The 1,153,433-nt window shown below is 29.8% G+C and overlaps 8 protein-coding genes and 11 non-coding genes across 27 annotated transcripts in view; 13 read left to right on the top strand and 6 right to left on the bottom strand.

Moving 5' to 3' along the window:
* The window catches only part of LOC142328869 (carboxyl-terminal PDZ ligand of neuronal nitric oxide synthase protein), a 902,536-nt gene extending 886,708 nt beyond the window's left edge, over nt 1-15,828 (top strand). For both annotated transcript variants that reach the window (XM_075372996.1, XM_075372997.1), the window contains one exon: nt 13,751-15,828. In XM_075372996.1, coding sequence (XP_075229111.1) covers nt 13,751-14,590 — 840 coding nt within the window. In that variant the 3' untranslated portion in view covers nt 14,591-15,828. The remainder of the gene's footprint in view (nt 1-13,750) is intronic.
* Nucleotides 15,829-48,177: 32,349 nt separating this feature from the next.
* Tmc (Transmembrane channel-like) lies at nt 48,178-118,129 on the top strand. The gene is made up of 16 exons (XM_075373728.1): nt 48,178-48,309; nt 55,951-56,108; nt 81,522-81,642; nt 84,602-84,797; nt 86,160-86,397; nt 87,874-88,062; nt 90,388-90,632; nt 92,250-92,441; nt 94,146-94,394; nt 96,523-96,592; nt 99,558-100,437; nt 101,535-101,662; nt 103,731-104,330; nt 106,626-106,857; nt 108,896-111,144; nt 117,092-118,129. The coding sequence occupies exons 2-16, from the start codon at nt 55,962-55,964 to the stop codon at nt 117,128-117,130; spliced, it is 5,775 nt and encodes a 1,924-aa protein (XP_075229843.1). The 5' UTR covers nt 48,178-48,309; nt 55,951-55,961; the 3' UTR covers nt 117,131-118,129.
* Nucleotides 118,130-125,318: 7,189 nt separating this feature from the next.
* On the top strand, nt 125,319-170,722 carry LOC142329060 (quinone oxidoreductase-like). 3 transcript variants are annotated; one of them, XM_075373345.1, is made up of 9 exons: nt 125,319-125,678; nt 139,226-139,346; nt 145,213-145,380; nt 146,328-146,494; nt 155,383-155,471; nt 158,767-158,854; nt 162,942-163,071; nt 165,924-166,019; nt 170,474-170,722. In XM_075373345.1, the coding sequence occupies exons 1-9, from the start codon at nt 125,545-125,547 to the stop codon at nt 170,666-170,668; spliced, it is 1,188 nt and encodes a 395-aa protein (XP_075229460.1). In that variant the 5' UTR covers nt 125,319-125,544; the 3' UTR covers nt 170,669-170,722. The 3 variants fall into 3 exon arrangements, 2 of the variants coding, with proteins under 2 accessions (XP_075229460.1, XP_075229459.1); XR_012757417.1 differs by lacking the exon at nt 125,319-125,678 and adding an exon at nt 127,322-127,471 and having other exon boundaries at nt 162,942-163,076; nt 170,474-170,516; XM_075373344.1 differs by lacking the exon at nt 125,319-125,678 and adding an exon at nt 127,324-127,471.
* A 9,617-nt stretch (nt 170,723-180,339) lies between these two features.
* LOC142329233 (uncharacterized) lies at nt 180,340-245,914 on the top strand. Its single transcript, XM_075373640.1, has 14 exons — nt 180,340-180,383; nt 182,225-182,363; nt 185,299-185,395; nt 191,010-191,179; nt 193,266-193,434; nt 199,468-199,705; nt 207,026-207,365; nt 212,246-212,398; nt 213,661-213,824; nt 221,245-221,333; nt 228,877-228,961; nt 238,784-238,913; nt 240,055-240,150; nt 245,663-245,914. Exons 1-14 carry the CDS (start codon nt 180,340-180,342, stop codon nt 245,822-245,824), a joined length of 2,076 nt encoding a protein of 691 aa, XP_075229755.1. The 3' UTR covers nt 245,825-245,914.
* TRNAP-UGG (transfer RNA proline (anticodon UGG)) lies at nt 230,809-230,880 on the top strand. Its single transcript has one exon. It is a non-coding gene; the product is annotated as a tRNA-Pro (tRNA).
* A 36,574-nt stretch (nt 245,915-282,488) lies between the features above and the next one.
* LanB2 (laminin subunit gamma-1) lies at nt 282,489-1,053,735 on the top strand. 2 transcript variants are annotated; one of them, XM_075373886.1, is made up of 27 exons: nt 282,489-282,659; nt 498,170-498,431; nt 644,647-644,764; nt 648,652-648,835; nt 649,814-649,944; nt 669,650-669,831; nt 994,571-994,756; nt 995,494-995,719; nt 999,493-999,602; nt 999,801-999,950; nt 1,002,654-1,002,823; nt 1,003,609-1,003,741; nt 1,007,739-1,007,963; nt 1,008,111-1,008,296; nt 1,009,185-1,009,382; nt 1,011,317-1,011,729; nt 1,014,548-1,014,818; nt 1,015,968-1,016,146; nt 1,017,637-1,017,767; nt 1,025,439-1,025,549; nt 1,034,572-1,034,776; nt 1,035,381-1,035,618; nt 1,035,995-1,036,197; nt 1,036,961-1,037,119; nt 1,038,680-1,038,797; nt 1,040,075-1,040,187; nt 1,049,610-1,053,735. In XM_075373886.1, exons 1-27 carry the CDS (start codon nt 282,504-282,506, stop codon nt 1,049,730-1,049,732), a joined length of 4,881 nt encoding a protein of 1,626 aa, XP_075230001.1. In that variant the 5' UTR covers nt 282,489-282,503; the 3' UTR covers nt 1,049,733-1,053,735. The 2 variants fall into 2 exon arrangements, with proteins under 2 accessions (XP_075230001.1, XP_075230002.1); XM_075373887.1 differs by lacking the exons at nt 282,489-282,659; nt 498,170-498,431; nt 644,647-644,764; ... (1 more) ...; nt 649,814-649,944; nt 669,650-669,831 and adding an exon at nt 791,983-792,331.
* On the top strand, nt 315,383-315,454 carry TRNAP-UGG (transfer RNA proline (anticodon UGG)). Its single transcript has one exon. It is a non-coding gene; the product is annotated as a tRNA-Pro (tRNA).
* TRNAP-UGG (transfer RNA proline (anticodon UGG)) lies at nt 317,047-317,118 on the bottom strand. Its single transcript has one exon. It is a non-coding gene; the product is annotated as a tRNA-Pro (tRNA).
* On the top strand, nt 329,168-329,239 carry TRNAP-UGG (transfer RNA proline (anticodon UGG)). The gene has a single exon. It is a non-coding gene; the product is annotated as a tRNA-Pro (tRNA).
* TRNAP-CGG (transfer RNA proline (anticodon CGG)) lies at nt 343,950-344,021 on the top strand. Its single transcript has one exon. It is a non-coding gene; the product is annotated as a tRNA-Pro (tRNA).
* On the bottom strand, nt 346,346-346,417 carry TRNAP-UGG (transfer RNA proline (anticodon UGG)). The gene has a single exon. It is a non-coding gene; the product is annotated as a tRNA-Pro (tRNA).
* Nucleotides 380,492-380,563, bottom strand: TRNAP-UGG (transfer RNA proline (anticodon UGG)). Its single transcript has one exon. It is a non-coding gene; the product is annotated as a tRNA-Pro (tRNA).
* TRNAP-UGG (transfer RNA proline (anticodon UGG)) lies at nt 387,509-387,580 on the bottom strand. Its single transcript has one exon. It is a non-coding gene; the product is annotated as a tRNA-Pro (tRNA).
* TRNAP-UGG (transfer RNA proline (anticodon UGG)) lies at nt 391,058-391,129 on the bottom strand. Its single transcript has one exon. It is a non-coding gene; the product is annotated as a tRNA-Pro (tRNA).
* Nucleotides 415,490-415,561, top strand: TRNAP-UGG (transfer RNA proline (anticodon UGG)). Its single transcript has one exon. It is a non-coding gene; the product is annotated as a tRNA-Pro (tRNA).
* TRNAP-UGG (transfer RNA proline (anticodon UGG)) lies at nt 424,702-424,773 on the top strand. The gene has a single exon. It is a non-coding gene; the product is annotated as a tRNA-Pro (tRNA).
* Nucleotides 1,053,736-1,057,485: 3,750 nt separating the features above from the next.
* On the top strand, nt 1,057,486-1,104,844 carry LOC142329152 (tRNA pseudouridine(38/39) synthase). Of its 3 annotated transcripts, none has more exons than XM_075373495.1 (9): nt 1,057,486-1,057,864; nt 1,064,210-1,064,370; nt 1,071,904-1,072,105; nt 1,078,278-1,078,487; nt 1,081,776-1,081,926; nt 1,086,162-1,086,312; nt 1,095,410-1,095,556; nt 1,103,311-1,103,444; nt 1,104,633-1,104,844. In XM_075373495.1, the coding sequence occupies exons 1-9, from the start codon at nt 1,057,778-1,057,780 to the stop codon at nt 1,104,701-1,104,703; spliced, it is 1,314 nt and encodes a 437-aa protein (XP_075229610.1). In that variant the 5' UTR covers nt 1,057,486-1,057,777; the 3' UTR covers nt 1,104,704-1,104,844. The 3 variants fall into 3 exon arrangements, with proteins under 3 accessions (XP_075229610.1, XP_075229612.1, XP_075229611.1); XM_075373497.1 differs by having other exon boundaries at nt 1,057,486-1,057,869; nt 1,064,210-1,064,270; XM_075373496.1 differs by having other exon boundaries at nt 1,057,788-1,057,864; nt 1,064,210-1,064,270.
* Nucleotides 1,104,845-1,110,948: 6,104 nt separating this feature from the next.
* On the bottom strand, nt 1,110,949-1,112,538 carry Alg3 (Alg3, alpha-1,3- mannosyltransferase). The gene has a single exon (XM_075372797.1). It carries the CDS (start codon nt 1,112,359-1,112,361, stop codon nt 1,111,030-1,111,032), a length of 1,332 nt encoding a protein of 443 aa, XP_075228912.1. The 5' UTR covers nt 1,112,362-1,112,538; the 3' UTR covers nt 1,110,949-1,111,029.
* Nucleotides 1,112,539-1,115,323: 2,785 nt separating this feature from the next.
* Nucleotides 1,115,324-1,137,994, top strand: LOC142329567 (uncharacterized). Of its 3 annotated transcripts, XM_075374254.1 has the most exons (3): nt 1,115,336-1,115,577; nt 1,118,064-1,118,135; nt 1,131,246-1,137,994. In XM_075374254.1, the coding sequence occupies exon 3, from the start codon at nt 1,131,640-1,131,642 to the stop codon at nt 1,133,929-1,133,931; it is 2,292 nt and encodes a 763-aa protein (XP_075230369.1). In that variant the 5' UTR covers nt 1,115,336-1,115,577; nt 1,118,064-1,118,135; nt 1,131,246-1,131,639; the 3' UTR covers nt 1,133,932-1,137,994. The 3 variants fall into 3 exon arrangements, with proteins under 3 accessions (XP_075230368.1, XP_075230369.1, XP_075230367.1); XM_075374253.1 differs by lacking the exon at nt 1,118,064-1,118,135 and having other exon boundaries at nt 1,115,324-1,115,423; XM_075374252.1 differs by lacking the exon at nt 1,118,064-1,118,135.
* The last annotated feature ends 15,439 nt before the right edge of the window (nt 1,137,995-1,153,433 follow it).

Below are 1,153,433 nucleotides of genomic sequence, written 5' to 3'. Positions count from 1 at the left end.
GTTTTTGTGCGTGATGTGTTCAACATATTTTTATTCTTTGAAGAGAAGATTTAATACAGTTAACTTCACATTTTGTTTTTTTATAAAGTTGATCATTTTTCTAAGCTCAAAATGTTTACAGTTTTAGCTTTGCATGTCAACTGTTATTTAAACATTTTTTGGGCTTTTATTGCATGGTATGCATGATATAATAATACTGTAGTGTTTTGAATACATTTTTCATAAACATTTTTGATATTACTTTTTAGGTAGCTTTCATAAGAAAGCTACCTATTGTAACGGGTACCATGATTCAACTTCTGGAAAATTTTGACATCTACTTGTTTCACATGCCCTAGACACTAAAACCACCATCAGTTCAAAAGTATATATATATATTTCACTCTGGTGGACACAATAACTGCCGTAATTTTTCACCAATCATTTTCAAATTTATACATAAAATATAACAACCCAAAATCTAGTCGAGTTTGTTAATGGGCAAAATCAGACCATGGGGGTGGAAGTGGGAGGGCTTTTTGGAAAAAACAAATCGCTGTAACTTTCTTATTAAGTAAAATATCAAATTTATTTAAAGTCCTACTATTCTTTGGAAAAGGGCCTAAAATGTATCTAAGTAAAGTTTTTTGATGTCACCAACCATTAGCCCAGGGGTGGAAAAAATGGGGTTTTGAAGACAAAAAAAAATCATACCTCCCTTAACAGGTACAGTATCAAAACAGTTAGTCCTGTAAAGATTACCTAAAAGCTTTTGTCTGAAACAATTTTTGATATGACCAACCCTTATGGCAAGGAATGACCAAAATGTAGCCGGAATTGTAAGAAGATGGGGCTTGTCGTATGCTAAACGTGAAAATTTTTTCACATGCAACCATTGTCGTATTGAGTAAATTTGAAAGTTTCTTCATTTTAAGGTGGAAAAATCTTTTTTATCCCCTACTTAACACTGGTGAAATCTACCTCTGGCCTTCTGGCGCAAAATTATTTTTTTTTTTTGTAAAATAATTTATTATAGTATTTTTCATTTTTAATTAGTTTTTGGATACATTTTTCACTACAGCCAGAAGTAATTAAGTGGTCTTTTGATTTCAGTATATTTCAAAATATAAATTTCACTTAAAAATATAATTATATGTAATTTGTTGACTTAATTTTTAGGTTGAAATTTATTAAATTATTATTATTTTTTCATTAGTTTGAGAATAATACTATTTCACTTAATCTATAACAGTCTGTTTCATATAACTGTGTTATATCAGGTAAAATATAACAATTTTTTATATACAATTAATTTCTTAAGGTTGTAATCTATCCTTATAATTTCAAAATACTTAAATGAAAATTTTATAAAAATCCAACATAACTACAGAATGAGTTAATAAATATTTTAAAATACTCACAATGTTTACTTTATTTTCACTCTCTTGTGATTTCATGATGTACTAATTTTAACAGAAAACAGTTCAATACAAGTATATTAAAAAATTGTAAAATTATAATATATTTTAAAAAAGAATGAATATTATATTCACTATTCACCAAAACTCATTTTAATTTCATTTGCAATGATTTTATAAATCAGTGAGTACATTGTGGTAGCAGAATAATTAGAAAAACAAATCAATCTTTAATCACACAGATAGATGTTTTTGTTTTGTTTTTTATTTTAAAATTAATTTTTGCCTGAAAAAAAAAATTAATATGCTACAAAAACACTCGCCACAAGAAAAAAAGATGGCAATAAATAACAGCAATAAGTGGGTATTTCTAAATATCTATTAATGTAAATATTTATACAAAGATAATTTATAATTACCTTCGAATTCTTATTACTGTTCATTATAACAGTATGTGAATCAAAAAAAAATAAGCACACACACGTCCCAGGAGGTGTTGGCCAAAACTTAAGGGACTGATTCAGGACATCAAAATGAACAAAAAAATTTATGTGGACAAATGTCCTACCTCATTTCATTTTCCTCCTCTGCCAGTTTTTGTTTTTCAATAAAAATGTATATTTTAAGAACAAATTGATATATTTTTGTGAAAAATTTGGTGTAAAGTAAAGCAACATCATCATCATCATCATCTATAAAATAAATTTAAATGTTTTACCCTTGAATATTCCAAAATGGTAGCCATTGAATTTTTTAAATCATTAATAGCGCTGTAAATATTAGTTTTATTGAATTATACCATTAGATAAAATATTAAGCCTTTTATTGTGAACAAAGTGACACCTTACTTGTTCAAATCTGTTGGTAAACAGCTAAGATATGGTTGAAATTGTTAAAGTGAATCATAAAATTTTGCAGCCTAACAATTTTCTGTCTGTTTTATTATTAATAATAATAGAAATTATCCTTATTATTAATTCAGTTAATGAAGGAAGTGAAAACAAACATAATATTGTCAATTGTGTAATTTATATAATTTGATTACTCCACAATTCTCAAAAACCTGTTTTATTCTGAGTGTGTTGGGAATTTGTAAAAATTCCACACAATCGACTTTCTTCATACTTTTCCAATAGTTGTCCTAAATTTCAATAATTAGATTTACACTAGAACATTATCTTTGTACCTATTAAAATTTATTCAATAAATTAAATTATGGTAAAAAAAAATTATTTAAAAACTAATAGATTACAATTTTGATTATAAAATAAACATCATCATTAGATAGTGAGGAATTAGTATATAGTATTTGTACATAAACTACTAAACACTTCAGTTTCCAGGCCCTGTTGAGCTAAAACCAATTTCTCCGATTTTCTACTCTTTCAGTGAATCTAATGCTCCATTATCTAATTTTAATTTTCATTTAATTTGCCTTATGTTTTCTGAATTTCCAATCATTGTCTTTACAAATCAATTTATATGTGCTTGCTCTTTCCAGAGGTTTAGTTTTACTTTCAAGAACATAGGCCACTTTCTTAGATGTAGCCACAATAAAAAGTTGAAAGTTAAAGTTTTTTTTTCTTTTTATCTTACTGCTACTGAATGGCAATATACTGTTTTTGTCTACAGTTTAATTACAATCCTTCTGCTTATTCTGAAATTGATTGTTTTGCCGTTTTTACAAAAGTTTTTCAGTTCTTTTCTGTTTGCTGTCCATGTTTCTAGTTAAACCATTGAACTCAGCTGAATCTATGTAATTTTAGATTGTAAATAATCTTTTAAAAATATTTTTTACTTTTTAAATCTATATAAATCTACCAACAACTATTACTTGGTTAAACATTTCTTATTAAAAACAAATCCTATAATGTTATGCCAGTAAATTATTTGTTAAATGCCAATAATTTTAAGACCATGGGATAATGGTAAAAATTAATAGCCTTCCCCTTTTTTAAGAATGGCACGTTAATTGAGCATGATGAAAATACCAGTGTCAAATGCATTATAAAATAATGGAAGAAAATGTAACAGGTGAAAGTAGATCTGAATGAATTTACTGTCGTGTAGTTTACTTTGTTGTTATTTTGGATGGTAATTTAATCATTATTAATGACACAAGTGTAGATGATATTGTTTGTCAGTACAACATATTGTTGATGGTAATGTGCAAGGAAGAGATGAAATCACTGAAAAGAAGATGGTTGTAATAAAGAATGTCACAAACTCCTATTCTTGACAGTAAAAGAATTAAAATTTTTAAGTGATCAACAATTCTGTTGAGTTCTGTTGGACATATTGATATGTGTATTGATAGAGAAGTTTACAATTGCATTGGCAACTTAGAAGAAAGTGTGCAAAACTTATGGTGTCATCACAATAAGCAAAATAGCATTGCTCTTTCAATTAGTAATTTAAAGTAGTATAACCCTATTGTTTATACTGCCAGGAATTTCATTAATTTTTTGTAGATTCAAAGGTATTTTCTGAAAATTAAGATATATTCAACCTAAAATTTACTAATTAGGATTTTTAGTTTTTTCTTTTAGTTTCATATGATTTAATTTCAAGTTTTATTTATTTTTTTACTTCTTATGTAAACATTAAGAAACAAATTTCTGTTAAGACCACACCCATACAATACCTGTCTGTCTTAAGATTACAAGATAGAAAATTCCCTCGATGTTTTATATAATAGAATAATTAAATGAAAACAGTAAATAAATCAACTATTGCCGATTGATGGTAAAATTTATTCCAATTACACTTTAATTTTTTATTTCAGGACTATTGACATTGCTAGATGAACACACTGTTATGTTAATTTGTCTTCATGGTATTTTATTTTAAAATTTGTGAGATATTTTGATGTCTTAGTTTATTACCATGGGAATGTTTGTTTACAAGTTCCCTAATATTGAACTAAGTCAGGGTATGTTCTAATTACAGACTGGTTTAATTTCTTTTCATTCCTAAGAAGTGAACCTTTAATGTGATTTAATTTCTTAATTTAACTTTTAATTCAGTTTTAATTCAAAAAGAAAATCTATATATATCAATAATTATCCATTTTTCTTTTTTTAGCAGGTTTGTGGTAGTTACTATAGTTTGCAGGTAGATTTATATTACTAGTAAAATATTCCTCAATTTTATCAGCACTTATTTTTATAATTGTTTTTACTTAGTCCCTATACATATATATATATATATATATATATACACACACACACACACACACACACACACACATATGTTACAAAATTTTTTGTTTTTTGAAAAAGTATATTTTTTACACTTTTATTTACATCTTCTGTATTATTTATTATGTTTTAAAATGCAGTTTGTGTATTTATTTGTATTTGTTTTGCTTAGATTTTCAAACTGAATGTAACTTGTGTTATTTATTGTTCATGAGGACAGTATATCTGAAAGTACTGTTAAATTTTATTTAAATCAGTTAAAATGATGTGACTGTACTGTGATTAATCAAAGAAGGTACTAAAAATTTGAAAGAAGTGTAATTTGAAGAAAACATAATAAATACCAGATTGAACATGCTCTATTTTATATTATTTTATTACAAGAACTCATTTAAATACATCTACAGAAAACCATGGGACAACACAATTTTTTTTTTTTTGTAGAGCATGTTTGTAATTTCCAGGCTCTTTAACTAAGACTGCAAATGCTCAAAACAATTCTGCAAAATATAATATACTTGAAGAATTAATTTTATTTTTTCCTCTGAAACATTTCAGTTCATTTTGGTGGCAACAAAAATAATTTTAAAAATGATTATCTTTTGAAGTAATTATATCAAAATAATTTTTTACAGTAGTAAACAAGTTTAAAACAAAAATAAAAATTGTTACCATACCTAAAAAAATTAAAATGATATTTATTAAAAAATCTTTTTAATTTTTATTTTGGTTCAATCATTTGCTTCAGATAAGAAAATGAAAATCATTTGCACCTAGACGATAATAATCAACTACCACTTCCAATAATAAAAATAAATTAGTTACCATTTCCTACAATAAAAATAAATGTTTTGCTTTTAGGAAATTTTTCAATAGCTTTTAGCTATTGAACATTTTAGCTAAGACCTAATAAATTAAAGAATTAATCCTTTAAATAAATTTTAAATTGAATATTAAGCCATATATTGAATAATGTAGATATTATATGTTGTTCACAACTTAAATTAGGCTTCTATAATGTAAGAAAAAATAGATAAGTTGAAATTAATTACAAAGGTAGTTTACTACTGTTATAATTCATTACTATAAAAGAAAATTATTTTGATTTAATTACTGTTAGTAGAAATAGCATTTTTTTAGATACTTACTGTTGTTGAAATAATTGCTCATGAGGTTTAAGTGAAAACCCATATTTTAACAAACATTTGTTAAATAAATACATTACAGAATTCTTCTCTTTCAAATTTATAGAGATAAAAAATTGTTCATATGTACCAAAAATAAAGAAAAGCATGTTTTCTTGCAGTTTTTTTACAAACTGCATACAAATGACGCATTCCATACTGTGTAAAAATGTTGGTAATAAAATAATGTAAAATAGGTATAGGCTTTAATTTGGTATACAATATGTTTTCTTTGAACTGTAATGTACAAAATTATTTAAACTCGGGTGTTTCATTAATCAGGTTACATAATCATAACAGCATAGAAGCTGCTTATACCCTTTTACTGTCTCAAATAAAGTGAAACATTAAAATATACGACATACTAAAGCATGAAATATAATCTGAACATTTTAGATAAATATAAAACTGTCAGTTATTATACAGAGCCTAGTCAGCATTAACAAGATGTACAGAAGTCATTATGGGTCAGTGCTTTATGACTTTCAAAACATAAATAATTGATTAGAATTGTCTTTATATACAAACATAAATTAGAATATTATACCATTCATGTATCTACTGACGTTAGGTATTATTACATATGTTCTCCATCAAAACACTAATATCATATTTTAATTCTTGTTATTATTCTGATTAATCTTTGGTGCCTTGTAGAAGTTGAATTATTTAAATAAAGCTCATTATAATTATTGAAATGAAGTTTACAAATTTTTTTATTATTTTAAACAAGAGTTTTCATATTTATTCTGTTTAATTAATTAAGATAATGTTGTATCATTGTTTAGTTTTTAGTTTCTTGTCTAAGAAATGAAAACAATGAAAATGTTTATTTTTTTTTTCATAATCTGTAAGCATTAATATTAATTCATTTAAAGGTTTATTTATATTTATTATTATTGTCAGTAACAGTAAGTGTCCAATCCCAATAGTTCATTAATGCTAGTTTCCTTCTACAGCATAAACTTTATTAGCTATTTTAACCAATATTAAAACATTTCTTTGGTTTTATTTTTTTTTATTTTAGAATAGTTTAAAAATGAAAATGTGTTTTCCTCCTTTCTAATCTTTTTTATAACAAAGACTTTATTTCCTAATGAAGATGGTTTAAATATTTCTTTGGAAACGTACTTTTGTCTGTATGATTATTTTATTTAATTCCATTCTAGCATTTATGCAAACAATTTAGATGTTCTTTAACAGTTAAATTTTCACAAAAAAATAATGTTGATAAATTTCCTGAAATAATCTTTGTGAATAGCATTATAATTATGAATTATACAAAAACTTTCTTTTGGGTTTTTTTTTTATAACCATAAGTAGAACTTTTTTACTCTTTTAAGATATCTGTGTTGTTAAAAATGTCTTTTAAATTATAAGCATGGAGTTTTTTTTTCTGCTTGATGTTATAGTTTAGTGATTGTGATTGCTAAGTGTGTTCATACTTAACTACTGTTTGTGATAAAATAGTATAAATATATAAAAATTAATAAAACAGAAATGGTTTTTTTTCATTAAATTATTTTAAGAAATTTTAACAGATTATTTTTTACCTTAATGATATTTAATTATAATGAGTAAAGAAGTAAAAATAATTTTTAGTGAAGTATTAGCTGTTTTCATTACTCCACTGGTTATGAATTGAGGTAGCTGAGTGATCCCAGTTATATTTTAAATGAGGCTCAGCATTTGATTTGTATATGTGGGGTCATATGTCTGAGATTTCAAAAACTTGTGTATTAATCTTCCGACATTTAAGTGAAGGTTTTAGTTCATAATTAAATAAATAGGTATAGAGCTAGTAATGACCTTAATATTCCCTTTTATTTTTTTGATATATTTATATTTTTTTGGATTCCATCTGTTTGAAATTCAGCCCAGGATGTGTAATAGGTTACATTTAGTAACCCTAAATGTTTATTAATTTTGACCTTAAAGGGGGAGAGGGTAGATAAGAGATAATATTTTATTCCAATTTTTAATAAAATTGGATTTGACTGAAATACTTAGTGTAACAATCATTTCCTTATATTAATAGTAATTATGCATCATAAGAACTTACTCTACTTACTAAAATTAATCTGTTGCATTATACTATTTTTCCCAATCTTTCTGAATTGCTTTACCGGAGACTGATTTTGTTCATTCACTTTTGTATACTTAATAAAATAAATAAAATTAAGATTCAATAGATAATCTAGTTATAAATTCTACAGATCATCCTTAGGAATGGTTAGATATATTTTTCCACTGATAAATTGCCTCAGCATTTGCCTGGGCCATTAGGGAGACTAGGGTAAAGCCTTGGTCAAAGAAGTATCACCAAAAGCATAATTAATTTTATAAAAAAAATGTTTAAGTATATCATTTATAAAAAATAAAGTAATAAATGTATAAAATACAATTAAGAAAAAAGTGTTGAGATACAAAGACCAAGTGATACTCAATTATTATTTCATCATATATTATTTGTTAATGTTAAGCAAAGTTGTAAGAATTTATTGTTTTATTAATTAATAACAAAATAATATTGGTTATATGAAAGAAAATATTTTAGTTTTATTTAAAATAAATTAATGAAAGGTTCTTTTAAATGGGTTTTTGTTAATTCAGACAATGGATACACAAGGCCACTTCTCATACAATTAAAAATTGTTATACAAAAATAGTATTGTTACCCGATTTGATAGAGGTAGATATTTTTTGAGGATTGCAATCCCCTTGTTGGACCAAATTTTGATGAGCTTGGCATATTAATAATGTGCAATAGGCCAGCTTAGTGAAGAAGGGTATTGGAATCCTCTTTATATTTTTCTATATATTTTGTAATAAATCTTGCATGGAGTATTTGTTATCCTTGAATATGGTGGTTTACCATTTTCACAAGTGGACTGTATCTCAAATAACCAACATCAATTTGGTTTTGGTTACAGTATGTATTAGATATTATATTTTAATAGAATCTTTTTATTGAAAAATATCTCTTATAAATATTTGTCATTCTTCCTTTTTGGTCATCTCAAGTGATAGTGTATGTTCAAGGCATGTATCACAGTAGATTAGTGAAATCTTCTTTTTTTTTACCTCATTTCTAAATACTTTTATATTGAAAAATTCCAATGATCTTGAAAAATAAAGCAATGAAAACATTGAGTATATCAGTGGTGTGTTTTTAAATGTTTCACAAAAAGCTATTTAAAAAAATTTGATATTTTTTATTGCTTAAATGCTAAAATTAGGTAGGTATTGTTAGGAATTGGGACACCTACTAGTTGTGAACCAATGTAACATCTGGCTGTAGACTAGGAATTGTGTTGCAACATCTTTAAAAAAAAATTAGAAAACAACGAAAGGCCTTTTTATAACAGCTAGCCCAGGAAAAGAAATTAAAACACTTTGTATAAATTAAATGTTTTTATAATGTGTTGTTTTACTTCTTTAACTCAACTTTTATTTTATTTTTTATTTCATGAAAAAAATAATCACAAGTAAAACATTTTAAGAAATAATTTGTTTTTGTATTATAATGAAATGATTGTTAAATTGTCACTAAAGATAATAATGTATCTATATTAAAAAAAAAAAAACCATTTCTATGTTTTATGTTTTTGTGTCTCGTTTCATGACTATTATTTTTTTTTTTTTTAGTTTCAACTATGTGTGTGTATTCATATATATTCAAAATAAATAATATTTGACTGCATTTAAGTTTTTCATTATTCTTACAGGTCTTAGCCAAGGATGATAAATGTGATTCTGTAAATATTAACAATACTGATGTTTCATTAATTGATTTCTTTACACCATTTTAATTTAAAATTAAAATTAATTACAATAAATATGTTTTGTTTATTGGCTAAAATAAGCATAATTATACTTTACTTTTATGCTGCTGGTATTATAAAAATATTATTATTATTTTTTATTTATTAGTAACATAATATTCAGGTTTATTTGTATTTTTAAAGGTATAATGCCATTTATTTATAATTTGTTTTATACTTTCCAAAATTGGTTTCCTGCAGATAGTATGTAAACCAATTAAATGTTCTATTATCTACTGTACATAGTAATTAATTTTTACTAAATTAAAAATATTTATTATTACACAGTAATCATTTGACAAAACAGGAATGTTCTGAGGATTGACAAGCTTAATATTATACAAACATCTTTCTCAAATGTGATAATAGTTCCAATGTACCTTATCTTAAGCTACTGTAACACATTGAATAAAATTCACAAATATTGTACTTGTGTTTATTAATTTGTGAAAAATTAATTTGAGTTTATTAATTTATTTCATATTGTGAACTGGACAAATTTTTAAGGTAGTTAAATCTCTGGTTTACATATTCAAAAAATAAGAAAGGTTAAACAGATTTAATTTTCCTGAGAATTGTAGTTTTTCGAAAAAATGTAATTGTATATTTATATTGATAAAAAAAAACCTGAAAATTATGTTACTATATTTATTTATAATAATATAAATGCTAGTATTTAATTTTTTCTCATTACTCAGATCTTTGCATAATATCAAATGCTTAAAAATTAATATTTACGATTAACTTTTTTATAATTATGTATTTCCTACTTTTAGTTAAGAAGATTGAAAAATAGTGTTTACATTTTATTTTTTACTTGAAATATTAGTATTGTATGCTTTTGTTTAATAGTGCTTGACATAAAATTTATTATAATTAAGTTTATGTTACACTATTGTAAAATCTACTTATTCACTCTTGGCTAATACTGTTTAATTTATTATTTGTTATCATGTTATTTTTAATAGTTTTCATCATTACTCATATTATATTTTTCTGTAGGATAATTGTTAAAATCTATAAATTCTGATATACATTATTACTGTAAATTCTTTAAATTTATTTATTAAAACTCCTTTGATTAAAATATAAAGAATAATAATAAAGAAATACATAGTATTATTGCTTAGTACTCGTACTTAACTATAATAAACATTTTTAACTAATTATCTTTCATATTAATTAATAACAGCAAACCTTTCATGTTGATTTTTAATAAGTACAGTTAAAATTATCATTAAATACCATATTACTTTTGTAAAACCATTTTATAATCCGCTACAGTAATTTGAATTTTCTCCTCAAAGATTTCTTGTTACATAATTATAATAAAAAATAAGATCAGTTGTTAAACATATTAAACAGTATTTACTGAACGTTGGATTAATGAATTCATGTATTTACATATATTTTTAATGTGTTTGTAAAAGTTATCACCTTGTAAAGATTTTCCGTTTTAATCTTGGACTTTTAATTTTTAAATTTGCCTATTTCTCATGCAATTTTTTTTTAAGTATGGCCACTTCATGTTAGTTTTTACATGTTCTCAACACTTGGGTTAAATATTAATGTTGTGTTCGAGCTACATAAAGTATAATATTTCAAACCTTTTATGGTTGGCTAGATGGGCAACCAGAGTAGTTTATTGCATTAAAATGTTTCTAAAAATTCTTGCTGTAAATTGAATGTAATGAACCCCTCTACTACTTTACCACAGTCAAATCAATATAGGCCCTTTTTTTAAAAAAAAAGTCACCTGAAAGTTTTCTTCCATGCAGCCAATTTTGTTAAATCAGAATATTTTATGTTATAATTAATATTAAATGTACTTAATAATTCATAAAATGTTGATTATTTATATATATATATATATATATATATATATATATATAAACAATTGCAATATTTTATATTATATTTGTGTGCAAATTAATATCATACAATGACAGATGTTCTTTCTGATAATGACATGTTGACCTAAACAAATTTGTAAATGGCTAGAATACATTTATAATGTTGCCCATCGGTGTCTATACATGTGCGTAAACATTGTTTGCTGAGTAGAAGTAAGAACTTTTTAATATAATCTGTAATAACTTACAATTGTAAGCTGGTTCAGCAGGATTACATACAGTTTCAAATATATTTAGTTTGCATTCCACAATGTCCCTACAAAATTCAATTATTATTTGAGGTAAAGTACTCTATGCACATATTTTTTTCTTTTTTATTCTTTCCAAAAATGTTTCTAGCCTTTGTTTGCTGGAAACCCCCTATTAAAATATAATTATCAACCTATTGATATAATAGCCAAGATTTTCTTTCTCCCATGTGTTGGGAAATGGTCCTCATATATGTGACCAAGTGTTTAGGATATAATTACATAACATCAGACATACATGAACAGATCCTACCTCTAAGTAAAATAAATAAAATGTTATAATAACCGGTATGATTTATATGACTTTTTATAATCATTGAACAGGAATAAATTCCAACTTTACTTAATAAATTGCTTTTATAATTTTTTCTAACTTTACTTTTATAATAATAAATAATTCATTAAAGTATTTAAATAAGCATTGTATAAATAAAATCTCTTGACATTAAACATTCTTTTCCTGGAACTAAATAACTTTTGTAATTCCATAATATTTTTGTATGTACAAATATTAAGTATTGATTTAATCTAATCCCATAAACGTTATTGAAATATGAATTCTGTATTAATTTATTTATTTAATTAATTTTTGTAATTATATTGTACAACTCCAATTATCTAAAAATGGTAACCCCAATTATAATCTTTTATTTTAAGGTATAACTTCATTTATCTATTATACGATTATTAGATTTTAATTTTTAAAGAGGTATCAATTTGGTGGTTCACCGTTGATTAAACATCAAATTAATTTATACTGAGATTCTGTTCACTGCATTCACTCAATTCAAATCTGCTCTGTTTATTATTTGCAATTTTTTTTTAAGAGCAGGTAATTTCAGCCAAAGTAGTTACATCATTCCATTAAATTTTGATGATAGGGTTTTAATTGCAACTATATTCTATCCCTTTGTGATCTTAACAGTTCATTATAGAAATCTTTGGAAGTAACACACCAATACTTATAAAAGAAAACAATGCTGGTAGCAGTTATTTGTCAATTGTGTTACAGATTACAAATGATAAGCATCTTGTGATTTAATAGTTGTAATGACTCATGTCTTCATATGCAGACTTAACAAAGCAATGATTATTATGATGGTGATGAGCATAAATATTCATTAATGATGTTTGAAAGGGCATCATTCATTGTGAGTTTTGAGTTTTTTCACAGACCCACTGATTAAATATTTTGTGTAGTTGAGTTCAACGATAAGTAAATATTTCTGAAATTCATTATACGTATTTACATAAAATACAATATAGGGATTTAGATTTTCCAGTTTTACATTTTGTTCTGATTAAGACATTAAAAAATAAAATAACTTTAAATTTATTTACCTTACCCTACAGTTTGTGAAAATACGAGATACACTCAGTGTTGATTTTATTTAAAATTCTTGTTATTAAACATTAAAGTAAAGCAATGGCAGCTAGATTTTTTGTTATAGTTAAGCTGCCCACTTTCTTTCAGGCAACCAAATTTTATATTCAAAAGGAAGCTATATACTTTTATGTCAGAAAGGAATCAATGTTGTCCTGATCCAATGTATAATAAAAAAAAAAAAAATAAACTGTACTACAAAATCTTATAATCATATAATGTTGCTGCGATATTACATTGATAACACTGAATTTTTATATACCATAGTTGTGGAGATATCACATTTTTATAAAAAGCATAAAAATAGATCAGTAAAGAACAGTAGTTCAAGACAATGACTTCTTGCTTTATGTTCAAGGCAAAAGACATCACCAAATTTAGAAATTAATAAAATTATGAACTTATATCTTTAATATCTAGAGGATATCATGATGTTGAAAATTAAAACTGATTTGTATAAGTTCTAAAATGTTTTCAGATGTATTATTAAATTATAATATGTATCTAAATTCCATTATTTATAATTGGAGTCGTACAAAAAATTTTCTTTTTAATTTTAATTTTAATAAATTTTATGATAATCATGATTGGTGACCGCAGCATCAACACCAGCAGACACCTCAGCAGTCAGGGCCATCTCAAGTAATGTGCGATGCCCAAACTCCATCAATGGGTCCAGTCTACCTTCCAGATTTCCAAGAACTAGAGGCTCTACGTCAGCTAGCATCACAGCAACAACAAAGTATGATTGAAAATAGAAATATTGCTAGTGGAACTTATGTCCCTGGTTCACCTCATACTCGCCAAACCATGTTACCAAGTATTTTTAATTTTGGGTCACCTGATCAGCAATTACAATCACAGTTACAATCACAGTTGATGCAAAGACTTCAAAATTATGGTGGTAGTCCCTATGGTCATCAGTTATATCAACAAATTGGTGGAATTTACTCTCCTGCTGTAGTTCCACAACCGCAAAGTTCACCATCCCAAACAATGAATTTTAGGGTATCGCAGGCTTCTTCTTATTCAGGATCACCGATAATGCAGCATCGTAAACCAGAAACAGAAGAATCTCAATTTATTCGTCCGCTTTCACAAGCAGGAACTTTAACAACGACTGAAAGTGATGGTCGAACAAGAATAATTGTAGGTTCTGATGAAGAATTAAAAATGGTCCCTCCAAGATTAGATCCTCCACCTCCAGGTAATAAGCGAAATAAAGACATTACTAAACAACAAACACAGTTAGCATCTGCTTTATCAACATTACATGTTTCACCGACTGATGAAGATATTGTTAGAAAATCTCAAAATTTACCTACACAACAAATGAATGGACCTTTTATAACTAGATCGACTAGTGAAAAAGTGCCAAATAGAAGTGAATTAATGTCACAGGTACAAAGAACTGCTTGGGCAAGGCATACAACAAAATGACCGGACACACTTGATCTGATTTAATTTAGGTCAGGTCAGGTCACATACAAACAATTAGCCATTTTTACTCCAGAAGTAAATAATTACAGTCAGGGCTGTAGAGAGAAATGGTCAACCCTAGGGCTAAAGGGCTCTGAACGGTACTGAGGCTGGGTACATAGGCTGGGTGGAAAGAGACCTAGATTGGTAGGTCCTATTGTTTACATCAGACATATTCATTATTATAATTTTTTTGCAAATATGAAAATATAGAATTTTATTTCATACTGATTGCTACTGATAGAGTTCATTTTACTAATACATTATTGAATATCTTCATATGTAATCCTTACATTAGTATTTTTTATACTTCCCAAAAATTTCAGAATGTTGATTTCACAAAATTAACTCAAATGTAATTATATAATATATGTAATATAGGAAATATATGTAATATACTATGTTTCAATAATCTTACATTTTCATTACATGGAATATCACACAATTCATGAATAATCATATAATATTGTAACGTCTAAAAACTGAAATCAAATATAACTATGCCACCTTAGATGATGTCTTAGTTTTAATTCAAATTGTATTACAAGTTTACAAAGTTGTAGTATATAAACCTAGGATGATTCTTATGCCTTTCAGAAAATGATTTCTTGTAGCGATAGATATGCAATTAAATTTTTGATATGTACTGATATTAGTTTTCACTCTAGTTCTTATTGTATTTTTTTGTAAGAATACTTCAAGAATATTTAATGGTTTTTTTTTCTAACTTGTATTAACTGAATTGATAAGATATATCTTTCGTTACGATAAGATATTAAATCTTGCAAAGAATATTTTCATCAATGGATTTTGTTACAGTATGTTTCATTTAAGAACACCTTTAAATTCAGATGAGTGATTAACGTTCAAATATTTTATCATGATTTAGTATTTTTTTATTCCTTTGGTGTTTTTGACACTGATATAGAGGAATTACCTTGGTTCCAGGTTCATATTAAGTTTAAATCCTGTAACTCCAGCCTTAGGTTCTTTCCTCTCAGCAGCCCTGAATACACAGTGGTTTACACATCCTTAGGTTGTACTTCATAGTGATCATCATTATTTAGTATCCATATAATTAATATACAGACTTGTAAAAAACATTGATAAATAAACACCTTTTTAATTTTCCAAGATTATTTCATTATTGTTATTAATTAAGGGAAATATGTATTTTATACTTGCATATAAGAAAACTTTATTACCTCTAATTTATGTTGTTTTGTTTTTTTTTTTAGAAACTTTCTGTGAAAGTTTATCTGTTAATGTTATATACTTATAGTGTAAGGCTTAAAAGTTTAGTTTAATATTTAATTATGATTTTCAGACACTATGTTTGTGTAAAGAAATTACTCGTTTAAAAGATCTTTTTTTGTTTTTAATAAAATTTGAGAGCTCTGTTGTTAAGTTATTTTGACACACAGCTCAGTCAGAAACAACAGTATATTTTTTTATAACTTTTTTTGTTTTTTTGTTAGAATTACTTAAATATACTTTTATGTATGTATATACTATTTTTTTTATTTTATTTAATATATTACTGATTGCAGTATTTTTTTTTAATGAGAAATATTGATTGGAAAATTGATAAATATTGTCAACGAGCAATTTTTATGCTGTCAGTGTATACATATTTTTTTTTTTTTATTATAAGTATTTATATAAAATAATAATATAAATAATAATAATAATAAGTATTAGTAAGAAGCCGCATGTTGGAAAATAATTTGAACATAAACATATCTGCACATGATATAAATATTTACTATAAAAAATTGCTTGTTCTAATGTATTTAAAACAAAGTTTAAATGTGTCGGAATCGTATTGAACCTGGACTTTTTTGGGCTGTAAATCATGAACTTGGGTAACTGGAAATGCTATTGTATGTTCCAGTATATTATTATTTTTAATTCTTACCATGTTATCTGAATTAAAACAAATGAAATGAATTTATTCAAACAAATTTTATTTACTTCCAGAATTTTCATTTTATTTCTACAGAAAATTGTTGGCAAACTATACAAATGGTATTATAATTAAAGATTTCTCACTAAAAAATTTGTATTCTATTTTTATGTCAAATTACTTTTCTTGACTTTTATAATGTTTAGTAAGAATTTGCACAGATTATGGAGGGTTTTTTGATTAATGTATAAACATATGAACTTACCGCTTTAAAATTTAGATATATGTAAAAAAGTGAAAATTTAGCCCTCTGTACATTCCATACATTTTTCAAAAAATATACAAATTTGTTATCATATACTGAATTTGAATTATTAAACTATATCTTTAAAATAAAATGTAGTTAAAATTAATCCCAGCATTAATCAATTTTTTTTTTTAATATGGAAATAGAAATAAAACTATTTCTCAGACCTACTAAATATCTATTGACTGTTAGTAAAAAAAAAAAAATAAAAAAATCACTTAAAGAGTAAATTTACCAATGCCAAAATTCTAATGATTAATCATGGATTTTTTTATGATTTAGTTTATATTACTGTATTGATTTGTATAATATTTATTTATTTATCATATAATAAGAACTACTTAGTAAAGTATGTGATACTGATTACATCTTGTAAAAATGTTAGGCCTTGATGTATTAGTTTAATTTTTTACTTTTTTAAAAAACCCATTGGTTAAGTAGATACTTTAAAGATTATTCTTTCATACTGATTACATCTTGTAGAAATGTTAGACCTTTGGGATGAGAAGGTACTTCAAACATTATCTTTCAGAATAAGATGGGTTCAAGCTTTTTTGTATAAAAAAAAAAAAGAAAGAAAACTATTTTTTCATGAAGTACAGATTGCTTATAATTTTTATTTCAAGATGGTTTATGATTATGTTATCATAACATTGTTTTATTTGAAGATGAAGAAAATGAGAAACTCATTAAATTGTGGAAAAGGGTGTAGAATTGTGAAAAAAAATGTGTTATTTGTGAACAACTTGTTATTATTCATAGCTTCTAAATTTTATTAGGTTTCAATTTTTTATTAATAAAAACTGTTTTCCAGAATTTACATTTTTTGTCATATGCTATTTTAATGTTAAATATTTTTAAAGAGATTGTAAGTTCTTTGTAATGTTATTGTTGCATATTGTATATAAGTAGTTGAATAAATTAATTTTTTGACTTTTATAACATATCATATCATAATTATTGAAAAGTAATGATTTAAATTGTAATTGTAATTATAATCGGTGTTTATTATGAATATACAATTAAAAAATATATATATATTTATAAAAGACTGTTAGTGATGTATTATTATTTATGATAAAAGTTGTAAATTTAATTCATAAATATTATGTCATTATTAATGAAATACTTTGTTTTGGATTAATTATTCAGTATTTAAATCTAAACCTATAAATTTAGAATTTCTTGCACAGTATTTAATTATTTTCTTTTTAGATTCAGTATTATTTCACTTTCCAATTAGATTAATTGTTAAATAAAGTATAATTGTTACTCTTGTAGCTATTTAATAATTATTTTTTTATTGAGAATTCAGATTTTTTTATAGGAAACAATAAATTCTAACTGAATTTGTTTCACTGAAGGAAAATTCATTAAATAGTCTTCCAAAAATATAACTTCCATTTTTTAACACATTTCTAAAATGTTACATAAATAAATATTTATACCTTACTTTGCTTATGGCATTTCAGACAAAAGAGTATTAAATAACACCTAACTAATGCCAATTGCAGATTTTTTTCTTATTTTAAATTAGTTCAACTTTTATTGATAATTTTTAGTTTTCTTTTTATATTAATATTTTGTAAATTCAGTAAAACATGTTTTGTTAAAAATTCATTCTCTCAGATCTTATACATTTTTTCCCAGATGTGGAATCAGGAAAGTTTGTATATATGTGCTAAAGACAGAAGTTTATTGTTATATATTCAGCACAATTTGTTTTTGAACGATTACTCTTAATATTACCTTTTCAAGAAACCAGAATGTTTTAATGTCTACAAATTATTTGTTCGAATAAGTCAAGGTCTGCGTATCATCAATGCCTCATGACTCATATTCTTAAGAATCTATCACGTTTCTTGAAGTTCATGCTCCATTTTATTTCATCAATCTGAATGGTGCCCATGTTAATTTTGTTCTCTTCAGTGTAACCATATTGTCTACTGTGGAGGCAGTAATTTAACATATACAAAATACTTAGTTTGCTATCTGCGCAAAAAACTGAATAGTATTTTTCTTAATGTAAAATCTTAAATAACACAGTTGTAATTGAATACATAGTTGTAGTTAGAATAATAGAAAGAAAAAAGTAAAATATGTGGCATAATTTATGCATGATTGAATGTCATCTTTTAACTGCATTTAATTGAACACTTTGTCTTACCTTCCTATTGCCGCAGTTTACTTGTTTTAAAAATAGAACAGTGGTACCATTGTTTTCTTTCATAAACTCAAACATTTCTGTTATCTTTTACAACTATTTTTAATAATTTCTATTATAATTCTTTTACCCACAAATCTTTGAGTACATAATTTGAAATTTTTTTAATGATTTTGTGTTATACTGCGATCTTAGAAATTTTTGTACTTAACTTTTATATATTTTTTTTAAAATTTATTCTGTAACAGTTTATTTAAAAAAATTACCAAGATATTTTAATGAAAAGCATTACACCATTTATTTGAACTGATGATTGGTATATGGGTGTAATGTAGGTTAGTTTTAATCTGCAGCTTTCATGTGGATACTTTTTAAGCAATAAGAGTCAAAGAAAATAGTTATAATTTTTCTAATTAACTGAACAAGGATGAAACGCTGATAAATTTTCCTTTTGCTATTATTTTTATTGTTGTGTTTTGGATGTATACTAATTTTTAATAAATTAATTTACATTAAGCCTAAATATAAAATGTTAACAAAATAATATAATTTTAATTAACAAAATAAATTTTTTGTAAAAAAAAAATGACTATATGTTAGTGTAGTATCAGTATGTTAGCATGCTGGTTGTTCTTTAAGAACACATTCTTAAATGAGATTTTTTGCTGTTATAAACACTAGCAAATTTTTTCCCTTTTTTTCTTTTTCTTGTTTAATGAGTGAACAACCAGATAGATTATTGTAAAAAAAATAACAGCAACAAATTATCAGAAAAAAAGTGCTTAACACCTTGAGAATATTTTTTGTTTAAATTAAACTTGAAGGATTGATAATAACCCCATGTGTTTCCATTCCCAGTGTGTTGATGACCAGCTTGTTACACTGTGACGCTACATTATTTTTTAAATTACTTCTGAAATTTTATTTCTAAAATTGGTAAGTATAACAGCCAATAATATATTTCTGGAATGTGTAAACATATTGTTTACTACTACAGTACAATTTAAAAAAAAAAAAAAATTTTATTAAAAATTAATTTTTTAAAAGATAAAAAATGTGACACTATGGAAGCTATTAAATTTCACATTGAAGCATTTTGTGTTATAAAATATGTGCAGTTAAAAAAGAAGAATAATTTGATTTGATTTGTTATAAATTAAATTGGAGTGTTTTGTGTGTTTTATTTCAATGTTCATTTTGAATTTATAAAAATTTAAGTTTTACAAAATAATGTAATGTATTGTTTTACATTTATTATAAGTATTATTATGCAAACATAAAGTGTTGGAAAAATATTATTTTTTTCCTTAAAAATGTGGAATAAACTTTTTTATATTATGCTTAAACAATGTATAACTTTTAATTTAAAATATAAAAAGGTAAAGATTGAAAAAATTTATACGGGCTTGTTAAATTTACAGATTGATATTGTAATTCAAGTACTTCCAAGTTCCATGACGGCAATAAATGTATTATTTTTAATATTATGTTGTATAAAAGAATTTATAATACAATATTTCCTTTTCTTTTTCTTATTGCCTTATTTATTCTTTTTCCCTTTATTTCACTTTAGCATGGGAGCCAGCAGCTGCAGAACTATGGTGTTTTTGTTCTTATTATTTTACTGTTTTGTATGGTTGTTATTATATTTAAAATTAATACATTCCATGAAACTATTTTTAACAAATTGACAATGTAAAAGCTTTCCTTATTACTAGTGCCAACTTTTGCTCTTACACCTGCCTTGTAGTAATTCATTTCATTCCCTTTGTTTTCTTATACACTGCTATTAAATAAATTTATAACATTGCTGTTTACTGTTAAATGTAATATTATAATATTTTTAAATGTCATCAACATGCATGCTTGCGTGCGTATGCACACACACACACACACACACACACACACACACACACACACACACACATATATATATATATATATATATAAATTAAATCATTTCTATGTTATTAATTAATTTTTATGACATTTATTTGTTCATTAATTTATGTTCTCTTTATGACTTCTCTTTTAATAATATTATTACTAAAACAATCTAACATTCTTTTTCACACTATAAACAATATTATAGATAATTTTTCTGGAATATTTTTATTTTTTATATATATATATATACACACATACATACATACAGTATACGAGGTGTGGCTATTAAATAACGAGACTAATGCTGTAAAATATTCTATTTTAAATTTATACATTATTTAGTTATTATCCCCTTCAATATACACCCCCTCCTCTATCCCTACAGTGCTCCATGCAAATTTTCCATTGTTCAAAACAGTGCTGGAAGTCTTCTTCTGTGAGCTCTTTCATGACGTGTGCCGCTTTTTCTTTCACAGCTTCACTGGTCTGAAATCTTTTTCCTTTTAATGCAGATTTGACCTTGGGGAACAGATAAAAGTCACATGGTGCCAGGTCAGGCGAATAAGGCAGATGGTCTAAAAATAGGATGTTATACTTGGCTATAAATGTCTTGACAGACAATGCAATGTGAGCCAGTGCATTATAAATTTCCTGATGAAGAACCCATGACTTGTTCTTGCACAATTCGGATCGTTTTTTTTTATTTTTTCACGGAGTTAAACAAGGACCTCAAGGTAGTAATGTTGTAGTTTGACCTTCAGATTGGATCAGATTACCAATTTTTTCAATATTTTTATCCGTTTTTGATGTGGAAGAGTGACCCAAGTGAACATCATCTTCAACATCTACTCGACCATCTTGGAAACACTTAAACCACTCAAAAACCCGTGCACGAGATAAACATTCATTGCCATATACCTTTTTTTAATAAAAGATAAGTTTCAGTAGCAGGTTTTCCAAATTTCACAATTGTCTTTTCTCTAATAAAACTTATTTTTTCGCCAAAACAAAAAAACAGATGTTATCCAAATGAAGGCCACAGTCTGACTAATACGTTTATAGAAATTGGAGTGGCAACAATTGAAAGAGAAGGCTTCATGCTACACAGCTATTGGTTATATAAATTTGGCGCAAGTGCAGTTCTTCTGTAACAGCATTAGTCGTGTTATTTAATAGCCACACCTCTTATGTTATAATTATATACCACTATGAATCTGCATTGAAATAAATGGTGTCACTATTATTCAATCAAGATGAGGATCACATTAATGTTTCTTTATTGTGATGTTTCTGCAAGTTAAATAATTATTATTATATAAAATACAGCGATTGTTTATTTTCTTTAAAGCTTGTAAACATTACATAACTTAATCTAAATGAACCATTTCTAATGAAATTGAGATTACAATCACAAGGATTATAGATAAGTGATCAATTAAGATTACCAATAAATGTACAAACAAAACCAATTTTATGGAAACATCATACAATAAATATAGAAATATTTAATAAGTAGGATTAGTATATTGATATACAATATAAGATTTTGTACAAAAAGTTGAATGATTATTAAAAATTAGAAATAATAGATTTAGCCATAAATTGTATTTATTTCTAATTAATAATTTGATTCGTTTAAAATGGTAACTTACTTCAATTATTGTGTTATATCCTAATTTTTAATTCAAATATTTGCTGCAACTTATAATATTAAACCAGTTGTACCATAAATATCTGCCCTAACAAAGTAGTTCTCTGAATATAACTTCAGTAATTTTTCAATCTATTTCATTTTCAATATTCTGTTATTTAACACCTTTCAAAAGTTTCTTTACTAAATTTCCATTAATAATGTTTCTCTGATATAAATCAGTGTGTACATAATTGTTTTTTATTCATTGAAAAGTTTACCAAAACCTTGATTATACTTCAAAAATAGTAATAATTCTTTTTACTTTTATGATTCATTTCCAAACCGTTTTGAAGATAACTAGGCAGATTCTTCTGAGATGAAATGTAGTTACTGGTGGGAATCTGAGTGCCGTCAATACTGAAGTAGAGCTACATAATTATCTCTAAAATGTTTCTCTACAAGTATAGTTTCCATTCAATATAAATACAAATCTTCAATACATTCCAATAATTGTAAAGTAGTTGGAGTATTCTCCTCAGTTTTTGCAAAACTATAATTATTTCATTTTCATGCGTAATAATAAAAAATTTCTCTTGGTTTTTGTGCATTGATTGCATGTTATACTCTAATACTTCCACTTAAATTGCAATATCATTTCCATTGTAAATCATATTCCTATTGTTAATTATATTATAACTCTACTAACTCGCTGAATAACTGAAAATTGTAATCGTGAATAGTTTTCAAATCAAAGAAAAAATTTTCACAACGCAATACAATTCCATTTTTTTTAAGAATCATTAACTGGCTAATTGTTATTTATAAGGAATTATTCAGTTGTGAAGAACTCTATTATTTTCAAGTACCTACTGATAATTGAAATATTTAAAAACCGTTTTTTTTACTGTTACGTAGCTTCTGCTGACTGTTTTTACAAGAAAGTTATCTTCTCTCTGATAGTCTATATTTGATATTTCCTTACTATATCCATCCTTTTCATTTTTACTATTTTAATAAAAATCTGTAACTTCTAGAATATCATGTTATTTACATACCAAAGATAAATTAATTACTATTATTTTGTTCTCAGTCACTTTTTATTTCTTTTGTTTTATTGTATTTATATTTAATCTGAATTTTTTTCCTAACAATATATTCCTGAAATAATAAATTTCATAAATAAATAAATTTATAAATCGCATAGTATAATAATTATTTAAGTGGCATAACTGCTTGACTATTAATTACTTTCAAGGACATAGAAATTTTAATTTATTACTCGTTCAGAAATAATATACATATTTTTTTACAGTTTCTTGTTTAAATTTATTAAATATAATAGTTACAAATTTTGTTTTAATTATTCTAAACCTGTATTATTAATTGTGAAATTAACTGACATGAATTGTATTGGTAAGAAATTATAAATTGCATAGAAGACAATTTTTGATACCTAAACATATCAAAATTATACAACAGCTGAAGAGAAATAGATTCTTTGCTCACCAATGGTTCTAGTATGTAATTGATTGCTTAATATTGCAAATTAGAATACGTATTAATATATTTTAGATTTGTTTTTAATATAAAACTTTTGTGAAAGAAAAGGAATATATTTTAACATAACATTACATATATCATACCATAACATAATAATATGAATATATTTTTTTCTAATTTCTTACCTGAGTAAGAAATTCCCTTATTAATTAGGTATTTTGTATATTTTTCTTCTTTGAACCCCTGTTTGTGTATTATATAAAATAGAATTTAATTTTAATACCTATTTATGTTCATATATGGTCATAAAAAGCCCAATACACTTCTGTAGATGCAGTATGAAATTTTTAACTTTTAAATTTAATAAATAATTAGTTCTATTTTAGTTTGTTTATTGAAAAAAATGTATCAATCAAACCTTGTAAAACATATTCTCTTCTTATTTGATGTTTTATCATTGATTTTTCTGCTGAAGGATAGGTTTCAAGGGCTTGTTATTTCTCTATTCATATAAGTTTAAATTTTTTTTATAGTCATAGTTATTTATTAAAATTTATCCATTATTCAAGGAAATCTTCTCTTTATTGCCTGACAACAATGATTTTCTTATTGTTTTACTGACAAAGAATCATCTGGTTTATTGAAGTCAGTTTAATAATTATGTTGATTTTTCCCTATTTGAAGATTTTTCGTGAAACTTTTATTCTATTTGGTATGTGAGGAAGAATTTTTAAACTGTTTTCAGAAATGATGTTTAATGAAACTGTTAAAATTTTACACTCTTGTTAAAGGATTTTTATGAAAACTATATTTATTTTTTAAAGTTTGATTGCAAATATTATTTCTGCTATTTAAAATATTAAGAGAAGTAACTGAACATTGATTAGTTTTGGTTAGGTTTCAATTTAAGAAAACATTTTGCTTTTCAGTTTAAGTATTCATATAGTTTTCTTACATGCTGATTCAAATTTAAGAAAAAGTCATTTTGTTTGAAAATAATCAAAGTATTTTATTATATTTTTTTAATCAAAGTTTCAAGTTATAGCATTTTCACATTTCCTTTCTGAATAATCTGTATAGTAGGGTACATAATTAATAAAAAATTATTCATTACACTTTATATTACATTTTTAACATACTTATGTATAGAAGCTGTATTGTTTTTTGGTTGACATTGAAAAGTATATTAAAATATTTCATTTTAACAGAAAACCAAATCAGATTTAAACTATAACATTTTAAGATATTATAAAAATTTCAGTCGCTTTTGTATTCATCTTCATCGATTGACAATTACATTGGTCAAAAAAGTGGCTAAAAGCAGTTATTTAAGTATTATATTTCATAAATTTTGTTTGTTTGTTGTTGAAAACCCAATTGTTTTATAGAAACCTTTCAATTGTTGAAAATACAGATATCATTTTGAATATTTTTTTTCCTTGAGAGCAAATCTTATGCTGGTATTCTCTGTGTTTGATTGTAATTTTTTAATATTATTTAACTTACGTAACCAAAATAAGAATAATAACTTTGTTAGGTGGTAAAATATAATTTTATATTACCTGTTTAATGAAGATGAAGTGAATTTACTTACTTTGTTTATTAAGTAAATTTCAGAAATTAGAATCATTATTTTTTTCTTATTAAATTTTGTTGATGAATTCCAAAACCTATTCAAAGATTTACTTCAATTTAAAAACTTATAGCATCCTTTCTGTTAAAAAAAAATTTATCCATATTTTTCCTCATTTATAGCTTAATTTTTTATCTTTTCATTAGGAAACTAAATATTTCAATTTTTCATGATGTAAGAAATAAAAGTATAATTTTTTAACATATCTTAAATAATAGACCAAATTATTTTTAAAATATTTGATAGGGATCTAATTCTTGCTTAATGCATATGAATATCCATCATATTTATAAGATTATTTTATTGAAGTTATCAGGTAAACCTTTATTCATACAAATTCAGAAGGTAACTGAAATTTTTAAATAACTGGTGTTTCAAAAAGAACGCAACCCTAAGATTAAGAAGGTAGAAGTCACAAGTCAGGCATAGATAAATTTTATTTCTCCCTACGTGTTAAGGGAGTAAAGTGTACTCAAGGTTAGCAGCTTGTAACAGTTGAAATGTTCTTCTTATGCACTCATGCTATACTAATATAAATTTTTCGCTATTGTGCTAATTATGTCGTTTTTCCAAGAATGAATGTGTGTTTATTATTGAGACTTATTGCGCGTATGAATTATACGAACAAGTGAAAGACGTGTTTCAGATAAAATTTTCTCCCAATTCTTCAGTTTCCAATAAGTCTACAACATCTTGTTTAATTAATAAATTTTGTGAGACTGGGAACGTACATGAGCGTAAAAGCACAGATTAACCGTCACTGTTATCAGTAGAAGTTCTGGAGGATGTGAAAAACATTTGATTCGCTTACCCAGAAAATTTCTCAGAAAGTTAACTTCACAGGCTGGGCTTTCACTATCTACAGCTTTCAGGGCGATTGTAAAAAATTACAATCGCATTAGTGTCGTTCAAGAACTGAAAGAAGTAGACCATGGAAAACATTTACAGTATTGTTGTCGGTGGTTTTGTTCTCTTGTTGATGACAGTGGTGTTGAAATTTTAGATTGTGTTTGTTTCAGCGATGAAGCAAGGTTTCATTATTATGGCTACATTAACAGCCAAAACTGCCAAATATGAGGCTCTGAAAATCCTCACGCATTTCATGAACGACCATTACACACACGTAAAATTGGTATTTGGTGTGCAATCTCCTGGCGTCATGTACTAGGGCCTTTATTTTTTGACAAATCTGTAGATGGTATGTTTTATCGCAACTTGATTGAACAGTTTATTGCCATGTTAGATTTACAAGAACAACAATGTTGATTCCAGCTAGATAACGCAACATGTCATACTGCTAATGAAATGCTGGATATGTTACAAGAATTTTTTGGCCATCATTTGATATCCAAGATCCCCAGATCTTACACCAGTAGGCTTTTTCCTTTGGGGGTATTTAAAAAGTGTAGTTTTTAAAATCAATCCTCATGCACTTGACAAATTGAAGGCTAACATTAAAAGTGAGATTTCAAACATTACGAAAAGTGGCTGTAAATGTTATGAAACATGTACAAACCTACATCATGATCACAGGAGATCATTTTGAATATCTATTCTAAAGTTATTAAAGGTAATGTGAATATTGCTGAACAAGTATTTTATTAACATTAATATTTTTGTAATAAATCTACGTCAACAAACAAAAAGGGGGTTACATCTGTTTTGAAACACCTGTTATTTAATATTTGGGTTATTTGGAGAGTACATGCTTTGAAGAGAAAAATAGCATATAATTTTGAGTTCTACTATGCAGTAGATGGTAAAAACACTTTCTGGAAGGAATTCAGGATTTTTTTTTACATTCATGTTGTACTGAATTGATTATTATTATTTAATACTACACATACATAATCACAAATTTTATTGCATAATTGACATTTGTTGTTACTCTATTAAAACTATTAATTTGATATATATTTATCTTTTATCTTTTGTATCAGATTTCTAGGAATAAAATGATTTTTCCTTCCATTGTTATCACTGTAAAATCAATTATTGCTGGAATAATTAAAAATTTTTATTTTCATTTAATCCTATTATACTAAAAAAGGGCCTTTTAAAAAAATCTTTATATTAATCAAAATAATGCTTAGAATTAATAATTACCCTAATTATTGCTTTTGCTTTTGTATATAACAGTGCTTATAAATACTGGTATTAATATTATCTTTAATGTAAATAATACTACTGTAACTAATGCAACACCTAACACTTTTACTATGGAGCACTGCTTTAATCACCAAAAAGCTTGTAAATAAAAAAGGTATAATTTTAAAAATGAAGCAGCACAAACATGGTGGAAGATATGCCTCGTAAACTCATATGCATGGCTGGGATGATTAGTTGGACTGGATTTTCTTCTTTTATCAGGAGGTGAGCATTATTTATTTATTTTTAATAATATTATTATTATTTATTATTATTAAAAGTTATTCATTCCCTATTTAATGTAATTTTCCCACATTACTATAGTTTGTTGTTCAGCTAAATGATGATTTTTTAACTGTAATCAGTTAAACATTTTCATCATGAATTGGTTGATCTTTCCATTACCTGATCGCTTTTCAGTAAAGCAAATTATGTGCTCAGTTTCTTAATTTAGGTCGTTGCAATAGCCTAAATCACTTACTGTGAAGCACTCTGGATTTCAAAACTCTGGAAAAATTTGACTATAACATAATCACATTAACTATACTTTAATCTAACTAAATATTAATTAAGCTGATCTTCTTTGTAGCAGAATAACAGCATTTTCGTTTTTCATATAGGTTCAAATCCTTGTCAAAACTAATTTATTTCATTATCTTAAAGACAATGTACAATAAAATAAATTCATTTATAAAGAAACTTATGTTTGTAATAGAATTTAATAGAACGGTTGATATAAAATTAAATATTGGTTAAATATTATTAGTATTTAATAATATAGCATAACTATAGATAATACGCATTGGAAACCTTATCGAAAAAAAGTACAAAACAGTGAAGATGAATACATAGATTAAAACACTGCTCATAGTTTAAAACACTGTACAATCACTTCAAATTTGGAAGATGATATTGGTAGTGAAAGTGATGACACAGGAAATTCATAATTTAGTGATTTGGATGATGACGTTCAACCACTTTAGTTTCTAAAGTGTTGTGTTTATTTCTATTTTTGTAAAGTTTGTATAGTATTTAAATTTGTGTAAAAATTGCAATAGCTTAGTGTTGTATTTTTCTAAAGATCTATAAAACAATTTTTATAACTTCAGTTACTCTCACTTCATTTAATTCATCACTGAATCAACATAATATTAATTGAAAGACAAGATTTTTTCGTAAGGTAAAAATTAATTAATTACTGTAATATTATTTAATGTTAATTAAATAATAATAATATTTGATTTTAATTCTTGAGATGATTAATACTAGCATGAATGAAATCATAATTTTGATAATAATAAATACTAGTAATAAATTACTAGTGTTAATTTTGCATAGTTTATAAATATACAGACGATTCCGTAGCAAACCATATGTTACACTAAATGGGTAATAGAATGTCAACTGGTGGAGGTACAGTTGACATAGTGGTAATCTTCAAGATTAATGCCCTTTACTATAATACTGTAAATCTACAGTGAATAATCACATTTTTAAATTATGAATTATTTGTTATTTAAAATTTTTGATGTTCCTATTTTGAAATTTTAAAAGTTGTTCCCAATATCTTAATATTTGTTTTTTGTTAATCTCTTAACAATTATAAAATGTTCTGAATTAGTTTTGTCCATGGTTTTCATTCATCTGCTAGGCATATAAACTTGCTTTTTATTTCCATGTAATATTTCTATTATTCCATGGAAAATAAAAAAAGTAAATAAAAAATTAATAAAAGAAATACAAATAAATTGCATAATTTTTAGAATTATGCTTTAATATAAATAAAGACTATCTATTTATTACATAATATTTTTATACATCAGGCCTAGTTACGAAAATCTTGTATAGTAAAATAAAATGTCAAAATTTGAGATTAATAGTAGTTACATTAATAAACCTGGATAGTTTCTGAATTTTCAAATTAAAAAATGAAGAAGGCTTTGTAAGTGTGTAGACAGATTTATAAAATTCTTGGACAGTCTATTAAGAAGTCTAAGAAAAATTTATAAAGATACTGAAATTATTAGATACCAAAAAAAGGAAGGAATAAAATAGAAAGAATGGAATAATTTGGATGTATGATGAGGCATCCAGAACAAATTAATTTATTGCATTTGATAATTCAAGTTAGGAGACGATCTAATTAAAACAGAATCTCACATCCCACACTGAGCAATTGGTTCTACACTGTAACCACCCCACTATTTCAGAAGTAGTCAAAAAAGAAATTGAGAAAGAGAAGAACTGATAATACAACAGTATAAATATGTTGCAGTTAATTATTGTGGATAAGAGCATTTTATAAATTTATCTTACACTCAAACTGTTTCATATAAATAAAATTCAAGACTTAAAACAAACTTTTTATTTGGTTCATTGTTTTGATGTCTAAATCATATTGAAAATATTTATAATGTTTGCTTAAGAAATTAAAACTTATTTTATTTACTGAATAATTTAACATTCAGTTATAAGTTGTTTTTTAGTAAAACTTATTTTTTTCACTCAAAAGATTGCCAGACAGAAAGTGTAGAAAATTATTAGTTCTTAAACTTGGTCAAATTACAACTTTTTAAAATATATGACTAGGGTTATAATTTTATTTTTAAATAGCTCTTTTGTGTATGTATGTGTATATTTATATACACTATTGTATACAAATAATTTAGATCGATAATACCCACTGAATGCAATCTGCATTCAGTGGGTATTACTATGTATACATGTCTGAAGTTAGGTAAAAATTTTAAATATTTTTTGATGAAATCAGAATTTTTTTAATCAATTTATTTTCAAAAGAATTAATTTTTTTAAATGTAGGGAGAAATCTTTAAATTTTAGGAAAACTTCTGGAGCTGTTATATTTTCCATCATGGTTGAAGTAACATGAAGTTGATGGTACCATATTTAAAGTGTTAACAAAACATTTTTAGTTCTCATATAAAACTGAATAATTTAAGTAACGTGTTTTACTTAATAAATTGGTTTTGTAAATCTCATATTGTTCAAATGTATTGAATTTACAACTGATACGGTGATCTTACAGGATCTTCAATGAAGATACCTTTGCAAACTTAACTCAAAAACTACTTCGATCTTTATACTAATTTTTTTTTACTTTTGTACACCCATCCAGGAACATCAGATCCTAACCTGTTCGTATATGTTAACATCATGAGAATTATTTCATTCTAGGAATTCAAAAAGGATATTTCAAAAAATGAATTTAATTTTAGATTATCGGCATAGATATATTATTGTACCTGACAACTGAAATTTTATCTTGGAGCCTTTTCATATAAATAATTCTGTAATTAAATGAAAATTGGATATTTCTCAAGAATGCATGTTATTGATTTATTTTTCTACATTTTTAAAAACCAAACATGTTTTCCTCTTCTGTCTTGAAATAACAGAAGAGGAATTATAACTATAATTATATAGTTATAATTATTTATCAGTTATTTAGTAATCAGATCAGTTATTTAGATCAATATATCAGTTATAATTATTGATAATCAGTTATAATTTATCATTTTTTCTCTTTAATAGTATTTTTATGGTTTCAGCTTAGTCCAACATCAAAAGTGACACGTTGGTTTGAAATGTTTCAACCTTTATCAAGACCAGAAAGCGGATTTGTTGACTTTGGTGATTCTGAAGAAGTTGAAGCTACTGAAGTTTTACTCAAAAGACTGCCAAACAGAAAACGTAGAAAATTATTAGGTCTTAAACTTGGTCGAGTCACAACTTTTTGAAATATGTGACTTTAGGGTTACAATTATTTTTTAGATAATTCTTTTGTATATGTATTAATGTATATATTTCTGTATACAGTGGGTATTGCTATGTACACATGCCTTTTGTTTAATTTTTTTCATTGTAATTATAAAACATAATTTTCTGCTGTAATTCATTTGCTTATTTTTAAAAAAAGATGAAGAATTCAAATGCTGTCTGTAACAAAACTGTATTTAGTATATTATTGTGCTCCTTTGGCAACAAATTCTACTTGAATCAAAATTTGAAATGATTCATGAAATTACAAAGCTTAATATAAAATTTTCTCTTTATAAATAATTAACAATTTTTATTTATTGCCCAGTATCTTAAATATATTTTTCAAGCGCTTTCATAGTTCTATGCATTAACAAATTTTTATTTGAAAGTCACTGGTAATGTGAGGATGCTTTAGCATGCTTATTCAAGTAAAAGAGTATTTCCATCTGAATTAAAGTCTTCATCCTAAAAAAAATGAAAGATGAGTTGTATTTGAAATATTTCTTATTCTCTAACCAATTTCTTTTGTGTTGCACTTAACTGAAGAATAATAAGTATTTTTGAAAATGAATAACTTTGAATTGGCAAATCAGTTTGATAAATTAAAACAAGAATATTATCAATATTGACCTAAATTATTAATTGCTTTATTTTAAGGAAATTATTAATTCTTTAAATTAACTAGTGAAATTAAAAAGATTCATAACACATTAAATTTTTTTGGGTGAATTTATTTGTAGTAATTATGAGTAGATTGTTAGAGTTTTAATGTTTAGAATTCATTATGACGACTCATATTTTTGATGCACTTACAAAATGGCTAGTATCGTTTTTACTATTATAATCATTAATGTCTATAAGTAAGTTCAGATTCAAGTTAAGAAGATCATTTATACACATTACATAATTTATTTGAAGTGCATTCATAAATTTGTTCTGTAATGTAGATAGAAGCATGCTTTAAAAAAAATGTAGGTATTTCTCCTGTGAACAATAATTTACTGACTGGAGCAAATTTTTTAATTAGTAATACTCATCTATGTACTCCATGACAGATTAATGTGATAAATTTTAGGAAATGTGTTACATTCATAAGACTGATTTTTTACAATTTTTATTGTCTTATTTGATTTATTTTTATTAAATTATGAGCAAACTTAATGACCTTTTAAACATTTTAAATTGGATTTCTTTAAATTTTAAAATTATAATCTTTAGAGAACATATTTTATTTACATATATAAATTTTACTCACTGCAACATTTGACGCAAATTAACATTTTATCATTGATATTATTTCTTTTGTGTGTCAATTTATTTATTTAAATCTATATTCTGTTTTCATTAATCTGATGTTAGGTTAATTAATTGATTTAAATTAAGTACCAATGAAGTAATTTAAAGAATTTATTTAATAAGTTTTATTATTATTTATTAAGTTTTTAAAACTACCTAAAATTTCTTTAACAAAAGAAAACTTAAAGATTTATAATTTGCTGTAATAAATAAAATGAGGATGTTCAGAGAAAAGCCTAGTCACCGTACTTAAAATAAATAAAAATAATGTTGGACTTTTCTAAAAAAAAAGTGACATTATAATAGTGATTTATTTTTTATGTGATTTTTTAGATCGGCCCAGTATCTGTAATACATATTATATTTGTATTGTTATGGATTAGTTTAACTTTAAATTAATCTATTAGTTTAAATCTAAATTCCTTTGAATATCCCTTCCTTTGTTATTAATATTGTTATTCAAGAAAGTAGTGGGTATTTATTATGAATAAATCCCGTTTTGAATGTACAGAATAACAAATTTAAATGTTACTTTTATGACTATTTTTATTTTATCATTTATAAAGGATTTAAAATAATAAAAAAATATTGTTAAATATTATTCTTGTGATATTTAAAAAAATAAAACATTTGTATCTTTTATATGGTGACTGTTTAAAAAATAATTAGGTAAAATCCTCGATTTATGACTTAGCTAATTCTAGAAGTAAAACTTTTCACTTATTTTATTTTCTAAATGGAAAAAACTAAAAACATTTTATTTCATATACTCGTTTAATTTGTTTTAAGAATTATAAGAAAAACTATATTTTAAAGCTTCACAGTTAACTTAGCTTGAATATTGGTTTTTGCTCAGTTAAAAGAGGTGTCTAACTAAATTAAGATCATACCAAAATTGTACATATTATTAAAATGTGATCTTGTATAAGTTATTAAGTATTTCATTAAATAACTAGAATTAGTTTTATTGCAGCATAATGAATTTAATAATTGTATAATAAAAAAATTACTTTGAAATTGCTTATAGACTTAGAAAATGAAAAAACTAATTTCTGAATAATTAAAGTTAGTGCCTAGATAAATTTTTATAATACTTTTATCTATATGCAGAGGAGAGAGATAGAGATAGGTAGATAGATAGAGAGAGAGTGATTGAGAGAGAGATTTTGAGCAAGAGTGTTTATTTATTGTGCATTTTATATCCATGTACTGTTTATGATTCAATGAATGAATTATACAGAACTAAATAGTTACTACTTAGAATCCAAACTTATATTTTGTATTTTAATAAAATTAATTTATGCTTCATTAATAAAATATACATTTCACATTGAATAATTATATACCGCATTACATTACATTAAACATAAACCATAATTTTGAACTGTACATGTAAGTGAATATTTCATGATTAAAAAGGTGTACTCATCTTTGGATTATAAAAAGAAAATGATATAAAATAATAACAAAATATTCTTAACCTTGTATCAATTATGATAATGTAATTGACTATTAATTGGATCAAGTTAATAGTGAAGAATTCACAGTTATGTTTTTAAAATGAAAACATCAACTTGTTGAATTTTATTTTAGTATTTCTTTTTTAATTGCTATTATTTTTTGTTAAATCTATGTACAGTATGTAATCCTTTATAATGTGCAAATAAGTGCTTTAATATTATCATGTTTTAATTTGATTTATAATTAGGTATATAAGTCCATTAATTATCAGTTTAACATTAGCATTATTATTATTATTAAAACATTTTGTAATTCAGTATAGAAATAAAGAATTTTTTAAAAGAAATTTTTAAGTTTAATTTTGTTCTATTTATTATAAGAATGGCATGAAGCTAGTATCTTGTTTTTCAGCATTTTTGAATATTCTGTATTGCAGAGTAAGTGTGGTAAGATATCATCAAACTAAGTATTTATAAATCAAACTTTTTAAACTAGATTTATAAAACTTATTGTGATACCATATGATTAAAGAATGAAACAAACTGACTGACTTTCTACATGATTGTTTTGCTATACCTGAACATTTCAAGGAATAGCTTCTTGGGTTGTTAAATGATATGGTGTAATACTTTCTTGCAAAATTTAAATAAAATAATCTCTTAGATCACCTACCCTTAATTGTTTAACACAGACAGAATTTATTGTTTAATTAGATGGAAATTTAGAGGCTCAAAATCTTCCAGTGGGGTTCTGGCTGAATAATTAAGATTAATTTTTTTTTTATCACAGAATTCTGGATATGTATGTTTCTTTAGGAAGTCTTTATTTATTACAGTACTGTACATATTTAAGCTAGGCAATGTAAAGTCATTGATTTGTGATGTATTGTGCCCTTTCTGGGTAAAAATATCTCAATTTTTTGAGGTGTTGTTGTCAGAATGGGTACTAGCTGCACGGAGAAAGTTTTGAATCTGTCCTTGGAGCCTACCTTGTGTCATCACTTTTGATAGATAGAACACCCATTTTCTATCACAACCATCCTTTTTCATATCTTTATCAACTTCATCACTTTTCTGGGTAAAGATTCAAACCCTACTGATCCATACACAGAATAAGGATCTGTAATCCTTGATATTTTGACACACTATCATAGTCACTCACTGATGCTTTGTCTCATTTACCAATTGCTGATATTTTATTATTGTCTGACTACAATTGTTGATATTTTATTATGGAGTTAAGTTTAAAATAGTGAAATTATAAAGTCATATGTTTACCATCTCAGTCACTATAATTTTTTAATTAAATCTTCAATTAAATTATATAATAAAATATACTGATTAAGCAGAGGCCTCTGTAAAAGTACTAAATGTGTAAGAAGAAAAAAAGCAAAGCAATAAGTGAAAAAATTAATTATATACATATATTTAAATATGTTAGGGCGTAGATGCATTGTATAAGATGAAAGGGGTATTGATGTCAAACATTAGTCAGTACTGGTTGTCATAGCTGGCCTTAGGAGACTAAATATCCAATGCAAAGGGATGTTAGTGAACCCTACATCCCACAATGATCCAAAAATTATTTTAACTATATCTGGATTTGAACTATTAAACAGCTGATAAAATACTTCTTTATTGTTAATAGTTTTAATTTACTAAATGTAATTGATTCATTTTTATTACCTCAGTGAATACTAAAGTTTTTATTTTTTTATTTTAGTATTTGATTTTATATCCAATATTTGTATAAGTAGTACATAAACACCAAGGGCATAAGTACACACATGAAAATTCTTACGTCTACTGAGTTCAAACCGTAATTTAAACAAAAAAAAACTGGAAAAGAGGTATACAAGTTTCCCTGCTACTCTGGGAAATATATTTATATTATTCTAGGAAATGGCATAGCCATTTTTGGGAGTGGCTGTTTCATGTCAGGACATCTACAACTATTATAGTTGTGATATAAAACATACAAACGTATTGTTATTATTATTAATAATATTTATTGATCAGCATGAAAAAGGAGTAAAGTTTAAAATGTGGTACCGCTAGAACTTAAAAATTAAAATATATATCCTACAGAAATTATGAAAATGGTTGATTTTTTTTATAAATGGTATAATAAATTGAGTAATTAGGATCTTTACAGTGGTTCTTTTCTAGTAAAGTTCATTGTTTGTTCCTTTAACTTCTTGTCATTTCTAGATGCATAATTGTCTGACTTTTTTTTATTCCTTTGTTAGTAGTTGTTATAATTATGCTTTAATTACTGAAATGTTTCATTGGAGTTATAATTTTTTTAATATTTAGGTAGTAAAAATAGTAAACAATACTTCTGTCCCTACTTATATGTTTAAAAGTAAAAGTATAAATAAAAGTGACATGTTAATTATACTTCAGTATAATTAAGTAGAGTTAATTATTTAACTGTAGTTCTATTATTTTTACCTTGGAGATAGATATGGAAGTTTTTAATAAGAAGAATGACATGGATAAAATATCAGTTGTAAAAATGCCTCTTACAAGGAATGAACCCAGTACTGGATAATGTAAATTCAACCATGCTACGATATTACTTACTGTAGAAAACTTAACTAAGATTGCCCATTTACTAATACAACATTTTCTACTAATTTTTCTTATTTGGAGCCCTACAACCAATGATAAGTCTTGACTTTCTTTGCTACAACTCTCCATGTCTCCACCACCCCCATCATCTTTAAATCCTGTTCAAATTGATCCAATTATGTACCCTTTGTTATGTTAGATAACCTTTCCTTAAGAATATTTTTTGGCATCTTATCTTGTTCACTGTTTCTAAATAATTAAGCTATCTTTTCCTCTATGACTTAATAAACTTGGCAGTATCTTTCCATCCATCACCTCACTGAGCTTCCCATTTGTCCTGATCCTTTACATAATTTCCATTCTTTAGTGTATACAGAGTGTACTGGGAAGATTCTGCTAAACTTCATAAGTTTATTTCTCTTATTAAAATAATGAAAAAAGTTCATATAATCATGTGTCTGAAAAGACTTCGTTAGTGAAAAGTTTTGCCCTTAATTCTGCTCCTTTGCTGAAATGAAGCCCTACTGAAATTCTGGGAAGGTAAATTATGGGGCAAATTTAGTGGTTTCTTATAGTTTTTGACCTGAGAAATTTAAAAAAAATGGGTCCCAGAACTGTATTCTCATTATTTTCTACAAAATATGGTGTAATAAACAAAAAAATTGAGTTGAGAAACAATTTTTTAGCTTTGGCGTAAAATAACTTTGTTAAATTATCAATAAACAAATAAAACTTACTGGTTAAATTGATAGAGAGTTTGATTCTGTGAAAATTGATGTAAATTATTTACCAGCAACATCCCACAAGAACAATTTAGTTGTACTTTCATGTGAAGCAATACAAGAATAACAGAAAAATTATACTAATACTGCCTGCAGTATTACGATGCTATTTCTTAATTATTAGTGCATTAATTTCTCTAATATTTCTAATATTGTTATAAAAATTTATAAATATTTTCACATATATACAGTAAGAGTAACAAAACTTAAAGAGTTCTGTGAATTTGTGGAACAGATTTCAAAAAAGTATTACCTCATAGCAGCACAAGGTTTCTTGGATTGTTACCTGCAATAGAAAGAAATCCTTCCATTTTTGATGGCCTAAAATAATACTTCTTATCTTGTGACAAAAGCACAAAATTATTATTCGATTTTTTTTTTTGAAAATCGAGAAAGTGAACTGTTTTTGAAAATTGTTATATGGGACTTTCTACAGTTATTTAATAGTAGTTGTGAAATTGGAAGCTAATTCTATCACAGCATAGAAGCATATTCTAAATTAATTTGTCAACTTCAGGAAGGAAAAACCTGTAAATTTATACCATCTTCTGCAAAGAATTGCTATGCACTCTAAAAGAAAATAATGATCTTCAGGAACAAAAATTCTTCTCAAGCGTAGACAATTTTTGTAATTCTAGTATCCAATACTTTTTTTGAGTTGTGGAGAACCAGTTTTGATAAAGTTAGAAAGTTTTAGTAGATAAATTTACGAATTGAAATTGCAGGTCTGATTTAAAATAGAGTGTTTGTGATTTAAAATAGTGTGTTGATTTAAAATAAAGTTGATAATGAAATTATAAAAGATTCCATAAATATTGATGACCTATTTGATAAATATACATTGTGAATCAAAACCAAAGGGGGGTAGGTTGCGGTTCAAGTTGTTAAAAAGTACCAGATACTATTGAAGAGAAGTGGAAAGCAATTTTTAAGTTGTTTCAAAAGACTGATCTTTCATGTTGCAATATTTCTAAAAGGGTTGAGTTTCCAATGTCTTTGCCTGGGACATCTTCTGCAATTGAGAGATTTTCAGTTACGGAGGATATTTAGTCTGCAAAAAGGGATAGACTTTAAGTATTTACTGGTTAACTTCTGCTAAATATTAAAATTAATTCAGAACTTTCTTGTGAATTTTATGATGTAATTAAAAGAAACAAACCATGTCTGAAAAAGTCATCTAGTGAAAAATACAACTGAATAAATGAAGTTTAATGTTTTAGTAAACTGTTAAGACTTTTAAGTAATTTCAAAAATATGTCCTGGGTTGGGCCCAGAAAAATACGGTATGCCTAAAAATACATCAATTTTTGGCCCATTGATTAAAAAATTGTGATTTTTTTGGGGGTTAATTACGAAAAAGATCCTAATAATTTAATAAATATGTAATATAGATTTTATCTATAAAATTTAGTTTTGTTTACGATTTCAAAAGTTTACGTTTTAATAAATATTATAAAAGTATTGATCCATATGAAAAATATTGTACTTAAGAAATGAAATAACAATTACTGTTGTAATACGTAAATTTACGAAACAACAATTAAGTTAAAGTAATACGTATTTTATTTAAAGTAAATGTAAGTTTAATTTCATTCGTACTGAAGAAGGAACTACAATGAAATTTCAAAAAAATGCTATTAATTTCTCAATTCTTTTCGAGATTAATAAATAGTCTTTTAGGTTTTAGCATCCGTAGCTCATAAAATTTAACTCAGTATTTTCAATTTTTGCGGTGTTGTAGTCTTTCCATTTGCTTTGAAAAAAGAAGCAAATGTTTCTTGATGAAAGCCGAAAATTATTCATTTTCTTAGGAACTGTAAGACTAACTTATTAAAATCTGAAAACTTTTATTTACTATTAAATTTCTTAAATGAAAATATCTTATAGATAAGGAAACCAATGCAGCGCTATTACACAAGTTAACAAAAAAAAAAATTAGTTATGAGAAAGGGAGGATGCACTGCATGCAGCGCTATTGTACGGTGAGTTTAAGCGTAACTAATTTTGAAAAGCTTCCGACTCGCCGTCGGAAAGTTTGTACCGTATCTGAATCCGGATTGAATGATGAAAAATATGTAATGGTTTGAAATTAAATCTTATAATGATAATACAATCGATTTAGTTTTTAATATTACAGGTTGGGAATGTTTCTTTAATACAAATATTGTATATTAAATTTAACAAAATTATATATTGAGGTTAGCATAATTATTTTCGGTTTTCTCTCTTATAGGTATTCTTTTATTGTTATTTCTTCAGATGTACATTTATATACGTTTCTAGTTAGTAAAATGAGAAAATAAATGATAGGTGATAAAATTCTGGGCACTTAAACTTGATCAGTCAGTGACTTATTTAATTTTAAAATTAAGCAATGGTTATTTAAACTTGCTAAATCAAAGACCTTAAGGCTACCGACTTCAGCTGCCGGTTCTTGCTGACCATTCCACTAACTGTTATTGTGGGTTAATACATGGTTTTCAGTTTTAATGTATGATTTATTTATTATAGCTAAGTGGCTGTAATTAATTTACATATATAGTCACAAATTATGTGGAGAAACCATGTTTTTTTTCTCTAGTAGTACTTTAAGATTAGGGTAAACCTCAGTTTCATTTATGATACTATTTAATGGTAGCTAATTTAAATATGTATATTTTGTATAGTGTTAATAAACTAAATAATATAACATTACACTTAATCATTTTATTTTGAATTTCACAAATTGATGTATAAAATGGAATTGTTTGTAGTAATTGATTATTGAAAGTTTAGTTAGTGAAATAATCTTTTCGCATTAACCACACTTCCAGGGAGACATCACTTAGACTGATGACTGTGAAGAAAAATTTCCACTGTACACACCTTTTTTTATTTTCCAAATTTTTTTGTAATAGGGTGTTTGAAGCAAAAACAATAAAAATAAGTTTATAGAAAATCAACCAAGTTTAATATGGTGTGGTATATTTTTAATATGTGTAATTTTCATATAAGACCCCATTGTCCAGTATTTGCATTTCCTCTGAAGACCTTAGAGGTCACCCATATCTTATAAGCTTTTGTTGCTTCTAACATTTTCTATCAGTTTAAATAACTGATACTTGTGTTACTAAGCAGTGTTATAAGCTGTACATATGTCTTCAATTGTATCAGTTCTATACATCTGGTACATCACACCAAATTGATAGTAAATTTTACCTTTATTTACCAGTTCTAGAATCTGTGCCACACAGAAGGGAAATCAAGGGAAGAATAGAACGCTTTAAATGTTCATACAGAACATACATAACCAGTACTCTGGTCAATGTGTTAAGTACCTAATAGTATACTGGAAAAGGCACAGTGCTATACATTAATAGAAGGAACAGTTAAAGGCGGCAAAAAAATGTAATGAATGATGAAATAATGTGTTACTTCACAAAAGTGAATGTTAGAGTGATCTTACATCAGTACTGAATAAGTATAGTACTTATTCAGAGACAGACTGGAAATAGTGAATGACATCAGGAGTATAGAGGAGACCACATATTGGTAGTATGGTCAGGGAAATTCCCTTCCACCATAGCTCTCTATCTAGCTCTCAGAAAAAATAAATGTAAAAGTTGCCATTTTAATGGAAAGAGTATGCCATGTCATTTGGTCATTATACCTTTTTCTGTTTAGCCTCTGGAATCACTGTAAGGTATTACTTCAGAGAATGAATGAGGATGATATGAATGAATGTAAATGAAGTGTAGTCTTGTACAGTCTCAGGTCGACCATTCCTGAGATATGTGGTTAATTGAAACCCAACCACCAAAGAAAACCGGTATCCATGATCTAGTATTCAAATCCATATAAAATTAACTGTGCCTTTACTGGGATTTGAACCTTAGAAATCTTGACTTCAAAATCAACTGATTTGCGATGAAAAGTTACCACTAGGTCAACTTTGTGGGTCTAGTCATTGTACCTGATAGTAATCCCAAACTTAATAAAATCTAAAAATATATTTGGTCATAACTGCATCTCGATAATTGAAAAATGTTATATCTTTAACATATAAATACATGACTTAATGACTGTTTCTAGTGAGTTGTATTCTTATTATTTTATAAAAGCATAAGCCTCATTTCAGCTTCCATATTTAAAAGATATATTTCAGACTGAGAAATGATTGGACTTGTTTAAAATTGTGAATTATATGCCAATTACAGCATTAGAGAAGATTAGTGTGAGTTTAGACAGATGAAAATTATGTCTAGGAGTTTTTTGTTTCAAAGCCTTTTTTTAATAGATGGAGTTTGAGTATAAAATATTTTTATATTTAAGTAGTATTTTAATTGTTAAAATTTCAGTAACAGTAATTTTTAATCAGTTTATTTATGACAGAAACATTTTTTCTCACAATAGGCCAACATTGGGTAAAGTCTTAGCTTCTATACTGTTGTAAAAAAGTACACTGTGATTTAAATATCTTTTCAGAAATTTAGCACCTGTAGTAGATATAAACGTACTTGTATATATACACACATTTTCTTCAGTGGAATGTAACTGAAAAGCAGTTTTAAAGGATATAAGAGATAAGGTATCATGGCAGAAATGAAGAGAACTTGTAAGTATTTTTTATTTATTTTCATTTAATCTGTTTTATCATATTAATACTGTGAAATAACAAAAATGACTTCATATTATTCAACTTTTAGATTACAGTTATAACAATTCTTTAGTTTGCAATTTGTATGTTGTGTTTTATTATAATTTCCTTTATTTATTTGAGATTTTATTCAGTAGCCACATGAGTTGTATTTTACAACCATGAAACTTTGTTTCTTACCCTAGAAAGAAATGCTTAGAATATTAGTGCAGAAGGTTTGAAGCTTTTTTCCTTTATTTAATAACTGAGCAATCAGTCATTCTTGTGCTGGTTATAAGTGCAACTAGTAAGTAATAAAAAATATTTTTTTTTTTTTACAAATTAACATATTGTTAACTTGTGAGTGTACTGTTTATTCCAAAGATTTACTTTCCAAAAATATGGCTATTGTTATGTCAATTTGAATTATTAATTGCCCATCAAGTGTAATAGAATTAGGTATTGAGTATGAAATGATAAAGTCATAATGATAAATATTAGACTAACACTAAGACATCTATAATTTGGATATATATACGTGTGGAATGTGCATCATGTATTATGATATATAGTACAGATAATCAGCTATAAAGAATGATCATTTGTTTGCAGGATGAAGCTAGGGATTAGAAGTGGGTTGGCAAAGGAAGTAGTCAAACACATTTATCCTCTGTGATACATAATGAAATAAGATATGTTTTATACAATATGAAGTATATATGTAAGCTGCCAATCTGTGGCCTTGGTTGAACCATACTAATTGCAGTTGTATAAATCTTCATATATGGCATTTAAATTTCATTGCAGTTACTTATTGAATACTACCCACTTGCATAAATAACAATTAAGCCTGTTCAGTTTATAAAAAATATCAGTATTGTAATTTCTTCAGAGCAACATTTTGGTCAGCACAGAACTCAAAACTTTGAATTGTCTGAAGTGTGTGGGTTTCAGAATAGTCGGCCCCCATCTTAAAAATAGTAGATATAACTTATTATCTGTCCTTTGTACAGGTAAAAATGATTTGCATGGTTTTAGCCTTATTCAACAAACATTAAGAGGAGGTGACAGTACTACTGTACTTGGTTTTTTATTTTTTTTGTTGTCTTTTTTATCTTATTTAGTCGATTAACTGGAGGCAGGCTCAGCCAGTCATGTCACACACACAATGGCAGTGGCTGTGTTGGCTGAGCCATCATGCTGTACACCATCACACCTTTAAAGCTACTTTTCTTGATAACTGAAAGAGATATTGAAAAAGACAGAGACCTTTTTTGTAGAAAATTTAATTTTAAATACTGCAAGTGGTCTGTGGTTTGGCCATAGTAAAGTGCCATCAGCAAGTAACATAACCCATTTGTTACTGCAAGCTATTAAAATGGTCACCATCTTGAAATGTTGAAACATTTTCTAACAGTAATAGTCCTACGTTCTTCTCAAGTATAAAAACTATGTTCGTGCAAAATTTCAGCCCAATCTGTTGCGAGTTTTTGCATGAAAGAATAAAAGATTGACATTACTAGATTTTATATATAAAATTAAAAATTAGATACTCTATTGTAAAAAGAAAGTAAAGGAATCAAACATATGTATCTTATCTTCAATGATAAGGCACTGCTTATCTTAGCACAAGCATCCATCTCCCCTCAAAGAATTCAGCTGCTTGTAATTTAAGCATTTCTTGATTTTATCTTTAATCTCGTTACCAAACAGTTCTCATACTAGAAAATTCTTCAAATAAATAAATTGAAATGAAGTGATTACCCTCTAATCACTTAGTGTAAGTCTTGGCTGTACTATGCATAGTACATCACATCTGTTTTAATCCAGATTCAATGATAGATTCTGTTTCATACATTTTTCTTGGGCACTAAACATTCTAAACATCAAAAGAAACAAATTTTAATGGATAATTTTGTGTATTTAAAATGCAAAAATATGAAGAAATAAGAAAGATTTGAAATTTTGAATTAAAGATCTTTTAAAATTTTTTTCCCATCAAATTATGTAATTAGAGAAATATGACTTTTAATACTGTTCATTTTACACATAGTATTGTCTTGTTAAGCATATTAACCCATTTCACAGATTGTACTCTTATATTGTTCAAACTCTTTTCATACCTGATTATGAATTTTATCTGATTTAATATTTTCCATAATCAAGTGAATGTGATTACAAATTTCAGTTAGTTGGTAGTTTGCTCCATTAAGTTTACCAACATAATTTAATTAAAATGTCATAAATTGGTTATAAGAGAGTTAATAATTATTGTGTGTAATAATACTCTCATGCTTACACTATTAAAATAGCACAAACTGAGGATGAAAGCTATTTGCAAATGAGCAGATTCTATATCTGTCTCTTATATACAGAATATTGAACCTATTTTTTTTTAGATTTAATTTTTTATTTGCTTTAAGATTATTTTGACTTAAATACTTTTACTGGTAGAGCAGAAAGAATTAGACAATTTAAAACTTGAGAATGAACACTTTAATTGCAAATGAAATACTATCTAGGTACACCATTAATAAGCAAGGACATTTATGTCCTTGCTTTTATTTATGTCCAAGCATTTATGTTTTTCAACTCATGTTTTGAAGAGGACATCATGCAAGTGATCACCATTAATGGTAAGGCATATCTTTGTCTATTGTCTATAAATTTCTTCAGCCAGTTCATTGGAATTGCTTGAATTTCAATGAACTTTCATTGTTCACTTTCAATTTCATGAACTTTGAGTTCCTATATGGTGAGGTCAGTTGGTGTAGACCTTCTCTTTCAAATGGCTCCATAGGAAAAAATTGCACGCTGATAAATCAGGCAATAAAGGTGGCCATGAAATGTCTCCAAATGAGAAATGACATATTTGGGAAACTTTTCTTGGATAAATGTAGTTTCGTATGGTGTGGGCGGTAGCACCATCTTGGTGGAACCACTCCAGGTGTGTGTCGATATGACGCTAAAGAAGTTTGTTAAGAAACATTTGCAACAGCATGATCTGATGTGACTATAACAGACTGATTATTAGCATTCACAAAAAAGGTACAGCCCAATCACTCCAAATGCACTAACACCACACAACACTGTAAATTTTTTCACTGTGCAGTGGCTTCTCATCCAATATGCTTGGGTTTTCTGTGGCCCAGTATCTGAAGTTCTGCTTGTCAACATATCCATTTTGATGAAAATGTAATTCATTGGAAATTAGCAGGTGGTCTAGCAATTGTGGCGTTTCCTCAATTAGTTGTTGCAAAAGTCACTTTGATGATTCAAACCACACAGAGTTGTGGCTTTATTTACATTTTATAGGGATGTGGAACATTAAATCCTCATGTAAGATGCCTCCAGTGATTTTACAGGTTGGTGTAAGGCGGTTCAATGGTGATGAGCAGAACCTGAGAACTATGTTGAAATGCTTCTGCCATTTTCTGTACATTTTCTTGGGTTCAATAGGTTGAAAGCTTCTTGACAATGGATGCATTAGACCTGAATTGTCTGATCCAATTCAATATTGTTTGGCATGTGGTGTGGCATTGTTTTGGCAGTTACAAATTGGTGTGTAATATTTATGAAAGGGGAAGTTCCATCAGAGTTCAAAAAGATGTTATTATCATGATACCAAAGCAAGCAGGAGCAGATAAATGTGAAGAATACAGAACAATTAGCTTAACTAGCCATGCAACAAAAATCTTAACTAGAATTCTGTACAGAAGAATTGAGAGGGAGTGGAAGAAATGGTAGGAGAAGATCAATTTGGTTTCAGGAAAAGTATAGGAATAAGGAAAGCAATTTTAGGCCTCAGATTAATAGTAGAAGGAAGATTAAAGAAATACAAACCAACATACTTGGCATTTATAGACCTAGAAAAGGCATTTCATAACGTAGACTGGAATAAAATGTTCAGCATTTAAAAAAAAATAGCGTTCAAATACAGCGATAGAAGAACGATTGTTAATATTTACTGGAACCAAACAGCAACAGTAATAGTTGAAGAAGATAAGAAAGAAGCTGTAATAAGAAAGGGAGTCCGACAAGGATGTTCCCTATCCCTATTACTTTTTAATCTTTACATAGAACTAGCAGTTAATGATGTTAAAGAACAATTTAGATTTGGAGTAAAAGTACAAGGTGAAAAGATAAAGATGCTACAATTTGCTGATGATATAGTAATTCTAGCTGATAGTAAAGAGGATTTAGAAGGAACAATGAACGGCATGGATGAAGTCCTACGCAAGAACTACTGCATGAAAATAAACAAGAACAAAACGAAAGTAATGAAATGTAGTAGAAATAACGAAGATGGACCACTGAATGTGAAAAAAGGAAGAGAAAGATTATGGAGGTAGAAATAGAATTACTAAAGATGGACGAAGCAGGAGTGATATAAAATGCTGAGTAGCATAGGCGAAACGAGCCTTCAGTCATAAATATAATTTATTTACATGAAAAATTAATTTAAACATCAGGAAAAGATTTTTGAAAGTATACATTTGGAGCGTCGAATATGGAAGTGAAACTTGGACGATTTAAGTATCTGAGAAAAAAAGGATTTGAAGCTTTTGAAATGTGGTACTGTAGGATAATGTTAAAAATCAGATGGGTGGATAAAGTGACAAATGAAGAGGTATTGCGGCAAATAGATGAAGAAAGAAGCATTTGGAAAAATATAGTTAAAAGAAGAGGCAGACTTATAGGCCACATACTAAGGCATCCTGGAATAGTCGCTTTAATATTGGAAGGACAGGTAGAAGGGAAAAATTGTGTAGGCAGGCCACGTTTGGAGTATGTAAAACAAATTGTTGGGGATGTAGGATGTAGAGGGTATACTGAAATGAAACGACTAGCACTAGATAGGGAATCTTGGAGAGCTGCATCAAACCAGTCAAATGACTGAAGACAAAAAAAAAACTGTTGTATACGCTTCTAATATATGACTATATATCTTTTATATATCTTTCTTCTTTTAGCTATGTCCTGCTTCAGAAAAGAGTTAATGGGAGTTTTTTTGCATTTTCTACACCAGTATGCCTTTAGTATATGTTCTATATACTTATAGCTAAGCAGCATTCATTGATATAATCGGAAAAGTAGAAATTCTGAAAATTTTGCACTAAGCAGTATCTAGTTTGCTCTGTAAATCATTGCATTAACCCACCAGCTTGGTCTAGTCATCGCAAATGAGGTGATTTCAAAGTCAAGAGTTCTAAGGTCTAAATCCTAATTAAGGTAGTTATTTTTATACGGATTTGAATATCAGATCGTGGATACCGGTGTTCTTTGGTGGTTGGGTTTCTATTAACCACACATTTCAGAAATGGTCGACCTGAGACCAAGACTAAACTTCATTTATATTCATACATATCATCCTCATTCATTCTCTGAAGTAATACCTTAGTTGTTCCGGAGGCTAAATAGAAAAATAAAAAAATTCATTGCATTAAAAGTTGTCATATTTTTTCTCATAAAAAGAGGTTTATTTCAATAATGATTTTGTATAGCTCTTTATATTTTTACGAATGATGTATTAAATAAAAGTTTAAACATTGTATTATAAAAAAAGTTGTATTTCCATCGTATTCGCATGTACATGATGTGCAATGATAAATTCATAAAAGTTTATAAAAAATATGTGAAATAAAATATGGTTTGATTATTAAAGATTTAGAAAGTAAATAATATGTTAAAATAAATATGTTTGTTTATTTATGCTAAAAAGAGTGGAACAGAGAATATGTCTGAATGTATAACTGTACTTTATTAATTAACTTTTAATAAAGTTCTTACTGATATAATGAAAAATTTGCGTAATTAAATTGTAATTTAGAGAGCATGTCCATTATATCATAACAAGCTTAAATGCTATCTCTACATGATGAGCGCAGTTGTGTATTTTCATCAGTACTTTAATAATTACACTGTCATCGTTATATTCAGTTTTTTCCATTAGTCAGAAAGCTGCATTTGTTTTCATTGTTTTACTTATGGTAAGGTGTAGTGTTCTTGGATTATTAATAGATTACAATTTTTATTCATTAATGAACAAATAACACAGTTATTTTATTTAATTCAATATTAATTAATACAACTTTTTGGTCATTGAAAGTGTGTAAGTATACTGTATTCATTTAAATATTATTCCCCATTTCAATGTTTTTTTTTTATCTATAATTTTCATTTCATGTTGTCAGATATATCGTGGTAGAATTTTAATGTAACATAACATTCATTTGCATGTTGTGTTTAGTGTTTCCTTTTATTTATATAGTTTATATGATTTGTTTTCCCCTGGGTGTGTTTATTGATATTCATTAGTAGAATAATTAAGATTAATAGTCAGTTAGATTCTGCTTCTATTTAGATTATGGTTTACTTGTTTATATAAAATTTGTGAAACATTATTTTTATGTTTATGCACTTATATTTCATAATAAAATATAATCTTTAACAGAAAAATTTTTTAATATAGTGCCTCCATGAATAAGAATAATAATAAGCCAGTTATTGAATTCAAAGAATACATCAAATATTTCTTACAAAAAAATTGATACATTGAAATGAGTTGTAGCAGTGGCTGTACTGAAACAATGAATTGCATTCTTATATCAAAATGTAATTCTACTTTTAATTAAAATATAATTTAAAAACAGTATTTATTTAAGTAATTGCTACTGAATTATAGTGATGGTAATAATAAAAGTGAATTAGTTTAAACTAAATTGTCTCAATAACAGTCTTTCTCTTATCAAACCGTTAATCATTGAAATATCAATATCTTGTTAATCCTTTAACAATGCTAATCAGTACTTTTTTTAGTATTTATTTATTTTCTGTAACACACACCTGACTATTTAACAACATACATTCACCTCAGCCATTTGTTATCCCAAAGGAAATGACTCCCTCAGGTTAATGACCGCCCCACAGTTCTACAATTGTTCTAAATTATTTGGAATAGTTTAATACAGTGATTCCCAAACTGCACGCCATGGCGCCTGGGGAGCCACAGCTTCTTCCAAGGGCACCACAAAATATTGTAAAAGCTTCATAATTAATTGAACCAAGACATTTATAATTATTAATGTAATGTTAATAAAATAAAAAAATAATTAAGATACATGAGTTTTATTTATTTTTATCTCTTGCTTATGAGTAGTCATACTTTTACTTAGGGTAGGGCGCCATGGAAAAACTTTAATTGAAAAAGAGTGCTGCAACTCGGAAACGTTTGGGAACCACTGGTTTAGCAGTTAATTATAATGAAAGGAAAGGTCCAAAAGAGGAAAATTAATTTTATTTAAGTTACATATTTATTTTTTGGTATTGTGTTTTTTGTGTTTATTGAATAAGAAAAGAATGCAGGAGTATATCAAATACATCTAATGACTAATAACAATTTTTTAAATATATATTCATCTTACAGGTTTTTTTGTTTTCTGTAGTTTACATTGTTTAATTTTACATATTTCATTGTTATATTTTACCATATTATGTGTTTCATTGTAGTTATTATCTATCAATCAGCCTAATAGAAGATTAATTTGTTTTAAGTTAATGACTTTTAATAGCATTTTTAAAAAAAATATGCATTTGAAAATTTGGTAAAAAATCACTCAGAAAAAATCAGTTGCTGTTAAATTTTAATGAAAAGTTCTTTTTTTAGAAAACCATGAACGTCTGTATCCTTTGTTCTTTCTTTAGTTATTTATTACTAAGTATTATCTGCTTAAAATGTAATAATATTATTATAAATAATGATTTTATTTACCCTTCCTGTACTCCAGTCATATTTACACAGATATTAACATATGACATTTTTAAATATGCTTTTGTTCTGATATAACCCTTTTTCACCTCTTGTAAACTATTATCTTACTGGATATAATACATTTTTTATATAATATTAAGGATATCTGATGAAATGAAGTTTTCATAATTTAAATAAATGCTCTTTCCAATTTTAAGAGAAAATGTTCTTAATCATTTAATGATCATTTTTTTATATATCAGTTCTTCTGATGTGTATTTATATTCTTGTACTCTCACTTAATGCTTTTAAAAATATTGATCATTGATTTTGTGTATATAGTGTGTCACATGAAGATGTTTATGTGCTTGATTAATTTATTCTATTTACTGACTAGTTATAATGAAATTTCATATTGATACCAAAACAAAAAAAAATATTATACACAGAATGTTTCACAAAGTTCTTCCGGGGCATTCATAACCTATTGTACTTGTGAAAATAATGAAAAAATTTCATATAAACATTTGTCCTAAAATGCTTCATTTGCAAGTTGTGGGTAGTGAAAGAATTTGCTTGGATTTCAGCTACCACGGGGAAATGACGTCGTACTGAAATTTTTAGGATGTTAATTAAGGGTCAGAATTGATGTGGTCATTGAAGTGATTGTGATTGTGGTCATTGAAGTGATTGATTGTGGCCGTTGATGTGGGTCAGAATTGAAGTGATTTCTTATGGTTTTTCATCCAAAAAACCGAATAAAGTAGGTCCTAGAATCGTAACAGCAATAGTTTTTGAAAAATTTGGAGTGAAAACCAATAAATTGGGGTAAAAAATTGAGCCTGCCATTCTCAACACATTTCGTGACACAATTTTGTTGCTCTTTTTAGTTCTTCAGGGCTGTCCTTAAGTTGCTCAGCCGCATCTATAATGCAGACAACTAATTCCTCACGAGAACGTATTTTTCTTTTGTATACAATATTTTTCATCCATCCGCAGATGCAAAAATCAAAAGGTGTTAGATTCATGCAATCTTGGTGGCCAGGAATGTGGACTTTCACAACCAATCTATTTCTCAAGGAAACAATTATTTAAGTAAGTGGAAACAGCACAAGAGAAGTGGGGAGGTGCGCCATCCTGCTGCCGGTATACTTTGCGGGTCTCAGCACTAAAGGAACATCAAGCTGCTGCAGCAGTTGTGCAGAAGAAAGTGGAAGTAGATCTCGGCATTTAAGCGACTAGGTAATATGAATGGTCCAAAGAGCTGATTTTAAAGAAAGCCACACACCGTACATTGACGCTAAATTGGTGTTGAAAATTGCCTTCCACCGTTTCATGAGGATTTACTTCTGCCCATATGTGTTCATTGCATAAGTTCTTTACACCATTTCGAGTGAAATTTGGCTCAGTAAACAAAACAAACTTATAGAATTGTCGATTTGTATTTCATCAGTTGCAGAAGTCCAAGCGAAGCGGACCGTCTCCTGGGTGTAGATGTTGAATTGGCTGTTTATGATAAGGATAAAACTTGCTTTGTTTAAGTATCCTCCAAACCATCGAATGTGAGACTAAGATTAGAAAGATGTCTTGTACTGATGCATGGACTGCGCTGAACTCCATCAATAATAATCTAATCAATATCAGTGTCGTGTTGGACAGATCATTCGTAGCTGGTACGACCCCTAGGTAGTGAACCTGTTTCCCTGAGATTGCGTAAATTTGTGCTAATTGTTTTGGGATGTGGAACCTTGTGATTTAGAAAATGTATTTCATATTCTACTGCGGCAGCTGTAGCTTTACCACTACACACACCCAAAATGAATACCATATCAGTGTATTTCTCTGTTGTAAGGCAAACTGATCACGTTCAAATTAAAATTTTACAAAAAATCCTTCGCTAATGACAGCACAGTTCACAGTAACCGATATACTTTTTTTTTAAACTTCGGGATCACCGTTAGGTATTGCTTCAGAGGATGAGATGAATGACACTTTTTGTAGCGTGTGAAAATGTCATGCCTGACTGGGATTCAAACCCGGGACTTCCGAATGAAAGGCTGAGATGCTACCACTCGTGCCACGGAGGCTGGTACCTTACAGAATGATTTTTATAGTACGTTGTTAATCAGCTTTTGTTATTTTATTACAAATTTTGAAACAATGATTTTTTAAATAATTATTATTGTATTTCTGCCATTAATAAAAAAATGTTATGTAAGAAATTTTTATTTTACAAACAAACATGTAATTCCCAGTTTTTTAAGAGCATTTTTAACACTAAATTTTAATTTTACAAATTTTTCATATCACCAAAAAAGAATATGGTTTTTGTTTACATTAAATAAGTGCTTTTCTGACAAATGTAGAAATGTATTATTTCTAAATAAAATTCAAATTTTTCTAACTTTTCTTTGTTTTATTCAACTTATAATAAGTAATTTTTTCATAATTAAATTCTCTAAAAGTTTTGTTTAAAGGTTTTATCAGTTTATTACCCATTTAACAAAGTTATTGTATGTCAAACATAAAAAAATGGGGGTTTTTACCCCAATTTATTGGTTTTCACTCCATATTTCTCAAAACCTACTATAGATATTGTTCTAGAATCCATTTTATTCAATTTTTCAGGTCAAAATCATAGGGAATCATGAATTCTGCCCCTTAATTAACATCCTAAAACTTTCAGTACAATCTCATTTCACCAGGGTAGCTGAAATTTAGCAGTCTTTCACTGGCCATAACTCACAAATGAAGAATTTTGGGATGTATGCTTAAATGAGAACTTTTTCCATTATTTTCACTAGCAGAGTAGGTTATGAAAGTCCCGGGACTACTTTGTGATACACTCTGTATGAATACGTTAAAAATATAATTTGTTTTTTTGTTACCAACAAAAAAATTGTAATTTATAAAAATAAAATTTTTAATAGGTTAGAAAATATATTTTACAATTAAACAAAAAACATTAGTGATATATTAAGCTGAAATTATTATTTATAATCTGAAATTTTATCATAAGTAAGGTAATAATATGTTCTCAGACTGATGTTCACCCACAGTTACATATCAATAGCAACATTTGGCAAATGATATGCAAATGTGTCTGAAAAAACCTCAGGATTAGTAAAGTTTTTTCTTCAATGAGCCTCTATAGGCACACCAGTTATATTTTATTATTAACAGCTCAGTGTATCAAATAATTCCCAACCATAATTGTATTGTTAAGTTTTAATTAATAATACATCCTGGCGTGGCAATGCATAGGCAGACAATACACTCATTATATGAATAAAGGCTTCAGCTGTCTATAGGTTCTGATCCAAGAAAGCCACACCAGAAGTCGAGAAACTTCATGAATATTTAAACAATCAAAAAATAATTTGGATTATGGTAGTACATACGTAACATAATGTATACAAAAGCCACTGGCAATCTTAACTGACAGTTCACCTAATTCATTTCATCAAATATTATCAAATGCTACAGCCCAAGCATGATACTTCAATTTTTGCTTAATTGGATAAGGTAACTTATGTTTTATGAAGATAATACATAGTAATGAAATTTTTGCTACAGTTACTGATACGAGTATATTAGCTTTTTGCTGTATTACTCGTATGATGAACCTCACAAGCTTCAGTATGTAAACTTTTGTTTTTAATTTTATTGTTTTCTTACCATTTACATATCACATTTTGAATATTTATTTATTTCATTTTTATTAAAAGCAATAGTTAAATAAACTGACACTCATTGTAAGTGTACGCCTTACTGTATGAGATGTAATAATGTTATGATCTGATCCAAGTGCAGAAAATAGTCAAAAGGCAAAGAGAAATATTCAGTGTAAACCAAAAGATTTGTAGATGAAACTTAAGAGACTGTTTCATTAAAAAGACTTGATTTATTTATCTATATTTACATTTATAATGAAATGAAGGGTCTGAAAGAGGAAAATAATTTTACTTATTACATATTTATATTTTAGTTTTTTTGAGAGAAATAGTTTTTACTGTTTTAATGAATAAGAAAATAATACATGAGTGTATCAATTGACTAATGACAAAAAAATTTTGTAGTTATTCATATTGTTTTCTTCCCCAGTTTATTAATTGTTAATTATTATTTTGATGTAGACAATTTTAATAAAAAACTCTCTCTGCTGGTCTTTTTTGGTTTTATTTTATGATTACCTAATGGTATAATTTGTATGTGTCTTTATTCAAGAATGACACTGCATAGGGTGTGGCTTTTTTTATGCCCACTAAAGAAAAAAACCATAACATCAGCGTTAAGTAAATCGGTTTAATTAATTATTTTTTTAATTTAATTTTCGTAAAATATCTACATAATATTTATTATTATAAATTAAGTTCTGAATAATGTTTTTGTAAATGTGATTAAACATTAGAATAAGCTTTTAGTAATTAATAACAGCTATGTGCTCGCAGTTATGGGACATTCATTTTGTTCTTTACTTCTTTAAAATTTCTATTTGCCTGATCAAATGTAAAAATAAATATTGTATTTTAATATTCTATAATAATAAATTATCATTAAATCTAAAATTAAAATTTGATTCTATTTTGTTATTAATACTCTATTTTAAGTAGCTTTAACTTTTATCATCATTAATCATTAATAAATAGCAAAAGCATACAGTGTTGCACTTACTAAAGTTCAATTTCAGTATTACCAAAACTGTCTCGGTTTTTTAAAAGTGGTTTTGATAATCGGGATCTATCCTTTAATAATCAAGATGGTATTTCCTCAAATTCTGTTTTGTCACTGAATCATCAGTTTCTAAGGGATGCAATTTACTGTCTTACTCAGCTCCCTCTAATTTTATTAATTTAGCCAATCTGTCATTTAAATAAGTGTATTCATTATAGCTGATAAGTACCAAATGATTAACAGATATTTCATGGTTCAGAGTGATTTCTTCACTTTTCATCTAGAAAGGGAAGATTTTTTATACATAGCATTGTTTCTAAAAAAAAAGGAATATTAACAGTTTCTATACGTTACTTATCCCAGGCATTTAAGGTCATGCATATAAGAACAATCTGAAGTACAATAGCAGTCTGAGACATAGTGCTTTCCCTTAGAGTAATGATATTTTACTCTAGTTTACACATTTTACAAAGGCTAATTTGTGAAATTTTATCTGAAGGACTGAATATTATTTGCATTTTAGTAGTCTTTTGTACTGATATGAATAGTATTTTCAGCACAGTGAAGAAGATAACAACAAATGTTTCACTCCTTAATTTCTCAATTGAGTATGACTTAGGTTATTGTTTTTTCTGGCAGTAGTAATACCATTTTTTTTTGTGTATTACTGTGATCTGACTAATGTCAGATTGCTGTTTGTGAAGTATTCATGAATTGAATCTCATATTTAAGGTTCACTTTTTTATTTGATGATGGAAAATGGTGATAATTGAATTACAACAATTTTTAAATGCAAAAATTATGATATAAAATAAATTTATTTCTTATATAAAAAATAAATAATGCATTTATTTCTAAAAATAATTTTAAAAATATATGTATTAAATTTTTCTAAAATTTTTTTAATACTTTTGAAACTAAATTATTACTTTAACAACAATTCATGTTGTACTCTTCAAGAAGCATAAAATCAATTCATTAATGTTCAGACATATAAATAAAGGACTCTTTTTGGAATTTTTAAGAGTTGTAGATTGTGAGTGTGACTTCACGTCATCTTAAACTTACAGTTTCCTTAGATAATATAAAAAAAAATAAATATTACAATTTGTATTACTAACAAAAAAAATAATTTTAACTAAAAACATGCATAATTTGATGTAAAATTACATATGAAATATTATTAAAAATACAGTATGATTTTTAGGTAAGTATTTATTAAAATGGCACAACCCAAAGACATTAATCAGCAAAAACCATTGAAAGAACGACGAGATACAACTGTTGGTATACTTCGAGTGGATACATCAAAGAAAAGACGAAGTTCTGTTACTTCATTATTCAGCAGTATCGTACTTACACCACCACTGGTAAGTTTTGATTACATTAAATCTTATCTAAAGATGTTTAATAAAATAAAATATTTAACTAGTATCTATTTTAAATATTGCGATGAATATGTGTTGACCGCTCAATAAATTTGAATTTCAGAAAAAATTGTAAAAATAAAGGTTTTTTTCCATTGAGATATAAATTAAGATTAGTTTGTTTTTTAGAAATTCTTTTCTTTTTCCATTTCAAAAGTGTGAAAATTGATAAGAAAAAATACTTTTTTGTTTTGTTTTGGGTAGTAATTTGTTTTTCCCGTTGACATGCAACTTGCTAATTTAAAAATAAACTCAGCTTTTTAAATATACACTTTTTAAGAATCAGTAATTTTTGTTACTTCATTAGAAATTAATTGGTTAAGAAAAAGCCATATCTTAGTATCATTACAAATATAAAAATTTAAACTTTATAAATATCTCATGGATCTCATATTTTACTATATTTTTCTAATTTTGAGTCAAATAGTAGTAAAAGTTAACTACAGTTTTGATTTTAGAAAAGATTAAATTATTCTTTGTTGCACTGTATGTATGGTCAGGTTGTTTGGGTTTATTTTTAATTCTAAGAATCTACCTAAATTATCTGCAGTTTATGAAAAAAAAAAATTTAGAAAAATGTTTGGGGAAATCTTTATAACAAACTTATATAAGGATTATAAGGAACTCTTAAGGTGCTCTGATCTGCAATAAAAACTATCCTACTCGGAAAGAAGTAGTACAGTTATGTGTACGGTACTGTTATACCACACTACAACAATATCTTATGATGGATATATCATATCTAGATTAAAGCAAAGAAAATAATGGGCTTATTTTAGAAATAAACGATAGTCAATCTTTCTTTTACAATTAAAAGAGATATGTTTAATAGTAATTGAAATAAAAAAATTGGCCAGCTCAGCAACTGTGTACCAAAAATAGTTGTCTGTAACGAAGCAAGCATTTTGAGTGTTATCATTCATCATCTCTTGATTTCTTAAAATACAGTTTAATGAATTTTAAAATAAACATGAATAAAAAACCAAATTAATGAGTGAATAAAATAAAAATTAAAAAAGCATGAATGATTAATAAATAAAAAACCATTAATTATGCAGTAGTTACTACAAACATATTTCTCTTTATACAAGGGGAATATATTATTTATAAAGTAAAAGTTGGCTGTGGATAGTCAAAGTTTAAAGAAAAGAGTTAGCTGAAGTTTGTACCACTTACACCAGCCACTGATTGGAACATTTTGAATTTTTTGTAGTACTTTGTTAGTGTTGTTTTTTCTTAATCAACCCATTTTTTCTAATTTGTTCTTGTTTGAATTTATTTTTTATTAATTTGCTTACATCTGATTGTGGGACATATTCAGCTCCTACATTTTTTCTTATAGCTGTGATAATTTAAATCATCTGAGACACTAGTCGTCATTGTTTTCTCTGAGAGTAATAATGTTCACTGAACACAGTCAGTCCTTGTGGTAAATAGAGCAAAGGTGCCAATTGTAGGGCTGAATATCACCTACATTTCAGGTTTGGCTTAATAATATGCAATCATATATTTAGTTCAATGAAAAGATCAATAAGAAAGTTACTTCACTCCTCACCTTTCCTAATAAACTTGGCATGAGGTGATTGTTATTCTTAAAGATGGTTATTTCATTTGTGGAAGTAACTTGTGACTCATCTCATTACAGTTTTGGCACGTAACGTATGTACATCTAATTATGATAATTGTTTTACAATCAAAACTTACATCTAGTTACAGGCTTTAACATTTTAAAAAATTGTTCGTGAGTTTTTCTTGCTTTTTTATTAATATTACATTAAAAGCAGAAAAATATTATATGTACAGATGCAGTAATAATTTTCAAGTAATGAATCATTAGGTATAGTTTGACAAAACACTTTATGTGATGGGAAACACTGACCTTTGATTTAAATATCTTAATTAAAAGTTTACAATTGTCTCCAGATTACTGTAATGAGATGTATTTAAAAACTAACAATGTTGTAGATAAATTGATGAATTTTTTCTATATTTTTTGAATATGTGTTTATATATTGTGAAAACATTCTCTAGTGATTTTTTTTTCAATATAATTGATTTGATTATATATACTATTGCTTCTGTGTATATATACTATTAAACATGTTGTCAAATTTACTAGAAATAATAATTTTAAAAATTCACCCATGATCGTATGAAAAAAGGAAGTTTAATAATATGAACTTATCAATCTATATAATAAGATTTTAAATTCATAGGTTCATCATCAAATACAGAATACTATATCGTGCAATGAATTTCCATCATTTCATGTTGAAACTGACATTTCTACCTGAATTATATTCTAATAGTAAGAAACCAACCTAATTGCATCAGGTAGTTGGTTCCATCCTTTTAAAAATTTTCGGTCTTCTGTTAATTAAATATCATGGTAGAAGTTTTTCTGTGGATTTTTACCAACAGTACTAAGAAGCCAACCTTAATCAAGATATTTCAGTCCGCTCCAGTGGAAATCAAGGCTGAATAGTTTATACCACTCAGCCATACTGCCACTGTTCCAGAAAATTCTGATGATGGGAATATTATTCCTTTAGGAATTCTTCCTGAATGAAAAGCAATTTTATCGCAGCATGTATTTATGCTGGTCAACAGAAAATCCTTAATCAGTAATATGCTGCTTCTAACAGGGTAAAGATAATTTGATCTGCTGAGGAGTTGTAGTGAGATGGGTAGAGGGTAGAAACTGTTTTCTCACGACCCACCTTTTTTATAGTAGTTTGATCTTCTTCCTGATTGTTTCATTATGCGAGAGTATGTTTTGATCCTGCTAGAAGGGCTGCTTATTGATACATTTGAGTCCAAGTTAAGTATAGCATCTATCATGTAAAATGAAATCTCTTTTTCCCTTCTAAAATACAAATGCAAGATGTTGGAGGCAATTCAGCATAGGACTTACATGATGAGAAAACATAACATTATTATTAGTTATACTTATCTGCTCTTTCACATTTCTTTTATGACTTCCGTTGTCATTTTTTCTTCTTCAGACAGTGAATATGATGGATTAAACTATTTTACACATTAGCTTTCAATATATACTAGAATTTATAATATTATTTAATATAACATGAATCAAAGTATAGCAAGAATCAAAGATTTTTTTGTAATGTAACATTTTAGTACAGGGCAGCTAGTTCTGTTTCATGCCCCATCCAATTTTACATAAGAAAGTGGTGCGGTAGCTCCATTTGCCTTTAGTTTTCTGATTAGTAAATATTAGGAGTCCATTACAGATTGATTAGTCAGGAAAATATTAATTTTTTTTATAAAGTTTAATTGAACTGGACTGAATGTGAACCAATAGATAGGATTAGAAAAACCGCTATTAATATTATAATTTTTATTTTCTTAACTTTTTTATACCTTTTTAAGGTCTTTCTAATTATTCTATCATTTGATGTTTTGTAAATGTTAATTTTAAAATATTGATAATATCAGCTGTATCAAAAATAAATGATATGAAAGTTGAAATAAGAAGCAAAATACCTTATTGATTAATAACTATTTATTTGAACATTTTACTTTCCAGTATATTAATTTTTTGACATACATTTATATCATATATTTTTGACATGTGTTATTTTCCTTTTATGAAGATTCTTATATTTTAAAAGGAAAGGAACTGACTCATCTCTTAATTTATGGTGTAGCACTTTTTAGTACTCTCTTTGTAGTGCTGTCTAGGCATTGTATAGCTACTTATGAGAGCATTGGAAAATTTTTATATAACAGTTACATATCTTTTTGGTTAATTTTATTCATCGTTTTAAATTATATAGTAAAATTTGTTAACATTGAACAGTTGATCTACTTGTGACTCAGATTATACAAAGGTATTATGTTATAAAATTGCATTAACTAAAAAAAAAAAGCTGACAACAAAGTATAATACTTTCCTGGAATTATTTATTTATTTATTTTTACACAGTAGAAAAATAATGATACATGAAAAAAGTTTTAAAAAAATTTATATTTTTTTCTGCTCTTCCACCTTCTCAAACTCACCTCCCAAAACATTATTTTGATTTATCAACGTTTCCTATACTAAATGGAAGAAAGTAAAAAAAATTCACTGAAAAATGTGCAATCAATAAAACGTGACCTAAACTTCTTTTTTGGTGGTGGGAGTGAATTATGATGAAATTTTATTATTAAAAATGTAAATAAACCAAAAAGAAAACTAAAAAATTATATAAATCAATATTTTTATACTTTGATTGGCCCCTCTACCACCATTACTTCCCCTAAAGTTTTTTGGGTCGTTTACACTAATATTATGCCTAAAAAAATTCGGTTAAAAAATATGCTGCAATAAATAAAAAATAACTTTTTCGATTTTTGGGGAAGGGGAGGAGAATTTGGGGGCAAAATTGGTTTTAAAAATGGTATATAAACATATACAGAGCATAATATAAAGTGGGGTTATGTTTGCAAAATTTTGAGAAAATTACCTGCAAACTTCCCACCCCCCCATCCACTGCATCCATAGAGAATTTGGGGGTCATTATCCCCAAACCGTTACCAACTAATTGCCCACACGAGTATATGCCAAATTTAATCAAAATCGGTATATCCAGTCAAAAGTTATTAAGCTTTCATACACGCCAACACACTTAAAAAACATTTGTACATTTTTATTCATACGTACAAACATTACCCCCACTTTTTTGGGGGATCCTTGCGTTATGAAACGTTGAAAAATGCAAAAAAACCTTACCCCATTTTATGGCTGATTACCATACTTTCCTTCTTGAGCGTAGCTCTAGAACTATGATGCCGGGAAATAAAAAAAGTTCAAACTTAATAGCAACATTTTATTTGCAATAATAATAATGCAAGTATATTTTTGGAATATTTTGCCAACTGTAGTAATAATAATAAAATGTTATAAGGTGATTGATCCCTCCCAGTTCGAATACTGTATGTTCTGTTAAACAAAACTTAAGTTTGTAAATAATATAAATTAAAAAATATTCTTGGTATTTTTCACTTGAATATTGTAATTTATTTTATATACTTGTATAAGATTCTAACCGATGATTTATAGCTTTGTTCTTATTATTGTTTTTCTTTTCCGAAATTTTGCACAGATGACGATGAAATATAACAATCGTTATCTACTGCCCTGCTTACTCCTTCCCTTTTATTTTTTTCTAAAGCTCCAGTTACCCAGTTAAGTGATTAATTAAGTCCAACCCTCGTTATTAAATGAAAAGCCATGGGTTTGGCGCATTAAGGTATTATTAATGATTTTTTCTAGAAAACTGTGCGTGATCTGTACAGGCCAAGGTTGTCTCGAAAACTCAGTTTATTCCCCTCCTTCCACCAACTCAACAAGCGTAAATAATCAGGGACTGTCTCCTAGAATTATAAAAGCGATCGTTTATCCATTCTCATCGTAATATTAATATTGCTTATGAAATTTTAAAACGCTTACTAATCCACGACAACATGTAATACACACATAGACTACAGTGGTCACGCCAGGTATTGCTTGTTATATTTGAGTGGGAGTAAGATATGAATAAACTGATGTAAATCTTTTTAAAAACATTTATCCATCCGATATGTCTTGTATGTAGATGTATAAAGCTCTCGTCAAAAACGTTTCAAGAATCGTTATTTAAGATTAGATTTTTATTTTTTGTTTTAAATCATCGTTTATCGGGAGTAACTAACTGATTCAAAACAGTATAAGCCGTATTATCTAATTTCTTATTTTTAAAAGGTTATTTTACCTTCATTTTAAATGGAATTTACGAGCGAGCAAAACGTAGTGCAGCGAAAAATTTCTTGTGCAGCCAAAAGCGGAATGCTTTATTTGTAAACATGTTTAGTAACATACAGTTACTTTAAGAAAGACAGTAGTATTAAAAAAAAACTGACAACACAGTCATAGGACTTTCCCGTCACACTGTTTTTTTTCTGTGACTAAATTTCCATATTCACTTCGATGAGCAAGCCAAAATGTATCTAAATCTTTAGATGTAAATTGTGGTTGTAATGTTTTATCGGCAGACATTTCGATGAGCTGGTTGTGAATCTCAGCTGGTAAAGTAGCAGCAACAACAACGTTTTCACTAAATGGATTCAGTACCCATCTCCACGAGAAATCATTTTTATCTTCCTGGAAATACTCCACCAAGTAAATTTTTAGCTCACGCAAATGCATCTTCATGCTATCCAAATTGTGGTGAATAATAGCGTCTTCTTCATCCAAATTTTTCTCAATGTAATCGGAAGTGAGTGGAAACGTATCAAAATTTTTGCTTTGAAGGTTAGTAATTGAGATATAAGCTTCTTAATGAAAACATGAACTTTGTCATTAAGAAAATGTTATTATCACGTCCTCGTAAATTCAAGTCGTAATGTGAAATACGAGTACATCAGCCGAGTAAGATAACAGCAACATATACTTATTCTGTAAAAATACTGGAAATTGCGTTTAATTCCAATAACCGAGTTAGAATTTTCCCCCGCGATAACTATCTAATTTCTGTATGGAAAAGAAGAGATTCTTTTTGCCCATTTCATCGCATAGTTTAGCAAACAGCCACCCAGTATCTTTGTTATGTCGAAGTTTGTTATCAACTGTAGCATTCCAGTCACCTTACCACTTTGCACGTATAGTGTGTTTTACACAGTAATGTCAGATGCAATAATACGAGCGATGAAGGTCGGTTGACTGCATAAGTCTTTAGCAGCGGAATCTGCACGTTCATTTAACCGGAATTTCCACGTGGCTAGGGATCCAGTAGAAATTCACTTGTGTGATGGGGTGGTTCAACTCAGTGATTGTATTATAAATCTCGGTATCGAAAGGATGTTTAGAATATAAACATCCTTTGGTTAGAGAGCACTGCATGAGTCACTGCAGATAAGTTTATGGCGGTGTTTTTAGTTAATGATGTTCAAAGCTTTACTTATAGCGTATAGTTAATCAGTAAAGACAATTGTAATACTAGGCAGACCAAAATTGTAGGTTCTGCCGTTAACATCAAATGCGCATCCAACGGAATCATTCTGTTTCGATCCATCTGTGTATACTATTACGTCTGGGTTTGTCTTGGATATGGTAAAACATTTGCTGAAAGATGATAGGTGGTGTTGATTCCTTATTGTATATCGTAAGGTATTGTATTTTATAAGGTTGATCCTCTACGAGGATATGAACAGAGAGACAGACACGTTGGAAAAATAGAAGGTGAGTCAACATTTATAAGGTGTAGTAAACGCCGGGAACGAACACCCATAGGTGCAGTATAACATGGATGGTCTTCATATCTTTGTTAATTAGGATTTGCAAGGGCTGCTTTAAAAGCCGGGTGATTCGGTTGCCCTTTAAGACGGGCAAAGTAAGATGTTACAAGTTGATCCCGCCTATCCCAAAGTGATAGTTCACCGCACTCAACAAGTATGCTAGTGACAGGGCTTAATCTAAAAGCACCTGCAGCAAGACGAAGAAAGGTATGATGTACGGCATCTAACCTCTGCAGCGCGGTATGATGCGCTGAAAAGTAGGCGACACAACCATAATATAAATGGGAACGAACTCAGAAGTAATAAAAACGCAACGTGTATGACCGATCGTTTCCCCAAATGGTGTTACTAAAGACTCGTAGCATATCTAAAAGTTTGGAACATTTCGTTTTTGTTTCATCTGTTTGACCCACATAAGACATCCATCCAAAAATAAACCTAAAAATTTTAAATCAGTAAAAGTAGAAATTAGCTCTCCGTTGAGAAAAATTTGCGGAATGAAAGGATCTCGCAGGTGAGATAGTATTACACATTTTGTTTTCACAGGTGAAACGATAAAGCCGGTAACCTTGGACCAAGCTTCAAGGCGAGATATAGTGTTCTGTAGTAGTCTCTCTGCTGTGCCCCTTGAATGGGACGTAATATTTATAATAAAATCAAGTAATGAAACATGTGGCTGGACACATTTAGTAATACTGTTGATCAAGGTACGGTTGTAAAGGTACACTTAATACACTTCCTTGAGGCATTCCATCCTCCGAGGTACCTGATAAAGAATTTCCAACATGAACACGGAAAGTTCAGTGATTTAAGAAACCCTTAATAAAAGCAAGCATATTGCCCTTGACTCCCCATTCTTTAAGGGTTTATAATACTATGTTGCCAGGCTGTATCGTACGCCTTTCTGATGTCAAAGAAGATAGCGATGAGGCGCTGGCGGAGTAGGAAAGCATTTTGAATAGCTGCTTCCAGTTACAATAAATGGTCAATGAAGATCTTACTTGGCGGAAACCACACTGTAGAACGGAGAAATGGTTGCCACATCTGTTGATTCATCAAATAGAATACTAAAAAATTCACTTAAACTCACTTGCTTAATTATTTGATCACGAACATCGTCAGCCATGTCATCGATTTGCCTTGACACTGTGTCGTTAGAAGGCGGAATTTTTTCAATTTTTTTGCTTCTTCCACGCCTATTATAACACTGACCATATCAATTGCTGCAGGTAACATGAGATTTTCTGCGATTGTATGGGCCCCTTTGGACATCTTAGCTACTGTTAATGCTACGAAACAAGATGCATCAAGTATACGTTTATCAGTATGTTTGATTTAAAAATAGAAACGTTTTATTTTTCAAAGTATGTAATTTTCTTTCGAAAAATTCCAAGGGAATTTTGTCGTCGAACGGGACGTTAAAATACACGTTCCTTCAAATAAACAATCGAAGAATTTTCTTTTCTGCAGTCGGTCATTTTTCTTAAATATTCTATCCTCTTCCACTAGACGTTTCTTTCTCAATCAAAAGTTTCCTATTGTTATTAGTTTTACACCACTTCAACTATACCTCTTTTGAAGTTCTTCAGGTAATTTATTTAATGTAGGCAGTCATTTTGTTTTGCGTGAAACTCGTTAACTGTTCTTGCAAAGCCTTGATCAAAACTATCTAATCCACTGACTGGTTTTGAAAGTTGTTTACACTGTTTTGTTGTGCTGAATGAGCACAACTGCTTTTCTTTTCTCAGTTTTTGAACTTGTGATTTTGAAATCCTACAAGCTGCAACAGTTCTTTCTTCACATTTTTTAATGCGTATTAAATGTTTGTCATCTTTTAATTTTCTTAACTTTATAGTTTCTTTCTTCATAAAATCGTATACATTATTAACTATTTCATGAGCTTAATTACGGAGCTTTTTATTCTTAATTACGGATTTAAATTCTGTCATTGCAAAAAAAATTCACTAACAAAAAATGTAAAAAACATACGAATTTATTAATACACACAAAACATTAACTAACACGTCACACATTACAAAAGGAAAGAGCTGTACCATTCTTACCGGGACACGCCAAGAATTAAACTAAGTTAGTTTATTGAAAATGAAAAGTAAATATTCGTATTCAATATTAATCAACAATGCGAAAAAAATTACTTGGCTATTCTATGAATACATATAAAATGACTAAGCTATTAATAAGCTGGTCTCCGTGGTGCGAGTGATAGCGTCTCGGATTTTCATTGGAGGTCCCGCGTTCGAATCCCAGTCAGTTATGGCATTTTCACACGCTACAAATATTGTCATTTACCTCATCTTCTGAAGCAATACCTAAAAAAAAAGCTATTAATAAATTATTATAATTTGAAGGGTATAGTCCTATTATTTAATAATGATGTTTCTTACTATAAACATGAGCCACATTAATAATACCCATTAAAACAAGTTCATATAAACACAGCTCAAATTAAATATTTTGATAACTTTTATACAAAGTGGTAACTTTTATACATTTTATAACTCGCTTGATTGAGGGAGTGTGATAATAATCCGTTAATATAAGTAAAAACTACTCGTTTTTGTATTGTATTTATTACAGTACAAAACAGTACAGATTTGTACAGCAAGAAGAATTTATTAGTACCTTAAATATTTGTAAAGAAATTATTGAATGAAATTAAACAGATTGATAAATTCTAATTGTCGAAAATACGTACACACATACAAATACATATGTTTTTTGGTCTATATGTACTAGGACCCGTAAACGGAAATATATTCCCTGAGAAAGTAAAAAAAAAGTTTCAGCTATACTGTACTTACAAACATATAAACACAATGAACAAAAAAATGCATTTACCGTGATCACGTTTGGGAAAATTATGTATTTTCAAGTATTTGTAGATACGTCAATAATAGAAATTAGTGTCAATAATAGAAATCGGTGACGAATTTTGATTCCTTTTCACTTGAAAAAATATATACATAATTAAAAATATCAATTAAAATATCATGAAATATTAAAATTTGCACGCTTAAGTATTTAATAAGATTTTTAAAAAAAGGAAAATATTTATGGATCTTTTATCCAGAGCTCTCCAAATATTTATTCAGAGAGATCCAACGATTTATGATTTTGTAGGTTGTTTTATTTATGGATTTTCCATAAATAAAAAATCTGATATGGACACCACATGACTTCTTTGTACGCCTATTAAATTATATATACACATTTTTTTAAATGAAAAGTACATAAAATTTTATTTCAATAATAACTTCTGATATTCTTTCATATGTGTTTTTTTACTGAAATATTATTATTATAAATATTATTTATCGTAAAACTTTTTAACAATCAGAGGTTAATAATTTTTAATAAATTAATATATTTAGATTAAAAAAAGAAGTTAATAGAAAAAACAGGAGATGAAGTCTGATTCGAACCGACGTGCTTTTACCCTTGTAAGATCCAAATATTTCATTAATTAAAATCTTATTTGGCTATAAAACTCTGGAACCAATGAAAAAATTACCACTTATGATACATCGTTAAAAGCTGTCAACGAGAGCTTATTACTGCAATTAAGAAAAAGTCCAAAACCCACATTGTTTTTTATTTTGGGCTTTTTTTGGACCATTTTGGTTCAGTCGATTGCAATAAAAAACGGAGGTGTACAACTAGATGTTACAACAGTCCTAAATCCAAAATATCAACATTCTACGGCTAATCGTTTTTGAGTTATGCGAGATACATACGTACGTACGTACAGACGTCACGCCGAAACTAATCAAAATTGATTCAGGGATGGTCGAAATGGATATTTCCGTTGAAATCTGAAAACCGAAAATTTTCGCGATCACAGTACTTTCTTTCCTTTGTACACGGAAGTAAAAACAATGTGCGTGGGTTTGTTCGTTTGTTTGTTGTACGCGCTCACATTTTTATTTTAGCTGCTATTGGGGTAGAGGGGACCAATGATGTTTCGCTGGGCGGCTGCGCGCAGCACACGAACGATTCATTCGTTCAAACGATTTATACTTCTCGAACCCTTTATACTTCTTGATACGAACAGGCCGTAGCCCCACCTTTTTTTTCCAGTTTAGTAAATAATAAAATAATTATTAATTAATTACATTTTTTTTTGCTTTATGATATCAAGCATTTAAATTAAATAAATAAATTTAATAAAATTTGAACATTTAAATTAATATTGTTTTTTCGATATTTTGTATTAAGGACTTAATAGAGCTAATTTAAATTATTAAGACACTTACAACCAATATGTAAGAAGTATATTCAAATATTAAATTATTGAAAAATAATTTATTACCACCAACAGGTTGTATGAATAATAGCAGCAGAATAGTTCATGTTATTTCATTAAGATTAAGATAATAAAAATTATATTTTTAATCAATCTTTATAAAGAAAAAAGCGGCTCAGAATAAGAAAAGATCTTTGGAAAAATATTTAACCAAGGTAACGGAAAAAATCATAAATATTAAATGTTAATTTTAACATACTTCGACTAGGATACAATTTATTAATTCATTATTGGGTAAGTCAAAAATCTAACTTATTTTATAACTAAATGTACTTTTCTTATTACTTAGTTACAACTTATTTGTTATTGACTTACAAGTAATGAACTTTATAATGACAAATAAATTACGTGATAGAGAATTAACTCTGGGCCAAAACGTTCTGGACTAAAATTTTCGACAAGCTGTAAATAGTTATATCATCTTGAAAATTATTTGCATTATTATGGATAATATTTATAGTTTAAATGGTTTTATTTGGTTACAATTAAACGATTATTTATTTTCCAACTGTTAATACTATTCTAATAAGGATTGTTTTCATATTGTTATACATTAAAAAATACAGCAGAAGAAAGAAAAAACTGTTAACGGATTAAATATTTTAATACTGGTGTATTCTTTAAAAAAAATTTTTCTAAAAGATAGAAATGAAACTTTTAAAATCACTTCTGGTTATGTTAGTTTCCAGAAATAAAATAACTATTGTACGTAAAAAAATTATGATTAACGGTAAAAAACAATTAATTTTAATAAATTAGTGACATAATTTTAACAGGCTATTTAAAATCTGAATAAAAAAATTGTGTACAAAAAACCTAATTTAAAAGATAAAATATAACATATTGTGTAGGGAAAACCTATTAAGAAAATGAAAGAAGCTACATTTTCCTTTAGCTTTGTTGTTTAATGAAACATAATATTTTTAGAGTAAAAATGTTTTAAACGCCTCAAACGTTTTTGAATCGTTAAAGAAAATGTTTTGTAATTGGGGTTGAGTGTAATAAAAAGGAATAGGAAATTAACATAAACGGAAAACAATGGCGCGCCCAGCCTGTTGCTTGTTTGCTGATGGCTGTTTATTTATTCCGTACGTAAGCATTACTCACACCCTTTAAGCTGTTCTTGGTCTACTTTTTATTATTTTTCGTCACGTGATTCAAACCACTAAGTAAAAAGAAACAAAAAAGAATATTATGCTAACACCACTACTGTGTCATTGCCATAGTAATAATCTGTTAATTTTTTTAAATAACTTCATAAAAATGTAAACTATAAATATTTATTACCAAGAAAAAAATATAATATATATACAATATTATATTATACATATACATTAGCCGGTCAGAGTTAGCTTCGCTCGCCCGACCGTCTAGCCAGGGGGCTCCGCCCCTTGGACCACCGACGCATTCGTTATCCTCATGGTTGTGAAAATATTAAATATTTTAATGATATTCATTTTAAAAAAATTAATCCTTTTACTTCATTATATTTCTGGTGCCATGGTGATAAAAATATAATGATGTAAAAGGATTAATTTTTGTTTTAATGAACATCTTAACTCCCAAGGAGAGTAAGGACTCGATCTATAGCTTAAAAACCTTCCCTGGGATAAGCACAATTGTATCGGTCGGTTGGTTCTCGCTGAACCGTCATCAAACCGGTGGTTTGATGCTGTTACAAACAAACAGACAGACAGATCGACAAACTTTCGCTTTATATATATATATATATATATATATATATATAATTAAATTGCATTAAGATAAACATTTATTAAGTCTAAAAAGTACAACCGGCCTCTGTGGCGCGAGTGGTAGCGTCTCGGCCTTTCAACCGGAGGTCCTGGGTTCGAATCCTGGTCAAGCATGGCATGTTTCATACGCTACAAAAATTGTCATCCATTTCATCCTCTGAAATAATACTTGAATGGTGATCCCAGAGGTTAAAAAAATATAATAACTCTAAAAAGTACGCTCAATGTCCATAATTCTACTTAATGAAACGAACCGATTCTCGATAAACAAAATTATAAACAATTTTATGTTGGAAAATTGTTCACTAAATTTTTGTATTTATTTTGAATTACTTTAAAATTTAATTTGAAAATGATTTCGTGTTCCGTAAATTCGGCCGATCATATTTACATACAATATAATATGAAAATATGGCACAACTTCAAGAAGCGATTCGGGGCATTAAAATAAGCAAAGAGGTTCCTATAAACATTTTTTAGAAAATGTTTTCTACAAAATAAATAGATTTGTGGTTTTACAAAAAAAAAAAAAAAATCCAAAGTGATGTCCATTTCATTTTTCTTTGTAAACACATAATTTGTACAATCGAATTATGTTTTTCATTTGGTTTGATCTGCAGCAATTTACTTGACAAAAAGGCAAATTCGCTATTAATATTAACCACCAAGTTAGGTGAAAATATATGTAACGTGTACTATGAGGAGAAATTAAAAAAAAATCTTTAGACATGCGAAAGGTTTGTCCGAAATCGGTGCCGAAAAACCTCATAACGGAACAGAAGGACAATCGAAGAAACAAGTGCGTTGATCTTGAGAGTATTGACAATGACCAAGAATTCTTCAATCATGTGATCACAGGTGATGAATCCTGGATATTTGAGTACGATCTTGAAACAAAGCGGCAAAGCAAAGAATGGCACACTCCATCATATCCTCGACGGAAAAAATGTCGAATGAGTAAATCAAAGATCAAAACCATGCTGATTTGCTTTTTTGACAGTAGGAGTATTGTGCATAAAGAATTTTTTCCTCCAGGACAAACTGTCAACCAAATGTTTTACAAAGGTGTCCTTGAAAGGGGCTCAGGGAAAGAGTGATTCGCGTGAGACCAGACATTGTAGTCAAGTGGATGCTTCATCATGACAATGTCCCATGTCACACGGCCATTTCCATCAGGGAATTTTTGACCTCAAAATGCATTCCTATGGTTCCGCAACCCCCCTATTCACCTGATTTGAGTCCTTGTGACTTTTTCCTTTTCCTGAAATTGAAACATGTCTTAAAAGGATGTCATTTTGGAACTCTGGAGAACATTTAAAAGATTGTGACCGACCAGTTAAAAACCCTACCAGTTGAAACCTTCCATTGCTGCTACCAGAATTGGGAATGACTCTGCCGGTGTATAGCTGCCCAAGGGAACTACTTTGAAGGGGATGATATTGTTGTTTGAAAAAAATAAAAAATTTGGTAAGTAAAAAGTCAGTCTCATTATTTTTCTCACACACCTCGTATATAAAATCCATCCTTGACTGGGATTCAAAGCTGGGACCTTCCAGGTGAAAGGCTGTGATGCTTCCATCCAATCATGAAGGTTGGTCAAAATAAAATGTAAAAAGAAGATTCATTTTTATCTATTTGTCAATTTTGTTCTGAGATAGTAACTCAGAAAATATTTTTCATTGAGCGTAACATGGCTGTCTGTAAGTATTTCAAATTAATCCAAGCTTAAATCAATCTAGGTCATTCACCCGTCAAATTTCAATAACATCAGTTCAGTTGTAATGATTAAATAGAAATTGTTCAATGAAAAACAGCTGTTCTATTAATTTGTTGATAAAACATCAATTATATCTATGTAAATTAGTTATGCTACTTTATATTTTTATTTTAAAAAAATAAAAAAATTGTCTATAACTTGAAAAAAGCTATATTTATGATTAATTGTGCAATAGATTAAAGTTTATAATAATATATTATTAGATGCTTTTTATTATGTCATGTAAATGTGAATGAAATAAAGTAATAACTTGGTCGACTGCATTCAGATGTTGTTCAATCCATCAACTGTGATGACAGCTTTTGTAATCAACTAAAATACTCCCTTATATATATTTTTTAGTATTAAATTAAACTTGTTAAATCAACTTAATTTATAATTAATTTTTTCTTTCCATTTTGTAAAATAACATGTTAGTCTGTTTATTCATGTTACAAGTTATTATTTGTGAATATTATCTAATTTATATTATTCCCTGATTTTTTTGTATGTGTGTGTGTGTGTGTGTGTGTGTACATCCATGCTTGTGGGTATTTGTACATGCACAAATACATGTAATGAAATCTAATAATTATTAATGATTTATTTGATGTCTAATTTTACATAATATTAGAATGTATAATGTATCTAATGTATTACGGCAAGGATAACACCAGTAATACAGGTATATGAAGTCACAAGGAGTATGGGATGAGTAGATAATTTAATTTAATTTCAGAACCAGTGTTACAAAGAGGAATATTATAAGTAATAATTTATTAAATATTTTATGATATAAGGATCACTGAATAACAAAATATTTTTATTTCTACTAATTCAAGTGTTTTTGATTTTAATTTGACTAAAACCAGTTAAAATTTGTCTTTCTTGTTATTTAATGAATTATTCCTCTCCTAACTGGGGTAGTTCATCTTCATTTACAGGCGAGATAAAATCATTTGAATAGTTTCATATTTATTTCTTTGTTTATCAGTACTTCTACAACATTAGATCATTGTAGAACAACGATCTAATTAATTAATAACATAAATTAATTTTGGGGATCAGTTTATTCCAATTGGTGGAAGAATATTTAGAGGAATGAAAAAAAAATGATTTGTGAGTTAATAAATATGATTTTTTTTTGTCTAGCCACATCACCTCCTTATGTTCTATTGGCTAACAAATATTTGTTTCCTTTTCATTTCATGAGATGGCAGTATCAGCCTTACTCATATCCCCTTTTAAGTTATAAAACATTTGGTTTAGAAGATAATTTTTAATTTGTTTAACAGCAATTTTGCTGAACAGGTAGTTCAGCAAAATTTGGCACTTGGTACTGTTTGTCAAGCTATCCCTTCTAAATAGGGTTGTTAGTTAAACTCCAGTTATCAAAGTACATCAATAAATCAAAAATCAAATCCAGCCAGAACTAACTACACAATTAATAATAAAATTTTAGCCTGAGTCCTTTAGCATGCAGTTTTTATAGTTTCTAATTGCTAGTGATCCTAACCACTAAACTACCTGTAACTTAGTATAATAATATTTTACATCACGTGCCATAATCATGATATTATGGCTTTAGGCAACTTGACTTGAGTCACAAGTTACTCATGAAAATGACGTAGCCATTCCCAGAAATAACAACCACTCAGTGTTGCTTGTTCTTTTAGTAATGGTATTAAATATAAAATTAGTCCTTTTAATGAACAGAGTGAAGATATCACTTGCAAACTTATTTCCTTTATTTAAGTGTACTTGACATGCCAAATGCAACAATATGTTTTGCTCAGTGAAGAAAGCAACATGCAACATTTTACTTTCACTTTCCTTTGTCATCATGGCAAGAGATACTTATTATTTAACTAATGGCTATTTTCAGTTTTGGGAGCAAGTTAAATCTCATGATACCTTTCCTACAACTGTTTTGGTTATAATAGTACTTAATAAAATCTAATTATTATTAGATTATTAGATTTACTTTGTTTTGGTCTGTGTATATAATAATTTGCCCTTTAACACACATTGAACTATTTATTCACATGCATGTATGTTTGTCAGAAACTTACCACATGTCTTCAAAATGTTGCTAAAAAAAAATTCAGCAACCTTTATAACATATATTTATAGGAAAAATAAATAACATTAATTAATAATAATAATAATAACAATTAATAATAAGAATATTAATTATCTCCATTCTTTGACAGTATTTACTTTTTAAGCCGAAAATACTGTGCTCACTACATAATTTTCTTTATTCAAAAAAGACTGGACAAGTATATTTGTGTTCTTTATTTGATTGGAATGTTTTTCTGCCTTGGAAATGTATCTCTTCAAAGTCTCAGTGGAGTTTAAATTCACGTAGAATTTACTGGACTGAATTAAAATACACTTATGTATCTCTCATAGGATAATATAGTAGAACATTTTTATGCATTCTGTAAAGCCTTGGTAAATAGAGAGGTTAGCTTGTTTTACATATTATTCTTGATTACAGTTGGAGATAGACTGCATTTTGTAGCATGTGATATATTTTTATTTTAAAAATTTACCTCTTTAATTCTACTAAATATTTATCGTTTGATTTAAAAATATGTGGACATTTTTCTTTCCTGGTAGCTTTTACTTCTCTTTTAAATGTATTTTGCATTTTATGTGTTAAATTTATTTGTGGTAAAATTTATATGTTGTAAAATATTGATGACAAATAAAACAAAGATATGGTAGAATGTGATTATATATATTATGGTTATACCATAGATATGGTTAGAACAAAGCGAGAGTTTTACCTTAAAATAAAAAAAATAAAAAGTAGCCAACTCTAATCAGCCAAAGTCATAAAACCTCTAAATCAGGTATAATAACAAGTAAATGGAGTAGATGTGATTTGTCTGGGTGTGGCGCCTTGTGGTGTGTCGGCTGGGTAACAAGAAGGAAGGGGGTGTGAATACAACATTGTTTGAGTCATTCTTGACACAGGTTTATACTAGTTAGTTACAGTTTGAGATTACTTCGTTCGTGATACATTTTTGTCTTTAATACCCACACTATTGCTGTTGTCTGATATCATTTTTTGTTACTTTAGTATTATAAATTTCTTTTTAATTCTATTTTATCAATAATAAGAGTAATATAACAGTAAAAAAATTACATCTTTAAATTTTTTTCCTTTTTTTTTTAATTGATTACTGTTCTACAAAATAAAACAGACAGATTATTAATAATAACATTAAGTTAAAAGTTTTCTAAATGTTATCTACAAAAACTTTAAGGTATGTATTATACATGTAAGAGAGTTTAATTTTACTTTCTTAAAATATGGAAAGTTTTTGAAACTTATCAAATTTTTTTTACAATTGAATAAAAAGTTATTCTAAAACAATGTGCAGTAGAATTAAAAAAGTAAAACACTATAATCCAGACTTTTTTAAGTACAGTTTTTTTCTAATTTGAATTTTCTTTTATCTCTTATCTTAAAAAATCTGATCTGAACACTGCATGACTTCCTTAAAATTTAAGGAAAAGACCTAATAACTAATTATTAAAGACCTAAACTTCTGATTTTTTTTCATATCTTTTTTTATTGTTATTATTGAATTATTATTTAATGTAAAAACTTTTTTACAATCTAAGGTTAATAATTATTAATAAATCAACATATTTAAATTAAAAAAAGAAGTTATAAAAAAGGAAATGAAGTCGGATTCAAACCAATGTACCTTCTCCTTGTAAGTTCCAATTATTTCATTAATTAAAGTTTTATTTGGCTATAACTCTGGAACCAATCAAAATAAGTACCACTTATTATATATTGTTAAAAAGCTCTCAATGGGGGCTTATTACTGCATTTAAAAAATTCCATAATCCAATATTTTTTGGGGGATTTTGGACTTTTTGGACATTTTTGGTCAAGTTGATTGCAATCAAGAGGGACGCACAACTACATGTTACAACAGTCCTAAATCCAAAATTTCAACATTCTATGGCTAATTGTTTTTGAGTTATGCAAGATACGTAAACTAGTCGAAATGGATTCAGGAATGGTCAAAATGGATATTTCTGTTGAAATCTGACATTTTTGCAATTGCAATATTTCCTTTACTTATACAAGGAAGTAAAAATCATTCCGTAATCCAAATTTTCTGTGCATGAAACTGATAAAAATGAAACTAATAAACTTCTAAACTAATTAAAATGAGTTGGCCAATACCATAGAACTAGAATCAATGTAGTTGGATAGATACATGAAAGGATGTCATTTTCTCAGTAATGTTATTCATTATTATTTACTCTTTAGGTCTCTTAAAACAGAATTTTCTATACAACAGAAAGAAGACTATTGTATTAGTTATTTCTTGTCTTTTCTGCATGTTTTCATTACCATCTTCAGGAATAGAATCTTGGGCCTACACCATACTATTTGACCTTAGCCTCCCAATTTTTTGTTTTATTTTTAATCTATAATTAAACATATGTAAAGACAGCCTACCATTATTTTACCCACCGGATTGGTCTAGTGGTGAACACTGAAGTCGAGAGTTCCAGCGTTCAAGTCCTAGTAAAGTTAATTATTTTTACATGGATTTGAATACTAGATCGTGGATACCGGTGTTCTTTGTCGGTTGGGTTTCAATTAACCACACATCTCAGGAATGGTCGAACTGAGACTGTACAAGACTACACTTCATTTACATTCATACATATCATCTTCATTCATCCTCTGTATTATCTGAATGGTAATTACCGAAGACTAAACAGGAAAAAGAAAGAAAGAAAAGAAAAGCCTACCATTATTTGTTTTCTGCATATGATATAATCAGTTAGTTCTATAATGTCTAATTTACTCCATTTGTATGGAACTCCTCATAATTTCTGCATCCATCAAATTTTATTAGTTTAAGTTTTCTTTGAACTCATCTCAGTCGTCTGAATGACTTGCCTTAGTTTTTTAGACAATGTCCATGATTTATTTCCAGAAAGTAATGTAAGTAGTGCTACTGTCTTTTAAAATTTAATAGCATGCTTTATCTTTTATGTGAATTCTTGATAATTGTACCAGAATTTTTTTTTATGGATGGATTTAATAGCATTGTCAACACTTAGCATAAACAAATGTATATATGAAACATCTAAGGATATTTCTACTGTGTCTTTAAATTCGGTAGTATAACTTAATAAAGTTATCTGAAGATAGCCATACTGTTGCCTACACTTCAAAAGATCTTACCTCTTGGACATTTGTAACATTTGATATGAAATTGAATTTTGGGATTTTTATAGATTTAAAGTGGTTGTTTCAATCATTTAAATTTTTATTTTTACTTAATGTTGCCAGTTGATTTTGATAAAAATATGAATTTTTGTTAGCATTTTGCTCTTTTAATTTGGTGTTTGATTTAAACAGTTTAAATTAGCTATTTTATTTAGTGTGTTTTTATAGTTTTAATTAGGAAATCTCCATTCCTTTCAATTTCTTAAGTACTTATTGCATGAACTTTCATTTAAGATATGTAACTACTACATACTATACACTCTGTTTCAGCTGTTGAGCTTCTCTGAAAATTTGATACAAGGCATTTAATTTTCTGTATTATTTATGCTTACTTTTTAATACCTTTATAGAAACCTATGCTTAAGGCATACAGAAGTTATATTTCACAGAAATAAAACATATAACACATAAAAGAATGAATGATTAAAGTGGCAGTTTTATTCAGTAAAAATATAATGTGCAGTGAAAAAAATGATTCCAAGATGGGCCTAGATGGCCTAGATTCCTAGAAGGGCTGTTATCCCTAAATGTTTATCAGAAATACAAAATTGCCCACCAACCACAGAGTAATCTTTCTTTTGTAAAGAGTGATGTGGATTTAATAGTTTGTTTATTTCATGGTAATTTCTCAAACAACCTCACCCCTGCAAAATGTTTTTGATAGTATTTATTCAGAGAATTTTATAGGTGTTGTATTTATTTACGTGTTTTTAAATTTTCATTAATATAACATTTTTTGGTGACATCAGACAAATATCTCTTTATTATAATTTATCATAGGTATTTACCATTGAATGTATACCAATTTAAAAAGTGTTTGAAAAGAAATTTTAAATGTTATTCATTTAGCTGCTAAGCAGTCATTTATGGGCTACACAATTTCATCATTACAAATCATATTGTTTCGTTCGTTTTCTTTCATAATAAATACTTTATTTACTCTTTTGATAAAAGTGTTAAATTTTAAGTCAGTAAAGAACATGCCATTTTCATTTCATTGTTTGTTTTTATGTCATACTGTTTTTAATAATGCAAAGAGTAATATGTACAATACTTGAATACACTACTTCTTGCGTCTATGTTCTACTTTAATTTCTCTGTTTTGAATATTTTTCATTGGTACATTTGTTTTTCCCCACATATATACCATGTGGAATGTTCTATTTCTTTTCCATAAAAAGGATGATGCGTGGGTTTGTTTGTTTGATGTGTGCTCACATTTTTATTCTAGCTGCTATTGGTGCAGAGTTGGTCACGTGTGCCCGGGTGGCTTGGCTAAGGGCACGAACGATTCATTCGTTCGAACGATTTGTACTCTTTATACGAACGATTTATCTAAAATTATATTTGTGTTTTGGAATATAGTTATAATATATTTTTCTTTAAAAAAATAAAGCATTGGGGTTAGAGCTGTATTAAAAAACACAACTCAAAAAACAGCTAAAAATGTTCAGGATTTTGAAGCTTTTCGTTGTAAAAATTGTTGTTATGCAAAATACATGAACATTATTTAGTTACAGTTGACAAAAACATTTAACAAAATCATGTGTAATGAAACATAAACCATGTAACATTTTCGTGGCGGGTCATAGGCCCGCCTTTTTCTTAGTGTTCTATTATAAGATTCACAAACGTTGTTCTTACAAAATATATATATATATATATATATATATATATATATACAGCACGTTTATTTGTCATCGCATAAACAATTATAGTCCTTAACGACTTATCAGTGTAATGTAACTGTACCCGTAAATTTGTAGTCTTGAACAAACTCAAGTCGACTACTCCTGAGACGTGTGGTTAATTGCAACCCAACCACCAAAGAAACCAATATCCACGATCTAGTATTGAAATCCGAATAAAAGTAGAATTTATTAATTAATAATAAATAATTATTAGGATTTATATTATTATTATTTATTAGGATTTGAACCTGAGAACTTCGACTTCGAAATCAGCTAATTTACGACGACGAGTTTACCACTAAACCAACTCGGTATTTAATTTAATCTAACAAATTTTAAACTAAACGGTTTTTTTTTTAATGAGATGTCTACTGCTATGATCATTTAACCCGAATGGAAATTTATAGCGTATGAAAAATTCCATGCCTGACCGGGATTCGAACCCAGGATCTCCGGGTGAAAGGCGGAGACGCTGCCACGAAGACCGGCAAAAAACGAAAAGAAAGCTGTTTTCATTATTTTTTCAAAAATTTATATATTTTTTTTTTTACTTTTTAGTTATATCAAAATTATTTTAATTTTTGTATAATTGCTCTTAGCTTTACATAAATTGGCTAAGAGTAATAACATGAATATTGTTAAACTTTAACATTATAAATAATCATATTGAAAAGAACAACTAAAAAGAATTAAAGAAATAAAGTAGAAAATTTTAAAGAAACATAATTCTTTACAATTAAAAACACATGTAAAAACTTATCAAAATTAATCATTTATGTCAATAAATTTAAAAATTACCTTTTGTTATATTTTATTAAATAAAAATTATTTCATTCTACTGTTAAGATTTTATTATTAACTAATTTATATACTTCGTATTGCTCAGGTTCATAATTTCTTCACAGACCCAAACATTTCTTTTTTTACAAAAATTGTCACTAACTTTAGAAAATTAATCCATTGATGTCTATATTAATCCAATATTAATTACACTTTATACTTACCTAATTAAATCATTTAGAAGGAATTTATTACAGAATCACCATACAAATTCCATCAGTAAAATAAAAAAAGAATCATAAAAATCGTAGCATTTGGAAAAAAATAATGGTTGAATAAATTTTAAGAACCTTCTCCTTTTTTGAAGTATGTAAAAAAATGAGAGTTTCGCTTTATTTTCTTTACTTTTATGATTTAGTTTTTAAAAATCGTAGTTTTATAATTTTTTTATTTATATATATATATATATATATGAGGGTTGTCTAAAAAGTTTTGAGTCTAACATAGAAAGATGTAATTTTTCTGTCAAATATAATTTTATTTGTGAACAGTCTCCTTTCAAGTCTATACACTTTTTCCAGCGATGTTCTAACCTCTTTAACCCTTCCAAATAGTAGCTGGCGTCTTTCTCCGCAAAATAGGCGTTTACGTATGCGATGACCTCGTCCGATGAAAATCTCTTTCCTCCAAGCGAAACTTTAAAATTAGGACACAAGAAAAAGTCGCTTGGGACCAGATCTGGTGAATACGGTGAGTGGTCAACCAATTCAAAGTGCAATTTGTGAATTTTAGCCATGGCGACCGTCGGAGTGTGAGCAGGCGAATTGTTCTGATGAAAAAGCACTTTCTCCTTCTTCAAATGTGTCGTTTTTTTGCAATTTCTGCCTTCAACTTCTCAAGTAATGATGTGTAATACTGTCCCGTTATTGTTTTACCTTTTGAAGATAATAAAAAAAAACAAAATTCCGTTACTATCCCAAAAAACAGTCGCCATCACCTTCCCGGCTGATGGAACCGTCTTCACCTTTTTCGGAGCGGGTTCACCCTTTGAAATCCACTCTTTTGACTGTTGTTTCGTCTCAGGAGTGTAGTGGTAGATCCACGTTTAATCTATAGTTATGAATCGACGCAAAAAATCTGACTCGTTTTGCTTAAACTGCTTCAGCAGGGTCTTGGAAATGTTCATTCGAATGAGTTTTTGGTCCAAAGTGAGATAAAACGCGGATAGGTTACGCAATCCAATTCTTCAGTTAATATATGACAAACACGTTCTTTCGATATGCCCATAACCTCTCTAACCTTAATTCGTCGGTCGTCTAGTACCATTTGGTGAACTTTCTCGTAGATATCGGTGGTAGTTGCAGTTTTTAGCCGTTACATTTAAGCTGGTACGACCATGTCAAAATTCAGCTGCCCGTCCTTCTATGATAGGACAGAGTCCCCGTAAACAGCGTCCAACTCGGTTTTAATTTGCATAGGTGTATTGCCTTTCAAATTCAAGTATTTAATCATGGCACGATATTCGATTTTTCCATTTTCACAAAAATACTCACAATGACTTACTCAAACGATTATGAAATAATAACTGATTGTCCAAAATGGCTGAAAGTTTAGTGAGTACCCTTCAACGCATGCGCGAATACATTCCCTAATGTTTGTTGACGAGTGCTGCCATCTTCATGTTGAGACTCAAAACGTTTCAGACAACCTCGTGTATATATATATATATATTTTATCAATGCTCATACTAGTAAAGGTTAGTTGCTTTTATAAAGATTTAATTGGTAGTTGGAGTTCAATTAACCACAAATCTCGGAAATAGTTGGCCTGAGTCTGTGCAAGACTACTCCTCATTCACATGGTATGCCCATCTCATTGTAATGTGGGGGTTGGTTGCTTATTGTTTGTTGTTTGTTCATTAATTGAACAGACTGCAACATACACATTATGAAAAGATTTATCTACAATTTCTTTTCCATCAAAATCCTATAATTATAATTTCTTTATTTTATTTCTGTTTTATATCAGTAATTTTTCTTTACTTTTAATATGTTTTTCATCTGGGTACTCTTCATTGTGCTCTAATAACAGATTTTTTTTATAAATTATCAACCGACTATCATTTTCCAACTAATAATGTAGTATTGTATAACTGAATTATTAATTGAAATTTAAATCAATATTTTGAATTATACTTCTTGACCATTTCAGCGACTCCACTGGTTAATTGACATGATCATAAAGTGAAAAATATTACTTGAATTTTGTGTCATTGTTAAGACTACATTTAAAAATGTTCTGTATAATTTTTTTTTCTCTTTAATGATGAATTAATTCTCTGCAGAAGCTTGTGAGTGGGAATGTGAAAATGGAAATTTGTAGAATATGAAGAATATTAGGCCTAACCAGAATTTGAACCTGGGACCTCCAGATGAGAGGGTGAGATGTTACTACTCTACCAATAAGATAAATATCTGTTTATTTTTGTTCTACAGGAACCAAATTCTCCTCAACCCTCCGTGGATAGATTATCTGTAACATTTGCACCTGACAATCTGTCACAGCATCAAGAAATGGAAAAAGTTCATTTTACGAGGGATAGTAAAACATCAGCAGGTGAGAATTAGCTTTTTTTTAGATATATCTTTTTGAATTTTGGAAATTTTTATTCCAGTTGAATCACCATAAGTTTCAAAAAGAAAACATTTATTTTATTTTAAATTAGAATTTATCTTTAAATAGATTGCTCACATTCTGAAAAATCAGAGAAATAGGAATTGGTTAGAAAGTTCAAGGAATTTTTTCCCAATTACAATAATTGATGAGAATATAATTGTGGAGGTAAAAAAAACAAACACTTTTTCAATTCACAATGGAAGCACAATTTAATATGAATAAAAGAAGTCCACTGACTTTATCTATGAAGTTAAGGACACCAATCAGTTAAATGAATATTCCCTCATATTTATAGCAGTTGAAAAGAAATAAAAAATGTAATGGTTTATTTTTTAATTTTTACACCTAGAACCTTTTTTTTTGTGATCTGATATGAAGTTGTGTCTGAGCTTGTTTAATGGCAGCACTTCATTTAAGAGCTGGTAGAGTCTTTAATGTCTCTTTTACCTGTAACAAACAATTTCTCCTTGAAGCTCACCTTTGTGAAAGCTTCAAGGAGAAAGTGTTAATCTTATTCAGAGAAAAAATGAGAAATTATTGCTGCAGAAGATAAAAGGAGAGAGAAATAGAAAATTAAATAAGAACTGGATGACTGAAAGAAAAAGATTAAATGTAAATGAGAAAAAGAGGATCTTGGAATTCCAGAGAAAAGAAAATTCTTGAGAAGATGAAGAGGGGATCATGAAAATATGTCAAGATCTTTCATGATCCAGCAAGATAAATCTACATAAAAGGATTTGATCATGTCCAGGGAGTTTCTTTTTTACATAGTTAATAATTTTTTACTATAAATTAAACATTTTAAGTGATTCAAAAGCAATAAGATACTCAACTTTTTAATTCACAAAGGATAATTATGACATCTAATACATATTCTTTTAATGATTACTATTATTCCACTCTGTTTTCCTTTAATAATGCCTACTTGTATCTGCAGTACATTTTTTCAAGTTATAAGTCATAAATTTGTTAAACTAATTTGATAAGAAAAATAGGAGGAAATATTTTTGTGTAATTGATGAAAACTCTCATGCGATTTCAGGATTTAATTTAAGAAATTCAAAAGGGATTGATTACTGTATCTTATAACATAAATTAACTTTCCCTCTAAAAGCAAATAACAAAAGAGAAAAAGGAAGAAAGAAAGTAAAAATACCTAGACCAACCGTAGAGATGTTGGATTCTAGGTTTTCTTTTTTTCAGAGATTATTATAGAAAATAATTTAATGTGGGAAGTTGTTCAAAAAACTTGTGAACTTAGGAAAATGTTTTAAAAAAAAGGTGTGGAAATGATGTAATTAAAGAAAGGAAAGTTTCATCATATTGTATAACAAAACACAACATAATTGTTTCATAATGTAAAAATACTTCATATAGAAGTAAAATAAGAAAAATAATTAATATTAAAGCAGGAATATATAGTATGATAATCAGAAGATCTGCTGAATAGCGATTAAAATTCCAGCACAGATATGACATAAAAAGCCAAATATGGTTCTACTGGTCTAGCGCTGCTTGAGCTATTTTTTTTTTATTTATTTCATCGTAATCTCTTGTAAGTTTGAATAGATTAATTGAAATTTAATATCAGTAATGATTCAGCCAAAAAAATTCTTCAAATACTGCATATGCATGAAGCTTACTAATTCTGCCATGTATTTAATTTCAATTTTATGGAATACATCAGACTAAAAAACGTTTCTGGTTTTTCTTATGCGACAACATTTTCGTAAAACTATCAGTGTAATTTTTGAGAAAATAAAACTGAAATCTTTACACTCTTTTAGCAAAATTACATTATTCACTTCTTATACAGGATTTTTAAAATTAATTTTAGAGAAAGACTATATTTCATGTCTTTCCTGAAAAACTGAGGTCTACTTTTCTGAACTACAAATAAAATTTATATTTGAATTATAATGTATATAATATTTTAAATAGTGCACATAGAAATCTTGTGCTTTTTGGTGTATTTATTTTTTTATAAATAATTAAGATTAAAATTTTTACTATTGTAAAGTAAATTGATATACTCGTATGTAACGCAAATATGCAGCTAATTTAAATTTTGGCTGTTTTAAGAATATTAATTACTAATGTTTGTATTTTTTTAAACAATTCCTGAATGATTCACCCAGTCATCATGAAACTAATAGCATAATGTTGTCTCATTTATAGATCAGCTGAGTTTAAGATGCGCTGATTTTGTCTAAAATTTATTGGTCTTTAGCATAATATATTTGTACAACTATATATACATTATCTATTTCTCTAGATTAATACATAACTTTTTTGTTTACTCTCTGTAGAATCATTGGTGGCTAAATGAATAAACAGACTTATTTTTGGGATCTCTGATTGTAGTTTGAAACTGCCATTTTGCCCTATAATGTTATTTAATAAATACTTTAAACAATTATTTTTTAATTATAAATAATAACTTATTTATCTTCTTCATTTTTGGTAAAAATATATGAGATGTGATCAAAACGTACTTGACCTTGACACATAAAAAAAAAAAATACTTAACCTATATAATATATTTCAATAACTTGCTCTCTCTCAAAGTAGGCCCCTTCTGATGAAACACATTTATCCCAACAATTTTTCTATTGGAAGCATTTTTCTAAGTCATTTTAGAGAGCACCTCTTGTGGCATTTCTTTTGATCTTTTTTCTGTCTTTAAATTTCTTTCCTGAAGCAGAATTTTAAATTTAGGAAACAACCAATGCTCAGGGAGCTATCTGGTGAGTGAGAAGCCTGCTGAAGTTGTTCGATCCCATGTTTTGTCAAGAATTTCTGGTTAAAATGAAACTGTAATAGATGTAAACAAAAGTTTAGTACTCATGGTAGCACATTTTGATTCTAATGCAAGTGATAAAACATGTTCATCTTTTAGATGGAGATGACGGAGATGAAGATGCAGAAGAAGAGGAAGAAGATTATTCTGCTAGTGTCAGTGCAATATTATTACGACGAGCCTCCAGTAAACGACAGACATCAAGACGACGTCGGCCATCTTCAACATTTTCACCTGATGGGTTGGAGGCTCTACCTCGGCGCCGATCTTCTAATGTTACTACAACTTCTGCAGAGTAAATTATATTTATTTGTATATTACTTTTTAAACCATAAATTAAATTATCTGTTATTAAATATTGGTAAGTTTTTATGTTACTATATAAGAATATTTTTTTTTACAATGCTACTTTTCTATTTTAAAATGAATATCCAAAAAAACTGGTTGCTAATACTCATATTTAACATTTGGAATACTAGAATTAATAAAAGAAGAAAAAAGCTAGATAAATCACACATTTCTTAACTTAATTAAAATATTTACTATGGACCATACCAAAGTGGTGAATCAGTGATGCAATGTACTTGAGAATGAAAAGTACACACACATTGTGATATACCAGATTCCTTTATAATGAAACTGTTATAAAATTTCTACCACTTATAGCCATATTATGTTTGTTGCCATACATCAGTAAGTATTGAAGCAGTGTGATCTACATGTTATTCCAAGATTCAACAATTTTTATGTCTGCTTCGCCATCCAAGTCTAGTTTCTGGATGGTCTCTCTTTGTAGTTGTTTCTCCTTGAAGAAATATGAATATTATTAAATTAGGTAAGTGTTACTATGGAATAAATTCAGATAAAAAACTAGATTACATTCAGAAAAAAAATTGTATTTACATCAAATGTTAAGATTCTTGTCAAAACGTTTTATGAAATATCTGTGTACTTGTGCATATTTGCGATTTTAAAATAATTTAATACGCAGAGCAGTAAAGGATTGTTATAGTTTATTGTTGTGAATCATAATTTGAATAGGTCATAATCTTATGCAGATGTTTTCATTTGCATGAATTTTCTTACTTGCCCATGTTGTAATAAAATAAAATAAGTAGTAAGGCATCATGGAAAAGAAAACACTTTTCTTCCATTAGACCCAGTCATCTGAATTAGGTTATTATATAAGAGAATTAAGTAATGAAAAATATAGAATTTTATTATGTTTTTATTGTAATAAATAAGTCAACAATCAAATAGCAGAATCAATTATTACTATTCTAAATTATTCTTGTATCAGGTTTTTAACCCTTTTCACAGGGGTAGGGTATAAATTTTGTTAACTTTATAAAAAATAATTTTTTTATTTAAGTTGCTCAAAATATTGAAATTTAAGATATTTTTATCTGTTAAAATAATACAGAATATCTAACCTCAGCATAGAATTGAATTAACTCTAATATTTATTCACTAGTCTATATACGAGAAATATACTGGTCTACATTTTCATACTTTACCTACCCTCCTTCAACTCCTTAGTAAGAAAGATAAATTACTTGTTTTATTGATTAATAGAAAAATGTTATACTAAGCTTGATCATGTACATTACAGTTGTCTGTAAAAACTAAAAACAAGTAACTAATTATATTTTTACAGGACAGCTATTTCAATAGATGAAGGTCTGACAGAAGAACATATATTTCAAAACATTAAATTACATAAAGAGGTACTAAGCAATGTTAAACAGCAACCTTGGCCAATGAGACGAAAAATGAAATTGGTGAAACAAGCTAAAACATATGTAAAAATTCATGAAGGAGAACTGCAGGAACGACTTGCCCAGAGTAAAACAACTAAAGACATGTTGGCATGCTGTGATATAATTTTTGTTAAGGTTTGTTTATAACATAATTTTACACATATAAAAGTAAAGAAACTATATTTTTTACTTCTTTAAATGTTTACTTTTGATGTTGGTGCTATTGCCAGTGAGTAGATTGTTATTTATTTTAAATTTGTGTGACTTTCAAAAGTCAACTTGTAAGTAAAGAATTGAAAAAGTATTGTTTATTCTGTGTTTTTAAAAAAATGTATTATTTTATTTTTTAACTTACATTTAAATTATGATTGGGGTACAAAAAATATTGCCTGTTTGAAAAGGAACCTACAAATCTAAAAAAAATTGAAGAAAAGGAAAATGGGTAAAAATGCTAAGACTATAACTAGATGATAACTAAGGACTTTCTGGAATTTTGGAATTTATTAATTTCAGTTTAGTTTTAGAGATACATAAGAAAAAATATCAACTCAATTTTACTATAAAATGAGATAGCTAAGCCATGTTGTTGCCTTATATTAATAAGAAAGATAATCATGTGAGTCTATGGAGTGGTGTTCATAGAGATTTTTAACAATAGGAATTTTTTGTATGAAGATGCTTCGTAATGGCGTTAGTGTGTTTGTTTATATGCCTACAATAACACTTTTATTGTTTTTGAGGTTTGCTAATTTTTTTGTGTTAATCTTTTTGGCATTAGTGATGAAATTTCAATTTCAATTTAGACCTTTTTTTTTTTTAATAGCAAAGTATATTTATATAATTTTGCGTAGAAAATAGTTTAACATGGTATTTAAAATTTCATGATTGGTGTGAGTTTTGTAGAACTGTATACTATCTCTTACTTTCTATGAAATATTAATAATTTTTTAAAAAATTAGTTTGAAGATGTAATAAATTTAAATATTCAAAGCCAGATTTTTTGAATTTTGGTTTAAAAACCACCTGAGGATGTTAGCCATTGTTCATGGAAATCATTAGTCATTTTTAAACTATTTAAAAAATTGTTTGTAATTTTTTTATAATTTAATTTCAGACTACACAGTTAAAGTATAGATAAAAAAATCAACAAATAAAGATATGTAATACAGGATTTTTCAGTTTCATTTAGTCAAAATCAAATACTTACATTATACTTAAATTACATACTTAAACTATACTTAAATTATAAACTTACAACATTTTCAATCCATGTAACAATTTGAAGTGTTGTCAGACTGTTTGACAATCAGTGAATTGGCTTCTACTCTGCTTGATTGTTAAAAAATATTTAATTTAAATAATACTGATAGAGCATTTTTTAGGAGCAATGGAATAAAAAATTGTTCCATAGTGGGAAAAATTGGTCATAATATAATAAATTGACAGTAAATTCTTTAGTAGTGTTACATTAATAGTCTGTAGTCTTGTATAGTTTATTTATGCAAAAATAAACCTTTGTTTTTGTTGTAATGTAAATTGGTAAAAATAATGCTGGATTTCCTTTTTATTACAAATATTTTTTACTTGATTTATCTATATTGTACTTTTCAGGAATGGCAGTTTGTGAAACGTGAACTTGCAAATTTAATGAATGTAATGGTACCATGGGAATTACGAATAAAAGAAATAGAAAGCCATTTTGGTTCTGTTGTAGCGTCTTACTTCACATTTTTAAGGTGGCTGTTCTGGGTGAACTTGGTCATTTCATTAATACTCATTACATTTGTTGCAATACCAGAGGTCAGTTAGATTTTACTACTATTTTTAAACTATGATGGTTTTTGTGCTATACATGTACTATACATGTTAGATTTGTAATTATTATAATTATTTAATTTTTAATTTAATTGACTATTGTGATTATTAACCTACATGTCACAGGAAAATACTCAATGTTGTTTGGCTTTAAAATAGTTTTACAAGAATCAGTTTATTTAACATGACTTTGTCCGTATTTAATCCTTATGTCACATTCTTCAGTTTTTATGATGATATTCTTTGAGGCACATCAGGTATTTGTTATAGAGTGCAGCATTTAATTAATTTTAAAAGTAGAATAATTGTTTTGTTGTATACAGCAATAAATATAACTGAACATGGTCAAGTAAGTCAGTGTCTTGAAATCATAAAATAGAGTTCGTGTCTTGAATACAATATCTTGGAGATGACCTTCATGACATTCTCTTCATTCTCTTCATATGACTATACTTAGTAAAGCATCCCCTGTAATAGTTGCAGTCTCTGACGAATCGAATTGCATTTTTATGGTTGTTGACATTAAGGAGAATGTGAATCAAAACTTTAGCTTGAGGTGTTGTGAATGAAAGAGCCAGTAAATGTCACTAAACCGAAAGAGAAGCTGCCTGGAGACTGTAGTACATTGGGTTCACTGAGAGTAATATTGTACAGGCTGTGGCACTGCCCTGCTTAAACCAAAATTCTGCCATATTCTGATTGAAGATGTATACTTCAACTCAGGTAGAAATAAGGTTTCTAACATGTGGTTAGAAACCACATATTAGGTATTCTCTGTCGCAGTCATCGTTATCACCCTAAAAAAAGTAGAGTTCATTAATTCCCTAGTGAAATGCTACACATACAGTGTCCTTAGGATCGTGTAGTAGCCTCTCATAAAGTTGGGAAGGATTTGTAGGTACACAATATCCGAAGTTTTGTTTGTTTACAGAGCTGTTGATTGAGAATATTGCTTCATCACTCATGATGAGGATCCTCTGTAGGTCATCATGCATATGATACAGCTGCACAATATGTTGGCAACAACAGACATGTAGTTTGTTATGTACAGTAGTTAATTCCAGGATTTGCGGTTTATAAGGGTGAAAATACATATCATGATGCAAAATCTGTTGCACGTTTCTGTTCAACAAATTTAAGTGTTGGGAATGCCGTCCATTAATCAATGTGGACTCCTCTCCAAATTGTTCTCATACACTTGATATTTTCAAAAGGCCGATGATGTTTTGACAAGTACAAGCTTTATTCTAAACAGAGCTGTCTTATGTCACTGATGCACCCATTGACCAATTATTTTTTTGAAGTGTTGTCCCTTGCTGCCAATTATCACCAAACATCTGACAAAATTCTCACTATATTGAAGTTAGTTAACACATACTATTCCTCACAAAATACGCACTGCTATACAGATCAACATTCCATTGCTGAATCCAAGGCCACATGGAACTTAATCACCACTGATAGCAACCCCTCACATAAGCAGTATTACCAACTCAAAATGGGTAATAATTCCATACCCTATACAAGCATCAGCTTTTAATGGGATGTAATTTACTGAATCTTACCCAAGATCCTGTGATCTGCTTACTACAATTTAAGCATAAAACATTAAATAATTTAAAAAAACAACTATGATGTATGTTAACTTAGAGAACTATTATGATTTAATTTTTTAGATTATTTATAAAGTTTCTTATAATCTTTTTTTATTCTTTCAATACATTTTCTGTCTGCTACATCATGTCGCACATCTCAAAGGTAGTAATGAGTGACTTTTTTAAAAAAAGATTACAATTACCTTACATTCCTCTTTTTTTCTTGGATAAGAGAGAATTTTAGAAATGTGAAAAATGTCAAGCCTGATCAGGATTCAAACCTATTAGCATCTCTGCTGCAGATACTGCCACTTTGCCACTGAGTGGTATATATTAAGTGTAGTATCATATATTATTATTATTATTATTATTATTATTATTATTATTATTATTATTATTATTATCATATATTATTATATTAGTATAGTTTTAAGATGTTCCTATTTGTTGCAATATATGCAAAGAGTATTTCATTTCTCTGCTTTGTGTATATTTACTGCTATTGGAACCAATTTTTTCATCATTTAACACTTTTTCACTAAAGTACATGCCTGGCATTTGTTTGAAGTTGTAAAGAAAAATAAACAAATATTTTTTGGTATCAACATCAGGATACTACCCACCAGTCATAAAGGTACCATTTTTTTTTAATTTTTATTTTATGAAATTAATTAAAAAATAAAATTTATTAATCAGACGTGATTATTTCTTTCAGGTTTTAACAGCTGATAGAAAAAATGCAGGTGAACGTAAAGAAATTCTTGAAGATGAAAGAGCTAATGCTACCAATTTTATGACGTTATGGGACTTTGAAGGTGTATTAAAATATTCGCCAATATTTTACGGATATTACACCAGCCAAGAAAAATCAAGAAGAGGATTTAGTTATAAAGGTCCTCTTGCATATTTTCTGACTGGATTAGCTGTTTACATTTATAGTTTTGTTGCTACTCTTAGAAGGTAAGTCAGTGTTTATAAAATTTAAAAAGCATGATTAAGTGTTTATTATTTTATACTGGTTATGTTTTAGGAGGTAAAGAATGATATATGTATATGGTATATCCACTTTTAAATTTTAATGTTTTATCAGAGTTAAATTTTAAAAAATACCAGCTTCATCTGTGTAATAAATGTTATCAGTGTAGTTAGTTCCTTTTTAAATCCAGTCTGGCACTTTTTAACCAATCATTGACTACAGTTTTGTCGACAGAAGACACTTTTCCACTTTTTTCATCATGATATTGTTTTTGTTTGTAAAGTGGTCTATCAATCCATTGTTACACACAAAGTTCTTATACGCACTAGGTTTACTTTTATTAGACCATAAATTTATATTACCAATGTATAAAATCTTGTAAGAGATAACTGGATATTTTTAAAAAATGTTTGCTTCTGTCTCTTTTGTTGATAGCATCTACAGTGTTTCACATGACATTTCTCTGACTCTTTTTTTTATCAAAGAGGGCCATAACCCCAGACAGTAAATGTATAATTGGCCAAAGGTCTTTCTTACTTAGAACTAAGTATCCTTCACATAGTGTAGTATAGTGTCCTTCTTAGAATGACTTATAAACATTCCTAGTGACTCAAGTCCAGGATGTTTACCTCAAGCTGAAAATTCTTTATCCCAAAGTTCACTAGCCTCCTGTGATAACTGAAGTTACTCCTTGTTGAACTTTTGGCTAGATAAGAGAGGCTTCTGTAGTTAGTTTAGCCAGACAGTTTACCACTTTATTTCCAAATGGAATATTGTATTAGACATTGCATCTGATAATCTTTGTCACCAACTACCTCATTAAATGCTAGAAAACAATTTCAAACCTGCCTTGACATGAATATTCTCTTAGAACCTTTAAATTTGTTCTTCTTCTTTTAATTCTACTCCTTTTTTTATGAAAATAAAGTAATATTGAAAGTTCTGTTTTTTACAACAAAAAAGATAATAAAAAAAAGGTTTATTTTCACATTTTGTGGGTTTATATTACAACAATCAAATCATCATCATTAAACAAATGCAACTGAGATTATTACTGTTCAGTAATTTCAGATTATTACTGTTCAGTATATTAGTGTACAGCTTGTCATGAAACTATTAACTATTAACTATTAATTTTAGGATATAAGTTCCTTACAATTGTTTTATATATTATTACGCATATTATAGGGATAAATTAAAAAAAAAAAATTAATTCTCCCTAGAGATTAGATAAAAGGTAAAATCTTGTGGTTAATAATCAATCACTGTGTACCTTAACTCCAAAATTTGTATATTAACTTTGTAACAATCAACAGCATGTATATTACCCATTTAAAATATAAATTAACTAATGTTTTTTTTAACATTGACATCTTATCTTCAAGAATTGATTCTTAAACTTGACATCAGTTCTTGGCATTTACAGTAACTTTATTGCTTTCAGTTTTCCAGAATAATACTCCTAGAGATGTTTTAGTAATCTGAAATTGTTACTTTGTAAAGGATTCAGTTTATGATCGATCCCAACATCATAAATAGTATTAATTCAAAATGATTTATGGTGAGTATTTACTTTTTTTAATGTTTTATCTTTTTTACAGGATGGCTGAAAACTCACGCCAAAGTAAATTATCAGAAAAAGATGATGAATGTGTATTTACATGGAAATTATTTACTGGTTGGGATTATATGATTGGAAATTCAGAAACTGCTCATAACAGAACAGCTTCTATTATATTAGGATTTAAAGAAGCACTTTTGGAAGAAGCTGAAAAAAAACGAGATGAAAGAAGGTATTTATTTTTATTTTTTACATACATAAAGATTGATAATTATTTTATTACTTTCTAGTAGTAAAGAATAAGTTGAAATTATATAAAAGTACTCACTGTGTTGTTGATTTTTTTCATTCTGTGAATGCTTCTATAGCATACAACTACTTCATCAGACACAGTTTAAGACATTTTTAAAAACTGTAAAAGTTTAAAATCTATTCTAAAATAACAAAAATAGCAAAATGTCTCTTAGCCATGTTGATTAAAAACAGATTATTCTGCTATTAGTATAATCGTATAGAATTCATTGCAGTAGGAGTTTTCAACTTACAAGAGGTTATTAGTAATTTTAATATCTCCTTTTCTGTAACTAAAATTAAGATGTAGGCATTTAAGGGAAAGACTATGTTCTAATAAAAAATCACACTGGGTGGTAGAAATCTGGAGCTAACAGATAAGTTTAATTATTTTAGCTGTTTATATAATGTTAATATGTCTGATCCTAATAATGAGTGATTACTTGGTATGTACGACTAGCACTAGATAGGGAATCTTGGAGAGCTGCATCAAACCAGTCAAATGACTGAAGACAAAAAAAAAAAAAAACTTGGTATGTGACTTCTCCATTATCCTGGAAAGTATCTTTGTACTTCTATAAATTATCTCTTGTCTGCCGCTCTAAAAGCCCTACGTTTCCTTTTTGTGATTTTCCCTAAAAAATCATTATTCTATTTCAATTTAAATCACTGTTATTTTTCTGTAAATATATCTTCCATAATTCAAATTCTTTTGCAAATCCTGAACCTATTACAGGATTTGTAAGCTACATTAGATTTTATAAGAAGTAGCTCTAGCTAATACTGCTTTGGATCTGTGAACCCGTGTATAGGAAGCAGAACCCTTAACAGTTTCACAGGTACAGAGGGTTGCCATCCTGCTGAGCCATAATTAGGTTGATTATTTAAAGGTGTCAGTATAACTCCACAGATTAAACCACAACAGCGACTGACCCAACACTCATGGGTCTTAACTGAAGAAGAAGGATAAGAAAACGAAAGCAAAGAAATGATCAATACTGTAGAGGGACTGTCTCAGATTAGGGTAGATCCTTTAGATTGTTAATCATCTTGTGAGGGATCCATTTGAAGACTAAAGGTTTCCTTTTTTCCTTTTTCAACACTTTATGGGTAATAATAGGGATGTAAAAATCACCTGCAAGAAGAGTTGTATAATATTGCAAACTATGTAATAGTAATAAAGATGAATTGATTGACCTAGAAACCCAGATAAATTATTTTTGTGAAAAACTAAATAAATATGTGTTGTGTGATAAGATGTAGATATAAGTTTTTGAAAAGTTAAGTTTAACCCTGAAAGTAAAGCATATAAAGAAGAGAAGAATTAATTGTTTATTAAATTTATAAATTTTAAATCTTCTAACTTTATTTCTTTGAATCATATTTTTGTTTCCATAAATATACTCTTAAATTTCTTGTATGTAGCAGATGATTGGCATTTTTCATGATAGTTTAAGTTTTCCTTCTATTGTTTGTGTTTCTGTTTAATTCAGTAGTTTAATGGAATAATAAAAATAACATTACTAATTATTGTTGTTTTAGTTTTTGTAATTCTTGATTATAAATAAATAGTTTAATAACAATATAAAGTAATAGATAAATTATTATTTATTAATCTATGTATTTTTAATCTCTTTTTTTACAGTTGGAAAATGTTAGCATTACGAATATTTACCAACTTAAATGTTCTTTGGTTATTTGCTTCTTCTGTTTACGCTGTAGTTCTTGTTGTTGAAAGATCAACTAAGCAGCGTGAAGCTGGTGGATGGTGGCGACAAAATGAAGTAACTATTGTTGTATCACTTATAACAAATGTATTTCCATTTATATTTGAAATGTTGGGTTCTTTAGAACAGTATCATCCAAGGAAACGATTACGAATGCAACTTGCAAGGTAATTAATATATTTATTGTTGTTTGGTAAAAAATAATAATTACATTCTTGGTTGTTTTATTAAATATACGAATCCAAACAGTGGCTCAAATTGCTTAGCAAATTTAATCAAAGGAACAGATTATAATCTGTATAATATGACACACTGTACAGTGTACAGTGTGTCATCTAATTGCTTTACTTCATAACTTTAGTAACTCTAGTAAGTAACTTTATAATTATATATATATATATATATATATATATAGAAGCCCCTGAATAATCTGAACCCCAGGTAATCTGTGATACTAACTAGTCTGAACTCAAAACTAGAAAATGCAAAAAAAGTAAGTTTCTCTCTTGTCTTGCACTAATATTTCTGGTAATCATAAATTACAGCTTTTAGTAATAGGTAAAGCTAAAAATCCAATGTTTAAATCTTTTTATCACCAGTTGAATACAGAAATCAGGTAAATGCTTGGATGAATTTTGACATATTTTACAAATGGTTTCATGGGGTTTTTGTGCCATATGATAAAAGTTACTTGAAATCCATAAATTAGGACGAGAAAGCTCTGTTGTTAATTGAAAATTGTCCAGAACATCCAGACATAGAATAATTGACTAGTGAATATGGTAAAATAACCACTATGTTCTTGCCACCAAATTGCACAGCCATTTTACAACCCAATGAACCAAATCCAGTCAATTAAAATTAATTGCAGAAAAAGCCTTCTTTTCCAAATTATTTCTCAAAACGATGACATAGTAGCGTGCTTAAAAAAATTAATCTGAAAGATGTTGTGATTTCTCTTGCTGCTGCTTGGAATTTCTTTAAGATTTTAATTCAAGCATCATGGAAAAACCTTATACCTTCAATGGTTAAAAATAATGAAAATGTAGGCACTAGTCTAAGTAAACAAATAGAAACCATGGTAGAACTAACTAGAACTGTTAACCTTGAACCGGAGATATAAAAAGAAGACATTATGAACTGGATTAACATAGACATGAAAGAATGTTTCTAACTTAAATCTGATTATGACATTATTGAAGCAGTACGACAAGGATTAGATGAAAATGTTAGAAATGATGATGATGAAATTGAAGTAGAAGCAAAGAGGGTAAAGCATGAAGAAGCAATAAAATGTTTTAACACTTATATTCAGTGAGCAACAGAGAACAACATTCCACCACATAAACTACTTTTTATTGGTTCAAATATGAAAAGACGCAGTGGAAAAAATCATTAACTTCAATGAAACAGACAAAAATTACCATTTTTTTAAAGAAACAATAATAAAAACCATGTTTAGAATGTAAATATCAATACTGTAATGAAAGTGTTGTTTAAACTAAAAGAAAGAGTTTCAGCACTTTCTTTGACTTCCAAAACGCACCTTAAAACTCTGTCCTGTACCATTAAGTTGAATCCTCAATAATCTGAGTTTTTTGTAATCTGAACAGCCATGGATTTTTATTGGTTTGGATTATCCAGGGGCTTCTGTATATCCAAATCTCTGGCAAAGAAATTTAGAAGTGTCATTTCTGAGATAAAATTAAGACTACATGCTCACTTAAATTAAAATTACTTCGTAAAAAGTTATCATAATTCCACTTAGTTATGGCTGAAAATAATATATATATATATTACAAAAACAACTAGGAATTCTGGATAATAAACTAATTAATGAGCAGTAAATGGTATTTCAGGAAATAATTGGTTCATCTTTATATCCACTACAAAGATCTACTATTATAACAACTGTAGGCTATGCAGGATGTACCATATTCAAAAAATTATGCTGCGTATATTAATTTAAGTTGATTTTTTACACCAGACATTGTACCTCAATCACCATAACCTTTTCTCTTTCCAGTTCCATTTTCTGGGTTAAAAATAATAATAAAGTTGCTTACACTCTGCAGAACCAGATAACCACTTTGCTGGTCTGTGAGATGTGTAAAACTGTTTAATTTTAAAAATACTAAAGCAAATTAAAAAAAAAAAAAAAAATTGTTTGTAAAAATCAACTGTGTATTCTCTTCTTTAATTTTTTGTATATTTCATTTAAAATAACATTTATTTTGTATAACTTATTTGTATTTATGAATTATAGTTACTAACAACTGTTTTCTCTTTTTGTAGAATTATGGTTCTTAATATGCTAAATTTATATACATTTATTCTGGCTTCATTCTCTAAAATAAGTGACATGGTTTGTATGATTCACTGATGTATGTATGATTAAAGTTAATTTAAATTTAAAATTAAATTTTAAATATAGTATAGTTATTAGATATCATAAAATATGCTTTTACTGGTGATTTGTGCTTCTGTGAAAAAAAGTGTTAATTTAAAACAACTTAAATTAATAAGTTTCATTGAATTAAACATAAATATAATAAAATTGAGTTATGTTTAGCTTGTTCTCCTGTTCAGCTGGATAGTCCAAACTTTCAGTCAAGCCAAATGAGGCATGCTTAACTGGTGGTAAAGAAATCTGTAACTGGTTTTGAAGTGAATAAATCCTAAAATGTAGTTATAAGATAATAAATGCTTCACTTTGGTAGAGTTTATACATTTTTTTAAAAATAAAATATTAAGAAGTTAAGTACAATACAAAATTACTCATCAGTGTAAAAAAAGTCTCTAGCAGTTAGTAGAATCACCACTTGATAGGTGGCAGCAGCAAATGTATATTTATCTACTTTATTAAAAGTAACATTTTTTGGAAAAAAACTCATGTGGAATTTTTCTAAATAGTAACCAACTCATTCATGACTTAATTTTATGTTCTTAGTATTATGGCAGATAAAATTGAAGTGTAAATTTTAAATGCCATTCAAATTATAGAAACGGTTTTTAGATTATCTGTTTACCGTATTTTTAAAATAGATTAAGTATAAAAACAATTATAAAAATCCAAACTTATTTATTAATTTGGTAAAAAACCTAATCATCATATAGTAAAGAATAGAAAATTTTTCTTTCAAATGACTAGCAAGTCATTTTGAATCACATTTAACTTTACAATGTTTTGTTTTATGAAAAATACATAAAAATACAAGGTTCTTGAGTAAAATTTAATAATATTTTCATTGGATAGGTTTTTTATCGTATGGCCTGCTGTAAAGATTTATTGGTAAAACTATACATTTGAGCCACTCATACTCCGAAAATAATTTTGGAGAAAAATATTAATAATTCAAGAGTTTTTAAGTCTAAGTTTTTATGTCTCATTCTACAACAAAAAACTACAAAAAATGCACATTATTCATTTTTCTTAGAAATACAAATGTATTCTCCTTTTAAAGTACCTTTAAATCTTTATTGACAAAGGAGTTAGAGAATTAGTTCATTTTCAAGAGCATATGAAACAAAATAATGAATTCAATTTTTATTTTCTATCTTCTTCCAAACCATGAATTTAATTTAAATAAACCTAATATCAATAGTTATCATTATAATATTAAAAATGATGCTATAAAAAAAGAAATAATAACAGTTAAAAACATCAAAACTAAATTGTTAAAAATTGATGGTATACAGTTAAACAATAATACTTAATAATGTAGTCATATAAAGCATGTTCATAAGTCATGCAACCCATGGGTAAAAGTTATATTTATTTAATGACAGAATAATTTAATTATACAGAAAACTAAGCAAAATATATTTTTTATATTTTTCAACTTACATGTCACAATAAATGCTGAAAATGTCCACTTGGAACATAATTTTTTTATATTCAGAGCAACTTTATTTAGAGTTGCTGGGTTGATGATGCTGGATTCAATAATTTCTTTAAATTCATTCGAAATGTTCGGGTTTTTCTTGAAAACAGTACCTTCAGATGAATCCATAAATAAAAATCTGGTGATGAGAGATTCAGGGTCTGTGTAGGCCATAGTCCACAGAAAATTACAGACCATCAAAAAATTCATGTAACAACTCCGTAGTCAAATTGATGGTGTGGCACCATCTTGCAGTAACCAGTAGTTGCATACTTCAGTTTCAAGGTAGGCTATAAGATTTATAATAATTTTTGAATAACATTCTACAGTTGATATTTGGCACGATATTATGAGACATGAAGAATGATCAGGCTCATTTTTTTACAGAAATATTAACTTTTTGAGACTATAATAGCCTTTCATAATAAATATGAGAATTCTCAGAACTATGTACTCTATTTTTCTTGTTATTAGAATATTCAGGAAGATGAAACTATCATCTGAATAAAAAAATTGTCTAGAACATGCACATGAACTTGGATGAAACATTTGAATGACCTAACCATATACAGTACTGAAATCGTCTGTTAAAACCGGGTTCAAATTCCATTCAGGTTTGATAGTTTTCGTACGCAACAAAATTTCATTTCCATATCTCACAGACAAGCTTCAAACTTATGTGGCAAGATCATCAAGAAAAAAACCAGCTTCTTCCAGTACTTGAATCTGATGTAGCTGTAAGTTGAGTTTTTGTGTAGTCTTTTGAACAACCCCAACCAAAAATCCAGTCTATTGAGAAAGTTTCCCAGATGACTTTTCTAGAGAGCGTAAAAGTGACTGATGAATATCTTGCAAACTCTCATCATGTAACACTGACAGATGAATACTATGTTCGTGATCAACTTTTTTTCCTATTTCATGAAATCCAGATAACTTATTTGGTGTTGTACTATCAGAAAAATTAGCTGTAAAAGTTTTCTGGCATTTTGATTAAACTGAATGATTAAATAATATTCCACAATAAATAAATACTGGGTTTGTGAAAACCAGTACAACATGCTTGCATGTTGTACTGACATAGACAGAGGTATGATGAATCAAGTGATGTATATATTTTACTCTTGTCTAGTATACTTTAAACAAATCTGTCTCACCAGGAACCATGTAACAATAAACTTAATAGATAAATAAGTTAATAAATTGTATGATTTGTATTTGGTTTGGGTTGCATGAACTATATAAACCCACTGTATATGACCATATTTAAATACTTTTTGCAATTTTTTATCTAAATATATAAATATGTAATAATGTAATAATATGTACGTTTTTAAATATTATTTTTATTATTGGTGATTATTGATTGATTGTTCTTTTATATTATTTGGGTGATTGTTTTATTTTTTAATTATATTTATTTCATTAATAAATGATTTTGTGTTTCAGACACTTAGGCTACAAGAAATTAAACAATTATTAATTAATAATACATCATCAAAACCTGCAGAATTATTAGCAGGAAAACATGAAACATTTGCTCCAACTTTAACGACTATTAGTGGCAATATTTTATATAATATTCTCAATACAACTCAAACAACTATAAGCCCATGTTACGTAAAAAAAGTTAATTGTAGTACTAAAATGACTACTGATCAATCTTTACCATCGACTACTGCATCCTCACTACCTTCAACTTCAACCCAATCACCATCTACTGTCTCTACCTTAACGACACTGTTTTTATTGAGCTCAACATTAAGTACTTTGTCACCCGATATTGAAAGAAATGAATCACTTTTTGATATAAATAATGATACTTACAACTTTATTAATAATTTTGATAATAAATCAATGAGTTCCTTAATGTTAGATAGAATTTATGATTATAATTCCATTTATGACAAAAAATTTCACAATACTTCTTATAAAAATTCAAAAGATGTTAATGTTACAAAACATTATATTGTTCCCTTTGTTTTACAACTTTTTAATTATGATAAAATGGAAGACGAATCAAATTATGACAAAAATTATAATGAAACTGAGGAAGATTTTTTAACTCCTGAGGATTATCCAGATAACGATACTGACACTTATATAAATTTTGATATAACTGATGATGTAAATTTAACAACATTAAATGATATTTATAATTATACTGAAAGTACAACAATGTACACCGATGATGGGTGTCAATACATAACAATTTGTCCTGATACATCATCCTCTGAACCTAGTACGCTGTCTTCACATCCTACAGAAACAATGTACTCAGAAACTACAGAATTTAAAACTTCACCGAGTACTTTTACTGTTGTTACAGGTATTTTACTTTTCTTAATTTTTTGTTGTAAAAGATTATCACATATTATAGTAAATCCTCTTTAAAATTTAATAGGAATAGATCAACTTTAAATAATTTGAGTAAGCTTTGGGTAGTAAAAAAATTATTTAAACACAAAAAGTTTTCTTCTACATCAAAATTATATTGTTAATGTATAAATAAATATTATATATTTTTTTTTTGTTATAATGATTCAGTCATTATTATCTTTTTAATAGTTGGAATATTCAATACTGTCCTCTAAACATATTGATAATGCCATTTCATGTGGCTTGTGGAGAGTGGGAGCAGTGTATAGTCTTTGCACAACAAACATAGAATTGTTAATACTATAAATCAGTTGTGTGTTGATATGGTTTTTTTTTACACCATTACAATTGGTAATGGTACATGACATGTCATGGTCTATAATTGCAAAAAAAAACCAATATAATTATAATCTAATATTATAATTAATTGTAATTTTGTAGTTTATTTATTTCATTAATGAATCTAACTGTCAATAATACTGTGAATTATACTTTTCATAGATAAATAAACAAAAGTGACTTTTTTTATAAACAAACACTGTTTAAATATTTATGCGTTACAAAATAATTGATTTTTTTTCCTATTTGATTCAATATTGAAATTATAAATACTTACCCTTTTACTGTAGTTATCTGAACTATTAAATTTTCTCCATGCTGCTCATAATTTCTTTGCTGTTCCCACCTTTGTATTCATCAGTGCTTTCAATCTCTGTAGAAGTGATGTTGTCACTACTGGTATCATAGCTTAAGTTTATTATGTATGATTTGATAGCTTCCATCCTTGAACTTTGTAGATCCCGCTAATTTTTTTCTGTGGGTGTGTGTATGTCTGGATGTAGAGGTATTCCAAAATTGAATTCCAATTTATACTAGTAGAAAATGTAAGAAAAAAATGTTGATGAATGAAATTTTTCTTCACTACTTACAGTGATCTAGTTAGTAGCTTGTATTTTGTCCACATTGTGGTCTGGCTAGATAAACAGAATTTTTTTCAGATGAAGAATTAAATACAATTGGTATAAAATTTTTTAATATATTTTTCAGATGAAACACCAGTTGACCACTCATTACAAACAAAAAATTTGGATATTGAAACAAGACGTAAACTTCGTAGTCTATGCTGGGAGACTATGTTTGGTCAAGAGCTTGTTAAATTAACTGTTATGGACCTGGTATTATTTTTTGTTTATTTTAGAGCAATAAAGTGGTGATAAGGAGGAGGTATAATTTTTTATTAATTTCATATTTTGGAAATACCACTTATACAAGTGGTAAAATCTTGAGTATTTTTTGTCTTCAATTATTTGACTGGTTTGTTGCAGCTCTCCAAGATTCCCTTTGTAGTGCCAGTCGTTTCATTTCGGTACACCCCTTACATCCTACATCCCTAACAGTTTGTTTTACACATTCCAAATGTTGCCTGCCTGCACAATTTTTTCCCATCTACCTGTCCCTCCAATATCAAAGCGACTATTCCAGAATGCCTTAATATGTCACCTATTAGTCTGTCTCTTCTTTCTTCATCAATTTGCTGCAACATCTCTTCATTTGTCACTTTATCCTCCCATCTGATTTTTAACATTCTCCTATAGTACCACATTTCAAAAGCTTCTATCCTTTTTTTCTCAAATACCTCCGATCGTCCAAGTTTCATTTCCATATAAAGCTACGTTCCAAACATATACTTTCAAAAATGTTTTCCTGATGTTTAAATTAATTTTTGATGTAAGCAAATTATATTTCTGACTGAAAGCTCATTTCACTCGTGATATTCGGCATTTTATATCACTCCTGCTTCATCCATCTTCAGTAATTCTACTTCCCAAAATACATAATTCTTCTACCTCCAAAATCTTTTCCCTTCCTATTTTTATATTCAGTGGTCCATCTACATTATTTCTACTACATTTCATTACTTTTATTTTGTTTTTGTTTATTTTCTTGCACTGGTTTTTGCATAGGACTTAATACATGCCATTTTGTATTTTCTAAATCTTTTTTATTTTCAGCTAGAATTACTATATCATCAGCAAATCATAGCATCTATCTTTTCACCTTGTAGTGTTACTTCAGATCTAAATTGTTCTTCTTTAACATCATTAACTGCTAGTTCTATGTAAAGATTAAAAAGTAACGGGGATAGGGAACATCCTTGTTGGACTCCATTTCTTACTACGGCTTCTTTCTTATGTTTTTCAATTATTACTGTTGCTGTTTGGTTCCTGTAAATGTTAGCAATTGTTCTTCTATCTCTATACTTGAACCCTAATTTTTTTAAAATGCTGAACATTTTATTTCAGTCTACATTATCAAATGCCTTTTCTAAGTCTATAAATGCCATGTATGTTGGTTTGTTTTTCTTAATCTTCCTTCTACTATTAATCTGAGGCCTAAAATTGCTATCCTTCTTCCCTTTCCTGAAACCAAATTGGTCTTCTCCTAACACTTATTCCACTCTCCTCTCAATTCTTTTTTACAAGATTCTAGTTAAAATTTTTGATGCGTGAGTAGTTAAGTTAATTGTTCTGTATTCTTCACATTTATCTGCTTACCTAACCTTGGTTAGGTTTAATTACTCTAAATCTTTTGTTTTACTGGTTCAATTAAATAAATAATTGTCGTTTTATTTTATATTGTAAATTAATTTTATTATAATATTTGAACTTATAATAACATTATATATAGCAATATTGTATTAACATATGTTGAGTCATTAAAGGCTGACAGAAGACTGATTATTTTAGTAGGAGCCAGCATAAAGCTTTGCTTTTAGCATGGAGGAAGCTGAATGCAGCTGCTTGGAGCTGTATGCAGCCGTCCTAAGGACTTTTCAAATTTAAAAGTCCTTTAGATAGATTTGTAAATTTATTGCTCCAAATTCGAAAAAAAGTTGCTTTAAAATTCAAATTTTGTAATCGTAATGTTAAATTGTCCTTTGTTGTTGTTAGGGTAATAATCAACTGTTAGTGTTACTTCAGGTACTATAAGGAAAAATATATTCTACACTATTACAGAATAATACATCTTTTTTGCCATAAGTTTTGTAAAATGTAATGTACTGAAGAATTATGTTCAAGAAACCGATTGATATGCAAATAAATTCCTTAATCATTTCAATCTTGACATAATTATGAAAGTATTAGTACAACAATATGAAGTTTTTAGTACCTCCTTAAATATGTTAATAGAGTATGTTAAGGTTTATGATTTCTTGGATCTATTTTTTATCATATTTTTCAGGTTCTTACAATAATGTCAACTTTGATGGTAGATTTCTTCAGAGCTGTATTTGTGCGAGTGATGAATAATTGTTGGTGTTGGGATTTAGAAAAAAAATTTCCACAATATGGTGATTTTAAAATAGCAGAAAATATATTACATCTAGTTAATAACCAGGGTATGGTTTGGATGGGAATGTTCTTTTCACCAGGTCTTCCGCTTATTAACCTTATTAAGTTGGTTGTTATGATGTATCTTCGCTCTTGGACTGTACTTACATGTAATGTACCTCATGAAGTTGTATTTAGAGCTTCGCGTTCTAATAATTTTTATCTTGCTCTCTTATTAACTATGTTGTTTCTTTGTGTTCTACCTGTAAGTTATGCTATTGTTTGGGTTGAACCATCTTGGCATTGTGGACCATTTTCTAATTATGAAAAAATTTATCATTTATTTACTAATAGCACAAAGAAAGCTCTTCCAAGTAAGGTCATTCATCGAGCACTTGATTATATTGCATCACCAGGAATCGTCATACCCTTATTGATGTTACTTGTATTGATCATTTACTACCTTATCTCTCTCACCAATGCCCTCAGAGAGGCAAATAATGATCTAAAGGTAATTAAGTTAATTGGATTTTGTAATATTTTACAATATTTAATATATCAGGTAGGGTAAAAGTCAGTTTCCCCAATTACTGACAAGAAAATAGTTAATAAAAAAAGAATTTTTCATAACTGAATGACCACATAAAGGATGTGTTTAAAGTGTAATCCTTCTGTTCTTATGTAATTCTGGTGTATTTAACCACTTAATTTTAGCACATTTTTCCCAATAAAGTTTTGTCCCAATTTCTAAAATCGACTGTTTTCAGTCAACAATTTCAGGCAGTACAGATCATTTGGATTTAGAAAATACCATTTTTGGATAATGCCTCAAAACAAAAAATTACAATGCAGCAAATCATAAGAATGCAGTGAAGATTAAGTTGTTTGGAATCCTATCCATTTAGGAAATGTTTAATTGAGAAGTCTCTAACTTGAAAAGAATAGTGAGAAAGTGTCCCATATTGTTATCAAGCATATGGAAGCTCTCTCTCAAGCAAAGGGTAGATTAATACCTTGGGAAAACATCTCAAGATATAAATTGCCTGTTATACTTGAATCAAACAAATAAGGTCTCCTCATTTTCCTTCTTTTGTGATCCCATACTAAATATAACACATGAACATTGAATTCCTGTTAAATAATTACATCAGATCAGTAATTAAAATCAATGGTTTACTTATCCATTTGAATATCCTTCATCAAATTATATTACTAGGCTAGAGAAATGAGGATCTGCTTTACAATGAATAATAAATTCCTTACAAAATTTTACTCTTCAGTCAAACTCATCTTCATAAAGTAATCTTGATTGATAACACTTAAACTTAAAATCCTTTGAAATTTTTCATATTGTTCCAGCTACTTTCAGCTAGGTATTTCTATCCAAATTAAAAAAAAACCTTTCTAGTTGACACTTGGAGAGCTTATTACTAATAAAATTTCTCTACAATAAGCTGTTTATTTTCCAAATTGTAATTAATTCTACACCTACCTGATTGTAAAGCATCGCCAACACTTCCAATATTTTCATACATTATGTTTAGTTTATCAAAAGTTGATTAATCAGCAATGGGGAATTAGAAAATCTTTCTCTAAATTCTTCATGAACATCCTAACCCCTGTAGGAGGAAGACTACGCACCTTCTGACAATCCTGGTTGCCACACTACCCTCTCTGTTCCTAGTCCTGATGGGCTTTACTTGAGGTTTTAGATCCTCTAGAGTTGACAACACAACTCAGTCATCACTTTGGCCTCTGTTAGAATGCCACCAATGCAAATGCCTCAGCAGACATTTCCATCAGTGTATTCTTCATGAGGAGCAGCAGTATCTTATTATTTTTCTACCAACACTAAAGCAAAAGAAATAATTTTTGTTTTGTGTACTTAAACACATTATTCTCAATGCAGATTAAAACTGAAATGAGCAACATTGAACAACAGTGTTGTATCAGTAGATTACTACCAACTAAAACCAAAATTTCTCACCTGTCACAGAATTTAAATCTGTATGCAGAAGAAATTGACTTTTACCCCCCCGCACCTTGTGTTTAATATCGAAATAAATATTTCACAATAAACTTTAATCTATAACTATTTCCATTGTAGCTAGAAAGACTGAAATTGGTAAATTCTGACAGTTCAAAATTGGTTTCCTTTTTGTGAATGAATTATCTTTTATAAGTATTAGTTAATTCTGTTCCAGATGTATTTAATCTGAATCTATTTTCCCATTCTTAAACTAGATTTAGATTACACTGGAAGTAGTGTTCTGTTAATACTCTACTTATTTTTTTAGCTCTTATTTATACTTCCAAGGAGAACATAATCTACTAAAAAAAATAGCTTGATGTCATTAATGAGTTTGTTGTTTTCATAATTTTATGATGTAAACAGTAAACTGTAAAAATAGGATATTTTGTGGATTTTCTGCTTGCTAGAATAATTTATTTCTCCAAACATTTTCTGTGTTTAAAGGTTTTTACAATGAAATTAAAAAGTAACTACAGCTATCCAAGACATAAAGTGCAATTTTATTATAATATTTTAATTAATATATTATGTGGACAAGGTGAAGTTAAATTGCTTTAAGAATACTGATGTTATCACCAGTACTATTCAAAAACTTTTTGTGTTAAGTAGAGATCACTTAAAAGAAATTAACTTATGCTAATTTAAAATTTATTTCACATTAAAAGAATATTTGAATTTCTCCTGTATATATTGACTTGAATTTACTGCTTAATTTTATGTCTGTTTAAGTACATATTTTATTTAACTTAAATGTATTCTTTTTAATTTCAATAGATTCAGTTACGGCGTGAACGAACTGAAGAAAGACGTAAAGTATTTCAAATGGTTGATCGTAAACATAGAGGAGGTGGATCTGGAGATTTAATTGATAGTACACCATTTCATAAATGGCAAAAAACACTTAATGTACTTCCAAATAGTAAATTATCGGGTGATCAGATTTCTGACACAATAAAAGAAGATAATGGGCATAATATTAATGGAGACATTAAATCAGATGCCAAAAGTAAGTTCTCATGAAATTCTTTCTTTTCCAATTTATCCTGTTGTTTGATGATAATATAATTGGTTTGCACCTATTTACTAAAGCTTAACCCCATTTCTTCTTTTCCCTGTCATCCACTTATTTTTTTCTAAGGTATTCACTTTTTTCTTTTACCTTGCATTTAATTCATAATTTTTTACAGATACCTATGTCTTAATTTTTATCTCATTAATAAATTGAGATTTTTTGTTTATTTGAAAAATTATTTTGTTATTCATCTATGCATATGTTTTCCTTTCAAAATACATTTTCATCTAACACTATTATGCTATTATTTTTTCTAGTTCTCAAACTATTTTTAATCCTGGCTTTGATTAAAAAGCCAAAATTAAACCCTTTGTGATTAACCCTTTATTTCATTGTTGTAGCTTTACTCACAATTCATTACCAGTTGTGATGTACTGTTGGATCATTAAATTTATTGACATAATTTGTAATTTCCTCAGTAATTCCTTGGTCAATACAATGTTTGGTTATAATGTGAGAATTGTATAACAAATTTTGCTGCTATTCATATCATACTCAAAACATTATTGAAAATTATTTTCCATTAATAATATGAAATATGTTCAGCAACTTTCCTAACAGTGATTTAGCATTCCGCTATGATTTTCTCTTTATTTATTTCTTATTTTTCATCAGTCGTGGTTGTGCTCAGTCTTTCAACACAGTTACTATTTCTCTAATTTCTTTACATACTGTTACTATCATCAACTGATTTGTGACCATTTTGGAAGCATTTCTATCATTTATAAATTGCTCATGGCATACTAGATTTGCCAAATACCTTTGGCAACATTTTCATTATAACTTAACACTGAAAAGTTTTTAAAACAAATTTTCATTTTTTACCTTATTTCATTGTAAGGTAATGGAAAATGAAACAAAATATAGCTTACTGGGCAGCCATATTTAAACTGCATAACCATTATGGTTGCACATATTCACAAATATCAAAGACAGAAAAACCTGCACCATTACCTAGATGAAAATAATCTTTCATCACTGGGAAATTTAAAAAAAACTGTATAAACGTTTTTCATCATATAATTTTTTTTTCTCATTTCTCATATTTATTGTCATTTTTCTTTCAAGCTTACAATAATTTATTTTTTATTCCTGATAAGTCTAACAAAGTAATATTATAATATATTTCATAGTTGTTGGTTGTTTTGAAATATATCATAAAGTTATAAAGAACGATATTCCAATTTTTTCTGTAATTTATTACAGTCTTTAATAAAATCCTTGGAAATGTTAAATTTTTCATTATATTTACTGTTACCAAAAGGAGTAATATTCAGAATACAGCTGATATTTTTATCTCTTTCCTGTTTATTTATTCTGTGGTTTATATTAAATTTTAGATAATTTTTAAATAAATTTTTTTGATATTAAAATGTTATTTAATTAATGTATTTGGATTAGGCTGATTTAATTCAGTAAGTAAAAGTTTTATTAAATTATACTTCATCTGAATTTAAAGTGTAAACACCAAATATTTGTTTTAACTTCGATAAAAAAATTGATAGATTATTTCTGAACTTATCATCAGATAATAAATATTTTACACAAATTTGAAAATTAAAATGTAAATAAAAGATATCTCTTTTGTTGAGTTAGCGATGCACTTACTTGTTTAGTGTAAATGTTTCAAAATGATTTGTTTGAGTTGATATTAAATTTTCTTCTCTTGATAAGACATTTTAAGAATTTTATTGTTGATAAATTCCGTAAGAATTCTGACTATAGAGAATTTTTATGAAGTGTATGAGTTTAAACATTATTTTTATGTGACCAAATTTTATTAAAATACAAAAATATGTGTTACTTTGTTGAAAATTAATTTGCATTGTTTGTCTTCCTTTTAATTATTGATTCTATAAACTCAACATTCTTTAAGTATGTTAAATTAATTATTACTAACATAAATTTTTTATTAACTGATTCTTATGGCTATCATTTTGTTTTTTTTTTTGCATTTTTTCTTAACATTCAGAATTACTGTCAAAATTGACAAAACATTCAGTACACAAACACTCTGATGAAGAGCGTATACCAATAATGGATGCAGATGGGACTGATGTCGAACAGGTTGAGTCACTTCCAGATGATAGAGTAATACATACACATTTACACAAACATAAATCTCACATAAATAAAAGTACAGTACCAGCTGAAGTACACAAAACTGAAACACACATTAAAAAACACCATGAAACAGTTACTATAGTTCACCATAAACATGAAAAAAAATACAAACAAGATGAACATGATAAACATTTAATACATGAAAAGCAAGAAAATCATAAACATGATAAACATAGTAAAATGGAAAAACATGAACACAAAGAAAAACATGACAAACATCATATTTCTGATAATAAAGATATGAAAAAGTATAAAGATGTATCAAAACAAGAAAGAAAAGGTTCTAGTACATCACTACGATCAGATGTAATACCTGAAATATTGATAAGTCAAACAGATAGTGCAGATGAGTCACCAGAAGAAACAAAATATGATCAACCATCGAAATCGAGTAGTGCTGATACTATTATTGCTACCGATACAGCTGATCAGTGGGATAATGATTTTACTGAAAATAAAAAAAATAAGAATAAAAAGAAAATATCTTATAAAATAACTAAACCGATTTCTGAAGATGATATGCATCCTGAGAGTAAAGAGAAACATAAAAAGCATCATAAATCAGAAAAATTAGAACATAAGGATGAATTAAGTAAGAAACATAGTACATTAGTTGAAAGTAGACATTTTCTTGATAAAGAAGAATTACAAAAAGAAGAAACACCATCAGTGCATAAAAGAAAAAAGGATGATAAACATACCACAGTGCATTCTATTAAGGATAAACCAATAACTGTCGATAAAACATCATCAAAAGGAAAATCAAAAGACCATATTACTAAAGATGAAAAAAGTGATGAAAGCACTATAAAAAAACATCACCGTGAAGATGTTTTATTACCCCATAAAGATAAAAAAGTTGAAGGTGAGCATAAAGAAAAAGAACATAAAAAAGATTCTCATGACACAAGTAAAAAACATGATTTACATGAAGATAATGAGAAAATCAAAAAGCATCATCATACATACAATGATGCAATTGAATCAGGAAGAAAATCATCAAAAAGTAGGCAAAAAGGAAGGATTGAAATTTTACATAAATCAGATGAAAGTGAAGGTGAAGAACATAAACTTTTAAAAAAGAAGAAACATATATCAGAGGATAAAAAACAACAACATTTTACATCAGAATCATCATCTAAAGAAGAAATTCCATTTAAATTAAAATCAAAACATAAATTACATGTAGACAGTAGCTCACATATCTTATCAACAAATAGTACAGATGAATCAATTAAATCTAGTAAGAAACATAGAACCGATAAAAAAATTGAAGGTGTTACTACTGAAAAACTAACTGAGGGTAAAGATTTACATAAACATACTCCACATAAAAATGAAGAAAAAGATAATGTAATAAAACAAAAAGATAGCCATAAAATTCACAAAGAAAAACATAAAGAAAAATTTGATAATGAAAATAAGAGTATAGAAAAATATAAATCAGGTAGTGTTGATAAAGATCATAAACATTTAAAACATAAAAAGAAAGATGTTGAACATGTTATAGAAAGTAAAGTTTCAGAATTAACAGATCATAAAACATCTGGAGAAAAGGGTTTATTACAAAAGAAAAGTAAAGAGGTTAAAGAAATTCTACCACAAACATCATCTGAAAATGATTTAACTGAATATGATGAACCAGATATTACAACTAAATTGGAAAGAAATAAAAAAATTAAAAAAAGTAGAAAATTATCTTCTGATCAGTCACTTAGTGATCAGGATTATAAAAAAGTTGTACCGGGTTCTAAAAGTAAAGAAAATTATTATAGTGATGATGATGATAATAATGTAACTGACAATGAGGATGACAGAACAAAAACAAACAGTGATGATAATGATTTAAGTAGATCAATAAATGAGGATTCTCAAAATGATACTGGTAGTAGTAAAAGTCAAGAAATAAAAAAAAAAAAGATTAAACAAAAATCACCAGTTAAACCAAAGAAAGTTATATTAGTAGAAACTGATAGTAAACAAAGTAGTTCTGATAGTCAGTCGTCACGGAGTCAACAAAGTAATTCACAAAATGTAAACTATGATGATAATGAAGATTATGACATTGAAAACGCTGATGTGGATGATTCATCAAAAGTAAGTAGTAAACAAAATTATTTAATTTCATCATACTTGGAAATTAGCGTGCAAATTACATTTAAGCATACATACACTGATCATATTTCTTAACTCATTGATACAATGCACTTTTACAAACATAGTATTAAAATTTGTTAAACATATTTTTTAGTTTGCTGAAATTAATAATTAATAAAAACTACCTTTGAAAATAACAAGCTTAATACAAACTTATGAAAGTAAATTATAAACTTTCCAAACCCATGAATTCACATCACTTATTAAATACTGTAATATTAAATAGTACATTGCCTTCATTATATCTGAAATCTGGCATTTTTCATGACCATCTGAAGTTAATAGTGGTTGCAGATAAGTTAGTTGCTATTTAAACAAGTATGCAATTATTTAAATAGTTTAGGTAGCTCTAGAGCTTTGATGCAAGTATGGTAATCAGTCAGAAAATGGGGTGTGGGTGTTTTGCATTTCTTGATGTTTTGTAGCCCAGGAACCCCCCAAAAAAAAAACAAAAAAAGTGGGGGGTAATATTCTTGAATGCATTAGACATACTTAATAACTTTTGACTGGATAAACCGATTTTGATTAAATCTAGCCCAAAAATTTGTGTATATGGAGCAGCTTGTTGGTAAAAGTTGGGGTCAAAATCTCCAGGGAGTGGATAGATATTTTCTTTGAAAATTAGTCAATTTTCTCAACTATAATACTGCTTTATATTAAGCTTAGTACATGTTTATCTTGCTGTTTTATAAAAAAATTTACCCCTTAATTCTTCCCTTCCCGAAAAATAAAAAAAAAACTTTTCAAATATATTTTATATTTTTTTAACAAAATTTTTTGTCATCGTAAGCAGAGTAGTAGTGCAAGTGGCCCCCTCCCAAAAAAAAAAATACTTTGGGGGTAATACTGTGGGTGGGGAAACCAATCAAATTAAAAAATATCAATTTTAACTTTTCCTCATTTATTATTATTTTTCCACTGTATAAGAATAAATAACCAATGCCAGGAAAGTATAACTTTGTTGTCAGCTTTTTTTTAACCAGCTACACAAAATGCCACATTTACATAAATGTTATGGTATGTTCTGCATGTGCTATAAGAAATCAGGTGTACAGAGTTCTCCTAAACATATCCTGTTTTTCAGAATGTGGTAATAAATTTTATTTTTCTAAATATTCAAGTTTATTATTATTAATTTCTAATATTTCAAAATTATTCTGTGCATTTTTTATTGGTCATCCATATGCAATGAGGTTTTCAGCAGCATTTGAAAAATCAATGTTTCAAAAATCTTTATTGATAGGACCTATTAGTTTTATCAATGTGTATTTATATACAGTTATTAAAATTAATTCTATGAATATCACTTCTATAACATTTATCATGTAATATAAATAACTTAAATATAATAATATTTTTATGGAGAATATAAATTAGAAATGCATTAAAAGAATAGAGAAAAAATAAATACTTCATTTGTTGTGTTGAAAGGTAAACCACAGTATTAACCTAAGAGACATATTACTTATGACTATAACAATAAAAATACCAATAAAATAGCTATTTTGAAAATGAATACTCATATTAATATTTCAATAGTGAAAACAATAATATATCCTTCAAACTAATAAGTAATAATTTAAATCAGAATAAAAGTACATTGCAAGATAAATTTAATAGTAATAACATTTATAGAATTAACACATACAAATATATTTATTTATAAAATTAATTGGATTTTTTAAGAAAAATTGTTAAAACAATGGTAAGTGTACAAAAATCAAAATGTTTCAGATGTTGTTGATAATGACATTACATTCAGATTATAATGACAAATATTGAGAGTAAGCTAAATATTCAAAATAAATAATGATAAAACTTGAAACATTAAGAAAAGTATTGTATTTATAGTTTGTACATTTATACTAGAAATTTCAATCATGATGAACTATTTAAATTTGCAGATTTGTTTTTATTGATAGCTTAATTGTAACTGTTATTTTATTCAGTTGGTGATGATTTGACTCAGATTTTTCATATTGTGATGGTAATACATTCCCAGATGTTACAGTATTTATAGTTGATAATAAATCTATGAATTTGAAAATGTTATTATATTGACTGCTACTTGGTAAGTTTATATTAAGCTTGCTACTTTAGTGGGTGGTGGTTTTTTCAACAATGCATTGCATTCAGTAGTTGTATATACCAGTATAAGTTCAAGAAATTCCCTACTCATGAAGAGTTTTTAGGTTGGAAAATGTTCTTTTATGTCAGTAATTTGGATTATGTACATTTCATTATATTTTGACCCATGAGAATAAATACTTACACTTCAGAAAGTACACCCAACCAATAAAAAAATTTCAAATCTTTAATCAATTCATATTACTATATGCTGTAAGGTCTTTACTTTCTTTTCTAAATTTCAATATTTTGCTCTCACAAAAGTTTACTCCCATACCATCCTGATACTTACCTTTTAGGTTCATGCCTAAATCTTAAACCATTTCTATTGAAAACTAATTGATAAAGTTGTAAATTAAGGACTTTATAAATAATGAAAAATTCCATTACTTTACCTGAAAAAAGGGACTGTTTTGTCATCCAGTACTTTATATCCCTGTTTTGATAAACATCTTTAATTGTAATTAGATGAATGCTGATTAGATTAATAGTAATGTTCTTTGAGATCTATTTTCTATTTTATTAAATATTAATTGTCACAATTTATTCTCATTTTTAATAATAAATAGAACTTATTATTTAAATCTCACATTGAAGTTTAATCAATTAATTTATGGTGGATACTTACTGATTATGATGTTACAAAACTTTTTGTAAAATTATATTTATACATTCACCAATATATTGTTGAGGATTTTCTAGTTGGCAACTTTCTCTTACCACTAGTTTTTCAAGTATGTTATCAGAAAATTTAATATGGTTTTCTATCTACCATTGTGATCTGAAGTTTATCTGTAAATATTTTATTACAGATTTTACAATTATATTATTTTATTACAGATTTTATTATTTTATTATAGATTTTTTACATTTTATATTAGATTTTATTCTACTTCAGTTATATAGTAATTACATACTTGAAGTTTCTACTTACCAACTATAATACTACTTAACATACATATTAAAATGTTACTAGTAAATTTCCAGTGGTTGCATTGAGATAAATAACATTTAATGTGTAAGCGATTGGCACATGTAAAGTAGCATCAGAACATGATACATTAAGAAAAACAACTATGTATCTAAAAATTGATAAAATGAAACTGTTTATTTAACTAATAATCAGTCTAGTAATATTTTCCTTAAAACATATATATTCCTGTATATTAAGGAAGATTGCTAGACCGACTAAATGATATAATTAAATAAATGATCTCGTAATAATTTAAAAATTTGTACTGTTTTATATGATGCCTCATTATTTCTGATTTACATAGAATTTTAAAATTTAGGGAAAATTATAATTAAATCTACAATGAAAATGAAATAAATGGAATCATGTAGGGAGGTTATTCACAGGCATGTTGTTTTTATGTTGTATCATAGAACAATAAAATATTAGTGAATAAGAGGGTTGTCTTTCTATATTCTAATTTTTCAAATGTGTTTTTAATACAAAATTTTACATTTTAATGCATTCTGATGAAGCAGAGTTCTCTGTAAAAGTACCTAGCTACAAAAACAAAAATTAAGTAGTATATAAATGATAATTCATTTATATAAATACAGAATGTAACAATAAAATGTAGCTGGCTATTCATTTTTGTTTCTATCTATAAAATGAACAAATATTCAATGAAAAAATAGTGATTTTCCCTTTGTTGTTTTATCTCCCTTTTTGAATTTTTCTAAGAATCATACTGGCAGGAAACAGATATATCAGTGAATCGTTAATAATAGAGGGACAAATATTTATTAAAAATGATTGTTTATTAAAAACTATGTTGAAAAATTTAATTAATTTTATTACTTATTAAATAATTATTTAAGGCCTTCAGGGGGGGGGGGGGTAGAAGGCCCTCAGAAAATTGGGGGCGTTGAGGCAGTCTAGGAAGGCTGATTAAAAAAAAAGGAAAAAATGATGTTTTCCTGACATTTTAAACTAAAATTACCTGCTACACTAGTACAAAAAATTAAAGAGACACCTATATTTTAAGATAAAAAATGATTGTATTCAAACTACTTTATCTTTGCAACCGAGAAGCTTAGAGAGAGAATAAAAAAAAAATTAAAGCTTGAATACTCTACTTTTTCACAGTATACATCAGATTTAAAAAATCATCAAATAAAAAAAAATTAGTGAGAAGAAAAATTTGAAAGTTTTTCTTTGTCTTAGATCGAGCGCATGGGGAAACAAATTTTTTTCAGTAAACTGCATTAAAATCATTTAAAAGCTTAAGACTAGCTTTAATTTTTTTCTTTTTATATCTCTCTATGATTTTTCTGAATAAAAAATTCCACTTTAAAGTTTTGGCCAAAAAGGCCACTTTTGTCTTTAATGCTGCATATCTCCCAATCTAAGGAACATATTGATACAAATAAATATGGAAATTAAAGGGTTGTGATCTAGCTTTAATGACAAATTATAAGCTCTTTAATGTAGCGGTGCAGTTTTAGGCTTTTGTTCACTTTGTACCAAGGTACTGAAATCTTTAAAGATTGAGAATGCAACATGTATCACCCGCTCTCATTTTAACCCAAGATCCATGTTACAGTTTCAATTATTAAAGATTTCAATATCTTGGCACAAAATGAACAAGATCCAAAAACTGCAATGCTACATTAAAGACCTAACAAGTTTTCATTAAAGCTAGATCAAATAGATTAAATATGTGTTTTAATTGCTCCCATTTAAAATGTAAGTTTCAACTCGAAAGTAGGATATGCTACATTTAAAAACAATAATTACAATAGCTGTTTTTAAGAGTGCATCTTAAAAATAGCAATTGTAATAATTATTTTTTACAGATGGTAAGTTTAAACATTTTGGGGCTAGAAAAGTTTTGATTTTCAATGTGGGTGGTGGACGAAAAAGTTTGAGAATCAATGGTATATATGTTTATACTTTATTTAAAATGTGCTAAATTTTATCCATATTCAATTTATTTATTCACTACATTTTTTCTTGTTAGAATATTTGATTTTTTTTTTCAAAGGACCCTATTAGATATAATTTTAATTTAATATGAAACTTCCAAATAAAGAGAATAAATAACTCAATTTTAAATTACCAAAACTACTTCAAGAGTGAGGTTCCAAACAATATTGTAGAAGATGTTAATTATAATTAATTACTTTTAAAACTTTAGAATACAAGTTGTACTAATTTTAAAATCATTTATAATTAATTTGTAATAATAATTGATCATAAATATCAAATGTATTTAAACAATAATTAAAGAGATTTTAATTAATTTACCCTATTCAGTTGACAAATTCCTATACTTGTAGAACTTCAGTTATGTAGTTATTATACTTGGGTAATAGATGTAATGTGTATTTCCTATGATTTCTTTGTCTCTAGAATTTATTTCATAAAAATAATCTATTACATCACAGAAATTTGTTAATGAAAAATAGTATAAGTTTACAGTTAAAATATTACTAACTTTCAGCACAACTATTTGCTATAAAACATTATTTTAGAACACATTATAACAATCTGAGACAAATGTAACTGAAAATAAGTTAACACAATACAATTAAAATAAAAATATTAGGTTTGGTAATCTGACTCATGCTCTAAAAAATTATTATTCCTCATTCTTGTATTCTTAACTGTAAAAGATTTTTTTCACAGATTTTCATTTAGTGCCAGATTTTTGTAATTCTAAGATAAAACATTAAATTGTATATGAAAATTCTCTGCAGCTAGTAATACTATTTTAATCCTTATTTACTATGTTTTTTTTTTTTTCAGGAACTTAGCAATGAATCTATTAAAGAGAAATCTATATAAATTCAGTTAGTGATGGAGCGTAATTTTATAATTGAATGGAATTTTAGGCTTAAAACGAAGTTCATTTATCTATCATTTAAAGTGGCAGTGAAATAAAAAGAAATAATGATGGTTATATACTAAGTATGATTTTCCAAAATTTGTATACTTTAAGTGACTAAAAACATTTTTATTATAGTTTTATTTAATTTGGAGGATTTTTCAAATAAATTACTATACACATCACCTGAATTGGTTATGTGTGACCTCTGTGAATTTTTTTGTGAAAGCTATTTCGCCTACTTCTCATTTTTTGTCATGGCAGACTTTAATGAACAGTGCACAGATATGAAGTTTTGCTTCCTGCTTGGGAAAAATGCCACAGAAATTATTTAGGTGTTGAAAACAGCTTACAAGGATACTGCCAAGGGAAAACTAAAGTGTACAAGTGGTTTTCACGTTTCAAAAAAGGTAAAATGTGAATTGATTGACTAACACCTCATTCTGGACGTCCTTCAATTTCTCTAAGAAACGAAATGTCAAAAAAAATTGTTGACATACCATTGAAAAAATCAAGAAGTTATCTGGAGTAACTTGGAGCTCGGTTCAGTGAATTTTATCTTAAGATTTGTGGATGAGAACTGTCGCGCAAAGTTTGTGCTTTAGTTCTTGACTGTTCAGCAAAAAGAGGGTCGCTTGGAATCATCATGGTTTAAAAGAATAGTCCCAAACTGACCTAGATTTCTTTTCCATTTTGATGACGATATTCTATTTTCTTTTGATGATGAATCCATTTTCTTTTTATGAAAATTCACTTAATTTAATCCCAAACTATTTTTTTTGCTCCCGTGAATTAAGAAAGACCTGAAAGGAAAGCATTTGGCTGATATGGATGAGGTAAAGAAAAATACATGGAAGATGCTGTTGAGCATCACAACAGATGCTTTTAAAAACTGTTTTGCACAATGGAATAAATATTTTTAAGAGTATTGAAGGTTTTTTGTAAAAAAAAAAATAAAAATAAATAAATACTTAAATTAAACAAAAAGAATTACTGGTTATTTTTGGTTCCCCAGGTAAATCATGCTCCCTTCTAATTCTGCCGTGTTCATAACTCTTGTTTTTTTTATCTAACATCAATTATAACAGCACTATTTAATCAATTAGATAGAATGGAAAGTTCAAAGTGATGAAGAAACTTGAACAATTCTGTCCAGATTTTATTTTACAAAAACATATTGCCTATTCATCTGGATGAACACATAAATAAAACATATTGATATTTTTCAGAAATAATATATAAGTATTCTATTTATTATTTACTTATTTTTTTAAATTAAGCCCTGCCTGTGGATTTTTCTTCTTTCTTAATATATATTTACATTTAATGTTTGTACTAAACAAAAAGGAAATTTTTGTTGACTGTTTATAAATTAATTCAGTTTACTTATTTGTAAGATATTTTACAATACAAAATAAGTAACATGTATTTTTTATTTATTTATTTTTTTTACAGTGATATTGAATAAAAGTAATGCCAAATATTTGATTTGGTGCCTTATAACAATATTGCTCAGTTATTGTCATGAGAACCTTAGTTTTTTTTAACAAAATAGAGAAAAAAGAAACTATTTTTGGACATTTTGCATCACGATATGTTCTACATGTTTTTATGCTCAGTAGAATAAATAATTAATACAATCTTTATATACACAAACATGTACCCATTCATGCATTTTGTGTGTGCATGCATGCATGTGTGTGTGTGTGTGTGTGTGTGTGTGTGTGTGTGTGTGTGTGTGTGAGAGAGAGAGAAGCATGCATCTGCTTCTTTCTACGTTGAAACAGTTTTAGTCATTACCTTACTTGAGTAATTTTAGTTAACATTAATCACAAGACTTAAGTTATTAAAATTTTAAATAAATTTTGCCAAAAATAAATTTTGATATTTCAACATTTGTTATCCAGTTTACTTTAAAGGGGTACACATGCAATCTTTATTGTAGTAATGAATTTTTGAAGTTGATTTTTTTCATGTAGTTTTCTTTAACAGTTAATTGAGCCTAGGAGCTGGTAGATAGCAACTCAAGATAAAAAATAAATGTTTAAATGTGCCTAATGAACTGTATATTGGGTCTGAGCCACTGTAATACCTTAAAATATATCTACAAAAACAAGAAAAGCATTATCATTTATAATATAGCTAACACTAGAATCAGAAAGTTTAGATTTATTAAATGTTGTTAACTTTTATATACTAGGTTATTCCTCTAAACTTAATGTTTGACACATTTTTAATCATGGAAATGTTGTTCTCAACCCAACTTCAAAATAGATCAGCTTAGGTGAATCTGTTACATTACACTTGAATTTCCTGCTTGCCCAACACTATTATTATATTATTGAGAACTATTATTTTATTTTTTTATTGTTATATTTTTGAGAACTACTATAAATATCTTATCAACTAAAAACTAATGTTTAAACAGTAAAAAAATGTACTTGATAACTGTACTACCAGACACTTTTATAAAATCATTATTAATTGTATTAAATAATTAAAATATTAGGCTAAAAATATGATGTAAATAGTTAGGTTAGATAAGTGAACTAAAAGTTTCTAAATGAAATTAGTTATAAATGAACTCTTTCTAAAAGTTTTATAAATGGTTTATAGGAAGTGTTCAAAATTTGTTTATTGTTACAATAATGATAGCAATCGTGCATTAGTAAGTGAGCTACTTTATCAAATGAGTAATATATTTACTCTGGCAGGAAGCAGGAAATGTTATAATGATAGTATATAACATAGAAATAACAACAAATGCAGAATGTGGAATTTTTCACTAGTCAGTATATATATATTTTTCTAGACAGTTGTCTGAATAGGCCTGACAGTGCTACTATTACCAAGAATTTATTCCTTATATGAATAAATTTATTGTAGTTTTACCATGCCTTGAAGCTGTCGCATACTTGTCTTTATCTAATACATACTTATAATTGTAATTAGGCTTAATAATAATAATAATAATTAATGCAATGCTAAAGGATAACTTTAGAAATAACCCTTTCTAAAAGTTCATGGATAAACAAAAGGATTTTTTATTTTAGTGTAAAATTAATATTAAATCATTTCAACCATTCTAAAAGTAGAAATGAAGTTTATTTTAAATATTAATATCTAAATATTATGAGATAAAATGAATAATATCTGCTGAAGTTATTACTAATTTAAATTTGTAGTGTTTACATATTATCTGGCTTTAAAAGTGTATTAATATTATTCATGTACTAATAATTAATTCATTCATTCATATTATGAAAATATTTTCTGCTTTTAGTTTCCAGTAATGTGCTTCAGAGCACCAATAATAAGGATATGGCTCTTCTGGAAGATGGAATAGAGTTCTGAAAATAGTTTGAAATTTACAATATAATCTAATGTGGTAACAACCCAATGTCATACACTGGCTTGCCATTTTATTCAAATACTAATTTAAGTTTATCCACTCCTACCATCCATTGCTATTCAGTGCCAGTATTACAGAAATGTTATGGCCAAGGTGTACAGGAAGTATATATTGACAGACTAGACATATTCATTAAATAATAATAATGTACATTATAGAATTACATAAAATCATAGCTACATAATATATAATTTGTGTTTTGTTATCAACAGTCAGCAGTACGGAAATAGGAATACGGCCGCTGGAAATGACGTCATCCAAGATAGCGGTGGTCGGCCATCTTGGATTGTGATGTCAGTGGCACCGTAGCCCGCAGTGTCGCCAACCTGATTTTTAGAGTTGTGTGGTATAATCTGTGTGTGTGAATAAAAAAAATTTAGACGTTCCTCAAGGATGATCCTGGTCGTCGAGGCGACGGCGTCACCGCACGAAGGAGAGAGGTTCTCGTCGTAGATCGTGCCGGGAAGCGGTGTCTGCGTGTGCGTGTGTGCGGAGCGAGTGATGCCTCGACTGAAGATTCGACTGTCCGACGCGGACGTACCTCGAGGATGATCCGAGTCGTCGTAGTCGTTGCACCAGGAGGCGTCACCCACCCCACTTGAGATCTTCATTGTGGCTCGAGCACCGGGAGGTGGAGTCTGTGTGAATAAAAAAAAAAATTAGACGTACCTCGAGGATGATCCTGGTCGTCACCGCGAAGGAGAGAGAGGTTCTCGTCGTAGATCGTGCACCGGGAGGTGGCGTATGCGTGTTTGCGTGCGTGCGTTCGTCAGGGGAGTGACGCAGAGAGAGATGTTTACCGTGCGGGATGCGGTGCTCGACTGATGAACCATCCGACCTACGCGTGACTTTTTCTCCTTATAAACGGGAAAACAGAAATAAATTGTTATTTTTTCCTTTAAGACAGGAAACGCTGCTTATCAACTGCATGAACATGTTTCGACATCCTTATCACCAATCACATCCGCTAGACTCCGATTAAAACAAAACAAATAACCTTTTCTTTATAAAACAGGAAAACACAGTCAACCCACCACATCCTACCAATTTGTATAAATAGTGAAGTTTAACTAATACACTTCCACTTAAAAAAAAAAATGGATCTGTTAGCAAATGAAGAATTTGTAGTGTACGTAATTGAGAGCGATACACTTGAAAACCTTTCTCCTAATATTGATGAAGTATATGATTATTTTGAATCAGTACGTAATACATATATGTGCCAAAGAAGATCTTTTAAGAAAAAAAATTTAAAAAATGATTAAATACGATAAAATATATAAACATTTACGAATATAACTATCCTTTTATCCAAAAAAACGGTCCATTTCAGGACCACCTTTAACTAAATGTATCTGTGTTAAACACTCTCCTCCTTCGTGCGGTGACGCCTTCCGACGCCGTCGCCTAGACGACCAGGATCATCCTCGAGGAACGTCTAATTTTTTTTTATTCACACACACACACACACACACAGATTCTACCACTCAACTCTAAAAATCAGTTGGCAACACTGCGGGCTACGGAGCCACTGACGTCACAATCTAAGATGGCCGACTACCGCACTCTTGGCGACGTCATCCAAGATGGCGGCCATCCGCAACCTTGGATGACGTCATTTACGGCGGCCGTACTCCTATTTCCGTACTACTACAGTCAGCAATGGAAATTATTTATAATTATGAGTTTTTTAAACAACACCAAACCAAATTTAATAACATAAAAATTTTCATTTATGGTCATCTTAAAACTTACAATTTTTTTAAGTTAGGCAGACATATTTAGAATCTGGTTGTGTGTTAGTTAGATAAGAATTGTATGTGTTCATTTAATGATGGTATCTTCATGTTTATATTTTACATTTTTTTACAATATTAAGATAGTGGTTATTTTTTGTGCGTTGATTGCTATTAGTTTTGGTGGATTTGTAAATTTGATCTATTACATGATTGGGAAATGTTGACTCTTTTTTTGCTGTGAAGGGCTTTTAATGTTTATGTATCTTTATTTAAAGCTGTTTCTTGGTAGACAAGTGTAGAATATTGTTGTCAAAACAGTTTAGTTTATACACACAGACATTGTAGTTCATTATTGTGTGTGTAAAGGTTTATTGTGTTTAATATGTTGTTCTGAAGGTAACATCTTATCAGATTTTCTAGATTTATGAGCACTTTTCTTTGTTTTTAGATGTTAATGTGATGTGATTTTTTTCGTTGTTTATCTGTTTTTAGTTTTACATTAGCATGTCAATGATGTACTGTTATTTTTTTAGATATTTCTGCACATTCACTTATGTATTATTACTCAAAATAAATATAAAAAAGGACGAACAAAATAAAAAATATCACATTATCTTAAAAAATAAGAATTTCAGACAATAATCGCCCATGAAGAAAACAATGAACACCCTTTAAAGCTTTCCATAGCAGTGTAGAGTCAACATTTGGTCAAATACTGGATATAAATACTTTAACATTGGCTCTAACATCATTAGCCATGATGTTCTATACATAAACAAAAAAAAAGCGATGTTAATACACTAAGATATTGTGAGTTTAAAAAAAGATACAACAAAAATTTACTTAATAAATGACTATTTCAAATTAAGTAACTTTTTATCTGCATCTAAATATTTGTCTGTCTAATTTTAAAGCAACTGTTTGGAGTAGTATCAACTGAATAGTAACATAAGATCTCAGCACCAGTTACTGAATATCATCACAAGAGCAACTGAAAATGTTATGATCTCATTTTGTAAACATTATATTCAATTTTTTTGGCTAAATTTTAATAATTCTTAATTTTTAATAACATTATTAAACTGTGATAGCTAAAAAAAAACTGGTAAAATTATTATGAAATAGCATTGCTTTGTTTCTATTCCAGTTCTGCTGTAAGACGACGAAGTCAACGAACTACGTTTACATTTCTAAATATGACCTAATCTAACAGTGAAATGAAAGTTGGGAAGAAAAATAACCGTGAAAACGTTATATTTCAGTTCAATTAGATTAGAATATTGAATAATTTTTAAAAATCAGTCGAATTTTGTTAGACAACTTTTTCCATTTGATGAACTGCGGGACTCGAATATGTAATTTTTTCATATTTTTAATGTACCTTTACGAATTGCGCCGCTGTATAGCAGTACTAGGTAGTGCACAAAAACTTTTTAGTGTACTTGAAGTAATAAAATTTAAAAGAAAATAAAAGTATTGAACATGAAACAATTTTTTTAATTCCCATCACTTGTTAAAAAAAAATTAAAGTATTAGTTTACAAGAGATTATACTAGCTTTATTAAAAAAGGAATAAATAAAACAGAAATAAATTCGATTGGTAAAATCGAATTTAACGATAGAAATTGAGGGTTACACCTACAAAGTAATAAGTGCAATATTACATCACGGATTTTCGATTCGTAGAGGTCATTATTAAAAAAGAAAAATGTGGTATGAAGTGAATGATATGACTACCAACAAAAAAAATTGGCCGAGAAATTAAAAAAATGTATATTTGTTTGTTTGTTCTAGAAAGTCAGTAAATTTTAATAATAAATCCATAAGATAATCAGTAAATGATAAAAAAAAAACAAATCGCAGTTATATCCAAAAAAAATATAATGAAATTGTAAACCGAACGGTAAGAGTCTCGCAGATATCATTTCTTCCAATAAACTTAAAAACTTTATACTGATATCCAAAAAGATAAGACTCTACATTTCTATTATCAAAATGTGTTATTAATTTAAATTTTCGTTTAAAAAAAATACATGTTAAATATATGTAACAGACAATAGGTACACAATAATAAATAATAGAAAATGTTTAAGCATTCCAGATAATAAGCAAAAAATAGAAAAATTTGTTACTAAACTCTTACCGGCCCGATTTCATTTTTATGTAATACATATCACATTTACCGAAATAATACAATTCTTATGATTATTCGTCGTGTAATAAATGAAATTGGGCCGGTAAGAATTTTGTAACAAACTTTTCTATTTTTTACTTTATTATCTTTTTTGATATCAGTATCATTTTGTTAAAAACAGTTTTGTTTATATTACATAATTTTTGTTTTTTGAGCAGAATAAATGATATCTGCGAGAATCTTACAGTACGGTTTACAATTTCATTGTTATTTTTTTGGATAACTATATTACTTGAATGGATGCATTTTAATTAATTTCATTTAAGCTGTGATCAGTCTGCCAATTCAAAAAATCAAAATAATATGAGTCGTTTTATTTAATCTATTTTCTCAAATAAAATGAAATAAGTTAATAAAACTGGTATTTATTTTTACAAAATCCTAAATAAGTAATTTCCGAACTCAAAAAAATTCACCACCAGCCATCAAATTAAACCGTCTGTGAAGATGATCTTAGTGCAATTAAGATCGATTGAAGCAAACACCACGGTGTTATATTAATAATATGTGTTATATGTAATACAGGTGTATAATATATATAATAGGTTATATTATATAAGCAGTATTTTATATTATGTAGCCCTCTGCGTAATTTTAAATAATTGCGTTGCTAATAATCATAATAAATGTTTTATTTTTGTCAAAAATCTGTAGTTATCTTTTACTTTTTTTTTTCAGTTAATTGTTAAGATTACAGAACGTTTCATTCAAGTTTTAACGAAACATATGGAATTTATAAAATACCATGAAATACTCGTATTTATTTTCAAATTTTAATTAAGTGTATTGCAATAGTTGTTGCAACTGGCGTCCTTTAAAATATGGTGCTAAAGACGGTTTGAGGTTATGAAATGGACTAGTAATTTGAGCAATAATGTACACTACACTTTATTTATTTACTCGTATAACTAAACCATAATTTTTCGACTTAATGGAGCTTTGTGCTCTGTATACATTAGTTAAATTTCTGTTACATTTTGTTAATTAAATTAACGTGTTAGGTTAGTGTATCTGTGATATTGCATTACAATGATGAAAATTGCAATAAAGTTACCAATTTTTTGTAGACAATTTGTTAAGTTTAAATATTTTAATCACACGGAAAGGTGTAATTTAATAATTTTTAATACGTTTCTATGTTCAGTGCCAGTACGTCATTTTAGGTAAGTTTCCAGCTACTTAAAAAAAAAAAAAAAGTTAATGCCACATCCTTTTGTAAAATATATTCGCAGTATTGTAGGATGTTGAACAAGAGACAACTTATGCCGTAAATTATAACAAGTCATAGTGGGAACAGCGTTTTTGATTTTATATTGCTTAAGCAAGAGTTAATTTTGATAGAGCATTTTGTACTCGCTTATGGAAGGTTATTACCCTACAAAACAAGCTACTCTTTGTACCTTGTTTGGTAGGGTACCAAACAAGTATTTGTAATTATACAATTTTTTTTTATCGAAGATAAAAAATACAAATTTGTCTTCTTTTTACACCCATTTTTTCTAGGCTAAGGCAGGATAAAATTTTACAGAATTTTTATGGTTGGATGGCCCTCCTGATACCAATTTATAAGACAATACCAATATCTTATAATATAAATTAACGGTCACATATTTTATCTAATAAACATGCCCTTTGTTTTTTAATATTGGTCTTTTTCCTATAAGAATCAATGTATTAGCATTGTTAAGGCCTTGTAAATACTAAAATTTTAAGCTTTTTTCAAATTTAACTCGTGATTTTATTAACATTCAGTTTTCAAAGATGCGTAAGTTGTTGGAATATGTGATAACTTTCATAGATTTGAATTTAAAAAAGAAATAGTTTTTCTTATATTACTGAATGAAGCCAATGGAAATCATGGTCCATTAATATTTGACTGAAAATGAACTAACTCAAAATGGTTATCTTTTAGTTTATGATTGGCTATACCTATTTCTTTAATGTTTTCAAAGGTACTTCGTCGTTAGTGGTATTTAAATTAAGATGTGATGAATCTTATTACTATTCAATTAAAAAAATTTAAAAATTGTTAAAGTTTATTCTAATAAGAGTGCAACAATTATTTGAATTAGTTGACTCTAAAAATTGGTTTTTAATTTAAGATGGTTTTTAAATTTCTATTGTGAGCACCTGTATAAAATTTGTCTACTCTGTTTATAAATTTTTTCTACACTGTACATAAATTTTATTTTATAATTTTGAATAAATAAAAATGCCTCAACATTTTACTGTTGAGGGTGATAATTTTACAGTTGGACTGACCCTCCAAATGTCAGTTTTTCTCATTATTTTGATTTTGATGTGAAATAGTTTTTGTGTTTTTTTAATCTGCTATTGTTTCACATTTCTGTGGTTTTAGATAATCACCTAAATTACCTGTTTAATGAGTGAATAAGTAATAGATAGCTGAATTTGATAACTTTATTAAGAATTTGAACCAGGGTCATGAAGCATTATAATTTAATATCTGCTGCTGTAATACATAATAGTAATGATTTTAACTGCTTACAACCAACAATAAATAATCTATGATACTGTACTATTGATTTCATTTTATTGTACTTTCAAACTATGTATTCATATTATTTTTTTTCTTTATTTTTTGTATCACAAATTACACATTTTCACTGATAATATTATTATCCATTGTAATCATACTTTCTTATCTTATCAGTTAATATGTGCATTAATAATATGTAATCTTAATAACAGAATTAGTTTTAATGAATTATATAGACGTGTTTAAAATGACTTCTTTTAAATGTAACTTAATCTTTTTATTAAATTCATTACTGGTATATATCATTACATCTGATTTTAATAACGTTTTCTGTAAGATGAATTCAACAAATTTCACTAATTATTATGATGTATCATCTCTCAGTTTTAACTCAGATGAAATATCATCATTATCATTAATAACTAATGAATCAGAAATTTTGAGACCTTTGAGGCGGTATGTAATTATTTAATATTTTAATTACTTCATTGGATTGTGGTTATTCTCTGTTTTCATTCATTTTGAATTTTATGAATGAATTAGGAAATTTTTGTGATTTATGGTATTTGTAATGTATTGTTGATGACTATTTCAAATTAAACTATCAGTATAACATAAAATTTCTAGATCAGTCGCTCATGTAAAAGATTGATTTCTGGTTTACACAATTTTTTAGCATATTTTTAGATGAGTATCACATACTACTAACTTGACTTCCTATCCTTTACTCCAGGTATTACGAGTGTAAAGATATATATTACTGGGATATATTGATTGTTATTAGATATCCCTAATGCTTTTTCAATTTGTTTTTCATGTATGTAATACATTATATCTCTTCATAGTACGATGTAATTACTAACATGTATGACTGTCAGAATACTAAGCTGCCAGTAATCTTCCTATTTCGTATAATTGCTAACATTAGACCTACTTTAAGTCTGTCTTTATAGTTTTTCAGTGTGAAAGAGTAAGAGGTGCAGCTTTACCACCTAATAGGCATATTAGCCAGTAGATAAACATTTTGTGAAGATCTTACACAGTCTTTTGCCAAATTGCTATCACTCTTATTTTCAATAAAGAAGTAGCTACTATGTCAGCTGTTAAAAATGTCACAGTTCGAGCCAGGGTAGTGACTAATATAATTCCTGCAGTATTTATTTAAGGAAAAAAGGGGTGAAGGTTAAGGAAAGTAGGAGATAAAGAAGATGGGAATTGATCACCCTATAGGTGAACTGTTTTATTAATGTAGTTTACTAGTTTTTTTTTTTGAAGAATCTTTCTTTGTATTCAGTTTATTTTTGTTCACTGTTACTCTTATTATCTAAAGAGATTGAATTAGGTACAGTAATTTTACATTTAGAAGTAAATTTCTCTTCCTAGTGTATTTAATATTAAAAATGTTGATCAGTACGAATAATTTTGTTAATTGAAGGAAATTCAGATAGAACAAGATCTGTAGCGGGACCCAAGCTAATGATACCAAATCACGTCATGTGTACTTGCCGTTCAAATTTAGTTGTTTATTTTGGTCTTTATGAGAAGAAGTTTGAGAGCTTAGCAGTAGATGCTTAGGTAGACCATACTCACTCAGCAGTTTTTAAGTCCATGTAAGTGCTGTGGTGCTCTGATGGTTCAGGTGTTCGATTATGTCGATTATTTTTGCTGTAAAATATTGATTGCTTAGTCAGCCTAGGAAAGTTGTCTACATGGAGTATTATAATCAAGCAGTCATTTGATGTTCCTTTGTTTTGCATTGATCAAAGTTTTATGCAAAATTGTAATCTATGTAATATAATCAAATCTCACAAAAGAAATGATAAAATTTTTATAAAACTGAAAATTGTGTAGGTGCTAAAATATGTAGAATCAGAAAATATGTATTCACTGCAAGTGTTTTATTCTATTCATAATTTTTTAAACATTGGGGTTAAAGGTAGACAGGCTCAAAGTCCATATGGTGTGATATTGTGTAACAATCAGTCATTTTTGTCTGTTTGGAGTTGTGTTTATATTTTAATCCCTTTGAATTACTCAGCAGAAAATAAAGATAGTTATAATTGCTGTCATCAGTTACATGATAAGTAGGTTAATTTACTTTCCGTTTTATTTTATAATTTTAAAAATATACTTAATTATTTAACCTTGATTAGAACCATGTCACAGTATACATAATTAATTACTTAATAGTAAAAAAATGAGAAATTTTTTAATTCATAATAATTCCTAATAATAAATATATGATGTAATAGTACAGCACGTGTTATGTGAAGATACTAAATAGATAAAATAAGATTGAAAAATAGCAATTAACCTGGCGTTATCAAAAATATTTAAACTTATTGTTAATAAAGAACGCTCAAAAAAATGTATCACTATTTGCATTTTTTAGTATTATTTAAAAACTTTTAAGACAACGTTTAATTATAGAGAAATGGTTCTGTAAAAGATACTTTTTTAATTTTTATTGTAAATACGTCATGATAAGATCTTATTACTGGGTCAGTAATTTATTAAAAAAAACTATAATAAAGCTCTTCTTATACAGAGAAATACTCGACTTAATATGAAAATAATTATGATGTGTGTGTGAGAGGTGAATATTATTACTTGTATCAGAAATTACTTCTATAGTTTATTTTTTCGCAAAGATTACTCATTCATAAATATATTCTTATGGATAATTTATTATTTACTAAATATCGGTGTGCATGTTTTATATTTGTGGTAGCATTACCTGAGAGCCCATTTTTATAGCTCAAGGACTCATTTTGAATTTTTGAAGATCCAAAAATATTAATATATATCTGACGGAATTATACGTAGGCATGACACTTTTAATAATTGTTTCAAATTTAGCATTTTTTGAAGAGCTTTAGAGTAGTATAGTTTGGTTTGAATTTGTTGCAGATAAAATAAATTTGATCTATAGGATATTTGTTTTTCCTTTATCATTTAGGTAGCAGTACAGCTCTAGAGGGGAAAGTATTGTAATCAGTCCAATTTGGGCATATGCATTTTTCACTGGATTTTGACTTTTTGATGCCAAGTAACCCAAAAAACTAGATGGAAATTTTCTGGATATACATGGTCTGTTAATAACCTTATATCTCCAGAACTACCAGACCTATTTTGACCAAACTTGGTCAGATTACTTCTATATACGGGGCATTGATGCCATTAAATTTTCAACTTAAAAGGTCAAAGAGGTGAAGCAGTAAGACAAGGTCACTTTCAGTATCTTGAGATTTCGCTTAATTAAGGTCATATTTTTCTTAGGCGTATTTGTTAATAATAAAAAATAACAATATATTGAAAAACAAATGTTTGCAAAATCGCACCCCATCCCAAAAAATGCTGTAGTTTTCTGCTATGTTGTGACGTCACGGGTGAGCAGTAGAATTAAATAAGTTTATAATATTTAAAGTGTAAAAAATTAACGCGGTCTGGCTGGCCCTAGAAATCGCCCGGTTGACTTGTACCTGGTGCGTTAAGCCTCGCGATGACACCAATCTGCCAACAGTACAAGCGAAATTTGTTCTACGTAAGTTGTGAAGTTACATTAGTTTAGTTAGAGCAGACCGTCGCCGCTAGTACCGCCACACCCGCGCGAATTAAATACTATTTGCGCGCGCTATAGTTAGATCATTGAATTAAATAAAATAAAAAAAATATTATATTTAAATAAAATGATAATACTTTAAATTACTTTGTTTCTGATGCACAGTTGTTTCTGACAACACACGTAATGTATTGACAGCTTTTTTATTTTTCCATGTACTTTTAATTTTTTTCTGGTCATTTTTTATGAAAGATGAAGATTTGGTAACACCCAAGAAATTTTCACTAGTTATTAAAATGGCATTTTAATGGGAATATTATCCAAGCGGCCCCCAATGTTAAATCTACCTGTGAAGCACACCACAACGGATTCATTTATATTTACGATTAGATAATTGCAATTTATCCATTGAGATTTTTAAAAAAATTTGTTTACGTAGAATTTTGTCATCTTTTTAAATAGCTATCTTTTTATGTAGATACCATCGTCTATTAGGATAACCATGCGTGTTTCGAGATTTTTAGGAAGATCAGTAAAGCAAGGGATCGAGTACATTTATATGGACCCCAGAGTTGTAAATCTTTAAGCAATTGCCTATATCTTATAATTATAGGTTTTCATATCGAAAATGAAATTTCAAGAAGTTCGCCGGTAAAAGTCCGCAGAACTGGATGGCACGGCGAAGTCAACGAACTATGATTACCAATTCTAAACATGACTTAACCTAAAAGTGAAATGAAAATGGGGAAAAAATAAAAAAATAACCATAAAAACATTATATTTCAGTTCAATTAGATTTGTAATAAAAAATACTGTCAAAAAATATTTCGAATTTTGATAGAAAATTCGAAATATTCACGAATCGAAGATCCCTGAATGTAATATTGCATTTATTATTTCTCCATCAATTAGTTAAAATAGTTCTAATTCTAGAATAAAAATTTTACCAATCGAATTTATTTCTGTTTTTAAGTAATAAATCTTGTTGCCACATTTACGACACTTTCTTGCTGTTCGTTTTAGCTATAAACGCAAATAGCGTTTTTTTCTTTCATTTGATAAACCACTGGACTTGAATATGTCACTTTTCCTCAAAAAGATGGGTTTACGAATCGCGCCGCTAGGTAGCAGTACTTGATAATATTCTTGAAATAATAAAATTTAAAAGAAAATGCACTACAGCTTGTTTTAATAGTAAATGTTCTTAAGTAAATGAAAGTACTGAAGACGAAACATTTTTTTTTTAATTCCCATCACTTCATTAAAATAAAATAAACGTCATACAAGAAATTGTAGCTGCTAATAAAACACAAAAAACACGAACAGCAAGAAAGTGTTGTAAATGTGACAACAAGATTTATTACTTAAAACAGAAATAAATTCGATTGGTAAAATTTTTATTCTAGAATTTGAACTAATTGCTGGAGAAATAATAAATGCAATATTACATTCAGGGATCTTCGATTCGTGAAGGTCATTATGGTAGTTTTATTAAAAGAGGAAAAATATGGTATGAAGTGAATGATATGACCATGATGAAAGTAACAAGGTGTAGCATTGCGCACAGTATTCGGCGCGCATGCGTATACGCTCGTCCCAAAATCTCATTTTCTACCCGGTTATTAAGTACATATAAGTAAGGGATTTTGGGACAAAAGTTTTTAGTTGTACAAAAATTTTACAAAATTTTAAATACATGATAATGATTAAACGAGCTAACAATTGAATATTTATGAATGATTATTCACTTTCAATATGAATTAGTATTATTTGGTACTGATAAAGTTGTAATATTTATTAAAAATAATAAATTTTTTTTTAATAATCCTTAATAAAAATAAATATTTTATACAAGTCTACTGATTCTTAAGAGTATTGAAATTGATTGTTAATTAAGATAAAATTCAAAATAATGAATGAAAACCTAAACAAACCAACAGGGGATACATCTTATGAAGTGCAACTGACACAAAGTCTTCGTGTAGCGTGTGTAGCTCTATGGTAACGACTCCTTTTGCTATTCGTGGGGTTCGGTATCGAATCACCGATAATTTTTTTTTATGCTGAAAAATATTTTTTTTACTAATATTATTTTCCATTTATTATGTGAAACTATTTAATGCTGTTAAAATGGAAAATCAACTAAATGGGAGATAACTTATTTCAAAATTTTATAACTAAAGATCTGATTTTATTTTGGTCAATCTTCGGAATTGATGATTTTTTAGTTTAATTAAAAATATTATCACAAAACAATTTTTGAAAGAAATTACTTTAATAATCTAATTTACACGGGAAAATGATATATTACTTATTTTTTTACGGATACCAAAATGAATATTATTTTATAATACTGAAATAAGTACAAGTTGGGTGAACACACAAAAAATCTGAGGAAAGTTGACGATTCGTGGATATTTTTTATATCAAAAGGATATTACATGTATCCTTCAGCAAATTTCTTGAACGCAGTAAAAATCATGGACGAAGAGTTTGCCAGTTTTCACGGAGAGCTATTTTCAAAAGAAGAGTTTGTTTTCAATAAATTGACAAAGATCGTCATGAATAAGACAAAAAATGAATTTCCTGAAGAAGTAATTCATTGCTTAGTAAGAACGCGAACTTACATTAGATTGAAACATGCAAATAAACAAATTCAGGAGAATAACACCGCAAAAATCGAGAGAAGAAACTCTCGAAAACTACTAACGTGAAAAAACACAAGTTGTATGATAGTTAATAAGTGAGAAGTTAAAGAACACGATGAAAGTTTATTTTTATCTTGTAAATCGTAGTCCGTCGTATTTTGATGTTTCATTTTTAATATAGGTTTTAGTCGAAGTATTAATTTATTTAAGTTTGCCTAAGAATTTTTTCTAAGAGTTTTTACTTTATCTATTATGTGTATTACAACACATGAAAATATACGAAGTGTTATAGAATTTCATTTAATTGACTAATTTTTTAAATAACGTACTTCAACTTCTATTTAATGTTCTTATAATAGCTCATGAATAATTTTATGTCAAGGAAAAAATATTGATATTTAAATGCAAAAAAAAAATTGGCAATAAGAGATGTAGTTGTATTATTTTGGATACTTTCGAATTCTTTCGAACTCTAGACGGTTTTGTCCTCTTTGTTAACATTTTTTATTTTTATTTATATTTGCTAAAGGGTCGATTTTGGTTTTTATGTTAATGAAAACTATTTTATTTTCTATTTCATATAAAATGTTTCCATTATATTTTCATTTTGAATTAAAATAATTAAAGTTAATTATTTTCTGAACCGCTCTCTATCTAATAGTACATTAATAATTAATTCAAGGTAAATTGTTTATTAAGAAAAATTATTAGAAATTATTATATTGTTAAGAAATAAACGAAATTAATCAGTCAATTAAATTTTATATAAAATAAACAAAAGACCCTACACTCCATATTTATTTGGAAGTGCGTGTACACGCACACGTGAGTACGGCACTTCCTATTTATAACTATTAGAGTAAAAATCCACATTTCGACGCCAATTTTCATATACGTCAATAAATTTTATTCTTTTATGTTTCAAAGGTTTGCTTATTTTTGATAATTCTGCCTTTAATCACATTGATGTCTTGCTTCTGTTTGTGCGCCAACCGCATAAACGAATTTAAACATCATGGCGGGAAAAGGATTTTGGGACGAGCCACTGCGTAACGCTGGGTGTGCGACTTTCATCATGGATATGACTATCAACAAAAAAATTGGCTGAGAAATTAAAAAAAAAAATTCATATTTGTTTGTTCTAGAAAGGCAGTAAATTTTAATAATAAATTCATAAAGTAATCAGTAATTGATAAAAAAATAAAAGAATAATCTAACCAAACGTAGTTATATCCAAAAAAATTACAATGAAATTGTAAACTGTATGGTAAGTCTTCCAGATATCATTTCTTCCCGCTCAAAAAACAAAAATTTCTGTAATATAAATAAAACTGTTTTTAACAAAATGATACTGGTATCAAAAAAGGTAAGACACTACATTTTTATTATCAAAATGTGTTATTAATTTAGAATTTCGTTTAAAAAAAAATACATGGTAATATATGTAATAGATAATAGATACACAATAATATATAATAAAAAAATGTTTAAGCGTTCCTTATAATAAGCAAAAAATAGAAAAATTTGTTACAAAACTCTTACTGGTCCATTTCATTTTTATGCAATACATATCACATTAGTGGTTCGGGAGAGCGGCCGTGTTCGAACACGGCCATCTCCGGGACTCATGCCGTATTAAACGAACCACCGTGAAGAGGCGGTACGAGAGTCAAAATTGACAAACCAGGCTTAGGAGCCTCTATATCGCGTAACTTATAAATGGAAACCGCGCGAAAGTGACCGTTTTCGCAATTAAATTTTGTTAAAACTATAAAAAGCTAGACGACCACACACCGTCCCACGAAGAGACCACAATTTCATTTAGTCAACATATGCGACTCCCTCCAAATAACTAGAGCTCCGGTAGACGCACTCCTGCTAGCCCATAGGTGCTGGTACCGAAATGACTTAAGCGGATGGACTGAAGGGGAATAACGCCGGGATTACTAGGCTCAAAAGCTTAGTCTCTCACGGTCAGAACCAGAAAATAAATTTCACGATGATCCATACGGATAGGAACGCAAATTACCAAATCCGTCTATAAATAAAATTTAAAATTTATAACCGCCACTAAATAACCGATGAAATCCGCCCGATAATAGAAATATACAGCAGCAAGGGACATTGTCCAGGCTCTGCGATCTGTAGGGAGAAATATTGAAACTCCCGCCATTCTTCCGTTCCGTTCCGTTAATCACATTACAGAAATAATATAAATCGTTTAAATAAATGAAATCGGGTCAGTAAGAGTTAATAGAAAAAATTTTTCTATTTTTTGCTTATTATTTGGAACGCTTAAACATTGTTTGTTATCTGTTATTGTATATCTATTTTCTATTACTTATATTAAGTTTTTTTTAAATTCTAAATTAATAACACATTTTGATGATAGAAATGCAGTGTTTTACCTTTTTTGATATCAGTATAGTATCATTTTGTTAAAAACAGTTTTATTTATATTACAGAAAGTTTTGTTTTTTGAGCGGAAGAAATGATATCTGCGAGAATCTTACCGTACGGTTTACAATTTCATTGTAATTTTTTTTGGATTAACTGTGTTTACAGTGCTAAGGTTGATTAAACAGCTGTAATCAAATACTCTTATATCTTAGTAATTAACTAATTTCTTATTAAGTAATGCGAACTATTTGAATGCTTTTAGTGACTAAGAAAAATCAGAAAGAAAAATTGTTTGTGATTTATGGCGGTTATAATCATAATCATTTCTAAAATTTAGAAATGGCTGTCTGTAGACAAATTTTTCGTAAAACGGTGGTGGAGGTTGTTCAGAATGGTATATTAACCAAAAAACTTTGAAATTGTTGTGCATAAGTTTTTCAAATATTTGATTCCGAAAAAACGGGCAATAACGAAATTAGCGTATATTACTTTCATGGCTATATTGATATATGCTGCTGTAGCTAAACCGGGAAAGTTTACAAATCGGTAAAAAAAAAAATCTTTTTTAAATTTTGTGCCTTAAGGAGACGTTATATTTTTTCTTTTTAACAAAAAAATCAATAGATTTGAATAAATTGTAAATAACGTGCGAAAATAATATTTCCAAATCTCCAAAGAACAAAAAATCTATTTTCGTCAGACGGACATTTATTTGGTCTTATAACTTTGTACTCCGTCGTCCTATTTTCTTCAAACTTGACGGATAGGAACTACCTTAGTTCGGGGGAAAAGAATGTATTAAATCTTTTCAAAACCTCGAAAAAAGGGTGGGGGGGGGTGTTTTGCCAGAAGTAAAATTTCAAATCTTTACTGGGACATTTTACCAAAAAAAGTTTCTTACGTTTAGCTTTTTTTTATCAAGATTACATATTATTAAAAAAAATTATTTACTATTATTCACCTCTTCCCTTAAAAATGACTATATGTATTTTTTTTTACCCATATTTAATTTCAGAAAAAAAAATTAATGGGAGTTTTTGCGTATTTATTTTTTACATCAATAGACCTTCAAACCGCTACAAACAAATGTTTGTATCCCATTCTAATGATCTGTGATAGCAAAAAAAGTTTTTTTTTTTAATTTTTCTGGTAAGTTACCCATTGCATTTAAAATGTAAAATCCTTAATTATGTTTTTTGATAGTCCTTAGTATCTCGTGAAAAAAGATTTAGCCAACGATTTTCACTCCTTCCTAGAAAAGTACAACATTGTTTATTTATAATTTTGGCTGTATCTTTGTATTATTTACACAATTTTAATATTTCTTATTAAAATTGTTTCTTTCTCTTGAGTTTGGTAACCCCCAAAACGAAATTTTTTTTGCAATTTCAGATTTTTAATGCTCAAAACGTATTTTGTTAAACAGTACGTCATAAAATAACTTAATCCCTTCCTTTGTGGGGAGCTCCCAAATTAAAAAAAAAAATTGATTTTTATTTATTTAGAATCAATTTTAGCGAATATTTTAATCATTAGAAAAGCCCCTTGCTACATGAGCTCCCAAATTTTCAGAGTTGTGAGCTCATATAATAATATTAAAAATTTTGGTTATTGCTTTATTTTGTTGAGAATCTTGGCTTAAAAAATTAAATATAAAATAAAATTCTATTAGTTACATAAAAATCTATTTCTATACATGGTTTTTTACTTCCTTGTACGAAGAAAATTATATTGTAATCGCGAAAAATTTAGGTTTTCAAATTTAATCAGAAATATCTATATTGATCATCCCTGAATCCATTTTGACTAGTTTTGGCGTGACATCTGTACGTACGTATTCTTTGTTCACTTTAAGAAAAAGATATCACATAAACACACTGCAGAAGTCAGAGCGCTGTGGAACAGCGTGCCTAAAAAATAATGCATACTAAACTTACAAATTTTTGTAATTCCTCTCAAAATTTTGTACTCACTTTACACTTGACTAATTTATTTAATTTGTATTTGCTTTATACTTAATTTTATACTAAACTTATAACTTTTTAATTTCTCACAATATTTTTAATATAATAAAACCTACGAAGATAATAATATCCCGAACAATAACCACAACATTATAAAAAATAGTTTACTAGATAAAATATAAACTTGAACAAAACCTTATCACTTCGAAACATTAAGAAAATTGCTTATTGCTTAACACTGGATTCCCTCTATTATATCCGATTCTTCATCAGTCCCAGGAGTTGGCGTTGACGGCGAATCATCTCTAACATTAGTTATTAGTTCGTCAATCACCATATCGAGAAAATTATCTACTCCCACATTTTCTTTTCTTCGTAACATGCTTCACGCACTGTTTCCACTTATCAGTTGATAGCTCGTTCACGCCTTTTTCAAGCAGGATTTTAACGTCTTTCATTTTATATATATTATTATTTCGGGCAGCATAACCTTTTAGTTGGCTGCACACTAACTCAATTGGATTAAGGTTACAGTGATAAGGGGAAACGTTAACACGGTATGACCTTTCTTTTCAGCTAAATCATCGATTAAAAATGTATTAAATTTCTCACGATTGTGTTTTTCTCCAAAGTGGATTTTTTTTATCGCAGCCACAAAGCAATTTCTTGTTTCCTTTATGAACTGTTTGGAATATTTTCCAGTTTTACATTACGGTACGGAGCATTGTCCATTACAACAATACTATTTTTGGGTAATAACGACAATACTTTTTCAAACCACTTCCTAAAAAAATTTCCATTCATGTCGTCGTGGCAGTCTTCAGATTTTTTTGATTCAAAAACGGGTAATCCCCCTCCCTCTAAAGATAGATTTTCATTGCCAATATATATCATAATTAATCACTTTCCTTTATTTTTTGGAGGTTGCATAATCCTGACAGAAATGCTGTTTTTACCGATGTAACTGTCGTGTCACATCAAATTCTTGAAGTGGTGTGGTCTTCATTTACCCACGTCTCATCCAAATAAAATATATTTCTACCCATTTTTTTATAATTTATTTTCTTTTTTAGTAATTATGCCACCAAATTATGATCTCTCGATCAACAATTAGACTTTATTTCTTTTATTTTTGGCAAATTCATTTCATTTTCCTAGCACAGGTTTTTCACTTTTTTTATTTTTAACAGGAGTGACTACCTTTCCTTTCCTTTCCTTTTTATTTCTTAACTTCATAACAGTAAGATAATAAATTATTATCAATAATAAAATCACACTTGCTGCTTTTTTGTTTCTTACAATACATGAGCGCTTTCATAGTGATGACTACTTCATCAGATATTAAAAAAAAACCTTTTGTTAAAAAATTGAAATAGAAAAAATGTTTAAATTAATTGACAATTAAATGAAATGTTTCTTCATTTAATGAATTTATATATCGATAATGTAACTATATATTAACAATAAGTTAAGTTACTGAGTGTATGTATATTTAATAACTTATGTTTACATTAACTGGTGTTTACGTGTATAGGTGTGGACGCGCGCGCGCGCGCGCGTGTGTATATATGCACGCACGCACTTGTGGGTGTATTTTAAAGGTTTCAAGTAAACGATTAGTTTGCTTTTTTTTTAGTTTGGAAGAGGAGGGGGGACCTCTGCAAAGATTTATGAGAGTTATATTCATGGAAAAATTTGGAAAACCAGATGTGTTGACAGTTGAGAATATGCCCGTACCAGAACCTTATAAGAATGAGGTAAGTTGTATTTCCTTATTTTTAATTTACACCGTTAAAAGGACTTTTAATGGATTTATATATTTTGGTGTCGTATCTTTTTTTTTTTTTTGAAGTCAACCAAATTAAGTGCTAGGACATTTTATTTTTCAGTTTATCCTCCGGAACCACCGTAAAGTATTACTTTAGAGGATGATGTACATGAATGTAAATGAAGTATAGTCTTGTACAGTCTCAGGTCGACCGTACCTGAGATGTGTGGTTAATTGAAATCCAACCACCAAAGAATACCGGTATCCACGATCTAGTATTCAAATCCGTATAAAAGTTTACGGAGCCTTTACTAGGACGAACTTTAGAATTCTCGACTTCGAATTCAGCTGATATACGATGACGTGTTCACCGGTGGGTTGGTCTAATGGTTAAACTCGTCATTGTAAATCAGCCAATTTCGAAGTTGAGAGTTCTAAGGCTCAAATCCTAATAACGGTAGTTATTTTTATACGGATTTGAATACTAGATCGTGGATACCGGTGTCTTTTGGTGGTTTGGTTTCAATTAATCACACATCTCAGGAATGGTCGACCTGAGACTGTACAAGACTAAACTTCATTTACATTCATACATATCATCCTTTGAAGTAATACCTTTTGGTGGTTCCGGAGGGTAAACGGAAAAAAGAAGAAAAAGAAAGAAAGTAGTGATTTGATTTTTGATTTGACTAATTTTAATTTGGGTCCTAGTTGTTTTTTTCTGTTCGTACGAACCACTAAGGATCAAGTTTGCGTAATAGTTCGGAACTTCTTTTGTTCTTCCCAATATTTAAAATTTTTCCCTATGTTGTTTTTCTTCCTCGGTCCACTTTTTCCCATACTTCTCTTACCCTTCTTCTCTGGAAACTTAGATTCTTTGATTAATTCTCTAAATCGGTCGATTTAAACAAGTTTCTTTGGAGATTTTTAAAATTTTAAGATCGTTTTCTACTTCTTTAAACCCACCAAGTTTTAATAGTTCTACTGTTGTAAAAGTTAAGTATTTGTTTTGTTAGTCTGTTTTCGCTCGTTCTATATAAATGTCCGTAAACTCGTTCTGTATAAACGTCGAACGGTGTCTTTTATTTTTCTATATTTTTATAAATTTCTATTTCAGTTTTTAGTTGATAAATCCCGTTCTGGTAATCGGGTCCATATATATTTTTAAAAATTCTCTTTTCTTTTTTAAAAAAATCTTTATCCGAAAAACATTGCAAATACTCCGCGTCATATAACGCCTCCGGAGGAATTACTGTTTTGTAATGTTGGAGTTTAGCATTATGCGAAAACGATTTTTTGTTATATAAATATCATTTTAAGTTGAATATTAACGCCATTTTTTGCGTTCGCTCTTTTAGCGCTTCCTTTCTAGAGCGTTTGGCGTTATTACTTCTCCGAGATATTTAAATTTTTATATTCTTAATTTCCAGTTTTCGAAAATTTTTAAATTTGTAATTTATTTTTTTTATCGTTGGCGATAAAAAAATCTTTTTATTAATTAGTGAAAGTTATTCTTTCTTTTCTTTTAATTAGTGAAAGTTTTTTTAAAATCGGTTTTATTTATTTTTTTAATACTTTTATTTATAGTCGTATCAACAATTAGAGTAATTAGCGACTCATCAGTGTAGTGTAACTATACCGGTAAACGTTCTCAGGAACGTGTGGCTGACCGTTCCTGAGACGTGTTGTTAATTGAAACCCGACCACCACATCTACAATCTAGTATTCATATCCGAATAAAAACAACCTCTATTAGGATTTGAACCTGAGAACTTCAACTTCGAAATGATTTACGACGACGTGTTTACCAGTAGACCAACCCGATGGGTTTATTTATTTATTATTATAGTATTTAGTAAGTTAATTTTGTTTACCAAAATACAAAAGAATTATTGAAAAAACTGTCGATGTCCAACATCTTTACAAACAAAAAGGTGGGTACATTCTTGGGAATATTTTTTTTAAATTTTACTTTGCCTATCGTTTTTTTATTTTTTTTATAAGATTACAAAAGACGAAGTCGTTAAATTCGAATTGTATCAGTGCTTCTAATGTTGTAATGTAACAAGTAGAATGACAGAAATAATGTCCAAAAATAATAGAAACTCTTTCTCTAAATATATTTATGTACATCGAAAGATATATATATATATGTAGATATATATATATATATATATATATATATATTGTAACAAGACCGGTCTAACGGACCTGAGTAATGGATTCCTGTCAGTTAAGGAGAAAGTAGTAGAAAATATAGTAATGGACAGAATCCAGAAAGGGACTAAAAGGAATCCTTTTTCTAATGCTAACAGGTCCGTTTAACAATCGTTCTTTGTAATACTGCCCAACGACCACCTACCACAGATGTTGTTCTATGAAAATAATTACCGGATCAGAGTAGGAATTCATGGGAAAATGTAAGGACTCTGAATACGATTCTCAAGCTTTAACTTGGGTCTGGTTCTGCAGGTCAAGAGGGTAGAAGTATAAATACTCCAGGAAAGATGAGTTAAGATCATTTTTAAGCGAGGAGTTATTATGCGAATCAGTGTATGCGAATCAGCGAATATCTAGTGCGTACAAGTTCGACGCGATTAAGATGACGTCATAAGCATTCCAGTGTGGACAATAGGTGAATGCAGGAAGTTATTTGGTGTATTAGTGTTAGACAATTAGTGAAAGAGATAAAGTGCTAAACTTATTCATAAATTGTTTGGATAGTTTTATTTGTGAATAGGAAAGGTATTTGCAGTTAAAGAACTTTAGAATAATATCTTCGTTGTAATACCATACCAGTTGTTACAGGTGTAAATATTAGCGATTATTATAATGTGTTGTCGGTTGAACTGAATTCTGGTTTTTACGATTTACTACCTAAAATAAAACCTGACCTTACTTTAAATTTTATTTTGTATATAATCATTGTTTATTATTATTATTGACATTTATTATTATTGTGGTTGTGATCAGTGTTATTATTATTATCATTGATTTGACTTATTTTATTTATGTTTTTTATTATTAAACTAATAAATAAATATGTCCAATTGTCAGTATCTCATTATCCTGATCAAACACGCGACAAAATATATATGTAGAAGATTTAAACATGTTTCTTCAACACTGTAGCTTTGGAGAAAACTTTATCGTGTATATTTTTCTATGAAGCCCTCTGTTAATTAATTTTGTTTTTTAATTAATATGTACCATCATTAAAATGAGTATGTTTTTAAATTAGTGATGTCGTGTGACAAGTGAATTGATGAACAATGATAATAATATCTCTGTGTCTGTCACACCTTATATGAAATACCATTAGTCTCATTTTCATTCCCTCCCTTTATCATTGCTATTAATGCATGAAAGTTATACTTGTACATAGTGCATATTAGACAATATTTACTAACGTTTTAATCAAATTTAAGTTTATAAAACTAACGTTACTTAGATATTAAGTGTAACGTTAAAAGTCTTGTGGCTGTGTATTCTGTTAGGTTATAATCAGAATGTTATATTTATGAATTCTCGAACGAGAAGGTCTACGTCTTTGATCGGCAGTAGATATTTTATTTATATGAGTTGCTTGAAATCTTGTGTAGACACTGAAACAAGCTCTAAAAAATTATGTAAAACTTGTTCCTTTTTTATTTTTGAATCGACACCTCTGTAGTACTACGTTCTTTCGTTTCCAGTACTTTTTCATTTCCAATGAGTTTTCTTCTCCCCTGTGCTGAAAACATTCTGTTGTTCTTTACTTCTAGAATCCTTTACACGTATTAGGTTTACGTCTGAAGGCGTCTCTCTCAGTGATTTCGTGTATTTTTATCTTTGGTTCTTTAAAATCTTCTTTGATCTGTTTGAAGAATTTGGTAGTTGTTTTTCTGTCGGTCAAACATTTCCTTAGTTAATCTATTTTCGTCCATTCACATCAAGCTTACGTAGAAGACAGTCTGTATTAATAGCCTCTGATAAATTATCAGAGGCTATTACGAAATACAAATGCAAGGACTGTATGCTGTTGAATGTTTCAGTATGCTATGTGAAAATGTCGTGGAAATGTGCAATGTGGCTAAACTATGTCGATACCATTTCTCAGACAACTCCATCATGGTTGTTTGGAAAAAAGGTATGGGCCATGCGTGGATCAGGACAATTGTTATTGCCGATTGGACTAGAAATCAACGTCATCCTTGTTACCACGCCAACTGATGTGGCGAACATATTTGGTTACTCGTTAGGTAAGTTTCACAAACATCATTCTACTGTCCTGAGTTTATGAGGTATAAATTGCAGGTAGAAAGTGTGCCTTTTATTATCGAAGATTCACAGAATGAATTAAATATTTCCTTTTCTCTTCATAAACTAACATATGTGTTGAAATTCCCTTGATTCTTCCCCTGGAAATGATAATATCAGGTTCAGTATGCTATCTCACCTCCCGAATAGTACATTACAACATCTTTTGTCTATTTATAATTAAATATTTTCTGACCAGTTGTTTCCAGATTCCTGTTCAGAAGCATAAGTTATCCCCGTACTGAAACCTGGTAAATATAAATTTATTTTCAATTATCGTCCTATATCCTTGACCAGTACAAGTTGATGGGACGTATAGTAAACCGTCGCCTAGTGTGGTACCTTGAGAGAAATCTTTTAATTGTCCCTGAACAATGCGGTTTCCAACAAGGTAGATCAGCTATCAATCATGTATTTGCTCTGGAATTTGTTATTCAAAACGCCTTCATACTTCGCCAATGCCTGGTTGTGGTATTTTTTTATATGGAAAAGGCGTGCGACACAGCTTGGAGGAGAGGAATCCTAAATAAACTGCATGAATGGGGTATACAAGGAAGTGTCCTAAGCGTTACCTTATTTGCAGTAGCTACAAATAACATAACAAACTATGTGTGAAAAGCTGTTATGTGTTCTTTATTTGTTGATGATTTCTCAATTTACATAATAACTAGAACTTCAGCTATTAGCGAGAGGCTGCTCCAAAATACAATTACCCGTTTAGAATCGTGGTGTAAAACGACTGGATTCACGTTTTCTCAGGAGAAAACGAAATGCTTCTGCTTTACATGTTTGAGGGAAGATACTGACCCTCAAGTGTCTTTACATGGTGAACCAGTTGAAGCATACACACGGCCTAACACAGCTGTTAAGTTACCGGTTGAGATTCACAACCAGCTCATCAAAATGTCTGCCGATAAAACATTACAACTACAATTCACATCTGAAGATTTAGATACATTTTCGCTTGCTTGTTAAAGTGAATATGGAAATTTAGTCATAGAAGCACTGAAAATATTAATTCCTTTCTCCACATCATACCTTTGTGAAAAAAGTTTTTCATCTATGATTCCCCAAAAAACTAAATAGGAATTGTCTTTTATCACTTCAAAACATTTGCTTTTGTATGTTTCTAACTTAGATCCACATGTAGAAAAACTTTTAAATGAAAAACAAATGCAACCGTCTTATTAATTTATTTTATTTACATGCTTACTTGAAAATGTGGGTAAAATGTATATTATAAATGATTTTTTTCTCATAGAATGATTTCATTATAGTTGATGTGTAAAGTTGTAGGCTAATTTCACAACTCATCTTTGTATATATCACTGCAATCTCTAGGTTGAAAAACGCTGCACTGAAGTATCTGATCTTGAAATATGTGGGTGTATGCTGTGAGTAATAAAATAATACATGATTTTGATCAATAAGATTATTAAATTTTAAGTTATTGTTTGTCTTGTTTTATTGTGTAAAATTCAGTGTTGTTTTTTTAATTTTCTCAATATATTAATTTTTTTTTTTCTTTTGATAGTAATAAATGGATTGTTTTTCAGATTCGTATCCGTGTTGAAGCTGCTGGAATTAACCCTGTGGATACATATATTAGAGAGGGTGTCTATAAACAACTCCCAAAACTTCCTACTATACTTGGAAAAGAGGTTGCTGGAGTTGTAGATGAGATGGGTCCTGAAGCTTTAATTCATAATCGATATAAGGTGAAGGTGAGTTAAAATCTTGTCTTCAGGCCTCAGGTCCATATGTTTCTCTTATAAGTAAATATTGATGAGGTAATATAGTTGTTTTAACAATAAATGTTGTTCTTTTAACTGTAGAATATTAAGTTGTACATTGATTTTCATTGTTTTATTATTTTAATATTCTATGGCGTTTAAGAGCTAATTTGTATATAACAATTTTTTTTTTTATAATAATATTTTTGTGATACAAAAAAAATCTTGTGGTCTGTGGACTAAAAAAAAAAAAATGATTATAAAAACAACTTATTTTATCAAATACTTGTGCATATAAAACAACTTTGAAATAATTAAAATATAAAACACTTAATTATGAATCTTTTGGTTTATTTAATTTTGTTGATTTATAATAAACAAAAACTGTAGTAGTAGTAAACACCACAGATCTGAATTTAGGGAATACATAAAAAATTTTAAATTTCCTAAACCTAATAGGTGTATTTCAGTTGATTGCTGATATAAGATTTTTACAGTCTAACTTAAGTAAATAATGTAATTATGTAATAAATTATTATACTATGAAAGGATTAAAATAAGTTGTAAAAAAATCCTATAAAAAAATTAGAAAAGTTGTACATAATTCAAAAATATACTGTTCACCTGTACAATATCGTACAATGAGATATACGTTTTGGCTTGGGTTGGTAGCAAAAATCTGTAAAAGCAACTAAATATTTGATTAAAATATTGTTTGTACTGGATTTCAGCCCTTGAACCAGTTCAGGTTAGAATTATTGGCTTGAAGGTGAAAAAGGTATTGGAGTATTTGACAGTAATGATGATGTGTGGTATGCAGTAATGCAGTACTGTGCATGCCACACATCATCGCTTTGCTCTTGTGTATGGTTCATGAGCTTCTCATGTACAATTATGTCCCTGTTTTATGTATCTATGTATATTTTATTTTTTTGTAGGTTGGAGACAGAGTTTTTGCTACACTTGGTAATGAAAATGGAGGGTATGCTGAATACATAACTACAAGTTATGAAAACGTTGCACCTTTGCCAGAAAACTTAACATTTTCTCAAGGTGCATCTCTTTTTGTTACTTATTATACTGCATATAGAGCATTAGTGCTAAGGTATCAGTAACTATTCTATTCTTTGCTTGTTTTAAATTTTATTTTATCTTTTTTTTAATTATTAATATTTAAATAGAATAATTTTTTAAGGAATTAAAAATGCAAACGTTCACTTTAAATTTTCATGATTTAACGCTGATTTAAAAGCTGCTTAGTATTTATTGTTTGGTACTGGTAGTTATTTTTTATTCTGTGAAGCTACATAATAATAGTCTCCAACAATTGGTTACATAAATTTCTGCAATTCATTAGGTTTTATACTCTGTAATTTAACAAACAAATTAGAAAAAGTATAACTACTGTGTGGATAATTATTGAATTATCAGAAAGTAATATTCTGAGTTTTGTGAATGTTAAGTTTCAGGAAAGCACTTTGTTATTAAGACCTTGGTTAAGTAGAAATTTAGGATAAACTTTTGATATGGTATATGTTTGGTAAAGCAGGAATTGGTATCTCTATAGAAAAAGCATTTTATATTTTTTCTCTTCCTATACAAGTTTTAACAACCACATAAGACGTGAGATGGAATGTTGATTGATGTAAAAAATTGTCCAATCCCAAAAATTTTAATTAATCTCAGATATGTTATAAGTATTCATTTTACCAAATTAGCTATGAAACCCACTTAGTAACTAATTGTTTCATGTTACTTTTTAAATATCAAGAAACATATGTTAATGAAACATGCAATGAAGGCTATTTTTATAATTTGTATTACAAATATTTAGTAATCTTAATTAGCTCATTATAAATTATATATATATATATATATATATATATATATATATACGGCACAGGTGTTCATAAAAACATATGTTATCTATAAATTTTCTTTTTGTGTGACTGCGCAAATTTGTCTGACGATTCGTTTAAATAGAGTAAAATTAATTTTTTTATACAAGAAGCAGAGTTTTCATTTTTGAAAGTAGGTTTTTTTTTGTAACATATACAATATTTTATGTAGAAATATTTAATATTATGCAATCTTCAATATTTCCCATACAAACTTAAATAAAGCTTACATTGTAAATCAAAAAATAATATCTATAAAGTTTGAACAGTAATTGTTTTATTTGTGATTTTAGAGATTATTCCCATTAAAATAAATTAGACAACTTTAAACTTGGTTTGGGATTGGGAATTTTTAACTGCAAAAGTAAAATTGATAGGCGAGTCTCCTAATTCCAGTAAAAAAAAAAAACCTGGTGATTTAGCATCCTAGAACAGTAAAAGCTATAACTGTGTAACATTTTTTAAATCACTTTTTTTTTAACTAAGACTAAAATTGTTCAAAGTATCAATATTCATAAAATCTAGTCATATTTCAACATAATCACACTATTCTGTGTTCATTTATTGTTGTTTGGAAAGTTATATTTATCAAGAGGTTAATACATTTTTTTACAGATAAATATTTATAATACTTTCCATCTTAGAGTACTGGTGAAAGTACATATCATGAATCGTAGTACATGTGTTATGTTTTCTTGTGCTGGTTTACTAGTTATTATTTTTTTAAATTCTAAATAATAAATGCAATTTATAATGCTTCATCCACTAATAATTTCTTGAGGATAAATATTTTCTTCCAAAAAAAAAATTTCAATTACAAAAGGCAGTCAGTATATAAGTAAGGATTCTGTAATCGAGTTTCTTATGTTGGTTTCTACTCTATCTTATCACATAAAAAACCAGTTGACAAGGTGAGGTGCATATTCGGAGAGTATGAACTACTGCTGCATGCAGTCAAATTTCAGTGGTATTAGTAAAGTAATTGTGACTTCTGCTGTGAGATTAGATTGTTGTTTTAAACATTATTGTCTATGTATGGACACCGATGCATATCATGATAGTGATACATAACATTATTTTATTTATTAAGCTTTATTTATATTAATTTCATATTTATGAATTAATAGATCTAATTTTAGTTTAGATATTTAATAATAAAGCATCAGTTTATCTTCTGCTTATTATTATGATGCTTTTTACACGGCCAACATGGGACCACTTAAGTCAATTTTAGTTGGATCTTTTCTGAGAAAAGCGTGTTATTTTACTCTTCCAAGCTGTCCAGTATTTCTTCATCCGTTCAGATCTTGCTTTCTTTTCTTCATCCGTAAACACCCTCTTCGTTGTATTTTGTCGTTTGTCTGTCTTTTGTTTAAATCTAATGCTTTTGTCTTTTAGCTTTGTAATTTTTCCAGTTTTATTCTGTAGGTCAGTCAGGGAAATTCCCAATTCTTTCATATCTTCTCTAATTTCTTTGATCCATCCTACTTCTAGCTTTTGGAACCAAAGCTTTTCAATGATATTTCTTGACAGTCTTGTTTCCGGTGTCCTTATGAGATGACCAAAGAAAGAGATTCTTTTTTTCCGCATAGTATCAGTAACAGGCTCTATTTCTCTATACACCACCTCATTTGGTACAATCCACCATTGGCCTTCTTTTTGGTGTTTTTTATTGATACACGTTCTGACAATTCTCCTCTCTATTTTCAGAATTTTTTCAATTCGGTTTTTCTGAGTGATTTTGAAAAGGGTCTCGCTTCCGTAGGTGACTTCTGGCTGTACACTACAGTTTTATAATGTTTAAGTTTTGTTTTAGCAGAAAGGCATTTTTTGTTATATGTTGACCAAGTTAATTTTTGGGATTTAATCATTTTATTTGTCCTGTTTTGCCATGTCACTTTTTCATTTAAATTATAAGTTATTATTTCCCCTAGATATTTAAATTGTTTTACTATTTTAATTTTCTGATTGTTTACCGTAATGTGCTCTATTACCAGAGGATCTATGGCCATTAGTTCAGTTTTTTCGAAAGAGATATGAAGCCCTATCTTTTGTGCTAGGTTTTGAAGGCTCATGATTTGTGTTTTGGCTTCTTGAATATTATTTGCTAAATGAGCGAGGTCATCTGCAAATCCTAGGCAATTTAGTGTAATGGAGTTTTTCTTAGTATCCATTTTTATATTTTTGGGATTTATGTCATACCATTTTCTCATGACAAATTCGAGGGCGCAGTTAAAAAGGAGTGGTGAGAGGCCGTCTCCTTGCCTCAATCCAGTTTTTATGTAGAAGGGTTGAGAGAGTTTACCTCTGAATTTCACTCTGGACTGGGTATTGGTTAAAGTTAATTTTATCATGTTTAGGGTGAAGGCCCAGGTTTCTCAGAATATTCAGCATGGATGGTCGGTGTATACAATCATAGGCCCTTTTAAAGTCGACGAAGGTGATTATTAGTTGTTTTTTCCGTCTTATATAAGTCCATCATAAGTTTTAGGGATATTATTTGCTCCGGGCAACCTTCCATGGCCTAAATCCCCCTTGGTATTCCCCAAGTTCCAGTTCAAGTTGGTCTTTGCATCGGTTGTATATGATTCTCGACAGGATTTTGTATGTGCTATCCAGGAGAGATATGCCTCTGTAGTTTTCCAGATTAGTTTTATCCCCTTTTTTATCTTCTGCTTAATTATGACTATTTTTGTTTAAATAATGAATTTTATCTTTTGCCCTGTTTTCTTAGTCAATGTACTTTAAAACAAAAGTATGATAATAATATATCGTACTAAAAAAAGTATATAGAAGTAAATAAAGTAGAAATTTTTTAAATCAGTTGTTTTGGTTTAAGCATTGATATTATGACTAACACAGATGCATGAGTCATAGAATTATGAATTAAAAGTTTAAAACAGACGTGTATTTGTAAGCACTGCATAATTTGTAGGCATGTTATTACTAATAAAAAAAATTTTTTTGTTCTTTGCATTGGAAATTGCAACAGTTGTTACTTAAAAGTAGTCATGCTAAGATATCAGATGAATGCGAAAGACCTCTTCACAGTCAAGCGGATCGTTTCACATTTAATGTTATTAAGTTCATAGACAGAGAAAAAATAGATTATTAATGCATCTTGTGAAAGTGACAGAATGTGCTTATGGAATGCTCAACATAAGCTGGTCTACAGTAATTGACATCTGAAAAATCAAATACACATCATAAGGTAGTGGTTCTCAAATTAAAACACCAAAGAAAAGAAAAAAATATACTCCTCATAATAAATATGAAATAGATGATTTTGACAAGTGTGTTACTAGTAGAGAATATCTTAAATATTTTCAATACTATAAGAAAATACTTACTATAGGAAAATTACACAATTTTTGTTGCAAGGAACTGAATTTTACCACTAATAGGGAAACACTACTTTACATGTGCATTTTTAGTTATTTCTACAGAGACTGCAGGCAAAACTGGTTAAGGACTGTATTAAGGTAGTATTGGTTGTTTAATTTTTCAGTAAATTAATATAAAAAGTATTATTCTATTTTTTATTTTGCAGCTATATCCAACTTGTTGCAATTCCGTATGCCTATGTATTAAATTATTACTATCAGGATTATACATATTTATAGTTATGTATATATAATTATGAACTATGATACTGTTTTACACTTTTATACTGTTGAAAACGTTTACTTAATTAAATTATTGTAATAATTGGATGTTAAATTTATTTCATTTATGAATACAATAATGTAAATTAATATTTTTAATTGTTTTATTACCATAATCAGAAATGATTATGATAATGATGATTTTATGATTCCAAAAAATACAGAAACCTATTTTCAACAGACAACATTTCTTGTTTAGAACAAATTGACAAGCATGTCACTTTGTACAGTAGGACTAAGCCTGGACTGTACTCTTGTGTTATATTTCAATCCCTGTCTATAGCCAAACAAAACAACAGAGCTGTGGTCTTCCATGAATATGAACTTTGCCATGTCAACTTGTATTCGGGTCCATGTAATGCATTTCATTCCATAGTTTTCATGAAATGCAGAATAGACCTATAGTCTCATTTATAGTACTCTTGCAGATTCTCTGAATTTAAAATGTTGTAATTCTGACTGTATATATTCACTGGGGTAGAACTAAGCCTCACCAATAGTAAACACCATTTAAACAGTGATGTACTAGTCCTGTCTAAAGTAAATTTCTACTTAATATACACTAAATGGTTGCTGGCCTCATTGGCTAGCAAGAGAGGGTATTTTTAGTCAGTGTTACACTAACTAATTTAATATATGAAGGCTGACCAGAAAGTAACTTGTTTTGGTATAAAAAAAGCTTACGTAAAAAAATATTTTACCTGCAATTTGAAAATATATCCTTAAATTACTTTTTTAGGTAGTCACCAAATAAATTGAGACACTTTTCATATTTGTGGATGAGTTTTTGTATGCTTTCATCAAAACATTCTGCTGCTTTTTTTCAGCTCCTCAGTGACAATTTTTTGGAGCCCCTCACTGTTCATCAAAGTGCTTAGTTGCCAATCAGTTTTTTATGCGAGGAAACACATGGTAATCACTCATACCAGATCTAGGGTGCACGTGAAAAAATTGAAAATTTCCCATCTAAACTTTCGCAAAAGTTCTTAAATGCTATGTGTAGATATGTATTACCACGGATGAAAAACTCCCAGAAATCAACATGCCTTGTTGCTTTTTTGGATTGCTTATCGTTCAGTTTTTAGGGTCTTACAGTAGACTTGTGCATTTATTATAGTGCTATGTTCTGTGAATTCAATAAAAATTACCCCTTTTCTGACCCAGAAAACTGTCGTCTCAAAAGAAGTTTTGGAACCCTTCGAATGAAAAACTTTTTGGTGACCCAAATTCATCACAACTTCATGCAAAAGGCTAGTAAAATTTTCAGAAATAGAAATGAAGGCTCAGTAATGTTGAAGTGCCGATTAACATGAATCTTCATCAATATTTGCTACTAGTTGTCAGATGGTCACATAGTTTTTCATCATGAACATTTGAGTGGAGATTTTTAACATGATACACACTTTAGTCCTTTGTTTTCCTGTTTAGCTTCCGGTAATTACTGTTCAGATAATACTTCAGAGGATAAATAAGGATGATATGTATGAGTGTAAATGAAGTGTAGTCTTTTACAGTCTCAGTTCAACCATTCCTGAGGTGTTTGTTTAATTGAAACCCAACCACAAAAGAACACCGGTATTGACGATTATTCAAATCCGTGTAAAAATAACTGACTTTACTAGGACTTGAATGCTCTAACTCTTGACTTCCAAATCAGCTGATTTGGGAAGACGTGTTCACCACTAGACCAACCCCGTGGGTTAACATGACACACAATGCATCACTGCACCTTCACTCATTACATCTTTTCCATAAAAATCATATAGTCCCTAATAAATCCCATTCAGTTTGTAGTTTATTTTCAAAAGAATTCTAATAACCGATCTTACTTCATCTGGCAGGATTTTCAAATTTTAAACAATGTCAAAGATCTATATGTCAGTCCTTCACATAGTGCAGCTCAGTGTGTACCAAGTCAAGCTAGCAATGACCAAGATGGAGCTGCTACCCCCATTCCTTTGCGAACAACAGTGAAATGGAAGTTTCTTCTGGATAGCCCTTGTATTTATAACAAAATTTTATCATTAAAATAAATAATATTATAATAAATCAGCTGTCATCTTTGTTTTTAAATTAAGATATAAAAGAAGGAAGTTCCAATTAATCTTTATGGTAAGTTTAACACACGCTAAAAGGTTGTGCATGGGAGTAGAGTATGGACACTTGGCAGAATTTGAAAAGTATCAGTCATACTGATACATTTTATTTTATTAAATAAACTGTAGATGAATAATACTGTAGATGATCTCATAGTAAGTTTTCTTTATAATTTAAATGAAAAAGTTTTTAAACAAAAATTTATATTGTTTTCATAGATTGTTTTAGATGATCCATAATTTTTATTGTTAAGGATTTTTGAACAATATGATGGAACGTAATACTTAAAAATTATTATATATTGAACAGCTTGCTTTTTAATTAATAAAATTTTTTGTTGTATAGGCTTTCAGAGCTAATTGACTCCTTTCTTAGTAGCGGTATGGTGTTATCAGATATTCCAATGTGAATTGAGATGACAATTAGCTCCAAAAGATGTCCAAAAGAAAAATTTGCATTAATTTAAAAATGCTCTTTAAAAATGTTAAAATTCAGGATTGAATTATTATAGCCCGATGATGACAACTGTCCTGATATGCAAAGCATTTTTGCACAAAAATTCAAGAATAATATTTGAAAAACTTATGGTAAAAAAGAAACATTTATCTCCATTTCGGACAAGCTTAGCTTAATCAACAGACTGAGAAGTTGTTTTTCCTTTTTTTTCATTCCTTTCCTTATTTTATTAAAATTCATTTTAAATTTCTTGAAAATAACTTTATAATACTTCAGCAGTTTTTCTTTTTTTTAAGACCTGTCCATATTTTAAATAAAACTAAAGGGTGTAAAACAAAATAAACTTTTTAAAAAAGCGATAAATGATTCAAAGAACCACAATAAAACAAAAAAGTTTGTTTTTCAAACTTCAACTTTACTAAGGCACCAAAATTAAAGGTTGGTAGTTGATTTTAATTTTCTGTCAATTTCTAAAAGTCTAAAATTAAAATTTAAAATCTGTTACAATTTGTAAAATGTCTGGGAAAACTTGAAAAATTTTATTTGAGCAGAAAAATTACTAAAAAGGTAACAAATACTTATGTATTCTCCTCACGAAGAGGAAACAAATAACAGACTGAATAAATTTTGTGTCATAATTTATGATGTGTTGATTTTTTATAAGATGTTGATCGGAGTTGATAAGAGTTTATCATGATAAAATGAATTAATAAATTGAAATTGATATATCTATTCTTTTCTATATTGATATTAAAAACCCATGCTGTGGTTGACAATAAAATATTTCTTGAGAAGTTTCTATAAATTCTTTAAACATTTTGATGTTAGAGGAGAATATTCTATTTTGGAATGGAAAAGATTGAACTCATCAATATATACTTTGAAAAATATACAGTCAATTTGAGAAAAGCAATTAACAGTTATATATATATATTACTAACATGAATGCTACAAATTAATAGGTCCACTCTGGTTAAAAAAATCCATTGAATCCAATCAAATATTATTGAGATCTCATTGAATTGGACTGTGTTTTATCCAAATCTTAATTGGTTGTTTTTTCACTCACTTTCAGTTGGATTCAACAAGTTTCTTCAATGGGCAACCAATTAAATCCAATCAAATCTTATTTAATTGGATAAAGGTCTAGCTAGATCCCATTGAAATGAAATCAGTTGATTAAATTGATTTTTTTTTTTTTTTTTTTAAGCAGGCTGCTAATTTCAAATATGTATCTTAACAATTTGCACAGTGAATAAGTTAGTATTCATGCTGGTATTATTATATACATATATTATGGGTATGTGATGCTCGGATGTTTTTGAGTAGTTTTCTAGTCTAATTAAATATTTTACAATCTAGTAAAGATGAGTATTTATAAACATTTTTACTGTGAAAATTTTATGACTCATTTATTCTCCATCCTCCATTATTTTTCTAAATAAGATTAAAATACTTCTGTGACATATGTTTCTATATTACATTGAGATTAATTTTGTATTCATGATTTTGAGTTTTTTATTGAAGTTTTTGAATTTTCAAGTTAAAAAATCATAATTTTATAAACTATTTTGATTGTTGTTTGAAAAATATCATTAGACTTCATCTATGTCATGTTTATTTTAGTCAGGGAAAAATTTTGAGGTACTGTATGTGGAATTATGAAATCTAATACTGAACATAAAATTTAGTTTCAAAATGTTGGTATTATTTTCTCTATCATTTCATTTATGTAATATTTTTTTATTACAATAGTTATATATATGCATGCCTTATATTACAAATGATTTTTGTATAAATGATAAAAATATTTATTATTATTTTGATGTTTATTGACTAAAGTTAAAAGTAACATTTAAAAAAATTTGTTTTTGTAGAACTAAACTGGATGAAAATGATAAAGTATTTATTCATGGTGCTAGTGGAGGTGTTGGAACTGCTGCCTTACAAATAGCAAAACGTCTTGGTAAGTACTGTACGCTGCAGATTTTGTGTTGGTACATGATAGATTTTGGTTACTGAAGAAAAATGTTTTTGATACTATATTATTTTTTTAAATTTAACTCTATTATTAGTAATTACCTAGAATCTGCAAGTAAATTCTTAGGGTCACACTGGGTCTTTATTAAAAATTCTCTGAAAATTCAGTTTTAATCTTATATTTAACAATTAGCATTTCACATTGAACTAAAGATAAAAATAGAAATTTTAATAGGTCTACATTTCATTTAACAATAACATCTTCAATATTTTTACAATATTGTTCCTTCAATATTTTTACAATACTAAACAGACATTTAAAGTTCTTTCACACTTAATTAAAACGATTTTTGGAATATTTAAGTGTATACAAATTGTTCCTTACCTTATGTAAATTAAAGTAAAAAAATCCATAACCTTGCTCTAGATAAAGGTTAGGGATGCAGTTATTGCATCCCTAAGGTTAGGGATGCAGCTGTGGTACATAAGCAACATTAGCCTAATTTTTATAGTTATTAGTTGTTAGAGAAGGAAATTCTATTTTAAAATGGCAAAGACTAAACTCATCAATATTTGAAAAATATACTATCAATTCGAGAAAAGCAATCAACAGAGTTATACATATTACTACCACAAATATTACAAATTAAGAATTCCACTCCCTGGTTAAAAAATTAATTGAAGCCAATCAAATCTTATTGAAATCTCATTGAATTTTCAATTGAATTGGACAGTGTTTTAGCCAAATCCTATTCAGTGATTTTTCAGTAACATTCGGCTGAAAACAATAAGTTTCTTCAACGGCAACCAATTAAATCCAACTAAATTTTATTCAGATTAGATAAAGGTCTAGCTAGCCAGATCTCATTGAAATGAAATCAGTTGGATTCATTGGTTTTCTTAACCAGGGTTACAAATTTCAAATACACATCTAACAATTTGTATAATGAATAAGTAAGTATTCTTGCTTGTAATATATATATATATATATTATGGGTGTGCTTAATACCCATACACATACACACACACACATTATGGGTGTGGCATTTATAGAGCCATTTTGTACTAATATTTACAAACAATATTGAACACTTAATTAAAAACTACCAGATTTTACACAAATTATGAAAAAATATGACTGAAACATGCTAAAATGAAGTAAAGAATAAAGGCAGTCTTTTTTTTGTTGTAATTTTAAAACTATGTTAAAGGGATTTCTTTTTAACAAATTTATAGTGTTGGTGTAAAATGTATAATATCATGTAAAAGAAGAGCTAGCGTTAGCAATAAACTCAAATATTAAGAAACAAAATTGAATAAATCAAGTCTTGCAACTAACATTGCCATATTAACGTTACCAATATCGCCACAGTACTATTTTTGCAGCTGTGATGTTTGCCGAAATTATTAGGGTTAATGTCTGATTGTATCTCTTATTTTTACAGATGAAATTAAAGTCTATTATAGTTTTTCTGATAGATCACTTTATTGTTTTTTACCACGTATGAAGATGTGAATTTATGTATGAGAAAGATATTCTTAAGTTGCTTATTAAGTATTCTGTGAAGTAAAATATTCAATTTGAAAATAAATAGGAATAAAATAAAAATAATAAATGTGACAGAAAGGAATGCAATGAGAAAATAAATTTTAACATAATAAATGAGAAGTTGCAGAATTTTGTTATTTAGGTAGAAAATTACAAAGGTTGAACAAAGCTAGATAGCTATCAAAAACAGAAAAATGTGAGTACAGAAAAGCTAGTTAGTTTTGTGGAAAAAATAAGTTTGCTTTTGTCAAATGTAGATCTAAAATTATAAAAACATTTTTTTTGGGTCAAGCACTTAATGTTATGAAATATAAGTAGTTGGTAAAAACCAAAAGGAAAGAATAGAGGGCCTCTCTGTAAAATGTAGTTTTACAGAATATGATGAAACTCATTTTGGCAAAATACAGAATCAGGTCTTGAGACAAATAAGTGAGAAGAGAAATTTGTGGCAGAATTTTATAGAAATGAAATACTATTGATAGGTTGTATATTAGTTATCCTGGTTTAATTAATTTGGTAATAGAGGGATGTGTAGAAAGTAAAAACTGAATAGAAAGGAAAAAAATAAGTATAAGAAACATCTAACTGAGAATGTAGGATGCAGTAAATATCTAGGGGATTAGCACAGAACAGAAAATAGTGAATGATGGCTTAAAGCACTTAGATGACTGATGACTCAAAAAAAGTTTTTTTCTTTTCTTTTAATGTAATGCATAGTATAAAGCAGTGATTCTTAACCATTTTAGCTCCACGACCACCCCCCAAAAAAAAAAAAAATAAATATAATGAATATTTTGCGACCCCCACCCCTCAACTCAACCACAACCCAGTGAAACCTAGTTAAAACTATTTATCTGATTTGATAGTGACAGACAATTTATAGCGTTGATAGCTAACAGTTTATAGTGTTTATAGCATTGAAAACAATTTATAACATCGATAGTGATGAGGAATTTGTTTTCTAACAATTGTTAGAAAACAATTTTGAGATAGTTCTTTTCAGATCATCATCACCACTGTAAACTACAGAAGATCGGGAGTTTTCTTTTCTCCTGATTCTCTTATCAGTCAGCTGAATCTTGATGCTTTTATAATTTTTTTAATAGCGAATTTTCTGTTGCTACATGGAGTGCACCATTCACTTTTAACGTACATCCATCTTAGAAGCTGAATATTCCTGCTTTTTATGAAGTTTTTCTTCCATGTGTTTTATCATTTTATCTATCACTTCAGTATATCAATTTCGATAGAGTGTGCAAGTCCTCTTCTATTATCTCTTAAAACTTCTGTCTATTGGTCTCAAGTGATGTTCAATCTCTAATGATTAATCAAATTACCTAATGCTAGCAAAAAATTTTGCTTAGTAACCTTTGACATGAACACACTTATCTCTGCAAATACAAACACAATACTCTGCTGTAGTTGTCTACATGTAATCAACTGATAAGATAAAATGCAGCACTTAACCGATGTCCAACTATGCCCCTAGAGCTCACACTGTGCTACCAATATTACCCAATTTACACAACGGAAATTGTTTTTAGAATAAACCGACAGGAGAAAATAATTTTTAGACTCAGTAGATATTGTAAACAATAAAATCAGTAACTCCTCACGAAAATATAAGTTAAATTATTAAGCCCATTATAAAAGCAGGATTATTAATTAAACAGTTGCTGTAATGGATTATTCAGTCAGATTTTGTGTTAAATTGTCTTTTTTTTAATTACAGGAGTAAGAACAATTGGTGCAACTGCTGGTACTGAAGAAGGAATGGCTTTATTAAAAAAACTAGGAGCTGATTATGTATTTAACCATAGGTAAATATTAAGTTTATAAATTGTTTTCACTACAATTTTTTTAAAAACCAATCCATTTTCATATGAATATCTCTCAACGATAGTTGAAAAGTATAATCATTGCAGCAATACTGGCAATAAATTCTATCCTAGTAGTCCAAATTCATTTAATTCAATTACTAAATTAGGTTGAGTGAAAAAAGAAAACCAACAAAATAATTTAACTCGTCAAAGCAAAATTTTAAAATCAACACAACATATTTTTTGTTGACATTTTTTTCCATCAGTGCATTGGATATATAAATGAGCATTGAGTTTTTGTTAAATTGGAGCAATTTTTTGCATGAAATTTTGTTCATTATTCCTAGTTCTTTGAAGCTTATTCTCCATAAATCTTTTTCTATCAATGCTCTAGTTTTAGATATGTTATCAAGAACTACCAATACTATTAAACTATTATAAACACTTTCAGTTGTTGACAAATGATGATTTTAATCTATTGACTGTGTTTATATATATATATATATATATTTTTTTTTTTAAAGCAGATTATTTAATTATAATCAATACAGCTCTTTATAACCATTTTAAATTTTTTCTGTCTATACTTATTTTTATAATTCCACTACCATGTTTGTTTATAGCCATGAAATAATAATAAAAAGCCATTAATAATGAGAGAGAAGATTATGTCAGACTAACTGTATTATTAATAATTTGTTTAAGTAATGTGCAATTATCTTTTACTTTCCCGTCTAGATAGCACTGTAGCAGAGCTATACCTCTAGAAGGAAAAGTATTGTAATCAATCCAATTTGGGCATATGCAGTTTTCACTGGATCTTGATGTTTTGACATCTAAGGAACCCAAAAAACCAGATGGAAATTTTCCAGTTGTTAGTGTTCGTATGTACGTGTGTTGTGTTCCGTGTTGGCCTATAAATCACATTCTAACTCCAAAACTACTAGACTGGGGGTGAGGCTGTAGAGCAGAGTCATCGTCAGTATCTCGAGATTTTTGCTTATTAATGTCATATTTTTCTTAAGCCCATTTGTTAACAATTAAAAAATAATATTTGCAAAATCACATTCCCACCCTAAAAAATACTGTTGTAGTTGTCTGCTATGCTGTGATATCACAGATGAATGGTAGAATTAATTAAATGAATATAATGTGGTCTGGCCGAGTCTCGATCACTTGATCACCCAGTTGTCTCGGTACCTGGTGTATTAAGACTTGCAGCTTCACCAGTCTGCCAACTGTTTAAGCGAAATTTGTTCTATGTAAGTTGTGAAATTACATTAGTTTAGTTAATGCCGACCATCGCCGCTATTATCACCACATCTGTGCAAATTAAATACAGTATGCTTGCGTGCTTTAATTAGAACCTTTGAATTAAATAAACAAAAAAATATTATATGACTTTCCAGGCTATATATAATATTATATGACTTAACTATGTGACTGGAAAGTCCTACAACTTGTCCGTATTTTTTTAAATAATATTGTACCCAGCAAGTGGATTTTTGTCTTCCAAAGAAGAATAAATATCAAAATGAATTATACTAATTATTATCTGAAAGTAGTTATTACTGTTGAGCAAGTAATTAATAAATTTAATTAAACATGCTTAAAAATAAACACAGCTCTCTATAAATATGAAAAAAAAAAAAAACGTTCTGTCAAAAAGTAGTGATTTAGCTATGCTTTATATGAAAATAAACATTCCTGAATTATGATTAACAAAAAAGAAATATAATAATTTTAAGTTTTTAATAAAGAGCCCAAACCTTTTCAAAATCTGGTGCACTATATCTCTCAACAATCATTGTTATTATTTGACTGAACTTCAAAAATTTATGTTTGTGAAATACTGTTAACCTTTTTTGTTGAATAGGTGATAATCTCCTTTATTTTATCTGATTATCCAACAAAATGGAACAACAGTTGAATTACTTATAAAAATAAATAAATTGAGTGAAATTTCTACTGGTAAGCTGATTAATTTTTTAATTCTACCTTGAACGGAAGCATTACTGAAAATAATCGTAAAAATATTTCAAAACTAAAAACTACAATTACTAGTGTTACTAAATCTGGGCAGCAACATTGTTGGAAGATGTTTTTGACAACATACTTACTTAGATCACCCCTTCCTAGAAAATTACAACTTTCGTTTATTATAATTAGTGCTATATCATAGTATTTTTTAAACAATTTTAAAAAGTTAAGTTTTTTAAATTTATTATAACCACTTAGGGATTATTTTCTTGAAAATTAATTTTACATGAATCTCTTCTTGAGTATCAGAACTCTTAAAATGAAAAAAAATATATATTTTCGCAATTTAAAATTTTTAATGCTCAATTTATTTTTGATACCACAATAGTCACTAAAATAACTTAATACCCTTTCCCTTATGGGGGACCTTCCAAATTTAAAAAAAATTTTTTTTAATTATGAATTTCATTTATTAAAAATTCTGATCCTTATTTAATCAATCCATGATTATTGATTTTCAATGCAAAGGAATTGTTTTATTTTAAAGATATAAATATAGCTTAAAATGAATGAATTGAAAAAAATTAATTAACTTACTTGGTTACATCGGTCAAGTTATGCAGTTCATTCCAACTTAAAGCCATTCATTAGAATAACAAGAAAGCATGGCAGTATTATTGGAAAGGTGAAAAGTGAGTAGTATTGCATTGTTTACTTCATTGAGCCAAATAAACTGTTGAATATCAGGAATACAATCCCTCTGAAATGCACGTGATATTCAGCAATACAATTACCTTAACTCTGTTCATGGGACTTACTTTAAACCTAAAAAAAAAACTGAAAGGATAAAGCTTTTGTGAAGCAAGTGTTTGTAACAAAAGTGAATTTTATACAGAAAAAGCTTTACAAGCATCATTACCATAAGGAAGAGTGAGATAGGCAATGTAAAGCAATAATTTAAATGCCCATTTTTGTGGGAAATTATGTATTATTATACTGTTTCCCCTTAGTTGGGGGAAACAGAAAAGTAATAATTTATCATAAACCCAAGAATGCATTTGAAATAACAAATGAATAATAAATATTCTCTTACAGTTCATGACTGCCTCATGAGGTTTCCTTTTTTTCTACGTTGATTATTTGTCAAGTTCCATTCACATTCTTACATATTTAACCTATTTGGAGGTTTTGCTATCGAAGTACCACTTCATTCTTACCAGATTTTGCCCAAGGCAATCATTGTCATTTATTTTAAGAAAACTTTTATTCTTTGAGCTAGTATATATTTATCATTGTTATTATATAGCCTTGAGTTGGAAATATTACTAATGTTTCTTTTCTTAAAATGTTTGTTTAATGCTATACTTGATCATTAAAAATACAAAAAAATTCTTGGGCTGATCCTCCCATATTTAAAAATAGATCACTAATATAGTTTTTGAATCACTTTTTGTTATTTTCTGTGACTATGTACATTTGTAAATTTAATAGACCAAAGGCTGGTTTTGGCAGCACTGATGACTCATGATAAGCCAATTTGATTTCCTTCTGAAATTCATTATGTAACCACATCATTGTTGCAATAGTTGATCTAGAAAATGTAAATAGAGGTAATTACCCTTTCCTGTCCCACGAAATTATAACAGTACATGTGTTGCTTATTAACCATAAAACTGGTTTCCAATGTTATGTATACTGCTATAAAGTAGTTAGATGACAATAGAAGTGTTTGTGAAAAAAAGTTAGATAGTAATGCAAATTTCTTTCCTGATACAGATATATATATATTTACTCTATTCAAATTATCATCCATAAGCTATACAATAAATCTAATTGGTTGACGTGTTTATCTGGTAAAACTACCCCTCCCCATTCAACATCAGGAATTAATAGAATTAGTCAGCAAAATTAACACAGCCTCATATTTTTCTGACTTTGTGTGTTCATGATCAGAGATAGGCTTGTACTGCATAAATTATTTATCTGTTTAAATTAAGTCAACAATTGTGAAAATTTTAGAAAAAAAATTTTATTATTTACATTATCCTTTTCATTATACTTAGCAAAAATGCTTTAATTATTTATAACTAATTTCTTTACATTACAGAAAGAAGGGTCATATGTATGAAGCTAAAACTGTTATGGGTGATACAGGTTTAGACTTCATCTTGGAAAATAATGCTGATTTACATTTGGCTGATGACATGAATGTGTTAGCATATGGAGGAAGAATCGCTGTAAGGTGCTTTGTATTATTTTTATAACTTTTTTAAAGGTTTATTTATAAACTTCAAGTAAAGTAATCTTATATTTTTGTCTATTGTGCCTGTACATTTTGGACTTAGCTAAGCAGCAAAGTTTTGTGGATTTCTATAACTTGATGTCCTTTCTGAAGCCAAGATCAACAGCATTCCTGTCTTTCTTTACCTATTTTAAGCAAAGGATGAATTAACAAAGTTATTTTGTTCATTATTTATGCAATTTATATTTAATAAATTTTATTTAATTCTTGGCAATCAGATTTCTAAAAATTGTTTATTAGGTTTTTTGTTATTTAATAAATTTTTTATGCATTTATTTTTTGATCTAAATTATGTCATAGTTTTTATAGTGTAATGAATAAGATATCTTAATGATATCATTGTGTTATTATCATCAAAGATTTTTTTTTTACTTGATATCACTACATAAGCTTGATGCTTGTGCTTGGAATATGGAAATGGAATTTTGTAGCGTATGATTGGGATTCAAACTTGAGACCTCCTGATGAAAGGCCAAGTTGCAACCACTACGCCATGGAGATTTAATAGTACAATCTTTTGATGTATTGAACAAAATCATCTGTTATGTTCTGGTGAGATATTACTGTAATTTATTACATCTAATTATAATACATATTGATTCATAAAATGACATTGACATTCTGGAAGTTAATTGATATGTTGTGTTAGAAGTTGAGCTCTGTAGGCAACTGTGTGCAGTGAGAGTACCTTTTTTTGTTATGGTTTGTTTAGATCGTTAAATAGAAATAGAATTAAGTGATATTATTGGGAATCCATTTGATTTTAAAAAATAAAGTTTTGTTAAGGGATCGTAACTATTTCAGGTCCATTACCAAAAATGTGTTTATTTTGTGAGTTTTACTTTCTTAACTCATAATAGATAAGATCTTCAATTTGCATTATTATGATTTATAATTTTATTTGAAAACAGAAAATTTACTACAATCAACTATATAAAATTATAGATTTCACACGAGTGGGAGATAATAAAAACTGTATTATGTTAACGCAATATCTTCTTCATATAATTACAAAAAATAATAAATTAATTAGTTGAAAACATCTTTGCAAAAAATAACTATTTTCATACTTATTATTTCTTCCTTCCCAAACTCATGAAATCATTCACTGAGCTCATTCAACTTTTTTATAACTGTAACTTGCAGATTATTCTACATGGCATTATAACATGAATATTACATATAAGAACACTATTATAAAATATTTATTACCAGCAAATAGATATAATCACATATTTGGTTTTTCACCTTATAGTAAAGAAATAAACTGGAAGAATTTCTTTTAAGAATATAATCACACTTTCTGTGATAGTATATAAACAGATATTCTACAAATATTTGTTCTTCTGAAACAAACAAAATCAAATATAAAGTAGTTTTTAAAATGGATAAAATAAAAGAAACCATTTCACACAGAACATTCACTAAACAAACGTAGTTCTCAAAATGTTTACAAACCATACTGCAGTAGCTATGTGAAGTTTTATTTTGGAGAAATAAGATGTAGCTTCAGCTTAATTTTTTGGTGACGCATTAAGAAACATAGACTCAACTGAATGGATATAATTTTTAGTAGACTTGTTCATTCATTTGTAGTGTTCTGACATTAGGGCAGGTCTTGTCATGGCTGCTGCTCTCCACTTGTTCTAGCCTTTGCTAACCTCTTTGTTTCAGCATATTCCCTTTTCCATAATCCCATCCATCATTTAAAAATTTAGTACCAATGAAGTGACAATGTTAAGATGAACAAATTTGAAAAATTTTTTAAATGTGCATTATTCCGGGTGATTCAAAAAGAACTTCACAAATTTAAAAGCATATAAAAATATATTTAGATAACTTTCAAATTCTTTTGAGATCTCATTTCATAGCAAAACATGTCAAGTTTTGACCCACATAGTTCATTAGTGACAAATTTGGGCACCAGTGTTGTTAAAAATGAATACATTTACTTTTCGGAACTTGCTCGCTATGCATTTTGGTTTCATGATTTGCAGTCAGCAATTGTAATTCAGTGTAATTTTCATAGATAGCGCAGTAGGGAGCCTCCTAGTAGGCATGTAATTTGCTCTTGGCACCAAACCCTTGTTGCGACATGTTTTTGTATTCTAAGCAAACAAAGACTACAACCTATTCTTCTTCCAGGAGACAATTGTAAAAGGTATCGTTTATCTAGATGTGCTTCGAAATTCTCTAATTTGTCAGTTAGACTGACAAAAACATCCATCTTGGTCATCACTGTGATGACCAAGATGGATGTTTTTCTTGTTACTCGATTCCCAGGTTGGTGGATCGGTCTTAAAGGTCCAATTACATTGCCAACTTGCCCCTCTTACTTGACCCTGCCAGATTTTTTTTCTTGTGACGTTTCATATACGTCACAATCGGGTTTATTATGTACCATTTTTGCCTGCTGATCTTGTTGAGCTAAGACATCGAATTAATGTAATGCCTGACTTGCTAGCTTCAGTCTGGAATGAAATCGACATCAGGTGGGATGTAAATGTCGCATTGCAAACGGAAGTCATAGCAAACCAATGTGAATGTTGGGTAACAATCTTCATGTGCTTTTCTATGAACTGAGATCTCATCTGAATCTGTAAGTTATCTCAATAAATTTTTATGTTGTATTTTAATGTTTTTAAAGTTGTGAATTATTTTTTGAATTGCCCAATATTTAAAGTTAAGGTATTTTTTAAATAATTGTTTTATATATTAATATCTATGAAATGTTTTGTTTCACACTTAAATAAATATTGTATAGTGATATGCATTTTTTTATTTCAGGTAGTTGGTTGTAGAGGAACAGCTATGATAACACCTAGAAGTTTAATGGTTACTGAAGGCCAAGTATTTGGTGTAAATTTGGGTTTGATGACTCAGGTAAGTTTTTCATTGTATTGAAAAATATAATTTATTCACATTTTTTATACTTACTAACAAAGTTCATTGTATTGAAGTCTAATATTTCAACAGTCAAGACTTAAGACTGGAAATTATAAGTTAAACTTTTCAGAATTTATAGGGTAAAAGTTTTGTGATATAAAATTATTTTTATATATATAATTTTAATTATATATATATATATATATATATATATATATATATATAGTTTTAATTCAAAAAATTGCTTAACCATCCATTAGAAAAATGTCTGTTTCTTTTTTCTAGAATAACCAAATCAGTTTAAAACTACTTCACCTTTTCAGTTATCATTGGCTTAATTACTTTCAATATGTTTTTGTTGAATCATTTATATAAAATATAGTACAGGGTAGAATTTGGATTATTCAATGGCTTTTGTCTCTGTACTATTTTTCAAATGTTGGTTTAATTTTCAATAATATTAGACATCTCTAAACCTTTATTTATTTTATTACAAGGGTCGTTCAGAAAGTTCTTAGCCTGTTAAAGAAAACGCAGAATTTATTCAAAATTTAAAAAAAAAAATTTCATTTTTGACAGTACTGCCTTTTAAGTGTACTGTCGGACACTCTCTTGTTCTGATGTGATGCTGCTGATCAAAGAGAGGTGAACATCAAGGTAGCTGGAGGGTCCATTTCCCCAAAAAAAAAACTCCATCATCTCTTCTCTCTTCTTCTCAATATTGCACCAGCCCACTCTCATTGGTGTGTGAGCTGTGAAGGCAAAAGTCTGGTTTATATTTGATTTTTCTAAATCCAGTCTGGGGATATATAAATTTTTTTTTAAAGAAAACAAAATATCAGGCAGATGGAAAATGAAAAACAAAATTACCACTTTTTATAAAACATTTTTGTCAATTTTGATCCATAGAATCCAAATAAAAAAACAGCCAAATACAATTTTATAATTCTCTCTCTCTCTCTCCCCTCTCCCCACACCAACCCCCCTCTCTCTCAATCCCTCTTCCTCTCTCTCACACTCTGGGTGTGTGTGTATATATATATTTACATTTATAAGGTTTATTTATAATTTTATAAATATTTATATATACTAGCGGACCTGACAGACGTTGTCCTGTTCAAACATTGTAAATCCAAAAATTAAAAAATTTTTCAAATAAAACTATAAATTGTATGGATCGTTTTGATGAAAATATATATAAAAAAAAAAAAAATTTTAAATAACTGACGCCACCATGCGTACAGTTATCACAACTCGACCTATGAGATCTTTCAGCGTTCTATCGAGAGCTTCAAGTGAATGCTTGTGAGCCATAGTGTATTCAGCCCAGATGATTTTGCATTTCTCAAAACTTCAGCCGTGCCTGAATGCTTCTTTATGTTACACAATGCGTCTGGATTTGTGTGAATGATCAATGGCAACTTGAGTGCTGAATGCGCAATCCAATTACTGCATGTAATGAATAGTCTGTTTCCGGCTCATATTCGAATGCAAGGCGGTGAAGTGATGCACGTGTCAATGTGCAATGTTCTTGCACGTGCTGTTGACCGTGTGCATCAGTGACTCGTTGACATGCCTCTCTTTTTCTCAATGCATTAGCTCAAAGACATTCATTGTAATGCTCTTGACTTTCATTTGCACGTATGTTTGCAACATGGTCTCTTAAATTTACATTGTTGGTCAATTGATCTTCTGCCGTTCTATTTAACCGACGGTTATGGACTATTTGTGCACACCGTATACATTGTAAAATTAATAATTAGTGTAATTAATAAATTTTCATCCACATTACTGCTAATTTTCACTTAAGATCATTCTAAAAAAATACCTCCTACAATTTTTATTTCATAATTTTGAAGTTTCATAACCATCTGATAGCTTAATTAATCAATTAATAACAAAATTAAAGTATTGTAAAAAAAAGCAACATAGTTAAAATTTTAGTAGAAAATTTTCTCATTCTTTATTTTACCATCTATTTTACCAAATTTTAGATAATTGTAAATTAAAAACAATTTTTGAAAATTTTTTATAAAATAAATCAGCTACAAAAATTATAACTTCAATTTTTTAAATATACTTTAAACTATAATTTATTAACTTATATTTTAATTTTATAAATGTTATAATTTATTTTACAAACTTACATTTTTATTTTCAAAGAGCCGTTCAGTACTTCATAAGTTACATAGAATCAAATGAGAACTGATAATTTAAATTTGTAGGTTAAGTTGATTGCTATTGAATGCACGTGTATACATCATTTAAATCATGTAAAAAACTCACTTCAATATAGCACCTTACAAATTTGCGCAATGTATATTTTTTAATTACACTAAAAAATGTTATTTCAATAAATAATTAATATAATCTCAATAAATGCGATCGCAGCACTGCCTACTGGATCCAATTGCGAACCTTAACCATCCCAAGATCAACAACAATAAATAAATAAATTAATTAAAAAAACATTTTCTATCGGATCAAATTGTGAATCTAAACCATTCTCGAATCAACTTAATCACACACACAAAATTTCATCAAAATCAATCCAGTTTTGAAGGAGTTCATTCACATACACACAGACAGAAGAAATATATGTATATATATATATATATAATAAAGATATATATAAGGTTTATTTGTAATTTTATAATTATATTTTCTATGTTTTTAATACATTACCTTAAAAAAAATTAAAACATAGTTAATTTTAAAACCCAGCATATAAGACAATCTCTATGTTTTTAATTATTTTTTAAACTTTTATGCAAGGTTTACAAAAACATTCTGAAATGTTTTGTTTTCTATGTATGGTTGATAAATAACTTCAACTTTTTCAACATCAGGTAAAATAATAAAAATACTATACTTGCCAATTTATGATGACTAATGTCTTTTTGTAACATACTTCTAGAGATGTAATTTTACTTTTAACTTTGTAGATCTTGAACTTATTTATCTATGGTTTCAAGATAAACTATGTTTATTTGGAATTATTAGACATTATGAAATTGCTGTTTAATGAAGAGAAAATTTAAATTGTTCTTTGGTAAAACAAATATACTTCATCAAAAGTACTCAAGTTTCAATGAGGTAATTGCTGAATAAAGGTGGCTGTTAAATTGCTATTTTCTCTGTGATTTACAATAAAAAAATGTACTACATAAATAAAATTATTTTAGCATCACAAGTTTTTTCTTCAAAATAATTAACTGAAATTGAAGTTTGTTTATCTATAATAATAATGTAACATGCAATCAGAAATATAATAATAAATAATGAAAGTCAATTAATTTTCCTTGGTAATTTTCTTAATATTTTCAATTTTGGCTAAGGTACATATACCAAGTTTGAATGAAATCGGGAAGTTGACAGTTTTAGCTAAACTTCTATTAAAGTGGGAGTCTTGTTAGGAAAAATATTAGCAAAGAAAATCTTCATTTTTTAAAAGAACACAAAAGTCTTACGAGGTATATTCTCATTAAATATAGACTCAGCCAAAGATATGAACCGTGGTCTCTTTCTTATCACTCCTCTCAGACCCCTGTGTAAGCTTTAGTATCATATATTGAAATCACTTTGCTAAATTTGAGGATTTTTTGTCTAGTCAGTCCAGTTATTAAAAACCAAATGGACAACAAAACACACCCATACATATATGTACAAATAAACAGAATTTACCCCCTGCAATTCTTACTGTGAAATTTCTCCTATAATTTCTTGACATTTAAATATCCCCAGATTCTAAAAAAACTGAAAATTGATTTCTGGCAAAATTAATATACATTCCTTTACACTGTACTAGAGAGTGTTTGGAAAATAGAGTTACATACAAATTAATGTTTTTTTTATTATTTCTTCTTTTTTTTTGTTAAATCAACATAATACAATATTAAATATGAGTGATCACAGTAAAAGTAAGTAAAGTTCTGTACCAAATATGTGGTTATCAGAATTTTCACGTACTGGGTATAACATCATTTATATTAATATAATTTACAAAATTATTAAAGAAAAGGAAACATTGAGACATAAAATGTCTAGGGAATGGTTACAGAAAGAAAAAAAACATTTAAAAGATTTTATAATAAAATTATGAAAACAATAAAATTCAATCCAAAATTTACTTAACTATCATGAAGCAACTGGTGATATAAAAATAATTATTTTATACCATCTAACTTTTTTTTTACTGTTATTTTTTAAGTGCTAGTGCCTTAATGAAGTAATTTAACATTTCACCATGAATGACTTGCTGTGAAGACTCCATCATAATATTAAAAAAAGAGATAAATAAATAATAAAAAAATAAATTCTCTTTGAACACAGCAATTGTGTTTATTATTGACTTTGTGTTATAAAGACCGATAGAAATATTGTAGTAATAATGTTATCATTGTTAATTTTATTCTATTTTATAAAAATTGTTGTCGTTTTTTTGTTTGCAGGATGAAATGTATAAATGCACTGACTTTATTTTAGAAGGTATTAAAGAAGGCTCGATATGTCCAGTTGTAGGGCATGAGTACTTGTTTGAGGAGGCTCCTCAAGCACATAATGATATGATTTATAAAGCTGTTAGTATTGGAAAACTTGTGTTCAAAACAGATCATACTATAATGGCAAATGTAACTGTTAAGTAATATAGTAAAAGATATATATAAAGAAATAAAGAATGTGTTTGCAACTAAGTTTTATTTCATTTGTTGTTATTGTTAATACTTTTATACCAATTTATTACAAAGTGGAATAAATATATAGTACATTACTGTTAAAGTATGTGTGATTTTTTTTCTTTTATACTAAAAATTATTTTCTATATAAAAACTTAGAGGGCAGATTGAGGCCTTATATGAAAGATAAAAAGCTTTTTTTTTATAAAAAAAACTTTTTAATGTTGAAAAAAGGTTACTGTGTTGCCTTACTTTTTGTGGTGATGCTTTCAGCGACTAGTTTCAAGCTTTAACTGATATCAGTTTGGACTAGCTTTATTAAAAAGAGACCATATTTTATATCAAAAGTTAAATAGACCTATTAATCTGAATTTTTCTTTTGTATATACAGAGCATTCATGTATTTCTATAGAAATAACATATAGTAAAAGTCTGGACTCAGAGTTAAGGAGGTTTGTTGTCTTCACAAAATAAAAATGTATAAAGGAACTTTTCATCACTGAAAACCATTTTTCAGTGATCTAAACACAAAATTCATGTAGTTTTTCCTGATCACTTTCTTAAAGCTTCCATTAGCTGTAATTTTTATTCCTTAAATCACAGATATTTTTATACAATGTTTTCATGGTTGATCATCAATCACAATTAGTAAGGCACTTTTGCATTAAGAACTACGCAACTTAAAATTTGTGTATGTTCTTCAAAATTCAGTTATGTTGTGTTCTTAATTATTCAGATTTACTTTTATTTAACTAATTCATAAACAGATTAAATTCTTAAACTGATTAATCGGCTGAATTCAAAATTTTCTGCTAGCAGAAATAGTTTGACTGCTATAATCTGTTTACATTTGAACCACCATTTATTAAATAAACTTATATTTTAACAATTTATTAAGAGTAATAAAATAACTTCTTACATGTTACAATATAAAACACTGCCCAGCATTGGCATTAGCTTGACTTATTTAAAATTTGTTTAATTACAAAAAAATATAACTAGTGCAATAAATGAATGCTTTTATTTCATATTGCATTTTTTTCACATACATTTTTATTTGTATTAACTTAATATTGTTGCTTAAACAATAGAAATTTAATTTTAGTAATCTCAAATTAAGAGGAAAATTCAAAAACAGCATACCAGCTGCAGTTAAAGTATTCATTGTTTGTGGACCCTGGCATCATTATTTGTACACCCAAATACCATCAACCACTGCAATTTAATCTGTCCACATCAAACATGGAGAGTGAGGGAGTGTTCTATATGCTCTTGAGAATATAGGTACCAACTGTGGTAAGGAAATTATTTCTTAGAAACCAAATACCACATTACTTTCAAAACAGTAGCAACATGTTAATTACAGAGAAGGGTATGGGGACTTGATCGGATATACTGTGCATGCCCTCACATCAAAAGACTATATATCATGGCTATAGAGCTGGACTGGCATACCATAACTAAATTAACTTCATTCAGCTCTTAGTCTCCTAACCAGATTTAGTTGCCTTAGTCTCCTAACCAAATTTATCACCATAGTTAGTTCTTTACACATCCCATCAGCATTCTTATAACAGTTTGTAATCAAGATGGAAACCTAACAACTATGTACACACCAGCCATTGACAGTGTATAAAGCTGAGGCTGCCAATCAACTTTAAGCAAAAATACTATTAATATTTAAAAGTTCCAGTAGAACAAAAATTCAACATTTACCAGGCTTCTCATAAATATAAATTACAAATCCCATCATTAACTTTAAATTCAGTATTCTACACATATATAAAAATTTCATTTTAACACGCTACAAAAATTTATTAAATGAAAAAACCAATTCTGATCTAAAAGTTAGAATGCATTTAAAATGATTATTAAGAACAAAATTGCTTGACACTCAAAATTTATTACAAATGTATGGGCCTTCTTCATCTTCAGCATCATAACAGAAATTGTTCTTAAATGCATGACACATGCTAACACCAAAAAATGCTTACAAAATATTACACTGTCATAGATGATACTATCTTGTACTAAGGCAATGTGAACAACTTAATTTTTAGTCAAATATAATATACAACTTTTCTTGACCTCACTATTATAAAAAGCAACCAACAAAAACACATTTGAGAAAACTGAGATTGATACATACACACTCTTGATTTATATCTCAAACCACTAAACCTCACATAACTACCTACATTTAAACGTACAAACCTCATATAAAAGAATAATATAAAATATGTTGTAGCTCTACTGTTTTATATAACAGCACATTCCACGCTAAATAAATAAATAGAAACAAAAGTACATCATACCAACATACACAATTTAAGATTCAAAGAAAAGATCCCACTACTTAAAAATCTGGATACAATGTAACCTTAAGGACAGTGAACAAATTATTACAAAGAACATATTCACCAAACCCAACGCTCCTGGAGTATAAAACTAAACTGCGCAATATTCTACATCAGTCAAACAAAATTCAGCAAATAAATATATAATGAACACAATCCTTCCATAGCAACACAGTGTCAACATTTGCCAACTACCTCTGCTTAAAAAGAAAACTATATTTTATACTGTGTGTGTGTGTGTGTGTGTGTGTGTGTGTGTGTGTATAAACACAGGTGTATCACAAACTTCTACAGTACTTTTATAACCTAATATATTTGTGAAAATAATGAAAAAATTTATATGAGGTCTGCAAATACTGTAATGTTAATAGTTTTTTTTTGGCAGCCAAAGTGGCAACACTATAAAGTTACTAGTAAACATATGTTTATATGAACAGCTGATTTATATTAGGTATTAATATTTTTAGTCTATTGTTGCCACATGAGATTTAAACAAACGTTTTGTGAAATGAGTTTTTGTTGTGCGCAATGTCAGAATGACTGCAGAACAGTTTAATTTGAACCGTACCACAGTCCATCAAATTCTGACAAACAAATTGGACATGAAAAAGTTTGTTCAAAATTGACCCCAAAAAACCTCACTGTTGAACAGGAAAACAACAGAGTGGAAGTGATCTTCTAGGGCGAATTGAAACATTCTGATTTTCTAAAGAAATGTCGTTACTGGTGATGAATCTTGGATATTTGAGTATGACCCAGAAACAAAATGCCAGAGCAAGGAGTGGCACACTTTAAACTCACCATGTCCTAAAAATGCAAAAATGAGCAAATCAAAACCATGCTAATTTGTTTCTTTGATAGTAATGGCATTATATGTAAAGAGTTTTTGCCTACAGGAGAGACTGTAAATCAATACGTTTATTGAGATCTTGAAAGACTGCGAAAAAGAGTTGCCCACGTGAGACCAGCCATCAAAAACAACTGGATGCTGCATCATGACAATGCACCCTGTCACTTTGCACTCTCGATTTGAGTTTTTGGCAAAGAAAAACATTCCTGTAGTTCCTCAATCACCTTATTCACCTGACTCGAGTCCCTGCAACTTTTTCCTGTTCCTGACTTTAAAAAAAATCTCAAAGGACAACATTTTTGAACAGTAGAAAACATAAAAAAAAATTAACTGACCATCTGAAGGATATTCCAGTTTCTGAGTTCCAACACTACTATGAAGAGTGGGAAAACTGAAGCATTGCATGGCTTCCCAAGGAAACTATTTCGAAGGTGATAGAGTCCATGTATAATTGGGTTGTAAATAAAAAGTTTTTCTGAACCAGTCTGATTATTTTATTAACAGATCTCGTATAAACATATGTCCTAAAATACTTCATTTGCCAGTTACAGCTAGTGAAAGATTTCAGCCATCCTGGTGATATGAGGTCGTATTGAAATTTTTACGTCTCGGAACCATATACTTGTATACCAATATATGGTCCCAGAACCGTATTTAAGAAATCTAGGGTGAAAACCAATAAATTGAGGTATAAAATCCTGTTTTTTACTTCCTTGTATGAAGTAAAGAAAGTATTCTGATTTAGATTTAAAATTTAGATTTTCAGATTTCAACAGAAATAACCATTCTGACCATCCATGAATCCATTTTGACTAGTTTCAGTGTAATATCTGTATCTCGCATAACTCAAAAACGATTAACCATAGATGTTGAAATTTTGGATTTAGGACTGTTGTTGCATCTAGTTGTGTACCTTCCCTTTTGATTGCAATCGACAGAACCAAAGGTCTCCAAAAAAACCCAAAATAAAAAAAATTGGATTTTCGACTTTTCTTAACTGCAGTAAATAAAAGCTCTCATTGAGAGTTTTTACAACAATATATCATAAGTGGTACTTATTTTCATTGTTCCAGAGTTATAACCAAATAAAATTTTAATTAATGAAATATTTGGATCTTACAAGGGGAAGGCACATTGGTTCGAATCTGACTTCATTTCCTTTTTTTTTAACTTTTCTTTATTTAATTTAAACAAATTGATTTATTAATAATTATTAACCTACAATTATAAATTTTTTTTTACGATAAATAATAATTCAATAACAAAAATATCAGAAGTTATTAATGAAATAAAATTTTATGTACTTTTCATGTTAAAAAAATATGTACATATAATTTAATAGGCGTACAAGGAAGTCATGTGGTGTCTATCAGATTTTTTATGTTTGATATACAATAACTTTTTTAAACAGGGAATAAACATGTAAAACTTTTAAAAAAAGTACGAATTTAATTCTGAACACAATTGTATAAGATAAGTTGAAAAAAAGTCAAAAATTCATTCATTCATTTCGTGGCACACTTCTGTACTGCTTTTGTTGTTCGTTTTAGTTTTTCACGTCTGTTCTTAAGTTGCTCAGCTGCATCCATAATGCGAACAATTAATTCCTGATGAGAATGTATTTTTGTTTTGTATACAATAATTTTCATTCATGCATAAACATAAAAATCTCAAGTTGTTAGATCAGGCGATTTTGATGGCCAGAAATGTAGACCTCCACGACCGATCCATTTCTCAGGAAAATGATGATTAAGAGGGTGGAAATGGCACAAGAGAAGTGGGGAGGCGCGCCATTGTGCTGGAAGTAAACGTTGCGTTCATTGCTAGAGGAACATCTTCAGTCAGTTGTGGCAATTCTTCTTGAAGAAAGTGCAAGTAGACCTCACTATTTAAGCGGCCAGGTAATATTAATGGTCCAAACACCTGATTGTGAAGAACGCTGCACCGTACATTGACGCTAACTCGGTGTTGAAAATTGCCTTTTACCGTTTCATGAGGATTTACTTGTGTCATTGTATGCTCATTGCCTAAGTTGTTGACGCCATCTCGAGTGAAATTTACTTAGTCGGTAAACAAAACATACTTGTAGAATTGTCGATTTGTATTACACCAGTTGGAGAACTTAAGCGAAGCGGACCGTCTCCTCGATGTAGATATTGAACTGTTTATAAGGATAAAACTACTTTTGTTTTAAGTGTCCTCCAAATCACCGAATGCGAAACTCCAATCCGCTTAGAAAGACGTATACTGATGCCTCAACAGTGCTGAACGGCATTGATAATTACATCAAAAATAGCGACTTGTTGGAAGGATCATTCGTAGCTGGTACGAATACTGTAGCGAACCTGTTTCCCGCAACATTAAAAGTCGCACTAATTGTTTTGGGATTTGCAATCCTGCGATTCGGAAAACGTATTTCATATTCTACTGCAGCATTAGACACACCCAAAATGAATTCCATATCAGCGTATTCCTCCGTTGTAAGTACGACATTACTTCAATGACAAACTGATAACGTTCAAACTAAAATTCACAGAAAACCTTCGCTAACAGCAGCACAGTTCACAGTACCGGATATACTTAACATACCTTACAGAATTATTTAAACAATAATACAGTATTGCGCATTGTTAATCAGTTGTTGTTATTTTATTACCATCTTTGAAATAATTTTTCGAATAATGTCATAAATTAAAAAATTATTATTTGTTAATATTTTATTTTAAAATTAAGTAATTTTTATTTTTTTAAAAGTTCTATGTGTTTATTACCTTTTTAAGAAAGTTATTGTACATCAAACATAAAAAACAGGAGTTTTCCCCCAATTTATTCTAATTTTTGGGGCAAAAACTATAAGCATCATTAATTCTGCCCCTTAATTAACTTCCTAAAATTTTCAGTGTGACCTCATTTCACCAATTTTCAGTACTAGCGAAATCTTTCACTAATTGTAATTTGCAAACGAAGCATTTTAGGTCACATGTTAATGAACTTTTTCCATTATTTTTATGAGTAGAATAGGTTATGAATGTCTCAGAAGAACTTCATGATAAATTCTGTATATATACTCAAAAACTGACCAAAATCTTAATATAATTTGACATTTTGAAATGCACAAAGATAACAATTTAACAAATCACTAACCACCAGCAAGTCACTGTGAGAACAGCATCACTAGTCCCTAAGGATGGCTGCAAGAACGATTGAAAACATTATAAAGTATATTTTGAAAATGTTTTATCAAATTATCATTAATTATGTAGTTAATACTGTACTGGGTGCACTGATGTACAGCCACCGTCAAGTAACAGCGAGCTTGGAGTGGCAACGATTACTATTCAACGTATGATGCTTCATGTTTGTGCTACTAAGAGATGACTAATCATGGTAGGCCAAAGATTCAGAGAACAATAGTATAGCAGTGACATTCGAGCTAATAGTCCAAGCTTGCCGTTACGTGGCGGCTACTTTATATTCTTAAAAGAGGGAAGCAATATTTATCAGTGTTGAATATGGACCGAGACATGAATGGTTGAGGAAGATGATGATTAACAAATTATAATAAAAGCAAAAATCCTTGGATAATTATCTGAGGCATGCCGCATTCTATATTTTGAATAAAACGTGAATTAATTTTTAACTACTTGTTATATACGTAGGCTATTTGTAAATTGATAATTTACGCATATTTTCTGAAATTTTTTTAAAAAGTATTACTACTATATTTCCGAAATAAGCTGATTCTGCAATTTGTACTCCATGTAAAATTATCGCAGTTTTGGTTGATGAAATTCAACCCACCGGGTTGGTCTAGTGGTTAACGCGTCTTCCCAAATCAGCTGATTTGGAAGTCGAAAGTTCCATCGTTCAAGCCCTAGTAAAGATAGTTACTTTTATACGGATTTCAGCACTAGATCGTGGATACCGGTGTTCTTTGGTGGTTGGGTTTCAATTAACCACACATCTCAGGAATGGTCGAACTGAAACTGTACAAGACTACACTTCATTTACACTCGTATATATCATCATCTGAAGTAATACCAGAACGGTAATTCCCGGAGGCTAAACAGAAAAAAGGTTGATAAAATCCAATGTAGAAATGAATTGTTTGACTGCAAATGAAAAAGTCTCCAAATTGAATGTCGGATTTATAAAACGACCGTCATTCTACTCAGTGGGAAAGAAGATTTTTTTTGGAGACCTTAAATAGTTTTTAAAAAAAATAATGTATGTCAAGTAGTACATTTGTAGATAACCATTATCTTTTCAAAAATATATTGCGCAATATTAATTTTCTCATCCTCCTTTGATATAAATATTTTACTCTTTGTTATGTTGGCTGAAATGTTGTTTGAAAGTAACCAGTTAAAGTCACATGTTGATGGTCGGTGTTTGTGACGATTAAGTTTATTATGATTGGTTTACATTGCGTAGGTTGATTCTAAAGTTTAACTTGAAAATATATAATTAATTGATTGACGCATATATATGGTGTAATTTAATGGCTTTCGTTCTCATAACTAATGTGTCTCAGTCGGATGATTTATTAGCTAAGAAGATTAATTATAATTGTAAGTAAATCTTTAATTCAAATTTGGAAAGATGTTTTTTTTTAATCCGAAATTCTGAAATTTAATTACATTTAAAGTGATGCTCCTGTTAATTTCGTATCAAAATAACATTTTTATTGATAGATAGACTGCAAGAAAAATTAATGAAATGGGGTTAAAGATTTATTCAACATGAACTAGTTTATAGTTTGATTGATTAACAAGTTTTGTTTTCTGATAGTAAATTAGTACGTTTTTTAAGCAATCAAGCGTTTCTATTATTCAAATTGATTGCATGTCCAATGAGTTTGGAAATGAAGTAGGAAACGAACAAGAACGGATTTTTTTTTCATCAATCCTTACTGGTTTGATTTATGTGTTGGTTATTTAGTTTGTTCTTTATATTGAATTTACTAACTGACAACTGTATACTTTAACTTATGATCATCCTTTTTTTTTTAACTTTTGTGTTTTTTTGTTGTAAATCGACCTTTCTGCTAATTGTCAGGATTTCGTTGTGATATCACATTTGATAACCCTCACTTTCTACTGTCTTTCTTATCGTCTTTGCTGTAGTAAGTTCTACAACCCTATCAAATTGTATGGATTCTTATATAATAATCTAACCTTCTACCTGATTTTTTTTTAAAGGTACTGTCATTCTTAAGTTGCTGGTAACTGAAATAATAAAAATGTTGAATCATAATATTTATTTACTTGAATTTTTATAAAAATCACATATTTCGTTTGGTACCTACATTTTCTTATCTCCAAATATTTAAAAGTAATACCAGTGGAATGTGTCAGACCAATTCTCATTTGCCGTTTTTGTAATGCATTTCATTTCCCCATTTCCAATGCATTGTACTTTAAAATTTGAACATTCTTAATTTTTCAATAAAAATTAATAATTATTTCATTAAGAGTTATTTCACTATTAAAATGTTTTATAATTTTGAAAGAGTATAGAAAAGGCAAAATTTGGCCTATGACAAGGCCGTAATAAAAAAAATTATTTGAATTATAGTATTTATGTCATAAGATACTCCTCATATTGGAAAATGTAGGGCCAATTTGTTTAAATTTATTACATGTAGTTGTTTTATTTTTAATCCTTTTTATAAATTTTAAATTAAGCTTTTATTTGTCTTGTGGTCAGTTCTTTCTAATAAGTAATGAATCTTTCATCTGATATCCTTTGTAAAAACGGTTTATAAATAAGGCAATTTTGAGGATTATTATAATTTTGGATTTGTTGCCAGATTAAATGTGAAATACTCAAGGTTAAAGAGAAGTGTAGTTTTTCTTTATTTAATAAAAACATTTTATTCAGAGTATAATTTTGTTTTTGTTGCATCTTGTTTATTTGTAACAGTACAAAATCATCAGTTTTGGGAGGAATTGCTAATGCTTATAATCATGGATAATTCTTATCGTGGGTCATCAGAAGCTATTGTCTTAAAAGGCTAATATCAACAAGAAGCTGTACTTTTTTGTATAAAAGTTCAACTTTAAAGTTGTTTATTGTTAAAAAGTAAAGTCTTTGAATTTTGTGAATGTATAGTGCTACTGCTTATTAAATTTATGCTTATAATATAAATTAAATATTTATTATTTATTTAAAATAAGTTAGATAATTTACATAGCCCATCAAATGTATTTTAACTAGAGTAATATAACTTTAATTATGTACATAATTAAGTTTTATAATTAGAAAAAAATTAACAGAGCCATTTTGATGCTAGGCAACTGAATAAGCCAGTAAAGTGTGTTATTAGTTTATCTTAACTATTCATTTTTGTAAATTATGTTAAATTAGGGTTGTGATTGTTTATTTATTCTATATTGAAAATTACATTCTTTGTTTGTTAATTAATTTCTATCATGCCTCCAGCTTTGGGTACTGCTGAGCCATATTTTATACCTGGGTAATGATTATTTTTTTATGTTTTGCCTTTAATTTAAATAAGGATTTTGATAGGTCTTTAAGAAGTAAAATAAAATAAAAAAACAAAATGCATTGTTTTTTTTTACTAATATTTGTTTTGAGATCAAATACTTCATAATAGTTGGTCTTTAGGTAATCATTATATATAGCATACTGCCCAGGATCCCCAAGAGAGTCAATCAAATTTCAAGTTTTTAATATTTAAAAAAAATAAATTTATACAAATTTTAGAAAATAATTGAGCAAAAGAAAGGTTTTGTAGACACAGGTGAACTTTTTATCACTATTTTTTTTATTTTAAAATAAAATGTCATATGATTGATAGTTGATTGTTAAAAAATGTACAGTTTTTTTGTGACTCACCATTGATAAACATAATTTACATGATTTTTTACAGTTGTACAAATGTAACCTAATTGATGTAATGTAATAATTAAATGACCAAAATGTCTAAAAAATTTGGTTCATTAAATTAACATTTTAATTGTTCTACAATTCTTAAAGAGACTTTTTGAAGTTTTCTATTGTTATTTTATGGCACAGATGACTGAATTTGTCCATCTTCTTGTTTTTCTCTATTTAATGCCCAATAGCTCATTTCATTTAGTATTCAGTATATCACTCATGTTTTATAGCTACAAATTTTGACTTAAACTGTAATGTCACATCCATTGTAAATCACACTTTCAGTGCTAACAATTGCAAAATATTTAATAATACAGGTTGTACAAAAAAAAAATCAGGATTTTAAAACTATTTGATGCCTCTTAACATTGACTTATAGTAATGAATCACAAAGAAAATGAAAGAGTAATTCTCAAAGTTTTACCTTACAAGTGTTCAATATGAGCATCTTTTGCCACATGGCACTCGTCCAACCATTAGGAAAGTTCATCTGATCTCACACTAACCAGCATGTCTGGAGTAATGGAAGCAGCAGTTGCTTCAGTTCTGTTCTTTAAATTGGATAGATCAGTAGGTAACAGAGACACACCACAAGATCCTTTACAAAATTGTGGGTTTTATAAAGGATGTGTGGCCTCCGAAATGGATCTCAGTGCAAACAAATTTTGTTATTGGGGAAAATGCCATTTTACTGATCCAGTATAGAGTTATGCCATGAGGAAGTGCCCCATCTTGTTGCCAAATAAAATCCTTTAGTTCATCTTGCAACTGAAGAAGAGGTATACATGCAGCATATCTAAATAATCAAACTTCTGTTATGCTTGTTACTAGAAAAGAACTGCCTATAATCTTGCTCTTGGTATATTTCCTAGAAAGCATTTAATTTTGGAGAGGCCTTTGCATTGTAGTAGTTCATGGGGATTTTCTGACCATCAGATACAGTGATTGTGTGTTAACATTTCAACTAAGATGAAATGTTGACTCATCACTAAACACAATATAATAAGAAAGTTGTCATCTTCATGCTGAAATATTTTGATTGCAAAGTTGGCACACTCAGCGTAGTTGGTAGACTTCAAAGTTTGAAACAGCTGTAAATGGTATGGACACATGTAAGCATTTCTTTAAAATATTCTATACTGTCATCACCCGCATTGTTAGCTCGCATTTGGCCTTTTGAGCAGATTTTTCTAGGATTATTCAGGAAAGACTCCTTGACCAAGAAACATTAATTTAACAGTAAATTGGTAATGTATTAAAGAAAGGCAACTTGATTAGAAATACTTATAGGTAAAAAATAGGCTATGTGTATTTTGATGTTATTAAATGTTATTTAAATTTGATGTGTATTTTGATGTTAGTCATCAATTTAATCAATACTAAATTTTGATGTTTGTTTTTACTTTTTTTTTATAGATATACAGGCTATTGTCCACAGTATTTATATCGCATTGGTGATACTTATGGTCATACAACTCACAAACTTTTACTTGACCCAAAAGTTAACCATGCAGAAAAAGTTATTATTTCTGAACGTACTACTGATGATTTTCAGGTAATTATTAAAAAAATTAAACAATGTATTCTGTATGCGAGTACCATTTTTCTCATATAAGCCTATGTATTGCACTGTTCAGCCAGCACTAGAATAGAGTTCTGGTATGAGGCATGCAGAGCGAAGTAGCAGTCCCCTTCATCAATATATCTCTCTCCGGATACACGTATGTAATGTTTGTCCTCGCACACATGTATGTAATACAAGTGTGTCTCTCTCTCTCTCACACACACATACATATACACACACACGAAAGTAGCTACTGCATTCTTTAGAACTTTATTCTCGTTGTGGGTGAACAGTATTTGAAATGTTTAAAATTAAATTTGTTTATGTTCTCTTGTCTTTTTTTAATTTTTAACAGTCTCAGAGTTTGTTAAATAGATTAAATAATTCACAAATAATCTTATTTAATTATATTTTGCTTTTTTTTGTGATTATTATAGGTTATGATGATGAAATTAAAATGAGATGATATAATAAAAAATATGTACAGTATATATATATATATATATATATACTTTACATATTTAAAAAAAACACACTTCTGTGATTACTTGTTGGATGTTGGTATAATGCTTATCTATTTTTGTTATGTTTTGATTGCAACTGCAAATAGTGGTCTATTAGCTGTAAATTGAACACTAGTTGACCAGTTAGGCAATTGTTCTTTCTGAATTTGAGATGATTTGTTAATTTCAGATTCCTGTTTATTGATCTTTACTGCAAAAGAGTACGGGAATAATTTTTATTTTTAATTGTAGATTTTTAATGATTTCATTTATCTTATTTCATTTTTTAATTTCACTACAATCTACAATGACAGACTAGTATAAACACAATTGATGATGGAAAATTATTCTTTTATCTATTTGTGTTTATGACAAATATGTCATTAGTCACAAAAACACACTTCAGAAAATTTTTTATTAAAGTATTTATATGTTTTTGAACCTTGTTCTCTTCTTAAATAACTGGCTGATAAATGAAAAGCAGGTACTATATTACCCCTCTGTTTTATATGAATTTATTAGCATCACCTTATATACAAATGGGGAAATCAATTTTCATTTAAATAGTTTTAAATGATTTATCATTATTGTTGTAGTGTTGTTATTAGCAGTATACTTAACCAGTATTATTTGAAAAGGCTGAAAAATAGCGAAACTATGAATAGTTGAGCTCTATATCTTCTGTATATTCTAGTTGATTTAAATGGTGTCACTAATGAATAATTCATTTCACTTTCGAACCTGTAAAATTTAGTGTACTTTAAGTACTTATCTGACTCATTTTTATCTAACTCATCTGATAACTTGCCAATGTGCAGCTATTAATCTTATGCTTGGCAATGATATTATACATGAATCAGTTTTTGCTAGTTTCTTAACCAGGAAGTAATTCTTGGGTGAATAAGCTGATTTAGCCATCAAAGAAGCTCCATGCATATTGTATGAATAATATGTTATATGAATTGTAATTTTTAGATTGAGAGCAATTTGAAAATGAATAGTTGCTATTATTGTAAAAAACTACAAAATTTTAAATATTCGTGTTGTTGAAATCATTATTGGAAATTCTTTCTCACTTTTACCAGAACAGAAATTTGTAGCATAATGAAAAGGTCTATACCATCCTGCCTTAATAACTCCCTAACTATTAACCTTAGAGAAGATGTAAATGCGGTTCATTTTATAACTTACACGTTCAGCTCGCCTATATGACTGAGTTTGTGTCACTGGTGAGGAATCACAGCGCAGATTGGCCAAAACTGGTGTTCTTGCTTATTTCCATTTAGTGTAGCTCACGACTTAGACGTGATAGCATGGTGATTTGTGTGTTTGTGTTTAGAGTTTGTCGAGATAGATTGATTTAAGTAATAATAAGTGTATTTTGGACAATATTTATGTGTAAAAAATTAAAGTAAACATGTAAAAAAGTTTAAAAATTGAATGTCAGTCTCAGTCCATGAAAAAGCCAGTCAGAAATATAAATTACGCATATCATTGGAAAGGGAAGGTTATGGGCCACACATAGGTACCCCAATGTTTGGTGCTGAACGAGCAAGACTGTTTTGGGAGCATTGCAAACCTGGCACGACATGTTTAATGAACGACGCCAATGGCGCGAGCATCTCTACCACTGCCTATTATGCCTTATGTCTCGTACTTCTCATATCACAGACCAATGTTGGTCAAAATTGTTGCTGAATATTAGCCAAAATAAGTATTTGTACCATTTAGTGTCTGTTTTATGTTAAAATTTAATTTAGTACACAGCCAATGTCTTGTTTTCATTTCAATCCAGTGACTAAAAGTGACTCACCAACCAATTTATCTATAGAGTTGGCCAAATGAAGGAACTAAAATTTTCCATTGGAGACTTTCAGTTTTGTTAAAAATACAATGATGGCTCTCCATGCAAGGTCTGTAACATCTTGCATTAAACCAATGGCTGTGCGCCTCAACACAGCCCCACCTTTAGATTCCATTTTGAATTTATTCTACTCCCTTTTTTATTTATCTACTTTTGTTTTTCCTATTGTTTAGTAAATAATCAATGTTTTGAAGTTTGTTAATCAATATGTGATCAAAATTGTGATTTAAACATTTAAAAAAAAATTAAAAAATGATTCACTTTACTAGAAGCTTACTTGAAAGTATTAAATATGCATGTAACTTATTGGATCTATTGTGCTTATACTCATCCTGGAGTGGTTAGGAAACTCTTAGTATGTTTTATCTGTGTTAATTTTTGTCAAATTTAATATATTTATAAATTTTGTATTATTCATCCACATGGTATTTGTGGCAGATCATAAAAAATTGATTTTGTGGGCCTAATATAAATTAATATTAAATGACACATCTCAGTTTAATCATAATAAAAATGCTAACTTACATTTTAATTATTGTAAACGTAATGAAATTTGCAGGTTTATCGACCTCACCAACAGAATATTGATATAGTAAATAAAAGATATCGTTATGGTGATGCAGTGTATAAGCATCCAATTCAACCAGGATATGAAGGTAGTGTATTATTTATTATATCATTTTATTTATAAAATATATTTTATTTATATCACATTGCAAAGTATTCAGTTATGAAATTATTCTGCTCTTAAATTTTTTGAAAATAGCAATAGATTTCAGCTTTGGCTTAGTTAAATGAATCCCAAATACAAGAGAATTAATAAATACATATTATGTATGCATTTTAATAATACATATTACTTTATATGTACTGTTGTATAAATTTTAGTACTTGTAACAGTAACCCTAGGCACTGTTATATATGTTTTTTATGGAATGCTTAGATGATACTGGAGAAGTATACACGTTATCTCTGATTGCAGATATACATTTGGCACAATCTTTTTATATGATTTAGATTTTTGTTTTATATTCCCATGATTAAGTTTCAAGCTTATAACTTATATTGATAATTCAATATTCATAAAAAAAAAAATTGTTATATTAATATAAATTAAATAAGGTGTTCTCCTTTTGGAAAATTGCAAAAAGTCTGGGAATTTGAAATTGGTTAGGCATATATAAAAAATACTTGCAGTCAGGGATTTATCTCTGGTGGTAATAATTGAGAGAAAATTTAAAGCAAGAATACATAGAATTATGATATTGTAGTTGCAGGAAAATAGTATGATCAACTCATGATGGAAGCGTATCTAATGATAAGTAACCCATTGTTTCATGGAGGGTGGTTTCTCTGTAAATAATCTTGTAAAAAATTTTAAGGAAGAATTTTTTGTTGCCCAGCAAGTCTTGACAATTAAAACAGTCGGTGGGGGACAAGATAAAATGAGTATTATAAGAAATATGTGTACTTTTTGAGAGCTTTAAGGAAAAAGTAGTACATTATTCAGAAAAGAAAAATTATTATTGAAAAGAAAGAGGAAAAATTAAAAGTAGAACAAGAATTAAGAAACATAGGAAAAATGTTAATTGCCAAGATGTATTATGATATTTCAAGATAAATGTATGTGTGTTTAGTGGTCTCTGGATAGCTATTGTTTTATAATGTTTTTTTTTCTATAAGTTTATAAATTTTTTATTGGTTTTTTCTGTGTAATTATTAAAAATAAATACTCTTACATTATTTTGAAATAAATAAGATTTGCTGATTTTTAAATGTTGTAACGGATAATTTTTTTATATCTGTATTAGTTTATTAATTACTGTTATTAAATTTCTATTGGTCTAATGAAAATTTTTGTAAAACTGAAGACAATCCTCATGTGATATCATGACCTAATTAAAAAAAAATAGTGATTATTGTAAAAGTAGTATAGAAGAGATTGATTATTATGCTTTATATAAATTACTCAACAATAATATAATATTTACTAGTATTATAATATATTATTTTTTAGTTACTTAATAGTAATATAATTATTATTAGTTACTTTACTACCAAACATTAATTAACAAAATAAATAAGTGAAGAAAGAAAGTAGTGAGATCTAGTATGTGGCGGAGGTTTGGTTTCTTATTTTGTTTCAATAGATATATTTACCTCCTCTATGAATCATGAGACCTTGCCGTTGGTGAGGGGGCTTGAGTGCTCAGAGATACAGAGTAGCTGGACCGAAGGTGCAACCATATCAGAGAGATATCTGTTGAGAGCCAGACTAAGGAATGATTCCTGAAAGAGGGCAGCAGCTCTTTCAGTAGTTGTTAGGGGTGTGAGTCAGAATGACTTAAATGGCCATATCAACATCACCCAGTCCTCTGAGTACTGCGCAGCTGAAAGCAATGGAAAACTACAGCTGCGTTTTTTCCAAGAAAATGTGGCTCTCTGCATTTTCATATAGCAATGATGGAGGCGCCTTCCATGGTAAAATATTCCGGAGGTAAACTAGTCCCCCGTTCGGATCTACGGGTGGGGACTACAAAGGAAGGGGTCACCAGTAAAAGTAAAAAATAACATTCTACGAATAGGAGCGTTGAATGTTAGAAGTTTAAAAATGGTTGGTAGGCTAGAAAATTTAAAAAGGGAAATGGATAGGATAAATGTGGATGTAGTAGGAATTACAATTGTAGTAGGAATGTGAATTGTAGTAGGAATGTGGATGTAGTAGGTTCGGTGGGAAGAGGAAGGCGACTTTTGGTCAGGTGATTTTAGAATAATTAACTCAGCTTCAAATAATGGGCAGGCAGGAGTAGGTTTCATAATTAACAAGAAGATAGGAAAGAGAGTAGAGTATTTCAATATTTCAAAACACATAGCGATAGAATCATTGTAATAAGGATAAAATCAAAACCTAAACCGACAACGATTGTTAACGTCTATATGCCTACAAGCGCCCATGATGATGATGAGGTAGAGTGTGTATACGAAGAGATTGATGAAGTAAACACGTAAAAGGAGATGAAAATTTAATAATAGTTGGAGATTGGAATGCAAGCATTGGAAAAGGCAAGGAAGGAAATATAGTGGGTGAATACGGGCTGGGCAAAAGGAATGAAAGAGGGGACCGACTTATAGAGTTTTGCACGAAGAACAATTTAGTAATTGCCAACACCCAATTTAAAAATCATAATAGAAGAATATACACTTGGAAAAAGCCAGGCGATACTACAGGGTATCAGATAGATTATATCATGGTTAAGCAAAGATTTAGAAAACAACTCGTTGACTGCAAAACTTACCCTGGAGCAGACATTGATAGCGACCATAATTTGGTGATAATGAAATGTAGATTGGGGTTTAAAAACCTGAAGAAAAGGTGTCAGATGAATCGGTAGAATTTAGAGAAGCTTGAGGAAGAAGTGGTAAAGAAGATTTTTGAGGAGGACATCGCAAGAGGTCTGAGTAAAAAAGATAAGGTAGAAAATGTAGAAGAAGAATGGGAGAATGTTAAAAAGGAAATTCTTAAATCAGCAGAAGCAAACTGAGGCGGAATAAAGAGAACTGGTAGAAAACCTTGGGTTTCAGACGATATGTTGCAGCTGATGGATGAATGTAGAAAATATAAGAATGCTAGTGATGAAGAAAGTAAAAGGAACTATCGGCAATTAAGAAATGCTGTAAACAGGAAGTGCAAACTGGCAAAAGAAGAGTGGATTAAAGAAAAGTGCTCAGAAGTGGAAAGTGAAATGAACATTGGTAAAATAGACGGAGCATACAGGAAAGTTAAGGAAAATTTTGGGGTACATAAATTAAAATCTAATAATGTGTTAAACAAAGATGGTACACCAATATATAATACGAAAGGTAAATTCGATAGATGGGTGGAATATATTGAAGAGTTATACGGAGGAAATGAATTAGAAAATGGTGTTATAGAGGAAGTTGAGGAGGATGAAATGGGGGAAACAATACTGAGATCTGAATTTAAGAGAGCATTAAAAGATTTAAATGGCAGAAAGGCTCCTGGAATAGACGGAATACCTATAGAATTACTGCGCAGTGCAGGTGAGGAAGCAATTGATTATACAAACTGGTGTGTAATATTTATTTACAGGAACCAAACAGCAACAGTAATAATTGAAGAACATAAGAAAGAAGCCGTAATAAGAAAGGGAGTCCGACAAGGATGTTCCCTATCTCTGTTACTTTTTAATCTTTACATGGAACTAGCAGTTAATGATGTTAAAGAACAATTTAGATTCGGAGTAACAGTACAAGGTGAAAAGATAAAGATGCTACGATTTGCTGATGATATAGTAATTGTAGCTGAGAGGAAAAAGGATTTAGAAGAAACAATGAGCGACATAGATGAAGTCCTACGCATGAACTAACGCATGAAAATAAACAAGAACAAAACAAAAGTAATGAAATGTAGTAGAAATAACAAAGATGGACCACTGAATGTGAAAATAGGAGGAGAAAAGATTATGGAGGTAGAAGAATTTTGTTATTTGGGAGGTAGAATTACTAAAGATGGACGAAGCAGGAGCGATATAAAATTGCCCAATAGCACAAGCGAAACGAGCCTTCAGTAAGAAATATAATTTGTTTACATCAAAAATTAATTTAAATGTTAGGAAAAGATTTTTGAAAGTATATGTTTGGAGTGTCGCTTTATATGGAAGTGAAACTTGGACAATCGGAGTATCTGAGAAGAAAAGATAAGAAGCTTTTGAAATGTGGTGCTATAGGAGAATGTTAATAATCAGGTGGGTGGATAAAGTGACAAATGAAGAGGTATTGTGGCAAATAGATGAAGAAAGAAGCATTTGGAAAAATATAGTTAAAAGAAGAGACAGACTTATAGGCCACATACTAAGGCACCCTGGAATAGTCGCTTTAATATTGGAAGGACAGGTAGAAGGAAAAAATTGTGTAGGCAGGCCACGTTTGGAATATGTAAAACAAATTGTTAGGGATGTAGGATGTAGAGGGTATACTGAAATGAAATTACTAGACTAGATAGGGAATCTTGGAGAGTTGCATCAAACCAGTCAAATGACTGAAGACAAAAAAAAGATATATTTCAAAAAATCATTTTGGAAGTAGCTTACCAGTACAAAACAATAGACCGAAAAGCCTCTGTTGTGAAATTTTTCTCAACATAATTGTCAAATGGGGGTAGTTAATGCTACAGTAGCTGTATATGCAACTCTAAAACAACAAAAAAGTGTGTGTAAGTGTGAGTAATCTGATATATACGTTTACTTATAATAAGCTGTAGATATATGTATAAATATATTTTGTTGTATATCTTACACTTCATTTGAGGTACTTAATTTTTTTTAAACAAAACCCTTGTATCCTCAGGTGACAGATCTCATAAAATTGGTACATACTCTGTATGTTGAAAGAATTCACCACTGTGATCATTGTCATTGTGTCCTTTGCTAGTTTACCATTAGCTTCAAGAACATTGTGTTAGCGATGTTAAACAATCAGTATAATCATATACTCAATAATGTATATTTATATTATTTACTTTCCTTCTGGGAGTTGAAGAAAGGAAATTACAGCTTTCCTTATTTATTTTTTATAACGTGTAAGATTTATATGAATAACTGTAATTTATCGATTATTAGTTAAACATACCTGACTATTAGATTTTATTTTAATCTTTGAAAATATATGATTTTAATCTAATGTACAAGTGTGCGCGTGCATACACACATACTCACACATACACCCACCCACACACACATATGCACATGCATACAAACATACACACAAAATTTAAATATAATATACACAAAGTAGGTTTGTTTTTATGCAAAAGTTAGTTGAGTTTGCACTAAGTTTTGATGATTTTCTTCCTCAGTTAGAGCACAATAACAAGGCAATTCAAATTATTCTGTACTTTAAGGTTTTACAGTTGCATTGCTCTGAAATTCTAAAATTAATTTCTGTTTATTAATTCAAGTGATGTATGTGTGTAGTACCCATTTTTATTCTTCCAATAAGTCTGTTTGGGTATTAGGTCTATTTGTTTATTAGGCTATTATTTATTCACTGTATTTATAGCAAGATGTATCTGCGTTATTTGAAATCACATTGATAGTGTAAATGGGTGAGAATGGGCACCATGGGTTTTGGTTATATTATATATATTTGTGTATTCGTAATATTATTAAAGATTGTTATAGGCATAACTGTATAATAATTGTTTGTTGTTGACTCCTTTGTTAAAAATAAAAACTGAGAAACTTTTTTTAGGGTTTGTGCCTCGGTTAAATGGAAAATTTGGCCAGCGTTATACAGTACTGGCGACAGAAGCATTATCAGAGATGGAAGAACAGCAGATGAAGAACAGATTAGCTTTGTTGCAAATCTCTAAGCATGCTAGGTCACCAGATGATTTGGAAACTGTAAAACAAAATGATCAGGTAAATAAAAATCTTAAATTTTTTACTGATTAGTAATTTTTTAACTTTTGATTCACTGTTAATACTTGTGGGTGTTCTAATATCTTAAGTACTGCAGTGCTGTCTCAGAGTGTAATGATATATATTTCAGAATTGAAATACATCTTTTTGAAAAGTTTTATATGCATGGTCTCTTGCAGCAACTTTGTGTAACTATAATTTAAGTGAAATAATGCTAGACTACAAAAGAATAGGTGGTTTTCAATTTGACCTCTTCTTGTGTTTATTTGCAAACATTCTCATTGCCAAATCAAGACCGGTTTTGATATTGTTTATTTTGTAGAGATTATTCTGATGGGCCTCATGTTTAATTTTTCACATAACATGAATGGAACTATTTCTTAACAAAATATTATACTGTTTACATAAAATATTTATTTTTTGTTGTCATTAGTTAGGATCCTGCATTGTTACAGCAAAATGAAATTCAGCCTAATGTCATTCAGATATTAAAAATATTTTCATGTGAAAATTTAAGTTGGAAAACTTAAGGTAAAAAAAATTTATGCATAAATTTGTACATATTTTGTATTCCAGAGAGCCTTAGCTCTTGCTGGTAACTGGTCTTTTTACATAGTTTCTCTGTATACCTTTTCGTATCTTTATCAAGGCATAAGTTTGTTGCCTTTATGCTCTTTGTGTGACATCTTTTTCTTTTATAGGTATTTTTTTTTAGCACATCCATATTTTAAATAAAAATGTCAAATGAAATACTTTAAAAAAAAGAAAAACTGACAAAAAAATTATATTTGCAGCCATTAATCAACTTTTATTTAATGTTAAAGGTTGGACATTTTTATTATACAGTATTGGGGTTTTATGTATATCATGATTATCTGTGCAGGTGGTAATTTGATGATGGTATGTATTTTATATTGTAGTAATTAATACTATGAAAAGTAAATTATTACTATATAGTTTACTTAAAATAATCATTACTGCAGACAGTATCTAATACTTAAATCTAATTTAACACAAATTAATTAAATAAAAAAAAAACTCTTCTACATGCAGCAATAGTGAAAAAGAAAATAAGTAAAAGTTTAACTAACAGTGAAATAAGATATAAAAGAAACCATAAGTTATAATTACAGTTATAGAGAATTATAAATATTGTGTAAAGTATTGTTATATTATGTAAAATATTGCTGTCTTCCTTTGCTTCTTTTTTATTACTGTCTTAGATGGTGTATTTTAAGGAATTTTTTTTAGGACAGGTTATCATTGATGGTGTTAACGTTGATAACACCGCCTTTTAGTTGTTTTTTAGTAAGGTATGTTAATGTCTTGCCTTGCTTTGCCAATTGGTCTGCCATATCCTGTTTGTCCAATGTGAGAGAAAATCTGCTGGCAAGTGACACTTATTGAACTTTGGAACTTTGTTCCATTAAGATGTGTTCCTTGGATTTCATTGTTTTTTACTATAGTTGTTGATGATATTGCTTGGATAGGCCTTTGAATTGGCCTGAATTAAATTTTTTTTTAGTCTTATGATAAGTTGAATTGAGTTCTGGACTTTGGAAAATTTATTAATTTCAGTATAATGGTTAGCTTTATGTAACTTGACCAACTGGAACAAAGTAAAAAAAAAAGGTAAGAGTATCATGGTTCCCATTACGTATTTAATTATTTCTGTTTACTCCACAGGATTCAATTACGTTCAAAAAGTATGCAACTAAAATTTAGTGTTCAAACTACAGTAGTTATCCTGAGTGAATAAAAAAAAATGGTTCAATTTGTGATTTTAGAATAATTTTTGTATTCAAAATGGGCAACATTTATTATTGCCCGTTTATTATTGCATTTATTATCTATTTTGTATGCGAAATGGACAAGTTTTTATTATTGTTTCTAAAGTAAAGGAAATTTGTTATTGTAAAATGTGAATTGTTACAGATTATGTATTTATATTAAATTAGGTAATATAAATTGTATGCATATGTTTACATTAATATATTAGAATTCTGTATTTATTTTTAAATTTCATTATTCACTATATGCCATCACAATACTTTAAAAAAAATTTTTTGTAATAATTTCTTTGCAGTTGGTACAGAGTGAATTTCGATTGCCTTTATTGGAGGTTAGACCTCAAGTACATGGTATACTACGGAATGTTCCAGTCGATGAACCAGCTACTCCTTCTCCATACCAAAGTCATATTCCTTCCCCTTATTTTAAAGATAGTCTTGATCCAGAAAAAAGTTTTATACCAGGTCAGTGGATTGACATTTATTCATGATTTATATTAATTTTTATTCATATCACCTGTTATTATTTTGTTGATATTTTTAAGATAAAAAAACTTGTGTTAAACAGTATTAAAAGAAAAAAAGAAAAAAGAGAAGTACTGGAAAACTGTAAAAACTACTTAGATTAAAATTACTTAAACCTATAAAACAGGGTTTTCACCCCAGTACCAAAACCATATTATCCATATTCATTTCCCTGCAATTTTCACATGTTTGTACCATTTAAAGAAGCTTAACGAGGCAAACTATTCAATGATGATGATGGGGTAGAGCAGTTTGTGGACAATTGACTGCTGACAACCCACTTTTTATGAGGATAGGATTAAAAAACTACTGATCTGCTAGGAAAATTTCAAAGGAGGAAACTATATGGAAAAATGGTGTAAACTTGTTTTTTTATTGGAAATGAAAAACCTAATTGAAGAGACATATTTGATACACTCTCATTATGCGAATAAAATAACAAGAAAATGAAAAAAATAATGATAAAGTAATAATAATAATAATAATAATAATAATAATAATAATAATTTTTTTATTTTATTTTTATTTTTATTGTTATTTGCTTTGTTTGTGCAACAGAACAGTTACACAAAACCTTTGTATGTTGCACAATATCACATAAAGTCACAAAAGAACAGCCACAAGTCAACCCATATAAATTAAAAATACAATATTCAAAACACAATAATAATAATAATAATTATACAGTCAAATACAAAAAAATAATAATTAGAACTTTAAAAACGGTAGCTATGGAGTGATAATAAAAACACATAGATGAAAACATACAAAAACAAAAACACAATATTACTAATACATTCCAAATAAAACAAGTTATAAGCAATAATCCTTAAAAAAACAACAATAATTTTAAAATCATGAAAGTGAGCATTACACCAAGGACAATAATCCATCGCCACGTAACCCTCTCAAATTTTTAATGAAGGTTGTCTCATCTTCCCAAAAGCTTAGCTTATCCTGGAACTCCACTGCAACACTGGTACACCGCTCAATCGGAGACACGGTGGAACCAACCACCGTGTGGTTATTTTCCTACACTCCGGAAAATAATAATAATAGACAAATAAACAGTACTTCAACAATCATTTTTTACTGATGTATGAGTATATTATTATTATTAGTACTGTTACGTCCACTGAGGAGCACATTAATCAATCCATTATTTCAAAATCCCTGAAGGATAAGTTCTAGAATGTGCAGTCTGCTTCTTCTTTCACTCCCAATATTTTTTCATAGTTTTTCATCCATAGAGACTTGGCTGTCCTTATTTCTTCTGAGGAATTATGTTGTACATTTCTCTTTTTTTAGGAGGAGTCTGATGAGTGTTTCCTTTAGGATTCTCTTGTCTTCTTTTCCCAGAATCATTTATTCTGGTAATCTTAAGTTTTTCTAGATGTTCTTCAATCTCCTTAAACCAATTATAACTGTTTTTCACTTTGTAGTTTTTGATTTTAGTAAAGGTTTATTTCATCAATCTTGTCTCTGGTATCTGTAATTTGTGTCCATAATATGCTAGTCCTTGTTTTCTCATGGTACCGATGGTTGACTTTGACATGGTATAGAGAATCTTGTGGGTGTTATTCATCATTGTCCTTGGACTCTGAGGTTCTTTAAAATGGTTCTGAGGGCTCTTCTATCAGTTATTTGAAGTTTAGTGGTTATGGATTTAGAGTTTAGATTGAACAAGGTTTCACAGGCGTATGTGGCTTTTGGTTTTACAATTGTATTATAATCTAATTTTAGTGTTTATTGATACTGATTTTTTTTTTTGTATGTAGACCATGTTAATCCTTGGGCTTTTTTAAGTTTGATTTTTTTTATTCCCAGTTGTTTTATTTTTAAGATTCCAAGTTATTATTTCATCAAGTATTTAAATTTGTCGTCTATTTTTAATTTTTTGTTATTTGGTTGGAGGACTGGAGATTCTGTTTTAAAAGTGGACATAACTTCTGTTTTCTCAAATGACATAAGTAATCTAGTTTTTGCTGCTATCTTTCCCAGTTGTTTTATTTGTGTTTAAGCTTCTTCCATGTTGTTCACAACTAGAGCAAGGTCATCAGTAAATGCAAGGAAATTAAGAATTGATTTTGGTATCATCTTAATAGCTGACCTGCACTTTTTAGTCCTTTCTCTCATGATCTTTTCCAAGATGCAATTAAAGAGTAAAGTCCTGATCTTGTTTTGAATAATTTAGAAAGTTTGCCTCTAAATTTCACTTATTGTGTTTTTAAGGTTTGTTTAATTAGATTTATTAACTTTTGGTGTAGATCAAATTCTTTAATGATATTTAGAAGGAATTCTCAATATATGCAGTTATACTTATTCTTGAAATCTACAAAGGTGATGAGCATTGGTTTTCCTCTCACTTTATAATATTTCATCTGTTTCAAACTGATGATTTGATCTGGATAACTTCTTCCTGGTCTTACTCCTTTTTTTGTATGAGGGATAGATGATCATAGTATTTCATACTATATTATACTTTCTTTTTCCTGTTTAGTCTCCGGTAATTACCTTTCAGATAATACTTCAGAGGATGATTGAGGATGATAGGTATGAGTATAAATGAAGTGTAGTCTTGTACCTTCTCAGTTCGACTATTCCTGAGATGTGTGGTTAATTGAAACCCAACCACCAAAGAACACCGGTATCCACGAATTTGAGTTCTAGTATTTAAATCCGTGTAAATATAACTGACTTTACTAGGACTTGAACGCTGGAACTCTCGACTTCCAGATTAGCTGATTTGGGAAGACGGGTTCACCACTAGACCAACCCGGTGGGCTACTATATTATACTGGCTGCAGTATTTCCATACTGAGTATTTCAGATGAATTTCTCAGTATTCCAAATATCAATTGTGTGTATAAATTTTGTTTAGTTTGTCCATTAGCATTTTTCCATAGTTCTGAGACAAGTTAGTTCTCTCCGGATGCTTTATAATTTTTAAGAGATTTATCGTTATTAAGGGTACATCTATATTTTTAAATGTAGTGGATATAAAGTTTTTACTGTTGTATAAATAATGAATACTATGAAAAATATATAATATATATAATGAATATATAATATATATATATATATATATATATATATATATATATATATATAATACTATAAATATATATATATATATATATATATATATATAATACTATAATGAATAATGAAAAAGTAATTTTGGACAGTAATTTGGAATCATCCCAATTATGGAAATTTTGCTTATTTGCTTGTTGTTGTTGTTGAAAAGATGATTTTTTGATGAAAATTTGCATCTACTTCTCAAGCTGCTCTAGAGTTCCAATCAGCAAACCCGTTAATACAAAGAATGGCATGTTTTACATTTTTAAATCTTATATGTATGTAAACTAAGATCTTTAAGCAAAATTCACCATGTTAAGAAAGGCCCAATTCTTTGGAACATTGTGAAATCGATAAATTTCAATTTTCACAAACACTTGCACTTACAGCAGCAATAGGATTCTCTTGAATCCTTGCGTTTCCTTCGTGAATTGGTGTTTCAACATCAAATAGAGAAAAATTCTGTTCAAATTATGTAGGCCATAAATATTGTGAAGCGCACAATACATAGCTGTAACTGATTCCATATTTTGATAATAAATTTTTATGGAATCTGTCAGAAAATTTATACCAAAAAATATTATTTTTTAAATTTATATTTGAAAATATTATCTTTCCAATCATTGCTGGGGAAAATATATTTAAGGAATTTAAGTACTTACTTTCAGAACCTATATGGCTTGGAAATTCTAACTACATTTCCCTTACAGGGCCTCATAAGAAAAAGAGGCTAAATTTTATCAAATGTGAAATTATGGAAGAAGTAGGCTCAGTGCTTGAAGAGTCATGGGAGGACAAGAATTTTAATGAACTGAATTTTAATGAACTGGAGCCAGATAATGAAAATACAAAAATGAAATCTAAATTTTCAAATAGTGTTATTTAGATAAAGAAATTACACCATCTATTTTCAAGGTTAATTATGGTGCTTGTACTAGTAGAAGTACTGTTACTAAACTTGAAGACAATACTCTCCACCTGTTTTTTTCCAGACACTATCTATCCCCTGTCCAACAATAATCATATTGTTCTTTCAACTTTTTTATTACTGTCAATACTGCAGTTCGCAGAAATATCTAGAATTATAGATATTTTTATATATAACTGTATTTTTCCTTTTATTAGTAAATAATGAATTATTGGAAATTTTATATGCAATTGATATAAACCATCTGTATTAGAATCTTCAAGCATACTACTGACAGTAAAAAAATTAAATCATACATACTGACAGATTTACAAGAATATTGGATACTTATTAATTATTACTTCATGTGGAATCTATTTAAATATTGGGAGTTTATCAAATTAACCTTTGTAATAAACAATTTATAGTTTGTTCCACCTCTAAACATTTCCTATCTATATAATAGATTTGCTGAAATGTTATGAATAAATTTGTACAAGTAGAATTACCCACCTGGCTTTTTATATGTTTATTTCTTGCTTTTAGGTGTTTAAATTAACATAAATGTATACAAATTTATACACAGTTTGAGTGAATGATTTACAGTATAGAGCACAGATTTTTTATTTCAGTCAAATACTGATAGAGAGTATAGATTTTTTTATTTCAGTCAAATACTGATGAGTAGAGGTGCCTCAGCATATACTTTGAATTGTCAATTGTTGGTAACCACATTAAATACTTGGAAAACCTGAATAAATGAATAAAAATTATCAAGTGGTAAAAGGGGTGTTATAAGGGGACACAGCTGTGAAAAAGTAAAAAGTAAAAAAAAAACAATTTTTTATTACTTTTTAATTTATATCCAGTATTTCTATAGTAACAAAAATTTTTTTTATTAGTTTCTATGTAAATACAAGCTTGATTTAAAATAGTTTTGTGTTTATCTATAAATTTAGTCATGAATGAAAAATTGCATAATTCTTATCGTCAAAATATTTTATATACCAGAGGTATTAGAATTTTATATAAGTTAAAATCTGGATTTGCTACCTAGTGTGTATTTTGTGCTCTTTACTAAGTAAAAGGAAGTACTTAATCGTGAAAAATTTCACTTTTCAGATTTCAGTGGAATATCCATTTTGACTAGTCAGCATGACGTCTGTACATATGTACTTTGCCATAACTCAAAAATGATTAGCTGTAGAATGTTGAAATTTTGAATTTAGGACTATTGTAACATCTAGTTGTGCATCTCTCTTTGTGATTGCAATTGACTGCACCAAAAGTGTCCAGGAAAGCCCAAAATCCAAAAAAAAAATTGGATTTTGGACTTATTTTATCGCAATAATAAGCCCTCATTGAGAGCTTTTCAACATGTCATAAGTGGTACTTATTTTCATTGGTTCCAGAGTTATAGCGAAATAAAATTTCAATTAAAATATTTGGATCTTATGGGGAAGACACATCGGTGTTTTATTAGTGAAGTAAAAATTTATGTACTTTTAAAAATGTGTATATGTAATTAAATTAGCATTTTCTCTCAGTTGTTTGCTCATGTGCCCTTAAAAATTTTCATAATCAAACTATACAATTAGCAAAATATTTTTATTTTCTGTCATCTAGGCAAAGTATTTCAGCTAGTGTTGAACTTAATGTAAAAAACAAATTGAGAAAAAAAATTGAAGCAAAGGCAAATCATTTATTGAATAAAAAAAAATTAGATGAATATTCAAATAATATTATATTGCTAAAAATTTCTAATGAATACAAATCTCTTATCAAAGTGTACTAGATTCCTATTGGTAAAATTAAAAAAATAGAAAAAATACGGTTTGGGATGTAACTAAATATGTTATTCTGAATGAGTCCTGCACTAATTCAACAAAGTATTCCAAACGTAAATTTAGGGAAGACATATATTTTTAGATGTATTGCTTGTTGGATATTATTTTTTTAATTTTTACGTTTGTTTTGATGAACAGGGTATGCAGGCCATATACCATACGGATACAGCCGATATGGGGAAGGTTATGGTCCTTATACAAATTCTGCTCTCTGTGATTTTACATCAAATTATAGACGTCGACAAAGTACTGAATGGGCACCTATAACTGTAGTAAAACCTGATCCACCATTAGTAGTTCAACCGACTCAACTTTACCATAAACATATTGGGATGCTTCCAGATTATCAGGGTCATATTCCTGGTTCTATTTTCAGGTAATTTTTGTTATAAGTACTTAGGTTTTTTAAGAATTGATATTTTTCTACTGTTTAAAATGATTAGTAATAATAATAATGTTTCCAAATATCTGTTTACCAAACCATTTCAGTTACAATTTATGCTTAATATTCTACAAGTATGAGTGAATTTTTTGGAAGCATGAAAGCTTTTGAACAAATTTTTTTATAAGGTTTATTAATAATAGTAATGTAATGAAAATACTACTGTTGTTTTTTTGTATAAAAATAGAAGCAAAGATTCATTAGATTCTGTCCATCTATGACTTGAAATTTCCAACTGCAGTCTTGATGGTATTTGATATATCCTATTTATTTTCCAAAATAAATTGGCTTACGAAGTGAATCAGTAATTTTCATTTTCTTTTATTTAAATCACTCTTGTTCAATCACATCCTTAATGTTTTCTACAAACCTTCTTTGCCTTCCATATCTTTACCTTCCTTGCTTTTCTTCTAAACCTTCCTTGCCTATAACTTCTTACTATATTCACCTTGTCTTTTCCATTTGTTCTAATCCTACATTTTTATCTTTAATTTCTTTTGATTTTTTAGGCTATTTATTGAAGGTGGCCAAGTCTGGCCACCTTGTTCTAGTCTTCTTGGCTTGAGTTAACTGTGTTTCAGATTTTGTATATAATTTAAACAGAATTTCTTTGCCTTTGATTAGACTTCGCGGTTCTGCATTCTTCATCTTTCATTTGATAAATGCTTTTTCTGTCAGCTTTATTCTAAACTTCTTAACCAAGCTTTCTATTTTCTTGGATTTTGCATCTAAAGTATTTGAAATAATTCACCACCTCCTGTAACTTCCAATGAATTTTTATCTCTTCCTACTAACTTATTCTTTTAAGTTGCAACCATGCATTTAATTTTCTTCTTATTGATTAATTCTTATTTTCATGTTTATTTTGTTTTCCTAATTAATCAGTTTGTCATACACTGATCACCTGCCCTAATTTTCTCCGAGTTGCTTTTCCTCCTCATAGCTCCTCAGTCTTTTCTGGTGAGGCATTGACGTAAGATTTTGTTATTTCTCAAAATGCAACGTCACCTCTTTCAATCTCTCTTCTGCATTCATATTCTTCTTACAAATCTGACTCCATGTACTCTTTGCCAACTATACGCTGATAGCGAGTTGTAACTCGTTTTTCTTTGATAATAGAGAAATCACTTTTGCAAGATGTGAGAATACCAAATGTAACTGAAATTTAAACATAAAAAATTTGAAATGAAAGGAGATACTTTGCCAAAGAAGTGAAGGATCCTTGTTACTCGATACATTCATATTGACTTTACATCACTTATACTTTTTCATGTTTTCTTTATAATTTTTCCTATAAGTGTAATTTTCATAGAAAAAAAATTATTTTATGTTATTTACATTTAAACTTAATGTATCTTGTAAAGCAACCTTCTTGTAGTATTATTCATACATCATATTGTTAATCACGTTATTTTATACTTCTAACAATAAAGTAGTTATTTTTTCATTATTTTTTTTTAGATTTATATTATTAATATAATTTATATTATTAATAATTTATATTATATTATATTATAATATAATAATATTATATTATTAATAATTTATATTAATTTATATTATTAATATAATATTTAATATTAATAATATTAATATTAAATTTAAACTTTTTAAATATGTTTCATGTATAGGTTTGGAAAAACCTATGGTAATGACTCACGGGACGCAAAACGATGGCTTAGAGGTGATTTTAATTAAAATCAGTTTAGATATTGCTTTTATTTATGTAAGAATTTGTTAATGTTTATTGTTTGTCTCATCTAATTTTTTCTGTTTTAAATAAAGTGTAAATTATTTGTTTTAAGATGTTGAATAAATTTTTTAAATTTGTTTCAAGATGTTGAATAAATTTTTTTAATAAATATTTAATATTAAGTTGATTTTAATATGTAAAACAAATTTGTAGGGATGTAGGATGTAGAGGGTATACTGAAATGAAACGACTAGCACTAGATAGGGAATCTAGTGCTAGAAGATTCTAGCACTGAAGACAAAAGAATCTAGTACTGAAGACAAAAAAAAAAGAAAAAAATGTTGATTTTTTAAAGTTGTGAACTATTTATTTTAAGTTCATTAATGTTTATAAAGATCATTATTTTAATAGTCCAGCAAAATTTGGCTTGTAGCCAAAGATTGTATATTAATTTATGCGTAATTAAAAATCACTTTGCAGTAAGATATTCCAAAAATATTCCAAAAATCTCCAGCATGTTTAATACAGCTTTATTATTTGGTCAGAAACCAGTAGCTGCATTCCTTATTTATGAAGTGACAGTGTACATGAAAATAGTATCCTTGATTTGCTTAGTTAGTTATTAATTGGGATCTAACAGTGAATTGCAGCCAGAAAAGTGAGATAAGATGTGACATCTCTAATATGTTACTGCTTTTCACAAAGTCGAAATCTTAACATTTCATTTGGAAAGGCAAATTTAATCTTTGTATTTTGTATTTTTAATGTATGGGTACTTGTTTGGAAGTGTATAAAATATAATTTAAAAAAAAAAAATTGATTTTATTCTTTTTATTTATTTATACATAATTAAAATATGCTGAGAATGTTTAAAAAATCATAAATATAGAGGGAAAGTCATTAAAAAAATAAAATTAATAAAATTGAATTGTTTAGCGAGATGAAATATGTAAAACTTTAAGAAAAGGTAGAATTGAGGTGTGTTAGGTACTTATGGAGTGAAAGTAATGCAACATGAGTTGTCGAGCAAGGGGGTCAAATGAGTCATACATCTTTTTACTAAAAATTGTGATTTTTTATAGCAGTTAATTCAAATAATAGTATATTTTAATGCTAAAAATATCATTTGGTAAGAGGGGTCATCTGAAACGCAAATTCTTTTTCTGAACATTTTGATTTTTTTGCAGTTGTGGGTCAAATCTCCCCATACCTGCTTAGTTAAATCAATAAAAACACTATTTCACTATTATTTAATTATCATTAAAACTATTAAATAATAATATTAACAATTTTTATTTACATTTATTTTTAACTTCATAGCACCAAATATTATTGGATTTTTTCATTTGTAAAGCCGAACAATAATAAACTGCTTAATTTTATTGTATTACTTTTATTTTTAAGTTAATATCATAAATTAAGAACTCTTAGGAAAATTGCTTAGTTTGAAGGCTTTATTATTGTAATAATAAAACTGATAGTTTTATACAGTCTTCTTTAATCATTGTAATCATCAGACTTATCTTATCACTGTTATATTGTGTCACATATTTTATATATCATATACATACTTTAAAATCTCATTAATGACTAATTTAAGTTAGGACTGTTATTATATTATTATGTATTATATTATTTAAGTTAATGTTAGTTATTACTGTGCGTCATGTGTCTAATATTAATAAAGCACAGATCTTTCATAATTATCAGTTTGGTGCTTATGTATACAAATCAATGTACCAGGTAATCTGTGTTTCATTTACATTATTAAATTATAGATAATGTAATTTTTTATTAAATTTGATAACAAAAATCACTAAAAAGATTAATTAGCAGTGTTAATAAATTTTAAATTAAATTTTATTTTCATATGTTATGTACATGACTCATAATGAAACTTTTAACCTAATATTGTTGTACGTTTACTTATTATTATTCACGTACTTAAAGGAATTATTTTGTGTTAAAAAAAACATGGACCATCCTTGCCTTGCCTCTTATATTTTATGAAGGTATGAACAGAGAATCATATTTTTAATTATTCTTTACTGTTTAATTCACCAATGGAAACCTGACTGGAATTCACACTTGAATTTTTCTGATAGAAAAGCAATTAAGATATAAATTTTTTTTGTTATATTAAATTTTAACATTATTATTATTATTATTATTGCTAGAAGGCCATGACTTAGCAGGTACTCCTTTATCTGCCTAATACTAAGGACTATAAACAAATGAAATTTAAATTTATTTATTTTGAAAATCTTTTTAGTGAAATGTAGAAGTTAGTTTAACACATCAATTAATTTTAGAATATATGCTTTCAAAAGTTGTTAAAAATTTTGTAGTTGGAATCTAGCTAGCCCAAAACTCACTAAAATGATTTTATTAATATAAACGTTTAGTTATAAATAATTATAAAATTGATTAGATAAGATATTTAAAATAAAATTAATTTAAAATCATTAAAAAGCCATTATAAAATTTATGGGCGTAGATTAATTTCTTAAATTTAAAGTTAAGCAAAGTCATTGAATATATAACACAAATTTAAAAAAAATCTGTTAGGCAGAGAATTAAGCTCCTAAGAGATTTAAGATATTGTTCTGAGAGGAGCTGATGGTCTGGATTGGGTAGTGATTACGAAAGAGAGAAAACTAAATAAAACAGTACATCAACATTATTTAAAGTTTGTTAAATTTATAATTATACCAGAAACTCAAGAAGAGTTTATGCATCAACTATAATAAAGGAAAACAATACAGTAAATAACATTTATGCTATAAGAACAGAAGACTTAACTGAGAATAATTGAATAAACATTAAATTCACAAAATAAAAAAAAAACAGGAATCCAAACACATAATTAACTTACAGCACGAAAAAACATAGTACGACCAGTCTTACCGAGCACAACATTTTACTTAAAAAATAATCTAATTTTAGTATTTATATATTATATCCGACAATACAGAAACAGCCGCGAGCAGTAAGTAAAAATTAAAGTCTTTAGATAACTTAAATCTTGTAAAGAGCTTGACCTGACGATTTAATAACAAAAAAACAATGTACACAGCACCGAAGCTAACACACCCAAGGCACGAAGAGAATAGACCGACAAAACAGCTGACATCGTCATTCGCACACAGGTCAGAATTGTAATAATAAACAACCTTGGGTTATGTTGTTTATAACACTATTCACTGATTTGTTGACAAACCCTAACCCGTTATTGTGAAATTGGCAGAACTGTGGTTTCTCGATCATCTTCGTGTCTGCGACCCGAAGAATGAATTATAAATAGTTAAGTTACAAGTTCAGCTCTTTTAGTTTATTAGTATTATTATTACGTTGGCAATATATAAAAGTTGCATAATTATGTTACTGGTATGGTAGATGATGTGCGTGTAATAGAGGATGTTGATGAGGAAGTAACATTTATAATTTTCTTTTTCAACATGTACAAGTATATTTGATGGATAATTGAAAAGAATGTACTATCGTAACATCTTGCTGTACTAGTAGAGAACGATTCTGGTGTTTTTTAAAATTATTCAATGACAAATTTTTAAGGATTTTATTATAATAGCTTATTATTATAATAAAATAACTCGTTTCATGAGTAAGTTTTTTTCTTTGATTTTTAAGTTGTTTATAACAAGGTACTCATATTACATAATAATATAGTACAGATGTAATGCAATGTTTTTGGTAAGACTTCACTGATTATTATTCTATGGCCTGGCGGTATTTATGATTTTAGGATATAAAATTTTATATTTTTCGTATTGGGATTGTTTTATTAAAGTAATTAATACCATAGCTTGTTAAAAAAAAAAGAATAAAATCGCTAGCTTGAAAGATGAGATATTGTTGATTATGGTTTGTAATTGTAATCTTGAGAAAGATAAGCCCATTTAAATATTTATACAAGATGATTTTTATCAATTAAATATTTGATATTATTTTGTGTAGACTTACTATTCTACATACTTATAATAAACGTAATTTATTATTTTATGGATTGTTAATTATGTCGATTTTTTGTTAAAAATAAATAAAAATTATACAGAATAATTCAGGAAGAAATTGAAACAATTTTAGAACAGATTCTAAAAGAAGTAAAAATTTAATACAAACATATGTCTGAAAACGCTTTGTTAATGAGTTAATTAAATTGTTTGCAATCTCAGTAAAGTATTTGATTTAGTTCCATATTTTTTACTGATGAAAAAACTGTACTAAATATGAAAAACAAAAAAAAACTGTACAAAATATGAAATTTAATAAGAATTTTTTTTAACTTAAAAAAAAAAATTAATTTAAAAAGAAATTTAAAGTTAAAAAAAATTCTTATTAAATTTCATATTTAATAAGAATAGATATGGTAAATTCAGATCTGAACTTCAAAATATAGAATATAGAGTGCCTCAGGGAAGTGTTCTCACTCCCTTGCTTTCTTTTATTTGTTAATGATTTAACAAATCTCAAATGATTGATCCATTCATTGTAACCCTTTTCACTGACTATGGAACTTATCTGTAGCTGAAGATAACTATTAGAAAGAATTTGAAAATTGTGTAAATTTGTAGGTGCTTTGTTAATGATAATTTCTCAAGCTTTTTTTGGGGTTGGGATTTCTAATTTCTTGCTGGCTCACAACTTTTTTAAAGTTGGGTCGACTGTGAAAAGTTGAAAGCATCAGAAACTCTTTTTTATCCTTCTACTTCAAGTGGTATCAAGTAATGATAAAAATAAAACTATCAAATGAGAAACAATAGCGAACGATCGCAATCGATATAAAACATCTGTACTTCCTTATAAAATGAAACCCGTAACTCTACTTTGTGGTAGAATGTATATACATTTGAGCATGTATATCAATCAATACATGCTGAAATATAGTGATGGATGAACAGGATTCATCTTTTGTAATTACACCAGGAAAAAAACATGACAGATTGTGGCCATTTTTTGTGATGAATTGGTTAATAAATATCTAAATATATTCTCGTATAAAGTATAATAATTTACCTCTTGTGGGTTCTTTAAAAAAAATCAGAACATGTTTTTTTATAATGTATTTTATGTACCAATCTGAGTAAAGTTTTATTTGTTACCTATTGTTGTATGCATTTTTGTATTGAACCTTGATCTAAAGCAAACAAGTAATACAGGTGATTTTTTTTCTCAGTTCTTTATAATCTTATTGTATTGACTTTTTCTTTAATTACTATGATTTTATGGAAGAATTGTCTGTTTCATATTTATTGATTTATCATTTGTCTAGATATTGAATGTTTTTGTAAACTGATTTTGGGATGGTTTATTTCAATATTTTTTGGTAAGATTTGTTGCAACTCTATCAGAATTATGAATTTAATAAGAATGTACTCTTAAAAAATAAGATCCTTTATTTCATATATAAGGCACCAAAATGAATTTTGTAATTTTTTTTATCAGTTTAATGTATAATAAAAGTTATTTTCAATCAACCAATTACATTGCAATTTTAACATCAAAACAGCCTGTTTAATTATTATTATATTTCTATCTTCTAGTGTTACCTCTAAAAATAATACCACAGTAGAGAAACCTGTTAATAAAACAATAGAAAATAACTTTGCAAATAAACCTACAACAGAGAAATCTGTAAAAGAAACTTCAACTACAGAATCTACACAAAAAAATAGTATACATGAACAGTTGAAGCAGCAGTTGAAGATGAGTGGTATAAATCTAGACAGTTTGTCTGGAGAAACGCAAGAGGAAGAAATGGTTACTTTGATACCGATGCCAAAATTAAATAAAACTATGAAAGCAATAGTTCTAGAAGAGTTTGGATCTCCAGCAAATTTTAAAGTGAAAGAAATACCAATACCAGAACCTAATGAATATGAGGTTAGTAATAAACATTGACATAAAAATCATAATTATGAATAATTTATATTATATGGATGTACTTATAGGTATATGGTGTACTTCATAGTTGTATCATCATATGTTTACTAGTACATACACGATGTACTTTTTGATGAATCTGTAGTATAGGATTGTGTTAATGGTAATTTTTTTATTTTTATTTTAACTGTTCAGTGATTTAGTCTTTTACTTTTTTAGATTTATTTGCCATAAATTATATATCACAAGTCTGGTATTTGGTAGTGATTTTGGGTGATTAAGTGAAAGATATTCTTTTTAAATTAATATATAAATATATTAATCTCTTATTTAAGAGATTAAATAAGTATAATAAGGTTGTAGAAGTTGGTTGAACTCGCTATTATATACTTGTGCAGTAAACATGAATTTTTTTTTTTTTTGTCTTCAGTCATTTGACTGGTTTGATGCAGCTCTCCAAGATTCCCTATCTAGTGCTAGCCGTTTCATTTCAGTATACCCTCTACATCCTACATCCCTAACAATTTGTTTTACATATTCCAAACATGGCCTGCCCACACAATTTTTCCCTTCTACCTGTCCTTCCAATATTAAAGCGACTATTCCAGGATGCCTTAGTATGTGGCCTATAAGTCTGTCTCTTCTTTTAACTATATTTTTCCAAATGCTTCTTTCTTCATCTGTTTGCTGCAATACCTCTTCATTTGTCACTTTATCCACCCATCTGATTTTTAACATTCTCCTATAGCACCACATATCAAAAGCTTCTAATATTTTCTTCTCAGATACTCCGATTGTCCAAGTTTCACTTCCATATAAAGCGAAACATATACGCTTTATATGGAAACATATACGTTCAAAAATCTTTTCCTGACGTTTAAATTAATTTTTGATGTAAACAAATTATATTTCTTACTGAAGGCTAGTTTCGCTTGTGCTATTCGGCATTTTATATCGCTCCTGCTTCGTCCATCTTTAGTAATTCTACTTCCCAAATAACAAAATTCTTCTACCTCCATAATATTTTCTCCTCCTATTTTCACATTCAGTGGTCCGTCTTTGTTATTTCTACTACATTTCATTACTTTTGTTTTGTTCTTGTTTATTTTCATGCGATAGTTCTTGCATAGGACTTCATCTATGCCGTTCATTGTTTCTTCTAAATCCTTTTTACTCTCGGCTAGAATTACTATATCATCAGCAAATCGTAGCATCTTTATCTTTTCACCTTGTACTGTTACTCTGAATCTAAATTGTTCTTTAACATCATTAACTGCTAGTTCCATGTAAAGATTAAAAAGTAACGGAGATAGGGAACATCCTTGTCAGACTGCCTTTCTTATTACGGCTTCTTTCTTATGTTCTTCAATTGTTACTCTTGCTGTTTGGTTCCTGTACATGTTAGCAATTGTTCTTCTATCTCTGTATTTGAACTCTAATTTTTTAAAAATGCTGAACATTTTATTCCAGTCTACGTTATCGAATGCCTTTTCTAGGTCTATAAACGCCAAGTATGTTGGTTTGTTTTTCTTTAATCTTCCTTCTACTATTAATCTGAGGCCTAAAATTGCTTCCCTTGTCCCTATACTTTTCCTGAAACCAAATTGGTCTTCTCCTAACACTTCTTCCACTCTCCTCTCAATCCTTCTGTATAGAATTCTAGTTAAGATTTTTGATGCATGACTAGTTAAACTAATTGTTCTGTATTTTTCACATTTATCTGCCCCTGCCTTCTTTGGTATCATGACTATAACAATTTTTTTGAAGTCTGACGGAAATTCCCCTTTTTCATAAATATTACACACCAGTTTGTACAATCTATCAATCGCTTCCTCAACTGCACTGCGCAGTAATTCTACAGGTATTGCGTCTATTCCAGGAGTCTTTCTGCCATTTAAATCTTTTAATGCTCTCTTAAATTCAGATCTCAGTATTGTTTCTCCCATTTCATCCTCCCCAGATTTTATTTTATGTACCCCAAAATTTTCCTTAACTTTCCTGTATGCTCCGTCTATTTTACCAATGTTCATTTCTCTTTCCACTTCTGAACACTTTTCTTTAATCCACTCTTCTTTCGCCAGTTTGCACTTCCTGTTTATAGCATTTCTTAATTGCCGATAGTTCCTTTTACTTTCTTCATCACTAGCATTCTTATATTTTCTACGTTCATCCATCAGCTGCAATATATCGTCTGAAACCCAAGGTTTTCTACCAGTTCTCTTTATTCCGCCTAAGTTTACTTCTGCTGATTTAAGAATTTCCTTTTTAACATTCTCCCATTCTTCTTCTACATTTTCTACCTTATCTTTTTTACTCAGACCTCTTTGCAATGTCCTCCTCAAAAATCTTCTTTACCTCCTCTTCCTCAAGCTTCTCTAAATTCCACCGATTCATCTGACACCTTTTCTTCAGGTTTTTAAACCCCAATCTACATTTCATTATCACCAAATTATGGTCGCTATCAATGTCTGCTCAAGGGTAAGTTTTGCAGTCAACGAGTTGATTTCTAAATCTTTGCTTAACCATCATATAATCTATCTGATACCTTGCAGTATCGCCTGGCTTTTTCCAAGTGTATATTCTTCTATTATCATTTTTAGATTGGGTGTTGGCAATTACTAAATTATACTTCGTGCAAAACTCTATAAGTCAGTCCCCTCTTTCATTCCTTTTGCCCAGCCCGTATTCACCCACTATATTTCCTTCCTTGCCTTTTCCAATGCTTGCATTCCAATCTCCAACTATTATGAAATTTTCATCTCCTTTTACGTGTTTAATTGCTTCATCAATCTCTTCGTATACACACTCTACCTCATCATCAACATGGGCGCTTGTACGCATATAGACGTTAACAACCGTTGTCGGTTTAGGTTTTGATTTTATCCTTATATTACAATGATTCTACCACTATGCGTTTTGAAATACTCTACTCTCTTCCCTATCTTCTCGTTCATTATGAAACCTACTCCTGCCTGCCCATTATTTGACGCTGAGTTAATTACTCTAAATTATTAATTCAATCAAATTATGTATTACGGTGTACCCACAGTATTGTAATTTAATTTATTTGTTAAATCATTTTTTTAATTTTGTGCATCTATACGTTTTTAAATAAGTATGGTATAAAATATAATTTTTCAAACTAAAGGTTTGTAATTTTGTGATAATGACAAATAATAAAATGAAAGATGTTACGAGCAAAATGCAAAATGAAATTGTGTCAACATTGGACACCCTGTTTGTACAAAGTCTGAGGTATTACTCATTTTTACAGATATTGCACAAGCTGCATTGTATGTTGTTGACATTGTACAGCACTGTGTGTGCAAAGTTGGTTTAAATCTAAGTTTTGGTTTAATTTTAATTTATGTTGTGCAAATTTAACTGAAATTTTACATGAATCACAAGTTGCTACTGTTATAAATGAAGATGCTCTGGCGAGCAGCGTTTCAAAATGGAATTATTACTTATCCAAAATTGGTTACTCTTGTGTAAAAATATTTTTTTTTGAATGATGAAGATTGATTGAACGAAAGTTAAATTAAAAATTTAACTCTAGAAATTGATACTAACCAATCAGAATTTTCCCCTTGTGATCGGTACATTCCAGCGCCTACTTTTTGGTTATAGTTCATTATTTTATGAACAAAAACAATCACTTAAATAAATAAAAAATATGTAAAAAAATTGTTAAAACACCAATTAAATTAAATGCACTAAAAGGTAAAAAATAATTTTATGACGGTATCCCACATTGGATTTCACTATAAGCTTTGATGGTGATATGTAAGATTATGTGAAAGTCATAGCTTCAAATTAAAAATTTGATGTCTTTGCCAAATTTTTCTTATGCGTGTTTGTACACCTTTCTTTAGGCCAGTCATCTCACATAAGAAAAAATTGGCAAAAACAACAAATTTTTGATTTGAAGCTATGAGTTTCACATAATCTTATGTCACCATCAAAACTTGTCAAATCCATTTTGAGATACTGTCCTAAAATTATTTTTTACATTTTAGTGCGTTTAATTTAAGAGTGGTGTTTTAAAGATTTTTTTACATATTTTTTATTTTCTACTTTTTGGTGCATTTAATATAAAGGTCTTTTTTATATATTTTTTATTTTCTACTTTTTAGCCTTCATAAGTATATACTTTACAGCTGCGCTAGCGCACAGGTTTGAACATATTTAGCGAAAGATCGGATCGGTACGTTTTACTCTGGATGAGTGCAGTCAAAGCATACGGCTAAACGATTTAATTTCCGGATAACCAAGATCCAGTCGATCAAGAGTGTACCCAATGCGTGCCAGTTAGCATTCGATCTGCTGATACATACGCCGTTTGAATCGTGAAAATCAGACGAGCGGTTGCCGAGATATTTCGGTGGCACCCCATCACACCCCTCCTCATTTTTTGAACGGCACTTGAAAATATTATCATCATCGGGTAACACTGGAAGCGGATGGAGTGACGTCGAGGGGATTGAACAATTTTTTCAGAGCGCTAGGACCAAACTGTTTTTGAGATATTAACTATTTTCATCTGAAAATTGGGATCCGGTTAAAAAGTACTAAATTTTACCAAAAATCCGATTTATATATCGATATATATTTCGCATATACATCGATATAGTGCATAGATACGATATATCAATATATAATAAATAACTAACAAGTATACACTTGACCGCCATGAGACATGTACTAACGAATCGGTATTTTCCGCTAGTGATCGGTACATTCCGGTGCCAAGCTAAAGGGGATGCACACACAGACACACATATAAATGCCATTTAATTGGGTTGGATTATTTAATAAAAAGTTGAAGTGTAACTAAAACTTTATTTTATATCTAATTATTATTTATTGTTTATTTCTAGATTCTTGTTCAAGTTAAAGCAGTCGGTCTTAATTTTGTTGATACACAAATGAGAAGTGGAAAATTTGGTAAACTTCCTACACTCCCTGCAATTCTTGGTAAAGAAGCAGCTGGTATTGTGGTTAGAAATGGAAATAAAACTGCAGAATTTTCAGTATGTAAATTAATGTTTTAATAAGTAAATAAAGTTTATTCAAATTTTCTTTTCATAAAATTTAAAATATGTTATTAGAATACAATTGTTTGCTATTAATTGTTTCATTATAATGGAAAAATAAAAGTTGTAAAAACATGAATTGAATGATTATTAGAGTTGATTAAGAAAACAAGTATAATTAATTTACAAGTATTAATTTTTAGTTTGGTTCAGGCATCCATAGAGATTTCAAATATCTATATATTTATATATACAGAAGGGTGGTTTGAAAAGTCCTTGGTAAAGTAGAAACCACTTAATTCGTTTGAGATAAACCTTTTTTATTTCCCAACATTGCTCTAGTTTGTTGATCTCTTCCAAATAATAGGATTTTTCCAACTCTGCAAAATTGGAATTTGTTCATGCAATCACTTGTTTGAATAGAATCTCCTTCCTGCCAGTCATTTTTTCATGTTGGAACAAATAGTAGTCCAAAGGAGCCAAATCTGGGAAATAGGGGCATTATAGAATGAGTTTAAATGAATGAGTTTGTAATTGTTTAACTTTTCTAAGTAGTCTATGAGGATTATCTCTTGCAAATCCCAAAAGTCAGTCGCCATAGTCTTTCTGGCTGAAGGAATGGCCTTCATCATCTTTGATGCAGACTCCCTGCTGGCAACCCATTACTTGGGTTGTTCCTTGGTCCCAGACAGGTAGTGATATATCCATGTTTGGAAACATGGATGAAACAACACCTAAAATCCTGTTGATTTCACTGTAACAGCTGCAAATTGCTCATGGAATACCTCACATGATCTCATTTTTGGTCAGTTGTGAGCAATTGCAGCAGTGCCATCTTGCACTTCCGCTTTTTCATGTTCAAGTGTTGATGCAAAGTAATCAATCGAGATTACTTCAATCGAGATGCCCACAGCACTAGCAATCGTTTTTGAAGTAGTGACTTCAACAGGGCATCCAGAAAAATTGATGTCAGTTATGCTCATATGACCACATGAAAAATTTTGAAACCACTTATAAACTGTTCTAATCGAAGGTGCTGATTCACCATTTTTATCAAGTTTTTCTGTAGTCTTTTGAGGCGATTTGCTCTTCATAAAGTAATGTTTAGTCAACAGTAAAACTTCTAAGATGTTGGAGTAAAGGAAGACTTTAAAATTTTTCAGTATTATTAAAATATAATAAATAATAGTTATTTGGACAAAAGTTTTCTAAAAATTTTATATATTTTTATTATTTATATATTTTTTTATTGTTTTAAGGTAGGAGAACGTGTTCTATGTTGCTTTACTGGAACTGGTGCATATGCTGAATATGTTGTTTGTAGAACTTCATATGTTGTCAGACTGGGGGATAAATTAACATTTCAACAAGCATCTACATTATATGTATCTTATTTCACAGCTTACAGAGCATTAATTCAAAAGTATGTTTTTACTGATTCATTTTTTAAAAATATAATTAAAGTTGGTCATTAAGAAATCCATTAAAATTTAGAAGTTAAGCATTTAACATTATTTTAAAAATTCTCTTCAATATGTAGATCTAAGTATGTCATCAGTCTGTATAACACCTCCTCTATTAGGTTTGCATCACAAGGAAGGACTTCCAACCCTAAACCATTATGATCATCTGTAATCCTAAGTCCAAGTAAATTCAGGAAAATATTTATGTGAAGATCTCTCAATAATAGAGACGAATGCATCAGCAAAAAAATTAAAAATTTATTAAAAAACTGTATATTTAAAAATATAATGTGCCATATAAACTATTATAAATTTTATTCCCTTTTATGAAGGTCATTTAATAATTAAAAGAAAGGTAATAAAATTTTATATTGTTGATAACACATTAATGATGTAAAAAACAATTAAATTGAATTTCATCAATAAATAAAAAAAACATGTATGTGTGTGTGCATGTGCGCGCATGCACTTTTTTTTCATCTCTTATGATCACATAGATCATTTTAGTCAGTCATTATCCAAGCCTCTTTGAAGTGACTGCCAGTATTTTTTCATACATTCCGATCTCTGTGCTCTTTCTGATATTGAAAATGTTCATGTTGTGAGTTTCTTTCTTATGAATCTGAAACTGTGTTTTTTTTTGTTCTTGATTTTTGTGTTTAATTTTATCTTATCTATGATGTATTCTCGTATATGCCTATTATATTCTTATATTCTCTTATATTCTTATATATGCCTACAAGCGCCCATGATGATGATGAGGTAGAGTGTGTATACGAAGAGATTGATGAAGCAATTAAACACGTAAAAGGAGATGAAAATTTAATAATAGTTGGAGATTGGAATGCAAGCATTGGAGAAGGCAAGGAAGGAAATATAGTGGGTGAATACGGGCTGGGGAAAAGGAATGAAAGAGGGGACCGACTTATAGAGTTTTGCACGAAGTATAATTTAGTAATTGCCAACACCCAATTTAAAAATCATAATAGAAGAATATACACTTGGAAAAAGCCAGGCGATACTGCAAGGTATCAGATAGATTATATCATGGTTAAGCAAAGATTTAGAAATCAACTCGTTGACTGCAAAACTTACCCTGGAGCAGACATTGATAGCGACCATAATTTGGTGATAATGAAATGTAGATTGGGGTTTAAAAACCTGAAGAAAAGATGTCAGATGAATCGGTGGAATTTAGAGAAGCTTGAGGAAGAGGAGGTAAAGAAGATTTTTGAGGAGGACATCGCAAGAGGTCTGAGTAAAAAAGATAAGGTAGAAAATGTAGAAGAAGAATGGGAGAATGTTAAAAAGGAAATTCTTAAATCAGCAGAAGCAAACTTAGGCAGAATAAAGAGAACTGGTAGAAAACCTTGGGTTTCAGACGATATATTGCAGCTGATGGATGAACGTAGAAAATATAAGAATGCTAGTGATGAAGAAAGTAAAAGGAACTATCGGCAATTAAGAAATGCTATAAACAGGAAGTGCAAACTGGCGAAAGAAGAGTGGATTAAAGAAAAGTGTTCAGAAGTGGAAAGAGAAATGAACATTGGTAAAATAGACGGAGCATACAGGAAAGTTAAGGAAAATTTTGGGGTACATAAATTAAAATCTAATAATGTGTTAAACAAAGATGGTACACCAATATATAATACGAAAGGTAAAGTCGATAGATGGGTGGAATATATTGAAGAGTTATACGGAGGAAATGAATTAGAAAATGGTGTTATAGAGGAAGAAGAGGAAGTTGAGGAGGATGAAATGGGAGAAACAATACTGAGATCTGAATTTAAGAGAGCATTAAAAGATTTAAATGGCAGAAAAGCTCCTGGAATAGACGGAATACCTGTAGAATTACTGCGCAGTGCAGGTGAGGAAGCGATTGATAGATTATACAAACTGGTGTGTAATATTTATGAAAATGGGGAATTTCCATCAGACTTCAAAAAAAGTGTTATAGTTATGATACCAAAGAAAGCAGGGGCAGATAAATGTGAAGAATACAGAACAATTAGTTTAACTAGTCATGCATCAAAAATCTTAACTAGAATTTTATACAGAAGAATTGAGAGGAGAGTGGAAGAAGTATTAGGAGAAGACCAATTTGGTTTCAGGAAAAGTATAGGGACAAGGGAAGCAATTTTAGGCCTCAGATTAATAGTAGAAGGAAGATTAAAGAAAAACAAACCAACATACTTGGCGTTTATAGACCTAGAAAAGGCTTTCGATAACGTAGACTGGAATAAAATGTTCAGCATTTTAAAAAAATTAGGGTTCAAATACAGAGATAGAAGAACAATTGCTAACATGTACAGGAACCAAACAGCAACAATAACAATTGAAGAACATAAGAAAGAAGCCCTAATAAGAAAGGGAGTCCGACAAGGATGTTCCCTATCGCCGTTACTTTTTAATCTTTACATGGAACTAGCAGTTAATGATGTTAAAGAACAATTTAGATTCGGAGTAACAGTACAAGGTGAAAAGATAAAGATGCTACGATTTGCTGATGATATAGTAATTCTAGCCGAGAGTAAAAAGGATTTAGAAGAAACAATGAACGGTATAGATGAAGTCCTACGCAAAAACTATCGCATGAAAATAAACAAGAACAAAACAAAAGTAATGAAATGTAGTAGAAATAACAAAGATGGACCACTGAATGTGAAAATAGGAGGAGAAAAGATTATGGAGGTAGAAGAATTTTGTTATTTGGGAAGTAAAATTACTAAAGATGGACGAAGCAGGAGCGATATAAAATGCCGAATAGCACAAGCTAAACGAGCCTTCAGTAAGAAATATAATTTGTTTACATCAAAAATGAATTTAAATGTCAGGAAAAGATTTTTGAAAGTGTATGTTTGGAGTGTCGCTTTATATGGAAGTGAAACTTGGACAATCGGAGTATCTGAGAAAAAAAGATTAGAAGCTTTTGAAATGTGGTGCTATAGGAGAATGTTAAAAATCAGATGGGTGGATAAAGTGACAAATGAAGAGGTATTGCGGCAAATAGGTGAAGAAAGTAGCATTTGGAAAAATATAGCTAAAAGAAGAGACAGACTTATAGGCCACATACTAAGGCATCCTGGAATAGTCGCTTTAATATTGGAAGGACAGGTAGAAGGGAAAAATTGTGTAGGCAGGCCACGTTTGGAGTATGTAAAACAAATTGTTGGGGATGTAGGATGTAGAGGGTATACTGAAATGAAACGACTAGCACTAGATAGGGAATCTTGGAGAGCTGCATCAAACCAGTCAAATGACTGAAGACAAAAAAAAAAAAAAAAAAAAAAATTCTCTTATAAAGCCAATTTCCTTCATATCCTCTCATTAAGATGATATGCAGATCCATCTGCATATTGTCTTGGCATTTTTCAAGTCAAGATTGTACTGTATCAGCTGTTTCAGATGTCTCAATTCTTCTATCTTCGTGATGTGTCTAAAGAATCCTAGTTTCCTCTTACAATGGTGGGTTCTAACTTGTTGGGGGCAATCCACCATTGCCTGTCTTTCTGGTTCTTTTTGTTAATGCAAGTTCTTCCAATTCTTTTGATTTTATGGGGACTGTCGGTCTGATTGTTTGTTCAGGTGGAAGAGTGATTCTGCTGCAATGTGGCTTCTGTTTTATAACTTTCTTGTAGTCTTATCTTTGCATTTATGGATAGACTTCTTGTAGGTGTACCAGGTTAATTTTTGTCCTTTAGCTAGTTTGTTTGTTTTTGTTTGGATTGAGGTTTTTTTTTCATTTAGGCTGTTTTTTTTTATTATTTCTCTGTGGTATTGGGCATAAGTTCTGTCTTTTTGAATGATATTTTGAGGCCAATTTTTATTTGCAATGCTTTAATATTGTAAATAATGTTTTTTTTGGGGGGGGGGGGGTCATTTATTGAGCCATTCCCTCATTACCATTTCTGGAGCACAATTGAATAGTAGCAGTGAAAGGCCATTGTTTTGCATAGTCCTATTTTGATTTCAAATGGTTCCAAGAGTCGGCCTCTTAATTTCACTTTTGACTTAGTGTTTGTGAGGGTCAGCTTTGTCATATTCATTAATTTGGGATGATGTCCGAGGTGTCTTAGAATTTATAGTAAGGATCCTCTGTAGATGAAATCATACACTTTCTTGAGGTCTACAAATGTTATCACCATTTCTCTGCTTTTTTTTCTGTTGAGATCTATTATTAGCTTAAAACTCATATCTATTCTGGACAGCTTCTCTGGTATTCTAGTTTTTTCTCGAGTTGTAAACCGATCCTATTGAGGATGATTCTTGAAAGAATTTTGTATGTTGTGTCTAGGAGTGAGATTATTCTCCTGCAGTTGTTAGGGTCTGTTTTATTTGCTTTTTTACATACTAGGTAGATGAGGGTTGTTGTCTAGTGTTCTGATAGTCTTGGTAGACCTCTTTTATTTTGGGAGGATTTATGTTTTCCGGTGTGTTGTTATGGGTTGCTGGTGTCAAAGTTTAGGAGTTTGTTGAAATATTTAGCTAGTATTTCCGTCTTGCCTTATGGCAAAATCTTGTCTTAGACCAATCTGGCCTAAAACAGGCAAGATTATGGTTTTCACCCTTCATTAATAGAATTGGGGGGTTTGTATTTTTGGAGTTGTTTTTTTGAAGATTTTGTGGTAGTCTCTCAACTGCATTTTGTTGAATTCTATTGATTTCAGTGTGTCTTTATGGTGTTGTATTTTTCTTTTTCTTAGGGTTCTGGTGGTTTCTTTTCTTTTTTTTACTAAATTTTGGAAGGATGTTTCTGATTTTTGGGATTGGTGAAATAGCCACGCTTGAGTAGCTCTCCACTGTTTCATCACATTCATTGTTCTACCATTGATGCTTTTTACAAGGTTTTATTTGGGCCCATTCTTCTATATTTGTTTAAGGTTGTTGACTAGGTTTTCGAGCTTATCCATAATTGTTATTTTTTTAGTTGTTTTTTTTTTTTTGTAATTTTTATTACCAGTTGATTAATCGGGTAGGGGTCTATTTTACTTTTAGTTTTACAGGCTTGGTTTTGTTGCTTCCTGTGGGGAGTGAATGTAATTTTAACTTTTCCTATGTAATGATTTGAGCCTGTGTCTATTCTTTGGAGGACTTTTAATTGTTGATCTCTTTGTGATAGTGTTTGTCCATGATGACATGACCTAGTTGCTATTCTCCTTTAGTGTAGTCAGGGTGTTTCCAGGTTTTGAGTTTTTGAGGTTTTCTCTTGAAATAAGTGTATTTTGAGATTAGATTGTGGTTTCTGCAGAGATCGATGAGTCTTATCAGTTTTCATTTGTTATCTTTTGAGTCGGCCATTTTCCGATGATGTCATGGTTTCTTCTTTGTCTGCCTAGTTGAACATTGAAGTTTCTGATCAGTTGTTTAATGTAATTTTTGAGGATGTTTATGGTCTGGTTGAGTAGGTCCCAGAACCTTTCTGTTTCTTTATGGTCTTTTGGAGATTTGTTTTTATTATTAGAGGTGGGGGAGGGGTGCATGGGGGTTTATTATGGTGTAAACTTTATTAGATGATTTTAGGGTAAGTGTTGAGATTCTTGGAGATTGCGACTTAAATTCTTGTATTAAGTTTATTATTTGAGGCTGACCAAAAAGCCTGTTCCAAACTGTGAAACACTTTTCATCTCCCTCTTCCCAGGTAAATCTATGTAGAGCCTACATCCTTGAGATTTCATGGCGTCCTAGTCAGTGTTATTTCCTGCAATCTTGTGATGGGAATTTTGAGTTGGTCCATTAGGTTGGTATATATTTAGTTTACCAGTATGCATGAGTGAGTTTATGTTGGGTGTGGAAATGTCAGTGATTTGCTTTGGTTTGATTTTGGATTTTATGTTGTTCTTGTTTGTGTGTCTGGTGTTAGGGCCTTCCAGTGCTTCTGATCACATGTAATCTTCTAAGTGGCAGCCCATCATATCCAAGTGCTGCTTTCTCTTAACTCTGTGTTGCTTGGTTCACCCAGTGGAGTAGTCCTTAAAAGATCTTTCATGGTTGACTGTCAAGTGGTCACCTGTGGTAGAAAAGGTTTCAAGTTACAACTCTAGGTATGATCTAGTGAAGTGGTACTGGGGTATGACTTGATAGATGAAGTTGTGAAGTTTGCATCATGTCTCAATGCCTTCTTGTCATTAAGATTGAAAAATCCATTCTTTGTGCTGTTTGTCCTAGGATGTCATTTCTTGAAGTTTTAGAAACTGGTAATTTGACTCTTATGAATCACTCTGCTCAAGTAGTTGTAATCATAAAAATAAATCTAGTTTTTTCAGATAGGAGAATTGTTAATCAGTGTTTCAAGCATATTTTAAAGTTAATTTGTAATAAATATTTCATAATTTGTAGATGTCCTGAACTGATGTTCAGATGGGCATTAGTACTGTTGGTTTCACTCATCTTCAGCACTTTGGTTATGACTAAAATTCATATTCAATTACTTTTAAAATTCAAAAGTTAAATTGTTAAGCAAAAATAATGAAATAAATCATATTAAAAAATATATTACTATAAAGAACTGCTTGTACTTTGACTTGATTATTTGAGTTTTTCATAACATATTGTTAGTATTTCTGTATGTTCCTTCAAGTATTATGTAAACAGTTTTTGGTGATTTTAGACTTCCCCAAGGAGTAAATTAAGCAAGTATCAGAACTCTGTTTGCTTTTATAAGATTGTCTACTTTTAATTATTTTTTATTTCAGTATGAATTAAAATTTGCTCTTTAATATTATTTTCTTATTATTTTTTACCATTATAGTATCATGAAGTTGTATTATAAAATATGTTAGTTGAAATATTTATGTGCTACTAATAAAGGCTATTGTGTAAAAAAACTTTACACAATGCAAAAAACATTGTGCATAAACACATTGGGGCTGTAGAAAACTATTGTTGATGCTTTGTTTTGTAAAATGCAAAATGCAGAAGCATTTGCATAATGATAATCCTCTCTGATAAAAGGGACAGGGAACTACCCCTTTTACATTTTTATAGCTTTATTTTTAGTATTCATGGGTTTTACCTTATTTTTTTATTGGTTCATCAGTATGCATCAGTTGTTTAAGAAGCAGACATTTATGATAAAAAATTTGTATACAATATTTATTTTGTAAAGATTTTGAGTGAAACTAATCAAAGTGTAGGAAACATCTAAAAAAATTGGATATATAATTATAGACATACACACAGTAAAATGTAGTAAATAAGAAAAATAATTACTTTTATTAATAATGTAGGTTTCTATATTTGTTTTAACTGTGATGTGTTATAGAAGTTATAAGGATTATTAGATGTTACTTTAATTTTATGCTCAAAGATTTAGGTTAATGTAGCGTAACTAGTTTTAATAGTGTTTTTTTTCTTCAAAAGTTGTATTTATCTTTACAGAGCGCAATTGAAGAAAGGGGAAATTGTTTATATTCATGGTGGTACTGGAGGATTTGGAATTGCAGCTCTTCAGATCGCTAAAAGTTATTGTAAGTTTTTTTTTGTTAGTGTAATAAATTTTTTCTTTATTTGTAGATTATAAGTTAGATGACACAGAGACTAAAGTAATGTACATCAATTAAAAATTAATAAATAAATAATTTATTTAACGTACTGATGTAGTGATATCTTATAATTAAGTTAAGTTAGTAAAAAAGTGTAATTAAAAAAAATTAATAGGTAAGGATTCCTTAATGTTCCTAGAGTGGCATTAAACAAATAAAATCACCCATCATTATTTTAATCTAATTAAAAATGTGCTACTAATTTTATTGACTGCTAATTCAATAAACGTCTTATATCCTGTACCAGTAACAGTAAAGAGTATTGTAGTATTGAGCTGTTAACACAAGTAGAGTTAGAAAATTGTATCATGAGTGTTTACTCATGAAATCAAATCAGTTTTGTCAGGGTGTTTCTCACTTAGATTTCATCGTAGATTTTTAAAATGATCACTTTGAGCATTGATGCAGATGTCAACTTATTTCTTGTTTGATGTAACATTTGAGTGTAAGACACAAGTTTCTGAATTAATGTTGGAAATTTTTTCACAATTTTTTTTTACTTGTTCAGTATGCTTAAAAATAATGCTATCAGGTAATCCTGTAAATAAAAATTTAGGAGAGGTCAAGGAAATGTAAATGCCAGGGCTCACGAGAATTGATTACTGAAAATTTTTAAGACAGTAGCAAAGTTTAATTGGCAGTTTTTAACAAGGAATAAATAATAATTCTCTACTAATGTTCAGCTGTATTATCTGTGAAAAAACTTGTTACAATTACTTCTGGTTAAGAAACTGCACACGGCATACTAATTTTGAGAGAATGCGGTCTTTTTGTGAAAAAATATGGAGTTTTCATAACTCCGTAATATGCATACTATCTTAATATCTGAACCACTGAAATTGATAGATTCTTCAAATTTGGATAAAGTAATTTATGCATTTGAATACAGTATTGCTCTAACCTCAGTTTTTTATTAACTTTGTGTGTAACACAGAGAAAACACATTCTATTACAAAGGTTCATGTTAGAAAGTTTGTAGAATACTAATGAGTTGATAATGATGAGATGTATTATGTAAACTAACAGATGCAAACTAAATTTACAAACAGTTACATTACTTGTTTCATGAAATCTGGTAATTAAATGAAAAACAATAGATTTATTTGGTTTTGCACTATTGTGAAAATTTGCCCGAAAATCATTATGGGATTTTGAATAACTTAGTCACTGGGTAATGTGCTACTGTGAGAAGTTATCTCTAAAGTAAAGACCATTTAATTGTAAATTATTCTGAAAAGTTTATAAATACTTTTTATTTCTCTTAAACTACATACCTTATACTTCTCTTTATAATCACATGAATTAAGACATTTATCATAGCAGTACATCAGCTTCAATATACCCTCGTCATATTCTTCTGCCGCCAGTTCATTTAACCGCGCTGATTAACAGCATTTTTAAGTTCATTGTCACCCATGAATCTCTCACCACTCAAAATCAATTCAATTTTCCAAACAAATGCTAATCAGAAGGAGCCAAGTCCGGACTATATGGTGATCGTAAATTTCCCATTCAAATGTTCTCAGTAAATCATGTGTCAGACCCGCAACATGTGGATGTGCATTATTGTGCAGCAAGATTATGCTGTCAGTCAGCTGTCCACAACGCTGATTTTAACGGCGCATCATAACTTATGTAGAGTTTCGCGGTAGGCTTCTGCATTTTTAGTCATTCCATGTGGCATGAAATCAATCAGCAGTGTGTGCCAAACCAATATCAAAAGACTGTGGTCATCAGTTTGCGTCCAAATAGCTATGGCAAGCCATAGCTTTGTTGGTCTGGTTGGTGATTGAGGATAATGCTATTCACTTAAGTGTTGTTTTCTCTCTGGCATGAAATACAAAATCCATGTTTCATCCTCGGTAACAGTTGAATTAAGGAACTCATCACCTTTTTCTGTGTAGTGCATCAAAAATTCCAAAGCAGATCCCATTCAGATTTTTTTGTGATGTTTTATTAAGATGTGTGGCACCCAACATGCATAAACCTGTTTGAAGCCTAAATGTTCATGAACAATCAACCAATAACAGGTTTTGAAACATCAGGAAAAAGAAGGGCCAGGTTGGAAATCGTTGAATGACTGATCTTTTCTGATTTCATCATCAACAAATCCTTGGTGATTATTGAGTGCCTCCTCGAACGTTCTTCATCTTGCACATTAATTCTGTTATTTCTAAACCTTTTACACCATTTTTGGACATTTCTTTCATTCATTACATTATCACCATACACAGCAGCCAACTGCCTATGAATTTCAGCCGGCTTAATGTTTTGATGGTTTAAAAAATGTATGATTTCACATATTTCATAGTTGGCGGCAACATCGATTTTCCTATTCATTTTATAATGTAATAACTCACAGGTAATGAAATTTATTACAACATGAACTTACAGACAACAATGCATGTGTATAGTACCAGTGTGGCCTTGAATGACACAGGTTCGCCAACCTTAAGGAGAAAAATTCCCATCAGTCTACTTAAGAGATATCCCTAGTGAGCTTATGAATATAAATTTTACACAATGAGCTTATGAATATAAAGCACTTGTTTAACATTGTGAGACTGTTAATTTGGGTAGATGGATTATGTATCACATGATCTCTGATGACTTTCACTTGTAGTTAAAGCAGAATACTCGTTCAATTATACTTTGAAATAAATACAATATAATTGTGTATAATTTTTAATTCATATTAAATTTTGAGTCTCACGATTCTATGAATGGTTTGTTTAATATAGTTGCTAATCAATATTTTTGGTTCTGCAACTATTATATACATAATTTACATATAAGTATTAATTTGTGTCAAATAAACTGCCTATTTATATAGTGTTTGCAGTCTTCATCAGATGAAGAAGATACAGGAAAGGGTTTGTAAGCACCATATGTTTTGTGTATTTTTATCTGATTTTGTAAAGTGGATTTATCAAATTTTCTTTATTTGAAGATTGTGTGTACCAGATGTGTAAATATGAAACCGGAATTTTTGTTTAGAAAATACATGTTTGTTGTATGAAAATGATAAAAAAATATTTTATTCAGAATATTGTCCATCATTTGCATTTATACATTTTTCTCATCATCATTATCATCATTTATCATTTTTTTTATACATTTTTCCCATCTCGCTGACAATGAGAGTTTATGAATGCTATACCAAAAAAACTGTTGCTCTTTTGAGGCAAACCAGTCATCAAGCCATTTTTATACATTTTCATAAGAAATGAAGCACTGATCAGCAAGTGCGTGTCCCATTGATACAAATAAATAGTAGTCGGATGGAGCCAAATCTGGTGAGTAAGCCACATGTGAAAGTATTTTCCAACTGAACATCTCAATCATTTCTGTGACCGGTTTTGCTGTGTGTGATGGTGCATTATCATGAAGCAAAATAATTTTGTGTTGCCTTTTTTGATATTCTGGTTGTTTTTCACACATTGCTTGATTCAAATTGATCATTTGTTGTCGGTAGCATTCAGTATTAGTGGTTTTGCCAAGTTTTAGCAGCTCACAATAGATCACACCCTTCTGATCCCACCAAACACAGAGCATTGTCTTCTTTCCATAGCGATTTGGCCTTGAAATTGATGTTGATGGTTTGCCTGGAGTTAACACTTAGGATTCTTGAAATATATCCACTTTTCATCACCTCTCACAATTCGATGGAGAAATGACTTTCTTTTGTACCTGGTGAGCAGCATTTCACAAGTGGTTTTTCGGTTTTCTTGCTCTTTTTCATTCAGTTCATGTTGAACCCATTTTTCCATCTTCTGGATCTTTCCCATGGCTTTCAAATGTATGGAGACAGCTTCTTGTGTTACATCTGATTGATTCGCAATTTGTTGCATTTGAGCCATCACCTGATCCAAAAATGCTTGCAATTTTCTGTCTTTAAACTTTTTCATTGGTCTTCCACGTTCTTCGTTTCTCATGTCAAAATTGCCACTTTTGAATTTTTTAAACCACTCAAAGCAGTGTGATTTACCAAGAGCATGCTCACCGTAAGCTTCGACAAGCATTCGATGTGATTCTGCTGCAGTTTTCTTTCAATGGTAACAGAAAATCAGTGCTGTTACAAATTGTAGTTTGTAGATACAAAACTTGACATGTTCAACGCTAATTAAAACTATGCTATTGTATGAAACTTGTATTATTGTGAGTTGAAAATCTTTATCGCTGTCAAAGGAAGAAAATGGTGCCAATGATGCAGTTTGACAGTAACTACATTGACAGCTAGGGCCATCTATGGGCAAATTCCAGTTTCATATTTGCACACCTGGTAACTTTGCGAACATATGGTGTGTGTTATTTTAAGATCATCTAGCATGCAGAAATTCCAATTTTCTACCTGTTGAGTCACTTCATGTGCATATTCCTTCATTTCATGACAGCCTTTTTATGTCATAATTGTTAATGTTTATTATTTCTTCTTTTAGAAGTTTCAGGGAGTAGGAATTATGTGGAAATGTTACTCTTCAATGAGTAACATTTCCACATGAAGATAACACCAGATCTGGTGTTATCTTCATTTATTAATGTTTGTTTATATATGGAAGTCATTAAAATGAGATTATGTTCTTTACTTTTAAATTCATAATTAGGGGTGATTTTTTATTTATTTGATTTATTTACATAATAAAATATCTTAGAGCCCAAACTATTATCATTCTGCCCTTAATAAAATGAATTAAGAAGTAATTACATGAATTTAGCAAACTATTCATATTTAGTGAAGTAAAATAAAAACTAGGTTTAAGTTACCTGATCCAGTTGAACTGGAGATCAAGTAGACAAAGAGGATTTTATTGTGAAACCTGCCTATCTACATAATAGTTGTTTACACAGATACCTAGGTCCTTGAAATGAAGTCAGTTATGAATTTACAGAATCAGATGAAATAACCAGAAGTTAGCCATTTATGTATCCTAGCATGTAGTAAGTTCCAATCTGGACAGCATTCTCCATACAAGTATTTATATTTTACAAAAAAAAAAAAAACAAAATCATATTCCATTTACTGCCATAATTAAGAGAAAAAATTATAAACAATGGCAATGCAAATCTGGTTGATATTTTTATCTTTTTTCAACAAAGGGACCTTCTCTTGGTGAAATTTTGGTATATTTTGGAGAATTGTGGAAAACTATTAATAGAAGCATTGATACTTAACATTTTGAAATATTTTTAAATAAATTCATATAATACACAATAAATTAGATCGAATTATATATATTTAGGTATATAAGAGATGGCATGAAATATACAGTTTTTGACAGATTGAAAAATTAAAAAAATAATTTGATAATGTTCTATAATATAATAATTATTCATTAACAATTTGGAATTTCATGCATAAAGGACCTTTTATCATTATTTCCATCACCATCAACTACAAATTGATGTATTCTTCATCATGCCATTTTTTTTTTTTAAAGTAATTGTTGAAACACTTATCATTTTTAATAACCTCTACTATGATAAATCAATATTTACTGTAATGGTTACTGAGAGAAAACAACTACACATCTGTGAGCTGTGAATAATTTTTTTTTTAATTGGGTTTGTGGGACTAACCCTGCCTAGTGACAAGTTATATGTACTATAAGAAATACTGAATAACATCTATATTTAAAAGCTGTTAAAAGTTTAATATTACAAAAGAATTCCTTATAAACCATAATAAAAATTAGGAGATATGTCTCTAGCATTTTTCATAAAATCACTGTTGATGTAACATTATGGCTCTGGGATGCAGTGTTAAAAATGTTAACTTGTTATATATATATATATTTATAGTCTCGGGAGTTAGTTTTCTTGGAACTTTCTTCTATTTGCTGAATCAAGTTTTTTTGGGCTTGTTGTTTGGTTCCTCTTATAATTTTCTTAGTTATTTTCCTTTGTTTGGTGAATTCATTGTTAGATTCTTCAGTTTTCTGGGTTTGGTGGTTGATCCAAGCCCGGTGTCGGTCTTTGAATGCTTTGTCACATTCTTCATTCCACCATTGGTGTTTTTTTTTGGGTTTATAGGGGCTAGTTCTTCAGCTATTTCTTTCAGTTGGGATGTCAGTTCTTTTAAATTATTAGTTAATTTAATTTTTTTTGTTGTTTCTTCAAAGATGGCATTGTTTATTAATTTATGTGGATCATAAGCTCTTTTGTTTTTAGGTTGGGATTTTTCCTTTTTATGCGGGGTGAATTTTATTATAACTTTAATTAAGTAATGGTCCAATCCAGTATCTGTTCCTCTCAAGACTCTTACATTATAAATCTCCTTGTGATAATTCCGGTCCATGCAAACATGATCGAGTTGCCATTCCCCTTTTTTCCAATCTGGTTGTTTCCAAGTCTTCAATTTGTTTGGTTTTCTCATAAAATAGGTGGATTTTGAGATCATATTATGGTTTCTGCAAAATTCGACAAGTCTTTGGCCGTTCTTGTTAGTTTTCTTTTGGGCAGGCCATTTTCCGATAATATCACAATATCTTCGTTCTTTACCAAGTTGGGCATTAAAGTCCCCTATTAAAATCTTGGTGTGGGTCTTATTTATGTTGTTTGCAGTTTGGTCAAGAAGTTCCCAGAATTTGTCCATCTCTTCTCTATCTTTTTTTAAGATTAGAAATTAGAGAAATTAGAGAAGATATGAAAGAATTGGGAATTTCCCTGACTGACCTACAGAATAAAACTGGAAAAATTACAAAGCTAAAAGACAAAAGCATTAGATTTAAACAAAAGACAGACAAACGACAAAATACAACGAAGAGGGTGTTTACGGATGAAGAAAAGAAAGCAAGATCTGAACGAATGAAGAAATACTGGGCAGCTCGGAAGAGTAAAATAACACGCTTTCTCAGAAAAGATCCAACTAAAATTGACTTAAGTGGTCCTATGTTGGCCGTAAAAGCATAATAATTATATATATATATATATATATATATATATATTATATATATATTTACATATTTCATAATAATTTTATTCTAATAATAAGAGTTTTTCTCAAAAGTGCTATTTATTTTGTATTGGCTGATTCAGTCTTTACTTTAATATGCTTATTACAGATAAAATTGAACGTAATAAATGTTAATATCCAGCTAAATCTTAGGTTACTTTGAAAAAAGTATTATATTTTAAAACATTAAATAAAAATATATAATTTTAAAAGTTTTGATTTGATGTTTACAAAACTTTAGCATTTCCAGTAACACAAAAAAAATTAACCTTATGCAGAAGAATAAATTTTAGAATTACAAAAATATATATATGTGTATAACTGTTAGAAAAACACCAACCTCTATGTCAGCTTTGCCACTTAGTGATTCTTTCACCACTGTATTTTTTCCTATTTTATGGTGCCTGCAAGTTTATTTTTAAAATAGTATGGTATTTGTGGAAAAAACTACAATATTTATTTGTGGAATGTTAAGTGAATTTTGTGTAATGAGATGTTATGTTTTTTTTTTTACAGCATGTAAAGTTATTTCAAGCTATGGCTCATTAGAAGGTAGAGATTTATTGATTAAACTTGGAGCAGATCATGTACACAGTCACAAGTAAATAATTTAATTAAATATTAGTTCCATTTTATTTTATAATTTTTTTTCACTGCTTTAAGATTATCATGTATCTCTATATAGAAGCAAATATTTTTTTTATTTATATTTTTTTGATTATTTTAGAAATTAGTATATAATAATGTTTAGTCAAATTTGCTAACAAGCTGTAAATAAATACCACCCTGCATACTCCTTAGTTCTTCATCTGAAATGTGCCGTAAGTTTTAATCCCAGTCAGGCATGGCATTTGTGAACACAGAATTATTTTATATTCATAAGTATAATCTTCATGCTAAAGTTTTGACTTGTGTGAGACAAATGGCTCAGCAATAGCTAGAGACAAGTGGCTCAGCAATAGCTTGCAGTATGGATTGCAACAAATGTCCACTTGTCTTTAAAATCACACAATAGTTAGGTCAGCACCCATCAGTTATGAATAATGTTATCTTATAAAACTTATATATATATTTTAAATATTTATGATTGAACAGAAAGATACCATTTTTTCTTATTTACTGTGTTCTGAAAAGTAGTAATAATTAAATGGTTTAGATAATACAAGAAAAGAACTAAATTTGGCATGTTAAATTAAAATTAAATAATTTTTTTAATTTTCTAATTGTTATGTAGTGTTAAAATTGTTAACATGCAACATATCATATCTCAGAAAAAAATATGAGTAATAGACAACAGAAAGAGAAATTCTTGTGCAGTTCTGTAAAAGAAGACAGATTTTTCAGTATTTTATTTTGTTTCCGTTTGAAAAAGTATCAACTCATTCTAATCAAAAATTAAAAAAAAAAACTTTTGAACCCTATACACAAGCATTAAGTTTGAACTTACTCATTATTGTCTTACTGCATAAGCACTACTACAAGTTAATATAACTCATAGATAAAAAGCATATACCCAATCATCATGACCCTCAAATTAGGTAACGCTACCTGAATATGCCAAATAATATTGTAACAATAGGTACCGCAGATAAAGAAACATCAATATTTCAACTTGCAGCATCATAACGAACCACACTTCTCACTGGCCCCACTCAGATTTTTTCGATATTAAATTGACCATAACTCAAGAACAACTCTATCAATATTCATAAAAATTTCTCGTGCACAATTTCAGATACACTACTACAGCATATCTAAATTTAAATGAAATTTTGATGTAGTAGTTTTGGAGATTTTTGAGCCAAAGAACTGTATACATAGGCCTATAAATATATAAAGAAAGCACAATTTAGTGAATGGTATATTTGGACTCCTTGTACCTCTAAATGTAAAAAAAAATGCATTACCCCCCCCCCCCCCCCAACCAACATGTGACTGAAAGTAATACCATACTTTTTTTGGAAAATCAGTTAAAATGTTGAACTGGGGAATGTATGGAGCTGATTCAAAACTGTTTAGATTGGTGATATTTCAAGGGTTTTCAATGAAAGTCTGCATGAGTTTCATATGCAGTCAAAGATTTTTACTTTTAATTATAAAAATGATGAATTTATTATTTTAAAAAGTTGGAGTTATTTTTAATTCTGACAATCCATTTACTCTTAATGTGTCTTATTTTTTTAAAATAACTTTGATTAATTGCTTTTTGGAATAATTTTATAATTCTTAAGAACTGCTAATCAACAATTTAGTTAAGTTGAGGATAATACACATTTTTTGCATTATTCATAACACTATAAAATAATAATAGCTTGTTTATTACGTGGCCTTATTTTTTTCCTGATAAGGAGGTCAGTTAAATCTATGTTTTACTTTCTAATCAGCTATCGTAGCAAAGTGAAAGTTTTTAAACTTAACAGAATATAAATATAACAATATGTTATCTGTGGCCCGTTGGTCTAGGGGTATGATTCCTGCTTTGGGTGCAGGAGGTCCCGGGTTCAAATCCCGGACGGGCCCTTTATTTTTTTAATTTATTAATAAAATAACCTTAAACTTATATTACTAATTTTGTGTATTATTTTAGAAGTGATATTTATTCCAACTGGAATTAATTTACTCTAAAGGTTAAACAAATTTATTTTTTCACAGTAATTGTAGACTGAAATATAATTTTTTTTTGTGAATGATTTTCTCTAATATTTATGTAATAGTTTTGATTTATTACTAATAATTAATGTATTTTCTTAATAAATAGCTATCTGTTATTACTATAACGATTAAATCTTTCAGTAAGGTGTATGTGTTGTTATAGCTTTCAAAAAACAAAACTGATTTAAGATGTTGAACGTTATCTTTTAGTCCTTGTTTCAATTAATCAAAATTACCAGTGTGGTTTTATTGTATCATGTGTATTAATGTGCATTGAGATATACACATTATTGTTTGCCAAAAAAGTAGTAAATAAATAAATTTAATGATGATATTTAATTAAAACAGTACTGATTATAATTTTATTACTACAAATGTGGTAATTTTTCTGCTGAGATCAGAGTAAAAACTTTTAACCACTAACTCTTTGAATCCCACAATTTTTTGGTGCTAACAAATTCCAAGCAAGAGAAGGTTCCTAGGCCCTGCAGGAATAGAATAACAATTACAAATACAATTTAAATAATTTTTTTTTTACTCATTGATTAATAATATACTAAATTAGTCTGAATAAAAATTTATTAATGTTACTATACACTATACTAATCTACAAAATTAAACTAATTTTTATTGGAATTTTTTTTTTAATTTCATTACATAATAATGAATGAAATTAACTAAGTTTTTTTTAGATTTATCATATACAGTAAATATTTTACACTGTACATCAGTGTTTCTTGCTTACATGACTATTGCACATTACTTGTTTACTTATTTATTATAAGAACAGCAGCATTAAAATAGTTTTCTAAATCTTTTATTTTTTTTTTAATGCATGTATTACAACGTCCTTTGCTAGTTGGTGGGTCAGTTCTTGATATTTCCTTGTTTTAACTCTGTTTTCAAAATTAATAACATTAAAAAAAAATGTTTAATTAATAAATGTTTCTGAATTCAAATTTACATTATGTACCAAGTTCTTAGTACCTTCTAATGTTATTGTGATTAATCTTTTCAAATGCTACAATAAATTTCTATTTCAATTTAATCTATCATAAACTGTAGCTGTTGAAAAAATAATTCTTCCAACCATTTTTCTGCATTACTTATTAAAAAAAAAAAATCTGTATATACCTGTATATATAATGTATACTATGTATATTTTATATATAGTGTAAAATATATATATTATATATATGGCTTACCATATTTTTTTGGGTCCAACCCAAGACGTATTTTTGAAGGAAATTACTTGAAAATCTTAACAGTTTACTGAAACATTAAACTTTATTTATTTATTTATATTTTTCACTAGACATGACTTATTTCAGAAATGGTTTTTTTGTTTTAATTACATCATAAAATTCACAACAAAAAAGTAATGAATTAATTTTAAAATTTAGCAGATGTTTAACAGTAGATAATACTGAAAGTCTATTCCTTTCTGCAGACTAATTGTTCCCCATAATTGAAAAAAACTCTCTCAGCTGGAGCAGATGTCACAGTCAAAAACATCGCAAACGCAAACCATTTTAGAAATATTGAAACATGAAATATCAGTCTTTTGAAACACCTTAAAAATTGCTCCTCCAGACCTGTTTGAGGTATCCATTGTTACTGTTACATAATTAATGTTTTCCAAAGAATGCAACACATTATCAAATATAAATGGCGAAATAATGTTAACAATAATTGGTTGGGATTTGGTTCTAGCAGATGAAAATTTTGGGTCATTAACTTTTTAGCCAGGATGTGTAAATATTGAAACATGAAATATCCGTCTTTTGAAACACCTTAAAAATTGCTCCTCCAGACTGAATATCTTACAACAATCAGAACAAGTTTTACTTCACTTCTGTTTGAGGTATCCATTGTTACTGTTACATAATTAATGTTTTCCAAAGAATGCAACACATTATCAAATATAAATGGCGAAATAATGTTAACAATAATTGGTTGGGATTTGGTAGATGAAAATTTTGGGTCATTAACTTTTTAGCCAGGATGTGTAGTGTGATGTTTTAAAACTGAGTTCATATCTAGCATTGTGGTATGAAAATGTAGCTTCTTTAGCAGCATACCCCAGATCACTGTTATTGTTATACCCATCTTTGGCTTTATAAAAATCTCTTATGTTTGCTGAAGCAGTAATATTAATAGCATTCCTATGTTTAGCTGTTTTCATATGGTCTGCAATATCACCCTTTACTTTGTGTGCAGCAGAAAATTCTCCAGTACATAGTGTGCAATAGACATGTTCATTGTTACTATCATTACACAATTTCAAAAATTTAAGATTAAAAAATTCCTTGCCAGTCATAAAATTCTCAAACCCTGGACAGCACTAAAAAATCAGGACTGTCTGTGTTAATCCTGGGCATATGGTGGTAAGCCTATATATATATATATATATATATATATATATATATATATATATATATATATATATATTCATTTATTTATTTTATTTTATTAGATCAACCAAAGTACAGAATTAATAAAGTAGAATGACTTACCTTATTCCATTATATATGTAGGAGGGTTTTTGTGATTTACTCACATTATTAGCTGCATTACTACATATTCATATATTCACCTCAAATTACATTACAAACTTCATAAAATATAATCGCGCATTAAAATGCGCGATGTAAAATCTTTATATTTTATGAATTTAAACTTTCATTCAATTAAATTAAAAATTAAAAAAAAAAATTAAAAATTAAAAGTAAAATTAACATTAAAAATTGAATTAAAATTAAATTGTAACAATTTTTACACGTTAAAAGTATGATGTCTAGGCATAAAATCAAATTAAAATTAAAAATAAAAATTAAAACTTAAAAATTCAAATTAAAATCAAATAAAAATAATTTTAAGTACAGCAATTATCGTCGTATTTTACGTGTGAAAAAATTTTTACAATTTAATTTTAATTTAAAATAAGGAAAACGTTCACACATATTCCAAAAAACAGTTTCTTATAGAGTTATGGCTAGTGAAAAATTCTGCCTAGATTCAGTTTTAAGGCATTATGTAAGGGATAAACTTGATTGTTTCTTATTGTTTTTTTGACCTTAAAATTCAAATAAAACAGGTTTCAGAACTGTATCTTCCATAGTTTTCATGATATCCAATCTAAGACAAATATTTGTTCTCCTCTTAGGTTTGATGTACAATAACTTTATTAAATGACTAATACATGCATAAAGAGCTTTCTTATTTCATAAGAAAGCTACCTACTGTAATGGGTACAATGATTTGATACCGGAAAATTTTGACATTTCTTTTTGTTTCTCATCCCCCAGACCCTAAAACCACTATCAGTTCAAAAGTTTATATATACATTTATAAATATATGTATTTTACTTTCTTGTGGGCACGATAACTGCTGTAAATTTCTGCCAATCACTGTAATATATAACAACCTAAAATCTTGGTTGAGTTCGATAATCGGCAAAATCAGACCAAGGGGGTGGAAATTGGAGGGCTTTTTCAAAAAAACTTTTTCTTTTTTTTGTCTTCAGTCATTTGACTGGTTTGATGCAGCTCTCCAAGATTCCCTATCTAGTGCTAGTCGTTTCATTTCAGTATACCCTCTACATCCTACATCCCTAAGAATTTGTTTTACATATTCTAAATGTGGCCTGCCTACACAATTTTTCCCTTCTACCTGTCCTTCCAATATTAAAGCGACTATTCCAGGATGCCTTAGTATGTGGCCTATAAGTCTGTCTCTTCTTTTAACTATATTTTTCCAAATGCTTCTTTCTTCATCTGTTTGCCGCAATACCTCTTCATTTGTCACTTTATCCACCCATCTGATTTTTAACATTCTCCTATAGCACCACATTTCAAAAGCTTCTAATCTTTTCTTCTCAGATACTCCGATTGTCCAAGTTTCACTTCCATATAAAGCGACACTCCAAACATACACTCTCAAAAATCTTTTCCTGACATTTAAATTAATTTTTGATGTAAACAAATTATATTTCTTACTGAAGGCTCGTTTAGCTTGTGCTATTCAGCATTTTATATCGCTTCTGCTTCGTCCATCTTTAGTAATTCTACTTCCCAAATAACAAAATTCTTCTACCTCCATAATCTTTTCTCCTCCTATTTTCACATTCAGTGGTCCATCTTTGTTATTTCTACTACATTTCATTACTTTTGTTTTGTTCTTGTTTATTTTCATGCGATAGTTCTTGCGTAGGACTTCATCTATGCCGTTCATTGTTTCTTCTAAATCCTTTTTACTCTCGGCTAAAATTAAAAAAACTAAATATCACTAAACTTTCCTATTAAGTAAAATATTAGATTCGTTTAAAGTTACTATTACCTTATCTAAGTAAAGTTTTTTGTTATCATCAACCATTAGCCCAGGGGATGGGAAAAAGGAGTTTCTTCCTTAATAGGCACAGTATTGAATCGGTTTAAAGGGATCATTAGTCCTCTAAACATTACCTAAAACTTTGTCTGAAACAATTTTTGATATGACCAACCTTTATGGCAAGGTATGTCCAAAATGTTGCTGGAATTGTAAGAAGATGGGCTTGTCGTATGTGAAACTTTTTTCACATGCAACCATTGTCATATTGAGTAAATTTGAAGTTTTTCTTAAGGGATTTTCTTTTATCAGAACTTGTGGAGAATTTAATACATTTTTCCAATTGAATGTGAATTTAAAAAAAGTGAAATTCCATTTTGAATTTTGTTTTGAAAAAAGCCACGTCTTTTCCACTCAAGCAGCCATGGTTTTTGTGTATGGTTTTTGCAGTAAAACTGCTCCAGCTGGGATGGAAGAATACTGATGTACAAGGCCTACAAGTATGTGAAAAATTTCTACATGACTTAAAATTCCATCAAGTACAGTATGGAAGCACATTACATGTTTATGTATTGTTTCCCTTTCATGTGCAGAAAATTCAACACATTCAGCTTTATGACCATGGCAGACAACTGCAGTTTTGTCAGTGGGTTAACAATAATTATCGTTCATAATATTTTTGGATGAAGTTACTTACTTTTACTTATAATGGCATAAACAATACACAGAATTTACATTGGTAATCTGAAGAAACTCGCATGCTGTCGTCAAAAATAATTTACAGCAACGATTTTCAGTGAACTTTTGGGTTGGCATAATTCACAACCAATGAACTGATTGCTTTCATTTTCAATGTTGCTACCTTTATCAAAGAATGCAGATATTGTTAGGTTAGTGACAGAAAATATAAGGAAATGAATTGAAAATTTCATCAATATCAATGGTGGAATTGGGTTGGCATAATTCACAACCAATGAACTGATTGCTTTCATTTTCAATGTTGCTACCTTTATCAAAGAATGCAGATATTGTTAGGTTAGTGACAGAAAATATAAGGAAATGAATTGAAAATTTCATCAATATCAATGGTGGAATTTTCGAACATTTATTGCAAATTAATACAGTATAAGCCACAGTGAATATTTTTTTAAAAGTAAGTTAAAAATATATTAATTTTTCAAAGGTCTAAATTTATTGTAGTAAAAACAGCTGTTTTTAATTTTTACAAATTCTTAAAAATTTTTCTATTAAGTTTTGTTCCATTTTGTTTTTAGTTTTTGTGTATCATACACTTTATTACATCAGTTTTCTCAGAAATAAATTCTCTACAAATTTTATTAATAAAATTTATGCACTAATTAGTCACTTAACAAAAACTTATTAGTCACTTAAGTTAAGTCTAACTTAACTTCAAACCTAAGAAAAAGGTCCTTTTTGTTAACAAATTTCTCTTTTTATTTTGTCATGAAAACCACAGGAGATATAGTTCTGGAACCTGTTTTATTTGATTTTTCAGGTCAATAAACATAAGAATCGATCAGTTTACTCCCTTCTATAGTAACTTAAAAATTTCAGTATGACCTCATTTTATTGGAGAAACTGAAATCCAGATGAGATTTTTCGCTAGCCATAGCTTAATAATCAAATGTTTTCTGACATATGTTTATATGAATTTTTGCTTATTTCAAGTAGAATCAGTTAATTATTTCCCTTTCCTTCTGAATCACTTTGTGTATATAAATTAAAACTAGAATTTATTTTTTTAAATTATTACTTTACTATAATTGGACAAGAAGAATCCATTTTATTACAAGTAGTCATAAAAAGGCAGTACTGTACAGTCAGATTATTATCAGAAAGGATAGTATCATTGTACTCTAATAGTCCAGTACTAAGCAATGATGATGAAAAATATCTTCAAATTGTCTTTTGTAGACCACATAATTTTTCATTAAAAGATGTCTCCATGTGTAATTTTGAAGAGGCTTTCTGCAGGGTTATACAAGGAACTTCCTCTACAAAATAAGAAAAAAGCATCACAATCAATGCGTTTGTTTAGAAACAAGATTTTAACGTTAATAAAAGAAAATAAATTAAGTATACATGAATTGAATTGAGAATTTCCTGGGGTTTTTTAAGTTGATTAGAAATTAATGTATTGTTTTTAGCACATTTGAGTAACCTTTAAGTGTTCTGTAATAATAGTATTATTTTTTTTCTCTCTGTTTTTATAAAGATGCATGTTTCTCAGTTTTGTGTATTTTTTTGTACAAATTGTTTATATTTTCATATGAGCACTTTTTTAATACTTATCTATATTTTAAATTAAACTGTAAGAAACCTGAATTAGTAAAAATATAAACTTCCAAGTCTTAATATCTTTTTGTTAAAATCTTTACTAAATTAAAAACAAGCAACTATTGATGATTTACCAATTCCTTAATTTGGTGACAGCTTCATAAAGTAAAATTTAAAAGTATTAGTTTTTTCATTTTCGTTTATTTTTGAAGTTGTTTTTATTTATATACCAAGAAAGAGTTGCACTTATTAGTTAATGAAAAATTTGGAAACCACAAAAAATGGTTACAGTGTACTTGGTTTTATTTATTTTAATGAAATGAAAATTTAAGAATAAAAGTAGTTTTAAATTTAAAATAATATAGTACTCACATTACATTTCATGTAATTTTTGATATTTTCTTGCAGATCATTAGCAAGTACTTGAATATGTTATTATATTATTTCCTGCAGTGCTTTTTAATAATTTTTCATTAAACGTAAAAAAAGTTTTTTCAAAGTACAAGGCATGTTCTTATAGTAAGTACCATTTTGAAATTAAAAAAAACAAGTACATTCTTAACAATTTTATTTTTACATGAAACCTTGTACTTTAATCTACTTTTCTACATAATTGCCACCAATATTTAGGCACTTGCAACCAGCTTTTGAACACCGTCTTCATAGAAGTCTGTCGCCTGACTTAATAACCATTTCAACACGGTCGCTTTGACACCATCATTGTTGATAATTTAAGTGTTCGGTCACAGTTTTTCTTACCATTCCATTGCTCATAATGTTTTCTCCATACACTTCACTGATCTGATGATGAATTTCAGTCGCTTTCATGCCTTTAGCACTAAGAAAACGAATCACACCATGTATTTCACAGTCGATGGGATTCTCGATCAGCAGAGGCATTTTAAATACTCACAAACAGACGTAAACACAGTCGAATATTTCCATAATGGCATCTGTGGCTTGCCAACAGATGTGGGTATACAGTGCACATGTGTGGAGTGCCGACCACAGTGTAGCAGCAGCAAAATTTCAAAACTGGTACTTACTTCAGAAACATGCCTTGTAAATGTGCATGATCTACTATTTTATGTTAAGATTTGAGTATCATGTGTGTATGTTCATATTTTAATAATAATTTTTTTTTAGGGTTCAAGGACATTCAATACAAGGCTTTCTAGCAGCTGGTATTAAAGGATATGATGTTGTTTTAGAAACAACCGCTAATCTAAATCTTGCAGAAGCATGCTTCTCTTTAAATAAAAATGGAAGAGTTGTTGTATGTAGTTTCCATTTTATTTTATTTATGTCTTTATTCTCAACAAATTATACCTGTTTTTAAAATATCAACTCATGTACAAAACATATAAATCTCTTGCAGTTTTAATCAAGTGTGAATTTGAGTAAAACTAATTATTTATCTGCTTTAGTTGATTTTGATAATATTTAGTTAACATTTTGCTTTTTTAAAATGCATTTAGTAGGTAAGTGATGTATTAAAACAAAAGAAAATAAATAAATTGTGTTATTGGATGAACAGAATACTAAAGCTTGTTTTAGCATTCTGTTCATAATACCTGAGTAAGGTACTTTGGACAGAAACAACTGATGTGATTTTTTAAATAGATTTTTTAAAAATTAAATAATATGTTATGATGGATTTTCTTAAAGTAATAGTCTCATGCATCGATTACTGGTATTCTGCTTTTTGTAATTAATTTCTTTTCAGGTTTCTGTAAAGCCTGAATACTTTAATTGTTATTTATCAGTATGTTATTCAGTATTGTTATTCTCACAAAAGGGTAATGTACACTGCGGGGGGTCTTGGCTAGATGGGAATGGCAAGAAAAGCAAGTTCTGCAGCCCTGTGGCCCTGGGGGGCCCCTCAGAAGCGCCAGAGCTGGTCCTGGGGAGTCCTTAGGTCAGTCTCAGAGCTTGCCTGTGCCAACCTGGGCTATGGGGTCTTAGGGAAATGGAGTCCCTGGTTAGTCTCTGCTAGTTTATAATAACATTATTGATTTGTCTTCTATTTTTAAGTTATATTGATTTTTTTTTTACATCACTTGCGCTGTTTAGCATCTTAGCATATAACTTCGTATATGATCTTAACTTTTTTTGCATCTTATACCTTTTATAATTTTAAATTATCTATATACAATATTTCGTATAATAAATGAAAAATGAAATATATTTTTATATAAATAATACAAAACTCTTTTTTAATGTAAAGATTTTTGTTTTCTTTAGTGGCAGTTAGTGATAGTACTATTGCATAATGTTAGTCACAAGATCATGTTAAAATGTGTTTCATGATTAATTAATACTTGTGGAATTTATTTTATAAAAACATATGTCAGTATTGCATCTTATAAGTTTATTGATTATATTTTATTTTAATTAATAATTTTTATTCTTTCTAGGTTGTTGGTTCAAAGGGTGATGTTCAAATCAACCCTTACAATTTGATTCTTAAAGAAACTAGTATCAATGGAGTTATGTTGAGTAAAACCCCAGAAGTGAGTATTTTCTTGGATTTTTGTTATAATTTGAAATGGGCATCCAGAAACTAAAGAAAAGTTTTGGACAGTGCTTCCATAGGTGACATTCCAGCAAATTCAGTTAGTTTCCTGTTGTATTAATAAAGTCTGGACCAAGTTTTTTGGCTGTAAATATGTTAATAATCTAGAAAAACGCTTGAAAAATAGAAAGTCCCAGTGATTGTAAAATGTGACTTTGTTATTAAGTAGAAGAAAATTTCATTTTCTTGATGATGTTATCAATGAATAAAGTTAGAGAACATAGTCCATTTTGTTTACTAGAAGACGATGTAGTGTTCTTGATAAAGAGCATGATGGATGGATTTCTTTTTGTGATTATAATTAAACCAAAAAAATCTACAACAACAATTCATAGTTAGGATTTATTGGGGATGGTTTTTTTTTATATTTATTCTGGGTGAAAAATACTTTGGTATTATCATCATCAGGCCATGACATGTTTGTTGTAGTAAACAAACATAAATCACATTTTATGTCTTCATTAAAATACTAAAATTTCAAACTGCTATATGACAATTGGCATGAATAACTCATATAAATTATAGTAATTTAAATTACTGAGTATAAACGGATGGTCCTAAGAAACCATAAAACATAAGATAAAAGCATTTCATCATCCCCTAGCATAGTTCGAATGTTAACCCAACCCCCAACTTAAACTTGCAATGCAATGCTGCATAACAGATACAATCCATAAGGATGTGGTGCACTGTCAGCTGGCAGTTGCAGTGAGCACAAACAGTTGCATCTGTTTGAGTCATCAAATATCCATGAGTGAGGCTAGTGTATCCTATTCGCAAATGGCAGATAACAACCTCCTCTCGATGGTTATTTCTGCATGAGGAGCTCCATGATTAAACAGTATTCTTAATTGGCAAAGTTTGTTTTCATGGTAGCATCCTATTCACTTTGCTGCTCATCATGAGCTACCTTCTTCAGGAAACAGACAAGATCATTAGAGGCAACACGATCGGTGAAAGGAGGCTGTGAACAAGCCTCCTTTGCCACACTATCTGTGCACTCATTGCCTGAAATTCCTATATGGCTGGGGATCCAGCAGAAGCTCACTGTTTATTATGTTTACTCATTTGTGAAGTGACAAAATGCATCTCACAGACAACAGTGTGCATAGAGTACATGTCATTAATTGCCTGTAGGGCACTTATGAAATCTGAGCAAACAAGAATGTGTTGATATATTGATGTTGATATGTATTATATGTACGGCCTTATTGATGGTATACAGTACAGTTGATCACTACGTGATCAACAATAGATAATCTCTCCTGGGGAAACTGCATTGTTCTGGGGCAATCAGAGGGGCAATCGTGGAGTTTTTCTCAAGATACCATACTAGACAATGGTTCATCATTCGTTCCATCACCTTGCACAGGGTACTGGTCAAGGGGATAGGATAATAACTTGTTGGGCATGATTTATCCTTACTAGGTTTCAGTATGGGGATAACCAGTGCCTCTGATCAAGAATCTGGAAACACCTGGTCAATGAAAATTTTGTTATGTATAAGAGATGTCGTAGTGCACTATCTGGAAGGTGTAATAACATACTGAGCCTTATATTATCATTTTCAGGGGAAGTGTCGTGGCAATTATTCGGGGCATGAATTACATATTTAACTTTGTTAGGGTAAGGTCATGTTGAGCAGGTTGCAAGAATAAGACATAGTGGTTGTGTAGCTCACAGTATGTGGTGGTTAACCATTTTTAAATCGCTGTCTTTATAACTTGTGAGTAAATTATATAGTGAGCATGTCACAATGTAGGTGCAGCTCATGCCTTACATGGAGGCCTAGTGCAATGATTTTGAGTATCAACTAGTTTGATTTGATATCACTGTTTTACCTAAACCCAGCTCTGTGACTTGGTTTGCACAAGACCATTTCTTCCTTAGTATTTTTTTCAGAGAAACCATTTCTGCTGTAGTGTCACCACCATAGCAGAAAGTTTTCTTCACCAAGGATAGATTGAAGTAGAGAATAAAGTAAGTAGCACTTTCTTAACTTTGATTTGAGCAAATCCAAGATATATAAAAATGTTGCTGCTGTCATTCTCAAGGATGATTGGACTTTTTCCCAATTCTTGCCATTTTCTGTTAATTGGATATGCAGTTACTTAAGGTATTGTTAATCATCATTTCATTGCTGACAACATCTTGTTACTATTATCAGCTAGCATCATATATAAAAAAGATAGCTACAATACAAAAAAAAAATTTTATTAAAATAATACCAACATTGTTGGTGCTTTGTTGAGTGTGACTGAAGTGGTATAGATCTCCTCTTGTTCTGCATTGTCTATTGTAAACTACATCAACACCTACACTATGAGCTATAATTTACCACGACCCATTCACCATGTAGAATTTGTTAAAAATTTTGAATAGATACTCTTCAAGTAACAATTACACAGTTTTCATCTGGCTCCTTCAGTGATTTTCATTTGTCTCCTATTCTAAAGACATTTTTAACAGCATCAGTAAGGAAATGATGGTGAGGTCAAAAGCTATTGCTGAGTGACTGGTTTAATTAATAGCAGATTCTATAATGATAGGATAGAGAACTAATTAGTTTATTTGAAGTGTTTTAATTTAAATGATGACTATATAAAAAAAAATAAAGAAATTTTAAGTATCCTTTTTAATTATTACATGATTTAAATTTATTACAATCAAATGTTTTTTATTTAATGGATGACCCATGTGGTACTTTTATTAACAAAAAGGTCAAATTTTTTAAATAGGTATCATAATTATATCTGTTTTTTTTTTATGTTTTGTTTAATAAAATGAAATGAAACTAATCATCACATCTTTATAAAGGAAAAAAAAATTGACGACAGTTGTAGGACTTTCCAATCACTCGGGTTTTTTCTGATGCGTAGCTTACACAATGTATAGACACAACTTAATTAAAAATATTTATCATTTTATTTAAATGTAATATTTTTTTGTTTATTTAATTCAGTGATTTTAACTAAAGCATGTGCACAAGCCATATTTCAGTAGCGTGGTTGTGGCATACTAGTGGCCACTTTAAATTCTTTTTTACACTTTAAATAGTATTCATTTAATTAATTCTACTGTTCACCTGTGGCATCACAACATAGCAGATGACTATAACAGCTGTACGTCATTTCTATACCAGTGCTCCTTGTGTTGAGAGGGGGTACTATTGACACAGTATACCCACTTAGCCATTAGTTTATTTAGAGCATTTTTTGAGGTGGGGGTGTGAGTTTGCAAAAACAATTTTTGTAAATATTATTCTGTTTTAATTATTAACAAATGTGCTTAAGAAAAATAAGACTTTCATTTGGGGGAATCTTGAGATGATGACCTTGCTGTACAGGTGACTTTACTGTACAGCCTCACCCCCTTGACCTTTAAGTTGAAAATTTAATAGCACTAATGCTCCATATATAGAAGTAATCTGACCAAGTTTGATAAAAATCGGTCCGGTAGTTCTGGGGATATGAGGAGTGTGACAACAAACACACATTTCCATACATACAAATATCCAGAAAATTTCCATCTTGGTTTTTGGGTTCCATAAGTGCAAAACATCAAGATCTGGTGAAAAGTGCATATATCCAAATTGGATCGATTACAGTACTTTCCCTTCTAAAGCTATAGCTCTGCTATAGCACTAGATCGGAAAGTAAAAGAAAGTATGATTTGAAATTTAACAGATATATTTTTATACAGTATGATGAATATTTCTTTAAACTCTGGAATAATTTTGTTGTAGATTTTTCAAATTACTAATTAACCAATGATTTTGGAGTCAGATCTATTAAACTGCTGCTTTTTTTTGGATGTATCGAAAAATCTTTAAATAAAATGTCATAAAAATGTTTTAAGGTAATCCACAAGTATGAAATCTGACAAGGTAAATTTTTACGCACTTTTTGGAATTATGTCGATTTCCAAGACATTTATCTTTATGTCGACTGTGCAGAATATTTAATCAGACAATAGGTTAGTGACTGGCAAGCAGGTGATTAGTGGGAAACGTGATAATCATATAATCATAATAAAGTTCATTAATGTTATCATGGATTTAAACATTTATTGTTTAAATCCAATGCTACTTTATATTTATATTTTATATTTTTTCCTGAGCAAACATGTTTTTTACTTAACATTATTTATGATAAACTTACACATTTTTATTTTATGCTTGATGGTATCACCATGTAAGCTTGAAGCTTGTGCGTGAGAAATGGAAACGGAATTTTGTAGCATATGAAAAATGCCATCTTTAACTGGGATTCGAACCCGAGACCTCTAGATGAAAAGCAAAGACACTACCATTCCAACAAGGAGATCGACAAATATCATTTTTCTCCACCACAGAGATCATTTATGGCTTTGTTAAATCATAAAAAATGTACCTATGAATCCACTTTTCTATAAGTTCAGTTTTCTTGGAAATGTTGTTACCTTTATTATTGTTTCTTCAAATATTGTTCTCTGACTGTTTGAATTTTTTTTTGTAATTTTAAAGCTTTAGTGTTGCTTGATATAAAACACATTTAGGATTGATTCATCTGCCATGATTTTCCAAGGTTTAAATGAAAAGAAAGAATATACTTAACATTTGATTTTTAGTCACCAATTAAGTTATGTTTAGACACATTGTGTTCATGAATGAAATTTTGATGTATTGTAAAATTTATTTATGTTTTCATTACATGGGAATTAGATGAAATGTTTTCAATTGAGGAAAATTTCAGTGGAAAATTGAATGATATTTATAGTAAATTTAATGAATGAGTAAAATTACTTCTGTTGCTTAATCATTTATTATTCTGTTGTTTTTACATTTTTCATGTAAACACTAAAACTGTTAATTTTCTGTCACATTCCATTTTTCTAGTTGTAAAAATCTAGATCTTTTGGAAATAAGTTGAGTGGTAATAAAAATTCAGCTCAAAAAGATAATTGAAATGCTTATAAAGGAATTTTATAAATAACTTCAGTGCTTTAAAATCCTAACAAATAAGTTTGCATCATTTTTTTCTTATTAAAATATCTTTTTGCCCTTATAACTATCATGACATCATACTTCCTCAGTTGTCTTGTTTCACATGCTATGAATCTCTCCTTAGAGTGCAGGTTAGTTTAGATTGAATTTATAGATGATGAATTATGACATTATTTATAGAATAAGTAAACAACTGATAAACCAAATGGACATACCACTGTCCAGTTTATTCTAACAGTTCAAATTTAATTCAACTGATTTGAGCCATTATTATTTTTTGTAAGTTATACCATGCCAAAGTATACTACTGTTAATAATTACAGTGTTTGTATAATTGATACACTCTAGTTGATAAAAAAAAATTTCATTTTTGATAAAGTGATTAATATTAGATTTCAGTTTTATTTTTAGTTATTTTAAGAAGTAAATTTTCTCTCAATGTTATTTCTGAATTAAATTTTTTCAGCTTGATTTCTTTAATGCGTATATTGCAATTGTAAAGGGCATAAATGATGGCTGGGTTGAACCTGTTATTGAACGTGTCTACAAACCAGAAGAAATTGAACAAGCCCACATAGATATGGAAAAAAAAACTAAAACCCTTGGAAAATTTGTTTTGGAGTTTTGAAATTCCTTTTGTTCTGTACTCAAGGAACATAGTTTAAAACTAGCTGATGGCTGTTAGTTATTTGTATTTATATGGTTATTAATTTGTAATACCGGTTTTTGTTTAGTTAATTTTTCATTGTTGATTATTTTGACATAAATTTTCATTATTTTTTGTTGTGTTTTATTTATTTATAAATATTTTATAAACATGTTTATTTTTTAATTTCTCTTTTTGTCATTGTTGTGGTTTTTCTTTCAAATTTCCTTTTATTTTCCTTATGTAACAACTGCTACAAATACTTTTGGTAAGATTTATGTAAAGGTAAGATTAATTTTTAATTATAACCCATTAGACAATAATAACCTATCTGGTTGTTCTCTCTTTGCCTTCAAATTAGGGTCCTGGTTGAATAGTCTATGTAACTCAATTGTATACTTGCAAACATCACACAGTTTTACATGTGAAAAGTTTTATCATGATTTCATCATGAAATCAGTTTGTAATGTCTGTAAATCAGTTTGTCTGCTCTCATTTTCGGTAAAAATACCCTATCACCCAAGAGATGTGGATGGAGGGATCCATGCAATGTTTGGAATGAGCCTGAGATATTTCTTTGGGTGGAATTGTATGTTTCTTTTTGAGTTGATTTGTGAGTAGATAATTTCTTTATTATCCCTTTCCTTTCTTCTTGATCCTTTGCTCCACAGTGATTTTATGTGGGTTTTATACCTATTTGATCTTTGTTAAGGATGTGAGAACCTTTTTGGGGTCTACTACATTTTGTATACAGGTTTGTGGGAAGGGGTGGCTGTGTGTAATGAAAGCTCAACCTGAGTTAAAAGTGCTTATCAGGCAAATCTAGGCTTCCTTAAACCTTGCTAATATAATATTTTCAGAAAGTCGCTGTGCAGTATGCTTTAGAATTATGAGGTGCATTTTGTTCTTTTTGCATTAGGTTGGTTGCCCTGTGGGTTCATTGAGTGTTGCTCAGTAATAAACCAAGACGTCAGATGCGATTGAACGTTCTTTGTTTCATTATTTTATTGGAATCAATAGTTGCTAAAAACAACAATTCTTTTGTTAGAACCTTGATGCCTTTCATGAAGGTGACAAACACTGATTTAGTAAAGAATAAGTTTTTTAAAAAGTTTCCAAATATTCCTTTTCTTTATCTCAATGTAGTTAGAACTCTTAGCAGAAAATTTCAAGTAACATGCTCTGTTAAAGAAACTGATCGACGTGGAAGACCACCTAAACTAAATGAACAGAAGCTGCTTGATATTTTGGATGCTATGGCCGAAAATCCATCAGAGTCTGTGCATATCACACATAAAGCTGTAAGAAAAGAGCTAAAACTTTCTCCCATAAAGTAATGTGTGTTCAAGAACTGAAACATATAGATATTGCCAAAAAAAAACTAAATTTTTGTTAATGGTTTAAATGTTTTATCAATCAAAATTCCCTAGGAGTACTCAGCATTGTTTTTTTACAGATGAAGTGTGGTTTCATATAGGACGGTATATTAATTCACAAAATACACAACTGTGGTTGACAACTAACCCTCATGAATTACATAATCTTTACATGAAGCGAAAATTGGAGTCCGGGTTAGTGTGAGTAGAGCATGCATTGTGGGTCCAATCTTTTGAAAGTACAGTTAATAGTGATCATTATTGTACTGTTTTAACAAACTTCATTAGTCTGCTTTTTTCTTCTCTCCCTATGGATGATTTCCCATGTATACTTCTAATATTTAATATATTTTGACTTTATTTCAACTGCTTTTTTTTTTTCTATAAGCTAAATCTACTTTAACAGTAATCATATCTTTCTCTATTTTCACACATTTTTTCTTCTTTTGGTGAATGCAATTTGGTGCATTTCAGGTGATTGCAATCGCCAGTATGTACTTCTGAAAATCTAGTTCTTATTCATTTCTCTGAGCTATTCTGTACTCTGTTAACTATTTTTCCTCCTGTCCATTTTCTGTTTTAGGAAACCAAACTCCTATTACTATAAAATTATCACGTTCTTTTAGATTTTGATTTAATCATCTCCTTTATTTGTCCTTTTATCTCTTCATCTTCCATTTAAGAAGTTGGTCCGTAAACCTTAACTATTGTTGTAGGCATGGTCTTAAAATTAACTCTTGATAACAGTTAATTCTTTCACTTTCTGCTTTTAATCACCTACTATTTGTCCTTTATTTTTATTAATTTGTTCCTACCTTGGCATTTCCATTTTAAAATGTATTTATTCTATAATTTGTTGACCAGAAGTCTTTTTCATCTTTCTACTTTATTAATTCCTATTATATATATTTTAGAATTTTTATTTCTTGTTTTAAATTATCTAACCTACCATTCCTGTTTAAGTTTTGAACATTCCAACTCAAAAAATGCCTTGATTTTTATATTTATCTGTATTCTTGTTAAAGTACCTGTACAGAGAACTATTTTACACAATAGGTTGCTATCATGTTTATTTAAAAAATAACTGATGAAAATAAAGGTTTCTGAGTAAAGAATATTTGATTTAATTATAGAGAGCCAACATTTACCTATGACACTGTATTCTTATCAGGTTTATGGCTTTTTAAGTGTTTTCCTGTTATATTTTAAGTGTTAAGTGTTTTCCCTTACCTGTAACCTGGGGATGTCTTGTCAGTCATAGCTAGACTGGTGACACAAAATTGTTGTAGTGTGCTACTTATGCCCTAGTTTAATCTTAATTCCCCGAACAATTGTGGATATGTCCTTAGCAAGATAATACTAAATATCCTTGATTAGAGTTTGTGCTATCAGTTGATTGTACCCTTCCTCAATCCATCCTTTTCTTTATCCTATAATTTGGATTACTATTATTTAATACAATTATTGTTTTTACATCGTGTAGCTTTTAACCAATTTAAAAATTATTAATTTGTTCTATAATGCAGGAACAGAATTTTTTTTATAGGAGAATTATTTTGTTACCCAAGGAATATGGGCACACCTATTTGTTCCTGATTTGATTGATGCATTATATATAAATATAAAAAATATATACATGAATTACTTAATAAGGCAAATCATATAGTATATAAGCAATGGGCAACTTCAGATTGAAATGCATGGAAAAGGTCAAAGAAAGGAAGAAGATATAGATTTTCATTTTACAAAATTTATGTTTATATTATCATATATTCTAGCTCTAATCTATAAACTTGATAATTGTTCAACTAAAACTGATTGTGAAGTTTATTAAATAATAAATATTATTATGTCATTCAAGAATTTACAATGAATATTATTTATTTTTCATGTGAATATGCTTTTTTAATTTACACAATACATTGATTTTATTTCAGGTTTTTCCAGTCTAGTATTTGCATGAAACTACTTAATTGATCGGTCTTTTACATTATTTCTAGTTAACTATCATTTCAATCTCATTTCCACCTTTCATGCTGTCATCACTGCAGGTACTGCTCTGTTAAGTTGTAAATTTTTATTCTTAACATGGTTTGTGGGTTAACATAGAAATTTAAGTTTTTGATCACTAATATTTTTACTTCATGTCACTAGTCACTGTTCTTTATTATATTATTAATGCTATAATCTATTATTTGCATGAACATTACTTATCTTTTCATTGAGTTCTAGATAAACGTAGTATACCTTATTGTACAAAGTAACTCTTTTTTTATAAAAGTAAAAAAACTCTCTTTTACATTATCCACGCTTAAACTTATGGTATAAGCAAATATTTATCTATTAAAGGTAAAGCTTACTTCTTGTTACAAAATAGTAAGACAATTTTAAGTTAAATATTAGTCAAAATTTTATTAAATAAACCATAAATAAATTAAATACCAGTTCTTTAATCTGAGCAAGAAAAAATACAAAACTTATAAGAATTTTGTTTTTAAAAACCTTATTAATAGTAATAACCTATTAAACCTAAAAAACCTAAATATTATTTAATATCTCTTTAAATATTAAATAATATTTTTCCATTAAGTAATATTCTATGAATAAACAGTTCATAGATAAATTAAATAATACCAGCTCTTTTTTTGAGAAAAAATCAAACTAATAAAAGAAACTTGTTTACAAATAAAAAATCTTGTTTAACAAACAAGAAACATCATTGTAAATTTAAAAAATGGAAGAAATCTTCATGACTTTTACTGTGTCATTGTAAATCACATTGGCAAAAAGGTAAGTGAGCTGCCAAGAGAGGATGTTCACAGCTTTAGTTGATAAAGTATCATTCAGCTGTCCTTGTGACACTTTGTTCCCAAAGAATATGCCTGAGAGTTTCATTTTCCTTTCCATTACAAACAGTCTCTTTTCTGTCCATTAAAGATGTTACAGGTAGTGCTTTATTAAATAGTAAATTTTTATTTTTAATATGGTTTGTGAGTTAACATAGAAATTTAAGTTTATTATGTTGCAAATCATTGTCTTTTATTAGATTATTAATATTATAATTTAGTATTTACGTTAACATTACTTGTTTTTTCATTTAGTTCTAGATTAACGTAGTAAATTTTATTCTACAATGAAAGTCTTTTTTAGAGAAGTAAAAACTGCCTTTTTACAATATCCATACTTAAACTTATATGACATAAGCAAAAAATTGCTTTTTTATAATATTCATATTTAAATTTGTATGATGTAAGCAAAAATTTTAATTTTTACTTGTCTCCCATTCAAACGTTACTGCTAATTGATGAAATTAATTTTATCAATGCAGATGTTATGATAAAGATAAAATGGCCTAGAAAATAAAAACAGGTAGTCTAGGTTGTAGTAAGAATTCATTACTCTGTTGCTGTCTTGTTCAATACTATTAAGGAGAGGTAGCTGCTGTTTTTTTAAGACAATAGTTTATTGTACATGTTACATTCTTTTTTATCTACCAAACATTATATGCTTATTTATTATTAATCTAAATATTTCTGACTGCTTCTTCTCATTTCTGTTTAGATATTAGTCTAATTATAAATGGTATAAAAATCCCTTTAATATTGAGTGAAATAAATGATTGTATTCTGAAAATAAATGTTATGTTCCAAAAATAATTAAGTGAAATAAAAATTTATATCTGCGCTTGATGTACAACCTGTGGTTAACGAAATGTTAAGTTTTTTTTGTTGATTTATGAAAAATTCTACAGGAAATTTTTTACGTGAATAAAAATTCTTTTGTATTGGTTGCTTTGTTTTGGAAACCGTTATGAAAAGTCGTCCAAAAACTGGTTACTCTTTTTTTAATAATTTCTTGTTGAAATAATGCTTGTAATTTTAATCCTCATTGCTCACAGTTAAATTCAGGAATGACCAAATTTTAAAATGTTACATCAATAAATTTGCAATGAGTTAAATAATTCTGAAGTCTGGTTTTATCCTTTGTTATATACAGTATTGTATGAGTACGATGTGATAAAGAATGATAAACTATGCTGTATAAAGAATGCTGACAGTATTCTCATATGACATAAACTCAGCAGAAATGTCACTTCTACAAACATTGTTGAATTAGTTTTATTATGTACGCTGTGAGTAACTGTTTGTAACTAAAGTTTCTGTTTTAAACAGTGACATTGTTTTTAACATTATTTTATTTATTGTTATTTAAATAAATATTAAATTATTGAAAACCTACTGTCTGCTCTTTTTGGTAGTGTGCAGCCTATAAACATCTAGGTTTTAATGTTTATTTATACTTAAAAACAATTAGCCCATTTTTATGTATTTTTTTGACAAAAAAAAATTGTCTAAATCTAATAAGATGTTTCTCTGCAGTAAAATAATGAAATTAACTTAAAATATTAAAACCAACTTAAAAAACACACAATAATACTATTAAATTTTGCCTATCGTTCAAATCACATTGAAACTAAAACAAAAAAAGTAACTAGCAAGAATTGAATATTTAAATTTTTTTTCTTTTAATGTTAATTGTTGATTTCATTTGTTGTTAAAAAGAAATTATTTATTTAAAGGTTTTCAATTTTATTTTATTTCTTTTTAATGTGACGATTTACAAACAACATTTTTGTAAGTTCTCATGAAGTGTAAAGATAAGAAAACTATACCTTGATAATGATATTATTACTCTTCAGTTTAAACTTAGACTCCTTAAAAACAGGATGTTGTATTATTTTTTTATCTTTATGTTCTCAACAAATTTTCTTGAAGTTTTAATACATTATTTGCTAATCACAAATCCGTCCATAAATTTAAAAAAAATTAAAACTTATAACCAACACTAAAATAAACCCTTGAAACACGCCCGATTATAGAATCATACAGCAGCAAGGGACACTGTCCAGGCTCTGCGATTTGAAGGGAGAATTGCGATACTCCTGCCACTTATGCATTCCATTCCATTCCATTACATACATTATTTTGAATATTAGAATGAATTTAGGCCCCGTATCATACATGTTACAATCCATTAATGTGTAATCAAAGTGTCTGCTGACCATGAATCTTTTGTTTAAAAAGATTTTCAACCAATATTACCAGGAAGGAATTTAATACAGGAGTACAAGAAAAAAATTTCTTCCACAAAATAAAAAACGAATCATCAAAATTGAATATTTGATTGTAAGTAAAGCTCAAGTACAAACTGGCAAAGGGTTGCATAATGTTTCCAGCTTTGGTATTGAGAGATTTTTTCTGAAAAATGTGAGTGCTTTTGAATATTAATTACCTACAATATTATACAATAATCAATATTTACAAAAGCAAATTTGGCTCTGATTTGACCCATTTCATCAAATTACATTTTTATCTTAAAAATTATGGAATATTAAAAGTATAATTGAGAAAAAAATTCAAAATTCTTAATAAAATATGTTGGATCCCAATTGATTTTCTTGACCAAATGATATTTTATTAATCATTAAAGTTTACTGTTTTTAGAAAAAAAAGGAAAAAACAATTCATAAAAAAAAAACATATGAAAAAAATATCAGAAGTTATTAATGAAATAAAATTTTATGTAAAAAAATGTGTACATGTAATTTAACAGGCGTACAAGGAAGTCATGTAGTGTCCACATTAGATTTTTTGTTAAGATTTTTCTGTTGTACACTGCCACTTCCAAAAATTTCTGGTATTTTTTCATCGTTTCTAAAACAAGATATTGATGTTTTAGTTAAATTCAAAAAAGGATCTTTTCGTTTGTGTTTAGCTAGTAATTGTTTTTTTAAGTAGAATTTAAACGGTATATTATGTCACTTTTATGACACTATATGTCAGTTTCTGGGTTACCATATATCCCAGAAACTGACGGGAATTTGATACGCAAATTGAAGGCTGCTGTCGATGCATTTAATTTCTAGACTACACTATTTGTGGTTGTACCAACAAGCCATCCCCACTATCAAATACAGCGTTGCCAAATCATCGCGTAATGTTAAACTCTACAAAAAAATTATTCGGTGCATTATATATATACTTATTTCCAGTTTTCTGCATTTTTCACAGTATTTCACCTTAATTTCAGTACAATTAACTATTTTATGAGGGAAATAAAAGATTTTTCGAAAACGTCCACTGTGAAGTCTGGCAAATTATGGTTCAATCTGTTTTGAATAATACAGATTTACTCACCTTTCTGCATGCAATTTTTGATTAAGTACTGCAATAAACTAGTTCAATATCCAATTATGAATGAGATTTGACGTAATTGTAGATTGGATTTCAGTGGTTTGGACTGTATTACATTGAAGGGAAACACATAATATTGCAATTTATGGGCAGCTGGTAATTGAGTAAATAAATTAAAACGTGTACATCATATTAGGCTCTCTATTAGTTTTCTTTTTAATATATTTTTTTTATGAGCGTTATTTTTCGTACGAGAAAAAATATCACGAAATTATTCGTGACAGAACCGTCTGTAAGTCACATAAATTCATGTACGGTATTCATTATTTTTGTGGAATGTTATTATCGCAGTCAATGAGCCGTTGAAAAATTAAAAATAATTATTTGGAGACTAGATATTTTTTATTTATGTACAACAAAATAGTATATACATACTGATTACCATTAATTCGACGTACTGTGCATTTAATACTTGTGTTTGTTTTGTATCATAAAATTTTTTCAAAAATTATAACTTTGACTTCAACCCTTATTATAAGTTAATTATATCAAAAGAAAGAAAACAGAGTGACTGAGAGAGAGAATTGAGTTGAAAAGAGGTAAGGATGAATTACTATAAAATTGGTACCAGTTATATTATAACTTTAATAACTGGTTTCTTATTTTATAAGTTTGTATTTTTCCGTAGAAGAAATACGAGAACTTAGAAATTACAGCATTTCATTTCATTTCATTTGTCCAAAATTAGGCCTATTGTTTTACTTCTCAACTTGAATCGGTATTAATGCTATATTTATACTTATACATTTTAAAGTATGTATTATTTAAAGGAATAATATATTATAATATATATATTACTATATATTATATAAAGAAATATTTTCAGCTCTGTATCTTCATAACTATGAGTATATATTTTTTGTTGAAAAACGTTAGCTTTCAAATAAACCATATTACCCAGAAACTGACGGTAATTTAATACGCTAATTGATGACTGCTGTCGGTGTATTTAATTTCTAGACCACCAGTACGAAATTGTTATTCATGATAAATTGAAATAGTACAGGACGACCGACTACGACCATTACAATCTTCCGCTAAAACTTTAGTTAGTGTAAAACAAAGTTATGAACCTCAAATCGATCGATATTACATACATAAACCATCACCATAGTTCAGTCGATTGGTATTTTTTCATTCTTAAACATACAACCTTTATTATTCAGTATAAAATTTACACTACTATTAAAAAAATCTCTTTCGGTATGCCGAAAGGCGGAGGTAGATTTCACCGGTGCTAAGTAGGGGATAAAAAAGATTTCCACCTTAAAGTTAAGAAAAACTTCAAATTTACTCAATACAACATTGGTTGCATGTGAAAAAAAATGTATCATACGACAAGCCCCATATTCGTACAATTCCAGCAAAAGTTTTGTCATTCCTTGCCGTAAGGGTTGGTCATGTAAAATATTAACCCTTTTATTTTGAAGAAAATGTCATTTTATTTTTTTAAATCGGTTAACATATTTGCCGAGTTATGGCAGAAAATTGATGTAATTTTGTGACTGTTTTCATGTCCTCCACTTTACGTTCAATTCGATGAAGTATAATTGTTTTTATTTATTGTTAATTCTAGTATTGTAAATTAGTATCAAATTAAGTAATAATTTTCTCACAAAAATAGACTTAATAATTATGACACAAAATTACATCAATTTTCTGCCATAACTCGACTATTTAAAACCGATTTTAAAAAATAAAATATCATTTTGTTCAAAGTAAAAGGCTTAATATTTTAGCAAATAATATAAATTTTTGATAAAAATAATATTTATGGCTATACAACGGATTGAAAAATAAACATGGCCGCCATTTTGTAATTTGCGAAGGTATTTAAGTCCTGATTTTTTTCTAATTTTAAAACTTTATTATCAAGATGCTTACCAAATATTAATGTGATCGTCTATCCGACTTGAGATATACAGTTTTATAAAAAAAAAAAAAAAAAATGGCGGACAGTGGGAAAACGAAGGAGAAATTGTCATTTTTCCTAATGGAATTTTTTGTTTAGTTTTACATATAGAATCCGAATAAGTATAGCCAGCCCACCGTTTTAGAAACACTATGTATAAAAGCAACGAAATTTTATAAGGATTTGAACCTCATAACATTTAACTTTGGAAATCAGCTGTTATACAACTGATTTGCGACGACGAGTTAATCATGCCCGGATGGACTAGTTTTCATAGTTAGAGAAAAAATTCATTTTTTTCGTTTTAAATTGCTTTGCATTACTGGTGTTTACCATGTTAAAACTATTAATTAGTAATATTTATTTTAATGAGTTTTTTACTACAAAAATCCGTTCAACAAAAATAAAAAATGTTAAAAATAATATATAAACATCGATCTAAAATAGTTTAAGTAAAAGTGGGTAAACACACATAAGACTCTCCGAAGAGTAGCCAATTAAAGTTTTAGATTACTCAGAACTAGATTTTCAAATGACCATTTTTGGTGATACTGTCAATACAAAGTCATCTATAAACATGTTGAAATTATTGCACAGGCTTTTAATGGTCAATTATAATAAGTCATAACTTATAACGCGTAATCCAATTACGATTCATTGAAATCTGTTTAAGAGACTGAACGGTTATTAATAAATTGGTCAATCTACAGATTTGTGTGCTATATCATCATTTAATGTTGAATGATTTCATGACGTTATTAGCATAATTGGATTATAGTTAACTTATTAATTTGTGTCTAGTAAATAAAAAATTATTTATATTTAATGTGTAATAATGAATTGTATAAATTAACTAGACGTTTTATTATTCTATTTAAATTTACGACTATACTTCGCTGTATGTTTAGAAATTATTACTATTCAATATATAAAAATCTGTTGCTTCCTCGGCGTTATCTATTCTCTATATATACTTTTATATATAAATTTCTTCTGTCCGTGTGTATGTGACTGAACTCCTTCTAAACGGCTGGACTAATTTTGATGAAATTGTGTGTGTGTGATTAAGTTGATTCGAGAATGGTTTAGATTCACAATTTGATCCGATAGAAAATATTTTTTTAATTAATTTATTTATTTATGTGTTTTTGTTGATCTTGGGATGGTTAAGGTTCACAACTGGATCCGGTAGGCAGCGCGGCGATCGCGTTTAGAATTGGACACTTATTGAGAATATTATATTATATTATATTATTATTTACTGAAATAACGTTTTAAAGTGTAATTAAAAAATATACATTGTGCAAATTTGTAAGGTGCAGTATTGAAGTGAAAATGTTTTTTAATTAATTAATTAATTTATGTGTAGTTGTTGATCTTGGGATGATGTTGGATGATCTTGGGATATATATATAGTTAAGTAGATGAAACTTTTTAGCAAATATTGCTACCTCGAAACAATCTAGTCTTCAGTATGAGACCTAGTATTTTGGGTTTGATGTTGGCCAATTTTGAAAATACATTTGAAAAACATTAAGCCGTCGCTCCTTTGGTTAGACTTGTTGCACGAAGGTTTTTGAGTAAAAATTCTTGTTTTCAACGCCATTTAAAGTTATATCATAAGGGCCTCACCCTTTCCATATAAATTGTTTGAGGAAAAAAACAAATTCCTTTAAATGAAGCAGTAAAAAACAAATTTCATTTTTTTATATTTAACTGTTGACAAGTTATTTATGGATTCCATATGTGTGTATTAAGTATATATGTATTTTTATTTATATTTTTTTTTTTGTTTGATGATATTGCCACAAAAGCTTGAAGCTTGTGCGTGGGATATGGAAATGAAATTTTTTTCTGGAGATTCCGTGATTATAATCTCGTTTAGTTATATGATTTTTCATTTGCTACAAATTTTCATGTTTCATTCATTATTTTAGATTTTTTTAAGAAAAGGCATCTAACAATAAAAGTTAACCCTTTTCAACATCAGAATAAATTTATTATATAAAATCATTAATTTTTAACTTCAGTTTCATAGATATTTGTACTTCCTTGTACTTACAAGGAAGTATTGCAGTCGCGAAAAATTTCGGTTTTCATTTGTCAACGGAAATATCCATTTTGACTAATTTCGGCATGACGTCTGTACGTACGTATGTATGTCCGTGTACATCTCCCATAACTCAAAACCTATTAGCCGTAGAATGTTGAAATTTTGGATTTAGGACTGTTGTAACATCTAATTGTGCCCCCTTCCCTTTTGATTGCAATCGACTGGACCAAAAGTGTCCAAAAAAAGCCCAAAATCCAAATGTTTGGGATTTTGGACTTTTTCTTAACTGCAGTAATAAGCCCTCATAGAGAGATTTCAACGATATATCTTAGTGTACTTATTTTCATTTGGTTCCAGAGTTATAGCCAAGTAAAAATTTAATTTATGAAATATTTAGATCTTTCAAGGGGAAAGCACAGTGGTTCGAATCCGATTTAGTTTCCTTTTTTTCTCAATTTAAATATTTTTTTTAAATTTAAATATATTGATTTATTAATAATTATTAACCTGTGATAGTAAAAATAAATTTACAGTAAATAATAATTCAATAACAAAAAAAAAAAAATTAGTAAAAAGTATAAATTTATGTAATTTAATAGGCGTACAAGGAAGTTACGTGTTTCCCACATCAGATTTTTAAATTAAGATAAGCTTGGTTAAAAATAAAATTTACAAAAATTATGTTATCTTCTGGACCGTAAATCATTCGGTAAATCGAGAATATTGTATAGCGATTTGTGAAAAATTTTGCGGTATAACAATTCATTTTATTATTATTTTTTTTACTTGAATAATTTATATATATATATATATATACTTTTTTCAGCGCAAAAAGTTAAATTGCCATAAAAAATGTATGTGTAATAACCAAGAGTTTTTTCTTTATCTAGAATATTTAACATTATACGTTGTTAGAAAAGCAATATTCATATGGCCTCCACGACTTTCCTTGACATAGCCAAGCCTATCGACAAAACTTTGCGTAACTCTTTTGAATTTCACTAATATCCGTTGAATATTTGCTTTCAAGTCATCAAGCGTTAGTGGTTTATTACTAAACCACTAACTATTACAATATACTACTGTACTACTTAAACCAAACTATACTGCTTATTACTAAACCACTATAGACTTATGACTTAACATAACTCCAAAGAAAAAATTCTAAGGGAGTCAAATCAGACGATCTAGGTGGCCAATTGACATTACCATTTCGTGAAATTATCGCATCACCAAACGTTTGACACAATAACTGAATTGTTCCAGCAGCTATACGGCATATGACGTCATCCTGTTGAAACCACATCACATTCAAATCAATATTTTCCAAATTTGCAAACAATGAATAAGGAATCATAGCTCGATAGCGTTCACCACTTACTGTAACATCAAATTTTTGCTTATTTTTGGAAAAAGAATGACCCAATAATTTAATCCATACCAAACAGTGATATATACTCGTATATATTTATGTAATGGTCGCTGTTGAATATTTGTTGATTAGAATCATTCAAAATACGGAAACTTTGTTTGTTTAGAAAGCCAACAAATCAAAAATGAGCTTCATTTTAAACGTTAATTTTTTTTAACGAAAATTTGGATCCACTTCAAGCTTGCTCTAGACTCCAATCAGCAAACCGTCTACACAGTAAACGGTCCCGTGGCTTTACTTTTTGAGTTAGTTGAATCTTATATGGGTATAGACTAAGATGTTTACGCAAAATTAGTCATGTTGTTGTTGAATAAAGGTCCTTGTGAACGATAAATTTCGATTTTCACAAATACTTGAATTTACAGCAGTAATATTCTCTTGACTTCTTCATCTCTTTTGTAAACTGGTGTTTCAATATCAAGCTGAGAAAATTCTCTTCGAATTTTTTAATCAAACGATTAATTGTGCTTTTGTTTGGTTAATTATTCACACCATAAATATCAAAAAGTACACGATACGTAGCTGTAACGGATTTAATAAATCGATAATAAATTTTTATGATTTATCAACGTTGTTGTGGGGTAGCGTTCCTTGATAATTTGTCGTAAACTACTGAAAACAAATGACGTTTGAAAAATTAAAAAAAAAAAAAAAATCAGCGTCGCCATTACAATTGCCAATTTTTTCGCTCAATTTGAAAGACCCTTTAGAAATATTACTGTATAATATATAAGAAAGATCATGACAAATAAAAACTGCTTTAGTTCTGAAAATATCAAGAATTTTTCTTTTTTAACGCCCAAAAACTATGATAAGTTTTTATAAGTCATGAACTTCTTATCGTCATATAGTCTATAGTTATCTATAGTCATTTCCATTTTATAGAATTCTGCTTTCAGGAATCATGCGGTTTTCTTTTTCCTGTACTTTCTTAATTAATAATTTATTTTTTTTTATAGGTGGATTAAATTGTATTAAAATTTACTCTTACTTTGTTTATTTATTAAAATTATCGTCCTACCTAATTCTGTGAAATGTAAATTTATTTTACGAGTTAACTGACTAATCTTATGTTAACTTTATTGTGGATTCATGCGTCATAAGAGGAGATGGTTGTTATAATGGGGAGGGAAAGCGGCTGGTAGAAATGGAAGGACGATGGACCCATTATCAAATAGAGATAAGGCTAGAGGAAGCTCAACAGGAAGCGACAATGTGATAACGCGAGATATATTCTACAATACAACTGTTATTTTTTTTATTCTTTCTGAATGAACTTTGAAAACTCAATTTTAGATACAGTTGCCCTTGTATCCTGCTTTATTCTTTAGTTTTATTATAAAATATTTCAGAATTCTGTACTTATATTGGTACAGGATATATATATATTTTTTACTTTTAAATAATTTTTTTATTATGCGAGATAAAACTGCATTATTCTTCTATTATTTTCTGATAAGTTAAATAGTATTTTATATATTGTTAATGAGAAAACAAATATTTTTTTAACAATTATATTATTTTTTAAAAAAAACCGTCGAGAAAAAACTTTTACACTTTAAACCACGCTATCACCTAAAAAAAACACACGGAAATTCTTCCAGAAGGTTTTTACTGAATTATTATACTTCATTAAAATTTTTTTCTGTATTCATTAGTTGACAAGTTTAATGTTATTCTCCATTCCGTTAAGTTCTGAATCTGATTTTGCCTTTCATTAACGCTTTACCTTCTATTATCTAATTAACTAAACTTGAATGTCTTAATATACTTATGTAACCCACCGGGTTGGTCCAGAGATTAACTCATCGTTGCAAATCAGCTGATTTCGAATCGATAATTGTAAGGTTCAAATTCTGAATTTGAACCTGGATTCTGGATTTGAATTTTAAATTGTGGATTTTAAATCGTGTTCTTTGGTGGTTGGGTTTCAATTAACCACACATCTCAGGAATGGTCGACCTGAGATTGTACAAGATTACACTTCATTCATACATTTCATTCTATGAAGTAATACCTTACGGTGGTTACCGAGGTTAACAAAAAAAAGAAAAAAATATACTCTTGTAGTTTGTTTCTATAAGATTCTCCCACAAATTTCTCTTGTCTCCTATTCATCTTAAGATCTCTTTCTACTTTCGCAGCGAATGTAGCTAAAGTAGCTATATTAAAGTGGAAAGTGCGGTGATACCCTAAAATAGGGTATCGGGTTTATTGTAGATCTGCGTTTTAGTTTTCGACTAGTTCATCTAGACAAAAAAAACATATATGTCTGTATGTGCAAACATGTATGTACGCAGGTGTATAATGCTTTTGACTTATATCTCAGGATTAACGAAACCGATTTTTTTCAAATTTGGCATAATTATTTCTATATATGGGACATTGATCATATTACTTTTTGTTCAAAATTCGTTTAGGGAAAGAGGAAAAATTGGGGGATGGAAATAAAACAATTTCAAATTTCTTCAGAGGAATTTTACAGAAAACTTTACTGAAGAAAATTTGTTACCTTCAGTAGATATATTCGTATAAATAATAAAAAAAATTTCAAAAATCAACCCCATCCTCGAAAAATGAGATTTTTTGTTCTATCTCCCTTCGGTTTTAATGTTTAAAAAATATTTTGATACATCATATATGTGTACAGTTTTTCAAAATTATACACAGAAACGCTTTTTGAAAATTTTTACGTTCTTTTACCTTTCTTTGCTGGGCTGTTAGTTTAGAAAAAGTTTACTTAAGCAGGTTGTTAAGCTTAATCTATATAACGCGGGCAAAGCCGCGATGAGGTTAGTTTGATTATATACGTTCATTACTTCCTTAGATTTCAACGGAAATATCCATTTTGACTATCCCTGAATCCATTTTGACTAGTTTCGGCGTGATGTCTGTACGTACATATGTATCTCGCAAAACTCAAAACCTATTAGCCGTAGAATGTTGAAACTTTGGATTTAGTACTGTTGTAACATCTAGTTGTACACCTCCCCTTTTGATTGCAATCGACTGGACCAAAAGTATCTAAAACAACCAAAAAAAAAAAGAAAAAAGGATTTTGGACTTTTTCTTAACTGCCATAATAAGCCCTCATTAAGAGCTTTTCAACAATAAGTAGTACTCATAAGTAGTACTCATTTTCATTGGTTTCAGAGTTATAGCAAAATAAAATTTTAATTAATGAAATATTTAGATCGTACAAGGGGAAGGCACATCGGTTCGAATCCGACTTCATTTCCTTGTTTTTTAACATTTTTTTTTTGTAATTTAAATATATTGATTTATTAATAATTAGATGTTAACATCTGATTGTAAAAAAATGTGTATTTGTAATTCAATAGGCGAACAAGAAAGTCATGTGGTGTCCACATCAGCTTTTTTTATTATATACTCGTACGTATATTTACGGCAAAATTTTTGATGTTTACTGTATTTAAAGAATTCATATTTAGAAAATAACTTTTGTTTGATGTGTAGTCGGCATATTAACCAAAATTAGACATGCTAATTATTTTTTTAACTATTTTTATTATTCTAAATTAAGAGTTCCCATTTTATATTCTCAATTTTTATCGCGTTGTTTTTGATTAGTACTGCTCCATTAAACGTCTTCTTCATTTGGCTTGTTATTTATTATTCGTTCCATTATATTTCATATATGTTGCTCTTTTGTCTTCTTTGTCTTTTTCATTTTTGTTTTTTAATACTTTTAGAATAATTAATGAAAAAAATTAAAATAAAAAGAAACCCATGGAAGGAATTGTGTTGAAATTTATTATTATTTTTACTTCCAAGCTCAAGGAAGTATTGTAATCGCGAAAAATCTGGGTTTTCAGATTTCGAAGGAAATATCCAATTTTACCATCCCTGAATCCATTTCCACTAGTTGCAGCGTGACTCCTGTACATAACTATGTATCCCGCATAACTAAATAACGATTAGCCGTAGAATGTTGAAATTTTGGATTTAGGACTGTTGTAACATCTAGTTGTGTACCTCCCCTTTTGATTGCAAGTGATTGGATCAAAAGTGTACAAAATAGCCCAAAATCCAAAAAAATCTTGACTTTGGACTTTTTCTTAACTGCAGTTATAACCTCTCATTGAGGGGTTTTCAACGATATATCATAAATTATACTTATTTTCATTTGGTTCCAGAGTTATAGCCGAATAAAATTTTAATTAATGAAATATTTAGATTTTACAAGGGGAAGGTACATCGGCTCGAATCCGACTTCATGTGCTTTTTTTAATTTTTTTTTAATTTAAATATATTGATTTATTAATAATTATTAACCTCTGATTCTAAATAAAATTTTTACAATAAATAATAAATCAATAATAACAGTAAAAAAAAAAAAAATATGAAAAAATCAGAAGTTATTAATGAAATAAAATTTTATGTACTTTTAGTACATAAATAAAAATTACATAAATAAAATAGTAATAGCATAAAATTAAACAATAAGAGATAATCTTTTTCAGTTGTTTTAAAATTGTAGAATTTTTAACCACATCATTATCATTGTAGGTACTACTATGTTGTGCATTTTTTACCCCTTCATCTTCAAACTATTTTAATAATGAAATGAAATTATTATTTGTAAATAAAATCCAGTATAAGGAAAAATCAGTTTTTATGTACATTGTATTTTGTCAAATATTTAAATGTTAAATATTAAAAATTAAGTTTTTTATAAATTTTTTATTTTATTAGCCGGTCAGGACTCTCTTCGATCGCCCTTCTTATCTAGCCTGGACGCCTGGACCCCTACTATTATCCTTATGCTTTTGAGATTAATATTGATAAATAACAATTAAAGACTGTTAAATTTACAAAATCTATCATTTTAGTGCAATTTCTTTAGAGCAACAGTTTGATCAGTACAGAACTCGAAATTTCCAGTGATCTGAAGTATGCGGGTGTCAGTGTAGTCGGTCCCCCTCTTAAAAATAGTAAATTTAGCTGGTTAACCGTCCTTCGTACAGATAAAATAATATTTTTTATGGTTCCTGGCGTAACCTGACCAACACCGGAAGATGACTACTTCGTTTCTTATTTTTGAAATTTTTTCTGGTTTTTGTGGAACCCTTTGTGAACAGTATAATTTAAAGAATGAATTTGTATACAGTATATACAAATTTTATCTCTGGAGTTTTTGGAGTGTGTAGAGATAAAATTTATAGAGCCTCCAGAGTTAAAATTTCTATGTACTGTATACAAATTCCCATAGTACTATATACTGATTTTCCCATAGAAAACTGGAGCAAGCCACATAGTTACCCAACCGAGAAGCATTGACTCATCAAGTGTCACCAGCCATTTGAATCTGTCCCTGTGACTTACTCGTATTTATTGTCTTAAAAAATGGTAGCATCTCGGCCTTTCATCTGGAGGTCCCGGGTTCGAATCCCAAACAGGCATTGCATTTTTCATTCACTATAATATTCCATTTCCATATTCTCACGTACAAGTTTCAAAAACTTCTGTGGTATATTAATTAAATTCAACAAATAATGAATTCTAGAAACGAATTATGAATGTTGATGGGCTAAAATTAAGGTTGAACATTTCCAACTTATTAAATTTCACAATGATTTATAGTGAAATTTTTATTTTATATAAAATTATAATAATTTTTATAAGTTTTTTTTATTTATGTGTAGTATGATGTCGCGTATAATCGATACCATTAGATATTAAGTCTAAACCGAGTCGGCTACTTCTGTATAGCTCATTATTTAGCAGTTTATTTACTAAATTCTGTAGGTGATAACAAATTCAAAATAATTCTGATAGTGATATAATGAAATATAATAATTTAATAAAAGTCATTTTATAAACTTTTTAGATTAAACATTATCATCTAATTTGCAATGGATAAAAATTGCTTAATATTTCAGGTTTGTATTTTTTACACTTTAATTTTTAAAATATTTGACAGCGAAACAGAATTATTATTATTATTTTAAAATAGAACTTCTTTTTTATTGAATTAATTACGAAAGTAACAAGCAATTTGAATTAATTGCTAATACGAGGTAGGAGTTTATAATCTGCTGAGACTATAACATACACGGTTGTTTTTTGTTTAATTTATATTATAACATTTTTTAATACACGATAAAATCTGTGGAATAATAAGAATATTTGTTGTAATGGAGCCAACTAAGATAAATTTTGTGGTATTTCTCATTTAAATTAATAAAAAAGCTGATAACCAAGTTTTTATACTTTCCTGGCATTGGCTATTTATTCTTATATTGCGGAAAAATATACATGGAAAAAATTTTTAAATTTCAAAAAAACGATATTTTGCTTTTTTCTGATAAGCGTAAAATCACCTCCAAAGAATTTTTTTTTTGTTTTATGTACGTTAACTATCATAAATTCAAGAAACTAAAAAAAAATCCTATCGAAAAATGTACAACTAATAAAAAGTTACCTAAGATTTTTTTTTAGGGTTGGAGTGAATTATGATGAAATTTTATTTTAATATTATTATTATTAAAAGCTAAACCTAAAAAAATTTTCGAAAATTCCAAACATGTTATTTTTAAACTTTGATCGCTCCCCTAACATCAATATTTCCCCAAAGTTATTTTTTAAGTCTTTTACACTTATGCTTTGCTTAGGAAGATATAAAAGAATCAGTAAAAAAATATGCAATAAATAAAAATATCGTTTTTTTAGATTTTGGGGAAGGGAAGAATTTGATCGGCAATTTTTTTTTTTAAATGGTAAGATAAGTATTTACGCATGTACTGAGCTTAATATAAAGTGGGATTATGTTCGCAAAATTTTGAGAAAATTGATCCCAAAAAATTATCTACACCAAAAAATATTGATCCAAAATTTTACTAACAAATTACCTCATACATACAAGTCTCTATAAAAGTCTGTATAAAATTTCATCAAAATCGTTTCATCCAGTCAAAAGTTATTAGGCTTCAAACATGCCAACACACGTACAAACAAACATTACCCCCACCTTTTTTGTTTTGTTGGAGTACCCGGGTCATTGAAAGTCGAGAAACCAAAAAAAACATATCCTTTTTTTGACTGTACCATACTTTACTTGCAACATCTCTAGAGGTATGATACCAAGAATGTAAACTAATTCTGAATGTAACTTAAAAAGAATTCTCAATATACACACACCACACAATATATATATATATATATATATATATATATAAAACAAAAGAAAATAAATAATCGGAATTAAAACAATAAGAATAATAGAATAGGCATATAGCTTATTAAAATTTCATTGTAAAGAAGAAAGAATCGATTCTATTACTTGCTAGTCGATCCGTCGGTAAAAAGGCTGAGTAGATATGTACGTTCGTATAAATGTATCGAGTCGATTGTATTATTCCGTCTGTCAAGCTTCTGCTTCTGCTGCTGCCGCCGTTCTGCTACAGCCGCTCTACTCTACTCTTTTCTTGTGTCTTAATTACAGGAATGACCACCGTAGAATATAATAATAAAACTAAAATAACGTCGAGACCACTTCTTCTGATTAATAGATATAAGTTAATTGCAAAAGGAATATCATTATAATGAAGTTCGTTAGGCATGGCATGCAGAAGATTCAGATTTAATAACGTTAACAATAACCCTTCAAGCTATAAATAATTTTCTACTCTTATGTTTTGAGTCAAGCCCTTCAATTTGCGTTGGTTTTATCTAATCCAAGATGATAAGTCTATTTTCATATATATATATATATATATATATATATATATAAATCTTTTGTACATATAACTTGCAAATCATCTTTATGTTAACCTGTTATCAACAATAAATTCATGTTTTGTAATTTTTTTACTGTTCATAAATGCTCAGTTTTTTTGTTGAGTTTTTACGAAATACTAATAGAATTATTCGATGTTAATGTAATTAAAATTCATTATTTACTATTAATTAAATATATTTCCTAAAAAAAAAAAACCCACAAAAGTTTCGGAATGAAATCTGTTTTAAATGCAATTTTTAAGGACTATTATAATTTTTATAAACATAAAAAAACCCCCGTAATAAGTAGCCTTTCTTATAACGACTTAATTGGTTTCTAAAGAATGGTCATTAGCTGAATCCTTTGCATTCTTGTGTTTATATTTATGAATCTGCAATCTTTGCTTAAGAGAATGGTTATTTATTCTTAGAAAATAACAATATCACTTTTTATTATCAAACAAGACAACGGAATTGTTTTCTTATAACTCAACACAATGATTCGGTTTAGGAAAAATGACTTTATTAGCTTTTTGCCATTTTTAATAAAAACAAATCATTTAAAAAATATTTTTACCAATTTATTTAAAATACAATTAAAATATTTTCTTTTAGAAAACAGTATTATTCTGTTGATGAATTTTTAAATTATATTAATTAAAAACAAACAAAAATTCGCTTTATCTGCATCCCGTTCCATATGTTCATAGATATGTGCTCAAAATAATTTCCAACAGTGTCTTCTGAATTGTGAATTATTTTGTAGTAATTTTTTATACTTAATATATTTATCTTAACATTATTTAATGTATTTTTATTTAAATAATTATTATGGATTTAAACACAATTAAGTTGTATAATTTGTTTTTATATTTATAATTTATCGTATGTATTTTTATGTACCGATCAGAATAAAGATTTATTTATTTCTACAGCTACGTTGTTGCTGTAATTCGACTGTTGGAAAATTCTTTATATATAAAGAAACAAATTGTAAAAAAAAATTTAATGAAGAATAGAAAATTTATCAAGGATTTAAAAATTAATAATATTCCACAATTTTATTTTATTTTTTTTAAAGAAAAATTTTGAAAATGTATATTAAAATTTTGTTATATTTTTGTAAATGAATTTTTTTTTGTATTATTTAATTTGTTTGTAAAATATAAAAAAAACCTTTTATAGTATTTAATGCAGCATATCATAAGATTTTTTTTCCAAATTAAATACGCAATCTTATGTCTTAAGGGGACAGGGAGAAAGAAGATCTACGGACTTGAGTAGAATTAGATTCAAAACATGAATATAGGGGCATAATTTTCCTGTCGATCAGACCAGGTGGAAAAGATCCCTCAGCATGCCTTAATTAACATACTTTTCATTTACAATTTATAAATTACATTTACTTTTTTAATCATTCAACGATACACCTTCAATAAATTTAAGTTCATCCTTCTTAACTTTTTTTTTGTCAGTCCCAGAGCGACCGGTACAGCCTTAAAGCATTAGTAGCATATGTAGAAAATATCTTGGCAAATTTCATCCAAATCGTTTCATTCAATATGGAGATTTCAAAGAAAATGGAAGCTAACAACATACTGAATTTTTCAGTGCTACAATTGGGTTTTTGATTAGATTGAGTCATGAAATTTATAAAAACATAGGCACTTAAAGATTTGACCCTAATACTATTCTGTTCTTTAAATATTAAATTGTTTATTATAGAACTATATTCAGGAAAATAAAAACATTGAGTTTTAGAATGGTTGAAAACTTTGTTTTTTTTTCCTTGAAGTTATCTTGGAAGATAAAATTAAAAAAAAAACTCTTAATTTACAGTGTGGGAATATTTCTGAAGAAAAGATAGAGATTATCTTATAGAGAAATATCTTATCTAAAACTTCCTAAAGTTTGATATGTTTCTTTTTTAATTAGGATTATTTGAAAAATATAAATCTTATAAAAAAATAGTCCCTTTCGGCACGCCGGAAGGCGGAGGTAGATTTCACCGTTGCTAAGTAGGGGATAAAAAAAATTTTCACCTTAAAGTTAAAAAAAACTTCAAAATTTACTCAATACGACAATGGTTCCATGTGAAAAAAAGTTTCATATGCTTAGCATACGACAAGCCTCATCTTACAATTTCAGCAATATTTTGGTTATCCCTTGGATATGATTGGTGGATAATGGTTGGTCATATCAAAAATTGTTTCAGACAAAGGTTTTAGGTAATATTTAGAAGACGAACGATCACTTTAAACCGATTCGATAATGTGTCTATTAAGGAAGGTATGAAGGGAGGTCTTTGAAACCCTATTTTTTCAACCCCCTGGGTCAATAGTTGGTGACATTAAAAAAAACTTTCTTAGATAGATTTTAGGCCCTTATCCAAATAATAGTAGGAACTTTAAACTAATTCGATATTTTACTTAATAAGAGAGTTATAGCGATTTTTTCTTTGTTTTGGTCCTCTCTTGCCGTAAGGATTGATTATATCAAAAATTGCTTGAGAAAAACGTTTTAGATAATGTTTTGAAGACTAAGGACCATTTTAAACCGATTCGATACTGTGCTTATTAAGGGAGGTATGATTTTTTTGTCTTCGAAACCCTATTTTTTACCCGCTTATCCAAAGAATAGTAGGAACTTTAAACGAATTCTACTTTTTTATTTTACTTGTTGTAAAAAGCCCTTCCCATTTCCACCCCTATAGTCCGATTTTGGCTGTTAATGAACTCGACCGAGAATTCGCGACGAGTTATTTTTAAGGAACAATTTGAAAGTGATTGGTGCAAAATGACGGCATTTATCGTGTCCACAAGAAAGTGAAATATACACATCAATGTATATATAAACATTTGAGCTGACGGTGGTTTTGGGGTCGGAGGATGTGAAACGCGAATATATGTCGAAATTTTCTGGAAGTCGAATGTACATTTATACATGCTTATCTTTTCATTAAAAAAAAAAATTGCGACCAAATCTCCCCTTCCCTCAAAATAAAAAAAAGCTATCTTTTTATTTATTGTATATTATTTAACCGAATATATTTTGCCTTCCTAGGCATAATAGGAATTATGACTAGGAATAATAGAAAACGACCGAAAAAATTCTTTGGGAGCATTATTGAGGGAGGGTGAGCCGATAAAATTCTAAAAATATCAATGTTTTGAAATCTAAACTTCTTTTGATTTAGTAATAATATTACAATAGAATTTGATCATGATTTACCCCAACCTCAAAAAAAGAAATTTTAGGTAAATTTTTATCGGTTGTACATTTTTCAGTGAAATATTTTTAGTTTCTTCCGTTTAACATAGTAGACGTAGACAACTCAAAAAAATTTTTGGGAGGTATTTTGGGCTTAGCAGAAAAAGATTAAAAAATATTGATTTTTTTGAATATTTTAAACCCCTTTCATGTATCATTTTTCCATTATATAAGAACAAATAAACAATTCCAGGAATGTATTACAGCCCATCACTGGGTTGGTTTAGTGGTGAACGCGTCTTTGCAAATCAGCTGATTTGGAAGTCGAGAGTTCCAGCGTTCAAGCCCTAGTAAAAACAGGATTTTATACAGATTTGAATACTAGATCGTGGATACCGTTGTTATTTGGTGGTTGGGCTTCAATTAATCATACATCTCAGAAATGTTTGACCTGAGACTGTACAAGACTATACTTCACTCACACTCACACATAACATCCTCATTCATCCTCTGAAGTAATACTTGACGATAATTCTCGGAGGCTAAACAGGAAAAAATGAAGCACGAATGTATTAAAACATTGTTGTCAGCTTATTTTTGTTCAATTGATGAACATTCAAATAACAAAAAAAAAATAAATAAATAAACAAATAAAAAGGAATAAATTTTTTATTGAAAAAAAAAAATCAGGTCGCTAATAAAATATATCTATATATTATAGATGTAAGTTATAAAATTAATTAGCTGATAATTTTACACGACTGGAATAAATATAAGACACCAAACAGTATAATTTATCAAATTTACCTTAATTTTTTATGATAATGTTTTCCGAATTGGTTTAAACATACATTTTTTAGGGCTGCTTTTGTAATATGTTTGACATTTTTTTTTAAGATGACGAGCATCTACTGCTTTGGTCATTTTGCCGTATGAGAATGAAAATTTGTAGAATGTGAAAAATGCCCTGACCGGAATTCGAACCCAGGACCTTCGGATGAAAAGCTAGGACGCTACCACTCCGTCATAGAGATCGGCGAAATATTTGTTATAAATATACTTGTTAAATAAAATATTAGCATATGTTATAAATATTTGTTATGCTGATATTATAATTTTTGCAACAAACTTATCAGATTTTATAATATGCGATTATGTATAACGCTTCTGTAAAAATATTAAACTTTGTAAAGACATCAGATTCAAGACGTTTTTATAAACTAGCCTATGAATTCAATTAGTTCCTCTGATCAAGAGATTACTTTAAAAATGGATGCTAGTGCAAGTTGTTATCGTGTATTTCGTTTACTTTCTTTTTTGTTTAGCCTCCGGAGCCACCGTAAGGTATTAGTTCAGAGGATGAATGAGGATGATATGTATAGTTGTAAATGACATGTTTTATACAGTCTCAGGTCGACCATTCCTAAGATGTATGATTAATTGAATCCGAACTACCAAAGAATATCGGTATCCACGATCTAGTATTCAAATCCGTATAAAGTAACTTCTTTATTAGGATTTGAACCTTAGAACTCTCGACTTCGAAATCAGCTGATTTGCGAGGACGAGTTTACCACCAGACCAACCGGGTGGGTCTATATTTCCTCTACTATTTGTCTATACTCCAAATAATAAAATTTGAAAAATAAATTTAATTTTGGTTACAGCTGGCAAAGGGGGTAGGGTAAATACAGTCGCCATGGGATCTATATCTCAAAATATTTTTTCAAAAAGTAGAATATTTTTCTTTTACGTAATTCTTTACTTGCATATTTACATATTTTAAAATTCCACATAATTTTTTCCTTTGTCTGTCAAGGCCAAAACCCTTGGTAACCAAAGGACTTTATCCTCTGAAAAAAAGTCAAATGAAAGAAATTAATGCAGCAACCCATTTGTCGGCTTTTCTTTCTTTTTTTTCAATGAAGTTATAATCAATGGAAAAAATCCTAAAAAATTTTCGACTACAATACTTTAGAACATTGTGTTAATATTCTAACAATATAAAATATCTTTCTTATTGTTACAAAATATCTATTTTTGTAACGCATATCACTTCAAAAACCTCATTTGGTTACTACAACTTTTAAACGTTGATATACTTTCTATTTTCCCAACGTATCCCTATTCATTTATATATATATATATAAATGAATGTTTGCTTCTTCCGTATGCGTTCCTATACCATTCATCCGATTGAGATGAAACTTTGGTTAGTTGTGCGCACGTCCGCGAAGGTTTCTGAATTAGTTTGGATCCGCTAGATGGCGCTGGGGTCGAGATATTTTGAAAATTATATTTATGGTACGATTTGGTTCATATTTAGAATATGTGTTACATGGAAAGAAATACCTCTGCAAAAAAATGGACCCGCTAGATGGCGCTGCGGTTGAGATATTAAGAAAAAATGTATGTTTATGGACCGATTTGGCTCATATTCAGAATATTATATTAGTTACGTGAAAAGAAAATTTTGCTAAAACTACCCGCTAGGTGGCGCTGGGGTCGATATATTTACGAAACAAACAATATATATATATATATATATATATATATATATATATAAAGGGCAATGTTCGTATATGTGTCCGCTATAGACTAAAGAACTACTGGACCGCTTTACGCGCGGGGAAAAAAGGGAGAAAGGAAGAAAGAGAGGAAGGGAAAAGGTAGTAAGGGAAGTGGGGAAAAGGGAAAAATTGAAAGATTAAATTTTGTGAAGTTCCGTAATGTTCAGTTTTTTAATGTTTTATCAAACTTTCAATTTGTTTCATTTAATCTACATATATATATATATATATATATATATATATATATATATATATGTATTTATTTGTACTCAAATCTAGCAATAGCGAAGCATTGCCGGGTCTGCTAGTTATCTTATAAATATATATAAATATCTATTAGTCTATGAATATGTTACGCTTTCACGCAAAAAAAACAACTCAACCGATTGAGCTAAATTTTTGCGTGAACATAGTTTTTATACCTAGCGCATACGAAATGTTTCACCGTTTCAAGATTGTGGTCCTTTTTAATAGTTTACGATAACCGGATTATGTTTCTTACAATATTCGACTTTATGGTTAAAACGGATTCGGAGACCACTTGCAGTATTTGAAATTAAATTTTCTACAAAAAAGTTTTCTGCCTTTTACGAAATCTCTTTTGGTTACTGATAAGTCTTTAAAGGTGCGACGGTGTACTGCGTGGCGGCTCAACTAACATAACCACTGCCACTGTTATTGCTTGGGTGACGCGAATGGCTGCACCTGCTTCCAATTACTTGACTAAGAAAACGTAAAAAAAAGAAAAAGAAAGAAAAAGAGAAACGATATATGTTCACTTCTTCTTGGTTTTTTGTCGGGTAACACTAAGAACGCTGCAAAATTCTTTTTTTATCCGTACACTGGACGGGTAACCAGCTATAAATACTATTTTTTAAAATAGGGGCCCCGACTATTCTGAAATCAGCATACTTGGATCACTCGAAGTTTCGAGTTTTGTTCTGATCAAACTGTTGTTCTGGGAAAAGAGATTACAATACACTGATAGTTTTTATTAATTGAACTGGCTTTAATTGTTATTTATCAGTATTATTCTCACAAGCATGGGATAATGAACACAATGAGGATCCAGGGGACGGAGCCTTTACCGGCTCTCTCTCTCTCTCTCTCTCTATATATATATACACACCATATAAGATATTTATTTAACTGAAAGGGAAAATAAAACATTTATAATAAACCCTATTTGAATATTATTTTCCAATATCATTACCTTTCCTTTATTTTTAGGGAATAATCCTGCGAATTTTCATTGAAATCGGTTTAGTAATTGAATTATTGTTATCAATACATATAACAAACGTGAATGAATTGCTAATCCGGGTCTAGTTGCTTAGACTTGTGAAACTCCGAAATCAGATTAAAACCACCAAATAAATATGTTTTATAAAACCGTTATTGTATTTAATAACCCACCGGGTTGGTCTAGTGGTGAATGCGTCTTCCCAAATCAGCTGATTTGGAAGTCGAGAGTTCCACCGTTCAAGTCCTAGTAAAATCAGTTATTTTTGCACGAATTTGAATACTAGATCGTGGATACCGGTGTTTTTTTGGTGGTTGGATTTCAATTAACCACACATCTCAGGAATGTTCGAACTGAGATTGTAGAAGTTTACATTTCATTTACACTCATACATGTCATCCTCATTCATCCTCTGAAGTATTATATGAAAGGTAATTACCGGGGGCTAAACAGGAAAATGAAGATTAACATATTTAATTCGTAAATAAATTCGATTTTTCGAAATAAACATTACATAATAGGAAATGTTAAATTAATTCGATGCATGTAGCAGAAGATAAATCTCTCGTTCCTTCTTTTTATATGAAAATCTATACTGTTAATTAAAAATTTTGATCCGTAACTATATCATGCGTACAAGTAGATTAAATTTATCCAAAAATAACATAGGCAGATCAATATAATATTTGACATGGTATATTACAATTTTTTTGATGTAAACACAAACGTTCGTAATAAAGGTTTGTATATATATAAATATTTAAATACATATTTAATATTTAAATTTCGTAAGTATAAATATTGAAATATTATACATTATTTTAAACGTATCGACTGAAATATTTTTATTTATTTTTTCTTTAATTAATGAATTATTGTGATAAGAATAATATTTAAGCTTTATCAAGAGATGGGGAATAAATCTAATTTTTTTTAAACAGATTAAGTTAATTTTGAAAACTGACAAGAGTACCAATTCGACATCCATATTATTGGAATATTTATTATTTACAATTTATTAAAGAAAATCGATCCTGATTATTTTCTCTTTTTTTTTTTTATTTATTTAGATAAAGAAATAAGTGAATGTGTAAGAATAAAATTTATTTGTAAAAACAGTAATTGAAGAAAAGGGTTAAATTTTAAGATCTATAGAAGAGGTTCTAATCAACCGATGCTTTCTTTGAGAATGATAATATTCAGCTAGTCCTTGTAATGGTTCGAATCATGTTTTCGCTTGTAGGATTGAATATTTCAGTAGGATTAACTTGCTGATATGGAAATATATATTCGGCTAAGTGAAGAAGGCAACGGAAACCATTTAACTCCTCACTCCCTTAATAAACCTGATATCGATCTTGTTAATTTTAACGATGGCTTTTTTAATTTTTGGTCGATACTTGGGACAGCATGACACTACAGTCGTTACGGTATGGTATTTAACATATTCTAAAAGTACCGAGAATGTTCAGCAATATCATTGTCAGCTTTTTTTTTAACTAATTTATCTCTGTAAAAAAAAATTAATTTAAAAATACGCATGCTTTCGCGCACTGTATGTAGTTGCCCGTCAGCTATATTTATTGCTTGTCAGCAATATTGTAAAATATCGAATTAGATGATGCAGTACATCTATCAAATGATCATTTAATAATAACTAGTGATTCCTTGCTACTCCGCAGCGTTATTATTACAAAGTATTGTTATATATTTTTTTAAAAATCGGCTAACAATCTAGTGGACCTGTGGTGCTCCACAGCGTTCTTATTACAAAGTAATGTTATACATTTTAATAAACTGGCTAAAAACCTAATGAACCCGCTGCCCCACACCGTTATTACAAAGTAATGTTATATATTTTAAAATACCAGCTAAAACCCTATTCCATCTTCAACCTGTCTCACCCCAACTTCCTTTTTCTGTTTTTTCCCACGTCAGGTAAAATTCATGCTAAAAACTTATTTCCAGTCCATCTAGTTCTAGTGGACGGGTCGGGCTGATTTTATTTTTTTATTCGGCTCGAAATAGCCCGCAGATATGTCAAGCATCAACGAAACTCGCAGGGAAAAGGTGATTTCCCTGCGAGTAATAATCTCGGAAAACTCTTCAATTAAGTAATAAATGAGGATTTTTTGAGGAACTCAGAGGAGGCACAAGTTTGGGGTCCGATGACGCTCGATGACTTATCTATAAGTAATTTCGAGAAAAAAAATCAGTCCGATACGTCCAGTGGAATATCCGGACGGATTAGTAAAAGGTTTTCATATTACGTGGTCAAGACCAATTTCCAGTCCGTTTAGATGTTCTAGACATGTCTGTGGGTTATATTGAGGAAAATAAAAACAAATCACTCCCGATCCATCCAGTAGAGCGCCCAGACTAAGTATGTTTTCTGCCCAATTTTTTTAATATTTAACATTTATTGCTTTTGTCTTTCTTTTCCACTTCATGGATTAGGCAACTCTCAACCCTTGATTGCTCCAAGAAACCTCATTTCTGTTACACCAATCTTTTCTCTTCTAGAAAGCATCCACATTTTGCTACCGTACAATACTACTAGTACCGCCATAATTTTATAAAATTTAAGCCTTATTCTTTTTGAGTGTTATTTTTAAAATATGTCTAAATTTTTTAATCTTGTTCGTCCTATCTTTGTAGATACATCGCAACTTAAATATTTAAAGGCGGTATACTTGCTTAAGAATTGTATCATTGAGCAAAATTTATCATATTATTGGATCCTTCCCTAAAAAAGCCAAAATTTTCGTGTTTTTACGGAGATTCTTAATTTGTACCCACTGCACACAGCCTTTTGTTTATCCCTTCTTCCCTTGGGACCGGATCTAGGCCGGAGAAATACGACCCAATCCCAAGGGTGCCTTTGCCTCTAACCTCCCGAGTGACGATGCTGGACCCGGCTATGCCGTTCCCAGCACGGGGTACCACCCGGTCGGCCGAGATGGGTTTTTTCTAATGTCTTGCTTCTAAGCGGAAGTCCCCCTAGAGGGACCTTCACCCAGGACTCTAACTAACAAAATCCCCTGGACTAACAAAATCCCCTGGAGGTCTCCTTTCACTTATCGGCCCTGACACCTCGGCATCCCACGCCTCCTGAAATGGGCTATCCACCCAACCCCAAATCTCCGTTTTCGACGTCCCTCCTAGCATCCTTCTCATCTTCCAACTCCTCCCTAGCCTTAGCTCTCATTATACGGATGACCATATTACTATTGGCGTCCCAATTCCGCCAATTAAACAACATCGTCTCCACCACGTTATCTGAGATGATCACACCGATAAAATGCTCCACCTCTCTCCTCTCCATCACCGATCTGACACAGTAGAACGCTGTGTGCTTCACTGGATCACTCTCTCCGTAGTAGACGCACCCATTCGACCCCTCCTCTTTCTGTCCCACAGATACTTGCTGAAGCAGCCATGACCGGACAGGAACTGCGTCATCTCATAGGTTAACTCGCCATACCTTCTGCTCAGCCATGATTTGATCTGTAGGATCAGCCTTTTCGTCCAGTTCCCTACCTGCGTCCTTTCCCAACGGTCCCTGCACACAGTTTGCTTCTATATTTAATAAATAAGTAAATGATAAATCATTTAATTTCGGAGACGATTTTTTTAATTCTCTTTTTGAGATACTTTGAAAGTACTTTAGTATTAATGTTGCTAGTGTGGTAGTCAATAACGTTGCAATTTAAAATACAATTTACGGCTAGACTAATTTAAAAATTTCATGCAACCGAATTGTCATTTTATCTAACTGGTACATAAACTTACCAGACATATGAACTATGAACTTTATAGAAATTTTTAAAATATCACATCTCGTTTACTAGATCAAACTGCTTTTATAGATAATTTTACCAGATATATCTGGCGACTATGAAAAATTTCCTGAAAAAAATCATATTATATTTCTAAAACAAATTATTTTTCCTAATAATCACTTTATTTAAACTTTTTCATACATATTTAAAATAAATTTTCATATCGCACCAAATATTTTTTTTCTATCATAGATTTGTTACTGAAAAGTTTTTTAATGCATTCTATTTATCTTTGTTCTTGTTTGAAGGCCGATAAAAAGAATCCATTCATAAAATAGACTATTTCATTTTCAGCTTTGTTGGAACTATCGAAGGTTAAAAGTTCAGATAATCGACACTCATTATAGTTTGACTAATGATACCCCCTATTTTGCTTACTTATTTATTTAGGTTTTATTTAATCATAAAAACTTGTCTATGAATGGAATTAGGGGTAGAGTTTTCCTTAAATTATTTTTTTAATCCTAAGATTTTTAATCTTATTTTAATAAAATCTATCTTGTCTTTAAACCATAGGTTTAAGAGAGCAAGTGTTTGATTAATACTTCTCAATAACGTAAAGCTTTAATAATTTTATAACAGAAATAACTCATTTAGGTTTGATAAAATTTCATTAATGTATTGGGTGAACTTTCCCCATTCTTATATTCAATTCTTACTTACAAGCGCGCGTGGGTATTTTGAATTATTAATGATACTCTGCCAGGCAACTTTACTTGTAATTAATTGTCTATCATCAGCTGTTTTAATTATCACTGCTGTTTTGTTTGGAGGTGGGGTTTGACCTACCTTAACCTATTAAGCGGAGGAAATATGTATTCCTTCTCCTTAGTCAACGAAAATTGTAAGAAAAAGTCTTCTGTAAGAAAAAATTATGTATTATAATTTATAAATCAGTTTATCATAGGATCAGATATTTCAAATAATGAGCCTTTAAAAAATTAATGAAAAAAAATTAGAATTAATTAGTTAATACTATACATAATTTTAAGTTTGCAGATGCAATATTAGAAAACGTTTGAACTGAAAAATACAATTATGATGGATTCTTCAGAGGTAGTTTTGATTAGTATGAATTTATTGATCTTGAATAAAATTAGTTTTATTGCTTTTAATGAATGTTTATTATGTTGTAATTTTAAAAATATTGATTTGGGGAAAAGTTTCTTCGTATTTTAATGCAAAAATAAAACATAGTTTTTTTATATATTTCAAACGAAATCTATTAAATAAAATAAGTGCCGTTTAGATCGATCACCTTTTGGCATTTTTGAGGTAAAATCATTATCTTGTCACTATTCCTATAGTGACAAGATAATGATTTTGTGTTGTGTTGTTTTCTGGATGAAAATCTGTGATAAGTGATTTTTATAGTCCTCCTTTGAAGCAAAGTTTATACTTTAAAGAGAGTTTTGTAGAGACCGAAACAAATGGCAGTCTGACGGTGCATGATCAAGACTATTCATACGGTGGATGCATCAGAACTTCCCAGCTAAGTTCTCTCAATTTTCTATGCGTCACCAAAGATGTATGAAGTCTGACGTTCAGATGATGGACGACGACACCTTTCCTGTCGATTAGTTTGGTCTCTATATCTTGATTTCATGATGTAGTTTTAGCAGTTTTTAACAAAATAGATTGGAATTCTAAGAAAACACAAGAATTCAGTGGCGAGATGTATGCAGCCAAAATTAGCAAAATATTGATTTTATATTGGATATTGTTGGCATTGGAAAATGTTTTTTCATATTTTCCCAGTAGAAAGCTTTAGAATCTGATAAACTTTGTTAATATGAATCAAATTCGTCTTTTGCGTTTTTGAAAGGTAACATCACTGAGTAGTTTTATTAAGATTAGGGTGTATTAGTTTATATATTTAAAAGTTAATGCGTGTTGAAAATTAGTGAAAATAAGGAAAAAACTTGATACATTTTGAAATTATATTACAAAAAAGGGAAGAATGCGACTCAGGCTGCTAAAAAATTTACGATGTTTGTGGACGTAATGGTGTGTCTACTTGTGGCTCAAAGCTGGCAGGAAATTTTGTTGTCAGTAGTGCACCACGTTCTGGTCGGCTAATGACTGATCAAGTCGATGCAATCGCGGAAGAAATGAGCAAGACTAGCACAAAAAAGCAGTTATGACATCCATAATGAACTAAACCAAATGGTCTTAAACTGTTTGTAGTTCTCAAAAATAGTTTTAAACCGTTTGAAGAAAGCTGGACACAAAAACGATATTTGGGTGCCACGTGATTTAACAATAAAAAATTGATTAGATTGAATTCCCATCTGAAAAAGTTGTCAAAAAGGAACTGAATCGAATCATTTTTGAAACGGCTCAATATGGGCGTTAAAGATTGGATCATGTTTGATAATAATGTATGGAAAAGATCGTGGTCGAAGCAGATGAAGCTTTATAAATGGCAGCGGAAAAGCCAGGATTGACGCCAAGAGAAGTGATTCTGTGTGTGGTGGATTGGAAAGAAATTTTTCATTATTTTTATTGTCAACATATATAAAGATTACGCCAAACAATCGAGGTAGATCAATCAGAATTGATCGACAGGAAAGATGTCATTCATCACGACAAAGCCAGACCTCATACAACCTTGATGATCCTCGAAAATTGAGAGAATTTAGCTGGAAAGTTTTGGTGCATTCACTGTATGAACAGTCTTGAGCGTCAAACTACCATTTATTTCAGTCTCTACATAAATCTCCTAAAGGTAACATGTTGGCTTTAAAAGACGCCTGTGAAAATCATTTATCAGAGTGTTTCACCCAGAAAAAACACATAAGTTCTATAAAGCCAAATCTCTAAAATGGTAAAAGGTGATTAATCAAAACAGCAGATATTTGATTTAATAAACTTCATTTGAAATATATAAAACCCTTATTTTACTTTTGCATTAAAATACGGAGAAATCTTTTTCACAAACCATATTTTTATAACTTAGAACATACTAAACATGAATGAAAGGCAAAAAAATCAATTTTACTCAAGATCGATAAATTCATATTATTCAAAACTACCTCTGAAGAATTCGCATTACTTCGTAAAAACTTATTTTTCACTTAAAATTGTTTTTTATATAATGCACGAACAAGCTAAAAGAAACAATATAGATATAAAATTCGGTAAAAGAATTGTCTATTGAATAAAGAATGAATTATTGAATTAAACCTTCATGTTCAGTATGAATGTCTTAAATTTCTATTTAATACGAATTGATTTTTAAGTTTATTTTTTCTGTTACTGTTTCTACATTGTCTGAAAAATGGGCTAAGTCATCTATAGATGTCAAACAATTAATTCCTAGATTTTGATTTTTATACCCCCAAATTTTATTTATTTTCTTATTCTTTTTTCTTTTAATCCCGTCTCCCACACTTTAATTGCTTTTTACGAGATGCATTTAAATAGAACCTGTGAAATGTTTATTTCCTTGTCTTATTCCTGTTTTAATTTTATAAAGACCTCTGAAATTTCATCTATAAATCTAATTTTAAATTTGTTAAAGTTTATTTAATTTCTGAAAATAGTCATAAACTTTCGTAAAATTTATAAAAACAATTACAATTACTATTTAGTTATTACACATATTTTTTATGAGAAAAATGTAATAAATAAATCCCCAATAAAATTGAGCAGAAAGAATAAATCTAAAGTAAACTACCTGACATTTGAAGCCGATTTTGCTCTACTTTCCGAGAATCTAACAGATGCGGCAACACAAATTAATCTTTTAGAAGAAATAGCTTGTAAAACAAGTTTAAAAATTTCTGTAGAAAAAACTAAATTCCTATCCAACATTAAAAATATCGGGTACATAGAAAAGGTTAAAAAAATTTAATATCTAGGAGAGATAATACAAGAAAATGAATTAGAAAAATCCGCCATAAATGATAATGCAAAGAGCATTAGATCTGATTAAGAATGTCTATAACAAAAGATGAAAAATTAACGCATTATAGCACTCTGAAACATAGTGTTTATATGCTTATTAATTAATTATAAATTAGATTTGTTAGTGAGAAGAATTAGGTCTTCTAAACACCAATAAAAGCTGGAAAATAAAAAGTAATAATGAAGTATACAAAAACATAAGAAAAAATTTGGGAACGATGAGAAAAAGAAGATTGATTTTCTTCGGGCATTTATGCAGAATGAATGACAACAGGTTAACGTAACAGATTTTCAAGTACCTTTGGGAAAAAAAGTTAATAACAAGCTGGATCCAAGAAATAAAAAAAAGATTTTGAAAGGAATAATATAAAAGAGGATGAAATAACAGAAAAAGATGTGTTTCGAAGGAAAGTGCGAAAAATATAAGGATTCCAAGTGGAAAGGATAAGAGAAGTGGAACAAAGTGGTCTGAGGAAAGGAAAAAACGCGTACGAAAAGATGAATAAGGAAACAACAAAAGAAAAGGAAATGAAATTGTTAAGTGAACCTTAGGCAGCCTTAACGAAAGGAAACAAAAGATCCATAATATAAGGTAAATTCTTCTTTTATTTTGATAGAAATAAAAATTCATCTTGAAGAAAATATCCGCAACGATTTTATGTCTTATGTCTAGGTGTATTTTGTTAGGATTTATTCGTAAATAAATCTAACGAATAGTCTCTTTGTACATGTCTTATATTTTTTTTTTTACGGAACTCTTTATGAAGGAAGTAAAATTTTCTTGCGTACGTATTATTTATAATATTAACCGATCGTTTTATATTTTGTTACATTATAATTTATGTCGAGGTAACTTTATATTATTATTGCATTCATTTATTCATTTTATTTTAATAGCCTGATACAACTGTAAATAAATAAAATAAACAAATAAATAAAAGATGCAAATCAAATAAATACCTGTTATGAGTCCAACAGCAGGTGCGGTTGTCGTACCCATCGGTGTTGTTAAAAAAACTTTGTGTATTCTACAGTTTGAATGAATAGTGGTGGGGGAACCATTGATGTTCTCTGACCGGCAGATCTTCGTCAGTTTGTGGCGCGAAGGCGCAGCACGGACATGGTGAGTTGTGCGGTTATTGTGTTGGGCTTGACGCTCGTATGTCGTCCCAGTTCGGGGTTAATCGATACTTTTCCTTTCGAGGAAGGTATCTTTCTTAATAAAAGAGGTGTAATAGGTGGTACCCCGTGTTATGATGATAATGGACGTCCACAGGTAATGTATTTTGAGCTTTGTCAGTTTTCGTATAAAACTTTGAAGTGTTAAACAATTTTTTAATAAATTAATTGGTGATAAAATGGGAAAATTTTTTTTAAAATACATATAATATACATCATTGTTCGTACTAAAGTTACCTATACTTTTTCACCTAAGAAAGTTATAAAAATAATGTATTTAATTTGATTAAATTAGAAAATAAATAATCTCGGCTTATTTCGTCGAATTAATCAGACATTGATTCTCGATAAGATATCTTAGATTAATAACGTTAAGTTCTAAACCGGTAATAACTGGAAATGAATTGCAATTAGCTTCAAGAAAACGACAGTCATTCTTAAAAATAAGTATCTCGTGTCTGGTTTACCATGGAAAGTCAAAAAATTAAGTTTTTTTTGTTTTCTTTTTCATTAAACGAAACGTATCGTTTGATATCAGTATGCCAAATCACCTGAAATGTTAGTCGTTCAGTTACATAAATTACATTTTCATTCTGTTCATCGGAATGGTTTTATAATGAACATCATTACTGTCATTGAAATCAACTGTATAGATTTCTCTTGCACCTCAAGCGGATTTATATTTGTTATTGCCATAAGAAAGATATAAAAAGTACGTAGATACAACAAATTAATGTAATCGTTTCTGTTGTGAAACAATGCGTTGTTTTCTCGAAACAATGCGTTATATACATTGTTTCAGCTTAGTCGAAATGTAGGTATATATACTGTTTTTAGTTATACTCAATTTCGTAAACAGAAACTATTGACAAAATATGAACTGTTTTTATAAATATTTGATTTCAATTTATTCAATTTTTTTTTTATATATTAGGTAGACATAATTGTATTTTATGCTGATTTTAAACTCTAAGAAATTTTTATTTAAGGTTAAAGAAGATTGTTCCTTTAAAATTTTCTTTCACAATCCATTAATCTAAAAATATTCTGTTAGAAAAGTATTTTATCGAATAATTTCTAATGGTTTGTGATATAATATACTCTTTATTGGTTTATTTATTTAAACTGATAAACGGGTGTTATTTAAAAAGGTTGTTTCAATTCGTTTTTATAATAAAATATTAAAAATTCTCAGGAATTAATACAGATCGTTTAAGTCTGTTATATTTGTACTTATTTTTATAGTCTGTAGAGTTTCTTTATTTAGATGTTATTATTGTACAATTCTACATAAAATTTGTATAAAATAAGAAATGCTGTTTATCACTAATTCTATATAGTATACTATGACTGATATTATGTATAAACAGAAATTATGAAAAGCTGACTGTCGTCTTATGTTTAATCTACACTAATAAAAATATTTTAATTATTTATTTCGAACAAAGTATTTCTTAATATTATAATCCTTTTATATTTATTTGAAAACACGCCTGAATTCTTGTTTAGGACCTACGTGCTTTTAATAACTTTTCGGGTTTAGTTGTAGAGTGTTTTCGACGGCTGGTAGTTTCATTGTGATAGCTGTTCGTCTGTCTGTCCGGCTTGATTTTCAACAATGCGGTTTAGTTCACTTGTAGACAGTGTAGCCTATCGGTCTGTACTTTGTACCTCGCCATCATTTTATGTCCCTATTTCTCATTACGACTGATTAGATGTAATAAAACAAGTTGATATGAAGCAATAATCCGTTTTTTTTTGGTTTTTTTTTATATAATAGCTTGTTTTAAACATAATATTTTAAAATATAAATTCATATCTAGTAATTGAAAATTGTTTATATATTTCCTGTTATTTTACTTCAACTTATATTAATTAAAACTATGCGATTATTTATATTGTTATTTTTTTTTAAATCCGTTTTAGTTCTTGGTATTAATTTATGTTGACTTTTATTAATTTTTATTGCAAGAATCAAAAGTTAGCGATAAATTTTTTTAATCGAATTTTTATTTGTGTCCCATAAAACCTTATTAATTTCAAATAAAATTTTACACTCACGGATTTTTAAAATCTAATATAATCCTTAAGAATACACATATGTTAAATAGGGAGACTAGTCCCTGTTAGTGTAAACCGAAGGGGGAGAAGGGTTTAAAAAACTAGTTTTAGAAACTATACTCGAGTTATACAACATTTTAATCATTTTGATGAGGCAAAAATATTAGCCTTAAAAAATCATCACTGATTATTTTTACGCAAAATGATGCCTTTTTAAAAACAAGCGTTTTCCGACCACCTACCTTCAGATTTCATTAAATTGTTATATCATAAAAAAAAATAATTATTCTAATTTTCTATTTTTCTAATTTAAAAATTTTTAAAGAAAAGTTTAAAACTTAAGTTTTAAAAGTTAAAAACTTTTTTAAAAGATACGCAAATGTGAAGTTCTGAACTTTAAATTTCTTTAAGTCATATTAAAATAAAAAAAAATATCTCGCTTTATTCGTTCTTTGGTACTTACGTATTAGCCTGTCGATTAATATATTGCAAACTTTTGGGTTATTGTTAATATCACCCGATATAACCATTTATATTTATTTATTTTATAAATATAATTTAACCAAACCTAACCTACCCTTGCTTCGCTCGCTAACCTTTACTAATTAACCCAGTAATGTTTTGAGTATTTCAATTATTGTTAATTAGTCGAGGTTAGCGAGCGTAGGTTAAGTTTGGTTAATTTATATTTTTAATTATAAATAATAATACTTATATTTTTATTATGCAAAATATGTTAATGATCCCGTAACTTTGAAGTTACGGGATCACTACAGTTTTGGTCGACCGGCTAATATGTAAGTACCCGTCCTTCTGATTATTTAAACATTTTCAGAATTTTAATTTGAAGAGAGATTTCTATAGATCCAATTTTTATAAAATGATAAAGTTAGTTTTCCCTTTAAATTCTTTTTAAGATTTTTATCGGAATTCCTACGCATTTTTCTTCAAATTTCGGCAATTATTAAAAAAAGTTTTTTTTTTTTAACTTAACTGAGAGATATTTTTAACAAAAAAATGTTTATTTACCTATACAGTTGATGAATTTCATTTTAGTGGATGCCGTCATTGCATAGGATTGAATTTTTTTAAATAGTAATGATACAGATATAATGGAAATGATCATGGTGGAAGAGTCGTATGCCTTAGGGCAGATTACACGATGAATATTAAGAAGTTCTTAACATTTTGATATTCACTGTAATTTTCTCCCAGAATTTTTATGAAAATTGATTTTGAAAATTTTATTTATAAAAATAGTCCAAATAGTCTTTGTTTTTTGTACGTTCATAAAATTTGTAAAAAGTAATTTATCAAGTCCTCCATTCATTTTCTTATTTTTGACACAAGTTGTCTTCCTTACGAATAGCTTGTTTCCGTTTAGACCGTATTTTCTGTAGAGCTGTATATATGTTAAATAAAAACAAATGGATAAAAATATTTATTCAACAAATCCTAATAAAACAGACAGTTTAAAAGAATACTTTTTAAATTTTGATTTGAAGAAGTTTTATTTTCATGTTTTTACTTTTTAGGGGGTTTTTTAAAATAATTTTTTATATGAATAAAACTGCTACATTTACTGTAGTTTTTATCTTGGAACGTTATATCTAAATATAGGTTTTTTGTTCTTTCCATTGGCATAATGTCTTCAAAATTATATTTAGCATCTGTATAGTGATAGAAAAGCAATAGTCTATTTTTGTTGAAAAAAAAAATTACTTTAGAGAAGTTATCAGGTCAATCAGTAAATAATTCAGCAACGCTGTGTAAATACTTTAAAATTTATTCAACTATTTTTCATAGAACGAAAAATGAAACCTGTATTTAGAATCGATAGTTGATCAGTATAAATTCATAAAGATTTGATACTTTTTTTAATTTTTTGCTTTGTTTTATAATTTATTCGCGTAATGTACTTTTTATAAAAATTACAACCGGTTACTTTACCGGTTGTAAAGTAACCGGCTACTTTACTCCTATAGGAGCAAAGTACTCGGCTGGTGCTAAGTCAACGCTTAATGTTTCGTTGTAAGCAGAATATAGTAATGTTGTTATACATAGTATTTTATAGATTAACCAAGTAATATAGGTTATTTAATATCTTTTTTGGTTGTTTTATTTAATTTAACTACTTTTTTTTTACCATTTTCTTTAAAATTCTTAGGCAAATTATAATTATTTCAAAGAAAAATAACTATGAATTAAGGTTTCGTCAATTATACAAGGGACCTGTTGACAATACAAACTAATTAAATAATAATCACGTTTTTTTTTGCTTGATGGATTTATTCACCAGAGAAAATTAGAAAGAATCTGGAAATGGAATTTTGTAGCGTATGAAAAATGCCATGTCTGTCCGGATTTAAACTTGGAACCCCCGAATGAAAGGCTGAGAAGCTACCACTCCGCTACAGAGATCAGCGGATTGGAGTTTTATATTCTATATTAATTTTTTTATTTATAGGTTACAAAATGTAAATTACATTGTCTACTACAATGTATGTTTTCATTCGTGTAACTTTATTTATTGCTGTATTTTAATTCTAAGCAAATAAATAAAATTGTTAAACGGTTTCTTTCTGTATATACAAATTAAGTATATTAATTTAAAATAAAGTTCTTTACTGAATTAGTTTCTTGTGTATTTGTACGTTGTGAGCTTTAGTAGGTTTATTTCAGCTTGAAGTACTCCCTTGAAAATAATCCATGCTTTTGTTTATTCTCGAGGGATTTACTCTATTTTAAGTTTATAAAATTTGTGGCATTTGTGGTACAATATTGTTTTACACAACATATCTTTATTCCCCTTTATTTTGATTAGTACCATAATACATTTAGTTCCCTTAAAATTAAATAAACTTTTATTTTCATTCAGATTATTTATATTGATTTCTAAATAAATGAATATTGAATTCTTACAAATGAAAGAAAGAATGGTCCCATATAAAAGTAAATTACTTTTAATTTTTAAGTTTGCGGAAAGTCCGGACATCAGACTTTGCGTTGTCCGGACTTTGCGCAGAGTACAATAAGGAGGCTTCATTTAAGTATTTTTGATTCTTGTGTGTGTGTGTGTGTGTATGTGTGTGTGTAAGAAGAGAAGAAGAGGAGGGGTTAGCAGATGGTGTACCGACGAGTCTTATTTGTCTCAAAGCTTTTACTGTAAAGCTTGTCGGTACAATATTTTTTTAAATAAATTATTTGGTTTGCCGACTCTTGAGCAAGCTACGTATAATTGGTCGTGCAAAGAACATGATCTTTCAAAGTTAATGCCTGCCATAATAAGTGATTATTCCTGTGCCTTGTTGATACTCATACGGGAGATAAATATGTCTTCTCCTGCGGCATTGTCCGTGATAATCGTGGCTTCTATTGCACTGAGCAATAGATCCTTTACGATGATTCTTTTTCCGTTGCAGCAAAAAAATAGCCACCCACGGATGACTATTTTTTTGGTTGCAGAATACTCTTTTCTTCGATGGAAATTTGATAGGTTTGAAGAGTACGCAGTCAAAAGCTGCAATTAAAATATTTCCAAAATATTAATTTTCCAACAACATTTTCCCAATAATATTACTTTTCCACATCTAATTGTACTACTGTTCGAAAATCATTTGTTTAATAATCATCGATTTCCATATTATCGAATTTATTTTCTTGCTTTATTTTTGTAAACTTAATCATAAAATTTCATCACTATCTGAATATAACTGTAGATCTGTATAAGAGACAAATGGATACACAAACAATCTTATTTATAGTTTTTCTAAGTTAAAAATATTGAATTCAAAAAAATGGAAATGAAGAGAAATATTTAATATCCAGCGCATTGAATTTCATGGAGTAATAAAAAGTAAAGTTTATTACTATTTTTTTTCTTATAATTTATATACAGGTGATTCACGAAGAAACGGAAATAAATTCAGGTCATGTTTACAAGGGAAAATATACAAAAAATACATATTAGCATGAGTCCGGAAACGCTTCTTTTCGAGTTATAATTGGATAGAAAATTCGATTTCTATTCCAAATGAAGTTGTATTGACATTCTTGGAACTTAAAGTAAGGAATGTATTTAATAGTTTCATATGTGGTTTTTGATTTGAAAAATTGAATAAAGCAGGTTCAAAAACTGTACCTCGAGTAATTTGAGAAAATATTGTAAAATCAACAAAAAAAATTGTCGCAAAAACATAATTTTTACCTTCCCGTCTAGATAGCGCTATAGCAGAACTATAGCTCTAGAAGGGAAAGTATTCTAATAGGTCCAGTATTCTAAACCGGATGGAAATTTTCCGAATGTTATTAATGTTCCTTTGTACGTCTGTGTTCGGTGTTTGCCTCTGCATCACCTTATATCTCCAGAACTACTGAACCGATTTTGATCAAACTTGAAATATTACTTCTATATATATTAAGCACTGATGCCATTAAATTTTCAACTTAAAAGATCAAGGAGGTGAGGCTGTAGAACAAGGTCACCCTCAGTATCTCGAGATTTCGCCTAATTAAGATCGTAATTTTCTTAGGCACATTTGGTAATAATTAAAGAATAACAATACTTGCAAAAAAAATCTACAAAACCGCACTTCCACTCCAAAAAATGCTGTTGTAGTAGTCTATGTTGTGACTTTACAGGTGAACGGTAAAATTAAATAAGTGAAAAATGTATAAAAATAGCTCGGTCTGGGTAGGTTTTGAACTCGATCGACCGGTTGCTCGGTATCTGGTGCGTTAAAGCCTCGCGTCTACATCAGCTTTTCAATCGTACAAGAAAAAATTTGTTCTGTGTAAGTTGTGAAATTATATTAGTTTAATCAGTACCGACCGTCGCCGCTAGTACCGCCACAACCGCGCGAATTGAATACGATATCCGCGCGCGCTTTAGTTAGTATCATTAAATTGAATAAACGAAAATATATTATATTTAAATAAAAAGATAAATAGTTTAAATTTAGTTGTGTGTGTAAGCCGTGCATCTGCAACCCATGTCACATGGCACACGGTTTTAGGACTTTTCCAGAATGTTCCCAGCTGGGACTTTTCCAGCGTTCTGGGAAAGTTCTACACATGTGTTGTCAGTTTTTTAGGTGAATGTGCAATAAATTCGTTAAATTACGTGTAGCAAATAGTAGTTGGGGAAAAAAATTGTAGAGAATTAATTATGAGAATATCAATGTAAGTAAAGTCAACTAAAGGAAAGTTTACAAAATTTTAATTTCTTAAAACAATGAAATCTAAATGTGGCAGAAAAAACTACTTAATAATTTTTTAAATTCTTTTTACTTAATGACAATTATTTTGATTCCAGTGAAGTTAGACGCATGGGAAAATCTCTAGGTAGTAAATTTTGAACCTACTAAGCTAGTAGTTATTAAAAAATTTCCGGTAAGAACTTTTTTTTTTATTTTCATTTGTAGAACAATCTCGAAATTCTTCCAGTTTCTTAGCGAAGACGTTCATGTTATGAAAAATTAGTTTACAAAATAATATATTATTTTATTTATTTTTATATGAATAATTTTTCAATCAAAACTATTTTACGTATTAGTGGTCTAAACTTGAAAATCAATTACTGTGTCCCGTAAGTTTAAAGGATTTTTTCTTTATAACAAATTATTTACCATTATTATGAATAACTAAAAACTAAACACAAGTTAATATGATCATAAATTACAGTACTTCACTATTATTTTATGTAAAAATATGTAAATTATTAAAAAAGGTAATAAAAAAAAATAGTAGTAACTAATATTAGTATTTAGTGAAAAAAATCCGTCGTAAAGTTTTTTTCTTTTTCATTTCTTTCTTTTTGTTCCCAGGCGCGCGCGCGCGCACACACACACACACACACACACACACACACACACACACATATATATATATATATATATATGTGTGTGTGTGTGTGTGTGTGTGAGATATATATGCATATATATTCCAGTTTATATTTCCTTCTACAATGCATTTAGTTAAAATATTTCTAAAAATAAATTTTCCTAAATCTGTCCGAACGACACGTTTTATGATAGCCACTTTTTATTCAATTTTCTTGTACTTTTATTTTTAATTTTTGTTTTCTTATTTCAAATGATGTAGAAGCTTAAATAAAACTTTAATATCCTATTTATTTATAATTTATATATCTTGTAATATATAAGGAACCGTCATAATTTTTTCACTTAATATATTAAAGTAGAGGTTTTTGAAATATTTTTTTTAACTACGAAAAAGGCCGTAATATATAGCTTAATCTTTAAATTATATCAATACATTTATCGAAAGATTAAATAAATTTTTATTATTAATAAAAATGAAATATGTATAATATCTAATAGTATTTTGTAATTTAAATTTTAAGCTCTAGTGGTTTCAAGGATATTGAATTATATTTTTTAAATGAATAATTTTTTATTCCATTTAGGAATTTATTGTATTCTGTATGTCACTTTTTGAACATAGATAAAGAGCTTAATTAATACCTAGTTCGTGAGTATTTAATCATGTTTATGTATAAAATGAATATTGAAAACGTATATAATAATTTAATTTATAACAAATTTTCTGAATTTAATTTTCAGTTCTAATTTCTGAACAGTTTCTCTAAGATTTTACATTGATTTATTTTAAATTATATTATTATTGATGTGATTAATGTGAGACTATATCGATTTGTTCAATGATTAACACATGATTAATTACTTTTAACCTACTTCAAAAAAGAAGGTTTTCAATTGACGTTTATTCTTTTCTTTTAATGTGTATTTGAGCTTATTTTTCACTAAATATACCGATTCTAAAATAAACAGATTTTTCAGTTTACTTATAAATAATATATATTTTTTTTAAATGGAAAATTGCATGAAATAATACTGTTTACATAAACAACAAAGGATTGAAAAATTAAATTTTTTTGTTTGTTAATATTTCTTTATTTTTGATTATGACGCTACCAGACAAAAACACTGCGAAAAATGCTACACATACCCTGGTACATAAGCAATAGCCTCATGTATAAGGATCTTAAGTTGTGAACCGTTCGGTAGGTAAATTGTTTGGCACCCGAATTATTTGGCGGTCAATTTATCGGATAACACGGTCAGTAATTTTTCCAGATTGCTGAGGAACAATATTCTTGGTTTGCCTTATCGTTTCAATTAGGTGACCTCATAGTTTGGCTGAAAGGAGTGCTCTTCTATTTCGTTTCATTATTTTCGTTAAATCACCAGCCATTGGGTCTGTGATGAGTTAATGTTAGTTCAAATAGATCTTATTTACTTATTGTTCAATTATCTTGCTGAACAGATTGTAAAGTTGTTGTGTCGTAATAATAAAAAAAAAAATTATGTAAAGAACATATCATATAGATTACTTAACACTATGAACGGAAAATTATATCTTTTAAATGTCTTTCATTTTGGACTTCATACCGGCGAGCTCTTCTACAGCATGTTCCGTAACTGTTAGTGTCTGTGGCTGTAGTTCATTAATTTCTGCACGAATGTTTTTCTGTAGTTGGGAAATTATCTGAGGTTTGTTCACGAACACTCTTCCTTTTAGATGTCCCTATAAAAAGAAGATCTGATACCCAGGTGACCATTCCACTGCAGATATTTTAGAAATTATTCGTTCGCCAAAAATGTTTCGTAAAATTTTTAATTGACGGCAAATGGCTCAATTTTTCTGAAATCACATTCCAGGTCAGTTTTCCTTTGCAGATCTTACAAAATTTGAAACATTTCCCGATATTATTCTCCATGAATCGTCACAGTATTACGATTGTTATTTTCGAAGAAGAACGGTCTGATGATACCCTACGACGTTATTTCACAGCAAACATTTGAGAGAGTGCAATTCAGGTTGCTGTATAACTCTTGGATTTTTGGCACTAAAAATTGTATAGTTCTGTCAATTTACAAAATAGTTGATGTGGAAATGAGACTCATAATCGGATGGTGAATAAACCTTTTTACTTTCTCTACCAATTTTTGAAATCGGATTGCATAATTAGCCGTCGCGGATAATCTACAGGTTTTATTTCCTCCTATACCAGTTAAAGAATAAGAAAAGATGTAAACGGTGTAAATTGCGCTTCAGCGACATAGGAAAAATGCGAAGTTGAGCAGGTCGTATCTGGGTCGACGTTCCTGGTTCTTCTCCAACACTTTCTCATTTTCACATTCGTCTCTGTACTATCTGACCATGATCTCCCGTTACGTGGAATGTCAGTTTGCTGGAAACCATCCATTAAGCGACAAATCATTAATACCGAAGACGTAACTTTAACGATAAAATGTTGACAATATGCTCGCTACGTTGGAACAATTGAATTTTGTTTTCAAAGTAAAACTGAACAATTTTAGTGTGTTGTAGGGTTGTGAGTTTTTCCAATATGAAATTTCGGAAACTGATCACAACTTCTAAGACAAAGAACAAAGAAAAAATATTCATGAAAAAGGTATTACCGGTCCAAACCCAGTCGTGATTTATGGGTTACTATTTATATTTATTATTTTCTTCTGGATATTATTCCTTAATATTGCATAATTATAATATATATATAATATATTATTTTAATTATAATTATGCTATATATATATATATATACAAATTTTAAGTTCGTTTGTGTACGGCTTCAAAAACTCAAAATGTTCTGCACCGATTGAGCTCAAATTTTAGCACGATATATAACCCGCATCAAAGATTGTTTTCATATATTTTTAATAAATCTATCTTTCTATTCTTAATTTGTACAGTTTTTTAATAAATAAGTGGCTAATAAATCAGATGGAAATGTAAACAAAGGAAAACCAATCAGATCAATGCAAGATGGCCGCTGTCAAACACAACTACCAATCACAAAGAGCCCGTATGGCCGTTGCCAATGTAAACAAAATCATAACTGATTAAGTAACAAATTTCTTTGAATTATATTTAACAGCTAAAACATCTGTATTTTATTATAAAAAAAAACAAAAAAAAAACACCAAAACAAAAAGAAAAGCCACCAAGAAGGATGACTTACAGTAAATAAATTAAAACACCCAACTTTCTTATAGCCCAGATAGACTTAAGACTATGCAAACAAAAAAAGTTGAAATAACCAAATATACAGAAAATAATATCCCTACATAATGACCAAAAAATCCTTTGTTAGGTTATTTTTTACATATATATGACCAAACAATCGTTTTTTGGTCATTTAGCGTTCTTTGCTATGTAACAGCAAAGAACAAAATTCACAAATAGTAACACTGAAACCACACAACTAAGTATTAGTTTTTTTTTGTTTTTTCTAACCTCCGAAACCACCGTTATGCATTGCTTTAGCTCATGATATGAATGATTTATAGCGTATGAAAATGCCATGCCTGACCGGGATTCCAACTCGGAACCAACGGATTAAAGTCCGAGACGTTACCACTCGCGCCACGGAGGCCGGCAAACATATTCGTTAGGAGCCGAATAAAAACAAGACTTACAAATATGGCGTTGTGTGTCAAACCAATTTTAGACGGACTATAATTACTTTTAATACGCGAAACCCTTTGCAATGATTGAACATTAACTTAAACCTCTTCATAAATTATTGAAGAGGTTTTGTTATATTGTTTTTCTATAACACGGCCGGAATTCTTTTCGTTTAATGATAAGAAGCGTTGTCGAAGACAATAACCAAATTCTCTTCCAAAGAACATAATACACCGCTAAACTATTTCTAAATAATTCAAATTCGTGTAATTTTTTTACGAATCGCGTTTTTATCAAAATCTCACCTTTTTCTCAATTGACCTGCGGGGTTTTGTTTTCTTTGGAGACCGAAATTCATTAGTAGATTCATACTCGAGAATCTCGTTGTACACTGAAGCAGCACAACTTCTACTTACGTTAGCAGTTTATTAACATCTGAAATCAACGCCGTTTGATTATTCTGTCATTTGTAAGCATTACTCTGCTTTTGTAAGCATTTAAAATGATGTGTTTATTCGCACGACTTAAGGGCGACTCTATGCAAAATATCCTCAGCCATATGCGATCGATATCTTTCCCATAACTCTGTGGGAGATGAAGGGAAGAAAGCGGTCAATATAATTGCGAATAATGCGCGAATTTGGTTTGGATGTGCAGTGTTGCACGTGTCATTAATACATAAATCCCACTGTTGGTCGTTTTCTAATAAATTCAGAGCTTGGTGAAAGGCGCAGCTCAATCACGACACGATCACACAAAAGTACCTCGATTAAAGTGAATATTTAATTCAGATTGTATAATAATCTGAATCAGATGCAAGTGGATACGTTTTTTTTTTTTTTTTTGTTAATAAACAATGTAATTGGGAACAGGTATTGTTTCACATGTGACTGCGGTTGTCGTTAGCTAGTATGGCGAGTGTTCCCCTCGCTTCCGGCAGATGGCGCGGTCACTGTTACACAGCTGACCGTTAAAAAAGCTGTTTTCTCGCGGTCGCGGGTATGTGACTGATGCGAAAAATAGATAAAAACAATCTTTGATGCGGGTTATATATCGTGCTAAAATTTGAGCTCAATCGGTGCAGAACATTTTGAGTTTTTGAAGCGTACACAAACGAACTTAAGATTTTTATATATAAAGATTTGTGGGCTGCGAAAAAGAGCCCTTTATCTATTTAACAGCGGGATATATGTATTAATGGCACGTGCAACACTGCACATCCAAACCAAATTCGCGCATTATTCGCAATTATATTGACCGCTTGCTTCCCTTCATCTCCCACAGAGTTATGGGAAAGATATCGATCGCATATGGCTGAGGATATTTTGCATAGAGTACGCCTAGAAAATACCAATATCACCATGGAATTTACAGAAGGCATTTACAACGAAGCATTGATAAATATTGAAGACAAGTGCTTAGCTATTGCAAATAAAGTTCAAATAATGTCAATTGGGAATGCCAGCACCTACCCGAGCTGCGATTACTTCATTTGATGTGGATTTACGCCATGAACAGTGTTACAACATTGGTGATCTTCAGTCATATGTCCAATCAAACATTCCCAAATTAACGCGTGAACAGAAAGGCATTTATGATCGCATAATGCAAATGATAAATGACGGAGTTGGGGGGACCTTCTTCTTGGATGCGCCAGGAGGAACTGGGAAAACATTCCTCATTAGATTTATTCTAGCAACGGTTCGATCAAAAAATGACAATTATCCTGCTGCGGAATATTAATCAGCCAAAACTCTGCAACGGCACGCGACTTGCAGCTAAGAAATTGATGAATAACGTAGTGGAAGCAACGATTTTAACGAGGCCTTTCAAAGGTGAAGATGTCCTCATTCCTCGAATACCCATAATCCCGACCGATACACCATTTTAATTTAAAAGATTGCAATTCCCAATTCCATTGGCATTTGCAATCACAATCAATAAAGCTCAAGGTCAATCTTTAGAATTAAGTGGTTTAGATTTAGATGCGGATTGCTTCTCACATGGGCAACTGTATGTGGCGTGTTCCCGAGTCGGCAAACCAGATAGCCTTTATATCTACGCAGACAGTGGAAAAACAAAAAAATATTGTATATCCACAAGTATTGCAAAATTAAACTTCTATGAAACGTATGCTTTGTTTTGTTTCTCATTTCTCATCCATGCAACCACAATGTGCTACAACGAAGCGTGGCGGGTAGAGCTAGTATATATATATATATATATATATATATATATGTAGCATAATTCTGTTATTTTTAAAGTAAATTCACACAAAAAAAGAAAATTGTTTGTGAAAAGTTCCCGTTAACAATCTCTTATCGTAAAAGTAGGTTTATACTTATTAATGTTTAAAGTACATATTGACACAGATTGAAAAAAAAACTGTACATTTTATATTCTAAAAGTATTACCTCATGTTATTTGTAACATGACTGCCCAAAAAGGAGTGTAATGTATTTAGGGTATATGTACATTATGTACGTATGTTTGTTCCACCGAAGCAGCTCAACGGCTGAACCGATTTAGATGTATGACCCGCATCGGGATCCTTTTGTTACCGGGAGTATCATAGGCTATATATATATGTTTAAATTAGTTTGAATAAAAATTATACTATACACAAAATTATCACCCACGCGCTCTTTAATTATACTATATTAGTAATTAACCTACGTTAAAGAGCAATATTTTTTTTTGGCAATTGTGTTTTTTAATAAAATAAAAATAAAAAAAATAATGAAACAAACTTTTAAAAAACTTGCTTTACATTTGTTTTTTAAACGAACAAAAAATAAAAAAGTAGTACATTGCAAATTTTGATGCTTTGAAGTCAGCTTCAAATTAAAGGATTTGATAATTGTTTTCTTTTAATTTGGTGCCGATTTCAAATATAATCTTTAAAGTTTATTTTATTAAAAAGCTTTTTCTGTTTAGTGTTTAACATAGTTATTTCAAATAAAATTTTGTATTTATTTTTTTTTTAAAGATTTTTCTCCATCCTTATTATTGTTAATTTAACCTTATAATTGAAATATTTTTGAAATTTACTTTTCAAGCATTTTTTTTTACATACAATTTCGGTTGGCAATTACTATAATCTGGTATAATAAAATATTGTATATTCATTACTACATTCCGTATAACAGATTTTTTTAAACATCTCGTACTAGGTAGATCTTTTTGAATTACAGCGAAGTTTTACAGTTCGTTGATTTTATTTCTGTGTTCAAGTAATTTATTCTCTTATTTATTATAAGAAAACTCGTAAAACTAAATTAAATGTAATAAAGTATGTTATTGTTTTCTATTCGGACGTTTTTGTTACATTTTTTTTTACCGTCTTATATTTTATTTATTGTATAATTTTTTCTAAATGAACTCATATATTGTATTCAGTGTAAAACCTCTTGTTATGTTCTTGTACCACCAACTGTTGTTGTAGACTGTAGGCTGTCTCGGAAAGTCCATAATTTTATATTAACATGTATGATCGAATATGAATTACAGGCTCCTACATTTGATTGCAAATTAGTTCTTTTACAATAGTTAATCCAAGCCTTACAAACACTTTCCAACATCCTGTTTTTTTATATACGATCACAATGATATAACTCTTTGCATAAATGTTTTCGCTGCTATAAGTGTACGTATTTAATACGCCTGCTTCTGGATGTAATATAATATTAAGTAATCTTACGATAAACCATATGATGTTCATAACATACTTTATCAAACGTTCCCCACGTTATTCACTACTGCTTATAATCAGAATTTGATTTTTAGTTTAATAATTATTTTTATTATAATTATTCTAGTAATAAAACCTCTTTATTGATTGATTAAATCCAAAAAAAAGTACAAAGAAAATTGAGCTGGTCAAATACGCATAGACAATTTTCATCTGGGGAGGTTGAGTTTGTATAAATTATTATAAGAGAGCAATAAAAATATATAATAACATTACACTCCAAAACTGTTTCAAACACAAACACGAACAAAGTCTTAAAATTATACAAAAAAAAAAGAAATAACTAAATCACAACTTACAGTATAAATGAACTGAATAATTATTATTGTTAAACAAAACATTATTAAACTTTTCAGGTTTTAAATTAATTATTAAAAACAAATAAAAGTTCTAATACATGAAAATAATGTTAGAGACGTTTATTAAAATGATTATAAATATAAATGAACTTTTGAGGCAATGGATACCTAATTCTATGAAAAACAAATTTTATACTTCTGAGTAAACCAATAAGTTAAAGAAAAACGTCCCTGTTAAGATGAGGTCAGTTACAACTATTTAACTATGTTTAACATATCGATAAAAATAAAAGCTGAAAACACAGTTTTAGGACTTTCCCGAAACGCGGCTTTAGCCGTGTGACGTGGGTTGCAGATGCACGGTTTACACACACAACTAAATTTAAACTATTTATCATTTTATTTAAAAAAAAATATTTTTAAACTATAAAGCACACGCGCATACTATTTAATTCACGCGGGTGGGCGGTACCAACGGCGACGGTTAGCAGTAACTAAACTAATGTTAGTTCACGATTACATAGGACAAATTTCGCTTGTACGGTCGGCAGACTGGTGTAGCCACGAGGCTTAACGCATCAGGTACCAAATAAACCCGGCGATCGAGTTCGAGATTCAGCCAGACCGAGTTACTTTTTTACACTAAACATTATTCATTTATTTAAAGCTCACCTGTGCCGTCACAACAGAGAAACGACTGCAACAGCTGTACGTCACTGCTACCAACCTTTGAAATATGAAGAAAATAAAATAAATATTTAAAGTTAAAAAAAAAATTTGGTTGGCAAGTCTGTAATTTCAAATTTCCCGGTCCAGGAGGACGAGGGAAAAGAGAATTTCCCACGGGGAAAAAGGAAAACTCCAAGATAGCGGACTGCGATAATAGCGCTCCTTGTGGTGACAGGGAATACTATTGAAGATATATGCTCACTTAACTAGTAGTTTAAAGCATTTTTTGAGGTGGGGGTGCGATTTTTCAAAACCTTTTTTGCTAATTTTGCTATTTTTTTAAAAATGTGTCTAAGAAAAAAATGACCTTGTGCCTTCTTGATCTTTTAAGCTGAAAATTTAATGGCATCAATGCCCCATATATATGGAAGTAATCTGACCAAGTTTGGTAAAAATCGGTCCAGTAGTTCTGGAGATATAAGGAGTGCGACACCGAACACATATACGTACATACGAACTTAGGTTCCTTAGGTGTCAAAATCCGGTGAAAACCGCATATACCCAAATTGGACCGATTACAATACTTTACCTTCTAAAGCCTCAGTGTAGCGCTGTCTAGACGGGAAAGTAATATATTTAAGTAATGCATCATAGACCATTTTAGATTTAAATTTATAACAAATATGATTATTGTTTAGAAATAATTCATTTGTCTTATTTTCTGTTTTAGAAAGGATACTCCAAAACTTTTAGCCAACCTACTTAAATTGGGTAGATTCAATAATGAGTTGAGATTCCAGGTTTGCAAAGAAAAGAACGACTTAAAAATCGGAGATACTCATTTAAAATTTAAATCCTTTTGAACATAATTTTAGCTCCTGCAGATATTAAGTAGAAACCGTTAACATGATTATTTCCTGCATAGAGGATAATTATTTGGTTATAAAATTGCCGTTTGCGCAATCATAGCTGAAACTAGTACCGGTGATCCAACAAACAACGCTATCTTACCCTAACTCACCAACCAATTCTATGTAGGATTCTTGGTGTACGGTTTAAATGGATTACGGTGGTTTTCTTTAACCATGGGTTTTAATTTACAGGTTATGTTTATGAATTTTTTCATCATTTCTATTGCTGAGTGATTTACTTGAGTGGTATTTGAAAAAATTATTATCGTTAGAAATTAGGATATAGAATATTTTATTAGGTACATTGCAGCAAATATGCTTACTAAATTAATTAAAATTGTTCGTAAAATCCTGAACGACCGTAGTTTTTATTTACAACATTTAAATGAATTTTCTCTACTTGGGTGATTGTAGATTTTTTTATGAACGAAACTCGCTGAAATTTTACCAGTAGTTTAAAGTCTATCTTGTTATTCTGATATGGAATAATACAAATTTGTAAAAATCCACAGAGATGGTATCTTTTTTTTAGTAACGTACAATGTATTTTTATTCAATAGATAGCAGCACTAAAGTATTCGACAATGATGTTCTAAGTTCATAATTTTTTATTTTGTAAATTGAATGAAGTGAAATGAAATTCTTATCACGTATGAATAAAAGAAAACGACAGTTTAATGAATAAATTTTAATTTTAATTGATATTAAACATAATGACGAGATTATTAAACACCGCTTGTCTTTTTATATGTTGAGCATTGACTTCGAAAAGTCGTAGTTTTCCAGGTCATGCAACAAACTGTAATCATTTACTTTAAAATTACGTTTAACTAGTCGTATATTTAAAAATAAGATTGGTTGTTTTTTTAGCATTTTATAATTAAAATTTTTTAAATATGTTTTCATCCTCTTTTCAGTTGTCTAATTTTTTAATAACATTAAGGCTCTATTTTTATTCGGTAGGTAGCAGCACTAAACTACTTTCATGATAGATGATTTTTGCTTCATCGCTCTAGAGCTATGCTGCAAGAAGAAAAGTATAGTAACAGTCAAAAAAATTGAGTGAGGACTTTTTTGTATTTCTCGACGTTTCATGACCCGGGGACCCCAAAAAACAAAAAAAGTGGGGTTAATATGCGTACACGTAAATTTTGCTGGATAAACCGATTTTGATAAAATTTGCTAGAGACTCGTGTAAATGGGACAATTTGTTGGTAAAAACAAGGGTCAGTATCTCCAGGGAATGGGGTTTCTTTGGAGATCAATTTTCTCAAAACTTTGCAAACGTAATCTCACTTTATATTAGGGTGACGCTTGTCTTATCATTTAAAAAAAAAAATTCCTCCAAATTCTCTTTCATCCCCAAAAATTAGAAAAAAGCTACGTTTCAAACGGATTTTTTTTTTGTGTTTTCTTAAGCATAGTAGTTGTGCAGATGGCCCAAATAAAAACTGTGAGACAATATTGGGGTAGGAGAGCCGATCAAAGTTTAAAAATATTGATTTTTGAAAAGATTTATTACAAATTTTTTTTAGTTGATTTAAACGTAATAAAATTTCATCATATACACCCCCTCACTCTTCAAAAAATAAATCTTAGGTTACTTTTTATTGATTGTACATTTTCAGTGGATTCTTTTTTAGTTTTTCCATTTAACGTAATAAACGTTGATAAATAAAATTATTTTCGTAAGAGGTAATTTTTTGGTGGGGGGGGGGGGGAACAAAGAAGTAAAAATTATAGACTTTTTAAACTTTTTTTCATGTATCATTTTTCCACTATATAAGAATAAATAACCAGTGCCAGAAAAGTATAATAGCTTTGTTGTCAAAGTAATTATATTTTTTATAGATTTTTTCAGTAGGTTGAAACTTGGAATATGGAATGAAAATTATGTAACCTATGAAAAATGCCATGCTTCATTTAATGTATCAGTTAGGTTTTTAAATTTAAGTTCATTTAATGACATTTTCATCTACCATTTACTGAATAGGGAAATCTATAATATTCACAAAATTCAGTTAAACTAGGATGCTATTTAAAAAACCCTAAGTTACCTTTTAAAAACTTACAGATCAAAAAAATAATTTATTATTTTAATACAATTGTTCTATTATCTGATGCAGATTTACTTAATAACTAGTATATTAAAAAGAAAATCTGCTAAATAAAGGATTTTGTGTAAAGAAATTAATTTATTTTATTAATACTGTGTAGAAGTTTTGAAAAATCTATTTGAGAAATTTAATTTAAATGTATAAGAAATGAATGATTTACAATTAATTGAAAATTTGCAGAGGTCGAACCCTGGACCTCTTCTATATCATTTTTTTTTTTTGGTTTAACCTCCGGGACCACCGTTATGTATTGCTTTAGAGGATGAGATGAATGATTTGTAGCGTGTGTGAAAATGCCATGCCTGACTGGGATTCGAACCCGGGACCTCCTGATGAAAGGCCGAGACACTACCACTCGCGTCACGGAGGCCGGCTCTGCTATATCATTCATTCTCTTTTAACTCGACTACAAAGACTGGTTTGAAATATAAATTTAAATAACTTCTTATCTTTAAGTAAATCTGATTAAAAAATGAAATGTCGGAGCGTATGTTATGTTTGTAAAGTCATGTAACTTCTTTATTACCTCGGCAAATAAGTTTTTTTACAGTAATAGTCCATAAAATACGTCTTGTTTCTTTTTATATTTTTTAGTAAGGAGTAACAGCTGATTGTAAATTTACTTCAACTGTTTATTTGTTCCTGTTTGTGTGCGTATATATATATAACCTAACATGTATACACCGACACACATTCTTTCTTACCCTGGCACTGAACGTATTATTAGAACGATTGGATAGAGCAAACCGGATACCTGTATGTTATGTCTATCTTGTAATAGAAGTATAAATTATTTATTGATTAATATTATCGGTCGGTAGTAATTTTGGATCTTTTTTTCTTTCTGTGAAATCTGTCAAGGATAACCATCGAAAAATCATGGAATTTGATAAAAATAAAATAAAAAATACTTGCGAATATGTGCGAAGGAATAAAACGTTGCTTTCTCTGAGTAATGAAGTTTATTTTCAGTCAATATGATAAACAGATTGAAAGTTAGCGTTTTACGTTCAATATCATCTGCATTTCGGAGGGTTAGTATGTTGATATGCAATATATTTGGTTCAATCTTTATATATTTCCTCTTATAAGTGTAGCATATACCGGCTGTCCGTAAAAGAATTTCGCGGTTTTAAATTAAATTACTTTATTACATTTAGAAATACAAATGTCTGTGTTTCATTATATGAAAGAAGAAACTCAGCCCTACAGAATCATAACAACAATCCACCTCATTTAACATTCTGGTGTGCATGTCTGGAGGAATCGCTTCCACGGTTGCTGTTATTCTTTGGCGCAGTTGATTGGATTTTTTCTTGGAGTACGATATCTTTTACGTAGCCCTAAAAGAAGAAATCTCTAAAAGAAGAAGTTAATCCGGGACTTTGGCGGTGGCCAAGCGATAGGAGCTTCTCTCCCTTTCCGGACTTCTGGCAACCTGTCCTTGAGCACAGTTCGCACAACTTCTAGATGATGTGGCTCCATCTTGTTGGAAAATTATGCCCTCTATATGTTCACTTTGCGGAAACATAAATTTATCTAACATTTTCAATAACATTATGGCCGTAATTAAGTCTGCTCGTGGAAAAAAAAATGGCCGGAAAATTCTATTTTGAATGATACCACATCAGATAATCACTTTTAACAGTTTGGACGGTAATAATGATTTTAAATTTTATTGTTGAGAGAAGAATTAAACTTTAGCTTTTCGCTAATTGATGAAAATTTCAGCAGCGTCCTGGTCAACTCAATTAAATTAATTTAGTTTTAGTACAAGTGAAGTAGTTTGTTTTTCTTCCTTGTACGAAGTAAAGCAAGTATTATGATCGTGAAAAATTTCGGTTTTCAGATTTCAACGGAAATATCCATCTTGATCATCCTTGAATTCATTTTGATTAGTTTCGGCGTGACGTCTATACGTCTGTGACGTCTGTATGTGTCTCGCATAACTCAAAAGAAAAATTAGCCGTAGAACGTTGAAATTTTGGATTTAGGACTGTTGTAACATCTAGTTGTACACCTTCCCTTATGATTGCAATCTACTGGTCCAAAAAAGCCCCGTTTGATTGCAATCGACTGGACCAAAAGTGTTCAAAAAAGCCCAAAATCAAAAAAAAATTGGGTTTTGGACTTTTTCTTAACTGCAGTAATAAGCCTTTAACGAGAAATTTTCAACGATATATCATAAGTGGTACTTAATTTCATTGGTTCCAGAAGTATAGCCAAATAAAATTTTAATTAATGAAATATTTGGATTTTATAAGGAGAAGGAACATCGGCTCAAATCCGACTTCATTTCCTTTTTTTTAAATATATTGATTTATTAATAAATATTAACCTCTGATTGTAAAAAAGATTTTACAATAAATAATGATTCATAATAAAAAAAAAAGAAAAAATTAAAGTTATTAGTAAAATAAAATTTATATAATTTTAAAAATGTGTATTTGTAATTTAATGGGTGTACAAGGATCCCATGTATTGTCCATATCAGATTTTTTTTTTATTAATATGAAAACATATTTTATTTTTGTAAGATTTTAAAGAAAAAATCGGTTGTAATGAGCAAGTTTTAAAGAAATTTATCAATATTAATCTTTTTATCGTTATCAGTTAACTGGTATAATACTGCTTTCCATTCTTTTCTATTCTGCACTAATTCTATAACCTTAATGAAATTATGATTTTCTGTGCATCCTTATCTCTTTTTTTTTGCTTGATATCACCATACAAGTTTGAAGCATGTGTGTGGGATATGGAAATGGAATTTTTAGCGTGTGGAAAATGCCATTTCTGACCGGGACTCGAACCCGGGACCTCGGGATGAAAGACCGAGATGCTACCACTACGCCACAGAGATTGCAAATATAATTTACATATTTTAGTTTTTGTCATCCTTTATACTTTTATAATCTTTACACCCCTCTATAACTCAATTAAATACCTGGATATTGGGCTAACAAAGTAAGAACTTGTATAAGATTTTGCCAAACATTTCTTTATTTGTATTTAAAACAATTTCATTTCGTATTATACCAACCATTTAATTTGTAACATTCTTATTTAAAATCAAATTCTAAAGATCTCTTTTCTATTCCGTTTTGTTTCTTCTATTATCTGTTTCATATTACTATTAAAAATCACACCATAGAAATATTTGCTATGATCTTTGCAATTTTTAGATCTTCAGTACTAGTAAATATCTTTGTTTCATTACGTTAAGAATAAACATGATATTCTTAACTTATTGAGCTAAAAATAATTTTTTTATACTCGTTCAAGTAGTGGGTTTGATTTTAAAAATGCCATTATTAAACATATCCAGGAAACTAAATTCCGCAATATTTTTATTATTTAGTTTTTGTATTATGTGTATTTAAAAGAACAGTTTTATTTTATTTAAAAAATTTTACGATTTGGTAGTGTTATTTTCTTTACGTTTAAGTTTTATCTTTTTTTATTCTGAAATTATATACTAGTTCTGAACAGGAACATATTTTATTCAGGTGTGCTCATTTATGAATATTTCAACAGCAGCAATATTAGAAAGAAGTTTTTTTTTTTAAACCTATCGCGTGTTAATGAAGTCATTATTAGAAAGAAAGTTGCAGCTCTTTAAAATGGGTTTTTATCATGATTTTAAAATTTTATCTTTATTATTATTATTATTTTAACGTTATATAATATACTATAATGATTTTAAATATATTAAAGGAATAAATATTACTAAAAGTCTAAATTTATATAAATATTTTTAGCAATCTTGTTCAAAATTATTCGTAGCTAATATTTAATTTGATGCACGTAAAAGTTTTTTTATTATTATTATAAGCAACAAATATCATCATCACCACTACCACCAACATATCGACACTGTGTTGAAATGTTAAAACCCTGTTTTAGTACCTTGTTAATGTTTAATAAGTTATTTCCTTTAGAATTGACTTAGCGTGATCTGTCCATTCAGATTTTACATGAAGAACCTGTTTATAGGTTTTTTAAACCTAAATGGTACTTTTAATAACTTAACTTATATTTTTATTTAAAAGTTTATAATAGCTTGTGAGAAATTACACCATTTTTACTTTCCTGTCATCATAACGCTAAAGTTATACTGCAAGAAGGAAACTATGGTAATCAGTCAAAAAATGGGGATGGGTTTTTTAATCACGTTTCATGTGTACACAAAAAACAAAAAAAAAATTATGTGGACACTACATGACTTCCTTATACGCCTAATATATTACATATACATATTTTTCTAAAATGAAAATTACATAAAATTTTATTTCATTAATAACTTCTGATACTATTTTCATTTTTTTTTATTGTTATTATTGAATTATTATTTATTGTAAAACTTTTTTTTTCAATCAGAGGTTAATTAAATGAAGTCGGATTTGAACCGATTTGCCTTGCATTGTAAAATCCAAATATTTCATTAATTAAAATTTTATTTGGCTATAACTCCGAAACCAATGAAAATAAGTACTACTTATGATATATAGTTAAAAAGCTCTCAATGAGGGCTTATTATTGCAGTTAAGAAAAAATCCAAAATCAAAATGTTTTGGATTTTGGGGGTTATTTTTGGACACTTTTGGTCCAATCGATTGGAATCAAAAAGGGAGTTGCACAACTAGATATTACAACAGTCCTAAATATAAAATTTCAACATTCTACGGCTACTCGTTTTTGAGTTATGCGAGATACATACGTATGTACAGACGTCTCGCCGAAACTAGTCAAAATTGATGGATTCAGGGATGGTCAAAATGAATATTTCCGTTGAAACCTGAAGACCGAAATTTTTCTCGATCACAATACTTCCTTTACTTCGTACAAGGAAGTAAAAAAAAGTGGAGGGTAATGTTTGTACGTACGTCTGTTGGTGTTGTTTGAAGCTTAATTACTTTTGATTGGCTTAACTGGTTTTGATGAAATTTTGTACAGATACTCGTTTATGTGGAAAAATTTCTTGGTAAAAGTTTGGGGTCAATATCTTTAGGGGATGGGGCACATAGTTTCATTTTGCGGGGCAATTTTCTCAAAATTTTATAAACATAACCCACTTTATAAGCTCAGTACAAGCGCCTTATCTTACCATTTTTCCCTTCCCAAAAATCTAAAAACTGTCTTTTATTTATAGCACTTTGTACTTTCTTATATGAAGTATTGTGATCACTTTTCAAATTTCAACGGAAATAACCATTTTGGCAATCCATGAATCCATTTTGACTAGTTCGGCGTGACGTCTTTAACTGTCCACTTTATTAAAGAACTGGAGGATTGTAACTCACTTTCAAATGAAATAAGTTTAAATGGTGTAGCAAAAAATGTGAACCAATTTAATAGGCATACAAGGAAGTCATGTGTTGTCCATATCAGAATTTTTAACTGAGTTTTTTTGATTTCCTCCTAAGCATGTGACCACCTAAAAAAAAAAAAATACTTTGGGGTAATATTTTGGGTGGGGAAGCCGATCAGTGCTTAAAATGATTGATTTTAACTTTTTTTAAACTTTTTTATTTAATTTAAATTTTTAGTAACAATATCATAATAAAATTTTATCATAATTCACTCCATTCCAAACAAAAAAAATTTTTGGTTATTTTCTATCGGTTATAAATATCTCAGTGGAATTCTTTTATTTATATTATTTACCTGTCTGTTCTGTTCATTACCCGAATGAGAACAAAAATTTAACGCGGTTAATAAAAATCTTCAAATAAAAATCACGCTTATAAAAGAGAGTATGCATTTGATTACATAGTAGTCTCTGATATTAATTTCAAGGATAGGCGACGCTTTTATTTTATAATATTGCAATGATAATAGATGCAGTAATAAATGAAATATAATTTATCAGTTTTTTGTTTAAAAAACGGAAGAGTATTTATTTAGTTTCTAAGAACCAGCTAACATCGTTTTAAATTCTCTGTTTTTTATTTGTTTTTTCTCATTAATTTTAGCTCGTAAATTATTTTTTGCATTCTAGGAAAAATTTTATTTAGATCACTGCTCACAAGTTAATATGAAAGAAAAGAGGAGTTTATTATAAGTATTTTGTAGTTTTTCTATATAACAATTAAAAAAAAAAAATGTTCGTGATAAAAATGGAAATTTTATTATCTAAAAAAATGTATTTTTATTTCTGATGAGAAAATTAAAAAAAAACAAAAAAAAAACAAAAAAAACACTTTTTCATAATTTAAATAATAATTGATTACGTCATAAAACTGGAAGTACAGTGTATAATATTTAATTCATCCGTTGATTAATGTTTTTGTTGTGGAAAATTTTTAAGTACACAAAGTGAGCTGAAAGTTTGCCACTATTTTGTCAATCCAACTGTCGGCTGGCTTTGATGAGACGGGCGAGTGGGGCTTGTTGTACTATCTAATCGGATGACATCAACCGATTACTAATAACATGTCACCTTTATTTATAAAATGCAAACGTAACAGACTATTGCAGTATAATGACTAGTACACTAGACACAACAGTTGGCGAGAAGCAAACTTCCAGGTAGCGTATTGCAATCTGTTTTATTTGAAAAAAAATTATTTTTTTCAGAATTATTCTGTTAAAGTAAAAAAAATTACAAAAGATCGGGCTTTGCTCGACAAGGACTTTAACCGATAGGCGTATGGCCCAACCAACTTTCAGGAAACGGATTCTTCGTGACAATTTTCAGGCAACGCTGTTTCTTTCTATAGATAATACCAATTTTATAGCTTCCAAATTCGATAGTATGGTATTAAAAGGTTCAAACTTACTATATACTTATATAGAGATCAGGGAAGAAGGAATTAAGAAGAAGGAGTAGGGCAGTAAAAAAATCGTACATTCTCAGAGGAAAGAATATGAAACAAATATATCTAGAGGAAAGCTAAAGGCTCTCTAAAGAAAGCTGGCGCCCATTCCGCCCACAATCCGTTTAGAGGCTGGAGAATTTTTAATACTGAGGGGAGCAACTTATTATTCTCCTATCTTTTTCTACACTTACCTACGTAAGTATAGACTGTAACAAAAACTTTTTCCTTTAGAAATCGAAAAAAATAAACCACTCAGCCAGATCTTCATTGGAGGTTGTAAACTTTTCTCCTAAACAAACTGGGTCTTCCTCTTCACCATCATCGTTGGTAATCGTAAGTTTTATTATTTACACCAGTGGATTAATAGTATGTTGCGTGTTTTTTCTTTTTTACATATTGTAGGGTAATCATGTTTTCTTTTTATCTTATGAAATTTTTTTTCGTTAAAAATATATTAATCTCCAATTACATTACGTAGTGCTAAACATTATCTTCAATTACCCTAGCTTACTTTTCTTTTCATAAATGTTTTGATATCATAATTAACTGGCTGATGTTTATATAATTCCATTTCAATATAAAATATATTTTATCAACACTTACAAGAGATATGTGAGCGAGAATTAATCTTGACCCTGATTAATATGATATATGTTTCACCATAAGGCATACTCCCCATGAAATTATCAGTTTAGCTCCTCATTCCACGACCGCTAGAATGAGGATTGATAAATGAGGTGCTTAGGAATTTGCTTTCCTAAGCACTTATTTATCAAACCATCCCAACCTTTGATAGGAATGACCACAGCAGTAATTTTATAATTAAATGTCTATGTGGTATGCACCGTTTATCCAATGTCAGCATTATTAGTTTTTCTCTCTATTTTTTATTATAAAATTTTCCATCATATTCAGCAGATTTTGTCTCCCTTTTTCACTAGCTTCAGTTTTTACTTTTTTATAATGTTGATTTAAAATATTTCATCGTCTTTTGGATCCTTTTGTGACGAAGTAGTTGACAAAATATATATGGATGATACTGAAAAAGGTCTTATTGGTGAGGAGAAATAGTAGGTCTACATTAATTACAATTTACTACTATATATATTATATATAAATGATCATAAAAATTATTATTAAATAAAAATTATTTATTTTTATTGTGATATCATAAAGTAATTTTTTATTCTATACTAAATTAATACTTAATTGAAGTTGGAAGATTTAAAACGTCGAAATACTTTTATAATTATAATTTTAAAAAAGTCGAATATAAATAGAATCTAGAAAATGACATGATGATTGCCATCATCATGAATCATAATGATTTGCTTATATTTTAAATCATTCTAATTTGAATAAAAAATACTTTGTTCTCACTCTCGTTCTCTCTCTCTCTCTCTCTCTCTCTTCCTTTTCATTCTATCTAACAATTTTTGCATTATTCAATAACAAAGAATGACAAATATAATTTACATACACATAATGTTATTTACATAGGTGTAGTATTCCCTCAGATTCCGCCAATCATCACTAAAAATATAACATATATACTACTTAATCTTTCTCTTGTATTCCCTACCTAATCTGTTTTTTTTTTTTTTTTTTTTAATTAATATTTACATTATTCCATACCATTAAAACCAATCTGAGTCATCAGATACAGTTATTTATCAATAGAATTCATCTGAACGCCAGTATAAGAAATTTATACAAATATTTTAAGCAAGATTTAAATTATATGATTGAATAAATTTTTTGAATTATTAGTTTACCGTTGTTGCTGCTCTCTGACCGTGCGTAGGCGTGCGTGTATTATACATATAAAAGTATGTTTTAGGTTACTTTAATATGGATAAATATTTTTATATTAATCAGTTCTTAGTAATTTTATTCAAAAATATCAATGTTTCATAAAAATAATAAGGAATTCAAATATAAAGTTAAAAAAAAAATAGGTTTATATACATAAAATATATTTATATATTTTTTGTTTCTTTTAATAAATAAGTAATTAATTGATTTTTTTATCATTATTTTTATTGGAATAATTTTTATGACTATTGTAAAATGGAACTTTTTTCTATTCCCAAAGAATTATAGTGTGAATCATGACTTTCAGGACATGTTCTACCGGTGAAAATAAGGAAGAAAGTTCATATAAATACAGTTTCGTTAGCGAGTGTCGGCTGGCGAAAGATTCCGTCCTGATTTCCGCGCCTTTGGAAAAATTAAGCCAGATTGTAATTGTTGACACCCTAATTAATAGATAAATTTAATAGTATTAAAGGAAATCTGACCTGCAATTTGAAAAAAATAGATGCCAGATCTGTATTTGTAGTAGTTTTTTATTAGTAACCTGGCTAAAAGATAAAAGATTGGGGTCGAAAAACACACTGTTTTATGTTTAACGTAAAATAACTTTGTTAAATGGATAATAAACACAAATAAGCTTTAAACAAAACTTGTAGAGAATTTAATTCTAAGTAAAAAGATACGAATTAATAAGTCCACAAAAAATTAATACAGCGTAAAAAGTTTGAGTTTATTAAAAACAAAATGTATAAAACATACTGTAAAACTGTTAACAATATTTAATGTTATACAACTAAGATCTTGTAATCTGTTTTCTATAAGTTCCTTCATTTTCTTTTAACTCAACTACTCCTTAACTTGGACGGTTATAGTTTTCATTTTATAAATATTTGTTTAGGCCTGTAGAAAATATAAGTTTATCTGAACCCTCGTAGGGAAAGATCCCGGAAGATGCCTTGTGAAGATCCCGGTCGCTACACCTCCCTCTTCGTTCCCAGTCCTGATGGGCTTTACCGGAGGTCGTCTTTTAGATTCTCTTAATTTGATAACACAAACAGTCATCAGTTTGGCCTCTGTCAGGATGCCACCGATGCAAATGCCTTGGCAGACATTTTCATAAGATGCTTGTTTAGGCCTGTAAAAAGTATAAGATAATATGTAGAATGAAGTTAAAGCTTTAAAATATTAAGAAAGTTTGGGCTTAAATATAAGAAAAGAAGAAAAATATTTATAATCTGTACAAGCAATAGCTTAGCATTTTTAAGAATAGGAGGGGAAGAAAAGCAAGCTCTGATTTTTTTTAAAAAAGAAGTGAAATAAAGATATATCCACATTTCAGAAACTGTTGTTTTTTAACTTGGCAGTAAAAGAATTTAAGGAAATATTTTGAGTTTTGTAAAAATGTTAAAACGTTCTAATGATCTGTTGTTCAGCAGAAACCATAAATGAGTTACAAAAGTATTGGATGGCATGAATTTATCGCTAGAGAAAAATTTCTATCTAATAAAAGAGTAAAATAAAGAAATGAAATGTGATAGAAAGAATGATCAATGAGTAATTAAGTGTTATGCAGCAGGGTCATAATCTATCAGAACGGGGAAGGAATGCTGAGATCATTAGCAGAATAAGCACCTAAAGATAGGTGAGTTTTCTTTGCTCAGGAAAGAAATCGGTTAATGTTAAATATCAATCTAAAAATTGAAAAGAAATTCCTGAAAATATTTGTGCGGCATGTATTGCTTTATGATAGTAAAACATTTTAATAGCAGGTAAAAAAAAAAGAAAGGAAAAAAAGATGTTTCTGAAATGTGGAGATACAGAAGGATGTCGACAAGATTGAAAAGAAGGGATCTTAGGAGGAATAAGAGAGTTAGTAGATCGGTAGGCGATGTATTAAGACATCAAGGTTTAGTTAATTTGGTGACGGTGGGACGAAGGTAAACTGTCGAGGAAGACAATAGATTAGAGTATATGAAAGAAATAATTGAGGATGCAGGATGTAGTAAATGATGTTAAGGTTAAAATATTAGCACAGAATAAAAATGAATGGGGAAAAACAGGTGTTTGTTTAAAGTTACTATATATTGAAAGAACTGGTCAGTTTTAATGTAATAATCATGAAATTGTTTTCATTCATTGAATGCTCCTTACTATAAATATTGTTTATATATATCAAATATCTTATGTGGGTGGGCACCAATAATAGATCTTTTAATTATTTATTTTTTTTTTAAAGCTTTCCTGCCTAAAAAGGTTTTCCTTAAATCACCATTTTTATTATTTGTCGTTTTCTATTATAATTATTTAATCTCAAATTTACTATTTTGGAGTATTATTTGACGTCCATTTTTTATGCGAATCGTACGTTTTTATAATATTTGTTATCTTCTAATTGGTTTCTTCTGTGTAGATAAGTAATGCTGTAATTAAAACGTGCATTTATATACACGAATACATAGATTTTTGTAAGTGCTTTTTTGACTGAATGTCTCTTGATACTTGAACGATGAAAACTATATTCAAGTTTATGTAATCTATTTTATATTGATGGATAAAAATATATTTCGTTCTAGTATGTGTTACTTTGATCTCCATATCTTTGTGATATTATTGTAGTAAGAAATAAGATTCCTTTTTAATTTTTTTAGTTTTCATTACATTCGTAATTTGTCCATCCGATAAATGTCTAATCTAGGCGAAATTTTCAAATCAGAAACTTGAAAATGGAAAAAGTTATTTCACGTGCTTTTAGGGTAAATATTGTGATATAATTATAGCTTTTTCAGAAGATATATCAATTAATAAACTGTTTACAGTATTATTTATGTAGACTGGGGTTTCAAATGAAAGTAGCATGTCTGATCTTTACACAGATACCTTTTATTATATTGCTGTTTTGCATACCTTTACTGTTAGAGCCAGCGTTCGTGTTAACACCTATTTTCTAAACAAAAAAAAATCGTTTTTTTTTTCACCTCTAATAAGTACAGAAAACTGGAATTTTTAATCGGTAAAGAACATTTTCATTTGTCAATGAAGTAGTTTGTTACGTAATCTTTTATAATTTTTATCCTTGCTTCTTCGCGAAAAAGCTGTTTATCCTTTTCAGTAAATACTTGAGTGATAATTTATTTTTAGGAGGAATAATCTAGTTTCTTCAATTTATTGGTCTGTTTTATTTGGAAATTATATCATCAAATATTTATATCACCACCTTTGAATCCAGATACTCATAAAAGGGTAAAAAATCTGACACTGCAAATTGCATAGAAGTATTTTGGACTAAGAAATTTACTCATTTTTTGATGAAATTGTTTATTTTCATTGCCTCCAAATTTCTATCATTATTTACTACACCATTTACTACAATATAATTTGATGTTTTTATGTGGTGACAAGTAGATAAGATTTTATTAGACCCCAGTTAAGCTAAAAGTAAGCGTAAACAATCGAGGGTTGCTCTCAACGGGTATGATAAATTTAAGTAATATTCTGACCAAACCGTTACAAATCAGCTGATTATATATATATATATATATATATATATTTAGTGCCACATGTCTGGTGGGGCATTTACTTCAGTGGCATCCTGACAGAGACCAAACTGATGACTATGGTGTGTTATCAGGTTTAGAGGGTCTAAAAGACGACCTCCAGTAAACTCTGTCAAGGCTAGGAACGGATGGGATAGTGTGCGACCGGGATTGTCAGAAGGCGGGTGTCTTCCCGTACTGAGGTCAAAATGGATATATCCATATAGAACCACGAAAATGTTTTTTCCCTTTTTTTTTGACTAATGAATTGATTCACCATAGCAGTTTGCAAAGCTTGGGCATGGGAATATAAAAATGGAAAATTTTGGTGTATGAAAACGGTCATGCCTGACCTGGGTTCGAACCCGGGACCTTCGAATGAAAAACCGAGACGCTACCACACCACCACGGAAATGAAATGTATTTAAGTATATTGAATTAATCTAAATTAGGCTGTAGGAAGTTATAGGAAGTTTTTCCGTACAATCTTCCTTATTATTTCTCGATAAGCTTCTTCCGAGCAGCTATCAGTACGTTTATACTTAATTTCAGAGGAATGGGTAAAAGTTTCGTTTTAACTAAAAACGAACAACTACGTTATTATTATTATTATTATTATTATTATTATTATTAAATAGTGTTTTCTAAATATATATATATATATCCTTATATTCCAATTGCGATTTCATAAAAAATAGAATCATAACTGGAATAATATTTTATATGTAATATTTTCAGTTAGTTACCCTGCAATTAATATGTTTTGATATAAATTATATAAATTGATATAATTTGTTTATATTATATTATATTCATATATAATGAATGAATTAATTGAGAAATCAGTTTTTTTCAATATAACATTCTTTATGTGAAACCTTTAAAATTCTCCATGAAGATCTCTTTAAATATTATAACTTTTTTTTCAATGAAAAAGAGTATGTTTGTTTATTGAAGGAAATTAAATGTGTAAATTTTCTATTATATAATAATCTATTAAATTTAATGAAAATGTTAAATAAGAGGTCTTAAATTGAAGTAATAATATTTTATATAAAATGAAATAAATTAAAAGCCGGATGTGGACTGCCTCTTGTATCATCTTGATTTATATGACCACCGTAACAAGAGATGATTTTAAAATTGTTTTGTATTCAGTTTTAATATCGTTTTATATTCAGCTTTTGAATTTGCTTAGAATTATTTTCTATTCTTATTGTTGTCGTTAAATCTGATATAACTATGACATTTGTTGCCACGCAATATGTTTGAATTGTTGTTATAACAGTAGCCAAATTATTATTGTTATACTATTCAAGGTAAAAAGAAATTGTTACATATTAAATATTATTAATAATTATTGAATAACAGTGGCCCGTTGGTCTAGGGGTATGATTCCTGCTTTGGGTGCAGGAGGTCCCGGGTTCAAATCCCGGACGGGCCCGTAATATTTTTCTTTTATATCGGCCCGCTCTACCAATTTTTATATTTAAATCCAATTATTTTAATTTTTAATAAACATAGCCAAAAATGTATTAAAGATAACCAGTAAAATATGTAGTTTAAAATAATTATTCAATCAAACCTGAAATTAGTCATTATCTCTCGGTTTATAATATTACTTATAATTAACTGAATTACGAATTTCCTCCAGGAAATACTTACTTGGTTGACATACAATGTATTTATGACTTGCAAGGAAATCACCGATAAAAATTCCAAAACATGTTTACAAAGATTGTTTCAAATTTAATTGCTGTTCACGTTGACCTTTCAGTACTTGTTATTTAAGCAAATAAATCACAAAAATAGATTTCCTTCAGATGATTGAAACCTAGTATTAAGTTTTAAAAGGTTGTCACAATTTAATTTTTTTTTTTTAATTCTTGTGTTCTAAAATTATTAATCATATAAATTTTCCAAAATTATTTATCAACGAGTAAAAAAAAAGAAATCCTAGTTATTTCTGATTTTATTTTATTTTTTTATTTTACGTTGAAATATTTTAATTCCATCTTTAATCGGTATATTAAATATATTTATATACCCACCAGAAACTTATAAGAAAGAAAAATTTTTAAAGTGAAAAATTATATAAAATGTAATAAACATACATACCAAACTTAGTAATGAAATGGCATTGTATCTGCCTTAATCCGGAAGGTTCTGGGTTCGAATTTCGGTTAAGCTTGAAATTTTTGTAAACTCTAAAATTTAGGTCCCATAAATAGCCGTAATTAGACGGTTAGCCTGTAGTTTGTAGCTGGCTGTTCCCACTATCATGCTGTTCCACAGTATCATAAATACAGCAGCAATACTCTGCGAAAATAGTTGTAAAGGGGAATAAAAAACGTTCTAACACAAATTATTGAAAGGTAATTTTATAAATGTACCGATAAATAAATAATACTTTTTTTTTAAACTTGTTACTAGATTTTTGGGTGGATCGAAATTTCAACCAACTAGCAATTAAATTTAATTATAACAAAATAATAATTATAACAAACTAAACGTAAACCTATTTTTACGTCACCTATAAAAAAAAATGCTGAAATCTCGATTGTTTATTTCTTTAAATTTTACTTCGTGTTTTTAATAATATATTTTTCATAATAAATTGGTTACTAAAGCAAATAGCTAACTTTGAAGGAAAAATTGTAAATAAAATCTACGAAAATTATTTAAATAGCGCACAAAAAAATAAAATAAAAGTCCTATTTCCTAAAATAGAATTGTGATTTCTAAGAGTATAACGTGTGTTTGAGAGAATACAAAGAAGATATAGATAGTAAAGCGATTTTTATGACTTACGGTTTCTACGTTATGCAATTTTCGTGAGCTAACCGTGTCCCGGCTAAAGCCTGATATTGTATCGTGTGTATAATACGAACAGGATTAAAAAAAAAAGCTAAGATTTTGTATAATTCCAATTCTGAAAAATTAGAGAACGTCAAAGATATTTAAAATAATAAGAAATCAAATTGTTAGGAAAATAAAAGAAAATCTCCTGAAAACAATTAAAATAAACAAAAAAACGGGCCCGTCCGGGATTTGAACCCGGGACCTCCTGCACCCAAAGCAGGAATCATACCCCTAGACCAACGGGCCACCGATAAATGACAATAGTTGTTATTGTTTTATATAGGTACAACACATACTTTCTGATGTTTGTATTTAAATAATGTTGAATTCATACCTGTATACTATACTGTACAAGGTCATTAACAGAGCGGATTAAAGAATTTTTAGTTGACAAACCTGAACTTGTAATTCTAAAATATATGTAAACACAATATATTAGATGGACTGACCCTGGAAGTAGGCCCTCGTAATGCGATAGCATTCCGTGATACTTATTTTTTATGCCCGTTACAAGTTGTTCGTTCTCTTGTAAAACAAAAAAATCAACATTGAAATTCCTCCTCTTCACGGTTTACGTCACGTTTTTAATAATAATTCTTATAAAATAATATCTTCACTAAAACAAATAGCTAACGTTTGAAAGCCAAATTGTAAAATATTATATAGCCTACGGAGATGGTTTAAGTAATTCACCAACAAAACAAAAAGTACTAACATTGCCAAAGATGAAACTGGAACTCCTAGGGATATATAACATGTGTGGGTGAACATAAAATACAGGAACGTGATTTTTATATGTCAGGTTTCTATACAGATCGTGTATTCTGTAAAACTTAAATAAAACTTAAATAAAAACAGGTGATAATCATAAACATATGTTTTCCCACGATTAAAGTTAATTGATAGAGAAACTGGCCTTATTTAAAAGAATTATAGCGTTTATATATAAACGAAAAGATATAAAATATTAAGTTATTTTATACCTTTTAAAACAAAAAATAAAGCACGGCCAGAAAAGTTTAAAATTACTGGTGTATTCGAATATTGGTTATAGCGAATAAAAATAATGTACTGCGGTTGTAGCAAATAAAGGATAGGAGGAAAGGTTGGAGTAGTATCATCGTAGAGCCTAAAGGAAACGATGTTATATCGATGGCATTTAACATTTAAAGACCTATTTTTGATAGCTCAATAGCTGCTAGTGGTATAAGTAACATAACGTATATTCGTTACCTAGATGTAGACACCTCAATCGTTGTGGAAGTCTTGTTGGCCGCTAGCGTCGGATAATGACAGGCTCTAGGCTGCACCTGGAATATGTTTACCCACATTGACTGATATTCTTCAGTCAAAAAACGTTTTATTGACTGAAGAATCACACATACATTTACTATTCAGACCTCATTCGACCCCTTTTACGAATTAGATATCTAATCAACAATCCTGCAGTCATCGATTCAAATAATGACACTCCTTAACCCGCTCACTTCTCTCTTTTACTTGTAACTTTAACTTAGTTATCAACCACGAAGACCACTTTGTCCTGTTTTTTGTACTACTTGTTATCGTCAATATTACGTGTACTGACCTTAAATTCGTAAACTTGAAACTTTCACTACAGTTTTTACCACTTATAATCGCTATATTAACTAAACAAAATCTGATGCTTTAACATATGACCCATCAATCCATCTCTTAAAAACGGCTCAATCTGTGTTCTCTTATTTCATATTTTATCAATCTATGTAATTTTCAACATCCTTAATGATTCCACAATTAAAAGATCAATTTTTTTTCTGCCAGTCATTTTAATGATAGACTGGTTAGAGACAATTTAAATTATTATAAGACAAGATTAATTAAGATGGTCGATCCTCCTACATCATCAATACCTGATTTGTAATTTTTTCTACGCTTGTAGTACGAAGATATCAATCAACAAAAAGTTAGAACAAGAAATTCAAGCAAAAAACATCATTAAAATACCCTAAATATTAAATCTTGAGAAATTTATAAAAATGATAATAAAAAGTAATTAACTGAATCGTTCACGAGATATTTTGGAAATAGTGTCAAATATTTAGCAGCAATACACAATTATAAAATATAGATAATAATATTCTTGTATTTCTAATAGTTTTTTTTTATCATAACAGTTTCTGTTATCAATAATTGCAAAAACCTGACAACAAAGTTGTTATACTTTCCTGGCGTTGGTTATTTGTTCTTATATAGTGCAAAAATAATGATAGATGAAAAGTTATAAAATTCAAGAAATCGATATTTTTTTACTTCTTTCTTTCGGGGAGAGGCCCCCTCGAAATTACCTTCCAAGAAAATTGATTTATCAACGTTTATTATGTTAAATTGAAGAAACTAAATAACAATTCCACTACTATCTGCAACTTACTAACTTACCATTAACTTTTACCAATAAATTGCACCATATACGAGTCATGAAACGCCTAGAACTGGGTAAAAACCCATACCCTATTTTTTTCTGCTTACCATACTTTCCTTCTTGCAGCATAGCTCTAGAGCTATAATGCCAGGAAAGTAAGAATACTGCGAGCGATGCTTCCAGCACGTATGTTTAAAATTAGGTAGCCTTTAAAACACCGATAAAAGTACACCACGGTTTGATTAGCGATTTGTATAAAGTTGATTTTAATGTGAATTATAGTGATATCAAAAACAAGAAAAAGCAAAATAATCCAACCTGCAATCAAATTTTAAATCTACAGTGCTACTTCATGTTTTATTACTAATAAAAATGAAAGATCATTTTCTTCATTTATATGTGCCTAATAAAATATAATTTATATATATATATGAGGGCATTTAGAATTTGGTCTGCAAAAAACAAATCTATAATTATTTAATAGATATAAGTAAATTACAATTATTATTGTAATTTAAAATAATTAAATAATCAACTCAAAATAATTTTAAATATCAACTCTTTAGAAGTGCAACGATTAAACAATTCACTTGATTTTTCTCTCATTCTATATATATATATATATATATATACTTTTATGGTATGTGTGAACAGTTTCTTTTTAATGCATGAAAGGGTGTTCTTACAGTGAACAAGCAAAAGAAAAAAAAATCACAAGTGGTCACCAGATGTTACATTTTTTTTATTAAATTTTCAAATGTTATTCCCCTTCAAAACATTCTTTTACTAATAAACAACTGGAGAATGCTCTTCTGGAACGGTTTAAAAGAAAATGACTTCACAATAATTACTTCGTGGAAACAATTTCAGTCGTAACTCGTAACGTAAAAAAGTCGATAGAATATAAAAATGAATATTTCTGCTTACATATATTGGCATCAATTCAAATATATATATATATATATATACACACACACACACACGCGCGCACACACACACACACACACACACACACACATACACAAGAAATAATTTTATGGTCACTTATTTTTATAAAAGAAAAAAATTTGCAACAGAATATTAGGCGAAGCATTTTTTTTTTTTTTTGTAATTTAGGAGCTTTTTTTATACATTTTTTAAAACTATTTTTAATTAATCTCGAAAATTTTAAGTACGTTTGCATGGAATGTACGTACGTGAACTTAGTTCAAGTGTGATACTTCTTATACTCTACAAATATTTTGTCTACGATAACCTGACCATTTATTCCAACGAAATTTTGATTACAATGTTCTTTAACAAAAGCAAACTTCACTGTATATTTTGATTTCAATCACTGAACTTTTTTTCTTTTTTTTCCTGTTTAGCCTCCGGTAATTAACTGTCAGATAATACTTCAGAGGATGAATGAGGATGATATGTATGTGTGTAAATGAAGTGTAGTCTTGTACAGTCTCACAGTTCGACCATTCCTGAGATGTGTGGTTGATTGAAGAAACCCAACCCACCAAAGAACACCGGCATCTACGATCTAGTATTCAAATCCGTGTAAAAATACTTTACTAGGACTTTGAACGCTGGAACTCCCGACTTCCAAATCAGCTGATTTGGGAAGACGCGTTCACCACTAGATCAACCCCGTGGATTTCAATTACTGAACTGTGTAAACAACATAAAACTTAACTTTAATTGCTTTCATAATATGAAAATTAATTGTACTTTTTGTTCTCTTTCTTATAGAAAGGACAATAGTAAATTTCTTTTGGAAGAATAAATAAATAAAGAACTCTTCTTGTAAATTGTACTGAACAAATACCGTTCTTTTTTATTGTAACAACCCAATACTAACTTAAAAATTACAATAAAGTTATAAAATAATTTAACTAAAAGGTTGATGTGAATAAAAGATATTATCTAGTAAAAATAAAAAATGTATTCACGGTCAATTTAATTTTACTTCTAAAAAAAGAAAGATTTTTTTTAACTATAATGGGAATTTTTACATTTTGTTAACTATCATGACTGTTAATTTGTTATAAACTTCAGTTTCTACAACAGTACTAAAGAATACTTCAAGTGGAAATGATATTGTTGGCCGATAAAGTAACCCACTTACATGAAAGGAAAAGAATTATTTTATACAGTATAGTTTTCTCGGTAAATATAATAAAAATTCCATTTTATATTAGGTTGAAGAGTCATGATATCGAATGCGTATGAATCGCCTACTTCATCCGGCTTTAAATAAATCAACCGGAACACATAATGCAACCAGAGTCCTACTATAACTTCTGTATATTTATATTCACGGACTATCCCAAAAATCCTGGATTTTTTTTCACCTACCATTGATTAAATAAAATTCTACATCGAATAAATTGACTATTCTATCACAAAATAAAATAAAATTAATTTAATCTTTATGACATTTTTTTAAATAAAAACATTTTTATTTTATTGTAAACAAAATACATGGAACATGTAATAACCATTCATATAGCTACGAAGCGTAAAAAGTAGATAAAAACCTGTAAGACTAAAACCTGTAAGACCTGTATGACTAAATCGAAATTGGCGTAGTTTATGTATAAAAGGCAACAGAAGAAACGAACGTTATGAATCACACAAAGTATATCCACAGTTTGAAATGGAAATACTGTAATGATGTCATTTTGTTTTCCTAATCTTTACAATTTAGTTGCAATGGAGCATTGTTAAGGAATGTATCATTCGTTTGAAACAATATCATTTCATAAAAAGGAATTTTTTTTATTTATGATTATGAAAATAACCTTCAAAAAATTTCTTCAGAATGGATCTGTAGCCCATTTATAGCATGAGAATATCGATTGCTGTTCTACGATATGGTCGTCAAAGCATCAAATATCGATATGATTTGGTCTACGACAACACTATGAAGTATTTAAAAAAATCGAGTATTCTCTCATCATCGTCATAAAACCTAGAATTCGTGAAGATTTTGAAATTACCTCCGTTGAAAGTTTCTTATGAGTTACAGGAAATTTGGGTTCATGAAAACAAGAAAGGGTACTCATGAATACTCATCTTTTTTATTTTTCTGTCTAGCCTCTGAAACCACCGGAAGGTATTACTTCAGAGGATGATATATGCATAAATGTTAATGAATTGTAGTCTTCATTAACATTAGTCTTCTTAATTAAGTTTAGTCTTCATCTTTGATTTGTAATCAAATCCGTATAAAAGTAACTGCCTTTACTAGGGGATATGAACTTTAGAACTCTCGACTTCGAAATCAGCTAATTTGTGATAACTTCACTACTAGACCAACACGGTGGGTTAAAATATTCACTATCTAAACGACATTAACTTGCAGAAATCATTTTTTGTGTAAACTGAATAGTTTTATCCTAGTTAATAAATATGAAAAAAATAATAAATTTCATTAAATGAATATTTAAATCTTCTTTTTCCGCCCACCACTCTTTACTATAATATTGATTAATCCAATTTACAATTACCTAAACGGGAACAACTACCCGATAATGAATTTTATTTATTTTGAATTGATAAAAAAAGTGATAAAAATCATTACATTTTGAAAAAAGATAAATGGATAGCAAATAATCTAATTAAAATAATTAAATTTAAAGAAAAGCATTAATAATAAAGTCTCTGTATACGTCACCACCCCGTGATTTTCATTAAAAAAAGTTTAAATAATAAATTACGCAATCAACTACTTAAGCTGTCAGAAAATCAGTTCTCATGTTTTTTTATTGTTTAACCTCCGGGACCACCGTAAGGTATTGCTTCAAAGATGAGATGAATGATTAATAGCGTGTGTGAAATGCCATGCCTGACCGGGATTCGAACCCGGGACTTCGGATGAAAGGCAGATACGCTACAACTCGCGCCACGGAGACCGGCAGTTCTCATAAATTAAATACCGTCAACTTAACATAGTTTTCTTTTTGCTGTACAATGGCATTACTTTAATTTTAACCAATCATTTTAAACGTTTTAAATTTCCTTGCGATGTTTTATTTTTTGTTTTAAAAGCTAACAAGGTATCATTACTCAATATTTTTTATCTTTTCAAGATATGTATAAATAAACTGTACAAATCTTTATATTACGGCTACTAATCCTGGTGAAATTACTTGGGAGAGTGTGGAGTAAAGTGGTTTTACCGTTGCAATTTTGTCAATAAATACAACAAATTTCGGTTTTTTCAAACATTCAACTGTGATTCCTTAGGATACAATAGCTGCGGGTGAACATAAATTATAGGAAAGCTGTATTTGTAATATAAGGTTTCTATACAGACAGTATGAAACGTCAATAAAAATTAGTAATGTTCATAAGCATTATTTAAATCGCTTTATTATATTTTAATTTACTCTATAATTTATCTTTTAATTTACAATTATTATACTCTAAAAACTAGAAAGTCATAGTTTTATGTCCGGAAATACAAAAAAAATTGTTCATCTCATTAATGATAGCAACGGGAATACTATTTTACTCCTAACTTTTCGAAGTAAGCCGGGTACTTCTTATACTTAAGAATAATCACGCCATTTTTGTTATTCGTCTCGAGTAAGGTAGTCAAAAATAGTTACACTCAAAATTCACACAATATTTGTCTGAAAGATTTCGTAGGAACAATTACGATTCAAATCCTACAAAATAAAGAACATGGAAGAGTACTTTAATAAATATCTAATCATAATTATTATAAAAATAAAACTGTTTCCTGAAAGAAATTAAAATAATAATTAAACAATAAATCCGGGACCCGTCTGGGATTTGAACATGGGACCTTGTACATCCAAAGCAGAAATCACATTCCTAGACCAACACACATTCCTAGATGAATAAATCATACATCTATTACACCTACAAGGTTGTTAAGACAATGGAGGAAAGAATCTTTAATTGAAATATGTTATTCACAAATGTGAAAAACAGAAGATAGAGTGCACTGCTCCTGGATGCTATCATGGGATCGAATCCCAGGGCTTCGACAGGGAAAAGATTAACAACAGGTGGTTGTAACAGCGGTTTCTTTTAGTAATTGTTAGTGGTACAAATAACATGTTAAGTATTCGTCACCTTGATACAGACAACTCAACCGTTGTGGAAGTGTTGCTGCCCGCTAATATTCTACATATTCTATTCAATTGTACCGTGGCATACGTGTGTTGATAAACACCTTACCTGTTATTCACCCCAAAAAAGTCTCCATCTTTCTTTAGTAATAGTTTTAAACAAACTTCATATAAATCAATTTACTAGTTCTCAAGCTTATTAAGATGATATTTTAGTGTAGTGCAGTGTGTGCTTGCACACTAGAAAACATCTGAATATTTGTTATTAGATAATATAAAATGAGATTATGTGCATATTAAATTTTATTTAAACAACTATTTTGTGATGTTAAGGATCAAGTTGAAGTAAAGGTAATATTTCTTTCTTTGTAAAATCGGTTATTAAAATGTAATATCTGGACAATTTTATTCAATCATAACCTGCAGTTAAAGGCGTTCTGTTTTTCCTGATGTGAAAGTTTAAATGTAGCTTAGTGTCGTTGATTAGAACCCAACTGCTATTGTGCAGTTTTTTATGAAATAAAAAATCTGACACATGACTTGTACGCCTATTAAATTACATTTTAAAACCAAATTTTATTTCATTACTAACTTCTGATAATTTTTCATATTTTTTTTTTATTGTTATTATTGAATTATTATATATTGTAACAGTTTTTTTTTTACAATCAGAGATTAATAATTATTTATAAATCAATATATTTAAATTAAAAAAAGAAGATGAACCGATATGCCTTCCCCTTGTAAGATTCAAATATTTCTTTAATTAACATTTTATTTGGCTATAACTCTGGAACCAACGAAAATAAGTTCCACTTATGATTAACCCACGTTCAGAAAAGTGATAAAAATTTGAGGTTTGATACGTTTAACCGTATCTAAATCTTTAAACCTGCCGGTTTGGTCTAGTGGTTAAACTCGTCATCGTAAATTAGCTGATTTCGAAAAAGAGACTTGTCAGGTTTGAATCCTAATAAATGTAGTTGCTTTTATTCGGATTTTAATACTAGATCATAGATATCGGTGTTCTTTTTGGGTTGGGTTTTAATTTACTACACGTCTCAGATAAACTGCCTGAGATATCTGGAGACTTCAGAAATATTCATAAGAAATAAATAAATATAATCTGATTCGTACAGTTTCTCTTAAGGTAAAGAATGGAAAATTCATTCAGAAAAACGTGATAAAACTTTGTTAAAACTGGGTGAAAAATGTTTCTGGTCACATGATTTTGTGAAATAAACGTATTCTAGAAATTTTTTGAAACTGCCTTATATAAAGTTATAAGTGAAATGACTGGACATGGGGAAGGCATTACTTGTATTTCATACAACTTACAATTTCCGATTCATTTGAAACGGGATCAAGATTGCAACAATTTTTTGCTATAACATTTTTACACAATTAAATTTTTTTAAAGTTTTTCCATGTTTATTAACATTCTTGGTTAAAAATCATGTCATTTTACACAAAGAATGTTTTATTGAAGTTAATCTCCTTTAGACGGTGCATATTCTTGTGTACTCTATCTTGTTTTCGTGAATGCAAATTTCCTGTAATTCATAAAAAAAAAATTCAACGGAGATAAATTTAAACTATACGAATTTTTCTTTACGAAGATGATAAACAGAATTCTTTTTAAAATTCCTTCATAGTGTTCTCGTAGACCCAATTATATCGATATTTCGGGATATGCCGACCATCTGTTATAACAGTAATCGATATTCTCGTTCTACAAACGGGCGGGCTATAGAGCCATCCAAAAGAGACCTTTAGATGAAAATTATTTTCATAATCTTCATATAAAAAATTTCGTACATTCCCGAATTTTACATACATTCCCGAATAATGCTCCATTGTAAATAAGTAGCAAATATTAGAATAATTTGATAACTGTGTTTCCAACTAAGACTATGGATATACTGGTACTTTGTACAATATAAAACGCTCGTTCCTTGTGGTACAAATGTCTTTGGATTTCTTAGTGATTTTTCAACGAGTGAGAAGTGTAATGATCAACACCATTGCTTATCCGGAGCCAGTTTAGCCCTTTCTAAAAGATTTGTCAGGAAAAGGTGTATCATTTGGCCTACTGTCCAAATTCCTATAAATCCATCCTCTCTAAACATAATTTGTTGAAAAATTCCATGTGACGTAATAGAAAAATCATCGAGTGTTAAGTTTTATAAACTTTCGACATGAAATATTTAATTACTGAAAAAATATTTTCAGTAATTAAGTTCTTATAATTTCACTTTTCAAAAGTCTCGGTTTTTTGAACGGTTAACAATATCATCAATCAATCGGGTGTTTAATTAAAATGCTTGAAAATTCTTCCCTTCTCCAAAAATAGAAAAAAACTATCTTTATGTTAATTGTACATTGTATATGTTTTGTATCTTCCTAAGAATAGTAGTCGTGCAAGTGGCCAAAAAAAACCTTTAGGGCTTATTAGGTGTAGTAAAGCCAGTAAAATTTTAAAAATATCGATTTTTTGAATTCTTTTAAACTTTTTTAGTTTATTTCAACTTTTAGCCATAATATTAACAATATAAATTTATCGTAATTCACCTCACTCCCAAACAAAATTTAGGTAAAGTTTTACTATATATTTTTTGGTAGAATTTTATTTAGTTTCTTCCATTTAACATAGTAAACGTAGAAATTAAAAAAAATTTCTTAGGAGGTGATCTTTGGGTGGGGGAGCAGAGTCAAATAAAAAATATAGAATTTTGTGTTTTTTTAACTTTTTTTATGTATCACAATTTTTCCACTCTATAAATAAACAAATTCAGAAAAGTATAACAACTTTGTTGTTAGTTTTATTTTATTTCTCTGTATACTATATATATATGCCATATCGATTCCAGAGTTTTTCTGTTTTAATAGAATATTTGTAAAAGTTATCATGAAGTTTTTTCTGAGAGTGAAAAACTGTTTTTAATTTTATTCATGAAACCTTATTTACTGTATCTGTCATTACAAAACTGATATTAAATTCTCGAATTCAGTTCTTCTTAACAAGAATTGTCAAAGTTAAATCTAACGTAACAAAGTTAAATCTAACGTATTGGCATATAAATTATTTTATTATTTCAACAGTTATATTGCAGATCGAAAGATTACATTATCAAAATAAATATTTTCTTACTTTATAAATATGTTCGTTATAAACTTCACGTAACATGTAAATTGAAGATAATCGTACGGTTTCGCTAAATATATAAAACATGAACAGTTTTAAGGAAAGACCATTTAAGTTTTTTCTATAGTTCAGGAAGGCAAATCGTTTCTCTAGTTAACGTAAGTTAACTATCTTTATAATCGTTTTTATGATGTTATATAGCCTGGTCAAGCCAGTGATCGGTTACGTCAGCGATTAAAAATCTATAAAATGATTTTAAAATCTTGCAATTCGCCCTGTTCTAATATACTGGAAACCAGTTAACGATGTTTACGATGTGTTTCAAGTTTACGAATTTAAGGTCAGTACACTTAATATTGACGATAACGAGTGGTACAACAAACAGGACAAAGTGGTCTTCGGGGTTGTTAAATAAAGTTACAAGTAAAAAAGAAGTGAGCGGGTTAAGGAGTGTCATTATTTGAATTGATGAGTACAGGTTTTGTTGATTAGATATCCATTTCGTAAACGGGTCGAATGGGGTCGGTATAGTAAATGTATGTGTTGTGAAAACGTTTATCGTCTGAAGAACATCAGTCACTGTGGGTAAACATAGTGCAGGGACAGCCTGAAGCCTGTCATTATCCGACGCTAGCGGCCAACAAGACTTCCACAACGATTGAGTTGTCTACATCTGGGTAACGAATACACGTCATGTTACTTATACTACTAGCAGCTATTGAGCTATCAACAAGTCGGTCTTTAAACGTTAAATGCTGTCGATATAACATCGTTTTCCTTTTGGCTGTACGATGATACTACTCCAAGTTTTCCTCCTATCCTTTATTTGCTACAATCGACTGCAGTACATTATTTTTATTCGCTATAACCAATATTCGAATACACCAGTAATTTTAAACGTTTTAAATTTTCAGACCGTGTTTAATTTTTTGTTTTAAAAGATAACAAGGTAATATTAACTTAATATTTTATATCTTTTCGAAATAATTATATATAAACGTTATAATTCTTTTAAATAAGGCCAGTTTCTCTATCAATTAACTTTAATCGTGGGAAAACATATGTTTATGAATATCACCTGTTTAAGTTTTACAGAATATACGATCGGTATAGAAACCTTACGTTCCTATATTTTATGTTCACCCACAATGCTATATATCCTTAGGAGTTCCAGTTTTATCTTTGGCAATGTTAGGACTTTTTTTTGTTTGTGAATTACTTAAATCGTCTCCGTAGGCTGTTTAATATTTTACAATTTTGCCTTCAAACTTAAGCTGTTTGTTTTAGTGAAGATTTTATTTCATAAGAATTATTAAAAACGTGACGTAAGACGTGAAGAGAAGGAATTTCGATGTTGTTTTTTATTTCTTTTACAAGAGAACGAACCACTTGTAACGGTCATAAAATAATAAGTATCTCGGGATGCTATCGCACTACGAGGGCCTATTTCCCGGGCCAGTCCATCTGTTATATTCTGTTTACATATATTTTAGAATGACAAGTTCAGTTTTGTTCAACTAAAAATTCTTTAATCCGCTCTATTAATGACCTGTACAGTGTAATATACAAATATGAATTCAGTATTATTTAAATATTAACATTAGAAAGTATGTGCTCTACTATATAAAACAATAACAACTACAATCAATTGTCAGCGGCCCGTTGGTCTAGGGGTATGATTCCTGCTTTGGGTGCAGGAGGTCCCGGGTTCAAATCCCGGACGGGCCCGTTTTTTTTTATTGTTTGTGTTTGCTTTCAGGAAGAAATTTTTTATTTTCTTGTTACTTATTTATTAAAGTGTTTTTCAATGTTCTTTACTTTTGTAAGATTGGAATTTTTACTGTTCATACAAAATCTCAGCAAATTTGTTATTATTGTTTGTGTTGCATTTATGATACCATAACTAAGCTTTAGGCGACTTGATAAAATATTAAGTTATGAAAATTGCATAACGTAGAAACCGTAAGTCATAAAAATCGCGTCGTAATAAATCGTTGTATTATCAAACACATGTTAATTATTGACATGTTAATTATTAACACCTTGTTAATTATAATTTTACTTTGGTTTAAATTATGTAAATAATTTCTGTAGCTTTTAATTTTTTACAATTTTTTCTTCAAACGTTTCCTGTTTAAGTGAAGATTTTATTACCAAAAACATGAAGTTAAATATAAAGAACAGGCTGGGTTTCGGATTTTTTTTTATTACAGGTGAACATAAAGATATATTTATGTTTAGTTTCTGATTGAGCTAGTTGGGCTGAAATTTTGATCCATGAAAATATCTTGTTAGATATTAAAAGAAAAGAAAGTATTTTTTTTATACTGTCTTTATTTATATAAAAGTACTTTTTTAGTAACTTACGTCAAAAACGTGTTTAGTCGTCTTTGCGACGTGTTTAGTCGTCTTTCGTGATGTATGCTGACACCGAGGTGAGAACAGCAGCTACAAACTACAGGCTAACCGTCCAATTACAGCTATTTATGAAAACTAAATTTTAAAGGGAATGAAAAATCAAGTCTAACTCGAACCCGGGGATTCGAACCCAGCACCTTCCGGATAAAGGCAGGTACGTTGCCAAAAATTAATCCTTTATATATTTCTGGTGGGTATGTAAAGGTATTTAATTTATCTATTGAGGGTGGAATTAAACAAAATATTTTAACGGAAAATAAAAACCTCGATTCCATAAAAACACGAAAATTCATATTATTTATTGAACGTTACAATGGTACAACTATTTTACTCCACATTCTCCTCACTAATTTTTCCAGGATTAAAGTTAATAGATATAGAAATTAGCCTTAATATAAAGGTAAGAATTATAACGTTTACAAAATATTAACTTAATATTACGTTTTTATCATTTAAAACAAAAAATAAAACACGGAAAGAAAATTTAAAACGTTTAAAATTTCTGGTTTATTCGAATATTAATTGAAAAAAATGTGCTTCAATTGATATTGTAGCAAATAAACAATATTGGAAAAATTACACAGCATTGTCATTGTACAGCAAATTGTCTCGGCCTTTCATCCGGAGGTCTCGGGTTCGAATCCCGGTCAGGTTGTACAAATAACATGATGAGTATTCGGTACGTAGATACAGACAACTCAAGCGTTGTGGAAATATTGCTGCTCGCTAATATTCATTAGAATGAGTGATTAATAGTCGTTAAAATTTGCAATGGAAGTTGTTTTATTTTTTGTACGAAGTAACCTGTGGATTTCAGAAACTGAGTAGTTCCGTGGATCACCTCTTCGGACTCTTCCAGATTGTAAACGTTCCCTGCCCAATCTCTGATTCCGGTAGTCTCCTTATATTATTTTCCTGTCCTGTGTATATTGTTATGTGTTTGATTTTTATTTTATTTAATTCCTTTTAATTCTTTGGAGGTTTGTAGAACGTCTAATATCTGTTTGCTCTAATGGGCAGCCGTTTAAAATTTTTGTCTTACGGCTGTTTACTTTAACATAATAATCCGTTGAAAATTAAATGTCTTTTCTACTCAACTGTACTGCGGAATACGTGTGTCAATAAACACCTTGTCGGTTATTCACCCCAAAAAAGGTTCCATTTTTATTAATAGTTTTAATATAAACTTCATACAAACCAGTTTACTAGTTCTCAAACTTATCAAGGACACATATTTAGTGTAGTACAGTGTGCGCTCGCGCACCAAAGAACATTTTGATATTTGTTATTAGATAATATAAAACGCGATTATGATCATATTAACTTTATTTAACAAGCTGTTTTTGATGTTAAGGACCGAAGATAAAGTTGAAGTAAAGATAATTTTTCTTTCTTTGTAAAATCTCTTATTAAAATACCGTGTTTCAAAATGAATTTCGGGGTTTTAAATCTACGTAAGATTTCTCAAGTTTCACGTACATTGATTGTTTATAAGTGAAATTAATTTTAACTGTGCGAAAGCCCATCACTGTGTCATCTACCTTTCACTTGAATGCGCTAGTAGAAAAGATGGCGACCACTTAACAGAAAGCGTTCAGTCTTTTGCAGTTTGCAAAGTGTGAATCTATAATTACCATTCAACTTGCGCTCCGTTTGAAGTTCCGTTGTGATCACCAAAGGGACAATAACATTTGGAGATGGTATAAACAATTTGAAACCGCTGGCAATATTCATAAAGGAAAGAGTTCAAGACCAACGAGTGTGTCCGGAGATAATGTTGAAGTAAGAGAATCTTTTGTGTATAGTCTTCGAAAATCCGTTAGGAAGGCTAGCTGTGAATTAGTAATTCCAATGATGTCTGTGTGGAGGGTTTTAAGGAAACTCTTACAACTGCGTCAGTATCGTTTAAAACTGTTACAAACTCTTAAGTCTATAGATTACGCTTTGCATGGTAGCTTCGCAAATGAAACGATGCAACGTGACGGAGAGGATTTTCTACATCGTGTCATGTTCAGTGACAAATCAACATTTCATGTTAAAGGAAAAATAAACACTCATAATGTGCGTATCTGGAGATCAGAAAATCCTCACTAAATGCTGCAGTGTGAACGAGACTCCCCAAAACTGAATGTTTTTTTGCCGTATCCGGACGGCAAGTCTACGGGAAGTTTCCGTAGAAGCAAATGTGTCTGGAATGAAATATTTTGATATGCTACAATATGGCTCTTTTCTCAATTGAAAAACGAAACGCAGAACTTTAATTGGCAATAAGTTGGTGGGCACCCTCATTGGCACAATGCTGTACGTGATTTGTTAGCGAAAATTCGCCCCAACCACTGGATTGTTCGCCGAGGACCCGTTGACAGGAGTTGTGTATCGTGGCCTTCACGTTCGCTCGATCTAACCCTGTGCGATCTTTTTCTTTGGGGGTTTATGAAGAATCAAGTATATGTGCCACCGTTACCAGCTGACCTAACCGACTTGAGACAGGATTGAAGCAGCTGTCGCATCAGTTACTCGAGATTTGCTGATTAAAGTGTGGGATGAACTCTCCCATCACCTGGATATGTGTCGTGTGACCAATGATGCTCCCATTCAACACTTATAGGAAAAGCTGTTTGTTCTTTCATTTCATGTATAATTTATTAATGTAAGTAAAACTTAGTAAATATTACACAACTTTAAAATCTTGATATTCATTTAGAAATATATGGTGTAAAATCTGACTTCTTTTATTCAGTCATGATCCGCGGTTAAAGGCGTTCTGTTTTCCTGATGAGAAAGTATAAATGTAGATTAGTGTCGTTGATTAGAACCCAACTGCTATTTTGGTCGAAAAAGAGAACTAAGGATCTTTTTTTTTTTTTTTGTCTTCAGTCATTTGACTGGTTTGATGCAGCTCTCCAAGATTCCCTATCTAGTGCTAGTCGTTTCATTTCAGTATACCCTCTACATCCTACATCCCCAACAATTTGTTTTACATACTCCAAACGTGGCCTGCCTACACAATTTTTCCCTTCTACCTGTCCTTCCAATATTAAAGCGACTATTCCAGGATGCCTTAGTATGTGGCCTATAAGTCTGTTTCTTCTTTTAACTATATTTTTCCAAATGCTACTTTCTTCATCTATTTGCCGCAATACCTCTTCATTTGTCACTTTATCCACCCATCTGATTTTTAACATTCTCCTATAGCACCACATTTCAAAAGCTTCTAATCTTTTCTTCTCAGATACTCCGATTGTCCAAGTTTCACTTCCATATAAAGCGACACTCCAAACATACACTTTCAAAAATCTTTTCCTGACATTTAAATTCATTTTTGATGTAAACAAATTATATTTCTTACTGAAGGCTCGTTTAGCTTGTGCTATTCGGCATTTTATATCGCTCCTGCTTCGTCCATCTTTAGTAATTTTACTTCCCAAATAACAAAATTCTTCTACCTCCATAATCTTTTCTCCTCCTATTTTCACATTCAGTGGTCCATCATTGTTATTTCTACTACATTTCATTACTTTTGTTTTGTTCTTGTTTATTTTCATGCAATAGTTTTTGCGTAGGACTTCATCTATGCCGTTCATTGTTTCTTCTAAATCTTTTTTACTCTCGGCTAGAATTACTATATCATCAGCAAATCGTAGCATCTTTATCTTTTCACCTTGTACTGTTACTCCGAATCTAAATTGTTCTTTAACATCATTAACTGCTAGTTCCATGTAAAGATTAAAAAGTAACGGCGATAGGGAACATCCTTGTCGGACTCCCTTTCTTATTAGGGCTTCTTTCTTATGTTCTTCAATTGTTATTGTTGCTGTTTGGTTCCTGTACATGTTAGCAATTGTTCTTCTATCTCTGTATTTGAACCCTAATTTTTTTAAAATGCTGAACATTTTATTCCAGTCTACGTTATCGAAAGCCTTTTCTAGGTCTATAAACGCCAAGTATGTTGGTTTGTTTTTCTTTAATCTTCCTTCTACTATTAATCTGAGGCCTAAAATTGCTTCCCTTGTCCCTATACTTTTCCTGAAACCAAATTGGTCTTCTCCTAACACTTCTTCCACTCTCCTCTCAATTCTTCTGTATAAAATTCTAGTTAAGATTTTTGATGCATGACTAGTTAAACTAATTGTTCTGTATTCTTCACATTTATCTGCCCCTGCTTTCTTTGGTATCATAACTATAACACTTTTTTTGAAGTCTGATGGAAATTCCCCATTTTCATAAATATTACACACCAGTTTGTATAATCTATCAATCGCTTCCTCACCTGCACTGCGCAGTAATTCTACAGGTATTCCGTCTATTCCAGGAGCCTTTCTGCCATTTAAATCTTTTAATGCTCTCTTAAATTCAGATCTCAGTATTGTTTCTCCCATTTCATCCTCCTCAACTTCCTCTTCTTCCTCTATAACACCATTTTCTAATTCATTTCCTCCATATAACTCTTCAATATATTCCACCCATCTATCGACTTTACCTTTCGTATTATATATTGGTGTACCATCTTTGTTTAACACATTATTACATTTTAATTTATGTACCCCAAAATTTTCCTTAACTTTCCTGTATGCTCCGTCTATTTTACCAATGTTCATTTCTCTTTCCACTTCTGAACACTTTTCTTTAATCCACTCTTCTTTTGCCAGTTTGCACTTCCTGTTTATAGCATTTCTTAATTGCCGATAGTTCCTTTTACTTTCTTCATCACTAGCATTCTTATATTTTCTACGTTCATCCATCAGCTGCAATATATCGTCTGAAACCCAAGGTTTTCTACCAGTTCTCTTTATTCCGCCTAAGTTTGCTTCTGCTGATTTAAGAATTTCCTTTTTAACATTCTCCCATTCTTCTTCTACATTTTCTACCTTATCTTTTTTACTCAGACCTCTTGCGATGTCCTCCTCAAAAATCTTCTTTACCTCCTCTTCCTCAAGCTTCTCTAAATTCCACCGATTCATCTGACACCTTTTCTTCAGGTTTTTAAACCGCAATCTACATTTCATTATCACCAAATTATGGTCGCTATCAATGTCTGCTCCAGGGTAAGTTTTGCAGTCAACGAGTTGATTTCTAAATCTTTGCTTAACCATGATATAATCTATCTGATACCTTGCAGTATCGCCTGGCTTTTTCCAAGTGTATATTCTTCTATTATGATTTTTAAATTGGGTGTTGGCAATTACTAAATTATACTTTGTGCAAAACTCTATAAGTCGGTCCCCTCTTTCATTCCTTTTGCCCAGCCCGTATTCACCCACTATATTTCCTTCCTTGCCTTTTCCAATGCTTGCATTCCAATCTCCAACTATTATTAAAGGATCTTTAGTGTACTACACTAAAAGGATCTTTTAGTGTAGGCTTATCACCTTCACACAAAAAGGCAAATTTTACCCTGTTTTTTTTTACTGTTTCGATATACAAAACTTAAAATTCGAAAAAATGTACCATTACAATATTTTCATTTCACGAAAAAAATTACCTTATTTAAACAAATTTTAGTCAATATTCCTAATTAAAAAAAAAACAAAAGAAACAAGGGCATGATCAGGATTCGAACCCGGGTTTTTTTGCACTTGAAGTAGAAATCAAACCTCTAGACCAACAGGCTTGATTTACGTTTAAGAGAATGTATTTAGAAAACCTTTGAATATGTAAAAATTACGATAATGTACGTAAGTGCCATAACCATGCCGAACTCCGTGGCGCTAGTGGTAGCGTCTCGGCCTTTCATCCGGAGGTCTCGAGTTCGAATCCCGGTCAGGTATGGCATTTTCACACACGCTACAAATCATTCATCTCATGCTCTGAAGGAATAACTAACGGTGGTCTTGGAGGTTAAACAAAAAAAAAGTGCCATAACCATGATGGTTATAAGAGAGTTTTGAAATGAGTTGCAGCTTACTTCTGAAGAGAAATGTAAGTCTAGAAAAAAATCTCTTCAACAATATTTCTTTCTTTTTTTTTTTTGGACCAGTGCATAAATGCAACTACGAAATGCGATGCGAATTTAGATTATATCTCAAATTAGTTCCGTATTTACACGTATAATAACGATGTATGCCCTATCCTCATTTTTTATATTATTTTATTTTCCCATCTCAGGAATTTTTCATTGCAATATTTAAAAAAAATAAATAAATAGCAAAATAAAATAAAGGATTCCATTCAGTTTATCATGTCTATGCAAACAACTTTTATTAGCATATAAGAACTTAAAACAGATTATATTCGTGTATATACATGTAAAACCTTATTAAGGAGATAAGGACTACAATAATAAATATCAAATAATGCTGAATTCCTATTTTGCTACACAATGTAGCCGGCTTTATTCCGGCGGGACACAATTAACGGAATTTCTTGAAAAAAGATGGGTCTTCAGTTGAAAGTGTGGGCGAACCCGTCTAATCTGAATGAATACAGTCAGTATTAGTGTGCGTTATTTTGTTAGTGTCGTGTCAGTTTATACTTAAACGCGTTTGCACGCACATACACATTCTTACAATATTTAAAGAGGTGGGGCTGACTTCTCATTATATATACTATTCCAGTTACCACAAGTACTGACTTGTTTTCCATTTTGCACGATTCAATAGAAAGGTTTACGGGTAAAATAAAACGATTACAAATTCATTCATAAAATTCTCCACTTCTACGTCTGTATCTATTAATCATTACTTATTTATTCATGAATATAATTAATGATGTTTACTCGGAGTTAATAACATCTATACATCGGAACACTCCCTAGGTTTATAAAATGTTAAAACTGCATATTATAATTTATTTTTAAATGTTCCAGTAAACGAAAATTTGAAATAATATACGAAAAAAATAAGGAAAAATATATAATTAAAGAACAACGCTTTTTAGAAAACTATGGAAGGAAATGAAAGAAGGTGGTGTTAGTAAAATCCTTAAAACTATGAGTAATAAGATTGTTTGAATTATTTTTATTGGTATAGTACTTTCCATTATTCAGAACCCAAAACTAGATGTAGCAAGGGGAAACTTTTTCAGATATTTTATCAGTTCTTCTGTAATCAGGGTACTGAATTTAACCACAAATTAACGTAATTTTTAAATGAATGAGTTAGCGTACAAACAATTTTTGTAATTCATGAAAACGTTTTATATTTCTTTATTCCTGTTTAGCCTCCGGGAATTTACAGTTCAGATATTACTTGAGAGGATGAAATGTATGAGTGTAAATGAAGTGTAATCTTGTAGAGTCTCAGTTTGACCATTCCTGAGATGTATGGTTAATTGAAACCCAACCACCAAAGAACACCGGTATCCGCGATCTAGTATTCAAATCCGTACAAAAGTAACTGCCTTTTCTAGGACTTGAACGTTGGAACTCTCGACTTCCAAATCAGCTGATTTGGGAAGACGCGTTCACCACTAGACCAATCCGGTGGATCAAGGCGTTTTTATCTAGCATTAAAGTACCTTCACCGAATTTTCGTAGTTGGGGTTCTCTTTTTATGCAGTTTTTTCCTAGGTAAATTACTTTTTCATAAGTTGGCAGCATTACTTTAAAAATATGGCCATCATTAAGTTTTATTTTTCTCTTCAGTTCATAGCAACAGCTGTATTTATGTAATGCTTTGCCGTCACATACAGTCATTGAACATTGTAAAAATAATAAATATTCTGTGTTTATTGAAAAATTGTGGTCAGATAGATTAACATTGGTTAAAAAACTTATGTATTTTGAAATTATGAATATATTTTTGGGTTGGACTGGCGTTTCTATTTGTTGATTTTTGGAATGAGCACCCGTTCACCGCGAACATCGATGTGTATAAATAATTTCCCGCTGTAATGTTGAAGTGGACTGTTTCTCTCTGTTTACGAGAAGCACCCCCCCTCCAACTTTTATCACTTTATTTCAACTTTTATCGATGAATGATTCCTGAGCGTTACACGCTGTTGAAATTTATACATTCCCTGATATTCTCTTATCAAGTATATAATAAATTTGTAGTTATTTCGTGATTGTTTGAGATTGATTTCATTGTATTGTAAATAGACTCGGTTCTCGCCTCTCCGGCTGAGTGGAAATTTACTCCAGCCAGTTTCCATTAAAAAATATCAATTAAAATATTAAAAAGTAAATCTTCTCCAAAGTGTTAACAAATGTTTAATTAGTCGAAATATTTATTTACCCAATTATTCTACTTTAACGGAAGCAGTGTTTCAACTGTTCTCCAGGTTTTCTAAAGAAATATTCTTATCTTTAAGTGTTACTAGTTTTTCAAATTGTGTCAGAGAAGGGAAATTTCATATATGTCAGGTTATTTCTTTATTTATTAACATCAGTAACCCTAATACAGTAGTCAAAAAATTACATGAATTATCGGGATCATAGTTCAGAATATAAACTTCGATGGAATTATTTCAAATATGTGCTTTTAATTATAAAGGATTTGTTTCCTGATAAATCCTACTTCCGAATCAATGGAATAAACTACAATGTTTATGTTACATTGGATCCTCGTTAATGTTATAAATAAGCCGTAATGCTCTGTCATATATGACGGTTATTGAATCCAAAAACGGCATTGATACGTAGATACGTTTAAAAAACTTTCAAAAGAAACAAGGACTAAAACTAGTTAATAAGTTAACTTACTTGCTTTGTTTTATAGAGATGGTTAAATGAATAGTAGTTGCAAAAAATCCTAAGTTCTAGCGTAGCCTATGCATTGCAGTTTTTGAGTTCCAAAAAGCATCGTCAGTTTGCTGGTTGTAGTGGTACAACGTAATTTATCACGGTGATATACAATCTATTTGATTACTTAAACTGTAGAAACTTTTTTGGGTAAGGATTTTAAAGTTCAGTAAGTAAAGCTAGTAAATAAAGTCATGGATGAAGAAATACTGAAATATGCTGAGGTTACTTTCTTCATTTAAAATAGATCACATGTCAATTTTGGGCCACTATAAAAATCCTTTGCGCTTAGATTTTTAAGTAATATTTGAATTTTAAGAGGTAGATTACTAGCATTAGTCGACTTCAATTATTTTTTAACCTACAAATGTATGTAATATTTATCTAAAGAAAAAACAATTATTGGTGCTATTTCAAACATAGAGTTACGCTAAAAGAGAGTTACAAAATAATAAATTTGTACCCAAATATTCACTTGTAATTTTTTTATCCTTCAGTAAAATTAAATTGTTTAATTATTTAAATCATAAACTACGCAAAATTATGACATAATTACATTCCACAAATAGAATTCTAGACACAACGCACGTAATTCAGACAAGTGAAAAAAATTGAGGAACGCTCATTAGAATCCGACTTGATGTAAGATAGTGGGGAAACTCCATATAGCAACTGACCCGGGCTTATGCCCGGGTTTTGCTTGCATTCCATTTACATGTATCGACTTCCGCAAAAAATGACAAAAAAGAAGTGTTTTAGAAATAATAGAAGGAAATTTCTTCAGGAAAATAGTATCAGTAATTTGTAAGTAGGAGGTTACTACGTTATTCGTTGCAATGATCTGAAAAAGTATAGTATTTGATAACCCATTGCACTAAAACTTGATGGATTATTACAGTCTTGAAGAAGTACACATTTACTTAACATAACATCTCGTTTACCATACTATACCGTTGTGGGATATTGCTTCTATCACCTCGAAATTGACTGAAATTAAGGTGATGTAAGGTCGCCGATTACGTCTTCATTGACGTAATAGTATAGTTGACAAAGGTCAACTATACTTCGTCAATAATACTATCTAACTATGGATTTCATACGTACTTCCTAGAACTTAATGAAATTTGGAAGAAATGTTGCGGATAAAAGATCCCCCCCCCTTAACAAATATTCATTAAGGAAATATATTTGTTAATGAATATTTATATTATATTATTATTATTTATATTTGTTATGAAATATTATTTCATAAGGAAATGTATTTGTATAGGGGGGGGGGTTAGAAAACAAAGATTAAAAAAAAGTGAATGGGTTAAAATGTTGAATATATTCAACATAAATATATATTCTATATAAACCGGCTGAGTTAAACTCAGGTGATTTCGAAGTCAAGACTTCTCAAGTTCGAATCCTATTAATCCTATTCGGATTTGAATACTACATAATGAATACCGTGTTCTTTGGTGGTTGGGTATCAATTAACCACCCGTCCCAGGTAGGGTCGACCTGATTCTGCACAAGACTACACCTCAGTCTCAGTCACGAACAAGAGATGGTTGACTACGGACCCTAAATCCAGAAAATTGTATGAGATATTTGAAGACTTCCGAAATATTCATAAGGAATAAATACAATCTGATATCGTACAGTTTCTTAGACTGCGAAGAGGGGAGGAGAATTCATTCAGAAAAACGTGATAAATCTATTAAAACTGGATGAAGATTTTTCTGGGTACATCGTTTTAGTAAAATAAACGTAATTCTTTGACGTTATCTTGTGTGAGAATAATTAATATCGCTGGTCCTGGGTAAGTCTGTAAACTGTTTTTCCTTTTCCTAATCATCTGGAATGCCATCTAGAACGCAACATTTTTTCATTAAATTCTAGGAAGTATTTATGAAATTAATTGTTAGATACCTTCTTCAACTGAGCTTCGTCAAAGAAGACATAATCGACATTCTTGATCACCTTTCTTTCAGAGTCAGTTTCGAGTGACAGAAGCAATATGCCAATAGGAACATCTCTGGCTCCTCGATGTTGAATCGTCTGATATGAAGATGAAATGCGGCTGAAGCCAATTGTAATAAATAATTACCATTCATCATCGAAGTTGACAACACTGATTAAATTGTTAACTTACATGAATTAAATTAATTAACTTACTTTTCAGTCTATTTAATTGTTTCCTTTTATAATAAATTTTATTATTTATAAAATATTATTTATTAGTATATATTTTCTTTATATTTGTTAATACGTTTGTTGAAATAGTATTTTGCAAATCCACGATTGTATAGCAAAATTTACCATAAATTATTTTATTCGGTTAATAAAACCATTAAATTACTTTTTTCAAAGAACGCAGAGAAAAATTAATAATTATTTTAAAAACATTTCTTTGGAAGATTATAAAGTTTGATGTGAGCAATTTATTTCGAATATTTAACAGTACTCATTATTTATTCATTCATATTTGGTGAAAAATTAGTTACATAGGTATTTAAAAAGATGTTAAATCACATTAGTCGTCGTAATATTAGTGAGACTTCTTTCACAGAATCACCTGACTGACCGAAATACAGACGCCGACTGCTGCTGGATGCTGTTGTGGCTGCACGGAGCGCGAGGCTGCCACCTGGCCGTGCTAGCCCACGCGCAGGAAACACGACGTCATTCATTTTCCTCCTGTCTTCTCCCTTCTACTATAATACTAGTTCCACCGCTTTCAGTTCAGACAACTAGGAGCCAGTTCATCTCATCGCGTGCCCCACGCCACATGCACCTCGGGTTTAGAACAATGCACCGTGTTCAGCCCCTCACCCCCTTTTTTTTTAACAAACTCTTTCTTAGTCGTTCGCTCGACTCGCTAAGCACGGATTAAAAACCGACGATCATCCATCCTGCCTTTCGTTTAAACTCACTCGTGCTCGGTCAGGAACCCTTGATATTCTCTCTCATTCTCTCTCTCACATCGGTGTTAGTATCATTCCCGGTTGCTAAGTCTAGTCAGCAACCAAGATATTTTGATATGAATATACGTTACTTTACGTTACCTCATTATTTTGCCTACTAAATCACTTTTATAAATAGTTCTACTTATATACTGTACGTTATTTATCTTGAATTTTTTTTTAGATATCCGTAAGAAACGGGTTTAGTTGTGTATAGACATTGATATATGCACGTTTGAATTTTCGTGATTACTTCATCTGCTGTACGTAGAAGCATTGAAGCTTTATTTAAAATTAAAAAAAAAAAAATTTGAACATAGTGAAACCAATTATTGTAAACTATACTTTATTGCCAAGTACTTGATTTTTTTTTTTAAGAGATATCTTCTTGAATTGTAATTAGTTCCGTTTATAAGATTATTGCATTCAAATTATTTGAGACTTTTTTTATACTTTTTGAAAATTCTCATTTCAAAGCTTATAAGAAATTCTATCATCAGCATTCTTTTTTTTTTTTTTTACTTTTAAGACCATAATGGATCACTTTAGTTAATTTTTTTTGCAAGTTCTTTCTTTTCTTGCTGATTTGTTGTTCTTCAGCTTTTCTTTTTTGCCAATAATTTCTAAGGGTTTCAGATCTTCTGGCCCTTTCTTGTTTAGAGTACACCCGGCTTATTGTTTTCTTGGGTTTTGATAGGAATCTTGTTTCTTTATTTTTTAATTTCTCATAGTTTCCGGTTTTCTATGAGAAAACCATGAAAAGAAAATTCCATGACATTTTCTTTTTTTTAACATCTGTAAACATATTTCTTCCTTTACTCACCTTAGCTTAGTTCATTTCATACTTTTTCCTTCATTTAATTTTGGTTGAAAAATAGATAAAAAATTTCTCTTGTATAATGTACTGTTTTAGATAGAACAATGGTAATATAACCGGTATTCTATTTTATATATATATATATATATATATATATATATTTTTACTTATCTCTAGTTTTTTCGTTTAACCTCCTGGTGGACCAGGAGGTTAAACGAAAAAATCACCGTTAGGAATTGCTTCAGATAATGAAATAAAAGATTTGTAGCATGTGTGAAAATACCATGCCTGAACGGAATTCGAACCCCGGACCTCCGGATGAAAGGACGAGACGCTACCACTTATCTCTAATTGAAAAATACTATTTTTTGTAATTGTAAATGAAACTTACATCCATTAAGATATGTTATTTTATTCAATGGAATTTTGGAGACGGGAAAAATATTGTAAAACTTGGTTTAGTAAACTCAAATTTATTAGAACTATTTTATTAACTCTTTACTCAAAGAAAAAGAAGAATATATTTAGTTTATACATTTGCCATCCTACTCCAACTTCTTTTTTCTTCTTTTTCTCCAATTTGTCTTTTTTTAACATTTATGTGTTAATGTAAATAAAAAATGTCTAAGAATTTTCTTTTCTGCAGTTTTAATATGCGCAATTATTCTTGTATTATATATATAATTAATATTAATATTTTATATTAATAATACCTATAAAATATTTGAGCAAAACGAGGAGTCCTTTCTTCTTCTTTAACGAAACTCCCTACGACGATAAATAGGTACTATTTTTCTTTTTCCTGTGACTATTTCTTTAGGTGAACGTAACTACTTTCTCTCACATTAGTTCCAACAACATACTATTAACATTTCTTCCTATTCTTTTTTCCCATAGGATGATTCTTCTTTGAGAGCAGTATCTTCTCAAATTTAGCTCAATTCATGACATTTTCTTTTTTGTAACATCTGTAAACATATTTCTTCCTTTACTCACCTTAGACCTTAGCATCTCTTCATTTCATACTTTTTCCGTCATTTAATTTAGGTTGAAAAATATATAAAAAATTTCTCTTGTAAAATGTCCTGTTTTAGATATAACAATGGTAAATACACAAAATAATTTTTACTGTTATTTTAACTTTTTTTCTGCTACTAGAATAAACATTGGCGTTAGAGCCCTATTTATAGTAACTGAAATTTTTTTTTTTAGTTTTGTCAAACGGTATTTCTAGGGAAAAGCTTGTTAACAGATATTGGTAAAACGTTGATATCAGAAAAGGAATTAGGGTGTAATTTTCGAAATCAATAATCCAAAACTATACGGCTAATTTCTCATTGTAAAATATAGGGGAAAATTTTGAAAAATATCTTTGGTAACTAAGAGGCAGAAAAAAAGAGATGCAAGTAAGGGGAAGGTCGATTGTACAGAGAGTTTACAACATTTTCTCCTTTACCATTCATATCTGTTTACTCCTACATATAACCTCGTTTATTTAAATCTCGCGCCTTAATGAAAGATAGTAGAAAGTATTCAGTTATTAACCGGTTATAACATAAAGTACATAACAGAGGCCCGTTGGTCTAGGGGTATGATTCCTGCTTCGGGTGCAGGAGGTCCCGGGTTCAATTCCCGGACGGGCCCTTATTTTTAAATTTTTTTAACCGTAATCTTAAGTTAGTTTCAAATAATGTAAAGGTCACTTTTAGCAGAAAATTTTTTATTTTAAGATAATTAATGATAAATAAAACAATTCAATTTAAAAAAAAAAAAGCTGACAACAAAGCTATTATATACTTTTCCTGGCATTGGTTATTTATTCTTATGTAGTGAAAAAATAATGATACATGAAAAAACTTAAAATCGGCTCCCCCACCCCCATTACTGCCCCCAAAGTATTTTTTCTGGACCGCTTGCACTACTACTATGCTTAGGAAGTTATAAAACTATTTGTTAGAAATATGCAATAAAAAAAATACCTTTTTTCAATTTTGGGGCCAAAGTTTAGTTAAAATGGTAAAATAAGTATGTACGCATTTACTGAGCTTAATGTAAAGTGGGGTTATTTTATTGAGAGGAAGTTCTTCTCGTAGTCCTGTAATCAGTTTTTACCGACTTTTTGCAGAAAAGTACGGTATTACTTTCCGTTGCAAAATAAATTTTCTTTACGATTTGAGGTAAAAAAAAAAAAAAACTATTTCAGTTTCATTGAAATAACTATCAGTTTCATTGAAATTTAGATATGCTGTAGTAGTGTGTCTGAAATGTGCATGCGAAAATTTTATGAATATTGGTTGGAGTCGTTCTTGAATTCACTCAATTCTTGAATTCACTCAAAAGGATGAAAAAATTTGAGCGGGGAAAGTTAGAGACGTGGTACGTTATGATGCTGCAGACTAGAACGTTGACGTTTCTTTATCTACTGTATCTATTTTTAGCATATAAAATTAAAAACAATATTTAAACCAAATTAAAGTAATGAAAAGTCGGTCTTCTAAATAACATTAATTAGAACCTTTTTTTTACAGAAAAAGGAAAAATTATGTGGTCTTGTAAAAATATTCGTAGTTATTTAAACTTAATACTTCGTCTTTTTTTTGGTTTAACCTCCAGGTCCACCGTTAGGCATGCTTTAGAGGATGAGACGAATGATTTGTAGCATGTGTAAAAATGCCATGCCTGACCGGGATTCGAACCTGGGACCTAAGTAAATACTTCGTCTTTACTTAGCGTTATCCACACTAGTTTTTTATTTTATAAATAAAAAAAGCATGATTGTAAATATAACTTAGTCATTCTGATATTAAAATTATTTTAGCACATTAACTCAAAGAAAACTCATAGGAAAACTCGTGGTAAATAACTTACACTCCGAGAGCCTTAGATTACATTCGGCACTACTGTTACGTAATTGTTCTATATATCTTTTTTTTTATTAAGTCACTAGTTTCTTTCCAGTCATATTTTGCGAACGCCTATTTTCATACAAGCAGGTTTTTTTTTGAAATTCTACTTATATTTTAAATTAAATTAAGGACATCATCCAAAATAAAATAAATTAAAAAATAATAAAAATCTGACTTCTAAAAACCTACTTTTAAATTATTCTTTAATTTCGACTTTTAAAAGTCATTGCCAAATTAAGAGTTGGTAAATTGTGGAAAAAATTGATTTTTAATATTTTTTTAGATATATTCGATACATGTTATCCAAGTCCATACCGTGGAAAAAAGTCCATACCGTAACAGTTTAATTAAATTGATAAAATTTTTATAGAACTACTTAATTTATTACGTTATTTTCTATTCCTGATTTCTTTTCGTGGATATTTAAACCCAAACTTTAAAGATTAAAAAACTTGATTTATGGTTAAGATAACTTTAATTATTTCAACAATTGGTTTCAAATGAAACCGGTTCTACAAAAGTAATTAAGAAAAGTAATGTACAAAAGTAATTTTTTTTACGTTAAAAATTTTTATTTATTTATCACTTTTTTAACAGCAAAATTTTGCGGAATAGTTCTGGATTGAAGGTAATACTGTAATTAATACACATCTATTAGAAATGTTTTTGTGTATGTTTCAGCTGAATTCTAACATGCATTTACAAAACACACACTTAACAATACTTTGAAGCTTGATTTATGTATTGAATCAGTTTTTTTCTAGGTTTTATTGTTTTCTACTAAATTTCATAATAAGAAATAATTCTTATAAGGTTTCTTATAAGAAAATTACAAAAAATATATATATTTAAATTTTATTTACAATTTATTATTTCAAATATAAAATGTTTGTGCTTCAGTTCAGCCAGTTGTTGTAAAGATATAAAAAATTAAGGGCCCGGTTTCTTATAAGAAAATTACAAAAAATATATATATTTAAATTTTATTTACAATTTATTATTTCAAATATAAAATGTTTGTGCTTCAGTTCAGCCAGTTGTTGTAAAGATATAAAAAATTAAGGGCCCATCCGGGATTTGAACCCGGGACCTCCTGCACCCAAAGCAGGAATCATACCCCTAGACCAACGGGCCTGTGTTAGATTGCTTGTGTTATAACTGGTTAATATGATCTAGATACTTTCTAATATTATTCGTTAAGGCGTGTAGCATAAATATATAACAACGTTACTGATATTATAAACAATATAAATGTGAATGAGAGTTGTAAACTTCATGAAAAGTCGATCTTCTAACGTCTTCTCGAGTGTATGTTTTTCTGTCAAAATGTTTGGATACCAGAACGGTTTCCAGTGATATTTTACTAAATTTTCTCCTAGACCCTTTAGGAAAAAAGTATAAAAGTTTTGAACTTTTATTTTGAAAAATTGTACTCCAAATTCCCATTCTGATTTCAAAATCTTGTTATAACTTTTACAATTTTTTTTCCAGAAAGATTGTTTGATAAAATTAAAAAATAATTAAATCTTTCATGTGTGTAGTTATAAAAGTATTTGGTCAAACGCAATTTCAAATACTTCTGCAATAGTTGAGATAAAAATGACAAATTATTATTAGTATTTTTCGTTATATCTTAAACCATTCGTTCTACGTCTGAAATTTTTCAGCAAAATTTATTTATTTATTATTTTATTAATGCGCTTGGATCGTAAAGTGAAGGAAAAACAGATAAGATTATTATTGCCTTATTTATAATACCTAAATCCACCAGGAATATTATTGTGATGTATTTTTTTACGGTATGCATAACTTGTGCGTATTTTTTTCCTCCCAGGGAGGTGGTAATTGGCTGCAGTAATCACGCCAAGAAATGGTAACCAATCATGTTGTCAGATTCGCGTAAGAATTTGAAATATTTGAGCTGTTCAGAATCATCTTGCTGGTACTTATAAAAAAACGTTTTCTGTTGACAGAGAACAATATTACGAAGGGCTGGACCTTAACTCATTTTTGCTCCATGTTTTATTTATTTCTATTGGTCATAAAATGTACCAGTAAATTAATTCTGGCATTTTGGTAAATGACGTGAGACACCACTATGTCATTGAGACTTTTTTGTCAATTATTCTTAAAAGATTTAAATTAATTTTGTCTTTTAAGAAATAACTGATGTTATTTAAAGAAAAAACCTCAGACCTTTGAGAACAGTCTGTTAATAAATTAAAATGATTTACAATTCTATTACGGCTATAGAAAATGATTTTTTGTCCTACCTCAATCAAATGTTTCAATAAACACATGAGTTACTTAATATGTCAGTTGCATTTTACTCTTTCTTCAGTCATATACATTTCTCTGAAGCAATTTAATTTTTTTCCTTTTTATAACTGATTATACAGACAGATGCTAATGCTGTCGATATCACTTATTTATGCTAAGCGATAAAAATAATAAGGCCTGTACACTACATCGATCTTTTTTTATTATTATTTCTATGTAATAACCTAACAGAATCTTTAAATAAGTATAATTTCTGTCAGTGTCGCTCTAATAAAAGAAGTGGCAGCTATCAAAAACTATTTAAAAAAAGGCCTGCATAGGCAATTGCTTTACATCTTTTTTTTCCCCTCTGCGTTGTTTTAAATGAGCGGAAGAGGGTGTGTAACCTATAATGAGCCAGTCAGGGATGTGCGGCAGCCAGGGAAATTTAAAAGGGTGGGAGACGAAGCCCAGATGTCGCTCTGACGCCGTCTCTTGTCTCAAAGTACAGTCTGTTAAAAAAATATACCTTTAACTTCTCCACATTAAATCTAGTTAAAAAAATTTTTTTTTTTAATGTTTATTTATTTAGTAAAGCCTTATCAATTTTTATTGCTGTATTTCGAAGTTTCTAGAAACAGAATGTTTTACAAAAAAGAATGCTATTTTTTGTTGAATAAGTTGTAATTATTATCATTATTAGAATCTGTTAGTCTGATTTAAAATTTTAAAATTGTATTTTAATACAAATATGTTACATTGGTACGCACATCATTTCCGTGAATAAAATTGATCTGGAAAATGTTTAACGGGTAAAAAATAAAATAAAAAACCTTTACGACTTTGCTAGTTTATTCATTGGATACCTATCAGATTTCATTCTGTAGTTTTTATCGGTAGGATTTACTTTGCAACAAAAATTTACTGTATTTAATTTCATGGTTTGTTAATCTCCTCTTTTTTATTGTATTTTTATTATTCTTCATCCACTTAGGTATAACATACGTGGAACTAAGGAACTAAGGATATGTCAAAATGAGGTTTAAAAAAAATAAAAAACAAAAAACAAACTAATTGAGACTATATGTTTCTTTTGTCTGAGTCTTCATCTTAGAAGCTCAGTGACTCTTCAATTTTCCTTTTCTTCTTTTTTCTATTACCGCTTTGTAATCAGGTTTGATGAGCGCGGTAGCTATCGGCTCTTTTGATTTCTCATCTCACTTTTCTACGTTTATCCAAGTTTTATTTTATTTTTATCTACCTCATTTTCTTTCGTATTATTTGTTTCTTTGTATTACAGTTTTTAAAATTTTATTACAATTTAAATTAAAAAAAAATAGATTTAAAAAAATAGAATTGTGCTTTTAATTTTATTTTATTACCAGTATATTTTTTTATACGGTTCTGGGACCTATTTTATTCGATTTTTTCAGATCATAAAACCATAAGAAATCAATAATTCTTAATTAACGTCCTAAAAATTTCAGTACCACCTCATTTCCACTTGGATAGCTGAAATCTGAGCGAATTCTTTCACTGGACGTAACTCGCAAACGAAGCATTTTACGAAATTTGTTTATATGTACTTTTTCCATTATTTTAACACACCCTGAATGTTGAAGGACTGCCTGTTTAACTAACGTCATTAGAGAAAAAAAAACTTTGTGTAGTCTGATATACGTCAAGATCTTTAATATGCGTGACAGTCATTTCTAAAAAAAAAAATAAAAATATTGCTGAAGATTACGTTTTCGCTTAAGAATTTATGATCTGTACTCCAATTCAGCTGGATTTTACATAGACTCAAAAATGTGCTCTAAAACCGTCAGTTATGTTTCGTTTAATTGATATTGGTTGACCGATTGATCGGCAAAATGGTTGGAGGAGATTATTTTTACTTAAATCTGATTTTAAAATTTCTTTATTTGAATTCCTATATTATTGTTGTAGTATTTTAGGCCTATATTTTGGTAATATTAATATTAATAAGCCTTTTTAACGATTTGCATTTTACCGACTTGTTTATACTTATTATGCTTTAAATATTTTTATACATTTTTTTTTGTAACGGATAAATAACTGATGAAGAACCGGGTATTTTGTGGGATGTTTTAAAGATTTTCCTGATTTTGATACATTGGTTCCATGATTTATTTCCTTTTTACTTTCCCTAGAGATATGCTGCAAGAAGGAAAGTATGATAATAATCAGTCAAAAAATGGGGTTGACATTTTTCGACGTTTCATGACTCGGTGACCCTAAAAAACAAAAAAAAAAGTGTAGGATAATGTTCGTACGTACGTATATATCTACATGTGTTGGCGTGTGTTTGAAGCTTAATGAGTTTTGTCTGGATTAACCGATTTTGATGAAATTTGGCAGAGAGACTCGAGTGTATGGAGAAAATTGTTGGTAAATGTTTAGGGGATATATCTTAATGGGGTGGGATAGATAGTCTCTTTGGAAAGATTTTGTAAAAAAAACTTTTGTTAACAGAACCCCACTTTATATTAAGCTGAGTATATGCTTAAATGCTTATCTTATTTTAAAAAAATCTTTTACTTCAGACTCTTCCCTTCCCCAAAAATCAAAAAAGCTATCTTTATATTAATTGCATACTTTTTTAACAGGTTTTTTTTTTAGCGTCTTCCTAAATATAATCGTAGAGAATGTGGCAAACAAAAAATTAGTTCCGAGGAAAAATTGGGGGGAGCTGATCAAAGTTTAAAAATATTTTTATAAACTTTTTTCATTTAACATTATTAGTTTTCTTTGTAAAAATAATTAACCAGCGCTAGGAAAGTATAACAACTTTGTTGTCTTTTTTTTACTGAAGAAAATGTACGAACTCAGTTACACTTTGTACTTTTACAGAATTTTCTTTATAGATATTTCATTGATTTTTATAATCTTTTATCATATTTAATTAATTTTATTTATTTTTTAACTACTAATTTAATTACCACCTATTTTAATGTTGATTAATTTGTATTCTTTTGTGTTATAATCATACTATCTAATTTTAATTATACAAAATTATTCTTTGTTTTTAATTTTTTTATTTAAAAGATATTTATTAATGAATAAAAATTGCGTGATTATTCGTTTAAACATTTCACCTTGAGTTTCACAACGGGACAATTAGATTTGTTATATTTGTTCTTACTGCTGGTATTCATTGCACCATACGTATAATTTTATTGAACATTTTATTACTGTAAACGCTTATCGAGGCCTTGATCGTAGTTGGGTTATGATTCCTGTTTTGGGTGCAGGAGATCCCCGGTTCAAATCTCCGACAGGCCTCGATTTTTTGTTTGGTTATTTTAATTGCTTTGAGATATATATTTTTATTTTCCTAATAATTATATTATTAATAATAATTAAATCTGAAAAATCTTCCAGAAAAATATTATATTAATTAAAAAAAATTTTTTTTTTTGCTACCTGACTTGAAACAATTTACAAAAATGTATGTATTCAAGTAAAGTGGTTTTCTATTTAATAATTCAATGATCTAAACAAATTATTTTGTAGTTCCAAAGTTAAAACTGTAAATCCTTAGGATACAATTTACGAGTGAATTTAAAACATTGGATAGCTATAAAAAATACGTATCTATCAATGTTACTTATATTTTTATTGAAATTTTATTACAATTATACACTACAAAAAATCAGGTTTCTATATTTTATTTTCACTCACGTATGTCATATTCTAAGGTCTTACAGTATTATCCTTGGAAAAGCAAAATTATTTTTTTCAGTTCATTGAAGAATGCAACGGATAAACTACTTTACGCCATACTCTCCTCCCCCCCAACCATTTAATTTATCACGGTTAAAGTTATTTAATAGGCTTATAATGTTATGTTGAACGTAAATGTGGAACTACATAGAACAATACCAACCTGTTACCGTTATTAGTGGCCCATTGGTCTAGGGTTATGAATCCTGCTTTGGATGCAAGAGGTTCCGGATTCAAGTCCCGGAGGGATCCTTAAGTCTATATATTATATCTTGTATTTATTTCAGTACTCAATTTATTTTTTATTTTAATTATAAAAATGAATATTTATTTTCCCTTTTTTTGATAATTGAAAGAAATAAAGTTTTGGAAGCTACATCGATTGGAATAGGAATTCAGTGTTATATTGGAGAGAATTTCAAGTAATGAAAAATCTTTTTATTCAGAGAGTTCATTCAGAATACTGTAACGGTACATAATTTGAAGGGAGAGGGAAATGTATCTCTTTACTTTTTCATTATTGAAATAGTTTTAAACAAAAACAGAAATACCTAACGTATACTTGCAAATTTCTTTGATTAAAGGTGTGTAATTTTGCTGATGTACTAAAAATAAAGTTTTCTCTGAAGGGAAAATTTTCTTCAACGGTCTTAATTAAAAAGTAAAATTCAACTCTGTACTGTAAAACTTTTCAGTTTTGAAACCTCATTTTTTTACTAGAACCTCTCCCTCCTTCATTCAATGTATAATAAAGTGAGTATTACAAAAAAATTGCTATTATTTTGAGGAATGTAGAACATTTTTTACCTTCAATAATTTTCCGTTTGATAAGTTACCTTCTTTAATTTTATAAGATTAATTAACATATTTTTTATTAGCTTAAATTTAAAAAAAAACTTGTTTTAAATTTTACTTTACCGGCGATTGTAGCTAGGATATTAAAGGGGAAAGTTTGGCGATTATCTCAAAAATGGGGTATCGAGTTTTTTGAAAATATCATTTAGAAAAAAAAATCATATGTACGTATGTATCTGCATACATAGTAGGTATGTAGGTATGTATGTTGCACTGGTTCTGGCCTTATATCTCATGATTAACCAAAATGATTTTCTCTTAATTTGGCTCAAATATTTCAGTATAGGGGTAGTTTTTTCAAAATTCGTCAAGGGGGAGAAATTGTGAAAAACTTAATTTCGATTTTCTTCAGAAGAATTTTAGAAAAAACTTAATTCTTCTTGGGAATCATCTTCATTGGGTTTAAATATTTTTTTTAAAGTTTTGAAAGTTTATACTTCATTTGAAGTTTATACTTCATTTCGAAAACTTTTTTTTCGAAAAAAAGTTTTTCGAAATTTTGGAATTTTGATGATTAAATCTTATTATGGTAATCATCATAATCAATAAAAAAAAGCCCCCGATACTTGGCTCCTAAATTTTAAAAACTTCGGAAATATTTTTTAGTTTTTCGTTTTCGAAGTTTATAAAATTAATTTTGGCGAATGTTAGAGCTACAAGGGTCTTTTTAATATGGCAAAAATTTTCTAGAACATATAATGACTTTTTAAAGTTATTTTATTTTTACAATTTCTTAGAATTCTTTTACAACTTCGTTTTACTTTTTTTATTTTACATTATTTTTAAGATTTTATAATACTTCTTTTTGAATGGCAAAGCTGTTAAAGTCATGTAATAATTTGCCAGTTTTTTTCATTTGCTATACGAGAAATATTATTTTATAATATAGTTAATGCTTAATTCATTTCTACTAAGACGAAGTGGGTGTGCGGTTGTGGTTCTACACCGGCACTTGTACGTGGATGTTGGTGTAAATCATCCTTGATACTCAGTATTATTTTTATTAACAGGATTATTCAAAGTAATTCTAATTAATTATTTATAATTAATGAAATATGGTTAACTGTTGTTTATATATATAATAATATATATGTGTTTAACATAATCACATATTATGTTAATGAGTATTGTAATCACACACACACATGTTAATTTAGTAAAATCAATTCTTCCTTTATTGTTGTCCATATCTTCCTCTGTACTAATTACATTAAAGACTAAAAAGTAAAACTCAGCAATCCACCACAATACAGAATCTAATAATATTTTTTACCTTATTATTACTTTTTCATTTGCCATCACAAGCGCTTTCGAGGATTCTCTTTCATGGTCAGCTGATCAAAAATTAAAAACTTTAAAATTACACATTAAAATATTATACATTCAAAATTAAAATTATTTAGTGTAAAATAAACAAAAAAAAAAAAAAAACATTGCTGACAAACATTTCTCATTAATATAGGAAAATTAAAGAACGTCAGGTGGTAATTTTATATGTAGTATTTGTATATACTACAATTTAAAAACAAAATTATTTAAACATGTATGTATATTTATATAGCGATTCCAATGCGGGGTCATATATCTAAATTGGTTCAGCGGTTGAGTTACTACGGTTGAACAAACATACATGCACCCTGAATACTATATTACACTCCTTTTTGGACAGTCGTGTATAAAAGAAATAATCATACCTCATAACATTTAAAACTGTGGAAAAATAAGAATTCCAGTGACAATTACCCTAATCTAAAAGCATTTGAATAAATCCAAATCTCAAATTTCTATGACGTTTATTCTCGGTGCTTAGCTCAACGGAATTGTCGTACTCCGTTATTCTTTCCTCAAACTGTCAAACGTCATTTCCCCACGACTTTTATTATTATTGCTGCACGTATAAAACACTGTATTAACGAGATTTATAACCTCAACGATATGTTTATTCCTGTCTACGTTTAAGATAGTCCACACCAAGAAGTTGGTGCAATTATGATTATTACGTTAGATTTAGCAAACTAAGAAACAAAGTAAAATAAGAGATTAAAAATAAAGTTAATTTATTATAAGTCAAGAACTTACCAATGGAAGACGTTAAGCATTCACGATTCATATTTCTTTCGCTTGGCATTCTTCTTTTCCCTCCAAAATTCTTTGATTCTTTCGGAAAAGGCCTTCTTCCGTTCGTCAGACCATTTCGAACGATGTTGTTTAGGCTGCGGCACCTCTGATTTAACTTCCCATTTACCTATTTTATTTCTGTATGTATTTCTGTCTGTGTTCCCCCTCTAGCGTAATTCCGGCGTGTTCTAAATCTTTTCGTGTTTCTGCGAGCCAGGGGATTGCAACTTTTGATGATGTTAAGTACGCGATTATTATTTTGGTCAGTCAGTTTTCCGGTAGCTTTTTTTTTTTTTAAAGAGGTGGAGGAACCCCATTTACGGGCGCCTGCGCACTACCGACTAAACCTCCACCCCTGGCTTCCCCCGTTCTGGAACTGCTTGTAAAAAGATTTCATCAGAAGAAGGGGTCACCGCCCACACACACACATACACACGGTCATAATAATCCAACAATGTCACACACCACACAAACTTCACAAAGTCACACCACTTACCAGTAGTCACCATCAGACGCACGAGCAGAGTGTCTCCTGCCTCATCGCACCCAGCCAACCCCCACACGTACGGGGGGCCCCCTAGGCACTCAGCCGAGGACCTGTCCGACCCCGCGCCTTCCAGCGCCATTCTCCTCTGCGGGACTCCTCATATAATCGGACCTTCCTCATGACCGTAGTCACGAATCTTTCCACAGCCTTTCACTGTGCCTCACCTTGTAATAGGACTCGTAGGGTACCTTCAGGGCGAAACATGTTCTCGCGTCTCAGGTTGCCGAGCATCTCTCTACGCTCTATGGCGAATCGCGGTCACAAAAAGGAAACATGTTGGGGCGTCTCTTCCACCTCGCACTCCGGACTTCAGATTTATCGAGCCCGAATCTATACAAATAAGACCTGAATCCCCCCCCTGACCCATCAGGAATTGCGTTAACTCAAAACTCAGCGTGCCATGGGTCCTCCAGCACCACGCCCTGATTTCTCCAATAAGGCGGTGAGTCCACCTACTCTTCGTGGCCCGATCCCACCGCTCCTGCCATGTTTGTGCGATCTCTTCTTCTAGTTCTTCAGCAGAACGCTTCCTTTCCTCTAATGGGAGTGTTCTCAGTTCCCTTGTTCTGCTACGCCGCATTATCATCAAGTCTACAGGCGGGAATCCAGCAATCACCTCAACCGCCTCCCTGGACACCATCCTATAGGCGGCCGCTACTCTGATGCAACACCTCCTACGGATGGATTCCAATTTACCCCTGTACTCGGCAAATCTAACAACGCCCGCCCACAACTCGGTGCCGTGTAGCAGGGCTGAATAGCCCACACTTTCCGGTAGCCTGCAAAGGTGTCCGAAGAATTTTATTCGTCTTTTCCGTATGTCAGTTTTGATATTAGAGTATGTTTCAACACTTTCGTTCGGTTGTAATCTGTATCCTTCTTCAGTTTGTCTCGGTCCCAATATTTTCCTTATAATCTTCCTTTCCTGTTTCTTTTATTTCGGTTTTCCTATTTAAGGTCAATATTTCACTGGCATATAATGCTGTGGGTTTGTGTTGTGATGCCGGATTTTCCTTTGGCGTGAGGGATTTCTTGTTGTAGAGCTTTTGCACTAAACCTAGAGCTTTCCTGACCTTCTGCAGACGATCCAATTGACTTGGTTTCACAGAGCGGTTCGGTGTAATAAATTCTCCAACGTATTTAAAGTGAGGGACTTTATATATTACTCCATATTTTGTGTTTAAATATGGGATTTCTATTCTGGAGTAGAAAAGGGTTCAAAGGGTTCTGAGATTTCGCCCATAAATTTTATTTTAAATTTAGTTCCAGTTAATGTTTATTCTATTAGTCTTCGAGTTTTCTGATCTAGTTATCTCTTCTAGAATTTGGAAAAGAGATTGTCTGTCTACGGAGTCGTAGGCTTTTTTGAAATCTACAAATGTGTAGATCATGGGTTTGCTTCTGTTTTTAATTTTGATTATTGTTTTCAGACTGAAGATCTGTTACGGGCATGACCTGTTAGGTCTAAAGCGTGCTTGATATACTGATAGTATGGTTCCTGCTGTTCTTGTGTTCTAGTTAGGCAGGATGATAGGATTTTGTATGCGTCCGGTAAAAGGGAAATTCGTCTAGTTGTTTACGTCTGTCCCATCGCCCTTCGTATATAATGGGTGAATTAAAGCGGTTTTCCAGACTTCCGGGATCTTTTCTGTTTGCCAGATATCTTGAAGAATTTTTGTGACTTCCTTCAGAGAATTGGGTCCTAAAATCTTCAGGAGTTCGGCTATTATTCCATTTTCTCCTGGGGCCTTATTGTTTTTGAGTTTTTGAATATGGGATCAAATTTCATCTTGAGCTGTGGCAAGGGAATCTTTCTTTATGACACTTGATGTGACTCTTGGAAATCTTTCTTTCGGTTTGGGGCAGTTAACAGTTTCTCAAAATATTCTGCGAGTTCCCGACAATTTTCTTTGTTCGTGAGAGCCAGTTTACCGTTTTGCCTCTTGAAACAGAGATTCTGTGGGGTGTATCCTTTGATTCGTGAAGCAAATCTCTTATAAAAGTCGTGTGTGTTGTAATTTCTATAATGGTGATTGTGGATTATTGTGGTTCGGTTTTCATTGAAAATTACTCTAGTTTTTGATACGGATGGTGGTGAACTAAGGTGTGGTGATGGTGGTGGACGTATTTTACTGGGTCGGAGTATTATGGATGTGGTAATGGTGGTGGTGGGTGTGATGGTAATGGTGATTGTGGATTATTGTGGTTCGGTTTTCTTTGAAAATTACTCTAGTTTTTGATACGGATGGTGGTGAACTAAGGTGTGGTGATGGTGGTGTTTTGGGTGGTAAGACTGTGGTTCGTTGAGTATGTGATTTTTTGGGTGGTGAAGTGCTTAGTCGTCGTAGTGGTGGTTGCTGTTGTAGTGGTAGTGGTAGTGGTGGTGGTGTTGGTGGTATTTGTAAGAACTGTAACTTTAACATTTCTTTACTCAGTCCCTCTTTGGGTGGTGAAGTTCTTAGTCGTTGTGGTGGTTGTGGTGGTGTTGGTGGTATTTGTAAGAACTGTAACTTTAACATTTCTTTACTCAGTCCCTCTTTGGGTGGTGAAGTTCTTAGTCGTCGTTGTAGTGGTGGTGGTAGTGTTGGTGGTATTTGTAAGAACTGTAACTTTAACATTTCTTTACTCAGTCCTTTAGATGCGTGAAGTGGATGATGTTGCGGTAATGTTCTCTCTGTTGTTGATTGTGGAGGCTGAAAAGGAGAAAAATTATACATCAAATTTCTAAAAAAAGTTATACTTCTGTAAAATAAACATGTAATCAGTATTAAATTACTGATCTATTACTCATAATGCAAGGCTGCATAAAAAAACGAAAAAAAACTTACGTTACTACTTGGAGTACTGTTAACATGTGTTTTTATGTAATGTTTCACTTTTTCTAATTTTTTATGTTTCTTATTACTGCCACTGCACGTTGTATTTGCAGGACAAAGATGCTCTGGTAAATGTTCTGGAAGATTTTGCGGAACGTTTTGATGGGTGTGGTGTTGGGAATGTGGTATATGTTGTGTGATCCCTGGAAAAATATAAGAAAATAAATTTAAAAAACCAATGCACAAAAACAATTGTATTACACTTACTAAAATATAACATGAGCGTTTAAAAGTTTAGGTAGTAAAATTAATTACCAAAAGATTCCAACAACAATTTACCGAAAGATTTCCAAAATCCTTCATCGCAGAATGAGAAAACTGGTTCACCGTTACCTAATATGTTTTCTTTAAATGACTGCAAGGAAAAATAAATATATGATTTTATAGGAAATAAAATGTACTTTTGTGACATTTATGATTCATTTGACAATTTTAATTAGCTATTTATGATTGATTTTGTGTTAAATCCCTCAAATTAGCTAATTTTAATTTTATAAATACTCTATCCATAAGTCTATCAAATCATACTTATACTATTTCAAAATTTCCAATTTATATATAAAATTCCATAGCAATAAATCTTCATATTTTCTCAACAATACAATATTATGCTAATACAGTATGTCCTCCTCAGTTTATGTACTCCTTAAAACATAACTAAAATGTAAATACCCTTGAAAATATACTAACTTACTATACATATTGGCATAATTTTGTTTTTAATTTAGTTACTTGATAATTTTATTTTACTTACGCAACCCGAAGATAGGGTACGTTAACCAGTGTGCTTGATTTTTGTCTCCAGACATTTTATTAATTTAAACAATATAGAAAATTTTGCCGAAAATTATTATTAATTTAATCGATATACGGAAATTTTGTTGAAAACTTTTAATTTAATCAATATACGAAAATTTTGTTGAAAATTAAATTGCTAATATTTCTGTAAATAGTTGAAAATTTTCTATGTGAAATAAAAACATGTCGTTCCTTAGCAACAATTATTTAAATAATTTGTTACATGTCAACAATGGGCTCATTTGATTATTTATTATTTTTCAGAAACATTTTTTTTATGTTGTACTATATAATGCAGCACATTTTGTGACTAAATATTCGTATCTTCATTTCTACTGAATAATTGTCTCTTTAATTTATACTCTGCTTCAAAAGTAGTTATTTTATAAATTTTTGGCATTAATCTAACCTCGTTTGATGGTTTCATTTACATTCATACATATCATCCTCATTCATCCTCTGAAGTAATAATACGTTACGGTGGTTCCGAAGGCTAAACAGAAAAAAAAGGTAAAAAGGTAAAAAAGGTAGCCTATGTATTTAATAATTGTGTTAATTTTAATCGATTTTAAAAAGGAAATTTTCAATTCGACCAGTGTATATTTTTTGTTATTTATCCGAGCATAACTTTTCACCAAATACAACAAATTGAGTAAACGTTTTTTAAACAATACAAAATGAGCCCAAGGTAGTTCAGTATCATTACTGAATCCTTAAAAACGTATTGGGCGAAAAACTTCGTACTAAGCAGTTATTATTTAAGCGATTATGAAGACCTTCCTTTATCGGTCAGCCGTTAAACTGCTACGGTGAAACAAACATACATACACTCCAAATACATTACACCCCTTTTTGGACAGTCGTATAAAAATGACATGCCCTTAAAAGGAAAAAAAATATTTTTTGCGCTACGCCATCAATACAATCTTTGAACTTATTTTTTTAAATTAGCGCCAAATTTTACGAAATACTGATTTTTTCACGAAATACCGATTGCGAGATTTATTTGAATTTGGTGCCGATTTATGATATAATAATTTTCAAAGATTGTATTGAGGGCATGCATAGTGGAAGAATTGTTTTTTCAATTTAAAAAAAAATTATTTTTATTTTTTTGGGGTTGATTTGATTTTTTTCAATAATTGTTTTTTCTATGCAAGCGTTTATCAACCTTTTAGTATTTGCGACCCAATTTTCAATCATAATTTTCATCGCCTCCCCCTCTCACACAATATCAATGTATACAGTAATAATGCATTTTCAGTATTTTGGCGCTAAAGCTACACTAGACCTTAATTACAAATTTTAAAAATTACCAAAAATAAATAAATATATTGATATTTGGCAACACCGACCGCTACATTGACAAAACCAGAATCGATGCCTCTGTATTGCTTTCTATCTTACGTCCACCATATCGAACATTCTCGTGGCTTCGCGAGAAGTTCCAATTTGTCTCGTACATTCTGGAACGTCTGCGCAAATGTGTGTAAACGCTGCACCTCGGTAAATTCTAGCCAGTTTCAGTCGAGTCGATCCTTCTATCGCTAACGAATCTATCGTGAATGTGTGTTGTAATTTACGTGTTAATTACAATTCAAGGTATTAAATACTCACGGCAGGAGATTTATACAGATTCATGGATAGATTTTTAAGTTGGCGTAAGCCAGCATTAAATGACAGAGAAGCAACAACAAATCCAAAGACGAGCGTGGTTCTGAAAATATTCTCAAGAATACTTAAATTTTGGGTTTACCAGTATTAAAGTAAATGAAAAAGAAAGGCCCTTGTGTGTCATTTGCTCAAAAATGTTGGCAGAAGGTAGCTTGAAACCTAATAAACTTAAAGGACATTTGGAAACGCTTCATAGTAAGTACGTTAATAAACCTCGAGAATTATTCGAATTAAAATTAAAATCATATGAAAATTAACATTTTTAAAAAAACTTTGTGATTGAAAAAGCTTTACTTGTCTCTTACAAATTTTCCTATAAAATACCCAGATGTAAAATGCGTCATTCCATTGATGTATAGCATCAGCTTTTCTGGAAGTTGCGTGTTAAATTGTTTTCAATTCAGCTTGATGAGGCAACAGATAACAATAAAGATGCTCATTTTATTGCCTACGTTCGATTTTGTGATATGTTAACAATAGAAAAACTGCTTTTCTGCTAACCAATAGAACTCAAAGAAACAGCACTCGCATTTTTTGCTATCTTAAATGATTTTATAAACGAGGCAAATACAGAGTGGAAAAATTGCATCGGAGTATGGACCGATGGTGCTCATTCAATATCTGGAAGATTCCAAAGTATACAAGGACTTGTGAAACAAAAATCTTCACATTGTGTCTGGACACATGGCCTGATCCACAGAGAAGCTCTGGCTTCCAAAGAAATGAGTTCTGGTCTGAATATTGTGCCAATGATGGTTGTAACCGTAGTAAATTATATAATTAGGAGTCATTATATAAAATGATCCCAAAAATCAAGAATCTTTTCTGTACTTTGTATAGACATGTGTGCAGTACATTTTTCCTTACTATTTTATTGCGAGGCAAGATGGTTATCACGTGGGAAAGTTTTGTTATGAATTAAGAGATGAAATCGCCATTTTTTTTTAGAAGAAGAAAACCGACCGGAAGCCGAGAAGTTTCGAGATAGTTTATTTGACATGGAATTGAACTACTTGGTCGACATATTCGAGAAATTAAATATCTTGAATCTTCAACTCCAAGGAGCAATATATTGGATATGAGTGATAAAGTTAATGTTTTTTAAACAAATTGGAATTGTGGAGCAGAAATTTTAAGCAAAAAATCCTAGAAATGTTTGCAAACGTGTTAAAATTTACGAGGCTGAAGAACAACGTGTAAAAGTTGTTTTTGTAACCATTGGAAATCATTTACCCATGCCGAAAAAGAATTTTCTTGCTGATGACCCCTTGGTAGCAAGTTACGAGTGATCCATTTCAAAATACTTCCGAAGGGCTCTCTACTGCCGAAGAAGAAATTTTCATAGACTTCACGGCAAGTGGCAAAATCTAAAGACAATTTAGTAATAAATCACTCTGAATTTTTGGCAGGGATGGATGATGATGAGTTTCTGCACTGAAAACAAGAATATTTTGTATATTATTACCATTTTCAACATCCTACCTTTGCGAAACCGGATTTTCTGCGATGGCTGCTTTGAAGTCAAAATGTAGGTCACAGCTAAATATAAAAAAGGACTGAGAATGTCTATTTCTAATATTAAACCTTCCTTCGAAAAACTTTGCGCTTTAAGACAGGTCCAAGGGAGTCACTAATAAAATTATTAAACTTAGTATTGGTAAGTTAATTATTAAATACATTGTGCAGTACTGGTACAATCGTATTTATATATGTATTATATCAGTGTAAATGTATATTTTATTATTATCTCAGAATGTATTATTTGTTTTGCTTTCCTTTAAGTACGAGTAAATTAATAAATTCTTTTAATAATATTTTCTTTTCGATATGTTCGCATCCCTCATTAAGTGTTATCGTGTCCCTTATTAGGTGCTATAATTTGAAAATTGGTTTTTGTTTTATAATCTTTCCACAAAATTTCATTAAAACCTTTCATAGTTAAAAGAAACTGGCATTCTGTTATTCGTGTTTTTCAAGCTATAGTAATCTGTTTTGGTTGTTCATTTTAAAAGAAAAATAAGAGAAAAACCTTTTTTATAGTTGAGCGAATGTTCTTTTTACTGAATCTATATAAAAATTTAGAAAATATATTAATTTAGTCATTTATTTATCCGTATTTGGATATTTATATAAAACTTAGTTCAAATATTTATGCAACTCTTCATATCTTTTATGATCTTTGACCTTCCTTTAAATAATTATTTGATGTAGAGAAATTTTGTTTTTGTAACGATTGATTTTTGTTGTTGTAATTACTGATAATTTTAACGAGTCATTTATAACATTAATTAAATATATAGTTATTACATTAGTATTTTATTTTATTTATTTATTTTTTTAATTATGATTTATTGTTCGATTTCTATAATTTTAACTATGATTCATGTTTTTGTTACACACATTCATTAATATGGTAAGATATTTTGCGACACTTGTACTTTTACCTAACTGATATATATTATTATTATTATTATATTTTTTATAAATTATTTCATTATTTGTTTGAACGAATATTTGTATTTTTGTAATGTAAACTTAGATAATTATAATTTATACAGTTAGTTAACGAATATTCAATTCTTTACTCTATTGTCATTTTACTATATTACAAAAACATGACAAGAATTAAATTACTGTTACATTGAATTGTGTTACGGCATATTTATTAGAATTTTCTTTTTCTTTTTCTTAAGTTAGTTTATTCATTTATTTAATTTTAACACGGTGGTCCATAACGGTGTGAAGACATAATGACTTCCGCAGTTAGAATTCATGATAATTTAATGCATTTTTATTATTTAACGCATTTCCAATATCTGTTTTTTATCACGTCTACTATATCCTTATTCTGCTATTTTTGTTTTTTTGCTTTGTAATTGCAATTATTTTATATTATCTTTCATGATTTAATATTTTCTTAATCCAATGAAAGTAAAAATTCAATAAATAATTTCTCAACGTGATTTTCTGTTTTAACTAATTAGTGATGAAATAATTTTTTCTTATGCTTTATCCGTTTAGCAAACGATGGTTATCAAGTTGCAATCATAATTTTATTTAGCACTTGATTATTTAGCATATTGGGAATATCCGTTGGATCTTTATTGTAGTGGTTTTCCGTTGTCTTCTGCATCCAAATATCGTTGACCACATTCTATGGAGCTTTTTAGGGCAATTCTCACCCCAAGGCCAATAGCTTGCCCCGACCCCTACCCGCTCCTCTCTCCTCCGAGGAGGCAAAATATTTTTTAAAAAGTGTTACGTAGAAAAAAGATTAATTATTTTTGTCAAGGATCAATGATTCACTCTTGTAAACAAACATTCCATATCACAGGATTATCAGTAAGGTTTTTTATCTTTTACTGGATCAATTGTTACATTTTTATTTATTTTAGAGTTTATCCTATGAATCTATATATGTTTATAATTGTAAGATTCCTCAAATTTGATCATATAATTATATGAGAGAGGTTTGACATCGTTCTGCCATTTAAATTCGTAGAATAAAGTCTTATCTTACAAAGAATTATAATATTATTATTAAATAAAATGTTAAAAGTAATGTAATTAAAAATACCAAAGTCTTGTAAATTCTATTTAGATATTTTGGTAGACTATTAAATAATTACTATGCTCGGACTTGTCATAATGGTTTTAACGAATCAGAAGCATACACAGATGTCATCCAAGTATTTGATTCTCTCGAACGAAAAATAATAAAATGAACATGTTAAGAAAGTTTTTCCTTGTACTTTCTTTCTTTGAAAAAGAAAAAAACATTTTACCTGCTTTTTGACAACCGTAACTAAATTTTAACAACGTCAATTGTATGTAAAGAAATAATCACCCTTTATGAAAGAACTAAACGATTTTCTCTATGTATGACGAAAAACATATATTCGTATAGGTCCAAACATAATGTGGTAATGTGGGCGTACAGGTCAATATGGCGTGATCTTGACCATACATTGTGTTCGCTGGACAATTATACATTGTGTAGTATAGAATGTTATTTTCTTTGTGAGCAGAATATTTAGTTGTTACCAGACAAATATTTAAATGAAATTTTTTTTGTATCATAAAAATGTTTAAAAAATACGTACTAAATCACGTGATCAATTTTTTTTTTCTGTTGGTATTTTCAAATATAACACTAATTACATAATTTTTTATACCATAAAATATGATTTATCCAATAATAGATTATTATGGGCATATTTATTTATTTGTTTATTCCTAATGTGTACGTTGCAATCTGTTCAACTAATGAACAACACACAACTCCCGCCACCCCAGGGCCCAATGAGTTTAGGATGATGTGAAGAATTAAAGTTTGACTTAATTTTACCGAAAGCATTGAATCAGGGTGAAAGTTTTCGTCAGCCGACACTCGCTAATGAATCATTTCCAAACCTATGTTTATATGAACTTTCTTGTTTATTTTCACCAGTAGAACATGTCCTTTTTTTCCTGTTTAGACTCCGGGAAACAACGTCAGGTATTATTCAGAGGATGAATTAGGTTTATATGTATGAGTGTAAGTGAAGTGTAATTTTGTACAATCTCCGATTAATTGAAACCTAACCACCAAAGAACACCGGTATCTACGATCTAGTATTAAAATTGGTATAAAAGTAACTGTCTTTATTAGGATTTGAATGTTGGAACTCTTGACTTTGAAATCAGCTGATTCGCGAAGACGCTTTCAGCACTAGATCAACCCGATGGTTTAATAGAACATGTCCTGAAAGTTTGTTATATTCTTTGTGAATCATTATGCATAATGGAAAACGCTTTTGTTCTGGAAAATTAGAAAATTAAACATTTATAAAGTTTGAAAATGATACGTATTTATATACTTTTTAATTCATGCGGATCCCTGAATATAACTATCGGAAGTGTTAAATAGTTAAATTTATATAGAAAAAGATATAGTCGATCAACTGTAATCAAATACATCACTAAATAATTTGCTAAAAGTAACATTATATAAAATGATAATAAAATTTTACAGAAAAGAAATAATTAATTCCAATTGATTTATAAAGAAAACAACGATCCCAGTTTCATATACTAAGCAAAAATACACGAGTAGAATGCAAACATGTAGAGGTAAGCAATTACGTTTGACTAGAATAGATTACCTCATATTTTTCTTTGTAAAGGTTGAAAAACTTATATAAATTCCTATTGTCTAAAATTAAAAATTCCAATATATCCTTGGTATATAATTATAAAATATGCAAATTATGATGAAAATTGAAGGCATTCTAGAGTTACACTCAATTGTTCCAACAAATTTGAAAATTTTGTGGCTCGATGATCTCCAAAACTTAAATGAATTTCATTAAAATTTAGTTGTGTTGTAGTAGTATATCTGAAGTTGTGGGTATGAAAATTTTATGAAAATTGGTTGAGTCGTTCTTCAGTTACGTGCAATTTAATATCTACAATAGACAACATAATCTCAATTTAAGTTACGTTGATTTTTACTTACTTTTTTGTTATCGTGTAATATTGTTTAAATCATTGTATTTAATTATTAAATAATGTTGTAGATAAATAAATTTATTAAACTATTACCTTTGTTGGCCTGTAGTTAAGCCAATTGTTCTGTATTCTTCACATTTATCTGCTCCTGCTTTCTTTGGTATCATGACTACAACACTCTTTTTGAAGTCTGACGGAACTTCCCTTTTTTTAAATATTTCACACCAGTTTGTATAATCTATCAATCGCTTACTCTTCTTCACATGCACTGCGCAGTAAATCTACAGGTATTTAATCTATTTCAGGAGCCTTCCTGCTATTCAAATCTTTTAATGCTCTCTTAAATTCAGATCTCATTATTGTTTCTTCCCTTCGACTTCCTCTTCTTCCTCTACAACACCATTTTGTAAATCATTTCCTCCTTCAATATATTCCACCCACCACCTTTCGTATTATAAATCGGTGTACCATCTTTGTTTAAGACATTATTCGATTTTAATTTATGTACCCCAAAACTTTACTTAACTTTCCTGTATGATCCGTCTATTTTACCAGTGTTCATTTCTCTTTCCGTTTCTGAACACTTTTCTTTAATCCACTCTTCTTTCGCTAGTTTGCACTTCCTGTTTATAGTATTTCTTAGTTGTCGATAGTTCCTTTTACCTTCTTCATCACTAGCATTCTTATACTTTCTACGTTCATCCATCAGCTGGAATATATCGTCTAATATCCAAGGTTTTCTACCAGTTCTCTTTGTTCCGCCTAAGTTCGCTTCTGCTGATTTAAGAATTTCCTTTTTAATATTCTCCCATTCTTCTACATTTTCTACCTTATCTTTTTTACTCAGATCTCTTGCGATGTCTTCCCCAAAATTCTTCTTTACCTTCTCTTCCTCAAGCTTCTCTAAATTCCACCGATTCATCTGACACCTTTTCTTCAGGCTTTTAAACCCCAGTCTACATTTCATTATGACTAAATTATGGTCGCTTCAATGTCTGATCCAGGGTAAGTTTTGCAGTCGACGAGTTGATTTCTAAACCTTTGCTTAATCAAGATATAATCTATCTGATACCTTGCAGTATCACCTGGATTTTTCCATGTTTATATTATTCTATTGTGAATTATATTTAAATATATTAAATTATACTTAAATATATTTTAGGTTAGTTTTAATTAGTTAACTATCGGAGCTAGTCGTGTAGTAGCACACTTTTTATAAGTAATTTATAGGTTACTTTTGGTCTTTAGATTGACCTAATTACCGAATTGTATCTGACATTTTAATTTTGTTAATATGTTATTATTGTTTGTTTCTTTGGGAATTTAAGGCGACCCTTTTCTTTTTTTTTCCCTACATCCCTGGGCCGGACATCCAGTTAAGTATACTCGGCCCAGGGACGTGTCTGACTCTAAGGTGGTCTTCCCACCCGCCGGTTTTACACCCGGTACGGCAGGTCAACCGCCCCGGTACAGATCTTTTGTTTGCCTGCCTCTAATTCCCACCAAGGGGGGGCCAACCCCGGCTATGCCGTTCCCAACCCCCCCCCCCCCTCGGCAGGAACCCGGTCTCGGTCTTAATGCCTTTTCGCCTCCAACCGGCGTGACCAGCACAGGGGGCGCACGCACCCCCAGAACCGGCCCGCCGGCCGGGTCTAGGTCTTTTCTTTCCCCGCGATTTGACACCGCGACACACCAAGGCATGCAGGCTCTCAGAGACGGGGCTGACCACCCTTCCCTATCACCGAATACGCCCACAGTTCCCCCGTCTTGACTCCTCTTCTTTGGTTCGAAGAACTGTGCTAGCAAAGTTTTTGAAAATATTCCAATTTTGCTCGTTGACTAGCGCCCACTCAATTATATTGTTAGCATCCAAATTGTTGTCTACAATAAATTGTCTATATTGTCCCCACCTCCAGCAGTCAAACACCGTGTGATTCACATCGCAATAAGGCGTATCTCTTCTGCCAAATCTTTTAAGGTAGTGTCCAAAACACCCATGACCGGACATAAGTTGTGTAATATAAAAATTTATTTCACCATGTTGGTGGTCCAACCAAGCATCCAGATTGTGTATGAGCCTTCTGGTCCAGGCTGCCACATTGGCCCCATCCCACGCCTCCTTCCACCACTGTCTGGTCATTGCTTAAGCCTCAGCCCTACTGCGCCCTTCCACTCTTAGTTTCCTACTTATGACCTGCAGGTCTATCGGCGGAAAAAACACACGATGCCTCATATGACAATGTTCTATAGCCAGCCACCACTCCTAGTAATGCCGTTCGATGCATACTTCTTAGCTTCTCTTTGTTCCTTTGCACTCTGCGACCCTTTCCTTTAGTTGCGTATAACAGAACGCTGTAAAAGCCTTGTCGAAAAGCGGTTATGGACTAAATCTGATCTTTTTTTAAAAGAAATATATTAAATGTTGTTTTAATGTTTACATAATTGTTAGGTAATACTGCCGTTAACTGAGTAATATAGTTTTATTGACGATTTATATAATACTAACATCCTCATTAGCGTGTTTGTCGACGCTAAATGCGTATAGAACTTCAAAAATTGGAAGTAGTGTTTTAGTAATTATGCGTATGCTGTTGCTCTCAAAGTTATCGTTATTTTCAACTTACCGGATAAAATAAAATGTTTAGATAAAATGTGTGTTCCGAAAGTATTATTTTTAATGAAATCAGGAGAATGTTGAAGTTGTTTAGGAACTATTTTACTCCCGGCACAAAAAAGTCCAGGAGTTTCATCTTTCAATTTTTGGTCATTGCAGTGGTTACATATTTTAATCGTGTTACCTTTTTCTTCTGTTTAGCCTCCGGAACCACTGTAAGATATTACTTCAGAGGATGAATGAGGATGGTATGTATGAATGTAAATGTAGTCTTGTGAAGTCTCAGGTCGACCATTCCTGAAACACTTGTTTAATTGAAACCCAACCATCAAAGAACACCGGTATCCACGATCTAGTATTCAAACCTGTCTAAAAGTAGCCTTTACTAGGATTTGAACCTTAGAACTCTCTTCGAAATCAGCTGATTTTCCATGACGAGTTCACCAGTAGACCAACCCGGGTGAATTAAAATAGGTAATCGTGTTACCTATTTGTATACCTTTCAAATTCAGGGTATTAATCAAAAGCTGATTTATGACCTTACATAATTCTCGAAAGTTTAACTTTCGAGAATTAGCCGAGTTTTTACGTCAAGTTTTTGAGAGCGTTCTGTTTACGATCATAAATTCCAGTAACGCTAGAAGCTGTTCTTCCTATCTGTGATCTCGCTGACGTAGGCGTTAAGAAAATATTTACACTAAATTGAAATTCTAATCTCTGCCAACTATGTATATGACTTATCCTAATAGTATTTCTTAATTGAGGATATAAAAACTACTTTACATGCGTGAGAATGAATTCTCTCGAGTCGCCGGAAGATTAGACAAGACATTAAATTAAACAAAACATATAATTACTTCCTGAAGAAGTCGATATCAGTGTCAGAATTCACTATTCCTCAAACCATAAAAACTTTGTTAAATACATAAGTAGTTTGTCATTTCTTTATATATATATATTGATGACGATATTGATAATATCCATCGGTATATACGATGACATTCTAGGTATTTATCTGTAGGTGTGTTTATTTATGATTTATATAATAGTGAGATTGGTGAAATTTTAACTTTGGTCCGGGGGTCAGAAGAAAGCTACAGTTAAAATTTCGTAATGATTGGTTGAATAGTTCTTGTGGTTGTCGGGGCAAAAAAGACGTCTCTTCATATAGCAGTGAGATTTGTATGAAACATTGATGGTTGTTATGGGTAGAGGAAGGATTTAGGCTACCTTTCTCCTAAAAAAAAAAAAAAATAGTATTGAGGAGCGTTTTCAATCAATTTAATTTTATTGAATTTAATTAAATTTTCAAAATTTAATTTTTTTTTTTGTATTTGTGTGTTAAACATAATATAAAACGCAATAGCTCGAAACCATAAACCTGATTGAAGTAGAAAAATTTGAATAAATGTTCTTTTACAAGAGATGAAATATGTTAATTTTTTTAACAATGGTTTAACAGCTCTACAGGCAATAGACATTTTAAATGTGAATATTTAATAATTAAAAATAGATTAAAGAAAAAAACACACGCAATAAGTTGTTTATTAACTGACAATTTAACTGGCGTTAAAATCGTCATCACTATTCATTTTTAGGTATTTTTTTGACCTAAGATAAATATTTCTATTAAAAATACAAAATCAGGGAGAAAATACACAAAAAATATGGGGTTTAAAAATTTATATATTTTTTTACTTATTAATTTTCGGGAAAAATTTTGCTGATTAAATCAAATCTGTTATCGATATTAGATTCTCCATTTTATGCTAGCTAGTATGTCGAATAAATTGTTTAAAATTCTTAACATATTTTTAAATTTAATTATAAGAATTCATTTTACAATTAATGATAACAAATATTAATAAAATTGTTTTTTTTTTTACAGGTATGAATCCTGGTCGAATAGAAAAACCATATCCCAGTGACACTGAAATTTTTACACTTAGCATGTTAATTATTGTTGGTAAGATTTTTTAGGTAATTTTATAAGAAAGCTACCTATTTTAATTGGTACCATGATTCAGCTTCCGGAAAATTTCGACATATCTTCACAGACCCCAGACCCCAAAACCGCTGTCAGTTCAAAAGTTTATATGTCCATTTATATATATTTCACTTTCTTGTGGACAGGATAACTGCCGTAATTTTGCGCACAATCACTTTCAAATTGATACATAAAATATAACAACCCAAAATCTCGGTTGAGTTTGCTTACGGATAAAATCGGACCATGTAATGGAAATGGTGGTGGGGGGGCTTTTTTGAAAAAATGAAACATTGATAATAATTTTCTTAAGTAAAATATCGAATTATTTAAAGTTCCTACTATTCTTTGGATAAGGGCCTAACATTTATCCAAGTAGAGTTTTTTGATATCACCAACCAGGTCCAGGTCCATTGGTCCAGGGGATGGAAAAAATTGGATTTTCAGGAAAGAAATCATACCTCCCTTAATAGGCACAGTATCAAATCGGTTTAAAGTGGTCATTAGTCCTCTAAAAATTATTAAAACTTTTGTCTGAAAGAATTTTTGATATGACTAACCCTTACGGCAAGGGTTGGTTCCCCTCTTTTTATTGTAAATAATTTTTTTTGTGCTAAATATTGTATCTTGTATTTCTAAGTGTTGTATCTGTATAGTTTTTATTAAATTTTTATTTTTCCTGATGTACACGTTGCAATTTGTTCAGTTAGTGAACAGTAAGCAACCCCCTCACGGCCAACAAGACAGAAGTTTTGTATTTATTAATCTGTATTTATATAATACAAGTTTTATATTTACTGTACGTAATATTGGTTATGATAGTGATTCAGACTATTAAAAAATATCCTCTTCCAAACTATCGTTGATTTTGTAAAACATTTTATGGCGAAAGCACGCTGTTGACCGTTCCACTGGTAAACCATGATGACTGACTGGCAAGTTTTCCTTTGCGTAAAGCAATGCTGCCAACTGTACGTGGCTGCCACTATGCAATTCAAAAATTCCCATTTTTTTGTGTCACCTTATTATATAAAATGTATTTATTAACTTTAAAAATACCACTAATTGTTTGTTTATAAATCCTATAAAAAAATTCGAACTATTTCTTATTTAATAATTTTTTCTAATATTTCGGTGTATCATATTATTTTGGATTACTAAGATATCTACTTCTGTTGCCTACTTTTTAAATTGATATCTGGTACATGGACTGATGGGTTGTCTGGTACATGTTAGGATGTTAATCATACCGTTTTGTAGGTAGATATTTTTTCTTCTAATTTTCTCTTAATATTAATTTATTATCGTATTGCAGCCAATTAAAAATTCTCAAAGTTTAATTTTACCATCCATTTAATTTCATTACGATTGTTTGAAAATCTTATAATTTAACTGTTATTAATTTTACAATAAGTAACGAACGAATTTTAGCAAGATTCGAACCCAAAATCTAACGGATTTGGCGCAGAGCACTGCTACTGCGCCAAAGATCTTGACTGTTTTCTGCTATTATAGTAGAAAACAATATATGTAAGACTTATTTTATTATAATAGTACATTTTTATTCTTATAAATGTGGAAGGGAAGGTGATACATGGTGCAAAGCTTGTCTCAGAAAACAACGTAGTTGTTTGTTGATAATATTGTATCAAATGAATACAGTATCAGGTGAAATATTTTCAAGAGTTTGTTATTTCTTATTAGTGTGATATGAGTATTATAATAAATAAGCAGTTATATTTCTTTCACTTTAACGTATTTACTCGTGTAATCTGTGCATTTTAAATTTTAATAAGCCGTACATTAAATTTAATAACATTTTATAAATAATTCTGTAATGTTTCTTTAACATTCTCACAAAACAAAGTATACCTTCAAGGTTGGTTATACGTAATTAAACTTTTAAATTAACATCGATTTGATTATACTCAATTTTTCCTTTATCGTATATAAAAATACCAACTGAAAAATGATTCATTTTCACGTACAGATTGAGTTACTTTTTTATACTTTAAATAGTATTCATTTATTTAATTCTATCGCTCACCTGTGACGTCACACCATATCAGACGAAGACATCAGCAGTTTTTGGGGTGGGAGTACCACCCCAAATGTGTCTAAGAAAAATATGACCTTAATTCTCAAAGAAATGTCAAGATACTGAGAGGGACCTTGCTCTACAGCCTCATCCCCTTGACGTTTTAAGTTCTCCATATATAGAAGTAATCTGAAAAAATTTGGTCAAAATCGGCCCAGGCCCAGATTTAGAAGCCAACACCTAACACACACACGTACATATGAACATTAACATCTGGAAAATGTCCATCCGGTTTTTTGGGTTTCTTAGGTGTGAACACGTCAAGTTCTGGTGAAAACCGCATATGCTCAAATTGGACCGATTAAAATGTAAAATGTTACTTTTTAGAGTTATAGCTCTGCTAGAGCGCTATCTAGACGTAAAAGTAAAAATTCTAATTATACTGATTTTCAGACATTCGAAAGGGATTTAAAAAAATAAAACTGTCGTATTAGGTTTTTTGTCTAAAAAGAGAAATTAGAAAGTTTAATACCGTATAGAAACAAGCACTGGCGGTTAGCACATGTCTCGTGGTGGTCAGGTGTATACTTGTATGATATATTGATATATCGCATATACATCGATATATATGTGTAATATACTTTTACTTCCTTGTACGAAGTAAAGGAAATATTGTGATCGCAAAAATTTCGGTTTTCAGATTTCAACCGAAATATCTCTTTTAACTATCCCTGGATTCATTTTGACTAGTTTCGACGTGACGTCTTTACGTACGTATGTACGTACGCATCTCGCATAACTCGAAAACAATTAGCCGTAGGATGTTGAAATTTTGGATTTTAGGACTGTTGTAACATCTAGTTGTGCACCTCCCATTTTGATTGCAATCGTCTAGACCAAAAGTGTCCAAAAAAGCTCAAAATCCCCAAAAATTTGAATTTTAACTGCATTAATAAGCCCTCATTGAGAGCTTTTCAACGATATCATAAGTGATACTTATTTTCATTGGTTCCAGAGTTATAGCCACATAAAATTTTAATTAATGAAATATTTGGATCTTACAAGGTCACATTGGTTCGAATCGGACATCATCTACTTTATTTTTTTTTAAATTTCTTTTTAATTTAAATATATGGATTTATTAATAATTATTAGCCTCTCATTGTAAACAAAGTTTTACGATAAATAATAATTCAATAATAACAATAAATAAAAAATATGAAAAAATATCAGAAGTTATTAATGAAATAGAATGTTTATGTAAATTAATAGGCGTACAAGGAAGTAATGTGCTGTCCATACCAGATTTTTTTATTTATGTGATTGTGTTTCTTCATAAAATCGATTATTTATGTTAAGACTCAGGTTTCATTTCCTCCTTTTTTATTTGTTAAATTTAATTTTTTCACTTATTTTTTTACTCTTTATAAATTTTAATTCTTTCTTTTACTCATAAATTGTCACTTTTTTCTTACTCTTATTAAATGAATTTGTCTAATGCTTTGTTGTTGATCAGTCTTGTTCCATCTTTCAAAGATTTACCATGTGTTTATTACAAATGTATAATTAATTAATACAGTATTGAAAAAAAAAAAAAAATATATATATATATGAATTACAAGTTCAAAGATCATAATAGAAATAGTTTATATTACAAAAATTATATTACAAATGAAATAAAGATTTATTTATTTGAATGAACCAGGGAATAATACAATATTTAGAATAATTAAACCTAAGCGAGGTATTGAACCAAGGCAGCGTATTATTCGACATTGATCATCAGAATCCATTGATATTTTGTCGAAACGTTAGTTTTGTATTACGATAATTTGATTCGCAAATTGAATATAATGTATAAATAATAAATTTAATCTATATTTAAGCTTCCAGCTCTCCTATTGAGTGAATTTGTAAATATGATGGATCTTAATGTAAACGTTGAGAGCATGCAATCTTTAAAAGATGCCTAAAACGATCTAAACAAAATTTAATTGGGAAGAATTGCTGATATTTTTTAGCTTTTCCTTGATCAATTTTCATCATTCTAAAAAACTATTTCTACACAAGAAGTAATCAATTTTGGACACCTAATAATAGAATTCCGAGATGCCGCCTGCCAGGGCAACCCGATCGGAGGGCCTAGCTGTGGAGGCGTGCCATAGGCACGCCCTGCAACTAGTAGTATGTTAAAGGGGAAAGTAAAGTGATCATGTCAAAAATGGAGTATCCAGTTTTTATGCAAATCTTTACGTCTTAGGGTCCAACCAATTCATCGAAACCAAAACAAAAACCAAATATATGTATGTATATGTACTTGTGTACACTGCCTTTGGATCTTATATCTCAGGATTGACCTATCCTATGTTCTTCAAATTAGGGGGATATCGCAGTAAAAATCAGTTTCGATTTTCTCTACAGAGTTATTTTAGAGAAAACTTTATTAAAGTAAATTGTTTATCTACAGTGCATATATAAATAATCAAACAATTTTTTAAAAATAATCAACCCCCCTCTTAAAAAAAATTAAAATAAATGTTTTGTTCTTTTGCTCTATCTCCCTTGGGTTTTAAATATCATTCAAAAATGTTTTTGAAAATTTATACTTTATATATACAGCTATCAAGAAAGGCCTAAAATTAAAAAAAAACTGATGTGGACACTACATGACTTCCTTGTACGCCTATTAAATTGCATTAACACATTATTTGCTGCGATTTATTTAAACTTATTTCATTTGAAAGTGAGATACGATCCTTTAATTCTTTAATAAGTGGACAGTTACACAATTTCATTGTGGTTCACACCACATTGCATCACATTTTTGTGGTGTCCGCGTCAGCACTTTATATTACTATATAATATATTAAAATTTCGTTTCACGTCGCTCAAGTAGTTACGTGGTGTAAGTGAGAATGTGTTGGACCCGTAACCATGGACAAATAGGTTTGAAGTCGACTTCATATTTATACATGGTGTCCCATATAAAACGCAACCCAACTTTATATTGTTAAGTATTGAAATAATAAAAAGGCATGTGTAAATGCAAATGTAATTTTTATAATTACCATCCATTACCTTTCATGTAGAGTAAATGTTGGAAGTGGCCGCCATCTTCTTGAATACAAGCTTCAATTCTTTTTAAGCGTTTCTTGCAACTTTTTTCAAAGTTTGTGGCTGGATATTTAATACAGCTTGTTCAATATTGACTTTCAATTGTTCAAGTATTCGTGGTTTGTTGCTGTAGGCTTTTTCTTTGAGGTAACCCCATAGAAAAAAATCCGCCGTATTCAAATCTAGAGATCTTGGTGGCCACAAGCCTAGACCGATAACACGATTAGCAAAGAATTCCTCAACGAAATCAGAAGTTGAACCTGCGTAGTGCGATGTCGCACCGTCATGTTGTAGCCAGCAGTGTCTGTCCTCCTCTTCCAAGAGTGCAATGAACTGAAATAAAATATCCTGATATTGTTCTGCATTAATGCTGTACTCGAAAAAAATAGAACCGATTATTTTCTTCCGCGATATCGCGCACCACGCCCAACTTCCCCAACGAATCCATAACATTAATTTCCTCACGTAGAAATCGACGGAACCATTGACAATATTGTAGCCGCTTTTATTTGTCGGGCTCAAGAAATTGATGAACCGTTTGAATGCGATAAGGTCGTAATTGTAATTGTTTGGTCGCCCGATGAACAGTTGATTTAGACAAATTAATTTCAGCAGACAAACGTCTGATCGATTTATTTGGCGAGGCGAGTAATTTGTCTTTGATTTCAGTGACTGTATCTGTATTCAACACTAACGCAGATCTTTTGTGTTCCTTGTTATTAACAGAACCAGTTTCTCTAAATTTTGCAACTAACCTTAATACTGATGTTTTGTTAGGAGCTGGTTTATCTGGGTACTTATGGCGAAACAAATCTTACACTGCAACCACTGATTTCGTGGTTGCAAACCACGACTCAACAATGAAAACACGTTCATCTAGCGAAAACACCATCTTGTTTCTAGCAATACACTGAACGTTATGATTGCATTGTTGTTACTATCGGTAGTGTTATACTGCGACGCCGCGATGTTCAGATGTTGGACGAGTCCATTTCAGTAACGAGTAGGGGAGTAAGCTTGACTTTTGAAATTTCATGGATGAGTGATTGATGGGTTGCGTTTTATATGGTACACTCTGTATATATGTTTTTTAACTTTTCTTATTTAATTTAAATATATTGATTTATTAATAATTATTAATCTTTGTAAAAAATGTTTGAATTTTTATAAATAACTTTATTATTATAGTTCAAAATAAATTTTGAACTTTTATAAAAAAATCAGATTCGAACGATGTGCCTTCCCTTTGTAAGATCCAAATATTTCATTAATTAAAGTTTAATTTGGTTATAACCCTGTGACCAATGAAAATAAGTACCACTTGTGATATATCGTTGAAAAGCTCTCAATGAGGGCATATTAGGGCAATTAGGGCAGTTAAGAAAAAATCTAAACGTGTTGGTTTTTGGATTTTTTTGGACACTTTTGGTTCAGTTGATTGTAGTCAAAAGGAGAGGTGCATAACTAGATGTAACTCAAAAGGAGAGGTGCATAACTAGATGTAACAGCAATCCTAAATCCAAAATTTCAACATTCTATGCCTAATCGTTTGAGTTTTATGAGATACATACGTACGTACAGACGTCACACCGAAACTAGTCAAAATGGATTCAGGGATGGTCAAAATATATATTTCCGTTCAAATCTGAAAACCGAAATTTACCGTGATCCGCGGCCCCGGTTTGGGGACATACAATTAGTATTAAACGGAATAAAGGAAAATTGAGAAGCGCGCATAGACTTGCACTGTTGAGGGTGGCCGCTAGTTACAGAACGGTGTCCTATGACGCGCTTTGCGTAATAACAGAGGTTCTACCAATAGACCTGCAGATTAAAAGCAGGATGCTTAGATATGAGGGACTACCACAAGACGAGATAGCGGCTCAATTGGAGCAAGAATGGCAGTTGGAATGATCACGCTCAAGAGTCGGGGAATGGACTAGAAGACTAATCCCTGATATAGGTAGGTGGTATGGAAGTAGGCGCGGAAACGTCGACTTCTATATGACACAGTTATTATCGGGGCATGGATCTTTCGGGCAGTACCTAGCCAGAATTGGAAAAAGGGACACACCACAATGTGTTTATTGTGAAGAAACAGATAATGCGGAGCACACTATATTTGTATGTCCTAGATGGGCTGAAAACAGGAGGGTAATTATAACAAATCGATTAACACTGGATAATCTAATTAATTGGATGGTACAAAATCAAGAGAACTGGGACTGGTTCAGAAGGTTTGCTGGAGAGATCCTGAGAACTAAGGAAGAAGAGGGCGGTAGACTGTGATTAAATTAAGTAGGGAAGGGTGGACAGTCTCTCCGTGGAGGGCCCGTATGCCCTGGTATGCGGGTTCCTGCGAAGGGGGAGAACTCCAGGGGAGATGGGAATAAAAGAAAAGACCGAGTCCCGGCCGGCGGTGTTTCTCCCTGCGGGCGTCTAGGCGCTTTGTGGGGTGGGTTCCGTCGGTTAGAGGCATAGGCGTAAAGACCGAGACCCGGTTCCCTGCGGAGGGGCTGGGGGACGGCATCGCCGGACCTTGGCCCTAACGCGGGGAATTAGAGGCAGGCAAAAAATAAAACAAAAGATCCAAGACCGGGGGGGGGCCAACCTGCCGTGCCGGATGTAAAGCCGGTGGGTGGGCGACGCCCCCTTTGAGTAGAAGGACACTCTCCCCGATTGAGTATACTTAAATGGATATCCGGTCGGGGAGAGTAGGAAAAAAAAAAGGTGATTATCCTGTAAAGTTCAATACTATCAAACCTTCTGGTTTTCCAGAACACTAAGCTTTTTCTTAAAGTTGGAATTCTTGTAATGCTGTACGAAATCTTCAGCCACCTTACCTGTACAGTGATACCACTCTACCAGTAACTTCTCTTCAAAGGTTGTGCTCGAGAGAGTCATGGTATTAAGCCACGCATACCTTACACCAAAAGATTATCCTTTCGAATTTAAATGGTTGCAATGACGATTAATGCCTCACGTCTCAAGGAAGTGAGGCAGTTAATTAAGAGAGTACTGTTTCTCTCACGAACAATTTTATGTGATTATAAATAAATAAATAAGTTTTCTATTAAAAAAATACTGCGATTGAAGCCCCAATGGGGGAACACGTGTGTATGTGTGTGTGAGCGCGCGCGCGTGTGTGTAGAAGATAGATGCAACACTTAATTTTTAATGATTTATTTCTTATTTATTTATTTCTGCCTCGATTTTTTTCCTAAGCACGTTACTCAAACAAGCAGTGTCACCCGAAATTTTCTTTTTATAATTTTCAAGTAATGCGTTAAGTGATGACTTAAATATTATATACAAAACACGTTTCGTCAAGTAACACCGCTTAACTGTTTGTCTCTTCGCCCATTTTGACGCAGTGACTTAGCTTAATTCTTTTCAGTAAGAAAAATTTAATAAAGTTATTCATGTTTTAAAACCTGGTTTTAAGATACGAAACTTAAATATGTAACTTTTATGATAAATTCAGTTAAAGTATTTCAAACAACCCTCGTTATACAATTTAAGATATTACGTGTTCTCTAGTTATAAGTGTATTTCGGTTTGTTGAGTTTTTAATTTTTCTTTTAATAGGCCATGTTATAAATAATATGAACAGATAAATTTTAAGTAGACTTTTATAACTTTCTGGTTTAAATATGAAGTATATATCTTCGATTTTATTTTTAGCAATATGTATATAAATAATTTATTACATTTTTCATTGAAATAAATATTTTATATATTGTTGTATTCTACATCGTACGATAAACAAAATTAAAACAGTGGACGAATAATGAAATGTTCCGTGCGCATAAAACGTTTTAGTGTTGTTATAGGTAGAAATAAAATAAAGGGCGGTACCTCCTCATAGCGTTCGTGATATTATATTTAACTACTCGCAACATATACTGAACCACTATTATGTAGTCCAATATATATATATATATAGCTATAGAAGAAAAAAAGGAACTATGCGTTCATTTAGTTATTTTATTGAAACGACTTGGTAAATCTGAACTTGTGAAGTTTTATTTTATGCGATTTTATCGTGTGTTGTATGTACCTGTAACATTTTATATGAATATTCTGGTGGTAAATAATACTTTATCATGATTTTTCTTAACGAAACTTAAATTATGTCCCCCCTCTATTAATTTATTAAAAACAAAAAAAATACCTATAAAGGTCAATCCAGTATATTAATCACGATTCCAACGGGTTTTTTAGCTTACATAAGGTACATCGCTTTTGTATTAGTTGTTATTGCTATATTACTATACATACAGTGTTATCGTTTTCTTTCTTTACATATTTTATCCGGTATTTGTTATTTTCCTTAATGGATCTTTTAATGGTTTGTTATTTTCTTTAATATATTTATAGTAATGAAAAGTTTATACTTCATGATATAATTCACTCGTGTTTGTTGTTGTACTATTAGTCTTTTAAAAAAAGTAACACAGCTTCTGTTTTCAGTTTTAAATTTTATTTATCGTTGATTTTTTGTATTCCTAATTTATATTATAAAGTTAATGAAAAGTATCGTCACGATACAATTTTTTATCTTTAATCCGTTTGAAGTAAATTTTTAACGATTTATTCCGGAATCTTCTTAAGGTTTAGTATTTTCTGTGGTATATTAAGTTCTGCCTTTGTACCTGTTCCGTTATGTATGGCATCAAACGTTTGTTTTTTTTACTACCTTAAATTAGATGTTATTACAAATTAAACTTCTCTTGTTGAAAAAATTCTGAACTTAGAAATTTCAAATGTTATTGAAAGATTTGTTGTAAGGGGCATAAAAAACAAATTTAACACTTTAAACTGATCGGAATAAAAGATTTATATAAAACCAATTTATTTTATTTCCAATATATAAGAAAAAAAATGGTTCCATATATAATGAGTTTTATAGGATTGGAAAGTTTTTTTTATCATACCGTATTGTTTGAACTTTTTCAGATTAAGTACTAGGTTAAGAATTACAAAACTTTTACAAAATGTAGTATATATTTTCTCTTCTATAACATAATTTATAAAAAACCATTAAATTGAAAATTTCTCAAATAATGTAAATAAAATGCAAAAATTACGGGGCCCGTCCGGGATTTGAACCCGGGACCTCCTGCACCCAAAGCAGGAATCATACCCCTAGACCAACGGGCCGATCACGTTATAAACTGGTTATTATAGTTTAACAGAGTACTATATTTACTTTCTAATGTTTACAATTGACTTCATAACTGTATGTTACGACCATTCAAGGTCAATTCATGAATGGAGGAAATAATTCGTTGTCATTTAATACAACGACATTTAGTTACAGAAGTAATTTGACTTACGGCATTAAACATATTTTATTAAGTAATATTAGTTTAATATAAGTTTTATTGTACATACGTACGTTACTGGATTATAATTTTAAACCGGTATCCTATTTTATATTATATGGTTTCTTAGTTTGTTTCCTATACATAATGCTTAATCTTGAAATGGAGAACACGTGTTGAGCTACTTCATCTTACAGCCAATCGTACATTTGGATGCATCCCTCCTCATTGTCAAGTTCGTTTGAGTTATCTTAGCCCAATAGCCACACTGGTAGGAGGAGAATACGTGTGGGTGTGGCGTTTAATAATGGATATATTATTAATATAGGGTGTGGTTGCGGTTAGAGTTGAACGTGGAGGGGATTTTTGAAAGCTCGGTATGCCCTTTCTGCACCTTAAGTTCATACCTTTCTCCCATTAGTACACTTTGGTCATCCCCTCTACTATGAACCTCAAGCTTGTTAGATTACAATACAACCAAAAGGATTACATATTATTCCCAATTACTGTTTCCATTAGAATAACTTCGAAATTTGATTGAAGGCGGGGTTGAAATGATTGTTAGCCTACCACCGCCTTTAGCTCCCTTAAAACTTATTTGCCATTTTGCTGTAGATGAGTTTTTGTAGAAGGATGAAATAACTATACTTCAGGTTTAAGTCTAGAAAAAATTACGCATTTTTATTTTGAACATTTAAAGAAAGCCACAAATTATCATTTGATCCCCAAAACAAGATTTCAAATCACTGTGTTCCTGTAATGAACATTATATAAAAACAAATCTGATATGGACGACTAGTGATATGGCTCGTAACTAAAATTGTGGGGTACTGCTCCAGAAAGTTTTTTCTGGGCCTTTACAAGGCCATGGTTAAAGTTTACTGTAAAGTAAAAGAATCGAAAAAATGAATCAAATAGAATAGCTGGAAGCAGGATAATAATGTAATTCTACAGTTTAACCGAATTATAAAATGTTAACTCACATAATATTTTTTAGTATTATTAGATAATAACTTAATAAAATGTCCGCTTAAAATCACTATAGTCCAATGGTGCTTAATCTAAATTTCTACGTACACAGAAGCAAATAAATTAGTTTTTACCAATTACCTTTTCTTTCGCCCTTTGTTTTTAGACAGATTTGGCAACCAAAGATCCCTTGCTTGCCTCCATCTTTTGATAGCGGAACTACTGAAAAAACAATGAACTACGTTAACAAGGGAAAGCTAGGGATCTACCTCTACTAGTATGCAAGGTCGACACTGCGGGAGGACAGTGCCCTCTCTCCCTCGCAGCCTCGCGTGCAGCTTCCTATGTACGCATGCGCACAACAGCCAAATACCACACCGCTGGAACTGTGAAGCGCACAGTTCTATACAAAGATTTTTGTATCTTTTCTCTTCAACTGGGGGATAGCTACTGACATTAAGTTTAAGGATATCTTATAAGTATAAAGAAAAAACTAAAGAAAAAATAACTTATATTAAATTTTATCGATAATATCAAATGGAAATAGGTGGGATAGGAGATGCTGCAGTTCTACAGTGCCTATATGTATACCGCCACTGATGTGGTCATCACATGACTTCCTTATACGCCTATTAAATTACATGTACACCAATGAAAAGTCCATAAAACTTTATTTCATTAATAACTTGATGTTTTTAATTTTTTTATTGTTATTATTGAATATTATTTTTTATAAAAGTTTTTTACACTCGGAGGTTAATAATTATCAATATGTTAATATAGGTTAAATCAATTTATTTAAATTAAAAAGAGAGACGAAAAAAGAAGTTGGACTCGAACCGATGTGTCTTCCTCCAATAAGATAGAAATATTTCATAACTATAACTCTGGAACCAATGAAAATAAGTACCACTTATACGTCGTTGAAAAGCTCTCAATAAGGGCGTTTTACTGAAGTTAAGAAAAATCCAAAATCAAAATTGTATTGGATTTTGGGATTTTTGAACTCTTTTTGTTCAGTCGATTGCAATTAAAAGAGGTGCACAACTAGATGTTATAGCAAAATTTCAACATCCTACGGCTACTCGTTTTTGAGTCATGCGAGATATATACGTACGTACAGATGTCACGCCGAAAGTAGTCAAAATGGATTCAGGGATGGTCATAATGGATATTTCCGTTGAAACCTGAAAATCGAAGTGTTTCGCGATCACAATTCTTCCTTTAGTTCGTATAAGGAAGTAAAAAATTGATCAGAGAATCTGAATTTTGAAGTTATAACTTAAGTTCTTGATTAAAACGTTAGTTTATTAACCATTTTTTGGAAGTTGTAAATTTTGGTAATTTTATAAATCAAAACACGGCAAACATCGTGTTTTCCCGCGTGTTTGAAATTATAATTCACGTGTTTTGCGCTGTTTATTTCTAAACAAAATAAACTTTAATTTTTCTTACTTTTTATACAAGTTCTGTAAGTTACCAAACTGGAAACTAGATGCGAAATAGATTTAACGGCCGTAACAAACAAAACAATTTGATTTATAAAAAAAATCTCCGGATATAAAAAACCCATTCGATATGGAACAAATCTAAAAAAAATTTATAAATTTTTTTTATAAAAAAAAATTTATAAATAAACGGCCATAGGCAAACCCGTTTCACACCTAATACATTAACTACTGTTTTTTTTTATGATATCGCCACATAAGCTCGAAGCTTGTGGATGGAATATGGAATGGAATTTTGTAATTTATGAATGATGACATACCTAACCGGGAATCGAACCCAGAACCTCCGGATGAAAGGCCCAGACGCTACCACTATGCTATGCTGATCGGTTCACTTTCTACGAATTAAAAATAGTGTGTGATATAAATTTTTATGAAATTTACTTGTAGATATTTTACCAAAAACATATATTCTTTCAAGAGAAAATTAGTTCAAGAACCACATGATTATTATATATAGTTCAATTTGAGAATAACATTTTATGAAATAGTCATTAAATGTTACCTTCTGTACATACACCATAGTCGTACCTGGAGTAGAATAGACAGGTAAAGAGTTAGTGTCTTTCGTAGGGCACATACGTCTAAAGGTTTACTAATCTACCTAAAAATATCCGTAAGATGTCTTTAACCGTGATTGCAATCAATGATCGTTCACGTCATATTGTTTTAATTAGTTTTTTTAAAAACAGATCATTCATTTACTCCCATTCGTATTAATGTTTCCTCATGTGTCGATAGTTGAACTAAATTTTTAAACTAAGTTAGGAATTTTATTTTATTAATAATCTGAATTTTGATTTTTTAAATGATTGTAAAACAAGTTTTTTTAGAACTAATAAAATTATACTCTTTGGATTTTAGTATAAAATAAGAAATATAAGATAAGAAAAGTTTACCTGTTATCCTATATCAACTTTTTTTCGTTTTAATCGGTAATAATCGTTATAAATAAAATGTATATTATCGATAAATAGTTATCGAAACCTATATATAATCCTTAAAATAACAGCTATGTCAACAAGAAGAATTTTCTCTCTTTTAAAAAAACCGTTAACTCAGTGTGATATGTAAATAAAACTGTTAAGATTGCTTGAAATTTTTAAAATATTTAAATTCTTCCCGATGACATTCTTCTAATGTACTGCGTTGACGTTTAAGCAGTTAAATAAATTATACTGGATTATAATTAACATAAATTTAGTTTTAATTGTCTTAACCGGACTTCTGACAGATCTTTAACTCGAATTAATTTTTTTTTTCAACTGGACTCTCGCATTGATTTTATTCCTATCGTGGTATTTAAAGAATTAGAAAAAACATTTTAAGTAAATGAAAAAAATTAATTTTATTTAACCATCTAGAATATATTTTATTTTCATTATTCATATTTAAACGTATATATATTTTGTTTTTATAATTTTTTTTATATTATTTTATAAATAAACTGGTTTGAATTATAGACGGAGTAGAAATCATAGAAAGTCAATCTTCATGGTTGATTGTTATTTATATATTTCTCTTGTCATTTAATCAAAAAGTAAGAATATTATATATATATATATATATATATATATATATTGTGGTGTATATATATGTTGGTTTAGAGATTTAGGTGCCCAGTACAAAGCATAAGAGCAGAATTCATGCATCGGAAATGCGCTTTCTGAGATCTGTGACAGGTTGTATGAGATCGGATAGATTCTAAAATGATAATATTCGGATGGAGTTAATATATTTAAGATAAAAGGTTGCCTTAGAAGGTATGGAGATACAAACCTATAGATTGAAGAGAGGTGGAAAGACCAAGGAAGCATTTAATACGGTAAGGATTCTTTTGAGATCGGAACATGCGATTCGCCTATAACTTGTAGGAGGAGGAAATAAGAGGAAGAAGAAGATAAGAGAGAGAGAGAGTGTGTGTGTGTGTGTGTGTGTGTGTGTGTGTGTGTGTGTATGTATATATATATATATATATATATATGAGCGTTCCGCATTTCGTAAGGCGATTATTCGAAATTTAGAAAAATTATTTTATTCTTAACTGATATACACACCGTAATATTAATAACATTGTATAGCAGAGTTTAAAAATGATCAAAATTTGCATAGAATTTTTGTAGGTTTGTACAAGGTGAATACTAATTTTTTTTTTTAATTTGAGATGTAATTCTTTAATGAAAATTCTAGTAATAGTTTATTAAAAAATTATATTTCTTTCGAAGTTAATGAGCTACAAAATGATAAATTATACAGATAATTGGTTGGTTAAAAAATTCCTCAATATCTAATTTTCTCATATTCTTACATTTAAGTTACAGGAAAGAATTTGCTTTTCGTAAACAAATTTTTGTCGATTTCACTTTGAAGTGATTTGGATTAAACAGAAACCCGTTGTATACATCGAGTTTAAAATACTGCATCAGCCGTATTATTAAAATTAAATTATTAATAAATTCAACGCTGCGGCAACAAATTTTGTCCATTATTACAAACTTGCAAGGGCTACATACATTAATTTTAAACGAAATCATATGTTGATTGGTTGCCCTGGCGAGCGGAGTCTCGAAATGGGATTATTAGGTGTCAAAAATTGATTATTTTTTTGAATGATGAAACTGATATAACGAAAGTTAAATTAGAAATTGATATTAACGAATCGGGACTTTCTGCTAGTGATCGTTACATTCCGGTGCCTACTTTTTAGTTCATTACATTATTAAGAAAAACAATTACATAAATAAAAAAATATATATTATTAATATATATTTCGCATATATATAGATTTTTTTTTTGTCTTCAGTCATTTGACTGGTTTGATGCAGCTCTCCAAGATTCCCTATCTAGTGCTAGTCGTTTCATTTCGGTATACCCCCTACATCCTACATCCCTAACAATTTGTTTTACATATTCCAAACGTTGCCTGCCTACACTTCATTCATCCTCTGAAATAATACCTTACGGTGGTTCTGGATGCTAAACAGAAAAAGAAAGAAAAGGTGTATTATATTATTACATAACGATATAGTGACAATTGAAGAGGTGTTGCGGCAAATACATGAAGAAAGAAGCATTTGGAAAAATATAGCTAAAAGAAGAGAGACTTATAGGCCACATATTAAGGCATCCCGGAATAGTCGCTTTAGTATTGGAGGGACAGATAGAAGGAAAAAATTGTGTAGGCAGGCAACGTTTGGAATATGTAAAACAAATTGCTAGGAATGTAAATGAAGTGTAGTCTTGTACAGTGTCCGGTCGACTGTTCCTGAGATCTGTGGTTAATTGAAACCCAACCACCAAAGAACTGCGGTATCCACGATCTAGTATTCAAATCCGTATAAAAGTAACTGCCTTTCCTAGGATTACACCACGAGACATGTAGTAACGAATCGGGATTTTTCGCTAGAGATCGATATATTTCGGTGCTAAGCTAAGCAGGATGGATACACACACAGACCCACATACAAATGCCCTTTAGTAGGGTAGGATGATTAGCGTGATCAACATCTAAATTAAACATCTAAACAAACACATCTAAATGAAAATATAAAGATAAGAAGCGAAAAAAAATTAGAATCAAATTCGGAAATTTGATCTTATCAAACTGATAGATCAGAAAAAGCTCTAGAATGAAGGGGAAAGTATGGTGATCATATAAAAAGTGGGGTATACAATAAACCCGTACCCGATTTTTTTTGGTTAATTACCATATATTCCTTCTTGCAACGATACCTCTAGAGCTATGATGCCAGTTACGTAAAAGTTGATTCATGACTATTTATACGATATTACGTGTAAAACAAAATTGAGAGAAATAGAATGAAATACATTAATCTGGCTTTGTACTACATTTTTATGCCTCTCACGAATGTAAAGAAAGAAGTGTACAAGTGACATTAGTACGAATTGCTTTCTCTGAAGTTGATGATGTTGTACAGCCACTATGTTCTTAGCGAATAAATTGAATGCTTTTTGTTATAGAACTGGAATATCGAGGGCTTGCATGCTGATATACAAAAATATATCCGACGCAATTAAGAAGGTAACAGAAAAAAGATTCACTTTTCAGTTCCCCTATTACTTAATGTCATAGGTACACATTATTAAAAAAAAAAAAAAAAAAATGAATACTGTGAATATTAAAAAAAGAAATATTGCCAACACTATTTTCTCAGAACAATTATGATTTCAATCATAAAAATAATGTACAGTGAAGATATTTTAATAAATATCCATTTATAAATGTTAACAAATTAAAAAATTCTATGAGAAAACAATTAAAATAAAAATCAAACAAAAATTCTGGGCCCGTCCGGGATTTGAACCCGGGACCTCCTGCACCCAAAGCAGGAATCATACCCCTAGACCAACGGGCCGCTGATAAAAATCACTCGTTGTTACGACTTGATATTATATTGTATTTCCTTCTAATGTTTATTTACAGTGACGACATACATATATGTTACACCTACAAGGTCGTTAAGAGAATGGCGAAAGAATTCGTAGTTGACCTGTCTATTAGTAGTATGTCATTCTGAAACGTGATTAACAGAATACATGGAATGAATTGGACCTGGTTGGTGTCGTGGAATCGTATCTCAGGGCTTCGGCAGATTATTTTAGAAAAAAATGGAGAAAAATTAACGGTTGATTTCAATAGCGGTTATTTTTAAAGATAACTGGATAAAATACGTAGTTTTGAATTATTATTCAGTTAAACTTGTAATTAATCATCTTTTTCTCCTTTAGTTAGCTGAATTACGACTTTCCTCCAGGCACCAGTTAACTTGGTCGATATACATTGTATTTATCACGTAAAAGGAAATCATCAGAACAAATTTCAAAACTTAATTAATTGTTGTGCATTGATATTTCAGTAATTCTTAGTATTAGCGTATAAATCACAAAAAAATTAAATCATCAGCGGGTTGAAGCCTCGTTTAAAATATCCAAAGTTGTCACAGTTCAATTTTTTTTTATTCTTGTGTTCTAAAATTCTTAACTATTGAAAGTTTCCAAAAAAATTACTTATCAGCGAGTAAAAAAAAGTTCCTAGTTTTGTCAAATTTTATTTTATTTTTAATTTTCTCATAAAATATTTTTCTTAATTCCATTCTTAATTCATTCGTTGTCAATTTCATCTAATATGGAATTGTAACGTATCTGCTTTTATCCGAAAGATTCTGGGTTCAAATCCGTCAGACTTGATATTTTTTATTCCCTTTAAAATTCAGCTTTCATAAATAACTGTAATTGTTAGCCTGTAATTTGTTCCTGCTGTTCTCACCTCGGTATCAGCATACATCACGATGAGAAAAATAGCACTTTTCTACAAAGATGGTCGCAAAGGCGACCATCTTTGTAGAAACGTTTTTAGTCGTCTTTACGACTAAAAACGTTTTGACTAAAACGACTAAAAACGTCTGTTCTTTATATTTTATTTCACGGTCTTAATTATAAACTTTTTACTAAAAAAACTAGTTAACTGTGAAGGCAAAGTTGAAAGATATTATAAGCTAAAAAAATTATTTAAATAACTCCCAAAAAAGAATTGTGATTCCTAAGAGTATAACATGTGTTTTGAATATAAAAATATAGGGATACGATTTTTATGACTTACGGTTTTTACATTAGAAATAAAGAAAATCGAAATTTTTTTTAATATCGGTTATAAGAATTAGCAAAATAAGAAATTCTATGAGAAAATTAATTAAAACAATTAAAAAAAAAATCCGGACTCCGGCTGTTGGACTCGAAAACTCCTGCACCCAAAGCAGGAACCATATCCCTAGACCAACAGGCCGTGATAAAATAAAAGCTGGTTGATATTCTATACAGTACAGATACATTTTAATAAATGCTGATTTCATAATAGTATGTTACAACGTTCAAGGTCATTAACACAGCGGATTAAAGAATTTGTTCTTGATAAAAATGATCGTATAGCATTTTGTAATGCTATTTAATTCTTGAAGTGCGAGTGGCAGTACGATGTTGGGCCTGGATATTACGATACGTTAACCTCCCAGGCCTTAACTGGGATTCTATAAAAAATAAAAAGATAATTTTAGAAAAACAAAAAATCAGTTGGTTTCCTTAGGTCACGAACGCAAACAAAAAAATCTGATGTGGACACTACATGACTTTCTTGTAATAATTACATAATTACTTTCTTATATAATTACATATATTTTTTAAAAAAATGATGAGTACATTAAATTGCTTTTATTAAAAACTTCTGATATTTTTTATTTTTTTACATTTTTTCATTGTTATTGAATTAAACGTAAAACGTTTTTTTACATTTCCTTCTCCTTGTAAGATCCAAATATCTCACTAATTAAACTTTTATTTGGCTATAACTTTGTAACGAATGAAAATAAGTACATTTATGATATGTCGTTGAAAAGCTCTCAACGAGGGCTATTATTGCAGTTAAGAAAAAGTGTAAAATCCAGTTTTTTGGATTTTGAGTTTTTGTGGACACTTTTGGTTCAGTCGATTACAATCAAAAGGGGAGGTGCCACAACTAGATTTTACAACAGTCCTAAATTCATAATTTCAACATATATGCCTAATCGTTTGAGTTTTGCGAGATACATACGTACGTACAGACCTCACGCCGAAACTAGTCAAAATGGATTCAGGGATGGTCATATTTCCGTTTGTATCTGAAAACCGAAATTTTTTGCGATCACAATACTTCCTTTATTTCGTACAAGGAAGTAATAATAAAATTTCTACTCGGTGACTTTCTCGTAATACGACTTTCATGATAGTAATTAATGACTGACATCATTCATTCTTAAAAAAACATCCTTATCCGTTGCTAGGGAGGCAACAAAACTTCCAAAACGCAATCGGTTGTGTCTGTATCAGGATAATATTGAGCTGTAAGCAAATCTTTTCTTATGCCGCAAATCTTTTTAAATGCCGCAAACTTAACGCGTTTTTTTTTGGGGGGGGGGGGGAGCTGTACAACGACACTACTGAAATTTTTCTCCTTATCCCTTACTTGCTACAATAAACATAATTTACACATCACCTTTACTCGCTATAACCAATATTCGAATACATTAGTAATTTTACGTTTTTACATTTTATTGCCATTTTATTTTGTATTCTTTAAAAAAAGCAAGGTAACTTAACGAACTGAATAAATATTTTTGAAATTCCAAAGATAAAACTGTGACCCTCTTAGGATATAATATGTATAGGGGGACCATAAAATATTTAAAAGCGATTTTTATAATATCTATAGTATGTTTTATTTTATAAAATGTTAATAAAAGTAGGTAAGATTGATAAATATGTATTTTTTATTGCTTTTCTATATTTTAAGTTCATCCGCATTAAATAAATATTCAGCTCAAATAGCAGCAATGTTAGGCTAAATACACATAAAAACAAATGTTTACGTTTTCCTGTAACAAAAACTGAACTCCGAGTTCCTCTTACGTTTTACTTTTTAAATAATAAAAATTGTGAAATATTATTCGTCAGAGGCTATTTAAATAATTCATTAATAAAAAAAGGTCTTTTATTTCTAAAAATAAAAATATGTGATTATTAGGATTTAACATGTGTAGGTTGAATCGATTTTTATGATGTATGTTTCTATTGTATGAAATTTTTGTGTGTGCCTCGTATCAAGTTGTATAAAACCTGATAGATTATCGCTTATATAGTACTAATAAGTGGATTTGCTTACATTTCGTGTGAATAGTTATGATTCAGATCCTTAAAAAAGAAAATAACATCGAAGATATTTCCAATAAATTTCTTTTATAATTATTATTAAAATATTCTACGAGGATAAAGTAAAACAAATGCAATAATCAAACAAAAAATCCGGGCCCGTCCGGGATTTGAACCCGGGACCTCCTGCACCCAAAGCAGGAATCATACCCCTAGACCAACGGGCCGCTTATAACAGTGTTATGTTGTTATTGTTTTATATATTACTGTATTTACTTTCTAATGTTTACATAAAAAATAATACTGACTTCACACCTGTATGTTATACTTTACGGAAGATTTTGTAGTTTTATCAAAGATTCAAGAAAAATTGGGGGAACGGCAGAGTTCATCTTTGAGATTGATCTTTGTTTAATTCTTACTTTTTTTAAATCTTTATAAAAATTAATAGCCGGTCAGGCCCTACCGCAGGGCGGCCGAGCTAGCTTGGCCACCCATTCCCTTCTACCAGAGGGCTCCGCTCCCTGGTCTTCCGCAGTGTTCATACCCTCTTGGTTGTGAGAATAATACTGATAAATAACGATTAAAGTCAGGTTTTATAGAAACCTGAATAAAGGAATTAAATTACAAAAGACAGAAAGGTAGTTAAATATGGTAACTAAAGTATACACACCTTTGACGACCAAAAATTGAATATCTTTTAATTCACAACTTCACTCCTATGGGAGCTAGGGCCTCGATCTATGGCTTCCCTGGGATAAGACGAATGTATCCTGAACATTTGAAAGCAATTTGTTGGTTTTTGCGTGATACCAGTTCAAACAGACATACAGACAAACCTTTGGCTTTATGTATAAGATACATCGGTCAGAGGAAATTAGTTACGGCAAAGGTTTATTTTGTCGTAATGTGGGATGGAGCCCTAGTTAAAATTTTATTTAATCTCATTTTTCTCCGTTTAAAAGCGTCCTTGTAAGTAGGATCCTAAATCAATTTTCCATTAGAAAAAATGTTAATGGGAGGAAGCTTTAAAAATTTGTAGCAGTAAAAAAAAGATAATAAATCACCTTTGGTCATTTATCTAGTAAAGAATAAATTATACATTTCTTTTACAGACTCTTCGAAGAAACGTACGGCATTACTTTTGGTTGCATGGTGGGATTGGGGAATAAAAATGAATTTTCTTTATTTTTGAGATGAGGAATACGAAAATAGTATTATCTGAAAATATAATTTCTTATATATGTATATATAGGCCTATGCGTAAAATATGTGGCTCATAAATTTCCAAAACTACTTGAATAATTTCAGTGAAATTTAGATATTTATCCTGTAGTAGTCTATCTGAAGTTGTGCATATAAAAAATTTTATGGAGATTGGTAGTGGTTGCTGAGTTACGCTCAATTTAGGTAGCGAGCGTAGGTTATGTTTGTTTAGGTTATGTTGATCTGGATTTGAATACTAGATCGTGGATACGGGTGTTCTTTGGTGGTTGGGTTTTTTAATTAACCACACATCACAGTAATAGTCGAACTGAGATGTGTGGTTACTACACTTCATTTACACTCATACATATCATCCTCTGAAGTATTATCTGAAAGGTAATTACTGGAGGCTAAACAGGAAAAAGAAAGAAAGGTTATGTTGATCTAATCAAACATAACCTACGCTTGCTTCGCTCGTTAACCTCATCTGATTAATCTTAAAAAACGTTAACTGATTAACGATAAATGATGCAAACGCAAAAAACAACTTTGTTTCAAAATTTCAGTAGGGGTCCGTATAACCGATGAGTACCGATGAAAATTGGTTGTATGTCGTTCTTGAGTTGTACTCTGAAAATCAGTGCGTTTCTGACTGCGAAGTAGTGAGGGCGTCGGAAACGAAAATTCAGTTTTCTTCCGCAGTTCTGCGCAAGAGTATTTTGTTTTTTGATAGGATATTAAATTACAAATATGAAATTTAATTTGTCTAACTATATCATTTAACTGACATGACTCGACTTTATATTGAATTCTAAAAGAAACATCACTACAAAATGATGGATATTTCTTTAATAAGAATTTCTTGGTTCACTTAATTTATTATATAGTACTCGTAATTACATATTTTGCAAATCAATGTTATATTGAAGTAAATTTATATAAATATAATTGTTTTAAGCTCACATTGTATCGCTTCCAATCGTTTTTGCGGCATCTTTATTGACTGATTGATGCTGTTTTTCTGTGTAACATCAACTGTTGTTATACGTTTAATATTCGAGTATTTGAGATCTGGTTGAAATTTATTAGACTTGGATTTATATTAGGATTTAATTTTTATATAGATGGAATCGTAAAAATATTTTGGACGTTCCTGATTCCTACTTTATTTCTCATTCCTAACATCAAGACATAATTATGCAATAATAAGATTAAGCACTAAGGTATTTGGTATAATACTTCAGGGTATAACGAATTACGTTAATTATCCAGCTCATAGTATAATACTAACTAAGATCGTTAGTATAATACTAACTATAATACTAACTAAACGTTAGGCTTATCGATTCGAATGGTAGATGCCATACGAATCGATAATGTTATAGACACTGATGACGTTATAGTAAAATAAGGGTACTAGATTTGCAAGTTTTATCCATGAAAATCGACAAAATAAATTTAATTATGGATTCATGTTAATGTAACCTTTTAAAAATATCACTAAACTGGACAAACAGGACGCATCTTCAGACAAAAATATATTATCAAATAAAAATAACTCTCAGATTTTAAAATATTTGCCAAAACCCCTTATAAAACAAATCACCAGCCTTAATATTCTTTTAATCTCTAGAATACGTTTTTTAAACATTATGAAATACACAAAATACAGAAATATATAACAATGAAAAAATAACAATCCAAGTCTAATAAATTTCAACCAGATCTCAAATTTTTCATTGTTATATATTTCTGTATAAAAAATAAATCCTTATAAATTGTAACCAAACAACCGCATTTAGTCTAACAGTTAGTTAAAAAAATTATAGATAACTAACCTTGATTAGGTCAGTAACCTGAAATATTACGGTTTTATCCTTTGATTTTTATTTACTTGTAGAAATAAAAATAAAATTTTGTTTCGTTTAGCGTAGTTAAGTTTTGATGGGTAAGTAATTTTTATTATTACTTTTAAGAATTTTTAACGTATATCATTCTATATAATATATATATATATATTTATATATTTAGTGTCAGTGGAGATCGTTGAAAGTGAAATGACTTATATTAAAATATAAGCGGCTCTGTATGACTTCGCAAGTTAACAGTATTAATTTTTTTTTCAATTTCATTTCTTTTAAAATAGGATCGGTTCTTAACAGTTAATGTTTCTTTCGGATCTGATAACATTTATGACACTTTAACCAGACCTGTCTTGTTTTCTTTGTCATACATAGGCTAACATATACTCTTCGTTGGTTTTTTTTTTAACTCTTGTCATGTCACATTTCTTTAAGCAACATCTCTCATCGTCATCATCGTTTTCATCGTCATTCTTTTAAGATGATCATCTTATGATCCAATCTCATCTAGGTGGCCGTGGCCATGACCGTGAGAACAACTTCGGGCCGCCTAGTCAGTCGGCAGGTCTCTTGCTGCTTCAGACAGCTACAGGGCCGCGGGAGCGGGAGCTTCATCTTCACCTTACAACCTATACTTACAAAATTAATCCACCTCTTTGTATAATAGTTTTTTTTTTTTTACATTTTAAATTTGTATGTGCATTTGACCTGGCTGCCGCCGTGACCCGGTCAACAATTTAAAATTTAACTCTACTTCACGGTTAATTCTTAAATCAAATCTCTCTCTTCCTTGTTTATAAGCGTAAACTGATATTACTCGATTTTTAACTTCTTTCTTTCAGTAAGTTGCGTGATATTAAAATTAACTTATCTATTATTATAATTTTTTTTCCTATTATCCTTTTTTTTAATCTTTAAATGAAACGATATAGGCTACAGTAATTTCATTAAGAAAAGAAAACTGTATTATTTTAATATTAGATTTTGCCTGCTGAAATATTTATTCCATTTTAAAATCATCAATTACTAAGATGAATTATTGTGTATAGTATAAAATTTCAGTAATTTTTAACTTCGTGACTACTGCTAGATTATAAAATTCATATCTTTTCAAAAGATTAATTGAATATCCTACCTACCTTACCATATTTGGTTACGTAACAGTTCATCTGTTAACATCTGGTTTCTATTATTTATAAGTTATGTCGGTTGTAATAATTTTGTAGTATTGTATTTTCTAGTTAAATATTTTAAAGTTGTATCGATGGAATTTTTTTAGTATTTCAATAATTTAACTACGTATTAATTTGCATAACCATTTTTTTTTTTGTACTTTAAAGTGCGATCTTGATTTCTCTGTAAAAGCAGCTAATATTTTTTGATCACAAAAAAGTAGTTTCTTATAGTTTGGAGTTTCCTTTAATTATACGAAATGCGAGCATTTACATCGAAATATTACACCGATTGATATATATATATATATATATATATATATATATATATATATATATATATATGAAATTATAAATAAAATAAAACTAATAGATAAATATTGTATGACAACAAAAGTATAATTGCTGGATGTTGTTGGATATCTATGGCTGACTTTATGTCAAGAAATTAAATCTAGACAGATATAGTGGATGAATGTTTCCGTTTTTTTTTTTTTTTACCACTTCAAAGATGATCTGACTATAAATTCATACTGAAGCCTACTCGTCTTATAGTGTATAACGTATTTCTAATGAATTTGCATCGAAATTGTTTAGTGTTTTATTGTTTAAAATTTATAATCCAATATGATTGATTAGATACAGATTCAAACTCCCATCTTACATCAGGAACTAATACGTTTTTACGATTTTCAATATTCTGAGAGTATCATAAGAAAATATAAGAAATCAGAAAGAGTTGTTTGTTGTATTATTAGTGCCAAATTATTTGACGTTAAACTTGTTAAATAAAATAATAAATAAACTATGGGCTGTCAAGAAAGTGATTTTGGTTTTGTACCATTTTTTTTTTTACATAAAGATGAACGTTAATCAATTGTATGTTTTCCATTTTGTCCAATGGCCTTTTGCCATCTTTTTGGTAACTTCATGATTCCACGCTCATAAAACTTCTGGTCCTTATCAACAAAAAACTGAACCACTATTACTGAAAATTTTACCATTCAAAGTATTTTGCAATCTTTGAAATAAAAGATAATCTGATAGTGCAAGATCAGGCTACATGGAGGATAAGAGTTCACTTCCCAACCAAGCTCCGATAATTTTCCATGAGTTACCAAAGGTGTGTGAAACCTTGTATTGTTTGGTAAAACACGATTTCTTTGTGATTTGCCAATCTGACCCTTTTTCGTAGATTGTTTCCTTTAGTTTCATTAGTTGTTGACAGTGAATTAATTGTTTAGTTTGTTAGAAGCAGTTCAAAATTTACAACTTTGTAATCCCACCAAATTGACAGTACAGTCTTTTTTCATGTAATTCTGATTGATCATTCACTTTTTATCAGTAATGATGATTCGTTACAAAAAAGGTCAATTTCATTGCATATGAGGATGCGTACTCAGATATTGATCCGTTGAATTATGCGAATATTTTTCAGGTCATACGGAATCCAAATATCGAGCTTCTTAACTAGTCCAAGACGTTTGATGTTATTTTCAATTTTTTTGTGTGATACATCTAACTTCTATGCAATCTCTCCACCAGTTATATGACCAATCGATTCATTTATAGGTTTGATTTGTTCTTCACCAACTTCAATAGGTCGTCCAGAAAATAGGTCATCTTGAAGTGAAAAATTTCCAAACCGGAATTTTTTAAACCAATTCTGAAACTTTCTTTCTATTAGGCAATCAATATATTAAAAACTTCAATATATTAAAAACTTCATAAATTTCTTTATTAGTCTCAGAGTAAAACTAAAATATCTCGAAAATGTTCGTTTTATACTCCATTTTAAATCGACCATAAACTAAAAACGTGGAAACAAAATTACGCGGAATTTGCTTGTAAAGTATGCTAAAACTTACAGCTATGAAACTTGTAACAAAAAGAATCATAACACTAACAGAAGTCTTACAAAACAAACGCCTTACAAAGCTAACTATTTGTGGAAACGTGGTTACTTTTTTGCCAACTCCATAATTTAAAAGTTTAAAACGTAACATTGTACTCAATTTAATGAAAATTTTATAAATTATTATATTAATCATTTTCTAATTTATTTTGTATGTGCGCGCGCGCGTGTGTGTATTGTCATTTATTTCTTTTGTTATTAATTGATTTTAATTAATCATTAATGGATATGAAAATTTTATTCATTTGTTCTTATATTTTTCAGTTTTAGTTTTTAAAAAATATAGTTTTAAAGATTAAAAAACATGCATTTTTAAAAATAATTAGATTTGCCCAAGGACGTCATTTGCATGCTTTTTATCTGTAGCGATATATATTGATAAAATCATCCGGAAGTAATTACTTAAAATAAAAGTGACCTATGAATAAATTATTAAAGATAAATAAAATTATGTAACATGGAAATAAAAAAAAAAAAAAAAAAAAAAAACCAAAAAAAAATTCCAAATAATTTATATTACACTAATGTAAAGCAGCAGGAAGTATTAGGTAGTACATAATGTGGTAAGTGGCATAACGGGGTTTATAATACGGCAGGAATAAACTAAAAAAATCTAGACTTCACGTATTTTTTTTTTCTAAATAAATTTTTCTAAGAATGACTTTCCAGAGATATTTAGTACTCATGTATTTTTTAAAATATTCGGTTTTCTATTATTTTATGAAAATTTCCTGCAATTCTAAAATTATGTATAAATATACAATATTTTACCAAGAATAAATTTATTAAAACTGTACAAAATCGTATACGAACCGGTTTTTTCATATTCAGCTTTGAAGGTTTTTTAAAAAAAAATTAGTACTTGTACAATCAATTTAACCTGGTTTTACTTTGATTCATATATTCTATTAAAAAAAAAAATAATAATTTTGAAATTTCTGTGGTCATAAGTATTGTAAATAGTTTACATGAATATAATATTTTAAATGTCAAATAAATTATTCCTTGAATAACACGAACATCGTTTACATTAGATTAGAATTTATAGTTACAAAAACTTGATGTTTTGCGAGCATTTAGTTTATTATCCTTGATATTGGAAATCTTGATTTACTGGTGTAAGTTATTAATAAATTTTTTAGTATTACATTTATGTTTCTTTTCAATTTGAGATGTTATTTTATGTTTTGGTTAATTAAATTGACAAATTTTCAATTATAATTTATCACAAAAACATAAGTGTTTTTCAATAAAGAAATCTTTTTCTTCTGTTGTATGGGTGCGCGCGCGCGTGTGGGTGTTTATACAAAAAAATTATCATTATTTGACCAGTTTGATGTTATTTTTTATTTCTTCAGTTCTTGGCCTTTTTTTTTACCGTAAGATATATATTATTTTCTACATATTGGATTATCTTTTTTTTATACAGAGTGATTCAAAAAGAATTTAAAAACCTTTCAGGATATGTTCTATTGATGAAAATAAAGAAGAAAGTTCATAAAACGTAAGTTTGGAAAGGTTTAGTAACTGAGTATCGGCTGGCTTGAGATTTCGTCCTGATTTCTTTGCCTTAGGTAAAATTAACCCAGATTATAATTCTTGGGACCTAAATTAAGGGGTAACACGCCCGATTGAATCATCCAGCAGCAAGGGACTCTGTCCAGGTTCTGCGATCCGAAGGGAGAATAAACTCCCGCTAACTTTGCATTCCATTCCACTATTCAAATCAATTTACTTAGTCTAACTCTCTTTTGTTTTAAACTTTTATGTATTTATTATTAATTTAAAAAAGTCATTTTACGTAAATAATAATGTGTCGACCATATCCTGAAGATTTTTTTACATTTTTCGTGAATCACTATATTTTTATCACTGGTTTCATTTACAATTTTAACCCTCTATGATTTATTTTAGAACAAAATTAATTTAAATTGGTTATAATATATGACGACAGTAACGATCTGTTCATCTCCCCTTAGAGCATTCTGTTTCGTAATTTTTAATTATATTCTTCGTAAGATATCTTTATTTCAAAATTTATCAATTCTTTTAATATTTTTCTTTTTTTCACCCTTTATTCTTTTCTTATTCTTCTATTTCCAGATAAATAATTTCAAGATTTTTTTTAACCCCTAAATATATTGGTATTTAAATACTGGTAGGTAGAGAAATGTATTATACATGTATTGATAAATTTTATCCATTGGCATATTTATGTATAATTAGTTTTAATTTTCTTATAAATATAAGAAAATATGAAAAAATACTTATTTTTTCTATTATCTTATAAAAATTTATTGCTGTTTGCAAAATATCTAATTATTACTTTTACATTCTTAGTATATTATTATTTTTTTGCATATTCTCTTTTAAACTTCCGTATATAATTACGATATGCTCTAAGTAAAATTTGTTTTCGTTTTTCTATTAAGTTGTGTTTATTTGTAACTATCTATTTCTTCTTTTAGTTCGACCTTTTTTATGATTTTACTTTAAATTATATGAGCAAATTTAAAGAAAACTTCAAACTTTTGTTATGTTCTTATAATTTGCTAAAATACGTGTAAGTGTATATTGTTTATACTAAGCAACGTAAATCTTTTACTATAAAATTTTATTTAAAAACTTTTGATTGTATAATCTCTTTCACTGTATAATCTATTACCTAACGTGAATTTTCGGTTGTTCATTATTTCACCGTGTTAATATTTAACATTTCATGTACTTCTTTAAATAATACCTTATGTACCCTAAATTCCATCCATAAAATGAACGATTTTATATCATAATAAGGTAAGATGTCATAATAAGATGTATATAAGTCCATAAAATCCATGATGTACAGCCATCGGATACGAAAGTTGAAGAACTCTCAGATGGATTCACAGGAAGAACTGATCTCCCCTCCCAAAATTCAAATCATAAACCAAGAACATACTAACTCAAGCAGGTTTCAACAATCTTAGCATTGGTATGGTCTGGCCAAAATCCAAGAAAAAAATACTGTTGGAAAGAAAGATGGTAAAGAAAGAGAGATAGGACTGTACAATGAGAAACGGATTCTCAAATATGTAAGCTGTGGATAAGTAATATGAGATAAATAATCCAACCCAAATGTGGAATTGGTTGCTTCCTTCTTATAATCAATTTTAACCTTGCCTACAGTACCTGGAAGGAACAGGATATCATTAACCAGGAGGGGATTAGTATATTACCAAAATTTCGCATCGATGGGCTGAAGTATATTTGCTATAAAATATACTTTTTTTATAGATCTAAAGAGCCATACGAAAATCCTCGTCCATCAGCAGTCTATAAAAATACCAGAAAGTATCTGACTAAATAATAATGCTTCTGGGATGGTATTAAACTACTAAATAATGGAGTTAAAAATTGTTTTAATCGGAATTATTCAACTGTTTGAAGCACCAAGGTGAAGCTGACAATTTGCTACAAAACATTTCTTTCTAGAAAACCGCAATGAACTCAATATATTCACGAATTACGAAATTTTAACAAATATTCCAACAAATAACTGGTATTTTAACGATATTCTAACAAATAACTGGTTAAATATTAATGGATCTATCTACTTGGTTCGTTCCTATGGTCATTAATATTTTTATGTAGTATAATTATATACTTATATTTATATTATGTAATTAATTATATTATATTTTTATGTAGATTTGATTACGTTTAATAGTGTAATATTTTTCTATGATGAAACTAAGTCTATAATATATCTATTTTAAACGATAAATTATAAAAAATCGTGTGGATTATTTCTGGTTTATTTTCAATGAAGAAAATAATTTAAATTAAGATTTTTAATTCCTTTTATTATTATTATTATTATTATTATTATTATTATTATTATTATTATTATTATTATTATTATTATTATTATTATTATTATTATTACCCGGTGACCGAAAAAGAACTCCGGGGTTTTAAGAACAATTATAGTTTTTATTTTTTTATTTTACAGCACTAATATTGTTTTTTTTTCGTATCTTAAAACAGCGATTAAATTTTAGTTCACTCATTCTTCGTCAGATAACTACGTTAGACTGTTGCCCAAGCTATTATGAGCCAACATTAGCTTGGTCACTGTATCTTGGTGTCATCACAAAAGTTTGTTTGAAAACCGGAACGGTTTTGAGAGGACGCTTGCAAAGTAGACCTGAAACGAGTACTGAAACGCATAAAGAATTCGATCGTGTTTCCAACGAAGTGGATGACGTTCAGTTCGTAGTAGCACTCGCAATCAAAACATTCCTAAGAGCACTGTCCATGTTTTTGATCGCACGCGATTGAAATTTCGTACTTATTAACTGCAGCTACTCCATGAAATAAAACTTAACGATAAGTCATTTCCGTGTTAACCTTCATTTCTGTTGACGAAACTTACCTGCAGCGCATTTTATTTTTCGATGCAGCAGTATTTCATGTTCATGTAGTTGTGAAGCGTCATAATTATAGAGTATGTGCTCAGAAAAAATACAAAAATCGGTGGAATTTGTCTGCAAAGTGTCTCAAAGTGAATATCTGGTATGGTGTCATACTTATTCGAAATTTTGGGCCATTTTATTTTTGCATGAGCAGACCTATTACGGGCGTATTATACACATATGTATTAGAGAATATTTGGGTTTCCCTTGATTGAGAATACGGGTGGCCTAATTTCCAACCGGATGAAGTCCCTCCACATCATGCGGATTGCGCTCAATTTTAGATTCCCAGAAGACCTGATAGGCAGAAAAGCTCCCATCGCTTGGCCACCGCGAGTTCTGATGCGAACTTTCATAGATTTCTTCTTTTGGGGCTAAATAAAAGACATCGTATACCAAGAAAATATTCAGTCACTTGATCACCTGGGGCAAAGAACAATAGTACGTTATTCTTAAGAACCGTGGAAGCGATTACTGCAGACACGATCGTCAAAGGGTTGAATAGGTGGGTTATCTGTCTGGCGAATTCAGGGCTGTAAACGGAGCTCATATTGAATTTTTTTTTGGGTGATTAATTGACTTGTAAGCTAAGCTTAAAGCTTTTGTAGGGGAATATGAAGTGGAAATTTTGTAGCTTATGAAAAATGCCATTTCTGATCGGGATTCGAACCCGGGACCTGCGGATAAAAGGCTGAGACGCTACCACTCCCCCACGGAGTAGGGTAAATTTACATGAAAATCTGAGAAACCACTTTTAGACTTTGTACTTTCATGTAATAAAAGACGTACATTTGTAATTCTAAGTGTGATAAAGTAAATTTATTTATATATAAATAAAATTCAACCTTACCAACAATTCGTCTGTGTTTTTCGAGTACTTTCATTCGACCATTATCAGGAAAAGTTTTCTTTCGATCTAAAAGTTTTTAAAATTAAACATAAGTAGATAGAAAAGTAAAACATAAAATAACAATATAAACATAAAACATACATAAAATATTAAAATCATAGCAACCGTTCGTCAGAGTGTAAAAGTAAATTGACGACCGGTTAGTTTTAATACTTTTAAATTGAAAGAAACCTTTTCCTGATGATGGTCGAATGACCGACTGTACTCGAAAAACAAAGACGAATTGTTGGTAAGGCTGAATTTTAATTTATTTTATTTATATATGTTATATATCAACGGTGTCATGCTTGAAAAATTGAACTTATAAAGTAAATTTAATTTAAAACCCAGGATTTTTTTTTACGGACACCCGGTATTATGATTTTTTAAAAAAATTTAATTTATTATTTGGAAAATGTTTTATTAGAAATTGTTACCATTTACTTATATATTACAATGTCGGTATACAATCATATAATGCTGTATGACTTTTAATGTAGTGATAACATGCTGCGTATTCAGGAATGTTTGTCGACCATAAATATACGTATTCAAGGACATCAGCTAATTACAAGCGTCTCACATGATTAGGGTTTTATTATAAGTAAATATTTTTAAACTAATACTTCCAGTTTTTTTACTTGGTTCTTGATATTTTTATCAGAGAAAAAGATTAATTTGAACGTGTTATTTAAAAAGCATTTTGCTATAATTTCTTCCTTAGTGATATTGTAGTTGTGAAACAGAGATTTGGAAATGTTTTCATTTATTAAATTAGATTATCTCTTTTATTCTTCATCCTGTGTGATTAATAATGTAGTCGGTAAATATATGCTAAATATTTGTATATTAATTTTTTAGTGTTGGCTGTGCTTGTTATTCAACAGACAACCATTTATCATTAGTCTTTTCAGTAACCTTTTCGTTCTTAGTATTAATGGTAAGTAAACTGGCCGGCTAACTCGTAATTAATAGTCTTGTGTTTTTCCAGTGCTACCTGGATTTTTCGGATCGTCCATTATTGGTATTTTTTTAAGTTCAGACCATTCTTGGGGCTGATTGTCTACATGTTTTTTTTTTTACTCGGTTTCGCCCGGGGTTGCATATACTCCCTTACTACTTCATTGCTTACTGATCTGCCTTCCTGTAGATGTAGTAATTATTTTTTCTTAGAAAACAATTTTACGGAACAAATCCGATTTTTATTTACTCGTATTTATCTTTCTTTTGCTTGATGAATTAATTCATCGCCAGAAGCTTACAGAGAAGTTTGGTGTGGGAATGTGGAACTGGAATTTTCTGGCGTATGGAAAATGACCAGGATTTGAACCCGGGATTCCCGGATGAAGACCGAGACGCAGTCATTCCTCCACGAAGATCGGTTAAAATTTTTAATTAGATTTTTAATTAATTTTGTAATGAATACATTTTTGTAAAAAATATATTTTTTAAAGAAAACTACTAGTTATGAATATAATTCAATTTAATTTTTCTTGAAAAGTTCCTATAACTGTGATTCATAACTACTTATATTTAAACACTTATATACAGTGATGTTTGTCTTATAAAATGTGTGATTAATTTTAATTAAATGTGTTTATATTTTTAATTATTTGTGTATGTTTTGGCTACGGTTGAGGAGATTGTCAGTGGATTTTGATGAGTTTTTAAATTTTCAAGTATCTACTGTAATTTTTTAGCTGTAATTTTAATAGCTGTGAAATAGTTACTTAATGAAAGGTTGAAAAATTTTTAAGGTTAATTGAGGCGGTCGTTTTTCCCACTTTTACCGACTTTTTAAAGAAAAGTACGGTATTATTTTCGGTCGTACGGTGGAATTAGGAGATAAATTGAATTTTCTTTACTTTTTGATGTATGGGCAGTACGAAAATATCATTCCATTCGCTTAATTGTGGTTTCCTTATATATATAGGCCTATCTGTAAAGTTTTGTGGTTCGAAAATCTGCAAAACTACTGGATTAATTTCCTTGAAATTTATATAAGCTCTAGTAGTGTATTCTGAAATTGATGAAATCTGGTGAAGATTGGTTAAGTCGTTCTTGAGTAACGCTCAATTGAAGGTCGAAAACTTTTGAGCGTGGCAAGTTAAAAGCGTGGTTCGTTATGATGCTTCAAGTTGGATCGTTTACGTTTCTTTATCTGCGGCATCTATACCAACGTTGAAAAAATATTAAAATATTTAACTTCTTGTCGAAAAAAGTTGAAGTTGTTTTCATTTATAGTTATATTCTTCTACGTGAAACTTCTGTATAGATGCATGGTCCAGAACCTAAGTATTTAATTTTCTTTAGTAAGAGAATGGATTATCTTAAATTATATATTAACTATATAAAACTAAAAGAACGGAGAATTAAAAACTATTTCTTAGAAAAAAAGTGACTGAGCCTTCATAAATTTCTACGAAGTCTTCGAAAATTTTTCAAAATTCTCATTGTTTTAAGTATTGAAAAAAATAATTAGTCATTTCCCAATTTTTTTTTTTAATTACTACTATTTTAAGCCGGAGCAAGATAAGATATACTACATATAACTTCCTATCTTTTATTTGGCCTAAAATTCAGAAACTTGAAATTTAAAGAATTTTAACTAGAAATTTGAAGAAGAACTTTTTTTACTTTATAATACTTTTTTATAAAGTTTATTTAAAAACTTTTTTTATTAAAACCTTTTCACGTTTAATTTTATTTTTTTTAATAGGTTAGGCCTACGAAAATCCATCGAATAAAAAACTCTTTCACAAGAACTTTTAGAGATTTTTGATAAAAAAAGGTTTAGAAGAATTTATGTAGATAGACTGTTACTTAGGGCGATCCAAGGTTACCTAGATTGAGTAAAAATAATATGTAATACTTTTTTTACTCGTAAAAGAGCTTTTCAACTAATTTTCTTGAAATTTTATTTTTAATTTTAATATCAGAATAAACACGTTATTTATCATTACATTAAGCATTGCAATGATGTTGACGTTAAACAAATTAAATTATTTAAAAATCTTCCTGTAAATTTTTTATTAAAAAATGTTCAACTTGGGTAAACTGGAAAAAATCTTACAGCGAGTTACTTTACAAAATTATTTTCGTAATTGATCCTATAAGGGTTGAAGTGCATAAAAAGTATAAATGGGTTAATTTAACAAATCATATATTTTTTCAAATCTGTAAAAATAACAGTTGTTAATTCGAAGAGTTTAAACTGAAAGAGTGTTTTTCTCTATATATAAATTTTGTTTGCTGTTGCAGAAATATGGTGTTCCATAAAAAAATTAACATTTTATCTTAAGAATTGTTTTTAAAATTCAGCTTTGAAAGTTTTCAAAGTAAGTTTTCGAATATTAGACTATTTTAAACTTGCACAGTTCTGCGCGTTTTATTTTATTTTGTTTTCTATAAACAATCAAGAGGTAGATTAAAATAAAATAAAACTAAAAACAAACAAAAATAATAAATACATAATTATAATATACTGTAACAAGGAAATCAGTAAGTTAATTCCGACGTCCTCACTACTTCGCAGTCAGAAACTCACTGATTTTCATAGTACAAACCACACTACATATGTTCAATTAACCAATAGACCCTACACAAAAGCATCAAATTTCAACTCGCCACTTGACACAACATAAGTGCGAATGAAAAATGCACCAATACAAAGCCAAAATAATCTAAAATTGAGGTCATATATATATTTAATGGTATTTTCGTACTCCTCATTTCTCAAAACGTAAAGAAAATACATATTCACCTTCCACTTCCACCATGCGACCGAAAAGTAATACCGTACTTTTCTTCGAAAAGTTGGTAAAAAGTAAACAAACAAAAAGTGATCGTATTTATCACAAAAACGTATTTATTAATTTTGCATCTAATTTAGGGGTTTTTTTTTATTGAATTTTATTTTATTAATTCTTCTTTTATTATTTTTTATGTTAATTTTATATAAAGTTGGCTGTATGACCTTAATTTAATGCTTACAAACTCTTTCTATTTATTTTACAACTGTAATAAAAATCGAGCAATTATCCATTTTTTTTTTTTTAATAAAATTATTATTTATCTATTATTAGGTGAAGGCATTATTTACCGGTAAATATTACTGAATTAATTTTTCTACGATAATTTTTATTATTATCACCATTGTAATTTTATTTTTAACTGTACTTTCTTGCGTTTAATTGTATTATATTTTAATTATCTGACAACAAATATCAAATTTATTATTTTTTCTGATACTATTTTAAGTTTACTTTCTATTAATTTTAATTTATATGATGTTTTGTTTATTTTGTTAAATAAATTTACTAATTGATTTATGTTTCGTTTTATTTGTTTCAGGTGTGTGATAGAATAAAAATATATTTCATTTATTCATTAATACTACACTACTGTTTAATGCATAAATCAGTTGTCTATTTCCAGATAATGTTTATTTATTTAATTTTGTGAGTATCAATAATTATTTTTTATTTTTTAATTACTTTTATTGAAGTTAACATTTCATTTTTATTTTTTATGCTATATTCGGTAATAATTGTCTTTAACGAAATTGAATTATGCTGTTAAAATGTTTAGCTGTAATAATGAACTATAACCAAACTTGAAACCATAAGCATTATATTAACATTAATATTTCTTGTGTGAAAATGCCACAACTATTTACTTATCATATAGCCAATTTTAGCTTAAAAATTTTTAGCGTATTTGGGGTTCAGCATGATTCGTACAAGTCGCCCGTAGCTAAAGTGAACAACATTTGGAATCTATAAAACTAGTCATAAGTGACTACAGTATTAATACGTAAGGACATTAAATTCGAAAAATGAAAACAGTTTGATTGATACTAGTAATAATAGTAAATTCAATTTGTTTACAAAAATATATTTAAAAAAGTAAACCATCGAAGAGTGAAAAATGGTCAAAAATTAGAATAGAAGATCTGCCAACTAGAGTCAGGCAGATTAGGAACGACCTCTTTCCTTACTTCACCCGTTAGAAAGAAAATAGGGAGAATATCATTTTAATGTATGATATTAAATTTCTAACAAATCTAGTAGAGAATTTAATTCTGAAAAAAATTGTGTAAGATAAGTTTAATAAAACAAAGAAAACTTAAGAAATTCGAATTTTATTTACGAAGAAAATTAATAATTTATTTACAAACTCGAAATAATTTACTCATTAGATATTATTAAAATAAAATAATAAATGAATAGTTAAAAATAATAAACTGCTGTGTAATACAGGACTGATAAACCAAACAATACAAGGGCCATTCGGAAAGTTTTCGGACTGACAAAGAGTACACAAGGTTTTTTCAAATTTAAAAAAAATATTTTAACGTAGTCATAATTGAAATTCGATACATTCAGACCAACAACTTTCCAATTTTTAATGCCCTCAATATAATGCGATTAGTCCACTATACAAAATATGCGGTTGGTTTCAACTTTTACCTCATCATTTGAAATGAATCTTTGCCCAGTGGGCCATTTCTTCATATTTTGGAAGAGGAAATAATCACTGGAAGCCAAATTTGGTGAATACGACGCATATAGAAGAACTTCGGAGCGTTGATCATGAAATTTTGCTGCAACTCGAAATTTGTCTGCAGGCGTAATAGTAACGTGGTGAGAGAGCACTTTCTTTTTGGTCAGATGTGAATATTTAACCTAAATAGCATCCTTCAATCGGTCCAGTTGTTAAGCGTAATAACTTCCCGGTGTTGGTCCTGCCGTTTACAAATAGTCATGTAGCTATGACTTTCCCTGCAGTTGGAAACATTTTCGCTTTCTTTGGCGTAATTTATTCTGCTCCAACTCACTATTTAGTATCTGGCGTGTAATGGTGAAACCATGTTTCATCTACTGTTATAAAACATCGAACAAACTAGTGCGTCTAATACTTCTAATACTTCATTTGTCTGAACACTTCTCAAGTCTAAACAACTTGAAGTGTTCAGACGAATGCGTTTGTGATCAATTCTTCATAAACGCGGCACCCATCAAACAGAAAGATTTTTTATCCAAAATACATCTTGTAGAATGAAGTGAAACGGTCTAATAAATCATTTGCAATGTCTGCTAATTCGGGTGTCTAAAAGTCGGCGATCATATAATACGGCACTATGATAATTTTTATTTAATCTATTTGCCATCATTTACAAAATTATTACAAATACAAAAATTAATAATACAATAAGAAAGGAAATAATATTAAAAGTAACGTCTCTACAATATGAGCAAAATGAAAAAAAATGAAAAACAAGACAAAAAAAGAAAAAAAAATTACTGTGCCGATTCGATTATTTTTTAGATGAAGTACAATGTTTCATTGTACTTCATCTAAAAAATAAACGAAATGATTTATCCATTTTTATATAATAAATTTTAAAAATAGATGATAATTTTTTAGATGATAATGGTAAATAATGATAAATAGATGATAATGGTAATTTTTTCAATAGATTTTTCCGGAATAAAAGTTATTAAGTTGTTACAAATGTAAGAAGATTCTTCTGCACAGTTAAATCACTGCGAGGAACAACATAGTTACATATAAAGCTCGTAAATTGTATCTGTTATGAGCATTAAAAATTTGTCTATTTTTTCATTTATGTACATTGTTAAATTTTTTAGAGTTTGATGGTCATTACAGTGAACTCATAAAAAGTTTCTTACTGGATAAAATCTTGATCTACCAAGTGTTCCTTTAGTTATACTCTTTTTGTATTATAAATATTTTATTAAGGTGCGAATCAAAAGCACATTCTCATGCACTTATTGCATCGTGGAGCAAAAATTGTGATTATGCGAATATAGATTTTTTAAATTATATTTTTCTCTTCAGTCTATCGGTTTTACAAAATTTAAAAGTTAGGTATTTTTAAGTTTTAATGTGCGTATTCCATTTTGCGTAAAGGTCAATGAAAATTCCTAAGTATTTGACTCTTTTGATTCTCTTTAAAAAGGGACACATCCATGATATGTTTTGATAAGTAAATATATCAATTAGTTACTCTCTCACATGTTGATGAATGGATTCTTAAATCATTTCCTCAGTCGTAATGGTTTTCGGGCGTCCTGAACACTCATCATCTTGATCCACGTTTAAATTCAACAGTCCGCGTTTTTATTGTTGAAAATGAAGCTGAAGAATGCTTTAAAATAAAATTAACTTTTTTTGTATCTCCATCCAGGTTAAATATTTTAAAAGCAATACATGAATCTGAAACTTCGCTGTATGGCATCCTAAGAATCGTAAGTGACAATTAAAAAATTGCAAAAAATTGTTATCATAGTCATTTTATTACTTATTCCATTTCTGTTCAGCCAAAAACTTTCCGAACGATCCTGATATGGATGAAAAGAACTAGAACAATCTTTAAAAACAAAAACGTTTATTTTAGAGAATAATGTACCGTTATCAACGTATGTGTTCTCTGCTGATTAATTTGTTATTATAAATATTCCGAGATGCTACAGGATAAATTTCAAATATAATTAATGCTATGCTTTTTTAAAGTTAATTTAATTTATTATTTTTACCCGGTTTGCTTTTAAATGATCAAGGTTTAAATTAATGAACTTCAGTTTGAGAAATAAGGCATTATAAACTGTCAGATTTGTAAAATTCTACAGTTTTAAATTAATGAAAACAGCGTGTGGGTAAAGGATCTTTTCATTTAGAGTTCGTATCATTTATCTATAAATCGATTGTTTCGAAATTTGGTAATTGGATTGCAGTAGTAGTAATAATGTACAGTATTATATTGTTATATATATATTGTTTTATTTATTATTATTATTATTCGTGATAATATTTGAGTGTACGTCGTATTGCAACTATTAAATTGATTTAGTTCCAAAGACTTGACGGTTGGAATGATGATTGCGTTATAATCTTGACTGGTTTTACGGAGTTGTATTGCTCGTAATTCTAGTTATAAATGAAGACTGATTACAGAAGGATGACGGTGGATGTTACTAATGCAACAACAGCAACAAAAATTATAATTGTCACAAAAATTGACAAATGGTCTTTCATAAATGAAGGCTACTTTAAAAAGAGAATTGTTTTCATTTTACGTTGGTGCATTATACTCGTACTTTAATACTATAGTTACATGTGGAATTGTATTATAAGATTTTTTGTTGTGGTAGTAAACCTCCTGTGCTATGAAAAGGGAGACTGTTTCTTGTTTTAACCGCAGCGGTTGTTAGACTATGTATCGGTACTTCATCTCATTCTCCTGTTGTTTTCTTTTATACATATATTAACATCTACATTATTCTAGTTCCTGACGATTGTAGATAACCCCGAGGTAGATTGATTTCTAGATAATTGTATACCTCCTACAAAATTAATATCCTATTACTGATTTCGTGACAAATCAATTTTACTATTTCTTACATCTTTCGATTCGATCGTCGTGCGTATTTTTATCTTAATTTCGCTCTGTTATTATTTACGTAGCTTACATAACTTTATTCCCTTTCTATATTTTCTTTATTTGTTTTGTCTTCGGTACAGTCAGTTCTTCTCCTTATCTTTGTTTGTATTTCTCAAAAGTTTTGCTTTTTTCAATATATTACGTATCTGTAAATTTGCTAAAATTTATTCGAAGACACTTGATTCAAGAATCACATTTAAGTAAATTGTTTTAAGTTGAAACCCAAAAATTGAATGATTACATAAACTTTAAATAAAAAAATTGAAATTTATCCGGTTAAACCTAAGCCGGTAACATAAACGTGTGTGGGCCTTTATAATTATTCTACGGTGCTTTTATGACAGAGCATAAGGAAGTTGTCGGCCATTCATCCGGAGGTCTCGAGTTCGAATCTCGGTTACAAAATTGTCATTTCAATTCATACTCTGAAGCAATACTAACTTTGGGTCCCGGAGGCTAAAACAAATCGGGCGGGGCTATGTCGGGGCGCACGACCATTGGTTTAACGTGAAACGTTACAGACCTTAGATGAAGTTCCTTCGAGCTACAGACCGACCAACTTCTTTGTAGAGTTAAATGGGAGAGCCACCATCGTATTTTTTGAATAAAACTGAAAGTCTCCAATAGAAAATTTTACTTCCTTCATTTGGCCAACTCTACAGGTAAATTGGAGATATCGACTGCGCACTAAATTTAATTTTAACATAAAACAGACACTGAATGGTACATGGTATATATTTCGACTAATATTCGACAATGTATCGGCATCCTCTCTACCACCCTCGGTGGTATCGTTAGAAGAAAATTCCATCTTCGATACCCGTCCTCAGAGATAAGGCCGTAAGGTGGATGAAAAAAGGTAAAAAAAGTGACCTAAGGGTTAAACCTAGGCGATAAACAAAGTGATATGTTATAAATCAAGTAGACCGTTCTTTAAAAATAAATACTTTATTTATTTTTAAGGATTTTTAAGCAATTTTTAGTTCTTTTTATCAGAGTGCAAAAGTTTTTGTACCTTTTTTATTTTTTATTAGAATTATATGTAAACCTTCTATCGTAGGTTTAATAAGTAAAACGCAAAATTATTACAGTGAATGACTTTACAAACTTTTATTTATTTAGGTATGATTTGATTTTAGAATTTTCGTTCTTTTTTATTAAACATACATCTTGTGTTAATGTGTATTTTTTAAAGAAAATGCTCAAGTTGATTTTTGTTTTTTGTTTCTGTACTATATTTTACCTGTATTACGCGATTCAAGTTCATATCTAATTTCTTTTTAATCCTGTTTGAGCCGTTGATAGATAAAATAAAATGAGCCAATCCATCGTCAACTTATTTTGTTTTAGTTTTTTAAATTGTTATTTATTTACGAAATATTCTTTTATTTTACAGTTTTTTTCATTTAAATTGTGAAAAAAATTCTTTAATTATGTTTAATCGTTTTAAGTAGTAATTTTATCATCTGTTAAAAGCGTGTGAAAAAGAAAATTTGTTGGATTAAATATTTAATATAAAAATAATTTTGTTTTTGTTTAATGTTGATAATATTAATTATACTAATGTACGAATATTATACTACGAGAAGGCAATCTTAATTAGCTTTTTGTTCATTGTTGTCTAACTGGTAATTCTTTTATCTTATATTTTTCTTATTAATTTTTTGAATGAATGGAATGTATTGCATCAAGTCTTAAGATCACGATTTCTTTAACTCCAGTTTTTGTTAGAGATGTAAAATTATACGATGATATTTTTTTTTTAGAAATATAGCTTTTAAAATATTTTTCTCCAGAAATCTTGTCCTAAACTTTTTTTTAAATTAAAAAAAAAATGTGTAAATTAGTCCAGATTAAATTATATTTTAAAATTTATTTTCGTCTTCTGTATTTTAAAATTATACTCAAAAAATGTTTTTAATTAACTATTTTTATGTCCATCACTGCAACGTCCATCTATCTACTTCGAGTCTGAGCGTAGCGCTCTTGGTCAGCAGCTAACCGAGAATCACGTAATTAAGCTGTTTCAGAGGACCGATATAATCTCATTCTTTTTAGCAGACTTTGAATAATAAGAAAGTTTACTTCTCTTTCTTGAAATTGTAATTTTTAATTGGTTAAAAAAATAAAAGCAATTGAGGAACTACAACAACTTGAAAAAAACAACTTGTTTATTTTTATTTTTTTTTAATTTTTTTTTTTTAGAATAAAAAACAAACAAACATGAAAAATATTTATGATATATTTAAAAATACGCTTCTTGAATATACAAAATTTATATGATATAACTTCTTTACAATTAAAATGATGAAATATATAATTTACATAACAGGTTTATTTGAAAATAAATGAAATATTAAAAAAATTAGTAACCTAATTAATTATCATCATAAAATATTTATAGAATATAAAAGATAAATGTATTACATTCATATATGTATATATATATATATATATATATATATATATATATACGCGTGTGTGTATTTATGTTAAATACAGTGAAATATGATCAAAGTACGTTTAAAATAGAATATTATCTTAAAATAATGACAGGCAAAAATGTTTCGTAAAATATAAAATAATTTTTTATTAACACTTAGGCTTTCATTGTTTAACCTGATTTTTTTTATATAATTTAAAACGATTTTTTTTTTTAATTTTATCAGTATTATACATTTTGTTTCCATTCACGTGATTTATTTATTTTATTTCATTAGTATTACTGTTGATATTCAAAATAAATTTTTTTCCGATAAACGTTTTATTAAAATAATTAATAATTCACGATTTTACGTTCTGGTTCATTTTAGTTTAATTTTAATCTTTTTTTTTTTAGAAACAAGAGAACATTGTTCTTTAATATAGGATAATTAGTGAGCGTGGGGGTGACAGTTTTGTATGTAGTTATAATACTTTTTTCTAATTAATTTAATTAAACAAATATATTTTTAACCTATGACACTCCCGGTAACGTAAGGATTCCAACTAGGCATACTTCTAAATCGGAAGCTTCTACGTGGAACAAACATACATACATGCATATACCTTAAATACATTACACTCCTTTTTGGGCAGACGTGCAATAAGATCCATTTTTGAGTATATTGGTTAATTTTTTTTCTGGTTTGATTCTATCGTGATTTTGAATTATACTAGCAAATACCCCGTTTGAATTTTTAAAATCGGAAGATTGCAAAGATATAACAACATATCCGAATAACTGATTTGTTTGATCAATTTACCCTTCAACGTACTAACAAATACCCAGAGTGAATTCTGAAAATCAGACGGTTGTTTGCAGAGATATTATAAGAGCACCCCATTGAACCTCCCAAAACAGCACCCCAGGGGTGCCCCGTTTGTTACCAGTTGATGGTGATGATTGGACTACCCTCGCACGAGGTGCTCGCATCAACTTACCACTCTAGCCTCACACACAATTCCCACGGGAAGCCGATTATTCTGTTTGTGATGAAACTTTGAGTTATTGTGCGTAAGCCCGCGAAAGTTTCTGAATTAGTTTGGACCCGCTTGGTGGCGCTGGGGTCGAGATAATCCAAAAAATTTTACTTATGGTCTGATTTGGCTCGTATTCAGAATACGTGTTACTTACATGGAAAGAAATACCTCTGAAAAAATGAACCCGCTAGATAGCGCTGAGGGCTAGTTGATGCTGGGGTTAAGATATTTAGAAAAATTGTATTTATGGACCGATTTGGCTGATATTCAGAATATATATTAGTTACTAGAAAATAAGTTTTTGCAAAAACTATATCCGCTAGGTGGCGCTGGTGACGAGATATTTACGAAATAAACAAATATACAAACAGACTTCTTCTTCTATTGGACCAATTTACGCGCGGGGAAAAGGGAAAAAGGAAAATAGGGAAGTAGAGAAAATCTATAAAGGAAAAATGGAAAGAGGAATAAGTTGAAAGATTAGTGAAGTTCCGTAATTTTCATAAATTTTAGCAAAATATACATTTATTAAAGATAAGATTTGACGTGAATTTTATTAGGTTTTCAAAAATTTATCACAAAAATTGTAATTTCTTCGGCTTGAACCACAAACGTATTTGGAAACATTTTTACAGATAATGTATAAAATTTAATTCATTTTTACCATTTGTTTTTTAAAAATAGCATTTACTTTATATTTATTTAGTTAAATAACCCAATAAGTAGAGAAATTGTACGTTTATAATGGAATATTTATGTAAGAGCAATATTTTGCCCGTTATAAGTTTTGTACTTCTTTTAGACGCATGGTAAGTGCAATTATGGTGAAAACTACATAGTCGGTTTTCATGAACACGTTTTAGTATTTGATAAAGTTAACACGCTTTGCCTGATATATAATTTTATTTTTAAATATCTATGAACATTATTTCAATTGTTTTAGTATTAAACTTAATTTAAAAAGTTATAAATAAAATATGATATTAAATTAATAAATAAACATATTACAATAATAAAACAAAAATTATTATTTTTGTACGTTGGTTATCGTACATTGTACTTGCCTACGTAGAATTGTTTATACGTGTACCAACCTTCAGTGAAATATTAGAAAGTAGTAAGAATATAATAAGTAGTTATTATTCATCAACAGTATCGTAGGCCCGTTGGTCTAGGGGTATGATTCCTGCTTTGGGTGCAGGAGGTCCCGGGTTCAAATCCCGGACGGGCCCTTGATTTTTTCTTTTTTTTTTAATCATACTAGCTGACCCGGCAATGCTTTGCTATTGCTAGATTTGATATATATCCAAATTAAATCGACCCGAGCGCTACCTAGCGGCTCCAATTTTTGCAAAAAGTATTTCTTTTCACGTAACTAATATATGTTTTGAATGTGAGCCAAATCGGACCATAAATAAAATTTTTTGAAATATCTCGACCCCAGCGCTACCTAGCCGGTCCGAACTAATTCAGAAACCATTGTGGATGTGGGTACAACTCACGAAAGTTTCATCGCAGTCAGATGAATGGTATAGGAACGCATACGAGACAAACAAACATTCATTCAAACAAAGAAGATTCTGAAGGATAATTTTAATTCTGACAAACATATTTTAGATCTTTACAAAAACTTTTTTTACTTTAAAAGGCTTAAAATATGTAAAAAAAAAGCTTATTAATTTTTCTTAAATTTGTGTTGAATAAATTGTTGGTCCAGGAAAATAATTAAAAAATAATAATTTTGTGAAACCTGTCAACGGTTGATTAAAAAACAAATGCAAATTTTTGTACTAGCACAACAAAAAACTTAAAAAAAGATTTTATATCAATTTTGATAATATTTGAATAAGTTTTTTGTTGTGCTAGTACAAAAATTTGCATTTGTTTTTTAATCAACCGTTGACAGGTTTCACAAAATTATTATTTTTTAATTATTTTCCTGGACCAACAATTTATTCAACACAAATTTAAGAAAAATTAATAAGCTTTTTTTTACATATTTTAAGCCTTTAATCTTTTTTTAAGAGATTCATTATAAAAGGGCTTTACTGCATACACACGTAATATAACAAAAATGTAATATACTTTTATTTTTTATAGTATGTAACATTTTAATAATAAAGCATTCGTTTAAATGAATTCCTAAGCAGAAATTACTTCTTAATAATTTATTCTATATTTAGCACAACTGTTTTCAATTATATAGTGCTTTATACACATTGTAATTCATAAAAAAATTATTCATTGATAAAAGTTATAAAGTGATTCAGTGATTGAATACACTATTCAAAAACATTTACAAATTACAAAGTAATGTAATTATATGTATTTATTCACGTATAAATTTGTAATAATTTAGCTCTAAAATGTATAAATAGTCCCTTTTTATTAATAAACCCAGTGAAGTTAACGTAAGTTTTATCTCGATAGATATCCCATTTGTTTTTAATAACTAACATATTAAAATAACATAAAACCTGAGATCCCTTACCGCAGAAAATATTTGATAAAATTCGAAAAAAAAAAGATTTTTTTTTAAAGTGTCTAGTTGCATTGCTACAAGACTGCATATGTTTGGTCTGCTTGGTAGAACAGTGTTCTCTTATCGGTTTCAAATTATTCTTTGTATAATGTACGAGAATTGCTTACAAACTAAAAGTGATAAAACATTTTCTTTTTAGATGGTGAATGAGGATGATATGTATAAATGTAAATAAAGTGTAGTCTTATACAGACCTGAGAGTTCGACCATTCCTGAGATGTGTGGTTAATTGAAACCCAACCACCAAAAAACACCGGTATTCACGATCTAGTATTCAAATCCGTAATTTACTACGTAATTTAAACCTTAGAACTCTCGACTTCGAAATCAGCTGATTTTCGATAACGAGTTCACCACTAGACCAATCCGGTGGGTTGTGATAAAACATTTAGATAATTCTAAGTGAATTTTTTTCCTTCATAGATTAACTACATAATACTTTATACTCGCTTTCAAAATACATTTGGAAAGTATTTTTAATATAATTGAGCTTTTTAGACCACTTTTACGGATTTATTATACGGCTCATTTTCAGTGGCATTGAAGAGTATGGTACTTTTTTTAATGGTGCCCATCTTTAAACATTTAAGAAAGCCCTTTAGTTTGTGGTGTATGGAATAAAATATTTTATTCTCATAGTTTGTACTCATTTAATACGAAATTTTGACAAATAATTGTTTGTTTGTAAATTACATGTAGTTAACATGTTCTGAGATCAATGATTTTTTTAATACTAGCGGTTAACTGCAGCTTCGCAAGTATACTTGACGTTTAGCGTGAACCCTTCGATGCTCATTTGTTTAGTACTGGATGCTGCTTGAAGTTCAGCTTATGGGGTTTTTTGTAGTTTAATGTTTCTCTATAAAAAACGAAAGTAAGTAGAAAATATTCGTTATAATCTGTGCATAGTTTTTACGTGATTAACAGACTTTTTAATTTTATATATTAATTGTAATACGACGGTATAAAATTTGCTTATTGTAGTTATGTTTTATACGTATGATCTGGTTTTTGTGAGATGATTTGCAAAGGTGGTTGATTCTGTTGTGTAGTTCTTAAAATATGTTAGCAAATGTATATTCAGAATGTTACCCACCGGTACGTACTACACGCGTAACTGTGAAGGGCAAGCGAAATACGTGTCTGGATCAGGTATAATAGGAACGGGAAGGGTAGCTGTCCTGCGGAGAAACATTCTGATCACCGGAAGAGGTGATTAGTATGTTTTCGAGGAGGCACAGAAGACACCGATGGGATGTCCGAGTTCGGACGAGCTAGGGAGGGCAGACTGCGCTGCCATGACATCCTGGGGCGACTGTATTAACCTTTTTAGCGTACTACACACTCAACAAAATCTTTGCCAAAGACATCATGTAGATAATGACGGCATTAATCACAAAATACACCTTAAAAAACAAGTAGCATAAAAATGTTATAATCGCAAATACACTTGAACACATTGATATATTATTTGACAAAAAATATCATTAAACACACACCTGACACATATGAAGAAGTATACAAGTACACATAACAAAACTGTTATTGAAAGGGTTTCCTAAGCGTTTAAAGGCGGCGCCATTAAATCCATTGACAAATTCGCCGTGTAATAGCTAACAAAAAAATCTGGAAATTAAATTTTGAAGTACTTTTACACAGAGATATATTCAGTTTTAGAAAATATCTTCATAAATAAAATTAATGGTCAGTTTATATTGAGTTTTTTTTAATATTTTGCGTGGATTATTTCATTCGTTTATATTATCTTGAACCATTTTTTCGAAACGTCAAATGTATCAAATTGGCAGCGATTAAAAAGTTTTTTTTGAATTTTCGTTATTCGTAGCCAGTGTTATATGTTTCATATCTTACATATAATTCCGAAAGTTTGTTTGTTTGGAACAGCATCACTTTCAAATTTGCAGGATACGTTTATGTTATCCCAGGAAATGTTTTAAGCCATAAATCGTGGGTCTAAATCCCTTGGAAGTAAAGTTTTGAATTAAAAATCTTCATTAAAGAAAAAAAAATCCATTTAAATCATTATTATATCTCTATCACCATGGCAACTGAAATAGGTTGTACAATTTTCCTCGTCAAAATTCTTTGTACTTTAGTTTAGTTACCATAGTTACTACTATCCTGTTTTCTGTAATTAGTTTTTCAGGTATCTATTTATTATTCTCACAATCATGAGAGTAACGAACAATGTGGGTACAGGGGGCAAAGCCCTCCGGCAGTGAAGCTTCGACCCCATGATTCCTGGAGGCCGTACGGAACTCCTGGGTTGGCCCCGGAGGTTCAGGTGATAAAGCCCCCTGACTAGACAAGAAGGGTGACCGAAGAGAACCATATATATATATATATATATATATATATATATATATATATATATATATATAAATTTTCTTTTTCTTTTAATAAAAAGGGTTTCTGGAATGAAGGATAATCGCTAAGTTGTGTTAGCTTATTTCATACTGCTCACCATAAACTATACATATAATCGTTTTTACTTTGCTGTACTAACTTTTTTGTTCATATAGCACATTTAAAAGGAGAAATGAATTCGTTTATTTATTATAATCTATAAATTTATATATCCAACATGGCTATTCATTTATCAATTTCCTGTTTTATTAATAAATATTTATTTTTTATAAGGGCATTAAAGGAACATATAGGCGAAATGTATATATTTATGATGTAAGTTTATGCGAGGATATTCATAAATCATGTTAATACTGCTGCTTTTTCATAAGCTGTGATGCTATACCAGTATGCACACAGAGTAAAGCAGTCTAGTTTATCCTATATAATTCATCAAACTCTGATACTATTCTCATTAGCTCGAGGCAGTTTAATCTGGATTCGCTTCAACAGTTTGCACCAAGTTTTATGACCTTGTAGATGTTTTACACAGAGATTTTAACCGTAATATACACGTTTTTTATATTACATATATATATATATATATATATATATATATATATATATATTATATATATTACATATATATATATTATATATATATATATATATATATATATATATATATATATATATATATATAATTTTTACGTATTTTCATTTTGATGAATTTAGATTTAAATCTTTTTTAATAGTTTTTGCAATCATAATTAATAAAATTGTAAGTTATTTAGACAAAATTTGCACTGTTGTAATGAGTAAATGTTCTTCCTCAGAAAAAATTACACATTGATGATTTTAATTCACTTATATGATTATACTTACACATGTACCACGAAAATTTCTCACATGTATGATATATCTGACAATTTCATATGCATCATGTTTCAGCAACACAAAACAGATTTGACCTTGCTTGTAGATTATGAGAAACTATAAAAAATAATCACCCAGTAAATAATTTATGTTTTTTTACAGCTACACAACATGATCAAGCTGTGCGGGTTTGTCTCGATACTTTGCATATAGTTTGTCTAACTCTTTTTTGCTGTTTTATACATTTTTCGCAAATAATTTTTATATATTATTGTTGATACATATATGTGTCATTATTAAAATAACTATGGATTAACTAAAACTAAAAATGATTAGTTCATAAATCTTTTTTAGGAACCATTATTCTAGCTTCCACATACAGATCCTAAATGGTACGCATGTACTGTTTCAATAATCTCCGTTTTTTGGTAGGGATGCTGTGATAATATTCTGGTCATTTAAAAATTTCAGTAATTTTTCATTAATGCTACTGGAATAAATTAGATTATTTTTTGAAAGTGATAACAAATTAAATTAAATACACATTAAATCATTCCGGTTAAACTTTCCGTTTTTAATTTTTAATTCCATCAAATCTTAAATTTAATGACCATAATAGATAACTATTCTGATAACATATTATACCGTATGTATCTGTAAAATAATTTTGTATTACAATAAGGTAAAATTAGCTTAACACTTGCAAGGGTTACAGATTCGAATCCTTTCTAGGCTAATAAATAATTTTACTAGCTAATGATATCGTTGTTTACTCATTTGTGAGTAAAGAGATCGTCTTTTATAATTGAGTTGTACATATGTCATAATCATCCTTTTGTGCACTTCACCTTTTATTGAGCTTATTCCATTATTGGATTGAAATTTTATGGAATAAAATGACTTAAGTTGTGAACTTATTGAAGAATTAGTTTTTTACTGACTTTGCGAAGAAAAGTACGGTATTACTTTCGGTCGCACGGTGGGATTGAAGGTTGAAAATTATTTTTCTTTACGTTCGAGTACGACAATATCATTCACTCAAAATATAATTTCTATATATGTATAAATAATTTTTTTTCAAATCCCTGCGCAGTTCTGTGCAAGAAGACTGACTTCATTATTTTATTTTGCTCAAGACATATACAGGGGGTATCATTTTAATCGCCGCAGGCAATTTTCTCGTAAATTACGTTCAGTAATGAGGTGTCTCCCCCTCCAATTTGAGTAACTTTTGTTTAGGTATTTTTTTGTACTGAATGTAATAATACCTAAACAAAAGTTACTCAGATTGGAGAGGGGACACCTCATGGTGACCTGGGTTTCATTTTGAACCTGACGTTGACTATTACCTCAAGATCAACACCATTTTTTTTAATCGGTTTTAAACAACCAATCGGGTAAATAACAATTAAGAATTTACGAAAATAAAGAAACAGACATACACGTTTAATATAGTCAATTATAATTTTCCGTAAAATGTGAAATAAATTAATGAAAAACTCGACTTAACAATAAAATTCAAACCTACGTAGTAAAAAAAACGATTATTTATTTACAATTCGGTTTTAGAGTAGGAACAAGAAAGATGTACCTACAATAAAGGGGTTATGATATACATAGGGGTTAAGATATAAATGTAGAAATTGAAGTTGAAACCAGAAATTAAAATTATGAATTAAAAAATTAGGATATTCTATTTCAAAAATAATAAAAATGAAATCTTTTAAAATTTAAAATTATTTAAATAATCATTTTAATAGCAATATCAATTTTCTAAAACATTCGAAAGCTATGAATTTACATAATCCTAGTCAGTAGTATTCCTACACAGTTCAGTACATAAACTAAATTCCAGACACCATATGGCTTGTTTCATCATGTGACCAAACATTATTAAACTACTTTTATCGTTAAGTTTATATAAAAAGTTTTATTATCTTGAGAACGGAGAGTACGTCATTTCTATTTAATTTTATTTTACTTCATATTTATCTTTCAGTAAATTCTGAAGATAAAATAGATATATGACGGTTAGACTAAAGTTTTGATTTTTCAATTCGATAATAGAAGAAGGTTACAATACATTTATATAATAATTTCTCGAAAAAAGTAATAATAATAATAATAATAAATAAAACTGTGTAAGAAGACCGTCTTTTCGTTATTTTATTTTGTATAATATTTTGCGCAAGAAATTAGAAAACATAAATTTAAAAACAGGTATAACTTTTTTTACCGACTTACCGAAGAAAAGTACCGTTTCTTTACTTTTTGAGATGAGAAAAATACGAAAATACCATTCACTTAAATGTAATAACCTTATCTACATGTAGGCCTATATTCAAAAGTTGTGGCTCGAAAATACCCAAAACTACTCCATCAATCTCTTTAAAATTTAGATATGCAATAGTAGAATATCAGAAGTTATGCAAGGAAGAGTTTGATGAAAATTGGTTGATTAGTTCCTGAATTACGTTCAATTTAAGGACGAAAACAAATGTAATAACCTTAATTTGAGGTAATTTTTTCAGCTGCATGGTATGATTGGATGTTAAAAAGAATTCTTTATGTTTTGAGGTATGAGAATTACGAAAATATCATTCATGTATAAAATTTTGTGGCTCCAAAAATCCCAAAAACTACTACTTAATTTCATTTAAATTCTAGATATGCTGTAGTAGTGTATCTGAAATTGTACATGAATGGATTTGATGAAGTTGGTTACTTTTTCCTGTCTAGCCTACGGTAATTACCTTTCAGATAATACTTCAGAGGATGAATTAGGATGATATGTATGAGTGTAAATGAAGTGTAGTCTTGTACAGTCTCAGTTCGACCATTCCTGAGATGCTAACGACAGCACTATTCACAGTACCTGATCAACATCTATGTATATAAAAATGAATGTTCGTTTGTTCCTATATCATTCATTCGATTGCGACGAAACTTTGGTGAATTTTTGTGCACACGCCTTTGAAGGTTTCTGAATTAGTATGGACTCGCTAGGTGGTGCTGGGGTTGAGATAATTGAAAAAAATGCATTTATGGTCCGATTTGGCTCATATTCGGAATATATAAAAACAGACTTTCTTCTTCTATATATTTAAAAGGTAATGTTCGTATGTGACTAAAGAATGTTGTAAGAGTGTTGTATAGACTAAAGAACTACCGGACTGACTTACGCGATTTTTTGTAAAATGGACCGCGTTGTCCGGAGAAGGTTTAAAGTTATTGAAATCCTTGATCTGACCACTAGAAAGAAAGTTAATGACCAGTAAGAAAGGTATTTTGAACCGACTACTGTGTTTAGAGAGTAGAATGTCTGAAAGGTTAAATTTTGTGAAGTTTCGTAATATTCAATTTTTTAATGTTTTATCAAACTTTCAATTCTGTTCGTTTAATTTATACTCAAATCTAGCAATAGCGAAGCGTTGTCGGGGTCTGTGAGTTTTTAATATTTATTTTTATTTTACAATTGTTCCAGTTTTTAAAAAATGTTTAAATTAGCTTTTAACAGTAATTTTATTTTTACAAATTTTTGACGTGAAAAAAAAATTGTTTTTTTTTTACGTTAATAATTTTTCTGACGTATGTACTGCTTCTATATAGAATTCAAATTTTTCTAACTTTTCTTTGTTTTATTCAACTTACACCATCTTTTTCAGAATTAAATTCTCTACAAGTTTTGTTTAAAACCTTTTTGCGTTTATTACCCATTTAGCACCGTTTATTGTACGTAAAACATAAGAAACAGGATTTTTATTGGTTTGGTTTTAACTATTTCAGCATATCTATTGGTTGAGTCGTTCTTGAGTTTTGCTAAGTTACATGTCGAAAATATTTGAGCAGGGCAAGTTAGAAGCGTGGTTCGTTATGATACCGCAAGTTAAATTAAACCAAGTTAAAAAAGAAAAATTAAAATTAAATTAATGAAGATGGGTTTTTCTTATTTTTTTAAAAAAACTTTCGACTTCGTAATTAGCTAATTTACGGCGACGAGTTTGCCACTAAACCAACTTCAATGGTTATTGTGTAAATTTATTAACTTTCAAATAATTTTATTAACTTTAACAAATAATTTTTTTGAATTTTAAACTTGTATTTTTCTAATTTAAGAAAACACCTTTGCATTAGATTGAATTTCTACAATATTTTTTTACATCTGCTGCTGTAACAGATTTTCGTTTAATTTAAAGTTCTTCAAAATTGTTGCCAGTTTTATAACTTTCTTTTAATTCTAGTTTTTATTATCATAAAAAAAAAATTACAAAAGCATCTCATCCATTAATAACATTTTAAAAAGCAAACATTATAAACAAGATTCATAATAAATTTATTATAATAATTTTAATCACAAATTTATACTGCGTACATGAGTTGACTACAATGAGCGGTTTTAAACTGACCAAGAACAGACCGCGTGGTTACTAATCTAGTCTGAACACGTATTTTGTTGAACAAATTGCTTTCAAGAGCAGTTTCATTGGCCTTGACATAATTATTTATTTTACCGTTCACTTCTAGTGTCGTAAAACTTGTTTCTTCTTACAGTTTAATAACAAATACATTATTATACGTTTAACAACAGGCCCGTTGGTCTAGGGGTATGATTCCTGCTTTGGGTGCAGGAGGTCCCGGGTTCAAATCCCGGACGGGCCCTTAACTTTTGTTTCTTTTGATTCAAGTTATTGTGTGTATGCTATATAATTACTTTTGTATAGAATTTTATTAATGTTTATTTTTACTTAAGCTAATTTAAAAAATCGTTATATATTTTATACATTTACGTTCTATAAATTTGTTTTAATAAATAAATGTTTTAGGAAATTATTGGCAACACAATTATTTAAATAAAAGAGTGTAAAAATTAAAATTGAAAAGAAGTAAAAGAATAACTATTACAAAATTATAAACAAATACAAAGATCGAAAATTTAAAAGCATCTGGAATTTAATATTCATAGGTTCTTTAAAGGCTTATATTTTTTAATATATACATTTTTCCTTTCCCCCTTTTAATAATATGTAATGAGTAAGACTTAAAGGTTAAGCAATTTAATATTGTTATATTTTTCAGATCATTTCTAAATTGGCATCGGGTAATAAGTACATTTGCAAAATACATTTATCAGATTGGACTATTAACCTCTGAACTGGAGTTTTGAGTGTAAGCCTTGACTAACAGTCCAGTTTTATAATTCTTAAAGAAATAATTTTTCGTTCTACAATTCAATTTCAAACAATTTCAAAAATTTTGACTGTAAGCAGTAACATACTACGTTAGAAGTTACGAGTCCAGATTTTTAAAGTGTATAAAAATCAGGCATGTGCCTGATTTGGCCATCAACCAACATGTTAGATGTTAGTACACAGATCAAGATTGTCAAGACTGGAATAAAGGTTTACAAAGTAAACCTGTATCATAATTCGGTTGATTCCACAATTACTTGTTTTATACACTACCATCTGTGTTTAAAATCTTTGTCTTACTGTGTGACCAAATTAACTAAACCTGGAAGTCTTATGACTAACCAGCAAAGTCCATCACTTTAAAAGATATGCCACAAATATTCACTTTTTCTCTTCTTCCCTAAAGCCTCTATTTTTTATTTTTTGTTTTTTACAATAAGATACTATAATGTAAAAGTCCAGTTCTAACATACGCATTTGTAACAAATCACAACATGTAGCAAAACAAAATTTGTTACCACGCAACATAAGCTATTAATATTTATCTATTTTAAATTCATTTCAACTTTGTTAATGAACCACCTATGTTCATGTTATGTGAGCAGGAATATGTATTTTAACCTGTGAAAAAATGTCAGCCTGATCAGGATTTGAACTCAAAACCTTCCGGGTGAAAGACTATCATTTCTGTCGATATTTTATTTTTAAAAATTTACAAATAGTTATTGTAATATGAATAATAAAAATTAAAATTCTTGATACGTTTGCAAAATTAATTTTTGTCCCAGTTATTTTTATTACAACATAAGGATGTACGTTACATCATTATACAGCGTGTTTCAGAATGAATATTGGAGGTTTTAAAGCTATGTAACATTTGTCAAGTTTCACGTACATGGTTGATTATGCATGAAATGGAACAGAAACTCAACAATTTTAGAAACTCAACAGAAAGCGTTCAGTGTTTTGCAGTTTGCAGTGTGAGTCTGTAATTACCGTTCAACGTGCGTTCCGTTTGATTCCGTTTGATGTTCCGTTGTGATTCCCCGAGAGACAGTAACATTCGTAGATAGTAAAAACAATTTTAAACCACTGAACCACTTATTATTTTGAACGACTTATTTGTAAAGGGAGTGTCCGAAGATAATTTTGAACGTGTAAGAGAGTCTTACACGTTTACATTTCATTTCTTAATGAAATTATGCACCTTGACGATGAAGATTTATCGTGTTGTATTCAGTGACGAAATATTGCCAAATCCTCATTATATATATTAGTGAGAATAAGACTCCACAAAATTGAATGTTTTTTGTGCCGTATCCCGGCAAGTTTACGGGGCGTTCTTTTTCGCGGAAGCACGTGTACATGATTCGTTGTATGAAATTCTTTTTCCGACCACTGGATTGATCGCTGAGGACCAGATTTCAAAGCTTGTTTGCCGTCGCCTCCACGTTCGCTTGATCTGATCTGACCCCGTGCGATTTTTTTCTTTGAAGGGATATAAAGGATCAAGTGTATATGCCACAGTTACCAGCTGTAAAGAATGAGATGTCAAAGAAACTTAGTTCAAGTAAACATTTTACAAGTAAACTGAGTCATACAAGACGCCTTCTTTAAATTGTAAAACTTGGAAAAACAAACAAAATTTATTGTAAACCTTTTTTCGTAGAGTGAATATTTCTCGAGATATAACTGATTTCTTTCAATTTTACCCCTGCCCGGGATCTCTTGTTGGTCCTAACCTAATTGTCTTTACCTAAAATATATATTTTCATAAAAATATATATTAAAAAAAATTGTAAATTTTTGTAATTCGAAGCATGTTTCTCGAGTGCAACTTTACTCCTGTCCAGGAGCCTTTGGTCCTCAGTTACGTGTCTGTCCATTGGGATTTGAGATACGGTCAAAACCCCCCCCACCATTTCCAAAATTCACATTCATTCATTCATTCACATTCACAGTCCATTTACATAATTGGTGAAAAAATCCACCAGTTCTTGATCTATTACTACTGGACAAAGCTATAAACACAAAACATATCTAAATCCTTTTTCTTTTTTTTTAATTAGCTTTGACGTTTGGAAAGTTGGAAAGATTTGTAAAATTGTAAAAATTATGCAATTTAGCATTACTACATTAAATATAAATTATTTCCTTTTGTATTTCATTCAAAATTATATAAATTGTCAAGCTTGTTAAATACTGTAACCTAATTGGTTTTAAAACTATTGACTAAAAGTAGCTGATACTACAACCGTTATTGAATAATTTATGATAAAAATTATCAAAGATTATACTAGTAATATACAATTTGTTTTTCGAACTTTGAGATTTCAACGATACATTAAAAAAATTAATCCGATGTAGTTTTAATATTAATCTATCTTAACCAGATGGAGAAGTAGATTACTACTTGGCTTGTGTTAAGTTCCTTTTTTACTGTTGTTTTATAAGCCATAATAATCTGTTTTAATCTTCAAGCAGTGTGCATGATTATATTGGACGGATAATGGATTTTGTTTTAAGGAAGGTAAAAATAATTGATAAGGAACTCTTAATCAAGAATACTAGTTCTCTGATCGGGGAGAATAATATTTATTATATTGCTGTTTTTTAAAATTAAATTATTGATGAATAAAAAGTTATATTGCTTGGTCGCCGGTTTGTTTGGTGTAAGTGTAAATGAATTACAGACTTAAACTGAGAGCATGTGTGTTTTGTATATAATACACTACATTAATTCTATACTAAGCCTATTTTATTCAACATGGTATGACAAAATAGCAGGTTATTAACTTTTTATTAGAAGTTGATTTCATTTGTAACTAACCGGATTCCTAACTTAATAGAATAAATAAATAACTATTTGCTCGCTATTTTATCTATAATTACTTAATATTGGAAAAAAATGCACGCGTATGCACGCTACATTACACATAAAATTCTTCAGATAAAAATGTTAAAAGTTGTCACATTTTAATAAAAAAACTTTATAAAATGATGTTAATATTTATTGGTTTAAAAAAAAACTTTCATCAATATGGATCTCGTTATTAATTTACTAATACTTAAAGAATTTTTAGAAGTTTTAAAAAAAAATAAAATAAAAGTTAATTTTTTTTATAGTCGCATCAACAATTTAGAAGATTTACAACAATTTAAAACAATTTAGATTTTTTGATAAGTCCGAATAAAAGAACTACCTTTATTAAAAATTTGAACCTGAGAACTCCGACTTCGAAATCAGTTGATTTACGACGACGAGTTTACCACTAGACCAACCCGATGGGTAAATTGTTATTAGTTTTACATTTATTTTGATAAAAAAATTAGTTTTGTTTCAATGATAAAGAAATCACTAATTTAGAAAAGTCTAAATTATTTTTTAAATTATGATTTTAAATTATGATTTAAGTTGGAAAACATTTTTTATTATTTATAAAATTTTATAACGAGTTTCTAATAGAATATTTAATTACGTTATTGTATAAATATAAATAATAGGTCTTTTATTTTAAACTTCTAATAATTCAAGAAACACTTCGGTTAGCAAATTTTTTTAAATACAGCCTTAATTCTGCGACATTTATTAAGAGGAATAAATTATTTGTACTTCATTTTTTTCGATTTGTATCATTTTCGATAAATATACGCGTATATATATTTTATATATTTATATACGTATATTAATCTCGTATGATATTCGTTTGTCTTCGTATACTTGCTGTATATAATAGCTTCTATTTATTAAGTGATCCTAAGATCATCAAATTATAATGCTTCATCATCTAGTCCTTTAGTATCGGGAAAAAAGCGATGCTTTTCTGATGCTTTACTTGATGCTTTTCTGAAAATATCGAGTGAAGTTTGAATCAAGATCAGTTAAACTGTGCTATTTGTGGAGCAATCTAGAAGCGACTAATTTCTTTAATCGAAGAACATCCAATTACAGTACTTCCAGTAAATCATACAAATAAGAAATACATACATGTACATGCATTATGTACATATTACATAATAATGTAAAATCCAGCGGAGGAGGGGCATTTGTATTTTTTTATGTATTATATTCTTTTTTTACTGTATTTTATCTTATGAATTAATACAAATAAATGTATTTTCAATAAAAATTTAAAGAATATTTGGATTTGGGTGTTTTCAAATGTATTTGAATTATTTGAGAGTCTAATAACGATTTAGACTCAAATATGATTAAAATAGTAATTTCTTTTGAAGAGACTTATTATTCTGTTAATAATTGTGTGTTTTTAGAATAAGGTAACAAAATAGAAATTATTCCGTACGAAATGATATGATACTTTTTATTTTATTGATAAAATAATACATTTTTATGGGTCATATTTCAAAAGTTTTCATTTCCTGAATTGCTAATAAATTATTTACGAATTAATAATAATAATATGCATTATTGAACTGCTAACGTTTATCTTATCTGTTGTTTATAATAATTATATTAAAAGTTATATCGCTGGCTGTGTACTAGTCGGGGCAATCTGTTTATTTCAATCCTGTACTGCTGTAATTATTACTATTCGTTATTTTCATCCGAAACGGGAAAAACGTGGGGTGCCATATAGCATGCTGTAAGTTTTTTTTTACAATTCAAAGAAATTTTACATAATCCTACATTTTGCGTACAGGATCATGAAACGTCTCTTTCATTAATCGACAGTGAATAAATCATTAATCGTTGTTCAGTAATATTTCATTAATCGTTGTTCAAAGGCGAGTTGATGCAATTCTGCTCGTTAGAGTGGTATATGGCCGCAATCCAGCAAACTGAAATTGGAGATATGTTATTTCCTATACAAATGGTGTAGGTTATATAATAGTTTTAAGTCTTGTAATGAAGAATTTGGTACTAATAATGTCACTATAATTAATTGTAAGGAAAGTGTGAGCGAATATGTTACTTCATAATCTATTATTAATAGGCAAGAATAGTCTGAATGTGGAAATAAATGAATTTCTTTTTACAAAGCAAAAACATAATGTGGGTAGAACATTCTACCCTAAGCGACGGATGTTTGCGGGAATTTGCAGAGAAACAAAAGTGTTTCGTATATCTGTTCCTCGATCGAACGAAATACACGTTACTATGTGTTATAGAGTGTATTAGACCTAGGACGAACAAAATTTCTGATGATTGTTGTTGGAGTTACGATGATGTACCTATTCTATAAGATTGCAATTTTACACATCAAACTGTTAACTTTCTAGATCCTTTGTATGCGGTAATTGGATACAAAAACAGTGGAATGTTTATGGGCAGCAACGAAAAGACGGAATCACATGGAGTGTGTGGTACATCGTGAACTCCGCTAGACTTTCTATTTTTGCGAATTCATGTGGAGCCAACGTAACATCGACAGAAACCAGTTTAATCAGATTTTTCAGGATGTTGCTTTGTTTTGGCCTCTAGATAAATAGATCTATTTTTTAGTATTTTAATAACAATTTAGGATAGATCAATAACAATTTAATAAATAGATCTATTTTTTAGTATTTTAATAACAATTTAGGAAATATCTGTTTTCGAAATAAGACCCCCCAAAGATAACTGTACTGGAAATTATTTTGTTTTATAATATTAGTTTGAAGTTAGCAGATCAATATACAGTCATAAAAACTGTTATGCGTTATGTAAGAAATAGAGGTGAAATTACATTTAAAATAATGTTTTTTCTTTCACAATACTACAGCACTATTTCCATTAAAAATGATACTATTTTTTGCATCCTTTTCTTTAACGCTTTTTTCATGTTTGTCTTCAAATCTTGCATCCTTAGTTTAACATACATCCTGACATTGTCTATAGATGAAATTTTGCACAGTTATAAAGGTCGGGTGGTAATACAATATTCCACCATTACTTTTGTAAACATCCCCCAGTACGGGGGTAAATTAAGAGTGCAGGTGTAATAATTTAACACACTTTCTGACATTGCCTATTAATGAAATTTTGCACAATTACTAAGGTCGGGTGACAATACAATTCCACTATTATTTTTAAAAAACATCCTTCCGTACGAGGGTAAATTAAGGGTGCGAGTGTAAAAAATTGCAAATTCTGCAAAACGGCCATGCAGGCTTTTTGAGATCGCAGATGAAAAATCCTAAAGACGTTTGTCCACTTGGTACGGGAGTTTTTGTAGTTTCGAATTTGACAACATTTCATCATCACACACATATATATGATGTTATATTTTGAAATCCAAACTAATCTACCAATTAAACACTTGTAATGTATGATAATAATTTGATTGAAGGATTAATAAAAAGTATAAGGCAAGTTTTAAAAAATTTTTGTAATATCTTTTACATTTAAAAATGGACAGATTAACTAAAATATTTAGTCTTAGCTCTAGTATAATATCTGAGGAATTAGAAGACCCGGATTTACCATTTTATGCAGTGTAGGCTTGCGTAATCATCGAAGTATTCCTTGATTGATATTAACAGGCAATGGTTTTTACGTTAACGATTATAAATCCCAACATTGTTAACACAGATACAGTGAGGTCTAACCAATGCCCACAGAAATAAAATAAGAAAAATGGGTTTCCAAAAAAAAAGCACAAAGTAAAAAACTACTTAAGATTGCTTCCAGGCCTTCTCCTGACAGCAGGTGCTCCTTTTTTCCACAATCATAAATAAATGCGAATATTTAAACTTAGTAGTTTATTACTGATTGACTACGATATTGTATCGGTAATAAACCAGCTTAAATATATGCTGCTTCAAAGAGCAGAATAAATGAAAAAGCCACTCAAGGTTAGATTTAAGCTTTTTAAAGATATCGTTTTTATCTCCCTCTGGAATTATTTGGTATGTGAAATTATTCAGTTAAAATCAGTCTTACCTTATCGACATAATCGTCACGTTTCTATTTTATTGATCTCTGGTCATGTCCTTTTGTGTGAATTGCTGAATATTAATAATATGCGAGAACTATTATTGTGCTGATTACAGGAAAATTTTGAATAGAAATGCCATGGTACCATATTTGTCAATGAATAGCGATTCAAGATGAATACATCAATAAATTGCAACACTGACCATGCCATGTTGTCTAGATTGTACGTCAATTCGTTCTAATGTAATGCAATTATCTCTCTATGATCAAGTAATACTCTGTTATTCAAAGTTAAGTTTGTTGCAGCTTCTGTTTGTTTGGCCGGCGTAGTAGTTATCATAGGGATTGTGATATCTACTATATACTGTATTTAACTACAATTGAAACTTAGCACCTTATTTCTATTATTAGTTTAGAATTAAGTTTTTTTTTTACATACAATGTAAACTGTGAACGTGTATCGTGATAATTGCGTATGCGTCAATTCTGTGTACACAGTAATTATTAGGCTTGAATTTAAAAATTGTATCTAAAAATGGGGTACGGTTTTGCGTTTTTGGTTTAAATAAACTAAAAAGTTTAAAAATTCAAAAATGGATCTTTTAATTGTTTTTTTGCACCCATACCTCCAAAATCACCTTCCAAAAAAAGTTTTGTAGAGAAAATGTTAAAAAAATATTAAAATGTTAAAATGTTAAGTAGAGAAAATTTTAAAAAAATTCCATGAAAAATGTACAACCAGTAATACGTTACCGAAAGTTTTAACAATATTAAAAGTCTAAATAAACAAAAAAAATAAAAATTAAAATTGCATTTCTCGCAATTTTATGACCCAGGTACCCCAAAACACAAAAACTCTGATGTGTACACTGCATGACTCTTGTACGGCTGTTAAATTACATATACACATTTTTTTAAATGAAAAGTACATAAAATTTTATTTCATTAATATCTTTTGATATTTTTCATTTCTTTTTTTTATTGTTATTATTGAATTATTATTTATCGTAAAACTTTTTTTACAACCAGAGGTTAATAATTAGTAATAAATAAATATATTTAAGTTAAAAAAAAAAGAAAAGGAGATGAAGTCTGATTCCGAATTGATGTACCGTCCCCTTTTGAGATCCAAATATTTCATTAATTAAACTTTTATTTGGCTATAACTCTGGGATCAATGAAAATAAGTAACACTTATGATATATCGTTAAAAATCTATCAATGAGGGCTTATTACTGAAGTTAATAAAAAGTCCAAAATCCAAATTTGTTTGGACATTGGGCTTTTTTGGGCACTTTTGGTTCAGTCGACTGCAGTCAAAAGGAGAGATGCACAACTATATGTAACAACAGTACTAAATACAAAATTTCAACATCCTACGGCTAATCGGTCTGAGTTATGCGAAATACATACATACGTACGTACATACGTCACTCCGAAACTAGTCAAAATGGATTCAGGGATGGTCAAAATTGATATTTCCATTGAAATCTGAAAACCGAAATTATTCGCGATCACAGTACTTCGTACAAGGAAGTAAAATAGTCTTAGATCATATTCGTACGTGTGTTGGCTTGTTTTATGTTTAATAACGTTTGGTTGGATTAACCGATTTTGATGATATTTTTTACAGAGACTCGAGCATATGTGGCGATTTGTTGTTAAATTGTTGGAATTAATATCTCCAAGGGGTGTGGGGTAGATAGTTTTTTGGGGTCAATTTTCTCAAATTCTTGCAAATATAACCCTACTTTATATTACATAGAACATCCTTTTCTTAAATTTGTCCCAAAACTTCCTCTTCCCCAAAAAAAAGAAAAAAGCTGTCTTTTTATTCATTGCGTATCTTTTAAACGTATATCTTCATAAGCATAGCATTATTGCAAGTGGCCCAAAAAATAATATTTTGGGAACAATATTGTAGCGGAGAAGCCTATATTTTAATATTATTAAAAGTTTTGGTTGTTCATTTTTCAGATTTTTTTCTTTCACTTTACATAGTAAACGTAGAAAAATTAAAAACAAATTGGAAAACAGTTTTGGAGGTAGGGGAGCAAAAAAAATTAAAATTTGATATTTTAAATAGTTTTTTGTATATTTAAATAGATACTTGTGATTTTGCAATGAAACTTCATCATAAATTATTTCTATCCCAAAAAAATTATAACTGAAAAATATAACTTTGTCATTTTTTAAAATAATGATACATGAAAAAAGTTACGTAAGATTTCTTTTTTTTGGTGGTGGGGGTAATTTATGATGAAGTTTGATTGTAAAATTATAATTATATGTTTAAAAAAACCAAAAAAATTCGAACTTAAAATTTTTTTTCTGCTCCCCTACCACCAAAATAATTTTCCAAGAAACTTTTTTACGTTTAGTTTATATTTTAATATAATAATTTAAACATTTAATTTTTTTTTTTTTTATAAAATCTTATTCCGTATACAAAAGATAAAAAATATTCATTTAAAAAAAATATTTTCTACATGAGGGAAGCATGGTTAAACCTCTTTTCTTTTATATCTCTTTGTCTGTTAATACCGGATGTGAGCAGAATTGTCAGGAATATCATATTCGAAACTGTCTGTGTGTAGCATCACAAAATATGTTAGTATATGAGTTTTCATTTAGTTCAGTTTCATTTACAAATAATAAACAAAATTTAAAAAAAAAAAGAAGTAAATTCAGGTTATAAAAAAAGGTGTGGCTTTAAATTACAAAAATGTACAATGACCAGAGAACATAACTGAACGTTAAATTTTATTGGAATGTACACCTATTTTAAATTTACACATCAATTCAACCATTAACATCCGTATAAATTTCTAATGGTAGATATAATTTATATTACATTTTTATCTTTTCTTTATACTACAATTCTGTGTATGGTGATAGGATATAGCTTATATCTTTATACTGCATATTTATTACCTAGATGGTGATAAAACGTTGTGAAATTTAGTGATGCAATTCAACAATAAAATCTTTTTATGATGTATTATGAATAAATGTGAATATTTTATCCTTATCTTTGATTATTTTTTTTAGTTAAATGAAAAAATATCTTTCAATCATTATAAGATTGAAAGATATATATAAGTATATATATATATATATATATATATATATACTAGTCTTCGGATATGATTCATGGAAGTTGATATTTTATCGCTTCAACCTCTAGTATCGTATTTCCTTGATCCCTTCATACTATACAATCTATCCCTTTGTTAAAGAACCAGCTATGACGTGGTATATCTGGCTTCTGTATTGCTGTATTACATTAATAAAGTCTATTAATAGTGACAGAATTCACTTTTCTGCATACACATTTTGCAAGTCGTTTAGTTTCTTTTCTCCCCTTCTAATACCGGATTATATGTTGCATGCATTGAAGAACGGTATAAGCCAATTGAATTTATCTTGGTAACTCAGTAATTTTATTAATGTTGCTGACAATTAAGTTCTTGAATTCATGTACAAAATAATGGTGCATATATATATATATATATATATATATATATATATATATATAATCTTTAAATAAACTCGTTTCTGATAATTGTTGTTAGTTAAAAGCGTAAAAAAAAAATAGTTATAGAAAAAGTCTTGTCCTATCAAACTGAGTATGCAGTATTGAAAAGGTGATAACTTATGAATATATTGTAAATATATATATTGTAAATATATTGTTACATATGTATATGTAACAATCCGTTACAATTTTTTATCCTTGTTTTATTTTCATGTGAAATTCTAGGAAAATACTGGATGCCAATTAAAAAAATAATTATTATTGCATTTTTTAAAATTTTTTAAGGAATCCACGAAACAAAAAAATCATAATTATAAAATTATATGTATGTATTGGTTTCTAAGTTAAGTTTGTATCTCACAATTGGTTTTTCCATTAAAAAGATGGGTGACCGATTACTTGTGTGTACATTACGTAATTGGTTATATTATTAATATTTTTTTTTTTTTAAACGGACTGGGAAAGAGAAAAATACGAAGTAAATCTCTGCTTTTTATCACGAAAAATGATGAACTTTAACGTGATTTTCATGATTTTTTTCCCACATTAAGTTTTCTTCTAGCCCAAAAGGCTGGATCTCCATGGTGGAGTGGTAGGGTCTCAGTCTTTCATCCGAAGGTTCCGGCTTCGAATCCCGGTCTGGCATGTGATTTTTCATACACAACAAAATCTCTATCTTATATTCCCATACAAATTCTTCCAGCTTATATGGTGAATTGTATTTTATTTACATTCTTAAATAGGGCTTTATAATGTTAAAATTAATTTAACCTTTATCATAGAAGTAGGAAATAAATTTTAAAATTATTTTTATAACAATTTTTTCATTTTAATAACCTAAAGAATTAAAATACCTATTTTAATGGATACCATGATTCGACTTCCGGAAAATTTCGACATATTTTCGCGCTTCAGAACTCCCAGACCCCAAAACCACCGTCAACTCAAAATTTTATATATATTTTTTTTGTTTATATCTACATATATATATATATAAATATATTTCTCATTCTTGTGGACACAGTAACTGCCGTAATTTTGCGCCGATCACTTTCAAATTGCTCCTTAAACTACTTCCCAAAATCTCGGAACTTTCTTAAGTAAAATATATCGAATTCGTTTAAAGTTTCTACCATTCTTTGGATAAGGGCCTAAAACTTATGTAAGAAATTTTTTTGATGTAGCCCAGGGGGTGAAAAAATGGGGTTTTTAAGACAGAAAATCATACCTTCCTTAATAGGCACAGTATCGAGTGGTCGGTATTCACCTAAACATACCTAAAGATTTTGTCTGAAACAATTTTTGATATGACCAACCCTTACGGCAAGGGATGACCAAAATATTGCTGGAATTGTAATAAGATGAGTCTTGTCTTATGTTAAACATGTGAAACTTTTTTTACATGCAACCATTGTCGTATTGAGTAAATTTTGAAGTTTTTAACTTTAAGGAGAAAATCTTCTTTATCCCTACTTTTTGTTTGTTTGTTTGGTTCAACCTCCGGGACCACCGTTAGGTATTGCTTCAGAGGATGAGATGAATGATTTGTAGCTTGTGTGAAAATGCCATACCTGACCGGGATTCGAACCCGGGACCTCCGGATAAAAAATTTATCCCCCTATTTAGCACCAGTGAAATCTACCTCCGCCTTCCAGCGTGCCGAAAGGGATTTTTTTTTACTTTTTACCGGTTTAATAAAGAATTTTTGACTACATATTTACCGCTTTTTTCTTCAAAATTCCGTACAAATTAAAAATAAAACTATTACTGGAGGAATGATTAATTTTAAATTTAATAGAAATTTCAGGAAAATTCAAAAACTTGTTTTTTTCTTTTTTCTTATATATGCCTTGGAATGGGTTTAATCATTCCAAAATGTGGATATTTGGATATTTGTAAAAGAAAGTTTCTTCTCATTTACATTGTTGGATAATTCATCACGCTAGCTGCTAAATAAATGATAGATAAAATAGTTAATAATTGTATTACTGGTAACTAAAATAACACTAAGAAAGTCCGCTTTTTATTCTGTGAATTTTAGTTTGAACGTTTCATTTTAGTTTCTCATTGAAGTAATTCTGTACTTACTTACAACACAGGAATACACTGACACTGTATTCACTTTTGGTGAGTGCAGTAAAACGTGAAATACGTTTTTCGAGTCTCTGGATACGAGATCCAAAAATAATTAGCTCGACTTTCGCAGTCTTCGGGAAACAGGTTCACTAACTAGTAATGGTACCAACTACGGCACTGCTCAACACCACGCTGAAATTAATACCCATGCAGTTAAGCGAAGTCCAGGCATCAATACAAGTCATCTATCTAAGCGGATCGGAGTGCACGTAAACAAATCAAGTTTACCCATATCAAAACAGCTGGCTCAAATTGTTTTTTTACCCCTGTTTAGCCTCCAGGAATCACCGTCATGTATTATTTCAGAGGATGATATGTATCAGTGTATGTGAATTGTAATCATGTACAATCACAGGTTGACCATTTTCAGATGTGTGGTTAATTGAAACACAACCACTAAAGAACAGCCGGTATCCAAGATCTAGTATTCAAATTCGTATAAAAGTAACTGCCTTTACTAGGTAGTTAATTAAACCTTATTAAACCTTAGAACTCTCGACTTTGAAATCAGATAATTTGCGAAGACGCGTTCATCATTAGACCAACCCGGTGGGTTGGTTCAACCCATCGGGTTGAACCATACTTATCGACAATTATACAAGTGTTGTTTACTGACGAGGAAGATTTCTAAATAAAATTTGAATTTTTCTAACTTTTCTTTGTTTTATTCAACTTATAATACACAGTTTTGTTCAGAATTAAATTCTCTACAAGTATGTGTAAATTTTACGTGTTTTATTACTCATTTAAGAAAGTTATTCTACGCTAAACATAAAAAAAAACACTTTTTTCCCCAGTTAATTGGTTATCACCCCAAATGTTTTGTTTCCACTTCTGGGATCTATTTTATTCGAATTTTCAGGTCAAAATCGTAAGAAGTCACTAATTCTGCTTAATGTCCTAAATATTTCAGTACAGTCTTATTGCACCGGAGTAGTTGAAATCCGAAGAAATCTTTTACTAGCTGTAACTCGCAAACTAAGCATTTTAGGATTGGACATAAATTTATATGAACTTTTTCCATTATTTTCACGAGTAGAATAACTTATGAAAGTTCCGGGAGAACGCTGTATACTGCGCGCGCGCGCTTGTGTGTGTGAGCGCGCGTAATACTGAATAATTATTCATGACAAATAGGCAATCACGTTGTTTTCTAATTATTCGGGAAGGTATTTGACTTAAGAACAGAAATACTGATTCCAGCCAAAACATGAATACTAATTTTGTATTTGTCAGTTATTCGTAAACCTGTCACACGTTAGAGTTACGTGTATTTTCAATCATTCACTTGTTTTAACAAAAGCATTTTTAAACAAAAAAAAACCTTTGTTCATTTGAACAACTGATTTTACTGGTTTCTTCTCTTGAATTTTTATATAAAATCTATTTAAGTTATAAAGAAACGTAATACAAATAAATCAAAAAAGGGATTCTTTGCCAGTATTTGTAATGCAGAGGAAACACTTTTAAGTAAATCTATCCTGAATTTAATTAATCTTAAAATTTTGCAAAAAAGATATTACTTTTTAATTATTGATACATGATAAAGTAGACATCAGATTTTATATAAAAGTTTATTCTGGATATTTTTGAAAATTTCTTTCGAAAATATTTTGAATATAAAAAATTAAAAGATTATTTTAAATGGTTCAAGAAATTTTTAATCGAGAATTACTTAAGAATTCTTCAGTTATGCAATTATCCCATGTTAAAAAATTAAAAATTAAAAAGTAAAAATTGTAATAGAAAAATTTATTTTTTAAGATAAAATTATTCAATTATCCATACTGCTATAATAATCTTTAATTTTAATCATTCTTATATAAATCTTAATCATGATTATGGATCACACTCTTACAATAATTCTCTTTTTATAATAAATTATATATCTTATTTACAGTAAAATTAGAGAACTACTAATTTACTGAGGATTGTATTATTAACATTACTTTCCTGATATAACTCTAGAACTATGATGCAAGAAGGAAAAGGCTATAATCAGTCAAAATAAGAGGTATGGTTTTTTTTTTCATTTCTCGAATTTCCATGATCCCAGGGACCCCAAAAAATAAAAAAGTGGGGTAACGTTCGTACGTAATTATGTATGTGCATTGGCGTGTTTTAAAGCTTAACACGTTTGACTTTTTAAGCTGATTTTGCTAAAACGTTTTACACAGACTCGTATGTATGGGGCGATTTGTTGGTAAAACTCTGGGGTCAATATATCCAGGGGATAGAAAAGGTTTTTATAGTCAGGTTTCTCAACATTTTGTAAAAAATAGTACTTTATTTTAAGCTCAGTACATGAGTGTACGCTTACCATACCATTTTGTTTTTTAAAAAATTGAACACAAAATTCCCTCTTCCCCAGAAATCGAAAACGCTATCTTTTATTTATTGCATATTTTTAACTGAATTTTTTAAAATGTTTTTCAGGCGTAGTACCTTCCTAGGCTTAGTAGTGCAAGTAACAAAAAAATAAATACTTTACGGGCAATATTAACTTGGGTACCGATCAAAGTTTAAAAATATCGACTATTTTAATGTTTCAATTTTTTATTTTATTTAAACTTTTAATAATATTAAAAGTTTTAAAGTTTTAGTAATAATATTACAATAAAATTTCATAATAATTTGCCCCCACCACTAAACAAAACTATCTTCGGTAACTTTTTATTAGTTGTACATTTTTTGGTTTCTTTCTTTTAACGTAGATAAATCAAAAAATTTTCTTAGGAGGTGATTTTGTGGGTGGGAGATAAAAGTAAAAAAGTATCGATTTTTTGAATTTTTTTTAACTTTTTTCATGTATAATTTTCCTATTATATAAGAATAAATAACAAATGCCAGATAATTATAACAACCATTTTGTTGTCAATTTTTTATATTACGACTTAAAGAGCGAGTTTTTTTAAAATGTTCTGAATGACCTAATTTTTCTTTTGTTTGTAATCCTTTATTTACTATTTAGAAAATAAATCTATAACTAATCAATAAAAGTTAGAAATATTCAAAATTAACCTATTCTTATTTACGATTTTTCATGATTATTAATATAAATTATATTTTGCCAACTAGTATTTCAAGAATATTACAATAGAAAGGGAGATTAAATTCTTAGCCATATTCTCTTTTATTATTACGATGTTATATAGACTTATTTAGTATTTAGACCGTTTTAAGTATTATAATTATGAGAGTCATAGCGGTAAGTTCAAAGGAATAAAGGTTAATGTTTTTAAAGATTTATTAAGCATAAAAATATTGTATTGTAATTTTAGTATCATACTACATTATTAAAATGTTGTTAATAATATAGATGTAACAATATTCCATACTTTAAATATACAACTTAATAATATAGTTTCAAGTGTATTGTACTACATAGGCCCTTAGAGACTGAAAATATACAGTTATTAACTTAGAAAAGTGTTTTGAATATAATAGAGTGGTCATTGTGTATTTTTTTTTATGACAGTGTACGACAGTTATTTACAATATACAACATTTAAGAATTAAGCCATTATTAGTACTATTATTTTAGTAAAACTATTTTTAATAAACTGTACTGCAAACTTTCTCTTTAAAATGTTACAAATTATAAAAAATATTAAGTTTTTTTTTACCAATTTTTATTTAAGTAATAAATACTTTTGATTCGTTTGTTATAATTTAATTAAATTGCTACTCTATCTTTATGACATGTTTATTTACAAATTTGTAGCAAAGACACGATAAACTTTATTAATAGAACTTCTAACATTATTCTACCATTCCAACAAACAATATACTAATAATGGATTAAAAATAAAATCTTATGATCACCAATAGCGCAAAGTGTGGAGGAAAAATAAGAGACAAAAACGGGAAATTTTTCTAGATATCTGGAAATATAAATGGTGATAGGTTTCAGAAAATTGGAGGTCATGACATCCTTGCGGAATATCTGCCTAAAATCGTTATTTATCCGTTTTCAGAGCGTGTATAGTATGTAAATAAAAAACATTTTATATTAGGGCGACCTGGGTGTGTTAAAATGTTATACGAATTTGTTTAATAGACAAATATATAAAAAAGTGCGAGATTTATCACTACTTATCTAATTTTGAGCATTAAATAAATAAATTTATATTATTATAACAAGATTAATATAGTTATTTATTGAATTTGACTCAGCCTGATTCCGGCCGAAGCGTGATGAAGACAGAGCAAGTGAAGAAAAGGTTCTTACTTTGTTCCCCACCCAACTATCCTCGTTTCCTAACTCTTATAATTTAGGTCATTTTCAGCACATGCGACTCCTCCCGGCGAGGGTAGTGCATTACATCTTCGAAAAAGCTAGGGCCCCAAGAGGACGCATTTCTGCTAGGTCGGAGGGCGTTAGCACCGCAAGGACTTTCGGTGTTCAAGACTGGTTGAAGAGGAATCACATCGCGAGAACGAAGCATATATGCGGATAGTCTCCCAAGGTCAGCCCCTATTAATACTTCAATCTGGTCTAAGGATTCAGTCCTTAATAAACAAATTAAAATATAATCACTAACAAACAATTATCCGTCCGATTAAAAGAATTACACAGCATTTTGTCCAGGCTCTGCGAATAGTAGGGAGATACATAAATTTTCCGTTATCCTTGCGTTCCGTTCCGTTCCAAATTCTTAAGTTTTAAATTAGTTTAGTTTTCAGTAAGAAATTATTTTTTGATACTGGAGTTTTAATAAAGATGGTAAATTTGTAGTTTACAGGGTTCAAGTCCTTGTAAAGGCAGTTGTTTTTGTATGGATTTCAATGCTAAACTGTGGATAACGGTGTTCCTTGGTGGTTGAGTTTCAATTAACGACATGTATCGGTCGGTCCGAATCTGTTCAAGACTACACACTTACTGGTACATTTACAATTACACGCCAGACTGCGCACAGATGACTTGGCATCTATGCAGAGAACTGTTGACATTATGTCAACTGTAACATGTTACTCTGTAACCTGGTATAAATAACTTAGTAGCATTTTTGACCAAGTAATTAAAATTGCAAAATTCTCTATTTGAATTTATGATTTTTGTTTAGGTTTCATTCGTTCTTGATATAGGGTTATTTGAAAAATTGAAAGACATGATATTAAATGAAGTCTTGTTTTTGTGTTTTTTACTTCCTTATACGTGGTAAAGGCGATTGCGAAAAATTTCGGTTTTCAGGTTTTAACGGAAATATCAATTTTGACAACCCTGAATCCATTTTGACCAGTTTCGGACATCTGACGTTTCAGTGACGTCTGCACTATGTATCTCGCATAACTCAAAAACGATTAGTCGTAGGATGTTGACATTTTGAATTTAGGACTGTTGTAACATCTAGTTGTGCAACTCCTCTTTTGATTGCAATCGACTGGACCAAAAGTGTCCAAAAAAGTCCAAAATCTGGAACAGTTTGGATTTTGGACTTTTTGTTAACTGCGTAATAAGCCCTCGCTGAGAGATTTTCAACGATATATCATAAGTGGTGTACTTATTTTCATTGGTTCCAGAGTTATAGTCAAATAAAACTTTAATTAATGAAATATTTGGATCTTACAAGGGGAAAGCACATCGGTTCGAATCCGACTTTATCTCCTTTTTTTAAATTTAAATATACTGGAAAAAAAATGTTTACAATAAATAATAATTCAGTAATAACAATAAAAAAAATAAGTTATTAATGAAATAAAATTTTATGTACTTTTCTTTTTTAAAAAAAAACATTGTATATGTAATTTAATAGGCGTACAAGGAAGTTATTTGGAGTCCACATCAGATTTTTTTTTTTTTTCAAATAATCGATGGTTGAAGCCGTTACTTGATGAAAATCCATCATGACAAAGAAAAGAAAAATTTTTATTGGATTTTCTCAGTTTTTTCTAAAACCCCAACAGCTGTTTCAGTAGACAATATTTTTTTCAGGTGTTACGAATGGAATACAAAAGCTAAAAAGAATAAAATACCTATACAAAAATTTTGTGAAATTCAAATACGAATAATATTTTTTGTTTTTTTAAACAAGGGATGTTTGAAAGTTTTCAGCCTGAAAAAGAAAACTCAAGATTAAACTTTCTTTTTTTATTTTTCAACCAAAAAAGTCATCTTGCAGTTACATTAGACTAACGACTTTACAATTTTGTAAATGATTGTATAATGATTGTCAAACTCTGCAAAATAAGCGGTTGTCTCAGTTTAAATTGGAGAAGTCAGGTGAAAAAACAGCATGGTGTCGCCCTGTGGCAGGCAAGATGGGATGAGAGTGTATGGGCGTTATACGCATGATCTTTTCCCTAATGTTATTGATTTGCGGGACGCCTATTGAATACATCTGAACAAGTACGTGAGGATTTTCGAGACAGACAAAAGAAATTTAGCCTGGAGGACTTTGGTATGTGTCCATAATGTGGATTATTGGACGATGCTCAACATGTGATAAATGAATGTGCTAGGTATGACTTAATGCGCACGGAGACCATTCTTCGGCTTGATATTATCGGGTCGACACTTGACCTCGGTGTTAATTAGAAAAGCCAGGCCGAATGGGTAATCGTAGAAAGTTTTAATGCATATTTGGCGAAAGAAAGGATCGCTGAAGGGATGTGATGTTCCGCTTAGACTTTCCTTCTTTGTGTTTATGTTAGGTTTTATTGTTATTTTGTTTTATGGTTTGATAAAGTGTTGTTGTTTTTGTTTCTGTTTGGTTATAGATTTGTTTGTTTTTGTTACTGTTATGTTACATTATTTATCGCTATGTTTTGTTAGTGTTTTAGTGTTACGTTTTATGATTGGTTGTGTGTCGAACTCATTTTTATCTTTCTGGTAGGTTCAGTTCAATTCCTTCGTTCTAAGAAAGTTATTCAGTCTTGTCTGAGACTTGGCTAGATGTGTTTTGTTTGTAGTTTATATTAGTTAGTAGTACACCGATGGGAATGTCACCATTCGCATGGTGACATCCTGACTGATCCTTGACTGAAAGATGTCATTGCCGAGGTACTGAAGACGACCTCCGGTAAAGCCCATAAGGACTAGATACGAAGTGGGTGGCGTGGCGACCAAAACCGTCATATGGAGGGTGTCTTCCCCTACTGGGTCAGTTTCTTTAAATTAACCCATCGGGTTAATCTAGTGGGGAACTCGTCATCGCAATCAGTTGATTTCGAAGTTGAGAATTGTAAGGTCAAATCCTTTTATACAGATTTGAATATTAGATCATGAATACCGGTGTTCTTTGGTAATTGGGTTTCAATTAACCACACATTTTAGGAAAGGTCGACCTGAGACTGTACAAAATTACACTTCATTTACATTCATACATATCCTCTGAAGTAATACTTTATTACTATGGTAGTTCCGGATGCTAAACGGAGAAAGAAAAGTTTCTTTAAATTAAATCTACAATAGTAGTCCATTAAATCTTCCTGCCTTTTTCATTTCTATACTGAATCTTCTGAACCTTCTTAGAAGCATAATTGCTGTTTTTATTACTATGGATAATTTTATTTTTTAATTTCAAAAATATTACCGTTTGATCTAGAAAGTTTGGGAATCCTCACTTATCCTTTAGTATTATCAAGATATTTGCTAATTATAGAGCAGAACAAAGAGGATTTTATTCACCAGAAAAATTTACATACATAAAGAAGAGAATCAGTAAGTGTAGTTTACAATCGCTTCTCTTCAAGCTGAACTAATAAGAAAAGAAAAGCTCCAAAACTATTGGTCTTGTTTTCTTTTGTGTACTTTAGATTTTTATCTGGTGAACCTTTATGTACTAAACCTTAGTAGAAATTGAATCATGTGCTTGCAAAAGATGTACCATGAGAGTTTTACTTATCTTTGGCTCTCTTCAGTGTGCAAATAACCATAAAATTTCGCTTCTTTTATAATTTTTTCTTTCACTTAATTGGAATAATATTTTCTTCTGTGGTTCTGATTTCTTTCTTTGTATTTTATTTTTAATTTTTCCCCTTTTTTTTAATCAATATAATCTGAATTATCAGGATTTCAATCTTGTATCAACTTTTGATTTATTCATATTTTTCTTGTTCTCCATTTTTATTATTATTTCTACTTATACAGTCACATCCTGCCATTTGAAGAAATATTTTCTGGATCAGATCTGCTGATGTCAATGAATTTCCTTCCCTAGAATCCAGTATGTAAACTATAGTTTAAATTTAAATTTACTCACATCATTAGGCCATTTCCTCGTAATTTATTTCACGCTGTGTTGTCATCGTTCAGAATAAAATCTTTAAGCTTTGATTATTTATACTCATTTTAGTTTCTTTGTTCTTTGTTCGAGCAAATATTCCTAAGTTATAGTTTGTTTTCCAGTACTGTTGTCATTTGACGTTTCATTGGCGTCTATTTTAAGTATAACGGATGTATTTTAATCTTTTGTTGACTAATAGTCTATATTTACTGATTACAGGAGTGTGTAATCATATTTGCTGAATCATTAGTACCGCTTAACTATTCATTATAACACTGCATACCTATTTGTAAGAATTTCTCCTATCTAAATGTAAATAACATTGAAAAAATGTTTGCAGGGATGTGCTATGAATATTAAAGGACAAAATTGTTAATTTATTAAAAGTGTAAATTTAACGTTTTGTTTTCGTTTAGTAAAATACAAGTTTAGCAAGTTATTCTGCTAAAAATTATGTTTATTTAAATAAATTCAGTAGAAAAAGAACATAGTTTCTATAAAGGAACCTCCTTCTTTGTCATATCACAATTAAAATCCCCCCCTTATGACGGAAGTCACGTAGTAACAGACCCGCTGTTTTCTAATTTAGTTTTACAACGCCGTTTTTTTTTTTTTTTATTAAAATAAGATTTAAAAATTTATTTATTTATTTATTTGTCTAGTAACAATAGGCTATGTCCACTTACAATTACTGAAGAATGATAATGGTGTAGCGTGCGAAAATGTCATGCTTAACCGGGATTCGAGCCCGGGATCTCCAGATGAATCTCCTTTCCTAAGAAGAGGGAATTATTATGTAATTAATGTCTGGACAGAGTTAAAAATGAGGTTAGCCATGGATTGTTTTGTTGTATAGTAGTGAAACATGAACGATAAGGAAGAGGAAAAGGGACTTGATTTAGTCTTTTGAGATGTAGCTATGGAGAAAAATGGAGAAAGTAAGATTGACAGATAAGTGGGGAATAAGGAAGTTATGAATAGGATTACAGAAAATAGATCAGTTATGCGGAAATACATGAAATAAATGGAAACTAGTTAGGTCATGTAGAAGTTGAATCTTGATAACTGCATCGGAAGGGTCAGTATAAGGAGAAAGAAAGCGATGAAGAAGAAGGACGAAGACAATAGATGAGGTGAAGACTGGAAACTATTAGCAACGAAGGAGAAGGCGTGGGATAAAATTGGATGAAGCCTGCTGTGGCGTAAGAGACCTACCGCCAGGCAGAAATATTAATGATGATACTGCAATATTTTTCAATATAATAAAGAATTCTCTCTCTCTCTCTCTCTCTCTCTCTTTCTCTCTCAATGTTCTTTCTCCACTTAATTATATGTACTATATTCTATTAATTAATACATTTCCTTTATATTTATAAAATACTTTATAATATTTTATACCACACAACGAGACGTTATTTCACTTGCTCCCCTCCCACAGTATCTAATGGCCATAAAAAGTAGTACCTCCTATCCCATTTATTTATTTTATTATATTTTATTGGGTGACCTTCAAATACAGCCCTACAATTATCTTTCGTCTTTCTTCGTCTCAAGATGGACAACTATGTGTTGAAGACTTAATAGTAATTAAAAGAATTATAAACATTATTAAGTTAAACCAAGTGCTCCGATGTTAATTGTTTGTTTACGATGTGAATACATATGTATCTGAATATTATCTATCCGATGCCTTATTTATCATTACAAAGTATTTAAAGGAAAGATTAAGTTTATTGAAAATTTAATTATCATAATTGCATGAGAATTTAATGAAAAATGGATGATTTTTTCAAATTTTATTTAAAAAATATTTGAGTTTAATTTCAAAATTGTGAAATTTTCTAGAATAAATTTTATTTTTTCATTATACGGACTGCCATAACTTATCTTTTTAAATGAAGAACATTCATTTCTTCTGAACTTCTTTCATCGTGTATGGAATATCTTTAACTGAGATTACGGTTATTCTGAATGTAAGTTTGATCAATTTTCACAGTTTTTCTAAAAATGTTCTAAGTTAGTTAATTTTTTTTAGTCTTAGTAGCTTGTTAAAAAAAAAGTTAAATTGTTTGTTTTCTTGCTTCAGCTAAACAAAAAATTATTTGTTAAAAAAAAAGTTAAATTGTTTGTTTTCTTGCTTCAGCTAAACAAAAAATTATGTTTATAAAAAAAGTTAAATTGTTTGTTTTCTTGCAATTGTGTTTATCTTAATAAAACCAGGATTTTTCTTGATTTTTTGCATTATTACAAATGAAAGAGGAAAAGTTATAACATCCGGTCACCTAGATATAATTTATCCAATAATGGCTGTTACAACTTTAGGATTTATGTACAAGCACATCCATTACATCTTCACACAAATCTCAAGGTTGAGGGTTTTTTTGCTTATGCTACATTGTAACACGCTGACGCTTACAAATACATTTGTTGTTTATTGAACCTCGTTTAAAGATTTTTGTTTTGGCAAATAAAATGTTAAAAATATCCTTCCGTGCTTCCGTACTCATAAAATCAATACAAAATTAAAAATTTATCTACGCTATCTTCAGAAAGTTTGTTCAAAGTTTTATCATAATAACTAATATGTATGTAACGAATAATATTTAATAAAATATAATTTAAGCACAAAAAGAATTTTAGTATTTGGGGTATATACTTGTAATAAGGTAATGGAAAAGATAACGAATTAGAACTATTAATAAATAACTACAAAAAATGGAAGGACCAAAGTATGGATTCTTTTTACTCACCCACGTATTACTGTCTCGGCTGTAACAGTCTCGATATATCCTTTAGCTTTAACAGGAAAGTATATGTTAGATCGGTAAAAAAAATCTAAAATGCCTTATGGAGCAGACATTTAGAAAAAAAAATTAATAAAAGAATTTAAATAAATTGAAAATATTCTACAAAAAAGATGTTTATTCCAATGCTCCAAAGTCGAAAAAGAATTTTATCAGACGAATTTGTGTGCATGTACGTTTCCATGTTGGCCTGCCTTTGGTCTTTCATTTTAGACCCCGTTAACCGATTTTCTTAAAATTTTGTAAGCAACTACTACCTGCGGGGAAAAATTATATTAAATTTTTGTATAAACTGAAAAAAAGGACGGGATGTTTTAGGCGAAATAAAACTCGGAATCTTTATTACGACACTTCAGCAAAAAATGTTTCTTACAATTTTTTTTATCAAGATCACAAATTACCAAACATTTTTACTTAATATTCTTCCCTCTTCCAAAAAAAAACGACTTTTATTCCTATATCTTGCTTCAAAAAAGGAGTTTATGGAGTTTCTGCATCTAAAATATACAAATCTTAGTTTTTGGTAGTCCTTACTTTTTAGTATTTCTTGAAACCAAAAATTTTCACGCTCTTCCTAGAAAATTACATTCTTGTTTATTTATAATTATGTCTATCCTTTTTTTCAGCCACCGTCAGGTCCGCACTGACGACAGTGCGGGGCTCCCGCCCGGTAAAAAGCTAAAAAATCTCCCCCCTTATCATGTCTATCTCTTTGCATTTTTTAAACGATTAAAACTTTTTTTTTAATTTATCATTACTACTTAGAGATTATTTTCTTAAAAATTAATTTTACCCGAATGCTTCCCTTGACTTATAATTATTTTGAACAGTTTCAAATTTTTAATGCTACATCAACCCAGTGTTGTAAGAATAAATGATTTTAAGAAATAAAAAAGTTAAACCAAAACTGCAGAAATAATAACATCTTTCGTTAGTTATTTAAGACTGGATAGTCGCAGTTTTTTAATTTAGATGTTGTATAACAGTGCTGCATTACGTTAGGAGATAAAGTAAACATATTGAGGGCAGCTCGATATTATTTAGGTTTAAAATATTCATTAAGAATACTTGTAAAAAATTATTTTAATAATCTTCCAAGTAGCTTGTATTGTCGTGATTGATGATTATCTATGTATTCAATACTTATAATATTGAGCATGAACAAACATACATAAAACACATACAGTGCGGGCGAAGAGAGAAATTGATGAATTGATTTTATTTTGCCGCCCAAGTTCTATGGGCGGTATATATACAAAATAAAACTTGAATTAATCAGTAATACACCATCAAAAACACAATCGACATTACAACCACCACAACAGAGGGTTTATTGGAGGTTTTCCTCCCAGAAAACCTCAGAAATTTAACATTTTTAATTAATTTATAAAAAAACATTCTGTAGAATCATACGTTACTGGGAAAATATTTATGGGATCATAAAAAAAGGGAAATCTATAATTGAAATAATTCTTTATTTATAATTTTAACAAAATTATTTTAAAAAGGTAAAATCATATAGAAAGTAAAATTTAAAATATCAATAATTCATATATCGAATACTCAACAAATAAAGCGATTAAAAAAAGTTAAAATTACTTGTAAGAAATTTAACGATATTTTTCGTGATGTGATTCATGGATCTTGAGTAACATGATCAAATTTATTGCAGACTATTCTATACTCTGCATGCTGTGAAAGGAAATAACTCATTAAAAGTTATAGTTCTTTGCAGAGGCACCTGTAAAGAAATACATATTCATGCGACTTCCTGTCACTTGAATGCACTGTGACATAAATTAAAAAGAACTCTGTAAATAAGGACAACTTTATCAAACACCTAATAAAAAATCAGTGCTGTAAGATATTCTTGCTTTTCTTTCATGTTTAGCGAATTAAAAGATAGAGAATCATTGGTATTAATGGCTATGTAGTCCAAATTTGTTTTAAATTTCTTAAATGTGTTAAACAGTATGATCTTAAATCTACGTATTTAAAGGCTGTTCATTTATGATGCCAATCCTTAACCCCAAAACTACTACCCCAAAACTAGCAGTTTACATACGCGCGCGCGCACATACACCCCTCCCTCCAAAGAGTGAAAAACGATTAGATTACTGTTGTTATAGAATTAAAAAAAAGCTGTAATTACACAAATACATGTTTTCAGATAAGTACATTTCATAAGAAAGCTACATATTGTAATGGGTACTATGATTTGACTTCTGGAAAATTTCGACATATCTTCGCGTTTCACATCTTCCAGATCCCAAAATTACCGTCATTTCAATAGTTTATACATATATATATAATTTTACTTTCTTGTGGACACGATAACGGCCGTAATTTTGCGCCAATCACTTTCAAATTCATACCTAAAATATAACGGCCAAAAATGTCGGTCGAGTTTGTTAATGGGCAAAATCGGATCATGGGGATGGAAATGAAGGGGCTTTTTCTAGAAAAAAAAAATTCGAATTCGTTTAAAGTTCCTGCTATTCTTTAAATAAGGGCCTAAAACTTATCTAAGTAAATTTTTTTGATCACCAACGATTGGCTCAGGGGGTGGAAAAAATAGGGTTTCTGAGACAAAAAAAAATCATATCTCTCTTAATAGACACAGTATCGAATCGGTTTAAAGTGGTTGTTAATCCTCTAAACATTACATAAAACCTTTGTCTGAAACAATTTTTGATATGACCAACCCTTACGGCAAGGGATGACCAAAATGTTGCTGGAATTGCATGAATATAGGGCTTGTCTTATGCTAAACATGTGAAACTTTTTTTACATGCAACCGTTGTCGTATTGAGTAAATTTGAAGTTTTCTTAGCTATAAGGTGGAAATCTTTTTTATACCCTACTTAACACCGATGAAATCTACCTCCGCCTTCTGGTGTGCCGATAGGAATTTATTGTAATTAAATCATGTTTTTGTTTTTTATATGCTTAAACTGAAACAGATATCAATCTTCAATAATTAAAATAACCCATAAATGGTAAATTTATACTGATCGCGATCCAACATTCAAACTAGTGTATTTAGAATTCACTACGGTTTATGGAAGAATCGCTTTACAAATCGATAAGGTAAATCACGATGAATCAATTTGCAATTAGATACTATATCTTATTTCTTTAACAAATTATAAAAAATTAATATATGTCCTATCATAAACACTGTTTCTATACCAATAATATAAATGCTATTGACCAATTAAAATAGGCAAAATTCCCACCAATCGCAATATTTTAAATATCAAAAGTGATAAATCTCAACCAATAAGATGAAGGAATCATTCGGAATACACTAAATCCGGACCAGTCGTTATAAATAATTACTTCAACCTAGTCCAGTACTGATCGTTGTTGACTCCTGAGACTAACAGACACACCTAACTCTTACATTTACCAGTTACAAAGAATGTTTCATGCATCCACTTAGAAAATAACAAATTTTGATTTATTATGATCATTAATGAAATACATTTTTTTTTTATGAGGAAAATCTTCAAGATTAGACTTAGCTCATTCCAGTGGAAGTTCACCAATTAAGAAGGTCGAGGATAAAAGAAATTGCAACGTGTAAATTATTTCAATGGATCTAACCGAATTTATGTTGTATTTATTTCTTTTTAAGAAAACTTACTCTTTTCAGGCTCTGTATTTTTTAAACATGTCAATTAGCAAACACAGATACGCACACGCGCAAAAACATACGCATAAATCCAGAAACAAGTTCTTTTTTCCTGATTAACCTCCCTTAATGAAGAAAGACGACGTAACAAATATTTATTCTACAGACTTCATGTTACATTATCAGTTTTAATTCTCATGAAAATAAAGAAAATTTATTTACAAAAAAAATATTAATAAATACAGTACTCCATGTATTGTGACTAAAAAGTAAAGGAATGCACAGTTCAAACGGTTATTGTAGCTTAACTGTGTAATTTATGTTTAAATGAAACCGTAACTGGTTGTAACGTAATCCACTATTGATCGGTTACATGATGATAAAATAATTGCTTTCAATTTATCATAAAGATAATAAAAATTATTTTACCATTTAATATCGATTGAATTATTATTATTGCAATTGATTTCGATTTCAAAATAATCGATTATTATACTGTTATTTAAGGTAGTACTGATTTTGTAATACTAATCGTTTTAAATCGATCTTGTGTCTAATAAAAAAAAATAAAAAAAATGAAATGCGATTAGTTGTTATTAACCATGACTACAAATATTGGCAAGTAGGTTATACGTTTTTACCGACATGTAATATTTATACAGAAAGATTCAATCTTATATAACGGTTTCAAATGATATAAACTATTGAATAACTTCGTATTATTTTTTGATTTTATAACCAATCATACTTAACCTTCTTTTTATGCCATCTTGTGTTATTTTATAACTATAGTATTATACTATGACCAGAAAGTTCATTAATTCTGTTAAATTAATTCTGTTCATTTTATTTAATCTGTTAAATGTCATGTCAACATATTCATACACTCACATACAAAAACAAGCGACGTAATTTAATGTTAAAAAAAATAAAAAAATAAATAACGGACGCAATACTACGATTTATATAATGTTATTTAAATGTGATTAGAATCCTATGTTATTTATATAGGAACAGCTATGTAAATTATTATTATACTATTAATGTTTTATCTTTAGACCTATGAATATTATTAATGTATTTTATATTTACGCAAAGAATTGAATAGAAATTGATTGAACGGGATGTTTATTAAAAACCATTTTTAATATCATTACTATTATTTATTTATTTTTTTAAATATAATATTAATCTAGTAGTTGAGCTATAAGCTCAAATTAACTCTATTTAAACTGTAAAAAAATATGAATAATTATTCAATATATTTAAATAATATGTTAGGAGTTTAAGCTACATCATAAATTTTCATTTTTTAAGTTATAAAAAAGATAAATAATTATGTTTATGATTTATTATTAATAAAATTAAGCCTTAATATATTTATTTGTTGTTGATTTAAATTAATATTAATAATCTGTGTTAATTTGAATTACACTGCAGGAGTCTACGTAGTCTTATTTCATTCTTTCCCCATAATTCTTATAAATTACGTATGAATTAATAACACAATAAGATATTCATTGTGCGTCATTAGGTAGTCGATTCTAATTAAAGGTTATTTTTTTACTAGTAGCCTGCAACATACACTAGTATGTTACCAGTCCTCTACATAAAAAAGGAATTCGTGGTTCAAAGGTGACTTGTTTTATTAGTCTAAAGATAATTTATATTTATCATTAATATAGGTTCTTCAAAGATTTTTGTTTCTTCAAAGTATTATTACTCTAGTGACTTGTGATTTGCGGGTAAAATAATAGATAAAAAACGCAGGTAAAGTAATTACATGACCTTCCCGGTTACGCTGGTAAAAAACTTTATAAAGTAATGAAAAAATTGCTTTTCATTTTGGGTCCGGAATATAATACAGATGCCAAACCTATTTTAATTTTAATAATCCTTTAACTGATGAAGAAAATACAAAAAAAAAAAATTAAATTAATTATTTGATTTAGAAAAAAACAACATCGCGTATATATTTTTTAGAGTGGGGAAATAAAATTTAAGATAAATATTTGTAAAAATATTGATAAGCTTAACAAGTTTGCTTAAATAAAGTTTTCTCTAAATCTAAGAACACCTTCAATAGAAGCAAAATCAGAAAAACAATTTTTTCAAAAAATGTTTCTGTATTTTATATCCGGGGTAAAATTGTAGACATTTCTTGAGAACTATTTATAAAGAAACTTTCAAAAAAATTTTCAAAAATATTTAAGGGAAATACAGGATAAGAACAAAAAAACATAAATTTCAAGTGATGGAGGGTTGATTTTTAATAAAGTTTTCTCTAAAAATGGAGATAAGTGTTGATTCTGAAAAAAATCGAAATTGATTTTTTCGATTCCCCACCTCTAAACAGATTTAAAAAAATTAACATGATCAATTTATTTATTTATCTTAAGTATGGCACATGCACATGATTTCACAATGTATATTAAGATAGACAAAAAAAAATTAGATGGGGAATTATGATCCATGCTTCACATTTAGAAATATTTGATTCAAATTTGAAGAAAATCGATTTGACAATCCTAAGGTATAAGGTTAAAAGCAGTTCGGCACATACGATCATACCTAAATAAATATGTTTTTTTGTCTAGATAAACTAGTTGGACCCTAAAACGTAAAAATTTGCAAAAAAACCCGATACTCTATATTTTACGTGATCCATCATAATCTTCCCTTTAACATAATGCTATTCTGGCTACATTCTCCGAAAAAGTAAAATGTGAAACACACGTCATATTTTCTTACTTCATATTTTTTTATCTACTCACCGAATTTTTATCTTCTCATTTTTACTCTACTCACCGAAATTTATAAACCGATAATAAGCGAAAATGTACGAAGAATGATGAAAGAAAAATACTTTTACTGTTCTCTATTTTGTCCACTGCCTCCTATTACAGAAAAAAGAAGCGATTTTTTGCTAGCCAAAACCTCTTTCATGACAGTCTAGCTGGTATAATGTATTCATAATTACCCAAATCCATGTTTATAAATAATCTTTTTCATTTTAAATGAAAACGAAGTTCGTGTGATAACCTTTATTATAACGTCGTATTAAATTATGATATTTAAAGTAAATTAATATAATTGATGTCGTACGTTTTTGATGTTGATAATTTTTTTTATATGAGATCGAAAAATTGAAGTCTAACAATTTTACCGTATCTCTTCTTTGGTTTTTTGTGTTCGACATTATTTGTTGGGTTTTATTTATTTATTATTCACTAGCTCTCTGAACTCCAACTATGTTTATTATCCTAATGTTTGTGAGAATAATATTGATAAATAACAATTAAATTCTGTTCACTTTATAAAAACTATCAGTGTATTGTATAATTCCTTCAAAGCAACAGTTTGGCAGCACAGTAAACGAAACTTTGAGTGATCTGAGGTATGCGGGTTTCAAAATATTTAGCTCCCAAACTTAAAAATAGTAGTTATCGCTGGTTACCCGTCCTTCGTCCTTTTTAACGGGTAAAAAAGTATTTTGCACGGTTCTTACTGTTATTCGATGAACACCACCATAAGGTGACCTTACTTCGTTTCTCATTTTTGATGTTATATTTTTAACTTTTTTTTGTAAAACAGCTTGTAAACAACATAATCAAAAGAATGAACTTGTTTACAATAACTAAAGCTTTTATTTCTGGAGTATATGCATGTATATATATATATATATATATATATATATATATATATATATATATATATATATATATATATATACATATATATATACATATATATATATATATATATATATATATATACAGATTGTTCCAATAGGTAATTCTAGAGCAAGCCACGAACAGTTGCCCTTGCCATTGACTCTCCAAGTGGAGACCAGCCACTTGAATCATCTGCCATTGTGACTTATTTATTGTCACAAGAAAGGAAAGCGAAGGGCAAGCTTAAAGCAATGTTGTCCCTTTATAGATAATATTCTCGATAACTGAAAAAGATATCAAAAAGGTCTTTGTAGAAAATTTAAGTTGAAATACTGCAAATTTAACTCCGAATTCGATTTGACCAACAGTTTGGCCATAGTAAAGTTGAATATAGGCAAGGAACATAATCAGGTTGTTATCGCAAGCCATTAAAACAGCCACCATCTTGAAACGGTGAACATTTCGTAACGACCAATACTCGTATAAAAACTGTGTTCATGGAAACAATATCAGCTTAATCGGTTGAGTTGTTTTTGCGTAAAAGAGTTACAGACTCGAAGTAACCACTAGACTTTTATATTGTATTATGATGTATCACAGTTGTATGAATACTTCATTTCATGAACATAGCGCATAAACAATTATGATTAAATAAAATCACTCTAAATATTCTAGAGGGCTCTGGATAATAACATTGTGCTTTACGTGAAAGGAATAAGGAAACTGTTGTTCGATTGGCAATTACAAAAAAACATTTATTTATATTAGCCATTATTATCATTGTTATGCTAAATAATGTGTGTATGATCTGTAGTGCGTAAAATTATAATATAATTTTATGTGGCCTGTGCCAGAACCCTTTATACCATATTATTGATGGGTATGAAAACCTGAAGTTGCACTGAGAAGTGTATCTAAGAATAATAATCAAACTTTTTTTTTGCATTACCTGATGTTAATAATTATGAAGGCTGCATTGTATAAGTCAAATCTCCGTCATATGCTCCACTAACTATTAATCAGCCGGTAGTAGCATGTCTAGTAGAAATAAAAGAAAAAAAATACAAAAATTGCTATTTTAAATTATCTTTTTTACAATGTTGTTGTCATGATAAATGATAGGTCGTTTTTAAAATTATTATAAATTATATTTATTTATTTATAAAAAAAAAATTAATGGAACTGCGTTGCTTGGCAACCGTTTCAATCTAATGTTATTATGCTTAGCTTATTACTTTTGTTATTATACATTTTGTTAAATGTCGAGTTACACGATTTTCTTTTCCTATATAACACGCTTAAAACTTGACAAAAGAGGAAATCAGAGCGTTGAACTCTCTTTGATACGTATTTCTTCATTTCATTTTATAATATACTTTCCGGAAGCAATGTCTAGACCGTTTCGGATCATAATCTAACAATCGTCTCTGACGTTACGACTGCGACTGACCGTCAGTTATCTTCTTATAAGTTTTTTTTTTAACTTTTAATGTTACAGTCAGGGCGTTGACTTTATAATACCAAAAGCCTGAAGGTAATTTCTGTATAATTTCATTTACTAACTACTAATGTTTTTATGATAGCCCCAACGTATTTTTATATATTAATGAAGATATCAAGTGATTTGATGATATTGCCTGATATCATGCACTTTTATTCGGAATGATCTTTTTAAAAAAAATAATTTATTGATGTTACTTACCGAACTATAATATTTTATTTTTTCGTGTATATCATGCTATGCTAATGATAAATTGTAGATCGCGCTGTTTATGAATCCATATTTCTCTTTGTGATTGTTTTCGTAACAATTTTAATGGAAAATTCCAGATTTATTTTTCATTTATTTTATCATACAATTTTTAAATTTATTTCAGTTATTGTTGAGTTTTATTTAATAATTGTTTGGTTATGCCGAATATCTAGAAAAATCATCTTTTCTTTAGTCAACAGCCTCGTCTTTTTCTTCTTTTCCATTCTATATATCGTTATTTACCTGTCTTTGTGTGTGGATGTATGTGTGGCCACGCCAATAATTGGTAATAGTAGAGCCCATGATGTTAACTTTTACGCTTTGGAAATTTTTTGCGACTAGATTTTTAATAATTACGAGCTGTCAGAGAAATGGAGATGAGCTTGAAATCATTCTACGATATTATCTGCGTTTTCCATCCCGTCACGGTTATTTATTACTTCCATATTTCAGACTAATATTTTATTATACAGAATGATTCAGGAGGAAAGGGAAATTATTTGGGAACTGATTCTAGAACTTTAAATAAAGAAAAGGCTAATACAAACCATCTGTCCGAAAACGCTTTATCAGTTTACGGCTAACGAAAAATTTCGATTGAATTTCAGTTCCCCGGTGAATTGAGATTATACTGAAATTTTTAAGATGTTAAAGAGGTAAGATCGATAGTTTCTTATGTTTTTGATCTGAAATATCGGTCCCAGAGCTCGTAGTTTGCGTGATATCCAACGTAAAACAGAAAAGTTTGGTGACGAAAAACACGTTTTTTTTTTAAACTTGAACTTTGTTAAATGCTTAATGAATGAGTAAATTTTATTTTAAAATTGTAAAGAAATTAATTCTGAGAAAATTGATGTAATAGTCTATGAAATAAAAAAAATATTATTAAAAATAAAACTTGGACAGAAAAACCTTATGAATTTGTAAAAGTTCATAACAGAATCCTTTTCCTCTTGAATTACTTTTTATAAAGGAATAAACATCCATGTTTATTCCTTTATAATCCTATGGTGAAATCGGATCTGCTGAGAGAGTTTTATAATCCAGTTGGATAATTATAACTCGCCACACGATTCTGCGAATCGGTGAGGGGTTTCCTTAACGAATCCTTAGTTTAAAACCCCGGGTAACTTAACATGAATGATCCATCTTTGGTAAATATACTATGATCTTTTGAATAACTGTAGACGAAATCGATACCAACTTCTTACAGGAGGTCTAGAAGCACTTATTTTAATATAAAACTAACCGTGGTTCAAGATAATGAATGCGCAAAATATAAAACTATAAGCAATTAAAGTTTGAGCTCCACATCTACATCAGAGTTTTCCATACCCTTCCGTTATGTAGTAAATCTCAGAATCCTAATTAAAAACAGTCTAAGGAATTTTCTAGTAGTAAATTTTGAAAGTTTAGACCTAAATATGATTGAAAAAACCTCTTATGATCTAAGTAACAAAAATGTGTAGCAATATATATATAAAGAATGGATATTTTTTGATGGATCATTCTTTTTCACTATTCTTTCTTTCTCTTATCGTTGATTTTTCGTTCCCAATGATGTCCGTTGTGGATTTCGAGTAGGATCTAACTGAAATCTTAAGGAGGGTGGCTCTGGCTTGGATGCATCCAAATTCTCTGTTTCTTATCCGGTGGTTAAGTCCACCCTTGAGGTTAACGAATAGTTAGATAAAACTGGGCCTTTTAATGCCCTCCTAACACACATATTTCATTGTAACTTATAATTTTAAACTTATTGCTAGATTTTTTTTTTCTACGGATCATAGATATGTCTATAAATCATATCTGGATCTATTTTTTCAAAATCTAGTAGTAGAAGATTCCTTAGTTTTTAATTAGGATTCTGAGATCTACTATATAATAGAAAAGTTGGAGCTTAAAATTTATTTTTCTCCTATAAAAATGGAGTATAATTTTAAATTTTACACATTCAATTTCTTTAATATACCGTACCATGGTATATGTTTGTTTTTTTATTACGAGGAGATAATTAATCAATGTTACTTACTAATCGATGGGAAAGAAGAACGGTGGTAATAAATATTTTATTTTTTAATATCGTATAGGGTTAAAGGTCACGAATGTTATTAATTTAAGATAACATCAAAATCAGCTGAAACCGTCGGAATGTTGTTATAAAAAAAATGTTGTTAGCTGAAACATAGACAATTTAACAAACCGACATCATCTCTTGTGCTACTATATCTTCTTGTACAGTAGTATTATTGTTATTATACTTTTCATTGTATCACTCTTGTATATTGCAATTTATTATTGTAAATTGTCCCTATAAATTTATAACTGTCTGATTAATTTTATCCTATCAGCTACTGCATTGATGTTATGCTTTTATTTTTACAGTTGAAATTATGATCTATAGCGATTCTTTATTTTCTCTTTCTTTTTATTTTAACTTATTTATTTTTCCTGTTCCACAGATTCTTGTATATTTAGTTTTCTTTTCTCTTTCTCTCTCTATTTCTTCTTCTTTTTGTAAGTCTTTTATCTATATTATATTTTGTTCAAGGCCAGTCTTATAACCATTTTATTTGAATAAAATTTAATAACAGGAACGTTAATTGCTTAAAGATTTTTTTCATAGTTAAAATTACAATTTTTCTGTTTGTTTCTTTTAGACTTATTACAAGTTATTTATATCCTTTGATTCTTATTTATTATTATTATTTGATTTTATTATGTAATAACAAAATATTTAAAGATCATATTTGCATAATTTTGGATTTTTTATTTTCCCAAAATATTTTCATTTTGATTCTTTGTTGTTCTTTCTTTTATTCCTTCCATTTTATTATAGTTTTCGATTGGTTTTCGTTTTCTGGAAACCTTCTTTTTCTAAATTCGTCTCTATCTTCTATTTTATCTTTTTTGGTTCCGTAACTTCAGAGATCTTTTTTCACTTTCTGGAAACCATTTAGATTTGGTTTTTCATTTATCTAAATAGTTGAATATTCGTTTAGTCAATTATGTTCCATTTTATAGATTGACAAAAAAATCTCAGCCTCTTCTCTTTACTATTTGTTCTACTTAATTTAAATCTTCATAAATTTCCATGGTACTTCTAAGTTTGTATTTTTAATGTTCTGTAATCCTTGAACTGTATATTTTCCTTAGGATTTTCTTTTTTAATCTAAATATTTTTTACTAGAGAAGATTTGTGAACATTCAGATCCATATAAGGCTTGGGGTAGAATTACCATTTTATAATGTTTGGATATAAATTTTTAGATAAACGGTTTTTGCTATAAACATTACGGATTTAGAAAAGGGCTTCTATTTTTTCTGTTTATATTTTATTGCTTCTTTACATCTTTTCCACTTAGGGTTATGGTTTCTCCTATTTAATCTTGAGTTTTGTTTACTGAAAATTTAATTTGTTAAATTCTTAGATCGAGGGTTAGAGAACCATTCTGTTTGTTCAAACGAGAATTGTAGATCAGTCTCATTTGCGTATTTCTCTAATTCCAAAATTTTGTTTCTGGCTTTGTCTTTTCTAATATTACCAAATAGCCTACTAACTCAAGAACATTTATATTAAAGTTACTACGCTTATTATTATTAATTATTATAACGTCACTGTGCTTATTTTATTATGTGTGTGTATGTCTCTCTCTCTCTCTCTCTCTCTCTCTCTCTCTCTCTCTCTCTCTCTGTGCGCGCGCGTGTGTGTACACATGTGCTACTATATCTTCTTCTTGTATTATTATCACTCTTATATATTGCAATATATAATAAACTTAATAAATTGCAATTTATTATTAAATAAACTGCATTTGTTCAATTTTTTTTTATTAAGTTTATATAATAAATTTATTTAAAAAAATTAAAATTTCTAAATTTAAATTATTTTTTTTAAATTTGATTGTTTTTATTTTATTTATGTATATTTTATAAATTGACATTTAGAAATATATAAATTCTTATATATGTACTAGCATTCCCATCGCGGATTCGTCTGCGCTATATGGTTACTTGCATATTTATTTTATGCAAGTTACTTATTTTATGTTACTTATTTTATTTTATGTTACTTATTTTTTTTATTTATTTTGTTTTTTAGTCAAGTAATCGGAGGCAAGTACAGCCAGTTGCGTCAAATATAGTTAAAATGGTAGTGGCTATGTTGGTTGACTCGCACCCCTTAAAAATCGAAATTAAAAACAACCGAAAAAGGTTTTTAGATACTTATCTGAAGAGTATTTGCAATTGCACATCAAATGAATATCTCGTTTATTATAGTCGAAAATGGGAAAAATTTGCAATCATTGTTCAAAATTTTGTTTTCACTCCTTTTTTTGTTTTTCGAATTTCAAAAAGAAATTGGTTCTTAGATATTCATATGAAGATTACGCACACCAAAAATCAAGTTAATCTTCATTTGTTATAGTAAAATTTAAAAAATAAAATTAGTACATTTTATTGTTACTCCGAATTAACCCCTTAAATTCAGAATCTCAAAAAATCCTTTTTTAGTTTGCATTTTCTTAGTTTTAGTTAAACGTGTATACAAATTTTCATCTTCAGTAGTTTTTGTTTGGCGTTAATTTAAAAATTTACAATGAACATCCAATTATACATACTCGTGTACCTAATATATTCATACACTAGCAGACCCGTCGCGGCTTCGCCCGCACTATATGGTTACTTGCGTTACTCGTCGCGAACAAAGGATGTTTAGCCGGTCAGGGTTCTTATTACTAACCCTTCCCGTCTAGCTTGGGGCTCTGCCTCCTATACCCCCTATTTTCATTAAATTTATGCTTGTGAGAATAATAATAAATAAAAATTAAAGTCTGTTAAACTTATAAAAACTATCAGTGTAGGTCAGTACGGATCATAATTTTGAGTGGTATAAGAATGTGTGTTTCAAAAGAGTGGATCTTCATTTTAAAAATATTAGTTATAACTGATTTAACTTCCAGTATTTTGCCTGGTTCTTATCGTTATCTGACAAACACCACTAGGAAGTGGCTGTTCTTCGTTTTATCATTTTTTTTCTCAATTATTTTTATTTTTTGTTTTTTAGGCAAGCAACTGGAGGCAGCCTGTCCTGTCGTACATACAATAAGAGTAGCTTTTCTTTTTTTCTTTTTTTTTCCTGTTTAGCCTCTGGTAACTACCGTTTAGATAATACTTCAGAGGATGAATGAGGATGATATGTATGAGTGTGAATGAAGTGTAGTCTTGTACATTCTCAGTTCGACCATATCTGAGATGTGTGGTTAATTGAAACCCAACCACCAAAGAACACCGGTATCCACGATCTAGTATTCAAGTCCGTGTAAAAATAGCTGGCTTTACTAGCACTTGAACGCTGGAACTCTCGACTTCCAAATCAGAGTAGCTGGGTTGTTTGAGCCGCCACACCGTACTCCGTTGCACTCCTTAAGAAGTCGAAATTCCAAAAAACCCGAAAATGGTTTTTAAATGTTTATATGAAGAGTATTTGCAATCCCCAATAGTGAATATCTCGTTTGGTGTAGTCAGAAATGGGCAAAAATTTACAAGTATTGTTCAAATTTGTTTAACCTTTCTTCAGCACTTTCACAGTTGAATTTTGAAAAATCTATAAATTGATTTTTAGATATTTACATGAAAATTATGTTACCAAAAATCAACTTGATATCTTCATTTCTTACCGAGCAATTAAAAAAAAAGTAAATTTCATTGTTACTTCTTTTTAACCCTTTAAACTTGGAATTTCAAAATATCCTTTCTTAGTGTGCACTTAACCATAAGAAGAACATGTATACAAATTTTCAACAATTTATCATCAGGTGTTTTTGCTGGTCGTTAATAAATCAGTCAGTCAGGGCATGTTCTTATATATAATTTTAAATTAATATCTTTAAATGGAATATTAAAAGAAGAAAATAAGTAGTTAATTAAATTTTAATTAAAAACCTACTGGTATCTGTCTGTTACTAATTCACGCAATAACTACTCAACTGATTTAGCTGAATTTTCTCATGAAAAGACTTAGGATTATTGCCTTTACGAATTTTTTCGCCGTTTCAACATGGTAGCTGTTTTAATGGCTTATAATAACAATTGGATTATGATTCTTTCCGATATTCAACCTTAATATGGCCAAACCGTAGGTGAATTCAAATTCTGTAACCAATTGCGGTATTTGAAATGACATTTTCTACAAAAGGTTTCTCGACATTTTGATTATCGATAAAAGTAACTTTAAAGGTTCGACGGTGTACGGCAAGGCGGCCCAACCAACGCAGCCACTTTCACTGTTACTGTATGTGCGACGCGACTGGCTGCACCTGTCTTTGTTTAAAAAAAACAAAACAAATAAAAAATGAGAAACAGTGTACGGGCACCATTACTATTCGCCCTAACCGGGTAGAATATACTCGTACATACATAGTAGTATAATTTCTCTTAATTTTTTAAATACTTTCTTGTCATAGTTCAGATGTGTATATATTATAATACTGGTGAAAAATATAAATTGAAGTGCGTCTTGTATGTTATTTTTATTCTTACAATGTAAAGAAATTAATGGTCTTTACTCACGGTTTTTATCTGAATACGTAATAGATTTTTTTTTTTAATATTCTCTAGTATTTTTCAGTGTTTGTGTTCGATTATTTGCTACGATGTGTAACGAAATATTTATATAAAATCTAATTTCTAAATGTATTTTATTTTATTAAAAATATAAAACTCAAAACATGTATCGTTTCTTTTCATTTGATAAATAGTTCAAGTTAATTAATCATTTCATGATGGTTTGGTTATTCCGAGGTTAACTCGTAAGCGTAAATTATTTTTATCTGACTTATGGGTTCAGTTCTGTATATTTTGTAAAATATTACGCTGGGTAATCATAAAAGAATGGTAACATTTTCAATAGCTCAGGTCAAGGAATTAGGGATAGTTTAAGAAGTTTTACTGACAGCCACCGTTCGAAAAGTTTGTGTAACAGCCACGTTTTATCATTGTATAAGTTTTTTATTGTTAAAGTGTGTTTTGTTGTTAACTATATTTTTGTTAAAGAAAAAGTAGTGAGCTTTTGATTTTGTAGCATACCAAACCAAAACCGCTAATTTTAGTTCACTGTATATATTATATTAAAAGGAACCGCTAAATAAAAACAATATTCAACGCCAGTTCAATCCGTTCAATAAAATAGCATTTGTCCTCAAACAAAAATAGCCTGGAAGGACCCCAATGTCAGAAGAAAGTGATGAATAAATTAGACAATTAGAAGTCCTAATAATCATCGCTCGTCGATGCCTCGAGTTAAAAATTCCAAAAAAACCCGTTCGTAAAGTTGAAATTCTTTTTACTGATGAAACTACTTTGCACCTTAATAGCTCTGTTAATAGACATAATTCTCGAATACGGTCTATGGCGAATCGCAGACACAAAAAGGAAACATGTTGGGGCATCTCTTCCACCTCGCACTCCGGACAATTTTCAGATTTATCGAGCCCGAATCTATACAAATAAGACCTGAATCCCCCCTGACCCGCCAGGAATTGCGTTAACTCAAAACTCAGCGTGCCATGGGTCCTCCAGCACCACGCCCTGATTTCTCCAATAAGGCGGTGAGTCCACCTACTCTTCGTGGCCCGATCCCACCGCTCCTGCCATGTTTGTGCGATCTCTTCTTCTAGTTTTTCAGTAGAAAGCTTCCTTTCCTCTAATGGGAGTGTTCTCTAGTTCTGCTACGCCGCGTTATCATCAAGTCTAAAGGTGGGAATCCAGCAATCGCCTCAACCCCCTCCCTGGACACCGTCCTTTAGGCGGCCGCTACTCTGATGAATTAAACATTTAACCTGAAAAGTCCCTATATTCTGATTTTTAAGAAGCACGGATCAAATCCAATGTGATTTTTTGTTGTGGGGATAAATTAAAAACATTGTTTATTTACAATATTACGTGACCAGAATAGTTTGAAGGAAAGAATTAAAAAAGCAATTACAACCGTAAACGAAAATATGTTTCATCGTGTATGGGTAGAAACTGAATATCAGTTGGTCATTTGACTAGCGACGAAAGATAATATTGAAACTCATTATTTAATAAAATTATTGAGATGAGAATTTTTATAAATAAAATAATGAAATTTTTGTTTTTATTTAATCCATACCTTGAACTCCATTATTATTTTATCATGACCCGTTCATATAAGCCAAAAATATTTATTTAACTAATAATGTTAAAATCCACATTAATAATTATAAATTTTTCTCTTTAATTAGATTGCATCTTGGTCATTCCGAGTTATGTGTAAACGGTCTCTCTTTTTCTGTTTAGCCTCCGGAACCACCGTAAGGTATTACTTCAGAAGATTATATGTATAAATGTAAATGAAGTGTAGTCTCAGGTCGACCGTTCATGAGATGTGTGGTTAATTGAAACTCAACCACCAAAGACAATTGATATCCACGATCTAGTATTCAAATCCGTATAAAAGTAACCGCCTTTACTAGGATTTGAACCATAGAACTCTCAATTTCGAAAGCTGATTTTTGATGAATTCATCACTAGATTAACCCAGTGGGTTATGATGTGTAAACCGTCTACCCGATTTTTACGAAATATTTTGAATAACAGTGATTTGTTATTTAGGTTACTCCTAAGGTTCATTAAAAAAATTTCACGAAAACATAGATAAAGAATTGTGCCCCAACAAATATAATTTATAATTTAATGTAGATGTAGTTTTGTAATTTTGGACAGGTATAACATATCCTAACCCATCGGGTTGGTCTACTGGTGAACGCGTCTTCTCAAATCAGCTGATTTGGAAGTCGAGAGTTCCAGCGTTCAAGTCCTAGTAAAGTCAGTGATTTTTATACGGATTTGAATTTTAGATAGTGGATACCGGTGTTCTTATGTGGTTGGGTTTCAATTAACCACACATTTCAGGAACGGTCAAACTGAGACTGTACAAGACTACACTTCATTTACACACACATATCACCCTCATTCATCCTCTGAAGTAACACCTGAACGGTGATTCTCGGAGGCTAAACAGAAGAAAGTAAGTAAGGTATAACATATCCTAATGTTGAATAAATTAAGTAGCAAAACAATAATAAATTATTAGTCAGCTTTTTTTTTGTTTCTATGGATATTTTCAGTTTTAAATAATCATACGCATTCACTTTACTTTTCACGAAAATTTTTTTTTCTAGTTAAAAATACTGAAGAAATTAGCTTTTATTGTAATTTTGTGCGGGAAAATAATTAGAATATTATATATTACAGAAAATAACCTGTTATTCTCTAAATTTTTACTTTCTTCTGTCATTGAAAATAGAAAACTATTATTTATATACTGTATATTGTAAAATATTCTATAATGAATTAAGCGAATTGAAGTTATGGATTGGGTTATCATGTTATAGTTTTAATTTTGTCATTATACTGCTTCAATTTTTTGAATCTAGATTTTTTTTTAGCTGAATATTTTAAAGAGTAAATCTTGCAAAAAACTATTGAAAGAGGTTAATATTATTTGTGTACTCGGCATGCTGGTAAACTGTAATATTTATAGTCTGACCAAAATTTCCATTACCCTTTTATATTATTTTATCATGACATTATTAATTCAACTCATTTCCTTCCCGTCGATTTAACATTTTTTTAATTAGGGTTTTATTAATTCATTACATACCGTATAAATTCATAAGATTTTTTTTTTACTCGTTCGATGCAAACCTTTTGTGTAAAAAAAAAAAAGTAAATTCCTTGGTATTTTTTATGATGTAAAAATAAAGTAATAACTTGAATAATTTTTTATGCACTTCGCAGTGCGCGGAAGGCCCGTTGGTCTAGGGGTATGATTCCTGCTTTGGGTGCAGAAGGTCCCGGGTTCTAATCACGGACGGTCTCTTAATATTTACTGCAGTATTTTTTTTTTTACCAAAACGTATTGTTAATTTTATTAATGAAAAGATAATTTTGACTTACTTTTTAACATTTTCATGAACTCAAATTGAAATTAATGTTATTTATTTTAGTCCCGCCAGAATCAATGCACAGAATTTGTTCATAATTTTAAGAATAAAATTATAACCCAATTATATTATACATAACAGAATTCTCCAATAAAACAAACTATAAAATTAAATATACAATTTTAAAATTGTATATTTATTAGCTTTAGATAAACTCTATGTTAACAAAATGACTAATAAATTTAATATTACCTTGTTTGAAATATGCTTCCAGCGGTGTTGTAATTTACGTCACATATGCAACATTACAGAACCTTTGTGCTTTTAAAAACATTTTCTTTAATATATTTACAAGTATTTAAAGTTTGTGCTATCTTTAATATATTTACAAGTATTTAAAGTTTGTGCTATTTTAAGTTTTATCAGCCACTTATGGCATCAACGACTACGTAGGGATTGAATTATTGTATATTTTCCAGATCCTGAATAGGAATCGAACCCGTGATCCACACTATAGCAGCCGCCAAGCACTATTTTTTTTTGTACAGCTGCCTGTTTCACAAAGGCAACTTTATATTATTTAATGTAATAATAAGTTGTATAAAATAAGTTTATTATTAACATCAATGTTTATTTATATAATTTGTTTCCTGCAGAGTTCTTATGAATTTAATTAAATATTTATATTAAATAGAAGAATATTACGAGTGGTTAATGTCTTGAATCTGATTATTACTAGCAAAGATTTCTGTTTATCCCAGCTTATTAAGTGTTCCTTTAGTTACTGTAGTTGAGATATAACAGTGTTTAAGTAATCTCTTTGGAATGTTTAGGCTAGATCTCATCTTTCCTCCGTGAATAAAGCTATATTTCTTTTTTAACTTATTGCACATTCGGTTAAATAATTACTAAACAGATATAAAACAACGAAAAATTTGTATAAATTTGAAACAATAGATTTTTCAAGGTTCAATTGGTCACATTATATTTCGGTAATTTTTTTTGTAATTTACTGTAAAGTTTAATGTAATAAGAAAAAAAAATTGAAATTAAGTAATAAAAACCATTAATTGTTGATAAACAATGAGAATTAACTGTCTTTTTGAATCAACGTTCAGGAAAAAACCACTGAAGATACATTGATGAAAATTTGTGTACGCATTCTTCTTTCGGTGTAAGTGCACACTAAGAAAGAATTTTTTTGAAATTCCGAGTTTAAAGAGTTAAATGGAGTAACAATTAAATGTATTATTTTTTTAATATCTCGCTAACAAATGAAGATATCTGTTTCATTTTTGATGTGAGTAATCTACATGTGAATGTACAAAAACCAATTTTGATAAATCATGTTCCCTTTGTCTGCCATTTTGTTTTTTTTTTATTAAATAATTTAAAAACATTTCTGTTTGGGGACTGCGTGCGAGGCTAGAGTATTGAGGTATGGAGCACCTCGTGGGAGGCTAGGCCAATCACCGCCCGTATCTAGCAACAAACGAAGTGCCCATGAGGCGCTGTTATAGGAGGTGCAATGGATGCTTTATAATATCTCTGCAAACCTTGTTTGCAGAGGTAGGTTTTAAGCCATCGACCGTGGCCCTAGCTCTCTTGGAAGGTTAAGAGATTAAAAATATTCATTATTTCTTCGCCCCCAAGGAGAGTAAAATATTCATTAAGGAAAAAGTAGATTAACCCTTTTACTTCGTTGTTATATTTCTGCCACCATTTCAAAGAAGTTACCATAGTTACTATTATTCTGTCTTTTGTAATTCAGTTTGTTTCAGGTTTCTATAAAGCCTGAATACTACAATTAATGCTTATCGGTATTATTCTCACAACCATGAGATGAGAATAACGTACAGTGCGGAGCTCCAGGGAGTGGATTACTCTGGGTAGATTGAAATGGCGACCAAAGCAAGGTCTGGGCCATCCTGAAAAATTGGGAATGGTGAGCGAAGCGAGCTCTGCGGCCTTAGGGTAGTCCCTGGTAGACTTTGAGGAACCTCTGATTTGGCACCGGTTTCGCCTGGGCTGACCTGAGCCCCGAAACCAATTAATATTTACCAATTTATAACTAATAATATTTATTATGGCATACAGAATGTTTCTAAAATGTTGAGCTGGCCATACTTTTTTCAGATTCTACTTGTAAAACTAAAAAAAAATCCTTAGGAAAAATGAAAATTTCTTCTTTGTTCTTCCCGTATCCGCCATTTTGTTATTTTTAAATAAAAATCTATCTCAAGTTCGGATAGACGAATCACATTAATATTTAGTAAGCGTCTTGGTAATAAAGTTTTAAAATTAGCAAAAGATCAGGACTTAAATACCTTAGCAAATTACAAAATGGAAGCCATATTTATTTTTTAATCCGTTATTTCTCCATAAATATTAGTTTTATCAAGAAGCATGTTTTTGCTAAAATATTAAGCCTTTTATTTTGAACAAAATGACTGCTTGTTTTTTAAAATCGAGTTATGGCAGAAAATTGATGTAATCTTGTGTCCGTTTGCATGTCCTCCCACTTTACGTTCAATATGATTAAATATTGTTTTTATTTATTGTTAATTCTAGTATTGTAAAATAGTATCAAATTAAGTAATAATTTTCTCACAATAAAATTTAATATTAAATAATAATAAAACAACTAATACAGCCAAACACTAAAAATAAAACCATACGACTTTAAATTTAAACTCATTGTTTACTTGTGAGTGTTTAACATTCAGTGTCATTTGCTTATTTTTTAAGTTTCGTTATTTTATCATCATGGAGTTTGAATATTCTTTTGCTGAAATGTGTGACATGCATTTAATGTACGGTTTAGCAAACTTCAACAGAGTAGAAACAAAAAGGCTGTATGAAAAAACAGGTTTCCTAGTAGACGTGTGCCAAATGAAAAACTTTTGAAAGACTTTACATACGACTTAGAGAAGCAGGTTCATTTACACCAGGGAATGATGACCGTGGTAGACCAAGGAGTACTAGAACTACTGAGTGTTTTAAATCGTGTGGAAGAATTTCCTGATAAAAGTACATTTTCTCTGGCAATACAAGAAAGTGTGAGTCACGTGACTGTTCGGCGGATTTTAAATGTTAACTGTCTTTACCCTTATTACTTACAGCACGTACAGAAGCTGACTTTTATTAGGGGATTTTCCACACGACTTAGAATACTTCTATTTCAATAGTCCCAGTACTCCTTGGTCTACCACAGTCATGATTCCCCGGTGTAAAAGAAGCTGTTTTCATATAGTCTTTTTGCTTCTGTCCTGTTGCAGTTTGCTAAACCATACATTAAATGCATGTCACACATTTCCGCAAAAGAATATTCAAACTCCATGATGATAAAATAACGAAACTTAAAAAAATAAGCAAATGACACTGAATGTTAAACACTCACAAGTAAACAATGAGTTTAAATTTAAAGTCGTATGGTTTTATTTTTAAATAATATGCATCGCATTTTTACATTATTAAACATGATCAGCAGTAATAGTCGCTGTATTAGTTGTTTTATTATTATTTAATATTAAATTTTATTGTGAGAAAATTATTACTTAATTTGATACTATTTTACAATACTAGAATTAAAACAATTAATATTTAATCGAATTAAACGTAAAGTGGGAGGACATGAAAACGGACACAAAATTACATCAATTTTCTGCCATAACTCGGTTATTTGTTAACCTATTTTAAAAATAAAGTGTCATTTTATTAAATATTTATGGAAATGTAACTGATTAAAAAATAAATATAGCCGCCATTTTGAAATTTTCGAAGGTATTTTGGTCCTGATTTTTTTCTAATTTTAAAACTTTATTACCAAAATATTACCAAATATTAATGTGATTCCTCTATCTGAACTTGAGATATAAATTTTTATGTAAATCAAAAAATTGGCGGACAGGGGGAGAACGAAGGAGAAATTGCCATTTTTCCCAAGGGTATTTTTTGTTTAGTTTTACAAGTAGAATCCGGAAATGTATAGCTAGCTCACAACTTTATAAACGCTCTGTATTTATTTCTAAACCATAACATTTTTTTCGTTTCGTTATGAGGAAAAGCCGTGTATTATATATATTTTGTTATCTATCACCTTTAAACATCAATAGAAACAGTTTAGATATCAATACTATAGTATTGCGATATTCAAACTATCCATTTTTTGCCTTCCCGTACTCAATTATGTCTGGAAGAAATAGTAAAAAAAAAAGTCACTGAACGAAGGGTTTACTTGTCCCTCTATGCATTCTAGTTACTTCCCCTTTATAAGTTAAAAATATATTGGTGTATTTCAGAAGTTCATTTTAAAAATGTGTTGTGAGAGGATATATTTAAACTTAATGTAATAAAAACTGTGTCCCCTTGTTTATTAATATTCTCCAATAAAAATAAAAATAATTTGGTCGTTTATGAAGCTTTGTATAATCTAACTTCCTTCTTTCCTTTAGGGAATTTAAAAAGGTGAAATGATTATTAGTGTAATTATCATTTCATAAATATATTAAGTCATAATTTTTCTTTAAATGAAATAAATTTTTATTTGAAAAATAATAATTATAGGAAAGATAATTAAATAAAAAACGTTTATTTTAAATATAGTTCAATTTTTTCAAAAGAGATAAATTACTAAGTGTTTTAAGCAGGTCATAAAACGTGGCAAAACCATATATGTTATATCTTTATTATTGTTATTAGCTTTATTTTTTACGTAGAGTTGCTTGTTATCTAAAGTATATTAGATTGATAGGTTACACGTTCACTGTTACAGCTGAAAATTATTAGTTTGATATGTTTTTACATTACCATAAGAAGCTCTTAATCAGCTAGTTACAGGAAAATACTAAGCAAAATGCATACGTTCACTGTATACCATTTTTTTCATTATTTTCAACCTTATTTTTCCATATATGGTCAAGTAGCAACGAATTGTACCCGTTATATTAGGGAATTGAGATCTTCTTACCACAATATTGCCTAGAGAAGATACATTCTTTATAGAACTATTTAATAGTTAAAAAATTAGGTAGAAGAATATATTGGTGGGTGGACACTGATTTAAGCTTTACTCAAAAATATACACTATAGGCGATCATAAAATATAATGTATTTTAATTAAATAAAAATACTGCAAATTAATTACAATTTAATTTTTATGTAGATTTTGTTTTGTATTAAAATTGATAGTAAAACCCAGGACATTAATCTATAATAGAAATTTAGATAATCCATTGATTTTTAATGCGTTTAGAATGTCTATTAATATATTAGAGAATAAAAAAATTAATATACAGTTTAAAAATATCAAATTTTTTCTGAATATTATATGCAATAAATTACGCAATATCCAAATATATATGAAGTGTGCGTGAGTGTAGATGAATTGTTATTAATTTGTCCATTAATTAAGCGTTTACAATATTTTAAGATTTAATTAAAAATATACCGGATCCACGAGTGCTCTTTATTAAATTAAATTCATAATCGTAGTAACAAACTGTAAAACCGGAAAGTTAGACTAAATCTAAATCGTTTATTTTATAAATATGTGCCTGGTGAGATTCAACTCCTTCTATGAACGTGCAGGTTGGAACAAATTACCTCTACTAATTTCAACATAATTTTTCATATTTTAATAGCTTGGTAGAATAATATTAACTTATTTTTATAATTCGTATTACAGTGTACGCTATATATTTGTTAAATTCCCTGTTTTATTTTTTATAGAAAAATATAAATAAAAATACACACTAAAGTAATTTAAATATTATTAATTACATTTTTCTACTTCGAAATTATATTAAATATTTTATTATATTCTTTATAATTGCTAATATAAGGTATCTGTGTATTCACTTCCGCTTTTTACACACATTACAAAATTCACTACTTCAAAAAAGTAAGCAATTGGATAAATAAAAACAATTATATATACGTAATATATCACGAATTTCTCCCGGGACTTTCATAACCTATTCTACCCGTGCAAATAATGGAAAAGTTTATAAAAACATAGATCCTAAGTCCTAAAATGCTTCCTTTGTGAGTTATGGCTAGTGAAAGATTTTGCTAGGATTTTAGTTACCCTGGTAAAATGAGGTCATATTGAAGACGTCGTGTACTGACACCTGGACTGCGCTGAACTGCATCGATAATAATTTCATCCAGTGGAAGCTCGCGTATAGACACTGTGGAACTGCAACATTCTCTATTTCCACTTGATGTTATCGATAACATTTAATATAATCAATCAGTCCGCACAGTTCCAACGGCGTGGTGTTTGGCTGTTGTGTGCATGTCTATAAAATGTGTGCAGCCTATGTGCGCATGCGCACATAGGAAGCTGCACGCGAGGGTGCGAGAGGGGGAGAGCACTGACGCTTCCGCAGTGCCGACCCTGGCGTGCTGGTGGAAGGTAGTTTTTTTTTTTACTCCGCGTATGTATGGAACATTTCTTATTCGTTCCCGTTTCTAATTTGGTTGGTGGAAGGAATATGAAAGTGGTTTAGTTGTTTTTTTCAGTAGTGATCAGAAGATGGCAGAAAGCAAGGGCTCTTTGATTGCCGAATCTGTCCAAAAATACGCTGGAATCGGACTTTTTTTTCATTTATTCCGAATTATTCCGTTTAAACCGAATACGGTTTATGTGCTTAAAAACCGTGCACCATATTCTTGAATGTGAAAGTGTAGAATTAGATTATTATCCTGCTTCCAGCTATTTTATTTGATTCATTCTTTTTTCGGTACTTTTATTTTACAGAAAACTTTAACCATGGTCTTGAAAAGGCCCAGAAAAAGATTTTCTAGAGCAGCACCCCATACTAATTTTAGTTACGAGCCGCCTGATTTAATCAATAACAGCTTTGTGTTATGAACAGTCGAAGAAGAACAGTTGACTGTGAAGAACGCCGCACCATACATTGACTGTAAACAGAGTTAAAAATTACCTTCCATCGTTTCATGAGGATTTATTTCTGCCCTTGTCTGTTCAAGCGAAGCGGACTGTCTCCTGAGTGTAAATGTTGAATTGTCTGTTTGTGATAAGGATGAAATTTAAGTACCCTCCAAACCATTGAATGCGAAACTCATATCGCTTGGAAAGACTACGTCATGTACTGACTCCTGGACTGCGCTGAACTGCATCATAATAATTTAATTAATAACAGCGTCATGTTGGACAAACGTTCGTAGCTAGTAAACCTATTCCCGAAGATTGCGAAAAGTCGCGCTAATTGTCTGGAATCCTGCAATTCAGGAAACGTATTTCATATTCTACTGTAGCATTACCATTACGAAAACCCAAACCATCGAATGTGAAACTCAAATCCGCTTAAAAAGACGTCGTGTACTGACGCCAGGACTGCGTTGTAATAATCTCATAAATAACAGCGTCGTGATGGACAGATCATTGTAGCTGGTATGAATCCTAAGTAATGATACTGTTACTAGCTAATGACAGCACAGTTGACAGTATCCGATGCATTTAATGTACCTCTGATACTGAAAAAACTTTTACAATAAATAATAATTCAATAATAACAATAAAAAAAAATATGAAAAAATAAGTTATTAATGAAATAAAATTTTGTGTACTTTTCATTTAAAAAAATATATGTATGTAATTTAATAGCCGTACAAGAAAGTCATGTGGTGTCCACATCAGATTTTTTTATTTATGATATGAACTATAACCAGAATGTACCGACACTAGCGGAAAATCGCAATTCGTTAGTATCAATTTCTAGAATTAAATTTATAATTCAACTTTCGTTTTATAAATTTTCATCATTCAAAAAAACATTTTTGTACACAACAGGTAATCAATTTTGGACACCATGAAAAGAATTTTATTTTACGGAAACATAAATGTTGACAAATTTTTAAATATTAATTTAAAAAATGGATTTATCTGCATCCTGTTCAACACTCATATATAAAGTTTTATGTGTTTATATTTAGATAATTATTATTAAATAAATATTGAGGTGTTTTTTAATTTAAATATCGTATTATTCTGTACCGAACAGACTAAAGATTTATTTATAAGTGCACACACACGCTTTGCATATAAAATTAAAAGGTTTAATTCTGAAACCTAAAAAACGTTCTATAAACATATGAAAAAAATCTACATTTTTCCGTCAAATAATGTAAAGTATATAAATATTCTTTGTAATGGCATGCTAATCGAGTAATTTTTCATATCGAGGTTTTTGCAGACATTCAAGTTTCATGCCTTTTCTAACCAAAAAAATCGATTTGAATTAAATTTAACACTGAAGATTTCATTATATGAGGCATTGATACCAATTGTTTTTGACGCAATTTGTTAAGGGGGGTAGGGAGATATAGATTACATGGGTTCCGTATCTAAAAGTTTTACTCAAAGATTAGATAAATTTTTACTGTTCTAGAACTACATGCAAGAGGGAAAGTATCGGTAAAATAATCAGTCGAAAAATGGGATATGGGATTTTTGCATAACTCAACGTTACTCAGGGATGGATAACGATACTTCCAGTGATCACCTTTCGCTACATCTGATCATAAAGGAAGGCAATGACTCTGTAGTTGAAAGACCTTTTGTTACAAGACCTACAGCCCGTCAGGTTGACAAAATAGTTGATAAAGTAGCTCAAAGGCTACGTAATATGATTTAGTTGACGCCAGATACTCTTACCTCAACCCACCGGATTGGTCTAGTGGTGAACGCGTCTTCCCAAATCAGCTGATTTGAAAGACGAGAGTTCCAGCGTTCAAGTCCTAGTAAAGCCAGTTATTTTTACACGGATTTGATTACTAGATCGTGGATACCGGTGTTCTTTGGTGGGTTGGGTTTCAATTAACCACACATCTCAGGTATGGTCGAACTGAGAATGTACAAAGACTACACTTCATTTACACTCATACATATCATTCTCATTCATCCTCTGAAGAATTATCTAAACGGTAGTTACCGGAGGTTAAACAGGAAAAAGAAAAGATACTCTTACCTCGGTAAGACAGCAAGAAATGAGTAAGGAATTAAGGGCCACTGGGGGCAGACGACAAGTCTACTGGTGGTCAAATGAGATAGCACGCTTACGCGATAATTTACAGCAGGCTAGGAGAAGGAAACAAAGACTGAGAATCAGAGGTGGTGCTGAGTTTGATACTGCAGCCAAACTATATATAGAGGCTAGACGCCACTTGAACAGGGCCATTAAGAGATCAAAAAGGGATCATTGGTTCAAACTCTGTGAGGAATTGGACAATGATTCCTGGGGCCAAGCCTACAAGTTACTAAGAGGTTTGGCAGGCGTCTGCCTGTGTTGAGTGAACGGCAGGCTATGGCACAATTTCCATGTCCAGCAGAGGCAACTGACATCTTGCCTGAATATGAGCTGAGGAGGTTTACCCCTGCTGAGCTAAGTAACGCTATCGGACAACTCTGTAATAAAAAGAGCCCCGGCACTGGTAGAATCCCTGCTGCAATACTCCCTGCAAGGCCTTGTAAAACAGCTTCCCTGGGAGATGACTGATATAGCTAATTATGGCTTGGAGAATGATTCATTCCCGCGATGTTGGAGGGAGGCCAGGGTGGTCTTCCTCCCTAAAGGCGGTGATGATCAAGGTCTGTCTCGATTTAGACCGCTGAGTCTCTTAAATAACTTGGGCAAAGCGGTAGAGAAGATGCTCGCCAACAGAATTGTATGCGAAATTGAAGAAGGCGTGGGTATAAGCGTCAATCAATTCGGGTTCTGGAAGGAACGCTCCACCGTATTGGCAGCAAAGAAAGTAACTACTTGGATAGCAGATGTCAGAAGAGGTACTTGGAGAACAAGAGGGATTCCGTTACTTGTCTCCCTAGATGTTAAGAATATTTTTGGCTCCATCAAATGGAGCCATATTCACAGTGAATTATTGGCTAAGAACGTAAGCCCATATCTTAGGAGACAGGTGAGGAGATACCTCTTTGACAGATCGTGCAGAATTGCAACGCAAAGTGGAGATTTGGAAGTCAACATACACGGTGGAGTTCCCCAGGGCTCCGTTTTGGGCCCGTTATTATGGGTTTTAAATTTTGACGGAATCCTGAATTTGGATTATCGTGCAGGAGCCGAGGTCATTGCCTATGCAGATGACCTGTGATCCTTGCGAGTGATAGACATGCACTGGAAGTACAAAATAAGGCCAGTTTGGCATTACAGATGATAGAAAACTGGCTATGTAATAAAAATTTAGTGCTGAACATTGATAAATGCAAATTTATCACTTTCAGTGGAAGAAGGATCATTCATCGGCTGGATATCAGGATCAATGGTGAACCAATAGCAGAAACTGATAAGCTGAAGTACCTAGGCGTTACCTTTCAGAGGAACGGTTCCTTCACCGAACGTTCCTTCACGAAGTTTGTAACAGGGCTGACAGAATGATAAAATCTTTAAATATCATTATGACGAACCAAAGAGCGCCTAAGGCGTCAAAGAGAAGGGTCATAGCGTCTTCGGTAATATCGTCCATGCTTTATGCGGTGCCGGTTTGGTGGATTTCAGTGCAAGTAAAGATTTCAGTGCAAGTAAAGAAAAACCTGGCACGTATGATTAGGACCCATAGGAGACTGTTGCTTGGAGTGATTTCTGCATATAGAACGGTCTCCGTCCACACAAAGCCTCATACTTTGTGTGTGCTCGCTGGAGTCCCACCGATTGATTTATTGGCACTTTTAAGAGTTGAAAGAGACCAGGGAGTTGGAATTCACGAATCAAGGCAGCGGCTAATGGCAAGGTGGCAGGACAGGTGGAATGAGAATTAAAAGCTGGATATATAGGAAGCATGGGGAAGTGAATTTTCACCTGTCACAATACTTTACAGGGCATGGCAACTTTAATTTTTACTTGCACAGAATCGGTAGAAGAGCATCGACGGAATGCATGTATTGCGATCGCGAAGATGATGTTGAGCACACATTTACTGACTGCCATAAATGGAGAGAAGAATTAGTAGACATCAATCTATCATCTGATGGTAACGGCAGATTAATTAATCACATGTTGCAGAGTGAAGATGCCTGGAAGACGATTGATTCAGCTATTAAGAAAATATTAACGTAGAAAAATGAGGACGAGAGGAGATTGGGGTTCTGATCTTAGTATAGGGAAGGGCGGATAGCCCCAGTGGTGAGGACTGGCATGCTGAGGTGTGCCAGTTTCGATTAGCCACTGGGTACTCCAAGGATTTTTTTGATAGGAAAGATCAAAGAAAAGACCCAATCGTCACGTCAAGACAATCACGGTATGGCGTGGTGATATATATAGATGGGCATATCAATAGACTCAAAAGAACTGACCGGTGGGCCGACCTGCCATGCCGGACATACAGCCGGTAGGTGGGAAGGCCCATTTGAGTACAACAGGCACTCCCCTGGGTGGCGCAATACCAACCAGTCGGACCGGCCCAGGGGAGGAAAGTCTAAAAAAAAAAAAAAAAATCTGTTCATTATAAAATTGCTTATGTATAATATTTTAGATTAGATAGAAATAAATGAAATTTTTTTTCATTTATTGCCGTTTAAGCAAAATGATGTTACTGTTTAATACGAATTAAAATCAATAGACAAGCAATAATTATCATTATAATGAAGCTCATTTATTAATTAAGACAATATACTATTATTATTATTATTTCAGATAAAATTCTAATCTGCTTCCAGTTTTTCCTTATAGTATGAATACATTTTTAAAGAATATATAATTAATTAAGCGAAATTGTCTGTTATGTGCATCAAGCAAACTATTATTAATACTACTGTTTAGGTCAATATCTGAGTTGGATTCCACGACACCATTTGGCACGCGAAACAATTTTTCATAAAAGCGTTATGAAATAAGGAAAGTAATTTTTCGTTTGACAGCCAGAAATTTGAAAATAAATATTGTAAAATTTAAAATTTATGTAGTAGGGCCTTAAGATCAATTAAGATTGATTATTACGTATATATAAGTATAAATTTTTTTTTTAACAAATAATTTTAAGTAGATGGTACGGTTTAATTTAAAAGCAAAAGTGTACTAATTATATATTTTTAAATTTAATGTTGAAGGAGGAATTAATTGTAAAATATAATTTTTTGTTAATAAGAAATTCAATCATCCTTAAAAATATATTGTGATCCTTAATTACGTAATTTTTAAGTAGAAGATTAACATTCAAACCATCAATCGTTATAAATATTCATAAAAATCTGTCCTAAACAACGAAAAAAAATCAAGTAAAGCTAGAAAAAATAAAATAAAAAACCACTTGGTAACTAGCTAATGAAAAAATAACATCTAGTTTTAATAAAACAAAAATTACAAAAATACGTCATCTACTGCTCGTACAGATCGTCAAAGTTACATAACTTAATTATTAATGGCACAGTTAAGGAGTATAACTTGTGGGGAACCATCTTACAAGGGTGTGGTGTAGTTATAATTACTGTTAAAAGAGGAGGAAATTTATTTTCTAAAATCTGTTATCTATCCCCAGAAATTAACTACCGACCCATCTCCAAGGAACTCGAAGGGATAATCTTTTGCTGTCAAAGGCATAAAAAGTGTGCAACTATTGTCAAAGATAGAGTAGCTTCGACAAAGTACATTTATTTTGTAGTAAAAGATTTTTATGTATAATTTATACTTTAAAATATAAAGTATATACAGCAGTATCACGTACTCCCGGGACTTTCATAACCTATTCTATTTGTGAAAATAATGGAAAAAGTTTATATAAACGTAGGTCCTAAAGTTCATCGCTTAGGAGTTTACGGCTAGTGAAAACTGTCTCTGGGATTTCAGCTACCCCGGTGAAATGAGGTCGTACTGATATTTTTAGGGCGTTAAGTAAGCATTAGAATTAGTGATTTATTATTAGGCTTTTGACCTGAAAATTGAATAAATAGGTCCCAGAACCGTATCTACAGTAGTTTTTGAGAAATATGGGCTGAAAACCAATAAAATAGGGTAAAACCCCTCTTTTTTATGTTTCACGTACTATAACGTTGTTAAATTGGTAATAAATAGATAAAAGTGTTCAATAAAACTTGTAGAAAATTAATTTTTAAAAATTGTGTAAGAGAAGTTTACTAAAAGAAAGAAAGGTTAGAAAAGTTAGAATTTTATTTAGAAACAGTACTCTTGACAAAAATGCATTATACGTACCATTTATATGATAAATGTTCATTGCACACTTCAGTATTGCTTTTTTTGCTGTTTTTATTTATTTAGAGCTGTCCTTAAGTTACTTAGCCGCATCCATAATGCGAACTAAGAAGTTACTAATGCCGCATCCATTAACTAACTAACTTAATTTCTCAAAAGAATGTATTTTTGTTTGGTATAGAATGTTTTTCATCCATCCCCAGATGCGAAAATCTGAAGGTGTTAACTAACTTAGGTAATCATGGTGGCTAGGAATTTGGGCCTCCACGACCGCTCCATTTCTCAGGAAAATGATGATTTAAGTAAATGGAACAGGCACAAGGAAAGTGAAGAGGCGCGCCATCGTGCTGATGGCATACAGCGCTATAGGAACATCTTCAAGCAGCTGTGACAATTCTTGAAGAAAGTGCAAATTAACCTCACCAGAAAATAAAAAAGTAAGCGGCCAGATAATATGAACAGTCTAAAGAGTTGATTGTGAAGAAGACTGCGCCGTATATTGACGCTAAATCTTGTTGAAAATTGCCTTCACCGTTTCATGACGATTTATTTCTGCCCTTATCTGTTCATTGTAAGTTGATGCCATCTGGAGTGAAATTTGTTTCGTCGATAAACAGAACATACTTGTAGAGTTGTCGATTTGTATTCCACCAGTTAACAGAACTCCAAGCGAAGTGGACCGTCTCCTGGTGCAGATGTTCTGAATATGATAATCATAAAATTTATTTTGTTTGTGTACCCCTCCAAACCACTGAGTGCGAAACTCAGATGCGCTTAGAAGTACGAAGACATATACTGACGCCTGGACTGCGCTGAACTGCATCATAATAATTTCAACAACAGCGTCGCGTTGGAAAATCGTTCGTAGCTAGTAAACCTCTTTTCCGAAGATTGCGAAAAGTCGCGCTATTTGTTTTGGGATCTGGAATCCTGCGATTCAGAAAACGTAATTCATAATCTACTGCAACAGCTGTAACATTACCATTACACACCCACACCCAAAGCATCGAATGTGAAATTCAGATCCACTAAGAAAGACATCGTATACTGAACCTGGACTGCGCTGACTGTATTGATAATAATTTCATCAATAACAGCGTCATACTAGGTAGTAAACCTTTCCCTGAAGATTGCGAAAAGTCGCGGTAATTATTTAGGGATCTGGAATCCTGCGATTTCGTATTTATATTCTACTGCAGCACCTTTAGCATTACCACTACGCACACCAACACCCAAAATGAATACTACATCAGCATATTCATTCCTTTTTTATAAATAAGTGACATTACTTCATTGGAGACCGATCACGTTCAAAGTAAAATGCACAGAAAACCTTCGCAAACAACAGCATACTTCACAGAATCCGATATACTTAATATACGTTGTAGAATGATTTAAACACTAAACAGTATTGCGCATTGTTGATCAGCTGTTATTTTGTTGCCAAAAATAAGGAAATGTGAAAAAATTCGAATTTTATTTAGGTACAGTATACTACTGCATTTGTCAGAAGAGTACTTATTTAATGTAAACAGACTAAATTCTTTTTTAGTGATGTGAAAAATTTGTAAAAACATAGTTTACTATGAAAAATTGATGTTAAATATTTTTTAAAAACTGGAAATAACACAATTTTAAAATAAAAATAAATAAATAAAAGTTACTTAGATAATAATTTTTTTTATTAATGACAGAAAAAAAAATATTTCATGGTAATTTTTATTTTACAATTGTGTTATTTCCAGTTTTTAAAAAATATTTAACAGCAGTTTTTCACAGTAAACTTTGTTTTTAAAATTTTTTTACATCACTAAAAAAGAATTTAGTCTCTGTTTACATTAAATAAGTACTCTTCTGACAAATGCAGTAGTATACTGTACCTAAATAAAATCGAATTTTTCTACCTCTTTTTTTTTATTCAACTTACACCATTTTGTTCAGTATTAAATTCTCTGCTAGTTTTGTTCGTAATTTATATATATTAAATAAATAAAAAAGTTATGTATTGGAAGTTTCCATTGCTTAAACTATTTTTAGAATAACTTTGTGCTTACGATTGGCGTTGCCTATAACAATATTTTTTTAAATCTTTTTCTCAGTAGTTTGTATTTTTATACACACAGAACTATTTTATTTATTACCTTCTTTACTTTTTTTTTTTATTCTGTTTACATTATTACAGGCTTAGTAATTCCTTATTATCTACTGATGATCATTTAAGAATCTAAATGATCATTTGAACAATTTTATTTGTATAATATTTTTTGAACTTTTTCTTGTTTTCCAGTTTAATTATTAATATGAAAATTCAGATATGAAGGAGATTAAAAAAATTAATATTGTAAATGAATCTACAGTACTGAGTACTATTTAAGAAATAGAAGTGGTCAGTAAATTATATACGTAATTAAGTTTCAAAGGCATGACGATTAAAGGCGTAGAATTAGCTGACAAATTCAATTAAGAGTGTTGAGATTCATTATCGATTCAAAAATGCAGACTATCGTAATTATGTTGGTCAACTTGTGTCTGACAGAACGTTAAATACTAATAATTGTGTGTCATTATCTCATCTCTTAAATAAAATTATTTTTTCTTCTACTTTGGCTCAGTTAATTAATTCAGCATAAATTTATTAGCTAATTTCTTTTGACATATTTAACTACAGTCTAGACAAATCACAATACAAGCTGCCATACATTTATCATCTTATTCTTCCTTATAAATTACATGTTAAAATAATTATATAAAATGATTAAAAAAAAAATTGGGTTGACGAATTTGCTTTAATAAAGTTTTCTTTAATATGCCCTTGAAAAAATTCAAATTTGGTTTTTTCGTGATATTTTGATATTTTTTGATATGTACTTGCTCCTTATAAATTTGATTTGTTCGCATAATATTTCACTGTGAAAGAGCCGTGTTCGAACATAAAAAAAAATTGTTGGCCGAGTATTTCCCGGAGTATAAAAATGATTTCTTGAAGAGGTAGGTACTGAATTTATTTAGTGAAAACGTTTTTGCAGCTGCTAAGTTACCGGTTGAGATTCATGACCGCCTCATCGAAATGTTTGCCGATAAAACGTTACAACTACAATTCACATTTGAAGATTTAGATACGTTTTGGCTTGTTCGTCGAAGTGATTATGAAAATTTAGTCACAGAAGCATTGAAAATTTTAATCCCTTTCGCCACGTCTTACCTCTGCGAAAAGGGGTTTTTCGTCTATAATTGCGCTTAAAACTAAATACAGGAATCGTCTTTTTTCACTCGAAAACAATTTGTTTTTGTGTCACGTATGGAGAAACTTTTAAATGAAAAACAGACGCAACCATAATTTATTTTCTTTACATGTATACTTATAAATGTAAGTAAAATTGTTTATAACAAATTATCTTTTTTCTCATAAAATTATTTCATTATTGTTTACGTTAAAGTTGTAGTAGATTACCATACTTTTCCCCTTTTTATATAGCTATTGTATCTATATTCGCCGAGAAAGTAATAACATTTGAAAATTCTTTTATAAAATGTGATTAAGAAATCTTGAGATGAATTTAATTGGAATATAATTTTGTTGACTTTAGTATTTAATATTGTTGTGACTTTAGCAGTTAGTGCATTTAGTACTGTATTTACTCCCTTATTGTCGTATGAAAGGTGCTCTCTCAACAAATAGTAGTAGTTAAAGATAGGATACAGCAGAACGGGACAACAGCGGAAGGACTAATGACAAAACTATTTATAGTTAAGAAGGGTTAGAATAATAAAGTTAGTCAATATTATAAAATTGCTTAGGTGGTTACCCAACAAGTATATATATGACTAACTCCTTCAGTTCTAACTGTGAGCACTTTTCAATTTAATAATTTGAATCAATTTGAAAGTATACGAAAAGGTCATTATTTTGAACATTGTTATATCAGCTGTGTCTAACTTTATTTCTCTTTATTAATTTCTCTATCTAGACTTATTAAAGCAATAATATTTATATGACAGTTATTGTTTAGCATAGTTCGATGTTTATTAACCGCCAGTTATTTAATTTTGATTGATTTTTAAACTGAGTTTTTATTATTATTTTAATTTGTACTATTAAAACTGTACGGACATTAGAATGTGTAATTGTAACTGTAAATCGCACTTTATTACTCTTTGTTGTTTTATTATACCAAGTGCTGCACTTTATTATTCTTATCGATTCAATTCTTAGTGTAGCTGATTAATTTTATTTTATAACTTCCATAATTCTCTTATTTGTTCTTGTTGAATGATTTCACCTTCGAGAACGTACAAGGAAGTTTAGTACTGTGCTTAAAAAAAATTTATTTTTTATTTTTACTTGATGATATCGCCACATAAGCTTGAAGCTTGTCCATGGAAAATGGAAATCGAATTTTGAAGCGTATGAAAAATGTCATGCTGACGGTATTCGAACCCGGGTCCTTCGGATGAAAGACCGAGACTATCACTCCGCCATGGAGTTCAGCATTTGATCATGAGTACGCAAACTTTAATCAATTCGTACGTCATGATATATATATATATATATATATATAAAATTTAAATTGTAGATTGAACTGATTTTGGTTTGAAAGTGCTTAGAGTGAAGAATGTACTGTTCGCGATAAATGAGTATAGTCCTGGTTTTTAACCTATTCTTACTTTTCCAGGCACTTTTTTAATAACTCGGCTACATTCACTAATTAATCATTGTCTCAATTATTCAGAATTAAATTCTGTAGAAGTTTTATTAAAAGATTTTACGTATTTATAACCCTTTTAAATAAAGTTATTTTACGCCAAACTTACAATAATGCATTTTTCGACCCAAATCTTTTGTCCCAAATTTCTTATAGTAACCTTTTTTTAAAAAAAATTTTCAGGTCTGATTAAATATAAAACCACTAAATTTACCCCTGGATTTGGATTATTACTAATTATTATTTTTACTAATGTGGATTCAAAGTATTATAGTTTGGCTTAATTTTATTGAAGGCGAAATTAATCAGGGAGAAATCTTTCGCAAAAACACACTCGCTAACCAAGGGCTTCTGAACCTATATTTATATGAACTTTCTTCTGTATTTTCACTAGTAGGGCATGTGAAAATTTGTTTTGTTCTTTGTGAATCTCTTTGTATATATATACTAAGTATATCGGATTAGTGATAACTATACTGCCCCGTTGATAATTATTTTTTGACAGTAAATCTTGTTTTTACAAATTTTTCACCTCACCAAAAAAGAGTATGGTATTTATCTACATTAAATAAGTAATTTTCTGACAAATGTAGTAATGTGCTGTTTCTAAATAAGATTCGAATTTTTCTAACTTTTATGTGCTGTCGTAAGTGAAGGTTTTTTTGTGAATTTAAAAAAAAATTTTTTTATTTTGAACGTGATCGGTTTACTATTGAAATAATGTCGTACTTTTTACAATAGAGGAATACGCTGATATGGTATTCATTTTGGGTATTTGTAATGGTAATGCTACAACTGCTGAGTAGAATATGAAATACGTTTTCCAAATCGAAGGATTCCAGATGACCAAATAATTACCGCGACGTTTTTGCAATCTTCGAGAAACAGATTCACTATGTATTGTATTCATACCTTCTTTCGTTTTTTTTTTGTTTAGCCTCCGGGAATTACCGTTCAGGTATTACTTCAGAGGATGATTAAGAATGATATGTATGAGTGTAGTCTTGTACAGTCTCAGTTCGACCATTCCTGAGATTTGTGGTTAATTGAAACCCATCCACCAAAGAACACCGGTATCCAAGATCTAGTATTAAAATCCGTATAAAAGTAACTGGCTTTGCTATGACTTGAACGCTGGAACTCTCAACTTCCAAATCAGCTGATTTGGGAAGACACGTTCCCCACTAGACCAACCTGGTGGGTCAGTAAGTCTATTCATACAAGCTACGTATGAACTGTCTGTTGATAAATTATTATCGATGTAGTTCACGACGTTTTTCAATGGTTTGGAGGACACTTAAACAAAACAAATTTTGCCCTTACTAACAGCCGCCAGTTCAACATCTACAACCAGTAGAGACGGTCCGCTTCGCTTGGAGTTCTGCAACTGATGGAATACAATCGTCAAATGTCTTGTTTACCGACGAGGCAAATGCAGTGAAATTAATTTAAAAGAAAATTATAAAGAGACCTACAGATTTGGTTGTTAAAGCCTACTGATGTTTTGTTTAGACTCTGATATCTAGTGGAGTTACTGTCTAGATGACAATTGTTTCACAATATTTATTAAATAAAATATTTTTTAATTTTTTTTATAAAACAATGTAAGTGTATAACTTTCAATACAGTTTTTAAAAACAAAAACTATTCTACCTTTAAAAGTTAAAGAAACATATGAATACATGTAGAGTAGTCGTAAATGAATAGTGGTAGCGTCTCGGCCTTTCATCCGGAGGTCCCGGGATCGAATCCCGATCGGATATGGTTTTTTCAGACGCTATGAAAATTATCATTCTTCTCATCCTCTGAATCAGTATCCAACGGTGGTCCCGGAGGTAAAAAAAAGGAGTCGTAAAAAAATATCTGGAATTTTTTAGCGAGTGGTAGTGGTCAATTGAACTATAAACCGTTGAAACAATTTTTCAAAATTATTTTTCAAAAATATTTTAATGAGAATTGGTCTTCCATATCGGATAGTATTAACTGCGACTGATTTTTTAAGTTTTTATTTATTAATTAAATAACTCTCTTTTTTTGTTAAAAAGTATATGTATTGCTTTTAAACTTTAAGTAAATGAAATGATAATAAAAAAAAGTTGGAAACTGAAGCAAACAAGTCTAGTACGATCTGGCGTTGAATTCAACGTTGTACCATATAAATACACGTATTTTAACCAACCGATTTTCTTTTCCTGATCTCATGTACGTCTACGATGTTACTACTCTTATATATGTGTGAGAGAGCTTGTGTTTATGTGTATTTAAGAAGACTGCAACAAGCAAGTTGCAAGCTGAGAACCTCCAGGTGGTCTCTGTCAAGTAACATGTAGGCCTACTCGAGTAGTCTGCTTTTTTTTTGTTTTTGTCACGAGTAGAAATTCTTGTTTTAGCGTATAACATATTGAGGAAGAAAAGTATCTCTGTACTTTCATTTAGTTTAACATAAGAGAACATTTTAAATTGATAAACGACTTTTGTTTGAATAACAACAAAAAGAAAGACATTGGTATTAACATCTACAAACACACATCATGTTACGTATATTTAATACGTACAGAGAATATTTAAACGTATACCAGATATTCTATCGTAAAATTATTATTTATAACATGATTCCCTTACTGGTACAATAAAACTATCAACATCACTCGTATTATCAGATGTATTTAAATTTAAAAAAAATATAGTAACTACAGTTATCATTTTTAATGTTATTTAATTAACGGCAATAAAATAAAAGAACCTATTTAATTATTTTTTATTCCTTTTTTTATATGAGAAAAACCATTTTCACATTCTTCCATAAATAAATTAAATAAAACTAATTTATGTATAGTTATTTAGTTATAAAAAAAACATCATAAAAAGAAATATATTTAGCAATAACAGGATCGTGGATTCTGCAAAAACTTGACTTATAAATTTTAAACAAGATATCTCGGTTCATAAAATTTTATTAATATACGTTAAAAATAAATAACTGTAGTAATATAAATTCATATAAAAAGAAAATGCAAGATTTATTTCTAATAAAATTAAAAAGAAAAAACAAAAAAAACGCACAGTTCATCGCAAGAAGACCGACTTTTCGTTATTCTATTTTGTTTTCCTTTTGGAAAAAAATCATCTATTCTGGAACCACCGTTATGTATTTGCTTCAGAGGATGAGATGAACGATTTGTAGCGTTTTTGAAAATGCCATGCCTGACCAGGATTCGAACACGGGATCTCTGGATGAAAGGTCGAGACGCTATCACTCGCGCCACGGAGATCGGTTATCTCATTCTAATCTAAAATTTTCCATAAATCAACCTTTTATCTATAAAAAAAAAAAAAAAAAATAATTACGCGTCACTCAACTTACCACTCTGACTCGCTGCATAAGCGCGTATGAAAAATACACCACAACACAGTCAACTCATAATTTTTTCGACCTTTAATTAAGCGTAACCAAAAAACGACTCAACCAATCTTCATCAAATTTTCACATGCACAACTTTTAAATTGATTTTTAAGTGTAGAGATTTCCGAGCAATAAAATTTTATACATAGGCACTATATATAGAATTTTATTGCTCGAAAATCTCTCTCTCTCTCTCTCTCTCTATATATATATATATATATACAGTATACAATGGAACCCGATTTTAAGTGGTAAAATGCCTGACAAAAAAGCTGTGTGTACTCAGCCAGAAAGAAATTATCGTTATGAATAGAAGAACAAAACGAGAGAAAAAATATTTAGTAAAATAATTACGTCCAAGTTTATATGTTTTATTGGATTTATATATCTTTATTTACTGACGCTTAAAATAGATGTTTTTTAAAAGATTTAAGTGATGTTTCACTAAGTGAAAAGATTTAAAAGATGTTTCAAGTGGAATTGCATTTTTCCACCATCTGAGTACGCCTGACCGAACTTGAATTTGACAGCTACATTTATGAATCAGTTAAATAAATTAAATCACACATCTATCCTTAAGTCGAACTTCATTAAAGTGGGATAATGTTCGTACATACGTACGTTTGTTGGTGTGTTTGAAGCTTAATAATGTTTGACTGGACACTCATATATCCTGTTTGACTTAATCATGTTTGACTTTGTACAGATACTCATGTATATGGGATAATTTATTGGTAAAAGAAGAGGTGTTACGGAAAATTGAAGAAGAGTGCAGAATTTGGAAAAATATAGTTAAAAGAAGAGACAGACTTATAGGCCACATATTAAGGCATCTTGGAATGTCGCTTTAATATTGGAGGGACATGTAGATGGAAAAAAAAGTTCAGACACAACATATTCCAAACTTGGAATATGTAAAATAAATTTTTAGGGATGTAGGATGTAGGAGGTATACCGAAATGAAACGACTGGCACTAGATAGGGTAGGAGTGCTGCATCAAACCTGTCAAATGACTAAAGACAAAAAAAAAAAACGGCTAATCATCAGAGATAAAGTTATACGAGGGCTGGATTCATTATTCATTTCGCAGATATTTACTATCACTGGTTTCTAGTTGTGAGAAGAGAACTGTGGTATCTTGTGTGTTAATCGGATACCGTGTGTGATAAACTTCTTAACTATGAACTTCAAGAAGCTTGAAAAAATGAAATATCATAAAACTTCATGACTAAATTCAAGTATGACGACGTGACATTTTTCGCCCTTTCCTTATGGGTGCTATAGAAAAATGTAATTCCACATGAAAATCCCAGTGATCTTGGGACATCCTCCAAAAGGGACCACAAGGTTATGATCAAGGTCAACGTTATATATCCCCCTCCAATCCACTCTTTCCTACAGTATGCGAGGTAAATGGCCTGAAATGTAAATACAAGAATATTTGATGACCTTCAAAACGTGTAACTTGTATAACACTTTCTTTGATATCTGTCTTTGTTGCTGTATGACCTTCAATAAAGTTATAAGGTCTTATGTGTGACCACATACTTCAATGTAAGATTTTCTGCTCTTTTCACGGGTGGAGTGAAAAATAAGTCATTATATCAGAAAAAAATCGTGTTAACCTTGAAGTAAGGTCTAGTTCAAGATCAAATCTAAGGTCACCATGGCCATAAACTTTTTTTAGGCCATTTTTTTTTTGGTATTCTGAGTAGTTTACGAGAAAGTCGCTTGCGGCGATTAAAATGAGACACTGTATAAGTTAGTTTAAATTATAGCTTGAATTTTTTCAGAAGTATCGCTTTTTTCACATCTGTGATAACGATAAGTACAGACTTATGAGAATGTATAAAAAAATCATTAAGGACGGTTTATCGTAAACGAAGGAATGAACGAATGCTTGATTATATTTGTTGTATATTTCACATAGCATTTTCAAAGAAATTTTTAAATATTGACGTTAATCCATTCTTTTCATCTACAGTTTCCTTTATTATTCAGATTTATTAACGAATGTTTTTATTTAGTTTTATCTATTGATTTACGTTAAATTTTTACGTATAAAAACAAATGAACGGTTTTTTTATTTAAGATAAACGCTAAACATTTGCAAAAATATAATCTTTTATACATATATAAAATGAATGTTTGTTCCGTATGCAATCCTATATATACACCATTGATCCGACTGCGGTGAAACTTTCGTGAGTTATGAGCACGTCCGTGAAGGTTTCTGAATTGGTTTCGACCCGCTTGTTGATGCGGGGGTCGAGATTCTAAAAAAATGTATACTAATGGACTGACGTATACTAAAGTAATAAGATGCTAATTAAAATAGATTTTTTTTTGTCTAATAAAACTGTATTTTCTTTAAAACACAAAATTAAATGTCGAAAAACAAGGTTTTTTTTAGATTTGTAGTACAGTAGCTTTGTTAAATGATTAATAAATGGGAAGATTTAGTGACAAAACATATAGAGAATTTAATTCTGAGAAAATTAATTAATTATAAATTAATACAGCCAGTAAAAGATAAATAAAAACTTTAAAAGTCTGCTTTTTTTACTGAAGAAAAACAGACGAAAAAATAGACAAAAAATCGTATTATTATTTAAGAAACCACTAACTAAATATTTGTTTTTATGATATTTATTTATTAATATAATATTATGAACTAGTAGTATTTTGATGGGAATTTTACAGATATCAGTCTAAGCTAATTTATATACAAGCTTAATTTTCTTTCGAAGTTTACTTGAAGGTTTTCATATTTTTCATAAACTATTAATAGAGAAGTACCATAAATTATTCTGAAGAGAAATCTAAATGCACTAAAATCCTCCCTTTTCGTATTATAAAATAACTTCTTTTAAAATATTGTAATATTATTTCACTCTTGTAACTACGAGAGTAAATTGGTTTCCCCACTATACCTCTGACTTTAAATATAATAAAACTATAGAATAATCCAGCGGTAGTGGTGGCAGCAAGTTATTAGATTATCGTTCGGTAGTTAACAAGTCCTTCAGCGAAATACATCGTGAAAATATAAGAGCGAAAAAAATTAGTCAGTGTTAAGAATTTAAAAACAAACACGTCTGCCCCGGTTGATATAACTACTTTTAAAATTGTGTCTTGTTAACTCCTCTCGTTAAGATTATGTATATTGTGAAAAAAAACACATAATCATATACTTATATAGACATGAAATCGATTCTGCAGTGTGTGTTCATGTGCGTATGGTAATCAAATCACGGCATCATTTACTTTGATTAAGTTTTTTTAACATTAAAGCCTTAGTTTAAGTCGTACTGTTACTTATCGATTGGATTAATCTAACGATTATATTGTTGTATTATATCGATTGATCAACTTAAATTATCTGCAGTCATAATAGTTCTGATGTAGGGTGTTAAATATACTCCTTTTCGTAAAAAAAAAGGAAAAATATTATCGTAATTTCTTAATAACATATATTCTGATTTTAAAATATATACTTATTTCTTCCTTTTTTTATATATATACTTGTATATCCTGGAGTTATAGGTTACATTTTACTTTATTGTAATAACGTAGGATCTTAAAAACTAGTTTTCTAAATCTAACAAATTTCTTGTCTTCTTTCAATTTTTATATCTATAATTTGGATTATATAAGACGTGTTTAGGGGATAAAAAGTTTTAGCTATCTTTGGGATGAATGAAATTGTAAAAATGAAATGACAATTAACATCAGCAGAACACAAGCGGGAAATAGTACATATTTTATAAGAACGAAGCTTTTTTAAAAATAAGATTGTATCTAAAGCAACAAAAATATATGAAAGTCTGGTAAAACCAGTTGTATCATATGAGTCTGAAAAAATTGATACCAATTTTGGCAGATAAAAATGTGGTAAGATTTATTTAAGTTGGAGATTAAGTATTTTTCATTCAGTGAAGAACGGTAGAGAGTACAAACTATGGATAAATATCCACCTTGATACTTGGGATATACTAGAATCTATAAAATCCCAAACAATTAGGTTAGGTGACGTGTATAAATAACAGACAGTAGAAGAATGACTAAAATAATATAAAAATAAATTCTAAATACTAGGAAAAGAAGCAGACCGAGGAACAGATGGGAGGATGAGGTGATTGTTGGTGGGGTAAAGAGGATGGAGAAGAGTTTTTGATGATAGAAAACCTGGAGGACTTTGTAGGAGGCTAAACCTCACGATGGACTTTAGTATCAACAAAAAGTAGAATTTTGATTAGTTTAAGTATTTTTAGGTTGTTGTGCAACTTTATTAGCTTTGTTTGTGATATTCTTGCTAGTGGTGCTGTTGATATTCCCCATTTTAGATTATTAAATAAAACTCATTACTGTGAAATAAAATAAAAATAAAATAAAATAAATAAAATAAATTAAATAAAACTCATTACTCATAAAACTCATACTACTCATTAAACGACCTTTTAAAAATTTATTAAAAAAATGAATAAAAAAAGCTGACAATATAGTTGTAGGACTTTCGGAACGCGGAAGTATAGTTCAACTGTGGGTTGTGTCTGATGCACGGCTTACACACACGCAATTTAATTTAAGATATTTGTTATCTTATTTAAATATAATGTTTTTCGTTTTTTAATTCAATGATTCTAATTAAAGCGCGCGCACATACCATATTTAATTCGCCTGGGTATGGCGGTACTAGTGGTGACGTTCGGCTATTATATTAAACTAATATAATTTCACAGCTTACATAAAACAAATTTCGTTTGTACGATCGAAAGACCGGTGTAGCTATGAGGCTTAACGCACCAGGTACCTTTTATACCGGGTAACCGAGTTCGAGACCCAGCCAGACCGAGTTACATTTTTACACTTTAAATATAATTCATTTATTTAATTTTACCGCTCACCTGTGACGTCACAACAAAGCAGACGACTACAACAGCATTTTTTGGGGTGGGGTTTTTTTGCAAATGTTATTTTTTAATTGTTAAAAAATGTGCCTAAGAAAAATAAGCGAAATTTCGCGATACTAAGGGTGATCTTGCGCTACAGCCTCACCCCGTTGATCTTTTAATTTGAAAATTTAATGGTATCAATGCCACATATAAAGAAATAATCTGACCAAGTTCGGACAAAATCGGTCAAATAATGCTGGAGATATAAGCTGATTTAGAGGCCAACACCGAACACATGTACATACGAACATTAACATCCGGAAAATTTTCATCCAGTTTTTTATGTTCCTTAGGTGTCAAAACGTCAAGATCCGGTGAAAACCCTATATTCCCAAATTGGACCAATTACAATACTTTCCCTTCTAGTCCCATAGTGCTATCTAAACGAGAAAGTAAAACGTTTTTACAAAGAAACGCTTCCATATTTTTTTTTAAATATAATTTTTTATTTTTAAGCTTGTTGATTCATTGAACGTTATTAAACTAAGTTTGCATCGTAGTAGATAATTTCTGTGATATAAAAATAACCCCAAATAAAGTAAAATTCATGGTACAAAAGAAAAATGTATCGTTTTTTTTTTTATGAACGTTGACCGTTTCTTATACGAGTTTAGATTAAGTGTGTAATTCATCATTTGACACATTATTTGAATCTCAATAATTTTTTTAACAATCGTATGTAATTAACCTAATAAAGCCTAGTTATCAAAGGCTAGCTGTTATGAACCAGTAAAGATAGTTCTCTCCTTCAAAAAATGTTATACCCTGATTGTGATTGGTGCTTAAAAAATGTTCACCTAAAAGATAACCTAGTAAAGCATTTCTCATTTAATGTCTCACTCGGTATCTATGTGGAAAAAGTTGAATCCAACTATTGTTCTATGCTTAATCTAGAGAAATGGGAGAAAGTTAAAAAAATTGTGATAGCTTTATATTTACAATTATTTCTGGAATAAGACAGAGTTGATGTTAAGAAATATCAAAATTTTATGAACTTTCTCCAGTTTTAACATTATGTAATGATTTCCTATGAAATATTAAAATTTAAAAAAAATTGTATTTGCGTTTATTATTTCACAATCGATAAAAGTAATAAAGTTTTTCATCCAGACCATGTCTGATTACCCATTAGAGATTCCAAAAACCATTTTTCTTCAATAGAAATATGTTTTAACTCATATAAGGAGCACTTTTAAAAATAAGTCATAGTTGAAGTCGTTGCTATGATTTCAAGCAGAGTACAGAAGAATTCATCCGTCATCAGAAACAAATCAGTGTGTACAACCAATTTATTTAAATTTTACGAATGTAAATTTTGCGTAGTTACAATGTATTTTATTTGAATTTTGAATTATTTTAAACTAAATATTCTGAAAAGTATTCTTATAAAATGATTTACTATGGAAAATTGGTAAAATTAAAAAAAAAATGTTTATAAAATTTTAATATTTTAGCTAAATTAATTAAATAATTTCATTCTATTACATTTCTTAAAAACGAAAATAATAAATTATTTTCCTTCAATATAATTTCCATTACCTATGTTTCCAAAAATACAAAACTGAATCAAGAAAACGGAGGTACTGTGTGTGTTTCAATAAAAATAAATTTGTCTAAATATTTAATTTTTAAAAAATCGCATAGATCATCTTATTCAATATCATTAGATAAGAAAGTGAACCTGTTTGGTAGTATTCTGTTACGTAAATATATAAATGATGTTTTGACATCGACGACAATAATACTTCGTTAGCAGTATTGTTAATACGTTTTACATAGTCTAACATTTCTTTTACAAGGGATACAATATAAAGTAATATTGAGATGTCATTATTTGTCATCCAAGAAGTTATTTTTAATTTTCAGTATCATTCAAATTTATTATTTTCCAAATACAGTTGTTTAATTTTAATTAATTTAAAACTAGTAAAAATGATTAGATTAACTGTTATAACTGAAAATTATGTGATTGCTACTTAACTATTATAAAACCCAGCTTGTTACAGAAATGCAATTTATTCTTTAAGATACAATAAATGATTATAGGCGTTCATATATATTCCAAATACCTTGGTTACTATAATATGCAAATACCATAAATAAAACCGCCTACTTTCTATACGGTGTACAGTAGTAGAAGAAATGTAAATTCACTTTTGCCCAACCGAAAGAATGTAAATTCATTGTTCTCCAATTATCTTTCTGTCACCAAGGGCCGTTATTTAAACACTTCAAAAAAAAATCCTTTTCATCCATTGAAACCTTGAATATTTTATTCTACCTTGAACGTACATATATAATGTTATTGGCTTAATCTAAAAGGCAGTTAACCCTTTAGCTTATACACAGCGCAATCATGCCACAGTTAACAGAGTCACAGATATTGGTATATGTACTAATTCATACCGAGGATTCACCGATTGAACAGGCTTCCATAATATCAGTATAGAAGAAATTTAATTTTACTCTAGTACACAAAATTGTGAAAATGAGATCAAGAATTAAGAAAAATGGTGGATTATGACAAAGGATAATTTACCTGAGGAGAGAATTCAATATGAGGTAAACATTCTCTAAAGATGCTAACGGCTACATATTTAAAAACTGATGCATATTAGAAAGTAGCAACGAGTGCGAATCTACGTAGTTATAAAATTTCTACTTTATGGTGTGCTTGAAATTTTTGTCCGCCATCTTAGATCCGGCATATTGAATCAAACTTCTTTTTTTTAATAGTAAGGGAGACATCAATTACATGATTAATATGTTTTAAGAGAAAAACTATAGTGAAAATCGTTTTTTGAAAATGTCTTCGTTTTCAAGTTATAAGGGATCAAATTTAGAAAAACGGAAAAATCGCGGTAGTAATACAACGAAGTAAAACGCTCCGTACTAACTTTTTATTATTTCGTATTATCTTCAGAATTACATCCAATAACAAACTTTAAAAGTTAATGTTGCCTAATGGCTCAAACACTAATAAATAACATTAATAGTTAATAAGAAACAGTAACTAATAATTTTCAACACTGTTACGAATTAGATGGTTAAGTCATCTGACATTATTTAATTTCAGAATTTAGTTATCAGCCCTAAATTACTTAATACAAAATTTTTGAAAGCATACTATTCTACAAGAAATGTTCAAAATGCTTCCCCTCTACAGCTAGACAGTGCACTAACCTGAATGAATATTATTTATATCTTGTTAAAAATTTATTCTAAATTTATAATAACTTTTTTAAAAACTGTATGGAAGTAGTCAATGTTAAAGCTTTCAGTTAGTCTGACTATCCAATGAAAGTGTAGCATTTATTACAAAAAATAATCTGAAAAAGTCTTCTAAAAAGCTCAATTATATTAAAAACATTTTCCAAAGGTATTTTGAAAGCGAGTGTAACGTATTAGATAGTTAATCAATGAAGAAATAAATTTGTATCAAGTAAATGATAATTTTACACTTAGAATTATCTAAATGTTTTATCACAACCCACAGGATGGGTCTAGTGGTGAACTCGTTATCGCAAATCAGCTGATTTCGAAATCAAGAGTTCTAAGGTTTAAATAACTACTTGGTAAAGGCAGTTACTTTTATACGGATTTGAATACTAGATCGTGGATACCGATGTTCTTTGGTGGTTGGGTTTCAATTAACTACACGTCTCAGGAACGTGTCGATCTGAGACTGTGCAAGCTACTCTTCATTTACATTAGTACATATCATCCTTGGTGCAATCTATTACGATGACTTTTTTTCCCATTCCATTATGGAAGTAAGTCTTATGGATGGTTTTCTCTTTTGTTATTTTTCCTTTATCTCTGTCGAAAGTGATTCGGTTTTTAAAAAAGTATTAATTGTCTTTTTTTTTTACTCAGTAAATTAATATATTTACCTAAAAAGAATCTTATTACCGACTCAGTTTCGTGGTTTATTAAAAAAGGTTTTCTTTTCTTGATATATTAATTTGTTTAATTAATAAATGTTCGTTTTTTTTTTTGTTTCAGAAATGCATACCAGAATTTGAAAATGCTGCGTACGAAAAGATACCGGAAGCAACAAATACGTGCGGTGAAAATGGACCTACCGAATTTTGTGTGCAAACAAGTCAAGGACCTAAAAAATCGTGTCAAAATTGTAATCTAGGGGATTATCCACCATTCCACTTAACAGATGTAAATACTAACATTAATCAAACGTGGTGGCAATCAGAAACTATGTATGAAGATATACAATTTCCAAATCAAGTTAACATTACTTTACATCTTGGTAAGCTGTTTTTATTAGTTTTCAAGTTATATGATCTCTAAAATATATTTATTTGATTTTCAAAAAATTATTAGGTTTGTGTTATTAAATATTTTTTGAAATTATTTTCTAGAGATAAAATTGAATATGCCGATTAGCGGTAATAAAGAACTTTAAAAAGCATCTGGGCTTCAATTATAGTGATTGACTTATTTTCATGAGTAGTAAAACTGGAAATTTCATGGCAAGCACAGTCTTTAAAAAAAAATAATTATCAATTTCAGTTATGGCAACGTCTTAAAACTATTTTATTCGTTTAGAAAAAAGTTAAATAATTTATTATTTTATCAAATATATACTTTTTTATAACTTACAAGATGTCCGAGATGGGACTAATATAAGCAATTAAGGAGTAAAAATTCATTTTACAAACTATTCTTCAGTTATTAAAATTATTTTTTATTTTATTTTTTCAAGGGAAGTGGCGAGGAAGGTGATTGACTTTGTGACGCCTAATTTTTATTATTCTTATTACTACTACTGTTTATATTTATTTATAACAAATTTATAAAAGCGTATTAAAATTATACTGGCGGGAAAAGTTGTTGACGCGTTTAATAATAAAATATTAGTAACCCGAGACGTTGTGACTTGGAGACTGGTTTGTATATCACATTGCACATTATTTACTCGCATAATGAAGTATTATATGTTGACCAACTCAACAACAAGCTACACAACTACAAAGCATGTAAAAAAATTGCAATATAACGGAATAACAACAGTGGTGAAAAAATACTTTATAGTAATTATGTTAATTACATAATAATACCACTATCATCACTACCATATGCATTTTTTTTTTTTACGTAAAATAACATTTCTGCACCAGTTACGTTATAGAATTAATGATTTGTCTAATTAAAATATGATATTTTAATAGACATTATATTTAATTTATAATTAGGTAATTCGAGTTAACTTTTATTTATATTTTTTTTCCTACACCGGTTACTGTAGGACAGAGTAGTTAATTTCTGGCTAGTTTTTTAGCTCTCTAATATTCCTTAATCCTTTCACTACTTTCTTCCTTCTTCCGACCATTTTAGATTAGCACGAATTCTTTCTTCTTCTTCTAGATACTTTTGAATTCTAAGATTTCTTTCCTAAGCACCCTTCTGTCTTTTAATGATCCATCTCATTTATGTTTGCTATCCATAGGTCCTCTTTAACTTGCTTAAATCATTTAATGATCGTCTTTTCACCATTACACTGGTCAAAAATTCTTTTCGTAAGCCTGTTTGAATTCATTATTTTCAGGTGTCCGTAGAACGTCAGTCTTTGCTTACGTGTTGTTTCCGTAATTTTTTCCCGTAAAAATTCGTTATTCTTCATTAATTTTCAACTATTGTTAGTTTCTCGGGGTCTTAGAATTTTCGTTAGTATCCGTCTTTCAGCAACTTCCAGTTTATCTATTTGCCCTTAGTTCAGAGCTACGTGTTATGCCGCGTGTAAAACTTCTGGTCCGATTACCGCTGTATAGTACCTGATCTTGCCCAACTGTGAGATTAGTTTCTTATTTCATATTTTCTTTGTTAGGTCATAGAATTTTAGAAACTTATCCGGAATTTATAGAAACGTAAATACCCTAACATTATCTAACTAACCCTAACATAACCGTTATAAACATAACCGTTATATTTTTTTGGTTCTAAAAAATATAACTTAAATTAAAAAATTAAATTAAAAAACCTTAACACTGAAAATAAAAATCAACCATTAAGGATATTTAACCTAACAAAAATTTACATGCGTTATAAATTTAAAGCCAAATTTTAAAACAAAAATCAAATTTTTTTTAAAAGCATATTTTAAAGGAACCTTAACTACAAATTTACAAACAACAAACTAAACAAATTACATTCAAAAAAGGATCTCCTCCCTTGTGTAAATACAACTTCGAGCTACCCCTAACTGAAGTTAAATTAATTATAGCTTAAACCAGTAGATAAAATCATAAGCTAATAATTTTTAAAAGAAATATTAGATAAAGCTACCCCTAACATTATCTAACTTAAATAAAAAAACAGTAGTTAAAATATATAAAAGTAAACTTAAAAGTTTAAAAGACCTCAAATACACATAAAATGTTTTATATGTTTATATTTTATATAAACATATATTGTACAAATAAATACTTAAATATGAAAATTCTTTTAAATTGCTAACAGGACCAACAAGCCAATTATAAAGTATTAATAGATATTTCCTAATTCATGCGTAATTTTAGTACCTTGCTGACTAACATGAATTCCTTTTGACTAACATAGCTAGAATAGCTAATTGAAGGGGAAAGTACCCTGATACCCCAATTTCAGAATTGGGATATCGGGTTTTTTATAAATCTTTACGTTTATGGGTCCAACTAGCAGTTGCACTGCTTTAGGCTATGTACCTCAGGATTGACTGAAAAGATTTCCTTCAAATTTGGCTCAGATATTTTTATACATGAGGCATTGATTATATTAGTTTTTCGTTAAGGGGTGGGCAGATATCGCGTAAAAACAAATTTAGATTTTCTTCAGAGGAATTTTAGAGAGAATTTTATTAAAGCAAATTGCTACAAATATTTACTCAATTTTTGCAACTTCACCTACAGTACATATATAAATAATCCAAAAACAAAATTTCAAAAATCAAACCCTACTCTTAAAATTGAAATATATATTTTTTATCTATTTCTTTTTGGATTAAATATTTTTCAAAAAATCTTTGAAAGTGTATGCCTCATATATAGAGCTGTCAAGAAATGTTTACTTTTTTTTCATTACGCACTCCTCATCAAAAACGCAGAAAAAATAAATTAATTTTTTTTCTTCCTTGTTTCTTAATTAAGAGGGTATTAGATTAAGAGAAAGCTACTTAAGCAAATTTGTTTAGCTTAACTTATAGAAATGAAAGTATTTCTTAAAATTTATTCATCTCTAAAAAAACAGACAGTTGTTTTTAATGCACGGCTTACACACACACACACACACACACACACACACACACACACACACACACACACACACACACACACACACACACACACACACACACACACACACACACACGCATTGATTATTTAATTCAGTAAAATACGCAACAGTATTTAATTCGCGCAAGTGTGGCGGTACTAGCGGCGACGGTAGGCACTAACTAAACTAATGTAATTTCACAACTTACATAGAACAAATTTCGCTTGTAAGGTCGGCAGACTGGTGTAGCCGTGAGGCTTAACGCACTAGATACCGAGTCAACCGGGCGATCGAGTTCGAGACCTAGTCAGACTGAGTTACTTTTTTACACTTTAAATATTATACATTTATTTAATCCTACCACTCACCTGTGATGTCACAACAGCAGACTACTACAACAGCTGTACGTCAGTTACCAACCTTTGAAATATTAACTAATTAAATTAAAATAAATAATTAATATTTAAAGTCTAAATAAGTTCTTTGGCAACCCTATGGAATTTAAAATTTCCCGGTCCGAGTTTTCCAAGAAGGGAAAATTCGAAGATGGCGGACTGCGAAACTAGCGCTCCTTGCGGTGACAGGTAGGCATTAACATCCGGAAAATTTCCATCCGGTTTTTAGGGTTCTTAAGGTATCAAAACGTCAAGATCCGGTGGAAACCGCATATACTCAAATTGGACCGATTACAATACTTACCCTTTTAGAGCTTTTGCTCTTCTTTAGCATCTCAGGAACAGTCGACCTGAGACTGTACAAGACTACACTTCGTTTACATTCATACATATCCTCATTCATCCTCTGAAGTAATACCATACGATGGTTCCGGAGGCTAAACAGAAAAAGAAAAGGTCTGCTATAGCACTATCTAGATGGGAAAGTAATATCTACTCTTCTTTTTGTATTCAATTCTTTGCCACTTTTTTAAATTTAATATTAATAATAACAAAATAATTAATTAATAGTGTTGATTATTTACCTCTAAGGAAAGTATTATAATAATTTTTTGTATAAATTAATTACTAGATGAGAAAATGAGTTTTCAAATTTAATTTTGTAGTTGCTTTAGAATTCGCATATTCTATCTTGGTGTTTATTTATATATTATACAATATTACATACGAATAATTCTTATGTGCTTAGTTGATATAAAAAATTCTAAGTAATAGTTAGACAGGCGTCTTGTAATCTATTCATTATACCGAATCTCATTATTTTAATTATTTATGTTTCCATAGAAATATTAAAGTATTTCGCTTAAAGTTAGACTCTTTTTTATTACTTGTTGAATTTACTTTTATTGTAGATGATAATATGAATAATGAAATTAAAATAAAAGATCATACCTATTTAAATTTTTTAAAACAAAAACGAAATTTATCAACAAAGGTATTTAAATGAATTACTGTAAAGTAAAAGTATTTATTACAGGCTACTCTTAGAGTAATTCTAAAAACTACATCAGGCCATGAATTAATAATTACCTAACTTTTTTAGGTTGTATATTTCTGTTCTCCTCTTTATCATCTTCTTGATCGCAAGTCCAAGACTAATTTTTATTCTTTCTCTTCCTCTTCACTTGGTACCACTGCTTTTGACTGATTTTTTCTTAATTTTCATTCTTCGGGATAATTTTATCTTTATTTTTTTTTAGGTTTTATGCTTGTTTCTTGTGGAACAATCTACGTATACTAAGTGTTTTTTTCTGATTTTCCAAACTTAATAAAAAGAGAATTGTTGTTATCTTTCAAAAAATAATAGGTTGTCATTTCTCATTTTTATTTATCGATTTTCTTTAAGTTCCTGGAATAAAAAAAAATTTAATTAAATTGTGTATTTTTTATTGTACGGAGAACAGTGTTAAACAATTTATTTCTATACACATATAATTTTTCTTTAGGTTTGTCTCATAGTAATGTTTTAATTAAAAATAATGATATTTGGGGTGACAGCCTGTTCATTAAAAGAATATTTTTTTAATACTTTATAATATAGTCGCATCAATAATTAGTCATTAGTAACTTATTAGTGTAATTTAAATGTACCGATAAATTTGTAGTCTTGAACTATCTCAGGTTGACTACTCCTGAGACTTGTGGTTAATTTTAAAACCCAACCACCAAAGTACCCTTTCATCTGGAGGTCCCGGGGTTCGAATCCCGGTCAAGTATTGCATTTTAACACGCTATAAAAATTTATATTTATCTCATCCTCCGAAGCAATACTTAACGATGGTCCTGGAGGTTAAAAAAATATATATATAAAGAAACCAAAGTACACCGGTATCCACGATCTAGTTTCAAATCTGATTAAAAGTTACTACCTTTATTAGGATTGAACCTGAGAACTTCGACGAGGATTTTTAATTCTGTTACATTTAAAAATATATTTTTTCGTAACGTGCTTGAGCTAATAGAAATAATAACATTCTTATAAATTTTCCTATGTATAATATGAAAAATATATATGTTTTTATTAGCTTATTAAATTATGACAATATCGTTGAAATTTTTGTTTTTAAAAAGCGTCCCATTTTATAAAAATTGAATTTTTTTACGATCTTTACCGCTTTAATTTATTGACTTAACATTTATTTTTATTAGTTTTTTCCTAAATAACTCATTCTCAGGGCGTGAAAGATTATTTACTTTTATTGTAAATTGAAAAATCTTTTTAAAGCGATATTTTGTTCAAATCTTTTTCAAAATAAAATAGTTTGTGGTGTTTTACCTTACCATTATATAAAATTTATCAAACAATTTTTTATTTTTTTTTTTAATTTTACCTAGATATAAATTTTAAGCTCTTGGTAAAAGTTTTAGTAAATTACAGCAATAGTGTTGCCAGATTTTTTAGTTTCTGAAATGTTGGGTTCTTTAACTGATTATAATAATTTCCTACTTTAATTACATTTTCATAATTTACATTGTTCATAATTTGGCCCAACGATTTTCAAACGTTTTGTTTGTTAATAGTTCATGTGTGTGTTCGCGCGCGTGTTTGCATGTGTTTTACTTTTGGTCAAACTAGAGTTTTGTATATTTTCAGTTTCATTCAATGATAAATTAAAAAAAAAAAAAAACAATCTGGTCAGAAGGCTACTTCTTTTTACTTTTTATGTTTTTACATATATATATATATATATATGACATTTAAATTATTATTTTTCATCGGTTACTTTCTGTGAAAGTAACCGTAATCCTGTAAAATTTCTTTAAGTTTTATCAGCAAAATAAAATATATATTTTGTAAAACTGCTGTTTGACATTATTTTAGTTGTATTCATGCGATTGTAGTAGAAATAACGAAGATGGACCACTGAATGTGAAAATAGGAGAAGAAAAGATTATGGAGGTAGAAGAATTTTGTTATTTGGGAAGTAGAATTACTAAAGATAGATGAAGCAGGATCGACATAAAATGCCGAATAGTACAGGCGAAACGAGCCTTCAGTCAGAAATATAATTTGTTTACATCAAAAATTATTTTATATGTCAGGAAAAGATTTTTGAAAGTATATATTTGGAGTGTCGCTTTATATGGAACTAAAAACCTGGACGATCGGAATATCTGAAAAGAAAAGATTAGAAGCTTTTGAAACGCGGTGCTATAGGAGAATGTTGAAAATCAATTGGGTGGATAAAGTGACAAATGAAGAGGTTTTGCGGCAAATAGATGAAGGAAGAAGCATTTGGAAAAATATAGCTAAAAGAAGAGAGACTTATAGGCCACGTATTAAGGCATCCTGGAATAGTCGCTTTAATATTGGAGGAACAGGTAGAAGGAAAAAATTGTGTAGGCAGGCAACGTTTGGAACGACTAGCACTAAATAGGGAATCTTGGAAAGCTGCATCAAACTAGTCAAATGACTGAAGACAAAAAAAAATTCATGCGGTAATCTGATAAGATTTTTGCCAATTTAGATTAAAAAGAAAACCAAAATTCTGATTAATTTTTAATATTTTCATTATACTTTCAAAATTTGAGCTTATTTATTTAATTATCAATTATTTACGATTATTATAGAAATAATAATAATTCTATATAACTCAATAGTTTAAATGATTTTTTTTTCTTTTGTGTAATATTGATTTTTTTTATTGAGAGATGTTGAAAGTACTGATAATAATTATAGGTTCCGAATACAAGAAAAAACTATAATAGGCCTACTAGTTTAGATTCAGTAAAAGGTAAATTAAAGTAAAATTAGTTCTGCGATTCCACTTACTATAGAATATTTTCCCACCCTAACCGAATTTACCATAATAATAGATAATTCCATATTATCTCCCTTTATTTCCACTTTTCTGGTGGCCGGTTTTTTTCATTCTATAACCTTAAATAATTGTAAGTAATTTTACTTCTTTTCAATGATAAAACTATTCTATAAAGTATAATGTGAGCATCTGTTACGTTTGAAGAACAAAGAATATTGTGTGTAAAATAGCATTAAAAAATATTTACAGTATTTTTATAGTATAATATTATGCTGAATACAATAATCATTGATAGCTTATTTAATATGAAAAAAGAGGTTACATTTAAATCAATTTAAAATCATACTATACCTATATACTGTACGCCAGTGGTTCCCATACTTTTTCGATACTCGGCTCCCTTGCTCAATACATATTCTCCCAAGGTACCCGTGTAAAATTCTTATAATTACACTTTGCGAAATAGGCAATATTTTTTGCAGGTTAGTTAAAAATAAATGTAATTGAACAAATTCAGTTAATTATAATAATTAGTGACATGGATGAGCCTATTGATCGACAAAAAATTGTGTAATATTTCGTTCGCTACGCCCTGTGGGAAAGTCGCGGCTCCCCAGGGGGCCGAGGCGCATCTACTTTGGGTACCACTGCTGACTGTAGTTATCGCATTTCAAATCTGTTTTAAGCAAAAAATATAATATACATTGTAGCTTTATAAAATTTTTAAATCAACTAAAAAATTACAATTGCCAGCAATTCGTAGTATAAAACTGTCGAGGAAAGCAAAATTTAAGGTATATTTTACTTTTGATTTGTGACCTCTAAATAAATTTAGAGCTTAGACGATATTAAGAAGAAATTGTAACTGATCACTGTAAAATAATTATCAAAAGTAAATTTCTTGTACCAGATTTAACTCCATATAATAATGTAATATGAAGGTAAAATTAATTAAAAACGTTAAAATATTATAATATGACGTTAAAAATTGACGCAAAAATTAATTGTTATAAAAGGGTAATGCAAAACGTTTTACTAAAAACTTTATTAAAGTTTAAACTTTATTAAAGCTAAAATAAAATAATATTAAGTTAAATAATATCAAGCTAAACTTGAATTTTAAAGTTTACATCGATGCGCTAATTTTCAAAAACCAGAAGAGTCTCAGTAGGTTCACATAAATTTGAGTGAAAATAATTTTGAAAGAAGAGTTGAATATTTATATTTTAGGTGGGTCGGATTTACCCCATAGGCAAGTCATCTATTAAACTTATTTTGCAACATCGGACAGCTAACGGAAACTTTGGATCTATCTAAACACAGTCTCATCAAACCGCAATGCAATGCCTTACCCATAGTAACAGCTAAGCTGGTTCTGCCGTGCATTTACAGAAACAAAAGTGATTAGAAAATGAAATTAAATTTGTCGTGAGAAAGGACCATTTATTGATTAAGGAAACGCAACATGAGACAAACTATCCCATCTAGAAAGTAACTCAAAAGTCGTTATACGCATCCATCCTGTTTGCGATCCCTCGGAAGATCAGGGCATTTTCACTACTTCCCCCCCCCAAAAAAAACTGTCCCCTTGGTTACCCCATGGATATATCAGATTCTTTATAGGCTTATCATCTAGCAAGCACTAACCGATTATAGTAGCACCATCCGATTATACTCTATGAGAACTCAAATTAGGCTAAAAAGAAATAAGGATAACGGAAAGATGTGGATGGTAAGAAAGGAGAATCAAATCAAATCAATATTAGGGCATACATAAAACAGTCCCATCCAGAGGATATTTCAAACCAGGAAATGTCCAGCTATCTATTCTGAACTCATAATTTGATGTTTTACTTTAGGACAGGAAAGGAAAATTTCATTTAAAAAGTTTTTCATGGGTTAAATATATATATATAAATTAAAATCTCCACTAGAACAAACCCAAGTTTATTTATATTTAATAATCTTAGTGTTACCTATGGAGCATTTGTTCTAAACTGCTCATTAATTATGAAAGAATTATTCAAGGATTTCTTGTCCTATACAACAAAAGGTGGTCACGTCTTCACCTATTTTGTCAATGTTTTCTTTTATATTTCTTTTACACAAGAAAACGGATATAATTTAATTCTTTGGTCTTTACGGTTTTTTCTTTATAAAATGGATTAAAATTGAAATATTTTGACTTTAAAAAAACCATCGTTACTTTTACCCGTACAGTTTCATCATTTCCTATAGTTTGTTCAAATTTTTTTATCGTTTTACTGAGATATTAATTATGGTGAATACACAGTTTAGTGTTTGAAGAACCACTACGTGCATAGAATATAATGTTCGAATTTTGTGTATGATAATTTTTAATTATAATTGAACGAGAGTATATAGTATTGTAAAAAAAACCTGAAATCAGTGAAGTATATATAAGACATTGAAATAACTTAAGTTATTCTTGGTTATTATTTTGAACAACGAACTTTCTAAGGTTCAAGGATATCCTGTATATTTTGAAATTATTCTGAAGTTCTTCAAACAAAAATGCAAAATGCCGTAACATCTAAATTGCCTCAGACGTCACACTTCATTAAGTTAATGAATTATTATTTATATTCTAATAAAATAATTAATCGATAAAATAAATTAATGAATTTATTATAGTTATTTTTATATAGAGTATATTAATCCTCATATCATGACTTTTTTTCTTATGAATGGAATTTTTAATTTATTTTAGGCACAACTAGCGGCTTATTTTATTTTGTTTTATTAATTGTTAGATAAATAGTGCTGCTCTACATTAAATGAAATTCATCTTATACAGACTAACTTGTGAGTTCACGATAAAGGTTACTAATATCAATCATTTTTAAATGAACGTCACTGACAAACACTGACAGCGTTATTTCAGACCGTAAATATATACTTGATCTCAAATTGCTTTTATAAATATGCATCACGATGTAGTAATAGTTCTACACTATTTTCTCCTCCTCTCCTACTTCTTTTTCTTCTTTACACGCATATTCTGTCTCTTTTTATTTCTTTTATGTATCTAATTTTTTTCTTTGCATATATAAATATGTATACGCCTAAATCTTATCTTGCATTACATATTGTTATAATGGTATTAGAGAAAATTTGTTAAAGGATTTTTTTTTCTGATTACATTTAAATGGGTGGGATTTAAACGGTAATTGGGTTTACTATACTTTTAGCAAAGAGTTGAGAGTAGGCATTAGTTTTACATAAAGATCAGTGATATGACACTGTAACAAACTCATGTTTTTTGTTCAAATGATAATTAACATGCGTTTATATCTTTTTACCTGTTGAAAAATCAACGGAATTCAAATTATATTTTATAAATCTTGCTTTATTAAATATTTGTACATCTTACTTTATTATTTTTTAAATGTACATTAAAAGAAAATTGCTATAATTAAGCTATAGTTCTTTTAAGAGATTGGAAAAATTAAATTTGAGACTTAAAGCTTTGGTTTTTTGGAGATCATTAATTTTTTGGGTGTTTTGTGATAGTATCATTTGAATCTGGACAATTGGGATCTTTTGAATTGTCTCTTTGGTATTCAATAATCGCAATATTTAATAATTTCAATAATATAATTTTCATCTTCATATAAATATAAAATAACAGAATCTTTTTGTTTAATTACTAGTAGTTCTTTAACCTCAACCCAATTTATCGGCAAACTGACGGTGACTGGTAGCAGCATCACATTGAAATCACTTTTGTTCGGATTGATTTCAGATATGAGGTTATAGAAACTCTTAAATGATTTAAATATATCGTTCTCCAGAGATGGTAACATAATTTGCATCATTGTTATCAAAGAAATATGAACCGATTATTCTAAACGATGCAATTACACAACATATGGTGACTTCATTAATGTCAAGTGGTTCTTGATGCATTGCATTTGGATTACTTGTTGCCCATTACCGATTGAAAGATATTCGATTAACTTGATCAACATCATTTAATACCTGAACTACTTTAATTTAATATGGATATAAGTGTAAATTTTTACAAAGAATCTTCAGTACATTGGTGTTCAATAACACTGATCAGCAATGAATTTGTTAAACGAGAGTGAATAATTGATTCTTATAGTATTTTTCATGCTGATTTCAAATATAAAATCAGAATTCTTCTATCAGGTTTAGTTTTTTTGTAACTACCATTCTTATTTTCTGGTAGTATCATACATGAACTCCATAAACATAGCATTTAATGAACGTATTTTATTATATTTATCAACTAAATAGCTTTTGCTTATTTAATACAGTCCGTTAATTGTTATCACATTGATTTGTTAGGTATTAGTCATCATATTTATTATTTACACACTAAATGAAATTCACGTGGCTGTAAGCCAAGTGAAATCAAATAAGAGGGCTGATCTTTAGGGTCTTTGTGGCATTGGAGCTCTTACGGTGTTTATTTTTTCAATTATACTCCTTTCTTTCTTTTTCCTGTTTAGCCTCCGGTAATTACCGTTCAGATAATACTTCAGAGGATGAATGAGGATGATATGTATGAGTGTAATCTTGTACAGTCTCAGTTCGACCATTCCTAAGATGTGTGTGGGTTGAAACCCAACCATCAAAGAATACCGGTATCCACGATCTAGTATTCAAATCCGTGTAAAAATAACTGACTTTACTTGGACTCTTGACTTCCAAATCGGCTGATTTGGGAAGACGCGTTCACCACTAGACCAACCTGGTGGGTTCAAGCATACTTCTATGTACATTCCTTTTTAACCAAAGGTTTCTTGTTCAATACTGAACTAGTTTCTTCAAAATTCCAAACTTAGACTTTAAAAGACATTGATTGACGATGCCGCATCATTCCGATGGGTGCAGTCGTTATGGAGCCGTAAAACTGTCGCCATTTTGGAAAGAAAAATCTTTTTATCAAACATAACTGAATGTTACCGAAAAAAGAGGCATGTGTATGTTCACCTCTTTCAATGGCTCGCTCTTTATGTTAGAGCCATTAGAAAGTTCGTGACAAAACGTTTATAAAAATTATTGTATTCCTTACTTTATTAAAGATTACATTATATTAATCTCCTATGTAGAAATCGGCATAGATTTAAATTATATAACTGAAATACGATCAATTTTATACATTTATTTGAATACCCTGAAGATATGAAGCAGGATTAGTTGCAGTGTAAGGAAAGATTATGTGTCATCTAATCCATACTATTCTTCATTTGTTTTAGATGTTCTCAGCTATTGATGAATAATGTATAGTAATTATTTACGAATAGTTTTATTCAATTTTTTCGAGTTTTCATCTTTCTTCGGTCATGATCAGAATGTTTTTTACGGTTTAATTCTTTTATAATATAATTAATTATTTCACGGTTGTTGTAATTCATATCTATTAGATTTTATTAAATATTTTTTTGTGATTTATTTACGTTAATATTTTAATATAAAAATTAGACAGGTATTTACACGGGTTTTTAATAAAATTATAGGTAGTTTATGTTAGACTATAAGTTACATGTCTAGTAGGCTATCATGAGCATGTTCAAAGCATTTTACGGGTAAAATTAAATCAAGAAGGTAGGTTGGAAGAGGTGTTTACGTTAATCGGTTTAAAATCAACCCTTATATATGTGATGCTTTTAGACAAGATGATTCTTTTATAATTGTACATCTTTTAAAAAGTTATGCATGCGTCTCATTCCACTTGTCAATTTATTTTTATGTAAATGTATTTTTTTATTTTATTAAGTAGTAATCTTTCACTTATATCTTTTTAAAGGTAATTACATTTAAATGTTGATAGCGGAGTTATGTCACTTCTTTTGTATTTTTTATTTTTCTTTATTTAATGGTTCTTGTTCGTAAAACTTATAGTTTAAATTTTTTTACCGATGTCGTACTTCACAAGGGTTTAAAATTCAGTGCGATCGAGATAAAAGAAATTAAATTAAAAAAGTTTATTTATTTTAAAGAATGCAATTTTATTTATATTGTTTTAAAATGTACGTTCTTAATCTCGAGATTAGAAATTAATTTTTTTTAATCTATTTAAAATATATATTAATAGTATTTATTTTAATGAAATGAAATAACCAAAATACCCAAAATAACCGATCTTCGTGGAGTGGTAGCGTCTCTCCTTTTCATCCGGAGGTCCCGGTTTCGAATCTCGGCATGGCATGATATTTTTCATAGGCTACAAAAATTCCATTTAATATTACCATACAAAAGCTTCGAGCATATATAGTGAATTAATCATCATCCCCAAAAACAAAGGAATAACACGTTATAATAAGTTGGAAAAATATATAAAAACTACAATTTATAAATTTACAAAAATAAAAATAAATTTTTTAATATTAGAAATATACTTAAAGCATTTTTCTGATCCTTATCAAAAAAACCCTGATGTCTTGAACTTCAGCTGGTTTAACACTTATGGGAAGAAATATATTTTTTAAATAGAGTCAAAAACAAAAAAAGGACTATATATATATATTGTAAAACAAATAATTAATGTTACTGATTTAATAGAGGAGAATATGAAATTTGGGAGAAAAAGATATCATATTTTCTGCAGAAAAGGTTGGTTAACATTTGAAAAGGTTAATGCTTAACATTTTTGTAATATGATAAAAATGAGAATTGCCGAATTTTAAAGGATTGAAAAATTGATACGGCCTACATTTAGAAATTTGTAAACGTGTTTACACTGTAATTTTTACTGATTTTTTTTCGAAAAATACGTTGTTATTTTCGGTAGCATGATTAGAGGAGAGATGAAAATGAATTTTCTTTACGTTTTGAGGTATGGGAAATACGAAAATATCATTCACTTTAATTGGGTTTTCCTTATATACATATTCACAGTGTATCTCGAAGTTCTCCCGGGACTTTCATAACATATCCTACTCGTGAAAATAATAAAAAGTTCATAATAAATACATGTTCTTAAATACTTCGTTTGAGAGTTACGACTACTGAAATATATTGCTTGGATTTCAGCTTCCCCGAAGAAATCAGGTCGTACTGAAATTTTTAGGACGTTAATTAAGGGGCACAATTAGTGATTTATTAAGTTTTTTAATCTGAAAAACATGAATAAAATAGGGCCCAGAACCGTATCTGCAGTAGGTTTTGAGAAATCTGGGGTAAAAACCAATAAATTGCAATAAAAATTCCTGTTTTTTAAAAATTTTTTTTTGTTTGTTAGATACAACTTTTTTAAATGGGCAATAATAAAACCTTTCAAGAAAATTTGTAGAAAATTGATTCTAAACAAGATAGTGTAAGAAAATTTGAATAAAGCAGTTATTTGAGTAAAAAAAAATGTTATTTGGAAACAGTACGTTACTACGTTTGTCAGAAAAATACTTATTTAAAGAAAACAAAACCCAAATTCCTTTTTGGCGATGTAGAAAATTTGCAAAAACAAAATTTACACTTAAAAATTGCTGTTAAAATATATAAAACCTGGAGATTACAGAACAATTGTAAAATAAGATTAAATAATTAAAAATTACTTGGATAATAATTTTTTGTTAACGATAGAAGTACAGTAAATTATTTAAAAAATTATTACTTACTTGGCAGTAAAATAACAACAGCTGATCAACAATACGCAATACTTAATGTTTAAACAATCTGTAAAATACATTAAGTATATAGAGTACTGTGAACTGTGCTGTCTTTAGCGAAGTTTTTCTGTAAATTTTAGTTTGAACGTGATCATTTGCCATTGAAGTAATGTCGCACTTATCTATAACAGAGGAGTATGCTGATATGCACTCATTTTTATAAACATTTTAGTTCGACCACACTTTAAAGGAGTTGCTGAAATCCGAGCGAAATCTTTTCCTAGCCGTTCACTCGCAAACGAAGCACTTCAGGTATGTGTTTATGTGTAATTTTCCATTATCTTCATTAGTAGCGTAGGATATGAAAGTTCCGGTAGAACTTCGTGATACACTCTTTACAGTATAAAATAAATATATATATATGTAGGCCTACGTATAAACTTTTGTTACTAAAAAATCGCCAAAACTACTTGATCAATTTCACTGAAATTTAGTTGGGCTGTAGTACTGTATTTGAAGTTGTGCATATGAAAATTGGTTGTCCTTCTTGAGTAATGCTCAATTTTGGATCGAAAAAAATTTGAGAATATGTTGAGTGTGTAATGGTGTATTTTTCATACGCACTTGTGTAGTGAGACGCAATGGTGAGTGAGATGAAACTTGATGCTTGCGTGTAGGATTTACTGGTTAATCGAACGTATATAATGCGTTGTAGTTTGAAAATCAGTGCGTTTCTATCTGCGAAATAGTGAGGTGTCTGAAACTAAAAGACGGTTTTCTTGTATAGAGCTGCGTAAAACTTTTTTTTTTATTAGACAACATTGGTATAAATGTACAAAACATTGTGATTCCCTAACCGATCTTAAGATATCAATTTTTCATTAGTAAACACAAAATGGCAAACAGAAGGAAAACGAAGGGGAAATCGATAGTTTTTCATAAGATATTTTTTGTTAATTTTGACACATGAAATCCGAAAATGTATATCCAGTTCACTATTTTAGGTACACTTTCTGTGTAGTGTCTGAACTAAGGAGATATTTTACGATAATACAAAAATTAAACATCATGATGAAGAAATTTTTATCGAAACAAATGCTTCCGTAAAGCGATGTACCGTCAGATACATGTAATCGAATTCTAAACAATTTAGTAGACATTGATCAGCTTTCAAGAAAATGCGTGTTTGGCACGCATGCTAGAAAATATGTACCAATAAACAACACCAATCCATCTAAAATTAAATTTAAATAAAATAAAAATAATGTAAAAATATAAATGAATGACACGAATTGTACCTCATTAAAAAAAAATTAACAAAGTGGGAGGAGTTAAATGTTTGTAACTAATTATTTAATACTTAACAGTTGTTAACAACGATCAAGCTAACGTAGCATTTATAAATAATTCATGTATTAAACCTAATAGGATTTCGACAACCACCACCACGTCAACTAAACAATGCAAACTACATACAATATTAAGCAACAATATTTTATCTAACTTAACCACTTAACCATAAAGGTAGTGTACAGTATACTTTGTTACTATAAATGGTTGATATATATTTACATATTATAACAGTAAAACTAGGCTGGTAACCTTATTAATATACTTATTTCAATTTAATTTTTTCTACAAGAGAGAAAAGATGTCATGTCTTTGTCCATGTACTTGGATGAAGTCGCCCTCTTTAACCCCAAACCCACCTACACAATCTCTTCCGATGTATTTTTTATATAAAAACAGGCCTACTTTGTACAATGTACCGTAAATGTGCTTGCAATTTTAATCATGAACTGATTCGACATGATTTCACTTACTGAAGAAAATGATTTATGAAGCATTATTCTAGATATTAAATTTGACGATTTATTTAATAATATTTTATACATTTAAGTTACTAATTTTTTTTGGATCTGTTTTTAAATATATGTTCTGATTTTATTTGAAAGATTAAAAATAATTCGCAAACAGATTTACCTAATAACTCAATCTACTAAACTTTGACAAATTAAGTTTTTTGAGATAGGTAAAAGTGTGTGTGTGTGTGTGTGTGTGTGCGCGCGCACGTACAGGATATAGCTATTAAAAAACATTATGTGGTTAAAATTTTTAAAATTGATTCGTTATCATAAAATGCCAGATTCGTAAATAAAATTAAATACTATTAAGAAATACATTAACGCTTCGAAGCCACTAAATAACAAAAACGACGTTTCTTGAATTATTATGTATTGTTAAAAAGGAATATTTTTACAAAGAAATTTTGTACGTTTTGTTAAGTTTATGGAGATCTAAATAAAAAATGCATTTTCTTTTGAATTAGTATAGAAAGTAGTCACAACTATATCAGTAACGAGATTTTGGAAATCCTATTAAAAAACTACATGAAGTTGGGCGTCATAAGAAAAAATAGTAAAATTTGTAAATCTTAATTAATTAATAAACATTTGTGGCAAATAATTTTTTAACATATGTACTTGAAAAAAGTAATTATTAAAAACAAAACTATATCCGTCATCTTATAATTTTTGTACAGTTCTTTTAATGTGCAAATACAATATGTCTCCCGAAGTTAATATCTGATATCGGCTGTAGGAATTAATTTATCAACCAACTGGCATCGCTCGCGCTATTTGCATAAAAGACTTCAAAATGAGAAATAGTTTTTTTTTAGTAATTATTTTTAGTAATTACCGGATAAAATAAAATCCGGATAAAAGATCTGTTCCCAAAATAAAATTTTTAATGAAATCAGGAGAATGTTGAATTTATTCAAGAAATATCTTGCTTCCAGTCAATTTCAAGGTAATAATCAAAAGCCGATCTGAAACCTAACGTATTTCTGAAAGGTTGAAATCGATTTTGAGCTGAATGTATAAGTTGTTTTTCAAGTCTTTGAGACTGCTATCTAGATTCACGTTATCCACAATCATAAATTCTAGTAACCTTAGAAGTTCTTCTTCCTATCTGTGACATCGTCGACGTAGGTGTTATGAGAATATTATTATCAAATTGATAGTCAAATCTGTGCCAATTATATGTATGACATTTTGATGGAATCTCTTAGTTCAGTATATAGAAATTTACGGAATATACTTTGCTTGTGTTAAGATGTGCTCTGGCGGGTTTCTTTCTTTACTTTTCTGCTTAGCCTCTGGAACCACCGTAAGAGGATGATGTGTATGAATGTAAATAAAATGTAAAGTGTACTCTTGTACAGTCTCAGGTCGACCATTCCTGAATAGATATGTAGTTAATTGAAACCCAAACACCAGTATTCACGATCTAGTACTGAAATCCGTATAAAAATACCTTTACTAGGATTTGAACGTTAGAACTCTCCACTTCGAAATCAGCTGATTTGCGCTGATGAGTTCACCACTGGCGGTGGTGAACTAATCTCCGGGTCCGCCGTCAGATATTGCTTCAGAGAATGAGATAAATGATTTGTAGCGTGCGTGAATATGCCATGCCTGACCGGGATTCGAACCCGGGACCTCCGGATGAAAGACCGAGATGCTACCACTCACGCCATGGAGGCCGGCAACCACTGGCGGGTTGCCGGCAGATCTGATAACGACATTAAATTTAGTAAAACACATAATAACTTTCTAAAGAATGTCGATATTGATACCGAAATTCAATATTCTTCAAATCATCAAAACTTTATTAAGCATGTCGTCATGCCCTTTAATTATTTTATTATCAAATCAGTTTATTTTTCCGTATATTACAATAGTAATACAAACTGATCTCACATAAACAATTATAATTGTGTACAAGATTACACTTCATTTATATTCATACATATCATCGTCTGAATAATATCTTACGGTGGTTTTGGAGGCTAAATAGAAAAAGAGAGGTTTATACATCACCAACATATTGTTAAATAATTGTTATATATTTCTAGAAAAAGGGACACTTTTTTAATTTTGTTGCAAAATGGTAGTATGTCTACCTTCCATACGGAAGGTTCTTAGTTCGAATCATCGAGCTTGGAAAATTTTATAATCTATAAAATTCTTCTACCTTTAAAAAAAAAATCTAATAACAGGTTTTTTTTGTAGAGAAGATAATACATTTTTTAACTTGTGTAATTATCTTCACGAACGAGTTTGTTTTTTTGTTGACTTCAGTGAGTGTAATTTTAATTGTTCTGTGGTTTTTTTTTTAGAATTATGAGAAAGTTTTAAACATTTTTTTTTATTATTTTTTTTTTTACAGAAAAATACATTTTTTCATCTTTTATCGAGTTTATTTGAAATTATCTAATTTTTTTATTTTAAATCTGATATTTTATGATATTTTTGTGAAAATTAGCCTTTTCAATGTGAAATTTCAGCCAAGGATCGTCAGTTAATAAAGTAACTCATAGCAGTCACAAACTTGTGTGGGTGTGTTGGGAGAGAGAGAGAGAGTGAGCGTGAGAGAGAGAGAATGAGAGAGATTTACCTTTCCTGTGATTCTATTATTTCTTTTTTTATACTCGATATCTACAACCTTAGATGTTACTAGCTAAAGGAAGTAATATTTACTAATAGCGAAAGATTATCAAAATAAAATAACGATAATGTTACATTTGGTAATTACGTGACCTGTTATTCATTTAAAAAAATATACAATAATAATACATATTACAAAATCATATTATTTATTTTTGAACATATTACTCAAATAGTAGATAATAAAAATTACTATTTCTCAGTATCAGTTTTAAATGGGTTAATATTGATTAAAAATAACCTGATTGCAATAAATTATTTTCATTTCATATATTTATATGCTGCATAACTGTATGCATATGTATTTATTAATTTTTTTTTATTCTTGTTTGTATTGGTTAGGTTATCAAAAGGTTTAAACGGTTATTTCTCTTTACTCATCAACTCATTATCTCTTTTCATTTTCTTATTTCCTCCTCTCCCCCACAACCTTTTCAATCATATATAATTTTAGTTATTATTAACCTGTAACCCAGCTCTGATTATTTCAAAATATGCATGGTAAAAAGCGTTATTAAACGTTGAAAATTGATTAAAATTCGATTTTAATTTACTGTACATACTCATCATCTTTAATATTATTTTATTCCTGACACGTACGGCGTTTATATACATTATAATTATGATTACTGTTATTATTATATTTAACTTTTTGAATGCGTAATATTTCATGCAATCACTCATTTCTGTTTGCCATTATTTATAATATTATTTTAAATTATTATTCTAGGATAATTTAAACATTAGAATATTTTCTTTATTTAAATAATATTTATCTAAATAATATGTATATAAAAGAGCGAGAGAGATTTAAGATTTACTTCATAAACAAATCATAATTTGTTTTATAAAGTAAATTATTTTATTAAAATAAAATTATCGTGATGTCTATCTAAAGTTGTTTTTAGTCTACTTGTTTGTATCAGTATCACACGAGAACCAACCGACCGATCCGTTTCAAATTTACAGGATACATTCCTGTTATTCCTGGAAATGTTTTAAAGTCGTAGATTTAAGCCCTATCTTTCTTGGGGGTTATTAAAAATATTCATAAAAAAAATCCATTTAATTCATTTTATATTTCAATCACCATGGAATCTGAAATAGATTATGAAGTTTCCGCGTCGAAGGTCTGTGTACTTTAGTTTCCCTAATTACCGTAAGTTTCTACTATTATGCATTTTGTGATTTAATTTCTTTTTCAGGTTTTTATAATGCCTGAATACCTTAATTGTTATTTATCAGTATTACTCCCAGAACCATGAAGGTAACGAAAAATGCGGGAGTCCAGGGAGTGGAGCCCTTTGGCTAAACGGGAATGAATAGCGAAGTAAGCTCTGCGGCCCTGGGTTCAACCTGTGACTCGTAGAGGTTCCGGGGATCCCCAGGCTCGATCTGGGTCCCGTTCTCATTTTTCAATGAGAACCAGATAATGATTATAAGTCTCTTCAGAAAATTGCCTTAGTGACCGCAGGAGGAAGGTGACTGCAGAGCTCTAGTCACCTTCCGTTTTCCATGTGATATCTTCAGAAAAATCGTTATAGTTAAATGTTATGAGAATACTTTTTAACACAGCTTGGAAAAAATTACTTGAGACATATTTGTCTTCGTAAACTTTTTATCTCGAGCAAAAAAATAGAGGAAAATTAAAATAAACCTATTATTGAAAACAATACCTTTTGAATTTATCAATTACTAACATAATGTTTCGTTGAACTGATTTATAGAATATTGTCAATTTCCCTTTAACGTTATTAAAAAAACCTGATGTGGACACCACATGACTTTCTTGTGGCTTAGTTTTCCCGAAGGCTCGGAAATCAGGGTGAAATCCTTCGCCAGTCAACACTCGCTAAAAGCGTTTCCGAACCCATGTTAATAATGAACTTCTTTCTTTCTTTTATCAATAAATGCTCGCAGAAGGAATACTTCTTCAGGCGATAAAGAACTTCAGAATTTAACAACTTGACGTCGCTAATTATTTGGTTAAATGTTTAACTGGCCTGTGAACTGTGATGTGAATACGAGTGTATCTGTATTAAACTTGTTTTATGTTCTTCTTACAGTTGTAACACTTAACGTAGAATTTTTTTCAACTTAATTTTGTTTGATTTACCTTCCAGTAAAATTTTTTGATGTGCTTTAGATTTATTATAAAATTAGATTATTACGTTATTATATCAGTACGATTAGCGACCTCTTGCTATGAAATCGTTTTTTTTATTTATTTAATATTATTATAAACAACGTACGTTATTAATTTTTTCACAATTTATGAGCAGAACATAATCATTTTACTTAATATGTTGTTTTTTTATGCAGTAAGGAGTTATTTCATTAACTTATTTCTTTTACTACGTTTGTTTTTATAGTTCTATTTGTATAATAATATACGTGAGTTGAGTTCACTAAAAATAACTTTATACTTTAAATAGAATATGATTTATTATTTAAAGTTTGTTAAGCCCACTAAGGATACAGATTTTTAAAATCGTTTCATTAAATAAAAACGAAAAACAAATTTTAAAAACATTTAAACCTTTTTTTAAATTAACAAACTATTACATTTCTGTTTAATTTTTAAAAAATAATATTCTTTTTAAATTTAAAAACCATTTAAATTAATTTTTTTTTCGTTGTAAAAGAAAATAAATTAATTTCATTTAGTTTTCAATCTGCCTAATTTTACAATGACTTTGAATCTGTTTTTGTTTTTTACGTATTTCCGTAACATTTTTTTTAATTTTGTAAAATACGTGTAATAAATAAAAAAAATCTAAACATGTCGTTTAATTTGTATGTTTTACGTTAATTTTATTCTGTTAAATGTATTATCAAGTAGAATAAATTCAATTTCATTAAAATGACGCAACATTAGAATCAGTTTTAACTTTTGACAGCTAAATTATATTAAAAACAAAAATAAAAAAAAACATGAAGTAAATTAAGAACTACACTGTGTACATATACCAAGTTTAATTTGTAATGTAATTATGGCTCATTCCACAGTTGATTGTTCTTTATTGAGTTTGTTATTTTAAGAAGAAGTACGTAAAAACTATTTAAAGAGCGATAATAATGATGTTGTTTATTAGCGAGTAGGAAAAATTAATGTTATATGAAAGTTTAAAAAAAAAGTAATGAACATGTAGGATGATAAAAAAGTATGAAAACTGTTTCATATTTCAAAACTGAGACATACTTGGAGATAGAGAGAGACAAGTGCGGGGGTATATAGCTACAAAATTAGTATTTTATATTATTTGAAATTTTTGTCCGCTATATTGGATCAAACTTTTTTTTTATTGAAAGGCGAACATGTGATACATGATTTTAATGTACAATTTTATAAGAAAAACGATGGTGAAAACTCTTTCTCGATAAGTAACTTCATTTTCGAGTTATAAAAAATCAAAGTTGCAAAACCGGTAAAATCGCGCAATCGGCTATAAATTTCCTGTATTTTCAGTTCGAAAAATTCCTTAATATTTAGGATAATTAATAACCTCCTAGGAATAATAGGAATATTAAGGAAATCTTAATCCTTAAGGAAGATCAATATTTAATTATACCAAGCGATAAATAAATTTTATGAAGGTGCAAATACAAAGATTTTATAACAAGAAAATGCTCAAAAACCGTTTAAAATTTAATTAAAATCTAAAACTAGTTGATCATTTCGATGAATAAACAATCATTAGCAGTTAACAAATAATACAGCAGAAATACATATAAATACAAAAAAAATGAATACAAATATTAATAAAATATAAAATAATATAAATATTTAAATTAATTAAATAATTAAGAAAAAAAATAACGAAGAAGTAATAGTAAATACTGACAGATAAACAAAGTTACATAAGCTTTTTAATACAAACATTTTTTTTTATGTAATCCTAGTCGAAAGTGTAAAGTTAGCTTAAAATCATCTTAAACATAGAAACTTCCTCTCGGATTCCCCTCCACGAGTTAATGTTTATCCACTATACAGAGTGGATAAAAAAAAACTTAACACACAATCAATCTTCTTTATATTTATAAATTTTGTGATCAGTTTCCAGGCAACGTTGGAAATAAAAAATATCTTTCATAACAGATCAAGAAAAGTGAATTTAATTGTTAACAGAAGAAGTAATTTTCGACTCTTTTTTATTAAAAAAAAATATAATTTTTTCCAGAAAACTATTAGGTCTAATTAAATGAAAAAAAAAAAAAATTGTTTTAAGTAAATATCTTATATCTTAATATAGGTAATTTTAAATAAAAAAAGATAAATTAATTTTCTTCTTCTTCTTAATTGATTTGCAGTCAGTTTAGTTGTCAGTTAATTATTTTACCCTTTACACGTTACCCACCCCATTTACACGTACATACGTCTCATCCAGAAGAAAGCTTGTCACCATTTTGAGCGCTTATACTGTCTTACATACATTTCGGTTTTATAAAACCATTTTTTTTTTAGTTATATATTTTTTCAGCTTTAACTTATAGAGGTATAATTTTTCTAGTATTGTTTGATTTAATTTAAGATATATGTAAGTATGTAGAATATACTTATGTTTATAGTATAATAATACATAAGTGATTATTTCTGTTTTAAGTTCTCTTAGCTCATGTGATCGTTATTTAGTTACCGATCAAATCAGTACTCGCCCATTATGTTAATTGTAATTTATATTCTTATATGACGTTGGTTCTTTTTCAATATCTGTTACAATTAAAAAGTTACACTTCATTCTAATTTTAAATTGAATTTTTTTTTTTAAATCTGCTGGTGGTGCAAATGAGTGTATGGTTTTAATAAATCTCTGTTGGGGTTCTACATTTGGTAAGTTAATATAATTTATTTATCTCATGTTTTAGCGGTTTTATGACATAATTTTTTTCAATAATTAAAAAGTTAGTTTTTTCGCCATTTTGGGGGCTTACACTTTTAAAATATTGATACTTATACATTTTATGCATTTTAGTAAACTTTACTGTAGAATGCTTGAATCAATTTACATTGTATATTGCTTACATTGTTATTGCGTAATGATTATTACAGAATTTTAATTTTTGGGGTCATTTTGAAGTGAATCTGACGGCCGATTGCGACCATTTCTTTAACGTTACATAATCCCAATCAAAAAACAAAAAAGTGTTCACATACATATTGAATTCAATAACGAACTGTTCGTTCGTTGAAAATTATACATACCTTCTCATACAAAAGCAAAGTTCTATGTCAAAAACTCGATTATTAAGTTTATTTGAACCGCTGACGTGTCCTTATGCTTTAGTAATGGTGTAATGAACCAGTTGGAATTTTAAATTGTTTATTTCTTTAAAATTGTCAATTTTATCATGATTTCTCTCTTTAAAATACATTTTTAATTACAACGATAGACCTTACCATAATGCGGTTTAAATTATTTGTTTACTGTACGTCTTTTGTTAAACGTGAAACAATTTCCTTTTTTTATTTTTTTAAGGCATTAATTACAGGTTCCAGTAAATAATATCAGTAGTTAATTTTTAAATTAAACCAGTAATTATAATCTTGAATATATATATATATATATATATATATATATATATATATATATATATGTATAAATTAATGAGTGAATGAAAGTTCAGTACATTGAGTTTCAAAAATATTTATTAGCCAATATATTAATGTATTCATTATAAATCAAATGATTAAACAATTTTCTTGTCCCGTTTTATTTTTATTTTTAATTTTTAGATGAAAGGTGTCTGAAAATTATGTTGCTTTTCTAATACGGGTAACATAATATGAATCGATATCTGGAAGAGAATAAAATTTGTACAGACTAATTTCTGGAGTACACCTTTCCACTTTTTACCCTGTAATTATAGCTAATTGGTGAAGCCATTATTAAAGTAAAGTGGTGTATATACAAGATCAGGTTTTTAGAGACTGGAAACTATACACACATACATATATATATATATATATATATATATATAATCTGTTGTTTAAGAAAAGGGGGAAAAAACCATCACAGGCCTCACAGAACGATCGGAACTGCTTCTTTACTGCAGTTAAGTTCAGTTTATTATTACTATTATTATAACCTAACGTGATGGAATGAGAATAGAAGAAAATAAAGACTAAAAGAGAAAAATCAAAGTTAAAATTAAATTTCAAAATAATCTTCGTTTTTTTTTTTAATACAGTAGTTTAAAATATATTATAAGAAATAAAATTAAGTTTTAATGGATTCATGAGACTTTTATGTAATATTGTATTTAATTGAATGAAAAAGGAAACAGGAAACCACCTCAATCCTCACTTAATTTTATTAGCCTGCCTAGTTGAGAATGAATAAATTTATTCTTTGTCCGATCGCTTACAGTCTTTTGGTTGTAAAATCTAACATACGTATATAATAATTTAATCTTATTTTAAAAAGAATATTTTCCACCTTATTCCTTTAAAGAATTTTTTTTAGTCTATTTTACTAGCTACAAGGCGTGCCTCTGCAGCTAGGCCCTCTGAGCGGGTTGTCCTGGCGGGCGGCGTCTCGGAAAGCTATTATTAGGTCCAAAATTGATTATCTCTTATTTATTAACAAACTCATTTAATAAGAATTAAAAAAAAAGTGAGAATTTATAAAGAGTAAAAATTTGTAGAGTAAGAAAAAAAGTGAAAAATGTTTATTTTTAAAATAAAAAAGGAGGAAATGAAACCTGAGTCTTACCATAAATAATAGATTTTATGAAGAAAAACCATCACATAAATGAAAAAAAATATTATTAATATTTTTTTTGCATATGAATCGATATAAATGCGATATATAATAAAACAAGTACACCCCTGACCACCACGAGACATGTACTAACGAATCGGGATTTTCCACTAGTGATCGGTATATTCAGATCCTAATATAATAGGAACGGACACACAGACACACACATACAGATGCCGTTTAAGTAGGGTAGGATAAGCATTTTTCGGTTTTTGTTACTTTTTTCTTTTGTGTGGCATATAATCCATCCATTACTTTTTCTATATTTCTCACTTCCAGATTTAAGTTTCTATACTTCTTTAAGTTTCTATATTTATTAATCATAGGGATATTATGTTTAAATATTTAATCTGTGCCTGTAGTATCTTTAAATCTTTCAAGTTCTGATGTTGCGATCTATTGTTCATCTTCAAATTTAGATTTAAACTACGGGGTTTTAGATTTATATTTGACAGTAATATTTCAATAAGAATATACTACACACAATAGATTATTTGAACTACTGTTTAGTTTAAATTGCCTGAATTGGTGAGAAAATCTATCATTTTCAAAATGTAAGCTTTTAAAAATAAAAAAGTACATAATTGTTCAGAGGTACATTACTTCATAATAAAAGTTATTCATTAATCTCTTTTAATTAAACAGTTTTGAGTATAGTTCCTTTAGATCTGTATTTTAGTATTCTTCCATATCTTCTGAATTTCATTATTATTAAGAGTTTAACAATTTCATTATTAGTTATTTAATGCTATCCTTTAATTAGAATTTTCTTTAAATTTAAATAAAAAATTCCTAGCTCTTTTTGATATAACTTTACAAAAAACTTACGGTTTATGGGTTTTTCGGAAGTGTTATCTCTTGTTAATTTTTTTGGAATTTTTCTGTGATACTGTACTGACTTCTCTCTTGCATAGAATTTTTAATTTCTTGCTATTATAAATGTGTTTTTAATAATTTTGCCTTACAAAATAATGCGATGTTGTTATTCAAATGATAGAATTGAATAAAATATAAATTATATATATGTCTAATTAGAGAAATAAAAATAATATCTGAATGCAAAATACAGTAATACTGCATTAAAAATGAAATTTTATAACAAAATAGATTTAACAAAAATTATACAATTAATTAAAATTGTGTATCAGAAATAATTTAAATGTTTGAAAATTAGTTCCAAAAATTCGTTTGTATTACCATCAAATATTGAATAAAAATATAATAAAATTTAAATACAAGTATAAAATAAAAGGACATTTCGTGTGATAAAAGAAAAGCTAACAACAGAGTTGTTATACTTTCCTGGGATTGGTTATTTATTCTTGTGTGGTGGAAAAATAATGATACATTAAAATTAAAAAAAATCGATATTTTAAATCTATAATTCAAATAATTGGGTTAAAAAATATGCAGTAATAAAATAAAAAAATAGTGCTTTTCGATTTTTGGGAGAGAGTTTGAGGACAAATTATTATTTTTAAATGGTAAGAGGCATGCACGCGTGTATTGAGCTTAATATAAAGTGAGGTTATGTTGGCAAAATTTTGAGAAAAACTTTTTTTTCCTGTTTAGCCTCTGGAACCACCGTAAAGTGTAACTTCAGAGAATGGATGAGGATGATATGTATGAATGAAGTGTAGTCTTGTACAGACTCAGGTCTACCATTCTTGAAATTAAATGTGTGGTTAATTGAAACCCAGCCACCAAAAAAAATACCGGTATCCACGATATGGTATTCAATTTTTGGGGTCAATTTTCTCAAAATTGACCCCCAAAGAAACTATCTATCCCATCTCCTTGAGATATTGACCCAACATTTTTACTTAATATGGCAAATTTAAAATAGCAGATAAAAATTTCAAATACACCATGAAATAGTTAGTTTGTTAACTATGTAGATCCGCACTTTCTGAAGCCGTGTCCATACTTTAACATTATTCTGTATAAGAAAAATTAAAAATTTTCAAATTGTTCCTTGACTGTACAGCTTAGATTATAAAAAAAGTAATTTCTTCTTTTTGTTAGGAAGGGGAAATTCATTTACGCACTGAATACCGAGCTCTCGCTGGTGATCTTATAAAACCACAAACAGTAGACTACCTGATAAACCAGCCCCCTTTCTATGAGGACTCGACCCGGAAACCTTTTACACATTACTTCAGGCAGAGTCTTCCTATTCTACCGTAAGCAGGTTACCTAGTTTTCACCTGTCTCAGGACTATCCAGATCCCTCTTCTTGGCTCGTGAATGCCCCCGACGAATCTGATCACACTCTTCCAGCTGGTTAGATCCCGGAGCATAATCGCAGTCACATTATGGGGAGCTCAGTGCTCGGAGATCCGCCTTTAATGTCTCTCGATCTGCCACCCACCGATAAAATTTGAAAAAGATATACACGGGGTCGTGCCGTACAACGGGTTAATAAAGGCAGTTGGGGGACGGTGCTTTCCCTATGGCATCTCCATGCCAAAGGGAAAAATAGAAGCGCGGAAGTACCCGTGCCCTTTAAAAACGGGTCACGTAATACTCCAACTTTCTATGCCGTAGCTCTGTCCACCCAGAGGATAAGTCTTGCGATTCAACGTCCTGTGGTCTTGCGTCCCAGCTCTCTTGTCAGCCGAGGAACGTGCGAGTTCGTTCCTGCTCGGCGATGGTCTCCCGGATTTCGTCTGAGCGTCGCCTTCTGTAGGCCACTTGGTGGCCTGCATAATAATAATAATAAAATAAATAAACCATAATATTTCTTATTACATATTTTGAAATTTCAAAATTAATGGTAGATAAGCAGCTGAGAATTTATTGTTGCAAAAACGAAAAATGAATTCAGCATTTTCTATTATTTATGGGGATTGATTAGTCTCTCATCTGTCTAGATAGATTGAATTAAGCGTATAATTTTTGATAATTCTCTTAAATTAAGAATATATAGTTGTAACCGATAATTAGTCCTTTGGTTATTTTTATTATTTCTTTAATTATTATGCTTTAATTTATTGATTATAACATATGATTATTGATTTATTTTAACACATAATGTTAATTTTACAGTATTTTAGTTTTAGACACTTAAACAAAACAAACACTGAGTTAGTAGATTTCATTTAATGTTTCCCTATTAAAAATAATAATAATAATTATTATTATTATTTAAGCCCTGTTACTGCTAATGGAGTATAGAACATCGAAAAATAGTCTCCATTCATCTTTTTACTGCACCATACTCTTCATCAATCCTCACGACTTTCTTATTTCTCTGACTTCCGCCTTGAAAGACCTTCGCATATTACAAAATTCTAATTTCGTTTGAACGAAGGTCGTAAGCCGTAAATCCATTCTGGTTCTAATTGTTTTAATTTTTATTATAGTCAATTTTAAGAAGTAAAGGTTAACCTATAGTTCCTTAACTCCTTAGAGCTGCTACTTTTTATCTAGGTATCTACTAGATATCTCTTTGAGTGTATCCCTCTTATAATTTGAAGATCCCTTTCTACCTACAAAGCAGTATTTTTCTTTTAATTTTTCTTTCTCTCTGTCGTTGAGAATTTCTTCTTTTTTAGTTTTTGAGGATGTTGATCAAGTTCTCTGTTTTTCATCTTGATGTTTACCACCCGAAAATCTGTTCGACAAGGAAAACCCTACTAATAATTCAGTTATTATCGATATAACTTTTGAGATTTTTAAAGTATGCATGTCTCTAAACCGCTATAAGCATAAATATCATTCAAGGTTATTTTTCCCTAGATAGCCTTCTTTTTTCTGCGGAGGTGTTGTTCAGACAGTTTATTGTTCTTTGTACATTCTTAATTCTAGTCGGGAAGAGATGTGAGGGATAAAATATTAATTTTTTTGTATAATTTAATTTAAATCACTTATAAGAAAGAATAAATATTCTTAAGAATAATTTGATCATATATGAATTAAAAATTAGGATCTCAAATAAGAATTTAATTCAGTTCTAAAGTTGGTGATTACTTTCATCCTCACTACTGGTCTTAATCGATGAGATGTATCCGGTTTTTTTATGGGTGTATAAGTATTTATTTTCGATGAAAAAAAAACTAAAGCCTAATAATTCTTTTCATAATGATTGTAAATAATATAATAAATGTTGCCATTTTAATTGTAGATATTAAAAATAAAAGAAAATTGTTCTATAATTATTAAAATAACATGGTGTATGTAGTTTATAAATTATATATTGATCAGTCTATAATTTTAACCACTATGTCATGAAAGCTAAATTTACATCAAATTAGTTGGATATTTATTTGAAAAAAAAAAATGTATACAAAAAAGAACTTGGTTCTCGATCAGTCATATATGTTTTACTTTTAATGTTATGTTTTATTTTTTTCATATTTTATTTTAGTTGTCATTCCGCTTTTATTATTACGATGTCTCGTGTGTAAGCTATCCAAAAATTATTCAATTCTCAATTTAATAATATGTGATTTTTTAATATTGTATAATTATTTAGTACGTGTGTATTTAGGGGACTACTGGCTATATCTCTTCTAAATTTCATTCATTTTTTTGTTTTTTTTGTTAAAAAGGCCTACCGCATTGACAAATAATTGCTAGTATTATTTTTTTAAATCAAATTTTTATTTTTACGAAATTATAAATTATCTGTGGATCATTTATTTTGTTAAAATAGCTGATGTAAACACAATGTGGTGAAATAATTTAGGAACTACTATGTGTATATTTCTTAATATTATGTAATTTATTAAATCAAACATTTTATTTTCAGATATTCTTAAAAAAAATTAATTAAATTTTTTTTTTAATATTGAGTTAGTAATAATAAATATATTAATGTTATTTTTCAATCTCTTCTGTATTCGAAGAATATGTATTTTTTGACCATTTCACAAAAATACTTGGTTTGATGAAAAATTTTGTCAAGCAATGGATCGTAATGGACAAGATTTCTTATATCTTAAGAGAAAAATATAAGCTAATGAAAAATTTGGACTTTTTAGAGGAGTTTAAATTAACTCGAAAAGAAGCATAGGATCATTGCAAAACAAAATCAGAGGAAAAAAGTTGGAAATTATTTAGAATTAGCGAGATAATTTCTTCAAAAAAAAACAAAAAAAAAACCCTGGTGTGCGGTATATTTAAAAGTACCACACATTGCATTCACTTTGAACTTGACGATGAGTTCAAGTTCTACTGGAGATTGAAAATTTACGTTCCAGTGGTTAAATACAGGAAAAACTAAAGAAAAGCTATTTATTAAGATGACGATCATATAGGCATTAAAAAAATCAGGTTTCTTTAAATCCCTGTTAATAAAATACCTTACCCTCTTTTCAATTTTTGTGTGCGGATTTGAAATCAGCACAAAAAATCCAGTAAAATGCGTCTTACTAAATGGTTATAACAGATTTTTTTTTAGTCCGATTCAAAAAGTATTTCACAAGTGTAAAAGTATATAAAAATTTATTTAGATAACTTACAGATTCGGTGAGGTCTCATTTTATAACAAAACATATAGTTTTGACTCACGCAGTTCATTAGTACCGAATACGGCCATCAGTGCTGTTGTCAGTGTAGTTAAAAATGGATACGTTCACCAGAGTGTAACGTACTCGCTGTGTCTTTTGGTTTCACGATTTGCAGTCAGCAATAGCAGTTAACGTAATTTTCGTAGACAGTACGGTAGGGAGTCTCCTAGTAAGGGTACAGTTTACCCTTGGCACCAAACCTTCGTTGAGATAGGTTGTTCTACTAAACATACAAAATCACTAGGATGCCCATGCATCCCTGAAGTTCTTGTGGAACTACTCGGAGAAAGCTTTGCCGGTAGTCCGCAGAAATCAACCTGACGTACTTCATGTGAGACTGGCATTCCATCAACCACTGTTTGGTGAAAGGCGAAAAAAACCCCGCTGTTTGGCGCGTATTACGTAAACGATTACACTTGAAGCCATACAAATTAACCGTAGTTCAACACATTACAGATGGATAAAGTTTCTCGGCTGCAGTTTTGTGTAGAAATGATGGATAGAATTGCAGACTACGATATATTTTTAGACAATGCAATTTTTAGTGATGAGTCCAAAGTTTCACATCAGTCGTAAGGTGAGCATCCATAACTGCCAAATAAGAGGTAACGAAAACCTTCATAAAAGTTTGCAGCACATTCGTGATAAGTCCTAGGTCAATGTTTTATGTGCCTCAAGTAAATAAAGACCGTACGGTCCGTTCATCTTCAAGGAGGCAAACGTAAATGGTATCGTTTTTCTGGACATGCTACAAAATTTTCTAATAACTCAGTTAAAAGATGATGACCGAGATGGACTCCATTACTATCATAAAGACGGGACATCACCTCACAGATCTGAGATTTTCTTGATACTCACATTGGTACTCCATTTAATCAAATTTTTATAAATTTATTTATTTGCGATAACAGTTCCTTAAATTATAATTTTTTTCCAATTATTTTCGATAACATTCCTTAAATTATAATTTTTTCCAAAATCCAAATTTTATCCCGCCTCCATTTCAGCGGGATATCTTACTGATATCTTACCAACTTTTTATTTATACCATTTTTCTTGTCTAAAAATGATTATCACGTAAAGAGTGTTACCATTTAAAATATTTCAGTTACAACCCTTGAGCCATCCCCTCGAGAAGGGGTTGAAATTGTATTTCTCGTCAAAAGACTACTTTATCTTTTGATACTTTATCTTTCTTCTTTATTTTCACTAATTTTTGACAAGCAATAACTTTTAAATAAATAAATTTAATTATAACCTTACTAAAAATAATCAATGATATGTCGTCTTTTTTTAAAAAAAAAAGCCAGATTCGATTAATATAGCCGGAGTTATGTTGCCCTAAAGCCATGGTACCGGAAGAATACGAAGAAACCTTTCCTCCAATCCCAATATTAGAGCTTTATATTTAAGAAAAGAATTGTGTCGTGATATTATTTCTAATTTTTCTGATGAGGGACTGTTACCGCAAATAAATAAATTTATAAATTTTAATTAAATGGGTATTATCTAATATTTAGTTTTAAAAACAATTATTTACGAGGGTTATTTTTTTCAAGGTCCGATTGGTCGCAAAATAAAAATTCGCGCAAAAATCGGATGAACCTTTGCGCATATGTGTTGCGCAACGTCTCTAGTATGGCTTTCAATCATGCCGCGTCACTTCGTTTAGGTCTGAACACGCAGCTAGCACGTAAACATGTCTACAACAATAGCATCTCCCGCCAAGTGTGAAGTGCGTGCGGTAATTCGATTTCTTCAGGCTGAGGGGTGTAATGCAGCTGAAATTCATCGACGAATAAGTAATGGGTACGGTGAAACTTCAATGAGTAACAGCAAAGTGCGACAATGGTGCAGGACTTTAAAGCAGGACGTGCAGATGTTCATGATGCAGGCGGTCAGGGAAGGAAGCGAGTGTCAAGAGCGTCGGTGACAAGAGCGCCCGGGTTATTGCGCAGGGGCTGTGTAGATACCATGTGGATTAGGTCTGTCCCCTGCGTGAGTAGAGGGGGAGGTTTTTGGCGGGTGAGAGCACCACCATCAGAGCGAACCTGGTGGCGGCTGGCAGAGCTTATTCCTCCTCCTACGGAAAAAAAAACAATATTAGTAGACCATAAATGGTCTACTATATATATGGATTAGGTAACAATATTTTTATTTATTTACTCATTAAAATCATCAATAATTTTTTTTTTTAATTTTTAAAAACTTAAATTTAATTTTTAAAATAAATTTTAATTTAATTCATTTTAACTTCTTTTTTATTTAATTTTATTTGAACTTAATTAAATTTGGTAATTTTCAAAATTCAACATTTATACCGTTGTTATTTTTGGGTACAGACATCCTATCAACTTTTTATTTATACCATTTTTCTTGTCTTAAAGAAATTTTTAAATTGATCTAGAACACAAAGGATGTTACCATTTAAAATGTTTGAGTTACAGGGTTGAAGTTGTATTTTTCGTAAAACGGTTGACCGATACCTTATCCTGAAAATTACAGTATTCTATCGGAAACGGTTTTAAAGTGTATTGAGTGGTTTCTATACGTTTGAATCGTTCTGTACGTAAACGCACGCTGATACAAGGTATAAGAGATGAAAATCAATTTACTTGGTTGATTGCTTTTTTTTATTTAATGATAATTCACCTCAAAGTCTCAGACAATATATTATCTTTTTCGCAGATTATGTAACGTTTTGTTTATTTTCGAACAACTAAATAATATAAATTCTACGTATTAATTAGAAAAACAATTTATAGGATGAATTGTTATTACCCGAATTTAAAAATAACATTTTAATAATATATTCATGTAGAGATGACAAATTAAACTTTTATCAGAAATAACGAAATCTTTTCAAATAATTAAAATTATTATTTTTTTTTTTTTTGGATACATAGCTAATTATATATGCTAACTAAAAATATAATATATTGAATTATGTAAGAAAACTATTCAATTCAATTTTTATTTACTTATTTTTTCAGAAAAAACCTCAAAAATATCTAATTTAAAGTCTCATTTCATTCTACTTTACAAATGAAGGTCAAAGATATTGTGTTAAAGAGAGGGTGAGTTTTTTTGAAGGGTACACGCGCGCGCGCGCACACACACACACACACACACACACACACACATATATATATATATAAAGAATTATAGGTCTATATGCTTTCTTAGTTTTTTTTTTATTAAATAACCTACATAGCTTGGAGGTGATAAAAAATGACATATACTAAGATAAGATTTTATTAGTGCATTGCTATCTTAGAAACAAACCAAACCGTTGAGTCTGTAAATTTATAGCTGTAACAGTAACGCCCTCATTTATTCTGTTTATTTTAATTAGAATTATAAACGAGTGCATGAATTGATATAGAAGCTTATTAAAAAAAGAAACAAGAAAAGAATAAGAGAATCCGTTGAAAAAAGAAATAACCGATGTAACGTTAAGATATCGGAAAATTACAACTAAGTGCAGTGTTTGTTAGTTTCTAATAATGTTTGCTAGTTGACAGCTACGGTAGGGTATATCTACACTCGATATTTACAGAGCATATGCCTATACGTACATTGAATATATACTGTCCGAGTTAACAGTAGTGAATTACAGTCACAACAAATCTTAACTGCCAGCTGCTGTTTGTACTATTCAATATTATATCTAATGATCTATCAGTTCAGTTTAAAACAGTCAGCATAACCTATAAATAATTGTTAGATCATAAAAAATTTAACTTTTCTTTTTAACTTACAAACTAAATAATAAATTAATATTTATTTACCGTTATTAAGGGATTAATTTTACTTAATAATATTTAATTTTTGTATTTTTATTAGTCAATCGTTCAAGTAAAATAGTTAGAATTTTGAATATAGGAGATAATACAGTCAACTAGGGGAGACATAAATTGTATCTAAACACTAAATTTGATGTAAAAAAGTATATTCGATGTGATAACTAATAAAAAAATAAAGAAATAAATAAAAATTATATGTTAACTTAACGTTTCTTAAATTTACACAAATTAATTTCTACTGTTATAGATAGAGTTACAATAATTACAATTTTTCAGCACAAGAGTGGCGCAAATTTAGTATAAAACTGTAATTAATACCGTAAGACATTTCATATTTTAAACTTCAGTAAAATTTTTATTCTGATTCTTCAAGTGATCGTTTAATTTGACTTTTCCTGGTAATTACGATACAATTTAAATTGGTAATCGATGATCATTAATGTGTGAAAACTAGCTTACTCATTATTTTTGGTTTTGATTAAAGGAATATTTCCCGATCGTATGAGTTGGGTAAATGTAGACAATAAATCTGAATGAGAAATGTTTATCTACAATTGCAAGCAGTGAAAATTCACATCTTTCTTTCTCACCATAATATCTAAAATTTCATCAGGATTAACAATATTATCTCTTTGCACTGACAAAGAAACTAACGAACTAATTCTTCCATCCTCTGACTTGTTACACGCAATCATTTTGACTCTTTTCATTTTGGAAAACGAGCTTTCATTAGTACATGTTACCGGAAGAGTCGCTAAAACTTGCAAGAGGTAATAGGTATTCGGCAAATATTCTTTACTGCAGCTGTCCAATACTTCAATCACTTTTACATCGCATTTTAAATTTAATGATTTTATCTCCTCGCACCAAATTAAATACTCTGCTTGGAGGACAGATTCAGAGCATTTATTATTATAATACATCGCTAAGATTTTTAGTTCATCCACTTTTTCAAGACTAGCTGAACCTGGCAAAAGAACTTGAAAACGTTTTGAAGATTCTTGGAACGCCGTCTAGCTGCCTACGCATGTGTTTGGAATGCGGTAAGCAAGTTGTTGCATTTCTGGCTTGCGGGAATTCCTCAGTAATCAATTATTTTTATTAATATTACATCAGAGTGCGCGCGGCTCTAACACGTCGATTAACGGCGGGTTAAGGTATATAGAAGGGGATTAATGACTAGGAAGATCATTATATACCGATTTATGTCAAATTTTGTGAACATACTTTTGAGGTGTTATATATTACGAAAATATAAAATTATAAAAATTGATTTTTTGAACCTAACTTACGATTTTACCCTTAAATGATAAAGTCTTTCCCCCGCTTGCTGTGTGTGTCTAATTGCTAGAAAATTCAACATGATTGGCTGATCATTGTCAGTAAATTAAACTAAACCATTCGCTCTCTTCACAAACTTAAGGCAATCCAAAATAGTCGTGAATTTCCTTGTTTTTAGCAAACCACAGTGCCTTTGCAATCGATCTCGCCAACTTGTTCTGAAGATTTGGGTTTCTGAAATGATATAAGATACTTAAAAAAAAAGGTTTTTTCTAAGTAAAAAATATTCTGCAAACCTTTTTAAGGAATAGATAAATTTATAATCATTTATTTTTTATTTTGTGTGGATGGCGAGAATAAATGAGTTCTATTCGTTTCTGTTTTTTTAAATTACTTGAAATTCAAATGGTAATTTTATTATTCTAATAATAATTATAAATAAATTAGTTTGAAAAAGTAGTAGTAAATTCGAACAGGAAAATTTTAGTTATAATTTCTTTGTAATGGGAATCAATGAATGCAATGTATTTTTATCAGGAAAATATCTTGTATCAAAATATTTGAATAAAATAAATCGTGTTAACTCAAGTAGTGCGAACGCATGACTGAACAAACTGTTATATATTTTGATACAGAAATATTTTCGTATGCTTTTTGATTTAGTACATTTCTATTAAAAAAAGTAATAAGTAAAAACCTATTGCGTAGTTCTACGCAAAAAACCGACTTTTCGTTTGTTTAATTTGATTGTAATATTTTAATAATTGTTTGACTTTTCGTAAAAGTACACCATTACTTTCGGTCATATAGTGGGATTGCGGGGTGAAAATAAATTTTCTTTACGTTTTGAGATATGACGAGTACAAAAATACAGTTCACTTATATCGGTGGATTTATATATATATTTTTTTCAAAATACCCATGTATTTTCAATATTACTGGATTAATTTCATTGAAGTTTAGATATGATGTAGCAGTGCATCTGAAGTTGATAATGTAAAGATTTGATGAAGATTAGTAGAGTCTTTTTTCAATTACGTTCAATTTAAGGTAGGTTATATTGACTGCGTAGTGGTGTATTTTTCATACACGCTCATGCAGTGAGTCAGCGGTAAGCGAGTTGAAACTAGATGCTTGTTTTTATTTTTATTTTTTAATGTAGTGCTTTTTAGACGTGTAACTATTTTTTATAGATTTTTTTAAAAATATTTTTTCAAAAGGAAACAAAATAAAATAATGAACGATTGCGCAGATTTCCTTTCGCAAATCTGCGCAATATTTTTTTAATCTGTTTTAATATAGCTGACAATATGTAGATACTGCAGATAAAGAAACGTCAAAGTTCCAATTGCAGAATAATTACGAACCACGCTTTTAACTTACCCTGCTAAAATCTTTTCGACTTTAAATTGAGTCTAATTCAAGAACGACTCAACCAATCTTCATCAAATTCTCACATGCACAATTTCAGTTATACTACTATAGTATACATAAACGTCAATGAAATTGATCTAGCAGTATTGGAAATTTTTGAGCCACAAATTCTATATCCTCTCTATAAAATTTATAAATATTTTATATATCGGGTGATCAGTTTAAAATTTACCACATTCATTATTCAACAACTACAAGGCTATTTTTGTTTGGAAGCATGTATACCACTCTCGAGAGAAAATTTTTTAAAATTATTTTCAAAGGGGTGGAAAGTTTTATTAAATTATTAAGATCATCTGGTAATCAATTTTTCAACATTTTACCAGCAAAGAAGTAGGTATCTTATTATTGGTTTTTCGTATGTTTAACTGTTGTGTTTATTGGTACGTTTTTTCAATGTAGGAGAAACCTAAAACCCATGTTTTTTAAGAAGCAAGGTCGATTTCAGACAATAGGGTCAGTAACAATGTATCCCAACATAACATAACCTAAATAAAATCCTAACATAATCTAATAAAACACATTTCTAACCATATCTTCAATACCAATGAACCAATTTTTATTTTACTTGCACCAAATTATTCTTCATTCAAAGAGCTTTCCAATGTATTGTCTAAAGCTATATCGTCTCATTTAGAAAAAAATAAGTTTTCAATTCTTGAAAATTTATAAAAAAATTTAAGGTCGAATTTGTGTTGGTAATTATAAAAATAATTTTCACAATTTTAATCAACATATGATTATTTCAAATAGTTTAAGTTATATCACGTAATTTTAAGTTATTTTTGTTAGACTGAAATTTAAAAAAGTGCTACCCCAAATGGTTTTTCGCACTTACCGAGCGAAGGAATCATCCTCCTCTATGAATCATGAGACCTTGCCGTTGGTGAGGGGGCTTGAATGCTCAGGGATACAGAGTAGCTGGACCGAAGGTGCAACCATATCGGAGAGGTATCTGTTTGAGAGCCAGACTAAGGAATGATTCCTGAAAGAGGGCAGCAGCTCTTTCAGTAGTTGTTGGGGGCGTGAGTCACAATGACTTAAACGGCCGTATCAATATCACTCAGTCCTCTGAGTACTGCGCAGCTGAAATCAATGGAAAACTACAGCTGCTTTTTTTCCAAGAAAATATGGCTCTCTGCATTTTCACATAGCAATAATGGAGGCGCCTTCCCTGGTAAAATATTCCGGAGGTAAAATAGTCCCCCGTTCGGATCTCCGGGTGGGGACTACTAAGGAAGGGGTCACCAGAAAATTAAAAAATAACATTCTACGAGTCGGAGCGTGGAATGTTAGAAGCTTAAAAAGGTTGGTAGGCTAGAAAATTTAAAAAGCAAATGGGTAGGACAAATGTGGATATAGTAGGAATTAGTGAGGTTCGGTGGGAAGAGGAAGGCGACTTTTGGTCAGGCGATTTTAAAGTAATTAACTCAGCGTCAAATAATGGGCAGGCAGGAGTAGGTTTCGTGATGAACAAGAAGATAGGGAGGAGAGTGGAGTATTTCAAAACGCATAGCGATAGAATCATTGTAATAAGGATAAAATCAAAACCTAAACCGACAACGATTGTTAACGTCTATATGCCTACAAGCGCCCATGATGATGATGAGGTAGAGTGTGTATACGAAGAGATTGATGAAGCAATTAAACACGTAAAAGGAGATGAAAATTTAATAATAGTTGGAGATTGGAATGCAAGCATTAGAAAAGGCAAGGAAGGAAATATAGTGGGTGAATACGGGCTGGGCAAAAGGAATGAAAGAGGGGACCGACTTATAGAGTTTTGCACGAAGTATAATTTAGTAATTGCCAACACCCAATTTAAAAATCATAATAGAAGAATATACACTTGGAAAAAGCCAGGCGATACTGCAAGGTATCAGATAGATTATGTCATGGTTAAGCAAAGATTTAGAAATCAACTCGTTGACTGCAAAACTTACCCTGGAGCAGACATTGATAGCGACCATAATTTGGTGATAATGAAATGTAGATTGGGGTTTAAAAACCTGAAGAAAAGTTGTCAGATGAATCGGTGGAATTTAGAGAAGCTTGAGGAAGAGGAGGTAAAGAAGATTTTTGAGGAGGACATCGCAAGAGGTCTGAGTAAAAAAGATAAGGTAGAAAATGTAGAAGAAGAAGGGGAGAATGTTAAAAAGGAAATCCTTAAATCAGCAGAAGCAAACTTAGGCGGAATAAAGAGAACTGGTGGAAAACCTTGGGTTTCAGACGATATATTGCAGCTGATGGATGAACGTAGAAAATATAAGAATGTTAATGATGAAGAAAGTAAAAGGAACTATCGGCAAATAAGTAATGCTATAAACAGGAAGTGCAAACTGGCGAAAGAAGAGTGGATTAAAGAAAAGTGTTCAGAAGTGGAAAGAGAAATGAACATTGGTAAAATAGACGGAGCATACAGGAAAGTTAAGGAAAATTTTGGGGTACATAAATTAAAATCTAAAATGTGTTAAACAAAGATGGTACACCAATATATAATACGAAAGGTAAAGTCGATAGATGGGTGGAATATATTGAAGTGTTATACGGAGGAAATGAATTAGAAAATGGTGTTATAGAGGAAGAAGAGGAAGTTGAGGAGGATGAAATGGGAGAAACAATACTGAGATCTGAATTTAAGAGAGCATTAAAAGATTTAAATGGCAGAAAGGCTCCTGGAATAGACGGAATACCTGTAGAATTACTGCGCAGTGCAGGTGAGGAAGCGATTGATAGATTATACAAACTGGTGTGTAATATTTATGAAAAACGGGAATTTCCGTCAGACTTCAGAAAAAGTGTTATAGTTATGATACCAAAGAAAGCAGGGGCAGATAAATGTGAAGAATATAGAACAATTAGTTTAACTAGTCATGCATCAAAAGTCTTAACTAGAATTTTATACAGAAAAATTGAGAGGAGAGTGGAAGAAGTGTTAGGAGAAGACCAATTTGGTTTCCGGAAATGTATAGGGACAAGGGAAGCAATTTTAGGCCTCAGATTAATAGTAGAAGGAAGATTAAAGAAAAACAAACCAACATACTTGGCGTTTATAGACCTAGAAAAGGCTTTCGATAACGTAGACTGGAATAAAATGTTCAGCAATTAAAAAAAATTAGGGTTCAAATACAGAGATAGAAGAACAATTGCTAACATGTACAGGAACCAAACAGCAACAATAACAATTGAAGAACATAAGAAAGAAGCCCTAATAAGAAAGGGAGTTCGACAAAGATGTTCCCTACCTCCGTTACTTTTTAATCTTTACATGGAACTAGCAGTTAATGATGTTAAAGAACAATTTAGATTCGGAGTAACAGTACAAGGTGAAAAGATAAAGATGCTACGATTTGCTGATGATATAGTAATTCTAGCCGGGAGTAAAAAGGATTTAGAAGAAACAATGAACGGCATAGATGAAGTCCTACGCAAGAACTATCGCATGAAAATAAACAAGAACAAAACAAAAGTAATGAAATGTAGTAGAAATAACAAAGATGGACCACTGAATGTGAAAATAGGAGGAGAAAAGATTATGGAGGTAGAAGAATTTTGTTATTTGGGAAGTAGAATTACAAAAGATGGACGAAGCAGGAGCGATATAAAATGCCGAATAGCACAAGTGAAACGAGCCTTCAGTCGAAATATAATTTGTTTACATCAAAAATTAATTTAAATGTCAGGAAAAAATTGTTGAAAGTATATGTTTGGAGTGTCGCTTTATATGGAAGTGAAACTTGGACAATCGGAGTATCTGAGAAGAAAAGATTAGAAGCTTTTGAAATGTGGTGCTATAGGAGAATGTTAAGAGCATTGGTTTCACGACTTTGAAAATAATTTTAAAAAAGTTCTCCCCGAGAATGGTATACATGCCTGCAAACAGAAGTATGATGGGACTGATAGCTATTGAATAATAAATGCGATAACGTTTCTGCGATAATGATCATCTGGTATGTAAAATTATATATAATTAATTAATAATAATAATAATAATTATTATTATTATTATATATATATATATATTTATAATTACATATTAAAAGTGAATTGAATTTTCATACTCCTCATACCTTCAAACGTAAAGAAAGTTCAATTTCACTCCTCCAATCCCACCGTGCGATCGAAAGTAATTCCGTACTTTACTTTGAAAAATGTGTAAAAAGATGTTTCTTGAATCAACAGTTCATTATTTTTTGTTTGCAATAAAGTGTTAATTCTTATTAAGTCGAAATGTACACAGTATGTCCCACAGGAAAGGTGACTGATTTAATTCGCGTGACTACTAATGCGATCTGTGAACGGATGGATGAGTTAACTAACATGTTATTCCGACTACGTTCCGTTTTAAATTTAACAGCGCTGGCATCAAAGACTGCTCATAATAACCAAAACTTTAACAGTATGGTTTGAACTTCGGTCGTGAAAGGAGCAGTGGAGCAACGTGCAACATTAACTTTTGTTTTAAATTGGATAAAGGTACCACAGACACTTTTAAAATGATACAAACCGTTTATGGTAGTAAAGCAATGAGACGTAAAAACGTTTTTAAGTGATATGCAAGATTTCTTGACGGTAGTGAGAGCAGTGAAGATGATCCATGTCTAGGAGTATCATCGACAGTTCCAGTTGAAGAAAATGTTCAAAAAGTGGCTGAAATTCTTCAAAATGATCGTTGTGCATTTACCAAGTTAATTGAGGAGATCACTGGAATTCCTAAAACCGTGCATCGCATTATAACTGAAAATTTGGAAAAAAATAAGATCTGTTGTCACTTTGGGCCCCACTCACTCCTGACGATCAAAAAGATTGCAGCGTGGAACACTGCAGAAACATGAAAAGATCGGCCGCTAGGGACCCAGACTTCATGTCTTGTATTACATGACGATGAAATATGATGTTTTCAATATTACGAGTGTCTTCATCGTTTCGACACGATTTAAGATATCCAGAGGGCTACGACCATGGTACTTTGGCACAAAGTACCATGGTACAATTTAAAAAGTTGACTATCAGAATTGTTTCGAAGAATTTTTTCAACTTTTCCAGTTGTATATTGACTCACAGGAGCTATTTTGAATAAAAAGTCATATAAACTAAAAATAAAAAATCGTCTTGTATTTATTTCACTAGAATTCACCTTTCCTGTAGAACAGACTGAATGTATTTGTAAATTGTGGAATTATGATACCATTGGACTAACTGAAGTCAATAAATGAAGTTAGTCATGCGTAGAATTACTTTAACAAGATTACACGGTTAGAATGGTAAAAGAAGGATTAAATAATTTTAATATCATTTATCAATGTTTCATTGTCACGAACGGCTAGGATACAGGAATATGTTATTTTTATTATCATTTTTACTTTATTCTGTATAAAAATATCACGTTGTGTTTAGTGTATGTAATATAATATGCCGGTTAGTTTAACATTTTATCTTGTGAGAATTTTGTTTTAATTTATCTAAATTTAATTATACTTTTTAACATAAGCCGTACTGAGAAATAAAGATGTATGATGAAGAACATGGATTTGATTGAAATAATTATTTCAGAACGAATCAAAATCCTATTTGTTTTGTGTAATAATATGCTTATTAAGGAATTGAGGTGGCTTGTTTCCTCCAACATTGCAATAATAATAATAATATTAATAATTATTATTACACCAGCCTCTATTTTAATGAACAGATTAAACAAGTTTAACTTAATTAAGTTCTATATTACTTTAATCGTTTTTCTTATATAAACGCTTTTAAGTTAACAGTACTCGCACACCTGCGAGTTTGTTAAATTTTAAAATGTATGTATAATTTTACTTTAACCGGTTGGGGAGAATTGATAATGATTTTTTTTTTTTTTAATTTAATGTGTAGTAAAATAAATGTTGTATATTTACACACACATAATCTTTTGGTTCGCTTAATAAATCCAGTTTTTTCACGAACACGATCAATGTACTTTTTTACCTATTGTTTTTAATAAATTTAATTGCATGGAACTGAAAGCTGTGGTATTCAAATAAACAAAATAACTGTGCATATGTTTGAGCGTATGTGGTCTTAATTGTTCTATATATATTCATATAAATAAATCTCTTATTTTCTTTTTAAGTTAAAAAAAAAAAACATTTCTTATAATAATGAATGCAGGAATGAAATAAACTTTATAAAAACGTTTATCCTAACGGATTTTGTTTGGTTATAACTCAAAATAACTCCCGGTTAACATAAATTATATTAGTTTACAATTTTTAAAAACTCTTAATTTCATTAATTATGTAAATATTCGAATAATTTTTAATTTAGATGTGATGAAATGATTTTTTTTTCTCTGAATTAAATAATTTTAAACGTAAAAAAAAATCTGTATTTTTTATAAATTATAATCTTTTACTAAAAATTTATTCTATCTGCAGTTTATACATACGTGCTTATGTACGAACATATGTACTATATATGTACTTTAATATTTAATTTTCTGGCATCATAGCTCTAAAGCTGTGCTGTAAGAAGGTAAGCATGGTAAATAGTCAAAAAGTTGTGAATTTTTTCCATTTCTCTACATTTCATGACCCAGAAACTCCAAAAAAACATTAAAAAAGAATAATTTTCGTACGTACATACGAGTATGTACCTGTGTTGGCGTGTTTGAAGCTTAATAACTTTTGATTAAAGCGATTTTTATGAAATTTCTGTATAGAGACACGTGTATGTGGAAAAGTTTTTGGTTAAATTTTGGGGACATTAGCATCAGTGGGTGGTGGATCTTTTTGGGTCAATTTTCTCGAAATTTTTCAAACATAACCCGAGTTTATATTAAGCTCAATCAGTACATGCGTGCTTGTTTATCTTACCATTTTTTTATAATTTTACCCCAAAATCCTCGTTTAAAAATCAAAATATTTATCTTTTTATTTATTGCATTTTTTTAACAGATTTTTTTTTAATGTCTTCCTTGGCATAGTAGTAGTGCAAGCAACCTGATAAAAAATATTTTTAGGTAACAGTTTAAAAATATCGATTATTTTGAATTTTTTAAACTTTTTTGGTTTATTAAAACCTTTAACATTATTAAATGTTTAGTTATGAGGATTATAAAAGTACAATTCATTTTTAAAATTTTATGCCTTGAAAATTTCCAAATCTACTAGATAAAACATCACTGAAATATAGATATGCTGCAACAGTGTATCTAAAGTTGTGCATGTGAGAAGCAATCAACTAATTAATTTTTGCACTAATATTTTTTTGCGATCTCCATTAAATGAAGAATGGTTGAGTTGTTCTTCAGGTACGCTAATTTTAGGTCAACAACAGACAACATAACCTCAGTATGAAGTTATATTGACTTTGTGTACTTTTCATACACGCTTAAGCAGTGAGCAGCAGTGGTGAGCGAGTTTAAACTTGTTGGGTGTAGTGTCTGCCCGTTAGTTTTAATTATTTCATCAAATTACGGTCATAATAATCTAATTTTCTTGTAATCAGAAAATGCATTTTAATATTAAATAAAAAATAGTTCTACTTCTTTTAGTTATCTCATTTAATGTATCTTTTGTATAATTCTTGGGAAAAAAATTATACAACATAAAATAACGAAAAGTCTGTCTTCTTGTGCAGAACAGCGCATGAATTTTTTTGTATATTTACAATCAGTGCGGTAAAAACGACATATTCCAAGATGATTCACTTTTGAATTCGCGTCCTCTCTTAAATAATTACTAAAAAACTTTCTACTTTGGAAGTAATATGTTTGATTTTCAATGACTAGTGTAATTAGCATATTTTTTAGTGTTGTTAAAATTATTTAACTAGGGATTTAAATGATTTACTTGATACGGATTCATTTTAGCGACAAATTAAAACACATATAATTTTAATTTATTTTCAAAAAAATATTTTTTGAATTTTTTAACGAGGATTTCTTACGCCAGTTACGCGAAGGTTTTTTTTCTGAATTTACTCGCTATGTATATAATTTAATTATATATGAAGAATAAAAAAAATAGATTAAAATTTGAAAGAATTTATTAATGAAAACGTTTTTGTTTTAATTTTGACGGAGGATTTGTTTCTAGGTAATGAAGTGCGTAATAAACAGAATATTTAAGCTTGAACAATTAAATTTTTAATACAATTCAAAATAATTTAGTTAGTTTTTATTAATAAAAAATTATTTATTTTGCATCTTTTATGTTTTTAGTTAAAACTTATTTCACGTATAGTATAATATCATATACAATCTTATTAATGTAAATTTTGTTATTATTTTGTAAAATGAAGATAATTCATTTATTTTATTTTATTTATTTATTTAATTAATTTTATTCATTTATTCCTTTTAATCTATCCTTTTGTATTGTAGAATAATTAGGTTTTCTTAGAATGATTTAACTGAAGACCATTTTTATGAAAAAATCATTACCGAAGCATCTCGTACATCATTTTATGAAGTAATTTTAAGGTTATTATACTTATAAAGTAAAAGCGTTTTTAACTCATTTTGAAAAGAAACTACGTGTTACCTGATAGTATTTTATGCATATCTTAATCTTTTGATTTTATTGTTACAGCTCTATATATATATATATATATATATATATATAATATATAATATATATATATATATATATATATATATATATATATATATATATATATATATATATATTCTGTATATAAATTTAACTAATTGCTTTATTTAAGCGATTTATTCTCATAAGTAAAGTAATTACTAAGTTAATATTATTTAAAATCAGCAATTAAAACAAATAAAATATATATCTATATTTTTTATTTATTTATTCAAACCAGTTTACAATGATAGTAACAATACAATACGAATTATCTTATTCCGGAGGGAGAGATGCACTGTAACTGTACGCAGACTGGCGATAAAATAACTTCATAAATAAAACCAATTCCAATACATGTTATCAATATCACGGTATTATTACTTTACCTGTATTTCTTAAAATATTCAAATTTTTTAAATATAATTCTATTATTTTTAAAAGTTTTTTGTTTTTAATTCTTTCATATTGTTTGTTAACTTGATGAAATACAATAGTAATAGTTTATAATAACCATTTACGACAACCGTTTTATGTGTTCAAGTACTTTTGGATACCAAACCATCTTCAGGAACTCAAAAAACTTTTATATTATTCTTAAAAAAATAAAAAATAAAACTCATTCAGCGTTTGTAAGTCATTATGTAAAATGTAAAAATGTACAGATATAGTTGTCATGTTTTCAAAAATTATGTCGACTTAGTATCCAGTGATAATAAAAGTTTCCATTGTTATGGTAAAATTGAAAGTAAACAACGTTTTAAATTAATCTTATCATAACGGTGGAAAGTTTTATTGTGAGTGGACAAAATTTTTTAAAACATGACGAACACTGTACATTTTACAGAACGATTCATTCATTAATTAAAATTTTATTTGACTATAACTCTGTAAGCAATGAAAATAAATCCAATTTTTTTGGGTTTTGGGCTTTTTTGGAAACTTTTGGTCCAGTCGATTACAATCAAAAGGAGAGGTGCACAACTAGATGTTACAACAGTTCTAAATCCAAAATTTCAACATTCTACAGCTAATCGTTTTTGAGTTATGGGACTGTACGTACATACGTACGTACATGTATAGATACGTTCAGACGCCAACGAAAATAGTCAATATGGATTCAGGGACGGTCTAAACGGATATTTCCGTTAAAATATGAAAACCGAAATTTTTTGAGATCACAATACTTCCTTTACTTCTACAAGGAAGTAAAAAAAAGAATTTTTTCATCCCAATTTATTGATTTTCACCTCAGATTTCTCAAAAACTGCTGAAGGTACAGTTCTAAGACCTATTTTATTCAATTTTTCAGGTCAAAAGTCAAAAGAAATTACTAATTCTACCACTTAATTAACGTCCTAAAAAATGTCAGTACGACCTCATTACACTGGTGGGTGTAGCTAAAATTCAAGCGAAATTTTTCACTAGTCGTAACTCGCAAACAAATCATTTTAGGATTAAGGGTCAAATCGATTGCAATCAATAGTAGAGGTGCACAACTAGATGTTTCAACAGTCATAAATCCAAAATTTCAAAATCCTACGGCTAATCGTTTTTGAGTTATGCGAGATACATACGTATATACGTACAGACGTCACGCCGAAACTAGTCAAAATGGATTCAGGGATGGTCAAAATGGATATTTCCGATTAAATCTGAAAACCAAATTTTTTTGCGATTACAATACTTCCTTTACTTCTTACAAGGAAGTAAAAACACATTTTTTTTTTAATCGTTAAATAAATTTCGTAGTTCTACAGGGTATCGCGGTTCCAAATTTCATGTTTTGCTAATTTTTTTCTAATTTCATTAAATAAATTTTATATTAAAACATAAATTATTATTAAAACCTTTCCTTATATGGGAATCATACAAAGAAATATTAATTTTAATGATTTAAGAGTCCCATCATGCAAAACGGATAAAACAACACCTACAATTCCTAAAACTAAAAATACGCCATGAGTGAAGCCGGAAAAGTTTTTATAAGTGTTTTTCCTCAATATCTCTTTTACAATTTTTTTCAAAAAAATGTAATAGTATCCTATATATAAGTTACCTCATCAGATTGCTTGATCGCAGCTGAAAAATTTCTTGAGGCATAAAACAAAATAGATGCTTACTTACCGACATTTTTTTTTTTTATCTTGCGGGGAAAATTTTTAAAAAGTCTTCCATCTTATAAAATTAATGGTGAATGAACGGTTAACGATGTAATTGCTATCTTAAATCTTGAGCATGGGAGAGCATCAAGGCTATAGCATTAACATTTAAAAATTAATAACACATATTAAAATGTTTTTATAAGATTTAATAATTTTTTCTTCTACAGTCAGTCGTCAACCATTAAGATTAGTTTGTGACATTGCTTTTTAGTAAAAAAGAAAAAAATATATATATATATTTATATTCATTTGGTTTATCTACAAAAAAAATATCATCAGTCTTCTATAAAATGTTAAAAGGGTCTGGCTTATCTCTATCCTTCCAAGGATCTTCGTGGATTTCTTAGCTACAAATCTATTTACTGGTAAACTCATACACATGACTTGATCCTCTTTTTTTTTCCTTTTTACCTATTTTAAGAAAAATAAGTCCATTTCATCTAAAAGAATTAATTTTTTGTGAGCCTTCTGTGAAGTAAATGTTAGTACACTTTTATTCTCATTTATATTTTTTATTTTCCTTTCTTGAGTATATTTTTTAATTAAAAACATTTTTTTAATTAATAATTAAAATTTAAGTAATTTTATAATTAGTTTAATTTTTATAATCAGATTATAGTTATTTACGATTTATTATTAGTTATTTTATGTATTTCATAATTGATAAAAAGTTTTACTTTGTAAATGGCCAGTGTTGTGAAACGAATACCGTTGAAAAGAACTTTGTTAATTCAACAAGAAAACCAAAAAAATACAACACTGTAAAAAAAATTTATTTAAGTGTCTAATAACTAGGATTATTTACATTTGGTAAACAGTTTAAATAAGAAAACGTATTTTAAAATGAAAGCCGTTTTTAAATCTTGTTTTTCTAAACAATCTTTCTAGCATCAAAATATATATCTCTTAATACTGCGTTCGGTTTAGTTGATGGTATTCATTCGTGGGATTTAAACTTTAAAAGGAACGCAGAACTAACATGCATGACTGATCAGTATTGTCATGACCAGACTAACCGTGTTCAATTCAATGCTTTTTTTTTAATACAACTTATTTTTCTGTATATCAATGTTTCAATTATATTTCTATAAATTATTTCTTTTTTATAATTGAAGGTATGAAATTGGTTTTTTATATTTCATTCTGGTAAGTCAATCGATATTAAATTTCTTATGGTTTCTGAACTGTTATTTTTATTGTATATTTTTATAGAAAAATATGAATAACTTCGTTGTAATCGTTACATATTTTATAGGAGAATTGCAGTTTCTTTTAACCTTATATATCTATTTATTATTTTTCTATCCCATTATTTGATTAATGCTTTCTTTATCTAGCCCATTAAGATTAAAATAAAAAATAATTTTTAAAACGTACTTTTCTTAAAAAAAAAAAAATCCTACTAAAACGTATAAAATTACTTTCAAGAAAATTAATCTTAAGAAAACATGCTATTTATGCATGACTAAAAAGAAAAGTGTGGGGCGCGATCTTACATACAATGACTTTATAATTAGTGTGCGCCCCAAGGTTTTTTCCATCTCCGTGGCTGAGTGGTACCATCTAAGCCTTTAATCCGGAGGTCCTGGGTTCGAATCCCGTCAGACATGGCATTTTTCATATCTACAAATATTCATTTTCGTAGGGTAAAATGACCAAAGGAGTCGATGCCCATCATCTCAAGAAAAAAAATCTTGTCATCGCAAATCAGTTAACAGCTGATTTTTTAAGTTGAAGGTTCTGAGGTTCGAATTTCAGTAAAAGTTAGTTGCTTTTATACGAATTTGAATTCTAGACGATGGATACCGGTGTAATTTGGTGGTTGGCATTCAATTAACCACATGTCTCAGGAATGATCGGTCTGAGTTTGTACAAGACTACACTTCATTAACATGTATTTCAAGGATTAGATATAATGAAATTTTGCTCTAATTTGGGTAACAAAAAAATACTTGAACTTGAGCAGTTACGCTTTTATAACTACCTGTAATATTAATATATATATATATATATATATATATATATATATATATATACTAGCTGTACCCGCCACGCTTCGCTGTGGCACATTGTGGTTGCATGGATGAGAAATGAGAAACAAAACAAAGTATACGTTTCATAGAAGTTTAATTTTGCAATACTTGTGGATATACAATATTTTTTTGTTTTTCCACTGTCTGCGTAGATATAAAGGCTATCTGGTTTGTCGACTCGGGAACACGCACATACAGTTGTCCATGTGAGAAGCAATCCGCATCTAAATCTAAACCACACAATTCTAAAGATTGACCTTGAGCTTTATTGATTGTGATTGCAAATGTCAATCGAATTGGGAATTGCAATCTTTTAAATTGAAATGGTGTATCGGTCGGAATCATGAGTATTCGAGGAATGAGGACATCTTCACCTTTGAAAGACCCCGTTAAAATCGTTGCTTCCACTACGTTATTCATCAATTTCTTAACTGCAAGTCGCGTGCCGTTGCAGAGTTTTGGCTGATTATTATTCCGCAACAGGATAATTGGCACACCTATTTTCAATTTTAATATGTGTGGTGGCATCCCTGGCAGATCAAGTGAGTTTAAAAATTCCGTTGAATAATTAACTACTTCATCTGCTTCCACAACGGTGTCTATCGACTTATATGTAATTTCCTCACTTTGAATGCTGGATTGAATAACATTATTAAGTTGATAGACATATTTATTCTTTGCGGCAAGGATAGCTCGTTCAGTGAGCCAATCGTGATTTCTATGATTAATTTGAATATCAGAAAATACTTTTTCGATCAGTTCTTCTTTCGATGTTACTAAATTACAAAAATTATCAGGAAATGATATTCGTCTAGACGTCTCGTCGACTGGCAGCTATCCGTTTCCAATGTCCAGTAACTGTCGTGAGAATACCTTAGCTGATGGATCATTCTGCAACTGGACACGCATATTCGTAGTCAACTGCAATGTACGTACGTGTCGCCACAGTGTTGAATGTTTCAGGCAAGCATTTATTCGTCTGCTGGTGTCGATCGAGAAATTACAGGCAATGTTTGCCTAAAATCTCCTGCGAGCAATATCAAAGCATTCCCGAATGGTTGAACGTTTCCACGCAAATCTCGTAACGATCGATCAAGAGCGTTAAGCGATTTTTTATGTGCGATCGTGCATTCATCCCAAACAATGAGTTTACATTTTTGTAATACTTTTCCCATACAGGATGCTTTGGAACTATTGCACGTTGGAGTCTCGATGATTTGACGCCAACTTAAGAACTGAATGCGCAGTCCTTCCACCTGGTAACAATGTCGCAGCTATTCCAGACGAAGCAAGAGCTAAGGCTATGTCATTTTTTGATCGAACCGTTGCTAGAATCAATCTAATGAGGAATGTTTTCCCAGTTCCTCCTGGCGCATCCAATAAGAAGGTCCCCCCAACTCCGTCATTTATCATTTGCATTATGCGATCATAAATGCCTTTCTGTTCACGCGTTAATTTGGGAATGTTTGATTGGACATATGACTGAAGATCACCAATGTTGTAACTCTGTTCACGGCGTAAATCCACATCAAATGAAGAAATCGCAGCTCGGGTGGGTGCTGGCATTCTCAATTGACTAAGAACTTTATTTGCATTAGCTAAGCACTTGTCTTCAATATTTATCAATGCTTCTTTGTAAATGCCTTCTGTAAATTCAGACAACAGTGAATATTTAACCTAACAAAGGATTTTTTGGTCATTATGTAGGGATATTATTTTCTGTTTATTTGGTTATTTCGACTTTTTTTGTTTGCATAGTCTTAAGTCTATCTGGGCTGTAAGAAAGTTGGGTGTTTTAATTTATTTACTGTAAGTCATCCTTCTTGGTGGCTTTTCTTTTTGTTTTGGTGTTTTTTTTGTTTTTTTTTTTTTTTAAATAAAATACAGATGTTTTAGCTGTTAAATATAATTCAAAGAAATTTGGTCGTTGTGTTTGACAGCGGCCATCTTGCATTGATCTGATTGCTTTTCCTTTGTTTACATTTCCAAATTAAAAATGTACAAATTAAAAATAGATAGATAGATTTATTAAAAATAGATGAAAACAATCTTTGATGAGGGTTATATATCGTGCTAAAATTCGAGCTCAATCGGTGCAGAACATTTTGAATTTTTGAAGCGTACACAAACGAACTTAACATTTTTATATATATAGATTAAAATTTGTTATGTTCAATAGAAACTCCTTTAAACCACAAAGAAATAAGTAATTAACATTTGTAGAAAAACGTCTACTTTTTGCGCTTTTCTGTTTTTTTCTTTATTTTTGTTTTAGCTTTATTACTTAGAAAATACAGCAATATATAAATACTAGTCTAGCCATCGGGTTCCGCCCCTTGAACCGCCGACACGTTCGTTACCCTTATGTTTGTGAGAATATTAAATTCTTTACAGATATTCATTAAATAAAAAATGATTAATCCTTTTACTGTATTATATGTCTATTACCGGGGTGTCAGAAATATAATAATGAAGTAAAAGGTTTTTTTTCTTTAATGAATATCCTTAATTCGCAATTTCAACCCGAAAAGGGCCAGGGCCTCAATCTGTGGCTCCAAAGATTTCCTGGGATAACACGAAAATTTGAAAGCAATCGGTCGATTGGTTCTCGCGTGATGCTGTTGTAAACAAACAGACAGACAAACTTTCGCATTTATATACCTATTATTTATGTATTATTAAATATGAACCTACCAATGTCTTCCAAAATATAGTATTTTACTTTTATTATCTTAAAATTTCTGGTCGTTTACGTTAGCTCACAAACATTATTCTTAATTAAATAAAGTAAATAGAACTAGCTTAAATAGATTGGTTTCATATTTATACGTTACTGTTAATTAGTAAATTATAACAGTTCTAATTCAGAAGTTAGAGCTGAAAAAACCTTTAAAAATTTAAAAAGGATATATATAAGTATATATGTAAGGATGAATATTGGTCTGTATTTTGATAAACATCTCCGGACTGCCTGAACATAAAAATTTGAAGTTTGGCTCAAATATTTCTATGCATGGAGCATTGATGTCATTAAATTTTGAACTTGGTCACACAAGAGGGGTCGGTACTGAAAGATATTGTAAAATTTCATATTTTTGTGGGGAAATCGCAAGGATATGATTTTCAGTACATTCTTGGTATTATAATGAGTTGTTTACATTATAGAAATTTTAAATCGGACTTAAGAGCTGGGATATAATTAAGTTAATCATTTTAAAGTTTTTGTTGTAACATTTCCAAAACGTAATTTAAAAATTAATGAAACTTGGAAAAAATATTCGTCTACATAAGTTATATTTTCTATTAAATTTTGGTACAAATCCGACAACGGGGTATGGTCGTATTCAAAATAATTTATTTTTAGATTTTCCTTAATCTAAATATTTCTAATCCAGCTTAACCATTAAGCACAAAATTAGGCCAAAGTGTATGAGATCTTAATTACATCAAACTTAGGCCGCCTACAGGCAAGTGCGTAAGATAGTAGTACCCGATTTAAATTTTATTTATTTGTTTGTTTATTTGTAATATTATTTAATTTTTGATATCTACACCTTATAAACATCGATTTCTAAACCCATTTTCTAAAATCGTTTACTAAATTCATTATCCAAAACTTGTTTCCTAAATTTTTTTTCCATTTTGTATATACAGAGTGATATTAAAGTACGGAAACGGTTTCATATTCCAAAACTGAGGGATACTAGAAGATAGAAACAAGGGTGGATCTTTATAATTACGAAGTCGGCCTCCGTGGCGCGAGCGGTAGCGTCTCGGCCTTTCACCCGGAGGTCCCGGGTTCGAATCCTGGTCAGGCGTGGCATTTTCACCCACGCTGAAAATAATCCTCTGAAGCAATACATAACGGCGGTCCCGAAGGTTAAAAAAAAAAAAAAAAAAAGTTACTACTTAATGGTATGTTTGAAATATTTGTCCGCTATCCGCAATCCACCGCATTGAATCAAATTTTTTTTAAAGTAGAAAAATGGACATGTGATAGTTGATTTTAATCTACAACTCTTACGGGAAAAATGATATGGAAAACCGGTTCTTAATAAATGCCTTCGATTTGGAGTTATAAGCAATCAAAGTTAAAACAAAAGGACAATTATGAATAATTTCATGCGGTAGCTCTGATACCCAAATCCTGCAATTGTGTCAATTTTCTGACCAACTATTGTGGAATGTCGCCTCATCTGAAAACATTACATTTTTTCAGGTAGTTTTCAAAGCATGAAAGCTGAAAACTCCAATCTTTTCATTGTGATTTCGTGTAAAAGTTGTATCTTATACGCACCCTCTTACGCTTACGATCCACTTTGTACACTGTAGATTTAGGTATTCCTAACTCTAAACTGCGCCTTGCTAATTACTTATTCGAGCTATGCATACAAGATGTTCGGATCCTTTCCACATTCTGTTCAGATATGGACGGCCTGCCTGGTGATTTCCCCTTTAGTCTTAAAGGGGAATACACCTATTTCCTTAAATTGATTAAACTACCGGAGTATTATTTCAGACGCGGCCCCGCTATATTCACGTCGATAATTACGCTGAACCGTGATAACTGATCTTCCTTCGATAAACTAAATCACTCACTGAGCTTTCTGCTGCGGTTTCGTCATAACTGAGAGACTGCCGACCGGATACGCAGTGGTGCCAACCGTGACGAATATTTGTGATGAAAAATTTTAGTATAACAAACCTAAATATGAAAACCGGATATTTTTAACAGATTCCATTATTTCGTTACGATTTTTTGAAAGCGAGGTTTTCTTTTATAAACATTCCGTATAAATTGGACGATTTTACTCAACCATGAGTACCTTACACATTATTTTGTAGCTATCAAGTGTATAACATTAAGTAAACTGATTCTAAATATACTTCTAGTTGTTATATATTGCACAAATACGTTAATTTTGTGTGTAAATTATATGTTATATACAATTTTATCTAAATTATTATTAAAAAAAAATAATAATAAAAAATACTCGTATATAACATATTTTTCAATCACAGCAGTCTCTCTCATCTACTATTACATTTCCGTATAATACACTTTTAAACTATTCTTTGATTACACTGTATTTTCTTATACGTATGCCTTTAAGGGATTCCTTTATACTTAGGCGTATACCTCTTCTCGCTTTGCAACCTATATTTTTCTAAAATATAAAACTTCTATAGTACCATAAGAATAATGTGAACTCTTTATTATTATTATCCTTTTTGTTTTATTTTCTATCTCTTTTGTTCTCGTCTTCAACTTGTTCAATATTTACAACTGTATAATTCTTTAACGACATAGTAAATCTTCAACACGTTGTGGCTGTATAATGCTTTTTACAAACACTGTTATCATAACTTGGATTTTTCTTCTTTTATTTTAGCTGTATGCATAAAAAACCAGTTTTCTTTTGATGTAAAACAAAACTTTTGTTTAAAAAATATTGAATTTCTTTTTAAAAAATCAATATAATATACTATCAGCTAATATGTCGGGTTTTTCATACAATAGCTTAATTCTTATAAATCTCCTCCTATTATAATTAAATATTTTAACAAATTCGTTTTATTATTATTATAATAACAGAATTACTTCATCAGTTTAAATTCAATGATGATGAGCTTAATTCATTCAAAATTTAATGAATTTCATCAAAAACTTTCATCACGGCTTCGCCACACTATATACGATATAATACTTCAATAATTAGAAATACTTTTTTAGCAATTATGCAAGGACTTTTCCTTTCAGAGTTATCCCTAATCATAACGTATAACATATTTCTTATAGATTTAGCTCGATTTTGAGATAAGCATAGACGTTGCTCTTCAAGTATTTTAGATTGCTTTGGCGTAGATTCACGTTATCTACGATCATAAATTTTAGTCACCATAGAATTCTTCTTCCTACCTGTGACCTCGCCGACCAAGAAGTTATGAAAATATTAATATAAAATTGAAAGTCGAATCCATACGATTTCTTTTATGGTTAACCCTGACGAAACTTCTTCAATCAGGTAATAAAAAATCTACTTTACTCGGGTGAGAATAATTTCTTGCGAATCGCCGCCGGTTTAAATTTAATAAACGCATAATAACCCACCGGGCTGGTCTAGTGTTGAACTCGTTGTCGCAAAGCAGCTGATTTTGAAGTCTAGAGTTCTAAGGGTCAAATCCTAATAAAGGCAAGCTACTTTTTTACTGATTTGAATACTAGATCATGGATACCGGTGTTCTTTGGTTGTGGGTTTCAATTAATCAAATCTCAAGAATGGTTGACCTGAGACTGTACACAATACACTTCATTTACATTCATACATATCATCTTCTCAATAATACGTTACGGTGATTCTGGAGGGTATACAAAAAAAAGAGTAAACGCATAATAACTGTCAAAGTCGATATTGACGTTGGCAATGGTCACTTGCACCTCTAGAGATTTGAAATTATCTGAACAAACACCTTCACGTTCCAGTTCTTCGTAAAGGTTGGATTGGTTGTGTAACCCGAAGAGAAAATATTGTGTAGATACGTTGACCAATAGAAAGTTCCGCCTTAACGCCTTGTGACTGCTTTTTATGGGGTTTTATAGAAAATAAAGTTTTTCTTCCTGATGATGTAGATTACTTAAAAATAATGTATCACAAACGTTGCTGCTAGTATAGGGCTGGATATGGTTTCACATGTTTGAGATAAATTGAATCGCCCAATTGATATGTGCCTTGCGATTCATGTTGCGCATAAAGAATTCTTATAGATTTAAAATTGAAGAAATTTCCTGTAAAACCATGTAACAGTCTTCATGATTGAAAAATACATTTCTTAGCTAAAAAGTGTACTTAATTAGTAATAATTCTTTACTATTGAATGTGAAATTTTTATTTTGTTGTTTCAATCATTTAAGTAATTACCAGTTGTAGATGGAAGAAAGCAATAGTAATAAGATAATGATTATGATGACGATGACAATTTGATGACAACCGATGATCTATGTTAAATATGTTGAATTCAACAAATTTTTTCGTAATCAATTTGATAAATTGGATACATAGCTTCTAGTATAAGAAGTACAAGGCCCCTTTTTCTGTCTTTGAGAATAATTTTCCTCACTATATAGAAAACAATGTTCACTAGTAGTAAAAAACTAGTTACGGTATCGTGTGTTGGGTTGAATACTTCTTGTAATCCTTGTTTTGTACGGTTGTTATTCTTGAGAAATAATTTTCATTTTCAGGAGTAAATTGCTTATCATGTTAGGTCGCCTACAACTGTTCGGTTATGTCACTTTTTTTTACCTGTTTAGCCTCCGGAATCACCGTTAGGTACTATTTCAGAGATGAATGAGGATGATATGTATGAGTGTAAGTGAAGTGTAGTCTTGTACAGTCTCAGGTCGACCATTTATGAGATGTGTGGTTTGAAACCCAACCAACAAAAAACGCAAATATCTACGATCTAGTATTCAAATCCGTACAAAAATAACTGCATTTATTAGGGTTTGAACATTAGAATTCTGGACTTCAAAATCAGCTGATTTGTAAAGACATTTCATTGTAAAATGTTTTACAATGAAAGGTTAGTAAGTAGTATTAATAAATCAACATATTTAAATTTAAAAAAAAAAGTTAAAAAAAAAGGAGATGAAGTCTGATTCGAACTGATGTGTCTTCCCCAAAGATCCAAATATTTTATTAATTAAAACTTTGGTTATAACTCTGGCACCAATGAAAATAAGTGGTACTTATGTTATATAGTTGAAAAGCTCTCAATGAGGGCTTATTACTGCAGTTAAGAAAAAGTCAAAAAGTCTATAATCGAAAAAAATTTGGATTTTGGGCTTTTTTGGTCACTTTTGGTTCAGTTGATTGCAATCAAAAGGGAAGGTACATAAATAGATTTCACAACAGTCGTAAATCCAAAATTTCAAATCCTACGGCTAATCGTCTTTGAGTTATGCGAGGTACATACGTACATAGAGAAGTCACGCCGAAACTAGTCAAAATAGATTCAGGGATGGTCAAAATGGATATTTCACTTGAAATCTGAAAACCGAATTTTTCGCGATCACAATACTTCGTACAAGGATGTAAAAATAATTATTAAACAGAACTATTTTTTGTGTAATGATCAGTATTGGTATTTGCGATATCCATTAATATTAATCCAGAGATTGTTCCCCAATCATTGTCTGATATCCTGTTCTTATTTTCATTGCAACTGTTTTATTACCGGCTACCATCCAAATGAATAAATAAATTTCTTTTTAATTTCACTTGAAGCTTTTTTCTTTTCCGATGAGTTTTTTTTTGCCACCGGGACCATCCTTAGTTATTGCTCCAGAGAATGAGATGAAATGACAATTTTGCAATATGTGAAAATGCCACGCCCGACCGGGAACGAACCTAGGACCCCCGGATGAAAGGCCAAGACGCCTTTCATCAAGACGCCCTCTTGCAGCACGTAAGGCCAGCTTGTCGAATTGTTCTCCATTTGATTTTTCTGAGGGTGAGTCTGAATCGGTTTCTGGGTTTAATGTTGAGTACAGATCATTTAGATTTTCTTTATTTTTTTTATCTGAATATAGACGACACCTCTTGCAGCACGTAAGGCCAGCTTGTCGATGAGTTTGAAATTTATTAACTTGCTTCCTAATACTGCTAAGTCTTAGTATTTTTTTTTACACTTCTTTACTATTTTTCTGTTAATCTACGCTATTTTTTTTACTGCACTGAAGTTTTTCTCAAGAAACTGAAGAAAAATGTTTAAAAAATTACTCGTTTAATTACTTTTTATACTTTCTCGTGAAAAATATCAGAGAAAAAGAGCAGTTTATCAGTTATCAAACATTGTCTTATACTAAAAAAAAATGCGAAAATTAATTTCATTGTTGTTACAAAATATAATTATTATAAAAGAAAATTCTTTTAAAATAATTCATATAAATTTTTAGAAAATTGCTAGAAAACCGTTCCTCCAGTAAACACTATGCTAATAAAATAAGCAATTAATAATGCACATTTAAAAAGTTTTAAAGCACTCGTATTTAATCCTAACATAAACTTGTACTATTAAAAAGAAATAAAAAAATGGGCTGAATAAACATTAAATTTAAAAAAAATGATATTTCATCACACAAATTTAGAGGAATAAATACTGACCAACTCGAGTCTTTTTACCATTATAGGAAAATAAATATTATGCCAAGTAGAGTTTATTTCATAAAAAAATAAATAAGAAATGTTTACGTATTCTTTTTTTGTAGCGTGTAAGATTTAAAATAACCTACTTTTATGGTTAACTGTGTAATTGTGAGTTTTTAAAACTATTAGTTGATTGATGTTTGTGGTTATTTTGGTTAACTATCAGAATAACATCTGGTTAATGAAATGGTTTAGAATAATATTCTTTTTACTGATCGTAGTTTTGTTGTATTGAAATGTTCGTTGCTTTATAGAAATACTTGTGTGTTTACAAACAATTTTTTTTTAACAAAGGTTGTTATGCAATTTTACGCTATTTTATAATTACTTATTGGTCTATTTCTATAGAAAAAAAAAGAAAAAAACTTCAAGCCTTTCTTTATAGATTGTTAACTGTTTATGAGATTTTTACAGTCTTAAAAAAGTCTCTCTATTTTTGTATGTACACACACACACACACACACACACACACACACTCATTCAAGGAGAAAGAGAGAGATAGTGGATTATATACACCCGTTTACGGTTACACTTTATTTTTTCTTCAGAAAGCTGTAAACATTTTTTTTGTTATAATACTGAAGATAAGTTTGTTTAATTCTCTTTTAAGTTAAATTTATATTATAAGAAAAATCTTTTACGTAATAATTATGTTCTATAAGTCCTTCACGGACCTCATGAACGCCTTTCATGCCTCCTGGAGAGCACATCTGTGCCCTCCCAGGTTGAAAACAACTGACTGACGTACAAGAGAAATTATTTATACAGAATTTTCTATGTTACAGATTTATAAGCTTAACTATCTCTCCTGTTTCTGAATTCTAATTTCAGTCATTTCTTTAAAACGTTGTTTATTAAGGTGTTTTTTCCAGTCATTAGTCTGAAGTATAGATATTAATGTTAAGGCTTTTCTTTAACATTTATATTATAGTGGTACGCGTAGGTGTAACTGTCATAAAACTAGATAAGTCTTACGCTCCGCTTGAATGATTTAAAAAAAAAACGAAGAAAAAAGTTGTATGCTTGGTCATCAGTATACAATGCATAGCAGTATTCACTGGTATGGAATACGTATGTATTCTATTGAGGTAGTCGTGTGTAGCAGGCAGGTCAGTCAGTCGGTTTCTTCTTTAGTGGCACGCGAAAGCTATTCTCTTTAAACATATTCTAACCCGAGCATACCATAACACGAAACAACTTTTCTGTCATGTTATATTTATGAGATTTACCTGCAGGCACATACTATTGTATTCGTAATTCTTAACGCTTTAAAAAAAAAGTTATAGTTTTTTATTGTTATTATTATTTTTAATACTTTTGAATATTCTTGAGCATTAGTGAATTGTTTTTATAACTGCGCTTAGATTTGATTTGTATCGTACGGTAAAAAATATTTTAATATCACATTTGTTAAAACAGTTATACCATCTTCTTTCTGGTTAGCATTGATTCTACATATACTCCACTTTATATTATTTAGGTATATTCTCGAACATTAAAAATAGAATTTATATAGACTACTTTTTTAAACTCTATATACAGATTCTTCGGTAAGTTGCTGTGCATTGGAATTAAGGAAGTGTAATGATGAAAGTTTCTTAATTATTACTTTGGATTTCTATTGCATTATTCTATAGAAACGGATATTAATGTAACTGTAATAATTTATAAAAAGTGTTGAAAATGATTTCCACCAAAATCAATACAACACTGCACACATTTTAATTTGTTTTCAAACACTTAAACCAGCTGATGTACTGCACTGTCTCGTACTTACGCCGTTATTGCGGTTTTTATTTCGTCATTCGTCCGTGGTCTATTGCAATACACTACTTGTTTCGCTGCCCCCTCATAGAAAGTAATCTGGGGGAGTCAGATCAGGCGATCGTGCAGGCTACAAACCTCTCGAAATGTAAGTTCAACAAAGACATTTCGTAAAAAAGTCATTGACCTTTTAGCTGTGTGCGCTGTGAGGTCATCTTGTTGGAAACGACCGTGATTGATTTCCACTTCTGTTAAATGACTAATGAAGTTTGTTAAAACTGCCCAGTAACTATCACTGTTAAGTGTGTTTACAAATAGATTGGACTCACAATACACGTTATACTCTCACCGACCCAGACTCCAATTTTCGCTTCATGTAAAGATTGTTCGTGGAATTCTTGTCGACAGTCGTGTATTTTGTAAATTATTATACCCTCTCAGATGAAACTATACTTCTAAAATGTATGTCGAGGATACATACGGAATTTTGTTTAATAAACGTGTTGGTTAATAAACCATCGACAATAATTTAGTCTTTTGGCATGATCGGTAGGTTTCAGTTCTTGAACACACATTACATTTTAGGGGAAAAATTTCAGTTCTTTTCTTACAGCTTTATGAGCAGTAGGAAGTCCGATATCTTGCTGCTATGCTAAGTTACGCATTGACTTTGATGAACTTTCGGTCATAGCATCCGAAATATCAAGCAGCTTTTTTTTTGTTTAGTTTAGGTGATCTTCCACTTCGATCAGCGTCCTCAACAAATGGTGTTGCCCGAAATTTTTCGATAAGAATTCAAACTGCATTGCGTTGAGGAAGAGGAGTATTTGAAAATTTTCAGAAAAATTGTGCTTCATTAAACTAGTATACTTGTCACCATCACGATAGACGTGTTCAACCAAAAAGATGCGTTTCTTCACCGAAAAAACCGTTACGTTTCTTGCAATTATTGATTCCGATAAACGAAACAACACGAAAAGAAACGAAGCACGTTCAGTTACAGCTTAACAACTGACTTCTTGGTTTATTAATGAGCAACGTCCAACGAACCCGCAGGGTAACCAACCTAACGCCGAAAGAACAGAATGCACCACATAATTTTAAAGCATACTACACAGTGAACGTTCTGTACATAAATATATATGTATGTATAATATTACGTCAGGAATGATTTTGAAAAAAAATAAAAATAGGAAGTTCCCCAGTATTTACTTGGGTAGATCAAGGGAAACCGTTTTAAAACCTCGATTAGAATATCACATAGTTAATAAATTATAAAATTAAAAAATAGATGTGTGATTAAAATCCATATTAAATATTTAAAAGTCACTTTACTATGAAGAGTTTTTTTCATCTGACCCCGACAACCACGAAATCTACTGAACCAAACATTATGAAAATATAACTTCAGCGTTTTTATGATTTCAGATATATTTAACACCGTACAATCCTCACCAATCGGCTACTGAATAAATCAAACAAAAAATTCTTGCGCAGTTTCTGATCAATAAGGCCGACTTTTCGTTATTTTATTTTGTATAATTTTTTTTCTATTTTTTTGCGCAAAAAATATGCGAAACATAACTGAATGAGTAAACTAAAACAGTTATTTTTTTATACTAAATTATATTTTCTATTTATAAGAAAATTAAATTATTATAAACGTAATTTAATGAAATAATTAAAAATAACGAATAGACTCTACACACAAACATGAAGTTTAAATTCATTTACCACTGTGACTCGCTGCGTAAGTGCGTCTGAAGAAAACACCGCTACACAATCAACATAATTTCAATTTGAGGTTATGTTGTTTGTTGTCGACCTTAAATTGAGCTTTACTCGGGAACAATGAAACAAGTATTCACAATTTTTTTCATGTACAACTTCAGATAGACTACTTTAACATATCTAATTTTCAATGAAATCGATCTTGTAGTTAAATGTTTTCGAACCACAAATTTCATGAATCCCTCTGTTTATAATTATATACAGAAACCCTGGTTTAAGTGGATGGTATTTTCGTACTCCTCAAGGAGGCGATCTCGGACCTATCTTGTATGTTCTGTTTACGGCTGACTTGCCAGTTACGGCAAATACCACAGTTGCTACGTTTGCAAGGATACTGTAATTCTTGCTATCTACGAGGATCCGGCTACTGCGTCTAGTTATTCAAGATTATATTACTCTCCTCGAATCGTGGCTTAATGTTAGAAGATAAAAATAAACGAAACAAATCAAAGCATGTCACGTTCTCCTTTCGTAGGGAACACTTTCCTCTTGTTTCTATCTTCAATGTTCCGATTTCGAGATCTCAGAATTGTAAATATTTAGGTTTTCATCTTGACCGACGACTTACTTGGGCGATACGTATCAGATGTACGTGGAAACAGTTGGATCTCAAGCTTAGAAACATGCACTGGCTGATAGGAGATTGGTTTCAATTTTCAGTGGAAAGTAAATTATTTATTTATAAATCAGTTTTGAAGCCTGTTTGGACTTGTGGGCTTTAATTCTGAGGTATGGTGTGCAATTCCAATATTGACATACTTGAACGCTAACAGACTAAAACATTACAAAAAATGCTAAACATACCCTGGTATATGAGCAATAGTCTCATATATAATCATCTTAAGTTGCAAACCGTTCGGCAGGAAATCTCTCAGGTCAGCCTACGGTATTAAAATCGTTTGGATTGACACCCGAAATTATTTATCGGCCAATTTATTGGATAACACGGTCAGTGATTTTTCAATATTGCTGAGAAAGAATATTCATGGGGTTTGCCTTATCGTTTTAATTAGGTGACTTAATGGTCTGGCTGTACGGAATGCTCTTCTACTTCGTTTCTTTTGTTTCATTGTTATCGTTAAGTCATCAGCCATTGGGTCTGTGACTACTTAATGTTAGTTCAAATATATTTTATTTACTTACTGTTCTTACTTTACTAGGTTGTAAAGTGGCTGTGTGGTTATAAAAAAATTAAATGAAAAGAAAAGTCTATATCGATGGATTATTGTTTGTATCAAAATCACTTCAGATATATTTATGTGATTTACTAAATTTAATATCACTGTCTATGAAAGATCCATTTGTATTATTATCGTAATATAGGTAAAAACAGATTAGTTTGGTAATAAGTTATTATCAGAAATAATTTTAAGTTATACAGTAACTTATTATTGGAAGTTATTATTCATCCAAATTAACCTATTTTATCCGGTAAGTTGTAATAGGGAAAACGTTTATTGGACTGATGAATTAAAACATCATATAAGCTTACCAAGAAGCTTGTGCCTCGGAATATGAATATGGAGATTTGTAGCATATAAAAAATACAATGCCTAACCGAGTTTCAAACCCGGGACCTCAGACGCAACCACTCCGCCACGGAGATTGGTGGAGAGTAATAACCTACTCATAATTACTAAAAAAACTTCTTCCACTTTTAAAATTCTATACGCATAGCTGCGACGGGGATTAGTAGCACTAAGTGTAAAGAATTAATTTAAAAAATTCATATTTAAATATTTGACGAAATATAAACATTAGTATTTTTTATATTGCACTTTATTGTATCCTATTTGTAAATAAGAATTTCATTTCTTTATTTAAAATATTCTAATAGTTTAATACTTACATAGATTACAAACCATATCATATTACACTTAGGAAACAAATTATGTTTCTAGAAATAAGTATAATTTTATTAAAAAATAATAATTATAATAAAAATAATTTCACTTCTCTCTTAAAACGTATTAAGAAATAATAGGTTGGAAATGTAGAATATAAATTTCTGCCTATCTTCACCGATTTTAGAGTTCATTATTTCAATTTATTTATTTTTATGTAAATAAATTTATAAAATTGTCACTGCAATAGCAATTTTACAAACCCTTGGTATTATATATATTTTTTTTAATAATTTTTTATATTACGTAAAAAATATATATGAAACGTACAAAAAATACCAAACGTGAACGGGTTTGAATCGGAGATATTCCAAATAAAAAATTATTTAAATGCTAATTAATAAATTTATTTATCGAATTTATTATTATTATTTTCATTTAATAACAATAAATTGGCTGGAATTCATATATTTTAAATGGTAAATATTTTATATAATCTAACATACAATTTATAATAATTTATGTAAACTTAAATTATGTGAATAGTATTAAGTTTAAAAAAAAAAAATTAAAATTTAATTTATAATGTGTAACTATAAATTAATAAATAAGTATTTATTTAACATTGATTTAAATAAAATAACTTGACAGTGAAGAATCTTAAGCCTGAAATATTTTATTATGCAGTTTATTTAAATAAATATAATAATAAAGGAAAAATATTTTATATTCTTTCTGCTTTAAGACTTGCTTTAAGGCTTTTGTACATTTATCGATGGTTTAGAGATGTAATATTTTTTTGGTAAGTTTTTTATTATTATTATTAAGACTAAATATTCATGGGAAGGTTAAGGTGTATGCTGGAAGCTTTTTTTTGACTATGAAAGAATATTTTAAACATTTCATTAATTAATATCATGTCACAGTTATGTATACGATTCTTAAAGAGAAATATATTTATGATATATAAGAAGAATGTAAATATTTAAAAAGAAAATAAAAGAATAAAAATGGCAACACTGATCATCTGTTAACTTGTTGGATAAATCAAGACACGTTTCTTTTTTTTATTATAAAATAACCGATTATATGGTGTTAAGAAGGATTTATAAAATAAACTACGTATTTGGTAAAACATTTACACTTCTTAACATTTTATAGTTATTCTTTTCTTTTTTTGAATGTATTTGTATGTAGTTTATGTATTGAAATAAAAATAAAAATGTGGTAAAATGAAATATACTTAGCTGAGGGCGGAATTATTAGTCATTTCATGATGGCGGTCAGTACTCACCTGAAATATAATAAATAAATAAAGTACGGTTTACGGTTTTTAAAATTCTCTTATGAACTATTAAACAAGTCAATAATTCATTTTAGAAACTTATTTTTTTTCTTTACATCTTTAACACTCCTCTTAACCCCCTATCCATTCTACTTTTCTGTCTTTATTCAAATATTGACGCCTTTTCTACCTCCCTCGTTTTCTTTGACAAAGATCCAAGTATATTTACTTCTATTATATATACATAATTATAAAGGTTGTTGGCCACACATTTTTTGTCTTTATTATCTAATTTTTTTGTTATTATTTACTACTAGTAAAGTTTTCTCTTGAATTATTGGTTAAAACGTTATTATACGTCTATATTAAAAAAATACGTCTAAAAAAAGTCTTACAAATAAAAATACGTCAGTCTTGATCATATAAAAAAATCTAACGATTTCTTTTTAGCTGAATTTGCTTTAATTTCTTAATTCATCAAAAAAATGCGTTACACTTATTTCATACATTATTAAGTGCACCTTTATATATACCTATTAAATAATCTACATGTAAGATCCGTGAACTTAACCTTGCTCATGTGTGTTGCCTGCAGGATAGTGCGGGGATCCCTGGAGGACCGCTGCTGACGTCCGGGGCACAGGGCGAAAGCGTATAGTGGCCCGGAACCTACTGGCCACTGTTTTTATTGTGAGGAGGCTGTTTACGTTAGGAAGGACTGTCGCCGGGAGGACAGATGTCCATCCTGTAATGGTGTATGGACACGCCCCTGGAGGCCGGGTTTGCAAAATTACACATGCGGCGTGAGGATCGGCTGCTGCTGCAGCACCTGGACACCACGCAGTTCCGGTCTGGGACAGCCCCGTCCGGAAGAGGTGGGATGCTCCGGCGTCTCACTTTCGATGAACGGGCGGGGACTCCTTCCGGAGCCGCTGGAGGAAAAATTAACACCGTAGTCCCGGTGGGGGATCCCTTCGGGGTTCCCCATTTGAGGCGAGGCAACGTAAATACCGAAGTCTTAAGGGGTATCCTTACCTCATAAGCTCCCGGTGAGGATACCCCTTCACCGGGAGCTTATGCTTGCTCCTCACCGAGGAGCTTATGCTTGAGTGCGGGTCCGGGCTCTGTGGAGCGGGGCAAATGAAGAAGATAAATAAAAGAAAAAAGTATGTTACTGTACAAAACCAGCTTTATGTGAAAATTGTAGAAAAACCCTAAAATGATTAAAAAACCTTATACAGACGCTTCAATTAAATACATAGTCTGTTGATGTATTATATTCTGTATTGTCTTAAATCGATTATATTTCGATGATGTTCGAAAATATTAGTGACAATCATAAATATACTAACGATTTAGGTAAAAATGTATGAATCAACCCAACTCTTTTTTTTTTATTCTGAGGTTTGAGGCCTATAGCCTGTTCATTTCAATCATATAGCCTGTTCATTTCAAGGAAAATCACATTGTTTCTAATCACATATTTTTACATTATTAAAAAGTTTCACAACCTTTAAAAATTTGATAGTTCGGCCTATTGCTAGCTGGTTATTTGCAAGTTCTTCCGTGATGTTGCCTTTCAGACCACATCTGGATCTGAGATCAATGTAGAGATTGCAGTTTTCAGTGGTGTGCCTCACTGTAACTGGGCTCCCATAAGAGCAGATGTTGTTATCCTTGGAGAAGGCAGAATGAATTTAGCCTTATACGTCCAATTCTTAGCCTGGTAACGCAAACTTTAATGCCTGGAGGCTACATTCTTCAAGCATTGGCCATCTGCCGACACTTTGATTGCGTGTAGATTTGTCTGCATGTTAGCCCAAGTCTGTTTTCATGCAGAAATAATGTTGGTTGCGATTGCAGTCATCGCATCTTCCGGCCTCATAGCAATTTCTTCGACTGATAAATTGTCTGCAGCAGTCCTAGAGGAAGCATCTAGTTTTTCATTGCCTTGAATGCCTACATCGCCAGGGCCCCAGATGTACATAGACGACGAGCCTCGGCGCCTTAGTTTGTGACACAAATCAAGAATCATTTCAAGTAATGAATGTGATTTAGGTTTGTTGTCTAAGTTGGATTGTAAGTTCAAAGAATCTGTACAAAAAACAAATTTTTCAATACCATGGTTTTCACAGTAGCACAACGCTTTCAACAGCATACATTGCAGCAGTGTACATACTCGCCTTCCTTAGAAGTATCCGTATATGGGGAACCCGTTAGTCACAGTGGCACACCTTACTCCTTTTTCTGTTATCCGTCAGTATAAATGTGATCAGTATGTGTGATCCGACACATATTCATCAAGAACTGATAAGTACCCAACTTATTATTTGTGGTTTATCCTATCTTACGTTCTCTGATAATCGTTTTAACAGCGCTAAACCGATGATAAGCAGATATTTCAAAAGTTTAAATAATGAATTACATCTATTAGCTAATAATTTTATTAAATACGTATTTTTTTTTTTTTTTGTCATCAGTCATTTGACTGGTTTGATGCAGCTCTCCAAGATTCCCTATCTAGTGCTAGTCGTTTCATTTCAGTATACCCTCTACATCCTACATCCCCAACAATTTGTTTTACATACTCCAAACGTGGCCTGCCTACACAATTTTTCCCTTCTACCTGTCCTTCCAATATTAAAGCGACTATTCCAGGATGCCTTAGTATGTGGCCTATAAGTCTGTCTCTTCTTTTAACTATATTTTTCCAAATGCTTCTTTCTTCATCTATTTGCCGCAATACCTCTTCATTTGTCACTTTATCCACCCATCTGATTTTTAATATTCTCCTATAGCACCACATTTCAAAAGCTTCTAATCTTTTCTTCTCAGATACTCCGATTGTCCAAGTTTCACTTCCATATGAAGCGACACTCCAAACATACACTTTCAAAAATCTTTTCCTGACATTTAAATTAATTTTTGATGTAAACAAATTATATTTCTTACTGAAGGCTCGTTTAGCTTGTGCTATTCGGCATTTTATATCGCTCCTGCTTCGTCAATCTTTAGTAATTTTACTTCCCAAATAACAAAATTCTTCTACCTCCATAATCTTTTCTCCTCCTATTTTCACATTCAGTGGTCCATCTTTGTTATTTCTACTACATTTCATTACTTTTGTTTTGTTCTTGATTATTTTCATGCGATAGTTCTTGCGTAGGACTTCATCTATGCCGTTCATTGTTTCTTCTAAATCCTTTTTACTCTCGGCTAGAATTACTATATCATCAGCAAATCGTAGCATCTTTATCTTTTCACCTTGTACTGTTACTCCGAATCTAAATTGTTCTTTAACATCATTAACTGCTAGTTCCATGTAAAGATTAAAAAGCAACGGAGATAGGGAACATCCTTGTCGGACTCCCTTTCTTATTAGGGCTTCTTTCTTATGTTCTTCAATTGTTATTGTTGCTGTTTGGTTCTTGTACATGTTAGCAATTGTTCTTCTATCTCTGTATTTGAACCCTAATTTTTTTAAAATGCTGAACATTTTATTCCAGTCTACGTTATCGAAAGCCTTTTCTAGATCTATAAACGCCAAGTATGTTGGTTTGTTTTTCTTTAATCTTCCCTCTACTATTAATCTGAGGCCTAAAATTGCTTCCCTTGTCCCTATACTTTTCCTGAAACCAAATTGGTCTTCTCCTAACACTTCTTCCACTCTCCTCTCAATTGTTCTGTATAAAATTCTAGTTAAGATTTTTGATGCATGACTAGTTAAACTAATTGTTCTATATTCTTCACATTTATCTGCCCCTGCTTTCTTTGGTAAATACGTCAAATATATACGTCAAATAGTCTGTTGATGTATTATTTTCTCCAAGCTTTTAAAACAATGTCATAATTCATTAACAATAAATTAACTGGTATACATATGATATTTTGTATAATATTAAAGCTTTTTTTTCTTCATCATTATTATGATTTGCAATTTATCTGTAGAAATGTTTTTGAAATTACAGAATATTACATCTAAAATGTGACTCACTAAAATTACGATGTATCATGTCTAAATTTTCCTATTTTTCTTTTTTCATAGTAGAGTTATTTTCAACATTCCTCTCTTAACGAAAATTAAGAGAGCACATAAATATATTTAAGAGCTGAATTTTACCGCTTTTGTATATAAAAATGTAAATAATTTTTTCTGTTACTATATTTTTAAGTTGAATATGTTGTAACATAAGATTATGGTAGAATATTTTAAAAATGGGTTTAATAAACTAAAAATTTCACAATCGTGAAATTTATTTTATTAATAATGACGGAGATAATTCATTGTTATTACATGACAGGGACTGTCATGATAACTACTCTTTAACGCTGGTTTAGTATTTTAAATTAATCAACACGTTTTAGTGAAAAATTGTTGTTGTTTAGATTATTTTTTTTTCTGCCAAGATCAGTATACTTTCTTTGTTTAGTACCGTTTATCTTTCTTAGCTTCATTTTTTTATCACTTATTGACGCGTTTCGGAACCATTCCATTGTCAAAACTTATTGTGCTGGTATTTTTAATTATCTGTTAATCTTTATTTAGCGTTTAGTCAACGCCCTTCCCTATATTTAAAAATAAACAAGAGGAAGACCAGATAAGGGATGATTTCAAATCACGTTGACTAAACGCTATATAAAGATTAACAGATATTTAAAAACGAAGCTAAGAAAAGAGGTAGGAAGTATTTAATTTTTTTGTTAATTTTGTTTAACGAAGAGATATTTCTATTGCATTTGAATTTTTCGAATATTTATCTATTTTTTTTAATATAAACCTTTATCTTATTCTGTTTTTAAAATGAGCGTCGAATGAGAAGTGACAGCCAGTTCAAGTCGGAAGAGTTTAAGAGGTTTACGTTTAAGTTGGAATATGTTACTTTCAACTTTAACTGCTTTAGATGGTCAACTTTGCAATCCACTTTTTTTATGAAGTTTTAATTTATGCATCTATTATTTGTTATTTTTATAGGTTTAATTACTACTATGTTATAATGTTTTTTCGTTTACATTTTTTTTGTTAATCTTTTTAGTTTTTTCCGGATTTTTACATTGATCGCCATTTTGTTGTTATAGTTTAATTTTATTTTGTTCTATTTATTATTTAATTATTTTATTGTTAATATGTTTTATTTTTGTTAATTATCTGTTTTTATTGATGATGATTACGTGACAATCAAAATGCGGATGTAATTTTAGATTCTTGTTTGTTTATTATAAACAGATTTTGTTTTCTTTTTATTATTCTACTAGTTTTAATTAAAGAAATCCCGTAGAATCTTCCCGTTTTCACTGGTTACATCCACCTCTATTTCATTTTATTCTTTCCAAAATTGCTACTTTCATGTTAACATTTCTTCTTTGCCAACAGGGATACGCCATTTATATATTTACAGAGAACGTTCTTTAACAATAATTCATAAAAGTAATATTAGATAACTTAAAACTGTTTTTATTTTTTAACTTATGAGTGAATATTTCTTGAATTTATACTTTTTTCTTTCTGTATATGTTAATTAATGTTATTTCTATAGGAAAGTATATGTTTTTACAAGTAACGTTGAGTATATTAAATAAAAATTCCGTTAAGATATTTACATTTTAATGAACTAATTTTCCCAACTGCTGTTTAATTTTACATTTTAATATTGATTACGATCTATTAAAACTTGATCAATCATTTTATATATAATTTTCTTATTATCCTAATAATATAAGAGTAGATTTTTCAAATTATTATATTTTTTGATATTTAACTATGGTTTTGGTTTAGTGATTTAAACTTTCTAAGCATATTTTTTTCTTTTAATAATATATAAGTTAGCTATGTATATGTTCTATATTATATATGTTAAATAATTTTAAGTCATAAATATTTTATTATTATTATATTCTATATTTTTATGTAAAATAAACTAATACTTTTAAGTTTAAAAAGTAGTTAAGTATTATCAGCTATAGAGTTTTATTTTTACATTTTATATATTCGTTAAAACAGGTTTTATGGTTAAGTCTAAAGGTGATGTAGTAGATTATATTGTGGTATAAGAAAATTATTATATTATTAATTGTGTACAGAATGCAAATCCGAAGAATTCTTTTGTGTGTGTCTGTGTGTATTTGTATGATCAGAAAGTCAGGGAGTTCATAATATCCAGATTATAGGGTGTTAGCGTTTATTAATTTGAAAAACGTACCCCTTTAATACCTATGTTGATTTATAGAACGGATGTAAATAACGAGAGCTGAACTAGCATGGCTTGTTCAGCATTTTATATATAAATATATATACACTTTTTTTTTCCACAGATCAAGTCTAACTTGGATCTCATCTTGCGATATTATTTTTATTATTTTTTTTTTTTATGTTGAGAATATTAATTAATAAAGGCTGAAAAAATATTTGATTATAAATAATAATAATATAATAAAAATAACATTCCCATTTATCTTTCCGTCGCCTAGTAACATGAATACAAGGTTTAGTTTGTTAATTTCAAATCGACTTCCTATGTTATATTCCATACTAGTATACTTAGGTTGTTGTTAGATAAAGTGTAAATTAATTACCTTATTGGCCGACCCACTAATTTGCCTGTTATAAATCTACCAATATATATATATTTTATATAGAATCTTCTTCCAACTTCCACGTTTTCATACTTTAAATTTTGACATATATTATTTTACGTAACGGTTATTTTTCTGTTTAGATTTTCTCTTAATTTTTTATTTATATTTTATTTTATTTATTTAATAATAATTTACATCGTATGATTAATATCATGTTACTTTTGAATTAAAAAATTTTAAATTGTGACGTCATGAAATTGGATGTTGGTTTTAAATATAATATCTTTTCAAACTGGTTTTTCTATATAAGTTTAATTAAAAGTCAAGTATTTTGATTGCAAATGTTTTAATTTTTAAATGGTTTTGTTTAAATTATTTTTTTGGTGTTAATTTCTGAATTTATCTTTTTATAATCGTTAAATTATTGTATATTTTGTTTTTAAAATTGATTAATTATATTTTGTCTAATTATGGCAGGTCGAAGAGTCATAATTTTATAGATGTGTAATAATAGTAAAAAAAGTTAATTTCTACCGTGAGATGTGACTTTCCTACTCTATTTTATCAGATAAATGTTTGTTTCCGTTTATTTTATATATGAATCCAAACGTTTGTTTGCCTGTCTGTTGGTTTGTTTGTATGTTTTCGCATCACGGGAAACCGACCGATTGCTTTCAAACTTGCTGGATACATTCATGTTATTCCAGGGAAAGTTTTAAGCCATGAACCGAGGAGTCCCTTGTCCCTGTAGTCCCTTTGGAAATGAAGTTATTAATTAAAAATATTCATTAAAAAAAAAAAATAATTGGAAATTAAATTAATTTGTCATCATGGCAACAAAAAAAAAAAAATATATAAAATTTACCTGTCAAAGATCTGTATCTTCAGTTACCATAGTTATTATAGTTGTGTCTTTTGTAATTTAGTTTCTTTTTCATTTAGGTTTACACATATGTAGCTTGAATACTTAAATAATTGTTGTTTAATCTTAATTATTCTCACAAGACGAAGGTAACGAACACTGCGGGGGTCCTGGTAGACGATAATGGCGAGCAAAGCGGGATCTATGGTTTTGGGGTCGGTCCCGTGGTCCCGGAAACCCCAAGGCCGACCGGCTATCGGATAGTATATATGCATGTTTGTTTATTTATTACATTTACTTAATACTTTTCAAATGTAAAGACATCCTAGTTTTATGAGCAGTGAGTGAGTTTTATATTGTCGTTAATTTCTATATGTGTCCTTTTTCATTGAGATGATTTGCAAAAATCGATTCTGTTGTTGTATTTAGTGCCAGTATATGTTCCTTTTACCTTTATTTTTTTTCCCCGACGGATATCCATTTAAGTATACGCAGTCGGGCAGAGTGTCCATATACTCAAAGGAGGCGTCCCCCACCCACCGGCAACACGTCCGGCACGGCAGGTTAGCCTCCCCGGTCTATTTAAAATGGTATTTTCCATTTGCCATGCCTCTAATCCCCCACCTCATGGTCAAGGTCCTGCAACGCCGTCCCTCAGCCCCTCGGCAGGGAACCGGGTCTCGGTTTTTATCTTTTGCCATGCCTCAAACCGGCGGCACCGACCCCACTAAGCACCAAGGCACCCGCAGGGCTGACACCGCCGGCCGGGACTCGTTGATCATTTCGTAGAAGCAGCCAACACATAGAAATCTATTAACGATTTTTCCTTATCATTTTAAACTCCTTATTTTCCTTTCTAAAATAGATGTTAAATTAAGTCCAAGTTTATAATAACAAATAAACCTAATCAATATTAACATTTTACACACTATGCTTAAAAACCAAAATCTCAACACACTTGAATATTATGAAACATAAATATATACTAAATTAAAAAAAAGAAAAATTTATTAAAGAAACAAACACAAAATTAATCGAGTATGATTCGTAATCGTTCAGTTGGATGATATATGCTTTTGGATTTTTCTAACCTTTTTATGACGAAACCCTGTTAACAACGTGTTAACGGAAACATTACTGAAGAATTACTGATAAATTAGTTTGGAAAGAATTTTACAATAACAAGTTCCATTAATTTCAAACCCAATTATTTATAATAATTAACAGTTTTAAATCGTACAAATTACGATTTCATCTCGCTTTAACGGGCTTTGGATAAATAATATCCGGATAAATAATATCCATATCTACGCACTTTAGATTATTAGTTGTAACAATATATCTTTCACATACCTATGTTGGCTGTAGTTTTTAATTGGTGAACTGTTTTTTGATGGTTCTGATTTTTATGTTAACTATTTCATTTATTATTCTAGGGCAAAATATTTCATTCATTCACTGTGTTCTGCCATTAGAGCAAGTCATGCCACGGCCGCTGCTCTCTGCCTTATTCTATTCTTTGCTAACCTTTTTGTTTCTGGAAATTTTTCCTTTTACCTAATCCCATCCATCATTTAAAATCTCTTCCTTCCTTTTCCTTTCCTTCTATTCACCAGGCCTTCTATCGTATCCACTAATAAACATCATCTTCTCATACAATGTCCTAGCCACTTCCTTTTCTCATCAATTAAATTTAGCATTCAGCTGTTCTTTCTGATTCTATTTAATACTTCTTAATTTGTTACATGGTCTTGCCATTTGACATTTCTGCATTTCAAAAGCCTCAGTTTTTCTGTGTTCCCTTATTTACATGTGAATAAGGATTAATGTTGCAGCTCCTTAGAGCTTCACACTCCAAATAAAACATTTCATTAATCTCTTCGGTAAAATATATTAAGCTTATACTTCATCCACTAATTTTGTAAGGTTTAGTCAGTGCCAGAATTCTTACATTAGTTATATATTTTATGTATTGCTTCCAGAAACAACGGACATTACTAATTAATGATTATCAAGGAGGCATTTCAATTATATTTCCTGCTTTTTTGTGATTTTTTAATTCGTTTGTTTCAAGAGTAAACGTATTAAAAGTGGTAATAAAACAAGTTTATTGAAAACCAAAGTCAAAATTAAATATTTTATAGTATACTCAGAAAGACATGATGCCGTACAGTAGTAAAACGGTTTGAGAAATTTGTAATTCGATTGTATGATTTTAAATTAAGGTTTGATTTTAGTTGTAAATTTAATTTTATTCGAAAGGATTAGAAAAAATAACATAAATTTATATTAACAATAAAAAAAGATTGTTGATGATATGAGAAAATACAAATGTTAAATGTAACGTTTGTAATATCAATACAGATTCTCTTCCTAATCTATCAATAATTACAAACTTTTTTAAATCCTAATAAATTTCGTCTTTTAGACGAAACTAAAAGTATATTTTCTAGTTATTAATTTTTTTCATTTTTTAAACGAATCTTAAATTTGAATGAGATTTTCCTGAAGTTTGTTGAAAATTCTAAAGAAGAATTATCTGTTGCGGCTATAGTTGTATCTTTCGCAATTGTAGTATTTAACGGTATTTATTTTTATTAGACCTACTTTTCATAAAGTCCGTCGCATTTAAAAAAAAAAAAAAAACTGTGTAACCATCTATGACACGAGAGATTCGCAAGAAGACATATGAAGGCGAATAAATTTAGGACGGGCAATCATGAAGAAGCTCCCGAGGATATGGCAGAATAGAGCAGCTACACGTAACACGAAGGTCCATCTTGTTGAAACGCTTGTGTTTTTTATCTTCTTGTATGAATGTGAAACTTTAACTCTCGAGGCCGGAGATAAATAACGTATCAATGCTTTTGAAATATGGTGTTGGCGTAGAAGGCTGCGGATACCATGCACGGAAAACGTATAGAGAAGAAACCAATGCGTCAATTGTCGAAGAACTTAACAACTGAAAATGACTTTCTTCTCGTGCTAGTCAGAAAATCCTTCAATTCTTTTGACCTTTTGTAAAAAGATACAAAGAGAATCATTGTAGAAGGAAAGATCGAGGGCGCCAGGCCAAGGGGAAGGAGAGAAGCAAATGTATAGACCAAGTCAAGAAAGTCACCGGTTTATCCCTTAACAGGCTTTGAGGCGAGCTGAAAGCCGTACAGGATGGCGACGGGAGTTCAATGGGGTTATGACGCTCACTAATGAGTTAAATGACTGATAATGTCGTTATAAGATATGTCAAGATGTCGATAAAAAGTCAAGAATAAAAAAAATTACGATACAACGATCAGGGTTAAATTTGTAAGTGTGGGATTTTATAAGTCAAAAAGTAAATCACAGTCACTGATTTGGTTAACTAACTCGAGAATATACAATAAGTTGCTGTACAGTATGCTTTAAAATTACCTGCTGCATTCTGTTCTCTCGGCGTTAGGTTGGTTGCCCTGTGGGATCGTTGGGTGTTGCTCAGTAACAAACCAAGACGTTAGTTGTTGAGCTGTAATTGAACGTGTTAGTTTCGTTTCGTATTGTTTGATTTATTGTAATAAAAAAAAACCGAAAGTACGTTTCACGTAGCTATTGATTACAATAAATCAAACAATACGAAACGAAACTAACACGTACTTTCGGTAGAGGAACGCATTTTTCTTGTTAAATACGTCTTTTCTGAAGGTGATAAGTATACAGATTTAGTGAAGCACTATTGAAAAGTCTCCAAATACTCTTGTTTCTTACCGTGGCCTTTATGTTAAAAAAAACTTCATTAGTAGGTTAACAGAAGCGGAAATCAATCACGGTTGGTTTCAAGAATATGGTATCACAGAGCGCACAGCTAACAGGTCAATGACTTAACGAAACGTCTTTAGTGAACGAATCATTTCGAGGAGTTTGTGGCTTGCACGATCGCTCAATCTGACTCCCCCAGATTACTTTTTATGAGAGTGGCAACACTGTAAAGTAACTAGTAAACATATGGTTATATGAATAGCTGATTTACATTAGGTATTAATATTTTTAGTCTGTTGTTGCCACGTGAGACGTAAACAAACTTTTCGTGAAACGTGTTTTTGTTTAGCGTTAGAAAAATGAGTGATACTAATTATGAGCAACGTTGTGTAATCAAGATTTGTGTTACTCGCTGAGAATGGTACTGAAACTTTTTCAAAATCGTATGGAGATGACACTCTCCTACGAGCCCAAGTTTTTAGATGGCCGGGAATCAGCTGCGGACGATCCATGCTCTGGAAGACCGTTAACGTTAAAAATTAACGACAATGTTGAGTGAATCAGAGACCTTTCACTTTCTTCTGTTCCCGAATTTAAAAAACACCTCAAAGACACCATTTTGGAACAGTACAAAACACTAAAAAAAAATATGAAATCGACCATCTGAAGGATATTTCTTTTTCTGAGTTCCAACACTGCTATGAAGAGTGAGAAAACCGTTTGAAGCGTTGCATGCCTTTCCAAGGGAACTATTTTGAAGGTGATAGGGTCCATCTACAACTGGATTGTAAATAAATTTTTTTTTCTGAACCAGTCTCATTACTTTATTTACAGACCTGGTACTTTTAAATCTGAATCCCACGGAATGTTAGTGATACTCACCCAATAAGTAATATCTATAAACAGTTACTATAATTACTTTTAGAGAATGCAGTTCTGATTGGTTTCTGTTGTAGCTAACTGCCTTACCCGTGTATTACAGCCACAAGAAAAACCGGAATAGATTATTTAAAAAAAAAAAAAAAAAACAAATTAATTTATCCCCTTCTATCGTGAAATAATGCATTATAAAAATTTTTATATACCTATTTATATATTTAAAATATTTGCAAAAATCTTAGAGAGTGCCCCAGCCCCAACCAGTGGGCCGATTTCGTCAGATTTTCTTTTTAAAATGAAAGCTTATCAATCCTAAATATGTCACCAATGGTCGTCTGCCCAAATTTTATAAGATAAGATTTCTATTAATCTTGGTATACTGTACGTTGCGTACATATATTATAATTATTTTTGTATATTTTATGTTATTTATTCGAGTGTTCGATTAAGCTTTTTTTAAAATATTTTCATTTATTGGATTTTTTTAAAATTTTTAATTGATAGGATAGATTGATAATTGGTTTTTAAATAGGAAAAAAGTGATTTCTTGATTTCTTCTTTTTTTAAGTATAAAATTAAAACCAGACTAAATGCTGCATAAAAAGCAGAAGTTGTAATCTTCATCACCCTTGATGTTATTAGTAGTAACTTAAGGGGATCAATATCAGGAAAATTTAAAATAATATGAAAGGTAGTTATTGTGATCAGCAGATTACATATCTGGTGTGAGCAGTTTTCTTGTGCAGCTGTTCATCAGAATGTATTTTAACGATCGGCGTCTTTGAACTAAGTAGTATTTTTGTTATCTGCCGTTTGAAAATAATTCTAATGATTTTTTTGTATCTTATTTGTTAAATATTTTGTGTGATAGACTCTTAATAACTTGTCAATTTTATTAGCTTCTTATTGGATAAAAACTTGTTTGATTCCACTGCTGGATACTATGTTAAAATCTTTTCCTTTTTTTCCACATATTTTAAATAGCAATAATCTTAAAAGTAGTTTCAACTTAATAAAACATATTTTTTTATTGTGCAGTAAGTAGTAGTCTTAATAACTATTATTAAATTATTTCAATTATTCTGATAACACTTAAATATTGCTATACTTAGAAATAACTTCTGATTGTGGTCTAATTTTCAAATTCTTATTTATTTATCTTTTAGATTACATATTTATACATTTATGTATTTTTAAAGGTATATGTAAAGCATAATACCATTATACTAGTATATTTGACATGCCCTTAGTATTATTTATAATAATATAATTTTATTTATAATCTAACGATTAGAGTCATTAGCGACTGGAGTGTAACTGTAAATGTAGTAATAATAAAGGTGTAGTCTTGGAATAGACTCACACCGAAAATTCCTGAGATATGTGGTTAATTGAGTCCAAACCATCAAAGAACACCGATATTCACGATCTAAAAAAATAAAATCCGAATTTACGAAACGTCCTTTACTAGAATTTGAACCCAAGAACTCGATTTCGAAATCGGTTGATTTACGATGACGAATTTTACCACCAACCCGGTGGGTTAGTGTTATTTTTATTAATTATACTACCTAACTATGTGAGACTCTTAAAATTTTAAGAGAAATTACACTTCAATAAAATGTAGGAAGAAAAGTGTTATTTAAAATCTGATACGACTGCAGTTACAAGAGTAGAGGGTAAAAAAAGCTGACAATTTATTGGACGACTTTCCTGGCTGCGCTAGTGAAAAAAGCTGACAATTTATTTTTTATTATTCTTATATCATCAAAAAAGAATTTGCTTTTTTTTCATTAAATAAACTTCTGACAAATCTAGTAACGTACGCTCAACAAAATTCAAATTTTTTTGTTTTTTAAACTTATCTTACACCATTTTGTTCAGAATTAAATTCTCTAAAAGTCTTCTTTAAAAAGATTTTATTTTTTTATTACCCATTTAACAAAGTTATTGAATTTCAAACATAAAAAAAGGATTTTTTATACCTATTCATTGGTTTTCACCACAGATTTTTCAAAAACTACTACAGATACCGTTCTGGACCTATTTTATTCGTTTTTTAAAGTTTAGCAATTTCTTATGTTTTTGACTTGAAAAATCGAATATTTGCGAATTACGACTAGTGAAAGATTTCGCTCGAATTTCAACTACCCCAGTGAAGTGAGGTCGTACTGAAAAATTTAAGACATTAATTAAGAGGTAGAATTAGTGATTAGTTTATGGTTTTTTACCTGAAAAAAATGAATAACATGGGTTTCAGAACCGTTTCTGCAGTAGTAAATCATAAAAAAATATAATCACCATTAAAAATCCCTAATTCTGTCCCTTAATTAATGTCCTAATTAATCAATTAATGTAATAAAAAAGTGTTAATTAATTAATGTCCTAAATTTTTCAGTACGACCTCATTTCAGTGGGGTAGTTGAAATTCGAGCGAAATCTTTCACTACCTCATTTCAGTGGGGTAGTTGAAATTCGAGCGAAATCTTTCACTAGCCGTAACTCCCAAATATTCGATATTTCTGGTCAGTAACCGTAAGATATCATTAATTTTGCCACTTAATGTCCTAGAAATTTCAGTTTGACCTCATTTCACCGGGGTAGTAGAAATCCGAACGATATCGTTCACTAGAAAGATATCATTTTAAGTAATTTTTTCATTATTTTCACGAGTAGAATAGGATATGAATGTCCAGGGAGAATTTCATGATACACTCTGTGTATATAAAATTTATTAAATTGATTCTGCTTATGTACGTACGATTTTTAAAGTATAAATTTTCAGCTTCTAGGTTCTATTTTACAGTAAAGGGTGTAAAAAAGGTGAAAATGTAGTGTTGTATTAAATTTATCTGTTTGCAAAAAAATAAAAGGGTCGGTTCCTTCCTCCCTTGGAAATACACGTTATCAGATTGTGTTTGAAATTACAGGTTGCGCAAACTATAAAGCGTGTATGTAAGTATAAAAAAAATATAGGATAGCTATTTGTCATTGTTATTAATTAGACTAGAGTATCGTTAAATCTCAGAAAAACTGGTTTTTTTTAAGTGTTTGTTTTTTATCTTCATTTTTTAACCACTGTATAATTCTGTTCAGTATTAGGCTAATCAATCTAGTATGTCTTGAGATATATCCACCAAATTTAGTCTACATTATTTTATGACTAACAAAAATTTCGAAAATGTATCTCATCTATACCTTTCTCACCTTAAAATAATTGACTTTACACAATAAATCCTTGTAAGATTTTATTTTTAATTTTCGTTTCTTTTTAACTTTATCTTTACATTCTTCATTTTGAATTCTGTCAATTTGATTTTCAACATTCTGGCTGCTATTGTAACGAAAAATATTTTTTTTTTTGCTTGATGAATTAATTTATTACAGAAGCTTTTTAACATATGAATAATATCATACCTAACCATTATTCAAGCCCGGAATGAGACAGAGATGCTGCCATTCCGTCATAAAGATTGATTAAATATATTTGCTATCATATATTTTCATTTTACTAAAATCCTACTATCAAAAGCACTGTTTACATTTCATCACATTTTTCTCAGACTCTGAAATCTGCTTTTTTTCTTAGTTAAAGATTTTAGTTTAATTACAGCAGTTTATTACTAATCCAGATTAAGTTGTCTTCCACATTTTGTTTTCATAATAAATACTTCATTAATTTTTAACATTACCATTTCCTTGTATTTATCAAATTTCATTATATAATAAAATTTACTGGTGTATTCTTCATTTGCTCCTCATTCATTAAGGTAGTAAATGAAAAAAAATTTCTTCCTTCAGGAAGAAAGAAGTCTTAAGGATCAACTACTCTCGTTGCCGATAGTATGTGCATTTGAATTTGAGGCATTATAGAAATACATAAGTTATCAAATTTAAAAGCAAATTGAGATTATTTTATGCAGTTCTTGTTTTTTTAATTTTTTTTTTTTTGAAGATATGTAACCACGGTTAAAAATAAAACGTATAGTTTTTTTTTTGTTTTCACCTTAATAAATTATTTTTAAAACTGGCTGCTATCCACGATTTCACACGCGTATTTGACGTGTAGTTTGTGCTCTTTGGCGCTTATTTGTTTGATCTTCAGTCCCGGAAGTTTTAAATGCTCGCCCTGGAAAAGAGGAGAGCCTGTGAGGTTACCTTATCTCCCCTCGGATTTTCTGCAAATATAGAACCATCTCGATCATAGTGACCGGATTTGTACCCCTGGTTCTACAGAAGAGAGAGGAGATGTTCAGAATAGCAGGTCAGGCGCTTGTCTGCAGGTGGAAGAGAAATTGGATCAATCGACGAAAGGAAGATAAACCTGATCTTCACCGATGGCTGTACCGAAAGCACGGAGAAATGAGCCACGGCTATTTTTAGGCACACCTAGGGTGCGGATACTGAGACCTTTCGCGAAATGTAACTATTGAGGAGAAGAGTATACCGCAGAACACATAGTGTTCATGGATGATCGGTTTGTGCCATAATCGTTCGGTCTGCAGCATAGTCCCATTGATGTTCTTAAGGGAAAGCACGCCGAATTCTCTCCTTAATGCTTCCCTATGCTGCAAAAACCGATCACCCATTGCAAAAACCCCAGCAGCATAGGGAAGCATTAAGGAGAGAATTCGGCGTGCTTTCCCTTAAGAACATCAATGGGACTATGCTACAGACCGAACAATTATGGCACTCTTGTCAAAAATTTAGATTAAGATCATCCGAACAAAGAGAGAGAAGTGCAGGAGTAAGTATTTTCCTGAACCTTCCTTGGAGGAAGACAAAAAAAGCTCTGGATGCTACTTGAAGTGTAGCTTGCGGGAGTTTTTGCAGCCTATATTTTTCTGTATAAAAAAATTAGCATACATTTGTTATTTTATTAATAAGATTAACAAAAAAAAAAAGAAAGTATAATGTCGTTGTAAACAGAATAATATAAACTAAAAAAATTATTAAGCCTCAACCACGAGTGCATTTGTAGTCATCTACAGCAGGTGACATCGCTTCCACTTTTCTATGACTTTACCTCTCCAATAAATTAAGAAACAGTAGATTCCGAGCTAAAATAGATAACTATTTTTCGTATAATTTCGGGTATTATTTTGGATTAACTACCTCTTCGTTGACATCCATTATGTTGTAACTTAAACAAGTGATTACTTTCCTTCGCTTCATTACGATTATGTTCTCTTTACTCATCGTGGAACACATCCATAGGGTATCACGGCATTCTTTTGAGATTTTATATACACTAATCTTGAATAGGTTGTTTCTACTATTAACTGGCGAATGAACTATAACCTATTATGGCTATGAACTATTATGGCTATTATGGCTATGAACTATAACCTATGGCTGACAAATGCGATTGTAATAATTTATTATTATATGTTAAAACAGTTACTTTAACGGTATTTAGTTGTTACACGAATTTATAACTATTTCTTTTAAAATTACTTATTACTCTTGAATTTTTAACGTATAACTATAATAATGTTAATAATAATTTAGATTTGTTATTTTATTTATTTATATTTGTGTAGCATGTCAGTTATTTTAATTTTTACTCCTTTTAGTTCTGTAGTCCCATCTTCTTCTATACCTTTCTGCATTTACTAATCTTCACAAACTGTTCTTTCTTACTATACATCTCGACATCGCCCACTAAAAACAAGTTTTATGTACTATGTACTTGATTTAAAAAGCACGAGTGGGAAAGGGAAGATGTAGGAAACATCGAAGTGAAGCACAAGAATGAAATACTGTACCACTTATTAATCTCATTGTGTCTATCTTTTCTTCTCTTCTTATTCTGTTTTGTAGTTTTCTTTTTATTCTTATTTGTTACAAAATATCAGTAAACTACTATTAACTGACAGGTTAGTGTTTTTACTTTTTTTTTTTTTACTCAGCTTCATAAGCATACAATTTACTGAATTTAATACTTGCGTAAATATTTAGCCTTGTATTTACTTACGTTAATAGAAATCGATAATATTACAAATTAAATGTAATAAGTTTTTAATTATTTTATTAAAATATATTACGCGCAATGCACGTTAGTTAAAGCACAACTCCATGAATTTAATTATACGTTCGTATACTTCTCTGAAATAAATGATATGAAGGTCTGCTCGTATAGAATTTTTTGTACGTAACTTCTTATTTCAGAAGAAGATATTTTGATATAGTGTGATCTCTGCTGGTATATCTGGAAGAAACCCCGCTGTTCGTCCCTCATCAATCAAGTATAGTTCATTGATCCTACGAATCGCAGAAATCCGCTGACTTAATTACAAAAACAAAATATGGTGATTATCATTACTGCTAGTGCAAATAAATATTATTCTGGTAGCTGTTACTAGTAATGTTACAATTAATAACATTACTATGGTTACGCATTTCGGAATGGAACATTAGAGATTTTAAAATAGGCTTATAATAAATCCACTTATATTTTTGTCGTATTTAGATTAATTAATTATAAAATTCCTTATTAAGAAGAGCAGTTACAGTTTATATAATACTAATAACAAAAACAGCAAAACAGTGAAAAACTTAATTTGATAAAATAGATCCTACCATACAAAGAAAGAGTAAGTGGATAAAATTTGCCTGTGGAATGAATTTCTGTACATTAGTTACAAATCGTTCTTTGACAACGTTGAGAAGTCAATGTCTTTGTGACAAGACTAAACCGTTTAGAATTCACAGAGTTGTACTCAGCCTATTGGTGTTAATGCTGCACTTCTTATTTTTTTACAAGGTAAATTATACATTTTTTGAGTTTTTCGTGACTTTTTTTTTCGTTTCGGGGACATCTTTTACTTCCTCGACGTGAAGTCTGTACGTATCTATGAATCTCGCATAATTAAAAAGCAATTAGCCGTAGAATTTTGAAATTTTTGATTTAGGATTGTTGTAACATCTAGTTGTCCACCTTCCCTTTTGAATGCAATCGAGTTGACGAAAAATGTCCAAGAAAGCCCAAAATCCAAAAAAATTTGGATTTTGGGGTAGAAATATTTTAAATTCAGATTTATCAAATCATCTTTTATTACGTTCTGGACCTTTAACTAATAATCGGAATTAATATTTATTTATTTTTCATTCCAGTAATTATAGTCTATGCCCAATTTTAGCTAACTACCTACTTCTTTCTATTTAGAAGGACAATAAAATTTTGTTTTAATTTAATACTAATGTGTTAATTTATTTATATTTTTTAGTACTGCATACGGGGTTTTTTTACCGATTTTTCGAAGAAAAGTACAGTATTACTTGGGGTGTAAAATTTAATTTTGTTTGAGGATATGAAAATACCAAAAATGTAATTAAAATGTAATTTCTAATTTATATATATATATATATATATATATATATATATATATATATATATATATATATATATATATATATATATATAAATTTGTGGCTCGAAATTCTCCAAAACTACTGGATCAGTTTTATTACAATTTATATATGCTGCAGTAGTGTCCTACAGTTGTGCATGAGAAACTTTGATAGAGATTGGTTGATTTGTTCCTGAGATACGTATGATTGGGAATTGAAAATGGGTTTAAGGATTACGAAAATACCATTTATGTGTAAAGTTCTGTAGCTCGAAAATCTCAAAAATAATATTCATGTATAAAATATTGTGGCTAGAAAATCTTCAAAACTACAAGATCAAAATTTTATTGAAGTTTAGATATCCTGCGCAGTAGTGTACGGAAGTTTTGCATATGAAAATTTTATTCAAATTGGTTGAGTCGTTCTTGAGTTACCCTCAATTTAAGGTCGACTACAGACAACATAACCTCAATTTAAAGAAAGTTATGTTGACTTAGTATTTGTATTTTTCATACGCGCTTATGCAGTGAGTCACAGTGCTGAATAAATTTAAACCTTATGCTTGCGAGTAGGGTCTACTTCTTATTTTTAACTATTTTATAAAATTATGGTTATAATAATTTATATTTCGTATAAATAGAATATATATTTTGATATTAAATTTAAAAAAAAATTATATCTCTAAGTTTACTAAGTATTTGGCACCGTTGATATTAATACAACTGTATAAATTAAATTTCCACTTACCAACAATTTAAAAATTGTAAATCCTAGTACTTTCGGAGCTGTTCCTACATCTTCAGGGTTTTTCTAAAAGATGTTAATTTAAATTCAAATCAGTAATCGTCTCTGAATTAAACTGTTATATTCATAATAGTCGTTCGTCAAGAATAAAATTAATTCGTACGTCAATAAGACAGTAACGTCATGTTTGTAAAATGTTTGCGACTATTATGATATTACTAATTATAATATTACAAATTAAATATTCTTGACGACTACACTTTTTAAATTGTTGGCAAGTGGAAATTTAATTTATACAATCACGGTTTTATATGTACAATAATAGGAATTTCATTGTTATCAATCATTTTTTTTTTCAGGTCCAGTAAAAACTGGACCTGAAATATTATAATCATGCAAGATGTCAGATCATAAATTTTAAATCTTAGATTATATTAAAATTATATTTAAAGTATTTTTGACTGTTAAGTATAAATTAATTTTTACATATTATTTTCTTAGTGTAATTGAAATTATTAGTAAAAAGTGATTAAGAAAGAATTACTTAAATATGAGAATAATAATTTAAAAAATACTAATGGTAGTAATAAACGGTTTCCTGCTGGCGTGCGTTATAATTTTCCCATGCATACATATGTATATATATATATATTCAACACGAGAGTAAAATATCTATGTGCGTGTTGGTGAAGGCATTTGAAATGCAACATTTGCGTATTTACCTATTCATTTACTATTTAACCTAACCTCTCTACCTCTATCTTCACTTCTATGCTAATCAAGTACATTGTCAATTATCCATTCTTTACTTAAGTTCAACGTGCAGTAGGTCTCTATTGCGATTAAATGCAAATTTACTTTTCAATCTCTTAGTGTACCACTTAAGTTATTCGTAGTATCTATTTGGAAGCTGAAAATTATTTGCATTTAAAGATAGAAAAAATATATACGAGTAAATAAAAGAGCGGTAAGTGAAATGTAAATTAATTGATAAGCATCAACATTATTCTGTAAAGTAATATTAATAAATAAAATCGTGTCACTATTTTAGTGTCTATGTATATTCCTTTGTTACTAATCTGTGTAACTATCTAATTATAAGGTTTGTTTAAGAATTTTTTGCGGTTATGAATTTTTAGAAATTTGTAAAAAATAAAGAATAAATAAATAAATAAAAGAAACAATAAATAAACAAAACAGAATACAACAAAAAAACAGAATATTGAATTCATAATTATTCGCGGATGGAGAAATTTTAATCTATAATTATTATTTTTTTATTAAAAATTAGGGTAAGGTAATAATATTTAATTAAATAAAATAGCAGTGTTAACGGTGGAAATGTTAAGGGGCTCAGTATAACCACTGCAGAATTTAATCCATACAGACGTAACGTTAAATAACCATTCTATAGTATGCATTACCAAACGAAAAGTTGTCTGTAAAGTATGGGTAGTAAAGGGTTATCAAAGAAAGAACTTCCAATAAAACAGGAGCGAATCTTATCTTTTGCAAGATAGTACAGTCGTTACACAGTGTCATTCTGTGAAACACTTTGTAGACAACTAAAGAGTTCTTAACCGTATATTTACATTAGCTGAAGCGACTGTGCTTATCCTTAACTGTAAAAAACTTTCCTTCCTTCATAACTCATCTTCGATTTCCGTATTAACTGCAATTATGATCTCTTTCTCTCTCTCTCTCTCTCTATATATATATATATATATATATATATATATATATAGAAGAAACTTTTCGTTTGTTTGTGTAATAGACAACAAATATTTTATTTTATAACTCTTTAGGTAACAAAATCATTTTATGATATTATTATACAAAATTAAATACAAAAAAATAATAAAACATTTCGCTCCAAATTCGAAGCTTTGTCAAGTATGTTATTTTTTTTTTTTTTGCATTTTTGTATAATATTATAAAATGGTTGTGTTACCTAAAGAGTTACAAAATAAAATAATTGATGTTTATATATATAATACATACAGGTAATATTGAAGTATGGTCACTGTTTCATATATCAAAAATCAGGATTTTAGGAGATAGATCTTTCATACAGATTTTAATACTAGATCGGGAATACCGGTGTTCTTTGATGGTTGGGTTTCAATTAACCACACATCTCAGAAATGGTCGACCTTATTCTTTCTTTTTCCTGTTTAGCCTCCGGCTAACTACCGTGTAGATAATACTTCATAGGATGAATGAGGATGATATGTATGAGTGTAAATGAAGTGTAGTCTTGTACATTCTCAGTTCGACCATTCCTGAGATGTGTGGTTAATTAAAACCCAACCACCAAAGAACACCGGTATCCACGATCTATTATTCAAATCCGTGTAAAAATAACTGGTTTTACTAGGACGCTGAACGCTATGAACGCTGGAACTCTCGACTTCCAAATTAGCTGATCACCACTAAATCGCGTTCACCACTAGACCAACCCGGTGGGTTTAAAGAAATGGTCGATCTGAGATTGTACAAGACCACACTTCACTTGCATATCATATCATTCTCATACATCCTCTGAAGTAATTCCTCATTCCTGAAGTGATTCCCGGAGGGTAAACAGGAAAAAAGTAAGATCTACCTAGTTACAAAATTACCACTTTACAGTGTGTTTTAGTAGGAAGGTGGACATGTGATCTTAATATATAATTTTACGAGAAAAACTTTCGGGAAAACCGTTTTTTAATGTATGACTTTGAATTCGAGTATAAGCAATCAAACTTCTAAAATCCGAAAAATTGTGGTATTATAAAATGAGCGAGATAAAAAGCCCCGTAAATTAAAGCCCCGTAATTAAAAGTTTTTTAATTACATTCAGTACCAAACTTTAAACAGTTAGTGCTGGAATTAATGGCCCAAACAATGGGTAGGTCAACTGATATTATTTACTATTAATTTCGTGAAATGTTTTCAATTCTAAAATTAATAGATAAGATAGATTTTGACTGCATACCATTCTACAGCTTCATAGTTTAATTGTATTTTTATTTAATTTGTGAAATCTGTAAATTGTTATAAAACTATAGAATTTCACTATCGTTAAAACAGGAAATAAATATGGGATATGCCTAATGTGCGCATAATAAATACAAGTTTTATCCAAATAAATTTTATTACGGTAATAATTATTTTCCATTTTTACGTTTTTTTTTTAACTAATTTTAAATTTGTCTGTTAGCGAATCATTTTTAAAAGAATTTTATTGTCTTTTTATTGTCATTGGTTTTATTCAATTGGAAAAAAAATATGGGATGTGCCTAATGTGCGCATAATAAATACAAGTTTTATCCATATAAATTTAAACTTTTAATAATGACGCAGAAAATAACATTTTATTACGGTAATAATTATTTCCCATATTATGTTTTTTTTAAACTAATTTTAAATTTGTCTGAAACCGAGACATTTTTAAAGTATTTTATTATCTGTTTTTATTGTCACTGGTTTTATTCAATTACCTATTTTCAACAGTTTTTCGTTTACGAACCATTTAATAAAATACCATTATAAGAATTAATCATAAAAAAATAGTAATCATATTAGCATATAAAATTAACCTTTATTCCAGCAGGAACAAATATATTTATATCTTCTATTATTAAATTTAAGTAACCATCATAATGCAAAATTTGCTATCCTACTGTTTTCAACCACTGACTAATCAGAAGTGGGTATTATTTATGGTATCAGCTGTTTTTTTACTTTAATGTTAACTCGATTTAGTAGTTAGCAAACTGCCGGCCTTCGTGGCGCGAGTGGTAGCGTCTCAGTCTTTCATCAGCACGTCCCGGGTTTGAATCCCGGTAAGGTATAGGATTTTTCAAGATTTATCATTTATCATTTTAAAAAAAGAACAGTTCATAGTGAGAAAGCAGAGGTTAATTTCAAAGTACACCAGTAGGTAACTAATTTCTGTATTTAATTATTTTCTGAAGAAAATCGGTAAACAATGTATTCTATCATTGATTTAAATCAATAATCCCAATACTTTCACAGCCGTAGAAAAACTACGATAGCAACTTTCTATAATGGTTATTAATGCACTCTTGCCAAGTTTACGACACTCACCAAAGCTCGTGTAGTAAATTATTTCGCACTCGTGCATTAATGGCTTTCATTTCGGGTTGACTTAAATGTAATTTTAATTTAATTTTCACTTATTACAATACTTAAAAAACTTAAAAAAGACTTAAAAAAAAGAATAACTCATTCTATTATTAGATATAATATCTTAGATAATATATTATTATGTATTATTAGGTATTTTAGATATAACTCATTATTTAAAAATATCGAAAAAAGATAAAATCTGAGTATGAAAATTATATCTAAATTTTTTTTGTTAATTGTATTCAAAAAACAGTTTTAAAATTTAAAAAGTTAGTTGTCTTGTGTCTTATATACGTAAAAGAATATTTTTATTAGTTCTTTTTTAATATGAAAAATATTCTATATTTTAGGTGTTACATAACAATGATCCCTTTTTTATAGTCTACTGTTATGGAAATTAGTTCTGTATATTTTTTTCTTTTTAATTATAAAAACAACGGGTTTTTTAAACAGTGAATGAATAAATGCGTGCTCATTTGTCGGTATTAAAAAAAAAAATAACTTGAATAATATTATAATAGATTTTGGTGCAAGGCCGCTTACGTTTTTTTCTATTCAAACTCTTTTACCACCCCATAACAAACCATTCTGTTATTCTTTTTTCTATCGTGTTAATACTTCTTATTCTACTACACAAGGTAGGCCTATTCCGACCTGTCGCAATTCAACAACGACTAATTTGGACCAACTATCTGACTGATCGTCTAGTTTTACAACTAACTGGTCATAATCCATTCAAAACATTCTACTGGTTGTCTGTTTTTATGATCACCTTACTTGTTTTGTTTGTTAACCTTCCTTTTTACATTACATGTTTGTCGTGATGTTCTCTTCCCACGCTGTTTTCTATCTCATTCAGTCTTTACTATCTGTCAGTTTTGCTTGTTTCTATGTCTTTTCTCCTTATTTATTTATTTACTTAATGATGTTTCAAACGTAGTGTTTAACGTTGAATCTTTCCAAACTTAACTGTCTAAACCAATGAAAAATTGATCACTTATTTCTGTCTATTTCATCTTATACAATCTATTCACTGTTTTGTTTTTAAAATGACAGCTCTTTGTGTTTGATATATATCTTTATCTATTTACATAGTAATTTATTCTCTTCGTAAAATTATGCAACTTTCCAAATTCTAAATAAATAAAAACGTGCTAACAAATGAGTAAAAAAAAAAAAGAAAGAAAATCATGCTATATAAAATCTTGATCTGTAAAGAATTGCTGGAACGAAATTTACGATCGGCTGAATTGCTAAGAGCGCTTGTCTGAGCATGCGCACTTATTATTAAATACCCGTATGCTCCACTGGACCCACGAGCTTTAGTACACTCCATGTAATATTAAAAGCAATCAATACAAACAATGGTAAAATCCCCGGCGTATGTTACTTTTCTGGCATCATAGCTCTAAAGCTATACAAAAAGAAAAGTATGATAATCTGTCTAAAATTGGGATATGGTTTTTTTGGCATTTCTCGACGTTTCATGACTTAGAAATCCTCCCAAAAAAAGAGAAAAAAAAGGGAAGTAATATTCGTACTTCCGTATGTACATGTGTTGGTGTATTTGAAGCTTAATAACTTTTACTGGAAGAACCGATTTTAATGAAATTTGGCACAGAGACTCTAGCATATGAGACGATTTGTGCAAACTTTTGGGGTCAATATCTCCAGGGAGTGAGGTAGATAGTTTATTTGTGGTCAATTTTCTCAAAATGTTGCGAACATAACCCCATGTTATATTAAACTTAGAACATGGGTAATATTTATCTTACTTTAAATAAAAATATTGCCCCAAGTTTTCCCCCTTCCCCAAAAATTGAAAAAATATCCTTTTATTTACTGTATATTTTTTAAAGGAAATTTTGATTTATGTCTTTCTAAGCATAGTATTAGCTCAAGTAGTCCAGAATAAATACTTTAGTGGCAATATTGGGAGTTAAATCAAAGTTTAAAATTATCACAATATAAGAATAAATAACCAATTTGCCAGGAAAAGTGTAACATCTTTATTTTATAACCAGTTTTACATTTTCTCTCATTAACAACTGGATTATGAAAAATGCCAAGCCTAACCTGGATTTGAACCCAGGACCTTCCCGATGCAAAACAGTGACGCTAATATTCCGCTCCAAAAGTCGACAATAACAGATTTGCTATTATTATAATATTGCAATGATTTTTAATTCATTTTTAAGTAAAATAATAATAATAGTATTAATGTAGAAAGTTTTATATTTAATTTGGTAATTACACTTTTAATGATTTACGAATTTATTATTTACATTGTAATATAATATAAAAAATTCATATAAGTTATTCATGATAGATAATTTAAAAAATGATTACAACGAATTTATGTTTGCAGATCTCATAATTATCATATTATATATTATATAAAAAAGAACTGTGAAACATTTAGCAATTTAAATGCATTTTTATTTGCATTTAAATGTAATTTTCTTTTATTCTATTTTATACTGATATTTGCATTATATGAGCCACACTATCCGGTCAAGGCTCACTTCGCTCGCCCGATCGTCTAGCCGGGCGACGGAATCCCTAGACTCCCTACGCTTTCGTTATCCTCATGGTTCTGAGATTATTAAATATTTTATGTATATTCCTTAAAAAAAGGAGTTGTTTTACTTCATTATATTTCCGTTGCCATGGTGACAGAAATATAACGAAGTAAAAGGATTAATTCTTTAATCGACAAACCTTTGCCTTTATATGGAAGATAATTTCAAAGAGAATATTATGTGATTTTGTAATCTATAATATGCAAAACTTTAAATATTATCTGCAAAACTGCATTGATATGGAAGAAGCTTGATTGTTCTTTCACTTGTGAAAGAAAAATTTTCTTATCTTGTGAAATCTTGTTGGAACCACAATTTGGAAGTTTTCGGAGTCATCTTGTTGGAAGTTTTTCATTTCTTCACAGTGATATTGTAAATTCTCTAATATCCCACAGTAAAGTTTGGCTGTAACAGATTAATTGCTCGTCCATCATCATTTTCAAAGAGGTATTTAAATGTTGAAGTCGCACATCATACTGTAACTTCAGGTAAATGGAGCGGTTTTTGATTTGTTGGGTGTAGATAGGTTGTAGTCCAATTAAACCATCGGGTTGGTACGCGTCTTCCCAAATCAGCTGATTTGGAAAGTCGAGAGTTACAGCGTTTAAGTCCTAGGAAAGCCAGTTATTTTTACACGGATTTGAATACTAGATCGTGGATACCGGTGTTCTTTGTTGGTTAGGTTTCAATTAACCACACATCTCAGGAAGAGTGTGAGATGTGAGTGTGAGATGTAACCACACATCTTCAGAGGATGATATGTATGAGTGTAAATGAAGTGTAAATATGTACATTCTCAGTTCAATCATACATATTTACACTTCATTTAGACTCATCCTCTGAATAATTATCTAAACGGTAGTTACCGGAGGCTAAACAGAAAAAAAGAGAGGTTGTAGTCCAATATCGATGGTTTTCTTTTTTCACGCCCCTACTAAAATAAAAATGAGTTTAATCACTCATAAATTTTTTTTAGAAATATCCATAATCAGTTCTTTCAATTCAAAAAATGTCTGCAAAAAATTAGGCGATTATTCTTATTATGGTCCCTCAATTCTTGTGTGGTTGCTATCTTGTACTGGTACGTTTCAAATTGTGTAATATATGCTGGTCATTAGGTTCTGAAACCTAAGGCTGTGAGCTCGTTTTTTGACGATGGATTCCTATACACGTTTATCCAGAAAATTACTGATTTCAGCTTTTAAAATGCTCTTAATTTTCTTTTATAATTGATTTACTTTTTATGTAAAACTCAACACAAGTAACACAATGATTCTTACTTACAGATTCATCTCATTGATTAATGAACTTAGTAATAAACAACATCCTTCTTAATACTTTCCCCATCAATCTGTCTTAGCTTACTTACTTAAATTATATCAATTAAAACTGAGCGATTTCTTTTTGACTGAACATACAGTTTGTTTTTAATACCTCGTGCAGTAAGGTTGGCGTAGTTTTTTTATCGATGTGCTTATTTAAGTACAGTTTGTCAATAGAAAAAATCTTCTAAATGTAAAAAATTTGATAAAATACGAAGAAAAAATAGTTTCTATATAAAAATAATAGTTGAATGCAATCTTATGTCAAAATTTCAAAGCAATCGGTACAGAACTTTCGGAGATTAGGATTTTGAACAAACTAACATTTGTATCTTTATTTATATAGATTAAAAGTTAATTCTGATTATTTGTTTGAAGCGCTAAAAAGTATATTAACGGCTTTCTGGGTTTTTGTTCATTTTTTCGGTCAGTAAATTTATTTTTGAAATGTATTTTTATGAATGAAGTTATAACCAAATATTCAAAAAGAATTTATTTTATTTTTTTAAATATTTACTTCTTGTTCTTAATTTTATTATTGTTTCATCTTCTTTATATTTTGTTTCATGTAGTTTTACAGTGTTGGTTAAACTAATTCGTTTTAGCTTATAATATTTCCATATAATAATTTCATATTATAATTCCATATAATATTTCCATATTATAATATTTCCTTATAATATTTCCATTATTACTCTTTGTTAAGTTAATATAATCTTGTAGGGAAACCATTTTATAACATAGTAAAACTTAAAAAAAAAAATTAATTAAAATAAAACTGGTATATGTAAATTCGATAACTGTTTTTTAAAGAAAATATTTTTTTTTTAATTACTATAGTAGAGAGAAGGAGGAAGTATTGTAACAATTATATAAAAAATATAGGAAGCATAATTGCTATTGTTGACTTAACAGAATTTAGTTTTTTTAATTTTTTTAAATATTCATTAGACTGAAGTATCTATTGTTTGTACTTTTATCGAATATCGGTGCCACCACTGTCCCTTCAAATCGATTGGTTTTTCGAATAAATTTCTTTTTTAATTGTTAATTATCTTAACCTTAGTTAAGCTAAGCTAAGCTTAGTTCAAGCTATAATCTTTAGATAGCATTCCTATATTGATAAAAAGAAATAAATGGACATTTAAACAATCAGAGGGTGCCGGCATTCGATAAAAGTGTCTTATTGTTAACAAATTTTAATATGTGGAAAATCTGGGTAAATGTTTTCACCCATTTTATACGTTTTTAGAAAATACTAATTATTATTAAACAGTTATTAGATTGTTTTTAGATTTCATTATAGTTTGACATTAGCGTAAAGTTTATTTCAGTTTCAGTAACTTTATTTCAGATAAGTTTCAATAATGAAATGAAGTTACAAAAATTAATAAATATTAAGTAAATATTAATCCCTTACCGTTATTTAGAAGCAAATTTTTAAGAAAACAAATACTCGTCTCTAAAGTTATGTACACAAACATACGGTAAAAATACGTCATAAGTATTTACAACTGTATTTACAGTTTAAATTCATACAAGTTAATAAACTTTTTTTAATTTTTGCTTGAAATTTATTGGTAAAATGGTATAACAGAATTAAATAACTAAATGAGTAAAGTTAGTAAATTCTGCTTCAAAATTACAAATAATGCAGATAAATATTGCAAATTCTGCTATTACAAATAATAATTTCTATTTAAATAACAAATATCGGAATAAAAAACCTATATCTGTTATAAAAAGTGTATGCGTAAACAAATTTGAAACAGTTTTTTTTATATTTAAAGACCTTAGCTTATGATATCAAGTTCCATTTTTTAATTCTATCGCAATACAAGTGTTATTTCTTGCGGAGTACGGAAGTAGCAATAAATAACATGATATTTTACGTATAATATTTCAGTTGGATGTGTTACTGTCAAAATATCTGAGATATAATTACGCGCGCGCGCGCGTGTATGTATGTATTTATGTGTGTTTTCATACTGTCAATAATATGTTTTTATTTTGGTTTACTTAAAATATTATTTATTCTCCTATTACTTGACCCGTATTCTAAGATAAATTCAATATATCTTAAAACTGACGCATCCATTCAACAACTTGTATGCCTGAAGGTTAAAAAAAAGTGTTCAGATCTCAGGTCATTCTTACGTTATACCCGTGCTGACTAGCAGGAGCTTGTAACTGGATACAAAATAAATCAGCGTGCCCTTCTTTCTTCCTTCAAGGCCTTTCTCTTACTAACTTTATATCACTTCTCCCCCCCCCCCATTATTTACTCCTTCCACCTATGACAACTCATTTATCAACCTTACTTAAAGCTTGTATCAGCGGTTAATGTTCCTTTAGACTGACTGACTTGTGATAAAAAGTTCCGGATGAAAAGTTACTTATTTCTTTTCTAAACCTTACCACATTTATAATAATAAAAGCGTTATAATTCAGCGAAAGATAATGTTTTTATTATTTATTTAATTTTCCTTATTTTTTATAAAATAACATTTTAAATACTATCATCATATTTCATTTTAATAATAACTTTTTATGTTATTTTTCAACCAGATAATATGTTAACTTAATCTACTTTTTCTATCCGAAATAGGAGAATAACGATTAGTATACCTGATGTAGAAAATGTAATTTATTTCATAACATTTACGATAAGATAAAAAAAATTAATTCACAGTATAATCCGTAAAAGTAAAACAAATATTTCTTGTGAAAAAAATCTTTCCTGTTTCCTTTTTATTTATTATGTGTTGAAGAATATCCATTTTTCTTTAAAAAAATTACGATTTAATATGTTAAAATATATTTGAAACTAATTAATTCATTCTTATTTAGGATTCTTTATAAAATATTTTTTACGAAAAAAAGTTATTTAGGGCTGACCTTTTTACTTTATATGTTTAACCAAACTGTTAAAAAATTAAAAAAAAATTAAACCATTTAAACTCCAAATTAATAGCTATTAAAATATAATTTGGTCACCTCGGCATTATGGATGATGAGATTCTCATTCTGACCAATCTAAGCTTGCTAAAAATTCAAATTATTCAATCATTTGTTCATTCAATTCTTCTAGAGAAATAGTATTTTCAATTAATAGATATGACATTAAAAATCTGTATTTTTTTGTAACTTTATATTTTCCTTTAGCTGAATTATTTTATAAATATAATCACCAGTTCTTTTCAGAAACCTTTATTTTCTGAAAAGGATTCTTTTAAGAACTTCTCTTATACTTTATCTTTTTGTTATTTCTTTCTCATTATTTCTATTTTCACTATTTTCCTTTAACCATAGTCCAAGCCATGGACAATATATTGCAGTATCGAGAGTACGACGATTTGAGGATGTAAAATATTAAATCGTTCAGGAACGATTGATAATTAACTTGTTTAACTGATTTGTTAAATAATTGTTTAATATGATTGATGAATACGTTAAGAAACCATAAAAACCTTTAAACCCCATAACAGCAATAAATACTATTAGAAAGCTATGGAAAAGAAGACCTAGAATCACCCAAACAAAAATTATTCACGTTCTTTTCTCCAGGAGAATTGTCATCGAAGAAATTTCTTTAAAACGCATAACAATAAAAAAACTGAATATCTATTAAAAAAATTGTAGGATCACACAAAAAACGTGATTCACACAGCCCAGCTTAACAATAGAGGTAAAATTCTGCGCTCGACATCTCTATATTCCTTTGCCGCTTGGAATGTTGTACAAACTGGTGCAATTACTACGCAATCATCAATATCTTTCATTTTAAAAACAATAGTCTCGTAACCAAATTTTATGAGTATAACTTCCGGTAAATCTTATCAAGCCGAGGCGGTGAGATCGTTGTTTTTTCCCTATATCCCCGAGCCGGACATCCAATGAAGTATACTCGGCTCGGGGACGTGTCCTTCTGGATCTTTTAATTGCCTGCTTCTAATCTCCGACGGAAGAAACCAGGCCCGGCTATGCCGTTCCCAGCCCCCCCGCCGGAGACCGGGTCCCGGTCTTTCCTTTTACTAGTCTCAAACCGACGGCGCAAGAGCCGAAGCGTATCCGGGAACCCACACCGCCGGCCGGGTCTCGATCTTATCATTAATCCACACCTAACGGTCCCCAGGAGTCCCCGCTCCATCACGGGAACCCACACACCCTATGTGTGAGCCCTCAGGAACGGGGCTGTCCGCCCTGCCCTGCTCTAAACTAAAACCCTCAGTATCCCAGTCGTCTTACATCATCTTTTATTCTGAGGACTGGTGTTGCAAATATTGCTTGCTTGAGAGAGCTGTTCCGGTCGGGTATGTATCAGTCCTGCATTTATACGATGTTCCTCCCATCGTCTGCACACGAAAGTAGTGTGTTCGGCATTGTCAACCGCATGCAATAACAGCAGACGGGTGACTCCCTCCTGCCAAACCTATGGAGATATTCTTCAAACGCACCATGTCCCGACATGTGTGGTAATCTAATTTGCCATGAGAGCGATCTAGCCAAGCATCCAGGTCTGGGATAATTCTTCTGGTCCATGAGGCCACTGCTGAACCCGCCCATGCCACCATCCATTGCTCCCGTATTATAAAAATTGAACTCATTTTTGGCTCACCGGACGCCCTTAGTTTTCGGCCTTTAATCTGCAATTCTATCGGGGGCACCGAAGAAAGCACGCACAGTGCATCATACGATAAAGTTTGGTACCCCGAAACTACGCCCAGTAGCGACTTCCTATGAGTGCTAGTTAATTTGCTTCTGTTACGCTTGACATTAACCGCAACGGCCCAAACCGGGGTGGCGTACAACACAGACGACGTTATCACCGAGGTGATAAGTCGCCTCTTCAACGCACGTGGAATTCCTTGTCCCGCAAAGAGACCTCGCAAGGCACGGATTGTTGTTTCCACTCTGTCGCAGATCATGGCCACATGGCTGGAGTGTTTGAGGTGTTTATCCTGTAACACCCCTAGATATTTAGCTCTTTCCACCTTGACAACTGCCTCTGAGAACGTTGTTCTTGCGTTTCGTTTGACAAACGTTTTGTGTATTAATTTGACACGATGAGAATGACACTCTAGACTTTGACTCCGTAAGAATCCTCTGTTGTACGTTTTCCATTTGTGTGAGTCTACATTCTCGTTGTTGAGAAGTCTCTGCGGAAATATTCATGGCATTTTTTTCTCTATTTCTCCTTAAACGATCATTCCTTTCTTGGCAACTTTCCTTTAAACGACGCTGTCTTATTTCAGCAGCGCATTTATTAGGCCTAATCATATTTTAATATATTATATTAAAATAATATATAATAATATATATATTATATATATTTTATAATATATATGTATAATATATTTTAGTTGTAAATAAAAATATATTATTTACTACCTTAGCGAACTCAAAATGTTAACTTTATATTTAACTTGTGTTGGCTGGGACCGATTTCAAAAGTAGTTAATTGTTGTAAATACTTTTACTTAAGTTATTTTTTGAAGTCTGTTTATATTTTAGATTATTATATTCTACTTTATTATAAATATATATATATTTTACTTAAGAAAAATTACCTTTATTACTTTCTTGGGTTAACCAAATCACCTGTACAAACTTAGAAATTAAATACACAACGTTTCACTTAGAATTCTCTAAGCTTCCTCAGGTGACAATACACATTTATAATACATCGTACAAAATTCTCTTACATCATACAAAAGAGAATTTTATGAATGTGTATTGTCACCTGAGGAAGCTTTATTTTCTGTTTAGCCTCCGGGAATCACTGAGGTATTACTTCAGAGGATTAGTGAGGATGATATGTATGAATGTAAGTGAACAGTGGTCTTGTACAGTCTCAGGTCGACTATTTTTGATATGTGTGATTAACTGAAACCCAACCACCAAAGAACACCGGTATCCACGATCTAGTACTCGAATCTGTATAAAAGTAACTGGCTTTACTAGGATTTGAACGTTGGAACTCTCGACTTCGAAATCAGCTGATTTGTGAAGACGCGTTCACCACTAGACCAACCCGGTGGCTAAACACCTGAGGAAGCTTAGAGAATTGTAAGTGAAACGTTGTGTACTTAACTCAGTTTGTGTAGTTGATTAGTTAACCCAAGAAATTAGCCTATTTAATCTATTTTAATAATAATTTTAAATATTTGTTAAATGAAAGAAAATTGAATAAGTTAATGAAAAGGAATAAATACTGCTTCTATTTATAATATTTAAACAATCGAAAAAGGAAGCCAAAACAATAAAATATTCTCGGAAGTATTGACCTCACCTTAAACAATAAAACATTACATTTTCAAAAGAATGTTTGTTATGGATATAATAACTAAGAATTAAAGTAAGACAGGTATCGTAGTACACTAAATAGAAACGTTATAACCATTTCTAATGATCTTTTGTTAAATAGCCGACGTATTCTGTAAATAGAATTCTTGTTCTTTGTAATTTTTTAAAGAAAAAATAGCTGCACCCTGCAACCATTTATTTAAATGCATCTTACATTTTTCATTCTTTTTATCCTTTCCCCGTTACATCAGTTCACCATTTCCTTATTATTTCCTTTATTTTATTACCATTATTTTTTAACGAAGGACAATGATATACTGTTTCAGTATGCTATAAATCAAATAAACCTATACAATATATCTACACATAACGTTCAATATATATATATATACGTTTAAGTCTATTTTAACAAAAACTATGAATATTCAAATAAATATCTCTTGTTAATTATGTATAGTAGAGAGTATGCATACATATAACGGTACTGTAATGTCAGAATAGAAAATTACACAAAAATTTATGTATCCATCTACATATATATATGTATATGGTGAATTATTATACTGTCTACATGTTAATTGTAAATTAAATATAATCGGTTAATTACTTTATTCCTTGTTTTGTTGATAACGACATAATGAAATCAAAATAAATCGAGAGAAAATCTCAGTTTTAGTATTAACAAAAAAAATGATTAGCTTAAAAGATCTCTTTTCAAAATACTAGTTGAAGCATACTAAAATATTCCGTAAGTGAGTCTTAGAAGAATGTAGTTGAATCTGTAGCTTATATGCTTTAGGTAATCTGAAACTTAAAGGTAACATTCATGAGACAGGGTACGTCTGGGATGAATTGATGACCTCGGCATAAAATCTGGTAAATGTAATTAAAAAAAAGTACCAGTTGTTATTTTAAAGTCTATCGGATATATATGTGGTAGCGTCTCGGCCTTTCATTCGGAGATCCCGGGTTCGAATCCCGGTCAGGCATGGCATTGGCATTTTCACGCTACAAAAATTGTCATTCTCATCCTCTGAAGAATACCTTTCGGTGGTCCCGGAGGATGAATGAAATAACTTACTATCCTAAATTACTTCATTACAGTTTAATAAATAATTTAACTGTTAACAAATACAAAAAAAAACGCGTTAGATGAGTGTAAAAATTTCTAAGGAGTACATTGCCAAAAAAAGAGATTTAAATATACTCTCTCCCATTCAAAACAAGAAAAACCTGACGTGGATATAATAATCATTCATAAATAAAATCCAATAAATTGAAAAAAAATAGTTACAGATTAAATACAAAATAAATAAAAAACTTATACATATATTTCATACAAGACGTGTGTTATATTTAATTAATATTATAGTGTGATGATGCTCACCAATTATCCAAACGAGGGAACATCACACTTTCTTTTATTTACGCTGTACTAAATGGAAAAAAGTATAGTCGGTTTTACTTCATGTGTACAATTGTTTTTTTTTTTTTTATTGATACTATACTTCATACATTTACTGCTGAATATATATACAATGCATTGTTTCTCAACTGAAGAGGTACACTAAATAGTTGCACAATCTACTTCTTTCTTTCACACATCTGTAATGCAATTAAAGTACCTTATATGACCTAATATGCCTATTCAGCCTATAATATATACCTATAAAACCATAAACTATAAAGCCATTTATCTACATAACTGTAATACATCAGTATTAGCATGTAAGGTACAAGAGGACAATTCGGGGAGTACCTTTCTCTGAGAATAATGATGTTCAATTTACAACTAGTCCCTTTGGATCATTCGTTGCTTTGAATTCCTTTGTTGCAATGTACCTAATGGAAACTACAATTATTTGGTTCGTTGAATACTAAAATAAATCCATGCTTCCACCGATATTACAGTAATAAATAAATACTTATTGAATCATGCTTACAAGAATATGTCAGTATTCTTTCTCATTATGATAATGGTAATTTGGTAAATCACGATGTTACATAGCAAAGGAGAACAAAATCTAACCCGTAATATCAGTGATTAATAGTTTTCCTTAAAGTGAGTCAATTCAAGCTGCTGAATAAAGCTGATGAAAAGTGCTTTTCTTTTCCTCTACAGTTTGTAGAGGAAAAGTTATTATAGTTTGTAGTTTATGAATGTGGAAAATATTAATGTAATATATATAATATCAATTGTGGACATAAAAAAGAATACGTGGCGATTTGCATGATTTTACTCATCATCCTAAAACTACCATCGTCCTTTCTTTTCTTTTGGTCCACTTCTAACGTTATATACATATTGTTGTTATCAATCAGAAGATTATTTCATTTATTTAATTTAGAAATGCTCAGATAAGGAAAAGACTATAAAAAATTAGATAGGTTAATAGGTCATGAAATAAATTTTAATTGCCAATCGATTAAAAATATTTTAGAATTAATGAAAAGAGTACGTATTTTCTTTATGTTAATACATGGCTCTTAACCATGTACTAATCATCTAATTTTATCTCTGATTAATCTGATTCTATCTGATTAATTAATCATCCAATCTCGAAACCTGTTTTTTTTTGTTATTTCTCAGGATTATTATGATGTAATATCATTTAAATAATCATATGAAATAATTAAATATTTTTTTAAATAAATAATTTTGTAAAACTTACTGTGTTGGCCTGTACGGCTTAAAGAGTAGATACTGATATGGTATTGTACGCAATGTTAATATCACTTTCTGTGCATCAAAATTATGTGCGTACATTGTATCTATGTATGTTCGATTATTTAAAATATTTTTTAGGTTCATTTAGATAAATGTATTTTGTAGAATATATTAAATATACGAGTTAAATGTATAACATAGTCTTTAAAAGTACTTTCTTACTTTTTCCCGTACGACAAGTCTGTTTTTCGGTGACTTAATTACAAAATGATGAAAGTTTGCATTTTGTTAATATTCTACTACTGTATATTTCTTTTTAAAGTTGAGATGATGTTTTGTTAGTTGCTGGGTAACAGTAGTATGTTGTGAAATCATTGTTAAAAAGCGTTGTTATGGACGACTCGAATATAAAATTTGTCCGGTTTTACTGCTAACAGTGTCCGAATTAAAAAGGGCTAGTCTTGTGTTCGGATGTTCATAGGTTCCAAATTCAACAAATTTCTATAAAAAATACAACAAATAATTATAGATAATAGAATAAAAAAAGTGCGGGCGCATATCAATAAAGATCTAATGTAAATCCGTAGTTTAAGTTTGATATGGTTGTCGTTAAAAAAAAATATTTTTTCAATTATATAATGGTATATAATACCATTATATCATTGAAAATAATATATTTTTTTACCGTCATTTGTACATAGTGTACCGGGATGTCTTTGAAAGTATGACCTCTTATGCTGCATCCGTTTGGGCGCATAGGTTGGACAAAAATCGAGCACTTATTCAAAATTTAAGGAGTGCCCAGCCCAGATCCTTAATTGTATGAACTGGTGTTTTTAAAACAACCTCTTACGAGTCTACCATCGTATTGGGAAAGGCTGTCCCAATCGATGTAGTGGTGGAAGTTTGGGCAGCCAGTGGAAGTTGCGAAGAGGTAGGGAAACCAAGGGATTTGGGATGCGGTTTCGAACCGGTCCAGTACCGAAGCGGAACGGTGATCGCAATACACCGGTTCTAAATATCGAACTGTTGTCCATCTCCCACCTGGGGAGGAGATCTACAGCCTTGTGATGGATGCATGGATGTATGGAAGCACGACTGAGGGTAGGTCCTTATATAGATTTATACAGGACTTGGTGGGATGGTACGTCTCTAGTTCGTTTTTAAGGGTAACGGGAGCCCAAGTGCTCTCCAACCATGTTAATTTAAACCAATATTCTTTCGGTTCCACCTAGCAGTTGATGAGCTGTGCGTATGTGGGAAGGTCCAGTCGAACGAACACATGATGTTTGACTGCCCAGCTCTTGGGGTACTAGAGCTCACGCTACCCTGGAACTTAGAGGGCAAGGGGAAAATTGGCCACTCACAAGCGGCGAGTCAATGTGGCGAGAGCCGCACTGTCGGACTGTTAGGCGTTCCTTGATGCCGTTGCTTTGTTTAACCGGCATCAGTAGTTTATCTAGGTGAAAACCTCCTACCTCGCTGCTGTGGGAAGCTACTCGAGAATTACAGCTGACCACCAGCCAACTAAAGCTTCAAGCGCTTTTAAATGGTGGACAGGTACTTGCTGGCATTCAGCGACCTAGGCGTGGCAGTGAATTGCTGTCTTGAGGATGTAAATTTATTTATTGAAGTCATATATATTTTTAGTAGTTGATGAGGTGACGCCTACCCATTTTAGTTATACTTGTCAAGTGAGCGGTTGGGACACGTAAGCCGGTGGTGTATGGCGCCGCGCTTAGTCCGCTCATGCTCTTACGAAAGCTCTAGGAGCTATTAGGACACTGGTCGCTAAACTATTTCGAGGCTCAGTAACTGCTTGTGGTACAGACATTCGGTCTCGTGCTTTTGGGTGACCGAATGAGGTGGTGGCGGGAGAAATGCCAAGCAAACCAAATATAATGGTATTACTGCTATATAAAAAATAAAGAATATACAGAGTGATTCCGGAGTAAAGGGGAATAATTTGGCCATCTGTTTATATTAAAGTATTTGAATTACTGTAGTGTGTTTCAGCTATTTATGGCATTTGCCGTAAAGCAGATGGTAATTTTATTATTTTAATTGTGATATATTTTAATATATCTTTGTTTATTCCAACAAATATATCGTGTCCGGGCGATGATAACGCGGAGGCATTTTTCGCCCAGAAAAAACAAAAAAAACAACCGAATAATTTGAGAACTGATTCTAAAGTTTGAAATAAGGGAAAGAGTTCATACAAACATATGACCGAAATCGCTTTGTTATCGAGTTATAGCTAGCAAATAATTTTGCTCGGTTTCAGTTTCCCCAGTGAAATGAAATCATACTGAAATTTTTAAGGAGTTATATAAGGGATAAATTTGATGGTTTCTTATGTTTCTTGACTTGAAAAAATCGAGTAAAACAGGTCCCAGAACTTTATTTACCGTAGTTTTCATGATATTTAACAGAAAAATTCGGTAACAAAAATTTTTTAAATAACTAATAAATGCGTAAATTTTAATATCAAGACTTGTAAACAATTTATGTAATGAAGTCACAAAAAAAATTTATTATTAAAAACAAAATTTAAAAGAAGAATTTATGAATTTGTAAAAATTAAAAACAGCTGTTTTTAGTACAATAAATTTAGACCTTTAAAAAATTAGGTTGGCAACACTAAATATAGGTTTCGAAATTAATTTAAATACTATTAATTTTTGTCATAAAATTGTGGTACATGTTAATAATAAACGTTAGGTGGTTTAGTTGTTTTTTTTAATTTTTATTGTGTTTAATTATTTCTAAGAATCAATTTATGTTGTGCTTTTTTTATTCTAAACTAGACCTAAAAAACATGTTTTTTGTCACCAAATTTTTCTGGTTTACTTTGGATATCATAAAAACGACAGGAAATGAAGTTCTTAGACTTGTTTTATACAGTTTTCAGGACAAAAACTTAATAAATCATCATGTTTCTAAATGATATAATGCCTTAAAAATTTCAATATGATATTAATTTTTCGCTAGCCATAACTCAATAATAAAGCGTCTTCGGACATATGTTTGTTTGTGTGAAATTTTTTCTTATTTTATATTTCAGAATTACTTCCCAAATTATTTCCTTTTCCTCCTGAATCACTCTGTATACACGTATATGAAATTTCGAAATTTTCTAATGGCCGAAGAGATTTCGATTGCTCGGGCAAAGCATCTTTTTTTTTTAATGGTGGTTTAATTAAAATGTCTTTTATGTATTGATGATATTAAGATTTTCTTATGTTACCAAAGATATCCTCCTGAAAATTTTATATATATATATATAATTATATTATTATTATATATATATTATTTGTTGGTAAATGTTTTTAAAACCGCAAATCTTCTTGAGTTATTATTATTATTACTATTACAGTATTTATTATTACCGTATGCAATTAAGATGGAATGAATTATGTCCTAGTTAATTGAGTTTTATGCCCGTATATCCTGCGGCACTGAATGGTAGCTGATAGCAATTAAATTGAACAACCCAGGTGGTAGTTCTGTCCCCTCAAGATATTCTCATACGAATTAAAAAAAAATATATATATATATATTATTTTAAAAATATTATATCTAATATATTTGCAAAGTCTTCATATTAAATTATAAAATATACATGACTATTAGATGTGTTATTAAGTAAATTATGTTTCTCAATGCAAATAAACATAAATTAACTTATTTTTTCTCACTGGAACTGGTGTCTAGTTATAATGGATTTGGAATGTTGTTTTATTTTAACCGATTTTATTATTTTTTTTAATGATTTAGATGATACTAACCTCGTATAAATTTACTATAGGTTGAATTTTAAATACAATTAGGCTATTAAATTTTTTTGTAAAATTTTTTAGAAGGTAATTAAGATTTGGTCATTTTAAGTTAAAAGAAACGAACTTTTATAAATTTTATTTTTTACGAGTTGGATTTTGTGCGCGCGTGTTTGATTAAACCTGATACAAATTCTTGTTACTTACACAAAAATTAGCTGAGTTAAAAATCTTTACAAATAAATAAATATCAATTAATTTTATTCATATAATCATGATCTTTTTAGAAATACAGAAAAAAATCAATATTTATTATAATACCAATAGTCCAGGCGGTATCTGTTTTAAAATTACCATATTTGGGTTTAAATATGATCGCTAATTTTTTATTTAATGCCTCCGGAATATCAGGCATCAGAAATTATTATTTCATTCTGCGTCAGTTGAAAAAGGTGTGCTAAATTTTTATTAAATGTAAAAAATCGTGAAAATATCAATTTTTTCTCCTGTTTCCCTAGATAACTTGACAAACGTTCAGTTTAGAGAAAAGATCAAGAAAGAAAAAATCTTGATATTAAATTTTACACACAATATCATCGGTTGCAAATCGAAAAAATACGTTATTATTGATGCAAAAGTAGCAATAACTGTCAAAAAAATGAAAAAAACAAGTTTTTGGGGAATTTTTTCAAATACGTATACATAAGACCTTCAGATTTGACATCAAAGAACTTTTTGATATGATAAAGAAACACGTCAAATTTCAATAATATCAGTCTGACAGGTTTTGCATAATAATTTTTCAATCCAGAATTTCTCTCTTTTTCTCTCTCGATCTTTTCTCTAAAATGAAAAGTCGTCGAGTTATCTAGGGAAATAGGAGAAAAAAATGGATAATTATGCGATTTTTTTTATATTTTATTTAATAAAAATTTAAGCACACCTTTTTCAACTGGCGCATAAAAAAATAATCATTTCTGATGTCATTCCGAAGGTATTAAAGCAAAAATTAGCTATCATAGAGGAAAATTCCAACCCAAAACAGATAACACCTGGACTATAATAACATATAGACTGAAATATATTATTTTTTATCTTCACAATCCATGATAGTCAGCGTAATAATTATTTATATAAATAATATCATAAATTCCATTTTAAGTTTGGTAATCCACTTTTCATTTTTACCTTTAATTAAATTTCAATTTCAGTGTCATTCTTACCTTTCAGCAGAATTAAATTTATTTTGACAATTCAAATTTGCAAAATTAAAAAAATGACCTAATTCAATCCGAAGGATTTTAAAATTTTCCTTCCCCTCAAATGAGAAAAAAAAATTCATTTATTTAATCTGAAAGTAAGATGTACTCTAAAGTTTTAATTACTTTATAATAATTGAATTATGTTGCTATGAAAAATGCTAAGCCTTGAACAACATTCGAACTGAGAACCTTCCGGATTAAAGCCGAAGATGCTTCCATTGTGCCACAGACATCGGCATATAAGTATTAATAAATATTAATAATAAAAAAGCTGACAACGAAGTTGTTAATAATTACCTAATGTTGATTATTTATTCTTATATAATGGCAAAATAATGATAAGAAAACTAAAAAAAAATTGATTTTTTTACGTTTTTCTACTCTCCAACCCATAAAATCAAAGAAACGTTATTGATTTCTATAGGTTTACTATGTTAAATAGAAGAAACTAACAAAAAATCCACTGAAAAATGTACATCCAATAAATAAACTTTGCCAAAGATTTCTTTTTTGGGGATAGGGGTGAATTATGATGAAATTTTATTGTAATGTATTATTAAATGTTTAAATAAACCAAAAAAGTTTTAATAAATTCCATAAATTGATATTTTTAAAATTTTATTGGCTCCCCAACCCCCAATATTACCCCAAGGTGTTCTTTTTGTGTCTGTTGAATTACTATTAATAATTTTTTTAGACATTAAAAATTCTTTAAAAAAATACAAAATAAATTAAACGATCCCTTTTTACGATATTTGAGGAAGAAGGAGAATTTGGGGACAAATTCTAAAAAAAAATTAGTAAGATAAGCATGTACACACATATTAAGCCTGTACACGTATTAAGCCTGTAAGATAAGCATGTACACACGTATAAAGTGGGACTATTTTAGCAAAATTTTGAGAAAATTGATCCCAAAATAACTAAGCATCTACCCCACCCTTGGACATATGAACCCCAAACCTTTACCAAAAAATTGCCCCAAATAAACAAATCTCTTACGAAATTTCATCGAATTCGGTTTATCCAGTCAAAATTTATTAAGCTTCAAACACGCCAACACAGTACATACGTAAGAATATTAACCTTCAATTTTGTTGTTTTTTGGGTTCCTGGGTCATGAAACGTCAAAAAATACAAAAAGATCCATACACTATTTCTTGACTGATTACCATACTTTCCTTCTAGCAGCTTAGATCTAGAGCCAGGAAAGTAAAAATAACATACTTCAATAATTTATATTGTCTCTTTATAAATATATATTTGTTGTTACCTGATTTAAAGACGCATTTATCCCTTAAAAAAAGGTGTCATATTTAAATATATTTTATTTTAGATTTATAAAAAAAACATTGTATGATCGAAATTGATTAATCGACTTGGATATATTTGAATACACGTAAATTCTTTTGTAATATTTCTTAAATTACTGCTAAATTTATTCTAATCAATGACAAAATGTAACTATTTAATAGACTTTATACAAGATTTATTTATTTATTTGATATTTTATTAATTCTTATTAAAATCATTAAATAAAAATGGGGATGAATTTGAGGTGTATAGAAGTAAGTCTCTCTAAAATTAAATATTATTTATTTAGTTAATTTAATGCTATGGACGGAGACGTAAGGTTAAAAACTTCTGCGGCTATAGAGAACGTTAAAAGAGTATCCGGGTAATGAAATATTGAAACTTAAAAATAGAAGTAATATATTTGTTTTATTCTACACTGACCTTGAACTTTAGAATTTTCGGTACCATGAATTTTGGGATTGACTTATTATAGTAATTTTATAAATGTTTTATTTTGGTTAAGTTTTCCCTAACTTTTTTTTTATTGGTTTTGGTACCGGATATTTTGTTGAAAAAGTGATAAATAAACCATAAACTATAATTTCAACCGCGTAGCTAATTAATGAATTGTGTGCTGTTGAGTTATAATGTTATTTATTTATTTATTTACGTTGTAAATATATTATTGCATTTTTATTAGTATTGTTATTATTACGACAATTTTACGTTTAGTGGTATAAGAAATAGTCAGTCAGTCGTGGAGTCTTGAGTCGGTTTGAATTGAGTACTAAATTGAGCCTGGCACAATTAACAACTAGTCACGTTGCTCACTGGGACTTGCACGGAATGGGCAAAATAATAAATAATCCTCAACATAATTTAAGCCGCAGAAAATTATTATGTTTGTAATTTTAGCTTAACGTTTTAAAACAAAACCGTAGCCATTTTCAGGGAGGGCCCGCCAGCACTAAGCGCCATATCCAATGTTATTTGATGGATTGGACCGTCTTCTATCATGTTACTTTTTTTACATCATACCGACACACTGATACAGTATAATAATGTATACACATACACACATACAGAAATCATCATGCTATAGTTTTATTCTCTCTAATTTCGTTAACCTTGAATCCATTTTAAAATAATTAAAGTACATTAAGTTATGAAAGAACACTAACATGTTATAATCAAGATGTCTTGAACCAGACAGTAATTTTTTTTAAATATCCAAGCCCACAATTAAACTTTATGTTCAATTTGTTTCAAAAGTGATTAGTTTGTTTCAAATATATCATATTTTACTTTAAATTTACGTTTTATTTGATATGTTTGTTAAAATAAATTTAAAAAAAGTTTTTTATTTTTATTTTAAGAATATTTAATTTAAAATCATTTAATATTAAAAACAACCTAGCATATCATTTTTTATTCCGTCAAAATGATTATAAAAAAAATATTTATTTTACAATATAATACATATATCATAAAAATGTAATATTACTGTTAAATTAAACCTTATATAGTTGTTTTTTTAAATGATTTTACATGTTGTAGAATAAAAATAATGTAAAAAATATAATACAAAAAAACTCTTGCCCAGTTCTGTGCAACACCGACTTTTCGATAATTTAATCTGGTTTTAATATTTTTAATTTGGTTTAATATTGTTAACAATAGATACCGCAGATAAAGAAACGTCAATGTTCCAACTTGCACTATCATAACCACGATTCTAAATCGCCCCGCTCAAATTTTTTTCAATCTTAAATTGAACGTAACTCAAGAACGACTTAACCAATCTTCATTAAATTTTCACATACACAACTTCAGATACATTATTACAGTATATCCAAATCCCAATGAAATTGATTTAGTACTTTAGGAAATTTTCGAACCATAAATTTTATGCATAGGTTTATATATACATAGGACAATCCCAAAAATTAACTTGGTCAAAATATAACATAAATGCCTTTCGACTAAAACAAAACTTAAACATTATAAAACTGTAGTTCAGCCAGAAATCACCTACGGAAGCGACACCCTTTTTAAAATCACTCAGAAAAACCGAATTGATAAAATTCTGAAAATAGAGAGGAGAATTGTCAGAACGTGTATCAATAAAAAACACCAAAAAGAAGGCCAATGGTGGATTGTGCCAAATAAGGTGGTGTGTCGAGAAATAGAGCCTGTTACTGATACTATGGGGAAAAAAAGAATCTCTTTCTTTCGTCATCTCATAAGAACACCGGAAACAAGACTGTCAAGAAGTATCATTGAAAAGCTCTGGTTCCAAAAGCTAGAAGTAGGATGGATCAAAGAAATTAGAGAAGTTGTGAAAGAATTGGAAATTTCTCTGACTTACCTACAGAATAAACTGGAAAAATTACAAACCTAAAAGAGTTAAACATTAGATTTAAACAAAAGACAGACAAACGACAAAATACAACGAAGAGGGTGTTTACAGATGAAGAAAAGAAAGCAAGATCTGAACGGATGAAGAAATACTGGGCAGCTCGTAAGAGTAAAATAACACGCTTTTCTCAGAAAAGATCTAACTAAAATTAAATTAAGTGGTCCCATGTTGGCCGTAAAAGCATAATATTAATAATAATAATAGGACAATTTAAGTGAATAGTATTTTCGTACTCCTCATACCTCAAAACGTAAAGATAATCCATTTTAACCCCCCTCCCTTCAATTCAAACCATGCGACCAAAAATAGTACCATATTTTTCTTCGAAAATTCGATAAAAAATTACTAATATTTTTAATACAATTAAAAAAAAAGGAAATCTCAATTCCACCAAGAATTGTTATAAGTTTGTAATTTATGTTCAATCCTTGAGATGAAAAACTGGAATGAAGTAAAAAAAAATCGAAAAGATTAAAAGAAAAGAGGTTAACAACTAGAAACTATTAAAAGTAAATTTTTACAAAGATCTTCAGTACTGTCCAAGAAAATTGAACATAGGACATAAGAAATAATAAAAGCTAACCAATAAACATAATAACCCGAGTTATAAATAGTATTTAGAAGCTACAGTATGTAAAAGATGTTTCGGACATATTTTGAGAAGATGTGAAGACAATATGGGAAAAACAGCATTAAAAGGGATAATATATCTACAGAATCCGATTATTAGAAAAACCAATATTATATTGGTTGCATCACCTTCAAAAAAATGTATTAATGAAATTGAAGGAGCGAAATAATAGCTCAAGATTTTAGAGTGTTGGTGAGGTCAATAAACTCTTGAATTTTTGACTCATATCGAAGTTTGTTTAACTCGTGTAAGATCAAATATACCAGTTTGATAACATTTTTTACCTTTTAGTTACAACTTCCTCTAGTGATTTTGTTAGTGTTTTTTTTCTGATAAAATTAGTGGAAGCAGTTTTTAATAAGAATTACGTGGCTGCTTAGATCACTGGAAGTATTTTTTTCTTCGTCATCAATTGGATTAGTATAAAAAAATTATTATGGAAATCATTCTGATGTTCAAAATATTTTCACGTGAAACATCAAGAAAATTAGTTAAAAAAACGTTTATAAGATAAATTCCTTCATTCTGTATAACAGACTCAGCTCATGTTCGGTAATAGTATTTTACCATCTTTTCTAGGAGATTTTTTTGCAGATTTCCAAACAATTTGGAAATCGGTACTGCGCTAGTTCACTTATATACACTACACATATGTGAATATATATATATAAAAGGCGCTGTATCGGATGCAAAAATTAACCGATTTTGATGAAATTTGAGGGATTAGGTAAACCTATTGGAAATAGAGTCTTATTAATTTTCAAACGAATCGGTTCACAGGAACGAGAATTAGAGGCAAAAAAATGGGTTTTTGAGTTAGTTTTCAACGTTAACTAAAACCAGAAATCCATTCTTCTGATGCACTCTCTGCGACAGAGTTTGTCTTCTTGTTCTAATACTGATTTTACTTGTCCTTTGTTTTACTCGAGAATGGTTTTTAACCATATTGTTATGTTTTTGCTTTTTTGCTTATCGCCAAGCATTTAAAAAACTCCTTATAAAAAACTACAGCCATAACAAATCTACCTATTGAATTGGATTATGTATTTATAGGGTATTATTTAAATTTTATTATTAATTAATATTTTTAATTCCCTGGAATCATAGTTCTAGAGCTAGAGTTCTAGCTGTGCTGCAAGAAGGAAGGATGTAATCTATTAAAAAATGGGGTATGGGTTTTTTCAATTTCTTGACGTTTAATGAACCAGGGACCCCAAAAAAAACAAAAAAAAATTGAAGATACGTTACCCCCACTTTTGTTTGTATGTACTTACGTGCGATGGCGTGTTTGATGCTTAATACCTTTTGACTAGATAAATCGATTTTGATGGAATTTTGTAGACTCGTATATATGGGGAAATTTTTTGGTAAAGTTTTGGGGTCAATATCTTCAGTGGATGAGGAGAAGGGTCTTGGGGGTCAATTTTTCAAAATTTTGCAAACAACCCAACTTTATATCAGCTCAGTACATGCAGGCTTATCTTACCATATGAAAAAAATTGCCCCAAAATTTTCCTTTCCCCAAAAATCAAAAATTTTAATAGTATTAAAAGTTTAAATAATAGACTTTTAGGAATAATAATATTACAATAAAATCTACGTCTATACTATTATATAAAGAGGAAGAGCGTTTTTTTTTGTTCGAAATAAACAAAACTACTTAGTTAATCGCACCAAAAGTTTCTTGGCATAAATGAGAAGATTTTTTAAATATATTTCATATCGAAAATATTATGTATATATATATATATATATATATATATATATATACTTTAATGAATTGAATTAATGAACCGTGAGTCTCTAATCACAATTGTGATGGGTTTGAACTGAGTGATTCGAATCAATCGAATGAATAATATTAAAAATAATAGAATTAAATTACGTTAAATAAAATAATATTAAGAAGAATTAAAAAAAAAAAATTGTTTAAGATTAATGGGCTTCCTGTGGAGGCTGCGTGTGACTCTGGAGTGGTGAGGTGTGCGAGCACCTCGTGGGAGCCTTGACTATCACCATCAACTGGTAATAAACTGGGTGCCCCTGGGGCGTTGTTTTAGGAGGTGCAATGGGGTGCTCTTATAATATCTCTGCAAACAATCGTATTTTAAAAATTCAAACGGGATATTTGTTAGGTTGAAGGCTAACCTTTGCTCGCAACAGGTACACGCACGTTCTAACAGATCACGGTTTTTCGGAAACGTTGTTATATCTTCGCAACCAATCTTCCGATTTTCAAAATTCAAACGGGTTATTTACTGTATATATATATATATATATATATATATATATATATATATATATAGTTAGTAGTAGTCCCAGAGTTGACTCTGGGATTCGCCTGAGCCGAACCTGGGGCGAACCAAAGAGGGTGAAGTTGTGAAAAATAGATATGCATTAAGAAAAAAAAAGATTAATCCTTTTACTTCGGTATTATATTTCTGCCACCATGACAAAGAAATAAGTTATGAAGAGTTATCATAGTTACTACTATTCTGTCTTTTGTAATTTAGTTTCTTTCTAAAGTTTCTATAAAGCCTGAATACTTTAATTGTTATGTATCAGTATTATTCTCTCAACCATGTGGGTAACGAACAGTGCGGTAGTTCAAGGGACGGAGCTCCTGAGTAAACGGGAATGGCGAACGAAGCGAGCTCTGCGGGTGTCGAGAGCGCCGGTTCCCCTGGCAACACGTAATAGTGAGCGAAGCGAGTTTTGTCGCCCTGGGGTAGGTCTCGTGTCGCCTCTGAATTGGCTCCGGGGTTCGCCTGGACCTCGAGGGTCCAGGTTCTGTTTTTACAGGTCAGCTAGTTTCTTCATAATTATTTTAAAAAAATAAATCTTATTAATTTGTAAAAAGTTATCAACTTTTTATTGGTTCTACACTTACTTTCTTTCATTTAACAGAGTAAACATAGAAAAATCAAAAAAATCTTGGAAGGTGACTTTGGAATTATACTTTATTTTTTGGTTTATTTTAACATGTAATGATAATTTTACAATTAAACTTCATCATAAACTATCCCCACCTCAAAATAGAAATCTTAAGTACCTTTTTTTATATATAATTATTTTTCTACTACATAAGAATTAATAACCAATGCCACGAAAGTATTACAACTTTGTTGTATGATATTTTTAATTTGTATAATATAATTTATTCATAAATATAAGATATTAATAAGATTCAATAAAATATGCATGATAAATAAACAGTAAATTTCTGATATAAAATTTATTACTACTTTGGATAATGTAAGTTTTTATGAATTGTCATTAATTTTCTCATATTTTTAATTTTAAAGATAACCGAAGCTTGAATAAAGTTAATTATGAAACATAATAAATATATTTTATATTAAAAACATCTTCTCGCTTTTAAAAATCACTAATTTTACCTTAGTAGACAACTTTCTTTTATGTTATTATGCCTTCTATTATTGTACTCGTATTATTTTTCATTGTGTAAGTTTTAGTGTCAACTTTTCTTCCTTTCTTTTTTTTTAATTGCTATTTGTGTTATTATTTGCTTATATTTCATTGATTTCCTTTATTATTCTTTGCATTGTATGACCTTACTTCAATATTTTTCTTATTTTATCAATACTTATATCTCTTGTATTATTGCATTTTTAAAATTATAATTCCGTTAATAATCTTAGTTAGCGTTATTTTATATTTAATTAATTGTTTTTTTTTTTGTTTTTTTTAGTAATTGATTAATTTTTTATAAATTTGTTTTATGTAACTCAATTTTTTTGTACTCTTATAAATTATTTTTGCTTTCTTTCTTTATCTAGCAATCATTATGAAGGGTAATTGATTTACCATTATACTACTTTTGTCATAAACTTTTCAATTGCTATACTTTCATCTGCTTTCTGTTCATTCACATTTCTCTTACACTTCGTCTTCAATTTATACATTAATTTTATTAAAATTCGGCTTATTCCTGTATATTCATAAATAATATTTTAACTGTGAATCGTTTTACTCGCTTTTGAAAATAATACATGAAAAAATCTTAATGTATTAAACTTACAAAGATACATGCCATGATTTTTTTATAGAATAATAAATTGATTTACATCAAATGACAAAATAAAAAAAATTTGAATACGCTATTTCATAAAATGGGAACGTATTTTTTTGTAAAATATTACGCTTAACGATAATATATTACATATGAGTTTATGTAATTATGTGTATTACTATAATACTCAATACATATGCATATTTTTGCGTGTAAATGTTTCTATGTACATTTTATTACCATATCGTTTGTAAAACTTTAAAACCAGCCTGTTTTTTTCACTGATTAAAGTTATATTTGAAACGTATAAAAATAATAAAACGGAGTGATATTGACATGTTTATATCTTTAAATTTCACGTTTGTTAAATACTTTAAATAATATATATTCTTTTGTAGAAAATAAAATATCTTATATTATTGACATATTAAAAGACAATTATGACCTATAGGTTAAATGATCATATATTTTTTATGACTTTCATAAATCAAAATTTTATGTGATTTTTTTTAATGATTTATATAACATGTTGATCGGTTGTAAAAAAAATATTAGTTGTAAAAAAATTTCTATCAGAAAGTAACCTATAGCTTGTCCAAGCCGAATTAGCACAAATCATATCTAGGCGATGCTTGCCTAGCTAGCGCGGGGGTAAAATACTATTTCGCTATACGAAAACAATATTCATATGGTATAATACATTTTACGGTATTAATTTTTTTTTTTAGAATTTTTTTGTACTAATGTTTATTCCAATCAATAAAAAATTCACATTATAAATGTTTTAATTATTTTTAGTCTTATATTTATATAAATATATAAGAATGGGGTGAAAACATGAGCACCCCTCTCTTTAGACAATTCATCACACATATGAAAAAATTGGCAAAAACATCAAATTTTTAATTTGAAGCTATGACTTTCATATAATCTTACCAATCACAATCAAAGCTGGTCAAATCAATTTTGATAAATCGTTCTTCTTTACATTTTAATGCTTTTAATTTAAGGGTTGTGCTTTTAAAAAAAAATTTACATATTTTTATTTTCTACTTTTTAGTGCATTTAATATAAGAGTAGTTTTTAAAAAGCTTTTTCTACATATTTTTTATTTCTACTTTTTAGCCTTCATAATTTTATATTTTACAACTGCGTTAACCCACAAGTTTGAGCGTATTTAGTAAAAGATCAGATCGGTACCGTTTTTCGGTGGGTGAGTGCAGTCAAAAGATAGGGCTTAACGATTTAATTTCCGTATAACAAAGATCCGGTTAATCAAGAGTATGCCTGATGCATTAAGCAGTTAGCGATTGACCTTCTCATACATACGCCGTTTGAGTCGTGAAAATCGGACGAGCGGCTGCCGAGATATTGCGGTGCAACGCATCGCAGCCCCTCCCCAATTTCCCAACGGGGCCCCGGGGGCACTTGAAAATATATCATACGACGGGTATCACCGGGAACGGATGGGGTATCGTCGAGGGGTTGGAAATTTTTTTTCAAAGCGCTAGACTAATTTTTATAGCGATAATTATTCAGTTGCTACTAGAAATTCTATACAGTAGCGACCGAAGTTTTGGAAAAAATTAGTAACTTTTCACCGGATCCGAATTTTCGGAAGAAAATCGCAAATATCTCGAAAACTGTCGGACATAGCGCTCTGAAAAATTTTTTCGAGCGCCCTATCCGCTCCCAGTAACACTTCCAGAAACACTATATATTTTTCAGTGGATTATTTTTGACACGATAGCAGTGCTTTTCTATAGTCGTGAAAGTAATCTAATTCATTTATTTAAAGTTGAATACTAAGTCGATAATACTAACAAATAACTGATCGGATGTCATATTTTAAAAACTAAGAAAATTGATTCATAAAAAAATAATTTACTCCACTTATTTTTTACCCGGTTATTTAATTGATAACCAATAATTTATGTCAATTTTTTTATTATCGTTGGTTTTTTTTAATGAAAATAAAGAATTGTTATTTCGATAAAAATAAAAATTATGTCAGGACCTTTGCACTTATGATTCTACCAAAATTATGCTCGAGTACAATTATACAATAAAATAAAAAGATAAAATGTTCACGATAGTGTATTATTGTTTTCATTTTTATGCCAAACTTTTTTTTTATTTTTTTTGTTAGAATGATTCCAATTTTCACTCATTGAAACCATACTCAAAATCAAAAACATTTTCACCGATATCCGTGGCAAATGGTTGTAGTTTTTCGGCCTTTCAACCGGAGGTTCTGGGTTTGAATTCCGATCAGATATGGAATTCTTCATACGCTACAGAATTCTATTGGGTTAAATGACGAAAGCATTTGATGACCATAATCCCATAAAAAAAAGACTGACTTTTCCTTATTTTATTTTGTTTCATTTTGCCTCGCTCAGACAATACCCAGTCATCATGACCCTCAACTAGGTAACACTACCTGAATATGCCTAATAATAACAATAGATACAACAGATAAAGGAATGGCAGCGATCCAACTTGCAGCATCATGAACTACGGTTCTAACGTGCCCCGTTCAAATTATTTCGTTAATTTGAGAAAAATGGTTGGAGTTCATACCAGTATTATTTTTCAAGTCTCATTCAAAAAATTTGATGAAAATTTTTTTTTTTTTGTATGGAAATTCTTAAATTACCTTTGAATTATCAACCTTGTATTAAATTTACTGCGTTGTCTTGAGTAAAAAGTGATCAGAGGATTCTATAATTTTCAGTACTACTCGTATTTCCTGAACAAAAAAAATCCCTTGCGGCACGCCGGAAGGCGGAGGTAGATTTCACCGATTCTAAGGAGGGGATAAAAAAGACTTAAAGTTATGAAAAAATTTCAAATTTACTCAATACGACAATGGTTGCATGTGAAAAAAGTTTCACATGTTTAGCATTGACAAGCTCCATCTTACAATTCTGCAAAATTTTGGTCATCCCTTGCCGTAAGGGTTGGTCATATCAAAAATTGTTTCAAAGGTTTTAGGTAATGTTTAGAGGACTAACGACCACTTTAAACTGATTCCATGCCGTTCCTATTAAGGGAGGTATGATTTTTTTTGGTCTGGAAAACTGCATTTCTTCCATCCCCTACACCAATGGCTGGTGATATCAAAAGACTTTACTTACGTAAGTTTTAGATCCTTATCCACAGAATAGTAGGAAATTTTAACGAATTCGATATTTTACGTAATAAAAAAGTTACAGCAATATTTTGTTTTTTTGAAAAAGCCCCTCATTTCCACTCCCATGTTCCGATTTTTCCCATTAATGAACTTGATCGAAATTTTGGGACATTATATTTTATGTATCAATTTGTGTTTGGCGCAAAATTACGGCAGTTATCGTGTCCACAATTAAGTGAAATATATATATATATATATAAAATTTTGAACTGATGGTAGTTTTAGGGTCTGGGGGATGTGAAACGCAAATATATGTCGAAATTTTCCGGAAGTCGAATCATGGTATCCATTACAATAGGTAGCTTTCTTATAAAATCTACCTAAAAAAATTCTTAAACACAGAGTGATTTTTTTATTCAACTTTGTAATGTTTGTAATGTTCAGAGTTGTTTTTCTGAGTTAATGTTGAAGTCAGGTTGATTTATTACTTTATAGAAATTAGACAATAGTCAAACCGATTATAAAAAAAAAAAAACACCGCCAAACTTCAGAGATACAACCCAATAACTACCTAACAAATACCCAATAACTACGTAACTACCAACAACTACCTCACAACTACTCAACAACTTAACAACACACAATAACCAAAAACTGCCAAACAATTACACAACTTCCAAAAACTACCCAACAACTAATAAACAAGAAAAAAACTGTTGTTTTTCATTCTTCAGAAACAAAAGACATCTCTTTTAATATTTACCTGAAAAATTAATTACCTGTGTACTATGTTTCTTCCTTGTTGGCACTTTATATCTCATGTAAATAAATAAATAAATCTTTTATTTTGATTAGTACATAATACATTATTTAGATCAAATCAGCAATGATTAGATATGGTATTCCAACCCACGGGGTTGGTCCAGTGGGGTGAACTCGTCATCGCAAATCAGCTGATTTCGAAGTCGGGAGTTCTATGGTTCAAATCGTAGTGAAGGTGGATTTGAATACTAGATCGTGGATACCGGTGTTCTTTGGTGATTGGGTTTCAATTAACCACATATCTCATGAATGGTCGTCCTGAAATTGTAGAAGACTACACTTCATTTATATTTATATATATGATCATTCTCTGAAGTAATACCTTACGATGGTTCCGGAGACTAAAAAAAAATAAGATATTATATTCCACGGATAAACAAGGAACTGTCCCAGTATTTTCATGGATAGAACATTGGAGACCGTATACGTATTACCTTCATCAGATTAGCATCACAAAATACATATAAAATAAATTTCAGAAGTAATTAATGTGCCTATTAATAATGATTTAAAATAAAAATACATGAAATGGTAATAAATTAAATATGTTATACTAAATAAATAATCATAAACTCAATCCCGATGCAGAAGACGTAAATGAAAATTATTTGAGAACATTTTTATGTACATAAGAATTATTTTATGATTTCCTTTTATCATCAGTTTTTACTTCCTTGTACAAATTAAAGGAAGTATTGTGATCGCGAAAAATTTCGTTTTTCAAATTTCAACAGAAATATCTATTTTGACCATCCCTGAATCCACTTTGACTAGTTTCCGCGTGACGTCTGTACGTATGTATGTATCTCGCATAACTTAAAAACGATTACCCGTATGATGTTGCAATTTTCGATTTAGGACTGTCGTAACATCTTGTTGTGCACCTACCCTTTTGATTGCAATAGACTGGACCAAAAGTGTCAAAAAAAGCCCAAAATCCAATTTTTTGGTTTTTGGACTTTTCTTAACTGCAGTAATAAACACTGATTGAAATATTTTCAACGATATATCATAATTGGTACTTATTTTCATTGGTTCCAGTGTTATAGCCAAATGAAATTTTAATTAATGAAATATTTGGATCTTACAAGGGCACATCGATTTGAATCAGCTTCATCTCCTTTTTTTAATTTTTTTTTTTTAATTTATATTTATCGATTTATTAATAATTATTAACCTTTAAAATTTTTTTTTTTTAAATTGTAAAAACGTTTTTACGATAAATAATAATTCAATAACAATAAAAAAAATATCAGAAGTTATTAATGAAATAAAATTTTACGTAGTTTTCATGTTAAAAAAAATGTTATATGTAATCCAAAAAAAATTACAATGAAATTGTAAACCACAAAATAATTGAATCTTGCAGATATCATTTCTTCCGCTCAAAAAACAAAAATTTCTGTAATATAAATAAAACGTTTTAACAAAATGATATATCAGAAATGGTATGACACTACATTTCTATTATCAAAATCTGTTATTAATTTAGAATTTTCTTTAAAAAAAATACATGTTAAATATATGTAATAGACAATTAGATTTAGTAATAATAGATAATAAACAATGTTTAAGCGTTCCATATAATAAGAAAAAAAAGAAAACTTTGTTTCAAACCTCTTAGCGGCCCGATTTCATTTATTAAACAACGAATAATCATAAGAATTGTATTATTATGTGACAAGTTTTTATACGCTACATAGTACTAATCAAGAACTGCTATCTAACGGCGTGATTCGTACATTAAAAAGTACATTAAAAAAATGAATAAAATGACATATTCCAAGTCCCGCGGTTGATCAAATGGAAAATAAAAACGTTGTCTAACTAAATTTCCAGGTATTTTTTGAAAGTATTCTTCGTTACAAATCTAATTGAACTGAAATATAATGATTTTACGCTTATTTTCTTTTCCCCTTTTTCATTTCACTGTTAAGTTAGGTCATGCTTAGAACTGTAAACGTAGTTCGTTGACTTGTCGCCTCTTATCGACGAACTTCAAACGAATTCCATGATTTAGTAGGCATACAAGAAAGTCATGTAGTGTCCACATTACATTTTTTAAATTAGCATAACAAGAGCATTAAATATCCTACAGATTTTTAAAGAATTTAACTATTTTCTGTTATCTATGAATTCATGCTTGAAATATTAATCTTTATTATGAATTTACAGTCTTAAAAAACACATTCACTTGGAATTTTATTCGTAAAAATTTTTTTTAAATATATACTCACTTATTATTTGGTTTCCGGTACTGATTTTTGTGAGAAATAAAAAAATTTCCTTTCTTATAAATTCTTTTTTAACTAAAATTCTGGCCTAAGTTTTATTTTAATATTAAGTGTTCATTGTTATTATATCTCTTAATGAAAAATTATTTTTATTGATATGTTAACAAATTATAAACCAATAAAAATATAACAAATAAAAATCAAACCGCCCGAAAATGGTTCTTTCTTTTTTATATCCTTAAGCAAAATGGCGATCAAAATAAGTCGCTAAAAATCTAATTCACGAAAACAAGTTAAACATTTGACATGAAAAAAATTAAGTTTTGTTTCTTATCAATGGAAACATCGAAATAAATGTGATTTTTTCATAATATTTTCATGCAGCCAGCCGGTGGACTGTATTCTTGCGATCTGCTAAAATAATCGTTCTGGTACTGCAAAATTTAAGAATGAACCCCTGCTTGATGGCAAAATAAACATTTTGAGCAAAACGAATTGTGAACATTCAGATATTTGTAATTGCAGTAATATTTATATAAGTTGTGTAGTGGGGATATTTGTTGTGCACTCTTAAAATAGTTAATCTGTATCTATTTTTTTATATTAATTGCGATAAAAGGAACGTAACTAGATATCATAAAACAGTTCTTGGTTTATCTCTTTTTATTATAACATTGCCGTACCGGTTGAAGTAAATTTTCGATACTTAGGTTCTTTATTATTAAAACTCTGTGTACGTATATAATGTTGGAGTTAAGTGTTGATTTACATTTTTAACGGTTTGAATATCGTTACTATAGTTACGTCATTAAAACACTAATTTTTAATTTAATATTTAAATATTTTTCAAAACGTTTTTTTTTTGTTTTGAAAGTTCATGCATATTTCATATATAGAGCTAACAAGAATTGTCTACAGTCTTTTTTTATAGACCTTAGGTCTAAATATAGAAAAGTTTTTGAAAAATTTTATTTTTTTTATTTTACCTTTTATTGAAGAAGGATGTTAGATTTAGAGAAATCTTAAGCAAATGTTTTAAGCTTAACCATACGTTAATATTTTTAGAAAAAAATTTCCTAAAATTTATTCCTTACCTCTAAAAAATATATATTCGGTTTTTCAGGTAGATTTCATAAGAAAGCTACCTATTGTAATGGGTACCATGATTCGACTTCCTGAAAATTTTGACATATCCGCTCTTAACTTTAAGGTGGAAATCTTTTTTATCCCCTACTTAGTACCGGTGAAATCTACCTCCGTCTTCCAGCGTGTCGAAAGGGATTTTTTTGGCTTTAAATATTTTAATTTTTATTATTAAAAAAATATATAAAAAATTGTATGTTTCTTCATTACTTAAAAGCCTATTAAAATTAAAGATGATTTGGTTCCTATCTTAAATTCCAGACCCAAAATGAGAAGCAATTTTTTCATTACTTTCATAAAAGTTATAATTTATTTTTGCGTGTAATTTTATGTTTCTCTTTTGTATAAATTTTTATTTATTATTATTATTTATAAATCTTACGAAATAAATATAAATCATTATACTATTTATATATCTTTATTTGTTTTTTGTTTTATGATAAAATATAATTCATATCATTATAGCATAATCTATCGTATTTGTATTTCTTGTTTATAATAGTATATTATAGTGTGAAACCTTAATCGTTGATCAAGAATTATTATTATTATTAATAGTATCATAGGTAGTAGTGGTGTTACTTTAATGCAGTTGATGAGATTTTTAGTGGATGTATTAAGTACCTCAAGGGCTGACATTGCTATGTTTGTAACAGTTAACAAGTAACAAATGGCCTTTCGGCACCTTAAAACTCCATTAATATTCTTAACAGTATTTCCGTTTAAGTTTTTGCCTTAGCCTAAAGGTGAAAAAAAAGATTATAATAATAAAATAAAATGAAAGAGTGCTATATAGATAAGTTCTTCATTTTGGTCTTTGTTTTTATTATTATTCTGTGTATATATATGTTGATTCTTAATGCTATTTCAAATATAAAAACAACTAAAAATACATCGCTGTAGGTTCTTTAAAAGATAATTTTTTTTCGCATTTAAAAAATAGTGTTCAATGAACCGTTAATGATTATAGTTATTTTGTGTGAGTGGGTAGCGCGAGTGAATGTTAAGTTTTTGGCGTTTGCTTGTTGTTTAGTATTCCATATGAGATTGTGTTTGCTGTATCTTACTTGTGATCGACATAACACATAGCACGTGGTTACTTTTATTATCTTGATCGTACAAGTTAGGTAGACTTAAAAACTGCTTCCATTTTTTCCTCTCGCTTATTCCCTTTGCTTAATCATCTCTTTTTTTATTATTCTCTCTCTTATCTTACCTGTTTTTTTTTGAATAAAATTAATAATTCTCTTTCTTTTTAATTTTATTTTACTTTTAAGTTAGTCCAGTTCGTTCATTATTTTTAGTATTTTTTACACGCTATTGTCGGCCTCTTTTGAAGATTAAAGAAAAAAAAAATCGAACTTTTAAATTTCATTACTGGATACATAAATCCAGTAATGTGGATGCGAGTGTGTTTGTGCTTGTGATAGATATATGTATATAAGCGTTCGTATACTTGTGTGTTAAGTGTTACAAGCTATACGTGTGAAAGTTTAATACGTGATAGAATTTCTAAGTAATGGAATATAGTCTTATTAACTAGAGTAGTGTTTTCTGGAAGGCCAGGATTTTAAAGAGAGGTTTATTCTGGTGGCAGTCATTTCCATAACAACTAATCCCCATCTTAATAAATCTCCTTACAAGATCACGTATTTTCAGTACATTAATTTAAATTTATAATATCTATAGTATGAGTTTTGTATATATATATATATATATATATATATATATATATATAAAATAATAAAATTATAATTAATTTTTTGGACTTGTAATTTTCTTAACTCTTATTTTCGTTTTAATAAAAATTATTATTTATGAAAGTTAAAGGAAAAGTACGAATGACTTTTTATTAAATCATAATATTTGAATCTTTCAATACTTTTGAATTCTTTTTAAAGAAATTTCTCTTTTAATGTAGATTTTTTAAAATTCGTTAAAAAATAATTAATTTTTTTTTTCTGTGAATTTTTTGTTTGTCAATTAGTTAAGCATTATCGTATTAATAACAATAATAATAATTATTATTATTATTATGTAATGAAAAAAAAAGAATTATAAAATAAAGTGTAAACTTTATTTTTAATTTTTAAACTTTTTAATTTCTTTAAAAATGTTTGTACAACGTATTAGCTACTTTTTAATAAATATTCTATTCATTTCAATAAATTTAAGTTATTCCCAAAGATTATAGGAGCCCAATACTATGTTTATCATTTAATCTAAACTTAATTTTAATCATTACTTATTTATTATATACACTATTTATTTAAATACGTATAAAACTAATTAATTAATTTTAATATATATATTCTTGATCTCATATCTATGGTTACCAGATATTTATTATATTTTTTTATATTTTCAGTTATAAGGAAAATATTTCATAATTTTTTTTTCATGAAATTATTTTAAATAAAAACAATTCCTGTAGTTAGTAATTATTAATAAATATCACAATAAAAATCATTGATTTTTAACTTCGATAATCTACGGAAACTGGATAATTCAAAATGGCTTATCATCTTTCATTTCACATCCGTGAATGTAAAGACTTCATAGCCGTATACTTTTCAGGAGTTGTAAAACCATAATTTTGTAAGGATTCTATTTCTTACTTAAGCCTCGGTTTTTATTTATTTCTGTTTTCTTGTTATGTTTATTTTTACTTCTGAGTTGTATAACATTTTGTATAACGCATTGTTTCATTGTATCTGTTAGGATATATTAATGCGTTTAATGTGGTATTATCTATTCCCAATTTACTTCTAGCCGGTTTTACTAGTAGCTGCAACGTAAAACATTACTCATTGTTTCTATTTCAGAGAGTCTTAAATTATACGAATAAATTCAGACCCAAACGTAAACAGTATATATTGTTTCTTAAAGGGCTGATCGTCACCTGTTTATCATTGGACATTTATCATAATGACACGTAACAATACATAAAGCTAATTAAAGAGGCAAAATTTATTTTTTCTGGAATGGGATACTTATATATTTTTATAATATTAAAGGCTTATTTGTATCTCTTGTCAGATCGTATTATGGTTATATTACTTAACAGACATGTTTTTAGTTTATTTTAAAAAACCTGAAATTGTAAGGAAATTTTACAAATATATATATATTGTCGCGTGTTCGCGGCTCGATCAGTATTTTAAGAGATTGACAGTTGAAAATGTTTATATAATTACAATTTATTATTTAAGAACATAAGTACAAATCAATAATAATAATAAGCGACAGTAATAAACAACTCGGAGTAATAATTAGAATAACAATAATGGCAACTAATAAACAAATAATAATCTTAGTAATCACAACCACAAAAACAACAGTAATAGTAGTAATAATAATAGTGATTACATACAAAACAGAATTTAAAGTAATCGGCAGGATTTATTCACAGGTAGATAAATAATGAAAACCAGAATTCAGTCCCACTGACAAAAGACATAGCATGACCGCTAGTCTATAAGCGGATCATGGCTAGGAACGAAGGGGGTGGTGTGGTAATCGGCAGTGTGACAAGGCGGGTCTTCTTCTCCCACGGGGGCAGAATTGAGATGGTGTTCCCCGGAATATTTATACGTCTATCCTCTTTACCCGGCCCATTTCGAAGCGTGAGATGATCGTCCACCCTCACATATTCCCATGAAATTCCAAACCTGGATCCGGTAACTCTTCACGGAACAATATCTGTTTAGGTGTGTCACTGGGCAGTAGTACAAAAGAAGATTGTTAAACGAACCTGTTATTTTTACTAAAAAGGTTTCTTTTAGCCCCTTTCTGGATTCCTCCCATTATTATATTTTCTACAACTTTCTTCTTAATTGGTAGGAATCCGTTACTCAGGTCCATTATACCGGTCTTGTTACAATATATATATATATATATAAGGTATAAAATTTTTGATCCAACAAACTCTCCAAACTACTTGCATCAATTTCATTGAACTTATATATGATGTATTAACCCACCGGATTGGTCTGGTGGTGAATTCGTCATCGCAAATCAGCTGATTTCGAAGTCAAGAGCTTTAAGGTTCAAATCCTAGTAAAGGCAGTTACTTTTATCCAGATTTGAATACTAGATCGTGGATACCGGTATTCTTTGATGGTTGGGTTTCAATTAACCAGACATCTTGAAATGGTCGACCGCAGACTGAACTAGACTACACTTCATGTACATTCATACATATAATCCTCATTCATTCTTTGAAGTAATACCTTACGGTGGTTCCGGAGGCTTAACAGAAAAATAAGGAAAGAAAGAAGATATGCTGTAGTAATTTATCTGAATTTTTGCATGTGAAAATTTTATGAAGATTATTGAGTCGTTACTGAGTTACGCTCAATTTAAGGTTGATAACATACAAAATAACTACAATTTCAGGTAATTTTTTCGGTCACATGATAGGATGGGGGTGAAAATGGTTTTTTATACGTTTTGAGGTATGAGGATTACGAAAATACCATTAATTTATATATTTTTGTGTGTTGAAAATCTCCAAAAACTACTTGATCAATTTAATTTAAATTTATATATGCTGTAGTAGCGTATCTAAAGTTTTGCGTGTGGAAATTTTATGAAGATGGGTTGAGTCATTCTTCGGATATGCTCCATTAAAAAAATACAGACAACATAACCTCAATTTGAGGTTATCTTATGTTATAATCCTAATGTGAGGTTATATTGACTTTGCATTGGTGTATTTTTCATTCGTGCTTATGCAGTGAGTCACTGTGGTGAGTTATTTTAAACTTGATGCTTGTGTGTAAGGTCTAATCGTTAATTGAACAGTGAGGGCGTCGCAAACGCAAGATGTTTTTCTGTTTATGTGTGTACTAACTTAATATTGTATTTACAGATCTTTAAGGTAATAAGTGGGTATTAAAATAGTTCTTGTTTTTTTTTGTGCTAGTGGAAATTGAGTCTGAATGCAAGTAGTGATTTTTTGCTATAATTATTGTCATAAAGTTTTTTATGTATGTTTATTATGGTAAATACATAAAATAGTGTGTTATAGTTATCTGTTATTACTATATTTGTTTATTTGGTCATTTTACGGTTAAATTTAATACGTTACGGAATATTTTGCTGCCCTTAAGGAAATTGAATACCGGGAAGCATTTTGTGTTTTTATTAGCGTATTTATTGATGATGAATAAATAAATATGGTAATATGAAACCAGTGATTGAGCCGGTAAATTTTTTTACCATTATAATTATTTGAAGTAATTGTTGGCATTAATGTTTTTACAGTCTACATTTATTGTTGGCGATTTCGCGTTTATATTGTGTATTAGGCGAAATACTTGTATTTAGAGACTTTTTTTTTATTTATTCAGTTTTATTGTGGTTAAAGAGGGCAATGCAGGTGTATATACGTTAAGTTAGGTCTCCCTAAGGCTGCCTGGAGCCCACCCACAGCGTTTATAGTCATTACCTTTAAGCTTTTTCACCTATTAATTACATTCCATTGGATATTCTCTCTCCCGTTTTCTTCCACACGTGTAGCAAGTCCCTCCTTCTTTACTTCTTTGTATTCTTCTACTTCTCTTCCCTTCTTTTGTATTCTTGATTCTCTTATCTTTCACGTCCGTTTAATAATTCATTTTGCTTATTCATCTACTAAATCTACAACATTAACTTACTACAACAACCGCTCTTATCAGATTCCCGTAATTTTCATCACTTAGGTTTTTTTTTAATACAACCGAATCATTAGTCTTCAGTATACTGTATAAACTCCTGTAATTTTTATTTTTGTAAAAATAAATATATTTTACTAAAATATTTTTTGATAACGTCAGGAATTTTTTTTTGAGTAGGCTATTAAATAAAATTAATAAAGGAGAATTGTTGCTTATAATTTTTATTTTTACATTTTTCTGTTTAAATAAATTTAATGGTTTTTCTATTTATAAATTTTCTTTTTTATTTCAAAGTTATGGATGTAATCTCACCAGAATATTATTTATATTAACATCAAAAATCAAGTTTTTACAGTTCTTTTTATATTTCTGTTTTAAAGAAATGTATATTCTGCGTCAGTCTGTTTGATTTTTCTATCTTGTTGTGTCCTTATGATATATTTTTAATACTAATAATATTTTTAGTAATATTAAGCTCAATAATTAATTAAATTTTTGATTTGATTTTCTTACAATTCGTTCAATATTTTCTATTGTAGAAATTAGCTATAAATAATAAAAATCAATACATATCACATTTACTTACTGTTTTCTTTCTTACGACTGTAAGAGAGAAAACAGTGTAAAAAGAGAAGAGTGTGAGTTTTTCATTTACGAGTGTTCATTTCTTACGTTTTAACAGTTGTCTCTGTTACATCCAAATCGGTACTAACGCCCCCAAGATCCTTTTTGACTCTTGTAATGGATTTTGTAATAATAAATTAGATTTAATCCTACTTCTTTATATTTTTTCTTCTTAAAAAATGATTCAGAGCATGAATTCAAAGTTTAGAAGATAATTATTTATTTTAACATTATTTATTTATTTAGTTTATTTGAATTTATCTTAATATTCGTATTTGGTTGTCATGCATTAACACTGGTCATCTGCTTACATTATGTTACTTTTAAAATTTTAATGATAATTGTTCTATTTGATTAAGAAAATATTTTTCGCTAGCTTTAATAGGGTTAAAATTTTCTTTTTCATGATATTTATTTTTAAAAACAGCTTTTAGATATTTAAAAATTTCCACTCTTTTAGAAATTATTCTATGTATCACCATATTTACTTATGAATACTAGAAAAAAAGCGGGCCTAAGGTCCGCCGCGAAAATGTTACATGTTTATGTTTCATTACACATGATTTTGTTGAATGCTTTTGCCAATTGTAACTAAATAACGTTCATGAATTTTGTGTACTAACAACAAAAACTTCTCCAACAAAAACGACGGCGCATCTCCACATTTCTCTCGTATTGTTTCCGCCTACTTAAATCAGTAATTCCCAGATAAATACACCGGTTGAGGCGGTTCATAATCCTGGTTACCCAGATCTCCATATCTTACGCAGATGGATTTCTGTTTGTGAGATTGGATGTGTAATGTTTATAAGTTGAGAGTAAATACCCGAGAGGAGTTACTCGTCCGTATTACTGATCCTTTTCCGCTGTTAAAGTACACCACCGATGAACAAAAAACAACATAAGCAATCCACAAACGTGCAAAAAAGTGCAATAAATCGAAACATTTTGAAAAATTCATTGTAAATTTTATTAATTTTTTACGTTAAAAATCATTTTCCAGTTAAATATAGTTTGAAAGCTTCAAATAAGAGTCCATTTTACTTAACTGTTATCCGCTTTCTGTTTACTTCATTTATACTATTCTGTTTAGAATTAAATTTTCTAAAAGTTTTACTGAAGAGTTTTAACTGTTTACTGGAAATTTAATTAAGTTGTTACGAGTCAAAAGTAAAAAATCTGATGTAGTCCTCACATGACTTCCTTGTACGCCTATTAAATTACACATACACATTTTTAAAAGTACATAAAATGTTATTTCACTTATTTTTTCATTTTTTTTATTGTTATTATTGAATTATTATTTATTGTAAATTTCTTTTACAATCAGAGGTTAAAAATTATTAATAAATCAATATATTTAATTTTTTTTAAATGTTAAAAAAAGGTAAGTGAAAAAAAGAAAAAAGGAAGGAATATTGCAAACCAAAAAAACTAAACAGGAAGAAAATGTAGGAAACAAAGAAAGAATAAAAAGATTAAGAAATTATGATGAATATAAAGACAGAGAAAATTTGAAAACTAGAGAACGTGTACACAAATTAAGATCAGTAGAATTATATCAAACCAAAGAGCGATTAAATGATTGGTAACAAAAAACAAATAAACGAAATGATGATCAACTTCGACTTAGGGAGAATATTTCCGACAATCTCAGGAGTAATGAACAAAAAGATAATTTTTTGCAATTTATCAAAGATCGGTCATGTATGCCTCAGTGTATATGTTGTTCTTGTGAGGGTTTATTTATTAGTCACTCTGTAATTTAGATAAAATTAAACAGACATTCCAAAAATAATACGACTCTAAATATACACATATGTAACAATGCCTACTAAATTACATATACACATTTTTAAAAGTAAATATAATTTTATTTCGCTAATAAGTTCTGATTTTTTTTCATATATATTTTTTTTATTGTTATTATTGAATAATTATTTATAGCTCTGGAACCAATGGAAATAAGTAACACTTATGATATATCGTTGAAAAGCTCTCAATGAAGACTTATTACTGCGGTTATGAAAAAGTCCAAAGTATTTGGATTTGGATTTTGGGTTTTTTGGACACTTTTGGTTCAGTCGATTGCAGTCAAAAGAGGAGGTGCACAGTAAGATGTTACAACAGCTCTAAATCCAAAATTTCAACATCCTACGGCTAATCGTTTTTGAGTTATGTGAGATACGTACGTACGTACAGACATCACGCCGAGACTAGTCAAAACGGATTCAGGGATGGTCAAAATGGATATTTCCGTGGAAATCTGAAAACCGAAATTTTTCGCGATCACAATACTTCCTTTAGTTTGTACAAGAAAGTAAGAAGTGCGTTTATCGCTGGTTTTCTAAAAAAAAACTACATAAGTTACAGTTCTCGAATTCATTTTTTTCAATTTTCAAGATCAAGTTTCGTAAGAAACCATGAAAATAGCTTACATTTTTGCATTCCAAGAATTTCTGTATGGGTTCATTTCAGTGGAGGAAATGAAATCTGGGCGAAATTTTTTCCTAGCCGTAACTCGTTAAGGAAGCGTTTCCGGACCTATGTTTATATGTACTCTTTTCTTTATTTTTATTTATAATGAGCTGCCAAAGTATCTGCATAACATGGTAAATCTCCTAGTAAATAAATCACGCAGAATATTCAATAATACCCAAACAAATTATCTAAAACCTAAAGAAACTTAATTTTTTGATGATTCATCCACATTTTATGCGTTTTTTGTGCTCCTATTTAATATCATTTTTGTAAACTTAGTGAATAACAATAGTGGTTCTACGTGTACTCGTTATTTTTATATTTAGAGTGGATAGCTATAAAAACAAAATTAACGTTTAACTTGATCCATTAAACTTAGCAAACCATTATTAATTTTCTTAGGGTAAATACCAACCATTAATTCAAAACCAGTCAAAGAATCTTTTTTAATGAATTAATAAGATGTTGTTCGTTTAATAAAATTAACAATTATTGTTACACTTAATAATGGTAATATAAATAAAGCTGTTTTAAAGAAAATTAACTTTCAGTAGCTTCCGGCTAAAAATTAATTAAAACTCTTCTTATTAAAGTTGCAAGTTAAAAAAACTGTCTGCTACATTTTAAAATAAGTGAAATTAATTATTCTTAATTACATGAACTTGAGTGCTTAAAAGAAGTCGTTTTGTCTACATTTTTAAATTAATTTCTGTCAATAAAAAATTAAATTCTATTAACTTATTTCTTCTATTCACTTACCATAGGTAATATTATTATACTTGATTTCCAAAATTGTAATTTCATAAAAAAGTTAAGCTCAGAAAATGCATAATTATAAGTCTGATCTGAGGTATTAAAAAAATGTTAGCTGATGAAGTAAAGTAATTTATAATTAAAAATGTTTTCTCTGTAATTATGTGAAAATCGTATGCAAACAGTAGGCTTATCTGTTTATGTTTCATAAGAAAATTATATAATTATTTATTTTTTAAGTAATCTAACTTTGAGAAAAAATATTCCTTAAAAAATATAAATCAATTATTAGAATAAAATTTGAAAATTGCTGTAAATTTTCCGTTTATAGATGTAATTTTACGTTAGAAAATCTTCCTTTGCTATTATCTGAAAAAGAATTACTTAAAAAATAAAATCATAGAAATCAACTCTTACTGAGAAAGATTTGAAAATATATATAGCCTGAATTTAAAATTTATTTTTAAATCGTTAAAAAATTGATTTTTTTTTCTTTCAATAATTTAAAAATGAGTGATTATGGTAAAAAAAAGACAAATTTATTTTTTATATTTATCTATCGACTAATATATTAAAAATTAGGCAATCGATTTTTCAGAAATTTAGCTTTGAATTTTTAGAAAACAGTGATCATTTCTTATATGCAAAAGTGTAGATTAATCGATAGTTTTTGGCAAATAGAACGTAGGAGAAACATGAGAAATACCCCACTATAAAATTCTCTTCCTCAACGTGGGCCTCTGCTATCTCCTATATACTATACGAGAAGTTAGACACATATTTAAAATTAAGAATTTATAGAATAATAGTTCGAAGTAAAGGAAGTATTGTGATCGCGAAAAGTTTATCAACAAAGTTATTTAAATGAGTTACTGTAAAGTAAAAATAATTAATATAGGCTACATTTATAGTAATTCTAAAAATTACATCAGGCCATGAATTACCTTATTAACGTTTTTAGTTTGTTTATTTCAGTTCTCTTTATCATCTTCTTCATCATAAGTCCACGACTAATTTTTATTTTTTATCTTCCTCTTTTCTCTACAATTATGAATTTTCTTAGTTCCCCCACTTCGGGATAATTTTATCTTCAATTGTACAAACTAAAGGAAGTATTGTAATAGCGAAAAATTTCGGTTTTTAGATTTCAACGGAAATGTCCATTTTGACAATCCCTGAATCCATTTTGACGAGTTTCGGTGTGACGTCTGTTCGTACATACGTGTGTTCGTATCTCGCATAACTCAAAAACGATTAGCCGTAGTATGTTAAAATTTTGGATTTAGGATTGCTGTAACATCTGGTTGTGCACTCCCCTTTTGACTGAAATCGACTGAATCAAGTGTCCAAAATGCCGAACATCCCCAAAAAAAAGGATTTTGAACTTTTTCTTAACTGCAGTAAAAGCCCTCATTGAAAGCTTTTTAACGATGTATCATAAGTGGTATGTATTTTTATTGGTTCCAGAGTTACAGCCAGATAAAATTTTAATTAATGAAATATTTGGATCTTGCAAGAGAAGGCATATCGGTTTGAATCAGTCTTCATCTCCTTTTTTTATTAACTTTTTTCTTTAATTTAAATATACTGATTTATTACTAATTATTAACCTGTGATTGTAAAAAAAATTTACAATAACTAATAATTCAATAACATCAAAAAAAAAAAAAAAATGAAAAAATCAGAAGTTAGTGAAATAAAATTTGATGGACTTTTAAAAATGTGTGTGTGTAATTTAATAGGCATTATTACATATGTATATATGTAATAGATTTGGTGAAACATCTAATTATTTAATAATAATTGAAAATTATAATTTAGAATCGTACTATTTTTGTATTTTGTAGTTTAATTTTATTTAATTATTCTGGAATATTTGTTTAATTTTATCTACATTAAGGTTAACTACAGAGTGACTGAAAAGTAGAAGAAAGAAGAATTACCCTCAGAAGAATTACATAGCAATCAGTCAAAAAACTGGGTACAGGATTTTGCATTTCTCGATGTTTCATCCCCAGGAAGTGGGTAAACCGATATTTTGATAAAATTTAGCACAGGGACTCATGCATGCTTATCTCTACCACTTAAAATTAACCCAAATTTCTCCTCCCCAAAAATCTTTAAAAAAAAACTGTCGTTATTTATTTCATGTTTTTTATCCAAATTACTTTATGCCATCCTAGGCATAATAGTGGTGTAATTAACTCCCCCCCCCCCCAAAAAAAATATATATATATTTTTTGAAGACAATATTGGAGGTGGGGGAGCCAATCAAATTTTTAAAATATGGACTTTTTGAATTTTTAAAAATTTTTTTAGCTTGTTTGGTTTTGCTTTGTCTTATCGTAATCATACAAGAAGCACAATTTCATCACAACGTAATACTGGATATAAAAACAAAATTCCTTACCAATGCCAGGAAATTGTAAAAGCTTTGTTATCGGCTTTTTTTTTTAATATACTCGTATATAGGTTACAAAATAATAGTGATATATATATATATATATATATATATATATATAACTCTGAATACGCTAAACTAAGAAATGATGAACTCAATTTAAAAACAGCGATGCTTATTAAAACATTATTTTTTTCAAGTCTTAATGAATCTCCATTTTCTCTGACGTTTCTTGAAAATTATAAAGATTCGAAAAATTAAATGAAAACGTGGATAATAACTAAGATAATGAACCTTTGGCTTAATTTTATATTAATTCTTGACAGAGTATTTGTTGAAAAGGTACAATAAAAATAATTATTATATAAGTTTTTGTATATAGGTAGGTAGATTTCTGTGGTACTTATGAAAACTAAATTTAAAATATGTTATTGTCCTTTTTTTGAATCGTGTAGTTTAATTTTATATTGGCTGTATATAAGTTGTAGTGTCGAAATTTTTTTTACTTTCCCGGAATCATAGCTCGAGAGCAATACTGTAAGAAGGAAATTGGAAATTATGGTAATCAGCCAAAAAATAAGGGATGGTTTTTTTTTTTGCTTTTGTGACGTTTCTTGAACAAGGATTCTAAAAAAAAGTGGGAGTAATGTTTGTAAATACGTATATACGTGTGTTGTCGTATTTGAAGTTTAACAACTTTTGACTGGATAAACCAAATTTGATGAAATTTTGTCAAGAGGCAATTTTTTGGTAACATTTTGAAGTCAGTATCTCCAGGAGGGTCGATACTTTTTTTGAAGTCAGTTATCACAAAATTTTGCAAACATAACTTCACTGTATTTTGAGCTCAGTACATGCGTGCATGATTATCTTAGCATTCTTTAAAAAGTTTTGTTCCAAAATTTCCCCTTCCCCAAAAAATGAAAAAAGTGATAATTTTATTTATTGCGTATTTTTTAACTGATTCTTTTATGTCTTTCTAAGTATAATAGTAGTTTTAAGTAGTCAAAAAAAAAAAAATAATTGATAGCAATATTGTTGGTGGAGGGGCTAAAAAAAGTTAAAAAGTATTTATTTTTTGGAATTTTTTAGGTTTTTTTGTATCATTATTATTTCACTCTTACATACTCGTAAGAGTAAATATTAAAAATTTATTTTTAATTATATATATTTTTTAAAGTCTCAGTGAATTACCTACCTTCTGTTAGTTTTACATTATTTTTGACGAAGAATTTATTGAAAGAAATAACAGAAAATTATTTAATTTTTTGGAATTATGTAATCTAATTTTTTATTTGTAGTATATAAGTTGCAGCGTCGAAATGTTTTTTTTATATAAGTTTACATAGAATATTTTGTCAATTTGGAGTTAATGAGACAGAAAAAATGAATATTTTTGTAGACTTTGTAGGAATCCAACCTTGAAAATTACAAGATTATTCCTATTATTACCGTGTAATTACGTCAATTAATTATCAAATACAAGATAATAATTACAACAAACAACTTATATCTTATTTAATGTTAAATTGAGAATTTACGAAAATTTATGACATGAAGTAACGATAATAAACATTACAAATTGTGGTTGATATTTCATCAAGTTATAAAGTCATTCACACGTAATAAAGTACTTATAAAATATTATTTATTATTACTACTATTATTATTTTACAATTATTGTAGTTGTGTTATATTATACGAGTATATAGCTGAACGATCATTTTAGTACGTGAAATTGCGTTTTACTGTTTCGTATTTACTGTATATCTTAAGTTAGATACACGACTTTTACTAAGCGTGTGTTGTTTGCTGTGTACGGTTTTTCAAGTAATTAACAATCCGGCTTCGAATAATGTTATGTTGGATTATCTTAATGCTGTATAATTGTGTTTCGTTTACCGCTAAAGTACGTAATTGTCGATTTACCATCACATTGTATTGTTTTTTATATCCTTTTTGAGGTTTTTTTTACTATTATTTTCCGGTTAATTGTAGTTCTGTATAAATATATCTTTACACTTGAATTGTTAATTTCCGTTCCCTGCATTCTTCTACGTGTTTGTTCTCTTATAATATTTATAGCAATTTTATTTTTTTCTCCACAATACGAATAGATGATAATTCTTGTTGTTCAATCTGGGTTCTTTTAGACGATGAGCATGGTGTTTTTTAACAGATTATTTTTACGTAATTAGCGGTAATGTACTAATATATTACTTTTATGTACTTAGCTAGCCATATTAACGTATCTACACCTTATATTTTATTTCAAAATAAAATTTGTTAAAATTTTTTGTTTAATACTAATTTTTTTTTTTTTTTATTTATTATATCATTAGAATATGTTTAAAAACTAAAAATCAAAACCTGTATTGAAATTGTAAGCTTGATTCAATTTTTTTTTAAATATTGTATTATATATTTTAGATGCAGTGTAAGATTTTATTTAATAAAGCCATAAATATTAATGTATAGATAAAGAATACTCTCTCCCTCTCTCTCTCTCTCTCTCTATATATATATATATATATATATATATATATATATATATATAAAAGAACATGAATGACTGATTGATTTATCAACGCCCAATAAAAACTACTGAATATAAATTGCTGAAATGTTCTTCTTACGGTGTAAGTACACACAAAGAAAGGAATTTCTGAAATTACGAGTTTAAAGGATTAAAATGGAGTAACAATGCAATTTATTATGTTTTTAATTTCTCAGTAACAATTGAAGATATCGACTTGATTTTTGTTATAAGTAATTTTCATGTAAATATCTAAAATCGAATTTCTAGATCTTTTGAAATTCCGAGAGTAGAGGGTTAAAATGGATTTTAATTTTTCGACAATGAATAGCGAAAAATTTCGGTTTTCAGATTTCAACGGAAATATCAATTTTGACCATCCCTGAATCCATTTTTACTTGTTTCGGCGTAACGTTTGTACATACGTACGTATCTCGCATAACTCAAAAACGATTAGCCGTAGAATGTTAGAATGTTGAAATTTTGGATTTAAGACTGTTGTAACATCTAATTGTACACCTCCCCTTTTGACTGTAATCGACTGAACCAAGTATCCAAAAAACCGAAAATCTCAAAAAATTTGGATTTTGGGCTTTTACTTAACTGCAGTAATAAGCCCTCATTGAGAGATTTTCAACGATATATCATAAATAGTACTTATTTTCATTGGTTCCAAAGTTATAGCCAAATAAAAATTTAATTAATGAAATATTTGGATCATACAAGGGGAAGGCACGTCGGTTTGAATCCGACTTCATCTCCTTTTTTTTAATTTAAATATATTGATTTATTAATCTAATAATTATTAATCTCTGAAAAAAAAAGTTTAAAATAAATAATAATTATATATATTACTAATATTATTATATTATATATAATAATAATAATATTATATATATATTACTTTAATGCACTTTTCATTTTATAAAAATTTGTATACGTAATTTAATAGGCGTACAAGGAAGGAGTGTGGTGTCCACATCAAATCTTCTTTTTTTTTAACTTTTCAGCAGGAAATGAAGATATCAACTTGATTTTTGGTATATGTAATTCTGTTTTAAATATCTGAAAACCACTTTCTAGATTTTTCGAAATTCAACCTTGAAAGGGGCGAAGAAAAGTAACAAAATTTGAAAAAGGCTTGCAAATTTTCTCCAACTCCAGCTATACTAAACAAGATATTTAATAGATTTGGGCTTGCAATATTCTTCAGATAAACATCTAAACACCATATTCGGGTTTTTTTGAATTTCGATTTTTTAAGGGGTGTAAAAGTGTACGGCGCGGCAGTTCAACTAACACAGCCATTGTTAGAGTAAAAAATACATTTTTATCAATACGAAGTACGGGTAACCAGTTATCACTAATATTTTTAAGATGGAGGCCGACTGTTTTGAAACCTACATTCTTAGATCACTCAAAGTTTAAGGCTTGTACTGACCAAACTGTTGTGAAGAAATTACTTAATACACTGATAGTTTAATTTTTATTTATTATTCTCACAGGCATGAGTTTAATTAATACATGGGGGTCCAGGGAACAGAGCCCGCTGGCTAAATGGGAAGGGCGAGTGAAGCGAACCCTGACCGGCTAAACATCCTGTGACCGCGACGGGAAACCCATATAGCGCGGGCGAAGCGGTGACCGGTCCGCTAGTAAATTTATAGAAGAACATGTCGTGAGAGATTCATAATCAGCACCCAGTAAAAACTACTCAACATAAGTTGATGTAAATTTTTATATACGGCCTTCTTACGGTGTAAGTGCAAAATAAGAAAGGATTTTTTAATATTTTAACAAATGAAGGTACCAACTTGAATTTTGGTAGGCTTAATCTTCATGTGAATATCTAAAAAACCAATTTTTTTTATTTTTGAAAATTTCGAGTTTAAAGGGTTAGAATAGGGTTTTAAAACAATTTTTATTTTTATTTTTCGGTAACAAATGAATATAACAACTTGAATTTTGGGTCTTGATGTGAATAACTAAAATCCCAATTTATAGATTTTTGGAAATTCGACCTTGAAAAATGAAGAAAGATAAACAAATTTCGAACAATTATTACTAATTTTACACATTTCCGGACTATACTAAACGAGATAGATATTCAGTAGATCAATTTTTGGGTTTTTTGAATTTAATTATTCTAAGGGGTAGTAAAACAAATTGTTTTTTTACATTTTTGCTGTTTTATGCTACCGTTATTGAATCAATCTTTATGATATTCGGTATTATCGGTAATATTGTGATGGTAATTTATGTTTATAATTCTGATATATATTACGCGAGCGATGCCGCGATGAGAAATCTAAAAACCAATTAGTTGTTTTATACTGATCAAACTGTTGCTCTGAAGAAATTACAATACACTGATAGCTTTTAAATTGATTGGGTTTTAACTGTTATTTATCAGTACTCGTATTATTCTCACAAGTATGAGACAATGAACACAGTGGGGATCCAGGACACGGAGCCCCCTCTCTATACGGAATGGCCGAGTGAAGTGAGGCCTGACCGCCATATATATACATATATATATATATATATATATATATATATATATATATATATATATACACACTAGCATCCCCGTCGCGGTTTCGCCCGCGCTATGTGATTACTTGTTGCGTTTTTCGTAACGGTTAAGTTTTTTTTTATTTTATGTTTTATAGTCAGGTAACCGGTCAGGTGCAGCCAGTCACGTCACACATACAGTAACAGTGGCAGTGTCTGTATTCGTTGAGCGGCCGTGCCGGCGGCTCATGGGATGCGACGGTGTACGACACGTACACCGTCACACCCATTAAACAATCGAAATTTAAAAAACCGAAAATGGTTTTTAGATAGTTATCTGGAGAATATTTGCAAGCCTAAATCTAATGAATATCTCGTTTAGTATAGTCGGAAATTGGGAAAATTTGTAATCATTTTCGAAATTTCTTTTGCTTTTCTTCACCTCTTTCAACTCCAAAAAATCTAGAAATTTGGTTTTTAGATGTTTACTTGTAGATTACACACATCAAAAATCAAGTTAATATCTCCATTTGTTACCGAAAAATTAACAAAAAAAAAAAAAGTAAATTTCAATTTTATTCCAGTTTAAGCCCTTTAAACTCGGAATTTCAAAAATTTATTTCTCAGTGTGCACTTATAGCAGTACATGTTACATCAATTTATCTTCACTAGTTTTTGCTGGACATCACACTGGAGAGTGTAGTGCACCGCAACATGATCGAGTTGGAAGAACCCACTTCCTGGAGCAGGAATCCATTCCTATCCTATACGCCAACTGAGCTTTCTAAACGTTGATAAATAGTATATAACAGCCTTTAGTTTGCAAATAGTTAAGTAAATAATCAATAACGGTTTACCACATTTATCTGTGTCTGGAAAAAACTGGTTAATAACATACTCTAAAAAAAATTGTTTTTTTTTCTTTATAGTAATTTGATTAAATATTGCAAAATATATATTCATATAATAAATTATATGAATAAATTTTACATTAAAAATTCTTGTTTATTTTAATCAGATTTTTCTTTCATATAATTAATTTACTATCATTTACAACTTTGATTTTACCAAATTATATTTTCCTTTGTAGGCAAGTAAGAATTTTTTCCGCTTTAGCCAGTTAACTGCTTTATGCAGTTTCACATTTTTTCTAGTCTGCACATATTCAAAAAATATTGAACGATTAAATCGTTGAAAATTAGTTATAAACTGGAAGAATTACATCGATTTTTTAAGATCAATAAGTTCTTTTTCTTTTTCAAAGTTAAATTATTTCCCGCATCTTTCGAGTGTTTAAAATGGCATTTTGAATTTATTAGCCTTCTGAATATAATTCAATGGTTTTTTTTTTGAAATTTCTTTTAGTAGACAACGGAAAACTATGAAAAATGATTTTTCGTTTGGTTTCATTTTCTGTGGCTACAAACTTCTCGAAATGATTCGTTCACCAAAGACATTTCGTAAAAACGTCATTGACTTGTACGATGCCATCTTGTTAGGAACCAACCGTGATTGACTTCCACTTCTGTTAACTGACTAATGAAGTGTGACGATCACTATTAACTGTATTTTGGACTCACAATTTGCATTCTATTCATATCGACTCATTTTTTTCGCTTTAAACGTGTAATTCACGGGGGTTAATTGAGAAAAACGTAATTTCTGGGATACCTTCGGAGTTTTGGTCAATAAAACGTTTAAAATGTTGACAATAATATAGTCCTTTTTCATGATCTGTAGGTTTCAATTCTTAAACACATATTACTTTGTAGGGGGAAAAGTTTCAGTTTTTTCGTACAGCTTACACATTGACTTGCCATAGTATCTGAAGAATCGAGCGACTTCTGTTAATTTAGTTTAGGTGGTGTTCCATTTCGATCAGTGTCTAAAACATAGTCTATTGCTGGAAATTTTTCGTTAAAAATTCGTACTGCATTGCGGTCAGGAACAGAAGTATTTGGAAACTTTTCAGAAAACTTGTGTTTCACTAAACCAATAGTTTTGTTATTTTCACGAAAGACGTGTTCAACGAGAAAAATGCCTTCCTCTACCTAAGGGAAACATTACGTTTCTCACAACTATTGATTCCGATAAACGAAACGAAACAAAGCATGTTCAATCACAACTCAATTGGCGTTTTGGTTTATTAGTGAGCAACGCCTAACGAATCCACAGGGCAAACAAACCTAACGCCGAAAGAACAGAATACACCATATAATTCTAAAACTTACTGCCGACGACTTTCCAAACGCTCTGTATATAAAGAAGAATGTTAGTGTCCGTTTGTCTTTTATACAGATTACAGTTTTATTGTGATGAAATTTTTCACACTAACAGTCCCAAACAAGAGGAAAATTAACACTTCATTCTGAAAAAACTACCCCTACCACCACCAGCCTTTTCATTTTTTGTGATTAAGTTTACATAAACATAACAAAAAAAATATAGTTGTTACTATGGTAATGTATGATTATTGAAAGAATTATTTTCGAATAGTAGGAAAATTTGAGATAAATTATAAAAAAATAATAATATTGGGAAAATAATTATGTTGTAAAAAGGGCACTGGAAAATTAATGATTTCAGAAATTTTTACATTGAAACTTTTGACTCCGTACCTTCAAACCTATCGAAATGCCAAAAAAAAGAAAGATCGTCCGTCGGAAACATCTGATCAACGGGAGCTTCGTCTAGAGCAGGAGCGCACCAATGCTTCTACGTCAAGAACGAAGGAAACGTTGGAGGAAAGAGAGCTTCTCCTGTACCAGGAGCGTGATAGAGCTTCTACATCAAGGATACTGGAAATGTCGCTGGAACGATAGTTGCGACATGCTCTACGCAGAATGGAGGAATTATGAGCCGACATTTTGATTTAAACTGTTGTAAATTAGTTTGATAAAGTAGCAAGCAAGATTTTAAATTTTATAAAAGAAAAATCTTTGTAAAAGCTTAAGAATTCGATACGTTTATACTATATTCGACTTTCCAGAAGATTATAAAATATGAGGAAACAAAACGAGGTCTGTAAATAAAATATTGAGACTGTTCATTAAACCTTTTTATTTACAATCCATTACATGGACTCTATCACCTTCAAAATAGTTCCCTTGGGAACCCACGCAACGCTTCAAACGTTTTTCCCACTCTTCATAGCAGTGTTGGAACTCAGAAACCGAAATGTCCTTTAGATGGTCGGTTACTTTTTTTTATGTTTTCAACTGTTCCAAAATGGTGTTCTTTGAGATGTTTTTAAAGTCAAGAACAGAAAAAAGTCGCAGACACTCAAGTCAGGTGAATAAGGTGGTTGAAGAACTACAGGAATGTTTTTCTTTGCCAAAAACTCATTATTGAGAATAGAGTATGACAAAGTGCATTGTCATGATGCAGCAGAGTTGTGTTTGATGGCTGGTCTCACGCGAGCAACTCTTTTTCAAGAATTTCTCGGTAAACATATTGATTTACATTCTGTCCTGTAGGCAAAATCTCCTTATGGACAATGCCATTACTATTGAAGGAACAAATTAGCATGGTTTTGATTTTTAATTGGCTCATTTTTGCTTTTTTAGGACGTGGTGAGTTTGAAGTGTGCCACTCCTTGCTCTGACGTTTTGTTTCTGGATCGTACTCAAATATCTGATTCATAACCAGTAATAAAACCTTTTTAGAAAATCAGGATCAGTTTCTATTCGTTCTAGAAGATTGTGGACACTTCCACTCTGTTGTTTTTCTGTTCAACGGTGAGGTTTTTTGGAATAAATTTTGCACAAACTATTGAATTTGAACCATATTTAATTATTCTGAAGTCATTCTGACAGTTAATCGCTGGTAGTACCGTCTCAAGTCTCTGATTCGCTCAACATTGTCGTCACATTTTGATGTTAACGGTCTTGCAGAGCGTGGATCGTCTGCAACTGATTCCCTGCCATCTGAAAATGCTTTAAACCACCTAAAAACTTGAGTTTGTAAAAAAGCGTCATCTCCAACCGCCCTTTTCAATTTTAAAAAAGTTTCAGTAGCATTCTCACCAAGTTTAACACGAATAGTATCACTCATTGTTGTAACGCAAAACAAAAACACGTTTCACGAAAAGTTTGTTTACGTCTCACTTGGCAACAATAGACTAAAAATATAAATACCTAATATAAATCAACTGTTCATATAACCATATATTTACTAGTAACTTAACAGTGTTTCCACTTTGACTGGCAAAATGAAAGGATTATTTTATTTTATTTTTTCTAGTTATTTAATTGGTTTCCTAGGAAACATATTTTTTAAGAAAATAAATATTTTCAATTATTGTATATATGTTTTTCCAATGAAAGAAAGAAATGTATTAGCTAATATATCCTACAACAGAACAAAAAAGTTCTTATTTAGTATAAATTTAAATCTTAATTTAATCGAATTTCTGTGAGAAATTTCTGTGTTAACATTAGCATAATATAAAATAATATAAGTGCATAATATAAGTGTTTAGCATAATATAAAATTAATTTTTTTCATTTCATATACTCGTATTTAGTTCTCTAATATTTATGTTTTTGTTTTAGGAAAGGCGTACGATATAACATATGTAAGGTTAATGTTCCACACACAACGACCAGAGAGTTTCGTAATTTATAAAAGAGTTACAAAAGATGGTCCGTGGATACCCTTCCAATTTTACAGGTAGGCAATTATTAATACATCAGTATTGCTGAATGCCTAGTCTCTTATTTGCAAGTTGCAATGTTGATCTAATATTACTGGTTTTCACAAAGGTGTGTCAATACAGTACTAAGTATTATGGATGAAATTATGATTTTATTTAAATTGTGTTGTTAATCGTACTTTCCTTTTGAAGAAATTTAATTTTTTTTATTTTTCTAATAAAATAGATAGTACAATAATGAAATTTAGATTTAAAATTTTATTATAACTTAAAAAGGATGTAAATTTCTTCGCCTGAAAATTGCACCCCACACGTGAATGGGCGATGTGAGGATTATTGGAAGTCTGTAGTGATTATTCCGACTATTAACGTAACCACTCAAATGAAACCAAGCCTCAAATGTAAAAAATATAATCCAACACTTTAATGTTCTCCCAAACAAACTGATTAAATTATTGACTATAGTGGAGCCTAGCAGCATAATCAACTGGTTGTAATTCATGTGATACATGAATTTGATTTAGCTTTAAGTTAAATAGCCGGGTAGCTTTAAAGATACTACACAGAGTGATTCCTTTTTTTTCGCTAATTTTCGTAATGATTTGTTAGGTAAGTTTAAAATGCTTATCCTACAATCTTCCAATATTTCGGCACTAAGTACTGAACCATTTCCGGCTGTGTCACGATTACAAACAGAACCAGTCCCTATTATGCCTTTATTTAATAGTGAATTGATGATTTACTTGGTGCATTCCCGCGCGAAAATCGGTCCAGTATTTTATTAGTCTATCGGACACACACACGAACATTGTCTTTTATATAGTGTGTTTGTATATTTCTTTGTATGTTTCGTATATATCTCGACACAGGCGCCACCTAGCGGGTATAGGTTTTTCAAAATATAGGTTTTTCTAAATATTTCTGGCTTTCGGTTGTCAGGTTTCAACAGAAATATCCATTTTGACTAGTTTTGACGTAACGTATAGACGTACGTACGTACGTATCTCGCATAACTCAAACGATTAAAATAGGATGTTGAAATTTTGTATTAGAACTGTTGAAACATATAGTTGTGCACCTCCCCTATTGATTGCAATCACTGAACCAAAAATGTGCAAAAAGCCTAAAATCCAAAAACATTTGTATTTTGAACTTTTTCTTAAGTGCAGTAATAAGCCCTCATTGAGAGCTTTTCACCGATTTGTCAGAAGTGGTATTTATTTTCATTGGTTCCAGATTTATAGACAAAAAAACGTTTAATTAATGAAATATTGGATCTTACAAGGGGAAGGCACATCGGTTCGAATCAGACTTCGTCTCCTATTCTTTTTTTAAATCTTTTTTCAAACTTTTTTTTTAAATTTAAATATATTGATTATTAAACCCGTGATTGTAAACAAAACATTGCAATAAAATTTTGTGTACTTTTAATAATGTGTATATGTAGTTTAATAGGCATTATTACATATGTGTATATATAATAGATTTGGTGAGACATTTCAAATTAATTGAAAATTATAATTTAGAATCGTATTATTTTTTGGTTTTCTAGTTTAATTTCTGTTTACTTTTATCTACATTAAAGTTAACTACAGAGTGACTGAATAATAGACCCTCACAAGAACAATATCCACTGAGGCATACATGCTCGATCTTTAATAAATTGTAAAAAATTCTTAACTTTTAGTTCCTTTTTTTTACTCCTCTGATATTGTCAGACAGTATTTTCCCTAAGTCAAAATGATTAAGAGAAGATAACAAAATGATGATCAACTACAATATCATTGTCATGATAATATCATGATCATCATTTTGTTATCTTCTCTTAATCATTTTATTTTTTCTTTGGTTTTAACACTTTGTTCCTCTTTATATTTATTGTCTTCTTTTAATTTTTTATTCCTCCTTTGCAATCAACAGAGACAGTTGATTTGTTTAGTGTGAGTTAATTTTGTGACACCTTCACATCATTATAAGTAAATCATAAACCTAATTTTAAATTATTAATTAGCATTTTAAATCATTGTTATAAACATTCGTTTATAATAACTGACTGATTATTAGAAGTTATTATTGAAATACAAGTATATTAACTGAGGAAGTAAGAAATAAGATGTTCATTCTTGTGCAATTAAACAGGCCTGTGACGTTAATTTGTTCTAATAAAATGTAACAATAGTTTAATATTTTAATTTGCTTTATTTAATGTTGTATCATTGTCTATCATCTGTCCTGAATTATGTGAACTGTAATTACAGGTCCAAAATACCAGTCAATCTTTTTTGTCAATAACTATTAGCTATTTTTATATTTTTTTTTAATGTTAATTGATTGACTGTAATTACAATGGACCTTTTTGTGTCTACTGTTATTTGTTTTTTTTCAGTATTAATTATCAAATAGTTTATTTATTTCTGTATAATCAGTATTAAGACATAGTATTGTATTTTTGACATGAATTTCAAATTGTTCTGATTTGTTAATTTTTTTCTACAATGCTACATGTTTGTTTGCATTTTATTTTATAAGAAAAAGGAGATTTCTTTTTATTTGAATTTTATGCCATATTGTTTTTGTAAAAATATTATTTAACAACTTTTCATTTGCTAAACTACTGGAAAATAATTAGCAATAATAATTAAGAATGTTAAAGATAAATAATGAAAAATAAATAAAATGAGAGAACTTGGATGTTATAAATTACTTTGATTTTAAAATTGATTGTAGAATTATTACCCAATTCCTGACCATAAGTTTTGCATTTTTATTAGAGCTAATTACCAAATTTTGGACTAAATCATTCTACTTAAGCTTCAACATTTCACGCTTTAAATATAAAGTTGATTGGGATTTCCATTTTTATAATATTAAAACTGATGAAGATTCTAAATTTAAAGATAGTTTTGATATCTTATTGAAATAAGATATTTGATTTAATGTACAAAACAAAAACTCTTTTAGGAAAATAAAAGACTGGCAAGAGGATGATGACAGATAGATAACTTCATTACATTAATGTAATGAAATTAAATTAAATGTATTACATTAAATGTATTGTCATCTTCTGGTAGTCAATGTTAAAAACTAAGCTATTATTCTGATATCATTTAAATACAAAGAAACTTTATGTATTCCATTAATTACATAAAAGAAGTTTCATGTCGTCATGGATAAATTAAAATTTCTTACTGTGTGTTTGTGTGTGTCAGTAAGTGTGCATTTTTTGTCTTTTTCTCAGTGCATATGAAAGAATATATTCATTTATGCATACTTGTGTGTTAGCATTTACACAGCATAGCCATACTGAAAATTTTAAAAAAATTTTGTTTTTCATTTATACTGAAAAAGAGAAATTATTTTACATTATCTTTACAGAGTTTTAATAAATTTATTATGTTGAACAAGTTTCTGACAATTTTGAGCTTTGGTTATCATACACACCATTTGCTGAGTAAAATCTGAAATCTAAAATGAGAATAAATCTAAAATTTTAAACTTTCATTTATTCTTTTGGTCATAAGGTGATGCATGTCTGCCGTGGGTAAACTACTCAATTTCAAGTCCTGTAAATTCTTCTTCACAATGTTTTTTTTATTTAACATATATGATCCATTTATGGATCATATATGTCATATATATCATATATGATCATATATATCATGAGTATGTCATTAACTGACATACTTATTTCTATGTAATGACTTCATATGGGTATTATACTTACCAGATTAATAATCCAAAACAACCAATTCTAATTCTCGGTTATCATTTTAATGTAATTTTGTAATGTATTTTTTAATGGTTTATGAGAAAAATAATTTGGTGCATTTATTGCTTATTTAAATATTTATTTTATATAGTATTTTATTTATTTATTCATTCGTATATACATTTTTTTATACAGTGCAACTTGTCGTGACACATATGGCCTACCAGACACAGATTATGCTCGTCGAAATGAGGAAGCAAGAGCATTGTGTACAGCAGAATATTCAGATATATCACCACTCACTGGAGGTAATGTTGCCTTTTCAACATTAGAAGGGCGTCCATCTGCTAGTTCTTTTGATTCTAGTGCTGAATTACAGGTACTTACTATGCTGATATATTTTAATTTTTCATTTATAATTACATTATTAATTCTTTTAATGAATTTGAATGGAACCTGATGAAATCAAGTATAGCCTTCTTGAGAAAGAGAGAGAGAATTAGTCTTTTAAGTTCTCTCTTCAGGGCTGTCCTTAAATTGCTCACTGCATCCAAAATCTACATCATGTGGATTTTGGTGGCCAGGAATGTGAACCTTCCACAACTGATCCATTTCTTAGGAAAATGATGATTTAAGTGAGTGGAAATGGCACAAGATAAGTGAGGAGGCATGCCATCTTATCCTCACTTATCTTGTGCCATCTAAAGGTGAAAGTACAAGCATGCCTTTCACCTTTTCTTGAGGATTTATTTGTACCCAAGTATGCTTATTGCATAAATTGTTGACACCGTCTCAAGTGAAATTTGCCTCATCAGTCAGTAAACAATTTGTACTTGTAGCATACTTGTAAATTTGTATTCTGCCTAAATACAATACAATACAAATTTGAAGCTGTATTTGAAAAGTGGAAGTTTTTATATTGTAGTAAAAAAGAAATGATTAACCTGAAAAAAAAATTAATGTTGTTTCAGTACGACTGTGTTATTTTAGGTTGAAATAACAAAGAATGATTTTTAAATTTATCCTAATTTACTGATAAAAGAATGGACTGCGTGTGCTTAATTTAACTGAATATGTAAATGTCTTTTTGTGGTCTTTACGTAGTATAATCTTTTCTTTCTTGTTGCCATTGTTACTATACTTGTTACTACTTGATATTATTGTTACTATACTATTCATTATTGTTTCCCATTCCTAGTTTCAGCTAAAATAACAATATTATTAGTGAATATTGATACCCGTTCCTTTCACCTTGGACTAATAAAAAAATGAAATAAAATCTTTTCTTTCACAGATTCTATTCTATAAATTATTCTAATCTGAGATTCAATTAATTTCATTTATATACTGTTTCCAGGACTGGGTAACTGCTACTGATATTAGGATTACCCTTGATCGTTTAAATACATTTGGTGATGAAGTTTTTGGTGATCCACAAGTATTAAAGTCATATTTCTACGCCATATCAGATTTCGCTGTTGGTGCCAGGTATGTTTGGATATAATACTCATTCCTTTAATTTTAAGTCTATTTTAAATTAAACGCATGAAATTGGAACTATTATGTTTAATAAGTAATGTTAAAATAATTTTTTGTAATTGAGATGTTACAATTTTCAGAAAGTTGTGTGATGTAATATTAAATTGAAAAGATTCAATTTGTGTGATAAGGTAGCCTTGAGAAGGGCTGTTGGATTCGAGCCATCAAATCGGATCAGCTCATCCATTGGAATCACACCGAGTTTCCTCTGCACCGAGCTTTCCCTCAACGGCAGTTGTGACCCCACTATAATTTTAGCCCCCAGAACCCTGCAGTGTCAGGTCGACGTCTTGGGTCAATGTGGCCTAGGCAGTTTCACATGAGCTGTGCATGATCGGCTGGCTCTGTCTTAACCGCTTCGCCTCCTGGTGTTAACGGGCTTTGTGCTGGGCCAGCCAGCCTACTATTCTGGCTGGGATGTCGTTATATCTGCTCCGAGATTTCACGTTGGAGCAGCCAGAGGCTTCCTTCTTTCTTGGTCTGCTCCTGGTGACTGCTCCTGGTGATGGTCTGTGAATGAATGCTGAACGGAATGCAAGGATATATATACATTTATTAATGGCAGAGCGTGGACAACTCCCTTGCTGCTGGTTCTTTCTTTATTATCGGGCGGATATTTGTTTTCGGCTTGGGATTCTCTGGTCTGCGTGCACATGACCTCAGGTGCCGGGGTTACCAGGATGGAGACCTTGCTCTTACCTTGCGAGCCTTCAGCTCAGCGATTCTTCCTCTGCAGTAGGGCAGGTTTCTGCTTCAGAGACTGGGTTTTTTTGGTGACTTTCTTAGCCATCAGAGTGTGTGTGGGGGTTTCTAAGGTTGTGGGGGGGGGGTTGCTGCAGTATTTTTTACTGCCATCAGTTCCTCTTGTGGTCAGTGTATGGCCTTTACCCTGCTGATGACTGACTTCACAGTAATAGGCCATCCAGTGTGGTGGTCTGTAGCGCCCCTGTGGTAGGAGTGTTGCAGGTTCAGTTGGCTTGGTGGGAGGAACGTGTGCGCCGCTCATAGGTGGTAAGTTACCCCGACACCGACATCTACCGGCTAGCATCGCGCTCGCCGATTGTAAGCACATCACTTGGCAACACTATTTGACTTTGTTGAATTAATTAAATTGAAAAAAAAGCATATAAAATCCAACAAAACAGAAATAGTGATTAGACCATCCCTTCTTCATTAATATGTATAACTTCTACCATACTGCATATTGTGATACTGCATATTGAACCTAATTCTTCTGAATTTTATATGTAGGAGCATATAAAATAATTTACATGGGGATTTTCAAATGACCAATATAAACTGTAAAGATTAGTTAGGTAGTTTCACTTTTAAAATTAACATCAGATGCATGCTCTCTGTTATGTTCTTCAATTCAAATCCATCATATATTCAAGCCTGTTGTTTCAGTGATGATGTTTTTCATTTTTTCTGGTTTCTTTCCGTAGACTCTTGCTACTAAATAAATCCATAAATAAGTATCACTTGCCTACATATAGAGAAATTAACTGCCAGTTAATATTCATGTCATGTATCCATGTTATAACATGGATATAACATTCATATCCATGTTGTATCCATTCGGATTCTTGTGGTACAAGATGGTATAATAATAGTTATCAACTGTTCATCCTGCTACTGAATGCTCAAACTTATATTAGATACAAAAGTATTTAATAGATTTTCAGTAATACAAAATATTTAATACCACTTTCAAATAATCTCTAAAGGAATTTGCATATTATGTGGCATATTAAGTTTTCTATAAGATTTCCTTTAAACATCTTTGACAAATTTACAATCAGTGAAAGCATAGCAGATAAATATGTTCTTCTGCTGTACAAGCTATTTTTTATATTTATGAAAATTGTTCATTTTTTTTACTTACATGATTTACTTTAATTTCAGAGTTTCTCTGAAATATCTTCATCAGATGTTAAGGATATAAACGCTAACTTTAGAATCTTTTTATTTTTGTTATTGGTTATTTTATCTTAAAACTCTGAAATATCTTCATCAGATGTTAAGGATATAAACGCTAACTTTAGAATCTTTTTATTTTTGTTATTAGTTATTTTATCTTAAAACTGTTATTGGTTATAAATTCAGTGAACATAATCGAGTGTTCCAAGAGGAGTACTTAGAATCATTATTCATATAAATGTAAATATCATTCAATGTGAAATTTTGACAAATGTAAAATTATTTTTAACCATGACAATTAGTGAGTGGTTCTGAACTATTTGAATATACCGTATCATAAACAATCACAGTATTGCTATACTTCACCAATCAGGATTATCTCAGCAAATAGAAATCATGAAAATGTAGACCACTCGAATGTTTTAGTTTAACAATATTTTATCTTCTTTAACTGGATGTAAAAACAGTTATTACTACTGTATAAAAGTTCTTCATTGCAAATACGTCTTATAACGACATTCATTCATAGTGTTCTGCCATTAAGGCAGGTCCTGTCATGCCTGCTGCTCTGCATCTTCTTCTATTCTTTGCTAACCTCATTGTTTTCACATATTATTTTCCTAATCCAATTCATCATTTGAAACCTCTTCCTTCCTCTTCCTTTCCTTCCATCACCAAGCCTTCCATCGCATCCACAAATAAACACTATCTCATACAATGTTCTAGCCAGTTCCTTTCCCTATATTCAATCATATTTAGCATTTTCCTGTTCTATCCGATTCTCCTCAGTACTTCATTTGTTGCATGATCTGGCCATATGACAATTCGTTTACTGTCTGCCTTTCTTATCATTCACAAAGACCATTATACTCCAAATAAAACCCACGTTATGGATCCATAGAGCATCACACTCCAATAAAACATTTTACTAATCTCTTTCTTCAGCAGTCTTTTCTTCTTATTAAATGCCTGCTTACTTCTTGATATTCTTGTTTTAATTTCTACTGTTTCCTAAGTACTGAAATTTCTTCACCTGCTCTAAAACTTCATTTCCTGCCTTAATCTCAATCCCTTCTTCTCTTCCACCCAATACCATAAATTTTCTTTTCTTTTTCTTGAACCTGACTCTATATCCTGACTTTCACAAGCTTCATTTAAGAAATCAAGCATTTCACTTAGTTTACTTGGACCCTGTGCCAGTACCATCATGTCATCAGCAAAATGTATACATTCTATTCTTTTTCCCCCAATCTTTATTCTTCTTTTCCTATTCAGACAGCATTTAGTTATTTTTTCCAGATATAAGGTTGGTAAGAACAACAGATTTTTCTAAATTATTAGTAAATCTGTTTTACTTGAGTCAGAATTCTAGATCAATGTATAATGTATTCATACGTGGTTTAAAAGATGTGAAATTTTTATTGATTGAAATCTATGTGTTCTGGTTCGTTTGAGTGATACCAGTATTGCAATATTCTGGAAAATTTCCGTGCTCTTATGGGATATAGTAGATTATGCATTTTCTGTTATGCCAATGTCAATTAATATCGTAATTTATTTATTGGTAGCTATTATACGCAGCAAAAATATTTTTTCTTATTAAATTCACGAATATGTTCTGTAGAACTATACAAACGACTGTTTTAATGTTTGTTTAATTTTAATTTACTGGTTTAATTTTTGTGTTTCAACTAAATGAACTATTCTGGATAAACATATAAAAACAAAGATTCCAGGTAAGGAACTTCTACATACATTATTATTATCTTTTTGTAGTAGCAATAAGACCAACTATTCTGGATAAACATATAAAAACAAAGATTCCAGGTAAGGAACTTCTACATACAGTATTATTATCTTTTTGTAGTAGCAATAAGACCAAGGCATTTTCTTTGATGGTGTTTGTTTTTACCCATAAAAACAATATTTCCATTTACTGATTAGATATTTTGTGTATGCGCGGAGCATGATAATTATTTTAAATAAAACATGGTAAATGATTTACTTTACTTACATTTGACTCTCTGTGCTAGAAATGTCTCTTGTATTCAGAAGATTTTAATTTTATTTACCATTATCTTTGTAGGTAGATGAGTAAATAATTATCTTTTCGTCTCTATAAATAATTACTATTTTTTGTTTATTTTTCTAACAAAACTAATGCAAAGTGACGTTTGTTTCTATGGTTTCGTATTTCAATTTAGGTCCATTATCTCGATTCTCCGTTTTAGTGTTTTTAGTGTTAACCGTTCTCACATTCAGAACAGAATTTACAAAAAAGGAAGTAATTTCGTAGCTTAAATTTTGCTATCTACGAGGTGCTACCCAAAAGTTCGGGGAATTTGAATTTCGCGCGCGAACCATTGCTGGTACGGCCTGCTGCCGCTAGATGTGGCTAACAGTACTCTTTGTGAATCAGTGTTCCAACTGCTGCATTGTTGTGTAACGTTGTGTCTTACTGCTTCGGCGAAGTTCTAAATGGCAGATTTTAAAGAGCAACTTACTGCTTCGGCGAAGTTCTAAATGGCAGATTTTAAAGAGCAAAGAACCTGCATCAAATTTTGCTTCATGCTTAAAAAAACCGGTGCAGAAACCCATCGCATGCTTGTAGAAGCATTTGGTGACAAATGCTTGAGGAAGACTATCAACAAGCGCACCACCGGAAAATATCGCGAAAGTGCGAGAGGCTACGAACAATCCATGATGTTTGTGCCCAATCGTACAAATATCATAGGTCCGTGCAACGCATCTTGTCGGACAATTTGAACATGAGATGCATTGCTGCAAAATTAGTATCGAAACTGTTGAACAGCGACTTGAAACATCGCGTAGCTGTCTGTAGTGAATTGAAAAATTCAGCAAGATATGACCCTAACTTCACCTCCAACATCATAACCGGTGATGAGACATGGGTGTACGGGTATGACCCTGAAACTAAGCAGCAGTCGTCGCAGTAGAAGTCGCCAAGTTCACCGCGGCCAAAAAAAGCACGCCAAGTTCGCAGGAATGTGGAAGCCCATGATGATTGTTTTTTTCGACATCAAAGGCATTATCCATAAGGAATTTGTTCCTCTTGGTCAAACTGTCAATGTTCTATTGTGAAGTTTTGAAGCGGTTACGTGAAAGCATTAGGCGCAATCGTTCAGATCTGTGGGGTAACAACAGCTGGGTTCTGCACCATGACAACGCGCCCGCGCACACATCGCTAGCCGCTCGGAATTTCTTGACTTTCAAAAAGACGGTAGTGATTTCCCACCCACCCTATTCGCCTGACTTTGCCTCGTGGACTTTTTTCTCTTTCCGAAAATAAAATTTCAATTGAAAGGCCGTCGTTTTAACACAATTGAGGAGATTCAGGAAGAAACGCAGAACGTGCTTCGAACACTTATACCTGCATGGAACACTTTCAGGGATGCATGGAATGATGGGAAAAACGCTGGGATCACTGTATCAATGCCCAAGGGGATTATTTTGAAGGAGATAGTGGAAATTATACGTTATGGTAAGCCATTTTATTTTTATGGTAAAATTCCCCGTACTTTTGGGTAGCACCTCGTATTCGTATTTCTTTGGCAAAACAAGCAAAACGTCTATGTCCGTGTATATGATTATGTACAGTTTTTATACATGATTTAATCGACATTCCTTACTAAAAATGTAAGGAATGGTTATTAAATATATTCGATAGGTTATTTATTTTTTGTTTTCAAATTAATAATTTTGTGCATTAAAGCTTGAAAACCTTACTTGTGAAGTAAATAACGCCTCACCTTTTCCAAATCTGGGAACAAATCCACTAGTTACTGTCGGTAATCAATAAATTATATAAAGCGCCTATCAAACCGAAATTAATAAATGATCTGAGAATAATTAATTCTATCAAAATAATTTATTTTAATAAAATAATATTAATATAGTGCAATATAATAATACTTTACACCTATAGGATCAAAATTCTTTATATTTACAGTCTGTACAAAACGTTCTAGGACTGAGGCAATAAAAACCGAACTAGTGGCGCAATCTTGTGAGCGAGATCGTAACTTACCAACAAACCTTTTGAACGATGTAACCAAAGCTCATTCAGTTTTTAACATGTTGCAAACATTATAGTCTTGTTTTTTGCTCAGAAAAAATAAAGATGGTATAGAAACGGTTTGATAATAAAACAATCACATAGTGATGTTTCGTTCGCATTTGTTCGAGCGGTTTGCTGGTTTTTATAATGGTCGGATGTCATTAAAAAACGATGAGAAACGATTAGAAACGTCTAACTCGTATGCGTAAGTTACTGAATGAATGTTTTCTACTGTGCGTGAATTACTCTTGCTGTCTACTAAGATATTCTGAAACGTTTATTCGACCTAATTCGTTGCGTGCGACCGTATTTTCAACCAAAAAAACCAAGGTTATTACTTCATGACATCGCACTAGCATACTCAGTTATCAGTGTACAGCAGTTTTTCCCAAACGACAGGTGACAGTGGGCATTTTTTTTTTCGCGCGTGGGCATTTTTTAAATTAATATTCACAAGTGTTAATACTTATTAACAACATTGCTAAGTTGGAGTTGGGTTGATAGATTATAGAAAAAAAAAACAAATAGAAATGAAAATTTTTGCATTGTTTTAAAAAATTTCTCAACCCAAGCCTTTAAAATAAACTTAATTAACTTTTTTTGTTATATTAACTTTTTTGTTTATTAACTTTTTGTTTCATATTTTTAAAATATTTTTTGTCCAAGCATATTCATGAAAACTAGTAAATTTTATTCATTAATGTAATTTTTACTTCCTACCTTCAATTTTAAAAATAAAAATGTTAAGAAGTGTTTTTGTTAATACTTTGATTCCTATTTGTTAATATTTTTTAAATAAATATTAAAAATTATGGACACGTATTTACGTGTCCATAATTAATTTGTTAACGGTATCCCATTTAATTTTTATTGGATTATTTATTAATATTTTTACACATGATATTTTTCTTAAAGAATTTGTTTCAATAATTTATTAAATAAATAAAAAATCTTTATTCAGCTACATTTGTCCTCTATATAGTACTCTATATATAGTCCTCTATATATGCACGTACTTTCTGTGTTACCTCACAGATAGCGGTTATGTGATACTTTTAAAATGAGTTTAATGAAAAAAGATAACCTACTAGCTGTGCACGCTATTTAGACCAGTTTCGGATTTACTTCGAATGCTGTAAAACAGATGGCAGTTGTGTCCTACTTATCATTCATGTCTATAGAAAAACGCTTTGAGATTCATTCTGATTTAAATTTGTAATTTATCGTTAAATTATTCTACGTTAAATTGTTAATTAAACGTTCATTTATTTTTCACATTAATATTAAATTGATTAATACCACTACTTCGTAGTGGTAGCCGCTACTAATCCACTAAAATGCAATGCTATATAGAGCATCACGAAGTTTTGGTGATGTGAAAAATTTATAAAAAAAAGAATTTACTGTTAAAACTGCTTAAAAAAAAATGGAAATTACACAGCAAAAATATTTAAATAATTACTTAGATAATAATTTTTTTATTAATGACAGATTATTTTATTTTAATAAAGTTAGTGGCAATAAAATAAAGCAGCCGATCAATAATTCCCAATATTGTATATTAGTGTTTAAATCATTCTGCAAGGTACACTAAGTATATCGGGTACTGTGAACGTGCTGTCGTTAGGAAAGATTTTCTGTGAATTTTGGTACAGCTGCTGCGGTAGAATAAGAAATACGTTTTCTGAATTTCAGGATTCCAATTAGCCCGACTTTTCACAAGCTTTGCGAAACAGGTTCACTATCTAATATTGGTACCAGCTATAATTGATGAAATTATTATCGATGCAGTTCAACACAGTCCAGACGTCTTGTAGCGGATCAGAGTTTCATATTCGATGGTTTGCAAAACATTTAAACAAAACAAGTTTTATCCTTATCATAAACAACCTGTTCAACAACTACATCCAGGAAAACGTCCGCAACGCTTGAAGTTCTGCAACTGGTGGATTACAAATCGACCACTGTACAAGTATGTTTTGTTTACCGACGAAGGAAATTTCACTCAGAGGGCTTCAACAACTTACGCAACAAGCATACATGGGCAGAAGTAAATCATCAAACGGTGGAAAACGATTTAAAATAACTGATTTAGAGTCAGTGTTTGGACCGTCAATGTTAATAATCAACTGTTTACAATAAACTTTTTGGCCGTTCATATTACCTGCCGCTTAAGTCCCGAATACTTTCTTCATGCATAATTGCCGCAGCTACTTGAAGTTGTTTCTCTAGCGCTGAGACGTAAAGTATATTTCCAGCACGATGGCGCGCCTCTCCACTTCTCCTGTGCCATTACCACTCACTTAAATCATCATTTCCTTGACAAATGGATTCCTGGCCACCGAGATCGCCTGATTCTAACACTTTTAGATTTTTCCGAAAAATATTGTATACAAAACAAAAATACATTCTCGTGAGGAATTAATTGTCCACATTATGCATGCGGCTGAGCAACTTAAGGACAGCCCTGAACAACTAAAAAGAGCAACAAAAGCAGTACAGAAGCGTGCCAAGAAATGTTTTGAATATTGCGGGCTCATTTTTAAACATTTATTATAAATTCGTATGCACTTTGACCTACCGTTCTGTTTCGAAATAAAATTCAAATTTTTCCAACATTTCTTTGTTTTATCCAACTTATCTTTCAACATTTTATTAAGAACTAAATTTCTCTACAAGTCTTGTTTAAATAGTTTATCTGATTATTACCCATTTAACAAAGTTATTTTGTACATCAGTTTACTCCAATTTATTAAATTAATTTACATCAATTTATTGGTTCTTACTCCAGATTTATCAAAAACTATTACAGATATCTATTTTATTCAATTTTTCAGGTTAAAAACCATAAAAAATCACTAATTTTGATCCTTAAAAGTTCCGTTCTACCTCATTTCATCGGTCAGTGTAACTGAAAGATAGTGTGCTTACCAACACCAATCTTTTGTCTTTACTCCAGATTTTGGAAAAACTACTAAAAATATTTTAATTCTGACCTTTAACAAAGTTATTTTGTACATCAATTTACTCTAATTGATTGGTTCTCACTCCAGATTTATTACAGATACAATTGTATTACAGATTGTATTACAGATACAATTCCGGGACCGATTCTGGGATCTATTTTATTCAATTTTTCAGGTTAAAAACCATAAAAAATCACTAATTTTGATCCTTACATAACGTCCTAAAAAATTCCGTTCTATCTCATTTCATCGGTCAGTGTAACTGAAACATAGTGTGCTTACAACACCAATCTTTTGTCTTTACTCCAGATTTTGGAAAAATTACTAAAAATATTTTATTTTAATTCTGACCTTTTTTTCTATTTTTCAGGTCAGATTTCATATAAAACCTCTTATCCTTTAATTTGAGTCCCAGGAATTACAGCCTGACATCGTTTTTTATTTTTACCAATAGACCATGTCCTAAAAGTTACATTCTTTGTGAATCATTCTATACGTATTTCTCAAATTCCTCAGTACCTACTGATATGAGTCTCAGTTTTAGATTTTTACTAAAAACTGATTTCAATGATTTTTGAGCGTAATCTACTTTTCAATAGCTATTGTGCAATTACTTTTTTCCAAGTTTATTCCTATGTTCTGATAAAAAAAACAAGTACTTACTGCATATTATTATACATATTGTTAAAAATAAAATTATACGAAATGTAAGATATATATATAAATGAAAAATAAACAACGATTAAGCCTAAGTGAAATTCGTGCAGTTAGTTAATACGTATATACGAGTATATATATGATTCTTATATAATACTCGTGTGTATATATATATATATATATATATATATATTTAATATATGTTTAAGTATACACAAGTGCAGTTTTATCTGAACTATTTTACATAGAAACTACAACAATTTTCTTTAACATAAGTTACGTTCATTTCAATTTACCTCATTTTACTGATCCTTTAGTTGAGATTAGAAGTTTTATATTGTTGTTAGATGGTATATATAGTTAATAAGATTTATATAAACAGTTCGTAGTAGCTTTAATTTATTTTTTTTATCATATCATTCTATACAACATTACCTTTCATGAATTTATATTAGGAAATAATGCTATGTTAAGCAAAATTCATTTTAGCTTTTTAAGCTTACATTACTTTATTTGCATCTAGTATATATATTTGTATCTCTGAGTTTGTTTAGTTCTGAATAATTTACTAGGTCGTGAATTAGAATAACACATTTATTCCCGCGCGCGCGCACGCACACACACACACAAACACACACACACACACACACACACACACACACACGCACACACACACACACACACACACTCACTCGCTCACTCACTCACACCACATTCAATACTTTAGTATATGGTCTTGAAAACATGCATTTCCTTAATCTGTTTAAAATCAGGTGCGAGTTGTAGCGTCTCGGCCTTTCATCCGGAGGTCCCGGGTCCAAATCCCGATCAGACATGGCATTTTCACACCACACTCCACAAAAATTGTTGTTCATCTCATCCTCTGAAGTTATACCTAACAGTGGTTTCTGCAGCAATATTATTTATTATTATTATTATTATTATTTTAATAATATTTCATTGAATTTTTTTGTACAAAACAATATTTTTAATAAAAGTGTAGTTTATTGTGAAATTTAAGTCTTTTTAGATATTTCTTTTTCTTATGAATAATTCCCAGTTGCTTAGTAAATGTTTTATATCTTAAAATTTTTGTCAAAGATTTTTTTATCTTAATTTTAAATTGCGTTGTATGGTTTGCAATCACTAATCTACGAATCGTAATTTTTTTTTAATAACTTATTGGCATAATTTAAATATTATTTTTTTAGATATTTATGTTTTTAAAACACAATTTTAATGTTATATTGATAGAAAAAGAGATTAGCAATATTTTTTTAAAATCCTCGAAGGAAAAAGTTCATAAAATCTTGAAAATAAAACAATCAGGTATTAAATTAAAGAAGAAACAATTGCAGAACGGTAAATTAGTACGATAAGAAAATATTTAAATATCAAAGAAAATATCAAGTGATATTCTCATTCCTGTAAATAAATAAAAAATTTAATACGAAGTCAATTATTAAACATATTAGCTTATACGTCTTATGAATCAGGTATCTATTTCTGGAAAGGCATTGCCACTATTTTAAACATCAAAGTTACAAATAATCTATGGATGAAGCCGTTACTTGATGAAAATCCATCATAACAAAAATAAACAAAATATGTTATTTGAATTTCACAAACTTTATTATAAAATAACCGCGACATCTGTTTCGGTATACTTTCTCAGATGTTACGAGCAGAATACAACAAAGAATCCACTGAGAAAAACTCAGAACAGAAAAAGAGGAGAGATTTAAAAATAGTAGATGAATTAATAAATGAAGAAAACAGTATTAAAAAACAAACAAAAATTAACAAATATATAAATCCTAAATGTCTTAAATTTGAAAAAGCAATAATTTTCCTTGAATAACTTTTCAACACAAGCTGCAAATCCAGATATACATAGTTAAACAAAGAAATAGGAGTAAGGTGCTGCTATAGCCTAGGTAACCAAAAGAAAATAGAAACTGAACCCTTTTAGTAAAAAAAACAAAATAAGATAAATGAATAAAATCATCCTCAAAAAGATTAATATAAAAAATATATAACAAAACTAACCAAAATATTTAGGGTATTTTGTATTATGTTCGTAACATCTGAAGAAGGTACTACTGTGTACCGAAACAGCTGCCGTATTTTTAAAAATAAATTTTGTGAAAATTTAATAACGTTTTCTTTATTTATTAAGTTGTAGCATTCTGAAACTAAAGAATTGCCCTTTGATTTAACAAAATTTGAATTAATAGATTTTGATGATGAACAGGGTTATTCAAAAACATTAGATTAACCTGAAAGTGAAAATGTTTAGCCGTTGAAGTCAATCGTAATACATTAACTGAATTAATACAGGAAGTTAAATAAATATTCATCTAGTTAGATATTCAATAGGCATCAAATGAACGTCATCACGGATGTATGTAGCCAAATAAAAATTTAAATTATACCTGATTTAAACTACCACAAGCAAAGATCGCTGCCCCTAAAATGTTTTCTGGGCCTTTTTTTCCATGCCTTGGTTAAAGTTTTATGTAAAATAAAAGAACCGAAAAATTGAATCAAATAGAATAGCTAGAAGCAGGATAATAATCTAATTCGACACTTTATCACAATCAAGAATATCGTACACCGTATTCGGTTTAACCGAATAAATAATAAAATGTCCATACAGATAATATTTTTTAGTATTTTTGATAACTTAAAATGTCATTAGTTTTATTAATTACCTTCTCTTTCCCCCGTCCAGCGTATTTTTTCCCCCATCTTCTGATCACTTCTGAAAAAACAACTAAATACTTTCCATTCACCGACTAAACTAGAAAAGGGAACGAACAAGGAACGTTCTATACACATGCGGAGTAAAAAAAAACTACCTACCATCAGCATACCAGGTCGGCACTGCGGGAGCTAAAGTGTTCTATCTCCCTCGCAGCCTCGCGTGCAGCTATGTGCACCTGCGCACAACAGCCAATCATGCCTCTGGAACTGTGAAGTGCACAGTTCCAAACAAAATTTCTGTATAATTTTCATAAACTGAGGGATGGCTATTGACATTAAGCTTAAGGGTTATATATTGTTCAAGTATAAAGAAATAATTAAAAAAAGGAATCATATTAAATTTTATCGATAATATCAAGTGGAAATAGGGAGTACTGCATTTCCACAGTGCCTGTACGCAAGCCCCCATTGAATATTTGTATTGTATCGAATTTTTGTATTCTATATTTTAATCAATTTTGTTGCTGCCAATAAATAAATATTCTTAACATTAGCTTACCGTAATTTCTAATTCATTTATCTTTTATCAGTACTTCGTACTGATAAAAGATTAATAATAAAAAAATTAATAATAATAAAAGATTAATCTGAAAAGCTGCATCCAGGATGGATACAGCTTTTTAGATTAATCAAATTAAGAAATTTGACCTCGATCCAAATATGCGCTATTAAAAAATTCTTCATTCTTCTCTAATGGTTAATATTTTTTTATATATAACGTAAAAAACTGTTTAAAAACAATTATTTTTCATTTCCAAGGTTTTAAAATTTAGTTTCTTAGCAACGAAATAAAAATTAATATTACAAATATTTAAAAAAAAGAAATATTATATTTTATTTTGTGATATGATTAACAAATAATTTTTCATTTCACGATCCTCTCGGATTTTTCATTAAATTCATATTATTCGTATGGTTTGTAGCTGTATTTATGGGTTTATGTATTATTTATTTTAATTAGTCTACGGATAAAAGTAAGTTGGAAGATATGTTGAATGACATGAATTTATTTCTAGGAAAGAAAGTTACTTTAAAAACAAATAATATTAAAACAAGGTGTGACAAAAAAAATAATTTGATATTAACATAAAGGAATACGTCTAATCTATAATCTGAAGAATTTTCTTATTTAGGTAGTAAAATTACAAACAATGGATGAAAATTCAGGCTGGCACTAGCAAAGAAAAAAAAAAATTTGTTTGAAATAACATATCTAAGAATCAGAAAAAAGATTCTTGAAAATGTTTGTATGAAATGTAGGGTTTTGGCAGTGAAATATGAATACATGGAGATTAGAAAAAGCAAGAAGAAAATACTAAAGGTCTTTGAAGTGTAATGTTAACAGGAGGATTTGAAGATTTGGTGTGGTGGTAATATTCGAAATGGATTATCTTAAAACGAACAGGAGAGGAAGGAAATTTGTAGCAGAACCTTTTAAAAAGACAAACTGCAATTGGGGTTAGCCTTGTTTTAAGACTTCCAAGTTTTTGTTAATTAAATAGTTAAAGAGGCAGCATCCGTGGCGCGAATGGTAGCGTCTCAACCTTTCATCCTGAAGTCCCGGGTTCGAGTCCGGTCAGGCATGGGATTTTCACACCCTACAAATATTGTTATTCATCTCATCCTCTTAAGTAATACCTAACGGTGGTCCCGTAGGTAAAAAAAAGAAAAGATAACTGCAGGAAAAGTAAAGTTTATAGGCTACAATAACTCACCAAAAAATCGTTTGTCTGGTTGTATTCATTATGGCAAAGAACATTTCAGCAGTTTATTTAACAATTTTTTATATATTTTTTTTAACCTCAGGGACTACCGTTAAGTATTACTTCACAGGATGAGATGAATGACAATTTTCACATCCCGGTCAAGTATGTGAAAATGCCATGCATGACGGATCGAACCCGGGGCCTCCGGATGAAAGCCGAGACGTTATAACTTGTGCCATGGAGGCCGGGTAACTATTTGTATTTACTTTTTATAAATATTTATTCTTTTGTTTTGTAACACAAAACACTAAAATAAATTTAAACGAAACTAAAATCACATTTTAGTTAAGACACATTTTGGCATGTTTTGTTTTTAATAAACTTTCAAAATAAAATTCTGTGCAGGTTTTGTGAAGTTTTATGTGTTTGTTAAATGGTAATAAAATAACTTTGGGGATAAAAAAACACATTTTTTTATGTTTGACATAAAATAACAAAGTTATCTTTTGTTTTTTGTTCTAGATTTCTCCAAAACTACTAAAAATACAGTTTTGGGACCTATTTTTTCTTTACATCTTTCAGAACATATGTTTATATGAACCTTCTCTATTTTCACCAGTAGAACATGTCCTAAAAGCTTTTTTTTTCTATTTTTTTTTTTTAACCTACGGGCCCACCGTTAGGTACTGCTGCAGAGGATGAGGTGAATGATTTTGTAGCGTGTGAAAATCCGCGAGATTCGAACCGGGTGGGATTCCCCGGGATTTGAACACGGGACCTCCGGATGAAAGCCGAGACTGAAAGTTTAAAAAAGCCGAGAAAGAAAGAAATAAAAAATATCAAACCAGTTGATTAATAACTCAAAAAAAAAGTTATTATTATTAGTATGGGTTTTAATTATTTTAAATAAAGTCCGACCTAGGGTTTGAATTCCGGTCAGGAATGGAATTTTTCTTATATCTTAAAAAAATAATCTCATATAAATATATAATAATTGACAGTTCATACTCGTAGTTACGTTATGGTTAATTAAATAAATGAAATGATTAAAAGAAAACCTAACTTATTCTAAAAATATTTTTTTTAGGAATAATTTTGTTGATAGCCTACTAGAGATAAATCATAGAAATAGCATATTAATATAAATTATGCTAGATTACTTTTTTTATTAATTGTAATTTATTATAAGAGGAAATGTACAGAAAACTAAAAAAAACACGTTTTTTTAATATCGTGATTAAAATTACCCGCAAAACATAATTGTTCGTTATTAAATATTTTTTATTCAGATTGACATAAAACCAACATCTACCGAATAGATTATTTTCAATAATTAAACAACCAGTATAATTGAAAAAAGACAGTACTATGTACTAACGGACATTATCAGCACAAATGATTTAGTTTCCAGCCGCCAGAGCGCTACACTGTCGCTGGAGCTGCTATTGCAGTAATTTGTACTCGCGTAAATACAAAGCTACTTGTTTGTATCTTTGGTAATGGTACAAGGTAATAAATTTCCTTTTGGTTAACCTCTATAAAAAATTCTGTTCGGAAGTTTTTGGAGCAATTACTACTAGTTAAAAATGGCCAAGTTCCATCTTTTTTTGTGTTTATACGGGCATCGGCTTGTACCTCGTCTTATTCTTTAAAATAGGGTTTAAATCACCATCAGGTTTGTCATATGTAAGGGTATGAAGGGCCCTTACATTTTATTTAAAAACATCAAAATAACAACAAACATTTAAACACTCATATATAATAGTACAATGATAACACAGGTTGGGTTATAAAATTATAGGCTCTGATACTAAAATAAAACAATAAATAAACACAAAAAGCAAGATGAAAAACGAAACCAACAATGACAAACCAACTTGACAATACCAACATTAAAAAAATAAACGACTTCACTTAGGGAATCCTTAAACTTGAACTGACTTATAGATCTGTTAATAGTCCACTGGCGTGCAGGTAAGCAGCTATCTTTTTTCTTTTCCATTTTCCAAATCAGCAGCAATATTATTTATTAAGTTTATTTATTTATTACGTTCCATCTTTGTATGCTATTTTATTTTTCTTAAAAACTAAATACTAAAACTAATACAAACGGAGATGATATGGTGTTAATTTTGTTGGCTTCACTTAAAGAATTTTATTAAAATAAAAACTGATTGAAGAATTTCATTAAAATAAAAACTGCTCATTGATTTGTTGAAAATGAATTCAGAAGCTCATAAATTTTCACAGTATGTCGGTAAAGGATACATCAATTTTATAGCAGTAAAAAATGAAACCTAATAAATAAATAATTTGTAGTTAAAAAAAAGAAATATATTAGAATTTAATTGGAAAAAAAAACGGGAATTCTTGTTGGAAACAATTCATGAATTCTTGATCACTTATGTTAAGTGTTTTTTTTTTTAATAAATTACAAAACCAAACGATCTCAAATAATACGTATTTAAAATTCAAATTAACTAAAATGGTGATTTTAATCGATGAATTAATTTTACTTTACTTATTTTTGTTATATTTGTCACTTTTTCACCGTTTAAAAGCTGTTATCAAATAATATCTGACGAGAATACGTAACTTTATGTTAGAATAACACAATGAAATAAATAATAATTGTACTTTTTAGTTTTTATTTAGTCTTTTTTTCTTAATTTCCATTATGTCTAAAATAGAAATGTCTTTGAGTATTAATATTCTGCTTTGATCACTAAAAGAACCGTGGAAAGAAGCAGGCAGTGAAACAGATGAAATATGTAACAAAAAAACTATAAAAATCTGAAGTAGCAATTATAGTGTAACAATAGCAACAGTAACTATACGAGATTCAAAAACAAATTGTCTCTTTTTTAAACCGTATACCACATCAGTGAAAAATGATTAAAATTCTATTTCTGGCTTGATTTTAAATTTTTTTTTCTTTTTAAAGTCAGTTCTGTACAATAGATTTTATGAAATTGATTCGGGCGTTTCACGTCTTGTTATAAATTAAAAAAACCGACAACAAAGTTATTGTACTTTCCTGTCGTTGGTTATTTTCTTATATAGTGGGGAAAAATGATACGTGAAAAATATTTTTTGTATCGATATTTTTTTACTTTTTTCTGCTTCCCACCCCAAAAATCACCTTCCAAGAAATTTATTTAATTTTTCTACGTTTTACATGATAAATGGAAGAAACAAAAAAGATTCTCTAAAAGATATACAACCAATAAAAAGATACCTAAGATTCCTTTTTTTGAATTGGGGGGGGGGGTAAATTATGATGAAATTTTATTGTAATATTGCTATTAAAAGTTTAAATAAACAAAAAAAAAAATCAAAAAATCGATATTTTTAAACTTTGATTGGCATCCCCGCCCACAATACTGCCCCTAAAGTATTTTCTTTTTTTTTTAGCCACTTGCATTAAAAAAGATAGCTTTTCTGATTTTTCAGGAAGAGGAGAATGTTGAAAATTTTCTTTTAAATGGTAAGACAAGCATGTATTCATGTACTGAACTACATGCATACCTCACATGCAACTACATTGCATACAACTACATGCAACCCCACTAATATAAAGTGGGGTTGTTTGCAACATTTTGAGAAAATTTATCCCAAAGAAACTACCTGCTGCTACATCCCTTGGAGATATTAACCAAAAGTCTTTTACCAACAAATTATCCCACGTACACGAGTTTCTATACCAAATTTCATTAAAATCGGTTAATCCAGTCAAAAGTTTTATTAAGCTTCAAACACGACAAAACAGGTAGTTTGAACATTACCCCGCATTTTTTTTGTTTTTTGGGATCTCTAGGTTATGAAACGTTGATAAATGCAAAACTCCTATACCCCGTTTTTTTTTTGGACTGAATACTATTCGTTCCTTCTTGCAGTATAACTCTAGAACTATGATACCAGGAAATTAAAAACGAATCCAAATGAAATATTTTACTTTTTGATCGTGTAAAATGTGGGTGAGACAAAACCTTTTAAACCAGTAAGCATTAAACAAATATTAAATGTTTTCCGATTATTGTTTGCGTACTATTGTAAATTGATACAGAAGTTATATCAGTTTTTGAAAGAGGGAAAATTGTCATAGAATCTACTGACAGGCTGATATATATTCCATGTTTGGTATTAATTGTGTGGTGAATATATACCGAAAAATAGATCTTTTATACGATAAGTTGTTGTTTGACAATCATCGAGATTGAAGATGATTTGACCGAAGTGCACGTTCATTCCCGGAAATGACATTGTTATTCTATAAAATAATAAGCACTACATGCCAGGTTTTCTAAGCAAAATATGTAGTGCCATCTTAAATCGTTTCACCATAAAAATATCTGCTGTGTAATGAATACTTTTATTATTAAAAAAGCAATCATCTGTTCAATACTACTCGTTATGTTAGTTCTTAACATACGTTACAGCTATAAGAAAAATCTGATGTGGAACCACATTAGTTACTGGTACTCCTATTAAATTACATATATTTTTTATACATTTATGTAACTGTTTTTACAATCACAGGTTAATAATTATTAATAAATCTATATAATATTTAACTTAAAAAAAAGTGAAAAAAAAGGAAATGAAGTCGGATTCAAACCGATGAGCCTACGTGTAAGATCCATATATTTCATTAATTAAAATTTTATTGGACTATAACTCTGGAACCAATGAAAATAAGTACCACTTATGATATATCGTTGGAAATCTCTCAATGAGAACCTATTATTGCAGTTATAAAAAAGTCCAAAACCCAAATTGTTTTAATTTTGGGCTTTTTTGAATACTTTTGGCCCAGTCGATTGCAATCAAAAGGGTGAGGTGTACAACTAGATGTTACAACAATCCTAAATAAAAAAATTCAACATCATACGGCTAATCATTTTTGTATTATACGAGGTACGTACGTACGTACGAACAGACGTCACGCCGAGACTAGTCAAAATGGATTAAGGGATGGTAAAAAATGCTATTTCTGTTGAAATCTGAAAACCGACATTTTTCGCGATTACAATACTTCCCTATACCTAAAATTTTATCTAAAACCTTTTTTTAGACTTAAGAAACTTAATGCAGTCGTAGAAGGAAGAAAATAAGAGTACAGTAAAAATTAAATGATGAAAATAAGTAAAAGCAAAATACCATGATAAATTATATATGATGCAGTTCAGATTTTGTTCAGCAGCTACAGTTTGTTAAGAGCAAATAAAAATTTGTGTATAATCTAATATTTTGTAGTTACCGTAACGTATAGTTGAATTAGATAAATAGTCTAGCCCACCGGTTTGGTCTAGTGGTTAACTCGTCATCGCAAATCAGCTGATTTCGAAGTCGTGAGTTGTAAGGTTCAAATTCTAGTAAATTCTCAGGAATGGTCGACCTGATACTGTGCAAGACTAATTCATTTACATTCATACATATCATCCTCATCAATCACCTTGCAGTGGTTCCGGAGGCTAAACAGAAAAAGAAAGAAAGATGAATAGTCTACTTTTTTATAATTTACTTACTTAAATTTGTTTTTCTTTGTATTTTTTTTTTAGATGTAAGTGTAACGGTCACGCCAGCGAATGTGTAACAAGTAGATCAGCTGATGGTCGAGAGGAAAGTAAAACTTGTGTTTGCCAGCATTTCACAGCTGGTCCCGACTGCAACGAATGTCTTCCCTTTTATAATGATGCCCCTTGGAGTAAAGCAACGGCAACGGACGCGCACGAATGTAAAAGTGAGTCATTATTCAGTTTTTTATTTTATTTTTTTACTCATTAGTAACATAATTTTTTTTTTATAATACAAAGTAAATCTAGGTTAAGTTATTCAAAACATGACCCATTTCATGTATCACAATGTTATATCTATTAAATAAACTTATTATTTAGACCAGCGTCACTCAACCTGAGAGTCGCGGTGATATGAAAGAGAGGGGTCGCGAAATTAGCCGATATCTTTACATGTAAATAATAATGAAATTATTTCATGAGAAAAAATCATTTATTATAAACATTTTACTTTAATTTATAAGTATACATGTAAAGGAAATAAATTAATGAGACGGTTGCGTTTGTTTTTCATTTAAAAGTTTCTCCATACGTTAAAAACATCTACGTTAAAAACAAACAAAAGCAAATTATTTTCACGTGTTAAAAGTGCCGATATTTTGAGCTACAGTCGAAAAATCCTACGTAAGGAACGGGATTAATATTTTCAATGCTTCTGTAACTAAATTTTCATATTCACTTCAACGAGCAAGCGAAAACGTAACTAAATCGTCAGATGTGAATTGTAGTCGTAACGTTTTATCGACAGACATTTCGATGAGCTCGTCGTGAATCTCAACTGGTAACTTAGCGGCTGCAATAACGTTTTCCCAAAATGGATTCAATACTCATCTCTTCGAGAAATAATTTTTATCTTCCAGAAAATACTCCGCCGGCTAAATTTTTAGCTTTCGCAAATGCATCTTCAAAGTGTGGTTTATAATAACTGTGGACTTCTTCATAAAATCTTTCTCAATATAATCGGAAGATAGTGGAAACATATCAAAATTTTTGCTTTGCAGGCGAATAATCGAATATGAAGCTTCTTAATGAAAGCATGAACTATCACGTTCATATAAATTCACATTCAAACATGAAAAAATATATCACCTAAGTAAGCCAACAGTAGTAGTAACAGTAGTAATAGTAAGTAAGCCAACAATATACTCTTTATTCTGTAAAAAAAAAAACATCGAGAATGGCGTTTGTTTATACTGGAAAAATATTAATTCATCTAGCAATTCCAATAACCGGGTTAACACTCACCCCGCAATTACTATCTGACTTCCGTATTTCATCGTATAGTTTTTAGCAAATAATCTTTTCTGTAATGGTCTTCTTTGAATAAAATTAACCATTTTCACAGCTTTAGAAAAATTTGCTTGATATTTACCGCCATATTTTTTGTGGCAAGAGCATGTTCATTCCGCCCTTGATGTAAGACAATCTTTTAATTTTTTTTTCATAAATTAACTGTTATTTTCTGTTATCGCCTTTGCATTGTCACTACATACTGCAATACATTTTTTCCAGTTTATGTTCAGTTTTTAGTAGCGTCATAAAAAGCAAAAAAGACGTTGTTCTGTTGCATTTCCAGGTATTGATTTGCAAAACAATCTACTTTCTTAGACTGATCTGATCCCATCGCATTCATATCTCACAAAACATAACTGAAATTGTTTGCCAAATCTGTTGATTTATCAGATTGAATACTAAAAAATTCACTTAAACTCACTTACTGAATTATCTAATCGCGAACATCGGATACCATGTCATCGATTTCCCTTGATACTGAATCGTTAGGAAATAAAAAAAAAAATTTCAATTTTTTTGCTTTTTCCATGTCTATTAAAACACTTACTATATCAATTGCAGCAGACAGTGTAAAATTTTCTGCGATTGTATGGGATTTCGACATCTTAGCTACTTTTAATGCTATGAGGTAAGATGCGTGAATTGTCTTGTAATTTTATCAGTATGGCTTGATTAGAAACTAACGTTCTACAGTCTCTTACGCCTCTTTTGTACTGCCAAGATCACGATGTGTTCAAACGTATCATAGGCATTTTCGAACATGACGCTCTTACACCGAATATTACGCAAGTAGACCAAATTACAAGGAGCTTGTACACACCATGTTAGAACCTGTAAATTTCTCATGTTTGTAAACTTCATACATCCATGTTCATACCCGTCGCTATCAACGCGTTGGCGGTCGTGGTGCTAAAATGGTTCAGAATCATTTAGAGAATGAAATTTTAATTAACATTTTCATTTTTTCTTTAGAATTAAAAATGTTTTGTTTTTTAATTAAATCAATATTTTTCTGAACAAAATTTATATTTAATTTTAATTTAAACTTAATTTTATGTTTTGGACCATACGCGGATAAAATTTCTCATGATTGTCGTTATTCTAATCAAAACTTTAATGTTAATATGTATAATTTAATAGTGGGGTAATTTTCGTGTAAGATTAATGTAAATTTAGTGGGGGTAAACAAATAATATGTATAATATCTATAAATTGTCAATATAATTTCGGTTGGGACATGTTTTTAAATGCAAAATAACATTTATCAAAGCGATTATTTATTACTACTTTTAAAATCTTTTTGCCATATTTTTCTAATTTTTTTTTTTTAGGGTGAGAAGAATAGTTTGTAACTCATTTTTTTGCAAAAATGTTAACGATTCTATACGATTACGCATCGTCATACGTCGTATTATTTTTCTAAGACTCAAAGGTACGAGTAAATTTGAAGTATGATGTAGATTTGAAGTTTTATCTGAATCTAAGCTTTTATCTCAGAGACCGATAAAAATAAGTTGACTTTAGGTGAGTTAATATTAGGTTGTTTTCATTTACAGTTCTAAACTTTCTTCTTCTCCTGCAATTCTCATATTACTCGTATTTTACCTTACTTAGTTTGTGTCATAGATTTTTCCCCTCTCCATCGAATCGGATTTTGTTAGTGAAGCATAACAAAATCCTGGGGAGTGTCCTTTTATAAGCCGGCTGAATCTTAATTATTAATGCCTGCCCATAACTCCCAGAGTAGGGTTACCAGGCCCGTTTATGTCGATCCTGTTCCCCCACCGTAGGAGCTGGGGCTCGGTCTTTATGCCTTGTTTGCCTCAAACGAGAACACCCAAAAGAGCATTCTCGCTGGGACTACGGTCTTTTCTACAAGAGGTCTTGAGAGTCCCCGTCCCTCATCACTGCTACCCATTTGTGCATGCACAAACGAATAGCAGCTCAACAGCGTCTCTCATCTGTGTCACAGATTAATATAAATTAAGTTTTAAACATACATTTTTAAACCTTCAAAATTAGGGTACAGAATTAACAAAAATCATTGCATGTTTTTAACCACAATTAACTGAATAGCTTGCAAAAAATCTACCTATTAAATACGACAAATATCGACGTAAGACTGCATAAAAGCCCAGCTAGAAAAAAGTATAGATTTGTTAATCGTATTCAAAATTATTAAACCTATTTTTTCAGACTGATGTATATTTAATTACTCCTAAAAATTATTTTTAAAATAATAATTTTTCACTACTTTCATATTAACTGAACCACCTTTTTTCTTAATTAAAATAATATAACAAGATGGATTAGTAAAATAATATATTCTTGAATAATTATAAACAGATATAATAAATCTCAAATGAGGTACGTGAGAATATATAGTAAATTAAAGATTAACTTATTTTATTTATTTATTAATTAATTTTTTACAACTATTTTGTAAATTATTTATTTTTGGTCATAAAACTTTAATAATAAATTATGTATGTATATTTATAGAACCTAGTGACCTTGATTTGTAGACTAACTATAAAATGGCAATATATCTACTGATGTTAACATGACGCGTACTTGAATTATAAATTTCTCAAACTATAAATATTTAATTTTCTATATAATTATTTCTGTAAATGTTTACCACATTAAAAGAATATAAAAAATTTATTAGTAAGGTTTTAGTAATAAAAAATACATCAGTTTGCTTTTTTCTTATAAAATATTGTACTTTTTAATGATACTACAGTAGCCTATGAAAAAAGATGTCAAGTCTGTTCTTCTAATCCTTCTAATATTAAATTTTTCCTGTGGGAAATATCTAAGAAGGAATTTTACTTAAAACTAAAAGTAATAGACTGAAGTTGTAAATATAAATAAACAGTTGTGTTATGTCGATAATCGAAACCAGGAGTTCTTTTTAGTATACATTTTTCTTTTATTGTTTTTTATATTACAAGAGAAACTTATACGCTCGGCTGAAAATCGAGGTCAACCTTGGAGAAATATGTTAAGTCTAATATCAGCTTTTGATTATCACCGGGAAATTGATTATTTGAATTTGAAAGATATTTAAATAGGTAACATGATTAAAATACGAAACCAATGAATACCAAAAAATGGAATGATGAAACTCCTGGACTTTATTGTGTTGTCAAAATAATTGTTGAAAAACTTCAGTATCGTTAGCAAGTAATTACAAATTTTATTCCATTTTACATTAGCTGAAAGAATATCAAATCGACGTGATTTTATAATATTAAAAATATACAAAAACTTTTATTAAATTGCGTAAATGAAGCATTTTTTTTTCATTTTTACGGAAGAAAACTATGCATCAACTTACAAAGTATTTATACAGAGTGATTCAAAGTTTTGAAAGTTGTGTTGGTAGCCGTGGGCGATTGGTACCACTTGATAAGTGGCGCCAGTCTCTCTAACCTAACCTTGCCATTTAGTTGTCATGGGTCCTTGGAGTGGATCGCAACGTGCATTTGCTATCAAAGCGTTTTACAAAAACAATGACAGTGTGGAGGCAGTGCGTAGAGAATTTCGCCGTCATTTTAACCTGAGACGGCACGACCGTGTTCCATCAGCACATGCAATTAAAACATGGATATCTAATTTTGAGGAACTGGTTCGGCAATGAAAAAGAAACCTCCAGGCCGTGAGCGAACCGTCCGTACACAACAGAATGTTCAAGCTTTACAAGATGCTGTCACACGAAGTCCACATCGGTCAATCCGTCGTCTCTCAGGATGTTTACAATTGCACAGTTCAAGTTTTCGAAGAACGTTAGTGAAGGACTTACAATTCCATCCATACAAGTTGTAGATCGTCCAGGAACTGAAACCGAACGATGCAGTTGTGCAAGCACAATTCTGTAATGTAATGCTTCAGAAGATAAATAAATGATAACGAAGAGTTTGTTCACGAACTGTGGATGTCAGACGAAGCGCATTTCCACCTCAGTGGATTTGTTAACAAGCAAAATTTCAGATACTGGGCACAAGAAAATTCTACGCAGCTACACCAGCGTCCGTTGCACAGCCAGAAAGTGACCGTGTGGTGTGCTATGTCATTTTACGGTGTTATAGGCCCTTATTTTTTTGATGATGACAAAGGTCTTGCGATTACAGTGACGTCGGCTCTTTACGTAGCCGTGCTTGAAACCTTCGTTGTGGAACAACAAAAGAGATTTCCACCGATTCTTAACACAGCCTGGTTTCAACAAGACGGAGCAACGTCACATACTGCACGAATGTCGATGGCAGCTGTATGCCGATTGTTTGGACAACGTGTCATTTCACGAAATGGTGACATTAGATGGCCTCCCAGATCGCCTTATCTCTCAGCTCTCAGCGATTACTTTTTGTGGGGTCACCTTAAAAGCAAAGTGTTCCACAGTAGACCTGCTACAACGGAAGAACTGAAGGCAAAGATCCGAGAAGCAATTGAGGAAATTCCAGTTGAGATGTTACGTCAAACCATGAACAATTTAACGAAGAGACTTCGTGAGTGTTTACGTAGAAGAGGATGTCACCTGGAAGATGTCATCTTTAAAAAATAAACTAAAATGTATGTATCCTAAAATGGCAACATTTGTACAATTACATGAAATAAAATTCATTTTCTAAAAAAAATTTTTCATTGTTATTTATTTTTTTAAATTTCCCGTTTCTTTGAACCACTCTGTATTAACTGAACTCAGTTCAATGAAATTTATACTTAACCAGCATCCCCGATCGAGGCTGAACCCGCGCAGTATGAGTATACTACATCAAAAGCTGGAAATAGTTTTTTTAGTAATTGTGTGGGCTGTTGCTCTAAGAGTTCGCTATTTACAACTTAATTGATAAAATAAAATGTTTAGATAAGAGGTGTTCCCAAAATCAAGTTTTTAACCAAATCAAGAGGATACTGAAGTTGTTCAAAAACTATTTTGACAAAAAAGTGAAGTCGAGGAGTTTATCATACCATTTTTACTTCCTTCTACGAATTAAAGGAAGTATTGTGATCGCGGAAAATTTCACTTTCATATTTTTACGGAAATATCCATTTTGATCATCCCTGAATCCACTTTGACGTGACTTCTCTGTACGTAAGCCAATAAAAAAACAATAACAAAAATTAAAATAATAATAAAAAAAGTGATGTGGACACCACATGACTTTCTTGTACGCCTATTAAATTACATATACACATGTTTTTTTTTAAATTAAAAGTTCATAACATTATTTCATTAATACTGATATTTTTCATACGTTTTTTTTACTATTGAATTATTGTTTATCATAAATCGTTTTTACGATCATAGCTTAATAATTATTTATAAATCAATATATTTAAATTGAAAAAAAGTTAAAAAATAAAAGAGGGAAATGAAGTCTGATTCGAACCGATGTGCCTTCCCCTTGTAAGATCCAAACATATCATTAATGAAAATTTTATTTTACTATAACTCTGGAACCAATGAAAATAAGTACCACTTATGATATATCGCGTTGAAAAGCTCTCAATGAGGACTTATTACTGCAGTTAAGAAAAAGTAAAAAATCCAAGTTTTTTAATTTTTAGCTTTTTTGGACACTTTTGGTTCAGCCGATTGCAATCAAAGGGTGAGGTAAACAACCAGATGTTACAACAGTCCTACAGAGTGCTACTCTTATTCCGTCTTACAGAGTGCTACTTTTCCCGAGGAAGCTAGTATTGACATTGACAGCGATTGTTGTAGACGGTGACAATCAATGTAAACAACTTCAAATTTAGTAGAGAAGGTCCACGTTATTTGTTTATAAGTTTTTTTTGTTTTTTATGATTTGTATAATAATGAGTTTTGTGAGGTTTAACTGTGGTAAAGATTTTGGGGGTCATAAGAAGATTGCAATTAAAACTTCGTAATAATTGGTTCAGTAGTTTTCGCAGTTATTGGGAACAAACGAAAAATATGTCCATGTGGTAATGCGATTTCATAGATAGATTACGATAGTTTTCTGTTATCTCTTTATCTACGACCTCATTTCATAGAATCGATAAAGATGAGATGACACCTATTTTTACATGCTGGATTTTAATTTAGAGTTTTAATATTGTAAAATGGTTTAAAAAAGTATGTCTAAATTAATTTAGAACACCAACAATCAGTTTTTTGTAGATATAAAGAACTTTATAGATTATAGCTCATTATATCTATAAAGAAGTATATATACTTCTGTATAGATATAATGAACTTTATTATATCTATAAAGACGCAATAATTATAATAACAAAAGTAATGTAACTGTATTTTTTTTTGGATAAAAAAAGGTAATAACTAAGTAATTTTTAATAAAGCAAAAAGTTGGAATTATGAGGCAAATTGTTTTGCCTCAAGTTATGATTATGAGACTGCCTTTTTTCTGTACCCGATTTTCTATACTTACTAGAATACATGACCAAACTGTTTACATTTTCTTTATAATATCATAAAAACCTTTACGTTTATTAATTATTACTTTGAATAATATTCTGTTGTTTATTTATGTTTCCATCTATTTTAATAGGTATAGTGTTACTACCATCTTAAAACAATAATCCTTTCCCTGTCTGTTTTTGTTTCTCAATATTTTGAACCCATAAAATTCAAAATATTAAATAAATTAGAAGAGAATAGACCATCTTAAAACAATAATCCTTTCCCTGTCTGTTTTTGTTTCTCAATATTTTGAACCCATAAAATTCAAAATATTAAATAAATTAGAAGAGAATAGACATACAAAGTGTTAACTAAATACTTACCACCCAGCGGGTTGGTCTAGTGGTGAACTCGTCATTGAAAATCTGCTGATTTCGAAGTAGAGAATTTTAAGGTTCAAATCCAAGTAAAGGCAAATATTTTTATACGAATTTGAATACTAGATCGTGCATACCACTGTTCTTTCGTGGTTGGGTTTCAATTAACCACACATCTCAGGAATGTTCGACCTGAGACTGTACAAGACTACACTTCATTTACATTCATACATATCATCCTCATTCGTCCTCTGAAGTTAATACCTTACGGTGGTTCCGGATGTTAAACAGAAAAAGAAAAAATATTTATCGTAATACATTTCAGCTAACATCTACGTTTTATTTGCGAGTACCCAACTTAGTTATATCTCTCCTAATTCTATATTTTAATGTTCCTTTTTTACTCTTCAGTTTTGGAAGAATTCAAATCGTGTAATACACTAATTCTATTTGTTGTTCAACTGTTAATATTGCCAACTTACAAAATAAAAAAAATATTTCAATTTATTTTTAAAAACTATTTCTAAATAATGAATTTTTCGTTTTTTTTTAATTTTTAACATAGGTAAATTACAATGAAATTTAAATAATGCTATTAAATTGTTTTATCAAATTTTTCAGATCAAAAACCGTACAATTCTATCAAAGTATTCCCTTTAAGTTCGAAATATCTCAATGTTGCTTCATTTTACCCTTGGAATAAAAACTAGGAATTTTCGCAAGCTGTTTATTAAAAACGAAGGGCTTCCGGACTCATGATTTTCCTTATTATTGAATTGTTTAAAAATATTTATTAAGTATCCATCACCTATAACGGTTGTACGTAGCCTGATATGAGACAGGTCACCATAAAAAATAACGCAAAATTTCACAGAAATAACAAGCATCCGATTTCAGGATATTCCTTGCCCGTCGTAGAAGGCGACTTAAAGGGTCGTATACATCTTGTAGTTCCGGGTACGGTAGAATAGGACTAAAACAAAAAAAAAATAAAGAAAAATTCACTTACTGTTTCCTGGAATACTCGCCGTAAATAATCTTCTCTGATGCTTTGATACGGTGTTAGAGGATTGCATCTACAACTCATTCAATGCAGGATTTCCAAATAATGACGTGGACCAAATTTTTTTCCAATGTCAGGTGGTGGATGCTTATGTCCATTATTTGTAGACGTCTTCATACTAACCAATACTGTAGTAATATAAATAATAATCTAAATTCTTCCGCTTATTAATCTTATTTGCTGAAAACAGAAAACGTAGCGTGCATGTTTCGTAGGCAAATGTTTTTCACAAAACAAAACTTTTCCTCCCAACAGTATAAAAAACTTGTAACATCATACCTTGGTTTATAAACTAATGAGAAAACACACGTTATAAAAATTAAATAAATAATTTATGGTAACATGCGTATATATTATTCCAAGTGAAACAGTTATCAATATAAGATAATTGTCACCGTAGAAACAATAATGAAAAATAATTCGTTTTGATTTATATGTACATATTATTTTAGAGTAATTATCTAATTTTTAAATTATTTATTAAATAATAATTAATAATAATAATTAGTAATTAATAATTGTAAACAGATTGCCCACCCGGCCTGTGAAATGGTTAACTCGTCATTGTAAATCAGTTGTTCAAAGTCTGGTTTTTTATGAAATTAATTAAAAGGGAAAGCTGTATAATGAACATCATTACTCTCAAAGAAAACCATTCTTTATTGTGCCGCTCTTATCTTAGGTGTTTTTAATTGTACCATCATAAGAAAAGTCATGAAAATTGGTGTAGAAATCAATAAATTATACATTCTTTTAATAGGGAAACACATTCACCGTACTTTGGAAAGCATAATCAATGATGCGTAGTAGTTCTATCTTGGGTATTTGAAATAGTATTGGCATTACCAGTAATACAGTGGAGGGGATAACGTACCGCGACAGTTCGTCATAGGTTACAGCAAGCCGGTCCAGCAATCCCCACCCCCTTCCAGCGCATCAGCTGAGCTTTCTAAACTTTTACTAGTAATGAAACATCACATCTTCCTAAGTATGATACCGTAGTTGAAATAGTTTATTTATAATTTATTGCGTATTTATTTTAATTGTGCATTAATTATATTTTAATTCGTTCTGGTTTATAATTTATTTTGTTTTATTGTTAATTGAATTTTGGTTGTTTTTACACAAATATCTTTATTAATTTATTATTAAAAAAAATAGTCAGTTATTAATTAACCGGAAATCTCATTAATCTTTGCTTTAATTTAAATGAAAATTAATTTCTTTAAAAAATGAAAAAAATAAAAAAACTGTACTTCGCATTTGGATAAGAATTAAATTAATTGTTGAATAAATCGATAAATGTTATAAAATGTTAACTTTTCCATTAAGTTAAATGAATATAATCGATTATTCGGTGCTGATTTGATCTTTAAAGTTATCAAATTGGACAGACGTGTTTCTTTTCTATAAGTGTCTAACTGTGAGTAATTTCTTTTTCCTTAAAAGATTTATATAATCAAAACGTAAACAAATTAAATAAACATGATATTTATATTATTACGTGATATACTGATCAACAGATAGACGTTTCTACCTTTCATGTTATTTTAATTTTGCAATCTACATATCTTTAGGTCGAAAATCCTTGAAATACACGTCTTTCTTTCCCTTTCATTTACTTCAGAGTATAAATTTTACTAAGTTTTTTTTTTTTAATGTATTGATTAAATATTGGCAGCTATAAAATAGCAATAAGAACAACTACAGAAGCGGTGTCTGTTGTTTTAGATAACATCAAACATTAGTCAGCCAATGTTGAGTTGAGGCAGAGAACTCTTTTTTTATTTCTTCGCCAAACAACTTTTTCCAGTTTCTTTATAGACATCAAATTTTTCTCCATATAATTTATCCTTTGATGTTTTTTTCCCTTCGTAACATTTATCATTTTCTAATATATTTTAATATTATTGTCATTATTTTATATTTAATCGATATTATTAAATTATAAACATAACACATTTATATGTGTTTTATCGATAGAATTGTGACCATATGGTGACAGTTCGATGAACTCTTCGTTGAAGCCGGCAACGCAAAGCAAAACAAACGAGCGGCCGCAGACAAATAAATTCCTCTTCTCTGTTAGTAACAGCAGTCGGAATAAAATTCCACTGGTTCTCCGCACCGACGTAGCCAGGGTTTAACCTCCTGAGTGACGGTTTGTCCATCCCTGCACTTTTCAAAACATTCTATCTATCTTATAACAATCACGAACTTGTTCGTTTTACTTTTTGATTCTCGTCGTCGACGTTGTTGGTTCTTGCTCTTAAAAAGTCATGTTTTTATAACAGTAAAAAAGCATTTTAACTTTTATCGTGCCTTTTTTTTTAAACGCTGAACGTTTTTAAATGTTTGCTTTTATAATGCTGTAGATTTTTATTTGTCTCACAAAATATATATATATATATATATATATATATATATATATACACACACCAACCATTATATAAACCATTCAAAAAGCATGGAGTGGCCAGTACGTGACCTTTTTAAATTAGAAAAGAAAATTAATAAATCAAAACAACCATTTCGTATCAGTATTTCTCTTATAAAAAAAAACCTTGTGATAATTAGTTTTTCTTAAATTAATATTTAAATATATTAAATAAAAATACCTAATTATGAAATTCGTAAAACAATTTATTTGAAATAGTTTATATATGTAGACTTATACGTCAGTAATTCGCTTGAGGAGATGAAAATTTATTATGAATACTTTTTATAAACTTCTTTGATTAAATTATATTATTAAGTATTCTAACCTCGGCTGAACATTTCTTTACAGTCAATTTCAGTTGAGCCACAAAATAGTTACAGTAGGAATAATTTATTTGGACAGTGAGTGATATATTACGCGAAAATTAAACTCTATATCATTTGAAGACTTTCGCACAGCGGTGTTAATATCATACTGAAAACATTAGTTAATTGATGATATAATAATATTCAATCTAAGAAGGTGTAAAATATGATAAAATCATTTCATTCATTCTGATGATTTATTGTTTAATATTGTATCAGCACTTTGTAATAATCACTAACCGTCATTCTATATTATTTCAGTTATAGAAAATGTTTTTATGTACATAAAATTTAGATTAGAATTCTTTAAAAAATAGAAAAAAGTAGGAGTAATTTTCTCTATTAAAGAATTAATAAATTTTATTAAATCAATTTACTCAGAATAAAATTTTCTACTCGTTTTGAAAATAAAATTTACATATTTATTAGTTATTTAACAAAGTTATTGCACTTCAAACCTAAAAAAATGTTTTTCGTAACCGAATTTTTCTGTTTTACGTTGGGTATCATAAAAGATACAAGAAACACAGTTCTGGGACCTGTTTTATTCGATTTTCAAGGTCAAAAATCATAAGAAACCATCAAGTTTACCCCTTACATACTGAAGTTTCACCGCGGGAACTGAAACCAAGCGAAATTTTTCGCTAGCCGTAACTCGATAACAAAGCGTTTTCGGATATATATTTGTATCAACTTTTTTCCTTTTTTCAAGCTCTAAAATCAGTTACCAGATTATTTCCCTTTCCTTTTGAATCACTTGAATAAATATATATATATGCACCTATGACACTCCCGTCAACGTAAGGATTCCAGTGCAGGATCATTCATCTAAATCGGTTCAGCCGTTGAGATGCTACGGTGGAACAAACACATACATACAATCTAAATACATTACACTTCTTTTTGTACAGTCGTGTAAAAATAGAAGTAATTTATGGAATGCAAAGTTGGCAGGAGTCTATTACTCCCTACTTTATCGCAGAGCCTGGACAGAGTCCCTTGCTGCTGGATCTTTCTAATCGGGCTTGTTTTTAAAAGGTTATTTTTAATCTCGGATCTAATTTTTCAATTTTTGTCTATTATTATTTTAGTGAATTTAAGACGGATTTAATTGCATTCCAATCCGTTGTTGAACCAGCGTTATCAAACCCATTGCATGGGCCGACCGCGGAAGGCTAGGCTTATAAAGCCTGTCCTCCCGACGTAATTCCCCTTCAGACCGTCCACTGAAGTCCTTTCGGTGCTAACTCTTTAATAGGCTAGCAGGAATACGCCACAACGGGACACTAGCTAAAAAGGAGGGAGCAATGCGTCCCCTTTTCCGGAGGAGTCGCTATTGCTGGGTTATTTGTCTTAATGTAAGTTTTAAATTAGGAGAGGTTGTGTAGAAGCTCTTCATCCGCTTCTGGTATGGCTGCCCTTCAGGACGCATCTCTGCTGGGCTCTGTTCCGGACTCCAGTCCGTGATGTTGAGACGAGTGGCTGGTCTTCCTTCTTCTTCATCTTCTCCCTCTTCTTCTCCCGAAGACCTCTTCGTTCTTCTTTGACCTGCACTTTCCAAGAATTGGTAGTAACCGAAGTTACATACCGTTAACCTTGTAATTCCCGAAGCCCCGAAGGGCTGAACGGGGGAAAGTGCAGGTTTCTTCGCTCTTCTGTGCTGTCAGTGGCTGCTGGGCAGGTGGCTGCTGGGCAGGTGGCTGCTGGGCAGGTGGCTGCTGGGCTGATGGCTGCTGGGCTGATGGCTGCTGGGCTCGTTCCCTCTTTCTTCTTTCTTGAAAGGAAAGGAAGGTAATAGGGAACTTACAAATGGTGGTGCCTATTCTCGATCGCGGTTTTGGGGCGGCGATTTTCTGGAAAGAAGTAAACAGTAATTATTCACTCCACGTAATTATTAACCTTCAGACACACGTGTGTCTGAGAAGGGGTTGGGGGGACCGCGTGGCCGCAGTGAAGAAACCATTTGTTTTGTGGTGGCTGTTGGTATCTGCAACAGAAGAAACAGAACACACACACGGAAAGAAAAAAAATAAAAAAAATAAAAAATAAAAAATTCTTAATTATAACTTTTCTTTCGGCTGGCAGGATGAGACGGCACGTCGAGCCGTTCCACATCCACGTTTCTCCCGTTTCTGAAACAAGAGAAACAGAACAAAACACACGCAAAAAAAAAAAAAAAAAAAAATTTTAAATTTAGACCGCGTTTTTGTTGTATGCGCGACTTACCGTATTTGATGTCTTCAAATTATATAACTCGCGAAAAACTATCACTCGCGACCCCGGAAACGCGTCTGACGCACTATTCCGTTTATGGCTCATGCGATATGGAGGCCCCTAAGCCTGGTTTGTCGATTTTCGGCTACCGCACCGCACCATCACGGTGGTTCGTCCAGTACGGCGTGAGGCCGAAAAGTAATTTAAAAAATTAAGGTGATTAAATATAACAGTGAAACAGATAAATCTGCTACCTTTCGTGAATTTAATCCCCATTAAAAAAGTTCAGGTCGATTTGATGTAATAAATAAAATAAAATTTTATTTTTATTTATATTATTGAATTAATTTTATTTTGTAACTATTCATATACATTTTTTTTTACTGTAATTCAAGTTTTTTAAACTTGATAATTTTTGTTCGCTATTACTTTTGATATTTTCTTAAATTATTTTACCATATTTTGTCGTTAATACCTTTGAATAAAGAAAAACTATTTAATTCATAAGTTATTTGGAGTAGAAGAGAATTCCATCATATAAAATCGTGGCGCCAGTGTTGAAACATTTGCTAGACATTAAAATCATACCAATGAAAATCTGTTTTATATTTTGCGGCAATAATTACTTTTAAAAATGTGCTATGTGTATTTTTCTTTCAGTTCAATGAATATAACTTATCATAAAAGGAATTTAAAAAAAACGAAATTATATTCAACATGTAATTTAAACTGTATCATTGTATGATGAGATAACGTATTACAATGGAAAGAAGTCTTTTGTCAATTAAAATATATAATAAAGAGAAAATGCACGGCCTTGAGCCGAGTCTAAAATAAGATCTGTCTATGTCTTCTTTGAAGAAGAACATGTATAGCTAATCTTGTTTAGCTTGAATGCCATTGTCTGTCGACAGAGATACTGTTGTCTTACTACTCTTGGCGGCAGCAGCACCAAGAATGGGTATTATATATAGGAATTGACGGCGTCACCGTCTTCAATAAACCAAATGATCTACAGTTTTTAACCAAAGAAGTTATCACCAAGAAGATAAATTGATTTAGTTATTGCGTAGCACATCAGGGTTCTCAAAACGAAATTTCATATAAATATTAATTTTCTTATATTTTTTTTTTTTATATGTATTTTCTTAATTTACGTTAAAGTATAATTTAGTGTGTAATATAGTATTATTATTAAATTATTTTTTTTATTAATTGTCAAAAATAAATTAATTGATCTTTAACAAACGTAAAAACTTAATCAATGAAAAAAAAAATTGAATTAGACTTTAGAAAAGTTTGAATTAGGTTACGAATAAATGGTTTATATTAATCGGAATTCTTACACGCTTTTGGCAGTTTTTAAAGTATTTTTTCCAACAAAGTATACAATTTACAATGAAATCTGCATGAAAGTCATTGTTATTTCTTCTTTTTCTAATAATATGTAATAAATAGATTTTAAATTTCACTTACAGAAAAGTAAAAATTACTTTAGTCATATTTCTATTTACTTTAGTCTAAATTCAGTCATCGAAAAAGGTTGCAGCAATTGAAAAAATCGTATCTCAGTAAGTATTTTTTATTTTTTTTTTTTTATTTTTTTTTTTAATCTCCGAGTCCGCAGTCAAGTAATTCTTTCCGTAGAGGATGATATGTGTGTTTTGTAGCGTGTGTGAAAAATGCCATGCCTGACTGGGATTTGAACCCAGGAAATCCGGGTGAAAGGCCGAGACGCTACCACTCTCGCTACGGAAGCCTGCAAGAAACTACTAGAAATAAACGATTATTTTTTTTAAAGATTCACAAAATAAAAAAGTTTTTTACATACCTTAAATGTTTCAATATGAGCTCCACTGGTTGCTCTGCAGACATCCAACCGATAATCGACCTCGTCCCAGGTCCACTTAACATCGCAGGAGTGACTGTATCAATAGCAGCGATGATCCGTTGTCTTAAATGTTGTACATTCGTTATTTTTTCACTGTAGACAATGTTCTTAACGTATTTCCATAGAAAAAATTCTAGGGCTGTCAAATTTGAGTTTCTCGGAGGTCAAGGCACAGAACCGGTTCTACGGATCCAACTATTAGGAAATTTCATTGAAAGCGTGTCGAACTCAGGGTAAAATATTGTGTCGCACCATTTTGTTGAAACATTACAACAACGTTAACATATTGTTCAATTTGATCTACTTGCGGGAAACGTGTAACAAGTTTGGCACTGCTTTTTATTCTTCGTCATTCGTTATTGCCATTCGGGGAAGTCTTTCAATTCCACTTTGCCAGATTCTTTAGACTGATTGTACTATTAATGCTGTTTGCATGAGTGGGGTCATTACCATAAACACGCCGGATAGTCCGTTAAACAGTTATAACTGATTTATACTTCCCTAACCATAAAACGCGCTGTGCTTTTTGCTGAATTATCGTCGTTGCACTGAATAACAGTGGTGTAGAGGCGTTGTGCTGTTGTGTGCATCGACTCAAGACACGGCCGGTCACATCTAAAAAAACTTGATGGTATCCCGATTATTTTGCTGTTCCAATTAACACTTTATCTCAATTACTTAGAAGGGTATGATTTTTTTTTACTGCTGCAACAGTTTTAGATGATCTGTAAGTAGCAAATGTTCAGTCTCTGATGTACTTAGCAGTGAGACAGTTCCGTTAATTGAACATCAATAATAAACTCATTTCTAATTATTGAATTTGAGGTCACTGGATCAATAAACAACTGTTTTGTAATACTTAATGAGCGATGATGCCAACCGCCTATCAAATCAGTTGTAGTATTTACCTTTCATATGCCTTTTAGATTAATTTGAACTTAACTAGACAGAAATAAACTTTTTGACAGTGGAAGAAAAAACTTCATTTAGATATATATGAAACAGTCTTCTTTACTTTTATGTCCTTAGGTCTTTGTAAGTACTGTTAAAATGAAGAAAGTGTGCTTGAAAGATAAAATCAACCCTCTCTACCGATTCTCTAATGGATTTTTTGTATTATTTGTCATATCTTATTAATGGTAAAGATTCATTGAATTTTTTATGTACCGCTTTCCTTTTACATTGTACCGTTACTGAAATACGAAAGGTACTTTATAAAATTTCAATATCGTAATTTAAAATTTTTATTATGTAGTCTTTAGGACTTTTTTCTATTTACTGTCTTAGAAATTAATCATTATTACTTATTTTTTTATAAGTTATCTTATAAAACATTACGACGACCGTTAGTGTGATAATCGAAAGTCTGTGTAACCGTAATCAGAGGCAATATATATTGTATCGTAATGTAGTGACAATTACCAGAGAAAAACACAGTGTATACTATTAATAAATAAAATTTCAGAATATTTTATCTTTTTATTCTATAATACAATTACTTGCTTTTAATGTATAAATTGTAGTTCTAAAATTGAATTTTAATCTCCAGTAAATATGAGATATTATAACACTGATTTGCAAAAAATATTTTTAGGTAGATTTCATAAAACAGGTACCTATTGTAATGGGTACCATGATACGACTTCTGGAAAATTTCGACTTATCTTCGCGTTTCACATTTCCCAGACCTCAAAAACACCGTCAGTTCAAAATTTTATATAAAAATTTATATATATATATATATATATATGTATGTATGTATGTATTTCACTTTATTATGGACACGATAACTGCCGTAATTTTGCGCCAATCACATTCAAATTGATACATAAAATATATCAACCCAAAATCTCGGTCGAGTTTTTTAATCGGAAAAATCGGACCATGGGAGTGGAAATGGGGGGACTTTTTCGAAAAAAACAAAATATCGCTATAATTTTCTTATTAAGTAAAATAACGAATTCTTTTTAAGTTCCTACTGTTCTTTGAATAAGGCCATAAAAGGTATCTAGTAAAGTTTTTTGATATCACCAACCATTGGTCCAGAGGGTGGAAAACATAAGGTTCCGAAGACAAAAAACATCATACTTCCCTTTATAGGCACAGTATCGAATCGGTTTAAAGTGGGTCGTTAGTCCTCTAAACATTACCTAAACCTCTGTCTGAAGCAATTTTTGGTATGACCAACTCTTACGGCAAGGCATGACCAAAATGTTGCTGGAATTGTAAGAAGATGGGGCTTGTCGTATGCTAAACATGTGAAACTTTTTTCACATGCAACCATTGTTGTATTGAGTAAATTTGAATTTTTTTTTTAACTTTAAAAAACCTGAACTTTAAAAAACTTTAAAAACGGTGGTTTTTTAACTTTAAAAAGGTGGAAATCTTTTTTATTCCCTACTAAGCAGCAGTGAAATCTACCTCCGCCTTCCAGCGTGCTGATACTAATTTTTTTATGCATGAAATAGTTTTTATTTTTTTTTGAACATTAAAACCATCACATAGAGATAGATAAGAAGCAACCCTTTAATATTTAAATGTTTAATACAAGCAATGTAGTTATTGTTCAAGGTTGAATGACGTATATACGTTAAACCAACAACGTATTCATTAGTTACAGAATTTTATATTAAAATTCATCATTTTATTAATATGTTTGTATATTAAGATATTTACACAAGTATTATTTTAATTAATATAAATGTCTGCTACTTGCTCTTTAACAACATTATCAGTTTACAATTTAAAATAAAAATATTGGTTTTAAATTTGTATTATATTTTTTTAATGTATTTTATTTATGTAACCTGATAAATGATGTAAGACTAAATCAGTGCGTTGCGGTGAACCACTTGTCTCAAGTTCCTATACAAATAGATATGATTCTATTTTTTCTCATTAAATAACGGTGCCATTTATGGTTAAATAATTAGAAGATTATTTGTTTAATTTTTATCAAATCTACTATATAATGCTTCAACCGCAAAATTTTAGATTAAAGATCTTTTTTTCTTAATATAATTTCATGGTCTTTGGAATAGAAATATAATTATAAATAATACAATAATTTCTATCTACATTTAACTATCGATTCAATATATTATCTTTATAATAAATACTAATTATATATAGTTCATTTTTTAAGATTGATTATCATTTATCATTTCCGTGAGTTTTGTTGCATGCGGGTATGCAAAAATATAGCCGGCCTCCGTGACACTAGTGGTAGTATCTCGGCCTTTTATCCGGAGGTCCCGGGTTTAAATCCCGGTAAGGCATGGCATTTTTACACGCTACAAGTAAAAAGAAAAAAAAGGTTTGTTACAGTGAGAACAATGCAGCGGGAATCAACTTCATTCTTCGCTTTTCCTAGAAGGCTAGGCATTAGATATATATTCTTTAAAGTCAGCTGTATCATTTTTGTTGAACTATGTTAAGTCACTTATCTGTAGAATGTTGAAATTTTGGATTTAGGACGGTTGTAACTTCTAGTTATACACCTCCCCTTTAGATTGCAATTGACTGAACCAAAAGTGTCCAAACAATCCCAAAATCCATATTTGGATTTTGGAAAAAACATATTTGGATTTTGGACTTTTTCTTAACTGCATTAATAAGCCCTCATTGAGAGCTTTTCAATGATATATCATAAGTGGTACTTATTTTCATTTTTTCCAGAGTTATAGCCAAATAAAATTTTCATTAATGAAATATTTGGATCTTACAATGATCAAGCATTTGATCCTCTGATTTTAAAAAAAATTTACGATAAATAGTAATTCAGTAATAACAATAAAAAAAGAAAACAAGAAAAAAAACATCAGAAGTTATTAATGAAATAAAATGTTATATATTTTTCATTTTAAAATAATGTATAATATGTAATTTATTGGCGTACAAAGAAGTCATGTGGTGTCCACATCAGATATTTTAAATAATACACCCTGGCTTAAAATCCAGAAAAATATTTTTAAATATTTTATTTTTGAAATATTTAAGTCTGAAAAAAATATATATTCTGTCTTTTTGTTCCTTTTTTTGACTGTAACTCTTTTAATTTTTATTATTAAATTATTTTTATATTTTTCTTCTTAAATTAAATTTCTTCTTAAGGAAGTAGCTTTGGCATCTAATTACATTTCGGATCCAAAATGAGATGAAATTTTTTTCATTGCTTCCATAAAAGTTATACATAATTTTTCTATATTTTTAAACAATTCTTTTTATGACTTGACAGGCGTAACCGGAATGGTTATTCAATACTTTGCCAGTTTTTTACTTTTTTTTTTTCAACAGTTTTAAGTGGTAATAAGGTTTTAGTATTGAAATATACCCACGCACATTGAATGTATATCGAAATAAAACTACGTTAACCTTGACCGCATTGAAAATGTGTATTGTTTATACGTTATTGCACATGTACTATTGTATGTATATGAAACAGTCTGTGTGCATTATTTATACTCAATAATAAATGGTTTTTATACATTTCTGAAGTACATTATTTAAAATGTATAAATTATATTTGCCAGTAAAATACATGAGTCATCATTGTGTAATTTGTTAACATTAAGTTGATACAAATTATTACTTCCTTGAACGAAGTAAAGGAAGCAATTGTGATCATGAAAAATGTCAGTTTTCGGATTTATCAGCCGAATACCTTACAGTGGTTCTCCTCTAATACCTTACAGTGGTTCCGGAAGCTAAACAAAAGAAAAGAGCAAATAACCCACAAAAATACTAGCGGCAATTTTAGGGGTGGGAAAGCCCTAAAATTGCCGCTAGTATTTTAATCCAAGTTTAAAATGATAGATTTTTGGAATTTTTTTAAAGGTGTTTTTAGTTTATTTAACCTTTTAGTTGGTGAGGGGGCTTGAGTGCTCAGGGATACAGAGTAGCTGGACCGAAGGTGCAACCATATCGGAGAGGTATCTGTTGAGAGCCAGACTAAGGAATGATTCCTGAAAGAGGGCAGCAGCTCTTTCAGTAGTTGTTAGGGGCGTGAGTCACAATGACTTAAACGGCCGTATCAACATCACTCAGTCCTCTGAGTACTGCGCAGCTGAAAGCAATGGAAAACTACAGCTGCTTTTTTTCCAAGAAAATGTGGCTCTCTGCATTTTCACATAGCAACAATGGAGGCGCCTTCCTTGGTAAAATATTCTGGAGGTAAAATAGTCCCCCGTTCGGATCTCCGGGTGGGGACTACTAAGGAAGGGGTCACCAGAAAATTAAAAAATAACATTCTACGAGTCGGAGCGTGGAATGTTAGAAGCTTAAAAAAGGTTGGTAGGCTAGAAAATTTAAAAAGGGAAATGGATAGGGTGAATGTGGATATAGTAGGAATTAGTGAGGTTCGGTGGGAAGAGGAAGGCGACTTTTGGTCAGGTGATTTTAGAGTAATTAACTCAGCGTCAAATAATGGGGAGGCAGGAGTAGGTTTCGTGATGAACAAGAAGATAGGGAGGAGAGTGGAGTATTTCAAAACGCATAGCGATAGAATCATTGTAATAAGGATAAAATCAAAACCTAAACCGACAACGATTGTTAACGTTTATATGCCTACAAGCGCCCATGATGATGATGAGGTAGAGTGTGTATACGAAGAGATTGATGAAGCAATTAAACACGTAAAGGGAGATGAAAATTTAATAATAGTTGGAGATTGGAATGCAAGCATTGGAAAAGGCAAGGAAGGAAATATAGTGGGTGAATACGGGCTGGGCAAAAGGAATGAAAGAGGGGACCGACTTATAGAGTTTTGCACGAAGTATAATTTAGTAATTGCCAACACCCAATTTAAAAATCATAATAGAAGAATATACACTTGGAAAAAGCCAGGCGATACTGGAAGGTATCAGATAGATTATATCATGGTTAAGCAAAGATTTAGAAATCAACTCGTTGACTGCAAAACTTACCCTGGAGCAGACATTGATAGCGACCATAATTTGGTGATAATGAAATGTAGATTGGGGTTAAAAACCTGAAGAAAAGTTGTCAGATGAATCGGTGGAATTTAGAGAAGCTTGAGGAAGAGGAGGTAAAGAAGATTTTTGAGGAGGACATCGCAAGAGGTCTGAGTAAAAAAGATATGGTAGAAAATGTAGAAGAAGAATGGGAGAATGTTAAAAAGGAAATTCTTAAATCAGCAGAAGCAAACTTAGGCGGAATAAAGAGAACTGGTAGAAAACCTTGGGTTTCAGACGATATATTGCAGCTGATGGATGAACGTAGAAAATATAAGAATGCTAATGATGAAGAAAGTAAAAGGAACTATCGGCAATTAAGAAATGCTATAAATAGGAAATGCAAACTGGCGAAAGAAGAGTGGATTAAAGAAAAGTGTTCAGAAGTGGAAAGAGAAATGAACATTGGTAAAATTGACGGAGCATACAGGAAAGTTAAGGAAAGTTTTGGGGTACATAAATTAAAATCTGATAATGTGTTAAACAAAGATGGTACACCAATATATAATACGAAAGGTAAAGTCGATAGATGGGTGGAATATATTGAAGAGTTATACGGAGGAAATGAATTAGAAAATGGTGTTATAGAGGAAGAAGAGGAAGTTGAGGAGGATGAAATGGGAGAAACAATACTGAGATCTGAATTTAAGAGAGCATTAAAAGATTTAAATGGCAGAAAGGCTCCTGGAATAGACGGAATACCTGTAGAATTACTGCGCAGTGCAGGTGAGGAAGCGATTGATAGATTATACAAACTGGTGTGTAATATTTATGAAAAAGGGGAATTTCCGTCAGACTTCAAAAAAAGTGTTATAGTTATGATACCAAAGAAAGCAGGGGCAGATAAATGTGAAGAATACAGAACAATTAGTTTAACTAGTCATGCATCAAAAATCTTAACTAGAATTTTATACAGAAGAATTGAGAGGAGAGTGGAAGAAGTGTTAGGAGAAGACCAATTTGGTTTCAGGAAAAGTATAGGGACAAGGGAAGCAATTTTAGGCCTCAGATTAATAGTAGAAGGAAGATTAAAGAAAAACAAACCAACATACTTGGCGTTTATAGATCTAGAAAAGGCTTTCGATAACGTAGATTGGAATAAAATGTTCAGCATTTAAAAAAAGTTAGGGTTCAAATACAGAGATAGAAGAACAATTGCTAACATGTACAAGAACCAAACAGCAACAATAACAATTGAAGAACATAAGAAAGAAGCCCTAATAAGAAAGGGAGTCCGACAAGGATGTTCCCTATCTCCGTTACTTTTTAATCTTTACATGGAACTAGCAGTTAATGATGTTAAAGAACAATTTAGATTCGGAGTAACAGTACAAGGTGGAAAGATAAAGATGCTACGATTTGCTGATGATATAGTAATTCTAGCCGAGAGTAAAAAGGATTTAGAAGAAACAATGAACGGCATAGATGAAGTCCTACGCAAGAACTATCGCATGAAAATAAACAAGAACAAAACAAAAGTAATGAAATGTAGTAGAAATAACAATGATGGACCACTGAATGTGAAAATAGGAGGAGAAAAGATTATGGAGGTAGAAGAATTTTGTTATTTGGGAAGTAAAATTACTAAAGATGGACGAAGCAGGAGCGATATAAAATGCCGAATAGCACAAGCTAAACGAGCCTTCAGTAAGAAATATAATTTGTTTACATCAAAAATTAATTTAAATGTCAGGAAAAGATTTTTGAAAGTGTATGTTTGGAGTGTCGCTTTATATGGAAGTGAAACTTGGACAATCGGAGTATCTGAGAAGAAAAGATTAGAAGCTTTTGAAATGTGGTGCTATAGGAGAATGTTAAAAATCAGATGGGTGGATAAAGTGACAAATGAAGAGGTATTGCGGCAAATAGATGAAGAAAGAAGCATTTGGAAGAATATAGTTAAAAGAAGAGACAGACTTATAGGCCACATACTAAGGCATCCTGGAATAGTCGCTTTAATATTGGAAGGACAGGTAGAAGGGAAAAATTGTGTAGGCAGGCCACGTTTGGAGTATGTAAAACAAATTGTTGGGGATGTAGGATGTAGAGGGTATACTGAAATGAAACGACTAGCACTAGATAGGGAATCTTGGAGAGCTGCATCAAACCAGTCAAATGACTGAAGACAAAAAAAAAAAAAAAAACCTTTTAGTAATAAAATGTCATTATAATATTCACCCTATACCACCAAAAAAAAAACTTAGGTAATTTGTTATTAGTTTTATATTTTTCAGTCGAATTAGTTTTTTCCATTTAACATAGTAAACGTAGAAAAATCAAAAAACTTTCTTGGAAGGTGATTTTGAAGATTTAAAGAAGAAAAAATGAAAAAGATATCGATTTTTTAAATTTTTAAAACTTTTTTTTTTTTATTTATTTAAACATTTAATGTTTAACCAATTTATATGAGCTCAAATTTTAACCAATTTTGATGAAAGTTGGTAGGACGACGTACACTTTTTAGAAAAGAATCCTATTGATTTTTAAGCGAATCGGTTCACAGGAACTGGAGTTATCAAGGTTTTCATGTAGTAACTTGAAGGGTCACGTGTTAGAAAGCCGATATTATATTTTTGCGAGCACAACCACGTGCAAACTGGTTTCCCAATGGTCCCAAAACGTGAAGTTTGTAGCCTAAATCAGTTTTCCGAGTAGCGCGAAGTACGAACTAATTTCGCGGTACTATTTTAGTTTTACAATAATCCAAAATGTGATCTGGTATGAACAAAAGGTTCGTTAGTTTCCAGAAATCAGTTTTGAAGTTTTAAACTGAAGTTTAAAACTTTTTGCGACTCCGGCTCCAAAACCATACAAATTATGAGTAACAGTATCAAGTTATGGTTAAATGGCAAGTAGCAGTGTTAAAGGAATTGAAGCATTCATAACTCCACAAATACGTAAAAAAGATGAAGAAAAAAACACAAATATATAAATATAATGTATTTATTGAAACAATTCACAGTACTTCGCAGTATTATAAAATAATACATGATAAAAACATAATATGAAATACAATAAAATACCGAAAGTAATATTATTTTCAAAAATCATTACATCAGTGCAACATTCTTTATTTCTTAACTAAAACCGGAAAATTCGCCTTTCTGACGCACTTACTGCGACAGAGGTTTTGTAAATACATTGTTGTAAATCCAATCTTATATTGTTTTTTTTTTTTTTTTTTTTTAATTTTAGAGCTACGTTAGAATATGTCATTAGTATTATTTTTTATTTTTTGATTTTAATATTATTATTTTTTGATGTTCTAGTACTCAAATCAGTTACTTTTATACGGATTTGAGTATTAGATCGTGGATACCGATGTTCTTTAGTGGTTGGGTTTCAATTAACCACACATCTCAGGAACGGTCGAACTGAGACTGTACAAGACTACACTTCATTTACACTCATACATATCATCCTCTGAAGTTTTACCTGGACGATAATTCCCGGAGGCTAAACAGGAAAAAGAAAGTATTATTTTTAAAACCGCCGACCTCCGTGGCGCGAGTTCTAGCGTCTCCGCCTCTAATCCGGAGGTCCCGGGTTCGAATCCCGTTTAGGCATGGCATTTTCACACCCTTCAAAAATTGTCATTCGTTTCATCCTCTTAAGTTATATGCCTAACGGTGGTCCCAGAGGTAAAAGTATTATTTTTAAAACTTTTTCTAAAGTAATTTAATAATTTATGATATAAGCCTTACGTAATTTATGAAAATTAAGTAATAATTTTGTTAATTAACAATCAAAAACGATAGTTGAGTCATTAAGGATTTAAAATTTTTGTATTTGAAAGCAGTTAAAGGTTTTAAAAGAAAAAGATATAAATCAGAGGGTAGTTTATTTCTTTTATTATGCTTTAATTTATGGCTACAATAACACTTGACACAGCCCTTTGAACGCATCCGTATTTGATTGTGTGCGTGTTCATTTTCCATTTAGGAAAGCCATTTATCACAGTTAAATTCTCATCAGTTTTTAATTTTTTTTTTTTTTTTTTTTGTGTGTTGATACGTCTGTAATAAATATGATGAAAAAAATAAAAAGTTTTTGTTGTACGTTTTAATTAACTAATTTAACTATTTTGTGTGAAACTAATTAAATTAACATCTTCATTAGAGGGTTAATTTCATAATTCGTTTATAAAACGGATGGATTTTTAATTCTGAGCGCTGATGTTTTTGATGCTGTTACAATAGGTTGTAAGTCAGTAGGAGGTATACAGCCTTTTGTATGTCAAGACTGAATAAGCATATCGACTGAAGACATCTTCTGAATATGTATTGACCAATTATTTTGTCAATCTTAAAACACAATAGCCAAGAGCAATCCATTGCTTTTCGGGCTTCTATGTAGAATGTTTTTCAGTAGTGACCCGATTAGTTTTTTATACTGAAATACGTTTTTTTCCCCCCTATACTACTTCTCAGAAAGATTAATTACCTTCTAAGAAACTACATTAATTAGATCTTTAAAACAATAAAGAAAAACGTTCTACAATCAAATTTTAACTCTTTTTTTTAATTTTATGTATTCATTTTTTATTAAACGTTATTACCTTTTGATGCCGCTGAAATGTATACTTAAATTAAGTTTGTAGTTAAAAAGTAATAAATGAAATTCACCCCAGAGTGTCAGCATCATCATCATCATCATTATGCGATTCTCCGTTGCGTTAATAAATAAAATGTAAAATTGTTCCCTTTGAGTACCTATGAGGTAGGCCTATACGTATTTATCCCTTTGTGTAAATTACGTTTTACCAGTTTTTTAACCGATTACATTTCGAATTTTTTATTTTATCTTTCTCTCTTCTTACGGAACTATATTCTGTAATCATCTATTGCTCGATCCCTTTTTAACACGTTCCTAATTTTTTTCTCTGTAACCTTCTCTTCAACAATCCAATAAAGGAAATAGAAGAATAGCTCAGAATCGGGAAATCAAATATGCTGATTTAATCACGATGGAAAAAGGTAGGTTGTTTCATTAGCATGAAATCATAAACGAATTTAGATCGAGGAAAAAATGTTTGCTATAGTATGTATGCTTAATCCATGAAGAGATTTTCCCTACAGCTCCAAATTTATTAACATATAAAAAATTTTAACCATTAATTTCTTTATTTATATTTAAATTTTTAGTCAACAATTTGGCTAATTATTAATGCTTTACTAACCAACCTCCATGATCTTCTGCCATGATTTTTTTTTTCTCTAATAACTTGCCTAGTTAACTGATTTACTATTTACTGGCATCTCAGCTCTTGAGTTATGCTGCAAGAAGGAAAGTCAAAAAATATAATCAGTCAAAAAATGGGTATGAGCTTTTTTGTATTTCTTGATGTTTCATGATTCAGGTTTTCAAAAAAAGAAAAAAGTGAGGAGTATAATGTTCGTAATATAACGAACGTGTGTACATGTGTTGGAGTGTTTGAAGCTCGGACTGGACTAACTGATTTTGGTAAAATTTTGTATTGACTTGTATATTTCGGGCAATTTGTTGGTAAAAGTCTGTAGTTAACATCTGCAGTGGGTGGAGTAGTTAGCTTTTTGGATCAATTTCCTCAAAATTTTGCACACATAATTCCACTTCATGTTAAGCTCAATAAATAGGTGCATGTTTATCTTACCATTTTGAAAAAAAAAATTGGTCGAAAATTTCCCTTGTCCCTAAAAATTGAAAACCAACAAAAAGAAATCTTAGGTAACGTTTTTCATGTATATAATGTACGTATATATTAGATATATAGATTATATTTCATTTTCTAAGCATTTGGCATCGTTGGTATTAATACTATTGTATAAAGTTCCACTTACCAACAATTTTAAAATATACTTCCAAGTACTTTCGGACTTCCTACTTCATCATCGGGGATTTCTTATAAAAAGTTAATTCAAAATTCATATGCCATATGTATGTATAATTATATTTAAATTAAAATTGTTATTCTCATACAGTCGGTCGTCAAGAAATAAAAAATAATTTATACGTCAATAAGACTGTAAGTAACATAATGTCCGTAAGATGTTTACGACTACATGAAATATAAGTGAAATAGTACCAACCTATTAATAATTAATTAATAATAGGATAATTATAATTTTTTTATATAATTTTTTGATATATTTGTTTGTATACGATATCGTTAACTAATTTGACTTGTTCGTTGATTAATTTATTATTCAAATATATATGAAATTTTTCTAATATGCTAGTTTTATAATAATTATTAATGTATTTTAATATATTCGTTAGGGTTATAATTGTGTCCAGTTTCTAAAATGTTTTAGCGAAATTAGATTATTCTGTATTATTTTAATAATACAATTAATATGTTCTTTATTTCTTGTGGCGAATGAACGATTTGTCATTCCAATATATTTTAAGTCACTGTTTTCCCAGTTAAGACAATACACTTCTTGTTTTTCTAAATTATAATCATTATCTTGATTTATTGTTATAGAAAGGTTTTCATTGTTTATGTATTTTATTATTTGTTATATACGCGTTACAGTTTGTTGACGTTAGTCTTATTGACGTTTTATTATTTTTATTTTTTGACGATTGCCTATTATGAGCGTAACAATTTTAATTTAAATATAATTATACATATGACATATGCATTTTGAATTAACATCTTATAAGAAATTCCTGATGGAATAGCAACTCCAAAAGTACTTAGAAATATTTATACAATTATACTTTATATCCAATATATAATAGAACCGAATATATATCCATACCTCAACTGAATCTGTAAGTTATTTCAATAAATTTTTATATGCTTTTAAAGTTGTGAAATTTTTTTTAATCATCCGGAACGTTTTTCTACGATATAAGAATAAATAACCAATAAAATATTGTAACTTTGTTGTCAGATTTTTTGTTTTAAAATATTCTCCCTAAACCAAGTATTTAATGATATTCATACTAATAATATCTGTCATAATTCATAAGACAGATATTCATTAGTACTTACTTAAAATAACACTAACGTACGCATGCACTTAAAGATGTGTATAAATATGTATAATATTTTTATTTATGAACTAGGTACAATATTGAATTTTTTGTTTACAAAATTTCAATTTATTTATTTTTTCTAGTATTTTGTATATTATTATAGTTCTGCTGGTAAAATTTTCCTTTCCTACAGCGCCAGTTCACTCACAGAGTTACGAATAATAACCTGCATTAGTAGTATTAAGCTAGCTACATTTTTAAGTTATAAATAATATACTTTACTACCGTTAAAAATCTGTTTGTTTTATTTAATAAATATATTTAGAGAAAATATTTAATCTTTATTTATGGTTAAATATTTATTTTTCCCCCATAATATTAATCAGGTTTTATAGTCAATTAATCATTAAATGTTTGACGTAGCAGTTTTAGCTTAAATTCTTGTAGGTAGTCATTAATTGCCATGTCACTTTAATACTTCTTCATACATAAAGAAAGAAGTTAAAAAGGGTTTGTTAACTGACACGCTAAAGGATCGCTTTCTATAATTTAACACATCTATTAATTATAGAAAAAGAAGTTAGTTTACAACTTACAACCGTCAAAAAGGTTGATTGCATGCAAACGTAGCTAATATTTAAACTTAACGGTTTTCATTTTTTATTATTGTTTTAAGTAACTATTTTAGGTTTAATTGATTCCTTTGTGTATCCGTACTTTTTTATTTTGAGTCGTATTATATTGTTTTATGTTTAGAAAAAGACTTATAAGGAATCAGAAGTTATTGTTTTTTTAAACGTGTGATAGTGTAGTGTTTGCTTTTCTACAGCTTATATAACGGAAATTATAACCGGTAAAAGAGATGGCGGATTAAAACTGAAAGATAAGAGACATATTAAGAAATAAATTGAAAAGTAGCTTAATTTTTTTTTTTTTTTTTGTTACTTTTTGTCAGCAGTTCTATTCTTAGTGTATAAGTGTACGTTTCCACCCACTATATATATTTTTAGACCAAGATTGTTAATTTATTTTTTTTAATTTTATATTTTTAATTTTATAATTAATAATCCTGAGTAAGACCTACCTCATGAAAATAAACAAGAACAAAAAAAAGTAATGAAATGTAGTAGAAATAACGAAAGTGGACCACTGAATGTAAAAATAGGAAAAGATTATGGAGGTAGTAGAATTTTGTTTTTTGGGAAGTAGAATTACTAAAGATGACCGAAGCAGGAGCGATATAAAATGCCGAATAGCACAAGCGAAAGAGCCTTCAGTCAGAAATATAATTTGTTTACATCAAAAATTAATTTAAACGTCAGGAAAAGATTTTTGAAACTATATGTTTGGAGTGTCGCTTTATATGGAAGTGAAACTTGGACGATCGGAGTATCTGAGAAGAAAAGATTAGAAGTTTTTGAAATGTGGTGCTATAGAAGAATGTTAAAAATCAGAGGGGTGGATAAAGTGACAATGAAGAGGTGTTGCGGCAAATAGATGAAGAAAGAAGAATTTGGAAAAATTTAGCTAAAAGATGAGACAGACTTATAGGCCACATATTAAGGCATCCTGGAATAGTTGCTTTAATATTGGAGGGACAGGTAGAAGGAAAAAATTGTGTAGGCAGGCAACGTTTGGAATATGTAAAACAAATTGTGGGTATACCGAAATGAAACGATTAGCACTAGATAGGGAATCTTGGAGAACTGCATCAAACCAGTCAAATGACTGAAGACCAAAAAAAAGATTTGTACTAGCTCCCCATCGTAGCTTCTTCCGCGCTATATGGTTACTTGCGTTTCCCGCAACGATCATTCTTTTATGTTTTTTAGTCTAGTAACCGCAGGCGGATGGAGCCAGTCACAAATACAGTAACGGTGGCAGTGTCTGTGTTGGTTGAGCCACAGCGCCGTACATCATCGAACCTCTTTAAAATGGTTTTTAAATATTTAGAGTATTTGCAAGCCCAAATCTAATGAATATTTAGTTTACTATAGTCAGGATTAGGAAAATCTATAATCATTGTTCAATACTTACTTTCACAAGCATGAGTAATGAACATAACGGGGTCCAAGGGGCTGAGCTCTCTGGCTAGAAGGGAAGGGCGAGCGAAGCGAGCCATAATCCCTGACCGCGACGGCAAATGCAAGTAACCGTACAGGGCGGGCGAAGGCGCGATGGGGATGCTAGATTGAGGATTGTAATACATTTTTCCATTGTCTTTATTGGGCTTTTGTTTATCATTTTATATTGGATTATTTATATTCATTAATAAAATGAGTTGGTTTGATAAAAATTGTTAAATTTTCTTATTTTTTTTGTTTTATTTTTTTTCTTTATTTTTCTTTATTGACAAGAATTTGTTGTTTATCAAATATTCCTTGTACATTTTTAATAGAAATTTTTATTTACAGTTTTGTCAGGATTTAATGAATATTCAAAAAAAAAATATTCTTAATTAAATATCTTTTATTTATAAATAAATAAGTTTACTATTAAAAAAAGATTGCGGGTGACCCGTGACGGGGTAACGCTAGTATATGTATATATTATGTTTATAGGTTACTGAACGAGTGTGTATGTGCGCGCGTCAGAATTTTATGAACACATGTGTTCCGCTTTTTAATTTTAAGAAGAATTTCAAGGAACGTATTTCCTGTTTAATAATATCGTCAAATAAATATGTGCTCTTACAAAAAGAAAAATGTAATTCATTTCTGTCTTTGAATAATGAGACTTGTATTATATTCATATTATTAATAGGCCGTATATCAGGAAATTTTATGTATAAAAATAAAATCTGTATTCTGTGTGGTCTTTGCTCATAAAATTGTTTCCATTTTTCTTGGTTTCATGCTTAATCTATTTATATATATTGGATTTTTTTTGTAAAATACTTTTAAATTATATTTAAAATCTAATGTTCAGTTTTTGTATTAGTAAACCGTTTTTTTTTATTTTATGTTCTTCTTTAAACATAAAATTATTTATCTTTTTTACCAGCTGTAAGGCCATATATTTGAAAGAAAATTATTATGGATTTCATTGTTACTGGACTTATTTAAGTTTTTGTAGCGTACTACAATTTATTCTAAAAAAAAGTGTAGAAAAAATAATCGATGATAATCCGGATATAAAAGATCATCAAAGGTTACCAAACAAACCTTAATACAAATATATTTTAAAGTTTAATGGATGAATGAGGCGATGCGTAAACCTCCTACCTACTGCAGAATTTTTCCTTCCATAACTACATTTCATATTCTCTACATATCTACTGACTACTATATCGTATCTACTTACTGTTTTTCAATGTAATTTAATATTACTTTTTATATCTAGGAATTTCTCTACTATTCTGTTTAATCCAGTATAAGGTTTTATACGGTATGGAAGAATTATATGTGAGTATTAAAGCATGATATTACATATAAAGCGATTTTAGAGCGCTTAAATCGCTTCGATCATGACGACGCTCCCTGCTGTTATATAAACGTGTAAGGAAGTGCGGAAAACTAACAGCACTTAAAAGCGGCAGTAGCTATAGTATTAACAGCATTGTGTTATAAAAGCAATTGAGCTGATTACAAGGTTCTAATATGTACATTACTTTTAACTACCGTCAACACTTTTGAAATTGTATAATACTATAAGCCGAAATGCTTTTGTATAATTATTTAGCTTAATCTTATTAAAATTAAATCGTAAAGGCCATATGCGATTGGCCTTTACGATTTAACTTATTAAATATTTTTTTCTTTCCTGAATGTTACAGAATGTACCAGGAATAATGATTTTTTTTCTTACCGTTTATTGCCCAAAAACTAATCCTCTTCCATTTTCGATATTTAGTCGTCTTACGTTTACAGGTCTCCTCAGTAATAAAATTACTAACATATTCGTTAAAATACTATGTATTTGTTTATTGATCTTTATTTATTTTTATCTATAAAGAACGGTCGTAATATGGGGAAATTATGTATATAAGTTGTAATTATAATATGTGATTAACGTTTATGTTATATTTTTAAAGCAGCTGGAATTAATAAAAATAGTATTAATAGGTTTTTTGTGTTAAAAAAAAAATAATCACTTGAAAACCGTTAAAAATCATATCGCTAAGAGTTTTTCTTTTAATTTATATTAAAGTCATTCTCCAAACCTTAAGAATGTCATTGCTGTAATTTTTTTAATTTTTGAACCTCTCAATTTGATTTTTTAATATGATTTTTTCCTAAATGAGGTTGGAAATAATCTTCAAACCTTTTTAAGGGGTAATGAATTACGCAAAAAAATGTAAAAAATTTTCTTAAGGAATTTCTTATGGTTTCAAAAAATTTGACTTCAAAATTTTTTACTTTAATTTTTTTCAGGTGTCGTATTGGTAGAAATAATTTTCAACCTTACTGTACAGTTTATACATTTACTTCCCCGACAGAAAGTAATCTGTCGAGGGACGAATTCCCTGGTAGCCAGAGCATATCTGCTAGTTTTTTTATATTTTTTGCATACAGCTCAAAATTGTCCAATTTTATAATCTTGAGATAGAATACCTTAACTGCAGGATAGAATTTGTGCTAATCTTTAAAAGTTTTTTTTCCGTGTTTTTACTAGTTTTAATATATATATATATATATATATATATATATATATATATATATATATATATATATAGATTAAGGTAATTATAATTTGTAATCTAATCACTGGGAAAATAATTTATAAGTGCAGCTACACTTATTGCAGATCTAAAAGAGTTGACAACAAAGTTGTTATACTTAACTTACATTATTCTTATGTAATAGAAAAATAATGAAACATGAAAAAAAATTATAAATTCGAAAAATCGGTATTTTTAAATTCTTTCTGCTTCCTTTTCGAAAATCACCTCCAAAAAAAAAGTTTTCGATCTCTCTACGTTTGCTGTGTTAAATGGAAGAAACTAGAAAAAAAATTCCACTGAAAAATATACAACCAAGATTTCTTTTTTGGATGTGAATTATGATGAAATTCCATTGTAATATATTCATTAAAAGTTTAAATTAAAAAAGTTTTAAAAAATTCTAAAAATCGATATTATAAACTTTGATATGCTCCCCGAACTCCAATATTGCCACCAACATTTTTTTGGGGGGGCCATTTGAACTACTATGCTTAGGAAGACACAAAAAATCCGGTTAAAAAATAAAAATGGTTTATTTTGATTTTGGAGGAAGAGGAGTATTTGAGGCCATTAAAAAATTGTATGATAAGCATGTACGCATGTACAGAGTGAGCAACATAAAACCGAACCAATAATGTAACCGCTGCATAATTGGTAGGTTATATCGTATCATACATAATTGTATGAATGATGCGGATAAATTGAATAAGAAAAACATAAAACGTAATTTAAATGTTGCATTTATTTACCTTATTATTACAAAAGATGTTCAAAATGATCACCCTGGGCAACGATGCATTTTTGTGCCCGACTGATCACAATAAAAGTTGTCTGACGCAAAACGTTGTTAATTGCGTTGATTTCTCGTTGAATGTTCACCTTCAGTTCATCAACCTTCAGCTTCAAACAAGTCAACATACGTAAGAACATTACCTCTAAACCAATTTTTTGTTTTTGTTTTTTTTTTGGAGGGTCCCTGGGTTTTGAAACGTTGAGAAATACAAAAAACCCATATCCCATTTTTTGACCGATTACCTTACTTTCCTTCTTGCATCATAGCTCTAGAACTATGATGCCAGGAAGTAAAAAAATTATTAAATAAAAGTTTTATCCATGCGACAGTTGTATGTTTTTAATATCTAATATATACAGCGCATTATATTTTACAAAAGTCTTTACTTAAAATAAATACTGCCCTATCTTTACCCATGATCAGTTTAAGTTTTTTTTTTTTTTTAATACAGAAGTATATTATTACACAAAAATAACTATTATTTCTTTTCAATTATAATGGTAATTATAATTCTTGAAAAAAGTAATTAATTGTTCTTCGAGTTAATATAAAAGTAAAACCTTGGTATAAACTTTTTTGTGTAATTTAATTTTGAGCTCTGTTATACATATGGTGCTTTTGTCAAATATTTATTACCCTTCTGAAAGTGACCGCAAATCGTGAAGGAGCGTTAACTGACAGCCGTCTATAATTTATCAAGTTCTTTTTTCACTTGCCTTGAAATATTTTCTGAGCTTATTCTTTGTGTATAGAGTATTTTTATTAATTATAAAATATCTTACAGATATTTAGATGTTGTAAATCGTACAAAATAATGCTATGACAGTTAGGCTGTGGAAAATATTTTTTTTTCTTTTTAATTGGGATATGTAATTAAAATACTTTTTAGTGTATTATGATCTATATATTTGTGACGAAAAAAGTTACATACAATTTTTTTTATCATTATTATTATGAAAGAGCGGGTATCAACAGTTATGGTCGTTAGCCTTGCGGACCAAGATTTGAACCCGGGACCTCCGCACGAAATGCCGAAATGCCGAAATGCCATCTCGGCACATAACAATCTTAATTTAGCAGTAAAATACATAAATCTATAAAAAATATTTTATTTTTTTTTACTTCTACTAATGTAAAAATGACAATAAATTAATATTCTTTAACAATTAAATCTGACAGCATAAATTACTTATGAGTGTGTGTATATATGTATATATATATATATATATGAACCAAAAAATATTCTTCTCATCAACGACTAGATAAAAACCACATTAAGAATTTTGGCTCCAGTAATAGATAAATTTTACTTTTAGATTTTTGTTGTAAACGCCGGATAACAATATTATTTTGTTTAAGCATTTCAGGGTGAATAATTATTTACGACAAAATAAAAAAAAATTATTTTATTTTTGGACCTAAAAATAATCTTTTGTAGGTTAGCATGTAGATTAAATTTATTACAAATAATAAGACTAAAAAACATAAAAATTAGTTTTAAGAGGTTTTATATCAAATTCAGCCAAATCTTTCTATATCGTATGACCATAATTTCTCACAAAACAATAAATAAAAGTAAACATAACCCACCGGGTTGGGCTAGTGGTAAACTCATCGTCGTAAATCAGCTCATTTTGAAGTCGAAGTTCTCAAGTTCAAATTCCATTAAAGGTAGTTGCTTTTATTCAGATTTGAATAGTAGTAGATCGTGGATACCGGTGCGCTTTGGTGGTTGGATTTCAACTAATCACATCTCTCAAAAATGGTTGGCCTGAGTTTGTTCAATGCTACATATTTGCCGGTACAGTTACATTACATTGATAAGTCGGTAATGACGTTAATTGTTATAAAAAATATATAATAATAAAAAATATACGTTCTTATTTTATCTTTCTTTATTTTGTTTGACTTAAATAATAAAACTTTTTAGAAAAAAATATCCTTACCAAATATTAATAGGAAAAAACCTTTACGGCATTTCATTTAATCTTAATTCATTTGAAAGTGAGATACGATCCTCCAATTCTTTAGTAAAGTGGACAGTTACACAACTGCAGAAATATTAGTTTTCATTAACATAAAATATTTATAGAATTATTATTTAAACAATCTTACATGAAATATTAGGATACAGTAAAAAGTCCCTTTATTATTCGTATTATTAGATCAGTATTATTCCAAAAAGCGAATTAATGATTGGCAACAAAAAACAAATAAACGAAATGATGATCAACTCCGACTTAGGGAAAATATTGTCCTACAATAACAGAGGAGTAATGAACTAAAAGATAAGAATTTTTTGCAATTTATTTAAAGATTGGGCATGTATATCTCTGTGCATATGTTGTTTTTGTGAGGGTCCATTTTTCAGTCGCTCTGTAGTTAACTTTAATTTAGATCAAATTAAATAGAAATTAAACTAGAAAATCCAAAAATAATACGATTCTAAATTAAAATGTTTAATTAATATTAAATAATCAGATGTTTCACCAAATCTATTACATATACACATAAAATTACATATAAATTACTCATAAATTACATATACAAATTTTTAAAAGTACATAAAATTTTATTTGACTAATAACTTCTGATTTTTTGTTCATACTTTTTTTATTGTTATTATTGAACAATTACTTATCGTAAAAATATTTTTACCAGAGATTAATAATTATTAATAAATCAATATACTTAAATTAAAAAAAAAAAAGTTAAAAGGAGATGAAGTCTGATTCGAACCGATGTGCCTTCCTCTTAAAAGACTCAAATATTTCATTAACTAAAATTTCATTTGGCTATAATTCTGGAACCAATGAAAGTAAGTACTACTTATGATATATCATTGAAAACCTCTCAATGAGGGTTTATTACTGCAGTTAAGAAAAAGTCCAAATCCATTTTTTTTATTTTGGGCTTTTTTGGACACTTCTGATCCAGTCAATTGCAGTCAAAAGGGGAGGAGGTGCACAACTAGATCTTAGTTAAGAAAAAATTCAAAATTCTATTTTGTTTAGAGTTTGGGCTTTTTTGGACACTTTTTAGTCCAGTCGATTGCAATTAAAAGGGTAGGTGCACAACCAGATGTTACAACAGTCCTAAATCCAAAATTTCAACATACTATGGCTAATCGTTTGCGAGATACATACATACGTACGTACGTACGTACAGACGTCACGCCGAAACTTGTTAAAATGGATTCAGGAATGGTCAAAATGGATATTTTCGTTGAAATCTGAAAACCGACATTTTTCGCGATCACAATACTTCCTTTACTTTGTACAAGGAAGTAAAAATGGTATTAATTTTGAAAATTTTACTTCGATTTGAATGTAAATTTTAAATTACTTAATGTTTGTTTAATTTAGGTAATCTTAAGTAATTTTTCAACATTACCGCTGGATAATTAGAAATATGTTTAAAATTTTTTATTACACGTATTATTTCAAAACCTTAAAACTGATTTCTTATTGATCATCTAATGACTCAAATTTTACAATTTTTTTAATTTAACTTAGATTATTTCAGAATGAGCTAATCATCTTAAAGCTGAGTGAAAGCCTTATTAGATTTCCTCGCATGTTTTTTTACGCATGGTTTCCTCTTGTGACAATTCTGAAACCTCACATCCAGAATTTTATTTTCTTTATTAATGTTTTGTTACTTCAGGTGTATTTACCCCTGCTTCCCTTACTTTTTACAATGTTACCTTGTCCTTAAAAATGTCAGTTTTTATTATTAACACCAAATCTCGTGAAAAATTATCTTTAGGCAAAATTATTTTTCTTTAATATTTGGCTTTTCCTGATAATTCTCCCCTCATGTTTTAATCCTTATTCTCTATTTTAGTAATATATTCTTATTACCATTGATTCCTGTTTTTTGTTAAATTTTATTCTTCCTTTCTGTAATTTGCTTTAAGCATGTTCACCTGAGTTCATTAATCGATTTTTTTTGGATAATCTCATAAATTTACCGTGAGTAATTTAACAATACACATATCAAATATGTAATATATTAGGTAGTACTTAAGGATCAAAATCTTTAAGTATTACCTTTTTTTAATTTTCCAGGTCATTTCATAAAAAAACTACAAAATTTACCCTTTAAGTTGGATCACAAGAATTACAGTCTGGCTTAATTTTACCAAAGACGCCGACATCAGGGTGAAATCTATCACATCTGATACTTGTTAAAGATTTTGAACCTATTTTTATACGAACTTTCTTCTTAATTTTTACCAATTGATCAAGTCCTGAAAGTTTATCGTTAAAGCCATTAATCGAAGGCCTAGCTTCCTTGGAGATGAAGTTGTGAATTATATATTATTAAAGAAGAAAAAAATTAATGTATTTAATTCATTATTATATTTTTGTCGCATGGCAACTGAAATTAGTTGTAAAGTTTCCTTCACAAAGGTCTGCGTACATTAGTTACCATAATTACTACTATTGTTCTCTGGTAATTTAGTTTCTTTTTCAGATTTCTATAAAGCCGGAAAATCTTTATTGTCATTTATCAGTATTTTTCTCACAACGATAAGAGTAACGAACAGTGTGGGGATCTAAGGGGCAGAGCCCTCTGACTGAACGGTAATGCGAACGAAGCTAGCTTTGAGGAAAGGGCGAACGAAGCGAACACTATGGCCCTGGGTTTCACCCCGTGACCCATGGAGGCCCCGGGGGAGACCCTGAGTCGGCTCCATATTCGCTTGGGTCGACCTGAACCCCCGAGGTTCAGGGGGCGGAGCTCCGACTGGCTATGAGTACATGAGTGCCTTTGTAGTTTCTGTTTAAAGTAATTTTCTTTACTTACTTGAATGAATGTAATTTTTTTTTTTTGTATTTAAACGTTAAACTTGATTTTTTAATTTATGAATAAAATATATGAATATTTTACAACTTTTTAACGGTAAGTATTTTATAATAAAATATAAGCTTATATTTTATTATAAAATATTTATCTTTAAAAAAATCGTACAGTTTTACGAGTTTACAATATTGCGTAAAAGGAATATAACAGTAAGAAATATTGATGGTCTAAGTCTATCATACTCTTTTTTTGCATATATATGCTTTTTTTATTATACTTGAATATTGATTTCAGAGAAATTTATTATATATATATAATGTTTTAAAATGGATATTAATCAGTTTTTATTTTGCTTCAAATAAAAATGTTAAGCAAATAGATATGTACATTATCGTTCGCTAAAAATGTAATGGCATATTGTTCAAATAAAAAACAATGTTTTTCTTAGGATGCTATTTTTATTATCATAGAATTATTTTAATTACTTTTAGAAAAATGTCTCTTATAAGATAATTGTTTTATTTTATGTTTTATTACTGGAATGTGTTAATTTTTTCTTCTGATTGTGCTATGTAGATAAATTAATAAAAGGTAGGTAATGGTCGATAAAATACACATGACTTATTTGTCATTCCTATGAACAGACACAAAGAAACAAGTCGTGACTTTTGTTTGTATATTAATTATAGTATAATTTTTATTAAAATTATGTAATCCCTGTTTTTTGATTTCCTGTTTTTTTATTTATTAATTTTTATTTATAAGATTTTATTAGAACGATTTTAAATAATTAAACATTCAAAAGAGGTGTTACAGCTAATCGCCAAACTATAAGAGATATTATTCCCAAATCCTAACTTTTAAAACTGATAATTTAATGTTTTTTAATTAGAGAGTTCGGGATATAATTTTACTGAATTGTAATAATAATAATAAATTTACGACTATTAAATTAACTAAGTTATTCTTACTCGTCATGAAAAAATTATTCATTTTAAAAAGTTGAGAAAAATGAGTTTTATTTAATGCATTTTTTAATAATTACATAACTTTTTTCCGTTTAACCTCCGGGACCACCGTTAGGTATTGCATAAGAGGATGATATGAAGTGATTTGTAGCGGGTGAGCTCTGCCTTACCGGGATTCGAACCCGGAACCTCCGGATGAAAGGTCGAGACGCTACCATTCGCGCCACGGAGACCGGCCATAATTATATAACTTAAGATAAAATTAATTATATTTTTTTATTATGGCTAGTTATAAATTAAAAATTATATTTAGGTTAGCCGTTCTTTTTATTTAATATAATCCGTCCAAAATTTCATCGAAATTGGTCCATCCAGTCAGGAGATATGAAGCAAAAAATAGGCCAACATACTCGTACATATATAAATCCACCGGAATTTTTCGATGTTAAAATTGTGTTTTTTCTGGTTAGAGGGGATCATGAAACGTCATAATCTTAAAATTTTTAATTAAAAATTATACGAAAATTTTATTAACGTTTTTAAAATGAGTATTAATATTTCCTTTTATAATACACCCGTATTATTATTGCAATGTATCTAAAAAAAAATTAATTTGATGAAATTAAAGGGAATGACGACTAATTTACATATTTAACAAAATGTTCATGGTTTGAGAAATATTGAATTTCGATATCGATATCAAATTCAGAAAATTATTACTGGTTTTACATAATTTAACTAATCTGGCGGGGACCCGAGAGAATTCATCCCCACGCAAGTAATAGTACTCATTAGAATTTTATATATTGAACTAAGAAGTTCAATCAGGGTTAGCCATACACATGACTGGCATAAATTCGGCTTTTAATTTTGTATTAATATTTTCATAACACCGACAAGGTCAGAGATAGGAAGAATTTCTAAGGCTACCAGAATCTATGATCGTAGACAACGTGAATCTACACCAAAGCGTTCTCAAAGAATTGAACAGCAATGTATACGCGCGACGTAAAATCGAATTCAATCGGATTCAATAAATATGATAGATCTCACATCAGCTTTTCTTTATCATCCTGAATTTGAGAGATATTAAAATAGGTAACATGATTAAAATATGTAACCATTGCAATATCAAAGTCAATATCGCAGTGCGTCAGAAAAGCGAATTTCCGGTTTTAGTTAGAAAGAATGAATGTCGCACTGCTGTAATGATTTTTGAAAATAATATTGCTTTCGTCGTATTATATTTCATGTTATGTTAGTATCGTGTATTGTTTTATAACAGCGAGGTATTTTGTATTGTTCCAATAAATACATTATATTTATATATCTTTCTTCCTGCTTCTAACGTAGTTAATTTGTGACTGCATCAATTGCTTAACACTGCTACTTGCAAACAACCTAGTTTGATAGTGTTAGCGGTTTTGGAGCTGTGCTCACAAAAAAGAAAATGTTCAAATTGATCCAAGACAGACCCAAAACGATTAAAACGTAAAAGTTATTTTTTTGGACACTAATCCCTTTCATGTCAGATCACATTTTGGATTATTGCAAAACTAAAGTACTATATTGAAACTAGCTTGCGTATGACGTTGATCGCAAAAATCTGATTTTGGCTTCAAACATGATATTTTGAATCTGAATCATTGGGAAACCAACTTGCACCTGGTGATGCTCGCAAATATCTAATTTTGGCTTTATAACAAGCGACCCTTCAAGTTATAACATGAAAACCTTGAAAATGTATCCAAAATCCCAGTTTTTTTTGCCTATAACTTCGGTTCCTTTGAAACGATTCGCTTGAAAATCAATAGGTCTCCATTCCAAATAGGTTTACATCACCCCACTAAGTTTCGTGAAAATCGGTTAAGATTTGCGTCCGGTAATGGAAGTTTAAATCTTATACGTACGTACATATGTATATAAATATTGTAGAATCGTGTTCAAGAGACTCTAAAACGTGAAATAAAAGGTTACCTTCCTCATGATACCACCTTAGAAAATCTGATTGGGTGCAGTAGCGATTTCTTCGGTGTCTGTAGAAATCCTCTAAAAAATGGAATGATGAAACTCCTGTGCTTTGTGCTCTTTGCTGGGGGCAAAGTAGTTATTAAACAACTTTAATATCCTCCTGGGTTCATTAAAGATTTTAATTTTGGATCACATCTTCTAACTAAACATTTTATCTTTTTCGGTGAGTTAATAATAGCGATAACTTTAAGAGTAACAGAATTACAATTAATAAAAAACTATTTCCAATTTTTGAAATTCTATACGCATAAAGCGAGGACGAAGATAGACTGGGGATGCTAGTATAATTTTTAAACCAACATACATACATTACGGAAATTTAATTGGTCAAGATCGAGCGTGTAACCGTTTCGTATCTGGAGCTACTGTTCAAGATCAGCGAATGAACAAACGGGACACATTAATACCGTATAAGGTTAGAACAGGATCTGATTTTCTACAGCTCTTCTTTTCACCCTTCTTGTCCTTAACGAAACAAAGACAGCATGTCTTTTTATCCATATACTAATCCTTAAAGACATTTCAACTGTCAACGAAAATATTTTTATTATGAAAGAGATATTATTTTAACCGATCTAACATTATTATATTATATTGTTTTTTTCTTTATTTTTTTAATATAAGTATATATATATATATATATATATATATATATATATATATATATATATATATATATATATATATATATATTATTTATTTATTTATTTATTTATTATAAAGTCATTGACATAAAGAAGAAAGTATAAATAAAACATAAATTAAAAAATAGTATTGTCGTACACATTTGCGTATCTAAAATGTATAATCTTATAAGGAAGTTATCCATTCAAATTTGGAATGTAGTATATAGTATTGTTAAATAAAAGAACAAGATGGCTGTTATTTTTAAACTCCATATATATTTTTCTTTTTCTTTATTACTCATCCTTCCTGCTTTCTATTGTGTGGTTCATTCCTTACCTTTTATGATAAGCTAAGTAAAATAAAAAGAAAACAGAAAAGAGGTTGGAATTTGTTAAAGATAAATATTACAGTAACATTTATTTTCACAGTTACAAAGCAAAAATTGGAGTTATAATTCTTTAATAAAAATAATAATCAAATTATATATTTTTACTGTGAATATTAATCAGCATATATTTTGCACATTACTTCTGTTAACCGACTAATCACATCAAAAGAATTAGTAATTTATTTATTTATTATTATTGTTATTACAACTGGACTGGAAAATATCTAATAATTTATTCATATTACAGTTAACTTATAATAATAATAATAATAACATGCAGTGAATGCTGATGGATTTATAGACCTTTCAAAATAGATAAACTGAATTTATAACAATTTAGTTAAGAGCCCTACAGGCTGCTCAAAAATTAGATTTAACAAATTAGAAATAAAAGGAAATATAATTTAAACTTTTTGAATATAAGCTATTGAATTCTGTTAAGGGTTACATCTATTTATAGAAATATTAAAAAATGTTAATAAGTTATGGATATAACCTCATTAAATTTATTTTTACTGTCAGATAATATTTAAAAGCAACAAAAAAAAAAAAAATAAAGACTAAGCAAGCATTTATAATTACAGTTCATCGTAGTTAAAAAAAAGCTTCATAAAATTCTCATTTAAGAATGAAAAATTTGTATCTTTAATTGAATGAATGAATTATTATCTTGTATGATTGAAGAATTAAATGACAATCAACTGCTAAATAAGCGGAATGTTAGACAAGATCATCAACATTGCTGTCGTAACGTTGATAGAATTACTGGAGATTTAATATATACGTAAATAAAAATGAAATATTACATTTTTATAAGTAAAACATATAATTAAAAATATGGTTTATTATAATTGATTTCTCTTTAAATTTTAAAATAATAACTTTTAATTATTAACTAATTTTAATTTCTTTTAGAAGTGAATAAATGATATTAAAAAAATTAAAACTGAACGATACATATTTATAAATTTAAAGCAATCTTAAAAAAAGAATTATAAATAAATCTGACCGGGTTGGAATCCCAGTCAGACATAGCATTTTTCATACGCTAAAAAATTTCTATTTCAATATTCCTTCGCACAAGTTTTCGAGCTTCTGTGGTTAATTAATTCATCAAAGAAAAAAAAATTGATGGATGTCAAATATTGAGAAATCAAACTATACCGATATAACTATTCACATTTCCACGGTAAAAATATATATTAACTTCTAAAGGAGCAAAAATCTATTTTTAATATTACGCAGTCTTGATTATTAAGAATAAATAAAAAATAATTCGTTATGATATTATCAATTAAAAAATTACTGTGATATATTAATTTAATGTAAATTACGGTCTGTCATAAGTTGGGTAGGGTTAGAATAGTTTAATAAGTAAAGTTTGTATCGTAAAATGTTTTTAGTGTAATTTTTTTAAAAATTAAAAATCTTTTTCTTCGTTTTTATGGATACTAAATTCCAGGTAATAAATAAAACTGATTTTAAAAATGTGTTGAAGGATTCTCAAAATGATTTTTTTTTTTACGAAGTTAATAAATAATGTTTGGTGAAAATTATATTCACAGATACAAATACAATCATGAATGTATAGGTAAATCTTGAACATTTAAAATTATTTTTAAACACGGATACTTCTTTTAATTACTAACTTTATTGTTAGCATTATTTTATTTAGTGAGTCATTACAATTATTGGAGTTTAGATTTTATAAGTAGCGATGGTAATTAATTATTTGATTATATAGGTTTTTTTTTAAACTGATGATAAAAATCCATGAATTTGAAATACTTATTAAGTAGAATGGAACATTTATACTAAGTTTGCTACTTTAGGGTGTTTAAGGGTAAATTTTGTTAATTTTATCTTTCTATCTCTCTCACTCACTCTCTCTCTCTCTCTATATATATATATATATATATATATATATATATATATATATAAATAAATTTAATGATTATATACTATCATATAAAAAGGAAGAAAGTTTTTGTTTGTTCGGGATAAACAAAAAAACTACTCCATCAGTCGCAAGCAAATTTTTACCAATTTTCTTGGCATAACTGATAACTTTTGTAAATATATTTTGTTTCGAAAATTATCGAAAAAAGGTATGTATATATAAATAGATTTTACAAACTTTAATGAATTGAAGTAATGAACTGTGACCTGTGAGTTTCTATCACTGTACAAAAAAAAAAAAAAATAGAATTAATAAAGAAGAAGAGGGTTTTTGTTCTTTCATGATAAACAAAAAAACTACTTGATCAATCGCAACCAAATATTTTTTTACCTATGTTTCTTGGCATAACTGAGAAGGTTTTTTAGATAAATTTTATCTCCAAAAATACTTCCACAAGGAGGGTGAAGTTGTAAATTAAAGATATTCATTAAGGAAAAAACAAGATTAAACCTTTTACGTCAATATTATATTTCTTACTACATGACAAAGAAATAAGTTTTCGTCGTCAAAGGTGTGTATACTTTAGTTGCTATAGCTACTATTATTATTCTATCTTTTGTAATTTAGCTCCTTTTTCAGGTTTCTAAAAAACCTGAATACTTTAATAGTTATTTATCAGTATTATTCTCACAATCTGAGGATAAGAAACAGTATTGGAGTCCAGGTGGTGGAGTTCTCTGGGTAGACGAAAATGGTAACCGAGGCGAGCTCTACGTGTGTCCAAGGCGCCGTCCCCCTGCTACATGGGAATGGCGAGCGAAGCGAGCTCTGCGGCCCTGGGTAGATTCCGTGGCTCTAACGTCCCAGGCCTCCTTGGGAACTCCCGAGAACCCGGGAGGTTCCAAGGAGCCTCTGAGTTAGCTCCGGGTTTTGCCTTGACCGACCTAGTCCCTGAGGGTTCAGGTTCTGGCTAGACGGGACGGATAATATACATCTATATAAATACAAATATAAATGTTCGTTTCTTCAAAATTTTAAATCTCCAAAAGTTCTTCACCGATTGCGTTGAAATTTTGACATAACATTGCATTCGAATACGCGAAAAAAACATGCTTTTTTTGAAAAACAGCGCTGTCTGTTAGACGTAAAAGCAACACATGCTATACTAAATATTTTACGATTCCACTTCAATGTTTCCGATACGTGTGTCTGCTATAAACAAAAAACTACTGGACCGATTTACGGAAAAAGGGAAAAAGGGAGAAAGGGAAAGGGGAAAATGGAAAAAATTAAAAAGGGAAAATGAGGAAAAGGAAACTGAAGGGGACATGAGAAAAAAGAAAAGGAGAAAGAGGAAGGGGAAAGATATCAAGATAAAGAGAAATAGGCGAAAGGGTGAGGAAAGGGGGAAATGTTGAATGGGAAGGGAATATAGTAAAAAAAGAAAATGGGAAAAAGTAAAAGGGAAAGGTTAAATTTTGTGAAGTTCCGTAATGTTCATTTTGTTAATGTTTTATCAAACTTTCAATTGTGTTCATTTAATCTGTATATATACTCAAATCTAGCAATAGCGAAGCATATTGCCGGGTCCACTAGTATATATAATAATTCTTAATCGGAAAGTATACGAGTATATATATAAAATGTTATTTTTATTATAATATTAAATAATATTCCAAACAACGTTGTGTTGAAATAATTTTAAAAAAATCATGGCATTTGTCACATCGTGGCAAAAATGTAAAGGAACTGAGAGTTATTGTAAAAATTATGGGCATATAAATCTTTATAATCCTCTAAACTAAAACTAATATTTTAATAATTAAAATAACAGTGGTAGGTAAAATTTATTAATAAGGATATGTAGACTTAAAGAAAAAATCTTGACTTCAACGCTAGAAACATGTTTGTTTACTGTCAAATATTTGACTGTAAACAAATAATTCTTGAATTGGCCATATAGAAAAATTATACGACTTAATTAAATCAAATAAGAATACCGAATAAAAAAATATATTATATACAAAAATAAAGGCTAAATTTGTTGAAATTTTATATTTTATAGAAGTGATAAAAATTACAACACGTAACTTAAAGTTATACCAAGTCTTTGTAACACAGCAACATGTTTAATTTATTTACCAAGAAAGGGTTCGTCTATGTTACTCGTTTAAATGTACAATTTCAACAGAAATTCTATTTTGGTCAAACAAGATGAAAGTTGTTTATTTATTTTTCCCTAAAAGCGGGTAAAAGATACAAAAAAGGTTTAGCATAATTTATTTCTTCAACAATAACAACTACATGAAAATGTAGACTATGTAAATTCCGTAACCATGGTTTTGGTAAGAAATAAATATTTATATAATAGGTTATTTAGGCAGTTTACGAAAAAAAGTACATCTTAACATACAAGAAAATTAATGAACTATAATATTTCGTAATTAATAGGACGATAGAATTATTATTGTATAATTATTTTATTCAAATTTGCAGAATGAAATACGTAGTTTTAACTAATTTTATCTTCGTTAATCCATCGTATACGTAAACTAGTTTATTTTTGGAAGAAGTTAGAAATTGCTACATGAAGAAGACATTAATCTTAACAATAAAATTTCTTTACATGTTCATACGTTCTTAAAATACGTACGCCTTTTATCGTCATGTAAACGATATGTCAGTTGGATACATTTATTAATACATTCATTGGCCGAAGCAAGTAAAATTAAGTCATGGTTTAGTGTGAAGAATGAAGTAAAAATTATTTTTACCCCTGTCAAATATTTTATTAGTAAACAAACGAAAAAATAAGATATTCATCCGTTGTAGAGCGATTTAATAGTCTTCTGCTTCCATAAAGTTGCAGCAGAATTGATGGACATTATCATAGCAAAAGAAAATAAAATCATAAAGATTGCCGTTACACTATCCATTAATTATGGACACTATGGTTCAATTTCTTACCTATTGAACATAATACTTTGTCATCCCTTAGAATCAAGGCGTATCCATTAATAAAAATGGACACTTTATTAGCCTTTGTCATCATATTTCACTTAAAATGATTGATATCGGTAAAAAAAAAGTTAGCTTTTTTAAGCTTTTTTAAATCATCGATTTCAGTCATTCTAGAGCGGAACAGCGGAATATTAGAAAAAAAATTACTTCCATTCCTGAAACATCATTTCTCAAATAATTCAGATCTTGTAATGAACATCAAATAAATAAGGAAGGAAAAAAAAGATTAAAAAGTAGAAAGAAATTTTAGTAAATGGAAAGATTTTAAAAATATACATTTTAGAGAATTCAGAGAAACGTGATATAAATTTTAATTTTTGAGAGAGTAGGTGCACAGGATCTAAAAGTAACATAAATTTCAAGAAATTTCTTTTAGCCTTTCAAATGCATTTTAATTTTATTAATATTTAATTACTAAGGTTATTTTACTGAAGGACAAACAACATAACTTTTTTTTTTATTGCTCAAATGAAAGTATTAAAAGTAATTTAATATGCTTTAGTACATTATACCGTAATATCTCACCGTCTTCTATCAGGCGTTTAAACATAACTAACTCTGTGTCTGCATTCTCTAACCAGCATGCAAATCTTAACTTTTCTTTACCTGTCGGTCAGTCATAGGACACCATTTAAATACACTAAAATTTCATCTACCTGTTTTTTATTCTCTTATTAATAAAATGAATGTTTGAACTACTGTATTTTGTAAAAACAAAAAAAAAGTTGTATAAATTATTAAAAATTGCGAAGAAGCATAAGTATTGTATTGATTTGTAAGAATACAATTCTTTTTTCTGGTTTGATAGAGGGTTTTATTTATTTATTTTTTTTAAGCAACACATTCATAAATATAAATAGAGGGATAAATTACTATATTTCGTTTCTAATATCGAACTATACAATTCATACTTACGGTACTAAACAGTGATCTGTCAGCCTATTTTTGTATCTTAAAAACTACTTCTTTCATTTTTAGGAAACCCTAAGAGATAACATTTACTTTATACGAAAATATACATTTTAAACTTACTTAAAGAATAAATAATTTCTTACGTTCCTTAGTAAGCCTCGTATTGAATTTTTTTTGAAAATTTTGGTCACTTTTGAGAATGGTTATGTCAGATTCGATTTGTGTGTGACTTTTACGTCATATTAGATTGCCTACATCTGAAATCATCTCTGAATCCATTTTGACTAGTTTCGGCGTGACGTCTGTACGTACTATGTACGTATGTATCTCGAATAAATCAAAAACAATTTTCTGTAGGATGTTGAAATTTTCGATTTAGGACTATTGTAAGATCTAGTTGTGCACCTCCCCTTTTGATTGCAATTGACTGGATCAGAAGTGTCCAAAAAAGCCAAAAATAAAAAAAATGGATATGGACTTTTTCTTAACTGCAGTAATAAGCCCTCATTGAATGCTTTTCGACGATATATCATAAGTGACACTTATTTTCATTGGTTCCAGAGTTATAGCCAAATAAAATTATGAGATATTTGGATCTTACAAGGGTAAGGCACATCGATTCAAATCCGACTTCAACTCCTTTTTTTAAATTTAAATATATTGATTTATTAATAATTATTATTAACCTCTGATTGTAAAAAAACTTTACTAAAAAATGGAAAGAATTCATAATTTAATAGGCGTACAAGGAAGTCATGTGATATCAATCATGTTAATTGATATCTTAATATGATAATGAGGGATATCTCTAAAATAAAGACCGCTGGGAAATTTATCTCCTTAAGGTTGGCGAACCTGTTCATAGCTACGCTAGTAATGTACACATAGCATTGTTGTTTGTAATTTGTCGTGTCGTAGTATCTTTCATTAGATATGAGCTATTACGTAATAAAATGAATAGGAAAACCGGTGTTGCCGCCGCTGTGTAATACGTTGGAGTCATACGTTTTTTAAACCATCAAAACGTTAAGCCGGCTGAAATTCATAGGCACTTTGTTGCTGTGTACAGTGATAATGTAAAAGTTTGTGCGTGTTGGGTGCTGCAGGTCTTAACAGAAATTCAAAAAAAAATCCGAATGGAATCTGCTTTTGAATTTTTGATACGCTACACAGAAAAAGGCGATGAGTTCCTTAATTCAGTTGTTACCGGCGATGAAACATGGATTTCCTATTACACGCTAGAGAGAAAACGTCAGTCAAATGAATGGCGTCATCCTCAATCACCAACAAGACCGAGAAAGGACAAGCCGTAGCCATTTGGAGGCGCAAACTGATGGCCACAATCTTTCGGTTTGGCATACTACTGATTGATTTCATGCCAAGTGAAACGACTATAAATCCAGAGCCTATGCGAAACTTTACGTTACGGCGCGCCATTCAAAATCGGCGATCTGGGTGGCTGACCGACGGCGTTGTCCTGCTGCACGATAATGCACGTCCACATGTTGCGGATCCGACACGTGCTTTACTGAAAACATTTGGATGGGAAATTTACGATCACCCACCATATAATCCGGACTTAGCGTTTTTTTTGATTACTATTTTTTTGGAAAATTGAAAGAATTGTTGAGTGGTAAGCGAATAGAATACGACTAGGATATATTGAAAAGCTGGTGTATCGCTACGATAGCTGTCTTAATTCATGTGGCGATTACATAGAGAATAAGGTATGTAGTTTAAGAGAAATAAAAAATATTTATAATTTTCAGAATAGATTTTATTACGATGAAACTGTTTTTACTTTAGAGATAACCTGTCTTATATTTTTATATTACGTTGTGGATTTGGCATATATCAAACGAATAATTTTTTTAACGATAGATATGTATTCAGTACATACTTAAGAATTGAATAAAATACGCTGCCTAATAATATTACAATGTAATGGATATGTTATCGAAAATTAGGTAATTTAATTTTTAAAGAGTGACAAGTTGAGTGCTTTGCAATCGTGTGGGTGTCGTACAAGGACAAGGTACTTTCTTCTTCTTCAGATACCTCCTCTCTTCATAGTTGTCTTCTATTTCTATACGTGATTATCGCGTATCAGACAGTCATCTCTATTCATCGTATCCTTAAAAGGGATCTTTTATTGAACAATGCTTCTTTTCTAGTACCAAAGCAAAACCCTGTGGGCCTGCAGGCGGCTCCAACAGAATAATCAGACAATTCTATGTTTTTTCTCTCTGTACGTGTTTATAAAAGTGACCGACCAAGTTATCTGTACTACTCTATATTCTAACTCAGATATAAGTACTTTTGCTTTCTTTGTTTTAATGTTTTATCTACACAGATTAGTAAGCATTAACCTAAGTGATGATTCTTCTGTGGTGCTTACTTTATTTTTCCTTTAATCAATAAATTGTAAAATTAAAATAAAATAAATATGCTAGGTTTTTATATCACTTATTTTACGGGTATGATACTGTACATTTCATTGTTCGTTGCTTATTCTTTTACTTCAAAATATTTGTTATGTCTTACATCTTAAATAATTTATTTTACTACAATCTTTGTCTTTCTTGTTGATCTTATCCTCTGAAGTATGAAGCGTGTAGGAAAACTGATTACGATATATTACCTGAACATTCAGGCCAATCTTATAGACTGTTTAAATATTCTTATCTCTTCATTCACTTAGCGAGTGAATGAAGAGATAAGGTTGCATAATGTGTAAATTTCTATCTAGAGTGAGTGAGCGTGGCTTAGGTCAAGTGATCAGAATGCTCTCTGATTGGCTGCTGTGGTTCAACCCGCCATTTATATCTACTTATATAGATGATATATTAATAATAAAAAATAAAAAATTACCGTACCGATGCAGGGAGAATTTAATAGTAAAATTAAGAGAATATTTTATTCAGTTATAACTTATAAAAATATAACTTTCATATAAATATATATGAAAGTTATATCTATATAACTTACATATAAATATATACATATATATTCAGTTAATATTATGTTTTTAGTTACCACTGATAAGTAGATGTTGCAAAGATAATGTCAAAGTTATGAAAGTTAGATGGAAAAAATTAATCTCTGTATTTAATACTACTTGTAATATCTACAAGTATAACACCACATTTGTTTGCTACAATGTCGAGCTCGACATTGTAGCAAATGAGCTCTGGATATGAATTTACCTATTACTTTAATTTTTTAAAAAATCACTGATTATTAAATAAAAAAAATAATAATAAAACCAAAAATGTCAGATGTGAAAGTATATTTTCACATTATTTCTGAAAGAAACAAAATTAATACGTCACTTTCCATTTGAAATCTATCTATGAATTTCCATGGAAATTATATTTCATAACAATAATCCTTCTCAATAATGATGAAATTTTTTTTAAAATTCTAAAGAAATTTTATTAAATACAATGTTATTTAGACAAATCTATTATAAGGTTAATCTCAAAGCGAAAACGTGTAATTTTTTATAGCATCATTTTTTGTGTAGAAATATTTGAGTTGTTTTTTAATGTAATACTGTAATATGAATCTCACATTGTAATGAAATTATTTTAGTATTTACTTATTGAAATCGGATAAACTGTTCTGAGGAGAAAATGTATTTATTATATATGATTATTAAAAGAGTAAAAATATATATGAAACACGTTTACAAAAAAAAATTGGGTAAAATGTACATCTAGATGGTCATTTGATTGCTAAGCAAGTATTACCAGTAGATACTGCGGAAAAATTAGTAAATAGATAAATTGACAGTTAAAAAATGTAGCTGATTTCCTTCGGTTGAGTGGTAGCGTCTCGATCTTTTCACTGGAGGTCCAGGATTCGAATCCTGGTCAGGCGTGCCTTTTTCATACGCTACAAACTTCTATTTATCTATTCCTACATACGACCTTCATATCTTCTGTGGTGATATAAAATGATGATTTTAAATATTTTTACTTATGTTTTAAATTTTCATCTTCAAGTCTATTATTTTCGATTTGCAATTGTTCTATATACTGCAACTTTGAATGGAACTGAGTAATATCATCTTTATATGACTTAAAATCTTTAATGAAATAATCTTCTATTATATCAAAATATTTATCGTAAAAATCTTATCATATCCTTGAAGCAATATCAAGTAACAAGTTGTTATAAACATATGTACCGATAATTTTACTTATTTCATCGTTATTGTCATCTTTAACCTCATAATAAGCCGATGCTCGAATCTGAGTGTCGGCTTTATTATTGTAAAATTCAATTAATTCCTTTGTTTCTTTATTACGAAACCAATTATCAAATCGTTTCCCACCATCATTACATAATTTTTTTGCATTAAAAAAACCTGTATTTGTTATCAATAATTAGCTTAAAATCGCCAAAGACACCATATGAATAGTTGTGTTTTATCTGTTCAATTGAAGGATTTGGAAAAATATTTTTACCACAAATATTCAATGATCTTACACTATCAGATTTGAATGAAAGTAATAATTCTAAAGAAGTTTATATAACATATAAGGGTATGAAAAAATGTCTAATGGTCATAATTTTTTAATTTTTTTTTATTGTTGAGATAGCTAATGATGTTAACTTATATGTATATGAGGTAGGTTTTAACAACGAATATAATGCTTATTTATATAAAACGATGAAAATATTTTATTTGCAAATGTTTTTCAGTAACATATACAATAAAGAATCATTAATGACGCTCGCGAAAGAGTGCGAAATATGGGAATTTTGTTTGTAAAAGGCTGCATAATGTGTAAATTTCTATCTAGAGTGAGTGAGCGTGGCTTAGGTCAAGTGATCAGAATGCTCTCTGATTGGCTGCTGTGGTTCAACCCGCCATTTATATCTACTTATATAGATGATATATTAATAATAAAAAATAAAAAATTACCGTACCGATGCAGGGAGAATTTAATAGTAAAATTAAGAGAATATTTTATTCAGTTATAACTTATAAAAATATAACTTTCATATAAATATATATGAAAGTTATATTTATATAACTTACGTATAAATATATACATATATATTCAGTTAATATTATTATGTTTTTAGTTACCACTGATAAGTAGATGTTGCAAAGATAATGTCAAAGTTATGAAAGTTAGATGGAAAAAATTAATCTCTGTATTTAATACTACTTGTAATATCTACAAGTATAACACCACATTAAAAGTATTCATACGCAACGAAAATTCGTAAAAATAAAAATAATATAATAATTTTTTAAAACAAATTGCCGTATCGTGCGTGGTATTGTAAGCCGGATAGAAGAAGAGATTGGCAGACCGAGATGTCGATGGGCTCTGAAACAGGTTAATGAGGCCTAAACCATGAAGAGGAAGAATAATATTAATTTTTTTTATTGAACCAAATTGTGAACGGTAAATCCGACTTTTTCATCATAATTTTCGAAAAAATTCATTAGATGCTGACATTTTTGCTGTTGGTAGTGTGAGTTTAGCAGAATCATTATATATCAAAACATTTTCTTATATGAGAATTTATTTTAAATAAATATCAAAATTATTAAATATGATAAAAGTTAATTAAAACGTTAAAATGTATTAATAAAATTAATTTTGATAATTCCCTAATATGTATTAATTTCAGTTTCAGTTACTCAATATCTTTTTAAATAAATATGAATTATTTAACCTTTACTACGGTGGCTTCCATATTTGTATAATTTATCTATAAATATTATAATAAAAGTAAATTCATTATTATATCATTAACATTAATATCACGTTTACCGTTTTGAATTTTTATATTTTATCTAAAGTTTTATACCATATAAAATAGTAATATATTAAAAAACTACTCGTATATATTATTTTGTATAATAATAGATGATTTATGTATTGTACTACAATGAATATAAATTTAATTTTATCTTGACGGATAGTATGAAATTTATTTCCAGATAATGATCTCAATTTTTATTTTTTTGTATCAAGAAAATTATAAATAAATAGTAACTTGTGTTGTTTAAAAAAGGTAATTGTTAGAAATCAATACTTTTTCCTCATGTTTTATTTACAATGTGTTTCATTCATGCAAAAATCATAAGTAAATTGCATCACGCCGTTGAAGCCATTCGGCGACATAATTTAAAAATTCTTCCAAATTTCCACGTGCTTTAAATGTTAGTTAAAATTTTTTTGATATATTTAGCATTAAAAACATTTTTGTTCATTTCATACTGTATCGAATTAAATCCAATCTTTTTTGTTAAATTTCAACTCTAAAGAACATTGAGGAATGTCTTTTTTGCGCTATGGGAGCAGAGAAACTGGGAAATTTGAATAAAGTTACACATTTAAAAAAATAATTAATCAATAAGGAGTCTAGAAATGAAGCTATCTGATGAAGAGATTAAATCAGATGTGTCAGTAGTGTAATGAGAATTATCTTTCTTAACGAAAAAATATGAAATAAAAAGTTTATATATATATAATGTAGACTAAGAAGAAGTTTTTTTTACGGTTTTTTATTAATACAATGTCGGGCATACTTCTCTTCTAAATATAAAATATACATTTATATTTGTAGTGGTTCACGTCTTTTGATCGTCCGCTTTAACAAAAAATATAAATAACTTGCAATACTTCTGATAGCAGTCGTAAAAAAAAAACTGGACAGATCGTTTACACCTGTATTCTACAGTAGCTTTAGTTTTATTAAAATTGCAATGTTATATTACAAAAAAAACATTTTTTAACCGATTTTGCGGTAATTTTTACCGTGATACCTAATTGATAATTCCCTATAATACTTGAGTAACTGTTTTATTTATATCTACATACACCGATTCATTGTGAGTCATTGTGATTGATACCCCTTCAACAGTTAATGTAGGCAATAAGAGGTACGATATTACGCAAAGTTGTTGTATATTCCCAAAGCTAGCGTTTATGTTCGTACAAACGCTAAGCTGTTCATCTCATTCCCTCACATTGTATTCAGAATTCCAAGAGCACTGGTGAGCGAACAAACAGCAAGTCTTGTCTGTGCTTTCCAAACTGGACTCTTCATCACTTTCCTTATACGTTCTTCGTCTGCCTTGCAACAAATGGTTGGACGACCTTTCCACTGCGCTTAGGTTGACCACAGGGCTCATCAATAATTTATGTTGTACAAGTAATTCTCATTAAACCCAATAAATTCACCCTATAAGGAAAGTTACATTTTAAAATGGTTCTCATATTTGTAAACATATTTTCCCACCTAAACACTTTTTACCGATTCAAATTCTACTTTATTTTTATTTTTTATTTTTTTTCATTTTGTTACAAATTGAAAGAATTAAAAATATAGCTGCTGTTACGTTTTATTTTTATTTATTTCTGTAGTATTGTTTTAAAGACTGCATTTTTCTGCATCCTCTTTGTACCGCAGTAAAATATATATTATTAATTTTTCTTTACGGTACGGTGGTGATATTAATAAATTTGTTACATGAGCTAATTCTTTTTCTTTCACAAGTAAGCGTAAATATCTAATTTTTATTTGTCGGCACAAACGATTGACCTGTATTTATTTTTGTAAAAAGCGGCACTAACATAGTAAATGTTTTTACAACAAATTGCACTAAAACTGAACTAATTCAATAAATATGACGTTTTCAAAACTCCCCTCATCACTTTTTGGAAGATGTTTAAGATATTCGTCATCGAAAATCAGCTGATTTCGAAGTTGAGAGTTCTAAGGTTCAAATCCTAGTGAAGGCAGTTACTTTTATACGGATTTGAATACTAGATCGTGGATACCGGTGTTCTTTGGTGGTACGGTTTCAATTAACCATACACCTCAGGAACGATCAACCTGAGATTGTACAAAATGACATTTAATATACATTAATACATCTCACCCTCATTCATACTCTGAAGTAATAATACCTCACGATAGTTCGGGAGGCTAAACATAAAAAGAGAGAGAACTATTTACAATGAGATAAAAAAATCTGTAGTATTCACATTTCTGTTCGTATCATTGTTGTTTTTTTTTTACATTTTTAATGTTTGTATGTACTAAGATGTGCTCTTGTTTCTGAGCATATCTTCAAAATATTATCAGTAATATTAGAAATTAATGTTAATTGCACTTCTGCAAATTTAATTGTTTGTTAATATCTACTTTTCATACACATAAGTAGCCAGGCTTAATGGTTATAGAAATCAAATGGAGAATAAGATTACCTTCAAAAACAGTTTACAAAAATGTTAAATTAAAATCTAAACCTATATGGTCATTTTGATTGTTAAACAATTATCATCAGTAGACACTATGGGCAAAATGTGAATAAAAAAAGTAAATGATAAAAATATAAGTGATAAAAGAAAAATAAATGATAAAAGAAGAAATATTAATAATAAATATTAATTGAAAAATAAACAGCACCTACAAATAATATGAAAGAGGTATTTTTAGCTGTTCTTTTTAACAAAAATAAAAATGTAAACAATTGCTGTCGTTTATTTGGCAATTGAATATATATGTATAATATGAATATATATATAATATGAATATATAATATGTCGTATATTGGCAACGTCGGCAATTGAATAGAAACATAAATTTAGCTTAAAAACATCTGAACCAATTTAAATGTCTAATTGGACACCTCACATTGTCCACTACAATTTAACACTTGCCTCCTATATAAATTGGATGATAAAAACTATTATTTAACGATAAAGATAATATGAAACTTAAACCAATCAAAGAGAAATCTCTGCCTATCAGCGAAATTTTAAGAAGTGGATAACGATTAAAAATTTGAATAAAAATATAATCCAAAAAGGATATTAGAAAATAGTCCTTTTGTAGTTGATCTACAATGAATTTTGCATCGCCGTTGATGTAAGTGTTCAAATTATCTAGTTTTTGTTTATTCGGTACATTTTTAAAACTATCGGGTAATAATATAAAATTATGGATTTGGCTCTGATGTTTTTCGTATTAAGATATGTTACTAAAAATAGTGTTTATAAGTCTTTAAATATGCGTTTAATAGAGTTTAAAAAATGACTAGTTAAAAGTCGGAAGGATGAAAAAAGCATAATCTTTTTTTCAAAAGTCGTCTTTGGAAGTGTCACTATTCTGGAGTTGAGGGTCACTGTCAAGCAATTCTGGTCTTTCTTCACCGTTTTATACCTTCCTGATGCTTTTAATGAAGCATGACTGCATGATTTATATTCAGGATGCGACCAGCGAAAGATGAATATAGCAATATGACCATTAAAATGGTGTTTTCTGTTAGCATATCTTGACACGCTCCGCGTACCTCTCGTCACGTTCTTTCAATAGTTTGTGCATGTGCCCCGGTATCAAGGTCAATAAATTTTACGGAATGGTTAACCGTTAAATGAATATATATACTTCGTGCTGCAAACAACAGTAGGATTTCAAACTGCCACTAATTATTGTTGTGCCAGGCAAAATGTATTTCATAATAACAATCAGTAATATTTCACTACCTCGAGTGGGCACTGGAATAAAAGAAAAAAAAAACTTTTTGTTTAACGCTCAATGCCACTAAAAATCTAGTTATCGTTAATTAATTCTATTTCCACGGTTATTTATCTTCCACGGTTGTATTTGCAATGGTCAATTCGGACTTCATCGATTTCTACAATTTTACCAACAACATACACTTTTGAAACTTCTTCCATGCACTCTTCACATAAGTAAGAGCTCCAGTCCGGGTAGGTTCGAAGAATAAAATTATTTTCTTTGCAAAGAGAATCTGGAGGCTTGATTGAAATCAAGAAAATAGTTATTTTTTTTTAAAAGAAACCGATTATTAGTTGTACACATCTACCCAGAATAATTATGAAAAATGTACAAAAAATATTTTTCTTTTGTTTTATATTTATATTTTTTTCTAAATATAGCACTAGATAATGACTAGATCACATACTAATATGTGAAGGGATTAAGCAAGCTTGCATTATAAAAAATCCCTTTCGGCACGCCGGAAGGAAGAAGGAGGTTTCTCCGGTGCTACGTAGGGGATAAAAAAGAAAAAGTTAAAAAAACTTTATTTACTCAGTACGACATGGTTGCATGTGAAAAAAAAGTTTCACATATTTACCGTACAACAAGCTCCATCTTCTTATAATTCCAGCAACATTTTGGTCATCCTTGCCCCTAAGGGTTGGTCATATCAAAACTATTTCAGAAAAAGATTTTAGGTAATGTTTAGAAGACTAACGACCATTTAAACCGATTCGATACTGTGCCTATTAAGAGAGGTATGATTCTTTTTGTCTTCCATTTTTCAACCCCCTGGGCCCAATTGTTGGTGATATCAAAAAACTTTACTTACATAAGTTTTAAGCTCATCCAAGGAATAGTAGGAACTTTAAAGGAATTCGATAGTTTACGTAATAAGAAAGTTACAGCGATATTTTGTTTTTTCGAAAAAGCTCCCCCATTTCCACCCCCATGGTCCGATTTTGGCCGTTAACGAACTCGACTGAGATTTTGGGACGAGTTATCTTTAAGGAACAATTTGAAAGTAATTGGGGCAAAATTACGGCAGTTATCGTGAAAGTGAAATACATATATATAAATTTTTGAGCTGACGGTCGTTTTGGAGTCTGGGGATATGAAATGCAAAGATTTGTTCAAATTTTCTGGAAGTCAAATCATGGTACTCCTTACAATACGTAACTTTCTTATGAAGTCTACCTTAAAGAAGATGACATTTCACTTCCTCTAAAGTTGAAATAAAAAATAAAAAAACAGATTTATAGTAAAAATCTTTTTGATAAATGAATGTACAACTTTTGTTGCGGTATGTTAATGACGAATGTTAATTTGAGAAATTAAGTCATGAAGCAAATGGAATAAAATTTTAGATAGTCTCTTTTTTAGTTACTTCGTAATTCCTGATAAACAAATGATTTACTAGAGGATAGATCAAAATGACTCTCGAAACTGCTATTGTGTAGTTTTTTTATATATTTTATAAACAGAGCTTTTAGAAACGAGCTTAATATGATATTGCATACATAACAGAGAACAGAAATTTGAATGTTAATGTGCATGCGTGTAATGATTATACTTGCTATCTGCGATGCACTCCTGCTTCCTTTTACTTGGCACATATTTCGTTTTTATCGCGAAAACGATGAATTTTTCAAAAAAAATTACAAGCAAAAAAGTTTTGTTTTTATGGAATACCATCATCAGAAATTGAAAATAGAGTAAATTTAAAATTTTGTTTTACATTGTAGATCCCCCCCTCTTCAAGATAATACAATTTAAGGTAGCCTATTTTACTTCCAGACCGAAGGCCTGTTACTAACCAAAAGTTGATTGTAATTATTCGAATCTGAGTAGCTGCAGAAGCGAACCAAGTAACATCTACGATATAATAGCTAAGCATTACCACTTCTCGTGTGGGCATATTTGGGTAAAACCCAAGACACACACTTCCGCAAGATTTTATAGTATTAATTTTAAGTTTTTAAGTACTCGCGACTTAAATAATTTGTTTAATTAAATTGAAAATTGACTTAAATGAAAAAACTATTCATAAATTATTGATTTTTTTTTAAAATTCAATATTCATGTTCTGCATTTCGACACAATCTTCTTCTATCTATGAAGTTCGTTTTACACGTATTCTCCATCTAATCTTATTTTAAATATTTGTTATAACTAAAACAATCCTGTTTTTATTCAAACTATTTTTTTTTATATAAAAAAAAAATAAGAAAAATATAAAGTAAAGTGACACATTTTTTACTACAAAAGCATGATACTGGGGTTTTGCTTTATATTCAATTGAATTTATAGGCTTATCTAAGTATCTACTACTTGTACAAGAATAAGACTAACGTAAATTCTCGTATTTCAGTATTTCTTTGTCGGTAAAACTTTCTCAACTACCATTGTTCCAATTTTTTTGCCAGATTGTATTCTACTTGCCTGTAGAAAACGACCAACATGAAGTAAGATTGCATTCAGTTGTCGACTGTAGAATGAATATTATATATATTTATGTAACCCGTGACTATTTTTGTAATTTTTTTTCTTTATATAATATAAATACCATTTTATAGTTTATTACCTTTAACTTCATTTCAGTTTTGTAAATTTAAAAAAATTTTTAAAGTTTAGAAAATATGTATTTTTTGACTTTCCAACATATTTTAGTTTAAATCTTAAATATATTGGAATATTAACAATACAATGTTGGATACTGATAACAATGATGATAGTAACGTGTTTCTTGTGTTTGTTTTTTTAAATCAGACATATTTAAAAAAATAAATTTTAATACTTTCAGATTTAGGATGTCCCAGGAGATGAAAGTCAGTTATAATCAAATGTTATTAAGCATAAAAATTGTTTCTTTTCTTAACAAGATAAATAATGAATGTATTTATCCTGTTATGAATAAGTCTATTTAAAATGAATTCTTTGATTGGTTACCTCTCATGTGTGACGTTGCCAGTGTTAAGAGAGGGAATGAGTAATACTCTAAATATTACTATGTTGTAAAGAGTTTTTAAAATAGGTCGATTAAGCTAGTAATAAGAGACTCTAAAATAGATAAGAGCGAAGAGATATTTGTGTTAGAACCTAATAAAGAGAGAGATTAGTTGAGTATTATTCATTATAATGAATAAAATATTTAAAAGGTAAAATTTGTAGAAAAAGACAAACATTGAAATATATAAAACAGATAATTGTGGTTGTTGGATTTAGTAAATATTCTGGCTAATAATTAGCTATAAACAAAAAGGAATCGAGAACAACATAAAAATAGCCAAATGATCGATGAATCAAAAAAAAAAATTTCAACAAATGCACTTGCCCGTAGTAAAAAATGATTTTAGTAAACTTGATATACCACCGATTAAAGTTTCAATTTTATTGTTCTGTACAACCGTTTTTAATTGTCAGTAAAATTGCAAGATTTGCAAATTTTTATAGTAAATTATGTTACGGTAAGAACTAATAACGTATTTGTTTATAGGATTTCCGGAAGATATTAAGGCCTTCATGCAAAAGTAAAATCCTAATTCATGTTTAGCTTTGCCTAATTTTGTTTTTAATTATTATTTAGTATCACTAATTCTACTATTTAATCAAACTACATTGCACTTGTTTTAATTATTTTTTTTTACTTTTACGCTAAATTTATAGAAAGAAGGTAAAGTTATAAATCATGAATAACTGAAACAGTAATATTCTAGAATATATGATAACTATGTGGAATTATTTAAATGGATAAATATACAGTAAATTTTTATACAAACGATGGAAAAACTATACGCTCACAAATTCATATTTAAACACATTATAAATATATGTTGAAAGTTGGTGCTGATTCTTTTAATAATTTAAGTCTTGATTTCTTGTTGTTATATATATATATATATATATATAACAACATATATATATATATATATATATATATATATATATATATATATATATTAATTGTTTGAATAACTGTAAATTTCTGTAAGAGAAATGAACTAAATTGTAGAACTGGAACTGAATTGGAACTGAACTGGCGTAGAATTGAACGCTAATGTAGTGAAGAGCTTGCTTATATAATGTTGGTGAAGCCGCTGTTCATCAGGAGCCGAGTGCATCCGAAAGAAGCCGAGTGAAGTGTAAAGAACCGAGTGAATCAGACCGAAACCGAAGATCTTTATTTAAATGTCCTATATTAAATAAAAATTAAAGTTCAAACATTTAAACAGGAGCAACAAAAAAGTGAATATTTATAAGAGTATTTAAAAATTAAATAAGTTATTTAAATAATCCTGTGTCTTAAATGAACAACTCTGTTTGAAAGTAAGTCGACTGATTCAAACAGCTTGTGCTGCACTCCGTATTAATAAACCTTCACGATAAATATATGTTATCATCTAAAAAAAAAAGTTATAATATTTTAACAGTATTTATTTATTTTAATATTGTTGTACAACGTCTGATGATGATGATGAGTACTCTTCGAAAAAGTTAAGTATGTTCAAAGATAAACTATAAATAGCAGTAAAGTACGTAAAAATTAAAAATAAATAAATAGATACTAATATATTTCAGGATATATTCTACTGGGGAAAATAAAGAATAACATACATATAAACATAGATTCGGAAACGCTTCATTAGCGAATGTTAGCTGGCGAAAAATTTCTTCCTGATTTATGCGCCTTCGGTAAAATTAAGCATTAATGTAATTGTTGGGATCGAAATTAAAGGGTAAATTTAGTGTTTTTTAGAATATGACGGAGAAGTCACATGAATTTGAACAGCATGAGAGACTCTCCCAAAGTTAATGTTTTTGTACAATTTCTCGGGAAAAGGTGTATGGTCCCTTTTTTTCTTAGAGAACACTGTTACGAGAACAACGTATCACAATATGCTTAAAACTCGCTTTTTTCTCAGTTAGAGGCCGATTCGGAAAATTTCATTTTTCCAGCTGGACGGAACACCACCTCACTGGAATCAGTACGTTTGAGAAGTTTTAAATGATTAGGATTTCTTAATGATGTATCGGGTGCATGGAAATTAACAATTCAGCTTTACATCACTGGTCTACAAGTTCGCCAGACCTCACTTGGGGGGTTTGTAAAAGATTCCGTCTATGTGCCTCCCCTTCCAGCTACAGTGATCAACTGCGGAACCGTATAACAGCAGCCCTGGCAACATTTGTTAGAGAAACGCTTGCTAAGGTGTGACACGAATTCAACTATCGTGTGAAGGTATGACTTGCGTCCCTAGGGGGGGCATATCGAGCACCTATGCCTATTATGTAAAAAAAATACTGCATGAATAAACAAACCTTTAATACAAAATTAATCTTAAGTTTTTATATTAAATATTTTCCATATTGTAGATAATTCAAATCGAAGGATTCTTTTTGGGAAACGATTATAATATCCGATATATATAAAAAAATAAAAAAATATAGATCTCAGAACTGTATTTTTTAATTATAGTAATTATTAAGAAATCGGGATTGACAGACAAAAAATGTGGTAAAAACACACTATGTTTACTGTAAAATAACTTTGATAAATAGGTAATAAATCCGTAAAGGTTTTAGAGAATTTGATTCTGAATAAAATCGTATGATCAAAGTCGACATAAACTAAACTGCAGACGTAAGAATTTCGAAGTTTATTAAAAACAAAATTTATGTCAGATTTTAACTAGCTATTATAAGTATTTCCTGCGGTGTTTGTGATATTATGGATATTTACATACTAAATTGTATAACTGTAGAACAGAGAATTTATATTTCGATTGATTGACATATTTCTTTTAACGGTTAATATCTGAAAGCATTTCTACAATGGAACATTTAGAAGATTTGTACAAAGAAACAGTGTTATTAAAAGGAAACTTTCAGTATAGTTACTGCAGTTTTATGGGTACAATTTAATACGTGTAAATTTAAATTTAGTCAAACATGAAGTGTTAACGTTTTCAGTAAAATTAAGCTTTGAAACTTAAGCAAAATAAACCATCAGTTGTCATATCATTTTTTTCGTTGTCGAACATATTTCCTGCCAATTAATCAATTTTTGTAGGATTCAAGTCTTTTTTCGTATATTAATGAAATATAAAAAATTCTTCTTTGATCTAGATCTTTATGAATGACTTTATTTGTGATATACCTTGGTGTTTCATAAAAAAATAATGCGTTAGAACTCTGTTAATCTGTTGAACTATGTTAATCGACTCAAAACTGGTTATGCATTATTTACAATAGCAATACCATATTGTAAGAATGTTTTTGATTCAATTCAAATTCTGTATTCGCAAAATAAATTTTTTCAGAATACTGTATCAGTATATTCATGAAAGACCTTTCATAAATGATATAATTTTAAAGAGTATAATGATAACGCGCAATAAAAAGAAATTTCTTCTGTACGGTAAACATTATAAGACATTCACGATTATACGTTAAGTGTGATATAAAAAAAACCAAAATCATTGAATTCGCTCTTTTTTTTTACTGTTTCAACCATTAGACGCATATTTTAAATTTTGAAGCCGAGTAATAAAATGTGCTTTACTTGAAATTACGATTTATTTCGTTTCATTTTGGTTGAAAAAATTATTTTCTTTAAATTTTGCGTTGTAAATGTAATAAAGAGTAGTGAAATGATGAAGATATTAGAGAAGGCTTTTGGTAAGGATGTTTTATCGACATTAAAGGTTTATAAGTGATATAAATCGTTTCGAGAAACCCGGTAAAGCTCTGAAGACTACAAAAGGATTGAAAATCCTTAACACTTCAACAACCCATGAAAAAATCGATAAATCTATTAGAGAAGTTGCTGAAGAGAGGGAATCTCTTATGGTTTGTATGAAAAATCAGTTTTGATTAATATTTTTGATATGAAACAAGTATCAGCAAAATTTTTCCAAAATTATTGAATTTTGAGCAACAGCAATATCGCAGAACAGTTGTTAACCGACATAGTTGATGACTCAGAATTAGTCATACAATATTAAACTTTCAGCGTAGTAGATAACATGTATTATTATATTATCATTTTGTGTATGTGAAGTTATACACTGCACTAAAAGCTTTCCGATATTTTTTATTAGCGAGTTGTTTATAGATAGTTTTTTGGAAAAAATAATTAACTGCTGCCTGAATGGGAAAAGAGGAATAAACATATGGGAAGAATAATAGAATGTATACGTTGTGCTTATTATATGGCGGTATTGGCGGAGAGCCCAAGTAAACTAAATGAAATGCTTGATGACATATATGAAGTTTGCGAAAATCAGGGTGTGAGGATCAGCAAAAAGAAGACAATATATATGGAATTAGGTGGAAAAGAACAGAAGATGAGATTAATAAGATAGGAAATAAAATTTTAGAGCAGGTGAAGAAATCTCAGTACATAGGAAGCTTTATAACTGATGACTTGATTTGCACAGTATAAGAAGGGAAGACTGCTGTGTGAAAAGTTAAACTTAGCGTTACTTGGATGATGAGAAAGGCAGTCAGAAAACGAATTGAGACTTTTGAGATGTAGGTGTAGCGCAGAATGTGAATGTCAGACGGCAAGACCACGTAACAAATGAAGTGTTAAGGAGAATCGGAGAGAACAGGAAAAAAACGCTAAATGTGATAGAATGTAGGAAAAAGAACCGGCTAGGACATTGTATTAGATGAAGGTGTTTATTAGTGGATGCAACAGATGGCTCTGAAACAAAGAGTTTAGCAAAGGTTAGAATAAGGTGGAGAGCTACGAATAAATGAATGAAATACATAGAAATATAAAAATTTAATTCGAAGCAAACTCTATCGGACAAAATGCAACTTATTTTTTTAAAACGTGGGTAGCAGATTCTTTATTAACAAATGGGGCTATTAGCCTAAAATTTTCATGTTCTTTATTCGTTAACAAGAATAAATGGAAATGCTATTATAAAAATTAAAATTTTACTCGGAAGCGATCCAAGGCTGTTTTCACAAGTCCACGAAATTCGCTATTAAGAAAATTTTATTACTTTAGTAATACTTTGTTTATTTTAGGATTTAATGTTATTTTATTTATTTTTTTTTTTAATTTTATTTCTATATTCACTTTACTTTCATTTTAAAAGTAATTTCGCTCATTTTTCGTCTGAGTAATGTTTTCTTACCTTGACCTTTCTCAGTAGTAAGATTGATTAGTTATGGTCGCATCAACAACTAAAGTCATTGTGTGAATGTACCGGTTAACGTGCAGTCTTGAACAGATTCAGTTCGGCCATTCTTGAGACGTGTCGTTAATTGAAACCCAACCACTAAACTACCCGGTATCTACGCACGGTATTACGCATCCTCTATAATTCGGCAAAATGTTATCAACAGGCAGTTTTATTTGTGGAACAACTAATATCAATAATTCAGCTCTGTTATGTTTTAAACAGTATTTTGTACTGGAAAATTAATGTATTTTCGAATAATTAACAGATTTAGATGGTAAACCCGTTATTAAAATATTATAACAGCTTATATTGTATAGGTTATAATTGAAATGAAAAGAAACATATACATAATTCACGCTAAAACCTTTAAAACGATTTTTTTTATGTTACCATTGTGATGACAAGTTCACCACTAGACCATCCCGGTGGGTTCTTTCTGTATACCTTCTCTTTTCTTTTCTGTTTAGCCTCCGGAAGCATCGTAAGGTATTACTTCAGAGAATAAATTAGGATGATATGTATGAATGTAAATGAAGTGTAATCTTGTAAAATCCCAGGTCGACCATTTCTGAGATGTGTGGTTAGTTGAAACCCAACCACCAAAGAATACCGTTATACACGATCTAGTATTCAAATCCGTATAAAAGTAAATTACCTTTACTAGAATTTGAACCTTAAAACTCTCAACTTCGAAATCAGCTGATTTGCGATTACGAGTTCACCACTAGACCAACCAACCCGGTGGGTTAAAAAGAAAAAATACGTTTGTAAAAGATGATATTATCAATAAATATGTAAAGAAAATTTAATCTACCGTGCTGGTGGATAAAACGTCACTTTTTTTAGCCTGTAATAGTAAAATTAACCTGTAATTTCACTAAAATTCGTTTACATGGAATCAAAATAAAAATTGTTTATAAAATAATATATATTGATAAACAAGTGAATTTACTGTCTTAATTTTCTAAATAATGTGTAGCATGTATAAAAAATATATACATTACCATATTTTTTACGGCATTTACGTACGGTCTCAGTTACAAAACATGTGCAAAATAATCTGTTTTTATTGTTAAACCAATCTAATCTTTGTAAGGCAAGTAATAATTTTTTTTTTTAGTTGAATTAATCAAGTTAATTTCCATTTTTGGATAACTATCTGTCCGTGTTTTTTTTTCAAAACACCTTATAATTAATATTATTATTATTATTATATTACATGTTAAAAAGTAATGTCGAGATTATAAATGAAAATAATACATTCATCCTGTATTAAAAAAAAAAAATTGTTTGTAATTAAATACATATATATAGCCTATATGAATATATAAACCTGTTACATGGCATAGTTTTCTGTTGTTGACATTTAAAAGTGTTACGAAAATGAATGGAATGTTTATATATATATTTTTTTCTTAATCGAAATTAAGTTTATGTTGAAATTTAAAATAATTTTGACCTGTATTATTTCTAAACAGTTAATTTGCAAAAAAAAAAAAAAATAGCGGTTCATTTTTATATTAACAAAAAAATATGTTTTTATTTTAATAATAAAATTAATTCGTAATTATATCGTAAACAAACAAAATTGGTTCGAACGAAACACTAGATTAGGTTATTTTTAAAGAAATTAATCTCAGTATAATTTTTTTGGTAATTTTTTTAAGTATTAAAACAGGTAAAAAATTTAAAATGCTGTTTATTAAGGAATATAATCGTTATTTTGATTATACTTAATCTGCGAATTAGATTGGACCCGTCATCTATAAGACTGGTTGATTTCTCCTTCTCGTGCGTCATTTTTTTTCAGCTTGTCTCTTTTTTCATAGATTCTTTAATATTTTTAAACCTTTATTTTAATGGTAATTAATTCCGTATTTATTTTTATATTATTATCTTTATAAAAATTTCTATCAGTAAATTTTTTACCAACATCGTGTACAAAATAGTTATTTTAAAAATATTTTACCTTAGTTTTCCAGGCTTTTATAAATTTTGTTACAAATCTCATCCATTTTTTTATTTGTGCAGTATTTTTATTTTAAGTAATTATTAAATTGTTACATCCAATATTTCTAACAATTTGTTATTATTAGAGTTTATAATGAATACAAAGGTAATTGTTTCCTTTACAGTAATGTTTTTTATCCTTTTATAAACTGAGAATAACTATGTAAATCTCTTCTTTTCTTTAGAATATTCTTTAGCCTCAAATAAAATTAACAATTGGTTACACTACTACAGAAACCATAAGTAAATATGATGATATATAGTCACATGTAGAGAGACTTTCTTCAAAGCTCTTCAAAAAATATATACTAATATTCCTATACAGGACAATTAATGTAAGTACACATAAAGTCAGGTTAGAGAACAGTTCAACACAAAATAAAAACAATCATAAGAATTCATAAATAATAGAAAAAATTAATATGAAACTGTAATTAATAATGAAACAATAACTAAAATTCAACGAAGTGAAATAATGTTATTAAAGGTAACACAAAGTCGATGCAATTCTACCTCAGATCACATTAAACACAAAGATCCAGCATGTGGAATCTTTTTAGCCTTCTACAAAATATTATCTAGAAGGTTAATAACTAAATAATTCTGATGGTTGTTTAGCCGCAACTTATAAACTTATACTTTGTACCAAATCGCTGTATTTCTTCTCGAACATACGGTTTACCGTATGTTCGTGGATTTCAATCAAACTCCACGTGGTGCGTGTTTTTTTACGAACCAAGGCGTCTCTATGATGCTCGTCAATAATGTGTTTTCAAATCCCCTTAGTTTAATTTAATTTTCCCCTTAGTTCAAATCGGTTTCAGTAGTTACAGGATCGTCCTGTACAATAATTCTTTGTTGGATAGTGAAAGCTGTGAACTTTTGCTCAGCAAACCAGTACATTTTCTTAAACTTAATTTCCAATTGTTTTCTCTTTTCTTTTACATGCACCTTCTATATCAGATGATGGTCAACATGAAGACCAAGGTACCGTATAATTTGAACATGGGGTATGAGAACGCCATTGAGATTATAGGCGGGCAGTCTCCTCTCTTAACTGCGAATGTCACATGACATCTACAAATCTGAAATATTTTGTGAAATCATCCCTCTGTGTTTGGAGATGCAGTAAATATTTTACTGCATTTTGATCTGTTTCTGTTTTTTATATATATATTTATAAAATATTTAAACATGATTTTTATATACAATTTATCTTTATTCTTGTAATGTTTCCTATATCCATGTTAATTTCAATGGTCAGTAACTCTACTTGTTCAATGATTTTGTTTCATCGTAGAGGAGAAAGTGCATTACAATAGTAAGTGTCGTGAAAGAAAAGTAGAGTAATAGCTTCCAAAAATCTGGGTTAAAAAATTTGACATTTTCACAACTTCTGTCTTATTCTTATGTTATAATTTATTTAAATAAAACCTGTAGTAATTACGAAAGATTATGCTCAAAATTTAGCCAGTTTTTTCACCTGTTTTCCGGATATTGCAGTTTGAAAATTTCTTTTCATATTACTTTATCATTCAGAAATGTAATTTAAAAAATGTGGTTTGATTAACCTCCTAGCAACGGGGTTGACGTTAGAAGATTAAAACAGCTACACGTTCTAGATCTAAGTGACTCTACAATGTCTTAAGTGTGACTTCACCTGTGAGTGCTGTGCATTATCTCTTCGATTTTACTTTAAAATTAATTACTTAATATTTTCTTGTTCTTCACATTTTTTCATTGTTTTTCTTGCTATTTATGACTTCTTTTATTTTCCTTTTTCTTTTCCTACTGTTAGATGTTAAATGTTCACAATTTTTTTTAATTTAAAGATTAATTTTTTATCTAATTAGTGACAGTACGTGGTCAATAACTGTTATAAAAATGGTTGAAAGAGATTATTGTTGTGCGGAAAATTTGCGATCAACAAAAGTAGAAAATTGATTTTTTTTACCATATATAAATAGTTTAAACATATTAAAATTGTTTAAATTAAAGATATTTTAACTTATATATTATAAATTATTATAAATATATAATAATTTATTATTACTATAATAATTTATTATTATGGTAATAATAATTTATTATTATTATTATTATTAGCATATTATGATATTCTGGAACTTTTTGGTTCAAATCCCGATCAGGCTTGATATTTTTCATACACAAATCTAATTGGGCAACAGGTAAATATTTTTAGTTAGAAAAATAAATAAACTTTTTTTATGTCAAATGAAATCATATAATTGGAAATCAGCTTTACAGTACTAGTTAAAGAATATATGGTAGCATTTACAAATTGGATGGTAAAAATAGCAAATAAAAAGCTAAAAAATACTTCATCAAGAAGTAGTAACTATTGTCAGGATGGATGGATGGATAAAATGTGCGGTAAGGAATGTAATAGATAATATTCGCATTGAAATTACAAACCTAAGAACGTTGGATGAAAGGAAATAAAAAGCATATTAAAAAGTATTACAAGAAGGAAAGGAACCAACTAAAATAATCATTTATTCTGGGATCCTGGTAAATATGGGTTAAGATAAAGGGGTAAGGGGCGTATTCAGTTGATGCGTAACATCATCCATGTAGAAAGTATCGAAAATTGAAGTAGATGAAAAAAGATAAAGAACCATAGAGGGTTTTTAAGACCTGTAGATAGATTGATTATTCAGTGATGATTAAAATTCGTAAAAAGTTTTGTATTTTTAGATTTAGTTCTCTGAAATAAAAAAGGAATTATTAATAACTGGTTTCATCACACTCTAGTTTTATCCAACCCTTTTTTGTTTTTTTGCCCTATAAAAAATTGTTTTAAACAGATAACATTGTAATTTTTCAATAATTCTTATTTAACAAGTTTAACAAAATTTTTAAAATTGTTAATCTTTTAAAGGTATTTTCACATTCCATAGTTAAAACTAAACCTGTTAAAAGTCTTTTTTTTATAAATTATTTGTATATTCTATAGTTAATTTTTACTTATCACCTAAAGGAATTAACCCTCTTTTAGATTAAAAGCTATCGGATCCACGTCGACAGATGCAAGTTCAAAATAATATGATTTTATCATATATGTTGTACGCTTTCACTTCACGCCATCCTTATTCTATCTGAGAACTAATCTCTTAAAATATTACGATCGTAAAATCTGATATATAAAATAATAACATTAAGCATTAAACGTATATCTCGATATAGGTACGATATGATAAACTTTTAGAAATTTTAACTTTTAACTTGAATGTAATTTTATTTTTAATATAAATTTATATATCCGGTACCTTTATGATTATTTACGCCGTAAAAATATTTAGGGTCAACTGTGTTAATTATAAAACTATATTTTCTTGTATTTATGGTTATTATTCCTTTTTTTTTTTTTTTGTATCTGTTGGGTTTAAAACGATAATTTTATACATTTTGAACTATTTTTAACCATTTATTAATTTACTTAATACAGGTTATAATATATTGCTTAACCAAATTCTTTTAGTTTTTACGTTTATTTTTAAATGGATTTTTGTGCTATTTTTAAAATCTCTTTTTTTTACTTTTATTTCATCTCTTTTTGTTTGCTTTTCTTCGCGTCTTATTTTTTCTTCGTCTTCTCTCCTATGTATACTGTTTTATTGTATAAATTACCATCTTGTTTTGTAACACATTTAGAGAATGCAAAATTTTTTATTTTATAAAATAAAAAACAAATGGTCTTTTAGTTTCTTTCATTAAGTTTGTCGGAGATTTATTTTTATTAATAAATTCTAACTGTTTTGTTTTTTATACACTGAGAATATTAGTTTGTTTTCTATATCTTTTAATATTTTGTGGGAAATCGAAACCTCCTCTTTAAAAATTAGCGATTCATATAAGTAATCTATTTTTATTTTATTTTTTTTATAACTATATCCTATACAATTTATTTTTCCAAAGATCAAATTTTCATGTCCGTTAAAAATTTTAAAAATTTCTCTTTAGTGGTCATTCCTTTACAACTCATTTCTTTAATACACTATAATGATAAATTACACTGTATGAAGATAGCTGAATGCATCTACTTAAATCTTTATATTTTCTTATTTTTCTGTTTTATATATATATATATATACTGAATTTTCTTTCGTTATTGCAAACAATACATGTCCTCTATAAAGTTTCCTCAAGATATTATTATAGGTTTTCATTATATGAAACAGTACTGCAGTCTATTGTTTTCAAACGGTAATAATATTTCTAGTTATTCCCTTGAAAAGGATAAACTTTTCTTAAAATTAAACCTATTTGTATCAATTTCGTTTCTTTTCAATTATTTAACTAACTAAATAAATAATATAGCCGAACCTTATATTAAGTATTATTTTACTATTCATTAAATGTATAATTAATCCTTATTTCATGTTACGTCTCTTTCTTTTTCTTTTTGTTATTAATGTTTGTTTTGTGGACGGTATGGTGCTGAAATTAATGGTTTGTGATTTATGACTGAAGTTGAAATTCCATATTTGACTTTAAGTTTGCTTGCAACTGTTTATTGTGTATTATTTATTTTGGGCGTTCCTTAAGGACCTTCTTATCACGTGCTTTTGTCAGTAAACTTACTTATGGTTCCGCAGGAGAGCCTATTGTAATTATAATTGTTACTGAGCAAAAAAAAATTCATTGTGTAATTTGGAGAGGGGATTGTTTATAATCTTTTTAATTTGAAATTTTATAAATATTCGTTTGTTTAAAATTCTTAGGCCATAGAGGAGAGTGAGATTGGCTATTAAAAGTAAAATAATTCTTGCGCAAGAAGACCGACTTTTCGTTTGCGACGTCCTCACTATTTCAGAAACACACTGATTTTCAGAGTACAAGCACTACATATACGTTCGACTAACGAGTACACCCTACACACAAGCATCAAGTTTAAACTCAATCACCATTGTAACTCTCTGCATAAGCGGGTATGAAAAATACACCAATACAAATTCAACATAACATTAAATTGAGTGTAACTGAGGAACGACTCTCAAATTCTCACGCACAACTTCAGATACACTAATACAACATATGTCAATTTCAATCAAATTGATCTAGTAGTTGTGGAAATTTTCGAACCACTAAATTTTACACATGAATGATGTTTTCGTAATCTTCACACCTCAAAAAGTAAAAAAAAAATCATTTTCACAAATAATCCCACTATGCGAACGAAAAAATACCTCAAATTAAGATTATGTTGTCTGTACTCAACCTTAAATTGAACCTAACTCAGGAAAAACTCAACCAATCTTCATAAAATTTTCACACGCACAACTTCAGATAGATTATTCCAGAATATCAAAATTTAAATGGAATTTATGTAGCAGTGTAGGAGATTTTCGAGCCAAACAGTTTTGTACGTAGGTTTTATATAAGGAGGCCCGATTTTAATTGAGTGGTATTTTTGTACTTCTCATATCTCAAAATGCAAAACATAAAGAAAATTAATTTTCATCTCCCAATCCCACCATGCGATTACAAGTAATACCACCGTACTTTTCCTCGAAAAAGGGTTTTAAACAGTTATGCAGCAAAGCATGTCAGATTAATTTTTCAACTGAATATAACAAAAAATTAATGCATGTTTTTTTTTTTTTTTGAATAGAGATATTAAAATTTTTCGCATTTTAATTATTAGAATATTTAATAAAAATTACTAAAAAGAAATTTTCAAAAATATATAGGCTATGTAATATAATTTTCTATAATTAGAAATACGTTCAGAATAATAATAAAACAGAGATAAATACGCATGTCCATACAACCGATGTAATTATAAACTGTTTATGTATTAACAGCATACCAAGAGACATCTCTTTGGTCACTATATCCGATATGTCATTTTATTCGATGTCACTATAAACGATACTTTATTTTTATATACAACCCAGTTTATACATTTTACACCTACACTGTAAGCTTTAATTTAAATATGTGAATTCACATATTACTGTAGTTTTACTTCTTTTTCACATGTAAAAAGGGAATGTTTTCAGGCAAAATATTAGTTTCCAATTAGAAACGGTCACAATTACTTATAGACAAATAAAATTTTAATTAATGTAATATTTTTTCTTACAAGGTGAAAGTACACCAGTTCGAATCCAACTTCATATACAAATATTTTATTTTAACTTTTTTTTTTAGTTTAAATATACTGATTTATTTAATAATTATTAACTTCTGATAGTTAAAAAAAATGTACAGTAAATAATAATATTCAATAACAAAAATAAAAAATAAAATATGAAAAAATCAAAAGTTATTAGAAAACAAAATTTTATGTACTTTTTATTGTAATTCAAACATTTTTACATATTAGGTTAAAAAAAATGTACTGTGTATGAAGTCGGATTCGAACCGATATGTGCATGGTTACGAATCCATCGTCACATTCTTACTTACACCACATAACTATTTCGGCGACCTGAAACAAAATTCATATATAAATCAATATAAAATGCTATACGGACACCACAAAAAAATGTGATGCCATGTGGTGTCCACCACAATGCAGTTGAGTAACTCTTCACTTTATTAAAGAATAGGAGGATCGTACCTCACTTTCAAATGAAATAAGTTTACATGAAGTGCAGCAAGAAATGTGTATATGTAATTTAATAGGCGTAGAGTAGAAGGAAGTCACGTGATGTCCACATCAGATTTTTTTATCAGTCTTTACTATTAAATATCTCTCGTATAACATGATATAGCCGGGGGAAAAAAAGTAGTACTTTTAATTGGTTGTAATAACTGATAGATAGCAATAAATTATAAACTTAAATAATTGTTTTTATTAAATCTAGAATAATATTCGTTTTTTTGTTTTCTGTCGATAATATTACGTTTTTGATTATTAATTGAAAATATGAAAATGATTTTCCGGTTTTTTTTTAAACACCGTTGTTTTAAACAGTTTGAAATCTTTGTAAAGAGTCAAGAATTAGTTGGTTATTTTTTATGAAAATATTTTAATTGTATTATTAATTTTCTTTGACCTTTCCATAATGCACATGTGTAAGTTATTTTTATTTCTTAAACAGTATTTATCCTGATTTTTTTTAACATAACTGTTACAGCACTTTACGCTATAGAATTATATATATATATATATATATATATATATATATATAAATATTTCTTTCATAGCATTATTATATGAAGTGTGCCATAACACTATTCAGGAGCCGGTGTACATTTAAGAAAAATTTACCCTCTTCTTCTTTCTCGGGTCACAATCGTCTCAGCCAATAACCTAGGATAACATACAAAGCGAATACGATGAACGTCGGTTCTGTTGTAATTAAGGCAGTCAAGCAGGCAGATATCCTCAACATCTTCTTGTATCGTATCCACAACGCGTGACTAATCACCCTAGTGATAGGTGATTTTTCTTTGTCACGGAAGTACATTTTATACCATTCAACCGGTGAGTGAGTGAGTATATTATAAAAGAGGACTTCTTCTGCTTGATACGAACTAATAAGAATCTAAAATTAAAATGTCAGATTGTGAACAAGAAAAACAAGTTTGTAGTTACAAAAAAAAAAGATCAAGCTCGCTTAAAAACCTTATATGTGACCATTAAAATTATCTTACTTGATAGCTTATATAATACAGTAATTAAACTTTAAATCAGTTCTTATATATAACTTTAGAAATTTTCTGATTACTCGATTGCTCAGAGTTATAATGTAATAAAAAAAATAAAGTTGTTAACATAACATTCTGGTTACTCGGTTGTAAAACTAAAAAATACAATAACATTTTGTTAATCCAGATAATTTGGGGCGACTATTACTTAAAATACTGAGAGACGTTTAGTTTATAAAGACTCTTCCTCTGTAAAGATTGATCTTTTCATAAACAGCGTTATAAAATCAATTGCATAAAAATATTGTAAAATTATGCGTTAAAACAGTTAATAACTTAACATGATAAACGTGCAAAAGAATGCACACTTCCCCACTTCACCGCTTGTGTACTATTGCTTCATACAACTAGTATCTATCATCAGAAATTTAACTTCCTTACTTTTATTTCAAGTAGGCATTAACAATATTAAACATTTATTACTTTATAGCAAACATTAAATTAATATTTACTTCCTTGAACGAAGTAAAGGAAGTATTGTAATCGCGAAAAATGTAGGTTTTCAGATTTCAACGGAAATATCCATTACGACCATCCCTGACTCCATTTTGATAGTTCCGGCGTGACGTCTGTACGTACGTACGTACGTATCTCTCGTAACTCAAAAAACAATTAACCGTAGGATGTTGAAATTTAGGATTTAGGACTGCTATAACATTTAGTTGGGCACCTTCCCTTTTGTTGCAATCGACTTGACCAAAAATTGTCCAAAAAAAAGGCCAAAATCCAAAATAATAGGATTTTTTACTTTTTGTTAACTGCAGTAAATAAGCCCTCATTGAGAGCTTTTCAACGATATAACATAAGTGGTACTTATTTTTATTGGTTCTAGAGAGTTATTTAATAGGCGTATAAGGAAGTTATGTAGTGGAATAGAAGAAAAAGTGTGTGTAGTAATGTCTCTGCATTTCATCTGGAGGGTTCGAGTCCCGGTTAGGCATGAAATTTTTCACACGCTGCAAAATTCGTTATCGTCCATTAATAGCAGACTTTTATTAGGAATCATTCTGTTGTTGCTGTTTAAATAAATAAAATATTATAAATTATTCGTAATTCTTACGGAATTTGTTAGTTATAATTTTTTTTAATTTTTTTTTAAAGATCTTTATACTATTATTATTATATGAAACGTTAGTGTTCCTCTTCTGTGTCCCATAAAACATGACACTCTAATATTAGAGATCCATTACGTTGTTAATATATCATGGTTCATTTCAACTTAAGTGTAAACAAGAGGATGTTTGCTCTCATCAACTATGATTCATTTCAATGTCTTACGGTACGAGGATAACTCAGTTCAACCAGAAATATTCAACTAATTATGTATTTATTATTTTTTTTAATATCTTATACTCGTATATAAAGCCAAAAATTTGTCTGTTCTCGACATTTGTGTTACCTTAGGGAAGGTTTATAAGCCGTAGACGGAGGCCCCAACCCCCATGGAAATGATATTGTGAATTAAAGATACTCATTGAAGAAGAAAAAATTAATCCTTTTACTTCATTATTATATTTCTGTCACCACGGAAACAGAAATAAAGTATGAATTTTTTGTCGTTAAAGGGGTGTGTACTTTAGATTACTATTCTGCCGGCCTCCGTGACTTGAGTAGTAGCGTCTCGGTTTTTCATCCGGAGATTCCGGGTTCAAATCCCTGTCAGGCATGGCTTTTTCATACGCTACAAAAATTTTCATTCATCTCATTCTCTGAAGTAATACCTAACGAGTTCCGGAGATAAAAAAGTACTATACTTTTGTTGTTTACCTAAATTTATCAAAATTATTCTCAGAACGATGATGGTAGCGAACACTGCGGGGGTCTTGGTTAGACGGGAGAAGGGGAGCTCTGCCGCCCTAAGATCGGAGGCCTCGGAGTGATCATGGGTCGGTTCCGGGGTTTGGCCGACCTGGGCTCCGTGGGGTTCAAGGACGGAGCCCTCAGGATAGACAGCTGGGCAGTGAAGCGAGCCCCGATCGGCTAGTTAATCTAATATAATCATTATTGAATCTACTTATGGAGTATTTAAAAAAAAAAAAATATTTGTGATGATTTAATGATTTGCCATGATTTAACACTAAATGATATACACTAAATGTTTGGGTTTGTTGTTGTTCACTTTTAATTAAACTGGGCTGTATTATAGATCAGTTTTATCCTAATAATCTAAATTTATCTTGCAATATCGAACCTGAATCCACTAAGAGCATATAACTAGATACTAATAAACTTAGCTTGATGTCTTTAAAAAATAATAAATGAAATCAGTCTACACAGTTTGCTAAGAGGGATGGCGTAACCTGCATTTAAAGAATCTATCAAACTGTATTATTTATCTAATAACTTTCTTTTTATGAAAATTAAGTTTCTTATATTTATAAGATCGAATATTTTGAACACGTTTTCTACTACATTTTCTTATTAATACTTAACTTCTACCATAAATATATTTCATGTGGATTTTATTAGGTATTATGATACATTATAAATATATAGATTTATTTTTGATCGAGGATCTACGTAATATGTAATATATATATTATATATAGTGTACACTATATATAAGTACACTATGAATAAAATCTTAATAAAGAGATTATGTTTTATAAAACAGTTAGATTTAGGTATATTATTTATGGAAGTTCTGAAATAAAAAATTACAACTTATGTTAAACATTATACTCAAACGAATAAAAGTAATGATAAAATAGGGTTATGGTTTTAATGGTTAATGTATAGTAGCTATCCAGTTTTACGAAAATAAATTTTATATATACGTGTATTTATTACATTAGTACTATATATTAAATAATAATCTTTCTTTACTAATGCGTTTCTTTACTGAACTTTATACACTTAATATTACAACCGAATAGCATAACAGCTACTTCAGCCAAATGACGAAGCAAAAGCAAAATGCCAGTACCGCTAACATGTACTCCTTTTTTTTTTTACTGTTGCAATACCTGCCGGTGTTTTATCACACCTATATAACTACGTAACACACATTCGTACTTAACGGTGTTATTTCATGCGTAATTATTCAACATTATGGTAGAAATAATATTTTTGACATTAAGATTTAATTTTTTTTTCCTTGCTTACTTTTATATCTACTATAATTCTTATTTATGTTTTTATAATTTCATACAATTTACACCGTTGTTTAGATAATTTTTTCTTGATGGGATTATTTATTAATCTATAAATAACTTCATAATGAACTATTTTATACAAGTTAAATAAAATTGTTGATTTATTTATTTATAAATTATATAATTTTACACCTGTACGATTTCTTGTAATTAGATGAAATATTTATCTTGTTTTATATGTTTTATAAATAGAAAGTTTATTATAAAATGGTGAAATTAATTAAAATTAATTATTAAAGGAGTAGAAGATAAATTGAAGTATGCGAAATTGATGCTGTAAGGCTTAATCGGTTCACTGATTATAAGTTCTTACAAATATCTACTTTCCCAATCGTTCTACTATGAAAATAATTAAAAATAATATTTTATTCAATATAAATAAATCCATTACAATTTTAAAAGATTATTAATAAAAGGATTAAAAGTTAAGAAACGAAATTATTAAGTTATATTAATTGATTTAACTACGTTATTTATTTTAATTAATTATTCATCCCTCATTCCTGATTTGTTATAATTGCAACGTGTATATTATAAATGATGATAAAGGCTTATTTTTAAGAATCTACAACTTAGATCTCAAGAAATTTTAAGATTTGTTTTATTTTACAGGAAAAACAGTATAAAAAAAAATTACGTGTTCTGTTGACCCCGAAAAAAAATATTAAGATAACTTTATTGTTGGTTATTTACTTATATATTAAAAGTTAGACTTTTAAAATCGCATTATAAAATGGTGGTAATTTCTTTTTTTAATTCTCCTGTAGACAGTTTGTCTACCTAATTTCAAAATACTTGAAATTATTACCAAAAAGTTACTACATAGATTTTAAAATGTTAAAAATAGATACTATTCTTAAAATTTCTAACACGTGACTAAACATTGTATCACAAAAATCTCCAGTTAGTCATCAATTAGAAAATAAGTGAAATCAGATCTGGATCTTCGCCAAAAATTGTTACTTGTCTTATAGATTTACGGTCGTTTTGTATAAAAATTAGTGATTTTTTGCTATACGTTCTGAAATAGCTAATAAAATACTACAATCATCAGTGCCATGTTTTTATACCGTAATTTATCATTCACCGCGCCTATAATTTGACTCTTTACAGTGAGGGTTGGATTTCATTTTGTTTATTTATTGTATTAACTTGAAAGAACACTTTTTGTAAGAAGAGGTTTTTTTTACGTATAGGTTACCTTGTTTAAGTTTTCTTTCAGGATTCCTTACTTCTACATAAGAATATATACAGAGTGTATCACGAAGTTTTCCCGGGACTTTCATAATCTATTCTACTCGTGAAAATAACTTAAAAGATTGATATAAATATATGTCCTAAAAGTTTTCTTTTGCGAGTTACGGCTAATGAAAGATTTCGCTCGGATAGAGGCAGAATTAGTAACTTATGGTTTCTGATCTGAAAAATCGAATAAAATAGTTGCCAGAACCGTGTCTTTCGTAGCTTTTGAGAAATATGAGGTGAAAAATAATAAATTTGGGTAAAAAACCCTGTTGTTATAGTTTGACGAACGATAACCTTGTAAAATGGGTACGAAACACATAAAATTTTTAAATAAAACTTGTAGAGAATTTAATTCTCTACAAGAGAATTAAATTCTCTTAGAATAAAGAATTAATTTCATTCTGAACAAAATAGAATAAAATGTGAAATAAAAAGAAAGAAAAATTAGAATTTTATTTAGAAACAGTACACTAGACCAAAGAACATTATACGTACCATTTTATAATGAATGTTAAAAATGAGCCCGCCATTTTCAACACATTTCTTGGAACGCTTCTGTACTGCTTTTGTTGCGCTTTTTAGTTTTTCACGTTTGTCCTTAAGTTGCTCAGACGCATCCATCGTGCGGACAGTTAATTCCTAACGAGAATATATTTTTGTTTCGTATACAATATGTTTCACCCATTCCAAGACGCGAAACTCTTAAGTTCTTAGATCAGGCGGTATGGTGGTCACAACCAAATCCATTTCTCATGGAAATTATGATTTAAGTGATTGGAAATTTACGAGAAGTGGGGAGGAGTGCGATCGTGCTGAAAATACGTGCGCGTATACTCAGCATCTCAGCGCTAGAGGTACATCTTCAAGCTGCTGCGGCAATTGCTCTTTAAGAAAGTTCAAGTAGAGCTCAGCATTTAAGCGGCCATGTAACATCATGAAGGGTCTAAACAGTTGAAGAAGGTCGCGCAATACATTAATGCTAAATCTGAGTTGAAAATTTCCTTCCACCGTTTCATGAGCATTTATTTCTGCCCATGTATGCTCATTCTAAGCGGATCGGAATGCGAAACTCCGATCCAGTTAGAAAGACGTCATATACTGACGCTTGGACTGCGCTGAACTGCATTGGTAATAATTTCATCAATGACAGCGTCGTGTTGGACAGATCGTGCTTAAATTAATTACTTTTCTGACAAATGTAGTTGTGTGCTGTTTCCAAATAAAATTCTAATTTTTCTAACTTTTTTTATTTTATTAAATTTATCTTACATCATTTTGTTCAGATTCTTTAAAATATTAGTTTAAAAGTTTTTTTTACATGTTTATTACCCATTTAAAATCTTAATTTAAAAGTTTTGATATGTTTATTAACCATTTAACAAAGTCATTGTAAGTTAAACATAAAAAAAGGGTTTTTTACACAAATTTCTTGGTTTCACCCCAGATTTCTCAAAACCTACTGCAGATACCGTTCTGGGACTTATTTTATTAGATTTTTTTGGTTTAAAAACCATAATAAATTACTAATTCTTTTCTTTAATTAACGTTCTAAAAATTTTTAGGACGAAATCTGATAAAGAGAAATCTTCCACTAGTCGTAAACGAAGCATTTTAGGACATACACATATGTTTATATAAACGTTTTCCATTGTTTTCATGAGTAAAATAGGTTATGAAAATCCCTGGAGAACTTTGTGATATACTCTTTATAGTATATACAAATATATATATTTTTTTATAGAACCTAATATGACTGTTCGTCATTTTACAAAATTTTACAACTAAAGTTTTATTGTTCTTTGTACTTTTTTTTACTTACATTGTTCAGGATACATGAAAAAAATTTATACTGTGTTCAGCTAAGAGCTATTAATGAGATTTTTACCGCAGTGTGTTCGATTGTGTTAGTGGTAGGTAATGTACCAGTCAACAGTAATTATGTCAACAGTGTTTTTATTTGTCAACAGTGATATAACTTTAAATATAGCTGACATGTAATTAAATTGTAAATAACTCGTTTCAGTCTGCGCCAAATGAAAATATCAAAAATAAAACATCAAAACGTATAATTTGTACGCTTAACTTTCGAGGCAGTCTTTTACAATGCCAAGCGTTTGTTTAGAACAGGATTGTTCTTAAAGTGAATCGCGTATAGGGAAGTTCCGTTCATCTAGTTTTGCTCATTTTTTTCTCTGAATTAAAAACGTAAGAAAACGTTTTTAATTCAGAGAAGTACGTGTATACGAATGTAGTGGTAATGAAATTAAGATTACGTCGATTTACATATATATCGTTTTTATTTCTGTGTTTAGTGCATTACTAGATTTGATTACATTTTATAGTAGATCAAGATGATATGTAGTTTAACGCACAGTCTATAGAACTGCATAGTATTTCGTTTACTAGCTTCGTGTTCTCTACTACCTTTCCGACTTGTCCGTCTGAAACTGGTGTGTCGTAACAGGTGAGTTTATGTTCATTCCTGCTGTTATTAACAGTTGTAATGAGGCAGCAACTTTTTAAACTATCTTCTGGACTAGACTGCTTGGCAACAATACTGTTATTATTACTACTACTACTATTATTATTATTATTAGCTATTTACTTTCAAAAAATACATATGTAACCTGTACAGTTTTAAACAAAAGGTTTTTAGTTGTTTTCGGTATTTTTATAACAAAATATATTACTTTTTAGTTGCTTGACGGCTGTTTAAATATTTTTTATAAGTGCTAAAGAAAACAAATTTATTATATTAAAATATAGCATTAAATTATATAGCATTATAAAATCAATATGACACCATATTTATTCCATTACAACAAATAAAATGAGTGAGTTATAATAATTTTATCAAACATGGCTCGTTGGTATGATTATACAATAATAATAATTTATAAAAATCTCTTACCAATAGTTTTTTTATGTGTTCAAGTACTTTCGGATACCAAATCCATCTTCTGGAACTCAAAAAACTTTTATATTATTCTTAAAATAAAAAAAACTCATTCATCGTATGTAAGTTATGTAAACATTTTTTAATTTTTATTTATTTTTTATTTTAAGAATAATATATTAAAGTTCCTGAAGATGGATTTGGTATCCGAAAGTACTTGAACATATATAAAAAAGTTGTTAAGTGGTTTTTATAAATTATTGTTATTATTAAATAGAATGAGTTATGAAACTCTCTTATAAATAGATAGTAGGTCGATTACGACATATTTAATCGACGAATTATTTACCTCAATTTAGATTTAATTTGTCGAAGGAAAATATGTGAAGCAAATGAATAATTTTTGTCAAATATCTATTTTATACAAAAGTAATTATTTCATCTTTTGAAGAGAAAAAACAAAATTGGTGAGATATACAATCTCACCATAAACGCTTATTTGCTGAAATCTTAGCTCCTTCTAGAATACAGCCAACATTATATTTTTTAAATCATACTGGTTGCCATACACAGCAAATCAATCGAGACATACTATGTTTTTACTTTTAAGATGCGTGTAAGAAATGAAATACAGTGGAATATTTCAATTTAATTTTGATTACTATAGTTATTCGAAGATATGACTCCGTTAAATAATTTTTCAAATCATCATTCACTGAAGGCCTCTTCAGCACTTTTCCAACTAATTTTGTCTCATGCGATCTGCCAATTTGATCCAATGTATTTGGTAATACCATCAATCCAACGAGCTTGTAGCCCAAGCAGCCGGGACTCGGTCTTATTGCATGCCATGCCTCAAATGAGCAGTTGCCAAAGGGGAACTCCCACCGGGACACCGGTCTTGACGCCTCGCCTCAAATGGGGAACCCCCAAAGGGATCCCCTACCGGGACTACAGTCTTACATTCCCCCCAATGACATCTCAAAGGAGTTCCCACCCGATCATTGAAGGTGGAAGACCGAAGCCTCCGATCCCTCCAGAGTGGAGCTGTCCCTTAAAGACATATACTGTGAAGACACAACTTCTGACGCAGATGGACCCGTCTTGCATCCTCGACCTCCGGTTGCATGACCGTTGGCCACTTCAATATGCCATTACAGAACGTGGCCCGACATTTTATTGATTATTTACCCCAATTTTAACTGATGAGTGAATTGAAAATTTTACATTGAAATTTTTGTTGTATTTGACTAGTATATTCTAACTCATACTATCAGTTGATTTAATTTTTATCGAATTTTAAGAAACATCAGGAGGAAATACAAAATACCTACACTGCTTATATAAATAATCAAAAGTTTTTTTTTAGATCAACACCCCCCGCACTTAAATTTAAATATATATTTTTTGTCCAGCATGGACCAATCATGGGCCTAACACAGACTCACTGACAACACATCTGACTGAATTTTGTCCAATAGATCATTTAAGCTTTGAAAAAAAATCTGATGTAGACATCACATGAATTCCTTGTACGCCTATTAAATTACATATACACATTTTTGCTGCTCTTCATTTAAATTTATTTCATTTGAAAGTGATATACGATCCTCCAACTCTTTAATAAAGTGGATAGTTACACAATCTCTAAAATATTAATTTTTATTAACATCAAATATCTTACGTGAAATATTAGGGTATAGTAAAAGTCCCTTTATTACTTGCATTATAAGATCATTACTCGTATCTTCCTGAGTTGCTGATTAACAAAAGTTTCAGATTTCTGATGTGTCGTATAAATAAAAGTAAATAATAATTAAACTATTTCGTTTAGTGAATTCCCGTATACTGGTTATAAATGTTAATTTCGACCTTACGGTGTAAAATATTCAGTTTTTATTATTGGATTGTTTGGTGAAAAATGAAAAAGAAACAATCGTACAGGAAAAAAAAATATATGAAGAAATATAGCTCAAAAAACCACAAGAAGATGAATATGAAGAGGAGGAATATGTTAAGAACAAGGGAAGAGTAAAAACATTAAGAAAAGATTGTAAATATATATAAAGAGAGAAATTTGAAAACTAGAAAACGTGTACACAAATTAACATCAGATGAATTTTATCAAACTAAAGAGCAAATAAATGATTGGACACAAAAAATAAATAAACGAAATTATGATCAGCTCCGACTTAGGGAGAAGGGCGAATACTGTCCAATAATATCAGAGGAGAAATAAAAAATAAGAATATGCAACTAAAAAATAAGAATATTTTACAATTTATTAAAGCTCCGGAATGTATGCCTCGGGCATGTATATGTTGTTCTTGTGAGGGTATATTTTTCAATCACTCTGTAGTTAACTTTAATATAGATAAAATTAAACAGAAATTAAACTATAAAATTAAAAAATAATGCGTTTCTAAATTATAATTTTCAATTAATAGTAAATAATCTAATGTTTCACCAAATCAATTACAACTATTTATTTCACTAAAAACATCTGATTTTTTTTATTGTTATTTTTGAATAATTATTTATTGTAACATATTTTTTTTTTTAAATTACGGGTTAATAATTAATAAAATCAATAAATTTAAATTAAAAAAAAAGATGAAAACTAATTTGAATCGATGTGCTTTCCCTTGTAAGATACCAAGTATTTCATTAAATAGAATATTTGCTATAACTCTGCAACCAATGAGAATAAGTACCACTTATGATATAGCATTAAAAAGGTCTCAATGAAGGCTTATTACTGCAGTTAACAAAAAGTCAAAAATCCAAATTTTTTGGATTATAGGATTTGTTGGACACTTTTAGTCCAGTCGATTGCAATAAAAAGGGGTGGTGCACAACTAGATGTTACAACAGTTCTAAATCCAAAACTTCGACATCCTACGGCTAATCGTTTTTGATTTATGCAAGATACATACGTACGTACAAAAGTTACGCAGATACTAGTCAAAATGAATTCAGGGATGCTTAAAATGGATATTTTTGTTGAAATTTGAAAAACGAAATTTTTCGCGATCACAATACTTCCTTTACTTCGTACAAGGAAGTAAAAAATAATTCAAATATTGATACGTACGTACGTAAAAATATTAATTTTTCTCCAGAAACTAAGAAATTACCTTAGAAATTTTCTGCAGAAAAATATAATCCAGACTTCTTTCAGCACCCATAAATATCTAACTTAAACTATACATTGTTCCGCTAAATTCCTACTGGCGGTGAAAAAACACAAAACAAATTAGCAAAAATGAAACTACATTAAATTCTCTACTAAAATTTATTTTCTAAGTAATATTTAATATATTTTTATAGATCTTTTACGAAAAAAAAATTAAAATAGCTGAAAAAGCTGTTTGACTTAAACGATGAAAGTATAAGTAGTAAATAAAACACTACTTTAGTTGTTATTTCACAAACAAGAACTGGCCTCGTCATATAATAGTTACAATAGTACATAGTATAACACATAATTTACAATAAATGCAATTTAACTTGCAGTATAAAAATAGTAATAATAATATTTTATTTCAAAACTACTTCGCAGAAATGTTGTAATGAACGCAGTTTATTATACTCACTAGTTTAATAATGATAATAATATTAAAAATAATAATGAGAATTAACGTTATATAAATTTTTATTGCAAAGGTAAATTATTACAATATGAATAAATTAAAATAAAATATGAAATTTAATAAGTAGTCAATTTTACGTAATGACTTTACAAATTTTTAAATATAAATTAATAAATAACGAAATACTTATTAATAACAAAACTTATTGGACAACCTGAAGTAGCAATTAATATTACATTAATAAAGCTAATATAATAAAGAAATGCACATACTGCCGTTTTTTTTTTAGTGATTAATATGCGATGAAATTTTAATTTTATAACTTTACTAGCTGGTTACCCGGCGTTGCCCGGGAATTTATTTATCAGAATCTTCTATTAGGCAGGAAAAGGAATCAAATTTACTAACAGCGTAAAATAAAAATAATTTTATTTATAGGTTTTTAGAACTACAAATACAGTATACAAACTATAAAGAAAATTTTTTTAACAAATACCTTCTAGAAGGTTATACAGAGTTCTATTGGAATAAGCTTAAATTCATCGGAACTACCACCAATCAACCGAGAAACCCCGAAAACTATGGATTCTACAATAATATTGACTGTTTTCTATTATTTTTACATGTCCAACCCCTATCTACCCCCACCATTAGGAGTGTCTTATTTGAATAGTATTTTTTCCAGATAGTACGTCATACGTGTACCAGGTTTGGTTGTAATTTCTCCAGGCGTTTTGTTTGTAGTAACAATAGAATACACAATAACCATGTGAATGGATGGATGGATGGAATAATCATGTGAATGGATGGAACACAGCGGCCAACCAAATTGGCCGCTGTGTTGCCTCGGCTTAATAATTTCATAAATTATTTAGTCCAAAGCTGAACTACGGACTTAAATTGACCGTTTAAGTCAATGTGCATTTTGATAGCCCTGTAATCTACTCGTATATCAGTTATGAAGTACTCTTGTATTTATAAAAGTCTAAATTACTTGAAACCATGTAAACTTATGATTATATACTTGTGCAAAAAATTCCTGTTCATTCTTGTACCGGGTCACTGAAAACAGTGATAGTTATAAATTGAAATTGACACAAATAGTTGGCTTTATACAGAGCGTATCACGAAGTTCTCCGGGGACTTTCATAAGCTATTCCACTCGTGAAAATAATAGCTAAAGTTCATGTAAACTAATCCTAAAATAATTCGTTTGCGAGTTATGACTAGTGAAAAATTTCGCTCGGATTTTAGCTGCACCGACCAGTGAAATGAAGTCGTACTGAAATTTTAAGACGTTAATTAACGTCTTTCAGTACAAAGGCAGAATTAGTAATTTCTTATGGCTTTTGACCTGAAAATTTGAATAAAATAGGTCTCAGAACTGTACCTTCTTAGTAAGTACCTTCTTATTAGCAATTTTTGAGAAATCTGAGGTGAAAATCAATAAATTGGGGTGAAAAAACCCCTTTTTTTTACTTCCTTGTACGAAGTAAAGGAAGTATTGTGATCACGAAAAATTTCGGTTTCCAGATTTTAACGGAAATATCCGTTTTGACCATCCCTGAATCCATATTGACTATTTTCGTTGACTTCTGAACGTACGTATCTCCCATAACTAAAAAACGATTAGCTGTAGAATTGAAATTTTGGATTTAGAATATCTAGTTGTGCACTTCTCCGTTTGATTGCAATCGACTGAACCAAAAGTTTCCAAAAAAGCCCAAAATCAAAACAAAAATTGGATTTTGGACTTTTTCTTAGCTGCAGTAATCAGCTCTCATTGAGATCTTTTCAATGATATATCATAAGTGGTATTTATTTTCATTGGTTCCAGAGTCATAGTCAAATAAAATTTTAATTAATGAAATATTTGGATAGTACAAGGGTTGCACATCGGTTCGAATCAAACTTCATTTCCTTTTTTTTTTTTTATAGTTTTTTTTTTAATTTAAATGTATTAGCTTATTAACCTGTGATTGTAAACAATTATTTTTTAAACTTTTTAACTATTTTTTTTAAGTTTAAATATATTGATTTATTAATAATTATTAACATCTGATTGTAAAAAATGTGTATAAGTAATCTAATAGGCGTACAAGGAAGTCATGTGGAGTCTACATGAGATGTTTATGTCACAATAACTTTGTTAAATGTATAATAAACATATAAAATTTTTAAACAAAACAAAATGGTGTAACATAAGTTGAATAAAAGCACATAAAAGTTTGAAAAATTCGACAGAACACTAAAGTATACTATGCTTACCAGATTATAATAAATTTTCAAAAATGAGCATGCCATTTTCAACACATTTCTCGGGATGCTTTGTACTGCTTTTGTTGCTCTTTTTAGATCTTTAGCCGCATCTATAATGTGGACAGTTATTCCTCACGAGAATTCATTTTTGTTTTGCATACAATATTTTTCATACATCCCCAGACACAAAAATCTGAAGGTGTTAGATCAGGCGTTGTTGGTAGCCAAGAAGATCTATTTCTCAATGAACCTTCGTGTGGGAAAAGCACTACTATTAATGAGAAAAAGAGAAAAAGTAGAAAGAGGGATAAATTTAATTTTTTTTTACCACTCTAGAATCGGATTCATGGGTAGATTTTATTAAAAGTAATCTACAGTTTTAATTCGAGGACAATCTTTTCCTAAGCTTCTTTTAAACGACATTAGTGATACATTCTTTTTTACTTTGGCTTAAAACTTGTGAAAATTTTTTTAAATAAAATACTATTCCGATGTTCTATGAAAAATTAAATTCTCTAAGAAAAATCGCAACTCAAAAAACAGCTAAAAATGTTCAGGATTTTGAAGGTTTTCTTTGTAAAATTTTTTATTGTTTCGCGCTAAATTCATGAACGTTTTTAGTTACATAAACAAAAACTTTTAACAAAATCATGTTAATGAAACATAAACCATGTAACAATTGGCTCGCCTTTTTCCTAGTATAGATTCGAATACAAAATAATTTCTAATTCCTATATATTTCCGTAGATCTGTAAGTTTTATTACAGATCTGTGTAAACTGAAGCGAATCACAAGACACACGATGCTAGGTTATTTAAGAATATAATTGGAACCTACTTTTTGTACTACAAATAACTATATTGATTATTTGTCTAAAAGCCTACTATACTATTAACGCAGTTTTCTCGTTAATTACAAATCGTAACTAATATATTTGAAATCTTACTTAAACCCACTTTTTAAAATACACTTTCTTTTTTTTAATATTTTTCTCTTTATAATATTTATCTGGTTTTATCTTCATAAATGTCAGTATAATAGTCTGTATATTGTGTATTTTAAAATATTTCTCCGTAAAATATTTTAATTTTATATTAATATGTTTTAATTTCACCGTAAAATTTCTTTATACTTTAATGTTGTGCATGGATATGGTGTTTTTTTTCTCATAATAATTCAGGTTTTTTTCTCAATAACACCTCAAAATGGATAAAAATTAACTTCTTTGACCTTTTAGTTTTAAATTAAATTTTCATTTTTATTAATTAATCTTTTTTTTTTATATAAGTATTCCATAATTGTTGATTACAGAGGTATTATCAAATAACTTTGATTACATAATATCACATTTTAAATTAAGATCTGATACATAACAGATGGTTAATATTGCGTTGTTGTTGTTGTTGTAACAATTTTAATTTTAATTCATGTTTGTTCCTTCTGTTGTTACTTTCACGTTGATTTTATAGGAAAGCGGTTTCTTGATTATTATATATGATAGATAAATTAAGTGTTACCACAGTTAAGAAATAACAATTTTTCATCATCATAGGTGAGTAAATATGCATGCATTGATACATCCAGCGCATTTAAATTTATTTATATTTTCGTATCTTGGTGTCAAGAAGGCGTAAGTTGACATAATAAAGGTGGTCATATGTAACAGTGTGCAAAATGTTGAGTTCATGACACTCTCTCTATTCTGTACGTAGTTTTTATCTTGACATTATCCAATGAACATTTTGTTGTCAAGATAAGCAAACAAACGTGTTTTTTGTTGCTTCTTCATTCTCTTCTTCAACAGTTTTTTGTCATGTATTTTTCTTCTTTTCTTTTTGGTATTCTGCAAGACCCAATTGCTGATGTTCATTAACACGATGCCGCTTACAATTTTAATGTTTTACTTCTTACAGCAAAATCCACTTTCAAAGGAATTCGTAACATCAAAGGTTTTTTAAATTTTATTTCAAACATTTATTTAGAATGCTCTTTCATCTTAAACAACATAAGAAATATTTCTTACATTCGGAACATGTAGTTAATCCCTGGTATATGTAAATTTATATTGTTTTTCCATACGTTGAACATATTTGAAGACACATGCTCATACGAATAAAACATACGATTATTTTTATATGCATAATGAGAATATAGTTATTTTAAAATAAACAACGATGTCGGGTAACCCTGAAGAGACGATTAACGTGTTCCAAATTCAGTTAGACAATTTTTTACGGATAGCACGCGACTTTTCCTTAAAGAATAAAAACAGCTTAGGTAATAAAAGACTTGTATTACTTCATTTTTCCAATTTATTGTGTTTTCTTTTTATAACTTTGCTAATAAACTACTTGCTATACACCCATAGAAAATATATTTTACTTGATTATACAATGAATCATATTAATTTTTTTTTTCAAACCATTGATGTCAATTTAACTGTTCTACTTTAGAATGTTCATTTCTTTTTTCTTTTTATGTAGCTTGTAATCTGTCCGTGAAAAAAATATAACGAAAAATGTTGTTAAATATCCGTTTTACTACTTTTCTTTTTCTTTTCTTTTCCCTATTTACTATATTATCATTTATTTTAACAAAAATTGAAAATATGATTACAAAATCTTCAGTAACTAATAAAGAATATTAGGGTTAATAAGCAAACATTGAGCATGCTGAAATGTTTTTATACTCTACTAAGGGAAAAACGGTAAAATTTCACATCATATAACCCAGTTGATTCCATAATATTTTAGGGATTAGAATTTTGGAAAATAAGAATACATATGATACACAAATTGCTGTAAATTATCAAACTTATATCGTTGACTGAAGTTTTTCTTTGGATAGATAAAAAATATGAATCATATTGTTATTGATATTATCGCGTGCTCGCAGCTCGATCAGGATATTGAGAGATTGTCAGTTGAAAAAGTTTATGTAATTACAATTTATTAGTTTAAGAACATAAATTCAATAAGAAAAATCATTAATAACAAGGCTATTTACATAATTCCCAGAATATAAATTGCTTTTATCTTTCCGAGTATTTCATTTGTAGTGCTGTATTTTAATTTTTATTATTAATAGCCGGAAACATAAAATTAATAATAATTATTAGTACACTGTTAATAATCAAAATAATAGAACACAGATACTCAAAATTAAAATTCGTTTTGAAATCGGATCATATTTTACATATTGATTTAATGATTTTAAAGCAAATGATGAACAATTATTCTTTACCACCTACCAGAATTGAACTATAAACCAAAACAAAACACCATGCAATATTTTTCCCACTTTTTTAATATGATAAAATGAACAACAATTTTCAAATTCATTTGTATTATACATTCACTTAGATCATACCTCTGATATTATTGCAAAACCGCAATTTTATTGTTATTAAACACTAGCATCAGTGCACTACACGTCGTATTAAAAACTAATTCAATACAATATTTTAGCAATAATAAAATGGTCATTTTACACGACAGCCACCAACATCGAAATTATTCTCTAATATCGTTAGGATTAATATCTTACACTATTAAAGAAGATTAATAATAATGTGTACCAAAGATTTGAAACTGAATAAATTGGTACAAAAAACAGAAAAATCTCTCGGTACAGAGATTTTTCTGTTTTTTGTACCAATTTATTCAGTTTCAAATCTTTGGTACACATTATTATTAATCTTCTTTAATAGTGTAAGATATTAATCCTAACGATATTAGAGAATAATTTCGATGTTGGTGGCTGTCGTGTAAAATGACCATTTTATTATTGCTAAAATATTGTATTGAATTAGTTTTTAATACGACGTGTAGTGCACTGATGCTAGTGTTTAATAACAATAAAATTGCGGTTTTGCAATAATATCAGAGGTATGATCTAAGTGAATGTATAATACAAATGAATTTGAAAATTGTTGTTCATTTTATCATATTAAAAAAGTGGGAAAAATATTGCATGGTGTTTTGTTTTGGTTTATAGTTCAATTCTGGTAGGTGGTAAAGAATAATTGTTCATCATTTGCTTTAAAATCATTAAATCAATATGTAAAATATGATCCGATTTCAAAACGAATTTTAATTTTGAGTATCTGTGTTCTATTATTTTGATTATTAACAGTGTACTAATAATTATTATTAATTTTATGTTTCCGGCTATTAATAATAAAAATTAAAAGAAACCCATCGAGTTGGTCTAGTGGTAAACTGGTCCTCGTAAATCAGCTGATATTGAGATCGAAGTTCTTAGGTTCAAATTCTGATAAAAGTACTTATTTTTATTCGGATTTTAATACTAGATCGTAGATATCGATGTTCTTCGGTGGTTTTTTCACCATCAGGTATTACTTCAAAAGATGAATGAGGATGATATGTATGAGTTTAAGTGATGTAGTCTTGTACAGTCTCAGGTCGATCATTTCTGAGATGTGCAGTTAATTAAAACCCAACCACCAAAGAATACCGGTATCCAGGATCTAGTACTCAATCCGTATAAAAGTAACTGCCTTTATTAAGATTTTAACGTTGGAACTCTCGACTTTGAAATCATCTTATTTGCGATGATGCGTTCACCACTAGAAAAACCCGGTGGGTTCTTTGGTGGTTTGGTTTCAATTAACCACACGTCTGTTTAAGACTACACATTTACCGGTACAGTTACATTACAACTAATAAAAAGTTATGATTTTAATTGTTGATATGTCTATAAATAAAAGTATTTAAAAAGCTTTTTTTACAGAGTTAGAGCCAAAAAACAAAATAAAAAACAGAATATATATTTTTTAGTGGTGGAGAAATAAATTGAATGAATTTTATAAGAAATATTCGTATGCAAGTTAAAGTTTTTTTCTAAATCTAACCCTTAATTCAAAAAAGGTCAAAATAAGAAAAATAAAATTTACAAAACTACTTATATAAAGCATAAACTTAAAAAAATATATATTTAAACCGAAGGGAGATAGAGAAAAAAAATATATATATTAAGAGCTAGAAGCTGATTCATTGAAAAAGGTTTTCTATTTACATATGCATTGTACGTAACAAATTTACTTAATTTTTTCGATCATTAAGGGAAATCAGTGCCCTTATGTAGAAATACATTTGAATTTTAGCCAAATTTGAAGAAACTCGATTTGGGATCCTGACATATAAGCTCAAAACCAGTGTGATGTATGTAAAAAAAAAATCGATACCCCATTTTTGACGTATCCATACTTTCCTCTTTAATTTTGATATTCCAGCTATATTCGCAGTGAAAGTTTAATCTAGAAATTAAAAGTAAAAATCTAGAATTAAAATTGTAGGTCTAGTGGAAAGCTTGGAAAATTTAGAAGAAATGTATTAAAAAAAGTAATGACTAATCTTTACTTAGCCGATCAAATCTCTCATTTATTTTACCATTAGTTTTTTAATACATTATAGTTAAATACTTGTTGTGACAGTTCTAAAATTGTTTCTTCGAAGTACTAAATGAACAAGTTAAAATAAAAATAAGTTTCTTCTTTTTAATTTAAGGTGAAGAAATGAAAGTACATCTCATGAAGGATAAAAACACACATTACTGTTAAGAACTCTAACATTTACTCGTCACAAACTGCAGTTAACTGTCGTATATTTTACGTTATACGTACGTTTGTCTGTATATCTTTCTGTCTGTTGCAATGCCGTTCTAGTGTAGAATGCCGTCTTACCAGCCTCACAGCTGTTCGTAGAAAATATCCGTCAACTAACCTAACCTTCCTTCTTGTTCCGCTTGATTGTTGATCCACCTTGTCAAATGTGTTACCTTACCAATTTGTTCCGTCCTTATATAGAATATAATTTGCGATCTTTCACTCGCTATGGTGTCGCCTAATAAGAATTTACTTGTAAATTAATTTCTTTAAATAGAATATGGTATACATTATTATCTTACATAGACTGGAACATACGTTCTTAAAATAATTCATGTTGAAATCGGTAAATAAACTTTGAATAATCTGATCACATTTTACATATTGGTTTTATAATTCTAAAGCAAATGATGGAACAATTATTCTTTAAATCTACCAGAATTGAACTATAGAGAAAAATGGACAGAAATGAGTCTCCGATTTTTTTTAAAGAAATAAAATATTACATATATATATACACTAGCATCCCCGTCGCGGCTTCGCCCACACTATATGGTTACTTGCGTTTTCCGTCGCGGTCAATTTTTATTATTTTGTGTTTTTTAATCAAGTAAATGGAGACAGGTGCAGCCAATCGCGTCGTACACAGTAACAGTGGTAGTGGCTATGTTGGTTGAGACGCCGCGCCATACACCGTTGCACTCCTTTAAAAATCGAAATTCAAAAAACCCGAAAATAATTTTTAGCTATTTATCTGAAAAGTATTTGCAAGTCCAAATTTCCCAAATATCTCGTTTACAGCCGGAAAAGGGGAAAATTAGCAAATCATTGTTCAAAAATTTCAACTCTCTTTCACCCCTTTCAAGGTTCGAAAGGGGATTTTTCGATTTCGAAAAATCCTAAACTAGCTGAAAAACCATGATTGGAATGAAAATACTGATCAAAAAAGAGAAACGGTTTTATTATTTAGTTTGCATAATAAATGACGTAACCGTAATAGTTGTAAGATATCTGAGATGAGTCACAAGTCATTCCTGCTAATGAATTCAAGAGGTTTATGAAGAAAAGTGGGGAGCTAACTGTTTCCCGTTGTTTTCTTCAGCGAGCTAAATATACCGATCACATATCATAATGCTGAACTCAGAAAAATGTGGATAAAATTTAAAGGACTGGCTAAAAAGCTCTTCTACCTCAGCGACTGCCTTAAAGAGTGAATAATACAGTCTAATGCAACAAATTACATTAGTTTAGTTATATATTAACAGTTTTCACGATTATCATCTCTAATAAAATCAAATAAACATGATTACATACAAACTAATTGAATTGCTAAGAGCATTAATCTGAGCATACTCATTTGCGCATGCTCGAATGACCCTCCTTTACTACAAGTTCAGTGCATTCTCTGTAACGTTAAAAATCGACTATAAACATAAAGTAATACATAAATGCATACACACATATAAAATACAGTAAAAGACTCAATAGTGTGTTCGTAAAATAACGGTGGGGTTTTAAATTGTTAGAGTTTCGGAACAAACCCACCGGGTTGGTCAAGTGGTTAACGCGTTTTCCCAAATCAGCTGATTTGGAAGTCGAGAGTTACAGCGTTCAAGTCCTAGTAAAGCCAGTTATTTTTACATGGATTTGAGTACTAGATCGTGGATACCGGTGTTCTTTGGTGGTTGGGTTTCAATTAACCACACATTTCAGGAATGGTCGAACTGAGAATGTACAAGACTACACTTCATCTACACTCATACACATCATCCTCATTCATCCTCTGAAGAATTATCTTAAACGGTAGTTACCGGAGGTTAAACAGGAAAAAGAAAAGAAAAAAAAAAGAGTTTCGGAACAAATCATTGTAGAGAGATGAACTGACTCCAAGCTTATGTGTGCGAAAGGTACTGCATGTGCGTTGTGTTTCCAGTACCCGCAACCAGCACGTGCGCACACGATGGAACAAAAAACTCAAAGAAGCAGCCTACTGAAGTAAACACGTATAATATGGCCATCAGTGTTTGATGAAATGATTGAATCAGTGCCTATATATAGAGTGACACCAAATTGAAGGCATTCTCTCGGGAGATGATTCTATATCCAAGAATAAGAAAAAAATTTCAAATAAACATAGGTCAGAAAACGGTTTATTAGCGAGTTACGGCTCGCGAAATATTTAGCCCTGCTCTCTGCTCCCTCTTTGAAATTAAATCGTACTAAAATTCTTGGAGTACAAATCGAGGGGTGAATATGATCTCACTTAGGTTTTAACAAAATCGAAAAGTTTTGTCGGACAATACATTTTTTATATTTAGAATAAAGTAACTTTGCTAACTTAACAATAAAGAAATAAGCATTTCTGAAAAAAATTGACGTTTATTAAACACAAATGTGAGGTCAACTTTAATTAGAAACAAAATATACAAAATGAATCGGGAAAGTGATAGCATGTTGCAACAGTAACATTTACATACAAATGTTACAAATTATAAAGATAAATTTGAAAGACATCCTTCTAAAATATATTATAAATTTATATTTTTTCATACGTTGGCAATAACAGCTGATCAACAATTAAATTTAGTGTGTAACATATGAATATTCATTTGAGCGGTGTTTGAGTTATTGTTCGGTCAGTCATTCACAGTAGGTAATACCATAAATTTGAATCCATTTGGAGTTGACGGACATGTTTGTGCGTAAATACCAGTAAAAACCAATAACGGGTTGAAAACCGATAAATTGGAGTAAAAAACCCTGTTATTTTATCTTTGTCGTACAATAAATTTGTTAAATCGTAATAAATACATAAAAAATTTACGCAAAACTTGTAGAGAATTTAATTCTGAACAAAATGCTGTAACATAAGTTGAATAAAACAAAAAAAAAAAAAGGTTTAAAACTTCAAATTTTATTTAGAAACACTAGATCAAAGTGAATTATACGCACCAGTTTATACGTACTAGATTACAATAAATGTGCAAAAATAAGCCCCCCATTTTCAACACATTTCTTGGCAGGGTTTTGTACTGCTTTCGTTGCTCTTTTTAGTTCTTAAGGGCTGTTCTTAAATTGCATAATGCGGACAATTAATTCTTACGAGAATGTATACAGTATACCTTTGTTTTGTATACAATATTTTTCATCCATTTTCAGGCTCAAAAATGTAATGGTGGTTAGATCAGGCGTCTTGGTGGCCAGGAAGGTGGATCTCAACAACCGATCTATTTTTCAGGAAAATGATTTAAGTGATCGGAAACGACAGAAGAAAAGTGTGGAGGCATGCCACCTTGCTGGAAGTATACTTTGCGCCTCACCACTATAGGAATATTTTCAAGCAGCTGCGGCAATTCTTGAAGAAAGTCAAGTAGACCTCAGGGTTTAAGCGTCCAAGTAATATGAACGGTTGAAACAGCTGATTATGAAGGCCGTACCATACACTGATGCTAAATCAGGGTTGAAATTTTGCCTTCCACCGTTTCATGAGGATTTACTTCTGTCCATGTATGCACATTGCGTAAGCTTTTGACGGCAGTTTTAGTGAAATTTGCCTCGTCGGTAAACAAATATATTTGCGTAGAGTTGTCGATTTGTATACCACCAATTGCAGAACTCCAACCGAAGTGGATCGTCTCCTGGGTGTAGATGTTGAACTGGCTGCTTATGATAAGGATGAAACTTGTTTTAGGTGTTCTCCAAACCATCGAATGCAAAACTCAGATCCGCATAGAAAGACGTCGTGTACTGACGCCTGGACTGCACTTAACAGCATCGATAATTTTATTGATGCTGTTCGTAGCTAGTACGAATACTACAGGTAGTAAATGCGTCTTTGCAAATCAGCTGATTTCGAGTTGACTTAAACTCATACATATCATCCTCATTCATTGCTGGCGCTAAATCATAGGTCAGCACTACTTATGGTTTTTTCGCTCCTCGGTGGAACGCTTTTTTAGTCGGTTATTTTTTCAAGTATTTAGTGTTAAATTTTGTTAAATTGGTTCGTGGTATGTTGCTTTTGTATCGTACGAGTGCGGAAAGTGTAATTTTTTGTGCATAAAAAGTTAGTGTTTTTTAGTTTCACAAAATCAAGACGCGTGGTGAGCCATATTTTTTTAATTTAAATACTGCTATTTATAGCTTCTTAGTGACTAGTTTTGGCTTAAAACTATGAAATAAGTGTAGATTTAGTGTTTTATAACACAAAACGGTGTATTTAAGTTAATTATAGTTTTTAAAAAGACGTGCTGTTCTATAACCTATACGGCCACGAGGCCGGACTAAGTATGAGACTTTTGTATGTGAGGAGATTTATTGGAAATATTTTAGGGTCAATATCTCCATGGTGTGAGATAGATAGTTTCTTTGGGGTCATTTTCCTCAAAATTTTACAAACGTAACCCCATTTTATATTAAGTTTTGCACGCTATATGCGTACATGCGCTTATCTAACCATTTTGTTTTAAATTGCTTCAAAATTCCTCCTTCACGAAAAATTGCTGTCTTTTTATTTATTTCATATTTTTTTAAAGTTATTTTAAAAGGTCTTACTTGGCATAGTGGTAGTGCAGTGACTCAAAAAATAATTTAGAGGAATACTTTGGGGTGAGAAAGTAGAAGCAAGTAAAACTTTTTTAAGCTTTTTTCTTCATGCATCATTTTTCCACTATATAAGAATAAATAACCTCTTCCTATTTTCCTGTAAAGCCTCCGGGAATTACCGTTAGGTATTACCTCAGAGGATGAATGAGGATGATATATATGAGTGTAAGTTAAGTGTAGTTTCGTACAGTCACAGATCGACCATTTCTGAGGTGTGGTTAATTGAAACCCAACCACCAAAGATCACTGGTATCCACGATCTAGTATTCCAATCCGTATAAAAGTAACTGTCTTTACTAGGACTTGAACACTGCAACTTTCGACTTCAAAATCAGCTGATTTGCGAAGACGCGTTCACCACTAGACCAACCCGGTGGGTTTAAGAACAAATAACCAATACCGGGAAAGTATTTTGTTAGCTATTTATACATAAAATCTCTTTAAGACATTATGTTTTTTTTTTTTTTTTTTAATTTAACTACGGTGAAAAGAAGCATAGATTATTTTACGCCTATATATGAAACATTTTCGATAATTCGTGCAGGTTTTCTTTAAATGAATTTAAATATTTAAAGTAATGTAGAAAAGAACAAATTTCAGTTCAGTATAAAAACCTTCTTTTTTCCATGCAGTGGTTCGTAAGATACACTCTTTTTTCATTAAACATTCTTGAGTGTATGTGTAGCACATACTCGGCTATAAGTGTAGATCAATTTCGAAACTACCTTTGATTGAAGATTGATTTATTAATTTAGAGCTCTCACACTATTTAAATAACCTTCATAAATATTCGTTGAACAACTTAATGCAGTATTATAAAATAGAGAAGTATTTTTATAATTTTTTACTTGGTGCAATATAAAAACATACATCAACCGGGTCTTTTATTGTGGTTTTATTACTATACATTATTACATACAGTTTGGGTGATATGATTGTAATTTAAATACTCACAGGTGTTTGATATATATATAAGATGAACTGGGCGGTTCGCCAAATAAAACTTGCCCCTTGTACCTGGTTAGCCCACAACTAACTCAACGCTATTATGGTTGATACTATCTTCACAAAAGGCGACATTATATATCTCTCTCACTCACTCTCTCTCATTCTTCTCTCTTGTAAAGATCACGTCTCTAGTTAATATCAAATAATAATTAATCATTGTATTAATTCTTCCGTCCTGTCATTATTTATTACCTAATAACGTTTTTTTCTATATATATATATATTTTAGTGTCGTATTGAAGTAGTACTAGTAGTATAAATAGGCCTATCTAATACGATTGGAATTAATCGATTTTTTTTTATGTTTGACTGCATTCGTTTAATGTATATAATTACACATCCTTGTAAAACTACTTTATTTAAGATCCTTTCTATAGATTAATATTATCAGTTAAAGTATATAAGGATTTTTTTCGATTACTGTTTAATTTTCAGTACTTAATTCAAATCAGTCGCAAATATGTAGTTACCTTAAGTTCATTAAAAGAATTTGATTGTTTACTAATTTTTGTCAATTACTAAACAATTAATAAAGTATTGTCAATACATTCATTATTTTAGAAAGCGTTTTTTTCACATATTCTAAAAAAGTAGTTGAATTGTTAACGACAAAAAATTATTTTCTTTAAACTATTCTTTGAAATAAATTAAACTTTAAAATTATTGTTTTAATAAAATCTTTATTCCTTTATGTAAATATTAATAAAAAATATTGTTATTAAATCAAATTATTTATATGTATATAGTTAATAGCTTTTCGGAAAATTTACAAATATTGTCACTTTTTTCGATGATAACTTTATTGGCTCTAAGAAGAGCAGAAGGCCAGGTTTTACCTGATGATCTCTCAACTACTAATTTAATTTGTTATGCAAATCCTGAATAAGAAATGGGATGTCTAGAAAAACCCAAAGGAAGAACCTTTTTTCAAAAAGAAAAAACTTCTGATCCACCGGATACCGACAATACAAAAGTGGTAGTTGAATCAAACCCTATGATATTTATCTAGGGGAGAAAAGGGATCTAGGAAAAGAAATGAAAAAATTAGGAGCAAGTTATGTTTAATCCTCGGAAGAATTTGAGAGAGGGAATATAGTAAGAAATTATTATTATAAAAAGCTGAAATGGTTAAAATAGAATGAGAGTATTAAATAATGTTTTTTTCATAACATGGAAACAAAATTTAAGGGAATATAACTATTTTAAATAGATGATCAACTTAAAAGAGACCCCATCACTCAGTAGTTTATACTAAATTCATATTTTTGTTAAATTGCGTGTATTAGTGTGAGATGGGTAAAATAATATGGAAGATTTTGGTACGACAATTCACTACCTGACGTTTCAGTATTGCCAGTCTATTATGTGTTGTTTGTTAAAATCTGGTAAACTGTTGAAAAACTTGTAATCATGATGAAAAATTATTTAGAGACGAAATCTCATATCGTGTGTCGTTCAGGAAGAACTTTGAAAAGGAAGCACCAATGAAAAGTGTTATTCAAAGTTAGATAAAAACTTTCTTGAAACAGGTTCAGTGTTAGACCAGAAACGTGCCCAATATAGGTCAGTTTTAACGTCGAGGTCGTACAGGATAACCCACCGGGTTGGTCTAGTGGTGAATGCGTCTTCCCAAATCAGCTGATTTGGAAGTCGAGAGTTCCAGCGTTACAGTCCTAGTAAAGTCAATTATTTTTACTGGGATTTGAATACTAGATCGTGGATACCGATGTTCTTTGGTGGTTGGGTTTCAATTCACCACACATCTCAGGCATGGTCGAACTGAGAACGTACAAGACTACACTTCATTTACAGTCATACATATCATCCTCCCTCATCCTCTGAAGTATTATCTGAACGGTAGTTACCGGAGGCTAAACAGGAAAAGAAAGAAGAAGATCGTACAGGATATTAAAGCGGCAGTTACGAAATTTTCTCATAAATCTTTGTGGAGATTAAGCCGGGAAAATAACATTTCACTAGGTTCAGCCCACACTGGAGTGAGGAAAATGCTGAAATTTTATCCGTATGAAATGCAGGTTTTTCCGTGATGAGCTTACTAATGCTGATTATGCTAAAGAGTTCACTTCTGTCAATGGTTTAAGAACTTTATTAGAAGCAATATTGGCATTTTAGATCAAGAGTTTTTCCAGATGAAGCGTGGTTTCACCTGGTGGGTATTTTAATAATCAGAACTGCCGGATCTGAGATACTGAAAACTGAAAAATAATGAGATCCTTGTTTTTTTTTTTGAAATTATGGATGAAATTATCCGTAGTTCCTTATTCAGGAAATTATGCAACAGTTCATAACAAGAGCGTGAGCGTGACTGCAGGTTGCAACAAGACAGCGCAACTTGCCATAAAACTCACTCTACTATGGAGATGTTACAGAATTTTTTGGTCAAAGAATCATTTCTAAAGTATTGCGGCCACCAAGATTCGCTGGACTTCTTTCTGTGGGTGACTTAAAAGAAATCGTCTATAGAAGCAATGCACACATCCTGCAGGAATTGAAGACAAATATTACCAATTCCATCCAGGAATAAACAGGGTTCAGCTAACAAGAATATTCAGGAGCATGATCAAACGTGTTGACAAGTGCGCAGATGTGAATGGACAACATTTTCAACATCTTCTGTAAATTATTATGCTAGTGTTTGCCAATAAACTATTATTTGACTAAACTAAGTTATAGGGCTTCTCTTAGATTGAACATTCTGTATTTTAATGTGTTACTGTAGAAAGTGATGATGAACCAAGTCGTGAAGAAGAATTATACAATTTTTTCCAAAATTGTAACTTATAGGAAAATATGAAGATTGTTGGAAAGCCTCAGAAGAATTAATTATTGCTACTATTTCAAATAATCAGTCCTACGTAGTTCACGTTTAACTTAGATGTTGAATAAAAAACTAATTTTATTTAGTAAATATAAGATTGTTATAAAAACTGATGCATGAAACGCTTTTAGTTTGCTTATTTAATTCACTTTGGTTAGTTAATAATTCTTCCAAAATGTAAATTCTTTAATGGAATTGATAGTTTTTAACAAAGTTAAAAAACTATTATTTAAATTTTATTTTTATTTCACACTTTAATATCTATTTGACATCTTCATCGTTATTCTACTTCTTTTTTTCTTTCTTTTAAACTACATGTAGCATCCTCATCCTCTTGTCGTGTTAGATTTAGATTATGATAAAATAAATACCTGAACCTGAAATGTAGTCATTGTTATTGTGTTTTATATTTGTTCGTGTGGGAGTTAAAACAATATGTATGATTATACCCAGTAGAAACTAGCTTAGATTGGTTGTTGTTAACTCTGTTTTATATAGGATTGCTCCCGGTTAGAACTGTTTCTAATAAGTATACAAATACTGAACTAGTCGTAAATAGACAATGTATTCTGTACCCTTTTCTGTTTAAAAGTAAACAAAGATGAGGTGAAGAATAATTTTCTAACATCTTCGTTTTTTATCCCTATTATTCTTTTTCTTTCATTTAGTTTTGTTTTTGTTTTAATTCTATTATGAATTATTTAACATTTAACAGTGATAAAAACTCAATTGTCATTATATCAAGTTTAGAAAATGTATTCTTTTTTTTATTAGTTTTATTATATTATCAATAATAAGTGAATTAAATAATTTCAAGATAAAGTAAAAAGTTATTAAAGAAGTAAAAAAAAAACCATGACTAAGGAATTTACCTTTTTCCTCAGTTAATTCTTTTATGCTCATTTTACACCGATATTGTTTTTTATAATTACGTTTATATCCACTCAATTATTCATTTAATTAAATGGTAGAATTCTTTGTGTATCAAAGAAAGCCTAAATATAATTAAAAAAGAAAATTATTTGTTAATATTAAAATTAAATCCTTAAGAAATGGTTATTCAAATGTAACGCTAATTCAGTAGAAGATACTTTTTCAATAATGTTAGCTTCTAAGAATGAGAATTGTTTGTCCTTCTAAGAATGGAAACTGTTGGCCTATAGTACACAGTCTTAAACTCCATTTCTATGTTTATTTTTTAGACGATTTCTTTGTTTAGACGCTAATTTCTATCCTCATATGCTTTTAGCTTATAATGAATGTACATGAAGCTCATTCATATTACTTTACAAAAACAATTATGATAAAAATGTAATTTAAGTACATTTTTTTATTACGAGTATTATCAGAATCTATTAGGCTTCATGTAACATCTCAGTTATAGTATTAATGAAATCAAATATTTCATCGGCCTGATAATAATTTAAGCAAAAAGAGATACAGTAATGCAGAAAAATTAAACTGAAAAATAATAATAATAATAATAATATGCGAAAAGAAATGAAAATTTAGGTTAAGTATAAATAAAATAATATTTAATTTATTTATTTGATTTTGATGATTTATTTGAAATTGTGTTAGAATTTTAATACTGTCGCGTGTTCACGGCTCGTCCAGGATGTTGAGAGAATAACAAACTAAACATTTCTTATAAATACAATTTATTACTTATAAACACATAAAAAATAAAATAAATAACAATAGTGAGAGTAATAACAATAAAACCAATAATAATAACAATGATAATATAATAGTAATACAAAAATGACATAAAATAGTACATAAAAATAAGGACAACATTTATTTAAAGATAGTTAAACTATAAAAACCAGAATAAAGTCAAATTTACCAAAAACCATTAAAATGACCGCTAATATTAAATGATTAATACTGCATTAACAACATAAGATTAAGATTAGACAAGTCTAAATTTTATAAATTGAATTCCCTGCAAATACTATTACATTTGCTATTTACAATAAAAGTACCCTACACTTCATGAATTTAATACTGTTACTTTCAATACAGTTCACCAATAACTCAACGAACAAATTCCTGCATTCACCCACTCTCCACAATGGAATGCTTGTGACGTGCTTTTTACTCGTTGTTAATACACGTTTATTGATATCGCCATCACCGCAACCGCGACGAACACAGCCTCGCAGAACTAGTCACTTAACTACGTTCGATCGTTTCCGCTGGTCCTGGTATTATTTATATCCCCTGGTCTGCAGAACCAGTACCCGCCTCATTCTTCAGCTGTTGAAGCGTAAAATTTAACAATTTTTGAAAAAATTGTTAAACGGACCTGTTAGGCCTGAGAAAAGGATCCATTTTTGTTCCTTCTGAATTCATTATTATTTTCTCATTCTTTCTTAATTGGGATGAATTCATTACCCTGGTCCGTTATACCTGTTACTACTACAATATTCTTATGAGAAAGAAAATTATGTCAGATAAATTTATTTATAACATTTGAATAGAAAAAACACGCCATTTATCAATACGTACACGAAAAGGTTTCGTTTCGACCACTTTGTTTATTGAATTGCTTTGCAAAGTTGTTTGAAAGACTTGTTCTTCGAAGACTAAACGACGACGTAGAGATGGCAGGGGGACTTCATGAGGACCAGTTTGGTTTTCGGCCTGGACGCTCAGCGATTGATGCGATCGGTCGAGTGATGAATATTATTCGATCAGCTACGGAGGGCACACGGAGGTCGAGAGACATAGGAGCGGTCATTTCGTGAACTAGAAGTAAGACAAATTCCGGCATACCTGCGAAAGATATTGTACGAATATTTTAAGGACAGATTCGTGGTGGGTAGGTCGGAAGGTGGTGAAACGAAATTTCCGGTGGAGAGGGGTGTCCCTCAGGGTTCAGTGTTAGGACCGGCCCTGTGGAGCATTGCTTTCGATAATGTTCTAAGGAAACAATTGACAGTCTCTACATGGCTTGGCGTGACAGATGGCGAGATTCGGACAAAGGAAGGTGGACCTATGGGCTAATACGAGACGTCAGGAACTGGGTGGAGCGAAAGCACGGTAATACAGGCTACGAATTCACCCAGATCCTGTGTGGACATGGATGTTTTCGAGACTACCTGTACAGGATGGGCAGATGTCATACAAGTCGCTGTCACGATTGCGGCGGATTGGATACAGCAGAGCATGTAGTATTTTTTTGCCCTAGATGGCGGTACTTCCGCGTTGTGCTCGAGGGTCAGGGTGTGGAGGGGGCCAACAATATAATCGAGGTAATGCTCAGCGATAGCAACAAGTGAGACTGTGTCTCGGCTACGATCGCATCAATGATACGAGAGAAGGCAAATGAAGAGAGGCGACGGCAGGCTGAGTTGATGCGAATGGAGCCTTGGAGTTCGATGACGGGTGATCAAGGGAAGCCAGGTTCTGGTAGTTGGTGGCGGGGGCTCCTCGGAGTCGTCGCTCGTCGATCGCCCCCTGGGTACGCCTTCCGGTCACACGGATTCAGATAGTGGAGTGCCTGGGTGATCATGCAGTGGCTGTACATACCATATGGCTTAGATCCGGCCCCTGCATGGTAGAAGGGGAGGTTTTTTAGCGGGTGAGAGCCCCGCACTGCCATCAGTGCGGGCCTGACGGCGGCTGGCAGAGCTTTTTCCTCCGCTACGGAAAGAAAAAAATAATAATAATAATGACAATACGTATACATAACACGCAATAAAATTTAACTGTGGTACATTTGGTCAAAGATTTTTAAAATCACATAAAAAAATTTAAGTGAACGAACTACTAAACCGTAATCAATCTTCTTGAAAAATCACGTCAAATTTTTTATTTATTTAATTTATATTTTTAAGTTAGTAAATGCTATAGCTACAAAATTCTCTTCTAATAATTTTTTTTTAATAGCTTTTCGTATCTATAGAAACTAACATAATTTAATCATTATTACGTTAAAAATTTATACATTTATTTTGTATATAATTATAAATTACTGATTTATTAAATACCTGGAAGAAAAAACTAAACATTTGTAAGAAAAATAAACGTAAAAATCTTTAATCTATTTCTCGTATTATCATCAAAGATAAATTGTGTTATATACGTTTAATTACTATCATCATTTTGCATAGGTGATTGTCAGGGTCATGCACCGGATGATGAGATGATGATTATCTTTATGTCCAAACATGTCTGTAATTGGGCGTATACTTGTTGTTCGTTAATAATGAATAAATAAATAAATTAGCAAGGATTTCACGCTTACATTGTAGTACAAGTTTTACATGTATGTCGATCTGTATAGATTAGTGAAATAAGTGTAAGTTATAATAATAATAATAATAATAATAATAATATAATACACTAATTTATAGTATATAATTTTAATCGTTAATATAATAACTTATAAATTAATTTTTCTATTTTGTTTCAGGTAAGTTTTTATTTACCAAAGGATTGTAAAAAAATTTACTTGATAATAAAAATAGTAAATGCAATAACCCGAGTTTTGTAAGTAAGTTTATTTAATATATATGTATTAAATATTTTTAATCGCTTTTTATTTTTAAAATTACGTTTAACTTTTAGCGTTATATATCGATGAAATACGTAAGTACTAAACAAGCCCAGTCGGTGTGCTTTATAAAGTAGGCTATATCTGTATATAGCTACCATAAGAAAAACAATTTACGATTTCCCCATTGTTATACTTTTTTCTTCCATTTAATATTGTTTGCCGTTTTTAACAGTTAACGTAAATTTACAGTATTGTAAATTCTACCTAATAAAAAAAATGTTTTTTAGCTTAATTTTTTTTTAAATTTATTAATCAACGTAACGTTCTTTTATCCTTTTACATAATTGTCGAGTATAATTTTTGTGTTTTCTTACAAATACAATTTATTACCCTAAAGACATATAAACAAAATTATTAATGAAAATAATAGTAATAACTACAACAATAATAATAGTGATAATAATAATAATAATAATAATAATAATAATAATAATAATAATAATAATAATAATAATAATAATAATGACGTAATACGTATACATGACATGCAAAATAGTAATTCAAATAAAAAGAGCAAAATTTGGTTAACGACTGTGAAATTTTAAAAACCAGAATACAGTCCACTTTACTAAAAACGTTGTAATGACCGCTAGAACCAAATATTGCATTAACAAAATAACACTACAAAATTCTAAAGTTATACAATTTATAAAAAAAAAAATTGTATAACTTTAAAATTGTATATTGCTATAGGAGAATGTTAAAAATCAGATGGGTGGATAAAGTGACAAATGAAGAGGTATTGCGACAAATAGATGAAGAAAGAAGCATTTGGAAAAATATAGTTAAAAGAAGAGACAGACTTATAGGCCACATACTAAGGCATCCTGAAATAGTCGCTTTAATTTTGGAAGGACAGGTAGAAGGAAAAAATTGTGTAGGCAGGCCACGTTTGGAATATGTAAAACAAATTGTTAGGGATGTAGGATGTAGAGGGTGTACTGAAATGAAACGACTAGCACTAGATAGGGAATCTTGGAAAACTGCATCAAACCAGTCAAATGACTGAAAACAAAAAAAAAAAATACAATTTTTCGCAAGTATATTATTTTTACTGTTTATTAAAAGAACTAACCCTACATTTTATGAATGAATGAAACATTGTCACTTTAAATAGTATTTACAAATAACTCGCTGTTACCACACGCTTGCTGATATCGCTGTTATCACGAATGCGCCGAACACGGCCTTGCAAAACTACTGACTGTTATCGCTTGTTATCACGATTGCGCCGAATACGGCCTAGCTGAATTACTGAAATTACTGACTCTTTCCGGTGGTTCCTGGCAGTATATATATCTCCTGACCTGCAAAATCAGTATCCGCCTCATCCATTAATTGTTGAAGCGTAATAATTTATATCGTTTGCACCCTTACGTTTTCCTATAAATTCTTTTCTCGGTTTGGTAACCCTTCTGGTCAAGCAAGAGCTTTTGGAGTTGTCATTGTCTGTATTACAAAGAAAAAATTGTTAAACGGACCCGTTACTCAGAGAAAAGAATTCCTTTTACTTCCATCTAGATTTTCTTTTCATTATTATTTTCTCTTTCTTTTTTCTTAATTAGAAGAAATCCGTTATATAGTCCTGTTAGAGTATGGGATGTGGGGTTAGAGTATAGGGTGCATATAGAATTTCAAGCCAACCTGTAATAAACTGTTCGTAAATAGTTCGGAAGCGCTTGTGGGTTTTGTTTTTACAATAAATCTTCTACGAACCGTCGGAGAGCAGAGACGTCGAAAAATGTCAGTTATTAATCTAGCCATGATGTCGTTTCGTAAGGAAAACTCGGCTATATTTGCGATGAGTGGTATGATCTTATTAAGGGGACGGTTAAAAAATAACTAAATAACCTCGACGTTGGTGACGAACTGAGTTATTCAAAAAACATGCTGGCTGGGAATTGATGTTTGATATAAAATCGCAATATATATGTGGTCATTACAACAATTTTATAACAATGTCGACTTCTAATTTCGAAAATCTCTATTGAAGAAATCAGGATTTTCAGCTGTTTTCCTCACGCGTCTTCTTTCAAATTTTTTTTAATAATGATTTTCATGTTAAATATTTCATGACATCGGTTGCTTTTATAAATCTCTACGATCTACAGTGATTCCTCTTCTGTCCACTGCACCGTAATTAATATTAACTACATAAACGTAGACATTTAAAATTTATTATGATTAAACTACAAAGAAGAATACGTAAAATACTATGAACTTGCCACTAATCTGTCCAAACTAGAACTAAAAATCCATTTGTGTTCTCGAAAAATCAGATCAGTACGAGCAGTAAAAGAACGTTTGTTCGGCGCTCTGGACACCGTCCTAATTATGCGAATTTGGTTAATCATTATAGTTTCGGTTAGTCTGTAAACATTTTGACGTAAGATAATAAACACTCCTGCAGTTGGCATAATTATTTTCCAGATAAAAATCATTTGGAAAATTGAAGGAAATTGAAGGCTGCAATGGCTTCTCATTGACTGTTTCTCATAGCTGAACATACTACAGTATATTGTCATACTGCGTTAATAGTTTGTTGGCTCCTGTCACCACAAGGAGCGCTGGTGTCGCAGTCCCCCATCTTGGAATTTCTCTTTTTCCCTGCAGGAAATTCCCTTTTCTTCGACCTCTTGGACCGAGAAATATAAATTCTGAAAGGTTGCCAACCAAATTATTTTTTATACTTTAAATATTAATTATTTATTTTAACACTGACGTACAGCTGTTGTAGTAGCTTGCTACATTGTGATCTCACAGGTGAGCGGTAGAATCAAATAAATGAATAATATTTAATGTAAGAAAGTAAACTAGGTCTAGCTGGGTCTCGAACTCGATCACCCGGTTGATTTGGTACCTGGTGCGTTAAGCCTCGTGACTATACCAAGAAAAATTACAACCTACCGTACAAGCGAAATTTGTTCTATGTAAGTTGTGAAATTATATTAGTTTAGTTACAGTCAACCGTCGCCACTAGTAACGCCGCAACCGCGCGAATTTTAGTGTAAGTCATTCATCAGAAACAATCCACCGAAGTTTACCAGAAAGTTGAAGGACAACTGTGTTGTCAACTTTTCTTATCGTATAATTATTACTTCAAAACATTAAGACTTTTTTTATTGATAGAATATATCAATTCTACTTTTTATTTTTACTTTTAAATTATCTTTTTATTCGTACAATAGACTTAGACCTTTAAAAAATTAACCCACTTTTAGGTTTATTTAATAAAAAATAATCACTGTAGTAGTTTATACTATATTAATTTACAATAAATGTTCAAAAATTCTTACATTGACATCGATTTCTTTTTTATCTCGTTTCCTTATTTTCTGTCGCCAACCTAATATCATCGCGTTCCTTGTTGCGGACAACAGCATTTAGAATACAATTCATCGTATGTCTACTTTTTGCTAGTGTACCTCCCATTTCATCCATCCCTAAAAATAGTAATCTAAGGGAGTAAAGACCCGAGATCTGTGCCATTTTACCGATCCTCTACGGCCGATCCATTTACCAGTAAATTTTTCATCTAAGAATTGTCTTCATTCGTGAAATGTGTTGATGCTCTATCAAATTAATACTTCTCAATTCGTTTCACCAATGAGAAATTTTCAAACGCTGTAAGAAATTCATGTTAAAAAGTTCCAGATAAGTCCGTGATTATGTAATATTCTCCGTACTGTACTTTCTGAAATTTTGTTTAGAAATTCATCTAGTGCTCGTTGTAGGACTAAGCTGTAACACCTGAAGAATGTTTTCCTTTTAATCACCATGTACCGGTTGACAGTGAGAGGAAATATGAACGCTGATAAGTGTACAATTCTCACGAAGATTATTAAAAATTCTACAAAATACTTTAAAGTTTGGCACTACTCATCCAGGATACTTACATCGGTATTCTTCCACCACATCTGGAGGACTTTCATCGTAAAAGCCTTACACAAAAATCAAATCAGAATAATCCACATGAGTGAAGAGACGCGGTATTTTTCAAAACAAAGAATTCCAAACGGAATTTCACTTTTTTAAATTCAAATTCAATTGAAAAAATATAGGTACAGTTTAGAGTAAAACACAAAAACAATAACTTGATTCTGAAATATAATTAAACAAAACACAATAAAATTTATGTCTTATGTCAAAAACAACTAACCTGCCTAACGTTCATTACTAACACCTAACCAGAATTTTATGAGAGCAATGAGTAGTATTAAATTAATTTCGAAGAATACTGTTGGTGTCGCCCGTCTAATCTTTTGAAGGGTTTTTTAGCCTCCGGGACCACCATTAGGTGTTACTTAAGAGGATGAGATCAATCCGAGACCTCCGGATGAAAGGCGGAGATGCTACCACTCGCGCCATAGAGACCGGCAGTTTTTCGAAGGTCTAAATTTATTATAATAAAAACAACTGTTTTTAATTTTTGCAAATTCATGATATTTTTCTCTTAAGTTTTGTTCTGTTTTATAAAAGTTGAGTTTTTTGTTTTTCATAGACTTGATTTTATCACCTTTCTCAGAATTAATTTCTCTACAACTTTCAAGAATAAAATCTACGCACCTATTAGTTTTTCATCACCGAAATTTTCTGTTTTAATTTGGACATATGAAAACTACGGGAGATACAGTTCTAACCAGTTTTATTCGATTTTTCAGGTCAAAATATATTAAAAAAACCATCAAGTTTACTCTTTATACATTAAAAATTTCTGTATGATCTCATTCCAGTGGAAGAACTAAAATCCGGGTGTAATTTTTCGTTAGCTGTGACTTGATAACAAATCCTTTGCAAACATATGTTTGAATAAACACTCTGTATAAACAAAAGAAAAAGAGACTAATCGATTAAATCCTAGACATACGAGAGTAATGTTGGATAACACCAATGTTGGCCATTAATCAGTGTATTTCTTTAATACCTTCGACTTTTTATTTTTAGTCATTAGCAACAGATGCTATTTATAGGTGGTGTTTATGTAAATTTAATAAGATTGTTTCACGCCTTAAAAGTTTAAAATGAAAAATGAATAACTATGTTGATAATTACCTAATTATAGTCAACGTTTTCTTAATTTCGTGTTCTTATATGGCTTACCGATTTCAGTAGCATATTATAAAGAACACTTTTTAATGTTTTGTTTTTCTCAAATTAGTGCACAAATTTACATTAAATCTACATTGAATTTTATATAAAATAATCATACACATCGTAACATAAGTATTAATGATTACCAATGATTGTCTGTTTATCGATTCTAGATGATTATCGATGTTCCTGTAGTGATGTAGTGATATTATTAATGATATTACCACCAATTAATATTATAGTAACTTATCTAACTACCAGCTGATTACATTTAAAAATAAAAAAATGTTTTTTATTATACTATATTATTCGAGTAGAATGACGACTACATTTACTAGATACACAGACGTTCGGCGTGATGAAAGTATAAAAAAATCAGTGCTGCTAATTTATTTTCCGAACATCCGGTTATAATGGTCACAATTATTTAATCCCACCAAGGTCAATCTTCTTTGTGTTCGTTAAAAGAGGTGGTAATTTTTTAATTTTATTTCATTTTAGAGTATCTACTTAATGCAACTTTATAAATATTATTAAACCCATAAATTGCGGTACAATTTTCGCCGGACCACTGTTGTTTACAGTTTTAAACATGACCTAATCTAACAGTGAAATGAAATGGAAAAAAAATAAGCGTGAAAACATTATATTTCAGTTCAGTTCAATCAGTTTAGCAATAAAGAATACTTTCAAAAAATACCTCGAATTTGTCATTTTATTCATTTTTTAATGTATCTTTACGAATCGCGCCGCTAGATAGCAGTACTTGATTGTACTAGGTAGCGTACGAAAACTTGATAATGTTTTATTATTGTAATAATAATAATAATAATAATAATAACAATTTGAAATATAAAATTTAAAAGAAAATTTATTCAGTTTGTTTTAATAGTAAATGTTATGTAAATGAAAGTACTGAAGTTGAAATATTTTTTTAATTTCCATCACTTCTTTAAAAAAAATAAACGTATTAATTTACAAGAGATTATATTAGTTTTATTAAAATAAGGAATAAATAAAACTGATATAAATTTGATTTGTAAAATCGAATTAACGATAACAATCAAGGGTTACACTTACAAAGTAATAAGTGCAATATTACATCACGAATTTTTGATCTGTAAAGTTCATTATACTAGTTTTATTAAAAAAGGAAAATTATGGTATGAAGTGAATGATATGACTATTAACAAAAAAAAATTGGCCGTGAAATTCAATTTGTTTGTTCTAAGGCACAATAAATTTTAATAATAACTCCATAAAACAATCAGTAATTTATAAAAAAAAAAATAAAAGAATAATCTAACAAAACGCAGTGATATATCATATTTACAGAAATAATACAATTCTTATGATTATTCGTTGTTTAATAAATTAAATCTGCCCGGTAAGATTTTTGTAATAATTTTTTTTTTCTTGTTATATGGAACGCTTAAACATTATTTATTATCTGTTGTCTATTACATGTATTTAACTTGTATTTTTTTTTTAAGAAAATTCTAAATTAATAACAGATTAATTAATATAAATCAATAAATATAGTTCAAATAATAAAATATCTGCTGGGGTAATGTGAATACAATTGATATAAAAAAAATAATAAAGAAAATTAAATTGTTGGAATGAGCGTGAAATTTCATTGAACTTTATAAACCAAATTTATTAGAAATGGATATGTGACGTTCTTATATGTATTACGTTTGATTGACAACGAAACGAGTGCTCTATTTATGCGTTCTTGCACAGTTTTATGAGCAGTGGCAACCATGTACGACCATCATAACTACTACCAACAGCGGTTGACGTCTTTCCACCTCCTTACGTTCATTCACAAATGTTAATCACTTTTTTTTAGAACAGGTAAAATATGATTTGTAAATCCTATCTGTACACGCATGAGATGGTACAGCTTGTCTCAATGTGGGGAAGACAGCATTTACGGGACAATTTCTTAGAGGAAATTTATTCAAATGAGTGTATTAAGAAATGTTTCTTAATAAACATACATTAAGAACATAATGCTTGCTTATTTTTAAAAACATCATACACTTTTTTTAAATTTCTTAGAGAAAGTTGTGTTCGTGCACAGAGGGAAGATTTCACATTTAATTTTTTTAAATATTATGACACTGTTGCTCTTTATGTCATCAGTATATATTGAGAAATAATTTGCATATGATATTCATGAGTCAGTCTTTAATTTATTAGAATTTAGTACCCGTTTAAATCAAGTTTTTAAGCAATAAGTAAACTTCAGTATTTTAAGCAGGTGGTTCCTATCAGAAGTAACATTCAACCGTCTAAAAGGCTAACGACATAACATCTTGCATTCTCTTTGAACATTTTTCCAAGAATGTAAAAAACAAAAATTTTTTCATCCGTATTTTTGTTATTGTATTATTTATATAGCCTATGGATTAAGTAAAGAACACTCATTTATCATTGTTTTTACAATTCATACAACCATTGTACTCGCGTTTTGACATAATGTTCCTCGCAACCTTTCTTCTATTCTTTTTGTTCTATTGCTTTGGTTTTTGTTCGTTGTTTTGTTGCATTTCTTGTGCATAAATAGTAATATGCTAATGTTCTCTTGTTTTACATCGTTAAGTAAGAGGGGATTATGGTAAAATGCCGACTTTGGTTGTCATCTTTTGGTTTAAACTGTTTTCCATTCTATTATTACGGGGGTATATATATGTTTGTTAATACATGAATATATAAAAATAAACAGAAGAGGAATCTTATGTTACTTCAACTTAATATGATATAAATACATAACATTTGAATACGTAGGCTATATATATCCTATGGATTTTTTTCTTTATTTCTTCTGTAACCCCGATTTGTTTATTTATTTTTTTATACCTTTACTTGGTGAGCAGCTGTTTCTTGTATTATTACATCGTTTTTAAATAAAGTCTATTTTTAAAAAATATAGTATTACTATTTTTTAAAAATCAGATTATAAATTCAATAAATTTTTGGTCCTGATGTAGTTGGATTTTTTCTGTAATATTTATGTGCCTGAAGTGCGTATTTGTTTGAATTATTTTTTTCTAAAAATATTAAAAATATTTCTGTTAACTAAGCAACTTGTGATAAAAAGAGTAAAAGTGTCACTTATAGGCTGAATCGGTTTTATTTCTTAATGCTTATATTACAATAAATTCGGCTCGATGAGGAAAGTTTCAGGAATACTCTTCAATCTTTTCTTAACCATTGTAACATTTTCTTGACTTTATTATTATTATTATTGAGAATGTTATGACATTTTAGAGAATATTTTATGATAAGTCAAGTAACCTACAACGATCTGGTTATGACACAATTATCATATTATTGATTAATGTTACAATATTTAAACCAGTTATCAATGAAAAGTTTATCTTTTTTCCTGTTTAGCCTCCGGGAATCACGTCAGGTATTACTTCAGAGGATGAATGAGGATAATATCTATGTGTTTAAATGAAATATAGTCTAGTACAGTCTCAGGTCGACCATTTCTGAGATGTGAAATGTGTAGTTAATTGAAACCCAACCGCGTAATAAAGTAGACCAAGTTGAGTGCAAATAAAAGAAGTTAACGGTAATAAAGTAAAAGACTGAGACCCGAAACAGGCACTACTAGAAGATACAATTTGATATAACAAAAGACCTGAGACAATTGGTAAAGAATTGACCGGAGAGCGAAGGGGGGAAAGACAGCCCTCTGTGGAGCCATCGTTCGTCTGCGCTTGAGCGGATGGGCGATGGTGATGAAGCACGGGGACTCTTGAGCCCCTGAGTTCAAAGGCACCCCCGGGGTTGAGCTATGCTTAACTGCTTATCCGATCCCGGGTGGGGAGGAATGGTGAAATAGGATTTTAGTCGGTAGGGTGCGGGCACACTTAGGCTCTTAGAAAAAAATAACTAGCCGAATCCGTGCGAGCCCGAAACTCCCCCACTTGTGAGGATACGTAAATGGTATTTCTCCGCAACACCGATAACAAAAAAAACACTAAAGAACACCCGTATCCACGATCTAGTATTCAAATCCATATAAAACTAACTGTCTTTACTAGGATTTGAACGTTTGAACTCTCGACTTCGAAATCAACTGATTTGCGAAGACGCGTTCGCCACTAGTCCAACCCGGTGGGTTATCAATGAAAAGTCTGGTAAGACTTTACTGAACGAACATTATTATTGTTATTATTCTCTCAGTTATTAATTCATTTCTAAGAAAGTTATTAATAACTTCTACGAACCCTAAGTTAGTATAATTTATTTATTTATTATTTTATCGGTTTTTTTAACCAACTTGATGTCTTACACCGTTATTGCATAACGATTATTAGAAAATTTTTATTTTGGTGGCCATTTTGAGGTGAACACTTCGTGTATTTTTTTTAATCCGCAGACGATGCTTAATACGAATCCGAAATCGAAAACAAAATTTGAGAGAAAAATTATTAACAGAAACACACATGCATATTGAATTCAGTAACGAACTGTTCGTTCGTTGAAAATTATTTCGGGAGTAAATTAAAATGGGTGTAACCTCAAAATATTAACTGTTAGCAAATTTTTACAAAAGTTTTATCGTAAAGAATAACTGAACTGTTATTTATGTGCAGTTTAGTTAAATTAAATTGTGTAAAAATAGTTCCATGTACAGTTTTCTAACCCTCTGTAAGTACTTAAAAGGAAGCGTTAGCTTATTTAAAAAAGTCAATTCTCCAACTAAAAATCTAACTCAATATCTTCAATACAGTGGTAGAAAATTACACTCGAGTTATTTGTGAAACTAGTTACAAGAATTTATAACTATTAATTTAAATTGTTAAATTTTTCTACTGTGTAAATACAAAAAGATGTCAATTTTCTTAAATGTAGGATCATCTTTTAATAAATAAAATCTAAGGAAACGTTTGTAGGAAAATTAATTTCCGTAAACTATACCTTTGGGATACTATAATCTGGAAAGATGTTGGGAATTGTTCGTATTATAAACAATCCATAGAATTTGTAGATAGCCAATTTATCTAAGAGGATTAAGGTTTTACCTTTTGAAATTTATATAAATCTTGTGTAATTGAACTGCATTTTTTTATGATGTAATTTGTTAAATACGTTTAGATAATGAAACATAAAAAGTCATTTTTCATTTGAAGGTTTGGTACAATATTTTTCACTCATTACTAATTTCCATACAAAATTTCTTATATGCAATAGGTTCGTAACCGGAACGGGAGGGGTGGGGGTGCAAGTATATCTATATATAATCAACGCCCAGTTAAAATTACTCAAAATAAATTTGTGAAAATTTGTATACTGATTCTTCTTGTAATGTAAGTTCACCCTAAGAAAGGATTTTTAGAAATTCCTAGTTTAAAAATGGGGTAACAATGAAGTGTACTGTTTTTTTTAATTTCTCGAAAAGGAAGAAAATACCAGATTAATTTTTGGTGTATGTAATCTTTATATAAATCTAAAAACTAATTTCTAGATTTTTGAAATTCCGAGTTTAAAGAGTTAAAATCGATTTTCATATTTTTTGAAATCTGGCTTTTTTTTTTTAATTTTTCGGTAACAAATGGAAGATATCAACTTGATTTTTGGTATGTGTGTAATTTTAGTGCAAATTCTAAAAGAGCAATGCTTGCAAATTTTCTCCGTTTCAAAATATACTAAAGGAGATATTCATTAGATTAGGACTTGCAATTAGATAAGGTCTTAACATAAATATCTAAAAACTATTTTCAGGCTTTTTTGAATTTTGATTTTTAACTGGTGCGACGTATTCGGTGGCTCAATCAACACAACCACTATTACTGTATGTGCGACACGACTGGCTCCGGTTACTTGATTTTTAATTTCTCTGTAAAAAGTGAATATATCAACTTGATATTAGTGTGTGTAATCTTCACGTAAATAATATCAATATCTAAAAATCAATTTCAAGATATTTCGAAATTCAACCTTGAAAGGGGGTGAAGAAAAATAAAAACTTTTGAACAGATTGCAAATTTTCCGTATTTCAGACTATACTAAACGAAATATTCACTAGATGTGGGCTTGAAAATACTATTTAGGTAAATATCTAAAAACCATTTTCGGATTTTTTGAATTTTAATATTTTAAGGGAAAAAAACAAACTGTGTTTTTACATCTTTGCCGTTTTATGCTACCGACATTGAATCAATCATTATAAAATTTGGTAACATTATGATGGTAATTTACGTTATGTATTTCGTTAGTGAAGCTGTGACGGGAAATCTAAAACCCAACTAGTGGGCCATGTACTGACCAAACTGTAATTCTTATAAATTGAACACGTTTAATTTTTATTTTATCATTATTATTCTTACAAGCATGAGTTTGATGAACAAGGGGAGTCTGGGTGGCAGAGCTCCCTGGGTAGACGGGAAGGGCCAGCGAAGCGAGCCCTGACCAGCTAAATATCTCCTGACCGAGACGGGAAACGCAAGCAACCATATAGCGTGGGCAAAGCCGGTTAAAATTCAAAATTCAAAAAAGCCCGAAAACAGTTTTTAGATATTTATGTTTATGAGTATTTGCAAGTCTTAATCTAATGAATCTCCTTTAGTATATTTTGAAACGGAGAAAATTTGCAAGCATTGCTCAAATTTTTTTTACTTTTCTTCACCCCTTTCAAGATTGAATTTTGAAAAATCTAGAAATTTGTTTTAGAATTTGCATTAAAATTACACACACACTCCAAAAATCAAGTTGATATCTTCCATTTGTTACCGAAAAATGAAAAAAAGCCGGGTTTCAAAAAATATCAAAATCCATTTTAACTCTTTAAACTCGGAATTTCAAAAATCTAGAAATTAGTTTTTAGATTTATATGAAGATTATATACACCAAAAATTAATCTGATATTTAAGCCGCAACGGGGATGCTAATTCGAATTCCGGTTACATATGGCTTTTTTTATAAGCTGCAAGATTCCATTTTCATATTCCCACGTACTAGCTTTCTCTATAAGCTTCTGCTAAATTAATTCATCAAGTTAATTCAGTTTTTAATATTCAGAGGATGAGATAAAAATAACAATTATGTAGCGAGTGAAAACGCCATGCTTGATCGAGATTCGAACCCGGGACCTCCGGATGAAAGACTAAAACGCTACCATTTTCGCCACGGAGGCCGGCACACAAAATATTTAATTGAAATAGTTAATTGATTTTTTTTGTTGATTTTTTTCTAATTTTGTACTAATTTTTTAAAAATCATCACATTAAAAAAGGACTTAATATCAAGTGTATTTTCTTGACTAACGATAGTAATAACATAACTTATTAAATAAAGGTGAAGAAAACTTAATGGTTCTTTAATCGAATAAAACTTGCGAATTTTTGTGTATTAATTCAAATTATTTTCGTTATTACATAATTTTTTTAAATTAAATTTTCTCAGTCATGGAATGTAATGCATGTACGTAGAACAGCGGTCAACTTTTTCTTTTTTATTTGATCTAAAAAGGTGATTCTTTTTTTCATTTCTTGATTGTATATGACTTATAATTTTAAATCGAAGAATATATTGAGAATGAATACAGTGATCAGTTAAGGGTAAACCTAGATCTTTTCATTTATGGTTGATAAAACTACTCCAGTAGTAGTAATAATAGTAATAGGAGAGAACGCACGGCGCTTGTTGACAAGTGAAAATAGTAATTTCTCACATTTCTCCGTGTATATGCAACATATATAAAACTGTGTTAATGTTCGTAAATCCTAATTCGGATTACCGGTAATTCGGACGATCGATGTTCTTCTCTAATGTTATTAATGTAAAAAAAAAAAATATTCACCTGTATAGAAATAATAGAAATAACTTAATACCAACCTTTACGTAAAGATACCAACCTTTTATTTATTCTATAATAAAAATATAATCTAAGTGTAGCTTTTTAAAAATAAATTTTTTGATTATAATAATAATAATAATACAGTGTTATTGCACGATTGTTTAGATATAGACAGATAGTTAACTCTGTTAGAAATGATGTCCCGCCAAATGTTGTGTGCAGGTGAGCATGCGTACGTGCGATATTTCTAGTCTACCTGGCTCTCTCACTAGTAGTACAACAGTCAGTCGTCGGGCGTTCTTCGTATCGTAAACAACTTGTCCGGCCGCCGCGTTTATCTATTATTATTCCTTTACTTCTGCTAATAGCCGCACAAGTTTAGATGTACGGTATCGCATTTAAAATAAATTACTCCTGTCGTTGTTTATTATTATTAATTTTATGTTCGTTTTCCGATCCTGTTTAGTATAAAATTAATAGTGATGATTTTGTGTCCAAAAATTTAATTTTTTTTTATTAGTTTAAGTTCGATTTTATAGTTTAAAATTTTATTAAATTATTTATATTTCTTCAATGTATTTACGATTATGATTTAATTTTTTTTTCTTGTTAAATTTGGGGTAGTACGTGTATAGTTTTTATTTTTGTTATGAAGAAATATTTTTATTTTTTTTTATGAACTTATGGTTCGACTTAATGACCTCCTAAAAAGAAGTAATATTTTTATAATTTATGTATATTCGTTTTTGAATTGTTATGCGTCTTTTTTGCTGATTTCTGAAATAGTTTTTATCTACATTATGATTTTTAATTATTCAATTTTTATAGGTTAACTATCTAATAATAATTATACTGTTTAATTATAAATAATTTAAAAAATTAGGCTGATAGGTTGAAATATAAATTTTTTCTAATGTGCTATTTAAAAATAACTAAAATAAAACTTTATTAATTAAAATTACATTGATCCGTATTTGAAAATTATATTTTGAAGTTTTTATTTCGCCGACAAGACGTATAGATAGAAAAAAACGTACGTAAGTTTTATATTACATCTTTTTTTGATGTGATGAAACATTTATAAAGAGCTATGATTTTAAGACATGATTTTCGTTAGTAACGTTTTTTAAAGGCTATTTTTATTCGTTGCCATGTTTCTTGAGTAAAAATTTAAACGTGTATGCCGCCCTCGAATTCTCTATTATCAAGTTAATAATAGGAAGTGTTAAGTGAAGCCTTCTGTTTTTTCGTTCAGTGTGTGGTATTTGTGTGAGAGTTATGGACCGCCTCTAAGAAAAAAAAAGAAAAAAATAATAGGAGTGAGCGAGAGAAAGAGAATCTTTAAGGAAGATATGCAGTCTTTCTTGTGCTTTTTTTGGGTACTTCTAGCCACAGGCTTCTGTACAAAATGGGATGGTATAACGCCTTGGTTCTCAGATTCCTGTAAGTTTTTTTTTAATCATGAAATTTATGTTCTTATTTTATGTATATTATAGTTTTTTCTTTTTATTATAATTTCTATTGCTTTATTCAACGTCGTTTAGATGTTGTTAAAAACAATAATAATAATTTAAAATACGGGGAATTCCAAAATTATATTTATTTATGTTTTTAAAGTTACCGATCACTTTTTGTAAATCTGGAACAAATTAAAATTTCACTGTCGGACGTGAATTTTTCGTAGTTATTTTTAGAATGTTAAAATTTATTAATGTTTCTTGTTATAATGGGTTTTCTGTTCAAAGATTTAATGTTAATGCACTGTTTTTAATATGACGTGCATCGTAAATTATTTTGATTTGTATTAAAACTACTTATCTGTGTTCCCGAAAAGATAGGGACGTCTTCATCAACTTATACCAATCGTGTAAAAGTCGGTTATACGTGATGTGTTTACGGGAGACGGATGAGTGATTGATTGCTAAACGGATAACTAAACATTCTTTAACTAATCTTATAAATGTTTAGTAGAGGCTGATGTTTATATCCCACTACAAAAATAAGGTAATATGTTCAATTGTATTAACTATATAGGGAATTTATATGTGTGTAGCACTGTTATTTTCTAAATGTACAAGTGACGTTAGTTATAAAGAAAGTTGATAAACCAAATTATCAAAACTGCTCTAAATAGAAGTATTTGAAAAGGAGTTTTCAACCACATTATTTTGTAGAGTTCTGTAACAATATTATATTAAATTTATGAATATTACCGAAAGTTTTATTTTATTTTCTATGAACGAACAAAAAAAAACGATGGCCCATTGTCAATCAAACCTAGAATACAAAATTGTTTGCACAACACCAAAATGTAATATAAAATAATTGCAATCAGTGGCACACAAAGGCAAAAATAAAACGATAAGAGATTGTAATAAAGGTCTACTTAAACAAAAGAAATAACCCTTAAATTTAATAAATTGTAATGAATATAATTATAAATAATATAAATTATAAATATGAGTGGTTGAATCCGTTATATGCCCGCAACGCTTAAAAATTTTTCTTTAGACTAGATACTTTGTTAGGTTAGTAGTTACAGCGTTCAAGTCCTAGTAAAGTCAGTTATGTTTACACGGATTTGAATACTAGATCGTGGATACCGGTGTTCTTTGGTGGTTGGGTTTCAATTAACCACACATCTCAGGAATGGTCGAACTGAGACTGTACAAGAATACACTTGATGTACATTCACACATATCATCCTCATTCATCCTCTGAAATATTATCTGAAAGGTAATTACCGGAGCCTAAACAGGAAAAAAAAAGAAATGTTAGGTTGGGAGTGATGTTCAGTTTAGTTATATTAATCAGTTTTTTCTTAAAGAACTATTAGTGCTAAATGTGGGGAACGATTAGATGTATGAACGTTAAACGATATCGCCGCGCGTCGTAACTGATCAACCTTAGTAATATGTCGATTCAGTTAAGCCAGTTAATACAGTGGAGAAGTGGTGTGGTTAAATCAAGTTTTAGGTTCCGTTTTGGTAATCATTCATAGATGCTGGATAGTTATATGGCGTAAATGACTTCCAGCAGGAGCAAACCCATTTGAGACATTCCTTCAGGATATAGCTGGTTATTGGCCACCTGAATAGTCAAATAATGTATATATGTTATTTGGTACAATTTTTATCATGTACAAATACAAACTCTAACCAAAATTGTTTGTTTTAGTCATTTAAAACCTTTTACAATTGTCTCTAAACAGTAAACGTCAATAAAAAATGTTTAAGCGTTGTTGGCATGTTAACGGATTTTGATCATATGAGTATTAAGAAAAGAAATTATACGAAACAAATTTTTATTACAGCAAATTTGAAATCATCCAATTAAATATAAAAACAATGAAGAACTAAGTTTAAAAAATAATAGTAGATCCCCACTTATATTAGGTAAAAAGTAATAGAAAAGAGCACATATTATAAAATAAAATATTTAAATAATAAAAGAATATATTTTGAAATACTTTTCGAAATTACACTTCTAAAACCATTCCGCGTTAGAAATAACTGTACTGATAACTTAAATCTTATGGTTTTCTGCTTACCTTATTTTATAGGAACATTTGATTTATTGTCTTTATAGATTTAGTAAAATAATTTTTATGACTGCAAACGTTCGAAAGTTTTGGGTTTATGTAATAGTTTCTGTTGCCATGGTGACAAATAAAAATGTGAGCACATGCAGCAAAAACACCAACGCACCAGGCATTTTTATTGGAGAGGTGCAAACAGTTTCGCTGCTTGTAACAAAAAATATTTTTAAAAAGTAAAATTTTAATTTTATCCGTACCTAATTATCACGATTTGAGTAAGAAAATAATCACCATTAGACAGCAATCTTTCTTGATTAGCTTCCGGGACCACCATTAGGTATTGTTTCAGAGTATGAGATGAAATTTCAGTTTTTTAGCGTGTGAAAATGCATGACTGCCGGGATTCGAACCCGGGACCTTCAGATGAAAGACCATGTAACCACTCCCGCCAATTATTAATTTTTATTTAAATTATTAAATTATGAGATAAAATTTACCTACTCTCTGAATAAAAAGTTTAGATACGGGACTCAATCTTCCTGTTTTCTTTAACAAATTTTGATCAAAACTAAATGCCATCAGTGCTTCATACACGGAAACTATTTTGGCAAATTTTCTCAAAATAAGTCCATCAAATCTGGAGAACAATATATATGTGTGTGTGCACACATACATAGGTTGCCCGTTTTGTTCTCCAGATTTGATGGACTTATATCAGGAGTTCGTTAGAACTTCGTCGGTCAGAGGCGACGAAGTCAGTAGTCCTAAACATGACCTTACCTAAACAGTGAAATGAAATTGGGAAAAAATAAATAAAATAAGCGTAAAAAAATTATATTTCAGTTCAATTAGATCTGAAAACTTTCAAAAAATACCTCGAATTTTGTTAAGACAGCGTTTTTTTCCATTTCATGATCCGCGGGACTCGAATATGTCATTTTATTCATTTTTTAATGTAACTTTACGAATCGGGCCGCTAGCTAGCAGTACTTGTTAGTAAACTGTGTAAAAAAACTTGATAATACACTTGAAGTATAGTTTTATTAAAAAAAGTATAAAAACATAAAAGGAATAAAACAGATATAAATTCGATTGGTAAAATCACATTTAACGATAAAGATGATATTTGCAATATCGATTAGCAAAGGTCATTATAGTAGTTTTATTAAAAAAAGAAAAAAATAGTATAAGTGAATATGACTTTTAACAAAAAAAAAAAATTGGCCGTGAATAATAATAATCTAACAAAACGCAGTATGCAAAAAAATTACAATGAAATTGTAAACTGTACGGTAAGAGTTTTGCAGATATAATTTTTAACGTTTTTTTTAATTTAAATATATTGATTTATTAATAATTATTAACCTCTGATTGTAAATAAAATTTACAAAAATTAAATTTACAAAATTAAATATAATTTAATCTGTAAAATTGACAGAGGACAAGTCTTGTTCATTGGTCTAATTTTTATCGGCTTTTCAATGCAGAGTATATTGTTACCGTAGTAACCGGCAAGGGCGTTACATGATAACTGAAATCTGAGGTAAATTCTTGTTCATTGGTCTAAATTTTATCGACTTTTCAATTCAGATTATTTTGTTACCGTAGTAACCGGCGAGGGCGTTACATGAAAATGTAACATGTAATCTGAATTACGGAAGGGGATAAGTCTCGTTGTTCATTAGTCCAAATTTTATCGACTTTTCAATTCAGATTATATTGTTACTGTAGTAACCAGCAAGGGCGTTTAACTGTAATCTGAGATACGGAAGAGTCTTGTTCATTGGTCTAATTTTTATCGCCTTTCAATTCAGATTATATTGTTACCGTAGTAACCGGCAAGGGCGTTACATAATAACTGTAATCTGAGGTAACTGTTCATTGGTTTAATTTTAATTGGCTTTTCAATTCAGATTATATATGGAAGAGGGCAAGTCTTGCCCATTGGTCTAATTTTTATCGGCTTTTCTATTCAGATTTTGTTCATTGGTCTAAATTTTATCGACTTTTCAATTCAGATTATATTGTTACCGTAGTAACCGGCAAGGGCGTTACATAACTGTACTCTGAGATACGGAAGAGGACAATTCTTTTTCATTGCTTTATTTTTTATCGGCTTTTCTATTCAGATTATATTGTTACCGTAGTAACCGGCGAGGGCGTTACATGATAAATGTAATCTGAACTACGGAAGAGGTTATATTGTTACCGTAGTAACCGGAAAGGGCGTTACATGATAACTGTAATCTGACGTAAATTCTTGTTCATTGGTTTTATTTTAATTTGCTTTTCAATTCAGATTATTGTTACCGTAGTAACCGACGAGGGCGTTATATAACTGTAATTTGAGATACGGAAGAGGACAAGTCTCGTTCATTGTTCTAATTTTTATCGGCTTTTTAATTCAGATTATATTGTTACCGTTACATGATAACTGTAATCTGAGATATGGAAGAGGTCTTGTTCATTGAAATGTAATCTGAACTACGGAAGAGGACAAGTCTTGCCCATTGGTCTAATTTTTATCGGCTTTTCTATTCAGATTATATTGTTACCGTAGTAACCGGCGAGGGCGTTACATGATAAATGTAATCTGAACTATGGAAGAGGATAAGTCTCGTTGTTCATTGGTCTAAATTTTATCGACTTTTCAATTCAGATTATATTGTTACCGTAGTAACCGGCAAGTGTGGTTACTACGGTAACCGCCCTTGCGGTTGATAACTGTAATCTGAGGTACGGAAGAGGACAAGTCTTCTTCATTTGTCTAATTTTTATCGGCGTTTCAATTCAGAATATATTGTTACCTTAGTAACCTGCGAGTTCGTTAATAATTCAATAATAACATATAAAAACAATATGAAAAAATCAGAAATTAATAATGAAATAAAATTTTATTTACCTAGTGCAGATTTTTGATTTAGCTTTTATTAAAAAAAGAACGACTCAACAGAAAACGACTCAAGCTTCATCAAATTTTCATTTCTACAACCTCAGACACACTGCTACAGATTATTTAAATATCAATGAAATTGATATAGTAGTTTTGGAAATTTTCGAGCCACAAATTTTATACATATGGAGATTACATTTGGTAGTTTCGAAATCCTCATAACTCAAAACGTAAAGAAAATTAAATTTTACTCCCAAACCTACTAAAACATTGAATATAACATTAAAAAAAAAATTAGTGAATGTTTCCTGAATCAGTTAAGTATTAGAATATTAAAAGTTTATCCATTGAAACTTGTTATAATTCTAATTGTGTTTTTTTTTAAAATATATGTTTATATAAATATATAAATATTAAATATATTAAATATTTCTAATCGCTCAATTTAGATTTATGTTATTACAAATATTCTGAACGTATTTAATCACAGAAATTTACAACATAGCTATATATTTTTAAAAATTCTCTTTTTAATAATGTTTATTAAATATTCAAGAGAATTTTTAAAAATATATAGCTATGTTGTAAATTTCTGTGATTAAATACGTTCAGAATATTTGTAATAACATAAATCTAAATTGAGCGATTAGAAATATTTAATATATTTAATATTTATATATTTATATAAACATATATTTTAAAAAAAAACACAATTAGAATTATAACAAGTTTCAATGGATAAACTTTTAAATTTCAATTTTTATATATTAAAGCATTGTTTAATCAGACATTCTTCACTATCAAATAGCTCTCGTTCAACGTATAATAGCCGGGAAAGAAAACGTTTTTGCTGAGAGAGGTTTTTATCGGTTTATTTTAATAAATATCAGCTAAGTCTAATCAAATATCAAATAAATTTAGCCGGACGTAAGGCTAGTTTATATATATATAAGAAATAGTAATGTTTTTAGTAAAGTATATATATATATATATAAATAAAGAAAAATAGTTAAATTTTAGGGAGTAACAATTTTAAATGTTGGTAATAAACCTAGCTGTTTCTAACTATTATTTATTTAGAATTTAAATGAATGAACTTCATCTTATACGATCAGTAATCTATAAATGCACTTAATTTAGGTGGAGGATAAATGGTTATAATTTTTTGTTTAATTCTGTTATTTGGTAATTTTAAGATGTGTATTGCTCTCATAATTTTTTTCAATAACCTTTTTTACAGAATGTTAAGATCCGACTGCTATAAAACGTATTAAATGTAAAACAGACGTACTGATAATTCTAAAAATGTTGAGTTTAAAGATAGATATTAAATAAACAGAATAATTTACTTAATTCGTTTTTATTTAAACTTTGACGTTTAAAGGTTATAGCTTTATATTAATTTTCAAAAAGTAAAAACCCAGCATTAAATATTTATTTACTTTAAAATTTAAATAATATAATTGGAAGAAATTTTTTTCTAAATTTTTGTTGCAGTAAAGAAATAAAATAATAAAAATCGATTCGAGCGTTTTAACTAGTTTAAGAAACAACACTCATAATTTAAAAGCTTTGAATTTCTTTTATCTTTGTAAAGTAGGGTAAGGATTTAATTTTTTTTCTACGAATGAGACCCCTTCCGGAAGTACGACACGAGGATCAAAAAGTAAGTTACAGCCCTGTCGAGAACTGAAAGGGATATATTAATGTGTGGTGGCAACACTGGTTGCGTGTTGTCGTCACGTACCCCCAGCAGCAATTCTGTTGTCAGCAGCAATTCACGACATTCAGTACATGTGTAGTATCGTTGTCAATATGGCGTTTCCTCTTCATCCGGCATAGAAGTGCGTTCTGCAGTCCAATTTTTGTGAGCAAAACATTACAATGTCACGCCTGATGATCACAAAATGGTGCCAAACGTTCAGGAACGGAAGAACAAATGTGAGTGACGAACTGCGTGTTGAGCGTCCTTCAACTTTCTTTCCTGTTTAGCCTCCGGTAACTACCGTTTAGATAATGAATGAGGATGATATGTTATTAGTGTAAATGAAGTGTAGTCTTGTACATTCTCAGTTCGACCATTCCTGTAATTGAAACCCAACCACCAAAGAACACCGGTATTCACGATTTAGTATTCAAATCCGTGTAAAAATAACTGGCTTTACTAGGACTTCAACTGCAAACACGACCCGTAACGCGGAACACATGAATGAAATGATCTTGAGTAACCGGCTCATTAAAATTAGAGAGATTGCAAGTGAACTTAAGTGTTTGTGATTATTCACGATCAGCTTGATTACCGTAAGATGTGTGCACGATGGGTGTCACATCTATTGAACGACAACCACAAACATCAACGTTTTGCGTCTGCTCTTTCTTTTCTTCAACGTTATTCCAGGTCTGGTCCACAGTTGAAACAAATCATCACAGGGGATGAGAGCTGGGTGCTTCATTACACTCCTGAGACTAAACGAGTATCACATGAATGGAGAAGTGATACTTTTCACTTTTTTTCATAAAAAGTGAAAACATGTTTGAAAGGTTATGCTGACAGTCTTTTTCGAATCTAAGGGAGTTGTTTACAGTAAATTTATGCCCCGAGAAGCAACAATCTATGCCGAATTTCACTGTGAGACTTTAAAAATTTGCGTAAATCTATTAAAGACGGAAGACCCGGAAGATTGAGCGATGGGGTCGTTTTTCTTCACGACAACGCTACTCCTCATTCAGCCTCATGTGACAAAGGAGTTACTGCAAAAATTCAAATGGTAAGTGTGGACTCATTCGTCTTACAGCCCTGACTTACTACCCTGTGACCTCCACCTGTTTGGTCCTCTCAAGCGAGACCTGGGAGCGTATTGCTAATGAGGTTAAACATAAGGAAGCGGTCCTTAAGTGGTTGAAGGAAATAGGACAAAATTTTTATGAAAGTGGAATTGAGAAACTTGTCACAAGATATGAAAAGTGTTTGTTTCATAGAGTAACGTACTCTCTGCACTTTTCACCATAACCCAATTTTTCCTGAAATATGTCAACACATGTACAGAGTCTTTTAATAAAAATTTCATTTGAACCCAGATTTCAAAAATCGAGGAAGTTAGATTATCCTTTTGACGAATAGCAATGGTATGTTTTATGGGAAAAGACCAACGTCTTTTCCCTTCTTTCTAGATTCTTTTCTCTTCTTCCATGCCTTCCTCAGTTTTTTTGGTATGGCTTCGTGTTTGTTCATTCAATCATTTTTTCTGTCACAAGATCTTTTATATTGTAAATTATTGTTTGGAAGTTATCTTTATCATAACAGTCTTCTGTCAAACCTATCCTTTGGAGGTCCCCTTCCATCTGAAGTAATTTGATTTGCTTTTCATGTTTCATAGCTTATCAAAGATTTGTATATTTAATCTGTTATAGTCCATCCTGATCGTATGCCTTAAGAAATTTAATTATCTTTTCCTTATTACTGTTTCTAGGACTTATATTGATTTTGGTTTTTCCTTATTAGATTTCTGTCTGTATTCTTTCTTTGTTACCTTTGGACCATGGATTTTCTCTTAGTAAGATTCTTTTGATCTTGCGGAATTTTTACAAGGTCGGTTATGTGTAATGTTTCAGTGCCATATAAAAAATGCCTTTCAGTACGCCAGAAGGCGGAGGTAGATTTCACCGGTGCTAAGTAGAGAATAAAACCACCTTAAAGTTAAGAAAAACTTCAAATTTACTCAATACGACAATGGTTGCATGTGAAAAAAGTTTCGCATGTTTTAGCGTACGACAAGCCCCATCTTCAAACAATTCCAGCAGCATTTTGAACTTCCCTTGCCTTAAATTGTCAGTCAATCAAAAATCCCTTGCCTTTGGTCATATCAATCAAAAATTGTTTCAGACAAAGATTTTAGGTAATGTTTAGAGAACTGACGACCACTTTAAACCGATTCGATACTGTTTTGGTTTTTCCTAGAAGCCCTTAATAATATTTCTAAATTTATTTCCATTTAAGATTATTTATTTCGTGATATGTAGTTACCTCATATCTTTTAAATGTCATTAAACCAGCTTTTTAAGGGAGGTATTATTTTTTGTTTTGTTTTGGAATCCCTATTTTCTCCACTCTCTGGGACAATACAGGAACTTTAAACGAATTTGATGTTTTATTTTACGTAACAACAAAGTTACAGCAATATTTTGTTTTTTTTTTCAAAAAAGCCCCTCCATTTCCACCCCCTTGGTCCGATTGGTCCCATTAACCAACTCGACCAAGATTTTGGGACGAGTTATTTCTAGGAACAATTTGAAAGTGATTGCGAAAAATTACGGCAGTTATCGTGTGCACAAGAAAGTGAAATATATATATATATAAAATTTTGAGCTGACGGTAGTTTTGATGTGTGGAGGATGTGAAACGCGAAGATATGTCAAAATTTTCCGGAAGTCAAATCATGGTACCCATTACTTTCTTATGAAATCTGCCTAATTACTAGGCTTAGTGCAGTTGTATAATGTCTTAGTTTCACGATCATCCAGCAATTTTTCTTATTGTAGATGTCTGGAGTTTTAATATTTTATTTTTAATTGATATTGTATCTGTTCTTAATCGTTTGTAATTTTTCTTAGATACTTATTGGCGACAATTCTCCCTATATTTAAAACTAATTTTTCATTACAAAAAAGAGACTTTTTTTTAATGATTTATTCAGATTATATCACGAGACTTTTCGTATAATTCACTCTTGGGGTTCTGTCCAAAAAGCTACTGGAAGAAAAAATTTTGATGGTGTAGTTATATAGCTGGTTTAATTTTTATAAGTTTATAACAACTTAACTCCAATTCATAAAATTTGCGCCTAAGTATATATTGTGTAACACTAATATTTATTCTTCTTGTTGAATTGATTACACTCCGTCAGTAGTCATATCTCTTTTTTGTTTTTTTTCCTGGAAGCCCTTGTTATCTAAAGTAATATTTCTAAATTTATTTCCATTTAAGATTATTTATTTCGTGATATATGGTTACCTCACATCCTTCAAAAGTCATTAAACCAGTTGTTTTTAGTTTTTTATTATAAACAAAATTAAAAAGTCTAATTTCTTACTCAGTCTAAGAAATTTTTGCTAAGAATTGTTATTTAAATTCTTAGTCTAAGAAATTTCTGACTAAATTTTCTTCCATTCTAAAAATATGTCCAAAAAATAACAATCTTCTTTTCCTTATAATATCTGAAAGTATGTCATTAAATGTATAAAGCTCTTTATTTTTTGCTATGAAGGTTTTTCAAGCTTGTATTCTCTTATCTTTGATATTATTTGTTTTAAAGTAAAATTGGATCTGTACACGATCTGCCCTTCTGACAGTCCATCTGTTCTTCCATCATTAATGATTACGCTATGTTCCGCGATCTATTAAGTGTAAACTTTATATGAGGTATAAAACTACACCCAAAATATCCTCTTACGGATAGAAAATATCGGAAATAAGAATTGGAAAATTCAGGTCTAATAATTGTATTTTATTGCTTAATTTTTGTATTTATAGAAATTGATTTTTTATTATATTAATTCTTATACTACACACTAAGGTTTCGTATTTGAAACAGATCTCTTTCGTGGAAAACCTTATCTGAGTAAATATAGCTTTTAGAGTTTTTTTAAATAGAATTACAAGTTAAAACATTTTTTAAATAAAAAATATAATTATGTTGTCTAACATATTAATGAAGTTTTTAAAGATGTAAAAAATATTAATTAACTCTTAAAGAACTTTAGACTGCATGATTTTATAATTATAAAATGCGATCGTATAATTTTAATTAGGTCACTTGTAGAAATTTTATAACTAGTAAAAAAAAAACTGGATTTAACGAACATTTTATCTTTTTTATGGGAATTTTATTAAATATTTAATTATATTCATTTTATAATATATATAGTTGGTACTTATACATAAATATTAATAAAAAATTCAAATAATACTATAAATTTATACAGTTATCATTAATTGTAGCAAATGTAGCTGGTTAGTGAATAGTAAATAAAATAAATGTGGGTATAAAATCGGCATATAATACAATACCTCTACTTAGTTAACCGTTTTATATAAGTCATTAAAATGTTAAAAGGTTTGTAATTATATATTTAATAGGTTAGTTAAAATTCCTTTTTGAAAGCTTTTAAAAAAAACTTTATAATAATAGCCAAACCGATTGACTCGTGAAATTTCGTTTTTGTAGTGTTATTTTTATGTGGTATTTTACAAATTCTGTTATAATAACTATTTTATTATAAACAATTAAAATATTTTAAGATTATTCTGGAATATTTAATAATTCTCATGCGCTTTTAAATTGCACGGTAGGCTTTGAAATAAGCAATTTATTTTCTTAATTCTGCCTATTCTATTGTAAATAATAAATTTTAACATGTGTCATTAATGCTACTAAGTTTAAAAAGATATATAATTTTTTTTGTACTTAATTAAAACTTTCAATTTTAAAAATTATCTTAGATTTGTTTACATATTATCTAAATTTATTTATTATAACATTTCCCTCGGTTCACTTGGTAATTACTAAATTATATTAATGCTAGCATCCCTGTTGCGGCTTCTCCTGCTCTATATGGTTACTTGCGTTTCCTTTTGCGGTCAATTTTTTTTTTATTTGTAACCGGAATTATTTTATTTTTTATTTATCAAGTAACCGGAATTTTTTACTCAAGCATCCTGGTTTTTCCGGGAAGCGCGGGCGAAGCCCCGCTATGCTTGATTAAAGACCTTTGTTGATTTGATTAAAAATGCAAGTAACCAGTACTTGCGTTTCCCGTCACGGTCAGGGATATTTAGCTGATCATGGCTCGCTTCGCTCGTCCTACCCGCCCGTCTAGCTTGAGGGCTCTGCTCCTTGGATTCCGTTGTATTCATTTAACTCCTGTTAGAATAATAATAATAAATAAAAATTAAAGCCTGTTAAAATTAAATGTCAGTGTATTGTAATTTCTTTAGAGCAACAATTTTGTCAGTACAGGACCGGAAACTTTGATCTAAGAATATTCTTAGCGTTACTTCTTTTTTTTTCTTTCATTCTTTAATTATCTTTATTTTATGCTTTTTAATCAAGGAACCAGAGACAGGTGCATCGAAATTTAAAAAAAAGAGACTTTTATATATTTACCTGAAGAGTATTTGCAATCCCCAATCTAGTGAATATCTCAGAATTGGGGAAAATTTTGAATTATTGTTAAAAAGTTTTTATCTTTCTTCATTCTTTTCAAGGTTGAACCCTTTAAACTTGGAATTTCATAAAATCTGTAAATTAGATTTTAGATGTTCACATGAAGATAAGTCACGCCAAAATTCAAGTTAATATCTTCATTTGTTATCGAGAGATTACAAAAAAGTTGTAAATTTCATTGTTATCCATTTTATCCCTTTAAAGTTGAAATTTCAAAAAATTCTATCTTAGTATGAACTTATACACCATAAGAACACCATGTATATAAATTTTCATCAATTTATCTTGAGTAGTCTTTGCTGAGCGTTGATGAATCAAGTCATTCACTCAGTCTGTCAGTCAGGACAGATTGCTTTATAGGAATAGCTTACTAACAAGAATTTATTCACACAAATAATACTTTTTTTTGGTAAGTCTGTAACTGAACGGATTTTATACTCTCCATTCTTTTCAGTCCTGTCTAATCATTTAACCCCATTATAATTTAATATATCGTACTTCCTCAACTATCTGTTATTCGAATCTTTGGTTTCCTCTAGTGTATGCTCTTATGCACATTTCTTTATTTCCAATTTAAATAAATGTGGATTTCTTAATATTGACCCACTAACCTGGTTCGTCTCTTTAGAGTAATTTTGTTACAAATAACTCTCCTCTACTGATGTCTCAAGATTTCTTTTATTTTGACTTTTATCAACCCACCCTAATTTTCACCATTCTCCTTTAATTCCAGTGTGCAAAAAACTGCTAATCTCTTAGATTTATACTTTATAATACATTTTCAAACGTCTTTTTTTCCATGAAATTCTTTTTATTGCGCTAGTCTGTTCTTAATAGCTGCCTTTTGTAGTCTATCCTTTGTAATTTTACGACCTAAAAAAATTCTAAATCTTTTGGTGTTTCGTGTTCCCTTGTTTAACACATATAAATATATTTTTTTCATTACCTCTGTTGTCTTATTTATTTTCATATCTCTTAGCATTAAATCAATGATACTCGTATTTTTTTAACTCACTCTATTTGATTTTTATCAAAATAATATTAACATCAACAAAATAATTAAGACAATACTATCTGAAAGGAGAGCAACAGATTCTCCCTAACAACTTTCAGATTTATTTTCTCTTGTTTTCAGAATCGTAATTAATCGTTTTTGATTAGTTATTGTATATTAAAATGTTTTCTCAGCCATCGTGATGTCAGGTTTTGAATATTTAAAGATCATCACGGCTTATGGTGCTAGCTTCCAATGCCATTATATCCAGACAGACAATAAAAAATTAAACCAAAATAAGGGACAATTGCTGATAAAATAAAAATTTTTAATTAAAACTTTTTTTATTTATTAGATTGAATTCAAAGTACATTTAAAAAATTTAAATATTGGTATAATGCATTGATTTCCTTTCTAAAAATGCTTTAGAATCTCTGTTTTTTCTGTTTAGCCTCCAGAACCACCGAAAGGTATTACTTCAGTGGAGGAATAAGAATAATATGTATGAATGGAGTGTAGTCTTGTACAGTCTCAGGTTGACCATTCCTGAAATGTGTGGTTTATTGAAACCCAACCACCAAAGAACACAGCTATCCACGATCTAGTATTCAAATCCGTATAAAGGTAGCGTATCAGTATCCGTATATAGGTTCAAATGCCTTTACTAGGATTTGAACCTTAGAACTCTCGACTTCAAAATCAGCTGATTTGCGAAGCCTAGTGCACCACTAGATCAACCCGGTGGGTTCATTATAGAATCTAGGAAATCCTTTTTAAGGTTCAAGATTCGCTGAAGAGATATTCACCGCTCACTGGTATGGAGAGAGGAATGATTGTCGGTATATATAAGTGGCTGACGATTTAAGGGCTCGGGTATAAGGAGTTCCCCAATACTAGTTCCAATGATTTCCTCAGAGGACGAGCAGTGGTAGGTTCAAGGTATTTTATTGCGCTAGAGGTGGAAAACTGTCCCCAAAAACGGAAGGATTTTCTTTCGGAAGTCAACGGTATTAGAATTCAAAAGGCAACAAAAAACCAGTGTATTACTAATCCTAATTGTAATTCCTTGCATTATGCTATTGCGCTGCTGACTGCTTCTGTTAGACTTTTGTTAAACAGTTTCTAATTCTGAACTCCGGAAGAAAGATTGGAAACTATAAGGAGTCAAAGGAGTAGACTTGGGAGAGAAATGGGTGGAAACACTGGTGGCGTAAGGGACTTGCCGCCAGAAGAACACCAGATGATTATGATGATGATACTGATTTAACTAACAATAGGTATGGACTTGTTTTCTAGGAAAAAAACCACTTAGCGAATTTCTGGGGATCTCATGTAAATTCATTTTGAACAATTTTCATGGGTTTTTTTTCTAAGCGTATATGAAATTTTACAATATTATTTTTTAACTATCATACCCCATATGGATGGGTTTCAAAAACAAGTTTATTTCTTCGATTTTGAAAAAATCCTTATCCTTTTATAAAAGTAATGTTTGAACTTTTTATGAATTCATCCTAACGAGTTGTCTGGTTCACCAACTGGCTTCATCTTTCTTTATAAACGGGTAATAATATTATTTTTAAGTTTAAATAAACCTAAACACTAGGTGGGCTTCGGAATGATCGTTTATTTGGAAACATTTTCCAGATTTATTGACCTAGATTGAAATCCATTATGTTTATATTTGATTTTTAAATTAATCAATTTAAACATCAAACCAGTCTAGATAAAATAAAAAATTTAAGAAAAATAAAATTAGCTTAGATTAGTGTACAGATGTCATATTCAGTTAATGCATAAATTAATTTATAATCAGGTTAATTGATTATTTATTATACTTATTTTATCCTTTTTAGTAACGCTACTTTTAAAATTTTTATTTTTGTTACCTTTTCGATTCATTTATTTTATTTTTTTGCAGAAGCGTTTAATGGATTATACAAAAGACCAGTTTCACCACGTATCAATGATTTTTAAATATCTTAATGTTTGATTGCATTAAAAATGTTAAAAAGTAATCCGTATGCAGCAAGTAAATTAAAAAACTATATTTGAAATGTTATACCCATATGGTTAAAAGATATTGACAATCGAAAAGGGTATTGGAGTCTATTCAGGTAGAAAACGTACCCGTCTGGTCGGTCCGCTATTTTTATTGCACATTCTTTGTGAGAAATAAATATTGATTTTTAAAGTATATAGTTGCTTCTTACCTGCCTGTATGTAAGCCACTTCAATAAATGTCAACTAACCGTTTGTACGTGTGCATACGCATTTAATTTATTACGGTTACTATATGAATAAAAAGAGTTTTGTTGAATTATAATAGTAGCTGTACTGGATGGTCGGAAGGGGCTAAATGAAAAAGTAACGTACAATTTAGATGTATGTTTTATTTTATGTTATTCACACCCGCTAATTTTTCGTAAAGAAGTTAGTTAAACAATAATAGGCAAATTGGAATCTTTATTGATACAAATCAATATTTCAAAAGTTAATAACGCTGAAATCAGTTTATTTTTTTATCTAAGTAATAATTTTATATTTTATAAAGTAGCAGAGTATACTAATATGTCCATATTTTATAATGAAACATGCACATTAATGTTTTCAGGTTGTTGCATATTAAGAAATCAATGATGTAAACATGTTTACATCAGTGACATGGTAACTGTTTTGAATTTTAATTTTATATATTTATTCTAAAAATGTAGTCGGTATGTTAATAATTCTTTGCACAAACAAGGGAGAGAGGGGTTATGTTTGTTCTAATTTATAATACAACTTGTACATTTTTTTCATATTTTATTAGTAATATTTTAGTGATACGGACTATAAACTTTACTTTTACACTTACATATTTCAGTTTATTCTGCTTATTAAATGAAACTTATAATAATAATCCATTATGAAATGTAAATTTACGTGCTGGAAAAAATGTTGCCGAACTTTTTTAGTATTTATATAGAGCTTAAAATTTAATCCGTACATTACTGTAAAATTTGAAATAATAAATCATTTTTATACTTTTTTATTAAGTTTAATTCACTATTTAAAATAGAAGTTTGCGAATGGGTATATGAAATAGTAACTTTTAGCTTATGAAAAATGCCATTCCTGACTGGGATTTGAACCCGAGATCTCCGCATGAAAGGACAAGACAATAATTATCATTATTCTTACGATATTTCTTAATTTTTTATTTATTTACATATTTTCTTAATAAAAAAAAGAAAATTTATATTCCCATATAAAATCTTCAATTACGGAGTTAAACTTTATTTTGTTATTTGTAAAATTATTATCAGGAATAAAAATATTAATATACGCGTAGATATACGTTACATGAAGTTAATACCTTAACGGTGGTTCCGGAGGCTAAATAGAAAAAAGTGAGATATATGTTACATACACACATACATATAGAAATATATGCATATTGTTGCATATATGTTTGTTAATAAATTTAATATGTTTTAAGATTCTGATGATTCGTCGTGAAATATAACAAGAATGAGTAATTTTGTAACCGGTAGATAATTTCTTGGATGACATGTATAACAAACAAAGAAAAAATTATACGTATTAAACCTTAATCAGGTTATTAGTTTAATAATAAAGCTCTAGTTTTCTCATGCATTGATTCATATCCATTTAAACAACCAATAAAAAATTTGTAAGAAGTTAATTGGTAATAGAATGCAACTAAGTTTATATTGTAAAAAAAAAATTAAAACTGGTATAATGCATGAATTAGGAGCATATTGTATAAAACAGTAAATGAAATTCATGGTTGAGATTAATTAATTAGTAGCATTGCCTTCGGAAAGTTACTGTGCGCTGGAATTATGGAAGTATAATGACGAAACTTTCTTAATTATTACTTTGTATATTTATTTCCTTATTTTATAGAAACGGATAATGCAATAACTTGAATAGTTTACAGACGTTATACACTTTAACCAGATGATGTACAGAAATGTTTCGTACGTATGCCGTTATTGCGGATTTAATATAGTTATAGTTCGTCAGTCGTATATGATTTGTTGCGGTACACTGCTTGCTGGGGGAATCAGTTCGCGCGATCGTTCAGGCCACATGCCCCTCGAAATGATTCGTTCATCAAAGACATTTCGTAAAAAAATCATTGACCTGTTAGCCATATGCACTGTGGTACTTCTGTTAACTGATTAATGAAGTTTGTTAAAGCGCAGTAACAATCACTATTAACTGTATTTTCAAAAACGTTTGGACTTACGATGCGCGTCTACCTCCCGGAACCAGACCCCCAATTAAGCATGAACGCGGTTGCGGGAGGTGCCTTTGCCTCTAGTCGCCAGACGATGGAAAAGACTATATGTAAAAGACTGAGTCTTTTAGCCCAGGGGCACGGCATCTCCACCGATCGCTCGTGTAAGCACGGGCGAATGGCAGTTCCGTACGGAGCTGTCCCTCACCCCCTCGCTTCCCGATATTTCAGTTGCAGTATACCCGATACAAACCCCGTCACAGTGTCGAGTCAACCGAACTTAGTAGCATCGTTCCAACGATGGTCCCCACCTCGAGATGCCCAGTTACGGCAGTACGGTCGCGGCGTTCCTTGTCCCACCGCGGGCACTGGAATATCACATTGCGCGTTTTACTCGCACCGATCAAAACTCCAATTTTCGCTTCGTGTAAAGATTGTTCGGGTAGTTCATGGAGATTAGTTGTCGACCACAGTCGTGTATTTTGTGAATTAATTTACTCTCCCAGTTAAAACCACAATAAAAAACGTAATATCAAGGATACTACGGAATTTTGTTCAATAAAACGTTTAAACCGTTGACAATGATTTAGTCTTTTGTCATGATCTGTACCTCACAGTTGTTGAACGCAGTTACTTTGTAGGGGAAAATTTTCAGTTCTTTTCTTAAGCTTTGTGTGGTAGCAAGTCCACGATATCTTGCTGCAATTCTGCAGCTTCTATTCCTTAGTTCACGTGGTCTTCCTCTTCGATCAGTGTCTTCAACAGACCTGTTGCCCGAAATTTTTCGATAAGAGTTCAAACTGCATTGCGGTGAGGAACAGGATTATCTGGAAATCTTTCAGAAACTTGAACTTGTGCTTCACTGAACCATACTTGTTGGATTCATAAAAGACGTTTCAGCGAGAAAAATTCGTTCCTCTACCAAAGGAACCATTACGTTTCTCGCAACTGTTGATTCCAATAAACGATAAGAAGCACGTTCAATCACAACTCAACTACTAACATCTTGGTTTATTACCGAGCAACTCAACAAACCCACAGGACAACCGACCTAACGCCAAAAGAACAGAATGCACTTCATAAATCTAAACAAAACTACAAAGCGACCTTCCGAACGCATTAGAAATACGGTTCAAGATTTTCGTTGATATGCGAAATTCTCAGATAAAATATATCTCTAAATTAAACTAATGATTATTCTTGTGAATTAACTTTTTATATTAATTACAACTTTAAAAGATTAAAAAAAAAACATATTTACATTTATTTCGTTAAATTAGAGAATAAATATGCGTTTTCCTTAACTGATAAATAAAAATACCTTTTTTTATAATAAAATTAGTCACATTTATAGAACCAAATAAAAACGTAAAATTAATTGTGCATGTTTTACAAACTAGAATTATCAAAATAAAAGTAAATCCAATGCGTGTATCCTATTCAAATTAGATATTAGCATATGTTGCACTGCAGCAGTTTAGAGGTTCACAGGAAATGTCATTTAAATGGCCCGACACACCCGAACGAGTCAGTCCAACAGTCGTACTATTTTTAGGTTATCCCTTTATAAATGATTCACTCCAATAAAATAATATCCTCCATTTCTTTGTGTTATTTAAATATTATTAAAATTAAAACATACTGTATTCTGCTAAATTTTGTTTTTAACCTGAATTAGAAATCTATAGAGCATTATTCATTTAAACTTTTAAGGAAGAGTTTTAAAAGGATAAAAATAAAAATTTAATTTATGACACCACTACAATAAGTAAAAAGAATACACATTAAAATTATAAGGTAAATTGATTTAATTTCTAAATATTTCTCCCCAAAAAATAATTTAAGTATGTTTTAATTAAATTAAATAAATTAAATTTTTATTTTTATCCTTTTAAAACTCTTCCTTAAAAGTTTAAATGAATAATGCTCTATAGATTTCTAATTCAGGTTAAAAACAAAATTTAGCAGAATACATAATGTAATATATATTTCCATGGATACATATTTTTATATTGTAATGCTTTTTTTAATAAAGCATTTTTTAATGACATTGAATTTTACAGCTTAAGAAAAGCTATTCGTTAACTCAAAATATTTCAATGTAATGTTATTCACATAGATAACTAAGATGTTTTGTTCCTAGTTTGTAAAAACTAAGAAAATACTTGCTTATCTGTATTTAGATTTTTCAGACGCTCATAGCAAAATTGACATTTTCGGAACGACTTTAAAATGATTCCTTAACGTAATTTCGAACACTTTTATTGGTAATTCTAATTCATTTTCATTATTAGATTAACAGAAAATATATTATTTGTTCACTCAGAATGTCAAAAAATTACCGCTGTTAGTTGATTCATTAGATACGTATGTATCTTGACCCAAAAATAGAGATAAAAATTCATTAGAACAAATATATTAAAGAATTAAAATAGGAAAAATGATTGGTGTCTAATTTGAGTGCTCTTTAATAAATAAAATCTCAATTATTTTTAAAAAGTTTAAATTTTATACAAATATTCATTGCATTAATTTTGTGCTAAAAATTCATTAATTCATAATTAAACTTATTTACAATTTTTCCTCTTTTAACTAGAAAATAGAGATATCGGCGAAGATCCGCCAACTTCTGTAGTGGAGTGGTAGGGTCTCGGCCTTTTATCCGGATGTCCCGATTTCGAATCCCGGTCAGGCATAACATTTTTCATACTTTAACTAATTTTCATTTTGGCTAATAACAATAGCAGTTGAGCCCGTAATTCCATTAACAAAAATTCTTCAATTTAGATTTAGGCTGTTCAAAATGTTAATATTTAAATTATAATAAAATCCAGGAATTGTAATTATTATTACATATCTATTAATTTTCAATTATGACGTAAAATTTTAAATACCAATATTTCAGGAATATTTTATTAGTGTAATATCGGGCATGGAATTAATATATTTTGTTAGTATGAAAAAAAATCCGAGAAGAATACCTTAGCCTGTATAATTACCCAACATGAAATGATTTTTAGTTGGAATTCCCCATATGAATACATCTTTTCTATGTACTTATTTCGTCTTGTGCAGTAATATTTAAAAATAGGTAAGTAAAATTTTAGAGAAATTTTAATTGAAAAAATAATTTATTAATGTCTTATATTTTTACTTGCAGTACAAAAATGTCATATTATGAGTTAAAAAAATCTAAAAAAGAGGTTAACCTTCAATTAAATATAAATAGCTTAATTGTGTTCTTGGTACATGGTATAACACAATACTAACCTTGGTAAAAACTTGCCTGGCTTTTATAAAATTATCTGATAATAAGAAGTAATCTTAGACATTTATTACGAGTTCAGGTTATGTGCGCGCGCGTATGTCAACGTTTATGATTGCGGTAGATTAACAGATAAGCATTGTATAAAACATATATATATATATATATATATATATAATTATATAATTGACTTTTTATGTGATATTATTATTGCAAATAAAATGGCTATGATTTTTGTTGTTTATTCTCTTTGTATCGAATACTATATCATATATTTTATCGAATACTATATCATATATTTTATTTCAATATTATGAACTGTAACCCGTAGAATCAGTCTAGTTGTTAAACTCTGATTTATTGAAGTCAGGAGTTGTAAGGTTTGAGTTCTTGTAAAGGCAGTTGCTTTTATATAGATTTGAATTTTAGACTTTTGTGTATATCGTAGTTCTTTGATGGTTGAGTTTCGATTAACCACACGTCTCAGAAGTGGTCGACCTGAGTCTGTTCCAGACTACATCTTTACCGATGCGCTAGTGGTAGCGTCTCGGCCTTTCATCCGGTGGTCCCGGGTTCAAATCCCGGTCGGGCATGGCATGTTTCACACGCTACTTGTCAATCATTTCATCTTCTGAAGCAATACCTAACGGTGGTCATGGAGGTTAAAAAAAAACATTACCGGTAGATTTACATCATATTGCACTACATTTGAAGTTACGTCAGGCCTAGCAAGCTGGTAGTAGTAATTGTATTTGCTACAGCAAATACCCAGACCCGGTCTGGATGCAGGGTCACCTGGTTATCACAGTTATCACTAAATTCCAAAATTTTTGTTACTGCACCTTACTGTTATCTTGCTACTTTTTAATTGAATATTGATCACCCATTTTCTGCTTGTAAAACATATAAAGTTTAATTCTGATTATCGATTGTTATAATATTAATTGTTAATGAAAAATTAGATTTATCAGTTTATATCATGTTTTTTTTTATTTTTATAATCTATACGTAGTGTACTAGTTACCCAGATTCTGGTTCTTAGTTTATCTAGGCCAGGTTTAATTAGATTTTAGATTTCCAATCTGAAATCAGACGTTTACCTAGAATCCCCATTTAGTTTTACCATATTTTTAACTTCACTGTTGTAAAATGTTTTAATATGTAAAATAAAAACGGTTCGTAAATCTAAAATGCGTTTATATTTGCATAGTTAAAATGTTCAACTTTAAGAACAACGTTTTTTCATTAAACATTACTTCAGTCTGGTTATTTTGTTAAGTGTAATTTTCCAGTTTTTTAAATACCCGTTATTGTAAATGCTAATATGGTGACATATTTAAAAAAATAAATAAATAAAAATAAAAAAAACTTGGAACTTAATTTCTATACACTAATATGTATGATAAAACTAAAAAAAAAATTGATTATTAAAAAGAAACCAGATTTACAAGCTATATGAAATAGTCCCGTAAGTTTTGCACCAACTAAGCATTCAATAACCTTCCATGTATTCCTATTTAGAATTCCTGTCGCAACTTGTAAAGAATCCCGATTATCAGGTCTTCTGTCTTCCTGGAATCGTGTCGCCCCGATCATCTGTTTGTCTGTTTGTATCTTTCTTAGTTGTTTTAAATGTAACCGTTTAAATTCTTGTCACCGTATGTTTAAATTTTGATTTTTATTAAATTTATTATATATCTTTACGTTGCTTTGAAATTCTATTAATTTATTTGTTTTTTAATTATTTTCATTTACTATCAAGAATTTTATCAATAATCTTTTTATTTAAATATGTTTATGTAAAAAACAAAATTGCAAACAACCTTCAATGGTCAAAGTCACATTAGGGCAGTGTAATAAAATTAATTATTTGATACGACTTTTTAATTATAATTACGCAATAAAACAAGTAGATCTAATGTAAAATAGGTTTCAAGAAAATAAGATATATGATTCTTTTTTTAGTCAGTATATTGAAGCTTTGAGTGTGTTAACAAATTTTAGTCATAATGTAACTCTACACTGTATATAATCTAGTTATTAACAACTTACAGATTGAATTACACAAAAAGAAATACGTAAAAAATTATTTTTTTTTATATATGCTTACATTCTAAAAATAAATTTAAAAAATGTCAATATTTTTAACTATTAATAGTCATAATGTAACAGGAATTTTTAAATCTTTATCATTAACAAGAAGTATTTTTAAAAATTAATGAAAATGAAATCGCAAATAAATGATTCATAATTGGTTGAATCTGGCTACAATGATTCAATAGTAATGATAATATTTTTAATAAAATAAAAATTTCATTATCTTAAAATATTGTCTTTAGTTACGTATCAGTTAATTTAATATGATTACTTTATAATAATAATAAAACAGATTTTAAAAAATTTACTTTATTTTTTTCAATTTTTTAAAATATCAACTAGTTATGAATTCCACATACATACACAATACACAATTTAATTAAAAATATTTATCATTTTATTTTTTCGTTTATTTAATTTATCGCGGCGACGGTTAGCACTAACTTAAACTAAAGTAATTTCACAACTTACATAGAAAAAATTTTGCTTGTACGGTCGGCAGACTGTTGTACCCGCGAGGCTTTACGCATCAGGTACCGAGTCAACCGAGCGATGGAGTTCGACACCCAGCCAGACTGAGTTACGTTTTTGTAACTTTTATGTTTCTCAACATAGCATATGACTACAACAGCTTCACGTCAGTACTACCAACCATTGAAATATTATAACTAGATGAAAAAATATTTAAAGTGTAAAAAATAGTGTGCTTGGCAACCCTGTGGAATTGCCCTGTCGAAGAGGACGAGGGAAAAGTGAATATTCCACAGGGAAAAAGGGAAATTTCAGAATGGTAGACTGTGACACTAGCGCTCATGGTGACAGGAGGTACTATTGACGCAGTATGTTCACTTAGCCACATTTTTGAGATGGGGTTGCAATTTTTCAAAACATTTTTTTGTAAATATTGTTATTTTTTAATTATTTACAAATATACTTAAAATATGATCTTAATTAGGCGAAATTTCGAGATACTGAGGTTACTTACCTTGCTCTACAGCCCCATCCTATTGACCTTTAAGTTATAAATGTATCAATGTCCCATGTATAGAAGTAATCAGATCGGTCAAAAAGATATAAGGTGATTTAGAGGCCAACACCGAACACCCATCCGGAAAATTTCCATCCGGTGTTTTGGGTTCCTTAGGTGTCAAAACGTCAAGATCCGGTGAAAATTCCATATGCCCAAATTGGACCGAAATAAAACGAGAAATGAAATTCAAATAAATAATTTTCAAATTAATAAATTGAGCTGGCGGATAGATTTTGAACTTTGTCAGAGGCAGAAAATGATTTTAGAGTACGAAAAGTTTACGAAATTTCTTATAAAAATGCATAAAAAATAAAAACAGCTATCCTTTAAAGGAAAAATTCGAGTAATATTTTTAATTTGTAGATTTCCTACGAAATCCTTATAAGATCTTTTTTCACATTTATTTTCCTCAGTTTTATTATTTTATGTTCAAGTTTGCTGTGAACAAATTCTTTCATATTCTATTAATTCTTAGAACTTAAATAAGTAAAAGGTAAAATATTTACGGAATGAAAATTATTACATAGTTTTTTCTAAAGAAAACTTGTTTTTATTATTACTATCTTTATTTTTTATTAATACGGTGTATTATTATTGTTAAATCTGTATTTAAAATGTAGCATTAGATAATAATGATCAATTGACATGCCAAGTTTTCAATTAATTATCATAAACTTTTTCATTAAAAATCCTGTATAATAAAAAAAATAGTAATTAAGTAATTACATAAATGACCATCTTAAATACAAAATAATTATATATTTAAACTCTTTCTGATACATTCCGTCATTAATATTTTATACCTTTTGTTTTCCTCATTATTTCTTTTATATGTAATATCAAAACCGGCTGCTCTAATTAATGTATATTCAATCTATGCCTGATTTGATAGAACGTAGATGGATGACTGAATTTATTTTATTAATGGTTTTTATAATAATGAATACTCGTTTAAATACAAAAGTAACTTCATATCTTTGTGTTTATATATATATATACACATAAAATAATAATTTAAACGCAGTAATGATTTTTAGAATCGGAGAAGATAAACGACTGTGACAAGTGCTGACGGAATATTTTAATATAATAATTGTATAATTATACCTATTAAACAAAATAATAATAATATAAAAAAGAAAACCAATTGTAGATATTAAATGACTTAATATTTTTTTAATTTATTTTTTATAATCATAATACCGTCAGAAATTTTTTGGTAATTTATTCGTATAATTTCCAGAACATTGTAATAGGTATATACAAATAAAATGAAAGTATTTGAAATGACATACGCTGCTTCTCTTCTAAACATACGTTTAACTATGAATAGACACTACATTTAGGAACTAATGATTTTTTTAATAATATAAATGTAGATAATCATTTACAATAAGAGTAGCAATAATAATAATAAATCAAATAAATGATTTTTAGATTATTTTATCTTCATTAAAAATCTCTTTTATTACGTTAATAATTATATTTTTACCTGACTACGTGTATAGGAGTGGTAATACGTGTAACTTATGTACGGTTATGTTCATTCCTTTCTGTAGCGTCACATATCCAACCAATTACAACCAACTTTTGGGCAACTAACGGTCTTCGGTTTGGAAGTAACTTAGGCTATATGAAATTGTCTTAACCAAATACGAGTGGCTATACACTTGACAAAATTAAAAATTTTAATGATTCGTTCTCGAGATATAAACAAAACATGTGCTTAGCAAAAGGCAGGATACATCCCGTCTAGCTCATACATGTGTTACACCCGTGAAACATTATTCATTAACATTCAAATTTCTATTTAAGTACTCGTAAGCACAATATTTCTAAAAAATAAAAACCTTATGCCACTATCATATCTAAAGAATAAGGTTATGTAAACAGTAAAAAATACTAAATAAAGCATTAAAAAACAAAATACCCAACTACTAATTGTACATTTCTACCTAAAATAATTACGAAAAACGAACAAAAGATATTTAAATAAGTATTTCATAGTTTTCTTACAGGAATTTTTTCAAGATAGAGTAAGTTAGTCAGCGGTTTGAAGTTTAATATTACTTAATATCACTTTCTTATGTAGTAGGGTGCCGATGTAAAATATGAGATTGTGACTTTAATAGCCTCCACTTTGTTAAGACTAACAGGTACCCGAATATATCATAAAATGTAGAAGTAATATTAAATTTCACATATCCCCTTTACTAATATACTGTATCCTGAAAAAATACTTGTAAGAAAAGAAAGAAAAAATAATTATTCGTTTTTTTGTTTGTTTTTTTAAATTTAGTTTCTCTTTTCATTTTCTATTTGGTTATAAAAATATTCGTATGTAATTCTGTAATAGACGTGTATGTATCTCTAATATGTTAAAAACTGTAACAAATATTTTTTGTAATATAGATTTTATAATTTATTTTTCTTCTTTTTAAATAAGAATTTTTTTTAAAGAATTGTGTTTTATTAATTTAAGATTTAGTAGTACCAGAAAGCTTGTGAAAAGCATATCATTCTCGAAAAACTGGTGGTAGTAACCAACATTCATTCCAGACAACATAAAATGGCGGTTTCCTAATTAAACCGAATACTTTAACTGAGAGATTAATGAAGAATGTAACAAACTCTCCACGACATGTTTTACTGATAAAACCACAAAACCACAAGCATGGGACGCTCTTTCATATACAATATCTACATAAATTTTTCAAATACGACCAAGCTTTTGATGGAAAATGAAAATGATAGCTTCAACGTACAATATGTAATAGTTAAAAGTAATGTAAAAGTTAAGGTGCAAAATAGAACTGAGGTCGCACCGCATGCTTTTCATTATTATCTTGCAAAAATAGACGACTTCATAAGTATTATTTTGTTGAAAACAAAATTATCTTCTATTTATGTTTACTGGGTATTCCATTTTTTAAGATTTACCGTATTTATTCGAGTACCCCCGCACTTTTTTTCTTGGAATTGGGGAGAAAAAATAAGGGTGTGGGGCTTATTTGAAACATATCTTTTAGCCAGGATAATTTATGTAAACATTTTCTTAGATGTACCTAAATTTAATCACATAAATACATTAGGCTTTCGTTTATCAATACCGGATGCCGCTTATACGGAATATATCCTTAATTATTAACACCCTGTTCATATTATAGATAGGAACGAAGTGTCGATATTTTTGTAAAACTGATTCATTCTGTATAGGCTGCATCCGGTTCTAATGAAACTACAGTTACATTATCAGTTACCCATCGTCGTCTTGTCTAGTCGCCATAGTCTTTGTACTGTTTTTATATGTAGACGGTTATGTGCATTTTATCTGTTTAGTTTATCTTGTAAAGTTTAATACAGTGATTTATTTTAATTACGGCATTAAAATGAGTACAAAAGGATAGCGTCTACGATCTTTTACAGTAAATGAAAAACTGCGCGTTATAGATGAGGCTGAAAAACTTGGAAGTCGGGCGGCAGGAAGAAAATTTGACGTAGATGAAAGCTGCGTTCGAGATTGGCGTAAGAAGAAACAACTTCTGGTGAAAAGCACTGGTAATAAAAGGGCTTTTCGCGGCTTAAAACCAAAATACACAGACGTAGAAAAAAAATTGTATGACTTTGTTATGGAAAAAAGGAAATGCGGTTAGCTGTCACGACAGAAATGTGTCAATCATATGCTCGTGAAATCGCTAAATCACTGAATACAGTTGATTTTAAAGCAAGCCGTGGATGGATAACACGATTTTTTGCGCGAAATGATTTGTCAGTAAGACGAAAAACGACCATTTCTAAACGACTTCCAGACGCTTATGAACAAAAAATATTACATTTTCACAAATACATAATGAATCTTAGAAAAGATAAAATCATTTGCCTTCTCAAATAGGAAACGCTGATCAAACCCCCGTATATTTTGAAATGCCATTTGACATGACCGTAAACAAAAAAGGTGAAAAAAGTGTTACGATTCGCACTGGTGGTAATAAAAATCAACGGTGTATCATTATGCTTTGCACTCTGATGGATCAAAATTACCTCCGTACATTGGTTTTAAAAGAAAAACTCTTCCTACCGTACAGGTAAATGGAGTTATTATCAAAGCACAGGAATCAGGTTGAATGGACGAAACCTTAATTTTAGATTGGATCAGGTGTGTATGGCAAAAGCGATCAGATGTACTTAATAAAAAAAATACCGGTATGCTAGTAATGGATAGTTATCGGGGGCATACGACTGATAATGTGAAAGACATTTTAAAAAAGGGTATGACAGACCAAGTAATAATTCCAGGTGGATTGACATCTCTATTGCGACCACTAGATGTCTGCATTGATAAACCGTTCAAATCTTCATTAAAACAACTGTACAGTTAATGGATGGCTGATGAAAATTTCTTTCTCACGCCTACAGGAAGAATCAAACTCCCAGATTTTAACCAGATTTGTGTTTGGATAAAAGATGATTGGGAAGGTATTTCCACGGAATTAGTAAGGAAAAGTTTTAAAAAATGCGGAATATCTAATGAACTTGATGGTAGTGAAGACGATCGATCACCTTTGGCAGAGCGATGTGGAGACTTCCGGTAACTCTTCTACAGACATTGACAGTGACAGTGATTAATTAAAAATAAAATCCCACATTAAAAAGTGTATTGAGATGATCCTTTTCAACATGATACTTTCTTTTCCTTTTACTGGCCTACTGATTCTGAATTAAACTAGTACCTACGGTAATTAATTATTAATGTAATATTAATATTATAATTTAAATCAACGAATTAAATGCTTTACTTTCTGAATATTTTCGTATTTTTTATCGTATCTGTTGCACTTTAAAATACCGGTATATACTCGATTTTTTTTTTAGATTTTCGGTTCGAAAAATCGTGTTGCGGGGCTTATTCGGTGGCGGGGGTTACCCGAATAAATACGGTATTTAAAAGCACGTTTTTAATTTTTTTTAAGTTGATATTCATAAAAAAAGTTGATATTCATATATATATATATATATATATATATTTTTTTTTTTTTTCACTTAAAAATTAAGTTACTTAATGTAACCTTTTTTGCTGTTTGTTGAACTTTCTTCACGTTATTTCAAGGTTTATATGTCATACTGGTCGTTACACCAACGTACAATTTTAAAATTACGGGGGAAGGAGGTTGCGTCAATAGTTTCAAAAGCAACTTTAGAAGGAAAAAAAGTTTTTTTTTATAGTTGCAGTAAAAAAATTATTTTAACTAAAAAATTGAACTTATTTAGGAAAAAAATTGGTGCAGAGTATTTTAAACGACAAAAATATGTTTCACGAATTTTTTGTTTTATTCTTTTTAAAGGTGAGCAAAAGTAGGTGTTTTATTACAGATAACCATCCAGTACAATGTTAAACACGTGGGTTGTTCGCTAATACTTATGATATCATCGGCGCCACTTATTTTACAACCTCCCCCTCTGTCTCAGCTCGAGTCTCCTAAACATCAACTATAAACACGATTACCACCTGTTGTGCAGTTTACCCTATTTGGTCGTTAAGTGTCCGCCCACAATCCGTATTCGCTTTGTAATTCGTCATTTATCACTACGTCACATTTTTATCAGATCATTCTTATATAGTACGTTCTCCTTTATCATTCTTTTTTTTTATCGGTTTGTACTAATAATGTCTTTCTTTCGGTTTTAAGCTCAGTCAATTTTCATCAACTTAATAACCGTGTTTTGATTAAAGAAATATTGACAACCTGTTATTAAATAAAATTTACTTTCGTTTTCATAATATTGGTATCAAATTTCTAATAAAGGTAATTTCTATTCAGAGTGTTGGATTATAATTTAATAGTTGTTAGTCGTGATTGCTGTACACTGTAAAATTAGATAGCATAATAAAATACAATTTGAGCAAACATGGAAGTAATCGGATATTTTTTTTTGGATTTAAAATAGTTATTTATTTTATTTCTTGAGTAAACGTTTATGTGTTATATTATAGGCTACCTAAAATTAATGTCAATTTAGTTAGTTATGAGATAAACGAATTCTTCGTCCAAAAAATTCTTTCTTCAATAGAAAGATTTTTTTCTATTGAATTTAGTTTTACCGCATTATGATTAGTATGATATTTATCAGACTGCAAACTATCTGCTGTTCGGATCTTCCATTTATCCCTTTTTAACATCTTTATACTTAATCCTTTGATCTTTCTATTATCTTTCATTTGATTAAACAATTTTATAAAGTGCTGCATAGGTAAACGCGTCCTTATTATCATTTCAAATTAATTCAACCTTCTCACAGTTTTTTGAAGTTCTGTATTTTTTATTCCTTTCTTTATCATATCTTTTATTATTTATTATGTAATTTTCCTCTTTTTTTACTCAATCACGTTTCAACTGCATTTTCTATTGCTTGTTTTCTAATGAAGTCTTTTCTTTCTGTGTCTAATTTAATATTTTTAGAAATTCATAATTTTGTTTTGTTTAGTAATTATTTATTATTTTCTCTTTTCCGGCTATAGCGAATGATTCACGAAAAATGTAACAAACTTTCAGGATTTGTTGTAAAACATTGTCCTTCTCATTTCACGTTAGATATTTTCCTTCATTATTACTGATGAAAATAAAGAAGAAACTTGTATGTTTCATATAAACATCTATTGGGAAGTCCGTCGTTAGCGAGTGTTGTCTGGTGAAAGATTTCTCCCTGGTTTCCGCGCTTTCAGTTAAATTTAGTCAGAATGTAATTCTTGGGACTTAAATATAGTCATAAAATGTGAATTAGATAGAATCTGACCTGAAAATTTATGTTTGATATGTCTTTTTTAATAAACCACAAAATTATTACGTTTGTATTTAGTTTCTTAGGACTATAATCATGTTATTTTACTCAGAATCAAATTTTCTACAAATTTTGTTTAAAATATTTGTGTTTATTACCCAGTTAAAAAATTTATTTTACGCCAAACATAAAATAGTGTGTTTTTCGACCTCATATTTTTGTATTTTGTTCCAGATTTCTCGAAAATTAATAAAGATACAGTTTTGGGACCATTTTTCAATTTTTTTGTCTTGATTTCATATAAAAACCTTTATATCTTTTGCCAGCAGTTACTTGATAACAAAGCGTTTCCTAATCTATGTTTTTATGTAGCCTACTTTTTTCTTTATTTTTACAAATAGAATGTGTCCTAAAAGATTGCTGCATTCTTTGTGAATCACTCTATAGTGATTCAAATCACGCAAATCGATAAAATTTTGCATGTCTGTATTTTTGCATATGTTCACGTTTACACACAATTTTAGTATGGAAAAATTCCGGGATGAGCCAAATTGGATGGGCCAATTTGGATAAAATTTGTATGAAGACGTCAGTATATGGATGCTATTTTATTTTCATAATCGTTCAAAGAGGGCTGGGAATTTTACTGAATGAATAATTTAAATTTTTCGCAAAATTTAAGCCCGTTAAATTTTTCGCAAAATTTAAGCCCGTTACGTAGCTAAGATTCTCCCGACCCCCGTTAAGAGTAAGGAGGAAAAAAACTTTTTCATATCGCTTCTAGATTCAAATTGAGTTTCTTGTACTAATTATATTATTCCATACGTTAACGTATGTCCACTTCATTATGCATTTGGGTAATTTCATTCAGAGCTGAGGGCTAATGTTTTTGCTTTTTTCGTCAGATACCTTTTCCTCTTCTTCTTCATCGCCTTCCTTTTCAGGCCATTCGCTATCCACCTTCTGCGCCACCCCTCCCATGAGTAGCTGATGCTTGCTCCGAGGTTAATATTTCTATTCCCTAAATATTTGAGATTCGTCGCTTTCTTAAAACATTATCCTTCTCATTTCACAATAAATATTTTCAACTTTCCTTCATTATTACAAACATCTTTAGCCTTTATTTCCAGATAGTGTCATTCCTTTTATCGATTAGTATTTTGTTAATTACTTCTGATTATCTTTAAATCGTTACACCGTCTCCAAACATCGTCATTTTATAATTTGAAATAAGCTTTGAATTTGAATGAAATCGATTTAGATTTTGTTTTTACTGTATTAAACAACATAGGTGTAATAATAGTGTTCTGCGGCACTCCTTTTCCCATGGTCTATTACTTATATATGATTAATATGATGCAAGAAAGAAGTTTACTGTACCATAATTATGTAAATATCTTCTTTCTAATTTCCTCTCATCTGGTACATGTTTGTTGTTAATAGGTTTTTTGTAAAATCATACTGTTTGAAGTAAAGATATTGTTAAAGTCCAATTTTAGCAATAATATTTTTTTTACCAACACAATTAAACCTTTTATTCATTATCATGAAACTGTTATTATATTTTCAGTGTTAAATTGATTTTTTTCGTGATGGTTTTGTAATCCTCAAGTCTGAAAAGTTTCATGTCTAAATGCAAGTTTAACTTTGAATTTGTCATACCCTACGAAATTTCTCAATATATATTTCCATATAGAAACCTCGAAGTTAAACGTGTAAATTAATAATAAAAAATAGTAATAATAAATATAAGTATCTATAATATGACTTATAAACTTTTTATCCAGAATACGATCCTTGGATTCAAACCAGTTATATAAAGATGTTATAATTACTGTGATTTTAATATAACTTGTTTTACAGTTGGAAATCACTAAGCGCAATAATAATATAATGCTTTAAACTTGTGAATTTGTTGTTTTATTTACATAAAAGACAAGATTATCTGAAAACGCGTATTTTCTTATTAAGCATGAAATACGATTAAAAAACTTAACCTGATCATTTTCGATTGTTAACATTTCATTAAGAAAAAAAAATATGTGAGTTCAATAAACGGTTTGCTGTTGCTTAGCTACATCCAAATTACTAAGACAATTAAGAGAATCTTTCGTACAAAAACATTTTAACATAAACAGCGGACATACCGAGGTAGAATTTACATCGTTGAAATGTACTTTTTTTTGGAAAGGAATTATTAACGTACAGCCTTGAACATAGGTATTTATAATAGCATATTTATTATATTTATTTGAAAATTAATATAAAGTTTCAGAATGTTGTAATACAGGGTTTATTACATTTTTTTTTTTTTTTTATTAGATGCTAAAACAATTTGTAAAGTATTCGGAGAGTAGAATTTTAAATTTAAAAAAATAATACTAAGATAACTAATTTTGTGCCACAACTGTATGTATATAAACTATGACAAGTTAAAAGTTGTCGGCATTTTGTCTTTTAAAGACAAATGAATTCCTAGACTGTAAAATATTCACAAAAAAAACTCTATAATTAGTATTATTAGTAATTGGTTTGGAGCTAATTTTCTATATTTTTTTGTTTCCAACGACTACATCATTTCTTTTTCTTTAAAAAAAAAAAATACTTTCCATTCATTCAGTTTTTACTTTTTTTGGCATCTAACCAAATTTAAAATTTTAATAATACTGATTATAGTGATATCTAACATAAAAACTGTAATTTAATTTTATTCGAATAAAAAATAAAACGATTACTAAAAGTCTTTTAATGCGAATTATTTTTTATTTTATCTTTGAAAACAGTAAATTAATTGTAATTAATACAATAGTAAGAAAAAACCACCAGTTATTTAAAAAGTAAATTTGGACAACAAATTAAATATAAAAAATACTGTAATCAGATAAAAAATTACGAATTTCTTTCATTCACCATTTATTAAAAAAATATCAAAAGCTAAAATTTTCTTAATTTCGTTCGCCAATCATACCAAAAGCATTTTGCCCCCAGACTCGCATTATTCCAACGACAGATTTCGGCAAGTTTACTCCAATTAAATCTCAACAATTTATTCACATCATTTGATTCGTACGCGATTGATATTATTTAGACTAAATTATTAAATTTTGTGATGAAAGTTGTGCGGAATTACGACTGTCGTATTGTATGTTATTACCAGTTTTCAGGGTAAGGTGTCAACCGCCATTCACCGCTCGTATCATTTCGGTTTAAGATAGGCTGATGTCTTTTTCAGTGTTTCCGATTACCGCGACACTCACCAATCTCACAACTACACGTAAATTAAAAAAATAAAACTTCTTTTACTAAATTTAATGTCGTTGTCTAATCGATTGTTTTTTATTTCGATGGTTCTGAGGTTCGAATCCTAGTAAAATCTAGTTGCGTTTTTTACGGATAAGAATACTAGTCAGTGAATAACGGTGTACTTTGGTGGTTAGGGGATTTAATTAAGAACAAGAGGTTCGAATCATAGTGAAAATTTGAATACTTGACAGTGAATACCGGTGTACTTTGGTGGTCGGCCTGATCATTCTCATACGCATACTCATCTCAATGGGTTGTATAGGGGGGGGGGTCGTTTATTGTTCACTAGTTGAACAGATTGCAACGTACACATTAGGAAAATAATTTGGTACTAGTATTTTCATAACGCCTAGGTTGGCAAAGTCACAGATAGGAAGAACTTGTAGGGTTACTAGAATTTATGATCGTAGACAACGTGAATCTACGCTAGAACGTTCCCATGTACTAGAAGAGCAACGTATACGCTCGGCTCAAAATCACCCTATAATTGATTATCAAATCCATAGATAAAATATTCAAATAGGTAATAATATGATTAACTGGCTGGTCAGGGCTCTCTCTGCTCACTCGACAGTCTAACCAGGGGCTAGAGTCCTCTGCACCCTCGACGATGCGTTCGTTTCATTATGTTTGTTAGAATATTAAGTATTTTACAGATATTTATTAAAAAAAGATTAGTAATTTTACTTAATCATAATTCTGTTGCCATAGTGACGGAAATATAATGAAGTTAAAGGATGAATTATATATATTATCGCCAAATGGCTTCGACGACACGTGGTAGTTACTACCCTATGGTGGCCCTGAAAAGGGCCGTTTTTGTCGTCGATTGGCTTCGACAGTTCGCAAAACACGGCCCTTCTCAGGGCCGTTTTTTGCGTTGGCTCTGACAAGAGCTGTTGGGTCCGGAAGCTGGTCTTCGGCTCGTCTATTGAAGTCTGACCGGGCTTTCCCTCAGCGGGAGTTGGGTTCCCACTACAGCATGGCAGTGGTGGTCCCCAGAGCTCCGCAGTGTCAGGTCGGCGTCGGTCGTCCTTTGCCGGCGCTGCCGAGGCGGTTCTCTCCAAGCGATCCCACGCTGGACCGGCTACTGCTGCCGAGTCTGCCGGCCAGGGCGATTGAAGCCCGGTGAAGAGCTGGAGCGGGAAGGTAGCGTCCGCGTCCAACGACTCCCTCAGCTGGCCGGCCAGGGCTGCTGCTCCGGCGGGGATGTTAGCATCCACCGGGAGGTCCCACGTTGAGCCGGCCAGGGAACTTCTTCTTCTTCTTCTTCTTCTTCTTCTTCTTCTTCTTCTTCTTCTTCTTCTTGGTCTTCTCTAGGTGGTGGTAGAGGTGGTGGTAGACGATGAATTGCAAATTCACTTTCGTGCACGCTCTTTTATTGGAGCCTGAGAGTGGTGGGTCTGCAGCGCCGCTATGATGGTAGAACTACGCGGTGGGAGTGATGCTTGTATTAGCGCGTCTGCTCACACTGTTGCTATCGTTATCGCCCGCCGATAATAAATTAGGCATATATGTGGTAACAATATATATATATATTGTACATACAGAAAACAAATCAACGCACCATGCTTTTTTATTGGAGATAAATATGAAATCATTGCAGTGCCAAAAATGGAATGATGAAACTTGGATTTTGCTCTACTGGCTTGAACAACTTCTTTCTGATTTAATTAAAAATTTGATTTTTTAAACACAACTTTTTTCTAAAGATTTCATTTTATCCGATAATTTGTGAACAGCGATAACTCTGAGAGCAACAGCCTACATAAAATTACTAAAATATTATTTCCAGTTTTTTAAGATCTCTATGCATATAGGGAGGGCGTTGTCACGATGTGGGGTGCTAGTGAATAATAAAATAACGATTTTTCTTGGTATACTCTACATTTTGATTAAACGTTCCAAAATATAATAATTACATTCAAGTTCGTTATTAATTAATAAAATATTTAGATACAGTGAACTACACTTAGCCATCCGGTAGACACCGGATGGCTTATATTCAATATGAATTACTTAAAAATTCGTTAGTTATTTTATTCTATTATATATTAGTAAAAAACAATTATAAAGAATAATTAATGGTACGCTTAAAATTTCACTTAGTTATCATCCTGAAGACCGCCTCAATATCGAACTACTCACTCGTGCAAAGTCCCTCCGCGCACACAGATCACAGGTTCATTAACTTATAAATAACAACGTACTGTTTCAATACATGGACATATTTTCAGGTTGAATACCTCGATATCAGTCGTCCAAAATTTTATAGAAGAACAATTTTTCAGCAAGTATGAAAATGCAAAATTCATTTTAATCTGGAATTACCGATAGCTTAGAAAACTTCCACTCATTGTAAAGGAAAGCTTTGAAAGTAAATTTTTACGAAATATAATATGATTCTCTTACTATTGTATCGCATCTAACATATTTTATTGAATTATCAACTCATTCTAGCAGTTCTATACATACTCGTAGGATATTTTCCCTTTTTTATAGTAAAACGTATTATTCACAGAATTTAATCTAACAAACATTTATTTTGCGGATTTTAATAAAAATTATACAAGGATAATTTTTATACATAAGTACACATAATCGATATTATATTTGTAATAAAACAAGAGTATGCTTAGCAAATTTTCTCAGTACTAAAATAATTCTGATTATTTATTGCTATTTTTTATGTTAGTATGAGTATTACGCAAGTGTTGCGGAGATCTCGATTCAAAAAATTGGAATTTGGGATTGACCAGTAATTATAAAATCCCCATTGATAAGAGGGATGTCACGCATCTACTACAAACGAAAAGCAAAGTGGTTAAAAAATCAAAAGTAAATTTGCATAAACGAGAAGAGATTTTTAAGAGAGAGTTGTTATCAGATATAATTTATGATGCAGCGTGATATGTTTCAAAATAATTATATAGCCGTTTATGGTAGGGGAACGTGGACAATAGGAAAAACAGGAAAGATATATGTTGTGGATATTAAAGTGTTGTAGAATATTGTTAAAAACAGGGAGTTAAAGCGGTTCCGAATTAAGAACTTTAATAAAATTAAATTATAAATTGTATAGAATAAAATTTATAGAAAAAGACAAAGATGAAGGATTTGGAATTCATTTTTTTTTTTTTTTTTTTTTTTTTTTTGTGGGGGGGTTATAATATGTATATAGCCCCAGGGAGATTCAGGAGGAATTACTCTCTGCTGAATTTCTTCCGCCATAATTTTTCGGATGATCTTAATGATTTTCTCTGGGATAAGTACGACGAATTCTCATCGGTATGCTTCCGATACTGCAGAAACCAATCACATATTAACACCGTGTGTTGTGCGGTAGCCTCCTCCTCGCAATAAGCACATTCCGCAAAGGAATTGTGTTAACTCGTACTTAAGTTCTCAGTGTTTTCAGTACAGACATTTGTGTCGGTAGCGTCTCGTCCTTTCATCCGGGTTTCTCGAGTTTGAACCTCGATCAACGCATCGCATTTTTCATACGCTACAAAATTTAATTTCCCAAGGCCAAGCTTCAAACTTATGTGACAAGATCATTAAAGCAAACAAAAAACCAAAATGATTGATGACTCTCTTACCCCACCAAAAAAAAATCATATTTAAATAAAAATTGAATAAATACTACTTTATGATAAAAATCGATCATTTTTTTAAACGATACTGTTAAAATAAAATTATGTTAAATCTTAACATTTTTAGAAAAACAAAAAGAAGGTTTGTCATTCAAAACAGTTAAATTGATTTTTTTTTCTAAAACCATTATTAGTAGTATTACTACTACACATTTATAGTAAATAATATGTTTATACGCACATAGTTGAAATATGCAGATAAGCTTAAGTTCCGTACTGGCATGTTTAATTCACTTATGCGTATGTGCAGATTGTGTATTAGACAATTGATTACCCTTGCTATATGGAAGTTCAGATCAAATTTACTTTACAGAAAGTTTTGTGGAAGATAAAAAACGTGAGGATGTGAAATTCTTTTTCTTATGTATTTCTTTAATAAAGTTATTTTTATACACATGTTTATTTTATATCTAAGATTTAAAAACAAAACAAACAATAAAATGTAAAAAATTCTAAGCAGTTCTTTGTTTTTGAATATTTTAATAAATTGAAAACGCGTTGTATTGTTAAAACATTAGTAAAAACTAGTTTTGTAGAAACTAGAAGTAATTTTTTTAATCTGCACTACTAACTAGTAGTGAAAACAAAGCGTAATAGAACAAACTAAAAAAAATGAGAAGAATTTTAACGAAATTGACCTTTAAAAAAATGAAATATTTCTTTGAGGTAAAGTAGCAAGGAAATACCATCATTCCACCTTCTTTTCATTTGTTTAATCTTTTTCTTATTTCGTATTAACTATTTCGTATTTTAAAAAGATAATTATTTTAAAGTTTTTTTTTTTTTTAAATAGGTGAGATAGTAAGCACTCATTGAGAACTTTTCAACGATATATCACAAGTGGGACTTATTTTCATTGGTTCCAGAGTTATATAACAAAATAAAATTTTAAGTAATGAGAAATATTTGGATCTTACAAGAGAAATCGGTTCGAATCCGATTTCATGTAAATTTAAATATATTAATTTATTAAAAAAATTTACAATAAATCAATAAAAAGTATATATACTTCATAAAGTAAATGAAGTCAGAATCGAACCGATATGTGCATGGTTACGGATCTGACACGTTCTCAATTACACCACATAACTACTTGAATGACGTGAAACAAAATTAATATATAAACTAATATAATATAAAAAATTAATATAACTAATATATATAACTAATATAATATAACTATTTAATAATATAATATAATAATAACTAATATAACTAATTATATAATATAACTAATTAATATATAAAAATGAAAAATCCGATTAAATTAATTTTTAAAAATGAGTGGTTTATAAATGTTTCTAAAGAGTTAAAAAGATTTAAATAATGTTCTGAGGTTTTATGGTTAGATTAAGTTTTATTATCGATATTTTTATAATATTAATTGTACGGTTTTTTAAACAAGTTTTCAGCTATTTAATTAATAAAATGATTACAAATTAATAGTTATGTTAAAGGGTTTTAAAAATGAACTGAAAAACAAGATTAAGCTCTACAAACATTAAAAAAAAAGTTTATCAGGTTGCGGGAATAAATTTTAAAAAAATAAAGAAAAAAAAATCTTAATTGACAAAATTATTCGAATACTATAAAACAATAATAAATATCTTTAGGCAGAATTTTTGACTTCAAATAAAAAATAAAAATAAAAATAATTACTATTGTTTAGTTATCTAAACAATTCTGTATTATTTTTTTTATTAAAAAAATTATAATAGTATAAATGTTATTATTACTTATTATTTATTTTTATATTTTTTTATTATTTTTAAAAACAAAAATTCCCGGCCAAAAATATTCATTCATTTAAGATCATATTACCTCCAATACCATTATACAGAGCGTTCGGAAAATATCTGTGCACTGAAATTATGAAAGCGTATTGATGAAACTATCTTAATTATTACTTTGTATTTTTATTTCATACGGATAACTACTACAATAACTGATAGTTTATAGAAGATGTTGAAAATGACCTCCTCCGACATCAGTACAACACTGCACACGTTTCAATTTTTTCTCAAACACTTTAACCAACTGATGTACTGGAATAACTCGTACGTATTCTGCTGTTATTACAATTTTTAGTTCGCCATTCGTGCGTGGTCTGTTGTGATATACTACTTGTTTCTTCCCCCCCCCCCCCGTAGAAAGTTATTGGGAGGAGTCATATCGGGCGATCGTTCAGGTTGCAACAAAACCCTCAAAATGATTCGTTCACTAACGACATTTCATAAAAACGTCATTGATTTGTTAGCTGTATGCGCTGTGAGGGCCATCTTGGTGGAAACAATCGTAGTCGAAATCCACTCATTATTAAACTGTATTTTAAAAAAAGAGTGGACCCATAGTGCGAGTTCTACTCACACCGAACCAGACTCCAGTTTTCACTTCGTCTAAAGATTGTTCGTGTAATTTATAGGACTAGTTGTCGATCACAGAGGTATATTTTGCAAATTAATATAACCTCCTAGATGAAATATATTTAATCTGGAAAAAATTAATGTCTTAATGTCCAGGATACCTACGGAATTTTGGTCAATAAAACGTTTAAACCATTGACAATAGATTTAGTCTTTTGGCATGATCTGTAGGTTTCAGTTCTTTAACACATTAATTTGTAGGGGAAAGTTTCAGTTATTTTCTTACAGTTTCATGTGCGGTAGTAAATCCAATATCTTGCTGCTATGCAAACTTGCGTTGACTTTGACTGGCAGCTTTTGTTCGTTTAATTTAGGTATCCACTTTGATCAGTCTCTTGCCTGAAATGTTTCAATAAGGGTTTAAATTGCATTGCGGTGAGAAATAGGAGTATTTTGAAACCTTTTAGTAAACTTGTTCTTCGTTAAATCATACTTGTCACCTTCACGAAAGAGGTTTTTAACCAGAAAAATGCATTTTTCTACCGAAAGAATCATTACGTTTCTAGGAAACACGACTCAACTACTGACCTCTAGGTTTATTACTGTGCACGCCCAAAAAACCCATAGGGAAACCGATCTAACGCTGAAAAAACACAATACCTGATAATTCTAAAGCTTACTGCACAGCGACTTCCCGAACGCGCGTTACTTTCTTTCTTTTCACATTTCTTTTTCTTTTTAACCTTCGGAACCAACAAAAGATATTACTTCAACGAATGAATGAGAATGATGTGTTTTTCTGTAAGAAGAGTTTTTTTTAATAATTTTAACCTTTACTTTCAATTTTGATTTTTTTGGTTCTATGTATTTAATTTTACTCACCGGGGAGGGGATTTTTCCACAACCCATCGGAATTAGGAAAGTTTCATATAGTTTCTTTATTCTATTATTTTAACTTTTATATTTTATCAACTTTGTCTATGGTATTAGTTTTTAGTTTTATTTTGCCTTCTTGGCTTGTTTTAATAAATTTTTATTATATGATTAATATTACGTTTACACCTTATATAGTTTATTATTTTGGAGTTATTTTACCCTTTTGTTAATAAAACTCCGGGTGATGATAACGCCCAAGCGTTTTTCGCCCACAAACAAGGAAAAAAAGAATTAAATAAATGAAGTTTAGTCTTGTACAGTGTCAGGTCCATCGGTGTTAAATAACTGACTTTACTAGGACTTGAACGCTGGAAGATTTTGGAAGACGCGTTCACCACTAGACCAACCCGGTGGGTTTTGTATATATCTTCTGTAAAGGTTTTTTTTTATTTTTAGATAATCTTGAAAAACAGATAGGGTAGTTTTTTGTTTAACATGTACAGATGGAAAATTAAAAAAAATTTAAATAAATAATATTCTGTTCACTTTAACATGAGTAAATTCATAAAAATCCTTTTCCTAATATTGCTAAAATTCATAATATAACTCCTAATATTCACAAAAATCCTTATTATATTCATAAAAATCCTTATCCTTTTATAAAAATAATGTACGAAATTTTTATGAATTCATCCTAACGAGTTGTCTGATTCACCAACTGGCTTCATCTTTCTTTATATACGGGTAATAATGTTATTTTTAAGTTGAAATAAACCTAAACACTAGGTGGGCTTCGGAATGATCGTTTATTTATAAACATTTTCCAGATTTATTGACCTAGATTGAAATCCATGATGTTTATATTTGATTTTAAAATTAATCAATTTAAACATCAAACCAGTCTAGATAAAATAAAACATTTAAGAGAAATAAAATTAGCTTAGATTAGTGTTCAGATGTCATATTCAGTTAATGCATAAATTAATTTATAATCAGGTTAATTGATTATTTATTATACTTATTTTATCCTTTTTAGTAATGCTACTTTTAAAATTTTTATTTTTATTACCTTCTCGCTTCATTTTATTTTATATTTTTTGCAGAAGCGTTTAATGGATTATACAAAAAACCAGTTTCACCACGTATCAATGATTTTTAAATATCTTAACGTTTGATTGCATTAAAAATGTTAAAAAGTAATCCATATGCAGAAAGTAAATTAAAAGACTATTATTTGAAATGTTATACCTATATGGTTAAAAGATATTGACAATCGAAAAGGTTATTGGAATCTATTCAAGTAGAAAACGTACTAAACTTCATTACAAAATTCGTATAAAATTAACTTGCTTTACTAGGATTTGAACCTTAGAACTCTCAACTTCGAAATGGGCTATTTGGGAAGACGTGTTATCACTAGACCAACCCCATGTTATACCTACATGGTTAAAAGATATTGACAATCGAAAAGGTTATTGGAATCTATTCAAGTAGAAAACGTACTAAACTTCATTACAAAATTCGTATAAAATTAACTTGCTTTACTAGGATTTGAACCTTAGAACTCTCAACTTCGAAATGGGCTATTTGGGAAGACGTTTTATCACTAGACCAACCCCATGTTATACCTATATGGTTAAAAGATATTGACAATCGAAAAGGTTATTGGAATCTATTCAAGTAGAAAACGTTCTAAACTTCATTATAAAATTAACTTGCTTTACTAGGATTTGAACCTTAGAACTCTCAACTTCGAAATGGGCTATTTGGGAAGACGTGTTATCACTAGACCAACCCCGTGGGTTGTTACATATCACCTTCTTTCTTTTTTCCTGTTTAGCCTCTGGGAATTATCGTTCAGGTAATACTTCAGAGGATGATGTGTATGAGTGTAAATGAAGTGTAGTCTTGTACAGTCTCAGTTCGACCATTCCTGAGATGTGTGGTTAATTGAAACCCAACCAACACCGGTATCCTCGATCTTGTATTCAAATTTGTACAAAAGTAACTAACTACCTTTACTAGGACTTGAACGCTGGAATTTTCGACTTCCAAATCAGATGATTTGGGAAGACGCGTTCACTATTAGACCAACCCGGTGGGTCATATACTTTTCACCTAGTACGATTTAAAATTACGTTACACGAAAATTTATTTTCATTAACCCTTTGTGAACTGTACTTGAAAAATTTATTTAAAAAAAAAAAATCTAATGCCATAATAGTACCTAATGTTTAAAATTTTTTTTTTACAATTTTTTGGAAGAATTACATAGTTGATTTTTGTAGTTTAGTTAACAAAAACTATGTTAGTTTTTGTAGTACAGCTTTTGTTGCTTGTGATATTTGTTTGATAAATAATTAAGCTATTGTTCGCTCACAAAAATTAGAACAAAAAAACTAAACTGAATAAAAATTGCTTTTTTTTTAATCGCGTAATTTAGATGTTGCTCCTTTTCTTTTTACATTAATTTTATCGATTCAATTTTTTTTACATTACGTTTTTTGATGTTAATGTTTTTACTTTACCTTAATACGATTCATAAACAATATTAAATTATTGTTAATTAAAATATGCCCATTTAAATATTTTATAATCGTGTTTCAAACGTAACAGGATATTAGCGGTTTTTTTTTGTACCTTAAAATATTTCTTCTGTGAACTATTATTGATGACAATTGATTTTAATTTTGATAAGGAGGATGAAGATGGAGTAATAATCTCCGAAAGCGCTCGAAAATAGTTACTATTAATGAATGTTGGTAAGTGGAGATTATAAGTATATAAATAATTAACACTTTAATAGGCGAAATGTCATTAAAATCTATTTGTAAAGAATATACTAACTCAATGTATAATTAACTTAATTTCGATTGGAGATAACGGAGTGATAGCTTCTAGCCTTTATTTCGGAGGGCCCAGGTTCGAATACCGTTTCGGCATTTTTCATATGCTACAAATCTACATTTTCGTATTCCCACCTATTACAAGCTGCTGTGGTAAATTAATTCATCAGGCCAAAAAAATTAACGATTTTTTTTGGAGAAAAATAGCTGACAACAGTAGTGGGACTTTCCCGTCACGCGGCTTTCACACGCACACATACACAAACTTAATTTAGCACGTCAGTGCTACACTAGCTTCTTGTGGTATCAGGGGGTACTATTTATGCAGTAAACTTACTTAGCCACTCGTTTTTTTAGACCATTTTTTGAGGTAGGGGGGTGCAATTTTGCAAACGTTTTTTTAAATATTATTTTTTAATTGTCGAGATACTGAAGGTGTCGAGGGTGCCCTTGTTCTGCAGCCCCACCCACTGTTGAAAATTTAATTTCATCAATGCCCTATATGTAGAAGTAATTTGACCAAGTTTTGTCCAGTGGTTCTGGAGGTATAAAGTGATTTAGAGTGCGACAACAAATACAACTTAATAATAGACATAGATTTTGAAATGTAATTTTCTCACTTTTTAGATATTCTCTGACAATAAGTTACTTATATGCAGACGTAGATGTAAAAGATTATTTCAGATTTTTTTTCAAAAAAAATGTTCTAAACTTCTTATATTAATTGAAAAACACATTTGTTTATAATTTTTCAATTTTCAAAATAACATAGTGATAATAATTATTTGATATAATCTTAAGAACACATCTACGCTAATATAATTTAATTACTTTTTGTAGTGAAGTAAGCACAGTATGTATTAAAATGATGTTAATACACCTAACAATTAATATTCAGTTTAATTAATAACTTTTATCGCATGTTTAAATTTGAAACACGCAATTTTAGTGGGTGAAATTTACTACATCAGGTAATTTAATTGTTAATTAATAACTTTGTTGTGTTATAATAGTCATATATATTTATTGAAGAACCGTGTAATGTACAACAGAAAATGTTTCCTTTACACGCATTGTTTTTTCCTTTCTTATTTATGTATTAATTAAACGAATATTCCATCGTGTACCGTTAGAAAATTTTTTTTCAAAAATATCATGCATCGCGTGATTTGATAATAGTCTTTCATTTAGAAACTTTGGAATAGCGTCATAAAGAGTATTTATTCTGTTTTGTAATTACTAGTTTTATGTGTGCACCCTGTTTTTATGATCGGGAAGTATGTTAAAATTATTTTAAATAATTTGAGAACAAAGTTAATTCACATAGCTATAAAAAGAAAGAGCTATACTAAAAATATATATATATATATATATATATATAAATACGCTCGCGCGCGCGCGCGTATGAATGAAATTGATGAAGAAATAAAAATAACTATTATATAAAAGTAAGAAGAATTGTAAAATTGTAAAATGCAAAAGAATTGTGAATTGGCAATCCCAGTCGAAAGGGTAACGTTAGCTTAAAAATTCCGAAGTACCTAAATTTGAACTCATACATCCCATCAATATTACATAGCGTTACATAAAGTAACATTTATCAAGCATGAACCTAATGTAATTAAAATATATAAACTTAACAAAATTTAAAGGAAAATTAAAGTAACTTTAATTTTAACTTATAACTTCCTGCTAAATTTTGTTTTGATGAAACGAATTTTTGATTGGTTTATAGTTTCATGGTATCTCTTTCTCTCTTAAGATAAATTTTATCCTCTTCAACGCTGTAGTATAGGTGTGTATAAAGACACGAAGGGCAGTTTTAAGTTGGAGGTTTCAATTGTTAAGCATTTTAATGTATCTTTGCACTTTCTACTGAGAATGTCTAAAACAATACTTCTCTCGTAATAATTAACTAATTTTATAGTTAATTTGACTTGGATTCTTTCAAGCAATATTTTTATTTTTAATCCAAGAAGAACCTTTTTCATTTAGTAAATTTTTTATTCTTTATTGAAACTTAAAAGGACGTCTTCATATTTTCAATTTCTTTTATTTTATAAATTATTACTTTTTCACCATTAATTTTTGTCACGTATTTATTTGTTTTTGTTAATTTTATTAAATAGTATTAGTCAACAAACAACTATTTTATAATTCCAGTGGGCTGATATCCGCATAATCATGCCATGATAATAGTAGATGAATATATAATTCTATGTTTTCACCTGTCTGAAGTAATCTTATATAAGTATGTATTCATAGAGAGAGAGAGAGAGGTTTGCGTTATAGAGGTAAAATTATAAGTAAACGTGCTTAGAAAGTAGAATTAAGAGACGCGTAGGAAAATAGTTTACTAAAATAAATGGTAGTGCTTATACGCATAAGAACTGTAATACTCGTGGTAATAAGAATTGCTAGTTTTTGCTTTAACTATAGGCCTAGTATAGTCGTTCTGTTTTAATGACAGTACTAATACGATGTATTCTGAAATAATACGTATACGTTTTTATACGTATACTATTTTTATCTATGAAACAACTTGTGCGTGTATGTATGCACGAATATGTACTTAAATTTGTTCGCGTTTGTTCTGGTATGTAGCTTATGACCTTTTCTTCTTCTTTTTTCTTTTTTATTTAATCTATTTTCACCTTAACCTTTATTAGATCTAATTAATTAATTTTTAATATTATAATGTAAAAATAATGTAATAAATTTGTAATTTCTGTGTAATTTGTACGAGTGGAAAAATGAAAGGATTCCTCATGAGGGATGTTCTGGATATTAAAATTTAACTTGATAGATTATAAGACTGTGAAAGAATGACACAATCCATTTCTTCAAAAGAAATAAATTTGATTTATATATATGCACAGGATGATATTGTAGTATAGAAACGGTTCATATTTCCAAACTGAGGAATTCCAAAAGGTAAAAACGAGTGAGGAAATACATACTTTCAAAATTACATTATTATTTGAAATTTTTGTTCACCATCTTGGAACCGCCACATTGAATCAAACCTAAAACTTGATTTTAACGTAAAGTTTTATGAGAAAGACGACAGCGAAAACTTAGATTTTTGAGTTACAAGCAATCAAAGTTGCAAGAACAGAAAAATTATAGTACTAATAATATGAGATATAAAACGTCTCGTAGTTACGTTTTTATTTCGTATTTACTTCAGAATTACATCCAGTAATAAACTTTAAATCGTTCATTTTAAACTTAATGGCCCAAACATTAATATTAATAGTCCTCATGACAAAAAATAACAGAAGATAATTATTGTATACAATAGTTAATAATTGGCTACACTACTACAATTAAATGGCTAAGTCCACTGATATTACTTACTTTATCAAATATTTCATTTTAAAATGCTTCTCTACAGCTTGGCAGAACATTAACATTAAATATTATTTGTTTATAACTTATTGTAGTATCATGTTTGGTAAAAATGTACACATTCGTCAATTTTTTTTCAATTCATCAATGTTTACATGACTTGTTTTTTTATACATTACTTCTTTAAAGTAACCTCAAAAATAATCTAGAAGAGATAGATGGGCACAGCAAATTTTAAATGAAACTTCTCCAGATCACTAATAGGTCGTGGAAGAGCCAAAAAATGGCGTGCCAGATCTCCAGACTGTTTGGAGTTTTCCCTTCCACTGCTTGATTTATTTTCATTTTATTTGAAAGGAAAAATTGTAAGCTGTATTTGAAATGAAAATTCCCACAGTACACTGGGAATTTTTCTGACAATAATAACCTCTGTTTATTCACCTATAAAAAATAATTAATAAATGGTTATTAATTTCGTCTGGCAGTATAGATAACTGGACAATACGAATGAAGGAAAGAAGAAAACTGATTAAACTTTGAAATAAAATTATCGAAGAAATTTAATTTTAATTGATTTTAGTGCTATTTTCTGCCCTTTCTAGCATTGTCACTTCAGAATATTTAGACGTTTCCCTTTTAATGCAAAATATAATATTTTCATTGACCCATGAAAATTTAGCAGAAAAAGGAAAACGTTTAGAAAATATTGAAATATTCAAGCTAAACTTAAAAGAACAGGAGATAATTAATGAACACTCAAACTGATGTAATATTTAAAAATCTAAAATTTTTGAAGTGAAGAATCAGAAAGATCACTTTCAAGAAATTTGTATAACCTTTAATTTGGGAGAGACAAAGCAGAAGAGGCCATGACAATAGAGATATGAAGGAGCTTACCATCGCTAGTTATTCGACGAGAAGGAAAATTCCTAGCGGAAATATGAAATATTGTGAAAATTCAGTTTTAAGTTGATTGAAAATAACGAGTGACAAATAGAGATGTAATAATTAAAGCAGAGGTTAATATAAAAAACGAAAGAATAATAATAGAAAAAATAGTTTCGCAAAAAAGCATTATTTATAAACAACGGAATTCTGGACGAAGAAGTTATCCCAATCTGACTGCACCTTTAAAGAGAATTAACAACTGAAGATTCGATAAGGCTATAATCAAGATATTGGTGGAAGTAACCCTGTCGAATAGTTTGCTACCTTGGTTTAATACCTCGATTGGCTTTAAATTATTCTAAATATTCTATTATTTGCTGGTTCATTGAAATAAAAGTTCTTATTTAGAGTGTATTCCAAATTATTTTTATTATAATATTCACACACTTGTAACGATCATGATAATTTAATTATACGTAACTGTTACATATGTGTTGAGTCTCTGAAGGTACTAAACTGATTATTCTAGTAGGAGCCAGCGTAAACTAAAGCTTTGCTTTTAGCGTGGAGTGCACGCTAAACGCAAAAGCTGTGTTCAGCCGTCCGAAGGACCTTTAAAATTTAAAAGTCCTTTTAATAAATTTAAAGTTCATCATTATAATAAAGTTTAAAGAACATGGAATGAAAACTGAGTCCTTAGCTTTCCGTTCCACTTACGTTTGCAACTGATATAAACAAAGGTTTTCTTCGGCTATTAATGAACTGTTTATCCTTGAGCTTACTGAAATTAATAGCGCATCACTTTCCTTTATTAAGTTTTAATAATAATATTCTTTTATATCATAATTTGTTTATAATTGGGTTTTCTTTATTTTTTTATAACTATCAATTCCTGACTGATTGTACAGGAAGAATATTTTTTGACCACAGTAAAAGTGGTTTTACTAATTCAACCTCACGTTTATTTATATCAGTTCCAAATACAAGCAAGAAGAAATGCAGGTTCTATCTACAAGTACCACCCTAACGGGAGCTGTCGGAAGGGATTTATCAAATGTCGCTAATTTAATTTATCCCGTCGATTTTTAATTTTTAGATAAATAAAAAATCTACATTGTAAAAAAATATATATTTTTTAATTAGTTTAAATATTAAACAGATTGCTACTTGGAAGATTAATCAAACATTTCTTTTAAATCGTTATAATTTTATTCCATTGTTTTTATTTATGTTGTGTTTAGGTTTCTTTATACGAAAAAGAATGTTCATATTTGGTTGGATCATTTATTTTCTTCTTTTTTTTATTACTTTAAATTTTATGCTTTATTTACTTTAATAAATTATTACGTTTTAGATTTAAGATATAACATATTATTTTTGGTAACTGTAACCAGAACTGAGTTGAGTGATTGTGAGTCATATTATTCGACTGACTGACTGACTGACTGACTGAATCTATGTAAATTAACTAAATGTACTGTATCAGGTTTCCACACAACTAGTCACGATTATGTGTGCACCTTCATACGATCGAACCTACATTTCTTCCTTTCTTCACCGTTAATATTGATGGTATCTGTTTGCAATTATAATAAACTTTTCAAGCTTGAAACGCTTCTTGTTTCTATATAAAATACCACACAAACACATGCACATGAACAAAAATACACGTTTACCCTAGATATTAAATGTAATGTTGTAAGTATCGTTGAAATTACACTTTGTATGTCAAATTAATAAAGAAAATCCTATCTGTTATAGATAAATAGGTAATAGTTTTCGTTATCGAGTTGACATCTAACAAGAATTTTATACTTAATTTAATTAAATGTTTCATACAAGAAAATGATTTTAATCATTGATATCTAATAAATTTATGATATTATTGTTATTAATCTGAAGTTTGACCTGTATAAAAACACATATAAACTGTAGATTTATTTTATACGATATACTGAATGATATAAAAGTATGGAAAAAGGCTTCATATTTCAAAATTGACGGATACTATGAGGTATAAACAAGTACTGATCTACATAGTTACAAAATTACTACGTATTTTAAACTTTCTTTTTATAAAAAGAAGTTGGACTTAACGCACATGATTCTAATGTAAAACTTTTACGAGAAAAAACGCTTTCAGAAGGGCACGTTATTACCTAAGAGAACGAAATCAATTTAGAGGCAATCAAATATTATATATATATATATATATATATTTGTGTATTAAAATAAGAAGCCAAAATAATAAGTCTATAACTTGCATTGAAGTAACATAATACAAATTACACTACTGCAGCTGATTTACTAATGTGAATTGAAATGCAGTTTTGTAATTTCAAAAGTTTTTAGATTTTTTTCAAAAAATTATTCCATTAAGTAATTTAGTACTGAAAATATTTATCTAAATATTAAGATGAAATATTTTGGTAATTAAATTAAACAATATCAGTTGACCTAGCCGTGTAATTTGAAATAGTGTTGTAAATTGTTATTAGTTATTGCGTGTATTAATGTAATTTTATTATGTGAAGGATGTTATTATTAGTGTTTGGGCCATTAATTCCAAAGTTAATTGTTTAAACTTTGTTATTGCATCCAATTCTGAAGATTTTTCTGTTTTTGTAAATTTGATTACTTACAACTCGAAAACGAAGATATTTATCGAGATACAATTCTCGTAAATTTGTACATTAACATCATGTATCAAATGTTTTAAATTTCTTATTTAAAAGAAGAAAGTTTGACTCAATATGGTGGATCTAAGATGGAGGAAAATAATTTCAAACACATCGTAATGTAATATGTAAATACTTTATTTTGTAACTATGTAAATACTTTGGCCTCCGTGACGCGAGTGGTAGCGTCTCGGCCTTTCATCCAGGGGTCCCGGGTTCGAATCCCAGTCAGACATGGCATTTTCACACACGCTACAAATCATTCATTTCATCCTCTGATACAATGTCTAACGGTAGACTCGGAGGTTAAACAAAAAATAACTATGTAGTTACGCCCTTGTTCATACCTCGTAGTATCTCATTTTTTAAATTAAGCTGTTTCAATGCTTTAATTCTGTACAATTTATTCATAGTGCTTGAAAAAATGGATGAGTTGAACGACGAAAATGGATAACAACGAAGGATTTTCAAATATTTTTTCTGTGGTTTAACAGAATCATCCGAATGTTAGTGATTTTTTAAAATAATATTTCAGTTACCGGAAAATAAAATTGTTTCTTTATTATGATATATAGATTTCAAAATGAATTACATTAAAGTCACTGCAGTTATTTTACGTAGAATTCTTGAATGTATTCTGTTTATTAAAGAGAGTTATCGTATTTTACGTTGTACTCTTAAATTCCGTACTTTTTAAAATAAATTAATTGAATTAGTAATAGTGGTTAGTTATTACTTCAGTCTGAAAAAATCAGCTGATAGTTTGGTTTGATGAAATTTTCATCTGGTACAAAAACGACAGTGTTAAATATTCTAAATTCTAATCGAAAATAGTTTTTAATAATGCACATTATAATATTTAACATAATATTTAACTTAATCTTAACATCACAAGTTCTAACTTAATTCTTTGTCATTTTACTTTTTCAACATGTCGTACTTCCATGTTGTAAACTCACCATTGTTAGAATTTTTTAATTTAAATTATGTATTTAATAATTTAAATGATAACTTATGTATTTTTTTTAATAATTTAAATGATAACTGTTTAAGTCACACATTTACTAAAACTTTTAAAATAGATTTTTGAAAGTTTATGTGAAGGACTCAAGTTATTTTAAAGTAATTTTTCACGGCGTTTTTATTTCAATTATTGTTTAATATACCCATTTGTTTTTAACCACTTACTACATTTCTTTTTTTATTTGAACTTACTTTCGTATTCAGTGTATAAAAGTATACATTTCACCGATTTAATCTTGATCATTGTCCAAATTCTGTGAATCTATGGTTTGTTAAAATTATCTTAGCGTAAAAGATCAGTATATAAAAAAGTGTGTGTTTTATATATATAATGTGTGTATACACAATTGTATACATAATAATGTAAGTAGATACACGTATTACTATTTTATAAAATAAATTACTATTTTTCTTATATAAATAATAAACTTTGTTTTTCTTTTTCAGGTGAGTAACGTTGTTTAATTAAACATTCTTTACGTAAGTTGTTTATATAATCTTTTTTTTCTATCTTTCATAAAATTGCTAGGTTAATTTTATTTATTCTTGTAAATAATACATTTAGTTTAAATTTACACAGCTTATTTTACACAACCTGTCAAACATGATTTCTTTAACGAATGATATAAATTTTCGATTTTTGTAACTTGTAGAACCGATTTTTAACGTTTTTTTCTGTTCTTTTTTTTATGTAACCCTATTTCCGTCGTGACTTAAATATTCAGTTATTGAGACCGAATGATTAGGATTCATTCATCCTAATCCTTTATGAAATGTATGAATTTTAAAAAATGAATATGGAATCAAAGCTTAGGGTAGGAAATATAGAAGAGTGCTTATCTGGATCAAATTTTTTTTTTTTTAAATAGGAAATTGAGCATAAGCTTTTTTCTTTGGCTTGAAAGCTTAAAGCTTTGCGTAGGGAATAGAAATGGATTTGGTTTAGCGTATGAAAAATGCCATGCCTGATCGGGATTTAAACCTGAGATTTCTGGATGAAAGGCCGACACGCTACCACTCCGCCACGATGACCGGAAAATTTTATAAATGATTTTAATGTAAGCTTTTACGAGAAAAACGACAGCGAAAACAGTTTCTCAATAAATTCCTTTGTTTTTGAGTTACAATCAATCAAATTTGAAAAAACTGAAAATTCGCAGTAAAACGATTTATAACTCCCCGTAGTTAACTTTCTATTTGTACTACTTTAAGAATTAACATCCGTTAACAAACAATAAACAACTAATATTGAAATTAATGGCCCAAACACTAATAATATTAGCTTTTACAGTAATAATAAAACACTAATAATAATATTACACAATAATTAATAATTTGCAACGTTATTTCAAATTACATGGTAATTAATATTATTTAATTTAACTATCAGAATATTTAATTTTGAAATTAGTTAAATGTTTTCGGTCCTAAATTATTTAATTTTAAACATATATTAAAACTTTAGATTAGTAAATCGGCTGTTACTTTGCAACAAGGTACGTTATCTTTTTATTTTGGCTTTTTTCTTCAATAAATAGGTAAAATATTTAAAAAATTAAAATAATTTAAAAACGTTGAAATTACAAACATATATTAAAACTTTAGATTAGTAAATCGGCTGTTATTTTGCAACAAGGTACGTTATCTTTTTATTTTGGCTTTTTCTTCAACAAATAGGTAAAATATTTAAAAAATTAAAATAATTTAAAAACGTTCAAATTACAAACATATATTAAAACTTTAGATTAGTAAATAAATGTTACTTTCAACAATCTTTTTATTTTGGTTTTTTTCTTCAACACAGGTAAAATATATGATTGTCTCCAAATTAATTACGTAATGCAGGATAAAATTGTTGGGTTACCTAGTGCAAATTCTCGTAGTCATTTAAAATTTGTTTTCCCTGGAGCGCTCCATCTTGCTGAAACCATCTTGTTCTTATAAAAGTTTGCATTAAAATCATGCATGACATATCAATCTACTATTAAAAAAAAAAATTAAAATTTTATTCAATATGGCGGATCCAAGGTGGTAGACAAGAATTTCAAACACATCGTAAGGGTAACTATTTAGATATATTTTGTAACTATGTAGAAACCTTTTTCGGTAAGCGGGAACCACTTTTTTTAAATTTTTATTCCAAATCTGTGGGTATTTGCAGAGAAATTATAAATATAATCTACTATAAATTTATAATCTATTATAAATTTAACCTACTCTCGCTAGTGCGTAGGTTAAGTTTTAAGTTTGGTTAGATTATATTCATAATTATAAGCAATAATGCTTACATTGGGCCTTTCTTAGGTACGTTTGAAAGACCCATGTTTGAATAAAATCGAGGAGTGGAAATAAAACAAATAGAAGGCTAATCCAAGATTAATTGTTAATAAGGAAAATTGGTCCTTTTCAGTAAATATGTTATTTGGTTATTGTTATATAAATTTAAAAAGCGCGTTTATAAATATATAAACTATTAAGAAAATAACAAAAATGTATAAATTATCTTCTATACACGTATATATAAAAATGAAAAGAAGTACCTCTCCAAAAAATGGACCCGCTAGATGGTGCTGGGGTTGAGATAATTAGAAAAATTGTATTTATGGACCGATATGACTCGTATTCAGAATATGTATTAGTTATGTGAAAAGACAAATTTTTGCAAAGACTAACCCGCTAGGTGGCGCTGATGGCGAGATATTTACGAAACAAGCAAACAAGTATACAAGATTACCCTTGCGGACAAGTTACATAAGTTTACATATTACAAAAGTTATATATTCAAAAGTTTAAATTTTTTAAATTCGTCGGGACGAATTTATTCACACCAGCGAAAAAGAAAAAGCCTGAAGATCTCGCAGGCAAAAATATCTAAGCTCTGACACGTATTCTTAAGTGGTCAGAAAAGCCCTGTGAACGTAAACTGTGACTGAGCCTCCTGTTATTTGACTAAAAAACATAAAATAAAAAAAAATTGATCAAGACGGGAAACCAAGTAACCATATAGAGCGGTTGAAGCCGCGACGGGTTGCTAGTAACTTATAGGAAAACCATTTTAGTTAAAAATTATACCATTTATTCTGGTGACCAAAATTTCTAAAAAATTTGTAAAAATAGATCTTACCTCTTGTGTTGCATGTGATAGAAATGGAATGACGTCATTAAGATTAATATATAGTATTCTTAGGCATAAGGACATACAATCTAATTACAGTACTAATAAAACACTTTAATTACAGTACTAATAAAACATAAACAATATAAAATGAAGTGTGTCTATCGAAAAATACTCAAGCAAGAAGTGGTGGTGGTCGTTTAACCAATAAGTTTCCTTTTTTTTAAATGAATTTCAATGTCATATGCACTGTAATTAAAATAGATCAAACAGATCTATCTCTTGTTTTACCCGGTATCAACTAAAATATAGCAAATAAGACAAATTTTTAATTGTACCTACTGTCAAAAACTATTTCTAATTTTGATTAATATCTTAAGACTGCGGTTACAACATTAAAAGCAGATGACCTGGGCGACCGCTACATAGTCGTTAGCCCAGCATAGCAAAGTCCAGGAGTTTCATCATTACATTTTACTTTCCGTCTAGATAGCGCTATAGTCTAGAAGGGAAAGTATTGTAATTAGTCCAGTTTCGGCATTTGCGGTTTTCATTCAATCTTGACTTTTTGACACCTAAGGAACCAAAAAAATCCGATTGAAAATTTTCCGGATGTTAATGTACATGTGTGTTCGGTGTCGGCATCTAAATCAACTTATATCTCCAGAACTACTGGACCGATTTTGACCATACTTGGTCAGATTATTTCTATATATGGGGCATTGAATTTTTTAAAATTGTCAAGGGGGTGACCCTCAATATTTAGAGATTTCGCCTAATTAAGGTCATATTTTTCTTAGGCACGTTAAAAATTAAAAAATAACATTATTTGTAAAAAAATTTGCAAAATTACATCTCCACCCCTAAAAAATGCTGTTATAGCCGTCTGCTATGTTGTGACGTCATAGGTGAACGGTAAAATTCAATAAATGAATAATATTTAAAGTGTAAAAAAATAACTCGTTCTGGCTTGGTCTCGAACTCGATCGTCCAATCAACTCGGTACCTGGTGCGTTAAGTTTCGCGACTACACCAGTTGCCGACGGTACAAGCAAAATTTGTACCGTGAAATTTATAACTTGTGAAATTACATTAGTTTATACGGTATGCGCCTTTCATAGTTATAATCATTAATTAAATAAAGGAAAAAATATTATATTACATTATAAAAATTTTATAGCCGCGTGACGGTAAAGTCCTGCAAATGTGTTGTCAGCTATTTTTAAAATACAGTGGTTAAATATTTCATTTATATCCAAAGCCGATTTGAGATTTAGCATATTTCTCAAAGTTTGAACTCGATTTTGAACCAAGCGTACACGTTCTTCAAGATGTTGAGAATGTCGCAGCACAGATTCTCATTCTCTAAAGTCGAAACTATGCCAATTATGTGGGTGTTGGAACTTCTTAGTTCAGGATAAAAAAATCTAAACTTTGTTCCCTTGAAGATGAGTTCTCGCGAGTCACCAGTTCTCGTGAGTCTGACAGATTGGACAATGATATTAAATTTAATAAAACCCATAACTTTCTGAAAAAGTTTTATATCGATATCGAAATTCAATCTTCTTCAAATCATTAAAGCTTTGTTAAATATGAAAATACTCGTCATTCCCAAACGTCAAACGAATTTGTTATTAAATTACTAATATATATATATATATATATATTATATATTACTAATTGATTTACTAAATTAAATTTAGTAAATCATATAACTTTTTGAATAAGTCTATATTGACATAGATAACGATCGATGAAGACAATGACAATTAATATAAAACAACATTAAATATAGTAAAAGAGGTTCTAGGTTATTTAGTGGAATTTGAACTGTGGTGCATTCCGACGGTTATAAGACGGTTACAGTAAAATTTTGTTATGATTGGTTCAGTAGTTTTCGTGGTTTTCAGGAAGAAATAAAAAAGACATGTCTTTATATGATAGTGATATAAATATGCCTTCATTTACTAAATACCATAGAATGCCTTGTTTGAAGTTCTTTCTTATTATTTAAGCTACTACTTAACTAAAATAACAAATTCCAAAGAAAAATCTTTTTTAAAGGTATTTTTATTAAAATTAAACAAATATTTCCTTATAGCCTTGATATTTTCTGTTTGATAGTAAATGCGCAAAAAAAAAATAGAATAGCGTTATACTTTCGTGAATTCGATGCGCACACTTGTTTTAAAACACGTGCATGTATGTTCGTGATGTAGTTCTGTCTCTATATAACTGTATAAGTAATGTAGTTATAAATCCAGTATACTATATTCAGTCATTCAGACATCATCGCCTTTTGAAAAAATAGCGTCGTTCCTTGGACTTGTCGAGTTTGTATCCGCATCCCTACGTTGATAATTAGGACAAACTCGCAGAATGTATATATATATATATATATATATGTATATTTCTAGACAAACAAATCTATTTTTATAAATACCGTGACATTGTTCTCATAGTAGTTTATTTTTACTTAAGTATCTAACAACAGTATTTAACTGTTTTATACATAAACAGATATTTATTTTTAGGTAAATTTCTGGTAAGCAAACGTAAACTAATCTTTTTGTAAAATCGAGAAATTGATGTACTATTAATTGAGCAATAATTATTTAAAGATAATTGTAATTAAGTAAACGAAAAAATTACTGTTTAAAATATTTGAATAATAATAATATACGTCTTTTTTACCCGAAGATTTATTTATTCCAAAAGAAATGTATAATAAAAAAAAATACAGAGATTGATGAAATGTAGGCGTTCAATAATAAAACAATAAAATACTATTAACTATTTGTCGTTTATAACTTAAAAAATACGAATAAATCGGAATTCGACTGTTTAGAGGACAACCCGTTTATATCCCCCAAATCATTCTTAAAATTCATTAATGAAATATTTTAATAAATAAATTTTTATTTACGCAATTTTTCTGTGTAGTTGAATAGAGAAATATTTAAAAATACAGAGTGATTCATGAAGAGGTCTAACAAACGTTCATGACATGTTCTACTAATGAACAAGAAAGTTCGTAAAATATTAGGTTTGGAAACGCTTTGTTAGTGTGTCGGTAGGAAAAGATTCTATTCTCCGTGATTTCTGCACCTTCAATGAAATTAAAAACAGACTTTAAGTCTTTAGTTCCAAATTAAGGTCTAAATTTAGTGGTTTTTATATGAAATCTAACCTGAAAAATTGAAAAAATAATAGGTCCAGAACTTTATCATTCATAGTTTTCGATAAATCTGGGGTAAAGGCAAAAAATTGCGGTCGAAAGACACACATTTTATGTTTGGTGTAAAATAACTTCGTTAAATGGATAATAAACGCCTAAAGTTTTAAATAAAACTTGTAAAAAATTAGATTCTGGATAAAATGATATGAATAAAGTTCATACAAACGTAAGAATTTATAAGTCTTTTAGAAACAAAATATATCAAATTAAGAAAATTTTAATGTGTTATTAAAAGAAACAAACTAACAGAATATGTCCGGAAAATTTATTACATTTGTCGTAAATCACCCTATACGAGTGATTAAAACTTAGAATTTTTGTACAACATTATAAAATTATAAAAAAAACCCTACATATTTTTATATTCTTTTCTGAATTACACTAGTAAAACAAAAAATTTTAAAAAAAAATTGTTGGATAACCCTACCAACATAAATACATTTTATGGAATAAAATAAAGACACTGTTAATGTTCTAAACATTTGTCACAAACTTAATTACCTGCATACAACTTTTATTGCCTACTTGACCGTACAATAAAATAATTCCAAAATACGATTTAGTAAATGATAGATACTGGGAAGAAGAAAGTTTTACTTTGAATGAAGAGTTTGACAAATAATTTTTACTTCCTTGTAAGAAGCAAAGCAAGTATTGTGATCGCGAAAAATTACGGTTTTCAAACTTAACGAAAATAACCATTTTAACCATCCCTGAATCCATTTTACGTACGACGATACATACAGACATACGTACGACCTCTGTACGTACGTATGTATCTCGCATAACTCAATAACGATTAGTCGTTGAAATTTTGGATTTAGGACTGATTTTTTTAGATTCGATGACATAGAAGCTTTGTTCAAAATACCTGTACGTAAAATAAAGAAAAAAGCAAATTTCTTAGATACATGAACGAATATGGTTTTTTTTTACAGATTGTATGTAGGTTTTGTTGCATAATTTTGGATCTAAGAATCTGATTTAATTTCTTATTTGTTTTAAACCCCAAATTTATTTTCAAAATCAACGTGTAAGGATAGCGTTTTATGAGTTTTAAATATCATTTAAATTTATAATTTCGTGGGTATTATTCATTCGTTGAATAATATTACTGAATATCACAAATATTATCGTTGAATAATATCACAAATATTAGCTGTGTGATCATTTTTTGAAACTTAAAAATATGAACCATCTTAACCGATTAGTAATTATTGACAGTGTTTATGCGTTTGTATTTATGAATACACAGTCTTTGTTGAAAGTCAGCTAGCTATCATTAAAATATAATATTGACCTTTATGAAACCAGATAACAGTACTGTTTTCGTATTACTCAATACGATAGTTTAGCTTGCAAGAAAGTCTTCTATTTTTAATGAATTATAATTAGCCGGAAAGGAGAAGGAAGAGGACTTATAGACTAGCAAATAGAAACAAGCAAATAAGATAAACAAGCAAATAGAAAACTTAAGATTTTATTTCAAGAACAAGAACACATCACTCCACAAAGTAATGAACGAAACAGACAAGCAATATTCAACTCTCAGTCTACAAAAAAAGGACATTCATAACACCCATACAACCACACCATCATGGGCAGGAAAAGCAATCAATGGTAATCACTAGAACATAATGCAAGACCAAACATTAACACATAAATCGCTCACAATAGGTTAACTATTCCCAGAGACTGAAGGATTTGCACTAGCCGTACAAAATAGAATAATAACCACGAAAAACTACAGAAAATACATCATGAAATAAAACATAGAAACAGACGCATGCAAAAAATGCTTACAGTCCAAAGAAACTATCGAACGTATAACGGGAAGTTGAAAATACAACACAGCAGCAAAAATAATTCAAACTATACTGGGACAGATCAGTACTCGCAAACAAAACAGTTACATGCAATAGACCAGACATCATATTAATAAAAAAATTAAAAAACAGACCTTAATGGTAGATCTTGCTATACCGAATGACAATAATTTAATATAAAGAGATAATAGAAAAATGCATTTCCCTTGTAATAGAGCTGAAAGAAAGCTGGAAGAAATCTGTAAAAAAAACTTAATAACAATAGTACCGATCATAATACCAGCCACAGGCATAACAACAAAAACAATGACACGATACTTAAAAAAATTAGAGCTTCCAGTACATATTCACACCAACATGCAGAAAGCTCCTACAATAGGAAAAATGCGTCTTGGTACATTCCCGTCACTTGATCTGAATAACCAATACGGTGAGAAACCTCAAAATAACAAAAAAAAAACAGAATTTTCTGATTCTTTGTTTAAAATTTACATATTTATGTACCCAAATAATTTTCACTTTCTAAAGTGTTATTTTATTTATCTGGACGTATTTCTTTTTCTATTATTCCATAATATTGTGATCGTAAATAATTTCGGTGAAATATCCATTTTGACCTTCCCTAAATCCATTTTGACTATTGTCGGCGTGACTATTTTCGTTCAGGCTATTTAAGTCTGCACGTACGTATGTTTCTCGCATGATTCCAATCGACTGGACCAAAAATGTCCAAAAGAAGTCCAAAATCCAAACAAATTTAGATTTTGGAATTTTTCTTAACTGCAGTAATAAGCCCTCATCGAGAGCTTTTCAACGCTGTATTGTAAGTGGTACTTATTTTCATTGGTTCCAGAGTTATAGTTAAATAAAATTTTAAGAAATGAAATATTTGGATCTTGCAAGGGGAAGGCACATCTAAGTTCAAATTCTACTTCTTTTTTTTAATTTAAATCTATTGATTTTATTAATAATTATTAACCTCTGATAATAATTAACCTCTAATAATTCAGTAATAATAAAACAAAAAACCGAAAAATATCAGACGTTATTAATGAAATGAAATTTTATGTACTTTTCATTTTAAAAGTAAAATGAAAAGTCTTGTAAACTAAAGTGTCATGTCATATAAAGTATGATCCTTTACATAACATGCTTTGAAATTACAGATGCGTAGGCATAGTTGCTTGTTTGTCACAAACGAAACAAGATTTGACATTTTCTGAAAAATGAATAAATTTAAGTCAGAGCTAATATGAAGTACGATGCTTTATTTTAAAATGTTTAACCCCAACGAAGGTATAAAAAGAGTTAGATTCCACTTTAATGGATTCTTTTTATTTTGTTTTCAATAGTAGAAAGTGGGATGCTGATTTTAAACATAATTCTATTCCACTTAATTGGATTCTTTTTATTTCGTTTTCAATAGTAGAAAGTGGGATGCTGATTTTAAACATAAGTCTACATCTGTTCAAGACGGGAACCCTTGGGACGCCCAAAAACTACTACAGTTGACAAAATCATTGCAAAAACCCACAGTGCCGTATTAAATTATCGTCGAATGAAGGTTGCGAGCTTACTGACATCGCAAACATCTCGATAGACCGTGTCCACTACATTTTAAACATGTTTCTCACTCGATGGGTGCCATATTTATTAACAGTCGACGAGAAACTGAAATTTACTGAAATTTCTCAAGATTGTTTAAACTTATTTAAACTCGATTCTGGTTTGACGTTTTATAATAGTATATGAGACAGGATTTCTCCAAACAGCTCGATGGCCAAAGAAAGTGTAAACGGTTCCATCAGCATGAAAACACATGGCTACGGTTTTTTGGGATTCTTGTGACATGGTGGTCATAGACTACTTTGAAAATGACAGAACCATCATCGGGGAGTATTAAGCTTCATCACTGGATCTCTTGAAGATACAATCACTTATTCTGCAGAGTTTGGCAAATCGAATTATATTCTCTTTTTTCAGTATAGCCTCCGGAATCACTGTAAGGTATTACTTCAGAAGACGAATTATGACGATATGTATGAATGTAAATGTGAATGTGAATGTGAATGATATGTATGAATGTAGATGGGAGAGTAGTCTTGTACAGTCTAAGGTCCACCATTGCTGAGATCTGTGGTTAATTAAAACCCAACCACCAAAGAACAACCGATATCCACGATATAGTATTCAAATCCGTATAAAAGTAAACTACCTGTACTAGGATTTGAACCTTAGAACTCTCGACTTCGAAATCAGCTGAATTGCGATGACGAGTTCATCACTGGACCAATCCGGTGTGTAAATCGCATTTTAATAAAATGCCGAACACTTTTTTCTGAACGGCTCTCCTATATACTGTGTTATAAATTACCGATCAGAATAACATATTTATAATATTTATTATCCTTTTTTATTACACTATAATCTTAGCTTTAAGAATAAAAAAAAAAGTAAATTACCTTCTACTTAGCCTGCGTTTATCTGCAAATAATGTTTGAGATTTTTAACTGTAACTGCTATTACCTCTATTTATTTTGGGTTTTTAAACTAAATAAATAAAAATAAATGTTTGTAATATAGAAAAAATTAAAATTTTATAGTAAATCGTCAATGATTAGTATTAATACCTGGCAACATTTCTTTGATTATTAGATAATTTTATAATTCAATTATTTTTTTCATTTTTATATTGATTGTTGTTTTACATTAAATAATATTTTTCTATCTAAAATTTAAAAACTCTTTTATTAAATACTTTTATTTCGAGTAATATTATTACCTGCTATATTTTATTATATTTAAACCCTATTTGTTTGTGTTATTATCTTTTAATCAAAGTTAATATCTTTTAATCAAAGTTGTTTAATAATAAACAGTGTTACTAATCATTATAACAAAGACATAACAAAAATATTAATTAGTATTTTCATTCTAATGCAAGTAATTTAAAATTACATAGCATAATTATTTATTGTAGGTAAATAACACAGTGTATATGTAATCATTTTTTATTTAATGCTTACTAAATTGATTACTTTCACGTGTGGGCCGAACCTGAAAATGAAGTGATGCAATTCACTACATTATTATTCATGTAAATAGTAGGTTATTATTTCATGTAACTTTATTACATATGTCTATGATGAATGATTCTTTTTCTAGCAGTTAGTCTTTATTATTATTACCATCGTCATCCATTGGAGGAATCGTTAAAGTTATCTTTGAAAAGTTATAGCAACGATTTGTGACATTACAGGACCCTGAATCAAATCTGTTTTTAAATATGATTTCTATTAGTTCCCCTCGCAGCATCGCTCGCGCTATTTGGTTACTTGCTTTTCCTGTCACGGTCAATTATTTTTATTTTATGTTTTTTAGTCAAGTAATCGGAGCCAGGTGCACCCAGTCGCATCGCACTTACAGTAACAGTGACACTGACTGTGTTGGTTGTACCTCCATCATCATATACCGTCGCACTCATTAAAAAAGTCGGAATTCAGAAAAACCCGAAAATGGTTTTTTGTAAATATTTACCTGAATAGTTATTAACTTTTCCCTATCTAGTGCACCCACGACTGTCACTAGATAGGAAATCTTGGAGAGCTTGGAAACCAGCCAAATGACTGAAGAAAAAATAAATTTGAAGCCAAAATCTACTGAATATCTCGTTTACTATAGTCGGGTTTGGGAAAATCTGTTCAAATTTTTTTTTACGTTACTTCATCCCCTTTCAAGGTCGAATTTCAAGAATCTATAAATTGGTTTATTTACATGAAGACTATCCTCACAAATAATCTTCATCTTTTACTGAGAAATTAAAAAAAAACGGGTTTCAAAACAAAAATCCAAAAATGCATTTTAACCTTTTAAACTCGTAATTTTAAAAAATCTGTAAATTAATTTTTAATACTCACATGAGGATTACATACATCAAAAAATCAAGCTGATATTTTCATTTTTTTAGCGAGAAATTATAAAAATAGTAAATTTCATTATTACTCCATTTTACTCCTTTAAACTTGGAATTTCCAAAAAATCCTTTCACCATAAGAAAAACATGTACAAATTTTCATCAATTTATCTTCAGTAGTATTTTCTCATGATGATTATTATGATGAATTGCTCATAATATGTTGTTATCTTCAATTTCAAAACTATTGAAAATATCTTTATTGAAAAACAAATGTAATTTTGGTATGTTTGTTAGATATTATGTATATTGGAATGTATTATTGTAATGTAATATTAGAGGCGGCTTGCTATAAGAAAGAAAGAAGCGTGAGAATTTAGCGGCTCGCCACCTAGCGGCCCGAAGGAGAAGTGTAGTACGGTAACGAATTATTTATTATTTTCACTTTTTAATAATCTTTCATCTTAATATAGCCTATGACACTAAAAGCTGCATAATGAAGCTACTGTTAAAATTTGGCAGCGATTAACATACAAACAAACGTTTCCTCTTTAAAAAAAGACTGGATTTAAATGCTCTATTTTACTATTTATTTTTATTTTGGAGATTAAAATAAAGGTACTAGTTCAGGAATAATCAGGTTTTGACAAGATAAGACCAACTAGAAATCTGTTTATTAGGCTACCGTCTTATTCTATAGACGTGTTAACTAAAAATAATAACGTCTCAACGTATTTATCGTAATTAGAGTAGTTTTAGTTAAATAAAATTTGTAACATGTATGAAACCTTTTGTATTTAAACTATTTGAAAATGGTTTTTGCGTCAAGATATCAAAAAAGTAAATTTTCTTACCAAAATGGAAAAATAGTCTAATGAATAATTATTTTATAAATTAGATTAGAATTAATAAAATTAAGTAAATACGAATACTCGTCATAAATATAACTGAATATATAACTCCATCAAAAGGCTCAAATACATAATACTGAAATATATATTTAAGTAGTAATATATGTATATATATATATATATATATCTCCAACCGGTTTTCTAGCTACTGCCGCGCGCGCGCGTGTAAATGCAATTACTGTTACCGGCAGATGGAGTGCAGTTTAATTGTAAATGTACCGGTAAACATGTAGCCTGGAATAGACTCAGGTCGACCACTCCTGAGACGTTTGGTGTGAAAATTGCCGTAGTAATTTTCATTTATTAATTTAAAATATAGAACTCATCAAAAATAAAAAAGAAAACAAACAAAAAACCCGGAATTATGACTTAGTAATATTATGCGTTAATCAACTTACATAATTAATATGAAAATTAATATTTCGGTTTTTCTGATATTTTCCTATGTTGTCGTTAGAGATTGCCTAGTATATTGACTAAAAGTTTTAAACAAATTACTTGCTTTACAATTCATATGTATTGGTATAGTTTGCCACGACACCTAATTACAATATTTTAAGACAAGGCTAAACTATATTCTCTACGTGATTTAAACTTCCTGAAGGTGTTTGGCAAAATTCCATCATTTACTTAACAAGATAAAAAAAAGTTGTATTGACGCCTGCAATAATTAAATGAATTAATAAATTTTCGTCGGGTTCATAAATTCAAATCCTGCTACTCGTATTTTGATCTATATTGCTTGAGAAAAATACGTAAACTTGTATCTGCACTTGAATGTGAACCTTTTTTTAATCACAAACCGTTACATGAATATACACTCATTCATCAACCCATCTATAAATTAGACTTTTGGATAATAAGCGTAATATTTTCAACTCATTTCACCGTTTGTAATATTGAAATATACGAAATATTAATTTGAAAGTAACTTAATGTTGTTATATCGATTTAATATGTAATCTGAAACTTCAGGATTTATTCCATTTTTTAATGGACTTATAACTGTAACTGTAGTTTCTCGGTGAACATATAAAAATAGAATAAGATTTTACAAAACATATAATATGAAGTCTGATTTGCAACCTGAATGAATTAAATCTGTAATTTTTAAACTTCCAATAAAAAATAAAACTATTTCAGAATAATTTTTCCAAAGAATTTAATTAGTTTTCTAATTTATTTTTCTTGTATATAATTTTTACTATAAAGTGAAAGGAAAATGATGATGGTGATAAATATTGAGTTGTATTTTTATGCGAACCAACAACTTAGAAATTTTCTAGTCTGGAGATAATTAATTTTTTCGTTTGAAATTGAAGAAATTGTTCGGAAAATTTTTGTTATCAAAAATTGTAAAAAAAAAGTTTTTTTTACTGTAGCTGAATGGACTTTCCCGACTATTAATAATAAAAATTAAAGAGTTAGAGACAAAAACCAAAAAACAGAATATATATTTTTTAGAGGTGGGAAAACCTTAACTGATTTGCTTTAGTAAAGTTTTCTCTAAATCTAACATCCTCTTCAGTAAAGGATAAAATAAGAAAAAGAGAATTTTCAAAAGACTTTCTTCATTTTTGGTTCAAGGTCTTCAATTTAAAAAAATTGTAGACATATTTTGATAGTTCAATATATCTGAATATTTTCAAGAAAATTTAAAAATATATTTAAACCGAAGAAGTTAGAGCAAAAGAACAAAAAAATATATATCAATTTTAAGAGTGGAAGTTGATTTTTTGAAAAAAATTTGATTATAATGTTTCTCTAAAATGCCTCTGAAGAAAATCGAAATTGGTATTTTGCGTGATATCTCCCCACCCCTTATTTTGAATTTTGAATTCTTAGTTAATTACGAATTTTTAAAAAGTTAATAATTATGATCAATGCCTCATATATAAAATATCTGAGCTAAATTTTAAGAAAATCGGTTTAGATAATCCTGAGAGTTACGGCGAAAAGTAGTGCCACTCACATACATAAGTTTTTACTCATGTAAGTTTTTTTTTGTCTAGATTAACTAGTTGAATCCTTAAACAAAATTTACTTTTTTTTTTGAAAAATACTCGATACTCCATTTTTGATATGATCACCATATTCCTCTTTAATATTCTAGCTATATTCGCCGGGAAAAAAATTGAAGTAGACAGATTCGAAACATTAAATATTTAAATTGTTTGAAAGAGTTTATTCACTTGAATTATAGACGGGAAAAAATCCTAAAAAAGTCCAACCGAAGAATCTTTATTTAGCATTTCAAATATATACCTAATTTCCCTATTACATATTCGACGACTATACTTTATTACATAACTTAACTGAACGTAACAGAATAGAATCTTTTAATGGTGTAAAGTATCAAGATCCTTTTTAAATATAAAAAAAGAAAAAAGTACAACTTGAACTGCACCCACATTTACAATACAACTAACATGATTTGAATAATCAAATTATGACCTAAACAACACCAACAAACACTAGAGCACGCGTTGCTCCTTTGTAACCTCTCGACTTAAGCACCCCTTTTAAAAGTGTCTTGAGAAAATATAATCTGAAGACATTCACTGAGAACAACATGACTTCAGAAATGTGTTCTATGTTTACTTTTACCTGTGTGTACTGTTTTATATGCATCATGATGATTCTTGTATAAATAAATGTTTATTTTATTTTACGATTATGATAAGAATACACAGTCATGTATTTTATTTTAACGTCATTTAATATAATTTATTTTGTATTTATATGTATCTCTTTCTCTTTTATTACATTATTTTACTTTCGTGATATTTTATATTATTTTAATGATTAAAATAAGTTTGTATGCTTCTTACATATTTTATTTTTTATATCAGAATGTAATGTATTTCATTAAATACAATCATTTTTTTTAAATCTGGTGTGGACAACACTTGACTTCGTTGTAAGTCTATTAAATTACATGTACACATTTTTTTTAAATGAAACGTAAATAAAATTTTATTTCATAAAAACTTAACAGGTTTTTAATGAAATTTAATTTTTTTTTTTTTGTTTTGTTATTGAATTTGATATTGATATTATTCATCGTAAAACACTTTTTACAATTAGAGGTGAATAATTATTAATAAATCAATATATTTGATTTAAAAAAAGAAAGGAGATGAAGTATGATTCGAACCGATGTGCCTTCCCCTAAGATCCAAATATTTCATTAATTAAAATTTTATTAGGCTATAACTCTGGAACCAATGAAAATAAGTACTATTTATTATATATCATTGAAAAGCTCTCAATGAGGGCTTATTACTGCAGTTAAGAAAAAGTCGAAAAATTTGTTTGGGTTTTGGGCTTTTTTGGACACTTTAATTCAGTCGATTGCAATCAAAAGGGAAGTGCACAACTAGATGTTATAACAGTCCTAAATCCAAAATTTCATCATCCTACGGCTAATCGTTTTTGAGTTATGCGAGATACATACGTACGTACGTACAGACTTCACGCCGAAACTAGTCAAAATGGATTCAGGGGTAGTCAAAATGGTGGATATTTCCGTTGAAATCTGGAAACCGAAATTTACAATGTACAAAGAAGTAAAAAGGAAGTTAAAAAAATTTAGGATGATCCTAAACCTGCCTTTGATACTACAAGGAAGATTAATATATGCGTGAGTTATATGTTTAACATTTCTATCAAGTCCAGTTTTAATAATTTGTGTTTGATTTGATTTACATTTTAAAATCTTAAAATCTAGTTATTACATCAATATGTGGTCCCTCCTATCGTTATTTCTAAAACGGTAACAGATTATTTAAAGGGTTTTACATTAAAAGTTGATTATTTTCCCCAATAATTGATAAATTATTGAGAAAATAAGTTTCTGACCAAATATAATGTATCATAAAGAGTGCTACAGAATAACACACAATTATCATCATTAATATTATTTTTACAACAAGAAATTTATCTTATAGTGTGTGAAAAATGCTATACCTGAAAGGTATTTAAATCACCAACTTTCTAGATGAAATACAGAGACTGCATCACTTTATCAGCATTTATAAATCGTATAAAATGTTTTATCAAACCATAAAATATTCTTCATAAAATTATACCGAAATTTCATAAAATTATACAATTTTATTTTGAACCAGTTATCAGTGAAAAGTTTAGTAAGACTTCTTCGAACGAACATTATTATTATAATAATTTAAAATGTCTCTGAGATGTTTCACATCCGGAATTTCAGTATGAGGGGCCATAGGGGCATACCTCATTCAGTGCTGTGATGCATTTAACACAGTTAACGTAGTAGATGTACAATCCTGAACTCTCCAGAATTACTGATTTTTGGGCTTTTGGAATTATGATTTTAGGATCCAGGCTAACCTTTTCTATGTATTTCTTTAAATTTTTGTTAATTAATCCATTTGCTGCTATCACAATGGGAATGACTTCTATTGACTTCAGCCTGTAAACTTCTTTATATTCTATTACCAGTGTTTGTACTTGGTTATTTTATCTGTTTCAGCCTTATTAATATTGTGATCATAAGGGTGAGTGACATCAATGAGAAGAGTAGTTTTTCTCTAATGTTGTCTAGAACAATCTCTGGTTTACTTGCAACAATAAATTTGTCAGTATGTCTGGGGAGATCATAATACAGTCTATAATACTCATTTTCCAATGTAGGTCTGGCCTTATATTCATAATAAGGACAATGCTGCATGTCATCTGCAAGTTCTAATTTTAATGCTAATGCATGATGAACAGTGTTTATTGTAAGATTGTGGTGATGCAGATATTCCATGTTAGCCAAATTGGAACACCAGTTATCAAATGATCAATTTTTTCTGATGATTGGCGGCTTATTCTGCACTCATCACTGATGTCCAGATTTTCTATTAACTTTTTGTAATTGTTTGTCTCAATAACCTAGTCCTGGATGGCATGGATAAACCCTTCAGTTTCTCCAAATAGAGACCCATCCCTTAGCCAATGCGTAGATGCGTCCTAATCAGCATTTTCGAGAAAGTGTGGAAATCTGCCGTGGAGTGCCTTAGATTTCCGTGCTTGGTTCATACCATTGATTGTAATGATATTGGAATAAAAGACTGTAATCATTCAGTCTTAGAAGGGAGTAGCCCTCGTCAGATGTAACTATTGCTTTGTACAATGATGATGCTTAAGACCTGGAGAGAAAATATCTCTTCATTGATGCAATCTGTCTGTTACCAAGTGACTTCATCTCGAGGAAATCTCTACCACCTTCTTTTCGAGAGATATACAAACGTTCAAGTACGGATTTAGGGTGATGCATGCTGTATTTTGTTATGTTGTGCGTACCAAAATGTTCAGGTTTTCAAGATTTCTCTAGGAGCAATGAACAACTCCAAATGAGTATGTGAGAACTGGTACACACCAAGAGTTAATGGCTTTGATTTTGTTTTTTGAGTTGAGTTCTCTCTCCAGGATTTTGCAGAGTTTTCTCTGAACACTTTCTCCAACTCCTGTTTGATTTATTGTTCATCTTGAGGATCTGTTTGAAATGAAGATATTTGTAAGTGTCCTCTTCATCTAACGGCCGCATCTCTACATTTCCTGACAAACTAGGTTTTTTGGGACATCCTCAATTTCTCTTTTTATAACCTTCAGAGTGGCATATTTCCCTACACCAAAGTGCATCTGGATGTCATTCCTGAATATGTCTGTAATATTCAGTAGAGTTGTTACCTCTATATCATTGTGGTAGCATACAATTTGAGATCGTTCATGCACATTAGGTGGTTGATAGTGTATACACTTTTTTACAAAGTTATTTTGAGGTAAATTTTCTATAATTATTTCATGTAAAATATTATTTTATTACTTAATTTATTTATATTTTATTATAATTTAATTTAGAACTTAATAGTAACCCGGCAGGTGAGTCTAGTGGTTTTGTTCATTATTGCAAAATCAGCTGTTATGTGAAGTCTAGAGTTCTAAGGTTAGAATTCATGTAAAGGCAGTTGCTTTTATATGGATTTGAATGCTAGACAATGGACACCGGTGTTCATTGTTAGTTGGGTTTTAATTAAGTACACTTCTCAAGAGTGGTTGACCTGAGTCTGTTCCAGACTACATGTTTACCGATACATTTACACTTATACTACAGCTATCCCAGACCTGAAAGCCAGTAGCGGTAATTGCATTTGCCTACACACACACACACACACCCACCCAGACCCGGCAGTAGCTGGAAAACTGGTTGGAAAAAATAAACAATTTAGAACTTATTACTGACAGGAGGATCTCGTTTTACATTAAAATAAATACTGTACATTAATCTCTTGTGAAGGTTACAACACGAGGAACTATAGGTCAACCGGTGAAATAAGTTAGACAGTTTACGTGACCGCGAACTGTAAAATTCAGAAACTGATATTTGTTTTTGGATTTTCATTAAATGATTTCATATGAAATCTATAAAGAAGAGTTGGTTGATTCGTTTAGTGTTAATGCGATGAAGGATAAAAATGTTCAAAAATGATACAAACGCTTCGAAAAAGTATACCTAAAGCGCATGTCGAAGAATTTGCGCGTTATCCTCGATCATTCCCAACGATTTTATAAAGTGCGTTGATGATGGAATCAAAAATAATCGAGTCAACATTTCGGATTTGACACTGTTTTTTCCCGATATTTTTAAAGCAAATTTTATATAATATCATCCAAAAACTTTAGGTTATATAATTTATACATGTTAAGTACGGAAAATGTTAACGGGAGATTACAAATAAAAATTCGAATTTTTTATGTACTATATAGAAGAATGCATTCGAATATCGACGATGAAACATGAGTATCTTAAATATTCCAATTAAAAAACGTTTACTCACTTAAGTTGTATCAGCCTCACTTATTATAACCACGAAAGTTTATGAATCTTTCTATGGGTTTGATAGCCAAATCGGCTATACGAGTATGTAGATCCAATTTATTTCATGAGAAAACCGATCATTGAATAAATAAGCTTACTGTTAAATATTTTTAATGATTCTATTCGCTATCCAAAATTAACGTGGACGGTGAATAAAGGCGTGTGTTGTTGTACTATAACAACGTTTGGATCCTGCAGCTGTGATCGTTTTATTGTGAAAAAATTCCTAGTATATAGCTCCGAGTTACTTTTCTTTTTCTAAGAATTTTGGGTGGTAAGCGATTCGCAACTAATGACAAATTGATGAAAGTAGTAGTTGAATGGATTGATATCAAAATAATGAGAATAGAATACTTTGAACCTTATAAACAGATAAGAAATTTCAATGTCATTGGAATTTTTTTTAGGCGAAGCAGGCAAAATTTTGAAGATGTTGTAAATGAAAGGTATAATATTTTTATAATAAGTTGTGTAATGAGTTTTTATTTTTCAAATAACTTTATAAAAAATTATGTTCAGTTTACTGTAGATGAATACTTTTTATATATTATGAATAAAGAAATCAGCTTGTTATAGTATATAAAATTTTATCAAAAAAAAATTATGATTTAAAAGTCTTAACGTGAAAAAAGATTGATTATTTGTACTTCAGTTAATCTGAAGAAGATTGATTATTTGTACTTCAGTTAATCTGAAGTACTGATGACAGTAAATCTGTTAAAACGTAAAAATATATTTTATCAATAGAACAAAAAATGGAGCACTTATAATAACCCAGAACTCGACGGGTTATTACCCAGAATAGGTATACATATTTACTGTATGCATGAGTCAGTAAAAGCTAAATACAAAAGGTGTGAGTAGCGTTGTTAGACACGAGGTGTTTGATTGTGCTAGTCTACTAGTACGGCCAACTGGCCCAGCCTCACTTGGCCTAGCCTCGTCCGAGATGTTTGAGGTTTAAGACGGCGACCTCGCTCGGCTCCAGGCCAAGAGGACCCACGCGTTCTCTCTCGGTTACCCTCCCACGCCCGATATCTTAAAAAATTAATTTTTTATTCTATTGGAGGTCCTTTTTTTCCTATTTATCTGATCTTTCTCTTAAACATGTGATATCTTTACTTCAACTTTTTTTAACTAATAGATAATCATTGTTTTCATGTTTATATTACTAATTCGAAATAGTAAAAAATGTTTATCTTGAATTTAATCCACATAGATAATTCAAGCGGTTCTTATTATGTTTTTAAAATTTTTACAATTTTTTTCTCAATTGTTAATAGTATCAAAATGAAACATATGTGCTTGTCAAGCTATCTCTCCTATTTCAGCCTCCCTTCCCATAATCTTTAAAATTTGTGTGTGTGTCTGCGCGCGCGCGAGCGTGTGTGTGTGTGTGTATGTGTGTGTGTGTGTCTGCAGAATATAATTATATTCGTCTACGTTACGCCCATTCTAAAATTATAATCCTACGTAATTTTTCAAACCGTACTGTTGTTATAAATCGTTGTCACTTACTATCTGATATCTTTTTAAGAATTAAATTACAGTTTGATTACACAGTGTGGGTGTACCAGAATCGTTCTGTACACATAGCAAATAATATAGTATTTACTATCCTGATAAATCTTCAGCGATAAATTTTTTTTTGTAATTCTTTTCTTTTCGGTTTGTATTGTATTTGCTGATTGTTTTTAAACTACCTGTTCTCTTAAGTTAACTTTTTTTTTACTATTATCATTTATCTCAAATTATTCTGTATTATTTTCGCTTAATAACATAATATGCTACGCGTATTTTCTGCACGCATATCTAATTTTGCGCAAATTAATTACTTATATTTTATTTAATAATGGTTGCGCATGTATACAAATTTTTATAAGCTGATTTATAGTGTATGAGAAAACTTGTAGACCAGTATTACTGACTGACTTATCATTTTAAAGCTTATAGCCTAAGAATGATAGGAATGAATGAGAAATTAAAAAAATTTCATTATACTCGTAAAATTAACTAATAAAACAAAGTGCACAGATTTACTGCTGTGGCTGCTGAACGTGCTCATATCAATAAGAAAACATGTCTGAAAAATCTCCTTGATTTCCTTCCAGCATTTTCTTTCAGCTGAAAACCATTCTTCGTATTCATAAATACTGACCAGTTTTCCAATTACTTCCAGATCTGAATGTGTGTGCACGCGCGTGCGCGCGTATGTGTGTAGGAAAATGCAATTACCGCTACTGGCTTTTCAAGCGTGAGGTAGCGTTAGTATAAGCCTAAATGTATAACATTAAGTCTGGAACAAGCTGAGGTTAACCACTCCTGAGACGTGTAGTTAATTGAAACCCAACCACCAAAGAACACCAGTATCCACCACAGTTTAGCATTCAAATCCGTATAAAAGCAACTGACTTTACAAGGACTTAAATCTTAGAACTCTCGACTTAGAAAATCAGCTGATTTTAAGTCAAATTGAAATTCGATCAGCTGTCAAGCTTTCTCCTTTAAATTTTGCTTTCAAATTTTTATTTCAGTAACCATTTAGCATATCTCTCTTTATTTTTATTAGGACAAAATATTTAGTACAATACAACTAAAGTTAATTAATGTTGATTATTGTGAGCTGTATTTAATATTATTCAATTATGCCATCGAAGATTACGTAATCTCTTTTCTGTCTTGTTTTCAAGATTAGTTGATAAGAATGATTTAGTATTGTTTTATTATTATTATTATTAGATTGCATAATACGTATTTATTTGTACTATATTTTATATTAATTTTTTTTTTTTTTGAAATTGTATGAACTTACATCCATTTCCATAACATATTGTTTTTTCCAAAAAATTCTTCAGTTGTATAATTAGAAGTTCTTTCTTTTTTAATTCCTTGTACGAAGTAAAGGATGTATTGTGACGCGAAAAATTTCGGTTTTCAGATTTCAACGGAAATATCCATTTTGACCATCCCTGAATCCATTTTAACTAGTTTCGGGGTGACGTCTGTACGTACGCATGTACGTATATATCTCGCATAACTCAAAAACGATTAGCCGTAGGATGTTGGAATTTTGGATTTAGGACTGTTTTAACAGTGTCCAATAAAGCCTAAATTCCAAAAAAAATTGAATTATGGAACTTTTCTGAATTGAAGTAATAAGCCCTCATCGAGAGCTTTTCAACGATATATCATAAGTAGTACTTATTTTCATTGGTTCCAGAGTTGTAGTCAAATAAAATTTTAATTAATGAAATATTTGGATCTTACAAGGGTAAGGCACATCGGTTCGAATCGGACTTCATCCCGACTATTTTTTTAAATTTAAATATATTGATTTATTAATAATTATTAACCTGTGATTATAAAAAAAATACTATAAATAATAATTCAATAATAAAAAAAATCTGGAAAAAAATCAGAAGTTATTAGTGAAATAAAATTTTATGTACTTTTAAAAATGTGTATATGTAATTTAATAGGCGTACAAGGAAGTCATGTGGGGTCCACATCAGATTTTTTTCTTTCTATTATTTGCGTCTTGAATGATATATCTTTTTTATATAGATGCAAAAATAGGTTGACAGCTCGTTTTTATATTATACATTTTTTGTAGTAATTTAGTTTCTGTCAAAAATAGACTATATATCAATTTTTTATTGTAAAATGTCATGTTTTTTGAGGAAAATTTACTGATGTAATTTATTTATTAATATTTATGTTTAAAAATTATAGGAAATATTTTTTAACTGATTTAAATGAGCTTAAAAATGTATCAATAAATTTGGTTTTTTCTACAACAAATTTCAAGATGACAACATCTTTGTGTCTGATTCTTTTGTTCATTATTTTTAAGATTTTACGAATAAGAAATCATAAAAATGTTTTTATACCTTTATATATATATATATATATATATATATATATATATATATATATATAAATTTAGTTGGTGAGCGTTTATATATATATATATTCGAATATTTTTTTTTTACTTACTATTTTTGGTCTACTTTAAAATCTTTTAACGGCAATAAGGGTTACATTTATGATCTTGAATTCTTTAAAAATTTAAAGAGCTGCCCTGCCTACCTTACCGCTTATGTTATGTTATTTTATGTTTTTACATCTGAGCATTGATGTTTTTTTTAAGTCAGTGATTTTGAAGCGGAACATAGAAATATTTTTCTAAGTAAATATTTTTCTTTTTTAACTCATTTTTTATTACTTTAATGTTTTTTTGATATTCGATGTAAATAAAAACTTGAATTATTATTATTAATTTTAATATTTGCAAAAGAATTTAAAAAAATAATATTCAAAATGTTTTTTCTAAGAATTAAACTCTTTCTTTCCCGGCGAATGGTTAAAATATCTATATTAAAGAGAAATGAATGGTGATCATGCCAAAAATAGTATAATGGGTTTTTCAAATCTTTACGTTTTAGGGTGCAGCTAGTTCATGGAAATCAAAAACACATGTATATCTTAAAATTGATCGAATTGATTTTCTTAAAATTTGGCTCAATATATATCAATATATCAAGATATATGATCAATATTGATAGATATCAATAGATCAATATATGATCAATGGCTATATATAAATATATATATAGCCATTGATCATATATTGATGTTGAAGTTATTTGGGAATATTATTTTTCTTATTTTATTCTTTACTGTAGCAGTGTTAGATCTAGAGAAAACTTTATTTAAGCAAATCTATTAAGATTAAACCTATATATGAACATTTTTAGGAAAACTTTCCACTAAAAAATTATATATATTTTTTTTTTGTTCTAACTCTTTTAATTTTATTATTAATAACCGGGAATATGAAGCAGTACCTTGCCAGCTTTTTTTATTTATTATTCACAATATAAAGAATTAAATATTTGTTGATTGTAACTTAAAACATCAAATATTAATTAAATTAAGCCTAGTTCGATTTAATTTAGCGCTTATCAGTAGAATCGATTAAATAGAAAACTACTTTTTTTAGCACTTACTTTTGTGTTTAGCCTCCGGAACCACCGTAGGTATTACTTCAGTGGATGAATGAGGATGATATTTATGAATGTAAATGAAGTGTAGTCTTGTACAAGTCTCAGGTTAATCAATCGTTAGATGTGTAATTAATTGAAACCTAACCACCACGTATCTAGTAGTATCCACGTTATCCACGTTCTAGTAGTTTATACGGATTCTCTAATCCGTATAAAAGTAACTACCTTTAGTAGGATTTGAACCTTAAACTCTTGACTTCGAAATCAGCTGATTTGCGAAGACGAGTTCACTACTAGAACAACCCGGTGGTTACGATCTTGTATCTAACAAATTGAACAGTATTAAAAAAAAAAAAACATAAAAAAAATTGATTTGTTGATTTTCTCCCCAACTAAATTATTTTGATGGATTACTTTTTCAGCTTTTCATAATTTCTTTGTTGGACCGAGCGTTTTAAAAAAATCGATTCATGATATTTGCTTTGAGTAAACTATTATGATCTAATTCAATCTCTGTGTGAGAGCGCGAGGATTGTGCATGAACATTTTTTTATTATCTATTATTAAAATTTATTTTCTTTTGAATATTCTATTACTCTCTATTTTTATTATTTTTCCCTATCTTGATTCGATTGATTATTTTCTCTGGTTCTCGTTGCAATATCGTACTTGTATTTCTGTTTGCTGTTTTAAAAAATTTAATTGGTGAACTTTGTTTTAAATTCCATGACCCATATTTTTATGAAAATTCACCTAAAACTTTCTTTGTCAGTAGTGCTTCATGTTTTTGCCTTTGTCATATGGGTAACAATACCTCAGTGACAAATTTTAAATAAAATCAAATATAAAAAATAAATATATCTTCTTCATGGAAATAGTGCTGTAACAACTTAAAAACTTTTATCTCTAAAAGCTTTTTTTTATTTATATTTTTTTTTACTAAAGAAAATAATTAAATACAATAACCAGATTTACATTACATATAAAAATATATCAAAACTGTATATGTTAAATTCACACGTTTTGAAAGTTGTGTGGAGTAGTCTTTTCAATAACGATGTAAACTCTCTTCTTCAAATGTACATTTAGTATTCAGATTATTCCAGTTGGAATTAATTCAAAAATAATTTTAAAGAAAAAAAAAGACTAATGTTTTACTCAATAATTGATGAATATCTTTAAAATCCATTGATATATTTTAAATTTAAAGATGCCTTCTCATAAAATTGTAAGTAAGATATTAATCTTTTTAATATCTATTTTTTTATTGTATTTTTAATACATAATTACTTATAATCTGTATCTACTATAAGTTGATTTTAATTATAATTATTGTTATTACAACTTGTCACTGGTTTGAATAATAAATATAACATTCAGGTCTATAACCATGAGTTAAGAGAAATAAATCAAAACTAATGATGTATTCGATTGTAGTAAATAAAAAAATATAACAACACAGATTATCAGGTGACTTGAATTGTGTATAAATAAATAGATGTAAATACTAATTTATTTATAAATTTAAACTATTTTTTAATAATAATATAAAGTCTCTACTGAAAAAAAAAATTGTATGTAATATGTTGTTTTTCATTGAAAAAGTACATTTGTTTTTTATTTTACACACTCTATCCAAGATTTTTCACGCTTTTGAGTTGCTTTTTTTGAAAGTGAGTTCAAGGTTTAGTTATATCATTAACCTACTCTTCAACATAAAGTAATTTTCCCCTCAGAACAGGGTAAAACAGTCTTTATTTTTCTTACACAATTTGTCTCTGTTTTTATGACTGTGACTCGTATCAAAATATTAACAGAAAAAAACGTACTTTACACTATTAAACGGAGGTCCTGGGTTCATATCTCGGTCAAGCATGGCATTTTTCTTGCGCTACAAGATTTTCATTTCATATTCCCACGCACAAGCTTCAAGCGTTATAGTGAAGTAATAATAATAATAAAAAACAACCGGAAATATTTTTACTGAAAGAAAGTTATTTTTACTTTATATCTAGAACCTGTTTATAGGTCTTATTCAACTTATCAGATTATATATTACAACCGTTTGATGAAGATTCTTAATTCTTCATTTTTCCTAAAAAGCTCCTGGTATAATATGCTTGTTGTTCTTGGAAACGGCTGTGCTATTTTTTTGGAAATTACTGCGGTCTTTCATATTAGATTACTTACAACTATTAAGGTATGGTACTTAAAACACAAATAAATAATCGAGTGAAAATTTGAAGTTTTAAAAGTTAAATTCTTTTAAAGGCTAGACGAATTCGATGAAAAACTTTCCATAATTGTTCCTTAAATTATAGAAGTGCTAAAAACGTTGAAAGTTTTTAAAATGTGCAAATTGTATAGTGTCTCTGTGTTGGAAAATTACTTTTAAGCCCTTCACAGAAACTCCGATCTACTAATATACAGAGTGATCTTAATATATACAGAACGAGTCGAAAGTATGAAAACCCCTCAAAAACTGTAAAACCGTTCCAGATAGAATACTGTAACTTTCAGGATAAGGTATCGGTCAACTATTTTACCCTTTGATGTGAAATAGAATTTCAACCCTTGCTTGAGTAGTTGTAACTCAAATATTTTAATTGTGATACATGATTTTAAAGGTCTCTTTAAGACAAGAAAAATGGTAAAAATAAAAATGTTAATACGATGTCTGTACCCAAAATGGCAGAGGGATAAAATTTGAACAGTTATCGAAAATAAATAAATTTATTGATTAAATGGATATTAACGAATAAATTTATTTAAAAAAAAATTATATCAATTTTCTGCCTTAATTCGGTTATTTATTAAACGATTTAAAAAAATAAACCTCATTTTGTTCAAAGTAAAAGGTTTCACATTTTAGCTAATAACATAAATTTTGATAAAACTAATATTTATGGAGATATAACGGATTGAAAAATAACCATGGCCGCCATTTTGTAATTTCCGAAGGTATTTAAGTCCTGATTTTTTGCCAATTTTAAAACTTTATTACCAAGATGCTTACCAAATATTAATGTGATTCGTCTACCCAAACTTGAGATATAAACATTTACATAAAAATAACAAAATGGCGGACAGCGAGAGAACGAAGGAGAAATCGCCAGTCTTCCTAAGAGTATTTTTTGTTTAGTTTTGCAAGCAAAATACGAAAAAGTATAGCCGCCCACCATTTTAGTAATATTCTATATGTATTATATTATTTCATCAACGTAATGAAATTTCATTTGTAATGAAATTCTATCATATAATAATGAATTAATTTTTTTAAATTAAAAAATCCCTTTCGGCATGCCGGAAGGCGGTGGGAGATATCACCGGTAAGTAAGGGGTTAAAAAATATTTCCACCTTAAAGTTAAGAAAAAATTCAAATTTATTCAATACGAGAATGGTTGCATGTGAAAAAAAGGTTTCACATGTTTAGCATACGACGAGCCCCATCATCTTACAATTACAGCAAAATTTTGGTTGTCTCTTGCCGTAAGGGTTGGTCATATCAAAATTTTTTCAAAGTGTTTACGTAATAGAGGACTAACGTCCACTTAAAACCGATTCGATACTGTGCCTACTAAGGAAGGTATGATTTTTATGTCTTCGAAACCCCATTTTTTCCAGTTTTAAGCCCTTATCCAAATAATAGTAAGAACTTTAAAAGAATTCGAAATTTTACCTAATAAGAAAGTTGTAGCGATATTTTGTTTTTTTCGAAAAGGCCCCTCCATTTCCACTCCTATAATCCGATTCTGCCCATTAACGAACTTGACCGAGATTTTGGGTCGTTCTTTTTTCAATAAAAGTGATTGCGCAAAATTACCATAGTTATCGTGTCCACAAGAAAATGAATTATATACACATAAACCTTTGAACTGACAATGGTTTATGGGGTCTGGGGATGTGAAGCCCGAATACATGCGAAATTTTCCGGAAGTCGAATCGTGGTACCCATTAAAATAGGCAGCTTTCTTATTAAATCTACCTAAAACAATCCTAACATTCAGAAAAGATAACGAAAAATAAAGTTTGCTCCAAATAAAATAATTAATTTTTATTCAGTGATACCTTGATTTGTTTTAGATAAAAAATAAGTAACATCCTATTCAAAATTGTATTTTATTTATTATTTTTCTATCTATATGAGATTTATTGTTGAAGAAGAAACTATGTAGTTTTATCGAAGAAAACTAATCATTTTAATATTTTTTAATAGTTAAATAACAAATGAAGCGATTAAATCTTAGATAGTTTATCTTAGAATAAATATTTCAACATTTTAAGATAGTATTTTATACTTTTTTGCTGATAAAAAAAAGGAGAAAAAGTTGAAATAACACTTTTATAATTTAAACAATAAAAAACATACGGAGACGATTGAAAAAGGTAAATAAAGTGCTAGAAACACTTGTAAGACTAAACACATCTCAGTAATTCTTAACTTGAAAAAAATACGAAGGGAAATAATTTAAATTTTTTTTTTAACAAGATCTGCTTTGTATTTCAAGATTGCTATTGGTAATAAAAAATAAAACTGTCATTAAAATTATGACAGTAACAGTGTATGTAACAAAAGAATAAAGCTGATAAATGTAACTACAATAGGATGTATTTATATAGCTTAGCTTATTGATGTGCATACAAGAATACGTCTTTACTTAAAATGAAGTAATATTTTTCACAAAGACTTCTCTCCCATATTGAAGAATGGAAATGTGATAAAGTCAATGGAAACATGTCTTTTTTACACAACAGGTAAACAATAAATAAGGGAGCGTGTGTATGTGTGCACGTGTGTACTTAGAAACAAACGTGTTTATAATTTAAAATAAACTTTTATTAACAGTAGTAACACAAAACAACTATCGTATATTCTTAAAAGACCGATTTGGCACAAGGAATGGTATTGAATTTCTTGAAACTTATTTAACGCCATTGAAATATGAAAAAATAGTATGCTGATAATAAGCACGTGCATATTTCTAAAGAAATAAGTTTTAAATTATATAATAGAAGAAATATATATAATATAACTAGCATATGCCGAATTTACTTTAACTATAATGTAGTCAGATTATACGATTCAAAGAAAGAGATGAAGATCGTAAAACACATTACGAACCCGCTGTAACGGGTCATCCAAAGATAATTGTTATACTTGCGTTTTAGGCTAACCGCGTTGTTTAGAAGATAAAGTGATAAACGAAAAAACCTGACAACGCAGTTGTAATACTTCCCCGAAACGCGGTTAATTTTATCATTTTATTTAAATATAATATTTTTTCGTTTATTTAATTCAATGATTTTAAATAAAGCGCGCGCACATACCGTATTTAATCCACGCGGGTGTGGCGGTATTAGCGGCGATGGTCAGCACTAACTAAACTAATGAAATTTCACAACTTACATAGGAGGACAAATTTTGCTTGTACGGTCAGCAGACTGGTGTAACCTCGATGCTTAACGCTCTAGGTTCTGAGTCAAACGGGTGATCGAGTTCGAGACCCAGCCAGATCGAGTTACTTGTTTACCTTTAAGTAGTATTCATTTATTTAATTCCACCGCTCACCTGTGACGTCACAACATAGTAGTAGTTTAGAGCATTTCCTGGGGTAGGGGTGCGATTTTGCAAAAATAATTTTTACTGATATTTTTATTTTTAATTGTTAAAAAAGTCTAAGAAAAATATAACCTTAATTAGGTGAAATCTTGAGATACTGAAGGTAACCTTGTTCCACATCCTCACCCCTTGACCTTTTAAGTTGAAAATTTAATTGCATCAGTGCCTCATATATAGAAGTAATCTGACCCAGTTTAGTCAAAATCGGTCTTGTAGTTCGGGAGATATAAGATGATTTTAGAGACTAACACTGAAAACACACACACGTGCGCGTGCGTATATATGAACACTATCATCTGGAAAATTTCCATCCGGTTTTTTTGGTTCCTTAGGTGTAAAAACGTTAAGAACCGGTCAAAAACCGCATATGCCCAAATTGGACCGATTACAGTACTTTCTCTTCTAGAGATAGCTCTGCTATAATGCTGTCCAGACGGGAAAATAAAAATACCAATGGAATTAATACTCGTAACAGGATTAAAATATTACCGAAATTTACAGTTAAAAATTAGAATATTATTGGATAAAATAAAATCTATAAAAATGAAAATACAGTAATATGTATTTTACAATACTTACATTTTTATAGCTAGATTTCATTTCCAAATTGTTTTTTTCGGTACGATAAACTACTGTAATTTTACTTAAGGACTCGTCCCTTATATCCTAATTTAAAATACAATACAGTAATAACTTATTTGGATTCAAAGTACCGTAAAGTAATATACAGCACTAATTTATTAGAACACATTACTACATTAACACAACATATCTGAATGTATATAAATTAACACTTGGATGTAAGACAGTTGTTTGAAAAAGTAAAAAATTATTTTTGTTTGCTTGGAGTTCATATTTTTTTACAGCTACGTGTAATTTCAAAGAGCTAATTGTATTAGCATATTTATTTATTCTGTTCAATTTATTACTGGTTACGTTTACGTAGTTAAAATTCGTTTCATAAAACTATGTGATTAAAATTCAATTGTTATAAACATTTTTTATCATTTCTTATCTTCTATTCAGGCTACCTGATCAATCTTGAACAAATGTTTTTATGTTCAGGTTTAGTTAATATCAATTAAACTATGTTCTGGTCCTCCCAAGAGGTTCCAGTTCACTGCACAACAATGTTTCTTCTGCTATCTTTACAAGAGTGAATGATAAAATTTCATTTTTTCTTTCGTAATGTGTACATTTCATTCTGTTCAACTAGTGAACAATAAGTAACCCCCCCCCCTGAAGACCCATGGAGATGAGGATGATGTGTATGACAATGTAAATGAGGTGTACTGTTGAACATACTCAAGCTGATCATTCCTGAGACGTGTGATTAATTAACACCAATCACAAAAGTATACCGGTATTCACTGTCTAGTATTTAAATCCGTATAAAAGCAATTAACTTTTGTTAAGATTTAACTTCAGTATCTTCGAATTCGAAAATTCGCTGTTAAACTATTGATTACAACAACGAGTTAACCACTAGAAGTTTGAACCCGGTGGGCTCAAACTTTTTTTGATTTTTTAAATCGAGTTTTTTTATCTTTTTTTCTACTTTATTTTCTAACCAATCTACCTTTATCAAAATACTTGTTTTCGCGATTAACTCACTGCAGAAGCTAGAAGAAATAGAAATCTTGTATCGTTTAAAAAAATTCCATACCTGACCTACATTCGAACCAGGACTTTTCTAAATGAAAGGATGAGATGCTATCACTCCACCATTTAGGCCGGTTGTCTGTTGCTTTAATTTTTAGTAATGTTGTATTTTATTTAATTTCTTTTAAATATTATTTCTCTCCGTTTGTCTTCTTTTGTTGAAACTATCTTTCACATTATGATATTACTAATTCGTAAACCATAAAAGAGGAGAAACCAAATCGAACTATTGCTTATCTTGAATATTCTTTCCAATTTCATGATGCATACCGTCATATTGAACAAGCAGTGTCTGTAACATTTTAATGTAACTTTAAGATACACAATTTATATAAACCATTTGAAATAAACTCTTTACATCCGGTAGTCAGCATGTAAAAGTGTAATTTGACATACATATTTTTTCCGTTTCATATTTACAAGCACTATGAAGTCTAAATATAGTTCAAAATATTTTTTCACGGTAGTCTTTCGTAATGATAAAATTATCATCAGATGCGGGATTGTATCCTTCTTATTTATTTCCATTTATCCAATATTTATTCTAAGCTGATTAGACTTAGTAAAACTACATTGTCCTGATGAATTCCATAAATCTCTCCAAAAACTCAGTTAACTCTTGAAAAGAAAAAAAACATTTCAAACGTCAGTTCGTACTGATAGGTTTCATTACCTAAAAATTTTAAGCAAGTGGATCTAAACAATTAAGTTTTCTTTAGAATAAAAAGCATCCTGTGCCAGGCTTATTGTTGAAAATAAGAACTGAAGTAGTTTGACTGAACTGATGAACCATCTTTCCTGAATTGAGTATACTCTTACATGTCAACATACAAAGAAGATATTCAGGGATGAACCACAAAGTTCTCCCGGGACATTCGTAACGTATTCTACTAGTGAAAATAATGGGAAAAATTCACATAAACATATGTCCTAAAATGCATCGTTAACAAGTTCGGCAAGTGAAAGATTTTGCAGATTTCAGCTAACCTGATTAAATGTGGTGGTACTGAAATTTTTAGGACGTTAACTAAAGAACAAAATTAGTGATATTTTGTTTGACGTGCAATAACTTTGTTAAATGGATAGTAAACTCATAAAACTCAAACAAAATTTATAGAAAAATTAACTCTGAACAAAATAGTGTGTATAAATTGAATAAAACAAAAAAAGTTAGAAAAATTTGAATTTTATTTAGAAACAATACATTAGACCAAAGTGCATTATACATACTAGTTTGTAATGTTCAAAAATGAGCCCGCCATTTTCAAAACATTTTTTGTCAGGCTTCTGAACTGCTTCTGTTTCTCTTTTAATTTTTTTAGGGCTGTCCTTAAGTTGCTAACAATTAATGCGGACAATTAATTCCTCACGAGAATCTATTCTTGTTTTATATACAGTATTTTTCATCCATCTCCAGACGCAAAAGTCTAAAGGTATTTATTTATCAGACGAACTTGGTGGCCAGGGACGTGGGCCTCCACGACCGATCCATTTCTTAGAGAAATAATCATTTAAATGAATGCAAACGGCACTAGAGAAGTTGGGAGGCGCGCCATCGTGCTGGACGTATAATCTGCGTCTCAGCGCTAGAGGAACATCTTCAAACAACTGCGGGAATTATTCTTGAAGAAAGTGCAAAAAGACCTTAAGCAAAAAGACATTTAAGCGGCAAGATAATATGAATGGTCTAAACAGCTGACTGTGAAGACGGCCGCACCATACGTTGACTCTAAATGGGCGTTGAAAATTGGCTTCCACCGTTTCCTGAGGATTTATTTCTGCCCAAATATACTCCTTGTGTAAGTTGTTGACGTCATCGCCTCATCGGTAAACAAAGCATACTTATATTTATTTTTTTTTTTTTTTTCCGTAGGAAGTGGGAAAAGTTTCCTGAACCAAACGCCCAGCAGCCCGCACATACTGGTTGTGTGGGGTTCACCGCCTATGCGGTGGGAACCACTATAAACATACTCCGTCAAGCAAGGTGGTGCTGGAATTGACGTAAAAACATAAAATCAGCACCACCCGCGTCACAGTCACACTTCTGATTCACATCAATATTTGCATAACACATTCAGACACTATTTACAATTAATAATATATACAGTTCAGAATACATACACATAGCTATTCTGGCCGCAGACAACAGGAACTTATATTAGAGTTGTCGATTTGTATTTCACCAGTTGCAGAACTCCAAGCGAAGCTGACCGTCTCCTGGATGTAGATATTGAACTGGCTGTTTATGATAAGGATAAAACTTGTTTCGTTTAAGTGTTTTCCAAACCATCGAATGCGAAACTTCGATCCGCTTAGAAAGACATAGTGTGACATCTGAACTGCATCGATAATAATTTAATTAATAACAGCGTCGTGTTGGACAGATCGTTCATAGCTGGTGCGAATACTAGGTAGAGAACCTTTTCCCGAAGATTGCAAAAAAATCGCGATAGTTGTTTTGGGAACTGAAATCCTGTGATTCGGAAATCGTATTTAATATTGTACTGCAGCAACTGTAGCATAACCGTTACAAATTTCCAAAATAAATACCATATCAGCGTGTATTCCTCTCTTGTAAGTACAGCATTACTTCAATGGCAAACCGATCACGTTCAAACTAAAATTCACAGAAAACCTTCACTAACGATAGCAAAGTTCATAGTACCCGATATACGTAATGTACCTTACAGAATGATTTAAATGCTAATACAATACTGCGCATTGTTGATCAGCTGTTGTTATTTTATTGCCAACTTTGAAATAATAGTTTTTCAAATAATTTATTGTATTTCCGTCATTTATCAAATTTATCAAAATCTTACCTATTTTTATTTTACAATTATTGTGTAATTGCCGGTTATTTTTTTTTTTTTTAGTTTTTAAACTGCATTTTTATAACTAAATATTTATTTTACAAATTCTTCACATCACCAAAAAGGGATTTGGTTTTTGTTTACATTAACTAAGTACTTTTATGACAAATTTAATGTACTGTTTCTAAATAAAATTCGATTTTTTTAAAGTTTTCTTTGTATTTATTCAAACTTATCTTCCACCTTTTTGTTCAGAATTAAATTCTTCACAAGTTTTATTTAAATGTTTTATTATCCATTTAGCATAGTTATTGTGCTTCAAACATAAAAAACAGGGTTTTTTAATTCCAATTTTTTGGTTTTCAGATTTCTCAGAAACTACTGCAGATACGGTTCTAAGACCTATTTTATTCGGTTTTTCATGTAAAAAACCCTTGTCCTAAAAATTTCAATATATCATTTGGGTAGCTGAAATACGAGCGAAATCTTTCATTATCCGTAACTTGTAAACGAAACATTTTAGGACATATGTTATAGAACTTTTTCCATTATTTTTATTAGTAGAATAGATTATTAAATTCCCTGGAGAACTTCGTAATAATTACACTTTCTACAGTGAACTTTAATTATTCTCACTGAAAGAATTCTGAATGGAATTCTTAGATATAGTTCGTCTTTCTTAGGTACTTAATAAGTTTTGTAACTACTCATAAGAAAATATGAAACAATTATTCAAAGTAATAAATTTATTTACCTTTAATTTTATGGGAAATAATGCATTAAAGATGTTATTTTTCAGAGGGAGACAAAAGTGTCAAGTTCTGTTAGTTAAACATATGAATAATTTTTAATTCTGCTACTGTAACTACTCATAACTACTCAAGCTTTGTAACTACTCATAAGAAAATATGAAACAATTATTCAAAGTAATAAATTTATTTACCTTTAATTTTATGGGAAATAATGCATTAAAGATGTTATTTTTTCAGAGGGAGACAAAAGTGTCACGTTCTGTTAGTTAAACATATGAATAATTTTTAATTCTGCTACTGTAACTACTCATAACTACTCAAGCTTTGTAACTACTCATAAGAAAATATGAAACAATTATTCAAAGTAATAAATTTATTTACCTTTAATTTTATGGAAATAATGCATTAAAGATGTTATTTTTTCAGAGGGAGACAAAAGTGTCAAGTTCTGTTAGTTAAACATATGAATAATTTTTAATTCTGCTACTGTAACTACTCATAACTACTCAAGCTTTGTAACTACTCATAAGAAAATATGAAACAATTATTCAAAGTAATAAATTTATTTACCTTTAATTTTATGGGAAATAATGTATTAAAGATGTTATTTTTTCAGAGGGAGACAAAAGTGTCACGTTCTGTTAGTTAAACATATGAATAATTTTTAATTCTGCTACTTTTTTTATGTAGAGATTTCTATGAAAGATTGTTTTTTGTTAGTTTTTTTTTAATAAATTATATTATCCTAATTAATAAATTATATTATTAATTATAAATTATATTAATATTTTAATTTCTAATATTTTATTAATAAAATAAAATATTTTAATTCATAAAATATTTATTCATATCATATAACGTAACAAATCATATTTTATGAGAAAAACTGAGATTTTAATCACTTAATTTATTGTTTATTCCATTTTTACAGTTTCATTTATTGAATATGATTTATTATTTAAATATGATATTTATAATTCCGCGAATAAGAATTTTATCTGTTTGTTTCTTAAAGTAAACTTTTTCTTTATTTCAAATGATATATAGGATTTTTTTTTAATATACTTTCTCGGTTTTTGATTATACATTTTAAGGTGTGGTCCATTATGTGAATATCAGAAGTGAAAGTATATCTGTAAAACTACATTTCATATATTAATCAATTAGCAAAATTTTTGTTAAATATATTTTTGATCTTTATTTAAAAGCGTTAATGTTTTTCATAGAGTCCAATTTTCTTTTGTTAAATTAAACGTTTTTTTGATTTAAAAGTTTTTCGTCCAAAAAACGAGGGATTGTCCCAAAAAGACGAGGGGGTCCGAAATAGAGGGATTGGTTTTTTGAACGTTTATGTCATACTAATAAATGGCATTGACCTGCTTGCTAAGTACGTTATCTGTAGCTTCCTTTTCGCTTATTTTTTTATCGCATTTTTTTGTTATAAAATAATAATTAAAATCTATGTATTTTTAATTTATGAAAAATAATTTTTTTTCTTGTATCGAACTTGTTGTGAATAAATATTTTGATTATTCTAATTAAATCATATATTATTTTCATAGCGATGAAATAATTAAATAGGAATAATGATTAGGTTAGTATGCAAGAGTAGTAAGTGCGTAGACTCTAACTGGAATCAGAGGAAAAGAGAACGTTGATACCGAATGATGTCGTAGGCGAAGAAGGGTACTACTATAACCTTCCAACGCCACAACGTCACCACTTTCTCTGCCAATGCCAATACGCCTGCCTACTCTTCTGCTGTTGTTCGTTCAATATCGTATCGCCTACTACTTCCGCATCCTTTATCGATATGATATTTCTATCCGTATAATCGATATTTCCTATAATAAGGTACTTCTTCCTGTATAGCAATAATTGTAACAGTTGCATATAGAATGCTATTAAAAGTTTTTTAAACTCGAAAATATTTTTTTTTTTTACTATGTTCGTAAGATTCCTACATTCATTTATAAAAAATTATTAACATTTACAGTTGTTATGCGTAACACATTTTAAAATCTCACTTAAACAATTCAATTAATTGTGCATATAGGTCGACTGAATTTCTAAGAGCGTTTGACTGAGCATGCGCACTTGTTACTAAACATCCTTATACTTCATCTGATTTTCAATCTACATTACATACCGTGAAATATTAAAAATAGACAATGAAAACATAAAATAAAGTTTAATCCATTTTTATTACGTAGCAAATAACAATCCATTCAATTGTGTTAAAAACTAAGCAGATGCTTGTTACATATTTTAAGTGCCGTAATAGATGTAGGTGATTTGACCTATCACACAAGTTACTTCTGTAAACGAAATTGCTATTCTTAATAATAACAAACATTCTGTACCAAGCTTACTAGCAGAAATGAGGAACAAAGTAGTTCTCCGTTCCCTTCTTTACTGAATTGAATATATCGTTTTTATCAACATGCCATGCTCATCAAACTGTTATTGATATTCATACTTAAAAATGAGACTTTCATTCTGTTTAAGTCGCAAGGACTGAACGTATAGTTACCATCATTACTCTCAGAAAAACAACTTTAATTAGTGCCTCTAAACAACTTTTTTCTACATTGGGGTCGTTGTAGTAAAGGGGGATCACGAAATTAGCCTAAAACTAGTGCATCCAACAGACGTGTTCCTGTTCAAACGTTGTAAATCCAAAAATTAAAAAAAATTTTCAAATTAACTATAAATTGTTTGGACCGTTTTGATGAAAAAATATGTAAAAAAAATTATTTTTAAAATACCTGACTCCACCATGCCTACAGTTATCACAACTCGACCTATGAAATCTTTCAGCGTTCTATCGAGAGCTTCAAGTGAATGCTTGTGAGTCATAGTGCATTCATCCCAGATAATAATTTTGCATTTTCTCAAAACTTCAGCCATGCCTGAATGCTTCTTTATGTTACACATTGCGTCTGGATTTGTGTGAATTTTCAATGGCAACTTGAGTGCTGAGTGCGCAGTCCGTGTAAAGCCTGATGAAGCAATTGCCAACGCAAAAACGTTTCCAAAGTTGCCACTATTTCTCGCTTCTCCATCTGCTCGATGTAGTTATATTGGCAGCATGTGTTAATATGTTGCTCCTCATTGCCCATGAAGTAGATTTGAAAAAATTTTAGATCGGCATCAGGCATTGAGAACAAAGAACCAATTTGATGATACACTTGGCCCTGAATCTTAAATGTTGATTAAAAATTACGAACATCCTCATTCTGAACGATTTTTGTTATTTGGTAGCAAGAATTGAATTTATGAATTTTACGCAAAAACAATTTCGATTAAGATGTGGCTCCAGCCAATAGTGTTTTCAATGGTTCTGGCGGCGAATTCAATGGTGAAAGTGAAACTTTTCCTGATGCGCAGCAAATACCGGCCGATTCACCTTTGTATTTGAATGCATAACAGTGTTAGCATTCTTTGTCCAGATTGCAGATGACAATTTTTGCATGTCACGAATAGTCTATTTCCGGCTCATATTCGAACGCAAGGCGGTGAAGTGATGCACGTGTCAATACGCAACTTTCTTGCACGCGCTGTCGATCATGTGCTCTGTGAGCGTCGGTGACTCGTTAACGTGCCTCTCTTTGTCTCAATGCATTAGCTCGAAGATGTTCATTGTGATCTTCTCGACTATGATTTGCACGTGGGTTTGCAACCTGGTCTCTTAAATTTACATTTTCCGTCAATTGATCTTCTGCCGTTCTATTTAACCGACGGTTATGGACTATTTGTGCATGCCGTTTACGTCGTAAAATTAATTATTAGTGTATTTAATAAATTTTCATCCACATTACTGCTAATTTTCACTTAAGATCATTCTTAAAAAGCACCTACTTTGATTTATTTACACTTTAATAAATTTGAAGTTTCATAACCATGTGATAGTAAAAATTAAAGTACTGTAAAAAAAGCAACGTAGTTAAAATTTTAGTAGAAATTTTTATCATTTTTTTCATTCTTTATTTTACCACCTATTTTACCAAATTTTAGATAATCAGATACAAAAATTATAACTTCAATTTTTTAACTATACTTTAAACTATAATTACTATAAGTAACTTATATTTTAATTTTATAAATGTTATAATTTATTTTACAAACCTACATTTTTATTTTCAAAGAGCCGTTCAGTACTTCATAAATTACATAGAATCAAATGAGAACTGACAATTTAAATTTGTAGGTTAAGTTGATTTTTATTGAATGCACGTATACATCATTAAAATTCATGAAAAATCATTTAAAATACTCACTTCAATACTGCACCTAACAAATTTGCACAATTTATATTTTTTAATTACACTTTAAAACGTTATTTCAATAAATAGTAATATAATATAATATTCTAGTAAGCGCGCAATTCTAAACGCAATCGCAGCGCTGCCTATCGGATCCAATTGTGAACCTTAACCATCCCAAGATCAACAACAACACAAATAAATAAATTAAAAAAACTTTTCTATCGGATCAGATTGTGAATCTAAACCATTCTCGAATCAACTTTTTCACACACACAAAATTTCATCAAACTCAGTCCAGCCGTTTAGGAGGAGTTCAGTCACATACACACGGACAGAAGAAATATATATATAAAGGTAATAATTAAATCATTTTATGATAAAAAAATCAATACATTTTACTTAAGATTTATAAGTACACATGTAAGAAAATAAATTTGAGATGGTTGCGTTAGTTTTTCATTTCAAAGTTTCTCTATACGTGGATTTACGTTAGAAACACACAAAAGCAAATTATTTTCAAATGATAAAAGACGATTCCTACTATATTTAGGTTTTTTTTTAGCGCAACCATAGACATAAAAACCCTTTTCACAGAGGTAAGACTTAGCGAAAGGCATATTGTCAATACTTCTGTGACAAAATTTCCATATTCACTTCGACGAGCAAATCAAAATGATCTAAATATTCAGATGTGAATTGTAGTTGTAACGTTTTATAGATACATTTCGATGAGCTAATCGAGATAAATTAACAGCCAACAGAATTTTTAGCTCATGCAAATGAATCTTCATGCTATTCAAACTGTGGTGGTCGTCTTCATTAAAATTTTTCTCAGTATAATCAGAAGTTAGTGGAAACATATAAAACATTTTGCTTTGAAGGCGAATAATCCAAATATCAAGCTTCTTAATGAAAGCATGAACTTTATCTCCATTAATAAAATAATTTTATCACGTTCATGTAAATTCACATTCAAGTCGTTTAAATGTGAAAATACATCAGCTAAGTACTCATTATTCTGTAAAAACATTGAGAATGACGTTTGTTTATCCTGGAGAAATATTATTAATTCATCTCGCATTTCCAATAACCGGGTTAACACTTTCCCCCGCAATAACCATTTGACTGACTTCCATATTGAAAAGAAGAGATTTTTTTCTTTACGTTCATTTCATTGCATAGTTTAGCAAATACCCCAGCTAAACAGTTTAACTTGCTTTCACCGCGTTGGGGGTGTTTGGTTGGGGGGTTCGCGAAGTATTCATATATACTTTTTTTACTTATTCGGGGTCGTGGAGCTAACAGGTTTGAGAATCGCTGGTGTAAAACAGCAGTTTACTTTACCTCTTTCTATTAAATATGTGATTTATTTATCCTATATTTATCAACGCTGGTGTTTATTAATTTATACTAAAATTAATACAATCGTATTATAGTAGATATAAACAAAACAATACCTGTTATTCAAATTATTTATGTTAATGCTTAAAAAAATAAATGTTTACAAATTGTATAATGGAGAATCTTATGTATTACTAGCGCGTACAATAACCCCTATGGATGAATGCAACTCAAAAATGTATGAACAGTATATTTTTATAATGAGTAGTAAAGATAATATATTTAAATCTCTTGTAGACATTTCATGTGCTTGTTTACGTTCAGTTGTAAATAAAAAAAATCTTATTAATATAAAAGTTTTAATGAAATACGAAAAATTTGTCTTTTTAAAAATTCTACTGTACTTGTATTCATATAAGACTGTATTTGATTAGCCTACCTAATAAATCAGCATTCTCTATACGGTAATTGAAATACTCCATTTCGATTCACACTTCAAATATATCTTTAAAATTATACATTTTTTTATTGAAGAATAAATTACAAATCAACAAATAATTTTATCTGCTAAATATCCTTGCTGATTTATTAAATTAATTATTTAGAAATTTATTTATAAATCTGTTAAACATTACCTTTTTTTTATGCTCATAAAAATTATTTAATTTTAATTTTATTCCTTTAACCATGTTTTTTCTTATTAATAATTGCTTTTTTTTTAGTTTTATCGTAAGTTCTACGTGTGATTTTACTATTGGTACGTAAATTAACAGTTCCAAAATTGAGTGTACTTTTTTATAGTTTATACTTTATATTAATAATAATTCATATAAGCAATAAATATAGATGGTTACTGTTTCTAAAAAAAGATTAAAAATGGTTTAGAATTAATTATGTGAAGAAACGTTTTTTTTTAAGTAATAAAATTAAATAAAAGAAATTTATGAAATTTAATGATTACTTTTTAATTTAAGTTGAAATATATTTTATTTAAATTGTTGGTCTGATTGGATGTAGTGATGAATTTGGTATATCTGTCAGAAAATATTTTAAAATTCCAATTGTTCAATAAAATAAATATGCTATTTTGACCTTAAATATTACTAATAAAAGTCCATTTTGAGGCCTAATACAGTAGTATATGAAGTTTTATGATTTCTAACTAATATTCTCTAAAAATAGTGAAAAATTAACATTTTATAAATTTAAAAATTTTAAGCGTTTCAATGGGAACAAAATACTGCCTTGTTTTTTAAATCGGACACTGATAAAATTATAAAAAAAGTGTGAGTTTATATGCAAATTTAAAAAATAATTGTGCCCTTGATTTTTATCTCCTACATTTTTAAGTTATACTGTTAATTGTGACGTTTCCGGTCGCCCCCCCCCCCCGCGGATCATAGCCCTGATGGGCTTTAATGGAAGTGGTAATCAATACCTTACTTTTTCCTGTTTAGTCTCCGGTAATTAGCTTTTAGATAATTATTTAGAGGATGATATGTATGGGTGTAAATGAAGTGTAGTCTTGTTCAGTCTCAAGTTCGACCATTCCTGAGATCTGTGGTTAATTGAAACCCAACCAACAAAGAACACCGGTATCCACGATCTAGTATTCAGATCCTGTTAATCAATACCACTCATATAGTAAATTTTTAGATTTTTCGAAATTCGACCTTGAAAGGGGCGTAGAAAGGTAAAACAATTTCAAAATTTTCACCATTTCCGAGTATACTGAACGAAATATTCAGTAGATTTGGGCTTGAAAATACTTTTCAAATAAACATTTAAAAACCTTTTTTGGGTTTCTTGGATTTCGATTTTTTAAGGGTTAAAAAACATAAATTGTTTTTTAACTGTTTGCTGTGTTATGCTACCGCCATTAAATTAATTAATCTTTGTGAGATTAAGTAAAGTTGTGATATTGTATTTTGGTAGTGAAGCCGCGACGGGAAACCAATTAACGGGTTCTATATTAACCAAACTGTTGTTCTGAAGAAATTACAATACACTGATAATTTTTGTAAATTGAACAGGCTTTAATTTTTATTTATCATTACTATTCTCACAAGGATTTAGAAGAAACAATGAATGGCATAGATGAAGTCCTACGCAAGAACTATCGCATGAAAATAAACAAATACAAAACAAAAGTAATGAAATGTATTAGAAATAACAAAGATGGACCAATGAATGTGAAAACAGGAGGAGAAAAGATTATGGAGGTAGAAGAATTTTGTTATTTGGGAAGTAGAATTACTAAAGATGGACGAAGCAGGAGCGATATAAAATGCCGAATAGCACAAGTGAAACGAGCCTTCAGTCAGAAATATAATTTGTTTACATCAAAAATTAGTTTAAATGTCAGGAAAAAATTGTTGAAAGTATATGTTTGGAGTGTCGCTTTATCTGGAAGTGAAACTTGGACAATCGGAGTATCTGAGAAGAAAAGATTAGAAGCTTTTGAAATGTGGTGCTATAGGAGAATGTTAAAAATCAGATGGGTTGATAAAGTGACAAATGAAGAGGTATTGCGGCAAATAGATGAAGAAAGAAGCATTTGGAAAAATATAGTTAAAATAAGAGACAGACTTATAGGCCACATACTAAGGCATCCTGGAATAGTCGCTTTAATATTGGAAGGACAGGTAGAAGGGAAAAATTGTGTAGGCAGGCCACGTTTGGAATATGTAAAACAAATTGTTAGGGATGTAGGATGTAGAGGGTATACTGAAATGAAACGATTAGCACTAGATAGGTCATCTTGGAGAGCTGCATCAAACCAGTCAAATGACTGAAGACAAAAAAAAAAATTCTCACATGCATAATTTTAACGAATATAGGGGGTTTAAGGGGCAAAGCTCCCTGGCTAAACGGAAAGGCGAGAGAAGCGCCCTTTAAACCAGATATCTCCGACCGCGGCAAGAAACTAGTAAGTAACCATATAGTATCAGCCTCCGTGGCACGAGTGGTAGCGTCTCGGCCTTACATCCGGAGGTGCCAGGTTCGAATCCCGGTCGGGCATGGCATTTTCACACGCTACAAAATTCGCCATTTAATTTCATCATCTGAAGCAATATCTAGCGCGGGCAAAGCCGCGACGGGAAGTGATAGTAATTGTATAAATAAACACATTTTGTTAATTATAATTTATTATGTAATATACTATTTAAAAATTAGTAATAATATTAAGTACACAAAAATTTGTTAGGTGAAAGAATAATTTACCATAGATATTCATTACGTAATCTTTTAAACCGGAATATATTTCTACATAAGCTGTTAACATTCTTCGTTTACAGATTTTCAATATATCTAACCAAGTAATAGTATAATTCTAAAAGAACTTTAATTATGAAAAAAATATGTAATAATATATTAAAATAAAAAGTATCATAAAAATGTATATGCTTGTGCTAGTGAAATCATTTTTTTATTTTTATTTTTTTTATTTATATCGAGTTTACTGAAGTTTATTCATGGTTTTTAAAATAGTTTTATGTTATGTATTTAAACTTTAAAGTAATTTTAATTGATCATTTCATCTCGTTGCAAGGTATCCTAGATCGTGACTCGGCTAAAAACATAACGACGTTTTATTTCTTTACATATAGTCGTAATATTTCTTGAATCATTTTACCTTGTTAATCTATATAATATTTACATTATTAGTGTTCATATATTGGATTTAATGATTATGCATTTATATCTGGTGTTCATTATAATTTTATTTATATTACATTTTAAATCCATCTAAATTGTCTATAATCTTTTGTTGTGTTTTTATCTTTTTCAGTAATGTAGTTAAATTAATCAAATGTAGTAGTAATTATGAAATATGTTTTTGACGTAGTATTAGTTTTGACGTCTTGAAATAATCATAAAGTTAAACAAGAATATTACAAAATAATTCTGTACTGAATAATATCAACTAAATAACCAGTTATGATCAATGAATCAAAACTGTGTCGCATACCATGTCAAGTGAATAATTTCAAGATGGTTTAGTAAATAATAGGTTTAATAAAGCGCACGATATTAATCTTAGAAAAATTTACAGTATATTTCTTTATACGAGGCATTCTTTTTTAAACAGTAAAAAAGTGATAGATGTCCATCCTACTGATTAAGTTAACCAGTTGACTGGCAGCTTTTTAAATTATAGTGGGATATACTAGTGCGCAAATATATATGTACATTTTAAGATCCCTACCTTTCTAGTTATTTGCATAAACAGAAAATGGATTTCATCATATATCATTTCTGCGTAAATCTTATCAAATTATTTAACAAAATATTGATTAATTAATTTGTCCAGATGATTTTTTAAACATTTATTTTAAAATTAATACAAAATATCAGAGAAATATTCTGCGGCCTAATAGTTGAAAAATGGTCATTTGATAAAATGGGAATTTGATAAAAAATAAAGAAATTTGGCATATGAAAATTCCACATCTGACCGGGATTCAAACCCGACACTTCCGGATGAAACCGTTCCTTGTCGAGGCGCTACCACTACGCTACGGAGATCAGTTCTTTCTTGTAATAAAATTCAGTCTTTCTTTAATTTAGATAAAGAGCATGGAACAAGGCGTTTAGTCAGTCTAATTGGAAATTTGTGTGGTTTAGACTATCTTTAATTGGTTCTTTCATTTTCGACTTAAATTTCTACGGCTATATTACAACGTTTTAATTTCGCGAATGTAACCTGTATCATAATGAGGGACATTATGAAACGGATTTTCATCCAAGGTTCAAATCCTAGTAAAGGCAGTTACTTTTATACGAATTTGGATACTAATCGTGGATAACAGATTTTTTGGATAACTTGCGTGGTGATTTTTTTGGAACTGGCAGAAATTTCCCTTTCAATATCGGCAATGGGCTGTGGAGTCCTAACGGAAGGTTACCTATTTTGTTTTGCATTTGAAACCTAATCGTGTTTTCTACTTTCCGCTAAAATACAGGCATACGGAAATTTCTCTACTAGTACTTGACGTGATTTTTCATACGATCCAGAACGAATATAGGTCTCAACTATAGCTATCCTCTTCTGGAATAAGACATTTTGCACAATCACAACTGCACTCATAATACTGCACTGCAACAAAACGTATACTGCACTGACACGAAACCACCGGACAAATGACAGCAACAATCAGTAGTAACACATACACACAACTAGCGCGAGTAGTCACGCTAGTTGTGTGAGAGTCTTTCATAAATAGTGTTGTGTAGGGGTTTCGTTATGGGCTCGGTTTTAGTTTGCTCACTCTGTTTAAACTATCGAGAAGTAAAATGAGTAAAAGATAAATATTTTTAACATGGTTAATACACAACGCCGTTGCCGATAGGCAATCTTTCAAAAACTTATACGTATCCTACATTTTTATTATTCATTCAATCTTCCCATGAAAAGAGGCGTTGGTAGGCAACCTCAACTCACACTAACTACTTTTTTTTATTTGTTTTACGTGAATGAACAGTACTCAAGTGTTTATTTCTTTGTATGTCTGACCAAGCCTTCACGCAAGTCAAAATATCTGCATCTGGTCTTTATTGTGCATATGTATTTCACACACATATATATATATTTTTTTTTGAGGGGTTAGGCCAACTATGCACACGGAAATGTCACTTCTTCTGGCTTCTTTTTCTTTTCTCCCAGTATTCTTTCATTCTTTTTGCATTTTGGTCTTTCTCTCTTCCGACCTATTCACTTTGAAGTGATTTTTTTTCTTCCCCATACTTTGAAATTCAACTTTGTGCAGTTTTGTCTGAATTGCTTTCTATCTTTCATTTTCTATTCTTGGATTTCCTGTTCTACAGTCTTGCAGTTCTTTCATCATTTGTTTTAAGTACCCATAGTTGCTCTTTTGTTCTCAAAGTTTAATGAATATTTATTTGTTTAGTCTCTGTTCGTCCATTCTGTCTCAAGGCCTAGGAATCTTAATCTTCTTCTTCTTCTTATCTTTTTTATGATATCCTGTATTTCTTCATATAATTCTTGTTTGAATTTCAGTCTGTTGTTTTCTTGGAACCTATCTTGATGATATCGCCAAATAAGCTTGAAGTTAGTGCGTGAGCTATGAAGATTGAAATTTGTAGCGTATGAAAAATGTCATGCCTGACTGAAATTCGAACCCGGAACCTTCGTATTGTTCTTAGTGTACTTTTCTATTCATTTTAACGGTTCCTGGTCGATAAGGCGTAACGTTTTACTTCCGTATAGTACCAATGGTCACACCACTGTGGAGTAATGTCTTAAGACTTGGTCTTTTTGAAAAATTCTTTTTATTGTAGATATCTGGTCAGGAAATGTAATTTATCCAATTATTTGTTTATTACATTTTCCAACTTACTGTTTACAAAACAATTTATTTTATTTTTAGAAATGGTTTAAACGAAGTTGTTCAGTATCGGGAGACAAAGAAAATAACTGTTTAAATTATCTATTCGATGGAAGTTTTCAAGGTCAAGTTGTAAAATATACAGAGTGTTTCTAAAATGATGGGCTGGCTATACTTTTTAAGATTCTACTTGTAAAACTAAACAAAAAATATCCTTAGGAAAAATGGCAACTTTGTTCTTCGACTGTCTGCTATTTTGTTATTTTTATGTAAAAATTTATATCTCAAGTTGGGATAGACGAATCACATTAATATTTGGTAAGCCTATTAGTAAGTTTTAAAACTGGAAAAAAATTAGGACTTAATACCTACGCAAATTACAAAAGGCGGCCATGTTTATTTTTCAATCCGTTATATTTCCATAAATATTAGTTTTATCAAAATGTATGTATTTAATAAAATAGTAAGCCTTTTATTTTGAACAAAGTGACATTTTATTCTTTAAAATCTGTTAACAAATAGCCGAGTTATGGCAGAAAATTAATGTTGTAATTTTGTGTGTTTTCATGTTTTCCACTTTACGATCGATTCGATTAAATATTATAGTTTTTATTTATTGTTAATTCCAGTATTGTAAATTAGTATCAAATTAAATAATTTTCTCACAATAATAAACCTAACAATTATGACACAAAATTACATCAATTTTCTGCCGTAACTCGGCTATTTGTTAACAGATTTTAAAAAATAAATGTCATTTTGTTCAAAATAATTATTACTACTTTAGCAATAACATAAATTTTGATAAAATTAATATTTATGGAGATATAACGGATTGAAAAATAAACATTGCCGCCATTTTCTAATTTGCGAAGGTATTTAAGTCCTGATTTTTTGTTAATTTTATTATTAACAAGATGTTAATCAAATATTAATATTATTCATCTATCGCAACTTGAAATATAAATTTTTAATATAAAAATAATAAAACGACAGACAGTGGGAGGACGAAGGAGAAATTGCCTTTTTTCCTAAGGGTAATTTTGTTAAGTTTGACAAGTAGAATCCGAAAAAGAAAAAGCCAGCCCATCATTTTAGAAACACGCTGTATATATTTTCGTTTTAAATAAACCTTTCTTTCTTTTTCCTGTTTAGCCTCCGGTAACTACCGTTTAGATAATTCTTCAGAGGATGAATGAGGATGATATGTATGAGTGTAAATGAAGTGTAGTCTTGTACATTCTCAGTTCGACCGTACCTGAGATGTGTGGTTAATATAGGTTTTAAATAAACCTATATTTTGTGAAAATTATTTATTATTTATTTTTTTAATCAGCATATGATTTGAAACCAAGTACTTTTTTTAATAACTTTGTTTTTTTTTTTATTATTAAACACCTTTTTAAAATAAGTTAATATAATTTTTAATTTAATCGTAGATCATTAAACTTTTGGATGACTGTTTCTCCTGCTTTGAATTCAGCATAAGCTCGTTACTTTATAAATATGACTCAACTACCGGTTTGAATTCGTTATTTTTAGGCTGCATAAACGTTTCCTCCAAGCGGTTTATCTGTACATTTGTAAATTAAAAAAAAGAGGGTTTGAATTATTATAAAATGCGATAGTTTTTTTATTGTTAATCCTACGTTTACATCTTTAGTTGCTAAAGAGTATGTAACACAATGAACTATAAATTAAAAAAATTGTTGCCTAGCCTAAATAGTTGAATGACATAAATGGTTGAATTATTTTTGTTTAAATAAATGATTCTTAATTTAAGCTTTACTAAATATGATTTAACGATCAGTTTAAAAATAGTATAAGATTGAAGGTCTAGCTTAATCAATATTTAAAATTAAACTGAATGGTATATAGGGAGTTTAGGTTACATATTATTTGAGTAGGCGGATATCACCATCCGGTTTTCGGTTCATTTATTATGGGTTGTATAATATTTACTACATGACATAGGCCTACGTCGAAATTGAATTAGGTCAAATGTAATTGTGAAATTTTTATTTTACTTTCATTTTTTATAGTACAGTATTTCTGTTCTTAACCGTGACATCTTTGTACTTTGTCATGTATATAATGAAAATACATTTTATAAATATAGAGAATTTTATTTTAAAACTATTATATTGAGAAAAAACAGATTTAATTAACCTCGATATATATAAATGATAATATTGAATAAAATTACAAATAAAATTTATCAGAATATTTTTTTTACTTAAAAAAGAATCCACTGGGTAAATAATGAGTCATTTTCTATTTTCCAAAAAGTATATGGTACATGTAATTTAAAAATATGGTTGCAGGTATTCTAATCGGCAATGTATTGTTAATTACAATTTCTAGGAAGTACATTAAACTCTAAGAACTTATTAAACAGCAGAAGAATTATATGAAAACAGATTAACTGCCAGCCTAATGGAAGTCGGTAAATTTTAAATGTATCTAAAAAGAAGATCCAAATAAGGTCAGGTATATTATTGATCTAATAAAAATCTGTACATTATATGTTTCAGATACTCAAAAAAATTTCTTACGAATTTTTAAGTTTTCAACACTATAAAATGTTGTGGTGTGGTTCTTTTGATCCATAACATAAATTATATTTTACTGAAAGGAAATTTGAAGACAGTAAAAAAAAAATTAAAAAACTCTTTGGCAGCTCAGCGAAAGAAGACCGATTTTTCCGAATGCCTCACTATTCGCAGTTGGAAACGCACTGATTTTCAGAGTTCAACGAACTAACTACATAGGTTCGATTAATGAGTATCATCAACAAGCATCAAGTTGCAACTAACTCACCTGTGTAACTTACTGCATAAGTGCGTATTAAAAATACATCATTACACAGTCAACATAACCTCTAAATGAGATTATGTTGTCAGTTATCATCCTTAAATTGAGCGTAACTGAAGAATAACTCAACCAATCTTCATTAAACTTTCAAAAACACAATTTCAAATATACTTAAAATATACTAAAGTTTATCAAAATTTCAATGAAACTGATCAAGTAGTTTTGAAGATTTTCAAGCTACAAAATTTTCAGATTTTTGGATCAATTGAGCGTAATTCAAGAATGACACGACCAATCTTCATCAAGTTCTCACGTGCACAATTTCAGATACACTACTACAGAATATTTAAATTTAAATGAAATTGATTAAGAGAATTTTTAAGCTACAAAATTTTATACATGAGTGATATTTTCATATTCCTCATATCTCAAAAAATTCAGTTTCATCCCCCTCCCACCAATTCCACCTTGCGACGAAACTTCGAAAAGTCGATAAAAAATAAAAGGAGAAAAGATGTTTCTCATAATATGTAACTACAATAATATATTAAAAAAAAAATTAAGTTTAAAGTGACATTTAACCAATTTTGTTATCTTTTTCTTATAAATTTTAAAGTTACGGAATTTCATCAACTTAATAAGAACAGTTTTTTTCTCTACACTCATGTCTCGTAAACCAAAAAACAACTTCATTGGCGTTCTGGATTTAAATAACTACCTCTATATTTTTCTTATTTATCTTCCATCGGGTAGATTTCAGTTAAATAACTTTTCTAGATTCTAGAGAAATTTCTCTAGACTCTAGAGATTAGATAACAAAATAATTTATAAAATTGGTAAAATAATTTATAATTTTATCTATAGATTTTTTTTACAACATATATAATATGAAAATGTTATGTATTATGTTGTATTAAAATTAAACAATTTAATTCAGAAGTAATATGAAAATTAACAAATGTAAAATACCATTAATAAATGGTGAAAATACCATTAATAAAAAATTATTAAATTTTTTATTAATGGTATTTTCATACTCCTCATACTTCAAAACTTTTTTTTTTTTTTACATTGTTAAACACCCCCCAACATCCCTCCCTGGCCTCCGCCGTTAGGTTATGCACAGGTATGTTGGAGTGTCGTGGCAGATGACCACCCCCTGTCTTGCCCAACTCTTGGGCTTCCTGTTGGGATCCCTTCAATTTCATCGAGGTGCATTAGCCTTCCCTTCTAGTTGACCACTGCACCCCTCCGCTGAGAGGCTACCCCTTCCCGTACCCGTACTTCAAAACTAAATTAAATTAAATAAAAATTAATTTCACCCTCCCCCCCCTAAATCCCACTTTCCATTTTTTTTTATTAAAAAGAAATTTAAATTTATATATCAATAGATCTGGCTGATAGTTTGCACCGACATCAAAATAAGTCAGAAAATATCAGGCGTATTTTTAAAGTAAAGTCTATTTTAAATTTGCCGCTTATATACGAGATGGTGCTCAATATCTCAATTATTTCAATCAATAGTTATTAGTAACAATAATTTAAGTTATTTATTGTTAGTTGTATATATATATATATATATATATATATATATATATATATATCCATTTATATGAGTACTACATACAATTCGTGATCCCGCCAAATATGAAGTATGAGAAATAATCCGATTTTTGGTGGTAAAAAAAATTCCGCGAATGAAATTTACAGACAAATTTGTGACGTTTACGGGGCGAATATTATGAGCTAGCTAAAGTATGCCGTTCATTTTGAGAAAAAACTAATGTCTTTCATGATATAGAACGTATTAGCCGATCGTCGGGGATAACGGTTAATTTGAAAAAGTTTAAAAAATTCGAGAAAACGGACGCTTCACCGACATAAGGACATAAGAAACCTTATTATTAATAATAACAAAAAGAAAATTATGGGACATAGCGACAAAGCTAAAAGGAAAAAATCTGAGAACAAAGTTGTTAATTTTTCCTATTATTTTCTATTTATTTTTATAGTAGAAAAATAATGTTACATGAAAAAAGGTTAATTTTTTTTTTAAATCGATATTTTAAAACTTTGATTGGCTCACCCATCCCCATTATAGCCCGCAAGTATTTTTTTTTGGGAGTCACTTACACTGTTAACTTAGAACGACATAAAAACATCAGTTAAAAAATATTAAATTAATAAAAAGATACAATTTTTCGATTTTTAGGGAAAGGGGACAGTTTACGGGGCGAATTTGTTTTAAAAATGGTAAGATAAGCATCTGTGCATGTACTGAACTTAATATAAAGTGGGGTTATGTTTGCAAAATTTTGGGAATTGACCCCAAAGAAACAAACTATCTACCCCATCCCTTGAAGATATTGATCCCAAAATTTTACCAACAAATTGCCTCATATAGACGAGTCTACAAATTTTCGTTGTTAAGCTTCAAACGACGCCAACACACTTACATATATGAAAATTACTCCCTTTTTTTTGTTTTTTGGGGTTTCTGGGTTATGAAACGTGGAGAAATGGAAAAACACCCATATCCTATTTTTTTTTTTTTACTGATTAGTTGTTTTTAGTTGTTTTCTTTCTTTGCAGCATAGTTCTAGAGCTATAATGCCAGGAAAATAAAAATGAAAGCGTTGAATGTCACATTTTTTTGTACACTTGTTCTTTTTTACAAATCTTTATTAATCTGTATTTACATTACCTTTACCAATAAGCAGTCTTTTGGGTCGGCAATTTTAATAAATTGTTAATTAATAATGTAATCAGGTTTAGAAAATTTGTTTCTTCGATGTGATCTAAATTAACGTTGAAGAGAGAGTATTTAATTAAGTGACTAATCAACTTTGTAAGCTTAACCGATTGATTATTAGCTATGTTGGAATATAGAAATATTACTCTCTCCCTATATATATATATATATATATATATATATATATTATACTATAATAAAATTTAAGTCTTCCGTTCGTGTAGATGAAAGGTGAAAAATACATGCTTACGTTTTAACTTTAATTACATTTAATTGGCTGTTATTGGTTGCTGGTTGCTTACCCCATTGCTGGTCTCAGTTATTACACTATAACCATTATTATTAACTCTCCTCTGCTCCCTCCCAATTTATTTTAACGTCTGAAAACAACATGAGTAACTTAGTAAAGAAAAAACGCAACGTTCGAAACTACATTTCTAAAGAATTGGTGCGCATAGTTTCTTTTTTACGAGTACATAATACTTAACATATATGCATTTACGCACGGTGCAACCTACTTAAATAATGAACAGAACTTGGTTTTATTATACAATCATATTATGATCGTAAATAAACTATAATTTTCATACTTAATTATGGCTGAACCATCATCATTTTGTTTTTAATAAACTCCACTTAATTATAGCTGCAACCGATATGTACTAAACTTTACTTTCCTTCTGAGCATAAAAGCTCTCTCTCTCCATACGGAGATGTATGGATTCTGTTGTTCTTTATCTAGTTGTTCAAATTCAGTCTGTTTAAATAATAAAATTTTTAATTGTGATTTAATACCGACATATTTTGAACGTAATTACGTCTGGCCTTATTGTGTTTGTAACACGTGATATTTATGAATATAAAAACCAATGTTATTATCTAATGTTATTTTTGTCTATAATATCCCGTGTTTTCCTCCTTTTGTTTTTAAATAATTTGCACATAATATATACGTAAATAAATGCACTTGAATAGATTATTTTAAATGTATTACTTCCTCTGAATTTTAAAGAACATTAATTGTATTAAAAATATTTAATTTATGAGTCTTTTATGAAAACTCTATTATAAAAAAGGCAGGAGTTAATAAAATATTATACGATGAGAAAAGCTATAAAAAAAAAAAAAAAAAACATTTACTTGGTAATAATAGAAATTAAAAAAGACCATGAATATTTCATTAAAATTTAAAAGCTTATAAATATATTAATAGAAATTTAGAAAGATGACTGGCATTCAAAAATCAATAATCTCGGTATGTGTTATGACTATCGTGTTAATTATTAAATGCGTCGTTCTACCGTGGTTTTTAAATCTTACCATATTTTTTTTTTGTAATGATAATGATGAATTTAAAAAATGTTTCTTAACATATGGGAAGGGAGTAAAAGTCAATTATGACACAAAAATCACTATTCAAATAATTATATTTTTGTATACAGAACCCTCACCAAAAATTTCGTAATTCAGTGCTGTAAAAGATTAATTTACGTTATTTTTGGACTAATTAATTGGTTTTATATTATATACAGATTTTGACTCGGCCTAAAAATCACCAAATTTAATATTTAAGGATATTAGATGAGGTTAGCGAGCGTTGTTATGATTGCTGGTTTTATAGGAAGTTCAGAGACTCGTTATATTTCATTTCTGTAATTTAATCACGTCTTTCAATAACTGAAATCAATCGATACAAATTACACAAAAGTATTGATACAGATTCAAAACATTATTAGCTTCACCAACACGGGAATATATATTTTTTTTATTCAAAAATCTTTAAATTAAAAACTATAATAAGCTAAACCTTTTGCTTCCTTGTACGAAGTAAAGGCAGTATTGTGGTCGCGAAAAATTTCGGTTTTTAGATTTCAACGGAAATATCCATTTTGACCATCCATGAATCCATTTTGACTAGTTTCGGCATGACGTCTGAACTTACGTATGTAACGTGTATAACTCAAAAACGATAGCCGTAGGATGTTGAAATTTTGGATTTAGGACTGTTCTAACATCTAGTCCAAAATTGCAATCGACTGAACCAAAAGTGTCCAAAAAAGCAGAAAATTCAAAAAAATTGAATTTTAGATTTAACTGCAGTAATTAGCCCTTATTGAGAGATTTTCAACGATATATCATTAGTGGTACATATTTTCATTGGTTCCAGAGTTAATTAATGAAATATTTGGATCTTACAATGGGAAGGCACATTAATAAAATAACATATTATTTCATTAATAACTTCTGATATCTTTTCTTTTTTTTATTATTTATCGTAAATTTTTTTTTAAATTTAAATATATATTGATTTATTAATAAATTCTAAGATCCAAATATTTCATTAATTAAAATTTAATTACTATTTAATACCATATAATTAGCAGAATTAATAGTACTCCTAAATTAGGCAAACTACAATTAGCTTTCATTGGTCGATTACACATTGTTAATACAGCAATGAATGTTTACAGTTCAAAAATTTTACAACGATGATCTAAAGAACAGTAGTGTAAGTCAACTGAATTATAAATTCCTCTTTGTATTTAATATAAATTCGTCTTTGTATTTAATCATATATTCGTAGATATACCATGAAATGAAATTAAATTGTCTAGTATTACACAGCTCTCTTTGTTATTTTTGATTTTAATCGTATATTTAAATACCATTATAAATTGTTCGTAAATACATTGTGCTTAAATACTGAACTTGATCTTAATTCATGATACTAAATATCACATTTACTAAATATATCACATAATACTAGCAATCATATCTCAGTATTTTGTATAATAAAATCCCATTTGTAGTGAAAAAGAATCTTTTATTTATTTAACAAAACTGCTTTTAGAAGAAAGATGGTTGACCGGTTTAAGAACCTATTAAGGTTGTTATAATATTTGAATATATATAAAATGTCACGTTTATTCGTGCTTATAAAATTTTATTAAGTGCTGTGTATCACGTCCTTCATTTTTCATGATTTTTTGTAATTATTTCCCATACATTTTTTAGGAGATACACTGTAGGAAATTATTGTAGATTTTTAATGTTTAGGAATTTTAATTAATCCTCTTTTTTATTAATTGATATTAATATATATATATATTACACGAAAGCTTTTCCCATCTTGAGTATGCTAATAACTATGGTTGGCATTGCCGTTAGATTTATACCAATTTATCGTGACAAAGGAAAAATCGTTCTGTTTTGGATTATTAAAGATAAATCTTTCAGTGCTTACTTTTCCTTTTTTTCTACGCTAATATTTCTAATGAAAATTCAGTCCTGTAAATTGGCTGAACAGGTAAACTAAACTAATCATGCCTCATTCTGTGTTGTGTTTACATATCGTATTTAAACATACATCTATAATTGTATCATATATCTATCAAGTTGTATATAATCTTCCTTTTATAAACGATGATATAGCCTATATCATTTACATTTAAATTAACAGCAATGATTCGGGTTGATAAACAGCTTGTATCGTTGCTTGTGTCATAAATTTCAACTTAATGTAATAGACACAAGTGTGAATGTTTTTTAACTCTTATAATATGGCTTGCTTAGAAGTTTATTTTTTAATGATAAAGCGGTAGCACTATCTATAATACTAATATTACAGTTATTTAGAGTAAAAAAAAAACGATTTATTTTTACTGTTTCTGACTCCAAAAAAAATAAATTTTTTAAATATTTTATGTATACTTTAATTTTTCAAAATATTACGAGGTTTTTTGTATTTACAGAGCTTCTTTACTTGATTCTAAGCGATTATAACATTATCCTTTTTCCACAACTGGATGTATATATGTATGTTTCACCGTATCAGCACAATGGCCCAACCGATTTAGTTGTATGACCCCGCGTTGGAATCCTAATATTACGGGGAGTGTCATAGGCTATGTATATATATATATATATATATATATATATATATATATATATATAAAAAATTTATATAGACTATGACAATAACGGTAACGGACCTGAGTAACGGATTCCTCCCATTAAGAAGAAAGTAGTAGAAAATATAATAATGGAAGAATCTAGCGTGAGTCTAAAAGGAATCCTTTTTCTAAGGCTAAGAAAAACTTACTCTGACGATCATTCTTACGCTTCAACTTGGGTCTGGTTCTGCAGGTCAAGAGGACAGAGGTATAAATTACTCCATAAAATACAAGTTAAGATCAGTTTAAGCAAGCCAGTGAAGAAAGCGAGTATTTTAGTGCGTATAAACATAGTGTTCGACGTGACGTCATAAACATTCCAGTGTGGACAGTACATGAATACAGGAAGTTATTCGGTGAGTTGTTAGACAATTAGTGAAAGGGATAAAGTATTCAATTCATTCGTAAACTATAGGGTACTTTTATTTGTGAACATTACTTTTATGTGTGAAAGAACTTTAGTCTAATCTTATCTTCGTAGGTGTTAATATTAGCGGTAATGATAATATCTTTCGTCAATGGGACTGTAGTGGTTTTTAATATTTAACTATCTGTAAATGCAGCCTGACCTAACTTTAAATCCTGTTTTGTTTGTTATCCTGACCGAGCCGCGAACACGCAACAATATATGTATATATATATATATATATATATAGTTAAATATTAATTACAGATTAGTTACAGATAGTTAAATATTAATATATATATATATATATATATACGTTTAAATAGATTTAAAAATTTTGAAAAAATATATATATACAAGATTGTCAATTATCTTGTATTGAAAATAAATATTTACTAGTAATGTTCTTTTTTCAGCAGCCATGTTTTTTTTGCAAGCTCTTCAATTATGCTATATTAAAGGGCAATGTTTCTTTTTGCCAATCGTGGTTTTTGATTTTAATATTTATCTCTTGTTATTCCACGTTCACCACTGAAATTTAAATTTTTTTAAATTTAAATTCTTAAAAAACTGATAACATTTAAAGTTTAAAATTTAAATGCTTCCCCGTAAGCATTGTTGTAAAGTAAAGCTTGCTTGATTTGTGTGTTTTTTAAATTTAAAAAAGTCGGTTTTTACATTTTTTAATTAGTTACAGTAGTTTTCACTGTTATGTACTTTATTATTTCTATTAGTATATTTAATCTTAATATAATATAGAGATTATAGTTATATTAAGATTATATTATTATTTTTACAGTATATAGATTTTTTAAATGTTTCCTTAAATTTATTGACTATAAAATAAACACAGGAAATAAGACAGGAAAGTATAAATTATATAACACAATGTTTTAACAGACGTGATCATAGAGAGATTAATTCCTCTTTTTTTATTGTGCTCATTTTTACATTTTTTCATTATTACTTTTTCACTGTTAGGTATGTTATTTATTAATTCTATAAAAATAAGTAATTTATTTTTATTAATATTACTAATTTTTAATGGTTTACATCCTTTACATATATGAAATACGACTAATTATTTTACTTTTGAAGCATATACCTGCAGAATCACTCTATTTTCATTTTCACATTTCTTTTTATTATTATTTTTCACTGTAATAAGTATATTATTAATTTTATAAAAAGAAGTCTCTTATTTTTATTTTTTCCATTACATGGTACATCATTAACAGACGAGGGAAAAATCACAGTTAATTATAAAATATATCTACAGTAAATTATGGAAAATAAAATACATTACTATAACTAAAATTAAAATTAATTATCTTAACAGAAAAGTATAAGAATGTAAGAATCGTATTGTTATAAAAAAATGTTATACTTACATGACCTAAAATATATCGAAAACTTCTCTCGAAGGGTAAAATTAATATTCTGAAAATAAAGGACTTAAAATATTTTGCCTGTTGCTTTTTAATTCTTTATACGAAGTACAGAGAGTATTGTGACCGCGAAAAATGTTGGTTTCAGATTTCAACGGAAATATCCATTTTGATCATCCCTGAATCCATTTTGATTCGGCGTGACGTCTGTACGTATGTTTCTTGCATAACTCAAAAACGATTAGCCATAGGATGTTGAAATTTTGGATTTAGCACATTTGTAACATTTACTTCCCCTTTTGTTTATTTACCTCCCCTTTCTATTGCAACCCACTGAACTAAACGTATCCAAAAAATCCCAAAAATTTGGATTTTGGTCTTTTTCTTATCTCTGTTTCCAGAGTTATAGCCAAATAAAAAGTTTAATTAATAAAATATTTGTATCTTACAAGGGGAATTGGTTTGCTTGGCATTTCTCCAGCTACCAACCCATTCGGTAGCCCTAAAGCATAAGACCGAATGTCTGTGCCACAAACGGCAACTGAACCTCAAACAGTTTAGTGAACAGTATCCTAACATAGCTTCTAGAGCTTACCTTACATCGTGAGCGGACTAAGAGCGGGTGCCATAGACCACCGGCTTACGTGTCCCAACCGCTCATTTGTCATATATTTTCTAAAATGGGTAGCTTGCAAAGAGAAGGCACGTCGGTTCGAATCCGATTTTATCTATTTTTTTTTTTTTACTTTTTTTAAATTTAAATATATTGATTTAACTTGATTGATTTTTTAACTTATATTGATTGATAACTAACATACCCGGTAATACTTCGGTACTGATAGATTTGAGTAATATATGATTAAAATGAACAAAATTGAAAGTTTGATAAAACATTAACAAAATTAACATTACGGAACTTCACCTTTCCCTTTTACCCTTTCTCCCATTTTCATTTTCCCCTTTCCCCATTTCCCCATTTTCATTTAACGTATTCCCTTTTCATCTCCCTTTCCTTTTCCACCCCATTTCCCTTTACTTCCCGCATTATATTTCTTTTTCCCCCTTTCCCTTTTCTTTTTTCTTCTTTCCGTTCCTTTCCCCCCTTTTCCCCTTTTTTCTTATTTCCATTTTTCCCTTCTTCCCTTTTTACCTTCTTCACTTGTACTTTTTTTGATTTACCTTTTCCGATTTTTTCCTTTCCCCCCTTTTTCCCGAGCGTAATCGGTCCAGTAGTTTTTTATTCTCTAGCGAACACACATATCGGAAACACTGAATTGGAATTGTAAAATATTTAGTATAGCGTGTGTTACTTTTAAGTCGAACAGATAGCGCTGTTTTTAAAAAATCAAGTTTTTACCTGTCACAGGTGTGACATCTATATAATAGCAGGTATATAAAAACACGCACGTATTCGAATGTAAGGTTGTGTCAAAATTTCAAAAGTAATCGATGAAGAACTTTCCGAAATTTAAGATTTTGAACAAAAGAACATTTAAATTTTTATTTAGATAGATTATTAATCTCTGATTGTAAGAAAATGTTTACAATAAATAATAATTCAATAATAACAATAAAAAAAATTTTTTAAAAATATCAGAAGTTATTAATGGTTGTATAAGGATATCATGTGGTATCATGAAGTGATACTTCAAATCAAAAACTAGATTCTCCCATTTCAATTTTTAGACAGTTATCATCAGTGGATGTTAGATGTAAGGAATTAGTATATAAATTATTGAGGAATTAGTATATAAAAATTAATAAGTGATATATCCACCTTACCATGCAAACAGTCATGACTGTATACGTATTTTAACTTTTGACTTAATTGTTTTTTTAACTCCTGATGATGGTTTAAAAACTGAAAGATCTCGAAACTATTTCATGTACATTAATTTTTCTACTATATAAGAATAAATAACCAATGTCACCAAAGTACTAACTTCTAACTTGTAAGTAGTAACTTCGTTGTCAGATTTTTTTATTTATCTAAACATCTTTTATTAATCTTACTTATAATAATTAATGAAAAAAAATTAACACTATTACTCTAATTAGTGTAATAGTAAATTATGTTGAAGTGGACGTAATTTCTAAATCAACGCGTCTCAGGATTGAAAACCTTTCAATCTATTCTAATGAAGATATCAGTTCTTTTCCTGAAGTATCATTTTTTTCTGTTAATCTGTTCCTAATAATGGGTAAATAACAATATGTATAAAAATAATTTAACTCTAATAATATTGTTTAGTATTGATGGAAGCCTCAGTAGTTATTTCCGTCTAGAATAACCGACTATCAGAAATCATATATGGTTTCCTTCTCATTTCCTTCGTAATTATCTAATCATTATGTACATGTTTTGATAAACAGTGATGACCGGCTTATCACTCAAAATGATTTTTTTTTCTTTTGATTTATAGCTATAATTACTTTCACCTTACTCGTCTCACCTTGTCCTTTTTCTTATACATTTTTTTAAAGAACGGTACAATATAATATTTTCTTTATTTTTTAAAAAAACTGACAGATAAAAAGGTATCATATTCTACGTTACATATTACATATTTTAAATTTTGAATCTAAAATGATTTACGTCAGTGGGTTATGAATATTGGATAAGGTCACCATCCTTAGTATTTTAATAACCCTTTAAACTACCTTTTTTATTGCTTTTGTTTTACGTAATACTTGTAGATATATTTTAATGGTCATGTTCATTATTGGCCTAAAGTCACTTTTGTTCCTTTTAATCGATACTTCATTAGTTCATTAGCGCAGCAGTATTTTCAGTTTTTGCTGTTTAAAAAATAAAGAAGAAACAAGCAAAGACTCACGATTTTTCCTAGAAGGATTATCATCCTAATTAAAAAATTGCCAACAAATTTTTACAGCTTATTTTTTTAATTTTTATGTAACGGGCTGTATATTACAAAAGTATATAATAATGAGAAAAATAATAATATAATTTAGTAAGAAATAATAGTATAATATAGTTACCGGATAATGTATTTTATTAACTATACCTGTTGACAGAGTTAACTACCAACTTAATTCTTTTTTCTTTTATTTATTTTTTTTCTTCATCTTTTACTGTCTCTACTACTATAAATACTGTTACTTTCTTAAAGGTCACATCTCTTCCGTGATTCTACTAGTATACGACAATGATTAATTTCTCCATTCTTTTCTCCATAAGAATTAAGAAAACGTGATTTGCATAGAGATAATAAATACTTTGCCTAACATTTATCACCTTAGTATTCCCTTTGAATATTTCCGCAAATATTACTCTTTCTTTTCTGAAGCAGGTCATTTGATTTTTTTTTTGTTTTTTGTTTAAATTAAAGTAGGCTACTTCTTATTTATTTGTATTTTTATATCTTTTCGCTCTTTTAATTATTTATATATATAAAAGATAGTTAGTTATATATGGTGAAAATATTAAGGCAGGATTCATTTATGTAAACATTAAAAATTAATAAGTTAAATTTAATATATATATATTATAAGTAATGTCATAAATCTTAACGTTTTATGCAGGTTCTTGTAATTGTATACTCATGTATTTATAACTGTTTTATAGGTCTTTAACCTGGTTTTATGTTTTTAATTTATGTTATTTAAATTGAAAGAGAGATTTTAAAATTTCATAAAAAATTATACATGGTCATTTTAAAATGTCAAAATAGGAAAATTAAGCTTTTTATGTCAACTTCTTAATTGATATAAATATTATTTTATAATATATTACATATATTTATATAATATACATAAGATATACACGTATACAGAGTGTATCACGAAATTCTTCCGGAACTTTGTTGAATTTTTCTAACTTTTGTTTGACTTATCTTGCACCATTTCATTCAGAATTAGATTTTCTACTAGTTTTGTGTATTTATTAACCATTTAACAAAGTTACTGTAAGTCAAACATAAAAAACAAGGTTTTTTTTTTACAATTTCAGTACGATCTCATTCTACTAAAATCCAAGTAAAATCTTTCACTAGCCGTAACTAGTAAAGGAAGCATTTTTGGACATATATTTATATGAATTTTTTACAATATATTTAAATTTTATAATACATTTTTAAATTTTTTCATATATTTATATGAATTTTTTCCATTATTTTTACAAGTAGAATAGGTTATATGAAAGTCCTGGAAGAAATTCGTGATACACTCAGTGTCTAGGGAGTTACATTTTAATCGCCACTGGAGATTTTCTGGTAAGCTACACACAGTAAAAATATTACGTAAACAAAAGTTACTCGGATTGGAGACATTGTGACCTTGTATTTACCTTGAAGAAAAGAGCAGAAAACTTTACATTGCTATATGTAGTCGCACATAAGATTTAGACCTTTTTTGAAGGTCATACGGCCAATCATCAGAGACAGCGTTATACGGATGATAGTGTTATACGAGACATACAATATTCCTGGAATATTTATATTCCAGGCCATTTATCTCGCAAACTATGTAAAAGAGTATAGAAATGACTTTATCGTATAACATTATCTCTGATGGTTAGCCGTATGACCTTCAAAAAAGGCCCAAGGTTATATGTGTGACTACATATTTGAATGTAAACTATTCTTATTTTTTCATTGGTGCGGTCAAAAATAAGTCATTCCATTTGAAAAAATCATGTTGACATTGAAATAACGGTCAAGTTAATGTTCTGGGAAAATCTAAGGTCACCATGAGGCCTCTTCAATTTGAGTAACTTTGGTATAAGTAATTGTTGTATTGTGCACAGTTTACGAGAAAATCGCCTTAGGGGATTAAAATGACACACTCTGTATATTCATTGTTGTGTATAATATTCACACGGTATTTATACACCCAGGGATGTAATTAGGGAACCTATAGATACCTACTGGAGATCCTTAAATACATAAATACAAACACTAACCTCTTATGACAATTATTATTAACGATGAATCTTCGCATGCTGATAAAATACAAGTCTGCTAAGCAGATAGTTAGAGAAGAAAAATGATGTTTCATTTGTTTCCCCCTACTACAAAAGGGGGGAAAAATTCTTTCATTGTGCAGCTTGGGCGCGTTTGAGAAAAATTCTGTAAGAAACAGCACATTCACTGATAACACCCGAAAACGTACAAAAAGAGATGTAGATTTTTGGATTTTTTTCATTCATTCAGTATACAGAGTAATGATGAAAAGAGTTGAGATAGAAGTGACTTTCTCTATTTTTTATAACAGATAACTGTCAACTTTTCATTTGATAAAAGTTTCCCTGACAGAAAAGTTTTCATTTTTTCACCTTAGTAAAAAAAACACAATTTTAATGAGCAATAAACACCATTCACCGTAAAATTTCTAACTAATGGTTATATAACAATTAACTAAAATACGAATTACTACGAATAAATTAATAAGGAAAGTACGAATCGATCAGAAAAAGTAAAGCCTTTTTACTTGCTGTAAACCCTTTCTCTTTGTAGTAAATAAAAGTGACAAAAAATGGAACTTTTGAAAAATGCAACAAAAAATTTATCGACAAAAATCTATAACCATTAAAATTAAAAAATATGTATAACAATATAAAACATATAATTAACAAAATATCTAATATTTTTACTTCTTTGTACGAAGTAAAGAAAGTATTGTGATCGCGAAAAATTTCGGTTTTCAGATTTCAACGGAAATATTAATTTTGACCATCCCTGAATCCAATTTTAATTTGTTTTGACGTGTATACTTACGAACGTACGTATGTATCTCACTTATCTCAAAAACGATTAGCGTAGGATGTTGAAATTTTGCAATTAGGACTGTTGCAACATCTAGTTGTACTTTTGCACTTTTTGTTAACTGTAGTAATAAGACTTCCTTGAGAGAATTCCAACGATATATCATAAATTGTACTTATTTTCATTGGTTTCAGAGTTACAGCCAAATACAATTTTAATTAATGAAATATTTAGATCTTAAAAGGAGAAGGCTCATCGGTTCGAAACCTCTGATTGTAAAAATGTTTTACAATAAATAATAATTCAGTAATAATAATAATAAAACATATGAAAAAATAAGAGAAGTTATTAATGAAAATAATGTTTTTGTACTTTTCATTTTAAAAAAAAATGTATATATGTGTTAGCACGCAAGAACCGACCTACCGATTGATTTGCAGGATACATTTATGTTAGCCCAGGGAAGGTTTTAAGCCACAGCCTGAGGACCTAGCCCCCTTGGAGGTGATATCAATTAAAGATATTCATTAAATAAAAAATTAATAATCAATAATTAAAACTTAAATTTTGTTTTAATTTATAAGTTCAAAACTTAAGTTTTGAAGTTTTTCTCGTCAAATGTTTGTGTACATTAGCTACCATAGTTACTAGTATTCTGTCTTTTGTAACTTAGTTTCTTTTTCAGGTTTCTATAAAGCCCGAATACTTTAATTGTTATTTATCAGTATTATTCTCACAATTATAACAAACCCTGCAGGGGTCCTGACCGGCTGTACATAAATATATATATTAAAAAATACGAGTAGCTTTTATATTAATGCACAGCTTATTGTATTTTTTATTTCGTTAGGTTTGGTTTACGATCTCTGTAATTATCAAGTTAAACAATCTTTCCAGTTATATTTATCAGATTGTTTTTCTCCGCAGTACTGCTTTTAAATATTTCAGAATTTTTTAAAAGTTAGACCACTTTTTTTTAATGATTTATATATATTTAATACTCACAATAAAAATTTTTAATAATCTAATTGAAAAATGAAATATTAGGTTACATTTTGGTATTGGTATCATCAAAATATAGTTGTTATAAAACTTAAGTGGCATGTAAAAAAGTTGATATAAACAAATCGTAAGGAATTTAAGATTTTTAACCTTTCTTAATGGATCGACTCATCACTGAAAGGTGATAGGCCGAAAATGTTTACATAACGTGAAAGCAGCTTAAAGACTACCGCTTGCTGATTTATGTATTCGAAATTTATTTAAACGTCAATACAAGAATTATCAATCCTTTTAAATGTATCTTTAACCGTACGGTAAATTGGTATATGAAATTTTTGATCAGCTTGTTTTCCTGATCAGCAAACAAGGTGGTTAAATAAGAGGGCATCAGCGATAAGTTATCATTATTGACAGGTGATTATGTAGCCTATATACAGTGGTCTCATCTTTGTTGTAACTGGTTTTAAATAGATATTTAACTAGAAACTGAGTTTATTTAATATTTCTCCTTTTTACTTGTAGGTTTGGTTTTTTCTTAAATATCTTTATAACAGGATTTAATGCTTCAAATTATTATTTAAATTTGTTTTTCTTATTTGACTATCTAGAAAACTGAGTTTATTTAATATTTCTCCTTTTTACTTGTAGGTTTGGTTTTTTCTTAAATATCTTTATAACAGGATTTAATGCTTCAAATTATTTAAATTTGTTTTTCTTATTTGACGCTTTTTTGAAATTTGAAAGGTCATTTATAAGATCACTGGACTTGATATACCATGATTTTCGTATACTTGATTCCTGACCTACCAAGTAGAAGAAAAAATTAAATTACTTAAGATTTAATCTAAAAAGAATATGTCTTGAAAGAACTAATTTATGTTGAAATTCTTTTTTCCACAATATTTCATATCTCCGCAGAATTATCGTAATTATTATTTTCTGCGCTTCTTAGTATAGTCAATCAAATATTTGTAGTTTTCGGAGCGTTTTCGAACGCGTTTTTGTAGTATCTTCATTCTCTAAGCTGTTTATAGCACTGAGTCTTCCTGAGTGTAGTAAATAATATTTCCAAGGATTTCATTGATTTGATTACATTTCATTATTTCAAGAAAAGGAAAACATTTAAATATTCTAGATAACATGAATATTCAAGCTAAAATTAAAAGGACAGAAAATAATTAATGAACTAATAAACACCTAATTCGATGTATAATTAAAAAATTTTAAATTGTTTAAATAAATAAACAGAAGGATTAGTTTCAAGTGTATAACCATTAGTGCGGGAGGGACAAAGCCGAAGAGATCATGACAGTGGGGATGGTGAGTGGGAGGAGCTTAAAATCGCTATTTATTCAGCGGTCCCAACTCAGGAAGACTTGCGATCCCCCCCCAAACCCTTCCTAGATGCTCGTGGTGTAGATGATTTTAAAATTATATTCTTTCAAAAAATCTACAGTCTTCTTACTACATGAAATAAATAAAATAAGGCGATCGCCCCCCCTCCCCCATTCACGAACGCAAATCTTTTCTAAATCAATTGTAAGATCCAAACATCCTTTCCTACCTCAAGAAGACGAAGAAGATCCCAGTCGGACAGTGACTAATGAGGAAGAAAAGCCCAGCAGTCGCCCGACAGAAGAAAGAAGAAACCTGCACTTTCTTCCGTAGCGCCCTTTTCAGGACCACGGGAAATTCAAGATTTACGATTTGTGAATTATTTATTATGAAAAGTCAGGCAAAAGAGACCGGTCCGCTACCACGGACTGGAAAACGACCCGACCGAATCCAGCCGAGATGCAGTAATGAAGACGGCCAATGTGAAGAAAGTTTTCTAATTTTTTCTCAATCATCCATCCCTAATTCTTACAATTATGTCACCACCAGCACATGTAACTCCCTCCGGAAGGGGAGAGCATTGTATCCTCCAAACACTAGACCCCGAAAGACGCATTCTTGCTCGGCCGGAAGGCTCTAGTACCGAAAGGACCTCAGGGGACGGACTGAAATGGTTTCACGGCGGGAGAACGAAGCTCATACGTCACCCACCATCTTCCATGGTCAGCCTCGATCAAACAATTTCTCCCCGATCTAAAGGATCGGAACGCAGCAAATAATTCCGTCCATAAATAAAACACAATAATTATAACCGCCACTAAATAAATAACTACCCAATAAATAAATAAATACTAGGTCGTGGATATCGGTGTTTTTTGGTGGTTGGGTTTCAATTAACCATACATCTTAGAAATGGTCAACCTGAGATTGTACAAGACTACAATTCTCTTACACTCCTCATACATATCATTCTCATTCATCCTCTGAAGTAATACCTGATGGTGATTTACGGAGGCTAACAGGAACAAAATAAATAACTACCCACCCGATAAAAGAAAGACACAGAACAAGGGAATTTTGTCCAGGTTCTGAGTAATAAAGCTAGGAACGGCAGAAAATGACACTGAAATCAATTTTTTTTAAATTGATGTCTTTTCTAGTATGTTCATATAATTTATGTATTCTTTAAAAATAATAGCCCCTTATAAAATATTTTAACTGAATAATATTCATACTTATAACTTTCCATATTATAGAAACTGGCTCAAAATGTTGCACTTCAGTATATTTCTAGTTGTTGCTCTGGTCATAATGTGAATCATTACCTAGCTGCCTCCCCCTCCAATGATGGTGGCAGAAATGAGCTGGAAGTTTAACTACTATTTTAACATCTGTTACGTACTCTTTTAACGACCGCGAGTTAATTTCTGCCAGTTTTTCACCTTCAAGAAATAAAAATCTTATAACAACATGCTGTACGTTTCTAGCGGAGCTGATATTTTGAAACCACAAAGAAAAGAAGTTTTAAAGCAAAAAAATTATAATGAAATTGTAAACCGTACGGTCAGAGTCTCGTAGATATCATTTCTTCCGCTCAAAAAACAAAAATTTCTGTAATATAAGTAAAATTGTTTTTAACAAAATAATACTGATATCAAAAAAGGTAAGACACTAAATTTCCATTATCAGAATCTGTTATTAATTTAGAATTTTGTTTAAAAAAATACATGTCAAATATATGTAACAAACAATAGATGTACAATAATAGATAAGAAAAATACAAAAAATAGAAAAATTTGTTGCTCTTATCGGCCCGATTTCATTTATTAAACAACGAATAACCATAATAATTGTATTATTTCCGTAAATGTGATCTGTATTACGACCTGTATATACTCGTACATATAAATGAAATGGGGCCGGTAAGAGAGTTTAACAAATTTTTCTTTTTTTTGATTATTATATGGAACGCTTAGACATTGTTTATCTATTATTGTATATAATTATCTATTATTGTATTGTAATAGACAATCGATATTGTCTATTACAATTTTTTTTTTTAAACAAAATTCTAAATTAATAACAGATTTTTATAATAGAAATGTCGTGTTTTACCTTTTTTGATATAAGTATCGTTTTGTTAAAAACAGTTTTATTTACATTACAAAAAATTCTTTAATTTTTTTTAATGAAATACTGATTGTTATCTTATGGAATTATTATTAAAATGTATTGCCTTTCTAGAACAAATATACAGTTTTGATTTTCACGGCAAATTTTTTTTTTTTGTTGATAAGCATATCATTCACTTCATACAATATTTTTCATTTTTTAATAAAGCTAGTATAATGATCTTCACCAATCGCAGATTCGTGATATAATATTGCTCTTATTGGTTTGTAAGTGTAACCCTCGATTTTTATCTATCCATGGACACAATTTTTATGTTATTATTAAATTAATTTCTTTTATTTCTCCATCAATTGACAGAGACTCCATCAATAGAATAAAAGTTTTATCAATCGAATTGATTTCTGTTTTATTCATTCCTTTTTTAATAAAACTAGTATAATCATTTGTAAATTAAGACTTTATTTTTTTTTAATTTTAATTATTTTTTAATTAAAAAAATTATTTTATCAGTACTTTAATTTATATAACAGAATTTACTATTAAAACAAGCTGTAGTATATTTTCTTTTAAATTTTATTATTTCAGTACATTATCAAGTTATTTTACGCTACTAGTTCTATCAAGTACTACTATCTAGCGGCGCGAATATTCGAATTCCGTGGTTCATCAAATGGAAGAAAAAACGTTATCTAACAAAATTCGAAGTATTTTTTGAAATTATTCTTTATTACAAACCTAATTGATACTTTATTACAAACCTAATTGAACTGAAATATAATGTTTTCCTTCTTATTTTTTTAGTTTTTCCCCATTTTCATTTCACTTTTAGGTTAGGTGATGTTTAGAACTGCAAACATAGTTCGTTGACTTGGCCGTGCTGTCCAGTTCTGCGGACCCTTACCGGAAAAGAACTTCATGATCACGAAACTTTGTTCGAACAGCTCATATTTTCTATATCAGGTGTGCTAAGGTGAATGTCAAACAGTCTCGTTTTATTGTTTTAAACAGTTGCCATTTGTCTGAATATTTAATTATATTTTTATAAATTTTTTATTTAACTATAATACGTAACACTATAAAAGTAATGATATTTAATTAACGTTGTATTTATTTTCAATTTCATCCCTGGGGAAGAGTCTGTTGCTCCACACTAATATAAAGAAAGTTCAAAATTATATTTAACAGGTTTTAAAATTTTAAAACTAATGTATCACGTATTAGTAATCTTGAATGTAATTAATGGGATAGATATAATCCCGATCTGGTTGTCTTGGAATCTGTGCTTTTTTTATCACTGATTTCGTGATCAATATAATTTAAGGCTGCTCAGGATAAAGATAAATGGAGAATGTACAGTAACAAGAGAAAAGGATGATATGTGTTACAAGATAAATTTAATAGAAAAATACGAATCGCCTAACCAGAAGGTATAAAATGAATTAAAAATTGAATTTCTGCATTTCTTAGATGTGTAAAGTTTTAATGAATTCAATTGAGGTTTAATAATATAACAAAAGCACATTGTCCTGTTGTAAATTTTTAGATAAGAACATTAATAACGGTTTCCGTTTTGTCCATTATTTAATGGTAATAGGATTATTTGCAAGCAGAATATACAATTGGATTCGCTTTTATTGTAAATGTGTTTGGTCTACCTGATACAAGTATCTACAATGTCAAACTGTACGTCGTCAAAATGGCTTTGAACAACATTAAATAAAAGTATCGTCACATCCTTATCTGTAGCGATTCGTGTAGTGCTCTCCAAGCTTTAGAGGATTTGTACTCCACATATCCTATTGTCACCGAAATACATAATACAATCGCTGAATTAAATTGTCACAGGTGAATTTCTCCTGGATTGCTTGTCATGTGAAATCCTGGGTAATGAACGTGCGGATTCGCTGCTAAATATGCATGTAGCCAACCGTCTTTCACCTCTCGAGTTACAACTACCGATTTTATAGATCCATTAAACATGGATCTATAAAATGGAAGAAGATGGCAAGGTGACTTTTTCTGGTGTCCGTATCAACATTTTATATTAGTTTATATCTTAATTTTGTTTCACATCGCCGACGTACTTATGTGAAGCCGAAGTAGGTGTATGTGAGAACGTGTCGGATCCATAACCATGCACACATCGGTTCGAATCCGGCTTCATAAACATATATTTTTTTAACCTTTTTTTAGTTTAAATATATTGATTTATTAATAATTATTAACCTCTGTAAAAATGTTTGAATTAGAATGAAAAGTAGATAAAATTTTATTTTACTAATAACTTGATTTTTTCATATTATTTTTTTATTGAATTATTATTTATTGTAAAATCTTTTTACAGACAGACGTCTGAAATATATTTATTTATATATTTAAATTGGAAAAAAAGAGAGATGAAGTCGGATTTGAACCGATGTGCCTTGCCCTTGTAAGATCCAAATATTTCATTAATTAAAATTTTATTTTGTCATAGCTCTGGAACCAATGAGAATATTACACTTATGATATATCGTTGAAAAACTCTCAATGAGGGCTTATTACTGCAGTTAAGGAAAAGTCCAAAATCCAATTTTTTTTGTGGATTTTAGGTTTTTTGGACACTTTTGGTCCAGTCGATTCCAATCAAAAAGGTCAAATTGCAATCACAATACTTCCTTTACTTCGTACAACGGAGTAAAAAAAGGATTATTTAATAGGTGTTGAGCTGACATACCGTAATTTTTAATGACTATTTGTACGTTAGCATTTCAAATTGTTGATAGACCATTTTTATTTAGTAACGAAATTAAAATGTTTTTATTTCAAGCTTTTGAACTTTTTGTGGTTGTGTCTTCACTTTTTTTTGTTATTTTATAATGTTAATTATTTTTATCCATCTATCGGAAAAGTAAAAATATTTCTTAAGAAATTATATTGACTGAAAACCGCAATTATTGTCTGTACAATAATTTTTATGTTTTTTCAACTTGACTCCCGACTATTTCATTTATTTTATTTTTAATGTCGATTACTCTTCGCGTTTAAAGAAAGAAAAAAACAGGGTTTATGACCTGGTACTTTAGAAGACTGTGTATGAGTGTTAAGTTTATGTACTAACGCTGTGTTTGTGTTGAGTAATTTTTATAGCCGACTTAATTGCAGTTCTCGTGGTTTTAGATCTTTGTAATATTCCGGTTTTAATTCACCTGAAATGAACGAATTGCAATCATTATTATTTTATACTGAAATATTACGCATTAAAAAATATTCCTTTAATTATAATATACTATTTGATCCTTTTTTCAGGACATTGCTTTAAAAAACTATTGCTGCAATATTAAACATTTCTTCATATTTAAGAAATTATGAAATCTATTTTATAACATTTATTTTTTCATTTAGAGGATTAAATATTTTTTTTAATTATCTTTAGTGTATATATATATATATATATATATGCATAAGTTAACTCAGCACCACCTTTCTAGTTGAATATATCAGTAACCAATAAGCATTTTCATCACGCTATAATACCTGATGAATATTATAGCGTTAATTACGCTATAGCGAGATCAACACGAAGATTTTGGTGGTTATTTAATCAAAATCTTCTTGTTGGTTAAATAGATTTAGTTTAACATATTACAAACAATAAATCACTATTTTGTAATTTATTTTCATTTTAAGAAATTAAATTAAACTTTTCTCTTTATAGGAGATTGTTTAACTGAATGAAAAAATGTGTTATTCAAACTATTCTGTAACCTTTTTGCTAATATTTTCTCTTCTTTGATAATTTTTTTTTTTGTCTTCAGTCATTTGACTGGTTTGATGCAGCTCTCCAAGATTCCCTATCTAGTGTTAGTGATTTCATTTCAGTATACCCCCTACATCCTACATCCCTAACAATTTGTTTTACATATTCCAAACCTTGCCCGCCTGCACAAGTTTTTCCTTCTACCTGTCCCTCCAATATTAACGCGACTATTCCAGGATACCTTCATATGTGGCCTATGTCATCATCAATCTGCCGCAACACCTCTTCATTTGTCACTTTATCCACCGATCTGATTTTTTAAATTCTCCTGTAGCACCACATTTCAAAAGCTTCTAATCTTTTCTTCTTAGGTACTCCGATCGTCCAAGTTTCACTTCCATATAAAGCTACGCTCCAAAAATCTTTTCCTGACGTTTAAATTAATTTTTGATGTAAACAAATTCTATTTCTGACTGAAGGCTCGTTTCGCCTGTGCTATTCGGCATTTTATATCGCTCCTGCTTCGTCCATCTTCAGTAATTCTACTTCCCAAATAACAAAATTTGTTGTACCTCCATAATCTTTTCTCTTCTTATTTTTACAATCAGTGGACCATCTTCGTTATTTCTACTACATTACATTATTATCTTTGATAATATTTTTAAAAGTAAAATTGCAGCTCTATGTATTTCCTAAAGAATTATTATTTTCTGCTTAAAATCAGTTAAAAACTAATATTTAAAATAATATTTTTAGTACTCAGTGATAAACAAATATAATTAGTTTTTTGATATTAAAAATTATTTTCTCAGAAAATCTTTCTTTTTATCTGGATATAAATATCACTTGAAAGATGTGTAAAACAGTACGCTTTGTATCCCTGCTAGTTACGTGGACAAGTCATTGATTATTAACTTCATTAATAATCATTTATAGTAGTAGTAGGAAGTAAGAGCAAAAGTTGCTGACATCATTATCCAACAAAACGCTTTTCATGTTACGCTATTCCATGAAAAGCTGATATTGTAGTCTGGTTAGCTTATAAAGTTAACTAAGCTTTTGAAGGCGAGATACGTAGTGTATTTATGTGATAAAATAGATTTTGAAATAGATAAACTGTCTTGTACAATTTAATCTCACTAATTCTGTTTCCCTAAAAAGTTTAAGTTATCTGGCCATAGATAAAGGTTGCGCAGAATACTCTTTCCGGTGTGTTTCGCTCCCGTCCCTACCAGCGTTATAATTTGTAGTACGGTAACTTTATTAAAAAATCCGGTTTATTAGAATTGTTTAAAACCAAAATTTTACGAAAGTTTTGTTGATAATATGTATCCTTAGTCTGTCGAACATATTGTTTTATTATGAAAATTAGTTTACAATGGTTTTTCATAGGCAGTCTCTACTACGATTAAAGTACCGGGTGATTCAAAGAGTACTTTACAAATTTAAAAGCATATAAAAACTTATTGAAATAATTTACAAATTCGATTGAGATCTCATTTCATAGAAAAATACATCAAGTTTTTTCACCCAACATTCTCTTTGGTTCGGTATGACTTCCATTTGTAATGCGACATACATCCCACTTGAAGTCGAATTCATCGATTTCATTCCAGACTGTAGCCAGCAAGTCGGGCGTTACCTATGCAGCCATGACGTTAATTCGAAGTCTTAGCTCAACAAGTCTAATCTTTAATGAAACACCACAAGAAATAAATCTAGTGGGGTCAAATCTGGGGAGGAGGTGCTCCCTAAACCTTCACGACCAATCCACCGACCCGGGAATCGAGTATAAAGAAAATGTTGGAATTCTAGGCGGTAGTAAAAACTTTTCCCGTCTTCCTGGTATTAATGGCGTCCAACTTGGTCATCAACGTCTAACTGAGGAATTAGAACATTTTGTAGCATATCCAAATAAGCGATACCATTTACGGTTGTCTCCTGGAAGTACAACGGGTCGTACAGTCTGTTTGCTTACAGCACAAAAACATATTGACTTTTTCTGCAAAGTTTTATGAGGGATTTTGCTACCCTATACTCGGCAGTTATGGGTGTTCACCTTGTAGGTGATGTGAGATGTTGACTCATCACTAAACATTTCATTGTGTAAAAATGTATCGTTTCTGCAGTTCTATCTATCATTTCCACACAAAACTGAAGCTGAGCAACTTTGTCGTCATTTGTAATGTGTTAAACCACGGTTAGTTTGTAGAGCTTCAAGTGCAATCATTTACGTAATTCGCGCCGAACAGTCATTTGTGGAATGCCAGTCTCACGCGATGTACGTCGAATTGATTTATTTGGACTTCGTGCAAGCTTTATCTGAGTTGTTCCGTAGCAACTTTAGTTTATATAAATAATATTTATTACAGATGATTTTATTTTCTATAAAAATAATTGAAATAGTTCATTTAATGTGGATAGTAACCAATCGCTTCTTTTCTCTTTTCTCATCATCTTCTTCCTTTTTTATTTCCGTCATACATCTTCGTAAATTATATTCTACTTTTTCTAATAGTCTATATTTATTAAAGAAAAAAAAACTAAAACAATGTATCATTTATTATTTATATATCTTTATATTATAACTACAAATTATGCGTTCTCTTTCATCAAGCATGTAATTAAATTTCTTAATTATAATATTTTATAGAGGATGTTTATAATTTTATATTACAGAATCGATTTATTTTTGTTTACCAAACGAGATTAATCGATATTAAATCTGAACAAACATAAAAAATTTGCAATAAAGTTAAATTATTCTTTATTGGTTATTAAAATATTATTTTTTTTTAATTTATTATTTTTTTTATTTTTATATCAACTTGTATCACCACTAATGGTTTATTTTCTATCTATCAGAATAAGAAATATTTCGTTTAAAGAAATTTTTTAAGAACTTTGTTAGAAATACATTGAGTTTACAATCCCTCTAATAATAATAATAATAAAAATAAAATTTAGAGAAAAAACATTTTTGCGCATGCGCAAGAAGACCGACTTTTCGTTTCCGAAGCATTCACTATTTCGCAGTCAGAAACGCACTGATTTTTAGAATACACGCACTAAATACGTTCGATTAAATATGTTAAATATATGTATTACATATATATATATATTTGATTAAATAAGAATATAAATTTTTTCTTCATTTAGTATTAAAATGTTAATACTGAATATTTATTTTCTTTCTGTGAATATTAAAATACTTCCTTTTTATAAGAAAATTAAGTTATTATAACCGTAATTTGACGAAATAATTATAAATGACTACACTCTACATCAAGTTTCAAGTTTGTTTGTATCGATCTTAAATTTAGCGTAATTGAAGAACTAAAAGAAATTGAGTAGACTCTACACATAACATCAAGTTTCGTTTTTTTTTATCGACCTTAAATTAAGCGTAATTGAAGAACAACAACGGGACTCTACATAACATTTTTTCGTGATTACGAGATAGGCTTGTGTCATATTCAATGTAGCCTGAATTATTGTAAAGTATTTTTATGATAAACGAGAAATTTAAAGCGAGTGACAATATTTTGAAACCTGACAATGGCGATATCTCGTAAATATTGCAATGAAGTTGTAAGGTGGATCAATCGCAGAAAGGTAAATTTTATTTACTTTTTCTTTTATGATAAATAACATGATGATAAATTTAAATTAACTCCAAATAAATATATACACAGTAAAATAAAAAGACTTTCAGAACACAGTAAGAAAAAAAAGAATTAGCTTCTACAGACATCTCTCCAGAATTATTAACAACATACCCACAAAACAGATCTTTGAATTTTTTAATATTTTAGAAAAATAAAAAGGTTTAAGATCTAACAGAATTAAGCACGCAGCAGAAGAAACAATTAAAGGTAGAAACAAACTAAGGAAAATATTTAAAAAATTAAAACTAAAGATTCTGGGAGAACCCGAAGTCAAAACGTGAACACACCAAAGCAGAAGAAAAAAGAAAGCTTTGTCCATAAGAATGAAACCTAACTAGCAAATAATAAAGAAGCTAACATACATAAAAGTAATTGATTTAACGTACACCTAACGCCAGTGATGTCGTGAAGTTATGTCGAGTGATTTGTCAAAAAAAATAACATGATTGGTTTTAAGAAATGATCTCTTAATATTCAATATTTCGTTTAGTTAATTTTTCTTTTATTTATAGAAAATTTGTACATTTTTCTCCCATTTACAAAAATGGTTTTCATATTTTCTATATAATCTACTGATCTAAACTCATTTACATTTTTTTTAACCTCTGTTAAGAATATAAATCAGGAATATATATATATATATATATATATATTAAAATTGCTTGCTGTAATTCCGGTTTCTTATATTTGAATTTATTTAGGTTATATGTTAAAAATAAAATACATTTATTTTAAATTTAATCAGATACGATTATTACATTACAAGTAACTGGAGAAGGAAGATGAATTTAAAAATAAAAGTAATAAAATGGCATCGATTTGACCTTTATAATTAGGACTTTAATAGAAAATAAAGAATAAGAAGTAATTGAGAAGAATGATATTCGATAAAAGAAGAAGTAAAAGCTCAGCACAGCAAGTGAACAGTGCCACTGAACGTTGAAGTTTGTATCGCTTTAGGTGACGGCTAAAAAGAGAGAAGCTTTCTTATTAGCTTTCTATCTCTTTTTCTTATTGTTTTCTTTTACTATATATATATCTGTCGATCTTTCTTTTTTCATTAAGGAAGAATTAATGTTAGAAAGGAAATAGAAATAAGAAAAGAAAGAGTGCAAATGAACATTCCGTTGCCGATTGTCAAAATTAATTAATTTATCTTCATCTAATGTTAAGGTCTTACCTTTCTCCACATTCGTTAACTGGTTCCCATTATTAAAGTAATTGGTCAACGCCTACTACCAATTTATTTATTTCTATTTTGTTGTCAGACTCCTGTAATTTAATTTAATTAAAACTAACTTATAATTTTAATTAATTAATACCGTTCATTTTTATTATCTCTTTTTTTTGTACTTAGGTGTAAGTTACTCAAAAATTTGTCATAAACTTAATATTTATATTTTTCATTTTACGAAAAAATTATGAAAAGTTCTAAGTATATGAGCGGAGGTTATCACCACCATCTTTGTTGCGAAACCAAGAGATGTGTTAGTTTTTTACGTAAATTACAGCTTCTGTAAATTACTCTACGATATAGATTCGTGAAAATTATTTTTAAAACGTGTTAATGTTATTTGAAAGCAAATCATAAAAATAAATGTATATTAATTGGAACAATAATTAAACTTGGAAAACTTGTTTCTTTATTTTTTTTTGCACAGCGATATAATTTCATGAAAATTACTTTTAAAAACGCTAATGTTACTTGGAAACAAATCATAGAAATAAATGTTTACTAATAGAAACAGTAATAAAAACTGGTTTCTTTACTTTTTTTTTTAGTAAACCTTTTTTACGATATTCTTCTTTTGCTCTTGCCAATTATTCAACTTAAATTAATATAGTCTCGCATTATCTTTGCCGATATGTTTTAAGCTTAATAACTCGCTTCATAATCGTAAAAATATCATGGGTTATCCTATCTTATTCACCAATATCCTGTCTGTCAAACTTTACAATTAAATTTTTTTGTTAAATCTTTTATTTGTCTTTAGTCATTTGACTAGTTTGATGCAGCTATCCAAGATGCCCTATCTAGTGCTAGTCGTTTGGTTTCGGTATAACCCCTACATCCTACATCCCTAACAATTGGTTTTACATATTCCAAACGTTCCCTGCCTGCACAAGTTTTTCCTTCTACCTGTCCATCCAATATTAACGCGACTATTCCAGAATGCGTTAAAATATGTGGCCTATAAGTCTGTCTCTTCATTTGTCACTTTATCCACAGATCTGATTTTTAACATTCTCCTATAGCACCACATTTCAAAAGCTTTTCTTCTCAGGTACTCCGATCGTCCAAGTTTCACTTCCATATAAAGCTACCCTCCAAACATATACTTTTAAAAATCTTTTCCTGACGTTTAAATTAATTTTTTATGTAAAAAAATTATATTTTTGACTGAAGGCTCGTTTCGCCTGTGCTTTTCGGCATTTTATATCGCTGCTGCTTCGTCCATCTTTAGTAATTCTACTTCCCAAATAACAAAATTCTTCTACCTCCATAATCTTTTCTCCTCCTATTTTTACATTCAGTGTCCATCTTCGTTATTTATACTACATTTCATTACTTTCGTTTTGTTCTTGTTTATTTTCATGCGGTAGTTCTTGCATAGAACTTCATCCATGCCATTCATTGTTCCTTCTAAATCTTATTTATTCTCAGCTAGAATTACTATATCCTTTTTACTCTCAGCTAGAATTACTATACCATCAGCAAATCGTAGCATCTTTATCTTTTCACCTTGTACTGTTACTCCGGCTGAACCCTAATTTTTTTTAAAATGCCGAACATTTTTTTTTTCATAAATATTACACACCAGTTTGTATAATCTATCAATCGCTTTCTCACCTGCACTGCGCAGTAATTCTGCAGGTATTCCGTCTCATTTCAGGAGCGTTTCTGCCATTCAAATCGTTGAATGGCAGAATCTATATTTTAAAAAAATATTTGGAGAAAAACTAAGTACCATTTTTTCTGCATAGTTCAAATTCATGCTTATCTGTAATGTTAAGAAAACTAGTGATGTTTCGAAGTCTGGAATCTTTTTTTCTAATTCTTAAAGGTTCTGAATTCGTTTTAATAGACTCTACAATTATTATATTACGGAAATAAAAAAAATTGTTAATCTGTATACAATAATTCTTAAAGATAATTATTTTCCGGTGTCAGCTAACCATCCTTAATAGCCGGTATGAAAGTCTTCCTCTTCGACAAGCAATTAGCAGTATTTTTTTCCATTTTCACTTCCTTCGTCGTTATTAATACCAATCGTTTTTATTATCACATATAATACATCTTTTTATTCAGCCTATCAGAACGAACAAGCTACGTTTTTTTTTAGTCTTAAAAATAATGGTTTTACGGCAAAAATAAAGAGAAAACCGTTAGTTTAAAAATGTTTAAAATTGGCAAAACGATTAGTTATTAAAATAGGTTACTTGGCATATTTAAAAAATTTCTTTATGCGTTTCACTCGGATGTAAATTCCACTTAAGATTAAAATATAAACAAAAAATAAATGAAGACCATCCTCGATTTTCTTTACTGGTACTATGAAATGAGCAGTAAAACTGAAAGCTTATTGGTAAAAATATGACGTGATTAGTGAAGTCAAGTGTTGAATCCGTGACTTCTTTACTCTTCTCCTTATCCTTGATCCTTTTTTCTAATACCTTCATTCGCCTTCTGCATCCTTCAATTTTCTTTCATCACCTGTTCCAACATTCTCAATTGTTAGTTGATCTTGACATCTTCTTCCTTTCTAATAATTTTCTTTTCTCTTTCCCTCTCCATTCGTTTCAGTAATCAGAATAATTCGGTAGCATCCCTTAATTCTTAGTTTCAGTTATCCAAAATCAGTTATTTATTTTTGTCAAAAAAACACTTCTTCAAAATTCAATTTCCACCACTTTTATTTTTTTCTCTACGTTTCCTTATCTGTATTTTCAATACCTTCTCATTCACCACCACTCCGCTTTTAATTTTATATTATTTTGTGATATTTGATTTATTATTTTTTCTTAAGAAAATAACTGGATAGTTATAATCATCTGAGAAACGCGATTAAAAAAGTGCTAACCCGATAGACCCATTGGATTATTCATTTAAAAGTACTTATGTAATAATTGAACGACCCCTTACGCTCATTTAAAATTACGTATATCTCTCCGCCAAGGCTTTCAAAACCGCCGAAAAATGGTGAAAAGCTAGTGAAATTAATAACTACAACAAAAAATATGGAGAATTTAACTTAACGAGTTTTGCAGATATTATGCAGAAGTGTTTATTTGAAGATATAATAATTAATCCAAATTCGCAAAGGTTTTTGGAAGATTTTAATCTATTTCTTTATTTGCACACATTTAACAAGCCATAAAACTAAAAAAACACTACTACCAAAAAAAAAATTAAAAAACTTTACTCTTGAGCATGAGGGTGATAATTTGGTATATAATTTTTTTTCAAATTCTTTATATTTATTTAAACATACATATTTATAAAGCCTATGACACTCCCAGTAACGTAAGGATTCCAACCCGAGGTCATACATCTAAATCGGTTCAGTCGTTGAGCTGCTATGGTGGAAAAACATTACATACATACATACGCTCTAATTACATTACACTCGTTTTTGCGCAATCGTGTAAAAATACAAATAATTTTATTAGACCTTCCTTTTTGTTATTTGAGTTAAGAAAAAAAAAACAAATGATTTGACCATCAATCCGTAAAGTGAAAAAATTAAACTATTCGAATGCTGGAAACAAGTGAAAAAGTTGTACATAAAGTAAAAGAGAAATAGAAGAGAATAGTAAAGTTCAACGTCCACATTATGTGATGTTGGTTTTTTTTATGCTTTGAAAATTATTTGTTTGGATAAGTTACTTTGAACCAGTGTAATAGTTTATAATAATTTATAACAATTCATAATATAATTGTAATTATTTATTCACCTATTTTATTTTCGCCGTTGGATTTTAATATAAAGTGAAATACTACTGTTCTTCTATTGAATTCCGGTTTAAAAAATTAGAATATAATCCCAGGCCCATTTGTTTTAATTTTATTACACTTTTCAGAATTTTATTTGTTACTCAATTCAGCATAATTTATTAAAAAAATTCATATAAATGTAAGTTACATAACTGTTGGTTGCATTTTTATTATTATTTAATTTTGCAATAACTTTTTATCGTAATTCATGTTTGATGATTGCATAAGTATTAATCTTCAATGTATCTGTGCAAAATGTCACATATATCCTTTCTATGCAAATTTCTTATAATTTTTTTTTATCATATTACATAAAATTAATTTTATTTTTCTATAAATAAAAGATTTATATTCATTTACTTAATATAATCATGAACTTTAACCTCTCATTTTTACATAATCAATTACTTAAACGAAGTTTTATTGTTTTAAACTTCTATCTCTAATTATTATTAATAAGCATAATATTTTTTGTTTTTCATTGTGTTAATTATTTTTAAATTTTTTAAATCTTGTTTATATTAATTTATATTAATTTTTATGGATAAATAAGAAGCTTTTCTGTATTAACAATTTCTCAACTTTATTTCTTGCTTAAGAGTAAAATAAATTTTGATCATGAAAAAAGTCAAGCCAATTTAAAATAAATAAAAAATAAATTTGAAAAAGCTATCTATAAAGTTGCAATACTTTCCTGACATTAGTTACTTATTCTTATATAATGGAAAAATAATTATACGTGAAAAAAGTTGCGTAAGATTTCCATTTTGCGGTGCGGATAGTACATGATGAAGTTTTATTCTAAAATTAACATTATATGTTTAAATAAACCAAAATAAGTTTTAAAAATTCAAAAATTCTGCATCTTTTTCTGTTCCCCACCATTAAAATCATCTTCCAAGAATTTTTTTCATTATTCTACGCTTACTATGTTAAACGGAAAAAACTAAAAAGAATTCCATTAAAAAATGTACAACCAATAAAAGTTACCTAAGTTTTTTTTCGATCGTAAGGGATTAATTATGATGCAATTTTATTGTGATATTAATAAAAGTTTATTATTTGAATTTTTAATAATATTAAAAATTTAAATAAACCAAAAATAGTTTTGAAAAATTCAAAATATCGATATTTTTAAACTTTGACCGGATCCGTTCCCCCATTATTGCTCCAAAGTATTTTTTATTGGGTCCCTTTAACTACTATTATGCCTAGGAAAATATTACAAAAAAATTAATTTTATCCCTAATGTGTAGATTGCAGTCTGTTTAATTAGAGAACAATAAGCAACCCCCCACGGTCCAATGAGAGAATGATGATTTATATGACATGTAAATGAGATATAGTCTTGTAGAGACTCAGGCCGACATTCTTGAGATGCGTGGTTAATTGAACCCCACAGGAGTTTGTAGTAAAGTGCATTAAATTAAAAGATAGCTTATTTTGCCCCTTTAAAATAATTCTAAGATAAGCATGTACTGAGCTTAATATAAAGTGGGGTTATGTTTGCAAAATTTTGAGAAAATTGATCTCCAAAACCTTCCTGGAGATACTGACCCCAAAATTTTACTAACCAATTGTCCCATATACACGAGTCTGTGCAAAATTTCAATAAATATCGGTTTATCCAGTCAAAAGTTATCAACCTTCAACACGTCAACATACGTACGTATGTTGACGTGTTATCCACGTTGTACGTATATTATCCACGTTGTATGTTGTACGTATATTATCCACGCTCTTTTATAGTTCATGAAATTAAAAAAAAAAACACATACTCCATTTTGTGATTGATTACCACACTTCCTCCTTGCAGCATAGTTCTGGAGCTATGATGCCAGGAAAGTAAAAAATTCATTATCATATCGTAACATAATTATGCTTTACATTAGACAACATCAAAAATGGCTGGTTTGTTATTTCCAAGATAAAAATAACTGCTGCAGTATTTACCCGGAAGAATCAAGAGAAATTGTGGGAAAATTTTGTCAAAACAGCATTTAAAGCACAAAATTATTAATAAAAAAGTAATAATAATTGTATGAAATAATAGTGAATTATTAAATAGATTAAATCGATGTACAACATTTTTAAAAACGTTAATTGCTAAGTATTTGAGTATGAAAAAATTCAGATTTACCTAATTATTATTATTTAAAAACTTAATATTTGGCTAAGTGAAGAAGAAAAGGGAAACTCCTTCATTCCAAAAATTCCCTTTATAAGCCTGGCCTTGGATGCTTGTTATTCTTAAGGATGAAAGTGTAATTTTTGGGAGTGACTTGTGACATATCATATTCCTTACAACCATTATTTTATAAGGATTCGACATTTTTATTACTAGGTAATATAAAATGTTTAACGTATAGCCTCTTATTTGTCCCGAATCAAATATTATAGCCGGTTTCTTTGACAGTTATTATTAAACAGTTATTTATTATACCTTTTACCTTAATAATACCTTTTATACTGGATAATTCAATCTAATTGGTACTTTAGGGAATTATAGGAACCAAAGTAGAAATAGAAAATCTAAAATTCCTTCCAGAGAATGTACTGTGAAATCAATTGAAAATTATTAGTGAATTGTCCAAGTTATTTCGTTTAAAAATACGAGTAGGTAAAAGAAAGTGATGCCTAGAAAGGAACTGAAACAAACAAACCTTTGGTTTTGAAGGAACAAAGGATGAAGAAAAAATGAAAACTCTGATCCGAAATTTTCAGTGTAAATTAAAAACGTTACAGGGGAACTTTTAATTCATCTGATAACTGTACAGATGAAAATAATTCAAACTCGGTTTTCCTTTAGATGTATGACGGCCTCAAAGATAAATTAAAAGCATTTCTCCAATCCTTCAAAAGTATAACTTTATTATAATTATACTTTTTTTGTTGATACGATTGAACTTCAATTGTATTTTTCTGCTGAAAACGTTTTGACCAAATTACAATAAATACCGGCTCAAAAAGTACGCAATTGTTCCTCTTAACACGTAGTTGAAGTAATACTTCAAGTATTAAAGATATAGTATAAAGTTGTAAAGATGTAGTACACAATGCATTATTTTTAATCAAAATTAAAGCAGTTTAATACTGAAGATAAAATCTAACAATATTATTCAATTTTTAACAAAGATAGAAATCTTCTATATATATATATATGAAAAGAAATATTTTTTCGAAAAATAGACGCACTAGATGGCGCTGGGGTTGAGATATTTATAAAAAATGTATTTATGGACCGATTTGGCTCATATTGAAAATATATATATTAGTATTGTGAAAAGAAACATTTTTGTAAAAACTATACCTTCTAGATGGTATATAGATAGTGTCTGAGATATTTACGAAGCAGATATACATATAGACATTCTTCAATATATATATATTCGTATGTATGTCCGATATAGACTAAAAAACTACAGGATCGATTTACGTGCAGGTTTTTGTAAAATGGTCCACGAGGCCCGGAGAAAGTTTAAAGCTATCGAAATTCTCGATCTCACCAGAAAAAAGAAATTTAGGGGTATTTTTAACCGACTACTGTGTTTTAGTGAGTAGTTTGAATTAAATCCGATAAGTAGTGCTGTTTTAAAATTTAATTTATTTACATTCTGATTTTTATAAAGTGAAGGTTAAATTTTGTGAAGTTCCGTAATGTTTTGATTCCACCACGGATATTTAGGTTTTCTTTGAAGGGAAATTTGCTCTCTGGCTGTTTGAATAATTTTAAATAGAAATTCCTGCCAATTTTCTGCCAGTTGATTCTCCCATTTCTCCGTGATTTTTGATCCTTTAATCTTCTTGACATCAAATCATGGGATTATCAGTGGTTTCCTGGTTTGTCTACATCTAGGAGTAGATTTAATATTGATTCTTGTCAGGTAGTGATCCGCGTCAACGTTTGCTCCTTTTCGAAGCTGAATGTGTGTATTTCCTTTTGAAGATCATAGGTTATTGCAACGTGGTCAATCTGATATTCTCCAAAATGGTGAACGGGGATCACCAAGTTTTTTGTTTCTTTAGGTTTTTCCTGTGGGAGGTAGACATGATTTTTAAATTGTTTTGTTGACAGAGTTCGGTTAAGCGGGTTCCGATTGTGTTCGTGAACTTATGTGCTGGAGTACTTGCCGACTGTCTATATTTCCGCCCTCTGCCAATTTAGACGTTTAAGTCTTCAAGTAGAACTTTTACATCGTTCTTCAGGATTTTGGACATCTCGGTTTCGAGTTCTTCCCAGAATTTGTCCGTCATTTCTGGGTCTTTTCTATTTTGTTCATTAGCTCGGGGCATGTATATTTTTTATTTGTGTGTTGGACTCCTCTCATTGCCTTTTACTTATTGCTTTTACTTCTATAGAATCCAGAACTTTCTTACTTTATGCCATTCCCAGCATATTCGCCCCTTTGCAGACTTTCCTGTTTGTTCCACTTTTAAAAATACTGTAACCGTTGCAGTCCACTGTCTGTGAGTCTGGAAATCGTGGGTTTTGAACTCCGAGGATCTGGATTTTGAATCATTTTGGTCTGCGGGTGGGATTTTATTTCCCACTTACCCCCGCTTAGGGGGTATCTACTGAGCCTTCCCCTATCCGCCACCTGGGGACGCACCAGATTGGAGTTGATTCTGAACTCCTTTAAAAAATTCTGAAACTTATAAAAGTCCAAAAACCTTTTAATTCTGGAAAATTTAATTTATTTTGTCTCGCTGATCGCCATTGGGTCTCAGTCTGACTTTCTGTGGTCTGGTGTTGGTGTTGGTGGTGGTGGGTATGATGGTAATGGTGATTGTGGATTATTGTGGTTCGGTTTTCATTAAAAATTACTCTAGTTTTTGATACGGATGGTGGTGAACTAAGGTGTGGTGATGGTGGTAAGACTGTGGTTTGTTCAGAATGTGATTGTTTGGGTGGTGAAGTGCTTAGTCGTCGTTGTGGTGGTTGCTGTTGTTGTGGTGTTGGTGGTGGTTTTGGTGGTATTTGTAAGAACTGTAACATTTCTTTACTCAGTCCCTCAGATGCGTGACGTGGATGATGTTGCGGTAATGTTCTTTCTGTTGTTGATTGTGGAGGCTAAAAGAGAAAAATTATATATCAAATTTCTAAAAAAAGTTATACTTCTGTAAAATAAACATGTAATCAGTATTACATTACTGATCTATTACTTATAATGCAAGGCTGCATAAAAAAACTAAAAAGAAACTTACGTTACTACTTGGAGTAACGTTGACACGTGTTTTTATGTAATGTTTCACTTTTTCTCGATGTTTCTTATTACTGCCACTGCACGTTGTATTTGCAGGAAAAAGATGTTCTGGTAAATGTTCTAGGAGATTTTGCGGAACGTTTTGCTGGGTGTGGTGTTGGGAATGTGGTATAAATTGTGCGATCCCTGGAAAAAAATAAGAAAATAAATTTAAAAAACCAATGTACAAAAAAAATTGTATTACACTTACTAAAATATAACATGAGCGTTTATACGTTTAGCTGGTAAAATTAATTATCAAAAGATTACGACAACAATTTACCGAAAGATTTCCAAAATCCTTCATCGCAGAATGAGAGAACTGGTTCACCGTTTAAATGACTGCAAGGAAAAATAAATATAAAATTTTATAGGAAATAAAATGAATTTTTGTGACATTTATGATTCATTTGATAATTTTAATTAGCGATTTATGATCGATTTTGTGTTAATCCCTCGTATTAGCTAATTTTAATTTTATAAATACTCTATCCATAAGTCTATCAAATCATACTTATACTATTTAAAAATTTCCAATTTATATATAAAATTTCATAGCAATAAATCTTTATATTTTCTCAACAGTACATTATGCTAATACAGTATATCCTCCTCAGCTTATGTACTCCTTAAAACATGTCGTTCGTTAATTTTGGGCATTAATCTAACCTCGTTTGATGGTTTCATTTACATTCATACAATATCATCCTCTGAAGTAATAATACCTTACGTTAGTTCTGGAGACTAAACAGAAAAAAAAGGTAAAATAGGAAGCCTATGTATTTAATGATTGTGTTAATTTTAATCGATTTTAAAAAGGAAATTTTCAAATCGATCAGTGTATATTTTTTTGTTATTTATCCGAGCATAACTTTTCACCAAGTACACCAAATTGAGTAAACGTTTTTTAAACAATACAAAATGAGCCCAAGGTAGTCCAGTATCATTACTGAGTGATACTGAATCCTTAAAATCCTTACAGGATTTCTAATCCTGTATTAGGCGAAAAACTTCGTACTAAGCAGTTATTATTATTTAAGCGATTATGAAGACGTTCCTTTTAGACTAGATTCCTTTGATAACTTACATTTCATGTATTCCCGCATTTTACATTTCATGTATTCCCGCATTTTAAACAAACTTTGCTCTCTCGAATTTTTAAATGGTTTTGAACTAGTCTGTTTTACTTCAATAGAACATTCTTTTTCTTTCATGTATAGTCTCTTTATCAGATCTGATTATTTTTCAGATCTGATGAAATTTAAAAACTAAAAGAAATTAAAATAAATCAGTTAAAACAAAATTGAATTGACTGAAAAAATAAATAAGAAATTTTACAATAGAAACAAGAGATAAAGATTAAATAAATACGACCAAAGAAAAAAAATTGCTAATAAACATTTCTCTTTAATATAGGATAATTACTGATATAGGGTAATTAAAGAGTGTGCGGGTGACAATCGGTTCAGCCGTTGAACTGCTACGGTGAAACAAACATACATACACCCCAAACACATTACACTCCTTTTTTGACAGTCGTATAAAAATGACATGCCCTTTTCACTACGCCATCAATACAATCTTTGAACTTATTTTTTGAAATTAGCGCAAAATTTTAAATGAATGAGTGTACGAAATACAGATTGCGAGATTTATCTGAATTTGGCGCTGATTTAAAATATAATAATTTTCAAAGATTATATTGAGGGCACGCATAGTGGAAGAATTGATTTTTCAATTTTAAAACAAAATTATTTTTATCTTTTTGGGGTTGATTTGATCTTTTTCAATAATTGTTTTTTCTATGCCATCGATTCTCAACCGTTCAGTATTTGCGACCCAATTTTCAATCATAATTTTCATCGCGCCCCACTCTCACACAATAACAATGTATACAATAATAATGTATTTTCAGTATTTTGACGCTAAAGCAACACTACGACCTTAATTACAAACTTTAAAACTTTCCAAAAATAAATAAATATATTTTTATTTGGCAACATCGAACGCTACACTGATAACACCAGAATCGATGCCTCTCTATTGCTTTCAGGCTTACGTCCACCATTTCGGACATTCTCGTGGCTTCGCGAGAAGTTCCAATTTGTCTCGAAAATTTTGGAACGTCTGCGCAAACGTGTATAAACGCTGCACCTCAATAAATTCTAGCCAGTCTCAGTCGAGTCGATCCTTCTATCGTTATCGAATCTGTCGTGAATGTGTATGTTGTAATTTACGTGTTAATTACAATTCAAAGTATTAAATATTCATGGCAGTAGATTTATACAGAATCATGGATAGATTTTTAAGTTGGCGTAAGCGAGGATTAGATGACAGAGAAGCATCAACAAATGCAAAGACGAGCGTGGTTCTGAAAATAAAATCAAGAAAATATTGTCAAGGTTACTTAAATTTTGGGTTTACTAGTATTATAGTAAATAAAGGATCTGGTTTAGATCGGTTCTTAGTGTAGGCAGTTAGTTACTTTTATTCCGATTTGAATACTAGATCGTGGATACCGGTGTTCTTTGGTGATTGGGTTTCAATTAACCACACATCTCAGTAGTGGTCGAACTGAGACTAAAAGACTACGCTTCATTTACATTCATACATGTCATCCTCATTCATCCTCTGAAATAATACTTAAACGGTAATTCCCGGAGGCTAAACGGGAAAAAGAAAAAAGGTAGTGATGTTTTTTTGCCAATTGGATTTATTTACATTCTGACTTTTATAAAGTGAAAGGTTAAATTTTGTGAAGTTCCGTAATGTTCAGATTTTTAATGTTTTATAAAACTTTCAATTGTGTTCATTTAATCTATGTATATACTCAAATCTATCAATAGCAATAGTATTTCATAATTTGCTTATTGAGAGATGTGCAAAAGAAAAAGAAAAAAACACGCTGTATATCACTCCCACGTATTGGTAAACATTAATATTTGTAGAAATATAAAATACATGTGCAAATTTATAAATATGACAGTAATAAATTTATGAAATATATTTTGCTTATTAATTTATAAAAAATCATACAAAACAGAAAGAATATATAAAAATCAATAACTCACATTTTTTGACAGGAATCTATTGTCTATTTTATGCAGATTATTTGTAACAAAAAGACAACTTTCAGCTTGTAGAAAAAACTTTTTGTATTTTTTTTTTAACATACATCTTTTTATAGTTTTACTACTCCTACATAACCGTGAAATTATTCATATATGTCTGTTAAACACATTGACTATAATTTATTTAGTTGATATTAATATACTGTATTAATGCGAAGTCTATGTACCTGTGTATATATGTTACTTGTCATACACAATAATTCATTGTTTAGTGCATTAATTTAATTGAATTACAGAACTTAGTATTTGATATATTCATATTACGTCTAATTTTGCACGGCTGTTAATTTATTATAGGGTATTATTTACCATCTAAAAATCTAACCATTTGACATTTACAAACTATTCTTTACGACAATTAGATTTATTTTCTGTTTTAATTACAAAAAAAAGGTTTTTCTTATACAGTACAATATATTTTATAGTTTAGTTTTTAACAAAAAAAAAAATGAATCTCCAGAAATTTTACATAAAATTTCATTTATATCTGGTGTTCGGCCTGTTGGCAGGTCCCTGACATCGCAGTTGTCTCTATCTATTTCTGTCCCATGCTTTTCATTTCATCTCATCATAACCTTCTTTACCCTTTATGCGTGGCTCTAATTAAAGCGCAACCAAATCATCCAACCTTTGATTCGATATTCTCCAACTAGTATGTTAATCGATATGAAGAACTGTCATCATTACTGTTCCGCTAGGCATCAGAGCTGAGCGCCTTTTCTAACTCTAAATATACAATTACCTCCAGTTCTTACTGTTACTCCATGTTATTAACCTTCTTGGCAACCTTCTATAGTAAATTACTACTTTGGTCTTTGTCGCTATAGTAAGAAGAACAAAGATCGGGTTAAATTATGAGAAAAAATGTTTTATCTTATAAATAGCGTGAATTCTGATTCTATAATTTCTACAAACAACTCTAAAAACGTTATTTCTGTTGATTGTGCTTTAGTGGTTGGCAACAGAACATACGTGGTTTGGCCTGCCCAGCATCGTCAGACTTTTCGTTGCTAAAATAATTTTTTTTCCCCCTACATCCCTGGGCCGGACATCCAGTTAAGTATACTCGGCCCAGGGACGTGTCTTTGACTCTAAGGCGGTCTTCCCGCCCACCGGTTTCACCTGGTACGGCAGGTCAACCGCCCCGGTACAGATCTTTTGTTTGCCTGCCTCTAATTCCCACCAAGGGGGGCCAAGCCCGGCTATGCCGTTCCCAACCCCACCCGATAGGAACTGGGTCTCGGTCTTTATGCCTTTTCGCCTCTAACTAGCGTGACCAGCACAGGGGGCGCACGCACCCCCAGAACCAGCCCCGCAGGCCGGGTCTAGGTCTTTTCTTTCCCCGCGATTTCTGTTGAGATTTGTCTGTTCAGATTCCATGAGTGCCTTACAGGCGATTAGTGACATATACTCCAGACACCCTATTGTGTATGAGATTCAGCGTGTTATTTCGCAAATGGCTCAACGTTAATACAACTGTGAACTTCTGCTGGTACCCCAGCCATATTGGAATCTCATGAAATGAGTGTGCTGATAGTGCGGCAAAGGAGGCTTGTTTCCAGCCTTCTTTAGCTAATTTCGTTGTTTTAAACGATCTTTTCTGAAGAAGATGGTTCATGATGAATGGCAAAGTGAATAGAATGCTACCATCAACAGTGAACTTTGTCCAGTTAAGAACACTGTATCACCGGGAGCTTCTCATGCAGAGGAGATTATTATTTGAGGAGAACTGCTGAGAGGAGATTATTATTTGCCATTTGCGAATAGGGCACACTCATGGATATCTGATGTCTCAAACAGATGCACCCGTTTGTGCTCGCTGCAACTGCCAACAGTGCACCACATCCTTGTGGATCCTTCAAGGGCTGTACTTATTATTCCTTTTCCCCTAATTATATGCCCGATCCAATTTCCTTTCCTTCTTCTCATGGTCACCAACATTGTTCTTCGTTCATTTATTGTCACCAATTTCATGTATTGTTATTAATACTTCTACGTTATTTATTCTGTCAACCAATTTTATCTTCTTCATCCACCTCTAGACCCACATCTCAAAAACCTCGAAATTATATTTTTCCCCTCACTTTAAATTTCCCTGTTACCCCACATAAAATTTACGCAACACTTTATCATTTTATTATCGTTAATATTTTTTGAGGAGGATTACTGTCTTAATCATTATTTACATTTATTTATAAATTAACTTTCATCATCATGCTGTTATCTGCCTTGAGGCAGATCCTTTCACTACAACTGTTTCTATTCTGTTATATTCCCAGCTAAACTTTTAAGATCCTGATAAATCCTATATTCCTTTTAATTTGTTTATAATATCTATCCTCTTTTTGCAACTTTCATCGATCATACTAGCGCTTTTTTTAATCAATTCTTTCGTGACTTGACCTTCCAGTTAGCTTTCCTAACCAGAATTTTTCTGATTAAACTTCTATTCTTGTTAACTCTCCAACTCCAACTTACTACATAATTATGTGATATTTTTTTCTTTAAATCTTTCCTTAGCTATTCCTGATTTTTTTTAATAATTTTTTGATTACATGATACGTAAGTATCTGTATTATTTTACTTAGTCAATTCTTTCTTCTTTTACGCAGAAATTCATTGACGTATTTTATCTCCTACCCTCATTGTTTTTAGTTTTCCTAACAATCGTTTTCATTCTACATTATACCACAGTGTTTTCTAATACCATTATATTAATTTTATAACTTTCAATAAATGAGATATTTTTTTTATATCTCTAAATTATTACTGTTTAATTATTCTATTTAAAAGGTGTGTTTCTTAAATGAAATTGAATGTATATGGTTACCGAAAATAGTATACACGACGTTGTCTTTTTATATAGTCAACGTGAAATATTTTAAATATAGTCGTATTTTCACTCTGATTTAAATTAATCTTAATATAATTTACTTTAAGAAAGATCACGAAAATGGATATGTAATATACTCATGTTCCATATAATTTATAATGATTATTATGTCATAATAATTAATATCTATTTATATACCGTTACCATTTGGACGATATGCTCCGTCAACAATATCTATTATAACGTATGATACATAAGTCTATCTTTACGGTTACGTCATCATATGCATTCGTGCTTATAATTTTAATTTGTTAATATTCAACTTTCTTTTAACAAATTTTTGTGTGTGCCTGATTAAAAATCGTTAATTACATAATTGTTTTATCTTATGCCAGTGTTAGTTTATTTTTTTGTTTTAATAATTTTCTTTTTAGATTTACTATAAAATAAAACTGATACTAATTACGTGTTTTATTTAATTCAGCAGTAAAATTTAATTATTATATTACAATAAACAAAAAACGAAGATATATAATTTAGAAAATAGATAAAAACTAGAACATATACGATTAAATTGTTTAAGAAAAAAACATACAATAAGGTAATACATTACAGTTTCAGCTTAACTGATACTAATATAGGTAAAAAAGAAAAAAGCAGTTAAAAATGTTAAAAATTAAAATTAGATGTACCCAGCTAAATTTATGCTACTTCGTCGAAGTGTAGATTAATACGGAATACAAATGAGATGGTCTCATATTGGCATCACAATTGGAAAAACGGCAAAATATGAATACTATCTGCTAGATTTCTACGTATGCCAAATATAAAGTTAAATGGATTTATATTATTAATATTAATACTAGAATTCCTATTGCCTGTCAATATTTTCAATTAAACCATTATTCATAAGTAATCTAGTCAGTACACAATTTCAGTCCACATGTGCGAAATTATATTGGTAATTTATATTAACTGGATTATAATTAAATAATTTACTATATAATGGGACAAACTTGTAAAAGCTATAAGTAACTTCAAAATACTTTCTGCTCGTTTTTTCAGGTACATAAAGGAACTTGCATTGTACCCATTCACGAATAGTTATGTCTTGGAGACAGAGTTTGTGTACACAAACGCTTGCTCACGCGCACACACTTAAGCACACACATTTTTTTTATAAAATACGAGGAAAATATTCTAACCGACTGATAAAACACTAGTTTCTGAATAAAATACTGACAATTATAAAAAAAAATAAGTTTTAAAACTAAATTAAGCGGGTAGTTTTTGGATAACACCACTACATCTTTTACAACGTTATAGAAATTTTCTTACAAGAAAATGAATATATACAACTTAGTAATTTGTTAACTTGTGGCATTTTATGATGAGACTGTTTCAAATTTGTAATTTTAATTTATTTCAAACATATTTTTGTCGTTTAATATAAAATAATTATGGTAATTATATGAAACACGTATTTCTTTCAAATATAAGTTAGGTATTTTGAAAATCATATTAAACACTAAACGAAAAATAAAAATAATATCTATTGCAATTATTTGTCTGCTGTTATTTTGATTGACTGCTAATTCTATGGAAACTCTTCTTTTTTTTTTTTTAAGGATATAAAAATTATTTTAGTAAAAATAGTATTATTTCATGTTTATTTTTTATCAGTTTTGTATCTCATTACTAAAAATTATTATAATTGGATACTACTGGTTATTTTGGATCATTGATGTTATACTTCATTGAGGTTAAATCTGGAAGAAACGTTTGCCGCTCACGACTCACTTTTCTAACACTGGTAAAAAAAATCTCTTTGTGATATCGTAATGTAGAAGTATAAAATAAAATAAATTTTATTCGTTATATTTGTTTCAAACGAACTAAGTTTGAGGAAAATGTGATAGTATTTAGCTAAATATTCTATTAAAATCTTTATTACTTTCTCTGAGGCAGAATTTAATTTAATTTTTCTCAAATATTGAAGTTCGGAAGTTATTGAAAAGCCTTACTTTGTAATGTAGTTACTTAACTAGTTTCGTTTCAGATATTTTTATGTTTTCTATCCATTTATCCCAATTTCTTAGGTTGGAAAATGAATCCTTCGGTTTTTCTTTCCATTTACCCCTCCTTATAATTCCTTTCTCCGCCTTTTCATCATACATTTTTAGGTCTACCATTTTCTTTGCTTCTGATTTCCTTCCATTTTTCTTTCCTTTTAAAATCCGTATATTTTCTCACTTTTCTATTTTCTACTCCAACTTTTGTTACTCATCAAAGAAATACCACGTTGAAAATGAGCTATGACAGGATAAAAAATATAAATATGAGTCCAAAACAGTTATTTTCTCATATTTATATTTTTTATCCTGTCATAGCTCATTTTCAACGAGGTATTTCTTTGATGAGTAACAAAAAACAATATGAAATTCTCAAAAATTTGTTACATTACCTTTATTTATATTTGATTTTATTAATTTCTGTTTCAGGTAAGTGTTTATTTACCAGATACTTATAACGGATAATAAATTAACACTAAGTAATATCTAATTATGTAAGTATAGCTAAATTATTATGAAAATATATTTTAATAATAATTCGATTTTTAGTTACCTAAAAACAAATTTAATCGATTTTTAATAAATATAATTAAATTTTTTCATATAAGATAAGAATCGTTTTGATTTGTATCCTTTGCCAGATGTATTAATTAAATCGTTTAAAGAATTTATGCAAGTTCCCCACCCTTATACAAACCCTTTCAAAAATATAATGATTTTTTTTTTAAACTGTAGAAAAAATGTTTTATTCAAGTTCAGTATTGTATTAAAAGACTATCCGAAACCTTAGAAATATTCTACGTTTTTTTTTTTACAGTTGTATTTTTTCTAATGATATAACAATATTTTAAATATAAATTTAATTCAAATTAATTAAATATAGATTTAATTTTTTTTTAAATATATATTTTTTGCAAATTGAAATATTCAAATATTATTTTCATATTGGGAGGCGCGCCACCGCGACCCTCCTCCGTATCCGCTAATAAGTATACACCTTTTGTTCAATTAGAAAATAAATAATAAAAGGAAAGTTATGTGTAAGACTGAATATTGAACGTCCTTGTTTACTACGAAGGCGTAGTTCATTGATCTCATTTACAGCTTCTGTATTAAATATTATTATATAAAATTTTCTAATTTAATAAAATATATCACAGTGCAAAGAAGTTGATTCATTATGAATGAAAAAAAGATGAAATTTGATGATTAGTAAAATATTCTTAAAAAATATAAATTATTTTTTTATTTCAGGATAAGCTGGGCGATAAAGCTGAAATTAATGCTGTTCTTTTCGTCTTTAATAAATGAATATGATTTTTTTATGTATGAGATTTTGTTCATCCTCTTTTGATCTGTTAGGTAGACGTGGTTTGCTTATGACTGATTAAAAATTTCTAATGTAAATATATATAGTATATATTAATTATCCCTAAAATATCCAAACTTAATCCATTACTTTCGTTTCACTTAGCTCAGTTCCTTGATATTATATAAATTCAGTACTAAATCAGAGTCGTAATCTCGACATTTAAATTATATTCCTAAACACTTCACAATTTTCATTTTTATTTTTTTTCCATTTTTAAACTAATAAAATGCCCTAATGAGAAACATTAATAAGCTTTAAACTGTATTTTTTTTATTTAGTACATTTATAAATGTCAATTTGTAAAATTTACAATTGTTATAAAACAAGTAGTGTATATGGTACTTTATTGTTGATTAGAGTTATAAAATATTTAATAAACTAAGGTGTTAAATCTCTTCTAACGCCTCCGTTAGAACGCCAGTGTTTGAGCGAGTGACTTATGATCAGCACTTATTCAGAAACCAAAATATTGTGTACGGTCGGTCTCTGAATGGATCTTTAATGAACGTTACAGACAGACAGTCGTTTATAAACGTAATGATCCGTACGGAGACCACACGCACGCACATATACATACACAAATGCATACACTTGCGCGCATGTAGTCATACGAACACAAACACACAAAGGTTTGTTAAGCGTCACTCGCCTAATTGATCCTGCTATTGTTTAGATGTGCGGTTGTGTTTAGTTCCTTACTGGTATCTTTTTAAATCCTTTCATCCTTCGTAATTTGTAATGGATGAGTAATGGGCATGTCTTCAAGGTAACATAACGTAGTATAAATGTTTTTATTTTAAAACAGATGGAATCCTTTCCTTTCTCTTCTAATATATAGTTATTGAAGAATCTTTGATCTTAAATACATTTTTTTTTTCAAAACTCATTTAATAACTCCAACTATATAATCGTTAATAATGCATTAGTATTTCATAATAGCTTAATGTTACAAAAAAAAAAGAAAGAAAGAAAGGAAAAGGATGTTTCATGTAATAATTTACCTACTTGTATATTCATATTGCCGTCGTGTGTTTATATAGTTCGATAATCTTTTAATTTTTTTTTGTGGTCATTTTAACTGTCTCGTTAACTCAGTTGGTTATTGAAGTGCTGCTTGATACACAAAAGTTGTGAGTTCAACTTCCAATAGGGTTATTTAGGTCATTTCATGACCTTCATTTCGTCTCTTCGAAATGTATGAACATCTTAAAAAACTTCGTAGATTACATCAACATGATGTTTTCTTTATTATTGTAAGTATACTGATAGATGTTTTAAAAAAATCCACACATTTAGATTATGAAATTATAAGAAAATTATCTTCATACTTGGCTATTTGAATTGTAGCATTGAGTTTTTTTTAATAAGATATGCGAACTGATTCTTTAAGAATGTAACAGACTTTTAGAAGATATGCTACTGATTCTGTAAGAATAAACAGGAAAGTAGATAGAACATGTTCGGAAATACTTCGTGTTGGTGAAAGACTGTACCCTGATTTCTGCGCCTTCCGTAAAATTATGCTAGACCGTAAATTTTGGCAAAAATTAAGAGGTAAATTTGGTGGTTCTATATGAAATCTGATCTAAAAAAATAGGTCGCATAACTGTATTTTTAGTAGTTTTTCGAGAAGTCTGGGTTAAAGACAAAAGATGGGGGTCGGTAAATACCTTATTTTATATTTGGCGTAATGGTTAACAAACAAAACTTGTAGTGAATTTAACTCTAGAGTAAAATGGTATGACTAAAGTCCAAAGAAACTAAATATAAAGGTAAGGATTTCGAAACTTACTAAAAATAAAACATATCAAAATATGGCAGATTTTTACTAGGTAGGTTTTTTACCTACCTAGTTTTTTACCTACCTAGTAAAAAACCTACCTTAAATGGCATTGATGCCTCATATACAGAAGTAAGCTGACCAGGTTTGTTCAAAATCGGTCAAGCAGTTCTGGAGGTATAACATAAATGGCATCTTCCAACTGGTTTATCATTTACCAGGCCAATCCAAAATGTTCAATATTACAACACAAAAAAATTAAATATGTTACAAAATTCCTGATGATGGAGAAATAATCCGAAAGCGCTTGGATAGACAGTACTCACAATTTTTGTTAAGTGGATACTCTATTTTTATATAAATTGTATAATACCAACGATGCCAGATGTTAAGAAAATTTATTGCGCATCTTTAAAACCAATTAAAAATTAATTTAAATTTTATTGTAATAATTTATTTTAAAAGTTGGCACTACTAACAGTTGATTGCTTTATCATATAAAAACAATTAAATTTACCTCTTAATTAGAGTTCCAAAAATTACAATCTGGTTTAATTTTACCGAAGATGCAAAAATCAGGGTGAAATCTTTTCGTAAGCCGATACTCGTAACGAAGTGTTTCCAGACTTACGTTTACATGAACTTTCTTCTTTATTTTCACCAAAAGAATATGTCCAGAAAGTTTGTTATATTTTTCTTGAATCATTGTGTATTTGAAGTTTTTCTTTTACCTGGATGGTTTTGGATTTTGTCAATTTAATTAAAATATCGAATCATTTTAATATTAATCAAAATCATAAGATATGATTTATAGAGTATTGATAAGAAATAGCGACATTTACTTACATTTCCACTGTATAGTAAATAAACGTCTTATTAAAAATTTTTCGGAATATTTTTTTTGGATAAATGCCAGAGTGAAAATTCCGAATTAAGTTACACTGTTTAAAAATATCATGAACCTACGGTTAAGTGTACCTGTTGTATGGAAAACAACTGCTAAGGTCCATTATTATACTCACATCAGGTATTCCGTCCAAAGTACTCTTGTCTTGATTAGAAAACCTATTGTGAAATATTTTCCTTTAAATACTTCCATTGTCACAATTAAACCTAGTATCCTAGTTTACAAACAAGACCACATCAGTGAGCTGGTTATTTAATACAAATCTGGAATATAAAGTTTGTGTACGAACTCATCTCATACCAGTTTGTTTCTCAATAGAGTTCTTGGTTTTTTACTATTAATTTCCGTTAAGTAGGACTGTATTACGTATTATTCATTAAGTTCAAGGAACTTAACCACTTGTCATTAGAAAGTAAATTACTATTATTATTATAGTTAGGAAATTACGATGCTAAATATATTGTTTTTAATTCCTATTCAATATCCATTGTCCAGTAAAACAGAAGACAAGAAGCTTTTAAAAACGTTAGAAATAATAGTGAAAGGTAAAAACATGTAGTAGCCAGTCTTGACATGTTACATGCTCCACAAGTAACATTACGTGGTCACATCCGTTAGTTTGGTCGTGATGTAAAATGTCTTTAGAAGTCACGAATATTCAGTGCTAACTTCGTCAACGATTAAAGTGAACTGGTAAACAATTTGTTCCCACTAATAATCGTGTCTCGTTGTGCTATACTGGTAACTTCTCTGCTGTTCTATATCGGACATGAATTAAATCTTCAGTATCTCCTTTTGTCTTCAGTTTCTACTCTTTTTTTTTTTAATTTGCTGATCTCCATGGTAGAGTGGTAGCGTCTCGGCCTTTCATCCGAATGTCCTGGGTTTGAATCCTGGTCAGGCGTGGTATTTTTCAAACGCTACAAAATTTTCATTTCATTTTCCCATGCACAAGCTTCCAGCTTATTTGGTGAATTAATAATTTGGAAAATAAATACGTAGCTTAAATATTTCATTATTTGTAGTCCTTTTGTTAGTTGATTTTAATCTTTTCATAAATAATCATGTGTTTACCATTCATTTAACTCTAAATTAGTAGATTACAAAAATCAGTCAATTTGTTTTAATGTCCTTTTTTTTAAGAGAACTGTATATTTAACGTAAAATGATAAAATAAGCCTGTTATTTAAGTATTTTTGATGTTCCAGAGATCGATTTTAAAGATATAGCAGCAATAATTTTTTTTTTAATTTGCCAACAAAATATCAAAATATTATTTTTTTCTTTATTATTTATTTCATTTTTATAAAAACTACATAAAAAATCGTTTTTTGCTCAACATAATAAGTTTTTTTTTTATTAGTATTTTTTTTTTTTCAATACCAATAGTATTCAAGAAAATTGTAGCCATAATAATTTAGATTGAATGATTTATTTGAACCGGTCGCTTGGATGGTTGGTGAAGGATATCAATTTTCAGGATATTACTTTGTGAAATGTTCTAAATGTAGCACAAACAGATTACATGAGATGAATGTATATACAATGTTTCCAGAAACATATGAAATGTTACTGTAATAATTTTTTTCGTAATTATTATTGAGGGAAAGAAAGTTACTTTGAGTTTAAAAACTGATTTCAAACTCTTTTAATCAACAATAAGTGGGGAAAAAGGGTTTTTTTCTTACTGGTAAGATTTGGGTAATATTTTTACGTAAGTACAAAAAAAATCAAATTTACATTTCCGTTACTTAGAAAATCTATTTAGAAATATTAGAAAATTAAGCTTCTGAGGAAGCCTAATTTTTTATTGTTCAACAGAATATTACTGATAAAAAATTTTACAATTTAAAATCAGTTGAATGTATAAAGATCATTTATTTTAAATTTTATTATTAAAAATCAAATGAAATTGACTAGTTCGAATTATATATGTATCGTTTTTTTTAATTTTTATACTATCGTTGTGTTGTTTGTAATTGATGTTAAGTTTGAAGGTGAGATTACTGGATTTAGATCTCTTCTTATTAGCCCACTGAGCTGGTCTAGTGATTAACTACGTCTACGCACAAATCAGCTGATTTCGAAATCGAGAGTTCTAAGGTCCAAATTCTATTAAAGGCTAGGATTCTACTTTTATACGGATTTGAATACTAGATCGTGAATACCGGTGTTCTTTGGTGATTGGGTTTTAATTAATCAGACATCTCAGGAACAGTCGACCTGAGGTTGTACAAGATTACACTTCATTTGCATTCATACATATCATCCTCTGAAGTAATACCTTACGGTAGTTCCGGAGGCTAAACAGAAAAAGATAGATCTCCTCTTACTGACTTTTACATTGGTGATGTAAGAGTTTTTTACAAGTGTTTTTTACATTGGTGATTACTGACGATAGAATTAACTCAAGAAATATATATGTTTCAATAAAACAAACTGTATAATCTTGATTGACCTTAAAACGTAGGTTAAAATGTTTTTGTCATAATGACACGGTAAGTAAAAGTACTGGAAACATAATTCTGATCGATTTCGATACGTTGATGTCAATAGAATTTTTCCCCCGATTACTTAATAGATATTGATGATCCCGTGGATAGAATTCCCATTAATGATAATGAAAGAATTTTCGTTAACTACATAGCGAAATTATTGTTTGTTTTATTAGATGACAAATTGTCGTGGGATGATCAAATTGATTTTGTTTGAAACAATACTAACCCGTATTGTTTTGCTCTGAAGCGCATTAATAAAACACTAAACTTGTCATCATTATTAAATACTGTATTTTTTATGCCTGAATATTTTTTGGGTTGTTTCTGATGCATGGCTTTTATATACATACACATACAACCTAATTTAAAATATTTATTATTTTATTTAAACATTTTTTTTTCGTTTATTGAATTCAGTGATTCTAACTAAAGCGCGCGCGCATACCGTATTTAATTCACACGAGTGTGGTGTTACTGGAGGCGACGGTCGTCACTAACTAAACTAATGTAATTTCACATCTTGCATATAACAAATTTTGCACGTACGGACGCCATACTGGTTTACCCGCGAGGTTTAACACACCAGGTACCTTAAACTTTAAATATTATTCATTTACTTAATTCTACCGCTCACCTATGACGTCACAAGATAGCAGTATTTTAGAGCATTTTTTGGGTTGGCGGTGCGTTTTGTTAAATTATTCTTTGCAAATATTGTTATTTTTTAATTGTTAAAAAATGTGTCAAAAAAAATACCTTAATTAGGCTACATCTCGAGATACTGAGGGCGACCTTGCTCTGCAGCCTCACCGCCATGACCTTTTAAGTTGAAAATTTAATGGCACTGGGGCATCAGTGCCATATACAGAAGTAAACTGACCAGGTTTGTTCAAAATCAGTCCAGTAGTTCTGAAGGTATAAGGTGATTTACAGGCTTAACAACCGGAAAATTTCTATCCGGTTTTTTGGGTTCCTTAAGTGTTAACACGTCAGAATCCGATGAAAACCGCATATGCCCAAATTGGAACGTTTATGATACTTTCCGTTCTAGAGTTAAGCTCTGCTGTAGCGGTATCTAGACGGGAAAGTAATAACAATATTCATCTTTATCAAGCCAGACAACGTTAGTATTCTCGTATAACTCAACACAATAATTCGGTTTACGAGAAAGGGCCGTACTATGCTACCGTTGCCATTTTTAATAAATTGCCGAACCTTTAAAAAATCTTTTCACCAATCTATTTAAAAAACAATTAAAAAATTTTCTTTTACAGGAACAATATTATTGTATTGATGAATTGTTAAAATAATTTATAATAAAAACGAATTAAACACAAGAAAAAAGAAAAACATTATTTATCTACGACCTATTCAACAAGTACATAAATATGTGTTCAAAATTTTTTTGAATTATTTTGTAGTAATTTTTTTATGTTTAATGTATTACCTTAACATTTGTGGTGAGTGGCCGGCCTACGTGGCGCAAATAGTAGCGTCTCAACCTTTTATCCGGTATCCGGATGTCCTGAGTTCGAATCCCGGTCAGGCATGGCATTTATCATCCGTTACAAAATTCCATTTCCATATCCCACGCATAAGCGTCAAGCTTATGTCATTAAACAAAAAAACAAAATAATAAATGATTAATATGGACTTAAACACATCTATTTTGCTTCCTTGTACGAAATAAAGGAAGTATTTTGATCGCGAAAAATTTCGGTTTTCAAATTTAAACGGAAATATCAATTTTGACCATCCGTAAATCCATTTTGACTAGTTTCGGCGTGACGTCTGTACGTACGTATGTGCATACGATTAGCCGTAGATGTTAAAATGTTGGATTTACGGCTGTTACATTTAGTTGTGCACCTCTCCTTTTGAATGCAATCGACTGGACCAGAAGTGTCGAAACAAGCTAAAAATCCAAAAATTTTTGAGTTTTGACTTTTTCTTAACTGCAGTAATAAGCTCTCATTGATATATTTACAAGGATATATCATAAATGGTGCTTAGTTTCATTGGTTCCAGAGTTATAGCCAAATACAATTTTAATTTATGAAATATTTGGATCTTATACGGGAAAAGCACATTGGTTCGAACCCGACTTCATCTCCTTTTTTTAACTTTTTTTTTTTTTTTAAATATATTGATTTATTAATAGTTTGCAGTACCTCTGCAAAAATATTTTTACAATAAATAATTTATTAATAACAATTAAAAAAAAATATGGAAAAATATCAGAAGTTATTAATGAAAATTTTATTACGTTTCATTTTTAAAAAAAAAATGTGTATATGTAATAGGCGTACAAGGAAGTCATGTGGTGTCTCTACATCAGATTTTTTAATTTATTTTTTTATTTAATTTATCCTTTATTGATGTGTCTACATAATGCATTTTTATATTAAGATAAGAATAAAGATTTATTCATTTGCAGTACTTATTTTCTTTCGTTTAAACGTTGCTAATATTTCTGAACATCTTTTTACAGTACTTCTGATTATTGTTAATCTATCTACATTGGAAGTATAAAATAGATTCAGAGTAGTTTTTCACATTATTTTATAATACCCTTTAAATATACGGAACCTTTTCACTTGCTTTTAGAATATACTTTCACGGTGAATTAGTCTTTTATAATTTCAATTTAAAATAGAACTTGTCTTTTTGTCATCTAACAGTACCGTTAAATCTTGAATTTTTTATCAGAAAAACACACGCCTCTCTCTGCGTAATGGTGTATACCTGTACAGACATTTTCAAATCATATGAGTCCATTTGATTATAAAAATTGGTGAAATAGTTAGATTAACGCCTTGTTAGTGCCTTTATATAATATCAGTACGGGACTGAAGAGAATACTTGACTATAATAGTCAAAAGGTTTTTTCCAGAAGTCAGTGAACTAATTAATCAGAAAACCTTCATTCTGATTGGTGGTTTTACTTAACATCATCATCCTTACCAACATTGACGATAGTTTACTTTTTATTGACCAATTTCAATCAATACAAAAAGCATATCACTGTCTAATATAATAAAAAAATATTGATGATTCGCATGAAAATGTAAATACTAATTCATCCTGGTCGGATATTTATTAATAAAAGTGTTTTAAAAATTTAATTTAACATTTTTCTGTATCTTTTGCTGTATCTTCTAGTGATTTTGAATGGTTTTAAAGTTTATAAAATTAATTTGAAAATAAGAATGTAGTTTTTTAGATTTTCTATAGAGCTTTTTTTATTCAATATGGCGGCATCATTATCGTTTAATCATTAATCGATATTATTACTCATTTTAATCAACATTGTAACATCCATCGTCTTACGGCTATGATTAATGTTTCTGGATATAACAGATGTAATGCCCTAATGACCTCAACTGCAATTTAGTTCAGATACTGTTACCTTACATATAAAAGTAACAAGTTAAATTGCATTTGAAATTGATGTCTGAACATATCCGCATTGCATTCTTATAGCGATCAACGTCTTTCAGTTTATATTATATATTACGTTTATATTTATTTATTTTGCTTATATTATGTTATATTTTCATTTATTTTATTTCCTCTATACATATATATATAAAGAAAAAATGCATCACAAGACAAACAATAAATAAATATATTTATATATGTTTCACACTATTATTATTTTCTTTTATTTTGCTTCGTTTGTTTTTTTCTTTGAAAAAGTCATTATCTAAAGAAATAAATTTTAAAGAAATTACTATGTAAAGATGATTGACAATTCTTTTGTATATCTGTTAAAATAATTTTCTAACAAAAATCATCTTAAATTTAATGACAAAAGTTTTTACATGATTTAAGTATAGAAAATCTTTTTTTTTTAACCACCGGGACCACCGTTAGGTGTTTACTTCAGAGGATGAGATGAATGATTTTTAGGGTGTGAAAATGCCATGCCTGACCGGGATTCAAACCCGGGACCTCCGGATATATAGGAAATCTACTTCCAGATAAGTTAACGTTAAATTTAAAAATTATGACAGTTGAATATACAAAAAAAGGTAATATCACAAGAAATTTTCTCGTGTAAATGGATGACCTGTTTACATCTGACTTATCTAAAACTACATTTGGGATATTAATTCTGAACCGCTCGCTTATTGCAATTGCCACAATGATTTCAATGGTGATTTTTCCATATGTGTAGGGTTTATTTTTCTACTTTTTCACAACACAGAATTCCTTTTGTACGTTACAGATATCAGCTTATAAGCGAGATTATATCTTTAGAAATCCTGAACCTATCCTCGAGAACTTGGAACTAGATTATTTTTATAAGAAACTGTTTTTAACTTCTGAAAGAAAATAAGTTTTCGTGGTAGCTTCTATGGGTAACACAAAATCGTTGATCAGTAATTATATTCCTGCCTTCCTGGGTAAAATTATCCCATTTCCTCATTTGTTTGCGAATGTGAATAAATGCCTGCTAGAAAATGCCTGCTAGAAAATGCCTGCCGGAAGACTTTGCTTTGTAGTGCAGTGCCTACATGGGTAGATAGTCTTTTTTCCATCAGGTACTCCCTTTCCTTATCTTTCATCCCTTCTTCCATTTTTTTGTTTAGATTCTTTAGATTAGGCTCTTCTAGATTCAGGCCTTACATCTGCAGCGTTCTTGCTGCAATCTAGTGGGGACGGCTACAAGTAGATTTGTCCAGGAGTTCTGTCACGTCCGACTAGAGGATAACAAGATTACTAACTTAGGATTCTGTCAAGCACATCCTGGGCTCCTATCTAGAATAAAATTCCTATATATTATACGTTTTATCTACTGTCTTATTTTTATTATAACTTGGCCATTTTACTTCTTTGTACAAAATATTGTAATCGCGAAAAATTTCGGTTTTTTAATATTTAAACGGAAATATCTATTTTGACCATCCCAGAATCCATTTTGACTAGTTTCGGCGAGACGTCTGTAAGTGTGTATTTCGCATAACTGAAAAACGATTACCCGTAGAGTGTTGAAAATTTTGATTTAGGACTATTGCAACATCTAGTTGTGCACCTACCATATCATTGTAATCGACTGAACCAAAAGTGTCCAAAAAAGCCCAACATCCAAAAACATTGGATTTTGGACTTTTTCTTAACTGCAGTAAGGTGGTACTTAGTTTCATTGGTTCCAGAGTTATAGCCAAATAGAATTTTAATAAAAGAAATTTGAATTTTAGAGAGGGGAAGGTACATCGGTTCGAATCGGACTTCATTTCCTTTTTTTTAACTTTTTTTTTAAATTTAAATATACTGATTTATTAATAATTATTAACCTCTGTAAAAAAAAATACTGTACAAGAATATTTTTTTTTTGTCTTCAGTCATTTGACTGGTTTGATGCAGCTCTCCAAGATTCCCTATCTAGTGCTAGTCGTTTCATTTCAGTATACCCTCTACATTCTACATCCCTAACAATTTGTTTTACATATTCCAAACGTGGCCTGCCTACACAATTTTTCCCTTCTACCTGTCCTTCCAATATTAAAGCGACTATTCCAGGATGCCTTAGTATATGGCCTATAAGTCTGTCTCTTATTTTAACTATATCTTTCCAAATGCTTCTTTCTTCATCTATTTGCCGCAATACCTCTTCATTTGTCACTTTATCCACCCATCTGATTTTTAGCATTCTCCTATAGCACCACATTTCAAAAGCTTCTAATCTTTTCTTCTCAGATACTCCGATTGTCCAAGTTTCACTTCCATATAATAATAATTTACAAAATAAATATAAAAATATGAAAAAAAAAACAGTTATTAGTGAAATAAAATTTTATGTACGTTTAAAAATGTATTTAAGTAATTTAATTGGCGTACAAGGAAGTCATGTGTTGTCCACATAAGATTTTTTTTTTTTTGCAAATAAATTAATTACTTGTTACTGTCTCCCCAGCCGAAGAAAGAATTACAGCTAAATTAATGGAAATCAAATCCATACGGTCTTATCAAACGGTGAGAGTTCAATTCGAAAGCATTATTCGATTCTTACGATTCTTATGAATTTTTTTTTTTAGAATTAAGTACTTACGGAGGTCAGGGGATATAACTTTTGTTTAAGTGTACAACATTTTTTGTCATTCTGAATTTTTTCTATACAACTGGGTACATTTAAATTTAGTTATTCGCAAGGTTACCATCAATTACTCACGTATATTTTACTCGTAAATCATTGGTTCATTTTTTTATCCAATTTCTTTCATTTTAGAGTTAAGTAACAAGTTCTTTATTAAGTGCCCTAACCCTAATACTTATGGAAAACCTGTTATGAGATAAAAGACACTCCCGAAAAAAGATGTGAAACAATATACTTAAAAACAATCAACATGCTCTTTTAAGCATACTGCCTGGCAAATGTGAGCAGTGATTTATGTTCCCATTTACTTCTCACTGAGCCGAATCCTGTTGCATTTCAGTATTCTAAACGTATCTTAATGCTAGTAATATTAAATCTAATTTCATATGTGCTTACGTGCGTAATAAAGATAGGATAAAATCTACTATTTAACCTACACGTTTTCCATTTCAAAGTAATGCTTTATGCACTCGTTTTAGTAAAAGAAAAAATATCAACTAATTGAACATTCTTTCTTTATCTTACAAAAATTTTAATTAATTATTACAACTTTGTTGTTTCGTTCTTCTTTGTAGATAGGTATTGTCAAAATTTATTTCGCAACTATCAGCTTGGTAAGGGATTATAAATAGAGTTTGATAATATATTCATTCATGAAATTTGACAACGTAGTTTCCTTATAAACTTATTTAACTTCAATAAATAATATATATTATGTTAATTTAGTCCAGAGACACGATATTTTGTCTCTTTAATGGAAACAGTCATCTCAATTTAAATTTTGGTATGAAACTGAAATATCTAGACAAGGAAGTTTTTATAGACTGTATATGTGACAACATATCAAAAATATTTTGAGCATGTCGAATAGTTTTTCATTTAAATTTTTCTCCGTACTACAGTAGTTACTTTTACCCTCTAAACTTTGATAACCAGTTATGTTAATGATATTTTTTCTAATTTTTAATAATATATTGTTTTAATGACTATAATATCAAATATAAATGGAGTTTTTTTTTTTAAGAATAATAATTCACGATTGTTTTGTTAATAATTGTTTTTGAATGGATAGATAGATAAACCGAAATGGAAAAGGTTGGAAATTATCTTTTGTATGTAAACAATATCCATGTATATAAATCTTAAAATTGTATAACAAAAAAAAAATTATTATATAAATACACTATGTTTCAGACCGCCCGCATTGCACCCCCTACAGGTTATAACCAACCCTTCTATATAGCATAGACTCACGCACATTTAGAAACCATCACGTATCATACAGACTACCCACTATATTCCATCCGTAACTACAGTGTGAGAAAAAAATATTCTATGTAATATGAAGCGGTTTATTCTCTTATCATAAGGATCAAATTTTTTTTTACATCCAGACATAACTTAGTGTCCTCCACTATTTACGAAGAGTCTTCTTTTCCGTAAGAAGAAAAAACTAGCTTAATCAATCTAGTTTTATTATGAAGAAATAAGAACAGTGTAATGCTTAAATTTTATCTAACTTAAATAAAAAAGTTAATCCATACAGTATAATAACTGTCCGGAAGCCTTTTTTTTATTATCAGTGAAACTACTTTTATTTATTAAATAATTCATAGCTTTTTATCAATCTGTCGTAAACTTAGATAGACTTACTGTAAATTTATTTTTTATAGTTCTTAAAGCACTTAAAAAAGCTGACAATACAGTTGTAGGTCTTTCCCGTCATGCAGCTTTTTTCTGATGTACGGCTTACACACACTATTTAAAATATTTATTTAATTTAAATATAATATGTTTTCTTTATTTAATTCAATGATTCTATTTCATTAGCGCAAGTGTGGCGGTATTTAAATAATTTTTTACACTTTAAATATTATTCATTTATTTAATTCTACCGCTCACCTGTGACGTTACAACAAAGCAGACGACTACAGCAGTTCAAATTCTACTAAAGATTTGAATACTACATCGTGGATACCGGTGTAATTTGGTGGTTGGGTTTCAATTAACCACACATCTCAGGAATGGTCAAACTGAGAATGTACAAGACTACACTGCATTTACACTCATACATATCATTCTCATTTATCCTCAGAAGTAATATCTTACGGTGGTTCCGGAGGCTAAACAGAAAAAATAAAGAGAAAGACCACTACAGCAGCTGTAAATCAGTGCTACACTAGCACTCCTTGTGGTGGGAGATGGTACTAATGACGCAGTATACCCATAGCCACTTTGGTGCATATTTTGGGGTGGGGTGCGATTTTTCAAAAAATGTTTATTGGAAATATTATTTTTTAATTGTTCACAAATGTGCCTAAGAAAAAAATGCCAAAATGCTCTACAGCCTCACTCCCTTGACCAATTAAGTTGAAAATTTAATGGCATCAATGCCTCATATCTTGAAATAATCTGACTAAGTTTGGTCGAAATGAATCGTGTAGTTCTCTAAGGTGATTTAGTGTGCGATACCTAACACAATACTTTCCCTTCTATAGATCTGCTATAGCGCAATTAATAATTAATATTGAATATCCAAAAATGAGCTCGGTCATTTTCAACACATTTCTTGGCATGCTTCTGTATTGCTATTGTTGCTCTTTTTAGTTCTTCAGGACTTAAGTTGCTAAGCCGCATCCATAATGCAGACAACATTGATTAAAAGAGATAAATTGTAATGTATTATTTCCATTTTATGCACGAAATGTAATTCTCGTTGGCACAGCAGCATTGTCAGATTTGCTCTTTTTATAAAACGTTTGTATTTGTCTCAAAAAAATTCTTAAGCATCATTTTATGTTTTTGTTATTTATTTTTATTTTTTTTTTTGATGAATGATGAATTTAATTTATTAATTTATCACCATAGAAACGTTTAAAACTTGTACATGGAATATGGATGTGAAAATTTTCAGCGTATGAAAAATGCTATGCCTGACCGTGATTCGAACCGAGGACACCGGAGTTGTCTTCGAATTTCATAAAAATAATAAAGCAAAAGAAGTTACTTCATTCGCTTTGTTTATTTCGATTTGTGTCCTTTTTACGTTTTACGAATGGACGATGTAAACGTAATTATTTTAACTAGACATAAAAGTTTACATAAACAAATATTAATAATTCGTATAACTTTAGAAGTAAAAATATTTATCCGTTCCATCTTGACAAAAATAAATTTTTAGAGTCTGTAAGATTAATCAACATGTTTAACGAAACTTCAAGAATCACTTAAACTAGGTATAATGTTTGCTGTTTCTTAGTTTAGTAATCGGCCCCCGTTGAATCGAAAATTGAATTTTCGCATCGCATTTTCGACAAAAAAAAGGAAATGTTTGGAAAATCTAAACTACACTCTTTTGGTAAAGCTTTTTTTATACACGTTTAGTATCGTATTTATCAAAACCTTTCAAGAGATTAAAAGTAATACTAATAGAATGCAATACAATTTTCATAGAATCTTGTGAAATTTTGAATGGGAATTCCTTCCGTCTTTAGGGAAATTTTTTTTTATGATTTACATGCTATGGATGGAATTTTATTAAACGATTTCATGGGGAAAAAATAAAATAAAATTTAAAACAATTTTCAAACTTTTTCTTTTTAATTTCTACTGAGGAAAGTATCAGAAAGGACATTGGAGTGTTCAGCTTTTAATTTATATTTAAAAACTGCTCACTGAAATGACATATTCATTTACTAAATCGCTGATACATATATCAACACATAGATTTTTTTTTAATGAGTTTTTAAATTTCCATTTTTATTTATTTATTTTTTTAAAATTAATTTTAGATTTTGATCACGAACATCTGTTGTAATGCTGTTAATTGAACAGTGTACCTTAAAATTATTAAAATTATATCTATACAGAATTCATTAATCGTATCTAATTAAAAGAATTACTAATTTAATTTACTCCTATTGTATTCTATAACACACACACACACACACACACAAACACACACAAACATATACACACGCAAACAATTGATTACATTTAGATTTTATCTTGGTTCGTTAAATAAACTTCTAATTTCCAAGCTAACATATGGCGCTAACCCTTCATTCTTTTATAGCAGATGGATGGGACACGTTGGAATAATAAACAAATGAACCGAAAAAGGTGAGGGTCGTAGAAGGAGGAGAATAGAAACTGAAAAGATTGAATAAGGGGAAGGATAAAAGATTCCCCTGTTAGACTTGTTAGTCTTTCTTTCTTTCTTCATTTGCCGCTTCTAAGGTTACCCGTCTGGCTGGCGTTGTCTCATTAGATGTACTATCCATTGAATGCTAATCAAAGATCACGCTTTCAGGTGAATTGGTGACTCGCTAAATCTTGATCTTTCTCTTTCTCCTCCAGTTGATATTACCTAGTTGTTACAAATAATTATTCACAATTTATATTCTTACTTTATAAATTATGATCTTATATATTGATAAGAATTTACAACTTGACAAACACATCGTATTTCAATTCAGACTAATTGTTATGCAGTATATAAATATGTAAGTTTTTGTTTTAATTCATTTATTAAATTTAATTTATTTTCTGTCAAGTATTCGCTTAAAAATTATTTTTTTTTTTTTCTATTCTATGGAGTTTTTTTTATAAAAATTAATGCATTGTTGGGAAAAACATATCAAGACTGCCAAAGAAACTTTATTAGAAAGTGTAGATTAATTGTACAACATACTGAGTGATTCAGAATAAAAGGGAAATATTTTGGGAACTGATTCTAGAGCTTGAAATAAAGAAAGGATTTTAAACAAATATATATCCGAAAATATTTTGTTATAGTTGCGTCTACCGAAAAATTTCGCTCAAATTTCAGTTTTTTAAGGCGTTATATGAGGATAAACTTGATATTTTCTTATGTATTTTGACCTGAAAAATGAAATAAAACGAATCCCAGAACTGTATCACTCGTAGTTCTCGTGAGATTCAACGTAAAACAGAAACAGAAAATTTCGGAGATAAAAAACTAGATAGGTTTGAAGTACAATTATTTTGTTAAAATAACTAATAAATACGTAAATTTTGTTACGAAAACTGGTAGAGAAAATTTAATTCTGAGAAAATTTATTTTATAAAGGCTGTAAAAAATTTTTAAAAAATGTATTATTAAGAAAAGAAACGGAACAAAATTTAACAGAAAAATGTTACAAATTTGTAAAAATTAAAAACAGCTATTTTTAGTACAATAAATTTAAACCTTTGAAAAATTAGGTTGGGAACACTAGATATAGGTTTCGAAATTAATTTAAATACTATTAATTTTTGTTATAAAATTGTGATTACCTGTTAATAATAAACGTTAGGCGGTTTAGTTGTTTTTTATCTAATTTTGATTGTTTAATTAATTTTGAGAATCAAGTTATGTACTGGTTTTTGCGTTTGTTATGCTTAAATTTTTTTTAACCTCCAGGACAACCGTTAGGCATTGCTTTAGAGGATGAGATTAATGATTTGTAGCGTTTGTGAAAATGCCATTCCTGACCGGGATTCGAACCGGGGTCCTCCGGATGAAAGCGGAAACGTTACCACTCGCGCCACGGAGGCCGGCGTTATACTTTAAACTGTACCTAGTTTTCTATTTTAATCTGAATTTTAATTTTTCCAATTGAATCTGAATTTTAAAAATGAAGTGTAGTGTTTATTTAGTGTCCCGGGAGATTTTGGCCAAACTTAAGAACCGATTTAGGATTAACATTAAAAAAAATTCATATTTATACATTCCTTATCTTCATTCACTAATTGAATTAAAAGTGATTAATAATAATTTCTATTATTTTTAAGGATTTAAACGGGGACAAAAGTGTCAGACTGAATGCTTTTTGCAATCCAATTAAACTATATCAGCCTTTTCTCAGCTGTTTATTAATTGATTTGGTCAAATGACCTGTCATTTATTTCACAATAAAAAACGTAAAATTTTATTTAATGAAAAATAGTTCAATAGAATTAATAATTGTAAAATTATTTATGATTAAAAATTTAAATGGACACCGTTTTAGAATTTGTAAAGGTAAAATTTTCAAATTTATTTTCTATAAAATGTTTTTGGTATATGTTTACAAATTTTCATTAAAATATATTTTTGTGTTGTAGTACAAATCCGCATATTAAACTGCTTTACTTCTATTATTGCTATAGCTTAGTTACATAACATTTATAATTATATACTTCTATTGTATTAGTTCCATAATATTTATAATTATGAAAGCTTTATAATGTAAAAATGATGCGTACTTAGTAAATGTATATTTGGTATAAGAAGATATTCTCGGGACCTTCATAACCCATTTTATTTATTAACACAATTAAAAACGTGTATATATATATATATATATATTTTATTTGATATTTCAGGTCAAAACCCATAAGAGATCTGAAAATTTTACCCCTTAATTGACGTCCTATAAATTTCATACAACCTCATTTCACCGGAGTAGCTGAAATCCAAGCGAAATCTTTCACCAGGACAATATATAGGATTTATAGGACTTTCACTAGGATATATATATATATATATAATATATCCTAAAATGTTTTCGTATTTTATATATATTATTATTATTATTATTATACAGCTGTTTCAATCTTTTACAAGATGTAGCCTCTTCAAGTCTAGTTCGACACAGGTAAGCCTTCAACAGTTTTCGCCATACCCGTCTGTCCTGTGCTGTCCTCTGTCAGTTGGTTCCAGCCACCCTTCTAATGCCTCTGTCCCATCGGTCTGGTGGCCTGCCTCTTGGCCTTTGTCGCTCTCTTGGACTCCACTCAAGGACCGCCTTTGTCCACCTTCCATCACATCTTCTCGCGGTGTGCCCTGCCCATTACCATTTCAGAGTTTTCACTGTTTCCATTATGTAATACACTCGTAATGCCTCTTATGTCTTCCGCTCTTTTCCGGTCCCTCCTTGTATAGTCTAGCATTGACCTTTCCATGCCTCTTTGTGCTGTCCTAAACTTTCCTTTCACGAACTCATTTAAAGTCCAGGTCTCGCATCCGTAACTGAATACTGGAAGAACACACTGATCAAACACGGTCTTTTTCAAGACTACTGGCATGTTAGATTTGAACACTGTCTTCCACTGAATGTCTTCCAAATGATTTCCAGCCGATCCTGATTCTCCGAAAAATGTCAGGTCTGGTGTCCCCTCTGGTGTTTATTAGCTGCCCCAGGTATTCTTTCACATTCTCTAGGATGTTGTCGTCAACTACTATCTCTCCTGCAGCAGCCCATCTGTTGTACATTACTTTTGTTTTGGTCAAATTCATTTTCAGACCCACTTCTCCACATTTCTGCAAGATCCTCGATAAGCGATTGCAGTTCATCAACATTCTTAGCCAAAAGTACAATATCATCTGCAAACCTTCATAACATATATGTATGTCCTAAAATGTTTCGTTTGCGCGAGTTACGGCTAACGAAAGATTTCGCATGGATTTCAGCTACCCCGGTGAAATGAGGTTGCACTTAAATTTTAATTAAGGTGTAAAAATTTCAGATCTCTTATGGGTTTGACCTGAAATATCAAAATATATTCCAGAATCGTATATGCAGTGGTTTTTGACCAATCTGGGTTAAAAACCAATAAATTGGATAAAAACCCCTGTTTTTTATGTTTGACGTACAATAACTTTGTTAAATGAATAATAAACACATAAAAAAGAAAAGTTAGAAAATAATGAATTTTATTTAAACGGTACACTGGATCAATGTGCATTATACGTACCAGTTTATAATAAGAATGAAACTTGTTTTGTTTAAGTGTCCTCCAAACCATCGAATGCGAAATTCCGGTCCTCTTAGAAAGACTGGTGTACTGACTCCTGGATTGTGCTAAACTGAATCTTTAATAATTTCATCTATAACAGCTTCGTGTTGTACAGATTTTTCGTAGCTGGTACAAATTCTAGATAGTGAACCTATTTCCCGAAGGTTGAGAAAAGTTACGCCAATTGCTTTGGGATGTGGATCCTGGGATTCGGAAAACCTGTTTCATATTCTACTGCAGCAGCTGCAGCAATACCATTACACACATCCAAAATGCATACCATATGCATTTACCTCTGTTGTAAATAAATACGGCATTGCTTCAAGGCAAACCAACCACGATTAAACTAAAATTCACAGAAAACCTTGGCTAACGACAGCGCAGTTGATAGTACCCGATATACTTATGTACCTTACAGAATGATTTAAACACTAATACAGTATTATTGCGCATTGTTGATCAGTTGATATTTTATTGCCAACTTTGAAATAATAATTTTTAAAATAATTTATTGTATTTCTGTCATTAATAAAAAAATATTATCTAAGTAATTTTTATTTGTTTTTATTTTACAAATGTGTAATTTCCATTTTTTTTAAATGATTTATTCACAGCAATTTTTAATTGTAAATTTTATTCTTACAAATTTTTCACACCATAAATGAATCGCAAATGTGCAGTATGTACTGTTTCTGAATAAAAATTTGAATTTCTTTAACTTTATTTTTATTCAACTTATCTTACCCCATTTTTTCAGAATTACAAGTTATATGTTTAAAAGTTTTATGCGTTTATTACCCATTTAACAAAGTTATTGTACGTCAAACCCAAAAACAGGGGTTTTTACCCAATTTATTGGTTTCCAAACCAGATTTCTTCAAAACTACCGCAGATACGGTTCTGGGACCTATTTTATTTAATTTTTTTGGTTAAAAACCATATAAAAGATTACTAATTCTGCCCCTTAATTAATGTTCTAAAAATTTCACTACGACCTCGTTTCAGCGGGGTAGCTGAAATCCGAGCGAAATCTTTCACTAGTCGTAACCGGCAAACGAAGCACTTTAGGACATATGTTTATATGAACTTCTCCCATTGTTTCGAGTGTAATAAGGTATGAAAGTCCCGCAGAAATTCGCAGAACTTAATTATTATATCCGTTTTTATTTTGTAAATCAATTTATTTATGAAATTAATTTAAAGTATTACTTCTTTCATCCAATGGAGGAAAATCAAATCTTAAAATTTTCCAATGTTTGAGTGGTAAGTATTTCTCTTTGGATCTGCTTTGTATACACCCACTTCTATAAGTGTAACTAAGTATATTTTAAATTCGACAAAGTTCTAGAATCAACTGATTAACCGTTACTTCTGTAAATCTGCCTTGTCACAGGTTTCAAAAATTATATTTTTTTATTACTGACTTTTTGTAATTCTATTTTTAAATTATTCTGCCTTAACAAAATCCGTAAATCACGAATTATTTACCGATTTCAGAATTTTTCAATTTCAGAATTATAAATCCATGGAAGAAAATTTTAATCTGAACTTAAATTTCTAAATTACATCAGTACTATAAAACACTCCATTTGTAAAAAGTTAAATTTTTTTGGATCAATTATTGTATTTTAATGTGGGTTTTAGAACAATATAAAATAAATTTATTAGAACCGTTCAGTAATAATTAAAACAATAAAATTGTGTTTTTTACTTCCTTGTACGAAGTAAAGACAGTATTGCGATCGCGAAAAATTTCGGTTTCAGATTTCAACGGAAATATCCATTTCGACCATCCCTGAATCCATTTTGACTAGTTTCCGCGTGACGTACGTATGTACGTACGTCATAACTCAAAAACCATTAGACGTAGGATGTTGATATTTTGGATTTAGGACTGTTGTAACATCTAGTTGTGCACCTCCCCTTTTGATTTTAATCGACTGAACCAAAAGTGTCCAAAAAGGCCCAAAATGAAAACAAAATTGGATTTTAGACTTTGCCAACTGCAGTAATAAACCCTCTTTGAGAGCTTTTCAATGATATATCATAAGTTGAACTTATTTTCATTGGTTCCAGAGTTATAGCCAGAAAAAGTTTTAATTAATGAAATCTTAGAATCTTAGAAGGAGAACGCACTTCGGTTTGAATTAGACAAACTCCTTTTTTATCTCCTTTTTTTAACAGTTTTTTTTTTTTATTATATTGATTTATTAATAATTATTAACCTCTAATTGTAAAAAAATATATACAATAAATAATAATAATAATAAAAAATAATATGAAAAAATATCAGAAGTTATTAATGAAATAAAATGTTATGTTTTTTCATTTTAAAAAATGTGTTTATGTAATTTAATAACCGTAAAAGGAAGTCATGTGGTGTCTACATATTTTTTTTTGTTTAAAATTTTTAATATTAAACATTTTTATCCGTATTTATACATAATAATTATATTACCCGTATTTTATTAGAAAATGCTGAAGTCTCATGTTGGCACGTCATATTTTTTCCCGTTTTTTTTTCCTTTAACCTTCTTTATCGTTTGAGAGTATGAGCTATTCAAGCTTATTAAATTTGCTATTATTAACGACACTTTTATTATAGTTACTGCATGCATATCACCACTCTTAATTCTAACCTTTATTTTCTTATTCTTTATGTACATGACACATGATACTAGTTTTATGTACATCCTGCGTGCTTACTCATCCATTACTCTTTAAATTATTCAGTATATTTTTTTATAATTTAATATGACACGATGGATACAGACAACAAACAATTTATGTGCGGTTAGTGTAATATGTATATCACTTCAGTTTTGTTCTTTTATTTAATATGTTCTCATTTAATATTTTCTTTTATATATGTATATGAACATCCAGTCTCGCAAAATACTCTCATTGTTATTCTTTGAAAGTATTGCTATGAAGTTTTTATTTATTTTTTATTACTTTTTTACGTGAAAGTAACCGCTTTCCATAGACATAAGCACATAAGCTAACATCCGATGATTTCATACATACTGTGTACTATATTTTCCAAATAGCACGATATCATCTTCCATTTATTTTATTTGCTGAGCAGTTGAAATTAATTTTTTTTTTTAGTGTACAGTTCCACCACAGTGTTGTTACTGCCAGTTTTGATAGTTATTGGAAGTAACTGAGTAATCATTTTGTTACCATAATTCCACCAATATGAATCAACAATCATCTTAATATTCCCGTCAAAAGAAGTTTTCTATCTATCTTAAAAAAACAGGAGTGAATATTGTCGTGCTATTTTGATAATTTATTACATAAACGATGTACGATGTACATAAACGATGGGAACACGATAACTGCCGTAATTTTGCGCCAATCACTTTCAAATTGATACATAAAATATAACAACCCAAAATCTCGTTCGAGTTCGAGAATGGGCAAAATCGGATCATGGGGTGGAAATGGGTAGGGGGGCTTTTTCGAAAAAACAAAAATCGCTATAATTTTCTTAAGTAAAATATCGAATTCGTTTAAGTTCCTAGTATTCTTCAAAAATCAAAATCAATTTTGATGAATTTTTGAATGAATTTTGATTTTGACAAAAATCGCTATAATTTTCTTAAGTAAAATATCGAATTCGTTTTCGTTCCTAGTATTCTTTAGATAAGGGTCTAAAACTTATCTAAGTAAATATTTTTGATATAATCAACCATTGGCCAAAGGGATGGAAAAAATGGGGTTTCGTAGACAAAAATCATCATACCTCCCTTAATAAGCACATTATCGAATTGGTTTAAAGTGGTCGTTATTCCTCTAAATATTACCTAGAACGATTTTCTGAAACAATTTTTGATATGACAAACACTTACGGCAAGGGATGACAAAAATGTTACTGGAATTGTAAGAAGATCGTGCTGAACATGTGAAACTTTTTTTCACATGCAACCATTGTCGTATTAAGTAAACTTTAGTTTTAAGTAAGTTTTTCTTAACTTAAAGGTGGAAATCTTTTTTATCCCCTACTTAGCACAGGTAAACTCTACCTCCGCCTTCCGGCGTGCCGAAAGAGATTTTTTATTTTCTTATAGAATATAATTAGAAATACTTGTATTTCTTTAATTACTTAATGTGACCATTTTTTTTTTTTTCATATTCTTTCATACTTATATCGCATAACGTAAAATATTTTTTTCTTTCTTTTTCTCCAAGTCTACGTTTAAGAACTATATATTTTAATAATTTTGATTCTGCAAAGTAAACGTTTTCTGCTCAGTTTATAATAAAATAGAAATATTTAAACGTATCAAAATATTTTTAACTGCGCCTAATATCTTTCATTGTGATTAGTTAGATTTATTTTTCTATTGTTAATAGTAGCGTTACACTTTACTTCCAAAGTAACTAATTTCTGGACGATTTTAAATCGAAGAAATGTATTTTAACCAGAAGATCACATGACAGGACTTAATTCTGTATAAGATATCAAATATCTCTGAGTTGATGAGCAATAAATTCGTACTCTTAACCAGAGTAAAGAGGGGGAAAAAATAAAATAGCTTATAAAATATAATAGGATAAACATGATACAAAATAACTTCCAGAAAAAATAAGAAAACAAAACAAAACATTTCGAATTAAAACACACTTGTAAATGATATATACAGTTTATTAGAATCGTATAAACTATGTACAGATTGATTTACAAAGAATGTAAAATACTTTCAGGATGTGTTCTGCTGGTTAAAGAAGAAAATTTATATCAACAAGCATTAGCGGTGGCGAAACATTTCGCCCTGATTTCTGCGCCTTCGGTAAGGTTAAGACAGATTGTAATTCTTCAAACCTAAATTAAAGGGTAAATTTAGTGGTTTTATGTTAATTAAATCTGACCTGAAAATTTGAAAAAAGGTCCTAGAACTGTATTTTTATTAGTTTTTGATAAATCAGAGATAAAATACAAAAGATTATAATCGAAAAACACATTGTTTTTTGTTTGATGTAAACTAATTTTATTAAATGGGTAATACCATACAATTTTTAAACAAACTTGTAGAGAATTTTATTCATGTAAATTGGTACAAATAAGCTGCACAGAAACTAAATACAAAGGTAAGATTTTCGACCCCTTTTCTCTTTTAATATATTTCTCAAAATGTCTAAAAATACAATTCTGAAACCTATTAATTTGTTTTTCAATTTTCTGGTCAGATTTAATATAAAACAATTAAATTTACCCCTTAATTTGGGTTCCAACAATTACAATCTGGCTTAACTTTACCGATGGCGCGCACCTTGCCAGGGCGAAATATCTCGCCAAACGACACTCGTCAACGAAGCGTTTCCGAATCTATGTAAATGTGAACTTTTTCCTTAATTTTCACTAGTAGATGTCCTGAATGATTGTTATATTCATCTTGAATTACTTTGTACACACGCAGCTTCTAACTCGAAATCCAATAAACACATAAAAGACTTAATAGAATTTAAGTAAAATCAATAATAATCAGTCGATATAATGAAATAATGATTATTGATTGGACTTGATTGGATAATGATTATAATGATTAGACTGGAAATTATTTTATAATTAAGCTTATTATAATTATTTATGTTACACTAACATAATGGCAATGCTTCGCTATTGCTCGATTTGAGTATATATATCGATTATATAAACACAATTGAAAGTTTGATAAAACATTAACAAAATGTTAATTTTGTGAAGTCACAAAATTTTAATTTTCCCTTTTACTCTTTCCCCCTTTTCCCTTTACACCTCTCCCATTCCATTTCCCCTTTTCTCACAACCCATTTTCATTTTACCATAATCCATTTCCCTTCCTCCATTCCCTTTTCCTTTTCTCAATTTTTTCCCTTTTATATCCATTTCCCTTTCCTCCCCCATTTCTCTTTCTATTATTTCCCTTTTCCTTCCTCTTTCCCCCTTTCCCTTTTTGTTTTTCCTTTTCCCCGTTTTCTCCTTTTTTCTTTTTTCCATTTTCCCCTTCTTCCCTTTTTACCTTTTTCGATTTTCCCTTTTCCGATTTTTCCCTTTCTCCCTTTTTACCTGCGCGTAAATCGGTCTTATTGCGTTTTTTTGTCTATAGCGGACACATATATCAGAAACATTAAAATGGAATCCTAAAATATTTAGTATAGCCTGCGTTGCTTTTATGTCCAACGGATAGAAGCTTTAAGGCTTGTACGTTAAGATGAAGATGAAATTCTATAGCGTATGAAAATTATGATGCCTGACCGAGATTCGAACGCGGGATCCCGGAACAATTATATTGTAAATTTGAATTTTTACTTCCTTGTACGAAGTAAAGGAAGTAGTAGTGATCACGAAAAAATTCGGTTTTCAGATTTCAACAGAAATATCCATTTTGACTAGTTTCGACGTGACTTCTGTACGTACGTACGTACGTATGTATCTCGCATAACTCAAAAACGATTAGCCGTAGGATGTTGAAATTTTGGATTAGGACAGTTGTAATATCTAATTGTGTACCTTCCCTTTTGATTGCAATCGACTGAACTAAAAGTATCCATAAAAATTATATTTTGGACTTTTTAATAACTGCAGTAATAAGCCCTGATTGAGAGCTTTTCAACGATATATCATAAGTGTTACTTGTTTTCATTAGTTCTAGAGTTAGAGCCAAATGAAACTTATAATTACTAAAATATTTGGGTCTTACAAGGGGAAGGCACATCGGTTCAAATCAGACATCACCTCCTTTTATTTTTTAAGTGTTTTTTTTTTAAATTTAAATATACTTTAAATAACCTCTAGTTATTTACTGAGGTATAGAAAAAACCTCAGTAAATTTTACTGGTGAAAAATTTTAGTACCTACTTAGATTTAACTAATAAATTTAAATTTTGCTTTTACGCTATTTAGTGACATTAAAAAAGTTAAAATTAAATTACTTCAGTTTTTGTGTGATATTTTAAAGAAAATAGTAATTTCTTTGACTTTTAAACACAAAGAAATTTTAAATAGTAAAATTTCTTAATCGTATAATTTACGACTATTAATATGACATTCAAATAATAGGCTTTACCGGCTTCTTTGAAATATTTTAAAGATAAGATCGAACTGAATATAAGACAAACAATAATGTATTTCGTAACAGTTACTATAAATGGTCTTGTACTATAGCTTAGAATAAATAGCCAATGTCTACGTTTACGGTATAACCCAATTTATAAAGACAGTTAGTATATTCTTTTTCCGTACGTATATGTGTGTGTAAGTTCGCACGCACTGCAGCACACATACTATCGTGTGTAGATTGTTTAAATCTTGACAGTTGAGATCTCAGTCAATCTTAAAAGTTGTACAGTGGCTTTGAAATGTTAATTGAGGTTGGAGTTATTCCCCACTGATTGGGCGTCTCGGAAAAATAATATAAAAAGTTGATATATCCTTTTGTTACGATAGAAGAGATGGAACGGCTTCTCTTCTCTCACAACCATCGAGAGTGTAAACGGTCATTTTTTATCGCCTAAGTTTTACAAGAGACCCTTCTATCTTTCTATCCATCTATCTACCCTCCTTCCGACCCTGCCGTAGTTTTTTAAATATCCGTATCTCCATCATCGGTCCTTTCTCATCTTGCCCATCTTTATTTTTGTTCATTCTTCCTAGACCCTTTTATTCTATTTTATTATGTCGGCATTTAAACAAAGATATTCTATTATAATATGTTGTACAAGTTAATTTACCTTGGAATAATTTTTAATAATAATCAAGCAGTAGAAAAATAATCGGTCTTACAGCATAAATTGAAAAAAAAAATGTTGTAATTCTTCACCCTTTCATCTTTGTTAAAGATTAATTATACAGAAAAACGTATTGTATAAAAATTGTCAAATTTCTTGAGAATAGAAATCTATGTATGCAAGAGCTCTTGCATACGAGTAAACAGTATGACGAAAGCCCTCTGGACTTTCAGTAGATACATAGAATTACGAAGTTGTAAAATAACTAAAGATTTTGTATTATCTCTATTTGTGTATGTTCTCCTATAGGGATATTCAAATCCTTCAACTGCGGACAAATATAAAACGAACTTCACTTTCATTATCCTCATTTAACCACATAAATTATTATTAACTACTTTTCCCAATCTACTATCCCAAATCAATGATCGAAATTTTCAAGGATTGTCATCTTTATGAACAAATAGTTTCTAATTACTTGGCCAACGGGTCATCTTCATAATCAAACTTGTTTATTTTTTCCCATTTGTTAAGAAGGTTACCTGTATTTTGATTTCTAACCGATTGTCAAATTTAAAAATATTAAGATCATAAAGATTTCTCAGCTGGTAAAGAAATTCAACTACATGTTATTTACTCTTTCAGCCAACAATACAATAAAAATTTATTTGGTACTAAGACACCAAGATCTAGAAATCAGTGCAATAAAATTTTGGCGTGATTATTGATGAAACAAAAAACTTTTGTTTTTCAGAGAAAAAAACGAACTGCTTTTCACTTCGGTATAAACTGATTTTTCCGCCAGTAGTAATACAGCATAGCAAACTCATTGAATGACCTTAGCTCACTCTTTTCTTTTTCCTGTTTTGCCTCCGGTAATTACCTTTCAGTTAATTCTTCAGAGGATGAATGAGTATGATATGTATGAATGTAAATGAAATGTAGTCTTGTACAGTCTCAGTTCGGCCATTCCTGAGATGTGTAGTTAATTTAAACCCTACCACCAAAGAACACCGGTCTCTACGATCTATTATTCAAATTCGTGTAAAAATAACAAACTACTAGGACTTGACTTCCTACTGGAAGTCTTGACTTCCAAATCATCTGATTTGGGAAGACGCGTTCACCACTAGACCAACCCGGTGGGTTCACTTAAACGAACGTTAAGTTAAAGAAAACAGATAAAGTGAATAAACTACCAGCAAATTGTTGTTTCATGCGTATTAAATACTCTTTGTGTATGAGCTAACTGAAAAGATCAAACAGTTTCAAAGACCGAATATATCTTGCTTTTGAAAATAGTGTAAAATTAAAATTCCGAATAAAAGGGTCGAAAAACTGTCAAATCTTGTGATATATGGTATTCGCTGACGTCATCCTGCAGCTTGTAGCCAATCTGTTGAGAAAAGCATTAAATGTTTCTAAATGCAAAAAATAAAAAGTTTAGAAATGTAATGTAAAAATGAATCATGAACATTAAAAGAATAATTCACCTTGTTTTTCCAATAGCTTTTACAAACAGTTTTTTTTTGTTAGTTTTCGTTTGGCAGAAACAACGCCCCATTTCTAAGGGTAATTACCTTAGAAAACGTCTGGAGAAAATCTTTTTTATTGACTGTTACACTTCTTTCTGACCGGATTGGTTAGAGGATGCTTCATAAATATCACTGAAAAGGCCATTCCCGAACCACTTTTAATTTCAACTGATAATCTTTATCGGATCTTTCATCACTATTTATATTTTACATCTTAGACTGTTTATCTTAGACTATTAATCTTAGACTATTTATACTTACATCTTATTTGGACTGCCTTTCACGGATCTTACCTCATTTCAGTTTGGATTTTTCATATCACAGTTAAAAGAGGATATGTTGAAAATCAGAAGAAGAAATACTTTTGACAACCAGCTTTTGCTCTTCCTAATCAGCCCAACCAAAACTTACCTGGCCGGCAGACAGTTATCTACATTAGTAAAATATATACATATCTCTCTGCTTAGAGAATGTATAAAAAACCTGGAGAAGATATCTCATCAAGTACAATCCTGCAAGCCACTTCGATCATAGCTCCGAGAATAGACTGAAAAAGAATTGCGCCGGAAGTATGACCCAAACAAGCATAAATTCTCGTGGACACAACTGTCCTTGCTTTTAATAATTATCTAAGATGAAGGAAAATCAGAATGCAATCTTATCTTTCATAAACTCGATAATTATGAATACTTGCCAAGATAAACGTATATCATTTCATTTTTAAAAAAATCCAGCTGAAAAGCTATTAATAAAAATAAAATGAAATTTTACTTATATCTCATTCATTTTAACGACATCTTTACTTGTTAGTAAACCACATAAAATTTGATTCAGGGATGACATTCTTCTACCACAAAAAAATTGTACATTCAATGAATGTAATTAATTGAACAGTGTTGACAACATAAAAGTAATTATTGAAAATTACAATTATTTAATTTATTTTAAAATAATTTTAGAGTAAAAATGTATATTTTTATAATGAAAACAAATTATATATATATATTTAGGTATGTTTAAAAACAAAATAATCAGAAAAAAGTAATTTTGTTATAATTCATAAATTACTTTGAGCTGTTAAAATACTTTTTATTTTCTTATTTTATATATATATGAAAACAGCTGATTAAACATTTAAAGTCTAATTATAGTATTTTTTTTCGGTTATCTAAGATTATGTTTTGTGTGGTTATTAATAGTTGGTTATATTGTATAAATGAGAACTCTGGTTTTAATTGTAATGAATACAGATCCGTTCAAATAACACGTTATGACCTGTAACACGCCAACCGTGGAAACTAATTACATGTACTTCTAATTCCAGTTTGTAATTATTTATATATTTAATTTTATATCTGAATGGGGATTCTACAGTACATTACAGCTGTGTTTTTTTTTATTTTTTTACTAACTGCTGATCGGTGATGCACTAGTTCAGCATTTAGAGAATGAAGGTGGTTTATTTATTTTGCCTTAGCAATTTTCTTTACCAAGATGTATCAGGTATTTTTGAAGTAACTTTATTATATGCACTTCAGAAATACGTGGTAAATCACTGAATGTATTGCCTCGACATTTTTAGGATAAGACAGATCACTTTTGTGCCACTCCCTTAGCCAATCTTTTTACAGATCAAATCAGCACAATCTCTCACTGTTGGAAAGAGAGGAAGGTTTTTGAAAGCCTGTTTGTGTTCAACTCTGAGATAACAGAATATACAGATAATTCTGGATTTTGCCAAATCTTTTTCAAATCTCTCAGAAGGGCCAACTTCCTCTGTAGATGTGATGTGTATATCACTTAACACCGACAAGCAAAATTTGTGTTTTGTTTTAATTACTCAAGATTAAAAAGATTAAAAGATTAAGAAGATTAATTCCTCAAAAAGTTGTTACTATAACTTTGCAAATGTTTAGCCACAATGTGGTACAATATTCTACCATGGAGTACATCAAGCTTACTACTGAGGTTCTCACAGTTGCCGCATTTGATCCCAAGATAGTTATTGTTTTTTGTAGCGTGTAAAAAAATTCCAAGTCTCGTTGGGATTCGAACCCAAGACTTTTCTGATAAAAAGCGAAAACACTATTACTCCGCCAAGGTAATCGGCGATTTACGTACGTTAACTACAATTAAGAACATCATTTTACTTTAATAAATTTTCTATTAGAAAATTATTGTATAAAGATCTAACGTTTTGTTTACATCATTAATTGATAAAAGTAGAATTTCTAACCAGATCTTCTTCAACAAATGTAAAATTTATATTTTTTTATTTGTATGTTATTCCAAGTTAAAAAAAAATCAGTCTGTACGTAACCCATTAATCAGTGCGTCTTTTTTTTTTGTTTTTATTTTTGGTGGGGATTTAGCATGACTTTTTTAGTAACTTACGCTTACACTGAGACATCTACTTATAAAATTATTTTTTTCTACTTAATTTAAATTTCATAGAACACAATTAATTCGTTAGAACTTCCCGGGTAAGGGTCCGCAGAACTGGACGGCACGGCAAAGTCAACGAACTATGTTTACAGTTCTAAACATAACCTAACCTAAAAGTGAAATGAAAATAGAGGAAAAATTCAAAAATTTGCATGAAAACATTATATTTCAGTTTACTTAGATTAGTAATAAAAATACATTCAAAAAATACTTCGAATTTTGTTAGACAACGTTTTTCTCTTCCATTTGACAAACCGCGGGACTTGAATATTTCCTCACAAAGGTGGGTTTACGAATCGTGCCGCTAGGTTGCAGTACTTGATAGTACGAGGTAGCGTAAAAAAATTTGATAATGTACTTGAAATAATAAAATTTTAAAAGAAAATATATTACAGCTTGTTTAATAGCAAATACTCTTATGTAAATGAAGTTACTGATGAAAAATTTTTTTAAATTTTTATTATACTAGTTTATTGTTAGTTGATTATATTAGTTTTATTAAAAAATAAATAAATAAAACAGAAAGAGATTTGATTGGTAAAATCGAATTTAACGATAAAAATCGAGGTTTACTCTTACAAAGTAGTAAGTTCAATATTACATCACGGATCTTCGATTCGTAAAGGTCATTATACTAATTTTATTAAAAAGGAAAAATATGGTAAAGTGAATGATGTGACTATCAACAAAAAAATTGGTAGCGAAATTCAATTTGTTCTAGAAAAGCAATAAATTTTAATAATAAATTCATAAGATAACAGTCAGTAATTCATAAAAAAATAAAAGAATAATCTAACAAGACGTAGTGATATAAAAAAAAATTACAATGAAATTATAAACCGTACTGTGAGAGTCTCGTAGATATCATTTCTTCCGCTCAAAAAACAAAAATTTCTGTTAGTACTTTCGGATAAATGGTAGTATATACTCTTTCTAAATAAAAATTCGAATTTTTCTAACCTTTCTTTGTTTTATTCTACTATCTTGCATCATTTTTTTCTAAATTAAGTTCTTTACAAGATTTTGTTTATAAGTCTTATGTGTTTATTTCTCATTTGAAAGTTATTGTACATCAAACATAAAAAACAGGGTTTTTTTTACCCCAATTTATTGATTTAACCCTAGATTTCTCAAAAACTGCTACAGATAATATTTTGAGGCCTATTTTATTCAATTTTTCAGATCAGAAATCACTAATTCTGTCTCTAAATTAACGTCTTAAAAATTTAAGTACAACCTCATTTTACCGGGAAATTTGTTTTTTAAAATTAACCCTCACCTCTTAAAATTGAAATACATGTGTTTTTTCTTTTGCTCTATTTCGCTTCGGTTTAAGTATTTTTCAAATATTTTTTGAAAATTTATACTTTGTGTAAAGAGCTATCAAGACGTATCTACAATTTTTAAAAATTATAAACTTTCGGATCTAAAAAGGAGAAAAGTATCTTTGAAAAATTTTCGTTCGCTTATTTTGGCCTTTACTGAATGGGGTGTTAGATTTCGAGAAAACGTTATTTAAGGAAATCTCTTAAACTTAGCCTATATATTAATATTTTTAGAAACATCTTTCTTAATGTTTATTCTCCCATCTGTAAAAAATATAAATTATGTTTTTTGTCTTTTAACTTTTAATTTTATTGTTAAAAAACGTTTTTTATTATATTCCGGACCCAAAATGGGAAGCAATTTTTTTTTATTACCGTCATAAAAGTTATACTTTAATTTTTTCATTATTCATTGTGAAATTGTAAAAATAATAATTATTTTTCCCTTTTAAGTCAAACCTTTAATGTTTGAATTGCGAAAACTTTTCGGCTAAGCCGGTAAGATTTTGCAGTGAAAAAGCTGTGCAAGTTACTACAGGGATTTATTTTTAAAGGGGGATGTTTACATGAACAACGTCATTTATGGCTGTACAAAAAGCCAGAAGCTACGGTGTTTATTAAATGGGTAAATCAAGCCTTCTTACTCCTCCCTCCTCCCACAATACAATCATATAATAATATTACATGCTATCAACTAGCTAGATTAAATCGATTAATAAAGCTTATTTGTTGAATAAATCTATACAATTTAAGTCTATAAAATAAACTTTAGTAAGGTACCGTATTTCTTTAGAATTTAAAGATCAGGTTAGGTTACAAGTAAGTTAAGTTAGATTAATGATTACACAATTGTTGTTCAGAATATACAAAACCATCTAATATAAACATGATTAAACATCCTACAAAATAAAAATAACAAACAAAAGGTATTACTTTTCATCTTAAATAATACAAATATAGTTTCAGTCGATTAAAGTAATTGATCATAATTTTTAAGTTAAGTACATAGTATAATATAATGGTAAGCTGTATTTACAATAAGTAATAATAACATTAGCAATCTTAAATAAAACTTTAATTCATATTATAATGAATGAATGAATAAATAAATGAATGAGTGTTATATACGTAATAATAAATACAAGTGGAGTGGGGATAAAGAAAGTATAAAAAAACAAAGCATAATATATAATAGTCCATTTAATGTTGTTTGAAGACTTCCAGTGTAGATAATTAGGAATGGTATACACAAGAATAGATGATACTATCACTCTTTAATTGAGATTCTTTACTATGCCCACGCAGTTAATTACGTAGACGTATTATGATTGCTAGATATAATAATGTAAGATATCTCACCTGTGATACATTTTTATTGCGTTAATTCTTTTCTTAAAACTCATTAACTTTATTACTAATGTGTTTTTATAAAATGTAAAACTGGTTTTTTTTAAATATAAAAAAGTAATAATAGATACTGGAATAACAAATAAAAAAACTGTTAATGTTAAATATATTTTTTAAAAAAAGAAAGGAGAAAAATTATTTCAATTCTAACTTAAAAATAAACCACTTTTTTACTTTATGAACTTAAGACAATTACCGCTTAATGATATAGGATAAAAAAAAAGGTGAAGCTCAGAAATCTGTATTAGGAATTATAAGTTAATAATATGGATCGTACATTTATGGATTAAAAGATGGTAGTTAAATAGAGGATGAGAAAATTGATTCTTAATTAAAAATAATTTTATTTGGCTCAATGGAAAATAAATATTTTAGCGTAAAAAATTGTCCCAAATCTGATAATGGATAGCGTCTCAAGGAAACACGCTATTCAGCCACTGAGGCGACAAAAATTAAAGTAAATAAAATTGTTCTAAATAAGTTTCAGTAAAAAATATTGTTATATCGAAGTATACTTTACGTTGAACTTAGAGATTCTAGACAATTTGTATCTTCGACTTAATAATTTAAAGGTCAATAACAATTTTTTTGGATTGTTATATCTATTGGTTCTATAACGTTGGACTATTCACGGTTTGAAAACACACACACACACACACACACTAAATTATAAGAAATTGAGTCCTATTTTTTTCTGTTTTATTAGAGCAAGACTCGAATAATGCCCTCGCAGATAGCATTTCTTCCGCTCAAGAAACAAAAATTTCTGTAATGTAAATAAAACTGTTCTTAACATATTGATACTGATATCAAAAAACGGTAAGACACTAAATTTCTATTATCAAAATCTGTTAATATGAATTTTTTTTTAAACAAAATTCTAAATTAATAAGTATATGTAATAGTCAATAGATATACAATAATAGATAATAAACAATATTTAAGCGTTCCATGTAATAAGCAAAAAATAGGAAAATTGGTTACAAAACTTACCGGCTCGATTTCGTTGTTTAATAAATGAAATTCATTCAAGTCATACCATTCACTTATCATATTTTTCCCTCGATTTTTATCGTATCCATGGACACACTTTTTACTTATTATTAAATGATCTTTTTTTTATTTCTCCATCAATTAGCTCAAATAGTTATAATTGTAGAATAAAAATTTTCCCAATTAGAATTTATGTTTTATGTAACAAATTTTATTGCCACATTTGCAACACTTTCCTACTGTTTGAGTTTTTGTGTTTTATTAGCGGCTATATCTTTTGCAAACTAATACTTTTATTATTTTCTAAAGAAGTGATGGAAATTAAAAAAATTGTTTCATCTTCAGGACTTCCATTTACATAAGTCTTTACTATTAAAACAAGCTGTAGTATATTTTCTTTTAAATTAATTATTTCAAGTTCATTATCAAGTTTGTGTACGCTATCTAGTACTAACAAGTACTGTTATCTAGTGGCGCCATTCGTAAAGGTACATTAAAAAAATGAATAAAATGACATATTCGAGTCCCGCAGTTCATCAAATGGAAAAAACCGTTGTCTAACAAAATTCGTGGTATTTATTGAAAGTATTCTTTATTAGAAATCTAATTGAACTGAAATATAATGTTTTCACACGTATTTTGTTTTTATTTTTTCCCATTTTCATTTCACTGTTAGGTTAGGTCATGTTTAGAACTGTAAACGTACGTTCTAACGAACGCAGTGATAATTTTTTTCTAATTTTTTAAAATAATTTAAACAGGTTAAAATTATCTAAATCGTTTCTGCCGTTGAGCTGCTATGGTGGAGTAAACATACACATACATACTTACATACACCTTAAATACTTACATACTTACAATACATTTGCAACACTTTCCTACTGTTTGAGTTTTTGTGTTTTATTAGCGGCTATAATCTTTTGCAAACTAATACTTTTATTATTTTCTAAAGAAGTGATGGAAATTAAAAAAATTGTTTCATCTTCAGGACTTCCATTTACATAAGTCTTTACTATTAAAACAAGCTGTAGTATATTTTCTTCTAAATTAATTATTTCAAGTTTGTGTACGCTATCTAGTACGAACAAGTACTGTTATCTAGTGGCGCGATTCGTAAAGGTACATTAAAAAAATGAATAAAATGACATATTCGAGTCCCGCAGTTCATCAAATGGAAAAAAACCGTTGTCTAACAAAATTCGTGGTATTTATTGAAAGTATTCTTTATTAGAAATCTAATTGAACTGAAATATAATGTTTTCACGCGTATTTTGTTTTTGTTTTTTCCCATTTTCATTTCACTGTTAGGTTAGGTCATGTTTAGAACTGTAAACGTACGTTCTAACGAACGCCGTGATAATTTTTTTCTAATTTTTTAAAATAATTTAAACAGGTTAAAATTATCTAAATCGTTTCTGCCGTTGAGCTGCTATGGTAGAGTAAACATACACATACATACTTACATACACCTTAAATACATTACACTCCTTTTTGGGCAGTCGTATAAAAACATGGAACGTGAAACCAATAAAACCCAGTGTTTGTGTTTGACGTACATAATTTTTTTTAATGGATAATAAACACACAAAACTTATAAAGAATTTAATTCTGAACAGAATAGTTTAAATTTTATTTAGAAACAGTACACTTGACTGACCAAAGAGCAATGCACGAAGAAAGTGTGTCCAGGTAATGAACAGTCGAAATAGTTGACTTTGAAGTAGGCTGCGCCGTACATTGACGCTGAATCGGCGATGAAAATTGCCTTCCACCGTTTTATGAGTATTTATTTCTGTCCGTGTATGTTCACTGAAGAGGTTTTCGACGCTATCTCAAGTGAATATTGCCTTGTAGGTAAACAAATCATACTTGTTGTCGATTTGTATTCCACCAGTTGTAGAACTCCAAGCAAAGCTTGGAGTTAAACTTAAGCTTGGAGTTAAGTAAGCTTGGAGTTATCATAAACGGCTGTTTATGATAAGAATAAAGTTGTTTTGTTTAAGTGTCCTCCAAACTACCAAATATGAAACTCCGATCCGCTTAGAAATGCGCTGCACTGCATTATTAATAATTTTAGCAATAACAGCGTCATGCTGGACAGATCGTTGTAGCTGTAAGAGTGCTCAGTAGTGAACTTGTTTTCTGAAGATTGGTAAAAGTGGCGAGAATTGTTCTGGGATTTGGAGTCCTGAGATTCGGGAAATGTATTTCATACTATATTGCAGCAGCTCTAGCATTAACATTATATACAGCCAAAATGAATGCCATATCTGCGTTTTTCTCTGTCGAAAATAAGTATGGAATTACTTCAACGGCAAACTGATCACTTTCAAATTAAAATTCACAGAAAATCTTCGAAAACGACAACACAGTTCACAGTATCAGATATACTTAACGTACCTTACAGAATCATTTAAGCAGTAACACAATATTGCATATTGTTTATCAGCTGTTGTTATTTTACTGCCAAAAAAATAATTTTTCAAATAATTTATTGTATTTCTGTCATTATTAAAAAAATTACTATCTAAATAAATTTTATTTATTTTTTTATTTTACTATTGTTTTATTTTTTATTTACTATTGTTTTATTTACTATTATTTTATACTTTTCTTTGTTTTATTCAATTTATCTTACACCAATCTGTTCAAAATTAAATTTTCTACAAGTTTTGTTTAAAAGTTTAATCTGTTTTCTACTCATTTAACAATATTATTGTTGGTCAAACATAAAAAACATCGTTTTTTACCTCAATTTATTGATTTCCACCCTAAATTTCTCAAAAACTACTAAAGATACGGTTTTGGGATCTATTTTATTCAATTTTTCAGGTCAAAAAAATACTGGATCTTAATTTAACGTCCTGCAAATTTCAGTACGACCTCATTTCACCGGGATAGCTGAAATCCGAGCGAAATCTTTCACTAACTGTAACTCGCAAACGAAGTTTTAAGACATACGTTAATATAACTTTTTTCCGTTATTTTCAAGAGTAAAATAGATTATGAAAGTCCCGGGAGAACGTTGTGATACAATGACTAATTGATACTGTTGCCGTCTCATAATTGTATGATAGACTGCATACTAAAGTAGCACCACTTAAGCTTTCGAAAAGCTTTTTTTATGTTTTCATTAATATTTTTAATAAATTGCTGAACCATTTTTCTTACCAGTTTATTTAAAATGAAATATAAGATTTTCTTTTACAGGAACAATATTACTTATCGATGAATTTTTAAATAATATTAGAAAATTGATAAAATTTGACTTTTCTGCACTTCTGATTAATTTGTATGTATGTAATAGAAATATGTTCAAATAATTTCCATTAATGTCTTCTGAAACATTCTTTTATTATTTTGACATTTTAACATTATTAGAATTTTTTATATCTTGCAGTAGCATAGCTCCCCATAACTGATGATTAGTTTAATGTATTATTATGTACCAGCCAGAATAAAATATTTATTATTTATTTAATGTTTAGAGAATAAACCTACAAAGGAGAATAAAAATTATATAAAAAATCTGATTTGGACATCAAATGACTTCCTTGTACGCCTATTAAATTACATATACACTTTTTTTTTTAAGATGAGAAGTACGTAAAATTTTATTTCATTAATAATATTTTTTAATAAATTATTATTTACCGTAATTTTTTTTTTCTACAATCGGAGGTTAATAATTATTAATAAATCAATATACTTAAGTTAAAAAAAGGAGATGAAGTTTGATTCGAACCGATGTGCCTTCCCTGTAAGATCAAATATTTCATTAATTAAACTTTCATTTGGCTATAACTCTGGAACCAATGAAAATAAATACCACTTATGATATATCGTTGAAAAGCTTTCAATGAGGGCTTATTACTGCTAACTACAGTAATTTGGATTTTAGGCTTTTTTGGACACTGTTGGTTCAGTCGATTGCAATAAAAAAGGGAGGTGCACAACTAGATATTACGATAGTCCTAAAACCGAAATTTTCTACATTCTGCTGTTAATCATTTTTAAGTTATGCAAGATACATACGTATGTCGCACCGAGACTAGTCAAAATGGATTCAGGGATGGTCAAAATGGATATTTCCGTTAAAATCTGAAAACCTAAATTTTTCGCGATCACAATACTTCCGTTACTTCGTACAAGGAAGTAATAATAAATAATTGTAGATGTAGAAAGTAGAAAATATATATTGATGTTAACATGTCTGTGCAGAAAGTCGCTTATTGTGACCAATATCTATTTTAACGTAACATCATGTACTATGAATTTGATATCGTTAAATTGGAGATTAATTTTAAGTGTGTGTATATATATATATATATAAAATGTAGAATATTTTTTTATATATTAGTCCTCTAAAGATATAAAAACCTCACTGGATGTAAAGGGAGGGTCAGACGTTCAGTTAAATAATTTTAACAAAACCTATAGCGGCGCCGGTTTGGTAACATTAAAACAATTTATTCGGTGTTAAAACTGAATTGTAGCGAAACCAGACCTGTAAAATAGCAATTTGACAGCGTGCGGCTTTATTCTTTACAAAAGAGAAGAAAAGAGCATTAATAATGTTTTTTGTTTGGTTTTTATGGTATTCTTTTCAACTGTTTTTCCCTAGTTCATTTCCTTAACATGGTACGTACCATAGTTAATCGACTACTGGTAGGTAGTAGCGCCTTTAAATCTTATAATAGAAAAACAGACCTACTTTTAATAATCATGAATGTCTTTTTTTTATGCGTTTTCTAAAACTAAAAGTAAAATTTTAACACAATCAGATGGATTGCCAATGTCGGACTGGTTCGACCAGCTAGCTAATGATTAGCAGGAGGTCGTCAAGGTTCAAGGGTCCTGTAACCTAGGTTTAACTTATACATCAATAGATATTATTTAAGTCTTTTCATTCTACTACTGAATACAGAAATTAAATTTATCATAAATGCTGGTAAGGTTGGTTATACTTGTATAAATAAAAATTATAACAACTATTATAATAGGTTATATTTGTATAAATAAAAATTATGTATTTTGTAGTACTATTTTAGGTAGATCTCATAAGAAAGCTACCTATTGTAACGGTACCATGATCTGATTTCCGGAATATTTCGACATATCTTCGCGTTTCACATCTCCAGACCCCAAAATCACCGTCAAAGGTTTATATATATATATATATATATATGTTACGGTAACACCCCGAATACCGGTAAATCTTAAGTTTTACCGGCAAATTCTAACATTTACCAAGTCACTTGGTAAAAGTCCGAAAAAATCTTGAAAACATTTTTTTCGGACTTTAACCAGACAGTTTTAGTCATTATTGACATTTACCATAAACTGCTGGTAAAAGTTGACAATTCTGTAATGAAATCACTCAAATAAATGAATTTAAAAATGCTCTTCCCAATTTCGGAATTTCAGTGCACTGCGGGTGAAAAATGAAACAGATTTTTTTCAAAAGATTACAACAAAAGATTCAAAACATTAGTTGTAATCAAAAGATTACAACAAAACATTCAAAAGATTATAAAATCAACGTATAAAGTGAAGAAAAAATATGAAATAATTATTTTGAAAGAGTAAATCCTTTTCAAAGGATAAAGCCTGTAGAATACAATTACCATTAAGAATAATCGATTAACTTTTTTGTGTAAAAATTATTCTTAATAATATTAAATAAAATTCAATCACATTTTCTTAGCAGCATGTATTTTTAATCATGGCGTTTTATAAAAGGAAAGACGAATTTTATGATAAACAGAAAACTGGAAAGCTATATTTTTAAAAACAGAATTTTTAGTTATATTTTTTAGGTTTTTTATATCTTTCCTTAAGTTTTAAAATGGTTTGAACGAACAAAATGACTGTATTTAATGAAAAACGTTCAGTTCGGATTCAAAACTTTTTTCCCGCAGCAAAAATTGAAAATAAATTGGGTTAAAAAACCATCCGGGTGGTAGACCCAGACTGTGTATTTAAGGGTTAACTATTAATTGATTATTCTCACGTTTGAAAATGATTGATTTTAATGCAATTTTTGAACTGAAATCCCAAAATTGAGAAGAGCATTTTTAAATTCATGCTTTTTCCTATTTAGAACTGATTTCGTTACAGAATTGTCAACTTTTACCAGCAGAATATGGTAATTGTCAACAATGACCAAAACGATTTGGTAAAAGTCCGAATTAAATGTGTTTTCAAGATTTTTTCGGATTTTTTTTTGCTAAAAGTTAGAATTTACCGGTAAAACTTAAAATTTACCGGTATTCGGGGTTTTACCGTAACACACACACACACACACACACACTATATATATATATATATATATATATATATATATATATATATATATTTATATATACTTTACTTTCTTGTAGACACGATAACTGCCATAATTCTGCGCCAGTCACTTTCAAATTGATACATAAAATATAACGATCCAAAAATCTCAGTCGAGTTCGTTAATGGGCAAAATCGGACCATGGGAGTGGAAATGGGGTTTTTTTTCGAAAAAACAAATATCACTATAACTTTCTTATTAAGTAAAATATCGAACTCCTTTAAAGTTCTAAAACTTATAAAAGTAAAGTCTTTTGATGTCACACTATATGATATGAGTGGAAAGAATTGGGTTTCGAAGACAAATAAAATCACACCTCCCTTAATAGGCACAGTATCAAATGGGTTTAAAGTGGTCGTTAATCCTCTAAACATTACCTAAAACTTTTGTCTGTAACAACCTTTTATATGACCAACCCCTACAACAAGGAATGACCAAAATGTTGCTGGAGTTCTAAGAAGATGGGATATGTCGTATGCTAAACATGCAATCATTGTCGTTTTGAGTAAATTTGAAGTTTTTCTTAACTTTAAAGTGAAAATTTTTGTTATCCCCTACTTAGCATCGGTGACATCGACCTCCGACTTCCGGCGTGCCAAAAGGAATTTTTTTTGTTAATGAAGTGTATTTCCTGACGTAAATTAATTTGAAAGAACTTATAAATTCCATTATTCATAAAATACGAAAAACTTATTTTATCTTTTAAAATAAAAATGCATTCTAATATGTAGTTAATGGCAGGAAATTTTTCGAATTTTTTTCGGTATATTATTCAAATTATGTTTGAGAAAAAATAAATTTTTACAGTCTTCGTTCCTCTTAATTATTTTATCTAGTAATTTAATTTGATGCACTAGACACATTAGTTAAGTTTAAAAAAATCTGTTCTTATGGTTCAGTCACTAATAGAATAAATAAAATCTATAGCCTATACAGTTTTTATTACAGGATACCATGTCAAGAATGCTGCCTTAAGAGTGCCTTCTATTACAATAGACATTAAAAAAACCTTAGTGATTTATAGGGTATATCGACGCTTTAGTCATTAAAAAGTGTAATAAAAAAAATTGTTCTTGTAGTTTTTCATTAATTTAAATTTAAGAAAAAATAAAATTGTTGAATTCACGGTATGCAACATGATTCCTGTTTAAGAGAAAATGATTTAATCAAATTTGATTTGTAATTTGTGTACAAATACAAATGTGGCAACCGCATGATTAGTTACATTTTTATGTAAAGGAATTATAATATTCAAATAAAGGGTACTTAGATCTAGTTAATGTAGATGTAGATGCAAATATGGAATGTGATATGACATATAAAAGAGACTATATGACTAATAAAAGAGTAGATTTATATTTTCTAAACTACTTTTAAAAATCTAAGATAAGAATGAAATTAATAAATTTATAACATGAGAAATTATGTCCGCTAAACTACCTTGCCAAGCCTTAGTATGTGAAACCTACCGTAGAAACCTTTTTTTCTTCGTGAATAGTCCTGCTGCATGCAAATGTCACTTCATCTGGGTTATTATTTGTTTGTTTTTTATTATTTTTTAACAACTTTACAGGGTTTACAGACACTAATATCAAAAGTTTGTAAAAAGAAAACTTGGAATAACGAGTTTCTTGGAATAATAATCTTTTCTTTTAACTTCAACAGCAGATAACTTCAGAATGGGTTAAAAATAAAACTCCTCAGAGTATTAAAGAGAACTTCCAAATAATTTAAAACCAACCAAGCATTTGTTACTTGATATTTCCCTCCCCTTTTTTGACAAAACCAAATTATAAACAGAGGTAAACAGAGGTTTACCTCTGTTGACAGAGGTTGTAAACAGAGGTTCATTATTGCATTTTTTAGGCAATGTGATGTTAGATACTATTATTTTGCAGTCAATTTTCTTCTTGCAAATTTCTTTTACACATTTTCTTAAATAGTACAATATTTATATAAAACCAAATCAATGTCCCTCTCTGTTTTTGGTTTATATTAATGGATAGTCTTTTTTTTATTGAAATTCAATAATATATCATAGAAAATTCACAACTTTTCAAAAAGAAACCTGAAGGAAGTTTTTGGGATATGGTAATTTTTCGTTGATATGAAGATCTTTCATTCTTATAATATATTTGAGAACTCTAAGATCAACTTTAGATATTCATGATGTCTTCCTCATTGTCTTCATACTTTGGAAGAAAAAATATAATAGTTTTGTACTCCCCCTACAGCTGAATGCTACTGTCTGCTATGACAGACGCATAGTTTGCCTGCCTGTTTCACACTACCACATCTTACCACTTAAGACATGGTAATACGTGGTGGTAAGATATGCTAAGACGTGGCAAGCTGTGAGAAGTAATATTCTTCCCAGTTTATCACCAGCATTAAATTATATTAAAAAAAATTCTACAGGTACCTTCAACTTTCTACCCAGACACTCTTTTTCTGTAACATTGGAGTTTTTGGGGTCTTCTTTCGTCTGTTTAACATAACTTCCTTGACCTTTGTGGCTCCACAGTTTAACGAAAATTTGTTTGTTCATCCTCGATTGATTTATTCGGAGTATGTATCCATAGAAATTTAGTCGTTTTTTTTTCGTATTGTTACTTCCAGGTTTTGAGTTTTAACGTATATCTATCTGATCTAAATCTGTATATAGCCTTCTTGTATTTTTCTCGGACCATAGATCTAATACAATAATCTTAAACAATCTTCTTTCTATCTTGGATAGATTTTTCGTTCCAATTAGATTTATGCTCTCCATGCCGTGTAATATGACTGATCTTACAATTTTAAGTTTATGGAAAATTCTTTCTATTTATAAATATTTTTTATGTTAAAATTTATTTGTTCTAATTTGTACTTTTTGGTCTCATTTCAAAGATATTTGAAATAGTCTGTGTCAAATCGTGATTTTAACAATTCCAGAGCTATAATATAATTTTCGTTAATTATTGGCAGACCTTTGAAGGATGAAGCCTTAGCTGTCATTAAAGATCTGCCAAAAACTAACGAAAATTATATTATAGCTCTAGAATTGTTAGAATCACAATTTGACAAAAATAATGAGGAGGAAATGATACATAAGTCTGAACAGTCTGTAATCTTAATTTTGTCATATTTTGTTTCCATTGTCTTTTATGGATATTAGCTGGCACTTATCACTTCTGTTTTTAAAAAGGAGATTTTCAAGCCTGTTTTTTTGGATATTTCTCTTGTGGTTAATTTGGTTGGTTACTTCTTGGTCTCATTCTGCAAAGAACCCTAAATCGTCAGGAAAAGCTAGACATTTAACTTTGACGTTCTGGTTCTTTGTTCCTATTTTTACACTTGAGTCATTATTTTTCCAGAAGGTTTTCATGATTTTATCGAAAAATATTGGTTGAAATATTTTCTTGTCTACCCCTATTTTTATTTGGAATGGTTCGCTGATTTCATTTAGAAGAGTGACTTTAGATATAGTGTCAGTTTAAATGAGTTTAATTAAATTTACAGGTTTTTTGTTAAACTTTGTATTCTGTTAATTTGTCAAATAAAGTTTCTCTATCCACTAAATCGTAAGCTTTTTGAAAATCAGTAAATGAAATAAAAAATGTTTTTTGGCCTTGTATTGTAATATTTTTAGTATCGTTTTAAAATTCATCCAACCGATAAGATTTTACGAAAATATCAATCAACATTCTACCGTAGTATTATATTATGCAATCCATCCAAGCTACGTATCACGATCAAGAGACAGGATATCAAAATTTTCCTATCGATTTTTTCAGTTATAAAACATGCTTGGAAACATTTTTCTCCGTATGGTAAATAATGAGGTAAAATTAATTTTAAATATCTTTCTTAAGGTTTTTTTTAATATAGTAACTTAAATGAAAACGAAATAGATGGATCGATTTGTTACTAGAATTAAAATTTATTTAGGTAACTTTGAATCTTAAACAAAAAATGAGTGTTGGACCACCGGGGAGTTCCCAAGAGGGACATACATGCGGCTCTGTCCTGAGATTGGCAAGCTAGGTGGGGTAGTCCACCAAGGGCAGGTGGACTCACCGCCTTATCGCGGAAATAAAGCCGTGGGCCAGTCGGAGGTTTGATGAGCTGAACTACTGGCTCACGCCCTGACCGACCATAGGGTCTTCCGCGCCTACCTATGTGGTAGGAGGAAGGCGGATGACCCCTACTGCCCTTACTGCGGCGACCCGGATACCCCAGAACACTGGTGTTCTGGTGCCCGCAGTGGGATGATTACCGCCTAGCTTGCTCGGCGAATACCGGACCGCTCAGCATGGAGAACATCATCGCCACCATGTTGCGGAGCCCCAAGAGTTTTGATAGCAGTGCAGAGTTCGTGGCAAGGGTAGCAAGGAGAAGGATCGAGGGAGAGGGATAGCCCTCTGCGAAGCTGCCGTTCGCACGTGCTTGCACGAGTAGGCGGTAGCGATGAGGCACGGGGACTCTCGCACCCCCGAGCGAAAAAGACCGAGTCCCGGTGGGGATGCCTCACCCGGGGTGTCGCTGTTAGAGGCATTAACATAAAGACCAAGTTCCGGCTCCCGGAGTGGGGACCCAGGGACGGCATAGCCGGGCCTGGTGGATCCTACTCTGGGGGTTTGAGGCGGGCGCAAAGTGAGATCCGACCGGTGGGCCGAGACATGGAGGCCTGTTAGAGTTAAGGACACTCCCGTGGGCTGTGTAATACTTAACTGTAGGATCCGGCCCGGGGGAGAAGAAAAAAATCAAAAGTGGAACGTATAATAAAATCTATCAAAATCATAAATTTAAAATTAAAAAATTTTAAGTCGGTGATGTGTTAAAAATGTTCAGTTAGTATACGTATTATTTGAGTTTAAATTCTAATAACCAACATACGAACAATGAAATATTGGATATATGCATTTAGATGATCTATCATTAATTTTTATTTTGATTTGAAACGTTCCTTTAAACATTAATTTTGTACGGGGAAGAAATTTTTGAAATTAATAGATTTATTAAGGAAGGACTGAAATTATATTTGAATCAACTCCTTCAAATTAAATTTAAAAACATTTATTTTTTTTATTTTTCTTGTTTTTAATTAATTGTAATGCACGGAGCCCGAATGCAAGGGCTTTAGTCTCGGACATTTTTATGGAATATCAAAAGAGATATTCTTACTGTAAATAAAGAAATTAATAATGATAACGCTGGGATATGTTTTTTTTTTTTTAATTTGAACGTAACACCAATTTATTTTTAGTAACAGACTATCGATAAGCGAAAATATTTTCGTACATTGGTATTTTATATTAATTTAAATAATATAATTAAAATAAATAATGTGTTTTTATATTCAACAATGCAATTCCAATTCTATTTTTAAATTTAAAAATTATAACTTTGTTCGTAAGTTATTAATTAATATTTTCTACTTTCTCAGTAAAAAAAAAGCGTGCGTATACAAGGGTACAATTAAAAATATGAGACGAACTAATTAATTATTCCTTAAGGAATTCCTTTATAATAATAACATAATAATTATTAATTATAATTCCTTAATTTATGTCTAAATTAATACATTTTTAATGAATGTTAAAAAAAAATTTATTATGGCTTTTATCTATATTTTTAGTTTTTTTCATTTTTGCTGTTTTTATTTGTTCGTCAGTTAGATTACATTTTAATGAGCGAGGATTCAATTGAAGTATAGAGTAATAAAATATTTTTACGCGTTGTTTACTTTTATATTTGTCCATTTCCAAGAAAGGTTTGTCTGCTCTCTCCTCCCCTTCGCACACACTCTCATTGTCTCTTTGTCTCTCTCCCTCTCACACACACACACACACACACTCATTCAACCCCCTCTTTCTGTTTTATTCTTTATTACTATTCTTTATTACTCTTACCTTTACAACTACTATTATTACAAGTTGTTCTTTCTTGAAGCCATTTTTGTTTGAAATGTTTATTCTTGTTTGTGTACTTTTACTATATTGACTCTCACATTTTCAGAAAATACCTCTAAACTGTCGTCGAAATAGACCTACTGGATTTATATAATAGAAAAGTTTCTTCTGTCACTTATTTTATTTCTTATATAGTTACTATTAAATAAAAATTGCTTAATTTTTAGTTTAAATCTCGTTTTTTTAAATAAATAAATCGTAGAAATACATCGGTACAATTATTTATCTTCTTTTTTTTTGTTAATTACAGGATGAATAAATGTAATAGAATTAATAATTTTTGTTGAGCTTTCTTTCCTTCAAATCAGTTATAGATATTCAACATTCATTGTTCACCGAGGGAAAAGATTGTAAATATTTAATTTTCAAAAATATATATATTTATCTTTATATTTTCTCCTAATTTGGTATATTTCTTTTATACCTCGTATAAAATTAGTATCATTATTATTTAGTAATTAAATAAGGAAATAAATATAAATGGACAAAAGACTGAATCATCAGCGGATGATTTTAGAAAACCCTGAGGATGAATTAAAATCGATGTTAGAAGAGTTTAAGAGGTTCCAAGAGAGGTGGGTCTAGCAATGAACTTCAATAAAACAAAAATAATGAGTAAAACAGCTGAAGAGGGGACAATGGGTGTAGCTTTGAGAGATGGAGATAGATGCGGCATGTGTACTTAAAGAAGATGATTATAAGGAGTAAAGGAATAAGATATGCTGTAAACAGAAGAATAAGGTCTGAATGGATGGTTTAGGAAGAATCAAAAGATACCTAGAGAGTGGAATAAAAAGAGAGAATAGGAAGAAGTTATTTAATCAGTGCATCATCAGTAAGAGAAATGACAGGATTTAATGAGTTGGAGTCAGAATAGCTGAAAATAAATGGAAATGAACCGGAAATTTAGTCCGAGTAAAGGACGAAGATGGATTAAACGGATAATGGAATGGAGACATTAAGAGGGATATATACACCGAGGACGACCAGAGAGGCATTGAGGATGACATCGCACGGATAGCGGGAATTACTGGATAAGACAGGCTCAAGACAGACAGAAATGGCGGAGTTTGGGTTATATCCACTATATGATGAAGAAGATTATTTAATGCTATGATTTGATAATTATTATTTCATATTAATAATTATTATATGCAAAATCTTTCAAAAAAAATTGTTAAGGAAATAATTTTAAAAAAATAATTATATTATATTATAATTTAATCTTTTTTTTAATTTTTGTAAGGATTATTATTTATCACTAATTGATTTTTTTTTTATTTATGTCAAGTAGAAATGCTATTAAAAGCTGTGTGTAAGCTTAAACTTTGATGAAATATGTTCTCAAAATTTTGGTGCACTGGTATGGTGTACTGGTGCTCTAGCTGGAACGGCGTTCCAGCACTGATTTTTGAAAGAAATAAAAAATTTCTTTCATATAAAATAACGCCGATAAAAAAAATAACCTAAATTATAAAATCAGCTAGCACGAAAATGGTCCTTTCTTTTGGATATCCGTAAAAAATCGACACTAGAGATTCGTTAAAAATGTAATTTACAAAAATAAAAGTTAAACATTTGACACGCAAAAGATTGAATGTGTATTTTTCAAAACATTGTTATAAAGCCAGCTGCCTGCGGTTATGGACCATATTCTTATTTCTCTCTTTTTCTGTTTAGCCTCCGAAACCACCGTAAAGTATTACTTCAGAGGATGATATGTATGAATATAAATAGTCTTGTACAGTCATAGGTCGACCATTCCTGAGATGTGTGGTTAATTGAAACCCAACCACCCGAGAACACCAATATCCACGATCTAGTATTCGAATCCATACAAAAGTAACTGCCTTTACTAGGATTTGAACCTTAGAACTCTCGACTTCGAAATCCGCTGATTTGCGATGACGAGTTCACCACTATACCATATTCTTTATGGTCTGCTATAATAGTAGAAAATCAAACGTTCCGGTACTAGAAAATTTGCACGTCTACCACTGATAATTGACTGCCTGTATACATCTTTGTAAGTTATTTAAAAATAGATTTAGTATTTCCTAGAATCCATTAGCTTTTCTTTTCTTTCTCTTTCCTGTTTAGCCTCCGGTAATTACCTTTCAGAAAATACTTCAGAGGATGATATGTTTGAGTGTAAATGAAGTGTAGTGAAGTGAATAGTCTTAGTTCGACCATTCTTGAGATGTGTGGTTAATTGAAACCCAACCACCAAAGAACACCGGTATCCACGATCTAGTATTCAAATCCATGTAAAAATGACTGACTTTATTAGGATTTGAACGCTGGAACTCTCGACTTCCATATCAGCTGACTTGGGAAGACGCGTTCACCACTAGACCAACCCGATGGGTTAGAATCCATTAGCTATTTCAAAGAAAAGATCAGTTTTTTATAATTTCAGTATTTCTTTAAAAATATTAAGAAAAAAATTGGATTATAATTCATGATTAAATATTATTATATTATAATCGTTAGATTTATCCTTTCCTTCTCACACTGAAGTAAAAACTCAGCTACTTAAAGACCGACGATTACAGTTTATCTTTTCCAAATTAATGTTAAAAAAGTGAATTGATTATTTTTATAATGAAAATGTATTTAACATAATAGAAGGCACAGCATATATTTAATTTTTGAAGTACTCGTATTTAACTTATTTATTTTAATCATGACTTTTCTAACCATTTTATTTATAATTCTTTATAAAATTCATTACATCAATGATATATCACCGCCCAAAGATATAAACCACCCACTAGTTGTTCACAAATAATGAATAATTAGACTTTTGACAAAGATTTAGGTTTTGCCGCAATTAATTACTTCTATTTTTATTGCCTGGAAAAGCCTTTTAATATTGCTATACGGTTAACTTTGGTGACCGGTTTCATCCAACTTTATTCATATAATTTCTAAAAAACAACAAAAATGCCATGACGCATTCTTTCTTTAGTAATTTCTTATTAATATTATATGACTTAACTTAGTTATTTTGAACGTCATTCTTCTAAGCTATTGTTTTTTGTTATACTTATTTAATTTTTTTACCTTTTTTTTAATTGTATAATATTCTTTCATTTTGTATTACATCCAAATTAAAATCCTTTCCTGTGAATACGTCTAAAAGAATGTCGGCTGTTTATGTATGAGTGAGTCACTACTATTTCGTATTCATTTATGTTTGAAGAATTTCTACTCGCGTTTCATAGATGTACAAGATTGTTCCTTAAATTTTAAAAGGATTTCATTTTGTTACCAGAGAAAATTGCAAATTGGCTGGTGCAAATAAATCTGATGTGGACGCCACATGACTTCCTTGTACGCCTATTAAATTATATATATTTTTTTATATATTTATATTTTTTATTACATTTTTTTTAGTATTTATTGTAAAAATGTTTTTACAATCACAGGTTTTTTTAAACCTCCGGGACCACCGTTCAGGTATTGCTTCAAAGGATAAGATGAATGATAATTTTTGTAGCGTGTGAGAAATTCCATGCCTAACCGGAATTCGAACCCAGGACCTCCGGATGAAAGGCCGAGACGCTACCACTCGTGCCACGGAAACCGGCTAAAATTACAGGTTAATAATTATTAATAAAAAAAGGAAGTCGGATTCTCGCTAATGTGCCTTCCCCTTGTAAGATCCAAATATTTCATCATTAATTCAGATTTTATTGAGCTATAACTCTGGAACCAATGAAAATAAGTACAACTTATGATGTATCGCTGAAAATCTCTCAAATAGGGCTTATTGCTGCAGTTAAGCAAGGGTCCAAATCCATATTTTTGGATTTGAGCTCTTGAACACTTTTGGTCCAGTCGATTGCAATTAAAAGGGGAAGTGCACAACTAGATATTACAACAGCCCTAAATCCAAAATTTCAACATTCTACGGCTAATCGTTTTTGAGTTATGCGAGGTACGCGTACATACGTACGTACAGACGTCACGCCGAAATTAGTCAAAATGGATTCAGGGATGGTCAAAATGGATGTTTCCGTTGAAATCTGAAAACCGAAATTTTTCGCGATTTTGTACTTCGTACAAGGAAGTAAAAAGTATAGCTAACCTTTCAAGTCAATAATACCTCTTTTGCTGTTAAAAATCATTTTATCCTCCGTCAATTTTTTGTTAAAAGTTCATATGTGAATACGAAAAATAGTTAAATACTCAATAGAACCTTTTCGATTGTTTTTTATGATCATGCAATCGAGAAAGTTATTACTAAAAAAACAGCCATAAATTATTATTTAAAAATACACATTCAGTCCGTACTATGAATTATTTAAAAAGTATACATTACATTTTTTATGAACATCTTGATGAATTATTTTCCAAAAAGTGACATGAAATTTCACAAACAAAATCTTGCATGTGATGGCATATAACAAGAAAAAATAAATAAATAAAAAAATAAGGGTTGTAGAGAGCTTCCATAAATGTAAAAACCTTAAACGGTTACAAAATCGATAATTTAAAAAAATAAAAACAATGAAATAGTTGAAGTAAATTGCTGATAATTTATATGTAAAGTGCAAGTTAGTAACTGAACTATAAGTGTAAAGAGTTTTTACAAAAAATCAAACAGCAACTGTAAAATATATTAAAATTTAGATAAAAGCCTAACACTAAAATTTAGAGAACTTAAAAAATGGTCAACTTTGGTTACAACAGATGTTGTAACCAAAACAAAATAGATGTGTTTTTTGTATGATTTTTGGGAATTTAGACTACTAAATCCCCAAACCAATAATCCACAGTAACATGAGCTCGTCATAGAATCTTATCAAATAAATTTTCATCTTTAAATAAATCATTATTAATTATAATTCTAGTAGGACTATACTTCACAATTGTACAAAAATGAGAATAGTCACAATCCCAATTTACTATTGCAGACTTAGTTTACGGGCTGTTTTAAGCTACACAAGAAGAATGTGAGGTTTCATCAATGACTTCCATGGTAATGCTCTTGCTTTAATGTGATACATGTTACCTATCAATGTAGTCAACCTAATCAACCAATCATTTTTCTGAATTTCTTTAATTGATCTTTCAGTAAGCACACACAATCAGAATGTATAACATTTTTCATGAATTTGGCTAAATGCAAGCTAACTTAGAAACAGTATCAGCTCTTTCGTTGCTAGGAATTCCTACTAAAGTATGAACCAAACAGAAAGCAAAAACGTTTATTAAAGTTTTGACCTTATCTGTTGTAGTCTGCTATTACTTGCAAGTTGTCAACACAATCTTCCATATTATTTCTACTATGTCAGCTATGTACTAAATAGTTTAAATTTTTCACAGTGCATTTTGAGAATAATAGTATTTTTAGAAATATAAAAAAATGATTACATTTTATTACACTGTATTGTATTAGAAATTAATTTGTGAGGTAGCTCTATTCAGATAGATGCAGTACCTGATTGAGCTTTTGAACAAATATTGAATAAAAAACCAAATCCCTGTTTCAGTCCAGAAAACCAACCTACCACCAACCATACAAATAACCAAGTATTCAAACTTCTAATAATTTTCATAACTAGAACTTTAGTACTAGAACTAGAAGTTTAAGTAAAACTTACAGAAAATCACTGAAGGGAAGAGATCAAAGATTAGGAAAAATGGAAGGATGTAAGAATGAGATCATCTATCAATAAGGGATCATAAAATTTAACAATATCTTCACCCAAACTAGCCCTTAAGGCAAGTTTTAATTCTTTTCAGGCATCCCTCACATTCACAATTTCTCTGAGTATTGAGCATCAAATTATTGATGTACAGTTTTTTGTTTGCATCTGAAATGAAAGCTGGATCAAGTAGTTTTCCTCTAGATATTAAGGAATCACTTTAGTACTGGTTCGAGCTTTCTTAAGGAAAACCTGTTCCAAGAATTATGTGGTATATTACAGTATTCAGCTGAACAACAAGTAGATAAACCAGCTACTAGACTTTTAATGAAGGATGTAAATAACAATTATGTTTCATATTACTCAGTTGTTCAATCCCAAATTATAAAAACAATATTAAAGTATCCTTACTTGATATTCATTAAATATCAGTACTTAATATTCAAAATTACCTTATAAAGTCAAACAGGTTCTAAATTAAAACACTAAACCATATATTTATGACAAAATAATTAATAATAATTGTACAATAATAAGTGATTTATAGATATGGAAAAATCATTCAACCATTTAAAAAAAAAATAAAATAATGTATATAATAAAAAGCCAAAGAGTAGATTAAAAAATGGAAAATTAATTAAAGAATTATATCTGAATTAGAACACAGCTATGAAAATAAAGGATGCTCAAAATAAGTGGTTTGACCTAGGAATATGAGTAAGACAAGAGTGCTGCCTTAAATGCTGTGAAAGAAAATGAAGGAATCAGATTAGGAGGAAGGAGAATAAACTGCATACGGTTTGTAGATAGCATGGTACGTCTTTGGATTTCTACATGATATTCTACAGATAATTTAAAGATGCAATTGTCAAATATAATATGAAAATCAATATTAGGAAAGCAAAATTAAAAAGGATAATAAGTCAATGAATGTCTGTACAAAAGAAGGAAGAATGGAACAGGTAAATCAGTATAGTTATTTAGGTACCATGTTAAACAGAAAATTGTAAGTGAAAACAAAATAAAAACAATAAAAAAAGCAATGGCTAAGAGACCATTTAATGAAAAGAAATAATTATTATGTAGTAAGTTGGTGTTAGACTAAAGAGTTTTGTTTGACATATAATTTTATATATGTGGATATGAAGAAAAAGAAATGGAATTTGTTAAAAATGTGGTGGTAGAGGATATTAGAGAAGATTAAACAGACAGAAGGGAAAATAACCAAGTAATGAGGGAAATGAACAAGAATTGAAATTTAATTTAAACAATTTTAGAATAGGAAATATAATTGGCTGGAATATATCATGAAAGGAAAGGCCCGATTTAAACAGTGCAAGAAGCATCAATAAAGGTAAAAAAAGAACTAAAAAAAGAGTAGAAATTATAAATAATTTAAACATAAATGAGAGCTATTCAGGATCTTAGAAGTTTAGCCAGAAATAAAGGAGTATAAATATGGGCATGGTTGAAGGAACATGTTTCAAGCCAGAAAATCACATGATGACTTAAAAATATATCTTATATTGTCAATATTATAAGCTCGCCTGGTTAGTCTAGTGATTAAATTTGTCATCGCACAATCAGCTGATTTTTGAAGTCAAAAGTTCTAAGGTTCGAGTTCTTGTAAAGGCAGTTGCTTTTATATGGATATAATATATGGATGAATAAAATGGTTATAAGGTTTCATTACATAACAGTACTATATTTGCCATACTAATAGTAATAATAGTAAACAAAAATGGTTGTTTTGATACTTGTTTTATATTACACTTGAATAGTAAACCTATTAACACCAGATTCAAATTCTACTAATAAAATTTTTATTAAAAAATTTACTCACCAGCAAAATTCTTTTTATGTTTACATTATGTTAATATGATATTAAATAATATTGTTACTTATTTTTGTTGCAGCATGTAATTGCAATGGATTCTCTCATCGATGTTTCTTTGATAAAGAGCTTTATGAAGCTACTGGTCATGGTGGACATTGCTTAGATTGTATTGGTAATAGAGATGGACCAAATTGTGAAAGATGTAAAGACAATTACTATCAGCGAGACAACAATTACTGTGTGCCTTGTAACTGTAATGAACTCGGTAAGAATTATAATAGAATGATTTTACTTTCTTATATAAAAATATATTTTCAAAATTTATGTTAGCGGCAATAGAATTTTAAATATTCTGTTTTTCAAATTTAAATTGTCAACATAATTAATACATTCAAGAAATAAAGTGGCTTTGTAATCCATAAGTATAGATTCTGTATCTTTATGTTACTTTAGAAAACTTTTTCAACATTAAGGTTATCAGTGGCAAGTTAAAATCATGTAGTCCTGTTTAGTAATTTACTAATTAAAATTAGATTGCAGCAACTGCCAGTTTTAAATTTAGGGATTATAAAGTGGACACTATATTTTGTATCTATTAATAAAGATAACATCACATCTTTTAGTGTCTACTGATTAAAAATATTAATTTCTGTTTATAACTATTCCACTAATAATTTATATTTAATTTATTACTTATTGGTTTCTTTTTTTGCTTTCCAACCATCATTTCTTGTTGCTTCTTCACACTCCCCTAGTAACTTATCATACATACAGCTTAGCAGACTTTTCTTCATTGAATATATTATGTACCATTATTATGTAAATTATGTGTTTATTATTATTAATTTAAATTAGCTCACAGAATCGGCAGTATTCTGAGATATTTTGATAAAAAAGACAACAATAAAATTTTTTCTAATTTCTAAATGCTGGAATATATTTGAATTTTAGTTTACTTAGAATAATGTATGTATAATTTACATAATTTTGTTTATTTTAAAGGGTCAAGAAGTTTACAATGCAACAGTGAAGGACGTTGTCAATGTAAACCTGGTGTAACTGGAGAAAAATGTGATCACTGTGATGTCAATTACTATGATTTTGGACCTCAAGGTTGTAAAGAATGTGGTTGTTATCCTCCAGGAAGTATGAATAATGAACCTAAATGTGATCCATATACTGGTACTTGTGAATGTAAAGAAAATGTTGAAGGAATAAGATGTAGAACGTAAGTTATTGAATAGTTAAAATAATATGTCATAACTGTAAAACAGATGTTTGTTTTTATTTTTTTGTTAAATTTTTTAGGCACAATTGGATTCAGTAAGCTGTACAAATTACAGCAGGTACAATGTATTGAAGGTATGAATACTTTACATAAAGCCAATTTGATAAGTAAGTAAATGAAAAAGAAAACAATTATTCAGGTTTAAAAGTATTTGGTTTTCAATATCACTTCCTTTTAGCTTGGCCAAACTAATCCGATATCCTCAAGGTCCATTATATGATTTTTATAAAATAATTTGTACTATTTTTATAAATATTTTAAAATAGCCATTGACAGCAGGTCAATGCCTACACTCTTCACACCCTAACAGCAAATATCTCAGCTAACCAGGGCATTTCCTATCAGGTTCCAATTAATTTGCAGATCAAAACCAAAATTGATCCTCACAAGCTCTCGAGCTACTTTAGTTTATTCAGTTTTGTACCTGGGGCAGACATATAAGACATGGCACGCATCCTCAATGGCCCTACACACCAGACACAAGCCCAAATTAATCAAACCAAGTCTGGCCAACCTATTAGAAAGAATCTGGCCATATCCGGAAAGAAACTGTCTAACATGCCCATTACAGGAAACCCCCTAAACACCTGCATACTTCTCACATCAAGAAAAATATCATGCTTGTAATTGCCATCAAATGATTAAGTCCACCTGACCTGCCATAAATAAAAACCTTGGTTGTATATTTTTTTAAACACCCAGAAGTAAGATGGCTTATCTTCTTTGCATCATAACATAATTGGCACTCAGTTGTAAGGGTATCAATGAGCTTAATACCAGAAATAACAAGGACCGCCTCTCGAGAGATAGTCTTATAGGCACCAATCACAGATAACAATAGGAGATGCTGGGCTCTCAACAAAACATTCCTATAACATGTGTACCTCATTCAATGAGCCCAGATAGGTGCAGCACACAGTATTATAGCCTTGTACTCACCCTTATATAGAACACACATGGTTCTGAGATTAAGCCCCCAATCAGGGTGAACTGCTCTTTGAACACCAAAGAAAGCAGAACAGCCTTTTTGACAGCATACCTAATTTGATGACCTGTCATTTATACATGAGGTTGTTGTATAACAGCTAGTCTGCTCTTGAGCAACATCATTACTGTTTTTTCTAGGCTAAACTCCATTTTATGTTGCAAACTTCACAACTGGAGAATCTTGCAAGCCTGGGCTGCTCTGAATTCGATCTCATTCCTCTAATCTCCTGTAACCAGCAAAAATGTATCATCTGCATACATGCAGATGTATCATCTATTTTAAAATGTATCATCTATTTTAAAGGGTGCTGCAGCAACCTGAGTCTAGGTCGTAGTCTTTTGCAACCTACAAGTCACAATTTTCTTTGTATCATAGTAGTTGACCTTCTGTATGCTGCTTCCTGGATAGCTTCTTCTTATTTATAAACAGGACAATTATCTTGCTGAGTGATGGCCATGGCAATTGACACACTCAGGTGGATCCCTGCATGGGTCATCAGGTTGCAACAACTCACCATACACACAGATTTGTTTCCTTGTACATTGCACTGCTGGTTGTTCAAATTTCTGGCACCCAAAACACCGCAATGTAGTTGGAATGAATGGACGAACATCTAACCGATGAAGACCAACTTTTACTTCTCCAGACACTTGGGTCGGCTGAACATCAGGACATGCAACATGGAGGCTACAGCTTCTCCATTGCATTGTGTGTTCAATCTTTGACATACAACGACTCTTTGTGGATGTAGCTCTTCAACGATTTCTTCTTCTGTGCGGTTTAGTAGGTCCCTGCACACAAAAACACCCATTGGAAGTATTTAAACTAATACGTGGGATAACTTCAGTATCGATGAGTCCCATCTTCTTTGCTTTGAGTAGTCATGACAATGGAGAGGGTTGTTGACGATCTCAATAAAAAATCCTAACATAGTCTTTCTTATCTCCTTAACAGATCCAGCTGTTTCCGTGATGCCTCAAGGTATCACGGAAGGGTTAACTTTGAAAAATTGCCTTCCTTCCTCTTGATTACAAGATATTTTGGAATCGATCCGCCACTCTTCGGTCGAAACTTAGTTCACTTTTCATAAAAATATGTTTCACTAATTAATATGTCACAAGGTGCAAACAGAGAATGGTTGGGCATGCCTCAGATCATTGATCCTGCCTGGGTTCTCCCATTTAGCTGCCTCCCACAGATTTAACGGGGAGTCAGGTACTGCCTGACCGACAATCCCAGGGCTCACACATAGCAGTAAGGATGAGCACTTCCCATCCGCACTCCGCCCAGCATCAGCAAAACCAGATCACGGTCATGTCTCCCATCACCGCTGCAAAGAGCAAAACCAAGAAGCACAATCACAATCAGCTTGGACAACTTGATACCACCAATCCTGCATTCCACAGGGAGTTGCTGAGCAAGATCATTGCCCCATTGACCAACATAAGTGAAGGTACCGAAGCACCATGCCTATGTCTGCCTAGTACATGTGCATAGATATTATTGCATGGACATGGAGTTGGAGTTGGAGTTTTTCCGGGGCATCATCATCATCACTTATTTAAAATTTGCATTACATGTCCAGTTCCTGTGCAAGTTCACCACTTTCTCTGGCTACAATGGAAGAGTCACTTTCACTACCACTGTCTAGATATATGATAAATTTATCTGTCATTTCGAAGATTAGCAGTTCCATCTTCTTTTACTCAGTTTAATTTTTTTTACATTACAGAAAGAAACAACTACAGCATTCGTACCAGAACATGCCAAGAATTGAACTAAATCAGTTTATTGGAAATAAAAAGTTATTAGTATTAAATACTAGTCAACAGTGCAGTATATAAATTACTCAGCTATTCTATGAATATGTATAAAATAACTAAGCTACTAATAGATTATTTTAATTTTTAGGATACAGGCCTATTACTTAATGATGATGTTTATTACTATAAACAAAAACCAATATCCAATATCAAAACCAATATCCAGTACAAGTGTATATTAATATAACAAATGAAATATAACCTTTATTCGTATAAAGAGTTCATTCATTCTATGACTCACTTGATGAAGGGAGTGTAATAATAATCTATTAATACAAGTATAAACTATTCATTTTTGTACTGTATATAGTAAGGAATATTATAAGTACGCTAAATATTTAAAAATAAATTATTGTCTAAAATTAAACAAAAGATAATAAATTATAGTTAATTTCTATTATTTATGAAAATAGTTAAACATACTACAATGTGGATTGCTCAATTTCTGAATAAGTCTAACATTACAGGAAAACAGTAATATAATGCCCTGTACAGCAACTGTCTGCCTTGTACAAGCAAGCTTTTATTTTCATCGTAACATTGTACCTATGGTGAAGAAAGTAAAGCTATTTTGTATAAAACAGAATATTGTTTATATTTTGCTGCACTGGCATACTGATATGCAACAAAGTACATTCAGCTCAGTGAAGGAAACAACAGGAAATTACTTCTTTCCTTAATTCTCCCTCTAGAATTCTGGCATGGGATGCTTGTTGTTCTTCAGAACAATTTTTTTTTAGGAGGGACTTGTATCTGATGTTAGGTACCTACAATATGTACACCATTTGGTTGAATTTTAATAACCCAAAAATTGACTTATTGTTTTAATAATCTAAAAATGTAACAAACTATTCAGTACGTATCTCTGGACTATTTTTAAGCATTTTTTTTCTATTTCATAGATGTAAACCAGGCTTCTTCAATCTGGATGAAGATAATGAGTTTGGCTGTACACCTTGTTTTTGTTATGGGCATTCTTCTGTTTGTCATTCTGCTCCTGGTTATTCAAAAGGTAAAAAGAAATTATATATTCTATAATTAACACAATTTATTTTAGTTACTTATCATAATTCTTTTAAAATGCTGCTTTTACAGATTCCATTATGAAAATTTTCTTCTTTCAGTTATTTCTTTCTGGAAGTTTATCACTTAATTTTGTCTAAATAATTTTTTTTTAGCTGGCTGCATTAATATAATTTACTTTTTACAGTTTCTATTGAAAGTATGTTTGGTCGCCACAGTGAGAGATGGATTGCAGAAGATACATCACACAGAAATCTTTCTTTACAGTATATAAGTGAACAACAAGTGGTATCTGTAATGGCACCAGAAAGAGAAAATGCATATTTTGTTGCCCCAGGTTTGTGAAATTTAAATTTTTTTTTCAATTAATGTAAATAAATGAAGAAATCTTTTGATAATTTGAGAAACCTATTTTTATTTTTTATCTGCTAATGTGTACGTTGCAATCTGTTCAACTAGTGAACAATAAGCAACCCCTCATGACTCAATGAGATGGGGATGATATGTACAACAACATGCAGATGAGGAATAGTGTTGTACAGACTCAGGCCGACCATTCCTGAGATACATGGTTAATAAACTCCAACCACCAAAGTACACCTGAGTCCAAGTCTACAATACAAATCCATCTAAAAGTAACTAACTTTTTCTAGGATTTGAATGTGATTCAAATCCTATTTTCGACTTCAAAAATCAGCTAAAAACAGGTAATTTGCAACAAGTTTATCACTAGACCAGCCCGGTGGGCTTAGAAATTTGAGAAACCTATCTGACAATAGGTTTCCCAAATTTCTAAATGAATCCTTTATTAATCACCCTTTTAAAAGAATAAAAAAAAGTTGACAGTTATGATCTCAAACACAGTAATCTGCATAAAATTATCTTTTGTAAGTTTGTAACTCAAACTAAATTAATAGTTTATTCATCATTAGACTAGAATTTTCCTGAAAAATAGCATTAAAATCACCACACACACACACACACACACACACTATAACATTGAATTTATTAGAAAAAGAGTTTCCAATAGTTTTTGTAGAAAGATTTTAAAAGGACTATGGTAACTTTCAATTATATTAAAAAAAAGGATACTGTTTACGTTAATGCGTAAAGTAGATTTGGTCTAGTGGATTCAAGGTCTTCTCGTAGTGTCAAGTTCACCGTAATTTTCTATTTTGTCTGCTGTGGAATAATTGTCTGCTGTAAATAGGAATTGTTTTTAATTCTTAAAAAAAAATTCCTATTTACCCAACACATTCAAAATTTAACTTGTATTCCATTAAATGCTAAACAAGTTTGTATTAATTTCATTGTTCAATTTTCTGTTTTATTATGTTTTAATGTTTGTATTTGTTCATGTTTGTTCACGTTAAAAACTGATGTTTTCAAGGTGGGCGGTATGTTGCATTTCTAACGCAATTCATACTTCCAACAAATACACATATGTTTGTCGTTGCTAAGGGCAGTTGTTTTGGCAACGGTAGGCAACATGAAAATCAGTCCACTTTTAACTATTAAACTATTCAGTTCAGTACAAGCTTATTGTATCATGTGTTATACTAAACATTCTTATATAAACGTTAATTTTATTAAACTTAATTTCTATTTGTTTTTATTGCGTAAATCTTATTCATCTGCATTTATACTAAACATAATTTTGGCAACCCCGACGTGATTCAAGTGAACGCATTAAATTTGTTAAACGTGTCGGTGTGTTTAAAACATGAACTTTTCATATCATTTAAACCTACTCAAGGACTAATTATCAACTTCGTTCACTTTACATCATTGATCACTTGTAAATATATTATGAATTTTTACTTAAGATTATTGAATAAACGACCATTGCCGATGCAGATGCTCCAGTCAGTTCTTGTATTGAAGTATTAAGTACACATGCAAAATCTGGTGACTCATTGGAAAGAAATATTTTGAATTCTTTGATTTTCATTAAATATTTATATGAGAAATCTTAATATTTGTCCAGACAAAGATTTTCAGGGAGTAGGAATCAGAGTTTGATATTTTACAATATTACAATCAATTTGACTACGTTGATCTTATGCGCATTTATTAGAATCCAAAGTATTTTAAGGTTAATCTTATAATAATTAATGGTAAGAAATGTAATAAGAAATATTTGATAAGTTCGTCTGTAGTTACCATTCTTAGTTTCCTGCATCTCCACCAAGAGTATACATGTAGTTTCAGTCAATATATTCATAATATTCGTGTAGGCAATACCTTGAGTTGACTATTGTGTGATTTATAAATAAAGGACGAAAGAGAATTTTTTATGGTGATCAAACATTCCTTTTTGAGAGATTAAATCACACAAGAAACCAAACCCAACCTGGATAAACTAGTCAGTTCCATTGATTAGAATAGCGTACAAGTGATTTGGTTATTTTTAGCTGTTAATAGATCACTTTGGTTGTAATCCTGCATTGCTCACATATAAGTATTACACTTTATCTCCTGCACTGTTATATTTCCTGCATTCTTGTTTTCTTTTCTGTTGCCTTGTTTTATATTTAAATGAATGAATGAATAAATATTTTGTTTAGATAATAAAACATAATAATGTGTAAAGATATGCATAACATACTTTTTCTTATCTATGCATTGTATAGATCATATAAAGAAAAAGTAAATATGTCCCTGGGGATAAAAGAAGGATCTTCTCTTTTTGTCATTCATAACTGCATAAATATTAAAGTTTGTTAGAAACAATCCTTTTCATACAATTTCCTTAGAATTATGACACTTCAGACACTTAAGTTTCATTTACTCACATCCACTATTATTTGCTTCTGTAATCTACTTATTCTCTATTAAATTTTGTAATGAAAAAATATTATTTTTATTATTATTGCTAAAATTTAGTACCAAATGAAAATACAATAGTCTAAAGGATTATGTTTTTTCTTTTTCACTGAATGTCTGAATTATTTTAGCTCACTAAAGTATTATGATAATTGAGTTAATACTGCAATTACTCTTATTTATCTAAAACGTCTTTCTTTATATTTATTTGCAGACAGGTTTCTTGGAGATCAGAGAGCTAGTTATAATCAAGATCTTGAATTCAAGCTCAGGATAGGAAGAAACGGACCTACTCCTGCCATTGAGGATGTCATCTTGAAAGGAGCTGGAATTACAATATCACAAACAATATTTGGTCAAGCTAATCCTTTGCCAACAACTACAGTAAGTTGAATCATAACTTTGAATAATAAAAATATAAATATAATTTAATGTTATTATTGCATTGATTTACTGAATTTTGGTCAGTTATTGAAGTATACGTCAGAATGCTGTAATGATTAGCACTAGTCTTCTTCTGCAGGGGGTGATAGATTGAATTTTAACTTTTGCAGTTGTACCTAAGAACTCCTTGATACTAACGCCACCACCATTTTGTTGTTTCTAATTAACTAAACTACTTGGCCAGATAATCTATGGATGTAATGAGCTACAGTTACATTCATTATATGAACAATGGGCACAACTGCATGTAAGCCCCAAATCAAGAAAAACTGCACAAGTTGTTCGGTGACTGGTAATATCATATAAATCAATGTAGTTGCTAAGTAAATAACATCAGTAAGTTTTTACAATATCATGTATTGTAGTTACTTAAAAAAATTTATTTTTATTCTATTTAAACTATTCCTCTTATTTTTTTTATTTTTTAGTTTTTGATTTGAAAATTAAATTCTTTTCTATTTTAAATCATATTTTTAATTTTTTACTTTTTTTTGAAAATTAAATATAAAACATATATATTCCTTATCACTTTAATTTATCAAAATTGAATCTAAATAATGTAATAAATATAAAATAGTTTAAATATATCTAGTATAACTATTTACTTTTCATAAACTGGGTTATAAATTTTCTATTACATATTTCATATAATGCAGATATTGGTTTAATAAAGTTTGGATAAATGGGTTTGTATTTTAATATTAATTCCTTATATGTTCTTACAGACACAATCATATAAATTTAGACTTCATGAAAATCCAGATTATGGATGGCAACCACGACTTTCAGCTCGAGATTTTATGAGTTTATTAGCAAACTTAACTGCTCTTAAAATTCGAGGAACATACACGCCTCAAGGTATCTAAATAATGAATTTCATTTTTTTAAAGTTTTATAGGACTTATATTTTTAAGTTTTATTAGTAATATAAATTTTCAAAAACTTAACTTATTAGTTCTTGAAAACTTCTGTCCAACTTTTATAACTCATGTTAAAAGATTGAAATATTTCATATTTTAATTTATTCTATTACTACAACCTCAGGTATCTTCTTTATATTTTAATGAGGAGGATAAATCTTAATGATAGATTAAAAATGACAGTACTTTGTCCTTAAAGTTATCCTTTGTCCAGCAAATTATCCACATTCAACAGTCTGTTAATCTTTTTCATAGACAAGACGGTCTACAAAGTAAAACCTTAGCATTCAAAATCAAATTGGCAGTTTAGCTAAATTCAGCTTACTTAAAGAAAGATTCTCCACATGGGTGAACTGGGAATTACCTGGATTCTCAAAAAAATGTTAGAATGAGAGTTAACCTAGAGCAGCAGAAGTCTGATCTTTCCCTGGAACTTGGAAAGATACCTGGAAATACCAAACCCGAGACCAAATCTAGAAGCCAGCTTGCTAACTACACTAGTTGTGATAAAGTTGTTGATTGATTAACCATCATAACTTTTTAAGCATTGGTGAATTGTATTAAGCCATAAGTTGTGTCTTAGCAGAATTCAGTCATGACTTACAGATGACTTTCTCCTCTAAAGCTTACACATTTTTATAAGGACTGATTATTCAGCCCAGTGTATATGAAGAAAAAATTAATGTAACTTAGCCATCTTTTTTCAACCAGTTTATCATTAAGCCAATTCATGATTTTGAGGAAAAACTATTTTTGAGTTCACAACTTAGATTAATTGATAAATCATATTTAACAAGGTCCTATGATTAAAATACTAATAAATGTATACATATATTTATTATTAATATTATATTATTTTATTGCATTTTAAGCTGTTTAACTATATTTAGAAGAAGAAGAAGAATGGGAGAATGTTAAAAAGGAAATTCTTAAATCAGCAGAAGCAAACTTAGGCGGAATAAAGAGAACTGGTAGAAAACCTTGGGTTTCAGACGATATATTGCAGCTGATGGATGAACGTAGAAAATATAAGAATGATAGTGATGAAGAATGTAAAAGGAACTATCGGCAATTAAGAAATGCTATAAACAGGAAGTGCAAACTGGCGAAAGAAGAGTGGATTAAAGAAAAGTGTTCAGAAGTGGAAAGAGAAATGAACATTGGTAAAATAGACGGAGCATACAGGAAAGTTAAGGAAAAATTTTGGGGTACATAAATTAAAATCTAATAATGTGTTAAACAAAGATGGTACACCAATATATAATACGAAAGGTAAAGTCGATAGATGGGTGGAATATATTGAAGAGTTATACGGAGGAAATGTATTAGAAAATGGTGTTGTAGAGGAAGAAGAGGAAATTGAGGAGGATGAAATGAGAGAAACAATACTGAGATCTGAATTTAAGAGAGCATTAAAAGATTTAAATGGCAGAAAAGCTCCTGGAATAGACGGCATACCTGTAGAATTACTGCGCAGTGCAGGTGAGGAAGCGATTGATAGATTATACAAACTGGTGTGTAATATTTATGAAAAAGGGGAATTTCCATCAGACTTCAAAAAAAGTGTTATAGTAATGATACCAAAGAAAGCAGGAGCAGATAAATGTGAAGAATACAGAACAATTAGTTTAACTAGTCATGCATCAAAAATCTTAACCAGAATTCTATATAGAAGAATTGAGAGGAGAGTTGAGGAAGTGTTAGGAGAAGACCAATTTGGTTTCAGGAAAAGTATAGGGACAAGGGAAGCAATTTTAGGCCTCAGATTAATAGTAGAAGGAAGATTAAAGAAAAACAAAACAACATACTTGGCGTTTATAGACCTAGAAAACTCATTCGATAACGTAGACTGGAATAAAATGTTCAGCATTTTTAAAAAATTAGGGTTCAAATACATAGATAGAAGAACAATTGCTAACATGTACAGGAACCAAACAGCAACAGTAACAATTGAAGAACATAAGAAAGAAGCCGTAATAAGCAAGGGAGTCCGACAAGGATGTTCCCTATCTCCGTTACTTTTTAATCTTTACATGGAACTAGCAGTTCATGATGTTAAAGAACAATTTAGATTCGGAGTAACAATACAAGGTGAAAAGATAAAGATGCTACGATATGCTGATGATATAGTAATTCTAGCCGAGAGTAAAAAGGATTTAGAAGAAACAATGAACGGCATAGATGAAGTCCTACGCAAGAACTATCGCATGAAAATAAACAAGAACAAAACAAAAGTAATGAAATGTAGTAGAAATAACAAAGATGGACTACTGAATGTGAAAATAGGAGGAGAAAAGATTATGGAGGTAGAAGAATTTTGTTATTTGGGAAGTAGAATTACTAAAGATGGACGAAGCAGGAGCGATATAAAATGCCGAATAGCACAAGCTAAACAAGCCTTCAGTAAGAAATATAATTTGTTTACATCAAAAATGTCAGGAAAAGATTGTTGAAAGTGTATGTTTGGAGTGTCGCTTTATATGGAAGTGAAACTTGGACAATCGGAGTGTCTGAGAAGAAAAGATTAGAAGCTTTTGAAATGTGGTGCTATAGGAGAATGCTAAAAATCAGATGGGTGGATAAAGTGACAAATGAAGAGGTATTGCGGCAAATAGATGAAGAAAGAAGCATTTGTAAAAATATAGTTAAAAGAAGAGACAAACTTATAGGCCACATACTAAGGCCTATACTGGAATAGTCGCTTTAATATTGGAAGGACAGGTAGAAGGGAAAAATTGTGTAGGCAGGCCACGTTTGGAATATGTAAAACAAATTGTTAGGGATGTAGGATGTAGAGGGTATACTGAAATGAAACGACTAGCACTAGATAGGGAATCTTGGAGAGCTGCATCAAACCAGTCAAATGACTGAAGACAAAAAAAACAGCCAAAAAAAAAAACTATATTTAAAGTATTAACAATTAAAATGTACAATTTAAGTATAGATTTGATCTGATTTTGTGATACTATTTGTTGAAACATGTTTTTTTATCAAATTTAATATATTTAACAAATAACCAGTTTTGGACATCTATTTGTCATGTTTCTGTTAAAGACTTCATAAAAAAGGAAAATTTATTCTTAAACTAGGAACAGTTGTGTTTGTCTAATTTAAGTGAAAGACTTATTAGGGAATCTGTATAAAAAGATAGATGATTTTTTATTTATATCTTAAAACAATTATTTTCAGAAAATTTTATGTAGTGTGTTTATAAGACTGACTTTATTGCTGAAAGAATTGTATGATTTCATGCATTTTAATTTATACATAAAAACTAATTTCATCTCAAAGCTTGAATCTTTTGCATGAAAATACAAATTGGAAATTTTTAGTGTTTGAAAAGATTTCACTTTTCATACAGGCATTTATACAGAAGGCATTTTAGCCTGCTGAGCGTGCCGAAATTCAAACCTTAGAAATTGTGGATGAAAAGCTAAGGCACTACTATTTTGTCATAGAGGCCGGCAATCTGATGAATAGTTTTTAGCATTTTTAGTGATTTATTATCATTTACTGTTAATAATTTTCATTAGAAATAATTTATAATTCAACAAAATTGCATTTATGTCAGCTAAGTAAGCATATATTTTACAATTAATAATCAATTGTAGACGTACAAATTAAAAAAATTAGACATTCATACGTAACACAAGAAGTGGCACAAGTAGCTATGATGATAGAAACATTTTTGTCCAAATGCTCAAAAATGTTTTCTCTCTACTGAAGAATTTCTTTCATTAACTCTCTCCTCCGTGTTAAGTAAGGTAGGTTTAGAATTACATGATTAAAATTAAGTTTTGGCGTACTCTATAATTAATTTTGAGTTACCAGGAAGAAAATATTAATATATATATATATATATATTAAACATCTTTCTCTTGTGATAATCTGATAATGAATAAATGCTATTTAAATAACTTTTCTTTTTGTTTCAGGAGTGGGATTCCTTGATGAAGTCAGGTTAGATTCTGCTAGAAGAGGAGCAGCAGGAGCTCCAGTATCATGGATTGAAATGTGTCAATGTCCTGCTGGTTATGTAGGACAGTTTTGTGAATCTTGTGCTCCTGGTTCACGCCATGATCCACCCAGTGGTGGTCCATTTGCACCCTGTGTCCCTTGTAATTGTAATAATCATGCTGATACTTGTGAAGCTAATACTGGTAAGACAATTGAAGAGTTTCCAATCATTTGAACTACATCTATTTTTAAAGATTCTGTTGTTTTTTCTGTTACTAATTATAATTTGTTTATAGAGTATTAATTTGTCTGCCAAAAAAAAAATAAGTTGTATATTATTTGTTGCACAGGTCGGTGTATTTGTCAACATAATACTGCTGGTGATAACTGTGACAGGTGTAATAAAGGTTACTATGGAAATGCATTACAAGGGACACCTTATGATTGTTCATTGTGCCCGTGCCCTAATCAAGGAGCTTGTATCCAACTTGCTGATGAAACTGTTGTTTGTTTAGAATGCCCTAAAGGTTACAGTGGTAAGTTTAGAAAAAAAATTTAACATCTTACATTAAGTGTCAACTACATCCACAATCACTACCTCTGTTAAAGAAATAATTAAATAAGCTTCTCTTTAATATTGTTCAAGAAAGTTTTTTTACAAGAAGGCAAATTATCCACATTCAACAGTCTGTTAATCTTTTTCTTAGACAAGACGGTCTACAAAGTAAAACCTTAGCATTCAAAATCAAATTGGCAGTTTAGCTAAATTCAGCTTACTTAAAGAAAGATTCTCCACATGGTAGAACTGGGAATTACCTGGATTCTCAAAAAAATGTTAGAATGAGAGTTAACCTAGAGCAGCAGAAGTCTGATCTTTCCCTGGAACTCTGAAAGATACTAAGGTTGACATACTGAACTGTTGAGTTTCATTTATAAAAGTATAGAAAAGTCCTTATAATGGAGGTACTGTAATGTAGATAAAGTCACACCTCCATTAATTTAAGTATTATAATTTCAGGAAAATGAAAATATAGACTACCATTACTTTATAAATATTTCCTTCCAAATTAAAGTGTTTTATTACTTTATAAATATTTCCTTCCAAATTAGTGTTTTATTTATCTCTATTGTTTATAGTTTTTTATTTCTCTACTTACTAAACCCAGGAAGTACCGCAGTAACAATTTATTAAATCAAAACCCTTCAGCCCTAAAGAGGAATTCTTTATTCAAAAGAAATTGTTGGATTTATTTTATAGTTTTATATGTTTTGAATTTAATATTATATATTTTATTGTTATATGTTTAATAATGATTATGTTATTTTCCTTGCTTCAAATTTGTTATTTTAATCTTTTGATATGATTTTTTTTTAATTGGAAGATTCTCAATAAATCTATACTTTATTATTATAAATCTTTACAGGTCCTCGTTGCGATTTATGTAGTGATGGTTATTATGGGGATCCTGTTGGACGAGATGGACCAGTACGTCTTTGTTTACCATGCGACTGTAACAATAATGTTGATCCAAATGCTGTTGGTAATTGTAACAGAACAACAGGAGAATGTCTTAAGTGTATTTATAACACCGGTGGACCACAGTGTGATCAGTGTTTACCAGGTAACTGTTTTTGCATTCTTAATATGTAAATAAAGTATTGTAATTCTTTTTTTTTACTCAGAGCAATGCTAAACAATTATCAAAAAAACTTGGAAATATAAACTGCTCAGATGTTCAAATTCTTGGATGCAGATGGCCATTTCAATCGTTAAGCAATCATTAGAATTTGCTTAGGAATAGAATACACAAAAAATTAAATAATACAAAAACCAATTAAATTAACTACCTTACTATTATAAAATTTTATAAGAAATATATTAATATTAATTATATTACTTTTATTACAAAATTAAAATATTTGAAAAACCAAACATTTAATTTAAAATAATAATTAAATGTATAATTAAATGTTTAAAGATAATGTGTATCTACTACAAAATTCTAAAATTTTATAAAATTTATATTAATTTTATTATAAAATTAGAATAATGGTTTGAACCTCAGGAACAATGATGTATTATGCATTATAATTATTTTCTTAACATATTAATTAAACTAGATTGAATTTTATAAAAATACTAGCAGGCCCAGGCAATGCTTCGCTATTGCTAAATTTGAATATGTATGCGTTTGTAGATTAAATGAACACAACTGAATATTTGAAAAAACATTAAAAAACTATACGTTACACAACTTCACAGCTTTTGCTTTTTCCCTAATTCCATTTCCTCCCGTTTCCCATTTCCTTTTCCTCCTTCGCTTGCAAGTAAATCGGTTCTGTAGTTTTTTAGTTTATAGCGGGCACACATATGAACATTTCCTTTTATATACATAGAAGAAGAAAATCTGTTTGTATATTTTTTTGGTTGTTTCGTAAATATTTAGACACCGGTGCCACCTAGCGGGTATAGTTTTTGCAAAACTTTTTCTTTTCACGTAACTAATATATAATCTGAGCATGAGCCAAATCGGTCAGTAAATACAATTTTCCTAAATATCTCAACCCCAGCTAATTCAGAAACCTTCGAGCGCGTGCGCATAACAACTCACGAAAGTTTCATCGCTATCGGATGAACGGTTTAGGAAGGCATAAGAGACATACAGACAGACAAACATTCATTTTTATATATATAGGTAAATATAACAGTTGATCGTCAAAAGGTAAAATAAAGTGAACATTATCTGTCATATCAGTATGAAGGTCTCAATTGTAATCATTACAAGTTCGATAACAATTGAGACCATACTGACATGACCGATAACATTAACTTTATTTTACCTTTTGACGATCGATTGTTATATTTATATTTTTATAAAATTCAGTTTAGTATAATTAGTGATATGTGATGTAATAATTATAATGTGTGATAGTAAATAATTATAGTGTATAACACATCATTGTTCCTGAGTATGGTTTAATATTCCGAAAGCGCTCGAACATTACTATTAAAGATTGTTGGTAAATGGAAACTGCTATATGAGTAATTTATATATTAACACTAATGAGCCGTGCTTAATAAAATTCTTTAAAGTCTTGAGTCTGAGCAGACGAACTACCAGATTATATATATATATATATATATATATATATATATATATATATATTTGCTATTGCCCATTTGAGGCTAAATAATATTAATTTAAATAAATCTATATCACTAAACAAGAATTAATTACAATATATATCAGTGGTCTCAAAGTGGAGCAGATAAGTAGTTATTTTATTGAATATAAAGAAAATTTAACATAGAAGCAGCTAGGAATTAGTATCACAATCTTTGTTCTTGTATTGTGATTTTATTGTTACAATGTATGGTACTGTGTTGTGCTTTGTTATGTTAGTTCCTGTATCTGTCCTCCTCTAAGTTTTTAGAAAGTCTAAATTTTATTTAGAAAACTGCTACTGTGTGAAACTACTAAAATCTATAATTTTGAATTAATTTCATTGTGTTTAGTGCCATAGTTTATATAATTATTTTTGTTCTTCATTACAGGATTCTATGGAGATGCATTGGCTTTACCTAAGGGAGATTGTCAACCATGTCAGTGTTACCATGTTGGTACAGAAGAGACAGATTCAGGACCTCCAATTTGTGACCAGTTAAATGGACAATGCAAATGTAAACCACATGTAATAGGAACAAATTGTGACCAGTGTGAACCAGGATACTATAACATAATTAGTGGTAATGGATGCCAAGCTTGTAACTGTGATCCAGTTGGTTCATTAAATCATACTTGTGATACTACTACTGGAAAATGTTCTTGTATAACAGGAGTAACCGGTTTAAGATGTGATGTATGTCAAGCATATTATTATGGTTTTTCAGCTGATGGATGTAAACCTTGTGAATGTGACAATATAGGATCAGTAGCTTTACAGTGTGATCCTTCTGGACAGTGTCCTGTAAGTATATTTTTGTTTGTTGTTTCTGCAAAATTAGTTTTATTGTGATTATTGACCAATTCAATGAAATCTAATTACAAAATAATGTCAAAATTATAAATAAATATTAAAACTTTTTTTTTTTTTTTTTAAATATGACAAGATGATACATCACTTTTAATATGCTACAGCACAGAAAATTGTAACTACTCAGTTAAAATATTGATGAGCTTCTATAAGATCCTGTTGGATACATTATGAGTATTTGATATCATTGTTAATTTCACCTGTCCTGAAGAGATCGGCTTCAGAATCTTCTTCATTAGGATAATTTATCTGAAGGAATAGGGTATTTTATCTGTGCTATATTTGTTCATTTGATTTACAAATGAAAAAACAGCACAGATCAAATATATTGTTTAAACACATACTAAAGATGTTTCTTAACCATGTAGCATTTTCAGCTCTTCTAATTAAGGAGATGTACATTAACTATGGAAGTGAAATACGTTTTGAAAGAAAGTTGATTTAATTTTCTTTAAATATAACTTTCTACTATTATTTTAATTACACTATTTATCCAGATTATATAATATCAGTGACAAAATATACATATTTGCTAGTTTATACAATTCTTAACTTAAGTTCTTGTAACAATTACATATAATACAAACAAAATAAACTTACTACAAAGAAGAAAGGATTTAACATTATTAAAAAAAGGATTTAACATTATTCAATATGCAACATTTTGAATTATCATTAACTTAGACTTTTTCACTTTTTTCAGTTGTTGCATATTTCCTAGTCTAATGGTAATGTCTGTATAAATACTCAGTTTTCTCATGTTTAGACTATGAGTACGAGGTTTAAATGTTTATAACTAAACATTTTTAATTACGAACCAACAGAGGTATTTAGTGATGTGTGGTTAGCAGCATTGTGTTCCGCATAACCTCCTCTGTACCTATATGTTCTTGGATTATTGATATCTCGTTAAGTTTGTGTTATTGTTATTTAAGTGCAACATGTTTTAGTGTTAGTAGCAATTTTTGTAATGTGCGATTTTTGGGAGCAGTGATAAAATGTAAAATTTTGCATGAAACTAGGGTAAACTTTCTCAGAAAAGTTTCAACTTTTACCACTGGGAAAATTGTGTGAATAGAGAAGGAAGTACTTTGAACTGGACTAATAATAAAGATTAAAAAAATAAGGTTTGATTATTTTCTGAATAGATCTCATATAAGAGTATAATTTAAAGAGGCTTACTTTATGAATCATGTTTGTTCTTTCAGGGAAATATTCAGTAGCTAAATAATTTCTAATGTGGTATTCACTTCTAAGGTACAATAATTTACATTGCCACACATCTAAATTTAAATAAAATGCATTAAAAAAACAAACAGTGTTTGTGTTACTGTGAAATGTAGCTCATATGGATCGTTATTGCACACATTTGAAAATCCAAATAATAGATATAGTTTAAGAAGTATTAATAGAAAAGGTATCCTTCTACCCTTCATGATTAAAGTTTTAGATTTTTTAAGATTTTTATAATAGCTTTATAGTTGCTAGCCTAATATAAGAAACCATTCAATCTCATTTGAATTTACCAGTGTGAAAATGAAAGTTTTACAATTACTGCCCAGTTGTAAACATACAGTTTAATTTATAAATTGTGAGATAAACATTGTAAAATTAGGTATAAACTTAAATCATAAATTCAAAGTTCATTCCTTCTTAATGGAAATTAGTAAGCAACATCTACAAGTCATCTTTCCGTACCACCATTTTCTAATAAAATGTACAACCCTTCACAGGCAATTAAACAATTAACTTAAGTTCTTGTAACAGTTGCTTGGTTGGTGATAATATTAATTTAAAATCTAAACTTTTTGTAATGGTAGACTAAACCAAGTTGTATAACGTAATTTTTTAAACATTACATTTTACAGCTTGGTAAAAAAAAACCAACATTATACATTACATTACACTGATTGCTTTAATTAATAGTTAATTATGTATGTAATTAACTAATAACGTTTGTTAGTATTCATCAATGAATAAGGTAAACATACATTCATAAATACTTGCCTCATCAACTCTGCAGTCCTACATGCATTTTACAGTTAGTTCCATTCAAGAAGAAATCAGTCAAAATTTAAGCTTGGGGTTGTTACCAGTCATCCACAGAGTCTGCATCCAATAAAGTAACTGTGTGGTGTACAACACTTAAACCTAAAAACATTATTGGGCCTTATTTTTTAAGAAAGAGACTATCAAGTTATACAGTCAAAAATTTTAGTCTTTTGCAAAAATTAGAGGAGCAAGATGGACAGTCTTGGTTTCAGCAAGATTGGGTCATCTGTAACACTCGATTTCCAAAAGAGATTTTCTTTAAATACTTCTCAGAAGCTACATTTCTCAAATAATTTAATATAAACAATTATTTATAGACCACAGGTTTTGCAGCTCTGATTGCTGCTGACTTCCTCAGAAATTGTATGAGAATACCTTAAAGAAATTACATATACAAATTACCATTTTAATATTCCCATGAACAAGCTTCTTTGGTGAATTTATCATCAGTCAAAAAAAAAAAACCTTTTCTAAAATAATTTCTCCAGAATTACTTGCTAAAAAGTAAAAAGGTAAAATCTGTTGCATGTTGTAAAAAAGAATATTTCATAGTTTAATTAAATTATAATCAAGTTTATTTTTAAACTTAAAAATCGCTATACAATAACACCATGAATATTTTTGTTATACTGATATTTATTATTATTGTACAGCTATATTTATTTCTTGTATAAATTTAGTAATTGTTTAATGTTACCAGTGTTTAGATAATGTTGAAGGCCGGAGATGTGATAGATGTAAAGAAAATAAATTTGACAGACAACAAGGTTGTGTTGATTGTCCTCCATGTTATAATCTTGTACAAGATGCAGTAAGGTCTCACAGAGCTAATTTGAAGCATCTTGATTCAGTGTTGGGTGATATTGCTGCCAATCCAACTGTTATCAATGATGAAGAATTTGAACATAAACTTAGGGAAGTTTTGGCAAAAGTAGAACAATTATGGAATGATGCCAAAACAGCAACTAAAGGTACTGTAGTAGAAAAAGTGTTATTAATCACAACTTAATACTGCTTGATTTGTAGTCTTGCTTTAAGCTTCATTCTCATGTATTTTCATACATGTATTCTAATGTTTAATTTGCTTTCCTTTATTTCTTTCACAAATCTCTTTCATCACTACTTCAACAGTAATTATTAAAACCCGATGCAAAGAATAAACTTTCATCATCTGAGGAAATTTATTAAAAATTTAACAAAATTTTTGTTTAATTATTTGCTATTATAATATTTATAAATTACTATATTTACATTTGTTTATATTATTTGTTATTGTAGTAGTATCTGCTTTTCCTAATAAATGCATTTATTTAATTTGATTACTTTACATTACTAATATAAAACATTAATTTAATATCTAGTACAATTAAATGTGGTAAATTTTGTTTTTTTAATAAATTTAATTTACAACTCACTTTCTTAAGATACAAAACTTTGCTTCCAAGATCAATAATTTTTTTCTTATTTAGATACATTATGCTTCACTTAGAATAATTGTAGTTCCATTATTATAACTTACAACTAAATATATATTATATATAGTATATATATATATATATATATATATATAATTTTTTTTCTTTCCTCCTGTATTTATTTTGTCTAACAGTGCTCAAGTATAATATTCATTAATCCACACTGTCTTCAAAAAAGAATCATTGGAATCATTGGAATCAGTAGAAATTATCAAAGTAGATTAATGCATTAAAAAACTATCAACAATTAATTTAATGGTTAGTGACAGAGATTGCATTTTAAATCTGACTAAACCAATTTATATTCTAACATTAAGGCTTCCCAGTGTTGTCCCTGACTACCATTATGCTCATTTTAGGTTTTAATTACACATTCATTTATTTACATAGGTAACAAGCTACAGTATTCAATGCATGAACAAAGACCAGGTATGAACATGCCTCAAATCAAGACAACAATCAAAGACAATAATCTAGATATTTAACATACTTCCAGAATATCATATGAATTAATAAAAAAAATCAACAACATTTTATTCATTCTATAAAAATCCTTATAACTAAAAAGAATTTTAATTAAAAATCAGTTAATTAAAATTAAATTACTTTTAAATAAAAATTATAATATAATTTTTTAATTAACAGGTGGCGATAAAACATTACTTGATGAATTAACAGAGTTGCATGGTAAATTAGATGATGTTCAGATCCTTATGGGACAAATACGTAACTGGACACAAGAAGCTCTAGCTGAGACAACTGAAGCAGAAAGAAATGCTACTCAAGCAGAACAGATCATAGAAAGTGCCAGAGATGCTCTTCAGGTACTATTATTATGTAATGTTTTTAAAACAATTTAAATGTAGTATCCTGCTGGCATGAGTGGTAACGTCTTGGCTTAGGTCCTGGGTTCAAATCCTGGTCAGGCATGTCATCATTTTCACACGCTACAAAATTGCCATTTCATCTCATCTTCTTAAGCAATACCTAACAGTGGTGCCAGGGGGCTAAAAAAAATATAGTATCCTATCATCTTCATTGATTATTATCAATATAAATTTTAGTAAAAGAACTACCAGCAATAAAGTAAAACTTACCAATTTACAGAAGTTTTTCAGTCTGTAGATTATCTTCAGTCTTAATCTTTAATTATAACTTATCAGATTATTACTGTAGTAAAAATATTTAATATAGAGAGAGAAAGAATGTCAAGTAAGATAACAAATCTAAAAAATAATTTAGAAATACTTGAAATTATCAACAGTAACAATGATAATAGTAATAATAATAACAAAATTATTGATTAGAATAGTTAGAATTACATTACATTTATCAGAGTCGAACCCACATCTAAGCATAACTCACCCAGGAGGTGCCTTCACCTCAAACTACCTCAGCAAAACACAAGGTCCAGTGTGGGTTAATATTGGTCCAGTGTGGGTTAATATCAGTCCAGTATGAACAATTATGGTGATTTTTCATTGCCATTTAAAAAAAAAGTGGTCTCATCACTAAAAATAATGTTATTTCTACTCCTACCATTCCTGATGAATAAAGGTTGGTTATTATCTTTCTATATGTGTACAACTGTATATACAAAACTCAAGATGCTTTTTTCAATATCAGGTTCCATGAATCAAATCAAATGTGAGTGTCTGTTTTATATTCTATAATGGAATTATAGTGTATAGAGAAATAGAATTTCAACCTCTTCTTGAGGGATGGTCCAAGGGTTGTAACATGTGCACAATCTCACTGAATTATATTGCACTATATTATAAATAATTTTGTTTCTTGTATAAGATATAATTTTCAAAAAATGTGTAATCTTTCAGCTAGTGTAATGACTATATGAACCACTAGCTTTTAAATATTTATTGTATTGGTGGTTAAAATTATGACAAACCTTGGTGAAGATGTAGATCCCTAAAAAATAGTACAGTATTTTTCTTAGTACCTTTCACAGCTTCCACATCATACAGAAAGAAAGAATGCATTCTAAATTCTACTTTTAAAAATTTAGGAACCCATATTTTAATTTCTTATCATTTTACTGTTGTAATCCTTTTACTATAGTACAATGCAATAAAATGAAATAAGATGCTAAGAGGTGGCTCATACAAGTGAAACTTAGCATAATACGAGTAATTAAGTACTGCAGATAAATTAATAAATACTGCAATGAAGAAAATCTCTAATGCTGAAAGTTTTTCATCAAAAAATATGCAGATAATTTTTTGCTGTATGATGTTACTGTTTATATTAGTAGTTTTTCATTGTGAATTACAGTAATTTTTTTTTACTTTTCTGTTAGTCAGCATTGGATTACCTTCAAACTGATGGTGCTGCAGCATTAGCAAAGGCAATGGAACGTTCTATTGAATTTGGTCAGCAGAGTCAGCAAATGTCTGATATAGCACGAGAAGCTCGTCTTCTTGCTCAGCAGTAAGCATAATTAAGATAATTTTTTAGTCTTTTCCTAGCATTATTTAGTTTTAAATTCCCTTTCACTCTTTATGTTGATTAATTTAATGTTAATATTGACTTCAAATAACATTTTACTGTTTACAGTAGAATTACTTTATAATAAACACAACTAGTGTCTTGTTACCATCACAACAGAAAGTACGTTGAAATTTTATTACAATGAAAGCCCTACTTGTTTCCCTTTGTTATCAGTCACTTCAGTATTTCAATATTAAAGGTATAAAAAAAATATATATATTAACATGTGAGAATTTTTATAAACTGACTGTTTAACATCAGAACTATTAATTCAAGCCTTTTTTTTTCGTAATAGCAATATTAAACACAAATTTATCAATTTTATGTTTTGAAATATTATTTCAGGAATATTTGAAATTAATAATAGTCATGAACAGACCTTTAATGTTTTGATATGCCACAAAATGAAAGCATTTTGCTGTCATTTACCAAGCCCTCTTCCTTGTTGGGGTTATTATAATTTTTTCTTTATCACATGATGAAGTAGCCTTTTATCTCTTGCAATTTCTCACTTTTTGGTAAAAATTAATTAAAATTGTTAAATAGAAAGATAATTTTTTTAAAAATGAGTATACTGTTTTGTTCTCCATTCTACCATGTATTTATAGTTTTAAGCAGCCAGACCAAAGGCTCGGATACACAAAACACATCTTATAGAATACATTCACTCAGATATACCACTGATCAAAACATAAGAAAATATTGAATAAATTAATTTACTAATTATGTTAGTAGAAGTTACATTGACAGTAGTACATAGGATACAGGAAGAAATCCCTGTATTACAGATACAGAGTGATCAGTTTAAAAGTACACTGTTATTTAATAAAATTAATTTTATTCATATTTTGTAACATTTAGGCTGACTTTATATCAACTCATCTACAGTAAGTACTAAAAGTGGTTACCATTTGGTTCCAGACACTGGAACCAAATTTATTTCTTAACATCCCAGGTGTAATTGTTTGTATTGTAGCAGTAGTGTTCATCTTAAGTTCTGATAAGCTTGAGGATTGTTCTGATAAGCCTTTTCCTTTAGAAAACCACATAGTAAGAAATCCAAAATGAAGAGGTCCAAAATCCTTATTCGTACCTATTATTCGGAACCTTATTCGTACTACATTACTCACAATCAAATTCTTTACACTTTTTATATGTGTTTATTATCTACCCATTTAATAAAGTTATTTTATGCCAAACATAAAATATTGTGTTTTTCAACCCCCCATTCTTTTATCTTTTACCTCATATTTGTCAAAAATTATTTAAAATACAGTTTTGGGACAATATTTTTCAATATTTCAGATCAGATTTCATTTAAACCACTAAATTTAGCCCTTACTTTGGGTCCCAAGAACTACATTCTTAGCTTAATTTTACCAAAGACACAGAAATCAGGGCCAAATCATTCATCAGCCGACATTCACTTACAAAGCGTTTCCAAACCTATGTTTATATGAACTTTCTTTTTTATTTTCACCAGAAAACATGTCCTGTAAGTTTGTTAATTCTTCATGAATCACTCTGTAGAAGTTAACTTTACTATATCAAATAATGCATTCAGTAAATTCTCATTCACACATTACACGCAGCATCCTGAACCCGTAGGGGAAGATACCCATCATGTGATAGTTGTGATCACCACACCACCGCTTCCATACCTAGCCCTTAAGAGCTTTATCAGAGGTCATCTTCAAAACCTCAGCAAAAGGTATCTCTCAGCCTTGTTCTTGCCTCAGTCAGATTGCCACCAATGTGAAACCCACATGTGACATTCCGATCAATATACTATTATCCAGAAAAAAAACACATCATACATTAGTCACAAACAAGACTGAGTAAACAAAATAAGGAAAGGAACTGAAATCCACTCACTACCTGCTCGAAGATAAAAGAAGTAAGTTCAACATGCAGATACAATAAACCAAACCAAAACTAAAAACTTAGCAACTACAAAAGAAGTATGTGAGAAAGCCCAGGTGGCACCTAAATATCCTCAGTAAACCTTTTTATTTGCCAAATAGTGTATAAAGTTCTGAACTATTATCAATTTGACCTGGTTTTGCCAATTGACATGGAGATTCAACACCGACCCAATACATAGCAACTATCAACTTGACTCAATACATATCAACAAAAAGCACCATGTCCAGAAAGATATTGCGTCACGTACTTATTCGGGTGTACCCAAGAGGGTCCTACAAACTAACATTAGGAAAGAGACCATATGTATAATGTCCGCCCTCTGCCTCACCCCATCTGGTCTGCCCCAAAGTATTACCATGTTGATCAACTTTGTCAGAAGTTAATTCACCTAACTTCTTGGCGATATAATGCTGTTGCCATTCTGACACAATCAAGTCTATCGGTTTCACTCCCTCAATCACCAAGATCGCCTCCTGTGAAATCATACAGTAGCCACCTGCTATCATTAAAGGTATAAGGGCATTGAGACCTCAACAATATATCCCAATAGTTTTTAAATTTTAATCTATCTGCCCAAACAGAGGCCCCATATAGCATAATTGCCTCGCAGATACCTTCTCCATGACGTATTGAAGGTGCTTGTTGAATTGAGGATGCACCCCTATATTGCTTGTTGGTCTGGGTTTGCACCCTACACCCTACACATACTTCCCCTGAATCACGCACCCCCCTCACAAACCTTGAGGGTCCTCAATGCGTCATCAGAACATCCTGATCCAGCCACCTGCTGGACTCGAACGCCCTCAGCAAAGAGGCTGCCTCCCTGGTCCTCCATGTGTCCACGATTTGACCCCCTGGCGACAATTTTTTTTTGCCAGTTCCCCCCTGATTATTTTTTTTTTTTTTAATTCACATTAGTGGAGTTTGACATCCATATAGTATAGTTTCATTAGCTCCAGTCAGTTGAAGATATATGTCATTGCCCTTCAGTGAGATGAGGTATAGCACCTCACTTACATGTGTAGCAAGATTTATTTACCAACACAATTCAGTATACATACAACCAATTCACTTAACATTACAAAATGGATGAAAAACAATTATTAAATACATCAAATTTATTATGCATATTTACAATAATACAGCTCTATTAGTAGGTCATACTACAACACATGTAGTAATGATTGTGTACCATAAATGGTGTACACCAACATATGTAGCGCAATAAAACAGTATAATAACAGTACAATGTAATGATACAAATAATAATAAAACAGCAGTAACATTAATAAACGATGCTAGGTACCTAGACCAGCCCAGACAGTAAATCCTAATTACTCGCCAACAACTTCGCATTACCTGCAATTACTATATACAACTCCCCAGGGATCCTTGTTCCCATGCTCATGCACAAAGGAACACCAGGAATCCCTATCGCCATATGAACCTTGTGAAAGTAGTGAGATCTGCGGTCCCGATATTCAGCAACAAGGACTGCCTGCCACTTAGGATCACCCTCACGTTGAGACGCTCTCCTTAAGTCGTTTCATTTCAGTATACCCTCTATATCCTACATCCCTAAAAATTTGTTTTACATATTCCAAACGTGGCCTGCCTACACAATTTTTTCCTTCTACCTGTCCTTCCAATATTAAAGCGACTATTCCAGGATGCCTTAGTATGTGGCCTATAAGTCTGTCTTTTGTTTTAACTATATTTTCCAAATGCTTCTTTCTTCTTCTATTTGCCGCAATATCTCTTCATTTGTCACTTTATCCACCCATTTGATTTTTAACATTCTCCTATAGCACCACATTTCAAAAGCTTCTAATCTTTTCTTCTCAGATACTCCGATTGTCCAAGCTTCACTTCCATATAAAGCTATGCTCCAAATATATACTTTCAAAAATGTTTCCTGATGTTTAAATTAATTTTTGATGAAAGCAAATTATATTTCTGACTGAAAGCTTGTTTTGCCGGTGCCATCTGACATTTAAAATCACTCCTGCTTTTTCCACTTTAGTAATTCTACTTCCAAATAACAAAATTCTACTACCTCCATAATCATTTCTCATCCTATTTTCAAATTCAGTGGTCCAACTACATTATTTCTACTACATTTCATTACTTTTGTTTTGTACTTGTTTATTTTCATGCGATAGTTCTTGCGTAGGACTTCATCTATGCCATTCATTGTTTCTTCTAAATCCTTTTTACTCTCTGCTAGAATTACTATATCATCAGCAGATCGTAGCATCTTTATCTTTTCACCTTGTACTGTTACTCCAAATCTAAATTGTTCTTTAACATCATTAACTACTAGTTCCATGTAAAGATTAAAAAGTAACGGAGATAGGGAACATCCTTGTCGGACTCCCCTTCTTATTACAGCTTCTTTCTTATGTTCTTCAACTATTACTGTTGCTGTTTGGTTCCTGTACATGTTAGCAATTGTTCTTCTATCTCTGTATTTGAACCCTAATTTTTTTAAAATGCTGAACATTTTATTCCAGTCTACGTTATCGAATGAGTTTTCTAGGTCTATAAACGCCAAGTATGTTGTTTTGTTTTTCTTTAATCTTCCTTCTACTATTAATCTGAGGCCTAAAATTGCTTCCCTTGTCCCTATACTTTTCCTGAAACCAAATTGGTCTTCTCCTAACACTTCCTCAACTCTCCTCTCAATTCTTCTGTATAGAATTCTAGTTAAGATTTTTGATGCATGACTAGTTAAACTAATTGTTCTGTATTCTTCACATTTATCTGCTCCTGCTTTCTTTGGTATCATTACTATAACACTTTTTTTGAAGTCTGATGGAAATTCCCCTTTTTCATAAATATTACACACCAGTTTGTATAATCTATCAATCGCTTCCTCACCTGCACTGCGCAGTAATTCTACAGGTATGCCGTCTATTCCAGGAGCTTTTCTGCCATTTAAATCTTTTAATGCTCTCTTAAATTCAGATCTCAGTATTGTTTCTCTCATTTCATCCTCCTCAATTTCCTCTTCTTTCTCTATAACACCATTTTCTAATTCATTTCCTCCGTATAACTCTTCAATATATTCCACCCATCTATCGACTTTACCATTCGTATTATATATTGGTGTACTATCTTTGTTTAACACATTATTAGATTTTAATTTATGTACCCCAAAATTTTCCTTAACTTTCCTGTATGCTCCGTCTATTTTACCAATGTTCATTTCTCTTTCCACTTCTGAACACTTTTCTTTAATCCACTCTTCTTTCGCTAGTTTGCACTTCCTGTTTATACCATTTCTTAATTGTCGATAGTTCCTTTTACATTCTTCATCACTAGCATTCTTATATTTTCTACATTCATCCATTAGCTGCAATATGTCGTCTGAAACCCAAGGTTTTTTACCAATTCTCTTTATTCCGCCGAAGTTTGCTTCTGCTGATTTAAGAATTTCCTTTTTAACATTCTCCCATTCTTCTTCTACATTTTCTACCTTATCTTTTTTACTCAGACCTCTTGCGATGTCCTCCTCAAAAATCTTCTTTACCTCCTCTTCCTCAAGCTTCTCTAAATTCCACCGATTCATCTGACACCTTTTCTTCAGGTTTTTAAACCCCAATCTACATTTCATTATCACCAAATTATGGACGCTATCAATGTCTCAGCAGTCAACGAGTTTATTTCTAAATCTCTGCTTAACCATGATATAATCTGATACCTTGCAGTATCGCCTTCCTTTTTCCAAGTGTATATTCTTCTATTATGATTTTTTAAATTGGGTGTTGGCAATTACTAAATTATACTTCGTGCAAAACTCTGTCGGTCCCCTCTTTGGTTCCTTTTGCCCAGTTCGTATTCACCCACTATACTTCCTTCCTTCCCTTTTCCAATGCTTGCATTCCAATCTCCAACTGTTATTAAATTTTTATCTCTTTTTATGTGTTTAATTGCTTCATCAATCTCTTCGTATACACACTTTACCTCATCATCATCATCATGGGCGCTTGTAGGCATATAGACGTTAACAATTGTTGTCGGTTTAAGTTTTGATTTTATCCTTATTACAATGATTCTATCGTTATGCGTTTTGAAATACTCTACTCTCTTCCCTATCTTCTTGTTCATTATGAAACCTACTCCTGCCTGCCCATTATTTGAAGCTGAGTTAATTATTCTAAAATCACCTGACCAAAAGTCGCCTTCCTCTTCCCACCGAACCTCACTAATTCCTACTACATCTACATTTGTCCTATCCATTAACCTTTTTAAATTTTCTAGCTTACCAACCTTTTTTAAACTTCTAACATTCCACGCTCCGACACGTAGAAAGATATTTTTTCATTTTCTGGTGACCCCTTCCTTAGTAGTTCCCACCTGGAGATCCAAATGGGGGACTAGTTTACCTCCGGAATATTTTACCAAGGAAGGCGCCTCCATCATTGCTATATGAAAATGCAGAGAGCCACATTTTCTTGGGAAAAAAGCAGCTGTAGTTTTCCATTGCTTTCAGCTGCGCAGTACCTAGAGGACTGAGTGATGTTGATATGGCCGTTTAAGTCATCCTGACTCACGCCTCTAACAACTACTGAAAGAGCTGCTGCCCTCTTTCATGAATCATTCCTTAGTCTGGCTCTCAGCAGATACCTCTCCAATATGGTTGCACCTTCGGTCCAGCTACTCTGTATCACTGAGCACTCAAGCCCCCTCACCAACGGCAAGGTCTCATGATTCATAGAGGAGGATAAAAGTATATGTATAAAAAGTATATGTTTCAATTAACTATGAAAGTATCTTTGGTTATGTTATAATACCTATGAATCATTGTTGTGCGAATTCAGAGAACATTCTATATGTTTAATACTTATGAATGTTTGTTATATGTCAAAAATCCTTTAAAAATTATGTTTGTGATTTTTTTTTCTATAATTGTATGATAAAATATTAGACTCAAAGGAATTTATGTAGACTTATATAAAATCCACGATTGTGAGATTACATTCTGTGCAAGTGAATATCAAGATATTAATGTTTTTCATTCTACAGTCTGTTAAATTTTCTGTTATGATAGTCCAGATTACATTCTGTGCAAGTGAGTATCAAGATATTCTTTTTCATTGAACAGTAATTGTCTACTAAATAATAAGGTAATCCTCTGTTAAATAATAAGATGTAAAAGGAATATTAAAGGTAACAAGTTTACCTATACTTTAATCCTTAAGTAAGGATTGTTGTATATAAATATCGCACAAGGAGATTTTGTGCAAAACATTTGTTTTAACAAAAGAATAATATGTAATAATGTATTTGTGCATTTTTCTGTTTTTATGAATATGGTTATATAATTCTGATTTCATTCTGTCAAAAATAAAGTCCAATTTTCTTTTGGTAAATACAAGCTATGTGTAATTTTATTTTTGTAACTTTCCCCAACACTATCATTCATTAATAATATTTATTATATGAACCGTTTATAGTGATAATTTGCCTATAAAATTCAACTGAATGCTCAGATCAGTACATTTTCTCTGTAATATTATTTAAAATTTCTAATTTAAGAAATTTTAATAATTTATTCACAAATTGCAAAATGATATAAGTTCTGAAATTAGGTTTTTTATCATCATATATTATAATATAATATAATTAATATTTTTAATATTATTAGAAAAAATAATAGTTTTTTATTTTTATTTTTTTCAGACAAAAGGAGGAAGCTGACAATATCAGAAAGAATGCAGACAAATCTTTAAATATTTCTACAGAAGCTTTTGAATTGGCAAAAGAAGCTATCAATCAGCAAAAGAACATTAGGTATAATATACTAACTTCTTTCGAATTAAAAAAACTATAATGTTAATGTAAATACTTGGTATTTAAAACTAATACTTAGTATTTTTAAATACTAGGTATTTAAAAAACAAAAAGGCAGGCAGTTGATGAAGTGAGATAAGATATTTGTTCACATTAATTTTTAATTTACTTTCATCTCTTGCAAACATCAAAGTTTGAGCATTTCCTTTTGGGAACTAGATATTAACTATATTAAAAACAATCTATTTAAAATAAGAGAAAATATAATTAATTAAAAACATTCATTTACATGTGTTGTGAAGAGAACATGGAAATATACCTCTTGCATACAAGAAATTATTGTAATAGTGAAAAATTTCAGATTTCAATGGAATTGTGAACCTCTCCTTTTGATTCAAAAATTTGGATTTTGGACTTTTTCTTAACTGCTGTGATAAACCCTCGTTGAGAGCTTTTCCACGATACTAATTACTGGTACCTATTTTCACTGGTTCCAGAGTTATAGCCAAATAAAGTTTTAATTAATGAAATATTTAGATCTTACAAAGGGAAAGCACATCGATTCAAATCCGACTTCATCTCCATTTTTTAATTTAAATATATTGATTTATTAATAATTTATTGACTTCCAATTCTAAAAAATTTTACAATAAATAATAATTCAACAATAACAATATAAAAAAAATATGAAAAAATCAGAAGTTAGTAGTGGAAATAAAATTTTATGTAATTTAATAGGCGTACAAGGAAGTCATGTGGTTCACATCAGATTGTTTATGAAAATCAGTAGAGTATAATGTATACTAGAAATAAAGAAGTTCTTAGACTTGGCTTATAAAAAAATAAATAGCTGATTTAAATTTGGGCAACCTATCCAATTTTGGAACATAGTATGTCAGTGATTTCTGTCCCTGCCACTTTTCCTTAGTCAGTGCAGCCTCAGCGTTAGCATTACACTGAGATGTTAAAGGAGAAGAGGGAGGCTAATTTGTCCCGAAAGCAGCCAGAGGTAATTTTTGTTAATATGAAAGAAGGGTTAACTAAGACGAGCAAAGAAATGAAAGATGAATTTCAGGTTGTTTTAAGAGGTCAAATGTGAGAATTCAAATGGGTTAGTTGCAATAGAAGATGACAGACACTGTAAAGATGATTTCAGGTTCTAAAAGAAAGAGGCACCCTAGAGTAATCATATATCACTGACCAGCGTCTGACTAAGGGTGAGTCAATGTCTCTCTTGGGAGAGCAGAACACTAAAATGGACGAAGGGACTTTTAAGCCTGAATGTCGGGTAGGTGCAAAACAGAACACTACCATGGAGTGTTCAAGATGAGTCCATCTCTTCATAAGAGTTTGACGTCTGAGGGAAGGGTATTTATAGATTTCACCTCTTGTCGAGTGAAGGAGTACTTGGACGTCCAGCTATGTTTTAAGTGCTGTCAGTATGGTCTCAGTTCTGTGATTTGCCAGTGGTCTGTGTGCATTGTGGTGAGGAAGGGCACAAATGAGAGACTTCGAAGATGTTGGAGGGCTCAACCTGTGTCAATTGTAAACATTTGAGGAAGGATTGTAAGTACTCAAGTCGATAGCAAGGTCTGTGGTTGTTATCTGAGGGCTGTTGATATCTACTTAAATTCATTAGACAGTTAGGTTTGAGCAACTTTATGTTCAAGGTGCGTACATTGTGCAGATTGAACTGGGCGTTGTGGAGGGTTTGGATGTTATTCTTCTGCAACATCTTTACCATAGTCATATCAGAATCGTGATCCTGCTGATCATCATCTTAAGATCTTGGATAAGATTCTCAGATTCTCTTGTCGAAATCCGATAATTATCGGTGCAGATGTAAATGTTAAGTTGTTGTATGGCATAGCAGATGCACTGATGATGGCAGCGAATTGATTGAGCATTTTCTTATTCAATACGATCTTCAAGTTTTTATTATCCCTGGTCCACATACGCTGGTATGGTGGATGGGCATCGCTTGTTTGGTGGAACAAACATCGATGTCACCGTTGGGAGGTTTATTCCTGTGCGGGTGTGTGTGAATGGAAGGAACGAGATGACTCCTCAAGTGATCATCGGATTAGTGAGGTCATTGGTGGCCCAAGTGAAGGCTATTGATGTAATGTTCCAGTTCAGCAGGGTCATTTTCTGCACAGATGTGCGAATTGGAAAAAGTTTTTAGATAGGTTTTTGGTCAGACGCCATGTGTTGGACAAGAGTGTCTGGATTTTGAGGACCTGGCTGGCAGTTTCACTGCCAGGAGTGTTCATTGATGCTGCGGAGTGTTCAGTTCCACGTAGTACTGGTTGAGATAGGCTTGCGCCATGGTGGAATCAGGAGCTAACCACATTGATTCAAGTAGTCTGCTACTAGTAGTTTGCAGAAAGAGCTCAAAGAGAGGGAGATCCCGAGCGGTGGGCAGAGCTGGTAAATAACTTAAGGGAATGTAGATGTACTTTCACAAGATTAGGATTGTGAAGTGGGATTCCTGGCGTTCGTTTGTACACGAACAAGGGAATAAGAATCCCTGGGGAGTCGTATACAGGGTTTTAGGACGTACGTGAAAGAAAAACACAGAAATCTTACGAAAATGTTTAGATTACTTAATGTTGGACGATGACGTGGTGGGAGAAACTGCTTACCATCTTCGGGTGCAGTGTGATGTTTCGCAGGGATGCATTATCGTCGGAGATTGCCAATGTCGAAGTGCATCTGGTGATCTGTGGTTTTGGAACGGAACGGAACGCAAGAATGGCGGGAGTTTCAATATTTCTCCTTACAGATCGCAGAGCCTGGACAATGTCCCTTGCTGCTGTATCTTTGTATTTTTGGGCGTGTTTTATGGGTTATTTTATTTAATGGCGATTATAAATTTTCAATTTTATTTATGGACGGATTTGGTAATTTGCGTTCCTATCCGTATGGACCAGCGTGAAATTTATTTACTGGGTTTGACCATGGGAGACTAAGCTTTTGAGCCTAGTACTCCAGGCGTGATTTCCCTTCAGTCCATCCGCTGAAGTTCTTTCGGTACTAGTGCCTCATGGGCTAGCAGGAATACGCCTACCGGAACCGTAATTATTTGGAGGGAGCAATACGCCCCTTTTTCCGGAGGGAGTCGCATATGCTGACTGAATTAAATTGTGGTCTCTTCGTGGGACGGTGTGAGGTGTTGTCTAGGTTTTTATAGTTTTTAAAAAATTTAATTGTGAAAACGATTACTTTCGCGGCCGGAATTTTCGCGCGGTTTCCATTTATAGATTACGCGATATAGAGGCTCCTTAGCCTGGTTTGTCATTTTTTGACTCCGTACCGCCTCTTCATGGTGATTCGTCTAATACGGCATGAGGCCGTTTTCTTATACCCTGTGGAGTAGGGCCCTCTCGGCAGATGTCCCGGAGATGGCCGTGTTCGGACACGGCCGCTCTCCCGAACAGTCTGCGTGCTTGCGCCACCCCCATCTAGGATACGGTTTATAGTCCCGCATCGTGATGAAGAGCGGCGTTTTTGACGAACCATGGTGCTCCAAATTTCGTCCGCAACGCTATGTTTTGGACGGCTTCTAATTTCTTTTGAAGCGTGGAGTTCAACAAAGCTCCCCAAGCCGGGTAAGCATATGTTAGAATCGGCAGGACGTACAGCCGAAAAATGTGCAGTTTGGTCGCCAGTGGATATGGGCTTCAGTACTGGGTATAGTGAGGCCCTCACTGCCTTTGTCCTTTGGGTCACATATTTAACATATTCTCCTAAGGTAAGCCGTTTATCCAGGACTACTCCCAGGCACTTGACTGTTTTCCCAAAGGGGATTTTCTCTCCTGAGATTTCCAGATGCCTGGCTAGAGCACGTGTCTTATATGTGAGCATTACTGACATCGATTTTTCACCGTTGACCTTGATTCTTCAGATATTGAGCTAAGGTTCTACTAGATCCAATTGCCTTTGGAGTCTCTCGATCGCGTAATTACACTTCTGGATTCATAATAATATGCCGTGTCGTCTGCGTATAGAGCTGTATTGACTCCTTCCGACAGCATATCGTTGACGTAGGCCGTGTACAAGAACGGCGAGAGCACTGCTCCTTGGAGGACTCCAACGGTTATGTCTCTGGTGGAAGAGATTGTTCCCCCTAGGCGTACAACAAATTGTCGGTCTAGTAAATAAGTATTGTCGGTCCGTATCAATTTGACATAGCGACAGGGAATCGTCGTATGTGCGAGTTTATATAGCAAGCCACTATGTCTAACTTTGTTAAAGGCTTTAGCTTTCTAGAAAAACTGTTGCAGTTACCGCTTTTCTATTTATGCCTCCGACAAGACTGTCGATTATTTTAACCAGTTGGTCGTCGAGTGGCCCTCCCAGAACCAAAATTGTTTAGGCCGTACTTCTTTTCCCAAATGTCGCCTAAGTCTCTCCAGGAAAATCTTTTCGAATAGCTCTGACAAACTACACTGGTAATAAGGAGATCGGCCTGCAATCCTGGAGAAAGAGCAGATTCACGTCAATACAAAATTGACGTGAATATTGTGGTTATGGTCGCTATAAGAGTGGGTGGAACAATTCCGAAATGCGCGGGCACCGATCCCGTCAACACCCGAAGCCTCTGGTTTTGATTGTTTCGGAAACCTCCGCTTCAGTGACTTGGTCTATTTCTAGTGGGGCGTCCTCCATCTATGCTAAATAATCTACGAGAAAAGACTCCACCTCGGTTGTGTGGTCGTCGTCGTTCGGGTCGGCAGGTGGGGTTTGTAGTAAATTGGTTCTCCAGGGTGTCGGCGAAAACCTCCGCCCTGTCCGCTTCCGAATATGCCAGAAGGCCTCGTTGCCCCACAACCGGATGGCGGGGCTTCTTCCCTTCTCGTAGTTTTTTTGTTTAGCCTGAACAATGAGGAGTAGTCCGTCTGAAACAGAGGCGAGGTATTCGTTCCACAAATCCTCTCGATGTTGTGCCAGCAGCTGTTTCACTCTGTCCGTTTGAATATAAAAAGGCCTGTTATCATCGGGTAACAGGGTGATTCGGCGCTTCTTCAGTCGGCGCTTCTTTGCTATAGCGTCAGACATGTGAGGTGGGAGATGTCTCGGCCGCCTCCTGCTTGGCCCAACTTTAATAAGACAGGAGAGTGGTCCGAGCTGAGGTCTTCTATCGTTTCAATCATGACCGGAGTTGTTACCGCCTTCATGATTGCAATGTCGAATACATAAGGTCTCGAACTGCCCGTCCGATGAACGAAGGTGGGCACCTCGGGGTCTATGACGACTAACCGGCGTGCTCGTGCACTTTCGTATAGGAACCTGCCATTTGCGCTTGTCAGATTGCTACTCCAAGACTCGTGCTTAGCGTTGAGGTCGCCCACGAGTATCATGGGCCCATCCCAATTTTCTAGCACGGCATCTATATCTGCGCCGGGTACCGCTGAGTTTGGTTTATTATAAGCCGAAACCAGCCGATACATCGTACCTAGAAGCTCCACATGTACACAAGTCTGCTCCATTACGTTTGTGTGGAGGTCGTTTGCGTTTGTATATGGCGTCTGTGGACTAAAATTGCAGTTCCGCCGCTGGCAGGTCGTCTGGGTCGTATTGGTCTATCCGTTCTATACGTGAAGTAATTCCGAATGGTCAGTTGTTTGTTCGCGTTCAGACAAGTCTCAGACAACAGTATCACGTCTATTAGTAGATCCTCGGCCAGACGGCATAGTTACCTACTATGTAGTCTTACCTACTACTGAATTGGCGTTCCACTGTAGCAGTTTGAGAGTTTGCCTAACCATACCTAGATAGTAGGTTCATAACCCACCGGGTTGGTCTACTGGTTAACGCGTCTTCCCAAATCAGCTGATTTGGAAGTAGAGAGTTACAGCGTTCAAGTCCTAGTAGAACCAGATATTTTTACATGGATTTGAATACTAGTTCGTGGATACCGGTGTTCTTTGGTGGTTGGGTTTCAATTAACCACACATCTCAGGAATGGTCGAACTGAGAATGTACAAGACTACATTTCATTTACACTCATACATATCATCCTTATTCATCCTCTGAAGAATTATCTAAACGGTAGTTACCGGAAGCTAAACAGGAAAAAGAAAGAAAGAAAGATAGTAGGTTCATGAGGCACTCTATGATGGACTGAATACAGTCCCTCAGAGATTTTGCTTAGAGCAGGCGGAGCAATATTGCTAGAATTTCCGGTAGGACATCCTTAATTGTCATTTGTGACAAGAAATCCGTACCGGAACTCTCTTTTGGGGGTGCGGTTATTTTTATTTTGCTGCTGTAGTGACCGGGGGTCGTTAAAGCCTTTTTGGTGGGGCGTGGGGCTTCTGCGACCTTGGTTGGTCTACCAGAGGTCGTGAGTTTGGCACCCGCTCTCTTTGATTTTGCCGATTGTTCGGCTGCCTTTTTTTCTTACAGAGCAGGCTTCGTCGTAGTCTTGTTCAGCTTTTTTGCCTCCACCCTTTTTGTAACTACTGCCGGTTTAGGTTTGGGTGGTTTGGGGGTTGGTGATTCCCCTTTTTTCACCGTCACCGTTGCCGCTAAACTACCTGCGGCTGGGAGCTCGGTTTTCCCCCTACGGCAACTCGTGCCCAGCTACGTCCGTCAGTAACGGCGGACCCTTTTGCTTGTTCAGCTGTTCCTTATAATAAGGACAGCCCCTGTAATTGGCCGGGTGCGGCCCCTTACAGTTTCACACGAGGCAGGCTCCTCGCGCGGTTTCAGACACGTCGTCGTGTCGTGGTCTCCACCACATTTCACGCAGAGCTGTGCCCTGCGGCAACAGTTTGACGAGTGGCCGAACTTTTGGCATTTGTGGTATTGGAGCGGACCCCCTCGAGACACAAATGCAGTCACCTTAATTCTACAGTAGAATAAGTTTTCCAGTTCATAGATGCCCCTGGGTGGTGGCGTTGGTTTTAAGATGACGATCCACGTGGGGGTCTCCCCTCCGTCCCTCGTCGTTAGGTTTTTAACTGAAACTGTCTCGTAACCGAACGAGGTCAGCTCCTCTTTTACCTCTTCCGGGGTGGCCTCATAAGGAATACCCCCCCATATCCACTTTGAGCTCCCTATCTTTTTGGAGCTGAAAGGAGTGAAAAGCGACTCCCTTGGAATGTGGAATACTCTGAACTTCCCTAAAGTCGCCTTGGCAGCTTAGCTGCAGCTTTACAGAAAGCCCGGTACTTTTGGCTACCAGGCACCCTCTTACAATGGCGGAGATTGCTCTCGCCAGCATTGGCCACTCCGTAGGGTAGTCCAACATGATAGGTGGGAGACCGGAGATTGCAAGCAATTTCTATTGCTAACCTCCATGGTGGCAGCTGCCGTTTCAGGGCTGCCCCTTGTAGTATTCGGCTCCTCAGAGGGTTGATCACCCGAGATTACCGACCTACGCTTTAAAAGTTTTCTTGCTCCCACACCATTATCCTTTCCTCCAACAGAAAACTCCGGGGAGGAAAACAGAACGGGGTTGGAGGAGGACATGTTTGGATTTGATGTGGTTTTGCATGGGGCAAGTCTGCTGGCTTCAATGAAATAACGGTGAAGCTCCTTATTCGCTTAGTAGGGATATGTGTAAGAACGATTTATGCATGTGTTGCCTTAGGGTGTTTCTTGATGAGAATTTTTGATTCAAAGAAAACTTAAGACTCATACACCTTTACAAAGGCATATGTGAAGCAATTATGTTGTATACTGTGCTTATATGGATGGGTAGGATGAAATTTAAAAGTTACCAGGTATGTTATTGAGAGCCCAACAGCTTTTGCTGTTAACAGTTATCTGTGGTTATCATGCAATAAAGATAGATGTTTTAGCATCTGAGAGGTTGCTAAGAAGTCTGGGGAGTTGACTTTGGAAAAAGTGAAAGAGATTGATCAACATGGTGAATTGTGGCAAGCTAGGTATGATGAGGCATCAGAAAGGGGGTTATACATATGGCCTCTTCCCTTACTTTAAAGTTTGCAGGGTGCCTCTTGAGTATATCCGAATAAATATGTAGCAATTTCTTTCAAGGCACAGTGCTTTTAAGGGACATATTGGCTCGATTTGGCTTGGTTGACTCAGGTCTCTGCCCTCATTTTATGAGTGTGAGATATTACCTAAAGCGAACTGAAGTAATGCATAAGCTCAATTATTAATCAGGTCTACATTAATTTATGAGAAAATTGGAATTACCAAGCTGAATGGGACATTGTGGCGGATTTTATGAACTATTTAGTCATGGACAGAGTTGCAGAAGGAGCTTGGTTTAGGTTCCCATTTGAGCTGTCCTTTTGGTTGATTAAGGTGTGTTCATTTATTGGTAGAATTTTAAGGTTTTCAGCACATAATGTAAGAAGTCATTCAGTCTTGTTTAAGACGACTATATTTTGGGTTATTCGTAAGTTTTTTTAGGTTAATAGTAGGTATTTGTTGTACACTGTTGGAAATGTCACATATGGCATTTGGTGGCATCCTGACTGAGGCAAGAACAGGACTGAGATGTCTTTTGCCTGAGGTTTTGAAGATGACCTCCTGTGAAGCCCATCAGGGCTAGGTACAGGGGGATTGGCGTCGTGACTGGAATTGTCACGTGGCAGATGTCTTCCCCTACAGGGCCAAGATTGGCAGTCTGAGCCTCTCTAAAACAAAAAAGCATAGGTCAGAGTTTTCCATCTGCAATTTCATCATATTCCACCATATGTGTGTTTTCTGAAATAATTTTGCAATAATTTGTTTTTTTTAAGAAACACTTTGACAATCTCCCAGCCAATCTAACAATCCCTTCATGATTATAACTTCTTTTAATTAATATATTCCAGAAAAATTTATACTCTTGATCATTTATCAATATCAAAGTTGGCATGTTTACATAGTGAATTATCACACATTTTATCTTCTTCAGTTCTTTTGTTCTAAATACATTTGTAATTCAAAACTAATTTATAAAAAATATTAGTGTAAAAATGTAGTAGTGCTATTTATTCTTTGTTTTACTGTGAAATATTAATAATAAATCTCATAAATACTATTACTTTTTTTCCAGTGACGAGCTCAGATTATTAGGATCAGACTTAGCCCACGTCAGAGACAATTTAGAGATGACTAAACATTTAGCAGCTGATGCCAAAGGTCATGTTGGAAATGTGCATACAGATGCTTTGGCATTATTTACAGATGTACATGCACTTACCATTCCTAATATTGATACAGCATCTATGAAGAATGATGCTCAGAATATTGCTGCTGAGGTATATTTTTTTAAATATTTCTTTAAACTCTAAACTGCATGATTTTTATTTATTTATTTATTTTTTTTTTCATTTGTAACAATAAGATTTTTACTGTATAAGGTCATACAATAAGTAAGATATTCTATTTAATATTCATTTAATGCATATTAAATATTCATGTAATCCAATTAAAATATATGATGGTAACTCATACAGGTATTTTCTTGGGGTTACTTAATTTCTCTTCTCCTTCAAAATAAATTGTAACAGATTGTGTCAGAACTAGATATATTAGAAACTTTAATATTGTTAGTTTTTAAGCACAATTAACAATTAAGTTGGTAATAAGAATTTTTTTGTATAAAAACATAATGTAACTATGAAATTATGTAAAAAAGAGGAAAGAAGAAATAATGAATAAATTAAAAAAATATTCAGCTTTAAAAAGTTAACTTACTGGAAGTACAGAAAAAGAGAAGTTAATTATCAACTGAAAAACTGTACTTATTTTATTTCAGCTTATTCTTATTTTAGAAAATATTTTATAATACAACCTATAAAATAATAATACTTATGTTTTTTACAAAACGTAATAAATTTCACACTATTTCATTTTGTTTAGGCTACCGATATAGAAAGAAGAGTAAATAAACTATTAGATAATTACCAAGGAGTATTAGATGATGTTGAGGAGCAGTTACAAGATGCACAACAAATTTTACAGAATGCAGTTCAACAGCAACAGATTACTGATGAACTACTTGCAGATACTGATGTTGCCAACTCTTTAGCTGAAGATGCTGTTAAATTGGGCAACAAAACGTTGCAAGAAGCACAACAAACATTAAAAACACTTCAAGGTATATTTCAGAGCTTTCATTTCTGATTATTATTGTGTAAACTTTTTTTTTGTTTTAAAATGGTACATAATAGAATAATTACTCTGTTATATTACACATGGTGTCCCAGTCTTTCTTAAAATCATAAACCATCTGAGATACAAGTGGAAATAATGGTACTAGTGGGAGTGGTTTATTTATACTGTTGTATTGATAGCACCCTTTCCACTATCAAACCCACTTTCCTCTCCACAATTAATGTTGAACAATTAGACTGACCTGTTCCTACATCTTTATCTTTTTCCTCTGATTTCTCAAGCAGTATATGTATCTGCATACAATAACTGGTAGGATTTCTTAATTTATTAAATATGCATATGCATAATTTTTTTTTCAGAATTTGATGATCAGGTCCAAGAAAGTAAAGCAAAAGCACTAGCTGCTCTTCAGACTGTTCCTGAAATTGAAAGATTGATAAAAGAAGCTCAGGAAAAAACAACAAATGCTCAAGAAGCATTGGCAGGTGCAGAAAGTAATGCAGAAAATGCAAGGAATGTTGCTCAAGATGCTCAGCAAAAATATGCAGAACAGGCTTCTAAGGTATCTTCAAATATTTTGAGTTATGGATTTAGTCACGATTTATATTTTTTTTTTTTTTCGTTTTTTAGTTTATAAATTTTTAGTTTATAAATTACAGTTTATTAAATGTAACTATTGCAATGATTATTATTTTTTTTATTTTCAATTTCAAGTAGCATCAATTGCTTTGGTCATTAGCTGCAAAAATTTGCTAACATTGTGCAGTGTACTGTATCCCACATTATTTAACTTTGCTAATATATGAGATTATTAAAATGGCTTTGGAAATTTGTTTATTCTTATTCTGACTTTACAGCTTTTCCTCCTGGACATTTATTACTCCCTAAGGGTATAAGGGATAAGTTTATTACCTTACCTGAAACCAGTGTTATTATTGTTAGCATAGTTAATTTTTTACCTTCTGATTTCTTCATAGTACTGTTTTTTTTATTTAAAAATTAAACCAAAAAACTGCAAATTTATAAAACTTAAATTAATCACCTTAAACTTAAAGAAATCAAGTATGCTGATTATTGGCAGAAAAAAGAAATGATTACGGTCAGTTTCACTCAAGTCATTTTTCAGATCAACTTTAACCTGATAATACATACTGTGAAAAACAATTTTTTTTTTCATCCAAGTGCAAATACGTAATCCAAAAGTACATAATTAAACAATTTTTATGAATAGTAAGTTGGTTTACATTTGATGTCTAGTTTAAAGACTTTGAACTCCACGTTTTTATTTAGTGTTTCTAAATTATCTAACTTTAATTATTTTTAAGGAAGCTGATGAAATTCGCAAAAGTGCTGAAGAAACAAAAGAAGAAGCTGGTAAATTAAGAGATGAAGCTGATAATTTAGCCGGGCGTGTAGCTGTGACGGCTTCCAAATTAAAAGGGCTTGAAGAACAAGCATCAACTGAAAGCACTGTCATAGATAAGGTATAGAGTTTGGTTGCAATAAATAATTTATATTGTATTTTTCATTTTTAAGTTAAAATTTCCCTTTATTCCATTCTTTTCCATTTTGAGCTTCTCTCAAAAAAATGTTCAGTTCCTCTAATAAATCTATCCTTTCTTAAGTCAGTTAACCCAAAACATCAGTCGTTCACCTCACTTTCATTTAGGGAAATAAAGATATTAATCCAGATCAAGAAATCAAACAATCTAACAATCTGTGAAGTAGCTGTCATCTTGGTTTCAAAGAAACTAACAAATCAAATGAAATGTACAAAGTTATATTGTCAGCATTTATGAAAAAATTGTCAGATTTTATCTGATGGAATCTCCATCAATTTTCCTTTCATAAATTGGATTGATTGATTCTATATAAATTTTCCTTTCATAAATCGGGTTTTTTTATGTTTCTCTGATAATATTTCTTGTTCACTGTCTTGACTTACAGGAAAAAAAATTCATGGTGAGCAATTCTCTCAAAATAAAAATAAAAAAAACCTGTCAGCATCAGTTTAACATTTGACAACACTAGTTGATCCTTTCTTCAGCAGCAGTGCTCCTTTTGACATCTACTGTCAAAATTTAACTTATGTTTAAAATTTAAAGCCTCATTTGAAAGTATTTTTATATCATATCAGACATATCCATGAAGGTACCTACAGGTTATTGAGACAAACTTTCTACAAACATTTAATTCAAATACAAATTAAAATTAAACCATGATTTAAATTTTTCTTATGCATGACTTGATACTTTTTCACATACTGTTAATTTTTTGGTGTTTTATTCACATGTATTTGCTATTTGCAAAGGATTTTTTAATTTTATCTGTCATAACTCTTTATGGTCAATAGTTAAGAATACTGTTTCACCATGGAGCTCCTCATGCAGAAATAACTGTCGAGAGGAGGTTATTATCTGCCATTTACGAAAAGGGCACATAGGTTTACTCATGGATATCTGATGACGCAACCCTTTGTTCTTGTTGTGACTGCCAACTAACAGAGTGCACTATATCCTTGTGGATTGTATCTGTTATGTGGCATTGTGTCGCAAATTTAATCTAGGGGCTAACATGCAAACTATTCTAGGGGATAATGAAATGTTATCTTATGTTTTACGTTATGTTATGTGAGTTTGTTATTCATGCCAATTGCCATAAACCAGATGGTTATTTTTTTACATTAATGTAGATATGTAATGTGATATATCTTTGTTTATTACAATAAATGTATTATGCCCAGGTGATGATAGTGCAGTAGCATTTTTTGCTCAAAAAAAAAAGAAAAAACCCATATGGACTTTTATTTGGAAAGAGACAATTTTAACACCAAAAAGATATTGCTTATGAACAACAGAATTGTAATGAAACAACACTAATTAAACAGTGTTGTGGTAGAACAATGAATATGCCTTTCAGGAAGTATTACCATACGTGGAAAAATATGTTAACTGCACTGATTGAAATTAACTAGAAATATTTATTCATAAGTAATTATTGTCATGTTTAATTATTGATTTTTGTAAAATAAATTATTTTTTTAGGCAAAAGAAAAAGTTGGTCAAGCAAAATCTACTGTAGCTGAAGGGACTAAAAAAATACAGAATGCACTGGAAGAAGTTAACAACATAATGAAGGATCTTGCTGACTTAGTTGATTTTGGTTTGTAAATGATTAAAATGATTTATGTCCTAAGTAATATTATTTTTTTAATTAAAATAAATTGATTTTTATAAGTCTTTTATTAATTCTTAAAGTCATTTCTAATTCATCTTAAACAATACATTGCTATATCTTCAGCACAGTGTTATTACTTTAAACCAAAGCTCATATTTCTAAATTGAGTATATAAAGTACTTTTACCAAAATAACAAACTAATCACAGATCTTAAAAAGTGCTTGAGAAAAAATGCATCGGTCTTCACCCTACCCTGCAAACCTCCCTGACAGTCCAATGAGATAATGATTCTATGTATGACATGTAAATGAGATGTAGTCTTGTACAGAATCAGGCAGTCACCTGAGACGTGTGGTTAATTGTTGAACTGCAACCACCATAGTACACGTGTATGCACTGTCTAGTATCAAAACCATATGAAAACAAATACCTTTTACTAGGATTCTAACTTTTACTAAGAAACAAATGGAAATTTACTTTATTAATTATACAAGTACTATTATCCTTTGCCTTTTATTAGGAAATTTACCACTTTCGGACAGCCAGTTTGAGTTGTAGTAATCTTAGTTAAAATAAAATGGTTTTTTAACATTAGAATTTTCATAAATATCAAAAATAAAAAAAAATGAATCATACAATTTTAATAGAGATTACAGGATTTAAGGTTGATAGTTAATGGTTGGTAGTTAGAATATTAAATGCAGACCAGATTTTGTTCCATTCCAAAATATTCTTCTTCTTCTTAAACAAAAATACTTGTAACTGGTTTTTGATGTAAAATTGTGTCTCTTCAACCATTGTATTCACTTTACATCTTCATTTAACATTCATTCCCTTGATGATTATCTGAATCAATTTTTTGAGATACTTTTTCTCTTGATAGCAATTTGATTTTTTTATATTACACTGTCATAGATGAATTTGTGAATCATTATTTTTATGTTTTGTAATTTGAGTTTTTTTTAACAAATTTCTTTTTCTATTTTATTGTGAATGATGAAATTCTAAATGTTAAAATGAAAAATATTTTTTTTAATCTCAAGTTTATGTTTCCATAATGCAATGTTTATATTTTGTTCATAAATTATTTATTATTGGTTTAATGTAAAATTTGTATATTAAATTAGTTAATTTTCACTTATTATTATAAAAAAATTGTTTTACAAGGTTTAAAAAACTCGAAAAATTTTTTTTTTCTGTTGATCCTGTTAGGTTTTTCTGTTATTTTTATTTTTATTTTTTTTCTGATATATTTTTTCAGATGAAGATGCGTTAAATCAGTTAGAGAGGAAATTGGAACAGGCTGAACATGAATTTAATTCTGCACAATTAGATGAAAAATTGGAAGACCTTAATAAAGCTAAAATAGCGCAGGTAAATACTGCTTATTGCTTGATTACAGAAGTAAAATTTACATAACCAACTTCAATGTTATCTAATATAAAAAAATGTCAGTTCTATCACAAAGTTATATTTGAAGAATTGAAATATAATGTATTTTAAAATTTGACCTATGATAACAGTTATCTTGTATGACTTATCTAATCTAATTGTTAAGAGTTGTTTGTTGCAGAAACAACTCTTATGTAAAAGAAAAATGTATTGAATTTAAATTATGTTTGTTCATTTAATTTATTGTGTGTTTATGAATTCCATAACATTTAATTGTGTTAAGATTTTTTTATCTGTGAAGAAGGTTATATTGACGGTGTGAGGTTGGATTTCTGATTTTTATACCACTTGGTTGGTAAATGTTGACAATGTTTATATGAAGAGCTTTCAAATTTTTGTATCTACATATCACAATAAATAAATAAATCTCCTTGAACTCATCAAACATACTTCAAAATACACAGAAAGCCAACAATGACGCACAGTCTTATTCAACAGTACTTCAAACTACCCAACTGTACAAAACTATCTATTTTTAAAGGTATAACTCACATGCTTCTCAACATACCCCCACATCATGTTTAAATCACATAGAACAACTCAGTACTATAGAATATGTATTCCTTTTTCTTATTTCCTTTTTTAAATTACAATTTAGTAGAAATATGCCATCCTTAATCAGAAATGTAAAAAATATTTCTAAAGTTATTCATGCTTTGAGAATGAAATTAAGATCTATTTTATGTGGGGTAATTCATAATGTATAAAACATCATGTACTTCCTGTGAGTGTTTAATAATATTAGTGCTACAAACAATTAGTTGGTATTAAAATGTGCAGTATCTTTGGGAGAAAACTTCACCTTCGCAACAAGTGTTGAAAATGTCCACCTCAAGATACAGCTGAACATATTGTTCCGTGTTCTTGACCAATCAATGGAGTGTGCTTTGTCAAAACTGTTGATTTTGCACGTAGTGTTCTGTTTCAGATCATCAACTGTTGAAGGGCATGTAGCAAATACTCTTACAACTCCAAAGGAAAAAAATTTGGTACTGCTAAAACAAGTGGCCACAAGTTCCTGGAGATGATGCAGTCAGTCATTAAGAAACTTTCAGTCAAATTCATGGACTTTTGTGACATTTGATAGTTGGGTCTGTTTGTTGAAAGTACCCTTAACATTGTGCAATTTCACCCAGTTGTTCAATAAGTTCCAAGCATTTAATAAATGGCACAACATTTTGTTACACAGCCCAAACACATGGTTCAGCCAATTGACATAACCAGAAAAGTGAAACCAGGCTACATCTGTGAACCAGGTAATGGATAGAATTACAGGATTTGGAAAAACGGTCACCTGGAGCCAAGGACAATATTGAATACTTTTAGCCTGATCAGGTTCCAACAATTCATGAATAGCTGCCATTATACACAGTCTTATTGTAGCTCTTTTCTCAGATATCAATTACAAGAGTTCACTTTCCTGAGATAGACCTCCTAATGATTTAACTGAATAACCGCATTAGTTTCTCCAGAATATCTACAGGAATCCCCAGCGGTTTACACAGACAATCTTTTCTGGTTTCACTCAGAATACACATTCCTCTATGTGTATTATTATATCTCAAATCACATTGATGACATTGTACTGAAAGAAACTCTAAATTTTATATGAATTGTACTGTATAATTAAAATGAATTCATTGTAATTCAATGAACAAAAGTAACATATTCTTTTAAATTTATATGATGTAAGATAGTTTCATGCATATACAGACAGGCTGAACTGCTTGGTGTTCCTCAGGATAACTTAACTTATACTTATTACCTGAAGGGTAACCCTCAATTAGAACTCAAAAAATGATCCATATGAAAATTTTATTTGCTTTAAATTCTTGTTTCACCGAATCGTTTATTAAGATGCATTCACAGGACACAAATTACAAAAAAAAACTTCCCACAATTTTTTGTTTGAAATGTCAAAACAAAATTTTATTATTATATTAGCATTATATTATTATTATTTTATTAGCATCAATTATATTTTTAAATGCATTCCTATGCAAGTAAATAAAAAAGACCATAAGGGCATTGTGTTTGTTTATTATAAATAGCTATAGCAAATTTATCTTATCAACTATGTATATAATCTTGCAATTGCATAAACCACAAAACTGTGTTTTCCCATTTTTTACTACATTTTAATATACCTGAAACATAACTCCAGTTAAACAAGAAGTTTATTATTAGTTTATGAAATTAATAGAGTGGGGTAATATCTGAGGAACAATTACGAATATGATTCCATATGCCAAGGGTTTTCTATAGACTTTTAACCACAAAAAGGTTTTAAAAGTTTTTAATTTGTGAAAATGAAACAGTTTATGAAATAAAACAACCTCATTATGCCTCTTGTATCCTGAATTAATAAAACTGAAGAGGATGTAATAAGCCTTTTAAATACCCAGCTAAGGATTAAAAAATTGATGGTGCTTAACTCGATGAGAACCCTTTTGAAAAAATTAAGGATATGAAAAACATAATGGTAAAGTATTCAACATTTATTTTCTGAAGTTCAGTAATTAATTGTCAGAGAACTGAGGTAGCTAGAGCACAAAAGTGCATGGATTAATTCAAAGTGTTTTACCATTAAAAATAATGATGAAGAGTTGATTAAAATCCAGCACTTAATTCTTAGATCTATTTTATTTAGATCCATTTTTAACACCTATGCCAAAGTATAAATGAGCTTCATGTAGGAGAAGGGGAATCTTACATAAAACATCTGGCAGCTCGTCCTACCATACATGCAGGATTCCTAATGATATACCACCCTCTCATCTGCACACCCCTGGAACTACCGTTTGGCATTACTTCAGAGGGATGCAGGTAACCAGTGACCCTTTCATTCATCCACACACAGCTCCAATCCATTGGATTGTTGAGGTTAACGTACCTCAAACATCCCTATTCCAAACAAATATAATTGCACCATCTCCAATCCAGTTAAACATACCTTAATTCCCAGCCCAGAAACCAACATCTTTTCACAGACAGTTCTTTGTATGGACCCCAATTCTTACCTTATTGCCAGATGATGTGGGATGGTGTAAGATGCCTACCAGCTACTTGTGTTCTTAATGTTTCTCTTACCTTGTGGAACCTAGGGCACATGAAGAAAACATGAAACATCTTCCAAGTCCAGACACCTAGGACACACAAAGAAAACATGAAGCACATCCTCTTCAAAGTCCAGACACTTAGGGCACAGCGGGAAATAGTAAAAACTTTACTTATACAAATGGGCTCTAAATTCCTCATGCCCTGTTAAAAAATGGATGAAGGTATAATCTACTGAGCCACTGATCCAAGACCAGTTCAATTTTGTACCAGTCCTGGGCAAACACCATTGTAGAGTCACAATGCTGCTGCCATACCTTGACACTTGTCCGCCTCCAGCCCTCTCTACCATGAGGCACCATCACTAAGGCTCTTCACCGCTCAGATCAGACCATAAGTTGATCAGCTATCAGGACAATCAGAAGGAGCCCTGCCAAAACTAAGGCTGCTGCCCCCAATACTGTCCTATCTGATAAACTGCATGAATGGCACACTTCCAGAGGACTGGATGCCATCCTAGTTGTCATTATTTTAATGGACAACTAAGATGGCAGCAGTCATCGTAGTTGCCCACTAGAAGTGTTGCTAAAGTTGGCAACTTCTTAAAGTCAGTTGACACCAGGGCTCCATACAGCTACATGCACTAAATAACACCCACCGGTAACCATCTTTCTTCTTTCCACCCTAGGGCCACTGATATTTGGCATTAACCTAGCCAGTAAGGTGCACAAGACAAATGCCCCTTCAGATACTGTCTCGACAGGAGGCCTGAAGCTCAAATGAATATCTAGCCAACACCAAGATTCTTAATTGCAGGCTTGAACATTATTTGTTGCCCGCCCACTCTTTTTAAGATTCCCTCCTCTTTTTTCCTGAGACAAAGAGAAGCTCTGTTTTCTCTGGAGCGAGGTGCAACCAGGTCTCAATCATCCAATCTTTCACTAACCTGTAGGCTTCTTGCAGGTTCTGCACAATATGTTCAGATTATCGCTCATAACAAGGAGCAAAATATCATCAGTGAATCCCAAAATCTGTCTCCACTGGAAATACCAACCTGAGGACACCATTATACATGATGTTCCACAGGAAGGGATGTAGGACCAAGCCTGTGGGAGTCCTATAGTAACCTGTCTGGTTGACACTCCCTCGACAATGATGTATTCCAAAACCCTATTTAATATGCCCAAACACTCGTTAACAGGTAAGGAGGAACATCATATCCTTGGAAACTTCTCCATATAACATTCCAGTCAGCAATATTAAATGCGTTTCTGACATCTAGAGTGGCACAGATTAGCTCTCTTACCACATCGAACTCTAGAGACACCCTCTTGCCACCCTCACTACAAGTCAGACAGCATCTACAGCTGAGCGCCCCATCCTAAATCCAAATTTATTGTCAGAAAAGCCGCCCGCATCTTTGATCACCTCACGCAATCTTCCCAGGATAAGTTTTTCAAATAACTTACCTATTCCATTCAAAAGGCAGCTTGGGCTATAAGGACCTAAGCTGCCACACTCCCTTCCAGGTTTTGCAGTCAAGATAAATTTCTGCCTCTTCAACCTGGGAGGAAGCATGAGACAAGCATTATACATGTCCAAAAACTTTTCCAGAGTTATTTTTACTAGCCCCTTCACCATCATATTTGGACACCGTCAGATTCTGGAGCCTTAAAACTAGAAAGAGTCCTTGCAATTCTCTGACCATGTCCTCTGGGCACTCAAATACATGATCAGTGACAAGTATACCTTCATCGCCTGTCATCTAGGAAGAGCTTGTCAACCCATGGGTGGCCAAAGCGGCCTCAGTCGGCAGACTTGCATAGGGCTTGCATAGTTGCTTAAATACTATGTGATAAGGATGGCCCAAAGTTCATCTTCAACCTCCTTCAATAATTCCCTCAATCTCCTTTTACTATGTTGAATATTCGTGCTGTTTTGGTTTGCTTGGCATTTCTGCCGCCGCCACCACCACCCCCATTCGGTCGCCCTAAAGCATAAGACCGAATGTTTGTACCACAAACGGCTACTAAGCCTCAAAACAGTTTAGCGACCAGTGTCCTAACTAGCTCCTAGAGCTAACCTAAAAACATAAATAAGCATGGTATCATACACCACTCGCTTCCATGTCCCACCGCCCACTTGTCATATATCACTAAAATGGGTAGGCGCATCCCATCAACTACTAAAGCATATATGACTATCAATAATTAAATTTATCTCGTCAAAGACAGCTGCCATGCCTAGGCCGCTGAATGACACCAGGTACCTGACCACCATTAAAGTGCTTGGAACCTTAATCTGGCTGGTAGCCAGCCATCTTTCTCGGTTAGCTTCCTACAGCGGTGCGGTAGGAGTCTTTTCCCTTATCCAATTACTGATGTCGGTTGAACTAAGCAACCGCATCAAAGAACTCCCACATGGTCCGACAGTGCGGCTATCACCGCTTGTGAGTGGCCAATTTTCCCCTGATCTCTAAGTTCCAGGGTGGCCTGAATTCTGCCTCCTTCCCCACAAGAGTTGAGCAGTCGAACATCATGTGTTCGTTCGACTGGACCTCCCCGCAGACGCACAGCTCACAAATATTGGTTTAAATTTACATGGTTGGAGAGCACTCGGGCTCCCGTTGCCCTTAAAACGAAGGAGAGACATACCATTCCCCTAAATCCTGTATAAACCTATACAAGGATCTTCCGTTAGTCGTGGCGTGCCATTCTGCTGCCATGCATTCATCGCGAGGCTGTAAACCCTCCTCCGCAGGCGGGAGATGGGCAACTATTCGAAATTTAGAACCGGTGCATTGAGATCACCGTTCCGCACCAGTACAAGCCCGGTTCAAAACCGCATCCCAAATACCTCGGCCTCCCTGCCTCTTCGCAATTTCCATATGGCCGCCCGAACTTTCACCACTAAATTGATTGGGAGAGCCTTTCCCAATACAGAGGTAGCCTCGTAGGAGGTTACCTGTACATACAATTAAGGCTCTGCGTTGGGCACTCCTTAAATTTCATATAAGTACTCGATTTCTTTCCAACCTATGTGCCCAAACGGACACCGCATAAGAGGTCATACTTTCGAAGACACCTCGGTACAAATAACGGCCCGATAGCCCGTAATCCTTTCGAGCAATCCTCTTAAGCATGTGCATCACAGAGACGACGTCCGTCGCTACTTGCCTAATGTGGTTGCGAAACAACAACTTTTCATCAAACAAAACACCTAGGTACTATGAACTCGAACTCGGCTTATTACACAGACTTTATATTTAATACGTGTTTCGACTGTATGATAATTTGTCTGCACTCTTGAGAAGCACAAAATTCATCTTGGGCACAGAAATCTTTAAATTTTGAATGTCCATCCAGTCCTCTGCGGTTGACAAAGCCGCCAGCGCTCGATCTTCTAGTTGCGGTCGTGAGTTACCACGAACTAATAGGAGACAGTCATCGGCGAAAGCCTGGGCCGTAATCCCTTCCGGGAATGTTGTCCCAAAAATCCGTCGAATACCAGGTTCCACAGCAAAGGACCGAGAACGGAGCCCCGCGGGCTTCCCCTGGTGACGGACTTTTCCACAACTAGGTGCGCATCCTTAAATGAGTCCTGCGATTAGACAAGTAGTCACGTGCTATGGCCTGCAGGGCTACAGGAACATTGCGGCGTTCCAACTCATAGAGGACAGAACTCCAACACAAGGAAGGAAATGCTGCCTTTATGTAAATAAATAATTGACAAAACATATTTACAGTCGGCGTCTTCCACCTCTGCAAAAGCATTTAAGATGCAATCCTCGGTGCCAACCCCTTTCATGAAGCCATACTGGCATCTATTTAGAAATGAGTGCATATCGATGCTTTCCCAAAGCCGTTCCACAACCAGCTTTTCAAGCAACTTTCCAATTACCAACAAGAGGCTTATGGGTCGATAACTGCTGACTTCACTCAGATCCTTTCCTGATTTTAAGAGCATCCTCACCAAAGCCACCTTCCAACAAGTCGGAAAGCAACCCCAGCTTAGGTCTCGATAACAGCCTATCAAGCGGCTCTCTTATGACAAGCAGCAGATGATAGAAAATATCTGGGTCAAGTTGGTCAATCTCCGGTGCCTTTCTCAGTGCCATTCGAAAAACCACTCTGTCTATATCTATGGGTTCCACAGCCCGTACACCAGGGAATGGTATCTTACCTGCCCTAACGCTGACTTCTGCTTCACCCTCTGGAGCATCTGGAAACAGAGTAACCACGAACGCCTGGTAAGTCGCCACAGATGTTAGTGTGTTCACATCCACTAAACCCGCATCGAACAGTGGACAGCACGTGCAATGGCTTTGGCCTGTAACATGACTTCACGAGCTGCCAGAAGTTGCGTTGCAACTCGTGCATGGAGTCTTGCCAAAGACTCCAGACTAGGCTGCGCTGTCTTGTATATGACCACCTTTGCTAGTCTCACAAGCCTATTACACCTAGCCCTTGAAACAGTGAGCTCATTACTCCACCAATATACTGGCGCAGGCCCGTATCATGGAACCTGCCTGGGCACAGCTGTGTCACAGGCATTGCTGGCACTACATAGGTTCATCCACTAATACATCACTCTAGGCTGAGCTCTCCACCAATATTTTCTTATCCAGTTCTTGACAGACCAGTTTTAAATAATCACATTTCTATTGGTTGCCAGCACTACAGGGAAAAGAGACCCTGGGCATGTATCTTTCTCGTACCTGCCAATTGAACCCTTGTCAGAACACAGCTATACTGGAGAACATTTTGTTGACAATGGACGACCCACTGCCCTCACAAATGCGTTGATTTAGTAGCACCAGACCTAAGGATCCCATCACCTCCAGTACTATCCTGCCCCTTTCATTGGCAAGTCCTGATCCTCCACTGCCCATACATTAAGACTCCCTATTATTGCAATGGGGTGCCAATTCACAACAGCATCTCTAGCCAATATTATCATCATCATCCCGGTCTTGAAATTTAGTGTTGGGAGAAAAGTAGCAAAGATACACATACATATAACCTGGGAACCTTGCAGAGCACAAAGCCCCAATCGATATGCACCTCATTAAAATGGCTATCTCCTCAAGACTAAAAATGCTCTAAGGTAAATGGCATGCTCTGAAAGTTCTAATACCCATTGGGGAGCCAATCGTCTATGCATGTTACACTTCTACCAAGCTCTGGTCCTTTACCGCTTGAACTAAGTCTGCGTAGCTTATTCACCAACACAGCCCACACACCAAAGATGCTCAATGCAGTCCATCATTCATTTATCAATTTTGCCACAGTTGCTTTTCCCTCAAGCCCCGCGGAAAGTCTGCTGGTGGACAATGGAGAGCCATTTGTTTGTAATGGATGGAAGCAAATGATGTGCTCCTATCACTCGCATTAGTGCAGCCAACTCACCCAACCTTTGATGTGGTATTCTTGAATCAGCATGTTGATCAATACCAAGAACAGCCAAAATCTACTGCTAGGCATCAGAGCACAATGCCTTTACTCAGCCTTAAGTATAAAACTGCCACCAGTCCTTAGTGCTACTCCATGTTAGTACCCTCCTTGACAGCCCTCTCATGTTAGTTACTGTTTTAGCTATTTGTGCCATTTGCTGTAAAGGAGATGGTAATTTTATTATCTTATCAGATATATAGTGTGATATATCTTTGTATTTTTATTTTGATCTTAGCATATGTAGTATTGATACAGGTTTTTTAATTTTAAGAATTGTTATGCTACAGGTTTTTTCATTTTAAGATGTTTTTTAATTGTTTCAACTTTCACTCGCGAAGCCTTGAGTGCTCTTGCTGCATTTTAAGAAATATCCTCCATGATGAAGGCTACCACGAGCCTATCATCATTCAGCCTCTTTGAAACCAAGTTGCCTTGTCCTATTCAATAGCATTCACAGTTCAATCAATAATCTCATCTGAGCCTGATTGTGGTCATCTTCTTTTCAATTATAACAAGATCACTGCCATGAACTTTATTACTTAGCACCGTCTTGAGGGATCCTACTACAATGGAGACAACCTCTTCAGGACGATGCACGGCAGTGTAGTCCTTACCTTTACCATTCACAACTACTGTCCCAATTGGATAAGGAGACGATCTAGTCAGGTCATCTCCTTGTGTTCGCTCTACACCCTAGATATTTCGAAAGCTGCTGGACGGAATAACCCATTAATTTAGATCCTAACATCCAGTTAATAATTGTAATTATAATTATTGTAATAAACAACTAACATCACATACAAATATTTCTTTAATGCTTTGTTTTTATTTCAGTCTCAGCTTGTTAGAAGTTATGAAGATGAAATATTAAAACTACGTGCAGAAGTACGCAATATTGAAGAGATTCACAATTCACTTCCAAATGATTGTTTTAAAAGAACTAGACTTGAGCCATAAACATTATAGTCCATGTAGGCAAACAAATATACTTTTAATTGATTTATTCCTTAAATAGTCAACTTCAGTCATCAGTTTAATTATAGATTATGTAATATAATAATGTGTTTGTTAAAACATAACAAATGTTCAATTGAAAAGACTGTTACAAATTAATAATTATATATTTTGAGGTAAATTTAAGATGTAATATTTATATTTTGCATTATTTGTAGCAAAAAATATGTATATTTTATGTAATAAATTTCATGTATGTGTTATCTGTTACCAGCAAAGTCCAGTAAAGTCACGATTTTAGAATTTTTTAGAAAATCTGTAGTTTACCTTTGTGCCATTTTGGCTTACTACTAGGAACTATTAATTAATTCATTTAATGTGTTACCTGAGTTGTAACAAATATGTCATTCATGAATGTCAGCAAGTGTTGATTATCGATGCAAGATTACTTTCTTACATACATAATTAAGACTCGAGCAGTGCATCTTTTAAAAATAATTTTAACTATAAAATGTTGATTAAATTTGTTTATTACTTATAAATATATCTAGTTAGGTATATCCATCTCAATAAATCTAATAAGAAACTGATTCATCCCGTAATTCTATCCTATATTCAGTTAATAGTATTTAAATTAATTTTTTAGAGATAAATTCAGTTACTGAAACTATAGAAACAAAATTTAGAAATAATATCAAATTCTTATAAATAATCAAAAAGATTCATAGGAATGACAAGTTCTTCAACTAAATTATAATTAAAACTATGACAATAATATAACAAGTATTACAATATAATAATCATACTCTTCTATAAAAACCAAAAAGTCTAAACAAATAAATTTGAATATAGAATCAAATTTATCCATTATTCAAAATTTAGAATCGGTAATATCATTTAGAAAGATCGGTAACACATGAAATCAATTAGCTATTCTTTCATTTTGACTTACAACTAGGAAATAATTTACAAATTTCAGAGACAATTTTTGTGGTTATTTTACTGGCTTTCCAAACAACATAATTATTTATTGTGGTAGAAACTTTACCCTTTAGCTTCTGGTAATTGATTTCTAAATATTTTAATTTTTTATTATCAAAGTACTTCATCCATAGAGCCAAATGCACATATTATTTTATATTGCTAAAATACATATCTTACATACTTATCTTACACTTAGTTGGTAAACTGAAGAAGTTTAAAAGAGTGTAATTATTCACTATTACAAAGTTTTTAAATGTTGACTGCTACAAATATGCAACTGTAATTTTGTAGTCATTTTGAACTGCCAGCTGGAATCGTTGAATATAGCATCTTCTGAGTAATTTAATGTTGATATCTTCAAATATATACTATTATGGTATATTTCAGTATAATTTTAAACCATTATTTATTTTTACTTATGTTGTAGATTGATTGTAGATATTGTGAATGATACCAAATTCATATTTAATAACATATCACTATTAATTTCATTGTGTATTTAGTTTTTTTTAAGTTACAAAACTATCTTCTTTTTTAGAGACAAAAATACCATTTCAATATGTATGATCTTAATTTGTGTTAATAATGGTAATAATTTATTGTTTTACATTATATTTATATTGTTATTTTTTATTTATTTATTAATTACTGTTTGTTTTATATGTAGTAATAATTTGCCTTATTATTTAACGTACTGTTCTGAATAACGTGTACTTGTTTAAGAAAAACTAGTAGAAATTGCCATTTAATAGTGATGTTAAATGGTCATCAAGTAGCAGTGAACAAAAGACAAACTTTATACAAGTTAATATTGAACTAATAACACACTGATTTGTTTAGGTTTTCCATTTGTTAAGGAAAATATAAATATATTTGAAATTATTCTGTTAAAAAAAGTATAAATTCTTTATGAGTTAATGAATAATTATAATTTTATATGAATTAACTTAAGTCTTGTTATTTTAAATATGTATAAAAATATTATCATTAAGTGTCATGTGCTAGCTTTTAATTTATATATGTAAGGTATTAGTTGTAAGTTAATATTATTTTTATGATATGTGCCAAAACATTTAATGAATAGTTTAAGGAAAAGTTTATTGTTTAATGGAATAATTTTTTATTATATTAATAAAAAAAGAATAAAAAATAAAAAAAAGATTACTTAAATATTGTAAAATGAAATGTATAGATTGTTATATCTTCTTTGAATTTAATGTAGTTGAATATATTTCAAACCTATCGAAAATATTTTAACCACACCCATTGAGGTGTGGTTAAAAAATACTGAAAAAATAAAAATATTTCTTAAAAATATAGTATTTTCTATGGGATAATACATCATTCCACATCTCCTTTGATAAAGTTTGAATTATCAGAAGATGCCTAACATCTCGGATAGCATGAATAGTTATGAATATACTACTATTTAACTAAACAGATATAAGAAATTTAATCAGAATTATTAGTTCAGTAGTTACTAGTATAAAGTTTAAATTTTGTTAATGGTACTTTGTAATTGTTTAACAATGGTCACCACCATTAAATAATGGTGAATCTAGTGTTTTAAATTATTAATAAGGCGCAGCACATCAAAATAGAGGTGCTGGAATGCTGTTTGTCATATTAAATCAGAATTGAAGCATTGTTCCTCTTTAATATTAAGTTGCTGTCCGAAATTTATATTATTGAAAATTAAATTTTGCCTTTAATTTCTGGCTTAATTCATTAAGGTAAAAATTTTCAACAGTTTTAACTGGCAGCAGTTCTAAAAAAAATTATCTTAAAACAGCCCAAAAGTTGATTTTGTTCTCTACTATAATGCTACCCTCAGCTGTCACTCAAAGCTTAAATGTAGCAGTAACACAAAATATATTCTATATCTAGTTCCTTTTTGATCGAGAATGCAAAACCATAATTGATGAATTAATCAGATAAAAGCACAAATAAAATTTGTGTACTTTCACTTTAAGCTAAATATCATATCATCATTCAGCTCTGCAATATGACCTTTGGTATAGACAGTACAATCAAAAAATAATGTGCCTCAATTCAAATTTTTCTATAGTTTTTCATAGTTTTTCTATAGTCTTAGCAGTCTTGTGTTATTTGTTGTCTAACTTATTTTAATTCTCAAGTTTAGGAAGGAGTTTCAAATCTTGTAGAATTTTGCTGTTAATTCATCATTGCTTTTTTTTAGAAATTATAAATTAACAGATTAATCAAAAGAGTAAAAAACATTTCATTATGCAAAATTGTAGAGAAATGTAAGGAAAAAGTAGAGAAATACAAGGAAAAAATTGATAAGTAACTTAAAATGGGCATACAGGAGTTTTCAAGTTGATTACTGTTAAAAATATATCTTGCTGAACTGCACCATGTTGGTCTGACCTAAATGATCTAACCAACAAGTGCTGAGGTTTACCAAACCCTCTAAGTTCTTTATCAATAAATTATTAAAAATTTATTTACAAGAATCCTTGTAAGTATAATATTATTTAATACTTGTATTCATTACCTGATTTTACTTTTTAAGCTTTAAAATCATATTTTCACTTTTTGGGGAAAAATAGCAAATTATTATGTTTTGTAAAGAACTATCATTTTGGAATATTTTTTATATCTTCTTTGTTATAATTAAGTATCTTGAATAATATAAATAAATTCAGTAAGTAATTTTTTTAAATAAATTTGATAATTAATTCATCTATTATACTTTGATGTAATGTAAATTCAGTACCACAACTTGTTTTGTATACCAAAGATTTCTTCTGTGGATTAATACATTATATGTATAGTGATAAATATTAGTTAATATTAGTTGTATTTTATATTATTTTAGTCACATTCTCCTTTTCCAATTTGTATGATGAATTTTGCGATAGGTATATTTTATAAGAGTGTGAATGCGTGTTTTCTGTTAGGTTAAGAAATGTTTTTAAAATAAACATAATACAAATAAACCACCGTATATTTGTCGTTATTTTATTATTATGTAAGAAATTTAAAATATACTTTTGTAAAGAAACTATTGTTTATTTTTTAATCATTTTCTTAAAATTAACATGTTTTGTTGATTCTTTATCATCTCTCCTATTACCTAAATTGGCAGGGCATGAAATTGGCATTTTACGCTTCAACCACCCCTCGCAGTAAATGCAAGAGCACTCAAGAAAACATGCTTTTTAACTTCACTAATTAAGTTTCAGAATACTGCTCTCCTAGATGTTCAAGTATCCACAAAAATGGAAGGAGATACAGTGTGAACAATTATTTACTAATATTTATTAAATACAGTGGGATAATAGACACTAAAAATCATAACATCTGAACATACTGCCCGTCAAAAAAAGGTTCTTTTTTCTTATAATAACATGAGAATATCAATATAATTAAGTTATAATATCACGTACATAAATTTTATATAATACAAATATAAATTACATCATTAATATGATTCAGTAGTACAAGATAACCAAAAATATTTATTTTACTTTTTTTTATCACTATTACATGATCACAAATCAATGACAATGTATAAAAATAGTAATTATAAGAATAATATAGACCATCGTTTCCAGGTGGATTGGATGAATTTCTGGAGTAAATGCCAACGAACGTCTTTACCTGAACCCAATTACAAAGAAATTGAAATTAACTGCCTGCAGTTAATTTCAATTTCTTTGTAATTGGGTTCAGGTAAAGACATAAGTGGACAGCCGATAAGAAAATGTTTAGGCAATAGTGGTTCTGGGTCCCTACATAGAAACAGTAAAAATGGAACGAGAATTAAGACAGGTTTCAACCTGTGTTAAAACCATATACAAATTCTTCAAAGTTCAAGGTTGTTTGTATTACTACATGATGTAGATATTATACGCTTTTAATTGTACTTTCTCATAAGCCACCAAAATGGGATAAAGAAGGTGGAATAAATGTCCATGATATTGTTATGTTTGGATGAAAAGAGTTGAATGTTTGATTTTAAATCGTTCGTGAAATAAATCTCTTGAGTTTGCGATAAATTTCAAATCCGAGACTAAATGAATTGCCTTGATACTAAAAAGGCATATAAAAAGTACAATATAAGATGTACTTAAGGCTTAGGACCGCAGCCCGCCATGACTAATTGTAAGTGGACCTCCATAGTCTATTGCACAGAAAGAGAATGGACGAGAAGGTACTGCTCTGAAAGCTGGTAGCTGACCTAGTTGTTGCATTTGAGTTACATTTATTAATAATTGATGAAATGCTTGTTTTAGCATTTGAGATCCAGTATTTCTGGCATAATGAATATTGCGTCAATTGTACACCAGAATGTAGAAGATGTAAATGCGCAGCAGTAACAATTAATTTATTATATTTGCCTTTGAGTGTAGGATAATAAGATGTTTAGCTTGATAATATAATAGAATGTTGTAGTCTACCTCCCACTTGTAATAGTCCTAAGTCATCCAGAAATGGGTCAAGTGGAATGATTTTACTTTGATTAAAAATAATTTGATTGTTTTTAGGTTTATTTATTTCATCACTAAAATGTACATGTTGAGACTGACTGCTTTATGAAAAAGGTAAGGGTCAATTTAATTCCCTTGTAGTTAAATGACCAGTGATTCATTCAGACTGATTTAATTTAAGATTGTGCATAAATTGGAAACAAAAACTTAAATGTATGAATTAGCTTATATAAGATGAAGATTTTTGTGTATAGTCAACTAAAACAGTATGCAATACCAGCTGCAACTGATTTTAACTAAGCAAACAAAATAAGCAGAACACAAATAAACAATAACTAAGCAGAACACAAATAAAGAATAACTAAGCAGAACACAAGAGAGTACTGTAACAATTTTTATGAGTTAATCTATAAAAAATATAATTATTTAAAGGTGGTTCTTACAAAAAGTCTTGAATGCTTCCATAGTGGATATTGAAAATTATTTTCTATTAATCTATTTTTTGTGTATCTGTGTAATTGGGCTTCTGATAATATAAGACATCTAATGTAAGATTATTTGCCATTTTAACAAACAGCATTTGAAAGCAAATATGGTCTTTCTTATAGTAAAAATATACTTATAGTAAAAATATTGGGTAGCCAGTTCATATTTAATCGATGTACAAAAAAGTGCTACAAATTGTAGCTACAAGGTAAAAGTTATTGGTTTATATCTACCAACTCTTGGAGTAAGTCAGCTTCATGAGTAAAATAATCTGCTCATTGTTTTAAAAATGTCACTGTTGATATTGAAAGAATAATTGACAGATCTAGTTTAGCTCTATTAATTATAAATTTGTCTTTTACTAGCATTTAGCACATTAATTAACTTTGTTTAATTATGAAGTTAATTTATAAAGTACATCAAGCAATTTTATTCTCAGTATCAGTAGGATTGTGGGTGGATTTCACTGTACATATACTTTTATACAGCTAGAAGCACTGTTAATAGGTGATAACACTTGTATGCTATTGTTTGACCTAACATTTTTTCCAATATATTTAATCAAATAATTGTATACAATTAATACAAGATTTCCATCACAAAACTCATAATGAGCATTTAATGAATTAAACAAAAATTTAACAAAAATAATATATCGATTTCTGTGATGTAGTAGTAGCATCTCTGCCTTTAATCTGGAGGTTGTTAGTTCAATTTTCAGTCTGTGCAGTTGAACTTTCTCTAGTTACAGATATTCAAAGCATTTCTTTATTGTTCTGAGGAAACAGATTGTAGATATATGTAATTATCTAAAAAAAGTACAAGAAAGCTAAAAGTTTTCTTTATGTTAATTTTATGATATGTGAAGCTATGAATGAAATGTTTTACAGCTGATACATATACCAAAGAAAAATCAGGATTGTATACATCAGAGGAAAATTCCATATTGCACAATATAGTTTTGAAGCCTTACATGATACTGTCATAGGAAATTATGGTATTCACCAACCTGTGTACCTTATTATTTTTAATTGAACACTAAGAAATCTGTAATAATTTTTTTTTAACAATGTAGCTTTCTTCATTCATGTGCAGTTTGTGTTCTCTGTATTAAAGTATGGAAAAAATAAGTCACATTGCTTACTAACCTACATATCTCTTGATAAGTATAAATTTCTTAATAAATATCATTTTTGTCAGCAAAAAAAATTTGTAAAACTAATAAAGAAAATAATTAACTGCAGACTGATGATGTGGTGATATCTTGAAAGCACTCATCATTCCAAAACAATGTGTTTATAATGAGGCAGGTCTTTCACCAACCAACTAAAATAGTTTTCCACTTCTCTGACTATGTGCCAGAGACATGTAAATAAATATATTTAATCTTTTTTACTCATTGATATAATCTTTTATACTCATAGATCAGTTTGATCTACATTTCGTGAATTAAATGAAAGACACTACAACCTAAAAAAGATCAGTTATTTTTCGATTCTAATTCTTCATTCATGAATTAAGTATTGTTTTTGTATTCTCAAAAGTAAAAGTAACGCTTCGTACCCGTGTCTTATTTAAACGTGGCGGGTGTATCCGTCCAACCATTGCTTTAGAGTAGTGAATATGTACGTACATACGGAGAAGATATCGTAAATATAATTTTATAATGTATGATGTATAATTGTTATTTTATTTAATTCTGCACTGTTATATATTTTACAACCTTGGGTGTCAAATTTATTTTTATTTAAATATACTAAATGCATAAGGATTTACCATAACGTACAGAAAACAGCTGTACTGTTTTTCTTTCGTATTACCAAACACCATACTTTAATGTTGAGGTTATTAACGCGGGCAGTGTCTGAGCGTGAAGGTTCACGTGGTGTTTGTTTACTGTTTTCTTAATCGCTCGGTTAAGTTTATTTGACATTTAATAATTAACTTTAAATCGAATCTTTTATTATATGAGCGTTTTGTAAAGTTAATCATATGGAAAAGGGTCTTACTTTTCCTCAAAAGAAACTCTTTCAATATGTTGTTCTTAAGATAACAATGTTAATTCTTTATCTTAAACAAACAACTTTTTATCTTATGAAAATAATTAATTATTAATATATAATGTCCAGCAATTCTAAGGCCAAATATTGTATTAAAAAAAAACAATCAAACCTGACTAAGGATGAACTAAAACAGATGAATAAAGAGGTGATGTTAGTAAATTTAATTGATAGATTTAGATATAACTTTAACGTGATAGAAGTGAGTTAAGTGGATTTTAAATTTATTGTGGTAGTAATTTAATTCATATTTTACATCTTGTGAACTCAAGGTTATACTCGCCTTATCTTTAACCCAAACAATATGTTATATTGGTCCCCTTTTCAATTGATTGGGACTGTTTGCTCAAGATCGTACTTTAAGTGCTTAAATTAAAAATGTGAGGGTCACTGGATTTCTACTTTATTACTATAGAATAACTTTTATTGCATACTATTTATTATCATAGGCCTACTATGAATTTTAATGTGTATAACAAAAATTTTCCTTTCCCTAAACATTATGGACTATACAGTTATGTTACTGTATACTTTTTAAGTATAAAGTGCTGAATTTAATTTCAAAATTTGATGAGGCAATTTGTATATATATTTTCAGCATTCAATAAAGATAATTAAGAGTGAATGTAAATTGGTTATGCGATTGTATTTGTAACATGTTAATGTTCCAACAAATTAAATATTTATTTTGTTGTGGGGGATAATATTTAGTAAAGTGAAAACTATTTCATTGAGGAAATGATGATAGTTAAATTATTGAATTTTATGTAGAAATGAAATTTTTTTCTTGGTGACATTATAACCAGTAAGCCATATAATATTTTTCTTAGTACTTTATTTTTAAACTGAAAAACATACTACAGTGAACAATACATTTTCTAGATTATTGTTATCTACTTCTTAAAAATGTACAGTAACTAAATCTCACATCAACTACTACTTCTCAAAGTTTGTTATATCTACTATACAAATTATATAATTTAATAATCAATCACTTTGATTTAATTGGTTTACTTTGCCAACATTTACTTGGTTTTGACGTGTTAATACAGGTATAAAAATTATATAATATTGTCTAAGTACTTTATTAGAAAAATTTCATTTCCATAATAACAATAATTTCTGTTATTGTTATTAAATTTAAGGTACAGTAGAAATTAAGTTGCTGACCATCTTTCTAAAATGACCACCTCTTTTTGAAAAGATTAGCAAGCATCAATTTCTTTTGAGCATTAATTGAATATTAATAGTTTTAATGAAGCATAATTTTAAATGGAAAAGCAAGAGAACAGAACAGTTCTGTAGTTGAAAAAAACCTGTTTCCATTAATAATTTTATACATGATGCATCTTCTGTACTGAACAACTTGCACTCAGTAAAAGTGCAAGTTCTACTGATTTTCTTTTTTTTTAAGGTTATAATACAAAACATAAGATTTAGAACAAATGTGGTTGTTCTACATAAAGTTTTGTATTAAAAGATCCTTGTGTATCATTTACTGTTTAGGATGATATATCTCTCCTTCTGGGTTTTACATAAAAACTTTCTGAATTATTTTATTACCTGTTGTATTTCATATGAATTTCTGCAACTAACTATTAATGCCAACAGTTTGCAGTGAAGTTCATTCAGTGTTGTTTAATTTTAGTCATTCATGATAACCTATTTATTAAATGTAGTTTTCATCTGTGGCATTTCACAATTTTGTTTTCAAAATTTTAATCTCTGTGGTGTTCGAGGTGTGAAACAATCACTTTATAAGGGATGAAGTTCATTTTACCCAGGACCCTAGCAGTTTATTGCATGTTGGGCGGTGGGTTGCATGTGGTTGTGCAGTGTCCAACAGAAACAGAACGCCTTTAATCATCGCAACAGACCGTTTTTTCTTGAGAGCCTTGAAGAATTTTGCAGTAGTACTTACTATTGATATTGACTCCATGGGGTATAAAATCGACATGAATGATGCCATTTTTATCCCAAAAAACTGAGCTCCAAACCATCTCAACCGGTATCATCACTGACTGACTGATGTGTGCTTTATTTAAGATTTTTGCTCCAGTCAAATGTTTTACTGCTACTAACAGTCTCTCACTGTACTGTACAAGGAGTCACAATCAATCTCACCAGGTTTCATGCCTCTATTCAGAGGAAATTTCATTACAAGACACTTTTCCACATATCCATTCATTACACTGGACGCCATGTGGTAATAGCTGACACTTGTACCTTATGTGTACAACCAACAGAATGCCCAGGAATCTCCATTTACGCTGTAGTCTAACAAAAGTCCCAGATTAATGTGAACGTCCCTTGTATGTGTGTGTGTGTGTGTGTGTATATATATATATATATATATATATATATATGCAGGTGTTTCTAAAATGATGGACTGGCTATACTTTTTAAGATTCTACTTGAAAAACTAAACAAAAAATATTCCTAGGAAAAATGGCGATTCCTCCTTTGTTCTCCCCATCCGCCATGTTGTTATTTTTATTTAAAAATTTATATCAAGTTCAGATAGATGAATCACATTAATATCTGGTAAGCATCTTGGTAATAAAGTTTTAAAATTAGAAAAAAATCAAGAATTAAATACCTTTGCAAATTACAAAATGGCAGCCATGTTTATTTTTCAATCCATTATATCTTCGTAAATATTAGTTTTATCAAAATTTATGTTATTTGCTAAAATATTAAGCCTTTTATTTTGAACAAAATGACATTTTATTTTTTTAAATCTGTTAACAATTAGCCGAATTATGGCAGAAAATTGATGTAATTTTATATGTGTGCGACACAAAATACACACACACACGCGCGCGTGTGATTACAAATTGCACGGTAATCTCTCGGGAGATGATGCTATTGCCAAAAATAAGAAAAAAAAATCATATAAATATATGTTCGAAAACTGTCATTAGCGAGTTTCGGTTTGCGAAACATTTAGTCCTACTTTCTGCTCCCTTTGTGAAATTAAACTGTACTAAAATTTTTGGGATACAAATGGAGGGGTAAATTTGGTTCTTTATTATGGTTTTTGATGTAAGTAATTGAATAAAAATGATCCCAGACCTCTAACTCACTTAACAGAGAAAAACACGGAAAGGTTTTGTGGGAAAATATATTTTTTTAGGTCTGGAATAAAATAACTTTCTTAATTTACCAGTAAACAAAAATTTCTAGTAAACTTTGTAGAGAATTTAATTCTGAGAAAATTGGTGGAAATATCTATTAAAATTAAACATAAATTTGAGAAGTTCAACTTTAATTAGAAACGAAACGCACAAACTGGGTCGAAAGAGTGATAAGTTTTTAAACAGAACACTTTACATACAAATGCATAAAATTAAATTTGAAAGATACTCATCTAAAACATACTAATAAGTTGAATTTTATATGTTGACAACAGGTGATCAGCAGTCATGTTTAGTTTATACGTAGCAGTGATTCTCAAGCCATTTACCTCCATGACTCCCAAAAAACTTTTTAAAAATATATAATAAATATTTTGCGATCCCCCAACCCCAACCCAATGAAACCTGATTGTAAGTATTTAGCTGCATTGATAGTGACGGGTATGAACATGCATGTATGAAGTGTACAAAAATGAGCGATTTAGAGGTTCCAACTTGATGTCTACGTGCTCCTTGTATTTGGTCTGCTTGCATAATACTCGCCATGACAGCGTCAAGTTCAAACATGCATACTGTACGTTTGAACATTTCGTGTTCTCAGTAGTATAAAAGAGGAGTAAGGGATTGCAGGACGTCAGTTTAGTTACGAATGCAAAGCGTCTGCTGCCTTAAGTTTCTAAAAGCGTAGTTCCATTGAAATAATACTAATTCACGTTTCGGTTTTTTAATGTGTGGTCAATCAAATGGTGTAAATTTTTTTTTTTTTTTTTTCAATTAGAATCTTAGGCAAAATGGATAAATTTATGAAAAAACGAGTGAGCCATCTACTTCCAGTGAATCAGTTAGTAAAAATACAAGATTGTACAATGACAATTATTTAAATTACATTATTATTTTAATTACAATCCGTTGTTTGCTTACAAGTCCTCTCCGATAAAGTTATGAAGCAATCAAAATTAATTCAACATTTGGAAACTAAACATCTGGATCATAAAAGCAAACCCTTAGAATTTTGTGAAAGAAAATTACTTACTTTGAGGAATCAACAAACCTTTATTTGTAAATCAAATCATACTTATAAAAGATTCACGGCTAGCTCGTCGAAAAGTCTGCCGATAAAATGGCAATTCATATCTGAAGATTAAGATACGTTTTGGCTTCCTTGTCAAAGTAAATATGGAAATTTAATCACAGAAGCATTGAAAATATTAATCATTTTCGCCACATCATACCTCTGTGAAAAAGGTTTTTTGTGTATGATTGTGCTAAAAAGATAATATAAGAATCATCTTTTATCACTTGAAAATAATTTACTTCTGTGTGTTTCTTATGGAGAAACGTTTAAATTAAAAACAAACGCAACCATCACATTAATTTATTTTGTTTACACCATGTACTTATAAATGTAAGTAATATGTTTGTAATAAACTTTTTTTCTCATAAAATGATTTCATTATTGTTAATGTATAAAATTGTAGGCTAATTTTAACTCCCAGGTTGAAACGCTGGTATATAGCATCTGAATATTCATTTGAGCGGTGTTTGTGCTGTTATTGTTCGGTCAGTCTTTCACAATGGGTAATACCACAAATTTCTTTTCATTTGGAAACTTGTCGGACATGTTTTTAATGTATGGTAAAGTAAATAATGGATTGGCTGCTATGCGTGAATACCCGGAAAATTAGCCAGATCGAAGAGTACGGGATCGTAAAAATTTGAGGCTGGGAGAGGCTAGATCGAGAAACAGGTATGCTTAAACCACAATGATTCGATGCTGGTCGTGAACGTTTTGTGAGAAATGCCAACGCTGAAGAAGCAATATTGAATGCTGTAACAATTACCTCCCACCTCAAATACTAGAAGCTTCTCACATTTCTTTCATGTTTCTCAATCGTGTTGTGAAAACGTACGGGAGTAACAATTACACCCATTGCATACAGCATATGCAACAATTAATATGAAGCTCCAGTGCTAAGGTAGTCAGAATTTTATACAACATCCATCACAACACATTGTCGAAAGCTGTTAATGATGTTTTCAGGAGAGCGACTGCTTGTATTTGTACTAATAGTGGCAATTTTGAAAATCTGTTATAATTGACATTGTAATTCTGTTGTAATTCTTTCTTTGTAATAAAATAAAACTGAAACCACACTGTTCACCCACCGGGTTGGTGATTTGGGTCTTCCCAAATCAGCTGATTTGGAAGTCTAGAGTTCCATCATTCAAGTTCTAGTAAAGACAGTTACTTTGTTGTTGATTTGAATACTATCGTGGATACCAGTATTCTATGGTGTTGGGTTTCAGTTAACCACCCATCTCAGGAATGGTCGAAATAAGACTGTACAAGACTATACTTCATTTACACTAATAATATCATCCTCAAATAGTACTGAATGGTAATTCCTGAAGGCTAAACAGGAAAAAGAAAAATATATGCTTATAGTTTCCAATAAAACTTGTAGTTTCTGAGATCCAAATGGTGGCCATCTTGAGTTATCACCTGCATATATAGGTAGTAAGATAGTATCAAGGTAAAATCTAGAAAGACAGATTTTGTTGTATTGTTTATCCTGAAGGTTAAATAAAGTATCTATTTCTTTCAGTTAGAATTAATAAAAATATGTCCATAATTCTTAAAAGAGTTTCATCATTATTTTTCATTTTAAGGTATTGCACTAAAATTATTGGGCCAGCGTATATCCAGGATTGCTACAAACCATCCATATCCCTCATAAAAATTGCTAGAGCAGCGCAGAAGACATCTTGGGTTATACTTGCCCTCTCTCAACAGAATCCTTCAATTTTTGAAAATACTCATATTATGTTAAGTTGTGTTTTTAAATATGAAGTACTGTGAAATTTTAAAATAAAAAATGATATTAAAATTACTTTTTGTTCCTAGGTCCCAAAGATTTATGAGATGTGCATTAAACTGCATCCATTGCAACTTGTTGGTTCTAAAATGTGTATATTGTTTTAGGGAGTAGTATCTTGGAAATTGAAGAGTTCTAAAATTAACCACTTAAAGCCGTGTTTATAAACCAATTTCCATTCCTGAAGTTAAACAATGGGTACAGTCTCATTGAATGGTGTTTGCATTTATCAATGACCATATAATTCATGCTACTGGAAAAAAAATATTGACATAGATGTTACAAAAAATAGGCTTACTCATTGCACTCATAAAAAAACATTTGTTACTCTAAGTTCAACTAGTTTTTTTCTTGAGGATGGGTGTTGCAGTTTTCCTACTTTCTTTTATATCAGTACTTGTTTTATGAATTATTAACAGGTTAAGAATTACATATGTTACATAAATCATGCATAATATTTCATACTTTTATGTTGTACAGGAATTAGTGGATTTGGCTATTCGTTTGCAAGCACACAATGAGCAGTTACGGAATATTATATGTAAGCGGAAAAATGTTTGTACTATTGACACTAATAAAGATAGCAGTGGCACTTGTAAAAAAGACAAAAAAAGTAAAACTAGAAAATTTGACTTTAGCAAGTAAGATGAAATTGAATCTTGTAATTATAAATTGTGTACATAATATGTTGTCTTTAATTTTCTCTGTAACAGTGTTATGTAAGGATACTAGCTAGTAGTTTGAAATGTACTAATTTTTACCTGTTAGAATTCATATATTTACTGCTCCTTAACATTTACTTTTAAACTTTTTTGTTAGTTGGTTATATTTTTTTTTTTACTGTTTATATTTGTTTTTGATTTAAATAAACTTTAGCTATATTAGTTCATTATTATTTTGAAATAGTACTTTCTTAATAAATTATTACACGTAAGTCTAAGTAAAAAAAGTTAGTAAAGAACTAAACATGTTGTTACACATTTTATTGTGTAATAAAACATTTAAAATTTATTTTATATATTAATAATATTTTGTATATAGGGTAGCCATTTAAAAAATTATTTTGTACCCATATACAAAATAAATGGTAGTATTATAGTGTAATGGGTAGAGAAGCTTCCAGAAAATGGAACGAGGGAGAAAATGAAGAAAGAAGAATCTAGAAGGAACGACAAAGTGATTCTTTCTAGAAAAGAACTTATAGAAAAGTGTAGAAGGCACGAACATGAAAACAGGAGAGTTTTACTTGCTTTTCTTTAACTCAAATGTTTTTTTTCATGTTTGTCCTTAAATCTTGCATCCTTAATTTAACATACTTCCTGACATTACCGACTGATAAAATTTTGCACAGTTACTGAGATCGGGCGACAATATAATATTCCACCATTACTTTTACAAACATCTCCCCGTCCATGGGTGGGGGTAAATTAAGGGTGCAGGTGTAAAAATTTAACATATTTCCTGACATTGCCTATTGATGAAATTTTTCACAGTTACTAAGTTCGGATGACAATACAATATTCCACCATTACTTTTGCAAATATTGGGGTAAATTAAGGATGTGGGTGTAAAGAATTGCAAAATCTGCGAAACAGCTATGTGGGGTTTTTAGGGTCGCAGATGACAAATCAGACATCAATACAGCAGTTTTTGTGTTTGACAAAATTTCATATATATATGTGTGTGTGTGTGTGTATTACCTGTTATTTTGTATAGTAAATGTTTGATTGAAAGTTTGTTTGATATTTTATAAATATATTAGAAATTTAAATATATGATGTTATCTTTTAAAATCCAAATTAACCTAATAATTAAACTCATGCACTGTATAATAATTTGATTAAAGTATGACTAAAAAGTATAAAGCAAGTTTTAAAAAATTTTTTTTAATCTTTGTAATATTATTTCAAGTTACAAGTTCAAGTTCACTTCAGTTTGCAATAAAAGCGATTACGATGTGCAGGAGTATTCAGAGTAAGTGTTTGATTATAGGTGAAGAGTGCATCACATGTATTCAATATTGGACAGTAGTTGAAAACCAGAAGCTGTTTGGTAAATTATTTGTGAACAGGAGTGAAAGTGGCATTATTCTATTCATTTATAAAGTGTAGGGTAGATAGTTCTTTTGTAAACAGTAAAATTGAATAATACTTTCAAAAAGTGAATTGTAAATTTTTGTATTATCTTATTTTTAATTCAATATTAGTTTCTATTAGTTATTATAAAGTTTTTTTGTAAATCTGAATTGTTTTTTGGTTTATATAATTTAATTGTTATTAAGTTAATTTTGTATTTAATTTGAATTACTATTTTGTACACATTATAAATTATTTAAGAATAATAAACTTTATTTGTAAGAAATTTTTACGTGTGCTATCCCTCAATAACCTAGTTGAATTGCGAACATACGACAAATGTATATTTTAGATTATAGATGATATTCTAAACACCCAAACAAGGCATTGTATATAGCATTTTTGTAATCTCTTTCTTAATAAGTCCACACTTTTACTATCTAGTAATTTTCTTTTCCTACTGAAGGCTTCCTCTGGCATTGTTATCCTTCCTTTTATTTCCGTTGCACTCTTCCAATCCTCTGTCATTATAGTTCCCAAAATACTTTTATTTATGTTATAACTAAGTTACCTCTACATTTTCTACTCTTCCTCTATTTATCCTCATCACTAAATTCCCTTTGTTATTTACTTACTTTACTTTAGTTTTCCTACATTTATTTTCATTCCTCAGGAATCTGTGAAGCGCGTATGTGTGCCACTGAATTATGAATTGTATAGACAATATTTTTAATAAATTCAAACTTATTTATATTTATGAATGTGTAATCCTTACTAAAAAGAATACTCATCTTTTCATAAAAAATAACAATATCAAACCAGATAAACTTTTTTTTTGTGATTTAGTATACATACTTACGTCTATAAGAAAGGTCCTAATTGTGCTGAGGACAATAGAAACAATATTACTATGTTGATGAATTTTTAAATAATACTAATTACTAAATTTAAAAAAACTAGAATTTTCTACATCTCTACAACTTCAACTTCTACAAAAGTATGTGCTCAAATCTTTTCATTAATGCTTTATGTTGTTATTTTTTGTAGCTATATTATCTATGTGGTCACTGTAGAATCACAGTCTAGATAATTGCTGGCTAGTTTTTTCTTATCTCTCCAATACTCCTTCATTCTTCACTGTGCCACTTCTTTCTTTCTTCCAACCAATTTAGCATAGCGCATTCTTTCTTCTCCTTCTGGATCCCTTTGAATTTTAACATTTTTTTCCTAAGCACCCTTCTGTTTTTTAAATCCGTCACATCTATATCTGCTACCCCAGGTCCTCTTTAACTTCCTTGAACCATTTAACGTTTGTCTTACCATTACACTTGTCAAAAATTCTCTTTGTGAGCCTGTTTGAAATCATTCTTGTCAGATGACCGTAGAATGCCAGTCTTCGCTTATATATTGCTTCTGTGATTCTATCTAACTCCCAGTAAAGTTCCTCATTCTTTCTTAATTTCTAACCATAGTCAGTTTTTCTGGGCCCTAGGAATTTCCTTATTATCTGTCTTTCAGCAAGTTCCAGTTTATCCATTTCCCCTTGGTTCAGAGCTATGCATTCTGCTGCATATAAAACTTCATAGTTGGATTGCTATTGTATGTGCCTGATTTCGCCCATCCTTGATCCTGACAGTGTTTGCTTCTTTGTCCATTTTATTTGGTTGGATAACTTCACCCAAGTACTTAAATTTGCTCGTCTTCTTAATTCTTACAAGCTCTGTCTGTAACAATTTTGGTGGGTTCTTAATATTTATCATCCACTCTGTTTTTTCTATGGAAATTTGTAAGCCTCCCTTTTTGGCCATTCTGCATAGAACATTTATTTGTTGATCTGCCATTTCTATATCTCCTACCAAGAGGGCAAGATCATCTGCAAAGACAGACAATTAATGTTCAGATTTTCCCTTGCATATCTCAATTTGACTTCTTCAGTCCTTTATCTTGGCAAGCTTTTCTCTGTTCTCTTATAACTACTTTAAAGAGAAGAGGAAACAGTCCATCCCCTTGCCTGAACCTGTCATGATCCAAAAGAATGAGATATTTCCCCTTTAAATCTAATCTTGGACTTTGTGTCTGTGAGAATCTGCTTGATGAAGTTTATTAGTTTTGGGTCTGTCCCAAATTCTTTAAGAATATTAAACTGTGTTTTCCAATCAATTGAATCATAGACTTTTATAAAATCTACAAAGGTAATCGCTATTCTCTTGTTTGCCAAGTTGTATTTCAGGGATGACTGTTTTCAGGCTAAAAATCAGTTCTAGACTTGATCTCTCTTTAATTGTTGACCTCTGTTTTATCCCCGTTTTTGTGAAGTGGATGATTAGAACTTTTTTCCATTCCTCTATAAGTTATTCTTTTTCCCCAAATCTCTGTAAGCATTCTTTACAGCAAGCAGATTGTATTCTCAATGGCATATTTCTGCTGTGTGCGGTGTGTCTTCACCGCACACTTTGTTATTTTTTGGGGTTTACATTATGTCCTTAATTTCTTCCAGAGCTGGTGGTGCTGACTCTTTCCTCTGGTTCTTCACAATTGAATAGTTTCTAAAAATATTCCACCATGATTTTACAGTTCTCGTTGTTAGTTGCCACCTCTCCATTCTTCCTTTTAAAGCAGAGACTTGGAGAAGTGTATTTGGTTAACTTCTGCTTAAGGATGCTATAGTGTTTTCCACTGCCATTTGTTTGGAAGCCTTGATTAATTTGGTCAAGGAGATCGTTTTTCCTCATGTTTTTAGGATTTTTGCTGTTTGTAGTCTAAATTCAATAAGATTTTCTTGCATTTTATTAGCATACTAGTGCTTCCAGGATTTCAGTCTCTTTTCTAATGCATCGTCACACTCCTGATTCTGCTATCTGTGCCTCCATTTCCTTGGTGTGTATGCTATATCATGTGCAGTTTCTACTATATATTTTTTCAAGTCTTCCCAATTTTGGGAAGTTAAGGTTTACCAGTCTTTCTTGGAACCATCGCTTATTTTGTAGCTATTTTTGGGTATTTATTATGTGAATTTTATTTTTGGCCTTAACCTTCTTATTCTAAGGGATGAATTTCACTTTGGTTGTGGTGAGCTAGTGATCTGAGTCGACATTAAGTTCTTTCTTCATTTTAATATTCATGATTTCCTGAATGTTCTTTTTGAAATGGCCACATGATCAATATGAAATTTACGGATTTTCTTACATGGGGACCACCATGTTTTCATATTCTGGGGGTTCTTTTTAAGTGTGTCATCATAATTTTTTAGGTGTTGAAATTGCCTAAAAGGATCTTATTGTTTTGTGGGATTTTATACATTTCTGCTTCAAGTAAGTTCCCAGAAGTTCTCAACTTTCTGCGGGTTTCTCCTGTTTTCATTAATGGGAGCATGTGCATTAATTACTGTGTACATTTTGTTGGCACATTTTACTGTTAAAAGTGAAAGCCTTTCGGAGATTTTAATTCTGTGATTGAGTTGATTATACTTTTATTTGCAAAGAAGGCAGTTCCCAAATGAAGTGTGTGTCATTATTACTATTCCAGGTTTACCTTTTCAGATTCAAAAATTCTTAGATTCAGAGTGGTTGTCATCTCTAGATACCCAGTTTCTTATATGGCTGCAATCAGTATTTTTTAGCCGACTAGATTATTAAGTTTACCATTCTTGAACAAAGAGTTTGTTTATTGTTGCCAGAAAACATTTGTGTTTAGGATTCCAGAAGGATTCCTTTGTGCATGGGGATTGGGGCTCTCCAGGATCTTGCCCATACTGCTCTTTCCAGCAATAGTGGATTTCTGGTTATCACAATATCCTTTCAGTTTTTCCACCATCGTGCTTAACTGTTGAAAGTTTAGTTTTGGACATCCAAATTCTCAAATCCGAGAGTATGATTGAAGTTGTTAGCCTCAGAGAGAATGTTGCAGCCACTGCTAAAGTGGAGATTACTACTGCCATCTCCATGTTAGATGACCACTCCTAACATAGAGTGCAGACACTGTTAGATCACTGCTCCTAACATGGAGAACAGATGTGTCCTTGCTATTTTTGATCTGCCCCAAGTATTTTATTTCCTTGGTATTCACCATATCTGGTGAGCATTCTCTTATCCACTACATGGGGAGGCATCCAAAAAGGGAATAGCAAAAACCATGTGGGGTAAAAATATTTATTTATTGCATACAGAAATGTAAACCTTTACATAAAAACAAATAATAAAAGTAATATTTAGCTGTAGAGGTAATTTCTGTAAACATTTTTTTATTTATTAACATTGAAAAATTAATTACTGTAATCCACTTTGGTAATTTCATCATTTATCGTTATTCACATTTAACAAGACCTTAATATTCAGTTTAAAAAATAATCAGAAGTCTAGAACTGCATGAAATTTTATAATACTGTCCACCAGTCAACTAACTGTTTGCCAAACATTTAGCCTGTCACTCAGTTATGAACTTAATTACTGGAACAAGTTAAAAATTGTATTCTACACACTTTAGTATTACATTTATTTGTTTCATCATTTTTAACTCAAACTTTTGAAAAAACTATGAGAAAATATTTATGGAACAACTTTAAAAATAAAATTCCACAGGTGACATCACTCTCTTTTTTTGTGATAGTGTGTGTTATCCTAGTATTAAATATCAGTATATATACTGATATACAAACATAGCAAATTATGTTTTGTGTCTATATTAAATAATTTAATATTTATTTTTTATTGTTTGGGAATATTATACATATGTATATAATTCTAACATATATATTAGTATATCTACTGAGTGGATTGTGTATTTAGTGTTTTACTTAGGATGGGTTTCATTAATCTGTTATTAACATCTGTTTCAGTATTTTTTATTGTTGTAACATGTTGAGTACAAGCACCACTATTCAGCAGAGTTGTTTTCTTTTACAGTATGTTATTCATTATTCAACCTGTAATAGAGTCAAAGTGCCACTTGTAGGGCTGATTGTGATCTGCATCATAGTGGACTTGCCATTCTGATATACAGATGTGTAGTTAAGTAAAGAAGGCAATAGGAATACTTCATTCATCCTTTTTAGTAAGTCAGCTATTGGATGTTTGAATTTCTTAAGAATGGGTGAACCTTTTTCAGTACTGATTGGTATATCACTCTACAACAGTTCAGTTATGGTACCTGATGTACATATGAGTACATATTTATTATACATTTATTTATTTGTTTATGCATATTATATTGTATTTTAGGAGGGATTGAGAGATCTTTTGGCCTCGTCCAAAAGGTGCCGTCAAGCAGCCATTAGGCTTCTTGGGCGTTGTGTAGGAAGGTTTTATGGACAGCATCTTTCCTTCAGATTACACCAAGAATGCACAGCCATGTTAAGGTCTCAGTCCTCAACATGAGATACTGCAAGGCCTGACTTTCATCCGAATGTGGAAGAAGAGGTCAAAGTAGGGGAGGGTGGAAAAAGATTTACCAGTAGAAGAAATATGTTGGTAAACAAGCACTCTTTTCCTCAAGACATCTACAAGCTGGATAACTTCAGAAACCCCTCTGTACAGTGGTGCCAACCTTGTCTTCTGACTAATGAAAAATAGTTATGCAGAATAACTATTTACTGATAATGCTTTTTGTTTTATAAGCTTAACCTTCGACACCATGAAGAATTGATTTTCTCTGTAAATCAAAGTTATTTGAGTGCAGACACAGCCGTAAAAAAATACCTTTATCCATTCCTGGGATTGTCTCATGTAGAAATATCCAAGTGAACTATACCATTTACCCATACCGCTACAGAGCATGCATACATAATTTTTTTTTTGTAAATAAGTTTACTCCTAATTATACAATTATAGTTTCATACCGATAGATGAATTTTGTAGCATACAAAAAATTCAAATCCTGAACCATTAAGATTAATGGCAGAGATGCTACCGCTCTACCACTGATGTCGACCATATACATATGTAAATTGCTGCAGACTGTTTACTTTTCCAGACTTGTTTAAGGTTTAGATCTATGGAGTATGAATGAACAAAATTTTATGGTTTTATTTTTATTATGCCAGTTTAGTATATTATATACATTATTATTATTATTATTATTATTATTATTATTATTTGTCCATAGGTGTAATACACGTCATATCTTCATTAAATTTTTATATTTTGGTTGGGATTACCAAGGGTTAGTTGTTCAGGAAGAAACAGACAATACCATTGAAGAACATCTGTTTAATGCACTAACTAAAACATGTCTTATAAAGGATAGACAGTCTTGTAATTTTCACCGGTGTGGCCGCACTGATAAGGGAGTCAGTGGTTATTCTCAGGTATATCATATTATAATTACATTATTGCATTAGCTGTAAATGCTTAGATTCTTTAGCTAAATGTATCAGGAAGCGTAACAAAGTTTAAAATATGAAATTTATGTTATTTTTACAGACATATTAAACAAGTTTTGTAGAAATAAAGTTAATGTTATTATTGTAAAGTTGTATGAATATTGCATGTGTAGAAAAAGTAGAAAAAAATTATTTGTTTAATTACAAGCATTTAAATTACACAATATTTTCCAAAAAAAATTAAATGTCTTAAAATTATTTTTAATAATAATTTAATCTAGTGTTCACATTATATTCTCTCATTTTCAGTTATATTCTTTGATATGTACGATAACTTCTGCACAAAATTCTGAAAAATGTTTCTTGCAAAACATTTTTAAAGGCTAGGTCACTGGATAAACAAACTAGCTCAGAGGGCCCCAAGGGCCTCCAAGACTTGACTAGCAACACTCAACATTGGCCACATGACATCGTGATAGAACGAGCAAGCACAGCTCTCAAACTGTATTGACTTTTCTGTGCCATACAAGAAACAAAGGGGAAAAGGAAGAAGGTGCCGGACATTGCTTGTGGCTACAAGCTGCACTATGCTGGCAACAGCAGGAACAATGGTGTCGGCATACCTATTCGTTTCTCAACCACCTAATGAAGATCCTAGAGCGTGTCCTTGATCTTCAGATCCCTGACATTGTGCAGCTGCCCAGTAACCAGTGCGGCTTTATCTGGAGTGCAACTTGTTCAACAAAATTCACGCCAAACGTCTGTTCATTGTAAAGCTCCGCGAGAAGCAGAAGCCAGTGCACCTGTCTTTCCTTGAATTGGAGAAAGCGTCTGACCTAGTACCACATGGCCTTACCTAGCTATCACTGTGACAGCATGGCATCTCTGAGAGATGTCAAGGTTATGCAGTTGCTCTATACCTCACCAACAAGCTTTTCCCAAGCCGCCGCCGGCAAGACTGCTGATTTTCACATCACTGTCGACATCCACCAGGGATTAGCACTGTCACACTGCTTTTCGAACTTGTCATGGTCAGGTGACGACTGATCTGCAGAAGGCAGTGCCATGGACGCTATTCTATGCTAACGACTACTGTGATAGCTGTTAACAACAAAGACGAACTCCTATACAAGTACAGACATGAAACTATCCATTCCCGCAGTATGGCCTGAGACTCAACAAAAAAAGACCAAATACCTATCAACAGTTTATAATAAATATCTCAACGTACCATTGTTGCTACAACATGAAATTTTATTTCTATTTCTATTTGGGTAGGGTAATGCAACCAGATAATAATGAAGAAGAAAATAAATAAAACAGTACTTATCTAGTGTAGATGTTTTAAACGCTCAGCTAATGACATAAAAGAGTTTTTCTTTCACTACATTAGTCTGTTATCTGAGAAGGAGCCTTTTACACCGGAGCTCGTTAAAATTTATTTTATATAGTTTTATATAATTTATATTTATAGTTGCATTTATTTGTTATTAAGTTTTTTGTGTGTGATGGTAGTTATATTTAATTCTTTTAGTGATATTAGTTTTAAGATTTTTTTTAGTGACATCTGTGTTATTAGTTAAGTTTTAGCTTTGTAATATTTTAGTTTTTAACCTAGGTTTAGTTTTTTATGTAATCTCCTGTTATCTGAGTTGGGACTCTTTACACCTCTGTTGGACTTTATTAAATTCTTTTTTATTTTTAGTTAAATTTTGCGTTTTTAGTTTTACGCTCGATTTTAATTTTAGTTTTACGGCTATTAATTTTAAGTGTTTTTTAAGAAGATAAAGTTTTTTTTTAGTTTAAGTTTTTAAGGTAGTTCTAGTTTTTTTTAGCTATTTATTTTTTTCTTCCATAAAATTTTATTCTTGGCGATGATGACACCAAAGCGGTCTTTGCCCACAAAAAACCCGAACAAAAAAAAAACTGCGTTTGTCAATACTTAATCGGATGAAAGTTCCTGAGGCCTGTGCTATAATCTGATGGAGAAACCGTCCTCTGACAAACTAGCGCGATTTGGTGAGGGAGGTGTTTACACACACACTTGCGCACACACACACACACACACACACAAGCTTTATTAAACATATATAAATGTTATGTATTGTACCAATCATATTCTTGCAGTAACACGTACTTACGCACGCACAAGTATTATTTAAATTTAATATTTATTTAATTGCAATTGCCATATGCCGACACAAAAACCACCTATGAATTACTGATGGCCAGTCTACCCATGAGGCACCCTGCAAGCTTCTAATGTCTAGGAAGAGATAGTGTGTATAACGCTCATCAATAGTCTCATCCCATTTAGCCTGCCATATATCATAACCATGTTTCTTGATATCCCGAATCTTTTCAGAAGTAAACTCACCCAACTTCCTAGCAACATACCACTCCTGTCTCTCAAGAGTTAGAATATCAGCCGGTTTCACTCACAATCACCAAGACCACCTCCCATCAGACAATCCAGTAACAACCTGTTTCCGTCAACAGTAATAGTCATTGGGCCCTCAATAGTATATTTCTATAATTACAGAATTTCATCCTATCAGCCGAAACTGGTGCAGCATACAACATAATTGCTTTGCACACACCCTTGTACAGGATGCTTAGGGTCATAAATTTGAGACTCCAATCCAGATTGACCACATGTTGGATCCCAAAAAAGACATTACAGGCCTTTTCTTCAACGTATTGAAGGTACCTCTTGAATTGAAATTTCTCATCAAGATACACCCCGAGGTACTTCTGAATCTGACTGTATTTTATTCGATGGCCTGACATCTATACTCAAACTTGCCAACTTTCTATCAAGCGGCCTTTGAGGAGAATCATCGTGGTCTTCTCCAGATTGAAAGTCACCTTGTGTTGATGAGCCTACAGCTGAAGCCCCCTGCATGCACAAGTGGCCCTGCACTCTACCATCTGTGAGCATTTTTCGACCAGCAGGAGCCCATCGTCCACATAGACACAACAAGACACCCATTGAGCAACCTTAGTCGCAGAAGAGAGTTAAACTCCATCACCCACAAGAGAGCACCCAAATACATCCTTGGGGACAAACCGTTAGTCAGTGTATTTTCTACTTCATGGCTGCCCTTACAGAGCAACACATCACGATGACTGAAATAACTTTGCAACACCTCTGCAGTTCATTTTCAGTGCATCCTGGTTCTGTAATTGGAAAATGGCAGGGGCCACTGCAGATTGTTAAACACTGAACTTTTTTTTTTTTATTGTTAAACTGGAAATGTCCAGGAAGATCCCCAAGACATATTCCGCTTCACTGACTAACATCACATGACATATGGCAACCTCAGTGCCTTTTCCGGGTTGAAACCCAAACTGGTTTTCCATCAGCAAGGCCAGCTGCAATTTGCAAGGCCAGCTTCTCATTTGAACAAAGATATAACACTTCAAAGACCTTACCAGTAACCAGTAGTAACATCAGGAGCTGATATGATGAATTAACAGTTGGATTCTTTTTGCCTCCCTTAAATAACTTCTTGCCAACAGACAACTTTCTTCATATTAGATAACTCTGTATCCCAGTAAGGGGCCAACCTTTCTACCAGAACTGTGGGAAATTGAGTACTCAGCGGGATCTTTAAAAGTCACTGTTAATCTCTCTGCCAGGTCCTCTGGCCAGTCATGTTCAGATCCTGATCTAAAATGCCAAGTCTGGCTGACAAAAGATCAACAAACTTCTTCCAATCTGCATACCTGTGCAGAAGCCAACTCCGCTGAACTGGAATGTTACATCAGTAATGATCACACAAACCACCAATAATCACATAAACAATTAACCAATGATTGCTTGAACAATCATCAACCACTCTCCAGTTACAAACATTGGCTGGGATCTACCTACAATGGTAACATCAATGTTCGTTCCACCAAACAACCAACTCCCATCCACCATACCCACATAGGTGGGCAACTTGTCAGGTTCATTCAAAATCTGCAGACCATGTGGACTATAAAGCTTTCAACCAACTCACCATTAACATCGGTGAGGCCACTATGCCACAAATATGATAGCATTGAAATGTGACTTAGCACCAATGAGGATTGGACTCGGACCAGAATCTGAGGATCCAAATGACAGCACTTGAATGACAGCACTTCAATCTGACCAAATTGGCAGCACTTGAAGCTGCACCGGACATCTAAGTATTCTCTAACCCTGCACGAAGAAAAGTCTATGAACATCCTCCCAAGAACCTCAGTTTGCTTACAAAATAAACTAGCCTCACGCTTTCCTTTAAGTACTTCACTACATCACTGTGATTGCACTGACTGTGGCACCTGAGTAGGAACATTAACAACCTCCTTAACCACAGGAGGCTTAGTCACAACTGTCTCATAACCATTCATCAAAGCAGTCATGATCACTTTAAGTTCCTTTAACTCTTTCTCAACCACTTCATGTAAGGTTTTTTTACTGGTCCCACTGGAACCCTCTTAACACATGCAATGCTGCCTCATAATGTTCATGAAAAGCTCTTAAAAGATGACTGGATCTCCCAGCACTGCCAATAGCCCTCTGGAAATCTTGGACCACATAGTCCTTATTCCCGTGAGCAGGGACCTCTGAGGGTCCAGCATTCAGCCCCTATCACCAGATAACGATGAAGAAACCGTCATCGTACTGAACCTCGGATACCACATCACCAAAAGGTTTTACCTGCCTGGTCTTATTCCTGTCAGACATCTTGTTCGTATTCAAAACAAATACAAAATAAATGAATAACAGATAAATCAACTACATATAATAAACATAAACAAACCAGAGCCAGTGACAGGCTAACAAATTAACAAACAAGATGTCCACCTAGCAATAGATATCTGAAACAAAATATTAAACAAAGGAACAAAACAACAGAAATAAATAAGTAATAAAACAACACAAACAAAATATAATACAGCCAAGCCCAGTCCCAGTAAGGGTGGTTCAACAAAACAACCACTTACTAACCTAATGACTGGGATAGCCTAGAGGCTTCTTACCAGTCAAAAATCCTTAAATATTTAAAAATCTTAGAGTCACACCGTAGAATTATTAGCACAAAACAAAAATCCAACCCGTACAAAAAAACATTCAAGAAGGATGAGTGTAGTAAATTGTAAAAGTTGTAAACAAAATATAAATTTCATGGAGCCTACAAAAAACATACCTAACGCTTTGGTGTCGCATGCAGAACTTAGCATTCGCAGACAGTACATGTCCCGCGCATCTGTGAACTCTAGGTGCACAAGCCTCGACTAGCACCTTGTCTGTCAATTGCTGTTTTCCAGTGCAACAGCCACAACGATCAGGATCGTTCTTAAGTAAAACTCTTATTCTCACACACACACACACACATACATGCAAACTTACTAAATATATTACTTATCACAGTTCTTTAGATATAAAAATATAAAAGATGTGAAGCATGGGTAGTTTATGCAGTTTTATAAAATAGCTTGTACAGATTAAAATGTTTGAATTCTTTTTAAACGCACACTTGATTATCAAGATATATAGAATTATATTTATGTGACCAGTGTGAAGCGTGGCAAGTTTAACCGTATTATTCCATAGCCGGTACAGATTAAGAATGCGTTTGAATCTTCTAAATCTGACTTACAGTTCCTGAGATAATATTTTTTGATGACCCGTGCGAAACATGAGTAGTTTATACAATATTATAAAATAGCTCAATGTTAGCCTTCAATCTACTATCACGTACCTTTTTGAATCTTTAAAATCATATAAACAGTTGCAGATTAATTATAAGAGCACCCCACACACTGCCTGCAAAATAACACCCTATGGGGTAACCTGATGTTGCCAGTTGATGGTCGCTAATGAGATCGGATGGGACTTTTCTAAAGGTAGTAAAAAAATTTTTTCAAAGCGCTAGAACCAACCGTTTTCAAATTGTTTGTGATTTCATCCAAAATTCAGATCGCTGGAAATTCAGACCACTCGATCCGGTAACAGAGAGTGTCAACCTAGTAACACATACTTCATGTGAATGGTGAAAATAGTGTGAATGTTTGTGGATATATATTGAGTGGTTTTGTTTGTTTGTGTATGTGGGTGTGAAAATAGTACTTAAGTGTTGTGATAGGTTACTGATACTTATTTTGTTTGTTTACATTTTAGGTAGTTTCATTAGATGTCAGATCTAAAGTCAATAGTGACAGTGTTGATGATGCTGATGAGTTTCCATATTGTAGAATATTGAATTCAGTTTTACCCAATGACATAAGAATTCTTTCATGGTGTCCTGTACCAGATAAATGTAGTGCCAGATATAATTGTGTATCAAGAACATATAAGTACTACTTTATTAAAGGACAGCTTAATATCAAAGTGAGTATAATTGTTATCCATTTTCCTTCTTCATCATCATGCTCTCTCTCTTATATTTTCTTGGTTTGTACAGTTTTCAGGTTTTTCTATATACTTTCTACAGAAAAAATTCAGTGATTTTTACCATTCTTCAAAGATGCTTTCTCTCAAATTAAGCTTTTAGGTAGATTTCATAAGAAAGCTACCTATTGTAATGAGTACCATGATTCGACTTCCAGAAAATTTTGACATACTACACCAGTCTATACTGACATACTCCAGTCTATACTACACCAGTTTGTTCATCCCTTCCACATGCTCAGTTCGAGTTTCAACTCCGTTCAGCCAGCACATTATTTTTGACAGCGCCATCAGTGAAGTTGTGTTTTTGTTGTTTTTTATGAAAATGGAGCATTGGAATTTAGAGCAACGTTGTGCAAGTTTTGTGTTAAACTTGGGGAATCCGTGAGTGTGATCTTTGAAAAGTTGAAACAGGCCTATGGAGAACATTGCTTATCAAGAGCACAAGTTTTCCACTGGCACAAATCATTTTTGGAAGGCCAAGAACACAAGATCAACCTTGCTCAGGGAGACTTTCAACTTCAAAATCTGACGAAAACGTTGAGCGTGTGAGGGTTCTTGTGAGATCAGACCATCGTTGAAGAATAAGGATGATGAGTGAACAGTTAAATTTAAACACTTTCACTGTACATCAAATTTGGACATGCGAAAGGTTTGTGCAAAATCGGTGCCAAAAAACCTAATGACGGAACAGAAGGACAGTCGAAGAAACATGTGCGTTGATCTTCTTGAGAGGATTGACAATGACCAAGAATTCAATTTTGTGATTACAGGTGATGAATCCTGGATATTTAAGTACGATCCTGAAAAAAAAAGTCAATGCGAAGAGTGGCACACTTCGTCATCTCCTCAACAGAAAAAATGTCGAATGAGCAAATCAAAGATCAAAACCGTGCTGATTTGCTTTTTTGACAGTAGGGGTATAGTGCTTAAAGAATTTGTACCTCCAGCACAAACTGTCAACCAAGTGTTTTACAAAGGTGTCCTCGAAAGACTCAGGAAAAGAGTGATTCGTGTAAGACCAGACATTGCAGACAAGTGGATGCTTCATCATGACAATTTCCCATGTCACACAGCCATTTCCATCAGAGAATGTTTGACCTCAAAACCCATTCCTATGGTTCCACAACCCCCCTATTCACCTGATTTGAGTCCTTTTGACTTTTTCCTTTTCCCGAAATTGAAACATGTCTTAAAAGGACGTCATTTTGGAACTCTGGAGAACATTCAAAAGACTTGTGACCAACCAGTTAAAAGCCCTAACAGTTGAAGCCTTCCAGCGCTGCTATCAGGAATGGGAACAACAACTTCGCCGGTGTATAGCTGCCCAATGGAACTACTTTGAAGAGGATAATACTGTTGTTTGAAAAAAAAATAAAAGCTTTGGTAAGTAAATGTCAGTCTCATTTCTTTTCTCACACACCTCGTATCTTTGCCTTTTACATCTCCCAGACCCCAAAACCACCGTCAGTTCAAAAGTTTGTATATACATTTTATATATATATATATATTTCACTTATGATCCAAAATTTCAGTCAAGTTCGTTAATGGGCAAAATCAAACCATGGAGGTTGAATGGGGAGATTTTTCGAAAAAACAAAATATCTTTCTTAAATATAACTTTCTTACTAAGTAAAATATCAAATTCATTTAAAGCTCCTACTATTCTTTGGATAAAGGCCTAAAACTTACCTAAGTAAAGTTTTCTGATATCACCAATATCTTTTTCTAATATCAATGTCTTTTTCCACCCGTGGTAAGACAAAAAAAAAATCATACCTCCTTTAAACTTATTCGATGCTGTGAATAGGCACAGTATCAAATTGGTTTAAAATGGTCGTTAGTCCTCTAAACATTACTTAAAACGTTTGTCTGAAACAATTTTTGATATGACCACCCCTTATGGCAAGGGACGACCAAATTTTTACTGGAATTGTAAGAAGATACAATTGCTACATTGTAAGAAGATATTATTGTATGCTGAACATGTGAAACTTTTGTTACATACAGCCATTGTCATGAGTAAATTGGAAGTTTTTCTTAACTTTAAGGAGCATATCTTTTTTATCCCCCTACTTAGCACCGATGAAATCTACCCCCACCTTCCATTGTGCCGAAAGGGATTTTCTTTTTCCATAAGTTGCCTCACTTTGTCCCCTGGAATGTTTTTTTTTTATCTATTTAAAAGTTTTAAATGTAATTTATAGTGTACAGGATATATTAATCTGGAGTTATAAATTAATAGTTGTGAATTTTTTAAATTCTGATAGAAATCAAATTGCTAAAGTTGTCTACCTCATACCTCTCTCTCATTTCTCTTTTTGTCTTACTGTTGCAGGACAGCTTTCAGTCAGCTAGACCTGATACATGTTAATTACTATAGCCATTTAATTTATTTCTTTTCTTATTTATTTAATTACTACTATTGTCCTTTAGGTCTGCTTTATACACTGGTATTTTTGTACCTTATTTCCTTTTCCCAGTAACACCTTTATTTAGAATGTTGTAAAGTTTCCGTAGCTGCTTTTCTTCTGCATACCTTTTAAGTTGCATTTTTATATTATTACTTTTTTTCTTCTGTTAATTCATTATGAACTGTTTTTATGTTTCTATATTTTTTATCTTGGTTTTCTCCTTGTTCAGTATGCATCTTAAAGGATCTTTCTCAAGGACGATTCAAGTCTGTTGGTTTAACATTAAATTTTAAAACATGTTGGTAATATTTCAAGTGAGAGCTCTGGGCTTTTTTTCAACAGATATTCAAAAAATTTATTTACAATGCCAAAAATTCTATTACAAAATCTTTCCATGGATGTAACATATTACTGTTAGAATTTTGACTACCAGCTTTACTCTTTTTAAAATTAATGTTTTTGACATTTCACTGTGCTTATCTTTGTAAAAGATTGGCTTAGAAGCATAAAAATTATGGGAAATGAAATTGATTTTATAATATACATTTTTTCGTACACGTTATTCCCCAATGTTTGAGAGGAATGACTGATATAGTTACTTAGCATGCAGCACCTAGGAAATTGGATACAACTGCCTTATAAAGTAAAATGAAACATTGTTAATATTTATAAAGATTAGATTGTTAATAGCTGTGGAATAATGCAAAAGATTGTCCACAATCACAGGGGTTTAATGATAAACCCTCATGTTGCTTTTAATTATATCTTATTTATAAATATAGTATTAATGTACTTAATTTTCTGTCTTACATAGGCAATGGAAGAAGCAGCATCGAAGATGGTTGGTGAACATGATTTTAGAAATTTATGTAAAATGGATGTTGGTAATGGTATAATCAATTTTGTTAGAAAAATATTATCAGCTTGTATCGATAATGTATCATCAGATACAAAGGATGATGATGGTAATAGTGTTTTTAATTACTGAACAATATTTAGTTTAAATAAATATATATACTTAATAAATGTATGTATGTATCCTTTTGTATGGACTTGGTCAATAACTTGTGTGGAAGCACTAACATTGGGCTTAAGTTTTTTCTATTACTTTTTAGTGTTTTATCAGCCATGATCTCAAGCAGTTGTTAATATATAAATAACATTTTTACATTTATAGATTCAGAAAAATGTTATCAATCCTTACCCTACCTCTTCTTCAATCAATTTGTTTAGTAGCTGTTGTTTTCTGTTTACCCACTTGATATTTTCTAGCATTCTGATTCATTGGTTATAATAATTATGTGATGCTAGATAGCAAAAAATTAATCTCCACTGTTCAGTTCTTCAACTCCCAGATATGATGTATTCTCATTAAATGACAACATACTTTCAAGGGTATATAGTTTATATATATAAATTAGTTATGTTTTATATAACTGATTTATATTTTAATATGGTTATTAACATAACCAGTTTTTCAAAATCAGATTGTCTACCTAGCCACTTTTTTTTAATGGAAAGCTTCTGAATCATTCATTTTTCAAAGCTCTGGAACATTTCTATTTCTTATTATGAGAAGACCAAATGTATGCTTTGCAGATTCATCCAGTTCAGAAGCTGACATGATCCAGCTACACTGGATGTAGATGTTTTACACTGATTATGCTACCCTTAGCATCCAGTGTAAAACATCTAATAATCATGGAACTAACAGTGTTAGGAAGCATCCAATGATCATGTTCTGATGAAATAATTTCTTTTTAACGCACTTTTAAAATATTTATTGGACAATGCACTTCAAGAAAGTTACTACTAGATGGCATATGCCTTGATGTGTTTTCCTCCTTTTTTACTCTGAATAAAAGTAAAATTCAGTACCTCATTTGGCAAATCGTTATTTACACCTATCTTTTTTGCAGTATTAAGTCTGATTTTGGAACCTTTGTTCTCTTCCTGCACTAACCAGAAAAATATTGTATCAATTTTTTGATACATTATTCTGCAGGAATAGTCTGTGATATCTATCCATCCTGTTTATTGCTTCCTTTTTTGTTCACAGTAAGAAACTACTTTCCTGCTCTTTGAGATTTCATTCTAAACATATTTAATACATAATAGTAATAGAATGCAAATGAAAACACTAGGCAACACAGTTGCAAGTGAATAACCATACTGCTTGTATTTAAAATAGCCAACAGGATACAATGAACTTTTCAAGGTGGTATGATTGGGAAGAAATTAAATGACACGTTGACACTGACCATTGTGAAGCATGCACAACTTTCATTGTGTAGGGATATCGGACAACAGCACAGTATTTATCATCAAAATAATAAATAATTTTAGCTGCAGTCAAGTTATACTAAACATTCTGGCTTTCTGACTACCATTCAGAAATTAAGTAATCTGTTTATTTTTTATTTTATTTTTTTTTGCTGTGTTCAGTTCATTCAAGTAATTGTTTTTTAAGGTAGTAAAATATAAAGGAAATTGATGCTAAAATCAGTGCACATGAACTAGACATCCAGATTATTTTGGGCTGGACAAACAAAATTTCATTATACGACAGTATGTTTTTATCTGATATTAAATTTTTCATTTTTTTTTTTTACAATTCTTTAATGCCCATTTTCCTTTTAACTTATTGTATTTAGGATTGGCAAAATATTTATAACCAAACTGCTCTTTGTTTGTATTGCCAGTTAGCTAGTTAGCAGCTGTTGTTAGTTATTGCTAATTAGCATGTGGTGTAAATAAATCATCACTTAGTATTATACATAATAACCTGCATACCAGTTTGGTAATGTCTCTGACTTTCATCCAGAAAGTTCTGGTTCAAATCTTGTTTATATTGGCTATTTTTCACATCCTAGAAAATTTATCTCATATTCTTCACAAAAACAATAATAATGAAGCCGTTTTACATTGGACATGAGCCTGTAATCACCAAAAGAATAAAAAAATAAGTAACCTTTAAATGATTGGTGTAACCTAACATCACATGCATAGTTTGACTACTCACATTCTTTTATTGACTAATTTACATTCTTAAATTCCTTTTTACTATTTGACTATAGTCCCAACTACACTAAAATCAAATTTTCACTATTCTATGAAAATGCATGTATGTGATGAATTTTGAAAATGGATATTGTTTTGCATTTGGCTGTTCATACAGATGCTATTTTGTGATTGTATTAATGTTTTTTGTTGTACTTTCTTCATAGTTTTAAATTATTATTTTGTATAAGATATATTTTATAAAATTTATAAGATTTTTAATTATTTTATATAATGTTTTTAATAACAATTTTTTTTGTATAATTTGTGCCTTGTGCTGTTATTACAAGAAAACTGATCTCTACAAAAATATTAGCAAGCAAGTTTTGTTACAAATATTTTAATTTTATGGTTTTTTTTTCTATTAAAAAACTTGTTTCTTTATTAAAAATTATTGTTTATAATTGTTAATTTATCACCTATATATATATATATTGGAAAAACAAAGTTTTGAACTTCCATAATTTTTTTCGATTACAGTGAAAGCAGGGGTCTTTTAAGTTAGTTAAGTAAATATTTACTTTGAATTACTTTTTTTTATTACCTTTCATGATAATACATTTTTATTAACTGTATTTATTTGAAACTTTCCTGTTTTTACCCATGAAGTTGAAAGATTATAATTTTATCATGTTTCGACCAATTAAAGGCCACGTTTAACATTTTTCTTACCGTCCCTCTTATTCCATTCTTACCGGATTTTATAAGTCTCTCAGTGGCCTTTTTCTGTATTCTTTTGCTAATATTCCATTATGGAGTTTCTTCATTGTAGAAAACCCTACTTTCCAAGATTTCTTTTAATTTTTTCTTGATTAATTACTAATTTTGTAAGTTCAGAATTTCTTTTCCTAATTTGTTCATGGTGTATATATATGCTTTTAGTTTTAATTCTTAAATAAAAAAGAAGCATTTTCTTGGAAATTCTATTTTCAATCATCATTAAAATTTGTCCTGTGAAAGCCAATCTCCTCATGCAATATTTCTTTAAAATTATATTGTACATTTCATGGAGTCAGAGTTTATATATGTATAAGGTGCATGTCATCCTTTATAGGGCCAAATATTTTCATTAAAAATTTCCTTTTTTTTCTTTTGGATTTTTCTTAAAAGGCCCATTTTGATTATTTCAATGATTTTGCAGCATACAACACTTCTGGATAAGCATCTCGTTGCTATCTTCTTCAATATAAAAAAGGTGTATGACACGGCCTGGCGAAGTGGTATTCTTAACACCCTCAAGGGATAGGGAATCAAGGGCAATATGCTTGCTTTTATCCGGGGATTCTTAAATCACCAAATGTTTCGTGTTCGTGTAGACGATTCACTTTCAGATAGTGTCGTCTTGGAGAATGGAGTACCTCAAGGTAGTGTATATTAAGTGCCACCTTATTTTCTGTGGCCATAAACAGTATTACCAATTGTGTACGGCTCCTGTCTCATTCTGTATTTGTTGACGATTTTGTTATTTACATTGCGAGCCGTTCCACAGCAGTCCCACAGCAGAGCGACTACTACAGAACACTATATTTCGCCTTGAGGCTTGGTTCAGGACTACTGGTTTCACATTTTCATCCTATAAAACGAAATGTGTAGTCTTTTCTTGGCTATAAAACCCTTTTATTCCGCAAGTTTTTCTGAACTGAGAGCTTATTGCTATCTCTCCTTACGTCAAGTTTCAATCAAGGTTTGATTTTTGATAGCCATCTTACTTGGGTCAAACATATAAAGGAATTAAGGAGAAAATGTTCCAAACTTTTAGATATGATGTGGGTCCTTAGTAACACCAATTGGGGAGCCGATTGGTCATGTTTGTTACGTTTTTATTATTCCCTTGTTCGTTCCCGTTTAGATTATGGTTGTGTCACCTTAAATTTTTATTATATAATTTATATTAGTTTTAAACTTTATTTAATTTTATTATTTTACCTTTTTATTAAACAAAATTCCGGGCGATAATAACGCACAGGCATTTTTCGCCACCAAACAAAAAAAAAATTCTGGATAAGTTGCTTTATTCAGATATTATTTAATAAAATATCTATTTATAAAAATATAAATATTAAATTTATGCACTTTATATATAAAAGATGTGTGTAATAAGACTGTACTTGTTTAAAATTATTTTTTTTTATTTTTGTAGATATATATGATATTTATGTACTGAAAATAACTTCAGATGGTTTCCTATGGCATCAGATTAGATGTATAATGAGTATTTTATTTATGATAGGTGAAAATAGAGAAACTCCACAGATCGTCGAAAAGCTGTTAAATGTTGTTGATTATCCAAGGTAAAAATATTTACAATTATAAAATTATACTGTAAAATAAAATAAAAATATTTCTTATAAAAAAATTATACAATATATCTAAGTATATTTAAAAGTAAGAAAATTTTAAAAGAAATTTTATAAAATGTTTAGGTATAAACGGTTTAGTTGCTGAAAACTAAAACAATTCATCCCAAAAAAAACAAAATCATCTAAATGTATTCAAAATACAGTTACTACAGCAGTTTGATTTGCATACATATCATGCCATCTGTACCATCATAATGGTGGGAATAAAAGCTTGTTTGTATTTATTAATAAAGGTGATATGAAGATAGTTTGAAATGACATAAAAAAATGCGCTTTGCACTTGTGAAACAAGATAGAACCAAAGTTCATGAAAATATCCTATGGGATAAGATATCCTCCTTTCCCCCATTCCATATCCTCCCATTTCCTATCCAAGAATGAAAGGAAATGACTTCTAGAAAATTACCATTAATTTGTTGCAATGATGCAGGATTTCCTAATCTTCCATTTTAATCTTGCTAGATTTTTAATAGCCTTTTTCATTGTGTATTGTTGTAGTTTTTTATTATGTATTAAAAGTTGCTGGAAACTTAATATAACAAAATTTTGTTGTCAATTTGAATTAATTTATTACTGGTTTGTTTTAATTATCGTTCAGATTATTTTAATTTCAAGATTGGCCAATTTCAGTTTGGATATGCAGAATTTCCAAATGGTAACTGGTTTTACAGTCTGCTACAAATTATATAAAAAAAAAACAAAAAAAATGTGTTATTACTCAAGATAGGCCAACTTCAATGATGTAATATGTTGGTGTCTCCTTTTATTTGACATTTTTTGGTTTTGAATTCTATTCAGTTTTGCATTTTTTATGTGTTATAAATTTTCTTATCACATCTCCTTAACCCCCTCTATGAATCGTGAGACCTTGTCGATGGTGAGGGGGCTTGATTAAAAAAACTTTCATTGACTGTTACTTATTGCTTTTACTTCTATAGAATCCAGAACTTTCTTACTTTATGCCATTCCCAGCATATTCGCCCCTTTGCAGACTTTCCTGTTTGTTCCACTTTTAAAAATACTGTAACCTTTGCAGTCCATTATCTGTGAGTCTGGAAATCGGGTTTTTTGAACTCCGAGGATCTGCATTTTGAATCATTTTGGTTTGCAGGTGGTATTTTATTTCTCACCTACCCCGTATATCTACTGAGCCTTGCCCTACCCGCCACCTGGTAACGCACCAGATTGGAGTTGATTCTGAACTCCTTTAAAAAATTCTGAAACTTATAAAAGTCCAAAAACCTTTTAATTCTGGAAAAGTTAATTTATTTTGTCTCACTGATCACCATTAGGTCTCAGTCTGACTTTCTGTGGTCAGGATGCACGCACCCCTGGTGTTGGTGGTGGTGGTGGTGGTGGGTAATGGTGATTGTGGATTATTGTGGTTCGGTTTCCATTGAAAATTACTCTAGTTTTTGATACAGAAGGTGGTGGATGTATTTTACTGGGATGGAGTATTATGGATGTGGTGGTGGTAGTGGTGGAGGGTATGATGGTAATGGTGATTGTGGATTATTGTGGTTCGGTTTTCATTGAAAATTACTCTAGTTTTTGATGTGGATGGTGGTGAACTAAGGTGTGGTGATGGTGGTGTTTTGGGTGGTAAGACTCTGGTTTGTTGAGAATGTGATTTTTTGGGTGGTGAAGTGCTTAGTTGTCGTTGTAGTAGTTGCTGTTGTGTGGTGGTGGTGGTGGTGGTGGTGTTGGTGGTATTTGTAAGAACTGTAACTTTAACATTTCTTTACTCAGTCCCTTTGGGTGGTGAAGTGCTTAGTCGTAGTTGTGGTGGTGTTGGTGGTATTTGTAAGAACTGTAACTTTAACATTTTTTACTCAGTCCCTTAGATGCGTGACGTGGATGATGTTGCGCTAATGTTTTCTCTGTTGTTGATTGTGGAGGCTAAAAAATTATACACCAAATTTCTAAAAAAAAGTTATACTTCTATAAAATAAACATATCAGTATTAAATTACTGATGTATTACTTATAATGCAAGGCTGCATAAAAAAATACTAAAAAAAACTTACGTTACTACTTGGAGTACTATTGTGACACATGTTTTTATGTAATGTTTCACTTTTTGTAATTTTTGATGTTTCTTATTACTGCCACTGCACGTTGTATTTGCAGGACAAAGATGTTCTGGAAGATTTTGCGGAACGTTTTGCTGGGTGTGGTGTTGGGAATGTGGTATATGTGAAATAAAATGTACTTTTGTGACATTTATGATTTATTTGACAATTTTAATTAGCGATTTATGATCGATTTTGTGTTAATCCCTCATATTAGCTAATTTTAATTTTATAAATACTCTATCCATAAGTCTATCAAATCATACTTATACTATTTAAAAATTTCCAATTTATATATAAAATTTCATAGCAATAAATCTTCATATTTTCTCAACAATACAATATTATGCTAATACAGTATGTCCTCCTCAGATTATGTACTCCTTAAAACATAACTAAAATCTAAATACCCTTGAAAATATACTAACTTACTGGGTATATATTGGTATAATTTTTTTTTTAATTTAGTTACTTGATAATTTTATTTTACCTACGCAACCTGAAGATAGGGTACGTTAACCAGTGTGCTTGATTTTTGTCTCAGGGCATTTTATTAATTTAATCAATATCGAAAATTTTGCTGAAAATTATTATTAATTTAATCGATATATGAAAATTTTGTTGAACATTTTTAATTTAATCAATATATGAAAATTTTACTCAAAATTAAATTGCTAATATTTCTCTAAATAGTTGAAAATTTTCTGTGAAATAAAAACATGTCGTTCCTTAGCAACAATTATTTTTATTGTTACATGTCAACAACGGGCTCATTTGATTATTTATTATTTTTCAGAAACAGTTTTTTTTATGTTGTACTATATAATGCAGCAAATTTTGTAACCAAACATTCGTATCTTCATTTCTACTGAATGTCTCGTTTAATTTATACTTTGCTTCAAAAGTAGTCATTTTATAAATTTTGGGCATTAATCTTACCTCGTTTGATGGTTTCATTTACATTCATACATATCATCCGCATTCATCCTCTGAAATAATAATACCTTACGGTGGTTCTGGAGGCTAAACAGAAAAAAAATTTAAAAAAGGAAGCCTATTTATTTAATAATTGTGTTAATTTTAATCGATTTTAAAAAGGAAATTTTCAATTCGACCAGTGTATATTTTTTTGTTATTTATCCGAGCATAACTTTTCACCAAGTACACCAAATTGAGTAAACGTTTTTTAAACAATACAAAATGAGCCCAAGATAGTCCAGTATCATTACTGAGTGATACTGAATCCTTAAAAAATGTATTGGGCAAAAAACTTTGTACTAAGCAGTTATTATTATTTAAGCAATTATGAAGATGTTCCTTTCAGACTACGATTCCTTTGATAATTTAGATTTCATGTATTCCCGCATTTTAAACATCCATTGCTCATGTAGAGTATGATATCAGACTTTTAACATTGATTCCTACACATTTATTCTCTCGAAATTTTAAATCGTTTTGAACGAGTCTGTTTTATTTCAATAGAACATTCTTTTTCTTTCATGTACAGTCTCTTTATCAGATCTGATTATTTTTCAGATCCGATAAAATTTAAAAACTAAAAGAAATTAAAATAAATCAGTTAAAACAAAATTGAATTGACTGAAAAAATAAATAAGAAATTTTACAATAGAAACAAGAGATAAAGATTAAATAAATACGACTGCCAAAAAGAAAAAAGAAATTTATAATAAACATTTCTCTTTAATATAGGATAATTACTGATATAGGGTAATTAAAGAGTGTGCGGGTGACAATCGGTTCAGCCGTTGAACTGCTACGGTGAAACAAACATACATACATACACCCCAAATACATTACACTCCTTTTTGGACAGTCGTATAAAAATTACATGCCCTTAAAAGAAAAAAAAAAATTTTTTCACTACGCCCATCAATACAGTCTTTGAACTTTTTTTTGAAATTAGCCCCATATTTTAAATGAATGAGTGCACGAAATACGGATTGCAAGATTTATTTGAATTTGGTGCCGATTTAAAATATAATAATTTTCAAAGATTGTTTTGAGGGCACGCATAGTGGAAGAATTATTTTTTCAATTTTAAAACAAAATTATTTTTATCTTTTTGGGGTTGATTTGATCTTTTTCAATAATTGTTTTTTCTATGCTAGCATTTCTCAACCTTTCAGTATTTGCAACCCAATTTTCAATCATAATTTTCATCACGCCCCCCTCTCACACAATAACAATGTGTACAGTAATAATGTATTTTCTGTATTTTGACACTAAAGCTACACTACGACCTTAATTACAAACTTTAAAAATTACCAAAAATAAATAAATATATTGATATTTGGCAACACCGACCGCTACACTGACAGAACCAGAATCGATGCCTCTTTATTGCTTTCTATCTTACGTCCACCATATTGGACATTCTTCTGGCTTCGCGAGAAGTTCCAATTTGTCTCGTACATTCTGGAACGTCTGCGCAAACGTGTATAAACACTGCACCTCGATAAATTCTTGCCAGTCTCAGTCGAGTCGATCCTTCTATCGCTATCGAATCTGCCATGAATGTGTATGTTGTAATTTGCGTGTTAATTACAATTCAAAGTATTAAATATTCACGGCAGTAGATTTATACAGAATCATGGATAGAGTTTTAAGTTGGAGTAAGCGAGCATTAGATAAAGAGAAGCATCAACAAATGCAAAGACGAGCGTGGTTCTGAAAATAAAATCAAGAAAATATTCTCAAGAATACTTAAATTTTGGGTTTATCAGTATTAAAGTAAATCAAGAATCTGGTTTAGATCGGTTCCTAGTGAAGGCAGTTAGTTACTTTTATTCGGATTTGAATTCTAGATTGTGGATACCGGTGTTCTTTGGTGATTGGGTTTCAATTAACCACACATCTTATTAATGGTCAAACTGAGACTCTAAAAGACTACACTTTTTTTACACTCATTTATCCTCTGAAATTAGACCTAAACGGTAATTCCCAGAGGCTAAACGGGAAAAAGAAAAAAGGTAGTGATGTTTTTTTCCAATTGGATTTATTTACATTCTGACTTGTATAAAGTGAAAGGTTAAATTTTGTGAAGTTCCGTAATGTTCAGTTTTTCAATGTTTTATCAAACTTTCAATTGTGTTCATTTAATCTATGTATATACTCAAATCTAGCAATAGCGAAGCATTGCCGGGTCTGCTAGTATTTTATGAAAAAACCTTTTTTTAGAGATCTCTAGAATTTGCAGATAAAATTTTGTTTCAGATATTGATAATTAACATTTTGCTAGTAAATTGTTATTTGATATTTTTTCGGTGTAAACTGGGCTTTAATAAAAACCTCTTTTTATAAGCTGTTTATTTTAAATAAATATACAATAACATAAAAAATGAGACCGCGACAGCAAGATTACTAAATAAATAAGACCCCTGTAAAATATTTCTAACAGTAAGTTGATTACGTTTATTTTATTTTTACATCAAACTAATGTAGTTTTCTACGTATGTATTATACAAAAAAATATAATGCCATAATAGTACAATCTTAATGAAATAAAGCTATGAAACATAATATTTCAAAATTTGCTTATTCAGAGATGTGCAAAAGAAAAAGAAAAAACACGCTGTTTATCACTCCCATGTTTTGGTAAACATTAATATTTGTCAAAATATAAAATAGATGTGCAAATTTATAAATATGATAGTAATAAATTTATGAAATATATTTTGCATACTAATTTATAAAAAAAAAAATACAAAAAAGGAATAATATATAAAAATCAATAACTTATATTTGTTGACAGGAATCTATTGTCTATTTTATGCAGATTATTTATAATAAAAAAGACAACTTATCAGCTTGTAGAAAAGACTTTTTGTATTTTTTTTAACATACATCTTTTTATAGTTTTACTACTCCTACATAGCCGTGAAATGATTCATATATGTCTGTTAAACACATTGACTGTAATATATTTAGTTGATATTAAGATACTGTATTAATGTGAAGTCTATATACCTGTATATCTATATGTTACTTTTCATACATAATTCATTGTTTAGTGCATTAATTTAATTGAATTACAAAACTTAGTATTTGATATATTCATGTTACATCTAATTTTGCACAGTTGTTAATTTATTATAGCGTATTATTTACCATCTAAAAATCGAACCATTTGACATTTAGAAACTATCTGTTTTAATTACAAAAAGAAGTTTTTCTTACAGTACAATGTATTTTATAGTTTAGATTTTTAATAATAAAAAAAAAGAATCTCCAGAAATTTTACATAAAATTTCATTATTATGTGGTGTTCCACCTGTTGGCAGGTCCCTGGCATCACGGTTGTCTCTATCTATTTCTGTCCCATGCTTTTCTTATTTTCCCATCATAACCTTCTTTACCCTTTAAGTTGCTGTGTTGCTCTAATTAAAGCGCAACCAAATCGTCCAACCTTTGATGCGGTATTCTCCAACCAGCATGTTAATAAATATGAGGAACGGTTATCATTACTGTTCCGCTAGGCATCAGAGCTCAGCACCTTTTCTTAACTCTAAATATACAATTACCTCCAGTTCTTACTGTTACTCCATGTTATTAACCTTCTTGACAACCTTCTCTAGTAAATTACTACTTTGGTCTTTGTCACTATAGGAATAAGAACAAAGATCCGGTTAAATTATGAGAAAAATTGTATTATCTTATAAATAGCGTGAATCCTGATTCTGTAGTTTATACAGATGACTCTAAAATCGTTAACTCTGTTGGCTGTGCTTTTGCAGAACATACGTGGTTTGACCTGCCCAGCATCGTCAGAATTTTCGTTGCTAAACTGTATGCTATTAATAAGGACTTAAATATAATTAGTCCAACATTTCGACACGTACTTGTCTGTTCAGATTCCATTAGCTGCCTTACAGCCGATTAGTGGCATGTACTCCAGACACCCTATTGTGTATGAGATTCAGCATGTTATTTCACAAATGACTCAACATTAATACGTGAACTTCTGCTGGTTCCCCAGCCATATTAGAATCTCATGGAATGAGTGTGGTGATAGTGCAACAAAGGAGGCTTGTTTCCAGCCTTCTTTCGCCAATTTCGTTGTTTTAAACGATCTTTTCTGAAGAGGGTGGTTCATGATAAATGGAAAAGTGAATAGAGTGCTACTATCAACAGTAAACTTTGTCCAATTAAGAGCACTGTATCACTGGGAGCTTTTCATGCAGGAATAACTGCTGAGAGGAGATTATTATTTGCTGTTTGCGAATAGGGCACACTCATGAATACGAGGTGTGTGAGAAAACTAATGAGACTTACTTTTTACTTACCAAAGTTTTTATTTTTTTCAAACAATAATATATTATCCCCTTTAAAGTAATTCCCTTGGGCAGCTATACACTGGCGGAGTTGTTCCCACTCCTGGTAGCAGCGCTGGAAGGCTTCAGCTGGTAGGGCTTTTAACTGATCAGTCACAGTCTTTTGAATGTTCTCCAGAATTCCAAAATGACATCCTTTTAAGACATGTTTTAATTTCAGGAAAAGGAAAAAGTCACTAGGACTCAAATCAGGTGAATAGAGGGGTTGAGGTACCGTAGGAATGCGTTTTGAGGTAAAAAAATTCCTGATGGAAATGGACATGTGACACAGGAAATTGTCATGATGAAGCATCCACTTGTCTGTAATGTTTGGTCTCACGCGAATCACTCTTTTCCTGAGCCTTTCAAGGACACCTTTGTAAAACTGTTGGTTGACAGTTTGTCTTGGATGAACAAATTCTTTATGCATGACATCCCTACTGTCAAAAAAGCAAATCAACATGGTTTTGATCTTTGATTTGTTCATTCGGCATTTTTTCGGTTGAGGAGATGACGGAGTGTGCCACTCTTCACTTTGCTGCTTTGTTTCAGGATCGTACTCAAATATCCAGGATTCATCACCTGTTTCTTCAATTGTCCTTCTGTTCCGTCATGAGGTTTTTTGGCACCAATTTTGCACAAACCTTTCGCATGTCCAAATTTGATGTACAGTGAAACTGTTAACTGTTCACTCATCATCCTTATTCTTCAACAACGGTCTGATCTCACAAGAAGCTCACCCGCTCTACGTTTTCGTCAGATTTTGAAGTTGAAAGTCTCCCTGAGCAAGGTTGATCTTCGTGTTCTTGGCCTTCCAAAAATGATTCGTGCCAGTGGAAAACTTGTGCTCTTGATAAGCAATGTTCCCCATAGGCCTGATTCAATTTTTCAAAGATCACACTCACGAATTCCCCAAGTTTAACACAAAACTTGATTGTACAACATTGCTCTAAATTCCAATGCTCCAATTTTGTAACGCACAACAAAAACACAACTTCACTGACAAAGCTGTCAAAAATAATGTGTTGGCTGAACAGAATTGAAACTTGTACCGAGCATGTAGAAGGGATGAACAAACCAGTCCAGCACAGACCGGTAGACACAGCATTGTCATATCGCTCACAGTGTTGCCAATCTCATTACTTTTCTCACACACCTTGTATATGTATAAATTTTTAGAATTGATTGTGACATTAAAAAAAAAAGTTATAAAACTTCAGTATTTAAAACTCTATTTATTTATTTTTTTATAAGTTTAATAGTAAATTATATTTAATAATAAAATTGTATATGATCAGCATCTTTAAGCAGTCTAGTAACTAATTTTTTTAAGTTTAGTACATATCAATATATAAAGTAACATCAGGACTTTCTCAGAATATTGCTTAAAGATGACACTAGATATCACTACATTTGAGTATAACAAGGTAATTTCATTTTTGGGCTTTCCCTGCATTATGATTACAGAGGGTAACATAGTATTGAAGTAGCCCCTAGAAGTATTTACTATTTGTTATATTATATAATATTAACATGTTACTAGCCAGAAATGGAATTTTAGCTTCAATAATATAACTTACTGTGTAATATTGATGTATTTATGTATGAATTATTTTAATAATTTCAGGAAACCTCAGTATTCTATGGCACTTAATTATCCACTTATATTTTATGATTGTCGATTTGATTTTGAACCAAATTGGAAATATGATAAAGAAGATCTTAGAGATGTTCTTTTGAAATTGCAGAAGAAGTGGGCATTAATTCAAGTAAAGTAAGCAGCCAGAAATAGTTAATATTAGGTGTTAGAGAATTGTAACATTTTAAAATATTTTCTTAGAAAATTTAAAATTATTGCTATACTGTAAAATTACACTTTAAGTTGCACTAAACTCTAAAAAAATTAAATAATGAATAAAAGGTTGACAGAATGCCATTAAATAATATAATTTTTAGTGCACAGTATTGCATCAAAAAAAAATTTGATGGTTCAAGTGCTTTCAATCCAGAAATTTTGATATCAATGATGCATCTCTCTCGAGTTGGCCAATGACTGAGAAAGTTGAAATCATGGAAAAAATTGAGCAAGAACAGGACATTACTAGTTTTTTTATCAGTAATGAACTAATTATCAACCACAAAACAGTTTAAATCATTTGAGGAAAGCTGTATACAAAAAACTATATGTTTGGATCCATATGATTTAACAATGAAAAATGTTTAATGAATTGATTCTCTGTTTGCGAATTGTTGCAAAAACAGAACAAAATCAAACCATTTTTGAAACTGCTTATGAAAAATGAATCATGTATGACAATAATGTTTGGAAAAGATTGTGGTTAAAGCAAAGTGAAGCTCCATAAATTGTGGCAAAGGCAAGATTGATGCCAACAGAAGTGATGGATGTGTGTTGTATGGTGGGATTGGAAAAGATTTGTTCACTATGCCACTCAGTCAAACAGTTGATTCTAACTTCTTCTTTTCAACAGCTGAAAAGATTACTCCAAGTGGTTGAGATAAAGCAGCCAGAATTGATCAGTAGGAATGATGTTGTCTTCTATCATGACAACAAAAATGTGTGAGATCATCCAGATCCCACAACTTTAGTCACCTGTTGAAAATTGAGAGAGCTTTGCTGGGAAATTTTGATACACCTGCTGTCTAGTTCTGACCTTGCACCATCAGATTACCATTTGTTTCAGTTTCTAAAGAACTCTTAATGATATAAAGTTGGCTTCAAAAGAGGCCTGAAAAATTACATTAGAGTTTTTCATTCAGAAAATACAAAAGTCCTACAGTGATTTTACTATGATTTTACCTCTAAAATGACAAAAGGTGGTCAATCAAAACAACACGTATTTCGTTTAATAAAGTTAATTTGAAATATAAAGTGAAGTTTACTTTAAAATATCTTGTTTTGCTTTTTCATTAAAATTTAAAGAAATTTTTCTCCAACCCTTTATTATCTTTTTTCTTTTTTTTAACAAATCTAAGTAATGACTATTTCTAAAAAATACGTAACATTGAGGTTCTAGAAAATGAAGGAGCTGCATAATAGATGCAGCTCCTTCATCAAGTATATTGCGCAATGAATTGGGTAGTTATTAGTGATATCTATCTGAGCAATGACCTAAAAGAAACGCTTTTAGTTCATGGTCAAATACTACATTGATCTTCATTGTGTTTGTTTATTTGTTATTTTTGTCAAATTTTATATCTTTCCTAGATCCTCAGATCATGGTTTTATGTACTACATGTAAAATTTGAATGTTTACTTTAATAATATTTTGTGACAAAGATATTTTATGAATAGAAAATATGTTGTCTAGAAGTGGTGATTTTACTGCATTGAGTTCATGTCCCTGATGGAGAGTCTTACTCTTTAAGACTTTGGGGGTTGGCATTCCCATGGCCCTAACCTCAGCACCTTTTCGTCCCACTACATACGACTGAACCTATTATATCATACACATACACCACACCAAGAACATTATCATATTACAACATATATCCTTACACAGCTACACAACAACATCTTATACTGTGTTTTCTTACACTTACACTTGGTGTTGTGACACATTACGAAACACAACCATAACACAATGCAGAAACTGTCGTGACAATGGGTGGATGGCTCTACATAGTGAGCCTTGAATGATGTCCTCTGGACACCTGGGCGAACCCAGTTGTGTTTAGCTTTAGCCTTTGTACTCATGGGCTCTGCAAAGGTCGTCTTGTATTTCCTCCAGTAATGGTGGGACCAAAATTATTAGTCCTCAAAAAGATCCTATGATGGTTGGTAGTCCATCCAAAAAACCCTTAAAATCAGTCTTGTGAAAAGACCTTGCTTAGCTTTGTCTGGCGAGCTCAGTACCGAAGAAAATAATAATTTAAATGGTGGCAAGTCCCATCAACAATGTACAAACATTAGATTTGTACTTCTTCATAATAATCAGAAAGGTGGCTCCTTTCATAAAGTCTCACCTTTCCTGATAAATAAGGTAGTAACAGGATCAAGTGGTCCTCCAAGAACATCAGAAAATTTAGAGACTGATCAATACAGATAGAGACTTATAGTGACAAGCAGAGTCGATCGCTCTTATGTCTGACCAATATAGGAGTATAAATGCAGTATGCCGCAAATCCTTGAATACCAACCAAGGAGTAATTTTTTGCCACCATCTTATGGAAATCAATGTTAGTGAGATTGCTAATGAGCTTTGCCCACAAGGTGTTATAGAGGTGAAGAGAATACAAAACATCAGAGCAGGATAGAGGAGCCTGGTCCTTTCCTTATATTAAGTTTAACCTTCCCCTACCACTGGAGAAAATAAAAGTAGGTTACCTGTCAGTTAGTCTTCGACCATTCATCCCAACCCACAGCAAAGTTTCCGTAGTATGGGCACACTACAACTTTTTACTCGAACATTGCAATATGTGCTCAATGCACAAAAGGTCACAGCAAGACTGGCTACCAGGAAGAAAAAATGTACTAACTGTGGGAGGTATCACATTCAGCTTACTGATGAGATTGTCCAACTTTTAAAAAAGAGAAGGCAATTCTCAAAATTTGTATCGAGCAGAAGCTAAATTTTCCAGCCACACAAAGAGAATATAAAACCAAAGCTTCCAGAACCTGGTTAAAACAGACTCTTTTGCCATCGCTACATCAAGGCAAGTTCCTGCAAATGCAGGTAATCAACAGTCCAGATCCTGCAGTGAAAACAGCTTTTTCAGATGTTATCTGATCAGGTTGCCAGGTTCACAGCCACTATTTCACAGTACAGGCAAGAAGAAGGGTATTATTGGTGGAAAGACAGACAGTGGATTACCAAAAACAAAAATCACTTTAGTCGGTACACTGTCAAATAAAATTCCTGCTGCACCAACTTTATAGCAAACTAACTACCAAGATCTTATGAAGGGATCCATTAAAAAATTGTCATCTGGTATGGTACCTCCGGCCTCCCAGGTTTCCAGATACCCACCACCATCTCAAAGTCTTTCAAGGATATGGTGGTGGATGAAGTGCTGGCAGAAGCAAAACACTTCCTAAAAATTATAACTACAAAAAATTAAACTGGATAATATTAAATAAATAACCTACAGGCAGTTTTATATTTTTCTAAAAAGTATTATTTAGTGGAACATTTGCTGTCTCTGTTCTCACTGTGGGGATATTGAAATCTTACTAAAGAAAGAAAATCCTTTAATGTTGCAGAAAACTTACCTTCACCCCTAGGATGGAGTGTCTTTTTGCAGTTACATCTGCGAAAGATGCAATCATCAAACTGAGGGCGGAGGACATGGAGGTTTGGCTGTTTTCCTCAAGGAATTCATATTAGCCATACAGATTCCTCTCATGACAGACATCCTGACAGTCTCAGTAAAGATATGGTGCAATTTAATACGAATATCTGCAACTTATACCTTTCCCCTAATTCTGATATCAGTGAGGATGATCTGTCCAGTTTGTTTTCACAGATTCCTTTACCCTGAGGCCTAATAATTGGTGATTTCAATGCCCGTTACTATTCATGAAGCTTATCATTATGTTCTTTTTGAGACACTATATAGTTGACTGAATGAGGCAGAACATGGGTCTTTGCTTGTTAAATGTTGGGTTGTACACATTTATGTCATCTCTATCAGGTACATTTTTGTGCATCGATCTGTCCTTTTGTTCAGCACCCGTAGTTCCACATCTTACCTGACACATTTCCAAAAACCTTTTTGAAACCAATCAGAGGCCAGTTGTTATCTCAGTCTGTAATAGTTATTTGCTTCAGCATTAGCCTTGCTGATGGATGGTTGGGAAAGTGAACTGGATCGGATACAAAGTTCCTTCGGCCAATACGATAAGATTGGTAGCACAATCCTCTGACTTTGTAAGTTTTCACATTTGATACTGCAAATGAATTTATCCCTCCAACATCTGAAAAGCCAAGGTGGCCTACTATTCCTTGGTCACATTCCTTGGAACAACATGTTCGCCACATCAATTGATGTGGCGATCATGTTTGGAGATACTTTTGTCAATTTCCCTTACACTGTCATATTGTCCTGAGTTTATGAGGTAGAAGTTTTAAGTAGAAAGTATGCCATTTGTTATTGGAGACATGCAAAATGAATTAAACATTCTTAACTCTTTTGATGAGCTAAGATATCCTTTCAATAATTTCCATGACACTTCACCTAGTAATGATAATATCAGGCTCAGTATGTTATCTTACCTCCCAGATACTGAACTGCTGCATCTTTTGTCTATTTTCAATAAAATATTTTCTGACCAGTTCTTTCCAGATTCTTGGTCGGAAGCACTGGTGATTCTCATACTGGAACCTGATAAAGGTAAATCATGTCCCTCAATTTATGAACCTATCTCCTTGACATAAAAATCCATGTTGTTATTTATATTGTATTGTTCGATATCACAATACAATATAAATAACAACATGGATTTTTATGTCAAGGAGATAGGTTCATATCAGGAATAGCCAAGATCTACTGCTCTGCTAGGCATCAGAGCTCAGCCACCCTCTGCAAGTTGATAGAACAAATGGTAAACAATCATCTAATGTGATATCTTTACCCCTGAATTGCCCCTGAATAATGCAGTTTCCGCAAAGTTAGATCATCTATCAAGTACATAGGTAGTTGCCCTGGAATCTATTATTCTAAATACCTTCTTGCTTTGCCAGTGCCCGGTTGCTGTATTTTTCAATATCCAAAAACCGTACGATACAGCTTGGAGGAGAGGAATCCTAAACACGCTGTATGAATGATATAAAAAAGAGAATTTCCTTGCATTTATCAGGGGTTTCCTCAGTAGTCTATCCTTTTGAGTTTGAGTTGCAATGATGTTATCCAAAAGTTTCACACTAGAATACAGAATACCACAGGGAAGTTTCCTAAGTGTTGCATTGTTTGCTGTAGCCGTAAATAGTTTAACAAACTATGTGAAAAACTCATTATATGTTTGTCATTTGTAGATGATTTTTCAGTTTAAGTAGTTTGTAGAACTTTAGCTACTGTCAAGAGGCTGATCCAAAAAGCAATAAACCATTTAGAATAGTTGTGTAAAATGGATTCACATTTTTCCTGGAGAAAATGAAATTCATTTACTTTTCCTGCTTGAGAGAACATATTGATCCTCAATTGTTTTTACATGGTGAACCATGTCCGTGAGTTAGATTTTTGGGATTGTGGTTTGATCATTGAATAACTTGGGTAATACATTTAAAGGAGCTGAAGCTAAAATGTCCAAAAATGCTAGACATTCTGAGAGTTCTGTCTAATACTCATTGGGGAGCTGATCGAGTATGCATGTTGCACTCCTACCAAGCTCTGGTTTGTTCCCACTTGGACATTCATTCAAGTCCTGGGGTAAGCCTACTAGTGGACAGTGGTAAATCAGCTCTTTGATCTAGACAAAACCAAATAATCTGCTCCTATGTATCTTGCAATAAAGTGCAACTCAATCATCTGACCTTTGATGCAGTGTTCTTTAACCCACTTTTTAATTGATATCAAGCGCCTTTTCTTAGCTCTAAATATACAATTAACACCAGTTTGTTACCGTTGCTCAGTGTTTTTATCCCCCTTGACGGCCTTCTTTCATAGATTATTGCTTCAGTCTTTGTCTGCATCATAAAAAGAACACAAATCCAATTACTTTATGAGAAAAATTTTATAATATAAATCCCAGTGCTTTACGGGACGGCTATAAAAATCTTAATTCTGTTGGTTGTGCTTTTGTAGTTTGCAACAGAACAAACATTTTTGACCTTCCCAGCATCGTCAGTGTTTTCTTCATGAAGCTGTATGCTATTAATAAGACCTTTAATATAATTAGCCCAATATTTTGACACGTACTTGTCTGTTCAGATTCCTTGAATGCCTTACAGGCAATTAGTAACCTGAATTCCAGATAACCTGTTGTCAGTGAGATACAGAGCATTATTTCTCAAATAACTTCAGTATGCCTGAACCCCTAGCCATACTGGAATTTCAGGCAAGAAGCACACTGATAGTGTGGCAAGAGAAGCTTGTCTGTTTTCTGAAGAGGGTGATCCATGATGAGTGGCAAAGTGAACCGAAGCTACAATCAACAATAAACTGTGTTCAGTTAGGAACACAGTATACTGTGGAACACTCATGCAAAAATAACCCATCAAGAGGAGATCATTGTTTGCTGTTGTTGAATAGGGTACATTAGGCTCAATCATGGATATCTCATGACTAAGACCAATGCACCTGTTTGTAGTATTCTCTGCAACTGCCAATTAACAGTTCATCCTTGTAGAATGTGCCTGTTGTGCAACATTGTATCAGAAGTTTAAACTAGAGACTAACATCTGAAATAATTTATGGAACAATGACAGGATGTTATCCAATGTTTTTTGATTTCTTAAGGCTGTCCATTTATATTCAAATATTTGATTATTAATATCTGTGTTTCATCTATTCATGCCATTTGGCAAATAATAATTTTATTGTTTTAATTTAGATTTTTAATATTGTATTTCATTTGTCGTTTTATTTTGCCTTTACCATACACCATACGCACCTTACAGCTATGCTGTACTTTATGAGGAATGTTTTTCGTTAATAATATTTTGTGTTTTAATTGTTCATTTTATTTCTTTTATAATAACGTTATTTAATGTTATTTAATAAATAAAGTCTGGTTTTAAGTATTGATTTTAATTATTTTATATTGCTGTTATCTAAATTTATAAGTTTCATATTTGGCTAAATTACTTACTGTAGTAATTTGGTGTCTGTGCACTGATAATGACACTTCGTTGTGCACCTTGAAAAAAAAATCTTCATGTAAGTTGTTAATTGATATTGATTTGTCTTAAATGATGTCTAAAAAATTCTGTATTTATGCTGTTAAGATAAACTTGTCAACTGTGGTTATTCTTGTAATGTATTTTGAATGTGTTTATTGTCTAGATTGGGTAAGTTGAGTGAATTGCTGTGTTGTCAGTGTTATCGGCAATAACTTTATAAACTACAGGTTAGGTGATGCAGTGTATATTACCAGTTAATTACTATTTTCATTTGAATTTATAAATGTGTAAAACATTATAGTCTCAAAATAGCATATAGACTATAAAAGTTATCCACTCAGTTGTAGGAGAGAACAATAAAATCCCGTTTGAACAAACTTCATCTCATACACTACAATATTGAGACTATGCTCAGGCCATTTTGTTACAGGAATAAACGGTTAATCAGTTGATAATTTTGAGACTTGCATTCTGTAGTACTTGTAGTAATAACAATTATTTTTATCTTTTAACTTGAGTATGTACACATTTGCAAGCCAAAACCTTTAAAATATTAAGTAAGGTTCATCACATTTATTAAAATTTTTAAATATTTCATTAGTATGATACAAAACATAACATACATAAAGTGTTAGTAAACTAAGCAAAATAAAGTTCACAGTAATTTTTTTCATCTAGAATATCATTGACTTTTTCTACATCCAATTTAAACTTTCATTATTTGTTTCAGATGTTCTCAAGTGAAGGATACTATAGATGATATTGAGAGAACTACTGATATTAAATTACCTGAAGTACAGTCATCAGGTTTATTTCTTGAAAATTATAAAACTCATAAGCCATTACTAGAGAGGCCTACATGTGGTAGGTTACAATTTATCAATATAATATTGTAATTAATGAAAAGCTTTTAAAATTGAAACCTGCAGCTTTATAAATACATATTTTTCTTCTCTTGTTTTTGTGTATTCTCAATTATTAAAAAATGTATTTTTATATTGTTTTATTTTTACATTTTTATTTGACTTATTTGCTGTTAATTAGTGATTAAAAAAAGTGTGGAAAATTTGCTCCAGTATTATTTAGTAATACTCATTACATACAGAAAAAAAGATTTTTTTTTTCCCAGTAATGGCATTGGAGTTGTTATTAATGGTTGTGTTATTACATGTTTATGTTTTCTAGATATTTAAGTTTTTATTTGTTTGATGTAATTATAGAATTGTGTACCAACTGATGATATGGGATCCCATGAACATTGACTCTTGGTATTAGTTACTGTTGGTATAAGTTTTTCTGTTACTGTGTTTTAGTGGTTAAGTTATAGTATATTTTTTTTTAATTTATTTAAACACACACACACATATATATATATATATATATATATACACATTTAATTATTTTTTTAAAATCAATTTGTTTAATAACCACACTCCGCTGTACCAATACAAATTAATTTATATTTAATAGATCAACCCAAGTATAGAATAACTGAAGTAAGATGACTTACCACATTTCATTACATAAGCAGAAACGCATTCGCAAACTTAATTTGCATCATCAGCTGCATTATATTTATATATATATTTCAAAAAACATCATAAACTCGCAATACATACTATCATATCATTTATTCATTTATATTTTATGTTACAATTTTTAGTTTGGTAATTTTTTATATTTAACCTAACATATTTTGGTATCAAATTTAATTTGAGGCAGGTTTTGTTAAAATTTATTGACAGGATTATATTGTAAAGTTTAACATGCAAATTGTAATATTTGAACAATTATCTTGCCTGGTTGGCATTTATAATTTTTTTTTTTAAATTCTTTTAATAATAATCATAATAGTCATACTTTTAATTAATAGTCATTCTATTTCAATTATTATGTACTTGGGTTGATCTTTTCTTCTAGAAAATGTTATAATATCTTAAAAAGCAAGAAATAAAAAAAAGAAGATAAAAAAAGATAAATTTACATGTCTGAAACAGTTACATAATCAGTATCTCAGTTAAGCTAATTTTATTTTATGACTTTATGTTGCAGAAAGCTTGGAAAGTAGAATTGAACATTATGTTAAAAGACAACGTATAGAGATGAAAGAAGATAAAGAATAATTGAATTTACTATTATAAAATAAATATTTTGTACTCTTCACTATTGAATTGATGAATCAGCCATTGAAAATATTTGCTGTTAATACATTTCAATTAGTAAATATAATTTTTTTATTTTAATATTAACTAAGTGTTTATTATTTAATAAGTATTCTTCATATACTCAGTAAGTAAGCATACTACAGAACGTACAGTATGAATGTAATTAAGTAAATGGTATATGTGATCATATACCAGTAGCCTAATAATTCCTGGAAGATTTAGAATTCATGAAGTTTTCTATCTGCTATTATCTCACTATCTTCATTTTAAAATGATCCAGACACCTAGAATTTAATGTTTTATTTAAAATAAATATACTTATGAACCAAAAATCACACGCAGATAAACACTATATTCAAAAATACTAAATAAATCTGTAAATAATGCAATATTGAATGGTAATGAATTTTATTTAATTTTAAAATAATTTCTTTTCATTTTTACAACAAATTTATAGTATCTTGTCTGTTTTACTGGAAAAAAAATTGTCTTCTTCTTAAACTGAAGGAACAACAAGCATTCTAAACATTTTTAATTAAAAATAGTACATTTATATGAGTATTTGTAAAACTAGTTCTGAATCTCTTCTGCTGTGAAGGAACGTGTATCTTTTAAATTCAGTTCTAGTGGCTAGTAGTTTTTTAGAATCATGAAAGATTTTTTTAAAAATGAAATAGAATATTCAGAATTTATTTTTCATGCAATGTTTGGCATATTAAATTATGAGATAAAATTCTAATTTTTAATAGCAGCTAATCCTGCATTATATTGATTGATAACATTCCTTAAATTTTTAGTTTGTATTTATTACATATTTTCAGAATACAGGCATTTGAATGCAGTTTACGCTTAATTAAAGACTTATCCAAGTTATTAAATACTGATATCATTATTTTACAATTGTTCCCTATTCTATTTAAAGTAATTAATAATAATAAATAGATATTATCATGAAAAAAAGTTGCAGTTATAATCTGTCTGGTACATATACAAAATAAGAATAATTTTTCTGTTCAGAAATGATGGTTATTTTCATGTACAACATGGTCATACTTCACAAAAAATATGCTGTTATTCCCAAAATTATATCAGAAAAATTAAAATGAACTGTAAAAGAAAATAAATGACAAAAAACCCAGAGAAAGCGAACAGTGACAAAATGCAAGTCTTTTAGTCATTTTCTAAGATGTACGAAAGGGAAATTATATATAATGCCATATATTTTTAAGTCAGTACTTATAAGACCCATATTCCTCTGTACCAATATATTGTATTTTTTATAATCAAAAACCAACTTGAACAACCCAAGTACAGAATTACAAAGTAAATGAAATGACCTTATTTTTCTTTTCTTTATTCAAATAGCACTTTTGCAGGAAAGTTGTATATAAATTGTATAAAATACATTTCAAAACAATTTTTTTTTTTAGAAAAAAATAAAAATTAAATTTTAAAAAAAATAACGTAACCTGGCCAGCCAATGTTACATTATTGAGTGGATTTGAAATTATTTATATACATTCTGATTATATTTATTTTTATCTAAAAACATGCTACCATCTGTTTCTGCTTTTATAATAGTGTCATCTTCATACTCTACCTGAAAATTGATCAAGTTGGAAATTCTGTTGTAAAATATTTCCAAAATCTCCAAACCTTTACTATTGTTATTTAAATTAAATTTTGCGATTTCCACTATTCCAAATATCAGATATTTAGTGTTATTAATAAGGTGGTCAGCAATTATCTAATGTTGCTAACCACCTTATTATTAACATATTCAGAGTACATTATGACTTTTATAAAAGCAAATGAACATATCTTTAATTCTTCCATCTACATATATAAAAATTCATTCAGAGATAATGGTCTAAAATAAAAAATAAACTCATTGGTATAACGAAACACTCATTTTTCATAACTATACAAAACAAATATGATTCACTCTTTAATAAAGGGAACCATATTAAAATAGCGTGGCTATTTAAAAAAAAGTTTATTTTGCTTTCATGGCAAACATTTTTAACATATCTCCTGCTGAAACATTTTCAAATTCTGGGTTTTGTGACTACCTGTTTTGTAAAAAAATATTTTTGTTTTGCAGTTATTGTAGAACGGTTCTTCACCCTCTTCTGATGTCTCAGTGCTGAAAGAATAACTTGCTTGTATGTTGTACTTTGATCATTGTGAATTCACAAACACAAATCCATGGAATCATTACTAAAGTTATAATTCTTTAAAAATTATCTACATGATGAATTTTCTTTTATTGGCTCCAAAAACTAATAGCACATATTTATAACCCAAAAACTCATTCAAATTTTTTTTATATAGTCCTAACATATAATATACTAGCGTCCCCCATTGCAGTTTCACCCACACTATATGCGTATAGAACTTTAAAAATTGAAAATAGTTTTTTATTAATTACATGTGGGCTGTTCTTCTCAGAGATATTGCTAATCACAACTTATTGGATAAAATAAAATGTTAACCCTTCAAGCCGGTATTTAAATTTTTAAAGCCCTACCCTACTGCCGGTAATTTAAATGCCCAACCAGCAGCTGTATTACAGTACTAAAAGTAAAAAATTATAGCTTCAAAACTATTACACCAATTTAAACCAAATTTTCAGCAGAAGATTCATCCACTCCAATCTATGTTTTTTCTTGTACGCTTCACTTGTATATCAATATCGCCACTACTCTGTTCAGAATCTTCTTTATTTTCATTACGATTTTCTGGCACAAAATCTTCATCACTTTCATCACTATCAAATATTCTTATGTTACTGTCACACGTCTCATCTAAACATTCAATAATTTGTTCCGATGTAAGATTCCGCGACGTGCTTGACCCGGCCATTTTCATTTACTCACAGCTGATGCAACTGACTGAAAGAAGAGCATTCAACTTCGTAGAACAAGATCACCAATATGCAATCCTACACAGTTATAAAAACACGGAGGGGAAGAAACGAAGCCTTGAGGTAACACAGACCCAGTTTTTCAAATAAACATTACGAGATGGCAATGTTATGAAGTTTTGAAGCAAGCACTGTGCGCTGCGAGACTGTCACGTTCACCCACCGATACATACAACTTAACATGTGCGTGACATTCATGTGCTCCCTGCCTGAAGGGTTAAGATAAAGGATGTTTCCAAAATCAAATTTTTAATAAAATCAGGAGGTTATTGAAGTTGTTCAAGAACTCCTTTGCCTTGGCACAGAAAAGTCCAGAAGTTTCATCATTCCATTTTTTGGTATTGCAATGGTTACATATTTTAATCATGTTGTCTATTTGAATATATTTCAGATACAGTCAATTTCAGGATGATAATTAAAAGCTAATTTGAGAACAAATATTTCTTGTAGGTTGAACTTGATTTTGAGCTGAACATATATGTTGCTCTTCAAGTCTTTGAGAATGCTTTGGTGAAAATTGAAGCTATCTACAATCAAAAATTCTAGTACCCCTAGATGTTCTTCCTGTGATCTTGCTGACCTAGGTGTTATAAAAAATATTAATACCAAATTGAAAGTCAAATCTATGCCTATTATATGTATGGCTTACTCTGATGGAACTTCTTAGTTCAAGATATAAAAATCTACAATGATAAGTTGCTTCTGTGAGGGCGAGTTCTCACAAGTCACCAGCAGATCAGTGATAATAAATTTAGTAAAAACACTTTCTGAAGAAGTCAATATTGATATTAAAATTCAGTATTCCTCAAACCATCAACTTGATTAAATATGTAAATAATCATAATTCCCTTTAATTTTATTATCAAACTATGTTGTTTTTATGTATATTAAGAAAATACAGATTGACTTTTTATAGAAAATGACATTAAATTTTTCTAAATCACACACTGACCTATGTTTATGTATGATTTATGTATGATAATGATCAATATAGACAATATTTATTAACGTAGACAACATTAAATTCAGTAAAAGAAGTTCAAGGTTATTTATTTAAGTTTTTTATGATTTATATACTAGTGAGACTGGTAAGGTTTGAACCATAGTAAACATTGCAGTACAGCAATCGTAAGAAATCTAGTTAAAAATTGTATAAGAATTGGTTCAGTAGTTTTCTTGGTTATATGGGAACACACAAAAAAGATGGTTTCCCTTTATATAATACTGAGTTTATAGGTGAATATTCATAAATATGATATAATTATTGAATGTAAACATTGATGCCAAATCTGTGATTAAGATACACCAACACGAAATAGTATTTGGTTTGATGTAGTTGCAAATGAAATCAATTTGGACTTCCCTAAAAAATGTATCATCTAGAAAGATGCTGAAATGTTAAAGTATTTCTACCCAAAAAGCATGTCAACTTTCCTTATTGAGTTTTATCAATATTTAAAGTTACAGTATTTGAAATTGTATTCTGTATAACTTCCACATTGTAAATTCATCCAAAAAAATCAGATGTAACTTTTATTACCCTGAAATTAAATATATGCAATTTAGCTGCCTAAAGACTAGGTAGATGGTTATCGGTAATACTATCACCTGTTATATAAAACCTAGTCAGCAGCAAGGTATTAAAGATTAGGATGGAGGGGAAGACCATCTTCAGAGGCTTGCATTTTATATATATATATATATATTGAAGATTTTGAGCAGTATTAATGAGTACAAAAATAAGTGTTATTTTTTTGTAAACATCTGCTAGTTGAATTGATTTATTAACTGGTATCTTAAAATTTACTTAATTATATTTATTATCAAAAGTTATTGAATAAGAAAAAGTAACCTACTGGTTAAATGTGTAATAGAAGGAAAGTGGAAAATATAATATTTAACTTATTTGATGAAACTGTGAATAATGTTCATCATTGTATTGCTCATGCCTAATTATATTCTAACAAGTGTTTTCAGTCACTAAGACAACAATCAATCGTGTCTTTTTTTTTTTAAATCTGAAAGAGTTAAAAGCCACAATTTATTAGGTTTTTTATCATTAGCTAACTACTGTATGTACACTATATTTATTAACTAAATTATTAGTGTTAGTGAAAATTAGTTATATGTTATATGCATTAACATATGAATTACACTTCTGTATATTACTTTTACCAGGTATGTAATAGTGTACTCTATTTTATATTATTAGTTACCATTACACCTTAATATAATAGTGCATATAAATACTGAACTGCCATACAGTATTAGGTTATTTAGCAATATTATTTTTGAATCGACCATGGTTTTGGATTTTCTACAGTCCTCTTCCTGATTATTAACGCAGATAATAGGGAGTTGACTGTACTTTACATTTGTAAATTCTTTTATTTAAAAATAATAAACAAATCTGTAAAATAATTATTAAAAAATAAATAAATAACTGATTTCTAAATTTTTAATTCACTTAAATTGACAAGTACAAACAGTAATTACATATATTTAACATAAAGCAATAGTTTAGTATTTATAATACAAAATATACATCCCTACACAAACTGCTATTTTCAGTTGCATAAATTTTGGTTTATTGTGGTAGCTTTTGATGTGACTCTCTTTTATCCAGATACTTAATTTTTTTAATTGAAAAAAAAGAAAATTTTAGCCAAATAATGAATATTATTAACAATTAAATTGTTGACAAAAGAATAATTTGTATTATTTGCAGCAAAGTATTTTTGTAAAAATCATAAACCAGTATATTAAATGATGCTTCTGGCAATGTCATTTTAGATATAGTTTAACTTCATTTATTTTTAAAGAAGCCACTTTTTGAGATATTACAGAACCAAGCTAATTGTAGCAATTTTTTTAATTTGTCTCTCTCCCCCAAAAGTAATCACAGTATCAAGAACACAGTAAATAGTAAGTAATCAAGGTAATCATATTGTAAAAATGAATGAATTTAAAAAAGATATACGTTTGAACTTAGCTTTGCAAAGAAATATTGGTTTTAAAAAATGCCTCACGTTATTTGATGTAATCTTTAACAAAAAGGTATAAATTAATACAATCTATTTTTGTTTTTTTACGTTAGTAATGTTTTGTTTAATCATACATTAAAATAGTAATATTACATGTGTGTGTGTGAGTATGTATGTGTGTATTATGGTTTTAGATGTTTATCATAATTCATTTAATTTTATAAAAGTTAAAAATCCACTCTTGTCAAAATAAAACTTGTACCTGGTTAAGGTGGAAGAAAATCTGTACACAATTAAATTAGCAGTCATGGGTTTATTATAAATTTCAACAGTATTACTTATTTAAATTATAATTTAAAAAATAACACTCAAGTTTATGTGTTTTTATTGTTTACCTCCTTAATATAATGATTTTTTTCATTTGGTCTATTTCTGTAAAGTCCATATATAATAGCAATGTGACTAATATGTAGAGCTGCACTGCTGTACACTGTTGAAGGATATGTATTCCAACAAAACTCTATTGCACCCATAATAATTAAACGCCAAACATTGGAATATGGTGTACACCATAGTAAATAAGGTAATGTATGAAAATACCAAACATAAAACTGATAATGCAATGAACGACTACAAGCTACACCAATTAAATTACAGGTGAACAATGGAAGAATAAACAACTGACAGCTAGTTTCCATGCTAAACTTTTCTTCTTTATGCAACTGTCGATCAACATCTGTTTCAATTTTTTTTAATCGAGCATAACTTTGTAAACACACTTTAAATGTTTTTAAAAATGTCAGTAATAATATTATATGCAATGTTAAAAGAGATATATGAAAGTATCTGTCGAGAAAAACATTTTCTGGTAAAAATCTCCAATTAACTGTCCACTGGTATAAAAACACTCTGCCTAAATCAAAAGAACCTTTCAAATATGCCCACGGATTAGTTAACAGAAAAGGCAAACCTAATATTAATTGTACAGCAGCACATATTGATAACTGAATCATTGTACCTTTAAAGCCTAAACAACACAAATAAGCTAATAAAATAGCTGGTGAAAATAATAATATGTTCATTTTAACAGAAACTGCCAAACTATAAAAAACACTTGCTAATTTCCAGTAACCACTTATAAACAAATTAACAGAAATGTATAACAATATCATTGCCACAGGATCATTGAACATCCGTAAAATAAAAATTGAATGAATCCTATATGAAGTACAACAAGCAATTATAATAGCATAAGGAGGCACTTTTTTACTTTTTGAGTAAATATTAAAAATGAAATATAACATTATTATGTACAGAGCACCAAACACATACTGTGCAACTTTTATATTTTTTCCAAGTTCCGTTAAATAATAAAGTAATGTAAATATATAAACAAATCCGGCAGGATATACAAGAGGTCCTGTATCGCCTTTTAGTTTAGAGTAATCGTAGGTTCCGTTAACAACTCCCTCAACTTCTTGCATATATGCCACCCAGTCGATTTCTGTATATTTAACTTTATTGATAACCACTACGTTTAGTATAAGTTCAGCGGCGAGAATAAAGAAGACGGTGATGTGTAATTTTCGAGGATCAAATATTAACGATAAAACAAACCGTTTATTTGCGTAAGTCCAATACAAGTATTTAATTTTTTTCAACATTTTCGCGTAAAAAGATTCTTTTGATTTCTTACTCGGCGCCATATTAATCACACTGTGCTAAACATAATCTAGCTCACGTGTACTTCTATTTACATCACATAACCTCAATAACCCTGGCTCCTTCTCTGCCAAACTACCATTAAATAACCTTAAAAAGAATTTCAGAACTAGCTCGTGTAGAAGACCCAGACCATTTCTAATGAATTATAATTTTAGGAACCAGTGCCTTATGAATAATTAAATTAAAATAGCAAATGTACAAAGAAAATAATATATAGTTTCTCAATATTTCGGAACACCTGCTATTTGTGGAATACTGAGGAACATGAATATGAGCAAAATCCCCTGGTATGGATTTTTTTTATTTCTGAATAAGAGCTCCTTTGATTGGTATATTATGCCATTTACTGCTTCGGGCTTATTGCCAATATCAAGATTGGCTTGTCTTGCACTCTGGTACAATTTAGAGAAGATTTCTGTTACAATAACGATCATTCATCTTTTTTCCAAAAATGTGCAAATCCCAGCGAAATTGAGGATTTCTGCTTAAATTGCCTATTGTTTACATAACCATGTTATACGTATCGTCTAGTTTACATATAGTTTTTTTCTCAGTCCCTAAACAGTCAAACTGATTGACTTGTCGAAACTGGGTAAAAACTTTTATGTAATAAAAGTAATTAGATTTGCTTTTTAAATATATGAAAGAATGTTTATAAAAGAAATATGTATGATGCAGTTCTTTAGTTGTGAATGTGGCTCGAAAATCTCTATTTAATAGTTTTCTTCTAAACAAAAAACACACCAGATTAATTGTTGCCCAGAACTGGTTTCCCTAACACTTTAAAACGGAACAATATTGAGGAAGGAAATTAATGTGATAATGAAAAGATTTTTTGGAAACGTATTTCGAGATACTTATAAAATAAAATATAATTTATTTATTTTTAAACAAATAAGTATTTTTACTATTTGTATAAAGTTTTTTTTTTTACTATCAAGGCCAGATTAAATAATAGACAAATGTCAAGCTGGCTTCAGTAGAGAAAAAAAATATATATTTCTTTAGTTTATCTTTAATAATGTAGGATTTTATGTTATTATTTGTAAACAGCACAAATGTCATAGTAATTGACAAAGTAATCAAATCGGATTAGTGTCACTGGCGATTCCACAGGGGGTCCTTCATACCCTTACCTTTTGTAGTTAACATGTTATGGTATTTTTAAAAAGGTAAGAAATAAATAATGTCATTTAAATTTAAAAAAATGATAAAAATCTTCTTTTTAAAATCAAATAAAAATATGAGAAGGCGGTCGGTCTTTTTACTTTTTTTTTCTGATGCTGAAAAGGAATTTCTCAACTACTCTTTAATTTTTGTTTGAAGTTGTACACAGCTTATATGAATGGAGTCACAAAGTTATATTTTGTGTAGGGCTCAGCAGAAGCTTAATCCGGTACTGTGTAGAAGACTTGAGGGAAGGCCATGATTGCTTGTAATCATTATTCTCTTTCACGCAGCAAGTCTACTGCAAAGAATTATAAAAACACATTAATTGAATAAACATGATTCAAATGCACTATACTTTTTGACAATATAAATACTTTTAAAAAAATTATCGCCAGCAATAATATCAGTCTACGTCAGGGTGAAAATAAAATCACCAATCAATAAAGATGGTTTGTAACGAGATTTTAAATTTGATTAATTTTGTTTTTATAAATCAATACAAATGTGTATTCTATTAATATAATTCGAGCTAATAAAACATAAATTTGATAAGGTTTGACATAAATTTGATTTGAATTAACATTTGATGTGACAAAATACTGATAATTAAACATAAGGTCCTTTCTTGTGCTGAATAACGCGAAAAATTTACAATTTATGCAATGACTTTGTTAAAAAAGTAAGCGCAGAATTTTCTAATCCTGCAAAGTAATTGTCTCAAATATATTCCTCACCAGTATCTGTAGCATGTGCCTTCATCTCTAACGACAGTTTTGTCCTTCATTCATAAACACTAAGAACAGCCGTCTAAGACGAATTCTGACGTTCGCCAGCTAATAACAGTGCATCCCAATCAGGAAGATTAGTGTATCAACAACATGCCTATCCTTTAGGTAAGTCTATTGACGAATGGACTCCTTGCACGGTAAACTTTAAATCTTGCGTCAAACAAACAAGCTTTTGACAGAGCACAATATGTTACGCCAGTGAACAAACTAGACCAAAAGATATCATTAATTGTGTTCATTAACATTTTTACAGACCCAACTGTATGACAGATATCCATTTCACTGGGTAGATTCACTTCGTTTACTCCTAGTGCGTTGCTCAACTTAAATTCTCTGTTAAGATTTTGTAATTTTCATTTCAATTGTATAGCATTATAGGGTAATTCTCTATATTTTTCGTTGTGATTGACTAATTGTTATTCCTTGGTTCAGGAATACTTTTTGTAGGCGATTGTGTTTTGTACCATTGATTCTACCTATGTAGTTCAACGCTATTTCGGTTGAAGCAGTGTATATCACAGAGCATTTACATGGTTGAATATTAAGAAGATAAGGCTGGATTACATTCTTAAACTGAAAAATTATCACCGTATCATTCATACACTGAAAACATTATTTGTAATACGATATAAAATCATTATAAATCTGTTTCTAAAACAGTCTTTTTACGGCTACAAAACTGCGGTATTTCTAATTATCTGGGGAATGATGCAAAGGTAGAATGTGATAGTTATTCCTTTTGAAATTAGATTTAGTTAGTTTTATAAGAATAATTTTACACTTTTTATAAAATTAAAAATTAATTTTCCTACAATTACTATTTTTCAGTTGATTTTTCCATATTTGTAATACGTAACTGTCACTTTGAGAAAAAGTTACTGCAATATACATATATATAAAAAAACACCCAAATTATTTTTAAATATTAATTATTTTAAACTTCAGTCGCATATAGTTTCTCTTATTAGGTTATTGCCAGTGAAAGAAGAAGAAGGCAGATTGCTTGAGTAAAGTAAAAATGGCTACCGTAGTGTATGGTAGATTCTTTTGTGGATGTTCGTAGAATGTTACTCGGTTTAATAAATGTAAGTTTAGGGATATGTTGTAGTTTTGTATTATAGTGAAAGTCTAAATTGTGATTTGTTTTCAAAATATACTTTTAATTCGTTGTTTATTTGTTTTTTTTAAATTGTTTTTGTGTTTCTATTGCAATTTGATTTGTCGATAGAAGAATGACAAGTAGGTTAAACATATTTTTCTATTACCTTTTTAATTTGTATTTAGAGTTAATGTATTTGTGGCTAACAGCCTTGATTAGCAGAGAATAGATTAAATTTTACATAAAAGCGAAGAGTCTCTGGTATATCTCTCTTTCGTAATTCTGCTGATTGTTTTATATAAGTTGGGGGAAAAACGTTCTTTCAGCAGCGGAATGTGCCAAAAATAATTTCACGTGAAACCGAAATTTGTTAATTTAAAGAAAATTATTTGTAGTTTAATAAACTTGTTATTCACTATTATTATATTTTTGCCGTACTTTCAGGAAAATAATGTCTATTTTTGTTAATAGTACTACTTCCTGCTAATGTTTATCCCAGTTTAGGCTAGAGTGATACTTATTGAATTATGAGTTATTTAGTTAATAATAAGTTTTAATTGTGCCGAATCATTTTTATTTCATACAATTTTTTTAATGATATAATTTAAAATAATTTATTCAACTATTAAATTTACAACATTATCATATTAATGAAGTTAAAATTTACAACCTATTTTTGTTGCATACAGCTGTCTGTTTACTATTATTTTCTTTGTAGCATTTCTGTGATTTTGGTAGATGTTTTTATTAAAGAATACAAGTTTAATAACAGTAATGCCATGAGTAAATGTACTTACTAGTAAAAATTGCATTCAGAGAATATAATTTGAATTGCTATTCATAAATCCAACTATCAAGGTTTCAGAAATTAGGATGACAATTTTTTTAATTATAATTCTTGTATTTTTATATACAGTTTAATGAGTAAAATTATTCCAGTGATATATTTGTCAATTTTATTTTTATTTATTTATTTAATAGTAATTAAGTTTAATTTATTAATATTACTTTTTTCCCTACAGTAACACAGTTTTTGATTAATTTGTGTACCATATCTTCAACCATTACTACTAAATTATTAAGACTTTACTGAATTCCATAATATTATTTACAATTTTAATAATTAAAATTCACAACTGGATGTAGGTATAGAAGTACTCCTTCAAAATGAGAAGCAATAATTATTTGAAACATTTTTGTTATATATGTAATTAAAAGATTGTTTTAGTACTGCAGTAATTGTCTTTTGAAAATCAGTAATCATATTTATCCACTACAGTACCTCAAGAAATAAGATTGCATTTCTGAAAAAAATTTGTTTAACTCTCGTTAGTCATTTATATATATATAATTAACTAATAAAAAATATTACATTGTTTAGAAATAAGTTAACTGACTATTTATATATTTGCTCACACAAACATTTATTGATTAAGCTAAAACTAACAGCATAAACTAAGTTTGAAACAAAGGTTAAGAAAACTAAGAACAGATAAAATCTGGTTTGTGAACTTACATCTTATCCTCAACAGCCCATCAAATATTATAAGCATTTATTTGGTTATTTGCATGTCCACCACATAACTCTTTACCACATCTTGTGTAATATGTATCACTTCATGTATATACAATAATCAAAATACTTACTGCCCTTCCTTCTTCCAATGTTCAGTTTCATAAATTTCTTTTGAATAATATAGACTGTAGTAACACTTGACTGATAATGCACCAAATCACAGTACTGTATTTCTTCATTCGTAGTATCAAAGCAAGGTTAACTTGGCTAAGTAATGAATATGGATGGACAGCTTTAAAATTATAAAAGTGACTTGTAACAACATACCAAGAACTTTTTATATATACAAGTATCTTTTTATATGAATCTTCCAAAATAAATTTTTATTAACCTCCAGAATATTTAACACCTTTTATGCTCTTTAATGTACCGCAAGAATAATCATAATATAAAACAATTGACGCTGAATTTTTGGTTGGAAATAAAAATTGTAAGATTGGAGAGGGAAAAAATCATGGAGGTGTTTTGAGACATTAACTTTCTGGTTTTATTGAAACCAGAAGGAAATTTTGTCTGATACCAGCACAGTGTGAAAGAACTGTCATTGTCGAAAGCAGTTACATTCTAGAAAAATCACCAAATTAAAAATCATTTATTGACATCAAAAATAGAATTGGACCCAAAATAAAAACCACTTCTTTTTTGCTTAAGAGATACTGCTTTTTGCATTACCAATCCCTAAATTTTGACTTTTGTTACTTGGTAAATACGACTTAAACCACAATAATGGTATTCCTCAGATTCCCAAATTTTCAAGCTTGTCTTTCAAAATATTATGTTGGATTGTATTAAAGGCATTGCTGATACCTAAAAATAATCCTGATGTTCTATTTTCTAAATTATAACTTATAAATATTAGAAAGAAAATGTTTGTATTACACATTCTGTGCTGAGATTACTCTTAAAGCCAAATTGCCCTTTACAATAATTTCTTTAAAAGAAATTTACAATTTTAGTTTTTATAAATTTTTTACTAATACCTTTTGAAATTATGGTAACAGAGATATTCTCTGATAGTTTCATATCCTACTTTTTTATCTCTCTTTTCAGTTAAAGAGGCAGTGGTAGCCTATTCTTTTAATACATTGGGAAGCAATCTGTAGAAGTTTATTGATTAAAAGAGTAAGTACAGGAGCTAAGCTATTAACAGAACTATGCAAAATCATAAGAGTTAGATGGTTTTTCTACTTTTATTCATCAGAATTGAATTTTGTTTAACATCCAAAAAAGTAATAGGTACAACAATGTATTTATAGATCTGTGTATTACAGTAATGTTTAAAAAGTTAAAGAGCTAATTTAAGTCTGTGAAGGAACTTTCATAGAATATACAACCTTTATTAGTACATTACAATATAATCACTGAAGCTTTTTCAGTCACTGATGAATTATTTCTAGATAGAGCTTATTCATTGCTTTGTGAAGCGCCTCACATATTATCACCGATTCCCATTATTTCTTTGGATTGTACCCATTTTTATTAAATTTGAAAAATAATTGAATTTTGCCTCCTTTAGCCAAAGAATTCTAAAATTATCTAACTCTTTTGATTTGTTATTATTGGGTTTTCATTTATTAATTGTCCCCCTCTTTAAAAGTACTAACAAGATTGAAAGCCATCCAAGGCCTCACTTTTTTGAATGTATATTTTTCTTACATTTTGGTGTTTCTGATCTAGGGTAAAAATTTACACAAACACATAAGGAGCGGGACAAAATTGTGTACTATTTTGCAGTTTACCGCATCTATTTTCAATCTCTGATGTTCCCACAGTGTTTTTACTTTCAGATAGTAACAACACTGAAAATAAAATGATTTTAAATAAAGGTAGATTTCTTCTGATTAAAGTTATGTACAATCAATCAGTTCCCATTGTTTGCTGAATTTAATTAAAGATACCTTTCAGGAAGTTTATCAATTCATGTAGTATTTTGGTAGCCTCCAGGTATCTAGTATAACCTTCTTAATTCAAGACCTGTAGTCGGCTCATCTTTTGATCATGTAGTAGGTGTATTTGCTGATTGTTAAATTTCTTGATTGCCAGGGTTAATTGGAAAGTAACAATAGAGTGGTAGTTAGGATATCATTTCAAGGATTTACAGACAAATAGTTTCAAGGATAGATCAGGTACAACTAATCTGCCTTTATTTGTGTACCTAACCCACTGTACTAATCTGACACACTTTTAGATAATAATCAATGGATAATGCCTTTACTTTGTGAAAATCCATAACAACAAATAAAAAAATGAAAACAAAATAATTTTTTGATTTTCACAAAATTTATTTAAAAAATGACAGTTGTTTCAATAGCGTACCTTACGCAGAGAAATATACAGAAAACAGAATTGTATTCTGTACTGTATATCAAAACATCTGTAATTTTTTAAATAAATTTGTGAAATAAAAATATTTTGTTTTCATTTTTCTATTTGACACCTTTAGATATGTTAATGCACACTATTGGACTTCATGATTGGCTAATGATCATAGCAGTCAAGTTCTTAAATTTTTTTAATTATAGAACTTTTTGATTGATTTCTTAATTTTATTTTTTTTTATAAACAAGTCAGAATAAAAATGTAATTTTTTTTTAATATTAACTTTTATATTGGTATTATTAGTTAAATTTCCCGAATGTTGTCATTGTTACATAATATAGTAATTATTACCTCTTATGTTATATACCAGTAATTAATCATGTCAATACTACTGGTATTTAAAATGCATTAAACTATAATTAATGTCAGATGTAATAGTATTACTTATAATATGGTATGGCCTTTGTTAACCTATATTTGATTTATATATATATAAAATTTTAATTGCTTCATATTTTTTTTTAATTTGTGGTATAATTATTCATACATATAACTTAAATTATGGAATGGTTATCTAATTTTATAATATTTCTTTAATAGCAAAAAATTTGCAACTTTTTTATACAGTTTTTTATTTCATTAAACTATTTTTGTAAGTATTCTTTTTTATTAAGTTTGACTTAATGATTTGTATGGGGGCATATCCAGAATTTTTTTGGTATAGAATGGGCCTCTATAGGGATCGGCTGAAAAACTAGACTTTTTTGAAATGAATAGAACAAATTAGAAATGTATAATAATGTAAAATTGTATTAATAACAGATCTTATTCTTATCCCAGAACGCTCTTGTTTTAAATCCTATTTGGGCTCAAAATATTTTACAGATCCCAAAAATCTTATTCATTGACAATATTTGTTCTCTTGTACATTCTCAAACTTAGAGAATAAAAGAAAGAGCTGTCAGAAACAATGTCTGACTATTTCATAAAATGGCCAGACATGAAACTGCCTTTCCACTTTATTGTCTTATATACCATATTAATAACATGCAAGAGATAAAGAGATATTTGAGAAATTAAAGGAATATAAATCTGCAGTTTTTAGAATCAAAAATAGTTTCTATAATGTGTTTTACATCTATTTGAATATTCCAATATTCTCATTTTTCTCCAATGAAGTTAAATTTGCCAAACATTAACGCAAGTAAAAATACAGTTGTTTGAGATCAATGCTACTTGTGAACTAAGTATAGTAAACTAATGTCTCTCATGCCAATTACAGTTTGGTTTCGTAGTTATAAGGCAGATGCTGCCAAAGACATCTAATAAGAAACTACTTATCTGATGTGGACTGCTGCCCAACATCCACCAATCTCCCTGAATGTATAAATACATCTACGCATTTCTGTCTGCAATAAGCGTCATGTTATGATAAATAAATTGCATTTACATTTTATTAAAAAAATAATTAAGTGGAATTTAAATAATTATATTTACAGATAAATCAACAGCTGGTTGTTCGTCCAAGGTGCATGCCCTTGAATTTAGACCTTTGCCCAGACCAGGACTTCGGATTAACCTAGTCAGGATTGGGCCAATTAAATTTTATAACATAATTGATTACTTTTTCATAACCCAAGGTGATTTTATTTTCACTGTTGGGAATAGTGAATAGTAGTTGGATATGTTGTTAGTCACACTATCTTGTGGAATGTTGGCCATAAACTGGTAGCTCTATCTGTCTTATACATTGCTTAAGTTTATCTTAAGGTACTATGTAACTTAGGATAAAAATTAGATCTACTATACTTAAAATGTGTCGAAGAGTAGCATTCTCAGGAAAAGAGGATTGAGTATGAGAATTAAGTGATCAGTCAGCTCATCATGTTAAACACATTAAATAATGTTCAATTTAGTTTATGACTACTCTCTTTTAGTTTCTGTTCAGTGCTTGCTGATGAATTGAAGTGGCAACAAGAAAAGTAAACAGAACTAACTTTTTTCAACTAACTACAATTTTAGTAGTTAACTAACTACTTTTTCAAGGTATGTTATGTTAATATATTAAAGGTAGAGAGTCATAAAGTTTCAGACATCTTTGTCTCCACTTCATGTTCGATTTTTGTATAAGCGTAGAATATTTTTTAAAAAGAATTATGATTTTTGTATCGCATTCTTTCATCCTTTGCCAAAGGGGACTAAGTGATGGGTGCTTAAATGTTTTAAGCTGCTCAGAACATTTTTAGAAAATTTCAGTTTTTTACTAGTCTGTAAAAACAATTCTTTTTGATAAAGAATGGTTTAAACAGTACTGTAATATTTTAATGTTTGTTTACTAAACATGGCTGAAATTCATAATATCAATTTTTTTACCAATACGTTTTTAACAAATACTTTTGTTCTGGATAAGAAAAGTATTTTTTTTTTTTTATTAAAGTTACTTTGAAACATTAAGAAAAATTTTATGAGAAAGAACTTGAAAGTTTTTGTATTATAATTTAATGATAAATTCATTAAATGAACATTTTTTTATCGGATTTGTTTAAATAGCTCTTAAGAAATATTTCACAATACCAAATGTAAAAGTGAATTTGTCAGTATTTTGTATTTAGGATTAAGAATGACTTTTACATGATTTTATAATTAGCCTATTCAATTTGTCAATTATCTGAATTTTATCCCTGAGGGAGTTGGTTTTACCACATAGTTGTTTCCTGTGCATCTTTATCAGGCCAGTTAATTCTGGCCATCTGTTGACTGTTATTTGAAGGAAACACCTGATCTTGTTAAGTGAAGCTGAAGTAACATTTACTTTTTATTGGTATTTGCAAAGTAATTTAACTTATTTTACCATTTTTTCTTTATAATAAGTTTCAAACACATATAAATAATTGTAATAATAGGATATTTAAGTAAGTATTGAATTTGATCCAACACTGTAATTCTATATTTTTATGTGCTATAAAATTAACATATTGCTTAATTATAGATATGACCTGTTTATACTATTTTTGATAACTAGTCACATTTTGAAAGAATGAGTCATCCATAAATTATGTTGGTTTTATATACAGTGTAAAATGTATACACCAACTTGGTAAAAATAAAAGTATTTTTGTATTATTTGTAAAATTATTATTAAGAATGAAACCAATACTATTAGAAACATTATCCTTTGCTAATAATATATAAAATATACTGTATATGTCATTTATATAAAGTGATGACAGTCATCTAGTGATAGCATTACCTGTGTTGTGTTCATATTCCTTTACTTGTTATTAAATCTAAAATAATAGCAGTACAGGTGTCATAAATTAAACAGAAATCTATATTTAATTGTAGTTTAAGATAGTTTCATAGGTTGATAAGGTGTTTAATAGATTTACATGTGTTTTAATAAGAAAATTGTATTTTTGTTAAAAGGAAACTCTCATGTAGTGAGTGACGATAAAAAAAAAATACTAATTATAAGTAGAAATGCTTTTGTTTCCCTAGGTACCAAATTTTATTTGCCGCCCAGTAGAAAACTGTCAGTAAAAAGTTTCAAAGAATGTTTCATACAAAAATTGTTTTAAATGTTATTTGTTTTAATTCTTCCCTGAAATCATTTACTAATACTAATCCACAGCATATGAAGCAAAAAACTTTCCTTAGTAGATTGATGAAAAACTATTTTAAATTTCAAAAAAACTTCTTTGAAAATTATAATACAATGTTTGTTTTAATTTTCACCGCCTGAAATTTTTTACTGAAGTGCATCCTGAGTGAGTAATTGCCAAAGATAAATTTTTCATCAAGACCATTGGTAAATAAAAAAGTTAAGAAGTAACAGACTTCGGTAGGACTTCCATAATGTCAATTACATCTAGTTTAAATAGTGTTAATTAAAGCAACATTATTTTGTTTATGTATATAGTCCTTTAAAAAAATAGAATAAACATTGACATGATGAATACAGATAAAATAAGTCAGGCTATCTGAGTAAAAAGCCTCATGTGCTTTATTTTTTTTATGAAGTAATTATTAAAAAAAACCATTACAATTATTTAAATGTAACTTTAGTTAACCTGATAAAATTGTTATAGGTTCAGATTTTCTACTGTATGGTTAATATCTTTATAGCAGTACCTGATCTTATTAAATGAAATATAAAAATAAGACACTAAGTCCTTTTTTTATAAATTTCATGTAGGGGATGATTTAGCAGCTATTTCATATGGATGTGATTTGATCAGTGACTCAAAATATTAGTGTTGAAAAACGATCCTGTAAAATACCACACACATTTTTCTGTTGAAAATTTACTTTTCGTTCAATAATGAAGTTGTCTTGATAAATTTACACCTAAAATCATTCTCAAATTTCAATGTGGTCAGCTAGTTGTAGTGGTTAGCTCAACAGTCTCGATGGTTTGGTTTCCAGGAAGTTTCTGGTGGCTTTTTCATCTTCTCATATCATTATACATATCAGAAAATGGGAAAAAAATAAAAATAATTATTTGTCTCTAGCTCTGTTGACCTCCCTTCCATATGAAATTTTATTAGCTTTGGTCATATTCTTAAGACACAAAACAAAATACCACCCATTCACTCATCTAATTTTTTCTTAGTAGCAGCACAGTGGATCTGAAATAATGTAATAATCTGTCAATAACAATTTTTTTTTGTGAAATAATAAAAATCTATTTCTGTCTTTTATATAACATAATAAAAGAAATTATTAAAAGAAAGAATGTTATTTATTTGTTGTTAGTAACACCATTTTATATTAATTGAACCCGTTGGGATTGTGCAATAGTATTATTTTTTAATTTATTGTCGGTAGTTCTCCATTTTATATAAATGCTTAAAAAGCAGCTTGCCAAAATGCTTTATAATTTGAAGGGAAAACCTTTCAATGTGTTTAAAATCATTTCTTTATTTTGATACATTGAAAACATACTACCTAGTTTTTAGGAAGTGATGAGTTTGTTTATTCTTATAAATTATTTAGTGCCTGTATATTTTGTAAAATTAATTAATAAAATTTTTGCTTATTTGCAGTGTCGTAATAAGATTTAATGTTTCACTATTTCAGGAATTGGTAGAATAAATAATAAAATAGCTGAATTATTTTCCTAATAGTCTGGTATTTTTGATTAGATAATTAACTCTGTCTGTACCTTTGTACTACAAGACTTGGTGTTAGTAAAATTTAAAACTATCCTGCAGTTTGAAGTTTATTTTTATGTTGGAGCTGGACACACATTTTTTTTTTTTTAGAGAAATAAGTTTTCTTTTTAGATTCTTTTGGTGTTCAAATTTTCTTTTAAACAATGTGTTTTGATGTTAGAATTCAAATAATAAAGAAGTAAGTTTACTGAATTTGAATTATGCTTATCGTTTGGCTATTCAAAACACCAGTTACATAATTCAATAAACTAAAATTTATATGATTGACTCATAGAATGACATCATGCATGATATTAATAAATGTGATTATAAAGACTAATTACCACAAAAAGATTTTAAGTTTGTTAACTTTAAAAGATAAGAAAAACATGGTAGTATTTTGATCATTATTACTTCTTATAAACAGTTGCCATTCATAAAGGTTGTTGTCGATCTAGCCTTCAAAACCATTGTTAGGTTTTTTGTGTGTTGTGAAAATAAATTTGGTATCCAGCATCTAATATAGTGTTCATTTTTTAATTAATATTAAACTGTTTTGTTTCAGATTGTAATAAAATTATGTATTTTTGAAAAAGTGTAGGATGTTTATTTGTGCTAATCTTTTCCACTATCTGTCACATGGTGAATAAAGATTCACATTGAAAAATTTGATTTTTGTTTTTTTAATTATTACTATTAATAATTTTTGTTTAGATTTCTTTGTTTGTCAGGCCATTGCTTACGTGTCATACTTCAACAAACGAGCAAATGAATCTCACTGGATATCTTATTCGAAAACTAGTTTGTCAGTGTTTCACACAGCTGTTTAATCCATAACAAAAATAATTTGACAGTTTCATTTGTATGATTAATACTGTCACGTACGACTAAAACTTAAAAACATTAATTTTCATTGAATTCATGGATTTGACATTTGGACAATATATTTTACACCATTTTTCTCTTGTTTGGGTCTTCTATAGACTACGTTGAAAGAACTTCACTTTGCAGTTTGTTGTTTGGCTTTGATGTTTGCCAATATTATTTCATTCTTTCACTTGGTGTTCATTTTTGCTGTTCTGTTCTCAGGTTGCCTCTTTTTGGTCTTGGTTTTTTTTTTAAATTTGTAGATTTTGTTATATTTCTAAGCATTTCTCAATCATAGATGTCTTCCTTCTTGTCTAATTCTTTTAGTTCTTCCTCTCATTTAGATATTTTACAATTTCGTTAAATTTTAGGAAGTAGTTAAATATTTTCTTGGTTATTCTGTTTTTACTCATTCATTTTAAATGTGCAACTGTACGTAATCTCCGTTTTCATTTTAGTGTGTCTTTTCAAGATTCAGGTATAGATCTTTATTTTATATTGGTAGTATTTATTTGCTTATTAAACATACATAAAAAAAAAATACAATATGTCCCATGAAGAAATGTAGAAACTTTCAGGACATGTTCTGCTAGTGAAAATAATGATAAACATTTATGTAAACATATGTCTGGAAACGGCTTTTTTTTGGAGTTACATACAGCTAACGAAAAATTTCACCCAGATTTCAGCCTAATAAAAAGAAGCCCTACTGTAATTTTTGGGACCCAAATTAAGGAGTAAAGTTGGTGGTTTCTTATGTAATCTGAGCTGGGAAATAGGATAAAACAGGTCCCAGAACTGTAAATCCAGTAGTTTTTAAGATATCTGATGTAAAACACCAAAATTTGGTGTCAAAAAAGTTGTTTTTTTTTAAGTTGTAGTACAGTAGCTTTGTTAAATGACTAATAAATGCAAAAGATTTAGTAACAAAACTTGTAGAGATATTAATTCTGAGAAAATTGATGTATGTGTATCCAATAAAAAGTAAATAAAAACTTTTAAAAGTAGTTTTTTATTAAACCAAAACAAATGAACAATAGACAAAAAACCATATTATTCTTTTTATACCTAATAAACATTATTTTTAAAAACAAAAACGTTAATTACTGAAATAATTTTAAAAGAAACTCAAAATTTATAAAACAATATTTTAGCTATGTTTATTCAATAATTTATATAGGTAAAACAAAATAATTATGTAAATTCTAAATTGAAATCTATGTTACTTTAGAAATATTTATAAAACTTTTATTGTATAGGTTGGCAATACTAACTAACAGCTGTTCAACAATGAAAATTGTGTATTTCATTTGAAGCTTTTGTCATAAATTATCATTCAGATAAAGGAAGTGTAATGTTGTCATGTGTAAAAATGCCGTTTCAATTTTCTAACGAGGAATATCCATAATTTTTGTTTATGGATTTTGTAACAAATCTGAAGCTGCTCGACATGAAATATCAAGTGAAATTTCCTTGATGGTAGATTTCAAATACAGAAACATTTTCTTAAGTTAATCAGCATTTAAAAACAAAAGGGTCATTTCCAACATGTTTGTTTTTCTGTTGTGAACGCCAACTAAATAATCCTGTTAATGATCAATATTGTGTGATTCAATGTAGCCAAGGGATTAGTACTAGGCGAATTTCATGTCATACTAGTTTGTTAAAAAAACAACGTGGTGCATCCTACGGAAAAGAAATCCTTATCCTTTCCACTTGCAGAAGGTTCAAAATTTGTGGCCAACAGATTACCCCCAGCAGTTAAACATCTGTCATTGGCTTCTAGACAACACTGATAAGATAAATTCAATCTTATTTACTGATGAAGCCACTTTTATGAGAAACTGAGTTTTAGTTCTAAAAGTAGTCATTTTTGGAGTGAAGACAATCCACGTGATACTGTGGAAACTAGTTTCCAACATAGATTTCGTATTACTGTTTGGCGTGGCATTATTAAAGACAAAATTGTGGGACCATTTGTTTTCAATGAGAACCTTATGGGAGATGCATAAGTTCGTTTCTTGAAAAATAATTTGCTCTTTTCTCTTTTAGAGGATATATCTTTACATGCTAGATTGCAAATGATTCTCCAGCATGATGGTGCAATGCCTCAGTTCTCTTTAGTAGCTAGAAATCACTTGAATGCTAATTTCTTAAACTGGATTGAACTTGGCGATCCAATAAATTCGCCACCAATTTCACCTGATTTAACCCCACTAGATTTCTTCATTTAAGGCCATATGAAAACTGTATTATACCAACAAAAAGTTAATACTAAAGGAGTACTCTTGAAATATGAAATGCTATTGAATTTATACGAAATGATCCTGAGATGTTACTGAAAACCACTAGAAATATTTCATGTTAGGCATATTGCTGTATACATTGTGGAGGAGGGAATTTCAAACAATTACTGTAACTGAGAGTTAATATTCTATTACTAATTATCATTTCATGCATTTTATTTTATTGTTTTGCTATATTAAGAATAATGTTGATTAGCTACAGAAAGACTAATACAATTTTCTGTCTTATTTTTTGTTTGCTTTGCTTTAATAAAAAACATTTAAAGGTTTTTGTTTACTTTTTATTGGCTTATTTACATTAATTTTCTCAAAATTAAATTTACGAGTTTTATTACTAAATTTTCCTCATTTATTAGTCATTTAACAAAGCTATTGTACTACAAATCTATAAAAAAACTTGTTTTTTGAACTGAATTTTGTGTTTTACATTGGATATCTTGACAAATACTGGAGTTACAGTTCTGGGACCTATTTTATTCTATTTCAGAGCTCAAATTACATAAGAAACAACCAACTTTACTCCTTAAATTGGGTCCCAAAAATTACAGTAGGGCTTCTTTTTATTAGAAGAGCTGAAATTTGAAAATTTTTGCTAACTGTAACTTGAAAACAGCATTTCTAGACCTATATTTATATAAACTTTTTTCATTGTTTTCACCAGTAGAACATGCCCGGAAAGTTTCTTTGTAGGACACATTTAATCATTGATTAAATTGGAAAGTTATGTAATATTGCTTTAAAAATAATAATAATTTATTTTTGTAACTGCATTTTTTTGTTTAGTCACCACCTCTAAAATTAAATTTTCTTTAATGAAAAATTTAGTTAGATTGAAATATATTATCAGATAAACTTGCTGTTGAATGCTAAAAAAAAAAATCAGTTAGTTTGGTGCTCATCACATTCCCATCAAGGTTGGTCATCAATTTTGATTGCTTTAATTAAGGAGAAGTATTTTGTAAATTATAGCACTATAGAAAAATGGAAAGTTCATGTATTGAGTATTATAGGGTTTTAAGACAGATGATGAAAAAACCTTGTTGGAAAATGAAGGTAGAAGACAAGATATTTTGGTGTAAAATGATATTGATATAGAGTACAAAGGAATGAGTGTTGCATCAAACTGATTATATAAAAAACTGATTGCGAAAGAGTTCTTATCAATTATCCTGATCTTAAGTTACATTTACCTTCTAGTCTGCTAGAAGCTGAATGTTTCATTCAATATCTTCTTTCACTTGTTTATCTGATCCAAATGAAAAAATATTGTTTGTTACATGATTTCTTAACCAGTTGGTGTTGTGGTTAATTCTGTGTAGAATTTAACTTAAAGATTTAAGTATATTTATATACATTTTATTATCTGTAATGAAGGTTTCATATTTTATCATGGAAAGTTTTTTTGTATTAAGGATACAAAACCTTTAATGGTTTTAACGTTGAAATTATTATAAAATATTACAGATGATCAGAATTATTGACGTCCTTTTATGATTTTTAACTTTATTAACACTGATGAATTTTTTAAAGGCAGTACCTTTAATTTTTATAATGGTTAATTTTACTATTTTTAGATCCGTTTCCTTTCAACTCACCGGGTTGGTCTAGTGGTGAACTCGTCTTCCCAAATCAGCTGATTTGGAAGTCGAGAGTTCCAGCGTTCAAGTCCTAGTAAAGGCAGTTACTTTTATATGGATTTGAATACTAGATTGTGAATACCGGTGTTCTTTGGTGGTTGGGTTTCAATTAACCACACATCTCAGGAATGGTTGAACTGAGACTATTCACTTCATTTACACACATACATATTATCCTCTGAAGTAATACACCCGAACTGTAATTCCTGGAAGCTAGACAGGAAAACGATATTTCCTTTCAGAATCATATTTAGATTAAAGGATTTATTGTTGCAGACTTTTAGGTGTGTCAGTTTTATTTATTTAACATTTAAAACTTAAGATTATAGTTTTTTGTTTAAATTCACTTCTATTCAGAGCTTTTGTTTTTGTTCCATGTACCTTTAATACACCATTCCTACCCTGAATCTGAATTTTATTCTGATTATGTTTTTTCTATCATACAGATTAAACAGTCTTTTAATTTTTTATATTATTTTATTCCAATATTTGGACTCTACTGGTATTAAGCTCTTTTTTTTTTTTAATATATATGTACGAAGTGTGTGAGAAAAGTAATGGGACTGACTTTTTACTTACAAAGTTTTTATTTTTTCAAACAATATTATCCCCTTCAAAGTAGTTCCCCTTGGGCAGCTATACACTAGTGGAGTTGTTCTCGCTCCTGGTAGCAGCTCTGGAAGGCTTTTAACTGGTCAGTCACAATCTTTTGAATGTTCTCCAGAGTTCCAAAATGACGTCCTTTTAAGACATGTTTCAATTTCGGGTAAAGGAAAAAGTCACAAGGACTCAAATCAGGTGAATAGAGGGGTTGAAGAACCATAGGAATGCGTTTTGAGTTCAAAAATTTCCTGATGGAAATGGACATGTGACACGGAGCATTGTCATGATGAAGCATCCACTTGTCTTCAATGTCTGGTCTCATGCGAATCACTCTTTTCCTGAGCCTTTCAAGGACACCTTTGTAAAACAGTTGGTTGACAGTTTGTCTTGGAGGAACAAATTCTTTATGCACGATACACCTACTGTCAAAAAAAGCAAATGAGGATGATATTGATATAAAAACCATTCGACATTTTTTCGGTCGAGGAGATGATGGAGTGTGCCACTCTTTGCTTTGCCGCTTTGTTTCAGGATCGTACTCAAATATCCAGGGTTCATCACCTGTGATCACAGGATTGAAGAATTCTTGGTCATTGTCAATCCTCTCAAGAAGATCAACTCACATGTTTCTTCGATTGCCCTTCTGTTCCGTTGTGAGGTTTTTCGGCACCAATTTCGCACAAAACTTACGCATGTCCAAATCGTCTGTCAAAATTTGATGTATGGTGAAAGTGTTTAAATTTAATCTTTCACTCATCATCCTTATTGTTAAATGACAGTCTGATCTCACAAGAACCCTCACATGATCAATGTTTTTGTCAGATTTTGTAGTTGAAGATCTCCCTGAGCGAGGTTGATCTTCAACGTTTTCTCGACCTTCCAAAAATGATTTGTGCTAGCGGAAAACTCGTGCTCTTCATAAGCAATGTTCCTCATAGGCTTGTCTCAACTTTTCAAAGGTCACACTCGCAGATTCTCGAAGGTAACACAAAACTTGATTGCACAACGTTGCTCTAAATTTCGATGCTCTATTTTTATAACACAATTTCACTGATGGGGCTGTCAAAAATAATTCATTAGCTAAACGGAGTTGAAACTCGTACTGAGCATATGGAAGGGATGAACAAACCGGTCTAGCACAGACCAGTAGACACAGCGTTGCCAGATCGCTCGCAGTGTTACCAATCTCATTACTTTTCTCACAAACCTCGTATATATACATATATAAAAACCATGGAAAGTGTTGGCATAATATCATTGTAAAGGATTTTCAGCACTGTGTACAATAATTGTACACAGATGCTTTGCATTTTAAAAATTTTAATGTAATTTTTTTTTTTTTTACAGATTGTTGGTGTAGGAAAAATGAAGACAAATTAAGATGCCAATACTTGGCCTAGGCGGCATATGCATGCCAGGGCTGCATTATAAGAAAATGACTGTGGAACAAATGAACGTAATAAAATTTTATTAGTGACAATGTGATTTTTAAAGATAATTTACGACTATGGTAAATGAAAAAGAATCCAGTATTTATTTTATTAATAAATGTTCATCAGACATGATAAAGGAGTGGACAGATTTCATGTTGGACTTGAGTTAGCATTTATTTGTAGTGTTTTAATTATTTGATGGATGCTCACCAACACGTGCATTTATATTTAATATTATTGTTTTTAAACATTTTTTATAAAGAAATTTGTGTGAATGTATTCAAAAGATTTGTTGGGTAGAAGTGGTCATGAAAATGCCGTTGATACAAATGGTGACAACAGTCACTATAACTATTCTAATGGCCATATCAAAGACCGCTATCCATGCAGAGGCAGAAGATGGTGTCGGCACCATGATGTTATCAGATAGAAGGTTAGGAGTGTTGGACAGTGAAGCTAGTGATATATTTAACAAAACACTGGCCTCAAAACACGGTTCTTCACGACATTCAGTGCTTTCAGGTGTTGTGGGGCCAAGGAGTGCAAGAACGCCTCCTACAGCTGCGATTCCTCACACAACAACTCGTTCACCTCCTCAGACGAGTCCCAGCATAAGAGAGATGCCATCGTATGCTCCTCCAAGTAGAGCATTCTTCACACCTCCATTACCACCAGAATTTCTTAATCCATTTCATGATAAGCCAACTCTACGTGGCAGCAATTCAGATGTGAATATGCAGAACCGTAGACCAATCCCACCTCCACCTCCTAGATTACCACCTGAAACTGAATTAATTCCGATTAGGCCACCGGAGGTTGGTCATCAAGATACTCGTAAAAAGACATTAAATACTCCTAGTTTTAAGAAAATAGTTGAAGTTCCATATTCAGAATCGACGAGTTCAACGACAACTAATTCTAAGTCGGTTAATGAAACATTCGATTTCGTTCCTATGTTGCCCTATTCCAGTATCTCAAGAATACTGTCTGGGGGTAGTGGGCGTAAACATGATACGCTCCAAGACAATTTAGATAGGCCTCATTTTGATGTAGATACAAAAGCTTCTAGGACTATCAAACAAGAGGTAGTTAAAAGTTTGATACCTCCTAGTACAAGACCTACATCGACTACTACTGTACAGACGAAAGAAGTTAACGAAGCAAGGCCTAATGTCATTCACCAGAAAGAGGCGAGTTCATCCATGAGTCCTGTACAACTTGTTACTACAATCGAACAGACAAATGTGGATGATGAATTAACTGCAGTGAAAGAGCAAGAAGTTACAGAAAGCCGTGTTAATCAAGACCTAGAGAAAGAGTCACCTGAGATAGCACAGCTGCCAGAATTGCCTGAGCCTAGAACACGGCATGTTCTTGGCATTGCATGGGATATCCATGTTTATTTGATAGCAACGTTGTTTGCACTTCTTGCCATATGTTCAACATTAAATATAGTTCGAATAAGTTCATTCAAAAGACTTTTAACTAGAGGCTACTTTTTGACATTACACGGTTTTCTTTTCATCATCGGCTGTATTCGTAGTGTATATTTATTTTATGACGCTTATAATATTAATCATTCATTTCCTGAACCAGTATCACGTTTATTGCTAAATATAGTATTTCCTCTTCTTACCTCATCTTTTGCAATTCTGTTTCTATTTTTGTTGTTAGCCGGTGAAGTGAAAGTTATTAATGACAGGTTACAAAGAGCTTCAGTTTTATCATTATTCATTGTGTTACATTTAGTACTTACAATCAGTGTTGATTTGTTTGCTGGAAATACACCATATGCTACATTATTTTCATTGATATGGCAATGTCTGTTTGTTGTGTTGTGTGTCACACTCGGCCTGTCTTATCTATATCTTTATAAATCACTGTCGCATTCATCCTTAAGGAAGCAAGGTAACATATTCGGTTCTACATTTTCAGATTGTCATCGGCCAACATTATCTCATGCTGTTCGTGTTACTTTAGCAACTGCTATGTTAAGTCTACTTATGGCAGCTGTTCAGTTATATGGAATGCTTGGTGTTTATGAAGTTTTAGGTGAGGAACCCCCACATCCTTGGTTGTGGTGGGGTTTTCAGTTTTCAGTACGTGTTATTGAAATATCAATGTGTTTCTTAATGTCCTGGGCTGGAATCCAACCATTACGGTGTGAAGATGAAAAAGAAACACAGAGCCATTGTTTATCTTCAGGTTTTGCTAGAGGAGTGGTATCATGCGGTGCTAATACATCTCGTGGCAGCGATACAGGCACAGTCGATGATATGTATCCTGCAATATGTAGTTCAAATCAAGCAATTCATAATTATTCTCTTCGTACTGGTAAACAAGTGTATGATGATTCATTTCCAGTGAGTTTACACAGTAGTAGCAGACTGTTTGCACATAACACTACTGAAAGGCGTTCTTTAAAAAAACATCCTGTTGAAGATGAACTACTCTGTGGTACTCTGGTATCTCGACGACTCCAACCATCACCTTCCATGCTTGTTGCAGAAAACGGTTTCGTCCGGTTCCGTTCTTTAGCTGACAGTGAACAACCTGTAGAAGATACATTTTCACCGTCCTCAAGAGATGATTTTACGTGAACTGTATAGTCTCATAAGTGATAAAAGAGTGTGATACCTGCCAATAATATTATTGAAAATTTAAATATTTATTTACTTACTTATCGGCCTGTATAAGACAACCTACGTTCGCATTGATATTATACTGTTAAAGTATTCATGCAGCATATAATTATTATATATTCAATGTTCCTTTATTATGTATCTTAATAATGATATTAATATCTAACATTAATCAACAATTAATAGTTGTCATATATTAATTGACATTCCTGCTGATGTTGTGATTTTTTTTAATTTAATACTGTCAGTTTAAACATTAAATAACTTTCTGTCTGAAAGTATTAGAGGAAGGAAAACCAGTTTTAACCATTAAATATAGTTCTGTTTACTAGGTAAAACGTTATATATTGTTATATGTTAATTTTATAGATAAAAATTAAAATAATCTTTTGTTGTATTTTCACTATGAATTAAATGAACATATCATACACATAATTTAGTTTATTTTATTTCAGCAGTTAATGTTACCATACTATTGTCTAATTACGTAAATAGATGCTAAATTCTGAAATTGCAGACACTTGACTACTTGTTACTTGATAAGCTACTCTTAATGACTAAATACTCTACATTGTCTTTCATGTTTCTTTTTTATATTTTTCATGCTTTTCATCATAATTTTAGTGTTAAAAAGGTTAGTTACAAATGATTTATTGTCTTGTTTCTAAACGTTATGCAATATGCATATTTTATATTTTTAATCATCTAAATGTAACGTATTATATAAGTAGTGCTTTATCTAGTAGTCCCCGTCTTCACTTCAAATCAGTTTTGTAGAAGTAAACAACATTATATAAAAAAACAAAAAAAAGAATTGTTCTATAAAGTTACCTAAACAGGTTTTTGCCATATTAACATATAACAGAATGTTGTATGTTATCTGGGATATGTTTAGTTTTATCTTGCGACTACTCTTGAAATTTTTGAAATAATCTTTAATATCTGTAAATCCACTTTATTGCATTTATGAGATGTAAGTACTGCAAGAGTGATGCCTAAAATGAGAAATAAGGAAATTAATTATTTGTTTTTAACGATATTAAACTACCAGAAATAAGATTGCTTTTATATCTCATTTTGTGGTTGAAGGTCAGTATTCTAAAGTAAAAGTTTCAACATAATTAAAACCAGAGGAAACTGTGTTTTGTAAAATCGTAAATTTTTTAAATTATGTTGGCATATAATTTCATTGAGCAAGCTTGTAAGTTTTACAAATTTTTTTGATTAGGAGATTGACATATCCACTGGGGTATGAATTTGCTTATTGTAACGTAAATACTATAAATACTAAATAATATAAATGTTATATTGTAATTATGTATAATTCTCTGCTTATTTTTATACATCTTTCTGATGAAAAAAATTATTTCAGCTTTATTTTCCAGAATGAGTGAAACAAGTAACAGATTGTAAAAAGTAGTGATTTATGTAATATACAGAAATTTAGGAAAATTATCTTTGTATTTAATCAAGTTATTGGGACATAACATCACTATAGATTATCGCTAGTTTGAGGAATTAAAACATGAAATTTGTTTAAACGATATAAGAGATAAAATAAATACTTAAGTGGAGCAGTTTCTGTTATTCTATGAAGTAACAGACTTCATAATTTGATAATAAGATAGTTAATTTGAAATTTATGCATATTTTTTAATATTTGAATGAATTTCCTACACAAGTAAAAAATTGAATTTCAAATATTAATTAATTAATTTTGAAAATTTTAAGCATAGATTATATTGAATTTTATCAATAAATTCACCTTACAATCAGCATTTGTTAAATCATATGTAATAAAATAGGTATAATTATTAAAAATATGTAAGAATTTAAATAATCTCTGCTTAAATATTGAATATTGAGGAGGACTGTTCAGAATTTCACAGATAGATAAAATAGTCAGTTAAATTGCTTTTGCAAATGTAAAATACTCTTTTTATAGTGTGAAAAGGAAGTTAGAATTTCAATAATTCTCTGCATGAGGCTATGCTAATTTAGAGTTATAAATCTGAAAGTGTTTAAAGTTACAAGAAAACAGATGTAAAAGAGATTATATGTAGATATTATTATTTTACTGAGTCGTTGCAAGAATACTGAAATTTGGACTGCCTCACCATCCTTCATTGATATTGTATGTTATTTGTAGAATAATTTCTTAAGATTAATTAATTATAAAACATTGCACATGTTTGTTAATGGTTTTATAAAATTGTTTGGTATTGATAGTAGAAATTATCTTGCTTATCTACTACACCTCTCAGGTTACTTGAAAACTTAAATTGTTTAGGTTATATTAAAGTAAACAATTTTTATTTTTCTATTATTTTAAAACTGTACATGCTGGAATATTTTTTATGAGCTGTTAAACTGGTTTTACCTTCCAATTTAAGTTAATATTATCATGTTACTTAATCTTACTCTTGATCAACCTGGGATATTCTACTTTTTTATGAAAAAGCTTGGTTACTTAGATGAAGCAGACATTTAGCAGCTAACAAAAATAACACAGATGTTTTGAAGATTTGGTAGCTAACAAACAGAAGATAGCTTTCAATTTTCTATGAATTTTGTGCCTTGTGTTAAGAAATGAAACTTCCATGAGGTTTTTGAAAATTAAGTTGAAATTTTTGTTTTTCCAGTTTTTATCTTTTTGTTGCATTTTTCATATTTATTTACTTATTTTTTTATTTTTATTTTAGCTCTTAATATAAAAAATATTATATTTTTTATATTCTATACCTCTAATAGTACTCAGGGAATAATGAAGTGTATCTGCTTCATGTATTCTTATTTTGTTGTATCTTTTAATGAATATGATATCAAAGTAACGTGAGGAATAAAAAATTGACCCTGTCCTTAACCATTTATATAATTTCATTGATGATAGTTTGGTAATATATTTTATTTATATCATCAGATTGGAGGGAAATGTTTTAACCCTCCCTCCTCCAACAGGAAGTTTTGAACTACTTGGACTAGTAAACTGATAACAGAATAAATTTTCTGAAACATGTTATTTCAAAATACACATTAAAAAGAATCGCACAGTAGATAAAGATATTGTAAATTGTTTAATTTCTTTATACTCTACTCTTGCTTGTAATATTATATCAAATTAACAGATTCTAGGTGATTTATTAATATATCTACTATAGATTTTGTTCTTGTTTTTACAGAATTTTCGCAAAAAATTACTATTTTTCAAATTTTCTTTAACCTCTGTACATGAATCAGGTGTATATTTTATATTGCGAGCTACCATTCCATCTCTATGAATAAGTAAGGAATGACATGGCCTAAAAATTATATGTATGTATTTATTGTTTTAGTTAATGAGATTAATATTCATTAAAAAATGACAATAACTAATTTAATATTAATTCATTTAGTTTTATTTTTCATCCACTTTGTACGTTTTGCTTTCTTAATTATTACTTTATTATTTATAGTAAAAACATGCTGAAAATAGAGGTAACCTTTTTTTTACCTTTTGCATCAGACTAAGTGCTTTTATTTTATAAGGCCTAAATATATGAATGCTTTTTGTGGTAGCTATAATAAAATGTTGATATATAAAAATGGCCTACTTTTTAATTTTGTGTAAATAACGTAGATAACAGTAAGTAGACTTGTCTTTCCCTTTTACAAATTTATAGGTAGTAAATACCTAATACACAAGCCAACGGCTTGTTAGATAGGTGAATGAATACCTACCTGGTAAAGCTAAAGGCTTCTAATTCTATGCGTTGATTATTTTGTTCATTAAGAAATGGAACATAATGCCTTGTGGATTGTTTATTAAAAGGATAAATTTACCGATGTGTTTTATCTTACAAAAAATATACTGTGAAATATCTGTGATAGCCCATATTACAGCATTTTAGGAGCCCAATTAGATGTAATATTTTTAAAAAATTATTTCATATATAAATTCTCCTGGGTAGTTTTCTTTATTGCATAAAAACATACACAAAAATTAATGTTGATGGTAATAGGAATAATAATAATAAATATATACATATATACTGAAAGAAGTTCACTAAATCATTAGTTTACATATAAATATTATCAAACAATTAATTTTTATGTAATCTTATTAGATTTTTTAAAAGAAATATTGGAAATTTTGAAGTGTTAAAAAACTTCCTAGTTTGTGTTTTTTTCATGTTGGTTGAACCCTCTTTACTTTTTTGAAATTATCGAAATTCAATCTGTAATATTAATTTTCATTTTGTTAATTGTATAGTTATAAAGCTGAAGATTGAAGGGTATAGAGGTTGAATGAAAGATTTTTCAAAAACTCCAACAAATATGTCAGGAAGGAAAAGATCTGGAAATTAAAGGGGCCACAAACCATAAAAATGTAATTTACTTTCTTTCATTAGCTGTACTACAGACATACAATATAGCGCAAAATGTGAATTTATTTGAATCTCTTATATTTTTATAAAATCTTATCTCTTTTTCATAACCTAAATGTTAAACTTAATTTTATAACAGTTAAAAAATAAAACTATTAATATTTTTTAAACTATATACTTTTCTGCAGTAACATTTTTGAATCCACTTTCATTATTTATCCTTACATGTACAAGTTACCTGTAACTGACCTATTAGTAAACAAATTGTTCCCTTGTTTTATTTATATTTTTCTTTATAGTAGAGTTTGTAACTTAAAAATATACCAAACAATTTTTATAGACAGCTAAATTATAACATAAATCTTCAGCCTAAAATCTTACATTTAGAGTTATATAATCAAAGGGTTATATATGTTTCTATAAAATATCATATATATTCAGTAAAATATTAACTTTTCTACTTTATTTATTTTTAATCGTGTTTTTGACATTCAGATTATTTGTTCCAATGTATTTGATAATTTATTCCTATTGATCAAGCTGTTGAACATAATAAATTATCAGTGTTGATTCTCTTTCTTGAAATCAATGTTTGCTAGGCTTGAATAAGTGATAAACAAAACTGGATTAGTTTTGTAAGTAAGATTATTATTATTTGTTATCAAGAATGACAAATTTTTTACCATATTTTCTTCATAAAGATTCTTCCATTTGTATGTGATTTGATCAGGCAAAAATACTGCTTGCTTTTATGATTGATTTTTATCGGAGCAGTATTTTAATTAAAATTGTGCAACTTTAAAAATTCATATGGGTTCTTTGATGCTGATATAAATTAAATTGTGTTTATTATTTTTATTTCTTTTATGTTTCATACTAAACCAGATTATAGATTGATGCATTTAACTGTTTAAAGTAAGGTTTCAAATTATCCCAGTTAATCAAGAGTTTATTAATATTTAAGTAATGAAAGAATTTTGTATATTCAAATAAGTGTATATTTTATGTATATACTGTTGTAATAAGGACATTTTTATGTTTTTAAGGCTGAGATTTACGAAGAAGAAAAAATCAGTATTGATATTAGAATTACTGTATACTTAATAAAAGTATTTTTAATAATATTAAATAAATATATATATATATATATACTGTATACTAAATAAAAAAAATATATATATAATAAATATATTGTTTTATATTACGTTGTTACAGACACTTTAGTACATATATATACAAATAATGTAAATTTTTATGTATAGATTGTATTTTGTATATAAATATTATGTACGTACGATGATCATACATGTAAGATAAGAATATTTTAAGTTCTAATTTAGTTATTTTGTATGTGTGTGTGTACGTGTGCATGCAAGCATTCAGATGTATTTGCAGATGTGTCTTTATATTAGTGAAATATTAGTTTAAATAATTGATCTGTCCATTTTTGTATATAATTAAGACCTTGTGTATTACTCTGATGCAAGTATGAAAGTGGTTTATGTATGTCAGGGAGTATATATTTAGCAATTGTACATATGAAACTGTGGTGAAATGACTAAACAAGCATTTTATTTGCTTAAATTACTGCCTATTATTTTATAAAATTAATTCAGAATTTATATATTTTTTCTTGTTTTTATGTTTTTAAAAGAATCTGTTCTCTGTAATGATCTGATTTATTTTTGGTACCTTTTTCTTTTATGTCTTGGTTGTGTATGTTGTATTTAAAAATTACTGTAGTTAAGTTTATATTTTGTGCATTTAAATTTTAATTATATAATCCTCATCAGTATTCTTCATACTTAAAAATATTTAGAAATAAAATAGTTGAAAATGTTCCTTTTTCATAATTATTGAATTTTTCTAATAAAATTGAAATTAACATATATAAAACAAAATTAGCAAATAAATCTTAATTTAAGCATACAGTACAACTGTTAGATGAAAAGCGTAATTGTCCAAAGTTCAATTAGTCTAAAGCAATGTTTTTAAAAGACGATAAACATAAATGTTTGTAGAATTTGTTGAAAAAATACATTATATATATTGTTATCATTAAATATATTAATAATATGACTTAAATAAAAAAATATCTTCATACAATTCATTTATGTTTTGTACACTGCAATGTATAAAATAATATTGTAGGTATAAAAGAAATAAAATGGTACAAAAAAAGATGTGTACATCCAAAACTATTTCAACAAAGCTGTGATAATTTCTTTATTAGTATTGTAAGAGAGTCTGGAGCTTTCACTTTAAACCTATTTTGTTGGCAGACATTTTGATATAGCGCTATTTATACCTTGGTAATCTAAATTTTGGTATTTTACTTTTTCTTCTATCAAATTATTGGAAACTATTTTTTTTTAGAAAATGTCATTTTATATCCAGTTATCTAATTTTTATCATTTATTACATATATTCTGTGGTACTGCAGTTCCAATGATGATAACCAAATTGTTCAAAATTAGGACTAGGATTTAGGATTTTCTTCAGAAACCATAAAAAAAATTATTCCTAATAAACATGACTGGTTAATTTCTTACTGGTTTTCCTTTACCCTGGTTCTGTTCTTTGAGGCTTGTTTTTGTTCTGTCATGTTACTTTGGGTGGGCGATAGTTATACCAGAGCCTTCTTTAGATTCCTTTATGCCAAGTAAGAATCACTGTGATAATTCTATCACACCAGGTCAAACTCACATGAAATATATGAAGACATTTCCTCCCAAACACAAAATTTGCTCACCAATCCAGCTTCCTACTGGTGTTGGAATTTTGATGAAAAAACTTAAAGAATGCTTTCCTTTAGCAGTTTTACATTGTACATCACATCACCATTCATTCTCAAGTTATAATTTCAAACATACAAACTTGTACTTACTTTATAAATTTTTAACCTTCATTTGCTGAATTTTTTCAAGATCACAGTTGTAGAGAATTATTATATTTTGAAAAAGATGTTAGGTATTATCTATTTTCTTATAACAATTCTAGGAAGAAGGTAACAGAAATCTATAGTTGACTATTTAATGATTAAAGGTAGTTAAAAATTCTGACTGAATATATAGAAAATTTTCCTTGAATTTCAAGGGATAACACATGTACTCAGGGTAAGCTCCACATCTATGTTATAATTATTTAACTATCTTGTAATTAATCACTACTCTGTTATAACCAATTAATTAATGTCAGTGCTGTCAATGTGTGCCTGAAAAGTTGAAATAACTTGACTTTTTTTAAGCTTATGTGACAAATTTTACTTTTTTTCTGTCATATCCTTTTCATATATTTGAGGCAGTCAGAAGTCAGTGATTAACTCCACTTTATCCAAAACCGAGAAAAAGATTAACAAAATTTTATTACCTCTACTTAATGACTATATTTTTATTTACTGTAGTTGTTTATTGATATATTTAATAGAAATATAAAAAGTTCTTTACATTAAATTTGATCAAAAGTAATAACATTTTGCTGTAAATTAGAATTAAGATTCTGCAGATTTGTTAGAGTTAATAATGTTGTCAAATGAATGTTACAATTAAATCAAAAGTCATAGTGATTATAAAAATATCTTACTTCCTTAATTAGTGTTAATGCAGTATTAGAATTAAAAGTTAGCATTTATTCACTAAAATACATGAGAGAATGTCTTTTTTCTCTATTACAATTTACTTCATTTAGAAAAATCATTCATAACAAATCTCCATAATCTACAGCAACATCATCAGGATTGAGTTTAAAAGTTGTATGGCTTATAACCAAATTTTTATAATATCCATGGTAGTAGGTGGTATGTAATGTCATAACGACACCTTTGTTTTGGCATTGTAATTGGTCAAACTTCAGCATACAGTTCATTTTCCTCCACTGAAGCAAGAAATACTCATGGTTACCCTATAGTAGATTTTATTAAATTAATTTTTTTAAATCACATTGTCTAAAAAGAATTCCATTAATGTGTATTGTCAGAGGTTCATTTTTAAAATTTTTATCCATCAAATTTTGAGTTTGTGTGTTGTCAACAGTTGTCTTTCATTTCAGTCAGCACGGTATGACTTTTTTTTTTCTATTTGCAAGAATAATGTCATACCAATCATGAGGAGGAGCAATATTTTACATATTATGTCCACATTTTTCAGTTCACCAAAATCATCATTTGGCAGAAAACTATATCATGACACAAGGAATTTGAGGTCTAAATATTCTGCTGTAATCTCAATAATTATCTACTATCTTTAATAGACTTAAAACAAGCCTAATATCTGTATTTTGTCCAGTGCAAGAATCACAAAAGGCAAAATATGCTTATAATTGTTAGCATTTAAAATTAAATGTTTTAAGTAACTCTTGAGACCCACAAGAGCCTTCAGTATCAGAGCAGGATTCATATAAAGATCTTTGTTCAGTTTTTAACCATTGGTAACCAGAGTTATAAATATAAAAATTACACTTGTAATATGCCACTGATGTGGACAATTTTTAGGATATGGCAGTGCTTTATGAAGGTCAAATGTAAAAGCATAATAATGTTAATCACATCTTTTTTATCAAGTTACTTAGTAAGTTGCCTATTTTATTAAGTTGCTTAGACCTTCCACCTGATTGGTGTTCACTATCACTACAGGTATAGCAGCTACTTTGTCTATTTCAGATAACTGCAGTTACTATAAAATCAGTGTCTTTATCAACATAAGAACTGTTAACTGATTCACCCATTGTTCTAATTTCTACACTCACTCAATAGTTGTAAAAAATATTATTTTTAATAAAATATGCTAAATAGACATTCATTTTATAAAAATGTAAACCTTAACTTAAAATTTAAACTCTGACTAGTAACAACACTTGTAAATGATCAAGTGATAGTCAGCTGTGAAAGAAAATGCCCGTATTTAACAACAGAATAAACTTTGGTTACCTCTTATTTGGAGTTAATCAGATTGACAAATGAAAACTTTCATAATATGTTCAGTTGACAAAGAAAGTGCTGGAATGTGTAATCAAACAGTTATAGTAAGGAGTTAATCAGCACTGAATATGAATATGTTTACAGTTCATCATCCAGTTTTGTCGGAATTTTTTGAGATTGACATTAATCAGGCTTCTTGGTGCCTCGTATATTGATGGTGTTAAAAATAAAATTTATAAATATTGTTAGTTATGATGAATCCGTTTAAAAAATGTATTTGTAAATTTGGTATTTATATTTCTTATTTTCTACCTTGAAATTTGATTTTTTTGACTTACCAGTAATACGAGTTGATTCTACTTGCCTGGTTTTTTCTCTAAAAAATAATAGCATAAAAGTCAGTAACCTGAACAACTTTTGAACAAAAATTAAACTGCGTAAATATCTGAGTTTTAATACTTCTCAGAAAAAAGATTATATTACATATAGAAGTAGTGATTAAATTTTATTAATTAATTTTTATTTACTAACAGAAACTACTTCACTCTTTAATTTTTTAATTATTCCTGTTTTATATATATATATTTCTATTTTCTTTTTTTAACTTTTGGTATTTGTTTCAACAGACGGGGCTGTATTATTTTGATGAATACAGTTTTTTTTTTTTTTGGCACAGATCATAACATATTTTAAGATCATCTAATGTACCAGTTTTGAAAACTTTAGCATTTAGAATTTTATAAAAATAATTTATGGATGAACCATATCATGATAAATATTTGAGTTACACAAATGTAAGATACACCAATGGAAAATTATATAGTTAATTTTTAGGTGAGCCAGATTATAATACATTTTTTTTAGAAACAATAAAAAACAAGATTTTTAATGACTTGATCATTTATATATTGCCATTTTCTTGAAAAACATTTTCCATTGTGCAGTTAAGTTTAATTCTGTTGCTACAATATTTCCTTTACTTTAAACAAACTGTCTTTTAAAAAACAATTTTAATTACCTCCATAGAATCTTTTTATAGTTAGATATGAGAGTATGATATTAATACTACCTACAGGTGTCCTAACATGACATTTTATATAAATATGTAAATTAATGTAATTATTTTATATTATACTTTTATTAAGATGATAAAAATTATTTATGTGACATTTGTTAATAATTATTTTTTTGTACTTACGTATATTTTAAGTTATATTTTTTTAATTACAATTATAGGTGCATTATAATAATTTAATTAATTAATTCATTGTAATTTTGTGTATATTGTGTACTGTTATAATACTGTACAAGCATTAATACCATTGTATTACATATGGAAAACGGTTAGTTTTAATTAGCTGAGGATTAATTATGTGGTCAACAAAAGACAATTTAATGTTGACTTAACATTGAGAGAGATTATTGTGAATATTTATGATTGCAATGTACTGTACTGTACTGTTATGTTGTGAATATTTTTATACCTAAATACTCGCTGCTTATAATTATAATTATTATTACTATAAGTAAGTTATAGATAAATCCAGATAATTTTGTGTCATAAAAAATATAAATAAATATAATTATATACATACATTGTTTGTTGTTTTTTTTTTAGAATTTTTGCATCATTAGGCATAATAGTTAAGAATATACCATGGCTAGATTTAGTTTCTATTAGTAATAATGAGCTTTATTTCTGTTTATTAATTTTTATAACTTACATTAATTGCATGAACAGATTAGAAACATATTAAGCATTAAAAAATTAAAAAAGTATTCTGATTCACAGAATAATTAAATAGAAATGTTATTTCTTTTTAAAAGTTTCAGTTAACATTAGTTTTAGTCATTTAACATCATTCTTTTAGATTAAAATCCTTTAAATATTCATTAACTGAATAATATGGTTTATTAAAAAATAATACTTTTAAAACTATGGTGAAGGAGTTATGGTCTTTCCTAATAGACACATGTTTATGACATCTTTCTTACTTGTAGTTTTTTTCTCATATGCAATTCTTAATTTCAACACCATTCTGTTGGTAGTAGAAATATTTAAACTGCATTATAGTTTCTTTAAAGCAGCTGAAATAGCAATATTTTTAAATGGTTCTTTTATTGAAATTATAAGAAAAACATTTTAATACTTAAATTACAGATAAAACTGTTCATTTACGCTTAAATAGCACATAAAAATCTTACTTTTAGAAAAATAGACAAAACACTTAAGTACTTTTTACTTAAAAAATCATTAATGTAGTGTAAAACTCAATTTACACTGAATGTTTATTTTTATTTACTGATTTAATGAATGTTACCATTAGACATAATTCAAAATTGATACACAAGTCCATAAAAAGAGTAACTTGCCAATCTCATTCACACAGATTCAGTAGCGGCTCGTGTATAGGTGTTGTGGAACTGCAGCACTTCCTATTTCTTTTCTTTTTTCTCCTGTTTAGCCTCCGGGAATTAACCCCTTATTTCCACTTTATATTATCTATAACATTTAATATAATGAGTCCTTTTTTATTTAATTCTTACTTTATACTTGTATAATATATAATCTTTAAACTTAATGTCAGTAGCCATCTCCAGTTTATGAATAAGATTAAAAATCTTTCTATAGAACTGTGCGCTTCACAGTTCCAGTGGCGTGATGTTTGGCTATTGTGCGCATGCACACATAGGAAGCTGCGTGCAAGGGGGAGAGAGAGCGCTGCCGACCCTGGCGTTGTGGTGGAAGATTTTTTTTTTTACTTTGCTTGTGTTGTGCTTAAAAACCATGTACAATATTCTTGCATGTGATTAAGTGTAGAATTAGATTATTATCCTGTCTCCAGCTATTCTATTTGACTCATTTTTTCGGTTCTTTTATTTTACAGAAAACTTTAACCATGGTCTTGAAAAGGTCCAGAAAAAAAATTTTCTGGAGCAGCACCCCCACTAATTTTAGCTACGAGCTGCCACTGCACACATTTATTAGTTCTTTTTTCTTTGCTTTTTAATAACAGACATTTGATAGAATTCAATCATATTTTATTGCATTCTATAAGTTACAATATAAAAATATTTTTTTCACATCACTTTTGGAGAATTAACATTGCAGAATAAAACATAAAAGCATTAACCACATGATTAGCTGTTTCCATTGTCTTATATTTCTATGAAAGGCTTAATAAATATTTTAAAAACTATTATTAGTAATTGCTTTTAATACTCACTGTAATATTACACAGCATTTGGCATGTGCATGTTGAATTTTTGTGGTTAAATTGTTATATAATGACAGTAAAATCTTTTGTTGAACAACCATCTTATACATCATAATCTAAATTGATTTGAATAAAAAACAATCTGGTGTTGATTTGTTATTGTTAATCTTGAAACTGTCAGTATTTTATTGAATTTGATTATTCTCTTTTGTGGCATGAAAGATATATCTCAGATTGTGATTAGATGGATCTCATTTTCTAATATTTGAATGACATACAGGGGTTGTCTCAATGGTAAGTGTACTAATTTTCCTACATATGACTTGATACTATGAGATCTCATTGTTCTATATTAGTACATTAGTGACCATAGCTGCATGTCTATGTTTGCTTCAACTGGTTTAGTTGTCATTCATACGAGCTGTTAGTGCTCGTGTATAGTCATTTTTATACAATTTGCAGTGAAGGAAAATACTGAACATTGATACTTGTTCAGTATTTTGTGTAAAACTAGACATTTGATTCTATCAAATCTATTGAGCGCAATATCCGTCTTGCTATATTGCTCGCTGCCATCTCGTGTGCGAGGCGTGATGCTGGATCTGTTCCCACCAGATTCAGGCAAGTATCCAGCCGGCTTTATTATTCGGGCTGGTTGTACTTTATACTTGTTTTCTTAATAGTGGGCTGTAAGTTTGTGCATACAGCAGTAATTTTATTAGTTTGTCGGTTACAATGTACTCTATCTTGATAGAGTACATCGTGATAGGACTCTTGAGTCCTATTAACTTACTGCACTGATACAAAACATATAAACGCCAGTCGCACCTGCCTTTCGTCATAACACGTCACTGTATGTCAAAACAATTGTATTTCGATATAGAACTGTTCACTAAACGTATTTTAGCAAGCATTCCGTGAATTAAGGTGAGTCGTATCGAAGGTATGCTGAGCCCGTAGGGAAAGACACCCTCCATGTGGCAGTTTTGGTCGCCATGCCACCCCCTCCGCACCTAGTCCTTACGGGCTTTACCGAAGGTCATCTTCAGAACCTCGACAAAAGGCATCTCAGCCTTGTTCTTGCCTCAGTCAGGATGCCACTGTTGCGAATATCACATCTGATATTCCCATCGCTGTACTACTAGGAATTAAATTGAGTTATTAACAAGCCTGAATGACACGAAGGAACTGCAATTAAAAACGCAACTACCTACCCGATAAGTTAAAGTGGAGTTCAACACGAAACCATAACATATCAAAAACGAGAAATAAAACTAAATAAATATGACACTACAAAAACATCAAACCTTATAACACAGAACAACAAACCCAAAACACAGGAAAGACCAGGTGGAACCCTAAATTTCCTCGACAATCCGTTCTTGACAGGTATACTATGAAATTTTCAACGATTATCCATTCGGTCCGGTTTTTCCAATTCTCACGGAAATCTAATGTCGAACCGACAAATAATCACCGTGCGTATAACTTCGTAAATTGCAAGGTATACGTCATTAGTTGTTCACAATCTGGACACACAACTGAATCCACCCGACCAAATCGCTGGAGCTTGTCTCGGAAGGCGCCATGACCAGAAATAAATTGCGTCACACACTTTGTTGTTGGTTTGCGCTCCGCAAACCAACAACGTCTAGGAAGAGACCCACCCTCTGCCACATCTCATCTGGCCTGCCATTAAGCATTACCGTGCCGTTCTATCTCGCGAATTTTCTCTGAAGTCAATTCACCTTACTTCTTAGCAACATAACGCTGCAGCTTTTCTAATGCAATTAAATCTGTCGGTTTCACACCTGGACTCACCAAGATTGCCTCCCATGAAATAGTACGGTTACCTCCCATTACCGTTAATAATATAAGGCGTTGAGCTCTTAATAATATATCCCCATAGCTTTTAAATTTTAGCCTAACCGCCCAAACGGCGCCACATACAGCGTAATTGTCTCGCATACGCCCTTATGCAGGATACTCATAGTCTTAAAATGAAGACCCAAGATAATCAGGATTAACCACTTGTCGAATATCAAAGAAGGCACGACAGGCCTTTTTCCATCTCCGGCGGTAGATCCCGATTTTGATGCGTAAGCCGCCTAAGAGACATTCAACTCGCACCGCCTGAAATACGTAACTCTAATATGTCATCAATTGAGCAGCGATGAGGACGACAATCTTGCAAAGATATCGCCGTTAAAATCCGCCAGATGATGGAAAACATAGTGTCGCAAACAGAGAAGGCGATCATATAACGTACAGCGACCAAGAAATCCGCCGCCGCTTCTAAGAAACGTTCGGCCTCCACATCGAACAACACCAACGCCGTCTCAACATCTGCTGCTTTCCATTTTACACATCCCAACCTTCTTGCCCAACATTTATTACCGACGGTTGAATCGTATCTAGAACACGTTTGTGTCCAGGATGCACAGTATGAGACCCGACACGGCGGAGACTCTATATACTCTTTATCAAAGAGTATAGAATCCATTTGTCCTCAGCCCTATGGAATGAGGTTACGAGAGTTGGCCAATTCACATCGAAACCATTTCTCGTCGGCCACTTCGTACCCATTTGCGGAGATGATGAATGTGAATGCATTCTTGAAGGAATTCGAGCACAGCTCGTCCGAGTCAGAAAGTTTAGACCAGACGACGAGTGGTTCATCGTCGTTAGCAGACATGCCCCCGCCAACCCACAGTTTGAACACCGTATCGTGTACCGATGCGCCTGGCAGCGTTCCCAGTACTGATGTTCCGTAAGAAGGTGTTCTGGGATATGGCCACGTTACGCGATGCAATAAACTTGAAGTCGGCGACTGGGTTCGTATCGTCGACTATCTATCTGCAGACGGACGAGCGATCTTAGTCTGTGGATGGAATGAGTGGCACACACCTGGTAAAATTAGATATATATCCCCTGGACAAGATCAAGAGAGTGTCACCGCGAGAATGGTAGCGCAGTGCCACTCTGAAGTCCAAGGTGGTGGTCCAGGAACCAGGTCAGGAAATGACCAACCAGCCTGTTGAATCTGATGTACCAACTGATTCGTCTTTTAGAAAAACAAGACGAAGGGGCTCGTAAGATAATAGTACAGATTAAAAATATTTGTGACTTCTTTTACAGGTATCCCATCACGCCAGAACGATTAATTAACACCATGTTTTGGATTAATTCAGATTTGACGATACGCTAATGACAATATAGTTAGATCTCGCCCTGCGTAAATTGCAATATGTATGTAACGAATAAGGGTGAAAGACTTTCTGTATTTCTTTATCCACAACAGGCCATTATTTAACGCCATCAATAATAAAGAGTTCGAGGAATTATATTTCCATTCGTACGACTCGAATATATCATTCTTCATAGTATTTTACATATCATTGCTCGCTGCCATCTCGTATGCGAGGCGTGAGGTTGGATCTGTCTCCGACAGACACGGGAAAGTAAAAGAAGCTTGTGCGTGTTTGTCTGGGTGTTCCCTGTGGTGACCTATTGTGTGTGGGGGCGTTTCCCTCTTCCTGAAGTAATGCCGCATAAGCGGTTTCTAGTAGTGAAGGTTTAGTCGGCAGTGAGCAGGAACACATACGTACTTAATAACAACTTGCAGCAACTTAATAATAGCAACTTAATAACAACTGTTAGCGAGCCCGACACTCCCTTGGCGCCCGTAAATGGGGTTCCTCCAACTCTTTAACAAAAAAGTAAAAGAAGCTTATAGATATGCCCCTCTGTTTTTAATAGTGTAAAGCTTTCAGATAGTATTGAGAATGTTGAAGACAAATTTTGATATGGAAGACCAATCTTGTAAATAAATGATGAAAATGTGAGGGTTATTTAAGCAGTTGAGCAACTGATGAAGAGTCAAGATGATTATGGAAAAAACATTTCCAAAAAGTCTTGGTTAAAGATGTAGAATTGAAGACCAACTACAAAAGTAAAAATAATGCACAAACTTTATCTATGTAGCAAAAGGTGAACTGGTTGGAAATTTGGTGGAAATAATTGAAACTGGGACAGATATTTTTTATAAGTAATACCAGATAAATCAAGAGCAATCTGGAGATAAAACAATAAAGTGAGAAATGGCACGTAAGAAATTCTCTTTACCCAAAGAAAGTATGCTTGAGCAAATCCAGGATGAAAATGATAGTTATTGTTTATGTCTGCAGCTATGGTGTAAATAAAAAAATTGTCCCCTGAACAGACATATCTTTCACAAAGAAGTCTTGGAATGTCTTTGAACAAATTTATTCAGTAAGAAAGAAAAGACGTTGTAGAAGATTGGGCATTGCAACATAATAACGTGCTAGCTAGCACTGCGGTTTCAATTTAAAAGTTTGTCATAGAAAAAACACTTTCATTTGAAGGATTATCATTTTAGAACACTGAAAAAAAAATTGTAAGCAGTAAGATAAAAGGATTATTCGGAAATTAACGCCCTTGATACGCACGATGGAATTGGGAGGTGAGAGGAGGGAGGGAGGTAGCGATTCTATCTTTGCTCAGTTGAATAGCCTGGATCTAGCTTGTTTGTTCCTGCAAAACTCGTTCGAAATGGCTGCTGTCATAGAAAATCCCGGCAACTGTGAAGTGCATGCCGTTGTCCTTTTCCTTTACGCAAAAAACTAGCCAGCTGCTGAAATTCATCTAGAACTTTGTGCAGTATATAGAAGGAATACCATAAGTGAAAGTGAGGTAACAATAGTGCCGTATGTTTCGGGAAGGTCGAACAAACATTCACGACAATGGAAGAAGTGGTCGACTCTCAACCGTCACAGATGAACTCGTTGCAAGTGTCGATATGAAAATTCGAGAAATCGTCGATTCACGATAACAGAACTATCCAAATTTTTGCGAACAGTGCTGTATGAAATCGTAAACGATAAGTTAGGCTTCTAATTTACGTTGAGACCTGAAGTAAACAATCTGCAAGTGTGTGTCGCGTCTAAATACACAACACGCATACATATGACAGCCTGTTGACCTCCATCAATCAGTTGATGCAATCCACCGGCTGGACAAAAATGACGCATCACTTTTAAAAATAGCTACTACACGATAAGAACGTTAATCATTATTTACACGTAATTTATCACATTAGTTATTATTACGTAATTATTAATATGTTAGGTCTACAGCAATGTAAACAATGCAGTATTATTGAAAAATTTATACTAATTTCAGTTTCCTAATTTCATAATATTTATATTTGCTACTTGAGGCAAAGAGTAAACAAAGGTTCCGTGTGTTAGTGCGAATCTTTGAATTGCAATTCGATACGTATCATATTTATCGTATTTCGATACGTGTACGATGTTATATAAACAATAGCAACAATACTTCATAGCTACTCATAGTTTTATGACAGTTAATTTCTATATTTCTGGCACTATTTTAAAAACGAATATTTGGTCTTGCGAAACTTCATTGATATTTTAACTGCTCGTGATAGAAGATTCTTTGAAAGAGGTTCTTTTTGTCATTAATTTGGTTTAAATAGTATCATACTGAAATTTGAATTATTTGCTTTATTACACTGCAAGAAATTAAGTTTTTGTTTTTAAGTGTCATGCAATTTAATAACTATGGCCGAGAATACTTCTTGCTGTATAGTTAAACAGAGAAAACGTAAAATATTAGGAAGTGAGGAAAAAGACGATAATTTTTAATGTTTTCAATAAATTCCGCGAGAAATACCCTACTTTAGAAATTAAACTAGAAGAAACGCTTACATCTAAATTCACGAGTGTTCTTATTCACGAGTGTTTCCATTTAAACACTCGTGAATAATAAATAAATAAATGTAGTACACATGCCAAAAAAAAAAAAAATGTTCATAACCCGTTTTAGGCAAATTTGACGATTTCAATAAAAATCCTGTCAGCTCCAAATTCCACGGTTTCTTTTTTAAAAATGAATTGCCCACGCTCAATAAGGCACTTTCAACTGTCATAAAGTGAAAGGTTTCGGATATACCGAAAATTAGTCGGGCTAGTTTACATATACTTCTTTTATCGATGGGTTTCAAATTTGCCGGAAAAAGTAGTAGTTTTATCACTGACAGAGATTGATATAAAGGTTTGACGAAGAAAATATGTGAAAAAAATTTTAGAAAAATGGGAAAAAATATTTTTTATCTGGATTAAACTTGGGGTGAACGAAGGCCATTCAGACAATAACATTTGGTGAAACACTTCTCTTAAGATATCTAAACTGTTTGTCTGGTTTAAGTATCGGTATAAAATCGGCAAGTAACAAAGGAAAACGGCTGATTGTTGGTCATGTAGGAAATGAAGATGGATTTGTTTATGGTTCATTATTAATTTTCGAATCCAATAAAAAAAGGTGGTTAACACAAAGATATGAATAGTAATTTTTTTAAAACTGGTTTAATACGATTATGAAATTAATTCCGCCGAATAGTGTTAATGTAACATACGAAATAATAGTAACATAATAGTGTTATGTAACATAGTGGTAATGCAACATACGATATTGTAAAATAAGAAAAAATCCCGAATACATCATGGCTAAAAGCGGATATAGTAACATTGCTGAGAGAGAAAAAAAATCCTATTTGATTCTACAATTTTAAAGGTTGAACTAGAAGTTAAAAAAATAAACAAAAAATAAATCGATTGAAATATGCAATCAATGAATGATATAGTAGAAGCAAATGGACATACAGTATTACGGCTTTCACCATACCACTGCAATAAAACTAGTGTGGAGTCAACTAAAAGAATTTGTAGTTCGGAATAACAAAACTTATAAATTGATGTGAAGGTTTTACTTGAAAACGGTATTCCTGATGTAACGGCAGATAAGTGTCAGAACTGTATTAAACATGTGCTACAAGAAGAAAAAATGTGGAAGATGGATATTTTGTTGATATTGAGGTGGATAAACTCATTAATTTTGAGAATGACTCCTCCGAAAAAATGT

Source organism: Lycorma delicatula, chromosome 8 (assembly GCF_047948215.1).
Source record: "Lycorma delicatula isolate Av1 chromosome 8, ASM4794821v1, whole genome shotgun sequence".
NCBI classification, from domain to species: domain Eukaryota; kingdom Metazoa; phylum Arthropoda; class Insecta; order Hemiptera; family Fulgoridae; genus Lycorma; species Lycorma delicatula.
This window is presented reverse-complemented; position numbering and strand designations above follow the sequence as displayed.

Bases quoted from the DNA above. Each gene is read 5' to 3' on its own strand.
- Tmc (XM_075373728.1), top strand. From the start codon at position 55,962: ATGGCACAACCCAAAGACATTAATCAGCAAAAACCATTGAAAGAACGA. The intron at 86,398-87,873 runs GTTTGTTTATAA...TGTACTTTTCAG, and splicing joins GTGATATAATTTTTGTTAAG to GAATGGCAGTTTGTGAAACG. The intron at 106,858-108,895 runs GTAAGTTCTCAT...CTTAACATTCAG, and splicing joins CATTAAATCAGATGCCAAAA to AATTACTGTCAAAATTGACA.
- Alg3 (XM_075372797.1), bottom strand. From the start codon at position 1,112,361: ATGGCGCCGAGTAAGAAATCAAAAGAATCTTTTTACGCGAAAATGTTG.
- LOC142329567 (XM_075374253.1), top strand. From the start codon at position 1,131,640: ATGAAAATGCCGTTGATACAAATGGTGACAACAGTCACTATAACTATT.
- LOC142329152 (XM_075373495.1), top strand. From the start codon at position 1,057,778: ATGTCCAGCAATTCTAAGGCCAAATATTGTATTAAAAAAAAACAATCA. The intron at 1,072,106-1,078,277 runs GTATATCATATT...TTTACATTTTAG, and splicing joins GAGTCAGTGGTTATTCTCAG to GTAGTTTCATTAGATGTCAG. The intron at 1,103,445-1,104,632 runs GTAGGTTACAAT...TTTATGTTGCAG, and splicing joins ACTAGAGAGGCCTACATGTG to AAAGCTTGGAAAGTAGAATT.
- LOC142329060 (XM_075373345.1), top strand. From the start codon at position 125,545: ATGATGAAAATTGCAATAAAGTTACCAATTTTTTGTAGACAATTTGTT. The intron at 155,472-158,766 runs GTAAGTACTGTA...TTTTAATTACAG, and splicing joins ACAAATAGCAAAACGTCTTG to GAGTAAGAACAATTGGTGCA. The intron at 163,072-165,923 runs GTAAGGTGCTTT...TTTTTATTTCAG, and splicing joins CATATGGAGGAAGAATCGCT to GTAGTTGGTTGTAGAGGAAC.
- LanB2 (XM_075373886.1), top strand. From the start codon at position 282,504: ATGGTGAGTTGTGCGGTTATTGTGTTGGGCTTGACGCTCGTATGTCGT. The intron at 649,945-669,649 runs GTATGTTTGGAT...TTTTTTTTTTAG, and splicing joins GATTTCGCTGTTGGTGCCAG to ATGTAAGTGTAACGGTCACG. The intron at 1,035,619-1,035,994 runs GTATATTTCAGA...TTTTTTTTTCAG, and splicing joins AACATTAAAAACACTTCAAG to AATTTGATGATCAGGTCCAA.
- LOC142329233 (XM_075373640.1), top strand. From the start codon at position 180,340: ATGCCTCCAGCTTTGGGTACTGCTGAGCCATATTTTATACCTGG. The intron at 191,180-193,265 runs GTAAATAAAAAT...ATTTCTTTGCAG, and splicing joins CTGTAAAACAAAATGATCAG to TTGGTACAGAGTGAATTTCG. The intron at 193,435-199,467 runs GTCAGTGGATTG...TTTGATGAACAG, and splicing joins AGAAAAAAGTTTTATACCAG to GGTATGCAGGCCATATACCA.